This window comes from Mobula birostris, chromosome 3, assembly GCF_030028105.1.
Source record: "Mobula birostris isolate sMobBir1 chromosome 3, sMobBir1.hap1, whole genome shotgun sequence".
NCBI lineage: Eukaryota > Metazoa > Chordata > Chondrichthyes > Myliobatiformes > Myliobatidae > Mobula > Mobula birostris.
This window is the reverse complement of record NC_092372.1, coordinates 174375488-175427662: the sequence shown is the minus strand read 5'-3', so window position 1 is coordinate 175427662 and position 1052175 is coordinate 174375488. Positions and strand designations below refer to the sequence as shown.

At 40.7% G+C, this 1052175-nt stretch overlaps 5 protein-coding genes across 11 annotated transcripts; 4 read left to right on the top strand and 1 right to left on the bottom strand.

The window, feature by feature from the left end:
• The first annotated feature begins 87061 nt into the window (after nucleotides 1-87061).
• LOC140195434 (sorcin-like) lies at nucleotides 87062-132879 on the top strand. The gene is made up of 8 exons (XM_072253728.1): nucleotides 87062-87513; nucleotides 100831-100995; nucleotides 106629-106698; nucleotides 109437-109480; nucleotides 123973-124120; nucleotides 126420-126533; nucleotides 128434-128492; nucleotides 132504-132879. Exons 1-8 carry the CDS (start codon nucleotides 87490-87492, stop codon nucleotides 132528-132530), a joined length of 651 nt encoding a protein of 216 aa, XP_072109829.1. The 5' UTR covers nucleotides 87062-87489; the 3' UTR covers nucleotides 132531-132879.
• Nucleotides 132880-143585: 10706 nt separating this feature from the next.
• Nucleotides 143586-174518, bottom strand: dus3l (dihydrouridine synthase 3-like (S. cerevisiae)). Of its 2 annotated transcripts, XM_072253730.1 has the most exons (15): nucleotides 174441-174518; nucleotides 171123-171314; nucleotides 167089-167395; nucleotides 162979-163399; nucleotides 162707-162861; nucleotides 162061-162102; nucleotides 161265-161417; nucleotides 159890-160006; nucleotides 159461-159526; nucleotides 159253-159363; nucleotides 151875-151971; nucleotides 146754-146832; nucleotides 144416-144604; nucleotides 144196-144324; nucleotides 143587-143861 (listed from the first exon to the last, which is right to left on the bottom strand). In XM_072253730.1, the coding sequence occupies exons 2-15, from the start codon at nucleotides 171194-171196 to the stop codon at nucleotides 143789-143791; spliced, it is 2013 nt and encodes a 670-aa protein (XP_072109831.1). In that variant the 5' UTR covers nucleotides 171197-171314; nucleotides 174441-174518; the 3' UTR covers nucleotides 143587-143788. The 2 variants fall into 2 exon arrangements, with proteins under 2 accessions (XP_072109830.1, XP_072109831.1); XM_072253729.1 differs by having other exon boundaries at nucleotides 143586-143861; nucleotides 162707-163399.
• Nucleotides 174519-176505: 1987 nt separating this feature from the next.
• LOC140195433 (pituitary tumor-transforming gene 1 protein-interacting protein-like) lies at nucleotides 176506-255384 on the top strand. The gene is made up of 7 exons (XM_072253727.1): nucleotides 176506-176647; nucleotides 185448-185500; nucleotides 192425-192533; nucleotides 212581-212704; nucleotides 217707-217772; nucleotides 232254-232300; nucleotides 251080-255384. The coding sequence occupies exons 1-7, from the start codon at nucleotides 176539-176541 to the stop codon at nucleotides 251118-251120; spliced, it is 549 nt and encodes a 182-aa protein (XP_072109828.1). The 5' UTR covers nucleotides 176506-176538; the 3' UTR covers nucleotides 251121-255384.
• A 43917-nt stretch (nucleotides 255385-299301) lies between these two features.
• cdk14 (cyclin dependent kinase 14) lies at nucleotides 299302-932344 on the top strand. Of its 6 annotated transcripts, none has more exons than XM_072253720.1 (15): nucleotides 299302-299810; nucleotides 300269-300300; nucleotides 465756-466001; nucleotides 510873-510967; nucleotides 519929-520008; nucleotides 548001-548095; nucleotides 568817-568879; nucleotides 604397-604520; nucleotides 642087-642207; nucleotides 652712-652805; nucleotides 713712-713775; nucleotides 733932-733980; nucleotides 768915-769054; nucleotides 793770-793914; nucleotides 928901-932344. In XM_072253720.1, the coding sequence occupies exons 1-14, from the start codon at nucleotides 299720-299722 to the stop codon at nucleotides 793883-793885; spliced, it is 1410 nt and encodes a 469-aa protein (XP_072109821.1). In that variant the 5' UTR covers nucleotides 299302-299719; the 3' UTR covers nucleotides 793886-793914; nucleotides 928901-932344. The 6 variants fall into 6 exon arrangements, 5 of the variants coding, with proteins under 5 accessions (XP_072109821.1, XP_072109822.1, XP_072109827.1 ...); XM_072253721.1 differs by lacking the exon at nucleotides 928901-932344 and adding an exon at nucleotides 825110-826505; XR_011885468.1 differs by lacking the exons at nucleotides 793770-793914; nucleotides 928901-932344 and adding an exon at nucleotides 744122-744242 and having other exon boundaries at nucleotides 768915-768992.
• An 8890-nt stretch (nucleotides 932345-941234) lies between these two features.
• Nucleotides 941235-944742, top strand: LOC140195431 (frizzled-1-like). Its single transcript, XM_072253718.1, has one exon. It carries the CDS (start codon nucleotides 941345-941347, stop codon nucleotides 943031-943033), a length of 1689 nt encoding a protein of 562 aa, XP_072109819.1. The 5' UTR covers nucleotides 941235-941344; the 3' UTR covers nucleotides 943034-944742.
• The last annotated feature ends 107433 nt before the right edge of the window (nucleotides 944743-1052175 follow it).

The window sequence follows — 1052175 nt, the reverse complement described above, 5'->3', positions numbered from 1 at the left end:
AATATGCTGGTCATCTAGGCGTGGTTAAAATGAAAGCATTGGTTCGAAGCTTTGTCAGGTGGCCTAAGATAGATCAACAGATCAAGCAGCTTGCTGTGCATTGTGAAGGATGCCAACACATCCAGAAGATGTCAAGAGCAGTATCTCTCCATTCCTGGGAATATCCTGCATTTTTCTGGCAGGTAATTCCTGTAGATTTTGCCGGGCCATTCATGGGCATAAATTTCTTGGTAGTGGTTGGTGGTACAAAGTGGCCAGAAGTATTCTCAATTGCGTCCACTACAGCCTCACACACTGATGATGTGTTGAGAAGTCTCTTCGCAAGGACTGGTGTTCCAGAACACTTGGCCAGTGACAATGGACCACAGTTTGTGGCAGAACAGATTCAGTCATTCCTGAAAATGAATGGAATAAGACATAGCTGCACCGTACCACCCAGCTACAAATATCTTGGTGGAAAGTTGTGTCCAAAGCCTAAAGAACACACTATGAGCGATGTCAGCAGAACACACTGCACTAGCACTGAATCAGAAGCTCACCAATTTCCTCCTTGCATATCACAGTGCAGCACACTGCACAGCCAACAACTCACCAGCTATTCTGTTCCTGAGTCAGAACCTTACTTTCCTCAAACCCAATCTCAGAAGGGGCATGCAGAACATCTGATACAAATTGAAGGCTCCTCAAACAAGGAGGTTTGATGTTTGACTCCTGGAGAAGCAGTCCTGTCAAGGGACTGCAGAGGTGATCAAAAATAAGTACTCAAAAAGATTAAGGACAGAACTGGACAGTGGGGATTGCACCTGACATCATCTGGAGATAACACATCCATCAATTGAGGAGACCAGAGGCAATTGTTAGAGAAGAAAGGAGGCCAGAGCTGTCCAGACCACTTCCTGCAGTCCCAAAGTCAACTCCTACAACCATTATGGAGGAAGCCCCTGAAAATGAGATTGTTTTACAACCACAAGACTCACCTGTCAAGCAGATTGATCCCCCTTGTCAGGAAAGATAATATCCCACAAAAGTAAGAAAGCCTCCACAGAGATTAAATCTTTAGGTCTGAATGGGATATTTCAAAGATTTACTATGCTGTGAATGTCTGTATAGTAGTAATATATAGTATACTGTGTATATAGTTGAGATGTATTCTATATTGAAGTGGGGAATTTATAGCTAAGCAGGGAGGAATGATGTGTATTTAATATTTCAATTATATTTGAGTAATGTTGTAAACATATTGTTTGATTAAGCATTCCTGTTCATTTAAATAATTCATTATGGTTATACTGTATGTAAAAATAAAGTGAATAACATATGTCATGATGCTACCACATGATACATAGGCACCTCGCTTAAAGTCAAACACTAAGTTTGACTCTCATTTCAGACTCCCTTGTTTTTCTTAATTAATTTTGTTTCAGAGTTACAAATCATAACAATTTCATATAATTCACTACCAATGCAAGTAGATTAAAAAACATTTTTTTCTGTGCTGTTACATCAGCCCACTTCAACTATGCGATTATTCCTTATTTTCATAGCCTCGGATTCTGACAATTACAAATGAAAAAGCAGCAGATCGGATATTATAAACTCATTGGCAATAACATGATGCCAAAAAATATATATCAAATCCAAAGGTCTTTTTGTTGACCACTGCCCTCTAAAAGCTGCCTACTGTGAGAGGCAACAGTACTACCTACTCTGCCACTGAGCCACCTCAGAGTGGTCTCCTAGAGCCTGTAATGTGCTGGTACTCCAGATTACTTTTAGCATCATAGGAACAGTATAGGAGGACAAAAACAGAGGTCAGAGTGGATGTAGGACCAAGAATTATGCATGATTAAATCAAGTAGTACTGCCTAGTTGAAAGCATCTTCATTTAACATGGTACATGCTTGGCTCTGGTGCAATATTGAAATGAAACAACTAGTTCAAGGACAGTACATTAGCCAATATCCCTGAGCTGATGGGAAGCTCCAGGATCTACTGACACATTTCAGCCTTACGAAATCCAGGTCTTGACTAAATGCAAAAAGAACATTGCGATATATGCCAAAAGTATTTTTCTTCTGGCTGATTGCTTAACTTTGATTGTGTTAAACTTACAGCTACATTCCATTTTTTTCAGATACCTGTTATGCACTTCCAGTATTTGTTTTTGATTCTGATTAGGTCTGGCAAGACTGATGGGCACTCTAGGAGCATTCACTTTTCGCTGCTTGCCACACAATGAATGAATTGACTGCAGTCTGAGTTCACACAAGCTGAGTCCAACCAAGGAGGAGGCCAAAAGGAAAGAAAATTATCCTGGCTCCACCAATCTAAGGTTTCAAGCCTGAAAATTTTGAGGGAAATTCCCAAGAATATTGTTACACTAAAATTAAAATAAATGAGATGAACTTGAAAAAAAAGTCACCACAAGATTGCTTTGTCCAGTATTTGAACAGGCGTGGCTTTAACACCTGTGTTAAAAGGCATTTTCAATGGACACATTATAATAAGTTACTTAGTTTGTTTTCACTTAGAAACACACTGAGAAAACAACTTTACTGAGAAATATGGTATCATAAGCTCCACCAACAACACTTTCTCCCCCCACCTTCTAACTCTGACTCATCTTTTTTTCTCCAGTCCAGCCGAAGGGTCTCAGCCCGAAACGTCGACTGTGTTCTTTTCCATAGATGCTGCCTGGCCTGCTGAATTCCTCCAGCATTTTGTGTGTGTTGCTTGGATTTCCAGCATCTACAGATTCTCTCTTGTTTGTGAACATTCTTTCCTTAATGACTTGGAAGATTTGCTACAAAAGCACCATTTGTCCTTGTAGTTTTTCTACAACATTGGACAACAATTTTTTTCAAAAGTGTTGCTTCCTCAGAATTTTTTTGTTTATGATGGACCTCAAAGCTGAACACAAATATAATTTCAGACTACTTGTATCACATAGGATTTTGAAGAAACAAGAAATTAACAAGAAATCTTTAGTGACATGTTGGAGTTCATGGTTTGTATGCTTGAAGCATTTCATCAACCAGCTGCACGTAGATTGGTGCTCTGTAGTTGCCAAGGAAGTTTCCAACAACATCTTTGAATGCCTTCCATGTGATTTTCTCTGATCCCACTGGAAGTTCCTCAAATTGCCTGTATTTGATGACCTGTTTGATTTGTGGACCAACAAAAATGCCATCCCTAATTTTGGCAACAGTTATTTTGACTTGAATTATGAATTGAAGTAAGATATATAGGCAATTTCAAAAAAAATTGCATGCTAAGTTTCATTGTGATTTTCATGATCACCAGCCCAAAATCCATAAGATTTCATAAAAGTATTCAGGAAGCAAAATTTTTGGCTAGTGTAATAGGTATCAATAAAGAATGTATTTCTAAATAAATAACATGCATTTGTTTCAAATTTTGATAGCAGAATATCATGAAAAATGGAAAGGAGGCATTTTAAGAAAGCTCAAACACAAGGAAATCTGAAGATGTTGGAAATTCAAGCAACACACACAAAAAATGCTGGTGAACGCAGCAGGCCAGGCAGCATCTGTAGGAAGAGGTACAGTCGATGTTTTGGGCCGAGACCCTTCATCAGGACTAACTGAAAGAAAAGATAGTAAGAGATTTGAAAGCTACTGTCCTCAGAATCAGAATCAGAACCAGGTTTAATATCACCAGCACATATCGTGAAATTCATTAACTTTGCAGCAGCAGTACAATGCAATGCATGATAAGTATAGGGAAAAAACTGAATTTCAGTCATTATATAAATGTAAATTAAATAGTTAAGTTAAAATACGTAGTGCAAAAAAACAGGAATAAATTAAAAAAGTGAGATAGTGGTCATGGGTTTAGTGAACATTTATAAATCTGATGGCAGAAGGGAAGAAGCTGTTCCTGAATCACTGAGTGTGTGCCATCTGGATTCTATATCTCCTTCCTAATAGTAACAATGAAAAGAGGACCTATGGTGGGGGGGGGGGGGGTCCTTAATGAGGCACTGCACCTTGAAGATGTCTTGGATACAACGGAGGCTGGTACCCGTGATTTCACAACTTTCTGCAACTTACTTCAATCCTGTGCAGTAAACCCACCCCTCCCAACCCCCATACCAAATGGTGATGCAGCCAGTCAGGATGCTCTCCACGGTACATATATAGAAGTTTTTGGGTGACAAACTGAATCTCCTCAAACTCCTAATGCAATATAGCCTCTGTCTTGCCTTCTTTATAACTGCATCAATATATTGTGTCCAGGTTAGGTTAGGTCCTCAGAGATATTGACACCCAGGAACTTCAAATTGCTCATTCTCTCTGCTTCTAATCTCTCTATGAGGATTGGTTTGTATTCCCTCATCTTACCCTTTTTGAAGCCCACGATCAGCTCCTTCATTTTATTAACATTGAGTGTAATGTTGTTGCTATGACACCACTCAACTAGCTGCTATATCTCACTCCTGCACACCCTCTCAACACCATTTGAGATTCTGCCAACAAGGACTGTTCCATTGGTAAATTTATAGATGGCATATGAGCTATGCCAATCATGCAGTCATGAGTGTGTAGAGAGTAGTTCAGTGGGCTCAGCACACATCTCTGACCAGAACTAAGAGTGAAGAGTTGAGATCACCAGCTTCTTGAAGAGAAGGGGAGTAGAACGGCAGGGGCCAGAGCTGACTGGAGGATGGGAGGTGGAGGATGACCAGCAGATCGATCCAGGTAGGGTTGGGAGGCAGAGGCAAGTGGATGATAGGTGGAAGCAGCCAAAGTAAAAGATAGATGGAGCTAGGTGAGGGGAGAGGAGGGTGAAGGTGAAGACAGCTATAAGAGTGAAAAGTGGGTACACAGAGCCTGATAAGCATGAAAGTGATCATGGAAACCATGAGGAGAGAGATGAATTGAATGACACATTCAACTAGGACCGGATGGGACTAAGTAGTAGGGGGAGAACTGATGGATGTAATGTGGGACTACTAAGTTGATGGGGGACAAAAGCAGGGTGAACAGAGGAGGACTAGAAAGAGAGGGACTACGTGAATGTTGAAGACAGTGAAATACTGGTTAGGAGGCTGAGCCTGAGCTGCAGATGAACAGTGCTTTGTAGGAAGCTTGGCCCCTTGACTGCTGAATACTATTTTGTTCCTCAGTCATCCTTAGATTTCTCTCATCCATCAATCTCATTAACTTCTGAGAGACTGAACACCCTAAAGGAAATATCTGATGTACAGGAACAATGGTTCTATGTTTAAGTAATGACAGCCTCACCAAAGAGAGCTATCACTTGATTCATTAACACATTTCACTTTATCCTTGCAAAACATAATGTAGATTTTTTTCATCTTTAACAGGGTACACTCTGAAAAATTTTATAGATGCACCGTAGAAAGCGTTCTTCTAGGGGCATCACAACCTGGTATGGAAGTTGTCCTGTCCAAGACTGAAAGAAGCTGCAGAAGATCGTGAACACGGCGCAGCACATCACACAAACCAATCTTCCATCCTTGGACTCACTTTACACCGCACGCTGTCGGAGCAGTGCTGCCAGGATAATCAAGGACACGACCCACCCAGCCAACACACTTTTCATCCCTCTTCCCTCCGGGAGAAGACTCAGGAGCTTGAAGACTCGTATGGCCAGATTTGGGAACAGCTTCTTTCCAACTGTAATAAGACTGCTGAACGGATCCTGACCTGGATCTGGGCCGTACCCTCCAAATATCCAGACCTGCCTCTCGGTTTTTTTGCACTACCTTACTTTCCATTTTTCTATTTTCTATTTATGATTTATAATTTATTTTTTAAAATATTTTCTAATGTTTACTATTTTTAATATTTAACATTTGTAATCCAGGGAGTGGGAAGTGCAGAATCAGATATCGCTGTGATGATTGTACGTTCTAGTACCAATTGTTTGGCAACAATAAAGTATAAAGTAAAGTAAAGTAAATAGTTGGCAAATGGCTATAGGCCAGACCAGTCAAAGTGATGACTTACATGGAGAACCTTAGATAACCTTCATTCATTTCACAGGATTATATTACAAGATTTCTAATGTCATATCCTGCAGACGACTCGAATACTAGCATTCAGCTAGTGAACCTAATCCTGTTTTAGAAAAGTTCACCCAATGCACATGGAAGATAAATGAACAACTCATGTGATCAAAGAGAACATGCATCACATTAGAGAGTCACTTGTAAATGTATCTCAAGATAATTGGTCAAAGAACTGGAGGTGAGAAGGGAATAACTTCCTCTGCATCTGATTTCTTATTTGTGAGTTGTGCTGGAAGCAGAGTTAGTAAATGATAGCTTTTAAAATCTAATAAGTACCTCAAGGAGAAAATAACTTCAAGCCTATGGGAAAGCACAATTGTGTGACACAAATGGGACAGCTCAGTCAAGGTAACATGAAAGTTCCATAGTCGCATTGTATCATAGTCCTGATGAAGGGTCTTGGCCTGAGATGTCAACTGTTTACTCTTTTCCATAGCTGCTGCCTGGCCTGCTGAGTTCCTCCAGAATCTGAGTGCATTGCTTTAATTTCCAGCCTTTGTGTGCATTGCTTTGATTTTCAGCATCTGCAGATTTTCTCTTGTTTGTTAGTCGTATTGTATGTTGTATTATTCCCTAACTTTAATAGTCTGAGTCTCCTTTTCTGTATGCTGGAAGCAAGGCTTCCCATTCTAGTGGAAGTTCATGCCTCCATTAATCAGAGGTAGTGGTCATTGGCACCTTGAAAGGAGAAGCCAGCTACATTTAGTAATTATAGTGGAGTAAGCAACATAGGTCTGGCTTGTGGTGTAGAGGCATCAGCACTACACTTGGAGTGGATGGTCCTGAGTTGGAATCTGGCCGAGTGCTAACCTGGGGAGCAGTAGTATCTGTATGGAAGAAAGGCCTGGCACTCTACGTCCATATCTTGCCACAAAAGCCCTGTGGACAACTGACCCTATCCATAGGGTCACCATGAGTCAATGACGACTTGATGGCACTCAACAACAACAAACAACTCATACTGGATTTTGACCCATAATTATAAATTATGGTTCCAAAACTTACCTTTATACTTGTGTTTGGAGTGAATGCATTCCCATTTGTGTTATATTAAAATTTGTAAAAAAAAATGAATGAACGTCTGAACAGCATGACAATTTAACTCTTTGTGAGCTTGCAGCATGCAGAGTGTCTGTACGAGGTAAACACAGTAGGTCTGTTAATGTCTAATGGTTTTTGACAGCAGCTGGATTCTTTCTTGGTCTCAGTCACCATTAACATGAGGATGTTTGTTATTGATTAAATGTCCGTTGGTTACTTTGAAAACTAGACTGATGTATTCTATCTTAGTATGTCAAATTGGCTTGATGGATTCTTTTTTTTGGATTCGGGCTTAATGCTTTTCTGTAAAATTAATGCCTTCTATAAGTCCAAGGAATGTTATGTCCAAAACATTGGCAGACTGATGGATAGGAAGTGACCATTAAAGTGTCTAATTGATTTATAAGGGTATGCTGAACACTGTGTTAATGAACACATGTGCTGCTTGAATGAAAGAAACCAGACTGAGTTAATGGTGTGAGAACAAATGATCAGAGAGTTTGTCTGTCTGTGTGTGTCTCTCTATGCTTGTGGAACTTGTATTTATTGCAGCACCTTTCCCTGGGTTCTTTGGACTTCACCCAAACTGGATATTGCAGTCGATGCCTGGAATCCAGGAGTGGTTGCACAAGTGAGCCGGACAACAGCAGTAATCAAATGATGACAACAAATCATAAGCCCTGAAGTCTTTGTGGCCTACTACTCAGTATTTTGTCTGGTTTATTTGGGGTTTCTATTTTATGATAATACATTTGGCTTAAGTTGCTTGGTTATGCTTGAATGCTTATTACCACGTCTCCCGGACACTCAAATTGTTTGGGTCTGATCAACCCAGCCCATTACACCATTTTCACAAAACTAGCAAAACTACTAATCATCATTGAGATTAAAGATGTTCATGTCCTTAATGATGAGGAAGTGAAAAAAGCAGCATCTTCTTTTTATATAATCTATATTATAGGGAATTGTGTTGTTTCCACATCAAGATGAACCTTTATTCCATTACTTATTCAACACCTGGCTATTTAGTGGCTTCTCCTCTGCTCTTAAAACCTTTCAATTCCCAATGCTGAATGCCATTAGTATTTTTGCCATTCCTGTGAAAACTGGAATAGCATTATCTCCAAACACACACATAAATGAAAGGTTTCTATACTGTTGTCTGTCTCCCAAGAAGCAAAGGTAAGTAAAAAAATAAGATTATCACCACATGTCACTGCTTATCTAATAATGCACTGAAAATAAGGTTTATGAGTCTGTACCCCACTGGGCCTTAATCTGCAGTATGTATAGAAACACTGCTGGGCTAACAAGTGGTGTAGGGCACAGCTAGTGCACTAGGTACCCTTGCAATGATTCGTGTGTTTAAAACACAGCAGTGTCGGACAGCCATACATCATATACAAGAAAACTAGAATACAGTACAGTAGAAGAACAGGCCCTTTGGTCCAAGATGTTGTACAGAACTAATTAAGCTAGTAATAACTACCTAAGTAAACTAATCCATTCACATCTTCATTTTGTCTTTGAAAAAAGGATACTAGATGTCTATTCTTGTCTATGCCTCTCACAATCATATAAGCTCTGTCAGGTCTCCTCTCATCTTCTGCTGCTCCAGAAGAAATAACCCAAGTTTGTCTAAATTCTTCTTATTGCACATGCACTCTACTTCAGGCAGCTTGCTGGTAAACCTCTTCTGCACCCTCATCAAAGTCTCCACATCCTTCCAAAAACCAGGCAGCCAGGAGTTACTGCATTTCTGAAGCAACCCAAATGAAAGAAAGTAGGCTTAATTGTTTAAATTAAAAATAGTGCACGGAAGCTGAGACTCTCACAGCCTTTCACGTAGTGATCTTTATCAATGTGTAGAAGGCTAGAGTCCTGGATACCTGACCTGCAGCCAAAGAATTTGCATTCCAATTGCTTGCTCCTTACATCTTCAAAAGTTGGCAACATTGCCACCTTATCCTTCATAGTTCCCTTTCCCAAGAATCTTCCCATGGAATCCAAACATTCATGTACAGTTGTGTAATTCTGACATTTGCCCACCTTTCACTGTGACAGAGAAAGACAGAGGGAGAGTCATCAAAAGAACACTCTTGGACATTTTGTGCACCCTTCGCATGGGGAATATCATTCAATTGGGATCTTATCGCTGTGGAAGGGGTGATACCCCTCTCACCCTCTTTAGTGAGAGAGCTTGTGGGATGTCGAACTGTTGGAATAATCGGTGCTTTTTGATGGACTAGATCATTGTCTCTTGGGGACTTTGCCTTTGCTTGCATGGTAGGTGGTGGGAGGGCTGATGCTTTCTGCTGGGACAAGTGGGGAAGGAGGAGGGGTGTTTTCGGGTTCTAGCATTTTTTTCTGTCATTCATCCTTGTGTTCTGTTTTGTGGATGTCTGCAAAGAGTAAGAATTTCAGGTTGTATACTGTATACGTTCTCTGATATTAAATGAACTTTATCATTGTTAAATAAACAATGAACATTGAACTTTATCATGAGTACAATATAATTAATCTCATTTGTCCAAAAGTGGAAAAAAAACAAATGCAAGAAAGTTGAACTAAAAACAGAAATGTTGGAAATACTCAGCATGTCAGACAGCCTTTGGGGACAGACATATAGAGTTAATGCCTCAAGTCAATGCTTCAGATCAATGGTCAATGAAAACCATTGACCTGCTAAACTACCTCACTCTCACTGTGTAGATTTATCTGACCTACTGAGCACTGCTGGCATTTATTTCAAGAGAAATTCAGAAAAGTCAGAAAGTGAGGAGACATGATTAAGCCAGAGAGGATGCACAAGGGTGCTGCCTGGATTAGAGAGCTTGAGCTTTCAGGAAAGATTTAGAGGGTTTCCTTACAGCGTATGAGGCTGATATGATAAGAGTGTAAAATACATGAGACACATAGATAGGATGGAGAGCTAGTGTCGGTTTCCCATGGTAGGGGCATCTAAAACTAGACAGCATAACTTGAAGGTGACAAGGAGAAGATTTTAAGGGAGATCTGAGGGGCCAACTTTTCAAACAAAATAGTAGTTATCCAGAAGGAGCTGCCAGAGGAGGTGGTGGAGGCAGGGGCAGTAGTAACATTTCAGAGCTATCTGGACAGACACTTGATTGAGTAAGGCAAGGAAGGATATGGAATTACTACAGGCAAGTAAAATTAAGATAGATAGACATGATGTTTGGCATTAACATTGAGTGACAAAGGGACCGTTCTATGTTGTAACTCTAGAATAAAATTTCTTCTTATAGCTTGAGGAATCTTTTAATGACAGCCAATTACTTATCATTTTCTTACAATATTAACAATTGTAACCAGTTGATGCATTGGAAAGAAAACAACAGTGGTGTAAGTTTAACTGAAGTATCTAACTACCCATTATGAAACCCAAGAATTTGACCAGAGATCTTATATAGAATTATTTTGAAAAATATGACAAACAGCTGTTAGTGTTATATTCCAATTATTATTTTAAAATATTTGAACTTTACAGTTTATCCCAGAGTGCAGCTAATCCATTGGATATCCAGGGTATACATTTCATCACTGGAATATTTTGTTTTTGTAATTTGCAATGGGACTGGAGCCAGGAGAATCAAGGCAAACTCCTGTAGTTGTGCAAAGCTGGGGTCATTGACCATCAAGTTACTTCAGTCCTGAACTTAGCAAGAAAAACATCTTGTTTTTAAATATCTCCACTGGATGACTTCTGATTTGAGACAAAAATCAGGACAGGGAAGGTAATGCAGCCACATATTTACCCAGATTTAAAATAAAAGTAAATTACTTCTTAACATTTGAAACAAAAACTGAAAGATGCCCAAGACCTCTACTGCCAGTGCCTCTGTCAAAGTACTACATATAATTGAAATGACTAAAATATGCCCAAAAGAATTGATATAATAATAATGCAAACAGTTGTTATGAGAGATCACTGAAGTATTTCATTGAAGTCCATTGTCTGATGAAGATTAAATTTTAGCAACAGGAATTTAATTTAACTGGAATCTTTAATTTCCTCAACGCTTAAAAGTTTTGAGTTTACTTGTGCTAAATGTGAAGTAGGGAATACAGGCAACAGTTTCCATTTTTAATTTTTTTTACTACTTTGGCAGAAATTTGTGACATGGAATTCAACACTCTAATGAACCTACTTTCAGAATAAAAATGAAGTTAGATTGACTGTGAAGATCAGAGCAGGTGTCATCTGCCTATACCCTGTACCACTAATGATCATTTGAGAAAGTTGTGAAAGTTTATCATAGTTCTGTTTTTAAAAATGAGCTTGATAACTGTTTGAGCATTAATAGAATTGAGGGATGTATGGATAATGTTGAAACTTGGCACAGAGGCACTGACAGTAGAGAAAGGCTCAGAGGACTGTATGGCCAAATCCTATCCTTATGTTTGTTTTCAATTTCAGGCAGAAAATAGGGTAGATCTTTCTTTACCTGTCCATTGAGTCATGTGTGCAAGTCTCTTGGTCATTTCAATCTCAAATCCAAAGTGAGGAGTAGGAACAGAAACACCCAGTTTAAGGAATTTCACTTACCATTTGAAAATAATGGCAACCTCAATTCTCTTCCTTCGACTTTTTATAAAAGGGTTATGTTAGATCTCCTGCACTGAATCATATGACAAGACTTCACATCAGGGGAGAATGGGGGGGGGGGTGGGGGAGGAAACAACACCTTCCTGTCTGAAAGCTACTTCCTGAATAGCTAAGGAGAGATATTTTTAAGCAACCCCAAAGCTGATAAATTCAGATCAAGTACCACCAAAGCTACTTCCTGGTTTGACAGGCGAAAAACAAATCACTTGCTCTTCCTCAAATCTAGGTTAGATGCATGTCCTGGAGAGACATGTACTTCCTGGGACAAAATGTTTTGGCTTACTGCAGTCATGCAATAAATTTCACAATGTAAACCAGTGGTATTAAAATTAATTCTGATTCTGATTCTGCACCTCATATCTGCATATCCACCAAGCATGGCATAGTCAACAGTGAAGAAATGGTGCACAACAGTCTCCTTGTTGATAAAGGTTTTGCAGGCTTCTGAGTGGAAATGTTCTCTGAACTGGTGACCGATCCAGGGCAGCATACACAATGGGAATACTGTGGTACATTGAATGGGAAGCAGTGGGGTGTGGAAAAGAAAGAGTAAGCATTGAACTATCTTCAATGGAAATAAAAGGATCTATCAATGACCATCAAAGTTGCTGGTGAACGCAGCAGGCCAGGCAGCATCTCTAGGAAGAGGTACAGTCGACGTTTTGGGCTGAGACCCTTCGTCAGGACTAACTGAAAGAAGAGCTAGTAAGAGATTTTAAAGTGGGAGGGGGAGGGGGAGATCCAAAATGATAGGAGAAGACAGGAGAGGGAGGGATGGAGCCAAGAGCTGGACAGGAGGCCCAGGGAGAAAGAAAAGGGAGAGGGGGGGGAGAAAACCCAGAGGATGGGCAAGGGGTATAGTCAGAGGGAGAGAGAGAGAAAAAGGAGAGAGAGAGAAAGAATGTGTGTATATAAATAAATCACGGATGGGGTACGAGGGGGAGGTGGGGCATTAGCGGAAGTTAGAGAATCCAATGTTCATGCCATCAGGTTGGAGGCTACCCAGACGAAATATAAGGTGTTGTTCCTTCAACCTGAGTGTGGCTTCATCTTTACAGTAGAGGAGGCCGTGGATAGACATTTCAGAATGGGAATGGGATGTGGAATTAAAATGTGTGGCCACTGGGAGATTCTGCTTTCTCTGGCGGACAGAGCGTAGGTGTTCAGCAAAACGATCTCCCAGTCTGCGTTGCGTCTCGCCAATATATAGAAGGCCACATCGGGAGCACCGGACTCAGTATATCACCCCAGCCGACTCACAGGTGAAGTGTTGCCTCACCTGGAAGGACTGTCTGGGGCCCTGAATGGTGGTAAGGGAGGAAGTGTAAGGGCATGTGTAGCACTTGTTCCGCTTACAAAGATAGGTGCCAGGAGGGAGATCAGTGGGGAGGGATGGGGGGGATGAATGGACAAGGGAGTCGCATAGGGAGCGATCCGTGTAAGCGGAACAAGTGCTACACATGCAGTTATCCTTGTAAGCGGAACAAGTGCTACACATGCCCTTACACTTCCTCCCTTACCACCATTCAGGGCCCCAGACAGTCCTTCCAGGTGAGGCGACACTTCACCTGTGAGTCTGCTGGGGTGATATATCTGTAACTTCCGCCACATCCAACTGGATCCCACCACTAAGCACGTCTTTCCCTCCCCCGCTCTCTCTGCTTTCCGCAGGGATCACTCCCTACACGACTCCCTTGTCCATTCGTCCCCCCCATCCCTCCCCACTGATCTCCCTCCTGGCACATCCCATTCCCATTCTGATATGTCTATCCACGGCCTCCTCTACTGTAAACATGAAGGCATATTCAGGTTGGAGGAACAACACCTTATATTCCGTCTGGGTAGCCTCCAACCTGATGGCATGAACATTGACTTCTCTAACTTCCGCTAATGCCCCACCTCCCCCTCGTACCCCATCTGTTATTTATTTATATACACACATTCTTTCTCTCTCTTTCCTTTTTCTCCCTCTGTCCCTCTGACTATACCCCTTGCCCATCCTCTGGGTTCCGCCCCCCCCCCTTTTCCTTCTCCCTGGGCCTCCTGTCCCATGACCCTCTCATATCCCTTTTGCCAATCACCTGTCCAGCTCTTGGCTCCATCCCTTCCCCTCCTGTCTTCTCCTATCATTTTGGATCTCCCCCTCCCTCTCCCACTTTCAAATCTCTTACTAACTCTTCCTTCAGTTAGTCCTGACGAAGGGTCTCGGCCTGAAACGTCGACTGTACCTCTTCCTAGAGATGCTGCCTGGCCTGCTGCGTTCACCAGCAACTTTGATGTGTGGTGGTTGAATTTCCAGCATCTGCAGAATTCCTCGTGTTTACTATCAATGACCACTTTCCAGTCATCATTGTCATGTTTTACATTACCTCAGCAAAGCTGGAAGCCACCAACAACAATAAACTGCAGCCATATTTTAAGATCATAAAATATCCAGACTTGTGAAGGGTTAAAAAAAAGGGTTTAATTTAGTTTAAAAGGACTGTTGCACTCTTCGTAAACTACACAACAATATTTAATTTTATCCTCATATCTGTCTACAAACCTAGTTCCTCCTTGGGGTTTGCATCAATGGAGGAAAGGATAAAGTTTATTGCCCCTGCTCCATTCACTTTGGAATAATATATTTAATTCTTTCTCAATTATGAGGCTGTGACTATATTGTTACTCGATTGTTGGTTCAAAATGACATTTTGTTAAGGCAATCTGACCAAATACATTAAAACAGGGAAACATATTCTGGGATGCTATTGAAGGAGTTTACCCTGAGTGGAATAGAATTACAATCGAATGAAAAGCTGAATTCATGGATAGGTTTCATGTACATCTGATAAACTCAGTCTGAGTCTTCTAATGAAGGAACCATATTGCAGTCCACCAGACATTGCCAGCTTTGAAGGAATAGCCTTTGTGATGTCTGGCCTATAGACCAAAATCAAGAGCAAGAACATAATTCTGTTTTTCTGGGCTCTGAGCCAAGAATCATTTTGTGTCAAATCCTAGAACAGAAAAGGAGGACATTTAAGAGTTGGTAAGTACATCTTCCACTGTTTCCTGAACCCAGTCTTGGCTGAACAGCTGACTGAGTTCAGCAATTCGGTAAATCTTCTCCCTCTTAGTCAGTCCAAGCGGGTTGACGATGACTTGCTTCTACACTGGTTTGGGGTCTTCTGAGCTGATTGATGAGGAGATTTTACTATTTGCAATCTGTGACCCAGGTGGAAATCAGGCGACTATGGGCAATACACACAAAATATGGGAGGAATTCAGCAAGACAGGCTACAGGGTCTCAATCCAAAATTTTGACTGTTTATTCCCCGCCATATGTGGCCTGACTTGCTTTTTGTGTGTGTTGCTGAAGATTTCCAGTATTAGCAGAACCTCTTGTGTCTATATATAGGTGTGGCTCAAGAGTGGCCCTTTTGGCATTTCAGCAAGTCCTCATAAAGATCATAGATTCATAGAGTTAAACAGAAAGGGAACAGATTTTCAACCCAAAGGTCCATGCCAATCAAGTAGCTTTACTAAGCTAGGCTCATTTCCCTGAACCTGGCCCACACCCCTTTCTGATCCTTGTAACTTTCCAAATATCGTTCAAATGTTTTAATGATAGCCCACTGATTCTTGAGAATTTGGATAAAACAGGTTTTAATTTTGAAAACGAAAAACTTTAAATGTTAAGAAATCTAAACTTATATGTTTATAGGACGAAATCTCAGCAATCAAGCAATATTTCAGTGCAACCTCCTGATTTTGTAATTTCTTCATAAAATATGTGTTCTTCCTATTATTACTTAGTTTTTGTCAACACAATCAGACACAATAAAAAGCTAATTATTCCTATTCATTTAGTCTTATATAGATTTAGAGCTTTTAAATCATTGTGTCTACACCATAGGTACACACATATGCTGTTAAATGTTGAATATTCACTTTTCTTCATTTTTTATACTATTTCACATGTACTCCTTCTTACATCATGCAACTTTCATCATTAGCATTAAATATACAAAATAACAATTTTGGACATAAAAAACACATTTTTAATTTTAAAGAGACAATTACTTTAATAAATCAACTGTTTTGGGGGAACAGATTGTAAGCCTATTAATTTAAAACGAAGTAAGTTCCATCTGACGGTGGTGACTGAGACCTGACTGTGGTGACAGTGGCCTAATTACAACAAACAATTCCAACCTTTTCACCACTCAAGTCTATGCTTCGTTGCTTAACAACTTTACTTAACAATTGGGTACAACAGATAACAATTTGTCATGTACATTTTATCCTTCTGTAAATATTAACAACAGTAAACAGCAAAATAAAAACTACAGTACAGCTGCAATGTTTAAGCATAAACATCAGAAAACACACCAGGAACTTAAAAAAAAATTCCATCCATTTCTTGGCTTGAAAATCTTCGAAAATGTTCAGTCAGCTTTATCAGGAAGTAGACGGTCAATATGCTCCTCCTCTATGAAGTCCATGACTTCAGCAGACAGGTGGTAGATTTCCCTCGTCCCGCTTGCATGACCCGGTGATGATGGCTCCATCAGTTTGACTAGAATATCTTCAACTGGTACAAAGCATATATCCTTTCCACCTGGTTTTGGACAGAAGCACGTGTTGGACCCATGAGGGTGGAAAAACTCCACTTGAACATCTTGATGATGAGCATCCGCAGTGACAGCCTTTGCTAACCACCAATTTTGGTCATAAATGACTGCAAGCTAATCTCCACAATTAATGACACCAGCAGATATATCTGTCATAGTCCCATCAGGACCACTCTGGGATTCCTGCTCCATTTCCTCCATCAGCATTGCCAAGGACCCTCTGTTCTTTCCCATTGTGGTAGGGCCATCATTCTCCTCAGCCTATACCCTGGCATGTGTATTTTCAGTCAACTGAAATGTTGTTGGGCTGAAACACTGGCACATCTGTGGCTCACTGCAGAAACATGACAATGATCTGCAATGGATGCTGTTTCCGTAAGGTATGACCGGATGGATGTTCTTTGTTGCTGGTACAGGTTTTAGTGGTTGAGAAAGGAGTGCATCATATGTCCGCATGTCACCTTCAGCAATATTATAGAACTGAGTACTGCAAAGGCTTCTCCCAACCATCTCATGGAAGATCTTGCCATCCACAATGTCACTCCCCTGTAGTACAAGGCTGTCTGCAGTCCTTTTCACAGTTCCCCCAGTGCAACTTGGAGCTCCCTTCCCATGTGAAGTGGCAAAGAAATTCCAGGTTGTTCTCTGGAAACCCAGTGTTGGAGGGACATTGCAGAGGAGAGAGAAGTTCTTCCTGTATTTGTACTGCTTGCTGGGGCCATCTGACCAAAATTGAATAGTATCAACTTCTGGAAATTTTAAACGAACATCTCTGAGGACTGGTTCCATGTGAATCCAAATGGCAGAAGCATCCTGTTGCTTGGATTCTGATATTGTACAAAATCCTGTGTTCTCTTCTTTTGTGTAGTACATGCCAGTGTACAGATTGAGCTGTGGGAGGTCCTGACCAAAATGGCATGACTGTACCTCAGAACTATAATTGCATTTCCATGCCTCACAAAAGTCCACATGCACAATTACAGCACTTTCATTGTAGTTCTGTATCGTGCTTCTGTATTCCCTGGACTGGTTCTGAACCAAGCACACATGTGTTGTTGTTTCATTCTTTAGTTTGTCTTCATACAGTTTGATGAGCTTTGCCAGTGTGCCATTGTGCTTCACAAGTCTTGTATTGTAGCAAATTCCATCTGCTCTTTGGTCCTGAACTCGTTCCCATTGCTGCCACTCAACATCGGTCAACTCTTGCTGTGGGGTGGGTAGTGTGTGCTTGTGGAGACACCTGGTGCAGGAACGTAGAAGACATGCCTCGCTTGTCTAAGAACAACACACAAATTCAAAACTATCCTCCAATTTGTTAGACTTGACAATACCATATGTTCTTAGGACCTCAAACATAAGCTTTGCATTTTCATAGTATTGGCATTGGCATGTCTTTCAATCTGATGGTTTTGCTGCTATGACATAGAATGGACGTAAAGCACAGAAGGATGAATAACTGAATTTTACAGCTGGTTCCTTTTTGATGAACTCCCTGTGGAGGTTGAATATTGTGTCAGTCAGAATCATTCTCTGATGCTTTATTTTCTTCCGTGTTATCGTGTCCTGTTTGTCAGTCGTCATTCATGCAGCATTATGGTAGAAATCCTGAACCACCTGGGTTATTGTTTGAATGTAGGTGGGTTTTTTTGTCAGTAGTCCTTCTCTTTCACAGTGTGTTGTATGTCAGCCCGAACTGCTTTGTCTGGTGTTTCAGGCGATATTTCTTTAGAACCCTGCCTGACAGAGTCAAGTTTTTTGATGTTTGAGCAGACCTGCGGGACGACTGTAAATTATTTTTGTTTTGTTTAATTTCTTGAATGAGACATTTGTGGAAGAGCAGGGTTTTCTTGATGGAGGGGTTTTTGAGTTTGCTTCCCTGTAGCATCTGCTGTGCTTTTTTTCTTGGTGGTTCTTGTGTTTTTTAAATTTCTAGTTTGCTCTCATCGCCAACACTTTTTCAGTTTGTTCCTATCTTTTACTATCTCTTGAAGTTTATTTTTCAAAGCTTTCATCTCTCTCAAGTATCTTGCTCTTGTTTTCTTTCTTTCCCTTTCCCCTGCTATAAACTGCCTACTGCGAGCTGGCTCTTGTATAGTCTGATCCAATGGACTATCTGGGGGAGTTTCTGGGCTCTTTCTCTTACGGTCTCTTGACTCTTGCTGTCTACATTTCCACGCCTTTCTCTTATTCCTCTTTTCCCTTTCATTCAAACCACTGATAGTTTTTATCTTCCCATCTTCTACTCTCTTCTTCCATCTTTGCTTTTCCTTTCTCAGGTATTCCTCTTTTAACTCTGGCTCGCTATATATTTTCTCTCACTGCTTTTTTTGGTATTCCCTGTTTCTTGTCCTTCGCTCCTCCACTGACAGCTGCTGCCTAGTCATAACTTCCTAAAATAACCATATACATATAAAATACATAAAAGGAAGGTCAGAATTTAATGAAATTACTATGAAATTGTGCAAAATTGCTATCAATTTAATTATGTTTAATTTGGTGAAATTTTATAAAATGATCACGAAATGGTGCAACTAAATTCATTTATGGTTTTTCGTCATTGGGGATACATACAGTAAGGAAATATTGTAGGCCTGTGTGTGGAAGAAATAAAGGGGAAATTAAGTATATTATAAATAAAGAGGTTAATGAAACATTACAAGCCATATTACTATTTATTGTGATCATAAATTATATTAAAGCCTCCATTGAGGATGATTTGGATGTTTTGTCAACACCGTCAAACTATGTGTTACCACTGTCAGACAGAAAACCTGATGGTGTTGACGTCCGACAGTAGTGACAAAACACACTTTTTTACATGACATGTATGAGTTTTATACAGGAGCCACCTTGTTTTCCCTCTGTTGCTGGCTGCCTCTGGCCTCTACTTAAAATGCATAAATTTATGTCATAATTTAAAATAATTCTTTCTATACAAAAGAGACAGTGTTGACATGTCATGGTTGTGACAGTAGCAACATCAATAAATATGTAAAAATTATTGAAAAAATAGCAAACTTACAGGAGCTTGTTGCATTTAGCAGATGTGGAGGGTAGAAAGGGGGTCCTCAGGAATATAGTTGACCATGTGGATGCCTGATTTTATTGTTTTTATATAAATATCTGACGGTGTTGACAAAAACTTGGGACATATTTTGAGCAACCACAAAATAAGAGTAAATATTGTTGAAAATTCACTGCTTTTAGTTTTAAAGAGGTTTTTCACTCTATTCTTTCATCTGGCATATATATTATACATTTTAAATGATCTTTTCACACTTTTTTTTATCAAATTGAAATGATGATCTCTTGTCTGAGGACATCTGATTTTGTGGGTACTGGACTAGCATATGTTTTCGCCAAAGTCTCAAGAATCAGAGAACCATGTCCACCATTTCCTCTGACTGCTCCATATAACCACAGTTTTCTGTATAAATCTTTCCTCTCTCACTTTAAACCTATGCCATCTGGTTTTACATTCCCTAGCCTGAGAGAAAGTCTGTCACTATCTACCCAGCCTGTGCTGCTCATAATTCCATAGACCTCAATTATATTGCTTCTCGGCCTCCTTTGCTCCAGTGAAATGTCCCAGTCTATCCAATCTCTTCTTTCAACTCAAGCCCTCCAGTCCAGACAGCAATTTTGTAGATCTTCCTTGCACTTAACCACAGCTTTCCTGTGGTGTGGCAACCAAAACTGCATACAATACTCCCAGTGCTGTCTAACCAATGTTTTGTACAACTGGTAACATGATGACCCATGTACTCAGTGCCATGGCTGTTGAAAACAAGCATGCCATGTGCCGCCTTCTTAACTCTGACTACCCCAGTTGCTACTTTCAGGAAATAATGTCCCTGTACACAAGGTATCTGTGTTTAACAACACTCCCCAGAGTTCTATCACTTACTTGATATATCCTTCTCTGGTTTCACTGCCAAAACTGCATCACTTTGCACTTGTCTGATTTAAATTCCAACTGCTACTCTTCCACCCATTTCTCCAATTGATCAATGTTCTCTTGTAACATTAGAAAACCTTCTTCACTGTCCACTATACTATTCCTTCTATCATTTACAATGCCACCCTATCTTCTCCCATAGAATGGACAGAAGAATGTCACTGCCGATCCAAATGTTCCTTCTCAGTTTTGAATTCTTAAGGCCCAAGGATTCCCATGGGTCAATGAAGATATTAAAATTCATCAAGAAGACATTGAGGAGATACTCAAATCTTTTCTTCTGTTCTCCTAGTAGTCGCTAGCTGTGAAAAAGCTTAGAGGAATTCACGGTCCTAAGACATATTAGGGTGATAAATCCCCAGGGCCTGATAAGGTGTTCCCTCAGACTCCATGGGAGTGAAGTGCAGAAATTGTAAGGGCCCTAGCAGAGGTATTTAAGTCATCTTTAGCGACAGGTGATGGAGGATTAGAGGATAGCTTATGTTGTTCTGCTGTCTATGAAAGGCTCTAAGAATAATTCAGGAAATTATATAAAAGTTGCTGGTGAACGCAGCAGGCCAGGCAGCATCTCTAGGAAGAGGTACAGTCGACGTTTCAGGCTGAGACCTTTCGTCAGGACTAACTGAAAGAAGAGCTAGTAAGAGATTTGAAAGTGGGAGGGGGAGGGGGAGATCCAAAATGATAGGAGAAGACAGGAGGGGAAGGGATGGAGCCAAGAGCTGGACGGTTGATTGGCAAAAGAGATACGAGAGGATCATGGGGCAGGAGGCCTAGGGAGAAAGAAAAGGGGGGAGGGGGGAAAGCCCGGAGGATGGGCAAGGGGTATAGTGAGAGGGACGGAGGGAGAAGGAGAGAGAGAAAAAGAATGTGTGTATATAAATAAATAACAGATGGGGTAAGAGGGGGAGGTGGGGCATTAGCGGAAGTTTGAGAAGTCAATGTTCATACCATCAGGTTGGAGGCTACCCAGATGGAATATAAGGTGTTGTTCCTCCAACCTGAGTGTGGCTTCATCTTTACAGTAGAGGAGGCCGTGGATAGACATATCAGAATGGGAATGGTACATGGAATTAAAATGTGTGCTGACTGGCCTACTGCATTCACCAGCAACTTTTATGTGTGTTGCTTGAAATTCCAGCATCTGCAGATTTCCTCGTGTCCAGGAAATTACAGGCGGGTGAGCCTGACATCAGTAGTGGGAAAGTTATTGGAAGGTATTCTAAGGGATAAGTATTTGGATGGACATGGATAGACATGGAATGATCAGGGATAGTCAACATGGCTTTGTACGTGGTAGGTCATGTCTAACCAATATTACAGAGTTCTTCAAGGAAGTCAACAGGAAAGTGGATGAAGGCAAGGCAGTTGATGTTATCTACATGGACTTTAGCAAGGCATGGAGAGTTGGTCAAGAAGATTCATTCGCTTGGCATTAAAGATAAGGTAATAAATTTGGTTAGACATTGGCTTTGTGAGAGTAGCTGGAGAGCGGAAATAGATGGTTGCTTCTCTGACTGGAAGCCTGTGACTAGTGGAGTGCCGTAGGGATCGGTGCTCGGTCCCTTGTTGGTTGTCATCTATATCAATGATCTGGATGATAGGGTGTTTAACTGGATCAGAAAATTTGTGGATGATACCAAGATTAGGGGTGTAGTGGACAGCGAGGAAGACTATTAGAACTTGCATCAGGAACAGCTGGAAAAATGGGCTGAAAAATGGCAGATGGAATTTAACGCAGACAAGTGTGAGGTGTTGCACTTCAGTGGGACCGACCAGGACTGTTCTTACACAACGAACACACTGAGGAGTGTGATAGAACAAAAGGGATCTGGGATTACAGGTTCATAATACGTCAAAAGTGAATCGATAGGTTAGGTAGATAAAACTTTTGGCCCATTGACCTTCATAAATCGAAGTTTTGAGTACAGGAGATGGGATGTTCTATTGAAGTTGTTTAAGATGTTGGTGGGGCCTAATTTGGAGTATTGTGTGCAGTGTTCATCACCTACCTACAGAAAAGATGTGAGTATGGTTGAAAGAATAGAGAAAGTTTACAAGGGTGTTGCTGGGACTGGAGGACCTGAATTATAAGGACAGATTGAATCGGCTAAATCTTTATTCCTTGGGATGTAGAAGATTGAGGGAAGATTTGATAGAGATATACAAAATGATGAGGAGTATAGATAAGGTAAATGCAAGCAGCCTTTTTCCACTGAGGTTGGGTGAGACTACAATTAGAGCTCATGGGTTAAGGGTGAAAAGTAAAAAATTTAAGGGGAACATGAGAGGAAATGTCTTCACTTAGAAGATTGTGAGATTGTGGAACAAGCTGCCAGTGCAAGTGGTGCATGCAAGTTCGATTTCAACGTTTAGATAGATGAATGGATGAAAGGAGTATGGAGGGCAGATTGATGGGAGTAGGCAGCTTAAATGGTTTGACACAGACTAAATAGGCCAAAGGGCCTGTTTCTGTGCTATATTTTCTTTGACTCTATGACTCTACTACTCTAACGTGTCTGTTTCAGAATTCTAACATTATGCAAGGGCACAAAGTGGCAGACTCAATGCTCTTGACCAATTAAGAGCTTTACTGCTGGAGATGTTGACCTGGCACAGGAATCTGATGTCGAGTCATTTATTCTTCCAGTGGATTTTGAGGATTTTACAGAGACAACTTTAGTGATGCTTTGCAGTGTTTTGTGGTGCCTGCATATGTCTTGGAGTTCTACATTTCAGTTGGGCTTTCTGCTGCCTGGGTAGACAACGCCAAGTCTGGAATTGCAGATCTGAAGAGAACCATATGTGACAGTACTGCACTCCAACATATTTTTGGGATGGGCAAGTAGTAAAATATTTGTTCAGATGTACTGCAGAACAGTACAGCACAGGGCCAAGCCCTTTGACCCATGGTATCTGTGCCAAACATGATGTCAAATTCAGTTAAATCTCTTGACTGCATGTGATCTGTATCCCTCCATTCCCTGGATATTCATGTGTCTATCTGAAAACCTGTTAAACAACACTACTGAAACTGCCTCCACCATTACCCCCGGCTGCTAATTCCAGGCACCTATGCCTGCAGAAAAACATATAGCTCCTTTGACATTTCTTCCCTCACTTAAAAGCCTGTCCTCTGTTTTTGACATTTCAATCCTAGGCAAAACGCTGTCTACCCTCTCTATTCCTCTCATAATTTTGAAAAATCAGGACTCCACCCCACCCCCCCAGCCTCCTATGTACCAGGGAGAACAACCAAGTTGATCCAATCTTTCCTTATGCCTTAAGCCCTCTAATCTAGGCAGCACCCTGGTAATTCTCATTCGCATCCTTTCCACAGTCTCCATGTCCTTCCCATAATAGGGTGTCCAGAAATGCACAGTCCTCCAAGTACATCCTAATCGAAGTTTTATGTAGCTAAAACATGACTTCCTTACTTTTATTCTTAGTTGCCTGACAAATGAGGGCAAGTGTCACAACCACAGATTCGGCAGCGCAGTAGATACGGCAATTGCACTTGTGAATTTGCACGTGTCAGCTAATTATTTAATCCTGATAGTATTTAACTCTATACTTGTTGTCATAGGGTTGTCAAGACTTGGACAGAGCACAGCAATGCTTTGCTTTTGTTCGTATCAGCCTTGCCTGTGAAATTGGACTGCCGAAACAACTGACTCTGAAGACTAGCGGTATTTCTTTAATAATTAGATGTTCTTTTCAGCCGCAGTATGGGCTTCATTTCTCATTTGAGAGTTTTAGTCAATGGCTCTGTTTGGCCTAGCGTTTATTGTTTAATTTTCCTTTTAACACTGTTCGCATTAAAGTTTTGTGAACTATCGACCTGCTTTAGTGTCTCTCGCTCCACACTTGGGCCATATTTGAACCTGGTGACAGCAAGCATGCCAAATGCTTTATCTGTTTCTGTGGCCGCGTTCAAGGAGCTATAGACTTGGACCCCAGTCCAAGGGTCCTGCTAGTAGCTGTATACATTTGACCTCCCAAAGTGCAGTACCTCACACTTGTCCAGATCAAGATCCCTCTATTATTGTAATGGATTTATGTTCTATTGTGTCCTTTGACAATCTTCTTCACTCTCCTCACTCCATCAATCTGGGTATACTGCAAACTAACTACTAACCCACTCATCTACATTTTCAACCAAACCATACATATATGAAACACAAAAAAAATATGTCCAGTGCAGAATGCCTCCAACCAGGCGAACACCCGTCCACAATTACCCTCTGTCTTATATGGGCATGTTAATTCTAAATCCAAACTAGAAGGTTACCGTCGATCACATTTATCCTAATCTGAATGTAGAAAGTACAGAGTGGTGGCATAGTGAAGTTATTTTATAGTCTAGGTAAGAAGTAATACACCAAAGACTATTCCTGTTCATTTCTAATGAATGGAAAAGAAAACACCATTCATATGTGGCATTCCTACTGAGCCTTTCAAACATTTGTCAATGTAAAAACCTAATAGTTAAACTGCCAGCAAGATGAGATGAAAAGTAATGAGAGAAAGGTTCAAATTTTAGAAAAAGTGTTTCAGTTTGTTTTCCTTAATCACAGACTTCCCTTTGACCCATACAGTGGCATTAAATTTCTAGCCCATAATCCCAGCTGTAATGAAGAATTTAGCTTTCAGACTTTGTTTGCCGTATGCTCTGTGGGAAACTGCATCAAACCTTTTCATAGTACTGATTCAAAGATTACTGAAGCTATCAAGGAAAACTATTGGGAAATACACACCTTCTCGGGGGCTGGGAAATTCCACAGGGACACTAATTAACAATCTGGTGGGTGAAGGTGATAAAACTGGAGGTGGTCTTGGTATAACATTAACCCAAGACCCTGCTTAAATGCAAACAGGATTTTTTTTAAAGAAAAGCAGGAATATTTTCAGTATTACTGACTGGGGATGTATTTGCAGGCTGTGCATTTTACACTGAGGACCAGAAAACCTACAAGATAAAACTGAATAATCAGCCTTGCTCTTAATTGCTGTGGAAATCACATGCACACATTCCTCCACCCTATGCTAGAACTAGTTATATAGTTTAGAACAATCTATTTAACCTACAGAATTGCCCTTATTTGATATGCTTATCATTACATAAATTCATGGGTGTTTACTGAATACTGTCACAGTCCAACTTTTCTTGTCTTGCGACTTATTCACAGTGAGAGACACAGGCAAAATTACATACAAGCTGACAGGGAAAATCTTAAATGGAGCTAAACTGGATAAATGCCTAAAAAATTAAGATATCAAAAATAAAGAGAGAATATTAGAAACAGAGGTAATGTTTCAGGTTGAAGGCCCATCACCAGAACTACAAACATATTGATTTTTAGGATGGGAAAAGGAGGGCTAGGATGATGGAAATATTTCTGATAGGGTGAGATTGGGGCTTCCCACTGTGAGACTTATGTTTATGGAAATTAAAAGATGAATGGGAGAAGTCAGCGAGACAGAAGGCAAAGAAATTCATTGCTAAAATTGTGAAATGCACGCCATGGTTGTTGCTAAGTGCAGAAACTAAAAGAACATTGCTGGAAATGACCAGCCAGTCAAGTAGAGTGCATGAAGAAAGGAAAGCTTATTGAATAGCAGAAATCAAGGACTCTCTAACTAACAGAGAAATGAAGGGGCTTCCCACCCTTACCCACTCTATGTAACCTCAAGTATTATTATTATTTTAGCCCCTAACTCCGAGTGGAGTCACCGGGACGTTGTCATGATGGTGTTTTTTTAAATCAGGCTTTCTTATTTTTACGAAGCCGAGTTGGAAAGGCGTGAAAGGATGGAAAGACGGATGGAAAGCGTACAAGGGAGCCGGCTGGATTCGAACTTGGGAGCCTTCGCCCCGAAGTCCGGTGCTGGCTGATGCCACTACGCCACCAGCCGGCCAACCTCAAGGATACCAGTTCTCCAAATCTATCCAGTCCTGATGAAAGATCATCAACTTAGTATCCCTCTCTACACATGCTGGTGACTCGCTAAGTGTTTTTGTTAAATTATTGAACCATAGCACAGGAGTCATGACAAGTATTTGCACTTATGCTCCATATAAAATTCTTTTCACCCTAGTTCATCTAAACCTGTCAAAATTTCCTTCTGTTCCATTCACCCACTTTCCCCTAAATGGGGTTCATGCACTTGAAATGTCCACATTTTAAGGATCTTCCAATTCCACAGCCTGGATTACAGAGAGACTCTGAGAACAGAATCAGCTTCATCCCTCTGCTTCTTAACATTTACTTGAAGTACAAACAGAATTGAAGTGTTACATAAAAAAACGTGAGCAACATTTCCGACATTAACCAAGGACACAAATATATCAGAAAGGCTTTGTCAACAAATCCCCAGAGTTCTTGTTTCATTCAACTTAACATCTGCACTCTGCCTTGTTGTCTGTGTGAAAAATAATGACATGTTATATATAGTCTGGTGATTTCTACCCTTGTGATTAAGTTGAACAAACTCATTCAACATTCACTTAGAATTTTCAGAAATTTCTGACTGTAAACAGAATCTGGAGCAGGCCCATGGTAATACACCATAAATTCCCATTCAAAAAGTACAACAGGTTAGAAACCGATTCAGGGCTCTTCTTTGAAGAATTAAAGTTTTACTTTTATTTAGCCCATTTCATATCACTTTCAGGGCACCTCAAAATACTTTACAGCTGGCAATATAATTTTGAATACGTTGATTTTACTTTGCTTAATCTCATGTGACGGTGACATACAATATATCACTACACTCAGTGGCCAGTTTATTGGATCTTCTGCTGCTGTAGCCCATCCACTTCAAAGTTCAACTTGTTATGCATTCAGAGATGCTGTTCTACACACCACTGTTGTAACACATGGTTACTTGAGCTACTGTCGCCCTCCTGTCAGCTTGGACCAGTCTGGCCCTTCTCCTCTGACCTCTCTCATTAACAAGGTGTTTTTACCCCAGAACTGCCACACACCGGGTGTTTTTTTTTGTTTTGTTTTGTGCACCATTCTCTGTCAACTCCAGAGACTGCTGTGTGTGGAAATCCCAGGAAATCAACAGTTTCTGAAATACTCAAACCACCAACAATCATTCCGCGGTCAAAGTCACTTAGATTATATCTCATTCCCTGTTATGATTTTTGGTCTGAACAATTGAACCTCTTGACCATATCCACATGCTTTTACGCATTGAATTGCTGCCATGTGATTGGCTCATTAGATATTTGCATTAATGAGCAGGTATACAGGTGCTTCCAATAAAGTGGCCACTTGGTATATTTTCCCTTTTGTGTGTCAAGCTTGGGCTTGATTTCTCTCTATACCGAAGAGAAATATGAAGGTAATGGCCGAGGGTAAGAATGATCTTATATAGCACTCTTTGGAGTGGTACAGTTATCTTAGTCTATTACTAAAAGGGCTCCACTGTTCAACTGAGTTGGCATGCAGAAGATGAGAAACATTGTCCAGAATTGCTAGAATTTTCCAAAGGGTGCTTTGTTCTACCACAGCCTCCAATGTGTCCATTTTGACTCCTATAACAGAGCCAGACTTTCTAATCAGTTTATTGAGCCTGTAGGCATCACCCACATTGACGCCATTGGCATCACCCGCGTTGATGCCATTGTCCCTGCACACCACCACGTTAAAGGTTGCACTGGCAATAACAGACAACGTATTGATGTTATGTACCAATGACTGGCTGCTGGAGGGAACTGAATCATTTCCAGCTATGCTTAATCCAAATATGTATTCCATAAACATAATAACTACTCAAAAACAACAATGTACAGTAGCTGCTTCCCACAGTCATCCTTGCCCTCAATGCTGCTGCTGCTGCTGCATTATCATTGTCACTGGTACCCAGGATATAGTTGTCACTGTCTGCCTTTTCCTGGTCCATTCCAAAACCCCTCCCACCAGCATGATCTCCTTGCACCCCCACGAACAGAAGAAGGTGTTTAGGTGAATTCAGTGCAGCCGTAAGATCACCACTGCATCAACTCCAGGGCTTAGTGCAGTCTCCGATTCAGCTGGTTTCAATCATTTCATTATGACTTGCCCTTGTACGGTGGATTGCTGTGTTTGAAAAAAGCTTGCAACCAACTTCCCAAGTTAGGGATGGGCTAACCGCCATTGCCCACATCCTGTGGATGAAGAAACTGTGTTATTAGTTCCTGCAGCTGCTCCATAACAAAGACACAATGCTCGGATAAAGATGCATACCATGCTGATTGCTACCACTCGGGCAACTTTCATGTTCAGGATTACGTATGATAACAGCCACCAGAGTTTAAGTTTATCGTATTAATGGGGCATCACAGCAGTTCAGTTAGATGAAAGTAGATGCCAAGCTAAAGAGCAAAGCAGAAATGGAAAGCAATAGCATGCTCCAACATGCTGCTGGAGATGGAGAAGCAGAGTGATTCAGGCATACTGAGGCACAGAGTGAGACTAGGGTGACTGGAAGTACAGCTACTAATAGAAAGGACAAGAGAAGGAATGAAAAACATGACACAGAACATACCTCTGAAAGCACCTGGCAGAGCACGGCTAGAGTGCATTGGATCTTGTTCCACATATTACTTGTGCTGCATTTCCTAATACTTTTATGGGGCAAAATAAAATTTCCCTAATCCTTCCACTTGTTCTTTCAATTGTGGTTTCAGTTTTATGTCCTTCGGTTAGTAATTTGAACCACAGAAGTAGTTACTTTAGCTGACCAAATATTGTGTCACTTTGAACATCTTAAGGAATGTCCACTTTTCCAACTTTCCTGCAATCTACTTCCTCTATTCTCAGACTCCAAGTGAATGGTCTCCTACTTTTCTGATTCTCTTCAAGTCTTCATAGTTAAGTATTACAAAAATTTAAAAATTGAGAATTTAGGGGCTAAAATACTTCCTCTGAACCAAAGGAGTTTGCAAAGTATAAAGGAACAAATAAATTGACAACTTAATTTGAAGGAACCATACAAGTTCAGTGGAGAAAGTAGGAAATAAATGGCCACAAAGTTTTCTTACCTTTTCAAACTTGTAAGGATATGGAATGAAGCATCTATTATTAGCTGGACAGTTTTACCTGAAAAATAGCTCAAATGACAATGAACATACGAAACTTGGACAATAAGCAAATATGCCATGATTGTTAACTGGGAGATTTTATACTTACACAAACAGTTCAAATTGTTGGACAATGCCCCTTTCAAATTGACTAATGGGTGGCCTTAAGCAACCTCACCTGATACACCACACACACGACTTCTTTTATTACACAAATTTGTTTTCAGGATCACGATAATGTTGCTATCTTTCTCCTTCCACTTATTCAAATTTTTTTGACATAATTCCCATGTCTTATAAGCTCCTTTTTGTCCCAGCTGAAAATTCTAAATCAGTGAGGAAAAGGAAAGTTAGTGCATTTGTTTTCAGGGCATGGTAGCACTAGAAAAGAGATTTATTGTTCATTGTCCAGGATTGAGCTGGATATTGGCATCATATGGACTTGAGGTCACATTTTATATGATGTCACTGAGGAGCAACATGTAGAATCAGATCTACATCTTTTGAAGTCTTGTGAGGTGACAACATAAGAGAAGTAAAGGAACAAGAGCAGGAGTTTCTCTGACTGCATCTGGCTAGACAAGAGTAGAATTGGGAAATGGCAGCTTTTCTCAAATAGACTACAGAAAAGAAATATCAGAAGAGGACAATATAGTCAGGTAGCTCAAAAAGGATTTACTATGCATGAAATTGCTAGGCACTGTGTCTATAATTCATACATCTGAAAGTACTGAAGAGAAAATGTGCAGAAACTGGAATTCTGAAATGAAAGTGGGCAATAGTGTTTCAGGCAGAAGCTGTGGAAAGAGAAACAAAGTTAAGGGTTGATAACATTTTGTTTAGTAACTTTGATGAGGATGCTTCTATGTGACAACTGTGATATAAAAAAAATACAGTGGAATAATTCCTGCTTCGTTGCAGAAATTGACCTAGGAAATAACATCCAAGAACTTTAGAAATGGAAGATAGAGATGTAGTAGAAACTTGGAACATCATATGACCCAAGATTATGAGGGGCAGGTCTTTGCCAATGTGAAATAAATGTTCACTGTACCTGAGGAAATAATTTTCTGGGGGGGGGGGGGTGGTTAAGAAGAAAAGTTGTGTCATCAGAATTTTAGCAGGAACAGGGTCAAAGAGGAGGGTATCATGGATGGGGAAAAACTCATAGAGGGACTTGTGGACAATGGCTATTGTGGAAATGGCCATTGTGTTAGAGTGAGGAATTGAAGCTTTGCCTCATAGAGATTTGTGCAAGGAGAGGCAGGAGCCTGTGGGTATTTTTTTTGTATAATTCTCTTTCTTTCCTATTACACTATTAGAGCAGAGGCAATGCCAGGCAGGATACTGGAAGGCTCCTCCTGCAGGATGTGGGAAGGCAGAGCATCCTCCCATGTCCCTGAAGACTATACCTACAAGAAGTGCATCCAGCCGTAGCTTCTTTCAGACCATGTCATAGGGTTGGAGCTTGAACTGGAGAACTACGGATCAGTCGGGAGGCTGAGAGGTTGATAGCCAGGACATACAGGGGGTGCAGGACACAGGAAAATGGGTGACAGTCAGAAAGGGGAAAGGGTTTAAGGAGCCAGTGCAGAGTACCCCCGTGGCCATCCACCTCAACAACGGGTTACTCTCTGGGGATAAGAAAAAGATTCACAGATGATATGTTGCCACCCAAGTGCCAGGGTCAGGGACATTTCAGATCAAGTCTTAAGTGGGAATGTGAGCAGTCAGAGGTCGTGGTCTACATCAATACCAATCACTTGGGTGACTTGGTCCCACAAAGTGAGTTCAGTGCTAAGTTAAAGGACAGGAATTCCAGGGTTGTGATCTCAGGACTGCTACCTGTGCCACGTGCCGGTGAGGCCGGAAATAGGGAGATCATACAGTTTAACACATGGCTAAGGCGACGGTGCAGGAGAGAGGGCTTCAGATTTCTGGATTATTGGGCTCTCTTCCAGGGAAGGTGGGACCTGTGCAGACAGAACAGTTTGCACCTAAAGTGTAGGGGAAGGTTTGCTAGTGCTGCGCAGCGGTGTTTAAACTACAGCTGCAGGGGGGTAAGAGGCAGAGTGTTTGAGTGGTTGTGGGGAAAGCCTAGCTACAAAGTCAGGAATCAAAAGGTTGAGTATGGTGAGACTAATGTTCTGAGTTGTGCATATTTCAATGCAAGGAGTATTGTAGGACAGGTGAATGAGCTTAGGGCATGGATCAGCACATGGAATTATGACATTGTTGCCACTAGTGAGACTTGGTTGCAGAAGAGGCAGGACTGGCAGCTCAATGTTCCAGAGTTCCATTGTATTGGAAGTGTTAGAGCAGAAGCGATTGAAGGGGGAGTAGTGGCATTACTAGTCCAGCAAAATTTCACAGCAATGCTCAGACAGGACAAATTTGTCTGCGGAAGCTATATGGGTGAAAATGAGGAATAAGAAAAGGATGACTATGTTAACGGGATTATATTATAGACCTCCCAATAGTCAGCGGGTTTTAGAAAAGCAAACTTGTAGAAGGAGATTTCAGACTGTTGCAAGAAACATGAAGCTGTGATTGTAGGTGATTTTCTTTCCACATATTGACTGGGGCTCCCATACTGTAAGGGGGCTGAATGGGATAAAGTTTGTCAAATGTGTTCAGGACAATTTCCTTAATCAATACACAGAGGTTCCAACTAGAGAGAGAGATGCTAGATCTCCTATGAGGGAATAAGGTAGGGCAGCTGACAGATGATCGTGGATAAAGGTGGGTAAATCCCCAGGTTCTGACAAGGTGTTACCTCAGACCTCGTGGGAGGCTCATGCAGAAATTACAGGGGCCGTAGAAGAGATTTTTAAAATGTCCTTAGGCACAGTTGAGGTGCCAGAGGATTGGAGGATAGCTGTTGTTGTTTAAGAAAGGTTCTAAGAATAAACTGGGGAATTATGAGCCTGACATCAGTAGTGAGCAAGTTAATGGAAGGTGTTCTGAGGGACCGGATATACAAGTATTGGATCAATAGGGATGGATTAGGGATAGTCAACATGACTTGGTGTGTGGTAGGTTGTATTTAAGCAATCTTATAAACTATTTCAAGGAAGTTACCAAGAAAGTCAATGAAGGCAAGGCAGTAGATTTTGTCTACGTGGACTTTAACAAGGCCTTTGACAAAGTCCCACATGGGAGGCTGGTCAAGAATGTTCAATCACTTGACGTTCAGGATGAGGTAGTAAACTGGATTAGACATGGCTTTGAAGGAGAAGCCAGAGAGTGGTACTACAGGGTTGCACACTGACTGGAAGCCTGTGACTAGCAGTGAGCCACAGGGATCAGTCCATTTTTGTTTGTCATCTATATCAATGTTCTGGATGATAATGTAGTAAACTGGATCAGCAAATGTTAGCATGTCACCAGGATTGGGGATGTAGTGGACAATGAGGAAGGCGATCAAGACCTGCAGCGGGATCTAAATCAGCTGGAAAAATGGGTTGAAAAATGGCTGATGGAACTTAATGCAGACGAATGTGAAGTGTTGCACTTTGGGAGGACAAATAGTTAACAGTAAGACACTGAGGAGTGTGATTGAACAGAGGCATTTATTTATGGTTTACTTATTGAGATACAGCGTAGAATAGGCCCCTCTAGTCCTTCGAGCCACGCTGCCCAGCAATCCCCTGATTTTAATCCAAACCTAGTCACAAGACAATTTACAACGACCATTAACCTACCAACCATTCATCTCTGGACAGCGAGAGGAAACCGGACCGAAGGAAGACCAGGTGGTCACGAGGGAGAACGTGCAAACTCCTTACAGGCAAAGGCGGGAATTGAACCCGGGACATCTGTACTGTAAAATGTTGTGCTAACCAATATGCTACTGTGCCAACCCAGCAGATCCATGGTCATAAAGAAAGCTTTTGCCACATTGGCCTTCATAAATCAATGTACTGACACAGGAGTTGGGATGTTGAAGTTGTATAAGATGTTGATGAGGCCTAATTTGGAGTACTGTGTGCAGTCTTGGTAATCTATCTACAGTGGTATATGGGGTGTCAGGGAGGGGTAGCACCTCCGGTGGGGGAAAGTGTCGCGTCCTTTTCAGGGCGGTTAGTCCACCTTTGGTCCCCATCTGGCACTCAGCTCTCACCTGTGGCTCCCCGTAGCTGTTTGCATGCGACAGCGGCCACACCCTGGGCAATGGCTTCGACAAGCCGGCTAAACCAGGTGAGGGTAGCCGATGGGTCTCAAACCCTCGGTGAGATAGGGAGTTGTCTATCCCAGCATGTGAAGACAGACTCCGGCGGATTGAGCGGACGAGACCAGCGGAAGGTCCAACGGTCAAGAAGGCGGTCTCTGCAAGCGTCGTGGAATGTGTAGAGCAGGACAAGACACAGAACACGTCCTGGTCATCCACTGCGCCTAGTCCCATCTCCAGCCATCTCGACTCTGTCTTGCCATTGGACCCAGATGGGAATTGGGAAGAGGGAGTGAGGCTGACGCTGCGCGACTCTCCCTCACTTAAATCCAAATCACGCGCTAGTCTCGACACCATCATAAGGGTGTCGAGGTCCTCTTCGACATTAACGATGGACGAACAACAACAACAACAACAACAACCACCTACAGGGAAGATGTAAGTAAGATTAAAAGAGTGCAGAGAAAATCTGCAAGCACGTTGCCAGGACTTGAGGACTTGACTTGTATGGAAAGGTTGAATAAGTGAGGACTTTATTCCCTAGAGCGTAGGAGAATGAGGGAAGCTTTGATAGAGGTATACAAAATTATGAGGGGTATAGATAGGGTAAATGCAAGCAGACTTTTTCCACTGAGGTTGGATAAGACAAGAACTAGAAGTCATGGGTTAAGGGTGAAAGGTGAAATGTTCAAGGGGAACATGAGGGAAATCTTCTTCACTCTGAGGGTGGTGTGAGTGTTGAATGAGCTGCCAACGGAAGTGGTAGATGCGAGTTTGATTTCAATACTTGAGAGAAATTGGATAGGTAATAGGATTGGAGGGGTATCGAGGGCTATGGTCTGAGCCCAGGTCGATGGGACAAGGCAGGTTAACAGTTCAGCATGGACTAGATGGGCAGAAGGGTCTGTTTCAGTGCTATAGTGTTCTATGACTCTGTGACTACGAAAATAATGCAAATTTGTGGTGAGGACTAGGCAGGGCACAATATTAAAACAAAATAGTAATAGAGGCATCTGAACCAGCTTCTCAGTTTTAGCAGCAAAGATGTTTGTGAATATTTTTGCACTTGCCGTTGAAGCTGAAAGTGGAGAATTTGCAGATGGTAGATTCTTATACAGATGGTAGCTAAATACTGAGACATTCTTTCATTAGTGGTAGTTTTTGCACAGGAGCATGGATGCCATTGGATGTCATTCAGTGATTTAAGCAAGATAAAGTCTGAAAGAAAATAAATTAATCCATTTGTACTATTCCAATTTCATAAAAATATATAAAGCTGAAATCCTGGAAGGCTGGCATTAGTTAACAGTGCAAATTCTACACTTTTTGCACAAAAGGGTAGATGAATAGAGTGGGAGGGAGTAGCAGCTTACCATTGGCAAAGGCATAACTGATAGCATTGAGATGATGCATGAACATTTTAATAAGGGCAAGAGTGCTTCATGAACGAAGTGCCAAAGAACAGAGAGCTGGGTGAAGGACCCCCATCATCCAGGATATTCCTATTTTGCAATGCTCCTGTCAAGGAAGAGGTACAGGAGCCTGAAGACACACACTGAACCTTTCAAGAATAACCTCTTCCACTCTGCCATCAGATTTCAGAAGGGGCAATGAATCCACCAACAATTCCTCAGTACTTTTCCCTCTCTTTTTTCACTACTTATTTCATTTGTTTTTAATATCCACGTCTTATTGTTATTTATAAAATGTATAACTATATGTTACAATGTACTTTTGCTGCCGCAAAACAACATTTTATTACATATGCCAGTGACATTAAATATGATCCTGAAAGCCATTGCAAATTTACTAGGAAATTTTTCTTCCTTGGATTGAAGTGTGCTGTCTGAGTGATGAAGGAAACAAGCAAACATGGCTTTGGTTAAGAGTGGTCAGGAAAGTGAATCAGCTTGCTTTCTTTAGAACCAACCAGTGGTTTTCAAGCCAATTGTTTATTGCCATATTTTATGAAATTAGTTTTCAAAACTTGCCTTGGTGGGAATTGATTTCACAATCTTGGCTGTAGGTTACCAGTCCAGTCAAATCATTGAACTAAATTATTCTCAAGTGAAGGAAATGCATCCAGCATTTTAAACATAACAAGAAGTATTCACTTGCAGCCACAATTCATTCTTCCATACTGATATTTAGTTGGTTCATCAGTGACACCTATTCTCCCCTAAGGTTGAGTTTAGCTGGTACAAACTCCCACTGCTCGAGATCCAAAGGAATCTCATTATAATAAACAGGGACTTCTGCTAAACTTATGGAATGAGAGAAGAGCTCATTCTAGTTTACTTTTTCCACAGATTATGAACAATTGAGCAAGTTTTTTCCAGGAAAGTGGATGAAGGCAAGGCAATAGATTTTTTGGTTAACTACCTACAGGCAAAATGTAAATAAGTTTGAAATAGTACAGAAAAAATGTATAAGAAGGCAAGGTCCCATATGGGAGGTTGGTCAAGAAGGTTCAGTTGATCAGGGTTCAAGATGAGGTAGAAGATTGGATTAGACATTGGCTTTGTGGAAGAAACCAAAGAGTGGTAGTAAACAGTGGCCTGTGACTAGTGGAGAGCCACAGGGATTGGTGCTGGGTCCATTGCTGTTTGTCATCTATATCAATGATCTTAATGATAATGTGGTTAACTGATTCTGCAAATTTGCATTTGACAGTAAGATTGAGGGTGCAGTGGACAGCGAGGGAGGCTATAATGGCTTGCAGGGAGATTTGCATCAGCTGGAAAAATGGGAGGTGATGCACTTTGGTAGGACCATCCAGGGGAGGTCTTACACAGTGAATGGTAAGGTATTGAGAGATGTGATCAAATAAAGGGATCTGGGAAGACACGTCCATAGCTCATTCATTGAAAGTGGATAGATAGATAGATAGACAGATAGATAGGGTCGCAAAGAAAGCTTTTGGCATATTGGCCTTCTTAAATCAAAGTCTTAATTACAGGAGATGGGATGTTATTTTGATAAAGTATAGATAGGGTAAATGCAAGTAGGCTTTTTCCACTGAAATTGGGTGGGACTACAATGAAACAACATGGGTTAAGGGTGAAAGGTGAAAAGTTTAAGGGGATCATGAAGGGAAACTTCAATGGAGTGAGAAACATTCAAAGGAGAAATAATAAGTCAGGACTAACATGGAGTGAATGAGGTTAAGAAGAGAAATGAATGATGTATATATATTTATCAGGGGTAAGACATGGTGAACTGCAGGAGACATTTTTTTCAGAGATGAATAATACTAGAGGATATAGCTTTAAGAAACACAAGAGATTGCAGGTGCTGGAATCTGGAGCAACAAATAATCTCCATGTGCCAAGTCCTGATAGAGGATTTTGTCCAGAGACGTTGAAAAATTCCTTTCCTCCCACAAATACTGTTTGACCCACTAAGACCCTTCAGCAGATTGTCTGTGGCTTGATGTAAATTTAGACTAAGGGGGTAAAGATTTAGACCAGAAGAGGACTTCTTTCAATCAAGGAGTGTCGAGTGCCTGGAGTGCACTGGTGGAAGTAGAGTGATTGGCCACATCTAAGAAGAGTTCAGATGAGTACTTCAATCACCTAAACTTAAATCTTAAATTTTGAATTTAAACATAGAGTGTATGGACAAAGTACTGTATGATAGGATTAATATTGATGGATGCCCACCGGTTGGTATTGACATGATGGGCATCGATCAATATTAATCCTATCATACAAATGGCCTGTTTCCATGCTCTATGACTCTATTAAACATGACATGGAATACAAGAATAAGGAGAATCCGGTATTGCAATATAAAAATTAGTTAGACTATGGTTGGACCACTGTAATAATCTTGGTGGTCATGCTGTAGAAAGGTTAGAGTAAAACAACAGCAGCATGTACGACCCATCGGAAAGATCAGTCAGTGGATCTGAAATAGATGGGCCAAACACTAGTCTCAAGATTTCAGGCAAACACTTAGAGTAAAAATTGGAATATCTTCAGGATGATATCTCATGCAGTCAAGGAACTCCAGCTGACATATCAGGCCAGCCCTTCCAGTAACCTGGAAGCAGAGTATGTGGCCTGCCTATAACCTTGTGTAAAGATAGTTTCATCAAATCTGAAGATTCCTTTCAATATTTCTGGTCAACACTGTTCACACTGGTAGCAGCTTATTAGGCCAGCTTACCTGTCATAAAACATACCAGTATAGAGCACCCTGTACTGTGACTGGCATGAAACTAGGGAGCCAAGTGCTTCCCAGTCCCTCAGGTAGATTAATATCACAATGAGATAAGGGGTCAGGTGTCCGGAGTTTATTTTTGCTTAAGTCATGTTCAGAAATCAGTGTACATTCAAAAGCCAGGTAACTTCACTCACTGCCTCCTCACTCTTAAGCACACCTTTCTGTAGACCCTGAGAGAAAGAAACTTCGAATGGGATTCATTGTTTTGAATTGAATTGACTTTATTTCTTACATCCTTCACATACATGAGGAGTGAAAATCTTTACGTTACGTCTCCATCTAAATGTGCAATGTGCAATCATGGTAATTTATAACAATTTATAATAATTTGCCTTATTATCTAACCATTTCTTATATTTCTATCCCTGTTCTGCCTCTGTTATAAGGACATGGGAATTTTATAATGGACTTCTATGATTAGAACTCTGTGATTGTCTTCTATATGTAGAATTATTCCAGAGGTACAACTGAGAAATAATTTGGAGACACAGGAGACTGTAAGATGCTGAATTCTGAAGCAATAAACAACTTGCTGGAAGGACTCAACAAGTCATCAAAACTTATGCTACAGATAATGGCAAAGTGAACTCAACCCTTGACAAATTCTATTTGTGTAACATTAAATGGATGAAATTTATTCACAAAAGGTAAAATTTCTAGGTTAGCAACCTTTACCCTTATATTGTTTATTATAGCACTAAGGAAAGGGTTAAGTAATCTGCTATGACCTTCAACTGGTTAACTAATCTGCTGTGAGCCAGCTAAGTATGGGCACTAGACGCAATCTGTTAATTAGTTAAGAAGATGTGTTGCAGTGCAATTCCACATCATCACTTGAGCAGTGAAACCGTCACCAACCAGGAGGCCAAACCTTCTGGAGTGAAAAGAAAGATGAAAGGGCTGCAGGAAAAATGAGAATATATTATTTTCTATTGCATTTACAGTGATTTTTAACAACACTGGAGTGCGCCTTGCATAGATTTTCTAAACAACCACATAAATGCTGAACTTGAAGATATATTAGTAGTTAAAAGGGCACTCTTCACTTGTTTTCATTCCACTGCATTTAGTGTGTGCTTTTGTGTGTACATCTAACACAAGTATGAGTGAGCAGCTTCAAGTCCCTAGGTGTCAAGATCCCTGAGGATCTAATCTGGTCCCAACATATTGATGTAGTTATAAAGAAGGCAAGACAGTGGCTATACTTCATTAGGAGTATGAAGGGATTTGGCATGTCAACAAATACACTCAAAAACTTCTGTATTTGTACCATGGAGAGCATTCTGACAGGCTGCATCACTGTCTGGTATGGAGGAGCTACTGCACAGGACCAAAAGAAGCTGCAGAATGTTGTAAATCTACTCAGCTCCACTTGGGTACTAGCTTACAAAGTACCCAGGACATTTTTAGGGAGCGGTGTCTCAGAAAGGCAGTGTCCATTATTAAGGACTCCCCAGTACCCAGGGCATGAACTTTTCTCACTGTTACCATCAGGTAGGAGACACAGAAGCCTGAAGGCACACACTCAGTGACTCAGGAACAGCTTCTTCCCCTCTGCCATCCAATTCCAAATGGACATTGAATCTTCGGACACTACCTCACTTTTTTTTAATATATAGTATTTCTGTTTTTGCACATATTTTTTCATCTATTCAATATACATAATTGATTTACTTGTTTATTTATTATTATTATTTTTCTTTTCTCTGCTGGATTATGTATTGCATTGAACTGCTGCTGCCAAGTTAACAGATTTCACATCACAAGCCCATGATAATAAACCTGATTCTGATATAGAGGCACTAATTGTGGTGTTTTACCCATTAATTTCTGGAGGCCTGGGTATCAACCAGGACAAAGAGCCTGAAGTCCATTATTTTCAACATGAATGTCAAGAATGTATGATGGTATAATGCCTGTTGGAAGACATCTCAGCCATATTGAAGTAGACAGAGTCCACTTCCTGCCTGTGACCATTGGATTCTGGGATATCATGAGTGGACAAAATCTGAAACTCCTGTCCTCTCTCAGGATGACAGCTGTCAGTCTCCCATCTCTGTCCTCTCTCAGGACGACAGCTGTCATTCTCACATCTCTGTCGTCTCTCAGAATGACAGCTGTCATTCTCACATCTCTGTCCTCTCTCAGGATGACAGCTGTCATTCTCCCATCTCTGTCCTCTCTCAGGATGACAGCTGTCAGTCTCCCATTCTCCTGTCCTCTCTCAGGAAGCCAGCTGTTATTCTCTCATCTCTACCAATTCACTAGTGCCTTCCCTGTTTCTCTCAGGAACAAACTCCTGCCCTCTCTCAGGATGACAGCTGTCATTCTCTCAGCTCTGCCAATTCATCAGTGCCCTCCCTGTTTTCTTCCAGCCCAAACTGTTGATGGTTTTTAACATTAACTCTGATTCTCCTTCCATGGATGCTGGCTGACCTTTGTGTTTCTGGAATGTTCTGCCTTTTTACAACATACCACCCCAATCTGCTACCATACCACTGTAAGCTGAAGCTGGCCTATTTAGCTGCAGATCTATTCATGATTTTCTCTCATGGCCATTAACAACTTCTTCCATTCTAAGGGAGTAACCATACCCCAACATGACTGAGATATGGGGGGGGGGGGTCAACAGAGAATAACCTAGTATGCCACCAAACACAGACAAAAAACAGGTTATAAGGGAGTACACAGGGCGAAAAGATAAAATTGCTTAGTCTTGATAATAATTGGATGTACAAAGATTGTGCAGAAAGGAACACTGAACCAAGTAGTCACAGAGAGGTGACAATGAGAGGATTTAGGCTTCACTACACTTATTAGCTACTGGTGTTTGGCTTCACAAGGCTATTGCTCATCCTCATTTGACATTGCCTCTTGGATTAACCATGGTATTCGTGTTGAGTGAAGTCAAATGTTATTGAAATCAGTCCAGAAGCCGGGTTTTAACTCAACACATTAACAATCCCCACTAATGCTACTCGACCTGGATAGAGCGTTGGCTGATTGGCAGGAAACAGAGAGTGGGAATAAAGGGATCCTATTCTGGTTGGCTGCTGGTTACCAGTGGTGTTCCACAGGGGTCCGTGTTGGGGCCGCTTCTTTTTACATTGTACATCAACAATTTGGATTATGGAATAGACGGCTTTGTGGCTAAGTTTGCTGACGATACAAAGATAGGTGGAGAGGCCAGTAGTGCTGAGGAAACGAAGAGTCTGCAGAGAGACTTGGATAGATTGGAAGAATGGGCAGAGAAGTGGCAAATGAAATACAATGTTGGGAAGTGTATGGTTATGCACTTTGGCAGAAGAAATAAACAGGCAGACTAGTATTTAAATGGGGAAAGAATTCAAAGTTCTGAGATGCAATGGGACTTGGGAGTTCTCGTACAGGATACCCTTAAGGTTAACCTCCAGGTTGAGTCAGTAGTGAAGAAGGTGAATGCAATGTTGGCATTCATTTCTAGAGGAATAGAGTATAGGAGCAGGGAATGTGATGTTGAGGCTCTATAAGGCGCTGGTAAGACCTCACTTGGAGTACTGTGGGCAGTTTTGGTCTCCTTATTTAAGAAAGGATGTGCTGATGTTGGAGAGGGTACAGAGAAGATTCACTAGAATGATTCCGGGAATGAGAGGGTTAACATATGAGGAACGTTTGTCCGCTCTTGGACTGTATTCTTTGGAGTTTAGGAGAATGAGGGGAGGCCTCATAGAAACATTTCGAACGTTGAAAGGCATGGACAGAGTGGATGTGGCAAAGTTGTCTCCCATGATGGGGGGAGTCTAGTATGAGAGGGCATGACTTAAGGATTGAAGGGCGCCCATTCAGAACAGAAATGCGAAGAAATTTTTTTAGTCAGAGGGTGGTGAACCTATGGAATTTGTTGCCATGGGCAGCAGTGGAGGCCACGTCATTGAGTGTATTTAAGGCAGAGATTAATAGGTATCTGAGTAGTCAGGGCATCAAAGGTTATGGTGAGAAGGCGGGGGAGTGGGACTAAACGGGAGAATGGATCAGCTCATGATAAAATGGCGGAGCAGACTCGATGGGCCGAATAGTCGACTTTTGCTCCTTCGTCTTATGGTCTTATGGACCTGCTGAATTCCACCAGCAGTTTGCTGCTCCAGACTCCAGCACGTGCAAACTTTTGCATCTCCATCAGATATTACTGCTACAGTGGCATCTTCAATGTGGTAAATTATTGCCTGAGGCAACTGAAATTGTATTAAATCACCTGCTGTTATCTTATCTGTGTTCTTAAGAATATGAAAACCTGGTGTACATTTGTATCAATCAGCTTGTAGTCTCCATCGACTTAGTTACAGTTACATCATAGAACTGAGAACAGTACAGCAGAGTAAAGACTCTTTGGCCCATGATGTTGTAGTAGCCTAATTAAACCTACTCCATGATCAATCAAATCCATCCCTCCTGCACATGACATTGAGTGTTCATTATATTTTCATGATTAAAAGCAGGGCAATTGACCCAAAATGATAACATCAGATAGATTATAAATGACAGACTGGGCAATATCAATGTTCAAAGGGACTAGGATGGCCAAGAGCCTCTACAAGCAAACACGTAGCAACAAGAAGTGCCAAAGAAGCCATCTGGTATGTTGGCTTTACTTTGACAGAATCTGAATGTTAGAATAAAGATACCTTACTGAAATTAGGTTAAACAACACCTAGTATTGAATACAGCTTTAATGTTCTTACCCCAAACAGGACATGCCTGCTATTGAGGGAGTGCAGTGATCAGTGAATTGAACCTTCCTGGTAATAAACAAATTCCAGCTCAATAACTTCTGCCGAGCATGCTGCCGAGTATTTCCAGCATTTCATGTTTTAGTTAGTAATGAGCGGATGTACGAAAGAAAATAACTCCAGATAATCTGCTTTGTTTATTAAGCAGAAAAAAGGGACTGCTTGCCATCTGACGCAACTGTATGTGGTCTCTCACTTGTCACACAGTTTAATTAGTGCAAATTAAAAGTTTACAGTAGCCATTGGATAAATCACAATATTTACTTAACCTTCCTTTCTAACATCCAAACAAAACAATGCTGATTATGATTTGGAAACGATTAAATATGTGAAGGTCCTCAGAGGTTATGTGAAATTTCTGTAAATATTCCTCCATGAAGAGCGTTATGTCCACAGCCAGAAAACAATAGTACAAACTTTGGAACACAGTACAGTTCCTGATGTTTATGCAGTTTTATTCAGTATTTCATAATTTCAATTGAGAAAACAGAAGAATTTCCATCATGAAATTCTGTGGGGAATATGTCAGAAGGTCCAAATCCAAAACAAAATCTCTTTTCCTTTTGCCCTCATCATCCCTTCCTTGCCCTCTATAAGCAGTAAATTCTTTATGAAAACAGAACAACTTGTCTCAACAAGCCTCTTCAGTATTTTATTGGTTGTGAATATTTGATCTTTAAATCTGAATTTACCATTTTCTTTCCATATATATGGACTCATGTTTAAGGACTCTACAACTCATGTTCTTGATACTTAGTGCTTATTTGTTCATTGTTATCATATTATCCTTTCCTTTTTGTATTTCCACAGTTTGTCTTTTGTACGAGTTGCTCATCCGTCTATGCCATGTGCAAGTTTTCTTTAATTCTATTGTGTTTCTTTGTGAATGCCCACAAGAAAATGAATCTTGAGGTAGTACAGTATGCATATGGTGAAATATATGAACTTGTATAATAAATTTAATTTGAACTTTGAATTTTGATAATTTTAATTATCATTTGCATATCAGGTTGCTTGTGTACTTTCTTATGAATCTCTTTATAACACATTTCAACATACAAAATTTGTTAGTAGCTTGACACTGGGGATGCAGAGCTTCTACTTAGCCAGGTTGCAATGTCTAGAACTAGTCTTGAAATGAAGGTCAAGCATTCAGCACAGAAACGGTAAGAAATTTCTCCACCCCACCAAGATGGTAGTAAATGTTTTGAGTTTGCTTTCCCCAGAAGACATTGTTAAGCTAGAAAAAAAAGTGCAGAGTAGATTTACAAGGAATTTGCCAGTAATTGAGGGACTTAGTGAAGGAGATCGGTTGACTGGGTTGGGTCTTTAATCATTCGAGCATAGGAGAATGAGAGGTGGCATTATAGAGATGTAAACAATCCCGAGGAGCATAGATCTCAGGTGAAAGCTCTCTGTCTTTATCCCAGGATTGTGGGATCAAGAACATGAAGACAAAGGTTTAAGATGAGAGGGGAGAGATTTAATAGGATGCTGAGGGACATATTTTTCTCTGTGTATATGGAATGATTTACATATAGAGTGGCTGAGCCGGGTACATTAACAGCATTTAAAAAGCACTTGGATAAGTACATGGATGGGAAAGGTTAGGAGGGTATGGGCCAAAAGTGGGCAAATGTGACTATATTAGGAGGGACTCTTGTTTAGCATGGACCAGTTAGGCCAAAGAGCCTCATCCATGCTTCTTGACTCTATGACTGCAGAGGCTCAGTCACTAAATATATTCAACTCATCAATAGATAGGTTCTTCAAATCAAATCAAATCAAATCATTTATTTATCATTTAACCATGTATGGATACAGCTGAACAAAATCACATGCCGCTGTGGCCAAGGTGCAAAACATACACAACACATTCAAAATAGCAAGGAAGCAAATACAGTCACGCAAAAAAACGCACAAACATACATTATATAGTCAAAGACCCTGAGCAACATGTCCTGCAAATTGATGCTACAGTTCCCAGCAATCTAGCCTGTCATATTATAAGGCCATAAGACAATAAGATATAGAAACAGAATTAGGCCATTTGGCCCATCGAGCCTTCTCTGCCATTTCATCATGGCTGATCCATTTGTCCTCTCAGACTCAATCTCCTGCCTTCTCCTCACATCCCTTCATACCCTAACCAATCAAGAATCTATCAACCTCTGCCTTAACTATACATAAAGGCAGCTGCCTGTGGCAAAGTATTCCACAGATTCACCACACTCTGGCTAAAGAAATTCCTCTTCATTTCCGTTCTGAAAGGATGCCGCTCTATTCTGAGGCCTTGTCCTCTGGTCTTAGACTCTCCCACCAAAGGAAACATCCTTCCCACTTCCACTCCATCAAGGCCTTTCACCATTCGATAGGTTTCAATGAGGTCACCCCTCATTCTTCAGCTTATTCTGTTGACTGCAATTTTTCCCTATCAACAGCTTCTCCTCACTTCACATTACCTTTGTTTGTAAACCTCATCTTCAACACTATTATCTGCCTTTCCTATGATACTTCTTGCATTGAAATATAGGCAACTCAGGACACCAGTCACAGCATGCTCAATCTTTTGATTCTTAACTTTGTCTGAAGTCTTACCAACACCCGCCTCCACAAACTCCCCACTAACAGTTCAGGCATGCTGGTTCTCACCCCCTCCTACAACTCTAGTTTAAACCCCGCTGTGCAGCATTAACAACCCTTCCCCCACTGGGATATTAGTTCCCCTCCAGTTCAGGTGCAAGCTGTCCCTTCTGTACAGGTCCCACCTTCCCTGGAAGAGTGTTCAGTCCAATGATCCAAAAATCTTATGCGCTCCCTCTGACATCAACTCCTTAGCCATGTATTAAAATATTTAATCTTCCTAGTTCTAATCTAACCAGCATGTCACAATCCTGGATGTCCTGCCCTTTAATTTAGCACCTAATTCCCTGAACTCTCTATGCAAAACCTTGTCACTCATCCTACCCATATCATTGGCGCCTACATGGACCACGACCTCTGGCTGTTCACCCTCCCACCTAAGAATGCTGGGCACTCGATCCGAGATATCCCAGTCCCTGGTACCCGGGAGGCAACAGACCATCTGGGAATCTTGTTCTTGCCCACAGAACCTCCTGTCCATTCCCCTAACTAACAAATCCCCTATCACCACAACGTGCCTCTTCTTCCCCCCCACCCTTCCCTTCTGAGTCACAGAGCCAGACTCAATGCCAGAGACCCCACCTCTCTGACCTTCCTCTGTTAGGTCAACCCCACCCCACCCCACCCCCAATAGTATCCAAAGTGATATACCTGTTAATGAGGGGATAGCCACAGAGGTACTCCGCACTGGTTCCTTAACCCCTTTCCCCTTCCTGACAGTCACCCAGTTTCCTGTGTCCTGCACCTCTCTATATGTCCTTCTATTACCCCTTCAGCCTCCCAAATGATCTGGAGCTCATTCAGTTCCAGCTCCAACTCTTTAACGCAGATTGGTAGAAGCTGCAGCTGGATGCACTTCTCACAGTTGTAGTCGTCAGGGACACTGGCTTCCCTGCCTTCCCACATCCCGCAAGAGGAGCATTTCACTACCCTGCCTGGAATCTCTACTGTCCTAGCTGAGCAGATATAAAGAAGGGAAGGAAAACAAAATCAAGATTTTATTTCCTTTGCTTTATTTGAGGGGAGCCTCTCTTTGCTGAACCGTCGAAGAGCTAAAGCCTTAAGATCACCACTCTGACTATGTCCACTCAGGTGACAACTGCTGCACTTGCCCCTGCCTTCCTTTAATTTGCTCTTACTAATCAATCCCAAACGTTGATTGGTCACTGGTCCATTAAACTGCCATGACACGCTCCTGCCTTTTATCCTCGAGCAGTAGACCTGATTGAAGGCCCCTCCTCACCAAACTTCCAAAGTCCAGATTTACAGTTGGTAAAGCACGCCGTCGATCAGAGGGAAACACCAACGGGAGAGGCTAGCCCCCCACCCAAGCACAGATTCCACACTACACCGCCTCTGATGTCTCCTCACCTGGGCTGCAGCAGCAGGCAAGCCCATGGCTTGAGACTTAGTCCTCACTACAACTGAGGCTGTGCAGTTCCCAAGCCACCTGCCTCACCAGCAAACAAGGGAAACAGGCATCCTACATTATCAACGGCCAACAGTCTTGTGAAGACAAGAGACACGTCCAAGACAGTCACTCACGGTTACACTGCATGCCTTCTTCGCTCACCAACTCCGATGCCTTTGAGTAGCAGGCAGCAACATGGTCTGCTTCCGCGAACCTATTCTGGCTCCTCAAATCCACTGGCCAGCAGTAGATATTAAGGGAATCGTAAGACTATGAGACATATTAGCTTGAGTAGGCCATTCAGCCCATCAAATCTACTCCATTGTGGCTGATTCATAAACCCTTTCACCTCCATTCTACTCTTTTCTCCCCATAATCTCCGACGTCCTGACTAATCAAGAACTGAGTGGCCTTCACTTTAAATATATACGAGGGGTGATTGATAAGTTTGTGGCCTAAGGTAGAGGGAGTCAATTTTAGAAAGCCTAGCACATTTATTTTTCAACATAGTCCCTTCCTACATTTACACACTTAGTCCAGCAGTCGTGGATCATACAGATCTTGAACCTCCAGAAAGTGTCCAGAGATGGGTGATTGATAAGTTCGTGGCCTAAGTTAGAAGGAGATGAGTTATATAGCTCTTGTTACATGCACATGCAGTTCAACTCTTTGAGTGATTATGCAGAAAGTTTGAAGTTAATGACTCATCTCCTTCTACATTAGGCCACAAACTTATCAATCACCCCTGATGAGTTATTAACTTGTACTGTATATGCCTGTAACGACAGCTGTATAACTCATCTTTTTCTACCCTAGGCCACGAACTTATCAATCACCCCTGATGAGTTATTAACTTGAACTGCATGTGCCTGTAACGAGAGCTGTATAACTCATCTCCTTCTACCTTAGGCCACGAATTTATCAATCACCCCTCGTACTATGACTTGGATTCCACAGCTGTCTGTGGCAATGAATTCCACAGATTCACCTCTCTCTGGCTAAAGGAATTCCTCCTCATCTCCATCCTAAATGGACGTCTTTCTATTTTGAGGCTGGTCCCTCTGGTCCTAAGCTCCCCCACTATAAAAAAAAACATCCCTTCCATATCCACTTTAGCTAGGCATTTCAATATACAATAGTTTTCAATTCTCATTTTTATAAGTTCCAACAAGTACAGGCCCAAGTCCATGAAACATTCCTCATATGTTAACCTTTTCATTCCCAGAATCATTCTCATGAACTTCCTCTGGACCCTCTCCAATGCCAGCACATCTTTTCTCAGATAAGGGGACCAAAACTGCTCACAATACTTCCAAGAGCAGTCTGATTGATGCCTTATAAATCCTCAGCATTACATCCCTTTAGGGAATCTTGCATGAGGACTCTCAAGTCCCTATGCATCTCTGATTTTTTTAATTTTCCCCGTTTAGAAAATAATCTATACTTTTATTCCTTCTACTGAAGTGCATAATATTCCATCTGCCACTTCTTTAATTTCATTGTTTGCCAACATTGCCACCCGATCTCCTCTGCCTACCTGCTTGTCCTTTCAATGTAATGTATATCCTTGGATGTAAAGTTCCCGATTACGTTCTTCTGTCAGCCATGACTCAGTGATGCCCTTAACATCATATTTGCCAATTTTCTAAGTGCATTACAGAATCACCTACCTTATTCCATGTACTATGTACATTCAAATATAATAAATCCAGTCCTGTATTGATTACCCTTTTCAATTTTGCCCCATGTTACACCTCAATGCATGCGACTAACTGCAAATGTGGCAGCGGGTTGCAAGCTGGAGTGACAGGGCCGAGGATGGGATGGTTGGTATAGGAGTAGATGCAGTGTGTAGTGAGACTGTGAAGAAGTACAGGCAGATGACAGTGCAAAATTGAGGTGTCCAAAGCAATATGCTTATTATTGAGGGGAAAAGCCACAGGGGTACTCTGCACTGGCTACCTATTCCCTTTCCCTCTCCTGCCAGTCACCAAGTACCCTCCTCCTGCATCTTACAGGTGACTACCTCCCTGTAGCTACAAACCGTCACCTGATAAAACCTTTATTAAAAACGTTTCATCAAAAAGTCAACGTTTATGGGATAATAGATATTTGGAGACGATGGTGTATTCAAGAGCTTGGAGCATTTTTTTTTTTACCAGGTATACCATCAAGGATTCCTGGCTTCCAATTCTCAAACCCCAGAATTAAGATTCCCCTTAAAATCCCTCTCATTATCCACATTTTTTTTCCAGCTGTGTATATCATATAACTGCTGTGGAGCCACCTGGTGTTCATGTTGAAAGGCAAAAATAGCTGTGATCTATTCACCATATATTAATTGATGAGTGGCACCTAGTGGTCATTTAATGCAAACAAAATTCAATTTAATTTTAAACCATCCAAAATTTATTAATTCATTTTGCATAATGTGGGCCACACTTGCAAACTAGGACATTTATTGCCACTCCTTAATTTTCTTTGGTGGTGGTGGTGGTGAGCCACATTTCTGAATCATTGTGGTCATTAGCAGGGAGATCCAGAGTAATGAGATGATTTAGTTGAGACATCCAATGTAGGAAGAAGATTGAATAGCATCTCCCTACTCAATAATGGTGTGACTGAGTTGGCAGATACTGAATTTATCCTCAGCAATGATGAAGAACTGTTGATATATTTCCAAGATCAAGTTGCATGTGTGACTTTCCTGCAAAACCAGGAGATGACGATGCGCCTCTGTACCTGGTGTCCTTGCTCTTCCAGTTATTAAACATCAGCATAACAAATGATTAACAAGTGGAGCAGTCACTTGTGTCTCCATTAAAATAGATAGGGTCGCAGAGAGTGGCTTTGGCACTTTGGCCTTAAGTACAGAAGTTAGGATGCTCCATCAAAGTTGTATGAGAATTTGTTGAGTCCAAATTTGCAGTATTGTGTGAATTTCTGGTCACCTATCTACAAGAAAGATAGCAATTGGATTTAAATAGTACAGAGAAAATTTGTAAGAATGTTTTTGTCAATTGAGTTTTAGGAAAAAGTTGAATAAGATAGAACTTTAATTCTAGCAGCACAGGAGACTGAGGGGCAATTTGATGGAGGTATACGCAATTATGAGGGCGTAGTTAGGGTAAGTGTAAGCAGTCTTTTTCCATTGGATTTGGGAGAGACTAGAACCAGCAATCATAGGTTAAAGGTGTGTTTTCAGGCCAATCAGGTGATCCAGCACTTTGCTGTCTCCTGGAGGGTTCCACAAGGCTGCGAGCAAAGTGTGCGGCATGGAGGTCAGGAGGCCAGGAAATGAGGAGCGGCTCCATCTCCCGCCGATATTGCCAATTAAAGCGCTGAGGAAGATTGAAATCGTTGAGGTGAATGCGGAAGGCAAGCAAGCGTTCAGTGCCGTCTACCAGCCTTTCACTCGCTGCTGCTGAAGGAAGGTGACTGCATGTGACGGTCTCTTTCTCCCTCTCCCTTGCCGCTCCTGAGGGAAGGTCCTTGCATTCAAATAAGCACTCCCTTCCTCAATGCTGCCAGAGGATGGTGCTGGAGCAAAGTTTAATCCAACTCGGTTTGTGGATTATGGACTCTAATTCAAGTATGCTGTGTTTCTAGTTTTTCTGGTCACTCTCTTTTATGTTGCTAGTTTGGGCAATTTTGAATCGGAGCAGCCCGCAGATGACCAACCCTGACCTGAACTGAACTGAACATGCCTTTTGATTTTGTGTTTTATATTTGGTGTTTTTTGCTCATTTTCCTTCATGGCTGTTTGCTCAATTTGTTTAGATTTTGCATGTGGGAAGAGGGGGGTTGATGATTTTTTCTTGTTTCATGGCTGTCTGTGAGGAAGACGAATCTCAGGGTTGTGTACTGCATACATACTTTGATAGTAAGTGTACTTTGGATTTGAATTTCAATTGAAAAGTGAAATATTTAAGCGGGAACTGAAAACCTCTCCACTAAGAGGGTGGCGAAAGTGTGAAATGAGCTGCCAGAAGTAGCGGATGCAAGTTTGATTGCAATATTTAAGAGAGGTTTAGATAATTAGAAGGGGTATGGATGCTTATGGTTCAGATGGTGGTCAAGGGGATTATGCAAAAAAACAGCTGGAGATGGACTAGATATGCCAAAGAGCTTGTTTCTGTGCTATGCCACTCTACAAATGATAGATGTGTGAAATACCATAAGGGCAGCCTAGGCTAGTACACACGACAGTGCCAATCAAGAAGGAAGTTAAAATTTGGCATGTTGTTAGCTGCCAATCTACTTTATGATGGATTTCACTGGATTTTTAAGCATATAGTTGGACTCTCGTTCATCCAGGCAAATCGAGACTGTTTCATCAGGCCATGTGCCTTACAAATGGTGGAAAGCTTTTGGTGCGTGAAGAGGTGAATCATTTGCCACAAGACACACAGCTCCTGCTGTGCTTTATAGCAACAGCATTTTCGAAGTTGCTCCAGTCAAGTTTCTTGTCAGTATTGAAGGCCAGGATGCTGCTAGTGGACAATGTTTTAATGGTAATGTCATTGAATATTAATGCAGCTAATTACGTTCTCGTTTGATAGGCATGAGCATTTCTTGAGTGATGTTTAGATCTTGTGTGCAACATGAACTAAGTCATTTGCTGAGGTCACAAGCATTCACAACCAGATAAAGACAGACTGCAGAAATCGCTGATTACAATCTGTTGATTGCAGAATGCACTTGACTATGTCTATTACATGCAGGTTTTGCAGTCTAGCTTGCAAGTAGGAGTCATACGAAACTACAGGTGCTGAAAACAGAGGAACAAACCCCTCACATTTGGGGGGTGTGAGGGGTAAGTTTTATTACTCAGAGAGTCACAGATGCTTGGAATGTGCTGCCTAGTAGAGACAAATAGATTAGAGGCTTTTAAGAGACATTTGGATAGGCACATGGATGTAAGGAAGATGGAGGGATATGGACAGGGTGGAGGGAGGAGGGATCAGTGTTTGGGTGTTTTTGATTTACTTTTTAGCTGGTTCTGCACAAAACTGTGGGCCGAATAGCCTGTTCCTGTACTGTACTGTTCTATGTTCTAAACAAGATGCTGGAGGAACTCAGGCAGTGGAGGGAAATGAACAGTTAACACATTTTAATTCCACATCCCATTCTCATTCTGATATGTCTATCCATGGCCTCCTCTACTGTAAAGATGAAGCCACACTCAGGTTGGAGGAACAACACCTTATATTCCGTCTGGGTAGCCTCCAACCTGATGGCATGAACATTGACTTCTCAAACTTCCACTAATGCCCCACCTCCCTTTGTACCCCATCCGTTATTTATTTATATACACACATTCTTTTTCTCTCTCTCCCCCTCTCACTATATCCCTTGCCCATCCTCTGGGTTTTTTTCCACCCTCTCCCTTTTCTTTCTCCCTAGGCCTCCTGTTCCATGATCCTCTCATATCCCTTTTGCCAATCACCTGTCCAGCTCTTGGCTCCATCCCTCCCCCTCCTGTCTTCTCCTATCATTTTGGATGTCCCCTTCCCCTGCCACTTTCAAATCTCTTACTAGCTCTTCTTTCAGTTAGTCCTGACGAAGGGTCTCGGCCTGAAACATCAACTGTACCTCTTCCTAGAGATGCTGCCTGGCCTGCTGCGTTCACCAGCAACTTTTATGTGTGTTGCTTGAAATTCCAGCATCTGCAGATTTCCTCATGTTTGAGTTAACATTTCAAGTTGAGACTCTTCATCTAGATTGAAAGAGAGGGGAGAACAGGTATATTGGGGGGGGGGGGAGAGAGAGAAAGGAGGTGGAGCAAGAGCTGACAAGCAGTGGGTGGATCCAGATGAGAATTGGTGATAGTCATATAGAAAAGGGAGGATCAAAGATCAAAGAGTGAATCTTTTCTGCTATCTCATCCAATGCAATCACATACTTTCTACAGTGTGGTGGCCTGCCCTGCACACAATACTCCAGGTGCAGTCTAACCAGCATTTATAAATTTGCAACATAACTTTCCAAATTTAATATTCTGTGCTCTTGGCCTCTGCATCCTGTCTACATTGGTCATCGATAATTAGTTTGTTACTGTCACATGTACTGAGATACAGTGAAATGCTTTTATTTGGGTGCCTTCCTGACGGGTAATTCCGCACACAACTCTGTCATGGTAGTATAAAAGTAATAAAGTAGGAAGTCAAAGAACTGTTACAGTTACAGAAACAGTGTAGTGCAGGTGGACAAAAAATCAAGGGCCATTAGATTTTGAGATGAGGAGTTTATCTTTCATGTTTAAGAGGTCCATTCTGGAGTCCGATTAACAGCAGGACAGAATCTATCTCCGAGTCTGAAGGTACATGCTGTCAAGCTTCTGTACCTTCTGCCAGATGGCAGAGGGCAGAAGTGAGAATGCCCACAGTGAAGGGATTTTGATTGTGTTGACCACTTTCTTCAGACAGCTTGAAGTATAGATGGATTCTATGAGGGAAAGCTGGTTGGCATGGTGGATTGTACTTACAGGGATCTCTAAAATTCAACCTCGAAGTTCCTCTATTCAGAAACATTTTTAGCATCCTACCACTTACTTCAACTTGACTTCCCAAAATGCTCATGTCACACTTACTGCGATTATATTCCATCTGTCAATGCTCCATGAATTTAGACTTCTGGTCAATATTATGCAGTAACCTTGGGCAACCTTCCAGGCTATGCAGAGCACCACCAACTTCTGCAACATCCACAGACTTGTTAACTACACCACCTATATTCACATGCAAATAGTGAATCACAAACAACAAGGACCCCAGTACCAAACCCCTGTGCAATGACATTGGTCACCTACTTCCCATCATATCTGTGCTCTTCCGCCTCTCACCAAGCTAATTTTGGTTCCAACTGACCAGCTTGCTTTTGATCGTACAATACTGTGTAAAAGTTATTATTTACATGTGTCTAAGGCTTTTGTACAATACTATATTTATCACTGTGGAGCAGACAGCGAGTTTGTAAATCTGGTAGGAGCAAAGGATGTTGTGAATGGTGAGGGCAGAGCACCATGGTGGTAGACAAGAAGTGCCAAGGGTAATAGGGTTGTGCGGGTGCAGACACACCCACCCTGAAACACCAGGCAAGGTCATTTGATTCCAAGCAATTGGTTTATTGATCATTACAGAATGTCTTTCTGGTGCTTTCTGCTCCCTCCCCTCTCCTCTCCCTTCCCCCTTTCCCAGCCATTTTTGAATATTCTCCCCATTTAGAAAATAATTCCTTCTACCAAAGTGCGTGACCATGCATTTGCCTACACTATATTCCATCTGGCACTTCTTTACCCATTCTACCGATCTGTCCAAGTCCTTTTGCAGACATGCTGCTTCCTCGACACTAACTGCCCCTCCACCTATCTTTGTATAATCTACAAACTTGGCCACAAAGCCATCAATTACGTCATCCAAATCATTTACACATAACGTGAAAAGAGCTGATCTCAACACCTACCCATATGGCATACCAGAAAATTCCCCTTTTATTCCCACTCTTTGCCTCCTGACTGTCAGCTGATCTTCTATCCATGCTAGTACCATTTAATTAGCCTCATGTGCAGCACCCTCTTAAAGGCCTTCTGAAAATCCAAATAAATAACATCCTCTGAATTTCCTTTGCCTATCCTGCCCGTTATTTCCTCAAAGAATTCCAGCAGACTTGTGAGACAAGATTTCCCCTTAAAGAAACCACGTCGACTTTGGCCTATTTTATCACGTGCCTCCCAAGTACCCCAAAACCACATCATTAATAATGAACTCCAACATTTTTTCAACCACTGAAGTCAGGTTAACTAGCCTATAACTTCCTTTCTTCCTTCTTTCCCCTTCTTAAAGAGTAAAGTTGCATTTGTAATTTTCCTGTCCTCCACAACCATTCCAGAATCTATCGATTCTTGAAAGATCATTACTAATGCTTCAACATTCTCCTCAGCCACCTCTTTTAGACCACTGGGGTGTAGTCCATCTGGTTGAGGTGATTTATCTAACTTCAGAATTTTCAGAATTCCAAGCGCCTTCTCCTTAGTAATAGCAACTACACTCGCTTCTACCCCCAATGCTCTCGCATTCCGAGCATTTTGCAGATGTTTTCCACAGTGAAGACAGGCACAAAATACTTATTAATTTCTTCTGCCATTTCTTTGTCCCCCATTACTACCTCTCTATCATCATTTTCCAGCAGTCCAATATCCACTCTCATCTCTCTTTTACTCCTTGTACTGTAAACCTGGAAAAACTTTTTGTATCCTCACTGCAGACAATCAGAGTCTGCAATATTCGCACTCATGGCTGCCATCCACAAACTCACTGCAGACAGCCAGCGTCATCTGACAGCCATTAGCGTTGTCACCAACACAATTCAACAGCCTCTAGCCACATCAATCCCACTCTCAGCATCTCACAGGTCCATCCTTTTGGCTGCCTAGACAACCTCTGCCACCACTGCTCCCACTCTGTGCACAGACCAGAACTGACTCCAGCGACCGTACAAGAACCCAATATTCCACCACCAGACAGGTACTCTGGAGACCCAAATGGCTGCAGAAATTTTATTACCCAATGTGAGCTGACATTCCAAGCCCAGCCTGGTTGTTTTGGTGATGATTTGCGAAAAATGGCGTACATGGTCAATCTGCTAGATGGACTTCCGCTCAGCCTATTTAACACTTTATAGGAGAAAGGATACCCTGCAGAATTGTTCCAACATTTTGTTGCAGAGTTAAGAAGAGTTTTTGACCTTCCAATACAGGGTCAGGAGGCTGTCCACCGACTCCTAGACCTGCGCCAAGGCAGAGGGACAGTCAAGGCCTATGTAGTCCCACACACTTGCAGTGGAGACAGGATGGAATGAGAGATCTCTCATCACTGACTTCCAGCATGGACTGAACACAGGGGTCTGGCATGAGATTGCGTGATCAGCTGGATAGTCTGGATGACCTGATTAATCTGACTATTCGAGTTGACGACTGGGTAACTGAATGGCACAGGGAAAAAATGTCTCAAGCTTCCCACTTGAAGTCTGATCACAATTTTTTCTCACCCTCGCCCTCTCCCTCATTACCCAGAACCTAGTCCTCGGAGGGGCCTAAGCAAGTGGGGTGCATGCGCCTATGTCAGGAGGAACACGATCAGCGCAGCAGAACAGGTTGTGGTGATCCAAACATTTCCTGACAGCATGTCCCAAGCAGCGGATAGAAGATACCTATCAGCTGGGAGGGGAGTCCTGACAGGTTGGTCCTCTCTGCAAGCACCTTCCCCTAAATGTGTTGTGCTCGTAGTTTTCTTGTCGTGGGGGTGTCAGACCCAATAACCTAAGGCATTTATTAACTCTGGTGCAGCCAGGAATCTCATGGACATCCCGCTAGCTCAAAGGTGGGAAGTTCTGACTCAGGAATTAAGAGAAAAGATCAACGTCGAGGTCCTGGACGGTCGACCTCCGGGCACCAGCCAGATCCACCTTTCCACCGAACTGCTCCAACTTGTGCTCGAAGGCAACTATAGGGAAGAACTCTCCTTCTAGCTGGTTGTTTCTCCTGAACTGCTACTGATGCTTGGTCTCCCCAGTTATCCCAACATAACCTATGAATTGATTGGTCTCTTAAAGCACACCAAGAGTGGGGAACAGCACACACCTGTCTACCTGTCTAGTCCAGCTCAAGCTCCATATCATGAATTCCCTCCTGTGTCTAGGAATGTGGACCTGTCTGAGATTCCAGCCGAACATGCTGATCCTCTTGAGGTCTTCACTGAAAGGAAGGCCACCTCCCCATTTTCCACACTGGAAATACGACTGCACCATAGATCTCCTACCTGGCACTAGTTCTTCCTGGGGCCAGCCCTTGTCCCTCTCTCGTCCTGAAACAGTAGCGATGGAAGAATACATCTAGGAGGCATTGGCCATGGGGTTTATCCATCCATCAACCTCACCAGCAGGAGCAAGCTTCTTCTTTATAAGCAAGCTCCATCCCTGCATCAATTATCGACCCTAAACAATATCACTGTGAAGAACCGTTAGTATCTTTCCCTGCTGGCATCTGTGTTCGACCATCTCCATGTTTTCCAAATTTGACCTGCACAATGCTTATAATCTGATTCATATGAGAGAAGGGGATGAGTGGAAGACAGCTTTCAACACCTCAAATGGCCACTTTGAGTACCTTGTGATCTCCTTTGGTCTGGCCGACGCTGTTTTCCAGGCCTTAGTTAAAATTATGCATCTAGATTTCCGTTTGAGAGTTTTAGTTAACAGCTCTGTGTGGCCTAGCGTTTATTGTTTTCTTCTCTCCTTAAAATCCTGTTCACATTAAAGCCTGTGAACTACCAACCTGCTTCAGTGTCTGTCTCCCAGCACTTGGGCCATATCTGAACGCCTTAACACACCCCCTCTGCCTACTTGTCTGTCCTTTCAATACAATCTGTATCATTGGATGGCAAGTTCCCAACTCTGATCTTCTTTCAGCCACAACTCAGTGATGTCCACATCGTACATGCCAATCTCTAACTGTGCTACAAGATCATCTACCTCATTCTGTTTACTGTGTGCATTCAAATATTACACCTTCAGTCCTGTATTCATCACCTGTTTTGACTTTGACCCCTTGTTATACTTTAACTCAGCCCACTGACTGATAGTCTCATTACACACTGCATCAATTTGTACAGTACTGTATATCAGAGTATGTATGCTGCCCAGGTAGGTGAAGTTGTCGACTGCCTGGAGGTTCTGGCCCTTCACCGTGATGGGCAGCATACTCTCTCGCGCAGTGAATATAGACGCTGAGGGCAACAACAGGATTGCCAAAGCCAGCGCCGCCTTTGGGAGACTCCGTGAGAACGTCTGGGAGCGGAGAGGACTCAGCCTTACCACCAAGCTGAAGGTCTACTGTGCAGTGGTCCTTACCACCTTCCTTTACACCAGCGAGACCTGGACTGTCTACAGCAGTTCCCGACATGGAAATTCTGGAACGAGCTGGGCTCTGCAGCGTCCACACCCTCCTGCTGAAAGCCCAAGCCAGGTGGGCTGGACATGTGGTCAGAATGCCAGACAGCCGATTGCCTAAGCAGCTGCTGTACGGAGAACTGTGTCAGGGCAAGCGCTTAGTCGGGGGGCAGAAGAAACGTTACAAAGACTACCTCAAAGCGTCCCTCAAAGGCCTGGGTGTTGACATCAACACATGGGAGACGCTTGCCTTCGACCATCCAGCTTGGCGCAGCAAGATCACCACAGGAGCCCGTGCAGCTGAAGTCAGGCGCATTATCGCGGCGCAACGAAAGCGTGCTGTGCGCAAGGCCCGAGCAGCATCCACTGCCACGACAGCACCCACCCACTTGTGTCCCACATGTGGGCGAGCCTTCAGGGCCCGGATTGGCCTCATCAGTCACCTCCGGACCCACAGCCACCAATCTCCCATTTGACTTTGAAGCCATGGTCATCTTCGACTACGAAGGACGAACAACAACAACAACAACTGTATATCAACTGTACCATCCTCATTCCCACCCTCCTCTCAAATTAGCTTCAACCTTCTCCAACAGCTCGAGAAAACCTGCCCGCAAGGATATTGGTCCCCCTTGTGTTCAGGTGTAAGCTGTCCTTTTTATACAGGTCACACCTTCCTCAAGAGATGCCAGTGATCCAGAAATCTGAAACTCTGCTCCCTGCACCAATTCTTCAGCCACACAGTCATCTGCCAAATCATTCTATTCTTACCCTCACTGGCAAGTAGCACAGGCAGCAATCCTGAGATTACTACCTTGGAGATCCTGCTTTTCAATTTTCTACCTGATTCCCTATTCTCTCTTTAGGACCTTCTCCCTTTGCCTAACTATGTCATTGGTACCAGTATGAATCATAACTTCCAGCTGTTCACTCTCCTTATTTAGAATGCTGTGAACGTGATCTGAGACATCACTGACCTTGGCACCTGGGAGACATCATACCATCTGGGAGTCTCTTCCACATCTATAGAATCTGCTATCCACTCCTCTAATTTTGGAATCCCCCATCTCTACCGCGCTCCTCTTCACCCCTTCCTTTCTGAGCCACACAGGCAGACTCAGTGACAGAAATCAGGTCACTGTGGCTTCCCCCGGTAGCCGACTCCAACCCCCAGCATTATCTAAAGCTGTATACTCATTACTGAGGGAACTGCCACAGGATACTCTGCACTGGACAACCCCTCACATTGATTGCAGCCCAGATACACCCAAAAGATATAAACATGTCTTTAAAACTGAAATATCTAAGGAATAAGTGGGATAGTTTTCCCAGAGAGTGCAGGAAGGTACATGGGTAACCAGCAGGAGAGCCAGTGAAGAGTGATAACACTTTTTAAGGGCAAAGTGAGACAGTGACTGAGGGAGGTGAGACTAACAGAGCAATGATAATGTGAGTGGTTCAGAGAGCTGATGGATTATGCAGAATGTAAATATCAAGCATATGAGGAATACTCAGGGCTGGACAGTTGAGGGAGGGATGATCCAGTCTTCCTGAAAATGTTGAAGGAAGGTCTGAACTCTGAAGAAACTTTTAGCTTTGGGGATAGAGAGGAATCAACCAGTACCGGGATAGTACGTTGGGTCAGGGAGATAGACCAAAGAAGGAGGAAGAGGAGTTGTAAAGTAGCTGTAGTGGATGTTGCTGCTGTGATGTTACAGAGGGCTTGCAACCAAAGTTCAAAGTATATTTATTATTGAATGCAGTGAACAACCCTGAGATTCATCTTTCTTACAGACAGCCACAAAACAAAGAAAACCATGGAATCCATTCAAAGAAAAACATCAACCCCGCCATACATTAAAAAGAACAAATCATGCAAACAGCAAAAACAAAAGAGCGAAAAGCACAGAGAATAAAACACCAGCCCACAAAGTCATCGAAAGGGACCAGGCATATTCAGTTCAGTTCAATCTAGTGCTGTGTCATTCCTTATCTGCCCCGATTCAAAATCTGCCAAAATAGCAAAAATAAAGGAGCAACCAGACACACATCATAATGTGAACTACAGAGTCCAATCCACAAACCACGTCGATTAAACGTTGCCCAAGACCCAGGACTCCAGCACTATCCTCTGACAGCATCAAAGGAGAGAGAAAGACCATTCGAACGGAGGGACATTCCTCCGGGAGCAGCGAGTGACAGGGATTGAAAGGCTGTTACATGCAGACAGCTTCCTCCACGAGCAGAGAGCAAGAGGCTGGTAGATGACTCACCTTCCACTCTCGCCTCAATGATTTCAATCTTCCTCGATGCTTTAATTGGCGAGATTGGCGAGAAATGGAGTTGATCACGGTCTCACATCCCACCTCCAGGCCTGGCCTCAAGGCCACACACTTTGCTTGAAACCTCATCAAACACGCTCGGAGACAGCAAAGTGCTAGAGCACTTAATCGGCCTGAAAACCCATCAGCAAAATATAGATCACACACTCCAACTGTAGCAGAACCACATTTCAAAGAAAAATAAGACGTAAAAGTAGTTTTGTGAACTGTCTGAAGGATGTCGCCCTTGTTCACTGGTGCCAACTTCTTCCGAACAGGCCACCTAGTGAGAACTGCTGGACTAGACATAGAACAGTAAAAGAAATATGTTGTGGCTGCGGCCAGTCGGGCCATAGTGTTCGAACAAAGAAGGAGGCAGGTGTGAGAATTACTCACCAAAATAGGCAGAATCCACAGCAGCTCATTCTCTGTCCGTTTCGACTACTGACCAGATTACAGAACTGGTGTGGACAGCGTCCAGTCAGACAAAGGGCTGATGGCAGCCTCCATTATCAGTACCGGTCACTCACAAATGTGCACAAAAAGGTTTATTAGGGGGGCCAGCAATGTGATATGTTATAGGACACAAGCTCCTTGGTGTGTTAACAGATCTACCCTTGACCACATCTGGAGAGGCGATTTACATTACCAGTGCAAAGGGTTAAGGGGATCAGAAAGAAGTGAGCCTCAGGTACTTGAGATTGAGGGGGTACAGCTTCCTGCGGATTTCTGGGTGTGCGTACACAATGAGGGTACTGTCCTGGGGATAGACACACTGAGTAAGGCAGGTGCTATCATAGACTCAGGAGAAAGAGAAATAACACGGACAAGATAGCAAGAGCATAGGTGTATGATACACAGTAGACAACATGGTCCACTGGGAAGCAGCACTCCCAAGCAGGGACAGGACATGGAACAACGATCGTGAATCATTTCAAGAAGTCCCAAGGGTAGGAAGCAAACATAGACAAGAAGTGTTAAAAGCAGTGCAGCAGACGTAGCAGCAATTAGAGACACACCGGAAAGGGGAAAGTAAGGAACAGAAAGGGAGGGGGTGCGCAGATCACAGCGCAAAGAGAGTAACAGAAGAACATGATACAACAGAAACTGCAAGAAACGACTGGAACCAATTTAGTAACATTATATGGAGGCATAAAGGACCATTGTGATCAAGTTAACAGAGCAAAACAGCAGCAGCATAGCACTGATCAGAGAGAGCCAGAGAGAAAGAGACGATGATCCTCCCATAGCCGGGTGAACAAGTCTTGGTAAGGGAGCAGCCTGAAAAGGCAGGGTTCACACCCGGGTGGATAGGGCTATGAGTGATACTCCTGAGAATGACACCTGTATTTGTGTGCAGACCCAGAGAAACAGCCAGTGGAAACACTGGACCCAGGTCAAATGGTATGACTCGCCTTGTCATAGGCAGAACAAGAGATCGTCTAACCAGTAACAATTTCATCACAGAGAACTTAAGTGATGCCTGCCTACATCTGACCAATCCTGATGGAAGCAAGCCTGTGGATGAAAGGGAACGTAAACATGAATGCTGAAGACACAGAGATCATGTCAGTAAGCTGTATTAAAGTATAATGGTAACAGTACTTTGTAATGAAGGCTGTTTCTGGGAGGTGGATGATTAGTTATATAGATCAGAATGGAAAGATAAAGGGAAAATAGATGGGAAGGGATCTGAGTTACAGTAGAGACATCAGGTTCCATAACATCAATGGGAAGGGATGCTGATAAAGAGAAGAATTTGCACACTGCATCTGAAGGCAGCCGGAAGGTGTGCCTTTTCAGTAGTCGGGCCAGCGATCGAAAGGAGTCTGGGACTGCCACTGCGATGAGGCCTTTACAGCCACTCAAATAGGGACCACCCCAAACCCTCCTATACATCCATCAAAGGGACTGAGAGGCATATCAATCAGGTAATTTTCTGTCATGGCATGGACCGTGATCCTGAAACAAAAGATACTTTGCTGTGCCCCCTGCTCTCATAGTTATCAGACACTGAAAGGGTGAGGATGAAGATGTAAGCTCTGGAGACCCTATCCTGAGCCCAACATATCGCTGAAGTTACAAAGAAGACACGACAGCCGCTAGATTTCATCGGGAGTTTGAAGACATTTGGTATGTCACCAAAGACTCTTGCAAATTTCCACAATGTACCACGGACAGCATTATAACTGGCTGCATCAACATTTGTTTTCTTTTCAAATCTTGTTATTGTATATATAGGAAAAATAACATGAGTACATCAAAGTAACAACACTTACAATGCCTCAAAATAAAACCACCTTAAAGATAGAAAACAAAATTTTGTGATAACAAAAAAAAACCTACTAAGCAGAAAAGTGAGAAAAAAAAGAGAACCCATTAGGTGCACAACCCGGAGCCATGCATCATACAAAAAGCTTCTAAAAATAAACAACAATCCGCCAGCAAGAAAAGAAAATATACTAAAAGAATTTACAGTTAGATCGTGGAAAAATTATATCAATTAACTCAAATGATAATAACGAGCAAATGAGCCCCATCTTTTCTCAAAATCAAATAAAGGTTCAAAGGTTCGACTTCTAATTTTCTCCAAACTAAGACATAGCATCACTTGAGAGAACCATTGTGACAAAGTGGGAGCTGATGTATCCTTCCACTTCAACAAAATGGCCCTCCTAGCTATCAATGTAACAAATGCAATAACATGATGGTCAGACACAGAAATACCGTAAGTATTTTGAGGAACTATTCCAAAAAGCACAGTTAATTTATTAGGTTGTAAATTAATTTTAAGTGCTTTAGAAATTGTTGAGAAAACCCACTTCCAGAACTGTTCCAATATAGAACAAGACCAAAACATATGTGTCAGTGTAGCTATCTCAGTTTTACATCTATCACAATGACTATCAACATTAGGAAAGATTTTAGAAAGTCTCTCCTTTGTCAAATGATAACAATGTACAAAATTGAAATTGAATCAATGAATGGCTAGCACAAATTGAAGAAGAGTTAATCAACTTCAATATCCGCATCCAATCCTCCATCATAAAAGTCAAATTAAGTTCCTTTTCCCAATCCTGTTTAATCTCAGACAAAGGACGCTTATCCCATTGTAATAATAAATTATAAATTCTTCCAATAGAACCCTTAATCAAAGGATTCATACTCATAACAGGTCAGCCTCCAATATGTAAGGGAAATTACTTAAATATTTTTGTAAAAAATGTCTAACTTGAAGGTATTGCAGGAAGTGTGAATATGAAAGAGAATATTTATCAGTTAATTGTTCAAAGGACATCAATCTATCTTCTTTAAATAATTCCAAAAAAGAATTAATACCTTTATTTTTCCAAGGTAGAAAAATTGGATCACTCGAAGGCTTAAAAAAGTAATTTCGGTAAATTAAACTGCAAAGTTTAAATTTTTTAAGATTAAAAGAATTGCGGAACTGGAGCCAAATTTGTAAAGAATGCTTAATCACAGGATATAAGTTTAAATTAACAACTTTACCTAATTGCATAGGTAAAGGAGCCCCCAATAACGAAGTTAAATAAAACTGTTTTACAACTTTTAGTTCCAGATCTACCCAAATTGGCCGATCAGTCTTATCAACCCAGTATAACCAAAAAGACATATATTGCAGATTAACAGCCCAATAATACATTCTAAAATTAGGCAAAGCAAGACCTCCATCCTTTTTTCAATTTTTGTAAATGACATTTACTAATTCTTGGTCTTTTATTATTCCAAATAAAAGATAAAATAATAGAATCAATCTGATCAAAAAACTTCCTAGTCAAAAAAACAGGAATATTCTGAAATAAATATAAAAATTTCGGTAGAATCATCATTTTAACTATATGAATACGACCAACAAGTGAAAATGTAAGTGGACTCCATCTACTAAATAAATACTTCATAGAGTCTACTAAGGGAACAAAATTAGCTTTATAAAGATCCTTTTTTTTTTTAGTAATTACAATACCTAAATATCTAAAAGAGTCTGAAACTTTAAAAGTATTATCATATATAGAAAAAGAATCATTTAAAGGAAATAATTCACTTTTACTAACATTAATTTTATATCCTGAAAAACCTCCGAATTCATTAAATAATTTTAACAGGGTAGGAATGGATTCATCAGGGTTAGATATATAAACCAATAAATCATCAGCATAAAGAGAGATCTTATGCATGGTCTCATTCACAAGTATCCCATGGATATTTTTAGCCTCACGAAGAGCAATAGCAAGGGGTTCTAATATTAAATTAAACAACAAAGGACTTAATGGACAGCCTTGCCTTGTCCCCCGTGAAAGCTGAAAAAAAGGAGACCTACAATTGTTAGTAACAACAGTAGCAATAGGGGCTTTATACATCATTTTAATCCAATTATTAAAATTAACACCAAAGCCAAATTTCTGGAAAACATTGAATAAATATCTCCATTCGACTCGGTTGAACACTTTTTCAACATCCAAATACATTGTGGAATTTTAGAAGAGGATGAATATATAATATTCAGTAGTCTCCAAAAATTTGAAAAGGAATAATGACCCTTTATAAAGCCTGTTTGATCCTTACAAATAATTTTACCCAAAATATTCTCCAACCGATTGGCCATTATCTTTGACAAAATCTTAGCGTCAACATTCAGTAATGAAATAGGTCTATATGAAGCACAGTCAGTAGGATCTTTATCTTTTTTAAGAATTAAAGAAATAGAGGCCTCATAAAAAGTAGAGGGTAAGTCACCTTTCACAAAAGAATCCTTAAACATTTCCAACATATACGGAGAGAGCAACTTTCCAAATTTTTCATAAAATTCTACGGGATAGCCATCAAGTCCTGGGGACTTACCAGATTGCATTGAAAAAATAGCTTTATGAATTTCCACTTCAGTAATTTGAGCATCGAGAATCTTTTGATCCTCAGCGGAGATTTTAGGAAAAACAATCTTTCATAAAAAAGCATTCATTTTAGAGGAATCTAACGGACATTGAGATTTATATAGCTCAGCATAAAAGTCTTGAAAAATCTTATTAATTTCCTCATATTCCTGAGCTAAGGTACCATCCTTCCTACGAATTTTCATGATTTGCCTTTTGGCTGCAGTAATTTTTAATTGAGATGCAAGCAGTTTATTATTTTTATCTCCAGACATATAATATTGGCTCTTTAACTTAAGCAAATAACCTTCAATGGGATGAGTTAATAACAGGTTATATTGTGATTGAAGTTCCACCCTTTGTTTAAATAAATCAATATTGGGGGAAATTGCATAAATATTATCTAAATCTTTAATTCCTTTTGAAATTCTATCTATTTCTGCTTTAGTTTGTTCTTTAAGTTTAGCTGAATAAGAAATAACCTGACCACGTAAAAATGCTTTAAATGTATTCCATATAACTAATTTAGACATACCCCCTATATCATTAAAAAGAAAAAATTCCTTTATCTGGGTTTCAATGAAAGTGACAAAGTCAGAGTTTTGCAATATTGTCTGAGACATGCGCCAAGGTGGGTGGGCAAGAGTGACATCATCAAATTCAAGAGACAAACTCAGAGGCACATGATCAGATATAGCAATAGCGTCATATTAGCAGGTTTTAACACTAGGCAAGAAGCGGGGATCGATTATAATATAATCGATCCTCGAATATTTTTTATAAACATGTGAGAAGAAAGAATATTCTCTATTGTCGGGATGAAGATACCTCCACAAATCAATCAATCCAAAATCAATCAAAAAGGAATTAATAAATGACGTGGATCGATTTGGAAGTCGCTGATTGGTTGAGCTCTTATCAATCATAGGATTTAAACAACAATTAAAATCCCCACCCATTATGAGCATATATTCATTTAAGTCAGGCAGTAAAGCGAATACCTTTTTAAAAAAAGAAGGATCATCTAAGTTAGGACCATACAAATTAACCAAAACAACTTTCCTATTATAGATTGTTCCTTTAACAATTAAAAATCTACCATTAGAATCTGATTCAATATCCTCTTGAATAAACATATTAGATTTAATGAAAATAGACATGCCTTTTGTTTTACTCTGAGAAGTGGAGTGGAATTGCAAACCATTCCACCATTTAAAAAATCTATTTTGATCTCCCGCCCTGATATGTGTCTCTTGAGCAAAAATTATATCAGGTTGGAATCAGTTAACAATTTTAAAAGTCTTCTTTCGTTTAATAGGATGATTCCAACCACGTACATTCCAATTTATTACATTAATCCGTTTGAACAGCATACTATAATTTCATTCTACTATATACATGCACAAAGCACATACCAATGCAGGATGATCAAAGATGAAGAATACAACCAAATAAAATACACGCCTGCTCGGGAACCACCCAATGAGAAAAAACTAACTCTAAACCCACGCACCCACATCCGGAAACCCGAAAAAGGCAAGCGATCTACAATAGAATTCAAAGCTGCTGACTGCTCTGTCTGTGTTTTCTTTCCCTCCCCCCAGTTAGTAAAAAAGTAGAGTGACCTTGTGAGAAAGACAATAAAGTCTCAGGGAAAAAAAAGGTATTTACATCCCATTGACTGATAAACAAGAAAGAACCAAAATAATATTATCTCTTAGAGAGAAAAACCAGCGCCATGTTTAAGTTTAATATTGATTCCCTAAAAAAGCTTTAAATTCAGTTATAAAATGTTATAATAGAACAGAAAAATATATAAAAAGCCCTATTAGTAGGAAAAACTACCAATTAGCTATGAAGTATTAAATTAAAAGAACAAATCACCTTATCTTCTTCCCTCAGTCATAAAATGTCTGGAGATCATTTGAGCAGAGATACTTAAACCGTAAATCTTTCCGAAGGAAAACCAATAATATGCAATAAAAAACAACTCCGCGTGTTCTTTAATTAGTCTGTCAATGAAATATACAAGTGACCTTCATAAATCTTCTTTCCAAAATGCGAATAATATAGAATTAGCCAAACAGCCTTTCAGATGGATCATTCAACAGCGATGTCAGTGACAGCGGCAGGTAAAGCCTGAACAAAATCCAGTGCAGCTTTTGATCAAAAAAAAGTACAAGGAGGAGAATTAGGAGGAAAGATTTTAAGTTTTGTCGGATACCTCAGAGACGGGAAAAGATTCTTATCATATGCTTGTTTCATTACCAGGGCAAATTCTGATCTTTGTTCCATTATCTCTCTTGGATAATCTTCATAGAAGCGGAGCTCAGTTTCCATAAATCTAAAAACTCTGTTTTCTTGCCTGTGGTATTATTTGATCTTTAATTTTAAAGTGATGAAAACAAACCAGAACAGATCTTGGTTTACTAGAGTCCTTCGATTTCGAGATAAGCGCCCCGTGTGCCCTTTCTATAGCAGGCGGCTTTGATAGAATGGTAGGAAATAAAGTGTGGAAAAGCTTACCAAAGTAAGCCGTTAGATCTGCATCTTCAGCTCCTTCCTGCAGCCCAACAGTTCTTATATTCCTTCGTCGAGACCTAGTTTCCAGGTCTATAATCTTATTTTGATATCTTTCCAAACGAGTTGTAGCTTCAGACAGCTTTTGCTTAGTTATCTTCAATTCCTCTTTGTGTGAAATAACTTGAGTTTCCAGGTCTTTAAGTTTTCCCAGAAATGACTTCATTACATTACTATTCTTTTCCAGTTGGTCTTTAATTGATCCATTCTGATCCTTAACTGAATTCAGTGTCTGAACGATATCTTCAGCCCACGATGGCATTTCATCAGATCTTTCCTTTTGCACCTTTCCTTTCTCACTTTATCACTAGGTTCAGGTAAATTCTTCCCACTTCTTGTAGACATAGACATATTGATCACCCTCAAGAATCAACAAGTAAAAATTTTAAATTCAAAGCTTAAACTAGGGGGAAAGAAAGAAAACTAAGAGCAGCAGAAAAATACTGCTACTCCATTAGCAGACAGGGGCGGTCCTCCTGCATCAACATTTGTTATGGAGGGACCGCTGTCTTAGCACTGAAATAAGCTACAGAAAGTTGTGAACTCAGTCAGCTGCATCATGGGCAGTCGCCTCCTCAGCATCCAGGACATCTGCAAGAGGCAATGCCTCAAAAAGGAGGCATCCATCATGAAGTACCCCCATAATCCAAAATATGCCCCCTTGTCATTGCTACCATCAGGGAGGAGGTGCTGGAGACTGAAGGCACACACTCAAAGATTCAGAATAGCTTCTTCCCCTCTGCCATCAGATTTCTGAATGGACACTGAATCCATGAACACTAGCTCGCTACTTTTTTTCCTTGTTTGCACTATTTATTTACTTTAAAAAACATTATAATTTACAGTTTTCTTATTATTATGTATTGCATTATACTGCTGCCACATAGCAACAAATTTCATGACATATATCGGTGATATTAAATCTGATTCTGATTAAAGTGCATTGGGTCAGCAGGGAAGGAGGCAACGAGCACATGAATGACAAAGCTGCATTTTAAAGACAGATTGACATTCAGAGGACAAATTTTTTCTATGAAGAGGATGTGATCAAATTTCTGGAGTGTTTTATGGCCATTTCTGCTTAGTCTTAAAGGTAGTCAGTTAGGGATGATAGTGTAGATGCAAGTTCACATAGAGACACGGTAGGTTAGTAATTGGGGAGGGGATCTGAAGCAAAGGGCATTTTTGATGCTCTACTTAATTATATTCTCCTTAATGTTTGGCCTTCTTGGGACAGGTTTCTGTCCAGGAGCCAAGAGGAGGGTATTCTGGAATTAGAACACAGAAGAGTACAGTCCAAGAACAGGCCATTCAGCCCACAATGTTGTGCTGAACTAACTAAAAAGCAAATCAAAAACACCAAAACACTAATCTTTCCTATCTACACCATGTTCATATCCCTCCATCTTCCTTACATCCATGTGCCTCTCCAAACGTCTCTTAAAAGCCTCCAATGTATTTGCCTCTAACTCCATACCAGGCAGCACATATCAGGTATCCATGACTCTGAGTAAATACTTACTCCTCCCATCCCATTTGATCCTACCACCTCTCACCTTCAAAGCCTGTTCTCTAGTATGAGATATTTCAACCCTGGGAAACAGATACTCTGTCCACTCTATGACTCTCATAATCTTGTAAACCTCTAACAGATCTTCCTTCAGCCTTTAGCATTCTAGAGAAACAACCCAAGCTTATCCAGCCTCTCGTGACAGCACATACCCTCTAAACTAGGCAGCATCTTGGTAAACCTCTTTCGCAGTTTCTCCAAAGCCTCAACATCCTTCCTATAGTGGGGTGACCAGAACTCCAGATATGCCCCAGATATGGCCTAACCAGAGTTCTATAAAGTTGCAACATAACTTCTTGACTTTTGAACTCAATGCCTCGACTAACAAAAGCAAGCATTCCATAAGCCTTCTTAACCACCCTATTGACCTGTGTAACCACTTTAAGGAGCTATGAACTTGGACCCCAAGATCTCCCCACTCAGCAACACTGTTAAGAATCTCACCCTTAACAGTGTCCTGTGTCCTTGCATCTGCCCTAACAAAGTGTTGCACCTCGTCTGCAAACCTACTGACCCACCCATCTACTTTTTTGCCCGGGTTATTTATATACATCACAAGCAGTTTGTCCCAATACAGATCCCTGCAGAACACTGCTAACTACAGACCTCCAGCTCAAATAGGTCCCTTCAACCACCATCATCTACTTTCTATGCGCAAGCCAGTTCTGAATCCAAACAGCCAATTCGCTGCAGGTCCCATGCATCTTAATCTTTCGGAATGGCCTCCCATGAGGAACTTGGTCAAACATCTTACACACAAAGCCATGCTGGCCCTCCCTAATTAGACCATGGATTTCAAAATGCTCATATATCCTAGCCCTAAGAATTTTCTCCAGCAGTTTCCTGACAACTGATGTGAGACTCACTGGTCTATAGTTCCCAGGATTTTCCGTTGTTCCCTTCTTAGAGATACAACATTAGCCACTTGCCAGTCCTCCAGGACCTCACCTGTGGCTAGGGAAGATATAAAGATACTCAATCTCATCTCTTGCCTCCTTCAATAATCTGGGGTAAATCCAATCAGACTCTGGGTACTTATCCACCTTAATATTAATTAGGAGGCCCAACACTTCTTCCTCATTGACCTCTAAACATCATAACATATACACACATTCAGTACTGATTTCCTGATCCTCCATATCCTTTTCCTGGGTAAATACAAAAGTTCAAAGTTCAAAGTAAAATTTATTGTCAGAGTACATACAACCCTGAGATTCTTTTTCTGTGGATATATTTAGCAAATCTATAGAACAGTGACAGTAAACCAGATTAATGGACAACAAACTGTAAGTGCAAACATAAATATATACAGTAATAATAAATAACGAGCATGAAATAACAAGATAAAGACTCCTTAACGTGAGGCCATTGGTTGTGGGACAATCAGAATTAGAATATGTGTAGTTACTCCCTTTTGTTCAAGGGCCTGATGGTTGAGGGGTAGTAACTATTCTTGAACCTGGTGGTACGAGTCCTAAGACACTTGTACTTTCTGCCTGATCGCAGAAGTGTGAAAAGGGCAGGGCCTTTGATGATGGATGCATAGAAAACTATGGCAATGTGTCATGCAGATGTGCTCAGTGGTTGGGACAGTTTTACCCATGATGAACTGGGTGAATCCACTACCTTTTGTAGGATTTTCCACTCATAGGCATTGGTGTTCCCATACCAGGTCATAATACAGCCAATCAACACATTTTCTACCACACATGTTAGGTTCTTGATGACATGCCGAATCTCAGCAGACTCCTGAGGAAGTAGAGTCACTAACATGGTTTCTTTGCAATTATATTTATATGATGGGTCCAGGACAGGTCCACTGAGATAGTGACACCCAGGAATTTAAAGTTACTGACCCTCTCCACCTCTGATCCTCCGGTGATTACTGGCTCACGGACCTCTGGTTTCACTCTCCTGGTCTACAATCAGTTCCTTGGTCTTGTTGATATTGAGAGGTTGTTGTTATTATACCACTCAACCAAATGTTCTATTTCTCTCCTGTAAGCTGATTCATTACCACCTTTGATACAGCCCACAAAGGCAGTGTCATCAGCAAACTTGTATATGGTGTTGGAGCTACAGCCACACGGTCATAGGTGTAAAGTGAGTAGAGCAGGGGACTAAGCACACATCCCTGTGGTGATCCTGCGCTGATGGAGATTGTGGAAGAAATGCTTTTTGTTTAGTTTCTCACTCACATCCTCTGCATCCAAGTAAATGTCCCCCCCCACCCCCACTTTATCCTTGAGAGGTCCCACTCTCTCCCTAGTTATCTTCTTGCTCTTGATGTATGTACAGAATGCTTTGGGATTCACCTTCTTCTAACTTGCTAAAATCTTTTCAAAGCCCCTCTTGGCTTTCCTAATTCCCTCTTCAGTTCTTTTCTGGCTTCTTTATACTCCTCAATGTGATTTGTTTGATCCTAACTTCTGAAGCATAACATACTTATCCTTTTCCTTCTTGACTAAATTCATCACCTCTCTGGACATCCAAGGTTCTCTTACCTTGCCAACCCTGTCCTTCCTTCCTGCAGGAACATACATTTCCTGTACTCTGTGCAGTTGATCTTCAAAGTTATGTGAATACAGCAGATATTAAGTTAAACAAGAACTATTCTTCAGTTCTTAATGTAAACTGTAAATTGTAGGGAGTAAGTTGAAGTTAAAAGCACATCTTTGCAAATAAACAATACTACCTGCTTAGCACAGGCTGGCCCATAGACTAAGAGACACGGTTTGTAAAATGTACATCAGCCAAACATTAAAATAATGGTGTTATGTTAATTAGCCTGCAATACAGGCAACTATGGGTTTAAGTAATTCGCATCATTGTAAACAAGTTCAAGAAGGCTTGCAGACCAGATTGAAACTATCATGGCAACTAGTTTGTCCCAGCGAACGTATTTAAACATTGAGGTGACTCATAATAAAACAAGCAATTCAAAGGAAGCATTGTCAACCCAAAGAATGATGTAAATTATGACATTGTGGTATTGAATCACCTACTGTTATCATTGATCACAAGTGATATAGAGGTGGAGAGGGTATAAAAATGTGTACTTTTCAGTTTGTGAGACTCGAATGAGATGATCCCCAGAAGAATGTCTGCTTGTGATGAATAAGGACATTTAGAGCTTCAGCTTCAGAGTCCCCAGTGACATGAATCACAGTCACAACAACCTAAATTAAATTAACTCGGAAGGCAGAGAGGAGAGATAACAAAATGCTAACGTATGTTTCCAATTAATTTTGCCGTAATTCAAAAACACATCTTTTGTTATGTCTCGGCCTGAAACGTCGACTGCACCTCTTCCTAGAGATGCTGCCTGGCCTGCTGCGTTCACCAGCAACTTTTATGTGTGTTGCTTGAATTTCCAGCATCTGCAGAATTCCTGTTGTTTTTGTTATGTCTAATTGTTTGACATTTGCATTATTGCTCAATGTGGGAGGGTGAGGTGAACCATACCAATTTTAGAGTTGATCATTGATTGATAGACTGTCAATAAGTAAGACTTCGTCTACTTGAGTAGTGGATGAGCCTTGCAAGCCAGTTCGTGTGATTAATATTTAAAGATAAACCCACTGACCTTATCTTTTCTGGACCATTAAATTTCTTCCTCCACCACATCCATGCACTGACAGCAAAACTGTCAGTGTTCATATTCAGAACTACTTGTTTCCATGGTTTCCTGAGCTACAGAGCAGAGGAATTTCTGCCTTATCCCATTCCAGATGCATTTGATAAGGTATCACAAAGGCTAGTGCATTGGGTAGGGATAACATCTTGACGTGGAGAGAGGAAAGTCTAACTAGGTATCTAAATTTAAACAAGATAAAGGGAAGAAGCTCTGAGTGTCAAGAAGAGTGGTTTCATCCAGAGGATGTTGAGATCTGAGTCTCACTGCCTGAGTGTTGTCCAAAGCTATATAGGGTATGGGTTATACCCAAAACAAAGAGTTATTGTACAGCTAAGGGAAGTCATTAATTGCATGGAATGTGAGTCTATTTTAAAAGGTGTATAATATGATGACAGGAAAGTTTTCATGAAACACTACAGGCACTACCGAGACTGTACTTACAGAACATAGAACATAGAAGATAGAATAGTACAGCACAGTACAGGCCCTTCGGCCCACAATGTTGTGCCGACCCTCAAGCCCTGCCTCCCATATAAGCCCCCACCTTAGATTCCTCCATATACCTGTCTAGTAGTCTCTTAAACTTCACTAGTGTATCTGCCTCCACCACTGACTCAGGCAGTGCATTCCATGCACCAACCACTCTCTGAGTAAAAAACCTTCCTCTAATATCCCCCTTGAACTTCCCACCCCTTACCTTAAAGCCATGTCCTCTTGTATTGAGCAGTGATGCCCTGGGGAAGAGGCGCTGGCTATCCACTCTATCTATTCCTCTTATTATCTTGTACACCTCTATCATGTCTCCTCTCATCCTCCTTCTCTCCAAAGAGTAAAGCCCTAGCTCCCTTAATCTCTGATCATAATGCATACTCTCTAAACCAGGCAGCATCCTGGTAAATCTCCTCTGTACCCTTTCCAATGCTTCCACATCCTTCCTATAGTGAACTATGTACAGTTTAAGCCTCCACATTTAAGGACATGCTTACACTGGAACAACATAGAGAAGATTCAGTTTTAGATAAAGGAATTGACATATGACAAAATGTTGGGCAGTTTGGCTTAAGCACAATAGAATACAGACAAATGAGAGGCGAAGACCTTGAGGGGGACTGAAAGGATGTTTCCATGTGATATATAGAACTAGGGAACTTACTTGCTGAGTAAGGTATCGCCCACTTAAGATGGATATGTTTTTTTTCTCTCAGGAAGTCATGAATCTATGGAATTCTTTGGAAGAGCAGTGAAGGTAAAGTCATTGAAAATAATTAAAGCAGAAGACGTGAGACATACAAAGGAGTAAAGAGATATGGAGAGAGCACAAATAATGCTTAGGCCATGATTCCTACAGCCATGATCTTATTGAATGGCACAGCAGATCAGTGGGGCTGACTGGCCTAACCCTATCTTTGTTTCTTATCTTGTTATGTAAATGGCACCTCCCTGAATGTTGTCTAGGTCTTACAGCACGTAGGCTATACTTGCTCAATGGCTACAAGTGAAATGAGTAATAAGCAATTATCACGATCCACACTTCTGCCACTGCAATTGCTCACAGTATATGACTGTCTCCATCAGATAATCTCTGCTAGTGACTGGGCTCACCTGCTCCCAGCAACCATCAGGAATGCACACTCTCTTCTCCGAGCAAGTCAATCAGTTACGCCAAGGAGCACCTTCAATCATGGGAGTGCCGGATATCTGTTCCATAGTCGGGAGTAATTGCAAAACATGATTGAACAGATGTAACGTCGTGGCCTCAGTTGCTAAATAGCCAGATTAGTAACCTAGAGACCTGGACCAACAATTATGAGGTGAGGAAATTTAGAAAGAAACAGAAACCAGTTATGCGTGCGTGTGTGTGTGTGTGTGTGTGTGTGTGTGTGCGTGTGTGTGTGAGAGAGAGAGAGAATTTTACTGAAAGATGTCAGCAGAATGGTGAAATGATGACAAAAACTTAGATGAAGAAGTAAACTTTTGACTCAGATTGACCAACATTAAGAGGTTAATTAATTTTGTTTGGATGCTGATCAGCCATGCTGAATATGTTGTCCCTTGTAGGCATTTCCCTGGCAACTCCTACCAGCATTGCCTGGAGACAGCTCTAGAGAGTCCTCCTGCAAAAGCCTTGCCCCAACCCCAACAACTCATTGTGCATGATATTTTCTTTCTTTGGGTACAATGACCAACCAGTCTCTCAAGGCCCCTTGTAGTAAAGCTGAGAACACATAGTACATACCCAGCCCTTAGGAACATTAGAATCAGATAGCTGGAAGTTTGCAGTCAGCTATTGATACACGGGTTCCTTACATCAGAGCAGAGTGATCTGGAGGCACATGTCTCTCCTTCTGGTACAGCCCACTGCATCTGGTATTCTTCAGCAATCTCTCAACCAGGCTTAGCGCCGAAGATCAGACACAATAACAGCATGAAACAGCTTTAGAAGCACATGTTCATAGGATGCTTTTTACTTCCACAGTTACAAAAGAAATAATGAAATTTTCTGATGATACAAAATAAAGAGGATGGTGGCTACTGAACACAGGAGGTGGCTATTCATTATACTGTTTCCCTGGAATCTCTAAAATATTCATCTAATCATTACATGTATTCAATTGCCTTTGATATTTACTATTACATACATCCATCAACCTTTCACACAGTGCATTCTAGATTAGGGGAAGATTGGAGAACACACACAAGCCCTCAGTGAGGGACCAGCAGTGGAAAGGGTGAGCAGTTTCAAGTTTAGTGTGTTATTATCTCAGAGAACCTATGCTGGGCCCCACATAATGATGCAATCACAAAGACGGTACACCAACAGCTGTATTTCATTAGAATTACGAGGCGATTTGGCATGTCAGCAAAGAGTCTATCAAATACCTTTATCTGTATGGTGGACAGAATTCTGGCCGGTGTGGAGGCTTCGTACAAATCTCCCCACCACTGAGGACATCTTCGAAAGATGATGAATCAAAAAGTCTACATCCACCATTAAGGACCCTCACCATCCAGGACACGTCCTCTTCTCACTACCTCATTCAGGCAGAAGGTACAGGAGCCTAAAGACCCACACCCAATGTCTTAAAGCTTCTTCCCCTCAATCCAATTTCTAAACACTATCTCACTGTTCCTCTTTTGCACTTTTTTTTTGTAATGTTTATGTTTTGCACCGTACTGCCATAAAACAACAAATTTCATGTCTTGTCAGTGATAGCAAACCTAGTTCTAATTAAAAACTACTTCTCATCTCCTCAATAGGGACTGAAAATTGTTTAAAGATTTGGAGGCAGAGAGTACTAATAATAAATATTTAGATTGGTACCTCCCCATTATGTCTGTATTTCTGTATTCTTCAACTTTTTACTGGATTCATCAATGACGTCGGAGAAATAATGAGCTGTATAACCAAGTCTATTAATGACACTAAACACGTATGGCACTGCAATGTATTGTCGTGTGATCAGGAAATTATATTAGAGTATTAATAAATTAAGCGACTCAGCAAAGCTATGAGAAAAGGCATGTTCCCCTCTTTCAGAAGAGGGCTGAAATACAACCCAGTGGAAGATTTGTTACAATTGGATAAATCTCTCATTTTACCGCATCTGAAGTATGTATTACGTTTAAGCACTATGCTGGAGGAAATCTTGATCTTGGAATAAATGCAGCACAGGTTCATCAGAATGACAACAGAGATAAATGTATTTTTTAAGATGATGCATAAATTAGATTTTTATTTCTTTGAGTGTAAAAAATAGTGATCTACTTTGTTTTTAAGATAGTTCAATATGTTGATAGGATAGAAATATGAGTAGCCCTTCCAACATAGCTCACCATTAGATAAAATCATAGAAGAATTTTAGTAAACTATCCAAAGCTGCTTCACAGGTGTATCAGCAAAAGGAATTGCAACCTGATGCCATAGCGGCTAATACCCATATTGGTATGAGGTAACTTTTAAATAGCATCAATAAGGAATGATTGACCGAGGCTTCAGAAATGTATTTCAGATTTTAGGTTGGAGGAAACTGAAGGCACAGAACTCGGCTCCTAGCTAGCTGCACACCCTCTTTTAAATTGATTATTCGTACCCATTTTCCATAATCAAACATTTGGTTATTTTAAATTAGACTTCTGTACTGTTGAAAGTAGCACTGCTATTCAAGGTGCACTTTTCAGCTTCTTAAATCAAGTCAAGTATAGAATTCGCTAATTCTATTTGCAAAATTGCCATCGCAATTAATTAAATCTCCAAAACCAGGAGGATGACTGGGATATTCTGATACAACACACACAAAATGCTGGAGAAACTCAGCAGGTCAGCCAGCATCTATGTAAAAGTGTAAACAGTCAACATTTCGGGCCGAGACCCTTCATCAGTCCTGAAATGTTGAAAGCTTACTCTTTTCTATACATTTTGCCTGGCCTGCTGAGTTCCTCCAGCATTTTGTGCATTTTGCTTTGGATTTCCAGCATCTGCAGATTTGCTCGTGTTTGGGATATTCTGATAGTTATTTACAAACTAATCTAGAAAACAAAGAAAAATCTGATTAATTCCCTCAAACAAATTGGCACACTTCCAGGTTGCTAGCTGCTCAAGAAAGGGACTCAAAAACAAGTTACAATTTGGGGTTTCTTGAGTTGAGAAATGGTTATTCACTATATTGTTGGAATTGCATCTATTATAAACAAATCACAAACACCATGCAAGAGACATCTACATTTTGCAAAATGGTCTGTTGGAAATAATTTGGAAAATTGAAACAAGGTTTGACTTTGCAATAGGTACAAATTAATTTATAAGGCACGGGTTAGACCGTGTATGGAATATTGTGAGAAATTGTTGGCCCTGTATCTAAGGATGGATGTGCTGGTCCAGAGGAGGTTCACATAAGTGATCCAAGGAATGAAAGGCTTAATGAAGAGTCAGATATCTCTGGACCTGCAGTCAATGGAGTTCAGAAGGATGAAGGGAGGTCTCATTGTTACCTACCAAATAATGAAAGGATTGGATAGAGTGGACAAGGAAAGGATACTTCCATTATTTGAAGAGTCTGGGAACAGCATCAGAAGAAAGGCAAGGCCTTTGAAAGTTGGAAGGAGGAGGAACTTCTTGAGAGGCTGGTGAATCTACATTATTCCTTGCTGCAGAGGTTGAGTCACTGTTTGTACTTAAGGCAGAGATTGATTCCTATTAAATGAGTAAAGGAGTTTAGGATTATGGGAATACGACGACAATGTGGTTGAAAAAAATCAGAATGGTGGACTCAAGGGAATAAATGGCTAAATTCTGCACATGTAATTTAATTGAAAAAATGCCACATTTGCAGGCCATTACTCACAGAAAGATTGCACATCTGTTACTTTTAAAAAAAAGATTCAATTGCCCACCCGCTTCCTTTTGTGCCAAGGAATGTCTTCATACAGCTGGTCTCACTTTTCATTGTTTCCTCTTCAACAATATTTCCTTGCCCTTTATGCTATCTCTATTTACATTAATCTGGCTCACTCCCCTCCTTTACTTATCTATTCTAACCTCTTTCCTAGGAAGAATGTGATTAAGCTATATAGGCCACAAAAAAAATTCGTGTTTCTTTTGTACCATCATTTCCACCTCCAAAGATCTTGTTTGTACATTCTTCAACCTCACTGCTTCCCAGACCCGCACTGCCACTAGGGTTCACAAACTAAATCTCCTCTGTAGCTCCTTTGTCCCTGCCTGCTCCTGCCATACCAAACACATACTGTATACTCATATCGCAGCTCCATTTTGCCTCCCTTGATTCATTCCTTCCCCACTCACTACTTCATCAGCTTTCAGCTCCCTAGCTCCAGCCACCTCATCTGCACCATGTCTCTGTGCACTTCTGTCCCCATCAGGAAGGCCTCAGGGCAGTCTATATTTTCTGGATAACAGACTCAACCAGTTCCTCTCCACCACCACTCTGCTCCATCTTGTGATAAAACAACAAGATATAGGAGCAGAATTAGGTCCTTCGGCCCACTGAATCTGATCCCCCATTCAATCATGGCTGGTTTTTATTTTATCCTCTCGACCCTGTTCTCCTGCCTTCTCCCTGTAACCTTTACACTCATAACACGCTGGAGGAACTCAGCAGGTCAGGCAGCATCCGTGGAAAAGATTGGTCGACGTTTCAGGCCCGAACCCTTCGTCAGGACTGTAGAGGGAAGGGGCAGAGGCCCTATAAAGAAGGTTCCCTACCAGCCTTCTCCTTCCCCTCCTCCCCCCACCTTTTTTATAGGGCCTCTGCCCCTTCCCTCTACAGTCCTGACGAAGGGTTCCGGCCCGAAACGTCAACCGATCTTTTCCACGGATGCTGCCCAACCTGCTGAGTTCCTCCAGCATGTTGTGAGTGTTGCTTTGACCCCAGCATCTGCAAATTATTTTGTGTTTACAACCCTGTAACCTTTGACATGCTTACTAATCATGGATCTATCAACCTCCGTTTTAAATATATCTAATAACCTGGCCTCCCACTGTGCCAATGAACTCCAGAGATTTACCACCAGCTGGAAAAAGAAATTCTTCATCTGTTCTAAAGAGATATCCTTCTAGTGCCCTCTGATGCTAGACTGTCCTACTTCTGGAAACATCCTCTCCATGTCCACTCAATCCAGGCCTTTCAATATTTGGTACCCTTCAATGAGATAACTCCTCATCCATCTGAGCTCCAGCAAGTACAGTCTGAGAGTCATCAAGTACTCCTCAAAAGGTAATCCTTTCATCCCTTGTATCATTTGTGTAAACTTCCAGTGTCAGCACATCGTTCCTTAGATACAAGGCCCAAAACTGTTCTCAATACACTAAATATGGTCTGACAAACACCTTATAAAGCCATATCATTAAATGCTTCCTTTTATACTCTGATCCTCTGAAAATGAATGCTAACATTGCATTGCATTTGCCTTCTTTACAACAAACTCAACCAGCAAGTTAACCTTTTGGGAATCCTACACTAGGACTCCCAAGTTGCTTTGCACCTCTGATTTCTGAATTCTCTCCCCATTTAGAAAATAGTCTACATCTTGTTTCCTTCTCTCATAGTGCATGACCATACACTTCCCTATGCTGCATTCCATCTGCCACTTTTTTGTCCGTTCTCCTAATCTCTTCTAGTCTTTCTGCAGACTTGCTGCTTCCTCAATACTATCCACTTATTAACCCATCTTCATATCATCCATAAACTCAGCCAAAAAGCCATCAATTCTGTCATACAAATCATAAATATATAATGTGAAAAGTAGCAGACCTAACACCGCCGCTGGGGAACACCACTCATCATCGGTGGCCAGCTAGAAAAGACCCCCTTTATTCCCACTCTTTGCCTCCTGCCAGTCACACAATCTTCTATCCATCATAGTACCTTTCCTGTAAGACCCCTATCTTCTTAAACAACCTCATGTGTGGCATCTTCTGAAAATTCAAATAAACTACATCTACCGACTCTCCTTTCTATCTCCTGCTTGTTACTTCCTCAAATAACTCCAACAGATTTGTTAGGCAAGATTTCCCTTTAAGGAAACCACGCTGGCTTTGGCCTTATTTATTTATTTATTTATTTAGGGATAAAATGTACAATAGGCCCTTCAAGCCACTCAACCCTCGATAAACCCAAATAACCCTAACCTAATCACAGGACAATTTACAATGACCCATTTACCTACCCAGCACATCTTTGGACTACAGGAGGAATCCAGCAAAAACCGTGCCTTTCAAGGGGAAGATGTACAGAGACTCCTTGCAAAAAGGCACTGGAAATGAACTCTGAAATCCAGAACACTACCGTGGCTAAGTACCCTGAAACCTCGTTCTTAGTAATGGACTCTAAGGTGCATTCTAATAGGCAAAGTGGCCTATAATTTCCTATCTTTTGTCTCCCTCCCTTCTTCAAGGGTGGAATTTTCTAGTCTTCTGGAGCCATTCCTGAATCTACTGACTATTGGAAAATCGCACTCTGATGCTTCCACAATCTCATCAGTTCATTATTAACACTTATTCAATTCCTTCAGCAGAAATGCTGGCAAACATAAATCATATTCAAAAATTGAACTATTTACCCTGTAAATGGAAGTAGAAATGTTCCTGGGGATGAATGATGGTGCTTGAGAAAGGAAAGGGAACAAAAAGCAGCTTATAAACAAGAAGAGAAAGATGATATTGTTCCAATACAATGGCCTGAGATACAGTATATGAGTCCATGGTAAAAACCTGGAAGGGATGCGATAGTCAGAATTATCAACAATAACCAGGTTTCAGAATCAGGTTTATATCGCCAGCATATGTTGTGAAATTTGTTAACTTAGCAGCAGCAGTTCAATGCAGTACATGATAATATAGAACAATAAATAAATAAGTAAATCGAGTGCAAAAACAGAAATAATAAAATAATCTCTTACTAGATCTTCCCTCAGTTAGTCCTGACGAAGGGTCTCGGCCTGAAACGTCGACTGTATCTCTTCCTAGAGATGCTGCCTGGCCTGCTGTGTTCACCAGCAACTTTGATGTGCGTTGCTTGAATTTCCAGCATCTGCAGAATTCCTGTTGTTTGCGTTTTTAATAATAAAAGTGAGGTACTGTTCACGGGTTCGATGCCCATTTAGGAATTGGATGGCAGAGGGGAAGAAACTGTTCCTGAATTGCTGAGTGTGACCCTTCAGGCTTCTGTATGGCCTTCCTGATGGTAACAATGAGAAGAGGGCATGTCCTGGGTGATGGAGGTCCTTAACGATGGACACACTTTCTGTGGCCCCACTCCTTGAAGATGTCTTGGATACTATGGAGGCTAGTACCAAAAATGGTGCTGACTAATTTTACAACTTTCTGTAGCTTCTTATGATCCTGTGCAGTTGCCCCCCGCCATCCCAGACATTGATACAACCTGTCAGAATGCTCTCCACGGTACATCTGTAGAAGTTTTCAAGTGTTTTAATTGATAAACCAAATCTCCTCAAACTCCTAATAAAATACAGCCACTGCCTTGCCTTCTTTATAGCTGCATCAATATGTTGGGACAAGTTTAGATCCTCAGAAATCTAAACACCCATGGACTTGAAATTGCTCACTCTCTCCACTTCCAATCCCTCTTTGAGGATTGATTCGTGAACCCTTGTACTACCCTTTCTTAAGTCCACAATCAGCTTTTTGGTCAATAACCTTGACGTTGAGTACAAGGTTGTTGCTGCTATAACCACTCAACTAGCTGGTATATCTCGTTCCTGTACACCCTCTCCCCTCATCTGAGATTCTGCCAACATTCGCTGTATTATTGGCAAATTTATAGATGTCATTTGAGCTATGCCTAGCCGCACAGTCATAGGTATAGAGAGTGTAGAGCAGGGGCTAAGCACACACCCCTGAGGTGCACCAGTGTTGATTGTCAGCGACAAGGATGCATTGGTACATGCATCAAAGGAAGGATTGGAGAATATGTAGCCAGGCATAAAACACTGGTAAAAAGATGCAATTTACAGGCCTTATAGCTTAAGCTCTAAGGTATTACTTACTATACTGATGGGTGACTGAGAGATTACAGGAAGAACCACCTGAAATGCAGATTTCACCACTCAAGGAAGCAAGCAATTAGTCCCATATGAAATAGCTTAGTCAAAGCATAATTCTGAAGTCCATTGAAAAAAATAAAGTTCTCTTTTTCATCGTGGCCAATTTAAATAGGTACTTGAGTAAGTTCAGCAGAAAACTGGTTGGTCATGAATGCAACAGACTAAAAAGCTGCAAGTCCTGTGTGTGCAGAACTTGGAAGACTTGCCAGCAGTTACTCGGCCTCAGAATTCCTACCTTCGTCAAGAGGACCACTATCATCCCAGCACCAAAGAAAAATAAGAGAACTGGCCTTAATGACTACTGCCTGGTGGGTCTGACACCCATCATCATGAAATACTTCAAGATGGTCATGGCACACATCAATTCCAGCCTCCCAGTCAAACTTGATACACTGCAATTTGACTACAACCACAACAGTTCCATGGGTGGATGCCTTTTCCCTGGCCTCATCTCTGGAACATTTGAATAACCAAGCCATCGACTTTAAACTCCTACTTATTGACTACAGTTCCTTTTTCAATACCATAATTCCAAACAAACACATTTCAAAACTCTTGGGCCTAGGACTCTCACTTCCACCCCCACCTGCCCTGGAGTTAGATCCTGTCTTCCAGCCTACCAAACTAGAATCAGACAAGATAGGTAGCAACACCTTTAATATCTTTATCCTCAACACACGTGCCCTGCAAAGCTGTGTCCTCAGCTTATCACTCTACTCCCAGGTTCTGCTCTAACTCCTCTGGCAGCGGACATCTCCCTGGAGTAAGAAATTTCAAACAATGAGCTGGAGCACAGCAAATGCTCAAAAACACATGCAACCAGGCTCGAGGACAGCTTTAAGACACTTGAATGGTCTTAGAAAATAAAAACAGACTTAATCTCTCAACCTACTTTGTACTTTATTTGTCTGCCTGCATTACACTCTCTCTGTAACTGTAACACTATATTCTGCATTCTGTTGTTTCCCTTGATGTCCTTATGCATGGAATGATCTGCCTGGATGGCATGAAAATATAAAATTTTACTTATCTCAGTACACGTGACAAAGATAAACCGATCACCGTAGATATGAGAAAACAAACAAGAAAAAATCTGCTGATGCTGGAAATCTAAGCAACACACACAAAATGCTGGAGGGACTCAGCAGGCCAGGCAGCATCTATGGAAAATGGTACAGTCGACATTTCAGGCCAAGACTAGGGTCCCGGCCCAAAATGTCAACTGTACTCTTTTCCATAGACGCTGTCTGGCCAGCTGAGTTTCTCCAGCATTTTATATGTGTTACTGTAGATATGACTTAATTGGATAATTAGTATGCAGAAATAAGAATAGTTAATAACATTTATTGCAGCATTAAGGGGAGGGGGCGACAAGGAAAGTAGGTTTAAGTGCCTTCTGATCAAGGAATTAACTATAAGCATGATGTGGCAAGTCAGCCTATTTCATATGTGTCTACTATTACAGAAGCCACAACAGAAAACTACCAGCAGGTTAACATGGATTTCTGAGTGAAAAATCACTTTTGACTAATCTGTAAAGATTTTGAGTGGATATGTTGCTAAATGAATCACATGGGAGGTCCGTAATCCAACTCAGAGAATATTGGATTGTGGGTAATATGCTGGCATGGAGTGAGGAAAACCATGATTGGCTAATCGACAGGAAACAGAGAGATACATGAATCACACTCAAACTTTGCTCCATCTAAACATTTTGCACTAAGGAGATGCCAATCAATATTAAGTCAGCCATGACAATAACCCTGTTATTTTAGCACCTTTCCAAAATTTGCCTACATCTGCTCTGCAGTGTCTAGGTGGCTACTGGGGGCCTACAGAATACTTCCTAGAGTATTCTTTCCTCTGAGTTCCAGCCACACTGACTCAGTAGGCCATACCTCCATGAGCCCCTCCCTTTCTGCAACTATGAAACTATCCCTGATTAGTGATGTCATCCCAATTCCCAGTTCCCCCCCCCAGCCTTTCTGAAACATCGAGACCTCAGAACATCATGTTATTACAACAGAGTCTCTGTGAGGGCCACAACATCATAATTCCATGTACAGATCCATGCTTTAAGTTCATCAGCCTTATTGTACATAGTTCTCACATTAAAGTAATTATATTAATCTATCCAACTGACTGCATTTATGGCCCCTCCACTGCCTTTCATTCCTCACAATCTCACTGCATATTGCATCTACCTTTACACCAACTGTTCCATCGCTCTGCTTCCCATCCCCCTGCCTACCTAATTTACACCTTCCCCAACAGCTCCAACAAACCTGCCCATGACATTATTCCCTCTCAAGCTCAGGCATAACATATTCCCTTTGCACATTCATATCTTCCTTAGAAAAGATCCCAATGGTCCACAAATCTGAAATCCTGTCCCCTGCACCAATTTGTCAGCCACACAGTTCTCTGCCATATCTTTCTACTTGTACCCTCACTGGTCCATGGTGCAAGGATCATGATCCTAGAGGTCCTTCTTTGCAGCTTCCTCCCTAACTCCCTGAAGCACCTTCAATAACTCTAAAAGACTGAGGTTGGGTAAAATACTGAAAGGCTCTTATTCGCTGTACAACAATACAACCTCCATGCTGAGTGTCTGCCCCTGGACTGAGGGGGAGGGGGCAAGATGAAATCACCTTTATTCAGGAATCTGTGGGAGGAGCCACAGGGGCAGTCAACAGAGGGGCGCGTCCAGACAGTTAACCCAGTTACAACATATATACATGGTTTACCACTCCCTCTATTCACTCCTCAGGACCCTCCTCCCTGACTCCCTCTATTCACTCCTCAGAACCTTCCTCCCTGACTCCCTCTATTCACTCCTCAGAATCTCATCCCTAACTCCCTCTATTCACTCCTCAGGACCCTCCTCCCTAACTCCCTCTATTCACTCCTCAGGATCTCATCCCTAACTCCCTCTATTCACTCCTCAGGACCTCATCCCTTATCCCACCTATGCTGTTGGTAGGAATGTGCACCATTCTAGCTGCTTACCTTCACCCTTAAGGATGCTCTGGGCTCAATCGAGACATCTCTGACTCTGGCACCTGAGAGGCATACCACCTGGGAGTTTTATTCTCATCTACAGAATCTCCTACTATCTCCCTAACCAATGACACCCCCTCCCCCCATCACTGTCCTCTTCTGCCTCCGTTTCTATGCGGGACATCAGTGCCAGTGACCTGGCCACTGTGCCTTTCCTCCTGGTTGGACAACCCCCTCTCTCCCAACCCCACAACAGTATCCAGAGTAGAATACTTATTACTGAGGGGAAAGGCTGCCCTGCACTGACTGTCCACTCTCTTTCCCTCTCTTGATGGTCACCCAACTACCTGCATCTTGCAACCGAGGTGAAGTGGCCTCCCTTTAACCCTAAACAATCCAAATGATCCTTAGTTTATCCAGTTTCAGTTCTGTACTATGGCCTGTAAGGAGCAGCAGCTGAATGCGCCTCGAATAGGTGTTGCTCTCCCTGATATCCCACATTCTGTAAGGGAAACATATCACTGCTCTCACAGTCACTCCCAGTAGGTTATCTGTGCAATGGGAGAGGAACCTTACCTGAAACTCCACGCCAAATCTTCTTCAGCCAAAGCCTCAGCTCTCCACTCTAACACTGCCCCGTTCACACAAAGGCTGTGCGGTTTGCCCTAATTCTTACTATTCCCTCTGTCAATTAGTTAATTAGCAGATCAATTATTAAATAACAACTTCCAAATCTGCCTCTTTTAGAGTCCTGATAAGTGAACCTTACAGTAGGCCCTGAGACCTATCTCATTTAAACACACACACCTTTTGAGAACCCGTTTCTGCCAAAGTGGTCTGTTTCTGTCCTGTGTAACTCTACTGAGATTATACAGCGATTTTACATTTAAAATATTGTGTACGGGACAGCTCTTCCAAAGCAATGATACCCTGTGATCAGGCACATCAAGTTTTACCAGGTGATTGCTGGGATGAGTGAATTTTTCTATGTAAGGCCTATATTTTTGACTTTAGAACAATAAAGTCTGAACTCATTGAAATATGCTTTGCCTATTGCTTGGCGGCCGGGGTAGAAGCACTCGGCAGAGATGGTGCTCGGTGCTCAGTGTCGGAGGCTTAAAGTTTTCGGACGGACTCAAGAGTCGGCTGTGATCGGATGCTTCCAGGGTGCTGCGTCGGCAAGTTTGCGGTGCTGGAAGCTCATGGCAGGGAGTTTTCTTTCTTCTACCGTCTGCATGAGATGATGGGACTTTCGAGAAACTTTGAGACTTTTTTTTACCGTGCCCATGGTCTGTTCTTTATCAAATTACGGTATTGTTTTGCACTGTTGTAACTATATATTATAATTATGTGGTTTTTGTCAGTTTTTCAGTCTTGGTCTGTCTTGTGTTTCTGTGATATCATACTGGAGGAACATTGTATAATTTCTTAATGCATGCATTACTAAATGACAATAAAAGAGGACTGCATGTCATAATCTAATCTAATATACCAAACTTTTAAGAGGAAAGGAATCCTTCAGCCTTTATCAGTGGATTTTCAAGACAGAGAGTGAGAGTTGGGCATGCATTATATAAAGGTACTGGGAGAAATAGAATAAAAACATTCCATAGGGTTTATGTGCTGATCAGGCATAATCCAACTGACTGGTGAAGCAGACATGAGGGAGTGAAGGACCTGCAACTATTCCCGAAATTAGCTAGCTGATAAACAGAAGCCGACTCATGTACTCAGGAGGAAGCTCTGTGTAATTAAAACTCAGCCAAAGCTTAAAACGAAAACCAAAAAAAGTGAACATGTGGTAATACTCAGCCGCTGAGTTCCTCCAGCATTTTGTGTGTAATACTCAGTGGATCGGCCAATCCTTCGGGCTTTCAGCTTTCATCAGAACAGATGTGTATTAGTTAGGATGACTTAACCGGAGTATGGTAGTATCTGTTCTCTCCACAAAAGCTGCCTCACTTGCTGGCGTTTCCAACAGCCTCTAATAATCAGAGCAACCTAACGGCATATTAAAAACATACAATAAACCGAGCCTACATAACCACTGCTAGTCACTATAAATAACACGGCAGTTTTCAAGCAGCCACGCCCGTCGGCAACAGTGCGGGATTCGTCCACCTTCCTTCGGGGTGGTAGCACAGGATCAAGCCAGTAAAAAAAAAGTCGCATCGCTGTCAAATAACTATTCCCATCAGGTCTTTCAATTTTTACCTCTGTATTAAATGTTTCTAATGAAATTGAGTGTGAGGACGCGCGCGTCGCCGTGCTGCTGTCGGTGAGTCCGGCCGGCCTCCCCTGGAGACGGCAGCGGGGCCTGCAGCGTTACTTCCGTGTGGAGAGCAGCGGGTAGAGGCGAGCGGGACCCCGGAGTCATGGCTTATCCTGGATACGGAGCGGTAGGTACTCTACCGTACTGGCGCCCGCAACTGGGTCGGCGTCGTGTGTTTGTGGAAAACACGGAGTTTCTGGAAAAGGACAGGGTTCCGTGTTGAATGACTTTCACGAAGGTTTTATTTTAATGGAATGAGATGGAGGAAGCAGGAAGGGGCAATTTTCATTATAACTATCTAGTTATATATCTAATTGGATCTATAAATTGCTTTAAATCTGTTTAAACACTTCTACACTCCTAAGTTATTGCACTGGACTCAGTAATTTTAGTGATTTCACTTTTCGGGGCGTTAACGCCCTTGATAAGGCCGGCATTTGATGTCCATCCGTAATTGCCCTTGATGGGTGAGGGTGAGAGCCTCCTTTACCTGTGACAGATAGTGTATTGCAAGGCAATCTCTCAAGGATCTGGAGTCAGACGTGAGCCAGATTGATTTATGTATGACAGATTTCTTCTCTGGAGGCAGTAACTGAATTTAAGTTCCACAACTGCTGAAGTGAGATTTGAGAAAGCACTTCTAGATTGTTAGTCAATAAACCTAACATTGTACCATCACTGTCCTGTGTTGTTGAGCAAGGATAAATGGGTATAAAATGCTTGTGTGTCTTTGTGTGTTCATAAGTGGTCTTTCATGGTGGACCATTATTTCTCTTGCAGCTCTGAGCTGGTCACTGTGGAACCTAGGCTTTTGCCACAGCTGGGTTAGGAAGTGTTTGATGATATTAGGGAGTACTACCTTCTTTATTCTAGGCTTCTGCATGCTCTTGATTAAGTACCTGGAGGTTCTCAGTGCCATCTTAAGTGTTGCTGCCGCACTTTAAAGAGAGATGGGCCTAGTTTTCCCACAAATCAATGGGGGTATTACAGTTTGCCTGGTAGGCCTTAAGAGCATCCTTGATTTGCTTCTCTTGCAGTGACAGAACTTGGAGCACTGTGTATGGCTTAAGTGCCTGATGTTCCAAATGGTGGAACTAGGAGTGAGCTTCATTCCACACCAACGCTGTTGTTGCTACTGTAGGGTCCCCTTCATTGCTTTGTCCACCACAGAAGCCCTTCTTTTCTCTGTTTTAGTTTTGGGTCTGGTGGTTGAACTGTTTGTGCTGCTTCACTTGAATATGTTTAGCCCTAGGAAATCTTCCTTTACCAAGTGCGCACTTATCTCATGATGTGATTGTGCCTCCATTACTTCCATGCCACACAACTATGAAATGATTTGACAGGCCTTGCTTTGCCATTGTGTCTGGATATGCCATTGTTCTCTCTCAAATTCTCTAAACAGTCCTAATCTGTCCACTAGAGAAAGCAGGATCTCCCAGTGGCCACACATTTTAATTCCACGTCCCATTCCCATTCTGATATGTCTATCCATGGCCGCCTCTACTGTAAAGATAAAGCCACACTCAGGTTGGAGGAACAACACCTTATATTCCGTCTGGATAGCCTCCAACCTGATGGCATGAACATTGACTTCTCTAACTTCTGCTAATGCCCCACCTCCCCCTCTTACCCCATCTGTTATTTATTTATATACGCACATTCTTTTTCTCTCTCTCCTTTTTCTCCCTCTGTCCCTCTCACTATACCCCTTGCCCATCCTCTGGGTTACCCCCCTCCCTCTTTTCTTTCTCCCTGGGCCTCCTGTTCCATGATCCTCTCATATCCCTTTTGCTAATCAACTGTCCAGCTCTTGGCTCCATCCCTCCCCCTCCTGTCTTCTCCTATCATTTCGGATCTCCCCCTCCCCCTCCCACTTTCAAATCTCTTACTAGCTCTTCTTTCAGTTAGTCCTGACGAAGGGTCTCAGCCCGAAATGTCGACTGTACCTCTTCCTAGAGATGCTGCCTGGCCTGCTGCATTCACCAGCAACTTTGATGTGTGTTGCTTGAAATTCCAGCATCTGCAGATTTCCTCATGTTTGCTAATTTTCTAAGAATGGTTTAAAACTGGAATTTTAGATACCCTGTCATGCAGAGTTTGAAGAGGTATATTCAATCAGTTTATAGTATTTAGTAATCTGTAATTTGGTGAGCAACCTGAAGGATAATGTTATTTGATTGTACGTGTCCTTTCGGGTTATTTCTTGAATACTCTGGACCGTTCCTACAGATTGGAGACTGACAAATGTAATCTTACTATTTTAACAAATTAAAAAAGTGAGGATCTACAGATCAGTTATTGCAACATTTGTAGAATTCCAAAGTCACTTATAAAAGTGCAAATAACAGAATACTTTAACAAGATTGGACAAGTCAGTATGGGTTTGTTATGATTGTGATTAACTCATGGAGAAGCTGATGGGTGTGAAAGTCCTTATTCATTATAACAAATGGATTTTTTTTTTTTTTTTGGAGATCTTCTTGGTAGAGTCTCCCAAACTCTGAGTACATTAAAATTTTACACACAAGGCCAGTGGTAACAGTAAATGATTCAATACGATTTTAATAGCTACAGTGACATTGTTTGCTTCAGTATTTTGTCTGAGAAATTATTCCATTGAAGCACATATTTATAATTAGAGTACACCATAACAGGGCATGTTCAAACACCATTGTTGGGACAAAATAATTCACATAGATGGTGTAAAAGCTTCTCATAGCAGAGAGCCAGATGCTTAAGGTTAGTGTTGTGAGGGCTGACTCATTGAGTGCACTAATACCTCAGTTATTGATAGAGCAAAATGACTCTGACCATGTTTAATATGGTAAGTGATGAAATTTAGTCTGGTCTGGCCTGGCAGTCCTCTGTGATCTCTAGAAGGAGAGTGCACAGTAATTTAGCTGTAAGTGTGTTGTTTAATGTAGAGGTCGATTAACATAAATTAAGTGCCTTATTTTGACTGTTGAAGAGCAGGAAGTCTTATGGTCAGGTGAGGTTACAAATCATCTTAAGCTGCCTATGGATGCTCTGTAGCTGTCTTTTAATTTCAAAACTGATTTTGGTTTTACTGTACATTTAAACATATTAATTTTGAGGTCTGGTTGGTTCTTGTTTGGGTTACCACCTGCTGCACCGTGACCTTGAATTATGCCCCATGAGTAACAATTTCCTAATAGACTTTTGAACTGGAAATCATGCTTAACAAATCTACTGGAATTACTTTAGAGTATTTAACTTGTAGAAAGGCAAGGAGAGGAAGTGTGCATTTTGTTAAATTTTTGACAAAGTTCACAAGAGTTAGTGTGCAAAGTTGAAGTTATTGTTTATATATTGTTGAATATATAAAGTTGAAGTTAGCAGTAATATACTGGCATAGATCACGAGTTGATTATTGACAGAGAACATCAAGTAGGAATAAAAACAACAGGAATTCTGCGGATGCTGGAAGTTCAAGCAACACACATCAAAGTTGCGGGTGAACGCAGCAGGCCAGGCAGCACCTCTAGGAAGAGGTACAGTCGACGTTTCAGGCCGAGACCCTTCGACAGGACTAACTGAAGGAAGAGTTAGTAAGATCTCTGTAAAAGCAAGTGTTCAGGAGCAGCAACCATTTGGGAAGACAAATGCTATTTTGGTCTTGTTACATAAGGATACGAGTACAAAATGGATATCACAGCAAGTTAATGTAGTGTTGTCTCCACAGTGTTTGTGATCAACAAAACCTTGCAAACATCAGTTCTCATTTTTCTCTCTAATTATCTTGGGTTAAATGCTGTTATTTTCAGGGTATTTCCACCATTCATGTCAAAATTGCTGGTTCTTTAAATGCAGAGGACTTATTTCTATTTTCCTGTAGTGAATAGTTGAAGGAATATTTATGGTTGTTTTTTTGCCAGTTCATATCCTTTAGGATATTTTAACTACTTTCTTCCTGCCCTGGTAAAAACTAATATGACTTGCTGTTGTATTAAGTGCCTGCAACTTTAAAAAAATCTTCCTTTTTTTAAAAAAACTCTCAATCTGTTATTGCAGTATGATTTTTTTTTAAGAGGTCTTTTGAGCCTCTCAAATATATAATAGGTGGTGTTTTTGCTTGCTTTTCCTAATTTGGTTTGTGTTAGCTTGGTGCTCAGAGTTCTCAGTTATGAGATTCTCAAAATGACCATTTCTAAATAAAGTCATAATAAACAAGGAGAGGCAGGTTTTTGCTCGTAAATGTTGACCAGGTTGTCATTTCTGAATTTTTATCAGTATTGTAATGTCCTTGAGGACATTGCAGCACTGGAGGAATACAGAGAAGGTTTATAATGTGTTAAAACTGCAAAGGTTTTAGGCAGTATTGGATAGGCAATGGGTATTACCTTTGGTGTAAAAGGGTGAAGAGTGATTTAATCCAGTTACATAAGAAAACCCTTTCTTATGCATAGCAAAAGAAAAACTGATCAAAGGGTCAAACTGTAGAGGCAACCAGATGGTCAATATTTTGAATCAAGACCCTGCCCAAGTCCAGGCTGTGAATAAGAGATTCTTAAAGCATTTTCTTATTCACTGCCTACCTGTTTTTTAAACTCTTTCCTTTGACAAGGAATCCAGTAACTTGGAGTTTAGTTTTAAACTAGGAGGAGTATGTTTGAAAGGTGGTGAAGGCAGAAAACTTTGTCACATTTTAAAATGTCTGCAATGGCACTTGATGTGCTGTAATTTACAAGGTTTTAGATCTCCAAGTTCAAAGTAAATTTTTTATCGAAGTACGTATTTGTCATCAAATTCTACCTTGAGATTCATTTTCTTGCAGGCATTTACACGAAAAAGGAAACGTACCTGAATTTTACAAAAAACTATACATGAACAGACAAAGACTGACAAACACCAAGGTGTAAAAGAAGAAAAACTTCAAATAATACTGAGAATGAGTTGTAATGTGTCCTTGAAAGTTAGGCCACATCTGGAATATTTCATATAGTTCTTGTCTCCCTACTATAGGAAGGATTTTGAGGCTTTGGAGATGGTGCAGAAGAGGTTTACCAGGATGCTGCCTGGTTTAGAGGGTGTGTGCTATCATGAAAGGCTGGATAAACGGATTATTTTCTCTGGAGTGCTGGAGGCTGAGGGGAGATCTGATAGAGGTGTACAAGATTGAGAGGCATAGATAGAGTGGACAGGGAGTATCTGTTTCCCAGGGTTGAAATGTCTAGCACCAGAGGGCATGTATTGAAGGTGAGAAGGGGTAGACTCAAGGGGGATGTGAGGGTAAGTTTTTCACTTAGAGCCGTGGATGTCTGGAATGCACTGCCTAGTATGGTGGTAGGGGCAAATACATTGGAGGCTTTCGAGATGTTTGGATAGGCACATGGATGTAAGGAAGATGGAGGAATATGGACATGGTGTAGTTGGGAGGGATTAATGTGTGGGTGTTTTTGATTTGCTCTTTTAGCTGGTTCAGCACAACATTGTGGGCCGAATGGCCTGCTCCAGTGGTGTACAGTATGTTCTGTGGTCTATGTGAGCATGTACGTCATAGAATCAGTTCAGAGTAGGGGTAAATTTAGTTATCCATGCCAGTTCAGGAGCCTGATGGTTGTAAGGTAATAACTGTTCCTGAATATGGTGCTGTGGAACTGAGGCTTCTGTACCTCCTCTCTGATGGTAGTAGCAAAGGAAGACGTTGCCTGGATGGTGGGGGGTCCTTTGGATGCTGCTTACATGTGGCAGCGAGCCCTGTAAACATATTCAATGGTGGGGATGGCTTTGCCTATGATGGACTGGGCTACCTTTTGTCCTATTGAACTATGTTGATTTTAGCATTCTGAATATCATCTGTAGTCTCTAAAGCTTTATTGTAAATTATCATCTGACCTTTATTTGCCTTTGTCATTTTTCTCTGTTCTTCTGAGAACAGTGTTTCTATACTAAAGTTGACTGTTTGAGAGGGAAATCAAATAGAGAGAGCCCAGAGTTCTATGGTTATTCAGGCATATGTGGGTTTTATAAACTAATCCTATTAATTTTTGGGGCGCCGAAGTCCTTTAAACTTCAGATGTTTTTGCTGAGTTAGCATCGATGAGGTTCAGATGTGGGGCTTCCCGGTCTGCATTACTGGCTAGTTCATCTATGTCGTGATTTCTATCTTTCATAAAACTACGGTTTTCTGCCTATGTAGAGCAAGTCAAAATTAATTGTTATAATCCGGATTAAATGGAGTGAGCAGTGTAACATTTGTACTGTCAAGACATGTGCGAGATCTGCCTGAAGATACACGAATTAAAATAGCTTCATTCTGAGGTCCACTATGTTTTATTGTAATTTTTGTAATGGTGCCAAAAAAATTCCAATCCACATTCACTGGCAATATGAATTAACAGGTGTGGTGGCTTTTTTACTGTTGATTTTTAAAAATGCCATGCCAGATAAGAACAGGGTGATAAAGGGGAACTAAATAATGAGTCAAGCAGGTGAAAACAGGTGGTAATGTGTGTTCAACACTGTTCTCTGATCTCTGGAAGCTAAGTTTTAGTCGAGTCTTGACTGACCTGTTGTACGTCTTCCTTTTTGAGGTTTAAAGATTATGTGAGATAGAGAAGTATTCTAGAAGACAATAAGATATAGAAGCAGAATTAGGCCATTTGGCCCATTGAGTCAGTTCTGCCATTTTTCCTCTCGACCACGATCTCCTGCTTTCTCCCCGTATCCCTTCAAGCCATTCTCTGCCTTAAATATACACAAAAGACTTAGCTTCCACAGCTGTCTGTGGAAACAAATTCACCAGATTCACCACTCTTCTGGTTCAAGAGATTCCTAATCATCTCTGTTCTAAAAGGACAGCCCTCTATTCTGAGGCTGTGTCCTCCGGTCTTAGACTCTCCCACCATAGGAGACATCTTCTTCACATCCACTCTATCAAGGCCTTTCACCTTTGTTCGGTTTCAATTGGGTCAGCCCTCATTCTTCTGAATTCAATTGAATCCAGGCCCAGAGCCATCAAATGCTCTCCATATGACAAGCCATTCAATCCTGGAATCATTTTCATGAACATCTCCAGTTTTAGTGCATCCTTTTTTAGATAAGGAACCCAAAACTGCTCACTATACTCCAAGTGAGACTTCACCAGTGCTTTATAAAGTCTCAACATTACATCCTTGCTTTTATACTCTAGTTCTCTTGAAATGAAAGCTTACTTTGCATTTGCCTTCCTCACCACAGAGTCAACCTGCAAATTACCCTTTAAGGAATCCTGCACGAGAACTCCCAATCACGAACAAGAGAAAATCTGTAAGTGCTAGAAATCCAAGCAACACACACAAAATGCTGGAGTGACTCAGCAGGCCAGACAGCATCTATGGAAATTAGTACAGTTGACGTTTCAGGCTAAGACCTTCATGAAATGTCTCGTCCCAAAACGCCAACAGTTCTATTTTTCCATAGCATGCTTGGCCAGCTGAGTTCCTCCAGCATTTTGTGTGTGCTGTGAGGATTCCCAAGTCTGTTTGCACCTCAGTCTTAGATTTTCTCTTCACTTAGAAGATAGTCAACCCTTTCTTCCACCAAAGTGCATGACCATACACTTCCCAAGACTGTATTCCATCTGCCACTTCTTTGTCCATTCTCCTAATCTGTCTAAGTCCTTCTGTAGACCCTCTACTTCTTCAAAACTACCTGTCCCTCCACTTATCTTTGTATTGTCTGCAAACTTTGCAACAAAGCAATCAACTCCATCATCCAAATCATTGACATATAATGTAAAAAGAAATGGTCTCAACATAGATCCCTGCAGAATGCCACTAGTCACTGGCAGCTAACCAGAAAAGGCTCTTTTTATTCCCACACTTTGCCTCCTGCTAATCATTCACTGCTTTATCCATGCTAGAATTTTATCTTTAATACCATAAGCACATAATTTATTTGCAACCTCATTCGGCACCTTGTTAAAGGCCTTCTGAAAATCCAAGTACACAACATTAACTGATTCTCCTTTGTCTATCCTGCTTGTTATTTTTTCAAAGAATTCCAACAGATTTGTCAGACAAGATTTTCCCTTGAGTAAACCATGCTGACTACAGTCTGTTTTATCATGTGCTTCCAACTACCCCAAAACCACATCCATAATAATAGACTCCAACATCTTCCCAACCACTGAGGTCAGACTAATTGGCCTATAATTTCCTTTCTTCTGCCTCTCTCCTTTCTTGAAGAGTGGAGTGACATCTACAACTTTCCAGTCTTTTGGACCCATTCCAGAATCCAGTGAATCTTGAAAGATCATTACTAATGCCTCCACAATCTTTTCAGCCACCTCTTTCAGTACCCTGGGGTGTATAGCATCTGGTCCGGGTTACTTATCTACCTTCAGGCCTTTCAGTTTCCCAAGAACCTTCTCTCTAGTAATGGTAACTTCTCACATGTCATGTCCCCTGACACCTGGAACTTGCACCATATTGCTAATGTCTTCCACAGTGAAGACCGATGCTAAATTCCTATTCAGTTTGTCTATTTCTTTGTTCCCCATTACTACTTCTCCAGCATCATTTTCCAGTGGTCTGATATCCACTCTCATCTCTCTTTTACACTCTATGTATCTGAAGAAACTTTTGGTATCCTCTTTAATATTGTTGGCTAGCTTACTATATAAAATCTTCCCAATCCTCTAACTTCCTAATTTGTGCTCTATTATATGCCCTCTCTTTGGCTTTTATGTTGGCATTGACTTCTCTTGTTAGTCATGGTTACATCATCTTGCCTTTAGAATACTACTTCTTCTTTGGGATATCCTGTGTCTCCGAATTGCTCCCAGCCATTGATGCTCTGCCATCATCCTTGCCAGTGTTCTTTTCTGATTAATTCTGTCTTAACTTCCCCCTCATACTTCTGCAATCTCCTTTACTCCACTGTAATACAGATACATTTGGCTTTAACTGCTGCTTCTCAAATTTCAGGGAAAATTTGATCATATTATGATCCTTTATTCTTAGTAGGACCAAAATCCTCAGCACTAAATTATATAGAATTTTTAATTAAACTGTTACTCCATATAGTGAACAGATGGGAGCAAACTTGAATTTGTTGCAATGCAGTATTTGTTGTGATGAGGATAGAATTGAAGAAATTACATATTATCTGTAAACACTTAGTTATAATGTCTGTCAAATGTGTGCCTGGAAGTTTTACTACATGACCTGGATCAAATATATCTTGGACAGTCAAATGATTACACCACCCCTCTCAGCTTTCAGCATTTTTGCTACCAAGATCAAATTTTCAAAGCAAAGACTGGTGGGGGTGAGGGCGAGAGAAGGGGAGATAACTTGATAATTTTTCTCTGAGGCTGCTGACGTCAATGTCTTGGGAGTTGACCCATCGATCTCTGTAGAGAGACATGAAAGATTGGTAGCTTTGCCCACAAGGAATGTTGGCCTTTTTCAATGATTTTTAAATCACCATGACAATCAAGCCCTTTGAACAAAATTAAGGTTTTGCAAGTTGCATGTACTTTTGGGCATTCTTGAGGCTGACACGATGTGTAAACTGAATTTAAGAAAGTGCAACAGTTTTGAGTCTCTAATTGTTCGTTATTATTTGGAAAAAATATTGTGAGCCTTCTATATATTGCATTTTGAAGAACTCCCAGACTGTTTAATATGGTTTAGCATGCCATAATGAAAACATGCTTGAAAGGACACAAAAATTATAAAGCAATGATCTTCATACAGAAGGGAATAATTAGTCCCTTCAGTGAACAGTTACACCCTTATACGTCCCAGCACTTAATTTTTACTCTGTTCCAACAAAATTGTTTTCAAAGAATAATATTTCTTTCAAAATTTCAAAGATCATTTCTTTCAAGTTCGTAAATAATGGTAGAGATTTCTTACAGGATGTCTAGTTCCAAAATATCCTGGGATATGTAGATTAAATCTTTAAATAATTAAAATTTAACATTTGAACAGCATTTACCATTATTTCCAATAGGTTTCCTTCGACAGCACGCCAAATCTGACCACTTGTACCTCTGATTAAATGCATAAACGTGACAGCAATTTTAACCTGAGTTGATAGGTTTTAGAAATACTGGCCTAGGTAGGTTGTCAATTTTAGATCCTGCATTATTTTGGACCTCCTTGATTTCAATGAAGAGCAAAACTAGATATTGTGTTTTTTTAAAAAAAAATGTTTTGCCTGATCTTATTCGTTTCCTAGTTGGTGCATTGCAATAACATTTACCTCAAATGTGTCCAATACAAATAGTATTCCAGTGAGCAAGTCTACTTTCATTTATAATTTTGTCATTTATTCTCCCTAGACTTTAGGGCAGTATAAAAGTTCCATTAATGCCCTTCCCCCAATCAGCCCTCAAACTGGGACACATTTCTAGATTTTCCAGATCAAATTTTCTTCTGATACTGGAGAGTGAAGGCAAACTGAAGATAGAACTTTGCTGCCAAAGTTGGCCCCTGGGCCAACTGTCCGAGTATGGCAGTGCACAGCTGGACTCTGATTATTTGGTTGAGTCCATTCTCAGTTTCTGATGCGCGATAGGGAAGGCCATTGATAATTGGTGAGTGCTGTATTCCACGGAGGGGAGGACAAAGCCTGATGAGTGTGAAGGGCATTTTTCTGAGCATTGAATGGACTCTCCCAACTTGGGCTGTAACGTTAGCCTCTCCCTTCTGAATTACCTCCCCGAACTTCCCCTTATGTGCTGCTGACTGACTTCAGGGAGCAGTCAAACTACCAGTGTAGTAGCAAATTGAAGAGAAGTTTTCATTCTATAGACGGTCTAGTGTGGCGATTTTTGAAGAGGAGGTGTGAGATAGGAGAGGAGAATTGTAAGTCTAGGCCTACAGACAATTTTGATAAAGTTAATGATGAAGATTTACAAACTTCTGAGTCATTTCACTGCACTAGTGCAACAGTGGATACAAAAAAGTCTGTCTTTACAATGAAAGCTACTTATAGGTTTTGCATGGACTGGTAATCCAAGTTGTCAGATTCCATTGTGCCTAGTCAACATCAACCAACTTACAAATGTGGCAGTGGCTCCAGTAAAATTGAGAAGTCATTTAACTACATATCTAAGCCATATGACATGTAAAAGTGCTGATTATTCTAAACGACTGTTAGAATCTCAAAACAAACAGATTAAAGCTTTTGAAAATAAAGTCACAGTCAGTAAAAGGGTTCAGGAATCAAGTTATTTAGTAGCTTCAAGACCAGTTCACTAGGGAATGTTTTTTATATAATAATAAAAAAAAAAAAATTGTGTGAAAACCTGGACAAAGAGCATACCAATCTCCTGCTAGATACAGAAATCTGGTGGGTTGGCAGAAGAAGAGTTCTCAACAGGGTGTTTGAGCTGAAAGGTGATTGCAGGAGTAGTTTCAAGAAAATAGCCAGATTTTGCTGAGTGTTTTGAAGATGAAGAATGGCTGCAGAAACTAACCTACTTAACATTTTCATCATATGGACCAGGTGAACAAATTTCTGGAAGGCCCTAGAGAATATGTTTGACTTCAAGTGACTAACATTTTTGAATTTAAAAGGAAACTGAATCTTTGGAAAAATCATATTGCAAAAGGAAATCTTGAAATGTTTCCACTGCTGCTTGTGCTTGAGACTGAAGAAGGATATCAGAAAGTCTCGAGTCTTATTGAAAACCACCTGGAAGAACTGTAGAACAAAATTAAACAGTTTTTTGCCTCCTTTTCAGCAGAAGTGTATGACTGGGTGAGGGACCCTTTGTCTGAATCTTCTGCTCAGCCTGAAAACTTGACTTTGAGAGAAGAAGAACTTTGTGAGCTGCACCCTGATCATGCATTCAAGATGAGATTTACTGACCTGCCCTTGGACAAGTTCTGGATTTCTGTGAAAGAAGAGTATCCTGCCATTCATAGAAAAGCAATTAACATTTTGCTGGAGTTTTCAAATTCTTACATGTGTGAACAAGCTTTTTCATGTTTAACAAGCATCAAAAGCAAGGATAGAAATGGTTTAATTTCAATTGATGGTGAAATCCATGTGTGCTTATCTCAAGTTTGACCTAGAAATGAGAAGTTTATTATGTTTGCCTTATGAGTTCTTAAAATTTATGGAAGGGAAAGAATGCAATTAATTTCAAGAAAGGTAAGCTAAAAATTCATTCTCTACTCAAAAGAACATTGACAATTATTTTTGCATTATTAAATCTACAACTTACAGATCACGCTAACATATGCTGCAGATATCATCATTTTTATGCAGGGATTCCCTGAGACCTCAAAATTATTTTGAAGGTTTCCGTAGGCAAAAAGGTTGAGAAAGGCTGCCCTGGAGGTATCAAACATCCAGAAAATCATGTAAAACCCTGGTTATTTTTGTTTCCCTTAGTCTCGGAATCACAAGAAGAATTACTTGTGTCAACCTGGGAGTAACCTGTAAAACAGATTAATTGGTGAGGAGTCTGCTTGTTCTGCTGAATATCCGATCACAATGAGGTTGGAATCTTATTTCAGGTGGATATTGGGTGATCCAGCATATTATAAGGTGGTCTTTCAGCTCGAGTACCTGGCAAGATGGTTAAGCCCATTTTATATCCTTTGCATAAAGGAGCTCTGTTGGGCCTTCAGATGGCTCTATCAAGCAATAAGATGGTAACTGTTGGGTGTTCTGTTTCATGGTTAGCTATAGGGAAGGAGAATGGAGGCTCCTGATATTAGAGTCTCATATTTCCAACCTGTTGCTATACTAATTGTTGATTGGGCATTAAGTTACTTTATTGATTGGCATAGTAAGTACACTAAGGAATGTGGGGAAGATGCCCCTTTACAAAAGTAGTGAAATGTATTTTTTCTTTTGTTTCAGCTGGCAGTTGAAACTGCAGTGTAAAAATATTAGCTTAGATATAGGAGTGGAATTAGGCCATTTGGCCTATGGAATCTGCTCTGCCTTTCAATCATGGTTGTTATTTAACCCTGTTCTTCCATCTCCTCCCCACAGCTCTTAAATTATAAAATGTGTGTGTGACCAGTAAGCAAAAATCATTGTGTATATATTGTGCTAGTTTGTATGAGTCACTGTAAGCTTTATTAAATTGTTTTTGTAAACTCCTCTTTAGTAAATCTAAGTAGAGATCTTTGTTCATAACTAGGTTTGCCCTACAATTGTTTTCTTATTTAATCTAATAGATTATTTTTCCCAATGGTTAGGGCATGTTTTCTGATGCAAGGGCCTGGTATAGAGAATAGCTAGGCAGTAATATTTTCTGACCTTTGCAGGGACTGACTGGGAGTGTTAAGGCATAGAGTTGGTGAGGACAGCAAGGTGAGTTTTGTGTATTCCTGTGATCCTGGAAACCCTCTGCCAGTCCCACTTAAAGAGCTCACAATAGTCTTTTACACAATTACTTATGCTTAACAGTGAATTAATTTGGTTTTGTGTTGATTAATCTGTTGTAACCACCTTCTTTTCCATTTAGCAATTTCCTCAGTATGGTGGTGCACCAGGAGGTCCTGGTGGTGCGGGATTTCCGGGGGCTGGTGGTCCGGGGTATCCAGGGGCTCCTGGAGCTGGAGGTTATGGAGCATTCCCAGGTCAACAGCAGGACCCACTCTATGGATACTTTGCTGCAGTGGCTGGTCAGGCAAGTTGCTTTTTGCTTCTGTGAAATGCATTGCTTAGTACAGGAGGTTGTACATTCTCTGACATTATTTGAACTAAGATTTATCAGCCTGCGAAAACATCCACGTAAGCCATTAACATCACATCTTTTTAAATGTGGGTGTCTTGCATGTTTTTAGTGAGGCTGTCTGATTCCCATGCCTTTAATGAATTAAGCTGGAATCATTGGAAACGTAGAGAATGTGGAGGGAGTGTGTTTGGTCCATTGCTATTTAGGGAAATCTCACTTCCTGACTTTCCATCTGTGGCTCCACAAGATGCAATACATCAAGATTAAGTACTTTTTGAATCCACTGAGGGTGCAGCAGTGGTAAATTTTGGGCTGTTAGGCAGTTGGGTTATTGTTCTTTTTCTTGGCTCCCTTATATTCTCTCAAGTTAGCTTAAATCTATGTTCTTTAGTACTGACTTCTGTGATGGAAATAGATAAATTGTTCATCTTGTCTTCAGCTCCCCAAATTTTGTACCCCTGTTAAATCTTCTGTCTCGCTCTTTCTTGTTTAGTAGCCAAGTCTTTCCCAGCCAATCTTTCAAAATTATCCAGACAACAACTTTGTAAATCTTCTCTTCACACTCTGCAGAAGTGTTGCATACTTTCTGTACCATGTTGACTCAAACAGTAACAATAATTTGTGGCCTGGCTAAATTTTATACAGTTCCAGCGTATTATCTGCCTCTCACAAAAAAGACAAATATCCCATCTGCTGCCTTAACCAATGTCTTGTTATCTTCCAAACTCCTGAGGATATGTTTTAAAATCTTCTTGTAAATTGTACTGTTTTCCAAGTCTGTATTAGATCCTTTTTGATTAGATTCTTTTTGCCAACTTTCAGCATTGAATCTTCCTGATAGGTGCTTTACTGTTGCTACGTGAAAGGTTTAATTTTCATAGTTTAGTTGTGATGTAGCACTACAGTTATGCAAAATGGGAGGAAAATTTGTAACAAAACTACTTACTCAGACTTGGGCATCCACATTATCCTATGGAGCATTTGCAAAAAAAGCACAAATGTATATGACAAAAATATGTAACCTCATTGTATACAACTTGTTTTACTTTGCAAACCAAACCAGAAGATCAGCCCTGGTTTATTTAGGAGTGCAGAAGGACGTGCTGGCCGCTTAAAAAGCTAGTGGGATAAGGAGATTATCACAAGAGTATCCCAATCCTCGATGATGGCATAGTCCATAACCTGAATGCTCAGGATGAGGCTAAAGCATTCACTGCCATCCTTGGCCTAGGTGAACAGAGCATCAATCTTGGTTTAATTGCACATGATAGCAAATAATGGATGAGAACACTTATTATAACAAAAACTTTGAAGCCCAGACAACATCCAGGCTGGAGGACTGAAGAATTCGTCCAGAACAAGGTTCACCTTCAGCCGAAGTGTAAAAGAACAGATAGTTTCGGTGGCAATAGACATTTCTAAGTTCATATGTTGCCTGCCTGGTGCTAAAATCAAGGATGTCACAGAATGGTTGCAGAGCATTTGAAAAGTGGAAGATGAATAGCCAGTGGTTGTGGTACATATCGGTACCATTATAAGAACGGAAATAAAGACACTTGCTGAAGACTGCACAATGTAAAATTCCCATTTACAAATCTCAACTGAATTCAGTGTCACTCGGAACAAGGCATCCTACAAGATTTGTATTCCATCCACATTTTAACTATTCATTCCCTCCCACAACTGGTACATTGTAGCTACATTGTACATTGTCTACAAAATGCACTTTAACTATGACGGTTCCTCCCAAACCAATACCACTAAAATATATATAAAGGCAGCCAGTGCTCAGGAGCCTCCCCACCTATATACTCTCCTCCAGGTTTCACTGGACTTAGAGAACAATATTGCCACTTCTTTATCGTCACTAGGTATTCTGGATTACCTTAAGTCTGTAAATTTTCAAAAGGTTGTTCACTATCATGTAATCAAGGGTAATCGGACAGGCAATAGATAATGGCTTGCCACTGATGGTCATGTCCCAAAAAAAAATTATTTTTAAAGAAAAAGTAAAAGCTATACTCATCACATTCACACAATAGAAAATGCTATACTGAATTAAATGACCTAACAATACTAAACAGGCTATAAGGAGAGATCCTGAGATCTCTCCTTTATGTGATTGCCATAATGGGTTGGAGAGGAGAAAGGGAAGATGATATATCAAGATCTTCAATTTGAGGAACATTTTTACGTAATAAATAATTTGACCAGAGTAAAACAAATGTGAAACTTAGTGCGTTTAAGTGAAATACATTAAGAGTTAATTGATGCAATACCGGACTGTGTGGTAAAGGCTTCAAACAAAAGGGACAGTATATCAAATTGTGGAAATTTACATAAATTTACATAAATTCGGAGGAAAATAGCAATCTTGTAGATTGTGAGAGCCATATTAAAGTAATAAAAGATTGCAAAGAAATAAGTAGTGTAAAAAGAAAATAGCAGGAGTAGGCCATCCGGCCCATCGATCCTGCCCCGCCATTCAATAAGATCATGGCTGATCTGTCCATAAACTCAGCACCATCTACCTGCTTTAACGCTTAATTTCCCTACTATGTAAAAACCTATCTAACTGTATCTTAAATATATTTAGTGAAGAAGCCTCAACTGTTTCCCTGGGCAGAGAATTCCACAGATTCACCACTCTCTGGGGAAAAACAGTTTCTCATCCTCTCCGTCCTAAATCTTCTCCCCTGAATTTTGAGGCAATGTTCCCTAGTTCTCGCCTCATCTACCAATGGAAACAACTTTCCTACTTCTATCTTATTTATCCCTTTCAAAATTTTGTATGTTTCTATAAGATTCCCTCTCATTCTTCTGAATTCCAGAGAGTATAGTCCCAGGTGATTCAATTGCTCCTCATAGGTTAACCCCTTCATCTCTGGAATCAACCTGGTGAACCTCCTCTGCACTGCCTCCAAAACCAGTATGGAGACCAGAACTGCACACAGTACTCCAGATATGGCCTCACCAGTACCCTGTATAGTTGCAGCATGACTTACCTGCTCTTGAATTCAATCCCTCTAGCAATGAAGGCCAACATTCCTTTGCTTTCTTAATAACCTATTGTACCTACAAATCAACTTTTTGCAATTCATGAAGCACTCCCAAGTCCCCCTGCACAACAGCATGCTGCAATCTTTCACCATTTAAATAATAATCTGCTCTTCTATTATTCCTTCCAAAGTGGGTGATCTCACATTCACCAACATTGTATTCCATCTGCCAGACCTTGGCCCATGCACTTAACCTACCTATATCCCTCTGCAGGCTCTCCACATCCTCTGTACAATTTGCTTTACCACTCCGTTTAGTGTCATCAGCAAATTTTGCTACACTAAACTCAGTCCCTTCTGCCAAATCATCAATGTAAATGGTAAACAACTGCGGGCCCAGCACCAACCTCTGCGGTACCCCACTCACCACTGACTGCCCACCGGAGAAACATCCATTTATACCAACTCTTTGCCTTCTATTAGTTAACCAATCTACTGTCCATGCTAATACACTTCCTCCGACTCCATGCATCCGTATCTTATTTATAAGTCTCTTGTGTGGCACCTTATCGAATGCCTTCCGGAAATCCAAGTATACAACATCCACCTGTTCCCCTCTATCCACTGCACTCATTATGTCCTCAAAGAACTCCAGTAAGTTTGTCAAACAGGACCTGCCCTTTCTGAATCCATGCTGCGTCTGTCTAATGGAACCACTCCTTTCTAAATGTTTTGCTATTTCTTCCTTAATGATAGCTTCAAGCATTTTCCAGACTACAGATTTTAAGCTAGCTGGCCTATAGTTGCCCGTTTTTTGCCTACATTCTTTTTTTAAAAAGTGACGTGACATTTGCTGTCTTCCAGTCCACCGAGACCTGCCCAGAGTCTAGAGAATTTTAGTAAATGATTACCAATGTGTCTACTATAACCTCTGCCAATTCCCTAAGCACCCTGGGATGCATCCCATCAGGACCAGGGGACTTATCTACCTTCAGGCAGGCCCTCTAGTTTGCTCATCACTACCTCTTTAGGGACAGTGATTTTATCGAGGTCCTCACCTCCCATTTCATCCATAACATCATTCTTTGGCATATTAGACATGTCCTCCTCTGTGAAGACAGACACAAAATAGTTATTCGAAACTCAGCCATGTCCTTATCACCCGATATCAATTTTCCCTTCTCGTCTTCCAAGGGACCTACATTGAATTTAGCCACCCTCTTCTGCTTTATATATTTATAAAAACTTTTGCTATTTGTTTTTATAGTTTGTGCTAATTTACTTTCATACTCTATCTTCCCTTTCCTTATTTCTTGTTTTTAAAGTTTTCCAAATCCTCCAGTCTCCTACTACTCTTTGCGACTTTGTACACGAGCTTTTAATTTGATATTATCTTTTACTTCCTTAGTTATCCAAGGCTGGCTGTCCCTACACTTACTGTCCTTACTTTTGACTGGAATATGCTTTTGTTGAGCACTGTGAAAAATCTCTTTGAAAGTATTCCACTGTTCCTCAACTGTCCTACCAAATAGCCTGTGCTCCCAATCCACATTAGCCAATCCTCCCTCATCCTGTTGTAGTCTCCTTTGTTGAAGCATAATACACTAGTTTTAGATCTAACTATTTCATCCTCCATTTGTATGCGAAATTCAATCACACTATGATCACTCTTTCCAAGAGGATCCCTGACTACAAGATCGTTAATCTTACCTATTTCATTGCACAGGACTAGATCTAAGATAGCATTTTCCCTTATAGGTTCACTAACATGCTGTTCAAGAAAGACTTGTGGTCAGTCAGTATTGATTTCTTTGTGGCTGTTTATAGTGATAGTCAAGGTTCAAAGTAAAGTTTATTAACAAAGTACCTAATTATCACCATGTACAACCCTGAAATTCATTTTTCTGCGGGTACACTCAGCAAATCTATAGAATAATAACTATAACAATCAATAAATATCGAGTGCAGAAGGCAACAAACTGTGCAAATGCAGGTATAAATAAATGGCAAATCCTGAGGGTCTTGTACCTTCTACCTGATGGCAGCAGTGAGAAGAGAGTTTGGCCTAGGTGGTGAGGATCTCTGATGATGGATCCTGCTTTCCTGTGACAGCATTTCATGTAGATGTGTTCAATGGCTGGGGGGGCTTCACCTGTGATGTACTGGGCCGAATCCATTAGCTTTAGTAGGATTTCTGTTCAAAGGCATTGGTCGTGATGCAGCCAGTTAGTACACTCTCCACTACACATCTGTAGAGGTTTGTTGGAAGTTTTAGATGTGAAGGAAGTAGAGGCGCTGCCCAGAGGTCAAAATGCATTGAGTTAACAAATACAATTTCTATTCTTGTATTACACTGTGATGTTTTATTGGTTTTCAGATACTTATTCAAATTGTGGCTGTATTATCATTTTGGGTTCTTTTAAGTCTCTTGCTTAACTTTATAGTCTTAAATTTTGTTTTTGCACTCTGCTGATTTGTCACACTTTTGACAAGTACTTTCTGGTAATCTGAATTTAACAGTGGGTGTTGGGCTTTGCACTTGTATTATTTTAGCAACCTGACTTTCTACTTTTTTTTCTCTTTCAGGATGGTCATATAGATGCTGAAGAACTTCAGAGATGTCTTACTCAGTCCGGCATCAGTGGCAGCTACAAACGTGAGTTAAAGTGTTTATGAAATACACTGACAAGATTAGTACTTTAAAAAATTTGTTTTTGGTATAATTATAAGCATACAATTATAGAGTTAGTAAGGAAAATAAATGGGATCCATTGTTGGTAGTGTTTTATCTGTGGAACTGATTGTGTTCTATGTTGTATTTGTCCCTGTTCCTCAGCTGTGACTCAGTGCTCCGGTCAGAAAGTTGTGGTTTCAAATCATACTTAGAACATTTGAAGCTAAAACTACAGTGTGCTTTTGAAGAGGTCCTGTTCTCTCTTTAGTGCAAGGCATTAAACAGACCGGTATGCTGTTGTAGAATTGTAATACATTTATCTTTCAAAGGAAAATCTTTTGGGAAACAGGCTAATAAGTTATTTTTATATAGTTCATATTTGGGAAGCCAACTTGATATGGAGTCCTTGTCTAATCGTTACCTTAATTTGTGATAACTCACACCTGAGAAAGGAGGAGTTGCAGAATTTGAACAACTAATCAGCTTTTCAGAGTTGAAGGAATATCTCTGTTCTAAAGGGTAACATTCACCTTCACCCACTGCAACATCAAGGTGGATTAAATGACTATTAATTCCAATGCCATTTGTATAACCTTGACAAAAGCAAAATATCTTCTGCAGTTGCAGATGATTTTTTTAAGTTTGGTGAATGAAACTCTTGAAGTACTGTGGATTCTGGTTAACTGGGATTTGTACATTTTGGTCCAATTAAGCGGCTGCCCCAGTTAGCCCAAGTTTCATGGAAGTAGTTTTAAAAGGTTGTCCATTGTATCCAATGATGACAGTAAACCTGTGAGGGGAAAAGCTTTTAAAATGGAAAACCCATTTCATCCGGGCGGCTCCACTCTCTCAACCTCAGAAGTCTGAGTCCGGTGGTATGAGTAGTCATCACAACTGGGGTCTTGGTTGCAGTGGATAACCCTGATTTACTTCTGTGCCTCATCATGCCCTTCACTCTCCATGGAGCATTGCAGAACTGCCTTCCTGGCCATTGGATGTTACTGTCGCTCTCATCTGCCTAGTCTACCAAAGCTGACCAGGGTACCCTCATCTGTGGAAGTGGTTTACTGCGGTGTGGCCGCTGTCAGATGCAAACAGCTATTTGGAGCAAAAAGTTAGAGCTGAGTGCCTGGTGGGGACCAAACTTGAGTGAGCTGCCCCAGACTGGGCACAGGCCTCTTCAGCAGAGGTACTACCCCTCCCTGGACAGCCCTCTATGGACACCCCATACAGTTAAATAGACAAATTACTGTTTATCTGTGTAACAAATTAAGTATTTAAATGAAAAACAGAACAAATTAGAAGACTACCAATATTACTACAGTACTATAAAAACTGTTAGTTCCTAATAGTTATCAATGGAGGAATTCATCCATTGTACACTGCCATGTTCTTTTGACTGTAAATGAACAAAATCAGTACAGTCACTTGGTGCAGATAATGGAATGCCTTCACACAATGCTTTTGGCGATTGCATCCTCCAAATCTTCATTTTCATTGTAACATTCAAGATAATTCTGGTCACCGAGTTATAGGAAAGATGTCAACAAAATTGAGAGAGTACGGAGGAGATTTACTAGAATGTTGCCTGGGTTTCATCTCTTAAGTTACAGAGAAAGGTTGAATAAGTTGGGTCTTTATTCTTTGGAGCGTAGAAAGTTGAGGGGGACTTGATACAGGTATTTAAAATTATGGGGGCTAGATAGAGTTGACATGGATAGGCTTTTTCCATTGAGAGTGGGGGAGATTCAAACAAGAGGACATGAGTTGAGAGTTAAAGGGCAAAAGTTTAGGGGTAACATGAGGGGGAACTTCTTTACTCAGAGTGGTAGCTGTGTGGAACGAGCTTCCAGCAGAAGTGGTTGAGGCAGGTTCGATGTTGTTGTTTAAAGTTAAGTTGGACAGCTATGTGGACAGGAAAGGAATGGAGGGTTATGGGCTGAGTGCAGATCAGTGGGACTAGGTGAGAGTAAGAGTGGGATTGATGAGAAGGGCTGAGATGGCCTGTTTCCATGCTGTAATTGTTATATGGTTTATATGGTTATACGATTGTCAATACCTTCAAATTCTTCAAGGTTCTTGCCTTGTTGTAGTAGTGAAATCATTTCATTTTCACTCCAGGCCATTTGTGGCATCTCCAAGCCTGAATGCTTGAAACTGCAGTGAGCAAAACAGTTCTAGATTGTCTTACTGCTTATTTCTCGCCAGCTGTCAGTGACAGAAATCATGGCTTTTTGAACTCAAATACATGCAGCTGAGACAATTTAGAAACTGCTCTGTCTAAGTACAGTGTAGTGTCTAACAGCCATGCAAGTAAATGCTACCCAAGTTTATAACTGTCTCCTGTTCCGATTAAGCGGCATAGTGTCTCAAATAAATGAAAGGAATCTGGCTATTTTCTCATAGTTTTTGTTCTTTAAGAGTTGTTCCAAATAAACAGCTGCCCCGAATAACTGATGGTCCAATTAACTGGAATCCAGTGTTTTGGGACATAAGGCAGTACATTTGGAAATTACACACATTTCATTGTTAGTTTTCAATTTTTAAGCATCTAGTGTTTATTTAATACTTGTTTTTATTTTTGTATCCTTTTTGTTAAGAGTTAAGCAATAAAAAATATGGTGAATAAATGTGATCAATAACTGAAAGAAAGTTAAATGTCTTTATGGCAGAAGGTATGGATTTTATCTGCTGGGGTAACCTGTATTCTTGTTCTACAGCATTCAGCATGGAGACCTGCAAGCTAATGATTTCCATGTTAGACGTATCCTTTCATTGAAATTGTTTGATGCTGCTCTTGAATATGAAATTGTGATTGATCATTTAATATTATCACCAAAGGAAAGGTTTTGCAATACAAGGTTACCTCTTTGAGTACGAAGAATTGATTGACATATTTTCTATGCTTTGTTAAATTCTCTGAAATGTTGATTGTTGACTTTGATATAATGGCATCAGTGCACCAGGCTGTCTTAAACAATGGTTCAAATGCAGAAGGAAAGAAGGAGAAATACAATGGCAAAGCCTCAGTGTATTGTATAGTTGGCCCAATCTCAAAACAATTCAGCACTGTATCACTGCACTTGAATTCTATAGATGACCAGTGGTTGCAGTTGTTGATCGCACTTCATATCATAGTGGTCAACTTATGGCAAAAATAAAATCAGTTATTTTTTAAAAACAAAGCAAGTGTAACTTGTCCATCAATATTTTTGAAATTCTGAATTGTAAGAAATTCTATGAAGTATCTGGAACAGAGAGCTGAGTCAACATAATGTTCACAAATAATCCTTGAGTCTGGAATTAGTTTCATTGCAATAACTGTGGACTTGTGGTATGTATTGTAGTGTTTATTTTTAACTGTAATATACAGAGCAAAATGTCAGTGGCGGAGTATTAAATAGGCATTGTAAAATTATAGATTGGATTGTTTGTCTTATGATCAAGATGTTTATTGGATTATCATCTGTTTTTCCCTGAGGATAACATTCAAAATAGCACTTTATGCTACTTGTAAGGTTGAAGTTTAGTCTGTGAATTTCTGTTATATAAAAAAAAATACCAAGAAAGTAAATTGAATGTCCCTCTTTCACTTCACTTTATTCTGTAGAATGCATAACACAGTTTTGTGAGGGCCCATATTCGTCACTAGTTCGTACACCATAGAACAGGAACAGACCCTACAGCCCACAAGATTGTGCCGAACCAACTAAATTAGTAGTCAAATAGCCAACTAAACTAATCCCTTCTGCATATACAATGTCCTTATCCTTCCATTTCCCTCACAATAATGTGCCTATCCAAACGACTCTTAAAAGTCCCTAATGTATCTGCCTCTACCACCACCCCAGGCAGCACCTTCCAAGCACCCACCACTAATGAAAAACAATTGCCCCTTGCATCTCCTTTGAACTTGCCCCTCTCACCTTAAATGCATGCCATATGGTATTTAACATTTCAACCTGAGGAAAAAGATACTGACTGTCTACTCTATTATCTCATAATCCTGTAATCCTCCATCAGATTTCCCCTCAGCCTCTGTTGCCCCAGAGAAAACAATGCAAGTTTGTCCATCCTCTTGTTATAGCACGTCATCTAATTCAGGCAGCATCCTGGTGAACCTTTTCTGCACTCTCTCCAAAGCCTCAGTAGCCTTTCTATTATAGGGTGACTGGAACTGTATGCAATACACCAGATGAGACCTAACTAGAGTTTTATAAAGCTGCAATGTTAACTTCCTGATGTTTGAACTCAGTGCCTCAACAAATAAAGGCAAACATGCCAAATGCCTTCCTGACTATTCTATCAACCTGTGTAGCCACTTTCAGGGAGATGAGAACTTGGACCCCAAGATCCCTCTGCTCATCAACACTGTTAAGGGTCTTAACAGTGTACTGTTTCTTTACATTTGACCTGCCAAAGTGCAACACTTGACAGTTGGCGGGGTTGAACTCCACCTGCCATTTCTCTGCCTATATCTGCAACTGATGTATTCTTTGCCAGTTTTCAGTGCTATCCACAACACCACCAGTCTTCATATCATCTGCAAACTTACTAACCCACCCATCTACATTTTCATCCAGGTCATTTATATACATTATAAACAGCAGAGGTCCCAGTACAAGTTTCCCCCATTATCCGAAGGTAGAGCATTCCTCTGAAACAGTTCGTAAGCCGGAATGTTGTAAAGTGAATAAGCAATTACTATTTATTAATATGGGAAAAAGTTTTGAGCATTCCCAGACCCAAAAAATAACCTACAAAATCATGCCAAATAACACATAAAACCTAAAATAACAGTAACATATAGTAAAAGCAGGAATGATATGATAAATACACAGCCTATATAAAGTAGAAATACTTTTCTGCAGCACCGTCTAGCGCAGCGAAAATCTCACAGAAGTGCTCTTGGTGTCGTAGTGGATCGACCCGATGCAAAGACAACAGTACTACAAATACACTAACACATGCAATTCTTTCTCAGACTTTTACTCTATTCGTAGCATGCTATGGGGGAAGTTACAGACTGACCTCCCAAAGAGCCAGTCCAGACACTGCCCCCAAATTACATAATTCTCCACAATTTATATCATTGATCATGTAGCAGGAAATCTTACGATTACAATTTTAAACAATATTAGAATCATTTCAGTCACATGCGAAGATACTATTAGATGTAAAATGATCATTGGTTAGTTGGTTATAATTATTTTAAGCCAAAGCTAGCCCATCAGTTCCTCACTTGGACCCCTTCCCCTTTTCTCTAGAACATTCTAACTCCTACACTATTCTTCCATTATTTAGCTATACCTTGAGATGCTTCTACATGATCAGATAATTCCTTATTTGAACCTTTGCCTATATTTAGAGAACAATGGCTAGTACGTCCTCTGTTGCTGGGTAAAGTTTCTTTCTGACTTGTCCCAAAGACTGTATTCATCACTAGCTAATCATTGTTCTTGGTCTATACCCTTATTTACCTATCCCTCTACTCCATCATTCCCCCCTTTAATCATTCCGTGATAACCAATTAAATGGGGGTCGAGAAGGGCATCATCAGTCTTTCCGTGAAAAGTCGACAGCCAGTATTTAGGCAGGTCATTATCACACAACAAGCAATGATTATAGCAATGAGAACAATCAGCCCATGCAGTAAATAAGACCCCCATGATCCTCCCAGTAACCATCCTAACCAGCCATTCCCTTTCCCTGGACCTTGCCTGAAATCATCCAATTGTTTCTTAATAGACTGAATGGCATGGATCACATTGTATGATTCATCAGTAACATGGGTGATACATTTGTCTCCGACTATGGCGCATAACACCCCCACCCCCACTCCCGGGCTGGGCTATGGTTTCTGCCGAACTCCCTAGAGAGAGAGTGCTCAGAAACCCATAGCCCAGAGTAACAGGATTCCTCCAGTCAGCCCAGAATTCCTTACTCATGGCTCGAGCTGTCAGTTGCCGTCGAACGTGGGCAACCTGAGGGCAGGGAACAGAATGTGGTCCAATCGTTCCTACTGCAAGGAGGGTAGGCAGAGTGGTGGTAGCTGTAGTATAGGTACCGTTGAACAATAACATGTATCCTGCCTTGGCCCGGTAACAGATATTTTTGTAATTCTCTATTTTATCAGACCACAAGTGCCTCTGTGGATACAGGGAGGAGTATTCAAAAGTCCCTGAACCTGCCGACACATGAGTCCCATTGCAATATCCACATACATGCTGAATTCCCTTTAAAGAGGGGCACGCATTGTTCGTAGGTACATTCGCAAGAGAATATTCCCTGGTTTATCCTACATCGGCGGTCCGGACAATGTTTCTTCAGGCTAGGTATCTCCCGGGGAACCCTGGCAAAAATGCATCCCTCTCCCTCCCCCGCAAAACAGAAGGGATAATCCCCGAGACCCTCGCCAGTAGTTTCGCTGTCTACTCTCCTAATACACCTACCCCCTTACATTCTGCCCCTGATGTATCCTCCACTATTAGGTCATGTTCCACCCAATTTAGCCCTGATGGGTTAGCAACAAACAATGCTTCTGCAGATTGTACCGAAGGATAACATGCAGTACGGTTACCATACAAACACATATGGGTCTTATAAAATAAATTGTCCCCCAGGCTTAATACCGCGGAGGTAGTTATAACAGTGAAAAGTCCAATAATAGTCTTTAGTTCACCTGCGGAGCCCCTCATTTACAATCACTCAGGTGGATCCAGCGGCTGTGCCCTTGAACCTTAACGGCCATTGGTGCTTGCAATAGTATCTGGAATGGCCCTTTCCACCGGGGTCCAAGCTTGGAATGCTCCCAATCCCTGATCAGTACCAAATCTCCAATTTTCAACTTCGGCCACTCCATTCCTTGCCCTCCTGAATCCTTGAGGGCATTCTGTACCTGGGAGTGAAGAAACTTTAGAGAGGATGTTAGTTGGCAAAAGTACTTCTGCAATTCATCCCCCATGATATTTAGATCAATTTGGGTGGGAGGCTGCATGTCAGCGTCCCATGGGGTCCTTCCAGGATGCCCATAAACAATTGCAGCTGTAGATACCCCTGTAGTGGTATGCAGGGTAATTCTCATATGGTATAAAGCCAGTGGAAGGACCTTCAGCCAACCCAGTCCGGTTTCGGATATTAACTTAGACAGCTTGTTTATCAGGGTGCTGTTGGCCCTTTCCACTAATCCTGCAGCCTTTGGGTGGTAAGCACAATGAAACTGCGGTTCGATGCGCAGCACCTCACATAGTTCTTTATTTATATTTCCTACAAAGTGAGGGCTATTATCCGAACTTATTTGTCTGGGCACTCCGACTCTCGGTATAATCTATGTATGCAACAACCTTACCACTGTGGAAGCTTTATTATTGGTGGTCGGAAAGGCTTCAATCCATTTACTGAACACACCTACAATCACTAAACAATACTTATAACAGTGTACATGCGGTAGTTCGATAAAATCAAGCTGAATACATTCAATAGGACCACCTGGCAAGGGTTTTTTTCCTGGGGCACACTTTACTCCCTTTCCTGCATTTGTCTTTTGGCAAATCAAACAGGATAGTATTTTTGCTATGGCAGCCTCCTCCAGCCTGGGGTGCCACCATGTGCGGAGCAAAATATTACTCATCCCTCCCCCTTGCCAAGATGGGTGTTCGTATGCAAGCAATCGACAACATAGGCAACAATGCATCAGGAATACAAACTTGGCCAACTGGGGTATGCCAGAGGCCCGTGGACACCGAATGCGCACATCCGTGTGTCTTCCAGATTTGTTTTTCTGAATCGGGGTGTCCCCCTGGAGTTTTTGAACTGTAGCCCTGTCTGGAGTGCCCAGCACACGTGGTGATTTAGTCAAGGTGAAGGTCAATTGCTCTGCAGTGGAAACTATAATAGTTGCCCCCTGTGCAGCCTGCTTGGCTGCCAAATCGGCCCCGTTAATTCCTTTAGTCACTGCAGATTCATCTTTTAGATGAGCCAAACACTTAATAATGGCTAATTTTTTGGGGAGGAGTATGACCTAGAGGAGGTTCCTTACATACATGGATGGGGGTTCCGGAGGAGGTGAGAAACCCCTGTTGTGCTCAGAGCTGTCCAAAGTTGTGGGCCACCCCAAATGCATAGCGGGAATCTGTATAAACATTGGCCTTTCTGCTCTTGGCTAAAATGCAGGCGCGTGTGAGAGCAAAAGGTTCTGCCTTTTGGGCAGAAACTGGGAGCTGGAGAGCGCCACTTTCGAGCGTGTGGTCGTCGTCGACAACAACGTGGCCATAGAGGTGTTCCCTGGTCTCGGAGACGGTGAAACTGCCATCCTCGTACAGAGTGAGCTGTGCCCTGTGAATAGCTGCATCTGAGAGGTCGGGGCACAGTGAGGTGAGGAAATGGTTCCATAGCAGATGGTCATGAGGAGGCTCAGTCAACTCAACGGGTGCCATCTCTAAAAATGTAGCAGGGTTGACGGTATCACAGTATATATAAAGTAGGAATAATCTATGTACAGTGTAGTTTCACTTACCGGAATGGGGAAGACTCCAATAAATTGCAGTTTTGTCACAGTTAAACACTTGCTTATACAAATAAGCGCCTGATGCAATTGGCAACTGCCTCTGATCTGGGCCAACATTTACATGCCGGGCGGCACCTGATTAATTAGTTTGTTTATTTCGGCTTTTTTCTTAAAGATGTGCTGGGTGCGTTCCGGCTACCACTGCACCACTGCATGCTTTGTGGCAATGTATCAGTCTGTGGCCTGGAGGTTGGGGACCAGTGTTTAAACTATGAAGCCGCCTTCACCTTAGAAACCGATCAAACCACCCATGACTACCTTTAAATTCCACTTTCGCAATGCTTTCATCACCATCGTCCAGTGCTTTCTGTTTCAGCTTATTGAAAAGACCGACTGATTTCTCCTTAAGTATAAGAAAACTTAACGGAACACAACGCTTTGTACACCCATCAATCCACTCAAGCAATAGACTTTCCATTTTATCCGTTATTGGATATCGACTAAGAGAGACCACTTTGCTACGAGCAGAACCAAGAGTAACATCGGCAGCTTTCAAGATTCTCTCTCTCTCTCTGCATATAAATAGTGCGAGTGGTGGACGCAGGCAAGTTCAACACGCAGACGATGTCCTTACTTTGTTCACCACGATCGAAACGCCTAATTATGTCTGGTTTTACGCTAAGTGTAATACTCTTACGAGCTCTTTCAGGCTTTTCCGATACCTTAGAACTCATCTTGCTAACAGATGCACAAAATAAATCGAGATAAAACACGTGTTTAAGCAATTCTGGCTAGAAGCAGTTCCAGGGGAGGATGTTGGCTGTTCGGGCGCGCGCTGCCTTTTTTTGTAACTGTGAAAACACCTGTTCGTGAAAAAAGGTAACTAATGTAGGTCTTTCGTAACAGTGAGGTGTGGTAAGGCAAACGTTCAGAAAACAGGGGCCACCTGTACATGTCCCTGCCAAACACCATTAATCACAGGCCTCCAGCTAGAATAAGGCCCTTTGATCACTGCCCTCTGCTTTCTATGGGTAAGCCAGTCTTGAATCAAAATGGCTAATTCACTATGGATCTTAATCTTCTGAAGGAACCTTCTCAAATGCCTTTCTGAAATTCATGCAGACAACATCCACAGCTCTACCTTCATAAATCATCCTCATTACGTTGCCAAAAAAACTCAGTCAAATTAGTAAAACATGACTTACTCGGTACAAAGCTGTACTGGCTCTTCTTAATTAAGCCATGGTTTTCCAAATGCTCATAAATCCTACCCCAAAGAATTCTCTCCAGTAACTTCCCAACCACTGGTGTGAGACTCACTGGTGTATAGTTCCTACAATTATTCCAGGTACCCTTCTTGGATAATGGAACAACATTATCTACTCCCTAGTCCTCTGGGACCTCACTTGTAGCTAGACAAGACATGAAGACATTGAATAAAGTTCTAGCAATTTCATCTCTTGCATCTCTCTCTATAATTTCTGGTGACCTACTTAATGCTCTTTAGGAGACCTCCTCGTTGACCTCAGTGCCCTAACATATTAATACCCTTGGCACTGATCTCCCTATCCTCCACTTTAATTAAAATTGAAACAAATTTCAGAATAAGAAGCATATAAGGGTAGAAATACCTAGAAGTGTCTGTGCTTTTGGGGTCCCTCAGTAGTCAGTGATTCACTTTCACTTCTAATCTAGTCCACTGCATTTGGTGTTCACAATGTAGCTTCCTCTGCATTGGAGAAAACAAATGCAGATTGGATGATTGATTTACAGTGCATCTACATTCAATCTGAAGAAATAATCCTTCTGGTTGCCTACCAATTTAATTCAGCATCTCACTCCCACTCCCACACCCACTCTGACCTTTCTGGCTCTTGCCTCCAGCACTGATACAGCAAATCCTGACGTAAGCCTGATCAGTAATGCCTTGTGCCTGGGCACATTGCCACCTGCTGAACCCAATATATGGATTTTCCAACTTTAGATAACTCACTCTTCTGTTCATATGTGAACTGGCCACTTATGCCTGTCATCCCTCTTTGTCCTTTTTCTTTCATTGATATAGTCATGTCCCAGTTGGCCATTGACAACACATTATATAAGAAAGGACCATAATCTGACTTTAACTGTCCCTTCAACACATTATTCCACCCATTGCCCAAGCCACCTTCTCTGCTCACTAGACTAATTTTACTCGCAAACAACAGGAATTCTGCAGGTGCTGGAAATTCAAGCAACACACATCAAAGTTGCTGGTGAACACAGCAGGCCAGGAAGCATCTGTAGGAAGAGGTGCAGTCGATGTAGCTATCTGGACTATTCCTCTTCTCATCCTGTCTCTTGCAAAAACGCCATCCCCTTCTTGCAATTCCTCCGTCTCCGCCACATCTGCTCTCAGGATGAGGCTTTTCATTCTAGGACAAGGGAGATGTCCTCCTTTTTTAAAGAAAGGGGCTTCCCTTCCTCCACTATCAACTCTGCTCTTAAACGCATCTCCCCCATTTCACGTACATCTGCTCTCACTCCATCCTCCCGCCACCCCACTAGGAATAGGGTTCCCCTAGTCCTCACCTACCACCCCACCAGCCTCTGGGTCCAACGTATTATTCTCCGTAACTTCCGCCACCTCCAACGGGATCCCACCACTAAGCACATCTTTCCCCCTCCCCCACTCTCTCTGCATTCCGCAGGGATCGCTCCCTACACGACTCCCTTGTCCATTCGTCCCCCCCATCCCTCCCCACTGATCTTCCTCCTGGCACTTATCCGTGTCAGCGGAACAAGTGCTACACATGCCCTTACACTTCCTCCCTTACCACCATTCAGGGCCCCAAACAGTCCTTCCAGGTGAGGCAACACTTCACCTGTGAGTCGACTGGGGTAATATACTGCGTCCGGTGCTCCCGATGTGGCCTTTTATATATTGGCGAGACCCGACGCAGACTGGGAGACCGCTTTGCTGAACATCTACGCTCTGTCCGCCAGAGAAAGCAGGATCTCCCAGTGGCCACACATTTTAATTCCACATCCCATTCCCATTCTGACATGTCTATCCACGGCCTCCTCTACTGTAAAGATGAAGCCACACTCAGGTTGGAGGAACAACACCTTATATTCCGTCTGGGTAGCCTCCAACCTGATGGCATGAACATCGACTTCTCTAACTTCCGCTAGGCCCCACCTCCCCCTCGTACCCCATCTGTTACTTATTTTTATGCACACATTCTTTCTCTCACTCTCCTTTTTGTCCCTCGGAATATACCTCTTGCCCATCCTCTGGGTCCCCCCCCACCCTTGTCTTTCTTCCCGGACCTCCTGTCCCATGATCCTCTCGTATCCCCTTTTGCCTATCACCTGTCCAGCTCTTGGCTCCATCCCTCCCCCTCCTGTCTTCTCCTATCATTTTGGATCTCCCCCTCCCCCTCCAACTTTCAAGTCCCTTACTAACTCTTCCTTCAGTTAGTCCTGATGAAGGGTCTCGGCCTGAAACGTCGACTGCACCTCTTCCTACAGATGCTGCCTGGCCTGCTGCGTTCACCAGCAACTTTGATGTGTGTTGCTAGACTAATTTTACTGGGGTTTTCTCCCCTCCGTTTTGGACAATCGCAAACTTCAAGCTATTTTTGTTTCCACAAATGCTACCTGGCATCTTGAATTTTCCAATATTTTCTGTTTTTATATCCTGTATCAGTTATTCAGCATCAGATATAAAATTATCTGAATATTTTCAGGATAGTTGGTGGCAAAAGGGAGATTTAAAAGAAGAAACAAAATAAAATTAAAGTTGCCACTGTTGAAATAAGGCTCCTGTGACAGCTTCTTTCTTCTAGTGTCATTGATGAGATGTTTGAACTATGTGTAAACTGTGCTTGTTGGGTCTCAACACCTCTCTCTGTAACTGGATCTGGGCGACTTGATAGAAAGGGCACAGTTAATCCATGTTGGCAGAAACATCTTTAGCTCCATCGCACTGAGTACCAGAGCCCCTCAGGGCTGCATGCTCAGCCTGCTGCTGTTCACACTGCTGACGCATGACTGCACTGTTAGATCCCCTTCAAACTGAATTATCAAGTTTGCTGATGACACAGCAGTGCTTTGCCTCACCAGCCACAACAATGATGAGAAAGGAGGTGAGTGGCTGGTAGAATGGTGCAAGCACGACAGCTTGAGTTCTCATTGTGCTCAAGACCCAAGAGGTGATAGTGGACTAAGCAAAGGTGTGGGCTGACTACCCTTCACTGCAGGTACGCGGTTGATCTGTTGAGAAAAGTGAGGAGCACCAAGTTTCTGGGAGTGCAGATAATGGACAATCTCAGTTGGTTCCTTGGCACCATCTCTTCGGTCAGGAAAGCACAGAATGGTTTCCACTTCCTGGGGAGATTGAGGCGAGTGAAGCTCCCCCACTCACGGTCTAATGAAATTTGACAGGAGCACCATCAAGTGTCCTGACTAGCTACATCACTGTTTCGTACAGGAATAGTAAAGCATTTGACTGCAAGTCCCAACAAAGGATTGCGAGGACTGCAGTGATGATCATTGGGGTCTCTTCCATTTATCAGACATTCTTTAGCCAGATGGTGGTGAATCTGTAGAATTCGTCGACACAAGCAGCTCTGGAAACCAGGCCATTGGGTTTATTTAAGGCGGAAGTTGATAGGTTCTTGATTAGTCGGGACGTGAAAGGTTACAGGGTGAAGGCAGGAAAATGGGGTTGAGAGAGAAATGGATCAGCCATGACAAAATGGTGGAGCAGACTTGATGAGCCGAATGGCCTAATTCTGGTCTTAATGTTTTAACAGGAGCACTGCATACGCAGGGCCCTTAGCATTCTCAGTGATCTGTCCATCTGTCTCCTTGACATGCTACTATCAGGCAGAAGGTACTTTAGCATGTAGTCAAAAACTGTTAGGATGGGAACAGCTTTTCCCTGCCCCCTCCCAGGCCGTAAGACTTACAGATCTCATCATGTATGAAGTTCCAATAGCATTACAGGTTTCCCCCGCCATCCGAAGGTAGAGCGTTCCTATGAAACGGTTCGTAAGCCGAAATGTTGTAAAGCAAAGAAGTAATTACCATTTATTTATATGGGAAGATTTTGTGAGCGCTCGCAGACCCAAAAATAACCTACCAAATCATGCCAAATAACACATAAAACCTAAAATAACAGTAACATGTAGTAAAAGCAGGAATGATATGATAAATATACAGCCAATATAAAGTAGAAATACTTTTCCACAATCATTACTGAACTGTTCTCCGTAGTGAAAATTTCACGCAAGCACTGTTGGCATAAGCACGCTCTCCAGTAACCTTTAAGCTATGAAGCTGCCAAATCATACCAAATAACACGTAAAAATACACAGCCTATATAAAGTAGAAATAATGTATGTACAGTGTAGTATCACGGGAATCGGGAAGAGAGTGAGCACACTGATGATGGTGTGTTAGACTGAGTCGTCGCAGGCTAGGGTGGTGCAGTGGCCCCTACCCTCCAGGCCGCTGAGCGATACATTGCCGCGAAGAACGCAGGAGTCCAGCGGTAGCCGGGAGGCACACAGCACATCTTTAAGGAAAAAACTGAAACAAACATGCTAATTAATTAGGTGCCGCCCGTAATTGTCGGCCCAGATCAGTGCCGATTTCCCATTGAGTCATCTCTGATCTGGGCCGACAATTATGTGTCGGTGACACCTAATTAATTAGCATGTTTATTTCGGCTTTTTTCTTAAAGATGTGATGTGTGCCTCCCGGCTACCTTTGCATTCTCCGCGAATTGGTATCTCTCCGTGGTCTGGAGGTTGGGGTGTTGGGACACTGGGGTGTCATCTCGTCGCCTGTTTCCATTAGAGCAGGCAGCTCATCTTCTTCTATCTCTGCCCACCTCGATGTCGAAGGTCGAGGTTCGTCGTCTGCTGTGGCTGATGTGGAAGGCTTGCTTGACTGCTGAGCCTCACGCATTTTTCTATCACACAGTTCTTTAAAAAGGACTCAAACCATCCTGCAAATATCCCCTAAACCGACCTACCCTTTCAAAATTAAAGTCGTACTTTATCATTATTCATTCTGTTTCGATTGTTATCCTTTTTTCTTCCAATTGCATCAGCTCTTCATCTGTCAGTTCTTGGTGATGGGATGCCAAAACCTCTTCAACATCGTCGTCGTCGTCAACTTCCACAAGCCAAACTCACGTTGTCCTTACTTCATTCACCACGATCAAAACGCTTAGATATGTCTAGTTTTACCGTAAGTGTAACACCCTTACGAGCTCTTTCAGGCTTTTCCGATACCATAGAACTCATCTTGCAAATGGCTGCTCACAGTCACGTGTTAAAGCAATGCCGTTCCGAATCCGAGGGAGAGCGGCTGCTCGGGGTGCGCTGCCTTTTATCGCGCACTGAATTTTTTTTTCGTAACAGTGAAAACACCTTCTGAAAGCGAAAACAGGGTACTAATGTAGGTCTTTCGTAACAGTGAGGTTTCATAAAGCGAACGTTCGAAAAGCGGGGGACACCTGTATACTGTTTACTTTTTAAACCTGTGTTGCAAATGCACTTGTTATTTGTTAAAATTTCTTAGTGAATGATATGTACTGTGTTGTGCACCTTGGTCTGGAGGAATGTTGTTTCCTTTGGTGGTATACTTGTGTAGTATGGTTGAATGGCAATGAACTTGAACTTTTGACGCAAGGTGTGAAAGGATCAGAGATAGTTCTAGGCTCAACCGGCATGTTAACAAAGCAATATTTGTGTGCCAACTAAAATTCAGTTTTTGTAGTGGATTTCACAGTCCTGAATTTTTGTTGCAACTTGTATTATTTGTGTAAAAGCAGATTGAAACAAATGGAGTGAGCAAGAAACGTAATCCTCTAAGAATAGATTACCGGGGGAGTAGTGAAGTCGGGCAGTCTGTGGAGTTTATGCGGCTTTTGGATATACACGTGAATATGAAGAGAATGGAGGGATATGGACGATAAAAGGAGAAGAACATTTAGTATAAACTTTCTTTCTCACTTTTATTTATTATTTTCTCCAAAATGTGAGAAGAATTCAATAATGATGCACTTGATTGCTTTCAAGCACTGAACTGAAGAGGTTGCTATGGTAATAGCGACAAAGCAAATCAGTGGGGCAAGAACGCAAATAGGAAATGGATTTCATTTTTTCTTCTGATTTTCAAGTGTTGTGCACCACAGGTCCAACTTGCAGTGTGTTAATAGTATGAAGTTTGACTAAGTGTGAGCAATAAAAAAAAAACTAAATGTAAGGGATTCTGCAGATGCTTGAAATTCAGAGTAACACACGCAAAATGCTGGAAGAACTCAGCAAGTCAGGCAGCATCTTTGGAAGGAATAAATAATTAATGTTTTGGACCAAGACCCTTTAGGAACTATTAAAAAAAACCCTATTATTTTTGAACTAGCTGGCATGCATTTGTGAAACAATTGGAGCTTCTTCAGCATGATGAAATGACAATTGTTAGTGTTATCATTACTAATTTCTTGATTCGAGGGAGGTTGCAGTGATCTTCCAAAGATCTGCCCACGACAGACCAAGGCTGATTGTGAAGTCAGCCTCTGATCTATTGCTGGTAATCAAATCATGGTTAGAACTGCAGCCAGTATTCCATCTGAGAAGATTGGTTTGAAACAAAGCTATGTCAAAATATTGTTCATGTAAGAGAAGGATGAGTTCATAAATGACTATGACTAATCACCCTACAAAATTAAGAACACCTTTGGTATTGTGAATTTTTGGGGCCCTGAGCTCAGATCCCAGGTGATCAGTGCAATGGTGATGCACACCACAGGAAACAACTTAAACTGCCCTAGAGGAAGTGGTTGATATACCCACCTGCAAGACAGTGACATGTTGAGATAGTTACTATTGATAATCACCTGAAAAAGAGTTGCATGGTGCTTATAGTAATGAGTGCTTCTGCCTCAGAGCTGTAGGGCCCAGAGTTCAATTCTAGCCTTGGGTACTATCCATCTGGACTTTGCACCTTATCTGGGTGATCATGTATGTTCCTGCTGGGCTGTTTAGTTTACTCCCGCATCCTAGAAATCATGGTCAGTTGATAAGAAAATTGTTGATAAGAGTAAGTTACTCCTCGGTGTAAGTGAGTGGCAAAACATCAAAGGGGAATAGGAGAGAGAATAAGCTGCAGAGCTACAGGAAAATAAGGGGATAGACACTATAACTGATGGGATTGTTCTGCCGTGAGCCGGTGTAGATCTGATGGGCTTACTAGCCTTTCATCTTTCTCATCATAACAAAGTAAGTAAACTGCTGCTTAGTTTGTGAATTAAACACAACAATGTGCAAGTATTTGGAAGTCAGATGTATTCCCTGCCTGAATGACCATGTTTTCAATAGGACTGGGTTGTTAGAGTTGGATCCTGTTTAGTTCTTCACACCCATATGGCTGATTTCACAGGCAACTGTTTTCACCTGTTCTACAGACTTTAGTGTACTTCTTGAAACCACATTCATTGGTTTGTACCATTTGTTTACTTGAAAATTTATATAGTTAGAAATGATCGCTGCCATGGAGCCATAAGTAGCTAGCCATCTGGACACAAGCTGGGGTCTGATCAGCCGCGGCTGGGTCACCTGGAGGAGGTTGTATGATGTTGAAGGACCCGAAACACCTGATGATTCCAGGAATATCACTAAAGATGTGTCCAGAAGCATCAATAGATGTATGTACACAGCTGTCAGATTATTTTGTTCCTTAATGTAAATTCCTAGCGAGATATGTCCGGAACTATGGGCTTTACAGAGTTCAAAGAACTGTGGACAGTACTGAGCAGCTGGCGGCAGAACTTTGCTTCTTTTGACAGGGACAGGAGTGGAACGGTGGAGCCCCATGAGCTACAGCAAGCTATTTCTACCATGGGTAAGTCATTGATATGATAATTTAATAATTTCTCCACTAATCTCCATATACTGCCAGAACAATTGCTCTGACGTACAAAAAAGTTAAAATATTAATGATATCCTTAGCCCTTCAATTTATAAGTGATAACAAAGTCTCTGCATGGCAAGTGATTTTAAATACAGAATTACTGCATGTGGCAGCAATTAACTGAGTGGGGAAAGAGAAAATTCGGCGGCACTGACCTTGTTACTTTTTGTTAAAGATGAAACTGCAGTACAATATGTAACTTGGTCTGCAATTAAAGGAACCCATTGGCATCACTAATGTGCTTCAGGAAAGGAAATCTGCCATCTCAAGCTGGATTAGCCTGCACAGTTTTAATTTCCCTTGTTTTTTTAAAAAAAATATACAATGCCTTGTAAAAATATTTAGCCTTTGTTCACATAAATGAGTATTACAACCAGGGATTTTGATCAATTTCATTGAATTTTTATTTGTGAATCACATACTCCCTTTTCCACAGTAGAGCCCAAAACACAGGGAAAAATGTAAAGCATAAAAAAACTAAATATTCAAAAACTGAAATGTCAGCACTTCAAAAGTATTCATCCCTCCCTTGCTCAGTACTCAGTTGCACTACCTCTTGCAACTATTACAGTCAGTAGACTTTTTGGATAAGTCTCTATTAGCTTTGCACAATGTGATGGAGCAAGATTTGCCCATTCCTCCTTGCAAAATTACTCAAGCTATGCCAGGTTATTTGGGGAGCAGTGATGGACAGTAGTCTTGAGGTCTTGCCAGAAATGTTCGATCAGTTTAAGATCAGGACTCTGACTGGGCCACTCGAGGACATCAATTTTCTGCATTTGAAGCCACTCCATGGTTGCTCTAAAAAGTGTGTTTTGGGTTGTGGTCCTGCTGAAAGACTAACTTCCTCCCCAGTTTAAGCTTTCTGACAGAGGCCAGCAGGTTCTTATCCAGGATGTCTCTTATTTAGCAACACTCCCATCAATCCTGACCAGATTTCCAGTCCCTACTGCTGAAAAGCATCTCCACAGCATACGTTACAGTAGGGATCTCTAGCATACTTTACAGTAGGGATGGTGTTAGCTGGCTGATGTGCAGTATTAGGTTTATGCCGCAGAACTGATGCCTTAAAATGTTCCACTTTAGTCTTATCCAACCACAAGACCTTCTTCCACATTGTTACAGTTTCTTCTAAGTAAAGCTTTGTCTGTTTTTATGGGCAAGAATATGCTTTTTTTTTTAGCCAGGGCTTCTTCCTTGCCACTCTTCCTTAAATATCCTTTTAGTGCAAGGCCTTAGTCCAGGGGTCCTAACCTGAGTTCCATGGGCTCATTCCTGGGATAAGAAAGAGGATTTTAATATTCACTCGCAAACAGTACAGTGCTGTAGCTGGGTAGGGATGTTGCCTGTCAATACTGGAGACCAGGGTACAATCCTAACCTTGGATGTGTATGGAGTTTGCATGTTTTCTGTGACCATGAGAGCTTCATCCAAGTATTCTGGTTTCCTCCCATGTCTCAAAAATATACAGGTTGGTAGGTTAATTGGCACTGTAAATTGTTCGTACTGAGTGGCAGAGTCTCGGGGCGAGTTGTTAAGAAGTCCAGTTCAGTAGTTTATCGATGAATGGCAGGGCAGATGGTGGAGCAACTGTATGACCTTGGTCATAACAAGCACTAGGCTTCAAGCCGCAGTGTTGCCTGTTTGCAGGGGTTCAAGGAGAGGGGCATTAGAGTTGGTGCCTGAGGCAGTGTGGTGCGGCGTCCATGCTGGCCGTGTCAGTGCTGCCCTCCAGTGTTCAAACAGCAGAAGACACACTATATTGTGTTCGACTGCAGACTGCTGCAACATTCATGGACCCAGAGACTTGGACTATATTATTTTGTGTGACCCTATCTTGTACGTGCTTGGTATCTTTTATATGTTTTGTGCTGTGTTTGACTGTTGGTGTGTTTTACACCTTGATCCTGGAGTAATGCTCTTTCATTTGGTTGTATTCGTGTATAGTTAAATGACAATTAAACTTGAACTTGGAAAAAAAATTTTAAATGCTTAGGGAAATTCTCCCTAAAATCTTTTTGAATTTATTACTGGTTAGAAATTGCACTGTAATATACTAAGGTATATTTTATTATTTTATTTTCAGCAAACCATATTTTTAAAAAAAGTTGAATTATCCAGCTCTTATACACTGTGCAAGCAGTGCTGCCTCATATATGTCTATCCACGGCACTATGTAAATAATGTAACATTTTAAAGATTTTTTTTTCTCTTTCATTGTATTGAATAGGATACAGATTATCTCCGCAAGGTTTGAATGGAATAATAAAGAGATATAGTACCCATGGGAAGATTTCATTTGACGACTATGTGGCCTGTTGTGTGAAACTCAGGGCTCTGACTGGTATGCATTTTCTTCTTTTGTTAATTTTAGCACATTGTTATTGCCAAAGTCATTCAATATGCTTTACAATCTTTTTCATAGTGAAACCTCTTAATATTGGTTAATTGTACAAATAATTGCTTTTGATTTTATGCAGTGGAATAGAAACCACACACAGAATAGCACTCTTTTCATTCCTGTGTATTGATGTAATACTGCTCAGAAAATACACAGTAATTTAGTACCGCAAACATGAGGAATTCTGCAGGTGCTGGAAATTCAAGCAACACACATCAAACTTGCTGGTGAACGCAGCAGTGAAGGTTCACCAGTAATTTAGTACCTGTAGTTTTCAGGTACATTTCTTTAACTATGTTACCCATTTTGGGGATTTGCTATAAAAACAGGTATTTTAAGCCCTCCCTGGATGTCTTGAGAATATTTAATTTTTCTGTAAGTTGGGATGATCTTTTCCTTGTAAACTTCTCAGTACAAACCATTGCATTCTCCTATATCTACTTTGTAAACCCTTGAGCTCCTGACTTTGATACTTGCTTTGTAGTGAAGCAGAGTAAATAGTGGTTTGTACTTCAGCTGGCACTTTCAACAGCAGAGATTTTTTTGCACTGTCTCAAGTTAATACAGTAAATTTTGTAAATGTTGATGACATTTCATTTTGATCAAGACCTTTTATGTTACCAAAGATTGCACACATTGAATCTCCATTAGTTAATATTCGAATATTAAATGTGATTGCTTGTTTGTTTTAAGGAGAAATCATGTTTAGAGTAATTTTACATGTTTTAATTGATCATAATTTTTCATATTAGATCAATGGTCATAATGCCTTATACGGCCACAATGTTTTCACTTCTTTCCTATTTCCGGCAAAAAAATAAATACTCTGAGCTGAAAAATAAATTACAAAGATTTTTCCTTGAATGGAAATTGAATGTTAAAAGATTATAAAGCTTTATTTTTTTTCTGCTGGTACCTCAATAGTAATGTGTGTCACTGGAAACTGAAAGGTGAACAATAGTTTTAAGGGCATAAAGTACATGCAATGGTTTTTGATATTGTCATAATCATCCTTTTCTAGATGATTCCATAATGCTATCTCAGTCACAATATTTATTTATCTATCTGTTATAAGACTAATGAATAGTTCATTGAGATATTTCATTTTGAAATTTTGGTTCAATTCCTGCCGCTGTCTATAAGGAAGTTGATGTTTTTCCTGTGACTGTGTGGGAATCCTCTGGTGCTCCAGGTTTTCTCCCACATTCCAAGCATGTATAAGTTAGGGTTAGTAAGTTATAGACAAAGTATTTTTACACTGGGGCATGTTTTAGCATGATGATACTTGCGGCTGCTCCCAGCACATCCCTGGACTATGTTGGTTATTGATGCAAAACATGTATTTCACTGTATGTTTTGATGTACAAATATAGCTTTATCTTTACCTTGAAACTACATTTCTTCGTATTTACACTGATTTTTAAAGCCTTTTTAAGAAATGTATAAACAAATAATTTAGTTTTCCGTATAATGAGATCAAGTTGTAGGATTAATTAGCCCCCTTGTGCTCGCCAATATTATTGATAGTCTTTATCCAGTAATGAACATCCGATGGAGAAAAAGTCAAGGAAGCACCATTATTATAGTTAGTTGTTTGTGCTTTAAATTTGAGTTTGTGTTTACATTGTGAGTATTTGCTTCGTGTTAGCAGGTGGCAATTACAAAGGATATGGATTTCAAAAGAGAGCTCTTTTAATTATTTCTAAATAAAGTTTAGGAACATGTTTCTAGTGTTAGTATGTTAATATAGTGGTTGATAGCTTCATTATCCATTTTGCAAATCTCCTATTTTCTTATTTAGTGTTGGTAATTTTAATCTGTGTGACATTTTTTTCATTGACAGATGTCTTCAGAAGAAGAGATGCTTCTCAGCAAGGAGTTGTCAATTTTGCCTACGATGATGTGAGTAAAGAATTACATTAATTTTAATATATGAATACATGCATGAAAACAGTGGGGAAGCAAAACTTGACTTATAAACTACAGTGCCTGAGAGAAATGAGTGTCAAAGTAGCATAGTGGTTAACATGACGCTATTCCAGCTTGGGGCATCGGAGTTCTGAGTTCAGTTCTGGTGCCGTTTGTAAGAAGTTTCTATGTGCTTCTCATCCCATGAGTGTGTGGTTTCCTCTGGGTGCTCCAGTTCAAATAAAATTTATTATCAAAATACATACATGTCACCCTGAGATTCATGTTCTTGTGGACAATCACAGTAAATACAAGAAACACAATAGAACCAATGAAAGACCACACCCAACTGGACGGACAATCGACTAACATGCAAAAGACAACAAACTGTGCAAATACAAAAAGAAAGGGAAAAGAGAAATAATTAATAAGAAAAATATATCAGGAAGATGAGATGAAGAGCCCTTGAAAGTGAGTCCGTATGCCGTGGGAATAGAACAGCTCAGTGATGGGGCGAGTTAAGTTATTGCCTCTGGTTCAAGAACCTGATGGTTGAGGTGTAATAACTGTTTCTGCACCTGGTGATGGGAGTCCTTGATGATGGATGTTGCTGTGACACTTATTGTAGTGTGTATCCACTACCTTTTGTTTGTTTTTCCATTCAAGGGCATTGGTGTTTCCATGTCAGGCTGTGATGCAGCCATTCAATATACTCCCACCACACACATATAGAAGTTTGTCAGTTTTAGATGACATGCCGAATCTTTGTAAACTTCTAAGGAGTGGCTCATGAACTTCCACTTTCCTCCACCTGAAGTCAATAATCAGCTCCTTGGTTTTGCTGACATTGAGTGAGAGCTGGTTGTTGTGGCACCGCTCAGCCAGATTTTCAATCTCTCATATTCCAAAGACATATTGGTTAGTAGGTTAATGGGTATTATAAATTGTCCTGTGATTAAGCTAAGTATAATGGGTGCAGCTCATTGGGCTGGAAGGACCTGTTTGCACTATATTTCTAAGTAAAATAAAATAAGATCATTTTCAGATAAATAACCAAGTAAGTTGGTTAAACTAGATTGTGCAGTGCATCTTTGAAGACATTTACGTCATCAGATACTAAAACTCAAATAGATATCAGTACAAGTGGGATATTTTGGACAGATGAGTTCAGCAAGGCAAAGCAGGAGACAAGTCAGTTTTCAAAAATTTTCATCTAATTTTAAAATTTAGATCTGCAAAATCAGTAGAAAGTATTACATTTTTGAAATGGAAATGTAAAAATAAAATATTAATTTTAACACGTTAGAGTGAAACTTGAAGCAAAACACTTGCCCTTCTATGGGGTTAACAGGCTTATTTAAAAAACTGTATTATGGCAGTTCTCTCTGCTGAAGTTGAAGTCAAAGTCCTGAAGTAAAGTATATCAGGAGCCAGTTATTAGCATATTGCTGCTCTGATACTGGAGTTGACCTTTAGTTGTTGCTAGCATTTGAGCTTTTCAGATTTCTAATTTTTGAGCATGTGTGCACTGAAGTCAGAGATACCTTGAGAGATAAACAGCTAATGATCAACGATCTCCTTTAGAACACGAGTCAGCAAGATTTGGCTCAATAACATTTTGCATTTATTGTTGGTTTATGATTAATTTGGTATAAACTTGCCACAGTTTTCCAATTAATTGTTTTATTATGAAAATGTCGTAATGAGGGGAAGTAACTGAGCTTCTGTTCAGCTGAAATTTTAGTCACCTAAGTTTTCAAAGCCATTTCTAAAATGTGAGATGGACAGAAAATTCACCTGCGGTAGATCTTTTCTTCGTGTGCATCTGATAAGAACTAGAAGCAGAATTAGGCTATTCTAACATGGCTGATTTATTATCCCTCTCAACCCCATTCTTCTGCCTTCTGCCTATAATCTTTCTTGGCCTGATTAATCAAGACCTATCAACCTCTGCCTTAAATAGATTCAATGACTTGGCCTGCGCATCTGTCTGTGGCAAAGAATTCCATGGATTCACCACCCTCTGGCTAAAGAAATTACTTCTCATCTCTGTTCTAAATGGACTTTCCTCAATTTTGAGACTGTGTCCTCTGGTCCTAGACTCCCCACTATCGGAAACATACTCTCCACATCCACTCTTTCCAAATCTTTCAATATTCAATAGGTTGCAATCAGATCCATGCCCCCCCCCATTCTTCTCAACTCCAGCAATTACAGGTCCAGAGCCATCTACAGCACCTCCTATGTTAACCCTTTCATTCCTGGGATCATTTTTGCGATCCTCTTCTGGACTCTCTCCAATACCAGCATATCCGTTTGCAGATAAATGGCCCAAAATTCTCAAAATACTCCAAGTACAGTCCAAAGAATGCCTAATAAAGCTTCAGCATTGCATCCTTACTTTCGTATTTTAGTCTGCTTGAAATGAATGCTAACATTGCATATTTTTTCCTTACCACCGACTCAACCTGCAAGTTGACCTTCAAGGAATCTTGCACAAAGACTCCCAAGTCCTTCTGCACCTCTGATTTTTGAATTTTCTTCTTATTTACAAAATAGTCCACGCCTTCATTCCTTCTGCCAGTGTGCATGACCATGCACTACCCTACATTATATTCTATCAGCCGCTTCTTTGTCCATTCTCCTAATCTGTCTAAGTACTCTGGAGCCAACCTGGTTCCTGTCCTTTCTTCGTATCATCGGAAAAAGTGCCTCTGCAATCAAGTTTTCTTAGCATTTGTGGGTAATATGATGATCAACTCAACTTTGAGACTTAAATCTCAACTCCCTGTCTCATCATGAAGCCTTTACTATTAATTTCTATCTATCCAATAAAAGCAGCTGAATTGTTGTAAAAACTGAATTTGCTCTCCTGGGGAGCTGGATGTTAGGAGGCTGTGATGGGCAAGCTTGTGGGATCCCTCCCCCCAACTAGTTACCCCATTACAGCATAATATCAAAGTACATGGAAGATGTAAACCATTTTCACTTGTCAGTAGTATATTTTAATGCAAGTATTTCATGTATAGTAAGTTGGAGGATTTTATGAATGTAGCAAAAGTCAAGAACGGACACGTTTTCTCACTGTAATAAACCAGCATATGTTAGTATGATAACTGATCTTAACAAGTACCTGTGTTGAACAGAGGTATCTGTTTGTTGCCTTAAAAAGAAACACGAATCAAACAGAATGAGAGGCTGTGAGTTTATTTCATTTTAAATAAAAACTCAGCTTCTCTTATGGCTTAAGTTTTGTTCATTTGGTATAGTCTTCACAGAAAAGATCAAGTTTTAATCCTATCTGTTGTACTATGTCATCACTTCTGTTGGGCTATTGGTATTGAAATTGGCAGGTTTTCTGCTCCTGTTTACTAACTAGGAACCTTTCCTGAAGTTGTGTTTGAATGGGACTTTTATTCCCCCCCAAATGATCAAATAAGTGCCAACACATGGGTGTAAACAGTCATTTATATGAGATAATTGAGTGCAGTGCAGAGAAGTCATGCCACCGAGGTCAAGCTCTCTTCTTGCTGCTGTCATCAGGAAGAAGGTACAGAACCCTCAGAACTCTCACCGCCAGGTTCAGGAACAGTTATTATCCCTCAACCATCATGCCCTTGAACCAAAGGGGATAACTTGAATCAATTTCATCTGCCTCATCACTGAACTATTACCACGACCTATGGACTTACTTTCAAGGACTCTTCATCTCACTTTCTCAAAATTCATTGCTTATTTATTTATTATATTTTTTCTCTCTTGCATGTGCACATTTTGTTGTCTTTGCACATTGGTGGTTTGTCCACCCTGTCAGATGTGGTCTTTCATCCATTATGGTTCTTGCATTTACTGAGTATGTCTGTAAGAAGACAAATCTCAGTGTCATATATGGTGACATGTATATACTTTGATAATAAATTTACCTTGAAAGGAAGAGGGATATAATTATTGTTTCATGCCAAATATAAATTGAATGTTTAGTGAATGTCACATTTTGTTTTCCAGTTCATTATGTGCACCATGTGTATTTAACTGAAAAAAGGACTGCAAAGGAACCTAAGCTTCACAAAAGAACCTGACCTCCACTTCTTGAGTGCCAGCCAAGCAGTCACAATGTTATGCAATGTTATACAAAATGTATAAAGAGAAAAGTGCATGAAAATAGATAATTATAGTATATGTTGGCTAATGATATAATGCTGCACCAGGTAACTGCTGTGAGATTAGTTATTACATATTAGTTATGGACACTGATCCTTTTTTTTTTACTGAATTCTACCAAATAGTGCTTAGTTTGATATTATACAATATGCAAGCTTATAAAACTATTAAAAATCTAGATTCCATTATGAATATAATCAAATTAAAATACTTGCACACACCTTTTGTGTTGTATGTGCTTTGTATTAGTTCAAGCAGGGAAACTGAAAGCATTTCAACAATTAACAAAAATCAGTTCTGCTTGAATCTGGATTCTTTGGAGTTCAGAAGAGTGAGAGGTGATTTCATTAAAATGTACCTGTTCCTGCAACAGCTTGACAGGGTAAGTATTGAGATGATTCTGAAGACATTTGTGCAAGATAAGCAGGTTGTTAGTTGGAAACTGAGGAGTGTAGAAATTTCTTCCTACAGACTGTGATCAATCTGTGGAAGTCTTCATCTCCAGAAGCTGTGGAGGCTAGATCATTGGAGGTATTTAAAGAGCGGATACTTATTGCAAGATCCTCAAAAGTGAGGGGCATGAGAAACCGGTGCAGCAGTTGAGAGCATTTTGTACTTGAAGGGCATGGTTACACCCTGCTGATCCAGTTCTCTTTTGCTTATTGAGATATAAAAAAATGCACGTCAGTGTTTCTGCATCAGGATAATTTGTGTGGTCTTTACTCTGCACATTCGAGATTGTTTAACATCATTTCCAGTACACAAGTGCAAAGGAGAGTGAAATAATTGTTACTCCAGATGCAATGCAGTGCAAAAAAACAGTATGATAAAGAACACAATAATAAAAAACAATAAATATAAATACATGTGATAGCTTATATACATTGATTGCATGTCCACAAAGTGCTGCCAGGCGCAGGGGTGTCTACATAAGGTGACTGACAGGAAATGATAAAGTAGTGGTCGTGTGGTGGGTTAGTGGGTGGATTTGTTGATCAACCTCATTGCTTGGGGAAAGTAACAGTTTTTGAGTCTGGTGGTCGTAGTGAGGAATATATGTATATTCTTGATGGCTGGTAGACTAGTGCAGGTGATGCAGTTTTGACTAACTGTTGTAGAGCCTGCCTGTCTGCTGCTTTGCAGTTTCCATACTATGCAGTGATGCAGCTTGTTAGGACGCTGTCTGTTGAGGGGTGATGTTGTGTCATCAGCGAATTTGACTGTGTGATTACTGGGGTATTTGGCTGTCCTGTCATGTATGAGCAGAGTGTACCACAATGGGCTCAGCACACAGCCCTGGGGGCACCCGTATTCAGGATGATGGGTTGTGCATACTGACTATCTGAGGTCTGTTGAATGCCAAAATAAAATCCAGTAACAGCATTGGGACGTAAGAGCTGTTTTAACAGTGTGTCAGGGCCAGATGCATGAAGGATACTATGCCAGCTGTCATAGAGGAGTTCTGTTGGTAAGCATATTGGTGCATGTCCAATGTGGCAGGAATAGAGTTTTTGATATGTCATTTACAACACTTCGTGATGAAGTGCCACTGAATGGTAGTCATTTAGTTCTAAAGGTGTAGAGTTAGTTGGTACAGGGATGATGGTGGCTGATTTGAAGCATGTGGGGACAGCAGCCTGGATGACTGAAGTTCTGAAGATGTCAGTGTGCTGGTAAGCACACTCCATGCTGTAGTTTGAAGTGTGCTTGGCTCTGTAGTAGTGAACCTGGATATTAATCAGCATGCTGTGGATTGGACCTCATCTCCAGGGTTGCAGCATATAATGAAGGCTGACATCACAGTGAGCATTGCCTTGCATATGAAATTTAAATCGACGCATTAACAAAGAAGTCGGTATCATTGAAATAGAGCTATGATATTGGGGTAATATATGCTACACAAACCAGAATATATTGGTGATGCTGTGACAGCAATTAATTTACTCACTGAGCTGGGGTTCTAAGTTAAATTCAGTTGACACATCCAAGGAAAAGGGCTAAGGTGGATTTTTTTCATCTTGTAAATTAAGTGTACAGCCAGGAAAGGAGAAAATAAATAAAGTATTTAAATTTGTTTCCAAATGGCAGCTGACTTTACAGATGGCTTTTTTTGCATCTATCCATGACTTTGAAGCACAGGTGACCTTTGTTAGACCTTATTGCCTGAACAGTGAGCCAAGGAAAGAATCTGTGAAAGATGCTTATTTAAAAAAAACCTGTGCCAATTCCCCACAGCCCTCACTTCACTAATTTTTTTTTTTAAAGATTCATCTTCCCTTACTATAAATACTATCAATGATCTAATTTTCTCAACCCTCTGCTTCTCCTAATGGCCTGTTATTTCTTGATTATATTTCTAACAAGTTTTAAGCTAACAGGCCTATAGTTACCATTTTTTTCTCTCACTTCTGGAGTCCCTTTGCAATTTTCCAGATTACTGGTAACCCCATGGAACTTGGTACATTTTGAAAAACTTCAACCATTGGTTCCGCCATCTCTGTAGCTTTGTTCTCTAGAACACTTGAAATAGGCCATGGGATCCTGCCCTTAGTTTAATTACCTTCCCTTCCCCCCCACCCCATGATAGGAATTGTGATCCATTCCTACATGTTATTGAAATTAGTCTGTCTGATCCTTTGGCATATTTGTTCTATACTGTGAAGACTGATGCAAAGCATTGATTAACTTGGCTGCCATTTTCCTGTTTCCTGTTGGTAATTTCCAAGTCTCTCCCTCTCTGGTGGGGGGAGGTACACTTGGCTACTACCTTTCCCTTTTTTTTATATCTGTAGAATAAAGATGTATAATCTTCAGCTGTCCATTTAATCACTTATAAAATTAATATAGTGCTGTTCATTTTCTTGGATGTCAGATGTTGCTTTAGATGGGTATAAAAACAATCCCAGGGGACAAATTTGAAAATAAAACCTAATCTCTTTATCCAAACTTCTATATATCCCCTTAATCATTAGCATATGTAGAGTTAAACAATAATGAAAAAGGCCCTTTGGCCCAACTGCTTCATTCTGACTAAGATTCCCATCCAAGCTGGGCTAATTTGTTCTCTGAATTAGAGGTTCTTAACCCAGAGGTCCATGGACCCCACCCCCTCTAATGGAGTTGGTCCATGGCGTAAGGTTGGGAACCCCTGCTCTGAACTAGTGGTTCCCAAAGCAGGTGATATTGCTCTCCTGAGGGGTGGTGCAAGTTTCTTAGGGACATTAAAGATGAAGTGGGGTTGTGGGGTCACTCAGTAGCAAGAGGGCAGCTGAGGGATCACAGACTTAATTTAAGAAATGATTACTTATTTAAGCATTTGATCCTCATTGCTTTATAATTGATTACAATGATCACGTAACCACCTCATCTCTTGTGAACCCACCCAACTCTTAGACCTTGCTCGAATGGTATTATAGTTGTTGAAAAGCAATGTGACATTTCTGTATTTGGCATTTGAGAAATCTGGACTGCAGAAATAGTTATTTCAGATCCTGGCCTGTCCCATGCACTATTACTGTTCACTACTGTAGTATAGTGTTAGTGTAAACTTCAGCTTGGTAATCCATAACAAAAATGGCAGAAGCAGTCCAAATGAAAAAGAAGTGTCAAGTATTTGAAATATGGATTAATACCAGTGCCAAGCAGCCAACAGCAGCCAATGTGTCTATTCGGTGAAAAAGTTTTTTTTTAATGAGACAATGAAACAGACCACATTCCTTGAACATTTGAAAAGAATACACTCTGATAAGGCAAACAAGAACTTGGCGTATCGTCAGTCACTTATGTGAAAACCTTCAGCATGTAAAACACTTCAAAACCTGTATGCCAACGTTTCACAACAAAGCAGTAATGGTTTTCATGCTTCATAAAACATTTCATTCTCACTGTTAAATCTGGAAAGCCCCATAGAAATGGAGAACTGATTCTGCCAGCAATAAGGGAGTTTCCAGGTACGGTTTGCATAAGACACCAATAGCTAAGTGGAATACAAAGTCCAGTTCATTGGTTTATTGGTGGGACTGAGGGTGTGGGAGCTGTGTGGCCTCAGTTGTAGCAAGGACTAGGCCTCATGCTGCAGTATCGGTTTGCAGCTGCCAAGGAGGGAGTTGGAGTTGGTGCCTGTGAGCGGTGTGGTGCGGTGTCTATGCTGGTATCAGTGCTGCGCTCCAGTGTTTACTCAGTAGAAGACAAGCTGGATTGCATTCATCTGCAGACTGCTGTGGGCTTGCTCTTAGCAACAACATTCATGGACTCAGGGACTTGGGCTATATTTTTTGTGTGACTATATGTTTACTGATATCTTAAATGTACACACAAGCATAACCAGCTTCTTTGACTATCTTCATTTAAAGACTCTCCCAATTCTTGTACCTCTACTCCTCCTAGCATTCTGCTTTATATCCTATTCAACTGGTGACAAAGTCCTCATCTGGACCAATTTTTCATGCACATTTCCCCTTATGGTTCCATTATCTCTACCCGGCCTCACCTATCTTCCATCTACCTGCTTCCCAATTCCACTCCTCCTGCTTCCCTGCCCATCATCCTTCACATTGGTCCAACTTCTTGCCTTTCACCTTTTGGCTCCAGCAGTACCTCTCCCTCTCTCCTCTTCATACTGATCATCTCTGCTCTCCACTTTTGACCCTGATGCATCAGCAACGTCTTTCCCCCCCACTGATGCTGCTCAACCACAGAATTCTTCCAGTAGATTCATTTGTTGTTGCTCCAAATTCTAGCATCTGCAAGTTTTTGTGTCTCCATCTGCCTATTTCTGTTGCTGTGTCCTTTGGAAATTACTTTTTTTAAACACAAAAAATACTGAAAACACTCGGCAGGTTGGCAGCACTTGTGAAGGGACAAATAGTTGAGTTCTTACATTAATGATCTTTCATCAGAACACAATCCGATGGAAAAAATTCTACATTCGTTGAGTGTCTTAATTTTACTACGCTCAACTACTGCCACCTAAACCACTGGAAATAAAGTGATGGACATACTGAACAGGTAAGGCATTTTCTGTGAAAAGCGGACAGTTAATGTTTCATGTCAAAGACCCTTCCTCAGAACTGGAAAAAAAAAGTTCTTTTTAAGTTGCTGAGAAGGTGGGGATGATGTGGTGCAGCGTATATCTGAATTGAAGAGACAAAATGTTAAACATTATATGGTTAACTGCTATAGAACGGGGAGTGCTTGGTAAGAACAGAAGAACGGACCACTTTGCAATGCTGAAAGGTTGGGGATTGGTGGGAATGTGGATAGAATCAAATGGGAATGATGTAGGATTATTGCAATTAGGTGCGAACCAATTTCTATAAGCTGGGTGTACCTTAGGACTTGTTTCCAAGCCTTATGATTCTTTGGTGGTGGAATCTTGTTGGAGCTGGCAGAAATTGTGAAGGATGATCCATTGAATACAACAGCTGATCGGTTGGAAGGCAAGGAGCAAGGAACTCTGATCTTATTCTCTCCAGATAAAATTAGGGTAAGACTATAGCCACAGGAAAGAAACAAGATGAAGTGAAAAGTACCATATACTGTAGCAAAGCAAAGCCACAGTTCAGAAAGAAGGCGTCTCAAAGGCCGCATTGTTAGCAATGCCAGTACTGTTGTTATTTGGTGGAACTGTAGGGAATTCCAGGAATGAATTCCCACATAGTGTCTGGTAGTTTTCCACAGGGGTCTGTGCTGAGACTGATTCTTTTTATGTTGTATGTTGGAATTGATGGCTTTGTTGCAGGTGGTTTTGAGGAAGCAGAAAGGCCGCAGAAGGACTTGGATTAGGAGAATGGGCAAAGTGGCTGATGGAATACAATGTTGGGAAGTCTACAGTCATGCTCTTTGGTGGAAGAAATGAAAGGATTGACTTTTTTAAGTGAAGATAAAATACAAAAAACTGAGCTGTAAAGGGACTTGGGAGTCCTTGGCAAGGGTTCCCTAAAGGTTCATTTGCAGGTTGAAATCTGTGGTGAGGAAGGCGAATAAGGTGTTAGCATCCATTTCAAGAAGACCAGGATATAAAAGCAAGGATGTGATGTTGAGACTTGCAAAGAACTGGTGAGGCCTCACTTGGATTATTGTGAGCAGTTTGGGCCCCTTATTGTAGAAAAATGTGTTGAAACTGGAGAGGGTTCAAAGGAGATTCACAAGAATGATTATCAAATGGTGAAGGGCCTGGATAGACTGAATGTAGAGGATGTTTCCTGTGGTGAGAGAGGCTAAGATAAGAGGACACAGCCTCAGAATAGAAGGGTGTCCTTTTAGAACAGATATGAGGAGGAATTTCTTTGGCCAGAGTGGTGAACTTGTGGAATTCATTGCCACGGGCAGCTGTGGAGGCCAAGTTTAATATGTTTTATACATTTAAGGCAGAGGTTGATAGGTTCTTGATTGGTCAGGACATGAATGGATACAGGTGGAAGGCAGGAGATTGGGACTGAGATGAAAAATTGATCAGCCATGATGAAATAGCAGAGCAGACTTGATGGGCCATATGGCCTAATTCTGTTCCTATTATCTTGTGGTCTATAATGACAAAGGGACAGTTGTTTTGAATTGGTGATAAGTGCTGACAGTGATGTTGATTTATTACTTTTTTTGGTTAGCTGAAAGGCGAAGTTGGTAGTCTTTCATCTTCAATGAGGTTCTTTTAATTTCCATGGGTTTATTTTTCTAGTCTCAAATATAAGCAATCCATTTGAAAAGTGTCTCAGGAGTCCATCACAAGCTTTGACCCCATATTGATAAGCATGTCACCCATAAGATGATGGATTCTTACTAATTATGATTGTATGTATCTGCTGTTTGTAGGCCATCTGGTTTTGACTGCTTGCGATCTGAATTAACTCTAACAAAATGCCCCATGTTCCTCCGTGACAGCAGAATCTCAAGGTGACTAGAAATGCAATTACTAGCAGGGAATTTTAACTTGTGTCTCAAATGTAGTTCATCATGCAGGTACTGAGTTTATAATTTACAGGTAACCAATGGGGTCGATTAAACAGCAAGAAAAACATACTTATCAGCCCTTTTTAAACACCAACTATTTGAGTTTCGAAGCTCAAGTATTACTTATAACTGTTTAGAAATGCAGTTTTAGAAAGCAAATATTAATCTAAAACCAAAGCATAAAACTACAACCATTTGATCAACTGAAATCTAAGAAGATTTCATTCGTTGTGCTCATTCACATAACAATGAATGGAGATTCACCCACCCCACCCATCCAACCAACAACCCTAGTTCTAGCAGTTAGTATTGACCTGCCCCTCCCAAATCTTCTTGGTGGAAATGACCACGAGTCTCAGTAAAGGGTCAGAGGGTGTGGAGCAAGTGCCATCGCTAAATGCAAGGGGTTCCGCCTCTATAAAATTGCTAGAAATGGTGAGATGACACAAGCTTATCAAAAAAACATGGATCAAACCAAAATAATTAAGCAGGTGTTTAATCCTTCTAGAAATCTTGCAATAGCAGACAAAAAGGTAACTGTTGTTTTTACACAAAATAGCAAAATATACTGTAGGTCAGACAGCATTTTAATATTTCAGCCTAATTGCTCTATGACTCAAGGAAATTGGTATAATATATATATTGATAGGAAATGGAAGACAGGCTGAGATATCCAATTACTGGAAATCATTGACTTCATTGTTCAGCCTTGGGAATTCAAATGTCCTTAGTTGGAAAACACGATGCTATTCCTCAAATTAACATTGAGCTTTGGTGATGGAGTGTAGGTATGACAGTTCAAAATTCCAGTATCTGCAGTACTTTGTGCACAGTATGTTAGTTGTTGAGCAATTAATTAGCTGCAGGACACAGCCCAATATATCGCAGGCATACCCTACACCACCGTAGGTAGTATCTACAACAGATGCTGTCTCAAGAAGGTAACTTCAAAGATCTCCACCCACCAGGCCATGCCATCTTCCCACAGCTAACATTGAACAGGAAATACAGAAGCCTGAAGTCCCACTCCAGTAGTTTCAAAGAACTACAATAATTCCTTCTCAAAACAACAACACAAATCTAATCACTAGTTTAGCAACTTCTTGGCCATGCTAAACTAAAATGGACTTTGTTCTAATTTGGGTTTGTTTCTGGTAAAAATTGTGCATAATTTATGTATGTTTTTCCTGTGAATGTTACTTGTATGCTGGTATGTGCTTTGCTGCTGGTGGACATTTTAACATTGTACCTCTGCATACACATAATCGTCACCTACACAAGAAACTCAATTTTGACTTTGAAATTTGGTGCAGTCCTTGCCTATCTGTCCACTGTATTTAAAGATAGGATGGGGAAAAGGAGCATACAACAATGCATGTTATTTAAGCCGTTTAAGTAAAACAACATGAAGCTGGATAGGTGGAGGTGAGCAAGGATTAATTTAGTGAGAAATACTATATACTTTATTGTCGCCAAACAATTAATACTAGAACATACAATTATCATAGCGATATTTGATTCTGTGCTTCCCACTCCCTGGATTACAAATCGATAGTATTAAAAATTTAAATTTTTAAAATTTACTACAATAAACAATTGATTTCAATGCCACAGTTTTTTTTTGATAGGTATCATTACATTGTATTGTAATGGTATACAATACTAAACATTTGAACTTACCTAGAATTTTCATCCACACATCAACCTTTGAAACTCACTAGTGGCTAAGCACAGCACCAAGTTCACTGACGATACTTAAGTTCACTGACGATACTTAATTTGTTGGCCGAATTAAAAGTGTTGACGAATCAGCATATAGGAGGGAAATTGAAAATCTAGCTGAGTGATAATAACCTCTCACTCAGTGTCAGCAAGACCAAGAAGCTGATTATTTACTTCAGAAGGAGAAAACCGGAGGTCCATGAGCCAGTTCTCATTGGGTGATCAAAGGTTGAGAGGATCAGTAACTTTAAATTGATCGGTGCTATTATTTCAGAGGATCTGTCCTGGGTCCAGCATGCAAGTGCCACTATGAAGAAAGCACAACAGTGCCTATACTTTCTTAGAAGTTTGCAAAGATTTAGTACTTTAACAAACTTCTATAGATGAGTGATGGAGACTATATTGACTGGTTGCATCAAAGCCTTGAATGGAAAAGCTTACAAAAAGTAGTGGATACACACCAGTCCATCATGGTTAATGCCCTCTCCATCAATGAACAGATCTTTTTGGAGCACTGGCGCAGGAAAGCACCATCTATCATCAAAACCCCCTACTACCCAAGCCATGCTGTCTTCTTGTACTGCCATTAGAAAGAAGGCACAGGAACCTCCGGACCCACACCACCAGGTTCAGGAACAGTTATTACCGCTCAACCATCAAGCTCTTGAACCAGAGGGGATAACTTCACTTGCCCCCTCACTCAACTGTTCCCACAACCTATGGACTCTCTTTCAAGGATGCTTCATCTCATGTTTTCAATACTTACTGTTTGTTTATTGTTTTTTTCTCTTTTGTATTTGCACAGGTTGTCATCTTTTGCAAATTGTTATTTTTACCTGCCAGGTTGGGTATGGTTTTTCCTGATTCCATTGAGTTTCTTGTATTTACTGTGGATGCCGCAAGTAAATGAATATCAGGATTGTATATGGTGACATAGATGTACTTTGATAATTAATTTGTAGTTGAATGAATTTCTATGGCTGAGATGTTTTAACGCTTAAATCTTTTACAATGTTGAATTTTCACATCAATTTTAAGTCGACTTGTTTTCTACAAAATAGTAATATTGTGGAGTCCTTTAATTAATCATTTTCTGTGAAGCTATTAAATCTTGTGTTTTGTAGAGGTGTGTGTAAATTATAACCAGTGTGCAGAAAAATTTTTACTCCAAGTTCTTTGAATTACAAGAATGTGTGCATTTTTCCTAATTGTATTTAAATATTTACACAACTTACTGTATTAACCAGATAAAGAAAGAATCTAAAGCTTGGTCAACCTTAAGGTTCTAATAGAACTAACATGTGACTATTAAATTACAAGCTTCTATGATGTAATAGTCATAAAGTTCAAATAAGAGAATTCTGCTGTAACCATTCTATGTTCCAGATCCGATTTAACAGCTACATTTCCAGCAACAGAAATAAAATATTCAGAGAAAATCCATAAAATGAATCCTTGGGAAGCAAGCAAGCAAGCCACACATGACCACTAATCAGAAAAATTTCATGAGGTCTTGAAGCATTTATGAAGAAAAATGGACAAAAGGTAAATTCTCTTGAGTCATTCCTATTCACAAACCAGGAGATTTCTTCATAAACAAGTTAAGGCGGGTCTCTTCCAGTTTTACTGAGGAAAACACTGTGCATTTGTTTTATCAACACTGGTGATACACAGAGAACCCTTTCTATCCAAACAGGAACTTCAATCTCCAAAGTTTCCAGATGGCAACATTAAAACTAACAGTTTTCAAGAAGAAATAGTAACTGCAAATTCTTCACTGACACGTTCACCTTATGCTGAAAGCCATACAACACATACGCTTCCTGGAATTAGAACTTACGTATATTTAGAATGCTTCCATTATGAATTACTCTATCCTTCCTTCTGGGATGTTCTTACAAACAAAGAATCCTCGAGGCCTCAAGAACTAAATTCTCCAGGGAGCGATATGAATACTAAAGGAAAGAATAATAACTCAGCTCCTCCAGCTTTAGCAATGTCCACCCCATTCAATTGTACAAATATTTCTCATCAAACAAAAACAAAGGCTCCATTCCTCATAAATGACTACAAGTACGTGAATTTTGAACCACTTCTGACACCATATTGGAAACAAAAGATCTTCATTCTGCGTCCTCTCAAAGCAAAATACAAAATTCGATGGATTGTGCAGAACAAAATGACTGAAAACCCGTAAGTATACCAACTAAATTGTGAGCAGGTCTGGAAAATGAAAAATATAGAAACAAAGTAAATGAATATTTATTTAAAATTTCCAAAGATGTTGAGAATTACATAAAATTTACAAAAAGCCAGAATAATAGGCTCTATAATTCAGCAACTCTCCTGTTTGTGTTCAGAGCATTTGATTTACATGAGATTATATAATTTCAATATGAATTCAATATTGACAGCATTAGGAAACCAGTAGAGTTTCTTGCAGCTTCTCTCTTTCTTGATTACTTGTAGGAATTTGCTTTATGTTTAGGCACGAAGGTAAAATTAGGAGGAACAGGTCCCAATAGCATTTCACTATTAAGAAAACAGAATAAAAGTCTTAGAATAAATATGTATTTTAAATTCATGCTTTCAACCATAAAAATCTACTCTGCTATAAAATGTATGAGAAGCCAAATGGGATGAAACAGTTATATATGTGTTACACATCAAGGAGAAAACTTAAGAAAATCCCATTATTGCAAGTTAGGCAATCAATGTATGCTACATTAGAAAATGTTAAAATTTGGATTGCAACCTTAAATAATCTGTGAAAGTTACATATACACACTAAAAAGGCTTAAACAGCTACCTTCTGATTAAGTTCATTTTAAAACATCTTCAACATTCACAAAGCATATGACTTTACCTTATTTTAATCCAGTCACACGCATTTTGGCTAGACATTAGAGTTTCCAAATAGTCTCTACCCAAATAATAAGGAGGTCTTTCATTGATTTTCTGAGGTACATGTTCCATAAGTCCTACTGGAATATATCTGAACCAAACAAAAATGCAATGAATGTTACATATCTGTCAATATAACTCACTTAAGAGAAATTTAGTGCTGATTTAAATATTTATTTTACCTGCATAAGAATGACAGCCACTCCAAGAGAAATCTTCTGCACTTTTCCACTCCTTGTGTATCTGATCCCCAATGCTCTAGCCCATAGTTACTGTAATTCTGGAGAATTTCAAATCTTTCTTTTGAGGAAATATCCCAGTGTCGTTGCTCTTTGATCTCAGTAAATATCCATGGTTTAATCAGTGCTCCTCTGAAATTAGACAAACTCAAGTGTAAATTTTAGAGAACTTAGTCCTTTTGATTTTTTACATAGTCACCTCTGCAGAAAGTGGATATTTATCTCCCAGCTACTATATAAACTATCAACTATTTACAAATGTATTAAGAAAATGTTAATTCAGAAAACTCAGAAATGACAAATCTAAAAATAATGCTTTTAGAATCTGTTATAGATAATATCAAACTGTCATGTACAAAAGCAACACTTGGTTGCAAGTATTTCAGCTTTCTTTTGCCTTTCTTTGAAAAACAAAGTTCAGCCCAAAATATTGATTTCGGGTCGAATTTTACAAAAGAAAGTTGGAAATAATTAGTTTTCAAATTTAAGTAATGCTCTGAATATCAATCAAGTTTCACACTGTCTGTGACTCTCAGTTTACAAGAGGCTTTGCTGATGATGGAATATGTTCAACTATGCTTACAATTGAAAGCAATAAATTAAAATCCTCTAAATACATTTTCATTTTAAGTTGTTATTTTTTAAATTAAATTTTTATTTTTTTCTGTCACTATTCTCCTCTTCAAAACAAAACAAATCATTTTATTGGGAGAACAGAGAACCCTTTAGGTGAATTTTCTCTGCAATGGATTCCAGCAACATCTGATATCAAGACAATCATGCCCTTTTGACTTGTATTCAGACCATTTCCTTAGCATTCACTCCTTTCTACTGTAGCACCTAAGCTATATTATACACCTTCCATAAAATTCTCTACAAAAAATACTTTTTTTGATGATATCTCCAAACCACTGAACATGGATATACATTGGGCACAGTCACACAGGAACACTACCATAAGCATGTTTTCCTACAAGTCACGTACCACCTGACTAGGAACTAAACTGCCATTCCTTACCATTATTTGATATAAATATTGAAACTCTCTATTCAACTTTTCTTGAAGAATTGGCACTATCACAAGATGGCAGCTCAAAGGAAATTTTGAAGAGCAAAAAATGTAGTTACCACTAATGTTCACACTCCATAAAATCTAACTAGGTAAATCATAACCACACTCGTGACAGAAGAGTTGTCATAATTCAACCAACATAGCTGCAGCAGTTATGTTTGCTCGCAGGATTCCTTCTCTCAATTTTTATGAATATATTGGAGTTCATTTCCAAGAAACAACGCTATTCAATACAACAAAAGTTTATTTCAAGCATCTACCTTGTGTAATTTATGCAACCTACATACTGTATAGAATCTCCCTCCTTTATCCACAGTGAAACAATGGAAGCAAACTCAGCTAAGGTCTATGTCTTAACATCAAATCTTGTTCAACCAGAACTGCCAGATTCAGATTTATCCTAACACAGAACATCTTGAGGCGTATCTTAGTAAATGGGCTATTACTAAGAATCATTATTTACATTTTTCTGATTGTTTCAGCAATCATCTTCAAATACAAGAACTAAATTCTCCTAGACTACAGGTCCAAAAAAAGAAATGAGAAGTGAACAGTAGCTCAGGGTCACGGATCAATTCACCATGGCAGAAGTCAGGGTAGAGGTCACAATTTCAACAACAAAACAAGCCACTGCTAGAACAAGAAGCTGTTGGGGAAAGGCTTGTGCTTTGTGCATACAAAGGCAGGGCTGAATAAATTGGGTTGTGCCTGTCTTATTACTGAGGATAGTAATTACCATAGTGGCTGACCTGGATCAATAGACTATTCTTACTGACTTTATGTTGTACATGGCAATCACAGCATTTTAAAAGCTCTGCTGCTGTCACTGCAGCGATCTTTCTGGAGATAAAGAAATCTTAAGAGTTTAGGGAGAGATGCAGAAACCACGGAAGAACCTGTAACCTGGAAACTCTCATTCGTGAAGCTAAATTACATTCACTTTTCTTTTCGTTGTGGCAGGTTGACCATAACAACCTGCTGTCTCATAATGTTAGAACTCTTTTAAGTTCATTCGAAGTCTCCATATAAACTAAATCAGGTAGCAAGGACCTTTGTGAGAATTATGTTGACAGAGTTCTCTTAATCCTAATTGCACAAAGTGAACAAACCGGACTTCAACAACGCACACATGAACAGTGATTGTATCAGGGAAAGATAGGATAAGACATTTTAGTTGAAATTGAGTGAACATTTGTATTACTTACACACCTTGCAACCATAACTCCTGAGACAGCAGTTGTTGCCCTAGCTCTGTTGGCATCTTCATATGACAAAATATCACCATTTCCTGTTAAACATAAAGAGTTTTGTTTACAGTATATGCAACCTCAGAAATCAATATAGAATCAAGTCCAACTTCAGCTATGACCTGGATCCCATTACATTTGCCTATCTCCACAATAGGTCAGCAGGAGATGCCATTTCACTGGCTCTCCATTCTATGCTGGATCAGCTGGTCAACAGTAATGCACATGTCCTCGACTATAGCTCAGCATTCAACATTTAAATTCCTTTCAACCATTTCACCAAGTTCCAAACCTGGGCTTCATGATTTAATCATTGAGCTAATGATTTGAACTAATCATTGATTTGAGAAAGTAGAAGCCAGTAGAGCATGTCCCAGATCTTATTAGTGGATCAGAGAATAAGCAGCTTCAAATTTCTGTGTGTTAACATCTCAGATGACTTGCTCTGTGCCCTAGCGCAGAGAAGCCATCCTGAAGGAATTTACTTTCTCAGGAGCTTAAGAAGATTTGACCAAGTCACCAAATACTCTAACAAACTTCTGTTGATGAACTCTTGGAAGTATTCTGACTAGTTGTATCATTGGCTGGAATGGCAGTTCCAACATAGAGATATGCAAGAGACTGTAAAGAGTAGTCGACACAACCCTCCCCATTACTGACAGCATTTAAACAAGACACTGCCCCAAGAGTATCTATATATCTATCAAGTATCCCCACCATCCAGGTTATGCCCTCTTCCTGTTGCAACTGTCAGACAGGTGATCAAGAAGCCTTAAGTCCCACACTACCAGGTTTAGGAACCTACAACCATCAGTTTCTTGAAAGGACCTGCACACCCCTGATTCTAGCTCAGAAATGGAACACTACAGATCACCTCTTAAACTATCCCAGATTTGTCTCTGATTGTGTAGATTTTTTGCACTGCTTTTTTTCCCCCATTTACTTCACTGTCTTGCATTTTTTATGCATAATTAATATTCTATGCATTGTTTGCACCTATGTCAATCAACATAGTTAATCAAATACACAAGTACACGTCTGGTCAGTTGCAATAAAATGCATGCAGCAGCACCACAGGCACATAGCATCATTCACAAGAAAAAAACATGAATTATACACAAATTTTACAAGAAAAAACAATTACAGCAAAAAAAAAGCAAATATAATTTTTGTGCAAAGTGATCAGTAGTCCTAGTGTTGCTGAACTGTAGTGGCGATTAGGGTTTGCTGGCTGGTTCAAGAACCAAACAGTTGAAGGAAAGTAGCTGCTCTTGAACCTGGTGATGTAGCACTTCAGGATTCTGTAAATGCTGTCCTATGCCTGTGCTTGAAACATGTCCGTGATGCTGCTGGAAGTTTTCTATTCCACTTGTACCTCACCCTATTTGTGTATAGGACAATAAGCTCGATGTGACTCGATAGGGCATTGGCGAAGTACAGCAATTTTAACTCCCCATTGTTTTCTTAAAGAAGGGCACTATAGTAGTCACTGCAATATCAGGCTGAAGTCCACTAATACTATTATCCTGAGCTTTATTTCACAACCAACGAAGAATGAGATGAAATTGTTCTCTCCTGGAATGTGTGCAGAAATTTACATTATATTGTCTTTGGAGAGATACTTTAAAAGATGCCAACAGTGCAACATTGTGACATGGAAATGGAGTGCTTTCCAAGATGGCACAGCCAACCTAAATCTTAGAATCATGTAACTGTTTCATCATAGGATCTGACCACTGGATGTAAGCATCCTTGTCAAAATTTATAGTGGGACAGTGAGGCAGGTTGAAAGTCAGTACTGCTGCCCAAATCTCTATTTACTGTGAATCGATGGCTCAAAGACCAATGGGTATAGATTTGAAGTTTTGAAAATGAGGGACAGATATGATATGTTTTTCTATATATACAGTAGCTACAATCTCGAGCTCACTTCCCACAAGGGCGGTGAAAACAAAGCAATCAAGACTCTCAAAATGGAATGGGATAGGCAATTAGTTTGCAAAGCTCGGGACATAACAGAGAATGAGACTAAGATTGCAACAATTTCATAACACTAAGATTTTGGAAAGCTTTCCAGTTTCATTTTATAGAAATATTGTGCTATTGGTTTGTGAACTCTCACTTAATAATTGACTAACTAGGATGCTGTAGCTGATAGCAAGGAGAATGACCCTAAGCTACACAATAATATTGATCTATTTACAGCAAGTAAATCAACATCCTTGGAGACAAAAGGTAATGTTTTATGTTAAGACCTGCATCAGGCAGATGAAATTTGGTTCTCATAAGTGTTTTTGTGGAGCATCCACAATGAACATTTGGGCTTTAGACCTCAAAGTGCAAATCCAAGGATCCATGAAGGAGCAGTACAGGTAAATAAATTGATAAAGATGGTACATGGAATACTTCAGTGGTCCCCAAACCATCGGGCCGCGCGGAAACGATATGATTTGGCAATATGAAACAATACGAGTCAGCTGCACCTTTCCTCATTCCCTGTCACGCACTGTTGAACTTGAACACAACTCCCCCCGCCCCCCCCCCCCCCAGAGTCGGCCGGTCCGCAGTGCGCAAAAGGTTGGGGAATGCTGGAATACTTGCCTTCATTAGCCAAGTCGGAGGTTACGGTATGCCTATGTAAAGCACTGGTTAAGCCACATCTGAAGTACTGTGAGCAGTTCTGGTCTCCACAATATAAGAAAAATGTGATAGCACTGGAGAGGATGTAGAGATTCTCCAAGATGTTGCCCTGAATTGTCACATTTCACTCATTAGAAGAGACCATACAGACTTGGGACCAAAAAGATGTGTATAATGTTAAAGGAGAATAGATAGAGAAAATGTCTTGCTCTCAGCGGGCATAGATTTAAGGTAAGGAGTAAAAGGTTTATTTAGGAGTTGAGGAGAACTTATTTTTCCATGAGGATGGTTGGAGGGTGCAGTGGAGGCAGATAGTCATTCACAACATTCGAGATTTATCTTGAAACACCTGGACCTCCAAGGCACAGAAAGCTACAATCAGTTAATGGGATTGTTATGGATGGGTACTTCATGATCAGTATGTACATGGAGGGCCAAAGGTCCTGTTTCTGTGCTATATAACTCTATGATACCTCAAGGACATAATAGAGCTTTGAAAACTCAGTGGTACATCTAAATTATATAATTTAGAAGATAAATGTAAATTTAAAAGTGTTGATTCACTCCTGTAGTGGAAAATCAACTAAACTAGTAGAATATTTCTCTTCTTCTTCATCATCAAAGTTAACTACCAGGGTGCAGGACATGTCAAATTACTTCTCTTTCATGCTTCTAGTCTTACAAGGGAAGAAACCTATCAATGACATAAACGTCATAGTGAACATGTTTATTTAACAGCTGTACTAGTTGTTATTGAGGCCACATTGAGAAGTATTGTGTGCAGTTTCAGTTATTAATTTAGAAAAGGAGCAGAAGAGATTCATGAAGATGGTACCAGGACTAGAGGGCTTGAGTTATGAGGCTAGATAGGCTTGGACTGTTTCCCCTGGAGCATAGGATACTGAGTCATAACCAGAAAGGGGGATATAAAATAATGAGGGGCGTAGATAGATAGTGGTGATAGTCATCCTGCCAAAGTAGGGGAGCCTAAAACTAAAGAGCGCAGATTTCTGGTGAGAGGGGAAAGAGTTAGGCAGCTCAGTTGGCATGGATGAGTTGGGCCAAGGAGCTTATTTCCCTACTGTACAACTCTATAACAAGATATATATTAACAACTTGACTGTATCAAGTTGCATTGAGTCAAACAATAGAATAAAGGCATAGAACATGATAGGAGAGTCATAGGATGACAGAATGTGTGACTATTTCAAAGTTCAAAGTATAATTATCATCAAAATACATATATGTCACCATATACAACCCTGAGGTTCATTTTCTTGCTGGCATATTCAATAAATCCATGATAGAATAATAACCGTAGAAGGATCAGTAAAAGATTGACTGCATCAATTTGCATGTTCAACCAGTGTGCAAAAGACACAAACTGCATATACAAAAAGAAAAAAATAATAAGGAACAGATATCGAGAACATGTGATGAAGAGTCCTTGAAAATGAGTCCATAGGTTGTGGGAACATTTCAATGATGGGACAAGTGAAGTTGAGTGAAGTTATCCCCTTTGGCTCAAGACCCTAATGGTTGAGGGGTAATAACTTTTCCTGAACCTGGTGGTGAGAGTCCTAAGGTTCCTCTACCTTCTTTCCAATGTAGATATGCTCATTGATGGGGAGGAATTTACCCGTCATGGACTGGGCCATATCCACTACTTATTGTAGGATTTTCCATTCAAGGATATTGGTGTTTCCATACTAGGCCATGATGCAGCTGCTCAATATATTCTCCTCTATACTCCTATAGAAGTTTGTCAGAGTTTTAAATGCCATGGCAAATCTTCGCAAACTCCTAAGTAGAGGCGCTGGTGTGCTTTCTTCATAATTACTCTTACATGCTAGGCCCAGGCCAGGTCCTCCAAAGTGATAATGCCGAGGAATTTAAAGTTGCTGATCCTCTCCACCTCTGATCCTTCAATGAGGAATGGCTCATGGACCTCTGGTTTCCTCCTCCTGAAGTCAATAATCAGCTCCTTGGTCTTGCTGACACTAAGTAAGAGCTCTTTGTTATGGCACCAACCAGCCAGGTTTTCAATCCCCCTCTACTGTGTCAGTTGAGAATTGGACTAACTAGAATGGTGCAAGAACACCAGATATTGCCACGTGTAGATCCTACCAGCATTTTAAGGTTGGTTTCTCCAGGAACAAAAAACTCCAGATCATCTTAAGACAGTGATGGAGGATACTGTATATCATATAACATTCTGTATCAAAAGTTGTTTTAAATATGGGAGGTTACTCCTCTGGTTTACTTTAACCACTTTGTTTTCAGAAATTGGGAGCTAGGTCATAGGATCAGCCATTATTTTATTGAATACAGAGAATGCTCAAGAAGCTGTAGAACCTTCACTTGCTTCCAAATCTTAAGAGTCTCTGATAAAAGTTACCATAAACACCGCACCAAAAGGAAATAAAAACTAAACCATACATACCAAAGAGCAGCATTGGCTTAGCTAACTGAGCACAGTGATCAATATAATCCCAGTCCGCCAATTTACTGTATCGTTGTTCTCTGGATCGACCATGGAGCTAAGAAGCACAAACAGGAATCATTTAAAAAAAGAATGTTGCAATCATATTCCAGTAATAGCAAAAAGTTATGTGCACATTTTAATATTGAAAGGAATTCTAAAATAATTTAATATCAATTTTATAACAGATGACAATATTATAACTAGCTTATTCTAGAAACAAGTTCACTTTCCTTTACACAAATCATAAATTTTCAATATTCATTTACAATCATCTTTAATAAGACAGAACATCCTAATTTAACAATATTTTGATGCAAAATCTGACAAGCACACAGGTAATGAACCCGAATGTCTCTTAGAAGGTAGACTGTTAACTCTTAAATGAGGAAAGAGGTTTTGGGAGGGGAATTTCAGAGCTTAGAACCTTGTCAGGTGATGATATCAATCCTAAGATTAAAGTCTTTACACCTGGGGATAATCAAGAGGTCAAAATATGAGGAATAAAGATTTCAGGGCGTTCTTCAAGATCAGAGGGAAATGTCAATTAAAGAGAGGGGATAAAGCTGAAAATAAGAGAATAGGGTGAGGATAAGAATGAATTCTCCCTCTATTTTTTTTTTATTAAAACTGGAGTGCTGGCTTAATCAGGAGTCAATCAGCACTGTGATGATGGGCAAGTGGAACTTAGGATAAGAAACAGAACACTGGAAGAACTCAGCAAGTCAATCAACATCCGTTGAGGCAAAAGGTGTTTAGGTTGAGACTTGGTTTAGGACTGAGAGGATAAGGAAAGAATGCCAGTGTAGAATAGCACAAGTGGGCAAGTGTGAGGGCAGGGTGAAATAGAGGCTGAACCAGATAAAACCTGTGAAAGAGATGGACAACGGAGTTTTGCATGACCTCATATTTGAGGAAATCTGGCCAAGAAATAATCAATAATCAATTCTACTGACAATAAAAGGCACAAATGAGGATTTCAGCAAAAGATGAGCAGGGACAGGGCCAACCAATTTAATAACCAGCAATAAGGGGCATTAATTTGATCTCTATGTGCTTCAAAACTTCACCCAGGGCCAATTATGATAGCAAGATTTTGAAACCCTGGTATGGTTTCAAACTACTAAGAAGGACAAAGTCAGCGACCAGGAAATTGTGTTTCTGGTGGACAGTAATTAGTCTTTTACGACGAAGGGACAAAAACTTACGCTACGGTGGAGGAGGCAACATCGGACCTGGCGGACCAGGGACTACCTATTAAAGTTATAACCCAACCGGAGTCGCTACTGGAGAGGATTCGGCAGAAGTCGTGGCAGTTAGTGGGGCGAGGACGCTCCACACGAACCAGAGTGTCAAACTACAAGGAAAAGCTGCAAATATTCAGACGCGAATGTACAGAGAATACAGATTAATTAAGAGAAATGACTGAAAAGAGTAAATCGGACTTAAAGGTAAAATGAAAACTGGTAACTGAAAATAAACTAGGCGGAATAACTTGAATGATAGCAATATGGTCGAGACATAAATAGGAGAAAATTCTCTATGATTATTCGAACTGTTGAGGGCCCTCTAACACAGGGTGAAGATAGAGGTTATCCCTCTGAACTGAGGCAGGTCGGTGCTCAGGCCTCACTGTGGGAAGTCGGGAAAAATTTTCAAATGTTACACGTTCAAAAATGTCTAGGGTGTGGTTATATGTCTTGGTTTACTGTTGAGAAGGGATTGCTTACTGTTTGGTTAGAAAAGGAGAGTTTTTTTTCTACTAGAGAAAAATGAAAACTGAATTGGTCAAAATAATTTCCTATAATGTTAATGAGGTTTTGAATCCAATTAAAAGAAATAAGATTATGTCTAAATTGAAAAAAGAGAGGGCACAAATAGCTTTCCTCCAGGAAACACATATGAGCCAATCTGAACATGGAAAATTAAAAAGAATGGGCTTTAAGCATGTATTTTATTCATAATATAAATTGAGTCACAAAAGAGGGGTAGCTACTTTAATATCAAGTACTCTTAATTATGAACGTATTTCAGAGACTAAAGATAAAGAAGGACGGTTTGTAAAAATCACAGGAAGAATAGAAGGTACAGAAATAACATTGCTGAATGTTTATACTCCTCCAGGTTGTGAATGGTCATTTTATAGACACATTTTTGACCTAATGGTCAGTTCTCAAGGGGTAGTAATTTGTGGAAGGGATTTTAATATTAGATTAAATCCTGTATTAGATTCTTCAAGAATAGTTACTCAGAATAAACCTCTGACTTGGAAAATGAATTCATTGATGGAGGAGTTGGGAATAATAGATGTCTGGAGGGAATTACACCCTACTAGTAAAGATTATACACATTACTCTTTCCCTCATTCAGCCTATTCAAGGATAGACTATTTCTTTATCTTTAATACAGATAGACTCAGGATAAAAAACTGTAATATTGCAACAATTGATCTGTCGGATCATAGCCCAGTCTCTATGTCTCTAATCCTGGAAAGGAAAATGAGGAAAACACTATGGAGGCTAAACTCACATATACTCAATAACCCGAAAGTAATGGAGAGATTAAGGGGAGAAATCAAAGAATATCTAGACCTTAATGACACGGGAGAAACATCACCAGTGATCTTATGGGATACATTGAAAGCTGTACTGAGAGGGAAAATTATTTCCATTACCATTCACATGAAAAGAATCAATGCACAAAAATTAGCAGACCTTCAAGGAAAATTAAAACAACTTCAAGTTGTAGATAGCAACAAAAGTAATTCAAATCGAAAACAGGAAATTAGGAAATTGCAAAGTGAAATTGACGATATTTATACGTTGGAAACTCAAAGAAATTTTCTTTACCTGAGACAAAAGAATTATGAAGTGGGAGGTAAATCAGCTAGATTATTAGCATATAAATTACAAAAACAACAAGCAGACAATACAATTCATAAAATAAAGAATCCAAAGACAAAGCTTGTGGAGACTACAATAGGGAAAATTCAAGAGAGTTTTGAAACATATTATCGAGAGCTGTACTCCCAACCCCGGGCCCCCAGTGAGCCCTATATAGACAGTGTATTGAATTTTTTAGATCTACCTAAACTTACAGATTTACAAAATGAAAGTTTGTTAGAACCAGTAACTGTCAAAGAACTGAACGTGGCCATCTCTAGGTTAAAGGCTGGAAAGTCCCCGGGTTCTGATGGGTTTACCTCAGAGTGGTACAAGTCCCTGAAGACACAGTTAGCCCCATTACTACTTAACACCTTTAATTGGATCTTGCAGAGAGGAGAAACTCCACCTTCCTGGAGGGAAGCGATTATTTCAGTTATTCCTAAAGAGGGTAAAGATAAACTAGAATGTGGCAATTATCGGCCAATTAGTGTTCTTAATTTAGATTACAAACTATTTACATCTATATTAGAGCGCAGATTGGAAAAGCTTTTACCTGGCCTAATCCACTTAGACCAGACTGGATTTATTCAACAAAGACAAACACAGGACAACATAAGGAGAACTCTGCACATATTAGAACAGGTTAATAAGAACGAGACAGAGACAATGGTAGTAGGATTGGATGCTGAGAAAGCTTTTGATTCGGTTAGTTGGGCATTCCGATACAGAGTGTTAGGAAGATTCGGCTTTCAAGAAAAGTTTATTAAAGTAATTCAGACTCTATATGACAGCCCTACAGCCCGAATTAAGATAAATGGGGACCTCTCTGACTCCTTCATCTTAGAGAGAGGCATTAGACAGGGATGCCCAATTTCTCCTCTCCTTTTTTGCGCTATATATTGAACCGCTTGCCCAACTAATAAGACAGAGCGAAATCGTAAAAGGTATCAAGGTGGCAGGGATTGAACAGAAAGTGGCGTTATTCGCAGATGATGTTTTGGTCTATCTGAGTGAACCAGAAAAATCATTTATAGGATTGTTTACACTGTTGGATGACTTTGGGAAAATATCAGGTTATAAAATAAATGTAAAGAAAACGCAGGTTATGTCCCTAAATTATACACCATCCAAAAAATTGCAGGATACGTACGATCTTAAGTGGGAAGCTAAATCATTAAAATATTTAGGAATAACCCTGCCGAAGGATCTTTCAACACTGTCACAGGTAAATTATGGGCCATTAATCTCAGAGATAAAAGCAGATATGCATAGATGGAATCTTATCCCCTTTTTAAGTTTAAATTCAAGGATAAATACTATGAAAATGAATATTCTTCCTCGGTTATTGTATCTTTTCTGTACTTTACCGGTGGAGGTGGATGATAATCAATTCAGGGAATGGGACAAACAGATTTCCCGCTTCATTTGGCAAGGAAAGAAACCTAGAATTCGATATAACACCTTACAGTTAGGGAAGGAAGGAGGAGGTATGGTTCTTCCTTGCCTGAGAAATTATTTTTATGCCTCACAGATAACCCCTCTGTTATATTGGTGTAATAGGGAATATAAGGCTAGATAGAAGGAAATAGAATTTGGATTAGTTGACAGTTTTCCTCTACAGGCCTCAATAGCTGACAAAGGATTGATGGCCCAATTGGAAAAATTTAAAAACAGTTGGATAAATCTTACATTAAAAGTATAGCAGAAGGTGGTTAATTCATGTGGAATTAATAACATGTTAAAACTCTTTAGATGGTGTGCATATGATACCGAATTCCTTCCCAACAGAGGAGATAAAAGATTTGAGCTATGGATAAAGAAAGGTCTTACAACCTACCTCTCATTTATAGATAAAAGAGTATTACGAAGTTTCCAAATCCTGCAGGACAAACATGGCCTAGAACACAATGACTTTTTTAGGTACCTTCAAGTACGAAACTATGTTAACCAGAGTTGTAGATATATAGACCTATCAACAGCAGAATTAGAATTTTTCAAGATTCTGAATTCGGCTTGCAGTTCAATACCTAGTAAATCAGTTTCTCGATTATATAATGCACTCTCCCATGCTAAAAATGTAAATACACTGTATATTAAAGAGAAGTGGGAGAAAGAAGCGGGGTTGGTACTTTCAGAGGAGGCTTGGGGGGAAATCTGCAGCTTTCAATGGTCTTCGACTAATTCTTTGACTTGGAGAGAACATTGTTGGAAAAACATTATAAGATACTTCAAGACCCCATATCAGGAAAAATATAAAGATATAAACGTGACGTGTTGGAGAAGGTGCGGCTCCAAGGAGGCAAATCATTTTCATATTTTCTGGGATTGCCCTAAATTAAGTCTATATTAGGAAGGTATTCATAGAACATTAGTTAAGGTACTTAGGTCCCAGATACCTCTGAACTTTGAGACGCTCTATTTGGGGCATGTATTGTTTCTTGAACAGAAGGAAGATATAAAGTTGCTGCAGGCCCTCTTAGCCGGCAAGCAAGAAATCAATCACTAGAAAGTGGCTAAATCCAATACCACCTACACTAGAAGATTGGCACGAAATTATCTTGGAAATATTTAAAATGGAAAAGTTGACTTACTCCCTGAGAATTCAAAAAGAAAAATTTTATCAAATCTGGAATAAATGGATTGAATATATAACCCCAATGCGAGCAGACTTTAGATGACTCTCCTAATGATTTATACTGCTCTTCTCATCAACACAGTAATATTGCTAACGTAAGCACCCCTAGTCTAAATGTCTCTTTTTTTTTGTTTTCTTTTGGAAAATAGAGAATTAACACAAGTAAAGGGAAAGACTTGGGAAAGGGATAAAAAATGAAAAAATTAAGTAAATAAGTACATAGAGATTGGATAATTATGTCTGCGGGCAGGAGCAAGCGTGAACAAATTAGGATATAAACACCTACAATGGTTGTTACATAGGCTTACATACAATATTTTGGACCAGTGGAAATGATCCAGAAGAGTTATATGGAAACTATTATTACTATTTTTCTCAACAACTAATACCATTACTTAGCCTAATAGATTAGAATTACCACAGTACATAATTATGTATTTAAGTGTCTAATTTCCTTTCATATCATCTCAATGTGTACTTAATGTATAAATAATTATAGTTTTATACATATAAAAAAATGGAAAAGGTTATATGTGTGAAAAAGTACATTTGTGAATTCCTTATCCAAATAATAATAAAATTTTTAAAAAAAGTGGAACAGTAATTTATAAGAATGCAAAGGTATTGAGGTTTTTTAAAGAAAGGAGAGGTATAATAAATTTGAAAGAATGAAGCACAGTTCCAAATAGACAACTTGTAGCATCAGAAAACATGGAGGCTAGGCAGTATTAATGAAGGGGCCAATGGTTAAATGGGAATATGGTCAAAACAATAGTAGGTGAATCTCTTTGACAAGGATTTGGAGAGAGTATACTATCTTACATAGTTGTATGATGCAGGTGTTTTATTGACATAAACAACAAGATTATCCTTATATTAAATAGACTCCTTTTCCTGTAGGACAGTGGTCCCCAACCACCAGGTCGTGGACCGGTACTGGGCCGCAAAGCATGTGCTACCGGGCCGCGAGGAAACGATATGATTTGGCGACATGAAACGATGAGTCAGCTGCACCTTTCCTCATTCCCTGTCACACACTGTTGAACTTTTAATAACCTACCAAATCATACCAAATAACACATAAAACCTAAAATAACACTAACATATAGTAAAAGCTGGAATGATATAACACTACACAGTCTATATGGAGTAGAAATAATGTATGTACAGTGTAGTTTTGCTTAACAGAATCAGAAAGGTCAAGCCAAAACCGATCTGTAGAGGGAAAAAAAGTCAGCACGTATACGCATGCTCACGTCACGTATGCGTACGTAACGCATGCGCACACAGGTGCCTGCGCAAGGCTTCATGGTCATGGTAGTCTTTCTCGGGGTAAACACAAGTGTCCCGTATTTGACTGCTACTTTTGTCCCTTGTTTGGGAATGAGGAAGTTGGCAACCCTACTTGAACACCCTCCCCCACCCCCGTCAGCCAGTCCGCAAGAATATTGTCAATATTAAACCGGTCCGCGGTGCAAAAATGGTTGGGGACCCCTGCTGCAGGAAAATAGCAGGCAACTGTCCACATTATAAAAATTAAACCCATTCCACTGCACTCATGATTTACCAACACCAAGCTTGGCCCACGGACAAGATATTTGATTAAAACGGTGGCCTCAGTAGGAAATTAGAAATACTGCTCTTGAAGGATTGAAATTCATCTCTAATATTTAATTAAATTTTAACAAAGCAATGAGTTTAGAGACTCGAATGGTTTTTTAAACTACAGGGTGTAAAAGTAACAACTTTCCTCTCACTAGTAAATACATCAGCTTAAAATAAGCTGCCAAAAGAATAGAATGTTTGCATTGGTACTTACTGTAACCATGGAAAGCCCACAATTCCTAAGACTGGGTATTAGTTTATGGGCAATATTGACCTTCTCTTGTATACCTGTCCTTAATTTTGCTGTCACTGGTACATCCAATACCTACAGCAGAAGATGGAACAAACAGCTTCAGTTACATCTGGAAAAGCAATAAATAAATTTAATAAGAATGAACTGAACATCCACAGAAGTTACTTACAGAATTCATTCCCTTTACAATCTGTTCCAACTTGGTAACACGGTTCATTAGACCACAACCTGCACCCTGAAAGAGAGGCAGGATTTGAGAAGCATTTTACAGAGAGTCACATGTTTATTCATAATTTCTAACATACAGTCCTGTATAATAATCATCATGCTAGATTGTAAAACCAAATGGAAAAGCTAATCTAAAACTCCACAATACTTACAAAGAGTAAAACAACCTTTCAACAGAATTAGGTTTCTCAATTAAAGATTTGTGAAATTGTTTTAAGGAAAAATTACACCTTCACTGTATAGAATTTATAACTGATGGAGTCTACGTTTAGTAACCATTCAGTTTGAGCAGATCTATATTTATTTTATACAAAAAGCATCATAATAAATATATTAAACATTATATAAATAAGGCAACAAAACTACTTACCTTCTGATACACCAAATCAATTGGACAGCCAACATTGATGTCAACAAAATCAACATCAATGGTCTGGTTCAGAAGCTCAGCACATTTTGTCATGGTGTCTGGAAAAGCTCCCTCTAGCTGTAACAAAGAAATAATTCATTTTAACTGCAAACAATGATATACTACAGCTACTAATTATATTGAAAATTCATTGCTAGATACAAGATACTGCTCATATTTTACTGGCTCCCATTTACTTACCTGCATTGGATTTATGAATATTCTGAAAATAACTGTTATGTCTTTGAACAGCATTAGGGTCTTGAAATACAAATCACATAATGTGTGTGTGGTCCAGAACAAGGCCCATGCATGAAACTTTTGTGGAAACTACTGACAAATGACAAAGTACAGCCCCAATTGCCTGCCCCCTTCTATATTAGTTTTACCAACAATCAAAACTATTTAGGATTTTCAAACCCTGACACCCAAAAACATAAAAAATCTACCATAAAGTTTGACTATTAAAAGACTGAGATTTCAAAAGCTGTTTTAGAAATGAAATGAGTACTTTGTGTAATTAAGAACATTAAAATCAATACAAATATTTTAAAACATACAGACACAAGAGACTGCAGATGATGGAATCTAGAGCAAACAACAAACTGCTGGAGAACCTTAGCAGGTCAGGCAGTAGAGAGAAATGGTCAAAGTTTTGGGTCAAGACTCTTCATCTGGAAACAGATGATTAAAAATACGCAACTCATCTTAACTCTTTCCTGCAGCCCTGCAAACACCAATCAAATGAATGAGTTTATGGATCCTGCAGAGCAATCTCAACAATTACTAGATCCAAAGGCTAAATTTCCAGCAAAAACATTGTGGAAGTTTGGCCTTTTCCTATGCGGAGCCAAGTGACAAAGCAAAGCTAGGAAATACAAGAGCATCTAGCCAACAATATTGGGACTTCTGCATAAGGACCCACACATTGGCATTTACATGAAAAATCCTACATTACTTCCCATAGACAAATTATGACTTTTTGAAAAAAGCATCATCTGTTGAGATGATGAGATCAGTTGGGAGCATTTTCTAATACAAGATCTGTGAAGTCGATTAAAGCACTTTCATTGTTAATTGTTCAGTGATAAAATTGCTCATTTTTATCTTGATGTTTTCCCAATATAAAAGCCAGGATAAATGCCACATATGGGTACCGTTTCATATACTTAGGTATCTGTAGGTGTAAGCTGGTATCGCGTCATACCACTAACACATGCCTCTTTCCAAGAGCTATCATTCATCCCAATCAGGGATGGTGCAAAAACTGCAACACTTTACTTAAACATCATTTTATTAAGATTCATCAAAATACATAACTTTTGACATCACACACCTGTACTCCAAAGATGTCTTCTGTGTGATGGCGTTTCAACAGTGCCCATTCGGAAGACTGACCTTGCAAAAGGTTTGTACAAACTGCCATTTCCCCACAAGTGATGTCAGCTCCAAATTGTTTACAGATTCGGCGGAAAGGAAGATTTCCACACTGTGATGAAAAGAGTAAGATAGACCTGAAAAGTACCTTTCATAATGTCGTACTGCTTCAATACATTTAGCTGGAAATTTATACTGCTGCTGCTGAACACAGCTCTAAATTAGATTGAACTATAGACTAGTACTTCAGAAGTAATTCTTTATTGGTACCTCCTTTAAACTATAGGCATTATATCCCTACTTTAGTTGGGAAAGTAGGTAATTTCACTTTTGAATCCTATGACAATTCTCAATGTCACTCTCAGCCATTTAAAAGAAGTATGTTCCTAAGAGCTGCGTTTTCTTTCACCAACTTAAATTTTTACAAGATTAGTGGTCTGCCACCGAAGGTCACAAACAATTAAATTTCTTCAGTGTTACAGATATTCTATATTTAATCATCAAACAAGCATGAAAATAGCTGAATAATGATTCTCCTTATAACTTAGATGATCATGGAGAAACCTTGCTTCATCACAGTGCACGATTCCACAAGTAACATCATTCCATTCATCCCATTATGACCTCCGTCCGTTCTTGTTTAGTCTCTCATATTAGTGATGGACTGACAAACCTATCCACATCTATGTTTGAACTTTAGAAATTTCTAACCTGAACCACATGATGAATACCACAGTGTCAGCAATATTACTCACCGTTGTCAGTGGTGCTAGATATAGCTTATCTCTGAAGTTCAGCTGAAAAATAAAATTAAAACATTTCAAACATACTAATGATAAATGAAAAAACTGATGCACATACACTTGCCTGCGATACATCAAAACCATTCTCGCTTTCTAATACTGCTGAAGTAATTGTTAAGGATTTCCAAGCAGCGCTTTTACAATGTGTGCACATTTACATGCACACTGCAGAAAGTCAGATTACTCATAACTTGAGACTCTTTGTGGAATGAAGTACAGTACAGTACAGATTTGGATATAAAGTGTGATTTGGATATGGACGGTGCCCCCATGATATTTGCAAATATCACCGAGGGAGAACATCCTGTGGATGAGAAATAGAAGGGACCAAGGATACCATCTTAGATCACACAGCTAGGAAGCAGGATGGGAAACAAAGCAATTGAAAGAGGTATATGGATTATGTTGGATGTCAGATTATAACAGTAGAATCAGAGCTGAATCTCAGAGTGATCGGGACTAAACCACCATGTATAAAATATATTTCAAAAGCGAGGGGATGTTACATCAAGAAACATCTGATATATGTCCTTTAAAGCAAGGCAAATATATTGGTGAGTTTTCCTTCGCCAACTCAAAACTGATAAAGGTGACTTACTTGCTTCTTCTCATAAGGCCGAAGCTTGATGATATCTTCATCCGTGACAACGCCTAATCGTTTTGTAGACGATATTTGTTTGTCATCATTAACAGAACCAGCAACAGCAGCATCTATCCCAGAACTAGGAGTGGTATTTTCTTCCAATTTGCTTCCTGGACAGGTAAAAGTATTTAGCAAATGGGGAATTACATTATCATTTGATGCTAAACAGTTTTCTTTCATGACTGCACTTGAGACACTAACAGCTGAATTAATTTCCACTGCCATACCTGTAATAACCTTGGTGGAATCGGGCTTCTGTTCTGAATGATGTTGTTTTCCTGATTCACTTTCTTCTAAACTGTCTTGTTTACCTGATTTTTGTTTTACACTCAACCTTTTCAAATACTGCTCAGACTTAGGAAAAGAAAACTTTTTTTTGCGAAGGATATGCTGCAGTTCTTTGCTGAGAGTATTCTTCACCATCACTTTTGTCTCCCATATTTTCATAAGATCCTCATTAATAAGGTTATTGTTATCCGGCCCAATATGAGATTGTGCATAACGACAGGATATGCCGTATTGACATCTTCCATATGTGTCATACAAGTAACAATGGTCTCCAAGATCAGCAGGCTTCAGTGCCAAATATTTCGACACATCATGCAAAAATCTGCACTTTTCACCATAGTAACATTCTCCTGGAGGTTCCTTGTGTGGGTGTGGTGGGGGGGGGTGGGGGGAAGAGGAAAAGAAAGGCACAAATGATAATATATGTTTCAGCTTATTAAGCAGATTTTTAACAATATAGCAATCACAAGTGTATAAAAATTTGAAATCTTAGGAAATGAAGTACTATGATCAAAGCATAGGATATGATTGTAAGCCATAATGTCTTAGCAACAGAAGACACCTACAATGCATTGACAATATTTATTTCTCAGGACACTTGGTTTTGCCCATATAGTAGAAATCCTTACAAAATCTGGAAGTACAAATTTCCTAAGTGAAAATGAATTATAGATGAACAACAGATATTTATTAATTTTGCTTCAGTTCATGAGATTTTCCTGAATGACTACAACCCAGCATTCAATACCATCATCCCTTCAAAACTAATCAACAAGCTCCAAGACCTTGGCGTCAATACCTCCTTGTGCAACTGGACCCTGGATTTCTTTTCTTGTAGGCCCTGGTCAGTTTGGATTGGCAACATCATCTCTTCCACAATCTCTGTTAGCACAGGTCTACTACAAGGCTGTGTGCTTAGCCACCTGCTCTACTCGCTTTACACCTATGACTGTGCGGCTAAGCACAGCTCCAACATCATATTCTGGTCTGCTGATGACACCACCGCTGTGGGCAGAATCAAAGGTGGTAATGAATTAGCTTACAGGGGTAAGATTAAAAATTTGGCTGAGTGGTGTCATAACAACCTCTCACTCAATGTCAGCAAGACCAAGGAACTAATTATAGATTTCAGGAGAGGGAAACCAGAGATCCATGAGCCAAGTTCTCATTGGAGGATCAGAGGCAGAGAAGGTTGTCAACCTTAAGTTCCTGGGTGTTACTATTTCAGAGGACCTGCCCTGGACCCAGCACGCAAGTGCAATTGCGGAGAAAGCACAGACATCCCACCCTGAAAAAACTCATTTCAGGGAGGTAGCACCATCAATTTGCGGGAGACTCCCGGAACTTCCAGGAGAGGTGGGGAGTCTGCAATAGAGTAGCTCCTCAGCAGCTAGCCAGCTAGTTTAAATAATGTTCGCTATGCTAATGAACGAATGACACCTGTTAAACTCACCTCAATATGTCTTTTACAGTCTTAACCTACCACGGGCAATAGAAAAGTCACTGTTGCAAACAGTGCAGCAAGCAACACTATCATTATTTTTGACCCCTATTAGGCAGGGGTACACTTTAGGGTAGTCTGGGGTGACGTACGTTTTATATTTTCTTTTTTTTTGGAACACTCTGCCACTCTGACTTTTTTTGGAACGCTCTTGCTCTCTCCCTCTCAAAAAAATCAATTTCCGGAACATCGTATATAATTTGCGGGCATCAGGGAGCCACTATTAATATGCGGGAGACTCCTGGAACTTCCGGGAGAAGTGGGATGTCTGAAAGCACAGCAGTGCTTCTACTTCCTTAGGAGTCTGGAGATTCAGTAGATGTAGGGTGGAGAGTATGTTGACTGGCTACATCACGGCCTGATATGGAAATACCAATGTCTTTGAATGGAAAATCCTACAAAAGGTAGTGGATTCGGCCCAGTATATCACGGATAAATCCCTCCCAACCATTGAGCACATCTACATGAAATGCTGTCATAGGAAAGCAGGATCCATCATCAGAGATCCCCACCACCCAGATCATGCTCTCTTCTCACTGCTGTCATTAGGTAGAAGGCCACCAGGTTCAAGAACAGTTACTATTGCTCAAACATCACAGGCTCTTGAATAACAGGGGATAGCATCACTTGCCCCATCATTGAAATGTTCCTACAACTAGTGATCTCACTTTAAGGACTCTTTATCTCATGTTCTTGTTGTTTATTTATATTTGCACTTGCATCGTTTGTTGTCTTCTGCACTCTAATTGATATTTCATTGATCCTGTTTTAGTTACTATTTTATAGATTTGTTGAATATACACAAAAGAAAATGAATCTCATGGTTGTATATAGTGACATATATGTACTTTGATAATAAAATTTACTTTGAACTTTGAGGACATAATAAACCGAAAAGGTTCCTCATTTTCTTGTGCTTTCTTTCCAACCAGCTATGAAACAACTTTCTAGATTACATGTATTTTGACTTTTGCATCTAGAGTGTGCTTGTTGTTACTTTGTTTATATTGCCAATTTGGTGCAAGGTCTGAAATTTCACAATAGCTACTTAACATCTGTCAGTTCTTAAGGTCCTTGTGCTCGAGGTGCAAGTCTCACAGTTTATCTTACACACAATTCTACATTGTAACAAAACTTGGGCAAACTTTTCTTTTGTAGTTCTTTTCCACACCTTGATTTGGAGTGAGACATGGAATTTAATACACAAATACATTAATTAGAAACTACTTTACAGATAGACTTATTTTTACTTTGGAAATTTGTATGCCCAGATTTTGTAAGGATTTCTACCACCTGGGCAAAACTAAGTGTTTAATTGGTGTATTCTCACTAAACTGTCACTGTCACCTGTCCACAAAAGTGTCAGTATGGTAGCAACTGCACAATTTTATTCACCAACTGAAAAATCCTTGAACATTCCTCAAATAAATGAGATCAATTGAGTGAAACAATTATTGCATTAATTTTCTTAATAATTTTTTTAAAAATACTTCTCGTTTCCAGGATTTATAGAGCCAGGCAAGATCTAGTCAAGACAAAATACAGGAGCCCTATTCAAAGTTCAGAGTAAATTTGTTATCAAAGTACGTATACACAACTATGTACGACCCTGAGATTCATTTTCTTGCGGGCATTCACAGTAGAACAAAGAAATCCAATTGAATCAATGAAAAGCTACACACAAAGACTAACAATCAATCTGCAAAAGGAGGCAAACTGTGCTTTTATTAAAAAAAAAGTAAATTAATAGTACAGAGAACATGAATTGCAGAGTCCTTGAATGTGAATCCTTAGGTTGTGGAATCAGTTCAGTGCTAAGGTAAGTGAAGTTGGTCACTGCTTCAGGAGCCTGAAGGTTGAAGAGTAATAAATGTTCCTGACCCTGGTGTTATGGAACCTAGCGCTCCTGTACCTCCTTCCTGATAGCAGCAGCAAGAAGAGGACATGACCTGGATGGTAGAGTTCCTGGACAATGGATGCTGCTTTTATGTGACAGCACTCCTTGTAGATGTGCTCAATGGTGAGAGGGCTTTCTTTGTGATGGCTATATCCACTACTTTTTGTAGGCTTTTCTGTTCTTTGGTGTTTCCAAACTAGGCTGTGATGCAATCAGTCAGGATACTCTGCACTGTGCATCTACAGAAGTTTGTCAAAGTTTTACATGACATGTCGGATCTGCACAAATCTCTAAGAAAGTAGAGGCCCTGCTGTGCCTTCTCTGAACTGGTCCACTTATGTTCTGGTGTCAGAACAGATCTTCTGAACTGGAATTAATGTTGTTGTTTGTTGATCAGAGGAAAACATTTACAATGATGAAAAATGACTGTACTGTATCAGAATTCCTCACAATGACAACCCTGTGTTCAAGGAAAGTAGAACGCAGTGTCCAAAGATAACTTCACAACAGGCAAGATTTGCAGCTCAACTGAATGTGAGAGAAAGGAAAGGACAGGAGCAGAACATATGAGGTAACTAACTACATATACTGATTTTCTAAATCAATATAGCAGTGAAAATGGGAAAAAACTGTGCTTTACTTAATACTTACCCGAAATACTGAAGAACACAACTTTTGATCATGTTCATACTGGTTAGGCTTCATATGAGGCCTGTTTTTATTCTGGCCCCTGGCCTTCCTTTTACTTTGCTTGCAGTTGTCTTTACTTTGACATAATTCCACATTACTCTTTTCAGATTCATTTGTATCTTTCCCACTTTGATCGATTTTAACTTTTTTTGATTCATGCTTTAGAGCATCATCAGTAACCTCTTCATCTAAACTGTCAGGAAGTGTTAGGTCTTTCTTCCTTTCATTGTTCAGATGTTCATGGAATGTATCTTTGGTGGTCAGATATCTACAGAAAATAAAGCAAATTAAAGCAGTTTTTAAAATATGTAGGATGTACTGCGGATAATGAGAAAGCACTGCCACCTGTAAGCAAGAGCAAAGGCCAACAAAATAGCTTTCAACAAAACAAACATGGATTCAGAAGAAACATTATTAGGATCAGTTGTAGGAAAAGGGAAGTTCGAGGGAAGGGAATGGAAGGGAGAAGAGGTACAAAGATTACATAGAGTTAGACAAGGAAGAATGAGAGGCAGATTAAGTGAAGTATAGTTTTTGCCCTCTAATACATTAGCTTATACTTAATGTGCAAGTTCAAGGGCTGTGAATGTTGCAGCATAGACAATAGACAATAGATTTAGGAGGCCATTCGGCCCTTTGAGCCAGCGCCGCCATTCACTGTGATCATGGCTGATTATCCACAATCAGTACCCTGTTGTGCCTTCTCCGCTATCTTTAAGAGCTCTATCTAACTCTTTCTTGAAAGAATCCAGAGAATTGGCCTCCACTGCCTTCTGAGGCAGAGCATTCCACAGATCCACAACTCTCTGTGTGAAAAAGTTTTTCCTCAACTCCATTCTAAATGGTCTACCCCTTATTCTTAAACTGTGGCCTCTGGTTCAGGACTCCCCCAACATTGGGAACATGTTTCCTGCCTCCAGCGTATCCAATCCCTTAATAATCTTATATGTTTCAATCAGATCCCCTCTCATCCTTCTAAATTCCAGTGTATACAAGCCCAGTCGCTCCAATCTTTCAACATATGACATTCCTGCCATCCCTGGAATTAACCCAGTGAAGCTAGGGTACCTTTTCAGTCAACTTTGGCCAGCTCCTCCCTCATGGATCCATAGTCCCCTTTGTTCAACTGTAATACTGACACTTCCGATTTTCCCTTCTCCCTCTCAAATAGTTAAATAAGGAGGTTAAGAAGGGATCCTAGATACTAGTCTTCATTATCCACAGTACAAAGTACAAGAGAAGTTTTGATACAAGTTTATAAAGCTTGGTTAGGTTACACACAGAGTATTGAGTGCAGTTTTAGTTGCCACAGTACAAGAAGGTCATGATTCTCCTGGGGAGAGTACAGAGGATATTTATCAGGATGTTACCTGGGATGGATTATTCGGCTTGTTATTTCTTCAAAGAATTCCAACGATTTGAGGAAACAGTGCTGACTACGGCCTATTTTATCATATGCCTCCAAGTACCCTGAAAACACAACCTTAAAAATGGACTCAAACATCTTCCCAAGTTAGGCTATAATTTCCTTTCTTCTGCCTCCCTCCCTTTGTAAAGAGTTGATTGACATTTGGAATTTTGTAGTCATCTGGAACCAGTCCAAAATCTAGTGATTCTTTAAAGGTCATTACTAATACCTCTAAAATCTCTTCTGCTATCTCTTTCAAAACCCTGGGGTGTCGTCCATCTGGTATCTACCTTTAGACCTTTCAGCTTCCCAAGCACTTCTCCTACACACACATACACATCTGCCGCCTGACAAACTTGATGTTGCAACATGCTAAAACTATATTGATGGCAAATAGTTCTCTGATTCCCATAACAATTGAAATATGATGGATGCCCACCTTGAAATGCTGGTAGTAATTTTTGACTATCTTTCAAGGCTCAATAAAAGAACACAGAAAGCACAGGTGATGAAAGATAAAAAACGATGGAAAATATACTGTCTTTGGCTTAGTGCTCTATAAGTCCTATAAAAAAAGCAAGATGAAAGGTTAATTGGTGAGTCAGTATTTTAAAATTTAGTGGGTGTAACAGTATACTTGTTTTGAACTTCATTACTGATTTACAATTACTGCAAAGTAAATTATCACTAAATAAGGCATTGTATGCAAATTTTTTCACATAAATGAATTTCTGCCAAAACTTTAGGAAGGCATTGTAATTTAACTGGACTACATTTGTTCTTTCAATACCAATTTCTGGAAGTAGACATTGTAAATGTTTCCCTTAAATCTGGTTCAGTGTTGAACTGGCAGAATATATTACAGTTTCCTTAGAATGAGGAAGAGTACGGCCCACCACAGGTACAGGTGTCCCCCGCTTTTTGAACGTTCGCTTTACGAAACCTCACTGTTACGAAAGACCTACATTAATACCCTGCTTTCGCTTTCAGAAGGTGTTTTCACTGTTACAAAAAAAAAGCAGCGCGCGATAAAAGGCAGCACGCGCCCCGAGCAGCCATTTGCAAGATGAGTTCTATGGTGTCGGAAAAGCCTAAAAGAGCTCGTAAGGGTGTTACACTTAGCGTAAAACTAGACATAATTAAGCGTTTCGATCATGGTGAATGAAGCAAGGACAAAGTGAGTTTCGCTTGTGGAAGCTGACGAACATGATGTTGAAAAGGTTTTGGCATCCCATGACCAAGAACTGATAGATGAAGAGCTGATGCAATTGGAAGAGGAAAGGATAACAATTGAAACCAAATGCAGTAGCGAAATGAACGTGAAGCAACTGCGCGAGATTTTCGCTGCAATGATAAGTACAACTTTAATTTTGAAAGGGTACGTAGGTTTAGGAGATATTTGCAGCATGGTTTGAGTCCTTACAAAGAACTGTGTGATAGAAAAATGCGCGAGGCTCAGCAGTCAAGCAAGCCTTCCATATCAGCCACAGCAGACGATGAACCTCAACCTTCGACATTGAGGCAGGCAGTCATAGGAGAAGATGAGCTGCCTGCTCTAATGGAAATAGACGACAAGATGACACCCCAGTGTCCCACCACCCCAACACCCAGGCCGCAGACGGATACTGTACCAATTCGCGGAGAATGCAGCAGTAGCCGGGAGGCACACAGTACATCTTTAAGAAAAAAGCCGAAATAAACATGCTAATTAATTAGGTGCCGCCCCACACTTAAATGTCGGCCCAGATCAAAGGCGATGCAATCGGCAATTGGCACCGACCTGGGCCAACAATTACATGCCGGGCAGCACCTAGTTAAGTAGCATGTTTATTTTGGCTTTTTTCTTAATGTTGTGCTGGATGCCTCCCGGCTACCGCTGGACCCCTGCATGCTTCGCGGTTCTGTATCTGTCGGTGGCCTGGAGGGTGGGGGCCACTGCACCAGCCAACCTGCGACGATTCAGTCTAACACACCATCATCAGTGTGCTCGGTGCCGTCCCAATTCCAGTAAATGATACTACACTGTACATACATTATTTCTACTTTATATAGGCTGTGTATTTTTACATGTTATTTGGTATGATTTGGCAGCTTCATAGCTTAAAGGTTACTGGAGAGCGCTTGCACCATGTTTTTGCCAACAGCACTTGCGTGAGATTTTTGCTACGGAGAACAGTGCAGTAATGATTGTGGAAAAGTATTTCTACTTTATATAAGCTGTGTATTTATCATATCATTCCTGCTTTTACTATACGTTACTGTTATTTTAGGTTTTATGCATTATTTGGCATGATTTGGTAGGTTACTTTTGGGTCTGCGAACGCTCACAAAAATTTCCCATATAAAAAATGGTAATTGCTTCTTCACTTTATGACATTTCGGCTTACAAAGCGTTTCATAGGAACGCTCTACCTTCGGATGGCGGGGGAAACCTGTACTTTAAATCACAATGCCCATATTCACTATTTAAAATACTCCCATTTGCTTTCAAATGATCCATTCCCTTTTATCCACTACCTGTTTATGCTCCTATCTGAATGTCTCTTTCTTAATTTAAAAAAAAACATTAGTTTTAAAAGCAACTTACTGAGATTTGACTGGTGCTACTCCTGGGTAAGTCACAGTACCATTGGTAGAGTTATTGGCATTTCCTTCATCCATAACCAACCAAGTTGATGATTACAGGTTTGTGAAATCTCGGAAACTAAATGTATCGTCAAACCAGCATTCAAATTAGACAATAAAAAGTGCTGACAATATTGAGCAGTTCAGAAAGCATCTGTGGACAGAAATTTTAAAATGTTAAAACTACATGTTGAAATTTTCATCACCCTTCATCAGAACTGGGAAACTTAAAAGGAGGGCTTCATGGGCACTCAGGCTCATTCCGACAGCCCAATCAGCGCAGGAGCAGGCCACAGCGACAAGGTTTCTCGCAGGTCATCGACGTTTGATTAAAAGTACAGAAGGGACAAGCAGGGCGGCCATCGTTGGGAGTAGACCAGGGGTGAGAGTAGAACTGTCAGGTTTTGGCTCAAAGGACGCTTAGGCTCGAAAGAGGTGTTGGCTCTGGGTAAGTTTCTGTTAAGGTTCCCTTTTTTTTCCTCTTACTGTACCAAGTGTGGTAAATGGCTGTTGTGTGCTCTTCATATCAGATGTTGGGGTCCTGGCAGACCCAGAGTCTCCTAGGGAACTTCATCTGCGTGAAGTGCATCCAGCTGAAGTTCCTTGAAGACCCTGTTAGGTATCTGAGGCAGTAGCTGGATGTTCTATAGATTCAGGATCAGTTCCTGTGGATTGGAGGGTGGCTAATGTTGTCCCTCTCTTCAAGAAGGGAGGAAGAGAGAAAACAGGGAATTATAGACCAGTTAGTCTGACGTTGGTGGTGGGAAAGATGCTGGAGTCAATTATAAAAGATGAAATTACGACACATCTGGATAGCAGTAACAGGATCGGTCCGAGTCAGCATGGATTTACAAAGGGGAAATCGTGCTTGACTAATCTTCTGGAATTTTTTGAGGATGTAACTATGAAAATGGACAAGGGAGAGCCAGTGGATGTAGTGTACCTGGACTTTCAGAAAGCCTTTGATAAAGTCCCACATAGGAGATTAGTGGGCAAAATTAGGGCACATGGTATTGGGGGCAGAGTACTGACATGGATTGAAAATTGGCTGGCCGACAGAAAACAAAGAGTAGAGATTAATGGGTCCCTTTCGGAATGGCAGGTGGTGACCAGTGGGGTACCGCAGGGTTCAGTGTTGGGACCGCAGCTGTTTACCATATATATTAATGATTTAGATGAGGGAATTAAAAGTAACATTAGCAAATTTGCCGATGACACAAAGCTGGGTGGCAGTGTGAAATGTGAGGAGGATATTATGAGAATGCAGGGTGACTTGGACAGGCTGGGTGATTGGGCAGATGCATGGCAGATACAGTTTAATGTGGATAAATGTGAGGTTATCCACTTTGGTGGTAAGAACAGGAAGGCAGATTATTATCTAAATTGAGTCAAGTTAGGAAAAGGGGAAGTACAACGAGATCTAGGTGTTCTTGTACATCAGTCACTGAAAGCAAGCATGAAAGTACAGCAGGCAGTGAAGAAAGCTAATGGTATGCTGGCCTTCATAACAAGGGGAATTGAGTATAAGAGCAAAGAGGTCCTTCTGCAGCTGTACAGGGCCCTGGTGAGACCATACCTGGAGTACTGTGTGCAGTTTTGATCTCCAAATTTGAGGAAGGACATTCTTGCTATTGAGGGAGTGCAGCGTAGGTTCACAAGGTTAATTCCTGGGATGGCGGGATTGTCATATGTTGAAAGATTGGAGCGACTGGGCTTGTATACTCTGGAACTTAGAAGGTTGAGAGGGGATCTTATTGAAACATATAAGATTATTAAGGGATTGGACACGCTGGAGGCAGGAAGCATGTTCCCGCTGATGGGTGAGTCCAGAACCAGAGGCCACATTTTAAGAATAAGGGGTAGGCCATTTAGAACGGAGTTGAGGAAAAACTTTTTCACCCAGAGACTGGTGCTCTGCCCCAGAAGGCTGTGGAGGCCAAGTCTCTGGATGCTTTCAAGAGAGAGATGGATAGAGCTCTTAAAGATAGCGGAATCAGAGGTTATGGGGATAAGGCAGGAACCGGATACTGATTATGGATGATCAGCCAAGATCACAGTGAATGGCAGTGCTGGTTCGAAGGGCCGAATGGCCTACTCCTGCACCTATTGTCTATTGTCTGTTGACCTTCACTTTGTACGGGAGAGTGTGAGGAGATAATCCATCAGAGTTATAGGGAAGTAGTCAACCAAAGTTGCAGGAGGCATGGTAGCTGGGTGACTGTCAGAGAAATGGAAATGTGAATAGGCAGTTAGCACAGAGCACCCCTGTGGCCATTCTCCTCTAAAGTAAGTATACTACTTAGAATACTGTTGTGGGGGATAATCTCTGAGGGGAATGCCACGGAGACCAGGTTACTGGCACTAAGCATAGATCCGCAGTGCAGGCAGAAGGAAAGAGAAGAAGGGAGCAGTTATGATAGGGGTCTCAATAGTCAGGGGAACAGTTTCTGTGGACACGGACAGGTTACCAGGATGGTATATTGCCTCCAAGGTGTCAGGGTCAGGGACGCCTCACATCACATCCAAAACATTTTGGAGAGAGAGGGAGATCAGCCAGGACATAGGAAGGAAAAGCAAAGAGGCTCTGAAAAGAGAATTTAGAGAGCTAGGTAGAAAGCTGAGGAACAAGGTCTCCCGAGGCAGTAATTTCCGGTTGCTGCCTGTGCCACATGCTAGGGAGGATAGAAACAGGATGATTTGGCAAATTAATGCATGGCTGAGAAGCAGGTGCAGGGAGCAGGGCTTCAGGTTGTTGGATCATTGGGATCTCTTCTGGGGGAAGGTATGACCTGTACAAAGGGACAGGTTGCACCTGAACCCGAAGGGAAACGATATTGTCGCAGGCAGGTTTGCTAGAGCTGTTGGGGAGGGTTTAAACTAATTTGGCAGGTGGTGGGAACCGAAATGAAGGGGTGGTTAAAAAAAAGCAAAGGTAGCGTGCAGTCCAGACTGTCAGGAAGGGCAAGCCTGGTGCCTCTCCGGGAAATAGGTGCCGTCTCTCAAGCTTTCGCACATGTGGAAGTTAGGGCATAAAAAATCGCGCACAGATTTCAATTCTCAAGAGCAAGATTTCTGAAAAAAAAATCAATCACTTTTGCATTTTTAGCACGATTAACTGTAATACTTCTCTGATAGCAGTTACATGAGGCGAAGACTGCGACTGAGGCCGCTGCCGTTGCCTGATCCCCGTGGACACATTTAAACCAAAATCTGACCAATTCGTCCGATGACAAGTTGAGAATAAGACAGTTGATTAAATACGGCTGAGGAGAATATTTACCAGGAACGCAGGCTGGTGCGTAAACCGCACGAAGAGACTTCTTGAGAGTCGGACCAACACGATGAACACACTGCAGGTGCACCAATAGAAAGTTCCCGCCGCAACTCGGAACCGCTTATACAGGTCCTGGTGCCTGTCATAATCCTGATCATTTTGCTGCATCTAGATTTCTTTAATTAGTTTTGGCGAGAGATGAAATATGCATGTAGAACGAGGGGAAATTCTTTCATATATATGTATACCTTTGTAAATTAAGAAGACTACCAATCCCAAATCAAACTCAAACCTATTAGGAGCAGACGAGGGCACTCAATTCAACTTGAAATACTAACTACCAAGTCAGATGTGTACAGCAATTCATTTCCCCCCCCCCGCACAATTAAAGCATGGAATAATCTTCATCCTACCATGGTAGCACAACCAAACCCAATTAAATTTAAGGCAGCTTTTCTTCTTCAAAAATCTCCTTCTTAACTCCACCCTCCGTCACCTCCAGTTTAAATTCCATGCGGAATATTTTGGAGGATCAAGAACAAGAATCAAGACTGTTGGAACCTTGACGGAGATTTCTTTAAAACTTCACTGGCCTCAGGTTAGGTGCCAAATGACTGCATGAAGGCAAATGCTATACATTAATTCAAGGGAAGGACATGAAGGGTAAGTCAAGTAACTAGGTCAGTAGTAGGGAAGTTATTGGAAAATATCTGAGGGACAGGATTAATCTACATTTGGAAAAGTGACAATTAGTTAAAAATAGTCAGCATGGCTTTATTAGGGGGAGATCATCCTGGCTGCACAATCTGAATGAGCTTTTCAAAGAGGCAACACACACAAAAACTGCTGGTGGGGCATTAACGGAAGTTAGGGAAGCCAATGTCCATGCCATCAGGTTGGAGGCTACCCAGACGGAATGTAAGGTGTTGTTCCTCCAACCTGAGTGTGGCTTCATCTTGACAGTAGAGGATGGAGAAGTCAATGTTCATGCCATCAGGTTTAAAGAAGTCCCATGATCCTCTCCCTTCTCCAACCTCTTATCCCTTTTGCCAATCAACTTTCCAGCTCTTAGCTCCATCCCTTCCCCTCCTGTCTTCTCCTATCATTTCAGATCTCCCCCTCCCCCCGCCACTTTCAAAACTCTTACTAGCTCTTCAGTTAGTCCTGACGAAGGGTCTCGGCCCGAAACGTCGACTGTACCTCTTCCTACAGATGCTGCCTGGCCTGCTGCATTCACCAGCATTTTTTGTGTGTGCTGCTTGAATTTCCAGCATCTGCAGATTTGCTCGTATTTGCATTTTCAAAGAGGCAACAAGTTTTTGTGTGTCAACATCTCAGGGGATCTATCATTTGCCTAATACATTGGTGTAATCATGAAGAAGGCACACCAGGGACTATATTTCATTTGAAGTTTGATAAGATTTGGTATATCAAAGACTCAACAAATTTATACAGATATACCATGGAGATGTCAGGCACAGTGTTTCATGTGTAATTTCTCCAAATCCAGTCTGAGTGAAACTGTTTAACTATAATAGGCTCTTCTGTATGCATTATTATTTCTTGTGTAAGCAATTTTTCCTTACTCTTCCACAAACAATCAAATAAATTTTATACAGGTGCAACAATGTTAGCACATTATACAACACACCATAGCGGGCTGGTGGTGCAGTGGTATCCCCATCGAGCTTCGGAGTAAATGGCCCTGGGTTTGAATCCAGCAGATTCCTTGCACCCTTTTCATCCATGCTGGGTTGAGCATCGAGCTAGCAGCTCAGCATTAAAACAAAACAGATAAATTCTAAAGAAATGGCAAGGTTGTCGCCAGAAGGCGCTGAGAGCAACAACAACAATGCACACCAGAAAAATATACGGGAGCAGAATTAGTACCTAGCTCTGCTCACGCCACGCAGACTGGGCTTTTGCGTGTCAGTATTCTGTCACGCAATTTGCACGCCACGATCTTCCACGCGCCGTGACTGCGCTAACTCCCGCCCTCGAGCTCCACGTTCGCGCACCGGTCACCGTGACACGCGGCAGGGGTGGGTGGGGGCGCATGCGCGTGGCGCCGGCCGTGCGCGGGGTGCTTCGGGAGTTCCCGCAGATGCAGGAAGAGAGAAGAAACGAAGGGAGCTGCAAAATGTTGTGTGTCAGAACCGCCCTGGTCGTCGTTTTCCTCACCTTCCTTAGGCTGCCTGGCTCGACCAGCAAAGGTAAAGGGTGGGGGACTCGCCGGGAAATGTAGTCTGCACCGAGTGCTGGTGGTTCCAGTCGAGTTACTGGTCCGAGGTCTTGGTGTGCATTTCCCTAATTAATCACCTCATTCCCTCTCCTTCTCCCCCTCAACACCATCCTGGGTACACCTACCTTCCAACTTTCCGCTCTCTTCCTTTATACTGCGTGCTCAGCTGTACTGGTATCCGTGAGAAACTTGCTGCGTTGCCTGTAGCCGTGCCTGTTGATATCCAAGTTTGTCACTCGACTCCCTCTTCTTTTCTGTCCTTTACATATAGGAACCTTCCTTTGTACCAGTGAAATGTAAACAGTTGTTTGCTATTCAGCGCTATCATCTTGCTCCCTGCTCAATAAAATCATTCTATAATCTTGGCGTCATTTCCCTATATGCAGTATTCCAGCTATATTTTCACATAGAAAGTTATAAAATTGTAATAAAACAGAAAACGTTGAAAACATTCAACGACAACATGTCAGAAAATATTGTGAAAAGAGAAACAGAGTTAACATTTCATATGGGGGACTCGGAAACATTTTTAATTTATGACTAAATTACAGAGAAGGTTGTGGGATTGATGGGTAAAACAAAAAGGAATATTTGTGAGACTGGATTAATGGGGTACTGTCCCGTTTTATCAATTGTGGGCAAGTGAACCTAATGAGGGTCACCAGGTGGGAAAAAAAACAGATGGTAAGCCACAACAGCATGTTAGTGCAAAGGGTTTTGTTCAGTGGCAGGCAAAAAAAAACAAAAGCTGCCCAGTTGTGAAGAAAAGGAGTATTTGCAAATAGACAAATGAAAACAAATATGTACAAAAATTTACAAATGTACAGAGGCTTTCTCCACAACACACTTTGTCATTAACTTTCCAATGTAACTATTCACCAACCGTCATATCCAACCTTCACACCCCTCAGTAAAGCCAAACTGAGGGTTTAAATCTGCCTGTGTAAGGTATAGTGCACCTGCTCTCATTAACTCAGGCTCGGTTAACATATGAGGAACGTTTGACCGCTCTTGGACTGTATTCCTTGGAGTTTAGAAGAATGAGGGGAGACCTCATAGAAACATTTTGAATGTTAAAAGGCATAGACAGAGTGGATGTGGCAAAGTTGTTTCCCATGATGGGGAAGTCTAGTACGAGAGGGCATGACTTCAGGATTGAAGGGCGCCCTTTCAGAACAGAAATGAGAAGAAATTTTTTTAGTCAGAGGGTGGTGAATCTATGGAATTTGTTGCCACGGGCAGCAGTGGAGGCCAAGTCATTGGGCGTATTTAAGGCAGAGATTGATAGGTATCTGAGTAGCCAGGGCATCAAAGGTTATGGTGAAAAGGCGGGGCAGTGGGACTAAATAGGATAAAATGGATCAGCTCATGATAAAATGGTGGAGCAGACTCGATGGGCCGAATGGCCTACTTCTCCTTTGTCTTATGGTCTTATTATTTTAGGATGCCCCAAACTGTCCCTCCGGACTTTTGGGGCCGTTCTGCTGCATACAAACCGACATAACAGGGTGGGTGGAATGCTTGCATCTAGAATCCTTATTTTTATGTTATAAGCCAGTAGAGCACATTAACTGAAGGGATTGTTTTGATTAGCCAGGCTAGCGATTGTTCTACTGTTGAGGTGTGTAGATGGTTAACTCCCAAGAAGAGCAGAATGGGAGGGCAAAGTGTGTGAACTACTAGGGAGACTAGATGAGGGACGGAACGAGGAGGAGTGACTAACCGGACAAAGGGAGAAAGGTTAGTAGGAGAATTAGCATTGCCAACATTCTTTGTCACAGGTATAAAGAATGTGATTATTCAGGTATAATCTCACTTGGACCTTCAATCATGTCTGTTTTACAGATTTGTGTGCCTTACACCTTGCAAATAGTAGGGCTATGGAATATGCCTAGCAGGTCAGGCAATACTAACACAGAAAACTGAAAGAAATTCAGAGTCTGGAAAGCTGCATATAGAAGGAGATGTTGGAATCATGCAGCATAGAAATGAGTCCTTTGCCCCATCTCATCTATGACAACCATCAAGTACCCATTAATATCAATCTAATTTACCTACTCTTAATCTTCCATATTTTAACAGTTAAATTCAAGTGCTTTTCTAGCTAATTAAAGAAAAAATATTGCGGGAGTCTCAGCCTCCGGTCTCGTCGGTAGTGCATTCCAAATTCCAATTGCCCTCTAGGTGAAAGACTTGCTCTCCATATCGCCTCTAAATCTATTCCTCCTAAACTTGTACCTTCTGATTATAGAGAGCTCTATTGTGGGAAAAGTTTATTATTGTCTGCCCTTTCCATGCTCCTCATAATTTTGTATACCTCTCTTAAGGCCTTTATTTACCACTCCTTCCCCTGCCTTCTCCACTGCAACGAAAGCTCATCCAGTCTCACTTAACTGAGACAGTCCATCCCAGGCCATGCCTTTGTGAATTTCCACTGCATCCTTTCCAGAGCAATCACATCCTTTCTGTACCAAACCAACTGAAACTGCACATTGTGATCAGATGTGGTCTCATTAATATTTTATTAAGAATTACTATAACTTCCCTGCTCTTATATCTTGCAGCTTGGTTAACGAAGGCTTGTATGTACCTGGTCAGGCCCTGGTATCATTTTTATGTCTTTCAAGATTTCCAGCACCTCTTCTACTGCAATGTGGGCTATTCCCAAAAGACCTCCATTTACTCTTCCTAGTTCCAAAGTCTTCATGTCTTCCTCCATTGTACTTGTAAAAACAAAGGAGAAACTTGTATTAAGGACCTTGCCCATCTTTTGAGGCTCCATGCAAAGATGTCCCATTGGTCATTGAGCGTCCCTATTCTCTCTTTTTCCCTTAATTGTACTTATAAGTCTCAGAATCAGGTTTATTATCACTGACATAAGTCATGAGATTTGTCGTTTTGTGGCAGCAGTGCAGGCATATCACTCAGGCAAGAGTGAGTGTCCATGAGTTACAGTAAAATAAATACCACAAAGATGTGATGGTGGAGAGGGAGAAACTTTGTAAAATGTTGAGTAGAAGTTTTCAGGCTCTGACTCTCCTTGCTGGTGGTAGTAGAGAGAAGAGTGCGTGTCCCAGATGGTGAGCGTTGTTCATGATGGATGCTGCTTTCTTGTGAGGCATCATTTTTTTGAAGATGTCTTTGATGATGTGAAGCTTGTGCCTATAATGGAGTTAGTTGAGTCTACAATCCTCTGAATCCTATTATGATACTGTGTATTGATGTCTCCATATCAGACAGTGATGCAACCAGTCTGAATTCTCTGCATAGTACATCTGTAGAAATTTACTGGTGTCTTTGGTGAAATAGCAAATCTCCTCAAACTCCTAATGAAGTACAGATGCTGGTGTTCCTTTAACAGGAGCATTTAGACCTTAAGCTCTCACCTTTAAAGGTTTCCCACTTGCCTGTGGTCCCTTTGCCCACTACAGCCTACTGCAATCAACTTTAGAAAACTCCTGTTTCAAACTGTCAGAATTTGCCTTGGCCCAGTTTGGACCTTGAACCTGTTGAATCAGTTTTGTCTCTTTCCATAACGAGTTCAAAATTAATTTGACTATGGTTACTGTCATCTCAGTCACCTGCCCCACCTTATTACCCTATCTCTCTCTCTCATAGGTTGTTCTATATACTGCTTAAGGAAACTCTCTGGAATGCACTTAACAAGATGGGAGTCCTAGTCTATGACAATCCTGTTATTCTTGCAACTCTTCACAATCTCCTTGCCTGTTTGTTTTTCTAATTCCAGTTGATTATTTGGGGCCCATCATACAACCCTAACAATGTGATCATTCCTTATACCTCAGCTCCACTTGTAAAACCTTTAGTATTTTCAGATGATCCTTCAATAATTTTACCTCTGACTAATGCTGTAATATTTCCCTTAATCAACCATGAAACTTCTCAAAGCACCTATACTCTGGAACATTATGCTGCCAGTCCTATCCCTCCCTTAACCATGTTTGGTTACGCTATCTTAGTCCCAGGTAGCTATCCATGCCCTGAGTTCATCTGCCTTATCTGTCAGACCTCTTGCATGAAATAACTATATTTTAATAGTTGCATTAAGGTAGTTGCTCAAATGTATATTTGTTCACTTCTGCAGGAAATCACAAATCTTCTAGATTGGGGTGGGATGGAGATTTAAATTTGATTGCTCAGGTTGCTCCTGTGAACTTAACATGGATTTTCTACCGGCAGTCTCCTGATCTGCATTTGGTTTCACCAGTCTAAAAGTGACTACACTGAATACGTAGTGCAGTAGATTGGGAAAAGTCCATGTGATTCCTTGCTTCACCTGGAAAGGCTAAGTCCATGAATGGTGGGAAAAGGCGAATTGTGTGGTGTTACATCTCCTGCAGTTACAAGGAAAAGTACCTTAAAGACAGAATGATTTTAAAATATTGGAAAGTTTTTGACAAGAACAGGCCATTTGGCCCTACAAAGCTTGCCAAATTCCTATTCACATTGTGTGTAAAAATAACTATCGAGTTTCAGTTTGGAAGTCTCTAAGGTACTACTCTCAACTACACTGCACAACTAGGTAGTTTGTTCCATGTGTCCACAACTCGCTGTGTAAAGAAATGTTCCCTGATGTTAATATGAATTCTCTCTAACTGTTCTCTACCTATGGTCCCATGTTCTCATTGATGGATTAATTTTGAAGTAGCAGCTGGAATCCACCTTACTTATAACCATAATGATTTTGAACAGTTCTATCATGTCTCCTCTCTTTCTACATCTACTTATTTCAATCTTTTTTCATAGTTCCTTCCCTGCAGACCTGAAATGAGTCTCGTCACCCTTCTCTGAACTTGCTCCAGTGCCTTCACATGCCTCACAAAAATATGGAGGCCAAAACTGTACACAGTACTCAAGGTGTGGTCTCACAAGTGCTTTATACAGCTTAAGGAGAATGTCTCTTGACTTGAACTCCTCTGAGCGCATTATATAGCCCAACATTCTATTCGCCGCCTTAATCGCTTCTGTGCATTGTCTAGACGTTGATAGTGATGAGTTTACTAGGATGCCTAGACATCCCATAGTATATTTATATATAATATTTCTACTGGTGTGTAATATTTTACTCTCATTAAGTTTCATCTGCCATTTATCTGCCCACATCTGGATTTTGTTTAGATCTAACTGTATTGATTCTGCTGTTGAAATGTTATCAGCCCATCCCCATAATTTTGTGTCATCTGCAAACCTTATTCGTTTATTTGTTATGTGTTTATCCAAATCATTAATGTAAATTAATAACAGTGGCAGCTCCAAAGCCAATCCCTGTGAAACCCCACTTTTAACATCTTGGTGTGAAAAAAATCCTCTCACCATAACTCGTTTTCTGTTTTTGAGCCAATTCTGCACCCATTTGCACACCTTACCCTGAATCCCTACCTCCTGTAATTTGATTGTTATTCTCTCGTGGGGTACCTTGTCAAAAGCCTTCTGAAAGTCAAAGTAAATTATATCAACTGCTCTATTGTGATCATAAATTTTAGTTGCCTCTTCATAGAACTCCATCATATTAGTAAGACATGATTTCCCTTCTGAACCCATTTTGGCTTTCTGCTGACATTCCTGTCCTTATCCGCTGCTTTTCCATTTCATTCTTTATTATTGTTTCCATTATCTTACCTAGGATACACATTAAGCTTACTGGTTTAGAGTTACCAGGGACTGTATGGTCACCTTTCTTGAATACCAGGACAGCATTAGTCCGTTTCCAATCCTTAGGGATTTCACCAGTCTTCACTGACTTTTGAAAAATACATGTCAGAGATTCGTATATATAATCACAGACCTTGTTACATACCCTTGGATATATGCTGTCTGGCCCTGGAGGTTTATTAACTTTAAGACTTTTCAGCTGAAACAGGACCTCACTTCTTAAGATCTCTACCACTTAAAGCAACCTTATTTTTCTCCACACTTACTGGCATATTGCTAACATCTTTGCAGGTGAGTACTTTAGCAAAATATGAGTTGAGAGTATCTGCTGTATTTTATATCTTTTACGTTTGTTGTAATTTGTGCATAGTAATCCCAATTTCACCATTTCTCCGTACAAGTGGAGTAAGACTTCTTTACTCCTGTATCCAAATCCTAAAAGTGGCACATTGAGCTACTAACTACCAGCTCTACTTGTCCTGATCTTTATAAATTTGTAACCACATCCTGTGGAATTTTTATGTTGTTCCATTAACTGTATTTTCGTGGTTGCTCTGGTTACCTTCCACATTCAGGGATCTTCTGGTTGACAAATGTGATTGGTAGGTGGGAAGCCTTCAAAGGGGAAACTTTGAGAGTGCAGAATTTGTATGTTCCTGTCAGGATTAAAGGCAAATTGAATAGGAATAAGAAACCTTGGTTCTCAAGGGATATTGCAACTCTGATAAAGAAGAAGAGGGAGTTGTGTGAAATGTATAGGAAACAGGGGGTAAATCAGGTGCTTGAGGAGTATAAGAAGTGCAAGAAAATACTTAAGAAAGAAATCAAGAGGGCTAAAAGAAGACATGAGGTTGCCTTGGCAGTCAAAGTGAAGGATAATCTAAAGAGCTTTTACAAGTATATTAAGAGCAAAAGGATTGTAAGGGATAAAATTGGTCCTGTTGAAGATCAGAGTGGTCGGCTTTGTGTGGAACCAAAGGAAATGGGGGAGATCTTAAATAGGTTTTTTGCGTCTGTATTTACTAAGGAAGCTGGCATGAAATCTATGGAATTGAGGGAATCAAGTAGTGAGACCATGGAAACTGTACAGATTGAAAAGGAGGAGGTGCTTGCTGTCTTGAGGAAAATTAAAGTGGATAAATCCCCGGGACCTGACAGAGTGTTCCCTCGGACCTTGAAGGAGACTAGTGTTGAAATTGCGGGGGCCCTGGCAGAAATATTTAAAATGTCGCTGTCTACGGGTGGAGTGCCGGAGGATTGGAGAGTGGCTCATGTTGTTCCATTGTTTAAAAAAGGATCGAAAAGTAATCCGGGAAATTATAGGCCGGTGAGTTTAATGTCAGTAGTAGGTAAGTTATTGGAGGGAGTACTAAGAGACAGAATCTACAAGCATTTGGATAGACAGGGGCTTATTAGGGAGAGTCAACATGGCTTTGTGCGTGGTAGGTTATGTTTGACCAATCTGTTGGAGTTTTTCGAGGAGGTTACCAGGAAAGTGGATGAAGGGAAGGCAGTGGATATTGTCTGCATAGACTTCAGTAAGGCCTTTGACAAGGTCCTGCATGGGAGGTTAGTTAAGAAAATTCAGTCGCTAGGTATACATGGAGAGGTGGTAAATTGGATTAGACATTGGCTCGATGGAAGAAGCCAGAGAATGGTGGTAGAGAATTGCTTCTCTGAGTGGAGGCCTGTGACTAGTGGTGTGCCACAGGGATCAGTGCTGGGTCCATTGTTATTTGTCATCTATATCAATGATCTGGATGATAATGTGGTAAATTGGATCAGCAAGTTTGCTGATGATACAAAGATTGGAGGTGTAGTAGACAGTGAGGAAGGTTTTCAGAGCCTGCAGAGGGACTTGGACCAGCTGGAAAAATGGGCTGAAAAATGGCAGATGGAGTTTAATACTGACAAGTGTGAGGTATTGCACGTTGGAAGGACAAACCAACGTAGAACATACGGGGTTAATGGTAAGGCACTGAGGAGTGCAGTGGAACAGAGGGATCTGGGAATACAGATACAAAATTCCCTAAAAGTGTCGTCACAGGTAGATAGGGTCGTAAAGAGAGCTTTTGGTACATTGGCCTTTATTAATCAAAGTATTGAGTATAAGAGCTGGAATGTTATGATGAGGTTGTATAAGGCATTGGTGAGGCCGAATCTGGAGTATTGTGTTCAGTTTTGGTCACCAAATTACAGGAAGGATATAAATAAGGTTGAAAGAGTGCAGAGAAGGTTTACAAGGATGTTGCCGGGACTTGAGAAACTCAGTTACAGAGAAAGGTTGAATAGGTTAGGACTTTATTCCCTGGAGCGTAGAAGAATGAGGGGAGATTTGATAGAGGTATATAAAAATATGATGGGTATAGATAGAGTGAATGCAAGCAGGCTTTTTCCACTGAGGCAAGGGGAGAAAAAAACCAGAGGACATGGGTTAAGGGTGAGGGGGGAAAAGTTTAAAGGGAACATTAGAGGGGGGCTTCTTCACACAGAGAGTGGTGGGAGTATGGAATGAGCTGCCAGACGAGGTGGTAAATGCGGGTTCTTTTTTAACATTTAAGAATAAATTGGACAGATACATGGATGGGAGGTGTATAGAAGGATATGGTCCGTGTGCAGGTCAGTGGGACTAGGCAGAAAATGGTTCGGCACAGCCAAGAAGGGCCAAAGGGCCTGTTTCTGTGCTGTAGTTTCTATGGTTCTATGGTTTCTATGGACAGTTTGATTGGTAATTGTAAGTGGTGTGTTGGTGAAAGGTGGGATTTGATGGGAATCTGGAGAGGATAGGTTGCAGGAAAAATACCTAAGGAATTGGAGTGGCAAAGACTGAATGGGCCAAAGTGGTTTCTTGCTATGGTATAAGGAATTATCATACTTGCCTTCTGGTTTCTTGTTGCACTTCCATATTGCTTTTCAAAGACCTGAGCACATTGTCCCTGTGAACATTAATAGCATTCAGACTTTGACCTTGTGAATCATTAATTGCTACCATTTAAACAAGTACTTTCTCATTTATGAGTCATATCTTTAATCCTTTCATAATTTTCAAAAAAAAATGTTCCTGCATTAGCTAATGAGCTTTTATATGTTTCATGCAGATTGCTCAGATTTCACAGTTAGATCTTGTGAAGAATGCTTGGAAAATACTGATGTAAGTATAATGTAACCATAATTAATTGGAGATTACTAAAACTACAATTTCCAAGTCATTTACTTGCCTGCCTAATTAACTCCTTTTATGTGGAATTGAACATTATTATTATTATTAGTATTGGTTTATTATTGTCACATGTACTGACAATGACAATTGAAAAGCTTTTGTATTGCGTGTCATCCAGACAGATTATACCATTCATCAGGGTAATAAAAGGAAAACAACACAGAATGTAGTGTTGTAGTTACAGAGAAAGTGTAGTATATGAAGACATAAAGTGCAAGGATCAAGGTAATGGGATATAGAACAACCTCCAAACAAAGCTCTTTGCACAAATTCAGCTTGGTGACACTGATAACTTTGTTTATCTGACTTCAGGGTACCAAAGCTACAACACTTCCCAGAGACTCACTGTACATGTGACTATACTTCAATCAGTTCATTTCAATTTTGAAAATTATTCCCAAGACTTTACAAATACCTGCCACAACTGCTTTGGTATTAACTGGCAAATATTTAGTATCATAAGTTGGCAATTTTAAATGTTATATTGACTTTCTTGTTGTATTTTGAGATTTTAATTTTTTTCAACTGAGTTAAACTTGCTATTTCATTGTTTATAAAAACTGACTTCTGCAAATGTCCTTTGTATCAAACTAATACATCTCTATCAGTACTGTAGTCATTTTGGAAAATCAAATCCCTTTTAATCACAGTGCTGCTGAACTCACTAAATTTGTCAAATATCTTTCCAGTTACTTTGATAGTGGGGTTAACAAATTTTAACTTTTTTCCTACAATGATTTTCATTGGGTGCAGTTATTTCATTATCTTTATGTACAGACATGAAATGTTATCACCTGATAAGATAAAATGTCTATGAAAAATGTTTAAACATGTTTTTTGAAACCCCCTTATTTATGTAGTACATTTTTTATGAAGTTAGATGTTATTTCTTTAGGATTTGGGAAATAAGTGATTGCCTTTAAGACACACAGGAAAAGTAAATTCTGTCATTGACTGATACATCTTCCTGCTGATAGATTTGAAACTTGCAGTCATATTTTTATTATCTTAAATAGTTTTAGTGATTAAAATGAAACTAAAATTCCTGTCAATATAAATGGATTGAGATATTTTGGGACTGTGAACTATTAATATAATACAAACATTTCCTTTAAAATCTTAAAAATATAGAGATGTTTAATGTTTTTAAATAGAAGTCATCCATGAAAGAGCTTAAGTTTGTTCCATTATATTATACAGGACTTAAGGCAAATTAGAACAGATACTCAGGCAAATATTCTTTTAAAACTCAATTTTTTGAAGTATTACAGTAGGCTTATCCACTCTATATAAATTCTCTGAGCTGTACATTCCTGTAAGTCTTTCATGCACTGTTAATTCTTCCATGCACCTAATTTTCATTGTGTCAGTGTTGGCATCTATTCAGGTGTCTAAATCTGTGTTCTGAAATTGCTTTTCTATAATTCTCTTTCTTTATATTTCTCAGTTATTTATGGTGCACCCTAAAACCAGTTTCTTTGACTTAAGTTTTTATTATCATAGCTAATATTACCCTATCAAATTGTGTTTGGTACTGTCTGTTGGGGCATTTTACTGTTTTAAGAGTTCAGTATATGTTAGTGGTTTTTGTAGATCATATACTAGCATAGAACTTGTATACTTTAAACCAAAGTTTCCATTGAGCTACAGACTGTATGTCTCAAGTTTCTAGTATAGGTAAATCCCGCATTATGGTGTTTTGGGTAATGTAAATTTACTCACATGTAATTTGCGTAGGGAGATAAAGTAAATAAATTAGTACCAAATTTATTTTCTTTCAATGCAGAGATCATTTGTACAACAGCCCTTTCATTTCCGAACTTCAAAGTACCATGAAATCTTAAACAACAAAAGTAGCAAATGAATAAATGTACTTTAATTAGAAATATACTTGAAAAATACAAACGAGAGAATAGTTTGAGCTTTTACAATGAACTGATTATTTGGGTGATGCATTACAGTTTGGACATGTATGAGCTGGAATATATGTTTTAATTTGTAAATAAGTGTTTTATATGAAATAAAGCACTTTAGTAAATCAGAACCATAGGTAGTTCTGGACAGTTTGAATGAAATTTTTCATCTTAGAAATCTTTGCATCATTAGTATAGCAACAATTTATGTTTGGGATTCCAAATGAACAGGCAATGCGTGATAAACATATTGAAAACTGAATTGGCATATGATATTTTAAAACTAATATGAATTTGGTTCAGGTGGGGTTTAAGTTATAGAGTGGTATTTTGCATATAAATGTACGCCTTTGGCTCACTCAACTCTCAGTTGTCTAGGGGGAGCAGCCGTTGGCCCCGCCAAACTGGGTAAACAAATTTGTGTGGATGCTGTGTAATGTGCCCCAGTACAAACCCACAATGCAAAATATCAGACTGTACACCATAGGCGATTTAAATGATTACACTGTATAATTCTTACTTTGACTATGAGACTGATAGAGAAATAAAGCATAAAATAAAGGAGCCAATAATCTTATTAACATTCCAGTGCACAATCATTGGAGCTCACTGAATAGGGTCTTCTTTCCACCACTCGATCTCCTCTGAACTCCTCGACCCTTCGACCTGGGACCAGCAGCGGTGGTCTACCGGAGCGCTTCCTGCACATCCTTCCTCTTTGCCTCTGCTCGCCGAAAATCCCACGCACTCACTCCGGTTCCCACACATAGAGATAGAATAACATGACTTCCATTGGTTAGTTCCCCGTTATCTATAGTTATAACCCAAACATTCCAACTACAACGAAACATTACCTCATCAGTTAACATTACAGAGAAGCCATTTATTATTAGCATTTAACAGTTAACGTTACAATTAATATTACTGAGAACCTGACATTCTCCCCCCACCGAATTTAGTCATGCCCTCATGACGTTCAGGTAATTTTCCAACCCTTCCTGCAAAACGCAGAGCCCAATCCAAGCGCGGAAAACAATAACATAGCTCCCCAAAACAGTAGAGATCTCGCCCTGTTCCCCAGGCGCTACATAGGCCAACCTATCCGGGGGGGGGGGGGATTTCCTAATTCTCTGAGACCTCCATACTCCCTCTTCTAACTCTTCCGCCTCAGACACTATGGGGGACCCTTTGGGGCTACGTGGCGAACCCTCCTGCGAGCGGTCACTCAAGCCTCTCCGCACCCCTAAATCCCCTGTCTCTCACTCAGGCCCCACCTCCTCTCCTTCAACGTCCTGCAGTACCCCTAGCTGCCCACCAATAGCCCACCTAACCCAGTGGGAGAAGAGTCAGGACTCTCTTCCTCTATCACGGAGGAATCAGCGAACGGCAGCACGTACCACTCATCTGAATCATCATCCTCCGAATCAGTATCTGTCACGGGCTGGGCCCAGCCCAGTCTCATCCGGGGTGGGCTCTTCCATCACTTCATGTGTTCGCAGAGTCCTTGTACTAGGTGTAGCCTCTAGTCAGGCTCCCGATCTACCTGCACCTCTTGTCCCGGGGCAACAGGTAGTTCCGATGGAGAATCCTGACAGGTCCCTCTCCCTCCTCGGGCCTCACCCAGAAAACCAGTAGGTTTGGCATCTGACTTCCCATCACATAGGGTGTGGTCGCCCAGCGATCAGCCGGCTTGTGTTTCCCAGGTAATCCTAAATTCCTAATGAGGACTCGGTCTCCCGGCAGAAGTTGGGAGAACTTCACTTTTTGGTTATACCTCTTATTTCCCCGATTCTGTTTGGTGGCCGCCTCCCCAACCAACTCGTAAGCCCTTTTCAGCTCTCTCCTCATATCAGACACATACTTCAGGTAAGGCTTCAGCGATACCTCACCTGCGTCAGTCCCAAAACAAAGGTCAATAGATAATCGCGCCCCACACCCAAACATCAGATAATATGACAAGTACCCAGTAGCTTCATTTTGTGTGCAGTTGTAACGATGAACCAGATGCCCAATATGTTGACTGCACCGGCTCTTCTTGCTAATCTTCAGGGTACCAAGCATATCTAACGAGGTCCGATTAAACCTCTCAGGCTGGGAGTCGCCCTGCGGATGATAGGGCGTGGTCCTCGATTTCTCAACTCCCAGCATGTCCAGCAACTCATAGATGAGCCTACTCTCAAAGTCCCAACCCTGGTCACTATGTATTCGCCTGGGAAGGCCATAACGCACAAAATACTTCTCCCATAGCACTCGCCACCATAGTTGCCCTCTGGTCCTTGGTAGGAAAAGCCTGAGCATATCTAGTGTAGTGGTCCGTGATGACTAAGACATGCGCCGTGTTGCTGGCATCGAGTTCTGTGGCCAGGAAATCCATGCACAACAGGTCCAGTGGCCTTGCACTCTGCAAGAGTGACAAAGGAGCAGCCTGCACAGTCAGTGTCTTTCAGCGTATGCAATGAATGCACGACTTACAGTACTCTTCGACCTCCAACTTCATTCGGGGCCAGTAAAACCGGTCTTTGATCAATCCACTGGTCTTTTCCACCCCCAAATGTCCAGAGTCATCATCCAGTGCCTTCAACACAATCTTCTGATACTTCTCAGGCAGGACCAACTGCCAAAGCCGAGGTCGGTCCGGGGGTGACATTACCCAGTATAAAATTTGGCTCTTCAACTTCAACTGAGGCCATTCTCTCTGTAACGGAGACACCGAAGCGTGTTTTGTCTTCTCCACCCGCGCCATATCCCCCTTTTCAACTGCGTACCAAATAGTGCCAATGTCCGGGTCATCTCGCTGAGCAGCTACCACTTCCACGGGACTTAATTCTGGCAGCTGCTTGGTCTTTAGAGCGGTCAGGTCACAGTAAACTGGGGGTAGGGTGTCTTCAGAAGCCCCCAATGGGTCCACTGCGCAATCCAGCCTCTCCTTTTCCTCTGCCCGCACAGTGATAGTGAACTAACACATGACCTTCACCCAGGATGCAGGAACACTTTCCCACTCCTCGTCCCTCTCCAGTTCTTCATGCCTCTGTCAGGACAGAGCATCTGCATCGACATTCTAGCTCCCCAGCTGGTACTTAAGTCTGAAGTCATATACAGACAATGCCACCAACCACTGATGTCCTGTGGCATTTAGTTTTGCCGAGGTCAGGATGTAAGTGAGCAGGTTGTTGTCTGCCCTCACCTCAAGCTTGGCGCCGTAGAGATAGCCACTCAGCTTATCCGCTTCCACCCATTTCAACGCCAGGAACTCCAACTTGTGGGTGGGATAGTTTCTCTCGGAGGGCGACAAACTCCGGCTGACAGACGCTACTGGCCTGAACCGGGTGCCCTGATCCTGATACAGGACGACCCCTAATCCGTCTCGGTTGGCATCGGTGTGTAGCACATAGGGCAGTTGGGGGTCCACAAAAACCAGCACTGGGGCCTGAGTCAGCAACTCTTTCAGCGATTGAAAAGCCTCCTCACATTTTGTATCCCACCTCTGTCCGAAGGGCTCCAATGGGTTTAGATATTCTCCAACCTCCTGTCCTCTTCTCCCTTCCCCTTTCTTCATCAAGGGAGGGTAACCACTCAGAAGCTGGCTCAAGGGGTGACTCACCTTGGCATAGCCCTTCAGGAATCTCTGATAATACCCACAGAACCCCAAGAACGAGCGCAGAGCACTCACAGTCTGGGGCCTTGGCCAAGTGGTCACCGCTTCAATCTTTGCCGGGTCAGTAGCTACTCCATTCTGCGAGATGTGCCCGACGTAGCTACAGGCGTCTGGCAATACTGGCACTTGTCCAGGGAAAGTTTTAACCCCTCATCCTTCAGTCGGTTTAGCACCTTCAGTAGCCTCGCTTCATGTTCTTCCAAGGTGGATCCAAATACTATCAAGTCATCCAAATATACCAACACTTCCAGCAAGTTCATATTCCCCACCGTCTTCTCCATCACCCTCTGGAATGTGGCAGGGGCTCCTAATATGCCCTGGGGCATCCTTTCGACCTGGAAAAATCCCAGAGGGCATATAAATGCCATCTTCTCTTTATTAGCCTCACTCATCAGGATCTGGTAATATCCACTCCTCAAGTCCAGCACACTAAACCACTTCGTCCCACTCAGACAGGCCAGTACGTCTTTGACCCTTGGGACCGTATACTGGTCGCCTCTGATCTGGGCCAACATTTATGGGCCGGGCGACACCTAATTAAGTAGCTTTTTTTATTTCGGCTTTTTTCTTAAAGATGTGCTGGGTGCGCTCCAGATACCGCTGCACCACTGCATTCTTCGCGGATCGGTATCGGTCCGCAGCCCAGAGGTTGAGGACCACTGGTCTAGGAGAAGCAGCCGTCAGCCCCGCCAAACTAGGTAAACAAGTTTGTGTGGATGCTGTGTAATGTGCCCCAGTACAAACCCACAATGTAAGATATCAGACTATACACCGTAAGCGATTTAAATGATTACACTTTATAATTCTTACTTTGACTGAGACCGATAGAGAAATAAAATATAAAATGAAGGCGCCAGTAATCTTATTAACAGTCCCGTGCACAATCGTTGGAGCTCACGGAACAGGGTCTTCTTTCCACCATTCGATCTCCTCCGAACTCCTCAACTCTTCGGCCTGGGACCAACAACAGTGGTCTACCAGAGTGCTTCCTGCACATCCTTCCTCTTTGCCTCTGCTCACCGAAAATCCCACACACTCACTCCGGTTCCCACACATAGAGATAGAATAACATGACTTCCATTGGTTAGTTCCCTGTTATCTATAGTTATAACCCGAACATTCCAGCTACAACGAAACAGTACCTGATCAGTTAACATTACAGAGAAGCCATTTATTATTAGCAGCTAACAGTTAATATTACTGAGAACCCTACATAAAAATTGGGGAATGTTGCAGGCTGTTGAGATTTTGGGTAGTTTTAACATATTTTCAACTCTTGCCTTTTAGTGTCTCTGGTGTTTTGATGGAGAGCAATGCATGAACTATCCGATTGACGCTATTATTCCACCTAGTTCATTATGTCCTTTACGTGACGCTCGTTGGGCAGTTTGCTGGGGTGAGTTCAGCATACATTTTGCACAGACTATCCAATTACATGATAAAACTTCAAATTGTATGTATTTGTAATTTTTAAAACTGGAAGTAGTCCTGATTATTGTTTTTAAGTTCTTCTGTCGCACACCATCTCAAATATAAGAAAACCTATGGATGGCAATTTAATTGGTAGACAGTTTTTCAAATTAGCACAGTACATCCTAGCTAAGAGTTTAGTTTACAACTAAGGTTTGCAGTTTTTCATTCTTTTAGATAATTGTATCCAAATCTGCATATTACTGGCAAAGGCAGGTCATTTGCTCACTCAGTGTCAAGGCTGCTTTTTCATTGCTGCATCTATGTTATAACAAACAATACTGAGTGCCTTGCTAAACCAATTCCAACTTTTATTCTGAAGTACCCACAGATTGGCTAGTATGAGAATTGTGTATTAACTATTCTGGAGGATGTTGGGGAACAGATTGGTTTTGAGTTTGATAGATCTATTTTCTCTTCCAGTTACCAGTTTTCAATGAATTACAGATTTTTCTATGCAAACGAAACTGAATTCAAATTCTATTTCTGAATAAGTCATTTACATTTGTACAACAATATCTACTTTCATTTATATGACAATTTAAAAGCAGCAAGATGTCCTACAGACCCTTAAAGGAGAGTGCAAGGAAAGTCTCTCCACTCCTTAAGTAGGAAGGGAGAAAAAGAAAAGAAATTATCAGCCAATTAGCTTGACTTCAGTGGTTGGGAAGATTTTGGAACCTATTTTTAAAGATGAGGTATTTGGGGTACTCAACGCATGATAAAATAGGCCAAAGTCAGCGTGGTTTCCTAGGGGAAATCTTGCCTAACAAGTCTGTTGGAATTTTTTGAGGGAATAATAGGCAGGATAGACGAGGGAGAGTCAGTGAATGTTGTTTACTTGGATTTTCAAAAGGCCTTTGACAAAATGCCACACATGAGGCTGCTAAACAGGATAAGAGCCCATGGTATTTCCGGAAAGATATAAGCATGGATTGAAGATTGGCTGACTGGCAGGATGCAAAGAAGGAGAATAAAGGGAGCCTTTTCTGATTGGTTACTGGTGATTAGTGATGTTCTGCAAGGGTCGGTGTTCATACTGTATCTTGTTATACTGTATGTCATTGATTTTGATGACAGAATTGATAGCTTTGTGGCCAAGTTTGCAAAGGATTCAAAGTTAGGTGGAGTAGCAATTAATGTTGAAAAAGCAGGGAGTCTGCAGAAGAATTAGATTGGGAGAATGGGCAAAGAAGTGACAGATGGAATATAGTGTAGGGAAATGTATGGTCATGCACTTGGTAGATGGAATAAAGGCATAAATTATTTTCTAAATGGGGAGAAAATTCCAAGATCAGAGGTACAAAGGGACCTTGGAGGCATTGTGCAGGGTTCCCTATAGGTTAACTTGCGGGTTAAGTCAGTGGTAAGAAAGACAAATGCACTGTTAGCATCATTTTCAGCTGACTAGAATGTAAAATTAAGGATGTATTGCTGAGGCTTTATAAGGCCATTGGTTAGCCCGCACTTAGAGTATTGTGACTAGTTTTGGGCCCTTTAGCTGAGAAAAGATGCATGGCATTGGAGAGAGTCCAGAGAAGGTTCAGAAGAATGTTTCTAAGAATGAAAGGGTTGATGTATGAGGAGCCTTTGATGGCTTTGGACCTGTACTCTTTGGAGTTTAGAAGAATTTTGGGGGGGGGGGTCGTGATCTAGTTGAAACCTATCAAATATTGAAAGGTCTAGATGGAGTGGATATGGAGAGGATGTTTCCTATAGTGGATGAATCTAGGACCAAAGGACACAGCTTCAGAATAGAGGGGTGTCTCTTTAGAACAGAGATGGGAGGAGTTTCTGTAGCCAGAGGGTGGTGAATCTGTGGAATTCACTCCACAGATAATGTAGAGGCCAAGTCATGGGTATATTTAAAGTGGCAGAGGATAGGTTCTTGATTAGTAAGGTGTCAAAGCTTACAGGACAAAGGCAGGAGAAAGGAATTGAGATGGATAATAAATCAGCCATAACGGGATAGTGGAGCAGACTCGATAGGCCAAAATCTCTGAATTCTGTCTTGTGTATGGTATCAAAATATAAGCAAATGAGGATTTAGAAATGACAAGCAAAACAAGCTATTTGTGCCCTTCAGTAACAGCATGACCAATATTGTTGTTAGATGGCATTTCCTGTGCTCATTCATCTCTTGATGTTCTTAATATCTAAAAATCATTTAGATGAAAATATTATGGTGGAGGGCACTTAACTAGCTTAAAGAGGTATGATTCAAAAAGCATTTAAAATGAAGAAGTAGGGTGGATGTTAAAGACCATGGCTTCGGTAAGATAGTGGTATTGACATCAGGATTTTAGATCTTGTAGCCAAGCGGCTGTTTATAAATGAAAAATAAAAAGTAGATCTTGTCCAGCTAATGGAGGTTTAGGAGGCAAAACTGTCGCATATTGTTTTGAAGCATTTAACTGTAGAGTGGCCTGGTATAGTTCTCTCCTCAAAGAACTTTCTGCCAAGGACAGGAGGATGGGTAATAAATGTTGGCCTGAACAGTGACAGCCACACCTAGTTTAGTACTGACATCTATGCAGTAGAATGGGAATGCACAGGTATTTCTTATCCTCAACAATCAGGACAAATCTAGGTCAGAATACTATACTTAGTTTCCAACCCATTCTTCAGGTCACTATAAATGTCAAAAGTCCTGGATTTCCAGTTCACTTCCCTGTCCATCATGTGTGTACATTGCTGTCTGAGAATGACCTTTCCACTCTATTTGTTCTCTCATTTCCCCCAGCTCCTTCTCTTCGCTTCCTGGTTTCTGGCTCTCTATTAGTTGTTTTTAGACTCCTTTGTTTTGCAGTGCTTCCGGCATAGACTGGTTGACATTACCAACTGATAGCCATATTTTGTAGTGCAGTATCAGCTAAATACCATTGTGCATACTTAAGGAAACTATAATTACTGAAATTCGCAGCTTGACTATGAGAAGTTTAGTATGGGTAATTCCAGTGGCTACCAACTGCTATCAGTGAGCCTGCCTAGCAAAGATTTAAGATTGTGTCATATTGACATTACACCTCAAAGTTGGTATCTTGGAAACTGAGATTGTTGATAACATTTATACTAGCATTTAGGCCCGCTTCTTTTATTGAATATTGATAGTTACTTAAATGGTGTAAGTTGGTTTAATTTTAAGGCATGATTTGAACTCTGAACGCAAGGTATCTTCCCTGAGACTGGGACTGTGATTGACAGAATATTTTGCATTTAGCTTAGTGCAGAAACTAGTCTGTCAGCTTTCCCTGTAACACGTACAAAACGCTGGAGGAATTCAGGAGGTCAGGCAGCATCTATGGAAAGGAATAAACAGTCGATTTTTTGGACTGTCCTGATGAAGGGTCTCGATCTGAAATGACAACTGTTTATTCCTCTCCTCAGATACTGTCTGGCCTGCTGTGTTCCTCCAGCATTTTATCTGTGTTACTCTGTATTTCCAGCATCTGCAGAATCTCTTGTGTTCAACATTACCTGTAAACAGCATTTTAGGTGCTGTTCATATTTGTTGTTTTCCATATACATAAATGACTTGAATGAGAATGTAGCTAGTGTGTTTATAGATAATGTGTAACTTGATGGAGTCATAAGTAGCAAAAAAGATTGTCAAAGGAATCAGCTGGAAATTGGTGATACTAGGACTGCAGATGCTGGAATATGGAGTGGCATGGAGGAACTCAGTGGGTCAGACAGGATCTCTGGAAGGAAATAGACATTTGATGATTTAGGTCGAAGTTCTTCATCTGGATGCTTCATTGGTTCAGATGAAGGATCTTGACTGGAAATTTTTGTTGACTGTCTTTTCCTTCCATAGATGCTGTTAGATCCATCTAGATCAGCTAGAAAGTTGAGTGTTGTGGTGGCAGATGGAAATTAATCCAGACTAATACTCACAACACGCTGGAGGAACTCAGCAGGTCGGGCAGCATCCGTGGAAGCGATCAGTCAACGTTTCAAGCCAGAACTCTTCAGGACTGAAGAGGGAAGGGGCAGAGGCCCTATAAAGAAGGTAGGGGGAGGGTGGGAAGGAGAAGGCTGGTAGGTTCCAGGTGAAAAACCAGTAAAGGGAAAGATAAGGGGGAGGGGGAGGGGATAGGCAGGAAAGGTGAAGAAGGAATGGGGGGAAAAGCACAATGGGTAGTTCTTAGACAGAACATTGAATTCTCGAACTTCCGGTAATTCCCTCCCCCTCCCTTCCCCTATCCCAGTTTCACTCTGCCCCCTCCCCCATTGGTTAGGCCACATTCGGAGTATTGTGTACGATTCTGGTCACTGCTGTATTCCTGTAACAAATTATTCCTGTACTGTAGTGACCAGCAATTGAGAGAATACCAAGGAGATTCACCAGCATGTTGCCTGGAAAAGAGGGCTTTAGTTGCGTTCTTTCATATTTGACTTTTACTCCCTGGGGGTGAAAAAAAAAGACTGAATATATCTAGCTATTTTTGCCTCTCATAATTTTAAATACTTCAATCAGAGAAAACTGTCCAAGTTTATCCAACCACTCCAGTCCAAGGAAATTCTTAGTGAACCTCTTCTGCATCCTCTCCAAAGCCTCCACATCTTTCATATAGAATATGGTGAAGACAGATTCATTTCAAAAGGACTTAAAGGGGAAAGAAAGTTGTGAACTCTAGGGTGAAGACTCGTGACTGAAACTTTCTCAATTGTTTTCCTAGAGGCTGTAGGAACTCATTCTGACAAACAGCCTCCTCCTATGCTAAAACTGTTCAGTTATTCTATAATAGATATTGCTGTGTGTAATGATTCTATAATGTTTCCAAATGACACTTTGGAGCATGGTTTTTGAGAAAAAGCTTCCCCTCTTCTAAGAAAACCTAAATAGAGAGCATATTCAGAATGATGAGTTGTGCATTGACAACATAGAATGAGAGCTGAATTGTCGAATCAGTATATTTTTCTAGGCTAATGCAGATTTTTGAAGTAACAAAACTGTTGATGGTTGTGTGGAATGGCAGGAATGGAATTCAGGTCAAGAGTAATCACTGACAATATTACTGAATGGTTGGAGCTGACTCACGGGGCCATAGGATCATCTCCTGCCCCAGTTTCTCATCTCCTTTTGAAAACTTGCTCAACCATGAGTAATGTACATCAAAGTTGCTGGTGAACGCAACAGACCAGGCAGCATCTCCAGGAAGAGGTACAGTCGACGTTTCAGGCCGAGACCCTTCATCAGGGTCTGCTTGGACTGCTGCGTTCACCAGCAACTTTGATGTGTGTTGCTTGAATTTCCAGCATCTGCAGAATTCCTCGTGTCAACCATGAGTAAATTACTATGACGCTATAAGATGGTATTGGTTAAGCAATAGTTGCTGATCACCTAAATAAAGGTTTGCATTGCTCAATGTTTGAAATAAAGAAATAAATTAAATAGATCTATGTTTTCTAGTAAAAAAAAAGAATAAAATATATCTGAAGAACAGCCTTTACAGAACGATACCATTAATAAGAAAATGCACTGGGTGGCAGCACTGTATTATACAAAATCATACTCATGGATATGGAAGTAATTTTTACATTGCAGTTTCTGTTTGTTGCTAATAACCTCAAAGTTTTTGTGGTCCTGTCTTTCTGCATAGGTTAATTGAATCTGTTTTGATCAGAATGCAGAGTCCCCAACAAGGTCAATATTTTCCCTACTGTATAATGAATGTATTTTCAGTTCCTACAAAAAGATTGAAGAAATGTTAGCATGTTTGAAGGAGTTTTCTCGCAGGATTTTTTTTTGGAAAAGCTGAGTTAATGAAAAACTTAAAAATATTGTTATGTATTTCAAAACAAATGAGAGTAAAATTCTTGCAAAATATTCCATACCCAGATAAACTTTTAAAAATGCTGCCAAATAGTGATTACGCAGGTGAGAGAGAAGAAAGTGCAAACATTTAAATCTTTAGATTAAAAGTTTTCAATTTTGTTTGAAGCATAGAACATTTGAAAACAACATTGATATTTTATAATGACTCTTTGAATAAGATTTCTAGCATTTTCATCTTAAAAATAATAGGTTAATGACAACTGGCAATTTTTTAAACTACACAAATTGACAAACCTGCAAGGATGTATTGCTCATAACAATATTTTTGTAACGCGCTATAAGGACTCACTGCTAATGTAATGGCTTCTCGGTAATGTTTCACTGCTAAGGCTAATGAAATGGCTTCTTTGTAATGTTCACTGCTGAGGTAACAGTTTCTCTGTAGCAGCAATGTTTGGGTTATGGCTGGAGATAACAGGACTGTGGTATGCATGTGAGCCAATCAGGAGATTGTTGCTCTGTCTTGTGAATTTGGAAGGAGACTTTTCGCAGTCTTTTGCCGGGGAGAGATGAGGAGAGAAGATGCGAATGGAGAGATTCGGTAGACTGCCGGACAGGGTGGACCTGGAGCGAGGGTCCGAAGGGCACTATGATCGGAGGAGGTTAATGGTGGACGATCAACTTATCAGTGAGCTCCAACTTTGCGCAATAGACTGTTTAATAAAATTGGGCCCTTTATTTTTCTTTTTTTCATTTATTTACTAACCATATAGTCAAAGTAAGAATTATGAAGTTTAATCCCATATTGTGTACTGTTTGTTATTGCAGGGTACTGATTTGTAATAGGGGACATATCGCGCAGCATCCACCCAAACGAGATTTCTTAAGTTTGGCCGGGCCAGGGGTTATCACCCCTATATTAAGCTGCTAGCCGAAGCGAGATTTACAATTGTTGGGGCTGTGTTCGGGATTGATTCTGTTGGATGCTGTGTGATTACCCTGAGGAATGAACCAGTGGGGCAGATATTTGTACTCCAGTTGAAGTGTTAACTCCACTGTTAAGTACTGTTAAAGTTGCGATTGTGGGTGGAGGTTTGATAAAATGGCTGGTGCAGCTCATTTTAATGCAGACCAGCGCTGAGGTAGCGGTAGCTGGGGGCAGAGATTTCAAAGATGGGGTTCTCTTGTTTCTGAGGAGTGGAAGGAAAGGGTGGTCGGATTTGGAATGTCTCATTAGTCCACGTCCCCCGGTGAAGAGTGAGAACTCTGAGTTAGTATCCGCCCTTACTTCTCTGGCGAATAAATGGAAAAATCAGATTCAAAGTCCCAGCTATGGCAGGCTCCACCTATTCTGTGAACTAACCCCCACCCCTAAAGGGAAGGAGAAGTATGAGACTTGAGCGGAGAAGACCTCTCAGTTGTTAGATGAGTGGCCGTGCTCTGATGATGAAAAGCGACAGAGATTGGTTGAAAGCTTGAATGGACAGGCTGCTGTTGTCGTGAGAGCTGTCAGGTTGAAATCTCCCGTAGCGACAGCTGTCAATTATCTGCAAGCACTGGACAATGCTTTTGGTCCAACTGGAAGCCCAGTGGAGCTCATGGTGGGGTTTCAGAATATGCGTCAGGAGAAAGGGGAGAAGCTTTCTGCTTTTATTTTTCGGCTAGAGAGGCAGCTAAATTGCTTGCAGTGCAGAGGGGTCATTCAAGTGACTGAGGTGGATCAGTTAAGAATGGACCAGATAGCCAGGGACGCCCAGTCCCATGATCTGATTGCTTGGGGTCTCTGACAGTATCATATGATGCTCCCCCCTCCATCTATTCTTGAGCTGATCAGAGAGGTACGGGAAGAGGAGAACGCAGCAGAGGCGTGGCAATTCTCAGTCAGCAGGGTACAGTCCTTGGCAGTAGCCCCCTGCGGTGAAGTAACCACAGATAGCCTACTCCGGGGAGCCATAGAGGAGATTGTGGCGGATTTGAGAACGGAAATATGTCGGCTGTTATCAGCGGGTGTGACCACCCCCCCAATATGATGGAGCTAATGAAGGGGCTGATTCCCCAAGGGGATGAACAGTGCAGAAGGATACTGGCAGCCGGTGTCACACCAGAAGGAGGGTGAGCCCCCGGGTGCCTCAGCAGGGAGAGTTGTTGGGAAAACCTAGAGGAGACCCAGTGAGGGAACGGTCTGGTGTCTCTGGGGGAACACATTCCCAGCAATGTACCAAGGAACCCCCAAAAACAAAAGGCCCATTTCCTGAAGGCTTAGTGGGTCCGTGCTCCAGTGTGTCGCTATGAATATGGGGTATTTATGCTAAAGCCATACTCGACACCGGGTCGCAGGTCACATTGTTGTACCATTGGTTTTACAACTGGTATCTGAAGCATTTACCATTAGCATCATTCAGGGCACTGGAGATCTGGGGGCTTGGTGCTAGTGATTATCCATACGACAGTTATTTGTCAGTGAAGTTGGAGTTCTCAGAGGCCGATGTGGGAGTGTCTGAGGTCCTTGATACATTGGTGCTGGTTTGTCCGGACCCTGTTGAGAAGGGTGGCGTTTCAATTCTGGTGGAGACCAACACCCCTCTTGTGAAGAGGCTCATGGGGGCCTACAAGGAGAAGGCTGGCGAGAGCTTTCTGGGAACATTGTCCGTGCACCCAGGGGTTTGTGCTGCTTTTGAGGAAGTGCTTGGCAGCATTGGGCCGGATACCGAATTTAAACGAGGGACTGTGTGGTTCACCCAGTTGAAGCCAGTGGTGGTACGGCCCAGGGAAGTAGCGAGAGTGATGGGGACCCCCAAATTTTCTAGAGTGCCTGAGGGCAAACCCCTCTTAGCGGACGCTTTGGAAGACCACGGGGAGGAGTCAGGATTTCCTGCTGGGGTACTGGTAAGGCCTGATGAATTGCAGAAGCCCTTGGTTGTACAGGAATGCAGGATGGCACTGATTGTCAGGAACACTACAAAGTGGGGGATGCCCCTGGTTCATTTGTTCCCGGTGACAGTAATGTCGAGTGCCCCTGTGAGATACGCCTGGGAGAAACTATTGGAAAGGGGGAGAAAGCTGACAGCTGAGTCATTCAACTTCGGGGACTCCCCACTTGCTGCGGGTTGGAAGGGGAGGCTGGTAGATAAGATGTTGAAGCTGGAAGCTGAAGCACAGATGCTGCCCGACCTGCTGAGTTCCTTCAGCGTGTTGTGAGTGTTGCTTTGACCCCAGCATCTGCAGATTATTTTGTGTTGAAGCTGGAAGATGTCTTTTCCACTGACAAATCTGATGTGGGTTGTTCCAAGAGCACACGTTACACTATCCAGGTGACTGAGGATACCCCGTTCAGAGAAGGGTCACGGCGACTGGCCCCTGCAGACATGGAGGATGTTCGGTAGCATTTGTGTAAGTTGAAGGAAGCTGGGATCATCACCGGGTCCCAAAGCCCCTATGCATCCCCAGTAGAGTTGGCCCAAAAGAAGAATGGGAAGGTACAGATGTGTGTAGACTATAGGACTCTGAACAGACACACCATCCCTGACCAGTATACTGTCCCGAGGATTGAAGACGCGCTAGCCTGTCTGATGCCGTATTTCAGCGTGCTGCACTTGAGGAGTGGATATTACCAGATCCCCATGAGTGAAGAGAAAAAGGCATTTATATGTTCCCTGGAATTTTTCCAGTTCGAAAGGATGCCTCAGGGCATCTCGGAAGCTCCTGCCACCATCAGGCGGGTCATGGAGAAGACAGTGGGGGATATGACCTTGCTTGAGGTATTGGTATATCTGGATGACCTCATAGTGTTTGGGTCCACCTTGGAAGAACATGAAGCGGGGCTGCTGAAGGTGCTGAACGGTTAAAACTTTCTCTGGACAAGTGACAGTTCTGCCAAATGTCTGTTAGTTATGTTGGGCGCATAGTCTCACCAGATGGGGTAGTTACAGACCCAGCTAAGATCGGGGCGGTTACCACTTGGCCAAGACCCTAGACTGTGAGCGTTCTGCACTGGTTCCTCGGGTTCTGTGGTTACTATCGGAGGTTTGTGAAAGGCTACGTGAAAGTGAGTCATCCTTTGAATCAGCTTCTGTGCGGTTACCGTCCATTGGGGGAGAAAGGGTAGGGGAAAACAGGACAGGAGGGTGGAGAGTATCTTAGCCCTGTCGGAGCCCTTTGGACCAAGGTGGGATGCAACATGTGAAGAGGCATTTCAGTTGCTGAAGGAGCTGCTGACCCAGACACTGGTGCTGGCTTTTGCAGACTCCCAGTGTTGCGGATAAATCTCAGGAGCAGCAGACAGAATAAATCAGGCCGACTCAGCGAATTGTTTCAAACTGAAGGACTTTATTACCTGATATCATGGAGAGCCTCTGTACCGAAAAGCGGTGCTTAGGGGCTTTGCTTATCTTGCAGACCCGCTTCATTATATAGACACAGCGTACGTGACTAAAAGCACTTAACAAGAACATTGCTTGTCTTTGAACTTAGATTTTTTTTTGGATTATGAGAACACTCAGTCATCTTTTATTGTCATTTAGAAATGCATACATGCATTAAGAAATGATACAATGTTCCTCCGGAGTGATATCACAGAAAACAGGACAAACCAAAGACTAACACTGACAGAACCACATAATTATAACATATAGTTACAGCAGTGCAAAACAATACCGTAATTTGGTAAAGAACAGACCATGGGCGTGGTAAAAAAAAAAAGTCTTAAGTCCCAATCAACTCTCGAGTCCCTGATAGCAGGCAGAAAAAGGGAGGAACTCCCTGCCATAAACCTCCAAGGCACCGACAACTGCCGATGCCTTGGAAGCAGCCGACACCCGAATCGTCCATCTGAAAACTTCGAGCCTCCGACCAGCCCCTCTGATACAGCCTCCCAAGCACCATCCTATGCTGAGCGCCTCGGCTGCCAAAACAAGCAAAGCCGAGGATTCGGGGCCTTCTGCTCCAGAGATTCCAGTTACCACACAGTAGCAGCGGCAGTGAAGTGAGCATTTCAGAAGCTTCTCCAGATGTTCCTCTGTACTCTCACGTCTTTCTCCATCAAATCAGGATTGTGCACGGTCCCCTACTTGACAGATAACAGATATCATTCACCGGAGAGGCTGCACGCGCCTCTTAGAACTAGATAGCAACAAACAAGAGCGTTACATAAATGAGACGCCACAGCATCTTTCTGGCAAGGACTTTAGCTAAATTTTAAGAGTATTCACAAGCGATTGGGTTAACCCCTACATATCCAAAGAGTCTTAAATTCTTCCACACCTAATTACCGTATGTACTGCACACGGATGCCAGCCGAGAGGGCTTAGGGGGCGTCCTGTATCAGGATCAGGGCTCTGGGTTGAGGCCCGTTGCATTTGTAAGCCGGAGTCTGTCACCCTCTGAGAAAAACTATCCCACACACAACTTTGGAATTTCTGGCGTTGAAGTGGGCGGTGGTGGATAAGCTGAGTGACTGCCTCTATGGGGCCAAGTTTGAGGTGAGGATGGACAACAACCCCCTAGTGTATATCTTGACATCAGCAAAACTGGATGCCACAGGACATCGGTGGTCGGCAGCGTTGTCTGCCTATGATCAGCCAGGAAGTACCGGCCAGGAAGCAGGAATGTTGATGCTGATGCTTTGTCCCGACGGGCGCATAAGGGACTGGTCAGGGACGAGGAGTGGGAGAGCATTCCTGCCCCGGGGGTGAAGGCCCTGTGTCAGTTTGCCATCACAGTGAAGGCAGAGGAAAAGGAGGGGCAGGAGCGAGCGGTGGATCAATTGGGGGCTTCTGATGATGCTATCCCCTAAGTTTATTGTAACCTGACTGCTCAGAAGACAAATCAGCTGCCAGAATTAAGTACTGGGGAAGTGGCTGCTGCTCAGCGAGATGATCCGGGCATTGGTACCATTTGGGCAACGGTCAAAAATGGAGACATGGCTCATGCAGAGAGGACAAAACACGCGTCAGTGCTTCCATTACTACGAGAATGGCTTCTGTTGGAGTTGAAGAACTAGATCTTATACCGGGTCACGTCACCCCCAGACCGACCCCGACGTTGCCAGCTGGTTTTGCTGGAGAAGTATCAGAGGGTGGCGTTGAAATCACTTCATGATGATTCTGGACATTTTGGGGTGGAAAACACCTACAGATTGCTCAGAGACTGGTTTTACTGGCCCCAAATGAAATCGGAGGTCGAAGAATACTGCAAGACATGCATTTGATGCATCTGGCGGAAGACACTGCCCGTGCGGGCAGCAGCCTTCTCCCACCTGCGGAGTGCGGGGCCTCTGGATCTGGTGTGTATGGATTTCCTGTCAATAGAACCTGATGCCAGCAACACGGCGAATGTCGTAGTCATCACGGACCACTACACCAGATATGCTCAGGCTTTCCCTACCAAGGACCAGAGGGCATCTACGGTGGCAAAGGTGTTATGGGAGAAGTATTTCATTGACTATGGCCTTCCCAGGCGAATACATAGTGATCATGGACGGGATTTTGAGAGCAGACTCAACCGTGAGTTACTGGGCGTACTTGGAGTTGAGAAGTCAAGGACCACACCCTATCATCCATAGGGCAATCCCCAGCCAGAGATGTTTAACCGGACCTTGCTAGACATGCTCGGGACCCTGGAGATCAGCAAGAAGAGCAGGTGGAGTCAACATATTGGGCATCTGGTTCACAGTTATAATTGTACACGAAATGAAGCTACTGGGTACTCGCCATATCTGATGTTTGGGCGCGAGGCGAGGTTGCTCATTGACCTTTGTTTTGGGACTGACGAGGGTGACTTACCACCGAAGACTTATCTGAAGTATGTGTCTGACATGAGAAGAGAGGTGAAAAGGGCTTATGAATTAGCTGGAGTCATGGCTGCCCAGCAGAATCAAGGAAATAAGAGGAGGTATGATCAAAAAGTGAGGTTCTCCCAACTCCTGCCAAGAGACAACTCCTCAAAAGGAATTTGGGGCTACCTGGAAAGCACAAGGTGGCTGACTACTGGGTGGCCACACCCTATGTGGTGGAGAGTCAAATGCCAAACCTACTAGTTTTCCGGGTGAAACCAGGGGAAGGGAATGGGTCTGTCAAGATCCTCCATCGGAACCACCTGCTGCGCCTGGGACAAGAGGTGCACGTAGACCCAGGGGCCGACTTGGAGCCTACACTTAGTAAGAGGACTCTGCGAAAACGGGCGACTGCAGGACCCAAAGCAGGAGAGGCTGGGCTGGCCCTTGCCTATGAGAGGGGTACTGATTCGGAAGATGAGAATCTGGATGTGTGGTATATGCTGTCTTTCACTAACTCCCCATTGACTGAGGAGGAGAAAAACGGCCCTTCTCCCGCTGAGTCAGGTGAAGTGGGGGGAGGGTGCTATCTGTGGGCAGCCTGGGTTACAGCGGGACCTTTGAAGGAGAGGAAGCTGGGCCTGGACACGGGACAGAGGGCTCGAAGTTGCAGGGGGGCACAAGTGATAGGTCGGGGGAGGACTCGCCAGGTAGACCAGAAGTATCCCCAGTAGTGACTGAGCCTGAAGAGTTAGGTGAGGAGGTACAGAGGTCTCAGAGAATTAGGAGACCACCAGATAGGTTGGCCTATGTAGCGCCGGGGGAATGGGCCCTGATCTCTACCGTTTTGGGGAGCTATGTCACTACCTTTTGCACCTGGATTGGGCTTTGTGTTTTGCAGGAAGGGTTGGCGAATTATCTCAATGTCATGAGAATATGACAATTTGGTGGGGGGAAGATGTAATGCGCTGTAAGGATTCACTGCTAATGTAATGGCTTCTCTGTAATGTTTCACTGCTAAGTCTAATGAAATGGCTTCTCTGTAATGTTCACTGCTGAGGTAACGGTTTCTCTGTAGCAGCATTGTTTGGGTTATGGCTGGAGATAACAGGACTGGTATGCATGTTTGCCAATCAGGAGATTGTTGCTCTGTCTTGTGAATCTGGAAGGAGACTTTTTGTTGTCTTTTGCTGGGGAGAGATGAGGAGAGAAGATGCGAACGGAGAGATTTGTTAGACCGCCGGACGAGGTGGACTTGGAGCAAGGGTCTGAAGGGCAGCAAACATCGGAGGAGGTCTATGGTGGACGATTGACTTATCAGTGAGCACCAACTTTGCGCAACAGACTGTTTAATAAGATTGGGCCCTTTTTTTTCTTTTCGTTTCTTTACTAGCCATATAGTCAAAGTAAGAATTATAAAGCTTAATCATTAATTGCATATTGTGTACTGTTTGTTATTTCTGGGTACTGATTTGTAATGGGACACATCGCGCAGCATCCACCCAAACAAGATTTCTTAAGTTTGGCTGGGCTGGGAGTTACCACCCCCTATATTAAACCACTAGCTGAAGCAAGAGTTACATTAAGTTATTGTGAGCATTATTTGGTTATTTTTGGCATTATTGTGAGATCCCCTCCATTGAACCATTGTAAGTGTTGAATTGCCTGTTTTAGATTATGATGTAATAACCAATGCAAATTTGGCCTCAAAACCTCGTTGTGCAGTTGGACTCTCAATTTCCTCATTTGCAGATTCCAGTAAGTTTGGATTGGTAACAACATCTCCTCCATGATCTCCATCAGCACAGGTACACCACAAGGCTGTGTGCTTAGCCCACTGCTCTAATCACTTTATACTGTGTGACTAAGTACAGCACCACTCCCATATTTAAGTTTGCTTACGACACCACTATTGCTCACCAATTCAAAGGCGGTGACAAACTAACATATAGGAGGGAGACTGAAAATCTGGCTGTGTAGTGCTACGACAACAACCTCTCACTCAATATCAACAAGATCAAGGAGCTGACTGTTGACTTCAGGAGGAAGAAACCAGAGGTCATCAGGGGATCAGAAGTGGAGAGGTTGAGCAACTTTAAATTCCTCAGTGTTATAATTTCAGAAGGTCTATCCTGGGTCCAACACACAAGTGCAGTTATGAGGAAAGCATGACAGTGCCTTTACTTAGAAGCTTGCAAAGATTCAGCATGATATCTAAAACTTCTACAAACTTGTATAGATGTGTGGCGGAGGGTTAATTTACTGGCTGTGTCACCATGTGGTATGGAAACACCAATGCTCTTGAATAGAAAATCCTACAAAAGTAGTGATACAGCCCAGTCCATCATGGCTAAGGCCCTCCCCATGACTGAGCACATCCACATGGAGCACTGTCACAGGAAAGCAGCATCTATAATCAGGACCCCCACCACCCAGGCTGTGCTCACTTTTTGCCTCTGCCAGCAGGAAGAAGATACAGAGCCACAGGGCCCACACCATCAGGTTCAGGAACAGTTATTACCCCTCAGTCATCAGGTTCTTGAACCAGAGGGGATAACTTCACTCACCCCATCACTGAACTGTTCCCACAACCAATGAACTCAGTTTCAAGGACTCTTCGTCTCATGTTCTTGATACTTATGGCTTGCTTATTTATTTATTTATTCTTTTGTATTTGTGCAGTTTGTTGTCTTTTGCACGTTGGTTGTTTGTCCATCCTGCTGGGTGCATTTTTTCATTGATTCTGTTGTGTTTCTTGGGTTTACTGTTTTTGCCCACAAGAAAACAAATCTTGGTGTTGCATATGGTGACATGTACGTACTCTGATAATAAATTTACGTAGAACTTTGAACTTGAAATTAGAGACAGTCATCTGTGTTTGTTGACAGCTGATTCAGAGAATTGTTGGGGGAATTCTGAGCGGATTGGCTGTTCAAAGGCTCAGTAATGAAAGATGTGATTATTGGTCCCTGAGCACTTGCTTAAAAAAAATTCTCACCTCTGTAAGACTTGTGGCAGTGTAGATTTTTAAAGACTGATTTTTTTTGGCAAATTTAAGAAAATATTTGGTGCTCATACATTTTGGATCAACCACCATGAAATGATTAGAATTCTGCTTTGCAATGTCTCTGTAAATAGAGCACTAGAACAATGGAGGAACACTAAAATAACTGATCCAGTTAAGTCTCATCTGCCCAGATGAAACACATTGTGGTTTCAACATTTTGCTGAATAGTTTAAAAATGCAACAAGTCAGAGTTGAGTATCCTTTAACCTATGTTATCCATGCCTGAGCTTGCTCCATTTTGGACCATATTCCTCTAAACCAGGTGTTTCCAACCGGGGGTCCATGGACCTCTTGCTTAATGGTATTGGTCTATAGCATTAAAAAGGATGGGACCTCTGCTCTAAACCTTTCTTGTTTTTTTTTTGTCCAGGTGTCTTCTGTCCTCACTGTAAACTTCTGTATTTATATAAAAAAAAATTATTGTCCGTTGGTTTCATATATCAAGCATATACACTCAGTGGCCGCTTTATTGAGTACGTACTGTAGCTGATAAAGTGGCCACATGAGCATATGTTCTTGGTCTTCTGCTACTGTAGCACTTCAAGGTTCGACATATTGTACATTCAGAGATGCTGTTCTGCACATCACTGTTGTAATGAGTGGTTGAGTTACTGTCACCTTCCTGTCAGTTTGAAACAGTCTGACCATTCCCCTCTGACCTCTCTCATTAAAAAGGCATTTTCACTCACAGAACCCCTGCTCACTAGATGTTTTTTGTCTTTCACACCTGGTTAAGATTTCTATTGCTATGCCATAGGTATTTCATCTTGGTAGTTTTTGCAAAACCAATATGATCTGGTAGACTGTATTGGTTTCGGCTAAAGATAAGAAACCCTGTTGTTCAACTCAGGATGGTGGGATCAGGAGAAAGTTCTAGAGATAGCGGGGCGGAATTAGATTTGTGATGGACAGTAGTCTGGTTTGGGGTCTCTTGGTGGGAGCTGCAGAGCGAGCCGTAGAGTTCTGTTGGAAGGAGAGTCCCCGTAGCAAAAAAACACTTTGTGCGGGTGAATGACTCCAAGGAAAAAGGACCAATACTCCTGAGAGAGCCAGTTTATTTGTGATGGACTTCGAGGGAAGTTCAGACTGTGGCAGGTGCTTTCACGCAGACCGTAGGTTGGGCACTGTGAATAACAGTTATATCCAGGTTTTGGAAGAAACAAGCACGAACAGTCATGTGCACATTTAGACAGGTCTAACTGTAATTGCCCTTTTTTTTTGTTCCTTTTAATAACTGATTGGAAGCTGAAATTGGTAAGTATACTTTCTTCATAATTTTATGCGGTGTACAACCTGTTATTTGTTGCCGACCGATAATTGTGTATGGGCAGTATTTACACAGCGTTCGCTCAAATTGAGGTTTCTTTAATCAGAACATCACAATGCTCCAGCTTGGTTGAACCCCAAATCATACCCACCCTAGATATATATTATTTATGAAAGGTGACCTTCTCAGCGCTGAGTCACGAGTTAGCTAACAAGCTGAGTTTGTATACGAGCCTGGTGAGAGGGTTACACACCATGTTCTGTAAACTCCAGAGACTGCTGTGTGTAAAAACCCAAGAAGATCAGCAGTGTTTGAGACACTCAGACCACCCTGTCTGCCACCAAGGATCATTCCATGGTCAAAGTTACTTACAAACCCCTTTTCCAGAAAAGTTAGGATATTTTCCAAAATGCAATAAAATCAAAAATCTGTGATATGTTAATTCACGTGAACCTTTATTTAACTGACAAAAGTATAAAGAAAAGATTTTCTATAGTTTTACTGACCAACTTAATTGTATTTTGTAAATATACACAAATTTAGAATTTGATGGCTGCAACACACTCAACAAAAGTTGGGACAGAGTTAAAATAAGATTGAAAAGTGCACAGAATATTCAAGTAACACCGGTTTGGAAGACTCCACATTAAGCAGGCTAATTGGTAGCAGCTGAGGTATCATGACTGGGTATAAAAGTAGCGTCCATCAAAGGCTCAGTCTTTGCAAGCAAGGATGGGTTGTGGCTCACCCCTTTGTACCAAAATCCGTGAGAGAATTGTTAGTCAGTTCAAATGGAACATTTCTCAACGCAAGATTGCAGAGAATTTAGGTCTTTCAGCATCTACAGTACATAATATTGTGAAAAGATTCAGAGAATTCAGAGACATAGTGCGTAAAGGGCAAGGTCGGAAACCACTGTTAAAAGCGCGTGATCTTCGAGTCCTCAGGCGGCACTGCCTAAGAAACCGTCATGCTACTGTGACAATTATAGCCACCTGGGCTCGGGAGTACTTCAGAAAGCCGTTGTCACTCAACACGGTCTGTCGCTGCATCCAGAAATGCAGCTTGAAACTGTATTACGCAAGGAGGAAGCCATACATCCACTCTACGCAGAAACGCTGGCGAGTCCTCTGGGCCCGAGCTCATCTCAGATGGACCGAAAGACTGTGGAACCGTGTGCTGTGATCAGATGAGTCCACATTTCAGCTAGTTTTCGGGAAAAACGGGCGTTGAGTTCTCCGTGCCAAAGATGAAAACGGCCATCCAGATTGTTATCAGCGAAAGGTGCAAAAGCCAGCATCTGTGACGGTATGGGGGTGCATCAGTGCCCACGGCATGGGTGAGTTGCATGTATGTGAAGGTACCATTGACTCTGAGGCGTATATTAAGATTTTGGAGAGACATATGTTGCCATCAAGGCGACGTCTCTTCCCAGGACGTCCATGCCTATTTCAGCAGGACAATGCCAGACCACATTCTGCACGGGCTACAACAGCGTGGCTTTGTAGACACAGAGTGCGTGTGCTTGACTGGCCTGCTGCCAGTCCAGATCTATCTCCTATTGAAAATGTATGGCGCATCATGAAGAGGAGAATCAGACAACGGGGACCACGGACTGTTGAGCAGCTGAAATCTTATATCAAGCAAGAATGGACAAAATTTCCTATTGCAAATCTACTACAATTAGTATCCTCAGTTCCAAAACTATTAAGAAGTGTTACTAAAAGGAAAGGTGATGTAACACAATGGTAAACATGCCTCTGTCCCAACTTTTGTTGAGTGTGTTGCAGCCATCAAATTCTAAATTTGTGTATGTTTACAAAATACAGTTAAGTTGGTCAGTAAAACTATTGAAAATCTTTTCTTTGTACTTTTGTCAGTTAAATAAAGGTTCATGTGAATTAACATATCACAGATTTTTGTTTTTATTGCATTTTGGAAAACATCCCAACCTTTCTGGAAATGGGGGTTGTAGATCAGATGTCTTGACCATGTCTGCATGCTGTTTTACAATGAATTTCTGCCACATAATTCGCTGATTAGATATTTGTGTTGACAAGCAGCTGTACGGGTGTACATAATAAAGTGGTCACTGAGTGTATTTAGAAAACAAGTAGATATAGATAAGTATTTATTGGGTAAATTAAAGTTGCTAAAGATAAAACCCATTATAAAAACACTAAATATGGAATGACCAACAGCCTGCAATGGGAAACCAAACTATTGATTTGGCCATCCATTTGCTACTAAGTGACCATTCAGAATACTTTTGTTCTGGCGTATGTTTTAACTATTAAATAAGCCTTGTTATAAAGCCATGTCATAGAATCATAGAGCATGAAAGCAAGCCCTTTAGCCCAACCGGTCCATGCCGACCAGGATGTCCATCTAAGTCCATACTCATTTGCTGGTGTTTGAGCCATATCCCTCAAAGCCTTTCCTTTCTGTGTACCTGTCTAAGCACCTTTTAAATATTGCTAATATAGTATACCTGCCTCAGCCATGTCCTATGGTAGCTCATTCAATATATCAACTACCCTCTAGGTAAAAAGTTGTTCCTATTAAATCTCTCCATCTCATCTTAAATCTATGCCCTCAAGTCTTCAATTTATCAACCCTGGGACAAAGTCTGTGTGCGTTCACTTTGCCTCTACCCCTCAAGATTTTACAAACCTCTTTATGATCACCTGTCAATGTCCTTTTCTCAACGTCTTTCTGTAACTCAGTCATATAATTTAAGAGATTGAGAAATTAATGCATAATTGTTTTTTCTTCTGTTCCATCCACTCTGAAATATTTATGCTGGTTTGATTTTGATGGTCCACTCTTTCCTTCCTGCCTTTCCACAATAATATTTCAGTTCTGTGCCGAACACGAATAGGTTGGGATGGCTGCTATATCTCATGGCCCACGGGCCCACAACTAAAGAAAGATACAAATTGGTTCTCATGAAGTCAATGGTAGATGAAATAATGGCAAGCATGATCAAATACTTAAAATACAGTAAACTATAAAGGATGATGATGACAAAATATGTTTGATGAACTAAGTTTTATTTCCACTAATTCAACTTATATTTTTTTTGCAGTGAACTTTGAAATCTTGATCATTGTGATATCCATTGTTGGGGGACTCATTCTGCTGCCTTTGGTGTGTTGCTGCTGTTACTGCTGTTTCAAGTTCAAACGATGTTGCCAAAAGAAATCATGCCGGTAATTCTCCCTTTTTTAAAAAGAATTATTCTGAGCAGTCACATAGGACTTCGACTTGGGTCTCAATTAAGAAAAGTAAGCAAGAATACAAATACCTAGATCATGTATTATTATTAAAAAGAACAACAAGCAGCATGGAAATTAACTTCCAGGCTAAACAGTTTTGAAAGATGCAAAGGAATGGTGGTCTTGTGAACCAGATTCCTGATTGATAAGTTATAGAACCTGGGCCTCTGTACCTCCGTCTGCAATTGGATTCTCGACTTCCTAATTGGAAGACCACAATCTGTGCAGTTTGGTGATAATATCTCCTTCTCGCTGACAATCAACACTGGTGCACCTCAGGGTTGTGTGCTCAGCCCACTGCTCTACCCTCTCTAAACCCATGACGCTGTGGCTAGGCGTAGCTCAACTACCATCTATAAATTTTCTGATGATACAACCACTGTTGGTAGAATCTCAGACGGAGACGAGGGCGTACAGGAGCGAGATATACCAACTAATGGAATGGTGTCACAGCAGCAGCCTTGCACTCACTGTCAGTAGGACGAAAAAGCTGATTGTGGACTTCAGGAAGGGTAAGACGAAGGAACGCATATCAGTCCTCATAGAAGGATCAGAAGTGAAGAGAGTGAGCAATTTCAAGTTCCTGGGTAACAAGATCTCTGAGAACCTAACCTCGTCCCAACATATCGATGCAGCTATAAAGAAGGCAAGGCAGTGACTATACTTCATTGGGAGTTTGAGGAGATTTGGTATGTCAGCACAAACGCTCAAAGACTTATATAGATGCACCATGGAGACCATTCTGACAGTCTGCATCACTGTCTGGTATGGGGGGGTGGGTAGTGCACAGGATTGAAAGAAGCTGTAGAGGGTTTTAAATTTAGTCGGCTCCATCTTGGGTACGAACCTATGAAGTACCCAGGATGTCTTGAAGGAGCAGTGTCTCAGAAAGGCAGCATCCATTATTAAGGATCCCCAGCACCCAGGCATGCCCTTTTCTCACTGTTACCGTCAAGAGGTACAGAAGCCTTGAAGGCACACACTCAGCAATTCAGGAACAGCTTCTTCCCCTCTGCCATCTGATTCCTAAATGAACATTGAACCCATGAACACCACCTCACTTTTACAATATATATTTTGTTTTTGCACGATTTTTAATCTATTCAATATACATATACTGTGATTGATTTATTTATTGTTATTATTTTTTTCTATATTAAGTATTGCATTGGACTGCTGCTGCTTAGTTAACAAGTTTCACAACACATGCTGGTGACAATAAACCTGATTCTGATTTAATGGAGATAGTCAACGCTAAGTGTAAATTTTTACACCTCTTCTTTTCCATTATTGAATTATATCCAGACCAAGTAGCAATCTCCCCAAGTGCTGGCCTCTTAATACAAAACTGAAATTAATTATAAGCTTGCTCAATAGTTTTGTGAGGGATTGTGAAATAGCAACACTTAAAAAAAAAAACATTTTGATAAATAGATAGATAAGGAAGGATATGGGACAAACATGGGCAGGTGAAACTTAGCTTGGTGAACACCATGAATGGCATTGAGGAGTTGGGTTAAAGGACCTGTTTCCATGCTGTTTTATTCCATGACTTTAAAAAATCTTCTGCTAAAAATTTGAGGTTTTCACAGTTTCAGTGGGTAAAGTGGTAGGAATGTATCTTCCAGACCTGATAATATTCATAATGAGTGGAACAGTTTTCAACATGTTGGCCTAATTCTGTATTCAATAAAATATTAGATATAAACACTGAAATATTGAATTGAAATCTAATACAATGCCAGAAGCAAACACCAAAAATGTAGTGTTAAGATCTATTATGCTGCTCTATGTGCAGTACTAGAAATTTTGTATGCAAAATTTGACAGGATACAAAACTGGGCTGTTAAGTGGCAGATGGAATTCAACCCAGGTAAGTGTGAAGTGGTTCATTTTGGTAGGTCAAATATGATGGCAGAATATAGTATTAATGGTAAGACTCTTGTAGTGTGGAGGATCAGAGGGATCTTGGGGTCAGAGTCCATAGGACGCTCAAAGCAGCTGCGCAGGTTGACTCTGTGGTTCATCAATCGTGGAATTGAATTAAGGAGCAGAGGGTTAATGTTGCAGCTATATAGGACCCTGGTCAGACCCCACTTGGAGTACTGTGCTTAGTTCTGGTCGCCTCACTACAGGAAGGATGTGGATACTACAAAGAGAGTGCAGAGGAGATTTACAAGGATATTACCTGGATTGGGGAGCATGCCTTATGAAAACAGGTTGAGTGAACTTGGCCTTTTCTCCTTGGAGCGACGGAGGATGAGAGGTGACCTGATAGAGGTGTACAAGATAATGAGAGGCATTGATTGTGTGGATAGTCAGAGGCTTTTTCCCAGGGCTGAAATGGCTGCCACAAGAGGGCACAGGTTTAAGGTGCTTGTGAGCAGGTACAGGGGTAAGATTTTTACGCAGAGAGTGGTGAGTGCGTGGAATGGGCTGCTAGCAACGGTGGTAGAGGAGGATACGATAGGGTTTTCTAAGAGACTTTTGGATAGGTACATGCAGCTTAGAAAAATAGAGGGCTATGGGTAACCCTAGTAATTTCTAAGGTAGGTACATGTTTGGTGCAACTTTGTGGGCCGAAGGGCCCGTATTGTGCTGTAGGTTTTCTGTGTTTCTAAATGATCTAATTTTTTTGTTTAAATGGATTTTGTTTATTTTATACTTTATACTTTATTGTCGCCAAACAATTGATACAAGAATGTACAATCATCACAGCAATATTTGATTCTGCGCTTCCCGCTCCCTGGGTAGTAAATATTAACCAGTGGCTAATGAGTAATATCTTAGATGATGTGGTTCAATAAATTCAGCACACTTAACATGCAACATTTGCCCGTTTTCAATTCCAGTGCTGTTCCTGTTTTGTCACCTTTCAACTCAATTTATTTCCCCAAAACCTTATTATTGACATACATCTCCAGAGCCTCTGCAATTTGCTTCGAAATATTCTAGGTTTTCCCTTTATTCTTTTACTGTTAAACCTCTTTGGGTTAGAAGCTCAGCTATCTTGGCCCAGTACTCTGGAATACTTATCCACCATCTTGTCTGTTGTGCTGTTTTTCTTTCTATTCTACATGTCTCTCTTGAAACTTGTAAAGCAAGTAAGCTTCTACTGTTGGCCTCAGTGCACAGTACTAAATATACACCACAAGTACCACTTAGTGTTGCGGCCAAAAGGTTCCACTTTAGTCACATCAACCGCAAGACCTCCTTCTTCATCTTTACGGTATCCTCTGAGTGATGCTGTGGAAAGTCTTTATGAACAAGTATATGTCTTTTTTTAAAATGGTTCATGTGGCATAAACCTAATACTGTGCATCAGTCAGGTAACACGATCCGTACCGTAAAGGGATGTTCCTCAGCAGCAGGACTGGAAATCTGATCGGGATTGATGGGAAGATGAATGCAGAAAGATTCTGGATAAAAACCTGCTAGCTTCTGTCAGAAAGCTTAACTGGTGAAGAATTTTGTCTTTCAGCAGGACAGTGATCCAAAGCACACTGCCAGATAGTGGCTTCAAATGAAGAAAATTGATGTCCTTGGGTGACCTGGTCAGTCCTAAGCTCAACCCGACTGAACATCTTTGGCAAGACCTAAGATTGTTGTCCACCACTGCTTCCCAGCTAATCTGGCACAGCTTGAGCAACTTTGCAAGGAGGAATGGGCAAATCCTTCACGTTGTAGAAAGTCATTAGCTGTAATAGCTGCGAGAGGTGGTTCAACTAGGTGCTGAACAATGGGGACAAATACTTTCGAAGTGCTAACATTTCAGTGTTTGAAGTTTTAGTTTTATATGATATACAATTTTTTCCTGTTTTTTGGGCTCTATTGTGGAAAAAATAAGCATGTGATTCGCAAGTTAAAACTTGTCAGTTATATTGATCAAAATCTCTGATTGTAATACTCATTTATGTGATCAAAGGGTTGGAGGCTGAATACTTTTTCATGGCACTGTAGAAACAAAGTTGGAAATACTCAAGTCGGGCAACATCTCTGGAGAGGAAAACACTATTAATATTTCGGGTCACTGACCTTGCATCTGTTTTGCAATTGTCTGGCATTAAAGTCTGGGATGCATAGCCTGAATGGTGGAAGGGTGAACACAGATTCAGAACTAACTTTCAAAGGGTATTTGGAAACATTCATTTAAGAAAAAGGCTTACCGTGAAAGGGCAGTATAGCTAGAATAATTAAACAGTTCATTCAAAAGTACTTGGATTCGTAAAGGACGTTTAACTATCGCAGAATATCTCAAGTACTTTTGAAGTGTAGATACATCTGTTAAACAGGAATTTCAACTGTCAGTTATGTATAGGCAAGAGGTAAATACTGTTTAGAGAACTGAGACTAGCTCCCTGCTTTTCTTTGAAATACCATTGAGGCAATTTTGAGAACAAGAGGAATGCAACTGGAATATGCTGCATCATGAATAAAATCAGACAGATCTATACCTGGACCATTTTCCCACCATATCCTCAATATTTCTTGATTCTCATGATTTACAATCTACAGCCCTCAGTGGTAAAGATTTCCATAAATGTTCAACTTTTGTAAAGGAATTTCTCTTCCTTTCAGTCTCAAATGACCGAATTTTTTCGAATGCAACACCCTTGTTCTTTTAAGTTCTACCTGCTGAGGCTTTGAATTATTGTTTCAATCAATAGTCAAATTTCTGGCACTGTAATGTGTTTATAAGATAGAAGTTTGGAGCAAGAAATCTTTTTTTCATATACTGTCCTTTATTAGTAACTTTCTTCAAACATTTGAAAGTAGGAATTTTGCAATTTCATATTCATTTTATTTATAGCCATTTAAATTTAGATTTGTTTTTAAAATAGGCACAATCTACTGAAACGAATGTTCATTAGTTACATTTTATCTGTGCTATATGATAGCAGTATAACTAATTTGTTCACTAATATATTTGTCATAGTCCTGATGAAGAGGAATTGCGCCTGGCCAGGCAACGAGAGGAAAGGAAACGACGCAATGAGCAGAGGTGAGTGAATGACCACAGAATATTTGAAAATTCAAATCCTACTTTATTATTTCTGGGTTGTCTGTGAAGCCATTGTTATTGCTCTTTCTTTAATTATGTCTTGCTCTTTCCTTTTTCATTTAGTTACTTTTTTTATTCTTTCTCACTGAGTTCTGAATAACATTGCATAGCACAGTAGGGAAAGGGACCGCAAACATTTGGAGGCTAAATGTAGGGTGAGGGTTTTGAGGATGATCGAACAATTGGCAGCTTCTCTCTTTTTTTTACTTACTGTCTTTTACTCTGGGCTTGCTTCAGTAGCTAGCATGAATTAAAGAGAGGTTGAAACCATGTTATTTTGTAGGTAGTTGACCCAATCATTTGTACCCTTCATCAATTACCAAGTGATAAAGATCCGAACAATGCTGGGGATCTACCAAGGGTAAGCCCGATACAGAAGAAAACTAGGAGGAGTCCATTACTGAGGTCGTGTGGCTTGGGCACTAACTCTCGAGAGCCAGCGCGACCTTGGTAATAAATGTAAAATTTAAGTGTTGTATGTCATGGCCCAAGACTGGCCCTACTGTAGTGTTGAGAATTTGAGGTAAAAACGTACTGACCAAGCAGACATTGGACATGTCAACAAGCTGGACAGGCTCTGCCCTTCATCTCCTCAAGGGAATTCCCTTTGACTACAGTATTGTCAAGCAGTAATTACCCAGAATATGTTTACACTCCCGAGAGACATTAAAGAGATTGGATCCAATTGGATATTTATCCAGTAAGAAGGACGATACATTGACAAACGGTCTTGTTTCTAGAACCGTGCAACCAACAGTAAGATCTAACATAAATGGTGACGCCATCACCCCTTCTGTGACCTCGGTATCACTATATGCCACCAAAGAAGATTATCTTCTATATTGAAGACAATATTGGGGGCTAGGATAAATTGAAGCAGGTGAGGCCATGTTCTTTGGCAAAAAGGAAATCAGCTCTTCTCCTTCATTTAGTCTTCTGCTTTAGTCAGGAGAAGTTCATTAGTTATTATTTACTGTAGATTCTTCACTAAAAGCCATTATTCTACAGTCTGTCTTCAGTGGCAAATGTGGCAGGCAATGAGAAGTCTTCTGATCTGCCAAAAATACCAAAATCATGCAATTTTTTTTTGTCACCTCATCCTGTGCAATGCAGGCATTACTGGCGTGGCCAGCATCTATCGCTCATCCCCTATTGCTTACGAGAAGGTGATAGTGGACTTTCAGGATCGTGCTCTCAAATTGCTTTATTACAGGATTTGGACCCAGTAATGATGGAGAAACAGTGATGTATTTCCAAGTCTAGATGGCTTGATACAGCACGTAATGAACGAATGAGATGGCTTGTAACTTGGAAGCAAGGAGGAGAGGAAATGGAGGGAAGCTGCAATTGGTGATGTTCCCAAGTGCTTACTGATCTTGTTTTTCTTCGTGGTTGAGGTCACAAGTTTGGGCTGTGCTTTCAGTAGCCTGGGTGAAGTCATGGAACAGAGCAAAATATCCTCTGCTATGTGGTGTCACTTGCACAGACAATGATCCAGGCATATGTGCTGCAGAATGGACTCAAATGAGAAGTGATTTCTGTAGAGGGCCTGTATGCATACTGAGAAATGTCAACTCCATGAATGCGATTTTGCACATATTTTGCAAAAGGGCACAGTGCACATGGTATGTCAGTAAAAGAAAATGAAACTGAACAAAGCACAATGGCAAGTATTTTGTAAAAATATGTTTTAAACAATTATTTCTTAATAAAATTAGGTTAAAATGCCTAAAACATTTTTCTTATTTGAATTAAACATTGCTTTCCCCTTTACTCGATATCCTTAACTTTGTAATCCCCATTAACTTTAATGGACTACTGTACCTGGTGCAGGGTTTGAGAGGCATTTGCCCACAGAAAAGATGATAGGGAATCTCAAAGGTGCATTTTAGCTATTGGATTCCACAGAATCAACACACTAAATTTGTAAGTTCAGAATTTTTGTACATGTATGTAAGTCCCAAATAAATGTTGGCAGTTTTGTTAAAAACTGTTCGGATTTACTAGCAAAATCCAAATCATTGTAATGAACAAGCAGCATGAAGCTGATAGTCTTTTTCATTAAAATGGACACATAGTTACCCCGACAACAAATTTTGGGGGCTATGGAATTTAGACCATAAGGTATAGTGAGCAAAATTAGGCCATTTGGCCCATCGCGTCTGCTACGCCATTTCATCATGGTTGATCCAATTTTCCTCTCAGCCCCAATCTGCTGCCTTCCCCCTGTATCCCTTAATGCCCTGATCAATCAAGAACCTACCAACCTCTGCCTTAAATATTAATAAAGACTTGGCCTCCACAGCTGCCTGTGGCAAAGAATACCACAGATTCACCACTCTCTGGCTAAAGAAATTCATCCTTGTTCTCTCTATTCTGTGTCCTCTGGTCTTAGACTCTCCCACCATAGGAAATATCCTATCCACAGCCTCTCTATCAAGGCCTTTCACTATTCAATAGGTTTCAATGAGGTCACCCCCTCATTCTTCTGAATTCAAGTGAATACAGGCTCAGAGCCATCGACCACTTTTCATATGACAAGCCATTCAATCCTGGAATCATTTTCCTGAATCTCCCTTAAACCCTCCCCAGTTTTAGCACATCCTTTCTAAGATAAGGGGCCAAAATTGCTCACAATATTCCAAGTGAGGCTTCACCAGTCCTTTATAAAGTCTTAACATTACATCCTTGTTTTTATAGAATATAGAAATCTACAGCACATTGCAGGCTCTTCGACCCACAGTGTTGTGCCAACTATGTAACATACTTTAGAAACTGCCTAGAATTAATTACTTTACCGCATGCCCCTCTATTTTTCTAAGCTTCATGTACCATTCTAAGAGTCTCTTAAAAGACCCTATTGTATCCGTCTCCACCACTGTCGCTGGCAGCCCATTCCACACACCCACCACTCTCTGTGTGGAAAAAATTAATATCCCCTCTGTACCTACTTCCAAGCACCTTAAAACTGCCTCTCATGTTAGCCATTTGAGCCCTGGGAAAAAGCATCTGGCTATCCACACAATCAACGCCTCTCATCATCTTGAACACCTCTATCAGGTCTCCTCTCATCCTGTGTCATTCACTTTGCATCTCAGTTTTTTTGTATTTTCTCTCTATTTAGAAAATGGTCAATTCGTTTCTTCTGTCAAAGTGCATGACCATACACTTCCTGACACTGTATTCCATTTGCCACTTCTTTGCCTATTCTCCTAATCTATTTAAGTCCTTCTATAGCCTCTCTACTTCTTCAAAACTACCTCCCCATCCACCTGTGTTCATCTTGTCTGCAAACTTTGCAACAAAGCCATCAATTCCATTATCCAAATCATTGACATATAATGTAAAAAGAATCAGTCCCAACACAGAACCCTGTGGAACCCCACTAGTCACTGGCAGCCAGAAAAGGCTCCTTTTATTCCCACTCTTTGCCTCCTGCCAATCAGCCATTACGTTATCCATGTTAGAATCTTTCTTACAGTACCATGGGTTCATACCTTGTTAAGCAGCCTCGTGTGTGGCACCTTGTCAAAGACCTTCTGAAAATCCAAGTACACCTGCTATACAACATTAACCGATTCTCCTTTGTCTATCCTGTTTGTTGCTACTTCAAAGAATATCAAGATTTGTCAGGCAAGATTTTCCCTTGAAACCATGCTGACTACACCCTATTTTATCATGTGCCTCCAAGTACCCTGAGACCTCATCCATACCAATCGACTCCCAACATCTTCCCAACCACTGGGGTCAGACTAACTGACCTATAGTTTCCTTGTTCTGCCTCTGTCCCTTCCTGAAGAGTGCAGTGACATTTGCAACTTTCCAGTCTTCTAGAACCATTCCAGAATCTAGTGATTCTTGAAAGATCATTACTAATGCCTCCATGATCTCTTCAGCAACCTCATTCAGAACTCTGGGATGTCCAGCATCTAGTCCAGGTTACTTGTCTACCTTCAGACCTTTCAGTTTCCCAAGAACCTTCTCTCTAGTTGTGGTAGCTTCACACATTTCATGACCCCTCTTATCTGAAACTTCCACCATAGTGCTAGTGCCTTCCACAGTGAAGACTGATGCAAAATACTTATTCAGTTCGTCCGCCATTTCATTGTCCCCCATTACTAGTCAAAAAGAAAAGAAGAGCTTACGAAAGGTTCAAAAAACTAGGTAATGACAGAGATCTAGAAGATTATAAGGCTAGCAGGAAGGAGCTTAGGAAAGAAATTAAGAGAGCCAGAAGGGGCCATGAGAAGGCCTTGGCGGACAGGATTAAGGAAAACCCCAAGGCAGATGACGAGTATGTGAAGAGCAAGAGGATAAGACATGAGAGGATAGGACCAATCAAGTGTGACAGTGGAAAAGTGTGTATGGGACAGGAGGAGATAGCAGAGGCACTTAATGAATATTTGCTTTAGTATTCACTACGGAAAAGGATCTTGGCGATTGTCAGGATGACTTACAGCGGACTGAAAAGCTTGAGCATGTAGATATGAAGAAAGAGGATGTGCTGGAGCTTTTGGAAAGCCAAGTTGGATAAGTCTCCGGAGCCAGACGAGATGTACCCCAAGCTACTGTTGGAGGCAAGGGAGGAGATTGCTGAGCCTCTGGCGATGATCTTTGCATCATCAATGAGGATGGGAGGGGTTCCGGAGGATTGGAAGGTTGTGGATGTTGTTCCATTATTCAAGAAAGGGAGTAGAGATAGCCCTGGAAATTATAGACCAGTGATTCTTTCTTCAGTGGTTGGTAAGTTGATGGAGAAGATCCTGAGAGGCAGGATTTATGAACATTTGGAGAGGCATAATATGATTAGGAATAGTCAGCAGGGCTTTGTGAAAGGCAGGTCGTGCCTTAGGAGCCTGGTTGAATTTTTTGAAGATGTGACTAAACACATTGATGAAGGTAGAGCAGTAGGTGTAGTGTATATGGATTTCAGCAAGGCATCTGACAAGGTATTCCATGCAAGGCTTATTAAGAAAGTAAGGAGGCATGGGATCCAAGGAGAAATTGCTTTGTAGATCCAGAAGTGGCTTGCCCACAGAAGGCAAAGAGTGGTTGTAGACGGGTCATATTCTGCATGGAGGTCGGTCACCAATGGTATGCCTCAGGGATCTGTTCTGGGACCCTCAATTTTTGTGATTTTTAAAAATGACCTGAATGCAGAAGTGGAGGGATGGGTTAGTAAATTTGCTGATGACACAAAGGTTGGAGGTGTGGATAGTGTGGAGGGCTGTCAGAGGTTACAGCGGGACATTGAAAGGATGCAAAACTGGGCTGAGAAGTGGCATATGGAGTTCAACCCAGATAAGTGTGAGGTGGTTCATTTTGACAGGTCAAATATGATGGCAGAATATAGCATTAATGGTAAGACTCTTGGCAGTGTGGAGGATCAGAGGGATCTTGGGGTCCGAGTCCATAGGACGCTCAAAGCTGCTGCGCAGGTTGACTCTGTGGTTAAGAAAACATTCGGTGCATTGGCCTTCATCAATCATGGGATTGAGTTTAGGAGCCGAGAGGTAATGTTGCAGCTATATAGGACCCTGGTCAGACCCTACTTGGAGTACTGTGCTTAGTTCTGGTTGCCTCACTACGGGAAGGATGTGGAAACTATAGAAAGGGTACAGAGGAGACTTACAAGGATGTTGACTGGATTAAGGAGTATGCCTTATGAGAATAGGTTGAGTAAACTCAGCCTTTTTTCCTTGGAGCGACAGAGATGAGAGGTGACCCGATAGAGGTGTATAAGATGATGAGAGGCATTGATCGTGTGGATAGTCAGGCTTTTTCCCGGTCTGGAATGGCTGCCACAAGAGGGCACAGTTTTAAGGTGCTTGGAAACAGGTACAGAGGAGATGTCAGAGTTAAGTTTTTTTACGCAGAGAGTGATGAGTGCTTGGAATGGGCTGTTGGTGACGCTGGTGAAGGTGGATACGGTAGGGTCTTTTAAGAGACTCCAGGACAGGTAGATGGAGCTCAGGAAAATAGGGGGCTATGGGTAACCCTAGGTAATCTCTAAGGTAAGGACATGTTCGACACAGTTTTGTGAGCCGAAGGGCCTGTATTGTAATGTAGGTTTTTGATGCTTCTATGCTTTACTACCTCTCCGGCATCATTTTCCAAGGGTCCGATATCTACTCTCAGCTCTCTTTTACACTTTATGTATCTGAAGAAATTTAAATCTTAATTATCACAAATTAGCACTTGGTATCCTATTTATTACAATCCATGGTGTCTCAGAACATAAGAATATAAGAAATAGAAGCAGGAATAGGCCACCTGGCCAGTCAAGCCTACTCTGCCATTCAATAAAATCATGGCTGATCTGGCTGTGGACTCATCTCCACCTACCTGTCTTTTGACCATAACCTTTAATTCCCCTACTATGCAAAAATCTGTCCAAACGTCTTAAATATATCTGCTGAGGTAGCCCCCACTGCTTCATTGGGCAGAGAATTCCAGAAGAAATGAGAAGAAAAAATACTAAGTCATGTCAGGGAGTATGTGGTTAAAAATGTTGAGTCAAATGATTAATGTTTCAGGTTGTTTATATGAAATGTCTGCTTTTTCTCTCCACCAGTGGTGCCAGACCTGAATGTTGTACAGCATTTTCAGTTTTTATTTTGGATTATCAACAGTACTGTGTTTCTATAATAGGCATATATTCTATATTACTGTAATAGGCATTTCATTATTGTATTGACTGACAAAATTCTGGATAAATAGTTATCAAATAAAGAGCAGCTGACTGAGTTGTAGACTGCATCTTGATGTTCTATTTCCTTTCAAAACACTGTGGAGATACCTACTGCAGATTCCTGGACCTGGAAACTTTCTATTTAACATTGTACCAAAAGGAATAGAACATTGTGTCATCAGTAATTATTATCCATTTGGCTAATGATGTCCTTTTACAGTTTACAAGGTTCTTATAGGGAAATGGAACAACCAACCAGTCACATGAATATACCTGTAAGAAATTCAGTAATACCTTACAAAGTTACTTCCTTTCAAAACAAGCAGAATCAGGTCTCGGCCAGTTAGCACCCCCCACCCCCACCAAACCTGCCAGTCAACAATATGCAATCTGGTCTTCACAAAACCTTTCCACATTCTCCCCTTTTTCCTATGACTCTTTAAAATTTTAGTTGCATATCTACCTCTACGTTGAATATGCTCATTGACTCCACTTCCACAGCTCCCTGTTATGGAAATCCAAAAATCACAAAATATTTATTCTGAAAGAAAGAAAATCATTTTCATTTCTGTCTTAAATGGGTGGTCCTTTTTTCTGAAATTCTATTTCTTTCCCTTAATTCTAGATATCCCACCAGGATTAAGAGCCTACCAAATTCCATCCTATTCATTCCTCTCAGAATCCTGTTTCAATAAGGTCGCCGCTGATTAATCTGAGCTGTAAAAAGAGCTTCAGTCTCTCTTCATTTGACAAGTCCTTCATTCCAGGAATCAATTGAATGAACTTCAATGCAGGTTTATCCTTCCCTAAATATGGAGATCAAAGCTACATACAGTATTTCTGACATGTTCTCACTAATGCCTTGTGAACATTTCAAAACTCACTTGATATTCTATTCTTATTGCAGTGAGCCCAATATTTGATTAGCTTTCCTAACTAATAAAAGACACCTTGGGCCATTTGGTTCTTTGAATTCTTTGAATCTGTTTCACCATCTAAGGTGGTATTTAAAGTCAGGGATTATTTTACATCTTGTCTCTATTTTCCTAGCGCATCTACGTATCCAATGCATTTCCTTAATATTTAGAAGTTTATTGATCATTCATCTCTGTTTTGAATGGACTCAATGGCTGATCCTTCTCAGCTCTCCTGTAAAGCAGATTCTGAAGATACATCACCCTTTTAAACAAAGATAATCTCTTTATATTTGGGTCTTAATTAGCTTATTACTTATTCTGAGTCTTTGATCCCTTGCTCTCAAATCTTTCTTGCATTCACCCAGTTAAGCCCTGCAAGAACTTTGTAATGATTATCAGGATCACCTCTAATTCCTCTGTATCTAGAAATTATAGGCCAGACCAGACTCCGCAATTGGCATCTCCATTCGGGTGAATCTTTTCTGCACTCCTGACAAGTATACTGCATATACTTTATTTTTTTTGAGCAAGAGGGCCAAAACTGCAAACAATATTCTAGCATACACCCTCCACAAAGGCACCTTACAACCTTCTCAAGGGTAATTAGCGATGGGCTGTAAGTGCTGTTCTAGTGTTTGATGACCACATTGCAGATCATGAATAAAAAATGTTTATATGTTACCATGCCCATAATTGAAACTAGCTTATTATTTTAAAAACAAATCAAAATTAATTAATTATTTGATCAGTTGCTTTAATTATTTTCATCATCATCTTTAAATACAGTACTCAAGGTGTATCTAAATGCACTTAATATAAGAAATAAGGTGGATGATCTTGTTGCACTTTTACAGATTGTTGGGTATGATGTTGTTGCCATCACTGAATTGTGGCTGAAGGATGGTTGTAGTTGGGAGCTGAATGTCCAAGGTTACACGTTATACTGGAGGGATAGGAAAGTAGACAGAGGGGGTGGTGTAGCTCTACTGGTAAAGAATGGCATCAAATCAGTAGAAATATGTGACGTAGGATTGGAAGATGTTGAATCCTTGTGGGTTGAGTTAAGAAACTGCAAGGGAAAAGGACATTGATGGCAGTTATATACAGGCCTCCCAGCAGTGGCTGGGAGGTGGACCACTGGTTACAACAGGAAATAGAAAAGGCGAGTCAAAGGGCAATGTTATGGTAGTTTTGGGAGATTTTTAACGTTCAAGTCGATTGGGAAAATCAGGTTGGTAACGGATGTCAAGAGAGTGCGTTTGTTAAATGCCTAAGAGGTAGCTTTTTAGAGCATTTTGTCATTGTGTCTACTAGGGGATCTGCTGTACTGGATTGGGTGTTATGTAATGAACTGGAGATGATTAGGGAGCTTAAGGTAAAAGAACCCTGAGGAACCAGTGATCACAGTATGATGGTGTTCAATTTCAAAATTGATAGGGAGAAAGTAAGGTCTGATGTAGCAGTATTTCAGTAGAGTAAGGGAAATTACAGTTGTATGAGAGAGGAGTTGGCCAAAGTAAATTGGAAGGAGCTGCTGGCAGGGATGTCAGCAGAGCAGCAATGGTGTGCGTTTCTGGGGAAAATGAGGAAGATGCGGGACATGTGTATTCCTAAAATGCAGAAATACTCAAATGGTAAAATAGTACAACCGTGGCTGACAAGGGAAGTCAAAGCTATTATAAAAGCAAAAGAAAGGGCATACAACAAAGCAAAAATTAGTGGGAAAATAGAGGATTGGGAAGTTTTTAAAAACCTACAGAGAGCAACTAAAAATCATTAGAAAGGAAAAGATGAAATAATGAAAGAAAGCTAGCAAATATTATCAAAGTTGGTAGTAAAAGTTCTTTCAAGTATGTTAAAAATAAAAAAGAAATGAGAGTAGATATAGGACAGCTAGAAAATGAGGCAGGAGGAATAATAATGGGGACAAGGAGATGGCTGCTGAACTAAATGTATTTTGTGTCAGTCTTCACTGTGGAAGACACTAGCAGTATGCCTGATGCTGTAGTGTGTGAAGGAAGAGAAGTGGGTGCAGTTACTGTTACAAGAGAGAAGGTGCTCAAAAATCTGCAAGACCTAAAGGTACATAAGTCACCTGGACCAGGTGAACTGCACCCTAGGGTTCTGAAAGAGGTAGCGTTAGAGAGTGTGGTGGCATTAGAATTGATCTTTCAAAAACCATTGGACTATGGCATGGTGCCAGAGGACTGGAAAATTGGAAACGTTACTCCACTCTTTAAGAAAGGAGGAAGGCAGCAGAAAGGAAATTATAGACCAGTTAGCCTGACCTCAGTGGTTGGGAAGATGTTTGAGTCCTTTGTTAAGGATGAGGTCATGGTGCACTTGGTGACATAGGACAAGATACTACCAAGTCAGCATGATTTCCTTCAGGAAAAATCCTGCCTGACTAACCTGTTGGAACTCTTTGAGGAGATTACAAGTAGGATAGATAAAGGGGATGTAGTGGATGTTGTAGATTTGGACTTTCAGAAAGCCTTTGACAAGGTGCTACACATGAGGCTGCTTACAAAGTTAAGAGCCCGTGGTATTACAGGAAAGTTACTAACATGGTTAGAGTATTGGCTGATTGGTAGGAGGCAGCGAGTGGGAATAAAAGGGTCCTTTTCTATTTGCTTGCCAGTGACTCGTAGTTTTCCACAGGGGTCGGTGTTGGGACCACTTTTTATGCTGTATATAAATTACTTAGATGATAGAATAGATGGCTTTGTTGCCAAGTTTGCAGATGATACGAAGATTGGTGGGGGGCAGGTAGTGTTGAGGAAATGGGTAGGATGCAGAAGGACTTAAACAGATTAAGAGAATGGACAAATGAAATACAATGTTGGAAAATGCATGGCCATGCACTTTGGAAGTAGAAATAAACGTACAGAATATTTTTAAAACAGGGAGAAAATCCAGGATTCTGAGATGCAGAGGGACTTGGGAGTCCTTGTGCAGAACACCCTAAAGGTTAACTTGAAGGTTGAGTCGGTGGTGAGGTAGGCAAATGCCGTGTAGCATTCATTTCAAGAGGTGTAGAATACAAGGATGTGTTGCTGAGGCTTCATAGTCATAGTCATACCTTATTGATCCTGGGGGAAATTGGTTTTCGTTACAGTTGCACCATAAATAATAAATAGTAATAGAACCATAAGTAGTTAAATAGTAATATGTAAATTATGCCAGTAAATTATGAAATAAGTCTAGGACCAGCCTATCGACTCAGGGTGTCTGACCCTCCAAGGGAGGAGTTGTAAAGTTTGATGGCCACAGGCAGGAATGACTTCCTATGACGCTCTGTGCTACATCTCGGAGGAATGAGCCTCTGGCTGAATGTACTCCTGTGCCCACCCAGTACATTATGTAGTGGATGGGAGACATTGACCAAGATGGCATGCAACTTAGACAGCATCCTCTTTTCAGACATCACAGTCAGAGAGTCCAGTTCCATCCCTACCACATCACTGGCCTTACGAATGAGTTTGTTGATTCTGTTGGTGTCTGCTACCCTCAGCCTGCTGCCCCAGCACACAACAGCAAACCAGGCACTGGTGAGACCTCACCTTGAGTATTGTGAACAGTTTTGGGCCCCTCATCTTACAAAGATGTGTTGGCATTGGAGAAGGTTCAGAGGAGGTTCACAAGGATGATTCCAGGAATGAAAGTGTTATCGTATGAGGAACGTTTGATAGCTCTGGGTCTCTACCCGCTGGAATTCAGAAGATGAGGGGGGATGTCATTGAAACCTTTCGAATGTTGAAAGGCTTAGACAGACTAGATGTGGTAAGGATGTTTCCCAAGTGGGACAGTCTAAGACAATAGGGCACAGCCTCAGGGTAGAAGGACACACTTTCAAAACAGAGATGTGGAGAAATTTCTTTAGCCAAAGGACGATGAACTTGCGGAATTTGTTGCCACATGCAACTGTGGAGGCCAAGTGGTTAGGTGTATTTAAGGCAGAGATTGATAGGTTTTTGATTGGCCATGGCATCAAAGGTTACAGGGAGAAGACCGGGAACTGGGGTTGAAGAGGAGATAGATTAAAGGATCAGCCGTGATTGAATGGTGGAGCAGATTCGATGGACCAGATGGCCTAATTCTGCTCCTATGTCTTAAGCTCTAAGTTAATTCTACAACTGTTGCAACAAAATTCAGTATCTATATATTACCGTGATGTGGATCTGTGAATTCAAGTCCACGTAATTAACTGCTACTCTGCTGTAGTCTATTGAGGAGATCAAAACTTTATGCATTACCACAAATATGGTCACACCAAAGGCAATCTTCCCTTTCTTTTCACACTCTATTCCTCTTGTGATTATTACCCGCATTTCTTTTGCCTTCCTAACTCCATACTATGCATGTTAGTTTCTTTTATGAGGGCATCAATAATTCCCTAACAGCTAGCATTTGATTGTCTCACATGATTTAAATAATTTGTGTTCTACCGAAGTGGATAATGCTTCATTTCCCCATATTAAACATCTGCTACAGCTTTGCTGACTCCCTTTTCAAACTTTTGGTGCATTCATCACTGTCTAGCTATCTTAGTACTGTCAGCAGACTGTGATACAATGCACCTATCCCTTCACCAAAATCATTCGTACAGATTACAAAACATTGAGGCACTAGGCTCATCTCTGCAGCATCACATTCAATGCAATTTGCCAACTTGAAAATGAACCACTTATCCTTATATCTCTATTTTTGATGGTTTGCCAGTTCTCCATCTTTGATACTTCATTGCCCTCAATACTAAATGCTCTTGTGCATTAAGTTTTAAGATGGTACATTATTGAATGCCATATACTAAATTTCACAAACATTGTTTCCTAATTATAAGATCATTATGTTTATAAAATCACATTTCTTCCTGTATGTTTCTGGCTTCTTGCAGAAAACCAAAAAATAAAAATCACAACTTTTAATCAACTTAATTTTATATATAGTACTTCAAAGTGTTTGAATCAGGTTTATTATCACCGGTATGTGATGTGAAATTTGCTAACTTAGCAGCAGCAATTCAGTGCCCAACATAATATAGAAAATGAGAGGCATTGATCATGTGGATAGTCAGAGGCTTTTTCCCAGGGATGGAATGGCTAGCACGAGAGGGCATAGTTTTAAGGTGCTTGGATATAGGTACAGAGGAGGTGTCAGGGGTAGGTTCTTTACACAGAGAGTGGTGAGTGCGTAGAGTGGGCTGCCAGCGCGGTGGTGGAGGCGGATACAATAGTCTTTTAAGAGACTTCTGGATGGATACATGGAGCTTAGAAAAATAGTGAGCTATGGGTAAGCCTAAGTAGTTCTTAGGTAAGGACATGTTCGGCACAGCTTTGTGGGCCGAAGGGCCTGTATTGTGCTGTAGGTTTTTTATATTCTATGTTCTTTCTTAAAAAAATAAGTAAATCAATTACAGTATACATATATTGAATAGATTTAAAAACTCTCGGAAGGTCTCTGGGAAGCCTTTAGGGTTGTTTGGGGTAAGTGTGTAATTAAAATCTTGTTTTCTGTATTCTTTCAAAAATATTCTACTGATCCTTCAGGTATATTGCAAGGAGAATAATAATTGCAGAATGTTTCATGAGTACAGAAACATCAGCAAGGGTTCTTGAATTTCCAGAATGATCTTGTGTTTTAAAATTGTATCTTTGTTTTGATCATTATGTAAAATTCTAAGAAGATGGCTATTATAGGGTGAAGTATCACTAATGGCTGAAAATTGTGATATATTTTTATTTCTGCTGTGTTTGTGATCTCCTTGATTTTGGAACTACTTGATATAACAGATCATGCTATATATTGGTGGGTGGGTAATAAAATGGACGAGTTCACGGCGCTAGCCAGGCGTCAAGAGAACATTTCGGGAGTGCAGTGTTATGTGTTTCACTGGAACGGGGCTGCACGAGGACATACCCGATCAAAACTTCTCCATGGACGACTTCCAGACCGTTCCAGCTGACTGGAAGTGCACTGAGAGCAGTAAGCGTAAAGGAGTTGGGTGCTTACTGTTCTGGTTAACAACAAATGGTGCAATCCGGGTCTATTACGGGTCAGGTTGAGGAACGTGTTTGTAGACCGGATACTGAACTTTTTACTGTTGGACTTCGGCCACATTTCACCGAGATACAACACTGGGCGGCACAGGAGGTCGTTCCTGCCTGTGGCCATCGAACTTGCAGCTCCTCCTGTGGACTTTTTTCCATCTGGCATAGTTTGCATTTTGTTGTTTGATTGTTTGTGGTTTTTGTATTGCTATATTTATGCTCTATTCTTGGTTGGTGCGGCTGTAACGAAACCCAATTTCCCTCGGGATCAATAAAGTATATCTATCTATCTATCTATATTTTATTTGTGAAGGACAGATTACTTTCACTGTTCAGAATGAAATATCTTTAAAACAGTAGAAGTTGCGTAAGAAGGTTTAAAGAGAAGGTGTCAAGTGGCTGTTTCCTAAGATCTGTAATCAGTGTTAATAGTTTCAGGGCTGGCTATCTAGGACTGAGAAGAGTAAACAATTTTCAGAGGTTTGAATCTTAAAGTTGGAGAAAAAAATGAGGGAGCATATTGCTGTCTGTATATTTGCTGAAAAAGATCAGTATGATTCCAGTGTTTAATTGGCAACAGAAAATAAGTGCCATTTTAAGTCAAATAATTTACACCTCTTTTAATGAATTATTTTAAAGTAATTTCTAATTTTTTAATTCTGTAAATTTTATAGCTTTTATAACTTTATTGATGTTTGCCAGCTAATGTTTGGATCTAGGAGTTTTCATTTGGAAATCTAATCATTTTATAATTTTTTTTCAGAAAATCAGATATGAAAGCACGTTACGAAGAAATCCGCAAAAAATATGGTATGTCAATGTCATTTGCCATTACTTTTTAATCATGCCTCATATCATCATATCAATTTGTCTTGCATATTAAAAATATTTTTGTAAATTTCATTAGTGTAAGGTTGCAATCAAATAATAATTCTGTCATTTGTCTTCTACATGCCACGTCAGTTGGTACTTTCCATCAGTATTTCTTCATCACTACAGATATTTAAGGTGGATAATAGGAAAATCACTATGTAATATACTTAGTTTTTTAAAAACCATCTAACAAAATATGACACATGGTCGTTATATAAAATTAAATTTCACAAAACTGGAATATGACAAGCATGGATAAGGGATAGCAGACCATTGCTACTGGATCACAATTCTCAACCTTCTGCTACTTACAGTTTATATTAATGAGTTAAAGAAAGCAGAAAATAAGCAATCCAAGTTTGCCATTAACATAAGGAGGAAAAAAGGAGCTGTTAAAAAGATAAACAGGGACGTAGCAAGGTTAATTGAATGGATAAGAAGGTATTAGAAGTATAATGGTGAAAAATGTGACGCCCTGCACTACTTTGGGAAAGAGCAGACAACTTTTTAAATCATGAGCAAATGGTAAATGCTGGGGTGCAAAGACCTTGTGCATTGGTTATTGAGACACAGAATAAAGAGATGCAGGTTATATGTAATTAGGAAGGTAAGGGTTCTGTTGTCCATCATTGCAGGGAATGTGGAGTACACATGAACATGCAGAGAATGTTCTGGACTACACTGAACTCATTTGCAGTATTCTGTGCAGATTTGGTCTCTTAACCGGAAAAGTGATTGTTGCCTTCTAGAACATAAAAGAAGATGTACAATATTTATTGCTGGGATGAGGGTTGTGCTTTGAAGATAGACCGAAAAGTTTGGCCAGTGATGTTTTGAACAATTCTAAGTGATATTGCGTAAGATTTTCAGACTGATTGTCACGATTGGTGCCAAAACACTATTTCCTCTGCTGAAGTGCATATTCTCAGGATGCAGGCCAGCCATTTAGGACTAATGTCACAAAGGTACTCTTTATGTTGAGGCCTCAGCATTGTAGATGTTTAGTGATTGGGTGGATTCAGGGCTGAAGCAGGTAGTTTTTTGGGTGTTAGATGAATTGTACAAAATAGTATTCTTGAAGCTGAGCTATTATATTTATTGAACAGCAGAGAAAGCTCCAGGCCCTGTGAATTATTACTGCTTTCATTTCTTGGGATCCTGTTGATAGTGAATAGAATGTGGTGATTTTGATTAGAATGGGGAGTAGCTGAAGTAATGGCATTGAGGTACTTAGGAGAAGCAAGTGAGGAAGATGTGTTTTAAAGCAGAGAATTCACTCTTTCATTCCTTGACAATACTACTGATTTCTGAATACAACTATTTCACAACCTTAACTTGAATCATCTATTACTGCTGCAAAAAGCTACTCTGAAGCCCTTAAAACTTTTATTCAATGGCACCTTTTGATCACCATCATGAGGTTTTAGCTGAATCTACAGATATAAAATTGAATGATAGGTCAGTTTTTGTGTGATCCAGTTCATGTCCCATTTTGGAGCCCCGAAATTCAAATTGAGCTCTGGCCCTTGATGATACAACTGTCCCACAAAGCAGAGCAATCCTTGAAAAGTGACCAGGTCTCAGACGGTGGTTACTGAGGATTAACCATTAAGCTGCCCTGTTGGATAACTTGTGCTGTCAAAGGTATTTGGAATACTTCCAATTCTGTGCCAAAAACAGCCATTTAACTGCAGTTAGAATATGATTAAAATGGTTAAAGATATGAGACAAAGTTGAAAAAATACATTTAGCTTTTAATTTTTCTAAAAAAAAGTAATTAAAATAAAAAAATGCAATCCACTCAGCTGTATACATTTAATTATTAAAAGGTGTGATTGACAAAAATAAGGGTGTTACAGAGGCTACATGTATTTGAAATGGATGTTTCAAGGTTATGAAACAGTGGTGGGCACTTAGTAGGGCAGCACTGCAGTGCAGTTAAAAGAGTTACTGACTTGCAGCTCCAGTGATGCAGAATTAATCCTAACCTCCGGTGCTGCCTCTGTAGAGTTTTCTGGTTTCCATGTGACAATATGGCTTTTTTCCAGATGTTGTGGTTTCCTGCTAATCTGAAAAGTGTGTGAGTTTGAAAGTTAATTGGCCACTAAATTGCTGTGTGCATAGATGAGTTGTACAATCTGGACCTGAGGGTGTGGTGTTAGTAGTTGATTGAAATGTAGAGAGAATAGATAGGTTATGCTAGGTTTAATGTCAAAATGGATGCTTGCTGATCAGCACAGATTCATCGGACCGAATGGCCTGTTTCTATCCTGTATCTCTTTTCAGGTTCTATTTTCCTTTCATCCAAGTTGGTGACCCATTCAGATGAAAGATTGTAATGAAAAGAACACAAGTGATTCACTAATGCGAATTAGAATAGGAAATCTGTCCTCCTGAACTGACCTGTATGACTCTAATGTCATAATGGTTTTAGGAGACACTAGAGTCTACACATGCTACAGTCTGAAGCAAAAGACAAACTCAGCCGGTTGAGAAGCACCTTTGGAGGCAGTTTTAGGTCAAACTCCTGCATCATGATTTAGAGTAATTGTCACCAACCTTTTTAAGCCCAAGATCCCCTACCTCGACCTCAGTGAAAGGCAAGATCTACCTACTAAATCATTTAGAGAAAAAAAACAGCTCAGATTGTACTTCCAATTTGAGGCCTTTTATTTGGGCGAATTGTATTTGAATTACACAAAATACTTTTGTCAGCTTTCAAATTAATTCAAACAAGAAAACACTGTAACTAGCATATCAAACAGGCCATAGCTGTTTTTCTTTAAGAATATTACTATACTTCACACCTTTAATTCTAAGTTTCATTATTTAATTTTATTTCAACACGAAAAATAAATGAATAAAAATTGACTGTTGCACTCAGTGTGATGACTGGGGCTGAATACTTTCTGTTAGTTCCCTGAAATTTGGCTCATAACTACAGACAGCCAGTCTGAGACAGTCTGTGAGGTGTAGGGTTGCCAGCTGTCCCGTATTTCCCCTGCTAAGGTAGAACGTTCCTATGAAACCTTTTGTGCCGAAATGCTTTGCGCCAAAGAAGCAATTACCATTCATTTATATGGAAAAAAATTTTGAGCGTTCCCAGACCCAAAAAAAACCCTACCAAATCATACCAAATAACACATAAAACCTAAAATAACACTAATATATAGTAAAAGCAGGAATGATATGATAAATACACAGCCTATATAAAGTAGAATTAATCAAAATTAAGCCAAAACCGATTGGTGGGGTAAAGAGAAGAAATCAGCACGTATGCGCATGCGCACATAGGTGCCCACGCAAGGCTTTGGTAGTCTTTCTCGGGGTAAACACAAATATCCTGGGATTTGACTGCTACTTTTGTCCGTTATTTGGGAGTGAGAAAGTTGGCAACCCTAGAGAGGTGTCTGTCAGTAAGTCAGCTCCTGTACTTAGATTTAATAATTTTCATCTGTGAAAATACAACTTCACATAGATGTTGACCCAAAGCAGGCACTGACTTTTAGTGCTATAAAACCAATGCACACACCGCGCATTGCTTGGCCCCATCAGTAGTAATTGCCACCAGTTTATGAATGGGGATGTCATTTTCACGGACATTTTTTTAAACTCATTGTAATTATCCTCACCTCTTGTTCTTTCCTTTAATTGCAAAAGAGTGTGGAAGTCCTCCTTTGTTGTAAAATCCTGGAAAGCCATTCTGACAAATACAACAAGCTGAGCTGTTTGCATTACATCCAGAGATTCATCGAACTGTAGTGAAAAATATTCACGTCCTCTGACTGTGACTCTACCCTCCTTGTCACTGTTGCAGGGCCAAGTGGTATATTATGTATTGCGGTTGTGACGCCGTTTTTGTTTTTAAAGTCATTAAAAACAGTCTCTGCGGTAATGACCATTGCTTCCTTGAATAAATCGCCATCTGTAAAAGGCTTCTTGTGTTCAGCCAAAAGGTGACTTACAAGAAATGATGCTTCAATAGCAGCCTTATTTTGAGCAGCATGTTTTGTGAAAAACGATTGCTGGGCCTTCAACCCCGATTTCAGCTCAACTTTCCAGACACGAATTGCGCTCTTTGGGGGGTAGGTGTCTTTAAATTCTTGGTAGTTGGTGTTGCGGTGTTGCGGTGCCGCGCCAGATTCCCTCTTTTAGTCGGTGCTTGTGTTTGGTGGCACAGCATACACACACACTTGTCTTTCACCAAGGTAAATAGAAATTCCTCTTTCCATTCTGGATGGAATTTGTATGTTTTCGCCTTCTTTCGTGGAGCCTCCGCCATGCTATCAGGATATCACGAGCGATTGCCGATTGCATCGCCTCTGATCTGAGCTGACATTTACGTGCCGGGCAGCACCTAATTAATTAGCTTGTTTATTTCGGCTTTTTTTCTTAAAAATGTGCTGTGTGCATCCCGACTACCGCTGCACCACTGCCTGCTTCACGGCCCGGAGTTTGGGGACACTGCCGTATATTGATGTTTGCGACAGTCGGTACTCTTATCCCTAATCTGATTGGTTACTTTGATGCAGCACAGGCTACGCTGAAAATGCAGTGCATGGCAGGGGAACTACACACATGCACACTGGGCAGAAAGAACGGAACTAAACCCCCACAACCTGGAAACAATCTCTTTTTACAAACAGCTTTTTAGCGAAAATATTGCTATATTACCATTATCCTAATTAGTATTGCTTACTTTTATAATGCTCACATAAGTATTTGTGTATTTATTCTTGATTTTTCTTCGGGATCTACTGGGAAAGTCTGAAAGATCGACCGGTCGATCACGATTGACGGGTTGGCGACCCCTAATTTAGAGGAAAAATAATAGATATATAGAACTGAGGGGGGAGGGGTCAGACAAAGGCTGCTAGTTTATAAGTAAAACCAAATGAGAAGGGGATAATGGGTAGATATAAGGAAGGGCGGGTGTTGAGGCAGAGGCTGGAAGGTGATAGGTGAAAACATAAGGGGAAAATAAAGTTCAAAGTAAATTTATTATCAAAGTACATGTATGTCACCATATATGAGCTTGAGATTCATTTTCTGTAGGCATTCACAGTAAATACAAAGAAACACAATAGAATCAATGACAGACCACACCCGACAAGACAAACTATGCAAATACAAAAGAGAAAAAAATAATAAGTAAATAAGCAATAAATATAGAGAACATGAGATGAAGAAACCTTGAAAGTAAGTCCATGGATTGTGGGAACAGTTGAGTGATGTGGTGAGTGAAGTTATCCCCTCTGGTTCAAGAGCCTGAAGGTTGAGGGGTCATAATTGTTCCTGAATTTGGTAGTGTGAGTCCTGAGGTTCCTGTACCTCCTCCTTGATGGCAACAATGAGAAGAGAGCATGGTGTGGATGGTGGGAGTCCTTGATGCTAGGTGCTGCTTTTCTGAGATATCTCCATGTAGATGTGCTCAATAATGAGGAGGGCTTTATCCGTGATGGACTGAAAGTAGAGGCACTGCTGTGCTATCTTTGTAATGGCAGTTACGTATGGGACCCAGGACAGATCCTCTGAAATTATAACACCAAGGAATTTCAAGTTTCTGGCCTCTCCACCTCTGATACTCCAATGAATCCATGAACACTACCTCACTATTTTCCCCCTCTCTTTGCACTACTTATTTAATATAACTGTACTTCACGGCATACCGCTTTGGTTCTGCAGCAGCAGTACATTGTAATTCATAATAATTTAAAAACTAATTTACAATATTAGAATAAGTATATTATATGATAATTTTTTAAAATTTCAATAATATATTATTGTAATTTATATTTTTAGAGTTATTGTTATGTATTATAATGTACTGCTGTCGCAGAACAGTGACACTTGGTACGCCAGTGATATTAAGCCTGATTCTGGTTCTGAAGACAAGCTCATGGACCTCTGGTTTCCTCCTCCTGTAGTCAATAATTACCAGTTAGGTAGTTGAAACTAGGTAGGGGAGAGAAGGGTGAGGGGAGGGTCCGAGGCTGGTAAGTGATGTGTAGAAATAGATAAGGAATGATTGGCGGATAGAGCCAGGCAAGGGAGAGCTTAAGGATGGTGAACCAAGGGAGAAGAAACCAGATATATACAGTGGCATGCAAACATTTGGGCACCCCGGTCAAAATTTCTATTACTGTGAATAGTTAAGTGAGTAGAAGATGAATTGATCTCCAAAAAGTCATAAGGTTAAAGAGGAAACATTCTTTTCAACATTTTAAGCAAGATTAGTGTATTATTTTTGTTTTGTACAATTTTAGAGTGAAGAAAGGGAAGGAGCGCCATGCAGAAGTTTGGGCACCCCAAGAGATTTGAGCTCTCATAACTTCTACCAAGGTCTCAGACCTTAATTCGCTTATTAGGGTTATGGCTTGTTCACAGTCATCGTTAGGAAAGGCCAGGTGATGCAAATTTCAAAGCTTTATAAATACCCTGACTCCTCAAACCTTGTCCCAAAAATCAGCAGCCACGGGCTCCTCTAAGCAGCTGCCTAGCACTCTGGAAATTAAAATAAATGATGCCCACAAAGCAGGAGAAGGCTATAAGAAGATAGCAAAGTGTTTTCAGGTAGCCGTTTCCTCAGTTCATAATGTAATTAAGAAATGGCAGTTAACAGGATGGGTGGAGGTCAAGTTGAGGTCTGGAAGACCATGAAAACTTTCCAAGAGAACTACTCATAGGATTGCTAGAAAGGCAAATCAAAACCCCCGTTTGACTGCAAAAGACCTTCAGGAAGATTTAGCAGACTCTGGAGTGGTGGTACACTGTTCTACTGTGCAGTAACACCTGCACAAATATGACCTTCATGGAAGAGTCACCAGAAGAAAACCTTCCCTGCGTCCTCACCACAAAATTCAGCGTCAGAAGTTTGCAAAGGAACATCTAAACAAGCCTGATGCATTTTGGAAACAAGTCCTGTGGACTGATGAAGTTAAAATAGAACTTTTTGGCCGCAATGAGCAAAGGTATGTTTGGAGAAAAAAGGGTGCAGAGTTTCATGAAAAGAGCACCTCTCCAACTGTTATGCACGGGGGTGGTTCAATCATGCTTTGGGCTTGTGTTGCAGCCAGTGGCACGGGGAACATTTCACTAGTAGAGGAAAGAATGAATTCAATTAAATACCAGCAAATTCTGGAGGCAAACATCACACTGTCTGTAAAAAAGCTGAAGATGAAAAGAGGATGGCTTCTACAACAGGAAAATGATCCTAAACATACCTCAATATCCACAATGGACTACCTCAAGAGGCACAAGCTGAAGGTTTTGCCGTGGCCCTCATAGTCCCCGGACCTAAACATCATTGAGAATCTGTGGATAGACCTCAAAAGAGCAGTGCATGCAAGACGGCCCAAGAATCTCACAGAACTAGAAGCCTTTTGCAGGAAGAATGGGCAAAAATCCCCCAAACAAGAATTGAAAGACTCTTAGCTGGCTACAGAAAGTGTTTACAAGCTGTGATACTTGCCAAAGGTGGCGCTACTAAGTACTGACCATGCAGGGTGCCCAAACTTTTGCTTCGGGCCCTTTTCCTTGTTATTTTGAAACTGTAAAAGATGGAAATAAAAAAGTAGTCTTGCTTAAGATATTAAAGAGATGTGTCATCTTTAACTTTATGCTGTTTGGAAATCAGGTCATCTTTTACTCGCTTAGCTATTCACAATAACAGAATTTATGACCGGGGTGCCCAAACTTCTGCATGCCACTGTAGGCATGTATGTAATGGGCAGATGGAAGTAGATGGTGGGAGAGTAACAAGTGTTGGTGAGTGGTGGGGAAGGGACAGAAAAGATGAACAAAGGAGGGAATTTGGGTATGGGGAAGGAGTGCAGGGGGTGTGAATTACCTGAAGTTGGAAAATTCAATGTTTATATTATTGGGATGTTGGCAACCAAGCAGAACATGAGGGGCTGTTTTCTGGTTTGCTTTTAACCTCACCATGACAGTGGAGAAAGCTAAGGACAGACAGTTTGATAGGAATTGGATTGGAAGAAGAGTTGAAATGACATGCACTTGGAAGCTTAAATTGGCTATTACAGGCAGAGGGTGAGTACTCTGCAAAACAGACATCAAGTCCATTTTTAGTGCCGCTTTCTTAGAAAACGCCAAATTGCAACCACAGAATGCGTTGGAAGCAGGTTGAAGGATGTTCAGGTGAATCTCTGTTTCACTGTGCATCTAAAATCTGTGATAATTCTTAACTGGAAACAGAAATAGCCCAACTGGGTAATCAGTTCAAGGAGCAAAGCTCCAAATTAAAGATTCTTAATAAAAGACATGAAGATCTTTTTTACTTCATTATCTAGTTGGATGCCTTGGATCTATTTTGTTGTATTAAGCGGAAAGGAAAATTTATTTGCTATCTCAGATATGTCACAGATTCTTTAAATGAATTATGTCAAAGTAGCAGCAATTAGCCCTAGACTTACCCCTTGAACTCCATCTCAAGTTCATGATTGGAACAACGCCTACAGGCTGATGTTGAATCTTTAGCGTGGGAAAGAATCCCAAAATTTCTCTCAGTTCTGTGGAGTATTGACAACAAACTGTTGGTAATTTTCCAGTATTCTCACAAAATTCCCACCATTATACCTTTTAATAAATAAATTTTAGCGGAACTTCATCCTTTAGAATGAATTCAAAGGTACAAAAGCAAGGAGGTTGCAGCAAAATTATTTATAAATGTTTAGTGAGCCCACATGGGAGCCTCACTTTGAACACTACTTTTTTAGTGTCAGTGTCTTGGCAAGCATGGAGTGGTGATTTACCAAAAACGTGCCTACATGAGGGGTTTCTATAAATTGTGAGATTGGAAAAATAGGTTTGTGCTTTGAACAGACAGAACTATAGGGAGAATTTATTTCAGAGTAAACTTGACGGGTCTATTTCTGCTGGCTTTAAGTTCAATTACTGGGGGAGTCAGATTAAAGATAATTAGCAAAAAGTTCATAATTAGCAATGAGAAACTGTTTTGTTCATCAAGTTCGTCCAGTCCAGAATGCAATACTCAAAGAGGTCATAGAAACAGGTTTGGTGATCATTGTATATCCGGACATATGTTTGAAAAGAAGATATTTGCTGTCTTTGTGAAATTTATGGAAGGGTTATGTGGAAGAAAAGACAACAATACAGTATATATGAAGAAGTGAATGGGCTCCTTGTGTGTTGTATCATTCCATGATGGAGAAATCTAATCTCTGAACGTTGTTAGGCAATTTTAAGCATAAATTCCAAAGCTAGGATTTATTTTAACTGGGAAAAGGAACATAGTGAGTGACATTGTTCATGTAGGCCCAGTGATTTTTTTTAAACCAGGGTTGGGTTACACATCTGTTTTTAATCAGTAACAGTATGTTGAACTTAGAACTCTTGCTGACGTTTCAATTTGTTTAGGTTATTCTTAGATGCTCAGTTACTGTGCTATTCACAATAACTTCTGCTAAGTTTCAAAAGTATAAGTGTCATTCATTGAAGTAATGAGATTTAACGAAAATGGCATAGGTTTTGTGGTCAGCAGCATATTGTCAAAACTCAGTGGCCTTGATTTTTAGACTGCATTCATCAGTGATCTTCCTTGTATAAATTTGAAGAAAACATTGGGAAATTTTTCCACACCATGCTTTTCAATGTCTGTACTGTGTAGCTCTAAAGCATTAACTCCTCCCACAGAATCAGAAGTAAAGGCATTACGCACTATCAGAGTTGTCCTGAGTTGTTCATGGAGGCGAGGCATGTCTAAACTTTTAAACCTTGAAGATGCATTTAACAAATCTAAGCTAATTGATCTATTAGATAATTACTTAAATGAAACATCCTTAGTCTTACTAAATTTTGATATATGAGAACATATTTTAAGTCATTTTGAAATAATAAGCTTTTTAAAACCGTGCTAAATCTCTTGTAGCTGTTTTCTTCCATTAAAATCATTCCTTTGGACAGAAAGAGAACATTGCTTGCACTTCCTTGGACAATTTCAGAATTACTGTCAGTTTCATGTAGTTATGACAGTCGGTGAATACTGGTACCGTGGTTGGAGATGTTATTAGTTATGCAGCACAAATCTTCAGCACTACATCTTGGTTGCTGACTCAACTTTGTGCTTTATTTGAAAGGCAACACCAAATAGTATAGAGCTTGCTAATTACATGTTCACGGTCAAACTTTACACTTCTTGATTACACTTTATCTATTGTATTTTATAGAAGATTTGCCATTGTTTGCAGTTTTCACAGTGGAAAAGTATGTGATTAAGCTAGAGAGGTTGCAGGAAAGATTCACAAGGAGGTCAGTGCAGATGAAGTGTCTCACCCTAAAATGTCGGCTGTCCATGACTCTCCAAAGATGATGCCTGATCTACTGATTTCTTCCATCATCTTGTGTTTTGCTCCAGATTCCAACATCTACAGGGTTTTTTTTTTACATGGAAGGTGGTTGGTATATGGCATGAGCTTCCAGAGCAGGATTAGGGTCAGGTACAACTATAATGTTTTTTAAAAATGGACAGGTACATGGATAGGAAAGGTTCAAATTAATATGGACTAAAATGGTTGCAATGGACAAGTTGAACAGAAGGCCCCTTTTCAGTGCTTTATAATTCTAAATCAACAAGTTCCTCTCACAATGAAAATACACCATTTGGTGTACACGCTATTCTCCCTTAGATTATCAAGACCCTGTACCTGAGCTCCAAACCAATGGTAGTCCAACTTTTAGAAATAGTCACATAATTCTCCTTTTTCAACTGAAATGCAGAAAATAGTTGGGGATAGTTTATTTTGATCTGGGTCTCTAATGGCTATGTTTGTCTGTAATTGCAATTCATAAATCTCCAATCTTCCATTTTGAACAATTTGCAATCGTGTGCCCATGTTGGTGGAGATAATATATTTTTGTATAATATGTAATTTAAATGATAAATAATATAAAATATACAGTGGATTCCGGTTAATAAGGACACATCGGGACCAGTACATTTTGGTCCAATTAAGCAGCTGCCCCAGTTAGTTGAAGTTTCAACATGGAAATAAGTTCAAATTAAATTTATTATCGAAGTACATATACGTCACCATATGCAACCCTGAGATTCATTTTCTTGCAGGCATACTCAATAAATCCATAATAGATGAATAACCATAATAGAATCAATGAAAAACCTCTCCAACTTGGGCATTCAACTAGTGTGCAAAAGACAACAAACTATGCAATTACAAAAAGAAAGAAACAATAATATCCTAGCTATATATATGTGTTAATACTTTTGCATGGTACTATACTAGAACATGTTATTATTAAAAATGAGGCAGATATCTTAGCAAGTTTAGAGATGTCCACAGAGCCTCATAGAATCAGAATCAGGTTTATTATCACGGGCATGTGACATGAGAGAAAGAAAAAATAATAAATAAGATAAAAATAAACAAGTAAATCAATTGTGTATATTGAATATGTATTTAAAAATGTACAAAAAACAGAAATACTGTATATTTTTGAAAAAGTGAGGTTCAATGCTTCAATGTCCATTTAGGAATCGGATGGCAGAGGGGAAGAAGCTGTTGTGACCGACAGGGAGTGAACTGATGTTATTACTGGTGCTGGACAGACTTTTAATACTTCACTGGCCATAGGTGATGTGCCAGATGGTTAGAAGACAGCAAATGTACCTTTACTCAAGAAGGACAGCAGGGATAAGCCAAGCAACTACAGGCCACTGAGTGTAATGTCAGTGGTAGGGAAGCTGCTGATGAACAAGGTTAATCTACTCTTGGAGGTAGTCAGAATGACTCTGTTAGTAGGATCTATTCCTCAACCATCAAGCTTTTGAACCAGAGGGGGTAACTTCACTCATTTTCACTCACCCAACACTGAAAGTTCCCACAATCTGTGGACTCACATTCAAAGACTTTTCATCTCAGATTCTGGATATTTTGTTGTTTATTTATTATTATTATTTCATTTATTTTTTTCTTTTTGTATTGGCACAATTTGTTGTCTTTTGGCACATTAGTTGTTTGTCTTGTGTGTGTGATTTTTTTTCATTGATTCCATTATGGGTTTTTTGTATTTCCTGTGAATGTCCGCAAGAAAATGAATCTCAGGGTTGTACATGATGACAAATATGTAGTTTGATAAATTTACTTTGAACTTTGAACTTTACACTGGATTTTTTGAAGTGGTAACAAGATGCGCTGAATAAAGGTAATGTGAGTTGATGTGATCTTTAAGGCCTTTGCAATGTAGGAAATTGGTCCAAATGGTAAGAGCCCATATGATCCAAAGCAAGTTGACAAATTGGCTTGGTAGTAGCAGACACATGGGAACGATGGAGCGTTGTTTTTCTGATTGGAAATCTCTGACCAATGATTAACCAAAAGGTTTGATGCTGAGGCTGTTGTCAATTGTTTTGTACACTAGTAATTAGAATGTGAGTGATGTGACACAGAAATTAGTGACAGTGGTGTTAGCGGGAGGACAGACTTAGGCTACACAATGATTTTGAAGAGTTGGTAAGATGAGCAGAGCATGGCAGATAGAATTTATCCTGATAAGAGCACACTACAGAAGGCCGATACCTTTGTGGAGGACCAATAGGGGTAGACATATGGAGTATTGAGAGATAGAGGGACCTAGATGCAAAAGTCGTAACAATGCCTGAAACACAAAGCAGTGTAGAAAGAGTATGCCTTCATCAAATGAGGCGTAGAAACTAAGAGCATCAAGGATATATTATAACATTGGTCATAGCAACAGTATATTTTACATTTCTGGTCACTACGCTGGAGGAAGGATATGAATGCTCTGGGGAGAATGTCAAGAGGATTCACCAGGTTATTGCTGGGGTGGAGTGTTTGATTAGGAGAGACTGGATAAGCAGGTTTGCTTTTCTTGAAGTTGAAGAGACCGAGGAGAGACCCGATAGAGGTGTGCAGAATTATGAGGGGCATAAATAGGGTACATAGAAGATAGAAAATTACAGCACAAAGAATGGGTCTTCAGACCACCCTTTCTGCACTGGCCATGATGCCAGCATAAATTAATCTTGTCTGCCTGCACATGGTCTATATCGCTCTGTTTTCTGCCTAGTCATGTGCCTCTTAAACATTGTTTTCATATCTGCTTCCACCACTTCCCATTGATGCTTGTGTAAAAGAAATTGCCTCACAAATCTCCTTTAAACTCTTCCCCCCTCACCTTAAATCTGTAATCTTCAGTTTTTGACATTTTTACCCCAAGGTCTTGGTTTGATCCCGACCTTGGGCATGACTATGTGGAAATTTGCGTGTTCTTCCTGTGACTTGCCTCACTCATTTCGGAGATGTGCTGTAGTTTAATTAGCTACTCTTAGATCGTTCCAAAGGCCAGGTAAGACGGCCACAGGAGTAATGTGGACAGCAAGCTGGATTGAGAGAGGCTGAATAGTTTGGGACTTTTTTTTAATGAGCATAGGAGAAGGAAGGGTGAACAAATGAAGTATATAAAATCAAGAGGGGCATGGATAGAGTCAATGTTCACAATCTTTTTGCCGGGTTAGGGAATCGAGAACTAGAGGACATCGGTTTAGGATGAGGGGAGAGACTTAACAGGAACCTTAGTGGCAACTTCTTCACCCAGAGAGTGGTCAGTATATGAAGTGAGCTGTCAGTTGAGGCGGGTACATTAACAACATTTAAAAGATATTTGGACAGCTAAGTGGATAGGGAAAAGTTTAGAGAGATATGGGGCTAGCTTAGATGGGAAACATAGACCAGTTGGACCTAAGGGCCAATTTCCATGCTGTGTGTCTGTCTGTACAGCTCAGATGCGGTGAATGATGAAATAACCCAAATTTTGAGGGCATAGATATACAGGAAAAAAGATTTTTAAAGGATCTGGGGGCAATTTTTCCATTATAAAGGAAGGTGGGTTTTGGAATGAGCATCAAAGAAAGTGGTAGAGATGGATATAATTACAAAGTTTAAAAGGAATTTGATAGGCAAGGTTTAGAGAATATGGACCAAGCAGGGGGTAATAGGACTAGCTCAAGTAGACAACTTAGTTGTTCTAGACAAACTGGGCTGAAGAGCCTATTTCCGTGCCCTATAACTCAGTAGGTACATTTAATGTCAGAGAAAAGTATACAATATACATCCTGAAATTCTTTTATTTTGCACACATACAGGAAAACAGGAGTACCCCGAAGAATGAATGTTCGCCAAAGCCCCCCCAACTTCCCCCTTCTGCGCACAAGCAGCAGCAAAGTAATGGCCTCCCCACCCAGCAAAAAGCATTAGCACCCCCCCCACCAAGCACTCAAGTGTGCAGCAAAGCATCAATAAAGATGCAGTACCCCAAAGACCAGGGGTCCCAACCTTTTTGCACCGCGGACCGGTTTAATATTGACAATATTCTTGTGGGGCGGGGGTGGGGGTTTGTTAACCACGACCAGAATATAGCTGATAAGTCAACTGTAAGTCACTTATAAGTGGCTAATACACTCAATTTCGTCTAATAGGGTTTATCTAACGAATTTAATATTAAACACAGCGCATATTTTCCTTGCATGAATATTGATAAGTCAATTATAAGTCAATAGCATCGTAACATTTTAAGTAACGTTTGGATATTAAACACACTTCATATTTTCCTCGTATGAACATATAAAATCATTGCAACACACCAATATCGCTGAATCAGTGGGAGCCCTGGGCTTGTTTTCCTGCAACAAGATGGTCCTATCGAGGGGTGATGGGCGACAGCGATACTCTAAGGGGGTTCCTTATGTCCAGTCTATTCCGCAATTTAGTTTTCGTTGCATTCATTGCAGAAAATTCGGCTTCACGGCGATATGATGTTGGAAATGGAAGCAACGTTTTCAGTGCTTTTGTAGCTATCTCAGGATATTCAGCCTTGACTTTGATCCAGAATGCCGGCAGAGATGTTATGTCAAACATACTTTTCAGCCCACCGTTATTTGCAAGCTCGAGGAGTTGATCTTTTTCCCGCGCTGACATGGATGATTCACTAGGGACATCCACAAATGGGTCACGGACCCATTCCTTTGCACGTCTTGGGTCACTGATGACCTCACGTGCGTTCAAGTTCAACAGTGCATGACAGAATGAGGAAAGGTGCAGCTGACTCATATCGTTTCATATCACCAAATCATATCGTTTCCTTGCGGCCTGCTAGTGCATGCTTTGCGGCCCGGTACCGGTCCACGGCCTGGTGGTTGGGGATGACTGCCGAAGACTGCCCATTCACCTGGTATTAAACATGCCACAGGGTCTCTCTCTCCCTAATAAGGGAAAAAGGGGTGTCCACCTTTCACAGCGAGACATAACAAAACAACTCGCTGATTTATGGTGTTAAAAGTCGGTTGCGTTGCTTTTTCTGAGCTCTGTGCCCAAAGAACTCAGGTCTCTGGGCATGCAGCCAGCTTGCTGCTTTTGATCTTCCGTGTACTCTCACGACACATCAGGCGGAGGCACCAGCCTTGAACCTGCCCGCCTCCAGAGTCATGAAAATCTGGCACGCTGAAGGCGAGCTAGTCTTCCAGGCTGCATCCTTGGCATATCAAAAAGCAGCCGGTCATAAGGCCCCGAGAGTAGGTCCCATTTCTGCAAAGATCCGAAGTCAGCGTGTAATTTCAGGTCAGGGTCTTCAAATAAACCCTGAAAGGGGAAAAGGAGATATCAAAGATAGAAATAGAACTGTTTCCAAAGATGTAAGCAAAGTAATCGTCGTTAGGTGCCATCGTCCTCCTAAGCTCCGCCCAATCTGTGATTTCATATCACATATCTCAGCAGATCTCTGACAGCTCATGTTTCAGGTTTTAGCTTCCAGTTGTCTTCATTGATGCAATTAGGATTTTAGTGGAGTTTCTGTTTTGCCTGGTTCATTCATTGCTCATTTTGTTGTTGTTGACTCCAATTTTATATAATCAGCTCAGACATTCCACTTCTATTTTTATGTTAAGTGGATTTCAAGGTTGAAATTAAATTCTGGAACTTTCTCTGTTGCATTCTCATTATTCACTATGTCTTTGGCAATAAATGAGGGATGTACACAATTTCTTAAACTGTTGGAATAGTATTTCCTGGCAACAGCAGTCTGCTTGTATGAATTACCTTTCCACTAGGAAACCCACACTTGTTTAGATACCTTGGTGATACTTGTGCATAAAAATGCCTTCAAACATATAACATAAGAACTAGGAGCAGAGTAGGCCAACTTGCCTGTTGAGTCTGGTCCGCCATTCAATAAGATCATGACTGATTTGGCCGTGGGAACAGCTCCACCAACCTGCCTTTTCCTCATAACACTTAATTCCCTTGCTAAACAAAATCATAACTCTTTATAAATGATTTTTGTATGCCTTTATAAATCTTGTCCATGATGTTGAGAAACGTCTATGCCACCACATCATATGTGAGCCCCCTTAAAAAAACGGAAAGGAAAGTTATGTGGACAAACATCCCGGCTCCTGTGTTTTTCCTTTGACTGGTCTCTGGTATTACAAAACATGGCAAAGACCCTCTATCAAGGTGTGTTAGGGAAAGTTTAAAGTTAACTTATGAGGCAAATTTTCTGCACAGGGAATGGAGAGTGCCTGGAATCTGCTGCTAAGGAAAGTGGTAGAAGCAGATATAATAGCAACTTTTAAGTGGCATTTCGACAGATACATGAACAGGCAGGCAATGCGGGGATATATATACAATGTGCAAACAGATAGAAATAGTTTAAATTGATATCAATGGCTGGCATAGACATTGTTAGCTGAAGGTACTGTTCCTTTGTTCTACTCTTTTGTGTTCAAAATTCTTGTCTGACTGAGTACAGATCCAAAAATTCTCAAACAGCTTGACACATACAGGATAGAGCAGCCTGCTTGATTGTTACCCCTTTTAGCACCTTATTGGGTCATTTCCTACACCACCAATGGACAGTGGTTGCAATGTATATTGACTACAGAATGCACTGTCTAAACCTACAACCTGTACTACCTAGAAGGACAAGGGCAACTTTGCATGGGAATATTATGATTTGCAGGCTTACCTCCATGTCACACTCCATCCAGACTTGCATTGTATTTCTATCCAGCACTGCAGTGATCAAGAATAGGGCTTATCACCACTTTCTCAAGAACAATTAGGATGTGCAACAAATTCTGGCCTTGCAAATGATGACGTGTTCTGAAAAATAAATAAGCATGAAGAAGGCTCTCGCCTTCTATGGTGTACTTTTGAACACTGTGGTTGACTTTGTCTTCACTACCAACTCTATTTATTATTTTATTTATTTAGCGATATGGCACGGAGTAAGCCCTTCAAGCCATGCCTCCCCAGCAACCCCACAACCCAGATTTATCTTAACCTAATCACAAGATAATCTACAAGCAAGCAGTTAACCTACCTGGTACCTCTTCAGCCTGTGGGAGGAAACCAGAGCTCCCGGGGAAAACCCACACATTCCACGAGGAGGACATACAGAGAGTCCTTACAGAATGGCACCAGAAATGAACTCTAAATTCTGGAATGCCCCAAGCTGTAATAGTGTCATGCTAACCATGCCAGTCTTGATTAGTGTAGCATTTAGCAGTACATTCCAGATCCTAACCACTGTTTGTAAAATAAATAAATAAATAAATAAATCTGAAGTCCTCAAGTCACCTTTGGTTCATTTATCAGTCACTTTCATTTAGCTCATGTTCTTGAGCATTCAACTGATGGGAATGGTTTCTATCTGTTTGCTGTCTTTGTCCACATAACTGTGGTTTCAAATATCCTGGAACCATGTTGGTAAATTTCATCTGCACTCTCTAAAGTTTCATCACAGGCTCCTTTGTTCCAGGAGAACAACCCCAGCTTCCTCAGTTTATCCATTAATCTGGAGTGCATCCCTGGAATCATAATGGTAAATCTTTCTCACCTTCTCTCTTGCCTTTACATCTTTACAAAAGTGTGGTACTCAAAACTGTACACTATACTGTGCTTCAATTGAGGCCAAACAAATGTTTTATAAAAATTATCACAACTTTCTTGGTTGAGTACTCTCTACTTCTCATGAAGACTCGAATGCAACTGCTCTGTCACTTCCATTGAGCGTACACATATAACAGCCCAAGTGCTTCTCTTTTTCAAATCGCAAACAACAGGAATTCTGCAGATGCTGGAGATTCAAGCAACACACATCAAAGTTGCTGGTGAACACAGCAGGCCAGGCAGCATCTCTAGGAAGAGGTACAGTCGACGTTTCAGGCCGAGACATTTCGTCACCTGACACATCCTAGAGATGCTGCCTGGCCTGCTGCATTCACCAGCAAATTTGATGTGTGTTGCTCTTCTTCAAGTGGTCGTTTGCTAGAGATTCTGAGCAGTCAGTGGGATTGTTGCATTTCTTTTCAAAGTTGTATCTTTTCTCTGTTTGCCTGGTAATCTCTTTCCATGATATCTTTTAGCAGTGTTGCTGAGCATGTGAATGATGCGGCATACTCAACACAACTGGCTGAAAGTAACTGGAGCCTCAGTACTGTATAGGTTGGCATGATAAAGGACACTGATTCTGATTTACTTGTCCTTCCAACCAGCACTTCATTATTCAACAAGAAAATTTCGTCAAGTTGGTTAGACATGTTTTCTGAACATAAGAACTAGAAAAGTATTGGAAAAGTCTGATATTTGGTTTCTGAATTCTTTATTGTACTTTATTTCTGTTAATTTCTGTTAATTTTATTTCAGGTCTTTCTGAACCAGTCTTTCACAGGTTTGAGAATGAATAGAGTTTCGAAGTTTAACCGGACTTTGAAGACTGCCTAAATGGATTTCAGTGGTGTCCATCTGTTGTTTCAATATTTAGTTAATACTTCCATCATTACATACTTGTATTTAACAAGTACATCTTGCTACACCCTTCAGGATACTAGGACTATTACCACTAGATGTTAAATCAAAATCAAGTTATGAAGCCAAAAGAAATTATGAGAGCTGTCCACCACAGGAAAGGAGGCACGGTTCAGACCATGGATTAATTGTAGCATTAGTTACTAAAGCATTGATGTTTACATAATTTATAACATCATAGTAGTTAAATTAAGACATTAAAATTAATACAGAAAAGTACAACTGTAAAGGTAAAAAAATAAATTATAATTTAAAGAAAACAACAAAAGCACTGAAATTGAGCTCAACTACCTAATTGCGTAAAATAAAAAAAATTTAGAAGTCATCTGTCCATAAAAGTGGTCTTGAACATGAAGGAGGGGAAACTCTGGCATTTCTTAGTGCCCAGTAAGCTCTTAAGCGGTGCATGCAGTTACTGGACCTTACCAACATCATCAGCATATTATTCAAAAAAGCAGTCCATCTACATTGCAATAGTTCATTGCAAATTCAATCCAAAAATTGTTATGTCTGATGATCTTAGAGTTTTGATAGGTATAAATGTCCTGAAAATGTGGCCCAGGGTTTTCTTTGTCATCCAGCAGTGCCCACAGGATTTATTCTTTCTACATCTAGGCAGCCCAACATTACTTTTAATGGGGTAAGTATTTGATACTTAAAACCAAATATGTTGAATTGCTAAATTAGATTGTTTATACGGGATATGATGCTTTATCCAATGGTTTTTAAAGTATGTTAACCTGACCATCTGGGGCTGTAATATTAATTTTTGCAAAATAACACTGACAAAGTATCAATAACACTGACAACCAAATCATTCACCATACTTCGAAAACATTTCAATTTATTATATCTAATAATCATATCTTTGAGATTAATACCCACTTATTCAAACACATAGAAGGTCAGGCCATTACTCGCATTATTTTAATTTCCTTTTTAAGACAAGGATCTACACTTGAAAAATGAACATTCCTAGTCCTCAATCAGAAGCTTTCCAGTATGAAATTCAATGATAGTTACAGCTCAGCAAATGTAAGAACTTTTTGATAAAGAGTTTCTAATAGTGAGTTTTAATTAAGTATTCTGTGATGCCTTACGTAAAATCAGCAAGTACTGTAATAAAAGTAAAGAATTAGAAAATCTGTTAAAAATTTCAGTTATCTGCTTGGGCTGTCACCTAGCCTTTGACAAATTGTGGGACCATCTCTCTAATTTCTCCCACTAACTACTGAATCTAGTCAAATCCACAGATCTACACAGCCGCCCAAATCTTGAAAACAATTCAGAGCATTAAAAAGACAAGTTCAGTATTACTGATTTTCTGGTTCTGAACAGCATTAAAAAATAATGTTTTATTTTTGAATACAGTGAATTGTGGTTAACTGGGACACATCAGGACCAGTACATTTTGGCCCAGTTAAACGGCTGCCTCAATTAGCTGAAGTTTCATGGAAATAGTTAAAAAGGTGTTTTAAAAAAAAGTCAAACTGAGTAACAAATTATGTATTTAAATTAAATACAGAACAGATTAGAAACTACCAATAGTACTACAGTACTATAAAACTATATTAGTTCCTAATAGTTATCAATGGAGGAATTCATTCAGTGTATCCTGTCACATTCTTTTGACTGTAAATAAACCAACTCAGACACCTAGTGCAAGTAATGGACTGCCTTCATACAATGTAGTCGACGATTAAATCCTCCAAATCTTCATTTTCATTGCGACTTTCAAGATGATTGTCGATACCTTCAAGTTCTTCGTAGATGCTAACTTGTTGAAGTAGTCAAATTGTTTAATTTTCATTCCCGGCCGTCGTTGGTATCTCCAAGCCTGAAAGTTTGAAACTGCAATGAGCAAAACAGTTCTGAATTGTCGTGCTGCTTATTTCTTGCCAGCTGTCAGTGACAAAAATCACTGCTTTATGAACACAAACATACACAACTACTATTTTTAGAACTACTCATTAAGCATGGAGTAGCGTCAAATGGCTGCACAAGTGTGCACGACTGGTGCTAGTTAGAACCTGTTCGGCAACAGTCTCCTGCCACGTTTAAGCAGCATAGTGTCCCAAATAAACGAATGGAATCCCGTCAATTTTCTTGATGAGTTTTTGTACTTTAAGAGTTGTGCCAAAGTAGTACAGCCTATATCACTATGATCTAGATGAGAAATACACATCCAACTTTCTAAATTCTAAATAATAGAATTAAAGGTCTGTGACTTCATGAAATGAAATAGGTGAAAGTGAGTCACCTTACTTGACCCCCTATTAATAGAAATGGGCTCAGTTTTAGCTTTATTTCCACTGAATATCATAGTCAAGTTTGTCATGTCAATATGTCCATAACAAGGCTAGTAAAATGCTTATTGACCTCTGTATGACCCAAAGCTTTACAATTTGTTTGTGTTCCATGGAGTTAAAAGCTTTTACAAGGTCTGGAAAAACAACTGAAGATTTTTGCAGGTCCTGTTAGTCCAAATATTAATTTATTTTAAATGATTATGTTTTGGTTGTATTCAATGGTGTATATACTGCAGCTGTTAAACAAAAATTTTCATAGCCTCCACTAGTTGTTTGGCTAATAATCTTGATTCACAGTCCTGAGGAAAATGGAATAGGCCTTTAATAATTGATGTTCTGTAATTTAACAGTTTTCAGATTTGGGAATTGGAATTCTCAGACAGTCATTGATTTTATCAGATACTTGTCCTGTTTAATCTAGGAAGATAAAATTGTCTCTGCTCTGATATCTTGATCTCCATTTTTTGTGTCCACCTTCCCAGATCAGCAGCTGTATCATTTTTAAAACTGCCAAAGGTCTCCCTGGGCCACACTGACTGCCACTAACAAATTTTCATTCCTTGCACTGGTGGGACGTGGGCTGAACCAGACATTTGTTTATTTGTTAGAAGTCACAAACCAAGACACATAAAGCTCTAATTTCTAATGGACCTGTGACATTGACCGGACCTCTATTTCATTAACTGGACCTTAAGTTCTGCATGATCATAGACTCATCAATAACTTCTAGCAGGTCCACTTAGATAACAAATTATTGCCCCTAATTAACCATCTGGAGGTAAAACCAAACAGTGAAAAATTATATCTCATTAAAGATGATAGGTGTCCTGTTGGTGGGTGAGGCCACTACCCTATTTGTAGATCTTAATTAGAACAAAAGGAATTTGTCTATTTTTGTATTAGTACTTAGTTCCAATGAAAGCTCTTAATTGATGTCATGTTTGCATTGCAAATCTTAAGTATTAAAACCCTGAAATATTGATGAACTGACAGTTAGAAATATACCAAATTGCCTTTTTAAAGTTAAATGTACTTCTGATTTCCAAAATCAGGTGGTGGTAATTGTATCTTTTTAACAAAATCAACAATTATATATTTTCAGCAAATTGATAATTGCAATGAGTGTATTTTTAAATATTTATCTTAATTTTCTTTCTACAGTATTGATTGTATAAGAATTAAAAAAAACATTGTGTTCTTGACTTTATTTTAATATTGCACATTTGATGTTTTAAAAAGCATAGGCTGCATTTGATTATTTTTGCCATGTAATATAACTTATCAATGCTGAAAGCTTAGTTATACTCATGTTTTGTAGAGGTGGATAGTATCACAACTGGACTATTTTCAGTTTTCCAGTATATACTTTGCATATAGGACAAAATCATATTAGAGTCTTTTGGTAATCACGAAGATTGTAAATTTAAATGCAAACAAAAAGGCTTATTGAAAATTGCACTGCAATAATTAACGACATAACAGAAATGGACTGGTTAAAAATGAGTTGTGTTTATCACCATAACAACTTGTATTATGAATATTGGTATCTACTTTTAAAGAATTAAATGGTATGCATTTGTCACATAGGTTATTTGGAAAGTTATGTTAGATAAAATACACGCATTTAGGCATTCAGATTCTCAAGAATCTTTTAAAACTTTGTCAACAAAAAGGGTATTGCATTCTGTTTTTTCTCTGGTAGAAATCAAATAGATGATTTGTTAGTAATGTCTATAAATGACAAAATAAATGATTAAGCAAACAGATGTTTCTTCACATGTGTAGACCTGTTCCTTCCTTTTCATTGTAATAAAAATAAATATTATGTACAAAATTTGCTGTCTTGACTGAAGCTTTGTGACTTGCTGGGCAAACATGAGCCATATCCATTTTGAGCAGTGATTTAATGTGATGTACTGGACCAAATAGTTCAGTTGTCCCTTGCTGCATGTCCTTAATTCAGAAAGTGAAGTAAAAGGCTAAGTGCCTGATGTCCAATTATGGGGGTTGCCATCCTGTGACTGGAGAACCAAAGCAGAAAATCCTGAGACCTGAAAATAGGGTGAGTATTTGAGAAAAACATCTGTGGCTTTCATCATTATACTTAGTTGAAAAATCTTTAATCTGTGCAACACCCTGGCTTGGCCCCAGAGTTGAGAAAGGTGATTGCAATCAATCAAGTCTTCGAGAAGTTTAGATTGTAGGAGAGTCATCATATCAGTATATTAAGAGTAAGAGGACAGGTTGGAAAAGAGTGGGTCTGCTGTGTGACCAAAAGGGTAAGCTTTGTGTCCTAAATCAACAGTTCTTGTCAATATTCACTAAGGATTTGGAGGAGAGTGACTTCAGGAAAGGATAAGTTGATAGTGGAGCATGTCAGTGTTAAGAAAATATCAGTGTTAAATATCTTAAGATACATAAGGTGAGCAAATCTTCAGGGCTGGATTAGATCTATCCCGTGATACTATAGGAAATGAGAGGAGATTGCTGGGGCTCAGACAGATTTTTGCATCTTCATTAACAAAAAGTAGCTGGCCAGTGGTGTAGTGGCACCTGCACCAGGCTTGGAGGCCAGTAGTGCCAGGTTCAGATCCGGCTGGTTCCTTGCACGCTTTCCATCCGTCCTGGGTCGAGCTCCAAGCTAGCAACTCGGCCTTGTAAAAAATGCTAAAGAATGGCAAGGTTGCCGCCTGATGCACCACAGGGTGCAGAAAGGAACAACAATAAATGAAGAGTGGGTACCAAAGGACTGGAGGGGCAATGTTGCCCCTTTATTTAAGAAGGGTGGGAAAAATAAGCTAAGTAACAATAGGTCAGTGAGGCTTATGTCAAATAGATTGCTGGGTTTGCTGAGATGAATATAACAGTAGTTTTGTGGAGCTTGATTTTTTTCCTCCCATTTATGGCACTACCAGTTCCTTTGCTTTTGATGATCAGACAATCAGGCCTGCATTTCTGTCTGGTGTTAAGATGGTACAGTCTACATCCAGGACTTCTAGCCCTAGATCTTCATGAGGTTACTTTCCAAGACTACCAGTTGTGTCTCCCACAAAAGATAAGTAGCATTTCAGCTAGTCTATACTAATCCCACTTGCCTGTATTAATTCCTATTCCTGTTTGTTTTTTTCATTCAAGTATCAGCCCAGCTGGATCTTAACTGTTGTTACTGTTTGGCTTCCACCACCTCCTCTGGCAGCTCATTCCAGATACCAACTACACTTCGTGTGAAAAATTTGCCCCTCAGATCCTCTTTGATGGAACAGTAGATAATGTTTGTGCCAACTACGCCATCAATTTAAATTGCATATCTGCCTGCACATGGTCTACATCTCACCCTTCTCCATCTGTTCATATGTTTGAATGCTTCTTTAGTGTTGCTATTGTATCTGCTTCCACCATTGCTTCTGTCAGTATGTTTCAGACAAAAAATGCCTCCTTTAAACTAATCCTCTCACCTTTCTACTGTTAGCAAAAACTATCTATTTTGTCCATGCCTCTCAAATTTAATATACTTATAGCAAGTCACCCCACAGCCACTGATGCTCCAGAGAAAGCAGTTCCATAAGATAAAGGAGCAGAATTAGGCCATTCAGCCCATTGACTCTGCTCATGGCTGATCCCAGAATCCACTCAACCCCATACGTATGTCTTCTCGCCATATCCTTTGATGCCCTGACCAATTAAAAAAGGATCAACTTCCACCTTAAATATACACACAGACTTGGCCTCCACTGCTGTCCGTGGTAGAGCATTCCACAGATTCACTACTTTCTGGCTAAAAAAACTCTGCCTCTATTCTAAAGGATCATCCCTCAGTTTTGAGGCTGTACCCTCTAGTTCTAGATATCCCCACCATAGGAAACATTCTCTCCACATCCACCCTATCTACTCCTTTCAACATTTGGTAGGTTTCAATGAGTCTCTCCCCCACACCCCTGCATTCTTCTAAATTCCAGTGAATATAGGCTCAAAGCTGCCAAATGTTCCTCATATGTTAACCCCTTCATTCAGGGAATAATCCTTGTGAGTCTCTTCTGAACTCTCTCCAATGACAGCACATCCTTTCTGAGATATGGGGCCCGAAGCTGTTAACAATACTCCAAGTATGGCCTGACTAGTATCTTATAAAGGGTTAGCATTATCTCCTTTCTTTTATATTCTATTCCTTTTGAACTAAATGACAACATTGCACTTGCCTTCCTCACCATAGACTCGACCTGTAAATTAACTTTCTGGGAGTCTTCCTAAGTCCCTCTGCACCTCTGATGTTTGAACCTTCTCCCCGTTTAAATAGTCTGCACTATTGTTCCTTTTACCAAAATGCATTATCATACATTTCCCAACAATATTCCATCTGCCACTTTTTTGCCCATTCTTCCAATTTGTCTAACTCCTCTGTGTCTTAATCTTCTGGATCTGATGACCATGAGAGAACTAGACAAAACCTTCACTAAAGCCCATGGATACAAACAACACTCACTGTTCTATCCTTTCAACCTCCCTCTTGCCTTAAACAAGGGGTTCCTATCCTGGGGTCCATAGACCCTTCAATTCATGGTAAGGCTCATAGGCATAAAAAAAGTTTGGGAACCACTGCCTTAAGTCCTATTTCCTTTTGTTTTAGACATCAGACCTTGTTTTAGAAACAGACCTTGGTTATTCACCCTATCTGTGCCTCTCATTTTACATATCTCTTAAGTTGTAACACCTGAACCTCCTTTCCTCCATAGAAAACAGAGCTAACCTACAGTATCTGTTCTCTCTATATATCTCAAGCCCTGTCATTTATCTCTCTGCCTCCTCTGATACTAAAAGCTAACATTTTCTCTCTTCCCAGTTCTGAAGAAGGACCTAGAATCCAAAACATTAACAGGTTGTCTTTCCAGAGGTGCTCCCAAAGTACCTATTTCTAGTATTTTCTGCTTTTATTTCAAATTTCCAGCATGTGCACTTTTTGTTTTCAATGCTGACTTTTTCTTGCATTTCCAGCTCTTTTTGTTTTGAATTCCTGGTATTTCAGGTTTTGTTTGTCATCTTCCGTCAACACATCTAGACATACTTATACCACCCGCTTTCATTCAATTTCTCCTGGTCTCCAGCCATTTAAAGATATCTCCTGTATGTATACAGCCTCCCTTTCAGCAGTTATAAAATGTGTTTCCATTTCATGCTTGAATTGTATCTGCTGACATTTAGAGTGGGAGGTAACTTGATTGAAACAAACAAGACCTTGAGAGGTCTGGGAGAGTGGATCCGGAGAGGCTATTTCCTGTTAAAGAAGATTCCAGGAGTACAAGTCACTTCAAAATTAAAGGGCAAATATAAGGTTAAATTGTTTCTGAGGGCATGAGTTTTTGGAACTCTTCAGTAAAAGGCTGTGAAATCAGTTTATTAACTCTTTCAGAGCGTGAACAATAGATATATTGGTGGAGTGGCCTATATTTAAATGATTTTAATTAAACTTCAGTTGCAACCACTCAGACAGTTTTCAGTACAGTATTTCACTATTTCAGTAGTAAATAGACATTTGATATCTACCTGGAAAGTACATGTTCAGACACAAACAATAAGTGATAAAACTTACTTGTAGTACTAGCAATTTTCCACACTGGGCAAAAAACCTTATTGTGAAGTTAAAATGAGCCATGTCACACATATCATTCCAATTTTGCATTGGCGTAAGACCTTTACAAAGAGACCAGACGTAAGGGAAGAATCAAAGCAAAGATAAATCAGCACCCATGGTAATAATAGTTGTTCTTTCATTATACAAGCAGCACCTTTGAAGTACAGCATATAGATAACATCTCATGAAAATTTAGAAGGGGTAGAGGAAGAGAAAAATAATGGGAATAGTTAACGTAGTGGATGGTGAGCTATGAAGAGAGAGATGACTAAATACTTGATCAAGGTTCTGGTTTGTTTAGAGCAAGGGTTCCCAACCTGGGGTCCATGGATCCCTTGAGGGTCCATGAACTTGGGTGAGAAAAAAATGACATCTTTATTTTCACTAACCTCTAAATAAAATTTAGCATTTCCTCCAATTATAAATGTAGGCAAGAAACCGTAGCAGCATTAACAGTACCTATGACTTTGTCATTAATAGAAATCACATATATTTTCATATCATAGTACAGTTGTTACAAATATCTCAAATACTGTTTATTCATCACTACTTCGAAATTATGGTGGTTATGAGACTCATCGCTAGATCAAATGTGATCACAGTCTTCCTGTCCAGCTACCAGGCAGCCCTATGCCTTGTAATCATTCAGCCACCAGACAGTGAAGTTGCATGTTCTCACATTTGTGACCCAGGCGTCTAATTACTCTCCATTATTCTCTATCTACAATTGCTTGTTGATCAACGCTTGAAGGAGGTGATTAATATTTTTGCAGAACAGGGCAGTTCAAGTGAGAATTCCTAACTCTCTATAAGGCCACGTGGCCTTTTGTAATATAGATAGGTGTATGGGCTGACAGTGTAGACCAGGCAAGTTCAAACACGTCTGATGATTGGAATAACTGTTGGGGTGTGTTAATTAAAGTAACATTATTGCTAACAGATTGTGAAGTGATAAAGGTCATGTAAGTTCTGTGAGTAGCAGAGGTCCTCTTTTGTTTTTCTCTTTGTACTTCCTTTTTGTACACTGTTATGAAGTAAAGACGTGCACATGCAGTGTGTTTTACAAGTGGCGTTCTCCTAATTTACAGCTTTTTGACAGGTATGTGACGACTGAAAGTCCCTGTTAGTTCTGTACTGTAGTTACTGAAATGTTTCATCATCATTGAAGCCACAAATTCTTGGCCAGTGCATATTCAAAGTTCAAAGTAAGTTTATTATCAAAGTACACATATATCACCACCCATTACTTAGACATTCATTTTCTTTCGGGTATTCACAGTAAATACAAGAGACACAATAGAGTCAATGTAAAGCTGCAGCCAACAGGACAGGGAAACAATCAAAGTACAAAAGAAATAAGTAATAAATATCAAGGACATGAGATGAAGAGTCCTTGAAAGTGACTTCATAGGTTGTGGTTCAGTGATGGAGTAGATGAAGTTGAGTGAAGTTATCCCCTTTAGCCCAAGAGCCTAATGGTTGAGGGGTAATAACTGTTCCTGATCCTGATGGTGTGGGTCCTGAGGCACTTGTACCTTCTGATGACAGCAGTGAGAAGAGAACATGGCCTGGATGTTGGAGATTCTCGATGATGTATTCTTTCCTGCAACAGCGCTCGGTGTAGATGTGCTCAGTAGTGGGAAGGGCTTTACCCATGATGAACTGGGCAGAATACACTACTTTTTGTAGACCTTTCCACTCAAGGGCATTGGTGTTTCCATACCAGGCCATGAGGTAACTAGTCGATATAACTCTCTACCACAATTCTATAGAAGTTCATCAAAGTCTTAGATGACATATTGTAACTTCACAAACTTCTTTAAAAAAAAAAGGAGAGGCATTGCCGTACTTTCTTTGTAAAGGGCACTTACGTGCTGGACCTAGGACAGATCCTCTGAAATGATAACATTGAGGGGTTTAAGTCCTGACCCTTGCCATCCCTGATCCCCAGATGAGGACTGACTCATGGACTGCCAGTTTCAGGACTGTTGGCTTTCCATTGGTCTCACCCCCAGAAGATGCTCTCACCTTGGCCTCCTTAGACTAGGCCTGTATACAGGTAGGAGAAGGATCAGATTTCCTGAATACAGCCTAGGAATGGAATGGTAGGCATTCCTGATCGTAGTATAGCAGTACTTGAGTGTTTTGGGACCCTGGTCCTGCAGGTTACATGTTCATGATAATTGGACAGAGATTTCTTCAAACAAGCCTGATTGAAGTCCCCAACAATGATTTGATAGACATTGGGGTAGACTGTTTCTTGTTTGCTGATGGTTTCACTCAGTATCTCGAGTGACTGTTTAGTGTCAGCCTTTGGTGGTATGTAACCCTCTTGGTAAGTCAAATAGTTGGCACATAATCATTAGATGGTTCAGATTGGGGGAACAAGAGTGCAACAAGACCGCTGTGTCTGGGCACAAGGAGTATCATGAAACAGACTCCCACTCTTTGCCTTCTCTGAATCAGCAGTCCTGTCCATTCTCTGTATCGAGAAGCCCTCTAGTCTTGCTGAAGTATCTGTTGTGTCTGGAGTGAACTGTGTCTCTGTGAAACAGAGAATACAGCAATTTCTCATTTCCCTCCAATACAGAAGTCTTGCCCTTATGTCCCCGGTCTTGTTCCCCAGCAACTATACATTTGCTAACAAGATGTTGGGTAAAAGAAGTTTCATGCCCCAGTATTTTAGCCTGGCTCGGAGTCCTCCCCTCCTCCCTTTCAGCTGTGGCAATGTACTTTTGTCAGATTAAAGGTGCCATACCTGCATGGTTGAGAGTTAAGTCCACCGAGGCCTTCAGAAGATCATAAAATTGCTAGTTTGTTAAGACAGTTCAAAAGTATGTGATCTAAAGGGAAATTGCAAGTTGCAGTTTGCACTGAGAGTAGTTCAGAAGAAGTTTAGAAGTTTTATAACTTGCCTGCCGTGATTCATCAGCACCATTTTGCTTGGATAGGGAACCAGCCTAGGCAGGCACATCCAAAAGCAAGATCCGACTGATGCTGAAAATGTGTGCTGTGTCAGCAGTGAAAATGATAAAAAGCCAGATTTAAAGATGACAAAAATCATGGTGCAGAAATGAAAGGGCAAAATAAGAAGCATATGTGGGCATTGTTGTAAATATGCAGTGATAGTGATGTCTTTCAAATGTTTCACAAGTAGATATCCATTGCTTGCCATTTTTGGCTGGCCATATCAAACCCTGCACCATATCCTGCAAAATGTCCTTGTATCAGCGGCGAAGATGGATGGAAAGTGATTCTCAAACATTCCAACATGAGAATAGAATTACATATTTGTTTTCAGCAATAACACCCTACATTTACAGAACAGCAATTCACATCAGATTTGAATTTCTTTCCTGCTTCATAATGAGCTGGTTATTTTGAGCAAACCATCCCAATGAATTTATTTATTTATTTAGAGCAGGTGTTCCCAACCTTTTTTATGCTATGGACCAATGCCATTAAGCAAGGGGTCCAAGGACCCCAGATTGGGAACCCTTGATTTAAATATGCAGCGTGGAACGGGCCCTTTGGCGTATTGAACCGCACTGCCCAACAGCTACCTATTTAAAACGAGACTAATCACAGGACAATTTACAATGGCCAGCTAACCTACTAATTGGTACATCTTCGGACTGTGGGAGGAAACGGGAGCACCTGGAGGAAACTGACATATTCCCAGGGAGAACATGCAAACTCCTTACAGATGGTGTCCAAATTGAGCTCTATAATCTGATGCCCCAAGTTGTAATAGCATTGTCCTAAACACTGTACTACCATGGCACCCTACTTCCACCTTGGTGGCAGTGGAATTTAACTTTTGTTTAAATATTCAAGGCATCAACTACAATTCAAGTTAGAAGGCTACCATAAAAATGATCAGGTAGTTGTAAAAAGAAACGCATTTTTCATGAATGTCTTTTGGGGATGAAATGTGATTGCAGACATACACCTCGTAGTGGACTGAATGCTTTCTCTGATGTGGTCTAGCAAGTCACTCAATAGCAGCTGGCTCATCACCACCTTCTCAATAGGGGCAATCAGGGATGAGATAGGGGCAATAATGCTGGCTTAGCATGTGAAGTTCAGAATACCGAAAAATTATTTTTTAAAAACTTACTCAGCTGAGCTCTTAACTGCTGATCAACAGGAAATGTTTGTGTTTTCATATTTTCAGAAGTAGCTTGTGCAAACAAATTCCACAGTTAAAACACTAATAGATAACGATCAGAAATACATCCCTTTTGAGGCTTTGTACAAGGTTTTTGCAAAATCCTTTTAGCTTTTGTGTGGCAATCATTTATTCAAGTATGATAAGCCCTTTGCTAATGCACTTTATGCTTTGGCAGTATCTTCTATCTTACATAGAGCATTTTAATTAGATAACACCCATAGCAGTCTTGCATCATTACATCTACTGATTGCAAGGTTAAAGTTGGTAAAAGTTTATTGTTTATTTATGTTCATCCTTCTGAATATTTCAGCAACACCTTCCTGTGGAGCTGAAGCCGAATAAAGAAAAAAATGAAAAATGTTTTAGCTGTACAATAGATAGAAATTGTATTTCTAAATTAGTCTAATTGTTACTCTGCATATTTATAATGCTGCTCCACTATAAACACATTAGGTTGCTCAAGCTAAAAACTACATATATACAACTACATAGACCAGGTGCCGTTTTCATTTTACAAAGCTCACCTTGGGAATTTCAGAACTCATTTCCTTTCTGACCTTTGAAATTCTCTAGAGTCCACTGATCTTTTCAGTCATCTCACAATGTGATGGATTTTAATTCCTTTTATAAAGCTCAAAGCATTTAAAATAAATGAAGAGGGCAGCAACACTGACTGAAAATACCTGAGTTGAAAGACCACAAACCAGCTTGGATTATATGTAATGCAGGGTATAGTCTGTGAGAGATTGTAGGGTACAAGAGGGAATAAGAAAAAAATAAGCTGAAACCTTGCAGATGATGGTAATCTGAAATAAATTAGAACATGCTAGAAACACTCAGCAAGTCAGGCTTTTCTGTGGAAAGAAAGTAGCTATTGCTTCAGGTCCAAGACATTCCATCAGAACAAGAAAAAGAGCAAGTTCGATTTTGTTAGAAGGGAAGGATGAGGAAGAAAAGGATGGATGAACTAAAGGAATGTCTCTGAAAGGATAGGACTGGCTGGCTGAATGTGGCAGTTTATGCCAGGCTGTTTCTTTTCACATCTATTGATAACAGAACCCATTTAGTTGAGAGCAGGGTTCCCCAGCCTGTTGTCCATGGTCCCCTTGCTTAATGGTATAAACAGTGCCATTGCTTAATGGTACTGGTCCGTGGCATAAAGAAGGTTGGGAACCCATAGTCTAGAATCATCTTGAAATGTGGTTTATTGATGCATTTTTTGCAAAAGAAATATTCCAAGAAGACATTTTTTTGAAATTATGGATTGGCAGGAAACCCAGTGCTTACTTTTAGAACACTGGACTGATACCATAATATTTACTGCTCAGTTATATCTCCAGCCGTAAATCATAAATGGCACACACCTTGATACCATTGAGGCAACATTTTTTAATTGTAGTACTCTAACAATTACCTTCAATAAATAAATTCCGTTCAGGCTATATCAGAGGACAGACAGAAACACACTTTCTAGGTGAGATTGGAATTGCCTATTTTCCTTAGGGAATACCTTAAATCTCTTCTGATCAGTAAAATGGCATCTATAGTGTGGTTACGCATGCATATTTTGTGTGCATATTGCAGCAAGTCGTATTTCCCTGTTCAATAAAGCCCATTGGAAATATTCAAAGAGAGGGCCAAGCATGGAAGTAATCAGAACAGAAATGTCGTGGATAAATTACTGGACCTGTAATCTGAGACCTGGAATAAATCTCTCCAGAAATGACATGTAAATTAATTTAATAATCTGGGATTATTAAACAGATAACCAAAGTTGTTGTTAAAAAGCACACATGTCTTGAAGAAAATTGAACCTGCCATATACATCTGGACCCACAGCAATATGGTAAACCATGCAGATGTAATAATTTAAGAAGAATAAAACCAACCAGAAGACCCAGCATTGAGCTGGACACGGTAAAGGCAAACCCACCTCAGATGTCTAAATCCAGAGAGTTCTCTCACAGCTTGAGGCTGAGCAACAACCTGATGTAATCTTACAGATTGATCCAGAATCTTTCATCTTGATTGGTTAGTACATCCTGTACCACAGGCAGGTCCAACCTTCTCGAGGTTGCTGCAGAATGTTACATGGTGAAGAATGAAAGGCCTAGGGAGTTCTCCATGTTGACCTCCTGTTCTACAGAGGCCCTTGGCAGGTCAAGCCAGTGCAAGAAATACAGTATGGGTTTTTACTTTTCACCCATCATCCTGCTGACTATGTCCCTTTTACCTTATCTCAACAATTAGTGTACCTTTATGTTGAAATGCACTTGGTGGCTCCCTAAAAAAAAACAAGGGTGTATATTCTGAATGGGGGACTTCTACCTCCATAACCATGAGTAACACCACCACTGGTCAATAAGAGAGGTCAGAGGAGAATAGTCAGACTGATTCAAGCTGACAAGAAGGCTACAGTAACTCAAATAACCACACATTACAACAGTTGTGTGCAGAAGAGCATCTCTGAACACACAAAATATCGAACCTGGAAGTGGATAGCAGCAGAAGACGACAAAGGTTCACTCAGTGGCCCATTAGTTATGTACAGGAAGTATCTAATAAAGTCAGATAATTACTGCCCCATCAAATTAATATTCATGTAAACCACGCAAGATGCTGGAGGAACTCAGCAGGCCAGGCAGCATCAGTTGATGTTTTGGGCCAAGACCCTTCATCGGGACTGGGAAAAAAAAATGAGAAGTCAGAGCAATGAGGGGGGAAGAGTGGAAGAAGTGCAAGGTGGTAGGTGATAGGTGAAACCAGGAGAGGAGGAGGGGTGAAATAAAGAGCTGGAAAGTTGGTAAAAGAGATAAAAGACCATGGGAAGGGGAGGAGCACCAGAGGTAGGTGATGGGCAGGTAAGGAGTTAAGGTGAGAGATTCTATTCCACTCGCGCTTATCCGTTCATCCCTCACCACAGCTCTCCCTCCTTGCAAGCGGAATAAGTGCCACACCAGCCCCTACACCTCCTCCCCAAACAGCGCTTCAAGGTGAGGTGATACTTCACCTGTGAGTCTGTTGGGGTCATATATTGTGCCTGGTGCTCCAGATGTAGCTTCCTGTATATCGGTGAGACCCAACATAGAATGGGAGACAGCTTCACCAAGCACCTACACTCCATCCACCAGAAAAAGAGGGATCTCTTGGTAGCCACCCGCCCACTTCAGTTCTATGTCCTATTCCTATTTCGACATGTCGGTCCATGGCCTCCTCTACTGTCACAATGAGGCTACACTCAGGTTGGAGGAGCAACACATTATATTCCATCTGGGTAGCCTTCAACCTGATGGCATGAATATCAATTTCTTGAACTTCTGGTAATTGGCCCCCCTCCACCCGCACCATTCCCATTCCTGTTTCCCTCTCTCACCTTATCTCCTTACCTACCCATCACCTCTCTCTGGTGCTCCTCCTCCTTCCCTTTCTTCCATGATCTTCTATCCTCCCCTATTAGATTCTCCCTTCTCCAGCCTTTTATCTCTTTCACCAAACAACTTACTGGTTCTTTACTTCAGCACCCCTCCACCACCACCCCCAGGTTTCACCTATCACCTACGACCCTGTATTTCTTCCTCCCCTCTCCACACCTTTTTGCTCTGACTTCTCATCTTTTTTTGCAGTCCTGATGAAAGGTCCCGGCCTGAAAGGTCAACTATTTACTCTTTTCTATAGATGTAGCCTGACCTGCTGAGTTCTTCCAGCATTATGTGGGTGTTGCTTGAATTTCCAGCATCTGCAGATTTTTTCATGTTTGGGAATTTAATATTCATCATCAGAGTTCCACTGGGAGATCTTTTTCAACAGTGATATCAAACAGAAGGCTTACTCTCAAATCTATTTACTGATGGATACCTTTGTCAGGAACAATGCTCTCCAGGTATTATATGACCTTAATCCAGAAATGGGAGAAAGGCTTGGATTCCAGAGGCAAAATGAAAATGATGTATTTGACATTTAAGCAACAATTGATGAGTGTGATATCAAAGAAGTCCCAGTAAAATGGAAGTAACGGGCATCCAATGAAAAATTCCATTGACTGAGGTCAAATCTCACACATGGAAGATGGTTTCAGTTAATTAGTTCAGACCCTGGAGTATCAATAAAGAGGTACAGTACATCAGGGAAATGTCTTTGCTCCATTCACCTTTAACTGTTTCATGAATGACCTTCCTTCCATCAAACAGTCTGAAGTGCAAATGTTTACTCATGATTGTGATCCACTGGGGTTTCGATATGCTCTGATTGTTGATTATTGAAGTTTTACTGTATTGAGTCCTGTACTCAAATAGCAGCAACATTATAACATTTGCAGAAGATATAAAACTCGGTAGTGAATCAATTTGAGGGTATCCATATGATCCATGGTGGCCTGGGCAAGGTTTAGCAGTATCAAATTCTATATTGTGAGAGTCATTATAGAGACAATTAATTTCCATAAATACCAAGTGATGGGTCATTGAATTAATTACATAAATACACAGATGCTTGAATTTGGCAGGGGCAAGTTTAAATTGATAAACACGGATTATTTATACTTTAAATAGAAGAATGGAATATAAAAACAAAGAAATAATGCTCTTCAATTTTAACTCGAATAATGGGGACAGTACTGTATATGAGAATTTAAAAAAGAGTGCTTGGAAGATTAAGAGATATCTTAATTTTCTTTTTGTTTTGTTGATCAAAGGTTTGATAGGATGGGTAGAAGAAAATTATCTCTCTGGCGGGTGAGTCCAATAAAATCATGAATTTAAATTCATTGGCAAAAATCAAAGAGGAGATGTGGAGAGATACTTCTACTTAGTTATGATTGCCTGGAATATTTTACTTGAAAAGGTCATGTAAACAGATGCTCTTAATAACTTTAAAAAGAATTTGTTGAGGAACTGGTAGAGTACAAAGATGTGGGACCAAGCATGGCTGTTCCTTGAAGATTCAAGATTATTTAATGTCATTCTCTGTACACAACTGTATATAAGAATGAAATAATTGTTACTTCAGATCCAAAGCAGCAAAAAAATGCAATAAAATAAAGAACACAATAAATATAAATACTTAAGATAGCTTATGTACAGAGTTTGATTGTATGTCTATAAAGTGACGCTAGACACAGGAGTGTCTGTACACAAGGTGAATCTGACAGGAAATGATAAAGTTGTGGTGGTGGGGTGGGTTTGAAAGTGGAGGCATTGATCAGCCTTACTGCTTGCGGAATTAACTGTTTTTGAGTTTGGTGGTCCCAGCATGGATGCTACATAACTTCCTTCATGGCAGGAGTGGGACAAACAGTCCATGAGCAGGGTGGATGAGAGCCTTCCTGATATTTTCCAGCGCCTTTCTGTAAATATGTCCTTGATGGTGGGTAGGCTGGTGCTGCTGATGCTTTGGGCAGTTTTGACCACCCATTGTAGAGCCTTCCTGCCCACCACAGTGCAGTTTCCATACCATGCAGTGATGCAGCATGTTCGAGCGCTCTCTACTGCACATCTGCAGAAGGATGTGAGTAAAGAAGTGCATTGTCCAGCTCTCATCAGCCTACTCAGAAAGAAGTATTGGTGGGCTTTCCTGATTGTGAGGAATGGGTCTGGAACCATGAGAAGTTGTGCAAGATGTCCTCTCCCAGGAGTTTGAAACTGCTCACGGTTTCCACTGTTGATGTAAAGAGGGATGTGAGTGGTCCACGTCAGTAGAAATCAGTGGAAGACAAATGTTGTTTTATTTCCGTGCTAAATTGAAATTGATTATTATTTTGAATTATTAACATGTTATGTTGTTCTAGTTCAGATTTCTTATCATTTTTTCTGTCTACTGGAACTAGATAGACAATACTCATTTATTTATCCAGAGGGACATAGTTCTCCTAAACAGATTTACAGACTGGAAGGTTAATGAAGGTACCATGTGATGTAAATTTTAACAGTTCTCGTACAATACGTAAATCATTACCATAATTGCCTATTTTCTTGTAGGTGTTTTTGCAAGTAGGCAAGTGTATGTGGAAAATAATGAAAACAATGAGAATTTATACATAGTTTAATAAATGGTAAATTCTTGTAACCATGTCTCAAGAATAGATTGGAAGGAGCTCAAGTGAAACATATTTCATCAAGTAGAGGATTAATATCGAAGTCTAGACATCGATGACTGAACAATGAGTTATGAGTTAAAAGCTATTGTAGAGGTAAAGATCAAGTTGTTTATGCTAATGGGATCTGGGTAGAAGGAGGGCTCAAAATTGTGCAAAGGTAATTTAAAAATATGAGAAAATACTACTTATTAATTGTGGTGATGATCAGGGACAAGTGAATGATGTAACTGTTTATTAACGGCGAGGTGCTAACATAAAAATGTTATATTTACAGAATGTAGGAAGTAGTGATATGACAGGAAATGCTGAGTATCCTTTTCTCATTATTGGTGTATTATTGTCACATGTTCAAGATTCACTGAAGATCCTGCATACTACGAATACAGATCAAATCGTTACACAGTGCACTGACGAAGAATAAGGTAAAACAATACCAATGCAGAATAAAGTGTAAAAGCTACAAAATGTAGTGTGGGTAAACCATATGGTGCAAGATCATAACACAGTAGATTGTGAGGTCACGAGTCTATCTTATCAGACAAGAGATCTAAATATGAGTCTAATAATAGTGGAAGTAGTAGATAATAATATAAAAGAGGCTTTCAAAAGTTTTTTTCAGATATATAGAGTAAAAGAGGCAAGAGTGGATATCAGACCACTGAAAAATTATGCTGGAGAAGTAGTAAAGCAGGACAAAGAAATGGCAGATACACTTGATAAGTATTATGTGTCACACTTCACTGTGGAAGACACTAGCAGTATGCCAGAAATTTGAGTCTGTCGGGGACCGAAGTTTTTGTAGTTACTATTACTAAGGAGCTAGTGCTTGGGAAGCTGAAAAATCTGAAGGTAGATAATTCACTTGGACCAGATGGACTGCACCCCAGGGTATTGCAAGAGATAGTGCAGGTATTAGTAATGATCTTTCAAAAATCACAAGTTTCTGGAATGGTTCTGAAGAACTGGTGGGAGGCAGAAGAAAGGATATTATAGGCCAGTTAGCCTGACTTCAGTGGTTAGAAAGATGTTGAAGTCCTTTATTAAGAATGAGATTTCAGGATACTTGAAGTCACATGATAGTATAGGCCAAAGTCAGCATGGTTTCTTTAGGGGGAAATCTTGTTTGACAAATCCCTTGTAATTCTTTGAGGAAGTAACAAGCAGGACAGATAGAGGAGAGTTAGTGGATTTTGTTTACTTGGATTTCCGAAAGGCCTTTGACAAGGTGCCGCACATGAGACTGCTTAACAATGTAAGAGCCCATGGTGTTATAGAAAGTATACTAGCATGGATAGAAGATTGGTTGACTGGCAGGAGGCAATGTGTGGAAATAAAGCATACCTTTTCTGGTTGGCTGTCAGTGACTAGTGGAGATCGGCAGGGGTCATTTTAAGACTACTTCTTTTCACGTTATATGTCAGTGATTTGAATGATGGAATCAATGGCTTTGTGCCCAGTCTGCATCTGATACAAAGACAGGTGGAGGAACAGATAGTGTTGAAGAAGCAGGGAATCCGCAGAAGAATCCTTTGATATCAGTTATGGGGCCATTGAGGATTTTGAACTTAGATTCAGAAGACAGAAAATACACACTCTAGTACCAGAACTTATTTGTTCCTTTTCAGAAGAATTGCTTATTGTCCTATGGCTTCGATAGCAATATAAGTATATTGATACTGAGATTTGAAAAAAGGCTTATGGAGAACCCATGTGAATATGCCCTAGAATAGATCAAAAGAAGCAATCTTTGATAAGTTCCAATACAGTCACAACAGAGGCATGATTTATGTTTCCATTGGTTTAAAAGACAAACCTGTTTGTATTCTATTTAGGGTTGTTTGTGTATTGCATGGAAAATCTAATCAATTTGACTTATACTGTAGTCTTTTCTCTGGAAATTGCTATTGTTCATTGAAATCTTTATTGTTCCTCACTGGAGCCTGGCCCATAGATTTGAGCCACCTTCATGGTGTGCCTTCAATCCATACACGGATTGTCTGTGAAATCAGGTTTGCAGGTTTGCGGAATCGGGACAGAAGATACTCAATACTGTTAAATAGGTTAACTATTTATTTTATCAGACAAGACAGACACTAAGCATTCAGTAAACCCTCCAAGTTACACTCAGTTACAAATATTTATCTAAATTGAATGCTCGAATTGGCACTAAATATACACACAGTGGCAAACACTTACCCAAAGTGTGCACCTGGGCCCTCTTTAATGCAGCACACTTCCACTGTTTACTGTTTCCATGGCACCTGCCATGACCCTCAACCCACAGTGACCCGGAGAGTAAAAAGAGTGGGTCCGGTGGGCTAGATTACTCTACTGGTACCATGATGTCATCAGGTAAATGGCAGCTGGTGGGAGGGGCTACAATGCTGCTTAAATGTGCCAATGCCAAATTAGCATGGGGGAGCTGCTTTAAATGAAGTCACCACAACATCCACCCCTTGAAAGACATGACCCCATAACATACAGTCTGCAGGCTAGCATAATCTCCATGGTCACCCTACTGTGCGACATACAAAATACATACATGCCTACCAGTTGCTACCCAGTGTACTAATGTCGTCCACTGCCCATTGTCTTAACATTTGGCTGATGCACACGCAAATGTCTCATGGCCATCATTTTGTAAAGTAGTGCTCTTAACTTCAATTTACTACATGCAATCCACAATCCTCATTAAGAACTGAAGATTGGTTCTTGCTTGAATTAATATCTGCTTTATTCACATAACTCCAGAATACTCCCTAACAGGCCCTCCTCTTGGCCCCTGGACCAAGATCTGTCCCAGAAAGGCCAAACTTTGAGGAGAATCTAATTCAGTAGGGCAGCAAAAACACCCTTCACTTCAGATCTCTTCCCCAATTACTAATCTATAATTTCCCTATGTGCATCTATATCTACACTATTATCCCTAATTGGCTATCTACCAGACTAAGCAGAGGTGGCAATAAAACATTCCAGAAATTTGATCACTTTCCCTTCTTGAACACAATTAATTATCTTCTTGATTTCAACCAGTCTTTAAACTGCATTCATGTCCTCCTGTTGCTTGTTGCCTCCTTTGCTACTGGCCCATTACACTTTGATCACATCCTTATCTTCACCTATTCAATCTCTGACAGCTTCGGCTTTCAAGTAGTGGTTTTCAGTTGTTACTCTGTGGGCAGGGTCACAGCAAGGTAACTTTGTTTCAAGTTTCCGGCAACAGTTCACAATCCATACCATGACAGAAAACTACCAGAATGACCTGACAACCAGCCTCTCACAATCTATGGGAGGGTGGGAGTGGTCTCTATTTGAAGAGCTGTAAGGACCTTGCCCTAGTGGCACCCCTTCTGGACTGTCCTTTCGATCGCTGGCCCAACCACTGAAAGGGCCAAGTTCATTTGTGTTCATTTCCCCATTCAGGTTGGGATGTCTGCCTTCAGACAATGTGTGCAATTTCTTCTCTTTCTCAGTCTGCCTGATGTCTCTACTCTAACTTAGATCCCTCCCATCTATTTTCCCATAATCTTTCTATTCTGCTGATATAACTAATCATCGACCTTCCAGAACCAGCCTCCATTACAAAGTACCAGTACTGATGTACTTTGACGCGAAACCCATGGCTTGCTGTCACACTGTCTCTCTCTGTGTCTTCTGCATTCCAATTTCCGTTCCTTTTCGTTTGCAAGTCTTCTTCAGTTTGGGGGTTGATGGTTGTTAGTTTAGTTTCCAGTAATGAGATTGTTAGTGGGCTGACTCAGTTGGTCTGTCTTCTCTCTCTGGTTCTCTGTGGTCAGTATTAGTGAACTCTCATTTCCATTTTACCCGACAGAAGCACATTTTACATTTGCGTTCAAGGAGGGAGAATGATCTTAATCCTGGCTACTCATTTGCATTTATGAGACACATACTGTGACTATGTCTCAACTACAAACGTTTGTATATATGTGTGTGTGTGTGTGTGTGTGTGTGTGTTATATATATATAGTGCGTACTTTATAAATACTGATGACACTGAGTGAGCATGGTATTGAAGTAGATCATCAGCATAATTATATGTTTTTGAAAGCTCAGATGATTGAACGGACCACTAACTGTTCCTATTTTTTCAATATTTTCTATATAGAACAAATAATAACTCAAATATACCGTATTTTGCCAGCATTTCTGCCAGCATTTGCCAGCTCGGAGGGAGGAGTTGGGATGGTGACGCAGCGCATGCGGCCATTCTGAATGATATCGTATTTCTGAAGTAGGATGCCGTGCACAATCCTGATTTGATGGAGACAGACATGAAGAAGCACGGAGGAACACCTGGAGAAACTTCTGAAATGCCCGCTTCACTGCCACTGCTACTGTGCGATCGAGAATCTCCAGAGGGGAAGGCCCCATATTCTCGGTTTTGCCTATTGCCTGTTGCCGGGGCCAGGGTCAAAGCGCTCAGCAGAGATGGTGCTCAGTGCTCGGTGTCGGAGAGCTGGTCAGAGGCTTGGAGTTTTCGGACGGACTTGGAGTCGGATTGTGGTCGGATGCTTCCAGGATGCTGCATCGGCAAGCTTGTGGTGCTGGAGGTTTACCGTCTGCGTGAGATGATGGGACTTTCGAGAGACTTTGAGACTTTTACCGTGCCCATGGTCTGTTGTTATCAAATTATGGTATTGCTTTGCACTGTTGTAACTATATGTTATAATTATGTGGTTTTTGTCAGTTTTTAAGTCAGTTTGTCATGTGTTTCTGTGATATCATTCTGGAAAAACATTGTATCATTTCTTAATGCATGCATTACTAAATGACAATAAAAGAGGACTGTGTGTCCTCATAATCTAATCTAATCTAACCTAAATGATCATTGCAAACTATAACAACCCTTTGGACTTGGTAGCAATTCGATGTGACAGAATCGAGGGAGCCAAGGCAGAGGGCCCATTGCTGAGAGCGATGATGATGCAAGGTTCGATCGATTTAAACACCGTGCCAAATCAGAAAGGTCAGGTACAGGGCGAATCGAGGCCATGGGATCCAGGCCTCAGAATGTATTGAGGCAACTGAACCCAATGTTTGGATGTCAACCTAGGCACCGGGCCAGATTGAAAAGGTCAGGGTGTCAGGGCCCAAGGTGAGGGATGGGCCAGTTCTGATCCCTGCTCCACAATGTTTTCTCGGCTCTGCACTGAACTATGGGTCTCGGCCTCCCTTTGTGAACTTCAGTTTAGAACACTATTTGCTTGTGGTTATTGTTTGCATAATTTGTTGTTTCTGTCCCTCTGCAAATTGGGTGTTTAACGGTCTTTTGGGGGGTACTTTTGGGTTTCTTTGTCTGTTAGTAAATGAATTCCAAGGTTGTATAATGTATACATACTTTGATAATAAATGTACTTTGAACTTATATTTGCATAGTGTGTAAGAAATTTACTGGTAAGTCTAGCTTCCGAATGTTTGAAAAAATTGCTAATCAGTAGTCATAGTTAGCTCTTCAAAAGTAAAGGGCCAGGATCCTAAGTGAGGATGTGTTTACTATAATTATGGTCTGCATGAGGCTGCAGTCACAGAAAGGCATTGTGGACTTAATTCTACTGTTGGGGTCCTAACATATAAAGGGATCATTTTGGCAAGGCTCTTCTTTCTTCAGAATGCAACCTCAAAAATTTCCTTTGTTGTGGGCAAATGTGCTCAGCAAGTACTGTATGTGTACCAAGTCTATATGGAAACAGGCCAGTTTCCAAGGAAACCTTCTGAACGCACTGTCATGGTTATAATCATTGTGAAATGTGTGAGCTTACTCGGGATTTTTTCAAATTGTTTCAGATCCAAGAAAGGGTAAAATTCCAAGGCTCTGCTGAGCTCCAGAAGTAATAGGAATAAAATTCCTTTTTTTTCTAATCAAGTGAATTTTCATTGTTTGGATATATGTTAGTTCTGATTTTCTAAGGTGATCCAAATGATAAGTTCAGTAAATCATTTCAATGAGACAGCCATCCCAATATTTTACCAAACAGTAGCTTTATGTGTAACAAGTACTTATAAGCCAAAATCAATTAATTTAGCCTAGGCAATGTGAAGGGTGTCTCAGGTGTCCTAGTATTATGTAGGCAGGCAGGTTTTCCATGTCCCACAGGATCAAAATACCTCAAAATCTACCCTTTCAGATGAAGTGGAAGTTAAAGGCATGAATATTTTCTATCTAGACCATGATCCTGGTGGGCAAGAACTCTTCATTTTGCAGAGCACCTGAGTAATCACATTGTCAAGTTCGCCAATGACACAGCAATAGTGAGGCTTGTCACCAACAATAATGAAGTGGTCAACAAAGAAGCAATGCAAGTGCTTGAGGTCTTTTACCAAGCAAATAACCTCTTCATCAATGTCAAGAAGACAAATGAGATAGTAATCGATTTCAGGAGAACTTACACCACTCAATCAGTGGCCCAGCAGTGGAAACTGCGAACAGTTTCAAAACCTCTGAGTGCATATCTCACACAAACCCTCATAGTTCCAGAACACATTCTACACAGTCCAGAAAGTTCACCGCTGGCTGTAATTTCTGAGAAGGTTGAAGAGAGCTGGGCTATGCACATTAATAGTCACATCCTTCTACAAATACTCAGTGGAGAACATCCTAACATGCTACATCACTGCACAGTACGGAAGTTGCCCTGCAGCAGGTAGGAAGGCTTGACAATAGGTAGCCAAAACTGCCCAATGCATTAGCCGACCCAACATCAAGGACATACTGTATATACAGACCAGTGCCAGAAAAAGTCCAGCAACATCATGAAGGATTCCACCCAACTTGCTCATGGACTGTTTGTCTCTTCCGTCAAGGAAGAAGCTACGTAGCAGTCGCGCCAGGACCACCGGACTCAAACGCAGTTCCTTCCCCCAAACAATAACACTAATCAACACCTCCATCAACTGATCGACCCTGCCAGCCAAACCCTCACCACTGCTACTTTTTTATTTCCTGTTCTTTTTTTGTGCTGCATTGGATCTGATGTAACAATTATTTTGGTTTCCTTTACCAATGTGTACTGGACATTACATTAAATAATCTTGATTCTTGATATTTTTGATTACAAAATGGGCCTGGACTTGCCTCCAAGTACCCTTAATTGACTAGAATGAGAGGTAGAATTTTACCATTGATCAAAAAGGTTAAATACTTCTTTTTCTCATATTTGGATAATATTGCTGTTTTTGTACTGAGTTAGATTCATAAATCTAACCATATAACCATATAACAATTACAGCATGGAAACAGGCCATCCCGGCCCTTCTAGTCCATGCCGAACTCTTACTCTCACCTAGACCCACCGACCTGCACTCAGCCCATGACCCTCCATTCCTTTCCTGTCCATATATCTATCCAATTTAACTTTAAATGACAACATCGAACCTACCTCAACCACTTCTGCTGGAAGCTCGTTCCACACAGCTACCACTCTCTGAGTAAGGAAGTTCCCCCTCATGTTACCCCTAAACTTTTGCCCTTTAACTCTCAACTCTTGTCCTCTTGTTTAAATCTCCCCCATTCTCAATGGAAAAAGCCTATCCACGTCAACTCTATCTATCCCCCTCAGAATTTTAAACACCTCTATCAAGTTCCCCCTCAACCTTCTATGCTCCAAAGAATAAAGACCTAACTTGTTCAACCTTTTTCTGTAACTTAGGTGATGAAACCCAGGCAACATTTTAGTAAACCTCCTCAATACTCTCTCAATTTTATTGACATCTTTCCTATAATTCGGTGGCCAGAACTGTACACAATACTCCAAATTTGGCCTTACCAATGCCTTATACAATTTCAACATTACATCCCAACTCCTATACTCAATGCTCTGATTAATAAAGACCAGCATACCAAAAGCTTTCTTCACCACCCTATCCACATGAGATTCCACCTTCAGGGAGCTATGCACCTTTATTCCTAGATCCGTCTGTTCTACAGCATTCTTCAATGCCCTACCATTTACCATGTATGTCCTATTTTGATTAGTCCTACCAAAGTGTAGCACCTCACATTTTTCAGCATTACCACTCCATCTGCCATCTTTCAGCCCACTCTTCTAACTGGCCTAAATCTCTCTGCAAGCTTTGAAAACCTACTTCATTATCCACAGCACCACCTATCTTAGTATCATCTGCATACTTACTAATCCAATCTACCACCTCATCATCCAGATCATTAATATATATGACAAACAACATTGGACCCAGTACAGATCCCTGAGGCACACCGCTACACACCGTCCTCCAATCTGACACACAGTTATCCACCACTACTCTATGGCGTCTCCCATCCAGCCACTGCTGAATCCATTTTACTACTTTGATATTAATGCCTAACGATTGAACCTTCCTAACTAACCTTCCGTGTGGAACCTTGTCAAAGGCCTTACTGAAGTCCATATAGACAACATCCACCGCTTTACCCTCGTCAACTTTCTTAGTAACCTCATCAAAAAATTCAGTAAGATTTGTCAAACATGACCTTCCACGCACAAATCCATGTTGACTGTTCCTAATCAGACCCTGTCTAGCCGGATAATTATATATACTATCTCTAAGAGTACTTTCCATCAATTTACCCACCACTGACGTCAAACTCAGGGGCCGATAATTGCTAGGTTTACTCTTAGAACCCTTTTTAAACAATGGAGCCACATGAGCAATACGCCAATCCTCTGGCACCATCCCCATTTCTAATGACATTTGAAGTATTTCTGTCAGAGCCCCTGCTATTTCCACACTAACTTCCCTCAAGGTCCCAGGGAATATCTTGTCCAGACCCAGAGACTTATCCACTTTTATATTCCTTAAGCGCACGAGTACTTCCTCTTCTTTAATCGTCATACTTTCTGTAACTACCCTTCTTGTTTCCTTTACCATATACAATTCAATATCCTTCTCCTTAGTGAATACAAAAGAAAAGAAATTGTTCAAAATCTCCCCCATCTCTTTTGGCTCCACACATAGTCATCCACTCTGATTCTCTATGGGACCAATTTTAACCCTCGCTATCCTTTTGCTATTAACATAACTGTAGAAACCCTTTGGATTTATTTTCACCTTACTTGCCAAAGCAGCCTCGTATCTTCTTTTAGCTTTTCTAATTTCTTTCTTAAGATTCTTTTTACATTCTTTATATTCCTTGAGCACCTCATTAACTCCAAGCTGCCTATATTTATTGAAGATCCCTCTCTTTTTCTGAACCAAGTTTCCAATATCCCTTGAAAACTATGGCTCTCTCAAACTTTTAACCTTCCCTTTCAACCTGACAGGAACATAAAGATCCTGTACCCTCAAAATCTCACCTTTAAATGACCTCCATTTCTCTATTACATCTTTCCCATAAAACAAATTGTCCCAATCCACTCCTTCTAAATCCTTTCGCATCTCCTCAAAGTTAACCTTTCTCCAATCAAAAATCTCAACCCTAGGTCCAGTCCTATCCTTCTCCATAATTATATTGAAACTAATGGTATTGTGATCACTGGACCCAAAGTGCTCCCCAACACATACCTCCGTCACCTGCCCTATCTCATTCCCTAACAGGAGATCCAACACTGCCCCTTCTCTAGTTGGTACCTCTATGTATTGCTGCAAAAGCTATCTCGCACACATTTGACAAACTCCAAACCATCCAGCCCTTTTACAGAATGGGCATCCCAGTCTATGTGTGGAAAATTAAAATCTCCCACAATCACAACAGAGACAAATAGAATGCAAAGGATAGACAAAAAATCTGAATAGCAACATATGAAATTTATATGGATAATATATTAATCTGAGGTTTCATGGAATCACAGCATGTTGCAGCATTGAAGATGATTCAGTCTCTTTCTGTTCGCAATCCCTTAATTAATTATTATTTAAGTCAGAAGTGCATTCTCTTTCAATTTTTGTTCAATTACAATTTGTTCTTTCCTAGGAGCAACTTACTAGGTGACCTTGAAATAGCACAGAAAATTTTATTAACCCATTAACTATGTGAAGAAGCTTCAAGATTCCTTGCAGTAATGTTGTAACTGTTCACGGCTTAGATTTCTGAGACTTCCTTGTTCCATCACTGAGTTGATCCTGAATTATGCACTCGTGTGTTGGGCACGTGGCCAAGTGATTAAGGCATTCGTCTAGTTACCTCAAGATCGCTAGTTCGAGCCTCAGCTGTGGCAGCGTGTTTGTGCCCTTGAGCAAGGCACTTAATCACACATTGTTCTAGTCTGTGCGAGGAGTGGCGCCCCACACAGAATTCCAATCTGCTCCTTGTAAGGCATGAAAATGCCCGACACAGGCCTCTTATGGTCTGAGTCGACGTTCCCTCCCTCCGCTACGCACTCATACAAACAATGCAATTTCTGTAAATATGCATCAGATTTCTGAATGGTCAATGAACCCATGAACCCTACCTGATTATTCCCTTCCTTTGCATTTTTCATTATTTATGGAAAATTTAAGTCTTTGCATTGTACTGCTGCTGTAAAACAACAGATTTCAATTTGTATAAAACAGTGATAATAAAACTGATGCAGATTCTGATTCCAATAGTTACCAATTCTATCAGTACTACCAATATTGTGTTTGATACCAAAATGGTGGAACAGTTGCCGATGAGGATTGCAGCAGATTACAGCAGGACATCAGTGAATTTGCAGAATGGATAAATCATTGACAAATTGTTGGATTTTATTGTAAGCTAATTTGACAGCAAGACCGATGTTTTGTTCAAATTGAATAGAGCTCTGCTGGGCCACATCTTGAAATTTATGTGCATGGAAGTCTCTGTGCCTAAAGGAGGATATACCTGTGATAGAAAGAGTACAACAGAGGTTCACCTCATTGATTCCTGGAAGGTGGGCTTGGTGCCAGAGGAGAGATTAAGCTGGTTGAGCCGGAACTCTCCAGAGTTGAGAAGAATGAGAAGTGATCTCATTGAAATGTGTAACATTCTTAAAGATCTTTAAGAGGATGAGACCTGAGGTAATTGAAAACAGAGATCATAGATATTCAGATATGAAGGAACAAAGGCATATGGTTTCTATACAGGAAAATAATTCAAAGATTAACCATCATTGTGAATCATGTGGATGCCATAAGGGACCAGATGGTTTCTCCCGCCTCTGTTTATTATTTTTTGATTTTGTTCTTATGTTCTAAAACAGATAAAAATGGACTAATACATTTTGATAAAGAGTCAAGAATTTACCTATGACTCTGGGAGTACAAGATAGAAAATAAGATCATCTTAGGGTACAAATCTATCACTAAGAGCTGAGTGGGTTAGCAAGGCCAGAAAAAATGCAAACTAAGTTCTCAGATTTATTTCTCAATGAGCAGAATTGAAATGTAATGAATTTATGATAAACCTATGTCAGATTATATTTAGACCAGATTTCAAGAATTAGGTACAACTCTGACTAATGACCTGGAGGAAGGAACAGTATGCAAGGTTTCCATATTTCAAAACTCAAATTTCAAAGTAAATTTATTATCAAGGTACATAAACTGTATGTCGCCATTTACTACCCTGAGATTCATTTTCGTCTCATCTTTTAGTGAAATTATAAAGAAACACAAGAGAATCAATTAAAAACTGCACACAGGCAAGACAAATAACCAATGTGCAAAAGTGAACAAAATGGGCAAATACAAAAAGAAAAAATAGAAACAAGATAATAATAAATAAATAAACAATAAACATTGAGAACATGAGATGAAGAGTCCTTGAAAGTGAGTCCATAGGTTGTAGAAACAGTTCGGTGTTGCGGAGAGTGAAATTGAATGAAGTTATCACCTCTGGTTCAAGAGCCTGATGGTTGAGGGGCAATAACTTCCTGACCCTGGTGGTGTGGTCCTGAGGCTTCTGTTCTGTACCTCCTCCCTGATGACAGAAGCGAGAAGAGAGCATGGCCTGAATGGAGGGGGTCCTTTATTATGGATGCTGATTCCTGTGACAGTGCTCCGTGTACAATCCTGAGATTCATTTTCTTGCAGATATTCACAGTATGTACAAGAAAGAATAGAATCAGTGAAAGACTGCACCCAACAAGGTAGAGAAACAACCAAGGTGCAAAAGACACCAAACTGTGCAAATACAAAAAGAGATAATAATGCTAAGTAAATAAGCTAAAGATATCAAGGGCATGAGATGAACAGTCCTTGAAAGTGAGTCCAGAGTTTGTCGGAATAGTTCGGTGATGGAACAGATGAAGTTGAGTGATTATCCCCTCTGGTTCAAGAGCCTGATGACTGAGGGGTAATAACTGTTCCTGAACCTGGTGGTGTGGGTCCTGAGGCTCTTGTACCTTCTCCTGATGGCAGCAGTGAGATGAGAACATGGCCTGGGTGGTGGGGGACCTCGTTGATGTATCCTTTCCTGCAACAGTGCTCGGTGTAGATATGCTCAGTAGTGGGAAGGGCTTTACCCATGATGGACTGGGCTGTATCCACTATTTTTTGCAGGCTTGTCCCTTCAAGGGCATTAGTGTTTCCATACTAGGCCATGATGCAACCATTGCACAACTATAGAAGTTTGTCAAAGTTTTTGATGACATGTCAAAACTTTGCAAGCTTCTAAAGAAGTAGAGGTGTTGCCCTGCCTTTTTTGTAATAGCAATTGCATGTTAGACCCAGGACAGATCCTCTGAAATGACAATGCCAATGAACTTAAAGTTGCTGACCCTCTCCATCCTTGATTCTGTGATGAGGACTGGCTCATGGGCCTCCAGTTACTTCTTCCTGTAGTCAATAATCAGCTCTTTGCTTTTGCTGACATTGAGTGAGTGGTTATTGTTTTGGCACTATTCAGCCAGATTTTCATTCTCCCTCATATATGCTGATTCATCACCACCTTGATTTGGCCAATCACTGTGGAGTCGTCAGCAAATATAAATATGGCATTGGTAAGGTGCTTCGCCTCACAGTCTTAAGTATAAAGTGAGTAGAACAGGGCACTAAGCACTTAGCCTTGTGGTGCACCTTTGCTGATGGAAATTGTGGAGGAGATGTTGTTGCCAATCCAAACTGATTCGGGTCCACAGGAGAGAATCCAGTTGAGGGCTAGGTCTTGAAACTTCTTGATTAGTTTTGAGGGGATGATTGAATGCCGAGCTGTAGTCAATGAAGAGCATCCTGATGTATGCATCTTCACTGTCCAGATGTTCCAGTGTTGAGGGAAGATCCAATAAAATGGTATCTGCTGTTGCCCTGTTGTGACAGTAAGCAAATTGGAGCAGATCCAAGTCGCTTCGCAGCCAGGGTTTGATATATTTCGTCACCAACCTCTCAAAGCACTTCATCACTGTGGATGTAAGTGCTACTGGGCAATAGTTATTGAGGCAGGTTGCCACGTTCTTTCTGGGCACTGGCATAATTGAAGCCTGCTTGAAGCAGGTGGGTATCTCAGATTGCTGAAGCGAGAAGTTAAAGATATCAGTAAGCATCCAAGTCAGTTGATCAGCACAGGTCTTCGGTATTTGGCCAGAAAATCCATCTGGGCCACGTGCTTTCAGTTAACAAATTTCATGACACATGCCGGTGATAATAAACCTGATTTTGATTCTGATTCTGAAGGTTGCTCTCATGTTGGCCTCAGAGACTGAAATTGCTGGGTCATTGTGGTCTATGGGAATTGTTGAAGGTGCCTCCATATTTTGTCAGTCAAGGTGAGCATAAAAGGCATTAAGCTCATCAGGGGCAAAAACCTGGTTGTTACATATGTTGCTTGTGTATTGCCCTGGTTCATATTGTTTTTTTTTACTACTATGCTGCTCTGTATATGGTTTCTGTGCTGTTCTCCACAAGCTCCTTGTTGGGGTTACCGTTGAAGATAAGAGACAGGAGAATTGTGTGCCATCCCATTAGGATGGACAGATTAAGGTGAGGTTTCTCCGGTGAGGGACACTAAGGTTGGGCTTGGGGCTTTTGTTAAGGGGAAGAAGAGAGAAGACGCTGGAGAGAAGAGGTTGTAGGGTTCGACCCGAAGCGGGATTGTGATTTGACAAAGCCAGGATGAGATTGAAGGAAGATCGATGAAGGGGAAATTGTGGGCTCCAATCTGTACACATTGGACTGCTTCATTAAGATGGTCCTTTTCTGTTTTTGCTCTTCCTGTAGTCAATTTAAGTATTACATAGCTTAATCTTTTAATTGTATGCAGTGTACTGTCTGTTATCTTGTTGCACTTATTTGTATTAGGGTAACGAATCACGCAGCATCCACACAAACAGCGGGTTTTAGGGTGGGCTTGCGCCTCAATCGCACACGTTTGGTGGGGCCGGAGATTGTCTTCCCTAGACATACGCAGCCAGCGGAAACAGCGCGTTTCACTTGGTTTTACTTTGTAGGACGTGATAGCATTCGAGCCCTGTCACAGCTGCCAAGTATCCTTCTGTGATTTCAGTTTGATCCGAAATTGCCTCTTCAAATGTGAGATGGCATTCTGCAGGTTGTACCCAGAACTCTTGTATTTTACTTGCTGGGTAGACCTGAACACCACTGATCAATTTGCAGATATTGTGAAAGTAGATGGAAGGACATGTAGCAACAAAAGACTGAGTAAGTGGAGCAAAGACTAGCAAATGGAGTTTCATATCAGGAAGGAAAGTGTGAGGTCTTGCACTTTGGTAAAGAAATGAAAAGCAGATTATTAACTAACTGGAGAATGGCTGCAAGTAAGTGACATACAGAGGGAACTTGGTGTTCTAGTCAATGAATCACACAAAGCTAGTAGGTTCAACAAGCAGTTAAGAAGGCAAGCATTTGGAATTCAAAAATGGGGAGGTTTTGTTACAGTTGTACAGGGTGCCAGTGAGGCATTACCTGGAATATATTTATTGTGTTAGTCCCTTTACCCAAAATAAGATAGAGCAATGTCAGAGGCAGTGCAAAGGAGATTAAATTCCTGGGATGAGATAGTTGTTCTACCCAGAAAGACTAAATAGTTTAGGCCTTTTTTCCTTGAGTTTAGAAGAATGAGAGGAAGAAGAATTATAACATTTAAAAACCTAAAGGGGCTTGACAGGAAAGATGTTGGGATGTTTCTATTCTTTTTTGAATGTGGGTCATAAAGGAGAAAGCACAGATAGAGCTGAAGAACAAATAATTTTCTTCTCACTGAGTGTGGAGAATCTCTCGAATTCTCTGCCCCGGTGTGTACACTAAAGAGGATTTAAGTGTTAGATGTAGACAAAACAGTGGTTAATATATGGTATGAATTGGTATTTTGATTAATGATAGTTATTATGCTTTATCTCTAAAGAATGAACAACATGTTTGAGAGATCATTAGGAATGAGGAAAGGTATGCAGAAAGCTACGATGATCTGTTCCCAAATATTTTTTAAGCTGACAATTGAGGAGCATAATCAATAGAATGATACTCCTAGAAAGATCTCATTATGTGACAAAAGTGTAATCATTACAAGATACCAAATGGAATATTATTGCTAAGATGACCCTTGTATGCTTGAGTATTATTTTGGCTATCTACATCAGTAGTAGAGAGTTTAATCCAAAGCGTTTAGTTGTTCCTCTCTGTTTGGTTTCATACCATTTTATTGGATATTTTCCCATTATGATGGATTTAGCCATATTCCAAGTTTAGATTGGTAATTCCTACAGGCAACATTTACAATTTGATTTTTCATTTTCTGCACATTATAATTGATTATTTCCTCATTCGTGCAAAATGATTCAGAAAGAACTGACACCAGTATGACAAAAAGCAAGAATATATGACCACCAGGTTTGAATTTTATTTGCAACATTATTAAACTTACAAAACAACTGGAAATTTATCAGCATGTCAGAAATAAGATTCTGTACATATAAACACTTTCCAATTTATAGACATGGTTCATCACCATTCTTCTCACTCTTTGGAACTTGTCAATGGTATGACTAATGTCTCTGTGGCATCCTCAATGAATGCTGAGACTGATCTTCCATTTCCATATTCACTGTGTTCCCTTTTTGGCTCTTTTACTGCTTGCTGCTTCTTCACAGCCTTTTACTGTGACATCCTCATCTAGCACACCTTGAAAGTCTAATTCCGTTCATCAAGTTCAAATTCAAGTTTAATTGTTATTTAACCATCATAAGTATAGAGCTCAATGAAACATCGGTCCTCTGAGGCCAAGGTACATACATTCACACACAGCACTCCGCGCATATAGTTACAATGGCACATATAGTTACAAAATAATATTAGCACAAGTCCTGAAGTGGCAGAGCCAGGAGATTGATGGTGCATGGGTTGTTATCCTGGTCCCATGTTTCTGCATGAACAAGCACACAGCGGTTCCTTATCTCGCACTTGATCAGCCATCGATGAACACAATCCAATTTGTCTTCCAGGGAGCGAATGCTGGAGATGTCTTGCATCTTGGGAATTGCATGCATATAGAAAGTGACCTACGTGAACCTCTTGAACTTTCCAACCACTTTCATTGAGTAGTTTAAAGACAAGAATATCTGCAGATGCTAGAAATCCAAGAAACTCACACAGAATGCTAGGACTCAGCCCAAAATGTTGACTGTTTACTCTTGTCCATAGATGCTGCTTGGCCTGCTGAATTCCTCCTGCATTTTGTGTGTGTTTCATCGAGTAGTTGTTGACTGTACCTCTCAATGATTTCTTTTAAATCCTATCTGGATGTCCATGCTATGCTAGATTGAATCTCTCATGGTGTCTTGGCAGGAGATATCTTCTTTGGCTCTACATTTCCAACAGTTTGACTACATTGGGTTTAATCTTGACCCTCAACATCTCAGCCCTGATGATCCTATGACACAGTGGAGTGCTGTCAATGCATCGATTGGAAAATTACAACTTGGTGCTGCATCAACATGAATTACGTTATTCATACATTTTTCTTCAAAACCTTCAAAGTCCAATCAAATGATTCAGCTTCTTGATTTGAAGTGGGTGCTTTTTATCAAGTTGGCTGGAATGCAACTTTGGGCCATTATCTGATATAAATTCTGGCAACAATTATTAGTTGCATGTGGGATCCCACCGGTTATGATTTGAGACATTACTAACAAAGGGAAAACTACCCATAGGCAGATATCAATAAATTAGCCAGCCTGTGCAACTATCCATCTTATCTCTACTAAAGCAATAGCTTTCTTCTCACTCATGGCTTTGATCTGTTCATTGTCAATTCTCCCCACTTCTATAATATTGCCAACCTAGAAGTCAATACTTCCTGTACCTTGTCATAGCTACCAAATCTTTTAGTTTTTCCAGTCTAAAGCTTCCATTTGATACAAGTTCCTTTTGCCCTCACCATTTCCCACTCGCTTAAACTAAAAATTACACTTTGACTTGGAGACTCTTTCCCGAACTTACTCAGTCTCACTTTCTGTAGTGTAAGCCTTCATTACCTCATACCCTCATCAGCAGTTTGCTGCTTGGAATCCCTGTCTGATGACACTGTGAAGTGCCGGACTAAATTACCAGATTAATTATCTAGAGAACAGAGGAATCATCCAGAGTTCTGGGAGCATCACCAAGTATACTGTACCTGTAAAAGATGAGATGCCACACAAGTGAAACTGCAACACAGGGTATTTCACTTGCACACTCATCATTTCAGGAACAGCTACTTCCGTCCTGCCATCAGATTTCTAAATGGTCCATGAACCCATGAATACTACCTCTCTATTTTCCTCTCATTTTGCATTATTTACTCATTTGTTTTCTCATTTCTTATTGTAAACGACAGTATTTTAAAAATATTTAGCGCTATCCTGCTGCCGCAAAACAACAAATTTCATGACCTACGTCAGAGGTAATAAGCATGATTCTGATTCTGTTCAGCATGCAATAGGTGGAGCTGAGCAAGCTCCCAACCAGCTCTCCAATGCTACCTCATGTGGTTGTGAAACCTGGTGGTTAATTAAACATCTAACGGGAGGAGGATGCTCTGGAGCAGCCCCATCCTCAGTGATCATGCGATCAAACGCTGAGGTTCAGTGACCTGTGTTCAACTGCTTCATCACTGATTTTCTTTTCATCATAAGGTGAGAAGTGAGGACGTCGGACAACGTACATTTCCACTTGCAATTGCTCAGCAAGTAAACTAGTCCCCATCCGCTTACAACTGGGTGTCGCTAATAGTCAGCTGGGGTCCAGTAGATGGGAAGTTACACTTGTGACCTGAAAGAACAAGGCAATAACCATTTTTACCAAGAAAGAATTTAACCATTCACTCTTGACATCAACAGATTCAGATTCAGATTTATTTATCACATGTACATCGAAACATACAGAGAAATGTGTTGCTTGCATTAACAAAACAACACATCATTGGGATGTGCTGGGTGCAGCCCAGAATCTGGCGCCAGCATAGCATGCTCAGCAGAACAACACAGATCACAACAAATCAGAACATAAAATGCAACAAAACAACAGAACAAGTCCCTTTCCTCCCACCCACCCACACACACATTCTAACTCTAGGACAGGCCTCTAGGCTTTGGCCATCAGACTTTGACTTCTCAAATGCTGATCGACCTTCAGTATCGACCATCAGGCAAGCCGATAATGGGACCCCGAACTCCTGGCCATACTGACTATCTGGCCCTAGTGCCTCCTGCTCCCTGGCCTTTAAGCATGGTGTGGAGGCCTGAACTGCAGATATCTTTGTCACATGACCACATTGCTGGCCTTGGAGCACAGAGTGGGAGCCTGGACTGTAGATGTTCTGGGAAGGGTCACCATTGAACAGAAACTCATTTTTGCCCAGCTACAAAAATACCACAGTTACAAGAGCAGGTCACAGTCTAATACCCTGGACTGAAGGACTCATGTCCAGACGATACTACCATTTTCTACCACTTGCAGAACAAGAATCAAGAGGCTGATGTTTAATGGACTGCAGTTATTTGCCCAGGCTACTCGCCCCATCAGACTGTGATCATTACCACCAAGAGGGACAGGAGCAGCAGGTACAAGGAAACATGATCTCCTGCAAATTTCCCTCTAATCTCACACAATATTTTGATTTAGAAAGCTATCACTGCTGGGTTTAAATCCCAGAAGTCTCTTCCCAGTAGTGCTGTGTGAGCGCCTTCACCAGGTTGACTGCAGCAATCAAGAATATGACTTAACACCTCTTTCTAATAGACAGTTAAAGAATGGAAATAATAACAGCATTGAGGAGTTCAAGCAAAAATGTTTTTTTCACATTTGCACCTTCAGAGTAAAGCCTGATTTATACCTGTGCGTATAGGCTACGCCGTAAGCCTGATTTATACTTTTGCGTAGCTCTACGCCATAGCGAGCATGCGTAGTTATGTCTGCATTGCTCTGCCAAAACGCGAGTTGGCAGTGGGGTTTCTATGCCACTGTGTTGAGTTTCTTCGTGAGAGACATGGACGAAGAAATGCATTTCAAATATTTTCGGATGTCGGCAGGTAGATTTGACGACTTGGTTCATAGTCTCCAACCATTTATTTCGCATCAGTGTACAGGCACGGTGGAGGAAGCAACCGGAAATGCGTAGGAGGAAATGCGATGCTACCAAGCGGACCAATCACAGTGGTTGCAGTCTGCGTTGCCATGACGCGAGTTACTTATTAGGGGAGGTTCATGTCACCCTACGGCGTAGGGTACGGTGTAAGGTACGCGGTACCTACAGCGTACATTTGAGGCAGAAGTATAAATTGGGCTTAACTCTGGAAACTTCTATACACAACGTTGTAACTCTCGGAGAATAATTACCCTGACACTGTTCTGAATAAAGCAGCGACTGCCCTAATGCAATCAATGCTGCACATCATGAAAGTTTTTGCCCACCTAAGCAAGCAACCTGACCTCAGTTCAATTTATCTTCAATGTCAATTCCAACAGGACCGCTGTGCCTCTTCAACATTCATTACTTAAAACCATCACTTTCTATGTGCTCACACTCAGCTAAGGCTTGAATCTTTACTTTGTGACCAAGTCATCTAAAATGTATAAGCTCATCTAGATCACAAAGTATTTAATAAAGTTGCAATGAATTATCAGAAATGGACTTTTGAAAATCCTACTAAGTCAGGTGACTTGATTGTGTGAAAATCGGAATTGGACAGGAAATAGCATGCAGGCAGGGAAGGAATTAATTCCTGTGCTATTATTAAGCAATTTTACACCGGGAGTGGGTGCAGCCAATAAACTAATGAGGTTGTTTCGTATACTATTAGCACAAGTGTGTGATTTTAAGAACATGGCATCAAAACTAAATTACATGGGAGGTAAAAAGGGAGGGTAAGATGGAGTCCCCATAAACAGGCAGATGGATCATGATGAGTTTGAGTGGAGTGCAGGTAACATGCTAACATTGTATTGCCTACTCATTGACTTGATCTCAAGATAACAGATGCTAATGCTATTCACCATTTGTGGCCTTTGCCCTTGAATGGGGTTTGATTTGTGGTCGGAGGAGCTGCTGCTTTCCATTCTTTTTGATTTGGGAAACAATAAAAAAAATGGGAGAGTAATGGCACCCTTTTTTATGCTGGAGTGAATGCCTTGGTGCAGGAGAGGAAATGGGGGTAACAGGTTCTATATCCTCAAGGGTTCAGGTAGCCCTTGAGATCCATAAACACGCAAAAGTCCGCAGATGCTGGTAAACCAAAGCAACACACACAAAATGCTGGAGGAACTCAGCAGGTCAGACATCATCGATGGAAATGAATAAACAGTCAACATCTGGGGCTAAGGCCCTTCTTCAGGACTTAAAAGGAAGGGGGAAGACGGCAGAATAAAAAGGTGGGGGGGGAGGGGAAGGAGGATAACTGGAAGGTGATAGGTGAAGCCAAGTGGATGGGAAAGGTCAAGGGCTGGTGAAGAAGGAATCTGTCACAATGGTGGGGGGCATTGGGAGCAAGGGTGGACCCAAATGTAAGACACATCTTGTGAGGTTACTTAGATTTATTTTATTGTTTGATATCAGGAGAGCTAGACAGGAGCAGGAGTAGCGAACTGGACAAGGACTGAGGACTATGACTAGGCTGGGACCAAGGGTCTGGGCTAGGACTCGGAATCGGCTCCCAGAACTAGAGGAGACATGAAGAGGCTAGGGTATGGACTCCGAGCCCGAGACTGGGCAAGGACCCAGTACCTGGGTCTTGCCTCGGGCTCGGACCCCAGAACCAGGCATGGACATGACATGGGCTAGGGAGAGGAGGAACATGGAAAACAGAACCTCGGTCTCGGCAGAGCAGGTACACGGAACCATGGACACATACACAGAACAGAGAGCCGGGACCCCTCCTTGGGTACAGGACATAGGGCCGGGCCTCGTGACCCTCCACGGGGCAACGGCAAGATGGCCTGACTTACCCCACGGAGGCGAGGACAAGACAGGACAAGACATGACTCCCCACGGGGCAATGGCAAGACAGCCTGACTTACCCCACGGAGGCAAGGACAAGACAAGACAAGACCAACACGAATGAACACCAGACAGTACCTATCTAGCTCCGGCGATGGAACTAGACCGAAGTGCAGGTGGGGGCTGCAGACAAGGGCTAGAGGTGAGAGGGGCAGAGAAGGGATTCAGTCAAGGGGGTTTGTAGGACAGGAATCACTGACCGCCAGGGCCAGGACTAGACTCAGAACTGGAAGCTGCCAGGGCCAGGACTTGACATGGTACTTGAACGCCGCCAGGGCCAGGACTTGACATGGTATTTGAATGCCGCCCGGAGCCAGGACTTGACTTGGAGCCTCCGGGTAGCGGCGAGCTCTCGACTCGGCCCGGGAACAGTAGACAGCGGTTCTTGATTCCCTCGGGTTAACTGACGGACCCACCTCGGTAAGGAAACTTTGCAGGCTCGCTTTGACAAGGTAACTGCACAAGGTTGCTCCGGTGAGGAAAGGCGAATTACCGGCACTCGCTTCGGGCGGAGACTAGGCCTGCTCCGGCCGGATGACATTGGCACGCCGTGACTTAGCAGACAGTCCCACACCAAACGGCTGAAAGCCGGAGACTATAAATTACCGGTTCAGCCGAATGTTAATTGCCTCTAATCACCAAAGTTGAGGGACACAGGAAAACACAGAATCAACTGTCCGGATCATAACATAAACAAGCTAAATTTAAAGGGACCCCAATCCGGATCATGACAGAATCTGATAAGAGAGGAGAGTGGACCATAGGAGAAAGGGAAGGAGGAGGGGACCTGGAGGGGAGTGATAGGCAGGTGAGAAGAGGTAGAAGGTCAGAGTGGGGAATAGAGAAAGGGAGGTGGAAGAATTTTTTTTACTGGAAAGAGAAATCAGTATTCATGACATCAATTTGGAGACTAACCAAACAGAATATAAGGTGTTGCTTCTCAACCCTGAGGGTGGCCTCATCTTGGCACAAGAACACAGATCTCAGAATGGGAATGGGAACCAGAATTTAAATGATTGGCCACTGGAATGTCCTGCTTGTGTTGAAGTTGACAAGACAGTACCCCAATTTACAATGAGTCTCTCCAACGTAGAGGAGGTCCATCTCCGACACTTTCCTCCCCTTTCTCGATCTGTCTCCATCTCTGGAGATAAGCCATTAGCAAACATCTTTTATAAACCTACTAATTCCCATGATTATCTTGACTTTTCACCCCATCTCCTGTAAAAATGCTATTTCCTTTTCTCAGTTCTCTCGCCTCAGCCACATCTGTTTCCAGGACACTGCTTTCCGTTCCAGGACATGATGTCCTCCTCCTTCAAAGAATGGGGATTCCCTCCCTCCACTATTGATGCTGCCCCCACCCGCACCTACTCCATTTCGTGAACGTGCACGCTCACCCCATCTTCCCACTGCCTTAGCAATGATAGAGTTCCTCTTGTCCTTACCTACCACTGGATCAGCCTCTACGTCCAACATATCATCCTGCGCAACTTTCACCATCTACAAAGGGATCCTACCACTAAACATGCCTTTACCTCCCCCCCTCCCCCAACCTTTTGCTTTCTGCAGGGAGTGTTCCTTCCGTGACTCTCTTGCCCATTTGTCCCTCCCCACTAGTCTCCTTCCCAGCACTTATCCCTGAAAGCAGCCTAAGTGCTACACCTGCCCATATACCTCCTCCCTCACCTCCATCCAGAGCTTCAAACAGTCCTTGAAGGCAAGGCAACACTTCACCCCTGACTCTGCTTGGGTCATTTATTGTGTCCGGGGCCCCCAATGTGGCCTCCTTTACATTGGTAAGGCGGGTTGTAAATTGGGAGAATGCTTCATTGAGCATCTTCACTCTGATATTTTAACTCTACTCACCTGCCTGTCACTTCCCAAAGGTCCCCTTCCCCTTCCCTTTCTCCTATGGTCCACTCTCCTCTCCTATCAGATTCCTTCTTCTTCTTCAGCCCTTGACCTTTCCCACCCACCTGGCTTTACCCATCATGTTGCAATTAGCTTCTTTCCCCTCCCCCTACCTTTTTATTCTGTCATCTTCCCCCTTCCTTCTCAGTCCTGAAGAAGGGTTTTGGCCCAAAATGTGGACTGTTTAATCTGCCTGACCTGCTGAGTTCCTCCAGCATTTTGTGTGTGTTGACTCAGTCTATATGAAGGATCTCAACCTTAAATGTCAACGGTCCATTTCCCTTTGCAGATGCTGCCTGATCAGTCCTGATCAGTTGTGGCTTGTCTTTTTCCTTCTTCCTCTAGATTCCAGCTTCTGCAATTTCTTGTGTCTCCTCTCTAAGTCACGCAGCAAGCTGACATGAAACTACGCTCAGTGGCCACTTTATGAGGTACACCTGTACACCAGCTTGTTGAGACAAGTATCTGATCAGCCAATTGTGTGGCAGCAATCAATGCATAAATGCATGCAGACATGGTCAAGAGGTTCAGTTGTTGTTCAGACTAAACATCAGAATGAGGAAGAAATGTGATCTAAGTGTATTTGACTGTGGAATGATTGTTGGTGCCAGACGGGGAGGTCTGAGTATCTCAGAAACTACTGATCGCCTGGAGTGCTCATGCACAACAGTCTTGAGATTTTACAGAGAAGGGTGTGAAAAGCAAAAAAAACACATCAAGTGAGTGGCAGTTCTGTGGTGGAAAAATCTTGTTAAAAAGAAGTCGGAGGAGATTGGCTAGACTGGTTCAAACTGACAGGAGGGCGACACTAACTCAAATAACCACACGTTACAACAGTGGTGTGCAGCAGAGTATCTCTGAACACACAACACACTGAACCTTGTAGTGGACGGGCTGCAGCAGCGGAAGGCCACAAGCACACACCAGGTGGCATGGCCACTTTGTTAGGTACCTAATAAAGAGTCCACTGAGTGTATGTTACTGCTCTTTCAGCCTTGCTCCTGACCCATCAGCTTTGTGAGACTGACATTATCAGAAAGTCGGCATCAATTCGAGAATGAGGTCCACTACCTACTTAAGGGCAGTTAGGAATGAATAGTACGATTCTGAAAAATAAAGAATGAGTGAAAATATGACATTGTTCTTATTGTGAAATAGAACTTTAAGTTACATCATGATTAAGTTATTTAAGACTGTCATCATCATGAAAGCTCAGACATAATTTTTTCCAGATGTAAGAATACAGTGTGGTTTGCAGAAAGCAACAAAACTACATAATAGTTAAAAGAGCAAAAAGCTCTTAGCACAGTATACTGCTGAAAAGGACCCAAGTGCTCTCTCAGAACGTTGTCTATGCTAATAAAATAAATGCTTTTTAATGAGTTTGCAAATGGCTTGGAGATTGCTTCCAGCAGACAAACTGATACGTACAGGCTGAAGGAAATAATCCTTACATCACAGCTGAATCATACTTAATATTCAGAGTAGGCACTGTTCTCCTTTTGAAGGAATGTCACCTTTACAGAGGTATCAGAAATGGAGAATTCTCTTGACTTTTTGCAAGAGGTGACAATGTGGCCAACCAAAATTATTCCAGGTTGAGGGACTATATAGATAAGATTGGAGCATTTTTCTTTTATGCAGTATGTGGTTGACGACAGAAATGCACTTCCAAAGCCAGTGTAATCAGGTCCGTTTGTAGCATTCAGAATGACTTTGGATAGTTAGCTGAGAGGAAAAATATGCAGGGCTATTGGGAGAGGGAGAGGGTGAGGGGATGGAGTTAGTTGGTCTGATTTTATGTTTAAGAAATACAACGGTAATGGGCTATATGGTTCGCTTCTGTCCTGTAGATATTCTATGACTTTTTAGCCTGTTTCAGTGAAGAAAGGGAACTTCTCTGTTTACCTTTAACAGTTCTTCTCAGTGAGATAGCCTTTTCAGTAAATAAATTGGTCGGTTTCCACGTTAGATGTTTAAGTACCAACTTTGCACTTGAAAATCCAGTGCTGAGTTTTGCATTGTTTTGCATTGAGGGACAGAAGAAAAGGAGAGCCATCCGCAGTACCACTGATGCGGCAGAGAGGGCCTCTAGATGGCTGTGGCTCAAAAGAGGGGAGCCATGGAGTCATAAGTAGCTAGCCATCTGGACACAAGCTGGCATCTGAGCAGCCCCGGCTGGGTCACCTGGAGGAGGTTGTATGATGTTGAAAGACCCGAAACACCCGATGATTCCAGGAACATCACTGAAGATGTGTCCAAAAGCATCAATAGATGTGTGTACACTGCAGAAAGATCAAATACTAAAGTGTCCGATAAATCAGGAATTTAACAACAGTATTGAGATTTGTGGATACAGCAGATAAAAACTGAGATGTAGTTTCTGAACAATTGTGTGATAACCAGAAATTCTGTCAAGATCAAATATATGAAAATAGAATATTTCTCATAAAAGCACAAGGAGAGAGATCAATACTCCTGAGTGTAAAATTAAAGTTTATTCACCTTGCCAGAAATTGCCTTTGAAATCCAACTAAAAGGAGCAATAAATGGGACATTGAGGATATTGTCCAGAGCTAAACTCAGAAAAGTGGAATTTAACAGAAGGAAACATAATAGTTTGTGAAAAAATTGTATAACTAATTGGAAAAGTAAGAATTCATGATTGACGGAAGTAGTTGTCAGGAAAAATTAATATTGACAAAAAAATCAATATGTTTGCTTTTATATTAGAGCTTTCTACAAAGACTTCAAGCTGTTGTTGTTTCAAAGCCCTTGAACTATGAGTACCTAACACCAACCTGAATATTGATTTGGGATTCAATCTCCCTTTCTCATATCTTCTTGTAAAGTTTAATGGTGGTTGGCAGACCAACATAAGGTGCATTGTCACCACCTACTGAGATGGAGTGTGGAGCAGAGACAGGAACCCCCTCCCCCCAAAAAAACCTCAAATAATATCAAGAAGTCAAATGTTTCTCAGGAAGTCAAATATACACTTATATACATTACAATCACAGTGATATCCTAACAAACTTTTCATGTTAAACTGTGTCTGTCCAAAAGATCTCAACTTAGCAATTAGATGTTTACTTTGCACCTCATAGGAACTTCATCACAAACAATATATGCTGCACTGTTTCTTGACAAGTGCACACCCTACAAGTGCCTGTATCATGCATATTAATCCTGAACAAGGATTTAGTCAACCTATTATGTCCAATACATAAACGTGTAAGTAATAACTTCTTCCCTCCTTTTATACCCATCTCCCAGTTGTGTCATGGTCTAGTCTGTGAAGTCTGCGTTCTGGTTCATGATCTGGTCCATGGACTCTGGACTCTGGGTCTGCAGTTGGGCTTAATCAGAGGCACCTGATGCTTGTCTTGGGACTGGGAATATAAGTGGCCCTGAGATCGAGTGTGGGTGCTGGTTTGTCTTGTCAGTATCCCCTTGGAGTAACCCGCCGGTGGAAGGCTAGAGCAGCCATTTGTGAGCCCTAGGCCTGGTTGGAGGACCACCGCTTCATAGAGCCTTGTTGTCTCTAGTCGGAGCAGTCATCGTGGTATAGAACATAGAATAGTACAGCACAGTACAGGCCCTTCGGGATGGATTCGGCCATTTCCAGGGCCAGTTGAGTGGCCTTCTGCCACTCCGAGCTGGATATGGATTCAGCTGTTTCCGTAGCCAGCCAAGGTTGCTAGCCACCCCGAAACTCAGAGCCACCCTGTACTGAGCTCCCTTCCTGTCCTTGCCTCCGTGGGGTAAGTCAGGCCATCTTTGCCGTTACCCTGTGGTTGGATCTGCCCTTTCCTGTCCTTACCTCCGTGGGGTAAGTCAGGCCGTTTTTGCTGTTACCCTGAGGCTGGTCTGTTCCCTTCCTCTCTCCACCTGAATTCCTGACAGTTTCCTCGGCAGTTTATCTTGGCAGTCATCCCGGCCCCGCATCCGAGTAAGCATCCCGGCCTGGTGTCCAAGGAAGGGGCCCAGCCCTGTGAAAGCATCCCAGCCCGGCGTCCTAGGAACAGTCCCGGCTCTGTGCTCTAAGGAGTCCTGGCTCCATACTCAAGGACCTAACCAAACAGAGCCATGAAGAACCCAAGCCATGTCCAGTCCTGTAGCCACGTCATGTCCTCACCTAGTTCTGGGGTCCAAGCCCGAGTCAAGACCCAGGTTCTGGGTCCTTGTCCGGTCTCTGGCTCGGAGTCCAAACCCAGGCTCCTAGTTCCCATTTCCTTGTCCTGGTCCCGCTTTCCCAGCCGAAGTCCTAGCCCAAGTTTGTGTTCCTGTCCCAGCTCCTAGTCTGTGTCCAGTCCCGTCCCTAACTCTAGTCCAGTCCAGTTCCCAGTACTTCAGTGTCTGTGTCTTGCGTTTGGGTCTGCCTTCAGCACCCACTTTATGACAAGTTGAGCTCCCATCTTCCTCTGAATTTTATATAAATGTCATCCTTTCGTTTCCTTATCCCAAATTTGTTGCCTCAATGATTGAAGAGACTTTTTAATTATGGCTTTCACCTCCCCTTGATACAAGGGCACCACTTCATTTATATCCTTAGTTCTAAGTGAGTGCTTGGCTAGATTGTCTGCCGCATTGTTTTCTTCAATCACAATGTGGGCAGGGTTCCATAAGAAATATATACGCAGGCCTAGACCCTGTAGCCTCAGCCGATGTTGTCCAATCTCAAGAGGAATGACTGGGCTACAGTTTGAAATACCTGCTTTAATAGATGTCAAAACCAAGAGCAGAAGGATATAATCAGGCACACTTCTTTGATCCATTCCAAGGCTAAAGTGATTCCAACAATCTTGGACGTGAATACTGATACTTTCTCTGATAATCACCTGAAACTTTGGAGCATGATGAGACACACCTGGACAACTTGTCACTGGATCTTTTGAACCATCTGTGTAGATATGTGAGAAACTATAATCTGCCTTGCATCAACTGCCGAACTTCCCGTGCCACTGATATACAATCATTCTTCACCTTGATCTTTTATTGAAGGCTTAAATCAACCACAGGCAAAGAGAAAAAATACTGGAGAAGTGACTGAAAGGGGTACACTGGGACCATATTCCACATTAAACAACCCCCAATATTGTGGCCATTCACTTCCCAACCACCTAAAACTGCAGACCTTACAACTGATGACCAACTTTATGTCCTCTTACATTAACCCAATAAACTAACCGTAACCTGCATAGATGTAAAGGTACTTCACATATTTCTACCAGTAAGACTGAAATTGGGAATGATTTAATAGCACTACTACATTATCTCACATCAATTCGATTAATAACTATTAACTGTGAGCCAATCAAAACTCAGTGGATTCCCAAAAGTAGGGAGAATGTACAGAACACTGTTCTCATGGAAATTTGTAAACACCTTTGTCCATATCAAACAACTATTATTCCAGAGGCTTTAATGCTCTGCGGCCTACTTAATGACTTTATGATTGAATTACAACGCGGATGATGAGGTAATTTGCAGCCTCGAGGAGACTTTTGGTTACAGAACTTTTCGCCTAACTGTCCTCTAATCAATTCTGTGCTGGCTGCTGAGGTGCCAGGAAGAGAATCGCGGAATACTGTAATATTTAGTGAACATTTAAGCCGACTGTACATTGACAACACGGTCTTCTATATAATGTACATAAAACAGACTTGTACTTGGTAATAATGAATATTAGCACAGCGTATCCGTTATCTTTCTTCGGTTCTCTGAAATGAATAAACTAGATCCGAGTTTATAGTTACCAAAACTGAAACAAAATTTTGAATATTTCCAGTATTGTGTTGTTTTTAAAGCAACGCCCCGGATAGCATCACTTGCTTCTACTTTGCGACATCTTGAATAAAGACTCAGGTTTCGTTTCTTTTGAAATATTAAGTCTGGGAAAATATGCAGATGTGGATGTAAACTCGAACAGAACGGGCTCAATGCCGCAGGAAGAAAATGTCCTGATCGTGCGTACTCGTCATTTAAGTTAATACAATTATGTGAGAGTACCAGCATTATCAGTTGCCCGCTATACAAATCTGCCTTGTTCTTGTCTGAGGGTGTTGTTATTGCTGTTTTTATCGGACTGCCTGCAGGCTGTAATCTCACAGTTGTAATTTCTGTTCAAGCACGGATGTCAGTAATTGTGATGTCATCAAATTAATAAGGTTGGTTCATCTCTAATCTAAAAAAAATAGTAACATTTCAACAATAATTTGAATCGAAGGGCAAACAAATGAAGCAGTATTCGCACTTAATCACAATGCATTGCCTGCTTGTCGTTTCCTGCTTCAAACTCGGCTCTGTACACCGTTTCACCACTGTACCGAACATTGTTGTAAGAAAATAAAATCGAGTGAAATGTCTGGGTGGCAACAAAGTCTGGAACCCAGCTCCTCGGAGGGGGGAGGGGGGGAGGGAGGGGGCGCTTGGAAACAAGAGATTGATGGACACACAGCTGGTTCACCGGGTGAGCAGGATGCTCTGTCAGCGACCAATCGGGCGAGAGGGGGTGGGTTTTAGCGATCTGAGGCGTCCCTGACTTGCCGAAAATGACAACCAGTCTAGCGGAGGTTGGAGCGGTGACTTCCCTCTGCAGCTCGGGGCTGAGAGTACATCCAGTTCCTCGCCTTCATTCCCCCCACCCCACCCCATCTCATCTTCTTGCGTTTCTCTACAGCATGATATACTTCAACATCTCCTGACTGAATGAATGAATTTTTCCCCAGTGTCTTGCCAAGAAATCGAGGTGGAGGAAACTGTCGAAATTAACTTCCAAAACGCCGAGGGGCTGTGAACACACTTCCTGTGTTTGACAGAAAGCAGAGAGGATGGGGGCAAGCTTTCAGACTTAAGTTAAACACTTCGTCCCTCATTTACGGTTACTTATTATATGGGGTCCAATTACTTTTTCTCTCTCGCATTGACCAGTATCTGCTGAGTGGCAGAAAGAGGAACGGCTCTGGGCGTTTGACCCGCGATGTGTGATATGATTTCAGACCAATCGGCTGAGAAAATCAGCAGAATGAAAAAGTTGAGGAGAACTTTATCGGAGAGTTTCAGCCGCTTGGGTGAGTGTGTTATTCAACGTTTAAACATACCTGATTTAGAGTATTTACTTTCGCTTTCTGAAAAAAAACGTGTTCATTATTTTTTAAATCCCCGGTTTACTGGGAATTGTCTTGTATGTTTAAATAACACTTTCACCGAGGTAAAGCTAGCTGGCGCAGTAATCACAGCCTTTGCTAGGTTTTATCCACTGCTGGGTTGTAATGTAAACTAGAGTGATGCGTAGTAATATTAAAGGATTTTTAAATAAAATATTCAAAAAACTTTTATATATTTTGATCTCGCAGCGTTATTAATACGTTTTCATATATTTATAAGTGTATATAAATATTATTCTGTAAAATTTGAACAATTGTAACAAAGCAATTTTCACCAAATAAATGTTCGATATATTGCAAGGGAAGTTAACGTAGTTTACAGTCATGTATAGATTTATAATTTTCTTTTGTTTCTTTTTAAGCCTTGAAGAAGGAGGACAATGGCTTCGATGAGGTAGGATTTCACTCAAACTGTACAATGTTTAGGTGTGGGTTTGTAGTGACAGCACTGAATGCAGGTTACTGGCTTAGAATCAATTCTCTGTGCAATCGGATAAAACGACACTGTCATTTTGCCTTAGTTACCAAGGTTCAAATCGGGAGCAGACTTTTATTCCCTGTAGTTAACTTGGAGAACCTCCAGACTATTTAAAATCAACTTTAGAAAACCTTTTTTTGCAGCGTCTTTCCACCAACTTCAGGGGCTGTTCAATATTCATGTATTTAGGCACTTGGGGTATTTGCATGTAAACATACCTCTTTTCTATACAATGATTGACTACAAAATGTAATTACAAAACTCCACAGTTCCAAACACAACTAGTTGCAAATAGCAACATTGACGAGGTTCGGATAGTATGATAGACATATAAGTAGTGATGGGTTAAACAACGTTCTGAGGGTGAAACTGGGATGAAGCCAGAATTGTCCTGATTCCATGTGAACCAAGAGATAATAGATAGAAGATATAGGAACACCTGGAATAGACTGGACATTTTTATACAAGTAACTATTAACAGCCATCCCCTTCTGAGAGAGGGAGAATCCTTCTATGAACTTGAAATATATTGTTAATAGGTTTTCAGTTTTACCCTTTACATAGAAAAGTAAACCAAATGGATTAAATAATAACCGACATATGATAAATGTGGAAGTGCAAACTTTTACGGTAACACTGTAAAATGTTCCCCGTAGATAATGAAGTTCATGGGCGTACACCAATAAAAGGCACCTCGTTCAGATTATACACTGAGCCTGAAACCAGCGAAAGCAAAGTTTGTTTACTGGTAACATATAGTCAAAGGTGGTCAGTGAAATCTCTAGTGGAAACAAAGTATAAAAATCACATCTCTATGAATGCCTTTCTTGGAATGGATGAATGTTATAACATTACCCAATATTTTTTTTACACCAACACCCCTCCCTCTCCCTCCCTTCTACCCAATATATTCCAAAAATTCCAGCTTGGTATTAATGATCTGAAATTGGCTTTTTATGAAAGGATGTGCGTTAATACCGTGTTCAGAATGAATTTTGGCTCCATGCGTGAACTATGTTTGTCAATTTGATGGATTATAGTGAGCCTCTATGCAATGGTCAGCAGCATAATGGATCTGCAGTTCACATCTTTCATGCCAATTCTATGTGCATGTCTCTTCATCGCATCAAGACTCAAACATGATAGTTCCCATGTAAAATTAATCATCTGGCCTTCTGGGGTAGAGATAAAGGTTGCGAGTGAGATGGCATTTGTTTGGAATGCCGGTGGCTTCTGGATGATGTGGTTGCTAATTGAAAATTGATCCAGAATCAAGACTTCCTGTGGAATTGTAAATTGATACCTGATGCAAACAGACCTGTGCCCCTCTAAGGTAATGATGATGGATTAGTCACCCCTGGCTGATTGATGGAACCCGGTGGGATTAACGTATCATTTTGAGGTCAGATCCCTGCTGCTCGTCTGTAGTTAAGGTAGTAGAGTGACACAGCTAGTAGAACTGCTTTATCACAGCCTATATGGTCTTGATTCAATTCTGACCTCTGCCACTGACTGTGGAGCTTGCATATTCTCCCTCTAATCATGTGGGTCTCCTACATGTTCCACAGAGGCGTGGATTGGTAGGTTAATTGGCAATTATAATTTGCTCCTATAGTGTAGATGAGTGACAAAATCTAGGGGGAGATTTTGGGAATCTGGGCAGAATAAAATACACTTTCTGTGGACCTAGTTTAAATGGTTGCTGGTCTGTGTGGACTCAGTAGAACAAAATACCCGTTTTCACACTATATTTCTCTGACTTCTAACCCTTCTCCATAATAATCTAATGCTTACCAGTACTTGGAAACATAATCTCAATGGGTTGAGTTGGAGTTTTTAAAAATTAGAATGATGCTTATGTGCATGAGGCAAAAAGGAACTAGTTGGCTTGTCTTTTTGTACATGGAAAGTGATTTGGAGTATTAAAACCACTTGTAACTATACATTGAATTGCAGTGTTTGGGGGAAATAATTTGGTTTGGATACAAAATTTGCTGAACATCATTTTGTAAACTGGTTGATTTTTGCAGAAGGACACATAGCTCATGAGTTAATAGCTCTAATGTTACAGCGGTTTTTGCATTGATCATCAAGTTCAATGTATATTTCAAATCTCATTTGTCAAGTGTACTGTAGATAAAATTATATTTGTTAGCTTCACAAATCCACATGGTACTAGGATCATCAGGAGTGTCATTTTATACAAAGAAGCTCCCTTTGCGTATCAAAATTTAACAATGGTCTTTGGCACACACATGCTTTCCATTTTTCAACTGCAGTTTTAACTTGAGGTATATTTTCCACTCTATAAATCTTGTTGTTTGATTAGGGGATGTTGTAAAATAGTTCTAGCCTTTTTATTGAAGTCCTGAATAATTAGTCTTATTTCTGATTTCTTCTTTCATTTGGCACATCAAAATTCCAACTAAGGTATGGAATATCTTAGTCACTTTCTTCTTCACAAATTTGGCAAATGGAATTGTTGTTGGAAGTTGTCCAATCATCTTCCTATAAAATCTGGCTTGAAATATTGTTGAATCATTATAAAGTAAAGTGCTTCTCAGGCAGAACTACATTTAAGGGTATTAAGTGAAGTTGTGTCTTTGCTTTATTGTAATTATTTATCAAGAGCCAATTTTGTCATCTGTTAGAGATTTCTTTGAGACTTTTGTTTCCACCAGCAGTACAGAGAAGCTGCTGCTGTTAGCCTCTTTTGTTCTAGTAGGGCATGACTCGTGTTTCCTTTTCAGGAGGAAACCCAAGAGAGACTAAAATCCCACTTTTGTGGTATAATATTTCAGATCTATGCATTAAAAGTAATTTGCATGATATTTATCTGTACATTATACATTCAAGAAAAAGCTTGCATTTGTGATCAAAACAAAGCTGTTGTTTGTATAGTATGTGAAAATTATGCAAATTTGAACAGCATGAAATCAGTATCCAATCCAAGGTCTTGGATGTGATGTGAATATGGTAATTTTCTATGTAAACCTCTGCCAAAACATGGAATATGATATATGGGTTATTTAAATGACATTATGCTTTACTTTGTATGACAAGCTATGTCGTATGTTAGAATTCATCTGCTGCTCTACATATTTATTTGTCAAGGTTATGGTGCATAATTCTGATCTTAATTTGGTGATGACAGTTCAGTTTTGCATATATTCATACCTCTGTCCTGCTCCTCCTATGTTGCACACTGTTCAGCTACTGCATAAAAGTACCACTAACAGCCATGCACTGTTTTTTCAGAAAAGCCCCATGCTAATAGTGCCTTAAAGAATCATGATTTGAATTTGATATAGCTGTGTTCTTACTGTGGATGTTGGGAACATGTATGTCAACAGGGTTGACTGATAAAGGCTTGAAATATTCCTGGCTAAGATTCAAGAATTATGGCAAAGGTGTTTGATTATTGGTGATAATGTTAAAATTCAGACAAAAGGGTACTTCCAATGAAACATTTTTCATTGTTTATCCAGTTAGTGTTTATAATGTGCATTTAATATATGGAGCATATTATTCACTTTTAATATTTGTGAATGAGCTTGAAAATATCCTTAAAGTGTCACATTCTAGTTAAAAGAGTCTGTTAAAAAGCTTATTTTTCTTCTACAATAGTTTTTTAAAAGTGGTACAGAATAATTGGCTATTATGTTTTATACCTGAAATAACCTTGAGGCTTAATTACTTACACTTAGTAAAGAAAAATAAATTGTCAACAGCCTGGTATGTTTTCTTTTGCCTTGCTCCTGTTAGAGTATGTGGCTCTGAATATTGTCAAATTTTCAAATTTCCTTTCATTCAAGAATACCTTCATTACAGTTAATAATGTGCAGGGTGGGATACAGAATTTTTTCAATGACAAAATAAAGAGAGTTTATTGTTTCAGAGTACTGTTTTCTGTATTTTCAAAAATATTGGACAATGTGTTGTTGTAATCTGTCAAGTACTAATGTTGATTTAAAAAAATATGTATCCCTATGCAAATAAAGCTGGCATGGTCTTGAGAGGAAGTGCCTAAGGAATGTTAACAATCCCTTGTTTTGAATTCAAACAGATGAAAGATTATCTTTCTGTGGTTGTGTCTTCACAGCCTAAATGTGCTCTAGCCTCTGTAGAGAGAATGACAACATTTTCAGATACATTGCTCCATTATAATCATGCAGAGTACTTGTGAATATATGCCAATGTTGCTGTAATGTCAAATTGATAGAAAATGAGTTGTTAAAACTTCAGTATTATGTGCAGAGGATGTTTCTTATGGTGGGAGAGTCTAAGATCAGAGGACACAGCCTCAGAATAGAGGGGTGTCCTTTTAGTATGGAGATGAGGAGGAATTTCTTTAGCCAGTGAGCAGTGAATCTGTGGAATTCTTTGCCACAGGCGGCTGTGGAGACCAAGTCTTTATGCATGTTTAAGGCAGAGGTTGATAGATTCTTGATTGGTCAGGGCATGAAGGGATATGGGGAAAAGGCAGGAGATTGGGGCTGAGAGGAAAATTGGATCAGCCATGATGAAATGGCAGAGCAGACGCAATGGGCCAAATGGCCTAACTCTGCCACTATATCTTATGGTCTTATGTTAACTTTTAGTTACCTTTTAATTTTTTTCATTTAAATTGCTGTCTTGCAGCATTGTGATTGAGACATACAGCTTTATATGTGTGGAATCACACTGAATTCGTGGTGTAATTTAATGTTACTCCAGCCTATAGGCCACCTTGTTACATTCCAAGGTCTTCAAAATTTTTAAAGTCACCAGGAAGTGACTTAGTTACTGGAACTGAGGAACTGACCATCTGTAAAAATGGGCACTTTCAGAATGTGAAACACGTTTTGGAGATGCCATTACTGAGATACGTTTGTTGGCCACTTTGTACAGTTATAAGACAAAATGTATATGCAACAAGCAGTCTGCTGGAGGAACTCAGCGGGTTGAGCAGCATCTGTGGGGCAGGGAGGTGGGAAGGAGGAACTGTTGATGTTTCGGGTTGAAACCCTCGAACAGGATTATTCAGATTTTGGCTCAAAACATTGATAATTCTTTTCCCCACTGAATTCATCCAACAGATTGCACGTTGCCCCAGATTCCAGCATCTGTTGTCTCATGTGCCTTGTGTGTGAGGGAAAGAGATAGTTCTCCAATGGATGGTTTGTTCAAAGTCCAGTCTCCCCTGAATTATAAGATTTGAAAGCTAATATCCACTTGAATACTGTATATAAACCATACTTGCATTTAAATACACTTTCAAGCCTCAATATACTTCCAGAACATCCTTTTAATGTTGTATTAGAACGGTCTTATCTTGGATGTAGCCAAGTGACTCAAATCACTATTCAAAAAATAGTTTCACAAGATCATTTCTTCCACAACAGCATCAAAAATAGATTAATTGACCCATAATTTAATTTGCTGCTTTCCTGTGAAAGTACTAATAAAAATAATACACCAGATTTAAAGTGTTCCAAGATATTCTTTCTTAAATAGTTTTTCAGTAATGGAGACAAAGTGATATGTCTACAGATGAAATTTCAGACTGTCAGTCACCACCAATTGACTCAGAGTGGAGATGCTTTGAAGGCCAGAGTGGAAAGTTTTGAGGTTGTTCTAAGATTTGATGCAGAATGCATGGCAAGAGATTCTTTTCCTCAGTTGGAGACTCTGAAATTAAGATTGCAGGTTGCTCATTGGCATGGCTAGCAAAGCTACTGCCTCTCATCTCCAGAAACAGCTCAGGTATGGCTAGTAAAGCTGCTCCCTCTCAGTTCCACAAACTGTAGCTTAATCCTGAATTCAGGAACTGGCACATTCTCACTGTGCCTGCGGGTGCAGGCTTCCCCAGATGCTCTGGGTTCCTCTTACATCCCAAATAAGTACAGTTTAGGTTAATTGGCTACTGCACATTGTGTGTAGATGAGTGGTAGAATCTGGGCAGGTTGTTGATAATGTGAGGAGAATTTTTAAAAAGTGGAATTAATATGGTATTATAGTGTAAATGGGTGGTGGGTGGTTGATGGTCACCATGGACTTGGTGGACCAAAAGGCCTGCTTCTCGGCTGTACCTTTCTGTGACTCTAAGAGATTGGTGACTTAGAACAGAACGATACAGGGAGTGAATCATAGAGGTCTGTAATGGAGCCAGATTGTAAATCTTTGGACTTAACCCTTGTAAATGAATGAGCTCTCATTATATTACCATTCTAAAGAGCAGCATGCGTATGTACATTCATTCCTACAAATAGCAGAACTGGTTTCCTGTCTCATTTTACTTTTAGTAATATGTTTACATGTTGTTCATTACAATACCATGGAGGTGTGATTACCATATGGAGTAATTTATGTATGTCTTCCAATTTATGGGCAAAATTGGCTTATGGACATCTGTAAAAATGGATCCTGCTCTTTTTCCAAGGATGTCCTGCATGTGACATTACGTGTCCAGTATTCAAAATTCACAAATTTGAGAATTCAGAATCGAAGAAAATGGGGATTTGTTGGTCAGGTAGAATTGGCAATGTATGAGCTCACTGAATGGCGGAGCAGGCTGAGAAGGGCCTTGGGGCCTTTTCATGATTTTCTCTCTTATGTTAGAGGGAAAGAAAAGTGAACAAGGAGGCTGTTGCATTGATATGGTTGTGGATAAATTTGAAGATGCAAACAACTATTCTTGTTTGGTTTGGCAGTTGGGATCACTGAAAGGTGATGAATAAACAGAAATCTGGCTTATGGAATTCATTTCAAGAGTCGATGGGTGGCAAAGGGTTTGCCATAAATTCATAACCAAAAATCAGAGTGTGTGAGAATTAAAAGTTGGGTGTTGAATTTTTTTAATGTTAACTTGGAGAAAATTTTCAGTGATCTGCAATATCATACCAGTTAAGCATTGCAGCAGAACTTTCCTGAAATGCACACACAGCGTGGCCCCATTTTTGTGAAATTACCAAGTAAGTGATAAAGAGTAGGAAAAGGTACCTTCTTAAATAAACATGAAATCTGCACGGGTGGTATAAGAAGCTTATACTTGACTTGCACTGCTTTTGTTGTAACATCAGAACGTAAGAAATAGGAGCAGAAATCGGCCATCTGCCCCAACAGGCCTGCTCTGCCATGGCTGGCCTGGTTGTGGACTGACCTGCCTTTTCTCCATAACCCTTAATTTCCCCTGCAGTGCAAAAATCTATCTGTCTTAAAAGTATGTACCGAGGAAGCCTCTACTGCTTCCCTGGGCAGGGAATTCCACAGATTCACTATTCTCTATGAAAAACAGTTTCTCCTAATCTTCCTAAATCTATTCCTTTGAATCTTGAGGCTATGTCTCATAGTTCTAGCTTTACTTACTAGTGGAAGCAACTTCCCTACCTCTATCTTATCTGACCCTTTCATATTTTTATATGTTTCTAAAACATCTTTTCTCATTCTTCTGAATTCCAGTGACTATAATCCGAGGTGACTCAATCTCTTGTCATTGATTTCCCCCCCACCTCTGCAATCAACCTAGCGAACCTCCTCTGCACCACCTGCAAAGCTAGTATGTCTTTCCTCAAGTTAGGGGACCAGAACTGCAACAGGAAGAAATGAAGCGACATTGCTGTAATTCCTCAAAACTGGACAGTATGCAAGAGGTCTTGAGAGTGGAAGAGTGATTTCAAAGATACTCAATACTGCAGATTGGCAGTCAGAGTGTCATTTGTTGAGGTGTAGAAAGTGTCATTCATTGAAGTGTATTCTGTATCCAAGATATCAGCAGTGGGGCTGATAGAAGATAGTAACACATCACAACAGCAGCGAGGGTGGAGGAAGGCTGCAGCAGTGAAGGATCAATCCCCAGTCATTTTGTGTTCCATGCCGCTGGTCCCTGCCTCTGGTCTGTCGCGGGCCAGCTTGTACATCAGCCTCCCCACTTTAAACAAAATCACACAGAGAGTAACCCCTAAGGAAAACACCACACTCAACTTCAGTGATTGCACTTGTATTCTCTATCTTGAGTGTGAAGGGTTTTTCAGAAGAAAACCGACAGTATCCAAGGGAAATTTCTAGTGTTAACCCAATTTCTGGTATGATAGAGCTGGATTAACTTGAATCTGAACAAAAAAATGAATATGCATATATTTAAGATAGTAGGGACCATAGTTTACTATATGAAGCCTTCTTTAAAACTCTGAATATTAGCCTATTTGATGCAATCTTCTTACATTAGTATTGCCGATCTGAGAGTCAGTCTGGTGAACACCCTCCTTAACTTTCCTCTTCGGTAAGGAGTTCAGTATTGAACGTAACACTCAATGTGTTGTTTCACTAAGTCCCTGTACAACTGCAACAAGACATCCCTATTCCTCTAGTCAAGTTTTCTTGCTGTGAAGGCATTGACTTAACCAGTGGCTGCATGATGTATCCAATACTCAGGTTTTATTGCACTTCCATCTATCGCAATTCAAGTAATCTGCTTTCTTGTTCTTGCCACCAGATTGGATAACCTTGTGTATGTATATCTGTATTACATGGGTAGCATGGTGGCACGGTTAGCAGAGTTGCTGCCTTGTAGCTCCAGTGACCAGAGCTCAAACCTGACTTCCGATACTGTCTCTGTGGAGCTTGTCCATTCTTTTTGTGACCAGGCAGGTTTCCTTAGGGTCATGCAGTTTGGTAACGTGAATTAATTGGCAACAATACATTCCCCATGGGGCAGAATCTTGGAGAGTGAGGGTTGAGGGGAGGGAGTTGATAGCAATGAGGAGATAATAAAATTTAAACAAGGTGTGTGTGTTAGATGGTCAGTACTGGCCTCTTTCTGTGCTGTATGATTCTATGATACAGCCTTTGCCAGGTATGTGCATCTTTCTCAAGGCTTGTTCTTCAACACACCTTTAAAAATGATGCATTACAACATCATGCATATCATTAATGTTGTTAAGAGCTGGGGCCCCGGCACAGATTCATCACAGGCTACGTCCACACTAGACCAGATAATTTTGAAAACGCCGGTTTCACGTAAAAACGATAGGCATCCATACCAGGCGTTTTTGAAAATACCTCTGTCCACATTAAAACGGGTATTTGGGCAAATCTCCTCCTACTGGGCATGCGCAGGACACATCTACAGAAAACAAGTGAAGAGGAAACAGTATACTTGGTGTGCGTTTGTCCAGTTACAGACGAGAAAAACTTAAAAGGAAATTGCCAAATGACGGACAGCTGTTAGCTCTCGTGCAGGAGGACTTAAAACTAAAAAAACAAATACTGGAGCGTATGGAGGTAACCGACAGGGAGTTCACGGACAGTATGACCCGGCTGACAACGAACATTGAAAAACTGACTAACTCTGTTGCAGAGGGATTTACAGTGATGGCACCCCCCAAGTACTTTTCATCGCCGCAATACCAGCCTCACAGCCACTACAATAGCTACACATACGGACACACAGACCCCCGGGTGGCCCCACCAACATCTTCCCCGCTCCCACAGAGGGGTCACGCTGGAAACATTTCCTACAGCCATAGTCTCTTCACCGATGAAAGGGACAACAGGTTTTTTAAAACCTCCGGTTACTCCGTACACACTACAACGCCCAACCAGCATTTTCAGATTTAAACACTCTGGAGAGCATTTTAGAAAAGCTCCATTTTCGGGGGAGGAAAACGCCGTTTCAGTGTGGACGGAGGGTCAAAACAAAGAGAAAAAGCTTCGGTTATGGATTTCTCTGGTCTAGTGTGGACATAGCCACAGATAAGCTCAACTACCTTGTTCTGATCTGTTAATGCTCCAATTTGCATAGCTATTTAGTGCTGCTGATTTGCTACTCAGTGTCCTGCCATATCCTAAAGATATGCTGGTAGGTTAATTAGCTGTTGTAAATTATCCCTCAGTGATGGTAGATGTCAGAATAATTGCGGGGATGTTGCAATGTGAGATGGGATATGTTGCAGGATATGATTAAGTAAGGAGGAGAGGAATGGAATTGATTGGGTTGTACCGCTGGGAGCTGGCATGGACCCAATGGACAAAATGGCCTCCTACTTAATGCTGGTAAGTCCGTCAAATTGCATTGTCAGATGCTATGCTTTCCTTAAAGTCAGAAAATGCAAGTTGATAAGACATACTCAGAGAATTGGGGCAATAGGTCAAGGGTTGTATGCCCACCTGCAAGCTCAAAATACTACATTTGGATCATAATGCTCTTTCTTTATCTTTTCACACACGAGAAGTTGTATCCTTTGTGCCCAAATGCACTGTACAGTCCATTTTATTCTGAGGTCTTGTCAGAGACTTGCTATCAAAGTTCAAAGTAAATTTATTGTCGAAGTTACATGTACGTCACCGTATACAACCTTGACATTCACTTTCTTGTGGGCAATCACAGTAACTACAAGAGACACAATAGAATCAATGAAAGACCACACACAACAGGATAGACGACAATCAATGTGGAAAAGAAAACAACAAACTTTGCAAATACCAAAAAGAAAGAAGAAAAAAGAAATAAAAATAATAAATAAATAAGTAATAATTATCAAGAACATAAGATGAAGAGTCATTAAAGTTGAGTCCATGGGTTGTAGGAACAGTCCAGTGATGGGGCGAGTGAAATTATCCCTTCTGGTTCAAAACCCTGATAGTTGAGGGGTAATAACTGTTCCTGAACTTGGTGGAGTGGGTCCTGAGGATCCTGTACCTTTTTCCTGATTGCAGCAGGAAGAAGAGAGCATAGCCTGGATGGTGGGGGTTCTTGAATATAGATGCTGCTTTCCTGTGATAGCACTCCATATAGATGAGCTCAGTGTGGGGAGGGCCTTACCCGTGATGGACTGGGCCATATTCACTATTTATTGTAGGCTTTTCTATACCTGGTGTTTCCATACCAGGCCATGATGCAACCAGATACTCTCCACCACACCACCCATAGAAGTTTATTAAAAATGTAGATGACATGCTGAAACTTCACAAGCTTCTAAGAAAGTTGGAGTGCCACTGTGCCACTTGCGTGCTGGACCCAGAACAGATCCTTTGAAATGATAAGAATCTTGTGGAAGTGGAATTTAAGGTTGCGGACCCTCTCAGCCTCTGATCCTCCGTTGAGGACTGGCTCATGGACTTCCAGTTTTCTCCTCCTGAAGTCAATAATCAGCTCCCTGGTTTTGCTGACATTGCGTGAAAGGTTGTTGTTGTGGCACCACTCAGCCAGATTTTCAATCTCCTTTCTAAATGCTGATTCATCACCACCTTTGATTTGGCTGGTGGGAGTGGTGTCATTGGCAAACTTAAATATGGCATTGGAGCTGCGCTTAGCCTCTCAGTCAACAGTATAAAATGAGTAGAGCTGGAGGCTAAGCACACAGTCTTGTGGTGCACCTGTGCTGTTGGAGATTGTGGAGGAAATGCTGCCACTCTGAACTGACTAGGATCTGCAGGTGAGGAAATCCAGGATCCAGTCGCACAAAGAAGAATTAAGGCCAAGGACTTGAAACTTATATTGCTAGGAATTGTATTATTTGCATACTTCAAATTATACAGATGTCCAATTCCAGGCGACTTGGAAATAAAATTTTTACTTGTGCAATATACCTCACATTTTTCTGTTAATGCTGCTTCATCTGTTCATTCTGACCCTTGCAGATGTTTTTAACTTCCTACTGAGTGTGTGATTTTTGACACTTATTATGCAACCAAATAATTAGTTGCTGACTGTAAAGATATAATTTCTGCAAATTACATGATGAGAAGCACGCCTGTGTAAATATCTGAGCAACTTGTCATTATGCTGTAATTTTCTGAAATGTTTGTGAAGTCTGGGTCATGTAATTGGGCAGTAGTTCTTTGAATTGTGGTTAAGCTCTTTCTGTCATACTTTTTTAAAATAGATTTTTGTTCCCCAGCTGATTCATAGAGCTTTTGAATTCTTTTAAATAAACTTTTTATTATCATAAATCAGGTGACAGTGCTTCAGCTCGGTGTGTCAGAATCCTGTGGCCTTGAATTCAGTGTGTGCTGTTTCTTGTAATAGGCGTGGTAATTAACTTGGTGACTGGGTGATGCATGGATGAATGGAGTTGGGGTGGGGGATGGGAGAGTGAAGAAGCTGGGGGATGGGTTGAATGTTGGATGTGTGAAGGAGGATTTGGGTAGATCAGAAGGAGAGAGAACGGGACAGATGGAGAGTTGGATACCTGAAATTGGAGAATTACATGTTCACGCTGTCAGGTTGTCCCTCCCCCCAGCTGTTCTCAACTGTTCACACTGCCTTCCTTATTTGGTTCCATGTCTCACTTTTCTTTCCTGTCAGATTCCATCATCTGCAGACCTTTGACTCCACCTATCAGCTCCCAGACTCTGATGATATTTCCATCTTTCCCACTCCCATATGATTCCATCTGGGAATTATCCTTCTGCACCTGAATTAGACCATAAGACATAAGAGCAGAATTAGGCCATTTGCCTTATTGAATCTACTTCACCATTCCATCATGGCTCATTTATTTTCCTTCTCAACTCCCCTCACCTGCTTTCTCCCTGAAACATTCAATGCTCTTACTAATCAAGAACCTATCAACTTCTGCTTTAAATATACCCAATGACTTGGCCTCCGCAGCCATCTGAGGCAATGAATTCCACAGATTCGCCTCTCTCTGGTTAAAGAAATTCCTCCTCATCTCGGTTCTAAATGGACATTTCTCTATTCTGAAGCTGTGCCCCCTGGTCCTAGAGTTCCCCACTATTGGAAATATCTTCTCCATATCCACTCTACCTAGTTCTTTCAATATTTAATAGGTTTTAATTGGATTTCCCCCCCCCAACCCCCTTCACCCTCCTAAACTCCAGAAAGTACAGGCTCAGAGCCATCGTATGCTCCACATACAATAACCTTTTCATTCCCAGGGTCATTTTCGTGCACCTGCCCTGGACCCTCTGCAATGCCAGCACATTTTTTCTTAAATATGGGGCCTAAGTGTGGACTGATTAATGCCTTATAAAGCATCAGTGTTACATTCTTTCTTTTATATTTTAGTCCTCTTAAAATGAATGCTAACATTGCATTTTAGAATAGAATAGAACTTTATTGTCATTGCTCACACTAATGAGACTGTGGTGCCACCCCAGTCTGTGCAAAACAGATATTTACAATGCATGTGGTATGGCTCAATTAAAAATAAAATCCCATATTTACTTGCAACAAGTCACTTTGATAGTCCATAACACTGAAAGGCCATTGGCAAACTGGGGTGTGGCATTTTTCAGCTGCACAACAGCCCTCGTGTTGAAGCTGTTTTAAAGGTTTACTGTTTTGCTAAGGTGTTTCTGTATCTCTTACAGGATGGCAGGAGATTGAACAGACCTCGTCCGAGATGTGAATGGTCTTTAATGATGTTACGAGTGTGCCGTAGGCATTGAGAGTTGTAGATTGTCTCCAGTAGTTGAGTCCCAATGATGTGCTGAGCCATCCTAATCACCTGTTGAAGAGCTTTGTGATTCCTCTTCTCTCTGTTGCACATTGGCCAGCAATTTTTGGCACAATTTTTAGCTCTCCTTAAGCACATTAATAGTATTTGTCTTCCTTTAACCTTTATGGAATCCTGCATGAGGACTCCCAAGTCCCTTTGCACCTCTGATTTCTGAATTTGCTACCTGTTTAGAAAGTCATCTATACCTTTATTCCTTCTATCAAAGTGCATGGCAATACAATTCCCTACACTATATTTCATCTGCCACTTCTATGCCCATTCTCCTATTGCTTGCCAACTCTTGCCCCTATCCTCCCTTGACCTCTTTATATTGGATGTCTTCACTCAGTCCAGATGAAGAGTCTTTTCTAAAACATCAAAGGTCCATTTACTTCCGCAGATGCTGCCCGACTGTTGTGTTCTTCCAGTTATTTGTTGTTTTCGCTCCATGGTCCCTCAACTACAGTCCTCTGTATCTCCAAACTTGCTACAAATTTGGGGTTATTACCTAACATGTTAAGTTTTTAGAAAAAGGTTAATTATGTTCCAATGTCCCTCATCAATTTTTGCGCCGAAAGGGAACAGTATGAACTGTGAACATGCATATGTTATGGGATTTTGTTTTTGTAGATTTTTCTTTTTAATTCAATTTTTTTCTCCTTATTTTACATACTTCCCTTAGTATGAAGCTAAGTCACCTCATTTGCTTCACCAGTGCTCATTTTTCTTAATTCTAATTTGGTATAATTTGGCTCATTTGGTACAATTATTTGAGGTCATGAGGCTGAATTGATTCACACTGTTAGAATCTCTCAGTGAAAACATCTTCAGTTGAAGGATGAGGGGAAGAGTTAAAGAGAATGAAGTTTCAGGCCAATGTTAGGCCACTTGTTTCATTGTCAGCATCTCTCGGGTATTTCAGGGTTGGGTGGCAGGTTATTGACAGTTTAGACGACTGCAATAAGAGTCTGTTCCTGTTGCTTCATGAAACTGAATTCTGAAACATTTAAAGAATTCACTTGCATGTACATGATTGTTTGAGAGCTATTGAATGATCTCAAGTGGAGCAGGCTGGCACCAGCTCCAACCAAATCCACTGACTGCCAGTCATTTTTGGCTAGGAGATCTAAACAGTCATTGGATTCCCTTCATGTATAAATGAGGGTTAATGCCTGATTTAGCAGCACTTTGGATTGTATGCAAAGCATTTTTTTAAACCATGTAACATTCTGTCAAGATGCAGAATGTAGTTGCCTTGGTTCAATTTGCAGTCTGGAGAATGAGCACAATAATGGAGGCCTATCAAGGCAATTGAGATGTTTACTGTTTTAAACCAAAAGCCTTGAATTTTGTCTGCATGTATTAGAGAATGGGAAAAGTAGATACAAGTGTAAATATTCTTTTAAAACTGTTCTTGTGATTCAAAGCTCAAAAGATTTTTTATTTTCTAATAAAATGTTAAAAATCAGCTAAAACCAAATAATTAAAAATATCAAACCAAACTAGTCCCCCAGCCTAGTAATTCCTAGTGAAGTCCAATGGTACAAGATCGAAGAGCAGATTACTTTTTTCCTCTCTGTACCTGTATGTGTCACACAGTCACCTGGGAATTTTGGCAAAATTAAGCATCCGTGCTGCTTTGGGGAAATTAGTGGCAAAGTGTTGAGATTTTTTGGACTTTCATATTTGACTGTATGTGCAGAATTGGTGGTGTTCACAAGTAAAATCTGAGCCTATGGTCGTATCTCTAACTAGTACATGAGTGATCATGGAATACCCCAGAATTGCACTTCAGATTTAACCTCCTGTCGATATTGAACATTATGTCTGGCACTCAAGTGTGCTTCAAATATTGCACTTAACTGTACTCCCTATGGCAGCAAATGAAATTATTTGCTTCAGTGATACTTTGCACTGCGGGGAGACCGACCACCTGGTAAAAGAATGCACTCCTGCTGTTGTCTTTCCACAGGGAAAATGATAAAAGTGTTCCCTCCAGGAAGAAGCTTATTTGATGCTTTGTTCACAGAAAATTTATTTGACATATGTATGTTGTGCAGTAATGCAACACTTCAGTCTCCTTTGTGACCGCTGGGTACAGCTGGCGTGATGATAAAATGTATAAGGAGGTTAGGCTCAATTTGTCTAATATCTAGCAACTTTTTCTCATGAATCATGGACAATGAAGGCAAGTTTGCTTTTCTAATAAACCTCAGACAAATGTTCTTGGGTCTGAGCACACAATTTCTTCTGCAAGTGCCTGAGGTGTAATTACACCTGCTTTTCGTTCATCTACAATAGCGGTCCTTTAAGTTTCCTCCAAACCTTGTGTGGGAAGTGGATTAAGTTGAACCTTGTGGGAGTTTGTATTCTGAGCATTTTGAATGCTGCATTACTTCAGTACAATAACAGACACATAGAGAAAAGAATTAGGGTGGAACAGTTGCACAATGCAAAAAAAAATTAGAAGGCCTGAAGATTTCCAGGAAAGCAAAAAAAAACTGTAGGAGTATTATTCAAACATATATTTAAGTAGTATGGTAAATCAGTAAATACTATTCTAATAGGCTAGTAGTACTTACCAACTGTGCAGGTGAAAATATGTCTCAAACAACAGGAATTCTGCAGATGTCTCTCTGCTTCTGTCTGGATAGCCTCCAATTCTCCAATCTGCTGGCATGAACTTCCCTCCCCCCCACTTTTTTTCCATTTCCCATTCTGGTTCCCCTTTTACCCTCTTCTCTTTTGCTCACCTACCCAAGACCCCTTTCTGGTGCCGCCCCCCACCTATTTCTCCCATGGTCCACTCGTCTCTCCTAGCAGATTCATTCTTCAGCCCCTTATCTGTTACACCTATCCCCTCCTAGCTTCCTACTTCATCCTGTGTCTCTCCCCTGGTTTCACTGATTGCATCCTGCTTGTAACCCCCACCCCCACCATCTTATTCTGGCATCCTTCCTTCCAATACAGATGAAGGGTCTTGGCCTGAAACGTCGACTGTTTACTCTTTTCCATAGATGCTGCCCGGCCTGCTGAGTTCCTTTTGTGAGTGTTGCTTGAATTTCCAACATCTGCAGATTTTCTCTTGTTTGTTATTGAATAAGGGAAATGCCTAGGAAGTAGAAGATATGATTAGGGCTAAAGGAAATTGGGAGAACCTCGGGCATTTGCACTAAATTCTATGCTGCACTATCTATTCACAATGGTCAGTTCATTTGCGTGTAACTTAAAGACTAGCCAGTGCCTCTTAATGGGAACATTATGGCTGTAGTGTGTGGCTGTAATGCCTACTTGGTAAGATTCCACTTGTGAATCTGATCTGGGATCCAAAACACTGCATCCTTGTATTGTAACCAAAGAAAATTGAACCTGAAGGCTGGGAATGACTTAATTCCACACTTGCACCATTGACTACGATAGTAGCATTGCATGATTTTGATATCATAAAAGTGGTAACTGCTCAAATTGCAGGATCAAGAATGATGCAGTTATCGGCTTGCCCGAGGATTATATTGCACCTGATTTCAACAGTTTATTCTAAAGAGGACATTGATTATGCTATCGGCAGAAAGAAGCCTACATTTTAATGACAAGAGGATGGACGTGTCAACCACCACCATTGTATGTAACTCAGAGTAGTTCTTTCTAGGTGGAAATGGTGCCTGGCTTTGTTTTCCTATTTCTAACCCAACCAGACTAATAGCCGAATATTGTAGCTAATTGCTGCATAGTGATGGTACTATGCAATTGAGGAAAGTAGCCTTGATGTTTTAGTTTTTGAAATTATTCAGTTGTGGAAGGTGGAGAAACACAACTCTAAGCAAAAGTGTAGGACTCTTTATTTGCCTTCACTGAGTGCCCTTTGCAATCCTGAGTTCATCACTGTGGCAGAGGACTCCTGGATCAATATGGCAGATAGAGAAAATTGTGAGGAGAAGGTCCATAATAACAAGGAGGAGAAAAGAAAAACAATGACTGAATTATTTGGTCAATCTGTATTTTTGTCTTTTTAGTGAGTTAATTTCTTTTTCATGCTGCAACTTCGACCACTAGATTGAAATAAGCATAAAATGTTTTGTAATCATAGGAGATGGATTGAAGAAAATTTGCAGAGGCACTGGGTGGTAGAGAAAGAATTTCACTTAATGCAGTGTTATGGTTAAAGTATACTACTTGAAAGGGTGGTGAAAGCAGATTCTATAACTTCTAGAAGTATACTGTATTAGGAGTCAGAGTTGTACAGCATAAGAACAGAGAGAAAATTCTTGGTATCTACTCTATCTGTGTCTGTCATAATTTTGTATATCTTTATCATGTAACCACTCAGCTTCCTTTGCTACAGGGAAAATAGAACCAGCCTATCCAAACACTCCTTGTGAGTCAAAGATTGGACTTCTTTTTCAAGTCCACAGATGGACATTACACAACTTGTTTTGGATGCTTGTTTGAGCTTGCAATCATGAGATAGCATCTGCCCTGAATTCAGTGCAATAATCCAGCCTGTGGTGTGTCCACAGTAATGAAACTGAAAGCAGAAACCTTTTGTGAAAGGAGTCATATTTGCATCTCATTAGTCGGTACAGCAGTGATGCATCATGCTACAGCTATTGGTTGTTATCAGTTTTCACATTATTATATATCATTTTTGAGAAAAATTATGAGGCGTGATGTAAAAGCAATTGATACTGTTTTGATTAACTTCCTCGTAAGGTAGTTTAATAGCCTGGAAATGAGATCAAAATCAAATCCAGGTTTAGAATGAGATCATCTATTTCAGGTGACAGCACAGTTTAGGATGGGTAATCTTGCTTTATTTTCCTGTGCAGTTAAAATCTCTGACATATCTTGATTATGGGTTGAGCCAGCTATCAAGATGGCTCTACATGTCAGCGAGCAGGATGTTTTATTGGATCAAATGGCATTTTTCTTCCTAATGCCATTTTCTTTGCTTAGTGAATTTACTGACAAATCACATCTGGTGATTATGAAAGGAGATCTTGATCACAGATAGCACTGGCTTCAGATTTCAACATAGCATTTAACCTGAAACAAACAAGTTGGAATTTAGTTTTTGATTCAATAATAGTAAGTCAGATTATTGAAAATATTGTCAAGTAATCACTGCTTGCTGTTTTGATTAAGGCAAGAAAGTTAGTCAGTAGACCTGCTTTTATATAGCATCCTGGGACATTACAGCTTTCATGCACAATGAAGTACTTTTGAAATTGAGTCAGCATTAAATGTAGGAATGAAAACTGCCAATTCGCTATTTATCCAAAAATCCCTTTCCAATCAGCAAAGTAGTAATAACCACATTATTAATTTTAGTGAAACTTAAATTCACCTGTGCCATCTCACTGCTGCTTGATATTGTACATTTACCCAAGGCAATAGATTGACACTTCTGTGTGTTGGCATCTCAAACAGAGCAATTCTTGCTCAGTCCTGCACAGTAATGGTAGCCTAGATTTCTGAACCAAGATTTCTAGAAAGTGATTTCATCTTCCAAACTTCAGACTTATAGACATTAGTGTTATCCAAACCAAAAACTGATAATGTCACTGTTAACTGTAATCATGGTGGAAATTGGCTTTTCATCTTCTAGTGCAATTGCTATGTCAGAAGAAGGAAATCAATCATTTTGGTTACAATTATGCTTCATTTGTAGCAATGAAGGATGCTACTGTAGTGCAGTTTACTTCAGCTAATATTTATATTTACACAGGAGATCTAATTACATAAAAGTTATGACTTGATACAAGTCAGAACATGAAGCAACTGGGTACTTGGGAAACAATCCTACTGTGCATAATAAATAGAAGAATACCAAGGTCAGGGTGACTTTAGTTGGTACCTTTTCAAAACAAAAAATCTCTTCTATGTCACTGTATTGTTGTCTACTGAGCTAAGAATATAAACTGATTTACACCATTAAGTGGAAGGGGTTCCTAGAGCCAGGATCCAAACTGAACGGAAGTGGATAAACTGCCGTGCACATGACCAGAACTCATAACTGGAATGTAGTCCTTTTGGAATTGGTTGTCATGCCAACAATTTGATTTTTCAATACAGAGTTGTGAACAGACAAGCTTGCCATTGCAACTGACATAAACAAGCATAAGACTGGCAACTGCTGTTCATCTATTGCCTTGAAAGCCTGCCTATAATGCTGGCATTTTTTCCTCCATTGTGAGTAATCTTCAGCCAAGCAAGCAATAGGTTCAAGTTGCTACATTAGGAAGAAATGATACCATTAATCAGTAGTAAGCTGCATGAAAGATTGATCCCGAGAGAAGTGAAGTTCCCAATATTCTACATATTTTTAATAATTTACACAGGTGGAATATGGAGACCGTAATTCTGAAAGTAGAATGGTTTGTAAAATGTCATAACGCTGAACAGCCTTCCATTGCTAACAGGCTGTCTTGGCTAGCTTCTGAACTTGTACCCATTGTAAACTTCAGCTTGTACAAAATTGTCCCTAATCTAATTATTATCAAGCCTATTTTATCCAAAACCCTTCTACTTGCTCACTGACTCCTATTTCCACAAGATATCAATTTGTAACATTGCTTTCAGATCCCTCCATGTACTTGCACCTACAGATTGGAATTTTTTGGTTCAAGTGTGTTTCTGGTGTGGCCAGAAAGGAATAATTCTGGATTTAGTTTGGGGAAATGAAGTGGGGTTACCGAGGTATGTTCCAATGGGAGACCATATGGGAAATGGTAATTAAAATGTGAGGTTTATAATAATGAAAACAAACAGAAACTTCCATGAAGTTCCACTTATCTCTCTATCTCTCAGTTAAGCCCAGAAAACTGGAAAAAGAGATCTGTTCTAGATGAATTAGAATCAAATATTTGTGGCAAAGCATGTACTTAGGTGGTGGCAGATGTTCAAAGAGGAAGTGATCCTGGTCTACCAGATAGATTGAATGTGGCCACTTCATTAGGTACTTCTGCACAGCTGCTCGTTAGTGCAGATATCCAATCAGCTAATCATGTGGCAGCAACTCAGTGCATAATAGCAAGCAGACATGGTCAGGAGGTTCAATTGTTGTTTAGACCGAACATCAGAATGGAGAAGAAACGTGATCTAAGTTACTTTGTCCATGGAATGATTGCTGGTGCCAGATGGGGTGGTTTGAATATCTCAGAAACTGCTGATCTTCTGGGATTTTCTCGCTTAACAGTCTCTGGAGCTTATAGAGAATGGTGCGAGAACCAAAAAAACATTCAGTTAGCGGCGATCCATGGGAAAAATATCTTCTTAATGAGCGAGGTCGGAGGAAAATGGCTAGTCTGGTTCAAGATGACAGGAAGGTGTCAGCAAACTCAAAAAACTATGTGTTACAATATTGATGGGCAGAAGATTATCTCTGAATGCAGAACACATTGAAGTAGATGGGCTACAGCAGCAGAAGACCACGAACATACTGTAGACTCAGCGGCCACCTTGTTAGGTACAGGAGATACCTAATAATGTGGTCACTGAGTGCATTGCTATAAGATTGAAATGATGGGCATTCATCACAGAATTCCATGCGTGAATACAGCTACAGAGAGATACGGAGATAATTAAAAAATAAACCTGGAAAATAGAAGCAGGAAAAGCTATTTAGCCCTCCCATACTGTTCCTCCGTTCAGTACAGCTGTGGTAATCCTAAAAGTTTTGTATGCTTTATTAAGATTGCCTGTCATTCTTCTAAACTTCAGAGTTGTAAGAGGAGGTTCTGACCAGTCCTCTTGTCCTTCTTGGACAAAGCAATAGTGTCAAAAAACTGAAAGCTTGAAAATGTTCTGTAGCTACTTGTTTTATGATACAGTAAGTATCTGGCAACCGCCCGCCAATCTGACTAATGCTAGTGATAGGAAATGTTTTAAGATAACAAGTTATGGACGTAGTTAATTGGTATGTGACAATGTCTGGGTTAGGAAATAAAATTGCACACATTTGTTAATAGCAAGTTATCTTGAAATAAATTATTCATGGTAATCAGGTAATTAATGCAGTTATTGTGTTTGATGTTATGGGTGCATTTTTGTATCTGTGCAAAATACAGCTTAGCTTGTATTGCAAAATTAAAGTTTATAGAATCAAATGACCAAAGCAGCATAGATGCACAAATTGTTCTCCTCAGAAATTTGATTTTTCTATTTGCCCTTTTCAAGCCTGTTCATTAAGCTATTATTTAGATCATAGCTGCATAATCCACTCATCCCTCTATTTCCTTAATAACCAGAAATGCATTGGTCCTTGTCTTGAGTAAACTCACTGATGGAATTATCACAGACTTCTGGTGAACTTATCATGTGTCTGAGAAATTTCTTCTCACTTTAGTTTTAAATGGTAGTTTTTCTGTGACTGTGACCCTCCGATTCTGGACTCCTCAGCCAAGTGAAACAACTTGCCTACACGCATCCTTTCAAACCCTGAAAGAATTTTGTTTCATGTACCTTTTAAAAGAATAGAGGTCTGGTTTACTTAACTAGCAAGTCCACTGTCCTGGGAATCAGTCTGGTGAAAATAGTTAATCTTCCTCACATTTCAAAGCCAGTTTCTACTGGCAGACATACTCATGGCTAAAGGACACAGATTTAAAGTGAAGGGCACTGTTAGAGCAATTTTTGGGTTTAGCACATATAAGAAATAACTTCAGTCACCAACCTTCAAATCTGAATATATACTGTAGATTTCAAATGCAGCTCTAAACAATGGGTTCCTAAATGCCTTAAATCACAGACCAGACAATTCTGATTAAAATTCATTTAAATATCTGTGGTGTTGGTGGGAATCGGAAGGTGTGAAGTTGTGTGTAGTTTCAAAGAAAGCATTGTGGCTGCATTATAAATATGGAATTGTACTTTGATGTTTAGCACATAAAATGGCGGGTACCATTGAGCCATTCTTCTCCCCCCCCCAAGGTTGTCTATATGATGCCTGCTGTGTCTTGTTTTGTCAAGTAAAGAGGCTGCTTCATGTATACCAGTACTTTTCTTCAGTGACTTAATTCACACAACATCAGGCAAAAGAAGTAGAAATATTACGAGATGACCAAATCTTTTTCAGAATATAGCAAATTGTTGTAATTTGGAATACATTGTTAAGAAAGTAGGTTAGGAACAGATTCTGTAGTAATAGATAAAGGCGAATTGGCAAAATACTTGGAAGGAAACATTACATGACTGTGACGTGCATAACAGGAAGATGAGTAAGTATGATTTACCAAATTGTTGTACCACAGAACCAAAGGTTTGATGGTCCAAATGTTAGTTATCTGATTTCCTAAATAATTATAATTACAGCACATTAATTTATTGTGATGGAATGCTGTTGATCTTGAAGTTATGATAAACTGCTGCATATTCTTTTTGAGTTCTTTCATTTAAGCACCATTAAATTACAAGTTATTACCTGTAATTAAAAGCCCATGAGACGGACAAATTGTCAGTTGCCCAGAACAAAGTGAATAGCTCACTCAAAATAACTTGGAGCATCCTTTGGTATGCTGTGTTTCTTTCCCCTGCTGCAGTAGGGATAAACAATTAAATTTATCTTCTTTATCTGGTCAGTTAATGCATGGGAGAGTCTATAAATTGCTGTAAACTGCTATCCAAGCTGCCTGGCAGTTCCATTCCACAAAGTCTCAAAGCTTTGTTTCTTAGGATTTCTCAAGATTAAATAGGTACAAAAGTCTGGAATTTGTGTCTGTTTGGTCATTTAAAAAAAAATAAGCGGATATCTTGGGAAATGTGAAGAGTCCTTTACCTTTGATTGGGCAATATTGTCAGCCAATCTTCTCAGTAAATTCTTTTAACTTGTTACAATTTTTTTGTTATCCTATGACTGTGGACTTAATTAGTATTCTGTGCATATGTGAACTGTACTTTAAATACAGTAGCATTAAATATATTGAAGTTCAAATTAGAATGTGATTTGATGTGTTTCTTTCTAAATTCGATTTCACCTCAAACAAGGTGTTTTAAATGTACACTATCAAGTTGCTGTGAACTCAGATCATTAAAGGTACCTCAGTGATACTGTGAAATCAATGCTTGTTAAATTGAATTTGGTGGTGATTGGCTACCATCTGAAGAACTGTAATTTGTAAAAAACTTCTAGATTGGAGCCAATAGACGTTATTGTTATAATCACAGGATGACTGAATTCAACTGGGTTCATTCAGCTGGGAAATGCATGTGGTTAAGTAGTTCCTGCCTGAAGTTCAGTTGACTCTTTGGTTTTACTTTCTGTCTCTGGGTTCCTGCCAATGATGATTCAGTGTGAGGAATATGGATCTACAGCAGGGAACTTATTCTTGAATATCGGATATCATCAGTTTTGAATGTCCTATTGTTTTTTTTTGTTTAAATATCAGCTCTAGAGAATGGGAAAGTTGTATTCTGTGAACATGAAGCTGAACAGCTAGTTTATTCATTTTTTTGAAATGTGTGTATTGTCAAGTCTGACTATTAACTATCTCCAATTGCCTGTGAAGATATAGGCAGTGAGCTATCTTGAACTATTGTGTTCCTTCTGTTCATTCCACAAAACTTTTGGGTAGGGAATTCTAGGATTTGGATTCTGCAGTGATGAAGCAACAGCAGTGTATTTCCAAGTCAGGACAATGTGCAACATTGAAGGATTTTGTGCCCCAGCACCAGCTGAAATTGGTGGTAGAGGTGATACACATTATCATTACGAGGTGACCTTGACTTCAGAAGAGGGAAATACTAATACCTCTGAATATTGGATATAACCAGAATATAAATTTGTACTGTCAACTAGTGACCTGTGAGGGTGAAGGGCAAACCTGGCAAATGTAGGGAGCCCTGGCCTATGAAAGATAATTGAGGCTCTGATAAGGGAAAAAGAAGGAAGCACACATTAGGTTTAGGAGGATGGGTATGAATGAATCATTTGAATATAAAATGATTAAGAAGGTATTTTAGAAGGAAATTAGGAGGGAAAGAGAAGGGATGAGGAAGCCTGGCAGGTAAAGTTAAGGAAAATACCAAGAGTTTCTATAACTATAATAAGAATAGATGGATAACCAGAGAGTAGGTTCTTTTAGAGATGAGCAGAGCTGCCTATGTCTTGAGCCGTAAGAGATGGATAGGATTTTTAACAAATATTTCTTCCTGCTTATTGTATCTATGTATAGGATGCCTTCTTTCATGTGAAGCAGACATTCCACCCTGCAAAAATTCATCTCAGGGAAGTAGCACCACCACCCCTGCCCCCCGCAACCCCCGGTTGACCTCCAAGGGTGTACATTTGATTATGTACACATACAGGACATTTGATTATGAAAGAACACAAACATTTATTTGATCACATAGAAACTATGTGTGTATGTGTGTTTATGTGTGTGTATGTGTGTATATATATATATTTCTTGTTGAGTATTTTGTTGGCAGTCTCAATGCTAATAGCTAAATGCTAATGCAAATAGCTTTTCTATTTCTTTTGCAAATTTTCCTTGTACTGTGCTGTGGCTTGCTTGGCAGATTTGAGCAAATTTTGCCAGAAGTCTCAACCTCATAGCAGTCTGTGTCAATTTATTTGTTAATTTTGCAAGACATCAGATTCACAAGTGTTTTGTGAGACAGATGACTTCTGAATTCTGTCTTAATGTGACATACCATGCTGAAGGCCCTTTCTACATCACAATTAGAATTTGGCATCATTAACTTTGACCCCTGTTAGGGAGAGGTACACTTTAGTGTAGTCTGGGGTGAAGTATGTTTTATAGTTTCTTTTTTTGGATCACTCTGCCATGGCGCTGCAGGACACTAAACTGAACTGATGGACAATGAAAGAGAGAGAGAGAGAAAGAGGTCAACTGTAAAGTCCACCCACAGAGAAAACTGATAGGTCTACTTAGTACAAAGGGAGACTAATCAGGATGCTGCCTCTGTCACTCTCTCTGTCTCTGTCTCTGTTTTTGTCTTTGTCTCTCTCTCTGACTCTGTCTGAAAAAATCTATTTCCGGGATATTGTCTATAATTTGCAGGTGTCAGGGAGCCGCTATCAATATGCGGGAGACTCCCAGAACTTCCGGGAGAGGCAGGATGTCTGTGTGAAGATTACCTACAAGTAACACACAAACAAATGTGTCTTAGCCCACTGCTGTACCCTCTCTATACCCATGACTGTGTGGTTAAGCATAGTTCAAATACCATCTGCAAATTTGTTGATGATACAACCATTGTTGGTAGAATCTCAAATGGAGACAAGAGGGCATATAGGAGCGAGATATATCAGCTGGTGGAGTGGTGCCGTAACAACAACGTTGCATTCAACGTCAGTAAGACGAAAGAGCTGATTGTGGACTTCAGGAAGGGTAAGATGAAGGAACACATACCAATCCTCATAGAGGGATCAGAAGTGGACAGAATGAGCGGTTTCAAGTTCCTGGGTGTCAAAATCTCTGAGGACTCAACATGGTCCCAACATATTGATGTAGCTATAAAGAAGGCAAGACAGCGACTATACTTCATTTGGAGTTAACGAGATTTGGTATGTCAACAGAAACACTCAAAAACCTCTATCAATGTACTGTGGAGAGCATTCTGGCAGGCTGCATCACTGTCTGGTATGGGGGTCTACTGCACAGGACCAAAAGAAACTGCAGTGGGTCGTAAATTTAGTCGGCTCCATCTTGGGTACTAGCCTACAAAGTACCAAGGACATCTTCAGGGAACGGTGTCTCAGAAAGGCAGCAGTCCATTATTAAGGACCCACAGCACCCAGGTCATGCCCTTTTCTCACTGTTACCATCAGGTAGGAGGTACAGGAACCTGAAGGCACACAAGCAGCTATTCAGGAACAGCTTCTTTCCCTCTGCCATCCGATTCCTAAATGGACATTGAACCCTTGAACACTACCTCACTTTTTCAATATATATTATTTCTGTTTTTGCGCAACTTTTAATCTCTTCAATATACATACACTGTAATTGACTTTTTTTTCCTCTCTGCTAGATTATGTATTGCATTGAACTGCTGCTGTTAACAAATTTCACGTCACATGCTGGTGATAATAAACCTGATTCTGGTTCTAATTCTGACAAATGAAAAATATAGGAGTCTTTATTTGAATGGCAAACCTTCAGGAAAGAGAGTCTAAGAGAATTTGAGCTAAGACCTAAAGTAGCAAGCAGTTTCTGCTTTTGAAGAATAATCTCAAATATCCAGTCTTTGGATTGTCCATCATATTTACTGATATAAGTCTTAATCCAGTTTAATTTATGAAATACAGCTGCCGACTAAAATTTTTAAAAACTTACTGTAATCAGATATGCTGCCCATACTTGTTTAAAGTTCTAGTCTGTATTAAGAGTGCTGGTTCAGCAACTTAAAGAAAATATCATAAATAATTTGTACTGTTATCGAGGTTTATAATTGAAAATTATCAGTATAACTAAGTTTAAATTGATTTTATAGCATGAAACTTTCAATAAAGATCAGCCATGATTGAATGGCGGACCAGTCTCGGTGGGCCAAATGGCCTAATTCTGCGCCTATGTCTTATGGTCTAATATTATCACAAATAAAATGGGCACACGGTGGTGTAGTGGTTAGTACGCAGTGGTTAGTGATGCTTTTACAGCTCAGGGGTGTTCCGGAGTACAGTGTTCGATTCCAGCGGCATCTGTAAGGGGTTTATACATTCCCCCGGGAACTGCGTGGTGTCTTCAGGGTGGTATGGTTTCTTCCCACCAGTTAGTAGGTTAATTGGCCATTTAAATTGTCCATGATTAGTCCGGTGTTAAGTAAGTAGGTAGATGGGCAGTGTGGCTTTTTCAGTTAGAAGGGCCTCTTCCATACTGTAACTCTAAAAAAATAAAAATGTAAATATTTTATGTTCAAGAAAGTAAATGCAGAAACAATCATTTGTGGACTCAAGGATTTCATGTTGGTTTTAATTTTTGAATCAGTCTTCGAAAGTCTTTTGGAAATAATAAGAGTTTGGCTCATGCACAGTTGATATAACTTGCTCATCCTGAACTGTTTTGAGCCATCCTTTGAAGCAAGAATGATCACCCTGAGGAAGTTGGTTGCATTTGACTTTGCAAAACTAATTAAGATCCTCCTGTACTGGTGGTTGAGGGAATTCACAGCTTGGATCCCTATAGTATCTAATTTACAATGCTGTATTCGTGAGTGAGCACCACGTTCTTTGTTGTCATTGTTTTTGTTTGACATGGAACAAATTCTTAATACATTAAAGTCCTTTACATAGCTGGTATAATTGACAATTGCTACCCTTTCATCTACAGTTTTTCTCAGTAAGTAGGCATTGCTTGGAAGGCCAGATCATTTTTCCTTTAATTACAGCCTGGTTGTGAGCTGGGCAAATTGTAAGTCAGATGGACTGATGTGAAACTGAAGTTGCTTTTAGCATAGGCAGAGTAAGGGTAGTCAGATTCCTTTTAAAGAAATAGTCATGAACCATTTGTTTAGCAACAATTTAAATGTGCAGTCACTTATTTGCAACCAGTGCTGGTTTGATTTTGTTCTTAAACTGGGTTTAGAAAATAAAAACATATGAGGTCTAAAATTGTGGTTTGCCAAATCTCTACACAGTTTGACAATTCATATGTTATGTTTTTGATAGTGGTGGATTATTCTTGTCATACTGTTGTGTCAAAGAAGTACAAGACAAAGAGCAGACCGATGGCTGTCATGTGGAAAATATTCCATTCTCCAACATCTGTCAGTTTTTGAATTGTTATATTAGATTGCTGGTAGCAATAGCTAATGTGCAATGAAAAGCTGGCCCAGCTGAAGGCCACTGAAAGTTGAACAGCCATTTTATTTCAGGAAATAAGGTAAATTTGTGAAGTTGATATGGGGGACGGGTCAATGTCTGGAATATAGAACTAGTTACAAATGCTTAATTGTTGTCCTTGCCAGCCTTCATGACAATAAATTTATAAAAACTTTGGCATGTTTGGGAAACTGTTGTAAATACATTGTATGTGGTCAATACTTTTCCTCTTCTCACATAGTATCACAAAATGGTAACAGACTAGTATTTGCTTAATAAGTATCAGTACTTACTCAGGAAATTGGCAGAGCATATATGAAAGGAAGGGAAACAAGCAGTGGTGTCATGGAACATATAGAGATTGAAGAGGAGGAGGTGCTTGCTGCCTTACAGCGAATAAAGGTAGATAAATCCCTCAGGCCTGACACGATATTTCCTCGGACCTTGAGAGAGACTAGTGTAGAAATTGCAGGGGCCCTGGCAGAAATATTTAAAATGTCCTTAGCCACTGGTGCGGTGCCGGAGAATTGGAGGGTAGCTCATGTTGTTCCATTGTTTAAAATCAGCTCCAAAAGTAAACCAGGTAGTTATAGGCCATTGAGCCTGACATTAGTAGGTAAATTATTGGAAGGTGTCCTGAGAGATCGGATATACAAGTATTTGGACAGCCAAGGGCTGATTAAGGATAGTCAGCATGGCTTTGTGCGTGGTAGATCATGTTTAACGAATCTTGTAGAGTTTTTCGAGGAGGTTACAAAGAAAGTAGATGAAGGAAAGACTGTGGATGTTGTCTACATGGACTTTAGTAAGGCCTTTGACAAGGTCCCACATGGGAGGTTAGTTCGGAAGGTTCAGACACTAGGTATCTATGGAGAGGTTGTAAACTGGATTCGAAATTGGCTGTGTGGGAGAAGACAGAGTGGTAGTGGATGATTGCTTATCAGACTGCAGGCCTATGACTAGTGGTATGCCTCAAGGATCTGTGCTGGGACCATTGTTGTTTGTTGTCTATATCAATGATCTAGATAATAATGTGGTAAATTGGATCAGCAAGTTTGCTGATGACACTAAGATTGGAGGTGTTGTGGACAGCAAGGAAGGGTTTCAAAGCTTGCAGAGGGATCTGGACCAACTGGTAAAATAGGCCAGAAAATGGCAGATGGAATTTAATGCAGACAAGTACGAGGTATTGCATTTTGGAAGGACAAATCAAGGTAGGACATACATAGTAAATGGTAGGGCACTGAGGAGTGCAGAGGAACAAAGGGATCTGGGAGTTCAGATACATAATTCCCTGAAAGTAGTGTCACAGTGTTGTAAAGAAGGCTTTTGGCATAATGGCATTCATAAATCAAAGTATTGGATATAGGAGTTGGGATGTTATGGTGAGGTTGTATAAGATATTGGTGAGGACAAATTTGGAGTATTGTGTGCAGTTCTGGTCACCTAACTATTGGAAGGAATTCAGTAAGGTTGAAAGGGTGCAGAGAAAATTTACTAGGATGTTGCAGGGTCTTCAGGAGTTGAGTTACAGGGAAAGATTGAACAGGTTAGGGCTTTATTCCTTGGTGCATAGAAGAATGAGGGGAGATTTGGTAGAGGTTTACAAAATTATGAGGGGTATAGACAGAGTAAATGCGAGTAGGCTCTTTCCACTTAGATTAGGAGAGATAAATATGAGAGGACATGGCTTTGGGGTGAAAGGGGAAAGGTTTAGGGGGAAAATTAGGGGGAATTTCTTCACTCAGAGAGTGGTGGGAGTGTGGAACGAGCTGTCATCTGACGTGGTAAATGCAGGCTCACTCTTAAGTTTTAAGAATAAGTTGGATAGATACATGGATGGGAGAGGTCTGGAGGGTTATGGGCTGGGCGCAGGTCAATGGGACTAGCGGAATAAAGTTTCGGTACAGCCTAGAAGGGCTGAATGGCCTGTTTTCAGTGCTGTAGTGTTCTATGGTTCTAGAAGGAGACCATTCAGTCCATTAAGTTCATATAACTGTAGGGCAGAGCAACCTGGCTGGAACCTCTCTCCATAAATCTGCAAAAGTTTCCCTTTCGAATTCTTATCCATCTGTGTTTAAAATGATACCACTGACTTTCCCACTGCTACTGTCCTTGGCAGTGCATGAAGGAAAATAATCTTTTGTGGAAAAGTGACTGATAGATTTTATCATTTATTTTAAAAAATCTATGAAAAGATTTTCAATGCACACTAAAGAAAATTAATGCAGAACCACAATATATAAAATAACCTTCTGAAATCTGTAAAACCCAATTCAACAATATTCCAACAGTTCAGCAATCATACTATCTCATAATATATAACTTGAATTTTAATAAAATTGGTCATGATTCTCTTCTGAGAACTTCCTTTGGCCTTTTTCTTCGAGTGTTTCTACAGCTCTGCTACACATTGAATGATGAGGACTTTTCTTATGACTGTATATTATCATGGAGGTCCAGTTCTGGAGATCAGTGCAATCTCCTATTCATTCTCTCCATTTTTGCACAGTTTTAATTTGTGAATTCAATGTAAGCCTTTTATCACATACATACTGAAATTGTAATAGCTGAGGGAATGATCTCTATCAATGCTTGGAGCAAGACAAAGGGTTACACTACCTAGAAACAATTCTGATAATCTTTACTATAAGTAAATATGTTAGGGGACACAACAATTACAATATTGTCCTCTGAAGTGCCTTTTCATTTAAAAACATTCGTTTTTAATTTGTTGAGTTTTTTGTGCTGTAGATCTTTGAATTAGGTGAATGTTTGCACTAAACAAATTTTCTTCCAACTGTCCCTCCTTAAAGTGATGCCACTACAAAGCTGCTCCATTAAACACAAGCCTTTTAACTCTGAAGTTACTTGACTTTTCTAGAAATTATATTTTAATAAACAAAGACAAAGTCTGGTGGTTTTCCAGCCAGCTAGATAAGTTCTGTAAATACTTATGGTTGAACACTGAGTAATTTAATTTTCAGAACTACAATTGCAGTGCTTCTGCTTTGGAATGTCACAGTTCGTGTTTTCATTTTGATGAACTTCAGGAAAACAAGTGACAAAGTCATAACTATTTGCTTGTACTGATTTTGGGACATAATACCACGTTTTTGTTGCACATTGGTGGAAGTTATTTAATAATGCTGTTGAGCTGACAGAGACTAATTTCTTTTTCTGTAGATGTAGATTATGTAGCTGGTTCAAGTGGCTCATCACTCAAGTACTCAGTTATCTAGTTTCTTTGTTTTTTCCTTTCTTGTAATGTTTCTGTGACCCTTTTTGTATAATGGCACCTCACATTATGTGACTAATGGTCTGATCATAATTCATCTTCATAGATATTTGAGTTATTCAAGATTATACAGTGAATTGAGAAAAAGCACAACGATAATTAATCTGAATAACTGGTGAAGTTTTATTATTTCTGTTGTGCAATCAAATATAAAAACTCTTCTGTTACTACTGAACAGTTAGCACTGGAGAATGTCTGAAATAGCATTTTATACCCAGTAAATGCAGTGTACAGATTAATGGAAGGGAAACAGTACAGTTTTTTCCACATCTGTGAAAAGATCTTGCAGTTAGTAGCAAGCTGTCGTCAATCACCACTGTCTGAGGAATGACAGAAAGTGCTACTGAAATTAGAAAAGAAACGAACAGTGCAAAGCGTGAGTGAAGAAAATATTGGCTGGTAAAATAAAGAAACACTTGCAGATGTCTTAGTGTACCTGAATGATGACAAATGAGTGAGTGGGGTCAATCTCTGTTCAAAGTGGTTATCTGAGAGTGGAAGGTGTGTGCATTGCAAATTAGATATTTTAATTTTCCCCATCTCCTTTTCATGGGAAAGAGGAATGGTACATATTGAGGAAGAATTTGAAGTACAGTATTGGAAATGATAAGGAGAAAGCTTGCTAAGGATTTTAACATCTGTATCAGTGGTTTAATTATCAGGCCCAGGTAGGATTTACCTGGCTTTTAAAAGAAGCAATAGAGGAAATACTGGGAGAGTGCAGATGTCGCTCTCAATCTGGTTTGGCCACTTGCATGGTGATAGAGAACTCAAAGGTAGCTAATTTAGTTACGGCACTGGTTTGGTCAGCATTTGTTGCCAATTTCTAATTAACCCATTTCATCACCTTCATCAAGTTCCACCTTGCTTTCAAATTTACCTGGGCTATTTCTGACACCTCTTCTTTTTCTGGATCTCTTTGTTTCCATCTCAAGGTACAAGCTTGCCACCAGCATCTATAAATTCACCCACTCCCACAGCTACTTGGCCTTGCTTCCTGGCATGCCGTTGCTTTTCCTCAATTTCTGCATCTCTGCGGGACTTCCACTCTAGAGAATCAGAATCGGAACCAGTTTTAATAGCACTGGGACATGTTGAGAAATATGTTGGTTTTGTGGCAGTAGTACATTGCAATACATAATTTTTAAAACTATAAATTACAATGTGAAATAAAAAAAAACAAATTTCATGACATATGTGGGTGACAGTAACCTGATTCTGATTTGGGTCTCAACTGTGGACTGAGAGTGGGAAGGGAGAGGGAGAGGGGAATCATAGTTGGGAAAAGGGGAAAGGAGAGAGACATTCTGTAATGATCAATAAACTAATTGTTTGGAATCAAATGAACTTTCCTGGTGTCTCAGGGCTGGGTGTGTCTGCACCTGTGCCACCGCCTGCCCCTAGCGCTCCTGTTCTGCTACCTGTCCCATACCCCTTCTGCGTGCTCCACCCTCACCATTCCCAGTATCATTTGCTTCCGCCAGATTTACAAGCTCATGCTTTGCTCCACATTGAAAAATAGTGCACTGTGCAAAAGTCTTAAGCACCCAGTGATCTATCTATATTTATCTTAAGACATTTGCACAGTACTGTATCTAAATAAATCAATCAAATAAATGGTGAAAAAAGAGAGCAAAAAGAAGGAAGAAAAATAGTGAGGTGGTGTACATAGGTTCATTGTCCAGTCAGAAATCTGATGGTGGTGGGGAAGAAGCTCTTCCTAAGATGCTGAGTGCATATCTTCCAGCTCCTGTACCACCTCCATGGTAGCAGTGAGAAGAGGGTATATCCTGGGAGATGGAAGTCCTCATTGATGATGCTGGAGAGGCTAGTACTCATGATGGAGGTGGCTGAGTTTGAATCTTTCTGTAAGCTGTTTCTGATCCTGTGCAGTGGCTGCTCCATACAAAACGACAATGTAACCAGTAAGAATAATCTTCACATTGTATCTGTAGAAATTTGAGTGGACTCGATTTGCCCTTCTTGAAGTTGAATGAATTCCTTGGTCTTACTGACATTGAATGAAAGGTTGTTTCTCAACCATCTGATCGATCTCACTTCTGTATGCCTCCACATCACCTTCTGAAATTCTGCCAACAATAGTTGTGATGTTGGCAAATTTATAGATGGTGTTTGAGCTGTTCCTACCCACACAGTCGTGGGTGTAAAGAGAGTAAGGATTGGACTAAGGTTGCAAACTTGAGGTGCGCCAGTGCTGATCGTCTGTGAGGAGGTTTTTTTTTTCTGATTTGCACTAACTGTAATCTCCCAATGACGAAGACAAGGATCCAGTTGCAGAGAATGGTGGTGAAGCTCAGGGTTTGGAGCTAGTTGATTATTACTGAGAGTATGATTGTGTAGAACGTTGAGCTGTAATCAGTAAACAGCAGCCTGATGTAGGTACATCGAGTGTGATCCAAAGCTGAATGGAGAGCCAGTGAGATTGAATCCATTGCAGATCGGTTGTGGCATTAGGCAAACCGTAGTGGGTTCAGGTCCTTGCCTAGGCAGGAGTTAATTCTGGCTAGGACCAGCCTCTCAATGCACTTCATCACACTAGATGTGTGCAACTGGGTAATAGTTGTTGAAGCAAATAACCCTGTTCTTCTTGAGCAGCCATAAGATTGATGCCTTTTTGAAGCAGGAGGGAGTCTGACTGCAGCAGTGGGAGGTTGGTAATGTTCTTGAGCATTCCCGCCAGTTGATTAGCACAGGTTTGCAGTGCCCTACCATGTATATCATCAAGGCCTGATTGTCTACTCTCATGAAAGATGTTCTGATGTTGGCCTCTGAGACAGAGATTACAGGGTCACAGGCTTCTTAAATGTCCTACTCCTTCCCCGCTGCCATGGCTGATGGAGCCGTCACCTGCATTGTTTTAATTTCCTACCCATCTATTTTGAAACCCCTTACCTCCCTCGCCTGGACAGAATGGTGATTGACTTTCCTTGGTCCTCAAGCCTCTGTGTGCTCTACCTGGCATTTCTGCACCCTCCAAATCATCCCACCACGAGTCACACCTTCTCCTCCCTCTCCTTTTCTGTTTTCTATGGGTACAGATGTCTTTATCCTATGTCAGGTAACCCACGTCTGGTGCTCTCCTCTCATACACGCTTACCTTTGAGGTTTCTTCTCCCTTTGCTTATCCAACCCATCTGCTCCCTGAGTGGCTCCACTTTCGCCTCCCAGCTTCTGTGGAATTATACATTTTGCCTCAATAGCTGCTGCTTGCCCCACTGATTTCTTCCAGCTTTTTGTACCTAATTACCCTTGTCTGAATGACTTGTTCAGCTATTTTAAAGCATGAATCTCGAGTCATGTACAGGCCAGACTGGTTAAGGATAGCAGAATTATTTCCCTGTAAGATATTAATGAATTAGATATATTTTCATGGCAAACTATAACATAGGTGTCATTGAATGTAATCATTTTCTGAAATTCTAGATAGTTAAATTCCATTGCTGCCATGGTGGAATTTGAACTGGGATCTCAAAATTCTTAGTTCAGGTGTCTGGATTAATGAACTAGTAATTTCCCTGCACAAGCATGTGGCTAGCATTTTATTTTGGAAAACTTCCAGATATCTTAAACAACAATGAGATGTTCAAAGTAAATTTATTATCAAAGTACATACATGTCACCATTTCCCCTGGGATCAATAAAGTATGACTACTATATGCTATCCTGAGATTCATTTTCTTGCAAGCATTCAAAGCAGAACAAAGTACAAAGAGGGAACACACACCAATCCTCATCAAGGGATCAGCAGTGGAAAAACTACACATACATACGCGTGTGTCTGTGTGTATATAAGAAAGCCCTTAACTCCAAGTGGAGTCATCGGGATGCCATCATGATGGCATTTTTTTTTAGCAAGCTTTCTTATTTTTACGAGGCCAAGTTGCTAGCTCAACGCTCAACCCAGCACGGATGTAAAGCGTGCAAAGGAGCCGGCTGGATTCAAACTTGAGAGCCTTCGATCCGAAGTTTGGTGCTGATGCCACTACGCCACCAGCCAGCTATATATATATACACACACACAAAAAACTAATAATAATGATAAATAGGTTATACTGAGACCACAAGTTGCAGAATCCTTGAAAGCGAGTCTATAGCTTGTGGAATCAGTTCAGTGTTGAGGTGAGTGAAGTTATCCATGCTGCTTCAGGAGCCTGATTGTTGAAGTTAATAACTGTTCCTGAACCAGGGGGCTTGTGGCCCAAGGCTGCTTCTTGTTGACAGCAGTGAGAAGAGAGCATGGCCAGGGTGGTGGGGGTCCTTGACAATAGATGCTGCTTTCCTGCAAGGGCATTCTGTATAGATGTACTCAATCACAGGGAGGGCTTTTCCATCATTGCCCTGGGCTCTATCCATTTCATTTTGTAGGCTTTTCCATTCTTGGGCATGATGTTTCCATACCAAGCTGTGATGCAGCCAGTCAGGATATTCTCCACTGTGTATCTCTAGATGTTTTATATGCTGCTAGAGGCACTGCTTTCTTTGCACAGCTACTCACAAATCAAGGGTGAAATTAGGAAGAAGTTTAAGGGAAAATTATCTTGATTTAAAGTTTTTGAACAGATAACAGAAAGAGTCTTGAGTATATCACACTTGATGTTGGCCGTATTGCTTTTACTATAGCATTTGATAGTTTGACATAAGGAAAGTTGGTAAATTGGTAGAAAACAGTGGGGAATGGTCAGTGGAAGTTTTAATGACTGTGTGCTGTATGTGGTGAATTTCTGCACAGTGTTCAAAGTTATTACTAAGAAGCATAGAATGATACCAATATTTAATATTTTAGAAGAAAGTTCCTGAAGTTCCTATCTGCAGAAGAATATCAACAGCCAGGCGCAGAGGCAAGAAATACAATTCATAGAACCATAGAACACTACAGCACAGAAAACAGGCCATTTGGCCCTTCTAGTCTGTGCCGAAACATTATTCCGCTAGTCCCATTGACATGCATCCAGTCCATAACCCTCCAGACCTCTCCCATCCATGTACCGATCCAATTTATTCTTAAAACAAGAGTGAGCCCGCATTTACCATGTCAGATGGCAGCTCGTTCCACACTCACACCACTCTGAGTGAAGAAGTTCCCCCTAAACCTTTCCCCTTTCACCCTAAAGCCATGTCCTCTTGTGTTTATCTCTCCTAATCTGAGTGGAAAGAGCCTATTCACATTTACTGTCTATACTCCTTAAAATTCTGTAAACCTCTATCAAGTCTCCCCTCATTCTTCTACGCTCCAAGGAATAAAGTCCTAACCTGTTCAATCTTTCCCTGTAACTCAACTCCTGAAGATCCAGCAACATCCTAGTAAATCTTCACTGTACTCTTTCAATCTTATTGTTATCCTTCCAATAGTTAGGTGACCAAAACTGCACACAATACTCCAAATCTGGCCTCACCAATGTCTTCTACAACCGCACCATATCATCCCAACTCCTATACTCAATACTTTGATTTATGAATGCCAGGATGCGAAAAGCCTTCTTTACAATCCTGTCTTCCTGTGACGCCACTTTTAGGGAATTATGTATCTGAACTCCCAGATCCCTTTGTTCCTCCGCACTCCTCAGTGCCCTACCATTTATTATGTATGTCCTATCTTGATTTGTCCTTCCAAAATGCAACACCTCACACTTGTCTGCATTAAATTCTATCTGCCATTTTGTGGCCCATTTTTCCAGTTGGTCCAGATCCCTCTGCAAGCTTTGAAACTCTTCCTTGCTGACAACACCTCCAACCTTAGTGTCATCAGCAAACTTGCTGATCCAATTTACCACATTATTATCTAGATCATTGATATAGACAACAAACAACAATGGTCCCAGCACAGATCCCTGAGGCACACCACTAGTCACAGGCTTGCAGTCTGAGAAGCAATCATCCGCTACCACTCTCTGTCTTCTCCCACACAGCCAATTTCAAATCCAGTTTACAACCTCTCCACGGATACCTAGTGTCTGAACCTTCTGAACTAACCTCCCATGTGGAACCTTGTCAAAGGCCTTACTAAAGTCTATGTAGACAACATCCACAGCCTTTCCTTCATCTATTTTCTTGGTAAACTCCTCAAAAAACTCTACAAGATTAATTAATCATGATCTACCATGCACAAAGCTATGCTGACTATCCTTAATCAGCTCTTGGCTGTCCAAATATTTGTATATCCGATCTCTCAGAACACCTTCCTATAATTTACTGACTACTGATGTCAGGCTCACCTGCCTGTAGTAGTCATAGTCATAGTCATACTTTATTGATCCCAGGGGAAATTGGTTTTCGTTACAGTTGCACCATAAATAATAAATAGTAATAGAACCATAAATAGTTAAATAGCAGTACGTAAATTATTCCAGTAAATTATGAAATAAGTCCAGGACCAGCCTATTGGCTCCTGGCTGTAATTACCTGGTTTACTTTTGGAGCCTTTTTTAAACAACGGAACAACATGAGGTACCCTCCAATCCTCCAGCACCATACCCGTGGCTAAGGACATTTTAAATATTTCGGTCAGGGCCCCTGCAATTTCTACACTAGTCTCTCTCAAGGTCCGAGGAAATATTATGCCAGGCCCGGGGGATTTATCTACCTTTATTTGCTGTAAGGCAGCAAGCACCTCCTCCTCTTTAACCTCTATATGTTCATGACACTGCTGCTTGTTTCCCTTCCTTCCATATATGGTATGCTAGTTTCCTGAGCAAGTACTGATGCAAAAAAATTGTTTAAGATCTCCCCCATCTCGTGAGGCTCCACACATAGACGACTACTTTGATCTTCTAGGGGACCAATTTTGTCCCTTATTATCCTTTTACTCTTAATATACTTGTAGAAGCCCTTCGGATTAACCTTCACATTATCTGCCAAAGCATCCTAATGTCTTCTTTTTGCCTTCCTGATTTCCTTCTTTAGTATTTTCTTACATTTTCTATACTATTCAAGTACCTCATTTTTCCTTGTTGTCTATACCTGCTATACACCTCTCTTTTTCTTAATCCAATCGGCAATATCCCTTGAAAACCAAGGTTCCCTATATGCCTGTTAACTTTGCCTTTAATCCTGGCAGGAACATGCAAACTCTGCACTCTCAGAATTTCGCCTTTGAATGCCTTCCACATACTGAACACATCCTTGCCAGAAAACAACTTATCCCAATCCGTTCTTCCTAGATCCTTTCTCATTTCCTCAAAATTGGCCCTTCTCCAATTTAGAACCTTAACTCGAGGACCAGACCTATCCTTATCCATAATTAACTTGAAACTAATGACATTATGGTCACTGGACCTAAAATGTTCACCTACACATACTTCTGTCACCTGTCCTGTCTGATTCCCTAATAAGGGATCAATTACTGCATCCTCTCTCGCTGGTACCTCTATATATTGATTTAGAAAATTTTCCTGAACACAGCTGACAAACTCCATGCCATCTAACCCTTTCACAGTGTGGGAGTCCCAGTCAATAAGTGGAAAGTTAATATCCCATACTATTACAACTTTCTGTTTCTTACATCGGTCTGCTATCCCTACAGATTTGTTTCTCCAATTCTCTCTGACTATTGGGAGGTCTATAATACAAACCTATTAGTGTGGTCACCCCTTTCCAGTTCCTCAGCTCCACCCATATGGCCTCTGTAGACAAGCCCTCCGGGCTGTCCTGTCTACGCACAGCTGTTATATTCTCCCTGACTAGTAATACCACTCCTCCCCCTTTCATCCCTCCCCCTCTGTCACATCTGAAACAACAGAACCCCGGAACATTAAACTGCCAGTCCTGCCCCTCCTGCGACCAAGTCTCACTAATAGCAATAATGCTGTAATCCCACATGCCAATCCACACCCTAAGCTCATCTGCCTTACCTACAATACTCCTTGCATTGAAATAGCGGCACCTGAGAACATTTCTATCACATACAAACCTTTGGTTACTGTCTATGCATGCAGTCCTCGCATGACCTTTATCCTCCTCCACCTCACTATCTGCTCTAACACTCTGGTTCCCCTCCCCCTGCAAATCTGGTTTAACCCCCCCCCCCCCCCCAGAGCAGCACTAGCAAACCTTCCCACAAGGATGTTAGTCCCCCTCCAGTTCAGGTGCAAACAGTCCCGTCGGAACAGGTCTCACCTTCGCTGGAACAAAGCTCAATTGTCCAGAAACATGAAGCCCTCCCTCCTGCACCATCTCCTTAGCCACGTAGTTAGCTGCATTATCTTCCTATTTGTAGCCTCACTAACATGTGGCACAGGTAGCAACCCTGAGATTGCAACCCTGGAGGTCCTGTCCTTCAACCTTGTACCTAACTCCCTATACTCTCTTTGCTGGACTCCTCCTCCTTCCTATCCACGTCATTGGTCCCTACGTGGACCACGATATCTGGCTGCTCACCCTCTCTCCTGAGAATACGGAGAACTCGATCCGAGATATCGCGGACCCTGGCACCAGGGAGGCAACAGACCATCTGGGATTCTCGATCTCTCCCACAGAACCTCTTATCTGTCCCCCTGACTATCGAATCCCCTATCACTACTGCTCTCCTCTTTTCCTTCCTTCCTGAGCTGAGGGTCCAGTCTCGGTGCCAGAGACGTGACCACTACAACTTGTCCCTGGTAGGTCATCCCCACCAACAGTATCCAAAATGGTATACTTATTATTGGTGGGAACGGCCACAGGGGTGCTCTGCTCCTTCTGTCTACTCCCCTTCCCTCTCCTGACAGTCACCCATCTTCCTGCCTCCTGACTTTTAGGGGTGACTGTCTCCCTGAAACTCTTGTCTATTTCTGCTCCAGTTCATCCAGCTCCAGTTCCCTAACTCGGTTTGTCAGGAGCTGCAACTGGATGCACCTTTTACAGGTGTAGTCATCAGGGACAATTGTGCTGTCCCTGACTTCCCACATACTGCATACAGAGCACTCAACTGCCTTAACTGCTGCCTCCATTACCTACTCCTAAGTTAATTAAATTCATTAAAGGAACTTACCCAGCTTTACCTCACTGGGAACAGGCTCATCCTCAGCCTCTGCTCACTGAAGCCTCTCGAGCCAAAGCCTCAAAGCTCCACTCCTACCCTGAGCCACTCACGCATTGGCCGCTCCTCTTCAGTTACCCCTCCTTTTATTTGTCCCTGCCAATTATCTCAGGTACTCACTCCCTCTAATCAACTAATCAACACTCTGTTTAACCCTTCAGTTGCCCTCCACTCTCCTTTTTAAAGCACACTCGCCATCTGGAGAAATGTGAGTTTTTAGTAGGCAATAATGATAGGATACAATCTGTAAGATAGCTGAGAGATCTTGGAGATGAGTTCTTCAGAACTGGTATCTAAAATGGGTAAGCCCGGGTTTGGAATAATGGCCTTTTATTAGCCATATAAATGGTGGGATACCATGCTGAGACATACAGTAATTAACCATGACCACTGGAGTACTGTGTGCAGTTCTGGTAATCACACTGAGGAAGGATGTGATTGCATATTAAGGTTCAGGGGAAATTTGAGTATGTCATCAGGGTTGGTGAACTGGAATTAACAGGGTAAACCAATTGCACTGGGGTTGTTCCTTTTCTGGAACAAAGGAGGCTGAAGGGGATTTAAATAAGGGATATGAAATTAAAGAACTTATTCAGGGTACAAATAAAGTATTCATTGGCAGAGAGATAAGTAGCTTGAAGGCGAATAAGACCATAAGACCGTAAAACATAGGAGCTGAATTAGGCCATTCTGCTTAGTTGACAGGTAGAAGATTAGGGGAGAAGGGAAAGTGGACCAAGAAATGACAGATGGAATTTAACTCAGACTAGTATGAAGTGCTGCATTTTGTGAAGTTAAACTGGGTCAAGGCTCTGGAAAATTTTGTGGAACAGACAGTGCTAGGGGTAGAAATATATCTTTCTCTGAAAGCAGCAACACAGGCAGACAAGATGATGAATGTGATGTTTGGGATGGATGTCTTCATCAGTCAAGATATTGAACACAATAGTGGGGACATTGTGTTACAGCTGTATAAGATGTTGGTGTGACTATACTTGGAGTATTGCGTGCAGTTCTGCTTGCCTAGTTATAGGAAGGATGCCATAAAACATTAAAGGGAAGTTGAATAAAGTTGTCCACGCAAAGAGAAATTAACTGACTGATTCCCTTTCATTTATACCAGTAAGCCAATCCTTGCTAGAAAGGCTTTGCGTGGTGCCAAGACCTTGCCTGCTGTCAAATGGTTTGCCGTTAATAAAGAAAACTTGCCTCTAAAACAGCTGGAAAGTGCTGATATCTGGCAAAGTAGCTAAACACAAAAATATTTCAAACTGAAATTGTTGTCAAAGCATGTTCTTGAAAAATACTAGAAACTAGCTTGCAGTAATGTCAGCTATTGTACGTTTACACAGAAAACATTGCTATCGGTTGCTGGAGGATATATTGAACATTTTGTGGGTTCACTGTCCATAATATCAAGGCCAACAATGTGGTTGAGAGTTATTCCTGTAAATTTTTAGGATTTCAATAAAGCTATTTTGAATACCTCTATTTTTTCAAAGCATGACTTATATGATGCTGGTGAAGGGTTAAAAATTTTATACAGTACTAAATGTGTCATTACTTCGAATGGGAATTTAAAATAAAATTTCATTGTTTAGTAGCTGTCTTTTGATAAGTGTGATTTATTTGGAAGCAGGTGATTGACCATTGGTAAAGTGGTTTTCAGAATCTTTCATGACTATGATTACTGATTATATCCAGTTTGGCTTGATAAAGAGTTTGGTCTCTATGTCTGTCCTGTAGTCCTTTGGATGTTTCAGACAGCTTGTTTTAAGAAGAAAGGCATCCTCAGGCTATACTTATTTGTGGAGAACAGATAAAAATAAGTTGAAAGATTACTTGTAGATGATTTAAAAATGAAATCACAACAGTTTTGCTAAGGGCATTTTTTGGCATTAAATGTACTTAAAACAAAAAGAACCCTTGAAGCTGAATTTGTCGACAAAAAAAGATGGGAATCTTTCCATTTTTGCTTCAAGTCATTATTCAGATAAATATTCAATCTTTTGATGTTGAGTAGATACTGATAGAATGCTCAAGGGTTTGTCTTGGGGTCATGTTCCAAATGATAATGTTGTTGCTGTTGTACCGCACCTAAAGAAAACCTTTCAATCAAATGACCAATGATCTGATCATGATTCAAGTTGGCAGATATTTGAAGATTATTCAGCTTACGCTACAATGTTGATGTTACACTGTACAGATGACTTGTATAACCTAACAAATGATGTAGTGCAACATCTGGTTACCAGTGCACAAAAATGCAAACTGCCTGTGGGTTTGACCTGTGATCTTCTATAAATTTGTACACATGGAATCATAAAAATATGTCACTTTTTCCATACAAATGCTATCTGTTGCATCCAATCAATTCCTATTAACATTGATGTCAGTTTATTCTGAGTGGTGTTCCTTCAAAATAAGATTTCAGGTATCAACAAATTGATTGTTGTCATCACAAAATGGCTCGATTTTATTAGGCGTTGAGGAGATTTGATAGGTTACCAAAGACCTGTGCAAACGTTTATAGAAGTGTGGTGGACAGCATTCTGACTTTGCACTACAGCCTGGTATGGTGGCTGTAATGCACAGAACTGCAAGAGGATGCAGAGGGTTGTACACTCATCCAGTTCCATCACAGGCACAACCTTCCCCAACAGAGAGGATATCTTCAAGAAATGCATGTTTAATCATTCAGGAACAGCTTCTTCCCATCTGTCATCAGATATCTGAGTGGTCACAGAGTCAAAGAAAACTCCAACACAGAAACAGGTTCTTTGGCCCATCCTGTCCATGCTGAAACTACAAACGTTTGTATTTAAACTGCTTACTCCCATCGAACTGCACCCACATCACGGTGGTGTCGGAAAAGAGGATGCTGTCTAAGTTGCATGCCATCTTGGTCAATGTCTCCCATCCACTACATAATGTACTGGGTGAGCACAGGAGTACATTCAGCCAGAGACTCATTCCACCAAGATGCAGCACAGAGCGTCATAGGAAGTCATTCCTGCCTGTGGCCATCAAACTTTACAACTCCTCCCTTGGAGGGTCAGACACCCTGAGCCAATAGGCTGGTCCTGGACTTATTTCATAATTTACTGGTACAATTTACATATTACTATTTAACTATTTATGGTTCTATTACTATTTATTATTTATGGTGCAACTGTAACAAAAACCAATTTCCCCCAGGATCAATAAAGTATGACTATGACTGTCATAGCCTTCCAAACCCTTTCCATCCAAGTGCCTATTCAAATTTTTCTTAAATATTGAAATGAAAATCACTTCCACCACTTGCGCCGACATTCCACACTCTCACCACTTCTGAATGAAGAAGCTTCCCCTCATGTTTCCCTTAAACATTTCACATTTCACCCCTAACCTGTGACTTCTACTTTTAGTCTCACACAACCTCAGTGGAAAAAGCCTGCTTGTATTTCCCCTCTCTATACCCCTCATAATTTTGTACACTTCTATCAAATTGCCCTTCAATCTTTCATAATCTAAGGAATAAAGTTCTAACCTATTCAATCTTATAACTCAGGTCCTCCAGTCCTGGCAACATCCTTGTAAATTTTCACTGTACTCTTTCGATCTTACTTACATCTTTCCTGTAGGTAGTTGACCAAAACTACACACAATACTCCAAATTAGGCCTCACCAACATGCTATACAACTTCAACATAACAGTCCATCTCCTGTACTCAATACATTGATTTATGAAGGCCAATGAGCCAAAAGCTTTCTTAACCACCAGTCTACATGTGATGCCACTTTCAATGAATTATGGACCTGTATTCCCAGATTCCTCTGTTGTACTGCACTTCTCTGCAGGGGGATGAGTGGGATAACCGCGGAGGGACTCTGCACTGCCTGTTTAACCCCTTTCACCCTCCTGACTGTCACCCTGCATCCTGTGTCCGACAGTTTAGGTGTAACTACCTCCCTATATGCCTTATCTATCACCCCCTAAACCTCCCATATGATCCGGAGTTCATCCAGTTCCAGCTCCAATTCCTTATCACGGCAGCTGGATGTGCTTTTCACAGTTCTGGTCGTGAGGGACACTGGAGGTCTCTCTGCCTTGCCACATCCTGCAAGAAGAGCATTTGACCATCCTGCCTGGCATCCTACTGCTTTAACTGTGCAGTTATAAAGAATTGATATGCAACCTCATGAGTGCAATCTCACTTCTTTATTTTGGACTCTTTAGCTTAGTAATTTTATGCTTTTGCAATAGAGTGCTGCTGCAAAGCAACAAATTTCATGTCAAAAAAGCTAGTGATAATAAGCCTGATTCTGACTGAGAGAATAGATTGTCACTATTAAATATAAACATTATTAAAATTTCAAATGTGGTGTTTTGACCAGTTCTTTACTAACATTATTTGGCATTTCCAGGCAAGAGCCATCCAAATGTTCTGTACTTATTACAGCTGACATTTCATGCTCTCTTTGCTCAAAAAAGTGCACAGTGCCTATCTTAGTCCCCCTGAAGTACCGCTAACATGTTGGTCTTCACATTGTTCCTGGCTGTGTGTTCCAGGCATCCACCACTCTGTATTTTGAAAAAACTTGCTCCACACATCTCCTTTGCATTTACCTCCTGTCAACTAAATGGCATGCCCTCTAGTATTAGCCAAGTCATTTGGACCACGGGGAAAATGAAAATGATGTTTATCTACTCCACTCATAATTTTATCAACTTCTATCAGGTCTCCCCTCACCCTCTAACACTCCAGGGAAAGCAAGTATGTTTGCAAATAACTCTGGAGGAGGAAGCTGGAGGTCCATGAGCCTGTCCTCATTGGGAGATTTGAGGTGGAGAGGGTCAGCAACTTTCAATTCCTTGGTCATGGATCCAGCACTTAAGTATCATTACAAAGAAAGCATAGTTGCACTTTTACTTTCTTAGAAATTTGCAAAGAATCGGTATGCCATCTAAAACTTAGACAAACTTCTATAGATGTGTTATGGAAAGTATATTGACTAGTTGCATCACAGCCTGGTATGGAAACACTAATGCCCTTGTATGGGAAAGCCTATAAAAAGTAATGGATATGTCCCAGTTCACCACAGGGAAAACGTTTCCCACTATTGAGCACATCTATAAGGAGTGCTGTTGCAGGAAAGCAGCACCTATCATCAAGGATCCCCACCATACAGGCATGCTCTCTTTTCACTGCAACCATTGTGAAGAAGGTACAGGAGCCTCAGGACTCACCCATCAGGTTTAGGAACAGTTACTACCGCTCAACTATCAGGCTCTTGAACCAAATGGGATAACTTCACTTGCTCCATCATTGAAACGTTCCCATAACCTATGGACTAACTTTTAAGGAATATTCATGTCATGTTTTCAATATTACTTGCTTATCTATCATAATTATTTTTATCTCTTTGTATTTATTGTGAATGCTCTCAAGAAAATGAATCTCAGGGTTATATATGGTGGCATATATGTACTTCGATAATAAAATTACTTTGAATACTTTGATGTGGTCATTGTGTTGAATACTGTAGGGATTAGTGTTGTGCTGTGGTTCATGTCGCAGATGTTTGAAAGGTAGTGATTTTTTTAAGGAACCTGGTAATATAGCATTTTAGGCTTCTGTACTTCCTGCTTGAAGGTAGCTATGAGAAGATAGCTATGACCCAGTTGCTGGGCATCTTTGGATGTTGCCTTTTTGAGGCAGCACATTATATGGATACCATCAGTGGTGGGGAGGGTGTGTGCCCAGGATGTATTGAGCTACTCTCAGTAGCTTCATGCATTCTTGTGCAAAGCAACCAACATAATCAAGGATACGCTTCCCCCAATCCCCATTCTATAGGTCAGGCTCAAGGACAATTTTGAATCCTACTGTTATAAGATATTTTAATAGCTCTTGCATCTTAAAGATGAAGGGATGAAGTCTAGACTTCATAATTTATGTCATCATGGTCCCTACACCTTGTGGTCTGGCTACACTGCTCATTCACTGTAACTGTAGCGCTATATTCTGCATTCTATTATTGGTTTTTGCTTCTACTTCCGCAATATACTTGTGTTCTGAAATGATTTGTATGAATGATATGCAAGACTGTATCTTGGTACAAGCAGCAATAATATTCCATTTCCCTATTTTCTGCCACTTGATACTTCTGCCTAATGTCAGACCTCTCTGAATTAAATAAAATATTTTGAAACATACACAAGTATCCACCATTTTCTATGTGCACAGATGCCCAAACGGCAATGAGATGCTTGATCTGTTACTGGTGGTGGTTTTGTAAATGTAATTGTTATCTTTTAAAATTTCAAAACTTTAAACAATTCGAAGGAAGACACAGGAGTTCATGTATGTGGGTCTAACTTTGAGTTTACTTTAAGCGAGACACACTCATCATCTGGTAGCATGACGACATATGCAATTAATGTATTTATACATATAACCTATAATTACTTAAATGAACACAAATGCTTAATCAATTACACAAACACACACGATATCTGCAGGCTTCAGTTTAGTATCTTTGAAATGCTGTTGGAACTCATTTTGTGGAATGACTGAAACAGCTGAGCCAGTGTCTAATTCTATATTAATTAATTTGCTGTTCACTTCTGGTGTAAGTTGTATTGCTTGTCTATTGTTAATTTTCACACTGCAAATCTTAAAGCTATACATTCTCATGGTTATCTGATTTGTCAACTACAGTGTGCAGATTAGTGCTGTTTTTGAAACTTGACATTTTAGCTTTATCTTTTCCCTGTGCAATCCAATTATTTTTGTCTGCCCAGCATGTTCTTTTTATGTGACCAGCTCTGTTGCATTTTCTGCAGATTTGCCTTTACATCTGCATTTGTTTTGTGTTTTTGAGCCCCAGCTGCAACAGTAACACAATTTGTTCAGCCAGGTTGGTTTCTGTTTAGACACTGCAATTTTGTTCACACTCACTTTAATTCCTGACTGCAACTCAATTGTATCTCTGTCTGCTGTTTCCATTGAAACAGTGATTTCAACTGTTCTTATAAATGTAAGTTGTGTTTCAGTTAGGAGCTGTTTTTGAATATTTTCTTGTAAGATTCCACAAACTAAAAGGTCTGTCAGTGCATCATTAAGACCATTAACGAACTAGCAGTGCTCAGACAATCTCTTCAATTAAGCCATGTAAGTTGAAATGGAATCCCCTTCCTTTTGATTCCACTTTTGAAACATAAAGCGTTCTGCAGTCAAAAATGGTTTTGACTTTAAATGTTCCCACATGAATTCCACAATATCAGCTGGTTTGGTTGGAGAAGTCAAACTTTGAAATAAACTGTATGCCTTTAAACCCAATGCACTTAGCAAACTGGCACCTGCTTTTCATTGGCTATTTAATTTGCTTCAAAATACTGCTCAATTCGCTCTGTATACAATATCCAGTTGTCTCTTGTGCAAAAGAATGAGTGTGTCTTTCTGATGTTGTTAACCATTTCCGCATTTTTTATTTAGGATTATTATCACCTGGTACTTACTGGTTTTGAACCCAAAAATTTGTCTGTCTTCTGCTTTTTAAAAAACTCAATCGTTTCTCTATTGCGAAGAAAGCATGCTGTGGTTTATTTAAAACTCAAACCTTGTACTGCGCTTCTATAGGTAGGTAGTCATCTCGGGTTCTTTTTAGAATATTCTTATTGCCACTGTAATGTTTTGTAACTCCATAACATAAAAACTAATTGCAAGGAAAATAAGGGAGCTGGGAGTTTAATGTCTCAGCTTCATTTTTACTTTAAGCAAGGTGTACACGTATGATGTGGTGGTGTGATGATTTATGTCATTCATGTACTTTTACATATAACTGTAATAAATTATTTAAGCAAACAAGAATGTTCAATTGAACAATTTTACTCAAATATTACTGAAAAACACAACACAATGTGATGCCAGCCATCAGAAAGAGATCCCGTACTTGACTGCATGTAAAAGACCACATTAAGTTTATCTGATTCATATGCTCAAGCTTAATGGAGCAATTATTTTCTTATCAAGAAGGCAGAGAAAAAGAAATCAATGAATATCATTTTAGGATGAATTTGCCCAGTTAACTTAGATACTAACAATCTTTTTTGACCTATATATGTTACAATAGGCAGTTTTGAACATCTCTTAATGGACAAAATACCACTTTTAAAGTGCAGCACTTAAGCTGTTTCAGGAGGTCTTTGGGGAATGTAATACTTTCTTCTGACTTTTGGTATAGTTTACCAAATTCCTTGGAGGCATTATTTCAGTAAAACCAGTATTAAGCCTTTCAATGTGGACATTCCCCTGCAAGACTTTAGCTTCTGGATCATTTGGAGAATATCTTTTAAACTGATGCCCGTAATAAACTAGAGATTATGTGCTTAAATTTCATTTTGTCCTAATGTGCAGTTACTGAGCTCCTTTGATCATTTGTCATTACAGTGAATTTGTGGGGCCTTGCTTGCCATTGCCTTATTTTCTTCCACACCAGATGTACTTTTACTTGAAACTAAATCGATGTCTCCTTCACATGTAGATGGACAGATAATGAGGTTTGCCACCCATTTAAAGAATGCCACACATGGGTTTTCTCCAAAGGCTTATCCAAATGATATGGCGTCTGTCACTGCCTGACCCAGAATGACATGTCAAAATCTGTTAGAGTAAAGGTCAATTTTGAGAGATTATTCCTTCATTTGAAGTCAAAATTTGGAGGAGCACTAGAAGCTTCTTGGAAAAGTAATGCAAAGAAGAAAATGTAACACGTATTTAAAACATATTTCCTAAAGTAAAGAGTGTGACCTTCTGACTCTACAGACTTGGTTTAACTGCAAGAAACTTGCTTAATGCCTCAGATGCTAAAAGGTGTCTTAGAAATAGCAGGTTGCAAAATCTTCACGGCATTTAAATAAGCTTTTCAGCCCAACAGGCTTGTGTAGGTAGTTGTGATCATATTGTCCACTGATCTAATCTAACTCCAACTTTATCAATGGAAAATTGTACAAAGAAATACACTTATTTCGTATTTACTATACACTCCTATGCAAAATACTTAGGACTTGCACTTATGTATCTTTTTCTATTTAGAATGCAGAAAGGAATGTCAGAGAAAAACAATCAATGGAATAATCCATAAATTGAAGAATGTTAATTAACTAAGGACAACAGATTACTACAAGTGTTTTGTAACAGAACATATAAATATAATTTAATCATTAATATGCTGTCATTCTTCTACAAAGTTGTGATTATTTTTATTTGCTTATGTAGCTTAAAGTTTATCATCTTCACTGTCCTGAAAAACCTTTTGCTTTGAGATTTGAGGATGCTGCTTGATTTATAGCGAGGGGCTAGGAAAACTTGCACTTTGTTCAATGGAGCTAGGATTCTAAGGGGTAACTTACAGAGCTGTGTAAAGTCAGGAAGAGTATAGATAGGGTGAACACACATGGACTTTTTCCCCAGGGAAGGGGAACTAGTAACTAGAATGATATAGGTGTAAGATGAGAGGTAGAAGATATGAAAAGGGATACATGAAGCAATGTCTTCATGCAGAGAATGGTGCATATATGGAATGAGCTGCCAGAGAAAGTGGTACAATACCAACATTTAAAATATATTTAGATAAGTTCATAGATAGGAGGGACTTAGAGAGAAATAGGCAAATGGAACTAGCTTGATAGGCATCATGGTCGGCATAGGCAAGATGGGCCGAAGGGCCTGTTTCCCTGCAGCATTACTCTGTGAGTCCGTGCTTCTCTTCCAAACAGGTATCTGTCATTTTTAATGGCTCATAATCTGATATATAGGCTATATCAGATTTGTGATGTGTACCTGCAACGTTACCTCTGTTCTGATTTAAAAACCACAATTTTCACATTTGTCTTCAATTTTGCGTCCAGATTTAATACAAAATGTTGGGGATACAGATCAGTCAACATCTGTGCAGGAAGAACAGTATTTATGTTTAAGGTTGCTGTGAGTGAGAAGTTGGGGAATTGAACGGATGTTAGTGATAGGATGGAGAACAAGATTGTTCATTATAAGCTATTGTTTTTGGTTCCATCTAGTTGATCATAACTGATCTATCAAGAGTGTCACTAAAGAAAGATGAACGAGAGTAATTATAAATAAGAAATACAATAGTCTGCTGGAACTCTAGAGATACTGCTGATGGAAATCTGAGCTTAAAGAGAACACTGGAAATAGTCAGCAGATCAGGCAGCATGTGGGAGAGAGGAAAACACAACTACTGTTAAAGATAAATGATTGCACCAGAACTGGCTAGTTCTGACAAACAAGGAAGTTTGATTACTGTAATTAGTTGAAATTAACATCTCCGTAGAGAACTGCACCAAGTTCCTGGGAGTTTGCATCACGGATGATCCCACCTGCCCGCTCAATATCACCATCCTGCATAAGAAGGCAGAGCAGTGCCTCCATTTCTTAAGAAGACTGAGGCAAGCAAGGCTCTCCGCCCCCCACCAACCCTTCACCAATCTTAACTGCCTTTTACAGGAGTACCACTGAGAGCGTCCTGTCAAGTTGCATCTTCATCTGATGTGGGAGCAGCTGAGCATTGGACCAGAAGTCCCTACGAAGGACTGTGAGAACAGCTGCGAGGATCACAGGGGTCTCCATACCATCCATCGGGGACAGTTATCAGGAGCGCTGCAAACGCGGGCCCTTAGTATTATTAAGGATCCCACCAATCCATCCAGCATCCTCTTTGACTTTCTACCATCAGGCAGGGGACTATGAGGCATAAAAACAAGAACGGTCAGGATGAGAAACAGTTCCTTCCCACAGGCCGTCAGGCTTCTGACCTTCCCTCCCTTCCATATTCGAAGTGTCCCTGGTTAACCTGTTCTGTACATTACAATATTTAATATTAATGCACTTCAGTTTGTTATTCATGTGTGATTCATCTGTAGATTGTATTTAATTAAACTTTGGAGACTGGTGCACTTGTAATAAAAAAAGAGTACACCTCCGGGTTCTGGAAAAGAAATGAGCATGGAAATTTTGGAAATGCACCAGATGTAGTTGAGGAAAATAATTAAAGAAGTAAATAAAAGTGAGAATCTGATATAGCTCCTCTCTTACTGGAATTTCTTGATGTAATTTATGTGGAGAGAGTTGGAATCGGGAAGGATAAAAACTGAAGCATGAATGTTGTTTAAGAAAAGCCCATACAGTCCCTTGAGCTGCAGCTTCATCTGGTAAAAGTCATGGCTGGTTGGACTGAGCTATGGCCTCACCTAGACTTTCCTGCCTGATCTCTTCTCAACCTTTGTGTAAACCTAGGCACAAAATATATGCAACATACCCAGAATGCTGGAGGAACTCAGCAGGCCAGGCAGCATCTATAGAAAAGGGTAGAGTCGGTGCTTTGGGCCAACCTTCATCAGAACTGGAGAAAAAAAGACGAGGAGTCAGAGTAAGAAGATGGGGGGAGGGGAGGAAGAAACACAAGGTGATAGGTGAAACTGGAACATGAGGAAATCTGCAGATACTGGAAATTCAAGCCACACACATCAAAGTTGCTGGTGAACGCAGCAGGCCAGGCAGCATCACTAGGAAGCGGTACAGTCAACGTTTCGGGCCGAGACCCTTTGTCAGGACTAACTGAAAGAAGAGCTAGTAAGAGATTTGAAAGTGGGAGGGGAGGAGGAGATCCAAAATGATAGGAGGTCTTCTTCTATCATTTTGGATCTCCCCCTCCCCCTCCCACTTTCAGATCTCTTACTAGCTCTTCTTTCAGGTGAAACTGGGAGTGGGGGGAGGGGTGAAGTAAAGTGCTGGAAAGTTGATTGGTGAAAGAGATACAAGGCTACTGTCGTGTGGAGTCCATGGCCTCAGCTACTGTCCCGATGAGGCCACACTCAGGTTGGAGAAGCAATATCTTATGTTTCGTCTGGGTAGCCTCCAACCTGATGGCCTGACCTCGATTTCTTGAACTTCTGGTAATGCCCCACCCCCACCTTCACCATCCCCATTTCTGTGTCTCACCTTATCTCCTTACCTGCCCATCACCTCCTTCTGGTGCTCCTCCCCCTTTTCTTTCTTCCGCGGCCTTCTGTCCTCTCCTACCAGATTCCCTCTTCTCCAGCCCTGTATCTCTTTCACCAATCAACTTCCCAGATCTTTACTTGCCTCTTCTGCCCCCCTCCAGTTTCACCTATCACCTTGTGTTTCTTCCTCCGCTCCCCCCACCTTCTTACTCTGACTCCACATCTTTTTCCTCCAATCCTGATGAAGGGTCTCGACCCAAAACAAAGACTGCACTCTTTTCTATAGATGCTTCCTGGCCTGGTGAGTTCCTCTAGCATTTTGTGTGTATGTGTGTGTGTGTGTGTGTGTGTGTGTTGCTTAGAGTTCCAGCATCTGGAGATTTTCTCTTGTTTGTGATTGCACAAAATATATGACACTGATCAACAGACAACACTTTTTCTGTCAATGTGAAAAAAGATCTCTACCAATGATCTGCATCAATAACAAATATAAAACACAAAGTAATTGATTCACCCCCTGCGAGTCAGTATTTAGTAGATTCACCTTTGGCAGAAATTACAGCCTTGAGTCTGTGTGGATAGGTCTCTATCAGCTTTGCACATCTGAACACTGTAATTTTTCCACATTATCCTTTTCAAAACTGCTCAAGCTTTGTCAGATTGAATGGGGATCGTGAGTGAACAGCCCTTTTCAAGTGTAGCCACAAATTCTCAGTTGGATTGAGGTCTGGATTCTCACTTGGCCACTTCAGTTTAGTTTGTTGTTTTTAAGCCAGTCCTGTGTAGCTTTGGCTTTATGCTTGGGGTTATTGTCTTGCTGGACAGCTAATCTTCTCCCAAGTCGCAGTTCTTTTGCAGACTACATCAGGTTTTCCTCCAGGATTTCCCTGTATTTTGCTGCATTCATTTTGTCCTCTACCTCCACAAGTCTTCCAGGGCCTGCTGCAGTGAAGCATCCCCACAACATGATGCAGCCACCACCATGCTTCACAGTAGGAATGGTGTGTTTTTGATGATGTGCGGTGTTCAGCTTACGCCAAATATGGCATTTAGTTTGATGAGCAAGAAGTTCAATTTTGGTTTCATCAGACCATAGAACCTTCTTCCAGCTGAATTCAGAGTCTCCCACATGTCTTCTGGCAAACTCTAGCTGAGATTTCATGTGAGTTTTTTTCAACAGTGGCTTTTTTTTTGCCACTCTCCCATAAAGCTATGACTGGTGAAACACCTGGACAACAGATGTTGTATATGTAAACACGAGGAATTCTGCAGATGCTGGAAATTCAAGCAACACACATCAAAGTTGCTGGTGAACGCAGCAGGCCAGGCAGCATCTCTAGGAAGAGGTACAGTCGACGTTTCAGGCCGAGACCCTTTGTCAGGACTAACTGAAGGAAGAGCTAGTAAGAGATTTGAGAGGGGGAGGGGGAGATCCAAAATGATAGGAGAAGACAGGAGTGGGAGAGATGGAGCCAAGAGCTGGACAGGTGATTGGCAAAAGGGATACGAGAGGATCATGGGACAGGAGGCCCGAGGAGAAAGACAAGGGGGGGGAACCCAGAGGATGGGCAAGGGGTATAGTCAGAGGGACAGAGGGAGAAAAAGGAGAGAGAGAGAAGGAATGTGTGTATATAAATAAATAATGGAAGGGGTACGAGGGGGAGGTGGGGCATTATAAGACCATAAGACAAAGGAGCAGAAGTCGGCCATTCGGCCCATGGAGTCTGCTCTGCCATTTTATCATGAGCTGATCCATTCTCCCATTTAGTCCCACTCCCCTGCCTTCTCACCATAACCTTTGATGCCCTGGCTACTCAGATACCTATCAATCTCTGCCTTAAGTACACCCAATGACTTGGCCTCCACTGCTGCCCATGGCAACAAATTCCATAGATTCACCACCCTCTGATTAAAAAAATTTCTTCGCATTTCTGTTCTGAATGGGCGCCCTTCAATCCTCAAATCATACCCTCTTGTACTAGACTCCCCCATCATGGGAAACAACTTTGCCACATCCACTCTGTCCATGCCTTTCAACATTCGAAATGTTTCTATGAGGTCTCCCCTCATTCTTCTAAACTCCAAGGAATATAGTCCAAGAGCGGACAAACGTTCCTCATATATTAACCCTCTCATTCCCGGAATCATTCTAGTGAATCTTCTCTGTACCCTCTCCAATGTCAGCACATCCTTTCTTAAATAAAGAGACCAAAACTGCCCACAGTACTCCAAGTGAGGTCTCACCAGCGCCTTATAGAGCCTCAACATCACATCCCTGCTCCTATACTCTATTCCTCTAGAAATGAATGCCAACATTGCATTCGCCTTCTTCACTACCGACTCAACCTGGAGGTTAACCTTAAGGGTGTCCTGTACGAGGACTCCCAAGTCCCGTTGCATCTCAGAACTTTGAATTCTTTCCCCATTTAAATAATAGTCTGCCCGTTTATTACTTCTGCCAAAGTGCATAACCATACACTTTCCAAAATTGTACTTCATTTGCCACTTCTTTGCCTATTCTTCCAATTTATCCAAGTCTCTCTGCAGACTCTCTGTTTCCTCAGCTCTACCGGCCCCTCCACCTATCTTCGTATCGTCAGCAAACTTAGCCACAAAGCCATCTATTCCATAATCCAAATCGTTGATGTACAATGTAAAAAGAAGCGGCCCCAACACGGACCCCTGTGGAACACCACTGGTAACCGGCAGCCAACCAGAATAGGATCCCTTTATTCCCACTCTCTGTTTCCTGCCAATCAGCCAACGCTCCATCCACGTATGTAACTTTCCCGTAATTCCATGGGCTCTTATCTTGTGAAGTAGCCTCATATGTGGCACCTTGTCAAAGGCCTTCTGAAAATCCAAATATACAACATCCACTGCATCTCCCTTGTCTAGCCTACTGGTAATTTCCTCAAAAAATTGTAATAGGTTTGTCAGGCAGGATTTTCCTTTAAGGAATCCATGCTGTGTTCTGCCTATCTTGTCATATGCCTCCAGGTACTCTGTAACCTCATCCTTGACAATCGACTCCAACAACTTCCCAACCACCGATGTCAAGCTAACAGGTCTAAAATTTCCTTTTTGCTTCCTTGCCCCCTTCTTAAATAGCAGAGTGACATTTGCAATCTTCCAGTCCTCTGGAACCATGCCAGAATCTATTGACTTTTGAAAGATCATCGCTAATGCCTCCGCAATCTCCACAGCTATTTCCTTCAGAACACATGGGTGCATTCTATCTGGTCCGGCAGATCTATCTACCTTTAGACTACTCAGCTTCCTGAGTACTTTCTCTGTCGTAATTGTGACTGCACACACTTCTCTTCCCTGCCACCCTTGAGTGACTGGTATACTGCTGATGTCTTCCTAAGTGAAGACTGATGCAAAATACTCATTCAGTTCCTCTGCCATCTCCTTATCTTCCATTACAATTTCTCCAGCATCATTTTCTATCGGTCCTCTATCTACTCTCACCTGTCTTTTACTCTTTATATACTTAAAAAAGCTTTTAGTATCCTCTTTGATATTATTTGCTAGCTTCCTTTCATAGTTAATCTTTTCCCTATTAATGACCTTCTTAGTTTCCTTTTGTAAGATTTTAAAAACTTCCCAATCCTCTGTCTTCCCACTAACTTTTGCTTCCTTGTATGCCCTCTCCTTTGCTTTAATTTTGGCTTTGACTTCTCTTGTCAAGCACGGTTGCATCCTTTTTCCATTCGAAAATTTCTTCTTTTTTGGAATATACCTGTCTTGCACCTTCCACACTTCTCGCATAAACTCCAGCCACTGCTGCTCTGCCGTCTTTCCCGTCAGTGTCCCTTTCCAGTCAACTTTGGCCAGTTCCTCTCTCATGCCACTGTAATTTCCTTTACTCCACTGAAATACCAACACATCAGATTTTGGCTTCTCTTTTTCAAATTTCACAGTGAACTCAGTCATGTTATGATCACTGTCTCCTAAGGGTTCCTTCACCTCAATCTCTCTAATCACCTCCGGTTCATTACACAATACCCAATCCAGTACAGCCGATCCCCTAGTGGGTTCAACAACAAGCTGTTCTAAAAAGCCATCTTGCAGACATTCTACAAATTCTCTCTCTTGAGATCCAGTGCCGACCTGATTTTCCCAATCCACTCGCATGTTAAAATCCCCCACAATTATCATAACACCGCCCTTCTGACAAGCCTTTTCTATTTCCTGTTGTAATTTGTAGTCCACATCCCTGCAGCTGTTTGGAGGCCTATAAATAACTGCCATCAGGGTCCTTTTACCCCTGCGATTTCTTAGCTCAACCCATAAAGATTCTTCACCTTCCGATCCTTTATCACCTCTTTCTAATGATTTAATATCATTTCTTACCAATAAAGCCACGCCTCCCCCTCTGCCTACCTTCCTATCCTTCCGATACACCGTGTATCCTTGGACGTTCAGCTCCCAGAGACATGCATCCTTTAGCCACGTCTCAGTGATGGCCACAATATCATACCTGCCAATCTGTAGCTGTACAACAAGATCATCCACCTTATTCCTTATGCTGCGTGCATTTAAGTATAACACCTTAAGACCAGTATTTGGTACTTTTCGCTCTGATTTCACTGCAACTTTATTGCACTGCAACTTATCCTAATGGCTATAAATTTGCCCCATCACCTGCCTGTCTTTCCTGACATCATTACTGCTCACTATCTTAGATTTATTTCTGTTTTCCGCTTCCTCCGCTCTGTCATCCTGGTTCCTATCCCCCTGCCAAATTAGTTTAAACCCTCCCTAACAGCTCTATTAAACTTTCCCGCCAGGATATTGGTCCCCTTCGGGTTCAGGTGTAACCCATCCTTTTTGAACAGGTTATACCTCCCCCAGAGGAGATCCCAATTATCCAAGAATCTGAAGCCCTGCCCCCTGCACCAGTCTCTCAGCCACGCATTCATCTGCCTGATCCTACTATTCTTGCCCTCACTAGCACGTGGCACAGGTAGCAATCCCGAGATTACTACCCTGGAGGTCCTGCTTCTCAGCTTCCTTCCTAACTCCTGGAAATCTCTCTTCAGGACCTCCTCCTTTGACCTATCTATGTCATTGGTACCAACATGTACCAAGACAACTGGCTGCTCACCCTCCCCCTTCAGAATATTCTGGACCCGATCCGAGACATCCCATACCCTGGCACCTGGGAGGCAACACACCATGCGGGTATCTCTATCAGGCTCACAGAATCTCCTGTCCGTTCCCCTGACTATGGAATCCCCTACGACTACCCCATTCCTCTTCTCCCTCCTTCTCTCCTGCACAACAGCAGAAGTTAGAGAAGTCAATGTTCATGCCATCAGGTTGGAGGCTACCCAGACGGAATATAAGGTGTTGTTCCTCCAACCTGAGTGTGGCTTCATCTTTACAGTAGAGGCGGCCGTGGATAGACATGTCAGAATGGGAATGGGATGTGGAATTAAAATGTGTGGCCACTGGGAGATCCTGCTTTCTCTGGGGGACAGAGCATAGGTATTCAGCAAAGCGATCTCCCAGTCTGCGTCGGGTCTTGCCAATATATAGAAGGCCACGTCGGGAGCACCGGACGCAGTATATCACACCAGCCAACTCACAGATGTTGTATACACAGTCTCTCCCGTCTCAGCCACTGAAGCTTGTAAATCCTTCAGAGCTGTCATAGGTCTCTTGGTGGCCTCCCTCCCTCACAAGTCCCCTTCTTGCACAGTCACTCAGTTTTTGAGGATGGTCTGCTCTAGGCAGATTTATAGCCGTGCCATATTGTTTCCATTTCTTGATGACTGACTGAACTGATCTCCAAGGGATATTCAGTGACTTGGAAATTTTCTTGTATCCATCTCCCGATTTGTGCTTTTCAGTAACTTTGCAGAGTTGTTTGGAGTGTTCTTTTATCTTCATGGTGTAGTTTTTGCCAGGATACTGTCTCACCAGCAGTTGGACCTTCCAGATACAGGTGTATTTTTACTGCAGTCAGCTGAAATACTTTGACTGCACACAGGTGATCACCATTTAACTAATTGTGTGACTTCTAAAACCAATTGGCTGCATCAGTGATGATTTTGTGTGTGATATGAAACGGGGTGGATACTTAAGCGATCAATTATTTGTGTACTATATTTGCAATTAATTTAGATTACTTTGCAGCGAGTCTTTTTTGTTGATCAGTGTCAAAAAAGTCAAATTAAATCCATTGTTATTCAATGTTGTAAAGCTATAAAACTTGAAAACTTCCAAGGGGGATGAATACTTTTTATAGGCACTATATATCCAAGGACAATTAAGGGAAAGCGATGTGGAAGGGATCCTGAGTATGAAATGTGTTCCGATCCACTTGTTGCCCTTGTTCGCCCGACTGGTAGAATTTGGAGGTTTGGGAATAGCGCAGTTCAATTCTGTAGATGTGTCATGATGCAGGCAGAGTATGAAGATAATGAAGGATGTGAACACATGTGCATACAGCTTCTTGCTGGTTGAGCTTCTAGAGCAGTGTTCATCCAGGCAGGTTGAATGTATTCCATCATGTTGCTGACTTCTACCATGTAAGTGCTAGGTGTAGCTCTGTAAAAACAGAGTGACCCACAGGTTACCCAGTCTCTGCCCTGCTGTGGTGTATGACCAGAGACCAGGGGTTCCCAACCTGGGGTCCAAGGACTCCTCTGTTAAAGGTAGGGGTCTATGGCATAAAAAAGGTTAGGACCCCTGCCATGGACTAATTTTTATGTAGTTGGTCCAGTTAAGTAATTGATAATTGCCAGAGGTTGATGGGAATTCTGCAATGGCAATAGCATTGAACATTCAAAGGTGGGCATGTAGACTCTTTTTGGAGATGTGCATTGTTTGACAGTTATAATATGTTCCTTCTCTACATGGGTATGCACTGCTTTATTTTGTCAAGAGTTGTGAATGAAGTTGATCATTTGCCCAATCCCTATTTTTGACTTTAATTAGGAGACGTGTAGATTGCTATGGAGGAACATTAATTTCTGTGATGTTGAAACCTTGCTTTGTTTTATTTTGCCTGTAATTCTCTCCGGATTATCAGACATACAGACTTTTCTTGGATGGCTTTCATTTTGATGAAATTGAGAGCAGAGGCTTGGAGCTGTTCATCACTGTGCAATCTAGATCTGATAATGCAATTCTGCTTCAGAGAAGCATTCCTATGTAAGACATAATCTTGCTGCATGTTTTCCAATGGCTCTTTAAAGACTTCTGGGAATCTTCCAACATAGGCTAGAAGCTATTTGAGTGCCAACATCAAGATTGAAAGATGTTGTGCAATGCTAGGTAATATAGAACTATGCATCCTTTTTTGTGTACTCAACCACATAGGATTCTTTACTAAATGTCAGAGTTAGTGAATTGTTTTATAACATTATTATGTGCTGGAAGCTAACTGCCAGAAGAAATTTTATTTTTAATCCTTCATTGTTCTTTGAGAGAAAGGGGTTTTAATGCAGATTGACATTAGATTTTCATCTTCTGTATAAAAGGCAGAAATAATCTCCCAGGTTGAGAAACAGTTCCTTTACAACTTTATTGCAGTAAATAAAAAGAATGAAGCTGGAATTTATTCTTTGTATGTTTTTCAAACCTTTTCAAAACACCTTAAACTACATTGTTGTTCCAATACCTATCTATCTTTTAACATTTTTCAGGCAATCTTTACAATGTAATTTGGATTACGTCAATGGAAAGCTGCTCTTCTGCATTCATTTGTAGCATCCACATGGGGGTTATGAATTTATTTGGTAGGATCTAGCTCTCTTTTGCTTTGCTAAATGTATGCTTGTAAATTGGAGATTGCTGTAGGTCTCAGTCTGGTTTAATAATCTTACCTGGCAAGTTTTGATTCTTGCAAGCTTATTAACTTGCATTGTGCTGGGGTGATTTGGGAGCGTAAAGAGGATATTGATCTTTGCTATAATAGGAAATGCTGGACGTGGTTGTGAGGTCATGCACAATGATCTGAAAGTTAACCCTGTTCCACTATCCACAGATGCTGCTGGGCATTTCCAGAAATACCTGTTTTTATTTGTTTTCTAGAATGTGAATAACTTGTACAGATTAATGTTGCTGATTTTTTTGAAGACTGATTCGTGAGCATAGGTGCATCATTGCCTGGATGCATTGAATAAATTGCAGTGTTTTCATGGAAAGACTGGAAGAAATCCAAATCGTGACACAGGCTGTTACTCAGAATAGTTTCCATTACTTGCTAAAGAATATCATTTTTACGGTGCTTTCTGAAAGTAAAAATTGAGGATGACAACTTTTTTTTCAACCTTGATGATCATTGAGCTAAAAAACATTTTATATCCTTGTGTAATATTGGCAGTGTATGTTGGAAATTTTGATATGCATTGATGTTTCGAAACATAAATGTTTCAGTGGAAATTTTCAGTGGCCAACCATTTTAATTCCTATCCCCATTCCCATTCCAATGTGTCAGTCCATGGACTCCTCTTTTGCCACAATGAGGCCACTCTCAGGGTGGAGGAACAACACCTCATATTCCATCTAGGTAGACTCCAAGCTGATGGCATGAATATCAATTTCTCCTGGTAATTATTTTCCCTCCCCTTCTCTCTTCTTCTTTTTCCCACTCCAACCTCTTACTTTTTCTCCTCACCTGCCTATCAACTTCCTCGGTGCCCTTCCTCCTTCCCTTTCTCCCATGGTCCACTCTCCTCTCTTATCAAACTCCTCCTTCTCCAGTCACACCTTTCCCACCCACCTGGCTTCAGTTATCACCTTCAAGCTGGTTCTCCTTCCCCTCCCCCCAGGTTTTTTTATTCTGGTGTCTTCTCCCTTCATCCCCAGTTCTGAAGAAGGGTCTCGGCCTGGAATGTCAACTGTTTATTCATTTCCATAGATGCTGCCTGACCTGTTGAGTTCCTCCAGTATGTTGTGTGTGGTGCTTTGGATTTCCAGCATCTGCAGAATCTCTTGTGTTTATATCTTGAGATGATTGGTGAAAATCCAAATGAATCTGCCTTGTAAAGATGAACAATTTGTCTAATTGTAACGTGTTGGAATATGTACCAGCTATTCCTTAGGTGCAAGGACAAATGGATGCACTTCCAAAAGAAAACATGTTAGGAAGAATTTCTATAAGTTTATTCAAAGAGGTTGATTTTAAAGATTAAAAAGGAAGTGTTGGTATGGGGTGTGGGGGTTGGTTGAGTAGGGATGTTTAAAGAGTCTGTATGAAATAAGTTCCAGTGTTGGGTCCACACATTTGATTTTTGGTCGCCAATAATGGGGACAAATGCAGGATGCATTAAAGATCACAGAGAGTAAGATTCTCACAGTAGCTTGCGTAAGTGGGACATAAAATAATAGATTTAAACATACCTATGGAAATTTTAACTTTTGAGGGGTTGTGGGTATGAGAGAGAATATTCATAATAATATAATTTGGAAATAGCTTAAGCCAATTTGTATAGCATAAATGCAACATTGAGTCTAAAGTTCTTTGCTGTTTGGGGAATTTCAGTTCTTTTCTCACTGGTGCCAATGAACCTCAACAACAATGATTGTGTAATTTACCTGCTTGATTAGAAATACAGTGATAGCCATGAATGTAGGATATTCTAGTGGCATATCTTCCAGCAGCATCTATCATCAGGGAGCCCCACCACCCAGTACATGTACCCTTCTTGCTGCTGCCATGAGGAAGAAGATACAGGAGCCTCAGGACTCACACCACCAGGTTCAGGAACAGTTATTACCCCTCAACCATCAGGCTCTTCAACCAAAGGGGATAACTTCACTCAACTTCACTTGCTCTATTGTAGAAATGTTCCCACAACCTATGGACTCACTTTCCAGAACTCTTTATGTCATGTTCTTGATATTTATTGCTTATTTATTTATTTATTATTTTTTTGTATTAGCACAGTTTGTTGTCTTTTGCACTTGTTTGAATGTCCAAGTCAGTGTGGATTTTCACTGATTCAATTATGGTTATTATTCTATTGTGGATTTATTGAGTAAGCCCACAAGAAATGAATTTCAGGGTTGTACATAGTGAGATTAATGTACTTGGATAATAAACTTACTTGGAACTTGAGTAACTTGTGTGGTTGTAAATTGAGGAGTTCTGTGATGTTTATTTTACAGAACAAATGCAATCTTTGTTTTTGTATCTTTCCACCTAATACTGTGCCAGGAGAGACCTGCAAGTAAACTCGTTATGTTAGTGCTGTTCAGTTTTCTGCAAATGTGTGTACAATGAAATAATGTTCTTGTTTTTCATATAACTAACTTAAGGGTAATATGTTTCTTTTTAAAAAATACAAAATAGGCTATTATTTAGAATAAAGTGAAATCTATCATCTATGATGAGCCTTGTCTGGGAGTTGGTCTAAATTGTGATTATGTTGCACATGGTTCCTTCTATAGTGGCCGATAAATAACAGTGCATCCCTTTCCTAATGATTTTAGCTACTGTAATTTGTACTCTTTGCAGCCTGTAGGATACTGAATATTTAAGGAGATGGGAAATATATATTTATTTTGTATCTTGGTTAAGGTTGAGATGCCGCTGGCCCTATGATCTCCTACTGCAGCTTTGAGTGGAACAATAAATCCCATATCTAATTAAATTAACATCGAAATCTGGGATTACAGTATCAGACCTACTGCTATTTTGGCTTAGCACATTTGTCTTTTCTCACACAGGAATTTATTCACTCTGATTGTGCTATTGTAACTATGGTGATAATCTACACTTACTCTCATCTCTGGAACATCTAGACACCTGTGTCAGACTATTGTTTATTGACAACAGTTCTACCTTTAATACTATTATTCCAAGCAAACTCATCACCAAACTCTGGGAGTCAACGTGCCCTTCTGCAACTGAATCCTTGATTTTCTTTTTGACCAACAGACCACAATCGTTAAGGATTGGAAGCGCGCCTCTGCCACAACTATTCTGAACACTGGTGATCCACAAGGTGGCATCCTCAACCCCTTACTCTACTCCCTGCACATTCATGACTGCATGGCCAGATTCTGCTCTCACTTCCTCCACAAGTGATATCATCTGTAGTGAGCTACATCTCAAATAATAATGATCTGAGTACAGGGAGGAGATGGGGAGCTTAGTGACATGGTGTCATGGTAACAACCTTTCCCTCAATGTCAACAAAACAAAAGAGCTGGCCATTGACTTCAGAAAGAGGAGCAGTGCGCATGCTCCTGCCTACAGTAGTGGTGCTGAGGTTGAGAGCTTCAAGTTCTGAGGTGTGAACATCGGCGATATCCTGTCCTGCTTCAACCTACGTTGATGTCATGGCCAAGAAAGCTCAAATGCTTCTACTTCTTCAGGAAGCTAAAGAAGTTCGGTGTGTCGTTGTCAGCACTTGCTATTTTTTATTGATGCACCACAGAATGCATTCTGTCTGGGTGCATCACAGCTGGGTATGGCCACTGCTCTGCACTTGACTGCAAGAAACTGCAGAGTTGTGGACACAGTCTCCCGTCTATGGACTCTATACTTAATCCTACCTTAGTAGAGCGTCTGCATAATCAAAGACTCTACCTCCTCGGACATTCTCTCTTCTGCCCTCTCCCATTGGGCCTAGAAGCATGCAGCACCAAGCTCAAGAACAATTTCTATCCCATTGTTAGCAGTCTCTTGAATGGACCTCTTGTATGATACGATGGACTTTTGACTTCACTATCGAGCTTGTTATGATCTTGCACTTTATTATTTACCTGCACTGCATCTTTTCAGTAGTGTTTACATTTTATTCTGCATTGTTATTTTTTATCTTATTCTCGCTCAATGCATTACGCAGTGAGTTAATCTGTATAAACAGTATGTGAGACAAGCTTTTCACTCTGCCTTGGTACACGTGATAAACCAATGCCAATGCTAATCTGGTTTATCAGTTTTTTGAACTGTATGATAAATAATGGTTTCTTCATAATGATTTAGTAGGCACTGAATTTGACAAACTATATAAAGATGGAAGTACAGCATTGTGGGTCGAAGGGCCTGTATTGTGCTATAGGTTTTCTATTTTTCTAAGATCATGGGGTCTTTGGTCAGTGTTCCTCCCTTAATTGATAGCATCAAAACAGATCACTGTGAGCTTTATTAACTGTTTGTAGGTCTGTTCGAGACACGAAACAAGAATGACTTGGCCTCAAGGTATGTTATTGGCTTAAAGAACTACAGTGAAGCAATTTGACTTGCATTTTTTTTGCTATTTCTTTATTTTCCCTTCCTTTGCTCCACATTTCCTGGATGGCAAAGCATTTTGCAGAGCAACACACACAAAATGCTGGAGGAACTCTGCAGGTCAGGCAGCATGTGTGGAAATGAATGAACAGTCAATGCTTTAGGCCAAGACCCTTCATTGGGACTGGAAAGGGAGTGGGAAGATGCCAGCATAAGAAGGTGGCAGGAGGGGAAGGAGTACAAGCTGGAAGCTGATAGATGAAGCTAGGTATGTGGGGGAGAGGGGAACGAAGTAAGAAGCCGTGATGTGATAGGTGGAAAAGGCAAAGTGTTGGAGAAGAAGGAATCCAATAGGAGAGGAGAGTGCACCATGGGAGAGGGTATAGCACTGTTAATCTCCTTTTAAATTAATGTTTGCTTGTGTCAATGGATATTTATCTATGTAGAATATATCTCAGGCCCACTGTGACTACTGTTATCTTCCCTTTGCCTATGTTTGACACTTTTATCTAAAGCTATTAGGTATCAAGTAAATACTATAAAGAAATCTTTAAGGCATTCAAATCTTAAAAATAATTGAAGTTAAAAAGAGTTTGTAATTTATCTGTTTGAAAATTTGACTGAACATGCATCTTCCATGGTTAAATTACTTTCTTTTGAACTTTGTATTTGCTGCAGTATGAACAATCTTGGCAGAGCCTTGGCACAAATTAGTTTAACAGGAACAGAAATTTAAGCTTGGGGAAATTCCACAACGAAATTACACTCCTGTTCCAATCATTCAAGTGATATTGTGGGAAACATGAATGTGATGAGAAGTTATTAAGTAAAAAGTTATATATTTAGAATTTGACCTCTAATGATCAGAATTCTTAGGTGTAATATGATATACCTGGTTACTGGGAAGTTACTTACTGAAATTATTGTGAAATATTCCTTGCGTTAACATTGCTACTGTTTAGAGCTAAGCCGAGCTCTGACTCAAGCAGATAGCAAAGCCACTAACGAACATTGGTTTAATTATCAGTGATCCCTAAAGGACAGAGTGAAGCTGGAACAGGTTCACCATCTCATTGAATAGAAGCACAAATGGGAAGTTGACTGATTTCAAAATTATATAGTAGACCAGCAGCACTAAGAAATGTGTTATATTCAGATAGTTCATCATTTGCTTTAAAAATCATTCTGCTGCGTACGTACGTTTTGATAGATCTTGAATCTGTTCTGCACTGAAAATAAGTTCATCTGATCAATTTCTTGGATGTACTGTAAGCTCTCCATAGCTTGTCAAGAATCAGCCATACATTATTATTTCCATGTTTTCCTCTGATGTTTATTCAAAGCTAATCTTTAAAATTTTCACATTTATAATTGCCATGGCTTTTCTACTAAGCCTCGCAACTTAGATAATCTGCTGATTGCTTTGGTTGTAAAGCTTTTACTGTACAGTTCAAAGGAACATTAGGAAGCTGAGAAAATAAGGCAGGTTCTCCCTGCATCTAATAGACTGCTCATTATATGGCAATAATAACGTACTTGCCGGAGTGCTTCTCATCCATTAAATAAATCTGTTTATTTGAATAGAGATCTGTTAAAATCTCTGAGTGACAAATGGGTAAATTTTTCCACCATTTAAGGAAAATGTATTTTTATGTTGTTCAGGTTTTTGAAACAGTTGCCACCATAATGAACAAAGAGGCACTTGGATTATAGTGAGGAGTAACATCCATGTTTGTGTGTTGGAGGTATTCAATTTCTTACAAAAATCTAAGATATACAGTAGAAACAGCATAGGCTATTCAGCCTCTTTTGTGTGCTCAATAGATATAACTAATCATTAACCTTGATACCACTTTCTTGTCCCTTGATTTCAAAACTGTCTAAAAGTCTATCGATAGCTGCATTCATGTATTTGCTGGCCTAGTCTCCATTGTGCATCAACAGAAAGGTTCAGAACTCTCTTGGTAAATGCACTTCTTCTTCTCTTCTCCTCTCTGTTCTGAATGATGACCATTTATCTTGAGAGAGTGTTCCCTGGTAACACCAGCAGGGGAAGCAGGGTCCTGTATCTCCCCAGTCAAGTTCCACTAGAATTATGTATATTTCACTGAAATTGCCTCTTGTTCTTGAAGCCTAGAGAGCACAAGCCCAGGCTCTGTAATCTTGTGCTTTTGAACATTTGTATATGTAACATATATCCCTCCTCAGGTAGGTAGATCAGGCTTATACACAGTATTCCAGATGTGATCTCATGAACACCTTGTATCATGTCAGTAAATTATCTTCATTCTTGTATACATACCTCTTGCAATAAAAACCAATGTAAAAGTTCCCATACTAGTTACTTGCTTTACTTGTCAAATAATATGTGTATAAGGCCACCAAGGCCTCCATAAACACCATGATTTTCCAGTTTTTCAGAATTAAAATTCTTTTTTGAATGTCCTCATATTTCCAGTTTATTTGTTTGCTTTATTTGCTGTATTCTTTAGCCTGTCTATCTTCCTTTGTAGCATCTCTATATCTTCCTTGACAGCTCACGAACACTTGTCCAGCCCTTTTCTTTTCCCACCCACCTGGCTTCACCTATCACCTTTTAGCTAGTCCTCCTTCCCCTCTCCCCACCTTTTTATTTTGGCATCTTCCCCCTTCCTTTCCTGTCCTGAAAAAGTGTCTCGGCCCGATATATCGACTCTTTATTAATTTCCTTAGATGTTGCCTGACCTGTTATGTTCCTCCGCATTTTGTGTGATTTACTGTGGATTTCCAGCACCTACAGAATCTCTTGGATTTGTAATTTCTACAATATTGCTTTTTTAACCCTGAATATTTTTTTCCATTCCTCATTCATTCTCCACAGTTTGAGTGATATGTCTTTGTGACTTCTATACAAATAGAAAAGATTTGTGTAGTTTATTTCCCAGTTCCTTAGTCCCTGTACAAGGAACTCAGGTGAATATTTGGCATTTTTTTGTTTTACATTTACATAGAAACTTCTGCAGTCTATTGCTTCTTTCCGAACTGCTTAATATTTTATTTTCCCTTTTCCTTGGTAGTTTCTTGGTTCTCTTTTTCTAAACACTGAAATTGGCCTTATCTTGGGTTATTGTTCATTCTAACATTGTGTTTTTTTTTCTCCTTTTGACTCTTATTGGACTGTTATTTATCCTTTTGTGTTTTGTGACTGAGAATATATGCAGTACATTTGTTGTAACTATGCATTACCTCACAGGTCAATTAATAATATAAGAAGTTACAAAAAAAATTAGTTTTTTTGACCTACCATACCTGTGCCCAATTCTTGAAAGTTATCTCCTGTTTTATTCAATAACCCAGTTTTTTCCATGGCATGGCAGACTTAACCATTTTTCTTGCTGGTGAATCATGTGACTTTAAAATGTTAAAGAAGATATGAAGGAAGTAACTCAATGGTGATGAAAGCAAGTTTTGTCATTCTGTCTGAATAAAGTATCAGGAAGAGTGAAGTTGTGCAGTTGTTGCTTTCCTATATTCCGTTACACTCATTACATTAAGTTAAGCCTGATCTTATCTACACTTGTCTAAAATGGGTCAGGTTATTCAATCCAGACTTCTTGATTTACTTGTTGTTTGTGATCTGTTTATATTGCAAATGAATGAAACTCCGTCTAATGCACGGAACTCTAATAGATGATTGCTGCTGATCTTGGCTTTACAATCTGGTTTTAGCGGGACTTAAATGCAGCTCGCGTCTTTACAGTTACAACCTCTAATACCAATAGGAATGTACAGATTGGGTGAGCACTTTAAGGGGACCTGTAATAAGAAAAAACTGCCTTGTTAGGCACCTCATAATGGTAAATAGAAGATACTGTTTATATATGCAAGTGACCGTAACTGGTCCATAAATACTGCTGATGTGTCTGAGTAAACTGCCATTTGTTTTGTTTTCAGTCTTAAGGCAATGATCTTGTTTGTACTCAGGCTCTCTGAGATTTATTTTGAGAACAGTCCTTGGCGTATATGGGATTGCAGGCATGAACCTGCATCTCGTCATTCGGTGGCACCTAAAGAGACTAAACATTCATCATTCTGTTAACGTTCAATGAGCCATCTCCTGCAAATTTCAGAACTCTTAATTCTAAGACTGAGTCATGTTAGTGTTTTAAAGGCAAAAAAGCTTGCAGTGATGTTTGCCCATTTTAAGGAAGAATTATCTTGTTAGAAAAGGGTTAGTCCTCTGCAGAATTGAAATAGTTTTGCCATTTTTAATTTGAGAAAATTTAAGCTAAGGATTGGAGGTAAAATATGAATAAAAATGTCAAATGTAGAAAGGTTTTACTTGTGTTGAAAAGCTCATCTGCAGATCTATTTTCTTTAAATGTTTTTGTGGATTTTACATTTAAATTCTTAACTCAGTGATGTAAGAAATTTCTTACCAAAGCTTTTCCATTAGTTTAAAAGGGTGTTTTAACTTGTTTCCAGGATGCAACTGTTAAGGCCGCAGTTCCAAACTGAAGCGGAATTAACATTCTTTTTTTTAGCACTGTTCCCTTAATCTTCCCTATACATCAGCTGGCACCACTCTAGCTTCTCAGCCAGGAGGTGAGAGTGAAAAAGTAAAATGGTACAGAGGATGATAATGCAAAATAAATAGAATATGTGAACAATACACAGCAAATCAGTCAGCATCAATGGAGAAAGAAAAGGGAAGAGTTAATGTTTCAATCAAATGTTGTTTTTAATAGATTGATAAATATATAATTTAATCATTTCCTTAGACGGGTTATCAACTTGAAAGGATTTTCCCTCTACAGATGTTGTCTGACTTGCTTCCTGTTTCTACTGTTTTCTTTTTCAGGCTGTGGGTTCAAGTTCTTTTTCCATAAAAGCTTAGGTTAGTGCACTGACTAGTGCAATATTGAAAGGAATACAGGCGTCCCCCGCTTTTCGAACATTCGCTTTACGACACCTCGCTGTTACGAAAGACCTACATTAGTTACCTGTTTTTGCTAACAGAAGGTGTTTTCACTGTTAAGAAAAAAGGCAGCGCGCGCCCCGAGCAGCCAAGCTTCTCCCCCGGAACTGCATTCTAGCAGGCATTGCTTAAACACGTGCCTGTGAGCATCTGTGCTTTATGTCGATTTATTTTGAGCATCCATTAGCACTTGAGTTCTAAGGTATCAGAAAAGCCTAAAAGAGCTCGTAAGGGTGTTACACTTAGCATAAAACTAGATATAATTAAGCGTTTTGATCGTGGTGAACGAAGTAAGGACAAAGTGAGTTTGGCTTATAGGAGTTGAGGAAGATGATGTTGAAGAGGTTTTGGCATCCCATGACCAAGGACTGATAGATGAAGAGCTGATGCAATTGGAAGAGGAAAGGATAACAATCGAAACCGAATGCAGTAGCGAATGGACCGAAAGTGAAGTCGTCCAGGAACTGAACATGAAGCAACTGCATGAGATTTTCACTGCAATTGACAACAATGATTGCAGAAGAGTACAACTTTAATTTTGAAAGGGTACATAGGTTTAGGGCATATTTGCAGGATTGTTTGAGTGCTTACAAAGAACTGTATGATAGAAAAATGCGCGAGGCTAAGTAGTCAAGCATACTGTCATTTTTCAAGCCTTCCACATCAGCGACAGCAGACGACGAACCTCAACCTTCGACATCAAGGCAAGCAGACATACAAGAAGATGACCTGCCTGCCCTGATGGAAACAGATGACGATGAGATGACACCCCAGTGTCCCACCACCCCAACCTCCGACGACTCAGCCTAACACACCATCATCAGTGTGCTCACTGTATTCCCAATTCCAGTAATTGATACTACACTGTACATACATTATTTCTACTTTGTATAGGCTATATATTTTTATGTGTTATTTGGTATGATTTGGCAGCTTCATAGCTTAAAGGTTGCTGGAGAGAGTCTTCCTGCCGAGAGCACTTGCGTGAGACTTTAGCTGCACTAGACAGTGCTTCAATGATTGCAGAAAAGTATTTCTACTTTATATAGGCTGTGTATTTATCATATCATTCCTGCTTTTACTATATTTTACTGTTATTTTAGGTTTTATGTATTATTTGGCATGATTTTGTAGGTTATTTTTTGTGTCTGGGAATGCTCAAAAATTTTCCTCATATTAGTAAATGGTAATTGCTTATTCACTTTACGACATTCCGACTTACGAACTGTTTCATAGGAATGCTCTACCTTTGGATAGCGGGGGAAACCTGTACTGAAATGTTGGCAGCGGCATCTTTTCAATGTGACATTAAACTAACTGCTCTCCGGTGTGTATTTAGCTCAACTTTGAAGAATTGCAATTTCCTGGCAAATATTTGTCTCAAAATCAGTATCAGTTAAGGGCATTATCTAACTTGATGAATCAGACTCAGCTCAGCTTCCTAATGCTAATTTGGGTTTGCCTAACTTAAGTAAGATTTTTTGAGATAGCAGAAATAGTTGATGAAGGAAACGTAACATCTATATTGATTTTCACAGGGTTTTTTATAAAGACCCACACTAAAGCTTAGCTAGCAAAATTGATACTCATAGACTTAAAAGGTCAGCAACAACTTTGGCTTAAAGACAAGAAGTAAAGAAGTAAAACATTGCAAGCATGAGAAAATCTGCAGATGCTGGAAATCCAAGCAACGCACACAAAGCGCTGGAGGAATTCAGCAGGCCAGGCAACATCTATGGAAAATTGTAAACAGTCGAGGTTTTGGGCCCAGACCCTTCATTAGGAACATCGACTGTTTACTCTTTTCCATATTTGCTGCCTGGCCTGCTGAGTTTCTCCAGTTGCTGAAGTAAAATATTGCGCTGGTGAGAGTGCAAGGGAATTCACCAGGATGTGCTTGGATTGGAAAACGTCAGTTTATGGGGAGTCATTGGATAAGCTGGGCTTGTTTTTCCTGGAGTAAAGGGGTTTAAGTGTGTCTAGGATTTGAAAGGCAGAGATCCATGGTAGAGGTATCAAAAACAAGAGGGCATAGGTTTAAGGTGAGAAGAAGGATTTGAAAGGGGATCAGAGGGTACCTTTGTATGTAAGGAATGGCAGCCATCTAGTACATGCTACCAGAAGAGATGGTGGATTCCAATACTATCAGTATTTTAAAGAGGTATTTATACTGCAACATGAATACGCAAGGTGTGGAAGTATACCGACCTGATGCAGACAAATGGGATTTGTGTAGATGGATGAAATGGTTCAAAGATTCAATGGTTCATTTGTTATTAAAGGATACAACTCCAAAATTCTTGAGTAGCCATGAAACCAAGAAAGTAGAGAAAAGAAGGGCATCACGATCATCGACCCCCAAATCCCACCACCCCACAAAAAAAAATGAACAAAAACGGAGCAGGCACATCGACCCCCAAATCCCTCCACCCACACAGAAAAAAATGAACAAAACAAACCAGGCACATCGACCATCCAATCCCCCTCTTCCAAAAAAACAAAACAAGAAGATCGGGTGAACATAAAAACTATAAGACTGAAAAATAGAGCCTATAGTCCGAAGTCCAAATCCAAAATGCAGAGGAAACCTGGACAATACTCTCTGGGCCCGAATGCAGCAGCAAGCTTTCCCTTCTCTCGTACAGAGTCACTGATCGAAAGACAGGCAGCCAGCGCTCACCCTCTGCACTCACTTCCATGCTTTGATCTCCCTCCTTGCTTTAATCGGCGAACAATGGGAGCTTTAATCGGCGAAATGGAGCTAAACGTCGACTAACACCTCGTCCTGCAGCCTGCTCACTACAAGTTTCAGGCATGCTGCCACCTGGAATCCTCTCGAGAAATGCAGGCCGCTGGGACACCCAAACAATCTCCAAACTTGTGCCTTTGCCTTGATGTAACAATCGCCCTCGTCCCTTTAATTATTGAACACTGGAAACTATAATCGGTGAAGTGGGTCAAACATCGGCTGGCACTCCATCCTGCAGCCTTCTCACCATGAAGTTTGCTCACGTTGCCTCGGCCTCCTGAAATCCTTTCAGGGACGGCAGAGGGCTGAAGCAACCAAACAATTCCCAAACAGCAAAACAAGGGCTCCAACAGTTCCAGAATCACATTCAAGACAAGAAACAAAAGTAAAAGACATAAAAGAAATGAAAAAAATGGTTTCATGATATATCCAGAAGATGTTGACCAAAGGAGCGTTGTACATAGGTGCCATCTTGACCGGAAGTGGCATGAATGAGGTGCGCCAAAGTGCCAATTTCTTTGGTGTACAACTGTATGGTCAACGATCATATTACCCGAGGAACCACCTTTTTTGTATGTATCTGACTTGATATAATGCATATAGATTACATATGCAAATTAAAATTTCCAAATTATGGATGCCAAAGATTGGAATTGTGAGGAACAGTGAGGACAAGTAGTAGTAAACTACAAAGAGACTTTAGCTGGCTGAATGGGCAGTCATGAGATTTAATACAGAGAAATGTGAAGTGATGCATTTATCAGAAAGAAAATGTAGACTAAATGATGCATACCCTGAGATTTAGGAGTATATGTACGTAGATCATTGAGAAGAGGAAATGCTGAGAGAGGAGTTGTTAGAATCTGTGGCAAAGGGAAGGACATGGTATTGAGGGAAGTGGGCAATGAGATCAGTGTAGAAACACATCACTGTTGTCATCAGTGGGATGGCTCAAAGGTCTTGTGTCTCTACTGAACACTTGAGATATTATGTGAAAAGCAGAGTGATGACTTTGAATCTGATATCCTCGACACTTCTCAGGATACAATATGAGTATTGCACAAAAACAGATGTGGAAAGAAATGAATTTTCCAGAGCAGCAAACCTCTTTGAGACCGTGTGCCCAAATTGGCAATGATCTTCTTAAAAGCATTCTTTGTAATATGCCATGGTAACTTGGAGCAGAGATTATCATTGATTAATGATAATGTTTTTCTCTTTTGAGGAGAAAGGATGAGTCATGTTGCTTATTTACGTGTCTTCATTGTTTTACTGTTAATAAAAATATTAGAGACAGATTGAAATAAAAGAAGCATTTTTAGAAAAAATCTGTCCAAAAATTATTAGTATTAATCTTTTAAAAGACAATTGAAAATTTATATTTCTAAATGGTATTGTTGTTGTACCTCATATGTAATATGATGTGAATGTGCAATTATAAGCTTTGGTACATTTTGTTGCTGCACTAACAAGGACAAATATTTTATATGACACTTGTATTTGGGTGTTTTGAGAGGCATGCACATTGCACTAGTTCATCAGTAAGTCTACCCTGTAATTAGACTTGACCAAGTTCATCACTGAAAACAATGACTCCTGAATATGTTGGTGAAAATACCGTTAATATTGCCATTCCAAAATTTTTCCAACAGTTAAAAGTTTCAGGAATGGAACTCCAGAGTTTAAGAACCTCCGTATCTGGTTTTCTATGCTTTGAATCAGACACTGACCAAACTCCTTCAATATTCCTTTTAAATCAACAAATGTTTGCCTCCAAATTGAGCTGCATTGTAAATCAGTTAATTACATTGTAAAATTATCCAAATCAACCTGCTGTAACATTTCCATATTCAGTTATACATTTACATACACAGTCTGCACACTTTATAAATTTGCATTTTCTTTAAATGACTCAAATGTAGTGAATTTTAAAGAAAGCTGTTCAGTACTTGAAGCAATGATACTCAAAAATGCATTGGAAGACTCTGAATGCCTGTCTTTTTCGGGATTCCAATATCTGTGATGAGGCTTTTTTAGGTTTGGTAAATATTTAAAAGTGTAATTTTTGGCATCACCTTTAAATTCTTCCCACTTGATTACAAAGGTTTTTATATTATTAAACATAACGTCAGTTGTTTTGCTAGTTTTCTGTAGTTTGTTGCTTGTCACTTAATGCAAGAAGTCTGCAAGAAAACCCCATTAATCTCCAAATCCACTCAACGTCATATAATTCTTGACAAGAACATTTTTCATTTGTCAAAAACAGATGAATTTCATTCAAACAATCAACAAATAGTTGAAGAACAGAACGTCTACTAAGCCAATGATTGTTGTACATAAATAGTCTTGTGAACACTGAATTCATCTTATGCAATAAATTATGAACTTGTCTTCTTTTCAAAGCACACCCAGAAATAAAATTATTTACCTTGGTTACAATTTTCATCGCTCCAAGTTCCTTTAAGACCAGCTTTTGCACACAAAACCTCATTTACTGTACATGTACTATACCTCTTCAGTGCATGTCCAACATATTTTGCAGATTGACAAATCTAGTCTCTTTAGCAGTCATGCTGGGAGCATGGTTAATTGTCACTGAAACTATTTTTGAAAGGTTAACTTGTCATCAGGTGTTCTGACAATCATCTAGCTGGTGCCAAGCTGGAGTGAGACATTTCCTGTGAAAACATCTCACTGCTTTCTGGTTGTAAAATAACCGTTCACTGCTTTATTTGGCAGTAAAGATAATCATTATGTATCTTTTTTATTTTGGGTGAGGTTTAAAGAATCAAGAGGGCAGTACTGTATGAGAGTGCCAGCAAAACTTTTGTGTGTGGCATCTTGGACATATGTGCCATTGCTTAGCCACCTCTTTGAGCTAAAGAAGGGATTATTATTCTTAGAGCTAAACAAAATGTTGAGAAAAGATTTGGTGGAGGGTCAAGATCATGAAAATTAAATTGCATGAAGTTGTTCCCATTAGCATTTGGTTTTATATTTGGGGATAAATTTTAAAGTTTTTGGGTAAAAAACATAAGAACGACATAAGAAAAATTGTTGTTACTTGGGGAATATTTATGACGTAAAGTTCACTGTCTGAAGATATAGTGGACATAGAATCAATCACTGCCTTTAAAAGAGAATTGGATAGATTTTTAATGATTTGTCAGGCTGATTCTCTGGGACTGATAGAACTGGCAAAATCTAATAGGAGCCTGCATGTACTTAATGGGCCTAATAGATTCTTTCTATTCCTTAATAGTTATAGTTTATGATCATCAAGTATTGTCACTTCTGGGAAATTTGCTGCTTGCAAATTTGCTGCCATGTTTTCTTGCATCACATGTGCAGCTGCCTTCTGAAATTGAGTCATGAAAGCACTTTGGCTTCTTCTGAAGTCCAACATTCAGAATAATATTTCTGTTAAATCGATTATGACATAAAAGAATCTTCCACTGTGAAATATTTTTGCAGTAAGTTAGATAATATGGTAGCATTAGGAAAGTTTAACGTTACTTTTCATGACATTTTGTATTGCTTTTTTTGGCAAAATCTTACTGCTCAGACAAGGTGAAGTATCAGGTACCATTTGCATTGTAGCATGATTTTTAAAACATCTGATGTACATATTACAAGTTTTAAAGCTATCGATTGAATAATTTGAAGTTGTTACGTACCCCGTAACTGGGTTGCCAAACCAGCAGAAATTGATGCCACTGGTGCTAGCCCAGGCCAGCAAACATCTTAATTTATGTGTATTCTCGTCACAAAGTCATGTCTTAAAACAGTGAGGGTGAGGTGTTATTTAGTATGAGTTGGAATACATCTTTTATGCTTTGTAGAAAAGTTATTAAAATAAAATTAAAATGGCTGATCCATTTTTCCTCTCAACCCCAACCTCCTGCATTCCTCCCACATCTTGTGATACATTACTATTGGAAAATGCAGTAATTTAAGTTATATTAATATTCGTTAGAAGATTATGTGTTTTTATATTTTATAAATGGAAGTAAACAATCGAAGTAAAAAAAAGTTACATTTTGATTTGAAAAAATGAGTGAAGTTATGGTTCCTTGATTTGGTGAGTCTAGCCCGAGGATTATAGTTACTGAGTTACCTGTGTGTTTGTGTCAAGCTACATGTTGCTGATGCACTTTCATTGATGAGTCAATGTGGAACCTCATTGCAGACTTCCTGGGTGAAAAGAAATAAGGAGGTATTGGCAGTGGGGAAGAGTCGCACAACTTGAAGGTGATGCAGCAATTGTGATCAAAATATTTTGCTCTCTCTTTTTATTTGGGCGTCCTCTGATTGAAAGAACTTCCAGCGGAAAATCTTCAGAATCAGAATAAGTTTTAATATCACTAGCATGTGTTATGAAATCTGTTAACTTTATGACAGCAATACAATACAATACTGTACATGATAAATATAGAGGAAAAAACTGAATTGCATGAAGTGTACATACGTCTTTTAAATCGTTAAGATAATTAGTGCAAAAAAAATCAAAAAATCATGAGGTAGTGTTCAATATCCATTTAGAAATCAGATAGCAGAGGGCACAAAGCTGTTCCTGAATCACTGAGTGTGTGCCTTCTCACTTCTGTACAGTACCTCCTTCCTAATGTTATCAATGAGAAGAGAGCATGTCCTGTGTAGTGGGAATCCTTAATAATGTATGCCGCCTTTCTAAGGCACTGCTCTTTGTAGGACTAGCCTGCTGGCTGCTCATTGACAAATGCAAGGAGGGGTCATAAGCTGCAAAACCCCCTGTCATATTGTCAGATTGGATGTCCTTGAGACTGTATTTCCCGTTTCTATCTTACAACTTCCCATGCCAACACTCTGGTTTATCAATTTTTTAAAAAGAAGTTACTTTAAATTATTCATGTATTTCACTTACAAGCACTGTTTAATGTTAACTTTATGCAAAATCATTGAAGATTTCTAAACAAAGGGTTAAAAGAGGGAAGAAGTGATTGATCCATCGATTCTTATCAAATTGAATCATGGATACGAGTCCAATATCAAACTGTGGTGGAAACTTGGCCTCTAGCCTTATGGGAACAGAGATAAGCTGCTTAGAAACAGTGTAAACTGCTAAATGTGTGGAACATGCTTATTGTGAAAATAGTTTAATAGCATTAACTTTTATGCTATGAAGAATCATAGCAAATGAGTTATTTTATATGGGAGGGATGTCCAAACATGATAGACTAAGCAATTATGCTACTTGTTTGGCTATGGACTCGTTTGTAGACTTGTGCACTTTGTTCATTCAGGAAAACAACAGGGATAGCGCTCCAAACAACATCTCCTTTATTGAAGATAAAAGGCACTTAGCCAACAGTGTGTCATGCACAACAGTGTCATTCCAGATGGTGATTTACTGTACTTGTTAAACAGGCACAAGTTCATAAATACTCAACATTCCCCTTTTGTAAAAAAAACCCGACAAACCCAAGCCAATCACCAGCTAAATACCAAATTAACATACCTCCACTTTCCATCCCAGTCGAGAACTTCCTAAATTATTCCCCCAGGGAAACTTCAAGATTCAAAGTTGTTTATTTTCATTTGTCAAGGAGAACAAAATGATTGTTATTCTGGATTCGATGCAGCATAAAAAACCACAATTAGCATAAAGAACACAATATGCATCCCTTATTACTTTTGTTACTTAACTGGGAGAACACAATTGAGAACCGGATGTTTGGCTCCTCAACCCTCTTTTGCCACTTAATATCGTGATTGATCTACCTAGAAATACATTTTCCTGCCCTATCCTTGTATCCCTTTTATTTATTTCTTTTCCCGAGATCTACTGAATTCTGTTTTAAATGAGGTTACAAATTGAGCCTTCCCAGCATTCTGGGGGTTGAGAATTCAAATTCGCCTTTCAATACAGAAATTTCTCCTTATTCTCAGTCCTAAAGAGGCTGTAACTTATTTTAACACTTTGTTCCCGGTTCCAGGCACCTCAGTAAAGTGATGCATATTCCACTACTGAATTCCTCAATGAGATCACCTTTCATTGTCCCAAATTCCAGAGAATAGGGGACAGATTTGTCCTTCCATGAACAAGGCCTTCATTGAGTTCTGACGAAGGGTCTCGGCCCAAAACGTCGACTGTACCTCTTCCTAGAGATGCTGCCTGGCCTGCTGTGTTCACCAGCAACTTTGATGTGTGTTGCTTGAATTTCCAGCATCTGCAGAATTCCTTCCACGATCAGTATCCAGTTCCTGCCTTATCCTCATGACCTTTGATTCCGCTATCTTTAAGAGCTCTATCCATCTCTTTCTTGAAAGCATCCAGAGACTTGTCCTCCACTGCCTTCTGGGGCAGAGCATTCATTCCATATATCCACCACTCTCTGGGTGAAAAAGTTTTTCCTCAGCTCCATTCTAATGAAAGTTGTTTATTAGAACAAAATACTGGAGGAACTCAGCAGGCTAGAGAGCAACTATGGAAAAAAGTAAATAGTCGGCACTTCAGGCCGAGATTCTTCATCAGTCCTGTTTACCCTTTTCCATAGGCGTTGCCTGGCCTGCTGAGTTCCTCCAGTATTTTGTGTGTATTGAGCTGTAATGATTGCAGTTCTGGACCATTTCAAAGAATTGCTGAGGCCAAGTGGTAATTGCAACATTCCTGGCTAGGCCTCCTGCCTTTAACACTTACATGGCTTGAAACCTTCTGCCTATGACAACCTCATAGTCTGCTTCCTACAAAACCCGTTTAACTTCAAGTGACTTATCTGTGAGGAAGAAGATCATGCCTCCATTTACCGTTTGCCATTTCTGTGGTCCAGTTTCCTGTGCGAACTCCAGAACTATGACAAGCATTTTCCAGCATACTCCTGTCTGCTCCTTCAGTGTATTTATTTTAACTTGGTTTCTGTCATTTGCCAGCTAGCATACCAAACAAACTCACAATCCATAATCTTAAAATAGTTTGAAAATTGTGCCTTTTCTCTTCGGCCTGACCAGAAACTTGTAACTCTCAGATTTCTGAAGGCACTGTTTTAAAATGTCCTTCACGAATCTTACGATGTCCTTGTTTAAAACTTTAGTGATGGTTCATGCTGTGAGGTAACTCTTTTGTGTCTTGGACTTGACATGCAGCAATGGGGTAACTTTTTTTTGCATTACACGTCTATTTCTGCACTTCACTTCTGGTGTCTCAGTGATAGGCTCACTCTCAGAAATATCCTCACTTGTTCCATTATGCAGTGCAAAAGGCCAAAACCTCTTGTGTGTCTTACAATCACCAGCACAGTCCCCAAACCTACTTCCTGCTGGTACTATTTCTGTACATTGAAAGCATGTCTTACATTACCTTGCACTGCAACTTCCCCAAACAGTGATGCTTTCTCCATGACAATAGGTTCTCCATAAGTTATTTTGATGCCTTTCCACTGAGACAGTTAACCAAGATAAAACTGCCAACAAGACATTAGTTATTAGAAGCAGTCAATGCTCAACTGAAAGTGATGGCTGGTACATGAATGAATCATTGTCCACACATTCATGTGCACTTGCATTCGTGCAGATAACAGGGGTCTTAATGCCTTCGAGCAAAACTATATAGCATGTAAAACAATACCACACAGTACATACCCTTTGGCCCATGATGTTGTGCTGGCTTTTTAATCCAATAGAAAAGAAATTAACACATGTAATTTAATTGGAACCCTGAATGAAATGACTGGGAAATATGCTAGATGATGTGAATGAGACAGCAAAACAGCTTAGGCTGTGTGTACGGTGTTGTGACGTGTCAGTCGATAACTCTGCTCCTGCTTGACCATGCACAAATCACCACTCACACCCTGCAAGGTGGCCTGCTAAGCCCGTCCACATCCACTACCGAATCACAATCTGCAGATAGGGCAGGGCTGCCTGCAGCAAGGCCAGTCAGCGAGTATGCAGCAGGAGCCTGGTTCTGCTGGCCTTCCATTGACCTGTGTGTGTTATAGTACCTCGAAAACGTGACACGAACACTGCAGTTACTGTAGTGGGGTAATTTGCCAGAAACAGCTGAACTGCAGATAGGCAAGAATGGGTGAAGTCTACCACTGCATCACTGCCTACCACAACAACCAGATTGATTCCTGGGATGGCAGGACTTTCATATGAAGAAAGAATGGATGAACTGGGCTTGTACTCGTTGGAATTTAGAAGATTGAGGGGGGATCTGATTGAAACGTATAAGATCCCAAAGGGATTGGACAGGCTAGATGCAGGAAGATTGTTCCCGATGTTGGGGAAGTCCAGAACGAGGGGTCACAGTTTGAGGATAGAGGGGAAGCCTTTTAGGACTGAGATTAGGAAAAACTTCTTCACACAGAGAGTGGTGAATCTGTGGAATTCTCTGCCACAGGAAACTGTTGAGGCCAGTTCATTGGCTATATTTAAGAGGGAGTTAGATATGGCCCTTGTGGCTACGGGGGTCAGGGGGTATGGAGGGAAGGCTGGGGCGGTGTTCTGAGTTGGATGATCAGCCATGATCATAATAAATGGCGGTGCAGGCTTGAAGGGCCGAATGGCCTACTCCTGCACCTATTTTCTATGTTTCTATGTAACTTGCATTAAATCCCTGATACTTACCTTATTATGACAGGAAGTTCAATTTGCTGTATATTGCCATGAATTTGCATATATAAAAGCACCTTTAAAAAAATTGCTGAAAAGTCTGGAGCTATTTCTTGGAAAACAATATTCCACTGGAATATATAATGGCTTGTGCAACTGATGGTGCTGCTTCCATGGTAGAAAGATACAGAGGATTCACTGCTCATTTAAAAATGGTGTGTCTGATGTTTTTTTCATACATTGTGTCATCTACCGTCAGCATTTGGTTGCAAAAAATTGGCAGGACACTTGCATGACACCCTTGCTGCAGTAATAATGCCTGTCAAATTCATCAAATCAAATGCACTTCAATATGGTCTTTTTTGACAACCTTGTGAGAAAAATGAAGATTTTGAATACTACTAATGCATAATGAGGTCTAATACTTATCAAAAGTTAATTCTCTTTGTCACTTTGTTTCACTTTGGGATAGTATTGTAGCATTTCTCAGTGATAAGCCACTTGGAGGACAAATTGTTGCTCAAAATCTGGCATATTTTACCTGTCAGACATATTGAAAAACTGAATTTATTAAACAGTTACAAGGAAAAAAAACTGAATCTCATATCATGCAAGGAGGCAATTAATGCTTTCCTTGGAGAACTCACATTTTTCAACAGCAATATTGGACGCTGCGAGTGCCATTGCAAGTTTATGCAATTTCCTTCACTGGCCACTCTTAAAATAAATTGCAAGACAATGATCTGATTGTATATCTTGAACATTTGAAACAACTGCACACTGATATGGAATTTCAGTTCCCAGACCTGCTGGAGATGCATATTCCAGATTAGAGGTGGATCTATTTGGGGTGAATGTGAATGATGGTAACAGCACATCGCAACAATGTTTTAATAAACTGCAGAGTGATATAGCAGCTCAAGCAAAATTCAAACACAACAAGCAAAATTTCTGGATTACTTGTGATATTCGAAATAAGTTTCCATAACATTGGAAGAAAGCAAAGTTCTTTTTTAGACTTCCCACCTCTTATCGAGTTGAATGTGATTTTAGTCAAGCTCTTTACCTGCTGTCAAAAGCTTGGAACCATCCTGATGTTGTATAAAGAGGTGACCTTCGATTATCTTTAACCAAGTAGCAACCAGATATTCAAAAACTTGTTAGTTCACATCAGCCGCAAGGATCTCACTAAATGCCCAAAAATAACAATATAAAGTGCTTCTTTGTTGCTGGTTGGAAGAATATTATATACACTGTACATAGAAACATAGAAAATAGGTGCAGGAGTAGACCATTCAGCCCTTCGAGCCTGCACCGCCATTCAGTATGATCATGGCTGATCATCCAACTCAGAACCCTGTACCAGCCTTCCCCCGATACCCCCGATCCCTTTACTCACAAGGGCCATATCTAACTCCCTCTTAAATATAGCCAATGAACTGGCCTCAACAGTTTCCTGTGGCAGAGAATTCCACAGATAAATGAAGTATGAAGTAAATGAAGTATCCTATTCAGAGCTTTGAAATAGTTTTATTTTTCATATACATCTGTAACATTATGTTTAACATATAATAATACTAAAAACCTGTTAAAGCATTAAATATAGACTGTATATTAGAATAATTATTACAGTTGACGGAAATAAACTTTGGTAACTAACGGAGAAGATGGAGGGTGGGGGCCACAGAAGTAAGTGAAAGTCACAAGTGGACCACGAACAGAAAATGTTGACAACCACTGTTTTAATCTACTCCAACATCAATCAAATTGATTCCCTCCAACATAGTCTTCCATCTTTCTTTCATCCATGTGCTTTCCGTGAGTCCCTTAAATGTCCCTAATGTGTCAGCCTCTACCACCAACTTTGGCAGCACGTTCAGTGCATCCACCATTATCTGTGTAAAATACATACTTCTGACATCCCTTCTATGTTTTCCTCCAAATATCTTAAAATTATGCTTTCATATAGCCATTTCCGTTCTGGGAAAGAGACGCTGGCTGTCAACTTTATCTATGCCTGTTATCCTATACACCCCTATCAGTTCTCCTCTCAACCTCCTTCACTCCAAAGAAATAAACACTTCCTCACTCGACTTTTTCTCATAAGTCATGCTCTCTAATCCAAGCAGAATCCTGGTAAATCTCCTCTGCACCCTCTCTAAAGTTTCCACATCGTTCCTATGATGAGGTGACTAGAACTGAACACACTACTCCGAATGTGGTCTATGTCTGAAGATTATTTCAGTTCTGAAATCCAAATGCATTTATACTGTGTTATATGGAGCTTGAATGATTTTGTAATTGATAGAGGCACCAAGGTAGTGAAGTGGTTAGCGTGATGTTATTACAGCTTGGGGCATTCCAGTGTTCAGAGTTCAATCCCAGTACTGTGTGTAAGGAGTTTGTATGTTCTATCTGTGACCATGTAGGTTTCCTCTGGGTGCTCTGGTTTCCTCCCACACTTCAAAGATGTACCAGTTGGTAGGTTAATTCATCATTGCAAATTGTCCAGTGGTAGGCTGGTGTTAAAGAGGTGGGTTGCTGGGTGGTGTGGCTCGTTAGGCAGGAAGGGCCTGTTCTGCTCCATATCTCTAAATAAAATATAAATTGCTCCAAAAGAAAATCACCAGCAGCTAGATTCTGGCTAGACAACTTGGGCTGATGGGACCCAACTACAAATGAAAGTCCAAACAAAATCTGCAGGTGCCAGCAACATAAACACTGCAGATACTTGGTAGGTCAGGCTGCATATGTGGGAAGAAAAACTGTTAATGTTTCAGGTTGACAACCTGAAGCTTAAAGCTTTTGCCTCAGAACTGGAGAGGAGAGATATGAAGCTTTAAGAGCTACAGAAAAGGTGGGGAATGAGGGATGCCTCTGATACTATAAAACCGGAGTGTCATAGAGATGAGCTGTAAACTAGGTAATCTGGTCAATGAATGAATGGGTCAGTTAGAAAATGAATGTGGAATCGCTAAGCAACAGGAAGGCATGCCTAGCAGATCAGACTGGGTATGTCCTCCATTCTCAGAAGGGGAAAGAATTGGGGATAAAGAAAGGAAGGGAGTCCCAACAAGCTAAACAAGTATCACAGATGGATAACTGAAGCAGACGGCAAAAGCAAGAATTCAACATTGTGTTCAGAAGACTGAAACATGTTCAGACAAGAGGTGGCATGCACTGGGCCTTGCTGTGGCAGTACAGGAGGCCAAGGAGAGAGTTGGAGAGGAATGGAGAGAAACAGGAAACTCAGGGTGAGTCTGACGGACTAAATGCAGGTCCTCTGCAAAATAATCACAGGATCTGTGTTTAGTTTCTGCAGTGTAGCAGAGATGGTGTGAACCAGGGAATCAAATAGCCTTTTCAGGTGATTCAGTGATTTGCTTGCACTTCTTTCAATCTTCTGTACTGTATATGATGTTATTTAGAGATACAGCGTGGAACAGGCCCTTCCGGCCCAGCAAGCCACCGATTCAACCCCAGCCTAAACACAGAACAATATACATTGACCAGTTAACTGACTAACCAGCACAATTTTGGACTGTGGGAGGAGTACCCAGAGGAAACCCACTCAAACATGGCGAGAACATCCAGACTTTATTACAGAGGATGCCAGAATTGAACTCTGAACTCTGCTGTAATAGTGTCCCACTAACCACGACACTACTGTGGCCCAGTCTTTGACATTGAGAACCATCTAGCTGCCCTGTAACAACCCACTGTCAGAATACAAGGGGTGATTGATAAGTTCATGGCCTAAGGTAGAAGGAGTCAATTTTAGAAAACCTAGCACATTTATTTTCCAACATAGTCCCCTCTTACATTTATACACTTAGTCCAGTGGTCATGGAGCATACGGATCTTGGACCTCCAGAAAGTGTCCACAGCAGGGGTGATTGATAATTTCGTGGTCTACGGTAGAGGGAGATGAGTTATACAGCTCTCGTTACATGCACATGCAGTTCAACTCTTTGAGTGATTATGCAGAAAGTTTGAAGTTAATAACTCAGCACCTTCTATCTTGGGCCACGAACTTATCAACCACCCCTGATAATTTATTAACTTCAAACTTCCTGTGTTACTATACTGGCAAAGAAAAAGCATATTTATTAATAACATTAATAACATAAGACTCCATAGCTACAATTGAGGAAATTGGACTTGGGTAAATTTGGAACAGCAAATAGTGACGATGAATTTATCAAAAAAAAATCTGGTTAATTTAGAGTTGAAAACCTTCACATTCTGGATTATGTATGTGCACTGACCTAACTGTGTAATCAGCCATTCAGTTGCAGTAAACTGCTGTGTCAAAACACAGATGTAAAGCTGAACTCTCCAGTGTTGACCTGAGATGGCAGAAAGCACAAAGAGCGCTGTCTCATAGAGAAAGTGGAAGAACTTGACTTGGTGCTTCCAGGCTTCCACTTTGGCAGTGTCAGACCCCTTCTATCACAATCACTTCACTTCCCATCCCATCCTCCTCTTGTGTTAAATGTAGCACCAGCTTGCATACGAAGCTTGCTATTTGTTACTTTGATGTATTGCATGTAAATAAAAAATATACCCTTAGTTTTCTGGATATGGGAGGATTTGCAACCCAGAAGCTGAATTCCCTGTTCTCTACCACTGGAAGTTTTGGGAAATGTTTGCTGAGCATTCAAATTTGTCAAAAATATCCTTTCTAGTTGAGATCAAGAATCTGTGTCATGAGACAGTTCAACCAGAATGTGTTAGTTTGAACCACTGAGTTGTTAGTGTTGAGTTTCATCAACATAGACAATCGCCTCTAATCTCATTCATTATCATTTAAGTTACTTAAACAATTATCTGACTCTTTAAATGAATGTATGGATTTTTTTTACCATGGAAGAATTTAGGAAGTAATGGTGGTTGCCCATTTGGCCTTGGACCAGCTTTAGCACTTACAAATGCTAAAGCTAGTCCTGTACTTCTAACTCACTTTTTCTTGTCCATCCACATATATTCTGCTTTCCTTAATGTCTGAAAAGCTATCGATTTGAACCAGGAATGCTGTTAACAACACAGCAAACAGTGAAGACCTCCAAAGAATCACAACCCTTAGTGAGGAAATTTATCTGTTTCTTTTCTAAATTGCCAAGTTGACAAATGGACGTAAATTTGGCTTTGTAATAAGAAGATGGTGGAGGGTCGTTTTTGTGGTTGGAAGCTCATGACCACCAGCATCATGCTGGGATACTTGCTCTTTGCTAAATGCATGAACAATTTTGATATGAATGTAGATGATATGATTAGTGTTGGTTTATTATTGTAACATGTACCAAGTTACAATGAAAAGTTTGTTTTGCATACTGTTCATACAGATCAAATCATTACATGGTATGTTGAGCTGGAATAAGATAAAACAGTAACAACGCAGAATAAAGTTACCGGAAAAGTGCAGTGCAGGTAAATGATAAAATGCAAAATCATAACGAGGTAGATGGTGAGGCCAAGAGCCCATCTACAAGAAGTCCATTCAAGAGACTGTTAACAGTGGAATAGAAGCTGTCCTTGAGCCTAGTGGTATGTGCTTTCAGGCTATTGCATCTTCTGCCCATTGAGACAGGGGAGGCGAGAGAATGTCTGGCTTGGGTGGGGTCTTTAATTATGCTGGCTGCTTTACTGAGGCAGCGAGAAGTATAGACAGAGTTCACAAAGGGAGACTGGTTCCTGTGATGTGCTGAGCTGTAAGTGGTAGGTTTGCAGAAGACCAGTACTGGAGTTGTCAATTGTGAAGAGAATAATTTTAGGCTTCAGGGTGATATTGATGAGTTTGTAAGATGAACAGAGCAATAACCCATGGAATTTAATCTTGCTAAGTGCAAATGGCTGCACTTGCGTGTAATTGATATTCGCTTCCTGGGCCAAGGGGCCTCTTCCTTTTTTGCCAAGCTCAGCTTTCTAAGTACAGCAACAAATACATCTAGAGATCAAACTGTTGTTTTCAGTAAGTTTAACTTCCAATCAATATTCTTTGTTTAACTTCTTGGCATAAACGGGAATCTGTCTTCAGTTCTTAATGTAAATGGAAAGCAGTAATCACTTTGAAGTTGAAAGGACAGCTTTGCAAACAGATACACTGTCTGCAGAATGTAGGATGTCGGTTCACAGCACCTGGACTGAATTCCCAAAGAGTTACAGTGTAAGACAATAGGTTATTTAACTGGGCTTGTTTCAAAACTGACAACACTGGCTAAGTTATTTAGGTCAATAAAGCTTGAAGGCCAGATTGGTATCATTTAGCATATCAAATAGCTAACCTGTTAATAGTTGTAAAGTTTGTATGCGTAAAGAGTCAGCATCACAGCTTTAATTGCAGGAATCTGGGAACTGTGTCTCCAAGAATTTCTTAGATGGATTTAGAAAAAATGTATTTGAAAAAAATATCCTATGTGTGTGAAGTTACCCAGGTGACAGAAAAACAGTATAAATGTAGAGAGCAGTTTAGGCTTATAAGGAATGGTTAAAGAAGATTAATAGAAAGATGGGGTGACTAGAATCCAATGCACTGCCTTCAATTTCTGTGATGGATGATTCATTCAGCTGCATCCTTTTTAGCTTATAGGAATAATATCTGTGTTTTGGAAATTCTTTGAGTTTTATAAATTGTTTATAATTTGGAAATGTTTTAAGATAAAAATCCTCTGGGTTATAAATGTATTTTAAGAGTTTTATCTGGATTTAAATGTGGATCTCTATAAAAAAAGATTAATTGTGTTTAAACTACTCTGTTGCTCCTCCTTGTTGGGGTGGGGGGGGTGCACCGCTCAAAATAGTATTGGCAGATAAACTCCCCTTGGAGGATAAACTGGGTAGTGAATTAGTTTGTGACGCATTGGTAGTGACAGTATACCCTCCCTATAGTGAGTGTACCCATAGCTAGATAGGGCTTAGGTGGGTCACTTAAGTTTAGAACTTCACAGTCAGCAAGCCCAATTTCATCCCAGGGGAGGTCTGATGTAGTTAGAATATATATAATGAGTAATGGAATTATGGGAGTATGGAAGAATAGAAGATTTTGGTGCACTTGGTGCCTCTTTGTTTGGGCTGCAGCTGGAGTACTATGTTTAGTTTTAGTTGCCTCACAAAGGATGTGATTGTGTGAGATGGTTCAAAGGATGTTAACCAGATGTTACATATGATGGAGCATTTTTGTTGTAGGAAGAAACTGTACTTGTTTTATTTTAGGTGGAGGAGACTGAGGCAGATCTGACAGAGGTGTATTAAATTATGAAGGACATAGGTAAGGTAGCCATCTATGCAAAGGTTGTTGAGGGGTTTATCAAGCACTGGTGAGATCTCACTTGGAGTATTGTGAGCAGTTTTGGGCCCCTTATCTAAGAAAGGATGGGCTGATATTGGGGAGGGTTCAAAGGAGGTTCATGAAAATGATTGTGGGATTGAAAGGCTCCTCTTATGAGGAGCATTTGATGACTCTGGGCCTCTACTCACTGGAACTCAGAAGAATGAGGGGTGACCTCATTGAAACCTATCGAATGTTGAAAGGCCTTGATGGAGTGGATGTGAAGAGGATATTTCCTGTGGAGGGATGTCTAAGACCAGAGGACACAGTCATAGAATAGAAGAGTGTCCTTTTAGAAAGGAGATGAGGAGGAATTTCCTAAGCCAGAGAGTGGTGAATCTGTGGAATTCCTTGCCACAGATGGCTGTGAGGGCCAAGTCATTGGGAAGGTTTAAGGCAGAGATTGATAGATTGTTGATTAGTCTGGGCATGGAGGGATCTGGAGAGAAGGAAGGAGATTGGGGTAGCGAGGGGAAAAGGATCAGCCATGATGAAATGGAGCAGACTTGATGGGCCAAATAGTCTAATTCTGTTCCTATATCTTATGGTCTAACAACTTTTCCCTTTTCCAGAGATATCCAGAGTAAGAGAACCCTGGTTTACGCTTGTGGGTAAGAGAGTAAAGGAAAAACATTTTCACCCAGGGGTTGATTGGAATTTGGAATGCACTGCTGAGGGTGTTGTGGATGCAGGTACTCAAAACATTTAATCAATTTCTAGAGAAGGACTTGAATGGTCAAGGCATAGGAGAGTTAAGAGCAAGTGATTGGAGAGGAAGCACAGTGACGTAGTTGTTAGCACCACGCTTTACAGTACAGATGACCCGTGTTCAATTCCTGTCACTGCCTGTAAGGAGTTTGTACGTTCTTCCCATGACCACATGGGTTTACTCCGGGTGCTTATGTTTCCTCCCACAGTCCAAACACGTACTTGTTGGTAGGGTAATTGATCATTGTAAATTGTCCCGTGATTAGGGTATGATTAAATTGGGTGTTGCTGAGTGGCATGGCTCGAAGGGCCAGAATGGGCCTGTTCCTTGCTCAATCTCAATAAATAAAATGATCCCTTTGAGCTGGGATAGATACTTCATGGTCATCTTCTCAACTGCAGCTTCCCTCTACCATTGTTGACAAAATCCTCTGTAACGCTCAGCTATATCGGCTCGTATTTATCTAGGGGAAACCGTGTCCGCTGCCCAACCGCGTCTCCCGGTTGCGTCGGTGGCTGTGCAATGCCACCCGGTTCAACCTCAAACATCAAACACCAGACCGCACACAGTGTACACTTTACAGATTACACTTTATAAATCTTACTGGGACGATGAGATTGATAGAGATACAATATAAAAGAAAAAGAAAAAAGCACCAGACTTATCAAAGTTCAATTTCTTTGTGCACACAGTTGGAGCTCAAATACCCGGGGTCTTCTCTCTTCACCCTATGATCCACTCCGACCCCCTCGACTCGCTGCTCGGGACCACCCAAGGTGATCAACCAGAGTGCACCCAGCACATCCATCTTACTCCCGGTCTCTCCTCCCAAAAGCCCCCCTAAAACACCATTTCCCAGCCATATGAGACAGAATATCACCCCAAAAAAGAATAACATGGACACCCATTGGTTCATTCACTCTCATATCATTAAAATAACCCAAACAAGCTGCTAGCGAGAGAACTTTCTTAGTATTTAACATAACAAAGAAGCCATTTTGATTAACATATGCAGTAATATAAAAGAAGAAACCCCTTACACCTCAATTGCATCTCCTCCTTTACTCGCACCTCTGCTTTCACCTCCTTTCTGATGGAGAACAGTGACTTTGTCTCTCTTCCCACAGATGTTTCAGACGTGATAGAGGCAGAGGGATAAAGGGTGGGGGTGTGTGGCATTGCTAGTCAGGGAAAATGTTACAGTAGTGCTCAGGCAGGACAGATTAGAGGGCTTGTCTACCGAGGCCATATGGGTAGAGCTGAGAAACAGGAAAGGTATGACCACATTAAGGGTTGTATTATAGACCACCCAATAGTTAGCAAGAATTGGAGGAGCAAATCTGCAGAGAGATAGCAGACAACTGCAGGAAACATAAAGTTGTGATAGTAGGGGATTTTAATTTTCCACATATTGGCTGGGACTCCCATACTGTTAAAGGTCTAGATGGGTTGGAGTTTGTAAAATGTGTTCAGGAAAGTTTTCTAAATCAAAATATAGAGGTACCAACTACAGCAGATGCAATATTAGATCTCCTATTAGGAAATGAGTTAGAACAAGTGACGGAAGTGTGTAGGGGAACACTTTGGTTCCAGTGATCATAAAACCATTAGTTTCAACTTGATCATGGATAAAGATAGATCTGGTCCTCAGGTTGAGGTTCTGAACTGGAAGGAGGCCAAATTTGAAGAAATGAGAAAGGATCTAAAAAGCATGGATTGCAACAGGTTGTTCTCTGGCAAGGATGTGATTGATAAGTGGGAGGCCTTCAAAGGTGAAACTTTGAGAGTGCAGAGTTTGTATGTTCCTGTCAGAATTAAAGGCAAAGTGAGTAAGAATAAGGAATCTTGGTTATCGAGGGATATTGGAACTTTGATAAAGAAGAAGAGAGAGATATATAACATGTATAGGAAACAGGGAGAAAATAAGGTGCTTGAGGAATATAAAAAGTGCAAAAAAAGTACTGAAGAAAGAAATCAGGAAGGCTCAAGGAAGACATGAGGTTGCTTTGGCAGTCAAGGTGAAGGATAATCCAAAGAGCTTCTACAGGTATGTTAAGAGCAAAAGGATAGTAAGGGATAAAATTGGTCCTCTGGAAGATCAGAGTGGTCGGCTATGTATGGAACCAAAAGAAATGGGGGAGATCTTAAATAGGTTTTTTGCGTCTGTATTTACGAAGGAAACTGGCATGGAGTTAATAGAAATAGGCAAACAAGTAGTGAGGTCATGAAACCTATACAAATTGAAGAGGAGGAGGTGCTTGCTATCTTGAGGTAAATCAGAGTAGTTAAATCCCCAGGACCTGACAGGGTATTCCCTGGGATCTTGAAGGCAACTAGTGTTGAAATTGCAGGGGCCCTGGCAGATATATTTAAAATGTTGGTGTCCATGGGTGAAGTGCCAGAGGATTGGAGGGTAGCTCATGTTGTTCTGTTGTTTAAAAAAGGCTCAAAAAGTAATCCGGAAAATTATAGGCTGGTAAGTTTGACATCGGTAGTAGGTAAATTATTGGAAGGAATACTGAGAGATAGGATCCACAAGTATTTGGATAGACAGGGACTTATTAGAGAGAGTCAACATGGCTTTGTGTGTGGTAGGTCATGTTTAACAAATCTGTTAGAGTTTTTCGAGGAGGTTACCAGGAAAGTGGATGTAGGGAAGGCAGTGGATGTTGTCTCTATGGACCTCAGTAAGGCCTTTGACAAGGTCTCACATGGGAGGTTAGTTAGGAAGATTCAGTGGCTAGGTATACATGGTGAGGTAGTAAATTGGATTAGACATTGGCTCAATGGAAGAAGTTAGAGAGTGGTAGTGGAGGACTGCTTCTCTGAGTGGAGGCCTGTGACCAGTGATGTGCCACAGGGATCAGTGCTGGGTCCATTGTTATTTGTCATCTATGTCAATGATCTGAATAATAATGTGGTAAATTGGATCAGCAAATTTGCTGATGATACAAAGATTAGAGGAGTAGTGGACAGTGAGGAAGGTTTTCAAAGCTTGCAGAGGGATTTGGACCAGCTGGAAAAATGGGCTGAAAAATAGCAGATGGAGTTGAATACAGACAAGTGTGAGGTATTGCACTTTGGAAGGACAAACCAAGGTAGAATGTACAAGGGAAATGGTAGGGCACTGAGGAGTGCAGTAGAACAGAGGGATCTGGGAATACATTTCCTAAAAGTGGCATCACAGGTAGATAGGTTCTTAAAGAGAGCTTTTGGTACATTGGCCTTTATAAATCAAAGTATTGAGTATAGGAGTTGGAATGTTATGGTGAGGTTGTATAAGGCATTGGTGAGGCCGAATTTGGAGTATTGTGTTCAGTTTTGGTCACCAAATTACAGGAAGGATATTAATAAGGTTGAAAGAGTGTAGAGAAGGTTTACAAGGATGTTGCTGGGACTTGAGAAACTCAGTTACAGAGGAAGGTTAGGACTTTATTCCCTGGAGCGTAGAAGAATGAGGGGAGATTTGATAGAGGTATATAAAATTATGATGGGTATAGATAGAGTGAATGCAAGCAGGCTTTTTCCACTGAGGCTGGGGGAGAAAAAAAACCCAGAGGACATGGGTTAAGGGTGAAGGGGGAAAAGTTTAAAGGGAACATTAGGGGGTTCTTCTTCACACAGAGAGTGGTGGGTGTGTGGAATGAGCTGCCAGATGAAGTGGTAAAAGCAGGCTCACTTTTAACATTTAAGAAAAATTTGGACAGGTACATGGATGAGAGGTGTATGGAGGGATTTGGTCCAGGTGCAATTCAGTGGGACTAGGCAGAAAAATGGTTCGGCACAGCCAAGAAGGGCCAAAAGGCCTGTTTCTGTGCTTTAATGTTTCTGTGGTTTCTGTGTGGCCTACCTACAGTATTTTGTGTTTCGCTTATAGATTCCCTGCAATTTGTTTTTCTTTTACCTTCTTCATGGTTAGGCTACTGAAGGGCCTGCTCCTATTCTGCATTTTCTATCAATACAGAGACCACATTGTGAAAATCAAATGCAGTAGCTAAACTAAAAGAATTAAATTGCTGCCTTGCTTGAAGTAATATTAGTGCTCGTTGACAGTGGGAAAGAAGGAGATAAAATGTCAGGGCATTGCATATCCCGCAGCTACATCTGAAAGAAAGTGGAAACTAGTAGAGATTAAAGAGGAAAAAAAATATAGGATTCTAGAGTACACAGTTCCTTTGGAGTAGTGAAAGGGGAAGGAAAGATGTGGATATTGATGGCATTGTGTTTAAGGTGAGAGAAATTACAGGGGATGATCCATGAATATGGTGGGTGGTGACAATGATATCTGAGCATATGGGAACATCATCTATTTAGTGAGAGAAGAGGTACTGAGAACAAATATAGAAGTGTAGAAAATGGAACAGATATAGTTGAAACCCCTGTTATCTGTGGAGAAAACCACTGGCAAAAGAAGTAGAAGAGAGTGTATTCATAAGAGATGCAATAGAACTGGAGATGTTGGGAATGGAGCTTTTGAAGGCAGCAAGGTGGGAGGAGCAGTGGAAGTCTCTGGGATTGGAATGGATACTGGCTATTGACCTTTTTCCTGAAATGGAGATGGGCATATTGAGAAAAGAATAGAATAGCCTGAGACATGTCATGTGAAAATGAGAACAGGATGGAACTTGACAGCAAAGGTGAAACTTCCTAATTATGTGGAATTAGCAGCTTTGACAGCCAGTTGGTATACTGGGATAACTGTATTTTGAGGAGGGCTGAAATGATGACGATTCAATATATCCCACAAAGAGACTGTGTGGCTCCAGTCTAAATCTACTTCAATGGGAAGTGGATGGATTGAAGTTACTCAATGCAAAAAGATATGGTGATGGTTGAGTCTCTATTCAAGTAAGAAGTGAAAGGTGCTCCATTTACTCTGGTGTAGGTTGGGATTGTTGGGGTTGATCAATCATGATTAAATAGGAAAACACTGGCAGGAATTCTTGAAATCTGATTGGCTGGATTAAACAATTTGCTGGACACAAAAAAAAACAGCAGGTCCAAAAATCTGAATGTGAAACAGAAAATGCAGGTCAGGCAGCATCTGTGGGAGGAATGTTTCAACTTGATGGCCCTTCTTCACACTGCCTGCATGACATAATCCTGTTTCTGAATAGAGGAAATTCAGGCACTTAATTCCATTGTAACTTTAAGGAACCTTTTTTTTAAGTCAGTGACAAGCACTGGCTCATTGACTAAAAACTGCATTTTGATCATAATAGTGCCTCCCTACTTTTAACAATAATGTTGGGCATGCATTTTGGCTAATATTATTTCTGAAAAGAGCTGATTTAAAAGAAAACAAATAGCTTTAGTGTCATTAGCACACAGAGTTATGGTTCCTCACAGATCCAATTATCATTTGAACCTTCTATACATTTATGAAGAAAGGCAGAATTATTCTGTGTTTGTTCCCTGATTTTGGTAATATGACTGAACAGATGACTGCAGAGGTACAAAGATGTTTTTATGTTTCACAGCAGGAGAAAGGACTCAAAAGTAATTAAGAAAGATAAATGAATGTATCAAAATGACTCTGAGGGCTCATTTTAACCAGTGTGAAGCTGTTTTGTCTAAAAATCACAACAGGAAGTCTTCCTAAGAAGCCTGCTCTCAGATCAATTGTAGCACTTTTTATGAATCCAGGCTGTTTGAAATGAAATTAGTTAGTTGGTTTCTGCACTAGGAAATTAATTAATAATACCCTAACAGTCTTGAGTCCTGATGCAGAGTTTCAACCTAAAACGTTAACTATGTGTTTACCTCCACAGATGCCGATTGCCCCGCTGAGACCCTCCAGCAGTTTGTTTTCGCTGCTTTTTAAGTAATAGCTTTGGTTTGAGCTGCAATAGTTTTGTCTGATATGTTCCACCAACCACTCTCCCTTTCTCTTCTCACCGTCTCCTGGGTTCTTCATTGTAAAGAAAACAATTTAGTGCGTAATATGTGGGCATGCTTTCTCATTTGATTAATTTTCCACTTCATTTATGAATAAAATTATACTTAGCGTTTTTATAAATAACTGGTATGTATTACAGCAAATGATCAGAAAAGGGAGGATCTAAATTGTACATTATCAACTTTATTTCCCAAAATTCTGAGTTCTTAAATGGTATTGAGTTCATTAAGTTCCTCTTGCAAAAAAAAATTAAACTAGGTCATCTGCTGTATTAGAGCTGTATCTTGAAGCGAAGTTGAATACTTGGCTCGGAAAAAAAAGAAGTTGCTAACTTTCCATTAATAACATTCATTTACGCTTTGTGTCAGGGCAGGGAGGAAGCATGCTTCAACTCTCTGCTCATGGTGCATGAATTGTCTTTTGTTTGCAATTTTGATGAGGCTTATGCTACTGGTACTGCAGTTGTAATGTGGTGGTGGTGATGAACTGCTACATTTTGTCATGCTGGTGGTCTGCCCACAGTAATGTTAGATAGCATCGTGAGAGCACAACAAAATGCCAAGGTCAAATGGTGACTTTGTGCAGAGCCTATATATAGTGACATTCCCATGACCTTGTAGATGTATGGCTTTGGCTTTGATTTTTTTTTCGACCTCTCTGGTTTCTGCTCAGCACTTTGACCATAAGGTTTGATTTGTGATTAGGAATGCCAGTGAATTGAAGCAGGAAACTTGCAAGCATACTGCTGTGCCACAATATAGCTGCAGTGTGTTTTATAGTTCAAACGGTGCTGCAGTAATTAAACTGCTTTGCTATTTAAGTCTGCACACTGCCTTACCTATGAGATTTATCTGTATCTCACCATCTGTTTTGAAGTCATTTCACATTGCATCAGAGAGTCGTTGAGCCATATCTTTTATCATCATTGGAATGAATAATATTCCTGAGGTGGATTCCGAAGTGTGTCATACAAGCATCCTTTACATTACACTTCACAGATGATTGATGTAATTTTGAGGTCTTAATTCTTTGCATGATGAGCTTCTGATTTCAGCCAGGCCATTGTGACAAGAAGAAGGTGAGAAGGGGTGCCTTCTATAAGAGCAAAGAAAATACTGTTGAATCTATCAGTTTAGGTTCATCTTGTATGAACCGACATCTGCCTAAAGCGAACACTTTTAACGTCTGACTCGGGATGGAGGGGCCTGAAAGAAAATACGTTTCATCAAGTTTGCAAGTTGAGTCATAATACAATAATTCAAAATTTTTGGATGTTTCCTTAAAGTGGCCTGTGTTGATTTTATTCACACAGACTCCACCTCAAGCTCACAGGTGTAAGGTTAATTTTTGGAAAAACTTTGCAGCATAGCTTTCCGTTGCTACAGCTCAATCGTGTTGTTAGGAAACATAAGGACCGCTTTTAAACATCATGTGTTTATTTGTAGTTTGAAATAGCTCCTGTTTTGCCTGCACAGCAACATTTATTTTCAAGCATCAGCAGAGTTTATAACCACACAAAATATGCTTTTAAATTTGTGTCGATACCAGCAGCAATAAGTTCTAAAGTCCATCCACCATAACTTTCATGGGGGATTGTCAGGAATTGTACAGAAACCACTTAAATTATTATTTACTGTATATCATTTAGCTGAGGTTTCTGCTCATTACAATGGGTGCTTGGAGACCTTCCACGGAAATTATATTTCAAAATAAGAATTGTGATTTCCAGTAAAAATTTGTTTGAAGGCCGCTTTTTGTCATGAATTAGAGTCGAGTGTCTTGCACTGGATTACTGGGACAACAACTCGAGGTCATGGGTTACGAGCGACAGATCAAAAGTTTAAGGGGAACAAGAGGGGAAACGTCTTCACTCAGAGGGTCATGAGAGGGTGGAATGAGCTGCCAGCAGAAGTGCATGCAAGCTGAATTTCAATGTTTAAGAGAAGTTTGGATAGTTACATGAATTGTAGGGGAACGGAGGGCTACGTGCAGCTCAATGGGAGTACACAGTTTAAATGCATGGACGAGATGGGCCAAAGGCCCTGTTTCTTTGCTGTACTTTTCTATGACACTATGACTTCTAAAATTAAATATTAAAACATTAGTAAAAGTTGACTTCCTGTTAGTCATTTACGTTTTACTGGGGGAAAACAAATCAGTGTTAAAATGGTTTTCAGACAAACATTGGTAGGTTATTTTGTCAATAGTTTAATGCTTGAAATTTGTTGGTTGGCAAGTTCATCAGTAAAGGCTGGAGGACATTTGAAATGAGTCCACCCTTGGGGCAATTCTCAAGGCCCTGGCAGCATTGCTAACGCAATTCATCAGAACAACACCAGGGTGTAGAAACACGGATCAGAGTGGATTTTTCAACTGCTTGTACATTTCACTTGATAAATGGCCAGCAAGATATTGAACAATGTTTCTGGTATTTTCCCACATGATTTTTTTTACCGCACAATTAACTTGTGGTAGAAATAAATGAAGATTTTACCAATGTAAATTCTTAATGCAGAGAGTGATAAATCTCTGCATTCTCCACCCCACAGCATTATGGGGAGGCTAGATCATTAGAATTATTTAAAGAGGAAATTGATAACTTTTTGAAAGATAAATGAATTGAGGGCTATGGGAAATGTATGCAGAAGAGGAGAGAAAGTCTGTGACATGCCAACCATGGTCATATTGATTGGGGAGAGCCAATCTTGAAGGGCTGAGTGACCTACTTCTGCACCTATTTTCTTTTGTTGTCAACACTGCTAGCTGTAGGGTGCCCTCTAATTTGTACAACCTGATTTGGAATATGTTGGTGTTGAGAGCCGTCGAAGGTGGTGTGCTCAGACTTCATTACTTACATCCTTCAAATACATCAAAAGTAAAAATCTTTGTTAGTCTCTGTTCAAATGTGCAATAATTTATTATAAATATTAAGTACAACAGGATAGTCAATATAACAGAAATACAGTTGCGTCAGCATGAATTAAGCAGTCTGATGGCCTGGTGGAAGAAGCTGTCCCGGAGCCTGTTGGTCCTGGCTTTCATGCTGCGGTACCGTTTCCCAGATGGTAGCAGCTGGTGCAGTGTCCGGGCTGGAATCAGTGCTGTCCCCACCGTCACAGGGCAGAACACAAGCCCTGTTGTTGACTGCAGATTTCTGTGGCATTGATAGCTCGAGTCTGGGTTCTTTTATTGCATGGCTGTATCTTACTATTTTGTATGTTCTATTTGTGCTGTGTGACTGTTGATACTGTGTTTTGCACCTGGAGTAACACTGTCTTGTTTGGCTGTATTCATGGGTACTCGTATACGGTTGAATGACAATTGAACTTGAATTGAATATTGTCACTCCATCATTATCACTGGGCCTAACTCATGGAACTCCCTATGCAGTGAGGAGGAAGATCATTTGGCTGAAGGATTGCAGTGATTTATGAAAGTGCCTCATCATCATTGTAAGAGCACTTAAAAATGGGTAATAACGTTTGGCCTTCCCACTTATGTTCATATCCTGTTGTTGAATTTTTTTAAAAGGTGTTGAACACAGGTGGAAGAATAAATCGTAATTCAAGTTTTATAGTCTGAGATGCCGTTTTATGAAGTAATAGGAAAACTTGCCTGATCAGTGAGTGCCCTGAACAGTGAGCTAAAGAATGTAAGGTAACTCAACCTTCCTGGCACATACATAGAGTATATAAAATTTTAGTTAGGCCACACTTGGAATATTGCTTGATGTTCTCATTGCCACATTACAGGAAAGATGTGGAGACTTTGGATGTAGTGTAGTAGAGGTTTATTTAGAGATATAAGCACAAAATAGGCTTATTGGGCCTTTTGAGCTGTACCGTCCCAGCAACCCACCGATTTAACCCTAGCCTAATCATAGGACAATGACCAATTAACCTACTTGGTACATCTCTAGACTGTGGGAGCAAACTGGAGCACCCAGGGAAAACGCACATGTTCCATTGGGAGGATATGCAGAGACTCCTTACAGAGGATGCTGGAAGCGAACTCTGAACTCTGACACCCCAAGCTTTAGCAACGTTGTGCTAACTGCTGCGCCACCATGATGTCTAGAGCTACCAGGATCTTGTCTGGGTTGAAAGGTATTACCTACAAGGAGTGGCTGGAAAAGCTTGCGTTCTTATCTCTGGACTGGTGGAGGCTGAGAGGAGATCTGATTATGAGAGGCATGGATAGGTTAGACTGCCAGAATCTTTTTCCCCCAGTATAGAAGTGATGAGTTCAGTAGGGTGTAGCTTTAAAGTGAGACAGGAAAAGCTTAAAGGGGATGTGTGTGGCACGTTTATTTTTACACAGAGTGGTAGGCTCCTTGAATATGTTGCCAGTGGTTGTAGTGGGAGCAGATAAAATGATGGCATTCAAGAGGCTTTTAGATAGGTGTACGAATATGCAGGCAATGGAGGGAAACAGATCATGTGTGAATGGAAGGGGTTGATCTAATGTCTACATGGGCATTGTGGGCTGAAGGGCCTGTTCCTGTGCTATTCTGTTTTATGTTCAATGTATCTTGTATTCTTAAAGAGTCACATAGCAGACCATTTAAGAGTAGGGTAATACATTATGAATTATTCAGTATAATAGTTCTCTTAAGAGATAGGAATGACTCAGTGAGCAAGAATCATCTCTTGGATGCACAAGAAGTTCAGGGGAATCACACTGAAAAGATTCGACATCAGAATTTAGCGGACACTTGATTAAGAATTGAGGGAATATGAACTGTTGGGATTGCTTTTCAACTAAAATGATAAATGAAAGTCTTGCCTGCCCTTTAACTTAGAATTAAAATTATTACAGCACTATTTTGAAAAATTATGGATAATTAATAAATGGCTTAGGCAAATATAATCTTCCTTTATTCATGGGAGATTCTGCCTCACTAATTTGATTATATTTTTGGAAGGGGTAACAAAGTGTATTGATGAGAACAGGGCAAATGTATCATCTACTTGGACATTGGTAAAGCCTTTATCAAGGTCCCATTCATTGACATGGTCCCTAGGATCAAGGATAAATTGTCAAGTTGTTTCCAAAACAGGCACGACAGTAGGAAGTAGTGAGTGATGATGGAGGGCTGTTATGTGACCGGAAGCCTGCAACTCATGATTATCATCGCAGAGAACGATGTCGGGGTCTTTCTGTTTGATGGAAAACTAGGAGGAGGGATTATTAAGTTTACAGCTGACATCGAAATTGATGACAGTATTCATCCTAGGCTACATAGCAAAATTAGTGAGTCATGAAGATTGGTAGAGCAGTGGCAGATGAAATTTAATCCTAAGAGGTGTCAGTATTGAGGAACAGAGGGACCTTAGTATACATCCATGCATCCCTTAAGGCGATCTCACATGTAATTAAGTGGTTAAGAAGGCATATGGGAAGCTATCGTTTATTAGCTGAGAAAAGAATATGAGAGCAGGGAGGTCATAGCCCTACTATGTAGTCATTAGTTGGGTCACAGCAGGACTTCTGTGTGCAATTCAGGTTTCACATTATAGGAAAAATTTGATAGTGGTGGATGGGGTGCAGAGGGGCTTCACCAGGATACTGGATAGGCTGGTATATTCTTCTTGCAATGGAGGATGCTAAGAGGGAACTTTACAGAGGTGTACAAAATTATAAGGGACAAAGATAGGGTCCTCTTAATAGATGTGTCTTGAGCCAAGGTCAAGGGCTTAAGTAAGCTTAGAAGGTTTAGTGGGATTTGAGAAAGTATACTTTACTTGGAGGGTGGTTGTAATCTGGAATGTACTGACTGAGTAGGTAGTAGAGGTAGGTACTGTCTCTACTTATTTTAAGTAGTATCTGGGTGAACACCTAAATTGCTAAGGCATAGAAGGTTGTCTGTCCAGTGCTGGAAGATGAAATTAGTATGGATGTGAACTTGATCATTGGCACCGCTACTGTGGGCTGAAGGGCCTTTCTTCTGTGCTTTGTGATTCTGACTCTAATTGATATTATTCACCTAATATCACCATTTTATTTTATGGGAGGATAAAATATTATTTGGTGTAACAATATTGCTGACTGTAGGATTTTTTATGCAGTTTGAAGTTCCAGTCCCTATGTTAAACAATAATAGAAATTCAAAAGTGTGGCATGCTTCCTTTCATAGGTTAGAGTGTAGAAAACAAAAGCAACAAAACAAGAGCTCAGCATTTGTCATATCATTGACATTTTGGGTCAGAATCCTTCATCTGGATTGAAGGTTCTTGACTCAAAACATTGACTCTCCATTTCTCTCCACAGATTCCAGTATCTGCTGCCTCTTGTTTCTGCAGTGGAATATAAGAATTGGGGTGTTGCAACTTTACAAAACACTAGTGAGGCCATAGATAAACTATTGTGTGTAGTTTCTGTCGCCTTTGAAAGGAAGAAAATGATTGTACTTGAGAGAGTACAGAGGAGATTCACCAGGATGTTGTCTGGATTGCAGGACTTTAGTTATGAAGGGAGATTGGCTAGGTTGGGCTTAGTTTTCCTAAAGTAAAAGAGACTGAGGGATGAACTGATAGAAGTATATAGGATAGAAGCATAGAAAAGGTAGATTGTCAGAATGGTTTTCCCATTGTAAGGGTTTCAAAAAACAGGGGTGCATGGATTTAAGGTGAGAGAAAACTGTTTTAAAGATGATCTGATGGTAATTTTGGTTGGTATCTAGAGTGGGAGCTAGATAGGGAGCTGGTGGAATCAAATGGTTGTTGAGTTCAAGAGCCATTTAGGAAGATTCTGAAATAGGCAAGGCATAGAGCAATACTGACCTAATGCAGGAAAATGAGATGAGAATGGATGGGCAAAGATTGGTGAGGATGTGGAATGAAATGACTTAATGTCTCTGACTTTATGAAATGGGTAGGGAGGGAAATCTAGACTGTCATCTGAATACATACATTCCTGTTGTGGAACAGTTAGAATCTGGGCTGGTGAATGCTGAGTATTCTGCCACTTTTTCTTGATTTGAATCTGCTGGCTAATAGAGAAATATTGAGGGGATAGGAACTGTGCCGCTTATCTAAGTATCCTCCTTTCGGTGACTTATCTGGACCAGTTTCATCAACACTTGTGAGAATAAGATTTTAGTAAGTTAGAATTTGCACAGCATAGATGGCATAACGGGCTCAGTCAGGAGTTGTAGAGTCTCACGAAGCCTTGGAACCACTTGCCACATCCTCAGCACCCCAACGCTGGTCCTCAACCTTAATTCAAATATGCAGGTGGAGGTGCTGAGGGCCGTAACCGTGAATAAATTAATGGTGGATGCCCTGCTGCAATTACTGTACGTGAAATGATATTATTTTACTTCAATGCAGGAATTGAGGAGGAAATAATTAAGTTCCTCCTTTTTTCTAATATTCAATGAGGTGATGGCTGATTTGTCTTCATGGACTTTGCTTTGTCTTGAATCCCTGAATATATTGTTTGATAATGTGAGCTAAATAGTTGTGATGCCTGTATGCGATTTTTTTGAGATTGAGTGAGAATTTCAGTCATCAAAAAACTTACCAAATTTTTAGTGACTTGCAGTTGCAAAGAGGCCCTAAGTTTCTGGTTTTTTAAAAAACTTATTTAAAAAGAAATGAAAAACGCAAACACGAGGAAATCTGCAGATGCTGGAAATTCAAGCAACACACACAAAATGCTGGTGCAACGCAGCAGGCCAGACAGCATCCATAAGGAAGAGGCACAGTTGACTTTTCGGGCTGAGACCCTTTGTCAGGACTAACTGAAAGAAGAGATAGTAAGAGATTTGAAAATGGGAGGAGGAGGGGGAGATCCAAAATGATAGGAGAAGACAGGAGGGGGAGGGATAAAGCTAAGAGCTGGAAAGTTGATTGGCAAAAGGGATACAAAGCTGGAGAAGGGAGAGGGTCATGGGATGGGAGGCCTAGGGAGAAAGAAAGAGGGAGGGGAGCACTGGAGGAAGATGGAGAGCAGGCAAGGAGTTATTGTGAGAGGGACAGAGAGAGAGAAAAGAGAGAGAGGAAAAAAAGGGGGGGTATAATAGATAAATAAATAAGGGATGGGGTAAGAAATGGAGGAGGGGCATTAATAGAAGTTAAGAAGTCAATGTTCATGCCATCAGGTTGGAGGCTACCCAGGTGGAATATAAGTTGTTGTTCCTCCAACCTGAGTGTGGCTTCATCTTGACAGTAGAGGAGGCCATGGATAGACATATCAGAATGGGAATGGGACGTGGAATTAAAATGTGTGGCCTCTGGGAGACCCTGCTTTCTCTGGCGGACAGAGCATAGGTGTTCAGGGAAACGGTCTCCCAGTCTGCGTCGGGTCTCACCAATATATAGAAGGCCACACCGGGAGCACCGGATGCAGTATTCCAGGATGAAGGAGGTGTCTTCCTTTTTTAAAGAAAGGGGCTTCCCTTCTTCTGCCATCAACTCTGCTCTCAAATGCATCTCTCCCATTTCACTCACATCTGCTCTCACCCCATCCACCTGCCACCCCACTGGGAATAGGGTTCCCCTTGTCCTCACCTGCCACCCCACCAACCTCCGGGTCCAACATATAATTCTTCATAACTTCTGCACCTCCAACGGGATCCCACCACCAAGCACATCTTTCCCTCCCCCCCCCCCCCACTTTCTGCAGGGATCGCTCCCTGCACGACTCCCTTGTCCATTCGTTCCCCCCATCCCTTCCCATCGATCTCCCTCCTAGCACTTACCCTTGTAAGCGGAACAAGTGCTACACATGCCCTTACACTTCCTCCCTTACCACCATTCAGGGCCACAGACAGTCCTTCCAGGTGAGGCGACACTTCACCTGCGAGTCGGCTGGGGTGATATACTGCGTCCGGTGCTGCCGATGAGGCCTTCTATATATTGGCGAGACCCGACACAGACTGGGAGACAGTTTCGCTGAACACCTATGCTCTGTCTGCCAGAGAAAGCAGGATCTCCCAGTGGCCACGCATTTCAATTCCATGTCCCATTCCCATTCTGACATGTCTATCCACGGCCTCCTCTACTGTAAAGATGAAGCCACACTCAGGTTGGAGGAACAACACCTCATATTCTGTCTGGGTAGCCTCCAACCTGATGGCATGAGCATTGACTTCTCTAACTTCCGTTAATGCCCCTCCTCCCCTTCTTACCCATCCCTTATTTATTTCTCTCTCTCTCTCTCTCTCTCTCTCTCTCTTCTTTCTCTGTCCCTCTCACAATTACTCCTTGCCTGCTCTCCATCTTCCCCTGGTGCTCCCCTCCCCCTTTCTTTCTCCCTAGGCCTCCCATCCCATAATCCTCTCCCTTCTCCAGCCTGGTATCCCTTTTGCCAATCAACTTTCCAGCTCTTAGCTCCATCCCTCCCCCCTCCTGTCTTCTCCTATCATTTTGGATCTCCCCTCCCCCTCCCACTTTCAAATCTCTTACTAGCTCTTCTTGCAGTTAGTTCTGACGAAGGGTCTTGGCCTGAAATGCTTTTTCCTATTGATGCTGCCTGGCCTGCTGCATTCCACCAGCATTTTGTGTGTGTTGCTTAAAAAAATGAGTAATTTTGCAATGACAAGATAAAGTAGTTTATACAAATATGTTAAGTTGCTGTAAGATTTCTTGGCCCTGACATGAAAATCTGCACCCATAACAGATGGGGGTGTTATGACTGAAAGAACTGTTTATTGCGATTGATCTGTGCACAAATTAATTTATGTTCCTTACATGTGTCAATCTCATTTTAAAAATCATATACCTGCATTAATAGGAAACAATTATTCACCCACGAACAAATCCAGAAACACGTTCTCTAATTCATTAATGTAAATATCCTTAAAAATTTATTCCAAACAGTATTATCTGTCCACCCTGTTCTATTCCCTTTTTCCTTTGCCTCTTGCAATTGTCTGGCTGTTGGGTTGACGCTTGTTTTTTCTTGCTGGACAGAGTGCATTGTTAATTCCTGAGGACCCACGCTAGTGCTCATAATGCATCCAGGAATCAGCGGGCGAACGGGATCTGTGCTGAAGGGGGCCATTGAGAAGCATTACTGACAGTGTCTCTGTGTAGGAGACCCTACCTTCTGCCCGTACTTCAAGCAATGAATCGGCGGCTCCCTTTGAGGCCTGATATTGGCCCGGCTGCTCACAATTGAGTTGAAGAGCTTGCAGTTGCACACAAGCCCACATCGTGAGTGTGGGTTAATACTGGGAATCGGCAATACTTGTATAAAAGACTGCCCTGATCCTGTGGCCGTCATTACCTTCTGTATGCCGGAGAAGCTACTTTTGTCAGAATACACGATTCTCTGCTATGTGGAGGCTTGTCTCTGGTAGCAAGCTTAAAGGGTAGTGCCCACCATTGAGCATGTTGTTGTAGATAAATCTCTAGGTTGAGGAGGCAAATTTTGTGTCACATCCAACAGGAGTCAGTAGGAGAAGATGTAAGATCTGGGTGGTCTAATGCTGCCAGTCTCCCAGCAACAGTCCACACTCACTGTGATGGCCAAGATTCAGCCCCACTTCCACTCCTTGTCCCAGCTGAGCCCAACACCAGCCCTCAGAAGCAGCATCTCCACACTGAGCTGTGACCAATTCCTGTCTGCAAAGGCACCAGTGGGCAAGGATCTTTGCAGCATGCAGCAGTGGAGTTGAAAAGGGTTCCCAGCCAGTTTCCTATGCAAGCATGCAGGCCAAATGGATGTTGTTTTGGTAATGTGGTAGGAGGCAGAGCAGTGGAGGAGGGGAATTAGGAGGCTCATTCACATTAGTAATATGACTCGAGGTCAAAGTGCACTATAACAATATGGATTGGCATACTGTGGGTAATGTTAAATGGGCTGCCGGTGCATTGAGTATATTGCTTCATTTGCCATAATGCTTGTGTTTACCTTGCCTGCATGCGATCTTAAAAATTCCTTCCCTCCTGTAAATGAAACATAGAAAGGTGAGTTTGATGGCCCATGGTGCATTGGAAGAATGTAGAACAGTAAGACGCAGAAGTAGCCTGTATGATGTCTGTACTGACCATGATGCCAATTTAAATGAATCCCATCTGCGTGTGTGTGTGTGTGGTCTACATCATCCACCCACTGCCTGTTTGAATGCCTGTCTAAATGCCTCTTCAAAGTTCACAATCTGGTGTGGTAAGCACTTAAAACTTGGAAAAGAATTCCAGATAAAAAATGTAGGGAGATGAAGTATTTGTTTCAGATAAGTGTTGCAACAAAAATACTTCACAATATTTTAAAGATTTTCCTAGTTCTTGATTTAGTCATGTTATAATATAATGTGTGAAATAGAGCTTTTGCTTGTTTATACTTTACCTGTATCCTTGCTGTATAACGGCTATGGTTATAATTTAATATTATTTCATAACTTTATACATGTAGTGAAATGCATTGGAAAATATTTCAATTTTTAGATACTGGCATAATTTGATATCGGTTACCCACACTATTACAAATGCTGTAATACTCTAATACTAGGCTATCAAATTCATTTTGAGAAAATGGACATTATTGTATATAAAATGTTGAAGCTTACAGATGCATTTTTTATCCATGTAGTTGAGGGATACTGTAGTTTAAAATACTAGTTCTAAAGCAGTGATTAAATGAACTAGAAATTTAAGATGCTGAAACGTTCAGTGGGTCAGGCAGTTTCTGTGGGAAAACAATGGAGTTAATGTTTCAGGTTGAAAACACTTTGATAAAATGATTTGCCTTTACTGAGTTCAGACTAGAAACTTACCTTTACTGTAATTCGTTTTGCATAGATTTTAAACATATATCCTTAAGTTTTGCTTGGTATGAAGAGTTTTTGAAACTTCATAATGTAAATTCAGGCTATTAATTGCCTCTATATGATTAATTCATTGTGAAAATTTAATGCCAGAAATGTGTTGCTGAGCATTAGTGAAAAAGATTAAACTACCATGAGAGATCCTATTAGATTTCAAATTTCCAGCTGCACTTCCAGGCAGATTTCGGAAAGGTGCAAAAATAACAGGGTTGTTATCATGGGTGACTTTAACTTCCCTAATATTGATTGGCACCTGATTAGTTCCAAGGGTTTAGATGGGGCAGAGTTTGTTAACTGTGTCCAGGACGGGTTCCTGTCACGGTATGTGGACAGGCCGACCAGGGGGAATGCCATAGTAGATCTAGTACTAGGTAATGAACCGGGTCAGGTCACAGATCTCTCAGTGGGTAGCATCTGGGGGACAGTGACCACTGCTCCCTGGCCTTTAGCATTATCATGGAAAAGGATAGAATCAGAAAGGACAGGAAAATTTTTAATTGGGGAAGGGCAAATTATGAGGCTATAAGGCTAGAACTTGCGGGTGTGAATTGGGATGATGTTTTTGCAGGGAAATGTACTATGGACATGTGGTCGATGTTTAGAGATCTCTTGCAGGATGTTAGGGATAAATTTGTCCTGGTGAGGAAGATAAAGAATGGTAGGGTGAAGGAACCATGGGTGACAAGTGAGGTGAAAAATCTAGTCAGGTGGAAGGAGGCAGCATACGAGGTTTAGGAAGCAGGGATCAGATGGGACTATTGAGGAATATAGGAAAGCAAGAAAGGAGCTTAAGAAGGGGGTGAGAAGAGCAAGAAGGGGGCATGAGAAGGCCTTGGCGAGTAGGGTAAAGGAAAACCCCAAGTCATTCTTCAATTATGTGAAGAACAAAAGGATGACAGGAGTGAAGGTAGGTCCGATTAGAGATAAAGTTGGGAAGATGTGCCTGGAGGCTGTGGAAGTGAGCGAGGCCCTCAATGAACACACATCAAAGTTGCTGGTGAACGCAACAGGCCAGGCAGCATCTGTAGGAAGAGGTGCAATCGACGTTTCAGGCCGAGAACCTTGAGTCCTGACGAAGGTCTCGGCTTGAAACATCGACTACACCTCTTCCTACAGATGCTGCCTGGCCTGCTGCGTTCACCAGCAACTCTGATGTGTGTTGCTTGAATTTCCAGCATCTGCAGTATTCCTGTTGTTTGAGGTCTTCAATGAATACTTCTCTTCGGTATTCACCAGTGAGAGGGAACTTGATGATGGTGAGGACAATATGAGTGAGGTTGATGTTCTGGAGCATGTTGATATTAAGGGAGAGGAGGTGTTGGAGTTGTTAAAATACATTAGGACGGATAAGCCCCCGGGGCCTGACGGAATGTTCCCCAGGCTGCTCCACGAGGTGAGGGAAGAGATTGCTGAGCCTCTGGCTATGATCTTTATGTCCTCGTTGTCCACGGGAATGGTACCAGAGGATTGGAGGGAGGCGAATGTTGTCCCATTGTTCAAAAAAGGTAGTAGGGATAGTCCGGGTAATTATAGACCAGTGAGCCTTACATCTGTGGTGGGAAAGCTGTTGGAAAAGATTGTTAGATATAGGATCTCTGGGCATTTAGAGAATCATGGTCTGATCAGGGACAGTTAGCATGACTTTGTGAAGGGCAGATCATGCCTGACAAGCCTGATAGAGTTCTTTGAGGAGGTGACCAGGCATATAGATGAGGGTAGTGCAGTGGATGTGATCCATATGGATTTTAGTAAGGCATTTGACAAGGTTCCACACGGTAGGCTTATTCAGAAAGTCAGAAGGCATGGGATCCAGGGAAGTTTGGCCAGGTGGATTCAGAATTGGCTTGCCTGCAGAAGGCAGAGGGTCGTGGTGGAGGGAGTACATTCAGATTGGGGGATTGTGACTAGTGGTGTCCCACAAGGATCTGTTCTGGGACCTCTACTTTTCGTGATTTTTATTAACGACCTGGATGTTGGGGTAGAAGGTTGGGTTGGCAAGTTTGCAGACGACACAAAGGTTGGTGGTGTTGTAGATAGTGTGGAGGATTGTCAAAGATTGCAGAGAGACATTGATAGGATGCAGAAGTGGGCTGAGAAGTGGCAGATGGAGTTCAACCCGGAGAAGTGTGAGGTGGTACACTTTGGAAGGACAAACTCCAAGGCAGAGTACAAAGTAAATGGCAGGATACTTGGTAGTGTGGAGGAGCAGAGGGATCTGGGGGTACATGTCCACAGATCCCTGAAAGTTGCCTCACAGGTGGATAGGGTAGTTAAGAAAGCTTATGGGGTGTTAGCTTTCATAAGTCGAGGGATAGAGTTTAAGAGTCGCGATGTAATGATGCAGCTCTATAAAACTCTGGTTAGGCCACACTTGGAGTACTGTGTCCAGTTCTGGTCGCCTCACTATAGGAAGGATGTGGAAGCATTGGAAAGGGTACAGAGGAGATTTACCAGGATGCTGCCTGGTTTAGAGAGCGTGCATTATAATCAGAGATTAAGGGAGCTAGGGCTTTACTCTTTGGAGAGAAGGAGGATGAGAGGAGACATGATAGAGGTGTACAAGATAATAAGAGGAATAGATAGAGTGGGTAGCCAGCGCCTCTTCCCCAGAGCACCACTGCTCAGTACAAGAGGACATGGATTTAAGGTAAGGGGTGGGAAGTTCAAGTGGGATATTAGAGGAAGATTTTTTACTCAGAGAGTGGTTGGTGCGTGGAATGCACTGCCTGAGTCAGTGGTGGAGGCAGATACACTCGTGAAGTTTAAGAGACTACTAGACAGGTATATGGAGGAATCTGAGCTGGGGGCTTATATGGGAGGCAGGGTTTGAGGGTCGGCACAACATTGTGGGCTGAAGGGCCTGTGCTGTGCTGTACCATTCTATGTTCTATGTACTGTAAGATTTCTGATTCTGGACATTGTTGTCAGTCAGCTTGATTAGACGTTTTTAAGCAATTGTATATTTGGTTGTCCTAATATTGATGTTTTTTTCCAGTTGCTTACAGAACTAATCTACCTTGCCCAAACTTGAAGTCCTTAAATTTAAAAATGCTTTGTACATGCTTTCATGTTTAAGTGCGGCTGCATTAGTAACACAATTAAAAGATGCCATTATTAATTACTAATGTACGTGTAATATTTTTTACAAAGTGGATTGTTCTGAAGTTAATATCAAGGTCTGAAAGGATATTTGACTATTAATGGAATAAAAAGCGCTCTTGCATTAATTAACATCTTATTGGCTTTGACATAACTTGAGCTGGATCCAGATGTGCAGAGGTTAGTGGAGTCAACAGCCTTTAGTTATGCATCTGTTATCACTGGCAACTCAAGAGACATTCTCCCCTGTGTTTACTTTAAAATAGAAAAATGTATTTGTTTGGTACATTTGTTTTATTTATTTAACAGGATTTCATTTTGTGCCTACTGCATGCATAGTGAATGTGAATATAGTTACAAACCTGAAGGTTATACATCCTTAGGTATTGAAGGTAATCTTACGTTGTTGGAAAGATGATGTTGCGGAGGAGTTCAAGCAAAATCTCTTTGCTTAGTACTAAGAAATGGTAATGGGAACGTTACGCTACTGAATGTAATCTAGAGGTTAGCAATGAGTGGGAGAGAAATGGAGGAGCAAGTATGCAGAAAAAATAGAGAAGTTCTAACAAGAGAGTTGAGTTATCCAAATCTGAAGTGGAGTAGTAACGGTGTCAAAGGATGAGAGGGTGAAATGTTTCTAAACTGTGACTGTCAATATTGGTAAATATGGTTCATTATTGTCAAATGCACCGAGATACAGTGGAAAAACTTGTTTGCACACTGTTAATGCAGATCAGTTCATTACAATAGTGCGTTGAGGTAGTGCAGGGGAGAACTTTGTGTGCTACAGAACCATTCATCAGCCTTGTAACGGCGAGATAGAAACTGTTCTTGAGCCTGGTGTTGTGTGCTTTCAGACTTTTGCATCTTCTACCCAATGGTGGGCGGGGGGGGGGAAGAGAAAACATCTGGGGTGGATGGGTGGGTCTTCGATTATGCTGGCTGCTCTACTGAGGCAGTGAGAAGTGTAGATAGAGTCAATGGAGGGGAGGCTGGTTTTCATAATGTTCTGAGCTGTGTCCACAATCCTCTGCAGTTTCTTGTGGTTAAGGGCAAAGCTTCTGCCATACCAATCAGTGATGCATCCAGATTGAATGCTCTCCTATGGTGCACTGATGAAACTTGAGGGTCATAGGGATTTAGCCTCCTGAGGAAGTAAAGGCACTGGTGAGCTTGGCTGTGGTATCTGTATGGTTGGATCAAAGCAGGCTTTGGTGGCGTTAACTGTATGGAACTCGAAGCTCTCAAAAGCAGTGAAGACCCACTGCATGATCAGAAACAGCTTCTTCCTCTCCACCATTAGATTTGAGTGAGCCACAAACCCATGAACAGCACCTTGTTATTCCTTTCTTTTTGCAATGTTTGTTTATATATTGTAACTTATTGTAAGTTTATGTCTGTGCACTGTACTGCTGCTCCAAAGCACAAAATTTCATGTCATATATCAGTGCTAACAAACCTGATTCTGAGAGGGAGAATATTTAAGAGGGACCTAAGGGTGTCAGGTATATGGAACAAGCTGCCAGAGGAAGTGGCAGGGTGGGAACCATTACGATGTTCAAAAGACATTTGGAGAGGTATACGGATAGGGAAGTAGGGAGCTGAGAACACAGACTTATGGGGCTCCAGTGTTGCGAATAATTGTGTTGGAGATTTTACAACCTATTCTTGCTAATTGTGGTCTGTTGGTCAGGAAGTTAGGTATCCATTTGCAAAAGGAGGTGCCTGGTCCCAGGTCTAGGAGGATGGTGATGAGCTTGTGTGAACTATAGTATTGAACGTGGAGCTGTAGTCAATAGACAAAAGACTAACGTAGGTGCCTTTATTCTCTAGATGCAATGGAGATGAACATAGGACCAGGGAGTTGGTGTCTGTCTGATACCTGTTTTAGTGGTACACAACAGCAGTTGGTTGAACTTGCCTCGGAGGCTGCAGTTAACGTGTTCCATGGCCATCCTCTTGATTCATTTTATGATGGTGGATGTCAAAGACATTGGGCAGCAGTCATTAAAGCATATACCTTGTTTTTCTTAGATACCAGACAACTATAGCCTTAACCAGGTGTGAACCTCAAATTGAAGTGAGGAGAGGTTAAAAATATGTGCAAATACCCCCACCAGCTGACCTGCACAGGATTGAAGACATGGCCAGAGAGGCCACCTGGGTCAGATACTTTCCATGGGTTCACTCTCTGGAAGACTTTCTTTCTCCTCAATATATTAACGTATGTTTCTTGGCCGATGAGGAAGGAAGGAATCTGAAGCAAAATGTAATTTCTTGGAGAACTTGGCAGGCCAATCAGCATCTGTAGAGGCAAAAAAAAGATGTGGTGGTGTTTCATTTTGAGACTATGTCAAAACTGGATTGCTGAATGTGGTTCTGGGGAATGATGTGGGTCTGATACACAAAATATCAGTAGAAATAGTAATCATAGCTACTGAAGAATAAGAGAAGCAGCAACCCAGGAAAAGTATTAATTTGGAGGAAAGCCAGTTTCAATGAGATATGAGATGATCTGGCCTTGCTAAACTGGAACCAAAATTCAGCAAGCATCACTGTAACAGGAGAATGGATTGCCTTTAAGGGTGAAGTGGATCAAGGGTTCAAAGGTACATTTATTATCAAAGTATACAACTCCGAAATTCTCCGGTTCTCTGGGTAGCCGGATCAGGTGTTGCTGAGAAACATTCCCATGAGGGTCAAATGAAGAACAAACAAATCTAGAGTTCCCTCGTTGATGAAAGAGACACAGAGGATGATATCACAAATAAAAGACTGCTTATGGTAAGTGGTGGGTTGTAAATGCCAACGAGTGCTAGGGAGGATGCATGAGAACATTATCCGCCAACATAATTCAAAACCTAAGTGTTCTACAGGCATGTGTGGTAAAAAGGGTAATACACAGAGGAATGGGGCTGTTAAAGATGAAAATAGCTACCTGCTCATGGATGCTGAGGATAATGTTGTTACTAAATGAGACCTTTGCATTTATCTTCATCAGAGAAAAGTGCTTTCAAAGTGCTAGTGCATGTTGAAGACATAGGATGTGTTAAAAATTAATAGCATGGAAGTATTGAAGTGGCTGAATTCGAAGTACATTTGTCACCAGGACTAGAAATTTGAGGAAGGATTGGGTTGAAATTCCAGAGGCACTGACTTTTATCTTTAAGTACTGTCTGGATACGAGATGGTGTCAGAGAACTGGAGATTGGTTACTCCCTGTTCAAACAGCAGAGTGAAGATAAACCCAACAATGACAGAGCAATCAGTTTAACCTTGATGGTAGGAAAGCTATAAGGAACATTGATCTGGGCCAGAATTGCATGTCACCTGGAGAAAAATGGATTAATTAAGGCAAACCAGCATGAATTTGTAAGGGCAAACTGTCTTTAACCAATTCAGTAGATTTTTTTGGATGAGGTAAAGGATGGAATTTATTGCATTATGCTCATCAATATTGTACACGAACTTCCAGAATGTTTTAAGTAAGTTGCCATAAAACCGGCTGAACAGCAAAGTGAAAATATTTGCATGAAAGCAGCATTGATATTATGGATATTAAGTTAGCTAAATAATAATAGAGGGTTGTGGTGAATAGTTGTGTTTCAGACTGGAGGAAGGTGAAGTTGGTAGTCTCCAAGATTCAGTATTGGAATATTTCTGGCATGGACTTGAGGGTGCAAGCAATTCCTAAATTTGTTGATGACAAAAAAAACTTGGCAGTACATGTATTGTGAACTCAGAAGGTGGTGGTAGATTGCAGCAGGGTATAAAGAGCCTAGTGGATTGGCAAACTTGTGGCAGGTATGGTGAGTTGTGAGATGATGTATTTTAGCAGCATAATAGAATACAGGATACTGTTTCAAAAGGGGTGCAGGAGCAGTGGGATCTTGGGTTAAGAAAATGGCTAGGGCATAAGTGTTTCTGGGCCTTATCAATAGGGGCATGGAGCAGAACATCACCAGTCTGGACTCAGCTGGAGTATTGTGTTCAGCAGAGGCACGAGAATGCAGATGCTGGAACCTGGAGCAACAAGTGTGATGCTGCAGGAACTCATTGAGATGCCAGGTATCTTCCCTTCTGGTTGTGACATTATAGAAAGTATATATATAGGCAATACTAAGGGTCCAGATAAGATGTGGTTCCAAGAAAGAGAGACTGCGGTTACAAGAATGGATGAAGTTTTCTGGTTAGGCACCTCTGAAGTATTTTATTCAATTCAGGTCACTGGGTTATGTGTGGAGACTATGGAGGGGGTGTAGAAGAGGTTTACCAGGATGATGCTTGGATTAGAGGGTATGTGCTATAAGGGGAGGTTGGATAAAATTGGATTATTTACTCCGGAACTGCTGAGGCTGAGTGGAGACCTGATCGAAGCCTATACAATTATGAGTGGGTATCTTTTTTCCATGATCAAGATGTCTAATTCTGGAGAGTAAGTATTTAATGTAAAAAGGGGAGGTTCGAAGGAGATGTGTGGACAGGTGTTACTTTACGTAGAGAGTAGTGACTTCTGGAATGTGCTGCCAAGGGTGGTGGTAGAGGCAGATACAACAGAGGTGTTTAAGAGCATACTTAGTAAAGTACATAAACAACATGAATATTTATTCAGGAATAGAAGGTGGTGAGTGGTATTATCCAGCACAGGTAGTATCTTCAGAACAAATTATTGACTTCTCAGTAATCCTTCAAAACAACATGAAATGGTGCCAAAGCCAATCTTCAAACAATACTTGGTTATATACACCTTGGCAGTAGATTTCCTAACAAATGGAAATTAAGCTTTGCTAATGCCCTGGAGAGCCTTCGGGTTCTGTGCATAGTAAACAAGAGAGGTTTAGTTTATAATCACTAAGCTGTTGAATGGTTCAGTTTGAAAGCATTCCTGATGCTGTTTGACCTTAGTCATGTTGATTTAATACCCAGCAAGTTCCCTTTATTTATTTTGCCACTTATCTACACTAAAAGGTCATTTAAAACACCATTTTAATACCAGCAGGTCTTCGGTATGTGGGTGGAAACCAGGACGCCTGTCAGAACCCACATGGTCACAGGGAGAACTTGCACATTTTATGCAGTGTAAGAGATCAACATTAAATGTGGGTTGCTGGAGCCGAGAGGCAGCAGTTTCATTGTTGTTGGACCACATTTTTGATTTCTAGTTGCTGCATATCCACAGTTTACATGGATAAGGAGATCCCCACACATTTTAAAATATTGTAGTGTCTTAATTGTTTTACATTGTGCCAAATTTGAAATTTTACTATATAGTTTATTTGCAAACTGGCAAGAAGATGCACTTGTTTTGAACGACACACATAAAAGTTGCAGTCGACGTTTCGGGCCGAGACCCTTCATCGGGACCCTTCGTCTCGAAGGGTTTGGGCCCGAAACGTCGACTGTACCTCTCCCTGGAGATGCTGCCTGGCCTGCTGCATTCACCAGCAACTTTTATGTGTGTTGCTTGAAATTCCAGCATCTGCAGATTTCCTCGTGTTTGCACTTGTTTTGAATACATCATTTCGCTAAATGTTTAATTGTGCACTTATTAAAACTTAACCAGGTGTAATTAACAGAAGTAATTATATTTGGTGCAGAGAGTATTGTGTGTTTTAACTAGTTAGTGCCTCTTTTATAAGCCTTTTGACTATTTATTCATGCACCAACCAGTTCTTTCAATTTGTGAAGTAACACTGCAGATTATAAATGACCATTTCATAATGCTTCATTTGTCCTGCTATTAGCAATGCTGTGATATTTGCTTTCAACATTTGTAGACGTGCTGTTGTGTCACTAAGAATAAGATGAAATGCTATGTCTGACTTTGTGTATGGAACTTGATGTTTTGTTAATTTCCAGTGTTAAAATGCTCATTGTCCAGTCAGCAATTTGTGTACTAGAATCACCGCAAGGGACCTGCATTTTAAAATCATACGTTTAAAAAGACCACTGTATTGTACTAAGTAATTTACAATGATACCTAAGTTTTGCATGAAATGAGAATGCACTTCTTGTGGCTAACTGCCATCTGTAGGAGACATACAACATAGAAACAAACCGAGAGAAGTGTCCTGAAGAAGGGTCTTGACCCGAAGCGTCGACTGTCTATTTGTTTCCATAGATGCTGCCCGACCTGCTGAGTTCCTCCAGCATTTTGTGTGTGTTGCTATGGAAACAAACTCTTTGGCCCAAGTAGTACATGCTGTCTAAGAGTCCCATCTAAGCTAGCCCCACTTGCCCTCGTTTAACTCATGTTCCTCTAAACCAGTGTTTCCCAACCTTTTTTAGCCCAGTGTTCCCCAAAGCACCTTCATACTTGCCAACAGCCCTCTTGGGCAAAATATACTTTCTGGTGCCCCCATAGTGTAAAAACATGTCTACCATATGCTAACATGTGAAAAATTATTCTGCTTTAAATTTGTATTTGTCTTTAAACCTAGCTTACACCATACCTGTGTACTGTACAGCAGCTTCAATATCAATGTGATCCTTGAGCTTGATGGTTTTTAGCAAGAGTTGAAATATCTGGTTCAAGTTGTGAGAGCAAAAGCCTGAAGTCCCCACGTGTAACAATGTCCAAGTGGTTTCTGTTTTTTGTGAGTATGTGGTTCATTGCATCGAAGCCTCTTTCAACAAGGTTGGAGAATGGAAATCCAATGAAGAGCAGTTTGGCTCTTCTTCAAAGACCAGGAAACTTTGTATGACTGTGTAGCCACATATCATAAAAACTGACATTTCTGAAAGGCATTTTTACCTCTTCATCATTCTGAATTTTGATGATTTCTTCTTGTAAGCTCTCTTCCTGTTCTTCCACCTTGCAAAGAATTGGGTTAATCACCCAATCTGGAATAGCCAGATCATTCAAATCTGTGCATTGATTCTGAAAATCCTTCTTCAGTTACTGCAGGCGTAAGGAGTACTCTTGAAAATCACCATCTGTGAAAGAGAGTGCCGTACTTTCCATGCAGGGAAGCTGTGAGAACATTCTTCTCCCAATGTTTTGCTTATATATTTCCAATTTTCTGATAAAAGTGGATACTGCACTTATTGCCTGGATTAAATTGAAATTCTCACCCTGCAGTTCCATATTTAGAATGGTCATTTTGCCATGCAGATTGGCTATGTTTGCCACATCTCCATGTAGAAGTTTAATCTTGTTTCCCAGACTCTTGTCAACTTTGACCAGAAATTCAACCACAGTGTCAAAAAGATCAAAGAAATGTTTTAAGCATCGGCCTTTTGACAGCCAACGCACTTCAGTGTGAAGAAGCAAGCATTCAAACTCTTCATCATTATCTTGGCGTAATTGGTGAAATATTTTGCTATTTAATAAATTAGCTTTCATTTTGTTGATAGCAGATATTACAAGAATCAAGTCATTGGATGAGGCTTTTGACTGCGAGATGTTGATGATGAATTACATGATGGATTGCAAATAGATTTGGAATTTCTTTTTTCATAAATGCCACTAAACCAGCATGGTGACCTGTCATATATGGTGCTCCATCTGTTGTGCAAGAAATCATGTTCCTAATCAGAACACTTTTATTCTCTATATACAATTTGAGCTTGTCATAGATTGATTCTCTGTTGATAAATGTTTTTAACTTTTTACAAAAGAGAATCTCTTCATAAACGTTTGATAAACCGTACATATGCCATTAACAATGCCTTGTTGTCTCGTACTGTTGACTCATCCAGTTGTATCCCAAATTCTGGTTTTTGTAGCTCTCTACATTGTTGATACTCAATGTCTTCACTCATTTCATCATTAAATGATCTACAGAGTTATTAATCAGAGGAATTGATTTTAAAATACTGGTATCCATTTTGAGAACAGTGGTGAGCACTTCTGATACAGCAGGCATTCATAATCAATTGTATGAAATGTTCCAAACCTTACTATCATTTTGGAAATGTTATTAGAAGCAATGAGACCACTGTCAAGGTCATTCATAGCTTTCTTGGCAAATGACTCAAGTGTGCAACAATTTTCAAATGCTTCTTTCATCTTCTGGAACTAAGAAATACCATGAATAGCCTTTCCACGATGTCATTCAGATTCATAGAGATTGTGCTGTACATATTTATCCATCATTACATGGTTAAATTAAGATTAAAAAAATGAGCACAAACTGGGAAAGCCTATTAAATGTTGATGATGACAGTGAGTTGACATGGATGGAACGATAGTACCAGCACGCAAAGGAATGGTGAGGCGAAGATGAAGACTATGGCAACAGCAAAAATTACTTTGGCAAGGATTCAGATTGGAACCTGAATGTTAGTTGGGATAGAGCTGGTGTTCGGCAAGCTACCTTTATACTATTCCAGTTAGCGCGATTGAGCAATCACATAAGATCTAAATATCCCCGAAGATGGTTCCTGACCACACACATATGAAGCCGAGGTCACTTTCAACACCTCAAGAGGAATCCTTGGGGTCGGCAGGTTCACTGATTGGCATTATTTCACCATTTGGTTCTGGCCAGTGTTGTATCATTGCTCAATCTGTTTTCTGTAGATCTGTAGAGAAAATTGAGAGGGAGTACTTGACTTACCAACTGTTAAATTGCATGAGCTCATTCTGAAACGTTCGACTGTTTACTTTTTTCTATAGATGCTGCCTGGCCTGCTGAATTCCTCTAGCAGTTTGTTTGTGTTGCTTGGATTTCCAGCATCTGCAGATTTTCTCTTGTTTGAAATTGCTGGGCACCCTGGTTGCTAATCTATGCGTCCCCAATATTGGCTGTTTGGTTGCTAAGGTCGGATGAGATTGCCGAGTTTCAGCCGCAGTGTGATGAGTGCTCATCACCTGCAGATCTATGGTTCCAATGCCTAGAGCTTATTTTTTGGAAGTGCCTGCTCTACCAGCGATCGGTCAGGTCTCGTGCCTCAAGTTAGGTCACCACTTACTCCCTCCCCCACACAAGAATCCAGGACGCCCATCCAACAACTTCTATTTCTCCTTTACCCCCTTAGGACACATAACTGTGCCCATCAGGAATCACTGCTCTACCTTAACTATCCCTGTACCTGTCTGAGTGCATGTTAAATGTTGTTAATGTGCCTACCTACTCACCTCCTGTGGCAGCTCATTTCAGATGCTAACCACTGATTGGGTAAAAAAAAAGTTGTTTCTCAGTTTCCTATTAAGTCTGCCCTCTCTCACCTTTAACATCTAGTTCTTGATTCCCTAAACCTGAGTAAAAAGTAATTGCTGCCCCTTTGATTACCTTTTAATTAAAGTGAGAAGGCAAGATTACTTCACATGTTGTTGGGGTTTGCTGTTCTTATTTTTGTTCTGGGTTTAAGCAGGGTTCTAACAGCCATTAATTACAATATCAAGTATGTAGTAACGTGTTAAAATGTACTTCTCGTACCTGTTAACGTGCACCAAACCTGAAAATGGCAGTTTGGTTAGCACAAACCAGTGTATCGGTGGGGTTGACAATGACTACTGATACCACTGCCACATGTTGTTGTATTGCTGCACTAATCTGACCACCTTCATGATGCAGATGAGTCTGTCCTTTGGGCGTGGATCAGTTATTACAAGAGTCCCGTCGTCTACTTCAATAACTAATTGGGTATCTTCTTCAGTACAATCTCACAGCTTGAAAGATGAATTGCTTTTCATAGCAAAATTATAGATTTGCTTGATCACTAATTTAACTGGGATCTACAGTTATTTTCAGAGACTTTAATACCACGCTTACTTTAGTTCCAGTATTACTTAACTTCGTCTTTTAAGGACAGCTATATATTTGAAGCATTATTATTGATGTTTTGACTTCAGTATTGGTCTGTCTTTGCTAAGAAGTATGGCATTAAAAATCATTGTGGTGTATAATTGTAGAGGTAGGGCACTCCGCTCCTTGAGTGTGCTCTGATTTCTTAATTGCTGCTGCTGATCTGGCCTCATTGATGTGTCGTTAGCTGTAGGCGGTGGGAAGAGGTGAGGGGAAATGGGATATTTCAATCTTTTTGTGAAGACATACTTGTTGGCAACAGCCCTAAATGGTCTTGATCTCATTTTTAAGATTGTGCCTAGGTGTTGACTCTATGGAGTGAAAGGGTTTCACTTATTTCTCTTTCATTCATTTCCTTAGTTCATCTTAAACACCTTGGTTAACCATCCCTGAAATGGCTTTGTTTAAGAGAATGGAAATCTAGTTTCTTCACATTACACTCAGTGTGAAATTTGAACTTTGTTAGTCTTGGTCTAATTTTAATGAATATCAATTACGTTCCCTCTGAGGCCAGTATGCTTCCTGAACTTTGGTAGTCAGATCTGAATGCAATGCTCTAACACTTTTTTTTGGAACTGTAACCTAATTTCTACTTTTGTATTCAAGGTTTCATGAAATAAAACCTTTCAATTTCTTTATATATCTGTCCATATGTCTCAAATTCTTTTCTTCTCCATGGTTGCAGTCACTATTTATTCAGGTCCCAAGTGAATTCTAACATTGAAAGCCATGTAGCAAAGTTTCCCCCATTCACCTAACAGTTATAAATTAAGTGGAGGATTATGGAGTTTTGTGACATAACCTTGAGTGTTGCAATCCTATTTAGTTTATTGAAATAGATTGCCTTCATTCTTTCCAAAAGTGGGCAAGGTTATTTCAGATCTTTTGCTTTACAGTGTTTGCTCATATCACTCATGGATATATAATCTAATTATTTTAATCATTTTCACAGGTGACTAATTTAAGTGATTGTTATCCCATTTAAACATCCTCCAAAGCAGTTTAATAAGGAGTAACATCTCATATTCCATCTCAGAAGCCTCCAACATTGATTTCCCCAACTTCTGGTAATTTATTTTTTCCCATTCCCATTCCCTTCTCTTTGTTCCCCACTCTGACTTCTTAACCCTTCTCACCTGCCTATCACCTCTGCCTGGTGTCCATTTTTCCTTCCCTTTCTCCCATGGTCCGTTCGCTTCTCCTATCAGATTCCTCCTTCTCCGGCCCTTTGCCTTTTCCACCTATCACCTCCCAGCTTCTTGCTTCAGATCCCCCATCCATCTGGCTTCACCTATCACCTTCTACCTACCCCTTGTCTTCCTACCCCTCTCCAAACCTTATTCTAGCGTCTTCCCCCATTCTTTCCAGTCCTGATGAAGGGTCTCAGCCCAAAGCATCGACTATTTATTAATTTCCATAGATACTGCTTGACCCATGTTCCTCTGGTATTTTGTGTGTGTTGCTCTGGATTTCCAGCATTTGCAGTATCTCTTGTGTTTATAATGTATTCTTCATTTGAGGCTGGTTTATTGAGATGTTTGTTTATGCATTGGCTTCTTTGTGAAAAACAATTTATTCTCAGAATAAACACAAGAGATTCTGCAGATGCTTGAAATCTCGAGCAACACACAAAATACTGGAAATTCAGTAAGTTAGGCAGCATCCATTGAGAGGAATAAACAGTTGACCATGACAGTGGCCTAAAACATTGATTGTTTTTTCCACTCCATAGATGCTGCCTGACCTGCTGAGTTTTTGTGTGTGTTACTCTGTCCTCACACTGTTTTGAACCTTCTGATGCAAGCTAAATCTTTGTCAAACTGACATATCTGTAATCATCACAACGTTAGTAACAATGAAGAAATTAAACATTACGGAAAAAATAATGACTTCCAATTCATGGGCAAAATACTCTGTGACCATTTGGTGGAAAACGCTGGCAACTGAGAAATTATTTGGATATGTAAGCATTTGCATATCAACGTAAGACCATAAGACAAAGGAGCAGAATTAGCCCCTTCAGCCAATTGAGTCTGCTCCATGCTGATCCTGGATCCCATTCAACCCCATACATCTGCCTTCTTGCCATAACCTTTGATAAGACCATAAGAAGAATCAAGTCAAGTCAAGTCAAGTCAGGTCACTTTTTATTGTCATTTCGACCATAACTACTGGTACAGTACACAGTAAAAACGAGACAACATTTTCCAGGACCGTGGTGCTACATGAAACAATACAAAAATTGCACTGAACTATGTAAAACAACACAAAAACTACACTAGACTACAAACCCACCCAGGGCTGCATGAAGTACGCAATACAGTGCAGGCATTACAATAAGTAATAAACAAGACAATAGGCACAGTAGAGGGCATTAGGTTGGTGTCAGTCCAGGCTCTGGGTATTGAGGAGTCTGATGGCTTGGGGGAAGACACTATTACATAGTCTGGTCGTGAGAGCCCAAATACTTCGGTACCTTTTGCGAGAGGGCAGGAGGGAGAAGAGTTTGTATGAGGGGTGCGTGGGGTCCTTCATAATGCAGTTTGCTTTACGGATGCAGCGTGTGGTGTAAATGCCTTAAATGGCAGGAAGAGAGAACTCGTTGATCTTCTCAGCTGACCTCACTATCCGCTACAGGGTCTTGGAATCCGAGTTGGTGCAACTCCCAAACCAGGCAGTGATGCAGCTGCTCAGGATGCTCTCAATACAACCTCTGTAGAATGTGGTGAAGATGGGGGGTTGGAGATGGACTTTTCTCAGCCTTCGCAGAAAGTAGAGACGCTGCTGGGCTTTCTTTGCTATGGAGCTGGTGTTGAGGGACCAGGTGAGAGTCTCCACCAGGTGAACACCAAGAACTACGTAGGAGTTGTCGATGTTCAGTGGAGAGTGGTCGCTCCATGTCCTCCTGAAGTCAACAACCATCTCTTTTGTTTTGTTCACATTCAGAGACAGGTTGTTGGCTCTGCACCAGTCCGTTAGCCGCTGCACCTCCTCTCTGTATGCTGACTCATCATTCTTGCTGATGAGAAGGACTTGCTAAAACAGTGGATTCTGGTTAATATGCCATTGCTTAATCAGAATAATTGACCTGGGTGATGGGGGTTCTTATCTGTACTCAGCACAATGACAATAAAGTTGAATCTAATCTAATCTAATGAAGCATGCCACCTTTTTGAGGTATTGCTCCTTGGTTACCCTGGATAATATGGAGGCTACTGCCTGTGATGCCCAACTCTTAAAGAACAAAAACTAATCAAGAAAATTGCTGGGATTCCCTTCATTTATTTGGGACACTATGTCATTTAATTTGGACAGGGGATTGTTTCTGAATGGCTTCTAACAAGCATCAGTCATGTACACTTGTGTGGCTGATAGACATTACACGGTGCTTAGAGCAAACAGTTTTTAAATAGTGTAAGGTGTTTGTGTTTTTTTAAAAAAAGTGATTTTTGCCACTAAAGCAGTAAGACAACTATGGATGTTTTGCTCACTGCGGTTTCAAGCATACAGGCTCAGAGATGCCAGCAATGGCCAGGAGTGAAAATGAAATGATTTCACTACTTCAACAAGTTAGGAACTATGAAGAATTTGAAGGTTTCAACAATAATCTTAAATGTTACAATGAAAATGAAGATCAGAATCAGATTTACTATCACTTGCATTTGTCATGAAATTTGTTGACTTTATGGCAACAGTACAGTGCAGTACATAATAGGTAAAAAAAAAACTGAATTACAGTAACTCTGTGTGTGTGTGTGTGTGTGTGTGTGTGTGTGTGTGTATCTATATATAAGAAAGTAGTGTTCATGGGTTCAATGTGCATTCAGGAAACTGATGGTAGAGTGGAAGAAGCTGTTCCTCAATCATTGAGCGTCTGCCTTCACACTTCTGTACCTCCTTCCTGATGGCATTAATGAAAACAAGACATGACCTGGATGATGGGGGTCCTTAATGGTGGACACCACCATTTTGAAGCATTGAGTGCAAAGTTGTGACACCACTCAACTAGCTGATATATCTCGCTCCTGTATGCCCTCTCATCACCATCAAAAATTCTGCCAACAATAGTTGTATTGTCAGCAAATTTATAGATGGTGTTTGAACTGAGCCTAGCCACACAGCAATGGATGTAGAGAGAGTAGAGCAGTGGGTTAAGCGAACATCCCTGGGGTGTTGATTGTCAGTGAGGTGGACCGGATTGTGGTCTTCCGGTTAGGATGTTGAGGATTCAGTTGTAGAGGGAAGTACAGAGAGCCAGGTTCTGGAGCTTTTTGATCAGAACTGCAGGAATGATTGTGTTAAAAACTGAACTGTAATCAATAAACAGATTTGGAGGATGGAATCAACAATAGCTTTGTATGAAGGCAGTCCATATCTATTTTGTCTGATTTTGTCAATTAAATACACTGGATGAATTCCTCCATTGATAACTATTAATACACAGTTTTATTGAACTGTTGTACTACTGGAAGTACAATATATTGTTTTCTAATTTGTAGTATTGGTAGTTTGTTCTTTATTTAAATACGTAATTTGTTACTCATTTTTTTCTTTTTTATACCTTTTAAAATAACTTTAGCTATAACAATGGCTTAGTGATATTATGTCCTGTTTAGACCTTGAAAAGATTTATTATTCACTTCTTAATTCGGACATAAAGTTTCATAAGGGGTGGGGACCTTTTCTTGAATATTTTCATAACTTCTCTTTTTCCTTTTTTTCCCCCTTTTTTTGTATGCTACAAACCCTTACTTTCAGCTTTTTTTCCTTCTAAGTTTTACGGTTTTTGTTGTGAATTTCATTATAGTTTTGGTAGTCGGCATTATACTTCCTTTTTTCTTATATATATTTACAGCTCTGTGGGGTTGAATGCTCGGATTAATTTTTTTTTCTTTTTATACACAGAAATGGTTGGCCTGGGAGGTTGGGGTGGACACTAATCTTACATGATTTTACTTTGGGTGCTTTTTTAAAAACTGTTATGAATTATATATTGGACTTGTTTATTTTGCACTGTATAAATCTCCATTTTGTTGATCTTTTTTCTGTAGTTCTGTTGTAGAAATGCATTAAAAATTAATTTAAAAAAATAACTTCTTTACTATTTCCATGAAACTTTGATTAATTGTTGAAGCTGCTTAATTGGGCCATGATATACTGGTCCCGATGTGTCCCAATTAACCAGAATCCTCTGTACTTAATATTACAGTTTAATATCTTTTAATTAAACTTCATTCCATGTCAAAATATTGTACAATTATTGACCATTTTTAATCCAATAACTTTCCGGATGGCACAACATCCATAGAACCCATAAAATCTGCACCAAGCATTACAGTGGCCATAGTATATAGATCATCATCAATACACACAAAATGCTGGAAGAACTCAGCAGGTCAAACAGCATCTATGGAAGGAAATAAACAGCCAACATTTTGGGACGAGACACTTCATCAGGTCCGTAAGATTTTTTTAATATACCGTACCTTCATCCCATTAATTTCTCCACTATTTCAGAATTTTTTCTGTATTTTGTCTCTGCTAATGTTAAGTTCTTTTAAGTTTTTCATTCTTATTAGATACTTAGTTCCTTGCTATTTCTGGAATGTTCTTCTGTGATCACTGTTACAGAATATTGTTTTAAATCGGTTATTTCTTTAATTCGCCAAAAAATTTCATAGTCTCTACCCATAAGGGGCACACTTCAATTTTTGCTGATCTTTCTTTTATAGAGAAGAGCTAGATTCCTTGACCTTTGACCCTTTGTTACTTCCAGTTATCACCTCCCAGCCCAAATCTGTCCATCATTTCACTCAACAGGATTCACCCATCATATGCAAGCTCTTGCTTCACCCTTCCCTCCACCATTTTATATTAGCTATCTCCCCTTTCATTCTGGTCCAGATGAAGGGTCACAATAGGACCTTTGGTACAGGTGGCAAGATAGCGTAGGGGTTAGTGGAATCTAAGCAGTGCCAGCGATCGCCGATCAGGGTTCAGTTCCCCGCTGCTGTCTGTAAGGAGTTTGTACATTTCCCTCATGACCATGTGGGTTTCCTCCAGGTGCTCCACTTTCTGCGCACGTTCAAAAGACAGATAGTTAGGTTTAGGGTTAGTCAGTTGTGAGCATACTTTGTTGGGGCCGTAAGCATGATGACACTTGCAGGCTGCCCAGAGCACAATCCTTGAACTGTGCTGGTACTTGACCCACTAAGTGCATTTCACTATGCTTCAATGTTCCAATATTCATCTGACAAATAAAGTTGACCTGGAATATCAGCTGTCCATTTCCTTCCATAGATTCTGCTTGGCCTGCTAAATTCCATCAGAGCATTTTTCAGTTGAACTAGAAAATAAAATATTTGGGATTAAGGATGGAAATGAAATGGGAAGACTTCCATTTGCAAGTAAAAGGATGTTGAACCAGCCACTAGATAAATTTAGTGCAAATTTACAAACCGGTTCAACAAATTTGCATTTGGTGGATACAGTGGAATTGAGTTAATGATCTTATTGATCTTTTTCCATTCCTCAAAACTCTTGCTGCACTGGAGCAACATTCACACGAACTACTGGAGGAACTCAGCAGGTCAGGCAGCATCTCTGGAGAGGAATAAATGGTTTAAGTTTCAGGCTGAGACCCTTCATCAGGACTGGAATGAAAGGGGAGAAAAGCCAAAAATCCCCCCTCCTTTCCAGTCCTGATGAAGGGCCTCAGCCCAAAATATTTCCTTTCATAGATGTTGCCTGACCTGCTGAGTTCCTCCAGTAGTTTGTGTTTGCAACTGCAGAATCTCTTGTGTATAGATCTTGCTGCACCACTTTTTAAAATAGTCTACAGCAAAACCTATTTTTCCCCAGCAAAGCCAGTTTTATTAGAGAAGAATATTTGCATTGAAAACTCACAAAGTTGTATTTTTAATTAACGGAGGGAGTGTGTTGAATGCTGGCCAGCTGAATGTGGGTCACTTTAGCATCCAGCTGGAAATTCTGCAGTTAGACCTGTAATGGAGGGGAGATCATTAATCTTACAGCTGCTAACTATCCCAGGAAGGCAGTCCGCTCTCCCGGTTTACTGTAATTTCGGGTCTACTTGGGAGATTAGGTTCTCTGTACAGTATTTCATTTCATCCCGTGGCAATTGTTTGTTCTAATTAGCATTGTGAGAGGCTAACATTTCACGCATGGTGCAATTTCATTTAAACTGGCGTTGCAGTTTTTAAAAGGATTTTAGATGTATTAATCAAATTGTGTCTAAGCTAAAGTTTCATTTGGTCCCCACAAGAGTAAAACTGAACTCCCCCAAAGAGGGGATCAGTCACTTGATTGATTTGTGTACGTGTGAATCGGACAGAAATTGGTTCACAAATTTAAACAAGATTGCTTTGTAGATTAGTGCCTTGTATCGTTTCATTCACACACACTACACATTACAACAAGCCACTGGAATCTCAGCTATGTACTGAATGCTCATTAGCTGAGATGTTTACTGTGAATGTTTGAAATGTGGTTTTCTTCTCGCTAATGACAGCTAAAGGAAAAATAAACATTTCTTAAAGCAACATTATGCAAACTTCACTGATGGTAATTTTTGCCTCTTAATATTCAGGCAGCCTTGCAAAGGTGGGTTTGGAAATGGGGCGCTTTTAGTGAGGAGAAACTTACACTGTTTTTCAGCAGTTTTTAGCTGAACCGGGGAATGGCGGAAGCGAAAATGCTTCATATAGCTTTTGGCAACGTTTTTGAAGGAAACGATTCAAGTATGAGTGATTTTTACAGAAGTGTTTTCAGGGATGAGTAATGGTGTTGCTTCTGATACGAGATTCCATCTCACTAGTTCCTCAGCTCTAACTTTCAATACGTTCCTTTCTGTGAGCGAAATGTTCCAACTTGAATTTCTCTGTGCTTCGGCGAACATATTGTGGGCTCAGATAAACAAACTATCCTCGTGCAGATGTAGACTACAATATATCAGTGCTCGCTGCAGCTGAAGCCGAAGCCAGTGTTTGAAACGCTTTTCTTTTGAGAATCTAAGCTGTGTTTCTGACCCCATGCTATTCACGTGTCAGCTTTGCTTGTAGGTTTCCGGAAAGCGGCTGCCCATTTCACTGCGAGGGGTGTGTTCTGCTTTATTCTGCTGCAGTTATTTCCCACATTCTTACATGATTACTGTAAACTGTTTGACGCTGTGCTGCAAATTGAGTTCTAATTGAATTCTGTAAATGAATGAACACTGTACACAGTGACTGTCAAGGCAAAATCCGCATGGGTACTTCTGGCTGCAATCATGCAGTAGAACTAGGCTCTGCTTTCCTGCAACTATACAGACCAGTTCATCCCATCGCCGGGTTGGTTTTCTTCATCATGTAGTACCAAAGGATTATATTGCTTTTAAAGCAATATATTTCTTCTGTAACACAATTTCTATCGATTGCGCTGCCGCATTGTACGTGAAGCTGTACCGTGGCTGCATTGACTTTAAAGGGGATGTTTAGTTCCCTCTTTTATTCCCCCCCCCCCGCCCCTTTCAAAGGTAGTACAACCTGCACTAGCAAGCTGAAATGGTCCAGGAGATATTTCGAGTTCATTTATTGAACATGATTGGCTTGTTTAGGATCTAGCAGAATTCCTAGATATTGGAGTGTTTGTGAAAGAACCCTGCAAAGTATCCGGGGCGAAAAGGTAAGGCAGATGGCTGTTTACAATGTGAAATATGACTGTAATGGAATAGCTTGCATCAGCATTCCCAGCGTAGTACAACACCTGGGATTGAATGCTGTGATGTTGGTGCAGCTCATGCCTCTGCCTCTGAAGTGCCTATTGATACTCTATTTGAGGTAAAAAAAATTGTATGTTTTGTTATGACAGTGCTGGAGATGATAGTGATGTCCTGTATTAATGGTTAGAAATTTATAAAAAATGTCACAACATTTGTTTTGCAAGAATATACTTTGTTTTTGGACTGTTTATTCTCAAGAATCTCTTGTTGATATACTGTTTGAGACTGCATTGCAAAAAAAAACGTCATCTAAATCTACACTGGGTTAAAGTGGCCAAGTAAGTAACGGTTCACTCTCCCATCTATATTAGATGAATACACTGCATGTACATTAGTAATCAGCATGAAGTTCTGTCTGCAACTCCTAATTGCCATCTGAATTAACTACAATTTGATGCGAAGATTTGAAATGACAGAAGCTGTCACTGGAGAGTGTTGCTACTGTTGAAGCAGAATTAAACAGAGGCAGCAGCTGCTGCCCAGTATTATGGCTGACTCCTAGATGATTGCTCAGCAAGTTGAAGTAACATTGCATCATTTTTATCCAATTAAAATCATATCTCTCAGTTTTGATGCAATGGGTAGTGGTTACAGGTTGCTCCTAAATAGTTAACTTGACAGTACATTAAGGCAATCAGAAATGTAAAATACGTCAATATTGTACATGGCCACTGTCCGTTCGAGTTGCAGTTTTTAAGTTACTGACCCAAAGTAAGAGCCCATGGTATACGGGAACGATAACAACATGGACAGAAGATTAGCTGACCGCAGAAGGCAGAGAGTGGGAATAAAGGAGGCCATTTCTGATTGGCTGCTGGTGACTAGCAGTGTTCCACAGGGGTTGGTGTTGGGCCCGCGACTTTTGATGTTATATGTTAATGATCTGGATGATGGAATTGATGGCTTTGTGCCTGAGTTTGCAGATGACACAGAGACAGGGGGAGTGGAAGGTAGTTTTGAGGAAGCAGAGGGACTTGGACAGATTAAGAGGATGGGCAAAGAAGTGGCATATGGAATAGAGGTGTTGGGAAGTGTATGCTCATGCACTTTGGTAGAAGGACTAAAGGCATGTTTTCTAAAGGAGAAGTGAATTCACAAGTCAGAGGTGCAGAGGGACTTGGGAGTGCTTAGTGTGGGATTTCCTAAAGGTTAAGTTGCTGGTTGACTCAGTGGTAAAGAAGGCAAATGCAATGTTAGTGTTCATTTCAGGGAATTAGATGTACAAAAGCAAGGACCTAACACTGATTCCTTATAAGGCATGAGCCATGCCACATTTGAAGTATTGTGAGCAGTTTTGGACCCCATATCTAAGAAAGGATGTGCTGGCATTGGCAAGGGTCCAAGGAGGTTTACAAGAATGATGACTGAATGAAGGGTTAATATATGAAGAAGAAGTCATAAACATGAGAAAATTCTGCAGGTGCTGGAAATCGGGGCAACATACACAAAATGCTGGAGGAACTCAGCAGGTCGGGCAGCATCCATGGAAATGAATCTACAATTGACGTTTTGGATCAAGACCTTCCTTCAGGACTGAGAAGGAAGGGAGAAGGAGGAGGCTAGCTGGAAGGTGGTAGGTGAAGCTGGGTGGGCAGGAAAGGTCAAGGGCTGGAGAAAAAGGAATCTGATAGGAAAGGAGAGTGGACCACAGGAGAAAGTGGAGGAGGGGGTGACCCAGGGGACAGCTCTGGATACCATGTCATTGAGTATATTCAAAGTGGAAGGAGGTTGATAAGTTCTTGATAAGTAAGGGTGTGAAGGGTTACAGGGAGAAGGAGAAATCAGCCATGATCAAATGACAGAATTACTTGATGGGCTGAATGCCAAATTCTTCTCCTATGTCTTATGGTCTTATAATGAACCAGGCTGTACCCTCATGGAGCAAGACCTGCACAGCATTCCAGTGTGAACTGATAAATGCTAAAGGCATTATGTACAGTACTGTATGAAAGTGAGTGTTCTTTTAAGAACTATGTGTACCGAAGGGCACAATGCTAAGAACTGTGCACACAAGTACCAGCCAATAACAAAATCCAATGCAGAAATGTCTAACAAATTTTCATTAAAATGTAGAATAAATACCCTTTGGCCTAGCAAGCCTGCACTGACCAAGATGCCAGTCTAACTGAGCCCATCTGCCTGAATACCTCTTTAATTTGACTGTTGTGTCTTTTCTAACTTAGCACTCTGTTGCTCACCTCTGCCTGAGTCTTTCCCCTTCTCATTTTAAACCTCTGCCTTCTGGTGTTTGCTCCTGGGGGAAAAAAGACTCTGTCTGTGTCTCATAATGTCATACATTTCCATGAGTTCACCCCTCAGCTTATGATGCTGTCAAAGTTTGTCCAACCTTTTTTAATAGCTAATTCTGGTAACACGTTAGTAACCCTCTCCAAAACCTCAACATCATTCCTGTAAAGCGATCAAAACTGCACACAATGTTCCAAATGTGGCCTAACTGAAGTTTTTTTTAAATATAGAGCTGCAAAGTGACTTCTGAACTTTTATATTCAATGCAATTCTATTGTTATTGCTTGCCCACTTTACCCCTTCCACTCCCCCACACCCCGATCAATTGGTGGCCCAGTGCTGGGGTTGGTAGACCTGAGTTCAAGCCATACCACAGATCCTATGGGTCTGGAGTTCCCACATTCTATCTGTAACCACCTCCTGCATTCCAAAGACTTGTGTTTTAATGGGTTAATTGGACACCGTATGCTTTGTGTTTAAGTGAGTGGGAAGTTGGTGGGAATGTTGGGAGAATAAAAAGGTGGGATTTCTGTAGGATTACTCATGGCTAGCTGATGGACTTGTTTCCACACTGTATGACTCTGATGTCAGTGATGTCCAGAATTGACCAAAGCATAACTGGACTACCCATGTTATACTGTAGTTGTAAGACGGTGAGAATCTGGACATACTAATCTGTTACTTTCAGGTTTGAAAAAAATCACATGTTCTCAACTTGGCTTGATGTGGGGGTAAACTATCCAACCAAATAGAGGTGTTGCATTGTAGGAAAATGTGTTAGGAACCTGATGTGCCATTGAATTCTGTGGTTGACTGGACCCCTGTTCATACTATTTCTTCCAGCACAGTCCGGAGATCTATTTTCCCAAGGGGCTCGGTGAGATGCAGGGCCACAGGTAACCTACTGCACTGACAAGAATGGCGTTGATACCTGCTGAAGCCCCATCCCAGCCTTGCCAGCTGTCAAACCTGCTGTTTAAATAAAATTTGCACTCTATCAATTAATCATAATTGCCTGTCCAAAATTAAAAAATGTTAATTAATTTAAATGGTTTAAAAATAATTCAAACACACACACACACACACACACACACACACACACACACACACACACACACACACGCTGATCTTCCCTCTGACTTTAGATTTGTTGTTAGGCTAGTTATCATGGTGTGAGTTCAGCAGGCAGAATTCCAAGCCTAGGTGTGCAGAAGTCTTTCAGTAGGTGCTCTGCCAACAGACAGCAGGGTGCTCTGCAGCCTCTGCTCTCGAATTGCCCAGGTATGAGCATATCTGCTGGCAGATTCTTTGTGGACCTGAGTGGAAGATGTGTTCTGTTATGTACAGAGCTTCAACACTGCCTATTTTTCACTGAGTATTTTAGATAATTCTAAACACAATTGTAGGAAATCTGTGCAGTTAGCCTTGTATGTAAATCAAAATCTTTGTGGTAGTTTGATGCGCCACGGGACATTTATTTATTTAGAGATAGGGCACAGTAGCAGGCTTTTCTGGCTCAATTATGTGTGACCAATTAACTTACTGACTGGTATGTCTTTGGACTGTGGGAGGAAACTGGAGCACCCGGAGGAAACCCACACAGCCACAGGGAGAATGTACAAACTTCTTAAAGAGCTAATGTGCTGACTGGTCTGTGATTAGTTTTAGGGTTTCTTTTTCCATACTATTGAGCTCCTTCTGATATCAATATTTCAAACTGTTCAGCTATTAAGGGAAAGTTAATATTAAGTTAAACTGGGAATTATTAAGTAAAATTTCTGATGCCAGGTTTCAAGTGAACAGTTGAATAAGTGGTAGTTTAAAAATTAGCAAAGTCTATTGCAGAAGCCTTTTCAAATTTACTGAAAGTGAAATATCATCTGAACATTTAGATAACTATGACAACTTGTGATTTAACAATTTTTACATTTGTTGGGTAAATTTGTGGGTGTTGATTTATGACACTGACTGCTACCTGAATGCGATTCATAAGTTAACATTTTGAATGATGTCCAGTACAGTCGATGTTTTGGGCCGAGACCATTCGGCGGGACTGGAGAAAAAAAGATGAGGAGTAGATTTAAAAGGTGGGGGGAGGGGAGAGAGAAATACTAGGTGACACTGGGAGGGGGAGAGGTGAAGTAAAGAACTGGAAAGTTGATTGGTGAAAGTGATACAGGACTGGAGAAGGGGGAGTCTGATAGGAGAGGACACAAGGACATGGAAGAAAGAAAGGGGGGAGGAGCACCAGAGGGAGGTGATGAATGGATAAGGAGATAAGGTGAGAGAGGAAAAAGGGGATGCGGAAAGGTGAAGGAGATGTGGAGGGGGCATTACCAGAAGTTTGAGAAAGTGACGTTGGTACCATCTGGTTGGAGGCTACCCAGATAGAATATAAGGTGTTGCTCCTCCAACTTGAGTGTGGCCTCATTGCGACAGTAGAGGAAGCCATGGATTGACATATCAACACTTATTCTATCTGGGAGTTTCCATTTCTTGAACTTCTGGTAATGCCCCCCCCCACACTTCACCATTCTCCATCCCCTTTTCCCTCTCTCACTTTATCTCCTTGCCTGCCCATTGCCTTCCTCCAATACTCCTCCCCCGTCTTCTTTCTTCCATGGCCTTCTGCCCTCTCGTATCAGTCTCTCCCTTCTCCAGCCCTGTATCTCTTTCACCAATCAATTTCCCAGCTCTTTACTTAATTGCTCCCCTTCCTGGTTTCACCCATCACCTTGTGTTTCTCTCTCCCCTCCTCCCACCTTTTAAATCTAATCCTCATCTTTTTCTCTCTGGTCCTGCCAAAGGGTCTCAGCCCAAGATGTTGACTGTACTTTTTTCCACAGATGCTGCCTGGCCTGCTGAGTTCCTCCAGGTTTTGTGTGTGTTGCTTTGGTTTCCAGCATCTGCAGGTTTTCTCATTTGTGATTGGAAAAGATGCTGCCCATTTGTATGCCATATGTTAGGTTTCATCACAGATTATGGGCAAGTGCAATATGCAAATAAAACTTAGTTGTTTTGACTTTGTGTCACCCAGCTGAAAATGTTATCTTTTTTGTTTCAAGTTTGCAATTTTTGATATATTTGTGACAAAGCATAATAGCTGGAGAAAGCCATATGACCCTTTGGACTTTGTGTTACTATTTTGTAAGACCATGATCTTTAGCCTCAGTTCCGCTCCATAACATACAATTCACCTGAAGTCCAAAAATTTGCTTACCTTAACTATGGCTATACCTTTCTTTTTAAATCTTTTTATTGAATTAGTACACAAAAGGTAAAAGATATAGCAACCAATACATTGTTAAGATATAAATAAACAAGTAATATTAATACAAAAAAACCAATGCAAACAACATGGGTTAGTTATAAAATAACAAGGTAATATAGTTGTATACTAACTTTCCATGTATACTATTAGAACAAGAGGGAAAAAACCCAGAAAAAAAAACCTACCGTGCAACTAACCTTCAAAGCAAAGCAATGGGCTAACTAGGTAAATAGTAGACTTGAACAAATTAAACAATCACGTCCTCAAACCCGACCTCCACTAATAACAGATAAAACCCACGAAGGGAAAGGATGTATGATCAGAGAAAAAAAATAGTTACATTAAATGAAAATATTGAATAAAAGATCTCCAGGTCTGTTCACATTTAACTGAAGTATCATAAAGATTACTTCTGATTTTTTCGGAATTTAGACACAGTATGTTTGAGAGAACCAAAAAAATGTAGTTGGGGCATTCCAATGTGGTTATATACATCTTTTCGCCATTAAAGTAAGAAATGCTGAGGGGGGTAAGTTACTAGAAGTTTTTGGTAATCCAAAGATAGCAGTAATAGGATGGGGAGAAATATCACTATTCAAAACCTTTATTATCTATGGCTATACCTAATGGCTCAGCATACACAACTCTAGTGCAGAAAATTTTAAAAATCTGTAAACGAACAGAACATAAAGTAATATCCCACAAGCTTTTGTATCATAGGCAAACTCTGACAATACAGTTTCTGTATTGCCCTAACGATAACATAAGGAATAATTAAAACTTCTGTGCAGGTACTTGGGAGATGCAATTCATGTAATAATCTATTGTCGCAAAACTGCCTACTAAAGACTCCGGAAGTCTTTACTGTGAAATTCGTATTCTTCCTATTACTTCTAACAAAAAAGGAAAAGGGCCTGAAGCAAAAGTTTGGGCACCCTGCATTGTCAGTACTTAGTAACAGCCCCTTTGGCAAGTATCACAGCTTGTAAATGCTTTCTGTAGCCAGCTAAGACTCTTTCAATTCTTGTTTGGGGGATTTTTGCCCATTCTTCCTTGCAAAAGGCTTCTAGTTCTGTGAGATTCTTGGGCCGTCTTGCCTGCACTGCTCTTTTGAGGTCTATCCACAGATTCTCGATGATGTTTAGGTCGGGGGACTGTGAGGGCCACGGCAAAACCTTCAGCTTGTGCCTCTTGAGGTAGTCCATTGTGGATTTTGAGGTGTGTTTACGATCATTATCCTGTTGTAGAAACCATCCTGTCTTCATCTTCAGCTTTTTTACAGGTAGTGTGATGTTTGCTTCCAGAATTTGCTGGTATTTAATTGAATTCATTCTTACCTCTACCAGTGCAATGTTCCCCGTGCCACCGGCTGCAACACAAGCCCAAAGCATGATTGATCCACCTCCGTGCTTAACAGTTGGAGAGGTGCTCTTTTCATGAAATTCTGCACCCTTTTTTCTCCAAACATACCTTTGCTCATTGCGGCCAAAAAGTTCTATTTTAACTTCATCAGTCCACAGGACTTGTTTCCAAAATGTGTCAGGCTTGTTTAGATGTTCCTTTGCAAACTTCTGACACTGAATTTTATGGTGAGGATGCAGGAAAGGTTTTCTTCTGATGACTCTTCCATGAAGGTCATATTTGTGCAGGTGTCGCTGCACAGTAGAACAGTGTACCACCACTCCAGAGTCTGCTAAATCTTCCTGAAGGTCTTTTGCAGTCAAACGGGGGTTTTGATTTGCCTTTCTAGCAATCCTACGAGCAGTTCTCTCGGTAAGTTTTCTTGGTCTTCCAGACCTCAACTTGATTTCCACCGTTCCTGTTAACTGCCATTTCTTAATTACATCACAAACTGAGGAAACGGCTACCTAAAAGTGCTTTGCAATGTTCTTATAGCCTTCTCCTGCTTTGTGGGCATCATTTATTTTAATTTTCAGAGTGCTAGGCAGCTGCTTAGAGGAGCCCATGGCTGCTGATTGTTGGGACAAGGTTTGAGGAGTCAGGGTATTTATAAAGCTGTGAAATTTGCATAACCTGGCCTTTCCTAACAATGACTGTGAACAAACCATAGCCCTAACAAGTTAATTAAGGTCTGAGACCTTGGTAAAAGTTATCTGAGAGCTCAAATCTCTTGGGGTGCCCAAACTTTTGCATGGTGCTCCTTTCCTTTTTTTCACTCTAAAATTGTACAAAACAAAAATAATACACTAATCTTGCTTAAAATGTTGAAAAGAATGTTTCATCTTTAACTTTATGACTTTTGGAGATCAGTTCATCTTCTACTCTCTTAATTATTCACAGTAACAGAAATTTTGACCAGGGTGCCCAAACTTTTGCATACCACTGTTCCCGACTCATTGAGTGTGTGCCTTCTGCACCTTACTCATGTTCCCACTTTGAACCTCTGCTGTTTGTGTGCTGATAATAACAAATGCACAAAGTAAAGAAGAGAGCTGCAAGATTTTGATCCGCTGAGAATGATGAAATAGTTAAATGGTTTCTTCTTGGAAATTGTCATTGTTTAGCACATGCTTCACAAGTAACATTCATGCTACACCTGAATATTATTTTGCAAAGGACTGTTGCATTATCTGAGGAGTTGCAGTTGGAGCTGCATATTGTGTCTTATCAGCAAACTATCCTACTTTTATCCTTAGGAAGAAGGAGTTAAACCAAATGGCTTCTAATTTCTGGCAACACACACAAACTGCTGGAGGAACTCAGTAGGCCAGACAGCATCTATGAACTGAATATACAATTGACAAAGTACAGTCGACTGAAACTTCAACGAAAGGGTTTTGGCCTGAAACATTGACCATTCTTTTTTCCATAGTTGCTGCCTGGCTTGCTGGGTTCCTCCAGCGTTTCGTGTGTTGCTTGGATTTCCAGCATCTGCAGATTTTCTCTTGTTTGTGGTCTAATTTCTTGGTTTTTCTTTGACCATTTTAAAAGACAAAATTCTACATTTGAGGTAGTTCATAGCCAAAGCTTCATCTTAACCTTCAAAACTCAATGGGAGTTATTATTTGCTCAAGATTTTCCAATATTTGGTGCTTTTTTTTAGATTTCTTTCTGATATCTTTAGTGAATGTGAATTCATTATACAACAACTTCCCCAGATTGTGGTAGTGGTATCTTTTGTGTCAATAATACCGTCAGACTTCTGTAATTATTTCTATTTACATAATTTCTTCAGTTTTTGAAGACCAACCCTTCCTGATGAAGTAAAAACCTTGTGATTTTGATGTCCAACTGGTTTCCTAATATCTTTGTAGCTTTTTATTATCTTTTAAACTTTTGCTGTTCAGTTTTAGTTTCTTATCCATGTGGCTGGTTTATTTGTTTCATTTGCCCATTTATGGCATATTCTGGCATGGTAATAAGTGAAAATCTTGTTTTTGCCATGATCTATCCAAGTCACACCAGTTAAGACTTTTTCAGTTTCTATTTCATTCTGCTGCTCTCAGCTGTACCGACATATTGTAACCTTGTAATGGTGAATTCAGTAGCATATTCCCTCTCTAGTAACTTATGTTAGATTGTCAATAAAGTCCAGTTGATTACAATATCCGATTAGCCCTGTTTACGTGGTTTAAAAAAACTACAACCGACGTATATAAAGAAAATTACTGATGAGTTCTCTGCTTTCCTCAATCTGTCTACAAATATTGAAGTATGCCATAAAGTACCTGGCATCTTTGCAGCGTGGACTGAAGTCTCCACGGTGCAGAACGGTTTGTTGTGTGATGCGTGTAGGCCAAGTTGAGGGGCCTGGCTGGAGAACGGGGAACGAGTCGATGTTTGGCCATTGCTGGGATGGATTTGGAGGCGATTTGAAGTGGCAGATGCGATGCGCGGCGAGCCAAGGTGACTGGGCTTGGGGCCAAGAGCAGGGACCAAATCGATGCTTAACTGATCTAAGTGCCATGCCAGATTGCAAAAGTGGGTTGTGGGACAAATTGAGGTGGTGGATCCTGGGCGCAAGAGCGTATTGAAGCAGCAGGGCCCAGGTCTGAGAGTGAGGAATGACCCAAAGTTTAGCTGATTTAAGCACTGGGCCAGATTGAAAAGATCAGGGTGTTGGGCCCAGAGGCGAGGGACGGGCTGGTGTTCAGCTCACTGCTTGCAAGGTTTACTCGTCTCTGTGCTGAACTGAGGCTGTGGCCTGCAATTAACAGGCTTCTGGATGGCTTCACGGCTGTGGACTCACTTTTGTGAACTTCAGTTCTGAATATTATTATTTGCTTACTTCTATTGTTTGCACAATTTGTTTTTGTTTCCTGTACATTTTTAATGGGTTCTATTGGGTTTCTTTCTTTTGTGGCTGCCTCTAAGGAGACGGCTCTCAAGGTTGTACATAGTATACATACTTCGATAATAAATGTACTTAGAACTTTGAACTTTAAAATAACACTTTCTTTCAAGCTTCATCTCAGAATTAATGTTTGGCTGCTTTATTCTTGCTATCTAGAAGGCTCTGCACAATTTCTCATTGTAGTTTTATATTATCATATCCTTAGTTTCAACAGTAGTGTCACCACCATTTTCTCTTATTCTCGCTAATCCTGTGAACTCAAGTTCAGACAGAGAACAATGGAAGTACAGTGCTCAGTAGTTGGCGTATCATCTGTGGAAAGAGAGTGAGTTAACATTTCAGGTCGGGGACCCTTCGAGAGTGCGTCTAACTGCTGTGGCTCTGCAGGGTGCACTGTGCTCCATTCCATCATCCTTTTGTGAAGTAGGGTGGGCTGTTGTTTATGCCTAGCCCTTGGGTAATGGTTCTCCAGCACTTACCTGGCAAGATCTCGTAGTTTGCTGCTTTTAAAGGCATCCTCCACTGTTTGAAATATTTCTGTTGCCAAATGATATTTACAACCAATTTAAATCTATTAAAATTGTTTCTAAAATTAATGAAAACATTAATTTAGTAATTAATATTATGTCATTTGACAGTGGTGAAATAGAAGTCAATGAAATTTGCGGTGCAAGATCAGTGACCACATTGAGATGAATAGAGTTGTTTGTATGCCAACCATAGCTGCTGTAAGCTGAGGGGCCAAATACATCAGCCTTTCAGTTTGGCACATTTTGGAGCTGCCACTGAGCTCAGCAGTGAGTCCAGTCATGGAGCGGGAGGCTAAGGTATGCTGGCATCTGAACTGCAGTACATCTCTCAGTTCTGCCTTACAATCTGCACATGTAGACACTGACAGTATACAGAAGAGTGGAAGGTGAACAGGTGGTGATTTTCTAATGTGCCACCACCCACAATGAGGCACTGTTCAGTCCAATTGTATAATGGTGATGTCGATCAATAAAAGATAAACCTCCTTTCGTCCATCTTCCACGTCCTTACTAAAGATAATACAGCTACGAGTATTTAACATCCATTCCACGCCTATGTTGCTGGTATAAGAGGGTATTTACCACCCTGTGATCCCCTCAATGTGTGTTCGAATCTATAATTGTGTTAATGTTCTAATTAAAATTGTGCTGATATTTTGACAAAAGAGCCTAATTCTGCACTTTTACCCCAATGTGATTGCTCAGTGACTCTGCCAGATTTAGCAGATTTTTTACTATTTAGTCTGCTCTGACTACTTTAGTTCTTTCAGCTTCACCTGGAGCAGCAGTATCATGAGGTTCATTATTCAAACCTTGATCTTACCTTTTATTTCTATTGCTAAAATGGTTAATGACCAAGCAATACCTCCTACCAGCACCGACCCACACCTTCTCTTTTTATATTAGCTCAGTTAACCTTTGTTGCTGGAACCATACTGTATGTCCAGTTCCTTGTGTGCATTCTTCCTGATTTCACCTCTCTCGTTAATACATGGTTAAATTTTTTTTTGTCCTTCCCCCATTTTGAAATTTTGCAGAAATCAGGCTGTGATAATGTTCATATTCTGTAGCTGTACTTTGGAATAAAAATCCATTTTCATTTAGTTTTACTGTTTTCTTGGAATTACTGGAAGAGTAGCATCATCTGCATTCTAGAAATCAAAATTAGGCTTGATGTTAAAAAGGCTTGGTTAAAATTTTCCTGTATCTGAATCCTGTCAAGGTAGGGGACCTTGTGAGTAGTCCAGTAAATGAAAATCAAATTCTAATTCTAACAGATGCTGGTAATTTGAAATAAAATTAAAAGAGATACTAGAACACTCAGCATCTATGGAAAGAAGAACGGCATTACTGTTTTGGGTTGAAGTCTTTGCATCAGGTCTGAAAACCAGTTGAATTCAAGTTGTGGTGAGGGTATAGGTGGGATACACAGAACAAAGGGAATATTAAAGTTTATTGTCATATCCCCAGGGTGCAATGAAATTCTATATTTGCATGAAACTCACGGAGTAAAAGGTATATTTGGTGGTAATAATTAATATATATAGTAATGGGCACAAGACTGCAAAGTGGTGCTTACAAAGTGATAGAGGTAACTCTACCTTTCTTAGTTATAGTGCAGTTTGAAATATTGTAAAAGAAATGCTAAAGCGACAGCTATAGAATAACTGAGAGAAGTAACACTAAGAGCATGAGAGTGTGGCAGCACCACTGGAAATGCGTGTAAAAGAGTTAATTTGTTCAGAAATACGACTTGGAGGCTTACAAGCCCCTGTATTTTCACCCAGAAGCTAGAAGGGAGAAAAGAGGATGGCTAGGTTGGCAGGCATCCTTGACAATACTCTTAGCCTTCTGGAAGCAAAGCACCATTTAAGGTGAACTGGAGGGTAGGAAGTTTCAAGCCTGTGATGGACTGGTCTATCTTACCACTCTGCAAGTTCCACTGGCTCAGAGCAGAGCAGTTGCTGCCCCAGTCTGAATTACAACCCATCAGGATACTGGCTATAGCTCATCTGTAGACATTTCAAAGAGTACTCCATGAGGCCAGGGCTACCCAGATGATTCCGAGGTTTACGGAACCATTTGTGTACAAAGTTAATAAGGGAGGGAGGGAGAGATATAGAAATCTGTGTAATTCAAGTCACAATTGCTGCTGGAATCTGAGATCAGAAGGAGAATGTTGGACGTGCCCAGTAGATGAAGAGAAAACATAGAACATAGAATAGTACAGCACATTACAGGCCCTTTGGCCCACAGTGTTGTGCCGACCCTCAAACCCTGTCTCCCATATAACCCCCCACCTTAAATTCCTACATATACCTGTCTAGTAGTCTCTTAAACTTCATGAGTGTATCTGCCTCCACCACTGACTCAGGCAGTGCATCCCACGCACCACCCACTCGCTGAGAAAAGCCGGAGTTAACACTTTAATTGTAGACACCTTTTCGGAAATGTCGGAAGCAGCTGGCATCCAAGGAAGTCTCATTGAAGTGCAGTCAATGTGGTAATATAGCAGGCAGTTTGTGAATTGCAAGGTGCCACAGATGGCAAGGAAATGAATTGCAAGATGATCAGTTTTTAGTGACAATGGTTGTAGGAAAAATGAACTCTGGGAGAAATATTCTGTTGTGCTCAATTAGATCTTTTATGGCCACCTTAGCAGTCTTGATTCAACAAATCAAATTAAGGTGTCACCACTGAAAATAGCAAACAACAGGAATTCTGCAGATGCTGGAAATTCAAGCAACACACATCAAAGTTGCTGGTGAACACAGCAGGCCAGGCAGCATCTGTAGGAAGAGGTGCAGTCGACGTTTCAGGCCGAGACCCTTCGTCAGGACTAACTGAAGGAAGAGTGAGGAAGAGATTTGAAAGTTGGAGGGGGAGATCCAAAATGATAGGAGAAGACAGGAGGGGGAGGGATGGAGCCAAGAGCTGGACAGGTGATTGACAAAAGGAGATACGAGAGGATCATGGGACAGGAGGTCCGGGAAGAAAGACAAGGAGGGGGGGGACCCAGAGGATGGGCAAGAGGTATATTCAGAGGGACAGAGGGAGAAAAAGGAGAGTGAGAGAAAGAATGTGTGCATAAAAATGAGTAACAGATGGGGTACGAGGGGGTGGTGGGGCCTTAGTGGAAGTTAGAGAAGTCGATGTTCATGCCATCAGGTTGGAGGCTACCCAGCTGGAATATAAGGTGTTGTTCCTCCAACCTGAGTGTGGCTTCATCTTTACAGTAGAGGAGGCCGTGGATGGACATGTCAGAGTGGGAATGGGATGTGGAATTAAAATGTGTGGCCACTGGGAGATCCCGCTTTCTCTGGCGGACAGAGCATAGATGTTCAGCAAAGCGGTCTCCCAGTCTGCGTCGGGTCTCGCCAATATATAAAAGGCCACATCGGGAGCACCGGACGCAGTATATCACCCCAGTCGACTCACAGGTGAAGTGTTGCCTCGCCTGGAAGGACTGTTTGGGGCCCTGAATGGTGGTAAGGGAGGAAGTGTAAGGGCATGTGTAGCACTTGTTCCGCTTACACGGATAAGTGCCAGGAGGGAGATCAGTGGGGAGGGATGGGGGGGACGAATGGACAAGGGGGTTGTGTAGGGAGCGATCCCTGCGGAAAGCAGAGAGAGGGGGAGAGGGAAAGATGTGCTTAGTGGTGGGATCCCGTTGGAGGTGGCGGAAGTTACGGAGAATAATATGTTGGACCCGGAGGCTGGTGGGGTGGTAGGTGAGGACCAGGGGAACCCTATTCCTAGTGGGGTGGCGAGAGGATGGAATGAGAGCAGATGTACGTGAAATGGGGGAGATGCGTTTAAGAGCAGAGTTGATAGTGGAGGAAGGGAAGCCCCTTTCTTTAAAAAAGGAAGACATCTCCCTCGTCCTAGAATGAAAAGCCTCATCCTGAGAGCAGATGCGGCGGAGACGGAGGAATTGCGAGAAGGGGATGGCGTTTTTGCAAGAGACAGAGTGAGAAGAGGAATAGTCCAGATAGCTGTGAGAGTCAGTAGGCTTATAGTAGACATCAGTGGATAAGCTGTCTCCAGAAAATAGAGTACTTTGTCCAGAAAATGATGCACAATTATTTATTTTCCAGAGAAATACAAAATGTTAGAATAACAACCAATGTGAAATAACAACATAAGCTGATGCATTAATTTGTAGCTGTGGTGAAGATGCTGCAAACAAGGTTGTGCTGTTCTGAAAAATGAATATGTAGCTGAGACTAAAATGGTTCTACAACTAGAATTTGACAGTTTCCCAGACAAAAATGGTGACACGTACATCATTTAAGGCAGAAATAGATGGGTTTTTGATTAGCCAGAGCATGAAAAGGTACGGAGAGAAGCAGGGGAGTGGGGATGACTGGAAGAATTGGATCAGCCCATGATTGAATGGCAGAGCAGACTCGATGGGCTGAATGGCCAATTTCTGCTCCTATATCTTATAGTCTTATGACTTGGATAATTCAAATTTACTTTGAACTTTAAAATTTGGATGAATGAACTATAACATCACTAATCCTCCATTGCTAGTTACATTGCGGAAATTACAATGGCTCATTATGCAGATCTGTGTTGTGTCCACAATGATAATGTATGGAGACTCATAGAACATTGACTCTGCAACCATGAATGACAGCATGTCAGTTATTTTTGATGGCATAAGGACATTTTTCTTTCAGCATACGCCTGTCCTTGTCCTACTTCATGGTGGAGGGTACAGCTGAGAAAGATGTTGTATTGTGTACAAAATGTGTACAGTTGAGGCAAGTGACAGAAAATGAAATTCAGAAAAACGTCTGTTTATTCTGAAGAACTACTTTCGTGTTGTGGTGTTAGACAATGAATGTAACACATTTGTTTTAGAGTCATAGAGTCATACAGCATGGAAACAGGCTCTTCAGCCCAACTGGTCCATGCTGACCAAAATGCTAATCCTAGTCATCTAAACCTTTCAAATCCATGTACCTCTGCAAGTGTCTTTCAAGATTTGTTATAGTACTTGTCATCAACACTTTCTCTGGTAGTTCCTTCCATGTATATGCCACCCTTTGAAAAATGAAATTGCCCTTAAATCTTTTCCCTCTCACCTTAAATCTCTTTCCCTCTATTTCTTGATCCTCCAACTCTTGGGGTGGGGGGGAGAAGACTGAGTGCATTCACCCTATTTATGTCCCTCATGATTTCATACTCCACCATAAGATCTCCTCTTGGTCTCCTGTGCCCTAGCATGTCCAACCACTTCCTACAACTCGGTCCTTAAAGTCCTGGTGGCACCCTTGTGAAACTTTTCTGTATACTTTTAAGTTTATTAACATCATTCCTATAACATGGCATTCAAAACCTAATACAATACTCCAAGTGGCGGCCTCACCAGTGTCCTATACAATTGTACAATGACCTCCCAATTTTAATACTCCATGCCCTAACTTGTGTGTCAGCATGCCAAAAGCTGCCTTCATGATCTTGTCTCCCTGTGACTCTGCTTTCAGTGAACCATGTACTCCAAGGTTCCACTGTTGTACAATAGTCCCCAGGGCCCTACCATTCACTGTGAAAATCCTACCTGGATTTGTCCTTCCTCATGCAACACCAAGCACTCATCTAAATTAGACTACATTTTCTATTTCTCGGCCTGCTTATTCAGCTGATAGAGATCTCCCTTTAAATTTTTTTTGATAAGTTTTTCTCTTTATCCACTGTATCACCAATTTTAGTTTCACCTGCAGACTTACTAACCATGCCTTGTATATTGTTATCTGTATTGTTGATATCAAGGATAAACAACAATGGCCAGTGCCAATCCCTGAAGCACACCACTGGTTATGGGCTTCAGTATGAAAAACAACTTTCTGCCATCACACTCTGCCAGTTGTGATTCTGATTAGCCAGGTCTCCCAGGATTTCAAGCAAACTAACCTTCCAGATCAGCCTTCCATGTGGAACCTTATCAGAGTCCATATAAACCACATTGTCCTTATTAACTTATTTTGCGAACCCCCTTTTGCCCTCCTGATTTCCTTCTTGAGTGCACCCTGCATTCCTCCAACTCCAGGAATTCACTTGCTCCCTGCTGCCTAACCCATGCTGCCGCCATATTCCTACCCAGGAGTTCATATGTGGACGATTCTGCAGCACAAGACAGGAAAGGCTCTCTGGCCAATCTTGTCCATGCAATCGAGGTGCCTTCCTGAGTTGGTACTATTTGCCTGCTTCTGGTCCATATCCATTTAAACCTTTTCTATTCGAGAACCTGTCCATCTGGTTCCCTTTAAAACTTTCCTCTCTTGTCCTAAATCTGTGCTCCCTAGTTTCAGGCTCTTCCTAACCTGGGAAAAAGATTATGACTATTCACCATTACCATGCCCCTCATGATTGCATAAAGCACAATCAAGTCACCAATCAGCCTGTGTGCTCCAGGTTAAAAAAAGTTCTAGCTAACCAGTTCCTCCCTCCAACCCAGGCAATATCCTTGTAAACAACAGGAATTCTGCAGATGCTGGAAATTCAAGCAACACATATCAAAGTTGCTGGTGAACGCAGCAGGCCAGGCAGCATCTGTAGGAAGAGGTGCAGTCGACGTTTCAGGCCGAGACCCTTTGTCAGGACTTCGTCAAAGGGACATTGTTACAATAGTCATGGGGGATTTCAATATGCAGGTAGATTGGGAAAATCAGGGTGGTGCTGGATCCTAAGAGACAGCATTTATAGAATGCCTACAAGGTGGCTTTTTAGAGCAGCTTGTGATTGAGCCCACTAGGGAATTGGGTGTTGTGTAATGAACCGGATTTGATTAGGGAGCTTAAGGCAAAGGATCCTTTAGGGATACAAATCATAATATGATAGAATTTCACCCTGCAATTTGAGAGGGAGAAGGTGAAGTCAGATGTATCAGCGTTACAGTGGAGTAATGACATCCTTCATATGATATTGTGAGCAGAAGTTTACAGAGTATTTCAGGTGCGGTCTCACCAACTTGTTATACTTAATGTCCTAACTCTTGTACTCAACATCCCATTTGCTGAAGATAAGCAAGTCATGTGCTGTCATCAGCAGTTTGGCAGTTTCAGAGAACTGTGTATTGTACCCCTAGATTCCTGTTCTACAACACACCCCAGGGTCTACCATTCACGATATATGTCCAGCTCTGGTTTAATTTTCCATCATGCATCACTTTGCATTTGTGGAGTTAAATTCCATCTGGCATTGTTTTGCTCACTTTCTCCATTGATCTTGATCCTGCTGTAACTGTAGACCTCTTTTTTTCACTCTCCACCACCCCACCAGATTTGGTGTCATTGACAAACTTATTCTGCTACCTACATTCTCATCCAAACAGTTAATATATATGACAGCAGTGAGCAGAATGCTACTGGTCATAAGCCTCCAATCTGAGAAATGAATGACTTCACCATCACCCCCGACTCCTTCCAGTCATTGAAGACTACTTAGCTTTGTCCTGCTCCTGTAGCTGGTTGGTTTTCTCAGCATATTAATTGAAAAAGAGAACTAGGGACAGAATAAGGCCCCTCAGAGTTCAAATTGGATCTTCGTGTGGAGTCGTAGTTGACGGACAAGGTCCTCATTGAGTATTTCTCCTTTATTTTTATTGTTGAGAAGTACATGAAGACTCAAAACCTTGAGAGAATTAATGGGGAAGTCGGGGGATAGTCTGCATTACAACAGATGTATTGGATGTCTGAAAATGAATGAAGGCAGATACTTCTGCAGGTTCTGATCAGGAATATCCAAGAATACTGGGAAGCTTTGGAAAGACATTGCTGTTAGAGGGTTGATGTGGATCAGGAAGCACAGTGGACTCAATGGAATGGACGGCAGCCCAAGCTAAGTGGGAGATAACTCATCCAGAACTAGGGGTGTCCGCACAGGAGACTTCAGGGATGACAAAGGCATAGTGCAATTGAGATGTGAAGCCAGGAATGGATTTACTTCCTTTTGCAATTGGAAAGATACAGCATATATAGTGTCTGATTATCTTCAAATCAGATTTACCGCTTTGATATATTGTTGAACCAGTCACACGTCGGTTGAGTTTGTTGCCTTAAGCAAAGTATATTGTGTTAACAGCACTATCTATTAATTGTCTCACCAAGTACACCACCAAAGAGGCCATAGGAATGACCGTATTAATGCTATATTTCTCACCCAGGTAACATCTGTGGTAACATCTCAGAGTTGTATGTGCTGGAGTTCTAAAATAATCATGAATGCTTATTAATGATTCAACATTTAAATTGTTTTGGAACTTAAATATTTCATACCCATATATGTCTGCAATTTTACTTTTGTTTTACTGAGCAGCTTTAAATTTAACGTGAAGGCATTATCTTTGTCACAGCAGATGGCGCTAATAAGTGGTGAGTTTTTCCGCGCAGCTCTGATGGGAATCATTAAACAATTCCTATTTAGGATTCCACAGCTGAAATTCACAGTTACAGCCATGGATACTTCAGTAAGCAACATCGTTTTAAGTTGCTTATACAATCTATTGATTCTCAAAATTGACGGACCCCTGATGGCAGACTTAGGTCGTGAGTGCAATTTCCCTTTGAGGAAAGGGAAGAGGGGAAGGCATGCTGTTCTGCAGGTGTGATTGAAATGCGGAGGCTCTGGACCCCCACTCCTGACCATCCTGCTGGCAAATGTGTAGACTCTGGAAAATAAATTGGAAGCCCTCAGAGCAAGACTGCAGTACCAGAGGGACATCAGGGACTGCTGTGTACTTTGCTTCATGGAAACGTGGCTTACCCCTGCTATTTTGGACAGAGCACTGCAGCGTGATGGCGTCACCATTCTCTGCAAAGAAAGGTTAGTCGAGTCTTTTAAAGGTAGAGGAGAGGTAGTATGCTTCAGGATTAACTCTCCATGCTGCACAGACATGATGGTTCTGTCTCAGTCCTGCTCACCTGACCTGGAACATCTAGCGGTCAAGTGTTGTCTATTTTATTTGCTGGTGGAGTTTTCTACCGTCATCTTGGTAGCGGTGTATATGCCATCTCAGGCAGGCACTGCAGGAGCTGAGCACCGTGATACAATGCAGCCTGATGCATTCCTTATCATTGCAGGGGATTTCAACCAGGTCAGCTTGAAGAAATCTCTGAACAACTACCACCAACATACCATCTATGGAACCAGAGGTGCCAAAATACTTGACCACTGTTAAGCCACCATCAAAAATGCTCACTGTGCCATCCATACCCGATTTTTGGAAAGTCCGATCACCTGGCTGTACTTTTACTCTTGATGTATAGTCAGAGATTAAAGACCGCAGCACAAGTGATGAAGAACAAAAAGGTATATTCAAGGGAGGCAGAGGAGCACTTGTAGGACTGCTTTTAGTCGGTGGACTAGGCAATGTTCAGGGATTACTCTTCGAATCTGAATAAATATGCCACATTTGTCACCAATTTCATCAAGACCTGTGTGGGTGAGTGTGAACATACCAGATATAAAGCTGTGGATGAACCAGGAGAGTTATAGTGTTCTGAGGGCTAGATCTGTGGCGTTCAAGACAGGCGATTGAGAACTACACAAGAAGTCCAGATATGACCTACGAAAGGCTACTTTAAGAGCAATAAAACCAATTCCGATTGAAGTTAGAGATCGAATCAGAAGCACAACAACTCTGACGGTTTATAAGCCATTACTTCTTAGAAGGGGAAACCTAACATGAATGGCTTTGATGCTTCGCTCCCAGATGAGCTGAACACCTTTAATGCATGCTTTAAAAGGGGAATAAAACTACACTTTGCAAATCCCTGCAGCATCTGGTGATGCTGTAATCTCTGTTTCAGACTCACGTCTACTGTGATGAAGTGCTTTGAGAGATTATGGCCAGAATCAACTGCCTATCAAGGACTCGGACCCGCTGCAATTTGCCTACCGCCATAATAGGTCTACAGTGGATGCAATATCACTGGCTGTCCATTTGGCCATGGATCACCTGGGCAATAGCAATGCCTACATCAGGCTGCTGTTTATTGTCAAGTCAAGTCTTCCTCACCAGCACTTTGTATGGTGAATCAAACCAGGTGTAAAATATATTTAGTCTTTTGGGAAGTGAGGTGTCCTGGTCACCGACGAGCAAGGTAGACTTGTAATATGTAATCCTCTGAATTCCCTGCCACATGCACCTCATGTCTCTGATATCACAGAAATGGTTGTGTATTCTCTGAGAATGCTCCTGTTTTGCCTTCCTGATGGAGTGGTAAAGCACATTTCTTGCTTCCCTGAGAGCTGTCACGTCCCCTGATCTAAAGGCAGCATCTAGTACTAAGTAACGAACCGGGTCAGGTCACAGATCTCTCAGTGGGTGAGCATCTGGGGGACAGTGACCACCGCTCCCTGGCCTTTAGCATTATCATGGAAAAGGATAGAATCAGAGAGGACAGGAAAGTTTTTAATTGGGGAAGGGCAAATTATGAGGCTATAAGGCTAGAACTTACGGGCGTGAATTGGGATGATGTTCTTGCAGGGAAATGTACTATGGACATGTGGTCGATGTTTAGAGATCTCTTGCAGGATGTTAGGGATAAATTTGTCCCAGTCAGGAAGATAAAGAATGGTAGGGTGAAGGAACCATGGGTGACAAGTGAGGTGGAAAATCTAGTCAGGTGGAAGAAGGCAGCATACATGAGGTTTAGGAAGCAAGGATCAGATGGGTCTACTGAAGAATATAGGGAAGCAAGAAAGGAGCTTAAGAAGGGGCTGAGAAGAGCAAGAAGGGGGCATGAGAAGGCCTTGGCGAGTAGGGTAAAGGAAAACCCCAAGGCATTCTTCAATTATGTGAAGAACAAAAGGATGACAGGAGTGAAGGTAGGGCCAATTAGAGATAAAGGTGGGAAGATGTGCTTGGAGGCTGTGGAAGTGAGCGAGGTCCTCAATGAATACTTCTCTTCGGTATTCACCAATGAGAGGGAACTTGATGATGGTGAGGACAATATGAGTGAGGATGATGTTCTGGAGCATGTTGATATTAAGGGAGAGGAGGTGTTGGAGTTGTTAAAATACATTAGGACGGATAAGTCCCCAGGGCCTGATGGAATATTCCCCAGGCTGCTCCACAAGGCGAGGGAAGAGATTGCTGAGCCTCTGGCTGGGAACTTTATGTCCTCATTGTCCATGGGAATGGTACTGGAGGATTGGAGGGAGGCGAATGTTGTCCCCTTGTTCAAAAAAAGTAGTAGGGATAGTCCGAGTAATTATATACCAGTAAGCCTTACATCTGTGGTGGGAAAGCTGTTGGAAAAGATTCTTAGAGATAGGATCTCTGGGCATTTAGAGAATCATGGTCTGATCAGGAACAGTCAGGACTTTGTGAAGGGCAGATCGTGTCTAACAAGCCTGATAGAGTTCTTTGAGGAGGTGACCAGGCAGATAGATGATGGATGTGATCTACATGGATTTTAGTAAGGCATTTACAAGGTTGCACACGGTAGGCTTATTCAGAAAGTCAGAAGGCATGGGATCCAGGGAATTTTGGCCAGGTGGATTCAGAATTGGCTTGCCTGCAGAAGGCAGAGGGTCGTGGTGGAGGGAGTTCATTGAGATTGGAGGATTGTGACTAGTGGTATCCCACAAGGATCTGTTCTGGGACCTCTACTTTTCGTGATTTTTATCAACGATCTGGATGTGGGAGTAGCAGGGTGGGTTGGCAAGTTTGCAGACGACGCAAAGGTTGGTGGTGTTGTAGATAGTGTAGAGGATTGTCAAAGATTGCAGAGAGACATTGATAGGATGCAGAAGTGGGCTGAGAAGTGGCAGATGGAGTTCAATCCAGAGAAGTGTGAGGTGGTGCACTTTGGAAGGACAAACTGTAAGGCAGAGTACAAAATAAATGGCAGGATACTTGGTAGTGTGGAGGAGCAGAGGGATCTGGGGGTACATGTCCACAGATCCCTGAAAGTTGCCTCACAGGTGGATAGGGTAGTTAAGAAAGCTTATGGGGTGTTAGCTTTCATAAGTCGAGGGATAGAGTTTAAGAGTCGTGAGGTAATGATGCAACTCTATAAAACTCTGGTTAGGCCACACTTGGAGTACTGTGTCCAGTTCTGGTTACCTCACTATAGGAAGGATATGGAAGCATTGGAAGGGATACAGAGGAGATTTACCAGGATGCTGCCTGGTTTAGAGAGTATGGATTATGATCAGAGATTAAGGGAGCTAGGGCTTTACTCTTTGGAGAGAAGGAGGATGAGAAGAGACATGATAGAGGTGTACAAGATAATAAGAGGAATAGATAGAGTGGATAGCCAGTGCCTCTTCCCCAGGGCACCACTACTCAATACAAGAGGACAGGGGCTTTAAGGTAAGGGGTGGGAAGTTCAAGAGGGATATGAGAGGAAGGGTTTTTACTCAGAGAGTGGTTGGTGCGTGGAATGCACTGCCTGAGTCAGTGGTGGAGGCAGATACACTAGTGAAGTTTAAGAGACTACTAGACAGGTATATGGAGGAATTTTAAGGTGGGGAGTTATATGGGAGGCAGGGTTTGAGGGTCGGCACAACATTGTGGGCCGAAAGGCCTGTAATGTGCTGTACTATTCTATGTTCTATCACGATCCCTCAGCTGTGCATGGACCCTCTGTAGTTAGCCGTGGTTTCTGATTTACCCTCACACAGATGTGTTTCATGATGGTAACATCTTCAGTACACTTCTCTATGTAGCTGGTTACAGAATCCACATATCCCTCAATGTTAACATGGTTGCCATAGGTAGCAGCTTCCCTGAACATTCTCCAGTTTGTGTTTTCAAAGCAGTCCTGCAATGCTGAGATTGCCTGCTTAGGCCAGATTTTTACCACCTTTAGAGCTGATTACAGCTCAGTTTTCTACACCATCATACCTTCAGTACTAATCAACAAGCTCCAAAACCTGGGCCTCTGTACCTGCTCTGCAACTGGATCCTTGATTTCCTCATTGGGAGACCACAGTCAGTGCAGATCAAAAATAACATCTCCTCCTTGCTGACTATCAATACTGGCACACCTTAAAGATTTGTGCTTGGCCCACTGCTCTACTCTCTCAATACCCACGACAGTGTAGCTAGGCATGGCACAAATGCCATCTATAAATTTGCCAATGACACAACTTTTGTTGGCAAAATTTCAAATGATGACAAGGAGGCATATAGAAATGAGATTGATCAGCTGGTAGAATGGTATCGCAATAACAACCTTGCACTCAACATCAGTAAGACCAAGGACTTGATTGTGGACTTTAGGAAGGGATGTTGAGAGAAAACACATCAGTCCTCAGCGGGATCAGCAGTGGAAAGGGTGAGCAGTTTCAACTTCCCAGGTGTCAACATCTCTGAAGATCTATACTCGGCTCAACACATTAATGCAATTAAAATAAAGCTGGAATATATATCTCATAGGATTCCAGTTCATTGGTCCATCGGGCAGTGGCTTGTTTGGGAAGACTTGTAAAGAATAAAAACTAATTGAGAAAATAGCCAGGACTCCCTTTGTTTATTTGGGACACTGTGCTTTGAGCCAACAGTTTCTAAATACTCTCAGTTGGGCATGTGCTTGTGTTCAGAAAGCAGTAATTTTTGTCACTGGTAGTTGGCAAGAAATAAGCAGTAAAACAATTTGGTACTGTTTTACTCACTGTGGTTTCAAGCATTCAGGTGTGGAGAGGCCAGAAATGGCTGGGAGTGAAAATGAAATGATTTTACTATTTCAGCAAGTTATGAACTACGAAGAATTTGGAGGTATTGACAGTTATCTTGAATGTTACAATGAAAATGACGATTTGGAGGATGCAATTGTTGAAAGCATTGAACGAGGGTAACCCAGTATCTGCACTAAGTGTCTGCGCTAATTTTGTTTATTTACAGTCAATCAAAAGAACACAGCAGTGTATTGGTTGTTCGTCATATCCAATAATGACTGTGAAACTTTGCGGGGGAGTTTTTAAGGTGGAAAAGCCATTGCACTGGGGTAGTTCTACTCTCTGGAGCTCAGAAGTCTGGGTCCAGTGGTATGAGTGGTTATCACAAACTGGGATCTTCCTTGGTTTCAGTGGATATCCATGACTTCTGTGCGTTATCATGGCCTTCGCTCTCCATGAAGCATTGCAGAACCGTTGGATCTCACTGTTGATTTCCTCCAAAGTTATTTCCTTCACAGTCATGTCCCTATTTCACTGGGGTATGAGGCCCGCCAGCTTCACTCACCTTGTTTAGCCCGCCCGTCGAAGCAGTGTGTGACCGCTGTCACATGCAAACAGCTACCCAGAGCCGCAGGTGAGAGCTGAGTGGTCAGTGGGGACCAAAGATGAGTGAGCTGTCCCAGAATGTATACAGCAATCCACCTCACCAGAGGTGCTACTCCTGTCAGGACTCCCCATACATGGCAGCGCACACTCGATGAATTCGTCCATCAATCTCTATTCGGAACTAATACACAGTTTTATAGTACTGTAGTAGCAGTCTAATTTGTTCTGTATCCATTTAAATACATAATTTGTTACTCAGTTAAAAGATAGCTTATCTGTTTTTTTAATCCCTTTTTAACTATTTCCATGAAACTTTGGCTAATTGGGGCAGCTGCTTAATTGAGCCAAAATGCACTGGTCCTGATGTTCCCAGTTAACGGGAATCCACCGTATTTCTTATTGTAATTTATAGTTTTAAAAAATTTACTGCCGCTGCATAATAGCATATTTCACAAGTGCCAGTGATTCTAAAAACTGATTATGATTCTGAAAACTGATTATGATCCTGAAAATTTGTCACCGTTGTTTTAAAATAACCATAATATTTGGTTTCAAAATAAGTAGGGAGTTTGTTTGAATGCTTTTAACATATTTGTTTTAACAGATTTCCCTCTTCTGGACTTACAAACGTACAAAGACTTGTACAGTTATTCCTTGGAAGAATTATTCCTTACTACTGTATGGAAAAAAAATAGATGTCATGCTGAAAATAGAGAGGCAGAAGAAATCTATGATCAATCTATTGTGGTGTAGCTGTTAGAAACGGCAGGTCAGCTGTAGATGAATCACCCAAAAATACTGATGTCTTTAGGGGATGTGGTTGGTAGCAAAACTGACATTAAGTGAGCATTCAGGCAAAATTGGGTAGGTGTATCCAGAGAAGGGTCACAGCTGTGGGAACAGTAAAGGCAGATCAAAGTTTGAGAAAGAGATGGTTTAGATAAGAGGAAATGCTTTTGAGGTTTGTGCTCATGTAGGAAGGATGTGTGATACTTGATCCTTCCCTTTTTATAAATGACTAATGATCTTAATGTACATTGCAGGGGTTTTCAAGGAATTGAAATGACTAATATGAATTGTAATCCTTGCTTAGTGAGGAGAGTATTATTAACATTTTTATTGAATATGTGCCAAACTTTTATTATAGGTACAGGGCTTCTGTTCTCAAACAGTAGATACTTCACTGTGAACAGATGCCTCTATTACAAGGCTTACAATTTTTAAAGTGTTGGCACATGGCCAAGTGGTTAAGGCGTTGGTCTAATGTTCTGAAGGTTGCTAGTTCGAGCCTCAGCTGAGGCAGCGTGTTGTGTCCTTGAGCAAGGCACTTAACCACACATTGCTCTGCGACGACATCGGTGCCAAGCTGTATTGGCCCTAGTGCCCTTCCCTTGGACAACATTGGTGGCGTGGCATGGGCAACTGCTGGTCCATACAACCTTGCCCAGACCTGCGCCCTGGAAACCTTCCAAGGTGCAAATCCATGGTCTCATGAGACTAACGGATGCCTGTATATATATATTTTTCTCTTCTTTTTTTAAAAACGCTTGCCGATCATTTGAGATCACGACTCAGAGGTTGAGTTGAAGTCACTACTCATCGCCTTCTGATACCCATATTTGCTTGTCGTGGATGCAGAGGTTCTGTCTTGCAGACCTAAATGTTTGAATGACAGCAGGCAGTCAGGTGTAGTGAAGAAGCCCTACATCTGAAAACTTTGACAGCAGTTTTGCTGGTTGGCAGATTAGGGTCTAATTTAGTACTTATTGTTTCTGCAATTTAAGAGGCAGACATTCATAAACTATTTATATGGAAGAAAATAAATAAAAGAATAAATTTAAATTTAACAATTTCTTTAATAAATACGAGAGATCCTACAGATGCTGGAAATCCAGAACGAATCTCACAAAATGCTGGCAGAACACTGTGTGTCTGGTAGCATCTGTGGAAATGAATCAACAGTCAACATTTCAGGCTGAGACACTTCATCAGGACTGAAAAGAAAAGGGAAGATGCCAGATTAAGAAGGTAGTTGGAAGGGAAGGAGGACAAGTTGGAAGGTGATAGCTGAAGCCAGGTGGGTGGGGGAGGGTGGATGAAGTAAGAAGCTGGGAGGTGATAGGTGAACAAGAGAAAATCTGCGGATGATGGAAACCCGTGCAGCACACACAAGATGCTGGAGGAACTCAGCAGGTCAGGTGGTATCTATGAAAAGAGCACAGTCGAAGCTGCTGGCCGAAACCCTTTGGCAGGACTGGGTGGGTAGGGGAGGGGGATGAACTAAGAAGCTGGAAGGTGATGAGTGGAAAAGATAAAGATCTGAGAAGTGGAGAGTGGATCATGGGAGAAAGGGAAGGAGGAGGGGCACTGGGGGAGGTGATGGGCAGATGAGGAGAAGAGGTAAGAGGCCAGATTGGGGAAATGAAGAAGAGTGAAGAGAAAAGGGAAAAAATTAATGGAAGCTGGAGAAATTGATATTTGTGCCTTCAGGTTGGAGGCTACATAGACGGTATAAGATGTGTTGCTTCTACAATCTGAGAGCGGCCTCATCGTGGCAGAAGAGGAGGCCATGAACCGACATTTTGGAACAGGAATGAGGATAAGAATTGAAATCGTTGGCCACCAGGAAATTCTGCTTTTTGTGGCTGGAGCAGAGGTGCTCGACAAAGCTGTCCTCCAGTCTACATCAGGACTCACCAATGTAGAGGAAGCCACATCAAGAGCACTGGATACAATAGACAACCCCAACAGATAGGCAGTTGAAATGTTGCCTCACCTAGAAAGAACTATTTGGGGTTCTGGAGGTAGTGAATGGGCAGGTGTAGCATTTCTGCTTGAAGAGATCCTGTCCAGGGGGAGATTAGTGTGGAGGGATGAATAGACAAGGGAATCATAGAGGGAGCAAACCCTGTAAGGTGGAGAGTGGGGGAAGGTGAAGATGTGTTTGGTGGTAGGGTCCCGTGATGATGGCAGAAGTTACAGAGAATGATGTATTGAACATAGAGAGGGTCATGGAGTGGTAGTTGAGGACAAGAGGAACTCTGTCCCTGTTAAGGCAGCGGGAAAAATTTATATGAATGTTTGAAAACACTGAAATATTTTTTATATACAAGAGACTTGGATTCTTTGCTTCTTAATTCACAGCTCTACAAACAGTAGATTTTCTGTTCTGAACGTCTTGTAGCTGATCCACGAGAGTTCTAACATCCCTTTAAATGGCTAAATGCCAGTGGTTGCCTTTCAAATCTGCGGCATTAGCCAGCGAGATCAGGCACACTATTATGTTGAGAAAACTGCCATGAAGAGCATTCAATCCCAATTCTCTCTGTTACAGGTTTCCCCCGCCATCCGAAGGTAGAGCGTTCCTATGAAACGGTTCATAAGTCGAAATGTTGTAAAGCGAAGAAGCAATTACCATTTATTTATATGGAAAAATTTTGTGAGCGTTCGCAGACCCAAAAATAACGTACCAAATCATGCCAAATAATGCATAAAACCTAAAATAACTAACATATAGTAAAAGCAGAAATAATATGATAAATACACGGCCTATATGAAGTAGAAATACTTTTCCACAAACATTGCTGGCACTGTTCGCCGAAGTGAAAATCTCACGCAAGCGCTCTCGGCAGAAAATCTCATACAAGCGCTGTTGGCAAAAACATGGCGCAAGTGCTCTCCAGTAACCTTTAAGCTATGAAGCTGCCAAATCATACCAATAACACGTAAAAATACACAGCCGATATAAAGTAGAAATAATGTATGTACAGTGTAGTATCACTTACCGGAATTGGGAAAACAGCGCCAAGCACACTGATGATGGTATGTTAGACTGAGTCGTCGCAGGCTGGGGTGGTGCAGTGGCCCCCAACCTCCGGGCCGCCGACCGATACATTGCTGCGAAGCATGCAGGGGTCCAGTGGTAGCCGGGAGACACACAGCACATCTTTAAGAAAAAAGCCGAAATAAACATACTAATTAATTAGGTGCTGCCCGACACGTAATTGTCGGCCCAGATCAGTGCTGATTGCCGATTGCATCGCCTCTGATCTGGGCCGATATTTACATGTGGGGCGGCACCTAATTAATTAGCATATTTATTTTGGTTTTTTTCTTAAAGATGTGCTGTGTGCCTCCCGGCTACCGCTGCATTCTCTGCAAATCGGTATCTGTCTGTGGCCCGGGGGTTGGGGTGGTGGGACACTGGGGTGTCATCTCGTCATCTGTTTCCATTAGAGCAGGTGGCTCATCTTCTCCTATGACTGCCCGCCTCGATGTCGAAGGTCGAGGTTCGTCGTCTGCTGTGGCTGATGTGGAAGGCTTGCTTGACTGCTGAGCCTCGCGCATTTTTCTATCATACAGTTCTTTGTAAGGACTCAAACCATCCTGCAAATATTCCCTAAACCGACGTACCCTTTCAAAATTAAAGTCGTACTTTATCATTGCAGCGAAAATCTCACGCAGTTGCTTCACGTTCATTTCGCTACTGCATTCGCTTTCGATTGTTATCCTTTCCTCTTCCAATTGCATCAACTCTTCATCTATCAGTTCTTGGTCATGGGATGCCAAAACCTCTTCAACATCATCTTCGTCAGCTTCCACAAGCCAAACGCACGTTGTCCTTACTTCGTTCACCACGATCAAAATGTTTAATTATGTCTAGTTTTACGCTAAGTGTAACACCCTTACGAGCTCTTTCAGGCTTTTCCAATACCTCAGAACTCATCTTGCAAACGGCTGCTCACAGGCACATGTTAAAGCAATGCCGTTCCGAATCCGGGGGAGAGCGGCTGCTCGGGGCGTGCGCTGCCTTTTATCACGTGCTGATTTTTTTCGTAACAGTGAAAACAGGGTACTAATGTAGGTCTTTCGTAACAGTGAGGTTTCATAAAGCGAACGTTCGAAAAGCGGGGGACACCCATATGCTTAAATGTATATTAAAAAAAAGTGATTTCAAGCAACAAGTGCATTTCAAGACAGTTGTCTAATTTTGGAAGTGGTACATTGCTAAAGTACTTTCTCCTTTTGCAGTTTATGGTCCAAAAATGTGCGACCTTTATTGCCTTTTGTAACTAGATCCCAGGTTTTTATTTTATTAAGCATTTAAGAAATAATAATTAACAATTGAAAATAATTCTGTGGACTTGTGTAAGCTCACTAATTGGTTTTGGAAGAGAACATGTCACTGAACTGCATACAATAGGTATCTTAGAGCCAAAGAGATGTTCTCAACCTCTGCAGATACTACAGTTGAATGCAGATGAAACTCTGCTGTAAAGATTTGAACAGTTCAAGAGATAAAATGAGAAAATGAAATCTGGCTCACTGTCGTTGAACCCCCATATTAGTGCCAGCTATGCAGTTGAAAATTGGAAGTTCACTTCACAGCTTGTAATTTTGTAAATTGCAGTGCTTATAACTGAGGCACGTTATTATTCAGAGAAGAGTATGGTGATGGCAGAAAGTCACAGAGCTGTGGTGATGAATTATAAACTGAGCAGTTTGCCTCCGCCCCATTGCGGCGATCTATCAGTCACATCAATCATATCACTGCCATCTAACAGATTGTTTACAGGACAGTTTGACATACTGAGTTATCTTTTTTGCTTTAGTTGATTATGGTGAGGTGTGGAGTGTGGCTGGGAATCATAGACTTCCCGCTGTTGACATTGTAGATTTTCTTAAACTCAACACTAATGTGAATCTTCTTTCATTTCCGATGCTATGCCTCCATCACAGGTTTGCTACACATTTTCATTTGCTTTTCCCTTTTGATGCTGTCTCTTCCTCCCTTGGGCGTTATGAGCTATTCAGTACCCTTCTCATCTAATAACAAATGTCAGCCTCAATTGAATGGCAGTTCTGGTTTTGAGCTTTATGTGATTTATTGAAATAAATTTGTGATCTTTAAAGTATATGTTAAGGAAAACAATCAGAACTGGCAATGGGTGCAAACTATTGGAACTTCTAGTTATTCAGTGCACTATTTGCATTGCCAAAGGCAGTAAGGTTGTGTATTCACATCCATTTTTATTATACTTATACACGTTAATGTCTGCTGAGTACCTTCTCATTTTCTCCATTGTTTTCTTTCATTTTTATCTCTCTTAACGGGATAATAATACTGCAGTGAGACACCACAGATGTCTACATTTTCTAAACCAGAATGCAATTTTCTCCTGAAAGATTAGAGTAACTACTAAATTCGCTGAAAGCAATGTGAACATTGGTACTTAATAGTTTGTAGTCCATTATTGTCCTAATTATATAAATTCCTAGAAACAGGTTTGAGCATCTGCTGTGAACACAATTGACAATGATGAAGAATTTGGTGCAAGTGAACCAATCCCACTCTATTTCCAAGAGGATGGCTTAAAATTAAAACTTCTATCTATCTCATAATTTAATACATCTTCTTTTCTTTCCTCTTTTTATAATGCTTTTCACACTCACTTCCTGCCATGAGCTTAAACTGCTCAACCAAAAAAAAACGTATCCAGTCTTAATTCCACTTTCTAGTTCTTGCCTCATTTCTTGGGGATTATGGCACTCTGTACGTGTCCACATACTTCTGAAATGTTTTCAAGACTTTTAGTCCCATCACTCTTTGTGAGAGTGAGTGCCAAACTGCCCATGAACCTCCTGGTGAAAACATTTCTCTTCATTTACTCCTAAGTTATTCTATTAAATATTTTAATCAACTTTTCTTGACTATTAATCCACATCTAAACCTTTCAAAATGTTAAATCTAACCCTTGGCCAGAGACAACATTCTACCTAGTCTTGAAGAAGGGTCTCGGCCCGAAATATGGACTGTTTACTCCTTTCCATAGATTTTGCTAGATCAGCTGAGTTCCTCCAGCATTTTGTGTGTGATCTTACCTCATCTTCTTTTATAGCCAAAGTAATCTAGTCCATTCCATTTTATTTCTCTTTTATTTCCCTTCTCTGTCTGTCCTTCACCCCCCCCCCCCCATTCTCTGCTCTTTATTGTCTTTTGATTGTTTAGTGCTATCGTGTTCTTTGAGTGCATGGAAAACATTGTATCTGTTTACCTATTACATTTGCGATATAGTGTCATTTATAGTGGCTAAATATCGAAAGGATATTCCTAGTAGCATTTTTGAGACAAATGGGAGAAAAAAATATTTAAAACTTTTGTCAAGGGCTCAGGTTTAAGAGGTCTTTTAAACTTGCAAGTTTTGGAGACAGAATTCCAGCCTTCAGCTTTGAAAGGTGAGGACTGGTGAAGCAACTTATTATTGAGGGGAAGCAACAGGCCAGAAAGCGGGGAGCACATTTCTTAAAGAGTGGGAGGAATTAAAGCTAGAGAGGCATAACATATTGTACCGGATTTAAAAGAAACACAAAAATTTTACAGTGTTATGAGAATTAAATGGGACCCAATGTAAATCAACATCTGATGGATTTGTTGCATGTTGAGACATGGTCGCAGGTTTCTGGAAGGTGGTAGAATGAGGACAGTTGGGATGTCTGGAGGTGACCAGATGTGGATAAACATTGCGGCCAAGCTAAAGCAAATGTAAACTTGTGCACTGATGTGAAGGTAGAAAATGGTGGTTTTGGCCATGCAAAGATGATCGCAATGTGGATCCTGGAACAAGAAGCAATTGGATGAATGAATGAATGAATGGAGGCTGTGACAGGATAAGTGCATCACCTTGTACCTCATGGGAATAAATTCATTCTGCCATGGTTTGGTTGGTGTCACCTAATCATCTACTACCCCAAGCCTAGGGCTATTCTCATTACGGCCGGCAATACCAATTTTTGTGCCATATGCAAACTTGCTAATGAAGCCTCCCACATTCATAATCAAATAATTAATGTGCAGTATCGTGCTGGAAACTTCAGCATTGGAAATAGTTATATCCCGACACACGGGACAGAAGGAAGGTCGCATTGTGTATTCCACAGACTAGCAAATGCCGGCTGGTTTAGCAGGCAGAGCGGCGGACACCCCTGCGGAAATCCGGAGGAAAACACACAGAGGATGCAGAGGGGGATCACAAAGCTGAGGAAAGAGGACTGGGTCGAGACAACAGAGACTTTTGGAGAAGAGGAGTTCAGTGGGTAATACCATTCCGCCTGACCGGAAGTGCACTGAGAACGGTAAGCATGAAGGAGTGGGGTGCTTACTGTTCTGGCTAACAACAGATGGTGCAATCCGGGGTATATTACGATTGAGGAACGTGTCTGCAGACTGGATATTGAACTTTTTACTGTTGGACTTCGGCCACATTCCACCGTGATACAACACTTGGCGGCGCGGGAGGTCGTTCCTGCCTGTGGCCATCGAACTTGCAGCTCCCCCTGTGGAGGGTCAGACACCCTGAGCCAATAGACTGGTCCTGGACTTATTTTCCATCTGGCATAGTTTGCATTTTGGTGTTTGATTGTTGGGGTTTTTTGTATTGCTATATTTACACTCTATTCTTGGTTGGTGCGGCTGTAACGAAACCAAATTTCCCTTGGGATTAATAGAGTATATCTATCTATCTATCTATCTATCAGAAACAGCAAGGGTCCCTACATCGATACCTGTAATACATTGCAGGTTGCAGGCCTCCAACTATAAAAGCAGCCTTCCAACCGTCACTCTGTTTCTAATTATCAAACTAGTTTTGATCCAATTGGTCAACTTGCATTGAATCCAATGTAATTTTGTGTATCGGTTCCCTATGTGGGACCTTGTGACTGAACTAACTGAGATTAATGTAGACTGCATCATTAATGTCCTCATCAATTAGATTACAGAAAAATATTGATCAGTTGGTAGAGTAGAGCAATGGCAGGTGGAATTTAATCTTGATAATCACAGAGTTTTTACCTCCGAAGGTCTGTTAGGGTAGGATCTATACCCTTGGGAGTATTAAGGAACAAAGTGACAGATCTTTATGTAAAGATCCATAGATCTCTCAAGGTCTCAGCTCAGGTTGGTAAACTAATATGCTAGAAATCTGGGGTAAATTAGCAAATTGGATGCAAAATGAGCTTGGTTGTAAGGTGCAGAAAATGTCAGTGGAGGGTTTCAGACTGGAGACTTGTGATTAATGGTGTGGCAGAGGAAATGGTGTGGAATCCTTTGTTGTTTGTCGTATCTGTTACTTGGGTGAACACCAGACAAAATGTTGTTGGAATTCAGTGGGTTAGGCAGTATCTGTGGAGGGAAATGAACAGGTGATGTTTCAGGTTGAGCCCTTTCATTCAGATGCATGGAAACAGCTGGGCTTGTTTTATGGAGGTTCAGAAGGTATGGAGAAACAAGATGGTATTAAAGAAAGATCATTGTCAGACACCAGAATTAATGATGTTGGAGTACAAAGACGAGGCCATTCAGGTGTGAATCTAGCCCAGAAATTCCAATAGACATTGCAACAGGACAAAGATGACTAAGTGTTGGCCATTTGTGTATTTGAAAATCTGTTATCTGTGAGCCTAATTCATAGATTCATTTAAGGGAATGTTAATTGTCAAAGTCCCTTTGGAGCCAGTGTTATGGTGAAGATCAAGAGAGCGATCTTAGGTGCTGCTTTCTGTAGATGCGGATTATACAAGAATAACGGGAGCAAATTCATTCTGCGGGGGCTTTGTGGGAGAGTATAGATCAGCCTATGCTGATGCTTTGGGAGTTGGGTATAGGGACAGGTGTGGACAATGGAAGGAGAAGATTGCTTTGGGCTAGTGCTTGGGGTTAAAAATGACTGGAAAGAAAATGATCTGTGTGTAGGATGGCAGTGAGGAAAAGATGATCAGGGATAGTGCTATAATTGGTGTGGTAGTGAAAAGATGAGCAGGTGTATTCAGGGATGGAGGAGAAAACTTAAGGGTCTTTGTGTTGATATTTAAGGTTTAAATATTAAAGGATGGTGGGGTAGTGGAGTACTTACTAGGAGTATGAAAGGCAGTGGGAGTATCAGTTGTGATTTGGATGTTGGTGGCCTCCTTGCCTTAGGAAATGACCAATGTCTTGGACAACTTGGTCTGAGTTCCATGTTCTTGATCCATGTCTTTTTGAAAGGAGCATTACATGGTGAATGAAAATGAGCTGTGGACCCTTGATGCGGGAGTCACATTTAGGACACAAGGAGACAGTCACTCACTCACTCATTTTGTGCCTGGCCAAAATACATGAATTATGTGAAATTATCTGAAAACGGTTATTGTGTTTCAGTCAGGAAAGAAAATGCAATTCCAGCTGCATAACTGTGGAAATATCACTATAATAATAATAATTATTATTACTTTATTGTCACCAAACAATTGATACTAGAGCATACAATCATCACAGCGATATTTGACTCTGCGCTTCATGCTCCCTGGAGTACAAATCAATAGTAAATATAATAAAAATTTAAATTATAAATTATAAATAGAAAATAGAAAAGGGAAAGTAAGGTGGTGCAAAAAAACCGAGAGGCAGATCCAGATATTTGGAGGGTACGGCCCAGATCCAGGTCAGGATCTGTTCAGCAGTCTTATCACAGTTGGAAAGAAGCTGTTCCCAAATCTGGCCGTACGAGTCTTCAAGATCCTGAGCCATCCCCTGGAGGGAAAAGTGTGTTGGCTGGGTGGGTCATGTCCTTGATTATCCTGGCAGCACTGCTCCGACAGCGTGCAGTGTAAAGTGAGTCCAAGGACGGAAGATTGATTTGTGTGATGCGCTGGGCTGTGTTCATGATCTTCTGCAGCTTCTTCCAGTCTTGGACAGGACAACTTCCATACCAGGTTGTGATGCACCCTAGAAGAATGCTTTCTACGGTGCATCTATAAAAATTAGTGAGGGTTTTAGGGGACAGGCCAAATTTCCTTAGCTTCCTCAGGAAGTAAAGGTGCTGGTGGGCCTTCTTGGCAGTGGACTCTGCTTGGTTAGACCAAGTTAGGTCATTTGTGATATTGACCCCGAGGAACTTAAAGCTTTTGACCTGTTCCACCTGCACACCACCGATGTAGGTGGGGTCTTGTGGTCCGCTACTCCTTCTGAAGTCAACAACCAATTCCTTCGTCTTGCTGATGTTGAGGAATAGGTTATTGTCTGCACACCATGCCACCAGGTTCTTAATTTCCTCTCTGTACTCAAACTCATCATTACCCGAGATACGGCCTACAATTGTTGTGTCATCAGCAAACTTAATATATAAGTTCGATAGAAACTTGGCTACACAATCATGGGTGTACAGTGAATACAGCAGGGGGCTGAGTACACAGCCTTGTGGGGCACTGGTGCTCAGAGTGATTGTAGAGGAGAGCTTGTCCCCTATTTTTACTGCCTGGGTCCTTTCTGTGAGGAAGATGAAGATCCAACTGCAGATCTGATTGCTAAGGCCCAGTTTCTGGAGCTTAGGAATCAGCTTATTTGGAATGATGGTATTAAAGGCAGAGTTGTAGTCAATGAAAAGGAGCCTTACATATGTGTCATAATTAGTTGAATTTCTAGCCTCTGTGTACATCAGTAATAGAGTCATTGAGAGAGAGCACAGAAACTGGCTTGTTAACCCACCAGGATCATCCAACACCCATTTTACACGAATCCTACTCTAATCTATTTTATTCTCCCTGCATTCCATTCAGCTGCAACACATGTATACAGAGATAGGGAGAAAGTGCAAAGTCCACACAGCACTGAACTTGAATCCAGGTCGCTGGAGCTAAGATAGTGCCTCTACCAACTGGTTTGATAACCAGAGGCAGGTCCATGTGGTAGAATGAATGACAGCTTTAATGAGATTCTGATTACAAGTATACTGCAAGAACAAAATAAAATCTTCAATTAGTTGCATTGAGTAATTTTGGCATGTTAATCTTATAAAATCTACATGATATAGTACTTTGTGCTTGTCAAGTGTACATATTGAATAACAGAATGTTACACTATCTGCTGAATGAAACCAGCTTAACATGTTAAATCATGCATGATTTAACATTATTCTTAAATATTAACAATTGAAACTTGAATCGTTTTTGGACAAAGCCTGTAGCGCAGTCAATGTTTCCTAATTTGTTGGAATGCAAACCTATCACTAGTCCAGGGCTTTGCTCATTAGCATTGTTTGGATCTGCATTCTGGAAGAGTAATTGAAGCCTGTTATTCCACAGCAGCCTATAGTATAAATTATTAATGTTTTATACTGTAGGAGGCTCAGGAGGACCGTTAAGGTTTTAGTAATCGCAAAGCTGCTTTTAAGCAGTAGTACCAGAATATGAATGTATTAGAACAAAATGGAGTGACCAGTAAGCAAAGAATAACATTTAGCATACTAAAATGCTATATTATGTTAAAATATTATTTAACATACTAAAATACAGTAGTTCTAATTGAATAACTATGACTGCATTTTTCCACAGATATGCGTTCAAAAGATGTCGACAAGAAATTCTCAGGCTGTGGATTCAGTTGTCAAACCATTGGATACCATTCCTGAAGACCGAAAAGTCAGAGTACAAAGGACTCAGAGCAGTTTTGATCCATTTGACAAGCCAACAAGTCAAGTGAAAAGGGTCCATTCTGAGAACAATGCATGCATTAACTTCAAGAGCTCCTCTGGTGGAAAAGAGTCTCCAAAGTTGAGGCGACATTCTAGTCCGAGTTCAGTAAGTAATTGTTCCTGCAATGCTGTCTGTCTGTCTCTCACTGTTAGCATGGATCTGAAATCCTGTATTTTATGTTCTTGATGTACTTTTTATAAATATGCACTTTTTGCTCTGTGGGAATTAATGAATTTTCTATATTTATGGATATATTGTAAATATGCTTAGCCTTTTACACATTTTGTTTCTTGAATTAATTCTAAAAGGTCAGTAATAGTAGCCAGGATGTGGGATGTAATTTCAATGGGAAATAAAAAAGGCATGTCATAAGGGCAATATTATGATAGTCATAGGGCATTTCAATATGCAGGTAGATTCAAAAAATCAGGTTGGTGCTGGATCCCGAGAGAGAGAATTTGTGGTATGCCTATGAGACGGCTTTTTAGAACAGCTTGTGGTTGAGCTTACTAGGGGAAAGGCAATTTGGATTGGGTGTTGTGCAATATACCAGATTTGATCAGGGAGGTTAAGGTAGAGGAACTCTTAAGAGGCAGTGATCATAATATGATAGAATTCACCCTGCAGTTCGAGAGGGAGAAGATAAAGTCAGATGTACTGTATCAGTATTACACTGGAGTAAAGTGAATTACAGGGGCATGAGAGAGGAGCTGGTATCTCTGGGGGCAATTTAGAAGTCGCTAGATAGAAACTTCCCAAAGATGAAGTATTGTAAAGGGAGGAGGAGGCAACTGTGGCTGACAAGGGAAGTCAAAGACAGCATAAAAGCAAGAGACGGCAAATAACATAGCAAAAAATAGCGAGAAATTAGTGGATTGGGAAGCTTTTAAAAACCAAAAGAGCGCATCTAAAAAACCATTTGTAGAGAAAAGATGAAATATGAAGGTAAGCTAGCCAATAATATCAAAGAGACTACCAAAATTTTTTTCGGATATATAAAGAATCAAAGAGAGGCAAGATTGGATATTGGATCGCTGGAAAATAAAGCTGGAAAGGTAGTAATGGGGGACAAAGAAATAACAGGCAAACTTCGTAAGTATTTTGAGTCCATCTTTAGTGGAGAAAGTACTAGCAATATGCCATAAATACAGGAGTATTGGGGGCGGATGTAAGTATAGTTGTTATTACAGAGGAGAGGGTGCTTGGGAAGCTGAAAGGTCTGAAGATAGATAAGTCACCAGGACCAGATGGTTTACACCTCAGGGTTCTGAAAGAGGTAGCTGAAGAGATTGTCTAGACATTAGTAATGATCTCTTAATAATCACTAGATTCTGAGGTGGTTCTGGAGGTCTAGAAAATTGCAAGTGTCACTCCACTCTTTAAAAAGGGAGGGAGGCAGAAGTAAGGAAATTATAGGCCGGTCAGCCTGACCTCCATGGTTGGGAGGATATTGGTGTATATTATCAAGGATGAGGTCCCAGATACTTGGAGGCACATGATGAAGTAGGCCAAAGTCAGCATGGTTTCCTTCAGCAAAATTCTTGCCTGACAAATCTGTTGGAATTCTTTGAGGAATTAACAGGCAGGATAGACAAAGGATAGTCAGTGGATGTTGTTCACTTGCATTTAAAGAAGGCTTTCACAAGATGCTGCATATGAGGCTGCTTAAAAATAAGAGCCCATGGTATTTCAGGAAAGATGCTAACATGGATAGTTTAGCTGACTGGCAGGAGGTAAAGAGTTGGAATAAAGGTGTTTTTATGTAGTTGGCTGCTGATGACGTGGTGTTCTGCAGGGGTTGGCATTGGGACCATTTCTTTTCTCATTATATGTCAACGATTTAGATGATGGCTTTGTGGTCATGTTTGTAGACGATACAAAGATAGGTGGAGGGGCAGGTAGTGTTGAGGAAGCAGGTGGTCTGCAGAAGAACTTGGACAGATTGGGAGAATAGGCAAAGAAGTGGCAGAAGGAATATAGTGCAGGCTATTTTCTAAATGGGCAGAAAATTCAAAAATCTGAGGAGCAAAAGGACTTGGGAGTCCTTGTGTAAGATTCCCACAGGTTAACTTGCAGGTTGAGTCAGTCGTAAGGAAGGCAAATGCCATGTTAGCATTCATTTTGAGAGGACTAGAATATAAGGGCAAGGATATGATACTGAGGCTTTATAAGGCATTGGTCAGACCACACTTGGAGGATTGTGAGCAGTTTTGAGGCCCTTATCTAAGAAAAGATGTACTGGCATTGGAGAAGGTCAAGAGGAAGTTCACAAGATTGCTTCCAGACATAAAAGGGTTAATATATGAGGAGCGCTTGATGGCTCTGGGCCTGTACTCCCTGAAGTTTAGAAGAGTGAAGGGGTTCTTATTGAAATCTATTGAATATTGAAAGCCTAGACAGAATGGATGTGGAGAGGATGTTTGCTATAGTGGGTGAGTCTATGACCAGAGGGCGCAGCCTCAGAATAGAGGGACATCCACTTAGAACAGAGATGAGAAGGAATTTCTTTAGCCAGGGAGTGGTGAATCTGTGGAATTGATTGCCTTAGGCAGCTGTGGAGGCCAAATTATTGATATTTAAAGTGGAGATTGATTGGTTCTTGGGTAGCCAGAGCTTCAATGATTATGGGGAAAAGGCAGGAGAATGGGGCTGAGAGGAATAATAAATCAGCGATGATAGAATGGCAGAGCAGACTCGATGGGTGGAGTGGCCTAATTTTGCTCCTATGTCTTGTGGTCTTAGTCAAATGAAGGCTTTGAACGTATTTTGGTAATAAAGTTCTTTACGACAGTAGGAGCAAGCTGGCTGAGAAATACAATATAATTTGGGCATGATCTTGGACTATGAAGTCATTGCTGATGTTGGCAAGATGAAAAACTTAAAGCTAACCTTTAAAAATTCTTGAATGGTGAATGTTAGGTGGGAAAATAAAGGCAGGGCGAAGTTAATAGATGGAAGGAATTAAAATATGACATCAATACTAACAAATACAAAATACCTTGCAAAGTAATAACAATTTGCTTGTATGCATTTGTAGCTAGATTTACGTATTTTAGTTTCTCTGTAAATGATTTCTGTTGCAGTTTTCTGCTATTGTGAAATGGCCCTTTATACTACTTAAATTCTTTCTGTGCCATTCAGAACCTATGAATAATATTCAAATTTATATGCAAAATCTACAATTAATGCATTAGATTAACCACGTTATTACAGGTTACATGAAATCAGCAAAGATCTAAAGTAGCTGGACTGCAATTTCAGCTTGAATGAATGTCATGGGTAGGTCACATTGGAAAGATGTCTCCCACTTTAATTTCTCTCTTTCATATTCATATACTGAACTTCCCCACTTGTTTGCCACAGCACTCATAAATCCTTAATAATTTTTGTCCTTTATATCATTAATGTTCTTTGCATCAATTTCTTGAAATGGACAGCTCTGTCATGTAAAGGCATTACTGGGTGGTCTGAGGAGAAAATTCAAGGATATGCCTAAACCTCCTTGAAGAAGTGCATCATCCCCATGACGCCTGAAAATCTCTGGCATATGACCTCTCAAAGTAGAGAAGGTGCAATTAGAATAGTATTGAGAACCCTGAAGCCATGCATTGGGAGCATACAGAGGCCTTGTGAGAATCTCATCACAAATTGCCCACCTGTAGTGATTAATTTAGATTAATTGCAGATCTTCTATTCGTTGTCCCTACCTAATCTATGGAAGAGCTTGCAGTGTGATTATTGGCCTCATGAGCCACCTTGGAACCTGTACAAGCAGTGTAGAAATAAGTCAGCATCATTGATCTTAATTAACTACTCAAGATGAAGAAAATTTTTTTTGCAGAAGACAGCGATTAGATCTAATTTAGAATACCATTTTCAGTTTTTGTTCTCTTACACAGTGGTAAATATTGATGGTTTGAAAAGATTACTGAGGAGGAATACATGGCTATAATACATTGTTCACTGTGAAAAACTGAGCCCACATAATTTAGAAAAAGTACATGATTGGGGTAATATATTAATGTTAATAAAATAACGAACACATAATAGTCACATATTATTTCAACTGGATGGGTTAGGAAGGAGTAGCTGTCAAAATCTCAAGTTATGCCCATGTAGAACCATTTGGTATTAAGCAGCATTTCATTTTGCAGAATGGATGGCATGAAATAGTGAGAAACTCGGATGCAGAAAATCTCGGGAAAAAAAACAGCAAACACTGGTCAGCAGATCAGACTACATCTGTGGAAAGCAATATTGAGTGACTATTTCAGATCAAAGATCTTTCTTTCACCAGAGGTTGATCTTTTGTTTCTCACTACCCAGATGCTGTGTAATATACTGAGTGCATTCTCTGGCGTAGCTTTGAAATTCCAAACCTGCAATTGTCTGTTTTCTTTTCATATTCTGTTTACATGTATCCAGAAATTTTAAAGGCTTGATTGCTAACACTACTTGTACATTGCTTTAAATTAGAATTATGCACTTTCTTCAACAGAGCCCAAATTAGGTATTTGCATTCTCTTTGATTTCGTGTGAGCTAGATTTTAGCCCTTGGAGCTTCCAGAATTTTCAGCAAATTAGAAAAATGCACTGATGGTCTATAGTAAAATAAAGGTTGGATTGGGATGCAAAATCTCTGGAATAATCTCAATCTACTCTTGAATCTCCTATGCATTTTAAATGAAACCAAAATTGCTTTATGTCTGAATTCTTTTCATATGTAAACTCTAGTCAGTGTTCATGAATAAAAGATGAAAATAAAAGAATTTGTAGAAAACTTTGATTAAATTCTATTTTAGAAATTGAATTTGAAGTTTATAATTTCACTCAGACTGGTGTGAATTGCAAATTGCAGTGTCGTACTGCATGGTGACATTTCTTCATTCCCTTGATCTTTCAAATTTGTACGTCAGTTGTACTATTGCACTTTGTCGCATTTTAATTTTAAAAATTCTCCTTAAGGCACAGAGTGTGATTATAGATTTATTGTTAAACAAGTTGAAGTAATAGCAAATTAAATAAGGATATGGCTTAAGTGAATATCCTTATTTTCCTGACGATACAACTGAAAATAAAGAAGTATTGCATTAACTGTATGGAATGGTTAAGGTTTTTACTGCTATGCTGTACATATTTCATTTTTGCAGTTCTGTAAGAGCAGTCTGTTCTGCTTTCAGCCTGTTTGGGTTTGAGCTGAAATCAGGGGCTTTGTTGTTCAACTTGGGTATCTGGTGTCAGCTAATCAGGATGGTGGAATTGGGAGAAGGTTCTAGAGAATGCTGGGCGGAGAGTTTTTGTGAGAGACACTGGTGTGGGTCGAGGTCCTTTTTTAGTGGGAGCTGGGAGAAGACAGGAGGGAAGATGGCTAAGGATGCTGTCCCTGTTGCACAAGGTGTTTTGTGCAAGGAGGAAGGACCAATACTCCCATGGGAGACCCTTCTGTTTGAGATAGATTTTGAACGCTATCTGGAAGGTGGTGTGTGCTTTCACACAGTCTGAGGGCCCAGTGTATGAGTTACAGAAAACTTCAAGTTCAAGTTGAGCTCCAACTTAAGTGCACATTTGACTGTTTAATTACTATGGTCCCTTCTTGTTGTTTTAATAAAATTTGGTTAAATTAATGTTCATAAATATACTCACTTTATAATTGTATGCAGAGTCATCATCATCAGGTGCCATGCCCAGTTTGAGCTTTGACTGCCATGGCCCACACACTCCTGTTTCGGGTCAAGTGGATCAATTCATTGGTATGCAGTGGACAATCTGTTATTTATTGCCGATGGGTGATTGTGAGGGGAGAGGGGGTCAGTAAATCACACAGCATTCACATAAGCCAGGGCTTGGTGGGACCAGAGTTATATGTACCCTAGACGTAGGAAGCTTACGAAAGGTGGGTTTCTTGCCGCGGAGTCCAGTGGCTGTTACTGAGGGGCTAATGAGCCACATTTCCAGAGACGCCCAGTAAAAAGGGGTTTCCTTGTGGGGGCATCGTTCAGGATTGAGCTTGTTGAACACTGTGTGATTGCTCTAAGAATTGAATAAGTGGGGTTGTACTTAAGCCTGCGTTAAACTACTTACTGTCCAGGGTACGAGGTTATGTATGCCGCAGGGATTATGTGTTGGTGCAATGCAAAAAGATTGCCTGTAACTAATGCTTGTGTTCTGAGTGGGGTGGATATCTGTAGCCCAGATGAATTGTTGATCAGATTTTGAGTGCTGTTAGAGGATTAGTGAAAGTCACAGTCATGGAACGGCAGTTTGATGAATCGGTGGGGAAGGATGTAGTGTTAGTTCAGGCTAGCACTGATGTAACGGGAGAGGATCTGCCTGTTGCCCTTGGAGTACCCAGAGAGGCAGGGCCATGGGCTGTCCATACTTTTAGAGAAGAGTGGAGTGGTGAAGGTGCCAGATTTGAAGTCGAGTTTCCCGTAGCTGAGGGCGTAGACCTTAAAGAAAAGTTGCTCTTGTTTCTGTGGATTCAGGGGAAGGAGTTGTCTGATGTGGTAGATCTACTGAGTTCTTCAGCTGTTGATCTAAATTCTGAGCTCGTTTTGACTATCACATCACTGGTTGATAAATGCAGAAGTGCATCTGCGGAGAGTCAGTTATTGTTGGCTGCGAGGGTTCTTTTTGTATCGCACCAACACACAATCCCTGCTGCCGTTGTGGGAAGCCTCCTGGGAGCGTATAAAGAGAGAAATGGAGAGAACTTTTTGAAAACCTTGTCCATTCATCCTGTGTTCAGAGCTGCTTTTGAGAAAGTGCAAGTTTCTTCTAAGCAGAATGATGAGTAGAAATGAGAAACTCTGTGGTGCACCAGTCTAAACTTGTCATATTATGTCCTGGAGGAGTAGCTAGAGTGACAGGAACCCCAGAATTTTCTGGAATGTCTGAGGAATGGGAAAGAAGATTAACTAAGAAGATGATGGTACATGAAGATGCTTTGTCTACTGATGAGGCTGATGTTGGTTACTCCAGGAGTACTTGCCTCTCTATTGGAGCAACTGAGGACACCCCTTTTCGAGAGTGGTCTCACCGGTGAGCACCAGCGGAGGGTGAGGATGGTTGGCTGCACTGGCTTAAACTGACAAAAATTAAATTTGGTCATGGAGCAAGGGGACCTGAGCCGCCAGAAGACACGAGTGATAGACAGGGTGGGGCACCCTCGAGGAGACATGGAGGGTCACAAGGGGTGGTTGAAGCTGGAGGAGCTGAAGATGGGATAAAGAGATCTCATCAGGAACTACCCCCCTCCCCCCGCCCGCCCCCGATAGCCTGGCCTATGATGCTCCGGGGGAACAGAGTGTTGCGTCTATCCCCTTAATGAGATGTCACTACCATACACAAATGGATTGGAGGTCCTGACTTCATGAAATTCCTTTGAAAACTGTTACTGATGATGGCTTGATAAGTTTCAAGGTCACAAGGGCATAACTATTTTTGGTGGGGGGGGAGAGGAGCAGAGTGTAACACCCTGGTTAAGGTTTTTACTGCTATACTGTAGGCATTTCATTTTAGTCGTTCTGTAAGAGTGGTCTGTTCTACTTTCAGCCTGATTGGATTTGAACTGGGATAAAGAGCTTTGTTGTTCAACAAAGAAATGTGGTGTCAGCCAATCAGGATGGTGGAATTGGGAGAAGGTTCTAGAGAACATTGGCCAAGAGGTTTTTGTGAGAGACACTTGGTGTGGGTCGGGGTCTTTTTTGGCGGCGGCCAGGAGAAGTCAGGAAGGAAGATGGCTGAGGAAGCTGTCCCTGTTGTACAAGGTGCTCTGTGCAGATGAATGGCTTCAAGGAAGTTCAAGATGAGCTCCAACTTGTGCACAATTGACTGTTTCATTATAATGCATCCTTTTTGTTTTTATCCTTATGTTCTTTACTAACTCTTTGGCTAGGTGAACGTTTATAAATATACTCTCATTATCATTGTATGCGGTTTATGATCTGTTATTTCTTGCCAATGGGGCTGCAGTAAATCTCACAGCATTCACACAAGCCGGGGTTTGGGTGTGCGAGACATCCCAACCTCAGGAGTCTGGTGGGGCCAAGGTTGTATACACCCTAGAGGTACAAAGCCTGAGAAAGGTGGGTTTCTTGCCGCGAAGTCCAGTGGTTGTTAGCCAGGGGCTAACGAGTGGCATTTCCAGAAATGCCCAGTAAAAAGGGGGTTCATGTATGTGACAAAAATAAATAGATAGCAGAATCTTAACTGTGCATGAAGTAATGAACAATATGGTAACTGGAGTAATTATATCAAGAGTGAAAATTTGAGATTTTATTTCAATTTTAATGGTGTTTACTTTGTAGATAGATTAGATACCAACAAAATTTTAAATATAAATTTGTGTTATTTTTATTTGTGTGCATTAGTTTCTGTTCTGGCTATAGCATTTTAGATAGTGAACATGCAGTATTTTTAGCAAAATTGTATACTGAAAACTGAATTCCAGTTTGAATGATTATCTTTTTATTTAATGAGTGTTGTGATAAAGCTGAGACTTGACAAAAGTATTTAATTCATCCAGTTTATATATAAATAGCAGAATTAAGCAAAAGTAACTTTTTTTCTACTGCTCTGTGATTCAAATATTTATTTAATGTGCATCTGCTGACGTCAGCTTGTTTAATATAACCATCCTCAGTAGTGAAGCTCTGTGTTGTGGATGGCTGTTCAGTAAATAGGTTCTGCCAAGTAGCTGGGCAAGTGTATTAAATACATACCTTCTGATAATCAGAACATCTTGAGTCTCCTTTATGGAAGCTCAATGGCCTAGCATTCTGCATTGTCCATATGATAAATTGTGAAATGGATTCAGATGAATCTGATAATTTGCTGGCAGAATTCAGAAATATGGCCGTAACAGTTGTTGTTTTGTTTTTAAGAACTTAATTTATTGCCTTCAGAAAAATGACTTTTGCCCCTTTCTTGTCTACCAACACTTGATTTCAATCCAGATTTTGATTGTATCTCCTAAATTGAGGCTGTGGAGGCCAAGTCATTGGGTGTATTTAAGGCAGAGATAGATAGGTTCTTGATTAGCCAGGGCATCAAAGGGTATGGGGAGAAAGCAGGGAGTGGGGATGACTGGAAGAATTGGATCAGCCCGTGATTGAATGGTGGAGCAGACTCGATGGGCCAAATGGCCTACTTCTTTTCTTATGTCTTATGGTCTTAAATCCTTCAGGTATCTGTGCAAAATAACATAAATACCGCTTTACTGGTGTGGCCAAGATCCCAGAAACAAACAAAACAGATGGGATATTGCTTCTGTGTACACCCCTGTGCAGATAAAAGTATAATATAATATGTTTTTTTCCACTCTTCTTTCTCTTGCCCTGTAGTTATCATTTATTTTATTGGAGCAAAAATGGAAAGATGTTTACGCATTTTAATATTTATCTTTGGTGCAAATCTGCATCACCTTTAATTTTATTTTTTATTTATAGATTTCCATTTTAAGTTATTGTTGTTACTGTTTTTAATTGGCTTTAGACAGCAATTAAGGATTATGTATTAAGGCCAAACAGAGTCTTAACTGTAAATTTTCCACCAGTGTAATATTGGTTGACCACTGTTTGGAATCTGTTTTGGATCGATCACTTCTGGAGTTTAACATTATGTCAAAATCATCCAATTCTATTTCCAGTGGCTTCCGGTTAATTGGCCATTGGTTAATCAAGGCAATGGCTTATTTGGGACAACTCTTAAAGAACAAAAACAAACTGAGAAAGCAGCCAGGATTCCCGTCATTTATTTGGGGACATTATGCCACTTAATTGGGGTAGGAGACTTGCAGAAGGGGTTATAACTAGAGTCAATCGCCTGCACTTATATGGCTGTTGGCTGCGACCCCATGTTTAGAGGGAACAGTTTTTAAATAGTGTCAGTTGCATCTATTTGTGTTCAAGGAGCAGTGGTTTTTGTCATTGAGAGTTGGTGAGAAATAAGCCATAAGACAATTCCTAACTTTCGCTCACTGCGGTTTCAAACGTTGAGGCTTGGAAATGCCAGGAGTGACCGTGAGAGAAAATGAAACAATTTCACTACTTCAATAAGTGAGAAACTATGAAGAATTTAAAGATATTGATTATCATCTTGAATGTTGCAATGAAAATGAGGATTTGGAGGATGTACTCTTCAATAGTGTTTTATGAAGGCAGTTCATTATTTGTACTAGGTTTCTGCACTGACTTTATTTATTATATACATGGGATGAGAACTCTGTCGATAACTATTAGGAGCCAATACACAGTTTTATAGTACTGTAGTACCATTGGTAGTGGTCTAATTTGTTCTGTATTACATTCAAATATATAACTTGTTACTTGTTTGTCTTTATTTATACCCTTTTAACTATTTCCATCCAACTTTGGCTCATTGGAGCAGCGAATTAATTGGGCTAAAATATACTGGTCAATTAACCAGAATCCGCTGTATTTTAAGACCAGAAAACTTGTAAAACTGCTATTTGGTTTTCATCTAAACTCTGCATCGTTTAAAAGTGTATTTTAAAAAACAAAACAGTATTTTCTTTGGAATGTTGAGACTTTCTGTTCCATAAGTGAAGTCTGTTTGAACACAGCACGAGAACAGGCTCTTCAGCTCACAGTGATGCACCAAATAATTATGATATTGACACATTCTGTTTGCGCATATTCCATATTCTTCCATTCTCCAGTCCCTGCATTCATGTGCCTAAAAGCCTCCTATACACCTCTGTCTTATTTACCTCCAGCACCGCCCCTGCCAGAGCATTTCACGTACCCACCACCCTCTGTGCCTTGCACATTTCCTTCAAACTTTCTCCCTTTCACCTTACTTGCATGCTCTCTAGTATTAGACATTTCAATCTCTGTTTACTCTGTCTGTGCCTCTCATTATTTTATAAAATTCTATCAGGTCTCCTTTCAGACACCATTGCTCCAGCATAAAAACGACCCTAGTTTGTGCAACCTCTCATTATAACACATGCCCTCCAATCCAGTAAACCTCTTCTGAACCCTCTTCGTAGTCTCACATTCTTCCTTCGATCATGAAACAAGAATTGAATGCAATAATCCAGATCTGGCCTAACCAGAGTTTCATAAAGCTGGAACATAACTTCCTGACCTTTGAACTGAGTACCTTGATTAATAAAGGCAAATATGCCATATGCCACCTTTTGTACTCTATTGACTTGAGCAGTCACTCTCTAGAAGCTGTGGACTTGGGATCCAAAATCCATCTGCACCCCTTTAAGGGCCCTGCTATTAGCTGTGTACTTGCCCTTTTTATCTGATTTCCCAAAGTGCAACATGGCTCTCTTGTCCAGATTAAACTCTTACCAGTCACTTTCTGCATTGCATCTGATCTATATCCCACTGTGTCCTTTGGTAAGTTTCTATACTGTCCACAACCACACCAATCATTGTGTCATCTGCAAACTTACTAGCTAGCCATCCATGCTTTCATTAAGTCACCCTTCCGCTCTGAGCATCAGAGTTGATCGGGGCCACCACCCTGGGTGCTGCTGTCTACTTTCTCTGAAATAGTTATCATCCTAACAGTATCCAAAATGCTATATTTGTTTTTGAGGTGAATGTCCATGGGAAATCCTGCATTATCTGAAAAGGTGAATTTTAAAGTCAAGCTTTCAGCAATTGCCCTTTGGGGAAAAGATTGTTTTATCGGATTACAAGAAGTAATGAGCAGTAATTCATTTTTCTCAAATGCATTTCCAAAAAAATTATCCAAATATGTATACAGTATACAAATCTGAGATTTGTCCTCCTTCAGGCAGCCACAGACAAGGAAATATCGTGGAACTCATTTAAAGAAAACATCAAAGACCCATAATAAGAACAAATTGCACAAACAGCAAAGAGCAAACAAATAACACACAATATTAAACATCAAACTGCAGTCCCCGAAATAGTCCAGGAACCACAGCCAACGTCACCAAGTCAGTTCACTTTAGCGCTGTGTCGATGACTGCAGGCCTCAGCTGTACAGCCAGTTCCGCACTGAAGTGCCTCGATCAAATCCCGCAAATAGCCAAAAAAAGAGTAACCAGAAAAACTTGGAGCACGAGTCGCAGAGTCCTCCAGAAAGGAGTTCACAACTGTGGAGTGCATTTAGATCTGAGGACATTAACCATCAAACTGCAGGGTCCTACAGCCATGAGCCGTGATGTGGGTATCAAACCTGCACCCTTCTGGCAGCAGAGGGAGGAAACTGGTAAAACATAGGCAGACAACGCCGAAAACCCACTGACATTCCGCTCTCATCCTCACCGATTTCAACCTTACTCGACGCTTTAATCGGTGAAGAGTAACGAAGCCAACCATGGGCTCGTGTTCTACCATTAGGAAACAATGGCCGCACACTCCACTTTCAATCTCGCCAAATTCCCCAGGAGATAGTGAATTCCCCAGGAGATAGTTGACCCAAAAACACATCATCAAAATGGCTGCAATTGATCGCAGTTCAGTAGAAGAAGCATATTTAAAAGAGAAGGAAGAAGTAGAAGTAGTTTTGTGAGCTATCTGCAGGACGTTGCTGTTGGTTGTGGGTGCCATTTTTTTTTTACAATAATTTGCCTTTTTGTTACATTTTATTATAGGCAATTAGTCGTGAAAAATAAATGTGGTTATTTACATGGATTTTAGATACTGGAAGGTACCTATTTCTGAATTTAATATTCACATCTTGCCCTATAAACTCTCCTATAAAATTATGTCATGATTACAGTTACTGTATTCAAAATTACTGTGGGCACGTGGCCAAGTGGTTAAGGCATTGGACTAGTGACCCGAAGGTCGTGAGTTCAAGCCCCAGCCGAGGCAGCGTGCTGTGTCCTTGAGCAAGGCACTTAATCACACATTGCTCTGCGACGACACTGGTGCCAAGCTGTATGGGTCCTAATGCCCTTCCCTTGGACAACATTGGTGTCGTGGAGAGGGGAGACTTGCAGCATGGGCAACTGCTGGTCTTCCATACAACCTTGCCCAGGCCTGCGCTCTGGAGAGTGAAGGCTTTCCAGGCGCAGATCCATGGTCTCGCAAGACTAATGGATGCCTCCTATTCAAAGTTACTAACTGAGCATCGGAAGGCATAGGAGATAGAGACGTGGCTCGTAAACAGAGTTGATTTTTACAGTAAGTGCACTGTCATCAGTGAGGGACCTTACCAATGATCTCACCAATCCAGCCCAAGTTCATACCTTTGTTACTTATAAACCTTCTGCTCGTTAATTTGCTCCTTGAATATCTCTGTAAACTCCACCTGTTCTCACACTGATATTGATTCTAAAGTTATCAATTGTCAGAATAAATCACATTTTATGTTGCCTGTACATGATGCCTCTGTTGTAAAAGGATGCAGGGATGACAAAAGGTGCAAAAAAAAATCCTGATTACTGAAGATACTGAATACTTGTGCAGTTTTAATAGCTTTCTTGAATATTGTGCTGAACAGCCCACTTATCTTCTTATTAGTTCCTATGTTTTGTCATGCTAATGAAGCCATCATTGTGAGTTTAGGGATAAACAGACAAGTATGATTTAGCTTTGGGTGCAGACCTTTTATGGGTGGTATGGTAGTGTTCTGGTTAGCACAACATTTTACAGTACCAGCAACCTGGCTGCTGCCTGGAAAGAGTTTGTACCTTCTCCCCATGACCACTTGGTTTCCTCCCACAGTCCAAAGATGTACCAGTTGGTAAGTTAATTGGTCATTGTAAATTGTGCTAGGATTGAGTTGGGCTAGGATTGGGCTAGGATTGGGCTAGGATTGAATCGGGATTGCTGGGTAGTGCGGCTTGAAGGGCTGGAAGGGCCTATTCCATGGTGTATCTCAATTAATAGATCGATGGATGGTTGGTTGGTCTATGAGTTACTTGGTGGAACTGAGCAAAAGAAAATGTGAGACGAGATGATGTGTTGAATCAGCTGGTTTGAATAGTAATAAATAAGAAAACAGTGTTGGCTAAAATAGCATGTACATTAGTGGTCGCCAACCTTTTTAAGCCCAAGATCCCCTACCTCAGCCTTGGTGAAAGGCAAGGTCTACCCGCTAAATCGTTTAGAGAAAAAACAACCAGATTGTACTTCCAACTTGAGGCCTTTTATTTGGGCTAATTGTATTTGAATTACATAAAATGCTTTTGTCAAACTTTCATATTAATTCAACCAAGAAAACACTGTAACTAGCATATCAAACAGGCCACAACTGTCTTGCTTTAAGAATATTACAATACTTCATACCTTTTGTAGTAACTTCTACTTTGAAAAAGGACCACTCAACAACTTCACATCCAAAGGAACAACTTTATCTGGGACGGCAAAACCATTGTGGCAGAGGGGCTTATACACACATGCACAGAAAAGACTGGAAGTAAAACCCCACAACCCCAGAAACAACTTATGTTTACAAACAGCTTTCCGTAGTGGGAGTATTGCTATATTACCATTATCCTAATTGGTATTAACTTATCTTTATAATGCTCACATTACAACACTTCTCCCCCTTTAAATTCCAACATTCCCCAAATGTAAAAGAACTGGGAAACAAAAAACAGTGGTGCCATTATCTTGTGTACCTCTGAAACTTGTACTAGTGTCTCAGTAACAGTTTACCAACACAAAACACCTGAAAAACGTGGCAGATTCAACATTCAGTCTAACAAAGGAAACTGTCCATTCAAATATTCAGTCTGTCAGGAGGTTTGCGAGGGTGCTGTGCTGCAACAGATTATGAAATCTAAGTACAGGAGCTGTCTTACTGACAGACACCTCACAGACTGTCTCAAACTGGCTGTCTGTAGTTAAGAGCCAAATTTCAGGGAACTAGCAGAAAGTATTCAGCCCCAGTCATCACACTGAGTGGAACAGTCAATTTTTATTCATTTATTTTTCGTGTTGAAATAAAATTAAATAATAAAACATAGAATTAAAGGTGTTTTAATGTGAGCATTATAAAAAATAAGTAATACTAATTATAGTATTTCCGGGTTGCGGGGTTTTACTTCCGGTCTTTTCTACTGCGGTGCATGGCGGGGGAGCTAGACACATGCGCACTGGGCAGAAAGAACGGAACTAAAACCCTGCAACCCGGAAACAATCTCTCTTTACAAACAGCTTTCAGTAGTAGAAGTATTGCTATATTACCATTATCCTAATTAGTATTACTTATTTTTATAATGCTCACATTACAACTGTATTTGTGTATTTATTTCATTTTTTTCGGGATCTACTGGGGAAGTCTCAAAGATCGACCGGTTGATCGTGATCGACCGGTTGGCAACCACTAATTTAGCCAAGTGATTCAAAGGTATTAATTAAACTAACAATATCGAAGTGAAGAAATGAAGTTATGTGAAGGACAGTTTGAGGGAGTGTCACTTAATTACATCTTTAACAATACTATGGCATGAGAGATATTGCACCAGAAGTGCCCTCGAGTTGAATGCCAATAGAAATCTGCAGCAATTTTCATGCTTATTAAGAAAAATATGTTTAAAGTGAATTATTTCAAAAGATTTATTAAACACTCCAGGGTGAAATCTTGGCCCAGATTGAGTAGCACCAGAATAATTGCAGTATTGGCCGAGTTAGCCAACTCATGGGATTCAATGAGCATTAACAAAAGACAATAATATTTGGACTCCACGGTAGTATAGCTGTACTACATCGTGCTAATCGCTATAAAGGAACCAATTACGATGCCGTATGTGAGGAGTTTGTACATTCTCCCCTTGACTACATGGGTTTCCTCTTGAGTGCCTTGCTTTCTTTCCACAGTCCAAATATGTACTGGTTAGTAGGTTAACTGGTCATTGTAAATTGTCCTGTGAATAGGCTAAGGTTAAATCGGTGGGTTGCCAGGTCGTATGGCTCGTTGGGTTGGTACGGCCTGTTCTGCCCTGTACATCTAAATCAATAAATAAATAAATCTAATTACTCTGAAGTTGCTGATAGAATCACTGAGTAGTTTTGTAGAGCAAAAATATGAGTTGAAGCCAAGTTTTTCCCAGCCTTGGCTGTTCTGAGTTACCAGTGTTCTGATACAACAATGAGGGATGTGACACACTGGCAGAAAATTGAATCCACATCAAGTGAACACTTCATCTCCCTTTCTCTCAAGTAGTGCTATTGCTACTAGGCATTAACTCCCCTGCTTACTTTTGCCTGCTGCATCTCAACTTCCATCCATCAAAATGAAGCTAGTCGTAGAAAGATAGCATAGAAATAGGCCCTTATCAATTAAGGAAGTGCCAACCACCCACATAACTAACTACATTAATCCTATTTGCTATTCTCCCCACATTCTCTTACACTCCTCCTAAATTATATCACTAACCTACACATAAGGGGCCATTTAACCTACCATCCCGCACATCTTTTGGATGTGGGAGAAAATTCAAAGGAAACTCAAGTAATTACAAGGATAATGGACAAACTTGATGCAGGCGGGGCCCAAGGTAGGGACTGAACCTGGTTTTCTCAGACTGTGAGGCAGCAGTTCTACTAGCTTGTGCCACCCTGAAAAATAAAATCAAGTGAATTGTAGTTGTTATTGCCTCAGTGAAAAATACAGATCTGTAAGGGTAAAGTTCAGAAACAGTCTCACTTTATATACCTTCAGGCAAAGAGACAGATTTTTCCTGACCTATGACAACATCATGACTTTCTCTTTTATTGATCTCAGCACCTGAGCTTGGACTTAAACAGTAGACGATTGACCATGATCGGTAATCAATAACAAAAATGGAAGAAGCAGACCCAAAAAAAAAGGGTAGACAGTATAGTACAGAGCATCTTAAATATTGATTTACACCAGCACAAAATTAAACTTTACGTAATGACTGACCGTGAGTTAAAGCTTAGAGTTAGTTTGTTCTGATTGGTTACAGGTTGAAACTCTCCAATATTATAACTACATTTGTAGTAACTGTGTCAGGCATCAATAACAGGAGCAAATAAAGAGTCCAAGTCAACAAAAAGACCTGCAATGATTTGATTTTGGATTAGATTTCAACAAAATATTTTTTTTTGGTGGGCTTTTTCAAATTTCAACGTATTTAAAGGAGTGAACGGTTGCAGTGCCTATAAAAAGGAAGTTTTCATGTTTTATTGTTTTAGAAGATTGAATACATGTGGGAGACTCTGAAGTCAACTGGCAGAAGTTCTATGGTCCGATGAAACCAGAATTAAGGCCATCAGACTAAACGCTAATTTGGCATAGGCCAAACACCGTACATCATCTAAAACACACCATTCCTACCGTGAATCATAGTGGTGACTGCAACATTCTGTGGGGATGCTTCCCTGCAGCAGGCCCTGGAAGGCTTGTGAAGGTAGAGGGTAAAATGAATTCAGCAAAGTATAGGAAAACCCTGGAGGAAAACCTGATGCAGTTTGCAAGAGAACTGCAACTTGGGAGATTATTTTCCAGCAAGACAATGACCCTAAACAGAAAGCCAAAGCTACACATGAATGGCTTAAAGAATAAGAAAGTTAATGTCCTGGAGTAGCCAAGTCAGAGTCCAGACCTCAATCCAATTGAAAACTTGGGGCTGGACTTGAAAAAGGGCTGTTCATGCACGATCCTCATGCAATCTGACAGAGCTTGAGCAGTTTTGAAAAGAAGAATGGGGAAAAGTTGCAGTGTCCAGATGTGCAAAGCTGATAGAGATCTATCCACACAGATGCAAGGCTGTAATCACTGCTAAAAGGTGCATCTACTAAATACCGACTTGAAGGGGATGTATTTTTATACAATCAATTATTTTGTGTTTTATATTTGTAATTAATTTAGATCACATTGTAGAGATCTGTTTCACATTGACATCAAATTTTGAGTTTTTTCTCTTGATCAGTGTCAAAAATAGCCAAATTAAATCCACTGTGATTCAGTGTTGTAAAACAATAAAACATGAAAACTTCTGGTGGGGGGGGGGGGAAAGGGGTGAATACTTTTAATAGGCACTGTATTTGCCATACTTCTGCTGTTGCAGTCTGCTGATTCGTGAATAAGGCAACTCCCTTGGTCATTTCCTCTCACCAATGAAATTAAGCGCTGTTGCACCAATCAGAAGCATTCCCCCCAGAAAGTAAAGACAGGGTATGGAAATATTTCCTTGTTCTCCATGAAACAGCTTCTGAGACAGTGGAAATGTCTAGATAAGTGTTACAGCGAAACAGGTTTGCAGATTCATTAAGTAGGACAGAAGACACTGACTGCAAGTAAGCACGTTATATACGTAATTATTTACAATAAAACAATGCAACACTCAAGCAAGCATCTAAGTCACACAAATGACACACAAAGCACTGTAGGAACTCAGCAGGTCAGGCAGCATCCAGGGAAATGAATAAACAGTTGACGTTTGGGACCAAGATCCTTCTTCAACACTGGAAAGGAAGGGGGAAGACGCTAGAATAAAAAAGTGGGGAGAGGCAACAGAGGATAACTAGAGGGTGATAAGTGAAACCAGGTGACTAGGAAAGGTAAAGGGCTGGAGAGGAATGAATCTGATGGGAGAGGAAAGTGGACCATTGCAGAAAAGGAAGGGGAAGATGATAGGCAGGTGAGAAGAGGTAAGAGGCCAGAGTGGGGAATGGAAGAAGGGAGAGGGAAGGATTTTTGTTTACTAGAAGGAAAATTTTCATGCCATGAAGTTGGAGGCTACCCTCCACCCTAAGGTCCTCATCTTGGCACAACAGAAGGCCATGCACTGACATGTTGGATCAGAAATGGGAATAGGAATTAAGATGTTTGGCCACCTGGAAGTTCCACTTTTGGTGGATGGAGCGGAAGTGCTCAATGAAGTGTTCTCCCAATTTTCGATGGGTCTCACCGATAAGGAGGAGGTCCCATTGGGAGCATCGGACACAATAGACCAGCGGTCCCCAACCACTGGGCCGCGGACCGGTACCGGGTCGCAGAGCATGTGCTACCGGGCTGCGAGGAAACGATATGATTTGGCGATATGAGTCAGCTGCACCTTTCTTCATTCCCCATCACGGCCCCTGTTGAGCTTGAACACACGCAAGGTCATTACGCGCGCGTCGTCCATGTCAGTGCGGGAAGAAGATCAACTCCTCGAGCTTGCAAATGACGACGGGCTGAAAAGTATGTTTGACATAACATCTCTGCCGGCATTCTGGATCAAAGTCAAGGCTAAATATACAAAGATAGCCATGAAAGCACTGAAAGCGTTCCTTCCATTTCCAACATATCGCTGCAATGAATGCAATGAAAACTAAATTGCGGAATAGACTGGACATAAGGAACCCCCTTCGAGTATCGCTGTCTCCCATCACCCTTCGATGGCACCGTCTTGTTGCAGGAAAACAAGCCCAGGGCTCCCACTGATTTACCGATATTGGTGTGTTGCAATGATTTTATGTTCATACGGGGAAAATATGTGCTGTATGTTTAATATCCAAACGTTACTTAAAATGTTATGATGCTATTGACTTATAAGTGACTTGTATAGCCGTATAACAATTACAACATGGAAACAGGCCATCTCTGCCCTTCTAGTCCATGCTGAACGCTACTCTCACCTAGTTCCACTGACCTGCACTCAGCCCATAACCCTCCATTCCTTTCCTGTCCATACACCTGTCCAATTTTTCTTTAAATGATAATATCGAACCTGCCTTTACCACTTCACCTGGAAGTTCGTTCAACACTTACTTCAAGCTCTCCCCTGTGCTCCCCTGATAATTGACTTATCACTATATTCATGTGAGGAAAATATGTGCTGTGTATTTAATATTAAATTCGTTAGACAAACCCTTTTAGAAACGAAATTGAGTGTATTAGCCACTTATCACCTATATTCCGGTTGTGATTAACATCCCCACCGAACAGAATGGCCAAAAACGATTTGTAGAGAAAAATCGGCACGTACATGTAGACGCACTGGTGCTCGCGCAAGGCTTCATGGTAATTGTAGTCTTTCTCAGGGTAAACACAACACAACATATTTGACTGCTACTCTTGTCCGTTGGCAACCCTACCCCTCCCCACCCCCCCTGGGGTTGGCTGGTCCGCAAGAATATTGTTAATAATGAACCGGTCCGCAGTGCAAGGAAGGTTGGGGACCCCTGCAATAGACAATCCCAGCAGAGTAGGTTAAGTGTTGCCACACCTGGACAAGTATTTTCTGAGCCCCTTCCATTATAAAACTATGACATTGAACATTTAGTAACACTTCATACTCAAACAGGTAGTTCGTTAAGTCCCAAGTTACACAACTACAGCACTAACTATTCAACTAACAGGTACTTACCTAAGTGTTGTAAGCAGGTCTTCATTCCCAATGGTTCTTCAGCCCTGGTCACAACCCATCTGAAGAGAGCCATCAGTAAAGAGACAGAGTTTCTGGCTAGCACTATTTTAATCCATGGGGTGCCCAAAACAGGAAGCTAGCCAATGGGAGAGAGTGGCCACATCCTTTAAATGGCAAGGTGGGAGCAGCTTTTGACCAGCAGGTCAGTTACCCCTTCATGTTACAACAAGGAAATGGTGGTGTATTTATTTGTAACTCTGAAACATAAAAACTAATCGAAATAGAAACATGGACTGGGAATAACATGTCTAACTTTGATTAGTTTTTATGTTTTGGAGTTACAAAACATAACAGTGGCAACGGGGATGAGATTTCCAGTCATGTTGGAGTCGTCTCCACCAATCACACCCTCACAATGCTGTACAGCTAACAATGTGGCTTGTTGGCTGTTTTACTTCACTGTTACAAGTGCTGTTCCCACAGGAGTTATAAGCTCTTTGTTGGATAATCTGTATGCTTCAGTTCAGTATCTTTGAAATGATGTTCAAACTTATTTTGTGGAATGACTGAAACAGCTGAACCAGTGTCCAATTTCATTTCACTTCTGTTGTAAGCCATATTGCTTGTCTATTGTTTTCACATTGTAAATCTTAAGGATATTCAGTCCTGTGTCAAACTTTTCATTATCAACAGCGTGCAGATTAGTGCTCTTTTTGAATCTGCATCTTGAATTTTTATCTTTTTTCCTTCCCTGTACAGTCCATATATTTGTCTGCCTGACTTATTCTTTGTATATCTCCTACTTTGTTGCATTTTCTGTAAGTTTTGCCTTTAAATCTGCGTTGGTCTGGTGAATGTGAACTCCCGCACAATGGTAACCAATTTCTTCAGCCACGCCGGTTTCTGTTTCGATGTTGCAATCTTGATCACACTCACTTGCATTCCTGATTGCAACTTAATTGCATCTCTATCTGCTGTTACCATTTAAATAGCAATTTCAACTAATTTTTTATATGTAAATACTGCTTCAGTTAGGACCATTTTTGAATGCTTTCGTGTAAGATTCCACTAACTATGTGTTTGCTTCGTGCATTAAACCTATTACTGAACTGACTGTACTTATACAATCTCTTCAATTCAATTCATGCTAAAATGGGCTCCCCTTCCTTTTTATTCCGCTTATGAAACCTAAAGTGTTTTGCAATCAACAGTGGTTTTGGTTCTAAATATTCTTGCATTACTTTCACAATATCAGCAAAGCTCATTTCAGCTGGTTTCATTGCAGCAGTTAAATTTCTAAGTAAACTATATGCCTTTAAATCCAATGCACCCAGTAAAAGTGGCACTCACTTCTCATTGTCTGTTTCATTTGCTTCAAAATACATTTCCATTCACTCAGTATACACATCTAGTTATCTCTTGTGCAATCAAACACATCTATATTTCTGATACAGCCAGCCACTTCTGCTTTTTTTTAAGTTTATGATTATTATCACCCAATACTTGCTGTTTATGAACTCGTGAATTTGTCTGTTTTCTGCTTTTTTAAAAAAAAAAGCTCTAATGTGACTGTCCCTTCCCGAAGAAGCATGTGCTGCATTGTTTTTTTACTTGATCGTTTCTCGCTGAGTTTTATTTTAATGCTCTAACAGGTAGGGAGTCATCTCAGGTTCAATTAAAACTTCCTTGTTGCCACAGCTATGTTTTAGGACTCCAAAACTAATCAAAAAATACACACGGGAGAACTTGGGATAATTTTTGTATGTGTGTGTCTCGTTAAAGTAAAAAACTAAACTAAACATACACCAATTATCCCCGGATCTTCTCTCTCTTTCTTTGGATTAGTTTTAGAGTTACAAAACATAATAGTGGTGACGAGGATGGCATTTTAATTTAACACTGTTTTACCCTTGATATGTTTGAGTTTTTCAGCGCCATCCTTCAACACTGCTGGGCACCACTCTGTACCTTCTTTAATTCCCTTACAGTTGACTGTTGCAAGGGATGTGGCATGTAAATGGTTTGGTTTAGTTTAGTTTTTTTTATTATAGCGAGACGCACACGTACAAAAATTATCTCTGGTTCTCCTGTGTCTTTCTTCTGATTAGTTTTGGAGTGACAAAACATAACAGGTGTTGTCGGCAAAAGTTGGTCCAAGGCTAAGTCTCGCTCATTCCTGGCTGGACTGCAGTTCCTGTTGGGCTGTATTCAACAAAACAGTGATGGTTTGCATACTTCATACAATATTTCATTGCTCATTGCTAAATCTGAAAAGCCCCATACAATTGGAGGAGAACTGATTCTGCCCATAGTAAGGGAGGTACTGAGTATGGTTTTGCATAAGTTGTTGTTCGTTATGTGCCGTGTTGTATGACGTGGGCAGTCAAGGTCTTTCCATAACCATGATTACTTTAGACAAATTTTTCTACAGAATGGTTTGCCATTGTCACCTAAGCAGTGTCTTTACAAGACAGGCATTACCAGTACCCTTCAGAGATTGTCTGCCTGCAGTCAGTGGTCACATAACCAGGACTTAGGATATGCATCAACTGTTCGTACGGCCATCCACTACCTGTTCCCATGGCTTCACGTGACCCTTATTGGGGATGGGGGGGCTAAGCAGATGCTACACCTTGCCTAAGGGTGATCTACAGGCTAGCAGATGGAAGGAGTGCCTTACACCTCCTTTGTTGTTATTGTTCCTTTCCATGCCTTGTGGGGCATCAGGCAGCAACCTTACTGTTTCTTTGGAAATTTTGTCTTTTTTTTTACGAGGTTGCGTTGCTAGCTCGATGCTCAACCCAGCATGGATGGAAAGCGTGCAAGGAGCTGGCTGGATTTGAATCTGGGTGCCGATTCCACTACACCGCTGGCTGGCTTACGCCTCCTTTGATAGAAATGTATCTCCACCCAGCCACTCAAAGTCACCAGACCAAGAAATTAAAACAACAACTTTATTCAAAGATGAATAAGTGAGATGTCTTAGAATGTAGAAGACAAATTATGCAACATACTTAAGACAACAGAATTTGCTCTGCAGTTGGATGAATCACCTTTGCCAGGCAACAAATCTTTGCTTCTTTGTTATGTTTACTTCACAAAAGATGAAAGCATGCTTCATTTTTCAAGTAACAAGTTGTTAATTGCAAGCGGTCTAGAAACATGTATGAAGGAGTGACAATATTTCAGGTTGTTGAGAAACTTTTCAAGGAGAAGGACATTCTGCTCACTAACGTTCCTTCTTGTGCAGCAGATGGGGCACCACCAGTAAGAGGACACCACTGCAGGGTTATTACTTTATTGGAAAAAGCTGTACCTAACATTTTTACCATTCACTGTGTAATTCACAGACAACATCTTTTAGCAAAAATTCTAAGTGATTGGCTGCACAAATCATTAAATACTGTTATCACAGTGGTAAATAAAATCAAGTCCCATACTCTCAGTTCTCGACTATTTCCAGAGTTTTGTGTTGAGAATGATGAATAGTTCGAATGCTTGCTGTTGCACACAGAAGTCAGATGGCTCACAAAAGGAAACTGCCTGAGGCACTTTTAAAACTGATAAATTTCTTTGAAGACTAGAATGCTTCATTTAGTAACCAACTCAAGAATATTAGGCTTATTTGTCAGAATTTTTTTGCAAAATTTAGTGAAATCAATCTTCAATTGCAAGGAAATGATGTAAATCTTATCAAAGTCAAATTAGTCAAATCCAGTTTTCTGTATGAATTAATCCTATTTAAGTGCAATATTGCTGTCACAATCTTTTCCAATTTCCAAGCCTTGCTGAGTTTATGTCCACACTAGACTGGGTAAATCCATAACCGAAGCTTTTTCTCTTAGTTTTGACCCGCCGTCCACATTGAAACGGCATTTTCCTCCCCTGAAAACGGAGCTTTTCAGGAACGCTCTCCAGAGTGAATAAATCTGAAAATGCTTAATATCCGGCGTAGTGTGTACGGGGTAACCGGCTATTTTTAAAACCACTGTCATGACGTGCCAGAACAAATGGTGGCGGCAGCGCAGCATTTCATTATTTTCTTGAATGCAACCTCCAGCACCACAACAATATCTGACAATAGATGTGTAACAGCCTAATGTAACTTTGTATGGAAATGCAGACATGTTTTATACATTTAACAAGGTGCTTTATTAATGTATTGCTTACGCAAGTGTTCAGTAGATGAAATTGTCACGTTTGCGCAGTAACTCATTTTGTTGCACGTTAAGTACAGCAGATTAATACACAAGGACATGGCAGAAGTAAAGGCAAACAAATGAAGTAACAGCAAATTTCACTTTTACCCAGTGACAAGCCTTATTGCATTTAGTTGTAGCTGTCATCCCTTTCATTGGTGAAGAGACTATGACTGTAGGAAATGTTTCTGGACAAATGTGCACCAAGCCTTTCGTTTGGCAATTTCCTTTTAAGTTTTTCTATTCTGTAACTGGACAAATGCGCACCAAGTATACCGTTTCCTCTTCGCTTGTTTTCTGTGTGTCCTGTGCATCCCAGTAGGAGGAGATTCGCCCAAATATCTGTCTTAATGTGGACGGAGATATTTTCAAAAATGCCTGGTGTGGACGTCTATTGTTCTTACGTGAAACTGGCGTTTTCAAAATTATCCGGTCTAGTATGGACATAGCCTGAGTTGGTAGAGAAAGAAAGAATACCAAATGATGATCCCCAGGTATAATATGCCCGCCTGAGTGAGCTGCTTAAAGACATTTCAGAGAGATTTCAGGAACTTCTCTCAATACAAATTCCAGATTGGGTAATAAATCCATTCCTGAACACTTGTAATGAGGAAATAATAGGAAGAATGGAGGAGGAACTGATTTCGCTATAAAATGACTTTGAACTGAAGCCAAGGTTCGAAAAAAGTATATCAAGACTTTTGGTTGCAGGAAGAAGTCTCTGAACACTCTCCTGCACTGTAGAAAAAGGTCAAGAAGTTCTTTTTTGCCTTTCCAACATCATATTTAGTGGAGTGTGGTTTTAGTGTAGTCTCACAACTTCTTTCGAAGCGACGAAACCAACTGTAAATTACTGAACGTGGGGATCTGAGCTTCCTTCTGAGTGACATTCAGCCTGATGTTGAGAAGCTGATATCACTGCACCAAGCTCATTCATTTCATGGAAAAAAGAAAAAGCAATGAAGCTGTGAATTGTTGGACTACTAATGTACACTTTGAAATCGTTGATGAAAATTGCTTTTACGGTATCTAAATAATTGTAACTTTAAATAGATTTGAATAATGTTTGCAATTGTTTGTCACTGCTTTGAATTTGCAGTTCCTATTTTCTTTCACTGTGTAGCTTAAATGAGAGTTATTTGTCATTTTTATGTAATGACTGGAGAGGGAGAGATAACCACTGGGAGGGTGGTCTGGGAACAAAGCAGTGCGATAACCCAAAAAATTTGGGAACAACTGCAATAAATTATAGATCCTAGCTGCCCTCTCCGTTTCTGTCTGCATCTCTGAGACAAATTTGCACAGTGGTTTTTATGCACTAAAATGCAGGATTCCTTGGTGTGTTAATGAGATGTTTCTTGCTTCACCCAGTGAAACGTAGTAGAAGACTTTTCAGTGTTATTAAGCCACATGGAACCAGAAGTCCATTATCAGTATGTGATGGTAATCCTTGTATGCTGAGCTGTGAGATTTTCCTCTGAGGCTACATTTAATAAGCCTGATCTGTTGCTGCTAGTTTTGCTGTGCTTTGATATTTCATTTGTCAAAAAATCATTAATTTTTATTGTGCTTCCTGTACCTGGATTCGATCTCCAGAACTAGCAATTACAGATTGAACTGGAACAAATTTGCAGAGTCACTGATACTACTTCTGAAATTACTCTGACTTGGATTGCACGATGTTTAATGAGTTTATCTGAAAGTTGTCTATCATTTTCGGTTGGCAGAAGTGTTAACGTATTTGTTTTAAACAGTACGTACTTCCATTAAAGCAGGGAGGTAAATTTGAGATAAATTCTAACTTCAAAGTCATTGACTATCTGGTTTATAGTTTCTTGAGTGACTTCTTTGAATGATTTTCAGATCTCAGAGGGATGATATTCTTCTTTGTACACGGTTTCCAACAGCTGTATTCTTCTTTGTACACAGTTTCCAACAGTTATATAATATCAAAAGTGCAATGGGAAATCTTACCTTTACTCTTGAAAAACACACTGTCCTTGTTCCACTAATGAATTTCCACTAATGGTGAACTTCTGTGTTCTCTGAGCAATGTTGGTGAATAACTGGCAAGATTTTGATGGTTTTTGAGCTGTGGATGTAATGTTTATTTGAATGTGTAATCGAAACAATATGAAACCATTTTGTTTGGAATCTATAATGACTAGTAGAGAGATGATAATCTGTTCCTTTGATGCAGCTGAATAAAAATCCAGGCCCCAGCTGTGGCTTGTGCTTTGCTTCTAGTACCCAATTAAGTCCCTTCACAGCTCATCAATGGATAAATAACAAGCTAATTGTGGCACAGTATCAATAGCTGAATTGTTACATATTTTAAGGAGGTTCAGTAATCATAATCTCATCAAATAATTTAGTTTGATTTTTTTTCCTTTTTGACTCGTATAATGTCAGCATTGCAGGAATGGAATAAACTGCCTTTTACAACTACTTTGGTCTAAATGATAAAAAGCACGGTTTTTGCTGTGTGAATGGATGTGTTTTGGATCAAAATAATCGCTTTAAAGTTTTGTTCAGTATCCTACAAACCCTTCCCATTTCCCCCCTCCCCCCACCCCATTCTCCTCTTACCCACCTTTCCCTCCAAGGCATTTTGGGGTTTTTTTTTGGCCCATAACTCTGTTACCATCTCCCAGTGATATTCATTTGTGTATGACCAATACAATGTTGCATTGTATTGGCTGCTAAGTAGTGGGTAAAAGAGGAATTAGATATTATTGTTGAGTCTGATTCTGCCCTTATCTGACTTTTGCATATGTAGTTGTGGAGCAGTTGTTACTGGATTTTTAATTGGCAGCCACAAACATTCACTGTCTCTTCTTATCCACCCCCCACCTCCTTTTAACAGAGTGCAAAGACAGATGGTACATTTATGAAATAAATCATTAGGCTTCAATGCTATTATTAGAAGTGTAGGTATTGTATCTTGCCTACTTGAAATTATCAAAATTTGCCAATTGAAGTATTGATAGATACAAAGAAATTTTAATAATGTATTAGAATTGAGTTTCTTTGCATTAATATGGATACCAGTGGTAGTGCTGTAAGAGTTCTGTACCCTAGGGTGAGTTGTGAAGTTCATCACTGATTTTGCATGACACAGCAACCCATTTAGAAACAAGATTTCTAAAGCCAAGCTCTATTTGTAGTGGCCAATTCTAGCAAACCAATTGCCACTGCTGGCAGCCTAGCACGGGTTATTATTCTTGTATGACACACCCTCCAATCACTCCAGTAATGATGTTCCATAAAGTCAAAGAAATGTATTCGATCCTTTACTGGCAATTAGCAAAACAAACAACTTTGAAACGATGCAATTAGGTGCATTTAAGCAGTCAATGAAAGACATGACACCCCGGCGGTTCCCAGAACAAAACTGCCGAGAACAAACATGAATACATAACTTATACCCTTGGCTTTTAGAACACCCCCACCCACATGAATAACTACCACAATAAACATAATAAGCACACAACACAGAATGTAATGTAGATAGAAAACAGATGCAAAACTCCTACACTATTACATAGCTGCTACTTTCTTATTTGATTATTACAAGCAACTAAGGAGACATTTCTACACTAAAGCTGTCATTTGGAAATGTAAGAATTCAGCTTTCCTAAATAAATTCAAAAATAACTGACAAGTTATAATTGACTTAATAGATAAGAATATACATCGTTCATTCCTTGCAAGGAAATGACTTTGTGATCATCTTCTGTGTTTTTTTCTGTGTTTAAAAATACATTTAAACTCTGAGTTATGTCAAGAAAACTGTTTATCAATATCATGTGGGTAGGAATAAGTCTAAGGAATGGTAGTTTTCAAATATATGGTATAAAATTCAACATTTCACAACCACAGTTTTACCTTTACTTAGAATCATAATGTTTGATAGTTATTGCAAAAGTTTTAAAGTATTTAAATATTAAATCACCCTTCATCACTGACTGGGTTTCTATTTGAGCAAATCTTATTTGAAGTTTAATTTTTGCAGATGATCTGATGCCTCTGTGATTTGATTTTACGTTATAAGGTTTGCCATTTGTTTTATATCCTGACCATTGAGGCAAGGTACTGTTCTCTGTGAAAATATCTAATAAAATGACAGTGGAAAACTGATTCATGCTGATGAAAAATTCATGAAAACCTGAACTATATAGCCCTCCAAGGAGCTACCAGGTCACTGCAAGTCGTAATTTTCCATTAGGATTCACTTTCGCTCAATCAAGCTGTGATTCATGTGGATTGTAATGAAATGGATAGGTGTTATGCTGTAGAAACTATTTTGTACTGTGATTGCTATCAAAAGGATGATTATCTGTCAAAAATATCTACTCTTACAACAGCATGTTTCTTTGAAAATAAAGTATGTCGACATTCACTAGCTGCTGATACAATGAGCAAAAGTGAACCACAGATTCTTGGGTGTGCTGATGTATGCAATATTTGGGGGATAGGGAACTTATTGACTCAGTATTTTCCAAGTCCACGTATGAGGTGAATTATTGATATATCTGTAATATGATACACACAAGACGCACACTCACACACGCACACACACAGATATAGGATCATTGCTTTTAATATGTATATTTGTTAATGAGTTGGGTAGGAGTGTGCAGTTAAGATGTCCACATTTTCAAATGATGCAAAGCTAAGAAAATGTGTGAAACAGTGAAGAGGACACTGCAGACTGCAAGAAGGCTTTAGCTAGTCAAAGGCAGAGACAAATTTCTAATAAAATTGTGCCAAAATAGGAAAGGTATACATGTGGATAAATCTTTGAAGGTAGAGGGTATGTTGGGAGAGTGTTTTGCAGAGCATGTGGAATCCTGGGATTCATAAATAAAGGCATTGAATCATTGTGTTCAAAGGCATCCCTCGGTCTTGAGGATATCTTGTTTCCAGTCTGGTTCTATGAGTTTTAGGGTGAATGATGAGGCTAATTTGCAACCCACAGACTCTACCACAGGTGGAACAGATGGCTGGATATCAGGAAAGTGATTTTGAACCTGTACAAAACATTAACCAGGCCACACTATGGCCGCCATTCTTTTTAAGAAGGATGGGAAGATCATAGACAAGAACAGAAATCACTTATCAGAATGGTACAAGGGGTGAGAGATTGCAGCTATTAATATAATGGGTGAAGCGAAGATCACATTTTCAAATAATAAAGAAGATGAATGAGACATCAGACAGACATGTACAAGACATGGAGATGCAAGAACCAGATGCTGGAACCTGAAGCAAAAAAACAAATGCTGAAGCAACTCATGGGATCAAGCAGCATTTGCGATGGTCTGTGTTTCAGGTCAAGACCCTGTTTCAGATCCTGATGCTTGCCTTCACAAGTGCTGCTTGCCCTGCTGTGTTCTCCCAGCAATTTGTTTTATGGTGGAGATTTGTGAGTGGTTTAAATGGGATATGTACAGGAAAGTTGTTAGGGGGTGGCTCAGGAGCTCCAGGCACACAAAGCTTAGAATATCGGCACAGAATGCAATATAATATGAATAACAACTTCTTAAACTTGTTGACTAACATTCAGAATTCGTTAGTTGGAGGATGAGTGGAATCAGGATCTTGGGGTCAAAGCAGCTGCGCAGGTTGACTCTGTGGTTAAGAAGGCGTACGGTATATTGGCCTTCATCAATCGTGGAATTGAATTTAGGAACCGAGAGGTAATGTTGCAGCTGTATAGGACCCTGGTCAGACCCCACTTGGAGTACTGTGCTCAGTTCTGGTCGCCTCAGTAGAGGAAGGATGTGGAAACCATAGAAAGGGTGCAGAGGAGACTTACAAGGATGTTGCCTGGATTGGGGAGCATGCCTTATGAAAACAGGTTGAGTGAAATCGGCCTTTTCTCCTTGGAGCGACGGAGGATGAGAGGTGACCTGATAGAGATGTATAAGATGATGAGAGGCATTGACTGTGTGGATAGTCAGAGGCTTTTTCCCAGGGCTTAAATGGCTGTCACAAGAGGGCACAGGTTTAAGGTGCTGGGGAGTAGGTACAGAGGAGATGCCGGGGTAAGTTTTTTACGCAGGGAGTGGTGAGTGTATGGAATGGGCTGCCGGCAACGGTGGTAGAGGCGGATACAATAGGGTCTTTTAAGAGACTTTTGGATAGGTACATGGAGCTTAGAAAAATAGAGGGCTATAGGTAACCCTAGTAATTTCTAAGGCAGGGGCATGTTCAGCTCAACTTTGTGGGCCGAAGGGTCCGTATTGTGCTATAGGTTTTCTATGTTTCTAAATTAGAGCCTTAAAATGAGAATTGCATAGGCTTTTAGTACTTAACAGGCTATGTTGGAATATCTCTGCAAATTATCGAATGCAAATCTAATTCTTATTTGAAGGCATTGATTGATACTGTTTCCACCTCTTTACAGGCACCAAAATCAGATCCTACTGACAGTTAAAATGCTATGGGAGTGCGCTCCTAGGAGCCATCATTATCTCAGTGAGCTGAATGGTTTCTTTCTGAACCATATTAAATCTATGTTATGTCCCAAAACATAATGTTTATCATTCATTGCTCAAAGCTTGAGAGAAATTTTAGGGGACTGTAGTCTTTGTCACCTTTGCAAATTCTGTATCACTTTATAACATCAATTGAACTTATTAATACGTTTCCCTGCGCCAGTGAAAATTGTCCCAGAATCTTTCTCCCCATATCTATGATTTCTTATCTGCCATCATGGTTTTATTAAAACATGTGGATGAGTGTGTCCCCACAAAATGTTCAGGGTTTACCCCAATCACAAGCCCTGGATGGACAGTGAAATCCGCAACCTGCTGAGAGCCAGATCAGATGCATTCAAGTCTGGAGATCAAGAATGTTAAAAGAGGGGCAGGTTTGATCTCCAGAAAACCATCTCCCAGTCAAAGTGGAATTTCTGGACCAAACTGGAATCAATGAGGGACGCTTGACAGCTGTGTCAGGGTTTGAATGCCATAGCCACAGACAGTGCTAAATCTTGTGACTGAGGGATCAGCAGAGCTTTGCTTCCAGATGAGCTCAATGCCTTCTACGCTCACTTTGACCACTAGAACAGGGAGGAACCATTGCACACCCCCATGGCTCCTGATGATCCTTTAGTCTCAGTATCTTGAAGATCTGTACCAATCAACTGGCTGGTGTACTCACGGATATCTTCAACCTCTCACTGTGGCAATGTGTGGTATGCACCTGCTTCAATCGTACTGGTGCCCAAGAAGAGCATGGTAACCTGTCTACATGACTATCACCAGTGGCACTTGCATCTGTAGTGATGAAATATTTTGAGAGGCTGGTGTTGAAGCATATCAGCTCCTATCTGAATGGTGACTTGGATCTGCTCTAATTCACCTTCCAAAGCAACAGGTCTACGGCAGATGCTCTTCTCACACCTGGACAGCAAAGATGCATAGATCAGGCCCTTTATCGATTACAGCTTGGCATTTAACACCATCGTCCCCTCAGAAACTAACCAGTAAACTCCAAGAACTGGTCCTCGATACCCCCTTGTGCAATTGGATCCTGGATTTCCTCACTTGTGGATCCAGTCAATTCAGATTGGCAAAAACATCTCGTCCACATATAGGAGCACTGCAGGGATGTGCAATTAGCTCCCTACTCTATTCGCTATACAGCTATGACTGTGTGGCTAAGCACAGCTTCAACACCTGAAACAAATTTGCTGACGACACCACTGCTGTGGGCCGTGTCAAAGGTGGCAATGAATCAGCACACAGAAGAGAGATTGAAAGCTTGGCAAAGTGGTGTAATAGCAACAACCTCTCACTTAATGTCAGTAAGACGAAGGAACTGATTGTAGACTTCAGGAGAGGGAAACCAGAGATCCATGAGGCAGTAATCATAAGAGGTGGAGAGGGTCAGTAACTTTAAATTCCTGGGTGTCACTATCTCAATGAACCTGTCCTGGACCCAAACATATAAATATTATTGCAAAGAAAGCACAACAACACCTCTACTTCCTCAGGAGTCTGTGGAGGTTCAGTATGTCATCGAAAACCTTGGCAAACTTCTACAGATGTGGGAAGTGTGGTGGAAAATATGCCAACTGGCTGCATTTCAGCCTGGTATGGGAACACCAGTGTCCTTGAGCAGAAAACCCTACAAAAGGTTGTGGTTTTGGCCCAGTACATCACTGATAAGACCCTACCAATCATTGAGCACATCTACGTGAAACGTTGCTGTAGAAAAACAGCATCAACCATCGAAGATCCTCACCAGCCAGTCCATACTCTTTACAGATTGAAGGTACAGGTGCCTCAGGACTCACACCACCAGGTTCAAGAACAGTTACTACCCCACAACCATCAGGCTCTTGAACAAAAGGGGCTAGCTCCACTCATTGAAGGACTCAGTTATATTGTTATTTTATACTCGTTATCTATTGCTATTTATTTATATCTGAATTTGCAGAGTTTGTTTACAGTTAACAGTTCCAGATATTTACAGTTTACAGCTACTATTCTATAGATTCGCTAAGCATGCCTGCAGAAAAAGAATCTTAGGGTTATATGTAGTGACATTTATGTACTTTGATAATAAAATTTACTTTGAACTTTGAATCATGTTAGTAACCTGTATGCTGTGAATCTAGCATTTGTATGCAAAAGATGCTTAAAACTATATAACGACTGTATACATTCTAAATTTCTGCAGGTGCTGGAATGCACAAAATGCTGAAGTAACTCAGCAATTCAGGTAGTAATTATCGAGGAGAATAAACAGTTGATGTTTAGGGCCGAGACCCTTCATCAGTACATAACACAGTTGACAATTTGAGCTGAGACATTCCATCAGTCCTGAATGGTCTTTATTCCCCTCCACTGATGCTGCCTGTATTGCTGAGTTCCTACAATATTGTAACCACATTTTACAAACTGTAGCTTTTCTCTCTCCATTAGCACAACTAACCCTGAATTTCACAACTTATTACTCCACTTTCTTCCCCACTAACCGATCAATTGGAGAACCTCTGTAGTTTATCTCCATGACAACCTTGTCCTTGCCCCTTTCACAACTATTCCCTTTCTCCTATCCGTCTTCTCCTACCTTCTCTGCAATTTAAAATTACCAAGTTTTCTCTCTCTTCTACTGCTGATGGAGGGTCTTTGACCTAAACAAACAGTAATCCTTTATCTCTTTCCACAGGTGCTGCCTCACCTGCTGAGTGTATCTAGCATTTCTTGTTTTTATTTCAGAATCTGAATCAGATTTACTATCACTGACATATGACATGTTTCACAGCAGCAGGATAATGCAAAGACTTTTAAGTATTACAATAAATTACAAAAATATATAGTGCAATAAAAGGAAATCTGAAGTAGAGATTGGAGGATTTGTGAATAAAACATGTGAGTCATTTTTTGTGCTGAGAAATGTCATGCACTTTACTTCCATTATGGGCAAGCCAAAAACACCGACACTGATGTCACTACATCAGACACTGTCTCTTAAAGTGAATGCAACAACTCAATGATGTTGTTTGTGGATTATATAGAACAGTTTTTATTATAAACAATATGTGTCACCCATTGCATTACCCTACACTGGCCCCACCCAGAATTCATCAAAACCGGCAGTGTGAGTCTGTCGGAAGCTCGTATGAGCTGTTCACCTCGGGCCCTGTATGCCTTGGTTGGAGTAACAGCAGGTGCCATTGGCTCGTCCAGGGGTGTGCTGACACATCCATGGTAATGACATAAAGCAGAGAGTATGGTATTGGAAGCATCCACTGGTGGGCCGGTTTAAAGTAATCTACAGAAGTAAATTCAGGATTACCTTTCTTGTTACAATAAAAGTCTTTTCGCTCCATTCCAAAATGCAGAATGGGCCATCATAAGGGGGCTTTAAGGGGGCATTGATGTGCATCATGGCAGACAAAAATCATGGAGCTAGGACGTAGGCCAGTTGGAACCCACAAGTGCTATACATTAGGATGGGAGGTAGGCATGGGTGTAAGAGAATTACATTTACTGACCAACAAGGTGGCCATGGCATCGGGAGTAAAATCACCTGTAGCGGCTGCCCATACACCAACTCAGCTGCAGAGGACTGCAGGTCCTCTTTTGGAGCCGTTCTGAACCCCAGCAAGACCCACAAGAGACGATCGTGCCAGCACTTGTCCGAAAAGGAGGCCTTTTAAAGCAGCCTTTAAAGAACTGCTCATGCAGGCGATTGGACTGTGGGTGATACGCCATGGCGTGACGCAATTTAACACCGAGGTTCTGGGCCATTGCAGTTTAGAGGTCTGAGTGAATTGGGGACTGCTGTCGGAAGAAATATCGGATGGGGTCTTGAACTGAGTGACCCAGGTACTGATTAACGCCCAAGTCATGTCCACAGGCGTTGTCAACGCTAGGGGGACAAGCTCTGGCCACCTGGTGGTACGGTCCATCATGATAAGGAGATCATGAAACTACAGGGCAGGGAACAAACAAGGTCCACTCCACATTGACATGGTCAAACCATCGCTTAGGGACCTTGAAATGTGCTGATGGTGGATGTCTCCTATCCACTACATAATGTACTGGGTGGGCACAGGAGTACATTCAGCCAGAGACTCATTCCACCGAGATGCAGCACTGAGCGTCATAGGAAGTCATTCCTGCCTGTGGCCATCAAACTTTACAACTCCTCCCCTGGAGGGTCAGACACCCTGAGCCAATAGGCTGGTCCTGGACTTATTTCATAATTTACTGGCATAATTTACACATTACTATTTAACTATTTATGGTTCTATTACTATTTATTATTTATGGAGCAACTGTAACGAAAACCAATTTCCCCCAGGATTAATAAAGTATGACTATGACTGAACGCGTGACGGTTAATTTTCACTCACTGACACACAACACAGGCTGCACTCTAGTCTCACACATCCTTCCTGAGGCCATGCCACAAACTTCAAAGCCACCAGTTTCTGTGAGGCTTCCCCACCCAGATGTGAGAGGCTATATATGGAGTTAAAAACAGTGTGCCTCCAGTTTGCAGACACCAGTTGAGACATTGCACAGGAGAAAAACTCATGTGTCCCTGAACTTGATGTCAGCTAACCACAGGACAGTGAATGCTGTCCTGTAAGCCTGGATGTCTGAGTTGGAAGCTTGGTAGTCTACCAGGCTGGCACAATCAACTCCGAGGTGCACGGAATCGATGGCAGGCCGTGAGAGGCAATTGGCCACAGCATTGTTTTTTCCTTCAGTGTAATGTACGTCAAATGTGAATTCTGAAATGTAGGCCAGATGGTGTGCAGACTAAGGGTCTGCCACCTTGGCCTTCGCCTGTCAATGAAAGCTGTGAAATATCGACCTTCCAGTAACCGAGAATGATGGACGGCCAGATAGAGAATGAGAAGCCCATGACCAAACATGCGGTACTTCCTCTCGAGGGTGGGGTTGCCGGCTGAAGAAGGCAAGTGCCTGCCACAGGCTTCTAACCAATTGTTCATGCACAGCACCCACAGCATAATCTGAGCTGTCAGTAGTAATGGCTGTAGGTTCATTGAAGAGTGGGTGCAGCAATAGAGTTACATTCAAAAGGGCTTGTTGGTGTTGTCAAATGCTCTGGTCATGTCCACTGACCACTCAAGCATGTGACTAGGGGCTCTGCCTTTAAGGGGAGCATAAGTTCAGCAGCTTGTGGAATGAAACGGTGATAGAAATTCTGCACACCTAATTCTGCACACACACTTGCAGTGCTTTGGTAGTGTGGGGCGGTGGAAAGTCTGTAATAGCGGCGACTTTTGACGGCAGAGGTGTCGCACCTTCAGCAGAGATGCAGTGGCCAAGAAGGTCAGTAGTAGACAACCTGAACTACCATTTAGCAGAGTTTATAATTAATTAGCCCATGTTAGCTCAAGTGCTTGAAAAGTGCAGAGACATGATAAGTGTTAGGTTTTGATCCACTGGTGACTATTCTGTTGCCCAGGTAAACAAAAGAAAATCTAATTCTTTTAACACGTCCATTAGTTGCTGGATGTCTGTGCTACATTTTCAGCCCAAGCAACATGCACAGAAACTCAAATAGGGGAAATGGCATATTATAACAGCAGGTTTGTGAATGGCCTTGGTACGCATAAGCACCTGATGGTAGCTCCTGACACTTAAGAAAAAAATTTCCTTTCTGGCTAAGTGTACTGAAAAGTCTTAAATATGTGGGAGCGGATAATGGTTGGGAGTGGAGGCCTCGGTAAGGCAGGGTTAATCACTGCATGGACAGTAACCACCATTGGACTAGGGGACCATGTGCAGGGGTGAAGCCCAAGGGCGATTCCACCTGCATACAATGCCAAGCATTTCCACGTTGGCAAACTTAACCTTTATGCTGGCCAGCTTTACGGAGTCCAGTCTACATGTACAGCTATGGACTGGTGAGCCAGTTATGGCAATGCGGTGCTTGATCCCATGCTTTTGTGATTGTAGTGAGCTTGGTGAGGTTTGGGAATTCACCCAGCAAGTGAGTGAATTCACATGTGGTGATGCATCCGTGAGACAGAGTCATTATGGGACACTTACTGGTGGTACAGGGTAACGACACAATATCCTTTGCATCTGCAAACCAGCAGTTCTTAAGATCTATTAAACAGTCCTTTGGTGCAAGGAAATCAGCATTGAGCAGAGGTCTAGCAACCTTAGCAAATCAAAGTATGTGTAGCATTGTCCACTGAAGCAGAGCATCATGCGTTGTGTCCTGTAGGTCTGGATCCTACTACCACTGGCAGCCTCCAGTGAGAGCCCATCACTCCCTGACTTATAATCAATGGGCAGTACACTCAATTGAGCACCTGTGTCGCACAGGGAGCATTGCCCCGAAAGGATATCCATAATGAACAATAGGTAACACTGACAGCTGGAACTCATGGTGTTTACAGACCTCTGATGTCCTGATTTGCTGGCACTGTCGAAGTTGCATGGCAGTTGGCACTTGGTGTTTGTGCTGAAACATGCGTGGTAGAAACATAGACCTAGCGCTGTTTCATTCAGAGACGCAGGCACCTGCTAGAGGCTCTGCTTGCTGACAGGTCTTACTGAGACAGGGAAAGGAGGAGGAACGATGCACCTCTGCCTGGCTGAGTGTAGACTATTGGCCATTTTAGCAAGTCCCTATAGTCCTTCACACGAGGGCTGTGCAAAGTTGATTAGTCATTTGTTGCATAAAGAGTTCTTTAAAAATACAGTAAGAATGATGATTGCTCAGGAGAGATAGCATGTAGTTAATTTGTTCTGATGGCCTAGCGTCACCTAGGCAAGAAAAGCAATTGTTAGGTGTGCTCAGATTCAGATGGTCTGAAAGTCTGTAGTAGGTGACTTTTCAGAGTGACATACTAATCACGTGCAGGGGCATCTTCTAGTAGACTCACCACTCTGGCTGCAGTGGAACTAGTTAGCAATACTACGACATAGTACAATTTGATATTGTCTGAGGTGATTTCTCCCAGCACAAACGGGTGCCTGTGCAGTAGCATCTGTTCCGAAACCTCTGACAGCTTCACAGTGACTGCGTTGGTTGACATGTTGTTGAATAACACAGGAATTGTCCAAAGTATCATCATCACCAGTGTAGGATTTTGTGAATACAAAATACGAGAGTTGTTTTATATGGTTAACAAAAGCCGCAGCCCTTTACTTTCATCATGAACAACCCAAACGCAGTCGCCTTACACTGACATCATCACGTCAGACACGGTCTCTCAAAATGAACACAACAACTCAATGATGGTGTTTGTGAATTATGTGGAAGGGTTTCTGTTTGAGCAATATGCACCATTCAGAAATCTGATGGAGGGAGCAAAGCGACTACTGAGTCGCTCTGTGGAAAAGGGCACGTCCAAGGTGGTGAGAGTCTTCGGAGATTGATGCCACCTTCTTGAGGTACTGCCTCTTGAAGAAGTCCTCAGTAACAGGGCGGGTTGGGCCCATGATGAGTCTTGTGATCCTGTCCATTGGATGCAACATTCTCCATCGTACACATTTAGAAATTTGTAAGAGTCCTTGGTGACAAACTGAATCTTCTAAAACTCCACTGGCATGCCTCCTTCATGATTGCATCAATGTGTTGTGCCCAGTATAGATCCTCCAAAATGTTGATGCCCGGGAACTTGAAGCTTCTCACTCTTTCCACCCTGACCTCTCAGTGCAGACTGCTGTGCGTTCTCTTAACTTTCCCCTCCTGATGTCCACAGTCGGTTTCTTGGTCCTGCTGATGTTGAGCGTGAGGTTATTGTTGTGACACCACTCAACCAGAGAATCTATATCACTCCTGTATGCCTCTTCATCGCCATCTGTGGTTCTCCCAATAACAGTGGTTGGTTCAGATTTCCACTATCTGCTACATTTTTGACTTTTGTCATTATTATTCTCCTAGGTCTGTTTTTTTTGTACTTTGATGTGCCTTTAGTCAAGTGATTACAAAGTTTTATATCTGAAATACTGAGATTGGGACTTAAGCAAAAGGGTGCACACTTTTTTTGAGCCAGCTGCACCTCTCCAAGCTGTTCCAGAAGAATGTCAGAAGTAGCATCGCTGCTAATAAACTTGGAAACTACTTGGGTGAATCTTGTTAACATAAAAGAAGACTGCTGCCATTTTGCCGATAGCAGCCAGTTTACTGTCAGTCATCAGTAAAATGTGAAATATGTTGATTGACAATGGATCTAAGTAGCATTTAAATCCTCTCCAATGTCCAAAATTTTGTGCATTGATGAGTTAGTTATGGGGCTGCTGTTTTCCCTGGCTTGGTTGTCCAAATCCAGGGCTCACAGACTCACAGGAAGGGAATTGATATTCAGGACTGACTTGTGAAGACATTTCTTCACCCAAGAAGGATGAATCTTTGAAATTTTTTCCCAAGTGTGCCTTGTAACTCAAGTCGCTGTGCATGTTTAGGACTGAACTTGATAGTGCTTTAGTTATTAAGGGATTTGAGGGTATGTGCAGGGAAGTGGCACTGAGATTACAAGTAAATTGGCCGGGATTTTATGGTGAATGTATTGAGGCAGGGATGGTTATATAATGAATGAGCTGCTGCTGCTTCAGTTTCTTATCTTCTTAATACTCCGTTTGGAATACACCTGGAATGCTTAACTCCAGCACTCAACACAACCTTGGACTGAAGTTGACCAGGAAATTAATCAAGAGGTGAGGTGTATCTCAGGACAGTTTTTGAGGGTGGCATCAGGGAACCCTTATAATACTAACAACTGAATTTCCCCCTTCATGTTGCACAAAATCCTGACTGGACGTTGAATATATTGAATAAAACGTGCATAAATACCAACATTTTTACAATGTAAGCAGCGTGATCAAAAGTGATTTAATGTGTGTGCAGTGCATCTGTTAGACTTGTGAGACCATGGAGCTGCGCCTGGAAAGTCTTCACTCACCAGTGCGCAGGCCTGGGCAAGATTGTATAGAAGACCAGCAGTTGCCCATGCTGCAAGTCTCCCCTCTCCACGACACCAATGTTGTCCAAGAGAAGGGCATTAGGACCCATACAGCTTGGCACCAGTGTGGTCGCAGAGCAATGTGTGATTAAGTGCCTTGCTCAAGGATACAACACATGTTGCCTCAGCTGGGGCTCAAACTCACGACCTTCAGGTCGCTAGTCCAATGCCTTAACCACTTGGTCAGTGCAGTGACTAAAGTAATAGATAGAGAGGGTGGGGGGGGGGTCTAACTAGAATGGTTGATCAGATTAACTGCCTGGGGGAAGAAACTTTTAAAATAGCATGAACTTTTGTTTCAATAGCTCTATATAGCACTGTTCAGAAGGGAGCTATTGGAAATGGCACACTGCTGGGTGGCTAATGTTGGCAATGATTTTCCGGCCTGTGTCTTTGTCCTGGACGCATACAAGTTCTGCAATGATGGTAGACTGCAGCAATGATCTTTACTGTTGTCCTAAAAGTTTGCTGTAGTATTGTATAGTGTGAGAAGATGCTGCACCAAACCAGACAGTAATGGCTGATGTGAGGATGCTCTCTATGATGGCAGTGTAGAATTCCATCAGTATGTTCTAGAGAAGATGCAGCAAGAAGTACATCCTTTGCCAAGCCTTTTTGTTAATGGAGGAGATGTAATTCTTTCACATGAAGTTCTGTGAAATAATGATAGCCTGGTACCTGAACGTTGAAATGGCGCTAACTATAGAGTTGTTGATGGTGACTGGGTGGAGAGGAGACATATCCCTTCTGAAGTCGATAAACATCTTCACAGTTTTGAGGGCATTCAGCTCCAAGTTATTGTGATTGTACCGGGACACCAACATACCTTGTGGTGGTATTTGGATTTGCTACCTCTGGTAATTAGTCAGTGACAGTGGTGTCGTCCTCAAACTTCATTAGTTTAACCGATGAATCGCTGGAAACGTCCTAATTATAGAAAAAAAATAGGAAAGGGGAGAGAGCACCAGCTGCGTAATGTCTCATACTGTCTCCTGTTAGAGAAAAAGTCTGTCTTCCACTTGCAGATGGAATTTGGTCCATTAAGTTTGGAGATTTTCCAAAGTTTTTCCATTAAGTTTGAAGCTCAGAGGTAATGGGATTGAAGGATGAACTGAAATCAACAAAGAGAATCCTCACGTATGAATCCTGACAATAAAATGAAGATATATGCTCAGTGGCCACTTTATCAGGTGTAGGAGGTACCTAATAAAGTGGCATCTGAGTATATGTTTGTGGTCTTCTGCTGCTATAGCCTATCTACTTCAAGATCTGATGTGTTGTGCATTCAGAGATGCTCCTCTGCACACCACTGTTGTAACATGTGGTTATTTGAGTTACTGTCACCTTCCAGTCAGCTTGAACCAGTCTAGCCATTTCTCTTTCATTAACAAGGATTTTTGCACACAGAACTGCTGCTAACTGGATTTTTTCCCTTTTGTTTATCACACCATTCTCTGTAAACTCCAGAGACTGTTGTGCGTGAAAATCCCAGTAAATCAGCAGTTTCCGAGATACTCAAGCCATCCTATCTGGCACCAACAATCATTCCATGATCAAAGTCACTTTTCTTCCCTTTCTCATGTTTGGTCTGAACAACAGCTGAACCTCTTAAGCATATCTGTATGCTTTTATGCTACATGATTGTTTGATTAGACATTTGCATTAATGAGCAGGTGTAAAGCTGTATCTAATAAAGTGGCCACAGAGTGTACATATAGTGAGAACAAAAATGGTCCTAGTGCAGATTGGTATTTCTGATCATTTTCCACTTTAAGCACTGTTTATTTTATCCCAGTTCTTTGTTTTGCTGTTTGTCAATATTTCGCTCATGCCATTGGATTTCTTTCTTGCCTTTCAAAAATTTCTAATTGCTTCTGCACACTTTTAAAAAACAAAAGAAGGCAATACATGCTAAATGGAGTCTACTAATTACAAAGTTGTTTTTGCTATTTAAACTTCATCACGGCTTTGTTGATAATCACTGTGTAGCTTTTCATCTGTTGAACAAACATGCTACGAGTTTAGTACCTTGTTTGACTTTCAGATAAATTAACTTTGCTCTGTCTCTGCCTGTCATTGCTTGTCATGCTCTGGCAAGGCTGTTTCTCTGAAGTCAGTTTCAGGAACTCCAGCTTGGCAGTGATTAATAATTTAATTTTACTATGAAAGTTATCTGTGGAAGATCTTTGTTTCCGACAGGAAGTATTGGTATTGCAGCAATATTGCACTGTAGAACTGGAATGACAAAAATAGAGAGCTGCAGTTTCATTTATGCTGATATGTAATATCAAGTTCTACTAAATCCAAGTGTTGTGAGTAGATGGTGAATATTGGACAGGAGCCCCTCAGATGTTTATAATGATCGAATTGCATCACAAGTTAATTTATCCACCTTCATTCCAATATCTTTACTGCTTAGTTGAATAATTTGTTGATCTAAGTTTTTCTATTTTCAGTGGACTAGGTGTCCATGGCCTTATGTGAAAAGGAATTACCCTTTTTCTAGTATTTGGTGGTGGAGTATGGATTGGGAAGTGTTCCAAAATTTGCCTAATTGTATTGCTTAAAGATTACCTTCATTTGTCGCATGTACATCGAAACGTATAAAATATATTGTTTTTCGTCAACACCCAACAGAGTCTGGGGATTATGCAGGGTGCAGCCCACGAGTGTCTTCATGCTTCTGGCATCAACATAGTCTGCCCACAACTTACAAGTCCTAACTAAATGTCTTTGGAATGCAGGAGGAAACTAGAGAACCCAGAAAAAAACCCATGTGATGATGGGGGGAATGGGCAAACTCCTCACCGATGGCAGTGGGAATCAAACCCCAAATGGTGATCATAGATGCTGTAATGCTGTTGTGCTAACTGTGCATTTTTATGCTTCATTTTCTCCCCACATCCTGTCAGTCAAATGATTTTACTTGGGCAGGACCATTATTTGGAATGCAGCTTTGTAAAATATTTTCACAATATTCTAGTAAGAGGTATAGCTTTGCATTACTTCTGTGGATCTGTATTTAATTGTTCTAGCAATGTATTTCTGGAATTGATTTGCTTTGTATTTTATATTTCCTCCGCAATCCATCAATTGGTGAAAGCTTATCTAAATCTTTTTTGTCTCATTTGTTGAGTACTCTAATGATAGACAATTAAATGACTGATAATCCATTTTATCAATTTATATAAATTTAAATTGTCATTTGTCCCCCACATTCTACAACTGATTTGTGTCCTTCAGTAAATTGTTAGCTAGATTACCTACTTGTACTCCTAATGCTATTATTAATGTCATCAAATTTTCCACTTCTGCATTGATTTTCCATAGTTGGGTCAGCAGGTGGTTTGTGCCCATCCAGATTGCATTGCTTAATTTACAGAGCAACTAACTACTCCCAGGAGTAACAATTTTGCATAATCTAATTTACTAAATCTATCATAATCCTCAGACCACCTCACTTCAATATCTATGATAATATCCATTTGTATTATGTTGAAGTTTTGCAGGTAATATAATTATGCTTGTTTGGAAAAGAGCTGATAATGTGAGAACTATTGCTGCATGTTGAATGGGACTTTTCACATTCAAATGCTGACAGAAATGTAGGATATTGCTAGTAGATTTTTATTTTGTTGTTCTGGAATTTATCATTCACCTCGCATCGTTCAATATTATCATCCCCTTAAACCTAATCAATAAACTTCAAGACTTTGGCCTTAATACCTCCTTGTGCAATTGGATCCTCGGTTTCCTCACTTGTAGACCCCAGTCAGTTCAGATTGACAACAATATTTCCTCCACGATTTCCATGATCGTAGGTGCACTGCAAGGCTGTGTGCTTAGCCCCTGTTCTACTTGCTTTATACTTATGATTGTGTGGCCAAGCACAGCACCAATGCCATATTCAAGTTTGCTGATGACACCACTGTCTTAGAACGAATCAAAGGCGGAGATGAATCAGCAAGACTAAGGACCTGAATATTGACTTCAGGAGGAGGAAACCAGAGATCTATGAGCCAGTCCTCATCAAAAGATCAGAGGTGGAGAGGGTCAGCAGCTATAAATTCCTCAGTGTTATCAATTCAGAGTAGCTGTTCTGGGCCCAGCACTGAAGTGCCATTATGAAGAAAGCACAGCAGCGCCTTTACTTCCTTTGGAGTTTGTTAAGATTTGGCGTGACATCTAAAACTTTGACAGACTTTTATAGATGTGTGACAGCGAGTATATTGACTGGCTGTATCACTGCATGGTATGGAAACACCAAAGCCCTTGACCGGGAAATCCTACAAATAGTAGTGGATATGGCCCACTCCATCATGGGGAAACCCCTCCCCACCACTGAGCACATCCACATGGAGCATCATCGCAGGAAAGCAGCATCTATCATCAGGGACCCCCCCATTACCCATGTTATGCTCTCTTCTCGCTGCTGCCATCAGGAAGAAAGGTACAGGTACCCACATCACCAGGTTCAAGAACAGTTATTACCCCTCAGCCATCATGCTCTTGCACCAGAGGGGATAACTTCACTCATCTTCACAAAATGTTCCCTCAACCTATGGACTCACTTAATGATTCCTCATTTCATGTTCTCAGTATTTATTGCTTATTTATTTATTATCTTAATTTCTTTTTCTATCTGCACAGTTTGCTGTCATTTGTACACTGGTTGAATACCCATTTGGTGTGTTCTTTCATTGATTCTATTATGGTTATTGAATTTATTGAGTATGCCCACAAGAAAATAAATCTCATGGCTGTGTATGGTGACATAGATGTACTTTGATAATAAATTTACTTTGAACTTTGAATCACTCTTTAGTAATAGAAAATATTTTCAATACATGTTTTAATGTTTCCATATTATGGAGATATTAACAGCAGTATATGAAGGTTAACAACAGCACAAAATTACACTTTTCTGATAGTTCAGAAAATAATTTGGTTAAGAAAAACATTAATTTTCGAAACTTTAAGATATCAATCAATTGTGTTGTTCTGTTTTTCTCTAGCCAACAAGCCCGAAATTTGGAAAAGCTGACTCCTATGAAAAATTGGAAAAACTCGGTGAAGGGTCCTATGCAACAGTATATAAAGGAAAAAGCAAGTAAGTGTTCCGGCATAACTTCATTGTTTGCAATTGTTTGCTTGGATACCCTTCCTTTCAAAGTTTTATTTGTCTTCATAATTTTAAACCATTAAGAAAACCAGCAAATAATGGGTGAAGACTATTAAGAAGAAACTTTTTATTGAGGATGTTGGTTTTCAGATATGGACTGCAAGGGCTTTTAAATATTAGTGTTGTGTCAAGATAAATGATAAATTTCAATAATTTATAAAGCTTGTAAGGAAGTATTTATTTGAAATATAACTACATTAGAAACAGCAAGTGACTAAACTGGTTAAACTGGAACAGAAATGGAAATCTTGGAAGTCTGAAGCGATCACAAAAATTTATCATGCTACAAAGCCGAAGTATTTTTTTCCAAGATGTTATCTCTACTTAATAATATTTTCTATATAATTGATATTGTTTTACCTATCTTTTTCATGGAGGTGCAAAAATATAATATGAATAAATAAGAACAGTGATTTTGAAGTTTTTTTTCCTTACTGTACCAACATTACTAAAGTTGCTTGTCTTTTGGTTTGTCTCAGTGTACAATGCCCAAACCAGTAAAATATATGGTCCAACTTAGGGATCAACTAAGTGTTGTAGTCAATGGAAAATGCACATCAATGTTTAACTTTTGGGAGCAGAATTAATTTTCTGGATGAAGGATTGAGATGTTATATTGAACAATTCAATAAGGAATTTTGTGTGACAAGTATGTAATTCAGTAGGCTGTAACAATGCAATTTTCCTCTCGGGTTTTGTATGCAGAGATGCATAATGGTGACAAAAGTAAAAATGAATAATTCTTGAGTTTTTCCATGTAGCATTAAAATAAAATGCAAATTGAGCAGAATTAGTTTGTAGATAACATAAATGTATTTTGGAAAGGAATATAATCAAAATTGAAATTAAATGGAAAAAAAACTTGTGGTATAAATATATTGGAGAAAAGGAATTGAAGGCAGTGAACGACAGATGGTGAAATGTCTCTAAATGTATTGGACAGGTACAAGTACTCAAAACTTCAAGCTTTATTGTCATTCAACCATATATATGTGTACAGCTAAATGAAACACCATTTCTCAGTGGCCAAGGTGCAAATACATTACATGCAGTCACACACAGCGCATATAGTTACAATAACATATACCAATCACAAAAAAAAAAAGTACAAATCCTTGAGTGGCATGCTTGGAGATTGATGATACATAGGATGTTGTCCTGAAGCCATGTTCCTGCAAGAACATGTATGCAGCAGTTCCTCACCTCGCATTGGTTCAGAAGATAAAGGCAACCCAGCTTGTCTTCCAGGGAGCAAACATCCGGAGAGCAGCACCGATGGGAGAGCCAACTGCAGGGGTCAGCCTCAACCCAGCACAGATTCCAGCGTGGCCACCGTGTCTCTGTCCTCTTCCACACTGCCTGTAGCACCTCCTCCCCTAGGTGGCTGCAACAGGAGTCGCCGTGGCATGAGGGCCTGTTCTGCGCAACAACCAAGGCCACGCAGATTCCCTGCCATCAGCCTCTCCTATAAACCAATGAACTGAACTTGCAGCATTTATATTACCAATATCCAACTGGGTTTTGTAATCACAAGAAAAATGTTTAAGTCATATATTTTGCACCACTTTTGGATCCGGAGAGGCTGCTGTGACCGAATATGTTGCCATCTTACCGAAGGTCATATTGAAAAGCGTGGCCAAAATATAAAAGGAAGGATTGAAATGTTAAGGAAAATATCCTCAAACATATAATAAAGTTTAAATACTAATGTATGCCTTGATCCTTTTGGATCTCTTTCCTCTATTGAAATTGATGGTAGAGAACTTCCTAGGCCATGCCTAATCTCGGCAAAGAATTTTGATAGGGTCACAAAGTCACTGCTGGAGGTTTGCTGCAACTTTGTGTTGGAGCTCATTTTGGGAATCAGCAGTAAACAGTTGCCAACAATTTTGAGATTTGCACAATCACAGATGTACAAATGGAAATCCTGAAATTATTGGCACATGGGGAAACTCAAATGCAAACATTGTGAAGGACTTTTAAAATGCACTTGCACAGGTCTAAATATCTGTCTAAAGCCCCAGGGGCTGGGTTTGGTGTGGGTGCCGACGGACCCAGCCCTGAGACATCAGGAAAGGTAAATTGATTCTAAGCAATTTGTTTACTGATCATTATACAATGTCTCTCTGGTGCTTCCCACTCCCTCCCTGCTCCCTTCTCCTTTTCCCAACCATGATTTCCCGCTCCCTGCTCCCTTTCCACTCTCAGTCTCCCATAGAGTCCCATATCAGAATCAGGTTTATCATCACATATGTCATGAAACTTGCTTTTTTTGTGGCAGCAATACAGTGTAATACATAAAATTATAGTACTATGCAAAAGTATTAGGCACCCTAAGTACCTATATGTGCGGAAGACTTCTGCACAGTACTGTATCTGCCTGATTACTTCACACTATAAATCCTCGAATACTCATGTGTGCCTCCATCCTCTTTGTATTCACCAGTGACTGACATTGCTCTAGTTCAGAATCAAAATCCAGTTTATTATCACTGACAAATGTTGTGAAACTTGTTGTTTTGTGGCAGCAGTAAAAGTAAAATTACCATCAATTTGCAATTAATAAATAGTGCAAAAGCAGAATAGCAAGGTGGTGTACATGGGTTTATCGACTGTTCAGAAATCTGATGGTAGAGAAGTAGAAGTTGTCGTATGTCTGCTATATGTGCCTTGTGCTGTGTATGACTTTTGGTACAGTGTTCAAGAAGAGATTTAAAACCAGCTCACCGGCTGAAAAAGAAGGTATCAAGGACTTAACCAGTATGCTGTGGGAAAAGCTGTGCAAACTCCGGAGGACAGAACATCTGCGACAGCAAAGAAGGAAGAAAGGGAAAAGACGAGCACAGTTTGTGAGAGATCCATTCAGCTTCACCAGGACTCTTCTCGGCCAACAAAAATTTAGTATACTACCCAGCTCGAAGCCAGAGGTAGAGGAGTTCCTGCGGGAGGCACACAGCGACCCACAGAGGGGTCAGGGACTAGAAACCAATCGGGTTGTGCGTAGACCGGAAAATCCATCAATTGAGCTCAATGTGAAGGAGCCTACATGGCAGGAAATCCAGGACATAATCCGGAAGGCTAAAGCATCAGCTGCCCCAGGCCCAAGTGGCATACCTCATAAGGTGTATAAGAAATGCCCAAAGCTTCTTCGGAGGCTGTGGAAGGTCATGAGAAAGATCTGAACCAAAGGTACTATTCTATCAAGTTGGAAATTGGCAGAGGGATGCTTTATTCCAAAGGAAGAGGTTTCTTCCACAATTGCCCAGTTTAGGACAATTTCTCTCCTGGATGTGGAATGTAAGATTTTCTTTTCTGTGCTCACAAGAAGGCTGACTTCTTACATGACGCAGAACCGCTATATCAACACATCCATCCAGAAAGGCGGTATTCCAGGCTTGGACGAAAGGAAAAACAAGCAGCTCGTAGGATGGGGGAAGAGGCAGAATGAGCCTCTTGTTGGATTTGGAGTAGGTGAGAGAAGGGAAGCTGGAAGCCAGGAGCGGATGGGCAGTGATTTGGCCACCACTGCTGGCCCACCAACTGGAGAGTGTTGTGGTTAAGGGTCGAAACACTCGGTGAAGGTTGGGAACCACCTGATGACATCTGCTCCTGGCTGAAGGCTACGGTTACCTTGTAAGGTAACTGGAGAATGCACCCTAACAGGTGTATGTAACAAGCAAACAAGATGTTGAATAATAATTTAACATGAACTTGAACTTAAAACGTGGATATGAGTCTTCAGGCTACTGCAACACACACAAAATGCTGCAGGAACTCTCTGTATCACTTGATCAATGGTAGTGTTGAGAAGAGGGCACGTCCCAGATGGTGAGGGTCCTTAATGATGGATGCCAGCTTCTCGAGGCACTGCCTCCTGAAGATGTCCTCGATGGTGGGGAAGGTTGTTTCAACACTTCAGGATTCTTTCCGAACTCTTTCATTTTGTCTTGTCATTCAATAACTTTAAGATGCTCTTTCAATCTCCTTTTTTATTTCATTAACACCCCTACTGATCTACAGTATATCTCTTTCATCTATGTTTCTGAATACTAATGGGATAGTTTTCTATGCTGAAGGAACAATATAACAAAATTAGTTGATAAAAAAATTGTTAAATCAGTAAATTCATATTTATAAAGTAAAAACTGCACTCAGTGCCACTCTGATTTAGCAGATATTAATTTTCTCATATTCTGTTGTATTTGATTATATTTTTGTTAAACAAGTGTAATCAATTTCCCATCCACATCATCCATTTAATTGTGACTCATCCTTGGAACTGCCAGCCAAATTTATGGAGTGACTTGAACTCACCTGTAAATGGTCATTACCATGATTCACACCAGTGATGATCAATTTTCAGTTGCATAATGCTGAGGAAAATCACTATGTGATGGGACTTTTGGCATTAGTATTCTTGTGTACTTTATCTGGTGGTTGTTTTTCATTTTGATGTTTGTTGAACTTACTCAGCTCAGAATCATTGAAATCACTAGTAACTCTGCAGTCCAAATCAACTAACTCTAGTCTGGGGTTTCAGTTTTTAATCATTGAGTTTTCAACCGGGATTATCAGATGAGCTCCCAAACAGAGAGATTCATTTTTATTTACAGTGGTTTCACATTTATTTGTACTGTTACCTCAGTGCCTGAGCCTTGGTATGGAAATACCAAATTCCCAGAACAGAAAAGCCTGCAGAAGTAGGGACATAGCACTCCCCATCATGAGCACATCTACAGGGAGCATTGCCTCAAGTAAACTGCATCCATCATCAAGGACTGCCACCATCCTTAGGTCCCACACCACCAGGTTCAGGGCCAGTCATTATTCTTCAACCATCAGATTCCTGAACCAACGCGGATAACTTCACTGCCTCAACACTGAACTGATCAAACAGAACCTATGGACTCACTTTCAAGGACTCTAACACTCGTTTTCTCAGTATTATTTATTTTTTGTTATTATTATTTATTTTGCATTTGCAAAATTTGTCTTCTTTTGCATTTTGGTTACTTGTCAGTCTTTGTAGTTTTACATTGATTCTAATGTATTTCTTTGTTCTACTGTGTATTCCTTCAAGAAAATGAATTTCAGTAGTATTTAGTGACTGTTACACCCCGGTTTCTCTTTGGGAGTTTTACATCAACTTCGAAGTGTTGTAGTGCATCTTATGCAAGGATTGCCTTTTCCCTTTCCTGTTCAACTTTCAATGTTTCCACTTCCATCTACTTACTCAGGGCATTCTGTTCCTTTGATTCTTCAAAGCTCTTAATATATTCAGACTTCAGATTGTCAAAAGCCACATGATGCCTGCTACTTTCATCTTCAGTCTTCTCAATTCTGGCTCTTTCCAACTCCAACTGAGCTAGCAACCTGTTCTTCTCTTGACGCAATAAACTGTCTTGTGAATCTACTGAAGAGATTTGCATTCTAAGAGTAAGCAGTTCTTCCGAGACAGTCCGCTCTTTTCCCACAGCATTGGCAAGCTGAGCTTGATCGTCGGCTAGTCGATCAGGCAAGTCCTTTTCCAGTTTTTCCCAGCTTGCTGACTGTGCCACAAGGGTGGCCTGTAGATTTTCAGTTTGTCGTAGTGGTGCAGATGTAACACTTTGCCTTATCTCCTGCTTTTGAAGTCTCTGCTGTAGTTCACTAATCTCTTGATGCAGATAGTCCGCCTTCCTGGCTTGCTGTTGTACAGCCTGTTGGAGATCCAACCTGAGATCTGCCACTTGAACTGTTGGCCTTGCCTCCTCCTGGGCTTGCTCCAGAGCCACTGACAGTGATTCCTTGGGTTTAATCTCATGACGCAGGGCAGCTTCCTGGGCTTCACTATTTTTAGCTGCATTTAGCCTATGTACCTCAGCAAGCTCCTCATTCGGGGGTTTATCCAAGGGTGCAGCTGCCACCTCTGGCCATAGCAGCACTTTCCCACCAGCTAGGGTATTGCCCAGGATTAGGGTAACCCCTCTGCCTGGTAGTGAGGGCCTTACCCCGGTTGTGACTTACCCACTCACTAGGTCTGACTGTAAATGGATCACGTATAGTGGAACTTTTAAACACCACATCTCAATTCCCTGCACTCAGAAATGTGACCCACAAAATGTGTCCTCAGAAAAATCTAGTGCATCAGAGCAGATAAAAGACTGTGTTGTGCCAGTATCGTGCAGCGTGTTCGCCGAGACCTGTGCGTCTGCTTTACCAGAGATGGAAACGAGCCCGCGAAATAAGGAAGGCGTATAGTTAAGATCAGGCTTGGACTCTACTATCAGCCGAAGCTCAAGGAAAACTGTGGACAGTTTTAATCAGATCCACACTTTGAGACTGGTCCGACTGCTGCTGTTTACGCCTCAGGCTCCTGCAGTCCATGGTTAAATGACGTGACCCGTGACAATAAAAACACTTGTGCTCTTCCTGAGAACAAGGTGAAGTAGGAGGAGGCTATTTCACATCGTGAGCCTTAGCGACATTGACCCCTTTCTCACTGCTCTGAGCTACTGCCTGGTGAGACGCAAATACATTCAAGGCTAAATTCATCCGTTAACGCAGTGGCTTGAGACAAGGAATGTACTTTCTGTTCATTCGGGTGCAGGACAATATGCTTAGGTAAGCAGTCCTCCAAAAGTATCAGCTCCCGAAGAAAAGCAAAATCCTTCACCTTATTTGACATGCATGGTTTATCAAAGAGATGGCCTTTCTCCCTTGCAAACTCAACAGAGGTCTGAGTTGTGACCTTTCTACAATTCCTAAAGCGCTGTCTGTATGCCTCAGGCACCAGCTCATATGCATGCAAGACAGCAGTGCTAACAGTCTCATAGTTGAGGCTATCGGATCAGTGCATAACCTCCTGTGCTTTCCCCAAAAACCTACACTGCAGTAAGAGAGGCTAGTTGCCCTTGGGTCATTAGAGTGACGCTGATATGTGCTCGAAAGCACTGAATTCACCTCACTCTCGCGAATAGGTGGCATCAAACTCAGTCTGTGGGATCACTGGGTCACAGTTCACAGTGGGTGAGGAAGAAGGAGTCGACCGCATAACTGGAGCTGCAGCAATTTTCATTGCTTCAAACTCCAGCTGCCGATCTCACTCTCAGCCTCCATCACCAATCTGCGAACCTCCAGCCGCCAGTTCAGCTCTGCTTACAGCGACTGCCTTTTCTCCTTTGAGGCGAGCTGCATCCATGCCAGACGAGGGTCACACATACTGGCCAGTGAACCTTCACCCTCGGACACAGTGGACACATAAGGTGGCAACGTGACTTTGGCCCCAGCTTCAGTCTCCCCCTCCTCTATCTCTTGCCCCTCAGACTTCTCGCATGTGGTTACCTCCCCCCATCAGGTGTCGGTGTACCAAGCACAAAAGCACCATGCTCCGTCAGACCTTCAAACACAGCATGCTTAATGACCTTTTTCAGGGCTTGTTTCACCACAGGAATACTAAAATTCAGTGCCAGGGCCAGCAAGGCATCCTTATGGCACTTGTCTAATTACTCTACTGTTGGATCACTGAAAAATGCCTGCACACTAACCTGGTCCATATCCTCATAATCTAATCTAATCTAACTGGAGAACACTCAATAACACAGTGATCACTTATAAAAGAAAAAAAAACTTAAACTCACCCTTTACAAAAGAAATTGACTCTAACAGGAAGTATCCTGGATGAGCCCCCAATTTATGTTACATCTCCCTGTTAGCTCTTGTCTAGGAGTGTCAGGGAAGCAACAGAAAAATAAGTCTATTCCCAGTGTGGTGCATTGTCTGTGACAGGTAAAGGACAAGGCAGGCACAGGCAGTCCTATTTGCAGTATACTTACTGTATTTGCATGCATTTACAGAAGTGATCCAGGGCAACCAAATCCAAGGCAGTAATCCAAAGGCCGAAATCCACAATGTGAAAACCTAGCTCAGAACACAAAGACTACAAATTTGTTAATACGGAAGCTAGCACAATTCTTTAACGGTCAGTTCTCCCCAGCGGCTCTCTCTCTCCCTCTTCCCAGATGCTGGGCTTTTTAAAATTGCACTCTGCAAATCCCGATTGGAGCAGTCGTAACAAGGGGGCAGGTCCAGCAGCGCTCTGAATGGAGATTGACAGCAGCTCGGTTACACCTGAAACAAGGGAAGCTGGATGGAGAGAGAGAACCCAAAGCAAAACACGGGTGCGCAGTGTGCACGCATGTATCAGAACTTCGATAATAAATTTACTTCCAAAGGGATAAGCCATTTACATGAAAGTGAGTGGAATGTTCATGGTAGGGATGTTATTTGGAAAAATTAAGAGAGACAGGAATGTATTACAATTAGAAAGGAAAGTTATCAAAAATATTCAGCATGGATTTTGGAAGGAGATGCTGTTTGGTCAATTGATTGAATTTTTCTAGTAGATAACGAGTTGTATTGATGAGGCAGTCTACAAAAACTTCATTAGGTTCTTTGAAAATAAATCAAATGTTAGTGCCTTTGAATACAAGGAAAAACTGTCTTGGTATTAGGAGGCAGAGGGGGTGGGTGGGAGTATTATCTGTGATTGGAAGTGATGTATCACAGGGGTCATTGCTGCAACCTTGTGCTTTAGTAATATTAACAAATGGATGTGAATGTAGGAGTGGATGATTAGTACATTTTCAGATGACACAAAATTTAGTGGTTTTGCTGCGAGTGTGGAGGATATCCTTAGGATGATATTGATGAGTCTGTAAAAATGATGGAGCAACGGAAGATAGAATTTAATGGCATGAGATCTTCCATGCGCATTAAGAAAATACGATAAAAGTATTGAGCACAGATATTAAAAAGCTTAAATGATTTTTTTACAAAAATAATCCTCTGATTAGAGTCATTTGTTTTTTTTTCTGCATGACTAATTGTACTGTTTTCTTTTCAAAACAGGGTGAATGGGAAATTGGTAGCTCTGAAGGTGATCAGACTGCAAGAGGAGGAAGGAACCCCTTTCACAGCAATCAGAGAAGGTACAGTTTTATTGTTGAACATTATTTTCTGGAAGAGAAAGTGTATCAAATTCCAGGCAAGCTAATTACATACTTGTGTGCTGTTTAGTAAGGCAATTAAAGTATATGCAGATTCATCTGTTATGGAAGCAGAAAGATAAGAGAAGTGATTACAGTCATTAAAAAAAAAATCAGCAATTAGAATACTGTAAGTTGTAATGACTGTACAATTAACAAAAAGCTGGGTTCTCTTACTGATGATGATACATACTGGAATATGGTAAGAAACAAATTTCACTAATCCAAATAGAGGATATTGAATATGACAATTAACATAGTATTTTAAAATGTATATTTTTTTTCTCTTCCTCAGTCTTTGACTCTTCCCTAGCAGAAGGCCATGGGTTCCTTTGTGTCTCTGTGTTCCATTGTGTCCCCATGTAATCACAGGGTATACGTACTAGGGCTGCTTTGAAATGACCTTTTCCACATGATTAAGGATGGCATTAACATTCTCTATAGCATCTGCTGCTTTGGAATAGGTACATCGTAATTACTTGGCCCTGGTTTTGGAATCCCATTACTAAAGGGTCAAGTAGGATGTGTAGTGTAGTTAAAGGCAGAAATGTAGGAATGGCCAAGTGAGCGTGGAAAAGATGGGAGAGAGACAGGGAAGGTAATGGTGACAGAAGGCATTTAATATTGATAAGTGTTAAAATATGGCATATTCACAGTCCAAATTGTCTGTTTCCATTTGCTATTTAATACAACTGATCAGGTTACACTGGAGATGCAATTTATACTTCTTTAACAGAAACAAATTAAGTTACATTAAAACAACTTGTGATGTAATATATTTTTCCCAGTAGAATGATCTCCATCCCACCATTTTTCTGTACCTTGCATTTTGTAGGCAATGTCTGGAGGTGCTAGTGGTCGTGCAGCATTAACAGCTGGTTTTATGTCAGATGATTTCTATTTTGTCCTATTTTATTGGCTACTAAAATGTCAGGATATTTAAGAGGAGGTCAACAGCAATTCAAAGAAACAATCAAGGTGCTTCATGTCCTGGAAATGATATCTTTATTGGTTCCACTTTGGAAAAATTGATGTTAAAGAATTGTTTGTTAGAGAGATTTCTTTCCTTTAACAAAACCAGTAAAAGTATGAAGAACTTTACACCAACACTTCCAACATCCTTATAACTACTACCTCTGTCACCATCTAATTATCTTGATGCAGACCAAGGTCAGATATTTTGCTTGTTTGACCACGCATATGATTACTAATGTCAAATACGGAAAACCAAAGCTTTAGATTAGATTATCAGGACACTCAGTCCTCGTTTATTGTCATTTAGAAATGCATACATTAAAAAATGGTACAACGTTCCTCCAGAATGATATCACAAGAAAACACAGGACAAACCAAGACGAAAACTTACAAAGCCACATAATTATAACATATAGTTACAACAGTGCAAAGCAATACCATAATTTGATAAAGAGCAGACCATGGGCATGGTAAAAAAAAAGTCTCAAATTCCCGATAGCCTCATCATCTCACGCAGGCAGCAGAAGGGAGAAACTCTCCCTGCCATGAACTTCCAACCGCTGCAAACTTGTCAATGCAGGACCATTGGAAGCACCCGACTGTAGTGGACTCTTGAGTCCGTCCGAAAGCTTCGAGCCTCCGACTGGCCCCTCCGACACAGCCTCTCCGAGCACCATCCTCTGCCGAGTGCATTGTCCCCGCTCCGGCCGCCGAGCAACAAGCAAAGCCGAGAGCTCAGGACCTTCCCCTCCGGAGATTTCGGATCACACAGTAGCAGCAGCAGCGAAGCAGACATTTCAGAAGTTTCACCAGATGTTCCTCTGTGCTCTCACATCCGTCTCCATCAAGTCAGGATTGTGCATGGCACCCTACTTGACAAATTACAGACATCAAAACCGGAGTGGCCACTGTGAGCTGCGTCGCGCCGCCATCTTCTCCTCCCTTCATTATCTTCTTAAAATAGCAGCTAACTGGAATGGTTAAGAATAGCAGGATGGAACCCCTTGTTACTCCATTGGGATTTCTGTTCTATATTGGAGGCGTTTAGTATGCAAAACATTAAAGGCAAAATATGAATGGAACAGGTGCAAATTTTGTGAAAACAAAGAAGAATAGAAACTGGATTTCGATTTATGATACAGAGTGGATCACTTCAGGCTTTGAGCATGCATGCGGGTATTGGTGTGTCTAACTGCTTGTTTGTTCGCAGCTTATTAAATACCACAGTTTCGTTTAATGACACAACTGATTAAGAAAACTTAATTGTGGCATTAAACAGAAAAAAAAACACAATTTAAGAAGACCCATAATCTTAACCGATGAATATAAGGCGTGTTTTGTGGAGGCTTAAGGGAAAGTTAGAGTAGATAAAAGAGGATGGTATATTTTTGAGGTAATATTGATCTGGAAGGCCTGAAGTACCAATGGTTCAGAACAAATAGTAGAACATTACATTGATATGATCAGTAGCTTTGCTAAGGTATTGCATATGACTGACTCTGTTCTTTTAGGTTATAAAGTTACTGACTGTCGATTTGATGATGTATATCAATCACTGATGTTTCCACCCCATGTACTGGTAATCTCTTGGGTCTGATATATACTGGTAGTTGAATATATGTCCCACTGTCTATCCCATAATTCTTTTACACTGAACCAAAGGTAGCCAGCAGCCTGGAAGTACAACTTAATATCATTGTTTTAAAAAAAACATACTGCATTACACAATTCTAGGTTGAGGCTAGAAATGTGGGCAAGGGATATCTAAATCTTGCCTCTTGTTAGCTGACTCGCAAGGTGATTTTGTGCAGTTTTTGTTTGCTATACCAGCAACTGAAATAATATATTTTAACTTCAAGCAAAGGATGAAAATCCCAATAACATCACAACTTAGACAATCTTTCATGGGGTCCTTAATTCTTTCATTCATTAATATCTGACAATATTTTAAACAGAGTTTGCTTATTTCTGATTCACTAAGACCTTTTCAAAAGAAAACCTAATCTGTTCTGTTCATTTGTCCTACAATGCCCAGTGTAACTTGGGAAGTCACCGAACAAGTGTACAGGAAATGGTTGGCAGGGTGGAATGTTGATGAACATATGGACCATTTTGACCATCGAAACTAATCCCATTTTCCACAGTAGGTTTGTATCCTTGATGAGCAGAGTTCAATTTCATATTTCCGTGAAAGTGTCAATTCAGGTAGATAAGGTGGTATAGAAGGAATATAGGATGCTTCTTTTCATATATTGGGGCATACAGCATATACCTAGGATGTTCTATTGCAGGCATAGAGAAGTACAGCACAGAAACAGGCCCTTTGGCCCATCTAATCTATGCTGAAACCACATAAACTGCCTGTTCCCATCGTGCTGCACCTGAACCTTTGCCCTACCACCCAAGTACCTATCTAAACTACTAAGACAACTTGCGCTGCTCCAAAGAGCACTATATGAGTTTATTCTTACCCTCAGCCATTAGGCTCTATAATAAGTCAATCTGTAGCTGGGGAAGTAATGACCCCCTCCTGTTAGACAGTTTGAAGTAACTTATTTTTTATTCTTTCTTACTTCTCTTCTAATATTTGTATACCTGTGCACTTGTAATGTTATTGTGACACTGTAATTTACTTTGGGATCAATAACGTACTTATCTATCTGCCTAAACCTTGAAATTGAGCTCACATGAACCACTTGTGCTAGCTGCTCATTCTAACCTCTTACAACCCTCCAAGTGAAGTAATTTCCCCTCATGTTCCCCTTAAACTTTGTCCTTTCACCTTTAAGCCATGACCTCTGGCTGTAGTCCTATCCAACCTCAATGGAAAAAGCCTGCTTGCATTTACCCTATCTATACCCCTCATAATTTTGTATACCTCTATCAAGTCTACTGTCAATCTTCCACGTTCTAAAGATTACAGTCCTAACCTATTCAATCTTTCCTTATAACTCAGGTCCTCCAGACCCAGCAACATCCTTGTAAATTTTCTCTGTACTCTTTCAAACCTTTATTACATCTTTCCTGTAACCAAAACTGTGCACTATACTTCAAATTAGGCCTCACCAACATCTTATATAACTTCAACATAACATCCCATCCCCTGTACTTAATACATTGATTTATGAATTCCAATGTGCCCAAAGCTTTCTTTACAATTGAAAAGGAAGAGGTCCTTGCTGTCTTGAGGAAAATTAAAGTGGATAAATCTCCGGGACCTGACAGGGTGTTCCCTTGGACCTTGAAGGAGACTAGTGTTGAAATTGCAGGGGCCCTGGCTGAAATATTTAAAATGTCGCTGTCTACAGGTGAGGTGCCGGAGGATTGGAGAGTGGCTCATGTTGTTCCGTTGTTTAAAAAAGGATCGAAAAGTAATCCGGGAAATTATAGGCCAGTAAGTTTAACGTCGGTAGTAGGTAAGTTATTGGAGGGAGTACTAAGAGACAGAATCTACAAGCATTTGGATAGGCTGGGACATATTAGGGAGAGTCAACATGGCTTTGTGTGTGGTAGGTCATGTTTGACCAATCTATTGGAGTTTTTCGAGGAGGTTACCAGGAAAGTGGATGAAGGGAAGGCAGTAGATATTGTCTACATGGACTTCAGTAAGGCCTTTGACAAGGTCCCGCATGGGAGGTTAGTTAGGAAAATTCAGTCACTAGGTATACATGGAGAGATGGTAAATTGGATTAGACATTGGCTCGATGGAAGAAGCCAGAGAGTGGTGGTAGAGAATTGCTTCTCTGAGCGGAGGCCTGTGACTAGTGGTGTGCCACAGGGATCAGTGCTGGATCCATTGTTATTTGTCATCTATATCAATGATCTGGATGATAACGTGGTAAATTGGATCAGCAAGTTTGCTGATGATACAAAGATTGGAGGTGTAGTAGACAGTGAGGAAGGTTTTCAGAGCCTGCAGAGGGACTTGGACCAGCTGGAAAAATGGGCTAAAAAATGGCAGATGGAGTTTAATATTGACAAGTGTGAGGTATTGCACATTGGAAGGACAAACCAACGTAGAACATACAGGGTTAATGGTAAGGCACTGAGGAGTGCAGTGGAACAGAGGGATCTGGGAAGACAGATACAAAATTCCCTAAAAGTGTCGTCACAGGTAGATAGGATCGTAAAGAGAGCTTTTGGTACATTGGCCTTTATTAATCAAAGTATTGAGTATAAGAGCTGGAATGTTATGATGAGGTTGTATAAGGCATTGGTGAGGTCGAATCTGGAGTATTGTGTTCAGTTTTGGTCACCAAATTACAGGAAGGATATAAATAAGGTTGAAAGAGTGCAGAGAAGGTTTACAAGGATGTTGCCGGGACTTGAGAAACTCAGTTACAGAGAAAGGTTGAATAGGTTGGGACTTTATTCCCTGGAGCGTAGAAGAATGAGGGGAGATTTGATAGAGGTATATAAAATTATGATGGGTATAGATAGAGTGAATGCAAGCAGGCTTTTTCCACTGAGGCAAGGGGAGAAAAAAACCAGAGGACATGGGTTTAGGGTGTGAGGGGGGAAAAGTTTAAAGGGAATATTGGGGGGGGGGCTTCTTCACACAGAGAGTGATGGGAGTATGGAATGAGCTGCCAGATGAGGTGGTAAATGCGGGTTCTTTTTTAACATTTATGAATAAATTGGACAGATACATGGATGGGAGGTGTATAGAGGGATATGGTTTGTGTGCAGGTCAGTGGGACTAGGCAGAAAATGGTTCAGCACAGCCAAGGAGGGCCAAAAGGCCTGTTTCTGTGCTGTAGTTTCTATGGTTTCTATGGTTTATGGTAACCCTATCTACCTGTGATCCACTTTCAATGAATTATGTACCTGTATTCCCAGATCCCTTTGTTCTAATAGTTCCCTACTCTTCATTGTGTAAGTACTATCCTGGTTGGTCCTACCAAAATGCAACACCTTGCAGTTATCTGCATTAAAGTCCATCTGCCAATGTTCAGCCCATTTATCCAACTGATGCAGATCCCTCTGCAAGCCGTGATAGCATTCCTCACTGTCCATTACACTCTCAATCTTAGTGTCATTTGCAAATTTGCTGATGCAGTTAATCACATCATTATCCAAATCATTGATATAGATGACAGTGTTACCAAACACTGGTTACACTGTACTTAAAAGACTCTATGTAGTTCTGGTTACCACACAGGGATGTAATTGTGCTGGATAAATTTCATCGTAATGTTGCCCAGATTGGAGGACTTCAGTTAAGGGGAGAGATTGGACAAGCTGGGTTTGTTTCCCCTGGAGTAGATGGCTGAGGAGTGATCTGATAAAAATATTTAAATCTATGAGGAACACGGATAGGGTAGACTGACTGAATTTTTTTGTCTTGTGTTAGTTTTAAAGTGAGAGGAAGGAGCTTTAAAGGGTATAGAGAGGAATTTTTTAAAACCAGAGAGATGCTAATATCTGGAACTTGTTTTAGGAGGAGGCAATGGAATCAGAAAGAACTACTATGGTCAGACAGGCACTTAAAAGACTAGGGTATATAAGGATGCAGACCTGGTGTGGGCAAATGGGATTAGATAGAAAGATCAACATGGATGAGATGCGCTAAAGGATCTGATTCTGTGCTTTACAGCTCTGGCTAAATAGGTGTTGCCAATTGCTGCTCAAATTAATTTATTAAATGGAATGCCAGGAACATCCTGGGAGCAGATCCTTTGTGTAGAACATCTTACAGAATTTTATCAATGTCTGTCCTCTGTAATAGCCACCATTTTTCCCCCCCTCCCCATTTCTTTCTCCCTAGGCCTCCTGTCCCATGATCCTCTCATATCCCTTTTGCCAATCAACTGGCCAGCTCTTGGCTCCATCCCTCCCCCTCCTGTCTTCTCCTATCATTTTGGATCTCCCCCTCCCCCTCCCACTTTCAAATCTCTTACTAACTCTTCTTTCAGTTAGTCCTGACGAAGGGTCTCGGCTCGAAACATCGACTGTACCTCTTCCTACAGATACTGCCTGGCCTGCTGCGTTCACCAGCAACTTTGATGTATGAAGCCTCAATATTTATAAGATTTAGTCAACAGATCAAGAAAAGAAATTTGCTTGTAGTTAGGGACACAAATTAAAAGGGTTTGATCATAAGTAAAGGGCAGGGAGATTTAATGTAGGTAAGATGCATAAAACCATTAAACCGCTGATACATTAAAAATGAAAATTAAGTTCTTATTTGCACTCGCCTTTCTGCACAGGAGCAATTTAATTGAGTTGCTATTCACATATCATACTGATGTAAACCTGAGGGGTTATATTCAAATCCTCCTCCATGCTTCACATGATTGCTCCACCACAAGAACAAGCAATCATTCTAAATATAATGGTGACAGACTTCCCATTTGCTCCGGACTTAAGCTGAGCATGCATGGAACTCCAAGACATCCTGAAGTTTAACCTACTGATTGATTGCTGGTCATTTCATATGAAGCTATTGGTTATTGGTCTGTTCCATTTGATCCCATTAAGCAAAAGCCACTGACGAGGCAGTCAATACTCAGCCTTATTGACAAATAGCACTCAGTCACAGCAAAGGAAATATCTTTATCATAACTTGTAATATTCTTATCCTGTCTCAAGGTCTTTGGGGAAGAGAAAGATCATGCAACAGGTAAAGCACCGTGCCTTGTGACTGATTGAGATCTTGGAGTTTATTTCAGATGTGAAGTGGGTGACAGTGTGATTTGTTGCCAGCACTAAGGCCGGTCACATGCATTACTGAAATGAGCCCGTGCTCACCTTGATGTCACCATGAATTCCTTGAATATCAGCAAATCTTCCTTTTTAGCTAGGTATACAAAGCATAAAACCCTCTTCATTGATAACTCAGTGACAGAAATGTACAATAACAGTCTGCATGGACGCATCACAGATTATAATAGGCTGTCTCTTTTGGAGTTGAATATTGGAACTTACTGCTTTGTAACAGGATATTTTTCAGCTTCTGGTAAGAATGATAACACTATACTTCTAGTTTAGATATATTGTAGAGCAAATGAGAAAAGATATCCCATTTAATCTGCCAGTTCATTTTAACCCTCACCTTCACAGGTTTGTCATGACTAGATTAAAATTACACTTTTTTCCTTTCTGTTATACTGCCACCCTTGTGGCCTCCGAGATATTGCTGACTTAATCATATATTATTAGTACAGTATTGTACACTCAGACTTGACAACAACTAGATTGAAATTGCTGAGGCATATTTTATTGAATATTGGCATAAGCAAAGAGAGAAGCTTATTCCATCAGTTCAATCTTTATTCAGATTGTGCCTAAATATTAAACATTTATTCCGAAAATCTTTCTTCACACAAACAAATTTAAGGCCGAGAATAATAAGCCTAATACAATAATAATATGTGACTGATTTATTTGGATAGAAAGCCACCATAGGGCATAAAGTTGCACAGCATAGAAAGAGGCCATTCAGCCCACGGTATCCATGCCAACCTACATGTTAATCTACAGTAATCCCATTTGCCTGCATTGAGTTCATAGCCCTCTATGCCCTGCTCACTCAAGATACTTGGCAAGATGCTTCTCAGTTGTTACTGTTTCAGCCTCCACCACCTATTCCAGAAACAAGCAACTGTTATGTGGAAAAAAATACCTCTCAGATTCCCTTTAAACCTTCTCCTTCTTACCTCTGACCTAAACCCTCTAGATTGAGATTCCCACAACATATGAAGCAGATGGTGACTATTACATTATTTATGCCTCTCATAATTTCATATTTAAAATGATATATACCTCTGTCATTTGCCTCCCAGCCTCCTTGGCTCCACAGAAAGCAGACTCAAAATATTCAGTCCTTTCAGATATTTCAAACCCTCCAATTCAGTCATCAACTTGTGAATTTTGTCTGCACCCTCTTAAGCTCGTTGACAAATGTCTTGTCGTGTGGTGATCCGAACGTAACACTCCCCAGGCCACTGCCATTCACTGTGCATGCCCTGGTGTAACTTTCTTTAATTTCATCTCTTTTCATTTGTCTAATTTAACTCCATTTGCCATTCCCTGTCCACTTTTCCAGTTGATCTATAATCCTGTTAAGAATTAACAGAAATATAGAGCTCTTTACTTACCACCAAGTTAACTTTGCATACATAATTGCTAACTTTTTGTGGATCCCATAAAACATATAGTAGAAGCAGAATTAGGCCACTTGGCCATCAAGTCCGCTCTGCCATTCCAGCATGGCTGATTTATTATCCCTGTCAACCCCAATCTTCTTTCTCCTCTTAACCCTTGACACCCTTACTAAGCAAGAAGCTATCAACCTCCACTTTAAATATACCCAATGACTTGGCCTCCACAGCTATCTGTGGCAATGAATTCCACAGATTCATCACCCTCTGATGATAGAAATTCCCCCTCATCTTATTGCTAAAGGGCCATCCCTCTATTCTGAGGCTGTGACCTCTGGTCCTAGTCTCTCCCACAATCGCAAACATTCCCTCCACGTCCACTCTAAGTTGGCCTTGCAATATTCAATAAGTTTCAATGAGGATCCCCCTCAACTTATTCGTCTAAACCCTAGTGAGTACAAGCCGAGAGTCATCAAAAACAACCTTTTAACCTTTTCAGTCCTGGAATCATTCTCATGAATCTTCTTTGGACCCTCTCCAATGACAGACATCTTAGATAAGAGGCCCAAAACTGCTCACAATGCTTCAAGTGCGGTCTGACTAATTCCTTATAAATCTCATGTGCTCTAACTTTCCAGACATAGGATGCCAGGGAAGAAATTGCAGAGGCTCTTACTGAAGTATTTGCTTAATTGTTAGCAACTGGCAATGTTCTAGTAGGCAGCAGGGTGGCTAATGTTGTTCCATTGTTAAGGAAGGGTAGCAAGGACAGGCCAGGGAACTACAGGCTGGTGAGTATGACCTCATTTGTAAGGAAGTTACTGGAGGGAATTTTGAGGGATATGGTATATCATCACTTGAGTAATCAAGGATTGATCAGGAACTGTCAGTATGATTTTGTGTATGGGAGATAATCTCTGATGAATCTTTTGGAGATTTTTTTGAAGTGATAACTAAAGAGGATAGATGAAGGTAGCTTAGTGGATGTTATTTATATGGACTTCAGTAAGACCTTTAACAAGGTCACACATAGTGGACTGACCTAAAAGGTTAGGAACTGTTTTCCTGTTTACTCTGACTCTAAGACCAGCATACCATATCAAACCTTGTCAAAGGCCTTGCTAAAACCCAGGTAGACAATATCTGTTGCCCTGTCCTTGTTAATCATCTTGGTCACCTCTTCATATAACTTAATCAAATTTGTGAGACATGATTTCCCACATGAGAAGTCAAGTTGATGATCAGTTCTCGTCCCAATGCAAATAAATCCCATCTCTCAGAATCCCTTCCAGCATCTTTCCCGTCATGGACACAGCTCAGCATCCTTTAAGTCCCTGGTTTATCCCTGCTGTCCTCCTTAAATACAAATTAGTTATCTTCCAGTCGTCCCATACCTCGCCTGTGGTTAATAGAGATTCAAAAATTTATTCCAAAGCCCAGTAATGCTACCATAACATTCTGTAATTGAAACACAGTTTGAATGTCTGTTTATCCATCTTCTTGAGGGATTAAAGAAAGAAATTGTTTAGCCAGGTTAGAGCAGTAAGAATTTCAGCAATACAGACTACGAAATAATTTAAACAACTGTGTAAATATCATCATCCACACTTCCAAAACATTGTTAAAAGCATCACAAGAGCTTGAGTTAATGAGACAGATCTTATAATAAAGATTGATTGTTTTGGCTTCCTAGCATTAATGTTGCTCTTTTCCTGTCACATGACTCAATAGACCATAGAAACATAGAAAACCTACTGCACAATACAGGCTCTTTGGCCCACAAAGCTGAGCCGAACATGTCCCTACCCTAGAACTACCTAGGCTTACCCTTAGCCCTCTATTTTTCTAAGCTCCATGTACCTATCCAGGAGTCTCTTAAAAGACCCTACCGTATCCGCCTCCACCACCGTCGCTGTACTCACCACTCTCTGCGTAAAAATCTTACCCCTGACATCTCCTCTGTACCTACTTTCAAGCACCTTAAAACTATGCCCTCTTGTTGCTAGCCGTTTCAGCCCTGGGAAGAAGCCTCTGACTATCCACACGATCAATGCCTCTCATTATCTTGTACACCTCTATTAGGTCACCTCTCATCCTCCATCGTTCCAAAGAGAAAAGGCCGAGTTCACTCAACCTATTCGCATAAGGCACGTTTCCCAATCCAGGCAACATCCGTGTAAATCTCCGCACCCTTTCCATGGTTTCCACATCCTTCTTCTAGTGAGGTGACCAGAATTGAACAGCTCACTTTAAACACGAAACCAAAATTCAGTTTTAATTTGAAATATTGTGGGTGCTAATTCCTATCACACCTGTACTTGAAAGGGATGTAGTTCTTGAATTGATCAGGTAACAGAAGAGAGCAAATGTATTACTAAATAGGAAGTTTAGTATTTAAATGGACAGTGAGTTGAACAACTGATTTCAAAACAAAATGGTGAAAAGCAAAATGTAAGGTAATATTTGAAAGACAATTGAACAGGCATTTCCAGAAGCAGTTATTGAGAAATACTTAGAAATGCCCAGATGCTCAGCTTTTTCCTGTTTCCTATGTTGACATGCTGTCTGTGTTCCAAATGTATTTATTCTGCTTAAGTTCTAAAATGGGTGAGCAGAGAAAATGGATTAATTACTAGCATACTGTGAATGCATTATTTGTAACTTGTTATAGTTCATTATTACAAGGATTGAAACCTAATTTGCCAGCTCAAGTGATGCTGTCACCAAAGATTAAAGTAAATGTTGTTCTAGGCTGCTAGTCTCCTCAGCTGAACCACGTATGATTCAGAATGCAGCTGCCACTGCCCTGGTAGCCTTGTAATCAGGTATTGTCCTTCTGTTGCATCAGGGGTTCAGATCCAACCTTGGAATAAGATTTCAAGTTAATACCAAAGTAAGGGTACTTTAACTAGGAGCTGACTTGAATTTTACTTGGATTGGTTGGACAGGAGTTTAAGTGCTGATATCTTTCCTTGTGATGGCCTTTACAATTTTAAAAATTATTTAACTTGTTGGATCCAGAATATTACCTGATATATTTTTTGAACTTTCCCATATGCCCGACAGGGGAAAGACTGAAATCTGTATTTAAGAGCAATTAGAGAGCAGAGTAATAACTGGCTGAGGCAACACAATCTATGTCCAACAAATCTAACAGAGGTCGCTGCGGTTGGAGTTAGCAGAAGAGCTAAAGGCGAACCAGTTAATGTACTATACTTCCAGCTGAATCAGGATCAAGTATATTGACACTGTCTTGAGTGACATGAAATTAGTGTACAACAGCAGTACAGTACAAAGACAAAAATAATATATATTACAAGGTAAATTGTGCAAAGACAAAGGAATAATGAGGTGGTGTCCATGGGCCAAATCAGAAATCTGATGGTGGAGGAGAAGCTGTTTGTATTTCATGTAGTCACAGTTCTACAGAAGAGATTAAACAAAATTAATGTGCACAGTATTGGATTGAGAATGGGTTAACAAATAGAAAGCAGAATAATAATACATGGATAATTTTCACATTGGGGACCTGTAGCCACAGGTCTTGGTGCTAGGGCACCTGCCGCTCACTCTCTATTTACACAAGTTTGCTGATGCCACAAAGCTACTAATATAGGCTATAGTCAGCTTAGGTGACGACATGGTAAACAGAATATAATCATGGAAAGGATCTGAAGTGATATACTTTGTTGATTAAAAATAGAAAAGCTGAATATTTTTATATGGTAAGAAATTGAATGGGTGTCCTGATAAATGGAGCATTGAGAATTAACATGCAGGCATAGCAAGTAATTGGAAGACAAATATTAACCTGTATTTCAAGAGGTTTTTGAATTCAAAAGAGACATCTTACTAAAATTATTAGACCCTTGGTGAGATTGTACTTGGAATGTAGTACATGGTTAGGTCTCCCTACCTGAGGAAGATACACTTGTAGCAGAGGGGTCTGGCAAAGATTCGTCTGATACCTGGGATGGTAGTTTTTTTGTAGCAAAGGGGTCTGGCAAAGATTCGTCTGATACTTGGGATGGTAGTTTTTTTTGCACAATGAGAAATGAGGTAGATTCACCTACACTGTCATGATGCATGGCCTCAATGAAACATTCAAAATTGTGTAGCCAGGAGGTTTAGTCACTGTGTGTTGAAAACATCAGTAGATCTTTCTGAGAGGTTTTCCATGAAGACCAATGCAATTTCTTTATTTACCTGCTATTGCCCTGTTCATCCCTGCAATTTCCTCTGTCTTAGCCCATGAAGAACTCACGTTAACTCATACTGATTTGTTTTTACACTTCTGAACTTTTGTAGTCCAAATAAAATAAATAAACAAGCAAACAGGAAAATGGTACAAATACCTGCAGTACCTACATCTACTTACCTAAAAAAAAAAGCCCCCCACATCCCCACCCCAGTCATTTGATTTCTCTAAACCAGGGGACTTTTACAGATGCTTTGAGAGATTTAGGGTTCCAAGTACTCTCAGGGAGGTGTCAAAAGAGCATCTAGTAAGCACACTGCTATACTGCTTGGGCGACAAAGCAGATGACCTCGTGGGTGGATTAGGACTGACAGGTACTCAGAAAGGGGAGTACAAAACAGTGCTGACAGATTCAAAGAAGATTTCGTAAGAAAGTGAAATGTGATACATGAGAGGGTAAAGTTCAGAAAGCAGGAACCAGATGAAGTGTAAATGACTTCATCACAGCATTGTATGCCCTGTCAGCCAACTGTACATATGGGAGTCTGAAAGTTGAGCTCAGTTGGGTTGTTGGGCACACTGGACACCAAATTATCAGTGTGACTTCAGTTGCTGGCAACTCTCGCACTGGAGAAAGCTATTACTATAATCAGGCAGAATGAGAATATTCGTCAGCAACAGACAGAAGTCAGGTGTGAAAACTATGCTGAGTTAAAGCTAGAAGCTACACAAAATGAAGGGTTAAAATCAAGGTCCAGTCAGAAAGACTTTAGAAAGATGACTGTAGAGCTCAGTTCAAACAAAACAGACAGGTGAAACAGAGCAGGTCAAATGCCCAACTGCAGGAGATGCAGCAAGTCTCCATTTCACGTCAAAGAGCTCTGTCCAGCAAAGGAAGGACGATGCAATAGAGATGGCCATTATAAAAGTCAGGGTCACTCCAAAACAGTTCTTCAGTTGGTCAAAGAAGACCATGATTCAGACAAAGAGCAAGCCTTCCTTGGGGTTCTAGTTTCAAGTAGACAAGGCTGGCGTACAATGCTTCAGTTGTAAAATGAGCCAGTGACGTTCAAAATGGACACTGGGACAGATGTCACAGCCATTCCCAAATGTCTGTTCACAAAAGTGGCAAAGCAAATAGGCACTATGCTAAACCCAACAGAGAAAGTGCTCATGGAGCCAGGGAAACATAAGCTCACAGTGAAAGAAATGTTTACTAGTTCAATCAAGAGGAAATAAAAACAAAACCTTTTACTCAGAATTCCAACTTCTTCCTTTATACTTAATCAGAACTGTTTATGAGGTCTGTTTTGTCCAAAATGAATATGAACATATATTCACTGAATAGAACACTCATAAAAGCAAAGAATATGAAAGCCATATTTTTCAACTTCTATGGCACAAGCTGATTGTTGCAAATTTTAATTGAATTCTTTTGTATGCAAAATAATTACAGATACCTGAATGTCTCTAATGCCCTGTAGACTATATAAAAAAATAGACTGTCATTAACCAATCATAGATCAACTGCAAGCTGGAAAATTTTGAAAACAGCATGCAAGTGTAGAAACAATTGGACATAATGGGAGATTTGCCTACCAGAGCAACAAGTCCACAGCAAATGCCATTTCATTGACCCTTCATTCAACCTGAAAGCATGTGGACAGTAAGAATGCATACATCAAGAGCACAGTTAATGTTTTGGGTCAGGACCCTTTGCAGATCTACCCCTCACCTTTTTTTCTCCAGTCCTGCTGAAGGGTCTCAGCTCGACTGTACTCTTTTCCATAGATGCTGCCTGGCCTGCTGAGTTCCTCCAGCATTTTGTGTGTGTTGTTCACAATCAATCTAACCCTTCTCGCCTACATCTGCCACGTTTCTTACATACATGTGCCTACCTAAGAGTCTACTACGTATCCCTTTTCTATCAGCCTCTACCACCACCCCCATACAGCTACTACTCTCTGTGTAGATAAAAAAAAATCTACCTCTGACATCTCTCCTAAATTTTCCTCCACCCACCTTAAATGGATGTTCCCTGATAATGGCCATTGCTGTCTTGGGCGAGAAGTGCTGGCTATTCACTATATCTATGACCCATAATGTTATACATCTCTACCAAATTGCATCTCATCCTCTGTTGTTCCAAGGACAAAAGGGCTAGCTCACTCAGCCTTCCCTCATTAGACATGGTCGCTAATCCAGGCAGAATTAGTTTTCAACCTGAACGTCGTTTGATGGCAGAAGGTATTGGGAATTTTACTCATGGTTTAAGTATATTCATTATTGCAACCTTCATGGAGGATACATTAATTTATAAAATATTACCCAACAATCAGTGAAACCTGCAGCACTGAATTGAACACAACATTGAAGCCCATCAAAATAATAATGCCATTCAAAAGTACAAAAATATTTTGTCCATGTCATATTCTGAGGTAACGTGCAAGTACAGTGTCCAACTCAGCAGCCTGGATTTTACAGCTGTGATACCCACTCCCTTAACCCTTGTCCTTAGAAATTAAAGAAGGGAAAACTGAAGTGTTAAGTTAAACTAACAAAGACTTAATGGACAAATTCTCTTTGAGGTTGGCGCTGAAACATATCTAAAGGGGTCATTCTGTGAGCAAGTGCATTTATTCAAATCTGAGCGCTTTTTGATGTCTCCAAGATGCCTAATGTATTTTACAAGCAATAGCTTTTATTGTTTTTTTTTAATAGATGCATGGCACAGGTACTTTTTGCTCATCCAGATGTGGTTAATGAAAATGAAATGGTGAACTTCTGCAAGTCTACAAGCTGAAACTTTCAGTGCTGCACAAAATACTAGGCTCAAATGTACTTCAGAAGTTTGATTTGCAACTTTCTGTCTCAAAGGTCAGGATGTGATCAGTCCGAAGTATTTGCAGAACATGTAGCAAAATAATATTCTACCAAAACCACAGAGCGCTGCAAAAACAGGCCAACAATATCTTCATGTGTTAAAACTGAACACACTTGTACAAGCGGTGGTAAACCATGTATATATGTTGTAACTCGGTTGCCTGTCTGGACACACCCCTCTGCTGACTGCCCCTGTGGCTCCTCCCACAGAGTCCTGTATAAAGGTGTTCGTCTTGCCCCTCCCCCTCAGTCCGGGGGCAGACACTCACTGTGGAGGTCGTATTGTACAGCAAATAAAAGCCTTTCAGTAGTTTACCAAACCTCAGTCTTTTGGAGTAATTGAAGGTGCTTCACAAGCAGAATTTCATTGTGCACTTTTCAAATGGATAGTTTAATTCTAAATGAAATTGGACACTCTCAGCAAATTCTGGTGATATTTTAATACCTTTAATTTTCATCATTTATGATCAATGGCATTCTAGTAGCTCATTCTATTCTGCAAAATCTAATTAAGAGAGAAGTGGAAGTATAATGGAATGCTATTAGTCAGTACAATCTAATTTGGTGAATCATGCATAGCTTTATCATTTCAGTAAGTGATGCATCAAAAATTAACATTTCATTGATGACTGCATTCTAACATAATATGTAGCACATGGCAGTGTTGATATTATGGACATCCTGTATGTACATTGTTCCTTTAAATAAAAACTGTTGGTGTTTAGTAATGCCCCACCCTAGGATGTAAAAAGTCGATGGTGTTTCATTTAGCATTAATTAAAAGGAATATGAAAACCTTTGACATCCAATTTTTGAGTAGAGGGTCGGCTTATCCAATCCACAGCTTTTTGAAAGTTGAGTCAGTAGGCTGGGCTTAGCATGATCCAGCCCATTGAATATTGAAGGTCATGGGAGCTCCCAATTTCAACTAGGGATGCTGAAGTCCCACTTTTTCCAGCTCAACTCACTCTGCTGTGTTGAGCTACATAATCAATATGGGTACTCCACTGGTTCTTGCCCTCTCTCGTACAAAGCAAGAAATAAAAGACATACGGCTTGTTGTCACCTAATGAATGGGCGATCGAACGAGCTTCATGAATGGAAAGACATGATATTGTACAGGGTTGGGTGAGTGGTAACAATGTATGAATAGGTGGAAATGGAGGAGGTCCATGCACAGAAAAAGATGAGCAAGTTAAGTGGGTGTGAGGAATGATTTACTGCAAAAGGCAAACCAAGAGAATAACAATGTTTAAAAGGCATTTAGCATTAGATTGCATGGGGAAAGTAGGCTGGAAGGTCCTATTTCTATATTTCTCTAAGACAAGAAGAGATGATGCATATAATAAGATACAGGTGAATGTGCTGTCCTATTTAACAATCTGCTTGTAAGACTTGGATCATGAAAGGCAAGCTCTGATCATGTTGCTTTTGTCTCAGCAGCAGGGTCTATCATTGCATTATAGAATCATAGAGCACTACAGCACAGAAACAGACCCTTCGATCCATCTAGTCCATTCCAAACTGTTATTCTGCCTCGTCACATCTACCCGGAGCCAGACCATAGAGCTCCATACCTCTTGTCTCGTCCATGTACCTATCCAAACTACTCTTAAATATTGCAATTGAACCCACATCGACCACTTCTGCTGACAGCTTGTTCCATGCTCACAACACCCTCTGAGTAAAGCCACTGCTCCTATTCCCCTTAAATGTTTCACCTGTCACCCTGATCTTTTGACCTCTAGTTCTTGTTTCTCCCGACCTCAGGGGAAAAACCCTTTGCCCCTCATATTTTTCTATACCTCTTTAAGATCTCCCCTCAGTCTTCTTTGCTGTAGGGAATGTCATAATCCAGTCAAGCTTTCCTCATAAGCAGGTTCTCAAGTCCCAAAAACATCCTTATAAATTTTCTCTGCACTCTTTCAAGCTTAATGATATCTTTCTTGTAGATAGGTGACTAGAACTGCACACAGTACTCCAAATTTGGCCTCAGCAACGTCTTATACAACTCCAACATGACATCCCAAATCTTGCAGTCAATACTTTGATTTATGAAGGCCAATTTGCCAAACGCTCTCTTTACGACCGTATCTCCTTTGATCATTTTAAAGGATAATGTAATAGTAGTGATCAAATGTGAAGGATTTTGATGCAATAACTCAGCAGAATTTGGGGTTAATAATAAGCTCTAGATTTGACATGAATGGCAAAAGAAAATGTGGGCAAAGTCTAAAAATTACCGTATGCATTGTATTAAGAGCTGAAATGCAGTATAGTGAAAGCAGATTTCACAATAACTTTCAAAAGTGATTTTATGCAGACAATTTCTCTTGTTTGCCATCATTTTCTTTAGATGCACGGAATGATTCATGCATCAATAATGGAATTATTGCATTTATAATGGATGAGCCATTATAAATCTTATGGCTTTGCGGAAATCAATCATTAGTTCCAGGAGGTGATCTAAAAGACGAAAGGAAAAGGTCTTGAATTTTTTTTCTAAAGGTTCTTGAAGAATATTAACTGAAAATGAAGAAGCACTGGCAAGAGCTGTAATGGGCTGGGTTGATCAGATCCAAACAATTCGAGAGTCCAGGAGATGTGGTAATAAGTGTTCAAGCACAACAAAGTAACTGAAGCCTAATTTATTATCATAAAATGGAAAGCACAAATAAATCACTGTACAAAATACTGCATAGCAAGTCACAAAGATTTCAGGGTTCACGGTTCTTAGTCATCACTTGATTGTCACTGTTGTCAGGGGAGCTCCGAATTCTAACTCAATTATGAAACCACCTATGATTCCTAGGCACCAATCGTGATTCCTGGTATATGTGAAGCCAGAAGAGCCCAGGGAAAGGTACCTTTGATCATTTGTTCTGATGCCATTAACTTGGTCTGGTGTCTTTCATTCAAACAATACATGTGTTCATTAACATTGTGTTCAATGTACCCTTATAAATCAATTAGACACTTTAATAATTACTCCTTATCCATCAGTCCACCAATGTTCTGGACCTAACATTCTTTTAGTTACCAACGAGCATTAATATTACATATAAGCGATAAGCCTGAATGCAAAACAGAATCCATCAAGCCACTTTGACAGACACTAAGAAATAATCCATCAACCTACCTCTCAAAGTGAGCAACAGACATTTAATCATTAACAGACATCGTCATGTTAATGGTGACTGAGACCAAGAAAGAATCCAGCTGCTGTCAACAAACATTAGACATTAACAGATCTACAGTGTTTATCTTGCAGAGATATTCTACACATTGCCAGCTCATAAAGAGTTAAATTGTCATTTTGTACTGTTCAAATGTTCGTTCAATGTGGTCCAGTACCTGGCCGCCTGGTGTGCTGACAACAACCTGGCCCTTAACACCCAGAAGACCAAGGAGATCATTGTGGACTTCAGGCATGCTAGGAGCCACACTCACATCCCCATCTACATCAACGGAGCTGTAGTGGAACGTGAATCAAGCTTCAAGTTCCTTGGTGTCCACATTTCCGAGGATCTCACCTGGTCCCTGAACTCCTCCATCCTGATCAAAAAGGTGCAGCAGTGCCTTTATTTCCTGCGGAGCATCAAGAAACATATCACAGAAGCATATCCCTGTTGATGGCAAAATGATGCGTGAAAAAGCACTTAGCCTCAATGAGAACTACTGTGAGGGGGTTGAGGAGAGCGAGAGGAAGGAGTTTAAGGCTAGTAAGGGATGGCTGGCTGGCTATGTAAAGCACTACAGCCTCAAGAACAACAGTATAACAACTATTTACATAGCATTTACATTGTATTAGGTATTATAAGTAATCTAGAGATGATTTAAAGTATACGGGAGGATGTGCATAGCTTATATGCAAATACTACACTATTTTATATAAGGAACCCGAGCATCTGTTGATTTTGGTATATGCGGGTGGTCCTGGAACCAATCCCCCATGGATACCGAGGGACGACTATACTTACAAATGGGGATAGTACAGAAGTAAAGAAGACACATATTTATACAAATCATTGGTGAGACCAGAGTGGGAGAACTCTACAGTTTTAGATACTTCAAAGAGGGCACACAAGCACTGGTTCACAAAGATAATACCATGCCTATATGAGAGAATTGAGACACTAGCACACATTTTATTCAAACAAAGGAGATTTTTCACATTCTAAAGAGTTTTCTTTTACAAATAACTAAGGAGAGAGTTGTTCCTTCAGTTGTCAAGTCAATGTTAAATCACCAATTTAGAGTCAGTGTTGGATGAAGATAGTAATGAGAACAATATTACTGGGTCAGTGTGAAGGATAGTAATTGAAAAAAACAAAGAAATTATTGAAGGAAGATTCAACAATTGCAGATGAGGATGCAAAATCATTGAACAGGGAGGACAGCTGATTTGATTTTGATTGTTCAAACCGTGATGTCAAAGACATGTAGTGTAATTCTGTGCTAGTTACATTATGATATATTTATGTCTATGCTTAAAACAGAACCAGATTTTTTTAAAAACGAAAGCAAGAATGTTTAGAATATATAGCAGGTCTGCAATAGATGGAAGAGAATTGAAGGAAGAAAGGAAGAGAGATAGCATTTTAAACAATGAATTTATGTTTTTTTTTCCAAACATTAATCCAAGTATCTCCACAATTACCATCTTTTCCACTGGTAAAAGTGTTTGCAGTTAACATCTTAACTTTGTTCAAACATTTAAAACAGTGTTGTGTTTGTTTTTGTAATGTCTTTACTAAATCTGTAATGCCATTAACTGTAGTGAATAAGATTCATATTAAACATCTGCTTCTCAATGCCTTGAATTTGCCTTCTGTGCTGTGCACGGACAATTAGTGTCACCAGTGTGATGATTATTTACAAGTTAAACACCCAATCTTTGTGTGGTTGCTGTGGAAAGATAATTGTAGAGTGAACCAAATAAGAGAGGAGAAACTTGTCAGAAATGTTGCCAAGCCGTCCACCTGCTAGATGAGTTCAGGTTATCTTTCTCCACTGTCTACTCTGGTCAAATCCTTCATCATTTTATATATTTACCATCAATCTTCACTCTCCTTTTTCTTTAAAGAAAGCAGTAGTATTTTCTCTAATCTCAAGATTGTTAAATGTCATTTCCAGTACAAAGGACAATAAGATAAAGAACATAATAATAACAAAAACCAATAAATGTAAATATATAAGATAGCTTGTGAACATAAATTGATTTGTCTATCCATAAAGTGGTGCTAGGTACAGGAGTGTCTGTTCATAATGTGACTTTGACAGGAAATAATAACATAGTGGTGGTGGTGATGATCAACCTTACTGCTTAGGGAAGGTAACTGTTTTTGAGTCTGGTGGTGCTGGCGTGGATATCATGTAGCCTCCTCCCTGATGGCGTGGGATAAATAGTCCATGAGCAGGGTATGTGTGATCTTTCAAATGCCTTCACATCCTTCCCTGTCATGTGATACCCAGAATTGAACAAGGTACTCCATTTGGGGCCAGACCAGTGTTGTTATAAAGGTTCAGCATGATTTAACAATATTGTGTTGCCCTATTAACTACTGACTCAGCCTGTCCCGCCTCTTTCAATAACTTGTGCACACTTCTGTAGGGCACATTGCTCCATCAACCCTTTTAAAACAGCATGCTTCATTATTTATTACCTATTCTCATTCTTCCTAACAAATTACATCACTTCACATTTGTCTGCTTTAAAACTAAATGGGCCATACCTGTACCATTCTTCGAGCCTATTTATATACTGTTATAGTTGATTCTTGTCCTCCTGGTAATTCACAAAGCCATTTGCAAACTTGGAAAATGTTACTTGCATCTCTAAGTCTAGGTCAGTAATATAGTTTGAAGAAAGCAACGATGGTCGGAAACCACCACTGTTCTTCCTTGTCTAGTCCAATGTGTGTTTAAAAAAACGCTGGGAGATTGGATCTTTGTCTTTTGTTTCTAGAGGAAATTTTCTAGCTTTGAAGAGGTTCAATAGTTCAGTAACCAAATACATCTTGTGTTTTAATCAATAGCAAGGTATTTTTGTATTCTAATGGGAAAGGTTATTCAAATTAGAAAAGTCATTAAATTCTGCAGGTTTTGCAGCTTATTTGAAGTGTTATGGTATATTTGTTATAACCAGATATCTTATGGCATTCAATAATGTTGCAAAGTCCTTTCATTTGTGCCAGAACCAGATCTAGTTAGTATTACAGACAAATGTGCACTTAAATAATGGGTTTATTAATCAAATATGTTTAGATATATTTCTTGTATTTTGAAGAAAATATTAGGATATTTAAGAGGGAAAAAGCGCTTATGAAATCAGTACTGACATGAGCCATTGTTAGGTTTATACACACACAGATGCATTACTGGCAGTGCCACAGTACTGGGAATTGATGCAAGCTTTGGCCCTTGCTGCCTCTGTGATAGTAAACTAGTGCTCTCACAGCCACCATATGGAGAGGCTGCCTGTGAGAGCTGGTGATGACAGAACAGCAGTGAGTGGTGCAGCTGCTCATCACTGAGATGTGGGACTCAAGGTTCAAAGTAAATTCATTGTCAAAATACATGCACGTTACCAGATACTACCTTGAAATTCATTTTCTTGCAGGCATTCACTGGAAAAATAAAGAAGTGCAATAGAATCTACAAAAAAACATGCATAAACAAAGACCGACAAACAACCAATGTGCAAAAGAAGACAAATTGTGCAAATAAAACTGAAAACATGAGTTGTGAAGGAATCCTTGAAAGAGCCTATAGGTCCGATGATCAGTTGGGAGTTGTGGTCAGTGGAGATGGTTTAGGAGCCTGATAATTATTCATGAACCTGGTGGTCTGGGACTAAAACTTCTGTAGCTCCTGCCTGATGGAACTAGTGAAGAGAGAGCATGGGTCTGTATTGTGGGGGCCTTTGATGATGGATGCTGCTTTCTTGTGACAGCACGCCATAGAAATGTACCCAGTGGTGGGGTGTCATTGCCTGTGATGGACTGGGCTTGTATCCCCCACTTTCTGCAGTCTTTTTCATTCCTGGGCATCGGTGTTTCCATACCAGGCCGTGATGCAACCAGCTAGGATACTTCCAACTGCGTAATTATCGAAGTTTGTCAAGTTTTTGGTGACATGCTAAATCTACACAAACTTCTAAGGTAGTAGAGGCATTGTTGTGCTTTCTTTGTGATGGCATTCACACACTGGTCCCAGGATAGAGCCTCTGTCAAGGAATTTAAATTTACAGACTCCACCCCAATCCCCAAATGAGGACTGGTCATGGACCTCTAGCTTCTTCCTCCAGTAGTGTTTAATCAGCTCTTTGGTTTTGCTGACTCTGAGTGAGAGTAGTTGTTGTGGCACCACTCAATCAAATTTTCTATCTCCCTCGTATATGCTAATTTGTCAACACATTTAATTCAGCCAACAATAGTGGTGTTGTCAGCAAACTTAAAATACGGCATTAGAGTTGTACTTTGTCTCACAATATAAAGTGAGCAAAGTATGTGACTAAGCACACAGCCTTGTGGTGCACCTGTGCTGATGGTGAGTGAGGAGGAGATGATTTTGCCATTCCTTACTAACTGCCAGTGAGGAAATTTGGGATCCAGTTGCACAGGTCAGTATCAATGCCCAGATCTTGGAGCTTAGTGATGAGTTTGAAGAAACAATAGTATTGAATGTTGAGCTGTGGTCAGTGAAGAGCATCCTGTCGTGTGCATTGCCGTTGCTAGATGTTCAGAGCAGAGCGAAGGGCCAATGAGATGGCATCTGCTATTGATCTGTGTGACAATAGGTAAAATGGAGCAGATCCAGATTACTCCTCAAGCAGGAGTCAATCTGCTTCGTGACCAACCTCTGAAAGCACTTCATCACAGTGGATGTACGTAATTCCAGTGGACAATGGTGGAATTACGTACATCCACCGTGATGAAATGCTTTCAGAGGTTACCACATTCTTCTTGGACACCAGTGTGAGTGAAGCCTGTTTGAAGCAGCTGAGGACCTCAGACTGCTGAAGATGTTCGTAAATTCTCCAGCTAGTTGATTAGCACCAATCCTCAGTACTCAGTCAGGTATGCTGTCTAGGCCAGATGCTGTCTGGGTTCATCTGCCTGAAGGATAAGTTCACGTCAGCCTCAGACTGAGATCACAGGGCCACCAGAGGCCGTGGGGCTTTTTGAAGGTACCTCCGTTTTCTGTCGGCTATACCCTGCTCTGTATGATATGTACAGCCGTCACTGATAACTGGCACATCTAATGCCCATGATGTCAGATTATCTTGATTCTGTCATCTCTCTTGTCAGCTGTTGGATCCCCTTCACTTTATCTGGCTGCATAATTCTCTCTTGCCCAGCCAGGGATTTCACTGTGGTAAAAGCTCAGTGTTTTGAGCTTAGCGGTCAAATAGGGAGAAGAGGAGCATCCAGCATCGGACGAGAGGTAATGAAAGTGCTTGTAGGATTGAGGTGGTCTGTCAGTACATGGAATTGGTGCTGCCAGTCCTGATTCACCTGTATTCACTGTGCTAGTCAGTGTACTGTCCTATGCCCCGTGTTGCTGCATTGAGTGGCCAGACTGTTCGCTTCAGCACATCTAACATCACAGGCAGTCTCTTTGCACAAAGGTATCAATGGTTCAATGCCTTGTGAGTGCTGGTGGAGAGCAGAATTTTGGACCGGGTTCCTGGCTGCGCAGTACAGAGACTGCTTGGCTGATTTTAAAGAGAGTTGGGTGTACTCCTATGAATTCTAGAACAGGAGGAATGAGAGCACTGTGACAAATCAGAAATACAGGAGAATGCTAAAAGGGGTATTTATACATTATGAATATTGTCAATCTTGAGTAAATTTGATCAATGAAAATATGGGAATAATACATTTGAAAGAACTGCTTATATTAAGCTATTGGCTGTCAGTCTCCCCAGTATGAAAATAGTTTCAGTGCCCAGGACCTAGGTTGAGTAAATAAGAACAAACTATTCATCTTAGCAAACAAGGTAATAATGAGGGAACGTAGACAGGGTAGGAGGTTGAGACAGAAGGTAAGAATTTTATAACTCATTGGTTGAAAGTGTGATTGAGGTAGTAACCTTCATCACATTTAAAAGTGTCTCAATGAGCAGCCATGTTAAAAATAGCTGGACGTAACATTAAATGGCCTCCTCTTGTGTCATAAGTATCCGTGATCCTGTCACACCATTTCGTTAGGTTCGCCGTGTGATTTCAGCTTGGCACAAGAACAGGGAATTACCAAATTAATGCAAAAAACAGAACACAATCAATTGAAATCCAACACACAGATGGCTTGTTTTCCTGCTTGACATTCATTTTCATTTGAGCACAAATAAATTTTTATCTGAGCACAAATAACCCATTTATTCGTATGTTAGTATATTTCTACAGATTTCTTCTTGTCAGTACACTGTACTTCTACGTATCAAGTAGAGAATCAACTTTGGCTGTTGAATTACCATGCAGATTTAGTTCTGATTATTCTATTACATTATATTATCCACACATAGTTTTTACAAATAATGAATAGTTTGTAATTCACTCTGATGGTGGTGTCTGCCAGTGTACTATCCTATGCCCCGTGTCGCTGCATTGAGTAGCCAGACTGTTCGCTTCAGCACATCCAACATCACAGGTAGTCTCTTTGCACAAAGGTATCAATGGTTCAATGCCTTGTCAGTGCTGGTGGAGAGCAGAATTTTGGGCCGGGTTCCTGGCTGCGCAGTACAGAGACTGCTTGGCTGATTTTAAAAAAGAGTTGGGTGTATTCCTATGAATTCTAGAACAGGAGGAATGAGAGCACTGTGACACCGTCACTGTCTGACGGTGGTGTCTGAAAAGAGGATGCTGTCCAAGTTGCATGCCATCTTGGACAATGTCTCCCATCCACTACATAAGGTACTGGTTGGGCACAGGAGTACATTCAGCCAGAGACTCATTCCACTGAGATGCAACACAGAGCATCATAGGAAGTCATTCCTGCCTATGGCCATCAAACTTTACAACTCCTCCCTTGGAGGGTCAGACACCCTGAGCCAATAGGCTGGTCCTGGACTTATTTCCTGGCATAATTTACAAATTACTATTTAATTATTTATGGTGCAACTGTAACGAAAACCAATTTCCCCCGGGATCAATAAAGTATGACTATGACTATGACTAATTGTTCAGGATCTGAAGGAACACAGCAATGCCAGTGTTTATTGCCCATCTCTAATTGACCTTGAAAGGGAGGTGTTGAGGTGCTTATTGAGTTGTTGCAATCAATTATTTTTGTTTCTCTCAGAAGTGTGATAGATCATAATTGGGTCACATGACCATTATGGAAGACAACAGAATCAACTAATTGGCTGGTCAGTTTACTTAAACTGAGTATAGCATTCAGATTTCCTTCCCCAAATGACAATGTCTTTACAAGCATGCAGTAATTTTTGGACCTCTTTTATTTCAGATTTATTTAATTAACCAAATTTAAGTTCCCCAGCTGTTGCAGTGTGAATGGAACGTGTCTGCAGATCATTAACTCAGGCCCCTGGATCACTATTCCAGAAGCATAGCCACTAATTAACTGTGCCCTTGAGTAAAGTGCTTTATATCATTGAAATAATGGACTATGGACCAATTATTTATTGCTTTGAAGAGAAAATAGTCCTAATTAATTTAGATCGAGCTTAATGGTGTAATATTTTAAATATATCTTTTATTTTAATCCCAAGTGTTTGGTGAGTTTAGGCAATTTGAGGGCATTATAAGGAAATATACCGTCTTCTAAGGCGCTGCTGTATTATGTTTAATGTTCAAGATATGTAGATTGGGAATCTGGGCATGCGGTTTTGTCTGCAGAATTATTCATTTTTAACTTGAGCAAGATTAACGGGGTAAGATATATTTATTTATTCTAATTCTGTACATGAGGTGAACAGGATCTCCAATTTGCAAAAAGCTTCCTGTTATCTGAGATCTATTAATGACAATTTACTTCTGATCTTTCTGTTCTGTATTATTTAATTTTAAGTTCTGTAATTTCTAACCATGCCCCGTAAATAATACGATTTCAGCTGCACACTGGTGCCATTTATGACTGACCCGCAATTACTTTTGTCTTTTCAAATTGGAAATCTTTGTTTCAGGGTGAACTGTCATCTGATGTCTAGCTCAGAACTAATAATATTCAGGCAATTAATTATAGTGACAGCTGGAGGATTCAGAATCCACTTATAAAATGATCTGGAAGAATACACCACTGTAACTGAGAGGAAAAGGTGTTCTCTTTAGGATACATGACAAGACAATGACATCTTGTGAGCTCAACTGGCTCCCTGTTCTGTTCATATGCATAAATAAGGTTTGTGCCAAAACAGAAGCAATTTGATTGTATATCTGCTCTGTTTAATTTTTTAAGAGAATATTGGCAAAATTCTTGTGATACTGATAGGAGGTGATGGTCATCTTCTAGTGTAAAATGGACTATCCTGGAAATCAGGAAAAGAGAATGTTCACGTTACTTTTAGTCTAGTCAATTGTCATTGATGTTTTTCTTCAATATAGTTAAATACTTAAAATAGTGCAGGGTCTCGGCCTGAAACGTCGAATGTACCTCTTCCTAGAGATGCTGCCTGGCCTGCTGTGTTCACCAGCAACTTTGATGTGTGTCACCTAATCTTTATAATTAATTAATGGCACCCAAGGTTATTGGCTGGTAGTCGATTGCTTGGGCAAAGCTACCAATCTGAAAGTTTTCTCTTTGTTTCTTTGCAGCTTCCTTGTTGAAAGGCTTGAAACATGTAAACATAGTCCTGCTTCATGACATCATTCACACGAAGGAAACCTTAACTCTTGTGTTTGAATATGTGGTAAGTGCTTTCCCCTGATTGCTGATGGAATTGCTTGGATGATAATTACAATGTAATTACTCTAGTGAATGTTTATACTCTCAATGTAATCAGTCTTTGTCATCCTCCAAGTATGTTTTTCTTGTGTCTACACACATAAGTACAGACTGTATAGTCTGGTTGGTAGAGACTCCCATAGGGCCTGCAAGCTTTGCAGATTTTAAAACATTATTGACTGTTAGATGACTGTCTCAGTCGCCACAAATTTCTTTTTTATTGAATTACTTTCAAATGTTTTCATTTTTAGTTACACTCTAAATCAGAAGTAGAGTTTTCATTTGGGGAAAAAATGTAGCAATGCAATTTAATTATCATTTTAGGACTGGTAGATTTGTAGATTTAATTCAAAATGGTTAACATCAAAACTTCAGTTTCATTAGTTAATGCAATATATTATGCTTTATTTTCTTGATTAAAATCATATTTTTTATAACGCAGTTAACAGTTCTATTTTCTTTTGAATTGCTAATTAGAATTCAGTAATTCTAAGTCAGGAAATAATTACTGCTGCAATTGTTAAATTACATCATGATCATTTGGACTTAAACAAAACTGACAAAAAATAGTTCTACTGTTGCATAAGTGTCTGTAGTTGGTGTTATTGCCACAAGTTAGACAAGACCATAAGAGATGGGAGCAGAGTAGGCCAACTAACCCTTCATGTCTGCTCTACCATTCAGTAAAATTGCGACTGATGCAGTGCTGGCCTCATAATCTCTTGCCTCATCCCCTCAACTCCCCTGTAGTTCAGCTAGCTGTCAGCACTTGCCCACAAATACTCACAATGATAACACTGATGCCATTCATAGCTGCAAGGCCATGAAAAAAAATCCTGATTTCCTGACATGTGTGTGAATTTATGGAGCCTCTATCAGGCACATATGCAAGAATTTCTATACTAATTTAGGAAAAAGCATTTTTCTTTGTCCAGAAATCAATTGGGTTTGGAGGGGGATGGGGAAATCAAATTGCTCTTTAAAACAAAATTAGTTAGGTATTGGATGATGTAACTTAAGACAATTGTACTAATGAATGTCTCTGAAGTGTTATACTGGTTGTTTCTGCAGGCAAGTGTCCTTGGCAATATTTTTCAGTGGTTAGGAACTAAATATAGATTTTTATATCCTTATTCTGCTGTATTAATGGTTATGTCTGAATTTGCACCAACGCTTAAATTTGCATGGAATATATTGAAGAGCATTGCAGCTCTGGAGCAAAAATATATAGTAAAAAGATGGTCTTAGTTTCTTTGAATGATTTATACTCCCCTTAGTTTTGAAACAAAGATTTCCACATTTTTGCATCGAGCTCAATGTGGGCTGGCCAGTCAGCGCACCCTAGGACTATGTTCCCAAGGCCAGTGGGGTGATGTAAAAAAGCTTTCCGACTCATGTTTCATGTCAGCTTTTTGCATTAACGCAGCCACTGTACTATTATTCTAAGAACAAAATGTGATGTTTGCTTCGGGCAATGCTCTGTCATGTAGCAAATAACAGCTGATTATTAACATGAAAAGTGGCTGACCCATTCATTTGCTGTTTTCTTGACTTGAAAGCATGATTTATTTCTATGTTATCTTTTTGTTGGCTTTAATAATGCTGCTTCATTCTGGTAATATATACTGCTGAGAGCATAGTGACATCTGTTAGAGGCTTTTTACCTTCTGATTAAGAATAGATATGCATGAGCTACCCAGTCATTTTCTTGTCAAACCATGATAGTAACAGCATCTGCATATATAAAAAGCTAAAGCACTTAACAGGAGTGTCACCAAACAAATTTTGACACTGAGCCAGATATTAGGATAATCTCAAAGAGAGGTTTTAGGGAGTATCTTCAAAAGAAGTAAATGAGTCTGATGGCATAATTTTGAGAACTCTGAGCCTTGCTTCAGGGCTTGTCAGCCATTATAGGAGTGACTAGAAGAGTAAATCATGGCCATGCTTAAAGATGAGGAAAAGAGATTTGAAGCTGAGCCACTGTCAGGCCAGGAACTAATGTAACACTGTTCAAGAGGTAATGGGTGAATTGGGTGTTGCATCTTGCCTGCAGAGTTTGTGATGAGCCAAGCAGCTCCCTCCTCAAGTTGATTTTGCTTGTTAAGTATGAATTTGTGGTTTTGTAAATAAATGTTACCGAACATAAGAGAAAAAAATTTATCCGATTGCCAGTATTATGTTTGTGATGTTTAAATAAAACCGTCAATTTATATTGGTTCAAATTCTGTCATTGGAAAACAATATTTTTCCTTTCCAATCCAATGCCCTTTAAACTAGTTGTGGTTTTATTTGATTGCAATGAGCTGCTGCTTGCTGCCAAAAGTAACTTTCAGTAAAATTTTGTGCTGGTTTCATCACTGTGGATTTTTCTGGAAATATGTTCGTTGGGTCATATTACTTGGGTACGTAAAAATACGTTATTTTTCCTTGGTGCACCCTTTTTTGGCGATGTTTAAATTCTTTGTCTTCCATCTGTTCTTTTTTAATCTATCATTTTCATTTCTATTGCTTATCCCTTTTAAGACATCATCAATTACTTGCTTTTGCAGTCCTGATTTAGGACTTGTTATCAGAACAAATTATTCTTCTTTTCATATCCTATCTAACCTTTTGAGTGTTTTGTGTCTTTTTTTTAAGTCATCAAGATGGTCCTGTCAATAAATATCGATTTGTTGGAGTACTTTGTGAGAGAAAGAGAGCCGTCCCATTTACCATTCAGCTGCACACAAGGGGCCATTTACATGGTTAAAATAAACCGATGACCTTCACATCCTAGGGATATGGGTGGAAACCGGAACACCAACAAACTACTTTCATAAGATGAGAGGGGAAAGACTTTGAGAGGAGCTGAGGGACAACTTTTTCCACACAGACAGTAGTGGGTATATGGAACAAACTGTCAAACGAAGTGGCAGGTGCCAGGTTTAGTTTTAAAAGATATTTGGACATAAATGTTTAAAAATACCTGGGCAGTTATATGGATAGAAGTTGAGAGGGATGTGGGCCAAATGCAGGGAATTGGGATCGGCTCAGGTAGGCAACTTGTTCGGTATGGATCAGTTGGGCTGAAGGGCGTTTTTCTGATCTGTGTATCGCTGACTCATCAGGGGAGTTGCAGTCATATGACTAAAATACAGACTTCACACAGACAACATCAAAGGCCATGATCAAATCCTGGAACTCTGAGAAAATAGCTCTACCAGTCACACCCATATTTGGACAATGCCTTACCATATTTAAACAATAAGGTATGAGGGGCTTGTTATGAGAAAGGCTTCAGGTGGTATAGCATCTTCTTTTCAATTGTATTTTGAAACTCACAATGCCTGGGAGATTACCGTCTAATGCAATGGGTCCTTAAATCTTACCCTGGTAGTCCACAAACATTAGTGCAAACCAAAGACCACCAACTGCACAGCACTCTCTACTGAGAGGCAACAGGCTTAAAACAACAATTAATCTTTGCAGCCATGACTGCAGAATTGCAACGTTTTCCTTTAGTGCAAAAGAAAAGACCTGTCACACATATTCCCATGCATTAATTTGCTTCTGCACAGGCTTTGACACAGTGGTCCTGCCACTCAGGAATCTTCTCAACAATGTTACTTCTCAAGTATGTGTGCTGGATGTTGACATGATTAAATTCAATGTTCATTGGGATCACTGTCAGGCTCTCTTAGTCTTCATCTTCATTGTGCACGACTATGACATAGAACCATGGAACATTACAGCACAGAAACAGGCCTTTTGGCACTTCCTGGCTGTGCCGAACCATTTTTCTGCCTAGTCGCACTGACCTGCACCTGGACCATATCCCTCCATACACCTCTCATCCATGTACCTGTCCAAGTTTTTCTTAAATGTTAAAAGTGAGCCCGCATTTACCACTTCATCTCGCAGCTCATTCCACACACCCACCAATAATGTGAAGAAGAACCCCCTAATGTTCCCTTTAAACTTTTCCCCCTTCACCCTTAACCCATGTCCTCTGGTTTTTTTCTCCCCTAGCCTCAGTAGAAAAAGCCTGCTTGCATTCACTCTATCTATATCCATCATAATTTTATATACCTCTATCAAATCTCCCCTCACTCTTCTAGGCTCCAGGGAATAAAGTCCTAACCTATTCAACCTTTCTGTGTAACTCAGTTTCTCAAGTCCTGGCAGCATCCTTGTAAACCTTCTCTGCACTCTTTCAACCTTATTTATATTCTTCCTGTAATTTGGTGACCAAAACTGTACACAATACTCCAAATTCAGCCTCACCAATGCCTTATACAACCTCATCATAACATTCCAACTCTTATACTCAATACTTTGATTTATAAAGGTCAATGTACCAAAAGCTCTCCTGACGACCCTATCTACCTGTGACGCCACTTTTAGGGAATTTTGTGTCTGTATTCCCAGATCCCTCTGTTCTACTGCACTCCTCAGTGCCCTACCATTTACCTTGTATGTTCTAGCTTGGTTTGTCCTTCCAAAGTGCAATACCTCACACTTGTCTGTATTAAACTCCAACTGCTATTTTTCAACCCATTCTTCCAGCTGGTCCAAATCCCTCTGCAAACTTTGAAAACCTTTTCACTGTCCACTACGCTTCCAATCTTTGTATCATCAGCAAACTTGCTGATCCAATTTACCACATTATCATCCAGATCATTGATATAGATGACAAATAACGATGGACCCAGCACTGATCCCTGTGGCACACCACTAGTCACAGGCCTCCACTCAGAGAAGCAATCCTCCGCTACCACTCTCTGGCTTCTTCCATTGAGCCAATGTCTAATCCAATTTACTACCTCTCCATGTATACCTAGCGACTGAATCTTCCTAACTAACCTCCCATGTGGGACCTTGTCAAAGGCCTTACTGAAGTCCATGTAGGCAACATCCACTGCTTTCCCTTCATCCACTTTCCTGGTAACCTCCTCGAAAAACTCTCATAGATTGGTTGAACATGACCTACCACACATAAAGCCATGTTAACTCTCCCTAATAAGTCCCTGTCTATCCAAATACTTGTAGATCCTATCTCTCAGTACTCCTTCCAATAATTTACCTACTACCGACAGCAAATTTACCAGCCTATAATTTCCCGGATTACTTTTAAAACCTTTTTTAAATAGCGGAACAACATGAGCTATCCTCCAATTCTCCGGCACCTCACCCATAGATACCGACATTTTAAATATATCTGCCAGGGCCTCTGCAATTTCCACACTAGTCTCCTTTAAGGTCCGAGGGAATACCCTGTCAGGTCCTGGGGATTTATCTACTCTGATTTGCCTGAAGATAGCAAGTACCTTCTTCTCCTTAATCTGTATAGGTTCCATGACCTCACTACTTGTTTGCCTTATTTCCATAGACTCCATGCCAGTTTTCTTAGTAGATACAGACACAAAAAAACAATTTAAGATCTCCCCCATTTCTTTTGGTTCCATACATAGCCGACCACTCTGATCTTCAAGAGGACTAATTTTATCCCTTACTATCCTTTTGCTCTTAATATACCTGTAGAAGTTCTATGGATTATCCTTCACCTTGACTGCCAAAGCAACCTCATGTCTTCTTTTAGCCCTCCTGACTTCTTTCTTAAGTATGTTTTTGCACTTTTTATACTCTTCAAGCACCTTATTTGCTCCTTGTTTCCTTTACATGTCATACATCTCTCTCTTCTTCTTTATTAGAGTTCCAATATCCCTTGAGAACCAAGGTTCCTTATTCTTATTCACTTTGCCTTTAATCCTGACAGGAACATACAAACTCTGCACTGTCAAAATTTCTCCTTTGAAGGCCTCCCACTTACTAATCACATCCTTGCCAGAGAACAACCTGTCCCAATCCACGCTTTTTAGATCCTTTCTCATTTCTTCAAATTTGCATCTGCATCAACCTCTTGTGATCCATAACTCAGTTTGTTGACAGCTTTTACATCATAATTCTTTCTGCATTAAGATTTTCAGAGCATTGACTACTGGTCTTGGTTGGTACTTTATAGAGGTTTTACATCATGCTGGATGTGATTTAGGGCCACTAAAATGTTGGGTGTAGATGCTGGAGAGAATCATGCTGTATTGCAGCTAAGAGGTGTTGTTGACTTCTTCCTGTGCTGACAAAAATTTCAGAGCAAGCACTGATTGAGCCACCACAATTGATTGAAATCTTTGAAATTGCTGAAAAATGTCAAGTTTTCTGTAATAAGCAGAAAATATTTTTGATGGGTTGTAAATATTATGCTCTCTTGACTGAATCAGTTGAAGTTTGAAAGCTGATTGAATTAATGCAATACAAATATTTTGTCATTCAGTTAATAATTTTAATAATTTGATGCATCCATTGCTTCAGGCAGTTTTCCTTTGTTTTCTGTGTATTTTTGTGGTTGAAATTGTTAATATGGTTGTCAAGGTACAAAAAATGCAATAAATTTCCATTGTCCTCAACTGTCAGCACCAAGTTCAGTCTAAACACAGAACCTTCTAACCTCACTTCATCCAATTTCATTCTCTTCTGAATAACTGGAAATGTGAAAGCCGTCTGGCACTGATCCAAATACGGAACAAAGGCTATTGGCCTTATACTGATATGTACCCTAGTCTAATCTGCACAAAACCAATGCAAGACTTTTATTTTTTATACAACAGCTTATTTTGCAGACGTTTTGAAGGACAATTCAGTAGCTCCAAACAGATCGTTCCATTCCTTTTGTAATGTTGGAAAAGCACAAAGCCCAAAGAAAAAGATAGGATGCATAACTTCAAATTTAATGCCTGTTAGCACTAAATTCTGGGCAATTTTAAGGAGTTGTTTGACAACTTTAAGCAGGTGAAAGGAGCTGTCAGAGTTCTTTTCACATGGGACCATTACAACTGTCAGTAAGAATGCATTTATAATTTTCTGAAGCAGCAGATGCCTCAAAGGGCTTGAAAGTACTCCTGTTTCTCCTCAAAGTACATTCTGTGTATCTAAATTAAACAAACGATTTTTTTAACGTTTAATTTATTATACTATTGCATCAAAGGCAAGGAAGCTGCAAAAGGAGAAACACTTCAAAGGAAAATGACAATAAAATTTAAATTAAAATACAGCTTAAATTGGATTGTCTTTTTACCAGTTAACTTGCAATTTGAAAGTCTGTTTTACTTTATATGGTTTCTTTAAACAATGCAAAACCTTCAATAAGGAGATTTGCACAGAACTGTTTATGCATTTAATTATGCGTCATGAGTTCCTCTCTTTGTTTTCTGATCATCAATCCTTCAGCAAATACTAATGGAAAATCAGGGGGTTATAGCAATGGACGTCTTGCTCAGCTGGTGTTGTGGATTCCCAGCTCCCTGTTCTGAGGAGCTGTTTGGCCACAAGTTGAAAGGCATATATTCATGTTAAGGGATAAGAGAGTCTAAGGCCTTCCAAGCCTCAACACAACACTGCTTGAGATGAGGTCTAGCTATGCTTTACAAGGACTCTTCCTATGTATAGAGGATTAGCTACACTGGCTCTCTGTTCTGACCTCAGACTATCATGAAACCATGGGCAGTGAGTACAAGCAGTGGTCTGATTCAGTTCAGTTTGTTTTGTCCACACACTCACTCGACATCTGCAGCTTGACCTACTGCGTATCTAGGTCCCAATCTCGTTGTTCCGTTTTGGGCATCGTTCTGTTTCATGCCTGTACTGGAAGCTTAACATGATGCTATTGCGACGGAGAGTACTCAGTAAACACACTCCTTACACATGCATGTTCACTCACACACAAAGCACAAATGCCCTGCCATCATGCTGTCATTGTGGCGAGTGTACGCACTTCATTGTCTTCCCTGGCATATTAACCCACTGTTTTCCGAGTCAGACCCCAAAGTTCAGTTTATATTTATTCTTTATTTGTATTTAACTGTAAGTATGCGATTGTGCTGCGCATTCTGCTGTTTCGGTGCCGAGCCCTAAACCTAGCTGATGCGCTCAAGTTGACTTTATGGTACCCTTCCCACCAGACATGGAGAAATATTCCATTTCTTTAATAATGGGGGTGTGTAAATGTGTATATATTGTTCGTATACTCTATTCAAAGTAGAAACTTCTGTTTATTTCATAATATGACTGTATTGCACCCCTCACTACACTGTGAGGTGCAGTAATCTAATTCATGTGCAGTCTTAAGTTAACTTGTTGCTAATTAAAGCTGGTATATCTTAGTGCCTTAAGAAAAGGAACTATTCACCCTCAGTAAGAGAGGCGGGGGGGGGGTCTTCCAGGAGTTCACACTGGACAAGAATAATTATGGAACTATTATTATTTTTTCTTATAGATATCATTTTGTAATTATTGGCATTTTTCTTTTCACTATTTCCACTAATTTTTGTAGGTTTGATTTTTGATACATCTAATTAACACCCTTGCACTAAAGTGTTAAGCGACACCAGCTATTTTTTTCTTTGGTCATAACCAACATATCTAACAGCTATTTTTCATGCCAGTGTATGCAGAGAAGCTGAACACACTGTGGCCTTGGAAACTTCATGTCCAATGGACTGCTTCTATTCTTGTGGTCTGAAATTCAGCCAAACATTATTTTTTTGTGTGGCTAAGTGCAAATGAAAGTATATTGAAACTTTGAACTAAAGTTATGAAATCAATTTTCAATTTGCAACGTGTGTGTTTGAGATTCACGTTTGGTATAGCTTTTGAATGATGCATAGAGCCTGCTGTTATTTCTGTGTGTAATAACTGCAGAACATGTTAAGTTTTAATCATTCATTCTTTTCATTTTTGGTTCTATATTGATTTGCTTTTGTAAAAGGATTTTGTGTGTGCAATGTTAAAGTCTAGGCATACGAGCTTATCTTATGGCTGAATGACATGCCACTGACTGTCTGGTGTTAACAAAGAAGAGAGACTTCTCTAGTGTGATACTAGTGTTAGTGCCGATGAAATTTTAGTCATGTATGAATTAGTCCCTCAGGAGAAATTTTTGATGGAAAAAGAATTTGGATTCAGATTAATATTTTAATCATTGTTTTTCAAAGCTTCGTATCCAAGATCCAGCAATTTAAATTGAATGGAATATTATGGGTATAGTAATAAATGTCTGAAATAACTGAAGATAACAATCACCCGTTTTGTTGTTAAAAGCCTTGTAAAATCACAGCTGCCGTGGTGAACCTTTCAGAGCAGTCTGTTTGGAAAGGAGGAAACAAGAGTATAACAGTGACTAGAACTGATGGGGCATGAATGATCAGTGCATTTTAAAGGAAGAAAATCTAAATCAGGAGGAAAAAACTGCAACGTTTTCTGTTCTCATTGAGACTGTTGCTAGCTGGCAGCTCCATGATCTCACTGCCAGGAGCCAAATAGCACAGCTTGGTATTTTTATGGAAATGCATTTCACGTTAAAGGTTTTCAAGATGGAAATGATGTTGGAAGGTTCTGTAGCCCATTGGGAAGCTTCAGGCTGTTCACCCTTTTGAGCCTTATAAATGGTAGTTGAACAAATCTATGGATGACTGGATTCAAAGTACAGCGAATTCCAGTTAATTGGGACATGTCAGGACCAGTACATTTTGGCCGAATTAAGTGGCTGCCCCAATTAGCTGAAGTTTCATGGAAATAGTTTAAAAGGTATATTAAAAAAAAGAGCCAAACTATTGTGTTAACTGAGTAACAACTTGTATATTTAAATAAACTGTTCGGCAAGTCTCCTGCCCCAATTTAGAGACATTGTGTCTTAAAAAAAATGAAAGAAATCCTCAATGGAGAAATTAGTTGGCCAAAATAAGCAGTTGACCTGATTAACTGGAGGCCACTGTATTTTACTGAGCCATAGGTATGGAATTTTGAATGTTTCTGACATGAAAATGGCATTTTTTTTATTAAGTGCAATCGTGAACAATAGCCAGATCAGAAATGCTGATCAAATCAACTAGTTCCCAGAGAGAACTCTGATAGGCCAATCAGATGGTTCACTGCTGCTCAGCGATAGAACACAAAAAAACCATATGTTCAATTAAGAAACATTAAAAAATAGAAATACTGGAGTCATGATGATCATGATGAAGTCTGCTGGAGAGAGACATTTATACACATGCTGTCCTCCATAATTTAAAGAGATTGAAGGATAAGGTTGCAGGGTGACAAGATGTGGCAGGAGCACTGGGAACTAAAAACTAATCCCTGCCGGGAGAAAACAGCACCTGTTCTTTCCGCACTGTTCTCCAGCGGATTTATGGACTAAGTCCAGATGGAACACAACTCACAAGTGCTCTTGAAAGTCAGGTATTAACCCTACCTACCAAAAATCAAGCATTGCCATCCTGGTCCCCTTCATGATAGCTTATGAAGAAGCATGTGACTTCCATCCCAGAGATGATAAGTGTTTGTGCATTTGACTCTTGAAGGCTTGGACCCCATCATCGCAGATGTTTCCAACCACAGCATCTGGAAGGCTGTTCCAAATTCTGATAGCACAGTGAAGGAAGCTTCTATCCAGTGTGTAGGTTCTTGCATCAGGCACAGAAATAGCATGAGCAGGCATAAATAAACTTGATCGTGTGGTGCGCTGTCTCTCATAAGATGAAGGCAGCATGGCGCGAAGGTCTGCAGGGCTGTGGCAGGTGTGCATTTTGTATAGCACAGTAGCTGCAGCAACCTGTTGTCTGTGGTGTAAGCTACTGATGGCTAGTTTCTCACGAGCTGTGGTTTCATCTACACCTATAATCCTGAGAGCCTTTGTTTGAATGGAACCAAGCTGGCTGAGGACACTCTGTGAGGCATTCGTCCATGATAAGCAGGCATACTCCTTGATACTTTGTACCTGGGCTTTGTAAAGCGTGGCTCTGCCCTCTTTGTCTAGTTTGGATGATACTTTCTGCAGAGCTCCAAGCCTTTGTCCAGCCTTGTTTGAAATAGTGGAAAGGTGTTTATCCCACACCAACTTGCTGTCAATATTAACACCAAGGATTACTAGCTCCTTTTTTAAATCCAGCTTGCAGTTCCCAAAATGCAGGTCAACGTTAGATGGATTCCTCTTCCTAGACATCACCATCGCCTTGCACTTAGTAGGCTCAAAGGTGACATTCCAGTTGTCTGCCCAGGCTTTCATCCTGTCAAGATCCCTATTCAGGCTTGCTACCACTGTATTACTCTCTCCTGCTCTAATTGGTGCAAATAGTGTGGAGTTGTCAGCATACAGGTATAGCTCGTTACTGCATGCATCAACCAAGTCATCATAAAGATGGAAAACAGAAGTGGCCCAGGTATTGAACCCTGTGGTACAGATACATTGATGGTTGAAGGATCAGAAGCCTGACCAGAGATAACAACTTCGATGGTCTGTCCATGAAGGTAGCTCTGCAGGTATCTAAGCAGCTTTGCAGATATGCCTTTGGATCTCAGCTTAACACAGAGTCCATTATGCCAGACCTTGTCAAATGCTCCTTTGATATCCAGGGCTATGACACACACTTCTCCACCTTTGTCTAAGAAGGTGTTCCACATTTGAGATAAGGTGGTGAGGAGATCGGCTGTTATGTGATCAGGTTTAAATCCATACTGCCTACTTGAAATTAAGTTGTTACGGAGTAGGTAGATCTGAGCTTGTTTGTGGACTGCTGCTTTGACTACCTTGCTGATGACGCTGAGTAAGGATATGGGGCGGTAATTTGTAGGATCAGCTCTGGAATCCCGCTTGTGTCCTGGTGTTACTGATGCTATTTTCCATTGTTCTGGGAATACTCCACTTGAGAAGCATAGCTGTAAGAGGCGGCAGAGAGGACTTGCAAGTTGGTCATTAGCATTTATGAGCCGACATTTATCTGCAAAAGCCTGACAGAAAACATTATCCTTATCCTTTGCTGTTGTATGTACAGACCCATTGTGCTCAATGATAGGGATGTCAGAGTGGCCTGTTCTTCCAGAGAGGGAGTTCACAACATTCCACCGCTTCTTGCTGCTAAAGTTACCACTGGTTGTCATTTTTAGTTTGATGTTATGGTTTCTTCTGGCCTGTCTCTCTGCTCGATTGTATGACTGCCTAGCCTGTGCAAACTTCTCCTTATTAGCAGGGGCGTTGCACTTCTTTAGATGGCGGTAGAGACGACCTTTCTTCCTTGCTGCTCGTCTGCACTTGTCATCAAACCATATTTTATCGCCAGTCTTCTTAGTAACAATTTTGCAGGGAATGTGAATGTCCATGGCCTCACATATAACTTCTGTAAGCTTGGTGCAAGCCTTCTCAGGGTCCTTGTCTTTGACAATACTAGACCAGTCAATTGGTGAAAGATGACCACGCATATCCCAAAAGTTGGCTTTGTCGTAACACCGAACTTTCCTGTTGTATGGCTGGTCACGGTAAACTGGAACATCCAACTTCACTAGCACGGGGTTATGGTCTGAAGAGCCCACTGGAGCCATAGTTGTTGCCTTAGCGGGTAGGTCCGTCATAACAAGATCAAGGATATACTCCCCCCTTGTTGGGTCTGACACAATCTGCTGCAGACCAAGACTATCAGCTGGTTGTAGTGTGCGCCGGCCAGCATTGTCAGTTGTTCGGCTGCCCAGCCAGTCTTGGTGATGGACATTGAAGTCCCCTATAAGCATCACAGTCTGTGCACTGAACTCTGTCAGCTTGGAGAAGGTGTTACTGTCCAGGTATTCAAGAACGTCATTGTTGGGACTAGGAGGTCAGTAGACGGCACCAATTAGCAGTTTCTGTGATTGAAGAGCCACAGTGAACAATATGAGTTCAAGGTCTTTCGGATCTCTCCTAGGGTTATGGTGTATTGCAATACTCTCCAAACAGTAAACAGCAATGCCACCTCCTGATGTTCCCTCCCAATCTCTGGGGCAACACATTGAGTAGCCCGGGATGGTTATGCTGTCTGCTGCACCTGGGACTGATGAGTCAAGGAATGTTTCAACAAAGATAATGATGCAAGGTTTCTCTTCAGTGCATAGGTTGGCAAGCTCACCTATATTTGATTGGAATCCACGTATGTTTACCTCCATGATTCACAGTTTTCTGTCACCTAGTCAATGGGTAGGCGTGGGTCGTTTCTGTTTAGATCCGTCTGTTCGAGGCTTAGATTTATAACTCGTAGCAAGTACATAGAACAGGCACAAGGGTTGCTAGCTCCCGTACCCCAGAAACACACCTGAGCAGTGCAGCAGAGGTATACATTTAATGTATACATTCCTTGATCTTGTGATTGTAGAACAACTTATTTTTAGAGACAAAGTATAAATTAAAGCAGGACAGTAAAGTAACCCAGAGGATATCTCCCTGAGTGAGGGTCAAGCTGGAGCACATTGGTTAGCCGAATTCTAAAGTGATTCCTAAGGTCATGTATGTCCTTCTCTGAAGTAATTAATTGTTCTAAGATTCCATAGCCTCATTGATTTGCCACTGCAAAACACTTTATATGTGTGGTGGAAAGTGTGCTGACTGGCTGCGTTATGGCCTGGTATGGGAACACTAATGCCTTTGAGTAGAAAATCCTACATAAGGTAGTGGATTCAGCCCAATACGTCACAGGTAAAACCTTCCCAACCATTGAGCACAACGATAGGCAAAGTTGCTGTAGAAAAGCATCATCATCACCATCAAAGTTCCTCACCACTCAGGCCATGCTCCTTTCTCACTGTTGCCATTTGGTAGAGGGCACAAGTACCTTGGGACTTGCACCACCGGGTTCAAGAACAGTTACTACCCCTCAACCATCATGCTCTTGAACAAAAGGGGATAACTACACTCATTTAAGGACCCTTTTATCTTGTTATTTCATAATTGTTATTTATTGCTGTTTATTATCTGCATTTGCACAGTTTGTTTACAGTTTACAGATCCTGTTCACAGTTACTGTTCTATAAATCTGCTAAGTATGCCCGCAGAAAAGGACTCTCATGGGTGTATGCAGTGCCATGTATGTACTCTGATAATAAATTTTACTTTGAACTTTGAATTTGCCTGTGTAGTTAGTATCCCAGTGCTTTCACACTCTTTATTTGAATACTGTTCAATTACACCAGCATATTTTTGTGACATTTCTTGTCACCTCAGATTTAAATGGCCAGCACGTTGTTTTCAGACTGGAGTTTGTACTTTCTCCCTGTGACCATGTGTTTCCTCCCACATCCTAGCAATATGCAGGTTGATAGGTTAATTGGCCACTATAAGATTGCCCTAGTGTGTAGGTGAGGGGTGGAATCTAATGGGTAAGGTGTGGAAAATAAACAGTGGGATTAGTATAAAATTGGTGGCTGATGATCAGTATGGACTCAGGCTTGAAGGGATGTTTCTATTTTATATTTATGACTCAAGAACATAATCTTAGGGATTTATTAGCTTTCAATCCCATTCATTTTCCAAAAATATTCTTACTAATACTATTTTCTTTCAGCTGCTCATTCTTTGTGGACTGTGACTAGGCAAAAATAACAAACTTTCCTTGTTTGACAATGAAATGATTTCTCTAAGTTTATTTCAATATTAAAGAACGCGAGGGATACCTCTCTAGAGGTGCGAGAATGCTGTAGTCACTGAAATATGAGTAAAGAAAATTAAATTGAGTGAACAAAATGCAAAAATGTCTCACTACTTCAAAAATGAATATTTGTTAGCCTGCTAGATCTCGATCTTTTTATTATAATACCGTAATGATTAAAATTATGATCAATTTAATTGGAGAGTAGCCATCATGACATGTGAAAGAACATCTGTAAAGATATTATTAAGTTCAAAAGGCTGAAGAGCTGTAAAGTTAATTGGGACAAGAGGGAGAAAGGTCTAATGGGGCTGAACATCTGTTACACCCTTTATTAATTATACATTGATAATATTAAGTCACCATGGCCTTGCACAGTAAACACAGGTGCTTAATAGTTCATGTAATAACAATATAATAACGGTGTACAGTGTATTCATAATGTCATCTGCTCTGTTCACAGAGCAAAGCAAGCTAAAATGTACTGCAGCACACTTGGGCGAAATGGTCAATTGGTCAGTAGCCATAATTATTCATACTTGAATCAAGTACCATCTCTGATAAGGAAGCACATGGTACACAGATCTAGGGAATTACAGGAATAAAAAAATAGCTACAGTTAAGAAATATGACATTCTGCTTTCCATTAACGACCTATGTAGAAGACCTACTTTTCATTGAAGGTTTTAGGAACATAGGAAATGTACTGGACAGATTCTGGTCGTCTTATGTGCTGCAGAAGAATCCATTGTTGATAATGTTAGAGCTAGCTTTACCCTCACTGGCAGGAAGCAGGGAAGTATTAATTCGGAAAAATCAGTGCTCGCTTATTCAGAATTAATCTAGAAATCAATCTACATGACTGTGGGAGTCAATTCCTTACTCACCCATGGAAAAGCCATTAAATAAATGCCACCATAAGTCAGGCAGAGCCCTCTTGTGATGTGAGCGTATCAGGCTACTAGAAGGTTTGTACTTATAAAAGTAGGAAATGGACAAGCCCACCAATGTATAAATGCTTCTTTCAGGGAGTTACTTGTGAGTAAAATGCTGATTTATATCAAAGAAGGCATTAGTGGACTGTTGTGCACTAAATTTTGCTACCTTTGCTATTTTGCATGAATTCAGCAGATTACCTGAGTGGAAGGACATTCATTATCATTGCATTTTGCCTACATAGAAAGTTCAAAGTAAATTCATTATCAATGCACTTATATGTCACCACATACTACCCTGAGATTCATTTTCTGGCTGGCATTCACAGGTGAACAAAGTAATATAAGGCAATCAATGAAAAACTACACACAAACAAACACTAACAAGCAACCAATGTGCAAAAGACAAAAGTGTGCAAATAGAAGAAAAATGTAATAATAAATAAACAAATATGTAAATAAATAATATTGAGAACATGTGTAGAGTCCTTCAAAGTGAGTCCAATAGCGCTCAATGCTGAGGGGAGTTATGTGATCCATACTGGTTCAGGAACCTGCTGGTTGAAGGGTAATAACCGTCCTTGAATCTGGTGTCGTGGGACCTAAGGCTCATGTACTTCCTTCTCAGTGCACCAGTGACAAGAGAGCATGGCCTGGATGGTGGGGGTCCTTGATGGTGGATGCTGCTTTTTTGTGGCAGTGCTCTTTGTGGATGTGCTCAGTGGTGGGGAGGATTTTCCTGTGACAGACTGGGCTGTATCAATCACTTTGTATAAGATATTCTGTTCTTGGGCATTGGTGTTTCCATAGCAGCGCATGATGCAACCAGTGAGGATGCTCTCTATTGTGCATGTATAAAAGTTCATCAAAATTTTAGATGAAATGCCAAATATGCGCTAACTTCTAAGAAAGTAGAGGTGCTACTGTGCCTCCTTTGAAATTGCATTTGTATGATGGTTCCAGAACAGATTTTCTGATATGATAACACCAAGGATTTAAAAATTACTGACCTTCCCTGCCTCCGATTCACTAATGAGTACTGACTCATGGAGCCCCGGTTTCTTCCTCCTGTAGTCAGTAGTCAGCTCTTTGGTTTTGCTGACATTAGATGAGAGGTTGTTGTAGCACCATTCAACCAGATTTTCAATCTCCCTCTTACATGCTGAATTGTCACCACTTTGATGCAGCCAACAACAGAAATACCTGTCTTCCCATTGCAACACCTTGCTGGTTTGTAAAATAATTTTGTGATTTCTTCCACTATCGAAGTCCAAATCATTTTAACATTCTCATGGGCAAACCTTCCATAAATCAGAAATTTACCTACTGCTGATTTGAGGCATTTTTTGTTCTGTCCCTGTTTTATGTTCTGTTCAATTTAAAATAATTTTCCAGATTTTCATCTCCCTTTAATATACATGAGAAAGCTTCAGATATCTATTTTAACAGCTTAAAATCACAGCATTTTATCCTTTACATCAGCTGAAATGGGATCTTACCACTAGCACCATTTTCTCCTCATCCTTTTCAGCCTTATATCTCCCTCATTCCACCCGCCTCTCCCAGGCACTTTTGTCTGCAGATGAAGGAGGTCCAACATTTGCCCCTATACCTCCCCTGTTACCACCATCCAGTGACCTAAAGCAGCCTTTCCAGCATGGCAAAGATTCGACTGCGCCTCCTGAACCTCTTCTACCACACTTGGTGCTTCCAATGTGGCCTCTTCGACATCATTGAGACCAGACGTAGACTAAGTGACTGATCTACAGAGCATCTACAGTCTGTACACAGTGGTTAACCTGAGCTCTGAGTTGTATGTCCTTTCAACTCTCCTTCCTGTTCTCATTGTGACCTCTCTATCCTCAGCATTCTCTATCACGAAGCTGAAGCCCAACTTAAAATAAGGAATGGACGATTTATGATTCACCAAACTAATGGTATAAAGATTGACTTTTCCAATTTCAGGTAGCCTTTAGCTCCTGTGTTGTCTTCCCTCCCAAACCCCCTATCCCCACTGCCTGTCTGTCTGTTCCCCCGATCCATCTCTGATCTTTCCATTTTTGTCCCCTTTCTAATACTGCCGTTCCCTCCTGACCCCAATACCCACTTGCATCCCCTCCCCATCCTGTTTCTATTCACCTCTTACCATGCATTTTGCCCACTGAATTCCTTCTGCCTTTTCATCTCTCCCTTAATGGATTCCTATTTTCACCTTCCTTACTTATCAGATTCTAGTACTACTAACCTTTATGTTCTTGCTTATCAGCCTCCTAGATGTCTCCACCTTCACCCTCGTCTTCTCCCATCTATCTTGATCTGCCCTTTGTTTTTTTATCTGTCTTCACTTATCATCCACCCGTCTCTGTCCCTCAGTGTTACCCCACACCCTCCACTATCTGGCTCAATCTGGCCATCATCCTTCAGCTATCCCCAGTTCACCAATCACCCCACCAGCCCCTGTCTCAGCAGTGCCCTCTCCTCTTTATGCTGGCTATCTTCCCTCCCTACTCTCGGCCCCGATGCAGAATTTCGATCTGAAGTGTCAGCAGTACCTTTCTCCAACACAGATGCTGCTCAACCTGTGCAGGGTTCCTAAACCAGATTAAAACCATTTTCTGTGCTTTCCCCAGGCCCTGATCTCTAGTACTGGGGATCTCTATATTCCCAATGAGTGAATGTTGCTTTTTTTGTTCTAGGTGAAAAATTCCAAATGTCCTTGGAATATTTCCTGTAAAGTACTAGTCAGGATAATTTAGGATGGATTATCAATATTGTATGGCACAGTAGTGTGATTAATTGATTGCATTCATAACCTTTAAAAGGCACATACACACTAAAAAAATGAGACGATTAAGATTATGAATGAAATGTACCTTTTCCATTTATCAAAATCTTGATATATTTCTGTGTTTTTTTAAGAGTAATAGACTATCTTTTGCTTTTCATTAATATAGCAGTTAGCAATTTAGCAAACAAATTACATATAATAAGCTCTTTTATATTAACTTCTGACATGTAATTATGGAAGTAATAGACTTCACTAATTGGAGTATTAGGACCTTTTAATAAGTTTGTTGTGCTTCACAATGTCATGCATGTGAATTTGTTAGGTTTAAATGCATTTGCTCTATGATGGTAGACTTGCATTGTTCATGTTGCAGGATGAATTGTAACAATTGTGTGTGTATGTGGGGGGGGGAAGATGGTGTGGGAGCATGGGGTTAAATTTATTTTTGTTTGGATTCAGATCTTATTTTAACCGTGAAACCGTTAAGTCTGAAATCTGAATTACCTTATTTGTGAAAAGTTTGCTGTCTGTATTTAATCTGAAAATACATAAATTACAAACAAAATTTAACAAAAACAGCAGTTAGTTGACACCCACAATGAAAGCTGAAAATGTTGTAAACATTCAGTAGGGCATTCAACACTTATGAAAACAAAGATGATTCAGGTCAAAGACTCTTTGTTGGAACTAGAAAGTTGACAAAAGGAGCTTGTTTTAAGTTCAGAGAAGTTGGAGAGAGATGGGTAGGACAAAGGGAATATCCTCGGTCATACAAGGATGGGGTTGCTGTATTAACTGTAGTTTCAGTAGCTGTCTGGTTGGTAGATTAAAAAGGGCACGATGAGAAAGAGCAAACTCACAAATTGTTAAAGGTGTGAAGTAGACATCAGGGTGGTTACTAAATCCTAAAACCAAAAGGATGCTGGAAATACCTAGCAGATTGAGCAGTGTCCATTGAGTTAATATTGTTGAATAACCGTAGAGCAGAGCTTACCAGGTCTGATAAAAAAAAAACAACAAAAAAATGTCTGGAATTGCTGAATTTGACTTTGAGTTTCAAATGAATACATAAACCCATTTCCCCAGAGGAAACTTGTGTCTGTTAATGAGAATTAAATTGTATATACAGTCGTTCTATAATTTTCCAAATGCAGACAAAAATTAGTGTTGCATTAGAGTACTCACGAGCAGAAAAAAAAGAGACATTATATTTTATAAGTATGTAAAATGGTCACCATGAATAGTATTGGTAGAATCTGGTGTAAGGGGAAAGGGAAATGGGGAAGATAGTTTACAGAGAAAATTAGTAGGGAAAGGAATTATTTTCCTTTAGAAAGGGAATTCTGCAGCCACTTCTGATGCATACATGTACAAACACAGTTGGTGATGCCTTGCTCCCCACAGCATGTGCTGTTCCAGTGCTGTTTCAGTGTCAGTGAATGAACAAAAAGTAGCAAGAATTCTTATCTTTGCAATCTAATCTGACAGACATAACTATGGATATGTTGTACCTTACAGAATGAGCCGTGACTGTGCGTTTTAAGTAACCATACTCCATAACGTCATTTTTAAAGTTAAAAAGAATTGCCAGTAGTTCAGCTTTTGACAGTAGATCAGTTTCGACGTAAATGTTGGAGTCAAACACCAGTTATTTTTTAGGTATATATAAGATGACTAAATCATTTATACAAGGCTTTTTAACTTGTTGGTTTGCTGCACACAAAAAATCTTCAATGTGGCCAGATCCTGGAATCGCTTCTGACTTAAGTATGAAAGGATTTGGCATTGAGAAGGGTGAATGTCAAATGATGCAGATCAGTTATTTTTAAGATGAGACTGGACTGCAAAATCCAGGTCCAAGGTCATTGTATTGATGAGAGATTTTTCCCAATGATAAAAATGTGTGCAAATATTGCAGGTTGTTAGATGTAGTATATCTCTTACCACTCTTTACATTTCTGGATATTTCTAGCATAACTAGAATGGTAGAGCCAGGTGCTGTGTATCTCATTGTTGCATTGAGGCATTCCATGTCTGGTTTCTATGATCAGAACATATTTTTAAAAATACCTGATATTCAGTGATCTTATTCTCTCACAAGATTTTGGGAACTTTTTTTTACTGCTTTTCAATTCCCATTTTCTTTAAATAGTAGTCTGACTTTCAACTAATAGTCCTAATGAGGAAAATAAGCTTGGCATTTAAAGCAGTACACCTCCAAATACAGTATTTCTACAAGCAAAAGCTTGCTATTGAAACTTTTGCATGAATTAATTCTGCACAAAGATCCCTTCATGATCATTGGAAAACACAAGATAAAAGTTTGTAACTGCAGATTAATGAATATGTTCAACTTAGTCAGAAAGATTCAAAGCTAGTTAAATAATTAAGCCAGACTGCTTGTAATATAAGTTGAAGCTGTTAAATTATTGAATGACTGATACATGTTGAATAATTCTCCTTTCCTCTCTCCATTGATCTAGCATACAGATTTATGTCAGTACATGGATAAACATCCAGGAGGACTACACCCCGAAAATGTGAAGGTAAGAAATGTACTTACCGCACTGATATGGGGACTTGTCCAGAAGCCATGAGTCATCTGCACAATTTGGCTGTGAGTGTTGGTGAACTACATATCGTGGGGTATACCAAAACCAAGCTCAAATAGTACACAGTCAAGACTAACATGCAGGTAAATATTGATCAGAACAGAAGAGTTTTTTTTCCTCTTACCACTCTGGGTCTAGAGATAGATTTGTCAAAACTTCAGTTGGATCAGTTAACGTGGTACGTACTACAGTTTTAACCGAAACGTTAGTCATTTGGTCAACACACTTTTCTTGATTTAACGGACAATTGGTTTCATCTCATCTGAGAGATCCCTTTACTTTGTTCATGTTTGGGCAAAGGTGTGGAACAGATTTAGTCTAGGCAGAATTAAAACTGAGTATAATTGAGCAGGTGATACTGTGCAATTCATTATAGTCAACTATTCCTTTCATCAGTGTGATGATTGAAAGTCAGTGGTAATTGGCTGGATTATGTTTGTCTTTGTTTCAGTGAACAAAGTGTGCATTGGATTATTTTACACTTCATAATATAAGTACCTGTGCTGTGTCTGTGTTTGCATTAGGTGCGGGTTTTTCTGGAGTGCTGCAGTTGAAATATTGGGCCAAGTACATTTTGTTTTCGGTTGTAAATTTGTGTACACTGAATTGAATTATCCGTGATGTCACGGGGAAGATGAGATAAATCATCCTCTCAGAAATTCTGACTGAGGCATTTTTGAAAAACTGCCTTGCATCTTATATTTGGGCTTTGAAATCCATTATTGTTGAGATGGGAATATTCATCTAAACTCTATCCCAATGAAAAAACTCTGATAGTCCAGTACCCTTTGCAATTTTAGTCGTGCTAGTCCAGCACCGTGTTTTATTGGTTGTTGGTCCTATTAATACCTAAAACGCATGTTTTTTAGTTTTGTTTTTACATGCTATACAGTACTGTAATACATTTTCAAGTGGAACATGTGAGTTCAAAGGGAGTGGTAAAATACACAGGCCCTCTGGCTCTGCTTGTAACCCACCCATCCATGTTCTAGCTCCCTAGTGTGTTGGAACCTCACCCTGGCTCCATCTACACACATGGCTCATGGTCTGGATCTCAGCTCTGGCCACACACCTCACTTACATTTGAGAATATTCCAGGTTAATGAATGAGTTGGATGACAAATCATGGGGATTTCCAGCGATCATTTGCTAGTTATCATCAACTTAGCTGTTGAGTTGCACACAAACACTTACATCTGGTGTTATCACAAACAAGCAAAAGTGTTAGCAGGCCTGTAGAAGTTCAATCAGGTTGTTCTTTTCATTGCATGGCGTTTCTTTGGTTCAATTTACATGTCCAGGCCTGTATAGGAGATGTACCGTGTTGGCCTGTCACACCTATTATAGATGGTCGTAGTTTGGAAGGTTGGACAGATGTAACAGTTAAAAAAGTAGGAAGGAAGAAATCATTGGAATATAAGATAAAGCTGGTAAAGAATATAGAGACAGTAAGAGTGTCCAAGGATAAGGAGAAGATTATTGGTCCTGTAGAAAATGAGTGTGGGGAGTTAATAATTGAAAAGCAGATGGTAGAGGAATTAAATGGCTATTTTCTTTTGTGTTCTCTTCAGAGGACACAAGTAACATTTCTGAAATAAAGGAATTAGGAATCTGAAGGGATGGAAAAACTTAGGGAAATTGCAGTCAACAAAAGAGAGGGCATACAAGGAAGCCAGAGCTAGTGGGAAGGTAGAAGATTGGGGAGTTTTTAAAAATTTGCGGAAGGAAACTAAGAAGGTCATTCAGAAGGAAAAGATGAATTGTGAAAGGAAGCTGGTGACTAAAATCAAGAAGCTTTTTTAAAAAGTATATAACGGGTAAAAGAGAGTCGGGGGTAGATATAGGACCAATACAAAATTACGCTGGAGAAATTGTAATGAGAGATGCAGAGCTGGCAGAGGAACTGAATATGTGTTTTGCATTAGTCTTCACAGTGGAAGACATCTGCAGTACAGGTGTCCCCCCGCTTTTCAAACGTTTGCTTTATAAACCTCGCTGTTACAAAAGACCTATATTAGTTACCTGTTTTTACTAACAGAAGGTGTTTTCACTGTTACGAAAAAAGGCAGCGTGTGATAAAAGGCAGTGTGCGCCCCGAGCAGCCAAGCTCCTCCCCCGGATTCAGAACGGCATTCCAGCCGGCATTGCTTAAACACGTGCCTGTGAGCAGCCGTTTGCAGGATGAGTCCTAAGGTATTGGAAAAGCCTAAAAGAGCTCATAAAGGTGTTACACTTAGCGTAAAACTAGACATAATTAAGCGTTTTGATTGTGGTGAACGAAGTAAGGACAAAGTGAGTTTCGCTTGTGGAAGTTGACGAAGATAATGTTGAAGAGGTTTTGGCATCTCATGACCAAGAACTGATAGATGAAGAGCTGATGCAATTGGAAGAGGAAAGGATAACAATCGAAACTGAATGCAGTAGCGCAGCGGTCCCCAACCACCGGGCTGCAAAGCATGCGCTACCGGGCCGCAAGGAAACGATATGAGTCAGCTGCACCTTTCCTCGTTCTCTGTCACGCCCACTGCTGAGCTTGAACGCAAACGAGGTCATTAACCGCGTGTCATCCATGTCAGTGCGGGAGGGAGATCAACTCCTCGAGCTTGCAAATGACGGCAGGCTCAAAAGTATGTTTGACATAACATCTCTGCCGGCATTCTGGATCAAAGTCAAGGCTAAATATCCTGAGATAGACACGAAAGCACTGAAAATGTTGCTTTCATTTCCAACATTTTTCTGCGAAGTGGAGTTTTCTGCAATGAATGCAATGAAAACTAAACTGCGGAACAGACTGGACATAAGGAACCCCCTTCGAGTATCGCTGTCTCCCATCACCCCTCGATGGCACCGTCTTGTTGCAGGGAAACAAGCCCAGGGCTCCCACTGATTCAGCGATATTGGTGTGTTGCAATGATTTTATATGTTCATACGGGGAAAATATATGCTGTGTTTTTAATATCCAAATGTTACTTAAAATGTTATGATGCTATTGACTTACTTGTATAACCATATAACAATTACAGCATGGAAACAGGCCATCTCGGCCCTTCTAGTCTGTGCCGAACACTACTCTCACCTAGTCCCACCGACCTGCACTCAGCCCATAACCCTCCATTCCTTTCCTGTTAATATACCTATCTAACATTTCTTTAAATAATAATATCGAACCTGCCTCTACCACTTCTACTGGAAGTTCGTTCAACACTTACTTCAAGCTCCCCTGTCCTGTCCTCCCCTGATAATTGACTTATTGCTATATTCATGCGAGGAAAATATGCGCTGTATGTTTAATATTAAATTCGTTAGATAAATTATTTTAGAAACGAAATTGAGTGTATTAACCACTTATCAACTACATTCCGGTCGTGATTAACACCCCCCCCCCCCCCGAACAGAATCGCCAAAAACGATTTGCAGGAAAAAAAATCGGCTGGTACATGCATGCGCAGGTCACGCATACAGCATACAGACTGGTGCCCATGCAAGGCTTCATGGTCATTGTAGTCTTTCTCTGGGTAAACACAATGTATTTGACTGCTACACATGTCCGTTGGCAACCCTGCCCCCTCCCCCCCCCCCCCCCGGGTCGGCCGGTCCGCAAGAATATTGTCAATATCAAACCGGTCCGCAGTGCAAAAAAGGTTGGGGACCCCTGCAGTAGCGAACAGACTGAAAGTAAAGTCGTCCTGGAACTGAACGCGAAGCAACTGTGTGAGATTTTCACTGCAATTGACAACAATGATTGCAGAAAAATACGACTTTTAATTTTGAAAGGGTATGTCGGTTTAGGGTATTTTTGCAGGATAATTTGAATGCTTACAAGGAACTGTATGAAAGAAAACTGCGCGAGGCTAAGCAGTCAAGCATACTGTCGTTTTTCAAGTCTACCACATCAGCCACAGCAGACGACAAACCTCAACCTTCGACATCAAGGCAGGCACAGATAGAAGAAGATGACCTGCCTGCCCTGATGGAAACAGACGACGATGAGATGACACCCCAGTATCCCACCACCCCAACCCCCGGGCCGCGGATCGATACATTGCTGCGGAGAATGCAGCAGCCGGGACGCACCCAGCACATCTTTAAGAAAAGAGTCGAAATAAACTAATTAATTAGGTGCTGCCCGGCACGTAAATGTCAGCGCAGATCAGAGGCAACGCAATCGGCAATCGCCTCTGACCTGGGCCGACATTTATGTGCCGGCGGCACCTAATTAATTACCATGTAATTTCGGCTTTTTTCTTAAAGATGTGTTGGGTGCGTCCCAGCTACCGCTGTACCGCTGCATGCTTCGCCGATCGGTGTTGGTCGGCGGCCCGGAGGTTGGGACCACTGCACCACCCCAACCTCCGACGATTCAGTCTAACACACTATCATCAGTGTGCTCGGCACTGTCTTCCCAATTCCGGTAAGTGATACTACACTGTACATACATTATTTCTACTTTATATAGGCTGTGTATTTTTACGTGTTATTTGGTATGATTTGGCAGCTTCATAGCTTAAAGGTTACTGGGGAGAGTGTTTCTGCCGAGAGCGCTTGCGTGAGATTTTCACTACGGAGAACAGTGCGGCAATGATTGTAGAGAAGTATTTCTACTTTATATAGGCTGTGTATTTATCATTATCATTCCTGCTTTTACTATATGTTACTGTTATTTTAGATTTTTTGCATTATTTGGCATGATTTGGTGGTTTTTTTTGGGTCTGCGATCGCTCACAAATTTTTCCCATATAAAGAAATGGTAATTGCTTCTTCGCTTTACGTCATTCTGGCTTACGGACTGTTTCATAGGAACACTCTACCTTCGGATGGCGGGGGATACCTGTATACTGGACACTCAAGAGTGTCAGGGAAGTGAAGTTTGTGCAGTGAAAACTACAACTGAGAAGGTGCTCAGAAAACTTAATGGTCTGAGGGTGGATAAATCTCCTGGACCTGATGGAATGTACCCTCGGGTTCTAAAGGAAGTAGTTGGAGAGATTGCAGAGGCATTAACAATGATCTTTCAAGAATCTATAGATTCTGGCATTGTACTGGATTACTGGAAAATTGCAAATGTTACTCTGCTATTTAAGAAGGGTGGGAGGCAGCAGAAAGGAAACTATAGGGATGTTAGTCTGACATCAGTGGTTGGGAGGTTGTTTGAATTGATTGTTAGGGATGAGATTACGGAGTATCTGGAGGCACATGACAAGACAGGCCAAAGCCAGCATGGTTTCCTGAAAGGAAAATCCTGCCTGATGAACCAACTGCAATTCTTTGAGGAAATTACGAACGGGGTAGACAAAGGAGATGCAGTAGACGTAGTGTACTTGGATTTTCAGGAGACCTTTGACAAGGTGCCGCACATGAGGCTGCTTAGCAAGATAAGAGCCCGTGGAATTACAAGGAAGTTACTAGTGTGGGTGGAGCATTGGCTGATTGGCAGAAAACAGAGAGTGGGAATAAAGGGATCCTATTCTGGCTGGCTGCCGGTTACCAGTGGAGTTCCACAGGGGTTGTTGTTGGGACCGCTGCTTTTTACGATGTATGTCAATGATCTGGACTATGGTATTAATGGATTTGTGGCTAAATTTGCCGATGATACAAAGATAGGTGGAGGAGCGGGTAGTGTTGAGGAAACCGAGAGCCTGCAGAGAGACTTAGATAGTTTAGGGAAATGGGCAAAGAAATGGCAAATGAAATACAATGTTGGGAAGTGTATGGTCATGCACTTTGGTGGAAGAAATAAACGGCTGACTATTATTTAGATGGGGGAGAAATCAAAATGCAGAGATGCAAAGAGACTTGGGAGTCCTTGTGCAGGACTTTGTCATAATATTTCTGGAAAATAAAAGTTCATGGTCTACAAAATAAAGTAGAAGATTGGCTGGTGAATAGGAAACAGAGTAAGAAGAAAAGTGATTTTTTTTCCCTCGTTGGCAGGAAGCAGAGAAGGAAGAAAATTGACTTTATCATTGGCAATACAGAACGAATCGTGTCCCAGGAGCCTCAAATTTTTACAATTTATATAAATAATTTGTGTTCTGTATTTACTATTTCAATAATATTTGAGTAATCTTGTGTGTGTGTATGTATATATATATATAGTTTGATTAAGCATTCTTCATTTAAATAATTCATTAAGGGTTATATGTATAAATATGTTAATTGCATACGCCACATTCACGCCTTGCTTAAAGTAAACTGAAAGGTAGACCTGTCTTCTTTTGAACTATTTTTAAAGTTACAAAAAGATAACGATTTGGATGAAGGTATACTTGCTAACTGTGTTGATAAAGCAAAGGTAGATTCAAAAGTAAAAACAAATATGCTGACGATATAAGGAGGGCACAAAAAGATGCGAATGTGTTAAATGTGGACAAAATCTGGCAAGCAGCGTAACGTAATAAACTACGCGGCAGTCCATTTTGATAGGGATATTTAAAAAAACATATTTCTAAATGGCAAGAGGTTGTAGCGCTTTGGGATGCAGAGGAATCAGGGCACCTTTCCATAATTCACTTAACTATGTATTTGTTTATTGAGAGGGAAATGGAATGCAAAAGTATAGCATTTGTGAGAACATATCTGCTCTTTGTATCGCTATTGATCTTACTTTAGAAAGGATGGTAATGCATAAGAGGCAGTTCAGAGAAAGCTTACTAGACTAGTAACTGGAATGAGGACTTACATTGGCTAAGTTGGCTGAGTCCAGTGGCTTGCATTGGACTGCTTGAGCTTATATCTGCTGAACGTGACAACAGACCTGCTTGAACCATTTAAGACTCTGAGAGGTCTTGAGAAGGTGGATGTAACTAGAATCCACTTGGCACAATTTCTGAAGTGCCACAGGAGGGGTGTGGGACAGGTGGCAGAAGAGGAGTACCAGGGGCAGGGGCTGGCACAGGTGCAGACACACCCAGCCTTGAGACACCAGGTATGATCATTTGATTCCAAACAATTGGTTTGTTAATCGTTACAGAATGTCTCCCCCGCTTTTCCCATCCATAATTTCCCTCACCCTGCGCCCATCCCACTCACAGTCCACAACTGGGACCTGTATCAGAATCAGGTTTATCATCACTCACACATGTCATGAAATTTGTTTTTTTTATCTTGTAGCAGTGATACGGTGCAATACATAAAATTACTACAGTACAGTGCAAAAGTCTTAGAAGCCCTATCTATATACATACATATACTGAAGACTTTTGCACAGTACTGAAGAACTTTTGAGCTTTGAGCTTTGAACCTAGAACCTAGAACTTTGAATCTAGAACCTAGAACTTGGGATCAGAGTTTAGAAATAAGGGGGTGCCTTTTTCAGTCAGAGGTGAGGAGCAATTATCTCTCTATGTATCGTTAGTTGTTGGGATATTCTTCACAGGGTGGTGGAAGCGGAGTCTTTGATTATTTTTAAGATGGGGATAAATAAGTAAACAATAAGCAAAGATATACACAAATATTGAGGTGAAGTTGCTATATGATCACTTTGATCGTATTACGCGACCAAGTAGGCATAAGAGTCATGTGGTATACTCCTGTTTGTAACATGTATGTTTACATTTTGTTGTACACTCTTCTTGGTTCCTGGCCTGTGTTTTATAATATTGCCATTAAAACTGCACGATAAGGCAGGAGAGGTACAACTGACCTTGGGTTGTAAGAAGTTTTTACGTAGCGAGTTATCCAGATAGGAAGAGAAGGATAATAGGAAAAACCATGACAGGGTGACTTTTGTTCAATGTTGATTTCATTGTCCTTCTCAAAGAATGAAGTTATAAACTTGTAATCAGTTTTTCTTCAGCAAGGGACAGATGTTCAGATAATCTGGGGAACAATGTGGTTTGCAATTTTTTTGTTTTCCACATGAAATTCCAGGCCAGTTATGCATTGACTTGTATTTTTGTTCTCTAAAGACACTGAACATCTCAAGGGAGGCAGCTTGGCTAATAGAGCTGCCAGCGATTCATCTTCTCGTGTCGAGTGGCTGGCTGCGACTGTCACACATGGACAAATGTAGGACTGGAATGTGACAGCAGGGCATAAGGGAGCCTGTTACTGATGACATTTGCTCAGCTTCATATTCCATTTCATTGAGTGAAGTTGAAGTGTGATTTTAAAATATGTAAACGGCCCTAGTGATGCACTTACGATTCTTCTTATGATTTGGAGAAAATCGTCGGTATTTTTGTTTTTTTTTGCTGCACTAGCCAGAATTGAGATGCAATTTATTTCTTGATACTCTTTCCGCTGATAAAAGCCTGACTAGTAGATGATCTTGCATTGAATTTGAGACCTGGAGAATGTAGTGTTTCCACACATATTTGGACAAAGACAGATGACAGAAGTAGGAAAGAAAGTTGAGAGTAATGACTTGAATATGCATTTACTGTTGGTTTTGATAGCAAGAGGTGATGAATATGTACTTTTTAATTTAATGAATATGCGTTAAAGGATGGAAATCTGTAAGTGATTGTATGAAGAGGACGTGTAGAAAAAGGCAGTTTAAAGATAGGGAATAAGTGCCGTATGTATGCATGCATAATGGTACCTGTGTGATATAAATCATACCTCTAAAATATTTCTACTTTATTATATACTTTCTCTGTAGCTGTAACAGTACTCTACCTTCTGTTGTTTTGTCTTGCACTACGTCTGTGTACTGATGTGCATTAATGGGATGCAAAACAAAGTTTTTCACTGTATCTCAGTTCATGTGACAATAATAAATGAATTTATAAATTTAAATCTAAAATTGTTGAAGTTGTTCCCTGCTTAGTATCACCAATTTTATAAACTGAGTTTTCCCTTGCCTTTTCCTGAACAATGTCTACAGTTGTGTCCTGTGAGAACCTATATTGACCATCCACGCTCATCATAAAGCAACACAACCTTCATCACCTACCGGATGTCCTGTTTATCTGCCATCTACAGCATAGGCTTCCATATCAACTCTCAGCTCTTTGAAATGTTCCTCGTGGCTCCTGGCTAGTCTCTCTGTGGAGGATCAATCTATGGCAAATTAATATTTCATCAGTGTGCTTTTACTGATCAAGGACTTCAGTTTCTTGAAAATGCTGCTACTTCCTTGATTTTTTTACCGAAGTGGAGTGAGAGGACTGGACAGAGCAGGTGGGGTCATGGGTGCCAGTAAAATTGGTGACTGGAGAAGATGTCAACTGTTGACAGGAAAGAAGGTGAAAATAAAGAAAGATATGTCGAGGTGCCATGTTTTCATTGCCATAATATCTATAATGTGGTTACAGAATTTTCAACTGTTTTAATATGACACAGATTGAAGAAAACAATAATAAACAGTAATGTGCAATACACAACATGCTGAAGAAACTGTACAAGCCAGGCAGCATCTATGGAGGTGAATAACTTTAACTTGTGCCATCTCCATCAGGATCTCGCCAGTAGCACATCCTGCCCCTATGCCACCTCTCTTACCACCTTTCAGGACCAAAATAGTCCTTCCAGGTGAGGGGACACGTCACCTGTGAGTATTTCAGGTTTATCTATTGTATCTTGTGTTCGTGGTGTGGCTTCCTCTACATTGGTGAGACCCGATGCACATTGGGATGCAGCTCTGTTGAGCCCTTTCACTCTGTCCATCTCAAAAGGCAAAATCTCCCAGTGACCACCCATTTCAGTTCAACTTCCCATTCCCATTCCCATTCTGACATGCCTCGCTCACTTTCCACTTCTTGCTTCATCCCCTCCTCCCCCCATCCATCTTCACCTTCATCTGTTCTCACCTATCATCTGCCAGCTGATATTCCTTCCCTTCCCGAAGGATTGACAGTTTATTCCCCTCCATTTTGTATGTGCTGCTCAAGATTCTCAGCATCAGCAGAATTTCTTGTTTACCAATAATGTATCATGCTGGAGCAAGCCATTGAATTAGTTAGGAATGCAGAGTAAGTAAAAGTCAGAAGTATCCATTTCCCCTTTCATAAATTCTGTGCACACTAGCAGGAAATCTGTATCCAAAATATAATGGTGATCATTTGCTGAGTATATTGCAAATTGATAGATTTTTAAATATTAAGGGAGTGAAGCGATATGAGGTTGATGGAGGAAAATGACGTTAAGGTAAAAATGTTGAGCTCTGGAGAAGACACAAGGGGTCAAACATTCTTCGTTCTTCTTTTTCTTATTTTCCATTGTTATGTTGAATTGATAAATTTGCATTCAGTGTGTTTATTTCCATTCTTATCATTTTTCCCTAAAATTTTAATATGCATATTTATTATTCATCGAAAAATCATTGATCTCTCTGGAGAATGAGTGCCTTCAAAGGTCTCTGAGATATTGTACCACAAAGACTCGTTCAGTCATCCCTTTCTATCCTTCATCTGTGCCCTTCTCCCCATGTCTGTGAAAGCTTACTGTGTATTTAGTATGTTGATGTATTCTTGCACACTTTTATCTTTTTATTTCAAGAGGAATAGGATCATGGAAAAATAAATGGATAATTAAATATGGAAAAAAAAACAAAAGATAGCAAGTGATACTTGACAGGTGTTTCTGTGCAAACATATAACATAAAAGCAATTATGCTGTAAAATGCACAGATTTTTGAGTGACAGGTGTGGAAACCATGGGGACATATCAAAGTTACTAACATTTGAATAGAATATTTTCTATTGCTTTAATATGGAACAGATGAAAGAAAACAACTTGAATGTAATCACACTTCTGTAAAGTCTACCAAAGTTAACACTATCATAGGTTTAGGTTTACTACTGCCATAGGTTTTACACTTTCAAAGTAACTTTAGATTATGCTGCTGCAACTAATGAAATATTCTGAAAATTATTACATTTATGATGTGAGTATCTAAGTGTTTATGACCATAAGGATTTTGTCTATGCAGCACAAAATATTAGCTACGAATCCACAACTACTGTGTAATAAATAGTGAAGTGAATAAGGAAACACTTCCCGAAACAATCGGAAGCACGTAGAAACAAAATAAGCTGTGGTATTTGTTTTAGCACAGCTGAGTGGTGTAGCCTTTTGATCCCTACGCATTGTACCTCAGTCTGCTGCATTCTCACTGGATTGCAATCAGCACATTCAGTTTGCTTCGTGCTCATTCTTGGTGAATGCATGAAGTAATTGAGGAGCTCTGATATCTTCAGGAATATGTGTTTCTCTCGGGAAAGGCCTACAATTTGGTGTCGGTTGAGGGGTAAACTTGGAGAATATCTCCTACTCCATTCAGGTGGCCTTAAATCCAATAGTATGAATGCTGAATTTTCCAGTGTCAGGTTAACATACATACCCTGTGTTTCTTTTCATATCTACTTATCCACCTACGTCTTCTCTCCATTTGTTTATCTCTTCTAGTCCTACCCCCATCTCCCTTGTTACCTGCCATCTGCCCGTCCATCCTCACAGTCTCATTACAGCTATCGACTTGTATACCAACTGCCCTATCACTCCGGTACCCATTCCCTGTTTAAACCCTCATCAACAGCTCTAGCAAACACAATGATATTCGTCCTCCTTGGGTTCAGGTGTAACCTGTCCTTTTTGTACAGGTCATACCTTCCCCAGAAGAGATCCCTATGGTGCAGAAATGTGAAACCCTATCCCCTGCACCACTTCCTCTGCCACTCATTCATCTGTACCATCATCCTGTTCCTGCGCTGACTAGCACGTGGCGCTAGGAGTAATCCAGAGATTACTACCTTGGAGTTGCTGTTTTTCAGTTTGTCCCCTAACTCCCTATACTCATTGCACAGGACCTCTCGCTCCTTTGTACCCATATCATTGGTGCCAATGTGCACCATGACCTCTGGTTGCTCACCCTCCCTCCTGAGAATCTTCTGCAGCTGCTCTGAGACATCCTGGAGCCGAACACCCAGGAGGCAGCGCATCATCCTGGCTTCTCTTTCACGGCCATAGAATCTCCTGCCCATCTCCCTTATTATCGAGTCTCTTATCATTACTACTGTGCCTGTCTCTGCCCTTTGTGCTGAGCTTCAAACCGGTTGCAGTGACAATGGCTTGGCTGCTGCTGCTGTGCCCTGGTGGGACCCACCCCAAAGCAGTGTCCAAAGGCTGAGGGGAATGGCCCAGCAGAATCCTCCATCGACTGCTTATTCCCCTTACTTCTCCTGTTGCTCACTCATCTACATCAGAAGCCTGCACTCTCAGTGTAGTAAGAGACTCATCTATGAGGTTTTCAGCCTCCCAGATGGTGGCTGCATCCAGCTCCAGTTCCTTGACCTTGTCAGCAGCTGAAGTTGGGTGTACTTCCTGCAGATGTAGTCATTAGGGAGACCATGGGTATCCTGAAATCCCACATCTGACAGAAGCATTCCATTGTCTGAAGTACCATCCTGCCTACAGTTGTTACGTTTCTACCTTCTCAAACTTGTACTAACCTGTGCCTGTTCTTGCTGCAGCCTGTTGAGCCAAAGCCTGACCACTTTAACGCTGTTCCAACATCTTATCTAGTTATACTTGAAATACTCATTTGTGCTGTTTGGAGGTTCATACAAAGTTTGTAAAAAGGAATTAAGTTTTATTAACTAAATGATTATTTATATTGTATTCTTATACATTATCTTTTTTCCAATCAAACATGAGCAAAAGGTAAATCCAGTCAGTTTGAATCATGGCTTTAAAAATAGTTTCCCTCTATTTTAAACATTTTTTCCAAGGATAATCTCAGAAGTTGGACTATGTTAATTTTTTTTTACCTTGGTGCCTTTTTTTTTAAACAGCACAGCCCAAAGGCGATACTTTTCAGAACTATTCTGACAAATAGGTTCATTTAAATTTTTGATTTTGCCTTTCATGGTGCAGAATTGCTGATTGATGACCATTATTTCCTCCTAGAGCAGAAGAGTGAGAAGGGAAATGAGTGGAAGATGGTGGGGGTTGTAAGGAGAAACATGCCATCTCTGAATGCCAAAGATAGCTGATGTTTACAGTTGCACAAATATTTACTGTCCTTTCTAGATTTTGTTTGCTTTCCTAGGAGAATTAGGGAAATCTGCAGAGAGTTATTTTAAATTTGCATCAGGTATTTTTCTCTTGTATTGATTTTTCCAAATGATGTGTGACTACACCATGTTTGAATGATTTGGGCATAATAAATCACATTATTACCCTTTCAGTCTGAACACAGAAGAAAGAGACTTGTATTTATATCACGCCTGCCGTGTCCTTTCAGAAACCTTTATTTTCTATTAAGATCTTTTGAATTATTGCTACTATAGGCAGAATACCAGCCATTTTTGTCCAAGCTCTTTTACTACATTTAGTAGGCATTTAGACATGGATTTGAATGTAGAGGTACAACAGTGGATTTTAGTAAAGCATTCAGCATGTTACCTCATTCTGTACTCATCCAGAAGACTAAAATGCATGGCTTCCAAGTTGACTTAGCCAATTGGATTTAGAATTAAAGTTGCCTATAGAAGACAGTGGGTCGTGGACTATCTTAATTTGGTTAAACACATTTGGTAAATGAGCTGTAATTTTATGGACAGAAAAGCATTCAATTCTATCTTGAGTTTTTATCATGGACAAGCAATTAGCCTTGTTGGATTATGTCTCACATGTGCTGACCATGGATGTTCCTTATTTCAGATTGCTAGGAAAGTGATAAGAATTTATAAATCTCCCTTTCTACAGCTCCTACACATTTATGAGAGATGCTGAGGCTCTGTTTTAAAAAAAAATATGGAGGCATACAGTGCACATCAGTAATTGGGAACTAGTGAATCTCTTGACTACAATATGTGTTGGAATGAACTTAAGAGAGAGGTTAGGAGAGCTGAAAGAGGAAATAGAAGGATCTGGCAGCAAAAATAAGATAAAATCTTGAGAGATTTCATTGGCATATCAAGACTAAGTGTGTGGTTTTTGTCAATCTTAAATCTCATGGTCATGGATTAATACAGAACAGAAACGGGTCTTTTGGCTGAACTTGGAAAGTGGTTATTGTGGAACCATTGTTTAATTAGAATAGCAAAAACAAGTCAGGAAACTGTAGGTCTGTGAGTCTGTTATCGGTGATAGGTAAATTGCTGGAGGGGATTCTGAAGCAGAGAATCTATCAACATTTGGAGAGGCTGATTTGGGACAGTCAACATTGCTTTGTACATGGGAAGATGTGTCTGACAAGTCACTTGGAGTTCTTTGAGGAAGTAACCAAGAGGGTAGTTGAGGGTAGGACAGTAGATGTTGTCCAGAAGGACTTTCGCAAGGCCTTTGAGAAGATCCCTCATGGCAGACTTGTCTGGAATGTTAGATCACATTGGATCTATGGAGAAGTAGTAGATTGGATTCATAATTGACTCAGTGGTATGAAGCGAAAGGTAATGGTCGAGGCTTGTTTCTCAGGCTGGAAGTCTATGTCTAGTGGTGTCACAGCGGTCAGTGCTGGGAACCGCACTGGTTCATGGGGAGAGCGTACAAAAGCCTTACTGACAGTGCCAGAATTGAACTCTGAGCTCCAGAATACTCCAAGCTGTAATAGCATCATGATCTGGTTTCCTCCCACAGTCCAATAAGGTACTGGTTCATAGGTTAATAGGTCATTGTAAATTCTCCTGTGATTAGGCTGGTGTTATATAGATGGGTTGCTGAATGGTGCCACTCGTTGGGTCAGAAGGGCCCATTCTGCACTGTATCTAAATTAAAAATAAAATAAGTGAAAAGCATTTAGGGTGATAAACCAGGGTAGGATGCTGGTCGGTGGTGCAGTGGCATTCACACCGGGCTTCGAGGTGAGTGGTTCCAGTTTTGAATCTGGCTGGCTCCCTGCACGCTTTTATCTGTGCTGGGTTGAACATCAAGCTAGCAACCCAGCCTCGTTAAAAAAAACAGACAAAAAATATTAGAGAAATGGCAATGTTGCTGCCTGATGCACCACAAGGTGCGGAAAGGACCAGGGTAGGATATCAAGTGACTGGAGCAGCATCTTCACGTAAAAGGTGGTATGTATTTGGAATGAGTAGCCAGAAATGGTGATAGAGCCTGGCACATTATCAACATTTAAATGCTTTCAAGAGAAGTATAGGGAAGGGAGAGATTTAGATGACTACTGGGCAAACACAAGTTTGTTGGGCAACACAGTCGGCCTGCTCAAGTTGTGCCAGAGAGCCGTGACTCTATGCCTTTATCTGCAAAAGCCAGGTTGATGCCAAGTTTCAAAGAATGAGGAGGAGCTTCAAGACAGAATAGTTCTGGCCCAGGAGTTTTCTGGGGGTGTCCTGCAAAGAAGGCAATACCTTAGACACCTCAAAATTCATCTGCCTAAAACAAATGCAAACGCTTGAAACCTGTTTTTGTGTGGTGACTTTCAATTGTCAATAGGTATCATCAAGTAGAGAGCTGGCAAAATGTGGAATTGCTGCTCAGAATACATTTACTGTAATTGTTGCAATCATTTAGTAGTGGAACAGCAAGCACGAGGAGTTTCACTATGATGGCCAAGTAAAATTCAACAGAATACCAAGTCTGTCAAGTTCCATTAAAATTTACCAAATATGTAGAATAGCAGAAATTTAGCATGCATATTTAATTAAGGTTGAATCTTTTATAAAACTGCCATGCTGTTATTCCTTCATTGAGCTATTTTTGGTGTACAGTTTAAACATTTATGAAACACAAAAGGATTACTAGCTTTCTCCCTTGAACCTTGAGATCAGTGAAACTAAAGTTCTGCTTTCTGTTACTTACATGCAGGCTTCTCAATAACAAACACTGGCTATTTTGCTTTTGATTCAAAGGTGTTAATGCTTTAGTGCCTTTTAAAGTAGAGAAAGAGTGAATTTGAAGGGATGAACCAAAATCACAAATGTCTAGACCTGGAGCAGACCAAAGCTGCCACTTTCATTGTGAGAAGGTATTAAACTGGCCTTTTCCCATCGATCTCTTGTACTGTTTGCACTAAGCTTCAGTGTACTCTTCAGCAAGAAATTCTAGCCTTAAAATGTGCTGATCTGCAGTGTTGTCCAATACAGCTCCTTAAGTGTTGTCCCGTGCAGCTCCTTAAGCTAGAAAATTAGTAAATGTCTGGGACACCAAAGGACATTTCACCAAGCCGATCTTCCAGCAGCAGATAATGTTTGTTTCATTCTGCATTTCTGGAAACTGCTCATAATGGAATCCTGCATCACAGCAATTCGGGATGAACCACAATGAAGCCATTGCATGGCTTCAGTAAACAGTCATTCCAGAGAAGGCATGATCAAGTTTTTTTGAAAAAGTCAGTAAATGGAAGGATTCATGGGTTCATAAAGAGTGAATAATAGGTGATAATAGTAAAAAAAAATCATAAATAGCTGACTATATTGGAAAGATTGACAAGTTTGATTACACAACGGGTAATTAGCTCATATATACTGAACTATTGGAACAGTAATTTGAAGCAAATGAAATGACCAATGAAAAGTGAGTACCGATTTTGCTGAGTTCATTTGGTTTAAAGACATACAGTTTGCTTTGGAGTTTGACTGCTCTTACAAAACCATCAGAAATGATCTTTGCTGATATTGTAAAAGTAATGCAGGAACATTTAGAACCAAAGCTATTGTTGATTGCAGAATGATTCAAGTTTCACAAGCAGAATCAAAAGGAAGGGGAGTTCATTTCAGAATATGTGGCTGATTTAAAGAGACTATCTAAGCACTGTCCTTGTGGTAATGGTCTTAATGTTACACTATGAGATTGTTTAGTTTGTGGGATCTTAAAAGGAAGCATTCAAAGACGGCTCCTCACTGAAGCATAGCTTGCATTCAAACGAGCTGTGGAAATTACTGTTTCAATGGAAGCTGCAGACAGAGACCAATTGAGTTGCAGTCAGGAATGAAAGTGAGTATGAACAAAATTGCAGTGTCGAAACAGTAACTGGCCTGGCCAAACAAATTGTGTTACCTTTTTTGGCGGGGGTTCATGTACACCAGACAAATGCAGATTTAAAAGCAAAACTTGCAGAGAATGCAACAATGTAGGATACACACAAAGAGCATCTCATACAGACAAAAGTAAATGGACTGTACAGGGAAGAGGAAAAAGCTAAAAAGTCAAATTGCAGATTGAAATAGAGCACTGATCTGCATGCTGTTGATAAAAAAAAATCTGATAGTGATGAGAGTGACACAAAATTATGCAGCCTTGAAATTTACAGTATGAAAATTAGCAATAGACAATCAATATGGCTTATGCCAGAAGTGAACAGGAAATTAACTAAAATGGAATTGGACACTGGTTCAGCTGTTTCAGTTATTCCACAAAATGGGTTTGAACGACATTTCAAAGATACCAAACTGAAGCCTGCAGATATCCAACTAGGAACTTAGACTGGATGAAGGATAACTGTGAAATACAACAACCAACAAGCCACATTAAGCTTGTATGTGGTAAAAACAGGACCAGCATTGTGGGAGCGTTATTAGCTGAGACATCTACACCATGGCTGGAGGTCCATCCACCATTGGCATGCCACATCCCCTGTAATTAAGCCGTATGAAAGTGCATTAAGGAAGGTTACTGGATGATGCCACAGCTGTCTCAATGCTAAACACCATGAACTATTGCCCAGCCGAGGACAAACAGGTGTTGGTGCCAACCTCTGTCCCTCCTGTTGGAAAGCATATTGGACTCAGGAAGGACCATGCTGCTCAGAGGAATCATGAAAGTGATACAAGTAGTGGTCCAACTACAACAGTTTTTGTCGGCAACATATCTGAGAAAGCTTCTGGCATGTTAATGAGGCAGCTACTTGCAAAATGTGGCGTGTTTTTAAACTAGAAGAAAGTTTCAGTTCAGAAAGTTGTAAGTTCAGGCTTTTGTTAATATAAGGAAGTATAACGAACTGGAATCTACTCTGTGCGCGTTAAGGTTATTGAATGAACTTCAAGTGGGAGACAGAAAACTGCTTGTAAAGGTAGATGTAAAGACCAAAGCCCAGCTGGATGGATGGAAGGCCAAAAGGAAAGGAGTCAATGGAGATACAAAAACAGAGGAATCGTCAGATTATGTTACGGATGCAGAAACCAAAAGGAGAGATCAGATGGTAAAGGAGCAATAGAAGGATTAATAACAGATTACTCCTGGGAACTAAATGCACCTTCACAAGATCAAGATGTACAAATGAGAAGAAACAAAACAAAGGAAGAAATGGAGAGAAGGAACATGAGAGAGAAAATGAAAGAGATTGGAGCAGATCCAGAGAGAGAAAAGGAGAAGAAAGATGTCCAGAACTGTGAGAACCACTTCCTACAGTCTCAGAGTCAATTTCTGCAACCACCATGGAGTAGGCCCCAGAAACTGAGATTGCTTCACAGCTACAAGTCTCATCTGCCAAGTGGAGTGATCCCCCTTGTCAGGAAATACGTTATCCCATAAGAGTAAGAAGTAATAAAATCTTTCGGCCTGAATCAAACAATTTAAGATTTACTATGGTGTGGATGTGTGTATATAGTAGTTGTGTTATATAATATACTGTGTATTTAGTTGAGATGCACTCTCCATTGAGTTAGAGTTTATAGCCAAGCAGGGAAGAGTGTTGTGTATTTAATATTTGAGTAACATTTGTGTAGTTTTGTATATATATTGTTCGATTAAGCATTCTTGTTTGTTTAAATAATTCGTTATGAGTTATATGTATAAACACGTGAATTGCATACGTCATTGTGCTACCACGTAACACATGCACGCCTTGCTTAAAGTAAAGATGCATCCCTGGACTCCTGTGTTTGCCTATGAATTAGTTTACTAAACAAAACACTTGTCTGCTCTTTCTGTGACTGTGTGGGTTTTCTCCCATGTCCCAAAGGTAGGTTAATTGGGTAGTGTGGGCTTGTTGATCCAGAAGGGCCTGTTACCGCACTGAATCTCTAAATAAAACAACATGGTGTAGGCTGGGCATAGCAGCTTGCACTGGTGCAATTCTAAGGCCACTGATAACTGAATTCTTCCATTTCAGGACTGGATTAGCCATTATACTTCAAAATATTTACATAGAAAAATTCCAAGGTGTCCTTATTTGTGGGATGAGTTTTGGACTTCATGTCCCAACATTCCCTGCACCTAACCAATGGGGATAGTAATAATCAAGGCCTTTGTTGGCCTTTATTTTTGTTCAAACACTGTTCATCATCTCTCCTTCCTTAGCTGTTTAAGTGTTCTTTAGCAAGAAGGCCACCTTTGAACTTAGTTAAACAGGAGTGATGTATGCTTCAGGAGACACGAGACTTTAGCAGGTCGAGGAGCATCTGTGGGAGGAAAGGTATGGCTAATGTTATGGGTTGAAATTCTGCACCAGGATTGGGAGTGGGGGGACAAGATAGCCAGTACAAAGAAGAGAAAAGGGCTGGCAAGAAAGGATTCTGAGGGGATGAGTGAATGGTGGAAGATGAGAGGCAGGTGGTGCCAGATGAATGATCGATGGGGCCGACAGAAAGAGAGGAAAAAGAAAAATAAAGATGGTGCAAGGTTGGGGAGGGAAGTGTGAAGATAGGAGACAGCTACTGGAGGGGGATAAGCAGGAGCATGAAGTGCTACCAGTGCTGGATTTACATAGCAGAGATGAGGATGGGAACCATCAGGCAAGAGGTGAAGAGCAGTTGAAACCATTTTTTTTTGGAAGTGAGGTAGGGTGCAGGTTAACTGGTGTGTGAAGTGAGTAATGGAACCAAGAGGGGGACAATGGATGAATGAGGGTTGGGGTGAGGTGCGATAATGGGGGCAAAATGGTATATGTCCTCACATTGAACTGTATGGTTTGAGAACTGATAAATGTGACATATCCCTGTAGGTTGAATTCTAGACCAATCTACCATTGAGAGTTCAATGCGTAATTGCAACAACAGATCTTAACCAATGACTAATTGGTACTGGATTTATGCTTTATATTTCAGATTATCTATTACTTAACATTTCAATGAATTATGACCCAAGTTTGTAAAATCATGAGAGGCATAGATAAAGTGGGTGGTCACAGTCTTTTTACCAAAGCAAGAGAGTCCAAAATTGGTGGATAGAGCTTTAAGGAGTGAGAAGAATGAATTAAAGGAGAAATGAGGAGTGTTTTTTCCACATAGATGGTAGTGGGTATGTGGAACTGCCAAAGGAAGTGATAGATGTGGGTACAGTTACTGTCTGTATAAGACAGTTGGTCACATTCATGGATAGGAAAAGTTAAAAACAGGGGCTCCCAAACCCTTTTTTATGCCATGGACCCCTACCATACTGAGGGGTCTGTGGACCCCAGTTTGGTAACCCCTAATTAAGAGGAATCTGAGCCAAACACAAGCAAACAGGATGAGCTCAGGAGGGTAGATTGGTCAGCAAGGGCTGATTATGCCAAACGGTTTGTTTCCGTGCTGACACTATGATTTCTTAACATCCGCTTCAGAGTAACCTTATGTTTTGACCTTTCAGGATTAGAGTGTGGGGTATTTCATAATGTAGTGAACATTATTATGCAATTAGGACTTTGAACATCTCTGGCCCTCATAAATACACAATTAGCAGCTTGTGCGTTGCTGTTATTAATGCTTTCTTTATTGCCTGAAGCTCAAAGACTTGTGCCATGCTATTATTTAAAGCCCAGGATATATATATGCCAACATTATGACTGGAACATTTGGCAGATGGAGGATGTAATGAAATGGCAGAGTGGGTGCTGGGATGGAACAACCTTTTCCCTGGTGCTGTTGATATGCTAATTCAGGAGCGATGAGCCTCATAACAGTTAAACAAATTTCTATTTTTCATTCACAGACCAGGGAGCAAGCAGGTGTATCACCAGTAAATGAATGTTATGCCAAATTAAGGGCCCTTTTTACAGATGGTGAAGAGAGAAGATTAGAAGATGAGAATCTCATTGGGTGGTGCAGATGCTGTCAGAGTTAAATGGAAATTTCATTTCCACATTGCTTTAAACCATGAGATTGTATGCAAATTTTCCTGCCTCCTCTACATTAAGTCACTTAATGACTGTTATTGGAATATTTACCTCAGCTACATATACTTATCCCTGTACTTATACAGCTACATATCCCCATTAACATCTTAACTATATTCTACAGAGGCGTGGTTGAGAGTGTGTTGATCTTTTGCATCACAAACTGGTGTTCCAGCTGCAGTGCTGTCGACAAAAAAGCCTTGCAGAGGGTGGTTAGGGGAGCAGAGAAGGTTATTGGGGTCTCCCTACCTTCTGTCCAAGACCTCTTTCAGAGTCGATGCCTCCAGAAGACACGATACATCATTAAAGACCCCTCACACCCTCTCCATGAACTGTTTGTTCTGCCATCAGGCAAACGTTACAGGAGCATCAAAACTAAAACCAGAAGGCTACTAAACAGCTTCCTCCCACAGGCAGTCAGACTGCTAAATAGCTGCTCTACCTGACTCTGCTTTGGACACTTTTAACTTGATTTTAACTGACATGTGGCTGTTGTGTTTTACTATTTATTGTTATGTTTATTATTTAGTGTTGCATTTGTTATGTTATGATTGCACTGCTCCTGAGAAACGCTGTCTCATTCTGCGCTGCAGAGCTGATGTACAGTTAGAATGACAATAAAGTTTTTTGAATCTTTGAATCTTAATTTATTTTTTGTAGATTTGTAGATGTAGTTTGCAAATATGTTTTCCAACTTGAATAAGCTGATGTGATTTTGTCTTAGGCATGGGTAAGAATTGATTTCAAGTTTTAATTGTACAACAAGTGGAAGAACAGTTCTATACAAATGAATCTTCAGATTTATGGTTTGTAGCTAGTTTTTTTTTAGCCTAGTTAGATAATAGTTCTTACCACAGTCTTATTGATGTTGGGGCCAGTTGTAACTTCTATAAATAGCTATATATTGTCAAATTACAATTCAGCAAAGGAATACAGTAATTTAAATGTATTCAAGAACATTTGCACTGGATGTTGATCAGCTAATTCTTCAGTTCCTTTCACATTGACAACTGTGTTTGGAAGCAAATGTAACAAAATGAAGATTTTCTATTTAAAAGGTAAATCATGGCCATGGAAGAGCCTTAAAAGTATAAATTGAATTGTTTTTATGTTGCATGCTTATGCTGTAATCCATCAACAATGGTTCTTTTCATTCATTTGGTGATTCAAAAAAGTATTTTGGTAAGGAAATGATCCAACTTGCCAAATCCACTGGTAGTTCTATCAGATGTTTTCAGGAGGAATCAGCTGATGTTGAAATTCAATCCTGTGTTAGTGTCTGTGTAATCATCTTCAATTGTTTCCTGCTTACATGATCATTAATTGCAATCATATTTCAGTTACCATCCATTGCAAGGAAGAGATCAGAGTTCAAAGTTCAAGGTAAACCTATTATCAAAGTCACAATGTACTTCATAGAGATTTATTTTCTTGAAGGCATTCACAATAGGACAAAGATATACAAAGGAATCAATGAAAAATTGCATATTCTTCAAATAAATCTCTGCTTGCGTAACAATGACCAGTAAAAATGAAAATAAAGATAAGAACTTTTAGAAGTAATCAAGGTGTTAGGCAACATCTGTAGAGAAATATCAAATTGAAATGAAGATATTTGGCATTCTATTCCTGGTTTCTTGTGAAATATTTTGTCATTCAATTCCTGGTCTCTTGTGAGATATTTTGTGGATAAATTCCCTTTTCCATTGCCCACAATTTGGGAAGATCTTGGTATAAACAAAATTTGATGCTGTAGATTTGTCTTTTGATTTGTTGTAGTGAGTTTTTCTTCTGTGCTTTTTGAGATTTTGAAGTGTAGCTCTCTTGTAATCTCGAAAATCAAATAACCTTCATGGCATCTGTATTTGGAATGAATCACAAGGATTGTGTGTTTCTCGCTCTCCCCAGCAACTTTTGTGAAGATGAAAAGAAGAACAAGAAAGGGCATAAGAAAATGGCTTTAATCTCTGTGTCAAAAATTATCACTGTGGCAGCCAGTTTGGTTGTTATGTTGCAGGTGTTGAAGCACGATTCACTCAACATTTCCAAGTCACAGAGAAGCTGTTGAATTGATGAAAATGAAAGCCATAGTCTGGTCTTCAGATTAATATCACGAAACTTATTGCCTGAGATGGCATAAACATTAGAAAAAACATGAATGTTGACAGTAGTTAACCTTGCCAATGCCTATTACCACCACCTTTTGGAAACTCAATTAAACTCAATTTCCACCTTACAGATAACCAATCCTGTGGGCTGGTATCCTCAATTCACTGGGTTTAGTTCATCATTGTTAACACAATTTGCACATATTTTTGATTCCTTTATCTTAATTTTGTTTAAAATGAAGAAGACATGTTGGGTTATTTCCTTGCCAAAAGAGCAAATTCCCAGATGAGAGGATTGTCCTATCAAGAGAGGCTAAACAAGTTGTGAATGTATCGCTTTGAGTTTAGAAGACTAAGCATAACCTTAAAGCACAAGATCCTGAATGGGCATGACAAGTAGATGTTGAGATGTTTTCACTCATGGAAGAGCCTCTAATGAGGGTGCATATTTGCAAAATATAGTCTGCTGTCATTTAAAATGGAGGCAGGTAGAAATTTCATGTCACTGAGGAACGCTCTGTCCTAGAAAGTTGTGAGGCTAGATTTCTCAAAGCATTTAAGGAGAAGAGTGATAAATATTTGAAAGATCAGGGAATTAAAGGCTACAGGGGACTTGGACAGAAAGTGAGTTGAGATTAGCACAGAGCAGTCATTATTGTATTGAATGGTGAGGCAGACTTAAGGTGAAAGTAAAGGTAAATTTATTATCAAAATACATACAATATTTCACAAAAGTCTTAAATATATGTGTGTGTGTGTGTGTGTGTATGTGTGTATATATATATATATATATATATAATATCTCCTATAAAAATGATTCACTCCACTTAGAAATTTTCATGTTTTATTGTTTCATTTGGATTTTTAGATACTGATCAACAGAAAAGACTCTTTCGTGTCAAAGTGACAACAAATTTCTACAAATTGGTCCATATTTATTACAATTATTAAACACAAAATATTTGATTGCATAATTACTTACCCCCTTCAAGTCAGTATTTAGTAGATGCATATCTGGCAGCAATTACAGCCTTGAGTCTGTGTGGATAGGTCTCTATCAGCTTTGCAGATCTGGACACTGCAATTTTTCCCCATTATCCATTACAAAACTGCTCTTTTCAAGTCCAGTCACAAGTTCTCAGTTGGATTGAGGTCTGGCTCTGACTTGGCCATTCCAGGAAATTAACTTTGTTGTTTGTAAGCCATTTCTGTGTAGCTTTGGCTTTATTCTTGGAGTCATTGTCTTTCTGGAAAACAAATCTTATCCCAAGTCACAGTTGTCTTGCAGACTGCATCAGGTTTTCCTCCAGGATTTCCCTGTATTTTGCTGCATTTATTTGACTCTCTACCTAAAGGCTTTTGACAAGGTCCTACACAGGAGATTAATGTGCAAACTTAAAGCACATGGTATTGGGGGTAAGGTATTGATGTGGATAGAGAATTGGTTGGCAGATAGGAAGCAAAGAGTGGGAATAAATGGGACCTTTTCAGAATGGCAGGCAGTGACTAGTGGGGTATCGCAAGGCTCAGTGCTGGGACCCCAGTTGTTTACAATATATATTAATGACTTAGATGAGGGAATTAAATGCAGCATCTCCAAGTTTGCGGATGACACGAAGCTGGGCGGCAGTGTTAGCTGTGAGGAGGATGCTAAGAGGATGCAAGGTGACTTGGATAGGTTAGGTGAATGGGCAACTTCATGGCAGATGCAGTTTAATGTGGATAAATGTGAGGTTATCCACTTTGGTGGCAAAAACAGGAAAACAGGTTATTATCTGAATGGTGGCCGATTAGAAAAAGGGGAGGTGCAACGAGACCTGGGTGTCATTATACACCAGTCATTGAAAGTGGGCATGCAGGTACAGCAGGCAATGAAAAAGGCGAATGGTATGCTGGCATTCACAGCAAGAAGATTCGAGTACAGGAGCAGGGAGGTACTACTGCAGTTGTACAAGGCCTTGGTGAGACCACACCTGGAGTATTGTGTGCAGTTTTGGTCCCCGAATCTGAGGAAAGACATTCTTGCCATAGAGGGAGTACAAAGAAGGTTCACCAGGTTGATTCCTGGAATGGCAGGAGTTTCATATGATGAAAGACTGGTTCGACTAGGCTTATATTCATTGGAATTTAGAAGATTGAGGGGGGATCTTATTGAAACGTATAAAATCCTAAAGGGATTGGACAGGCTAGATGCAGGAAGATTGTTCCAATGTTGGGGAAGTCCAGAACGAGGGGTCACAGTTTGAGAATAAAGGGGAAGCCTTTTAGGACTGAGATTAGGAAAAACTTCTTCATACAGAGAGTGGTGAATCTGTGGAATTCTCTGCCAGGGGAAACAGTTGAGGCCAGTTCATTGGCTATATTTAAGAGGGAGTTAGATATGGCCCTTGTGGCTAAAGGGATCAGGGGGTATGGAGGGAAGGCTGGTACAGAGTTCTGAGTTGGATGATCAGCCATGATCATAATAAATGGCGGTGCAGGCTCGAAGGGCCGAATGGCCTACTCCTGCACCCTATTTTCTATGTTTCTATTACCTTCACAAGCCTTCCAGCGTCTGCTGCAGTGAAGCATCCCCATAGGATGACGCAGCCACCAATTTGCTGTGTTTCTGATGATTTGCGGTGTTTGGCTTACGCTAAACATAGCGTTTAGTCTGATGGCCAAAACACTTAATTTTGGTTTTGTCAGACCATAGAACCTTCTTCCGTCTGACTTCAGGTTCTTCCACATTTCTTCTGTGAAACTCTTTATCAGAGATTTCATAAGATAGAGATTTCTCTTTGCCAATCTCCCATTAATCTGTGACTGGTGAAGCAAAAGGGCAACAGTTGTTACATTCGCAGTGTCTCCCATCTCAGCCACTGAAGTTTGTAACTCCTCCAGAGTTGTCATAGGTCTCTTGGTGGCCTCCTCACTAGTCCCCTATTTGCACGGTCACTCAGGTTTGAGGATGGCCTGCAGATTTACAGCTGTGCCATATTCTTTCTATTTCTTGATGAGGGATATTCAGTGTCTTGGAAATTCTCTTGTATCCATCTCCTGACTTGTGCTTTCCAATAACTTTTTTGCAGAGTTGCTTGGAGTGTTCTTTTGTCTTCATGGTGCAGTTTTTGCCAGGATACTGACTCACTAGCAGTTGGACCTTCTAGGTACAGGTGTATTTTCATTACAACCAATTGAAACACCTTGACTGTACACAGGTCTCCAAAAACGATCTCTATTTAATTAATGATGTGACTTCTAAAACCAAATGGCTGCACCAGTGATGATTTGGAGTGTCATATTAAAGGTGGTGAATACATATGCAATCAATTATTTTGTTTTATATTTGTAATTAATATAGATTACTTTGTAGTTTTATGTATTGCACTGTACTGCTGCCACAAAAAAACAAACTTCATGCCGTCTGTGAGTGATGATAAACCCGATAGATCAGACCCATTCTGATATGGGTCTCTATTGTGGACTGAGAATGGGAAGGAGCAGGGAGGGGGGAAAATCATGGTTGGGAAAAGGGAAAGGGAAAGGGAAAGGAGAGGGAGCACAAAGCACAGAGAGACATTCTATCATGATCAGTAAACCAATTGTTTGGAATTAAATGACCTTTCCCGGCATCTCAGGGCCAGGTGCACCCACACCAACCCTGCCCCTGGCACTCCATCTCTGCCATCTCCATCTCACCCCTCCCATGGTGCTCCACCCTCGCCACTCCCAGCATCTTGTGCTCCCACCAGCTTTATAAACTCGCTTTCTACTCCACATTAATGAGTACAGTTGTGTATAAATGTCTTAGGCACCTTAGCTACAGATATGTACCCAAGACTTTAGCACTGTACGGCATATGTCATCATATACTAGCTTGAAATTCATTTTCTTGCAGGCATTGACAGGAAATACACTAGAATTTATGAAAAACTATACAAAAACAAAGACTGACAAGCAACCTATGTGCAGAAGAAGACAAACTGTGTAAATAAAAAAATATACTGATACCATGAACCAACTGAGAACAGGAGCCCCTAACTGCTCCTAGTGTTCTTATGTAAGTTTCTGCCTGTTCTGGTGAATTGTCATGCTGGACATCTGAGTACACAAAACGTTGGCAAGTTGAGTATAGTAAGGGAAATTAAGGTTATCTATTAGAGTACGGCTAATTCTGCTGCGTGGGAAGCTCTACGATTCCTGGTAGCTGCAGCAGAATCATTTTTCTCTTGTCAGCCAACAACATTTTCATTTGCTGCATTAATATCTGTGCTACTTTCTACAACTAGAGCAACATTAACACCAACAATTAATTGTCTTAAAATATAGATGCCACAGATGCTGGAAATTTCAATAGAAACACCATGTTAGTCAGGCGGTGTCTGTTAGAGAGAGAAATGGCATTAATTTTTTTCAGGTTGGTGAACTTACATTGGAACGTGCAGTTTTTATATAATATTTAACACTACTCTTCTGACCTAAATAAATAACCTTAATTCCATTCAGAATACTCCACCTGGCATCTTTTTGCTCAGACAGTATTCCAGCTTGGCAATGCACCAAATTGAACAGATGTGTACATGACCAATGGTGAACTAAACTGGTGAATGAGAGATATTTGCCTATAAGTGGAGATTTGAAGGTTGAGTGAACTGGAGAGGAGAAATGGTATTGAAGTTAGCTATGGTCAAGTCAGGTTCAACATACATCAGTAATGGGCTTATGTACTGAAACTATGAGGGGCATGTTATAGGCACAATAGTTCTTTTTTCCTTGCAGCTAATATTTTTTTCATCATCATTATTTATAGGTAATCGGCATAAGGAGAAGAGCATAGGGTACAATCTAAGACTCCTAGATGTGGAATTCTTTTTTACTGAAGTCTTGAAACCTTAGAGATCAGTAGAAGTACAACTTGTCTGAATTATTATTTTTTCTCTCTAATCAAAGTAACTGTCCTTTGAAACTTCGATTTTCATTATTCAGACACAAACACAGCCAGAACCCAAACACAAACACAACCCAAGAAGTTTAATTGGAATTTGAAATGCCAGTTCTCGTGAGACTTTTAGCATGTCGGTTTACCATAAAAAAGAGAACAGTCTATATCAGGTAAAGAATACACTTGATACTTTCCCTTTTCCTCAATTTTTTAAATATTGTCTCATGAAGATATCAGGTGATGTTCCTGACTCTCACAGGACATGCAATTTTATAATAACAGGAAAAAGAATGAAGAGCAGAATTATTGGTTTGATACTGGTCACTGTGCACATACATCTATTGATGCTTCTGGACACATCTTCAGTGATGTTCCTGGAATCATCGGGTGTTTCGGGTCTTTCAACATCATACAACCTCATCCAGGTGACCCAGCCGGCGCTGATCAGACCCCAGCTTGTGTCCAGATGGCTAGCTACTTATGACTCTATGGCTCCCCTCTTTTGAGCCACAGCCATCTTGAGGCCCTCTCTGCCGCATCGGTGGTACTGCGGATGGCTCTCCTCTTCCTCTCTCCCTCGATGCCCAAAATGCTGAAGACTCTAACTAAAGAATGGGCTACGAATCCCTTACAACCAACCTCCACTGGGAGACACCTCGCCCTCCATCCAGCCTGCTGACAGTTGCTGACCAGTCCTGCGTACTTGGAGAGCTTCCTTTCAAAGGCCTCCTCCAAGCTATCTTCCCATGGGACTGTCAGCTCCAGCAGCACCACTTGCTTAGTAGACTCGGACGCTAGGACAATGTCTGGTCGCTGGGTGGTGGCTGCGATATGGCTGGGGAGCTTCAGCTGCCCTTTGAGGTCCACCAACAGCTGCCAGTCCCTTGCAGAGGTCAGAATGCCTGCAGATGTTCTTTTGGCAGGTATTGGCTGCTCCCCAGCTCTGACAAAGGCAATGGTCTGCTTGGAGGGTCAGGACCGCTTCGCCCACTCAACTCCTGCGCTGACGGCTTCAGCGATGGTCTTCAGGACCTGATCATGCCTCCACCTGTACCGTCCCTCACCAAGTGCCCTTGCACAGCCGCTGAGGATGTGCTCCAGGGTTCCTCGCTTGGAGCATAGTGGGCACGCAGATGACTCTGCCTTGCCCCATGTGTGCAGGTTTGATGGGCTTGGAAGCACACCGTACACTGCCTGGATGAGAAATTGGATGCGGTGTGGTTCGGCTTTCCAAAGATCAGCCCAGGTCACTTTCCTCTCAACCGCATTCTCCCATCTTGTCCAAGCTCCCTGTTGTTTCATTCCCCCCGCCTTGCAGGCTCTCATCTCCTTCATACTGCTCTCCCCTCCTCCTGAACTAGACGATGCCTTGCCTTCCCTCTGGTGTCCATTTGGGGAGTTGGGAAGGATCCTAGCCCAGCTCGGCCTCGTGTGACCGCTCCCACCAGCCTCCTGTGACGCAGCCTCGCCTCTGCTTCCTGAACAGCTTCCTCTGCCCTCCACTTCCTGCCAGTACTTACTTGGATCCCTGCTCTAGCCACCTTTGGGTCACTTGAGTCCCTATACTGTAGCACTCCTCTGGCTGTTGTTACCTTGAATTCTTCCTCCAAGGATTTGAAGGGCAGTTGCAGTTCAGAATCCTAAGGAAAGGGATAGTGGCAACTCTGCTAAGTGTGTATGCTGCATGACTAGATACCAGTGCAATGTATCCACTGAGTTAATTTATTAATAGCTGACATTTTTGGGTCTGAATTTGGGAGTTTATATTGGATATAGTTTCCAATATATTTGGTAAATTCTGCAGCCTGGTATGTGAAAGATACTAATGTAGCCCCCCCTGGCCACCCTCAGGGTCGCTCGGCTCGCTGTCATCTAGGGAAACAGCCTCGGCCCCGCCAAACTGGGTAATTAGTTTGTGTGGATGCTGTGTGATGTACCCCACCCCGCCCAAATAACAGACAATACACCAGATAGGATTAAATGTTACAGTTTATAAATATTACTGGAACTATATAATTAAGAGAGAATAAAATATAAAAGGAAAATAAAAGGTGCCACACTTATCAAAGTTCAATCTCTTCGTGCACAAAACAGTTGGAGCTCAAGGACCTTCTTCTTCACCCTGCGACCCCTCGGACCACCTCGACCGGCCGCCTGGGACCAACAGCGGTGGTCGACCAGACACTCCACATGAGTCCGTCTCCGTCTGCTCGCCGAACGCCCTCCTCGGGGTCCGACCCCGTTAGCGGATATCACAGCACCTCGTCCATCCTCTGTCTCGCTCTCCCGCTTTCTGCCCCAAAACCCCGTGCATACAGTATCTTCAAATAAACCAAAAATGTAACAACTATCCCAATTGGTTAATTACATATTTCTTATCACACTCTAAACCAAAACAAGCTGCTAGCGCAAACTTTCTCAGCGTTTAACACAACAAAGCTGCATTCCCCAGATTAACATAACAAAGACGCCATTTTAATTAGCCTCCGCAGTAACATAAAAGTCGAAACCCCCTTACACTATATTGATATTGTGAAAAAGGATTGATAATTAGCATTTTTGCCTGCTACTGTATATTACAGTTAGAAATATCAGAAATCTAACTTTTATTACACATAAAATGGTTTCTGGTTCATAAGTTTGGTTAGAGCAAATTGATTTACTACTTAAACACTGCTAATGACCATAAGCAACCTTTAAACCATTGAAAATAGAGTTGCAAACTCATAGATTTTTAGTCAAACTATCTTAATAATTCAGTTAATTTGATCAGTGAGGTGTAGAAAGCTTGAACCAAGTGATTTCTAAATACAGTTTCCTTGAGCATTTTGGTTCCTAAGGCTTTCATAGTTGGGAAGGTGGTCGTAACTATTAAATGCTCCTAGTGGCCTGCATCTCATAGCCACTGAGAGTCAAGTCCTGCTCCTGGCCTTCTTGTGGCTTAGTTTACTAAGCCTTGTGGAACCATGAACCATTTATACTGACAGAAGGGACAAAGGTGAGTTACTGGCACCTTAAAACCAGTGGCTTCGGGCAGGTGAGGCTCATCAACGGTGGTTGCAGCTTATCTAAGAGCATAAAAATGCTGATCTCAAACCTCCACTGCCTTGCGGCTATACCCACTCAGAGGGAAGGTTTCCAGAGGAAACCCTGAGGAAAAATCGGGAGCTGGAGTCCTTAAAGCAGTCCTATGTTGAGCTCAATGCTGATTGGCAACTCCTGCGACACTACTGGTGCCAAACTATCAGTTTCTGCTGTTCCTTTGGATTCATCGGCTGTGTGGAGAGGAAGTACCTGCAGCATGGGCAACAGCTTGCTCGCTATATCGTACTGCCCAGGCTTGTGTATCAACTTCAACGCAGGCAGATGGGACACGACATCCGTGGTTGACTCCATCCAATGGAGGGCCTTAATAAGCATTTTGAGCTTTTTACCAGGAAAAAATGAATGCTTCCATGGAAATCAAATAAATCACAGATAGTGGAAATCTGAAATGAAAACACAAAATTCTGGAAACCCTCTGCATCCATGGAAGCAGTTTCGGTTCTGAGAACATTTCAGTTCTGTTTCCCTTTCAACAGATGTTGCTTGACCTATTGAGCCTTTCTGAGCATGTCTGTGGGGTGAGTAAAGAATAATGGACAATTTATGTACTTTTTGTGCTTTTTTAAAGTTAACACTTCTGAGATGTTTGACCCTTTAGTGTTTTCCAGAGGAAAAGTCATGGCGACTTCTGTTTATCATTGTCATAGAGCCACCTAAAAAGTTTCTAGTTGATCACATTTCTAATGCTGTGAATGGACAATTTCAGAATGTCAAGGTATTTAAATTGCTGTCTGCCAAGATGATGCTGAATTTAAATGAAAGAAAACAGATCTAGACTTAAGTGATTTGTCATGAATTTAGTGCAAATACTGTATGCAAAAATGAATCAAGTTACTAATTTAAAGATGGGTCCTTTGCCACAGTAAGCATTTATTGTAACTGCTCATTTTTCGTATTTTTCTTTGAAAGAATTTAAAATATTATGGGAAAAATAAGGGAAGGTTTGCCTGTAAGGGGGTGCAATTAAAATACTATGTGTGTATTCTTGCCACTTTATGTATCATCAGTGAGTATATTTGTTAGCAATGCCCAGTAACTTGGTTATTATGGAGGATGCCAATGCAAATGCTTTCAGCAGCTGCATCATCTTATGCCTGTTCAACCGCTAGTTTATACGCCTCCACCATCCATCTGTCATGACTTTAAACAGGATGAAATGGGTAACAAAGTACCAGCAAATCTTCCTCAAGCTGAATACTTATCAGTGTAATGACTATAGATTAGTATTTTAAAATTAGAAGTTGCATATTTTTATGTTTGTAGTATTATAAATTGTGCTAGATTTCTTCTGTATTCAGTTTGGATGATTTGGTCAACAAATCTTCCTTAGTATGATCTCTGCACCTGCAAAATGGAGTGTCAGTAAATAAAGATACAGGTCCTGATATTGAAATGCTTGTGTTACTGAGTAACTGCATGTCAGTATCAAGAAACACATTGTTCTATTTCTAAACTAGCATGGATAAATGATTTGTTTGTGTTGTCAAGGTAACTGGTACCAAATGTCAATAATCTTAGCATCTCTTAATCTTAGCACATTCCTCTCTCAGCTAACTTTTTCATTGTAACTAATGGGTGAATGGTATGAAATGGATGCACTTTGGACAAGTAACTATACAATGAAAACATATAGGGATAGAAAGATTAGTATTTATCTTGTGATTTTCACAACCTCGAAGCATTTCAAAATAATTTACAGTGGATTGATCACTGTTAAGTTGAAGTCAATGTTATAATAGGGGATCTGGCAGTGAATTTGTGCACAAGGATCTCCCAGAAATCGGAATGTATAATTCACAGTTGATAACTTTTTTTTAACATTCATTACAATAATACTATTAGGTAGGACAACAGCGAACAAGTTCTTACAAATGTGGTCCTGATATTCAATGAAGTAAATGACCATTCCATAGCAAAATGGCTGAAAAATGCCATGTGGTGAAGATCAGAAGTCTGTGGTACAAGAAGTGCATTGGTAATCTTGTTAACAATATCTAGATAACCCAAGACTTGAGATGTTTTGCAGATGCAGTAAAATCTTGAACAAAATGTTGATGGGCCGAGACCGTCTCAGCCCAAAACATAGATTCTTTATTTCCCTCCATAGATGCTGTCTCAGCATTTTGTGTGTTTTTGCTGCAGTTAATCCAAGTTTGATTCCTTCATTGAAATCTCTAAACTGGATTAAGTGAGTCAGTTTACGACAATCAAGAGAGGCACTAGACAAGGGTGTGATTTCTCCCCTGATTTATTTAATGTGTACAGTGAAACAATATTACAGAAAAATAAGAGACATCTTGGGAATCAAAGTTGGTGGTGAAAACATCAATAATTTCAGATATGCAGATGACACTGTGTTAATTGCAAGTATGGAGGAAGAACTACAAAACTTAATTGATATAGTTGTTGAAGAAAGTGCAAAAATGGATCTGTCTATCAATTGGAAAAAGACAGAATGTATGGTGATATCCAGAAAGAAGGAGATTCCTCTCTGCAGGCTGAGAATAAACGGGGAAAACGTAAAACAAGTACAGAACTTTTGCTACCTAGGAAGCTGGCTGACATCAGATGGCAGGATTTTACATTTAACCTGTTATGTTATATGGCTCAGAATGTTGGACAATATCTAGTAACATGAGGAAATGAATTGAAGCAGCAGAGATGTGGTTTTTGAGGAAGATGCAAAGAATATCATGGATGAAATGAATAACGAGGATGTCATGAACAGAGCAAACACAAAAAGAGAAATAATGTATGAGATGAAAAGGCAACGTAACTTCATTGAACATGTGATTAGGAAAGAGGAGTTAGAATGCATGATAATTATGTGAAAGATTGAAGGGAAGAAAGCAAGAGGAAGACAAAGACAAATGATGATGGAGACAGCAGCCAGAGAACTAGAAATGAATACCAATGAACTGATCCACTTGACCCAAAACAGGAGTGTGTGGGCCACAGCAGTCAAAGCTCAAACTGGGCACGGCACCTGATGATGATGATGAAATTAGATTAAATTAATTGTAATTATTCCACCATTCAGAAAAATAGAAATCTCTGGATTTTTCAAAAATATGCATTCCATCTTTTCTTTTTATTCATTGTATGTTGCATGGATGCCAACAACAACCAATACTGCACATTCCTAATTCCCCTTGATAAAAGGGCAGTGAGCCATCACACCTTCCGGTAAATGTACTTGGGTACTTTCACAATGTTGTTGAACACTTTTGAACTGCTTTTGCTTTTTTAGATTTTTCAATTTTTGGGACCATTTGAAAATGGGACATTTGATTTTTCTTTGTTTCTGGTTTTGAAGTTGTGATGTGTCCATAATAACATGATCCCCTATCTGAGTAAGTTATTTGGGTATAAAAATTGGCTTTGATTCTAACTTTCTTCATATTGTAATAGACCTGTTACAGGAGATGGTTTTTATGAAGCAGATAAGGATCTAGCAAGCAGTTTGTATTAACACGATGGTGAAGTGATTTTTGAATGTAAATTGTATGCTTTCATGTGTTTGAGAAGGAATTTTCAAACTTACTCAAACTGCTTCAAATTACACGCTAGATGAGCAGCAATGCTGCACGTAATCCTTCTGATTATGTGTGGCTGCAACGTTTCAGTGTTCAGATAAGAACAATTTAACTACCTCTTTCAAAAATACAAAATGCTTTACAAACTGAGCTAAGTCTGCTGAAAATTGTTCTTAGAACGTGCCAAAATACTTATATCTTCACCTCGAACCCTGTTTAATATTGAAATTTATTTGGGAGTATATGGCTTTTATGAATAAAAAATTACTGGGTTATGCAGTTACTGAGATATGCAGGTCATCTATATTGTACTACATCATAAGAGTAAGGCAGACAATTTTTTTCCTTTTGTCATTTTACCCTCTTGACATTTAGTCCACATGGCAACCACCATGATTAGCTGATAGTTTATGAAACAACATATGTACTGCTTCGAAAGAAGCCAGTTTCTAATTTTGTTTGGTTTGGGAACTGTGGAAAATTATGCCATTTCTTATTGAGGGAATAGACGTCATGGAAAATGGACATGTCCTTGTGTGATCTTTTGTTGGCTGATTACAATAAAAGCTCACACTAAAGTAATCCAGGGAAAAGGCTGACAGCACACCAGCACACATGGGGAAGAAAAAAGAATAAAACTGAATGTCTTATGTTTCGTGGAAGATCTCATAGTTTTCATGTAAATTATGCACATTTATTGACTTGCAGTGTTTAAAATTTAGAAATATGACATGATTATTTGCAACGTCTGGCATTCCTTACAAAGTTAGTTGACTGACGTTGATTTCTGATGGTCTTGGCATTTCATGCCTTATTGCTAAATATCCTTTTCTTGCCTTTTAGCTCTTCTTGTTTCAGCTACTGCGGGGTCTCTCCTATATTCATCAGCGATACATCTTGCACCGAGACTTAAAGCCTCAGAACTTACTCATCAGTGATACTGGAGAGCTGAAGCTAGCAGATTTTGGTAAGCAATGACATTTGTGCCAAGAGAAGACAAGTAATGTAAAGGTTACTTTGACAGATGGATAGATAAAATTTAAATTGGAATGTACTTTTCTACTCATACATAAACACAGATACTGTGTATAGTTCATGTAATCTAATCACAGCAAAAATAGAGTAATCCTCAAAAGGAAAGAGAATCAATGCTACTTATTGCTGGATTTTAGTTACAAGCTGTTGTAAAGTACAAACCTAAGTTCAGCTTGTTTTTTATGGAAAGTGTCTGTGTTATGTGCCTTTGAACATTGCTATTTCTTTCAGTGAGGTTCTGTAATAGTAAATTGCTCCTGCTGTGCTCCTTTTGTCTTGTCTCATGATCTATTCATTTCCTCCTACACTCACCCCCGGCTCATGTCATCCTGTTTCTTTCCACTTCTCCAGCTATTCCATCTCTGCCTAACCCACAAGCTCCTGTCACTCATCCTCCTCCTCTTGTTTCCATCTGCCCACCGCAGCCCCATTATTTAATTACATGCTACACCTTCTTTCCTATTGGATTGTATCATTTGCAATCTGTTGTTGCTTTCAGCCATAACCTCCCAGAATCCTTTTCATTTCTCCCTTTTTCTTCCACTCTTTTTATTCTTTCCACCCCCACCTGCCTATCATCTCTCATCATGAGGATGCATCTATTGCTTGCCTGTTTTTCGCTCCGTCCCTTACCTCACCTCGCTGTCTCTCCTTTATCTTCCAGTCCAGATGAAGGGTCTTGACCTGAAACATTGACTGACCATTTCCCTCCACAGATGCTTCCTGGCCCACTGTGTTCCTTCACATTTTGATTGTTGCTTCATAATGCTCTCCTTTTCTGAGGCTCCCACAGTGCAAGATGTCACTGACTCCAGAAAGGTCATGACAGCCATTGCTGTCCGTTCCCAGGGCTGGCATGCAGTCATTGAGATTAAATGTTCATGGATGTCCTTGATATTTAGAAATCCCTTGTAATTTGTTGGAGCACAGTGTTATCAGCCAGCAATAAACCGGAGCAGAAAGCTTTGCATCAGCAGTCTAAACCTCTGCTCAGGCAAATCCTTAAAAGCATTGAAATCCAAGTGGATATTTTGGTTTTAAAATGGAAGGTCTATCCTATGACTAAAATAAGTTGATAAACAAATTAAACTGCAGATATTTGGAATCTGATGCAAAAACTGCTAGATACTCACTAAGTCAAGCAACATCCATGGAGAGAGAAACAGAGTTATCTTTCCAGCCCTAAGAATTTTCATTGGAACTAGAAAAATGAGAAAACAAATCTGTTTCAGTTTGCAGACAAGGTGGAGGGATGGATATAGCAGGGGGTACTTTTATGATTCAGCTGGAGGTCAGTGAAGAAAAGTGCTGTTGTGCTATGTATCTAAAAGATGGTGGTGAATGCTCACTATCAGGAGGACATAAAAGTGGGAGGTGAATGTTGGTAGAGGAGAGGCAACAAACAGACAATGGAAGTGTAAGATGCAGGACACAGGGGTTGCAGGAAATCTGAAATGTAAGAGAAGAGAATATTGGAAATACTGAGCAGGTCATGCAAGAGAGAACCTAAGTTAATGTTTTGAGTGATTTACCTTACTTCAAAACTGACCAGCTCTGACCCACAAAGGAAACCCTGTCACTTTAGCAGGCTTTGTAGTCTGTCATAAACTTGAATGGTCCAACTCAAGAAACTGTCAAAAAGCAATCTGTATTCATCTGTTTTGAAATCATTTTGTTTTTCCAAAAAGGATCAAATTTATTCACCATATACATTTACATGTACAGTATTAGGAATTTGCTGTGGTGTGTTGATCAGCATACAAAGAGCACAAGATATGATATAATTAAGCATTTGATAAGGAAATCTTGGGAAGTAATTGGCAAATTTCAGTAATTCATTGTTTATTTTTGCTTTTGACTGATCGATAGTTGTGTTTACTCAGTATGTTGGTATGAAGTTATGCTTTGAAGAGCTGCAATCATTGTGATGCTAGTTGCTAAACTCTAGAGAGTGATCTAGGCATTTGATGATGTCATAGTACTTCTTAAACAGTTGACTAAGCAATAATTGAATTGATTGTTGTATCTGTGGATTATCACATTTGTTTCACTTTTTTTAACATACTGTAATTTTTCAGAAATTTCATGAGGAATAGGGTGACAGTATTATATACAAGTTCAATGTGGGGCAGAAAAATTATCTCCATTTCACATCTGCCTGACCGTGCTCCTCCTCACTACGATTTATCTTTGAAAGCATGATCGCTACTCACTTGGTAATTACATTGTAAATTTGAGGGGCTTAGCCAGACATTGGAATTTTTTAGCATTCTGCAACATGCCCTGAGGAACCTTTTGTTCCCGCTCACTGATGAGAGCATTGGAGTTGAGCTTCTGTTGGGTTGAAGATAATGCTGAAGCCAGTGAGGAGTCTCAGTCAGTGCAGGGTTCCAGGATGCAGATGGTTGCAGGCATATCAGCAACATGATCATCAGTTTCACTGGGATTTAGTCATTGTAAATAGTGTGGTTTCAGGACAAAAATGGGTCACATGGACATGAAAGATGGGACAGTCTGCCCTCACTAAGTTGTGGTGGAGGCTGTCACAGATATTGTGATGATTCATGTCTATGATGCATGTACGTTAGCATGGCCATGTAGACAAATGGAGGACTGCAAGAATTTTAAAATACCATTGCTGCTGATTATATTCAATGATCAATATTATTAAGAACAGAGTTTCTATGGATATTTAAACTGAATGCAGCATGAATCTACAATTTGCGTACAGGACTGAATCCATATCTGCTACAATATACAGATTTGTTGAATGGCTCATACAATGATGATGCTGTACTTGAGACACGTATCCACAAGTCCATCATTGGTAACACACACTCATTCCCTTAAGGCACAGGTGAATGAAGAATTTGCGGAAGCTGGGATAGTGGTTGGGCCCAGTGCAGTGAGCAGACATTCCCACTTGTCCTGGTTGAGAAATAGTATTTTGTGCTTATGATAAAGCACATTGGTTAAAACTGTCAAAGATGAACAATACAGTATGTTTACCTGTCTCACAGGAATGGCAATGGCAAATTATATTCATCTTGCAGGATTTTGTGCCTTTTAGCACCTCTTTGCATATTCACATTTTAGTGGACAGTGCAGGTTGGTTTTGAAGAATAGGGTATAATCCATAGGGGAACTAAGATGCAGAACAGTGAGGCACCTTGGAAGCTTTAGGGAGGATAACCATTCTTCTTCATCAATATGTATGACAGATCTGGAGGAAGTATCAGACACACATCCTGTGCCTTGAAAAAGTATTCACATTCTACTGTCTCAATTTTTAAATTTAAAATATATTGAAGTAGGATTCTTTTGAACTAATCTACAGAACATTGTCAAATAAAAAAACCTGTCAGCAATTCATTAAAAATTAAAAACCAAAATTATGAGGCTGACAAAGTATTCATCCCCTTTGTAATAACTACGCTAATTTTCCCCAGGTGCAATACGGCATATCACACTACTAACTCACCCAATTTGTTGATGTAGAAAATTGGAGGGTTACCTGAAAAAAAACCGCCCCCCCCCCCAGTAGATTTTCAACAGACCATACCAAAATGAAGGAAAAGAGCATTCAAGACAAGTCAGGGAAATGATAATAGAGAAGCACAAATCTGGGGAAGGCTACAAGACCATATGAAAAGGCACTGTATGTACCATAGAGCTCAATGCAGTCCATCATGAAAAAGTGGATGGACTATCTAGGTCAGGACACCCATCTAAACTTAGTCACTGGAGCAGAATGTCACTTGCAAGAGAGGAGACTGTGACGCCAAAAGTCGAAGTGAGCTGCAAAGTTCAGTAGCTCCAACTGGAGATGAAGTTCAAGGCTGCACAATCTCTAAGGCCAATGGTGGATGAAGCATCATGCTGCGGGGATCCTTTTCAGCAGCAGGGACTGGAAATCTGGTTAGGATAAATGGAAAGATGAATGCTGCTAAATACAGAGACATCCTAGATAAAAACCTGCTAGCCTCTGTCAGAAAGCTGAAACTGGGGAGGAAGTTTGTCTTTCAGCAGGACAACAACCCAAAACACACTGACAGAACAAGCATGGAGAAGCTTCAAATGAAGAAAATTGATGTCCTTGAGTGGCCCAGAAAGAGTTCTGACTTTAACCCAATCGAACATCTCTGTCCACCACTGCTCCCCAACTAAGCTAGCACAGCTTGAGCAATATTACAAGGAAGAATGGACAAATCTTGCTCCATGATGCTGTGCAAAGCTAATAGAGACTTATCCAAAAATACCTCTGGCTGTAATAGCTGCGAGGGGTGGTTCAACAAAGTACTGACCAAAGAGGAATGAATACTTTTAAAGCGCCGACATTTCAGTTTTTGAATTTTAAGATTTACAATTTTTCCTGTTTTTTTTGGCTCTACTGTGAACAGGGAACTTGTGATTCACAAATAAAAATTCTCGGTTAAATTGATCAAAATTCCTGGTTGTAATATTCATTGATATGAACAGAGAATTGGGGACTGAATACTTTTACAAGGGACTATGTATTGAGAATGTCTCAAGAATTAGAAAAACTCATGTACTTAAATTTGGAAAATTGTGTACATGTATTCTTGAATTTGTTCATCTCCTACAAAATGTTCATTGATTTTAAAGAGAAATAGTCTAGTAATCATTGGTGTGAGGTGCAACTGTTGTATGGTTGGTTATGTACATTATTATCATAAGTTGTATTACATAATCTGTTGGAACAGAGTACATTTTGCACTTTGCTCAGATGAGGTTTGAGAACTGAAATAAGCAGATGTGTTTCATTTAATAATTGAATTAAAGTGAGCTATATAATACTTCACTACAGACCATAAAGTCCCCAGTCTTGTTAGATTCCAGCATTATAATTGGCCACTAATAGATCTGATGGGACCATCACAGTGCTATTCAGTGGGGGAACAAAATGGGAATCACTCATAGGTTCAACAACTCATTTAGTTTTTTCTTTATCCCTTTGTAGTTTTTTATAGCTATCTACATAAATTAATCTACGGTAAATTCCAACTTAGCATCAGCTGCAAATTTGAGTATACTTTCTACCACCGTATTTAAGTTATTAATCTATACAGAATGATGATGAAACCTTTTTTGCTACAGTGGGGCAAAGACCTTCATGTATTTTCCATTAAGATACATTCCTTATCTTTTGTATCCAAAAACTAAATGAAGATAAAACTGGAATGCTTTTAGTTGGTCCAAAAGCCGAAAGAGGAAAAGCTTCCTGATTATCTTGGGAACTTGGCTCCCCTTATAAAATAGGAAGTAACAAATATGGGTGTTATCCTTGATTCAAATTTGAATTTTGAATCCCACATAAAAAAGTGACCAGAGCAGCATTTCTATACTTAGAAGTATTTCAAAGGTACGTCCATTTCTGTCATGTAGTGATGCTGAAAAGCTAATTCACACCTTCATATCGAATAGACCAGATTACTGCAATGCACTTTTTACTGGCCTTCCAAAGCAACCTATTGACAAACTTCAACTTATTCAGACTGCCTCTGCTATATTGTTAACTAAAACCAGGATGAGGGAGCAATCACTCCCATTCTAACTACTCCAGCATTTAGTGTGTGTTGCTTGGATTTCTAGCATCTGTTTTTTCTCTTGTTTGTGATCCAACTACTTTGTATTGGCTTCCTATATCTTCTGGATTAGATTTTAAAGTTCCTGTGCTAAGACTTTTGCACAGTACTGCATTTGTCATCGTGGAGTGGAGAGTGAGTTTGTAAATCTGGTGGGAGGAAAAGATGTTGGGAGTGGTAAGGTGAAGTGCTGGGGAAGAGATGTGTGCCAGGGACGGGGGTGGGGCTTGGGGGTGGCATGGGCGCAGAGACACCCAGGCCTAAGTCACCAGGCAAGGTCTTGCTTCCAAGCAATTGGTTTATTGATCATTACAGAATGTCTCCCTGTTGCTTCCTTTTCCAACCTCTCTCCCTCCCCCTTTCCCCAACCATGATTCCCCTCTCCCTTCCCCCTTCCCACTCTTGGTCCACAAGAAGGACCCATATTAGAATCAGAATGACAGGGAGATGGATATAGATATATAAATAGATAAATATATAATGCTAGGATGCACGAAACTTCTGCACAGTACTGTACATCAAGAATCACTTATGTTTTATAATCCTGCTTTAGTTCTCAGGTCTTCTGTCAGTTTCTTAAATTTAAACAATCTCCCTCAGAAGAAAATTGGCAGGCCAGCTTTTTTTTAAACTACATTCCAAAACTGTGGAACTCGGCTTCTGGCAGTGACAAGCAGCATCTCAATAAGCTGCATTACCAACACTTGTCACAGACATCCAATTGCAAAACCAGCCCTCTACCGTTCCCCTCAGTTTCTGATTGCAGATCCAATTTTGGAACAACGTTACCACATTGCCCTTGATTTCAAAAGTCCTACCCTCTTGGACTAGCTTCCTATGTAGGACCTTTTCCAAGTCCTCAGTGATGTCTATGTACTTAACTACATTCATTCATATTGTTATATCTTCAAAAAATTGCTAAATCGAAAATAGTGTTTTATAGACTGTAAAGCACAGTCAACTGAAAAATGTTTAAAAACACTTATTTTCCTCTTTAGCAACACACACAAACTGCTGGAGGAACTCAGCAGGTCAGGCAGCATCTATGGAAATGTATAAACAGCCAACATTTCAGGCTGAGACCCTTCTTCAGGATGGAGAAGGAAGGGGGAGGATGCCAGAATAAAAAGGTGGGGTGAGGGGAAGGAAGCTAGCTGGAAGGTGACAGGTGAAGCCAGGTGGATAGGAAAGGTCAAGTTTATGGAGAAGAAGGAATCAGATAGGAGAGGAGAGTGGACCATAGGAGAAAGGGAAGTGGGGGGCGGGGGGAAGAGGGTACCTGGGGAAAGTAATAGGCAGGTGAGAAGTTGTAAAAGGTCAGAGTGGGAACAGAAGTGGGGGCAAGAGGAGAATTTGTTTACTGGAAGGAGAAGTCAATATTCATATCATTAGGTTGGAGGCTACCAAAATGGAGCATCAGGTGCTGCTCCTCCACCCTATGGGTGGCCTCATCGTGGCACAAGAGGAAGCCATAGGCCAATAGGTCAGAACATGTTTGGCCACCAGGAAGTCCCACTTGTGGCAGATGGTGCAGAAGTGCTGGATGAAGCAGTGCCCCAATTTATGATGGGTTTCACCAATGTAGAGGAGGCCGCATCGGGAGCACCAGACACAATAGATGACCACAGCAGATTCGCAGATGAAGTGTCATCTTACCTGGAAGGACTGCTTATGGCCATGAAAGGTGGTGAAAGAGGAGGTGAATAGGCAGGTGTAGCACTTGTTCCACTTGCAGCGATAAGTGCCAGGAGGGAGATCAGTGGGGAGGGACGTATGGTCAAGGGAATCATGGAGGGAGCAATCCTTATGGAAACAGGAAAGGGGGAGGGAGGTAGATGTATTATTTAGTGATAGAATCTCTGGAGATAGTGGAAGTTGTGGAGAATAATCTGTTGGATGCAGAGACTGATGGGTGATAGGTAAGGACAAGAGAAACTGTTACTTTCTTAACAATCTCCATGAAAATCAAATGGATAATGGATTGTAGGCCCAGAATTTTTGCAAGTCTGGAATATATGGAGTGTCCAGTGGAAGAGTGGACTGACAGATGCAATCTTCCACAACCAGATTGCAGATTTCTATATTTGACAGCCAAGGCACTAAAATCTGTTAGTTTTTGTGGTTTCAGTGGATGAAAACTGCCATTTTCAATCTGAACTGCCAAAAACAGTTAGCGCAATCTAACCTGGTCTATGTATTAATTTAGATTTTTATCTATTGTACAGAATATTAAAACATACAGTTGCAAATTCCAGTTTATATTATTAATAGTGTCATTATTGCCAAATACCTTAATTTTCCATTGCACTATCAAATAATGTTTTAAAAAACCAGTTATTTAATGTGCATTGCCTCCCTGAGTAGAACTTTTATTCCTATTATTCTTATCTTTTATTTTTATTTTATTGACATACAGCACGGAATATGCCCTTCCTACCCTTACAGCTACATGGCCCAGCAATCCTCTAATTTAATCCTATCCCAATCACGGGGCATCTGCACCTGGAGGAAACCCGCCTGGTCACGGGGAGAACGTACAGGCAGTGGCAGGAATTGAACCGGGATCGCCTGCACTTTTGCTAACCATTATGCTACTGTGCCACCTCAATATATATCATATATCATAGACTATCATAAATACTTAGTGGACACAATGCAGATCATTGGTATTTTATCATTTAGAATAGACATTCAAAGAATCAAGGATCTTAAGTGAGTGATGAATATGGGATTACAAGTTAATTATTTATTAAGATCCATGACACAAACATTACAAAGAATAGTACTGATGATGATTCTATTAACAGGAACGGCTTCAGAGTGATTTCTCATTGTCTTACTGAATAAGTGATCAACTATAGAATTATAGTAATTCAACATGGAAACAAGCCCTTCAGCCCAACTGGTCTATGCTGACCACTGCATCCTCCTTGCTCGTCCCAGTGGCCGTGTTCAGCCCATAATCCTCAAGGCCTCTCCTCTGCAGGTACCTGTCCAATTGCCTCTTAAGTGTTGCAGTTATACTGACTCAACACTCTGGCTGCTCATTCTAGGTACTCACTACCCTCCGTGTAAAGAAGTTACCTCTCAGGTCTCTTTGAAATCTCTCCCTTCTTATCTTGCACCTGTGACCTCTAGGTTTGCACTCCCCAATCCTGGGTAAAGATTATGACCATCCACCTTATCCATACCCCTCATGATTTTGTAAACTTCTATGAGGTCGCCCCTTATGTGTTACAGGGAACAAAGATCCAACATGAGCAACCTCTCCCTATAACTCAGTCTCTCTAATTCAAGCAGCATACTCGTAAATCTCTTGTGCACTCTGTCCAACTTGATAATGTCTTTCCTAATCAGGGTGACTAATGCTGTACACGATACGCCAAGTGCAGCCTCACCATCAACTTGCATACAGTGCATATAAAAAGTAGTCACTCCTCTTGGAGGTTTTCATGTTTTATTGTTTTACAGCATTGAATCACAGGATTTAATTTAGCTTTTTTTTGATACCAGTCAACGGAAAAAGACTCTGAAAGTGAAAACAGATCTCTACGAAGAATCTAAATTTATTATAAACATAATGCACAAAATAATTGATTGCATAAGTATTCACTCTCTTTAATATGACACACCAAATCACCACTGCTGCAGCCATTTGGTTGTAGAAGTCACACAACTAGTTAGATGGAGATCACCTGTGTGCAGTCAAGGTGTTTCAATTGATTGTAGTAAAAATACCCCTATATCGAGAAAGTCCAACTGCTGGTGAGTCAGTATCTTGACAAAAGCTACACCATGAAGACAAAAGAACACTCCAAGCAACTCTGAAAATGTTATTGAAAGGCACAAGTCAGGAGATGGATACAAGAAGATTTTCAAGTCACTGAATGTCCCTTGAACTACGGTTAAGTCAATCATCAAGAAATGGAAAGAATATAGCACAGCTTTAGTTCTGCCTAGAGCAGTCTGTCCTCAAAACCTGAGTGGCTGTGCAAAAACTGAGGGACTAGTGAGGGAGACCACCAGAAGACCTTTGACCACCCTGGAGGAGTTACAAGCTTCAATGGCTGAGATGGGAGAGGCTGCGTATATGACAACTGTTGATTGGATGCCTCACCAGTCGCAGCTGTATGGGAGAGTGACAAGGAGAAAGCCACTGTTGAGAAAAACACACAGCAAATCTTGGCTAGAGTTTACTAGAAAGCATGTGGGAGACTGAAGTCAGCTGGAAGAAGGTTCTATGATCTGATGAAACCAAAATAGATGAAACAGAAAGGCAAAGCTACACAGGAATCGCTTAAAAACAGCAAAGTTAATGTTCTGGGGTGGCCAAGTCAGAGCCCAGGCCTAAATCCAATTGAGAATTTGGATTTGAAAAGGGCTGTTTATTCACTATCCTCATGCAATCTGACAGAGCTTGAGCAGTTTTGTAAAGAAGAAAGGGGCAAAATTGCAGTGTCAAGATGTGCAAAGCTGATAGAGACCTATCCACACAGACTGAAGGCTGTAATTGCTGCCAAAGGTGCATCTACTAAGTACTGACTTGAAGGGGGTAAATAATTATGCAATCAGTAATCTTGTGTTTAATATTTGTAATAAATTTAGACCAATTTATAGAAATTTGTTTATACTTTGACACAAAAGAGTCTTTTCTGTTGATCAGTATCAAAAAAGCCAAATTAAATCCACTGTGATTCAATGTTGTAAAACAATAAAACATGAAAACTTTCAAGGGCGCTCAATACTTTTTGTAGGCACCGTAACTACAATATAATGTCCCTGCATCGAAACTCGATGCCTTGACTGATGATGTGGAGCCTGCTGAATGCCGCCTTCATTATCTTGTCTATTTGCGTGACTTCATTCAGCAAACAGCGCACTTGTACTCTCAGGTCCCTCTGCTCACAACACTCATCAATATCTTGCCATGTATAGTACAAGGCCTACCCTGGGCTGGCTGTCCAATATCTGTAACCTCACACTTATCCAAATGAAAGGTCTTGGCTTGAAATGTCAACAGTTTATCTCCCTCCCTACCTGACTTGCAGAGATCATATTATGATAGAATTCACCTTGCAGCTTGAGAGGAGGGAGAAGTTAAAATTGGATGTATTGGTGTTACAGCTGAGTAAAGATAACTGCAGAGGCATGAGAGAGTAATTGGCCAAAGTTGATCAGAAGCAGCACGGTTGTTATAGGGGACAAAGAAATGGAGAGGTAGTAACAGGGGGACAGAGAATTAACAGACAAACTGAATAAATTTGAACAAATAACTGAATAAGTTTTAACAAAGTTGAAGGTCTTGCTCTAAGTAAGAACTGGAATTCGATTGTAAACCAGATGAGACAGCAGAAATCTGATTGGTTGAGGACTAACCAATCAGGAGGGATGGACAATGGGGCTATATATACCACTAGATTAGACATGCCGTGGCATCATCCCTGATGAAGATGACAGAGTTTGTCATCAAAAAGGTCGGTTAAAATCGATACCTTACCCAGCTAGAAACGCCACTACCCATGACACCAATTTCGTTGAATTATGGAACTGTATTCCCAGATTCCTTTGTTCTATAACACTCCTCAGTGCTCTACCATTCACTGTGTAAGACCTACCTTGGTTGGACCAATCAAAGTACAACACCTCACATTTGCACACTTGTTTGCATTAAATTACATCTGCCATTCTTCAGCCATTTTTCCAGCTGATCCAGAGCCCCCTGCAACCCATGATAGCCTTTTTTGCTGTCCACTACACCTTGGTGTCATTCACAAATTTGCTGATCCTGTTGACCACATTATCATCCAGGTCATTGATGTAGATGACAAAGAACAAAGGACCCAGGACCGATCCCTGTGGCACACTGCTATTCACAGACCTCCAGTCAGAGAGGCAATGATCCACTCCCACTCTCTGGCTTCTCCCACAAAACCAAACTGTAATCCAATTTACTACCTCATCTTGAATGCTGAGCAACTGAACCTTCTTGACCAAGCTCCCTTGAGGGACCTTGTCAAATTCCTTGTTAAATTCCATGTAGACAAGATCCACTGCCTTGCCTTCATCCACTTTCCTGGTAACTTTCTCAAAAAAAGTCTGGAAGATTGGTTGGACATGACCTACCACGCATGAAGCCATGCTGACTATCCTTAATCAGTCTTTGTCTGTCCAAGTACTTATACAGTACATCTGGTCCCGTAGAGTAGCTTCCAATAACTTTCACTCAATGAGCTAGAGGGCGGTGAATCTGTGAAATTCATTGCTGCAGATGGCTGTGGAGAGGATGTATTTGTTCTTGATTAGTAAAAGCATCAAACGTTGTAGAGAGCTGGAACATGGAGTTGCAAGTGAATAATAAATTAGCCATAATCTAATAGTGGAGTAGACTTGATGGGCTAAAAAGCTCAACTGGGCTCCTATGTTTTATGGTCTAATTTTGAAGGGCGAGTTTAATAGTCATAGTCATACTTTATTGATCCTGAGGGAAATTGGTTTTCGTTACAGTTGCACCATAAATAATTAAATAGTAATAAAACCATAAATAGTAATATGTAAATTATTGCAGGAAATAAGTCCAGGACCAGCCTATTGGCTCAGGGAGTCTGACCCTCCAAGGGAGGAGTTGTAAAGTTTGATGGCCATAGGCAGGAATGACTTCCTATGACACTCTGTGTTGCATCTCGGTGGAATGAGTCTCTGGCTGAACGTACTCCTGTGCCCACCCAGTACATTATGTAGTGGATGGAAAACATTGTCCAAAATGGCATGCAACTTGGACAGCATCCTCTTTTCAGACACCACCAGGCATTCAGACATTTAAAATTAAAGAAGAATAATTTAATGGTTTTGTTGATTTGAAAGTGAGTGCCTTCGTAAATAGTTGACAATATTTTCCGTTTGATTTTAAATAGAATAAAGCATCAATTTTCTGACATTATTTGCGTAATAAATATTTCATATCATTATAAAGATGTGCATTGCTTTATCCTGTTCTAATCAAACTAAAAGTTAGCAAATCATTTTTCATGAAGTCATTTTCTCTTTAAAATGTATAATCTGTATTTCCCCAGAACATTAGCAAAAAAATACAGATTACCAGAGTTACTGATAATGCTCATCGTTATGCTGGAAAACATTGTAAGCACTTCGATTAGCATTTCCTTCATAAAAGTGCTCCATGAACTGTTAAATTCATATCTTGCATATGAAAAGTTTTGTGAATTATGTGTTGCTTTTCTCATATATTGCTTACAGAATCCAATTTCCCTGATTTATTATGGAGTGAAGACAACTTCACGGGCATCTATAAATGCTATTTTTTTTATTGAAATAATTGCTTAACTTTAAGATATTCCGTAAATTTAAGGTAATATTTTTAAAGATCATTTTCTGTAATAAAATGATCAGAAATTTATTTTCCCAGATACTTCAAAGTAATGTGAAAGTCCAGCTTCGTATTACCTATAAATTAAAATTATTTCAGATTTGAGACAGAGAAATATTTGCAGAAGGCACTCTTCATATAAATGATAATATCTTCCAGAAGCAATAATGGTACACGCAAAATTAAATTTTCTTTTTATTTCATTAAGCATGTGACAAAATTCCATGTCCTTTATTATCAATGTTGTGATAAATAGAAGTGTATTATGCCCTTAGAGTTAACTTGATGCAGTGCAATTATACAGAATAAGTAGTGTTCTCAAACTCAGCCTCACTTGCAGTTTCTGCTATTTCCCCATAGATTTGAGATTAATGGCTGCATGTAGTGTTTTACTGATACTGTTTAGTTATTGAAGTTCAGTCACTTAGTAATGAATATTTCTAAGCTACTCATTTCAAAATGCATTTTTCTCAAAGTGAAATGCCATAATGACCGTTTACAGCCATTTTAACAATCTCTAGAAATTCAGCTCAGCATTTCCTGACAAAAGTGTGTTAGCATATCAGAAGATTTGTTTTGCATCAGATGCTCAAGAAACGATGTTATTCTCCATTTCCCATTGAAATTGTTGAATGTTGTCCCAGGAGTACATGTTGTTGGACATACCTGATTGCACCGTGCCAGGTAGTGAGCTTACTAACCTGAGTTTGTCTTATTCTATCAAATCTCTCACCAATCCCCGATTGTGAACATCACTATCCCATTCTAGTCACTAATTGCAAGTCCTAAAGGAGAGCTCAATATTTCACTCTCACACTTTACGAAACATTAACTTCCATCCAGATGAGCATCACAACTCACCTGCAGGGGAACCCCCCCACCCCCAGCGAATACATGGCTCCTCCGTAGAGAGAATTAACTGTACCAGGTTCCTGGAAATTTACAGATGACCTCAGCTGGTCCCTTAGAATCACCTCCCTGAACAAAAAGGCACAGCAGCGCCTCTACTTCCTAAGAAGGTAAGTTGCCTCTCCATCTGGTAAGTTGCATCGGACCAGAAGTCCCTAGTATTATTAAAGATCCCACCCAGCTATCCAGCATTCTCTTTCACTTTTTACCACCAGGCAGGAGACTACGATGCATAAAAACAAGAATGGTCAGGATGAGAAACAGTTTCTTCCCCCAGGCCGTCAGGCTTCTGAACTCCTTGCTGCATCATATTCGAAGTGTCCCTGGTTAATTTGTTCCATACCTTACAATATTTAATATTAATACACTTTAGTTTGTTATTTATGTGTGACTCATCAGTAGATTGTTTTCCTTACCTTCATAAGTTATTATCTGTTATGTGTGTTATGTGTACTACTGTGTTTGACACCCTGGTTCAAGAAATGTCTCATTTCTATATACATTATATGATTATATATGTTATATACATGTATATAGTTAAATGACAATAAACTTGACAATCCTAGTAACTTTACCTCAACTAGCTTCCAAAGTAGGAATCTCTTCTCTAACTATCTATTATTTGCTTGGCTATGAGCCGCCTTGTTGATATTGTAGCTGCTGTTTTGAAGTGACAGTTGACAATGGCAGCTGTTGGCGAAAAGGAAGTGCTCACTGCAGTGATTGCTAGATCTTTGTGCTGTTCTTTTCTTGTGCTAAATCATAGACTGTGCCACTAACCACCAATTCAGAGTCATTAATTAGTTTGAATCTTCACCTGCTTATTCTTTTGGAAAGTTTACAAGAATTTGGCTTAACTAAAGTTTTATATAGCTCCAACTTGACTTGCCCAGTGGCTGTCCTCTACACCTCAACCAATGAAGGCAAGCATAATATTCTGTGTCTGTAAAAAGTAGTAAGTTTTCATGTTTTGTTGTTTTACAATATTGAATCACAATGGATTTAATTTGTTCTTTTTTGACACTGATCAACAGAATAAAACATGAAAACTTCCAAGGGGGGTGGATACTTTTTATATCACTGCACACCTCCTTTACCACCCTGTGCACTTGTGTCGCCACTTTCAGGGAGCTCTGGTCTTGCAGCCCAAATTCTCGCTGTTTATTAATGCTCTTATGGTTCTTACTGTTCACTGCATATTTTCTTCTTACATTTGACCTCCATTAATGCAACACTTCACACTTATTGGCATTAACCTCCCCTCTCACACATGTCTGGATTAAATCCAGATACCTCTCAGCAAAGAAACTGGCTCAGGATTTAAGACGATCAAGGATATGAGATGATCCTGCTGAGGTAGTTTATGTACAAAAGAATATATGCATTCAAAAAGAGAATAAGGACAGCACATCTAAGTACACTTTTTAAATTGAGAAATCAACAAGTCTTTTGATGCGGCAGCATTGATCTATTATAGGCTGGTATCTGAAATACCATAAATACTTTCTGTTCAGGCAAAATATAAAAGTATTAACCATAAATGCTGGAGAGCTAAATTGTTGAGATGTCAGGACCATACTGAAAAAAGGCCTATACTTTTTTTTAGTATGGGCCTTTTTTAATAGGGCACTAGAATGTGTACCAGGCTTGGACTGGATTGAGTCAATCTATTTGAAGGACCATAAATTTAGAACGGAGTTGAGGAAAAACTTTTTCACACAGAGGGTTGTGGTTCTGTGGAAAGCTCTGCCTCAGAAGGCAGTGGAGGCCAATTCTGGATTCTTTCAGAAAAGAGTTAGATAGAGCTCTTAAAGATAGCGGAGTGAAGGGATATGGGGAGAAGGCAGGAAAAGGGTACTGATTGTGGATGATCAGCCATGATCACAGTGAATGGTAGTGCTGGCTCGAAGGGCTGAATGGCCCACTCCTGCACCTATTGTCTATTAAATGAGAAAGGTGAAAGTGGAACCAGGTGCCTCTCATATTCTGTGGTGAATTGACTCTGTCCATATAGGCCTTTCAGATAGGCATGGCTGGTGCCAAGAGGGGCATACCTGACATGCTAACAGACTGGAGTTACAGGCCATGACTACACGGAAATAGACATCGAGAGATTGATGAATAACAAAGCAGTGCCTGAAACAGTGTAAGGAATAGATCCTGGGATAGAGGTGGAGTGAATACACACATCTTTCTCCATACGGGCAGGTGTGTTAACCAAGGCAAGGTAGTGAATCTTACGCACCATTGTAGATAGAACCTGAAGTTCACTTAAAGATTAGAAATACATAGCTAAATGCAAGAATATTGTGACAAGGCTGGAGCAAGTTAAGGGGATCAAGAAAAGGTGGAGCAATTATCAAAGGGTCAGTGGTGAATGGGAACATTTCCCCAGAAGTGGGACTGATTGCATATTCAATAACATGACCTGGTAATAATTTAATCATTCAAATAATAAAGACTGCACTTTTAATATTAACCACCTTTCAGATTTGGATTAATTGAGCAACTTTAAAGTTATTGTCAGTTACTTATTATGACATAATTTATTGTACCATTATTGTAGTGTGCTGTGTGGTACATACTGGAAGCTAAAGAATATTAATCTTCTTTGTTAAGGTGTGACTCATTTCTCACTTTTTCAAAAATATATATAAGTTCTCTTTGTACCATTTTATCTCTCCTGAGGGCAACACACATGTCAAATATATTTTGTACCACTCTTTCTTGTTTTAAGTCTCCTAAGTCTCCTTTCCAGGATAGACTGATCATTGTTGTATTGAGCTAGGAGGTGTATTTTTTATGGTGGTTATAGAGCTGGCTAGTGTGTAGTGGCATCAGCACTGGACCTGGAGGCAGATGATCCTGAGTCCCAACCTGAGTAGCAGCAGTATCTGTGCAGAAGAAAGGCCTGGCAATCTGCGCCAGTATCTTACCACGACAACCCAACTACACTATCCATCACTATACACCGCCATCAGTCAACGGCACTCAACAGCAACAACATAGGAAAAGGACTACTTAGTCTCAGTCGAAGAGTTCATCCATTCAAACAAGATTCACTTTTATTTCTATATGAAGATTTTGGGACAATCAGAATTTTAGAGACACAGTATATTGTATCTTTCAACCAAGCAATCAAATGGCTTACTACTAATTTCTGTAAGTGGTTAGTACAATATAATCCTTCTGCTATGCTCACAATTTCATGATAAGCTATGTGATTTGTAACAGGTACAGGAGAATTGTGAAACAAGTCCTGAAATAATCGCCTGTACTTGTATAGCAAATGCGTAATGTCACAACCTCCTGGCAATACTTTAAAATCTGCACTTCAGGATTGTCAGTTCAATTATGAGCCCCTTAAATCCTATGCAGTAATAATCTAAAAATAAAAGACTATTTTAAAAATTGCAAGTCAAAGCAGCCAGCAGGATGGGCAATATACCTACTGTTTATCTGTAATGCTAAAGGTCAAATAGGCTTGAAGTTTTAGATGCAGGTTAGATCTTGCATGTCTTTAGATCTTTTTCCAACTATGCAATGTTTGTAGACATCTCAAACTTACCTTGTTTTGCTGATAATTTTGGAAGATAAATTGTGTTTTGGTATAATAAGCACAGATGGAATTTTGCATTCAGTACAAATTACGGAAGTATGAATTTGGAGAAATAATTCAGCTCCTCATGTTTACTCTCCCGATTAAGGAGATGTTGGTTTGTTTGTAATCCTGGATCTGCACTCCAATTCTTTTGCACCTATATTGACCAACTATCTCTTCACCTCAGCCTTAAAAATAGAGAGTTTAGCAAATGACATGGAAGATTTATAACAACACTGAAATAGTGGAACAGCCAGATAGATAGAAGATAGAATTAGGATAGCAATGTGAGGTCATACCTTAAGGGAGAAAAAGATGGCAATTCAAAGACAGTAAAGCATGAAGAGAAACACATGATTTGAGGCTAAAGTACATGCTTCACCAAAGTGACAAGTCATTGTATATCAAACCATTAAAAAAAGCAAACTCATTTTTAGTTTTATAAATGTTATTATTGATTGCCAGAGCAAAAAAGTATTTGTGAAACCAATGTTTGGACTTTAGTTCAAGTAACATGCAATTTTGGCCACTGAATTATAGATATCAAAATGCTGGAAAGCACGGGTCATATATTTGGCTACTGGCTTTCAGAGATGAGAAGTTATATTGGAGCTAGGGAGCAAGAGTTAAGTTATTCAGACATATCAAGCATGAAAGAGACTTAATATGAGATTTTATGTAGATGCTACATTGGACTGATGCAAGGTCTTGATCTGAAAGATCAACTGTCTCATTGCCTCCAAAGATGCTGCCTGGTCACTGCATTTCTCCAGCAGTTTGCTTTCTGCCCTAGAGTATGGCATCTGCAATTTCTTCTGTTTCTACACAGATATATTTCAATTAACTCTTTGCATGGTGTTGAGCTGTATGAATGACAGGGTTCCATGCAATCATTGTACTGATGTCAAGTGTACCTTTGACACCAAGATGAAGCAAGAAACTGATGGACTTCTGTTTCCTTAATTTGTATTGGGGAGGGGCACATTAGATTTGATTACAGAATCAGTTGCAATTGGCTCTGAAATGCTGTGTAAAATTATACAAACTAAATTGAGCATTGGTTACAAATTTATGTAGATGAAGAGAACGAATGGAGTTGAAAGTTGAACTGATTTACAGTATTTCAGTTATATGTCCTTTAAAAGGTGTCAGCCTTGTAAGCAAAAACTGAATTAAATTTCCTTTGTAATTGACTGTGATTTCACTAAACAATGTATCACAGCGGTGCTCATAGAAAGAGTGGAACCATTCTGTGGTATAGAGACAGCATCATTTTGGTACCTTTTAAGCTTTATGCCAATACATCCTTGAGAGATGCTTCAGCATCTTGGTCTTTAAATTAAAAACATATCAAACATTGATGATGGATTTCCTTTCAAAAACATTCAGTTACAGTGCACCTATATATAATCTAAATTGCAAATTATTAATGTAAATTGTATAAAAGAGATTTCACTTAATAGTGTACTACCCTACCCTATGGCCAGTTTACGACTGGAGTGCTTGATTGAGTTTTAGATTTCAGCTTTGTTTTTATTTGAAAAATCATCTAGCAATTTGTCTCAAAGATAAGAGGACAGACCCATGAAGTCTGCCATATCCTTACACATTTCCTGAACTGGAAAGCACAAGAGGAATATACAAAGCTTCCAAGCTGTGTTGGCTGTATGTGCGATAACTAATGATTCCTCCATCTGGTTAATGAATGCACAGCATAGTTTGTGAAGAGGAAAACAAGGTGACGCATGGAAAATAAATTCAGGGTCTTCATCTGTGAACGTTAATGTAACTTAAACATGGAAGATTTTTCATTCTGAATGGTCAGATGATCTATGTTTTAAAAATTCAAAAGAGCACCTTCTATCCAGTCCAATCGACCATGGCGCTTGGAAATTACAGTAGTCTATATTTCATATAATTTCAGCCAATTAGCAGTCCTGGCCTGAATCGTTGACTGTACTTTTTTCCGTAGAGTTCCTCCAGCATTTTGTGTGTGTTGAGGAGGCAGTCTGGCTCCTCATCTTTTTTTTTCTCCTGTCCTGATCAATTGTACTCAATTCCATAGAGGCTGCCTGGACTGCTGAGTTCCTCCAGCATTTAGTGTGTGTTGTTTGGATTTCTAGCATTTGCAGATTTTCTTAAGCTTGTTGATTTTACTTCTGAAAAATATAACTCAACATATACAACTCATTTCTTTGGATCCCTTTTGGAGATGAGTGATTATGTTAAGAAGACATTGTTCCCGATAAGAAAGCCTAGATATGTGAAGTACTTCCTCAGTAGTTCCTATCCATCAACTGTCATTTCCACAGCTTAGAGTCCTCTCATCATTTTGAAAAATCAAATGATTTCAACTCGTAACCTAATGTTCATAGACAGAGGAATGAAAGCCCCACTGATTTCCAGATTCCAAGTGACAATGGAGCAATGTGAACAGAGACCTTGAAGCTGTTATGTCTCAGCTGGTTTATAGGAGGAAGATGTGGAAATGAAAATCCTGTCAACCAGGACAAAGCTGTGATACTAAAAATGACAAAGCAGGCCTGTGTGCTGAAACTTCGTGGGAAATTAATTCAAATGAATCCACAAATATTCAATGGACAAAAATGTCACCTTCCCATATATTTTGCTATTCAGAGGTGATTTGATAAATCATAATGTGTAGTGAAAGTCTGCCAAAGCAGAGAAAAATCAGGGGTATTTTTCTGCAGAGGAGAAGAAGAGCAGGGTGAGGTACCTCAGTGACTATCACCCAGTTGTGATAACCAACATCCAGCTGACTCCGGAGGACATAATGGTCAGTTTCAATGTGGTGTCCCCGTTCATAGGAGTTTGCATAAAGGACAACTTGGTCTTCTGCAGTTCCATTGACATTTTTGAACACATCCTTAGATCAGGTACTTCCTCTGAGGAGATCTACTATGAACAAATGGACAGAGTGGCCATGGGATCACCGTAGTTGCCGGCTGTTGCTAATTTCTACATGGAGGACTTTGAGGAGAGGGTCTGAGTTCATTGCACTTTTGCTTCAAATGCTTTTTCAGATACGTCGATGACACCTTCGTAGTGTGGCCTCATGGACTCCAGTCACTCCATGACCATGTGAACAGTATACATTCAAACATTCAATTTATGATGATGGAGAGGAATAGTTGTCTTCCATTCCTGAACATTTTAATATGATGCAAACCGGACAGTAGCCTTGGACATGGCATCTATCGGAAACCCACTCACACGGACTTATACCTCAACAATAACAGCACCATCATACCGCCCAACGTACAGCGGTTCTTCCTACTTTGATTAACCTTGTGAAAACTATTGAAGACTCAGAGAGTCTCCGTGAGGAAATAAAATGATTAGATTAGATTAGATTATGAGGACACTCAGTCCTCGTTTATTGTCATTTAGAAATGCATGCATTAAAAAATGATACAATGTTCCTCCAGAATGATATCACAAGAAACACAAGACAAACCAAGACTAAAACAGACAAAACCACATAATTATAACATACAGTTACAACAGTGCACAGCAATACCGTAATTTGATAAAGAGCAGACCATGGACATGGTTAAAATAAAAGTCTCGAAGTTCCAATAGCCTCATCATCTCACGCAGACGGCAGAAGGGAGAAACTCTCCCTGCCATGAACCTCCAAGCACCGCAAACTTGCCGATGCTGCACCATTGGGCGCAGTAGACTCTGAGTCCGTCCAAAAACTTCGAGCCTCTGACCAGCCCTCCGACACTGAGCACCATCCTCTGCCGAGTGCTTTGACCCCGCCCCAGCCGCCGAACAACAAGCAAAGCCAAGGACTCGAGGGCCTTCCCTTCCGGAGATTCTGGATCACACAGTAGCAGCAGCAGTGAAGCAGGCATTTTTTTCAGAAATTTCACCAGATGTTCCTCCATGCTGTCTCATCTGTCTCCATCAAATCAGGATTGTGCATGGCATCCTACTTGACAGATAACAGACATCACCACCGGAGTGGCCGCTGCGAGCTGCGTCGCGCTGCCATCTTCTCCTCTCTCATTACACACGATCTTCCGACAGAATTGCTACAAGGTGAATGAAATCTATCAGGCCCTTAAAGGGGCCGATGGAGAAACCAGGAAATCTAACAATGAGGAGGAACCCGTTGCTATCACCTGTCTTCTTGGTATTTCCATGGTTCCTGGGAGGATCACCAGAAATAATGGATTAATGCCATCCACAAACCCGTAAGGAACCTCAAATCACAGATTATGTGGGTCAAAGATGACTTGGAACTCAGGACATCTGGCATTTACGGGATTCCCTGTGATTGCAGAGCAGCATATATTGGCTAGATGGGGTGTACAGTGGAAACCTGCATCAAGGAGCATAGGATGTTTGGGTTACGCGGTGAAATCGGTGGTAGCAGAACATTGCATTCACAATGGCAATAGGATTGACTTCGATGGCACAAAACTACTGTGCCACACCAGTGGCTTTTGGGACCACCAATTGAAGGAAGCCATTGAAATAAAACTAGAGGAAAAGAATTTTAACAAAGAGGAAGGTCTCGCTTGAAGTAACAACCGGAATTCAATTGTAAATCAGGTGGGACGGCAGAAACCTGATTGGATGAGGACTAACCAATCAGGAGGGACGACAGGGATATAAATACCACCAGATTAGACATGCCGAGGCATCATCTCTGATGAAGATGGCAGAGTTTGTCCTTGAAACATCAGTTAAAATTGATACCTATACCTGACTGGAAGTCCGAGAAGAGTTTATTCATCATATATGGTGAGAAAGCACTAGATCCTTTCTCATCCAAGACTTCAGCAAATTTCTACAGATGTACCACGGAGAAGATTCTAACTGGCTATATTAGTGTATGGTTTGGAGGTGCCACTGCACAGGATCAGAAAAAACTGCAGAGGGTTGTAAACTCAGCTTGCTCTGGGCATTAGCTTTCCCACTATTGAGGACAACTTCAAAAGGCGATGCCTCAAAAAGGTAGTATCCATTATTAAGGATCCCCACCACCCAGGGCATACCCTCTTCTCATTGCTTCCATCAGGGAGGAGGTACAGGAGCCTAAAGACACACACTCAATCTGTAGATGTAGATATATTTTTTTTTCAATATAATAAGAAATTACAATACACATGTTCATAATTACACATTACACATTTATATATGTGTGTATCATTTATTTTTGTGATTTATATTTATTGCACTGTACTGCTGCCACAAAATAACAAAGTTTGAGAGGCATTGATCGTGTGGATAGTCAGAGGGTTTTTCCGAGGGCTGAAATGGCTAGCACGAGAGGGCACATAGAAGCATAGAAAATAGGTGCAGGAGTAGGCCATTCGGCCCTTCGAGTCTGCACCGTCATTCAGTATGATCATGGCTGATCATCCAACTCAGAACCCTGTACCTGCCTTCTCCTCATACCCTCTGATCCCTTTAGCCACAAGGGCTATATCTAACTCCCTCTTAAATATAGCCAATGAACTGGCCTCAACTGTTTCCTGTGGCAGAGAATTCCACAGATTCACCACTCTCTGTGTGAAGAAGTTTTTCCTCATCTCGGTCCTAAAAGGCTTCCCCTTTATCCTTAAACTGTGACCCCTCGTTCTGGACTTCCCCAACATCGGGAACAATCTTCCTGCATCTAGCCTGTCCAATCCCTTTAGAATGTTATACGTTTCAATAAGATCCCCCCTCAATCTTCTAAATTCGAGTGAGTATAAGCGTAGTTGATCCAGTCTTTCTTCATATGAAATTCCTGCCATCCCAGGAATCAATCTGGTGAACCTTCTTAGTACTCCGTCTGTGGCAAGAATGTCTTTCCTCAGATTAGGGGACCAAAACTGCACACAATACTCCAGGTGTGGTCTCACCAAGGCCTTGTACAACTACAGTAGTACCTCCCTTCTCCTGTACTCGAATCTTCTTGCTATGAATGCCAGCATACCATTCGCCTTTTTCACTGCCTGCTGTACCTGCATGCCCACTTTCAATGACTGGTGTATAATGACACCCAGGTCTCGTTGCACCTCCCCTTTTCCTAATCGGTCACCATTCAGATAATAACCTGTTTTCCTGTTTTTGCCACCAAAGTGGATAACCTCACATTTATCCACATTAAATTGCATCTGCCATGAAGTTGCCCACTCACCTAACCTATCCAAGTCACCCTGCATCCTCTTAGCATCCTCCTCACAGCTAACACTGCCGCCCAGCTTCGTGTCATCTGCAAACTTGGAGATGCTGCACTTAATTCCCTTGTCTAAGTCATTAATATATATTGTAAACAACTGGGGTCCCAGCACTGAGCCGTGAGGTACCCCACTAGTCACTGCCTGCCATTCTTAAAAGGTCCCGTTTATTCCCACTCTTTGCTTCCTGTCTGCCAACCAATTCTCTATCCACATCAATACCATACCCCCAATACTGTGTGCTTTAAGTTTGCACACTGATCTCCTGTGTGGGACCTTGTCAAAAGCCTTTTGAAAATCCAAATATACCACATCCACTGGTTCTCCCCTATCCACTCTTCAAGCACTGTTTTAAGGTGCTTGGAAGTAGGTACAGAGGAGATATTGGGTATTGATTATAGTTTTTTACGCAGAGAGTGTTGAGTGCGTGGAATGGGCTGCCGGCGACTGTGGTGGAAGTGGATACGATAGGTTCTTTTAAGAGACTCCTGGACAGGTATGTGGAGCTCAGAAAAATAAAGGGCTATGGGTAACCCTAGGTAATTTCTCAGGCAAGGACATGTTCGGCACAGCTTTGTGGGCCAAAGGGCCTGTACTGTGCTGTAGGTTTTCTATGTTTCTAAGTTTCATGACATACAGTATGTCAGTGATAATAAACCTAATTCTGATTCTGCGAACCAAGAATGGGTGTGCCTGTGATGATCAATAAACTTACTGACCAATTTGATAGCTTAAATGAGGGAGGAAATTTTAGTTTTGCATTTCATGTAAACCTTTAAAATGTTCACTTCTAATGTCATCTGAAGATTTATCCTTTCAAAGGCATATTTTCCTGCAGTGTTGTCCTGGCAACAATTTAGGAACCAGGGCTTGAAGTTATTATACCAATTGTGCAGCGTAATCTTATCCTTTGTTTACCTGTAGCGAGATGTTTTGTTTAGACTTAATAGCTTGTCCTTACTCTTGGATATTTGTGTAATGGTATGAACGAGATGTGAAATAAAGACAACATTTACATCTTTGAATGTTAATACGTTTAAATGTGTACAATCTTGCACCCTGAATTGTCAGATGATTTAAATCAATAACTCAAAGGGACATGTTAGTGTCTGGAAGATCTCAAAGGACAACTGCTGTTTCTGAATCATTCTTTGACCTTCAGCTGCTTTTTGATGTTATATGTCAGTCTCCAAAGCAAAATTTCATACTTTTCAGTTATTGATTATAGTTGAGTGTTCTAGCAGTGAGCTATTGTCCAAAGGTTACAGAAGTGACATGAATTAAAAAGCTGAGAGTGAATTTGAACAGTTAAAGTCTGCCCTGTCACCCAGGTATAATCATCAGCTCAAAAAGCTTGGAGAGATAAAGATAGATGAATCCCTTTCAGGAAACATGTTTTACAAAATGGCTATCTTTTGAACCATCTCAATCAGATTGATGGCTTTTTATTTATTTTCGCAAGTAAAATTCAAGGATGTGTCAGGCTGCATTCCAACTTGTGACATATTGGAAATGGAGTAGGGAAGTGATACCGTCATGTAGTTGTTAACTAAGTAGAACAGAGTCATGGATGAGTTATTCAGAGAGCATAAAATCAAATCACACTGTTGCATGGGAATTGGAATTTAGTTTTCTTTTCAGAAAGTATCAGTAATAATTGGGGAGAAGAAGATATCTAATTATTTAAAACTAACCTTGCTCACTCTGTCTTTTTGGTGTAGAAATCTTTTGAACCTGTTCTGAACAAATGTCACCTATATTCAAGAACAGCTTGAATGCAGCTCTTAACTGCCCATTAAGCATGTTGAGCACTACTTTGTAGGGACTCCTTGGGATAACAACCACTGTCTGAAGAGAATGGGCTGAGTCATTTATGTTGGCATTATTCCCAGTAAACACAATTAAGTGTGGGGCTTTGCCTACACATCTGGATATGGAAGTTTCAAACTGATTGACAGGTTTCAGGCAAGTAAATGATCACTGTTTTCTTCTGCTAGGCATCAAATTGAGTCCGTTGCTGGAGCATGTCTGCTGAGGAATCAGCCACATAATTTTTGTCAGATTAGACCTGCTACATTATCTTCAAAATCATTCATGGCCACGTTCCCACACATCCCAATGGAAATTTTACAGCTGTACGGATGGGGGATAAGAATACATTAAATGTTAAACAGAAAACTGCAAATCTGAAATAAAAGCAGGAAATGTTGAAAACAGTGGAAAGTTGGGCATCATCTGTGGAAAGTGAATCTAAGTGATGGTTTTGCTCCCAGATGAGCTCAATGCCTTTTATGTTATATTTGATGGACAAAACATGGGAGGTACCTTCACAAGCACTCACAGCCCTTGACCGTTGTTCCCTCTAAGCTGCACGTGTGCGTAATAACTGAAATGCTTCCACATACATCGCCTTTTGTTATGCAACTGGGGTTTTCCTTTATTTAATGCTAATATAATTTTACCTATTATTCGATTCATTCAGTGTGTGTGTGTTCACTTGGATAATACATTTCCTGACTATGAGTTAAGATGATAACAAGATTTTGACCCTGTTGCTCTTGCAAACGCCACCTATTTGGAATTTGGAAAAGAACATGTTGTATGACGGACCAAAGAATACTCAGCTACTATTACAAACTGTAAAGAAAGAGTAGCCTGAAAAATATCATAGCAATACTGTGATTGCAAATTTGTTACTCCTGAGAAAGTTAAGACATTCACTGATATGTTGAACTACGTGCTTAGAAAAAAAGAATTTGAAGAACTGTCATTTCTTGTTGACATCATTGGAACATTTCAAACTTCTAGTGCTGATTGGGAATATGGATTCAGTCTGATGGATTGAATCAAATGCAAATCCGGAAACAGACTAAAAGTGGAACTTTGGGATTGTCTAATAACAATTAGGATGCATATTTCATCTGGATGCAAAATTAATCTGGCCAGTGTTTATAGATTTGTAATGAAGACAGATGAGAAAAAGTTTACAAAGCATGAGAGTTTTTCTTTGTTTTACTGTATTTCATTATGACCTTCAATTAATAAATAAATTGTATTACCCTGAGTAATAACTATTTATTAATTGAAGGGTATGATGAGTACCCCAGTGGCCATTCCCCTCAATAATAACTATACCACTTTGGATACTTTTGGGGAGGGATGAACTAACTAGAAGGGTTGCAGCAACTGGGTCTCTGGCACTGTGGCTCAGAAGGGAAAAGGGAAAGGAGAGGACTGCAGTAGTGATGGGTGATTCCTTAGTTAGAGGAGTAGGCACTAGATTCTGTGGACGTAATAGAGACACCCTGATGGTATGTTGCGTCCCTGGTGCCAGGGTGAGAGATATCTTGGATAAGGTTCACGGCTTTCTAAAGGAGGAGGGTGAGCTGCCAGAAGTCTTAATGTATATTGGCAACAATGACAAAAGTAGGAAAAGGGATGAGGTCTTGAAGAGAGAATTTAGGGAGCTAGGTAGAAAGCTGAAAAGCAGGACATCTAGGGTGGTAATCTTTGCATTGCTGCCTGCGCCACGTGCCAGTGAGGGTAATAAGAAATAATCTGGCAGATAAATGCGCAGCTGGGGAACTGGTGCAGGGGGCAGGATTTCAGATTTCTGGATCATTGGGATCTCTTCTGGGGAAGATATAACATCTATAAAAGGGACAGTTTGCACCTGAACCAGAGGGGAACCAATATCCTCGTGGGCAGCTTTGCTGGAACTGTTCAGGAAGGTTAAAACTAATTTGGCAGGGGGCTAAGTGATAGGGCTGAGGATGGGGCATTTGGGTATACAAGCAGAGGCAGTGTATTGTAAAACTGTCAGGAAAGACAGGCAGATAATAAGGCAAAATTGCAGCCAGCGGGATGAGTTGCAGTGAGATGGGGACAAAACCAAAAAGGGTGATGAATACAGGACAGAAGGTGTTATATTTGAATGCATGCTGTGTATGGAATAAGGTAGATGATCTTGTAGCGCAGTTAGAGGCTGGCAGATATGATGTTGCGGGCATCACTGAGTCATGGCTGAAAGAAGATTATAACTGGGAGCTTAACATCCAAGGACATACATTGTATCAAAGGGACAGGCAGGTGGGTAGAGGGGGTAGTGGGGCTATAAGACCATAAGACATAGGAGCAGAATTAGGCTATCTGTCCCATCAAGTCTGCTCTGCCATTCAATCATGGCTGATCCTTTTTTTCTTTCTCCTCCTCAACCCCAGTTCCTGGCCTTGTCCCCTAACCTTTGATGCCATGTCCAATCAAGAACCTATCAATCTCTGCCTTAAATAGACCCGACAACCTGGTCTCCACAGCTGCCTGTGGCAACAAATTCCAAAAATTCACCACTGTGAATGGATCCTGAACTATCCCTTATGAACTGTGCTCTTAAAAAGAGAGAGAGAGCTGTACAGCATAAACAACGTGTTGTTGAGAGAGAGAGAGAAGGGAAGACTGGTCACAGTTGGAATTTCTGCAAGGACACTGCCAGCTTTTGAGCTCCTACAGAGAGAGAAGGGAGGAGCTACTTGATGGACAGTTGGTGTTCAGCATGCTGAGATAAATACAAGGTCAGCTAGTTGTTAGACACACATGGTTTTGGACATTGGATGAGCTTTGTTGTGCCCACAGAAAGGTGAGTTTTTGGAGGATCGATCAGTGGCTCTCGCAGTGTGAAAAGGGTGTTGCCGGTGGGAAGTTATTAGTGTGTCCAACCCTCGCCTGGGTTGATAACTCCACCACAGAAAACGGTCCCCTTGTTGTGGTCACATTCGGGGACTTCTAAAGGATCTTGGAGGACAATGGGAAGAATCGACGGTATCCGCTTACTTGAACAACCACAACACCTCTCTCTCCATCACTACTCAACTAAATACCATGAACTGAACTTTACCCATCACTGTAAGACTGTATCCACTTACCCCTAGGCTTGAAGAAAATTGTTTTTTATATTTCCACACTTATGTATATATAATCATTGCTAACCTGTTTGATATATCTGAAGTTATATTACTGTATTGTGTAGGTACTAATAAATAGCATTAGTTGACAGCAACACCATACTCTAAGGTACTTTCCATTTCTGTTGGTTCTTTAACCTGTCACGGGGTACGTGACAACTATCCTTTGGCTAAAGAAATTTCTCTGCATCTCTGTTTTGAAAGGGCGCCCCTCTATCTTGAGGCTGTGCCCTCTTATCCTAGACTGTCCAACCGTGGGAAACATCCTTTCCACATCTACTCTGTCAAGGCCTTTCAACATTCAAAAGGTTTCAATGAGATCCCCCCCCCATCCTTCAGAGTCCCAGCAAGTACAGACCCAAAGCCATCAAACATTCCTCATTGATGAAAAAAGTGAAATCAAATATTTCAAAAGAGGTTACAGAGGATCAGAAGACGTAGAATCCTTGTGGATAGAGTTAAGGAACTGCAAGGGTAAGAAGACCCAGATGGGAGTTGTGTAGTGCCTTGAAAAAGTATTTAGCCTCCAACCCTCTGTTCATATAAATGAGTCTTACAATCGGAGTTTTGATTAACTGAGAATTTACATTTGTCAATCACATGCTCCTTTCTTAGAGTAGATCCAAAAGAACCCAAGAAAATTGTAAAGCATGAAAAACTAAAAATGCAAAAACTAAAATGTCAGCAGTTCGAAAGTATCCGCCCCTCTTTGCTTAGTACTTAGCTGTACCACCTCTCACAGTTATTACAGCCAGTGATCTTTTTGGATAAGTCTCTATCAGCATTTCACAACGTGATGGATCAAGGTTTGCCCATTCCTCCTTGCAAAATTGTTCAGGTTATTTGGGAGCAGCCTTGAGATCTTGCCAGAGATGTTCAATTGGATTAAGGTTAGGACTCTGACATCAGCTTTCTTCATATGAAGCCACTCCATTGTTGCTCTGACAGTGTGCTGAAAGATGAACTTCCTCCCCAGTTTAAGCTTTCTGGCAGAGGCTAGCAGGTTATTATCTAGGATCTCTCTCTATTTAACAATATTCATCTTCCCACCAATACTGACCAGATTTCCAGTCCCTGCTGCTGTAAAGCATCCCCATAGCATGATGTTACCTCTATCATACTTTACAGTGGTCAAGTCAAGTTTGTCATTTAACATGTATTCAATGTATATAACTATATAATGTGTATAGAAATGAGATGACATTTCCTCAAACCAGAGTGTAAAGCACAGTAATACACATAACACATGATAACTTATGAAGGATAAAATCTACAGATGAGTCACACATGATTAACAAAATAAAATGCATTAATATTAAATATTGTAAAGTACGGAACAGATTAACCAGTCTCCTGCCTGATGGTAGAAAGTCAGAGGGGATGATGGATGGATGGATGGGTGGGATCTTTAATAATACTGATCATAATACGTATCACGGCACTAATTACTGGCCTCCGAACGGAAGCCAGGATGTGGGCTACAAATTAAAACTGGAGATAGAAAATGTATCAAAAGGGCAATGTTATGATAGGCATGGGGTACTTCAATATGCAGGTAAATTGGGAAAATTAAATTGGTGCTGATTTTGTTTCCCAAGAGAAAATTTGTGGAATGCCTACAAGATGGCTTTTTGGAGCAGCTTGTGTCCACTCGTCCACTCGTGGATCAGCTATTCTGGATTGGGTGTTGTGGAATGAACCAGATTTGAGTAGCGAGCTTAAGGTAAAGAAACCCTTGGGAGGCAGTGATTATAATATGATAAAATTCACCCTTCAATTTGAGAGAGTGAAGCTAAAGTCAGTGGAGTAAAGGTCATAATCAAGGCATGTGAGAGGAGCTGGCCAAAGTTGATTGAAAGAAGACATGAGCAGGTATGATGACAAAGCAGCAATGGCTATAGTATTTGGGAGTAATTTGGAAGGCATAGGATAGATACGTCACGAGGAAGTATTTTAAAAGCAAGATAACACAACCATGGCTGACAAGGGAAGTCAAAGCCAACAGTAAAGTAGAAAAGAGGGCATATAATAGAGCAAAAATTAGTGGGAAGTTTGAGTACTGGGAAGCTTTTAACAACCAATAGAAGGCAACAAAAAGAGGACATGGCTTTAGGGTGAAAGGGGAAAGGTTTAAGGGGAACATTAGGGGGAACTTCACTCAGAGTGGTGGGAATGTGGAACAAGCTGCCATCTGACGTGGTAAATGCGGGCTCACTCTTAAGTTTTAAGAATCAATTGGATAGGTACATGGATGGGAGAGGACTGGAGGGTTATGGACTGGATGCAGGTCAATGGGACTAGCGGAATAATGTTTTGGCACAGTCTAGAAGGGCTGAATGGCCTGTTTTCTGTGCTGTAGTGTTCTGTGGTTCTATGGTTCTAACTAAAGAGCCATAAGGAGGGAAAAGATGAAATATGAAGGTGTGCTAGCCAATAATGTCAAAAAGGATACCTAAGGTTTTTCCCAGATATAGAAAGAGTAAAAGAGAGGCGAGGGTAAATATCAAACTGCTGGAAAATGACACTGGAGTGTTAGTAATGGTGGAAAACTGAATAATTATTTTGCGTCAGTCTTCTCTGTGGAAGACAGTAACAGTATGCTGGAAGTTCAAGAGTGTCAGAGGGCAGGTATGAGTGCAGTTGTTATTACTAGGTATAAGGTACTTGTGAAGCTGAAAGGTCTGAAGGTAGATAAATTACCTGGACTAGGTGGATTCTGAGAGAGGAAACCGAAGAGTTTGTGGAGGCATTAGTAATGATCTTTCTGGAATCTCTAGATTCTGGAATGTTTCTGGAGGACTGGAAATTTGCAAATGTCACTCCACTTTTTAAGAAGGGACAGAAGCAGAAGAAAGGAAATTATAGGCCAGTTAGCCTGACATCAGTGGTTGGAAAGATGTTGGAGTCCATTATTAAGGATAATGTTTTTTGAGTACTTGGAGGCAGATGATAAAATAAGCCAAAGTCATTGTGGTTTCCTTTAGCGAAAATCTTGCCTGACAAATCTGTTGAAAATTTTTGAGGAAATAACAGGCAATATAGACACAGGAAAATTGCTTGATGTTGTGTACTTGTATTTTCAGAGGGCCTTTGACAAGGTGCTGCTTAGCAAGCTAAGAACCCATGGATTTACATGATAGATACAAGCATGGATAAAGCATTGTCTGATCAGCAGGAGGCAAAGAGTGGGAATAAAGGGAGTCTTTTCTGATGGTGACTAGTGGTGTTCCACATGGGTCAGTGTTGGGACCTTTTTTTATGTTGTATGTCAATGATTTGTGTGATGAAATTGATGGCTTTGGGCTAAGTTTGTGGATGATATGAAGATAAGTGGAGAGGTAAGTAATTTCGATGAACCAGGGAGGCTCCAGAATGACTTGAAGAATGGGCAAATAAGTGGCAAATGGAATATAGTGTCGGGAAGTGCACGGTTATGCACTTTGGTAGAAGGAATAAAAGCATAGACTATTTTCTAAACAGGAAGAAAATTCAAAGGTCTGAAGTGCAAAGGGACTTGGGTGTCCAAGTGCTGGATTCCCTAAAAGTTAACTTGTAGGTTGAACTGGTAGTGAGGAAAGCTAATACAATGTTAACACTAATTTTGAGAGGACTAGAATATAAAAACAAGGATGTAATGCTGAGGCTTCATAAGAGACTGTTGAGGCCTCACTTGGAATATTGTTAGTGTTTTGGACCCCTTATCTACAAAAAGATGTGTTGACATTTGAGAGGGTGCATGAAAATGATTCTGGTAACCAAAGGTTTATCATTTCACAAGCATCTGATGTCTCTGGGCCTGTACTCTCTGGAATTTAGAAGAATGAGAGGCAATCTCATTAAAGTCTGTCGATTGTTGAAAGTTGAGGGAATATTGCCCCTGATGACCCTATCATTTCAGTCTCTGAGGCTGACTTGAAAATACCCTTCAGGAGGGTGAACCCCCAGAAAGTATCCAGCCCAAAAGAGGTACCTGGCCGGATTACTAAAGACTTGTGCTGATCAACCGACTGAGATCTTTAACCTCTCGGCAGTCTGAGGTACGTACCTGCTTCAGGTAGTGCCTCAGAGGAACGTGGTAACTTGTGTCAATGACCATTGTCCAGTAGCTCTTATGTCTACTGTGATGAAGTGCTTTGAAAACTTGGTGACCAAACATTCCATCTCCTGCCTGAGAAGCAACTTGGATCTCCAATTTGCCTACCACCACAATTAGACCTAGGCCTGAAAACCTCCTTGTGCAACTAGATCCTTGATTTCCTCCCTTTCAGACCCCACTCAGTATGGATTGGCAACAACATCTCCTCCACTATTACCATCAGCACACTTGCACTACAAGGCTGTGTGCTCAGCCTTCTGCTCTACTTGCTTTATACTTATGACGGTGAGGCTAAGCACAGCTCCATTGTCGTACTTAAGATTGCCGACAACAGCACTGCCATTAGCTGAATCAAAGGTGGAGACTAATCAGTGCATAGGAGGGAGTCTGAAAATCTGCCTGGGTGGTACCACATCAACAACCTCTCACTCAACCTCAACAAGACCAAGGAGCTGATTACTAACTACAGGAGGAGGAAACCAGGGATTCCTGAGCCAGTCCTCATTGGGGGATCAGAAGTGGAGAGGTTCAGCAACTTTAAATTCCTCAGTGTTATCATTTCAGAGGATCTGTGCTGGGTCCAGCACACACTGTATGTGCCACTACGTAGAAGGCATGGCAGCGCCTCTACTTCCTTAGAAGTTTGTGAAGATTTGGAATTATATCTAAAACTTTGACAAATTTCTATATATGTACAGTGGAGAATATATTGACTGGTTGCATCACAGCCTGGTACGGAAACACCAATGCTCTTGAATGGAAAATCCTACAAAATGTGTAGATACAGCCCAGTCCATCGTGGGTAAATCTGTCCTCACCACTGAGCACATTTACATGGTGCATTATTGCAGGAAAGCAGCGTCCACTCATGCCAACCAGGTCATGCTATCTTCTCCTTGCTGCCATCTGGAAGCAGGTACAGGGGCCCCTGGACTCACACCATCAGGTTCAGGGACAGTTGTTACCCCTCAAGCATTCTGTTCTTGAACCCGAGGGGTTAACTTCACTCAGCATGACTCACTGAACTGTTCCCACAACTCAAGGGTACCTCATCTTATGCTCTCAATATTTGTTGATTATTTATATTTTTATCTTTATTTTTCTTTTTTGTATTTGCACTTTGTTTTTTGCACATTGGCTGTTTGTTCATCTTTATGTGCAATCTTTCATTGACTCTATTGTGTTTCTTTGCATTTACTGTGGATCCCCGTAAGAAAATGAATCTCAGGGTTGTATATGGTGACATATATGAACTCTGATAATAAATTTACTTTGAACTTTTGAAGAGAATCAGAGCTGGTGTTTCAGGTCAAAGACCATTAAAACCAACAAGGGGTTTTCCACCTGAAATGTTCCTTCCATAGGAGCTGTCTGATTTGCTGAATCTTTCCAGCATGTTTATAGTTTCATTTTCAATAGGTTGCTTCTTTCTGAAATATTTGCATGTGTGGCATTTTTATTTAACCTTTTTATATTTTAATTTTAGACAACTATAATAATTTATTAAGAATGTTTTGTGTTTGAATGCTTTGGAGTGTTCCTTATATCAAGCAGTTTTGGAACAATTGGAAGGGCTTGTTGACTTTGACAGTGGTAACGGTAAGGCATGGCTTTGCTGTCACTTGAAAGTTTTCCTCAGCAGTTTTGCAGACAGGATTTGTTTTGGCCAGTCAGTGACTACGTTCCCTTGTGTGAGACCCTGCTGGAACCTTGACAATTGTTTTTCTAGAGTCTCTTGACAAACACAGTCAGTGTTATGAATCCTACCTAGTTTAAGTTTGGTGGGGGGAGCATTGAAGGGTCTGAGCAATGACAGGATAGACGAAAATCTAGAGCTATGATTTCTCTCTAGTTATATTTCCTTACTTCTCCTTTGTAAGTGTTATGCAGTTTTTCTAATGATTTATTAGCATACTCGTGTTGTAGTCCTCCAAGTAAAATTAGAGCTAATGTGATAAACCTTGCTAAATTATTTCATAATTATGTTTTGATATACCTGCATAGTAGTTGTGAATACATTGAAACGTATTCTGACTGGTAGTGTAGGTAACTTGCTAATGGGTTTAAATTCTTTAAAATACTTATTAATGCTTTTGTGAAAGGGAGTATATATACTCTGAAATATTCGATTGTGCAAGACTATGCCAGCTGTCTAGAAACCTGCCCATAGACAAAATACGTATGAACTGTCAGGAGTGGAGCAGGTTAATTTATGTGTTCCTGCTTCATATTCAGTAAGATTATAGCTGTTCTTTTACCTCATTGTCACTTTCTATACTAATCCCATAACTTTCAATTCTTATAATATCCAAAAATCTACTTCTGCTGTGAATATTATGACCAAATTTTCCATCATATTCCATATGCTTAGGGCAGATGTAAAAAGTGCAGGGTGCTCTGGCCTTTAATATCCAGCACTGCGCTGTGGCCTGTGGCTGGGCTTAGGATGTCATAGTGTGACCGTCCCAGGCAGAAGCAAATCTGACTGAATGTCCTTTGTCAAAGTTGTACCTCATTAATGTGCTTTTATCAAATCTTTTACATTCATGGTCTTTTAGAAGCCACAATAAATTGAAGTAAGTAATAGAAAAATTAAAAATGATGAAATTGCAAAACAATTGAAAATATGAACTAAAGCAAAATAACAAAGACAGGTTGCTTTTTTTTACCTTTTAAATTGCTAGCCTGGAATCCTCATTGAAATCACTTCCATCTGAATAATAATTCCCTCAGCATAGGAAGTTCGATGCTGTTGACTTGGTGCAGAAATGCCAGATGTCTTCATGAGTATCAGCATTCAAAACAAAACTCATCACTAAGTTCAAAGTCCTGGGCCTAGGTACATCCCCGTGCAACTGAATTCTTTATTTCTTTACTGGCAGACCCTGGTTAGTGTGGATTGACAACAGTATCTCCTCCACAATCACCATCAGCACAGGTGCAGCACCCAGCTGTATGCTTAGCCCCCTGCTCTACTCACTCTGTACATAGATTGTGTGGCTAGATACAGCTCCAATGTCATATTTAAGTTTGCTGAAGACACCGTTGTTGGTGGTTGAAACAAAGGAGGTGACAAATTGGCATGTAGGAGGAAAATCTGGTTTAGTGGAGCCACAACAACAACCCCTCACTCAGTGTCAGCAAAATCAAAGAGCTGATTATTGACTTCAGGAGGAAAAAGGGGGAGTTCCATGGATCAGTCCTTATTAAGAAAACAGAGGTGGAGAGGTCAGTAGCTTTAAATTTCTTGGTGTGAGCATATCAGAAGATCTGGCCTGGGAACAGCATGTAAGTGTCGCCACAAAGAAGGCACAGCAGAGCCTCTACTTTTTTAGAATTTTGTGCAGATTTGCCAAGTCACCAAAAACTTCTATAGATGCAAAGTGAAGAGTATCTTGACTGCTTGCATCACAGCCTGGTTCGGAACCACCAATGCCCAGGAATGGAAAAGTGTACCTAAAGTGGTGGATGGATACAGCCCAGTCCATCACAGAGAAAAGCCTCCCACCCATTGAATGCATTTCAGAAAGCAGTATCCACCATCAACGACCACAACATCTCAGCCATGTCCCCTTGCTACTACCACCAGACAGGTGGTATAGAAACATTAGACCCCATACCACCAGGTTTAGGAACAGTTATTATCTTACAACCATCAGACACCTGGATAATTTCAATCACCACTACTCTGAACTGATTCTACGACCTACAGAATCACTTCCAAGAGTTCATTACAACTTGTGTTCTCAGTGTTATTAGTCTATTTGCATAGTTTGTCTTCTTTTGTACATTGGTTGCTTGTTAGTCTTTGTTTATAATATTTTTTTGTAAATTCTATTGTATTTTTTTATTTTTATTTAAATGCATGCAAGAAAATAATCCTTTGATAGTATATGGGAACATACATACTTTGGGATACATAGTCTGGAATTGACATAGTTATATATAACCTCTTTCCAAGATTTCCAAAATTCAAGGGGATATGTAATAGCAATGTATAGTTTAATATTTATGTGGATTGATTCCATCAATTTGCATGTAATTTATAAAGTCCCGTTAGTCCAGTGAGCTTCTGTCATAAATGGACTCTGAGCAGAATTTTCTTTGTGCCTTGTGACTGCTATGGAATATTTTATGTTATGTTTTTGATGCTCCATCTCATTATTCCTAATGGATATTTTGTTGATCATTGATGTGAATATGAGCAATAATATCTTTTAGTTAATGCATTGTAATTACGTAGTCTAGAAACTGTGACAACTATGCTCTCGGATTTGAGTGCCAATACAATCTGAATGCTGAGTTTCTGACACATCTATTTTTCATCGGTCCTGCTGGAAAACATTACTTAAATTTTGGACAAAACTGTCAATCACAAAAAAATGATTTATTAAACTTTCAGGAAATATTTATTTTTAGACAAATGTTTTATTAATTGAATTCCTGTAATATGCTTACACTGCAAGAACTGTTATAGGGTCTAAAGATTAACTAGTTCTTTTTCAGAAGCATTACCAAGTTTAATTCTTAAGTGTTAAGAAAAACTACACTTTTTGATTGAGCAACACACATCAAAGTTGCTGGTGAACACAGCAGGCCAGGCAGCATCTCTAGGAAGAGGTGCAGTCAACGTTTCAGGCCGAGACCCTTCGTCAGGACTAACTGAAAGAAGAGTGAGTAAGGGACTTTTTGATTGAGAATAACTTTCACTGTTCTAACATCTAATCTTCCTTTTTATTTTCAGGACTTGCCCGAGCCAAGTCGGTACCCAGCCACACATACTCCAATGAGGTAGTTACACTATGGTACAGGCCACCAGACGTCCTGTTGGGCTCCACAGAATATTCTACTTGCCTTGACATGTGGTAGGTGCAATTGTCTGGTCAAGTGATTTCTTCAGCTACTTTTACTTAGACCACAAGACTCAGGAGCAGAATTAGGCCATTCAGCTCATTGAGTCTGCTCCACCATTCCATCATTATGGCTGATCCCGGATCCCACTCAACCCCATACATCTGCCTTCTCGCCATATCCTTTGATTCCCTGGCCATTCAGGAAATGATCAATTTCAGATATACCCACGGACTTGGCCTTCACCGCAGTCTGAGGCAGAGCATTCCACAGATTCACTACTCTCTGGCTAAAAAAAATTCCTCCTTACCTCTGCTCTAAAAGATCGCCCCTTAATTTTGAGGCTGTGTCCTCGAGTTCTGGATACCCTCACCATAAGTATCTAGTCCTTTCAACATTCAGTTGATTTCGATGAGATCCCCCCGCATTCTTCTAAATTCCAGTAAATATAGTCCTAACGCTGCCAAATGCTCCTCATATGTTAACCCCTTCATGTGTTGTCCTTCTGAACCTCCTCTGGACTCTCTGCAATGACAATGCATCCTTTCTGAGATATGGGGCCCAAAACTGTTGACAATACTCCAAGTGTGGCATGACTAATGTCTTATGAAGGCTCACCATTATCTCCTTGCTTTTATGTTCTATTCCCCTTGAAATAAATGCCAACATTACATTTGCCTTCTTTACCACAGACTCAAACTGTAAACTAACCTTCTGGGAGTCTTGCACAAAGACTGCCAAGACCCTGTGCACCTCAGGTGTTTGAATCTTTTCCCCATCTAGGTAGTACTATTGTTCCTTTTACCAAAATGCATTATCATACATTTCCCAACACTGTATTTCATCTGCCACTTTTTTGCCCATTCTTCCAATTTGTTGGTCCTGCTGCAATCACATTGCTTCCTCAGTACTACCTATCCCTCCACCTATCTTCAAATCATCTGCAAACTTTGCCACAAAGCCATCAATTCCATTATCCAAATCATTGACAAACAATGTGAAAAGTAGCAGTCCCAATCCTGAGAAACACCAATTGTCACTGGTAGCCAACTAGAAAAAGTCCCATTTCTTCACACTTGCTGCATCCTGCCTGTCAGCCACTCCTCTATCCGTGCTAGTATCTTTCATGTAACACCATTAGATTTTATCTTGTTAAGCAGCCTCATCTGTAACACCTTATCAAATGCCTTCTGAAAATCCAAGTAAGTGACATCCACTACCTCTCCCTTGTCCACTCTGCTTGTTACTTCCTTGAAGAACTCTAATAGATTTGTCAGGCAAGATTTCCCTTTACAGAAACCGTGCTGACTTCGACTTATTTTATCATTGGTCTCCAAGTACCCTGAAACCTCATCCTTAATAATAGGCTCTAGCACACTCTCAACCACTGAGGTTAGGCTAAGTGGCCTATAATTTCCTCTCTTTAGTCTTCTTCCCTTCTTAAAGAGTGGAGTGACATTTGTAATCTTCCAGTCCTCAGGGACTATGCCAGAATCAAGTGATTCTTGAAAGATCATGAACAATGCATCTGTAATCTCTTCAGCAAACTTTCTCAGAGCTCTTGGATGTAGTCTATCTGGTCCATGTGACCTATCCATCTTAAGACCTTTGAGTTTGCCTAGCACATTTTCCTTTATAATAGCAATGGCACTCACTGCTGCTCCCTAACACTCAGACCTCTGACACACTGCTGGTGTCTTCCACTGTGAAGGCTAATGCAAAGTACCCATTAAGCTCATCTGCCATTTCTTTGTCCCCCATTACTACCTCACCGGCATCATTTTCCAGTGGTCCAATATCAGCTCTCACCTCCCTTTTACTCTTTATATAATTGAAAAAAACTTTTAGTATTCTGCTTTATATTATTGGCTAGTTTGCACTCATATTTCATCTTTTCCCTTCTTATAGCTTTCTTGGTTGCCTTTTGAAGGATTTTAAAAGCTTCCTAATCATCCCACTCACTTTTGCTACCTTATATGCTCTTTCCTTGGCTTTTAGGCAGTCCTTAACTTCCCTTATCAGCCATGGCTGCTTACCCCGCCACTTGAGAACAACTTCTTCTGTGTCTTCTGTGGGACATATCTAACCAGTGAAATGTGAAATATTCCCAGAAACTTCAGGCACCTCTGCTCTGATGTCATCCCCACCAGTATCCTCCTCCAATCCACCTGGGCAAGCTCTTCTCTCATGCCTCAGTAATTCCCTTTATTCCATTGCGATACTGATACATGTGAGTTAAGCTTCTCCCTCTCAAATTGCAGCATGAATTCAATCATGTTATGATTACTACCTCCTGAGGCTTCCTTTACATTAAGTTCCCTGATAGGATTTGGGTTATTACTTCTGCTTTTTGCCTTTGCGGGTTGATGTTAAAATTGTCATGATGTCAGTGTATATTTGTACATGAAATGGCTCACAAAGATTATAATTGTTGAAACAATAAGACAGTTTTTAACATATTACAGACAGAACACTGAAAAGAAAAATTTTTCTATTATTACCAATCATAATTGTTGGCCTTGTCATTGTAGTATAGTCTGCTAAAACATACAAGTTACAATATTGCCAAAAGTTTAACCATTAAACATATATTTATTGTTCCACCACTAAACATACACTCACTGGCTGCCTCATTAGGTACAAGAGTGGAACCCAGTGTGGTCTACTGCTGCTCTTGCCCATCCACCTCAAGATTCAAAGTGTTGTGCATTCAGAAATGCTCTTCTGCGTATTACTGTTGTAACACATAGTTATTTGAGTTACTGTCACCTTCCTGTCAGCTTGAAATATTCTGGCCATTCTCCTCTGACCTCTCTCACTAACAAGGTGTTTTTGCCCACAGAACTGCTGTTCATGGGATGTTTTTTTCTTTTCACATCATTCTCTGTAAACTCTAGAGACTACTGTGCATGAAAATCCCAGGAGATTAGCAGCTTCTGAGTTACTCAAACCACCCATTTGGCAGCAACAATCATTCCATGGTCAAAGTCACTTAGGTAGTATTACTTCCCCATTCTGATGTTTGGGTTGAACAACAACAGAACCTCTCGACCATGTCTGCATGCTTTTAAGCATTGAGTTGCTGCTGCAAATTAAATATTTGCATTAACGAGCAGGTGTATCGCTGTACCTAATAAAGTGGCCATTGAGTGTATGTTTACAGTTTACAGTGGCTTTAAATATTTTGTTCTATTTTGTAGAGTGAGGAATTTCATAATTGACTTTCTTAATTACAGTACAAGTAGCAGTTTGGTAGTTAGTCATCTGAAATGAACAGTTTATGTCTGAGAGGAGACTTGAATGATTTCCTGCAGGTATGATGGATGCTGTGAAAGAGTGCTCGTGGCTGGAACCCCGGTACATTTCACCAGCTGCTCAAAACTGCAATTAGTGACTGCAGGGAAATGGTGGGACACCACTAAAATATGGCTAGAGGTTATTTTTGTACTCCAGTGGATGCTTCAGAGAATTGAGACAGTAACTAAAGATTAATGTTCCTTAGCTAACGATGTGCGTATCAATCAATTAGACCGTTACATTTGCAGAAAACTGGCTTTGAAATGGAAGTGCGTGAATAGGTAGAAGAGTGCAGATACATTGTCATTTACTCCCTTGTTACAGTTAGCTATTGTTTGGTATATTGTGACGCTTTCCAAAAAATACCTACAATCTGTAGCATCCTGCCCTTTGTGGTTGGAAGTAAAGGATACAGGTAAAATGTCAAGTTGAAATACCTAGGTGTGTTGCAAAACAAAATATTGTGATTTTTCTCTAACAGCTGGTATAATATGTTAGAAGATTAATGTATAAATGTTATATATTAGGCATGCGATCTGAAGACTGCCTGCTAGCCATTTTCAATGTAAATGCACTGACATATTTCTTACTATTTTGTCAAATTTGTTTGTTAAAAACTGCCATTCTCCTGCTGTACAGCCGACCTCTTTTTTTCTATAATGTTTGTTGTTATTTTAGTTGATGTGTGTGCGTGTGATCTGTCAAGCAGCTTGCATTTGTGCTGAGCTCGAGAATATCCAGTGCATTGAACATTCCCATGCTTTCAGCTTGCTGCATTATTGTTCTGTTATTAACCCATTTCCTCTCCTGATCCCAGACGTTAACTTAAAGACACAAAAGACTGCAGGTCTTCCTGCAGTTCTGAGGCAAAAGAAAAACACCACTGGAGGAATTCAGTGGGTCGGGCAATATACGCGGAGACAGAGGGATGGTCATTGTTTTGGGCTAAGAACATTAGAGGCGCGACCCAGTCATTCTTCTGCCTTCACAGATACTGCCTGACCCACCGAGTTCCTGAAGTAATTTGATTATTATGCCAGACATTAACTTTCTCCACCTGCTGCAAAAAAATGCAGGGAAGTGTTGATCTAAGGCAAGTACCATATCTGCTAGGCAAACCCCTGTCTTAGATCCTTGTGTAAATTGGTGTTAAATGAATATTTCAGCATTAGACTGTGATTTTTAATTTCTTATTTGCACAGCCATGATGGTCCTGATATCCCAAAATTTCTCTTTCACTGGTCTCATCTCTAGATCAATTTAGGTTAAGGCTAGTGAAGTAAGTGTTAAAACTCATAACAGTTCATTTCATTTCACCTCAATCAACCAGTTTACTTCCTGTAACACATTCCTGGATAACATATTTATCCCACTTATTGGCATCAACACAAGCTAATTGCCAGAGATCTTATTTAATAAAAATACTGATTAGATCCATCTGATATCCCCACAAACTTGAAAATTATTTGTGGTATTGTTGGAAATTTGTCTTATTTATTTTGCTATAATTACAGCTCCTGCTTTGTGAAATTTACCATACAGCATGTAAGCCAGCTTTGTGAGGCAGAATCGAACATTGGGTGACCTGTGTGCTGGTAGTGAAGTCGCAAGTTTAAAAAAATTGTGTCTTCTGCCGTTCAAAAACAGAGTTTACTGTGCTTGATTCTGCTGAAATATTCTCAAAGCTATTGAATACTTTTGGACAACTAGGACAAATTATAATGGAGTTTTTAATTGTTTCATCTTTTGACAATTTGTACTGCGAGACAAGTTAGGCAGCAAAAAATAAATTGATGTCATGGCTGTGGATTTTGGAATTCTTTCTTAACTGGTTAAGATGATTATCTTTTTGTGCAATGTGTGGCTCTTTACTTTGTAACAGATGAATTCATGTACTTTGTGTAGGCCCGCAGCCCCAACCACTGGGCCGCAGACCGGTACCGGGCCGTGAGGAAACAATATGAGTCAGCTGCACCTTTTCTCATTCCCTGTCACGCACTGTTGAACTTGAACATAGGGTTGCCAACTATCCCGTATTAGCCGGGACATCCCGTATATTGGACTAAATTGGTTTGTCCCATACGGGACCGCCCTTCTTCCGTATTTCCCCCGCTAAAGTAGAGCGTTCCTATGAAACCTTTCGTGCCGAAATGGCATAAAGCGCAGAAGCAATTACCATTAATTTATATGGGAAAAATTTTTGAGCATTCCCAGACCCAAAAAGCAACCTAACAAATCATACCAAATAACACATAAAACCGAAAATAACACTAACATATAGTAAAAGCAGGAATGATATGATAAATACACAGCCTATATAAAGTAGAAATAATGTATGTACAGTATAGTGGGGAATATGAAGGCAAAAACGATTTGTGGAAAACAATTGGCATGTACGCGCATGTGCACATCACGCATGTGCACACAGGTGCCCGCGCAGGGCTTCGAGGTCATGGTAGTCTTTTTGGGGTAAAGTGTCCCGGGATTTGACTGCTACTCTTGTCCCTTATTTGGGAGTGAGAAAGTTGGCAACCCTAACTGTAAAAGACATGTTGAGGTGAGTTTAACCTTACTTGAACACTCCCCCAGTTGGCTGGTCCACAAGAACATTGTCAGTAACCGGTCTGCGGTGCAAAGAAGGTAGGGGACCCCTGGTGTAGGCTATTCCTGCCAGGTGTCATTGTAATATTCTTTATGCAGAAACATGAACAAAAATGACATTGAACTGAATGTCAATCAATTAAATATGATTAAATTAAGATTGTTGTCAGAATGATGATACAGGTTGAGTACCCCTTATCTGAAATTCCGAAATCCGAGAAGCTCCAAAATCTGATTTTTTTTTTTAGTTTTGTCATGATGTTACAAATGGAGAATTCCACAAGACACTGGGGTTTTCAGATGATCTGCACATCTCTGCACACCACAGACAGTTCTTAGAATTAACCTCACATATGTAATGAACAGACATTAATGAAAAATGGAAAAACACTGCGTAAAGCGGAAAAAAATGAAGATTTTGATCATGTATCATCAGCGTTGGAGTGAACATATGCCGCTTAACAGTATGCAAACCATGAAACAAACAACGATCTATCACAATGAACTGAGAATTGAAGGTAATTGTGAATATTCAGCAGGCTGGTTGTTGAAATTTAAGTAAAGACACAGCATTAAATTTTTAAAGTATCTGCTGATCACAAAAATCTAGCACCAGAACAAATCTGCGATGCTGACTTTTTTATACCTTACATAACAGCATAAAATTTTAAATCATTGCTGATGAAAATCTAAAATCAGAACAAGTCTACAATGCTGATTTTTTATATACCTTATATAAAAAAAGTATAATGCAAATACAGTGTACTTTAACCTTTTAATCAAAACAGAGCATTGTAGGTGGAGACTGAAAGCTGCCATTGTTTGTTATTGTTCAACAGCTGATTCAGGTATTCTCGATACTGTTGTGCTGCTTTTGTTACCCTGCACACATTATATTTTCTTTATATTAATGGTATGTAATAATTTTTACTGTTAAGTACATATATGTGATGAACAAGTATGAGATGATGACTACTTAGCGGTTGCACATAAATTCAGAGTCAGAAATGATGGTGATCCCAAGCTATCTCATTGTATATTCCAAAACCCAAAAAATCCAAAATCCAAAACACTTCCAGCCCCAAGCTTTTCAGATAAGGGGTACTCAACCTGTATCAATTTCACATGCATGTTACCATGAAAATAAGTAAATTCTGACATAATACCCAAAAATTTGGCTGCTGAAAAAATTGTTCACAGAAGCAGAGTTTACAGCACATGACATTAGACAGTGTATCCTGGAATGTGAGTTGGCTAATGTCAGCAGCAGGTTTGACCAAACTCTTTCCATTGCTTGTCTTGCATATGAAGGGGGAAAAAATGCTTTTGAAGTTCTGCGTTGGTCCAATTTGATTCAAGACCCAAAGGAGGGTAACCTATTTTAATTTTGTGAATCAATTGTTGAGTTTGAGACAGAAGGCCCATATCATTGGTATGACCTACCCAAGTCTATTTTTAAGGGTGAGAAAACAATTCCAATTGAAGTTAGAGTTGGAGTTGGATGCATATTAGCTCTGGCAGGGTTTGCAGGCTATTACTTGCTACAAAGCAAAATCTAACATCATGAATGGCTGTGATGCTTCACTCCCAGATGACATGAATGTCTTTTATGCTCAGTTTGAAAAGGAGAATAAAACTACATCTATGCAGCATCTGTTGACCTGTGATCTCTGTGTCGGAGGCTGGCATCAGGACATCTTTCGAGAGGGTGAATACTCACAAGGTCTTAGGCCCTGATGGTGTACCTAGTAGGGCTCTGAAAACCTGTGCCAACCAACTGGCGGGAATGATCAGGGACATTTTCTATCTCTCACTTCTGCATTCAGAGGTTCCCACCTGCTTAAAAGAGCGCCAGTCATACTGGTACCCAAGATGAGCAAGGTGAGCTGTCTCAGTGACTATCACCCGGTGACACTGACATCTACTGTGCGGAAATGCTTTGAGAGGTCGGTCATGTCTAGAACCAACTCCCGCCTAAGCAAGGATGTGGATCTGCTGCAATCTGCCTATCGCCACAGTAGGTCTACAGTGGATGCAATCTCACTGACTCTCCACTCAGCCTTGGATCACCTGGACAATATTAATACCTACATCTGACCGCTGTTTATTAATTAAAGCTCAGCTTTCAACAAAATCATATTCTCAGTTCTAATCAACAAGCTCCAAAAGGTGAACCTCCTTCTGCAACTGGATCCTTGACTTCCTCACCGGGAGACCCGTCTGTGTGGATCGGAAATAACTTCTCCTCTGGCGGTCAACACTGGTGCACCTTGAGGGTGTATGCTTAGCCCACTGCTCTACTCTCCCCGCACCCATGAATATGCAGCCAGGCACAACTCAAACACCATCTATAAATTTGTCAGTGACGCAGCTATTGCTAGCAGAATTGCAGATGATGGTGAAGAGGCGTACAGATGCAATGTAGATCAGCTGTTTGAGTGGTGTCACAGCAAAGCCCTTGTGTTCAACATCAGTAAGACCAAGGAATTGACTGTGGACTCCAGGAAGGTTAAGTCAAGGGAATACACACCAGTTCTCAACGAGGGATCAAAAGTAGAAGGGGTGAGCCGTTTCAAGTTCCAGGGTGTCAGCATCTCTAAGGATCTGTCCTGGGCCCAATATACTGATGCAGTTACAAAGAAGGCACGGCAGCGGCTATATTTTATTAGGAGTTTGAGGAGAATTGGTGTGTCACCACAGACATTTGCAAGTTTCTACAGATGTACCACGAAGAGCATTCTAACTGGTTGTATCAGCATTGGGTATGAAGGATCTGCAGAGGATCTGAAAAAACTGCAGAAAGTTGTAAACTCAGCCAGCTCCATCATGGGCACTAGTCTTCCCCAGCATCGAGAACACCTTCAAAAAGGCAATTCCTTAAAAAGACAGTGTCCATCATTAAGGATGCCCATCACCCAGGACATGCTCTCTTCTCATTGTTTCCATCAGGGAGGATGTACAGGATCCTGAAAATTCAATGTTTCAGGAATAGCTTTTTCCCCTCCACCAGCAGATCTCCGCAAGGACAATGAACCCATGAACAATTTCTGAGCATTTTCCCCTCGCTTTTTATACTACTGATGTAAATTAATTTTTATATACTTATTGTAATTTATAGTTTTTATTACTAAGCTGATGATATTAAACCTGATTCTGATTGTGTGTGTGTGTGTATAAAATAATAAAAAAAACAGCAGAAACAGGTCACTTTCCCCTCAGAGTTTCCATTGAATAAGATTGCTGCAAATCTGATTGTAATGGCAAATCTGATTTCCAGTTATCTCCAGCAACCTTTCATATCCCCATTGTGATTACCTTAAAAACATTCAAAGGTTTTACTTCTGCTGCCCTTTAGGGAGAAAGAGCCCTGATCTTCTGAATAATATATTTAAAAATTCTTTATGGATGGCCTTTTATTTTTGAATAGTGGTCCTATATTTCAATCAAGACACCCCTTATCCTCTCCAGCCTTTCCTCATAGGACAAACCTTCTCTAACCTGCTCATTAAATCCTTGGTATTAGAAGGGTTCTTATTCCATTTCTATAGCCAGGATCCAGGCATTTTCTTGGATTGTAGCAGGGAAATAATTGGGCCTCTTATTACTTATCCATATCCATCCTTTTCCAAAATATTTGGCAATTAAGCACCATTTATTATTAACTCTATCTAGAAACTCACTTTGCCATCCAGTTTCAGTACCATTCTTCCCATAAACTGTCTGCCTAATGACTGAAACAGGAAACTATTCATATTACCCCAACAAAAGCTGTCCAGCCTTTTAGAGATATTGAAAAGTGGCTCAGTAATGAATCTTCCTGTTTTTCCTCCTTTTTGAATGATGTACTTCATCCCCTACAACCACATGAGAAGATTTAAGAGCCCACATGGAGACACATATGGGCTTAAAAACTGAGTACAACTTTTAAGATATAGAGTGTAAGAGCAGGCATAATTAACAACAGGGTAATATGGAATGCAAATATTCCCCATTGATTCTGTATTTTGGGTGGGGAGTAAATGCAAGCTCAGCTATCGAACATAATGGAGTTAGTCATATTATTGAAATGTCAAGGTTAAATGAGCCATTACAAATATAGCAACCGATGTCTGAAATGGGCAATAGGGAGTCCGATTTTAAATACTGATTAAGAATTTTTTTTCTGCCTCCCATTTAAAAATTCTCAGATAAAAGTAAATGATGTGTGGCAATTTGGTCAATGGATCCTCCTTTGTTTGTTGACAAAGGACTCATTTTAACTCTAATAATCCCTTTTGTACTATATAGCTACTCAAGGGGTTTCATAATGATTTACCCTGTGCATCCTGTTAAGTACAAATTATGATAATGGTTTTCTCTATGCATACTGCTAAATATAAATTACAATCATGATTTTTCTTCTTGACATTCAATTAAAAAATGCTGAAAATTTGATACGCTTTTATTATTCCGTAAACTATAAGGGGGTACAATTGTTAGTTCCGCTTCTGTTTTACTGTGCCTTTAATTAAAAGCTGTTGTATTATTTAAAGTGTTGCATTTAGTCTTCCCCTCTGCAATGTACGTCTACTTGAGTAATTTAAAATGAGCTCTTCATTACGGACTTGTTCTCCTTTCCAGGGGTGTGGGTTGCATTTTTGTCGAAATGATTCAAGGAGTCGCTGCCTTTCCTGGAATGAAGGATATCCACGATCAATTGGAGCGTATATTTTTGGTCAGTATTTATAATCTTCAGACTTTATACATTATTGGGATATTAAGTAAAGGAATTGTGTGACACAAATGCAAAGATGGTTTTAACATGGTGAAAATCATGCCCTCAATTTTTGTGAGTGGGTCCAGTTATCTGGTTTCCCCTGAACTCCAACATTGCTGATAAAAGATCTGATGCTGAGGCCCTCAGCTACAAAAGGTGGCATGAGTGGGCCAGAACAAAACCCATCCATGAAATACATCCAGATGTCTTTTGACAGTTGGCAAACATTCTGCTCCATGGGCCACCAGCTTTGCTATCTGGCAAATCCAGCAGATAAATATTAGTGTTTCTTAACATTTGAAATGAAGTATACTAGATAAGCTACTGGGGCACAGCTGGAAAATTACAGGCCAACTTTGGTCAACAAATTCAGTGCTCTTCTATTCACACGTTTCCACAAAAGATGCTAGTGTGTGGCTAGCAATGTAGAAACCAAACAAAATCCAGGACATTATTTTCGCTTTTGAGTATTATTAACTTCGCTGTTGCATTTTGGTCATTAATTACAGGTTATGGCATTAAAATATTCAGCACAAGATAGAAACTAACCAGTTACAAGGGTAATCATTTTTATGTTCAGAAATAGTGACTTTTGGTAGTCTTCCTAAATTGATCCCAATTTCAAACCACATTTGTGCAACAAAGAAGCTTAACTGTGATGCAAGCCTTAACTCAGAAGTAACATTCTTAAGACTGCTGCTTTTGATCATTTGCACTCTCTGTATAAACATGCAGCTTTGTACTGGGTTTAACCCAAGAGCAGATTCCTCAGCATGTATGCTCCTGCTCCACCATTGGACTCTGTGAGGTGGAAGGTGGATTGTTCGGCATGCAGTGCATCTACCAAATTGCCAATTTATTTGTCAGTATGTTAAGAGAATCAGATTAATGTAAAAGAACCAAAACATGTGATCCCATACTGAGGTATGGCAGAATTGCTGGTATCTTCTGGCATGTTGCGGGAGATTAAGTGGGATCATGATTGATCCAATTATAGAAAATAAATGTTTTTTTTCTTTCAGTTTTTTAAAAAAGACTTATTAAATGGAAGAATTTGGAATTGAAGTCAGTTTTTTTCTGTGAAGTGTTATGAATGACGGCAGTTATTTGACATGTATAGATTTTGATACTGAGAATGTTTAATACAGTTTGATGTTATAATTTGTGATTATGGTTCCCAGAATTCACTTTTATAGATGAAAATGTCAAAGAATGATAAAAATGGTGTGATTTCCAAAGATATGATGCATAAGTGTTTTTGGATATTCCTATGAAATATCATGTCAAGCTTCATTTGATGGGAAGTGCATTGATTGAGGCTGTTTATTTACACAGCAGAACCGTAACTTTAACCTGAACAAAAGTAGACAGTTTGTATGTGGGTGTTATGATTTGAAATATCTGTTACCATTGTGAAATTTTAACTTAAGATTCTCAAGCTGTTACTGATGACAGAGGCTATTTTGCATATTGTTCCAGAGCCATTGTCAACTCCCTAGTAAAACACTGCTGTTTTAAGTTATGCTCAGGTTGGTATTTCACTATAAAAACAATATATTACTTTCAAGGCCTGTATACACATACAAAGAATTTCTTGTTGGAGAAACTCAGCAGGTCAGGCAGCATCTGCGGGCAGAAATGGATAGAGGCAGAAGTCCTTCTTTTAAATCAAACTGGTGTGCTTTTGATGCCATTCATTACAATATTTGCGAAGGTATGGTTAGTATAGTGAGTGATTTTTGTGTACGGACAGGATCAACTGACAGCTATAAAAATAGAAATTATTTGTAACCTGGGGACAACCTGTAATTCTTGTTTTCTCTTTGGGAGTTGGAAGTAAAGGAGCATTTAGTCAGCAGATGTTTGTTTGTTATTTATTTATTTAGTTAGTTAGTTAGTTAGAGATACGATGTGGAATAGGCCCTTGGAGCCAATTTTTAACCTTAGCCTAATCACTGGACAATTTACAATGACCAATTAACCTACCAATTGGTACATCTTTGGAATGTGGGAGGAAGCTGAAGCACCTGGAGGAAACCAATTAATCCATGCAGATGACCTGCAAACTCCCTACAGAGAACGCCATGTTACAAGGACCTACTCTTTAGTAATAGAGATCAGAGGGGCACAGAGAGCATCTGTAATTACCAAAAAGAACCTTTATTGTCACAACGGAAGAACATGTGAACTTACACAATCCAATACCTGTGTGCAGACCTATTAAGTTTCCCTGACCTTTTATGAACAGTCAAAGAATAGAAAATGTAATACTATTAAAAGGAGTTTATGCTGGCCATGTGTTCCTCGTGGTCCTGCTATGATTTCCATGTGTCCATGGGATTCTCCACATCCATGATAGTGGGGCTCTGGAGAGGGCAGTTGCTATTTTGCAATCAAGGCATCTGCATTTCTATCCATTCCATACCAGTTCTAATGTTGCATTTCAGTGTTACAGACTATGGGTCATCTGACTGACCTACAACACCCTATTCGCTCTGGTCCAAGCCCCAAGCCAGCATCCATTTATTGCCCTTCTCCCGCAAGTGACAACTTGCAATTTATGGCTCTTTGTTCTAAATCAGTTACCAAATCAGAAAAGAGTTCAAATCACTCAGGGCAGACACAGAACCCCCCCCCCCCCCACCCCATTTACAAACCTACATGTTATATCTAACCAAGGATCACCTCACAAATAATTTATAATTTGGAAATGATCTCTAGTCCAGATTACCTGGACCATTATTGTGTCTACTTTAAAACACTGATTCAGCCATTCAACTCCAGCACACAAAATGGCAGCCTCCATTCCTACTGCCCCACGGCAAGAACAAAGACAATTGGTCTGTCTGCTTCCACTGTCCCAGATTCATCTGAATTCACTGTAGACTGTAGTTCTTTCTGGCCAGCAGCCGGGATTGAACTCCACTGTCTTGAGGTGAAATAGCGTTGTGCTCACCACTACGTTACCATGGTGCTCCCGCAGGCAGACTGTGTTACAGCAGACGGTTGCTGGACCAATGTGATAGCAAATACAAGTAACCATTGTAACATTCAAAGTTGTCAAAATTTAAAAGAGCAATAGAGCTTCATAAATTTGTCATTTCTTTTCATTATGATTCAATTCAACAGACCATTTGGTTTTCATTTTGATTGCCTCTGTTGAATATTAATGCATGTTGAACTGCCTGGAAGTAGCCTCGTCCCCAGCCACTCTGCTGGTCCATGACACAAGGACACAAGAAAACTGGAACAGCAATAGGCCACTTGACCCATCAGATCTGCACTCCTTTGCAATATGATCATGGCTGATTTGCTTTAGGCCTCAGTACTTTTTCTGTTCCAGTTCCCCATAGACCTAAATTCCCCAGTGTTTCAGGAACTTCCTCTTTTAATACCACAAACGACCTGGCCTCCCTTACCCTCAAAATAGAGAATTCCAGAGATTCACCGCACTGCAAGAGGAAATTCTTATGTACTTCAGTTTTAAATTGCTGCATCCTTATCTTTAGCTATATCACTTTGTTGAAGACCTTCCCACTAGGAGAGACATTTCAGCAACTCTGTCGTGACATCTTAAAATCACTCCTCATGCTTCTAAATTCCAAAGAATATAGACTACAGATGCTGGAACCTGGACAAAAATAAACTACTGGAGAAACTCAGCAGGTCAGACAGAATCAAATAATACAAATTCAACCTATTGGCGCACTGCCTTTATTTGCTCCCTGCTTATATTTTGTCCAATACTTAGAGTCAGAGGACTGAGGAGCAAGAGCAGAAATAAAAGAAGACATCAGTGATGTATTACTGAGCAAACAGTTATTTTAAACAAAATGAATGGAAAAGCTTGTACTGCTTAGAATAAAGTACTGCATATTGTTGGTCCTTTTACGACAGACCTCTTTCCTTCATACAACAGTAATCTAGAATGAATATGTTAATTTCAGAATTTCTGCATTATGCACTGACTTGGGGAATAAAGTATCAAAATTTGTTGAGATTAAACATTTAAAATATGGAGAGGCTTGGTTAGGTTAATTACAGTTAAAAGATATTTTAGTAGATAATGGAAAATAATCCATATAAATAGGTGCAATGGCAGGTAGTGTTGAGGAAGCAGGGAGGCTGCAGTGTGACTACGCCGGATGATTTTGAAAACAAAGCCTTTTCTCTTCGTTTTGACTCTCTGTCCACACTAAAATGGTGTTTTCATCCCCCAAAAACAGAGATTTTCAGAAACAGTCTCCAGAGTGAATAAATCTGAAAATGCTTAATATCCATTGCAGAACGTACGGGGTAACCAGAGCTTTTTAAAGCCGCTGTCATGACGTGCCAGAACAGATGGCAGCAGCCCGGCATCATTATTTCTTCTTCTTCTTCTTCCTCTTCCTCTTCCTCTTCCTCCTCCTCCTCCTCCTCCTCCTCCTCCTCCTCCTCCTCTTCCTCCTCCTCTCCCCCTCCTTAATTGTCACCGAACAATTGATACTAGAGCGTACAATCATCACAGCGATATTTGATTCTGCGCTTCGCAGAACCTAACAATTTCAGAACAGACGGCAACGAGACTGAAGCCAGAAGAGTGAGAAATGTACTCACCAAGTACTTTGACCTATAGCTTACTGAATAAATAAGTATACTCACTTTGCCCTGTTTTCTGTCCTTGCTTGTATGAAGGTGGTTTACCTATTTATGCAAGTACTTCTCTGACAACAGATGTGTAACAGCCTAATGTAACATTGTATGGAAATACAAGATAACCCTGATGCAGACATGTTTTATACATTTAACAAGGTGCTTTATTACTGCAACAGAGTTAGTCAGTTTTTCAATGTTTGTCATCAGCTGGGTCAAACTGTCCGTGAACTCCTTGTCGGTTGCCTCCATACGGTCCAGAATTTGTTTTTTTTGTTTTAAGTCCTCCTGTGCGATAGCCAAGAACAATTCCTTTTAAGTTTTTCCAGTCTGTAACTGGACCAACGCACACTAAGTATACCCTTTTCTCTTCGCTTGTTTTCTGTGTGTCCTGCGCCTGCCCAGTAGAGGAGATTCACCCAAATATCTGTGTTAGTGTGGACAGAGATATTTTGAAAAATGCTTAGTGTGTACGCCTGTCGATTTTACTCGAAACCGGCGTTTTCAAAGTTATCCAGCATAGTGTGGATGTAGCCTTAGACAGTTTAGGAGAATGGGCAAAGAAGTGGCAGATGGAATACAGTGTTAAGAATTGTATGGTCAAACACTTTGGTGGAAGGAATACAAGCATAGACTATTTTCTAAATGGGGAGAAAATGCAAAAATCCAAGCTGCAACGGACTTGGGAGTTCTCGTGCAGAATTTCCTAAAGGTTAACTTACAGGTTGAGTCAGTGGTGAGGAAGGCAAGTGCAATGTTAGCATTCGTTTCGAGAGGACTAGAATATAAAAGCAAGGATGTAACACTGAGGTTTTATAAGACACTGGTGAGGCCTCACTTGGAGTATTGTGAGCAGTTTTGGGCCCTTTAAGAAAGGATGTGCTGACATTGGTGAGGGTTCAGAGGAGGTTCATGAGAATGATTCTGGGAATGAAAGGATTATCATTATCAGGAGTGTTTGATAGCTCTGGACCTGTATTCGCTGGAATTTAGAAGAATGAAGGGGGGTCTCATTGAAACCTATCGAATGTTAAACATCCCAGATAGAGTGGATGTGCAGAGGATGTTTCGTATAGTGAGGGAATCTAGGACCAGAAGGCACAACCTCAGAATAAAGGGATGTTCATTTAGAGCGGAGATGAGGAGGAATTTCTTTAGCCAGATGGTAGTGAATGTGTGGAATTAGTTGTCACAGGTGGCCGTGGAAGCCAGGTTATTGAGTGTGTTTAAGTCAGGGGTTGGTAGGTTCTTGACTAGTCAGGGTGTGAAAGGTTACAGGGAGAATGGGCTTGAGAGCCAAACCGATTAGCCATGATGATGAAATGGTGGAGCAGAATTGATAGGCTGAGTGACCTTATTCTGCTTCCCTGTCTTTTTGCTTTTATGGTCTTATGAAGACACACTTTAAAAATCTGACTACAGTGTAACAAGGCATTAAATGTATGGACATTGTTATAGCATGGTACATGAAGCAGTGTTTCATGTAAGGGGGTGTTGTTAATGCATGACTGAGTAATGCTGTGTTCAATTTTTCACTATTTGCTCTGGTGGCATATTGCTACATCGGAAAGTATGTGGGAGAGCTAAATGAGAGTGACCTGCAAAGAAAGAAAAAATATGGAAGATCAAGAAAGTACAACTTTTTTTTTGCAAGCTTGAGGCAATTAATTTTACGATGATGGATTTGGTCGCATGTTATAAACCTGATGCAAGGTTTCAATCAAATGTGTATACTTGAAAATATACAGCCTCTGGGCGTACGTTTTTAAAAGTATTAAACTGCCTCTGGTTCTCCTTGTTCCTTGTGACAAGCAAAGATGTTCTGTCATCTGAACGTGAGTATAAATGGAGACAGATTTCAGAAATGATGGCCATAGTGTATTGTAATCTGAATGCAACTTGATTTCCAAAACAATTTTAAAGAGTGAACTTCTTTCCTTCATAAAGCCATGGTCTGTTAATGCCTCGAGTACAAAAGTCATCACATTCAACTTTCTTATAGCATGCACCTCACTTACCATTTGAAAAATTACAGGATGTAGCGTTATTGGGAAAGCTGCTAAAATGATTTAGGAGGCTGGAAACAAAACCATATCACAAAAAGCTGAACACACTATGGATATCTTTTCTTGGAAAGAGAAGACTGACAGATGACCAATTTATTTCTTCAAAATTTATAAATGTGTTTATTAGGAAGAAGGTGGTGTTCTCCCTTGTGATGGAAACCAAAACAACAGGCCACACAGAAAAGAGAAACCAGGAAAGAGAAATCTCGAAGAAATTTCATACGAATGGCAAAAAAAGGGAATTCATTAAACTAGGTGAAGATGAGGCAGGCAACAACACTCCATCTAAGGAAAAGCTTGATCAAGATGAAGAAAATAGGAATAGATGGTTGTGTGAAATAGAGCTGGATGGAAACATGTAGTGGAGGCTGGTTTACTACATTTATACTGTACCAGGCTAGATACTGTCCATGACATATACATGCATTACATTTCTTCTAATTTAAAATAACTGAAGTTTAACACATTTGAAAAATATACTGTGGTAACTTCATTTGTATCTGCTAACTGTTGGTCTGATTATTGTATTGTTTATACGCAGTGTGTTATTTTTTTCAAATTTGGAGGTATACTCTTATGTCTTTGTGTTTGGCTGATTTAAAGTGGCAATATTCAATGTGATTACAGTGGCAAACAATGACATTTTAAATGTAATTATTGCCAATATAAAAGTCATTCAAACACTGAACTAAGCGCAAATACTACAATGAGTTAATAAAGAAGGGTGAATTACCCTTTAGTATTGTCTTAGGTTGAATGAAGACAAATGCTTCGTAAGATATGTAGAATACTGCAAAGATCACATCATTAGGAAAAGTCATTTTGATCTGAAGGTTGTTTTGCAATTTATAAATCTACCTCATGTTGTGCATGTGCATCAACACACATTTGATATTCTGGTTTAGTCCCTTTGACTCGGTTAATGGGATATGCATTGTAGAGTGAAGTTTCGCTAATAAACTGTCTGTCTCTCAGTTAAGTCACGTAGGTACTTACTGATTGAGCCTAGTTAATTACAGCTGCTAGAAAACATGCAGATTTCAAGCTCAAAACTGGATGATCTGCAGATTTTTTAAAATGAAAGTTTTGTTACTCAGCTGCAGTAAAATGTGATCCTTCACTATCCTCTGATCTACTTTGAACCACATTAGTGTCTGCACCGCCAAGTGAAGTCTCTCTTAAGGTTGCTCCGTCAAACGCCCAAATCAATCTCCTCAGGACTTGCCACACCTATAGTATCTTTGTTCCAATTCATTGCAAAAATCCTTGCCCTTTTCCAGCCAAAGGGATTTCCCATCATAACTCTCTTGACTACAGCCACAAATGCACCTGCCTTCATGGCTGCTGATCGTTATCTGATCCAACTGGACATTTTCAAGGTCTTCTCTCAGAGTTTGCACCTATATTCTGGAATCAAACATGTTGTTCATTATTTTCTCTCCCAACAGCCAGCTCTTGAACCCTCTCTTAAGTACCTTTGCATGCTTAACATCAAGAGACAAATGAAAAACTGGTCTTAATGTGACTGTTATCAGGATTGCAATTACCTTTCAAAAGTGAAATTTTGAGTGTACAAAGCCTATATATACCTGTCAGAATAAAAGCTACAGGTAACAGGTTTAGGGAACCTTAGTTTTGAGGCCCTGGTTAAGAATTAAAAGGGAGGTACATAGCAAGTATTGGCAGCTAGGAAAAATAAGGTACTTGAGTATAAAAAATACAAGAGAACACTTAAAAAGGAAATGGGCGGGGGGAGGGGGGGAGGTCTTAAAAGAAGCATGAGATTGCCCTAGCAGACAAAGTGAAGGAGAATTGTAAAGGATTCTACAGATATGCTAAGAGCAAAAGGATTGTAAGGGACAAAATTGGTCCTCTGGAAGATCAGAATGGGAATCTATGTGTTGAGTCAAAAGAGACGGGGAAGATCCTAAATAGATTTTTTGCATTTGTATTTAATGAGGAGACAGATACAGAGTCTTTAGAAGTGAGGCAAAGCGGCAGCGAGGTCATGGATCCTATGCAGATAACAGAGGAGGAGATGTTTGCTGTCTTGAGGCATATTAGGGAGGATAATTCCCCAGGGGCTGGCAGAGTGTTCCCTCGGATCCTGCGTGAGGCAAGTGAAGAAATTGTAGGGGCTCTAGCAGAGATATTTAAATCATCCTTAGCGACTGGTGAGGTCCCAAAGGATTGGAGGATAATTAATTATGCTCCACTGTTTAAGAAAGGCTCTAAAAATAAACTAGGAAATTATAGGCTGGTGAGCCTGACATCAGTAGTGGAAAAGTTGTTGGAAGGGACCAGATATATGAGTATTTGGTTAGGCATGGACTGATTAGAGATAGTCAGCATGTCTTTGCATGGTAAGTCGCATCGAACCAATCTAAGAGTTTTTCAAGGAAGTTGGGAGCAGCGGGTTAGCTGCTGGGGGTTGTGTGTCCAGAGAGCTGAGCCTTTCTGGAGCAGACTGTCTGGGCACAGAGCTCAGAAAAAGTGACGTAACCGACTTTTAACGTCATAAATCAGTGAATTGTTTGTTATGTCTCCCCTCTTGCTGTGAAATGGGGACACCTCATTCTCCCTTACTAGGAGGAGAGAGCGAGAGAAAGAGAGAGCATGTGGTATGTTGAAACACCGGGTGAACGAGTAGTCTTTGGGGTACTGCAAGCCTGTGTCTTTATTGATGCTTGCTGCACACTTGAGTGCTTGGTGGAGGGTGCTGATGCTTTTTGCTGCTGAGGGTGGGGGAGGTCATTGCCTTGCTACTGCTTGTGCATGGCAGGGGGGAGCAGGGAGTGGGGGCTTTGGGGTTCTAATGTTTAACTGTCATTCTGTGATGCTCTCCTGTTTTTGTGGATGTTTGTGAAGAAAAAGAATTTCAGGAAGTATGTTGTATACATTTCTCTGACACCAAATTTGTAGATGTCACCAAGAATGGGGATGTAGTGGACAGTGAGGAAGACAGCTTGCAGCAAGATCTGGACCAGCTTGAAAAATGTGTGGAAAAATGGCATATAGAATATATTGAAGACAAGTGTGAGGTGTTGAACATCAGTAGGACCAACCTGGGTAGGCCTTACACAGTGAATGGTAGGGCACTGAAGAGTGTAGTAGAACAAAGGGATCTGGAAATACAGGTCCATAATTCACTGAAACTGGCAGAACAGGTAGATACGGTCATAAAGAAAGCCTTTGGCACATTGGAATTCATAAATTAAAGCATTGTAAAAGTACAGAGAAAATTTACTAGGATGTTGCAGGGTCTGGAGGACCTGAGTTATAAGGGAAGATTGAATAGGATAGGACTTTCTTTATTCCTTAGAACGTAGAAGATTGAGGGGAGATTTGATAGAGGTATACAAAATAATGAGGGGTATACATAGGGTAAATGCAAGCAGGCTTTTTCAACTGATGTTGGGTGGGTCAAGGGTTAAGGGAGAAAGGTGAAAAGTTTAAGGACAGCATGGGGGGAACTTCACTCAGAGGGCCAAGAGAGCATGAAATGAGCTGTCAGCGAAGTGGTGCATGTCAGCTTGATTTCAACATTTAAAGAGAAGTTTGGAGAGGTACATGGATTGCAGGGGTATGAATGGCTATGGTCTGGATGCAGTTCGACAGGATAAGGAAATTTAAATGATACGGCATGTACTAGATGGGCTGAAGGGCCTGTTTCTGTGCTGTACTGTTCTATGACTCTATGATTATAAAAAGCTCTTCCAGCTGCTTACTTTGAAAATCTTTCTAACCTCATGTTGTTTGACAACATTCCCCTGCTTCTTTAATTTCAGCTTCTTTTCATAGCCACATGTTAGCTAATAACAAAAGTGCTTTAATCTCCTTAGATACTGTACAATTCTTTCAAAATCCAGATTATTTTCCTTTCATTAAAGATGTCAGCTCTCTGGCCTTGCAAATACAAGATGACGTTGTAGCACAGCAGTTACCACTAGTGCCTAGGTATTCCAGGAACTGCTTTTGATCCTGAGCTTAGCTGCTGTCTCTAAGGAGTTTAGATATTTTCCCTGTGACTCTCTGAGCCTATTTGGGTGCTCCACTTTCCTCCCTCATTGCAAAGACAAACTGGGAGATCAATTGGCAGTTATAAATTACTCCCTACCAAAGAGGAGTGGCAAAAGAATCAAAGGGGAGTTAAGAGGGAATATATTCCAATAGAAATGGGAATAACAGGGGTTTTTTTTCCGAGAGTCAATGTGGATTTGATAGGTTGAATAGTTTTCTTCTGTGTTGGAGTAAGTAAGTAAACAATCCTCTACTTCTTCTAACCTCCCTACTCAAGACATCAAGTTCAAGTTTATTGTCATTCAATAAATACCGTTCACAGTTTACCACTGTTGGCAGGATAGACTGTATATGAAACAACATTCCTCTGGACCAAGGTGCACAACACAGTACATATTACTCACACGCAACACAGAAAGTGACATTACCACATTTAACTTGCAGGTTGAGTCGGTGGTGAGGAAGGCAAATACCATGTTAACATTCATTTTAAGAGGTCTAGAATAGAAGAGCAAGGATGTGATGCTGAGCTTCACAAGGCACTGGTGAGACCTCACCTTGAATATTGTGAACAGTTTTGGGCCCCTCATCTTAGAAAGGATGTGCTGGCATTGGAGAGGGTCCAAAGGTGGTCACAAGGATGATTCCAGGTATGAAAGGGTTATCATACGAGGAATGTTTGATGGCTCTGAATCTGTACTTACTAGAATTCAGAAGGATGAGGGGGATCTCATTGAAATCTTTCGAATGTTGAAAGGCCTAGACAGAGTAGATGTGGAAAGCATGTTTCCCATGATCTAGGACAAGAGGGCACAGCCTCAGGATAGAGGGACACACTTTCAAAACAGAGATGCAGAGAAATTTCTTTAGCCAAAGGGTGGTGAATGTGTGGAATTTGTTGCTGTGGAGGTTAGGTCATTGGGTGTATTTAAGGCAGAGATTGATAGGTTCTTGATTGGACAAAGGTTACAGGGAGAAGCCAGGAACTGGGGTTGAGGAGGAGAAAAAAAAAGGATCAGCCATGATTGAATGGCTGACCAGACTCAATGGGCCAGATGGCCTAATTCTGCTCCTATGTCTTATGGTCTTATTTAGCATAAGGTGCATTTATGGCACAAGTTAAAAAGTAAACAGTATAACGTTACTAGTGCTTCACACATGGTGAGACCCCGGTGGTGGCAGGGAGTTCAGATGCCTCATGGCCTGGGGAAAGAAACAGTTTCCATCCGAATAGCCCTTGTCCTAATGCTATAGTATCTCCTGCCTGATGATAGGGTGCTGGAGAGATTGTTGGATGAAAGTCAGGGATCCTTGACAATGCTGAGGCCCCTGCACGTGCAGCAAAGCTGATAAGTATCTTGGATGGGTGGAAGAAAAGCCCCAGTGAACTGCTGAGCAGTCCTTACAATCCTCTGTAGGGTCTTGTGCTCAGATGCATTGCAATTCCCTTATCAGATGATGCGCCCAGTGGTGCTCCTGTAACAGCGGGTGTGGGGTGAAGCCTCACTCACTTCAGTCTCAGGATGTGGAGACACTGCTGTGCTTTCTTGACCAAAGAGGTGGTGTTTGGTCCTACACTGATCAATCACTCATTGACTGGCCAAATCTCAAACTATCACAGGGGGCCTACAGGAAGGAATTATCTCTCTGACACAGTCGTGTCAAGAAAACAACCTTTCCCTCAATGTCGCAAAAACAAAGGAGCTGGTTGTGCACTACAGGAGGAATGGAGATGGGCTAACCCCTATTGACACTCCTCGGCTTACACATCACTGAGGATCTCATGTGGTCTGTACATACCAGCTGTGTGGTGAAAAGCCACAACAGCGCCTCTTTCACCTCAGACAGTTGAAGAAGATTGGTATGGACCCTCAAATCCTAAGAACTTTCTACAGGGGCACAATTCAGAGCATCCTGACTGGCTGCATCACTGCCTGCTATGGGTACTACCTCACTCAATCGCAGGACTCTGCAGAGAGTGGTGCGGACAGCCCAGTGTATCTGTAGTTATGAATTTCCCATGATTCAGGACATTTACAAAGACAGGTGTGTAAAAAGGGCCTGAAAGATCATTGGGGACCTGAGTCACCCCAACCACAGTCTATTCCAACTGCTACCATCTAGGAAACGGTACCACATCATAAAAGCCAGGACCAACAGGCTCCGGGACAGCTTCTTCCACCAGGCCATCAGACTGATTATCTCATGCTGATATGATGTATTTCTATGTTACATTGACTGTTGTATTTATTATAAATTATTATAAATTACTATGATTGCGCATTGCACATTCAGACAAAATCATAACATACAGATTTTTACTTCTCATGTATGTGAAGGATGTAAGAATAAAGTCAAGTCATACGTTCATTGAGGGACCAGTGAGATAGTCCATATGTATATCCCAGAAACTTAGTGCTCCTTAGTGTGTAGTAAGGAGTGGTCAGTCTGCACCTTTGTAAAGTCCACAATCATCTCTTTAGTCTTACCCACATTGAGACTCAAGTTTTTGTGCTTGCACCATTCTACCAGTTGCTCTACGTCCTCTCTGCTTGCCACCTTTTCGTCTTAGTTGATGAGGCCAACCACTGTTGATTTGGTTTACACTGGGTCTAGCAGTATGAACAGCAGTGGGCTCAGCACACAACCCTGGGGGGTAGGGGGGTAGTGGTGAATCAGCATGATGATGTTACTGCCAGCGCAGAATGACTGTGGTCTTTCGGTCAGGAAGTTCAGGATCCGGTTAAAGAGAGAGCCGTTGAGAGCCAATGAGGAGATCCAACATTTATAGCATGCCAGCAATTCTGTGATTTTGTGTTTGTTATTGACTGTAGCACCCCAAATTAAATCCCAAATTTATGGCTCTGATCCTCTACACCTTCATTTTTGTGTTGTCTTAAACCTCTCTGCAGTCTTTGTTAAAAGTAGTTTAACTGAAATAGTGTAGTCGTGCGCAAACACGCTACTAAAGAAACACACGGAGGCAGAGAGAGCTGAACTCAGAATGCCTTTACTGATTCAAAATCACGCGCTTAAATCTCCCCTCCCATGGGCCCCTGCGACCCGCAGGGCGGACGTGACCTCAGATTGTCCCTGGAAGGTCAGCCGCGAGCGGGTAGTTCCAAACATGCTACCGCGTGTCTGCCCATGGCTCCTGATGCCGGTTCGAGTCCCGTGTGTGTGGGCTGCCACCCCCCCCCCCCAGTAACGTCCATCGGGGGAGTGGAGCCCCCAGTCTGTGTGGCTTGCCTGGGTGGCCGGCCTCGCTGGCACGGTGCGGGTACCTTCACTGGTTGCTCAGTGTCCAAGTGCGCCGATTTGAGGTGGTCCACTGTAAAAGCCTCTTCCCGGCCACCCACCTCCACTACACACGTGGTTCCGTTGTGCCGGATCACCTTAAAGGGTCCCTCGTACGGCCGCTGTAGAGGTGACCTGTGCATGCCCCTGTGAATGAAAACATACTCACAGTCTCGGAGGTCTTTAAGGGTGAAGGATGGCGTGGGACCATGCCTGGAGGTCAGGACCGGTGCCAGGGTCCCTACCTTGTCCTGCAGCCTCGTTAGCACCACTGCGGGAGTATCTTCCGAACCTCGGGCCTCCAGTACAAACTTGCCTGGGACAGTCAGGGGGTCGCCGTGGACCAATTCCGCCGAGGAGGTGCCCAGGTCCTCCTTGGGGGCTGTGCGGATGCCCAGTAGGACCCAGGGAAGCTCATCTGTCCAGTTGAGACCCCTGAGGCGTGCCATCAGGGCAGACTTGAAATGCCGGTGGAATTGCTCTACCAAACCATTGGACTGGGGGTAGTACGCTGTGGTGTGATGCAGCTGGGTGCCCAGGAGCTGCGCCAGTGCTGTCCACAAACCAGACATGAACTGCGCCCCTCTGTCGGAGGTGATGTCCGTTGGGAGGCCGAACCTGGCGATCCAGTTTGCAATGAGCGTCCTGGCGCAGGACTCAGTGGATGTGTCTGCGAGCGGTACGGCTTCCGGCCATCTGGTGAACCTGTCTACCATGGTAAAGATATACCTGGCACCCCGGGAGACTGGCAGGAGGCCGACGATGTCCACTTGGATGTGTTGGAACCTCCTATGTGTCGGCTGGAACCGCTGGAGGGGAGCCCTCACATGCCGCTGGACGTTGACGGTCTGGCAGTGTACGCAGGTCCTGGCCCAGTGTCTGACCTGTTTGCGCAAACCGTGCCAGACGAACCTGTCTGCTACCAGTTTGATGGATGGGTGGGCCAGGTCGTGCAGCGTGTGGTACACCCGGCGCCTCCATGCTGCTGGTACCACAGGACGGGGTTTGCCGGTAGACATGTTGCACAGGAGTCGATCCGCTGCCGGGCCGATGGAGACGTTCTCCAACTGGAGCCCCGAAACGGCGGTGCAGTAGTCCGACCGTTGTGCTTCCGCCAGTGCTGGGTAGTCTATTCCTGAGGACGATACGCCTACTGAGTGGAGGCAGGGGCGAGACAGTGTGTCGGTGACGACGTTGTTCTTCCCTGTGATGTGGCAGGCGTCCATGGTGAATTCTGAAATAAAGGACAGGCGTCTCTGCTGCCGAGCCGATCATGGGTTCGATACCTTGGCCAGTGCGAAGGTGAGGGGCTTGTAGTCCGTATACACGGTGAACTCCTTTCCCTCGAGGAAGTACTGGAAATGCCGGACAGCCAGGTAGAGCGCTAGCAATTCTCTGTCGAAAGCGCTGTACTTCACCTCTGGTGGCTGTAGGCTGAAGAAAGTGAGTGGTCGCCACTGGTCCTCAACGATCTGCTCCAGGACTCCGCTGACTGCCGTGTCAGAAGCGTCAACTGTGAGTGCCGTGGGTACATCGACTCTTGGGTGCACTAGGAGGGCCGCCTTTGCCAGCGCCTCCTTGGCCTGCTCGAACGCCTCTGTGGACTCCGCGTCCCATGCCACTTCTTTGGCCTTGCCGGCCATCAGGCTGAACAAGGGTCTCATGATGTGTGCTGCTGCCGGCACGAAACGATGATAAAAGTTGACCATCCCTACGAACCCCTGCAGGCCCTTGACCGTGCTGGGCTTGGGGAACTGGCGGATGGCCTGGACCTTGTCTGGTAGGGAAACTGCGCCATGTCGGTTGACTCTGTGGCCCAAGAAGTCGATCTCCGTCAGCCCGAACTGGCAGTTCGCCGGATTGATTGCCAGTCCGTGGTCGCTCAGGCGTTGGCAGAGGTGGCGCATATGTGCCACGTGCTCTTGGTGCGAACTGCTTGCCTCCAGAATATCGTCCAAGTAAATGAAAACCAAATCCAGGCCTCGTCCCACTGAGTCCATGAGCCTTTGGAAAGTTTGGGCTGCATTCTTGAGACCGAAAGGCATCCTCGGGAATTCGAAGAAGCCGAACGGGGTGGTGAGGGCTGTCTTGGGCACGTGATCGGGGTGCACTTGGATCTGATGGTATCCCCTGACCAGGTTGATTTTTGAGAAGATGGTCACTCCGTGCAGGTTCGCCGTGAAGTCCTGGATATGGGGTACCGGGTATCTGTCAACAGTTGTGGGTCGTTGAGCCTTCTGTAGTCTCCGCAGGGCCTCTATCCTCCTGCGGACTTGGGCACCATGTGCAGCGGGGGTGCCCACGGGCTGTCTGAGTGGCATACGATTCCCATCTCTTCCATCTTACAGAACTCCTCCTTGGTGAGGTGGAGCTTGTTGGGTGGGAGCCTGCGAGCTTGGGCGTGCAGCGGCGGTCCTTACGTGGGAATGTGGTGCTCCACACCGTGCTTGGGGTCGCCCGTGGAGAATTGCGGGGTGACTGTGGAGGGGAATTCTGCCAACACCTTGGCGAATTCGTTACCCGAGAGGGACATGGAATCCAGCTGGAGGGCCGGAAGCTTGGCTTCTCTGAGCTGGAAAGTCTGGAATGTCTTGGCGTCGACCAAATGCTAGCCTTTCAGGATGACCAGGAGGCAGTTGGCTTGTAGGAAATCTGCCCTTAGTAGTGGCTGTGACACTGCTGCCAACGTGAAGGTCCAAGTGAAATGGCTGGACCCGAAATGCAGTGAGATAGTTCGCGGGCCGTATGTCCGAATACTGGTGCCATTTGCAGCGGTGAGTTTGGGGCCTGGGACCGCGTTACGAGTGTCCATGTTCGAGGGAGGGAGTACGCTGACTTCAGGCCCGGTGTCTACCAGGAAGCGCGGCCCGGAGTGTCGGTCCCAGAGGTACAGGAGGCTGTCTCGGTGGCCAGCCGTCGTAGCCATTAGCGACGGCTGGCCCTGGCATTTCCCGGAAAAGCACATGGTGGACGGTAGCGGCGCGCGCCTAAGCCCCATCTTTGGTGATAGAAACACCATTGTTCCGAATTTTCGTCTTTTTCCCCCGTGGGTCTCAACGGCTTTGGTTGCAGGGCCCGGACTTTGGGGCGCGCGATCGTGGCTAGGCCAGTGGAGACTGCTCCACATTGTTTGCTCTGCCAAAAGACATCTGCTTTAGCCGTGACCCAGTGTGGGTCGCTGAAATCCTCACTCGCGAGGAGGAGACGAATATCCTCTGGCATTTGCTCGAGGAACAACTGTTCAATTAAAAGGCACAGCTTATGGCCGTCCATGAGCACCAGCATATCATTCATGAGCTCGGATGGTGTGCGGTCGCCCAGGCCATGTGTAGGAGCCGCGGTGGGAGAGTCCGAAGGTACGGACCAGGAGCGCCTTAAGTTTAGTGTACCTGTCCTCCATTGGTGGCTGGCGTAGGAAGTCGATGATCTGGCCTGCCGTCTCCTGGTCGAGCGTGCTGACCACGTAGTTGTACCACGTGGCATCGGCTGTAACGTCTCTGATATTGAACTGGGCCTCAGCCTGCTCGAACCAAACGTGGGGCTGAGTGGCCCAGAAAGTCGGGAGCTTCAGAGAGACCGCGCTGTGTGAGTTGCTCGAACTCGTGGCTGATCGCTGAGTCGCTGGCTCCAGGTGCTGTCTGGAACGTCGGGGTCACCATTGTAGTCACGCGCAAATGTGCTACTAAAGAAACACACAGAGGCACAGAGAACTGAACTCAGAATGTCTTTACTGATTCAAAATCGTGCGCTTACATCTCCCCTCCCATGGGCCCCTGCGACCCGCGGGGCAGACGTGACGTCAGACTATCTGCAGAAGGTCCGCCCCAAGCGGGTAGTTCCAGCATGTTACTGCGTGTCTGCCCACAGCTCCCGATGGCGGTTTGAGTCCTGCATGTGCGGGCCACCACAATAGTTGGATTTTTGAAAAGTAATGGATGCCTGAGATAAGGTTTCCTTTCTAAAAATTGGATGTTCCAGATAAATAAGAGATTTAATCCAGTTGTCACGGTGCAAGCTTTTTATTACTCCTGCAAGGTTATTTCTGATTTGAATTAATAAGCAAACTAAAGGAAAACATTGAAGTAATGATAGAGGTTCCTGTTTGCAGAATTATCTTTTAGTGAGCAATTGCTTTTAAAATCATCTAAAATTCCATTGCTCCTTTTTAGAATATAGTTCTATGGATAGAGATCCTGTATTGTATTAACTCTAATTTAAAAATATTAGTAGATATTTAAACTGTGCAGTGTTTAAAGAAGTTGACTACTTTCCAAGCAAAATAAAATGTATATCCAATGTTTCTGTTTCTCCAGCATATGAACAGCTATAGGCATTGCCCAGAGAATTCTCTAGTCGGAAAACAGCTGCTAGCAAACATTAGTTAAACTGGTGACATTACTGATTAGGATGCCTTTCATTTGACCAAACCTTTGCCTGGCGCATCCTGAAGTAATCAAACCATAATTGGTTTGTTACTAAGAAAAAATAACCTGAAATGCAGAGGGAAACACACTGATATTAAGGGTGACGTAAAAGTGTTTCCAATTCAATTAAGTTTCCTTGTGGACTGGACCAGATTGTGTCATTTGTTTCCTACCTAACAATAAGGTTCACACTCAAATCTTCCATGAATGGCTCAGCTGTGGGAGGCCCGTAAATGGTGTTATCAATGCTGTAGCTTTTAGAATGAAAATGGATGCTTCCATATTTCAGCAATTTTGATAATCATGAAGGAATGTAAAGTTAGAGGTCTCAAAGGGAAAAGATATCCAGACATTGATGAAAGCTTAAAAAATAGATCAAAGCTTTCACTGAAGATGTTTCATTATCCCTGTAGAAGTGACAGGGAGAGGTAATGGGCAGATTTAAGTCTTACTTTGGGGACTTGAGCTAATAATTCCAGTTGAGTTTCATGCAATACCGAGGGATGAGATACTGTCAGAAATCCGGTTCTTTAGAAGGGAAGCCCCTCCTGCTCTCTGTGACCTGGGCAATATTTGTTCCTCAGTCAAGATAACAAAGACAGATTATGTGGTCTTTGCTGCTTATGGGAGCTTGGTTTCACTTTTCGTACATCACAGTGGTGTCTAGACTTTTAAAGACTTGGCTGTGGAGTATTTTGTGGACCTGGGTCTGTGAATTTAAATACTCTTAAAATTAACAATTCAATGGTTAAAAAGAACAAGTTCCCTTTCACTAAATATCCAAGGTTTGTTTCATTTCAGAACACCTACAATTTCTTGAGATGGTCTAACCTGTCTTAAATTTTCCTATTTAAAAAAAAATTCTTTTATTACTGACATGATCTTTTTAACTGGGAAGAAAGGGCAAACTGGCTACCGTATTTCAAGTCAGGCAGAAATTAAAATCTTGCTCTCTGATTTAAGCTGACAAGGATGTGTCTAACTCCTCCTGTAGTGGAGAATTATGGATATTATTCAATTATGACAATCTGCATCTTGACTGTATGAGATCAGTGATCTTAGTATTGCCGTCTGTGTGTATTTAATGTCAATGCTATGCTCCATCTACTGACCTGAACAAGAAATTACAACCTCGCTCAAATAAATGAAATGTTAATTCGTATGGAGTCACAGTAAAGCTAGTTCCCTGCGTGGAGCAGTACAGCACCTTAAGGTTACTTTACCCCTCAAAGAGTATACAGTATTTAGTTTGAGAATTCAGGTTTTTAAATAAAGTTAATAGAAATGTATCTTTTTCAAAATATTTATGACATGTCGAATCAAATGAGTAATTCATCCATTCAGGGTTTTTAAACCCTGGTAAGCTCCAGGCATACAGTATATAGTACTTGTATGCTTTAGAAGGTGGCAATTCAACCACTTGGGTTTATGCCAGTTCTGGGAGAGTGATCCTATTAGTCTCATTTCTTCACTTCATTGCACTGTATCCCTGTAACTTTTGTTTTGACAAACTTCACATTTGTCATCTTGTCGTTGATAACTTTGTCTACACATGTGACTACACTAATACGATGCAATCGTAAGTTAACCTATCAGCATGTCTTTGGGATGTGGGAGGATGCCAGAAGATCTAAGGGGAAGCCACAAGGTTTTGGAGGGAAACTCCCCAGATCTGTGAGGCAACAGTAAGTAGCTAAAATTTGTTGACAGAAAGATAACAATGGGAATATAGAACATTGAACAGCACAGTAAAGGCCCTTTAGCCCACGAGGTCGTGCTGATCTTCTAACCTACTCCCAAGATCAATCTTACCCTTCCCTCCCACAGAGTTCTCCATTTTTCTTTCATCTACGTGCCTATCCAAGAGTCTCTTAAATGAAACTAATGGACCTCCTTCTACCATCATCCCCAGCAGTACAAAGAATTACATTTATTTGGGGAGATTGGGGATGGATGTAGTGGGTAATGGGCATGATGAGGACATTAAGAATTAAGAATATTTTAACAAAAATATTGGGTAATAACCTGAACGATTGTGAATTGTGAAATGAGAATAAATGATGGAAAATATTTCATTGCTAAATGTGCATTTTTATCTCATCTGAAATTCTTCGGACTGCATGTGAGATAAAACAATTTGCATTATTGAAATAATCATCTTAATTATTAATATTTGTAATCTTTGTCAATATAATGTTCCATTTGTGCTTCAGAAATTGTGCAAAATTCATCTGTTACTTTGGATCTTTTTTTGAAAAATGACCAAGAATTTTGAAAGGAGAGCATTTATGAAAATAAATATTAAGAAATTTAAGTAAGTATGTGGGTTAGGTGCAGTCTCCCTCCTGGTACTTACACCTGAAACCAGAAGAAGTGCTACACCTGCCCATTTATCTCCTCCCTCAACTCCATCTCTGGCCCTAAACAATCCTTCCAGGTGAGGTAACTCTTCACCTGCTAATCTGTTGGAGTTGTCTACTATATCCAGTGCTCTCAATGCAACCTCCTCTACACTGGTGCGACCCAAAATAGATTGGGAACCGCTTTCTTGAGCACATTCGCTTCATCTGCCAAAAGAAGGGTTTTCTGGTGAACAACCATTTTCCAATCCTAATTCCCATTCCCACATGTTGTTCCATCGCCTGTTCTGCCATGATGAGGCCACTTTCAGGTTAGAGGAACAACACTTCATATTCCTTCCAGGTTGCCACCAACCTGAAGGCCTGAACATTGATTTCTCCAACTTCTGGTAATTACTTTGCCCAACAACCCTCCCTGTTGTTCAATTCCCCACTCTGACCCCCTCTTTCTACTTCTCCTCAGTTGCCTCTCACCTCACTCTGGTACTCCTCCCCTTTCCCTTTCTCCCACAATCCACTCTCCTATCAGATTCCTTCTTTGCCAGTCCCTTACCTTTACCTCCTATCAGCTCCCATTTTTTACTTCATCTCTCTACCTCCATCCAACTGGCTTTAGTTATCACCTTCTAGTTTATACTCCTTCCCCTCCCCCAACCTTTTTATTCTGTCATCTTCTCCCTTCTTTTCCAGTCTTGATGAAGGGTCTCGGTCTGAAACTTTGACTGTTTATTCTACCCCATAGATGCCGTCTGACTTGCTGAGTTGCTCCAGCATTTTGTTGGTGAATAACTACTTTGCTTTTGTTTATGCAGTAGCGGGAAAATTATTAAGGGTGCTTTGTAAGCTACATGTTAAGAAGCTGTGGATATGATGTAAGTGGCGTGGAATATGGCAGATTCAGTGATTACAAGTGTTTTAGATGGTAATGAAATAATGCTATTTAAGAAAAGAAAACCTTCAGGATCTTAAAGTGCAAATTTTCAGATGTTTTTAAGATGGAAAATATTTGTATTTTTGACTGGAAAGTTGTAAGTGTTATTCTATTGTTTAAAGTAACAAAAGTCACATAATACAGATTTACCAGATTAATATTAAATGTGGAGAAAGTTCTAAAATCAGCCAATCAAAGAGGGTTATCAAGGATTTAGGAAGCGTGGATTATATCTGACTAAAAGGAAAGTGTTTATTGGTACGGGCCATCTTAGTTTACAGAAGAGAAGTTTCCAAGTAAGAGATTATATCAGGAAACGAGTGCACAGATTTAGAGGTAACATGACATGGAGTTGATCATTGGTTGGGAGATAGGATTGTGGAAATTAGTATTTAAGGTTTATTCTTTGATTTTTATGTGATAAGTAAAGTTCCCTAGTAATTTGTACTGGAGCTTTCATAATATAGTGAAAATAGGATAGAGTCCTGATGAAGGGTCTCGGCCCAAATCATCGACTTTTTATTCCTTTCCACAGATGCTGCCTGATCTGCTGAGTTCCACCAGCATTTTGTGAGTGTTGTTCTGGATTTCCAGCACTGCAGAATCTCTTTTGTTTATCAAACTTTAGGAACTGTCTTTGTACAGATGGAACGATGAGCTTCCAAATGGTGTTCACCAGAGTTACCCTCTTCCCTCCTTGGACGCTTTGTCCAGTTTAATGCCAGGTCTGAGGTCTTGACTTTCAAACACACTTTTTTTCCGATGAAGTCTGGTCTTAACAGAAGTGTGAACTGTTATTTTTGGAGGGCAGTCTTTTATAGTGGGAGCCGGTTGGTAGGGAAGGGAAGCCTTGTCTTGTTGATGTTGAGTGTTGTTCCATGTATTTTTCCTGGAGCTGCAGCACATTGATGGTCACATCCATTGTGCTTCTGGATGACCAGGATCTACAATGTACTTTAGAGAACATCCCTTTAGCTCCTGGGAGGAGGCAGCTGACACAGACCTGGTGATTTCCCTATGGTAGACAGCAGGCAGACTTTTTGGTAGTTGCCTTCTTGTTTTCTTCATTAAATTTGACCATGATTACAATTCCCTGTTATATGTTCTTCTTTCTGGATGTGGATAATGAGCTTGTGAATTCAACACTGAAGCACTACCCTTCCAATTTTAGATCTAATAGACATATCAAAATATTTCCACAATATTCAGATACGAGGCAGCAAGGCAATATTTGTAAATGGGTGCAGTAGTTGGTCAGGACTAGCTGTGAGCAATGACACAGGCAGCCATTGAGTGAAAGATGAAAGATGAACAGATACCTATGAAATTATTGGAAATGATTAGGGAGCAAAACGAAGTAACTTTTCGCTGTTTGACTGCAGAAGTATCCAAACTACTCAGTTCCACTGTCCAATTCTGATTAATGCCAGATATTTAACTACTTCTATTATAATTCTCAAAAGGGATTGTTGGCATAAGACTGGATATCTGTAAATAAAATAATTTGAGGTGTAAAATGGAAGGCTTATTTATTATTTGATCAAATAATGGAACTCAGTCCCTGAGAGGTATGGTTTCTGTAATACAATTTAATGTAGATGGAGTCACTCTATCATTGATCATGAAATTATCCCTTACATAGTGCAAAACTACTGTAGTAGACAATTTGTCCTTCAACTCTGTGTGAAAGTATAGCAGCTGGTTCAAGAGTCTGCACTGACCATAGGTATTGAATGTTGAGAACAAACTGCTTGAGATTGTTCCTTTGTTTGGCTTTTTTGAATCCTCAATTACACTGCGCCATTGTGGCTCTCTCCTTACTATTCATTATTTTATTCAGAATGTGAACAAGAATCTTTAAATAGAGCACCCACCTGCTCATAGCAACCTAAATTCTTCAAACAAATACTTTTATATATACACAAGGGGCTGTCATTCTTGGAATATTCTGAGCTCTGTGCCTTGTAATTATCATAGCAGAGAAAAAATTGCCTTGGCATGGGTAGATTTTTAAATTGTTGCATGACAGTCTTCTTTCTTTCTGATTAACACAAAAAAGTAAAATTGCTCTCTTAGATCCAGTTATCAAACAATGTTTAAACCCTTTTGTCTGTGACAAAATACAACATAAAACATAATTTGAGTGGAATATTTTGCATATTAAAGGTTTCATAATTGTAGGTATTAATATTCACAAAAGTATATGTGGGAAAACTCTGTGAATTATGTTAATCAATCAAATTCCGGGAGTTTCATATTCCAGGAGTATTGGCTGGTGAATCAGTTTGCAAACCAATCAAGCACAATATCTCCTTGGGGACTTTGTCCTTCTACATATGACCATCTGTCTCTTTAGAAAGCTCAAGGACTATTGAGAACTAAAAGGGTCAAAGGAAATACATTGAACTTGTCAAATGTTTGGCATGAAAATGAACAGAGACATGTTTGTGATTAAGCAAAGGCTTTCGTATGTGAATCCTGGGCAACACGAGGATAATATTATCAATGGGGGAAATCTTTGATTTTTTAAAAATATATATTTCTGAAAATTGGGTACAGTTGTGGCTTAATGATTTTATTTTGCAGTCAATATACTGTGGGTTATATAATTAGCCACATACACCACTGTCACTTAGAGAGCGTGCATTTAGGATAAAGCTAATCTAAGTAGTCATACTTAAATACTCTTTCCAGGCCTTTAGACTGACAGCATTCCCTGAAAATCAAGACCTGCACATGACTGACTCTGGCACACTTAATAAAAAGAACATTATTTGCTATCTTGACAAGCGGGTCAGATATATGATGGAGACAATAAATGACATCAATATCCTTTTGATCAGTTTGCATTGTAAGCAGTCAAGTGTGGTACGGTGTATGTAAGTAATTAATCAATCTCTTGCGGCAGCAGAAGGGGAGAGAATCCAGTGAGAAATGTAGATGAGAGAGGGAGGGGGGCAAAAATTGGGGCAGTGAAAAGAGAAAGGTGGGGGAAATCAATACAAATGTATCTTGGTCTTGGCAGGGCGAAACAATGACAATTGCAGGTAGGGAAGTAATGGAGAAAATGAGAAAGGTTTAAATAAACCATTAGTTATGTTCTTGATTTATTCTGATGAGGTGAAAAGATTTAAAATAACACAGTTAATTTCCCGTAAATTAAATATGATTCATTGTGTGGGCTGCTATCTTTTGGAGATGGGAGGGATGGAAATGGAGTTTTACTGGTTTGCAGATATCACAGCAAATCAAAGAATTGAAAACTAATTGGTGTTTGTTTTCTTATCTTGTTGGAATACTTACACAAAGACACACTGAGGCAGATGTAGCTTCATTCCCAGAAACTAGTCATATAAACAGGAGATGCTGTATTTACTGAGATCTCTTTGAAAGATACAATCCAAAAATACTGGTAAAAGCACTCTTAAATGCTTAAAGGTTGTGAATAATGACGAAAAGTAAGAAATGGCACTTAAAATCTTTGAACATATTAGAAATCTTGTTTCTGCATCATTCACGTCAACTTTATAGCTATAGATTCCTGTGCTGAGATTTGCATCTGAAACTGTTAATTTGTGGTAAATGTGCTGTAGGGCTTCAGTGGCTGGATGTTGGATGGGGCTGGTTTTGATTTGCCGGCCTGCCTGCCTGCACTCACTGCTTTGTGTTTTTTGCTTGACGGCAGTTGCTTTTTGTAGCCTGTGGAATTGATTGATTTAAAACTGGATTATGTAGCTGCCTTCAGAAAACCCCATTATCCATTTGAGAGCTCCTTACCATCAAAGTTCTATTTGGCAATTTTTAAACGTTTTGGATAAGTTTAAATCATTGAAGATATTATTAAATATTAACAAATTTACTTAAATACATGTTTTGTCATACGGGGACTTGAGAGGGTTAAAGAAGATGTTCACCAGATTACTGCTCAGATAGGAGAGTATTAGCTATAAAGAGTTTGGTAAAACTTAGATGGTTCGTTCCCTCTGGAGTTTCGGAGGCTGAGAAGAAACATGATAAAGATTTATAAAATTATGAGAGGCACAATTAGGGTAGAGACTTTTCCCCAAGGAAGAAATTTCAAATATTAGAGACCTATCCTTAAGATGAGAGGGGATTTTCTCCCCCCACACAGAGTGCAAGGTGCCTGGATGTTGGAGGACACAGAGGACGTGAAGTGTTGTTCAAAAGAACTTGTAGAGAATCACAAACATGCACGAGATTGAATGAACATTGAAGAGATATGAATCATGTGCAGGAAGATTGGTTAGCTTAATTTGGCACGATGGTTGGTTGCCAGCAGATGTATGGGCTGAAAGATCTGTTCCTCTGCTGTACTGTTATACATATAAATACCTTAAACTGCTCGAAAATAACTTAGCAGCCTATACAAAATTAAAATAAACACTAGCTTTTTTGATCAAGATCAGTAATCCCAGGCAAACAGAGCTGAGCTGAATCTGATGGTGTGGAAGTGATGTGTATCCAGTCCCTCGGCCTCGGCTCAGTGTGGTTACTCTGCACTGCTGGGTTTGGTGATGAGTCCCATTGGTGGAGCAGAAGCCAGATGTTCCAGCAGGAATTAAATAAGGCGAATTATACATCAGTTTCTGTTGTAAATACAGATGTTGAACTTTACAATGGGAATAGCATTCATCTGTCTTTGAGAACTGAAAGGCATGTAAAGCCCATAAATTTGAATATTTTTAATTTTGTGTCACCTGCCTGCCTATTCCCCACAAAGTACCCCACTTTTGTTAATCTAAATTTATTTTGGTGACATTCCTTGGAAGCTTGTTCCACAAATGTGTTACCTTGATTGTGTAAAGAGGTTCTCCCTGACTTCCATCCACAGTCCATATTTTTTAAAGTTGCATCCCCTGGGTACAAGTACTCTGCCATACTAATAAGGTCACTCAGTTGTGTCCCCTGGTACAAATACTCTGCCATATTAATAAGGTCACTCAGTTCATCCTAGTCAGTTTTTTTTACAGTGTCAAAAACTTATATTATATCACCTTAAAATCTCATTTCCAAAGGATATTTATGTGAAGGGTGGCTAGTAATGCCTAGGGCAATGATTTACCTGCATGGTTCTAATGGCATTATAGTATTAAACATTTCATTTGGAGTCTGTCGATATTAGCAACGGTTTAAACCCTAACCTCACTGGCACATAAATGTTATGTAGCATAAATTTTGTTCAGATTTAAAATGGAGGAAGTTCCCGTCCAGTGACTCAAAGTTTGTTGCTTATTCTTTTCTCTTCATCTTTCATCTTTCTCTCTCTGCGTCTAGGCACTTTTTGCTATCTTGCTTTGTTTCTTTTATCACTTCTGTTTATTTATTTACTTTTTCATTCATCATGTTCCTCCTTTTCCTTGTATCTTCCGTACTGCAGATGTGTGTTTGCTTTTCATTTGAACACCTCTAGGCAAACTAAAGTTTCGAACAGCTGTTGCTTAAAACATCTGTTGGGGCACCAGAGCAGCATAGCAGTTAGCACAGCTTGGGGTGTCGGACTGAGTTCAATTCCAGTGCATTCTGTAAGATTATACGTTCTCCCTGCGACCATGTGGGTTTCCTCCAGGTGCTCTGGTTTCCTCCCACAATCCAAAAACAGAATCAGTAGTCATTGTAAATTGTCCTGTGATTAGGTTAGGGTTAAATATGTGGTTTAGTGGGCTGTGTGGCTTATTGGGCCAGAAGGGCCTGTTTTGTGCTGTTTCTCTAAATAATATAAAATCAAACAAAATAGATCTTTCCTCAAGAATTGCCAAAAGCTCATTTTCCACTTGTTACACTTAATTTGCATTTTATTCCCCTTTTGTGTTCCTTTTCTTCTTAACCATGCTATGCCCATTATGAAGTGGAACCTCATAACCGATTCATTCCTTTAGTTGCAGAGCTTGTAGTTTTCAGCAAACAGGTTCACGTGAAGAACTGAATGCAGGCAGAGGAAGGTTGCAGATGATATGTAAATAATAGGGAGGATTGACTAAAAGCCACAGGAAGACAGAAAACAAGAGGGAAATGTGAGATCTTTGGGAGCACATTGAGCAAGCGTGTGCTAGTTTCTCAGACACACACACAGTACTGAAAGAAATATGTTTCTTTGGTCTCATGTTGGAGCCTCAGCTAAGCAATTGCTCCTGGGAACAGTTGTGCGTACATTGGAGATGGATTCCTGCACAATTTGTTTAGTTTATCTTGGGAACATTTTTCTTGCTTTGTCAGCTGTCTGGCTTGAATTATGAGGTATGCAGAGGAAGATACAAGAACATTCAGAATGTTTAGAGACTCAATGAAGCGTAGCATACCAAAGGAGGAGTTTTAGAGAAAGTACTGTTGTTAAATCTATTTTTTGTTTTTCTTTCCTGAATTATTGATTTTTTTTTTGTTTCTTGCTTAACTTTTTTACGATACAATTGAGATGCTTGAGAGTTTGCTTTAGCTGCTGCACAGCATTGATTTTTTTTTAAGTAGAGTTCAAGTTTAATTTAGGGCCTTAAAATCCTCTGGCAAAACCAGAGTTTCGAGTTAAACGGATAACAGCCTAAGGTTTCTGTGGTATTCAGGAATGAGGCCTGTGTTTGTACAGGTAGACCGAGTGGCCATTCTATCTTCAGTCTCAATCAAATAAAACAATCAGAACTTAGACCATAAGACTTAGGAGCAGAATTAGGCCATTGAGTCTGCTCCACCATTCAATTACGGTTGATCCTTTTTTCTCCACCTCAGCCCCACTCCCTGGTGTTCTCCCCGTAACCTTTGATGCCATGTCTAATCAAGAACCCGTAATCTCCGCCTTAAAAACACCCAACGACCTGGTCTCCACAGCTGCCTGTGGTAACAAATTCCACAAATTCACCAGCCTCTGGCTAAAGAAATTTCTCTACATCTCTGGACACCCCTCTATTCTGTGGCTGTTCCCTCTTGTCCTGGACTCCCCCACCATGGGAAACATCTTTTCCACATCTACTCTGTCTAGGTCTTTCAACATTTGAAAGGTTTCAGTGAGATCCCCCCTCATTCTTCTAAATTCCAGCGAGTACAGACCCAGAGCCATCAAATGTTCCTCATATGATAACCCTTTCATTCCTGGAATCATCCTTGTGAACCTCCTCTGAATCCTCTCCAATGCCAGATAAGGACCCCAAAACTGCTCACAGTACTCAAGTTGAGTCCTCATCAGTGCCTTATAAGGCCTCAGCATCACATCTCTGCTCTTATATTCTAGACCTCTCGAAATGAATACTAACATTGCACTTGCCTTCCTCACCACTGACTCAAACTGCAAGTTAACCTTTAGGGTGTTCTGCACAAGGACTCCCAACTCCCTTTGCATCTCAGATTTTTGGATTTTCTCCCTGTTTAGAAAATAGTCTGCACATTTATTTCTTCTACCAAAGTGCATGACAATGCATTTTCCAACATTGTACTTCATTTGCCACTTTCTTGCCTATTCTCCTAATCTGTCTAAGTTATTCTGCAGCCTTCCTGTTTCCTCAACACTACCTGCCCATCACCAATCATTGATATACAGTATTTATAGAAGTGGTCCCAACACCGAACCCCTGTACTAGACACTGGCAGCCAACTCAAAAAGGATCCTTTTATTCCCACTTGCTGCCTTCTACCAATCAGCCAATGCACTAACCATGGCAGTAAATTTCCTGTAATACTAAGGGCTCTTAACTTGGTAAGTGGTCTCATGTTTGGCACCTTGTCAAAGGCCTTCTTTAAGTCCAAATATACAACATTCACTGCATCCCCTTTATCTATCCTACTTGTATTCTCCTCAAAGAATTCCAACACGTTCGTTAGGCAAGATTTTCCCTTAAGGAAACCATGTTGACTTTGTCTTTTCTTGTCCTGTGTCACCAAGTACACCATAGCCTCATCCTTAACAATTGACTCCAACATTTTCCCAACCACTGAGGTCAGTCTAATTGGTCTATAATTTCCTTTCTACTGCCTTCCTCCTTTCTTAATGAGCGGAGTGACATTTGCAATTTTCTAGTCCTTTGGCACTATGCCCGAATCCAATAATTTTTGAAAGATCATTACTAATGCCTCCACAATCTCTACCACTACTTCTTTTAGAACCGATTACAATGTGTAACCTTGGACATTCAGCTCCCAAGTACAACCATCCATCAGCTATGATTCAGTGATGGCCACATCATACCCAACAATCTTTAAAAGTGCAACAAGATCATCCATCTTATTTCTTATACTCCATGCTTTGCGCCATTACATTTTGAGTGCTGTATTTGTTACCCTTTTTGATTCTGCACTCCTAATTAATTGATACTCACCCAGCTGGCTGGAAATTTGTCCTGTCATCTGCCTGCCCTTCCTGACAGTCTGACTTGCACGCTATCTTTGCTTTTTTGCCATCTCTCCTATCCTGAGTCCTTTCACTCTGGTTCCCAACCCCCTGCCAAATTAGTTTAAACCTTCCCCAACAGCTCTAACAAACCTGCCTGCAAGAATATTGGTCTCCCTCGGGTTTAGGTGCAACCCATCCTTTTTGTACAGGTCATAACTCCCCCAGAAGAGGTCTCAGTGATCCAAGAACCTGAAGCCCTGCCCCCTGCACCAGCTTCTCAGCCACTCATTAATCTGCCAAATCATACTCTTTCTACCCTCACTGGCAGGTGGCACAGGTAGCAATCCAGAAATTAGCACCTTGGAGGTCCTGCTTCTCAGCTTTCTGCCCAGTTCTCTAAATTCTCTCTTCAGGACCTCTTTGCTTTTCCTTTCGATGTCATTGGTATCAATATGTACCAAGATATCTGGCTTCCCTCCCTTCCCCTCCAAAATGCTGTGGACATGATCCGAGACGCCCCTGACCCTGGCACCTGGGAGACAACATACCATCGGGGTGGCCTGTTCATGTGCATAGAATCTTCTGTCTGTTCCTCTGGACTATTGCGCCCCCCCCCCAACCCTAACCCTAACTTGTGCAATAAATGCACCGTATTATTTGTTAATTTATTTATGGTAATATGACTTTGGGCTGTGAGTGAGTGTGAGTGTATGTACTATATTGTGCATTTTGGTCTGGAGGAATGTTGTTTCGTTTGATGATATATGTGTGTACAGTTGAATGACAATAAACTGAACTTGATACCTATCGGCATCGACCCATATTGAAGCTAATTGCTTACAGATGAATGATAGACAATGGGCAACCAGTAAAGAGAGGACAATTAGGAGTTTAGGTGGAGCAAGCCAAGGTGGGGTAGGGATTACGGATGGGCGAGTAAGGAAGTGCAGTAATCTCTCAGAGTCCGCAGGCAGCACTTCAGTAACATTTCAATTATTCAACTCTGCACAGAAAGTGGTTCACTGATATATATTCTAGGCAAATTTCCATCTCTTTGCTGGCTTATAGAAATAAGTGAATTACTGGCCTCTTCAAATCTTTATACCTAAGGAATCTAAATCATTTTTTGACTTTCTCGGCCTATCCCCACAAAACAAATATTGAATTGAATTGACTTTATATTTCTTACATCCTTCATATACTTGAGTAAAAATCTTTATGTTACATTTCCGTCTAAATGAGCAATGTGCAATTTATAGTAACACACACCACATGCTGGAGGAACTCAGCAGGTCGGGCAGCATCCGTGGAAAAGATCGGTCGACGTTTCGGGCTGGAACCCCTTGTCAGGACTGAAGAGGGAAGGGGCAGAGACCCTATAAAGAAGGTGGGGAGAGGGTGGGAAGGAGAAGGCTGGTAGGTTCCAGGTGAAAAACCAGTAAGGAGAAAGATAAAGGGGCGGGGGAAGGGAGGCAGGGAGGGGATAGGCAGGAAAGGTGAAGAAAGAATAGGGGAAAACACAATGGGTAGTAGAAGGAGGCGGAACCAAGAGGGAGGAGGTAGGCAGCTGGGGGAGGGGGCAGAGTAACATAGGGATAGAGGAAGGGAGGGGGAGGACATTACCAGAAGTTGGAGAATTCTGTGTTCATACCAAGGGGCTGGAGACTACCTAGACGGTATATGAGGTGTTGCTCCTCCAACCTGAGTTTAGCCTCATCATGGCAGTAGAGGAGGCCATGTATGGACATATCTGAATGGAAGTGCGAAGCAGAGTTGAAGCGGGTGGCTACTGGGAGATCCTGTCTGTTTTGGCGGACGGAGCAGAGGTGCTCGACGAAGCGGTCCCCCAATCTATGTGGGGTTTCACATAGAGGAGGCCGCACCGGGAGCACCGGATGCAATAGATGACCCCAACAGATGCGCAAGTGAAGCGTTGCCTCACTTGGAAGGACTGTTTGGGGCCCTGAATGGTGGCAAGAGAGGAGGTGTAGGGACAGGTGTAGCACTTGCGCTTACAGGGATAAGTGCCAGGTGGGAGATCCATGGGGAGGGACGTGTGGACCAAGGAGTCGCAGAGGGACCGATCCCTGCGGAAGGCAGAGAGGGGTGGAGAGGGAAAGATGTGCTTAGTGGTGGGGTCCTGTTGAAGGTGGCGGAAGTTGTGGAGGATAATGTGCTGGATCCGGAGGCTGGTGGGGTGGTAGGTGAGGACAAGGGGAACTCTGTCCTTGTTGTGGTGGCGGAAGGATGGGGTGAGAGCCGAAGTGCAGGAAATGGAGGAGATGCGGGTGAGGGCATCATTGATGACAGCAGAAGGGAAACCACGATCCTTAAAGAAAGAGGACATTAGAGATGTCCTGGAACGGAAAACGTCATCCTCGGAGCAGACGCGACGGAGACGGAGGAACTGGGAATAGGGAATGGTATTTTTGCATGTGGCGGGGTAGGAAGAGGTATAGTTGAGGTAGTTTTATGAGAGTCAGTGGGCTAACAGACAGGATCTCCCAGTAGCCACCCACTTCAACTCAGCTTTCCACTCCCATTCAGATATGTCCATGCATGGCCTCCTCTACTGCCATGATGAGGCCAAACTCAGGTTGGAGGAGCAACACCTCATATACCGTCTAGGTAGTCTCCAGCCCCTTGGTATGAACATAGAATTCTCCAACTTCCGGTAATTGCCTCCCCCTCCCTTCCTCTATCCCTATGTCACTCTGCCCCCTCCCCCAGCTGCCTGCCTCCTCCCTCTTGGTTCCGCCTCCTTCTACTACCCATTGTGTTTTCCCCTATTCTTTCTTCACCTTTCCTGCCTATCACCTCCCTGCCTCCCTTCCCCCACCCCTTTATCTTTCCCCTTACTGGTTTTTCTCCTGGAACCTACCAGCCTTCCTCTTCCCACCCTCTCCCCACCATTTTTATAGGGCCTCTGACCCTTCCCCCTACAGTCCTGACAAAGGGTTCTGGCCTGAAACGTTGACCGATCTTTTCCACTGATGCTGCCCGACCTGCTGAGTTCCTCCAGCGTGTTGTGAGTGTTGCTTTGACCCCAGCATCTGCAGATTATTTTGTATGTGCAATTTATAGCCATTTATAATAAATAGTATGTACAACAGGACAGTCAATATAACATAGAAATACAATTGTATCAGCATGAATTAATCAGCCTGATGGCCTGGTGGAAGAAACTGCACCGGAGCCTGTTGGTCCTGGCTTCTATGCTTCGTTACCGGTTCCTAGATGGTAGCAGTTGGAACAGTTTGTGGTTGCGGTGATTTGGGTCCCCAGTGATCCTTCGGGCCCTTTTTACACACCTATTTTTGTAAATATCCTGAGTAGTGGGAAGTTCACATCTACAGGTATGCTGGGCTGTCCGCACCTCTCTCTGCAGTCCAGCGATTGAGGGGAGTACAGTTCCCATTCCAGGCAATGATGCAGCAATGATACTCTCAATTGTGCCCCTCTAGAAAGTTCTTAGGAACAACTTCTTCAAATGTCTGAGGTGAAAGAGGCGCTGTTGTGCCTTTTTCACCACACAGCCAGTATGTACATTCCACATGAAATCCTTGGTGATGTGGATGCCAAGGAACGTAAAGCTGTTTACCCTCTCAACCCCAGATCCATTGATGTCAAAAGGGGTTAGCCTGTCTCCATTCCTCCTGTAGTCCACAACCAGCTCCTTTGTTTAAATATTTATCTAATTCATGAAACACTGATGAATTTTACAGTCTGCACTGAGCATGGTTGACTAGCCACTTAACTGACCAGAAAAAAATGAGTCCATAAGACATTGGAGCAGAATTCAGCCATTTGGTCACAGCTGATCTATTTTCTCTCTCAGCCCCATTCTCCTGCCTTCTCCCCATAACCTCTGTTGCCCTTACTAATCAAGAACCTATCAACCTCTGCTTTAAATATACCCAATGACTTGGCCTCCATAGCTGTCTGTGGCAATGAATTGCACAGATTCACCATCCTCTGGCTAAAGAAATTCCTTCTCATTTCTGTTCTAAAGGAAAGTACTTAAATTCTGAGACTGTGCGCTCTAGTCCTAGACCCTCCCACAATTGGAAACAGCTTCATGTACTCTCTATCCAGGCCTGTCAATATTTGGTAGGTTTCAATGAGATCCCCCCCCCCCTCCCTCATTCTTCTAACTCCAGTGAATACAAGCCCAGAACCATCAAATACATCTCATGTGTTAACCCTTTAATTTCAGGTCTTGCTAGAGTCCTCTGGATACCAGCGCACCCTACTTTAGATATGGGGCCCAAAACTGTTCACAAATACAGACGTGCAGCTTGTGAAAATGGTGGAAACCACAAGGGGGATTCTTAGGAGTGTTCTTTGAGGAGTATCATGTGGGTGATCTGAACTATCCACCTCCACAAAATTTGCTTGCTGCTCTTTTCTGTGTTGCTGTGGGTATGGGAGAGTGCGAATATGATATTGAAATAGATGTTCAGTTACGATTGTATTACATAGTTTGTTCCTACTTCAGTTTCTGTGTCCCTATGAGAATGAGGGCAAGTGTCAGCAAAGTAATATCCCAGAGGAAGGTGAGCTGTCATAAAATTGAAACTTTTTAAAACACACTGCGATGTTTAAAAATGTAAGCGAAATGCTCTAAAATGTCTTCATGCACTTTTGCAATTCTAAATCAATGTGCCATTAGAACTTCCTTAAATTTTACTGGGAATTTCAAAATATTTACTTTCTGAATAACTTTATGGAAATATTTATGAATTACCAAACTTTTACCTGAAACTCTTGCTACCATCGTATTCTATTTAAGTCAACTGGAGAATAGCTTGTTAGATCAGAATAGCACTCGTCCTACGAGTTCATGATGCAGCCAAGCTATTGAATCCAAGCTTTCTTTCTCACAATGAACTCTGCAAGTTGTTCAACCTTAGATATGAACATCAAAACAAGTGTTAGTGTACCAGTCTCAGTGTCATTATCTCTCATAACATTGGCCATGTAACCTCAGAAATATCTTGCCACTTACATATGCTGTTAAACTTTGAATTTCACTCAGTTAATTTAAGTTGTCCTGATGAAGGGTTCCGGCCCGACACATCGACCGATCTTTTCCATGGATGCTGCCCGACCTGCTGAGTTCCTCCAGCGTGTTGTAAGTGTTGCTTTGACCCCAGCATCTGCAGATTATTTTGTATTTTGAATTTAAGTTTATTCCTTCTTCTCTGCTGACCACCAAATAATTACAAAGCTCACCAGAAATAATTGTCTGCACTGTTTGCCATGTTCTCAATGTCTATTGTACTCCTGAATCAGTGATCATGATACAGCACAGGTTTATTTATTTCAGTAGTCTCCCTGTGTGTATTCTCTGTTAACTTGAGATCGTACCTGCTGCAACCATTTCACCGTGTGGTTTCCCCATCTCAACAGCTCTTGCTAGCCTTTAGGAACTTATGAAACCAAACTAGTCTGAATGATAAACCAAGAATTATCATTAAAATAATATAATTAACAATTCAAAGATTAATAATGTAGATAGATGTAATTATAGAACCACATAACAATTACAGCATGGAAACAGGCCATCTCGGCCCTTCTAGTCCGAACCGAAGTCTTACTCTCACCTAGTCCCACTGACCTACACCTGTCCAGTTTTTCAGTAAGTGAAATATTGAATGCTTAAAGCAAGATTTTCAAAAAATGAATAAATAAGATGTCAGTAAGATTTATTTATTGATAAATCCACTGTTTATATCAGTCTTTGGTGTCTCATTTACTCCTCAATTATAGGACTTCCTCTCAAGACAGTGACATAACTGAATTCAGATACTGAAATACTGTGCATCCTGTGAAATTTTACTGCGTAGGCAGCATTAAATTATCAAAGCTGATGGAACGACGTGAAGTTCATAGAAAGGGGTTAGTTGTTTCTGTGAGACAAGTAGAAAGAGAGAACCATGTTGCATCCTATACTGAGTGCACTTTGTGACTTTTGTTTGACATAATTGGCCAGAAATTGCCACAGATCTCCATGCTCACTAATTGCCCATCTGCTAAACCACTGAATCCCCTGGACATCACTGTTCCAGATGGAAAACATTCATAGAGCTTTGATTGTTTATCAATGATATTCAAAACCTACTATATAAAAGTATTATTTTTCATTATTAAAAGTTAGATACATTAGAAAATAACAAATTAATAAACGCTATTACATTGACTCAATTAAATCACGAAGATTCAGATTAGCTGTACCTATCTTCTCTCTATCACACTGCTTTCTTTCTCTTGAGCTGACTGGGTTTGCTGAACCTATGCCAGGTTAAACCTGGCACACATTCAGGAGGCAGATTCTACAAGAGAAATTCATGTTCCACAATTCAAGTATAGGGATTTTAACAGCAACAATCACTTTCTGTGCAAGCAATTGTGATGTGCATATTTAGACCAGTATTTTTCTGGGATTCAAATAGTTGTTGTGGCAGATCTGCTTATGGTTCATGTTTGTTATGCGTGGGTCAGTGAGGTTTAAAAAATCTAAACCATCAACATAAAGGGAGTATGAAGAAGTGCCTATTAAATTCAAGTAACTCAATGTTACAAATTTAAAGCACTTTCCTAATTGTACTGAAAACAGTCAGGTGGTCAAGCTGGAGAGACAGATTAGCCTCTCAGGTCTATCGTGTTTGTTTCTTTATCCTCGGATGCTGCTTCAATATCTCCAGAAAGTAATCATTTTTATACAGGTTTTCCGGCATTCACTGTAATTTTCCCTTCATGTACTTAGGTTATTCAGTTGAACATGGTGATTCTTGTCTCTCCAAAATGTGGTGTGGCTGTATTGAATTTTGTGGCACTCACATTCTGTTCAGTATCTACTTCTAGCGTTAACCAGTGGTGCAGCAAAATATAACCTTTTGATATGATTTTAAAATACACTAATAATATTAGAAAATTCACTTCTAATAACCCTTGAAAAGGTGGCAGTGATCCACCTTCTTGAACTGCTGCAGTCTACCTGGCAAAGGTGCTCCTGCAGTGCTGTTGGGAAGAATTTCCAGGACCCAACATAATGAAGGACTAGTGAGATATTTCCAAATCAGGGAGGCATGTATGTTCAGAAAACTTGGAGATGGTGTGTTTCTTTGTGCCTGCTCTTGTTGACCTTCCTGGTGGTCGAGATAGCAGGTTTGGAAGGTTCTATCTAAAAAGTGGTAGGGTAACACCATGCATTTTGTAGATGCTGCACACTGCAGACACTATGCAATGTTGGTTGAAGAAATGAAGGTTTAGGGTAGTTGTTGGGGTACCAATCAAGCTGCCTGCTTTTGTGTTGAACTTCTTGAGAGCTGTTGGAGCTGCAGTCATACAGCCAAATGGGAGTATTCCATCTTGCTCCTTGGATATTTGCTATAGGATTCCCAGGATCCCATCTGCTGATGGCTGGCTCAGATGAGTTTCTGTTCAGGTATGATATCCAGGATATTGATGGTGGTGGATTTGCAATGACAATGCTATTGAATGTGAATTTGAGATGGTTAACATCTGGGTGAATGTTGCTTGCCACTGATCAGCTCATGCCCAAATGTTGCTTGGTGCAGGTGCTCTCTGCTTCATTTATTGAAGGGCTGTGAATGGATTTAAACATTTCAACAAAGAGTTAATATTTTCAGTTCTGATCTTAAGATGGAAGGATAATCATCATTGAACCAGCTAAAATGGTTGGGTTGTAGGACATTGCCCTAAGGAATTTAAGGTGAGAAGGGGAAGTATCAAATGATAGTATAGGCAGATTTTTGTTTTAAAGAGAGAGAGGGATGGGTGACTGGAATAAGCTGCCAGAGATGGGGTTAATAATTGTGTTCAAAAGGCTTATAGATAGGCACATGAATATGCAGAGGATTGAACAATATGGACCACATGCAGGCAGGGCGATTAGGTGTCATAAACATAATTAGTATGACAGAACACCATGGGCCAAAAGGCCTGTTCCTGTACAATACTGCTGTATGTTCTAATCCTGCAGTGATGTTCCAGAACTGGGATGATCGACTTGTGACAAACACTGTGGCGTATAGCCTAAACCTGTCTGTAATTTTACCTTTTGATGCCCACTTTGGTTTCCCAGGGTGTTTTGATGCCACATTCAATCAAATGCTGCCTTGATATCAAGGGAAGTTATTCTTAGCTAATCTCTCAAAATACATATTTTATGTACATTTATTTTCAACCTCTTGGAAGGCAGATGAAGATGTGGTTTGACAGACATGAATCACAAAGCTACATTTGAATTAATATTATGTTCAAATTAGTGAACTTGCTCTTTCTGTCTGTACCTGAACTGGCTATCTCTGCTTGTAATCACCTTGGAGTTTTTTCTCTTTCTATTAGTGTAGACTACCCTGTTGGCCATGCATCACAACCCTGTTTCAGCAATGCACTACTCAAAGAATCATGATCGGCTTCAAGCTGCCAACATCAGGCTACCCAAATGGAATGTGAGATGTTACTCCTCCATCCTGGGAATGGACTCATTGTGGCAAAAGAGGAGACCGTGGACCTGCATGTCGAGTGGGAATGGGGATAGGAGATAGGAGTTAAAATGACTGGCCACCGGGAAATTTCACTCGTGACGAATGGAGCACTTTTACTTTGGTGAAACAGAACATAAATTGGACAACTGCTTTGCTGTGCTCCTCCACTCCATTCCGAATAGAGCGGAATTTCCCAGTAGCCAAGTAAAGAAATAGTATAAGACAGTTAGAAAATTGAGGTGGTCATAGTCAGCATGTACATATGAAAGAGAAATCAAGTTTCACAAATCCATCAGCTTTTTGAGGTTGTAATTACTTGAACAGCTAAGAGGGTACCAATTAATATCATGCATTTTGGACTTTCAGAGGAGCTTCATGAAGGGGCAGAGAACTAAAGCAGATTCAACCACCTGGAATTGGTGGAACTATATGGATTGAGAACTTAGTTATTTGCTCAAAACAGAGTAGAAATTACCAGGTCACTTTCAGTTTGGAGAGTGCCTCAAGGAGTTGTTCAGTAATGAGGATTAGGTAACCAAATGTAATATATCAACACAATGTCCCTATCCTTCCATTTTCCTCACATTAGCATTTATCTAAACACCTCTTAAAAGATTGTAAAGTATCTGCCTCCTCCACCACCCTAGGTAGCACATGTCAATGAGTGATGACGGAGCAAACGGACAATACTGTGTGAAAATGTGAGGTCATCCACTTTGGTAGAAATAAATAGAAAAGCAGGCTGTTTTTGAAGTGTTGATGGACTACGCAGTATGGTGTATGTATGTGCTCAGAGAAACCTAAGTGCCCTTCTACATAAATGAGTTACTGAAAGTTAATGTTCAGTTAACTGGGATAGAATGGCTTTTATTGCAAGAGGATTTGTGTGAAAAAGTAAAGGCATCCTGCCACAATTATTTATGGCTCTTGTGAAATGCATTTGTAATAAGGGCAGAAATATCTGCGATAGAGGAAACACAGATAGGTTTGCTGGAGATTTCTGAGACGAGTTTTGTCTAAGAGCAGGATGAACCTATCCTCTCACATTTTGAAGAAATGATGGGTGACCTCATTGGAATATATCCACTTCTTACAGGACTCACTTGGGCAGATGTAGAGTTGATACTTCTGAAAATCCAAAAAAAAAATTGCAGCTGCTGGGAATCTAAAATAAAACAAAATATACTGTAAGTAATAGTCAACAGTTCAAACCATATCTGTAGGAAGAGAAATGGAGTTATCATTTCAGATTAAAGACTCTTCATCAGAACTAGTAAAAAAAAAACAAAAGCTGGTTAAACTGCAAGGGAGGGGAGAATACCCCTAAGAGGGTAAAACCAGAGGGACCATGTGAATGAACCATAAACAAAGTTCTCGGGTCAGTGAGTAAGTGAAAGTAGTTGGAGAGTAATAATTTCCCTAAGTGGAGTGTCTTAACTGAACTTGAATTAAGGTCATCCAGGACTGACAGAAGAAATCTATTTGCCCAGATGTTAAAGATTCTTTGAATTTCTTTACGCAGTGTACTGTGCAGCCTCCGTTTCTGAGTATTCCGGGCAGAGATTTTATAGATTATTGGATATTTAGGAAGCTAATGGAGTTACCTAATGGCCGTGCAGCTGCAGCTCAGTAGACAGCTTTTGGTTTTATGTAGGGGCAACTAGAGAAGGTGAGATATTCAAGTTCTACATCCCAATAAAAAGGTTTTTGTAAAGGGTTAAAAGTCGCTTTATTAAATTGCTTTAATGATATTGATGCGGATTCATTTCAGTGCGATGCCATGAAATTAGATGAGCAGAATAGGAGAAATTCATCAGAGATGGCAGCAGGGGTCAGAAAAGGAGCAATTCTGCAATTATTTAAACCTAGTATAAAATTAAATGAAATTACTATTCCCTGCCAGCTGGGTTCACTATAGTGCTTCTCCCTTTTCCATTTCAGACTGCACCCCACCTCCCTGTACTGCACTGCTGTGTTTTTTCCCTTTTCTCCACCTCAGCTTTTTCCTTACTGGATATATACACATACCGGCATCTATATCTGTATGTTGGTTGGCTATTCAGTTGGGAACATTGACTTCCAACTTCCTCTTCCTAAGGTTTCTCAGATGAATTATCTTAGATCAGAGGCTGGGCTTCTTGTGGTGAGTGTCTTGCTTAATTTCCCAAAGCTTTTCTAATTTCTCCAAGGTAAAGTTATGGGTAAAAATTAAAACTCTTCACTTGCCTGATTTTTTCTGACAATTCTCAAGAAGCCTGACATCATTCAGGTGACATGACTGCACATTATCCCCCTCTGAGTCCCCACGTCCTTCTCATTTTGCCGTGGCCCACTTTCCTCTCCTATCAGATTCCTTCTTCTTGAGCCCTTTACCCCTTCCACCTATCACTTTACAGATTACTTACTTCATACCCCCTCCCTGACCCACTACCTTCCCCCCTCACCTGACCTCAGCTACCACCTGCCAGCTTGTACTCTCCCCACTTCCCCACCTTCTTATTCTGACTTTGACCCCTTTCCTTTCCAGTCCTGATGAAGGGTCTCAGCCCAAAATGTTAACTGTTTATTCCCCTCCCTAAAGGCTGCCTGACCTGCTGAGTTCCTCCAGAATTTTATGTGCTTTGCTTAAGATTTTCAGCAACTGCAGAATAACTTGCCAGTGGTTTCTATTTTCCTTTTTTGTTTATTGTTAAAATATTAAAAATATATTGGCTCCTTTTATTTCTATGACCTAATCTAAACTAATACTAAACTAGGCATGACAACCCACCTCAGAGTACTGAAATGTTACTTTTATCCAGTTATGTTATATGGCTCAGAATGTTGGACAATATCTAGTAACATGAGGAAACGAATTGTAGCAGCAGAGTTGTTTTTTTGAGGAGGAGGATGCAAAGAATATCATGGACGAAATGAATATCTAACGAGGATGTCATGAACAGAGCAAACACAAAAAGAGAAATAATGTATGAGATCATGAAAAGGCAATGTAACTTCATTGGACATGTGATTAGGAAAGAGGAGTTAGAATGCATGGTAATTATGGGACAGATTGAAGGGAAGAAAGCAAGAGGAAGACAAAGACAAATGATGATGGAAACAGCAGCCAGAGAACTGGAAATGAATACCAATGAATTGATCCACGACCCGAAACAGGAGTGTGTGGGCCATGGCAGTCAAAGGTCAAACTGGGCCTGGCACCTTATGATGATGATGAATCTAAACTAAAATATTGCTGGATGCAAATTATTTTTTGTAATATCACTTTGCCTCTAAGGGTAAAGTTCCAGTAGCGAGACGTGAAAACTCATCATTAGATGTTAGCAATCCAACACAGTAATTTTACCAGGTCTTGGCTTTGGAGTTGATAAGCCTGTCAAATCATGTGTGGGCTCCCATGCGCATGAAGTAATTTGGCGCTTGGTCACTTAAAAGTGGAAGTGTTTTGTCATGAAATAAAACAGAGCAGCTACCAAAAACACATGGTTTATTAGACTATTGATGTGAAGGTAAAACTGAGAGGAATTCCTGGGACATTTTGAATAAAATTCATCATCCGATAAACATTTGCTATTTAATTTGTTTTCCAGCCTGCAGTCCCCATAACTATGCAACCTTTCATGCCCTGACTAATCAAGAATATATCAACTTTCATCTTAAATGTATCCAATGACCTGCCCTCCACCAGCACTTGTGGCACCCAATTCCACAGATTCATCACCCTCGGGCTAAAGAAGTTCCTCCTCATCTCCATTCGAAATGGAAATCTCTCTACACTGATGTCATGTTCTCTGATCCTAGACTGCCCCACTATAGAAATATCCTCTCCACATTCACTCATTCTAAGCCTTTCAACATTCAGTAGGCTTCAATGAGCTGTCAAATGCTCCTTGTATGATAAGCCTTTCATTCCCGGAATAATTTTTGTGACCCTCCTTTGAACCCTCTCCAATGTCAGCATATCTTTTCTCAGATAAGAGGCCCAAAACTGCTCACAGTACTTCAAATGAGGCCTCAGCAGTGTCTTATAAAGCCTCAGCATTATATCCTCGTTATTTTATATTTTAGTCCTCTCAGTATGCCATATTCCCACTCTTTGCCTCTTGTCATATTGCCCATGCTGTACCCATCCTAATATCTTTCCTGTAATACCATGGGCTAAGCAGTCTTATGTGTGGCTTCTTGTCAAAAGCCTTCTGAAAATCCACCAATTCTCCTTTGTCTATTCTGTTTGTTACTTCCCCAAAGAATTCCAACAGATTTGTCAGGCAAGATTTTCCCTTCAGGAAAGCATGCTGACTTTGGCATATCATGTGCCTCTAAGTATCCTGAAGCCTCATTCTTAACAATCAACTCCAAGTCTTTCCAACCACTGGGGTCAGGCTATTGGCCTATAATTACCTTTCTTCTGCCTGCCTTCCTTCTTGAAGAGTAGAGTGACACTTGCAATTTTCCAGTCCTCTGGGAAAGGAATCATGCTGTTTGACAGATTCAGTACCTGAATCCTTGCATGAAATGTTGCTTTGTTTCAACTACTGAAGGTTGCAAATGGCACATTAGTCAACCTTTAGTGATCTCTCCATGAGAGACATTTCCTTATCAAGGTTTTTCTATACTTCCTAAATCTATTGTTGTTTAAAACATCTGCTTTGTTTCAAATAAGCTCTTCTCCGATTCCAGCTGGGTCCAGGAATCGATTATAACCAACGTTTTGATGACAAACTCTGCCATCTTCATCAGGGTATAAATACCACCAGACTAGACATGCCCAGGCACCATCCCTGATGAAGATGGCAGGGTTTGTCATTGAAACATTGGTTGTAATATGTACTTGTACCCGCTGGAAGCCTGAGAAGAGTTTATTTGTCATATATGCCAAAAAGTACTAAATCCTTTTTCATCTGCTTTATTTCTTGGTGCAAAAGCAATCACTGCAGGAACAGTCAAAATTCAACCATTTTCATCTCTTTGTTTTTTTATATAACTTAATTGCTTGTACAGAAGTAAATCATAATTTCTTTTAATTGTCATGAGTAATAATTTAAAGCAAACAATAATTGTCAAGGTTATATATCTATAAAATATTTGTGTTGATTTTGCAATGCAATTTTTTTTTAAAGAACTTTCAAATCAACAGTCAGTTGGCTTATTTGTTAATAATGATTCAGAAATAGAAATCAGTAAACTAAACAGAATGCAAATTTGTTCTCTCTCACTTCCTGACAAGAATGTGTGTCAGATGATCTCCATGTGGTCCATTATTATTTCCATCCTAAGGTTAGGAAGAGTATTGTATACTGTGGTGAGAGTGACATTCAGATATTTCTGCCGTTTTCATGGTAAATGTCCTGCATTGAATCTCCCAGGTGGTCTTGCTGTTCTCTGCTCCAAGTGTTAAGAATTTAACATTGTTTACACTTTGCCTTTTGATTCTCATTTTTATAAATAAATGATTTTAGTTCTACTTTGTCTTCAAACAGCGTACTTATTGGTTTCAGAAAAAAATGCATCTGACAATTATATTTACATGTATATAAAGAGGAAAACTGCATTGTTCTTGTTTGTTATTGAAAGTTAATTCCTGACTCTGTTAATTTTAGTGACAAAGCTTCATTATAGACCATCATTGCCAGAAAAATATCCATTCAATGTTCCTACAGGACATGGGGAGAGCTTCTAAATTGAACTTTGCAGCATTATGATAAATTGGTTGATATTGTTTCTGGTGAAATTGATGTCAGATTAGTATAAGGCAAGGTACGTTATTGGCAATAATATGAAGTCTCTTTGATAAGTAGTGTTGAACAGATTCAAAAAAAAATTGGGAGCAATTTCCAACTTAACACTAACAATGCCACTGACTGGCAGAGCTGTAGTCAAGAAAGCAAATCATGCTGACCTACGTTGCTAAGTCAGTAGGGTACAATTGTCATTGTGAATTTATATTGTGCTCTTAATCAGACTGTCTTGAATATTACATGCAGTTGTGGTCACTGAAGCTCAACAAAACTGATGCAGGGAAGAGCTTATAAACTAGTCTCCATTGTCAGAACAGTCTGCTATGAGTAAAGATTTAGCTAACCACAGATCACCATTGTGCTGGAGTAGGTTGTTAATCCAATTTTTTGCCTCAGATACACTGAATTTATACACACTTCTGTAAGATCGGAATCTCCCTGTCAGTTCCCATGTGTATTTGCTTGTCACAGAAGTACCATTGATAGAAACTGGTGTTTCCTGTCCTGCAGAAGAGGCCTCTTTGTCTAGATGAGCATCAATTGATAGATATTGGCATGCTGTGACAAACGCAGATCTGATCCTCTTCTTACAATGTTGGGGACCCTCTTAAAAATAGTAGTGGCATGAATACGTGGAAAATTGTGATGCATTAGCAGAAGTTCCTAAAGGGCTTATCCAAGAAGTTTCACTGAATTCTAAAGCTACATCTTACTGACCACTTCTGATGACTCTTAATAAGTAGCTTATCAGCGACATTTATATTACATGTAAGAATAAAAATCCAGAAAGGGCCACTGCATAGTAGGCATAAACTGCAACAGTGGATCTTTTCTTACCATTTTAGGCTTAGTCATGGCTGGGGCCAGCTGTCAAGTGCATTTTGCTACTTCAACAGAGTTCAATAAAGTCTGTGCTAATTTAGGAGCAAATACCAATTAGGGGAGGTTTGCCAATGACATGAACATGGATGGAGAGCATGTTTTGATTAAGTTATTTGACCTCTACAACAGGATATATTTAGGTTAAGTGGGTGGGTGAATACTTGCCACATGGAGTACAGTGTGGGAAAGTGTGAGGTCACGTACTTCAGAAAGAAGAACCTAAATGTGGATGATCTTAACAGGAGTTTAGAGAGTATTGTTAAAATTGAACAGGGTATTGGTGAGGTTGCGTCTGGAGTACATTTCAGTGTTTTGGTCTCATTATTTAAGAAAGTATACACTAGCACTGGTACCACTCTGAAAGAGATTCTATAGGTAATAGGGTTGTCCTATCACGAGTCACTGAATAAATTGGATCTATGTTCTGTTGTGACTACAAGAATGAGGAGTGATCTTACTGGAAAATATAAGATCCCAAGAGGTAGATGGTGATATGTTTCCACTTGTGGGAGGATCTCAAATGAGGGGACATTTCATATCGAGATGTCTAGGAATTCTTTATGCCAGAAGGTTATGGACGCCAAATCATAAGGGGCTTTTAAAGAGGGGATAAATACTTTAGTGGAAGATCAGGAAATTGGGAGTTGTGGGAAAATGACAGAGAAAAGAAGGCCTGGGTCAGATTAACTGTAATCACATTGAATGACAAGGTTTGAAAGACTGAATAGCTTACACCAGGCTCCTATTTTTATACATAAAATATGTAAATCTGAATAATTTCAGATGTGCATTAGACAGTGGCCAATGGGAGATTGCGACTTCTGTCATGTATGTGCCTTTATAAGAAATGCAATTTTTATAACCTCAAGTAATGTTTTATTAGTATTTATCTTTTGAAGAAAATAGAACATATTGGCATTTAGCATTATATTTAATGCAACAATTGTACAGAATTCCAGTACATTGTGTAAGTCCAGGATGAAGGCTTAGAGAGATTTGGAACTAATTACATTGGAACCACTGTCAGATGCATTTGGATCATGGAAATAATTAAATTTGAAGTTCCATTGTATCGTGGTATTTCTTGTTCGTTGGCAGAGTCATTTGTTTCATTTTAATCTCATGCCACTGTTAAATGAGCAATTTATCTTCTGTCTGAAATTCAATTTATTTTCACCAAGTTGATTTAGTTTTCTTAAGTTTCCGTTTTATTGTCACATCTGTTACCTTACTCTGGCTCACACTTTTTCTTTCATTCTCTTGCTCCCTCCCCTAGTGATGGTTGTTGAAGATTTTCATTTTATTTTCAACAGTTCTGGCATCTGGGATTAATTTCCTGACTTGAAAACTTGATTGCTCTTAACATTGTTTCAGATGTTTCTAAACTTGAATTTAAATATAAGGTTTTCTTTAAAGTTTTCTTGAATAAATTCTGGCAGTTGCAGTGACAATTGATTTCCTGTACACCAAACCCCAATTCCAGTGAAAGCAGTGGCTGATCAGAAATTTCTTTTCCAGCTTGTTTTAGTTGAGCTCCAAGTAACAACACAGTAATTTTTTTCTAGTCACAAGTATTAAATGCCATAGTTTACTGTTAGTATTTTGTGTAACTATCACCTTTGTTTGCAGGAGAACATGCAGCCAGAATCTAGGTGACACACGTGAGAGTTCCGATGCTGGAAGTCTGGAAAAATACGCACAAAATGCTGGAGGAACTCAGAAGTTCAGGCAGCATCTATGGAAGGAAATGAACAGTTGGCAGCTTAGGCCAAGACCCTTCAATAATTCTGATGCAAGATCCCAGCCTGAATCATCAACTGTTCATTTCCTTAGACCGGGAGTTCTCAACCTTTTTTATGCCATTGACCAATACCATTAAGCAAGGGGGTCTAGGACCCCAGACTGGGAACCCTGCTGTCTGACCTGCTGAGTCTCTCCAGTATTTTGTGTGTGTTGACAGAGGTATATGTTGTGGCCTGCATGACTATATGCCAATGGTCAGTGCAATCATGGTGGTTAATTAGTTTATGATTTTGTAATATTACTTGTCCCATTTCCATAGGGATGAAGCTACGTAGCATCCATGCCAGAACCACCAGACTCAAAAACAGTTACTTTGCCCAAGCAGTAAGGTTGATCAACACCTCCACTCACTAACCCACCCCTCCACACTCCCCACACCACCACTACTTTATCATCTCCTGTCAGAGTCATCTTATGTATAGGTACCCCTCTGCTTCACACCACTTTATAGACATACAATCAATCTACCTATATAAGCTATCTTACGTATTTATATTTTTTGTGTTCTTTTCATTATTGTGTTCTTCTTATTTTTGTGTTCTTTATATTAATGTTTTTTTTGCACTGCATCAGATCCGGAGTAACAATTATTTCATTATCCTTACAGTTGGGTACTTGAAAAGACATTAAACACTCTTAAATCTTGAACTTATAAAAAGACCACTTTCCTAATGCTAGCCTATTAGGGTTAATTGGCTAAGAAAACATATCATTATTTGCATAGGAAAAGAGTTCTGAAAGCTTTTCATTGATTCAATTAGGTGTACCTTAAAAACATTTGGTTACAAGTTAGAAAGAACTGCTCCGTCTTGGTTGCACAATATTTAAACAACTGTTTATACAGAAAAGAATAAAATGATTAATCCAGAAATCGTGAATATAAATTTTAAAGGATGATTCATGAGTATATTGAAGTTCTATTAGATGATTGGGTGGCTTTTCAGATACTTTCGAATGATGTAAATACAAATAGGTTATTTAATTGAAAATCTGATTTAGCCCTAGAGGCAAATGAGCATCAAATTAACAAGAGATGACATATTTTCCTCCTTCCTTTGGGGAGTGCCCTCCTTCCTTCACAGAGTTGTTATTAAGAGACAACTATAAATGAAGTTTGACAGTATCTGATTGGAAGTAATTTTGAGAGCCATATAAGGGACCATCATTCCTTGATAAATTTCTGGAGAGCTAACACAAAATGGAATTAATGCTCCTTTATTAAAGGCCAATCAACATTGACTTGAAAAAAGAAGGAACAGAAGAAAAAGGAGTTAGGAGTAAGGCCATTGAGCCCTTAAGCCTTCTCCTTGATTCAATAAAATCATAGATTATCCTTTACATCGAAAGTAATTTTCCTGCTCTATCCCCATTTCCCTTCAATTCTCTTAAAATGCAGAAATCTTTTAATCTGCTTTTCAAAAGCAATCAATGATTGTGTTCTTTTCAAAAAATAACTGTGCTGTAATGATTCAGAATCAGAATCAGATTCAGGTTTATTATCTCCGGTATGTGACGTGAAATTTGTTAACTTAGCAGCAGCAGTTCAATACAATACATAATCTAGTAGAGAGAGAGAAATAATAATAATAAATAAATCAATTACATATATTGAATAGATTTTAAAAATGTGCAAAAACAGAAATACTGTATATTAAAGATCTGTTTATTATTGTTCAACCGCACACACGTATACCGCCAGATGAAAGAACATTCCTCCAAACAAAGGTGCAAAACATTACAATTAACTCATACACATAACACAAAAGTATTCTTACCTCTAGTAAATGAACAAATAATAAGGTGCATTTATGACACGTTTAAAAAGTAAACAGCATAACACTCCAGCGCTTAATGTGTAATGAGACTTGGGTGGTGACAGGGAGTTCAGTAGTCTTACAGCCTAGGGAAAGAAGTTTTCATCCTGTCAGATCTTGTCCTAATGCTGTGGTACCTCCTGCCTGACAATGGGGTCAAAGAGAGTGCTGGAACGGATGGGAGTGATCATTGACAATGTGAAATGCACTGCGTACACATGGATCCTGATACACATCATTGATGGGTGGTAAAGGGACTGCTGAGACGCTCAGGAGTCCCCACAATCTTTTGTAGGAAATGGCAGTCAGATGCCTTACAAATCCCGTACCAGATGGTGATGCAGCTGGTCAAGACACCCGAGATGGTGCTCCAGTAAAAATTGGTTAGAATATGGCGGGGGTGGAGAGGGGGGAGGTAGGGAATGGGGAGCCTCATTCACCTCAGTTTCCAAGGAAGTGGAAACTCTGGTGCACTTTCTTGACCAAGGAGTTGGTTTTGAGGGACCAGGTGAGATTGTCCATTATGTGCACTGGCAGAAACTTGGTGCTTCTAACTCTCTCCAAGGAGGAGTCATATATGTGCAATGAGGAGTGGTCAGCCCGCACATTCCTAGAGTCCACAGTCGTCCCTTTGGTCTTGTCCAAGTTGAGACTCAAGTTGTTGTGCTCACATCATTCTACCGGCCACTCTACCTCCTCTTTGTATGCTGTTTTATCGTCATCGTTGAAGAGGCCAGCCACTGTTGTATCATCAACAAATTGATGCTTTTGATGAGAGCTGAATGCATTTTTAAATATAATTTCATAAGACGCTGTGTAGAATTCTTGATCAAATTAAGGTGTTCAAAATAGTATCAAAAGAAATAGAGGTAGCATTAGGAAACCAGGTATATTATTACACCAAATGAGAAAACAAATAAACCTGACAGAAAAAGTAGCAGAACTAAGAATTAGAAGCGGTTTATAATTCAGTAAATTGGGACAAAAGGATTGATTAAGGGTGGAAACAGACATGAGAGTAAACTTGCAGGGAATATAAAAGTGTCTGTAAAAGTTTATATAAATATGTGGAAAAGAAAAAGGTTAATGAAAATAAATGTAAATTCCATTCAATCACAAATAGTGAAAGTTTTGATCAAGAACAAAGAAATGGTACTCATTGTTTCTGTCCTCACAAAGTAGAACACAAATAAATTTCTAGGTATGTTAGGGACTCAAAGGTAAAGCGAGAAGGAGGAATTAAAGGGAATCAGGTTTAGAAAGTAAATCTATGGGTGTTTTTGGGGGATATTACCAGAAGAATAGATAAGAGGGAATTAGTGAATGTGGTCTACATGGACTATAAGAAGACCTTTAATCTTCTTAACCAAATGGTTAAGATTTCTCCAGGATGCTTCATATTCCTTCCATATCCCAAAGAACTGCTCGTAGCCAGTTCACCACTGTAAACTACCTTATAGTTTAGATAAGTGGCAAAAGAGTATTTGACTGGTATGTGAGAGAGAGTAGTTTACAGGGCTACAAGGAAATTAAGGAGAGGATGAATGGCACACATAGGATCACACTGTTAGGATCCAGCATGAACCTGACTGGATGTGTCTGTGGCAAAATTAGTAAGTTATATGGTTCCACACAACACATCAGTGGGCAAAATTAAAACAAATTAGATTTGGGGATAATACATTGACATGAATTGGTTTACAGACTTGGAAAGGGATAGAAATAAATAATTTTTATTCCAGGATTGTGTTGAATGGTGAATCAGGCCCAAAGGGCTGAACAGCCTGCTCCATGTTTCCAGTCTTCTTGTCATTGTCCCACTGGGTTTAAGAAGACTATGAGGACATGGATTGGTGTTGGATAGTATTGTGGAGGCCCAGTGTATTACTTTCCTAGATGAAGGAGCCCGAGTTCTTTTCATGAACTGAGCTTTCCAGAAGCAACAGATTAGAATGATAGGAAGGTGGCTGGGGAGGCAATGGGTGGAACTGGCTGACAGTGCAGTTTTGCAGGGCCACTAGAGCTTACATGAAGCTTTTGAGGATCAAAGAGACAGTAATTCCAAGTTGTCACTATGCAATGTGTGAGGTTATAATTGCAATTGTGAGGAATTTCCTAAATCTCATCATGAGTTGCTGTCAACTCTTTCCATTTTAAAATCTTGATTCACTTTTTTATTTGTCTCTGCAGTTTCACTGCGGCATTCACCGCAGTTTCACTGCGGCATTCACCGCAGTTTCACTCTTCGGCATTCACCGCAGTTTCACTCTTCGGCATTCACCGCAGTTTCACTCTTCGGCACTCACTGCAGTTTCACTGCGGCATTCACTGTAGTTTCACTCTTCAGCATTCACTGCAGTTTCACTGCGGCATTCACTGCAGTTTCACTCTTCAGCATTCGCCGCAGTTTCACTCTTCAGCATTCGCCGCAGTTTCACTCTTCAGCATTCGCCGCAGTTTCACTCTTCAGCATTCACTGCAGTTTCACTGCGGCATTCCCTGCAGTTTCACTCTTCAGCATTCGCCGCAGTTTCACTCTTCAGCATTCGCCGCATTTTCACTCTTCAGCAGTCGCTGCAGTTTCACTCGTCAGCATTCGCTGCAGTTTCACTCTTCAGCATTCACTGCAGTTTCACTGCGGCATTCGCGGCAGTTTCACTCTTCAGCATTCACTGCAGTTTCACTCTTCAGCATTCACTGCAGTTTCACTGCGGCATTCGCGGCTGTTTCACTCTTCAGCATTCACTGCAGTTTCACTCTTCAGCATTCACTGTAGTTTCACTGTGGCATTCACTGCAGTTTCACTCTTCAGCATTCACTGCAGTTTCACTGCGGCATTCGCGGCAGTTTCGCTGCGGCATTCACCGCAGTTTCACTCTTCAGCATTCGCTGCAGTTTCACTCTTCAGCAGTCGCTGCAGTTTCACTCTTCAGCAGTCGCTGCAGTTTCACTCCAGCATTCGCTGCAGTTTCACTCTTCGGCATTCGCTGCAGTTTCACTCTTCGGCATTCGCGGCAGTTTCACTGCGGCATTCGCGGCAGTTTCACTGCGGCATTCGCGGCAGTTTCACTGCGGCATTCGCGGCAGTTTCACTGCGGCATTCACTGCAGTTTCACTGCGGCATTCACTGCAGTTTCACTCTTCAGCATTCACTGCAGTTTCACTCTTCAGCAGTCGCTGCAGTTTCACTCTTCAGCAGTCGCTGCAGTTTCACTCTTCAGCATTCGCTGCAGTTTCACTCTTCAGCATTCGCTGTAGTTTCACTGTGGCATTCACTGTAGTTTCACTCTTTGGCATTCACTGCAGTTTCACTCTTCAGCATTCACTGTAGTTTCACTCTTCAGCATTCACTGCAGTTTCACTGTGGCATTCACTGCAGTTTCACTCTTCAGCATTCACTGCAGTTTCACTCTTCAGCATTCACTGCAGTTTCACTGCGGCATTCGCGGCAGTTTCGCTGCGGCATTCGCCGCAGTTTCACTCTTCAGCATTCGCCGCATTTTCACTCTTCAGCAGTCGCTGCAGTTTCACTGTGGCATTCACTGCAGTTTCACTGCGGCATTCACTGCAGTTTCACTCTTCAGCATTCACTGCAGTTTCACTCTTCAGCAGTCGCTGCAGTTTCACTCTTCAGCAGTCGCTGCAGTTTCACTCTTCAGCAGTCGCTGCAGTTTCACTCTTCAGCATTCGCTGCAGTTTCACTCTTCAGCATTCGCTGCAGTTTCACTGCGGCATTCGCGGCAGTTTCGCTGCGGCATTCGCCGCAGTTTCACTCTTCAGCATTCGCCGCATTTTCACTCTTCAGCAGTCGCTGCAGTTTCACTGTGGCATTCACTGCAGTTTCACTGCGGCATTCACTGCAGTTTCACTCTTCAGCATTCACTGCAGTTTCACTCTTCAGCAGTCGCTGCAGTTTCACTCTTCAGCAGTCGCTGCAGTTTCACTCTTCAGCATTCGCTGCAGTTTCACTCTTCAGCATTCGCTGCAGTTTCACTCTTCAGCATTCGCTGTAGTTTCACTGTGGCATTCACTGTAGTTTCACTCTTCGGCATTCACTGTAGTTTCACTCTTCGGCATTCACTGCAGTTTCACTCTTCAGCATTCACTGTAGTTTCACTCTTCAGCATTCACTGCAGTTTCACTGTGGCATTCACTGCAGTTTCACTCTTCAGCATTCACTGCAGTTTCACTGCGGCATTCGCGGCAGTTTCGCTGCGGCATTCACCGCAGTTTCACTCTTCAGCATTCGCTGCAGTTTCACTCTTCAGCAGTCGCTGCAGTTTCACTCCAGCATTCGCTGCAGTTTCACTCTTCGGCATTCGCGGCAGTTTCACTGCGGCATTCGCGGCAGTTTCACTGCGGCATTCGCGGCAGTTTCACTGCGGCATTCGCGGCAGTTTCACTGCGGCATTCGCGGCAGTTTCACTGCGGCATTCACTGCAGTTTCACTCTTCAGCATTCACTGCAGTTTCACTCTTCAGCAGTCGCTGCAGTTTCACTCTTCAGCAGTCGCTGCAGTTTCACTCTTCAGCATTCGCTGCAGTTTCACTCTTCAGCATTCGCTGTAGTTTCACTGTGGCATTCACTGTAGTTTCACTCTTCAGCATTCACTGCAGTTTCACTCTTCAGCAGTCGCTGCAGTTTCACTCTTCAGCAGTCGCTGCAGTTTCACTCTTCAGCATTCGCTGCAGTTTCACTCTTCAGCATTCGCTGTAGTTTCACTGTGGCATTCACTGTAGTTTCACTCTTTGGCATTCACTGCAGTTTCACTCTTCAGCATTCACTGTAGTTTCACTCTTCAGCATTCACTGCAGTTTCACTGTGGCATTCACTGCAGTTTCACTCTTCAGCATTCACTGCAGTTTCACTCTTCAGCATTCACTGCAGTTTCACTGCGGCATTCGCGGCAGTTTCGCTGCGGCATTCGCCGCAGTTTCACTCTTCAGCATTCGCCGCATTTTCACTCTTCAGCAGTCGCTGCAGTTTCACTGTGGCATTCACTGCAGTTTCACTGCGGCATTCACTGCAGTTTCACTCTTCAGCATTCACTGCAGTTTCACTCTTCAGCAGTCGCTGCAGTTTCACTCTTCAGCAGTCGCTGCAGTTTCACTCTTCAGCATTCGCTGCAGTTTCACTCTTCAGCATTCGCTGCAGTTTCACTCTTCAGCATTCACTGCAGTTTCACTGCGGCATTCGCGGCAGTTTCGCTGCGGCATTCGCCGCAGTTTCACTCTTCAGCATTCGCCGCATTTTCACTCTTCAGCAGTCGCTGCAGTTTCACTGTGGCATTCACTGCAGTTTCACTGCGGCATTCACTGCAGTTTCACTCTTCAGCATTCACTGCAGTTTCACTCTTCAGCAGTCGCTGCAGTTTCACTCTTCAGCAGTCGCTGCAGTTTCACTCTTCAGCATTCGCTGCAGTTTCACTCTTCAGCATTCGCTGCAGTTTCACTCTTCAGCATTCGCTGCAGTTTCACTCTTCAGCATTCGCTGTAGTTTCACTGTGGCATTCACTGTAGTTTCACTCTTCGGCATTCACTGTAGTTTCACTCTTCAGCATTCACTGCAGTTTCACTCTTCAGCATTCACTGTAGTTTCACTCTTCAGCATTCACTGCAGTTTCACTGTGGCATTCACTGCAGTTTCACTCTTCAGCATTCACTGCAGTTTCACTGCGGCATTCGCGGCAGTTTCGCTGCGGCATTCGCCGCAGTTTCACTCTTCACCATTCGCCGCATTTTCACTCTTCAGCAGTCGCTGCAGTTTCACTCTTCAGCATTCGCTGTAGTTTCACTGTGGCATTCACTGCAGTTTCACTCTTCGGCATTCACTGTAGTTTCACTCTTCGGCATTCACTGCAGTTTCACTGCGGCATTCACTGCAGCTTCACTGCGGCATTCACTGCAGTTTCACTCTTCAGCATTCACTGCAGTTTCACTGTGGCATTCACTGCAGTTTCACTCTTCAGCATTCACTGCAGTTTCACTCTTCAGCATTCACTGCAGTTTCACTCTTCAGCATTCACTGCAGTTTCACTGTGGCATTCACTGCAGCTTCACTCTTCAGCATTCACTGCAGTTTCACTCTTCAGCATTCACTGCAGTTTCACTCTTCAGCATTCACTGTAGTTTCACTGTGGCATTCACTGCAGTTTCACTCTTCAGCATTCACTGCAGTTTCACTCTTCAGCATGCACTGCAGTTTCACTCTTCAGCATGCACTGCAGTTTCACTGTGGCATTCGCCGCAGTTTCACTCTTCAGCATTCGCCGCATTTTCACTCTTCAGCAGTCGCTGCATTTTCACTCTTCAGCAGTCGCTGCAGTTTCACTCTTCAGCATTCGCTGCAGTTTCACTCTTCAGCATTCGCTGTAGTTTCACTGTGGCATTCACTGTAGTTTCACTGTGGCATTCACTGTAGTTTCACTGTGGCATTCACTGCAGTTTCACTGTGGCATTCACTGCAGTTTCACTCTTCGGCATTGACTGCAGTTTCACTCTTCAGCATTCGCTGCATTTTCACTCTTCAGCAGTCGCTGCAGTTTCACTCTTCAGCATTCGCTGCAGTTTCACTCTTCAGCATTCGCTGTAGTTTCACTCTTCAGCATTCACTGCAGTTTCACTGCGGCATTCACTGCAGTTTCACTCTTCAGCATTCACTGCAGTTTCACTGCAGCATTCACGGCAGTTTCGCTGCGGCATTCACGGCAGTTTCGCTGCGGCATTCGCCGCAGTTTCACTCTTCAGCATTCGCTGCATTTTCACTCTTCAGCAGTCGCTGCAGTTTCACTCTTCAGCAGTCGCTGCAGTTTCACTCTTCAGCAGTCGCTGTAGTTTCAAGGAATTGACTGGCAGAGGGTATTAGGCTTTATAGTCTAGGGAGACCATCGTTCTGTTATTTCCTTTAACGTGTATGAGAACTGTGCGGTTTCTCCATTGCTTTACTCTTGGTGCATTGGGGAATGAGCATTACAACCTGTGATTGGTGTCAACAGTCACACACTGTGCAGCGGTATGAAGTATGTTGTTCCACATAATGCACAATGAGCTTTAGTCAGCCAAACCAGAAACATTTGTCACTTTTAGTTGTGGTTTCAAACAGATGCACAGGGTGGTGTTGTAACAGTGTATCTCCCTAGAACCATATTCTTTATCAATGGTTTGCAAAGGAAAGTGTTTCTGTGGCCAGCACAATACTGATGTTTTACATTTCCCTTGTTCCTGTTGGGCTTATTCTCCCACACTTTGCTGACTTGCCTTTCTGTCTAAAAGCAGCATTGCATTGACGTGGCCCTGATGAAGGGTCTCGGCCTGAAACATCGACTGTTTACTCTTTCCCATAGGTGCTGCCTGGCTTACTGGGTTCCTCCAGCATTTTATGTGTTGCTTTGGATTTCCAGCATCTGCAGATTTTCTTGATTTTCTATTGACATGCTGCTCCTCCATCCTCTGACAGTTTCATTGTTAGTTTCCTTCTAGTTTCTTCAGCTATAGACCATAAGACATAGGGCAGAATTAGGTCATTTGGCCCATCGAGTCTGCTCCGCCATTTAATCACAGCTGATTGTTTTTACCTCTCCTCAGCCCCACTTGCCCGACTTCTCCCTGTAATCTTTGATGCCATGGCCAATCAAAAACCTATCAATCTCTGCCTTAAGTACACCCAACAACCTGGCCTCCACAGCTGCCTGTGGCAACAAATTCCACAAATTCACCACCCTATGGCTAAAGAAATTTCTCCACATCTCTGCTTTAAATGGATGCTTCTTTATCTTGAGGCTGTACCCGCTTGTCCTAGACTCTCCCACATCCTTTCCACATCTACTCTGTCTAGGCCTTTCAACATTTGAAAGGTTTCAATGAGATCCTCCCTCATCCTTCTGAATTCTAGCGAGTAAAGACCCAGAGGCATCAAACGTTCCTCGTATGATAACCCTTTAATTCCTGGAATTATTCTTGTGAACCTCGTCTGAACCCTCTCCAATGTCAGCACATCTTTTCCTTGATAAGGAGTCCAAAATTGTTCACAGTACTCAAGGTGAGGCCTTATCAGTCCCTTATAAAGCCTTTGCATCACATCCCTGCTCTTACATTCTGGACCTCTGGAAATATATTCTAGACGTCTTGAAATGAATAGTAAGATTGCATTTGCCTTCCTCCCCATCGACTCTTTAACTGCAAGTTAACATTTAGAATGTTCTGCACAAGGACTCCCAAGTCCCTTTGCATCTCAGATTTTTGGATTTTCTCCCGTTTTGAAAATAGTCTGTACATTTATTTCTTCTACCAAAGTGCACAACCATGCATTTTGCACTATTGTATTTCATTTGCCGATTTCTTGCCCATTCTCCTAATCGGTCCAAGCCCTTCTGCAGCCTTCCTGTTTCCTCAACACTACCTGCCCCTCCTCCAATCTTTGTATCATCAGCAAACTTGGCAACAAAGCCATCTATTCCATCACCTAAATCATTGATATACAGCTGAAAAAGAAGTGGTCCTAACACTGACCTTGAAACTCCACTAGTCACTGGCAGAGAACCAGAAAAGGATCCATTTATTCCCACTCGCTGCCTCCTACTGGTCAGCCAATGCTCTAACCATGGCAGTAAGTTTCCTGCAATACCATGGGCTCTTAACTTGGTAAGCAGCCTCACGTGTTGCACCTTGTTAAAGGCCTTCTGAAAATCCAAATCTACAATAGCCACTGCATCCCCTTTATCTATCCTACTTGTAAGCTTCTCAAAGTATTCCCTTAAGGAAACCATACTGACTTTGTACTGTCTTGTCCTGTGTCACCAACTACTCTATCACCTCATCCTTAGCAATTGACTCTAACATCTTCCCAACCACTGAGGTCAGGCTAATTTATCAATAATTTCCTTTCTGTTGCTTCCCTCCTTTCTTAAAGTGTGGAGTGACATTTGCAATTTTCCAGTCCTCTGGAACCATGCCAGAGTCCAATGATTCTTGAAAGATCATTACTAATGCCTCCACAATCTCTACCACTACCCCTTTCACAACTCTAGGATGCAGTTCATCTGGTCCGGGTGACTTACGGGTGAAAGACCTTTAGGTCTTTCAGCTTTTTGAGCACCTTCTCCCTTATAATAGTAACTGCTCTCATTTCTCTTCCCTTGCACCCTTCAGCATCTGGCACACTGAAGATAATGCTTCCACATTGAAGACTGATGCAAAATACTCATTTGGTTCAGCTGCCATCTCTCCTTGTCCCCTTTTATTATTTCTCTGTCTTCATTTTGTAGCAGACCTATATCCATTTTCATTTCTTTCATTTTTTATATACTTTAAAAAGCTTAGCCTGCTTGTGATTTTGGCCTGTGATTTTTCAAGAGTCCTGTCCCAGTCTGCATCAGAAAGAAGCCTTTGTTGCGGCTCTGTCAACTTTACACTGCTAATCACCCCCTGAATAGTTTTATTACAGTATTACAGTTTCTCTCATTGTACCCTTGATCCACTGATTTACACTTAAATTATATTTAATATTATGGGTGTTGTGTTAGGATAATATCAATTTACCAACTCCATATTGTTATTGACCTGTATACTGACATATTTATCCTAGGCACTGCAAACTTACTTATATGATTATTTTTATTCTGACATCTTCTCGCTGCCTTTCCAATCCTGATGAAGGGACTTGGCTAATTGTTTATTCATTTCCATAGATGCCTGACCTGCTGAGTTCTTCCAGCATTTTGTGTGTGTTGCTCAGGATTTCCAGCATCTTCAGAATTTCTTGTGTTTATTATTGATATGATAAAATTCTAACATTAATACTATAATTCTTTATGATGTGGATGAATAATCTTAATTCATTCAGTTAGTCCATCTAATTATTTTAACACCCTATTCTCTACCATTCACCGGCCCTCTATTGCCTTCTTTGCTCCCTTACCCTTCTGTCCTCTACCCTCTATGCTGCACTTCCCCTCACCCATTTCCCATTTTCTTAGACCTATTTCATCACTGTTCCAGTTATTTCCATCCTTTAGCTCTCCTTGACATGAAGAGTGCATTGAGTTGAGGTTCCTGATCTAAATGCCAAAGTTAATCAAAGAATTTGACTTGAAAAATGAAAATAATTTTACAGAGCATACACCCTGCCATATGGCCCCTTCATTTAACGGATGAGATAAATATGAAACAAGAATTTAAAAACAAATAAAACAGAAGGAAGAGAATAAATTAAAAACAAAGACCATGTCTGTTCCATTTTTCCACTGTGGGAAACATAAGGTCAGAATCAGATTTAAAATCACCGGCATATGCCATGAAATTTGCTGTCTTTGCGGCAGCAGCACAATGCAATACATAATAATAGGAAAAATAGAATAATAGAATTACTATATATATTAGTTAAATTAAATAAGTAGTGCAAAAATAAAAATAAAATAATAGTGAGGTGGTATTCATGGGTTCAATGACCATTCAGAAATTGGATGGCAGAGGGGTAGCTCCTGAATCACTGAGCGTGTCTTTCCTTCCTGATGGTCACAATAAGAGCAAGGCATGTCCTGTGTGATGGGGGTCCTTAATGATGACAGCTCCTTATTTTGAGGCATTGTTCCTCAAAGATGTCCTGGGTACTATGGAGGCTTGTGCCATGGTGGGGCTGAGTAAGTTTACCACTCTCTGCAGCTTATTTTGATCCCGTGCAATAGCCCTCCCCTCCACCAGACAGTGGAGCAGCCGGTTAGAATGCGGTCCATGGTAAATCTGTAGAAATTTGCATGTGTCTTTGGTGACACACCAAATCTCCTCAAGTTCCACTGCCGTGCCCTAATGTTACACACTAGATTTGTTTATATTCTGCAGTTCTCTTAAGTCTGTCCTTGTGGATGTACTAATGGGTCTGCAGTTTAATTCTGAAGAGTGATTTTCCAGGACTGCCACAGTTCAAAGTGTTTCTGTAGGTAAAAATGAATGATTGTTGAGGGAATGTTATGCTGGGAAATTTGTTCAACAGCTCTCTCTAGAGGTAAATGCACTATCCTGCAAAAGAATGGAAGTATGGTATACAATGCATATTTTCTGCCTCAATCCTTACCCTTAATTTGTATTCTGACAACTTACAATAATCCTATATAGACTCTATCTATTTATTTATTTTGCATCCATTTGCCTTTCACCGGACTTTTTGAAATGAGAGTGCTTGAAATAGTAAGTCTGGTTGCTGATCCTTCATCAGTGCTATGTAGCTGACCCCCTAACTGTCCGGTGCCAGCTTCCAGCAAGTGTATACGAGTAACTGAAAGTGGTACAAGTTCTGATATTCTCCGGCAAAAATCTTTTACTGGACATTTCAATTTTTGACAATTATTTTTTTACTTGTTTATTTTTCATGATGCCAAAGTTGCTGCAAGAAAAACGTTTATTATCTGTCCCAATTTGCCTTTCGAGAGGCCGCAGTGCATGTCTGCAGTCCTTGTAAATATATTCTCACAGTAGGGCCAATGAAAAACAATGATCCATTTCACAGTCAGAATGGTGCATGATTTGGAGGGGAACCTGCAGATGGTGGTGTCCCCATTCACCTGCTACCCTTGACCTCATCGGTGCCAAAGTTTGCAGATTTGGAAGATGCTTTCAGAGTAAGTGTGTGGGAATTAATGTGCAAGCAACTTAGTGACTTAAATGTCACTCCATCTCTTCAGTTTGATCAGGACAAAGAATAGAAGAAGAGATAACAGTATCACAACGATATTTCTATTTTTGGCTGGTTGAAATTGTATTTGATGCTAAAGTCAAGTTGATAGCAGCATCTAAGTATTGAAATTTTTTAACTTCAATTATAACGTGCATTTATAAAGCATTGTTAATATAATAAAATGCCCCAGTGACTTTGGTAAATAGTTGGAGGAAAATGTGGCAATTACTGACAATTTAAATATTAAACCAGGGGAAAGCTGCATATGGCAGAACTGGAAACAAAACCTTTTCATGTAACTAGCATGCACCGTTACACAGTTTTATCAAGTGTGAACGATATAATTATAGATGAACTACAGCTTTTTTTCTTTTAATTACAGGTTTTGGGAACTCCAACAGAGGAAACCTGGCCTGGAGTTAGCTCTTTGCCGTACTTGAAAACAGGTATTCACATACCAATTTGCTGCAATTATAGGCTGCTTGTCTTTCTTCTAAATTAACCATGTAAACACCTCAGTGTTGGAGTTGCAATAGAAAGCCTGGATTGGAGACTATGTTTTATAAGGATGGGTTGAGTGAGTTAGGGCTTTTCTCACTAGAGCAAAGGAGGATGTGAGGTGACTTGATGAAAAGATGCACAGCTTGAGAGCACTGCCAATGAATTTTTTCTGGAGCGGAAATTGCTAATGTGAGGCTTTTACCAGGATGCTGCCTGGATTGGAGCACATGTGAGGTTGGACAAACTTGAGTGTTTTTCTCTGGAGCAGCGGAGCCTGAGAGGAGATCTGACAGAGATTTATAATATTAGGAGAGGCATAGATAGAGTAGACACACAGTATTTTTCCCTAGCATTGAAATACCTTAATACCAGAGGACATATATTTAAAGTGAGAGTAGGTAATTTCAAAGAATATATGAGGAACATTTTTTTTTTTGCAGAGAATGGTGGGTGCCTGGAATGCACAGCCTGGAGTCCTGATGGAAGATCTCAGCCTGAAACGTCGACTACTTACTCTTTTCCATAGATGTGGCCTGGTCTGCTAGGTTCCTTCAGTGCTTTGTGTGTGTTGCTTGGATTCCCAGCAGCTGCAGATTTTCTCATGTTTGTGATTACAAATTTATTTGGTTTGGTACAACATTGTGGGCTGAAGGACCTTTTACTGGGCCCTTTACTGTGCTGTACCATTCTATTTTCTATGAGGGGGCATAATTTTAAGGTGATTGTTTGAAAGTGGAGGGAGATGTCAGAGGTAAGTTTTGTTTTTACACAGAAAGTGGTGAGTGGATGAGGCAGGTACACTAGGGACATTTAAGAATCTCTTAGGCACGTGGATGATAGAAAATGGAGGGCTTTGTAGAGTAGGTTAAAAGGTTGGCACAACATCTTGGCCCGAGGGACCTGTACTGTGCTGCCATGTTCCATGTGTTATGTAAGTGTTACAGAGAGAGTACAAGAGCAACTTGAGGAATGGTAACCCATGGAGATGGAGATGGATCTACTTCTGTCCCAAGGAGAGGAGAGTCTGGCATTTTTTTGTGGGAAGGTGAACAATAATTTGGGGGAGGGATTGGCCCTCACCCCACTTCACTGTCTTCATCCTGGAATTATTTTTATATTTGAAACATCACTTGAAAGCCTCAGGACATACAACCCTCTCTCCAATACCACGTGACTTTGTCCTTGTCAAATCACGGATTTCTACACTTAAACATTGTGACGAGCCAAGACAGCACCTCCAGCCCCAGCACAAACTGCTTATGTGGGCAGCAATTCATCTCCCCTTCCGAGCAATAGTTCAGGCTTTTCACTGCCTGAACCACCAGCTTGGTGTTGAGGAGAACATTTGACCCACACGTTTCCATAATAATCTCTGGCTATTTCTATCTTTGTCAATGTCAACTGCCTCAATCCTCTTCAGCCCCTCTCCAAAGCCCTCACAGATGTCTTCTTGATCTCCTGTTTTAACTATGCGATGGTTCTCCTGGGAACCTTAACATCTTCCACTTTCCGTAAACTTTATCTCGTCTAAAACTCTGCTGCAGATGACAAATTCCTCTCTTATGAATTAGCTGATCTCAAAGCTCCAGTTTGTAGTTATATTTGAATCTCATTATGATTTTTGCCCCTCCCTCTCACTAAACCACTATGCACTCCTTATCTCTTCATTTCTGCTTTCCTCCGGCTCTGGCCACATTTAATTCACACATTTCCATTACCGCCTTCTCTTCCCCACAAAGCATGACAGACCCAGCCATCCTCTAGGTGCCAAACCTTAGCTCATCTTCTGATTCTTCCTCTACCAAGGGCAAGCTTCACCATATAGACCAGATACGTTCCCTCTGCCGGAGTGTAGCGGTTAATGTAACGCTATTACAGCGCCAACGGCCTGGGTTCATTTCCCACCGCTGACTGTAAGGAGTTTGTACATTCTCCCTGTGGCCATCTGGGTTTCCTCTGGGCATTCTGGTCTCCTCCCACATTCCAACGACAGGCAGGTTAGTAGGTTAATTGGTCAGTGTGGACTTGTTGGGCAGGGAGGGTTGTTTCCGTGCTGTATCTCTAAATAAAAGTAAAGCAGCCAGTATCACCAACTCTCCATCCCTTGAAACAGGCCTACAACGTACTTCACATAGATTTTACTCATGACAAAGAGCAAGGTCATTCAGCCTACCCAGTCCTTGGAGCAATGTCACCAATCCTGTTCTCTCGCTTCTTTTCCTGTAACTCATTCTTTCTCATGTGTCTGTGAACCCTCACCCTGAAATTCCTTCCACTTACCTTCCCTAAGGGGTAATGAACCTACCAGTATGTCAGTGGGACATGGGAGGAAACCAGAGCAGCTGGGGGAAAAAAAAATCCCACAAAGTCACGGCGAGGACAAGCAAAGTCTCTGCAGAGAACACTGAGGTTGGGTTGGGACATGAGCCACTGGTGCTATGAGGCAGCGGCCAGCAGCACTACTGTCTGCATCACTGCCGCCCACTTTCACCAAATCTCTGCAACACGCATGACATGCTGGAGGAACTCAGTAGGCCAGGCAACAGCAATGGAAATGAGTAAGTGGTTGGCGTTTTGGGCCAAGACACTTCATCAGGACTCAAAGATGGAGTTCACCAAATCTCTGTCCTCAGGACACAACGCTACCGCTAATCTCCTGCTCTCCATCATCCAAGGTATTGCTTTATTCCACATGACAAACTCCCACTCTTGGGAATAATTCTCCCCCACCACTCCCAGGGGAGAGCCACAGCCTGCGTGTTGATATAACAAGCACAGAAGGAGACTATTTAGCCCATCAATCCCACAAACATGAGGAAATCTGTAGATTCTGGAAATCCAAAGCAACACACACAAAATACTGGAGGAATTCAGCGGGCCAGGCAGCCTCTATGGAAAGGAGTAAACAGCTGACGTTTTGGGCCGAGACCCTTCACCAGGCCCATGCTGGTTACCACTGGATCAATTCTATTGATCCCATGTTCAGGTTTTCCTTATTTCCCTATATCCCTATATTCTCTATCTGATCTGCCCTTTGATTCTCCATGTCACTAACAACAGCAGAGGATTGTTTACAATCACCAGTTCACACACAGTACCCGAGCAGAAAAACCTGCACTGTCACGGAGAGAGGGTACAAATGCCTCACAGCCTTGCATCCAAGATCAGGAATGAATAATCATATTGATGCAATTACAAAGAAGACACAACAGCAGCTATATTTCACTTGGAGTTTGAGGAGACTTAGTATGTCAACAAAGACACCCGCAAATTTCTGCAGATGTACTGTGGAGAGCATTTTAACTTGTTGCATTACTGTCTGATATGGAGGGTCCACTGCACAGGATCAGAAAAGGCTGCAGAAATTTGTAAACTTAGTCAGCTTCATCATGGACACCAACCTCTGTAGTATCCAGGACATCTTCAAGGAGCGATGTCTCAAAAAAGCAGCATCCATCAAAAAGACCCCCAGTGCCCAGGACATGCCCTCTTCCTATTGCTATCATCAAGGAGGAGGTACAGGAGGAGCCTGAAGACACACACTCAACAATTCAGGAACAGCTTCTTCCCCTCTGCCATCAGATTTCTGAATGGGCAATGAATCCATGAACACGATTTCACTATTTTTCCTCTTTTTTTGCACGACTTACTTTTTTAATATATACTTACTGTAATTAGTATGTTTTTAAAATTAATATGTACAATATATTGCTGCTGCAGAACAACAAATTTCAAGATACATGCCAGTGATATTAAACCTGATTCTGATTCTGGTGTTGTTCGGGAGCATCCCATGGGTTAGTTTTTATATGGACTGCCATAGCGAATGCTGTCTGTGAGCAAGAGAAATATGTGGGCATATCCTCCCAGAAAGCCACAAATGTCAGCTGTCAAATTTAAACCAAGGTACATAGTTTCACATTCACACTGCAATGTTTTGAGCTTCACACTCAGTGGGAACACCTACTTAGGTAGAGCAGCGCCTGAGTTGGCCTGGTTGGCGTTATTTATGTGCATCCACAAGCTTAAACATGTTCGGGTAGGCAATTTCTAAGCAGGTTGAGAGCAAAAGGAACCATCTTTGACTGTGTTCTCAAACACTACTATGTAAGTTAAAACATCTGCTGACGAAAAAAAAGATTAAAGAGAGTAATTCCTCTCAAGCTGATTTAAATCAATTCTTAATAGAATCAAATTTCAAACTAGTGCAATCATCCCTTTCCACAATGCGTGCCTTCTTATTTTACTGGGTCTTGTGAACTAATTTGTTGAATAATGGATTTCCATGTGAAATTATATCAAAATGACTGAAAATCATGGTAGGTTGTATCACTATGGGAAATGTATGAATTATGAAGCAGAAGAGAATATTTCTAAAAGTTTGAATGAATATCTGAATGGTTTTACAATTGAGATTATAAACTTTAGATTTGCAGAGTGAATATTTTTCTAGTTCTGATGGTATCCTTTTTAACTTCTTTAAAATACTGTTGCCAGCTGTCTGAGAACTTGCAGTATCCCATAATTAGCAGCAGATGGCAATAAATACCAGGGAATTTCTTTTCCTTCTTTAGGATGAATTCTCAAACAATATTGATAAAATTTGCTTTCAATGTTAAACCTGTTTGTTCTGTATACACACTTACATATTAAAACTGAAATGTAATTATCCTGAAACAATTTTTTTGAAAAATGTAATTTCTTAGACAATTGTGGGCTTACACCTCCATATAGTATTTTCCAAGTCCTAGGTATTCTGCATCTCTACCCCCTCTCTGCCAAATGTGTGTGTGTTTATATTAGATGGACACACAGACACACACACCCCTATCCACCCCTTTTCCATTGCTATGTATGCCCTTCCTATGATTGTTACACTTTTATATTTTGCACATCTACTTAAGAAAACATAACATGTCTTGGACAAATTAAAATGGAAAAAGGAAGAGCTACATTTATCTAGTGTACGTATATTTGTTTAATTCAGTTATACAGGCCATTGGTAAGATCATATGTGCAATGCCAGTTACTGGTCTGCTTATTGAGGAAAGAATGTTAATACATCCCAGAAACAGTTCAGTGAAGGTTTACTGGGTTGGTCTCTGGAATTGGCAGGATTTCTGCTAAGGTTGGAAAAATGTAGCTTTTATCTGCTAAAGTTTAAGAGAGTGCATGGGAACTTAAATGAGAAATTTGGGACCCTGAGAGAACTTGATAAGGTTGATGTGGAGAGGGTTATTTTCCTTGTGGGAGAGCCCATCAGTGGTTCACAGGAATTAGATGCATTTTCTTCAACAAATGTGAGTCATTGGAACTTCCTTAATCAAAAGCAGAGTCTGAATATTTTTTTTAAGGTCGACATACATTGACAGAGATAAAGGTTAAAGATTACTGGGGTCATTTCTGAATACAGGGTTAAGGTTGTAATTACATTAGCTGAGATCTCAGTAAATGTGGAGCAGGCTTGAGTGGCCAAGTGGCTTCCTGGTCCTAATTCTTATTGTGTTGCACCTTTGGCTGTGAAACACTCCAAGGGACTTTACTGTATATAAACTGTGCGTACCATTGTAAAATAGGGAGAAAACAGTTTCTACTCAGCAACGTCTCTCAAACAACAGTTTGATGTTGTGATGCCGATAGAGAGCTGAATTTGAGCATGGCTCTACGATAACGTGAATTATCCTTGATGAATACTGTTCATATGTGCAGTTCACAAAGCCAGACTTGCAAGGTGTTTCTTGCAGGTTTTTTTTTCAGTTTTGATTTTCATTTTGTATCTTACAAAGCTTCCTTACGTTATTTTGTGTCCATTCCTATAAAGTAAGAAATTGCAAAAGAAAACCCGTCTGACATGGTGGCTCTACCTAGATGAAAGTACATTTTTAAGATTTATGGGTAGTATTTATCAATTTAAAGATTAAAGAAAAACTGTAGTGCTGGAAATTTAAAATAAAAACAGAAAATGCTGGAAATGATCAAAAGGACAGCCTGCATTAGTGGGAGTAAATTATACCGGATGACCAGATAACTTGTTTACAGTTTATCCCCATGGCCAATCCAGATTTATGTTGTCAGAGACATCACACCTCTACCATCATTCTTGCAGCTTAACAAGCTTCTTTGATCTCTTTCCCATCTCTGGCAAAGGGTTTTCAACCTGAAACATTAATCCTTTTTCTCCTTCCACTGATGTGGCCTGAGCTTTTGAGTATTCCCGGCATTTTCTGGTTTTGTCAGTATGGTTCTCATAGATATTCTTCACAGTGAAATAATCAATGAGCTGATAAATAACTCTAAGGATACTTCTTAATAGTAGAGTGAGTCCAGTTTCAGATTTATACTGCCAAAATTTTACACTTCTAGTTATTGCCATCAGAATCCAAGAAGAATGATCATAATTTCTTTTTATTAGCTGAAGTAAGCAACAAGCTTATAGAAACCTAGTCAATAGAATAAGTTCTTACAAGAGAAAGGTTTACTTATTTGTGTAGCTCATAAATGAATGTGGTGAATTGTTAAACCACATTTGAACTTTGACAGTGGTTGACTTTAATCAATAATTGCAGATTGTTAATCATTGCAGATTAAAATTCAGAGCACGCCCAGTACCGAAACTGTTTCCCACAAGTGTATTGTTGCATGCCATGAAATCAAGAGGAGTTTAAAAAAAAAACTGGAATTGAAGAGGAAGTGGTTGTGTGATGAATCTGGTGTTTGACTTAAACTGAAATTTAATACTCACTTATTATTTACTATGGGCTATTATTTGGCATATTGGCATTGAAGGTCAGCACAGCTTGAACCTGTCACTGGGACATGGAGATTTTGTCACATTTACAATTGTGATTATTTGGGCATGGAGATATTTTATTATGCGGGTTTGAGCTCCCTTCTGTTTCATGTGCTAAAGTTATTTAATTTGGACTACAGTCAAATGTTTAATACTGAAATAAAATAGAAAACTGCACTGCCCACCCCCCTAGAGCACTGTAGCAGGGATTTGCAAATGTATTCAAGTTAAAAGTTAGCTTCATTATAGACCTAAAGTGGCTCCATTGCCTCTTACTAACTCCATCTGATATCTTTTTCCTGCCTCCACCACACCTTTCATTGAATGTAATTTTATTAAGTTAAATAACAGATTGGTTCAATTTAAGCTTTTAGATAGAACAGTCATGTAACAATGGCTTCATTGTGTTCAATGGAATGTGATCAACAACTAGAAAACAATCTGACTGCTAACTCATTATTGTGTCTTTTCTCATGCACCAAACTGATTAGTTGATCATGAAGTTAGACAAAAAGCATTATGTTCAGGACAGAGTTTGTCATTACGACACTAATGCAGTTAAATACGTATAAGTTTGGAAGCAGCTTTGGGTAGCTTGGTAGAACAATGCACAAAGCAAAAAATATTGTTGAAGTTCTAGCATGTTAATTGTTCTGAAGATCAAATTAACTATTAAGTAATGTACACAGAATGCTGGAGGATCACAGCAGGCCAGGCAGCATATCCAGCATCTGCAGATTTTCTCTTGTATTTAGTAATGTGTAGTCTTGATTAAGTTCAACAGTTTTTTTTACATTATGGTGTTTATACCTAAAAATAACTGAGGAAATGTAATGATCATGCCATTAAATGGATGACCCATTAGTAACCTGAATATTTCCAAGTTAACCACAACTTCCAAACGTTGCTATAATAACCTTATAATTTAGAATTGTATAAAATGGTATCCTTTGAAGCTTTCAAGACATATATTTATTTTAAAATACCGTTCCCAAAAATAATATACTCTGACTTAATGCACATCATATTTTCTTAGTTTTAGACAAGAAGCCTGAGTTTGTGTAATTACTGGGATTTAGCTAGACTAATCAGCAGACATACCCCCCAAAATAAGAGTGGTGCTACATTGATGATCTGCTAGAAGTTAACAAAGATTGGATTGTGAAGCTTTAATTAAAGGAGGAAGAAAGATGTTTCATTGTGCTGATCAACTTGAATGTTCTGAGAATCTAATGGAAAGTGAAGGTCATTCTTGCATGTTTGCACTAGTGCAGATAATGAAGTGCCTTCATCTGAGGATCAGTGGCTTAGTAGCTTGAAAGCCATTGACCTTCTCAGAGATTATTTACTGTGGTAACCTAACACAGCAGTTCATAGCAAAAACCTAACTTCATCAGAGGGTATTTACATCAGTAACGTAGGTTTGTTTCTGGAGTTTTTTTTTAAATAATTGAAAGTCAATCACTGTGTTCAACACCACTATGGAGTTTTTCATGTTACATTGCGATCTATTGATGGACGAATAGCACAGGATGAAGCAACCTTGAGCTATTTTGAAGGCTACAGTAATAACTTTCACAGCATCATATTGAGTTTTAGGAATCAGATTTTCAGTATTTCACTTTGCCCAATGGGACTTGGCTGTTAACATTTTTATCTTTAGAATCCGTCATTCTACAGAAACATAGAGAGTTGGTAGGTGATTTTCTCCCAGGATCTTGCTCTGTAACCAAGCAATAGAACCAAATTGATTTGCCCTCCGAATTTTAATTTGTTTGTTCCTAGAAGACATGAATTTGCTCAGCATGAATGGCTGCTGTCAAAATCCATGGCCAATTACTAGAGTAAATTTTAATCCTGCATCATTTGACAAATTTATGTGATGCTGAGCAATTTGATTTAAGATTTCTAACAAGAGAGAATCTGCAGATGCTGAAAATCCAAGCAACGCACAAAATGCTGGAGGAACTCAGCATTTCTAAAGTATGTTTGTAACCATTAACCTGGGTTTAAAAATGTGTTTCCTGTGTATTTTGTGTCCAAAGCTGATAGCCTTTAATGAGGTAAAAAAGGAATATGGTAACAACAACACTTCTTTCCTGTTGAGGTTGTTGGCAGGTCACCACAGGTTGTATTGCAGAGACAATAAAATGAATAACCAAAGGTCTTCTGTCCAAAGGCACAGACTATAAACTCATGGTGGCAATATTAAATTTGTATAAGACTGCAGGCAAAATTGGAATACAATGATGAATCTTAGTGATGTTATATGGCAAATTTATAAGCAAAAGGTAGACAAAATGTAGGCACTGGTGAAACCTCACTTGGAGTACTGTGGGCAGTTTTGGTCTCCTTATTTAAGAAAGGATGTGCTGACGTTGGAGAGGGTACAGAGAATATTCACTAGAATGATTCCGGGAATGAGAGGGTTAACATAGGAGGAACGTTTGTCCGCTCTTGGACTGTATTCCTTGGAGTTTAGAAGAATGAGGAGAGACCTCATAGAAACATTTCGAATGTTGGAAGGCATGGACAGAGTTGATGTGGCAAAGTTGTTTCCCATGATGGGGGAGTCTAGTATGAGAGGGCATGACTTAAGGATTGAAGGGCACCTATTCAGAACAGAAATGCAAAGAAATTTTTTTAGCCAGAGGGTGGTGAATCTATGGAATTTGTTGCCACGGGTGGCAGTGGAGGCCAAGTCATTGGGTGTACTTAAGGCAGAGATTGATAGGTATCTGAGTAGCCAGGGCATCAAAGGTTATGGTGAGAAGGCGGGGGGGTGGGACTGAATGGGAAAATGGATCAGTTCATGATAAAATGACGGAGCAGACTCGATGGGCCGAATGGCCGACTTCTGCTCCTTTGTCTTATGGTCTTATGATTGTGTAGTCGTTGGAATTAATTCATTATTGACATAAGTACTGAAATACAGTGAAAAGTTTGCCTTGCATACTATTCATACAGATCAAATCATATCACATTAAAGTAGAACGAGTTCTAATATTGAAAACTGAGAATTGAGATAACTAATGAAGATAATGAAGGCGGCTTTAAAGTTGTGATGGGTCAGAGTAATCAATCACTTGTTAGCAGTATGTTGTAAACTCTCAAATTTAATTTGGATAACAAAGGAATTATAGGGAATGCTAGAAAGCATTTTTGTTGGTTAGCAGGTGAGCAGATTCCATGACTATTTTCAGAGCATAATAGCTGCTTAGAAAGAGAAACACTACAAGGATATGAGAATGGGATTAGATTAAATGTTTCACGTGGTGGAAAGTAACCCTGCCCTGTGATGCCAAAATCTAATTTACAGAAGTAACTACACTTTCAATTTTATTGCACATTCCATCAACATCAAGCATTTCCTAAGTTAAAAGTTAATCTGAAATCTCCATCAGAAAGTACATTTTAATTTGTAAAACATTAATGATGAACTTCGTAACAGTTAACATAGCTTGAGGGAGCTGGTATCAATAAGTGATTGATTGCAGTATTATTTTCCTCCAGGAATGTATTTCTGGCTATAAAAAAGATAAATGCCATTATTTATTAGAAGCTAATATTTAATAAGTGATGGAGTGAGACCTGACTTAGAGATTCTGGTACAGCTGTACAAGAAAATTAAAATATGAAAACACCAATGTATAAATTTTTCTAAGAATATCCTAACAGGATAGACAATATAAATTCAATTTTACAGATACTGCTTATGGGCTTATTTCCAATTATCAGCAAAGTAATGGATGGTGTCAACAGACATTGCCATACAGATGGACGTTTGAGTTTAAGCACTTTCATTAGGCTCCAGGATTACTTCCTTCAATACTTAATCCAGTGTAGAACAAAGTCAATCAGTCCATCAGGGCCTCACTAGGTCTCAGCAAAGCAATCCCATCAGTCCCTATTGCCACAATAGGTCTGAAGCGGATGCAGTCTCACTGGCTGTTCACTCAGCCTTGGATCACTGGACAATATCAATACCTGTGTCAGACTGCTGTTTATTGACTACAGCTCGGTGTTCAATACAATTGTACGCTCCGTTTTAATCAACAAGCTCCTGGACCTGCCCCTCTGTAACTCCCTCTGCAACTGGATCCTTGACTTCCTTCACAGGGAGACCACCATCTGCGCTGATCGGAGATAACATCCCTTTGTCACTGACAACCAACACTTGTGCACCTCAAGAATGCGTATTTAGCTCACTTCTCTACTCTCTCCACACGCACGATTGTGTGGTGAGGCACAGCTCAAATACCATCTGTAAATTAGTTAACAGCACAACTGTTGTTGACAGAATTTCAGAATGTGATGAGGTGGCGTACAGGGGCAGGATATAGCTGTTCGAGTGGTGTCGCAGCAACAACCTTCCACTCAACGTCAGTAAGACCAAGGAATTGATTGTGGACTTCAGGGAAGGGAAAGTCAAGGGGACATGCACTGGTCCTCATCGAAGGATCAGAAGTGGAAAGGGTGAGCAGTTTCAAGTTACTGGATGTCAGCATCTGAGGATCTATTCTGGGCCCAGTACATTGATGCAGTTACAAAGAAGGCACAACAGTGAGTGTATTTCATTAAGAGGTTGAGCGTCACCAAAGACACTCTCAAATTTATGCAGATACACATGGAGAGCATTCTAACTGGTTGTATCACCAGCTGGTATGGAGGGGCCACTGCACAGGATCAGTAAAAGCTTTAGAAAGTTGTAAACTCGGCCTGATCCATCATGGGCAGTAGCCTCCCCAACATCCTGGATACCATCAAAAGATGATGCCTTAAAAAAAAGGTGGTATCCATCATTAAGGACCTCTGATCATCGAGGTGATGTCCTCTTCTCATTGCTGCCACCAAGGAGGAGGTAAAAGAGCCTGAAGACACACACTCAACACTTCAGGAATAGCTCATCCCCTCTGCTGTCTGCCATGAACACTACCTCAGTATTTTTCCTCTCTTTTTCCACTTCTTACTTAATTACATTTTGATATAATTTATAGTTTTTTATTATGTATTGCAATGTACTGCTATAACAAAACAACAAATTTCACAACACGTGCCAGTGATATTAATCCTGATTCCCATTCTCATTACACTTTCCTTCCCCCCATATGAACTTACATTCCCATACAAGCCCACCAACGTCTCTTCAGTTCATTTGCCATTTACCTACATTGAGAAAGTCATTTACATTAGTTGGGTTGTAGGAGTAAGTTGGAACACCCAGCAGAAACCCCACATGGTCACAGGGGTGATGCACAAACTCCATGTAGACACGATCAAATCTGGCCACCTGGAGCTGTGAACAAAGGCATCAACGGCTGTCCCACCATGCCACTGTTCAATCATGAACTGAACGGCAGATCAAAGACTGCAGTAGCTTCCCTCAAAGCAAGGGCAATGCTTGTGTCTACCACATGACTTTAATAGCCACGTATGTGGGTGGCACGGTAGCGTAACGGTTAGCATAACGCTATCACAGCACCAGTAAGACCCGGGTTCAATTCCCACCTCTATCTGTAAGGAGTTTGCACCCCCTAGGGGGTTTTCTTAGCGTGCTACAGTTTCCTCTCACAATCCATGAATCTATGTTTAGGGTTAATGAGTTGCGGGCATGCTACGTTGGCACTGGAAGCCTGGCGATCGCAAACAATGCGTTTCCCTGTATGTTACAATGTCCATATGACAAGTAAAGTTCTTCTTTACTCAATATCATTCCCTACCGGGGAAGGCACACATGCTCATCATGAATCTTTGTAACTGAAATAAACTAGGTTAATTAAAAGGAAGTTGAGCCTTGCAGGAAATGTATCTGATACAGCAGAAGTTAGCTCTTCAGCGTGGTTTGTCCATCACCTACCTCACTGTACTAATCCCATTTTCTAGCACTCAGTCTGTAGCTTTCTAGGCTATGTTTTATGCTGAGTAGCTTGACTTTTGTGCTGTTAAAGGCTTTCTAGCACCCTCGAGGCTCAAAGCAGGTGTGCAAAGGATCACTTGCCGTTTCTGTGAATGCTAATGCATTACGTTACAGGGGCAAGCACTGACGAGTTGATGCCTGAAGGAGAACTGTAGTGCTTGGACAGATAAGAAATGCCAATCATGTTACTACAGCAGTAAACAAGGCTAAGGAAGTGAAGTTGTAATTATGTAAGATAGATGAGGAGGTGTCAGGAGGGAAACCACTAAAAGGGAACTATCATAGAAGGTTGACTGATTTCAGTCCGCTAGCACTTACAGCCGGTGGTTCCATCAATGTGTGCATGAATCTGCAGAAAGAACAGACAAGGTTGGCAATATGCATGTCAATCTCCAGTGAAAGGAGCAGAGCTACAGGGGGCAAATTAACCAGAATTAGCCTTGGGCACAGTGTTTGCAAATCACAGAGGCTAAAATACTGAGATAGGTTATTTGTGTTCTTACCAGAAGTACTATTGTGCATTGTGAAGGGAAAGTAGAAGTTTGTAATCAAAACTGACAGATGCTGCACAACCAAATGAAGTACAGATGCTTCTGAAAGAGGATCACTGCTGTCGAGTTTTAAGCAGGTTTAATAACACCACCTCTGAACTCAATGCCTAATTTGCTACCACTTGTGCATTGCAATTGTATTCCCTGATATCTACCTGGTATCTAAGCACCTCGAATGCTTACAACAAAGAACATTCAAGCACAGGAACAAGCCTCAGTGCACAATGTATCTGTTTACCATATTGGAAAATTTAAACTAGTCCCATCTGCCTGTACGGGATCTTTATCATTCCATTCCCTGTTTGTTCATGTGCTTCTTAAACATTGATAGATATCATATCTGCTTCCACAACCTCTCCGGTTGACCACCACTGTGTTAAAACAAAAAATGTCTCATAAATCTCCTCTCACCTTAAAGCTATGCACTCTGGCATTTGACATTTTGATTCTGGGAGGAAGATTCTGTGCCCCTCATCATTTTATATACTTACATCAGGTCACTCCTCAACTTCCAATGTTACAGAGGAACGATCTAATTTTGTCCAGTTTTACTACATAAAGTAGCTAATGCTCTCTATTCTAGGCCCCATCCTGGTGAATAACTTTTGTGCACTCTCCAAAGCCGCCTCATCTTTCTTGTAATTCAGTAAGCACAACTGTACGCAGTGTTCCAAATGTGAGCAAATTAAAGTTTTAGAAGACTGCAACATGACTTTTCTACTTTTATACTTGGGCAGCAGAGTAGCGTAGTGGTTAGCATAACACTATTACAGTGCCAGCAGGGAGATCAGGATTCGATTCCCACTGCAGTCTGTAAAAGGTTTGAAGGTTCTCCCGGTAACCGCATAGGTATCCTCTGCGTGCTCCTGTTTCCTCCCACATTCTACAGATGAATGGTTAAGGTCAGTGAGTTGTGGGCTTGATACCTTGGCACTGGAATCATGGTGACATTTGTGGGCCAGCACATCCTTTCTGATTTGACACAAACGATGCATTTCACTGTATGTTTCATTATACGTGTGACAAAGTTAATTTCTTTAATCTTTACTCAACATCCATCCTGGGAAAGTCATGCATGCACATCTACCCTCACTGCATCCTCCCAACATCATAACATGGATAGGGTTCAACTTGCCCTTACCTACCACCCCATGGCCTCCGTATCCAGTGTTGTTTCTGTGCACGACTACATATCAATTAAATAAAAGCATGCTCATGAGAGATGGCTTTAACTGCTGTAGTCACATTGCAGCGAGAGAGCGAGAGAGAGAACAATGCACATGCACAGACAACAGATCAATATGTAGTGCTGGGGGGGGGGGGTCATTTCTCTAAAAGAAATTGATCCATACATTTCACTTCCTTCCCCTTTAGTTTAATGCATCATAAAACTGCATATGTACAAAACATTCAATTTCCCTTTCATAAACCTATATTCCAAATAAACATTCTTTCACAATAACAGTCCATAACAACTTCACAGTTCTAAAGGTTCAGTCTTTTGAATGGCACTCTGTTTCTTTCAGGATAGTGCCTCTGGACCTGTGGAGTGGTATCAGGTTTGGTAGGTGTCTTGTCTAAGACCGTGTTCTCAGTGTCTGGTGTCACACTGCTGTCAGTGACATGGTCATTGAGAGGTAAGTCCAGTAACTATAATGTGTCCGTCTTGTTGGATAGTGTCGACTCAGGTGTGTTCTTCAGTTGAGCAGCCATCTAAGTCCATTAATATGATGGACAAGACAGACAGTTCCTTACAGCACAAGGTGAACAGCTACCTTTTTGTGTATCGGAACTCTGTTCATGTGACAACAAATCAACACCTGCAATACTGTTCATAAACAGGAATCTGAGATCTCACACAGACCTCCTGAAACCAGATCAATGGAAGTAAGTGCAGAATAAACGGTTCAGTCAGTTGCCAAGTGAAGCAGCAAGGAGTTTCGAGATTGGACAGGAAGTCCTAGTGCGTGATTACCAAGAAGACAAGTGGACATCTGGTAGGACAGCCACAAGAACTGAACCTCTGATGTACACAGCAGATGTTGGAGATCAGGCATGGAAACATCAAGTTTTTGAATTTCTGCAATAAATCCAGAAAGTCATTCATCTTTTGACTGAATCCTTTTGTAAAACCTAAATCTCACAGCTATTATCAGCAGTTTTGGGCTCATGATTTTGTAAAATTGTAAAAATTTTGTTGAACCTCATGCTTGCTGGCTTTGTGGGGATTACTAAATTGCATAAGAGACTGTATGTTCTTGGGCCCTTTAAGCTTAAAGTGTAGGGACTTGTTGTTCCTCCACGTTGTTCAAGTTACAATACAGTTCAACCCTCTGGATATATGACTCCCAGCCTTCATTAGCAACATCAAATCGTCAGCTTTCCTGACTGAAGCCATCACCACATTATTTTCACCTTAAATTCAGCACATCTTTCTCAGTTACTGTGCACTGTACTCATGGGTTTGTTAGCGTCTATGATAGCCATCTTGTGCTTAACTGTCACTGTTTTTGTCCTGTAATCGGGCCATAACTGTCGGTGCAATTCATGATATTTTCTGACATTCAGGTTTGTACCCGTTGCCAATTTGATATGTCTGTGCACAACTACATATATATTAATTAAAATGAAGTATGCTTTTATTTAACTCGTGTATTCACATTGCAGTGTGTGTGTGTGTGAAAGAGAGAGAACAATGTGCATGCATAGACAACAGATTGTCATGCTGGGGGTGGGGGTGGTTATTGCTTTAAAAGAAATAGATCCATACATCACATCTAGCACATCGTTCTCTGTAACTTTTGCCACCTTCAATGGGACCTTATAATTAAGCACACCTTCACCGCCCCCCCCCCCCCGCAACCTCTTCTTTCTATAGGAATTGCTCTCCACATGACTCCCTTGTCAACTCGTCTCTCTCCACTGATCTTCCTCCTGGCACTTATCCCTGAAAGTGCCTCAGGTGCTATACCTACACCAACACCTCCTACCTCACCAGCATTCAGAACCCTAAACCGTTCTCCCAGGTCAGCAGTGCTTCACCTGTGTGTCCGTCAAGGTCATCTATTGTATCTGGTGCTCCCGATGCAGCCTCCTCTACATTGGTGAAAACTAACAGATTGGGGAGACCGCTTCATTGAGCACCTACGCTCTGTCTACTGCAAAAAGCAGGGACGCTGGTGGCTACCCATTTAATTTCAACCTCCCATTCCAACATCCTCCTCCATTGCTGCAATGAGAATTTAAAATAAAGCTCAAATGAGTATTTTCAATATTAGACTCAATCAAGAAAATTAATATTTTTAGCAAAGCAACCTACATGATTGGAACTTTATTCACCATCCTAAATATTCATTCTCTCCAACAATGACACATTGTGGCATGTGAAATCCACAGAAGTAACTACTGATTACCCGAATGGCACCTCTCAAATCAGCAATCTCTACCTTCAGGAGGTGCAGCGGATGCATGGGAACACCACTATTTGCAGATTCTCCTCTGAGGCTATGTCCACACTAGACCGGATAATTTTGAAAAAGCCAGTTTCGCGTAAAAACGACAGGCGTCCACACCAGGCGTTTTTGAAAATTCCTCCGTCCACATTAAAATGGGTATTTGGGCGAATCTCCTCCTACTGGGCATGCACAGGACACATCTACAGAAAACAAGCGAAGAGGAAACGGTATACTTCGTGTGTGTTTGTCCAGTTACAGACTAGAAAAACTTAAAAGGAAATTGCCAAATGGAAGACTTGGTGCACGTTTGTCCAGTTACAGTTACAGACTAGAAAAATTTAAAAGGAAATTGCCAAACAACAGACAGTGGTTGGCTCTCACGCAGGAGGACTGAAAACTAAAAAGCAAATACTGGAGCGTATGGAGGTAACCGACAGGGAATTCACGGACAGTATGACCCCAGCTGACGATGAACATTGTAAAACTGACTAACTCTGTTGCACAGGGATTTACAATGATGAGGAATATGATGGCTCCCCCCCCCCAAGTACTTTTCACCACCACAATACCAGCCTCACAACCACTACAATAGCTATACATACGGACACACAGACCCCCGGGTGGCCCCACCAACATCTTCCCCACTCCCACAGAGGGGTCACTCTGGAAACATTTCCTACAGCCATAGTCTCTTCACCGATGAAAGGGACGACAGGTTTTTTAAAACCTCCAGTTACCCCGTACACACTACAACGCCCAGCTGGTGTTTTCAGATTTAAACACTCTGGAGAGCGTTTTTAGAAAAGCTCAGTTTTTGGGGGAGGAAAGCGCCATTTCAGTGTGGACGGAGGGCCAAAACGAAGAGATAAAGCTTGGTTATGGATTTATCTGGTCTAGTGTGGACGTAGCCTAGAGGCCAATTTATACTTGTGGGTCAAATGGACACCCTAGGTACAGCGTAGCCACATACCCTGCGCCGTAGCGTGATGCGCACCTCCCCAAAAATGTAACTGCGCATCACGGAGATGCAGACTGAAACAACTGTGACTGGTCTGCTTAGTAGCATCGCATTTCTTCCTACGCTGCAATAGCTTCCCATTGGCGACTGAAGAGCAGGGAAGGAATTATAGCTGCAATGCTTCCCATACAGACATCTGAAATTATGGAGGACCCTGTGCTTGACGCCAGCTTGTAGCTAGCTGCTACAGCCTGTTGACTTCCACCTGAAGCTAAAACTCGAATGGTGATTGCCAGTCTCTGAGTATACTGTGCGTACACTGATGCGAAATAAATGATTGGAGACGATGAACCAAATCATCAAATCTACCTGCGGACATCCAAAAATATTTGAAATGCATTTCCTTGTCCATGTCTCTCAGTGGCCGGACAAGCACAGAAAATTCACCCTCCTTCAGTTTCAGTCGCCATTGTTTGAAGTTGAGTTTCTTTGTGCTGAGTTTCAACATGAAGAAACTCAATGCAGTGGCATAGAAACCCCACCGTCAACTAGCGTTTTGGTGGTGATTTGCAGAGTGACGCAGACACACCAACGCACAAGTATAAATGTTCACAATGCACGTAGGCCACTTGTGTAGGTTACGGCGTCCAGTTAGCACAGAAGTATAAACCAGGCTTAGGGACTAGACATACTAGGCAGGCCCATAGCCATTTAACAGGATTATAGAACAATACAGCACAGAAACAGGCCCTTCTGCCTGCTGACCTTTATAGTTGTCTATGCCCATCAAACTGGCCTGCTTTAATTTCATCTATCTATGCCTAGCATATTCAGGTACCTGTCTAAGTGCCTCTTTGATGTCTGAACTGCTCCTGCCTCCAGCACCTCCTCTAGTTTCCTCATTCCAGATACTAACTACTCAGGAAAAGTGACACCATAGCTCCTCTTTAAACCTCTTCCCTCTCACTTTAAACCTGTGGTTTTAGATGACCCTACAATTTGGAAAATGACTCTGATTATCTACCCCATCATGCCTCTCAGATTACAGATAGGTTTATCATGTCACTCCTCAGTCTCCTCCACTCCAGGAAAACAAACAGACTCAGCCTATCTGTAGATGCTGAAAATCTTGAGCAACACATGCTGGAGGAACTCAGCAAGTTAGGCAGCATCTATGGAGAGGAACAAATAGTAGATATCTTGAGCCAAGACCCTCCATCAGGAATATTCAATCTCAGTTTATAATTCAGCACTCTTGTGAACCATTTCTAGCTGAATCACATCCTTCCAGTAGCATGGTGACCAAAACTGTACATGATATTCAAAGTGTTGCCTAAACAAGTGTAGCTGCACTTCCTGGTATTTTCTGGTTTATGTTTTGCTTTGGGTCTAACATCAATGGTTTTGTTCCTTTATTAAGCTTCCTAAGATTTCTACTCTAGCCTATGCTGTCATACTTATTTGCATTTTAATCCAGGACTGAATAATATCAGAGGCACAGACTGTATGATAGGTCATCATAAATCAGAGCCTTCATAAAATTATTAACGGAGCTTTAACATCTCACATTGAACACAAAACGGCATACCGCAAAAAAAAAATTTGGAATAATAAAAGTTAGTGAGGAAATAAATACATAGAAAAATGTTTAACTGATACCTGGAATGAACTATGTTCTGATAAAGATTCAGCTGCATCTGGCTCTGGTGAATTGTGCAGGATAAATTAATCAGATTTGCATAGAGAGTAGCAGATGATAATAATCAAGTCAGATAATTAAAAGCAATGAATTAAACACCTGCAGATCTAAGGGTAAATCTGTCTCATGTTTCACTTCTAGTGGCTTCTCATTGCATATGGTGATTGTATTAGTAAAATACCTTATTATATTAAAAAAATGCATTTATGTAACATTTGCAATGACCTCAGAATATGATAAAAGTCTTAAAATAGAAAATTTAGCAGTCAATTTGCATATATTAAGGTCTCATAAATATCAATGCAACAAGGTTTACTGAATAACAATGTGATAATGGCCTGTTCACTGTTATTCATTGAGGAATAAGAAATATCCAATATACAGCAAATCTTTCTACTCTTTGTTTAATATATGTCCACAAAAGAGGGCAGAAATACTTCAATACAACATGTCATCTGAAAAATCGCATTTCTAATGGTGGTGGACTCCCTTACAGTATTGCACAGGAGTTCATCCAGGTTTATGTGCTGAAGTATCTGATGTACTGGAATCTATTTCAGAGATTTAAACGTATAAAGCTTAACATACTTCGTAAATTAATATTTGCCCTGATAAAAGCTTCTTATTTGTCTGTTTAAATATTCTAAATGCTGTTTATTATTTAAGGGACTAGTACAATGATTAATTAAAAAGCAACATGGAAACACTCATTGTATTTCTTTTTCTTCCAGATCGCTTCACGCAGTACAGTTCTAAAAAACTTAGGCAAGCGTGGAATAAGTAAGTCTTTTTGTCAATGATAGTTCTTTACATCCTGTTGCATATGTGTATATCTATGTCTATATTTATCTATGGAAACAATTTCCTATTACATTCCTTTTTACGTTCAAGTTAGCACAATGGGTATAGATTAGATTAGATTAGATTATGAGGACACGCAGTCCTCTTTTATTGTCATTTAGTAATGCATGCACTAAGAAATGATACAATGTTCCTCCAGTATGATGACACAGAAACACAAGACAGACCAAGCCTGAAAAACTGACAAAAACCACATAATTATAACATATAGTTACAACAGTGCAAAGCAATACCGTAATTTGATAAAGAACAGACCATGGGCACGGTAAAAGAATGTCTCAAAGTCTCTCGAAAGTCCCATCATCTCACGCAGACGGTAGAAGGAAGAAAACTCTCCCTGTCATGAACCTTCAGTGCCACAAACTTGCCGACGCAGCACCCTGGAAGCACCTGACCACAGTCCGAATCTGAGTCCGTCCAAAAACTTCGAGCCTCCGACCAGCCCTCCAACACTGAGCACTGAGCACCATCTTTGCCGAGCACTTCGACCCCGGCCCCGGCAACAGGCAAAGCCGAGGATTTGGGGCCTTCCCCTCTGGAGATTCTCGATTGCACAGTAGCAGTGGCAGCGAAGCAGGCATTTCAGAAGTTTCTCCAGATGTATATCTGTATAATTGTGAATTAAAACTAAGCTGCTGTATTATGTACATACTGTTTCAGTTTCGCAGAACCACTTTAATAAGCATAAATGGCAATTTCTGCAGCAGCCTGAAACTTCAAGCATTTTTAAATTATTGATATACATTTTAATTCAGGTATTCTTATTTATACAATCATACATTGGTTTCTGAGATAATACAGGAATATTTGTCAGGGTTAACAGTGACATACCATTTCTTGTATAGTGTTAAAGCATATAACATTTTTCTAACTGCGGTATGGTTCATGTTTTCATCTTGCTTCATTAAACACAGATTTGCAAAAAAATCTATATTGATAACTGAGTAACTGACAACGTATTTATCAATGTAGGAACAAAGTCTGTGATATGGTTGGAAGAGAAGGGCAAGTTTTGATGTGTAACCAAATTTTTGTAGTAGCACTGGATTTAAATTGGATTTGCATCTAGCCTATTGAACTAATTAGTTTGAATTCTAGTATTATTTATGTTATACCATTTGGATTTAGATCAATTGGCGAAGCTGTTTCTTAGAAGTGTAGCATAGCTTTATCTGAAGAAACAAGGACATGGTCTGGGTGTGCGACGTAACAATCTGGAGGAAGATCATTTAACCCATTGTGCAAAAAGGACATAACACAACATGCTGGGGAACGCAGCAGGCCAGGCAGCATCTATACGAAGAAGTACAGTCAACGTTTCAGGCCAAGACCCTTTGTCAGGACTGTACCGTGGACAGCTTCTGCAGATTTCCTCGTGTTTGCGTTTTTAAAATAACAGAACATGTTTGTATTTTTCTTCTGCGAAATTAAAGAATAAGTCTCTTAAAGAAGAGCTTCACTTTTTACTCTTGCAGAAGAGGACTAATGATTCATATGTTAGTTTTTTTAAAAAAACAATGTTTGCAAGAAGAATTAAAATGTATAAAATTTTGAAGAAATATTGTTTATACTTCAAAAAAGTCACTGTGTGTGTGTGTTTGTGTATATACTGCACAAAAAAAAATCCTTGAATGCCTTCCTTGTCTCTGCAACTTAAATTTAACTGGTTCGAGTCATTGCCCTCGGAGGGGCTGCTGGGTCCCGATGCTCTCTGAGCTTCCTCTCTGAGCAATGAGGAAGGGTTAGTTAGCAATCTTGTCGTGCGAGGCCTCTTGAGTAAGAGTGACCATAATATGGTGGAATTCTTCATTAAGATGGAGAGTGACATAGTTAATTCAGAAACAAAGGTTCTAAACTTAAAGAAGGGTAACTGTGAAGGTATGAGATGTGAATTAGCTAAGATAGACTGGCAAATGACATTTAAAGGGTTGACGGTGGATATGCAATGGCAAGCATTTAAAGATCGCATGGATGAACTACAACAATTGTTCATCCTAGTTTGGCAAAAGAATAAACCAGGGAAGGTAGTGCACCCGTGGCTGACAAGGGAAATGAGGGATAGTATCAATTCCAAAGAAGAAACATACAAAGTAGCCAGAAAAAGTGGCACACCTGAGGACTGGGAGAATTTCAGAGTTCAGCGGAGGAGGACAAAGGGCTTAATTAGGAAACGGAAAGAAGATTATGAGAGAAAGCTGGCAGGGAACATAAAAACTGACTGTAAAAGCTTTTATAGATATGTGAAAAGAAAAAGATTGGTTAAGACAAATGTAGGTCCCACAGTCAGAAACAGGTGAATTGATCATGGGGAACAAGGACATGGCAGACCAATTGAATAACTACTTTGGTTCTGTCTTCACTGAAGGAGGACATAAATAATCTTCTGGAAATAGTAGGGGACTGAGGGTCTAGTGAGATGGAGGACTGAGGGAAATGCATGTTAGTAGGGAAGTGGTGTTAGGTAAATTGAAGGGATTAAAGGCAGATAAATCCCCAGGGCCAGATGGTCTGCATCCCAGAGTGCTTAAGGAAGTAGCCCAAGAAATAGTGGATGCATTAGTGATAATTTTTCAAAACTCCTCAGATTTTGGACTAGTTCCTGAGGATTGGAGGGTGGCTAATGTAACGCCGTTTTTTAAAAAAGGAGGGAGAGAGAAACCAGGGAATTATAGACCGGTTAGCCTGACATTGGTGATGGGGAAACTGCTAGAGTCAGTTATCAAAGATGGGATAACAGCACATTTAGAAAGCGGTGAAATCATTGGACAAAGTCAGCATGGATTTGTGAAAGGAAAATCATGTCTGACGAATCTCATAGAATTTTTTGAGGATGTAACTAGTAGGGTGGATAGGGGAGAACCAGTGGATGTGGTATATTTGGATTTTCAAAAGGCTTTTGACAAGGTCCCACCAGGAGATTAGTGTGCAAACTTATAGCATACGGTATTGCGGGTATGGTATTGATGTGGATAGAGAATTAGTTGGCAGACAGGAAGCAAAGAGTGGGAATAAACGGGTCCTTTTCAGAATGGCAGGCAGTGACTAGTGGGGTACCGCAAGGCTCAGTGCTGGGACCCCAGTTGTTTACAATATATATTAATGACTTAGACGAGGGAATTAAATGCAGCATCTCCAAGTTTGCGGATGACATGAAGCTGGGCGGCAGTGTTAGCTGTGAGGAGGATGCTAAGAGGATGCAGGGTGACTTGGATAGGTTAGGTGAGTGGGCAAATTCATGGCAGATGCAATTTAATGTGGATAAATGTGAGGTTATCCACTTTGGTGACAAGAACAGGAAAACAGATTATTATCTGAATGGTGGCCGATTAGGAAAAGGGGAGGTGCAACGGGACCTGGGTGTCATTGTACACCAGTCATTGAAAGTGGGCATGCAGGTACAGCAGGCGGTGAAAAAGGTGAATGGTACGCTGGCATTCATAGCAAGAGGATTCATGTACAGGAGCAGGGAGGTTCTACTGCAGTTGTACAAGGCCTTGGTGAGACCACACCTGGAGTACTGTGTGCAGTTTTGGTCCCCTAATCTGAGGAAAGACATTCTTGCCATAGAGGGAGTACAAGGAAGGTTCACCAGATTGATTCCTGGGATAGCAGGACTTTCGTATGAAGAAAGACTGGATCGACTAGGCTTATATTCGCTGGAATTTAGAAGATTGAGGGGGAATCTTATTGAAACGTATAAAATTCTAAAGGGATTGGACAGGCTAGATGCAGGAAGATTGTTCCTGATGTTGGGGAAGTCCAGAATGAGGGGTCACAGTTTGAGGATAAAGGGGAAGCCTTTTAGGACCGAGATTAGGAAAAACTTCTTCACATAGAGAGTGGTGAATCTGTGGAGTTCTCTGCCACAGTTGAGGCCAGTTCATTGGCTATATTTAAGAAGAAGTTAGATATGGCCCTTGTGGCTAAAGGGATCAGGGGGTATGTAGAGAAGGCAGGTACAGGGTTCTGAGTTGGATGATCAGCCATTATCATACTGAATGCGGTGCAGGCTCGAAGGGCCGAATGGCCTACTCCATTTTCTATGTTTCTATGAGATATTATTGAAATTCTGAGAATTATGGATTGGACTGTGGTTATAACTAACTGTAGTTCATATAGGCCTCGTTCAGTTCTAGTTTCAGTTTTTTTTTGTCTTCTTGCCCATTACTTCTTGTTGCGGATTGGCAGGCTGGATTTGTATGATCGGTTAGTTTTTGTGTGAGGGAATGGTTGGGTTATTTGGGATTTTCGAGTTTTTGTTTCTTTTTCTCTTCATGCGGCGGGGTATTGATATCTTTCTTTCATCTACTTTTTTTTGTATTCTATGGCTATCTGGAGAAGACAAATTTCAGAGTTGAATTTTGCATACTTTGATAATAAAATGGAACTTTCAACTTGAACCTTTAAATGCTAGAGAATTTTTTTTTGAAAATTTAATATTGCACAATGTAGATGCTAGTAAATCTATCCTACTAGCAAAAGGTAAATCTTTTTATTAAGTTAAACATACATTAATAGGAGCTTCTTTCTTTAGTATTCCTTAGATGTGCAGATCTTAAATCTCTAATTTCTTTAGAATTTAAGACGTACGTTACTCCAATTCTCCTGTTTGATAAGAACCAGTCACACCTTTGTTAATTCACTTTAGCTGAACTTCGTTAATTTACACATCCACTTCACCTGAACTGTGGTTGCTTACTGTGATGTTACCTGTTTTCCGATGTATTGAAATAAGTTTGAAAAGAATTAGAACTATCATTTGAGCTCATTCTTTTCCTTGTGTATGTTTACCTGTGTGACTGCGGCTTAAGATGTGATGTATTTCAATTGTATACAATATTTAACTCTTTCAACGCAACAAACTATTCGATGTTCTCCGTCACAGTTCTTGGTCGCAGGAAAGCACAGCAGATGTCAAGTTTAGTGCATGACTGTGGAATGCATTTAAATGGCAGCAGATGATGGTAATGTGGAAGGAATAATTCTAGGTGTGTAACGTACAAAGATTCAGTAGTTTATAGGAATCAACTAACAAGCAGTTTTATTTTCTCAGGCAATTGATTGATTTGAGTACATGCTTCTGGTTGTTTTAGTTATAATTCTCCACAGCTAGCCAGCTCTATCTGAATCATTGTAATTCATATTCTTTTGATATTTCTCCTTTATCTGAAGGACTTGATGGAACTGCATTGCTATAAAGGCGTCAGCAGGCAGTTTGTTGAGCACCTTTTAAACCATTCAGTCAGGTCTGTTCTCACTGACTGTGGTTTTGCAGCAGTGGTACAGTACAATATATTAAATTATTATAGGTTATAATAAGAAGTATAAAAATAAATATATAGTGCAGAAGAAGAGAACAAAATTGTGAGGTAGTGTTCAAGGTTTCGTGGATCTGATGGGGAAGGGGAAGAATCTGTTTACAAAATGTTGAATGTTATTCACATTTCTGTACCTCCTCCCTGATGGTAGTAATGAGAAGAGGGCATGTCCTGGGTGTTGAGGGTTCTTAATGAGACATCACGTTTTGAAGATGTCCTCGATGGTGGGAAGGCTAGTACCAGGCTGGTGGGGAAACTAGACATGGGGCCAAAAGTGGTCTGACGAGCACCTTTTAAAGCAGCATTACATCCGTGGCTTCTTGTCCTCTTTGAAATGAATATTAACATTGCATTTGCCTTTATTGCTAATCCTGATATGTTGTACTTCCTGATATTCATGTGCGCTAGTGTGGGCAACTTCCAAGTTTGAGCCAACAAATAGCACATATGTGTTATCTCGTTGAGCTGCCAGGCTATCACCGTCTGCTGTTAGCAAAGCTAATTACTGCCTAGACCTTTGGCTTATGCTGCAGTCATGCAATTGTCCACTCTTGGCATCCTGTAGTTCACAAATAATCACAAGCTCAAATGGATCCAAAATATGACTGCAAAAAATAATTCCTATTGTGCTCAACAGTGAGCAAGCCACAATATGATCCACAAAGGTTCTTTACTATCCACAGTACTCAGACTGGTATTCAATTGAATGATCACACACGCAGCAAAACCAGACATTGTAGTCTGCTTGATCTGTGTCAGCCTCACCAGCTCTCTGACTGTATGGGTATCCCCCCGGCTTTTCAAAAGTTTGCTTTACGCCACTTGGCTTTTACGAAAGACCTACATTACTACCTGTTTTCGCTAACTGAAAGAAATCCGAAGAGGGTTTTTGCTTTTACAAAAAGAAAGGGGAAAAGCGAAAATAGCGTTCAGCGTTTATTTTGCAGTGAGCCGTTATAGAGGCAGCGTGCACCCCGAGCAGTACCGCCAAGCTCCTTCCCTGGGAACGACACTCAGCATCTCAGCATCAAGCCGCCATAGCTTTGAACTGTTTCTGTGTGGAAGTTGACAAAGATGATGCAATAGCAAATGGCCCGAAAGTGAAGTCATCCAGGAACTGAATGTGAAGCACTTGCGTGAGATTTTCGCTACGATTTACAGTGCTGCAATGATTGCAGAAAAGTATGACTTTAATTTTGAAAGGGCACGTAGGTTTAGGGCAGGTTTGCAGGATGTTTTGAGTGCTTACAAAGAACTGTATGTGTGTGCTTGCTGTCTTCCCGATTTTGGTAAGTGAAACTACACTGTACATACATTATTTCTACTTTGTATTTATCATATCATTCCTGCTTTTACTATATGTTAGTGTTATTTTAGGTTCTGTGTGTTATTTGGTATGATTTGGTAGGTTATTTTTTGGGTCTGGGAACGCTCAAGTATTTTTCCCGTAGAAATTAATGGTAGTTGCTTCTTTGCTTTACACCATTTCGGTTTACGGAAGGTTTCATAGGAATGCTCTACTTTCAGACAGTGGGGGATATCTGTATAGTGTTCATTCCACAGCTGCACTATAGTAACACGTGCATATTAACCATCAGTATTTCCTAGTGGCATCACATCAACAAGATCAAGAACAACAGGTGGTGGAAGTGCCAGTACCTCCACCTTAGTTTGAACATGTATTGCTGTCCTCTTGTGATCACTATGCTCCCTGGCTAACGTCATCAAGGCCCACATTGGTTTAGGGAGCATGGTCTCTGCTCCCATCTGGATCTGTTCTCTTGGAGCTAGGAAGGAAATGAAGGCTTCCCAGCCTTGTCTGCGTCTGCACACAAATGAGGAAATCTGCATAACCTACTTTTGGGACAGACTTGGGAAGCTGGACCCTTCCATTTGAAGAGAACTCTTCCTGTGATGCGCTGCCTTATCAGAGAAAGACAAAGTAAGTATCCCACCAAATATCTGAACCCTGGCCCATTCCCTGTTTAATTCTTGCCTCGGAAGGTAGAGGGGAACAACCAATGGGCAGTTGGCGGGCAATCTCAGCAGTGGATGGATCTGTGCATGCTTGTGCTGGAAGACGGTGAACTGTGCTAGCAAGATTGTGGGAAAGGCAATGTGCGGGCATGGGCAGCTTTGGGAAGGAGATTGATGGTAAAGGCCGCAAGACCTTGCACCTGCAAAAAAAAAACAGCTAAACAGTCCTTGCATTGCCACCAGCTGTGCATTCAGTGGATTCTGTTTGTAACTTCCTGCTTTAATTTATTCCCTTTCCTGTGATGATAGTGAGATAAAAAATGGCCTCCTGCCTTGCACTTTCTGTACCTCATCTCAATAATTGTTGAGGCGGGTAACACTGTATCGTCCTGGGATGTGCTCAGACTTAACTCTCTTTAATTAAAGCAGCAGATGAAGGATGGAACCAAAGCAAATAGATCCAAAATAAAGGTAAATGCTTCACTGACACAACTAAATTAGACGGTCTTGCTTGACTGAAATTTATGAAGATGGCAATCAGTTCAGCCACAGGAAATACTCCACCCAAGGCTTGCTACACACCTCAGTGTCCTCTTAATAGGTTTACTTATCCCCCCACCGATTCTCCGCTCCACACAATTTTCTTTGTTTACTGTCTAAAAGTAATAATTGTACGGTCCTTTTCATGGGATAAAGCTGCACCAAGTCCACCTACAAAATAGGTTTTAAACAAAGCTTTTGGCAAAAAAAATTTTTTGGAAGAACTCATTTAGTGTACTATTATATCAGAATTTCCAAGAGAGCAATTAATTCTAGTCCTTAATATCAGATTGGCCACTACCGATCTCTGTCTTAAAATTCACCCTTTTATTTATATTGAGGGTAACTGCGATAAGCTGACAATTGTTGCTTCATTATCTATACTTGAGCAGTGAGATACATGGATAATTAAAAGATCTGGGCAAGGTTTTGCAGATCCAGTAATGGAGCTTAATGCTTAGTGTTTTTGCACCTGTCATATGTTGAATGACTGGATGTTACAAAATAATTTTGTTTTCATTCTGTTTGGCATATCTTCTGGTAAGAAATATGTTCTAATATTCATAAATTTCTCATGGGTAAGTGTATTTTAAAGAAATTCTTTAATGCCCAGTATCTTACCTTCCCCCCACAACTTGATGTGGACTGTTATGAAAGGTCACTGATCTTGAGTTGAGTGCTTTTTTGCTTTTTTTTTAAATTGTAAAATAAATTCAAGTTTTGAAACTAAGCGAAAGAAAAACACAGGAGCCTGGGATAACTTGCAGGATAAACTTGAATACCTCTATCTGGGATAAACACGGGAGCCCACCAGGTTAACTGGCAAACACGAGGAATTCTGGAGATGCTGGAAATTCAAGCAACACACATCAAAGTTGCTGGTGAACGCAGCAGGCCAAGCAGCATCTCTAGGAAAAAGTACAGTCGACATTTCGGGCCGAGACCCTTCATCAGGACTAACTGAAAGAAGAGGTTAACTGGCATACACTTAGTTTCTCTTTGGTGAGGTGTGCACATATGACGTGGTACCTGAGACTTTTGTGCAGTCCTGTATTTGTCAACGTGGAGCAGAGAGAGAGTTTGTAAATCTGGCAGGAGTAAAGGATGTTGGGAATGGTGAGGGTGGAGCGCCACTGGATGGGTGTGGGACAGGTGGCAGAGAAGGAGTGCCAGGGTGGAGCGTGGTGCAGGTGCAGAGACACCCAGCCCTGAGACACCAGGCAAGGACATTTGATTCCAAACAATTGGTTTATTGATCATTTCAGAATGTCTCTTTGTTGCTTCCCACTCCTTCCCCTCTCTCTTCTCCTTTTCCCAACCATAATTCCCCTTTTCTTGCTCCTTTCCCACTCTCAGTCCACAATAGAGACCCATATCAGAATCAGTTTTATCATCAGTCATGTACAGGATGTCATGAAATTTATTTTGTTTTGTGGCAGTAGTACAGTGGGATACATAAAATTACAATATAATATAACTACTATGTAGACATGCACAGCTTAGTAAATTTAAAATTTTCCCATTTAGGCCTAAAGATTCCATCACCGTCCATGGTGGATTTCTTACTCTTGTGGGGTAACATTGTTCCTGTCAAGGGGTTCACTGTATTTTGCAGAAAAGGCTTGAGGCTGCGAAACAATTTCAGGTTCTGGGGCTTCCTCCATTGTGGTTTTAGGAGTTGACTCTGCAACTGCAGGAAGTGGTTCTGACAGCTCTGGGCACCTTTCGTCTCCAGCAATTGACTCTGCTCTCCTCAATTCATTCATGTTCCACCCCCAGATGACATCAGGGATAATCTCCACTGTGTAGGAGAATGGTCCAGTCCTGTCCTTAATCTTTCCAAGTATCTGCTTTTGATCACCTCTGTAGTCGCTCACCAGGACTGCTTGTACAGGAGTGAAACATCAAGCTTCCTTGTTTGATGAACCCTCAGTTTGTCTCAGCTGTTTGACCTGCACACTCCTTCTGAGATTGGGTTTGAGGAGATCCAAGCATAAGTACAAGGGATGACCCAGGAAAAGCATAACTGCTGAATTGTTGGCTGTGCAGTGTGCTGCATTGCGATATGCAAGGAAGAGATTGGTGAGCTTCTGATTCAGTGTTAGCGTTCTGTTAACATTGCTCACAGTGCATTTTTTAACCACTGGACAAACCTTTCTGCCAAGCCATCCATAGCTGGGTGGTTACTGTGCAGATGTAATATGTCTTATTCCATTCGTTTTCAGGAATGACTGAAACTGTTCCACAACAAACTGTGATCCGTGGTCACTGACTAAGTGCTCTGGAACATCAATCCTTCAGAAGAGGCTTTTCAACACATCAACAGTGTGTGAGGCTGCAGTGGAGGTGATTAGTCATAGTCATAGTAGTACTTTATTGATCCCGGGGGAATTTAGTTTTTGTTACAGTTGCACCATAAATAATTAAATAGTAATTAAACCATAAATAGTTAAATAGTAATATGTAAATTATGCCAGGAAATAAGTCCAGGACCAGCCTATTGGCTCAGGGTGTCTGACCCTCCAAGGGAGGAGTTGTAAAGTTTGATGGCCACAGGCAGGAATGACTTCCTATGACGCTCTGTGTTGCATCTCGGTGGAATGAGTCTCTGGCTGAATGTACTCCTGTGCCCACCCAGTACATTATGTAGTGGATGGGAGACATTGTCCAAGATGGCATGCAACTTGGACAGCATCGTCTTTTCAGACACCACTGTCGGAGAGTCCAGTTCCATCCCCACAACATCACTGGCCTGACAAATGAGTTTGTTGATTCTATTGTTGTCTGCTACCCTCAGCCTGCTGCCCCAGCACACAACAGCAAACATGATCGCACTGGCCACCACAGACTCGTAGAACATCCTCAGCATCATCCGGCAGATGTTAAAGGACCTCAGTCTCCTCAGGAAATAAAGATGGCTCTGACCCTTCTTGTAGACAGCCTCAGTGTTCTTTGACCCGTCCAGTTTATCGTCAATTCGTATCCCCAGGTATTTGTAATCCTCCACCATATCCACACTGACCCCCTGGATGGAAACAGGGGTCACTGGTACCTTAGCTGTCCTCAGGTCTACCACCAGCAACTTAGTCTTTTTCACATTAAGCTGCAGATAATTCTGCTCACACCATGTGACAAAGTTTCCTACCATAGCCCTGTACTCAGTCTCATTTCCCTTGCTGATGCATCCAACTATGGCAGAGTCATCAGAAAACTTCTGAAGATGACAAGACTCTGTGCAGTAGTTGAAGTCCGAGGTGTAAATTAGGCACACTTCTGGCCATTTTTCAGCTGCAACCACTACTACAAGAAATTTGTTCCCTTGAAAGGTTCGGCAAAACCCAGAGGAATCCTCTGCCAGGGCAATGCAGGCCATTCCCAGGGATGGAGAGACACTGCTCTTGACATCTACTGGGTGTGTTGGTATCCCACACAATGCACAGCAAGCTGCTCAATCTGCTGATTTATCCCAGACCACCAGACAAAGCTTCAAGCCAATACTTTCATTTTGACCATGCCTAGAAGACCGGCATTATATATCCTCCAACACTTTAGCTCTCAGCTTGGATGGAACAACAAAAGGAAATCCCTGTCAGGGGCAGGTTCTTCTGGGCACTGGTAAAAATTGGGCCCGCTACTATGATTTGATTTGAGTTAATTAAGATGGTTCCCTTCTCATTCTTATTTAAATGGATTTGAGTTGGCGGATTGGTGTTTTTCTTCTATGGGAGCTTGTATGGCGTATAGCTCCGGGGTTGTGCTCCCAATGGCTTTTTTTTTCTTTTTTTTTTTCTGTTAGTAGGGGTTCTTTTTCCCTTCTTTCTTTTTTCCAAAAAAAATAGTTTTAACATTTTATTTTTTATTATTATTGATATATTGTTTAGCTTTGTTAATCAGTTATTTGATCATTTAATTCTCATTGTACATATTGACATGTTGATTTGATTACTTCAATGTATTTTTTGTTGATTTTCAATAACAATTAATAAAAAAAGATTTAAAATGAAAATCAGGGAACTGGAATTTCTGCTGCACATTCCAGTTATTTTGTGTTACAGTGTAGACCTGAGACAGTGTAGGGTCTTTTCTGATTTCCCTTTGGATCATCTCTGCTGTAATAGGGAGACTTTTGATTTGTATTAGGCAGAATATGTCAAGAGACGTGTCCTTGTTTGCAAATTTTTCAGTTATTCCCTTTTCCAGGGGTAAATGGGGAAAATCTATCAGCATTTCCATGATTCGTCATCCTCTTGAGTTCCATCTTGTAATTGTGTCCTCCAAGATAGAGAGTATGTAAATGCTGGATGTATCTCCTATCAAGTTGTAGTTGTCTCAACTAATCATGACTCCCGTCATGATGGCTGTCCTGTTTTAACTGCATAAAAGCCCAATGTGGCCTGTTGGCTGTTGTATTTCACTGTTATGAATGCAATTACGAAGAAAGCATGGCTACATTTTGTACTTCCTTAGGAGTTTGCAAAGACTCAATGCGGCATCTACAACTTTGACAAACTTCTCTTGATATGCAGTGTAGAGTATATTGACTGGCTGCATCATAGCCCAATATGGAAACATCAACACCCTCCCTCCCAGGTCATGCTGTCATCTGCCTCAGGACTCGCGCCACCGGGTTCAGGAGTAGTTGTTATCTCCAAACCATCAGGCTCTTGAACCAAAAGAGATAACTTCACTTAATTTTGGTTGTCCCATCATTAAAATGCTCTCACAAACAATGGACTCACTTTCAAGGGCTCCTCATCTCATGTTCTCTATATTTATTGCTTATTTACTCATTATTATTACTATTGTTGTCTTTTTATTTATCGGCTCAAGCTGGCAAAACCCAAGGTACAGGTATATCCAAGCACACTCATTTCTCAATTGCTTCAAATATTCTAGTGGTGTTTAGTATTGTGGCTTTCTGGAGATTTACACAAATATTGCTGTGTAGGCCTAATTCAGGGGTAGGCCCGCGAAGGTATTTTGACCTGCCCGCGAGCAAATAAGGAGATACTATGCTTATCCGGCCTGCGAGTGATTTTTCCTTATTCTGAGTGTTTCACGCGACCACACTGATGGACATGCATGGTGTCTTGTTACACTAGCCCCAGGTTCCGTTTTGTTCCAAACCAAACACTGGTATATACAAATGACAGGAAGGCAGACCACCTTATTAATATGTATTAGATACTCTTCGTGCATGTGCAGGTTTTCAGATGGGATCGTTCAAATTTGTAAAAAGAAACAGCGTTCACTATGTTTTAACAAGAAATCCACGCTAAATATCCAGATATTTACATGTTCTACGATACTTGTTGAATAACTCGCGTTTCGAAATAAAATCAAAGAAAAAAATTCTAATGGCAATGAGTACAAAACGCAGGAAAGTAGACGCTGAGTGCCGAAAAAGCAGTGAAAATGAAGGAAATATCTATGCCAGCTACGAAGTCTCAGAATGTATTGCAGAAAAGATGAAGCCTTTTACAAATGGAGAGTTCATCAAAGAATGTTTACAAATAGTGGTGGATATTGTTTGTCCTGAAAAGAAATCTTCATTTGCCTCTATCAGCCCGTCAGCAAGAAAGATCACACAGCGAGTTGAAGAAATGTCAGCAGATGTTAAAAGTTGTGTAAGGGATGCCTGCAACAAATTGCATTTTTTTTCAGTTGCACTTGATGGAAGTGCAGACTTGAGAGACACTGCTCAACTTGCAGTGTTTGTGCGAGGAGTGACCTCAACTTTTAAATTTTTGAAGAGTTTATTCAATTAATTCCCGTGAAGGACACGGTTACTGGAGCAGACATTTTTGAAGCTTTGTTGAAAATGACGTCAGAAATGAAACTTAATGTGTCGAAGCTAATTGGCATCACAACTGATGGGGCACCAGCAGTGGTGGGACAGAAAAACTAAACTGAGTTCTTTGATTACTAATTGGCATCCTTGGTTAAGCACAAATGATTTTTTAGCATAATTCATTAATTTGAGGCAAAACAAATCTAGATGTATTTAAATGGATAATTCCCCTATTTCAAGTTTTTTATGGCATTTATCTGGCCCACCGTCCGCTCATTAGTATGCGATCCGGCCCACAGAGGCAAAAAGGTTGCTGACCCCTGGCCTAATTGTTAATGCCATTATGTAGTGACTTTGGGATGATACCAGTTGTAGCTGTTACTATTGGGACAATGTATACCCTCTTCATAGTTCATAGTCTTTCAATTTCCTCTTTCAATTCAGCATATTTCTGGTGCTTTTCACTTATTGAACAAGCAGGATCTCCCAGTAGCCACCCTTTTTAATTCCATTTCCCATTCTGACACATCAATCCATGGCCTCCTCTACTGTCATGATGAGGCCATGTTCAGGTTGGAAGAACAACACCTTATACTCCATCTGGATAGCCTCCCACCTGATGGCATGAATATCAATTTCTTGAACCCCTCTCCTCCACCATTCCTCATCCCCTTTTTCTTCTCTTATCTTATCTCCTTGCCTACCCATTGCCTCCCTCTGGTACACTTCCCCTCTTCTTTCTTCCATGGCCTTCTGTCCTTTCCTATTAGAGTCCCCCTTCTCCAGCCCTGTATCTGTTTCACCATCAACTTCCCAGCTCCTAACTTGAACCATTCCCTTCCTTGTTTCATCTATCACCTTGTGTTTCTCCTTCCCCTCCCCCCACCTTTTAACTCCAACTCCTCATCTTTTTTTTCTCCAGTTCTCCTGAAGGTCCCCGGCCTGAAACGTCGACTACTCTTTTCCATAGATGCTGCCTGGCCTGCTGAGTTCCTCCAGCATTTTGTCTGTTGCTTGGATTTCTAGCATCTGCAGATTTTCACATTTGAGATATCTATTAACTGTTGTTCTTGCCTGTCTATCCTGTATTAGTATATCCAAACGGTTATTACGGATTGTCCTATCTGTAATAACTGATCAGTCATAATATAATTTGTGGCATTCTGACGCTATACTGGATCAGCCTCGTATTTATAGTAAGATGTGATTTCTTTTATGACTTTGTATATTATTATTATTAGTTCATTTTTTTAAATTTTCACAGTTTATTGTCTTTTACACACTGGTCATATGCCCAGTTGATGTGGTCTTTCATTTATTCTATTGTGGTTATTGGATTTATTGCGTATGCCTGCAAGAAAATGAATCTTTGGGCTGTGTATGATGAAATATGTGTACTTTGATAATACATTTACTTTGAATTTTAAACATTGAAATATTATTGAAATATTAATAGTGATGTAGTCACAATGAAAGCTTTCATCTGCTTGCTGGATAGCTTTATAACAATTAGCATAAGCGCTAGCTAATAAATAATCTGAAAAAAAACATGACTGAGAAACTATCCACAAGGAGAAATACAAGGAATAGTAATAAATGGGATATGTTAGTTCTGATAAATTCTGGGGCAAATTAATTTCATGTTTAATGTGATGCGAAATTCATCATCAAAAATGCAAAGTGGAGTTCCTAAAGCATACACAAAATTGTACTAATTTCTGCTGTGCTAGTTCTCTAACTGCAGTCTGTATCCTAATTTATAGTTGTGAGATGCACCAAAATGAGTGGAATCCTACCACAAGCTTGCTGCTTTTGACTTGAATCATTCTCTTGCCGGGAATAAATACATTGTAACAACTGATTTTGGCAGAATTGGAGCAGTGGAAAGCAGTGAAAGACAGAGTTACATTTAATTTCGATAGTGTACCCAGTAACCTTCATAATTCACAGAACAACACTCAAAAAGTTTAAACAGTGATCTCTGACTTGTAAGCCAGCTATTCAGAATGGAATAAAAGATGGATGGTCTGTCTGTCAGTGTGTTCTTTTCTGAAACTCTAGGGGAATGATAATTCCCGAAAATAGCTTAGCCTTTCTCAGGAATTTTCAAACCTTGAAGGCCTGAGACAAAGGTGTTAAATCATCTGAGACCGAGAACTAAGATTCATTTCATTTATGTAGACAGAATCAAAGCAGATAAATTGAACCTTGAAGTAGCTTTTGATATAATGCACAGACTTCGGTTTTGGCTTTTAAGTTGTTCACCATTAAACTTGAATGTGTAATGCAGGAGTATTCAAATCAGGATATATTTGAAGTGAGACACCACCATTCTTGTTATTGCCGCATGCTTTGTCACTTAGAACAATTTTGTTTCAGATGTTTTAGTAAAATTAATTGCCACTAATGATCAAATCACAGATTTGTATTTCAACATAAAATTACGTGAAGTATATTCAATCTAAAATACTGTACATGCAAGAAGAGCCTCTTTCCATGGTGAAAACAAAATAGCTTTATTTAGAAATCTCCTGTATTGCCTCAGGAGGAAATATATAATAATTTTGCAGAGTTGATCATTTGTGGAATTATTCTTGGATTTCTGCTTGGAAAGTGGCATCAGCCACTAACAATCCTTAAGATAAAATGTCTCTTTATTTGTACTTTGAGGAGAAGGTTACAGTTGTAAATGTGGCAATATATCTGCACTGTGGCTTGCAAAGAAGTCAACATTGGGATGGATGAGTGATGCTGTACCAAACACGTTCCCAGGATGCAGACATATTCTATGACTGTATTTTCTGTGACCTGATGTGATCACTCATCACTGCTGCTATTCCTAGTGGTAGGCAAACTTTAATTAAATTGAATATGTGAGTAAAATTAAAATATCATTTCTAGGGCACCATGAAGTACAAGTCCAACTTAATATAAAAGGGTTTGACTTGACTACATTTCTCTCACCTGAGCTGCTGCTTGATCAGATGAGTATGAAATGCATTTTCTATCTTTATTTCAGATTTTCAGCATTTGCAGCCTCTGGTTTCAGTTTAAGTATTTTGTATCTGCTTTCCCATCTTTAAGACTGGACGTAATATTGTGAAATCTAACATGAAGATAAATATCTAGGTACATGAGGAGTCATCGAGCAATAGGGCATGGAGACAGATCCATGGCCCAACCAGTCCATGCTAGTCACAGTGTCCACCCAACTGGTCCCAATTATATCTGCTCATCAAGATGATTGACATCATTGACAGGGAATTAAAAGCATCTCTTTAACAACTGGTGAATGTCTGGATAAAAGAAAATGAAAATTCAAAGTAAAGATTACTCTTTGGACACCTCTCTGCATTAAAATGGAATCGAACTTTGTAATGCAAATATTGTTGTGGCCTACATTAAGGATTACTGGTCAACGTAGCCAAAAGTCTTACAACTGATGTATGGCAAATGCTTCATTCTCTTCAGATATGTTGTATCTGGAAAAAAATCGCTTTCACAGCTTCACATCATCAAAGACCATTTACCTCTAGGGTAAAAATTAATGATTAACTGAAAAAGAGACTTAGCTATTAACTTGAATATGAATTAAGAATGGAATTAGGCCACTTAGCCCATGAGCCTGCTCTATCAATCAAACAAGCCTCTCTGATTGGACAGCAGCCTCAACTCTACATTCCCAGAGTTTCTCATCTTCCTTGCTTAGCAAGAATCTATCTCCATCTACCTTAAAAATATTTAAAGAATGTGCTTCCAACATCCCTTGAGGAAGTAAGTTCCATAAGATTACAGCTCTCATGCATGATCTGGGTTCTCTGTTGTCCACAAATAGACAACAAGCAGAAGAAGCCTTTATTCTTTCTGCAGTTTTCTTTTATTACTTAGAAATACGAAGAATGTAACATGTTATGGACTTTAATCTTCTGTAAAGGGTTATTTTTTATTTATGTGATCTATGTTCATTCATGGGTAAGCCTAGGGTAGGGACATGTTTTTGTGGGCCGAAGGGCCTGTATTGTGCTGTAGGTTTTCTATGTTTCTATTTTCTGCTGTTTAAGAGGGAGCTCTTATGGTGCAAGTTACTCAGCCTGTACTGTGTATATTTTAGTGTCACTTGCCTTTACCACCAGCTGCATAGGTCTTGGTTTAAGTGTCTACAATACTTTGCTTCTCTTGCATTCTTAATAAACTTAATCACCATTTTATAAGGGTATGGCTTACACCCCAATCCAATTCATTTCCATGAATAAGAACAGCTGATTCTGATCTTCAGCACCATGTGCTGTGACAGAATTATTTGTGCTATTTGGAAATCAAGAGGAATAAATACAATTCTTGCCCAACTCTAGTGAGACTGAAAAGAAGCAATTAAACACATTTTATTCACTCTGAGAGGAACTTACAAATTTCTCTCCTAATTTTCTAAAGTAATGCGATCTTCTGCCATTTCCCAGGTAATCAATTTGCCTTGAAGAGTCCAATGCTTGTTGCTATTAGGACTGAATTTAGTTTCAACAGATATCCTGCAATAAGTGTAATTTTTTTTCATTTTATTATTCTGGATAAGACTGAATGTAATTTTCTGATGAAAAGTGATTATGGTAATTCTTTGAATCCAACTGTTGCTTTATTTCTGAAAGATTACTGTTTCCCGCAGTAATAATATTTCTGTCATCCCGGTATCCTTCTGTTAGTTCTGCTGATATTTTATAAAATAAACATTGCCCTATCTTGGCCACAAAGTAGCTGCCCCTAGTTACACTGCTGCAGTGGAGAGGGGGAGAGAAAGCTTGAGAAGGTAACTTGTTGAAACCCGCCTGATGGCAATCTGTCCCCAAGGTGGCATGACTTTAAGTTAATCCAGCAGTTATTTGTATTGGAACTGAGAACATATCTGTGCAAGGTACACCAACATTAGTGGAAAGAATTAACATTTATTTATATTGGACGAAGATTTCTTCTTTTGCTGCTGTACTAGAATTTTAACTCTCAGTCAAATGAAAATATCTACAGTTTATTTAAATTCACATGACAAAGTTAATGTCTGTTTATATTTAACTGTGAAAGTAATTCTCAAAGAACTAGAATACTTAATTTGAACTTGTGAATGATACGAAAGTAGGTGGAGGGGCAGGTGGTGTTAAAGTAGCACTGAGTCTGTGGAAGGACTTGGACAGATGAGAGGAAAGGGACAAAGAAGTCGCAGATGGAATACAGCATGGAGAAATGTATGGTCATGCACTTGGTAGAAGGAATAAAGGCATAGGCTACTTTCTAAATGAGGAGCAAACTCAGAAATCAGACGTGCAAAAGGACTTGTGTGTCCTCGTGCAGGATTCCTTAAAGGTTAACTTGCAGGCGACTCAGTAGTAAGGAAGTCAAATGTAATGCTATCATTCTTTTCGAGAGGTCTAGAATATAAAAGCAAAGATGTAATGTTGAGGCTTTATAAGGGTACATAAGGGAAAACCTCTTCACTCAGAAGGTTGTGAGAGTGTGGAACGAGCTGCCAGCGCAAGTGGTGCATGTGAGTTTGATTTCAATGGTGAAGAGAAGTTTGGAAAGGTACGTGGATGGGAGGGGTATGGAGGACTATGGTCCTGGTTTTGTGTTGTATTTTTCTATACCTCTATGGCATTGGTCAGACCACATTTGCAGTATTGTGAGCAGTTTTGTGCCTCATATTTTAGAAAGGAGGAGCTAGCATTGGAGAGGGTGTAGGCAAGATTTCAGAGAATGATCTTGGAAATGAAAGGGGTGATGTGTGAGGAGCATTTTGATGGCTCTGGGCCTGTACTTGCTGGAATTTAGAAGAATGAGATGGGATCTCATTGAAACCTACTGAATATTGAACAGTGTAGATAGAGTGCACATAGGGAGGATGTTTCCAATAGTGGGAGTTATAGGGTCATAGAGTTATAGAAAAATACAGCACAGAAACAGACCCCTTGGCCCATTTAGTCACAGTCATATAGAAAAGTACAGCCTTCTCCGATTGACCTACACCGGGATCATATCCCTACTGTTCATATACTTATCCAAACTTCTCTTAAATGCTGAAATCAAGCTTACCTTGTGTGGAAACCATAGAAAGGGTGCAGAGGAGATTTACAAGGATGTTGCCTGGATTGGTGAGCGTACCTTATGAAAACAGGTTGAGTGAACTTGGCCTTTTCTCCTTGGAGCGATGAAGGATCAGAGGTGACTTGATAGAGGTATATAAGATGATGAGAGGCATTGATCCTGTGGATAGTCAGAGGCCTTTTCCCAGGGCTGAAATGGTTGCCACAAGAGGACACAGGTTTAAAGTGCTGAGGAGTAGGTACACAGGAGATGTCAGGGGTAAGTTTTTTACACAGAGAGTGGTGAGTGCGTGGAATGGGCTGCCGGCAAAGGTGGTGGAGGCAGATATGATAGGGTCTTTTAAGAGACTTTTGGATAGGTACATGGAGCTTAGAAAAATAGAGGGCTATGAGTAAGCCTAGTAATTTCTGAGGTAGGGACATGTTCGGCACAACTTTGTGGGCTGAAGGGCCTGTATTGTGCTGTAGGTTTTCTATGTTTCTATGTTTCTTACCTGCACTAGCAACACATTCATACTCTCCTGACCATCTGAGTGTAGAAGTTTCCCCTCCTGTTCCCCTTAAACTTTTCACCTTTCACCCTTAACCCATGATCTCTGGTTGTAGTCCCACCCAACCTCAGTGGAAAAACCTTGCTTGCATTTACCCTATCTATATCCTTCATAATTTTGTATACCTCTATCAAATCCCCCCTCAAACTTCTAAGTTCCAAGGAATAAAGTCCTAAGCTATTCAATCTTTCCTTCTAACTCAGGTCCTCCAGTCCTGGCAATATCCTTGTAAGTTTTCTGTGTACTCCTTGAACCTAATTATCTCTTTCCTGTAGGTAGGTGACCAACAGCACACAATACTCTAAATTAGGCCTCACAAACATCTTGTACAACCTCAACATAACACCCCATCTCCTGTACTCAATATTTTGATTAATGAAGGCCAAAGTTGTTAAAGCTTTCCTTACAACCCTATCTACCTGTGCTGTCATTTTCAACAAATTATGGACCTGGATTCCCAGATCAATTTGTTCTACCACACTCCTCAGTGCCCTCCCATTCACTGTGTAAGACCTATCTTGGTTGGTCCTACCGAAGAGCAAAACCTTGCACTTGTCTGCATTAAATTCCATCTGCCATTTTTCAACCCATTTTTCCAGTTGGTCCAGATCCCAGTGCAAGTCCTGATAGTCTTCCTTGCTGTCCACTACACCCCCAATCCTGGTGTCACCTGTTAATTTGCTGATCCAGTTAACCGCATTATCATTTAGATTGTTGATATAGATCAGTGGTCCCCAACCACCAGGCCGCAAAGCATGTGCTACCAGGCCGCGAGGAAACGATATGATTTGGCGATATGAAATGATATGAGTCAGCTGCACCTTTCCTCATTCCCTGTCATACCCACTGTTGAACTTGAACGCACGTGAGGTCATTACGCATACGTCATTCATGTCAGCGCGGGAAGAAAATCAACTTCTCAAGCTTGCAAATGACGTCGGGCTGAAAAGTATGTTTGACATAACATCTCTGCCGGCATTCTGGATCAAAGTGAAGGCTGAATATCCTGAGATAGCAACGAAAGCACTGAAAACGTTGCTTCCATTTCCAACATATCTCTGCAAAGCGGGGTTTTCTGCAATGAATGCAACGAAAACTAAATTGTGGAATAGACTGGACATAAGGAACCCCCTTCAAGTATCGCTGTCTCCCATCATCCCTCGATGGGACCATCTTGTTGCAGGAAAATAAGCCCAGGGCTCCCACTGATTCAGCGATATTGGTGTGTTGTAATGATTTTATATGTTCATACGGGGAAAATATGCGCTGTGTGTTTAGTATCGAAACGATACTTAAAATGTTATGATGCTATTGACTTATAAGTGACTATATTCATGGGAGGAAAATATGCACTGTGTGTTTAATATTAAATTCATTAGATAAACCCTTTTAGAAACAAAATTGAGTATATTAGCCACTTATAAGTGACTTATAGTTGACTTATCACCAATATTCTGGTCGTGATTAACACCCCCCCGCCCCCCCAGGGTTGCCAACTGTCCCATATTAGCCGGGACATTCCCGTATATTGGGCTAAACTGGTTTGTCCCATACAGGACTGCCCTTGTCCTGTATTTCCCCCGTTAAGGTAGAGCATTCCTATGAAACTTTTCGTGCCAAAATGGCGCAAAGCACAGAAGCAATTACCATTAATTAATATGGGAAAAATTTTTGAGCGTTCCCAGACCCAAAAAATAACCTACCAAATCATACCAAATAACACATAAAACCTAAAATAACACTAACATATAGTAAAAGCAGGAATGACATGATAAATACACAGCCTATATAAAGTAGAAATAATGTATGTACAGTGTAGTTTCACTGAGCAGAATCGCCAAAAACAATTTGTAGAAAAAAATCCGCACGTACACACATGCGCACGCAGGTTCCCACACAAGGCTTCATGGTCATGGTAGTCTTTCTCGGTGTAAACACAGTGAGAAGGTTGGCAACACAACCCCCTCCCCCGGTCGGCCGGTCCGCAAGAATATTGTCAACATTAACCTGGTCCGCAGTGCAAAAAAGGTTGGGGACCTCTGATATAGATGATAAACAACAACTCACCCAGCACTGATCTCTACGGCACTCTACTAGTCACAGGCATCCAGTCGGAGAGGCAACCATCTACTACCACTCTCTGACTTCTCCCACAAAGCCAATGTGTAATCTAGTTCCCTACCTCATGTTGAATGCTGAGTGACTGAACCTTCTTGACCAGCCTCTCATGTGGGACCTTGTCAAATGCCTTGCTAAAGTCCATGTAGACAACATCCACTGCCTTGCCTTTATCAAATTTCCTGGTAACTTCCTCAAAAAAACTCTATAAGATTGATCAGGCATGACCAACCGCACACAAAGTACCATCAGGTTATTTCCCCACTACTGATGACAGGCTCCCCGGCCTATCATTTCCTGGTTCATTTTAGAGCCTCTTTTTAAAGAGTGGAATAACATTAGCTATCCTCCAATCCTCTGGTACCTGACCTGTCACTAAGGATGATTTAAATATTTCTGCTAGGACCCCTGCAATTTCTGTACCTCCCACAGGATCTGAGGGCACTCCTTGTCAGGCCCTGAGGATTTATCCACCCTAATTTGCCACAAGACAGCAAACACCTCCCGTGTAATCTGTACAGGGTCCATAACGTGATTGCTGCTTTGCCTCACCTCTATAGACTCTTGTTTCTATTTTTTGAGTAAATACAGATGCAAAAAATTAATTTAAGATCTCTCCCATCTCCTTTGGCTCCATGTATAGATTATCATTCTGATCTTCTAGAGGACCAATATTGTCCCTTGCAATCCTTTTGCTCTTAACATATCTACAGAATCCCTTAGGATTCTCCTTCACCTTGTCTGTTAGGGCAACCTCATGCTTCTTTTAGCCCTCCTGATTTCTTTCTTAAGTGTTCTCCTGCATTTCTTATACTCCATAAGCAGAGATGTTGTGTATTTATTATTCCAGTCATATTGTAAATATATCGTTTGATTAAGCATTCTTTCTTTGTTTAAATAATTTGCTACCAGTTATGTGTGAAAGTATGTGAAAGGCATAAGTCATTACTCCACCATATCATGTGTGTGCATCTTGCTAAAGTGAAAAAAACAAAAACTAGTACATGCTTTCCCGCTCTATGTTTCCTTTCAATTAGTTTTCGGATCAGATCAGATCAGAATCAGGTTTTTTATCACCGGTATGGGACGTGAAATTTGTTAACTTAGCAGCAGCAGTTCAGTGCAATACATAATCTAGCAGAGAGAGAGAAATAATAATAATAAATAAAATAAAACATAATAATAAATAAACAAGTAAATCAATTACGTCGGTCCACCTACAGATGGAGATGGAAGAAGAATCCAATGTGTTTCTCACCGTCAACACTCATAAGGTGCTTTATCACTATAATAGGCTTATTTTTAGGATATTATCTGCACCTGCACTCTGGCAGAAAGCTATGGACCAGATGCTGCAAGACTGCTCAGACACTAAGTATTACCTGGACGACATTATTGTTACTGACGAGAATAACAAGAAACATCTCCAAAATCTCAAAACAGTGCTAAAAATATTAGAAGGTTATTGGCTCAGAACATGATCCGATGATGCATTTGTGAATTCTATAAACCAAGTATCATTTACTGTGGTCACACCATTGATGCACAAGGATTACACAAGTGTACTGAGAAAATTCAAGCAACGGTGGATGCACCAGGACCAAAATCTGTGTTACGGTTGCTGTCCTTTTTAGGATTTGTCAATTACTGTAACAGGTTACTGCCAAACCTGATTATTGTGCTCCACTCCTTGAACTCATTACTACAGGTCAGGAAGAAAAGGCAGTGGACAAAACAGTGTGAGGTAGCTTTCAGGATGGTAAACAAAATGGTGATGTTGGACACTGTAGTCATATATTATGATCCAAATCATCCAGGGAAGCTTGCCTGTGTTGCCTCTCCTTATGGTGTAGGTGCAGTCATGTTACATGTTATGAGTGATGGAAGTGAACGCCCCATTTTCATTTCAGTTCAGTTCAGTTTCAGTTTTCATTTATTGTCATTTAGAAATGCATGCATTAAAAAATGATACAACATTCCTCCAGAATGATATCACAAGAAAACACAGGACAACTAAGACTAAAACTGACAAAACCACATAATTATACCATATGGTTACAACAGTGCAAAGCAATACCATAATTTGATAAAGAGCAGACCATGGGCATGGTAAAAAAAAAAGTATCAAAGTCCCGATAGCCCCATCATCTCATGCAGGCGGCAGAAGGGAGGAACTCTCCCTACCATGAACCTCCAAGCACCGCCAACTTGCCGATGCAGCACCATTGGAAGCACCCGACTGCAGCGGACTCTGAATCCGTCCGAAAACTTCAAGCCTCCGACCAGCCCCTCCGACACAGCCTCTCCGAGCACCATCCTCTGCCGAGCACTTTGACCCCGCCCCGGCTGCCGAGGAACAAGCAAAGTCGAGGACTTGGGGCCTTCCCCTCTGGAGATCCTGGATCACACAGTTAGCAGCAGCAGCGAAGCAGGCATTTCAGAAGTTTCACCAGATGTTCCTCCGTGCTCTCACGTCCATCTCCATCAAATCAGGATTGTGCACGGCACCCTACTTGACAGATAACAGGCATCACCACCGGAGTGGCCGCTGCGCGCTGTGTCGTGCCGCCATCTTCCCGCCACTATCAATCCACAATGGGGTTTTCCAGAGCACGACTGCAGAGATGGGCTCTGTTTCTTGGAGGACACAATTAAAAGGTTGATTTCAAGAGGATGACTAATCATGGAGATGCTGATAGATTGTCCCATTTACCCTTGGAAAAGAAAATCCCTGAAAAATTTGCAAAAGAGGACACTCCTCTTGATGTATTCTCCCTGATGCAAATGGAAAGTCTCCCTATTACAGCAAAGTGATCCAAAGAACCCTACACGGTCTCTCTTCTGCATGGCCACTCAAAATGGCTGGAATGTGCAGCAGAAACTTCAGTTTCCCCATTTTTACCAGTGCGGGGGATGAATTTGCCCTTGACGGGGGTTGCCTTATGTGGGGATTGTGAGTTGTTGTACCATCCAAGCTGACAGCTGAAGTGTTGGAAGAGCTACAGTGCATTCCATTCATCTAGGCGTGGTCAAAATGAAAACGTTGGCTCAAAGCTTCGTCTGGTGTCCTGGAATAGCTCAGCAGATCGAGCAGCTTGCCATGCACTGTTCAGACGATATCAACACATGCAGCTGAAAGGTATTCAGAGCTATCAGAACCAGTTCCTGCAGTCCCAGAGTGGACTCCTACAACCACCGCGGAGGAGGTCCCAGAACCTGAGATTGTTTCACAGCCACAAGTCTCTCCCATCAAGCAGACTGACTCCCTCCCTCCCCCACCCCCACCCAGTCAGGAAGTATATAGTATTGTGTGTGTGTGTGTGTGTGTAATCTATATAAAAGCTGAGATGCTTTCTATATTGAGCTAGATTTTATAGATAAGCATGGAAGAGTTGTGTTTTAATATTTCAGTAATATTTGAGCTAAATTGTTAATTTATCATTTGATTAAGCACTTTGTTTAAATAATTCATTACGGGTTACATATGAAATGACATGAATGGCATATGTCATCACGCCACCACATCATGTGTGTACATCTCGCTAAAGTAAAAAACAAAAACTAAGACATACATTACTGGCTCTGTGTTTCCTTTCTGATTAATTATATGTTTTGGAGTTACTAAACAAATCAAGAGATTCTAGGCCCAAAGAGCACATTTTTGGAACAGAAATCTATCACTTTAGAACAGAGATAGTTCAGAATTTCTTTAGCCAGAGGGTCATGAAGGTGTGGGATTCAGTGTTGCTAATATCTGTGGAGGACAGGTCAATGGGTATATTTAAAGTGGAGGTTGATAGGTTCTTGATTAATAAGGGTGTCAGTGGTTATGGGGAGAAGGTAGGAGAATGAGGTTGGGTGGGAAAATAAATTAGCCATGATCAAATGGTTGAGCATACTCAAAGGACTGAATGGCTTTATTCTGCTCCTGGTGTTATGGTCTTAAAATGCAACAATCAATCCAATCTTCTTAGGTGCAGCCAAATTAAAATAGATCATTCAACTAACGATTGAGATGGATTTCAATTATAAGATAAAAAGCAACAGAATATGTAGTCATGGTAAGTGGTACAATATCAAAGTGATTGGATTTCTGATGTTTTAAACATAATTAGTCTGACAAAAAGCTGTAAGACATTTGTCATTGGTGATAAATGCTTCCTGTGCTGCTGGTTGCACTTACCTGCTGAATTTGGTGATGTTGGCTTTAATGAGCAGTGAATACATGTGATGGCTGGTAGGCATGTACTTTAGGTACTACTTTTTACCCCTCAGCATGTAGTTGCTGTAGAAAAGTTAGGGGAAAGACCAACAACAACTGGCTGTCTGCACAGAAGCCCTATTTTGTGCAGCTGTCATTTTATCTTCCTCTTTTCTAAGATCATTAGAAAGGCTGAAGCCCAACTTGAATGTTTAAGGAGAATCTTCAAAGAAATGAGTGGTAAGGAGTGTTTCTGGCACCAGAATTGTGACAGCAGAACGACAGGAGAGAAGTTGGTCTTGTGCACAGTACAGATGCTGTCAATACTTGACACTTGATTTTAGTTATGGGGAATTGGCTTTTTAAAAATTCCTTCAAAGACATTAAAAGCAAAAGATATTTTCTTTCCATTTGTAGATTCTGACCACTAGCCAAGTTTTAGTTTTCTATCATTTGATCTTTCAGCAGCTCAAGGGAGCTCAGAAATGCTCTTGGTGATTTAACTTGAAAGACGGCTACATAGTAACTTATTCTAATTAGGCACTGTAATTACTTTACATTGGCATGGAGCTGAGCTGTGCTGCTGGTTCCAACAAGTCGATGTTGTTCCTTTGAGAGTTCAAATCTCACGGTGCTACTATTTTATGCTTCTTCACGGTTACCTCCAGGAACATAGGTAAAATATTTAATATTTTTTAGTACTCCAGTTGTACAAGATGGTTCATCTGGTTGATGTAGTAAGCAGCACATAACCAAAAAAGTTAATTTCCCAGTCAGTGCTGAGATAGTTGATGTATATCAGGGCATGTTTGATGTACTGTAGTTACTCTGTTATCCTCTGAGTCAGGGAGGAGAAAATCAGTAAAGTTCTATAGTCATTCTCTCATAGAAGACACCGATGGGTGAAATATTGTGCTTTGAAGAAAGATGCATGCACATACAGAACAAGGCATATTCTTCATTAGGTCAGCAATTTACCGAGCAATGCCCAAAACAGGAAGCAATAGAGTAAGCCTTTTATGTCTTATAATAAGCAACTACATAGCATTACATTAACACATGGCATAGTTGCTAATATCAGAACTTTGCATATTTACACCCAGACAATAAGCATGAAGAGTTCCTGATCTTTGAACTTTCAAGGAGCAATTATTCAATAATTAAAACATTCATTAAAATGTAGTATTTTATAATTATGAGAGGCTAATTGATATATGATATATTAATGTTGTTTAAAAATATTAGAACATTTTGGTCATTGCATGCATCTAGATAAGTGGATATCTTTTCAAAAATTTAAACAGAGTTATTGTTTGCTTCCTCACTAGTTATTTTTGTATTTGCTCAGTACAATCTGCTCAACAATAGAAACTCATCTGGACAAGGCAGGTTATCCATGATGAATGACCTTTGACTCTTCTGGCTCCAGGAGGTCATCTGTGCTTCGTATTTGGCAGAATGACGTGTAGCATTCCAGTAAATTCTTGGTGAAGCCCTGAATGAATAAATTAACCACACACCAGTTTCTATTTACATTTTAAAAAGAGGAAACCTTTTCAAATTCTTGACTTGAAGGTGTCTGCCAGAGTACAATTTATATGACATTACTGAAATGTTTATAGCACTGAGAATGCTTTCAAAGTTCAGATGAGATATTGCACTGAAGACAGCTGCATTTTACAGTGATTTAATAGAACAAACCATGTCTGCTTAAGAGCAGCTGTTCCCGATGACCATCTTTTAAAAAAATCAACTTTTCTGGGCTGAGCAAATTCCTTTAGGGATCAGCCTTTGCAGCCAAAGACAGGGAAAAATTACTAACTGTAGAGCATGCCAACCGTTCAGTTTAGCTACTTCTGTTTCTTGACGTATTCTGTCTCTTGTAAGTTCTGGCATGAGCCCAATCCATGAGGAAATAAATATGTGAAGAAACATTGCTGTGGAATGTTTTCCTTTTATCATAGGCCAGGTTGTACAGAACTTGCTATAAAATGTTAGTTAGTGACTAGCTAATAACTGTGGTCACAGGGTGGCCTTGCTTTAGAGTACCTGCTCTTGTGAGGTCAGACTGTATGAAATCAAGTTTGGACTTATAAGGACTGAGACTTAAAAATATCAGATTATATTTGTACAAAAGTGGTGATTATGCAAGTTCATTGATACCTACGATTTTTATTTTGCAAAACCACAAACCCAGGCACTTTCATTTGAAGGTTTCTCCAATGATCTGATATATTCTCTCTTACAGTCTTGGCCTGATAAGATTTATCCTATTACAAGTTAATACTTTATTTCTTTTTTTATGCTGAGTCATTTTAAGAAAGGGGTTATCTGTGGACATTTTCCAAAACATAAGAGAGGTGTCTTTGGTGAGTAATCAATTGTCGTTTTAATGCTGTATTTCTGCCTTGGGTGCTTGAGCAACAAATTCTGTGTCCTGTTTCTGAAGCACAGCTGCTAAGCAGGTAGGGAGATAGCAAACAAATGAGTGCTTGTAACATTCCGCATCTTCTCTTTCTCCTTCAAGCTTGGGCCACTAATGTTCCCTTAAAGATCTATTTCAGTTGATAGAAAGGGAATGTAACAAATAGGTCACATTGTGTTGAAAGTCAAAGGTGTGCTGGAAATCTGAAATAAAAACCAGAAAATACTGAAAAATCACAGCAGATCATGCAGCATCCATGGGAAGAGAGCAGAGTTCATGCATTGTTTCAACACCCTTTGACAGAACTAGGAAAGCAAAAATAAATAGGACTGTTTTTAGTTTATGTAAGAGGATGTTAGGCCTTTTTCCCTGTAGGACTGAGGCAGAGGGCGTCTGCTAACCAAACTGTTGAAATATCAGAATCAGGATTAATATCACTGGCACATGTTGTGAAATTTGCTGTTTTGCAGCAGCAGTACATTACAAAACATAATTAAAAAACTATAGATTACAGTAAGAAATATATATAAATTAAATTAAACAAGTAGTGCAAAGAGAGAGCAAACAAAAAGAAAATACTGAGGAGGTGTTATGGGCTCATGGTCCGTTCATAAATCTGATGGTGGAGGGAAAGAAGCTGTTTATGAAACGTTGAGCATGTGTCTTCAGACTCCTGAACCAACTTTCTCATGGTGGCAATGAGAAGAAGCCATGTCCTGAGTAATGGGGGGTCCTTAATGGTGGATGCCACCTTTTTAAGGCATGGCCCTTTCAAGGTCTCCTGGATGCTGTGGTGATTAATATCATTGGAATGTCATTGGAGAGACTCCGGAGGAGGTTCACGAGGATGATTCAGGGAATAAAGGGGTTAACATATGAGGTACATTTGGCAGCTTTGGGCCTGCACTCACTTGAATGTAGAAGAATGCATGGGGATCTCATTGAAAACTACCAAACGCTGAAAGGACTAGATAGGGTGGATGTGGAGAGGATGTTTTCAATGGTGGGTGTATCCCGAACTAGAGGGCACAGCCTCAAAATTGAGGTGCGACCTTTTAGAACAGAGATGAGGAGAAATGTTTTTAGCCAGAGAGTAGTGAATCTGTGAAATGCTCACATCCACAAATGATTGTGTCATATTAATTAAATGTGGTTTTCTTTCCTTTTATAAATCTGTTAACGTACCTCAATACTAATAATCTTTGCAAGCCATTCATCCATTCCCATACGAATTCCCATCTACAGACATTCATTTAACATGCTGCTAGCTTTCTTTCTGTGATGCTCTTCTTAAAAAGTGTAGTCTCATTTTCTCCCTGCCAATCCATGTGTTGGTGTGTGGCCAAGTGGTTAAGGCGTCGGTCTAGTGATCTGAAGGTCGTTAGTTCGAGCCTCAGCTGAGGCAGTGTGTTGTGTCCCTGAGCAAGGCACTTAACCACATATTGCTCTGTGATGACACCGGTGCCAAGCCCTTCCCCTGGACAATATCGGTGGCATGGAGAGGGGAGACTTACAGCATGTAAACCCTGGAAACCCTCCAAGGTGCAAATCCATGGTCTTACGGGACTGACGGATGCCTAAAAATACATAGGAACAATTCCAGAATCCTCAAAACCTTTAGAGGAATATGATAAGAGTATTTGCTAGCTCTAATACTACCTCTTTCTAAACTCTGGGATGTAAATCATTGAGTCCATTGGATTTATGAGCTTTCAAGATCAAATTCTCTAATAGCTTATTTTTGACTTGTTTCAGTTCTTCATATTTGTAGTTAGTTGATTAATAATTATTTAATTCCTCTGCCAGTTCCATATTCTGCATTGCAAGTTCTCCTGTCTTTGTCTGTAAACATCTCCCTCATTTGTCCTCACTTGCCTTTTCCCTTTTATATATTGTACTGAAGTTCTGAAAGGGTTTGGCAATCTAGATGCGGGGAGGATTTTCCCTGACTGAGGAATCTAGTTTGAAAATAAATGTAGATTATTTTGGACTGAAAGAGGATAGATTTCTTCACTCTGGAATGCTGAACCTGTGGAATTCACTACTCTGCTAAGTGTTGTGTTCACTCTGAACAGTTATCAGTAGATTTCTGAAAATTTAAGGAAAGCGAGATGCTGGGATAGTGCTAGAAGATAGCACTGGAGTGTCAGCCATTTTCTCAATGAATAGTTGAAGGGTCAGACAGTCTACCCCTCCCGTTTTTCATGTTCCAGTGTAGAAAGAGGCCACACTGCTCATTACATCCATTCCTGGCAAGAAATCGATTTTCAGCATTAACTGACTTCGATCCATTGTCGATTGTGTTTGTGGATTTCAGTACAATTCACAATTCCAAAAGCAATGTGAGCTTCTGTCTTTTCTATTCATGCAGGCAGTGAGTTTCAGAGCAACACACACAAAACACTGGAGGAACTCAGCAGGCCAGCCAGCATTGTACAGTCGACGTTTCGGGCCAAAATGTCGCATTTTGTGTGTGTTGCTCAGATTTCCAGCATCTGCAGATCTTCTTTTGTTAGTGAGTTTCCGATACCTGTTGCTCTAGTGGAAAATAAACTTCTCACTTCTTTAAACTTGCTGCCGGTTACTTTTAATCTGCAACCCCTATTCATTGACCATTCTGCTTTAGGAAGTATGTTCTTTCCATCCACTAAAATAAGCTTCTTGTTATTTTATACACCTCAGTTAAATCTCCACTGTCTCTTTTCCAAAGCAATCAAATCCAGCCGAGCTAGTGTTTTGTCATAAGTAAAATGCTCCCTGGCAACATTTTCATAAATCCACTCTGTGCCTTCTATGCTGCTTCCTGTAGTGTGGTGACCGGAATATACACGGTGTTTCAGTTGTGGCCTAGTTAATATTTTATACAATTCTAATATGACTACCGTGCTTTCCATTCTAAGACTCCCCCTGCAGGGTGAAGTATTCTGAATATTTAACTTTCTGTTTCTCAGGCCACATCCATAGCTGATGCCTTCTTTAAGCATCTTATTAATTTCTTCTGCTACCTTAAGGATCTTGTGGGTCATGCACTCAAGTATCCTTCTGTTTTTTTTAACCTTGTTTTTAATATCCATTGTCTATTGTGCATTCTTTGTCATATTTGCCCTCAATTAATGCAATCAATTAAATATCAACAGTTGAATTAAAGTTTACAATACTAAATTGATGATGCCCCAGCTTTAGCTATTACAGCCAGTGAAACAACCTTTCAATACTAACTCTACTTTCTTAATTATGTTGAAGTGTTATTCTTGTTGTTAAAATTCATATTGCAAACATGTGTTGGACTTGTTGAGACATAATAAGGAGTTTGAAACATTTGAAAAGCTACCAGGAGAAGTAATGAACAGTCATTGAAAACTGCTACTCATATTAAACTGAAAGGATTAGGGAAATTGCTCACTTATTTCAAACGATTCCACTTGATAATTAATATGGCCATTGCAAAAAAAATGATCTATCAGTGCACAGTATGAGGTTCCCTGAGCAGGTCTCTCTACCAGTGAGACACCTTCTTAGCAATCCCTTGGGTTTGACTTGCTGCTTCTTTGGGATTGTGGGTTCTGAGTTGGTTATTAAGGTCAGAAGGGAACTGCATTTCTTCCGCAAATGGGGCAGGAGATGCTTGACAAATGAGAAAAATGGTTAGCTTGTGAAATGTTCAGCTCCTTCCATTTCAAAAGCAAAGGTCGCTGTAGGTTCCCAGTATATGGCCTTGAGGTCGTGGGTACCTGGAATGCATTGCCTGGGGTGGTGTTACAGGCAGGTACATTAGAGATGTTTTAGAGATGTTTGGATAGGGACATGAATGTGAGGATAATGGAAGGATATGGGTGTTGTTTAGGCCAGAGGGAATTAGTTTAGTTGGTTATTTGGTTTGGCACATCACTATGGGCTGAAGGCCCTGTTGCTGTTCTATGTTCTATATTCACTCCTGGAGTAATGTGTTGGTTTTGGTTTCCCTATTTCAGGAAGGGCATACTTGCCTTGGCAATGCTGCAAAGGCTCACTGTATTAATTTGGTATGAGGAGTGTTGTTTTGTAAGGAAGTATTGAGTACAATGTGTGCATGTTCCCTGGAATTCATAAAGATGAGAGTTAGTCTTAGTGAAATATACAAAAATCCGGAAGAGCTTGACTAGTAAGATGTTGGCAGGTGAATCTAGACCTCTGTGCTGTCCATATTTGAATTACAACATGGAAGAAAGTGACTTCATCTCTTCCGGTCTATGCCAGCTCACAGAGCAATCCAATTCTCCATTAGTATTTGCAGTGAATTTGTTACTTGCTGTTTTTTAATGTGTCAGTATGGACCTTCTCTTCAGAAACTCTCACCTTACCACTCTTGTGCATTTCTTCCAAAGTAATCCATTTCTTCTGAAAAATTTAAGTGGCTGTATTATTTTCCATTGTTGCTGTGACTGTATGAAAAGGATATATACTAGACCAGACTATTGAATTTTTTTTCAATATAAGTGTACTTTTGTATCTTTTTTCATACGAGAATAACACAGGAGGGATGTAAGTGACAAACCAGCAAGTACCGTTTCAAACATATGGAGCTGTTAGAATACTTTGGGAGATTTTGCTTTCCATTATGGGATAAGGAAATGTGGTTAAAGGAATTATGCCTTTTATGATTCATATAATATATGGTGGATTTAAGCTAAGCGTAATGTGGATCACGCCTACATTTATAAGCATACATCCAACAAACTATGCAGTTGTTGGTTCTTCAATTATATAATTAATATAAGTGATGACAAGTTTGAGATTGATAGGGGTGATTAAAATCATCACACTGTCAGCTTGACGTTTACTGATATTTTGACTGGCATTCCATTTGTAGGAGCAGTCATGAGAAAAATTCCCAACCAACCTGAAGTAAAAGTTCATTAGGGATTATAAAGGAGAAGACTACAAGGAAATGGTGTTAAGTGTCACAGTTGTTCAGTTTTGGAGCTTTGAAGCCAAGGCTGTCAGTTAGCTTTGGAAAAACTTTTCTGGCATGAGGTTACTGATTGAAAATGTATGTATTTATAGATGTGGTTGTTTTTGAACCTAGCCACAGATAAAATTCCAACAGTCTGCAACAAAGTCTCTTTCATGTGCAAGAAACATGTTCTCACAATTTGGAACATGTGCAGATATCATCAAAAGATTTGGGTAGATTATAGGGCATGTAAACACATGGAGGGAAATCGATCCAGGGAGGAGCTCTGACTGGCAAAGGAAATGTGGGAAAATGTGGAAATTAATTATCCTGCTTTAATGTGCAGAAACATTATCAAAAAAAAAAGCGCTTTGTGAGTCCCTTTTCTACTTAATGCTATTTTTCTAGGATTAAGAGGTGAATTATATTGATGTAAAGTTAAAAATGCTGGACTGTTTTTTTGGCATGTGCAATTTTCCCCCAACACTTTGGTTTATAAACCAGCCTAAGAAGTTATACCAATTATTTAGACTAATTGTTAATTACCGGACTATTTTCATGCTTGTGAAAATTCTATTCTTTGGCTTCCAACAAATTTTCTAGATAGATTCATGAGCAAACTACAGTAGAAAACCGTGGAGGTCCATTTGTCCCTCATGTTTTGGGAATTTTGAGATAATGTAATATAGTTGATGCTTTTGTGGTGTTCTGATAACTTTATATTCAGATATTTTGCTTGATAAGCACTGCTTCTTTAAACATGCAAATCATTTGCACAACACTTCACTTATATATTACTAATTTCTTCATAGTCTCTACAGCTGGTTCCATTTACATTAAACTATTGTGTTGGGTGACACTATAGTATGCCTTGCAAATAGAAATAATATCCTTTTGCACTTTTATGTTTCAGACTAGATTATGTGGCCCATGCTGAAGATCTTGCCTCCAAACTTCTACAGTGCTTCCCAAAGAAAAGACTGTCAGCTTTATCGGCACTGAATCACGAGTATTTCAGTGATCTTCCTCCGCGGCTGTGGGAACTCTCAGACAGTAAGTATGATACCAGCTGTAGTCGGGTTCAACACAATGTATGTTTCACATAAATGGCCATTATGGAAAAATTTCCTGTTCAAATAATTGCAAACCCCTTTTTTTAAACAAGGTAGCACTTTTTGAAGCTTGTTCATGTGGTAATAAGCATGAGAAAAATAGAAATACTAACAAAGAATTGTTAATTTGCTATTATTTTTCCTATGAATAATATTTCCTATTAAAACATAAACTGGGCAAATAATTGAGAAGCAAACAGGTTTCATTTCAGTTGCTAGAAGTTTCTTTTTCTAAAAGTCTTGATGAGATTTGATCAAAGTAAAATCACATTGTAATATCACTGCAATACTAAGCATGCCCTGTTTATAAATTTAAGAAAATGCATATTGCAACAGGGTTGTCAGATAAAGATCATGAGGATTGAATGATGCAACCACAGAGGAGGAGAGGATCCAAGACTGGAAGCAGCTGCACTGGCCCTGGATCAGTTACCTGCATGTCTCCTAGGAGAAATGTAACTCGGAGGTCTAGATCCAAGTGGCACCTGATTTTGATGGCTCCTTAGTGACTCCAGATGTTCTGGTTATATTTGCCAAGATTATAGTGTTTTTAGTCATACAATTACTGCTAGCACTAATTTAGAGTTTCTTTCTACCCCTGGCAACCAGTATATTATGTCAATCTGTAGTCAAATGAAGGGTGATAAGTTCAAGTTTCTAGAGACGGTTGACTGTGCAGCAAAACGTCTATAGCAAGAGTGAGTTCACCAGAGTAACGGATAAAGTGCAATTCATTGTCAGTCCAAACGAAGTCTGTTCATTCTTTATGGAAGTAGATTATTTCATAAAGAATCTTTAGTACTATATTTCAAAACAAACTATGATCCTGGGAGTCAATGACTCCATCTGCAACTATACTCTTGACTCCCTGACCAGTAAGGTGGCAACGTCTCCCCTATGATTCCAAACATTGGTGCTCCGTAAGGTTGCATCCTCAACCCCCTATTCTACTCCCTGTGCACACAACTGTGTTGCCAGATGATGCTCTAATTTCATCTACCTGCTTGCAGATGATACCAGCGTGGTGGTCCATATCTCAAACAGCAATGAATTGGAGTGCAGGAAAGAGGTAGAGAACTCAGTAACATGTTATCATGACAACAACCTTTCTCTCAATCTCAGCAAAACAAAAGAGCTGGTCATTGACTTCAGAAAGGGGTGCAGTGCACATGGTCCTGTCTAAATCAATGGTGTGGAAGTCGAGACGGTTGAGAACTTCAAGTTCCAAAGAATAAACGTTACTAATAGCCTGATCTGGTCCAACCACATTGAAGTCACAGTCAGCTCTACTTCCTCGGGAGGCTGAAAACTCTTACCAACTTTTATCAGTGTACCATAGGAAGTGCCCTATCTGGATGCATAGTGGCTTGGTGTGGCAACTACTTTGCACGTGATTGCAAGAAACTGCAGAGCAATGTGGACACAGCTCAGCACATCACGAACACCAGTTTCCCATCTGTGTGTTCTGTCTATACTTTACACTACCTCAGTAAAGCAGCAAGCATAATCAAAGATTCTACCACCCCAGACATTTTCTCTTCTCTTTCCACCCATCAGGCAAAAGATACAAAAACCTGAAAGCAAGCAAGACCAGGCTGAAGGAGAGCTTCTGCTCCATTATTATAAGACTATTAAATAGTTCCCTAATACAATAAGATAGGCTCTTGACTTCAGAGTCTGCTTTATTGCACTTTATTGTTTACCTGTACTTTCTCTATAACTATTACACTTTATTCCACACTGTTATTGTTTTATCCTGTTCGACCTCAATGCACTGTGTAATGAATTGATCTGTATCAACAGTATGAAGACAAGCTTTTCACTGTATCTTGGTACATGTGACAACAGTAAACCAATTTCTAATCCAATTCTGAAGTTAAAATAATACAGGTCCCCCCCCCATCTGAAAGTAGAGCGTTCCTGTGAAACCGTTCGTAAGCCGAAATGGCGTAAAGCGAAGAAGCAGTTACCATTAATTTATATGGGAAAAATTTTTGAGCGTTCCCAGATCCAAAAAATAACCTACTAAATCATACCAAATAGCACATAAAACCTAAAAAAAAAAAGCACGTACACGCATACGCACGCACCTGCCCGCGCAAGGCTTCACGGTCGTGGTAGTCTTTCTCGGGGTAAACACAAGTTTAAAGTGGGCACCTTTTCTCTATATAAAGTAGAAATAATGTATGTACAGTGTAGTTTCACTTACCAGAATGGGGAGATTTAGCCAAAAACTAATTTGTAGAAAAAAAAATTGGCATGTACACGCATGCGCGCACACCTGCCCGCACAGGGCTTCACGGTCATTGTAGTCTTCCTCAGGGTAAACACAAGTTTAAAGCCAGTGCCTTTTTTCATAAAAGCAAAAATTCCCTTTGGATTTCTTTCAGTTAGCGAAAACAGGTACTAATTTAGGTCTTTCGTAAAAGCGAAGTGGCATAAAGCGAACTTTTGTAAAGCAGGGGACATCTGTAGTCAGTTATAAATATACCTTCATTGCATGACTTGGTTCACCTGAATGTATTGAGATACAGTGTTGCCCTTAAGATGAAATATTTTCCAAATGTGAAATGATATGTCATTCTTTACAGAAACACCTTCACAAACTATTGAAGTGTTGATCTACCCAAATACAGATCACGTTAACTTCTCCAATTCTGATCGAATGTTTATTGCACTAGATTACTCCATGATTACTCTGTCAGAGACAAAGGAGATGAACATGGAATTGAGCATTAGCAAGAAATGAAAGCATCTATTAAAGTCTGTTTTGTACTACTATTAGAGACTAACCACCCCCCAGTGTTCAAATATACCCAAAGACTAGGCCTTCTCAGCCATCTGTGGCAATGAATTCCACAAAATCGCCACCCTCTGGCTGACAAAGTTCCTCTTTATCTCTGTTGTTAAGGGACGTCCTTAAATTCTGAGACTGTGCCCTCTGGTCCTTCAATTCCCTCACTAAAGGAAGCATTCTCTCCATGTCCACTCAATTCTATGCCATCAATATTCGATGATATCCCCCCTCATTTTTCTAAACTCCAATGTGTACAGGCCCAGAACTGTCAATAGCTCCTCATAGAATACGTTAATAATTTCATTTCCAGCATCATTCTTGTGAACCTCCTCTATACTCTCACTAATGCCAGCACATCCTTTCTAAGATAAGGGGTCCCAACTGCTCACATTACCCTAAGTGCGGTCTGACTAATGCCTTAAAAGCCTGATCATTACACCTTAGAATTTCGACTCCCAAGTCCCTTTGTACTTCTGGTATCTGAATTTGATCGGCATTTAGAGTATAGTCTGCACATTTATTCCTTCTACCAAAGTGCGTGACCATACTCTTCCCTACACTGTATTCCATCTGTCATTTCTCGTCCATTCTCCCAATCTGCCAAAGTCCTTCTGTGGACTACTTTTTTTAAGCTATTCAAAAACTAACAAACATTGATGCTTGTTGTGACAATGTAAGAAAAATTAGAGCAAATAGTACACATTATCTTTGAAGAGACATTTATGTACAGACTGCCACGTGTGTTCTGGTTACAATGCTGTTGGATGGGAAATCACTTAATCTACCTCCAGAGCAAAGAAGGTTTAATGGAGAGCAACTTTGGGTACAAATTTATGTTTGGATTGTCTTGTGTATCTGTCTGTCTTCTGTATCCTTCACAAGCAAATTTATCGAAAACCCATTACTGTAATTTATGTGAAGAATGATTGAATTGTCAAATCATCTAGAGAAGAGTAGATTATATTGTTTATTCTCTGACTTTGCCTAGGTTGTTTTTGTTTATTGGGATACAGCATGGAATAGGGCCTTCCAGCCCTTCGATCCGCATTGCCCAGCAACCCCACATTTAAACCTAGCCTAATCATGGGACAATTTACACTGACCAATTACCCTAACAACTGCTATGTCTTTGGATTGTGGGAGGAAATCGGACTTGTTATTGTCTTCAGACCGATGACGTGAGCTCAACTTTATTGAGGCTACCAGAATCTTAAGTAGAACAAATGTGATGTGGATTATTCTCCTAGTATAAGACCTAAAGTTGTACATATTTTGGTGCATAAAAATGTTGTCAGAACTTTAAAGTTATGGAGACTATGTAAATATTTGGAAGTAGAAGGCTTTCATTACTTGCCTTAGATGTGGAGTAAGGCCTGTTATTCACGGGCAAGCTTACGTTACTTGCCTTTCCATTCAGAAAAACAGGATGGTTAGCATCAATACTGGAGGGGAACCAGTATCCTCCTCGGCAGTTTGCGAGTGCTACTAGCGAAGCAGGGGGATGCGACAGCAAGTGGTCAGGTTGAGGACAAGAAAGATGGTGTGACAAGAAAGACAGAAGGGAAGGAGAACAAGGAACATGCTAATGAACATGTTGCATCTGATGGGCCAAAATTTGTATATTCCAAATACTACGAGTATTATGGGGAGGAAGAATGAACTTGAAACAAGTTATGAAAAGGTGCAGAAACAACAGAATTGCCATAATGGAGGACTTTAACTTCCCCAGTAATGACTGGAACTTCCTTCATATGAGAAGCTTAAATGGGACAGGATTTCTTTAGTGCATCCAAGAGGGTTTCTTGAAACAGGGAATAGAGAATCGAACTACAAGCAAGAAAATATTAGACCTGGTTTTAGGAAATGAGCCAAGCCAGGTGATTTACGAAATTGTGGGTGAACATTTTGAAAATAGCGACCACAACTCACTATGTTTAAGATAGTTAAGCAAGGATAAAATTTGGATCTTACCAGAAGGTACTAAATTGAATGAGGGCAAGTACTGATGGCATAAGACAAGAGTTAAAAGGTGTTGATTGGGAGCAGCTGCTGTCTGACACATGAGAGTTGAGTAAAGACCAGCTGATCAGAATTCAAGATTGGCGTGTTCCAGTAAGGAGTAAGGACAAGGGTGGTAAGAGAACCTTGGATGACCTGGAACATCCTAAATTTAGTCAGGAAGGAAAAGGAAGTATATGTAAGTTTTGGACGCTAAAGTTAGTCTGGGCACTTGTGGAATATAAAGCTAGCAGGAATGTGCTGAAGCAGTCAATGAAATTGCCTTGGTGAACAGGATCCAAGGAGAATCCCAGGGTGGTTTATAAAGAAGATAACTATGGAAAGGGTAGGTCCACTCAAAGATAAAGGAAAGAATTTGTGCTTGGAGTCAGAGCAAGTGTATGAAGTATTAAATGAGTACTTTGCAGCAGTGTTTAACAAGGAGAAAGGTTAAGAACTAGGTTGTCCAAAGAAGACAGAAAGTCGAGATGGAATGCTGTTATTTTAGCTGCAGGTCTATAAGCAGTGCAGTTCCACAAGAATCTGTTGTTTGTAGTATACAGTACATCAGTGATTTAGATAAAAATGTAGATAGGTGGATTAACAAGTTTGCAGAGGATACCAAGATTGATGAAGTTGCAGTCAAGTCAAATAAGTTCAAGTTTCACACATCAAAATTGCTGGTGAACACAGCAGGCCAGGCAGCATCTCTAGGAAGAGGTACAGTTGACATTTCAGGCTGAGACCCTTCGTCAGGACTAACTGAAGGAAGAGCTAGTAAGAGATTTGAAAGTGGGAGGGGGAGGGGGAGATCCGAAATGATAGAAGAAGACAGGAGGGGGAGGGATGGAGCCAAGAGCTGGACAGTTGATTGGCAAAGTGGATACCAGAGGATCATGGGACAGGAGGCCCAGGGAGAAGGAAAAGGGGGAGGGGGGGGAAACCCAGAGGATGGCCAAGGCGTATAGTCAGAGGGACAGAGGGAGAAAAAGGAGAGTGAGAGAAAGAATGTGTGTATATAAATAAATAACGGATGGGGTACGAGGGGGAGGTAGGGCATTAGTGGAAGTTAGAGAAGTCAATGTTCATGCCATCAGGTTGGAGGCTACCCAGACGGAATATAAGGTGTTGTTCCTCCAACCTGAGTGTGGCTTCATCTTTACAGTAGAGGAGGCCGTGGATAGACATGTCAGAATGGGAATAGGATGTGGAACTAAAATGTGTGGCCACTGGGAGATCCTGCTTTCTCTGGCGGACAGAGCATAGGTGTTCAGCAAAACGATCTCCCAGTCTGCGTCAGGTCTCGCCAATATATAGAAGGCCACATCGGGAGCACCGGACGCAATATATCACCCCAGCCGACTCACAGGTGAAGTGTCGCCTTACCTGGAAGGACTGTCTGGGGCCCTGAATGGTGGTAAGGGAGGAAGTGTAAGGGCATGTGTAGCACTTGTTCTGCTTATAAGGATAAGTGCCAGGAGGGAGATGAGTGGGGAGGGATGGGGGGTGGGGACAAATGGACAAGGGAGTCGCGTAGGGAGCGATCCTTTATTGTCATCTGACGGTACAACCAAAATTAAACAATATTCCTCCAGATCACGGTGCACCACAATACACCCAGCACATAAAATAAAATATTGCCACAAATAGGTTAATATAATATAATTCAAAATGCACATGAAGTGCGCAGCATAGATAAACAGCAAACAGCTTGTGAGTATTCATGAGTGTCACAGCCTGAGGGAAGAAACTGTTACCCAGTCTGGCAGTCCTAATACTGATGCTACTGTACCTCCTTCTTGACGGTAGTGGATCAAAGAGATTGTGAGATGGGCGGTTGGGGTCTTCAATGATACTTTGGACCCTTTCTATACAACGTCCCAGTAAGAGTCACAAATAGGGGGAAGGGGGCCCCAGCGATCCCCTTTGCAGTGTTTACTATCCTCAGACTCTTGCAGTCCGATGCCTTCTAGCTTCCGTAGAGCACAACGATGCAGGCAGACAGGACACTTGATGGTGCTCCTGTAGAAAGTTGTTAATGTGGGAGTGGGGAGCCCTGCATGCCTCAATTTCCTCAGCAAGTGTAGAGACTGCTGGGTCTTCTTGACTAATGAGGTGTTGTGGGTCCAGGTTAGATCATCTGTTATGTGCACATCAAGGAAATTTGTGCTGTTCACCCTCTTCACGGCAGAGGCATCGATATGCAATGGAGAGTGGTTGACCAGGACCTTTCTGAAGTCCACAGTCATCTTGTTTGTCTTGTCCACATTGAAACCCAAGGTTTTGTTCTCACACCATTTAACAAGCCTCTTTACCTCCTCTCTGTATGCCCACTCATCATTGTTGCCAGTGAGGCCAACCACTGTTCTGTTGTCAGTGAACTTGATGGTGTGGTTTGAGCTGGATCTGGCAGTGCAGTCTTGAGTCAACTGCATGAATAGCACCCTCAGTGTGATTGATCATGAGATATTGCTGCCAACGTGGATTGACTGGGGTCTTTCTGTTAAGAAGCCCCAGCTCCAGGTACAGAGAATGGTGTTGTGCCCCAATGATGATAAACACCAAGCTGAAGTCAATGAACAACGTCCTGGCATATGAGGCATCGTTTTCTAGGTGGGACAGGTTGAAGTGGAGGGCTGATGCTATGGCATCATCCGTGGACCAATTTGAGCAGTAGGTGAACTGGAAAGGGTCCAATATAACTGAAAGGTGGGATTTTATATATTCCATTACCAGCTGCTCAAAGTACTTCATGACTTTTGACTTCAGTTCCACTGGGCAGTAGTCACTTAGGTCAGTTACTGTCTCTCTATTGGACTCCAGAATGATAGTAGTTGCCTTGAAGCCTGCAGAAACAGAGGTTTGTTGCAAAGAGACACTAAAAATGCCCATCAGGACCTCCGTTAGATGGACTGCACAATTCCTCAGAACCTGAGCAGGTATGTTGCACGGCCCCGCTGTTTTGTGTGGATTTACCCTGTCTAAGATCCTCCTCATCTCGGCTATGGCCAGACAGGGTGCCTATTCCTCATGCGGGAAGAGAGCTTTCCTCTTGTCACATCATTCATTGCATCAAGTTGTGAATAGAATGCATTCGGCCTATCAGGCAGGGAGGTGTTGGTGACAGGGTAGACTTGTAATCTGTTATGGCTTGTATACCTTTCACATGCATCGTGTGCCCTCGGTATCACAAAGGTATATGTAAATTTTCTGTGAGTACTCTTGCTTCGCCTTACCAATGGCATGGAAGAGCATGGCTCTTGCTGACCTTAGAATTGTCTTATCCCCCAGTTTGAAGGCAGCGTCACCATCCCTAAGCAGTGCACAAACCCTTGCAGTCAGCCGGGGTTACACACACAAAATGCTGGAGACCAGGCTGCATCTATGGAAAAGAGTTAACAATCTATGTTTCAGATCGAGACCCTTCATCAGGACTGGAAAGAAATAGGAGAAATTAGAATAATAGCGTGGGGGAGGTGAGGATAAAGTACAAGGTGATATAGGGCCCTGAATGGTAGTGAGGTAGGAAGTGTAGGGGCAGGTATGGCACTTATTCTGCTTGCAAGGGTAAGTAGCAGGAGGGAGATCAGTGGGGAGGGACAAATGTCAAGGGAGTCACATAGGGATAGTGGAAAGTGGTGAGGAGGGTAAGATGTGTTTGGTGGTGGGATTTGGTTGGAGATGCAGAAGTTACAGAGAATTACGTGCTGGACATGGAGGATCATGGGGTGCTATGTGAGGACAAGAGGAACCCTATAGCTGGGGAGAGGGAAGATGTGCATGAAGTGGAAAAGATGCAGTTGAGAGCAGTGTTGATGGTGGAGAAAGGGAAGCCCTTTTCTTTAAAGAAGGAGGACATCTCAGTAGTTCTGGAATGAAAAGCCTCACCCCAAGAGCAGATGTGGCGATGGAGGAACTGAGAGAAGGGGATAGCATTTTTACAGTTAACAGGGTTGGAAGAGGTTTAGTCCAAGTAGCTGTGATAATCAGTGGGTTTATCAATGATATCAGTAGACAGACTGTCTCCAGAGATGGAGACAGAGAGATTGAAAAAGGGAGGGAGATGTTGGAAATGGACAAAGTAAATTTGAGGGTAGGGTGGAAGTTGGAAGCAAAGTTGATAAAATTGTTGAGCTCAGCATGGGTGCAGAAAGCAGCACCCATGCAGTCGCTGATGTAGCGTAGGAAGAGTTGGGCAGTGATACCTGTGTAGGCTTGGAACATGCACTGTTCCATGTAGCTGACAAAAAGACAGGTTATAGTTGGAACTCGTGCGAATGCCCATGCCTACACCTTTGGTTTGAGGGAAGTGGGAGGAGCCAAAGTAAAAATAATTAAGAGTGAGGACCAGTTCTATCAGACAGAGGAGTGTTGGGGGGGCGGTGCGGGACTGGTTGGGTCTGCTGTCCAGAAAGAAGCAGAGAGCTTTAAGGCCCTCCTGATAGGGGATGGAGGTGTATAGGGACTGGACATCCCTAGTGAAAAAGAGACATTCAGGGCCAGGGAACATAAAGTAATTGGAAAGACCAAGAGCATGTGAAGTGTCACAGATGTAGGTAGGAAGGTATTAAAACCGGGGGGTGGGGGGGTGGGGTGAAGAAACAGAATTGAGGTATGCAAGTATAAGTTGGTGGGGCAGGAACAAGCAGAAAATAAGGATCTACTTTGACAGGCAGGCTTCTGAATCTTGGGTAGGAGGTAGAAATGGGAGTTGTGGGGTAAGGGATCTATGAGGTTGGTGGCAGTGGATGGCAGATCCCCGGAGTTATTACGATCAGCTATGGTTCTGATTTGCACTGGCAGTGTAGTGTTTATCACAGTAACATCCATAATTCATTTTCTTATGTAGCCAGTCATGGATCCTGCATATTCATCAGTGTTGACGAGATGATTATAGGCAGCTGCCTCCCTGGATATGCTCCGGTCCACGCTTTTGAAACAGTTCTGCAGGGTTGAGGTGACACCTTTTGATCTCCCTGTAAACTGGTTTGACTTGTTTAACCAGTGGTCTGTTTGCAGGGATTAGTAAAATGGATATGTGATGTTAGGTATCTGAGAGCAGGGTGGGGGAGAGGGTCAGCTTTCGAGGTGCCACGAATGCTGATATAGACTGGGTACAGTACATTCTCTCCTCTGGATGAGAAATTGACGTGCTGGTAGAACTTTGGCAGGACTGTTTTTAAGTTGGCATTAACTCACAAGCAACAATAAAGAAACCATCCAGTGAGTAGCTTGGAGGTCGCAGACGTCACCATAGATCTGCTGCAGCGCTTCCCCAGCACTAGCAGGAAGTAAACAGCAACAATCACAATGGCAGTGAACTCCCTTGGTAAGTAGAAGGGCTTGCATTTCACCATTAAAAATCTGTAGTGAGCAGAGGGCCATTGCTGCTGAGTTTACACACCAGTTCTTACTGACACAGCTACACCAACCTCCTCCGCGGGTCTTGACAAAGGTCGCAGCATTTCTGTCCACCCAAAAGAAGATTAGGCCAAATTTGGAGTGGTGTCCTAGAGCCATGTTTCAGTCAGGACGAGCGTGTAAAAGTCCCTCATCTCCCACTGACCCGGATGCAGGTAGAGGTAGTCCAGTTTATTTTCTAGCAATTGTACAATAGTTAGTAGATCATCGGGAGCATGGCAGTTAGTGAGTAGAATTGTTGGGTATTGTAGACAGTGTATCGAAGAGTAGAGTGGGATTTATATCAGTTATAGATATGGGCACAGAAGTGGCAGATAGAGTTTAAGCTGAGCAAGTTGAGGTGTTGTATTTTGGAAGATCAAATTGAAGGAGAAAGTATACAGTTAATGGTTAATAGTTAATGGAAGGTTGTAAATGTACCTTATTATTTGTTGATTTATTTGTGGTAATATCACTATGTGTTGTGTGTGAGTTCTACATGCATAATGTGTTGTGTACCTTAGTCTGGAGGAACTTTGTTTCATTTGGCGGTATGAATGTATATGGTTGAATTGCAATAAACTTGAACTTGTAGGCCCCTCCATAGAATTGAGGTGTAGAGAGATTTTGGGGTCCAGGTCCTTGGTTCACTGAAGGTGGCTGTACAAGTGGATGAGATGGTAAGGAAGGTGTATGGCATGCTTGCTTCACTGGTAGGTTGTTGAGTACAATCATGCTACAGCTATCATAAAACCTCAGTTAAACCACTTACTGTATATGTACAGTTCTACTCACCCCATTATAGAAAGGATGGGGAGATTGTGGAAAATGTTTTACCGGGATCCAGCCTGGATTAGAGGGTATGGGTTATAAAGATTTGTTGGACAAACTTATGTTGTTTGCCCTGGAGCATCAAACACTGAGGGGAGACATGATAAGAATTTTTTTTAATTATGAGCGACACAGATAATCTTTTTCCCAGGGTATAAATGTCAAACACCAGAGGACATACCTTTAAGGTTAGATGGGGGGTGGGTGCATTTAAAGGCAAATTGAGGGGCAAGTTTTTTTTTACACAGACTGGTAGGATCACCAGGTGAAGTGCTAGAATCAGGCAGTTAGGTGTAGTAAAGGGGCTTTTAGATAAACACATGAATGTGAAGGGAATGGTGTAATATAAATGATAAACAGGAGTAAACTTTATAAATCGGCAGTAATATCAGCAAAACATTATTGGCCAAATAGGCTGTCTGGTGCTGTAATATTCTATTGTTAAGTCAATAGTTTTTCCTTGTTTCATTTGTTGGTCATGCAAGATTCTACCAAAGCATTTTAAGATTAGCAGTGTAATTCTCTGAATTGCATCACAAAAGATGGTAGCAAATACAGATCAATTTTGATCAGATTTTATTTTTTTCTTTATTGAATGTGAGCATCATTGCCAAATCAGCATTTATTGTCTTTCCTCATCTGTCTCTGAGAAGCTGGTGGTGAGCTGTTCCCTTGAATGGCTGCCATCAACATAGTCCCACTCACTGCATGGAATGCCAAGATTTAGTTTCAGCAATGAGGAAGGAACGGGTCTAGCGTAATGGTTAGAGCAATGCAATTACAGCTCAGGGTGTCGGAGTTCAGAGTTCAATTCCAGCGCTGTCTGTTAGAACCATGAACATGTGGGTTTCCTCTGGGTGCTCTGGCTTCCTTCCACAGTTCAAGCATGTGCCAGTTAGTAAGTTAATTGGTCCTGTGATAAGGCTAGGGTTAAATAAGTGGGTTGTTGAGTGATACAGCTTGTTGGGCCAGAGGGGCCTGTTTCGCGCTCCATCTCTAAGTAAGTAAATATCCACTTAGTGGCCACTCTATTAGGTACAGGAGTTGAATCTGGTGTTGCCTTCTGCTGCCGTAGCTCATCCACTTCAAGGTTCAATGTGTTGTGCATTCAGAGATGCTCTTCTGCACACCACTGTTGTAACACACTGTTATTTGAGTTACTGTCTCTCTCTTGTCCGCTTAAACCAGTCTAGCCATTCTCCTCTGATTTCTCTCGCTAACTACGTGTTTTTACGCACAGAACTGCCACTCACTAGATACTTGTTGTTTTTCACACCATTCTCTGTAAGAATGATAATCCCAGAAGATCGCAAACATGAGAAAATCTGCAGATGCTGGAAATTCAAGCAACACACACAAAATGCTGGTGAATGCAGCAGGCCAGGCAGCATCTATAGGAAGAGGTACAGTTGACGTTTCAGGTCGTGACCCTTCGTCAGGACTAAGGGAAAAAAGAGATAGGAAGAGATTTGAAAGTAGGAGGGGGAGGGGAGACCCAAAATGATAGGAGAAGACAGGAGGGGGAGGGATGAAGCTAAGAGCTGGGAAGTTGATTGGCAAAAGGGATACAAGGCTGGTGAAGGGGGATTATCATAGGACAGAAGGCCTTGGAAGAAAGAAAGGGAGAGGGGAGCACCAGAAGAAGATGGAGAACAGGCAAGGAGTTATTGTGAGAGGGAAAGTGAGGGAAAAAAAAATTACGGATGGGGTAAGAAAGGGAGGAGGGGCATTAACAGAAGTTAGAGGAATCAACGCTCGTGCCATCAGGTTGGAGGCTACGCAGACGGAATATAAGGTGTTGTTCCTCCGACCTGAGTTTGGCTTCATCTGGACAGTAGAGGAGGCCATGGATTGACATATCGGAATAAGAATGGGACGTGGAATTAAAATGTGTGGCCACCGGGAGATCCTGCTTCCTCTGGCGAACAGAGTGTAGGTGTTCAGCGAAGCGGTCTCCCAATCTGTGTCGGGTCTCACAAATATATAGAAGGCCACACCGGGAGCACCGGACACAGCATATCACACCAGCTGACTCACAGGTGAAGTGTCGCCTCACCTGGAAGGACTGTGTGGGGCCCTGAATGGTGGTGAGGGAGGAAGTGTAAGGGAAGTGTTCCGCTTACAAGGATAAGTGCCAGGAGGGAGATCGGTGGGAAGGGATGAGGGGGGACAAACGGACAAGGGAGTCACGTAAGGAGCGATCCCTGCGGAAAGCAGAAAGTTGGGGGGGGGAAGGAGATGAAAAGATGAAAATCCCAGAATATCAGCAGTTCCTGAGATAATCAAACCACCCCGTCTGGCACCAATAATCATTCAGTGATTACAATCACTTAGATCACATTTCTTCCCCCTTTTGATGTTTCGTCTGAACCACAACTGACCCTCTTGACTATGTTGGCATGCTTTAATGCATTAAACTGCAGCCATATGATTGGTTGAGTAGATATTTGCATTAATGAACAAGTGTGCAGGTGTACCTAATAAAGTGGCCACTGAGTGCTTTTTCAAAGCATGTCTTGTAATTTGGAATGTAACTTTCACACTGCAGTTTTCTTATGTAATTGATGTCTTTGCTTTTCTAAATGGTGAAGGTCAGATGGTTGGGAGATGTTCTCAAAAATGCCTTGGCAAGCTGTTGTCATCATTTTTTGTAGACAGTACACTCTACAGCCACAGTGTGACATGAGAGCAGGAGTAGATGTGGATGTACTGTGTGTGGTGGATTGGCTACCAATTAAGCAGGCTGGATAGTGTGAACTACTTCAAGGTTGGATCTTTTCCATGGAGAAACTCAGCAGGCCAGGCAGCATCCAAGGAGAAGAGTACAGTCAATGTTTTGGGCCGAGACCTTTTGTTGGAGCAGATCATTACTTGTACTTGTGTGGTACAGCTGGTTTTTGCCATTATCAGCCCAGGTCTAAATATTACCAAAAACTCAGCAAATAAACACTAACCGTTTCATTTTCCAAAGAGTTACAAGGATAAGTGCACAGACATTTCCATTTCTCAACTTCTCAACGGTGGAAGGAAGGCAACTTAGCCCAGAAAGTTGCCCTGAGGAACTGCTGCAGCAATGTCTAGAGACTGGGGTGGTGGACCTCCAAAAGCTGCACCTTTTTTCGTTTGACTCCAGTTTGTGGAGATTTTGCTCTTGAATTCCTATTACCATGGCTCTTTAATGCAACATTCAGCTAAATGATTTGATGCCAATGGTGAATATAATCGCCCTACCTAATGTCAGACACATTATACATGTTTGCACCAGGGTTGTAATGGTCTGGAATTATGTGGTTCTGGTGAAATTTAACTGAGCACTGAGAAACAGGGTATTGGTTGACCAGATGTGTGCCATTGTTTGATGATCATGTGCAAACTGATTGGATGGTGTCAGCCATTGTGCACTTGCCCTTTATTTGTGGGTAGGAAGTATTGAGTCAAATTTCTGTACTGAAAGGCACAGGTGAGTATTATAGTTGTACCAGAGTAGCTTGACCAAATGAACGGATTGTTCGGGACTCATTAGCACACTAGCTGGGATGTTGTCTAATACCAAACACTTTGCGGTAGCTAGTGCCACTAGCTGTTTCTAGTTCTTATGTAGAATGCAATGCATTACTGAAAACTGTACTGTGATGATGGGGACATCAGGGAATGAGGACAAACAGATAATTCATCTGAGACTGAAGCTAATTGCACACACACTCAGCAGCCACTTAATGAGGTACACGAGTGGAACCCGGTGTGGTCTCCTGCTGCCGTTAACAAGGCGTTTTCCCCCACAGAACCTGCCACTCACACAACTCAAAGCTTTTTGTTTATCACACGGTTTTCCGTAAACTCTGGAAACTGTTGTTCACGGAACAATCAGGTGTTTCTGAGATACTCAAACAACCGTGTCTGGCACCTACCAACAAGCAGGGGTACAGGAGCCTGAAGACACACACTCAATGTTTCAGGAACAGCTTCAATCAGATTTTTGAATGGACAATGAACCCATGAGCATTACCTCAGTATTTTTTGCACTACTTATTTAACTTCCACTGCCTATTTTATTCAGTATACACTTATTGTAATTTATAGTAATTACTATGTATTACAATGTACTGCTGCCACAAAATGACAAATTTCATGACATATGCCAGTGATATTAAACTTAATTCTGATTCTGGTTCATTTCATGGCCAAAGTCACTTAGATCACATTTCTTCCCCATTCTGATGTTTGATCTGAACTGAATCTCTTGGCCATGTCTGCATTCTTTTATGCATTAAGTTGCTGCCACGTGATTAGCTAATTAGATGTTTGCATTGATGAGTAGGTGTACCGTATGATCTGATCGATGCTGTTACCTCGCAATAAATCCTGAGATTGTCCACAGTGAGAAAGGGCTGGTTTTGTAGAGTGGATTATGGCAGCAGAGGAACATTCAAAGTGCTGCACTTGCTATGTGGCTTTCTCTCATCTTAACAGAAGTTGTCTTGTTTCCTGTAGGGTCTCAGCTCAAAACATCAACAGTTTATTCCTCTCTGTAGATGCTACCTGACCTGCTGAGTTCTTCCAGCATTTTGTGTGTGTTATTCTTTATTTTCTTATTAAGTGAAAAATTTATTAACTTTTTTCTTTCGTGTCCTACAAAATTTACTCAGTTTCTTTAGTTAAGGACTATCAGAAACTAGCTGAAGAAATACTGTTAGTTATTTCGGAGCATCTGAATTACAATTATTAAATTCTATAATTTGTTATGATCTGTTAAGTCTGTAATTTCATCTGACTTTTTTTTCTTGGTTTAGTGAGAATCATTACTTTCTCTTGGTTCTACAAGGTGATGCCAGAATACAATTTCATGGGGAAGAGTCATGTAAATTTACTATTGTCTTTACATTGACCCTGTAGCAAATTAAACCAAAGGTTTCTCTAAACTGGCAAGAGTTAAAGATCAAACTTCCAATAACAGGATTTCCTGTAGTAAATCAACACATTGCTATCCATTTCAAGCGGGATTCACATATGTAATATGATCTTTGAGACTGATGATAGAAAGGAACAAGTGTACGTGCACAAGTCTGCAGTATGTCGACTTTACCTGAACAATGCTTCCACCAGCACCATAGGGAGAAGATTCCCACTGTGCATATTAACCCATGCTGTGCTAACAAATAGATAGTACTTGATAGTAATGCTAGATCTACTTTACTCATTTTAACATAGTGTAGACGCTTACGTATTGGTATCAATATAATCTATACAGAAAATACTTTCTGGCTAAATAAAAACAAAAGCAAAAGATTGCATTTCGTAAGCCATGTTTGCAAAATCTATTTTCATTTATTTCATGTGGTTCTGGTAGAGAAACCATCAGAGTCTTCCTGATATTTATTATTGAAGTATAGCATTGGATCAGTTGTGTCCCTCTTGTCTGTCATTTTAATTGTTTGCCTGAAGCATTAAAAGAAGAGAGCAACCTGCAGTCCAGCAGCTTAGACTGAGTGTTGATGGCCTATTAGAGCATTCAGAAATCCATCGCAGTTCGGTAACTAACTTTCAAAGGAGCAGCAAGTCACAAGTGATTAAAAAAAAAATAGTTTTTTTTAATATTACGGTTTAGCAAAATAACTTATGAATTTTTGTGATGTATACTTTATTTCTTTTGAAGATCAGTGCTGTTAAGCTTTTTACTGTGTACATCACTGGGCTGACACACCAGCAGTATATGTTTTATTTATTTTGGCTGTGGCTACTGGCAAATCAAACTTTGGAAAAATTGACGTATTTCATTTAAAATTGGATATAGGGATTGCATACCTAACATATCAATCATCATTGAAGTCATTTTGTGTGAATTTTTGTTTTGGAAGCTTCAGTTGTCAGTTCCTAAGGTACATTCTGCAAATGAGAGACAGCTCTTGCAGACAGTTTTTACTGTCAAGCCATATGTGGCTCTCTGGAGAGAGGGTGCATTCCAGGCAGCGAAAAGAAAACGTATGATGAATTAAATGTTTGCAGGTTTTTCAGACAATACTTCCCTGTTCTTAGCATTCTGATATCAATTACTATTGCTATGAAATCTAGATTTAAAAGATGATTACTGAAAGGTATTTGCCTATACATTGAATGCATTTTTTAGTGCATGAAGCCTTGGCTGCATGTAGCATAAACACTAAATCAAACCCTCTTCAAAACTTCATAAAAGTTTTGAAAAATGGAAATTGGCTTTCAATTTTGACAAATAAGAGATTATTCCATTCTTAATTGCTGTTAAATGCTGATTATTATGACTGTTGCTTTCAATTTTCCTACTCTTCCTTCCTCCTTCCCTGAGAATTTTTGTAATTTCCAGTAGGCTGTGATTGCTAATCCTCTGTCTCATTTTCAAGTGGGATGCTATGAGAATGAATGATTGGTCACCTGAGCGTTTCTTCTGGTGCTTTGGGAAAAGCTATCCCTGAATATGCCATTCCACACAAGCTCAATTGTGACAGTTGTGGCTTGTGATCTGCCCACATGTTGTGATCCTTGCAGGGTTCACCCCTTCCCTCCACTGTCCTATCGTAGCCCCCATCCCCTCCACCCACAAAATGTACTGCTCTGCAGCTGACTATGTACTGCCAACAAAAATAGAGCGTAAACAGTAAGAACTGAAATAAACTGAAGGATAAAGGAAGTAGACTGGAAGAGCAGGTGAGAAGTGCAGATGGGTGGAAGAGAGATAAACATGAAAAAAGGAAGAGGAGCAGACCACCAGGCTCCTCAAGCCTTTCCCACTATTCAATATGACCATAGCTGATCTGTACTGGCAACACACACAAAATGCTGGAGGAACTCAGCAGTCGATGTTTCAGGCTGAAACCCTTCCGCAGGACCCGAAACGTCGACTGTTTACTCTTTTCCATAGATGCGGCCTGTCCTGCTGAGTTCCTCCTGCATTGTGTGTGTGTGTGTGTTGCTTGGATTTCCGGCATCTGCAGATTTTCTCTTGCTTGTGATCTATTTTGGCCTCAACTCCTTTTCAGTGCCAGTACCATTTATCTCTCAGAATTCCATAATTTGTCAAATATTTATCTATCTTCACCTTGCATTTATATCTAATGACCTGGCCTCCATCACGCTTGGAAGCACAGGGTTCCAGAAGTTCACTATGCTCTGAGAGAAGAAATCTGTACACACCTCAGTTTTAATGAGGGTCCCTCATTAGTCAACAGAGTCTACGAGTCTGTGGTGGCCAGTGCTATCATGTTTGCTGTTGTGTGCTGGGGCAGCAGGCTGAGGGTAGCAGACACCAACAGAATCAACAAACTCATTCGTAAGGCCAGTGATGTGGTAGGGATGGAACTGGACACGGTGGTGTCTGAAAAGAGGATGCTGTCTAAGTTGCATGCCATCTTGGTCAATGTCTCCCATCCACTACATAATGTACTGGGTGGGCACAGGAGTACATTCAGCCAGAGACTCATTCCTCCAAGATGCAACACGGAGCGTCTACAGATTCTTATTCAACTTAGACACCATCCTGAGGTGGAAACATATTGTCCTTTCTTTCTTGTTGCACAAAGTCAAGAATGTAGCATTTTGACTGGTCTTGTCTGCAATGCCCCACACTCCGACCCCCACAGTCTCATGGAGAACTGAAGAAAATAGTGGAGTGATGTGACTGAGACGGAGGAGAGTTGAATACTCATTCTTGGCCTCTCGTTTCCCTTGTATACCATGTGCAGTACCAACGCAGAAGCAAAGAACGATCATTGTGCGGATAGAAAGGCTTATTATAGTGTCCAGTGGATATACTGAAGAATTGTAAGGAGATCTCATCTTCGAGACTTTATCTTCTCCCGACAGGATTGAATTGAGTCTTTCTGTTGGCTGATATACATTAGCTTCTCAAAAATTCCAGTCACTGTGGACACATTTACAGCTGCAATGCTTAGCGCTCCCTCATATGTACGATCCAAAGTTTGCTTGTCCCCGCCATTGGCAAGGAGCAGCTGAGGTGTGGTGTTACAGTCTAATGTCTGAATGGAAGAGGTCACTACAACATCTTGTGGAATGACGGCTGTTTCTGAAATTTAAGACTACAGTTGCATTCTATTTTTTCCGAGACCATTAGCTAGAGAATGTGAAAGGCAGCTGTTCTTTTGCCTGCGTCTTGTAATACATCAGGAAAGGGTCTGCATGCCCCCTGCATTCATAAGCTTACGCAAAAAAGGGGTGGAGGGCATAGACAGCATGGATACAGACCCTCTCCCCAAAATAAAGATGCAAACATACATGGTGGGGGGTAATCAAGGGGGATTAAGGAAGATCACACAGTCCTTATGGCCCAGACAGCTGAAAGCATGGTAATCTACATGCACTGAACACCATTCCTAAAGCTGTTTGAATGTTTGGTATAACATTGCCAACTGGAAGTTACAGATCCCAGTTGGTGTGCCAGGCCATGTCACATGTTTGTGAATAATTACATTTTTCCCAATGATGTGGCTCATTTAATCATTGTTTCTTGTGAAAGATTAATAGCTGGTGTTTCATCTGGGAAAAGAAACAATTATAAGAAAGCTGGTTAGTCCTGTAATCAGATACAGTGATTGAATATAGGATATAGAAAAGTACAGCTCAGTATGGGCTCTCCTGCCCTTGATGTTGTCCCAATCTTTACAATCAACCTGACCCTTCCCTCCCACACAGCCCATAACTCTCCATTTTTCTTACATGAATGATATTAATGTATCTCCAACATTAATGACGTACTTTTGCGGATATTTTTTAAAAACTGACTAATTTCATGAGTATTTTTTCAAGAGTGAATAATGGGGATAATGAAACATATTCTCACAAGCACTGGCTGATGAACTGTATTGAGGAGGGAATGATACCTTAATTATAAAGCCTTAAAATGAGATGCTGGATATTGTCTTCAATGCATTGTAAACATATTGCAGCCTACCTGGGAATGAAGCAGTTAAATAGTTAGCGATTTTTCTCATACATCAAGGAGCAAGAAGAATCCTCTGATGCTTTTTAACTGAGTTATGATTATTAACAGATAATTTCAATTTTGTAGTTTTAAACTAGTCGGCTCATTAGATCATTTGTGCATCTAGAGGGACTTTTTGCTGAATGAGACAGTCAATTCAGAGGAAGTGTATACCAGCATATAAAGCTGCATAGCCACCTAAAGCTAGACCAGAAATGTGGTAAAGCCTGGAGACGGATGACAGAAAGAGTGGAAGTACTGTCAAGATGGTTCTGATGATCTAAGCCTCGTGGATGGCAATATGAATAACTGAAATGAAAACTGTCCTGTTTATGGGAAAGGGTATGCCTGATATCAGTTGGAAAATCAGTTCTACAAACAGTGTGCACTGTAAAGGAAATTGAATATTCATAGAGTGGATGAGATGAGCCATTTTGGTTCAGATGCCGGCTCAGATTCAGAGTACCAGCTGAACATATTGTTGTTTTTTTTGGTGTGCCATACTCTGCCAGAGCCTCGGACACCACTTTTTCAAGTGATTGTCTTGGAGGAAAGATTCTGTGAGTGGTCCCCCACGTTCTTCTCACAGCGCAGTTTTTTTTTTTACGAGGCTGAATTGCGAGCTCGACACTCAACCCGGCATGGATGGAAAGTGTGCCCAGGAGCGGCCCGACTGGGTTCAAACTCGGGAACCTTTGCACCGGAGTCCAGCACTGAGTCCAGTTCTATTTTAACTTCATAGGTCCACAGGACTTGTTTCCAAAATGCATCAGGCTTGTTTAGATGTTACTTTGAACCTTTTGAATAGAACTTCTTGGCTGCAATGAGCATAGGTATGTTTGGAGAAAAAAAAGAGTGCAGAATTTCATGAAAAGAACGCCTCTCCAACTTTTAAGCATGGGGGTGGATCGATTGTGCTTTGGGCTTGTGTTGCAGCCAGTGGCACGGGAAACAGTTACTGGTAGAGGGAAGAATGAATTCAATTAAATACCAGCAAATTCTGGAAGCAAACATCACACCGTCTGTAAAAAAGCCAAAGATGAAAAGAGGATAGCTTCTACAACAGGATAATGATCTGAAACACACCTCAAAATCCACAATGGACTACCTCAAGAGGTGCAAGCTGAAGGTTTTGCCGTGGCCCTCACGGTCGCCTGACCTAAACATCATTGAGAATCTGTGGATAGACCTCAAAAGAGCAGTGCATGCAAGACAGCCCAAGAATCCCACAGAACTAGAAGCCTTTTGCAAGGAAGAATGGGTGAAAATCCCCCAAACAAGAATTGAAAGACCCTTAGCTGGCTGCAAAATACTTTTACAAGCTGCGATACTTGCCCAAGGGGGTGTTACAAAGTACTGACCATGCAGGGTGCCCAAACTTTTGCTTCGGGCCCTTTTCCTTTTTTGTTATTTTGAAACTGTAAAAGATGGAAATAAGAGTATTCTTGCTTAAAATAGTAAAGAAATGTGTCATCTTTAACTTTATAACTTTTGGAAATCAGTTCATCTTTTAGTTGCTTAGCTATTCACAGTAACAGAAATTTTGACCGGAGTGCCCAAACTTTTGCATGCCACTGTATATTCAGCACCAAGGGAACAATATTCCTTTAATCCTATCACCACTTTAAGTTTGTTTCATATGACTAGAAGTGTTCATAGATGCAAAATTATGGAAGAAGGCTTTTGGAAAGGAAGCACGATTGGATCTGAGATATTTAATGTATGTAGTACCATTGACAATATCTGTTAACATCTATTTCCAATGTCTTATAGGGTGACTAAGAGAGATACTAAAAATTGGCCAGTTCTTTTTTAATGTTTTAATGTTTTCAACACAATTTGCACCCAACCGTCATATCTATTTATGTGTTCCGGGAGTGGGAGCAGGAAAAATGTCAAATTCTATTTGTGGTTTGGAAACCCATAACAAACTTTAAGGGCTTTTCAGCAAAAAGAAACTCCATGAAGCAACTCCTGGTCTTCTAAACCTGTTTAAGTGCAATGGACTCCCTCAGCCTCTGTAGAATTTGACATAGTCATAGTCATACTTTATTGATCCCGGGGGAAGATTGGTTTTCGTTACAGTTGCACCATAAATAATTAAATAGTAATAAAATCATAAATAGTTAAATACTAATATGTAAATTATGCCAGGAAATAAGTCCAGGATGAGCCTATTGGCTCAGGGTGTCTGACCCTCCAAGGGAGGAGTTGTAAAGTTTGGCCACAGGCAGGAATGACTTCCTATGACGCTCTGTGTTGCATATCGGTGGAATGAGTCTCTGGCTGAATGTACTCCTGTGCCCAACCAATACATTATGTAGTGGATGGGAGACATTGTCCAAGATGGCATGCAACTTGGACAGCATCCTCTTTTCAGGCACCACCGTCAGAGAGTCCAGTTCCATCCCCACAACATCACTGGCCTTACAAATGAGTTTGTTGATTCTGTTGGTGTCTGCTACCCTCAGCCTGCTGCCCCAGCACACAACAGCAAACATGATCACTGTGAAATACTGAAAGCAAAGTATGCCAGGTTGTAGATTTTGTAGCTCATTTTGGTTACATTTGATTGAAATGCATACAGTTTTGGCCATTTACAGCTGTATTCCTTTGTCTCTTTGGCTTGCTAGCAACACCAACTGTGATAGCTGATGATTACAGATTACTTTTTCTATATATTAAATACAAAGTGGTTACTTGAATTCAGTACACTGACTTTAATCAATGCCATACATAGACAAATTTAGATCTGTAACATACATGTGTACATGTATACACCTTCGTTTATTTAGATGCATTCTACATTTTTGGATTGCATTAATATTATATAGATAATATAAGGAGTTATAATTAACCTAATTAATTTCCATTAATGCATTGAAATAACTATTTGTAAATTATTATTTTGAACATTTGATATTAATCGAATTTGGTTTGGAAATGGCTGACAATTTTCCTACTTGCACAGAGCAACATTAGTGAGAGGCACAAGGTTTTTGCAAATCACTGGTTAAAAGACATTGACCAAATCCATGCTACATGGTGACATCTCAATCTCCTTCTCTCTGGAGGGATGGTTACAAATTACTAGCAGTAGATAAACTCATGGGGCCTCATGCATTTTGAATATGTTACTGTGAGATCTGGGTTAATTGAACTTATTACACAGTTGCCAGTTCATTATTGTAGCATGGTTATATCTGGTTCAGTCAATATATATTGTATATATTTTTTTAAAAGATGCCCCATATTATCCTACTGGAACAGGCTGCCAACTGAGAAATACTTGTTCAATCATTAACAGACACAATCTATGCAGAACACCAGAGAGGAATTAAAATTGGGAAAGAAAATACCTCAAGGGTGGTAATTTTAATATGAGAATTTAATTTGTTATTTTCCATATTAAGAATTTTGCAGTATTAATCCTTTTATCAGTGCTCAGCAGGTTATTTGCACAAGCAAAACTGTAAGGTGGTATTCGTTTCCAGAACGGGTCTGTGTAGAGCTCTAAACAGTGACTGATGAAAATCCTTTTGAAGACCAGACCAAAGATGAAAATCTACATATTTTTAAATAACACCGTTGCTGCATGCCTTAGAGAAATGTTTAGATGTCGTGAAGAAACATTCTGCTTCCTGTAGATAATTACAGCAAGAAAATGCAACTTGACAAATTTTAACTATCCATAATCCAAATTAATTCTGATTCATTTATATTAACTATTTCATTGTGAAGGTGCGCAGCATGTGATCCAACCACTCCCCACTTATTTAGTTTCTTAATCCTTTTTTATATCAGAAGATTTTAGTGAAGTTATGATAAATTAATTCACTGTGGAGCACATGAATAATTAACCATGACATGCTTGAATAGTCAACAACAGATGTTATCTTCAAACTGGAATATAACTGCCCATTCTCCTGCCAGCTCCACTTTTTACCTCCTTCTATTGTAATTAAACTTAGAAGAAGGTAGATATGGGCTGACTTTTGTTGCTCCATGTTTTGTAAGTAAAAAATTATGAATGGTAATTATCTTCTGCTCTTCCTTTTGGGGAATTTCTTTGTGTCTGTCTTGAATCCTGACTGAAGCAGCCTAACTGGAATTAACAGCTCCTAGTGCAAAGGTTTACAGGCATAAACTACCCTGTTGTTTTACAGCAGAAACTGCCTGTCCTGTTATGTGATCTAATTTTTTTTCTAAAACAGTAGAAAATTGAAGCATGTCAAGTTATATTTTGAACATTGTGAAAATTAGAAATCTTGCAGAAGAAAAATGCTTGCAAATTTTATTGAAATTAAAAAATATATGGATGGTGTAAATCTGAAAGTTGGCTTTCAAAATAACTGATGAGATAAATATATCATGGAACTTCTATCAAATATTTCCGGTTCTGGAAGCACCTGGAGTTACTGTAACATTGCAAATGAACAATGAAGTAAGCTTGATTGCATTTCTCATGAAATATAATTTTAACTAAAAGAAGCAATTATTTTTGCCCTGAGGAGTCCTCACCTTGGAGTGGTGAAAATTTCATGGCGAAAACTAAATTGATTTGTTACTGTATCTGCTATGAATTAGGAAAATAAATAATCTCTATGTTAAAAAATGCCAAGCATGTTGCCATTTTGACTCTGTATTTCTCTTCATCACCAGTGTCTTCTGTCTTCGTCGTGCCCACTGTGAAACTACAGGCTGAAATAGATGACAGTTCAAGAGTTTTTGGGAGAAGCAACAGTCATGGCAAAGGCTTTTTGAACCACAAACATTGAGGAGTTCTTAACCCTGGTATCATACAAAGGTAAAAAAATTAAAGTGCTGATTCTTTAAGAAGTGTTCTTCCATAGTATTGAAAAATTACTTCAGTATGGTCCATTTAAAATTGGCAGTATGTGTGTGCAAGTAATTTATTTCTCCACCGAAAATCAATCTTAATTATGTATGTCTGTTGAAATTAAAGTTTCACATGAAATGTATACATAGACTGTTGTTTTAATAGTATAAATCACAGGTGCAATACATCAGAATGTCCAAAAAACAAATGAAAGTATAATAATTTTTATATTTTAATGGCTAAGCTTTTGCAAGTTTTTTTGGCTGATTACATTCTACATTGTATTATGATATGTATGTTTATAATTAATATAACTGTTGTGGCTTTATCAAGGCAAAATGTATTTTCTCTCCTTATCCTTCTACTGGTCAGTGCCTTCCACTCTCCTTGCTCTATTTAGTTTCTTCACCCAACCTTTTCCTCTTACCCATGTTTCCTCTCCAGTCATCTTTCTACTAATACTCCCTGACTGCCTTCCTGTGCCATTGATCTGACCTGTTTCCTTTCTCCTTGGTATATGTTTGCATTTCCTCCTTTAACTACCCACTCCCCCAACTGGATCGCTCCAAATGCCCAACTGAGTGCAAATTCAGGGAGATATACAAAGGGCTGCATCTTTGAAATTCTCTATCCCGGCTTCAGAACACCTTCAGAATGCCTTGTCTTTGAATATACTTAAGACTGAAATCAGTGGACTTTTAGACAGTAAGGCGATCTAATGGCACAGGGGTCTAATGGCAACATTGATTGTAAGTTAAGACTTAGCTATTATATTGAATGGGTGAGTCAATTCAAGGAGCTGAAGAGCTTTCATTTGTGTTCTTATTAGGTTTTCAGGAGGTCTCCCACTGTTTATGCCACCTTCACTGCAAGTGAAGTATATTTTTCATTGACATTCCTTCACTCAGTACCAATCAGTATCCCTGTCATTTTTCTTATTTAGACCAATAAATTGTAGGGAGGAAGCTGCAAATTTAGAGACTTGGTGTCAGACTGGAACTTCTGCAAACTTGCTTTTGTTGAGCTCCCTGGTGCTTCCTAAATCTATCTTAGTCCATACTTCCTCAACACTACCTTTCTTCATATCGCCTGCAAATTTGACCACAAAGCCATCAATTCCTTCATCACAATTATTGACATATAACTGAAAAAGAATCAGTTCCAACATCAAGTCCGGCAGAACGCCATTAGTCACCAGCAGCCAACCAGGAAAGGCTCCCTTTATTCCCGATCTTTGCCTCCTGCCGATCAGCCAATCCGCTATTCATGCTAGTATCTTTCCTGTAATACCATGGGCTTTTATCTTGCTAAGCAGCCTCGTGCGTGGCAACTTGTCAAAGGCCTTCTGAAAATCCAAGTACATAACGTCCACCAATTCTCCTTTGTCTATTCTGCTTGTTATTTCCTCAAAGAATTCCAGCAGATTTCCTTTAAGGAAACTGTGCTGACTTTGGCCTAATGTATCATGCGCCCCCAAATACACTGAAACCTCATACTTAACAATGTACTTCCCAATCACTGAGGTCAGGCTAATTAGCCTATAATTTCCTTTCTTCTGCCTCCCTCCCTTCTTGAAGAGTGGAGTGACATTTGCAATTTTCCAGTCCTCTGGAATCATTCCAGAATCTAGAGATTCTTGGAAGATCTCTTCTAATGCCCCCATAATCTCTTCAGTACCTCTTTCAGAACCATGGGGTGTAGTCCATCTTGTCCAGGTGACTTAACTCCCTTCAGACCTTTCAACTTCCCAAGCACCACCTTTCTCTGCTAATATCAGTTTCACACACTTCTGCCCCCTGACACACTCAAATTTCCGGCCCTCCCACTTTCAAATCTCTTACTAGCTCTTCTTTCAGTTGGTCCTGACAAAGGGTCTCGGCCTGAAACGTTGACTGTACCTCTTCCTAGAGATGCTGCCTGGCCTGCTGCGTTGACCAGCAACTTTGTGTGTTGCTTGAAATTCCAGCATCTGCAGATTTCCTCGTGCTTGCGGCATACTGCTAGTGTCTTCCACAGTGAAGAGGGATGCAAACTACCTATTTACTTTGTTCACCATTTCCTTGTCCTCCATTAATACCTCTCCATGGTCATATTCCAGTCGTCCAATGTCCACTCTCACCTCTCTTTTACATTCTATATATCTGAAAGAACTTTCGGTATCCTCTTTGATATTATCGGCTAGCTTAGGTTTATATTCCATCTTTTCATTCTTCATCACAAACAAGAGAAAATCTGCAGATGCTGGAAATAAAGTAGCACAATCAAAATGTTGGAGGAACTCAGCAGGCCAGGCAACATCCATGGAAAAGAGTACCGTCGACATTTCAGACCGAGACCCTTGGTCAGGACCTGATAAAGGGTCTTGGCCTGAAACGTCAACTGTACTGTTTTCCATAGATGCTGTATGGCCCACTGAGTTCCTCCAGCATTTTGCCCTAACGTCCCACTAACTTTTGCTGGATTATATGCCATCTCTTTTATATTGTTTTTGACTTAACACGTCAGCCACAGTTACATCATCCAGTTTTTAACAGACTTCTTTGGGATGTATCTATACTAAGCCTATCGAATTGCTCTCAGAAACTACAACCATTGCTGTTCGGCCCTCATCCTTGCTAGTGTCCCTTTCCAATCAGCTTTGGCCAGCTCCTTGGATATGCCTCTATAACTCCCTTTAATCCACTGTAATACCAATATATCTAACTTTACTTCTCCCTCTCAAGTTGAAGCGTGACATCTATCATATTATGTTCACTGTCTCCTAAGGGTTCCTGTAGTTTAAGCTCCCTAATCAAACCTGGTTCATTACACAACACTCATTCCAGAATAGCCTTTTCCCTAGTGGGCTCAACCACAAGGTGCTCTACAGAACCATCTCGTAAATTCTCTCTTGGGATCCAGCACCAACCTGATTTTCCTAATCTACCTGTATATTGAAATCCCCCATAACTATTATAAAGTTGCCCTTTTTACATGCATGAAGAAATTTTCAGATGCTGGAAATCCAAAGCAACACACACAAAATGCTGGATGAATTCAGCAGGTCAGTCGTGATGAAGGGTCTCAGCTCGAAACAGTGGCTGTTCATTCTTTTCCATAAATGTTGCCTGACCTGCTGAGCTCCTCCAACACTTGGAGTACTGTGTTCAGTTCTGGTCACTTCACTACAGAAGGGATGTAGATACTACAGAGAGAGTGCAGAGGAGATTTACAAGGATGTTTCCTTGATTGGAGAGTATGAGAATAGGTTATGAGAATAGGAGACTATGAGAATAGGTTGAGTGAACTTGGCCTTTTCTTCTTGGAGCAACAGAGGATCAAAGGTGACCTGATAAAGGTGTATAAGATGATGAGAGGCATTGATCATGTGGATAGTCATTGGCTTTTTCCCAGGGCTGAAATGGCTAACACAAGGGGACATAGTTTTAAGGTGCTTGGAAGTAGGTACAAGGGGGTTGTCAGAGTTAAGTTTTTCACACAGAGAATGGTGGGTGCATGGAATGCACTGCCAGCAGTGGTGGTAGACACAGATACAATAGGGTCTTTTAAGAGACTCTTAGATAGGTACATGGAGCTTAGAAAAATAGAGGCCTATATGGTAGGAAAATTCTAGGCAGTTTCTAGAGTAGGTTACATGGTTGGCAGAACATTGTGGGCTGAAGGGCCTGTAATGTGCTGTAGATTTCTATGTTCTAACATTTTGTGTGTGTTCCTTATTCCACATGTTTCCTATCTCCCATTGTAAGTTGTAGCCCACATCTGGCTACTGTTCGAAGGCCTGTGTGAACTCATATCAGGATCAGAAACCCTTGCAGTTTCTTAAATCTACCCACAAGGATTCAACATCTTTCAATCCTATGCCACATCTTTCTAAGGATTTGATTTCATTTTTACCAGCAGAGCTAACTCACCCTCCCTGTCCTTTTGATACAATGTGCATCCTTGGATGTTAAGCTGCCAACTGTGATCTTCTTTCAGCCATGACTCAAAGATACCCATAACCTACCAATCTCTAAATCATCTACCTTATTCTGTATACTGCATACATTCAAATATAACCTTTTCAGTCCTGTATTTGCCATCCTTTTTGATTTTTGTCCCCATGTTACACTCATCTCTTTACTGAAATTTTGCCTATCATTTGCTTGTCCTTCCTGATAGTCTCAGTACACACTGTATCTAGTTGTACACCAATTGCCCTATCCTATCACTCTGGTTCCCATGATTCTGCCAAATTAGTTTCAATCCTCTGCAACAGCTCTAACACATTTGTCCTCAATTATATTGAGCCCCCTCAGGTTCAGCTGTCAGCTCTCCCTTTTGTACAGGTCATACCTTCACCATTTCATGTTCAAGTTGTTGGATCATTTAATTCGCACTTTGGCTGAACATGGTTGCAAGTTCTTCAGCTTACTTCATTTGGCATAGATTGTAGCTAATAGTTTCAAAATTAATTAAAATGGAATGGATTGCTATTTTTGTATGTTTTTGACTTTGATCAAACCTATCTACAAGTGCATCCGATCCAGTGTTAACATTTGCCAATTCTTTTCGATGGAAGTCGGTTCGTTCTTCACCTTGATCTGTACACTAACATCAGGGAATCAAATGGTATCACTGCTAAAAATCATCTGTCTGACCACAAAATTTTGATTAATTGTCAATGTTTTTTTCATGGGATGATGAGAAATTTAGCTTTAATCCAGATAGAATCAGAAATAGGTTTAATATTGTTGGCATGTGTCATGAAATTTGTTCTTTCGTGGCAGCAGTGCATTGCAATACATACTAAAAACTATAAATTACAGTAAGAAATATTTATAAAAATTTAATTCAGTAAGTAGAGCAAAAAGAAAGCAAAACTGTATGTCATACATTTAAAATTGTTTCCATGGATAAAAAAGTATTAATTTGATGTAATATTTTAAGGGAAAAGGACTTTTCTTTATAGTTTCATTTATTGCACACTGGTAAACTGGTTTGTGATTGAAATAAAGAAATGAACATTTGTGATGGGTGACAGAAGCACAAACAAAAATGAACCTATTGCAGACTTATTAGTTCATCAACATAAAAAAAATCTTGATGCATGCCACAAATATAATCACAGTCACATTTTTGCATTGTTACAAAGTTAAAATATACATGAGATTCATTTTTCTCCATCAAATATTTATTATACTGTATTTGAATGCTGTGGACTTGTGCTTTCATAGTGATGGTTGTATGAATGGGCAGTTTGATACATTCTTATGTTAGACTCCTGATGTTCTTTCCTTTTAATATTCTACCATTTAATTAGTATTTTGGAGTGTTACTCATACAAAACCCCAATATGTGTTTTTCAACCTCCTCAATTATTTTGATAAATATGAGTAGTTGTGCATTCGAAACATAGAAAATAGGTGCAGGAGTAGGCCATTCGGCCCTTCGAGCCTGCACCGCCATTTATTATGATCATGGCTGATCATCCAACTCAGAACCCCGCCCCAGCCTTCCCTCCATACCCCCTGATCCCCGTAGCCACAAGGGCCATATCTAACTCCCTCTTAAGTATAGCCAATGAACTGGCCTCAACTGTTTCCTGTGGCAGAGAATTCCACAGATTCACCACTCTCTGTGTGAAGAAGTTTTTCCTAATCTCGGTCCTAAAAGGCTTCCCCTTTATCCTCAAACTGTGACCCCTTGTTCTGGGCTTCCCCAACATCGGGGACAATCTTCCTGCATCTAGCCTGTCCAATCCCTTTAGGATTTTATACGTTTCAATCAGATTCCCCCTCAATCTTCTAAATTCCAACGAGTACAAGCCCAGTTCATCCAGTCTTTCTTCATATGAAAGTCCTGCCATCCTAGGAATCAATCTGGTGAACCTTCTTTGTACTCCCTCTATGGCAGGGATGTCTTTCCTCAGATTATTCTTTCAGGAGATGCTTGGTTAGGGCCTGCAAATTTGAGAAGCAGCAATTGTCTAACCTGTGCGTGTTGACATTCAGCACATTTCCAAGCCATATCAATAAATTGCTTTCAATTGTGTGAGCTTCAATTTTAAACAATAGTCTACGAGGCAGATGTTATCAAAGCAACACACACAAAATGCTGGAAGAATTCAACAAGCCAGGCAGCATCTATGGAAAAGAGTACAGTTGACGTTTCGGGCTGAGGTGTCAACTGTGCTTTTTTCCATAGAAGCTGCCTGGCCTATTGAGTTCCTCCAGCATTTTGTGTGTGGTGCTTGGATTTCCAGCATCTGCAGATTTTCTTTTGCTTGTCATTATCTAAGCATTCCGGATCTCCATAAAAATAACTTTGGGAAATCCATCGGTGTTTACTGTGGTAATATCCACTTCAATAAGACATTCATCCTTGCCATTCTTGACCCACTTTTCAAAAATAGTTGCTAGCTCTTAGTGATCACCTGAAACTTATGGTACTCAGTCACACTATTTATAGGCATCTGTTAGTCTCATGAGACCATGGATTTGTGCCTTGGAAGGTTTCCAGGGTGCAGGCCTGGGCAAGGTTGTATGGAAGACCAGCAGTTGCCCATGCTGCAAGTCTCCCCTCTCCACGCCACCACTGTTGTCCAAGGGAAGGGCATTAGGACCCATACAGCTTGGCACCAGTGTCGTTGCAGAGCAATGTGTGGTAAAGTGCCTTGCTCAAGGATACACACACTGCCTCAGCCAAGGCTCGAACTAGCGACCTTCAAATCACTAGACGACCGCCTTAACCACTGGGCCACACGCCAACTGATGATAACTAGTCTGTAACTCATCCAAAAGTAGCTGAGTACTGCAATTTTCCTGATTGATTTCTGAAGTTTGAAGATGATAATTAAGATGTCTCAAACATTTTCTGCTAGTTTCTTTTAGAACCTTTTGAAGGAAACCATCTGTTAGCCGTCATTTGGCAATCCTCAGTGCTGTTACTTTCTCTACTGCGGTGACTACGGTATTATTTTATGTATATGCTGATGCAAAGTAATTTTTTCAACATTTCCCCCAGTAACTTCCTTTTATATTCAACTTATAATAAAGGTTTCTCTGCTCCTGACCGTTCTCTTTTCCTAATAATGTAATGGCACGGGCACAGTGGTGGGAGGAGCATGATGGGGCTCTTAAAGCATCCGTCGTCTCATGGCTCCAGTGACCTACGTCTGATTCTGGCCTCCAGTGCTGTCTATTTTGAATTTTTTCTTTCTCCCTTCCTACAGTGCTCCAGTTTGTTGCCACAATAACATAAATGTGCTGATTAGTAGGTTAATTGGTCCCTGTAAACTGCCTCTAGTGTATGGATAAGAGGTAGACCTGGGGAGAGAGTACGTGAGAATGTTTAAGAAATAAAACGGATTATCAAAGTTCAAAGTAAATTTATTATCAGAGTACGTGTATGTCACCATATACAACTCTGAGATTTGTTTTCTTGCAGGCATACACAGTAAATGCAAGAAACACAACCGAAACAACGAAAGACTCCACCTAGCAGGATGGACAAACAACTAATGTGTAAAGGAGAACAATCAGTGCAAATATAAAAGATGAATAGCCCTTCAGAGTGAGTCCATAGGTTATGGGAGTGAAGTTGAATGAAGTTATCCCCTTTGGTTCAAGAGCTTGATGATTGAGGGGTAATAACTGTACCAGAATCTGGTGGTGTGAGTCCCAAGGCTCCTGTACCTTCTTCCTGATGGCATCAAAATGAAGAGAGAATGGTCTGCATGGTGGGGTCCTTGATGATGGATGCTGCTTTCCTGCAACAGCATTCTGTGTGGATGTGCTCAATGGTGTGGAGGGCTTTACCCGCAATGGATTGGGCTGTATCCACCATTTTTTGTAGGAGTTTCCATTCAAGGGCATTGGTCTTTCCATTCCGGGCCAGGCTGCAAACAGTCAACAAACTTTCCACCACATGTGTATGGAAGTTTGTCAAAGTTTTAGATGTCATGCCAAATCTTTGCAAGCTCCTAAGGAAGTAGAGGTGCAGTTGTGCTTTCTTCATAATTACATTTACGTGCTGGCCTCAGGACAGGTCCCCTGAAATGATAGTATTAAGGAATTTAAAGTTGCTGGCCCTCTCCACCTCTGATTTCTGAATGAAGACTGGATCATGGACCTCCTGTTTTCTCCTCCTGAAATCAATAATCAGCCCCTTGGCCTTCGAATTGACAATAAATTGGACTGGTCTAAGAACACTGAGGCTGTCTACAAGAAAGGTCAGAGCCTTCTCTATTTCCCGAGGAGACTAAGGTCCTTTAGCATCTGCCGGACGATGCTGAGGATGTTCTACGAGTCTGTGGTGGCCAGTGCTATCATGTTTGCTGTTGTGTGCTGGGGCAGCAGGCTGAGGGTAACAGACACCAACAGAATCAACAAACTCATTCGTAAGGCCAGTGATGTTGTGGGGATGGAACTGGACTCTCTCACGGTGGTGTCTGAAAAGAGGATGCTGTCTAAGTTGCATGCCATCTTGGTCAATGTCTCCCATCTACTACATAATGTACTGGGTGGGCACAGGAGTACATTCAGCCAAAGACTCATTCCACCGAGATGCAACACTGAGCGTCATAGGAAGTCACTCCTGCCTGTGTCCATCAAACTTTACAACTCCTCCTTTGGAGGGTCAGACACCCCGAGCCGATAGGCTGGTCCTGGACTTATTTCATAATTTACTGGCATAATTTACATATTACTATTTAATTATTTATGGTTCTATTACTATTTATTATTTATGGTGCAACTGTAGTGAAAACCAATTTCCCCCGGGATCAATAAAGTATGACTATGGCTATGACTATGACTGACATTGAGTGAGAGATTGTTGTCGTGGCACCACTCAGCCAGATTTTCAATCTCCCTCCTACATGTTGGTTTGTCACCACCAGGAGATGTCAGCAAAGTTAAATATGCCGTTGGAGCTGTGCTTAGCCTCAAAGTCATAAGTATAAAATAAGTAGACCAGGAGGCTAAGCACATAGCATTGTGGTGCACCTGTGCTGGTGGAGAAGATGTTGCCAATCTGAACTGACTGGGTTTGTAAATGAGGAAACCGAGGATCCAGTTGCACAAGTGTGTATTGAGACCAAGGCATTGAAGTTTATTGATTAGTTTTGAGGGGATGATAATGTTGAATGCTGAGCTGAATTTGATAAAGAGCATCCTGAGGAATGCACCTTTGCTGTTCAGATGTTCCAGGGTTGATTGAAGAGCCGGTGAAGTGGCATCTGCTGTGGACCTGGTGTGCTGTAGGCACATTGGAGCTTCTCAGGCAGGAGTGGATATGTTTCATTCATTGGATTAGTATTTTTAAAAAAGGGTGCTTACTGGTTTTGAGCACTCATTGGGGAAGAGAGGTATTTTCCATGCTGTATCTTTCTCTGCTATTTTGGCATTTGGACAGGTACGTGGATAGGAAACTTAGAGGAGTAGACACCAAATATGGGAAATGGGACTACCTTAGATGGGAATCTTGTTCAGCATATTAGTTACTGCCATGCTGTATGAGTCTGTGACTAAAGGGATCAATACATTCAAGGTCCAGATGTTAAAAAAATTCACTGATGTCAAGCCTCTACTTTCTTCGAAGCTTGCAAAGATTTGGCATGTTATCTAAAACTTTGGCAATCATCTGTAGATGTGTGTTGGAGGGTATACTGGCTGGCTACATTCCGACCTGGTATGGAAACATCAATTCCCTTGTGTGGAATAGGCTACACAAAGTAGTAGATATAGCCCAGTCCATCATGGGTAAAGGCTCAGCATATAACAGAGCACTGTTGAAGGAAAGCAGCATCCATCATCAAGGACCCCCACCATCCAGGGTATGTTCTCCTCTCTCTGCTGCCATCAGGATGAAGGCACAGGAGCCTCGGGATCTGCACCTCTAGGTTCAGGAACAGTTATTACCCCCTCAACCATCAGGATCTTGAACCAGTGAGGATAACTTCACTCAACTTTACTCGTACCTTTACTGAACTGTTCCCGCAACCTATGCACTCACTTTCAAGGACTCTTCATCTCATGTTCTCAGTATTTATTGCTTATTTATTAGCATTATTATTTCATTTTTTCTTTTTTTGTATTTGTACAGTTTGATGGGTTTTTTTGCAGATTGGTTGTTTGTCCATGTTGGGTGTGGTCTTTCGTTGACTCTAGTTTTTCTTCTATTTGCTGTGATTGCCCAAAAGAAAATGAATTTTGGGGTTGTATATGGTGCTACATATGTACTTTGGTATTGAATTTACTTTGAACAACGAACTCTGGAGGATAAGATTATTTATTACCAGGTCTTGGCCGAAACATTGACTGCTTATTCGCCGCCCTCACTTGCTGAGTTCCTCCAGCATTTTCTATGTGTTGCTCAAGATTTCCAGCATCTTCTAATCTCTTGCATTTATTATTTATCATCCACTTCAGCCACTGTATAGTGGTGTTGACACATTGTAAATTGCTCATAGAATTTGGTGGCAACAAAGTGTAAATATTATCTTCATTCAGTGTTTGCACCAGGTCTCTCTCAAACACCTTCCTTTAAATTTACTGCTTTTATCTGTGAGCATTTCCATAATAATTTCATTGTTAATTTATTTGCCTTAACACCATTTTATTTTATGCAAGTGGATGTTATCTACACAATATTCTGTCTGTAGACAAATCATAAGGATTTTTTGTTCCTAACTGTAGTTTGCTTATAAATTGAAATAATTTTGCAATCTTTGCAAGTATTAAAAATCTTACAATCAGAAGTACATTACGGCATTACATTTTCCCACTGTAGAATATTGTATAATTGCACAGCTTATGTTGTTAATATTCTCTTCTGCAACAAGGAACAGTGTTGCATTCTTGGACATTCGGAAATTGAAAAGACATTTCCAATTAGTTTCAATATTAAAAAAAGCTGAATGATATTATATGTGATATAAAAGTATCTGATATCATCCTTTATAGCAAAATACAGCATTTTTGTTCAAGCAACCATATTTAAAGCTGCACTCCATATTGTAACCATCGTCTTTGAGGATGGCAGTCATTTTCTCTGTGGTAAAATGCATATGAAACCTTGTAGTAATTTGCTTTGGAGGTTGTGGTACTATCCAGTTGGCTTTTCGTTCATATCTTCATTTCTAAAAGCTATTCAACATGCAAATCCAATTACTCTTCCATTTTATTCTGTTCTATTTCATCAAACCCAGCCTCATTTATCAATTTAACATTGCCTTCTAACTGTTTTTTTTAGTCTCTTGTATGCATAGGAGCCATGTGCACATATCCCTTATGTTGGTCATGTACTGTATGAGGGCATTCTCTTCCAAAAGAGCCCAATGTTCCTGAATATCCACCAACCTCATTCAAACCGCATGCTAAACCCTCATTTTTCCCATTCCCTCAGATCACATTGTGCAGTTCTAATCTATTGTGTTTATGATTTGCTGCTCCAGTGTGAAATCTCTTCAAGGCATGATTTCTCCAAAGAAATTTAAATCTTCTCTTCAATGGAACTTCAGAGGGATCATTTCTCACTGCTCCTTCTCTGTGATCTGCTTCCTCTCTCCACCCCCCCCCCCACCTACTTACTCTGGTTTAGTATTTGCGATTATAACTTCCCCTTTTTTTTTCAGAAGAGTTGCAATCCTTAAAACTACTGGCATGTTATGATTCAATACTAGAGTGTGCAGAACAAAATATGATGAATCACCATAGCAATTCCTCTACCATTCAACAAAGGCAAACATTTCTGTGACATTGTGTGGGATGCACAAAATGCATTACAAATGATAATTAGCATGGTTTAATTGAAATGGTGATTAAAGCTTTGTAAATCAAGACCACATATCCTGTGGAGTGAACGGCATTATTTGGCAAATTTGTAAACTGAGCAATATCTGTATTTTTTAATGTATTTGGCGATACATGAAAAATCTAAATTAAAGGATGACAAAGTTTATGGAGTATTAAAGGGCTCAAGATAACTTTATGTGGTAGGAAGTGGGGCACTGAAAATGCAAATAAGTATTTTGAAATTTAAGCATTCTTGGACAATCTAAACCACTGAGTAGAAGACTGATGGATGAAAAGTGACTTTCCTGTGGAAGGCTGAGCCACATCATCATGGTAGTTAATGTATTTGCACAAATTGAATTTGAAAAACAGATAACATCACAAGAATGTTGAAAATTTTCAGAGTATATGCAGCTGGAAGTCATTTCTGACTTCAGAAACCACATGATCTACAATCATGCTGGTAAATGAAGTTAAAATTACAGCATTTAGGTTTAGATTAAATTTTTAAATTACTTGGAAAATATGAAAGGATTTAAAATGTTTTAGAGGCTTTGGTGGATTTATGTAAAATTCCCGCCAAATCTTAAAATGTGAGCACTGGATCACAAGGACATCCCACTGTGTTTGTGTTCAGGATAAGGCATTAGAGCTCATTTCAACCAGAGCGATTTATAATTGAATTTATCTCTACATGGAACCAGTCAAGTTCAGTACAGGATGTCCGTATGGAAATTGATAAACTTAATGGGACAGATTTGTTATCAGTTGATAAAAGGAAGGAAATAATTCCTCTGTATTGTTCTTAGAACATCCTGGCTTTCAAATAATCCATAGTAGGGATACACCTGATACTTTAAGACACCATCTTTCCCCTTACTTGGAACCTCGTTTAAGATGGCGCTACCAAAGGTTCGAAAACAAAGGAATTCAATTAAAAACATTACTAACGACACTTTTTTGAAGTAAATTGTGGTAACCTACCATCACAAATAATGAAGAGACGAGTGAAGGCAAAGTGAAGTCGAGAGATGTGCCCTGCTGTGGCGTGCAAAATCAACGCACTTTGAGGTGGAGCCATGCTGCTTGGAGTGATCGATTTGGCGTGAAGATGAGGCAGAGGAGTTCCGATGCCCATCCAACTAACTTAAGTTCAAGGGCAGATCACTCTAAGCGCCAAGCCAATTTGGAGATGTCAAGAACACCTTCTTCAGCAGTGAAATCTAGGTCCGAACGAATCATTGGGCGGCATGTTTTAGGCCCAGAGCAGTTAGCTGCGGTGGAGCCAAGGCCCTGATGTGACACACAATCCGCTGCTTGGACAATTTAAATGCAGGCCCAGATAGACTGGAAAGTCAGGGTGTTGAGAGTTCGGCCAGGCTTGATCGCTGTGGGTGCCTTCTGATTTGGAGAGGTTGAGAACGGCTTCTTCAGTAGCAAAATCTCGGTCCGGAGCAATTCGCTGCAGTGGAGCCCAGGTCCTAATGCAAGACATGATCCATTGTTCGGACAATTTAAACGCCGGACAAGATAGACTGGCATCTCCCCTCACTGTGACGCTAAGGCTGCTGAGCTTAGTGTTTGCGAACTTTCTGGCAATTTGCCCCGCTGATAGGATGAACTGAATATCGAGGCTTTGGGCCTACTCCAGGCTTCTCTGGGGATTTGGATCTGAGGACTCAGTTTGGTTCAGAATACTGTTGTTGTTGCTTGCTTCTATTGTTTGCATGATTTGTGTTTTTTTTTCTCTCTGTGCACACATTGGGTCTTTATTCTTTTTCATTGGGTTCTTTTGGTTTCTTGCCTTGGACTGCCTATAAGCAAACAAATGTCAAGGTTGTATAATTTATACTTCCTTTGATAATAAATAAATGCACTTTGTACTTTGCAGTCTCAGGCCAAAAACATTAACTCTTTATTCCTCTTCATAGATACTGCCTGACCTTCTGAGTTTCTCCAGCATTTTTGTGTGCTGCTGAAGCTTTACAAATTTCCAATTGATATGAGGGCAAAAAGGGATAATTTAACTGTGTTTGTTTGGTAGCAGTCTCACCCTTCTCATAGGCAGCAAATTCAAGCATTCTTACAGGCTTCACTACAGAAGCCTAGAATGATTCTCCATTAGACTATCAAGAAAATACAACACCAGGACTTCTTTGTTATAGCATAATAGATAAAAGCATGAGAAAGCCATTAGGCGCTTATACATCCCACACTATTTGCTACGATAATGGCTGACAGTTCACTTTGACACCTCTTTTTAGTAGCAGCTCCATCCACTGAATATCCAAAACTGTATCGATTTCTGTCTTGAATATACACAGTAACTGATTTTTTTGCATCTTTCTTGGGTAGAAAATTCCAAAGATTTACTATCTGTGGGTAAAGAAGATTCTTTATACCTAGGGTTGAATGGCTGGTCACTTATTTTAAGATAGTGATCCCAAATCTAGAGATCCAGAGAAAACATCATCCTTGCAGCTACCCTGTCAAACCCGAGAAGAATTTTGCATGTTTCAGTAATATTATTGCTCAGTCTAAAGTCTAGAGAATAAAGACCCAGCCAATTTAAATGCTCTCCTTATAAAGGAATTTCCCCATCCCAGGATCTTCCTTGGAAAATTTGATTGTCATTTTAATAGGCATATGTCCTTAATTAAAGGGACTAGATATATGCAAATTTCAATGTGACGCCTCACCAGGAACCCAGATAATCACAGTCAGACATCTTTACTGGTGTCTTCAAAATGTTTTTGCCATGAAGGCGAATGCACTTTTCATATCCCTGCTTAAGTGAGTTATGTATGAGGACATCTTGTTCCCTTGTCCCTTTTAACACCAACGTGTACCAATTTCTCACAATTATAAAGGAAATTTTCTTTTTACCCCTCAAAGTTGATCATTTTCTATTCTAGGTACTTCTTTGACAATAAAATTTCATCAAATTAGATTTGTAGCTACAAGCTGGGCTATGATAACGTGCTCAATGTAGGTGGGTCAATATCTTAACAATTATCTGTCGTTTTCTTCAACTACAAGATTGCATTTTCTAAGACTTTGCTTCCAGTGCCAGGCTTCACTGATTTATTTTAAATAATGGAAAATCAGAGTTAACAAAAAAGTTAGGTATGCTGACCATCACTGAAGATATTCAATGTTTTAAATAAAATTTCATGGGTAGTGAAAGCTGCACAAAATTAGTTTTGCTTAGCACAGTTAGGCACAGTTTAGGCACAGTTTTTGTACAAAAATGGATGCTTCATCTCAAAACAATGACAAAACTAGACCATCTCTATGCAATCATTACTGTGGTTTGTTCCCCCTTAAGAGAATTAAAATGTGAAGTGGACATTTTGCACAGAGCAACTGCTCGCTAGGCAGGCAACTGTGCTATATTTTACATGCTGACCCATGGGAAGTGGGTTAGTGTTTTTAATCTCTCAATGACTGCCTGTTGGGAGGGAGAACAGGAGTGGGTAATGCAGGGTTGAGAGAAGCATCAATAAATGGGCTAGCTACAACTGACGGAGCAGGCCAATTGTGCCCCATGACCATAGGCCCCTGCGATCAGCAGTAACTAACAAAGCCATAGATCAATGGGTCTCTACAGTGAGCACATCACAGACTCCCTTGATCCTTACAGAGGTCTACTAGCACATTTGTTTGAAAAATAAAAATTACAAGGGCTATGTTTGCGCATAAAAGCAATGTTCTGGCTGAGGAAGTGTAGGGATGGGGCACGCAGTTTATTTGTGTTTAGCTCATTACTTTCAGCATGAAAACTACCTGGTTTTATTCAAAGTTCAAAGTAACTTTATTATCAAAATAAATATGTCACCATATACAGCCCTGACATTCATTTTCTTGGTGGCAATCATAGTAAGTTCGAGGAACACAATAGATTCCAGGAAAGACTGTACCCAACCAATGTACAAAACAAATAAGTGTTCAAATACAAGAAGAAAGAGAAAAAAGTAATAGTAATAATATTAAATAAATTGGCAATAAATATGGAGAACATGGAATGAAGAGTCCTTGACAATGAGTTCTGTTCAGTGGAGGACAAGTGCAGTTATCTTCTCTGATTTCAGAGCCTGACGGTTGACATTCCAGCTGATCCTGAGCCTAGTGGTGCGAGCCCTGAGGGCCCTGCACCTTCTTCCTGACAGCAGAGAAGGAGAGCATGGCCTGGATAGTGGGAGACCCTGCTGATGGATGCAGCTTTCCTGCAACAGCGCTCAATGGTGGTGAGGGCTTTGCCTGTGATGGTCTGGGCTGCATCCACTTCTTTTTCTAGGATTTTCCGTACAAGAATATTGGTGTTTCCATACCAGATTGTGATGTAGCTGTTCACCACCACACATCTATAGAAGACTGTCAAAGTTTTAGATGCCAAATCTTCATAAACTTCCAACAACTTCCACCTCTAATTTTCTGATGAGTACTGGCTCATGGATCTCTGTGGTTTCCTTGTCGTGAAGTCAATAATCATCTCCTTGGCCTTGCTGACATTGAGTGCGATGTTGTTGTTGTGATACTACTCAACCAGTTTTCCCATCACCCTCCTACATGCCAATTGGTTACCACCCTTAATTTTGCCAACAACAAAATTGGCATGGGTAAACTTAAATATGGCATTGGAGCTGTGCTGACCCTCGGCCATATGTATAAAGTGAGTAGAGCAGGGGACTAAGCACACTTAGGGAGATTGTGGAGGTGTTGTTGGCAATCTGAACTGCCTGGAGTCTGCAGCTGAGTTAATTGAGGTTCCAAGTGGTATTGAGGTCCAGGACTCGAAGCTTATTGATTAGTTTTCAGGGGATGATGGTATTGAATGCTGAGCTGTAGTCAATTAAGAGCTTCCTGAGATATGCACCCTTACTGTCCAAATGTTCCAGGGTAGAGTGAAGAGCGATTGAAATGGCATCTGCTGTTGACCTGTTGAGATGGTAGGCAAATTGGAGTAGATCGAAGTTGCTTCTCAGGCAGGAGTTGATATTGTCATGGTCCCTTCTGGCAATCACCCACCATGCCATTTACCTCAGGAATTGGGCCTCAATCACCTCTTAAATTCCAGTCATTCCCAGGTTCCACTAACTGTACACACCTGCTTCCCATCAGAAACTGCAAGATAAAGACCCTGTGACCACAAGGAGTTGCCAGTTCATTGGTCTACTCTTGTATGAGTAGCCTCGTTCCGTGGTTCTTAGGACTACCAGTTCTAAGGCTAGCATCATTCCTGAATTCTCTACTAAAAACAAGACTTTGGCTAAAGACTCTCTCTGGACACCAATTCCATGCCGGCTACGACCATAACGCCTCCCAACTGGGCCTCCGCGCCTGTGTTCAGCACTTGGGTTCGTACCACTGCCACATCCTTGCATCACCAACCTCTCAAAGCACTTCATCACAGTGGATATAAGTGCTACTGGATGATGGTCATTGAGTCAGGTTGTCATGTTGGCACCTAGTGTAATTGATGTCTCCTTGAAGCAGGTGGGTACCTCAGACTGTCGAAGCAAGAGATTAAAGATTTTGGTGAAAACTCCGGCTAGTTGATCGACGCAGGTCTTTAGTACCTAGCCAGGTACCCCATCTGGGCTGGACGCTTTCACTGGGTTCACTCTTCTACTCCCTGAGTATAGGCAGAGACTGAAGACTGCAGCACCAGTTGTGAGGACCAAGAAGTTTGGACAAGGGAAGCACAGGAGCGCCTACAGGACTGCTTTGAATTGGTGGACTCGACTGTATTCAGGGATTCATCTTTGAATCTGGATGAGTATGCTGCAGTTGTTACCGAATTCATTAAAACCTGTGTGGATGAGTGTGTGCCTAGAAAGACTTACTGTACATTCCCAAACCAAAAGCCATGGATGAACCAGGAGGTCCGTCCTCTGCTGAAGGCTAGATCTGTGGCATTCAAGTCTGGCAACCCAGGCCTGTACCAGAAAACCAGGTAAGTTTTGCGGAGGGTTATTTCAAGGGCGAGGCAACAATTTTGAATGAGGTTGGAGGCGATATCGGATGCAAGGCAACTGACAGGGACTGCAAGACATTATTTCCTACAAGGCGACATTGGATATACAACAATTCTGGCAGGGTTTGCAAGACATTACTTCCTACAAAGCGAAACCCAATAGTATGAATGGCAGCGATGCTCCACTACCAGATGAACTCAGCGCCTTCTATGAACGCTTTGAAAGGGAGAACACAACTACAGCTGTGAAGATCTGTGCTACACCTGATGACCCTGTGATCTCTGTCTCAGAAGTCAATGTTAGACTGTCTTTAAAGAGAGTGAACCCTCGCAAGGCAGAAGGTCCCAATGGAGTACCTGGTAAGGCTCTGAAAACCTGTGCCAACCAACTAGCGGGAGTATTCAAGGACATTTTAAACCTCTCACTGCTACGGGCAGAAGTTCCCACTTGCTTCAGAAAGGGAACAATTATAGCAGTGCCAAAGAAGAATAATGTGGGCTGCCTTAACAACTATTGCCTGGTAGCACTCACATCGACAGTGATGAAATGCTTTGAGAGGTTGGTCATCACTAAACTGAACTCATGCCTCAGCAAGGACCTGGACCCACCGCAATTTGTCTGTCGTCACGATAGGTCAACGGCAGACGCAATCTCCATGGCTCTTCACACAGCTTTAGACCACCTAGACAACACAAACACCTATGTCAGGATGCTGTTCATCGACTACAGCTCAGCATTTAATACCATTATTTCCACAATCCTGATTGAAGAGTTGCAGAACCTGGGCCTCTGTACCTCCCTCTGTAATTGGATCCCCGACTTCCTAACCGGAAGACCACAGTCAGTGCGGATTGGTGATAACATATCCTCTTCGCTGACGATCAACATTGGTGCATCTCAAGGGTGTGTGCTTAGCCCACTGCTCTACTCTGTATATACAAATGACTGTGTGGCTAGGCATAGCGAACATACAATCTATAAATTTACTGATGATATAATCATTGTTGGTAGAATCTCAGGTGGTGACGAGAAGGCGTACAGGAGTGAGATATGCCAACTAGTGGAATGGTACCGCAGCAACAACCGGGCACTCAGCGTCAGTAAGATGAAAGAGCTGATTGTGGACTTCAGCAAAGGTAAGATGAAGGAACACCTCCTAATCCTCAGAGAGGGATCAGAAGTGGAGAGAATGAGCAGCATCAAGTTCCTGGGTGTCAAGATCTCTGAGGATCTAACCTGGTTCCAACACATTGATGTAGTCATAAAGGAGGCAAGACAGCAGTTATACTTTATTAGGAGTTTGAAGCGATTTGGCATGTCAACAAATACACTCAAAAACTTCTATAGTTGTACCATGGAGAGCATTCTGACAGGCTGCATCACTGTCTGGTATGGAGGAGCTACTGCACAGGACTGAAAGAAGCTGCAGAAGGTTGTAAATCTACTCAGCTCCATCTTTGCACTAGCCTATGAAGTACCCAGGACATCTTTAGGAAGCAGTATCTCAGAAAGGCAGCGTCCATTATTAAGGACCTCCAGCAACCAGGGCATGCCCTTTTCTCACTGTTACCATCAGGTAGGAGATACAGAAGCATGAAAGCACACACTCAGCGATTCAGGAATAGCTTCTTCCCCTCTGCCATCCGATTCCTAAATGGACTTTGAAGCTTTGGATACTACCTCACTTTTTTAATATACAGTATTCCTGTTTTTGCACATTTTTAAATAATCTATTCAATATATGTAATTGATTTATTTATTATTATGCTTTATTTTATTATTTTTTTCTAGATTATGTATTACATTGTACTGCTGCTGCTAAGTTAACAAATTTCATGACACATAACTGGTGATAATAAACCCGATTCTGATTCTGACATCGGTCTCCGAGACCGAGATCATAGGGTCATCGGGGGCTGTGGAAGTTCATGAAGGAGCCTCCATGTTTTGATGATCAAAGCAAGCATGAAAGGCATTGAGGACATGTGGCAGCAAAGCCTTGTTGTCACCTGTGTCACTTGGTTTCACTTTGTAGGAGGTGATAACATTCAAGCCCTTTTCATTCTCTTGCGGGCATTCACAGTAATTACAAAGTGAGAGGTACAAACAACCAATATGCAAAAGACAACAAATTGTGCAAATACAATAAACAAAAATAAAGAAATAATAAATATTGAGACCATGAGACGAAAAATCCTTGAAAGTAAGTCCATAGGTTGTGGGAGCAGTTAGTGATCTTCTGGTGTGTAGTTATGTGTAGTTATCTTCTGGTTCAAGAGCTTAATGGTTGAAGGGTAATAACTGTTCCTGAACCTGGTGGTGTGGGATCTGAGGTCCCTGTACCTCCTCCCTGATGGCAGCTGCAAGAAGAGAGCATTGTCTGGATGGTGAGGCTCCTTGATGATGAATGCTACTTTCCTGTGACAGCACTCGTTGTAGATGTACTTAACGGTGGAGAGGGCTTTAACTCTTTTCCCCTTCCTGACTGTCACCCAGTCTCCTGGATCTTGCACCTTGGGTGTAACTACCTCTCTATATGTCCTATCTGTCACCCCCTCAGCCTCCCGAATAATCTGGAATTCATCCAGTTCCAGCTTCAACTTCTTAACGTGGAGTGTTAAAAGCTGCAACTGGATGCACTTCTTGTAGGTGAAGTTGTCAGGGGCACTGGAGGTCTCCCGGACTTCATGAATTCCAGGAGAGGAGCATTCAACTATGCTAACACGAGGAAATCTGCAGATGCTGGAAGTTCAATCAACACACACAAAAGTTGCTGGTGAACGCAGCAGGCCAGGCAGCATCTCTAGGAAGAGGTACAGTCGACGTTTCGGGCTGAGACCCTTCATCAGGTCTTGGCCCAAAACATCGACTGTACCTCTTCCTACAGATGGTGCCTGGACTGCTGCGTTCACCAGCAACTTTTATGTGTGTTGATTCAACTATGCTGCCTGGCAACCCTACTGTTCTAACTGTTCAAATATAAATAAATTGGAAGAAAAGTTTACCTGCAGCCTTTTCACCTTCTCTCACACAAGCTTCTCCTTGTTAAAGTCTGGAAGAGCTAAAGCCTCAAATAACCACTCTAATACTGTCCACTCCAACAGTGGTCACTCAGCTTACCCCTGCCTTATTTTTATTTGTTCTCGTCAGTCAATCCCAACTGGCCGCTGTTCAAAAACCAAACTGCCACGAATTGATGCCTTATGTACTCAGTTGGTGAACCTGAATGAACTATGAGGGGTGATTGATAGGTTTGTGGCCTAAGGTAGAAGGAGTCAATTTTAGAAAACCTAGCACATTTATTTTATAACATAGTCCCCTCCTACATGTACACACTTAGTCCAGGAGTCATGGAGCATACGGATCCCTTCTTTGTAGAAGTGGTCCATACCGAGGGGTGATTGATAAGGTCGTGGCCTAAGGTAGAAGAAGATGAATTATTAACTTCAAACTTTCTGCATTATCACTCAAACAGTTGAACTGCACGTGCATGTAACAAGAGTGTCTTGGACCTCCAGGTGGTCCACAGCAGGGGTGATTGATAAGTTTGTGGTCTACGTTAGAAGGAGGTGAGTTATACAGCTCTCGTTACATGCACATGCAGTTCAACCCTTTAAGTGAAAATGCAGAAAGTTTGAAGTTAAGAACTCATCTCCTTCTACCTTAGGCCATGAACTTATCAATCACTCCATGCTGAGGTCCAAGACGCTGACTTCTACAAAGAAGGGATCCGTATGCTCCACGACCACTGGACTAAGTGTGTAAATGTAGGAAAAGTAAATGTGCTAGGTTTTCTAAAATTGACTCCTTCTACCTTAGGCAACAAACTTATCAATCACCCCTTGTATGTCTTTTCATGCTTCCAATTGCTGATTGGCCATGGGTTAAAATGTCTCTTATGATCTTGTACACCTCTATCAAGTTACTTCTCATCTTTTTTGCTCCAAGAAAAATAGCCATATTTCACTCAAACTATCTTCATAAGGCATTCTCTCCGATTGTTCTAAATCTCCTCTGCATCCTCCCTAAAGCTTCCAGATCCTTGCTATACTGAACTCCCAAAAGTGGTCCGACTAGAGTTTTATAGAACTGCAACAGTACGTCATTGCTCTTGAACTGAATCCCCGACTAACAAAGGTTAATGCATTATACGCCTTCTTAATAACCCTATCATCTTGTGCTGCAACTTTGAGGAACTCTTCCTCTACACTACTAAGAATCCTGCCATTAACTCTGTATTGTGCCTTCAAGTTCAACCTTCCAAAAATGAATCACTTCACATTTTTCTGGGTTGAACTCCATCTGTCACTTTAAAAAGTCCTCATTCTGTCAATGTCCCATTGTAACCTATGACAACCTTCTACAATACCACCAACCTTCATGTCATCTGCCTTCTTAATAACACCCTCTTCCACCTCCTCATTCAAGTCACTGATAAAATCACAAAGAGCAAGGGTCCCAGAACATCACAGATCACTGACCACCTGGCAAAATATGCTGTACCTACCACCCTCTGCTTTCTGAGTGTTAACCAATTCTGATCCACAATGCCACATTTCCCATGATCTCATGCCTCCTGTCTTTTGGAATGAGTGTTTCTGATATTTTCTGGTTTTATTTAACAGTTCCTTGTGCATTAATTTAAGGAAGATATTTATTTTGCAGATATATTCTAGGCAAATTTATTAATATCAATTCCAACAATCAGTAATTTTTAATGCATCTTGCATCTGAACTGCAGACAATCAAAAATATTTAATCTTCTATTTTCAATACACAGCTGCTGCTTGCTGCATTAAACTACTATCTGTTCTGAAAGTGTGCTTTTTGCAGTAGTCTTATTGGGCTTTTATTTATTATTGTGCTTTGACTTTGTCAGGCTAATTCAGTTCACCCCTAATAAATGCTTTCAAATGATCATGGTTTAGTTAACTTGTTAAATAAACTTCAGAACAATAGTGTCTCTGATACATCAGCTGGCTTCATGCAGAGATTGTGATTTAGGATGACACTTTTCACGGAGCTATTTCAAGCAGTTGCAAAGTTTATTCTGTGAACAGGTAGCATCTTGCTGCTGTCACTCTTTTCCATTCCCTTGTGTTTGGGGGGAAAAGTCTTTAATGTAAAAATAAACTGTCAACAATAAAGCATTCAAATAAAACTAGGGAATTAAAAATATACTATTGAAAAGCCATTGTAAATATCCCTTCAATAAAAGTAATTAAATGCCATCAATATTGCCAGATAATGGAAATGTATAAAACTGGCATCAATTTTATTCCTCTTTATAAATCTGTCTGTCACATTAAAAGAATATTTTGTCCTTGGATAAATATTTCTGTAGTATTAAACTTCTAACAAAGTTTGAACAGTTAGATTAAACTCAACTGAAAATCTTTCCCAGAAGTGGAAACATCTTTATGGAGGAGATCACAAGGGTGCAGGGAAAGAGCAAGAGAGGGTGTAATTAGACAGTTCAATAGAAGAGCTAGTAAAGGTACAGTAAACTAAGCCTTTTTTTGTACTTTTTTACATTTCGGAGAAAATAAATCGGATTCTGATCTGATCATTCAGATTCTTGCTATAGTTATGAAAGCGTTAAATTTAAAACCAATTGCTCTGAATGTGTTACAGAAAGAGCAAAGGAAGGCAGTGTGTAGCAGTGTAGACAAGCTCGATGTGAGGAATGTTCTTTGGAAGACTAGATAGAGTCCACACTCCTAAAGACAGGATTAGACCACTTTCATTCAAAAAATGAAAAAAAAAATTAAATTATACTGTAATCATTATGTTACTTTTCAATATTTAGAAATAAGGCATAATATTGAAATTGCTAGACAAATGTGTTTATAAAATCACAATGGTAAAACTCAGCAGGTCTGTCAACATCTGTGGGGAGAGAACGTGAGAAGGCAGAGGTTATGTTTCACTTTGGTGTAAATGCTCTAGATAACAACTGTTCAAAAAGGCATTCACCTCCTTCTCTCGGGCTAACGAGAATGAACAATTAAATGCTGGCACAGCCTGCAAAGCTCGCAGCCCTTGAATGAATGGATACATGAGATACAATGCCAGAGAGACATCCACTTCAGACTAAAATGTGCTAACCTGCAGTCTCTGTTGAGGTCTTTTTAGGCTTGCTAAGGATGTTCTGGAACTGACTGGGGAGTTAGGGATGGATTTGAGTCTGTTAGGGGAGTCTGAGATGGCTTTGGGATGGACAGGGGAGTTGGGGATTGTTTAGGGACTAGAAGTGGAGCTAGGGGTGAGGTCAGAGTTTAGGGACAGGAATGTGGGGGAGTTAGAAGTCAGGCTGGAGACTAGGCCTCCAATCCATGTTCAAAGCCCAGTGATGTGGATGTGGGATGAAGGACATCTGTGGTTATTGAAACAAGAGACCAGACAGGATGAGATCATCAGCAAGTCATTGCCGGATTCCAAGATTGGAATTTCCAGCTGGCAAATGGGCAGAAAGTCTGGTAGTCCCCCACATATGTTAGTCAGCAAAACAGGAGGTGATGAAGGGTCTCAACCCGAAACGTCGACTGTTTACTCTTTTTCATCGATGCTGCTGATTTCCTCCAGCATTTTGTGTGTGTTGCTTGGATTTCCAGCATCTACAGATTTTCTCTAGTTTGGAGTTCGAAACCTGGAGTTTGGAGTCCTGTCACTGGTGTGTATGACTTGCAGAGGGCTGTTTCAAGGGCGAAGAGACAATTTCTAACGAGGTTGGAGGCAACATTGGATGTACGACAATTCTGGCAGGGTTTACAAGACATTACTTCCTACAAAGCGAAACCCAATAGCAGGAATGGCAGCAATGCTTCACAACCAGATGAACTCAATGCCTTCTGTGACTGCTTTGAAAGGGAGAATATAACTACAGCTCTGAAGATCCTTCCTGCACCCGGTCACCCTCTGATCTCTGTCTCAGAGGCCGATGTTAGGCTGTCTTTAAAGAGTGTGAACACTTGCAAGCTGTAGGCCCTGATGGAGTACCTGGTAAGTTTCGGAAAACCTGTGCCAACCAACTGGCAGGAGTACTCAAGGATGTTTTCAACCTCTCACTGCTACTTGTTTCAAAGAGGCAACAATTATACCAGTACCTAAGAAGAATAATGTGAGCTGCCTTAATGACTATTGCCCGGTAGCACTCACATCGACGGCGATAAAATGCTTTGAGAGGTTGGTCATGACTAGACTGAACTCCTGCCTCAGCAAGGACCTAGACCCATTGCAATTTGCCTATTGCCACAATAGGTCAATGGTAGACACAATCTCAATGGCTCTCCACTGGGCCTTAGACCATCTGGACAACACAAACACCAATATCAGGATGCTGTTCATTGACTATAGCTCAGCATTTAACACCATCATTCCCACAATCCTGATTGAGAAGTTACAGAACCTGGGCCTCTGTACCTCCCTCTGCAATTGGATCCTCGACTTCCTAACCAGAAAACCACAATCTATGTGGATTGGTGACAATATCTCTTCCTTGCTGACGATCAACACTGGTGCACCTCAGGGGTGTGTGTTAAGCCCACTGCTCTAAAATCTCTCTATATCCATGACAGTGTGGCTAGGCATAGCCAAAATACTACCTATAAATTTACTGATGATACAACTATTGTTGGTAGAGTCTCAGATGGTGACGAGAGGGCGTACAGGAGCGAGATATACCAACACGTGGCGTGGTGTCGCGGCAACAACCTGGCGCTCAGCATCATTAAGACAAAAGAGCTGATTGTGGACTTCAGGAATGGTAAGGCAAAGGAACACATACCAATCCTCATAGAGGAATCAGAAGTGGAGAGAGTGAGCAGTTTCAAGTTCCTGGGTGTCAAGATCTCTGAGGACCTAACCTGGTCCCAACATATCGATGCAGCTATAAAGAAGATAAAACTGCAACTATACTTCATTAGGAGTTTGAAGAGATTTGGTATCTCAGCAAAAACACTCAAAAACTTCTATAGATGTACTATGGAGAGCATTCTGACAGGCTGCATCACTGTCTGGTATGGGGAGGGTCTACTGCACAGGACCAAAATAAACTACAGAGGATCATAAATTTAGTTGGCTCCATCTTGGGTATTAGCCTGCAAAGTACCTAGGACATCTTCAAGGAGCAGAGTCTCAAAAAGGCATCGTACATTATTAAGGACCCCCCCCCCCCCACCCCACCCCAGCACCCAGGGCATGCCCTTTCCTCACTGTTACCTTCAGGTAGGAGGTACAGAAGCCTGAAGGCAGACACTCAGCCATTCAGGAACAGCTTCTTTCCCTCTGCCATCCGATGCCTAAATAAGCATTGAACCTGTGAACACGACCTCACTTTTTTAATATATTATTTCTGTTTTTGCACAAAGTTTAATCTATTCAATACTGTATACATTTACTGTAATTTCTTTATTTATTATTAATTTTTTCTTCTATATTATGTATTGCATTGAACTGCTGCTGCTAAGTTAACAAATTTCACGACACATGCCGGTGATAATAAACCTGATTCTGATTCTGGTGAGTCTGGAGTTCAAGACCTGCTGTTTGGGTTCCTCATCCGCCTTCATTGTCGAGTCATGATATACAAAGACTGAAGCCGAGAAGTCAATTGGAAGTCTGGAAGTCTGGAAGTTGGGGTCCAATGGCCAAAGCCCTAGTTCTGCAAGTCCACTGGGGAAATAGAAGGCCCAATATCTGTGAGTCCGTAAGTCCGCTGGCAGCTGAAAGCCCAGAGATGGCCTGTCCTAGGGTTGGAGAGTGTTGTGTGTGTGTAAGCGAGAGCGAGGGAAGAAACAGACACACAAAAGCATCTATGGAAAAGAGTGAACAGTCAGCATTTTGGACCAAGTCCTTTCATTAGACCCTTCATCAGTGGCTTGATGTGCTGTTGTTCTGTTGTTATTGTTGTTTTGCATTGTTCTGCAGACGTGGTGGGCATGCTGTGTTGGTGCTGGAATGTGTGACACTATTTATGGGCTGCTCCTAGCACATCCCCAGGTTGCGTTGGTTGTTAATGCATTTCATAATATATCATAATATATTTTGATGTGCTGTACCTGTGATAAATAAATGAGTGTGAATTTGGGTGTCCTTGCCCAGTGTTAATATTCAGTGATGGAGGCGTTGAGTTGTAAAGCAGGGTGGTTATGTTTCAGTTTTACAGGGCACTGATGAGACTACATCAGTCTTTTTATGTAAGGAAGAACAGTAATGCATTGGAAGCAGTTTGCAGAAGATTTATTAGACTGCTAGCTAGAAAGAACTGAGGAAAGTGGAACAGGTTAAGTTTGTATCCACCAGAGTTTTGGTGTGTGAAGAGAGACTTGGCTGAAATATACAGTGTATGTGCTGAGGTTTCCTGACAGGATGGATGTGGAGAGGATGTTTATAGAAAGTAGATAGAATTTTTTTTATAAATAAAAGGGTAAAAGGTCACTTCAGCCATGATTTTATTAACTGTTGGAGCGGGTTTACTGGGCCCTGAAATGTTGACTATTTATTCCCCTCTATAATGTCTGACTGAATTCTATCAGCATTTTGTATGCATTGCTCAAGATTTCCTGCATCCGGAGAACCTCTTGTGAATAGAATTTACTCATTTTATTATATGTTTTGCCATTCCGTACAAGACACTAAAATATTGTGTGAGTAAAATTACATAAATGATAGCGATCTGAAATAAACTGAGGCAATGTGGAAAGAGACAGGGTGACAAATAGCCTCAGGGGAGAGAGGAGTAGATAAAATGTCACGTTCTTGGCTATTGGCCTTCAAATTCAATTCTGTTTCTCTCCGCATTGATGCTGCTTAACTTGCTGGATATTTCTACCATCATATGTAATAAAATATAATTTACCTTAGCTTTTACCAGCAATGAAAAATCTAATTTTTTATGATGTACTGTAATTGTATAGTTAATTGTTCATGCCTAGACCTAACTTTACGGCTTTATGGCTGGATCAAATTGGCGGGGCATAGGCCAAGAGCAGAAAACAAACTGATGTTTAGCCAATTTAAGCACAGAGCCACTTTTAAAAAATCAAATCATTGAGGCCGAGAGCGAAGGATGAACTGGTGTTCAGCTCACTGCTCCAAGATGCATTACTCGCATCAGCGCTGAACTGGCTCCGTGGCTGTACCCTGCAGCCATCGGGCTCCTGGACAGGCTGTTATGCTGAATTGGCTCCATGGATGTACCCTGCAGCCATGAGGCTGCTGTGCTGGACTGTCTCCATGGCTGTACCCTGTAGCCATCAGACTCCTGGACTGGCTGCTGTGCTGAACTGGCTCTGTGGCTGTACGCTGCAGCCATCGGACTCCTGGACTGGCTGCTGTGCTGGACTGGCTCCATGGTGGTGGACTCAGTTTCAGTGACTCTGCAGTTTCTGTTCCCTGTGTTATTTGTTTACTTTTAAATTTTTTTGCACGATTTGTTTTTTTTGCACAGTAGGCGTTTACGGTCTTTGTTGTGTGGGTTCTATTGTGTTTCTTTGTTATATGGCTGGCTGCAAGAAGATGAATCTCAAGGTTGTATATGGTATACATACTTTGATAATAAATGTACTTTGAACTTTGAAATTCAGTGTCTACAAATTCTTTCTCAACCAGTGGTGTTAAAAGTGCTACAGAGAGACATTGATGTGTTGTACTCTCTCTCTGAAATTCTTTCCACTGGCTACACTTGAAAGGACTTCAGAGATGGAATGCAATGTGCTGTCATTTCTATATCCATCACTTAGTGCTACGAACAAGGAGAATTAGTTGGTCAATCTTTCTGTGCAGATCAGTGAGAAAGATCATAACTTTATTTAAGAAGAGCAGGTTTTCCTAGCCAAAATCACTTTTACAATCTTTAGCAGGTCAGTTATTTTATTTGGTGTTAGTGGGATCACGTTATTTAAGGACTGGCTGCCTATATAACAATTTCTTTACTTGAAAAATAATGCAAAGACTGTTGTTGAGACAAGGAAATTACAAAAACACTTAAGACACCACATAAATCCAAGTTCCTTGGGAGCATTACCTTTCATTATTTGGATGTATATGTGCATGTTGAGCAGTGCAATGGGAGTGGGAAAAGCAGACGTGTAATTCTGCCAGGGCCCAGAGTGTTTTCTTGTATTATTTATACAAAGACATCCGCCAAGTAAGGTTCATTGGAAAATCCCTGTAGACACCAAACATCAGCCTTTTGTGTGTTGTGAGAGAAGTGCCTGAGTGCAAAAGGCTGCTTCAGCTGAAGGGTCTGACAATCTGCAGCAACACATGGGTGCAGCCAGGACTACATCATGATGATAATGACTGCAATGAGCCCGTTTTACTGAAAGCACCCATCAGTCCTTTTTTCGTAAGGCTGGTCATTTCATTTTGGAAGCATCTGTCATGATCTTGGCTACTCTTAAAAGTGAAAATACTGAAGCACAGAAACTGATCCTGAGGCTAGGAAGACAGCAGATGCTGCTGTGCTGAAACAGGACCCGGTAGCCATGGAGACAGGATGTCTGATGAGCTACTGTCTTCTGTTTACTTAGAGCAACTTTTTCAGATGAACATTACTGTAACATTTGAGAATGCCAAATCTTATCTGAGTAGCTTTCATTGACTACAATTAAGTGTTATATAAATGCTTATCTTTAAATGGAAGCATGCCAGTACTTAGGCACTTTAATTCTGTTCAAACATGTTGCCCCCTGCTATTTCATAATTTCACTTGTCTCAAAAGCCTCAAGGGAGTCTCACCTGACCATTACACGCAGCTTACTGGCTAAGCTTTGTAGCCTGGTTTCATTTGGCAAGTGGTTGCTCTTGACTTGTTGATCAGCAAGCAATTTAAAGTGTGAAGTACGGAAAAAAAGATTGAAGTTTCATTGTTTTAAACTGAAATACTTCCAAGCCTTGTACTCGGCCAAACCAGATTTGAGGAGTACAAAACACCAACTGTGTTCTTCAATGAATTGAGTACATTGTAAAACTCAGTGAGGACATATTTTTCACATAGGATCACAAGAAAATTAGAGGATTAGGCCACCATTCACTTCAAGCCTGCTGTCATATAATTATGGCTGATCTATGCTGCCCTCAACTTCTCTTCTGTTCCTGTTTCCTATAACCTTCAATTCCTCAAACTTACAAATATTCTTTATCTCTACCTTAAATTTATCTAATGAGTTGACTTCCACCACCCTAGGAGGCACAGATCTAGAGATTTACTATCCTTGACACTTTCCCCCAGGATTATCAACCTCTAGATGTCAGCCATAAAAGGTGGCAAATTGCATTTGGATGCACAGGTATGCTGTACACGTACTCATTGACAGGTATCTACTCAGGCATGGGGAAACACCACATTCCTTATTCATGGATGTATAAATAAATGTGTCTGTCAACTGGGAGACAGTAATAAATATTGCAGACTATTTGCAGTCCACATTACAATGCTGGGACTTGGCATAAACAAGCCATCTTACAACATGCCAACTGAACTCTGATGTATTAGACCAGAAGGATCTACAGGAAAGATAATGCAGTTTGCATTAAATGCAGTCCATACATTGGAAAATGCTTTTGTATTACATTATCAAAATCAGAATCAGGTTTAATATCACTGGCATATGTAATGAAATTTGTTGCTTTATGGCAGCAGTACATTGCAATACATGATAATGTAAAAAAAATAAAATAGATTAAATATAAGTGTGTGTGTGTGTATATATAGTGTTGGCGCGTGGCCAAGTGGTTAAGGCATTTGTCTAGGGATCTGAAGGTTGCTAGTTCGAGCCTTGCTGAGCAAGGCACTCAACCACACATTGCTCTGCGACGACACCGGTGCCAAGCTGTAAGGGTCGTAATGCCCTTCCCTTGGACAACATCAGTGGCGTGGAGAGGGGAGACTTGCAACATGGGCAACCGCCAGTCTTCCATACAAACTTGCCCAGGCCTGCGCCCTGGAAACCTTCCATGGTCTCACAAGACTAATGGATGCATATATATATGTAAAAAGAGAGGAAAAATTGTGAGGTAGTGTTCATGGGTGCACTGTTTCAGCAATCTGTTGGTGAAGAGCAAGAAGCTATTCCTGAAACATAAAGTGTGTGTCTTCAGGCTCCTGTACCACCTCCTTGATGGTAACAATAAAAAGTGAGCATGTCCTGGGTGATGAGGGTCTTTTAACGATGGGTGTCGCCATTATGAGGCATCACCTTTATAAGGTGTCCTGGATGCTGGGGAGGCTATTGCGCATGATGGATCTGGCTGAGTTTACAACATTCTACAGTTGTTTCTGATCCTGTGCAGTGGCCCCTCCAAGGTACATCTGAAGAAATTTGTGAATGTCATTGGTAATATACCGACTCCTCAAGTTCCAAATAAAATGTAGCTGTTGACTTGCCTTCTTTGTAATTGCAGCAATATGTTGGGCCTGGATAGATCTTCGGAGGTGTTCATACCCAGGAACTTGAAACTGCTCACCCTTCCCACTGCTGATCCCTCGATGAGGACTAGTGTGTGATCCCTCGACTTCCCCTTCCTGAAGTCCATGATCAGTTTCTTGGTCATACTGACATTGAGTGCAAGCTTGTTGTTGCAACTCCACTCAACTTGAAGCTGGAATTTTTAACTCAGTAAATTGCTGCAAACTCAAATTCTTTGCAGAAGGAAATGAAATTGTTGATTCTGAGGAAAATAGATTTTCTTTGATTGTTTGTTTTCTCTGGAACACCTTATAACTCATTGTAGACCATTAATTTAGGTGCCGATTAGTGACATCATTCAAAAGAATGGTTTGCTCCAGATGAGCTGAGGGCCAGGCACAGCTTATCCACACCCTCAGCTAAGCACAACCCCAGACTCACTGATAAACTCTGTGTGGAATTGCTGGTCTGATGTCAGAGCAATCTTACCTAATGTCTGCAACCATCTTCTTCCTTCCAGTGTTGAAAAATATAAAATAAGTTTGTGACATTATCTGAATCAATTTTAAAGTTGCTTTTGCTTGAAATACTTTCCTATTGACCATAAAGATTAAAGGTTTCAATGCATTGTTGCTTGTTAGCTGAATATGATTTCCCCAATTAATATTTCCAATCATATCATTTTGTGAAAGACAGAATTGATGCTACATAATTAGAATTATGTATTCTGGATCAACTACCTTTTAAAAAGAATGTACCATCATTATTTTTAATGGGCATAGCATCTTTTTTTGAAGTAGCAAGTTGTTAGTTTCTGGCACCTGAATAATATTTCCAGTATGTAAGGATATTCCTATAATTCTGAATAAATTATATACAGTGAACAGGCAGTTGGAATAACTGCAGTGGTGACATATGTTGCAATAAGTATTTGAGGCACATCAATAGATAATGAAGCTAACAATACAATATTTTAATGGTAATAATGACAATTTATTATTTTGCATATTTGCTGTAGGTAATTGAGATTGAAAATTTATATAAATAGTATTTCTGGAAATATGTTACATTTGAATTTATTTTTCATTTTTAACTTGCAACATTTGTATACAGTATATTTAAACACCTTGGCTGGAGTCCAGTTTGTTCCTATGTTGCCATCTGTCTGTCTGTTCACCCCACTACTCACATGCCTGCATTTTAGCCTAAAATTCCCTTCTTCCCACTTGTTTAATCTTTTTCCCTCCTAAAGTTCTCAGCCATCTGCTCTATCATTGGTTTCAGTCTGCTTCTAAAATGGTTTTACTTTTGTTCATCTCATTTCAACATTGCATTGGAAAGTTGTACTAAAATGGCCTATTTTTAAAACCAAAATGTTCTTTGCATAGAAGAAAAATTAAAAACGGAGCAATCAATTATAAAAGTCTAATTCTGCTTTTTTTTTGTGGCTGTGTCCCAGCAAGTAGCATTACCATTATTTATAATGCATCTGTAAAGTCACTGCATTCAAGGAATGCAGCTTATTGTGAGCTAAATTTGTTTCACTACACCAATGTTTAATTAGTTATGTATATAATTAAAATTCAGATGTGCACGGCAATAATTTTCCCTCCCTCTTTCTCCTTACCAGCCCGAAACTGGGTAAGTTCTGTGCAAAGATGATTGACAGGATGAAGGATTTGACTGGATAAGCCTCCCTGTTTTGAGGGTCAGGAAGGCTGGTTAGCAATAGCAGCCAAAAGAGATCCCAGCAGCATTCAACATGGGAAGTATCATGATTCTGAGGCAGGTGGTGCTCCCTGGAATGGGACTCCCTTGCCTCATTTGCAAGTTACAGGATACAAATTTAATAGAAAAGAAGAGGAAGAGAGCACCCAAAGGGGTTGATTATTGTGACAATCAAATGGATTTTTGGGTACAATTTGCTTATCGTGCAAGGGGTCCAAGATCTTGCTTTTCTCAAAATGAGAAGGAGTCAGTGGTTGGGGCAATGTGCAGTTTGTAGATAGAATTTTTGACTACAAATCAAACTGATTAAAATAAAGTTTAAAGTGAAGTTTAGTTCAAAGTACAATGAGTCCTAGTAGCTCCTTGGATGACAGATAGCTGTATTTATATTGTGTCTAGTAGAAATAATTCTCATGTGCAGTTAAAACTTTTGATGCTGTGAGTGAATCAGCTGCTGACATAGACAGGCTGTATATTTACAAATATTACTCAAATATTACTGAAATATTGAATACACAACACTCCTCCTTACTTAGCAATAAATTCCAATTCAGTATAGAATGCATCTCAGCTCAAATATGCATAGTATTACTCTCTAGTCTTATACATACACACACACAGTATACTATACAATACGTCTGTTATATAGACATTCACAGCATAGTAGGTTTAAAATTGTTCCATCCAGGTTTTAAGATTGAGTTGCTGTGGATGATTTGATGCTGTTGAAGGATAATGGCTTTCCTGCCAAGTGGTATCACTCTGCTTGGCAGGTGAGACTTGTGACTGTGAACCAATCTTGGGTTCTGGGGTATCTTCTTTGTTGGTTGTAGGAGTTGACTCTGGGACTGCAGAAAGTGGTGCTGACAGCTCAGGTCACCTTTCTTCCGTGAATTGAAAATGGACACCTGTGTTTGATAATCAGTAATGAGAGTAAACTCTCTCCCATACCAGTACGGGTTGAAACATTTTACACACCAAACAAAACTCAAGGTCTAGCCTTCTGATGTACCTAGCCATTTCTGATTTTTAAATTTATTATTATCACTTGGTACTCACTGTTTATGAACCCATGAATTTGTCCATTTTCTGTCGTTATTTTAACTGAGTCATTTCCTCCTCGTGCTGAAAGCACACTGCACTTTTTTAAAAAAAATGCAATCATCTAACAGCACTTCAACAGGTAGATAGTGATCTCGGATTCACTTAAAAAGTCCTCGTCACCACTGTTGTGTTTTAAACTATAAAACATAAAACCAATTGAAAGAAAATCACAGAGCCGGAAGATGCATGTCTTTATTTTTGTTTTACTTCGAATGAGCTGCACATTTATGATGTGGTGGCGTGATGATGTATTCCATTGACATACTTTTATGTATGTTGTTGTTCGTCCATCGTACGTCGATGAGAACCTTGACACCATTATGATGGTGTCGAGACTAGCGTGTGACTTGGATTTAAGTGAGGGAGAGTTGCGCAGCGTCAGCCTCACTCTCTCTTCCCAATTCCCATCTGGATCCAGTGGCAAGACAGAGTCGAGATGGCTGGAGATGGGACTAGGCGCAGTGGATGACCAGGACGTCTTCTGTGTCTTGTCCTGCTCTACACGTTCCATGACACTTGCAGAGACCGCCTTCTTGACTGTTGGACCTTCCATTGGTCTCGTCCGCTCAATCCGCTGGATTTTATGTATACTTTTATGTATAACCTGTAATTAACTATTTAAACAAAGGAAGCTTAATCAAATGATATATTTACAATGTAACTCAAATATTAAATACACAGCACTATACACTTCAGTTTTAAATAATTAGTCCCCCTTGTAAAGATGCTTCTCTATCTACACTCTCCTACTGGTGGAAACAACTCAATGTCTACTCTAACATGCCCCTTTAGGACCTTATGTATTTCAGCAAGATCACTCCTCATTCTTTGAATCTCCAAAGAACACAGTTCCGTCATTCATGATAGGCCAGCCCTCTCATTCCTTTAATTAATCCTGGGAATTTATTTTGCTGGTATATCCTTTCTTAAATCCCTCTTTCCCATCCTCTTTTCCCTCTCTCACCTTATCTTCTTGCCTGCCCATCCCCTCCCTCTGGTGCTCTGCCCCCTGTTTTTTTCTTCCATGGCCTTCTGTCTCTTTCACCAATCAACTTCTCAGCTCCATATTTTATCCCTTCCCCTCCAGGTTTCATCTGTCACCTTGTCTTTCTCTCTCCCCTCCCCCCACCTTTGAAATCTACTCCTCAGTTTTTTTCTTCAGTGCTGCCGAAGGGTTTTGGCACAAAGCGTCAACTGTACTCTTTTCCTAGATGCTGCCTGGCCTGCTGAGTTCCTTCAGCATTTTGCGTGACATTGAACTAAATGAAGGACTGCCTTAGGAACTCCAGCTCCAGATTTTTCCCTCGGTTAACTCCCAAAGCCTTCCCCGTGAGTGGGTATAAGCCGCAAGACAGCAGAGGTTTGAGATCAGAGTTTTCCTTCTCCTAGATGAGCTGCCAATCACTGCTGACTAGCTCCATCTGCCTGAAATGGCTGGTTTTAAGGCACCAGTAACCTGCCTTTGCCTCTTCTCCTGCTGGTAGAACTGGTTCCACCGGGCTTAGTAGCTAAGTCACATATGAAGGCCAAGAGCTGGACTTGGTTGTTGGAGACTATTTGAGGTGCACGCCATTGGGATCATTTAATAGGTAGTGGGAGCTTGTCCCCATTACCACCACCAGCTATAACAACCTTAAGGAACCACATTGTGATAAAGGCCAATAAGAGGGATGTAGGGAAGACTAGGGAACAAAGCTTGACTAAAGCATGTCTCCCCATTATTAATTTGCTGTGAATTAATTTGTGGCCAAGCACTACTGCTCATGGAAAAGGATAATTTGAAATGATTTGCTGTCTCCAGCAAAACTAATCTTGATCTGAGCTTGCAAAGTTCAATTAATTTTTTTATATAATAAATAAATAAACACTTGGCCATTTTATTAGGTACAGGCTACCCTGTGTGGTTGCCTGCTGCTATAGCCCATACACAGCTGAAGGAACTGAATTTAAGGTGATTCCAGGTATGTTTTTCAACCCTGTTTCTCCCGTCCCCGAACTTGTTCCCTAATCTTGTTAGCACATAAAATTATATATCACTGAATTCAGAATTCCAGTCCTAAGATATCTATGTTGAAAAGGTTATACACTGCAATGACAAATGTTCACTCTTACCCTCTCTCAGCTTAACTTCCCATTCCTTCATCTGTGAATGGATATCTACAAGTTTGGTTAATATAATGATCAATATCTATTTAAATTTCTTTTAAAAAGCAATGAAGGTATGTTTGAAAAAGGCCCTGTTCCTGTAACTGATTTTATCTGTGAAAACTGGTCATGGAATTGCAATTATTAGCATAAATAAAAATGCATAAACTTCCACCTTTAACTCAGAATAATACCAGCATTCCAGCCAGCCCACAACAATGAATGTTGGCAGAAAGCCAAATTTAGAGAAAATAATTAAAATGTTTGCAAATAGTTTAATCATTGTATTTACAGTGCTGATGGATGAGTTACATGAGCTTGTCTCAGTGGGATATGTCTTATGAAAGTGTACTTTGATTATATCTCCTTTATGAATGAAAATATAGTTTTGCAAATTAAAAAGTACAGTGACATGCAAAAGTTTGGGCACCCCTGGTCAAAATTTCTGTTACTGTGCCCCGTGCCACTGGCTGCAACACAAGCCCAAAGCTTGATTGATCCACCCCCATGCTTAACAGTTGGAGAGGTGTTCTTTTCATGAAATTCTGCACCCTTTTTTCTCCAAACATACCTTTGCTCATTGTGGCCAAAAAGTTCTATTTTAACTTCATCAGTCCACAGGACTTGTTTCCAAAATGCATCAGGCTTGTTTAGATGTTCCTTTGCAAACTTCTGACACTGAATTTTGTGGTGAGAACACAGGAAAGGTTTTCTTCTGATGACTCTTCCATGAAGGTCATGTTAGTGCAGGTGTTGCTGCACAGTAGAACAGTGCACCACCAATGCAGAGTCTGCTAAATCTTCCTGAAGGTCTTTTGCAGTCAAACGGGGGTTTTGATTTGCCTTTCTAGCAATCCCTCGAGTAGTTCTCTTGGAAAGTTTTCTTGGTCTTGCAGACCTCAACTTGACCTCCACCGTTCCTGTTAATTGCCATTTCTTAATTACATTACAAACTCTGGAAACGGCTACCTGAAAACACTTTGCTATCTTATTATAGCCTTCTCCTGTTTTGTGGGCATCATTTATTTTACTTTTCAGAGTGCTAGTCAGCTGCTTAGAGGAACCCATGGCTGCTGATTGTTGGGACAAGGTTTGAGGAGTCAGGGTATTAATAAAGCTTTGAAATTTGCATCACCTGGCCTTTCCTAATGATGACTGTGAACAAGCCATAGCCCTAACAAGCTAATTAAGGTCTGAGACCTTGGTAAAGGTTATCTGAGAGCTCAAATCTCTTGGGGTGCCCAAACTTTTACATGGTGCTCCTTTCCTTTTTTTCCCCACTCTAAAATTGTACAAAACAAAAATAATACACTAATCTTGCTTAAAATGTTGAAAAGAATGTTTCATCTTTAACTTTATGACTTTTGGAGATCAGTTCATCTTCTACTCACTTAACTATTCACAGTAACAGAAATTTTGACAGGGGTGCCCAAACTTTTGCATGCCCATACTTTTGTATATGAAAAACAGTACCAATAATCTAGGGTATAGCAGGTTTTAAGCACATTAGAGATGAAGCAGACTAGCAGTATGGAAATGTATTTTTCAAAACTGTGATAGTACAAAGAATGATGCCTAATTTTTGATGAGCAAGTTTAATTTATTTTCTAAATATCATATCTTTTTGTTGAATTGGATTGCTGAAGGTTGAATTATTCCACTGGTATAGACTCCATGCATTCTTTCCCCAGACTCATGATTTATAATGCCCCCAAGTGCTGAAGAGTATCAGCATTTTGTAACTGTGTACTTGTGTTGCCTCTCACATAGTGGAGATGAAAAGAATGACCCCACTGTGGCCTCCTTTTCCTTTTCATGCTGCAGTTTGCACAACAGTGTCCCCATTTAATTCAAAAATGACAACACAGCTTATAAATATGCACAAAAAGTTGTACGAGAAATTTAAACCAGGAAGTCTGTTGCCTTAGGCTATCTAGATGAAGGGGAGGACCAGTATATTGAGTAACATATGTTCATATTAAGATCAGATAAAATGTGATGACTTTTTAGCTGACTTCACACTGTGCTATAAATTCATGCCTGATTGATGCAACTTTGCATTTCTTATGGTGTAGTGTTTTTTTGGCCCATCTGCCATGTGAAGTATTTACATCCAGCGTTTTGGTGCCGCCTTGTCTCCACCCAGATTCCACCACAGTGCTTGAAATGTTACTAGGGAGGAAGCACGAAGGGAAAAAAAATAAGGCTGCTGTGAAAAGTTTAAAAGAAACACGGAATGAATGCTTCAGTTGTTGGCTTTTTTGAACAATTACCATACCTAGGGGAATATGCAGGGAATAGTTAATTATGACTAAATGAGTTCTTTTAAAGTCAATGCCAGGCCTCGGGTTTCAACTGTCAATGCTATGAAGGATATTGAATTGGAAGGCTGGTCTCCTTGTCAGCCAGTGGGATGGGCCGCTTGAGATGTAAAACAAGACAGTGAAAAGATAGCTATTCTCAGAGCAGCCTCAGTTGAAGGAACAGAGCAATGCATTTGCATACTTCTACTCTAAAGGGGTTTAATCCAAAGAGGGAAAGAGATTTCCATATTGTTAGCTGAAGCTTTGTTAAAGGATGAAGAGTGAGAGAAAAAAAATTCTGATGAAGGGGCCTGTCTGGAGCCTGTATCTTGGCCTTGAATTACCCTACTCTCAGGGTATGCTTAAAACTACTTTACCTATCATCACTGGTCCCTTTTCAGGGAGTTGGGATGCTGCTCTGGGGTTCTCAGCCTTATCCCCTCTCCCAATACCAGGCTTCTTTGCATACACACTTTATTTTTCGCCATTAAGTGTGCATAAACAGATAAGATTATTTTCTGATTGATTTTTTTTTGTTCAGATCAATACTTGCAGCCTCCTTTTAAGCAGCATCATTTTTTAAGTAATTGAATTTCATCTGATTTATTGTAGTAAATGTATTACAGCAGCTTTCCAAAGTTGCTTTAAGGTAGATGTACTGTTTTTTTGTTTGCTTGGAGAACAAGTAACCTATCAAGCAAAACAGTGTAATAATGCACATAAGGAAGTTCCCATACACTATCTTTCATTGACTAAAACAATGTATCCTATAAAAAATATGATGAAATGCCAATTTATAGAAAACAATTATTGCACTTCAAAACTTTTATTTAATTTTTACATAATTTGCGCATAACTTTTACATTATTTTCTTCCTTAATTATATTCAAACATTATATGAATGTTAAACAATATTGATTAAGTAACAGCATGGAATATGTTTCTTTATAAAATTCAATGAAGTACTTCACATTTAGACAAAATTTCCAGAAAGCTGTCATGAGCATCCATACGTGGCAAGGCACCACTGTAGTTGAGCTATCACCATTGTTGGAATGGCCACCATTAGCTGAAAACTCTTCATCATTGGTCTTTAGTCTATCATCAGAGAAAACTGCTTATCAGCAAGAAACTTCTTAAATTGAGTAACGTTAAAAATAATTCCACTTAGAGCTTAATTTATAATTCATGCATAGTCGGGATGAAGAAACATCAAATGTAAGCTTTGCCTGATTCTGTGAATCAGCTGAATTCTGTGCAACAGATAGTGATGTCCCCATCCAAAACAAGAAGCATCACACAGCAGTGATGTTGTATTGAAAAAGGATGGACTCACTGCTAAATCTTGCTAGACATGGCTAAGGTGTCCACTATTGCTCTTTACTTCAGATCCAAAGCTAACCTCTATGTAATAAATATTGTGGGCAAATTCATAGAACATATACTCAATGGCAACTTTATTTGGTTCCTCCTGCACCTAATAAAATGATCACTGAGTGTATGCTTTTTGGTCTTCTTCTGTATCCCATCCACTTCAGGGTTTGATGTGCTGTGCATTCAGAGATGCTCATCTACACACCACCTTTGTAAAGCGTGCTTATTTCGGTTACCGTTAACTTCCTGTCAGCTTGAACCAGTCTGGCTATTCCCCCCTGACTTCATTAACAAGGTGCTTCCACCCACAGAACTGCCGCTGACTGATTTTTTTTTGCTTTTTACACTGTTCTTTGTAAACTCTATAGACTGTTGTGCATGAAGATCCCAGGAGATCAGCAGTTTCGGAGTTACTCAAACCACCCCATCTGATGCCAACAGTCATTCCACAGTTAAAGTAATTTAGATGACATTTGGTCTGAACAAAAACTGAACCTCTTGACCATGCCTGCATGCTATTTTACATTGAGTTGCTGCCGCACAATTGGCTGATTAGCTATTTGCATTGATGAGCAAGTGGACAGGAAGTACCTGTTTAAGACCATAAAACATAGTAGGAGCAGAGTTAGGCCATTCAGCCTATCAAGTCTGTTCTGCCATTCCATCACGGCTGATTTATTATCCCTCTCAATCCCATTCTCTGACCTTTGACACCCTGACTAATCAAGAATCTATCAATCGCCACTTTAAATATAGGGTTGTGGCTTCCACAGCAGTCTTTGGCAAAGCAATCCACAGATTCAACACCCTCTAGCTAAAGAAATTCTTCCTCATCTCAGTTCTAAAGAGACCTTCTTCTATTCTGAGCCTCTGACCTCTGATCTTAGATTCCCCCTCTAAAGGAAACATCCTCTTCACAGCCACCCTATGGTGAGCCTTTCAATATTCAATAAGTTTCAGTGAGATCTCTCTTCATTCTTCTAAACTTCTAAACACTGAGTACAGGGCCAGAGCCATCAAACGTTCCTTATGCATTGACCCTTTTATTCTTGGGATCAACTCGTGAATCTCCTCTGTACCCTCTCCAGTGCCAGCACATCTTTCTTAGATAAGGGGCCCAAATCCGCTCTCAGTACTCCCAAGTGTAGTGTGACCCACGCCTTATAATGCCTCAGCATTACATCCTTGCTGTTATATTCTAGTCCTCTTGAGATGAATGCTATCATTGCCTTGCCTTCTTTACTACCAACTCAATCTGCAAGTTAACCTTTACGGAGTTCTGCACAAGGACTCCCAAATCATTTTGCACCTCTGATCTCTGAATTTTTTTCCCCATTTAGAACATAGTCTACAGCTTTATTCCTTCTACTAAAGTGCATAACATACACTTCTCTACTACTCTATTTCATCTGCCAATCAGATGTGCAGAGGGGCTTGGGAGTCCTCATGCAAGACCTCCAGAAGGTTAATTTACAGGATGAGTCTGTGTTAAAGAAGGCAAATGCAATTTTGGCATTTATTTCAAGGGGAATAGAATATAAAAACAAGGAGATAATGCTGAGCCTTTATAAGAACCTAATCTGGCCACACTTAGAATATTGTCAACAGTTTTGGGCCCCATATCTCAGAAAGGATGTGCTGTCATTAGAGACAGTCCAAAGGAGGTTCACAAGGATGATTCCAGGAATGAAGGGGTTAGCATATGAGGAGCATTTGGCCGCCTTGGGCCTGTACTCACTGGAATTTAGAAGAATGCTGGGTGGGGGAATCTCATTGAAACCTACCAAGTGTTGAAAGGACTAGATAGGATGGATGTGGAGAGAATGCTTCCTATGGTAGGGATATCCAGAACTAGAGCGCACAGCCTCAAAATTGAGGGGTGACCCTTTGGAACAGAGAGAAGGAGGAATATTTTTAGCCAGAGAGTAGAAAATCTGTGGAATGCTCTGCCACACACTGCGGTGGAGGCCATCCATGGGTATACTTAGGATGTAAGTTCATCGTTTCCTGATCGGTCAGGGCACCAAAGGATATGGCGAGAAGGTAGGTGTATGGGGTTGAGTGGGATCTGCGATCAGCCATGATGGAATGGTGGAGTAGACTCGATGGGCTGAATGGCTTAATTCTGCTCCTATATTTTATGGTCTTACGATCCTAATTCTCCTAATCTGTCAAAGTCGTTCTACTGACTCCCCGCTTCCTCGACCCCACCTGCCCCTCCGCCTGTCTTTGTGGCAGACTTGGCCACAAAGTCATCATTGCCATCACCTTATTGACATTTAATATGTAAAGAAACAGTTCCAACACCAACCCCTGCAGAACACTACCAGTCACTGGCAGCCAACCAGAAAAGGCCCCCTTTATTCCAACTCTTTGCCTCCTGCCAGTCAGGCAACCTTTCATAAAGTGGCCACTAAGTGTAGAATAATAAAACACAGTACAGGCCCTTTGGTTCACAAAGTTGGGCCAGCATTTTAACCTACTCTAAGATCAATCTAACCCTTCTCTCCCACATTGCCCACCATTTATCTATCATACATGTTCCTATCTAAGAGTCTCTTACGAGTCCCGAATTAGGTAAAGATTCTACAGCATTCTGATGAAGGATTGAAGCTTGGTACTGTAAGCTTATTTGCCACTCCAGCATTCTGTATCCCTGCTGACTTTCTCTGGACAGGTCTCTGTACCACCTTCTACATTTTGAGACTTGAGTGGGTAATTTCATGCTGCATAAGAGCACATTTGTTCTGTGTTGGCTTGATATCGTTGAGTAACTTGTTAGGTACCTTGTTCAACAGCTTCATGCTCCTATTCATTATCTGTGAATGAGATTACCTCCTTGATCGCATCGACACTTTGGAGTCCCTTGCAGAAGTGTGTCCATTGTGGACTCTCTATGATAACTTGATATACTGTAAGCCTACGGCCCTTTGTGCATGTAATGGTCGAATAGCTTTGACACTGAATTCAGGAGCAACAATACGAGACATAAACTCTCAAGCATACTCCATTATTTAAGAAGATCTTACATGTGCCAATTTTGCCAGTATATGTGTCATAAACACTAATCTACAGCCCTACCCAGTCACCTAGAGAACTCACCAATATGTTTTAGTTTGCCACATAGAATACAAAGGCTTTCTATTCTCTATTATTTCATGCTTGATTATCTTATTACTCCCACAAGCAGTAACCTCCCAAACACTGTGTCAAAACTTTTAAGTTGCTATCCAGTGAGATAATAAACAAGGATAGTTTTACCATCAAGGCTTCCTTCTTTGTAGACATCAACAGTGAAATAACATCAGTGGTTGGTGCATAGATATGCCAAAAGTTGTACCTCATGGTACTTCTGGAAATACTGGAATATTGATCGTTGGTATTAACTGAGGGGAAGAGAAAGATTAGGAAGTGGAAGAGTCAATGTGAACTCGACTAGGGAGGAAGAGAAAGGGATGGAAAAGTGTTCCTACCCACTTTGCCCTTACTTTCTAACCCCTTTTGTATTCTCTTTGCCCCCTCACCCACTCTCAATGCCTCTTCATGACTTTCCCTTGCCTTCACAACCATTCTTCCCACTATTCTGGCTACTCCGTTCTCTCTTTCATCTCCACTGTCACCTTGCTGCTCCCTATCTCAATATTGCGATTCTTTTCCTTTTCATTTCATCCTGTATTTCATTCTAGTGCCTCCCCCCCATTATACATCCATATCCCCCTCTAGTTTTGCTATTCACAGCCCCTCTCCTGAATTCTTTCCAGCCCCCTTCACATCTTGAATCCCGCCATTATGTCAAACATCAGGCTAGTATGTTGCCTGATTGTAAAGCTAACATCAGCTTCATGGAATTGAATTTTACGGAGGAGCCTCTTCGTATTGTTGTAGGATAGGGAGGTGTAATGGTTTAGACAGGAAGTGTAGGACCTCTGAATCATTGGAGCTGAAGACACAGCTGCCATTGGTGGAAAGAGTGTTAGGAATTGTAGATGTGAAAGAGACCAGAAATAGAAGAATGCAGAGATTCCTGAACCTTATAGGGCTCTAGAGATGTGTGGTCATGAAAAGATTTGTAAGTAATGAAGTACATTTTTAAAGCAAGGCTTTGCTGCAGCAGAACCTCACATGGGTCAGTAAGTTCAGAGTTGTTAGGTGATCAAGATTCAAAGATTCAAGATTCAAGATTCAAAAAACTTTATTGTCATTCTAACCATACATCAGCTCTGCAGGGCAGAATGAGACAGCGTTCCTCAGGGGCAGTGCAATCATAATATAACAAACACAACATTAAATAATAAACATAACAATAAATAGTAAAACACAACAGCCACATGTCAGTTAAATCAGTTATAAGTGTCCAGTGCAAGTTAAAAGTGTCCAAAGCAGAGTCAGGTGGAGCAGCTATTTAGCAGTCTGACTGCCTGTGGGAGGAAGCTGTTTAGTAGCCTTGTGGTTTTAGTTTTGATGCTCCTGTAATGTTTGCCTGATGGCAGAAGAACAAACAGTTCATGGAGAGGGTGTGAGGGGTCTTTAATGATGTTCCGTGTCTTCTGGAGGCATCGACTCTGAAAGAGGTCTTGGACAGAAGGTAGGGAGACCCCAATAACCTTCTCTACTCCCCTAACCACCCTCTGCAAGGCTTTTTTGTCAACAGCACTGCAGCTGGAGTACCAGGTTGTGATGCAAAAGGTCAATGGAAACATTAAAGTCTTCTGTGAGATTAAGAAGGCGCAGTATTCAGGTTGCAAAAACAATGACAAATGATTCAGCACATAAAACACCGGCAAAAAAGAGATATTTGAATGTGAAGGTGCAGAGGTCCATCACAGACTTTCTGCTTTATGTATATGTGTGGATAATGTGGATGATTATTCTGTACTGAAAGTTTAACCTCATTTTCTCCACAGAGTTAATATTTTCTATCCATGACCACTCTCCCATGCTGTCATCTTCCTTGATTAAACCAAGAGTCAGGAAAACAACACAGATTGCAGGAGAAATGCTGGTGGAATTTGTTGGGGTGAAGGATCAGTTCATAGTAAACATCAGCATTGTGTGCGGACAATATCACAGAAGTTAGTATTGGAGCTTTCCAGAGACCAAGACTGGAGTTGTTAAAAAAAAATCAAAAGGAAAAGTATCCGAGGTCAGAGGTGTCAGTGAGAATAGAAAATACGGATTGTGAAACTGTCAGGCAGAGGGGGCAGCAGAGAAAGAACCACAAAGATCAAAGCACTCTTGGGTGGGGGAAGGTATGCCACGTAAGGATCGGCAGAATAAGTCAAGTACAGCTAAATCCTGATAACACATAACTAGATTACAGGATTTTAATACTTGAGGCAGGTTTTCTATCAACTCAGTATAAAAATAACCAATTTGCAAATCACAGTTCAGCAGACCATTTAATTGTTGATTCAGCAATTCTTTCGGAGCACTGGAAAAATGTACATGTTATACAAACGTGATTAGACTTCTGATGTGTGCTGCTGTCTCCCTGTGCACTTCCACAATGGAATGATTATAGTTTGTGTGAAACAAATTTTGAAATAGGAGACAAATAGGGAATATTTAAGCATACTCATTTATTTTAAAATTTATACTTGGGTCATAAAATTTGTACAATAGGAGTAATGGAAAGGTTTATACTCTGACTCTCTTTCCCTGAATTCCTCTCTTTCAGGTATGCATTTATTCAGTCAACTGTATTTATTTGAAAGGCATAAGCTTAACCTACTTCTTTTCAAGTCACTTTATTTACCAAATTGAGATGAGAAGCATAAAAGTAATATAATAATTTCTGTACTGCACACTCCCTCCCTACACCATCTCAACCGCTCCCCCCCCTCCCCCAAAGTAGCAGGTAAAATGAGTACATGTATCTGTGTCTGTCTTTAAGGACAATTGAATCCTTTTTGTCTCCATGAACTGTTAACTGAAATATTCTGAAGATGCATTGTGAATTTTTTTATGCCCTGAAGTTTTTTTTCTTTAAGTCTTTTGAAAGTAGAAATTCATTATACGGTTTGTTAAAAATTGAGGTCTGCCATACTCAGCTTCCCTAGTGCAGTGGTAGCAATTTCTTCTAAAAATCACTTCGATCATCTATGTTTATGGAGCTAAATTTGCACCGCTCAGTATTAATTGAAATGATATTATAACTTGAACCTTAAAATAACATTTCCAGGTTTTTGTGATTGTATGATTGTGTCTGTCACATCTTTTTGCACACTTCAAAGTGGTATATACAACATTTTGTGGCTTGAAATGAATAGTTAAGCTGATTTATTTCACTTTGTTTGGACATGCAAAACACCGGTTATACTCACTTTTACTTAATTCATACAATACAACATAATGCAAAATAATAAGCATGCTATCACTGAGTCATCTTGTTTGCTTTAAGTATAAAACCCTTCTGCATTCTGGCCTTTAGCCCAAGCAGACGTTTCTCTTACTGGAACCTGCTGTCTTCTTTTCAATGAGTGTTTGACTTCAGTGTCAGCTTTTTGACAACCTGCCTACCCACCACTCGAGTGGAATGCACGAGCATATCTTGGCAATGACCCATGCAGTGTTCAGATGAATAGAGTTGTCACAGATCTGATGAGAGTAAACAATCACTGGAATATTAATCCATCTTTCTTTGTATGCAGTATGCAGATTCTAATCATCAAAATCCTAATCTTAATCATTATGCTCTTTAAATGTAATATCCTGAAAGGGAGGCTTGTTTTATTAGTAGAATTTTAAAATATAACATGTTGGCGTAGTCAGAAACCCTCAGCATTTGCTTTATGAATCAGGTGGTGGCTGCTGCTAGATTATTTAACTCTGGGCAACACTAGGTTAAACCTAAATTTGTCTTCGTCTGACACTTTGGCAAGGGCACTAAATTGCTGATTTGCTTTCTTTACACTTTAACTCGCAGGGTATGATTTCTCACCTGGTTCTCATTCTGGTAGGCTCTTTGCTTAGAGGAGTGCTGGAGTGCTGGCTTGAAATGGAGCATTTGGGTGTAGACTACCATTTGCAAACACTCCTGAATATACTGAATTTCTCAAGATAAATGCAGAAGAGGAAAACGAAGAACCTAAAAGTTTAAGAAGTAGATGCAGGACCAGGCCATTTCTCATTTCCTCTTCAGCCATGATCTTTATCTACTCTTATCTTTAGCTGATTTGCTCTCTCAACAATCTTTTCCCTTATTGTTATCACTGTATCTTTTGGGTCCTTGCTAACATATTTTGTAATGAGAATCTTAAGTATAGAAGTAAAATGTGTACAACATATATGGTCCATAAATCCTGCTGTTTGTGGCTAGCTTAGCTTGTGAGCACCAGTTTCTTGACGCAAACACGAGGAAATCTGCAGATGCTGGAAATTCAAGCGATACACTTAAAAAATGCTGGTGAACGCAACAGGCCAGGCAGCATCTATAGGAAGAGGTACAGTCGACGTTTCGGGCCAAGACCCTTCGTTCTTCCTGACGAAGGGTCTCGGCCTGAAACGTCGACTGTACCTCTTCCTATAGATGCTGCCTGGCCTGCTGCATTCACCAGCATTTTTTATGTGTGTTACCAGTTTCTTGAGCCAGCTTTGCCTTTGCTCAGCTGGTGGCCAATTTGTGCCTTAACTACTGTATGTTTACCTTTTGATTTCTATTCCTTGATGTCCCATCTCCATAAAAATAAAAGCTTTTACATTCCTAAGTGGACATTAGAAAGTGACAGTTATTTCTGAAACGCATAAAATTTGCAGAGCTTTCAGGGTCAATAGCAGGAGGATGTTTTCTCCGACTGTGGAGGCTAGAATTAGGAGTCAACGTTTCTGAATGCTGTAGCCTTTAAGGTGAGGTGATGAAAAAATTCTTAATCCAAATGATTGCTGATCCTCTGAATCCTCTGCCATGAACTACTGTGGATGATTGGTTGTAGAGCTGGTTTCAAGAGAATCAAGGAAAATATCAGTGCAGGAGGGTAGAGCTGAGATAGAAAATGAACCACAATCAATCTGAATGAGTAAGCTTGGTTGAGTGTTCTGCTGCTTGAGTATTTATGCTACATCTTCAACATATTCAGTTGACCAATATCTGCCATTCTTTTGGGAAATGAATTCCAGATTTACATTACTGTTTGTATGGAACAAATGCTTCCTTATTTCACTCATAAATCGCCACGCTCGATTTATTAAAATAATTCCCCTAGGTTTTGGATTCTACCACCAGAGAAAATATACTCTCTATATTTCCACCGTGAAATTATGTGTTTCATTTTAAATTTCTGTTGGATCTCCCTTTAATTTTTGAAACTCAAGGGTATACAGGTGAGGATTGCTGATTACCTGGGGAAATCATTTGCCGTTAACCCAGCTGTCATTTTTTTTAAACAAGTGCAGCTGCAGAATAATATTTGAAACAGCTGATGCAAGAGTAGATGTGCAAAAATTCACTTTAAAGATTCTTCAAGCACATAGAATCTTATGAAATTGGTGTCACTGGTTTACAGGAGTAACAGCAATAATGTTAGAATAGAAACAGTTTTCAATGTGTTGTGATTGAGTCTGGCTCCTCAGGCTTTGTGAGCTCTGAAGTGCTTAATGAGGCTAATGTAGTAATGGCAGACAGGATGGTGGGTAGTTTGTAAGGCACTACACTTTTTTCTTCTGTGTACTCCCACAACATGACTCTATTTCAGGTTCTTAAATTTCATCCTGATAGCTTCTCCTGCACGCTGAGAAGCCCTGAGCCAGATGTTCCCGGGGATCCGTAAGGATGTTGCATTTCTTTGTGGAGGCTTTGAACGCATTCTTGAATCCTTTCCTCTATGCCCCAAGTAATCTCTCCCTGAAGGATGTTGGAAGAGAGGTATCTGATGTTAACCAAGTGAATAATATGGCTTTCCTACATACATGTGGCTCAATACTAGGGTTTTTGGCTTGGGAGAGAATGCTGATGCTGGTTTAATTATTATTCCAGTGAATTTGGCTTATTTTGCACAGTGGTTATTGGTGATTCCTTTCCAGTGCTTTGTGATGCCCTACCGTGATTGGTCCGGTTCTCTGAAGGCGGCAGGTGATCAAGGATTACTGTCTCCCATTAGAATTCTGTGAGGCCTTAATCTCCAGAACCTTTTTCTCAGTTGATCCAAAGACAGTACTGGCTCACTGAAGACATTGGTAAATTTTATTGTCGTTATCTGCTGAGAGGCGGCTAAGAAGGTATATGAAGTGCTGTGCGCTTTCCACCTCTTGCCATGAACATTCACTGCCTGAAGGCAATGTGGTGCAACAGAAACAGACTGGAAGAGGATGTTAGTTCTAGGTTGTTGTAGGGCCCAATCCCATGGACTTCAGTGAAAGCAGCAAAGATATCTTGGACCTTGGCTGTTAGGCTCTTACAGACATGACTTATCGTCATACTGCAGCTTGAATACTGAAATGATGCTAACCTTATTTCTGGAGAGTGGCGTCGGTGTTCGGAGTTCAATTCCAACACCATCTGTAAGAAGTTTGTATGTCCTTCCTGTGAGTGCATGGATTTCCTCCAGGCAATCCGGTTTCCTCTCACAGTCCAGAGATGTTCTGGTTAGAAGGTCACTGTAAATTGTTCTGTGTTTAGGGTAGGGTTAAATGGGTAGTTGCTGGGTGGTGCAGCTTGTTGGGCCAGAATAGCCTGTTCTGTGTTTCCAAGCAGCAAAATCTGTAGAGGGTGCTCATGATTGATAGAGTCACAAGCTGCAGTGAGGACAAAAATGCCATGTATAGTGGCTGGTGCTGTTCCAAGAGTTTTCTTGGAATTGTTCACTGCAAGGTATAGTTCTAATGCTTGGCGAGGCTGTGAGAAGATGGCCCAAGTTTTCTGCAGTATATAGAGTTACTGAATTCCCCAACTGAAGTTTGCCCGGCAACAGGCACAAACTGAGTAGCCTATCAGGTGCATGCAACTGAAATGTTATTGGTTAATATATTACCATTTTTTTGTTATACAGTGTGTAGCAGGTTGCTTTCTGAAATGACCAAGGTGAATGCTTTCAAAAATCTTGTTCAGAACCTGCCTTTTGCATTTTTTAAAAAGTTATTTTACAGAAATTAGTTTGGATGATGCACTCTGCAAGTGCGTGCTTCAAACTGGACACCCAAAACTTGCATGAAATTCAGAAACACAAGCTATTCTGCAGGTCACAAACAGTAGAAAATCTGAAGATGCTATAAATCAAAAATTCTGGAGGAACTCAGCAAGTCAGGCAGCATCAGTGGAAAAGAGTTCAGCTGACATTTCAGCCCAAGACCCTTCAACAGGACTGAAGGAAAAAAAGATAAGGAGTAGATTTAAAAGGTGGAGGAGGGAAGAGAGAAACAGAAGGCAATAGGTGAACCAGGAGAGGGAAAGATGAAGTAAAGAGCTGAGAACTTGATTGGTGAAAGAGATACAGGGTTGGAGAAGGAGGAATCTAATAGGAGAGGACAGAAGACCATGGAAGAAAGAAAAGGGAGAGGAGCACCAGAGGGAGGTGATAAGCATGCAAGGAGATTAGGTGAGAGAGGAAAAAGGAGATGGGGAATGGTTGGTGAAGGTGGGGGCACATTACCAGAAAGTTTGAGAATTTGATGTTCATGCCATCGATTGGAGGTTACCAAGATGGAATATAAGGTGTTGTTCCTCCAACCTGAGTGTAGCTTCATTGCAACAGTAGAGTAGGCCATGGATTGACATGTAAGAATGGGAATGGGAAGAGGAACTAAAATGGTTGGCCACTGGGAAATCCCACTTTTTCTGGCAGATGGCATGTAGGTGCTTGGCAAAGCGGTCTCCCAATCTACGTCGGATCTCACGGAGGAGGAGATACAGGAGGCCACACCGGGAGCACCGGACACCCCAACAGACTCGCAGGTGAAGTGTCACCTCACCTGAAAGGACTGTTTAGGACCCTGAATGGTAGTGAGGGAGGAGGTGTAGGGGCAGGTGTAGCACTTGTCCGCCTACAAGGTAAGTGCCAGGAGAGAGATCAATGGGGAGGGACAAATGGACAAGGGAGTTATGTAGGGAGCGATCCCTGCGGAAAGCAGAAAGTTGTCGGGAGGAGATGTGCTTGGTGGTGGGATCTCATTGGAGTTGGTGAATGTTCTGGAGAATTATGTGCTGGATGCGGAGGCATGTGAGAGAGGACGAGAGGAATTCTATTCCTGGTGGGGTGGCGAGAGGATGGGTGAGAGCAGTCATGCGTGAAATGGAAGAGATGCAGTTGAGGGCGGCATGACTGGAGGAGGAAGGAAAACCCCTTTCTTTGAAACAGGACGGCACCTCCTTCACTCTGGAATGAAAAGCCTCATCCTGAGAGCAGTGCGGCGGAGGTGGAGAAATTGAGAGAAGGGGATGGCGCTTTTACAAGTAATAAGGTTGGAAGAGGTATAGTCCAGGTAGCTGAGAGAGTCGGTGGATTTATAATAGACATCAGTAGATAAGCTGTCTCCAGAGACAGAGACAGAGAGATTGAGAAAGGGGAGGGAGGCGTCAGAAATAGATCAGGTAAACTTGAGGGCAGGGTGGAAGTTGGAGGCAAAGTTGATGAAGTTGACGAGCTGCACATGGGGTCAGGATGCTGCACCAATGCAGTTGTTGATGTAGTGTAGGAAAAGTGGAAGATGGAAACAAGTGTAGGCTGAGAACATAGACTGTCCGACATAACCGACAAACAGGCAGGCATAGCTGGGACTCAAGCGAGTGCCCATGGCTGCACCTTTTGTTTGAAGGAAGTGGGAGGAGCCAAAGGAAAAATTACTAAGAGTGAGGATGTTCTCCTAGATGGAGAGTGGTGGGGAATGGGAACTGGTTGGGTCTGGTGTCTAGAAAGATACAGAGAGCTGTTATTTCTTCCTGGTAGGGGATAGAAGTGTTTAGGGACATGACATCCATAATGAAAAGAAAATGATGGGGGCCAAGGAACTTGAAATCATTGAAGAGATCCAGAAAGAGGTGTGAAGTGTCATGGATGTAGGTAGGAAGGGACTGAACTGGGGGGGCGGGGATAAAACATGGTCGAGGTATGCAGATATGAGTTCAGTGGGGCAGGAACAGTCTGTCTACCTGGACAAGCAAGATCTTGGGTAGGAGATAGAAACAGGAGTTGTGGGGTGCGGGGAACTATTAGATTGGTGGCAGTGGATGGAAGATCCCCAGAGTTAACAAGATCGATGATGGTGTGGGAGACAATGGCCTGGTGCTCCTTAGTGGGGTCCTGTTCGAGGGGTAAGTAAGAGGAGGTGTCTGACAGTCGTTGCTGGGCCTCAGCAAGGTAGAGCTCAGAGTACTACAGCGCCCCACTTATCTGCAGGTGGTGGGGTTAGGATTGGTGCGGAGGGAGTGGAGAGCACAGCACTCGGAAAGAGCGAGCTTGGAATTGGAGAGAGGAGTGTTGAAGTCGAGATGGTTGATGTCCCATCAGCAGTTCTCCCTCCTGGCACTTATCATTACAAGCACAGCAAGTGCTACACCTGCTCTTACACCTCCTCCTTCACTACCATTCAGTCCTCCTGTGAGTCTACTGGGGTCATATACTGTGTCCGGTGCTCCCGGTGTGGTGTCCTGTATTTCGGTGAGACCCGACGTAGATTGGGAGACCACTTCGCTGAGCACCTACGCTCCATCTGCCAGAAGAAGTGGGATCTCACAGTGGCCACATGGTTTAGTTCCACTTCCCATTCCCATTCCGAGATGTCAAACCCATCAACTTCCCAGCTCTTTACTTCACCCATCCTCCTCCCAGTTTCATCTGTCACCTTGTGTTTCTCCCTCTCCTTCCCCTCATCTTCTTTGCTCCAGTCCTGCTGAAGGGTCTTGGCCCGAAACATCAACTGTACTCTCTTCCATAGATATTGCCCGGCCTGCTGAGTTTCTACAGCATTTTGTGTGTGTTGCCATTCTGCAGATGTTGGAAATCTTGAGGCAATATGCACAAATTGCTGGACCAACTCAGCAGGTTAGACAGCATGTATAGAGGAAAATGAACAACGAACGTTTCAGGCAGCGGCCCTTCTTCAGGACAAATTTATGTGTGCTGCATAAAATTCAAATTTAAATTTTATAAGCAGGTGATCTTCAGCTCAATCCTCTGGGTTGGGATGGATGGAAAATTATTGGAGGTTCTGAATACCAAAGGATTCCAGAATTATGAAACTAAAAGAACTAGAAACATTAAGGGAAATTCAATCCTATTTAAATTTGAAGTGATTGTGTCCATCTCTTCAATACAGAGAGACCTATTAGAATCAGAATCAGAATCAGATTTAGTATCACTGGTATTATGTTGTGAAATTGTTGTTTTGCGACAGTGCTACATTGTAGTACATCATAGTAAAAACTATATATTAAAATTTTAAAAGTATATATAGAAAATAAATTAAATAAGCAGTGCAAAAAGAGGGAAAAATACTGAAGTAGTGTTGATGGGTACATTGTCCATTTAGACATCTGATGGTGGAGGGGAAAATCCTGTTCCTGAAACATTGTGTCTGTGTGTCTTCAGGCTCCTGTACCTCTTCTTTAATAGTAGCAATGAGAAGAGGGCATGTCCTGGGTGATGAAGAAGGGTCTTGGTTGGAAACATCAACTATTTATTCATTTCCATCAGGTCCTCCAGAATGTGAAATATCAGTGTGTATGGTAATATGGGTTTCAATACAGGAGGACACATGCATCACAAAGAACTCATCATGATCATATAATATCTTTAATTTACTGCTTTTGACAGCTTGCTGGAATCAGAGGACAGTCATTTCAATGTATAGCTGAACTGATATTATAATTCACACATGATTTTAATAATTATTTGTTGTATTCCAACTAAAGCAACTCTGATTATCTTCACTGCATGAAGAAAAATACTGTTGACTGTGAATCAGCTGTTGTGTACAAATACTACAACGTTGCAAGGGCAGAAGGTTCATTTTGATCCTGAAATTCCTGACAAATATTCATGTTACCCCTTGGTTGATCAAGAATTGTTAATATGTATTTGTTCAAAAGCAACACACGTTAAATTTATAATGGGACTCTATCCACTTTTTCTTTTTATATCTAAACCATAGCAGTAAATTCTATGATTGCAACTGCTTCCAAAAGCACTACTGTCTTCTGGTCTACTATTGTTGGTTGTTAATAGTGGAGTGCATCAATTGGTGCCTGCTGTAGTCTTAATAATGTTAAACATTACCACCCTACTGAAATAAGAAAGTTGTACTTATAATTAAAACTCTTATTTTTTATGTGTGTTATTGCACAAAATTGGGTGTTATTTGATATAAACGAATTCAAGTAGAGAAAGTAGAGTGCATTATTACTCTGATTGGAGGGAGGGACACTTCACCAGCTGCATCCATACTGTTCACAAAATGATGTCAGATAATAGAGTAATTATGTATGTATTTAAGTTTAGAACCAGACTTCAATTTCTTTATTTTTTCACTCATCAGATTTCAAATGCTTACATTTAAATACTTTCTAATCCTTTCATAATGCCATTCTTTATGAGAGTTTTCCTCTAAAATTAAGTTCACTTTTTATGATATTGAACTAATTTGACAAAGTTGCAAGTAATTGAACTATATAGATTCCCACTCCTGGTCAGAGTCAATCAGAAATAGATCTACTTAAAGAATGATGCCAAAGCATTTGAAAACTTTTATTTTACCCATACAAGTATTAAACCTTTGCCCTCCTTGATGGCTAAATGTGCAAAATACTATAGGTCTATGTTTAATTGTTCAAAGATGATCAGAATTACCTTCCATGAACATTGGCAGGATTTGTGTTGTGTTTTTCAAAAATCTGCATCACTTATTCATACACAGCCTTCCTTGAAGGAGCAAGAAGAAAAAGGAACCTATCTTAATTTGAGAAAAACATGAAATTTTATTTATTTTTGCAGAAAATATATCAGGATAAATGCACAGTCACATAACTTTGAATTTCTGTGTCAATGAACAAAATTTAACTGTTTTCTACTTGAAAACACAAGAGTTCGAACTTTAATCTATTTTGCCTGCAGGAAAGGGGTAACCCTTTTCTTAGACTTACTTTTTCTGTAAGAAGCATGTCTGATTTTGGGGGACTAAATATGTTTCTTTGTTGTCAGTCCTGTTGAGCACAGTGCTGGGTTCTCTTTCCCACCAGGAAGGTCAGGCTATTGAAGTCCAGCCTATTTTATACCGTGATCCCTACTGCCTGTCTAAGCTACTAGACCAAATTGAAACAGCAGTTGCACATGCCATTTTCTACATTCATTGTGAAGTGTATGAAATACAGTTAGAGACCTGGGTTTCCAGGCAGAGCAAATATAAGCGCATGCACATGCACACACATACAAGTCTAATTGCACAGACACACAAGACAGCCAGGCCTGTCATTGATATGCATACAACCAATGGTCTCTAGATAATAGAGGTAATGAAGTCTTCACAAACCCTAATACAATTGAACTCTGTAAAGCCCAAACAGTGGCTAATTATTGCTTGGGAATTACAAGCTGAAACCAAACAGATGAAAATATTCTTTGTTGGAATGGGACTTCAGTTTATTCATTATTTGGCTTTTCATAAGCTTTAATTAAACTGCATCTCACAAGTGCAATTGGAATGAATGTGCTTATTTTCCATAGTATGCAATTTATTCACTCTGGTTATGCTTCAGCAATCAAAGCCAGCAGAAATTTTTTTGTTCATGCAGTGTGCAGGAGAGCAAGAGGAAATTGCTCGCAGGCATAGCTGTCAGAAAGTGTGAGTGCACTGGTGATGAGTCTTTGGATGAATTTAGGGATGATGCACGTTTCAGTAATTAATGTGTTTTAATTTATTCATACATTACTTTAAAATGCTTAATGAACTTAATAATTGAGGCTGAAATCTTTAATTTTAATAATTAAATTGTTTTGTTCTTAAAAGCAAATAATATGCATACTATACAGCTAATTTTCTCACTTTGCATCAATGTTTTCGAGTTGATTTTAGTTTCTTTAATCTATACCCACAGATACTTTGATCCTTCAATTTAATGTGCAGTAACACTTTATCTATATACTGTATAATAGATTCAAATCCTTTTATTCCTACAATTTCTTTATTTGTTGTTATGTTGCTCCTACTGAGAAAGTCCTCGTGAGAAACCCCAACCTGTAGGCAGTTAATAGACTACAAATGAACAGAAAACCTATGATTTCCCCTCCCCCAGGTACAACTTTCTAATACAAAAAAACTGGATTGACTCATAGCAAGTGGATGGCAATGTAGTGATTTCATGCTCAGTTGTTGGCTAACAAGATGCTCCAGTCTTTATGTAGTGATGCCTGATTGCAAGATGCACAGAATTGTATAAGGCTGAGCTGCCAAGGTTACAGATCAAACAGCTTAAGGGGATGCTGGGTTCCGAATGTAAGGAGGATTGTCTCTGCCCAGCAGGTGAGGAATGGATCTAGGTTGAAGATGCGGTGCACAAGATGTTGGCTTGCCTTTACCAATTCATAAAGCTGATAAATTAAAACATTCTTTCCAGTCCAGGGAATTGAGCAGCCAGTAATAGAGTTATTAACCCATAATATGCTGCTCACTTGTTGCAACTTGAAATAGACAAATTAGTATTTTAAGATTAACTAATGCTGTTTTTTGTGATAGGATGTTTTTTGATAAATAAGTACTATTTTACAGAGCAATATACAAACATGTTTAAAGGAAGGGTGGTCTTTCTGGACATCTTTGCTGGAAATAGCTTGGGAAGGCTGTTCTTGAGACAGATAGTCAGAGACAGCAGAAACAGGCCCTTCGGCCCTCCACATCTATGCCAACTATTGCAATCATTGATCCCGTTTAACCACACGGAGTCTGTAGCTCAATATCTTTTGGTGATTCAAGTGCTTGAATCTTAAATTTATGCCATTATCACTTTGCCAGCGTAAAGTGGTTTTGGCTTTTTATCTATGTAAGCCATATAATTTAACAGGCTTATAGTTGATGAGCAATGTTTGGTAAACTATAGGAGATAATTGCACATTAAAATAGAACTAAACTGAATGTAAAGGAAAATATAGAATATTAACAGGTAGAACAGTAGGATAATTGTTTCATATCTTTTGCATAGTACTGTATTTGCCAAGGTGGATTGGAGAGTGAGTTTGTAAATCTGGCAGGAGCAGAGGATGTTCGCAATGGTGAGGGTGGAGCTTCACGGGAGGGGTGTGGCATAGGTGGCAGAGAAGGAGTTTCAGGGGCAGAGAATGGTGCGGGTGCAGCCATACCCAGCCCTGAGACAGCAGGCAAAATCACTAAATTCAAAGTAATTTGTTTATTGATCATTATCGAATGTCTTTCTGGTAGTTCCTGCTCCTTCTTCCTCCCTTCCCCTTTTCCCAACCATGAATCTCCTCTTCCTGCCCCCTTCCAATTCTCAGTCCACAATAGAGACCATATCAGAATCAGGTTTATCATCACTCACATATGTCATGAAATTTGTTTTTTTTTGCAGCAGTACTCTGCAGTGCATAAAATTACTAAGGTACTGTGCAAGGGGTTTAGATGGGGTGGAATTTGTTAGGTGTGTTCAGGAAGGTTTCCTGACACAATATGTAGATAAGCCAACTAGAGGAGAGGCTGTACTTGATCTGGTATTGGGAAATGAGCCTGGTCAAGTGTCAGATCCCTCGGTGGGAGAACATTTTGGAGGTAGTGACCACAGCTCTATCTCCTTCACCATAGTGCTGGAGAGGGATAGGAGCAGACAATTTGGAAAACATTTAATTTTTTTTTAGCGTGTCACACCAGACAGTCAGCCAGTCTTGTCTGGCGCGTGGTGTCAGGATCGGTCTCCTTTCGGATTAACCGGGTCACGATATGAACGTTCCTGACTCAACCCTTTTTTTTAATGAGGCCAAGCGGCTAGCTCAACGCTTAACCCGGCACGGATGGAAAGCGTGCTCGGGGGGTGGCCAGACTTGGATTCGAACTCGGGAGCCTTCGCTCCGGAGTCCAGCGCTGATGCCATTGCGCCACCAGCCGGTCAACGTTTAATTGGAGTGGGGGAAATTTGATGATAATAGGCAGGAACTTGGGAGCATAAATAATTTGGGATAGACAAAGGGAAGTGGGGGAGAAGAGGCACGCCATGGTGATAGGGGATTTGTTAGTTAAGGGAATGGACAGGAGGGTCTGTAGGTGAGAACAAGCTTCCTGGATGGTATGTGTTCCTCCTGGGTGCCAGGGTCTGGGATATCTCATATTGAGTCCTCAGCACTTTTAAGTGGGAGGCTGTACAGCCAGAACTCCTGGTCCTTGGAGGTACCAATGATATGGGTAGGATGAGTGATGAGGATCTGTATAGGGAGTTCAGGGCGTTAGGTGCTAAGTTAAAGGGCAGGACCTCCAGGATTGTGATCTCAGGAATGCTATCCATGCCATGTGCTAATGAGGCCAGATCTAGGCAGAGTACACAGTTTAAAATGTGGCTGACGGGTTGGTGTAGGAGGAAGGGCATAAGATTTTTGGATCATTGGGTTATCTTCCAGGGAAGGTGAGATATGTACAAAAGGGATGATTTGCACCTGAACTGGAGGGGGAATAATATCCTAGTGGGAACTTTTGTTAATTCTGCACGGTGGGGTTTAAACTAGCATTGTCGGGGGATGGGAACCAGAGTGTCAGAACAGTTAGTGGAGAGTTTGTGGAGGCAGATATTGGTAATACCTCAGACCTTAGAAATCAAAATGTTAAGCACGGTACGACTAGTGTCCTGAGCTGCCTGTATTTGAATGCAAGAAGTATTGTAGGATAGGTGGATAATAGTGCTGAAGATGAGGTAGCTGGTTTACAGATAGAGGCAATGTGTAGTGAGGAGAGGCTGTTGATAGGGCAAAATTGCAGTCGATAGTAAAGGTGGACAAAAATCAAAAAGGCTGAATACAGGACTGAAGGTGGTGTATTTGAATATGCGCAGTATACGGAATAAGGTAGATGAACTTGCAGCACAGTTGCAGATTGGGAAGTATAATGTTGTAGGCATCACTGAATCATGGCGGAAAGAAGATTACAGCTGGGAGCTTCATGTCCAGGGATACACGTTGTATTGAAAGGATAGGCAGGAAGGCAGATGGGGGGGTCATTGTTCTGATGATAAAAAAAAATGAAATCAGATCATTAGAAAAAGATGATATAGGGTGTTGAATCATTGTGGATAGAGCTAAGGAACTGCAAGGGTTAAAAGACCCTGATGGGAATTGTATACAGACCCCCAAACAGTAGTAAGGATGTGGCCTACAAATTACAATGGGTGGGAGAAAATGCATGCCAAAAGGGAAATGTTATAATAGTCATGGGAGACTTCAATATGCAAGTAGATTGGGAAAATCAGGTTGGTGCTGGATTCCAGGTGGAGGAATTTCTAGAGTTCCTACAAAATGGTTTTTTAGAGCCACTCATGGTTGAGCCCATTGGAGAATCAGCTATTCTGGACTGGGTGTTGTGCAATGAACCAAAATTGATTAGAGAGCTTAAGGGAAAAGAACCCTTTGGGGCATGTGATCATAATATGATCAGAATCAGGTTTATTAACACTGGCAGGTGACATGAAATTTGTTAACAGCAGCAGCAATTCAATGCAATACATAATCTAGCAGAGAAAAAATAATAATAAATAAAATAAAAATGATAATAAATAAACAAGTAAATCAATTACATATATTGAATAGATTAAAAAGCATGCAAAAACAGAAATACTGTATATTTTTTAAAAAAGTGAGATAGTGTCCAATAATTCCATTTAGGAATCGAATGGCAGAGGGGAAGAAGCTGTTCCTAAATCGATCAAATTCACTCTGAAATTTGAGAAAGAGAAGCCAAAGTCAGATATATCAGTATTACAGTGGAGTAACAGGAATTACAGAGGCACGGGAGAGGAGTTAGCCAGAATTGATTTGGCAAAAAAAAACTCTGGCAGGGATGACAGCAGAGTAGAAATGGCTGGGATTTCTGGAAGCAATTTGGAAGGCACACGATATATACATCCCAAAGAGAAAGAAGTATTCTAAAGGAAAGATGACACAACTGTGGCTGACAGGAGAAATCAAAGCCAACATAAGAGCCAAAGAGAGGGCATAAAATAGAACAAAAGTTAGTGGGAAATTGGAGGATTGGGAAGCTTTTAATAACTAACAGAAGGCAACTAAAAAGTCATTAAGAAGGTAAAGATGGAATACAAAAGTAAGCTATCCAATAATATTAAGGAAGACACAAAATCTTTCTTCAGATACATAAAGTGTAAAAGAAAGGTGAAGAGTAAATATTGGACCATTGGAAAACAATGCTGGAGAGGTTGTAATGGGGGACAATGAAATGGCAGGTGAACTGAATAAGCATTTTGCATCAGTCTTCACTCTGGAAGACACTTGTAGCATAGTGGAAGTTCCAGGTGTCAGGGATCATGAAATGCGTGAAGTTACTATAATTAGAGAGAAGGTACTTGGGAAACTGAAAGGTCTGAAGGTAGATAAGTTACCTGGACCAGATGGTGTACATCCTGGAGTTCTGAAAGAGGTGGCTGAAGAGATCATGGAGGAATTAGTAATGATCTTTCAAGATTCACTAGATTGTGATATGTTTCCTGAAGACTGGAAAATTGCAAATGTTCCAAGAAAGGAGACAGGCAAAAGAAAGGATAACTATAGGCTAGTTATTCTGATGTCAGTGGAGTCGATTATTAAGGATGAGGTCTCAGTGTACTTGGAGGCACATGATAAAATAGACTATAGTCAGCATGGTTTCCTCAAGCGAAAATCTTGTTTGACAAATCTGTTGGAATTACGACCATAAGACATAGGAGCAGAATTAAGTCATCAGCCCATCGAGTTCTCTCTGCAATTCCATTATGACTGATCCCAGATCCCACTCAACCCCATACACCTGCCATGGATCAGGAAACAATCAACTTCTGCTTTAAGTATACCTACAGACTTGGCCTCCGCCACAGTCTGTGGCAGAGCATTCCACAGATTTACTACTCTCCATTCTAAAAGGTTGCCCCTCGATTTTGAGGATGTGCCTTCTAGTTCTGGATACCCCCACCATTAGGAAACACTTTCTCCACATCCACCCTATCTAGTCCTTTCAACATTCAGTAGGTTTCAATGAGATTCCCCCCACCCCCGCATTCTTATAAATTCTAGTGAATATAGGCCCAAAGCTCATCATATGTTAACTCCTTCATTTGTGGAATCCTCCTCTGGACTCACTCCAATGACAACACATCCTTTCTGAGATATGGGGCCCCCAGAGTTCTCAAAGAGATAGCTGTAGAGATCAGACAAGGCATTAATAAAGATCTTTCAAGAATCACTGGATTCTGGAATGGTTCTAGAACACTGTAAAATTGCAAGTGTCACTCTTCAAGAAGGGAGAGAGGCAGAAGAAAGGAAACTATAAGCCAGTTAATCTGACCTCAGTGGTTGGGAAGATGTTGGATTTGATTATTAAGGATGAGATCTGAGAATACTTGGGGGCACATGTAATTAGCATGGTTTCCTCAAGGGAAAATGTTTGAAAAAATAACAAGCAGGATAAACAAAGGTGAATCGGTTGATGTCTACTTGGATTTTCAGAAGGCATTTGACAAGGTGCCTCACATGAGGCTGCTTCACAATGTCCAAGCCCATGGTATTACAGGAAAGATTCTAGCATGGATAAAAGCAATAACTGATTGGCAGGAGGCAAAGATTGGGAACAAAGGGAGCCTTTTTTGGCTGGCTGTTGGTGACTAGTAGTGTTCCACAAGGGTCTGTGTTGCGATAAATTCTTTTTACCTTATATTTAAATGATGGAATTGATAGCTTTGTTGCATAGTTTGTTGCAAAGAAATGGCAGATAGAATACAGTGTCAGGAAGTGTATGGTCATGCACTTTGGTAGAAGAAGTGAAAGGGTTGACTATTTTCTAAATGGAAAGAAAATACAAAAACTGAGGTGCAAGGGGCTTGGTAGTCTTTGTGTTAGGATTATCTAAACATAGAAACATAGAAAATAGGTGCAGGAGTAGACCATTCGGCCCTTCGAGCCTGCACCACCATTCAGTATGATCATGGCTGATCATCCAACTCAGAACCCTGCACCAGCCTTCCCTCCATACCCCCTGATAGGTTAATTTGAGTCTGTGGTGAGGAAGGCAAATACAATGTTAGCATTCGTTTTAAGAGGATTAGAATATAATAGCAAGGTTGTAATATTGAGACTTTATGAAGTACTGGTGAGGCCTCATTTGGAGTAATGTGAGCAGGTTTGTGCCCCTTATCTTAAAAAGGATGTGCTGAAACTGGAGAGAGTTCAAAGGAAGTTTATCAAAATCATTCCAGAATTGAATGGCTTGTCATATGAAGAGTATTTGATGGCTCTGGGCCTGTAGTCACTAGAATTGAGAAGAATGAGGGGTGACCTCATTGAAACCTATTGAATGGTGAAAGGTCTTGATAGCGTAGATGTGCAGAGGATGCTTCCTATGGTGAGAGAGTCTAAGACCAGAAGGCAGAGCCTCAGTATTGGGGTGAGTCTTTTTAGAATGGAGATGAGGAGGAATTTCTTTAGCCAGAGTGGTGAATCTGCGAAATTCATTGCCACAGGCAACTGTGGAGGCGAAGTCTTTATATTTAAAGGAGAGTTTGATAGATTCTTGATTGGTCAGGGCATGAAGGGATACGGGGAGAAGACAGGAGATTGGGGCTGAGAGGGAAAATGGATCAGCAACATGATGAGTTGGGCCTAATTTTGCTCCTTTATCATATGGTCTTATGGAACACCCTAGTCATCAGCAGCCAATCAGAAGAGGCTTCCTTTATTCCCACTCTTTGCCTCCTGCCAGTCAGCTAAATGCTAGTAACTTCCCTGTAATACCATGGGCTCTTATCTTGCTAAGCAGTCTCATGTGTGGCATCTTGTTCAGAGGCTGTATATAACTCACATCAAGGTCTTTTTACCCTTGCAGTTTCTTAACTCTAAGCACAAGGATTCTGCATCTTCTGATCCTATGTCACCTTTTTCTAAGGATTTGATTTCAATTTTTACCATTAGAGCTACCCCACTCCCTTTGCCTACCTGCCTATAATTTCAATAGAATGCATATTCTTTGATGTTAAGCTCCCAACTAGGATAGTCTTTCAGCCATGATTCAGCGATGCCGATGGTATCATACCTGCCAACCTCTAACTGTGCTACAAGATTATCTATCTTATTCTGTCTACCATGTGCATTCAAATATAACACCTTCAGTCCTGTATTCGTCACCCTTTTCAATTTTGCCCCCATGTTACACCTCAACTCATCCACTGACTGCAATTTTGCCCTATCATCTGCCTGTCCTACCTCACAATATCACGATACAGAGCTTTGACTTGTATACCAACTGGCCCATCCTCACCCCTATCACTTTCGTTAAAAAAGTAAACATTACGACACTACTGGTGCTTCATGTGTGATGAAACTGCAGTGGCGCCAGGGAGTTCAGATGTCTCATGACCTGGGGGAAAGAAGCCATTTCCCATCCTAACAGTTCATGTCATAATGCAATGGGTCCTGCCCAATGGTAGGGTTAAAGAGATTTTTGGACGGACTTGAGGGATCATTGACAATGCAAAGGGCACTCCTGATAAGTATCTCTGATTCGTGGAAGAGAGCCCCTATTATGCTCTCAGCAGTCCACGCAATCCTTTGTCGGGACTTGCGGTCAGATGTTATGCAATTCCCGTACCAAATGGTGATGCAGCTGGTCATGACCTCTCACGGCTGCTCCGATAAAAATTGGTTAGAATGGGGGAGTAACTCGTCTCAATCTCCTCAGGAGGTGGAGACGCTGCTGTGCTTTCTTGAGCAAAGAGCTAGTGAGATCGTGCACTCCCGGAAACTTGGTGGTCCTAACTCTGTCTATGGAGGATCTGTCTGTGTGCCGTGAGGAGTGGTCAGCCTTCACCTTCCTAAAGCCCACAATCATTTCTTATGCATTGATATGAATGCCGTTTGCCATCATTTGGTCTGTGGCCTTCTATACCTTGCCAATTCAAGTTCTGACCTAAATGCTTCTCAGATTATGGCATCTGCCTCCACCACCAAATATCGAGCGTGAAATAACACGATAAAGAGCCTTCAAAGTGAGACCATCGGTTGTAGAAACTCCAGAAGTAGAATGAGTGTAGTTATTGCCTTTGGTTCAAGAGCCTGATGGCTGAAGGGTATTAATTGTTCTTGAACCCGGTGGTGCGAGTCCTGGCACCTGTACCTTCTAACTGATGGCAGCACCAAGAAAAGAATATGGCCTGGATGGTGAGGATCTTTGATGATGAATGCTGCTTTTCTACAGCAACGTTTCATGTAATTGTTCTCAATGGCTAGGAGGGCTTTACCCGTGATGACTTGGCTGAATCCACTACCTTTTGTAGGATTTTCCACTCAAATGCAATGGCGGTCCCCTACTAGTCCGTAATGCAGCATACTTTCCACCACACATTTGTAGAAGTTTGCCAAGTGTACGTACAGTATCTCTATCTCTATTCATAGTGCCCGAATGGTTAATATAGAAGCTTTAAATATATTAGTTTCAACATAAAGCCCATGAAAGTCAGAGAAAAGACACTTTTGCTTTGAACTGTCAGTGAAGCTACAAATGACCTGGGAGAAGTATAATGAAAGCTTCCTCTTTGATCCAAAAAGAGGATAAAAAGTTTTATTGTAAATTAAATAGAATTTTACAATATAATAATGATGTAATCTAGGAGTATTTGCTTTATTTTTGATAATGTATTATAATCCTATGGTTTTCTTAGGGCTGCACAATCATCCATTAATTAATTTCTGCTCATTTAGCCACCAGAAATAGTCAGCCAAAATTTTTTTGCTTGCCTGAAAAATTGTGTAACGAATAATTTCCTGGGGATCTTTGTACTTTCTGAAAAGTATTGTAGCAAATATAAGGAATCAGTAGCTAGAGTGATTAAGGTTTGCATTCCTCATTACTTTCCTCTCACCACTAGAAGAGATGGATTTGTTGCTGTGCTGAAGGGACATGTATCTGATAAATGAAATGCCAGAGTTGGAGCTTGAGGGAATTGATATAGTAGACTAGGCTTAAAGAAAGCAAAACTGGAAAATTGTTTCATTATTGTCATACATACTAAAATACAGTGAAAAAAATGTAGAGATCATTTCATTCCAATGGTGCGTTGATGAAGTGCAAAGAAAAACAACAGAATGCAGAATTAAGTTTTTGAGTTACAGGGAAAGTACAGTTCAGATAAAAGATAAGGTACAAGCCCATGGACAGATACTTCATTGATCCCAAAGGAAACTACAGTGTACACAGTAGTATTACAAGTGCACAGATATACAAATATTAGAAGAGAAGTAAGAAAGAATAAAAAAAAGTTAACTTAAAAAGATGTAAAAGATTTACAAGTCAAAGATGATGGGACTTACTAGATTTCCAAGTTCACACTGATAAGATGGTAGTGTAAGAGTTATCGTAATATTATACAGTAATGGGTGCATAGTCACACCGTCCATATAAGAAGTGCTGGTAGTATTGCACGGGGTGTTCATAATAGCAGGGTGTGGTAAACAGAGGTTAATAACAGTCTAACAGGAGGAGATCATCACTTCCCTGGCTATAGGTTGACTCATTAGAGAGCCTAATGGCTGAGGGTAAAAATGACCTCATATATCGCTCTTTGTAGCACTGCAGTGGTAGATTGTGAGATCAAGAGTTCATTTTACCTTTCTAGGGGACTGTTCAATAGTCAGAATCTGTCTTAAGCTTACTGGTATGCTTCTGCCTAATGGGAGGGCCGGGGAGAGGGAATGTCCAGGGTGGGTGGGTGTTTGTTTCTGTTGGCTGCTTTCTTGAGGCAGAGAGAAGTGTAGACAGAGTCTTTGGAGGGGAGTCTAGTTTCTGTGATGTGCTGAGCAGTGCCCACAACTCTCTGCAGTCTTTTGTGGTGAATAGGCAGAGCCGTTTTTCCATACCAAGCCCTGATGCATCCAGGTGGAATGCTTTCTTTTGTGCATCTATAAAAATTGTCGATAGTCAAAGGGGACATGTCAAATTTCTTACTCCTCCTGAGGTATTAGAGGCGTGTGTACTATTTCTTGTCTATGCCATCTACATGGTTGTACCAGGGCAGGCTCTCGGTGATTAATCACTCCTTCAAGCTTGAAGCTTTCAACTCTCTTAACCTCAGTGCCATTGATGTAAATGGAAGCACGAACACTTCCCTCCGTCCTGTAGTCAGTGACAAGCTGCCAAAAGAAAGTTGTTCAGTCAGATATTTGTTCATCATACATCTCTGTCTGTCTGCTGAGGCCTTCATCAGTTAGAGTTGACCATGGATATTGCATCCTAGCTGTCTAGATACTCAAGCCTAGGCAGTACGATATGGAGAGCAAGCTGTTGCCCATGTAGCAAGCTGTCTCCCTCTACGCATCTGATCTCCAAAGGAATGGCAGAGATTGATACAGTTCGGTACCAGCAACGTCGCAGGAGTTGCCAGTCAGCATTGAACTCAATGTAGGACTGCCTTAGGGACTCCAGCTTCAGATTTTTCCCTTGGGGTTTATTCCCAATGCCTTCCTCATGAATGGATATCGCCACAAAGCAGCGGAGGTTTGAGATCAGAGTTTTCCTTCTCCAAGATGAGCTGCCAACCACAGCTGATGAGCCCCATCTGCCCGAAGCGATTGATTTTAAGGCGCTAGTAACCTGCCTTTGGCCTTTCTCCTGTTGGTAGAAACAGTTCCACTGGGCTTAGTAGCTAAGTCACACATGAAGGCCAGGAGCTGGACTTAGTTGTTAGAGGCTATTTGAGGCACACACCATTGGGAGCATTTAATAGGTAGTGGGAGCTTGTCCCCATTACGACCCCTGGCTATTAGAACCTTAAGGATCCTCATCATACGTATTGTTCAGAATTCTTTCTACCTCTTTTGGCTGAGGAATGGTGAGAGTGAAGGATGCATGTAAAGGAATGGAAGCTGGATTGCCTATGTGACTCACAACTTTAGGCGGGTAGAGCAGGAATCTACAAGTGGCTCAAATGGGGCAAGACCCCTTATACTCTGTTGGATGTTAATTATATCCCCTAAATTAATATATGCATTGAGAATGTCTACATGCTTTGCACCAAGTCCTCTGGATGTCACATTAAGTATTGGTTGCAATACCAACAATTAGGAATATGCTGTTTGTCCGGAATTACAGTCAAGAATTTTTATCAGACCTACTGGATTGATCCATTTGAACACATGAACCCAGTGTTATTCAAGATAACCATATAACAATTACAGCACAGAAACAGGCCATCACGGCCATTCTAGTCCGTGCCGAACTCTTACTCTCACCTAGCCCACCGACCTGCACTCAGCCCATAACCCTCCATTCCTCTCCTGTCCATATATCTATCCAATTTAACTTTAAATGACAACATCGAACCTGCCTCAACCACTTCTGCTGGAAGCTCATTCCACACAGCTACCACGCACTGAGTAAAGAAGTTCTCCCTCGTGTTATCCCTAAACTTTTGTCCTCTAATTCTCAACCCATGTCCTCTTGTTTGAATCTTCCCCACTCTCAATGGAAAAAGTCTAACCACGTCAACTCTATCAGTCCCCCTCATAATTTTAAATACCTCTATCAAGTCCCCCCTCAACCTTCTACGCTCCAAAGAATAAAGACCTAACTTGTTCAACCTTTCTCTGTAACTAAGGAGATGAAACCCAGGCAACATTTTAGTAAACCTCCTCTGTACTCTCTCAATTTTATTGACATCTTTCCTATAATTCGGTGATTATCATTATTAAGATCTCTTCTACCAGCTCTTCAAGAGTTTATTGTCATTTTCTTGGCCACATAGACAAATGTTACCTGAATTACAGAAAGATCAAACCTGGATGTCTTAAACTACATGTAATATTGCTCATGTGTGAATAATTGCAGTCCCATACATGGTTCATTGAGTCAACAGATATGCAAGGGTTAAGATGTTTACTACTCTCTGTGTATGCTCGGGTTACAGAATAATGCAGGATAAAGATCCCAGGATAGGGTAGTTGGCTTGATTGGCACTCTATCCGCCACACAGTGAAAACAATGGATACCATCTACAAAATGTTACGGTTACTGTTCCAGGCGACACCAGCTGCACTTCCAAACCCATGATTTCTACCTTCATACCAGCATCTGTAGGTTCCCCATCCTTACTTGGAAATTTCATTATCTATATCTTGGAAGTCCCTTCACAAAAGCTCTATTGGACCATCCTCGTAGGAAAGACATCAGTGTTCAAGAATGTGCTCACCACCACCTTCATCAGCACTTAGGGATGGGCAATAATAAATGCTGCTCTTTCCAATGACACCCAGATCCAATGTGATACACAAACAATCAAGTGTTTAGTCATGGTGCACGTATACTGTATCCACACTAGTTAGATAAAGCCTTGTATACAGTATCTGGCTGTGATTTTTTTAAAAAATACAGTTCAGGCAGGAGACTTTTGAAAATAAACTAAGCAAATCTTAAAGAGATCCAAGTCCTGAAACATCCCTCATAACCAGGTTGACACTCATTTCTGAAAGTATGGGAAATCTTGTTATTTTAGGGGAAATAATAAAAGTACATTTGTAGGGTAAGTAGCTGACTACTGAGAGGCCAGAGACAGTAAGCAGAAAAATTCAGAGAAACTACAAACCTAGTTAAAATATTTGCCTTTGTATAATAGTGTTATTGGAATAAAGCTCAAAAATAATGCTTTATATTATCTTAGTTACCTTGACAAAAATACTATTCCTTTACAGTAGCTGTAAATTGTTTTAGAATGAAGTCCAAGTAATGGCAATATGATCTATTTGATCATAGCCTTTTTACTTATTACTGTAGAATGCCAGAGGCTTCATGTCCAAAATGGTCATGCACATTACGTTTGCTTTCCTTGGACAGGCTAGGTTTCAAAAGACTGATCAAAGCTTCCAATTCTCCCATGTTTTCATTCAAATATAAAATAGTGTCAATTTGAGTTGACTCCAAAAATGAATCTGGATCTTTTCCTAACATCATAATGCTACATCAGAACATCCATCACTAGTTGGGGAAATGGTCTTATGCAGTATATTGGTAATTAGATGTAAGCTAACTTTTTAAGTGTAAAAAACTGTTATATGATGAAATCCCAGTGATAAATGTTCTGAACTGAGATTATAATATTCAGTTATACAATATTCAGGAGTATTGGGGAATAAAAAGAAAGGGGTATGTTTTCTTTGCTTATGCTGTTCCATTTCTAATGAGGTCAATTTCCATGTCAATGCTTCTGTTTCATCAACGTTTTCTTCAGAAAATGGTATATGAATTGACTACATATATCCAACTTCTCATATTTTTGCTTTATCCTTCCGCTCACTTCGCAGTCTTTCAAGTTGCAGCTTCCCCAGTTTCAAGTGCAATGTATGATTCATGACCATCCACAACAGGATCTCGCCACCAAGTACATCTTGTCCTCAGCCCTCCTTTCAAGATTCTGAAGGTGCTATTTTTTTCCATGATGCTTTGGGCCACTCCCCATTCACCCACATCAATCATCCTTCCCGCAGCGTATTCGAGGAACTGGGGTTGTGAATTGAATTGAATTGACTTTATTTCTTACATCCTTCACTTGTATGAGGAGTAAAAATCTTTACATTACATCTCCATCTAAATGTGCAATTCACAATAATTTGTAATAAATAGTATGTATAATAGGGCTGCCCACACCACACTCTGCAGAGTCCTGCGATTGAGGGAAGTACAGTTTCCATACCAAGCAGTGATGCAGCCAGTCAGAATGCTGTCAATGAAGAACCAGCACAAAAGAGGAGTTGAGGCCAGCAGAGAAATAGTCATGATCATATTGAATGTGTGGCAGAGTAGTTTTTTTTCTTATATTTTCTTGTATCCTTTATGTTCCGCTACCTGTTGTTGGGAGATATGAAGGCTGAAGAATGTATTATGTGAAATAAGGGGTGTGGGGATTAGACACAAAAGTGGAACTGAGGCTACGACTATTTGAGCCATGATAATATTGAATGGTGGAGCAGACCCAAGGGTTGATATGGCCTGCTTATTATCTTCTATGTTGTCCACATTCAGAATCTTAGGTAAAGAACAGTTCTGCTGAGACCACACATCCTAGACGTTAGACCAGCAAGGCCTAACCTAAGAAACAGAAGCAAGAATTGGTCTGACAGATACTTAAAACTTTGCCACCAGTGGAACAATTGCTAATCATTTGCCCCATTCTCTTTACTGCCAATTCTTGTGCTCTGATTACATTAGTAGATTAAAAAAATCTATTCATCTCCATCTAGCTCTTTAGCTAGGAAAATCAATGCCCTTTTCTGAATTCTGACAACTTCTCTTAGAATGTTATGTGTCTTAATAAGGTCACCTCTTATCATCTAAGCTCCAGAGAATCCAGTAACAAGAACAGCATGGACAGTAACAGCAAGCAGAAATCCAGATGGAACATGATTCAATCCTGTTCAAAAACACTGATTAGGCTACAGCAAAAATATATTGGCTATTCTACATTGTTACATTACAGGAAGAAGTTAATAATATGAGTATGATTTGTAAGGATATCCTCGGGACTCGGTTTAATTTTGAGAAAATAATGACCAGGCTGAGTTTGTTCTTTAGAGGGCAGAAGAGATTGAGGTGAGATTTAATCAAGATGTGTGGAATTCAGATTAGAATTGGGGCCTACTTCCTTTAGCCAAGGTCAGTAATTAACAGGTGTAGGTTTAAAGTGACAGGTGAGAGTATTACAGACAACTAAAAACTTTCATCGAGAAAACAGGAGTTGCCTCCAGCTCCCTGGTGAACATGGTGTTGCAAGCAGAAATGTTTTCTAAATTCTGATGAAGAGTTCTGGACCTTTCTCTTTCCAGAGATGTTGCCTGACCTGCTGAGGATTTCCAACAATTTCTGTTTTTATTTCAGATTCCAGCATCTGTAATTTTATGGATTACCATTATTAGGGGACTGGATGAGCACTTGATGTACCTCTATTAGAATCAAAATCAGAATCAGGGTTAATATCACTGGCATATGCTCTGAAATGTGTTGTTTTGCAGCAGCAGTATATTGCAATGCATAATGAAAAACTATACATTACAATTAGAAATATATATATTAAATAAGTAAAATGAAAGCAGTAAAAGAAAAAATCAGAAATCTGGTTGCGATGGGGAGGAAGTTGTTGCTGAAACATTGTGTGTGTGTCTTCAGTTTCCTTGAGGGTAGCAGTGAGAAGAGGGCATGTCCTGGGTGGTGGCAGTCCTTGATGATGGGTGCTGCTTTCCTGCAATAGGTGTGCTCAGTGGTGGGGAGGGTTTTACACGTGATGGAAGGACATTATTGGTGTTTCCATACCAGGCCGTGATGCAACCAGACAATATTCTCTCCACCACACATCTGTAGAAATTTGTCAAAGTTTTAGATGTCATGCCAAATCTTCACAAACTCCTAAGGAAGTAGAGGCACTGCTGTGTTTTCTGCATTATTGCACTTACATGCTGGATCCAGGACAGATTCTCTGAAATTATAACTTTAAGTTGCTGACCCTCTCCACCTCTGATCCCCCAATGAGGACTGGCTCAAGGACCTCTAGTTTCTTCCTCCTTAAGTCAATTATCAGCTCTTTGGTCTTGCTGACATTGAGTGAGAGATTGTTGTTGTAGCACCACTCAGCCAGGTTTTCAGTCTCCCTGCTATTTGATAATTTGTCGCGGCCTTTGATTCTGCCTACGATAATGGTGTTGTCAGCAAACTTAAATATTGTAATGTATGGATCTATTTCTTTTAGAGCAATGACTCCCCCCCAACCGTAGCGCTACGTATTGATCTGCTGTCTACACATGCGCATTGTTCTCTCTCTCCCTCTCTTGCTGCAATGTGAATACACCATCTCCAGCATTATTTAATATTTAATATATATGTAATTATGCACAGATACAATAAGTATGACTTTGGAGCTGTAGTAGCCTCACAGTCATAAGTATAAAACAAGCAGAGCAGGGGGGCTAAGCACACTGTCTTATGGTGCACCTGTTCTGATGGAGATTGTGGAGGAGATGTTGCCAATCTGAGTTGACTGGCGTCAGCAAGTCAGGGATTTGAGGATCCAATTGCCCAAGGAGTTATTCAGATCAAAGACTTGAAGCTTATTGATTAGTTTTGAGGGAATGATGGTATTGAATGCTGAGCTGTAATCGATAACGAGCATTTTGATGTATGCACCTTTGCTGTCCAGATGTTCCAGGATTGAGTGAAGAACCAATGAAATGGTATCTGCTATGGACCTGTTGTGCCATTAGGCAATTTGGAGTGGATCCAAGTCTCTTCTCAGGCAGGAGCTGATAGGCTTTATCACCAACCTCTCATAGCACTTCATCACAGAGGATGTAAGTGCTACTGGATGATAGTCATTGAGGCATTTCACCATATTTCAGTAGTATTTGAGTAATATTGTATGTATATAGTTTTTTGATTAAGTTTTCTTGCTCATTTAAATAAATTATTATGGATTATATCTAAAAAAACGTGGTGTTATGTCATGATGCTACCACGTGATATGTGCATGCCTCAGGTAAAGTAAACATGAACCAGACTCGCATCATTTCAGGCTCCCATCTTTTTATTGAAATTAGTTTTTACGTTTTGAAGTTTGAAAACATAACAAGCACGTATAACTGGTATAAGTGAGGCCTACCTCTGACTGCCAAAGTGAGAGGTTAAAGATATGAGTGAACACTCCAACTATTTGGTCAGCACAGGCCTTTCTGTGGGTTTACCCTCATGAAGGATGCTGTCACGTCAGCCTCAGAGACTGAGATCACAGGGTCAACTGGCGCTGTGGGAGCTTGTGATGTTTCTTCCATGTTTTGATAGTCAAAATGAACATAGAAGGAATTGAGATCATCTGGAAGCAAAGATTTGTTGTCACCTATAGAACATAGAGCATAGAAATGTACAGCATGTTACAGGCCCTTCGACCCACAATGTTGTGCCAACCATGTAACCTACCTAGAATTACCCTACCACATAGTCCTCTATTTTTCCCATGTACCCATCTAAGATTCTCTTAAAAGACCCCATTGTATCTAATTCACCACCGTCGCTGGCAGTGCATTCCACACACTCACCACTCTCTGCGTAAAAAGCTTACCCCTGACATCTCTTCTGTACCTACTTCCAAGCACCTTAAAACTGTGCCCTCTTGTGGTAGCTATTTCAGCCCTGGGAAAAAGCCTCTGACTATCCACATGATCAATGCCTCTCATCATCTTGCACACCTCTATCAGGTCACCTCTCATCCTCTATCACTGCAAGGAAAAAAGGCCAGATTCACTCAACCTATTCCCATAAGGCATGCTCCCCAATCCAGGCACCATCCTTGTAAATCTCCTCTGCACCCTTTCTATGGTTTCCACATCCTTCCTATAGTTTAGAATCAGAATCAAGTTTATTATCACTGACATATGTTGTGAATTTTTTGTTTTGTGGCAGCAGTATGGCACCAGACATTAAAAATTACAACAAGTTATAATAAAAATAAATAAACAAATAGTGCAAAAAGGGAATGGCAAGGTTCATGAACCATTCAGAATTCTGAGGTTTAAGGCAAGAATGGAGAGATTTAGAATGGTTGTGAGATGGATTTATTTTCACCTAGGAAGCATTAAGTTCCTGGAATGCACTGCTGAGAGATGATTTTGGATCAATAGCTGCATTTATGTAGATGAGCACTTGAATCACTTAGGTATAGAGGCCTGTGCACCAAGTGCTAGGAGTTGGGATTAATACAGAAGAATGCCCTCAGGTCAGCATGGATAAATTGGACTGAATGGCCTGTTTCCCTGCTGTATGTTTCTCTGATACTTTTTCTCTGAATAGTGGGAAATAATTAACAGCACTTATTTATGACTGATTTTGAACCTTTATAAGTTACTTGGTCATTTCTTGTCTCTATTTTGTTGTCATTATAAATGCACTCACTGGCCATTTTATTAGGTGCATCCTATACCTAATAAAGTGGGCATTGAGTGTACTGTGTGCTTGCGGTCTTCTGCTGCTGTAGTCCATCCATTTCACCATTTGATGTGTTGTGCATTCAGAGATGCTTTTCTGCACACCACTGTAGTAAGGCGTGGTTATTTGAGTTACTGCCACCTTCCTGTCATCTTGAACCAGTCAGTCCATTCTCCTCTGACTTCTCTCAATTTGAAGGCACTTTTGCTCACAGAACTGCCGCTCACTGGATGTTTTATGTCATTCTCTGTGAACTGTGGAAACTGTTGTACATGAAAAGCCCAGGAGATCAGCAGTTTCTGAGAGACTCAAACCACCCAGTCGAGCACCAAAAGTAATTCCATGGTCCAAAGTCACTTAGAGCACATCTCTATCATCTTCTGATGTTTGATCTGAACAACTGAACCTCTTGATCATGTCTGTATGCTTGTACGCATTGAGTTGCTGTCACATGATTGAGTGATTAGGTATTTATATTAATATATAGGTATTCCTAATAACATGGCCATTGAGTGCATAATAGTAATTTTATTAACATAGAAACTTAGAAAACCTACAGCACAATACAGGCCCTTCGGCCCACAAAGCTGTGCCTAACATGTCCTTACCTTAGAAATTACCTAGGGTTACCCATAGCCCTCTATTTTTCTAAGCTCCATAAGTATTTCTCTGAATTAGCAAAATTTGAATTTTGAAATTGTGCTAAAAAAAGGAAGTACAGAATATTGATCATATTCTGATTTGTTAAAGTCATTTAACATTTCTCTGATTGGGTGATTTTCAAATGTGTTTCACAATATTTCTTCCTTACCTTGTGAAAGACACTGCTTCACACTGGGTTATTGTTCCAAGAAGTCTGCCAAGCATCAAGCTTCAAGTCAACCAAGTGGTTCTCTGCTCTGCATGCGCCTAAAGATAATCTTTGTAGTAAAGCCAAATACTGCTCGCTTTTAACATATTCATTATTGTGTACAGGCACTCTTGCTCATTTACTTGATAGTGCATTTTCCAAAATGGAGAAATGAAATTCTTGTTAAATCTACACTTTCCTCAAAACTTAGTGCAAGAAACCTTTGCTAATTTTAGCATTCCTATATGCTAATCTGTGTCAGTTGACAAAGGTAAAATGTGACGTCTTCCATCAAATTTGGCATTGATCCTTGATTCCTGAGGGTTTCCAAGAAATTTTCTCCTTGAGCATTAAACTGATAAAATGCTCTCCAATTAAAATGTGACATTAATTGTTAATGAAGAATTTAATAATTATTTTGTAACAAAACTACCCTATTTAAAACTTACCTACAATTTTGTCGAAGGTTCAATATTGGCAGTCTCATAAAAAGAAAAATCTTCATTTAATTGAAAAACCAGATCTACTTAGAATTTAATTTTTTACTATTGTTGACACAATAGTGTACCATCTGCAAACTCTGTGATGGGATTTGACTGTTATATTCGTACAATAATTCATAGAGTTTCACCTTTTCCCTTCAAAGATCTTACCTTGAAATTACATTGAAATGGTTTGCTTTTCGCAAAGGCTTTCTGATTTCATAATTGGTACTTTTGGTATGTGCATTGATGCATGCATTTGTGCCTGGAGTTACAAACCATTCAGCTTTCAGTCTAAAAACAGCTATGTAAAATTGTTGGCAGTGTAGTTAATCTATATGCAGCGGACAGCCTTGCATAGTTCAAAGTCTAAAGACTTCAACTTCAAAGCCTCAGACTCTGTTGTTATGCATTGCAGCGGCAAAGCCCTTGGTGAAGCTGCCTGTTAGCAACACTGTGGCTACCTACCTTGTGAAAACATTAAAGTTCTGCAGAAAATCCTTTTCACATATACCGATAAGCGTGGTGGGAATATGTTTAATTCTTCTTCCGCAGCAGGTGCTCATTCATTGATTGAGGTTTTAACGCTTGATTTTTAGTGATGTTCAAAATGGGACTATTCTTGCCAGAATTACTCCCAAAACAGGAATTGCTGACCTCACAGCAAATCTGTGAACAATTTCACAGTAAATGAGTCCCAGACCTAAAATAATTCCACAATTGAGTTTCAAAGAGCAAAACAAAAGCCTCTGCAAATATTTTGTAGCTGGTCTTGGCTTTATAACCAGTGAGAAAAAGTCAGATATTAAAATCTTTTGCTAACTGAATTGTTAATTTCTGTAACTTATCTTTGGACGTTCCTTTCATAATTAAATAAACATCTGATTCAGCTTCTAACATGGTGCTATATAAAAACTGGAGTTGTAACTGGAATGCAGGAGGGAGATGATATACGAGAGCCATTTTCCTCTCCTTGCCCTTCCCCCAACTCTTGCCTGATTTTTACATTTTCTCTGCTTCACAAATTTAAAAAAAACTGAGCACACATACTCTTCGTGGGAGCTTCAGTGAATATTATTTTGATCGAGAATTTTTCCTGAAACTAAATAATGAGCTGGAGTTTTTTTTAAATACCAATGCACTGACACACCAGCAAAATAAAGCCTTTTTTGGTACTGCACTATATATGGTCTGAACTACTTTTCACAACTGGTAGAGATAATCTCTGGAACTCTATTTTAAAATGTTCTATCACATTATTGAAGATGACTTCTAATTGTGTTTGTTCAAAATGTAACTATTTCATTGATAGTCGGGAGATATCCTTATTTTAAAAAAATATGCAAGGACAATTATTATTGAAAATGTTGCTTCAGTCTTTAAAATGCAGATCTTTGTGTGTCTCTGCCTTTATAAACAGCATTTATCAATTGCAGACACCTGAATCCATTTTGCAATAATGCTCATCAACCAATCATGTTCACTTTGTTTCTCTCTCCATAGAAGCAGTCTGACTCTCTGAATATTTCCAGTTTTTTTTCTGATTTCAATTTATCTTTGACGAAAATAGCTTTCTTAGGCTCCAAAGTCACACTGAGGAGGCAGAAAGCATTTGGTAATGAAGCCAAGGGACCAACTTGCACTATTACTGGCTCACCCTTGCAACTGCTAGTTGTATGTGCCCTACAGCACCCCTGAACCTTTAAACAGTTCGAGAGTTCTCGCCATGTCACTGCCATGACCCATCTTCCAGAAGCAAGAGGGATCAATGAGGAAGTTAGATGCACATGGGGTAAAATTAGTCCACCCTCAAACCACTCAGCTAACCTTCTGGAAGTGAATCTGTCTGAAGGCTGTTATACCATTTCTAAATGTGTTGTTGGAAACTTGAAAAATAAATAAATTTAATATAAAAATATAGAATTATGAAAAACATATGAAACTAATATAATTGAGACAGAAGTACACAGGGAACCAAAGAAAAATTTTAGCATACAGGTCAACACCTCACAGGTGAACCAGATTTGGGCAGTGTCGGGCTGTGAATCTGGGCCTTGAATTCACAGACTTATAGGACAGCCTGGGTTCAGTCTGACATGCTGAGGAACAGACAGACTAAATACAGGAGAATTTATCCAGTGGCTGAACAGTGAATTTGTACTTTAAAGCAAGATTGGAGGAAGTGTCTTCACCAAGATGATGGTGAACCTAAGGAAATCACAAGCACAGAAGGCAACAGGGGCAAAATTATTAAATAAACCAAAAAAAGGGATAGCTATATTCCTTATCAAGGAATACAGAGGAAGCAGGTACAGGGTTGGAATTGGTTTATAGTTAAGCGAAGCGAAGTACAGTAAAAAGCATGCCCTGCATAGTATTTATACAGATCAAATTATTACACATTGCATTGAGGTAGTAGAAAACAATGCAGAATGAAGTGCAACAGCCACAGAGAAAGTACAGTGCTGGGTACTGAAGAGAATGGAATTTTTTAAAGCAGATAACAGAGATCTGAAATAAAAACAGAAAATACTAAAAATGCTCAGCAGGTTGTATCTTGTCAAGACAAGAATAGCAGCTAAAGTTTCAGGTCAATGCTCTTTCCCAGTGCTGATGAAGGGTCTCTGGCCTAAAATGGATGCTGCCTGACTGACTGAGATTTTGGCATTTTCAATACCAAAATGAATAGTCTGCCATGATCCTATTGAACATTAGAATGGATAAAATTGAACAAGTGGACTGCCCCCACTCCTACTTTCTGTCCTTCTAGGTTCCTTTGAGTTCAAGAAAGGTGTGCTTAGTGGTAGGATCCCTTTGAAGATGGCGGAAGTTTAGGAAGTTTTCTACTGCCACAAGCAGGCCACATTCAGGTTGAAGGAGCACGCCTCATATTCTATCTGGGTAACCTCCAAATTGATGGCATGAATATCGATTTCTCAAACTTCCAGTAATTCCCTGACCCCCTCATCTTCTCTCTTTTTCCATTCCCCATTCAGAAGACATAGAATCCTTGTGGATAGAGTTAAGAAAATGCAAGGATTAAAAGACCCTGAGTTATTTACAGGCCTTTGAACAGTAGCCAGGATGTGAAAAGGAAAAGATAAAGACAGATGAATCAGTATTCCAATGGAGTAAAGGGAATTACAGAGGCATGAGAGAGGAGCTCACCAATGTTGATTGGAAGGGGACACCAGCAAGGATGATCGCAGAACAGCAATGGTTTCTGGGGGAAATTCAGAAGGCGCTGAAAAGGTGTACCTCAAAGAATAGAAGTACTCTAAAGGGAGGATGCAGCAACCATGGCTGACTAAGGAAGCCAAAGCCAGCATAAAACCTAAATAGTGGGCATATAATAAAGCAAAAATTAGTGTGAAGGTAGAGGACTGGGAAGCTTTTAAAAAACCTACAGAAGGCAGCTTAAAAAACCATAAGGAGAGACAAGATGAAATATGAAGATAAGCTAGCCAATAATATATAAAAAACGTATACTAGTCGCACACGGAATCCAGGTGTGAACTACGGAAAGCCATTAAGAGCGCCAAGAGGCAATAGTGAGCCAAGTTGGAAGCCCAGGCTAACCAGAGGGATGCCGGTAGACTATGGCAGGGTCTAAATGAGATCACTGGCTGCAAAGAAAAGGCTGGGAATATCAATAACTGTGGCGCTTCTCTTCCTGACGAACTTAACATATTCTACGCAAGATTCGAACAGAAGAGGAGTGTCCCGCTCCCTCCACATAAACCGGACCTGGTGGCATCGAGATTCATCGTCACCAAGGAGGACGTTAGAAGGTCCTTCCTGAAGACAAATCCAAGGAAGGCGACGGGCCCAGATGGCGTCCCAGGACGGGTTCTCCGGGCCTGTGCAAGCGAGTTAGCTGGAGTGTTTGCTGACATCTTCAGCTGCTCCTTGCTTCAGTCTAAGATCCCCTCGTGTTTTAAGAAGGCAACGATAATCTCGGTGCCGAAGAAGAGCAAGGTGGCATGCCTGAATGACTATCGACCTGTGGCTCTGACATCAATTGCTATGAGGTGCTTCGAGCGATTGGTTGTGGCACACATCAGCCACAGCCTACTGGTCAACTTCGACGCTTTGCAATTCGCCTACCGGAGCAACAGGTCAATGGCAGATGCCATCTCTCTGGCCCTACATTCCTCCTTAGAACACCTAGAGAATAAAGACACATACGTAAGGCTCCTTTTCATTGACTACAGCTCTGTCTTTAATACCATCATTCCAAATAAACTGATTCCTAAGCTCTGGAACCTGGGCCTTAACACTCAGATCTGTAGCTGGATCTTCAACTTCCTCACAGACAGGACCCAGGCTGTAAAAATAGGGGACAAGCTCTCCTCTACAATCACTCTGAGCACCGGTGCCCCACAAGGCTGTGTACTCAGCCCCCTGCTGTACTCACTGTACACCCATGACTATGTAGCCAAGTTTCTATCGAACTCAATATATAAGTTTGCTGATGACACAACAATTGTAGGCCGTATCTCGGGTAATGATGAGTTTGAGTACAGAGAGGAAATTAAGAACCTGGTGGCATGGTGCAAAGACAATAACCTATCCCTCAATGTCAGCAAGACGAAGGAATTGGTTGTGTCTTCAGAAGGAGTAGTGGACCGCACGACCCTATTTACATCGGTGGTGCACAAGTGGAACAGGTCAAAAGCTTTAAGTACCTCGGGGTCAATATCACAAATGACCTGACTTGGTCCAACCAAGCAGAGTCCACTGCCAAGAAGGCCCACCAGCACCTTTACTTCCTGAGAAAGCTAAAGAAATTTGGCCTGTCCCCTAAAACCCCCACTAATTTTTATAGATGCCCCGTAGAAAGCATTCTTCTAGGGTGCATCACAACCTAGTATTGAAGTAATCCTGTCCAAGACCGGAAGAAGCTGCAGAGGATCGTGAACACAGCCCAGCACATCACACAAACCAATCTTCCATCCTTGGACTCACCTTACACTGCACGCTGTCGGAGCAGTGCTGCCAGGATAATCAAGGACACAACCCACCCAATCAACACACTTTTCGTCCCTATTCCCTCTGGGAGAAGGCTCAGGAGCTTGAAGACTCGTACGGCCAGATTTGGGAACAGCTTCTTTCCAACTGTGATAAGACTGCTGAACGGATCCTGATCCGGATCTGGGCCGTATCCTCCAAATATTCGGACCTGCCTCTCGGTTTTTTTGCACTACCTTACTTCCCATTTTCTGTTTTCTATTTATGATTTATAATTTAACTTTTTAATATTTACTATCGATTTGTACTCCAGGGAGCACGAAGTGCAGAATCAAATATCGCTGTGATGATTGTACGCTCTAGTATCAATTGTTTGGCGACAATAAAGTAAAGTAAAGATACAAAAGTATTTTCAGATATATATAAAGAGTAAAAGAGAGACGAGAGTGGATATTGGACCACTGGATAATGGCACTGGAGAGGTAGGAATGGGGCTCAAAGAAATTTCAGCTGAACAGAATAAGTAGTTTGCATCAGTCATTGTGGAAGGCACTAGCAGAATGCAGAAATGTGAGAGTGTTAGGGGGCAGAAGTGAGGGTTGTTACTATTACTAAGGAAGCTGAAAATTCCGGAGGTGGAAAACCAGACAGACTACACTCCAGTGTTCTGTAAGCAGTAGCTGAAGTGATTGTGGTGGCATAAATAATAATCTTTCAAGAACTGCTCGATATCTAGAATGGTTACTGACGACTGGAGAATTGCAAATGTAACTCAACTCTTTAAGAGCTGGGGGTGGGGGCAGGCAGGCAGAAAGGAAATTATAAGCTAGTTCAGTGGTTGGAAAGATGTTGGAGTCTATTATTAAGGATGAAATTTCAGAGTACTTGGAGGCATATGATAAAATAGGCTGAAGTCAGCATGGTTTTCTAAAGCGGAAATCTTGCCTGATAAACAGTTGGAATTCTTAGAAGAAATAACAGGCAGGATAGACAAAGGAGAGTGAGTGGATGTTTGGATTTACAGAAGGCATTTGACAGGGTGCCACACAGGAGGCTGCTTAACAAGATTAAAACCCATCGTGTTAATGGAAAGATACTAGCATGGATAGAAGATTGGCTGATTGGCAGGAGGCAAGGAGTGGGAAAAAGAAGGCCTTGCTTGATTGGCTGTCTATGACTAGCGGTGTGCCACAGGGGTTGGTGTTGGGAATGTTTCTTTTTGTGTTATATTTCAATGGTTTGGATGAAAAAATTGATGGCTTTGCAACCAGATTTGCAGACTATATGAAGGGCAGGTAGTGTTGAAGAAGCAGGGTGTCTGCAGAAGGACTTGAATTGGGGGAATGGGCAAAGAAGTGAACTTAGAATATAGTGTAAGGAAGTGTACGGTCATGCACTTTGGTAGAAGAACAAGGATGTGGACTATTTTTAAATGGGGAGAAAATTCAAAAATCAGAGGTTCAAAGGGACTTTGGGAGTCCTTGTACAGGAATTCCTAATGTTCACATTCATTTTGAGAGAGCTGGAATACAAAAACAAGGATGTAATTAGCTTTATAAGGCATTGGCCAGACCACACTTGGAGCTGCAGGTGAGTGTGTCAGTTTGGGCCCCGTATCTATCAAAAAGTTCTGCTGGCATTGGAGAGGGTACAAAGGAAGTTCGCCAGTATTATTCTGGGAATGAAAGAATTAACGCATGAGAAGTGTTTAATGCTCTGGGCCTGTACTTGCTGGAATTCAGAAGAATGAAGGGGGATCTCATTGAAACCTATCAAATATTGAAAGGCTTAGATAGAATGGGTCTACAGAGGATGTTTCCTATAGTGAGAGAGTCTAGAACCTGAAGGCTCAGCCTCAGCTTTGAGGGACGTCCATTTAGAATAGAGATGAGAAAAAATTCCTTACTCAGAGGTGGTGAATAAGTGGAATTCATTGCCACAGATGTCTGAGGAGGCCAAGTCATTGGGTGTATTTAAGGCAGAGGTTGATAGGTTGATTAATTAGGGGGTCAAAGGTTACAGGGAGAAGGCAGGAAAATGTGGTTGAAAGGGACAATAAATCAGCCATGATGGAATGGCAGAGCAGACTCGATGGGCCAAATGCCTTAATTCTGCTCCTGTGTCTTATGGTCTTAAGAGCATATTTGGTCTGGGACCTGTATTATATAATGCCAAAAGTTTTGTTTCACTCACGTTTGCATACTTCGTACTTTTTTCATATTTGTTCTGTGTCACATGCCCACTCTCAAATTAGCATCTCATTTATGTCAGTGTCCTGATTTACAATTTTAAGAACTTGGGTGGTTTGTTTTGAACACGAGACAACTGAGTGGTAGTCGGGAAATGTATTAATATAGCTCATTTCATGCCCTTGAGCTTAAAAGTCAAATAATTACTTTTGAAGGGTCATCACAGTAATGCAATTTGCACACATCAGGATTCTAAAAAGATCAAAGGAGATAGATCGTCTATTTTTGTTTTGACTGATGGATGTGTGTTTTTCAAGAAACCTGGGGAACTCCCTTATTTGGAAACCAAAGTTTTTTAAAAGTATCTACTATGCTAACAAGATCAATTTAATTATGCATCTGCAAGTGTGACATTCCCTCAATAATATGCAGCATTTTTAATTTACATTATATCTTGTCTTTGCATTTGAACTCACTAACTTATGAAAGACTTTTCAAAAGTAAAAGCTTTAATGCTGAACAAAATTTGACATTGTACCAAACTTCATGATGCATAATCTTGATGCATAATAATTATATCTACAGGGTGAATTGTTAAATTTTAAGCTGTTGTTTTTATTATTAGAACTGTTAATCAATATAGAACCTGAACAAATTACAACAAGTTATGTTTTCCTGACAAACAAATTTGCAATTGTTGAGGCATTTTGAACTAGCTAACTATAATGTCATTATAAATGCCTCAACTTATTCTGAATCCGAAGTTTGTGGATCTGAGACACACTCAAAGGCGAACAATTTGCTTGAGCTAATACGGCAGTGAAGTCTCAGATGAATGCTGCACTGTTGGAAGTTCCAAAAGTTCAGAAATCTCCACAAACTAGTAGTTATTTTTCAACAGATCATTAAAATTCCAAAATGATTGTAATGCAATAAAAGGCACAGGAATTATTTTGAAGTGTTTGGGTCAAGATTCCTCTCAGCCAATGCTCCTAATGAAAGCTTAAATTCACATTAATTTATTGCGTTTTGTGGGACACTTATCATATTTTAAAAACACATTTTATCTTGGATTGTGTGAAATTATTTTTGCGCAGTTTTACTGTCATTTTTCCTTCAATATATATTTTATGTACCAATTCTCAGCAAGCCCTACCTGTGATCAAAATATTTTGCAGAACAGTATGTTTAAAGATGTTTTCTGTATTAGTAGTGTAGCTTGGCAAGTTGTTGATGCATAGTAATTCTCAGCACTAAACAGAATTAAGTAAATTAATCTTTAAATTGTTAGGTACTGCTTTAAAGTATTTTGTAGTAAGATTAGTCTGATTTAATAGACAAAAAGAGTTGAAGAGAAAGACCCTAATGATTAACAATATTGATATTTCTCTGTACAACTTCATATTTCACATTCTACACACTTTTTAATTCCAGTTAAATTTATACATTGAAACATTTCCAGGTTTTAAAATCTCCACCTTATTTCAATAAACATGTGGAAAACTTTTTGGGCACTGCGTTGCAAGCACTTTTTTACAGTCTAAGTTAAGTGTCCCTGCTGTTTCCAGAGTTTTTGCTTCTGTAAAGTCGAGTGTGCAGGTCAGAATGTGGAAATGTTGTATGGCTGTGTTGCATCCTAGGGTGGCTTTAAGAATGAAAGGCACGTGGACCCAATCCAGTATTTTGATCAAGAATTTACTTAACCCATTCTTTGCTTTGCTCAATACCAATTCTACTAAATTTGATTTTGAGGTGTCTTAAAGTAGCACTGTGAGGTTGTTTCATAATTACTAGATATTCTTATTTCTGTGGCTCTTAGGAAGGCACTGCAATGTAAATGGAAATAATTTTGTGATACTTGTCATGGTTTGAGAAGACAAGTATGGGCCTCTCTGTATTTTAGTTGTACCCCTAACTTGTTTGATGAATTTCCTGATTCAAATTGTATTTGAACATAAAATACGCCACTTCAGTAAGTGTAATTCAATACAGAAGATGAACTTGATAGTGAATACACAAAGAAAAGGCTGTAACTATTCGTACATTTAGTAGCATCTACAGAGCGAGAAATAGGTAATAGCTCAAGTTGCTGAGTTTTCATCCGAAATAAGAAAAATTAGTTTCCAGTTTAAAGCAGCAGGAAAATATAGAGATTGGTAAAATGAATTGCTTATGTTAAGTGGAAGATTCCAAATAAGTCCACAGGGTGGTGAAGTAGGTAAGGGGCATGGATGCCTTTATTAGTCAAAGCCTGAATTCAAGGGTCAGGAAGTTACATTGCAACTTTATACAACTCTGGTTAGGCTGCATCTGGATTAGTATATTCAGTTCTGGTCAGCAAATTATAGGAAGGACATGGAATTTTTGAAAGGATCACAAGACTACTACGTCGACTCGGGCCTAGGCAAGGCATGAAAGCATGATTCACAAGAGGTTTACCAAAATGCTGCCCAGAATACAGGTCGTGCTATAAGGAGAGGTTGAACAAACTGGGGATGTTTTCTCTGGAGTGGTTCAGGCTGAGATGAGACCTGAATGAAGTTTATACAATTATGAGAGGCATAGACAGCCGTTATCTTTCTCCCATGGTTGAAATATCTCATACTAGAGGGTATGAATTTAAGGTGGGGGGGGGCAAGTTCAAAGGAAATTTGTGGAGCAAATTTTTATTTACACAGAGAGGGGTGGGTGCCTGAAATGAGCTGCCAGAGGTGGCTTCTAGAGCAGGATATAAAAGAGACAAACATGAGGCTCTTAGATAATACATGAATACATACAGAGACTAGAGGGAATTGGGTCATGTGCAGCCAGAAGGAATTAGGTGTCAGTAGATTAATTAGCTCAGCAGCATGTCATGGGCCTGAGGCCTTTTCCTTTGCTCTACCGTTCCATGTTCTATGTTCTGTTCCTGACTTGACTCTCACCACCAGGTTCAGGGACAGTTATTACCCCTCAGCCGTTAGACTCTTGAACCAGACGAGATAACTTCAGTTGCCCCGTCATTGAAATGTTCCCACACCAAATGGACTCACATTCAAGGACTCTTCATCTCATATTTATTGTTTATTTATGTGTTACTATTATCACTTTCTTTCTATATTTCCACAGTTTGTTGTCTTTTGCACACTGCTTAAACTGCCAAGTTGGTATGGTCCTTCATTATTTTATTATGGTTATTGTACAATAGGTTTATTGAGTATGCCCACAAGAAAATGAATCTCAGGGCTGCAAATGGTAAGGTGTATGTACTTTGATAATAAACTGATCTTGAGCTTTGAACTTTGAAATGATCTTCGAACATGCTGTTTTCCTTTATTTAGAAAAATATATTGTTTTGTCTTCTGTCCTCTAATATGAATATATATTAATGACTTAGATGAGGGAATTAAATGCAGCATCTCCAAGTTTGCAGATGACACGAAGCTGGGCGGCAGTGTTAGCTGTGAGGAGGATGCTAAGAGGATGCAGGGTGACTTGGATAGGTTAGGTGAGTGGGCAAATTCATGGCAGATGCAATTTAATGTGGATAAATGTGACGTTATCCACTTTGGTGGCAAAAACAGGAAAACAGATTATTATCTGAATGGTGGCCGATTAGGAAAAGGGGAGGTGCAACGAGACCTGAGTGTCATTATACACCAGTCATGGAAAGTGGGCATGCAGGTACAGCAGGTGGTGAAAAAGGCGAATGGTATGCTGGCATTCATAGCAAGAGGATTCAAGTACAGGAGCAGGGAGGTACTACTGCAGTCGTACAAGGCCTTGGTGAGACCACACCTGGAGTATTGTGTGCAGTTTCGGTTCCCTAATCTGAGGAAAAACATCCTTGCCATAGAGGGAGTACAAAGAAGGTTCACCAGATTGATTCCTGGGATAGCAGGATTTTCATATGATGAAAGACTGGATCGACTAGGCTTATACTCGCTGGAATTTAGAAGATTGAGGGGGGATCTTATTGAAACGTATAAAATCCTAAAGGGATTGGACAGGCTAGATGCAGGAAGATTGTTCCCGATGTTGGGGAAGTCCAGAACGAGGGGTCACAGTCTGAGGATAAAGGGGAAGCCTTTTAGGACCGAGATTAGGAAAAACTTCTTCACACAGAGAGTGGTGAATCTGTGGAATTCTCTGCCACAGGAAACAGTTGAGGCCAGTTCATTGGCTATATTTAAGAGGGAGTTAGATATGGCCCTTGTGGCTAAAGGGATCAGGGGGTATGGAGGGAAGGCTGGTGCAGGGTTCTAAGTTGGATGATCAGCCATGATCATACTGAATGGTGGTGCAGGCTCGAAGAGCCGAATGGCCTACTCCTGCACCTATTTTCTATGTTTCTATGTTTCTATCAGATAGATTCCTTCTTCAGCCCTTTATCTCTTCCACCAATCACCTCCTAGCTTCTCACATCATTCCCTTTCTGACTCCCACCCCATCTCTCTCACTTGGACTCACTTATCACCCGACAGTTTGTGCTCCTCCCCTCCACCCCCTACCATTTTATTTTGGCTTCTATCCTCTTCTTTTCCAGCACTGATGAAGGGTCTTGGCCTAAAGCATCATCTGTTCATTTCCTTCCTCGGTTGCTGCCTGATCTGCTAAGTTCCTCCTGCATATTGTGTGTGTTGCTGTGATGGTAAATTCAAGTTTCCAGAGACTTTAAGCAGAAAGGCAGTAGGAATTGTTGGAATCATGGGCTTGCCGAAGATTTACTTTATTGATTAAGGCAAACAAATTGTATTTGAAAGTTTATAAAATATTCACCTACTGACAAAAGATGATCTTGTCTCTTCGCATAATCTCAACATTCAAGATTCCAAGGTTTCAAGACAGTGAGGTGCTGCTGAGTCCTCTGTGCACACAGGGGAGCAGAAATCCTGACCACTCCTTTGTTCTGATAGATACTGCTGATTGCAAACTTGCTTACATACAGGCACAAGACATCTGTTTCCTTTCTGATACAGGTCGACCTTCACTAATCCGGCACCACCGGGACTTGAGGAGTGCCAGATTAGTGAAAATGCCGAATTACAGAAGGATCACGTTAAGCAATAGCTAACTGCCTCATCATACCTTTAAAATATCAAAGGATTCAAAGGTTCATTTAATGTCAGAGAAATGTATACAATATACATCCTGAAATGCTTTTTCTTCACAACCATCCACAAAAACAGAGGAGTGCCCCAAAGAATGAACGACAGCTAAATGTTAGAACCCCTAAGTCCCCCCCGCCATGCACGTAAGCGGCAGCGAGCAACAATCCCCCCTCCCCACCGGCAAAAAATAAAGCGCACCCACTACCAGCACAAGCGTGAGCTAAGCGATAGCAAAGACACAGACTTGCAGTTACCCCAAAGACTACGTTGCACTTGCAGTTACTGAGGGAATCCTCGTTAGTTTCTTTTCCTCCGCTTAGTAATATGCTTAAATTCAGTGGGTCACCACGTCTGATCTGAGGTCGTAGCCAGAAGAGAACGGAGCGTCGACCAGGCGATGCTGGAGGGCAGTGCGCGACTGCCGGCAGGCAAGCAAGAAGGCGGACCGACCCAGCGCGCACCAGCTTCCCCGCCACTGGCGGGTGAGACAGGAGGGTGCTGGGCGGCCGCGCCTCACGCAAATGATATTAATAAATGCAGGAAAACAAGCAGGAATTGCTTGTCTGTGCTTACAAGAGTGCGCCAACATGTGAACAGATCTAGTGCAACCAAAGCAATGTGCAGCAGATTGGTATGGTGGCCCGGAAAATTTGAAATCAGTGTGGATTATCGAAGGAATTGGATTACAGGTAGTCGGATTGGTGAATGTCGACCTGTACTTAGATGATAAATGCAAGACTCTTCATGTGTTAGACACAAGAGATTCTGCAAATACTAGAAATCTTGAGAAACTCACTCAAAATGCTAAAAGAACCTAGCATCTATTCACGTGTTTCTGGCAGAACCTAATGGTCACATACACAGTTCCTGACAGTCTGTGTTCATCAAGCAATAAAATGCTCTTTGATTCTACCAGAACTCCCTTAAGACAGACATCCATCCTTCGTCAGGAAAATTATCTCAATTCTGTAGAAGCCATGCATGATGTCATACACTGGGTGGCATAGTGACTGACTAACTGATCCAGTGGAATTTGCACATTGTCACAATGCTCACGTGGCCCACGAGCCCATATTTCCTCTCAAAAAAAAAGGTTGGTTGATTGTTTAATTGACCACTATGGATTGTCCCAATTTTGTAGGTGATTGGTGGAATCTGAGGAGTGGTGATGTTATTGTGAGGAGAATAAAATGGGAATAGTGTCGGTACAATGCAAATCAATAGCACAAACAGTGGGAAGAGCCTTTTTCCATACTCTGTGGGTATCACCTTCCTCTTGATCCTTTCTTATGTAGACAAGTGCAGGTAGGCAAAGATCACCTTGTTTTTATTATTACAAAGGAATATGACATCACTCCTCAATCAATGAATGTAGGAACTCCCAACAACATAGCAGGATTATTTTGCACACATGAACTACACCAGTTAATATTCCTTTCCTCGAGCAGTATGCTATAAGAAGTAAATGAATGATCTTGCAGTCAAATATCATTTTTATTTTTTCAAATCTCTGAAACACTTCAGGACAAAATTCTCTGAGAGGGACACTATTTCAATGCACAAAATACTCTGCAGATGCTGGGGTCAAAGCAACACTCACAACACGCTGGAGGAACTCAGCAGGTTGGGCAGCATCCGTGGAAATGATCAGTCAACATTTCGGACGTTGACGAAGTCCTGATGAAAGGTCTCGGCCCGAAACGTTGACTGATCATTTCCACGGATGCTGCCCGACCTGCTGAGTTCCTCTTTCAATGCAAATTGTTGAATAGCAGTATGAAAAGTAAAGGTTTTCTCAGTATATTCTTCAGTTTTGGACTTGGTAGTGACAAATAAGGGAAGGACCAAGTAATTATAAATGGTGTTTTATTGCCATTCAGAAATAGTTCTAATATTGGATCACTGAAAAGAAAATTATAGAACATTTCTCCTCAAATCACTCATCTGCTACAATCTAGGTTACACCAATGTGTGCATTTTTAATAAACACCTGAACTGTATGTCAAGGTTCTGCAGTATTAACTTCAGAATATCCACAGTAATCATTAAGAACAGTGTTTTTTGATCATACTGGCATATTAGCAGACCTTTGTGTTTATATGTGGGGTAATGTAATTTGATTTGTTACAACTTAACCTCTACAACCAGGAAAGTAAAGGCTTCGAGTGAATAAGAGCACTCTTCCTTACAGTTCTCCTCCAAACTACATACCATCCTGACTTGGACATAAATTAGCATTCTCATCATCACTACATCAAAATCCAGTGACTCCTTTCAGCAAACATCTTCCCTAAAAGTATCTCAGTGCTTTAAAAACTAGGAAAACATGGCCTTGTAAGTGATGCACGCATCCCATATATGAATAAAAAAATTATCTTCTAAAGCAGGAAGCATTTTCTCATGTTATAATGCAGACTTAGCTCTTACCCAACTATAGCAGATTAGCTTTGAGAACACCTTCCTTCCAAACTTATTTTAATAATTCTAATGATTGAATTATGCAGTTTCCATAATACTGATGACATTTTACCGAGGCAAATAAAGCCCTTTTTGAACAAAATAATGGCTAATAATGATTTTTTTAAAAATTAGCTCCTTGCACAAGCGACTTAAGTCCAAAACCAAATCAGTTCAACAAACATAAAAGTTCACCTTAGCCATTCATTAGTGCTCTGTTAAACTGCAAATGATGATCTAGTATGCTTGTGGCTTATCTCATAACTTCTCCATATTTTAGATTTTCCATAAACCACATTCACTAGTTCAGAATGAATTACTTTCAGCTGACTTGACACCCAGTATTTCAAGAGGAATCAAAATAGGATTGCAAAAGGTAAAAAGTACTTTACAGTGGCAATTAGATTATTTTCTCTGGCTGGACCTCAAATTTGTGCCATTGCAAAGATGATTTATTTCTAGCGGTCGTTACATTATGCAGAGTTATTGAAACCCCACAAGACATGCTTACTAGCTGGCTATGAGTTGAAATTACTTCAGAGTACATTGAACAATATACATTGGGCTATTAATGAACACATTCAATTTGTTGCTTATGGGAATCAAATAATTATATCTTCTAAAAAAGTGTTGTTGGCTAATAGTACATACAATGAAGTAGTGTTTCTATTTTGGGCATACTTGACAATCTGGTTCCAATTATTCAGATGAAGATGAAGTCACGTAGAGATTCCCCTTATGTTGCATCTCTCACCATCTGCTGCAGGCCTAGTCTGACAGCTCAGTCCTTTGAAAAATTGAAAAATTTTAGAGTCACTCTCTCCTAATAACATACTGCCAATAATGCCAATGCTGATGGGTAGCATAGTGGGGCAGCAGTTAGTCGTGACATCGGACAGCTCTCATAGCCCAAGGTCAGTCTTGACCTTGGGTGTTGAATAAGCAAAGTTTGACTATTTTCCCAATGCTATTTGGGTTTCTGTTAGTTGCTTCAGTTTCCTAACTCATCCAAAAGGTATGCTGGTAGGTTAATTGGCTACTCACACTTCCATTGGTGAGTTCATGGAAGAAGGGATAATTCCACGGGAAGTTAGCATGGATGCACTGGGCTGAACGGACTTCTCCAGAGCTATTGACTCAGGTCTTCTCTGGGCCGTAACTGCTCAAAATTGAAAACCAACGTGAAGAATTGCATTGAGAAAATCCTCAGTGAGGGCATGGAAAAACTCAGAGAAGATTATGTGGTACTCCACAATGGTCTCCACCCAGCTGCCCATCATTCTCCAGTGCCCCACCTGTGGCAGAATCTGTTGATCCTGTATTGGGCTCATTGGAAACCCAGGATCTGTAGAAACAGTGGATACAATACATCCTCAGTCCAATGCGGTGCCTATTAAGTGTAAAAACTCTTGAGTATATAGGTTTTTGAATTGTTTTGGTGGCATGGTGTCCCACATCCCATACTGGTAGGCACATTGGCTGCTGAAACTACCCCCTAGTTGTAGTTATGTAGCAAAATAATCAGAAAAAGTGAGTTAAGAGGCATGGGCAAGAGAATAAGTTGCAGGCTACAGGGAAATAAGAAGAGATGAATAGGGACTGATTGGGTTTTTTTCTGGGCTGACATGGAGACGGAAGGTCCAAAGGCCTCCTCCTAAGTTGTAATAAATAAGTTTAAGTTCTGTACTGCTGGTCAAACAAGTTGAACCTGGGGCAATGAGAGAAAAAGCTGGGTTGTTTTGTGTATGATACAGATGTGTCTACGTCACACTGTTGCTTGACAGGTTTACAGGTAATCTCTCCCAATTTTGCAGTAAATCTTTGGATGTTAGTAAGTAATCTAAAATTACATTACAGTGAGTCTCGCAGGATTTCCTACCACAGAAAACAACAAAGAAATGAGACAAAAGGCTTTGTTATCCATCGCACCGGCCCAATTGATTTCAGAAGTAGGGTATAACTTTCATTACAATTGCTAACACCTCTTCTTATTCATGCTTATTGGCGGATACAATAGGGTCTTTTAAGAGACTCCTGGATAGGTATGTGGAGCTTAGAAAAATAGAGGGCTATGGGTAACCCTAGGTAATTTCTAAGGTAAGGACATCTTTGGCACAGCTTTGTGGGCTGAAGGGCCTGTATTGTGATGTAGGTTTCCTATGTTTCTATCTTTCTATGCTGTTGTAAGGTATGTGGCCTCCAATCTATCACAATATTTCAGCCCTGCAAGCTGTTGCTTTCCAATTGGTAATATGAACTGTGGTTGCAGTTCATTCGAAATCGATTCATTTAATTCATATTTGGAAGTTTTTATTTGTATCCAGTTGTTGCATTTCCCAGAGCAATAAACAGATCTATGCATTTAGCTGCTACTCAGAGATGTGACACATCAACAGTACTTTTTATGTCTAAGTCGTAAATATAAAACTAGAATTTAATAATGTCCCAGTGCAATAAATTTGTGTGTGTGAGATATTGCTCTTTGGGTAGGTCTTCTACGGTGAATGTTAGGGCACAGAGGACTGCGGCAGAACAGAAGGATCTGGGAATACCTATCCATAATTCAGTGAAAGTCACATCACAGTTAGATTGGGATATAAAGAGAGCTTTTGGAACATCAGCCTTCAATCTTCTGAGGTGTATATATGTATATATTTCAATGCTAGGAGTATTGCGGGGAAGGCGGATGAGTTGAGGGCGTGGATTGACACGTGGAATTATGATGTTGTAGCAATTAGTGAAACTTGGCTGCAGGAGGGGCAGGACTGGCAACTTAATATTCCAGGGTTCAGATGTTTCAGATGTGATCGAGGCAGAGGAATGAAAGGTGGGGGAGTAGCATTGCTTGTTAGGGAAAATATTACAGCAGTGCTCAGGCAGGACAGATTAGAGGACTTGTCTACTGAGTCCTTATGGGTGGAGCTGAGAAACAGGAAAAGTATGGCCACATTAGTGGGATTGTATTACAGACCACCCAATAGTCAACGAGACTTGGAAGAGCAAATCTGCAGAGAGATAGCAGGCAACTGCAGGAAACATAAAGTTGTGGTGGTAGGGGATTTTAATTTTCCATACATTGATTGGGACTCCTATACTGTTAGGGGTCTAGGTGGTTTAGAGTTTGTAAAATGTGTTCAGGAATGTTTTCTAAATCAGTATATAGAGGGACCAACTAGAGGGGATGCAATATTGGATCTCCTGTTAGGAAACGAATTAGGGCAAGTGACAGAAGTCTGTGTAGGGAAGCACTTTGGTTCCAGTGATCATAACACCATTAGTTTCAATTTGATCATGGACAAGGATAGATCTGGTCCTAGGGTTGAGGTTCTGAACTGGAAGAAGGCCAAATTTGAAGAAATGAGAAAGGATCTAAAAAGCGTGGATTGGGACAGGTTGTTCTCTGGCAAAGATGTGATTGGTAGGTGGGAAGCCTTCAAAGGGGAAATTTTGAGAGTGCAGAGTTTGTATGTTCCTGTCAGGATTAAAGGCAAATTGAATAGGAATAAGGAACCTTGGTTCTCAAGGGATATTGCAATTCTGATAAAGAAGACGAGGGAGTTGTATGAAATGTATAGGAAACGGGGTAAATCAGGTGCTTGAGGAGTATAAGAAGTACAAGAAAATACTTAAGAAAGAAATCAGGAGGGCAAAAAGAAGACATGAGGTTGCCTTGGCAGTCAAAGTGAAGGATAATCCAAAGAGCTTTTACAAGTATATTAAGAGCAAAAGGATTGTATGGGATAAAATTGGTCCTCTTGAAGATCAGAGTGGTCGGCTATGTGCGGAACCAAAGGAAATGGGGGAGATCTTAAATAGGTTTTTTGCGTCTGTGTTTACTAAGGAAACTGGCATGAAGTCTATGGAATTAAGGGAAACAAGTAGTGAGATCATGGAAACTGTACAGATCGAAAAGGAGGAGCTCCTTGCTGTCTTGAGGAAAATTAAAGTGGATAAATCCCCGGGAGCTGACAGAGTGTTCCCTCGGACCTTGAAGGAGACTAGTGTTGAAATTGCGGGGGCCCTGGCAGAAATATTTAAAATGTCGCTGTGTACGGGTGAAGTGTCGGAGGATTGGAGAGTGGCTCATGTTGTTCCGTTGTTCAAAAAAGGATCGAAAAGTAATCCAGGAAATTATAGGCCAGTGAGTTTAACGTCAGTAGTAGGTAAGTTATTGGAGGGAGTACTAAGAGACAGAATCTACAAGCATTTGGATAGACAGGGGCTTATTAGGGAGAGTCTATATGGCTTTGTGCGTGGTAGGTCATGTTTGACTAATCTTTTGGAGTTTTTCGAGGAGGTTACCAGGAAAGTGGATGAAGGGAAGGCAGTGAATATTGTCTACATGGACTTCAGTAAGGCCTTTGACAAGGTCCCGCATGGGAGGTTAGTTAGGAAAATTCAGTCGCTAGGTATACATGGAGAGGTGGTAAATTGGATTAGACATTGGCTCAATGGAAGAAGCCAGAGAGTGGTGGCAGAGAATTGCTTCTCTGAGTGGAGGCCTGTGACTAGTGGTGTGCCACAGGGATCAGTGCTGGGTCCATTGTTATTTGTCATCTATATCAATGATCTGGATGATAATGTGGTAAATTGGATCAGCAAGTTTGCTGATGATACAAAGATTGGAGGTGTAGTAGACAGTGAGGAAGGTTTTCAGAGCCTGCAGAGGGACTTGGACCAGCTGGAAAAATGGGCTGAAAAATGGCAGATTAAGTTTAATACTGACAAGTGTGAGGTATTGCACGTTGGAAGGACAAACCAACATAGAACATACAGGGTTAATGGTAAGGCACTGAGGAGTGCAGTGGAACAGAGGGATCTGGGAATACAGATACAAAATTCCCTAGAAGTGTCGTCACAGGTAGATAGGGTCGTAAAGAGAGCTTTTGGTACATTGGCCTTTATTAATCAAAGTATTGAGTATAAGAGCTGGAATGTTATGATGAGGTTGTATAAGGCATTGGTGAGGCCGAATCTGGAGTATTGTGTTCAGTTTTGGTCACCAAATTACAGGAAGGATATAAATAAGGTTGAAAGAGTGCAGAGAAGGTTTACAAGGATGTTGCCAGGACTTGAGAAACTCAGTTACAGAGAAAGGTTGAATAGGTTAGGACTTTATTCCCTGGAGCGTAGAAGAATGAGGGGAGATTTGATAGAGGTATATAAAATTATGATGGGTATAGATAGAGTGAATGCAAGCAGGCTTTTTCCACTGAGGCAAGGGGAGAAAAAAACCAGAGGACATGGGTTAAGGGTGAGGGGGGAAAAGTTTAAAGGGAACATTAGGGGGGGGCTTCTTCACACAGAGAGTGGTGGGAGTATGGAATGAGCTGCCAGACGAGGTGGTAAATGCGGGTTCTTTTTTAACATTTAAGAATAAATTGGACAGATACATGGATGGGAGGTGTATGGAGGTATATGGTCCGTGTGCAGGTCAGTGGGACTAGGCAGAAAATGGTTCGGCACAGCCAAGAAGGGCCAAAGGGCCTGTTTCTGTGCTGTAGTTTGTAGTTTCTATGGTTTCGTAAGTCAGAGTATTGAGTACAGGAGTTGAGATGTTATGTTGAAATAGTATAAGATGGTAGTAAGACCAAATGAGGAGTACTGTCTGCAGTTCCAGGTACTTAACTGCAGGAAAGATGTCAATAAAATTAAAACAGTACAGAGAAAATTTGCAAAGATGTTGCTGAGTTATATATAGGAAAGGTTGAATATGAATAAGTGATCCAGCACCCATCATTAGGAGACATTCGACTGTGTGTAGTGAGAAAGAAGTTTCAAAAGAAGGGAGCGAGGGCAGTCAGGACATTCTGTGTGCCACAATCATGAGGAGATGTGAGAGTGTGTGTAGTGAGAGAGAGGTTGTGGGAGCAGCCATTGAGTGAGTGGGCTAATGTTAGAGTGGGGATTTCAGGATTTGGCTTGTAGCGGTTTCACTGAGGAGAAGTGAAGGCTGTAAATACATTGTTTTGTTTAATTTTTCTTTCTTTCTCATTACACAGTTAGAGCAGTGGGGATGCCAGGCAGGACAGTGGGATGCTGCTCTTGCAGGATGTGGGAAGGCAGGGTCCCTGACAACCACACCTGAAAGAAGTGGATCCAGATGTCACTTCTTACAGGCTGTGTTAGGGAATTGGAGCTGGAACTGGAACTGGAAGAAATCCAGATCATTCAGGAGGATGAGACAAGACATTCTGGAAAGTACTTACACACAAGATGCAGGACACAGGTAACTGGATGATTTTTAGGAGGGGGAAAGGGGACAGGCAGCCAGGCCTTTTTCTGGATATATACTGCTGTTGGGAGTTGTGGAGGGGAATGACCTAGCAGAGGAAAGCCACAGCGGTCAGGTCTCTGATACTGAGTCCTGCTCTATGGCTGGGAGTGCATGGGGTGTCAGGGAGGGGTAGCACCTCTGGTGGGGGAACATGTTGCATCCTTTTCAGGGCGGTTAGTCCACCTTTGGTCCCCACCTGGCACTCAGCTCTCACCTGTGGCTCCCCGTAGCTGTTCGCATGCGACAGCGACCACACCCCGGGCAATGGCTTTGACAAGCCGGCTAAACCAGGTGAGGGTAGCCAACGGGTCTCAAACCCCCGGTGAGATAGTGAGTTGTCTATCCCAGCATGTGAAGACAGACTCCAGTGGATTGAGCGGACGAGAGCAGTGTAAGGTCCAACGGTCAAGAAGGTGGTCTCCGCAAGCATCGTGGAACATGTAGAGCAGGACAAGACACAGAAGATGTCCTGGTCATCCACTGCGCCTAGTCCCATCTCCAGCCGTCTCGACTCTTGTCTTGCCACTGGATCCAGATGGGAATTGGGAAGAGAGAGTGAGGCTGATGCTGCGTAACTCTCCCTCACTTAAATCGAAATCAAGCGCTAGTCTTGGCATCGTCATAACAGCCGGCTGGTGGCGCAGTGACATCAGCGCCAGACTCCGAAGTGAAGGTTCCCGAGTTCTATTCCAGTTGGGCCGCTCCTGGGTATGTTTTCCATCCGTGCCAGGTTGAGTGTCGAGCTAGCAACTCGATCTCGTAAAAAGTTCTAATGGTATCGAGGTCTTCATCGATAATGATGGACGAACCTTATGGCATAAGGGCATTCATTGTGGTTAGCTGAACAGACTGCAAACTGGAGGTTCTGTGGACAAGAATGAGATTTCCAGATGGTATGTTACCTTCTGGGTGTCAGGATCAGGAACATCTCCGATTGAGTTCATAGATAAATAGATAGATATAATTTATTGATGCCGAGGAAAATTGGGTTTCATTACAGCCGCACTAACCAAGAATAGAGCATAAATATAGCAATACAAAAACCACAAACAATTAAACAACAAAATGCAAACTATGCCAGATGAAAATAAGTCCAGGACCAGCCTATTGGCTCACAGCATTCTTTGGTGAAGTGGGAGTTCACAGCATTCTTTGGTGAAGTGGGAGGTTATGGTCCAGATTGGAACCTATGACATGGGTAGGAAGAATGACGAGGCCCTGCAAAGTGTATTCAGGGATTAGGTGCTAAGTTAAAGGACAGGACCTCCAAGGTTGTGATCTCATGATTGCTATCTATGCCATGTGCTGGAGAGACCAGAAATCAGAAGATCATACAGTTTAACAGATGGTTAAGGAGATGGTGCAGGGGATGGGCGCCATATTTTTGGATCATTGAGTTCCCTTCCAGGGAAGATGGGACCTGGACAGTGGGCAGGAGGGATGCTCTACACCTGAACTAGAGTAGGATTAATATTCTTAAGGGAAAGTTTGCTTGTGCTGCACGGGGGGAGTAGGGGATGGTTAAACTAGAGTTGTAGGGGGATGAGAACCAGAATAATAGAGTGGTTGTAGGGAATGATGTTGATAAGTCTACTTACAAAGTCAAGAATTGAAGGATTGAGCATGGTGGGAGTAATGTTCTGAGTTGTGTATATTTCAATTCATGGAGTTTTGTAGAAAAGACGTTTGAGTAATGGGCATGGATCAGCACATGGTATTATAACATTAGTGAGACTTGGTTGCAGGAGGCACAGGACTGGCTGCTCAATATTCTGGTGTACTTTTGTTTTAGATGTGATAAAGTGGGAGGGATTAAAGGGTGACGGGTGACATTATCAGTCAGGGAAAATGTCACTACATAAGTCAACAGTTATTTCTAGTTCTGTTCAAGTCTAGCTCTATGTACCATGCCTTTCATTGTCATGGCTGTAGCATTAGAAAGCAGAAAGTGGTCTGCAATTTCGGTTAGGAGCTCTTAAGTCACCTTCTGTGCTGTACAGCCATGAGGTTATCAAACCGCAGTCAAGCTATTAGCTCAGGGGTTGCAGACTGAAACCAAATGGCCATATTAGAAGATTGAGTCAAACTGCAAAGTGAGGTACACTGATCTGTATACATTCTCCAGCAAATTACTTGGAGAGAATTTCAGCATTTCACATGCTCACATTTTAGACTGAATTAAACAATTGGAAAATTTATGAAGGCTTTGGAGGCTGCATTAAGACCATTTATGAATGTTATTACTTGACTTGTTTCTCTCAACATTTGAAGAGGGAGCACAGCTAATTCTGCAGTGTCCGTGTTGCCTCTTCACAATTAATAAATTCTGGTTAACTATAGTTTCCCAGCTCTGGCTATGAGAATTTAAAATTCTGATGAACAGTTCAACAGTGACAGTGTTTTAGATGTGAATTCTTTAGGCTTTTCCTGCTGCAGCCTGTGCATTATTTTGACGATTACTTTCTGGTGCCATTTACTGTTGCCTTTTGGTAATCAGGACTCCTGCAGAGAGTTTTTATGTTGACAGCAGCTGCTTGTTCAGCAATGATCACAGTGCTCAGCACACCATTCAACTGCACCTAGGCAGCTACAAAGTACAAAATGAAGCAATCTAAGCCCAGAAATTTGGATGTACTAGATATTAGGTAGTACGATAGTTCCTTACCACTGCACCATATTGAAATGCTATGAGCATAATTAAATGTAAGGTATCAACTACTTTGGAATTCTGGACTTAGACGATATCTTTCTCACTGATTCCCTAACTGGGACACAGCCTGTATTCTTTGATACTTCTTGACACACTAATTGCATATTGCATTATTTAAAAAACTTTTCTCCACAGCAAGAATAAAACTTTTCATCAAAAATCCAACTAAAGATTCAATGCATCCTTATTGAAGGTTCAAATACTAATTTAAGTTTCATGATATTCAAAGGGGAAAATAATTAAAAATGTTTTATACCTAAATAAAAATAATGTTCTCCCTACTACTACCTTAAAGCCAGCCAATTGATGCTCTGTAGATATGCCAAGATTAAAACAGCATATATATTCATTTTGTATCATTGGCCCTGTTTGCATCTGTGAGGTCAGCTCCTGACTCTGATTGCGTGTTTAGTGATTTCAGAGCTATGCTGTCTCAAATTGTGCAACTAGTCTTAATGTTTGCCTCATATACTTAAGAAAGGGGGTGGTCTTGTCTGTACTATAATCCAACGCTCCTAGCTAGCCGCCTCTCTGTTGGAATTCATGACTTGTCGATGAAGCCTGGTGATTACATAAGACAGCTGTATTGGCCTTTGACCCTCGCCTCCTCCCCCTCAACCCTTCAGTGATACTGACAGCTGCCTGCCATATGTAGAGGAAACCTCACAGACAGAAAACAAAGACCAGAGATAAACAGACAAGATGGACTATGGGGCATGAAAGCGGACAAGCAGTTGTTCAGAATTACCCGTTTCCTTTGAATCTTAAGTTTCTGCACCTTTGGCAGCATTTTACTAAACATTAATGCTGATAAATAATGAGCACACCCTTTCAAGATTGTTGATTTTAATTTCTAAATTATTGCTTGTCAAAGGAAGCAAAATTACAAATGAAAATTCCATTTTTAAAAAGATAAATTGAAATTCTCAATTGATGGATACTCCTGGTCATATTTTAAGGAATTTTAGAGATCTGGTTCACAGCGTACAAGGCCACTAAAATATTTATCATTATAACTTAAATAGAGAGTATTAGCTGGGAAAAAGTTTCTTGTTTCATGTTTAATTCTCACACCTGGTAATGCAAAGCAAGTTGCCATTTGAACACCTTTTCCAGGATTATAACTAAACATTTAAACTAATCAATGTGTTAGGGATGACCCTTTCACAATGTTGTGATAAATTTCAAAGAACTTTTCACCTTCAGTTAGGAACGTAGATTTTGAAACATATTCTTAGCTGATTTTAGAAAGAGAGAAACGTTTTGTGAACCCTGCTCATTATTTTAATGAAACATGGTGAAAATGTGATACATTTACGGTTAAATAATAAAATGGAGTTTAGAGTTAAGAATTTCCTATGTTCCATATTCTGAAGGGAGAAGACTTCCACAGGTATTGAGCAACTTTGTGGTACCTTATTCATATCCTCATTTTATTTATATGAACATAAATAAAAATTACCCTCATGCCATTAAAATATGGAGAGCCAGCAGAGCTGAGCTTCATTTTTGCATTCACTTAGTGAAAATTTATCCTCGAAAATTAAAGTAAATACAAAAATTTCCAATGTATATTACTTTGGAACTTGAAAGTAACTAAGCTGATTCTGTGACTGAAATTAAATAATTCATAAAACAGCAGGGTTCAAATTTGAACCACACTGATTCATATGGTTAAGGCATAATTTTTCCTTCATTTGTTTTGGGATCTGAACATTCCTAACAAAGCCAGTAATTACTGTCCATCCCTAATTGCCCTTAGGAAGGTGGTTGTGAGCCAAAGCCTTAAACTGCTGCAATCCTTCTGGTGAACCCCAGCATTATTATGGAGGCTTGATGAGGTAGACCCAATGACAATGAAGGGCTGGCACTCTTTCTCCAGGACAGGGTAGTATGTAACTCGGAGGTAGACATGTTCCCATGTACCTGGATACTGTCCTTGATGGCAGAGTTCAAGGGTTTGGGAGATGCTTTTTCTAAGTGGTAAACACTGTAGCCACAATGGAAAGGATAATGGTTAATTGGGCTTTTTGGCTTTTCAGTGCTTGATTACAGCATTAGGTGGAAAGATCTTGCTTTTGACGTTTAACTGTGAAGTTTTTTAGTTACAATTTTAACTCTTGTCCCATAAAAATAGATTCACTCTTGGCAATAGATCAAATTGCCAGCATGTTTTGTATATGTTCTGAAGTTCCATTGAATTCCTATCTAATTAGGCCTAGACATAGACATGGAACAACTCAGCACAGGATAAGAGCCTTTGGCAGAGGAAGTTGTGCCAAACTAATTAAAATAGTAATTAAATGCCTATCTAACCTAATCCATTCTGCATGCACAATGTCCATATCCTTCCATTCTCTGCACATTCGTGAGCCTATCTAAGACCCTATTAAAAGCCTCTATCGTATTTGCCTGAATTACCACCCTTGGTAGCACATTCCAGGCACCCACCATTCTCTGTGGTTCAAAAAAAAAACTTGCTCCATACGTCTCCTGAACTTATTCCTTTTTGCCTGAAATGCATACCTCTAGTATTAGATATTTCAACCCTGAGAAAAAAATACCAGTTGTCTACTCTTATCTGTACCTCTCATAATCTTATGAACTTCTGTCAGGTCTCTCCTCAGCTCCCGCTGCTCCACAGAAAAACACCAAGTTTGTCCAACCTCTCCTATCAGCACATTCCTCTGTAATTCAGGTATCATTCTGGTAAACATCTTCTACATCAACTCTAAAATCTCCACATGATAGAGCAGCCAGAATTGAATGCAGTACTCCCAATGAGACCTATCTAGGGTTTTACAAAGCTGCCATAGCTTCCTAACTCTTGGACTCAGTTCCTCAACTTCATAAAAGCAACCAATACCATACTTTTTTTAACCACCCACTCAACCTGTGCTGGCACATTCAGGGAGCTATGGACTTGAATCCAACAAAAGCCCTGTTAAGGGTCTTGCCATTAACAGTATACTGTACCTTCACTTTGGATCTTCCACATTTAGCCCGATTAAACTCCATTTGCCATTTTTCTGTATATATCTGAAACTGATCTATACCCCACTGTATCACACATTCTCCACACACCAACTATCTTTGTATCATTTGCAAACTTACTAAGCTTCCTATCTACATTTTCACCCAGGTCATTTATATCATGAACAGTAGAGGTTCCAGTATGGATCCCTGCAGAACACAACTAGTCACGGACCTCAGTCGGAATAAGTCCCATTGATCACTACTCTCTGTCTCCTATGGAGAAGCTGATTCTGAATCCAAATTGCCAATTTACCATGGACATCATGTATCTTAATCTTCTGGATGAGGCACCCAAGAGCGACCTTATCAAACAACTGACTAAAATCCAAGTAGTCAAGATCCACAGGTCTATCTTTATCAATTACCTTTATAACCTCCTCAAAAAATCTCAGTCAAGCTTTCAGGATATGAGTTGCTCCGCACAAGCCATGCTCACTGCCACTAATTAGGCCATGATTTTCCAACTGTTCACAAGTCTTAGCTGTAAGAATCTTCGCCAATAGTTTCCAGGATTATTCCTTTTACCCTTCTGGAGTAATAGAACAACATTAGCTACATGCCAGTTCTCTAAAACTTCACCTGTGACTAGAGACACAGAGATCTTGGTCGAGGTCCAAGCAATCTCATCTCATCTCATCTCCCTCTATAACTTGTGATGTAGCCCATCAGGCCCTGGGGGCTTATCCATCTTAATATATTTTAAGAGACCTAACATACCTTATCTTAAAATGCCCTGTCATATTAGCATTCTTCATGCTGATCTCACAATCCTCCCTGTCCTTATTCTTGATATTTAGGCCTACTTCCTCAATATACAAATCCCAGTGAAGAGAAATATTAGTTGGGAAATGTGGATTTGTAGTTCTTGATATTCAATCTATTAATTTAAGTATTCCTCCTTAATAGCAGCACAGTAAATAAGTATACTAATTTCACCTCCTTCAAAGAACACGGTCTGCCTTCCATTACCATTGATGCTGCTCTCACTCGCATCTCCTCCATTTCTCCCATATCTGCCCTCACCCCATATTCCTGCTGCAATGACAGGGATATGGTTCCCCCTGTCCTTGCCTACCTCACTATGAGTCTCTGTATCTAGCACATCATTCTCTGTAACTTGCACCATCTACAATGGTACAATGGGATCCTAACAGTAAGCACATCTTTATCTTCCCCCCTCCCCCCCCACGCACACACTTTTTGCAGGGATCAGTCTCTTTGTCACTTGCTTCTCCACTTGTCCCACCCCACATATTTCCCACCTGACAAGCATGACAAGTGCTACACCTACCTCTGCACCTCTTCCCTCACCACCATTTAAAGCTCCAAACAGACCTTCCAAGTGAGACAACACCTCAACTGTGAGTCTGTTGGGGTCATCCGCTGTATCTGGTGCTCATGGTGTGGCCTTCTCTACATTGGATTGGGGGTTTGCTTCATTGAGCACCTTCACTCCGTCCACCACAAACATTGGGATTTTCCAGTGGCCACAGATTTCATTTTGACTTCCGAATCCCATTCTGACATGTCAGCCAATGGCTTCCTCTACTGTCATGATTAGGCCACTTTCAGGTTGGAACATCTCATATTCCACCTTAATAGCGTCCAACCTGATGGCATGAGCATTGACTTCCCTAGCCATTAATTTTTCCCCCCTCCCCTTTTCTATATTTCCATTTCCTATTCGGGCTCCCCTCTCACTGCTTCTCTTGTTCTCACTTGCCCATTATCCTCCTCTGGTGCCCCTCTTCCTTCCCTTTCTTCCATGGTCCATGGTCTATCAAATTCCTTCATCTTCAGCCCTTAACCTCTTCTACCTTTCACCTCCCAGCTTTTTACTTCATCCACCTTTCTCCTCATCTGCTTTCATCTAACATCTGCCAGCTTGTACTCCTTCCCCTGACCCCTGCCTTCTTATTCTGGCTTCTTTCCTCTTCTCTTTTGGTCCTGATGACGGGTCTCTGCCCAAAATGTTGTCTGTTTATACCTCCGTAGAGGCTGCCTGACCTGCTGAGTTCCTACAGTGTTTTGTGTGTGTTGCTCAAGATTTCTAGCATCTACAAATTTTCTTGTGTTTATGTTTACTAATAAAGTTGGATGTATTCTTTTTACTGGGACTTAACATAGTGACAATCCAAAACATTTAACTTCATAGATGAAACTTTCATCTGCCATTACTACATGGTTTAAACTTCTGGCAGCAGATAGGGTAGCTATTATTCATTTATTTCTTCTTTTTATCAAGTCAAGTCAAGTCACTTTTTATTGTCATTTCGACCATAACTGCTGGTACAGTACACAGTAAAAACGAGACAGCGTTTTTCAGGACCATGGTGCTACATGAAACAATACAAAAAATACATTCAATTCTTTCCCCTGCCCTATCTTTCCCCATGCTCCATATAACCCATAACGTTCTATGAAAGATGTGTCTTTATTCTTCTGCTACAATGATGACAGTATATTTGCTTCTTAGCTTTTGTTCCAGGTACATCTTGCTGCTTACTCAAAGAAGAGCCATATCCTACCTTCACAACTAATTATTTTTAATCCTCAAAGTTGACCTGGTGAGGTAGGAAAGCACATTCTGTCAGCCAGCTGCCCAGTGTGCTGCTGGCAGGTAGGGGGTATTGGTGGAAGGGCTAGTGAGCTGAGTAAGGGGATCAGTGAGTGAAAATGCTCAGTTGATACATTAAATGACCTAGTTTCTGTATTATCAGATTCCGTGACAAGATTGTTCCAGTCTTCACAGAGTTAACCATAACTGGAGACTGAAATAGAGTTTTCCTGAATATAAAAACAAATGTCGTATCAAAGAGCTGGCTCGGATCATAAGGTCAAACGCCACTTCACTATTGGAATGTCTTTGCTATGTGATTGTTTGGAGTCAATTAAAATTCAACTGCAGTGCTTCATTTAATTTTAGGTGAAACAAAAATGCTATTTTAATTAGAATGATGAATTGTGCCAGATACATTGAGCTCTTCTGATTTATTAATGCATTTTCCCCTGGCTACTATTTTTGTTTGTCCTTGTCTTAGAGAACATTCTGCTGTTTCCAGCTGAAAAGATTTAACAGAAAATCCTTCAGTATATTTGGGAAAAAAATCTTGCTGGATTTAAACTCACACAGATCAATCCAACAACCAATACAGCTCAACTCTTGCTATTGTGTGAATACTGTAAAAGCTGTCAAATGCCCTGTAAGCTCAGAATTTGCAGAGCTAGCCTCATGAGACAGAAATAGAGCCATTCTTTTAATCGATGCATGGTAGTAAATTTATTCATTTAATTACAATCATGCTCATCTTTTCTTTTAGTAATTTTCATACTGTAGAAAGTTGAAATGTAAATATCAAATATTATTAAATACTTATTGACTTACATTGAACTTTGAAATGTTAATTAGATACCTTTAGTTTGGAAGGAAAACCAACAGTTATTTTTGTCAAGAATGTTTAAATTTGGATGTAAGAAGTGATGTTTTTGTGCATGATGCGGAAGAAAAACTGAAGTCAGAAATGTTTTTGAATCTATCAGACAGAGCAGCATAGTTCGTTTTCCAATGAAGCTCCATAATAGTCATTTTTTACCTTTAAAAAAAAGAATTTTGACAAACAGGAAATTATTCTTTTGCAAAGGAAGTCTGCTTGATCAGCAGTAAATAAATAACACATTTCCATGGCCATGTGATGAGTTCTGAGCAATTCTCCTCACGAGGATAGTGGAAATCTTACTATCTTCGAAAGCAGTAACAGTCTTCAGGCATTTTATGTTGCAAACATGTGTGAATCCAAAAGTTACCAGAGGGCTTGTCTCAAACACATCGCCAATGTTATACCTTCCTAGTTTTGCAGTGCCATGCAAAACAGTTTGAGGAATGACTATGATTAAGTCAACAACATTTCTGTTTTATTTTAAGTGCTGATTCTAATTAGATCAACCGTGTAATTTTATTCTATTTTAACTATTTAACTTGTCGTCTATAATGAAGTCCTGAGGCTTCTCCACCCACTTATTTCCATCCAGTTGCATGCAAGAATACAGACACTCAGCAAGCTGTGAATCAAAACCAAAATCTAATTTAAGGGGAAAAATAAAGAGCATAATTAGGGGTGAATGTGTCCTTTTGATTACATGAGCAGTTTTGCTTGCTTCGATCAAAATCCGTCTTTTGAACCAAAAGTGACGAAGATTATTTGTGGCACTGACCATCGATCTTATAGTTTTAGTGGCAAGGATGAAAGTGAGGGGATCATGGTGCTGATTTAAGGATATTTCTGAAGGTTTTAGCTAGTTCAGGTGTAAATTTATATTTTTCAATCAAAGACTGATGCACTGTTTTGTTAAACATACAAGAGACTGTAGTGATTGTATGGTTTTAGCTCCTGTCACCAACATAGCTACCATTCCCAATTAAATACTGTTTCACATTTTAACTCTAGCATTTCAAGCTACAAGTTAATTTGAATTACAGAAGACTTGCACTACAAGTTGGGGAAAGAATCAGCAGCATTCAAGATTTGTGTCCGTGTAGAGATGAGGGTGTATTACTGGAACAAAGCGGCAGTGTGCTGAAGATGGAGGGGGAATCAGGAATCGGGAGCAGCAGGCCAGGGAGGAGGATCAGGTTCAGGAGGAAGTTTCAAGGATCAGGACTGACAATACTGGGAAGAGAATGTAGGTGGATCCCCTCGGTCCTAATCAAAAAGCTTCAAAGCTTGGCCTCTGTACCTCCTTCTGCAACTGGATCCATGACTTCCTCATTGGGAGACCACAGTCAGTGCGGATCAGTAAAAACATCCCACCTTGCTGGAACACCTCAAGGGTGCATGCCTACACCCATGACTATCTGGCTAGGCACAGTTCAAATGCCATCTAAAAATTTGCTGATAACATTCTTGTTGGCAGAATCTCAAATGGAGGTGAGGAGGCATACAGAAACAAGATAGATTGGTTGGTTGAATGGTATCGTAACAACAACGTTGCACTCAACATCAGCAAGACCAAGGAATTGATTGTGGACTTCAAGAAGGGGAAGTCAGGAGAAAAAGCATCAAGTTCCTGGGAATCAACAAAGACAGAAAATCTATTCTGGGCCCAACACGTTGATGCCATCATGAAGAAGGCATGCCAGTGACTGTTTCATTAGGAGTTTGAGATATTTGGTATGTCACTAAAGATGCCAGAAAATGTCTACAGATGAGCAATGTGTAGAATTCTGACTGGTTACATCACCGCCTGGTGTGAAGGCTCCTATGCACTGGAAGGCAAGGGTCATTAACTACACCAGCTCAATCATGGACACAACAGTTCCCTCCATTTTCAAAAGATGGTGCCTCAGGGAATTGGCATCCATTGTTACGGACCTTCCCAATCCAACACGTGCCATCTTTTCATTTCCACCTTCAGGGAGGACAAACAGGAGCCTGAAGGCCCACACTTAATGATTTAGGAACAGTTTTTTCCACTTTGTCATCAGATTTCTGAATGGTCTATGAACCCGTGAACACAACCTTCCTACTCCTCTTTTCACGCTATCTATCTAGGTAGTGCCTTAGTCATTTTATGCCTTGCCCGGTGATATATGTGCAGTATGTCAGTGATGATAAATCTGATTCTAATTCTAGAAATGAAAACTTGTTTGGAAGATTATTTCTGTATGGACGATTGACACATGGTTATAAAATGATGCATGTCTCACTCTTCTGATGTGGAAATCACATCAGGATCATGAGATGATTGATAGTTGGAAGTGATTCCGATCTTGGATCAGCAGCAGTTTTCTCCTTTGGAATATCACAACCAAAGTTTTCTTCTGTTCCCAGCACAAAATTCAGACATGCACCATCAGCACCACCCATCATCCCTGCAACTGTTTCAGACTGAGGAAATCAGTATTTTACTCAATCTTGATCTGAGATTCTGACGCCATGTTCAGCTCCATCATGAAACAAGCCTCCCCACCATTGAAGACATCTGCAAAAGGCAGTTTCTCAAGAAGGTGGTATCCATCATTAAGAACATACACTATCTGGGACATGCCCTCTTTTCATTATCGCCATTAGGAAGCAACTACAGAAGCCTGAAGACCCACACTCAACATTTTAGGAATAACTGTTTCTCCCATGCTATCAGATTCCTGCACAGTCCATGAAGCCCTGAACACTATACCTCACTATTCCTCTTTTTGCAGTATGCATGTATGTATGTATCTATTTCCATTTGGAATTGTTTTTGTCTTGCACTGTACTTCTGCCACAGAACAACAAATTTCATGATATATATTAATGACAACAAACCTGATTCTGATTCTAGAGATGATAATTTTTTGGGGGGAGAAAAACATAGAAAGATATAAAACCTACAGCACAATACAGGCCCTTCGGCCCACAATGCTGTGCTGAACATGTACTTACTTTAGAAGTTACCTTGAGTTACCCATAGCCCTCGATTTTTCTAAGCTCCATGTACTATCCAGGAGTCTCTTACAAGACCCTATTGTATCCGCATCCACCACCATTGCCGGGAGCCCACTCCATGCACTTACCACTCTCTGCGTAAAAAACTTACCCCTGACATCTCCTCTGTACTTACTCACAAGCACCTTAAAACTGTGCCCTCTCATGCTAGCCATTTCAGCTCTGGGCAAAAGCCTCTGACTATCCACACGGTCAATGCCTCTCATCACCTTATACACCTCTATCAGGTCACATGTCAACCTCCACCGCTCCAAAGAGAAAAGGCCAAGGTTACTCAACCTGTTCTCATAAGGTATGCTCCCCAATCCAGGCAACATCGTTGTAAATCTCCTCTGCACCCTTTCTAAAGTTTCCACATCCTTCCTGTAGTGAGGTGACCAGAACTGAGCACAGTACTCCAAGTGGGGTCTGACCAGGGTCCTATATAGCTGTAACGTTACCTCTCGGCTCTTAGACTCAATCAGTTGATGAAGGTCAATGCACCGTATGCCTTCTTAACCACAGAGTCAACCTGCATAGCAGCTTTGAGTGTCCTATGGACTTGAACCCCAAGATCCCTCTGATCCTCCACACTGCCAAGTATCTTACCAATAATACTATATTCTGCCATCATATTTGACCTACCAAGATGAACTACCTCACACTTATCTGGGTTGAACTCCATCTGCCACTTCTCAGCCCAGTTTTGCATCCTATTGATGTCCCTCTGCAACTTCTGACAGCCCTCCACACTATCCACAACACCTTCAACCTTTGTGTCATCAGCAAACTTACTAACCCATCCCTCCACTTCCACATCTAGGTTATTGTTAAACATCAGGAAGAGAAGAGGTCCCAGAACAAATCCCTGGGGCACACCACTGGTCACCAACCTCCATGCAGAATATGTCCCGTCTACAACCACTCTTTGCCTTCTGTGAGCAAACCATTTCTGGATCCACAAAGCAAGGTCTCCTTGCCTCCTTACTTTATCAAATGCCATGCTGAAATCTATGTACAATACATCTGCTGCTCTACCATCATCAATGTGTTTAGTCACATCCTCAAAAAATTCAATCAGGCTCGTAGAGCATGACCTGCCTTTGACAAAGCCATGCTGACTATTCCTACTCATATTATGCCTCTCCAAATGTTCATAAGTCCTGCCTCTCAGGATCTTTTCCATCAATTTGCCAACCACTGAAGTAAGACTCACTGGTCTGTAATTCCCTGGGCTATCTCTACTCCCTTTCTTGAATAAGGGAACAATATCCGCAACTCTCCAATCCTCTGGAACCTCTCCCATCCCCATTGATGATGCAAAGATCATTGCCAGAGGCTCGGCATTCTCCTCCCTCACCTTCCACAGTAGCCGGGGGTACACTTCATCCGGTCCCAGTGACTTTTCCAACTTGATGCTTTACAAAAGCTTCAGCACATCCTCTTTCTTAATGTCTATATGCTTAAGCTTTTCAATCTGCTGTAAATCATACCTACAATCGCCAGGATCCTTTTCCGTAGTGAATACTGAAGCAAAGTATTTATTAAATATCTCTGCTATCTCCTCTGATTCCATACACAGTTTTCCACTGTCACACTTGATTGGTCCTATTCTCTCACGTCTTATCCTCTTACTGGGGGTTTCCTTAATTCTGCTCGCCAAGGCCTTCTAATGGCCCCTTCTGGCTCTCCTAATTTCATTCTTAAGCTCCTTTCTGCTAGCCTTATAATCTTCTAGATTTCTGTCATTACCTAGTTTTTTGAACCTTTCGTAAGCTTTTCTTCTCTTCTTGATTTTCAACTGCCTTTGTACACGACTGTTCCTGTACCCTCCCATCCTTTCCCTGTCTCATTGGAACGTACCTATACAAATATCCCCTGAACATTTGCCACATTTCTGTTGTACGTTTCCCTGAGAACATCTGTTCTCAATTTATGCTTCCAAGTTGCAGCCTGATAGCTTCATATTTCCCCTTACTCCATTTAAACGCTTTCCTAACTTGTTTGTTCCTATCCCTTTCCAATGCTATGGTAAAGGAGATAGAATTGTGATCACTATCTCCAAAATGCTCTCCCACTGAGAGATCTGACACCTGACCTGGTTCATTTCCCAATACCAAATCAAATACAGCCTCTCCTCTTGTGGGCTTATCCACATTCTGTGCCAGGAAACCTTCCTGAACACACCTTACAAACTTCACCCCACCTAAACCCCTTGCTCTAGGGAGCTGCCAATCAATATTTGGGAAATTAAAATCTCCCACCACGACAACCCTGTTACTATTACACCTTTCCAGAATCTGTCTCCCTATCTGCTCCTCTGGGAATCTGGGAAGATTGTTTCAATGTGGAAGATAAAGTATCTAAAACAACAAATTTCTCAACATATATGGATGGTAATAATTCTCCTCCGTCGAATTGCCCATCTTTTCCACATCTCAGCCTCTGTGCAGTTCAGATCAGTTTATTGGTATGGAGGCTTGCTGGATGCTGGTACTTCAGCCCTGATAGAATCAGCTATAAAAATTCTATTATCGCCCACGTTTGCGCTGTCCTTGTCCTTGATTGTTCCTGTTTTGTCAAATACCTCAAATTTGAAATTATCCTTATGGTTAAATCTCACTACTTTTAAGATTTTAAACCCATCACCAATTGTTTCATGGAATTTTACTTCTCCTGTGCAACTCTTAGTTTCTGCCTACACTGCCTTTAGGAATGGAATGCCTCTGTTGTGCCATTCTACCCAGCAGAAGATGCAGTAGTTGTGTGGTCTGACCAGAACACTATACAGATTGATCATGATTTCCCCTGACTTTGAATTTTACTGGTCTGACAGCATTCTTCCTGCATTGTTGACAGCTGTTGTGGTTGAACATCAAATCTACTAAAGCCATCATCACTGAAACTGATTAACTGGCCATTTTGTTGTTTGTGGAACCTCACTATGAAGATCAGTTTCCTTGTTTTGCTGGGCTTCAAAAAATACTTCCTTTGCAATATACAACATGTGTTGGATTAAGTCCATTTTACACTCGCCTTTTGCGGCATGCAGGGCTGCTCTTTTCCCCTTCTCCGCGTGATAGTTAATTTATCATCTTTCCTATTTTCTTTTACCTGTTACTGTTCCATCCTACAAAATATATGTCCAATTCATTTTGCTGTCTCTTCAGAGCCAGTTGTCGTCACTGGTTTGTCTCGAAATCTGACCAGCTTCTGATTTGGTTTCCAAAGCACATTATTTGTCACATTCTCTAGGAAACTCCACTCAACATTTCTGGCAAATGTGAGCTCTTCCCAGCCCTTAACTTAATTACCCATCTTTTTCCTGGTTCCATTCTCAATGTCCGTTATTTCAAAGTTTAGAAGCCAAAATCCACTTTTATGATTTATTTCAAATTTACATGAGGTCAGTTCCTCAAGAAATTCCAAGAGAGTGATCATATTTTATAATCTGTGTTTTTTTTTTTGGATGTCCTGAGGAATGTCCTTGAATGCACATGAATTACTTTTAAACTGTACCTGTTTTTGGTCTGTTGATATATGTTCCATCCAAAGTCATGTTGATCACTAACTTAAAGAGATATTAGCATTTAGCTTTTGTTTCACTATTTCTTCCTGTTTATGTAATTTGTTTAGCCATTCATTCAGCTAAAATAGCATGGAGGTTTGAGGACCTACACGGAAGTTTATTTGTAGCATTGTGGATATGTGAAAGCCAAACTGCATGCGAACTGTCTTTGTTATTTGTGATTCCTCCCAGTTGGGGATGATCTCCATGGGTTAGGTTGTACTGTAAGTGCACTTGTTTATGGCTGAAAAGAATGACCCTTGGATCACACTTTCAGAATGTTCCCTTTCACAAAGTGAGATGGTAGACCCCCATCATGGGTTGAAAGCTCCAGTTTTTGGTGACTGAACTGCATTTGTGCTCACTTCTGTTCAGTCTGAGGGTGTACTTCTTCCTTGACTGCTCTCTGACAATGAAGGTTCACAGTGAAACAGGAAAATGTACACCATGTCCCATATTTCAGGAGTTACTTCTTGGCAGATGCACATTTCCATCACAAGTTCACCATTGTCTTCAATACACCAATACGGTCTGTATTCAATGAGTACTGTTTGAAGACCAGTACTTTGGGTGTAGCACAAAAAGATATCACAAATATTGCTTCTGCAAAATCTTCCTAATTCACTGAAAGAATAAGTGAACGAATTCTAGTGCCTCTCCCAGGCCAACATCCCCAATATTGAGGGTCTAACTACACTCGGTCAGCTTTGTTTGATGCATCATGTTGTTCATGTACCTCACATTAGACTCCCAATACAGTTCCTAATTCTGCTGTAGTATGTGGTGAACAAAACAATTCAAGTGTGTACACATGGAAAAAAAATGTAATATCCATGCTGACTTTTGGAAATTACTGGCCCAAAACCACTCAGTATGGACAAAGCACATTTGGGCTGGTGTCATGAACTCTGAGTTCCACAGAGCATAAACAGTAGACTGCCAGCACCACTCCAGCACACATTTAGACGGAGATGTAACGTAAAGATTTTTACTCATGAATGTGAAGGATGTGAGAAATAAAGTCAATTCAATTCTTTCTCTCTGCCTCACATGTGGTCCCCACTGTAGCATCCAGTCACATTGGATCTCTCAAAACTAGAGTGTAAACTAATCAGCCTCAGTTCTGGGAGAGTGCCTCAGTAGAAGGCAGTTTCTTGACTAACAACTGTAGCAGTTGTTAGTTATGACCAAGTTGATCATTCTTTCAAAATGCTACCATATGTAGGATAGCTTGAATGCTTCATCCTCAGCTGCATTATGTGTGTGCACCAATGCCCTGTCCATCACATTATTGTTTCAGTGATGTTGTTAAGTGAATTCAAGCTGTGTGTTCACTGAAAAGCAGCCCATCAAAAATGCTCCCTTTATCATCCAAGGATTCAAAGACTTGCACCACATTTTCCCTGTGTTCTTTGGGGTTTACTTATTGGTTCTCTCCATTGTGTATAGCGCAGCCGAGGTAGAAGCACTCAGTCCATCCTGGACACGCCAGTGCTTTAAAACGACAATCTGTTTGATGATAATTTCCTAGACTTACAGGCAATGGATTCTTCTTCCACCATTATTTCTGTTAGGCAACTGACTAGAAATTTTCACAAGCTTCTTACTTTGCAGTCTTGGTGAATTTTAAACACAGTCTCTCACCACTGACATGCAAACACATGGAAATTATTTTCTGCGTTTACTTTGTCAAAACCCCTTATAATTTTATTTTTCAAAGAAGAGTGTTGCTTCTGATGAGGGCAGATAGTGTGAAATCAGTTTTATTGTGTCTAGTTTTAGCTTATGTGTTATTTAACCTGCCTGGGTAAAAGGAAGAAAATTCATGTATCTGTTATAGTAAGACTATCAGTTGGCAGACAAAAGCTATGCTATAACATAGTTTTTGATAAAATGGTATCTGCTACAAAGACACTGCTTAAAGCTGCACTCATACAGTCAAGTAGAGAATATTGAATTAACCAAGAAATAACTGAGGCTTGTAAGAACGGAATGGCAGTGGTCATGGGGGATTTTAACTTCCACATAGATTGGGTGAATCAGGTTGGTCAAGGAAGTCTTGAGGAGGACTTCATAGAATGCATCCGTGATGGCTTTCTTGAGCAGCATGTTAGTGAACCTATAAGGGAAAATGCTATCTTAGATCTAGTCCTGTGCAATGAGACAGGTAAGATTAACGATCCTGTAGTCAGGGATCCTCTTGGAAAGAGTGATCATAGTATGATTGAATTTCGCATTCAGATGGAAGATGAAATAGTTAGATCTAAAACTAGTGTATTATGCTTCAACAAAGGAGACTACAACAGGATGAGGGAGGATTGGCTAATGTGGATTGGGAGCACAGGCTATTTGGTAGGACAGTTGAGGAACAGTGGAATACTTTCAAAGAGATTTTTCACAGTGCTCAACAAAAGTATATCCCAGTCAAAAGTAAGGACAGTAAGTGTAGGGAGAGCCATCCTTGTATAACTAAGGAAATAAAAGATAATATCAAATTAAAAGCTCGTGTACAAAGTCGCAAAGAGTAGTGGCAGACTGGAGGATTGGAAAAACTTTGAAAAGCAACAGAGAACAATTAAACTAAACAACTAAACAGGAAAGGGAAGATAGGGTATGAAAGTAAATTAGCACAAAATATAAAAACAAATAGCAAAAGTTTTTATAAATATATAAAGTGGAAGAGGGTGGCTATGGACAACGTAGGTCCCTTGGAAGATGATAAGGGGAAATTGATATCGGGTGATAAGGAAATGGCTGAGGCACTGAACAACTATTTTGTGTCGGTCTTCACAGTGGAGGACGCGTCTAATATTCCGAAGAAGGACATTATGGATGAAATGGGAGGTGAGGACCTCGATAAATTCACTGTCACTAAAGAGATAGTGATAAGCAAACTAGAGGGCCTGAAGGTAGATAAGTCCCCTGGTCCTGATGGGATGCATCCCAGGGTGCTGAAGGAATTGGCGGAGGTTATAGTAGATGCGTTGGTAATCATTTATCAAAACTTTCTAGACTCTGGGCAGGTCCTGGCAGACTGGAAGACAGCAAATGTCACACCAGTTTTTAAAAAAGGATGTAGGCAAAAGAAGGGCAACTATAGGCCAGTTAGCTTAATGTCCGTAGTCGGGAAAATGCTTGAAGCTGTCATTAAGGAAGAAATAGCGAAGCATTTAAAAAGGAGTGGTTCCATTAGACAGACACAGCATGGATTCAGAAAGGGCAAGTCCTCATCGACAAATTTACTGGAGTTCTTTGAGGACATCATTATGTCCATTGCAGTGGATAGGGGGGAACAGGTGGATGTCGTATACTTGAATTTCCAGAAGCTGTTTGATAAGATGCCGCACAAGAGACTTATAAGTAAGGTATGGATGCATGGAGTTGGAGGAGTGTATTGGCATGGATAGTGGATTGGTTAACCAATAGAAGGCAGAGAGTTGGTATAAATGGGTGTTTCTCCGGTTGGCAGTCAGAGGTTAGTGGGGTGCCGCAGGGGTCGGTGCTGGGCCTGCAGCTGTTTATCATTTACATTGATGATTTGGAAGAGGGGACTGAGTGTAGTGTAGCAAAATTTGCTGATGACACTAAACTGAGTGGAAAAGCAAATTGTACAGAGGATGTGGAGAGTCTGCAGAGGGATATAGATAGGTTAAGTGAGTGGGCCAAGGTCTGGCAGATGGAATACAAAGTTGGTAAATGCGAGATCATCCACTTTGGAAGGAATAATAGAAGAGCAGATTATTATTTAAATAGTGAAAGATTGCAGCATGCTGTTGTGCAGAGGGACTTGGGAGTGCTTGTGCATGAATCACAAAAAGTTGGCTTGCAGCTACAGCAGGTTATTAAGAAGGCAAACGGAATGTTGGCCTTCATTCCTAGAGGGATTGAATTCAAGAGCAGGGAGGTCATGCTGCAACTATACAGGGTACTGGTGAGGCCGCTCCTAGAGTACTGTGTGCAGTTCTGGTCTCCATACTTGAGGAAGGATATACTGGCTTTGGAGGCAGTGCAGAGGAGGATCACCAGGTTGATTCCAGGGATGAAGGGGTTAACCTATGAGGAGCGATTGAGTCGCCTGGGACTATACTCTCTGGAATTCAGAAGAATGAGAGGGGATCTTATAGAAACATACAAAATTTTGGAAGGGATAGATAAGTCAGAAGTAGGAAAGTTGTTTCCATTGGTAGATGAGACTAGAACTAGGGGACATTGCCTCAAGTTTCAGGGGAGAAGATTTAGGATGGAGATGAGGAGAAACTGTTTTTCCCAGAGAGTGGTGAATCTGTGGAATTCTCTGCCCAGGGAAGCAGTTGAGGCTTCTTCACTAAATATATTTAAGAAACAGTTAGATAGGTCTTTACATAGTAGGGGAATTAAGAGTTATGGGGAAAAGGCAGGTAGATAGAGCTGAGTTTACGGACAGATCAGCCATGATCTTATTGAATGGTGGGGCAGGCTCAATGGGCCGGATGGCCTATTCCTGCTCCTATTTCTTATGTTCTTATTCCATGCCTTTTGATATGCCTTACAGATGGTGGAAAATCTTTGACTAACTTTGGAGTGTATCATTTGTTGAATATAATCACATAGATTGCTCTTTCAAAACACTTGCATGCCCAAGATGGACTAAGTTCTTCAACCTGAGTTGCATTATGTATGTGCAACCACTGCCCTGTATGGGAGCTACATTGGCCACTGAAGGAAAGCCAGCCTTTGGCCTGTGTTGGTGCAGTTGTGTTTTGGTCGATAATGACCTCTAACAGGGCTGCTCAGCCACTGCCCACCACTGCGAGCACTGGCATCACATGTTGCGTAAAGTTTGAAAAAACGATCTTTATTGTTTAATCACAATCTCTCGCAGAAGCTCGGTTGAGAAACCCTGTTCTAGGAGCATGTATTCAAATCCCTACCACAACAACTGGGATAATAATGTCCGGCCAAAGACCAAATGGTGTTGAGTTGGTATGCGTGCCTCAGAGTTAGACCTATTTGTGCCATAAGTAGTTTCTGTATTTTCGTGAATGCTAAATCCGATGTCACAAAAATAATAATGGGTATGTTATTGCTTCGTGAAATACTTATTGCATTGCAGGTGCATCCTGCATCTCGGAGAAGTCTGCAATCATTGCAAAACTATTCTCTAGCAGCTGATCTCCATAAAATGAGAATGCAATGTAGGTATTTTTGTTTGATTAGAGAAATTGAAAATCTTGGCTAAATGTAGATGGCAGAATGGGAAATGTTACAAATTGCTCCAAATTTTGCATAGTAGGGGAACTAAGGGTTATGGGTAAAAGGCAGGTAGATGGAGATGCGTCCATGGCTAGATCAGCCATGATCTTATTGAATGGTGGAGCAGGCTTAATGGGCCAGATGGCCTGCTCCTGCTCCTATTTCTTACGTTCTTATGTTTTTATCCAGCTTGGAGCAGGTCAATCATGTAAAAGTTCATTATGAACTGGATATGCACTCGTATTATAGAACAGAAGCCGAAATGCTGAAAGAACTCAGCCAATCAGGCAGCATCTGTGGAAAGAGAAAGCAGTTAACATTTTGAGTTGAAGAACCCTTGGTGTATGCAACAGAGAAGGTGAGGGAGGGCACCAAGGGAATGTCTGCAATAGGGTGAAATGATGTAGCCATTGAATGAACAGTTAAGTCTCTTTGGCTGTGTAATGTGTTGCTAATGTTGTTAAACAGGGCAATGCATTATAGTGAAGCCAACTAGCACATGCTGGATAATTCAGTATTAAACCCTGCAACATGGCTGGACGAAAAGTGAGGTGTTGTTCCTTGAGCTTACACTGGGCCTCACTGTAGTGGGGCAGGAGGCCACAGACAGAGGTCAGAGTGAGATAGTGAATTAAAGTGGCGGGTAAATAGAAGCTCAGTGTCACCCCTGTAGACTGACTATAGTACTCTGATCAACCTGTCTGCACTTGGTTTCTCTAATTTAAAAGAGGCCACATGGAGAACACAGAATGCAGTAGACTAGATTGAAAGAAGCACAAGAGAATCACTATTTGGGTCCCTGCATGGTGGGAAAGGAGCAGGTGAAAGGACAGCACCTAATGAGTGCAGCACCAACAACTCTTGAAGTTCCACACCATTCAGGGCAAAGCAAACTATTTGCTCGTCACCATATCAGTCACAATGGGCATTGATTCCCTTCAACACGAGATCACAGTGGATGCAGTGCATAGCAACTACAAAATGCACTGCAGTAACTGACCTGCATTATTCTGCAGTTTCTGCCAGCAAGAAGCACAAGGGCAGCATATGCATGGGAGCACTACCGCATACACGTTCCCCTCGGAATCATGCACCATCATGACTTGGAGATACATCAGTGGTTCTTTATGATTGCTGGGTACAGTATACACACTGGATGTAGCCTCTTACCACCATCACTGCAAGAAAAGAATGCTGGGGAATCAAGGTGCATTCCCTAATTTTATTTATTTATATGCTTTAGACTTTATATTTTGCACTCTATAAAACCATAATATTGGAGAATAAAATATATACTGCATATCACATCCAGCATAATGTGAAATGGAGATAATTGCTTCAGATATGTTAAATCAGTATCTAAAGGATGAACTATGTTCCAAGTGTAATGAGCTCATTCTGATTAACGTCCCCTGAAAATATTGTTTTCTTTCAGATGAATTTCCTGTAAGGCAACAATTTTTGATTTATCTTCTAAATTTGCACCATTGTTTTATTTCAATTATATTAGTGGAAATGTTTGAAAAGCTTGATAATTTTGTAGGTTTTGCTGTTTATGAAACCTGAAATCATGGTGCATGAATACTAATATTATTCATCACTTAACTCACAAAAAGTTACAATGTTCATTCAGGTGGAGTCAATAATTCTCCATTTACAGAAGAAAATTCTGTAGTACTGAGCCTTGATGTGCAAGGTTAACTTACACAAACCAAACCAAACCTTCAAAGGAAAGTGAAGAGCAAAGACTGCAGGAAAAAGCAGCTGTGCAAAATATACATGGGTAATTTTATTTATCTCCTTTCATTCCTGCTAATGAATAACTCCTTAATAGTATGGGTTTGGTTCATAACGTAGTCACAGATTTGGTACTCTGTGGCACGTAACTTGAGCACTGGCATCCTTTTTAAGATCAAATATTTTTCCTGATTTAACACTATAAGTAGAATAATCTGTAGACTGGATATTCATCTTTTGAATTTATTCTTCTTTCGATACTAATGATGGACAATGTAACTGAAAGGATTTCATACTATCGTTTAAACGCTAACTAGTAACATGTCCGCACTCAATAAGACAGGATTATCCATTTCTCATTTTTTATGTGAGATACCACATAGGATTTTAGTTATTACAGTAAGAGTGCCTATGTAATGTGCTGAAGCAAAACCAGATGCAAATCCAGGCAGCTAATTTCAGAAGCAAATAATTTAATCATGAATGGTTAACTAATCTGGGATTGATTTGTGGAATGAAGTTTCCGTCTTTGAAACTTCCTGGACTTTCTCAGTGGCCACGGCAGTGAGCATTTCCTTGTTCCTCTCTGAACTATGTATCACTTAAGGGGCCTTTTGCTTGCTTGGTGGTGTAGACACCAGCTGTCAGAACTGGGTATGCCACACGCCAAATCCTCCCACAATCCCTCCCACTCATGTGGGTTTGTCATGCTTCATTTTGATTGTATTGCAACACAGATTCTACATCTGTTCCTACTAAGTTAGCCCCTGAAACAACAAATTCCATTGTTGATTTTCTCAATGTGAACTACTGTATTTCTCATCCCTACACCATCACTACCACCCCATCACCCCATACATGATGATTTTCTGGCAGCTGTCCACAGGCTATGAATATAGGTTATGCAAGCACTATTTTAAATACTGAATTTGAATCTCTTTTTGCATTTTGATTTATGTTAGTTTCGATTATAAATTTGAAGTTCTGTGTGATTTTGCAGTTTCTAGCATTGCATGTTTGTGAAAACTACATGTCAACCAACTTCTGTCAAAATAAACCTGAGTATCTTCAGGAGAGTGGTGGCAATAGGTATTGATCTCCTTTGGGATCTGAAATCAATGGAGCCTATCAAAATGCTCTTTTCCTTGAGAAATTTAAGAATAAATGTAAATATTTTGTAGATAAAGTGGCTTTAATTATCTTTACTTAAGTAAATAGAATCATGCAAGATGAAATTCAATTCTAAGAGAACAGATGATAATAGGAGTTAGGGTAAGAACTCATCAGGCCCCATCATTTAATGTCTGATCAGTGCTGGCCTTAAATCCTCTTCTGTGCCATTTCTCCATACCCTTATATTCCTCAAATTGTCAACTATTTTTCCACCTTCATTAAAGTACTCCTCGGGATACAAAACACATAAGAAAATAGAAGCAGGAGTAGGCCATCAGACCCAATAAGTCACTGTGTATCTGAACGGTATAACCGTAGTGCACAGTGAATTGTACAATATAAAATTAGCATATTTTGTCGAAGCACAGAAATTGCTTTGAACTTCACTAAAGAAGCACCCATTCCAGTATGCTCTCACGGTTCTGGGTATGGTTGGGAATCAATGCCTTATTTTATCAAACACTGTCATTTACAACACTTTTAAATATGGTGGAACTCAATTGTTATTTACGCGTTGGCTTTTTTAATGACACCATTTCGGAAAAAGGTTAATTGTTTAGGTGTAGGCACAGGAGGAAGTATGTTTTGTACTGCAATTGAATATATATAAATGTGATTATATGAAACTAGACTGCTTAGAAATTTGAGTTGAATTTCTTGCTGAATTGCAAGAAAGGTGTTTTCTAGAATAGACTAGAACAAAAGAATCATGTTAGAACAAAATTACAAATGCAAATCCCAACATGCCAGCAGCTCTTTAGGTGGCAGCTGTTAATAGAATCTGCTGTTTTAAGTAGAGCGTTTCATGTGGGAAGTCTGAGCTAGGATTGGCAGGACAGAGACAATGACAGTCACCACACATCTCACGCAGGCACACAAGGGAAAGATCAGAACAACTGGCTGCACTCTTCCCCTTCTCAAAATGCATGGAAGCCTTGCTTGGAACTTCTAGAAACATCTGGCCCATTGGAGAAGATGCAGATCAACTCTATAGACCACACCTATATCCTATAATTGTGATGGCTTTCTGCTTCTCAAAAAGATCCACATTTCAATTCAAGACCAAAGTATTACCTTCAGGCCAGATGCTCACTTTAAACTTCTGCAGCAGCAATACCAGACATGCATTGTATGCTGATTGAGGGCACTGTTCTGGTCCAGTGGCTTCAGTGTGGTCATTCGCACAGATGAGTTACAATTTCACAATGAGTTTTATATCTCATGATTGATTTTCAGCTTCAAATCTGTTTCAAAGTGCATAAAAATGTACCCAATGTGGTAGTTTTTCTAGCTTGTGATCTTTCAATGGTCTGGAAATCGGCAAAAGTTGTTGTCTTTAATGGAAAGGTTTTTGGCAGAATATTTACTCTTTCAAAATTCATGGTTAGAATTCATAACTCCAAGACTTAGAAAGTATCCTTTTAGACATGTTGTGTATTTAACATTTTAGTAATATTGTAAATATATTGTTTGATTAAGCATTCTTGTTTCTTTAAATAATTCATTACAGGTTATATGTAAAATACCACCGCGTATGTGCCTCACTTAAAGTAAAAACAAAACACTTTAGTGCTGGCTATGTATTTTCCTTTCAATGAGTTTTTATGTTTTGAAATTACAAGACAATACAGTGGTGACGAGTAAATTTTAAAAGAATCTGAGATGACTACTTACCTGTTGAAACTCAGTGGGGTATTTGAGTTTCAAAAAGTACAGTGAGAAACAGTTGAAGGGAAAAAAAAACAGCACAGTACATGCTTTGTCGGAAAAGGAGATGTTTGGTTTAAAAAAAAAGGCAGGTAACAGATTCACAGGTTCATAGATAGTGAGTACTGGGTGATAATGAACTTTAAATAAAAAAAGCAGAAATGGCTGGCTACATTGGAAAGATAGATGCATTTGATTGGACAAGAGATAACTGGATATTATAAACTGAGTGAATTGAGCAGTATTTTAAAGCAAATGAAATAGCCAGTGAGAAACAAGTACCAGTTTTCCTGCGTGCATTGGGTATAAAGGCATTCAGTTTGTTTAGAAATTTGATGGTTCCAACCAAACCAACTGAAATTAACTTTGCTGATATGATGAACATAATCCAGGAACATTTAGAACCAAAACCATTGCTGATTGCAGAACGCTTTAGGTTTCATAATTGGAATCAAAAGGAAGGGAACTCCACTGCAGTGTACATGACTGAATTTAAGAAGTTGTCTAAGTATGGTCAATTCAGGAATGGGCTTAATGATGCATTGAGAGATTGTTTAGTTTATAGAATCTTAAAAGAAAACATTCATAAAACAGCTCGTCACTGAAGGACAACTTATATTTAAAAGAACAGTTGAAATAGCTTCATCAACGGAAATAGCAGATAGATGGAATTGAGTTGCAGTCAGGAACCTAGGTGAACATGAACAAAATTGAAGCGTCTACACAGCAACTAGCCTGGCCAAACGACTTGTGTTACTGTTGTGCCAAGAGCTTACATACACCTGACCAATGGAGGTTTAAAGGCAAAACTTGCAGAAAATACAACAAATTAGGACACATACAAAGAGCATGTTGGGCAGACAAAGATAAATGAACTGAACAGGGAAGAGAAAAAGATAAAAATGCAAGTTTCAGTTTCAAACAAAAACACTAATCCACATGCCATTGATGAAACATCTGATAATGAAGAGAGTGACACAGGACTGAGTAGCCTGAAAGCTAACAATTGTAACCCTTAGGTTCAGCTAGCATGCATTTGTCTAGGGGAAGACAGCCTCTGGCCCAACCAAACTGAGAAATCTTGTCTGTGTGGATGCTGCGTGATGCGTTGCCCGGTTATAAATGTGAACCGCAAAATAGCAGACAGTACACCATATGCAATTAAACAAGTGAACTTTATAAATCTTAATCTGACTATAGGATTAGTAAAGAAAATAAAAAGAAAAAGGGCACATTTTAATGAGACCGTCCAATGTGCACGTTGGATCTCACAATTTCGTCCAGTTGTTTCAGATCGACTTCCTCCGAGTGTTGCCGACCTTCGGACCCTCGCTCCCAGTCCACTCCGTCCGGCAGTCTACCAACTCTTTCCACTCTCCTCTTCTCTCTTCATCTCTCGCTGACAAAAGACCATGAAATCCCTGCTCCCGGACCCACAAGAAAGAACAACATGCCTCTCATTGACTCACATACATTCCAAAGACCCCGCTATCTCAAGTCATAACCCAAACATTGCTGCTACAGAGAAACCATTACCTTAGCAGTGAAACATTACAGAGAGGCTATTACATTAGCGGTGAAACCTTACAGTATGTTACACAATGTACAAGCAAAATGGCTTACACCAGAAGTGAGCAGCAAATTAATTTAAATGGAATTGAATACTGGCTCAGCTGTTACAGCAAATCCACAAAATGAGTTTGAACGGCATTTCAAAGGTACCAAACTGAATCCTGCAGATATCCAGCTTAAAAACTTATACTGAGAAACTTGATTGGAGATCCATCCACCATTTGCATGCCACATCCCCTGTAATAAAGCCAGCTGAAAGGATATTAACAAAGATGATGCCATAACACTGTTAAGGATGGAAATGGAAAACTCAAACATGTCAAGGGTAAGATACTGGGAAAATGCCATACCCAAGTTTTACAAAGTCCATCCAATCCCTTGTAGCATCCATGATAAAGTAGCCAGTAAGCTAGATCGCATGGAGGCTGAATGAATTCTTTCCAAGTCTGAGTGGTGCTTCTGGGCAATGCCAGTGGTTCCAGTAGTCAAGAAGAATAAATCTGTTTGGATTTGTGGTGATTTTAAGGTACTGAAAGTAGATCAATGCCCTCTACTCAGGATGGAGGATATCTTCGCAAACCTTTCTGGAGGAAAATACTTCAGCAAAGTGGACTTAGCTGAGGCCTGCCTACAGATGAAGATGGGAAAAGAGTACAGAGTGTTTTTCACCATAAGCACTCAGAAAGGGCTTTATTGCTATAATAGGTTTATTTCTGGAGTAGCGTCTGTACCCGCACTCTTGCAGAAAGCCATAGACCAGATACCGCAAGGCTGCCCAGGCACTCAGTGCTACCTGGATGGCATCATTGTTACTGGTAAGGATGACAAGGAACATCTCCAAAATCTCAAGATAGTATTAAGAAGATGAGAAGATCATGGGCTCAGAGCATGACTTAACAAGTGTGAATTCTTTAAAACACGCATCACTGACTGTGATCATACCATTGACACACAAGGTTTACAGAAGTCCGCTGAGAAAATTCAAGCAGCGGTGGATGCCAAAGGATGTGTCACAGTTCATTACGGGTTATATGTGAAATGCCACGATATCATATGTATGTGCCTTGCTTAAAGTAAAATCAAAAACAGATACGTTACTCCTGGCTCTATGTCCCTACCTTTGATTAGTTTTATGTTTTTGGATTTACAAAACATAACTCTGCACACTTCATCTAAAAACTGCTTTTTAATATATTGACTCTAGAAAGGCAGCTTTCCCTTTTACTTTGATACTATTTATCGCTGAAAATGAACAATGCTTGGGAAAACAAGGACTATTTGAAGAAATATTTTATATACATACAGTTAACTCGGAATAATCCTAAAATCAACTTCAGAGTTACTATTTCAAGGCAATTTTTAATGGCAAGTATGAGACTGGTAGTTTGAAGCTTGATCCCAAATCCCAGCTATTGTGAATTAAGATTCGTGCCATCTTTATTACTTTGTCTAATGTTGACTCCAGACAGTCTGCAATACTAAGTCTGTACTAGGTAGACATTCACACTGCACGTTTTAGTTATCTGGGTATGAAAGAAAAATATTCAGTTTAAAGAAAGCAAATGAGGGAAATAACTAGAATTTTGGGCAGCATCTGCGCAGGAAGAAACAAAGTTAATTATTCCCTTTGGTACCTCTTCAGCAAGTTGTCAGCTTGTCAGCCATAAAGAATGGTAAGGTACAACGATAAACACAAGCAGATCTGCAGGTGCTGGAAATCCAGAGCCACACATATGAAATGCTGGAGGAACTCTGCAAGTCAGGCAGTATCAAGAGAGATAAGTCAATGGTCAATGTTTTGGACTGAGACTCTTCATCAGGACTGGAAAGGAAGAGGGAAGAAGCTAGAATAAGAAGGTGGGGGGAGGGTAAAGAATACAAGCTAGGAGGTGATAAGTGAAGCAACACACACACAAAAGCCAGGTGGGTGTGCAAGGAGGGATGAAGTAACTGTCTGGGAAGTGATAGGTAGAAAAGGTAAGGGCTGGAGAAGAGGTAATCTGATAAAAGCGAAGAGTCAATCAAGGGAGAAAGGGAAGGAGAAGGGGCACTGGGGGTGATAGACAAGTGAGGAGAAAAGAAGAGGTAAGAGGAGAGAGAGTGGGGATTTAAAGAAAGGGGAACAATGAGGATGAAAAGCTTAGAAAAATTGAAGTTCATGCCTTCAGGTTGGAGGCTATCCAGACAGAATATGAGGTGTTGCTCCTCCAATCTGAGAGTAACATTGTGGCAGTAGAGGAGGTCATGGATCAACATGTCCGAATGGGAATGGGGATTGGAATTGAAATGGTGCTTAACAAAGTGGCTCCCCAATCTACGTTGGGTCTCACCAATATAGAGGAGGCTGCGTTGGAAGGACTGGATACAATTGACGGCCCCATCAGATTCACAGGTGAAGTATTGTCTCACCTGAAGAACTGTTTGGGGCCCTGAATGAATGTGAGCAAGAATGTGAATGGGTAGGTGTAATAGTTCTTCTGCTTATAGCAGTAAGTGTCAGGAGGCAGGTTAATGGGGAGAGATGAATGGACAGGGGAATCATGGAGGGAGCAATCCCTGCGGAAATAAGAGATTGAGGCGATGGTAAAGGAAATGTGCCTACTCCTGTTAGCTACTTGTTTTTGATTGTGTGCAGTCTTATCCTGTAAAAGAGAGGGAGTGTTACAAAGATTGTCAAATATGTGTGTGGGTGATCTGCCCTTGTTATGGCTCAATATCTGGCAATCTATGCAGGCTGTGCAATGTGGGTCCGCAGTGATGATGAATCAACCTAAAAATGTAAGCAATAGGAGCAAGAGTATGATATGTGGTTCTTTGAGCTTATCTGCATTCAGTAAGATCAAGTCTGATTGAATTGTTGGCCTCAAATCCATTTTCCTGTCTGAACCCATAGTTCTCAATTCCCCTGTGGTGCATTGAATTGTCTTTCTCAGCTTTGAACATGTTTGATGACACAGCTTCCATAGCTCTTTGGAATAGAGAATTGCAAAGACTTACAACCACTTTTAGAAAGAAAATTCCTTCCTCATCGAGTTTGTAAGTGGTTGGCACCTTATCATGTGATTGTGCTCCCTAGTTCTAGATTCTATCAAGCTCCCTCAGTATCTGTTTGAACAAGGTCACCTCTTATCCTTCCAAACTCCTGCTCTGCTCAACCTTTTCTCTTTGGACAATCCTAGAATAAACTTTGGAGTGCTTCATTGTACTACCTCCACAGCAAGTATATCTATCCATGAATGAAGATAACAAAGCTGAGTGCATATTTCAGGTGTGATTCTAAAAGGCCCCATACAGTTGTGGGGATTTTTTTAAATCATATACTCGATATCCCTTTGAAGAAATAGAGGCACTGTATTCAATTTGCCTTTGTAAATTATTACTGTAACTCAGTGCTAACTTTTTCTTCTTTTACAACGATAATGCTTTTGTTAGTGCACTTGGAGCACTAGTATGTTATAGACTTCACCAATTAAGTAACAATCTGCTTTTTGATTCTTCTTACAAATATAGATAACTCACATTTCCTCATATTATATTCAATCTTCTTTTTCATTTAACCCACCTCAATCCCTTCACAAGTACTTTTTGAACTCTACTCATCCAATGGTTTTCCACCTGTCTTCATTACATGACTAACATGATAGCAATACCCTCAGTCATTCCTTCCAAGCTGTTAACAGAGATTGTAAGTAAATGTGGGCATATCACTGATTCCTGCATCACCTCACTAGCTTCCTGAACTGTGGCGTTATTTGGCTACCTGCTGCTCCAATTCACCTGTTCACGTGCTATCTGTCTTCTTTCTCAGAAACGCACCTGATAGTCTCAAATTATGAGGCCTTACTACTTTTTTATGCCGTGGGTGAAATGGTGGAGATACAGAGGGACTGCACATGCTGGAAATCAGGATAAGCACACACAAAATGCTGGAGGACCTCAGCAGATCCGGCAGCACATATGGAAAGAAGTGAATAGCTGATGATTCAGGCCAAGATTGGCCTGAGATAGTGACTATTGATTTCCCTCCATTGAGTTCCTCCAGTGTTTTCTGTGTGCTGATTGCCGAAGAAATACCAGGTAAACTATTGGAAACAAGAATTGACCTGCATCCTATGATTAAATAAGGAATGGGTATAAAGGTGGTGAAATGTACTGGGTATGATCTTCCATAATTCCCTAGAGTCTTGAAAAACCCTTGCAGATGGAGAAGAACAAATGTAAAACTGCTATAATACAGAGTGAAGTGAACATTGGACCAGTTAGTTCAATATCTGCTGAGATTTATTTTCAAGCTTTAATAATAGTGAACCTGAAAAGCATTACATGATTAGGGAAAGTTGGCGGGGCTTCATGAAAGAGAGTTCTACTTGTATAGTATTACCCTGAGTACCCTGAGATGTGACAGCAAGGGTAGATAAATAAGAGACGATGATTTTTTGACTTGGGTTTCTAAAAATTATTTGATAAGTTACCATACCAAAGTTAGTGCACAAGTTAATGGTGTGGAGTTGAGGGTAATATAAAATCATGGACAGAGGGTTAGTTAACTCCAGAGGCAAGGTAACAATAAACTGGTCTTTTCCTAAATTCAGATTGTAACTCGTGGGTTGTCTTGGGATCAGTTGCAGCACTTCAGCCCTTGACAATTTGTGTTAATGATTTGGGTGAGGGAATCAATTGTAATGTATCCAAGTTAAGTAACAATAAAAAGATAGAATACAATATATCTGTAAAGTGATATACTGTATACAGTGTGAGTGAGAGATCAAAACAGGGCAGATGGAGTGAGGGAGAATGTAAACTTATCTGCTTGATTAGGAACAATTAAAAGTAAAGAATTATTTAAATTGAATAAGAGTAGTTAATAGTTGATGTTCAGAGATACCTGGGTCTATATAAAAGAAAACATTAACATGAAGATAGATGTTATTAAAAGATAATTGCATTGCTGGACTTTATTACAAGGGGAGTGAAATATAAGAATAGCTAGCTTTTCCTACATCTACACTGATACTTGCTAAAGAAGTATATACCTTCCTGGAAGTGCAGTAAAGCTTCACAAGGTTGGTTTTACTATTAATGTTTCCAGGAGGGGATCGAGCTGTGAGGGGCCAATAATTCATAGCATTTGAAAGAATAAAAGATGATCCCATGGAAACATTTAGAATTCTAAGAGCCAGAAAGGGTAGAAGCTCTGAGAATGTTTCCCAGTGAGGATATCTAGAACATGGAACAGTAGAGCCCAATAAAGGCTCTTCAGCCCATTGTGTCAACCGTTTAACCTGCGCTAAGATCAGTCAAACCTGTCCCTCCCACATAGCCCTCCACTTTTCTATTGTCCATGTGCCTTTTTGGGTGATGATGAGTTTTGAGTACAGAGAGGAAATTGAGAACATGGTGGCATGGTGCAAAGACAATAACCTATCCCTCAACGTCAGCGAGACGAAGGAATTGGTTGTTGAATTCAGAAGGAGTAGCGGACCGCATGACCCAAATTACATCGGTGGTGCGCAAGTGGAACAGGTCAAAAGCTTTAAATTCCTCAGGGTCAATATCACAAATGACCTGACTTGGTCCAACCAAGCAGAGTTCACTGCCAAGAAGGCCCACCAGCGCCTTTACTTTCTGAGAAAACTAAAGAAATTTGGCCTGTCCCCTAAAGCCCTCACTAATTTTTCTAGATGCACCGTATAAAGCATCCTTCTAGGGTGCATCACAACCTGGTATGGAAGTTGTCCTGTCCAAGACCAAAAGAAGCTGCAGAAGATCGTGAACATGGCGCAGCACATCACACAAACCAATCTTCCGTCAATGGACTCATTTTACACTGCACGCTGTCGGAGCAGTGCTGCCAGGATAATCAAGGACAAGACCCACCCAGTCAACAAACTTTTCGTCCCTCTTCCCTCCAGGAGAAGGTTCAGGAGCTTGAAGACTCGTATGGCCAGATTTGGGAATAGCTTCTTTCCAACTGTGATAAGGCTGCTGAACGGATCCTGACCCAGATCTGGACCGTACCCTGCAAATATCCGGACCTGACTCTCGGTTTTTTTGCACCACCTTACTTCCCATTTTTCTATTTTCTATTTATGATTTATAATTTAAAATTTTAATATTTACTAATTTTAACTATTTTTAATATTTTTATATTTAATATTTGTAATCCAGGGAGTGTGAAGCGCAGAATCAAATATCGCTGTGATGATCGTACGTTCTAGTACCAATTGTTTGGCGACAATAAAGTATAAAGTATCTAAGAGTTTCTTAAACACCCCTAATATATTTACTCTATCATCACCTCTCATCTTGTGCTCCACATACACATTCACTCTCTGTGTAAAAAAAACTCTGACGTCCTCACTATACTTTCTTCCAATCACCTTAAAAGTATGTTCTCCCATATTAGCCATTGCAACTCTGAGAAAAGACACTGGCTGTCCATTTTATCTCTGTCTCGTATCATCTTATACATATTCATCAAGTCTTCTCTCATCTTCCTTTGCTCCAAAATGAAAAGCCCTAGCTCACTCAACCTTTCATCATACGGCATTTTCTCTAATCCAGGCAGCAGCCTGATAAATCTCCATTGCACTCTCTCTAAGGCTTCCACACACATTCTTCCTATAATGAGGTGAACAGAACTGAACACGGTAATCCAAGTGTTGTCTAACCAGAATTTTATCGAGCTACAACATTACCTCCAACAGCCTTTGAGTTCAATCCCCCAAATAATGAAGGCCAAAACACCATATCTTAAACACCATATCAACTTGCGTGGCAACTTTGAAAGATCTATGGACTTGGACCCCAAGATCCTTCTGTTATACCAGACTGTTAAAATCCTGCCATTAATGTTGTACTCTGCATTCAAGTTTGACTTTCCAAAGTAGATCTCTTCACATTTTTTTCAGATTGAGCTCCATCTGCCACTTCTCAACCTGGCTCTGTATCCTGTCAATGTTCCATTGTAACCTACAACAAGCTCCCACAATATCAACAACCTTCATGTCATCTGCAAACTTACTAACCCACCATTCCACTTTCTCATCCAAGGAATTTATAAAAATCACCCAGAGCACGGGTCTCAGAATAGAGCCCCACAGAACATGACTAGTCATGGACCTTCAGGCAGAATTTGCTCCTTCTATTCCCACCCTCTACCTTCTGTGGGCAAGCCAGTTCTGAATCTGTGCAGACATGTTTCCCTGGATCCCATGCCTTGACTTTCCGAATGAGCCTACCATCTGGAATCTTGTTGAATGCCTTACTGAAGGGTGCCATGGTAACTTAGCGATTAGTGCGATGACACTACAGCGCAGGGCATCAGAGTTTGGCGTTCAGTTCCTGCGTTGTGTATAAGCAAGTTTGTATGTTTCTTCCCGTGTGCACGTGGGTTTCTTCCGGGTGCTCCGGTTCCCTCCCACAGTCCAAAGGTGTACCAATTAGTAGGTCAGTTGGTCATTGTAAATCGTCCTGTGATTAGGGTAGGGTTAAAATCAGTGGGTTGCTGGATGATGTGGCTCAAAGGTCTGGAAAGGCCTGTTCTGGACTGAATGTATAAATTAATTAAAACAAATAAAATCCATGTGCACCACATCCACTGCTTCACCTTCAGTAGTCATTTCCAGGAAAAAAGTGGAAGCATAGTCTTAGGACCCCCTTAGGTGCATTCAGCCATTTCAAATTGAGATGAGAAGGAATTTCTGTGCCCTGAGACTTATGAATGTGGATAATTCCCTCGATGACATTTGGAAGCTGAGTCACCAATTACATTTAAGACTGAGCTAGCTATTTGAATCTTATTTTTTGCAATCAAGCATGAATCAAGAGTTTAGGACAATGTTGAAAATAGCAATGACTTAATAAATGGAGAACAGACGCAATGAGTTCTGACCAATTTCTTATTTTCCCTTGTAAAAACAGAAAATATATAGTACATGAAATTTCCAGCATGTTAATCAACAAATTTGGGAAAGGTAATGGAGTTAATGTTGCAGGCCAGTGATTTCTCATTTGAACTCCTGAACATGCTGAAAAATGGATCATTGATCAGAAAAAAATACTGTTCATGTATATGGCTTACAACACTGATATTGCCTTTGGTCTTTCCATGTGTTTAATAAGCGATTGCAGTTTGTTCATGATCAGTTTATCTTGCATTCTTTTCTGTATAGGTAAGTCACTATTCAACCTAGACCTCTTTCCTTCTATCCTCTATTAAGAGAGATATTCCAGTATAAATAGGAGCAAACCAAACTGATCTGACAATGCCTAATTAGGCCAAATCTTTCCCAAGGTGGTTTAAAGATATGTGGATATGTGAGGATGTCTAAAATAAGCACCAGTGGTAAAGACTGGGGATGTCTTATTTTCTTCTTGAGTCCTGATGAAGGTTCTTGGTCTGAAATGTTGGCTTAATTTCCCTGCATAGAGGCTGTTTGGCCAGTTGAGAATTTTGTGTGTGTTGGTCAAGATTTCCAGCATCTATAGAATCTTTTGTATCTTTGATTTTCTACTGTGCATTTTATTCACGTGGAATATTAGGTTTCCATTTGTTGTATAAAAGGAGAAGGTAGGCAGTATTTTTGGGAAACTCACATCCCTGAGGCATCTATGGGCCATAAACATTCATCTTTTTTTAATTACCATTGTTATTAAAGATTGTGTATACAATAATATGCTTTACACCTTGTTTGTAGCTGGTGTCTGGGACTCTTTGGGCCAAAAGGACAGGTTCTTTGCATCAAAACCATTGTGAGCAATGGGTGACACCAACCAAGTCTGTGGACCAGCAACATCCAGCATGTACATGTCAGTTGACAAAACTGGCTAGGCTATGCAATCATACAACAATGTTCTTATGTATTTACACACCTTCAAAATACATATATAATTCTTTCATCATTTTCAGATAGATTTATACAAATATTTCTGAGTAGTTCTGAATGAATCTTGATTTCAACCATAATGACAATGAAAGTTGAGCTTGGTTATGTTCAGCTGGTGGAACTTAATTTCTAAAGTATTTTCTTTGTGTCATAGTATCATGTAAAAGTTGTAAAACATCCATCTGGTTACCTTTCTAGCATATCTAATGGTTACATCTCCATATGTATTTCTGCATACAGTGTTAATATTTAACAGCAATTGATCATCATATGCTACATTGCAAGATGTCTCCATTAATTTCATGTAGTTTGCAAATCACTGAATCTCTTTTGGAACTCTTGCAAATTCTGGACATTTTTAGAAATGATTTTGACCTGACTGAAATGTTATCATGCTTGTTCACTATTCAGCATGCTGAACTGCCTTCTTGCAATAAAATTGTGAAATATCTTCATACTAAAACTGAAGGGGGCACAAAATGTGCCTTATGAGACAAAATGTCCTGTTCAGATTCCATGCTCAACAATTTATTAAACAAAAATCTAGATTTCATAGCTAGGATATTAGAACTTTACAAAACACTATAAATTATATGATTTAATAATTCCACCATTAGAGCATGTACATTGGATGTTTTTAATTTTCTTATTACCAATATTGCATTCAAGGAAATTATATCTTTTGGTAGTAATACATGAAAAGCTGTTCAGTCTATTGTACAAAATAAAATAGAGATAAAAGGCCAATGATATTAATGGATATAGGACAACTGTGTAACTGCAGTTTCACTGTTCACTCTCATTTTTAAACATATTTTGTTCACTCTTTGGCATCCTGCATTAGAACTGAATTTAAAATGTGAGTTGCATATTTTATTCAATATTGTAAGCTGTTCCAGTGAATCACAGAGTTTGATTTTGACATCTGTCAGCAGATTAACTTTTAACATTTATTTGTCTAACCTGTATCCCTTGTATTAAAACACTGATGAAGTCATTTATAATTCAGTCATTTTAATGGAGAAGAGAGCAGTGTTCATCCCTTACCTATAATGTGAGGCAGACATGAGAAACCATAGCCGTTAAGATAATTCAGGCTCCCTCGTGGCCACAGCTGAGCAAATTTGGTGTCAATGGGGTATCTGTGCAGGCAGTGCTCTCTTTAATTAGTCTCTCGAGCCTGGTTGGTGGCAGTTCCTCAGACTAACTAATCAATTTGTAGCTGTCTGATGCTTGGTGCGGAGATCTTCTCTGGCTGAGTTTTCTCCCACAGGTCACTCACCTACCCTCCAGGAGTGCTCGTTTTAATTTTTTATCTTTTCCATCATGTGGTGCTGTCATCTGGTTCCAAGAAAAAAGGAGACAAAAAATATTTAGTTCAAAGTGCATGTAGGTCAGGATGAAAATGCATTATGGGTACTGATGGGCCAATTAATTATTCAGGACTTGGTGCTTGTTGAGCTGCAATAGGATAACAGTTGAATACAAATGTTGTAAAATACAGGTAACAGCAGTAACAGATTCAGTTGGAATATATTTGTGAGACAGAATACTGCAACCAATAAACTGCTGCTGGAGATGTGGGTTTAGGATTGATAATCTAAAGTCAAAAGCTCTTGTGATTATCTAACACTAACCTGAATGGAATTACACCTACAACCTTTAAATAATCTGCACTTGTGAATCATTTCATTACTAGGAAAAAGTCAGATTTATTCAGTAATTTACTGTTGTTTGATTGTACAAGATCTTTATTTAATATTAACATTCAATCAAGCTATAATTCCAAATATTATATTTTCAGATATACAAATTAATTTATAAAATCAGAAAGGAGAAATTCCCAAAGGACATTTATTAAATAATATGATAGAAGAAATGTAAGCCAGGTTAGCTAAGTAATAATATTCAATATTTATTGGTAGTCTAATTGTGGTCTTCAAATACTGCAATCTGCTCTGTTTATATCTGATGGAATGTGCTGGTATGCTGCAGCTGCAGTATCTATTGTGATATCACTGAACATTTTAGATCAAAAAGGCTTTTCTAAAAGTATTTTATACTGGTATTGCAAAGAAATCAACACATACTATAAAATAGTGTATATTCAAATTGTGTTTCATTAAAGATGGAATATAAATTTGCATTACTTTCCAACAGTATATATATTATTTTATTAAATGCCTTGTTTGACCAATTTTAAAACTTTTTGCTCATCCCATTCCTGAAGATCATGATAAAGATGTATGTGTGAAGATAATCATTCTAATTTCAAACATTATTATTCAATGGTCCATTAAATATTGAACAAGTCCAGATTACTAAAGAGAGAAAGGAATTAGAATATTTTGTTCCTTAATCTAAAAGTGTTCATGAAATCTTAGTTCGTTAAATGGACAAACTAGTTTCATGATGTCTTGAGAGCACCATGAATGTTTGTAATTTTTAAGTCTAAAGTTATATTAACTTCGAATAATTGTGCCAATCAGTCTTCTGCATTTCCCATGTCAGTGAATAACACTGATATTTTGATTTGTAAGAAAAAATATTATTTTACCAATTTCATCTACACTGTAAAATAATATTGTTCTGATTGTTTGATTTTTATTATTGCAGGTAATTTCATCGCCATTTCCAAAGAGCAGCTGAGAATCAGAAAAGCAAAAGAACTCAAGCACCTACTCTCTTGTTGATAGTCACATTGGTGAATGGCTGCTGTTGTTAGAATAACTCTCGCCATTTGCATTGTGTGGGTTTATTTGTGCTTGCGCTCTGAATTTGACATCTTGAATGCTAAACCATGACATGCAAGAACCACCTCTTTTTTTGTAATTTGTTTAGAGATTCACTTAGCTGATAAATGATCTGTGCTGCTTTACAGGGTCTTGTCTGTCAGTCTTTTGATTTTCTGTGGTAGTGTAGCATTTTTGTACAGCTCATTCAGATTTCACTGGCAACATTGAAATTCTGGAGATTTTATTTGAAACTTATGTTGAGCATGCCAGGAAACCCTATGATGCCAGCATTACAAAGCAATCAACAGTGGCCTGAAAGACAAAGCATATGTTTTACAAAAATAAGCATACCTTTGTATACAATTGAAATGATATAGCTAGTGAAGCACCGTTAACATTTGTGACAGTGCTCCAGCTGGGATCTTGGAAGGTACGTAGATAAGTCCACAGATGATGGGGTGAACTGCAGTGTTTAAAATAGTTTGCACTATCATGAGGATCACTGGCTTAGTATTTTTTAGAAGAATATAAAAACCATGTACATAATGGAATCTCTTTCACCCCTATGAATTCTCAAGTTAGATTTATACCCAATTCTTTGTTGTTACAGATCCTGGATAAGTGTTATTACAGAAGGTCTGTACTTGGTACAAACTCTGTGATGAAGGTACTTACATAAAAAAAGCAGAGCTAAAATCTTTAGGCAGGTGCCATGGGATTCTTGAAATACCAGAGATGTCCTTTTAACCTTATGGCCTCAGCCCATCCAATTTTTTTCTGTACTGGTTTGAGCACAGACCAGCTTCTATCATTAAGACAAATTAACTAATTGTTGTGAGATGATTTCTACTAATTTTCTATCTGGAGTAAAATTGCAGCACATATTCACATCAATAAATATTTTCTGTTATATCTTCCTAGTTTTTTAAAAATATCTTTGTTGCTGTTCCTCATAATCTCCCTTGCCTGCCATTATGCAGGTTGCCATTATCATTCACAGACCATAGATTACTTCTAGGTAAAAATCTGTTTTTTTTTCATGATTGATAACATTTTATTCCTTACTTGAGATTAAATATAGTTACTTTTCCAACATTAGTAATGTACTAATTTCTATATATTCCACAATCGCTATTTTCCTATTGCATTAGCCCCTGTGCCACTCCTCAGTAAACATATTAATTCTTGATGGTGCACTGGAAATACAAGTGTGTAATTTAATCTGAGTATAGATTATGCTTTAAACAAACATAACCTTCAATCAGAAGGAATAGGTAAAAATAATACTTAAGGATTCTAAATTATTTTAAAGTGTACTGTTATTAATGATTTGAATCATTTCATTTAGAAAAGGTTTGCTTGTAAGTGGGATGGATTGAGATTTAAGATTAAAATTGCAAATAGGACCAATATCTGTTTATTATCATTTATTATTAAAATTAAAATACTGTAAAATACATTCCCTTTTTTCCAAGTTTCACAGCAGACAACTGTTACAGTTGTGAGATGCATGAATCAGTTCTTCTTCCTGTGCTCTTTGCAACATTATATTGATTAGTCCACTAATAAGAACAATCATTGAACGTTAGGTTACCACAAATTAGAAAATAAATGGAAGCTATGTTAACACTCAATGTTATCAGTGATAACTTTTAAAGTTTGTAAGTGTGGTTTTGATTGTTATTCAATCAGTCAAGAATAATTGATCATGCAATGTGTCATATATTTGTTAAATTAACGGTAATATAAAAAAGCTATTAAAGACAAAGTGTGATAACACCATTAATATGAGGGTTAGTTTTATTCAAGTAGTTTTTGAACTTTGTTTGATAATGGCATAAAATTGCATGAAAGTCTTTCACTTCAAGAATACTTCACCGAGTATTACCTCCCCTCTCTTTACGCCCAGTGTTTGTTATTTTGATTGGTATTTTCTTACTTTAATGCAAAACTGTTCAATTAATTTGAATGTTAGAAGCACATTTTAATGTTAGGCAATATATCTAAAGATTTTGGAAAATGGGCACAATAAGAAAGATAACTTTTTTTTAAAAAATCTGTTCAAGTTGAATTTTTTAAGCTTGATATGCAGTTATGTTTCTTCAAGATCATTATCAATGGTGAAGTATCTGTTTATTGTACTTGTATGCTACATGGCCCATATTCACTGTGTCAAATGTTGACCTCTTGATTAGGTTGTTTTAAATAATTTTCACAACTAACTGCATACCGGTAATGAGTTTTGTGCTTTGAGTTGCTAAGTTGCATGCAGTTGTGACATTTGATTATTATGTTCTTTTTATTTATCAGATTTTCTACAAAAATGTTTGCACTGTGTTACGCTGGCTCTCCAAACACTGAAATTCATAATTATGAATTTTAGAGAAACTTAATAGTGCACTGAGTACTTCAAATATGTCAGCATTTGTACAAGGTGAAAGCAAAAACCAGGAGTCAGTCACTTTGGAAATATACTATGAAGTGAACGCATTTATTGTTTTTCTTTGTAAATATTCATTCTCAGCTGCACATTTTCACATACAAAATTTTTACTTTGGATTTTTGTGTGGCACCAGTAGATATTGATGAGCTTTGTTTGAATCTTGTTTAAATAGATAAATAATTCTTAACTCTGTAAACATGGTACAAAATAAGAATGCATAAATTCATAAGCAATCACTGTGCAGCGTGCTGATAACCAGAGATTATCCGTTCAAATTGTGGAATCTATAGCCTCTTATATTATCCTCAAATATCCTGTGAATATTTATGCACTTCCGTAATTTTTTTTTGTACGTGTATAATGTTTGTTCCCTTCCAAGTTCTTTCAAAAGAGGAATTAAAATTGTTCTCTTCTGAGGACAGTTAAGTAATTGAGGTACCATGATACCGTGCAAATTGGGTTTTGTCTCCCCGCAGACATGCAGTATATAGAAGAACCATTATATGTATGTATTGAATGCTGTACTGCCTTGTAAGTTCATTGAATATTAAGGTGATGGCAGGTAACCCAAACATGAATCTGGATAGTGTTGTTCCAAGTAACGGCACTTCTGTGCTTCATGTATTTTTTTTGTATGAGGCATCTATTAAAATCCATCTTCTTGATATCGTGTTGTTTGGTACAGAAACAAAAATGTACTTAAAATACAAATAAATGACACAAATCCTGAGAAAGTCTAGAATGTAGAAACATGGTGTAACTGTTGCATTATTTGTTAAAACTTATTATGTAATGTAATGTTGCAGATGTATTGTTTGTCTTTCTGTAATTGGTTTCTTGTTACATGAAAATAAAATATAGTGCAGCTAATTATTTTAAATGATTGAAAATTAATAACCCATTTCTTTATTTAGGAATAATGCAAACTGTAGCAAAACCTGGACATCCTAGGTGGTTGAATCTGCATCAAATAAATTACTGTTGGTGTTAACATCTAACATGATAATATGATAACATCATCAAAACTAGATAGGTTAAATATGTAAGTTTGTTTTAAGATGGTTAATGGATTAATGTACATTTAGAAGCTGACTAACTGCATTGAGGTAGTGAAGCAAATAATTGCTGATGTTGGAAATGGGAAACACAAAGTGCTGAAATTCAGCATGTCAAGTAGCATCTGTGGAGATAAAAACAGATTTAGCATTTCAGGTCAGTGTTAGAAATGGCAAGGTGAGAATGTGAGCATGTTTTAAGTTGCAATACAGAGCAAGGCATGGAGTTGTCACGAGAGCAGACATGGCAGAGGTGGAGAAACTAGGAGAATAGAACCCTTACAGGAAACAAATGGGCAGAGCTGTAGCTGAGACGTGGTAGATTTCTCCACTTAATTATTGACACTGTTATGGGCAACTTCCATTGTAAGCCCATCAACCTACAGTTTGAAAAAAAAGGATAGGATTTGTCACAAGGCTAATTGTGATGGCATTAGATAGGAACTTACAAAAATTGATTGGGAGAGGCTGTTCAGAGGTAAAGAGGTGTTTGACTGATGCGAGTCTTTTCAGTGTGAGAGTCTTTAAGAGTTCTGAGCCAGCAGATTCCTGTTAGGCTGGCAGAATGAAGGAATAATGGTTCATGAAGAATATTGAGATTCTGGTCAACCCTTCAGGTCTGTCTACATCTAAGAATGTTCCTATCAGTTCCCCAAATTCAGGATGTTGATTAAATGGAAGGTTGGGCAAAGGGTTGATTGAGAGTTTAATCCCAACAAATGTGAGATGATGCATTCTGCAAAGTTGAATAGTAGAACATCCACAGTAAATTTTAGGGGTCCAAGGAAAGTTGATGAACAAAACAATCATGGGATTCAAGTCCGTAGTTCCTTGAAAGTTCCATGGTTCCACAAGTAGATAGGGTGGTGAAGAAGACATATGCTAGGCTTGCTTTTCATTAATCAGGGCACAGAATACAAGTTGGGATACATGTAACTTTCTAAAACATTGGTTACACTGCATTTAAGAGTGTTGTGTGCTGTTCTGCTTGCCACACTATAGAGGAATGTGGTTGTGCTGGACAGAGTTGAGAGGACATTCATTGGGTTGCTGCCTGCATTGGATAGTGTTAGTTAGGGGGAAGGTTTCAATAAACTGGCATGATTTTCCTAGAATAAAGGTTAAGCAGTGATGTAATATAAGGTAATAAAGTTATAAACAAGACAGATAGAATTTTTTCCCCATGGTAGGGGTATCAAAACAAGAGCAGATGGATTGAAGAGGAAATGTTTTAAAGTGAATCTTAGGGGGTAAGTTGTAGGTCGACATCTAGAACTCACTGCCAAGCGGAGTGGAGGAATCACAAAGAATCACTACTTTTGAGAGACATTTGAATAGATTAGGCATGGAATGGTGCTGCATCTATAGTGGGCATTTGGGGTGACAGTAGATGGGCAAAAATATCAGTATGAATCTTCTTATTCTGGCTTCTTCCCCCTTCCTTTGCAGTCATGATGAAGGGTCTCGGCCTGAAATGTCGACCGTTTATTAATTTCCATAGATGCTGCCTGGCCTGCTGAGTTGCTCCAGTATTTTGTGTGTGTGGATGGATGTGACGGGCCGTAGGACCCTCTTCTGTGCTGTGTAGTTCTGTGCCTTTGTTTTCCCATCCCCAGTAAAATATCATTTCTCTATTCTTGCTACTAAAACTCTACTATATTCAGAAGGTGGATTACAGTGTGGGCATTTACTGCCAACCTGCAGATGTATGTTGTTCAGACTCTTGGCATTGTGTTGATTCTGTATTTAAGATTGGTGTACCATCAAACAACTTCCTTGACATTTGAATGCGTGAATAATATGTATTGAATTTATGTATTTTAAACTCCTAATGAAATACAGCCCATGGCATGACTTTATCAATGTGTTGGGCCCAGGAAATCATCCGAAATTTTGATGCCTATGAACTTGAAGCTGCTTATCCTTTCTACTGTTAACCCCTCAATGAGGACTGGTGTGTGTATGTTTCACTTTGCCATCCCAACGTCCACAATCAATTCCTTGCACTTACTAATATTGAGTGCCAGGTTGTTGTGATAGCACTCACCCAGCTGATCTGTCTTGTTCCTGTACACCTCCTTGTCTGTCACCATCTGAAATTTTACCAACAATGATGTCATCTGCAAATTGATACAGTACATGTCACTTGAGCTGTGTTTAGCCACAGAATTGTGAGTTAAGGGTGAGTAGAACAGTTAGCTATGCACATATCCATGAGGTACACCTCTGTTGACTGACAGTGAGAAAGAGAGGTTATCACCCATCTGCACTGACTGTGGTCTCCTGATGAGGATGTCGAGAATCCAGTTGCAGAGGGAGATTAAGAGTTCTAGGCCAGCAGGTTCCTGTTAGGCTGGCAGGATGAAGGAGTGCTGGTTCATGAGGAATACTGAGATTCTGTTCAACCTTTCAAGTCTGTGCTAGCTCCGAGAATGGTCCTTTCAGTTCCCCAAGCTCCAAGAATGGTCCTTTCAGTTCCCCAAACTCTGAGAATGGTCCTTTCAGTTCCGCAAACTCTGGATATAGAATGAATGGATGGTTGGGCAAAGGGTTGAAAGTGAAATTAATTCCAACAAATGTGAGATGATGCATTCTGCAAAAGCTGAGTAGAACATCAACAGTAAATGGTCGGGAAAATTGACAAAAAGATTTTGGGTTTTAAGTCCATAGTATCAAGTTTAGAACTTGGTGATTAATTTAAGGGCATGATAGCACTGAACACTGAACTGTCATCGAGAAGTAGCAGCCTGGGTTTTGTTTTGCTGTTGCCTTGGTGCTCCAAAGCAGGACGGAAAGCTATTCTACAATATAGGTATTCTACAATCATGCTGTCTTTAATCCCTTGACTGTCGTGCTACTCTATTTAAAATTTTAAATAACGTATGGACACAGAATCTCACTAATAATATGACATCATTTTATTAGGCAATGGAGGTTCTTCAATCTGTCAGATATAAATACTAATTAGGAAAGTACTAAACAACAATTGTTTTCTGGTGTGAGGTGATGACAAAGATTTACCTTGTTTTTTTTTCGGAATTCTTGACAAGTCATTTCTGCATGCTATCAAATACTCAACAATGTAACAGGATTGTACATGAGGATGCCCTATCTTAAGCAATCTGGATTTATGATCTGGAACATGGATTGATGAAGTTTAGTTTTACTAACAATTGTTATGTTAACTGTGTTAAAAATAACAGTGTCTGTGGGTACAAAAGATCAGGAACAAGAAGTCTGATTTTATTAATTTTCTAATGTATAATCCTGGCAGGACATCTGTGGTCTAGATTTTGTTCTTATGCTGGCAGTGAAAATACCAGTCTTTGTTGTCATTACATTGTGAAATTGACAACAACTTTGGGATTTCCACACACTCATATTTCAATGCAAAAATCTCAAAGTTACTGCCAGTACTTCAACAGCTGCTATAGCCCATGCTTTTTTTTGTAGTCTTCTTCTAGGTGATCAAAGGGAATCGGTGATTTGATAGATTTCAGGTTTGAAGAACGAGTCTGTCTGTAAAATATCCTGAAAAGGTTACTTTCTTAAAAGACATGAATTTTGAATGACATACCAAATCATCACTACTATAGAGCAAAACTTTGTGACTCATAGTCCCATGCATAAGAATCATAATTCCATCAAATATTTCAAAATAATTTAAGGCTTTGTTAATTTGACTTTTTTTATTGAATGTGTAAGTTACAATCTTCATCTAGCATTCTAAGACATTTTAAAGCATGGGGCACAGCATTCGCTCATGTAAAGGGTCAGTTCAACCTGCCTGCACCACCCCCCACCCCACCACCACAGCCTCCTGAGATTTGTTTCAGATAGCACTATGCTAGCTGCCCAACTGTGTTGTTACCAAAAGCCCTGCCTGGTATGGGATTTCCTCTAAATGAGAAGGAAATTAGCTGTACTATTTGATGTTAATCCAGTATAATTTTTTTCATAAAACTATTTTTCACTTTGGAAAATCATGAGGGAAAGAGCACAAGAGCAAAAATTGTGTGAGAGTTGGAACCATTGGGGAAAGAAAAGCAAGCCTAGTGCGTAAGTTTCACTTGGGCCAAAGAAATGAAGTCAGGTCTAAGTGGACCAGCCATTGTGTGAGTGCACAGAGGAGGGATCTGTGGCTTTGGTTTAAGAAACTTCAGTGAAGAGACAGAGGCTAAGTTGAGTTTCTGGTAAGATCCTCTTTCTTTGTTATCGCACAAATAGAGCGATGAGAATGGAACCCTGGGCACATCGTGCTGCTCTTGCATGATGTGGCATGTCAGGGTAACCTCAAGTGTCCCTGACTACACAAGGCAAGAAATGTATCTGACTGCTGCTCTTTACAGATTTTGTCAGGGAACTGGAGCTGGAGCCGTTTGACCTAGCCGCCCTTCTTTTACCCTCTCTGCACTTTGAAACATACGTCTCTGACCTGGAAAGTTAACCTCTTCTCCAGATTCTGACTGATCTGCCCTGTGTTTCCAATATTTTGTACTTTATTCCAGATTTCCAAAATCAGGCTATTTGATTTTTCATTCTTCTCATTTATCTATCCAAGATTCCTGATCTTATCCTAAATTCCCATTAGCCTCAGTTACAAAAGAAAGAATTCTTGCTGATGCAATTTTTCTTCATACAGTTTTACATTCCTGATAGCATTATATTTCCTCTGCAAACTTTCCAGTGCAACCACATTTTTCTATGACTAGAACTGTATGCAATACTCCGTCTGTGACCTGTTTGTTAACTAAATGAAAAGTATCAGATCAGCCACATCCAACAATTTGTAGACATGCGGCCAAATGTCCATTTGTTCCTCATAACCACTCACTTTATTGTATATTTCCTTGCCTTGTTGAACTTGCTCAGAAAATGTTGCTTCACATTCCTGTACAATAAAATCAATGTTCCCTGATCACTTAACTTAATAAAATGCTGCATGTCACTTGAATGGATAATTTATCAATCAACTAAAATCAGCCAAGTAAGAAATTATTGGGATAAACATACAAAATTTTGAAAGGGATAGATAAGATAGAAGTAGGAAAGTTGTTTCCATTGGTAGGTGAGACTAGAACTAGGGGACATTGCCTCAAGATTCAGGGGAGAAGATTTAGGACAGAAATGAGGAGAAACTGTTAATCCCAGAGAGTGGTGAATTGGTGGAATTCTCTGTCCAGGGAAGCAGTTGAGGCTTCCTCATGAAATATATTTAAGAAACAGATTTTTTTACATGGTAAGGGAATTAAGGGTTATGGGGAAAAGGCAGGTAGATGGAGCTGAGTTGACGGACAGATCAGCCATGATCTTATTGAATGGCAGGGCAGGCTCGATGGGCTGGATGGCCTACTCCTGCTCCTATTTCTTATGTTCTAACTTCAGCTTTGGGTAAGCGTTCCTTTGATGGTGCAAGGCAAGAGACTTAACTACAGGTTGAGGCTATCTCGTCTAGCACTCTGGAACACAGAAAATGCCACACCACAAAAATTGCCATGATTATCCTCCTATGTTCTTTTTAAGTAAATGGGACACTTATGGATTTCCACAGGTCAGAAATGGTGTTCGCTGAGATTGCAGACATTGTATTTGTAGATTAATTAGCTATGGATCAGTACAGATGACTAATGTAGATCTGTTCTACAGATTTAAAACATGCCAGACCAGAGTGTTAATCTGTAGAAACACTGGAAAAATCAGTAAGTAAACAAGGTATAGCAGATAGTTTCAACAGATCAGCCAAAGTCAGGTACAGATGATCATTTGAAATGTATAGACTTACTGAGCAAGAAAATGGAGTCGTAAGTCTCACAATAATTAAGGGTCCGGCAGCATCGCTAGGAAGAGGTACAGTCGACGTTTCAGGCCGAGACCCTTCGTCCTGATGAAGGGTCTCGGCCTGAAACGTCGACTGTACCTCTTCCTAGAGATGCTGCCTGGCCTGCTGCATTCACCAGCAACTTTGATGTGTGTTGCTTGAATTTCCAGCATCTGCAGAATTCCTGTTGTTTGCAATAATTAAGGGTGTTGGCTTTGGTTTTCCCACTGTTGTATGGCTAAGTCAAGTGGGTGGGATAAGAGATGGATGAGATGGGAAAATAAATGATCAAGTTTAGCCCACCAACTTAAAAGTAGACTGACTCATCACCAGAATTTCCAAGTTCATCAAGAGATGAAGCATTAATAATGGCTGCCAAAACTCATAATTATAGAGACAAGCTTATAGTCTGGGCCTCTCTTTGGAAATCAAACAGATTCGGGTGCAACAGCAAGTGAAAGGCTGAAAATTTTTAAAAAATATAGCAGATCCTGGGAATCTGTTGGGGAAAAAAACACAGCAGGTTAGGCAGCATCTAGGGAAAGAGAATCACAGTATCAACCTAACTGAAATATTGACTTTATCGTTTACTGACCTAGAATAGAGAACAGTAATCACAGCTATTGGCCCTTTGGTCCCAGTGTCCATGCCACCATGGTGCTAATCCAAACAAGTTCATAACCTAAGTTGTAAACCTACTTTAAACTCTCCCCCTCTCAAATCTCACCTCAAACCTGTACATTTCCACCCTGGGAAAAATAACTGCTTTTCCCTATAGCTGTTCATCTTTATTGTTTTGCCTCAATGCACTGTGTAATGAATTAATCTGCATGAATGGTATGCAAGGCAAGCATTCACGAATATCAGTACATGTGAAAATAATGAACAAATTCCAATTCAGAATCAGGCCGCTTCAGCCTCAGATGCTCCAGGAAAACAAACCAAATGTTGACTACGCTACGAAAACACGCCAGTCCAGGCAACATCAAGGTGAATCTCTTCAGCACCCTCTTGACACCCTTCCTGACATGTTGAGATTTTCCAGTAGTTTACGTTTTCATTTTATGAAAGGCAGATTTTTCACCCAAAAGTCTTATGAATGACAAACGTGGTGATAATGATTTTTAAAAAGCACACACCTTTTGCTAGTATAACAAAGAAAATGAAATCATGCATTGAATGTTTGTTGACGTCACTTAATTTGGTTCCACTGTGATTTTAACTTATCAACTTATTTATCTGTTAATGCTTGACTGTCCCCGAATGACTATCAGCATATTCTTGTCTCGTCAAGGCATTGCCAAATGAACGTCACTTATGATTGAAATCTTCCTTGTGAAGTGCTGGCAGGGTTTATAAAAGGGGCCAACTCGTTTGTACAAGCAACAAAATAATTCATTTTAATATATAATTAACTACAGAGCATTAAAGAAAAATCGCTGCCATATCAATATCTAAACAGATAAATTAAAACATTCAGGAAAATAGATATTTGCACACATTGTTAAAAATCTGCGGCATTTTTGCTGTATTAAGCATGGCATTAGATCGTCGTAATTAAATCTGGGAACTCTCCATTGCATCATCTTGGAGGGAGTAATGACAGAAGCGTTAAAAAACAAACCGACAGCTCGCTTTCAACTCTCTGTTCGCGCTTTTAACAAAAGTTAGTGCACAGATTTTCACCAATTATTATAAATGTTAAAACCGCAGAACGCCGCCATTTAATGCAATGCATTCCTCGAGTTCCCACATGAAAAGACTGACTAGAGTTTAAACGAAATTTAGATGGCATCGCAACTCGGTTCAGCTATAGTTACAGTCGTAACACCAGATTCACTAATCTCCATGACTGCAAATAAAATCTGCTACGCTTAATTTTCTTTGTTCTCCCTGGAAGCAAGGAAGGAACTTTCGCTTGTAGGGAAAGAATGCGAATGTGTCCCTTGAATTGGCGCTCTTGAATTGCTCTTCTGTAAGTTCTCTCCCGGGACTCCTCTTTCGGATTCAGACTGTCCCGATACACTTGATGGAATTTCGCAGCCCTGCCCTCTTCAGCCTATCTCCGAAACGCCCTGATCCCGAACCCTCTTTTCTGCCTGTCTTAAAGGTTTCTACAACAGCGACCTCAGAGCCGGATCTCTACCTCATTGTCTCATCTTCTTGAAACTTTCAACCTCCTAACCGACACTTCCCTTAAAAAAAAGTAGCTCCCTCTAGGCTTGGGAGTCATCCATGCTTTCTTTCGCATTCGTGCTAACAGACCCTGCACCATCATTGTGGCCAGGCCCCTAAATCGACTCCATCCTCTGCCTATGGCCGTGTGGTTCAGTATTAATAACCCTAGTGAGCAACAGTTTCCTGGAATGCAGCAGCCTGACCTAAGGAGGCCAGAGGTCCTTGACGCCATCTGGGGATCTGACCTCTGAAACTACACGCTCTCAATAATACTTTGCGCAAATGAACCCCGGCTCCGGAGGGGGAAGGAGAAACTGCCGATCCCCTGGGGAAAGGGGAGCTTCAAGTTGCCAGGCTCGGAACCCCAGCTCCGACTCTGACGCGCGAACACACTCTCCCGCGCAGTCCAACAAGTGCTGCCAATTATTTAAATTTCCGCACAGCTGCCAACCAATCGCAGCGCCTGCCGTGGCTCTGCCTTGGCCGGGTTCGACTGGCGATTGGCTCGCCTTGGCAGTTGTAAGAGGCCCGAGACCGTTTCAAGGCGCCTCTGCCGACGCGCGCCCCGCAATGCGCAGCCAGACTGAAAGGGGCTCCTGGAAACAGGCGGCGTGGAACTGACGGAGTGACACAAATGGCTAGTGGAGTCGGAGCTGGGTTGCTGCTCGAATTGAGGCTGTTTTCCTTTGGCATCTGAATTGCCTGAGATTAAAATCAATTTCCCTAACGTAAGTTTTTAAAAGAATCGGAAAAACTTATGCTGTACTGAATGCCGTAAGAACAAATATTTGTGCCGGAGTGAAAGAAGTAGTTTGAAGAGCAAGAGAAAGTATGGCTGTGTGTAATTGTTTCCATCTGGATTTATGCAAACTTGTGAGCTCTCGGTGGCTGTTTGTGCTCCATTTGTTTCTGCAAAGTTTGGGACCTGTGCGGTCACAGGGGCAGTACAATGGCGAAAGAGGCATCTCGATTCCAGACCACGGCTTTTGCCAGCCGATCTCGATCCCTCTGTGTACGGACATCGCCTATAACCAAACCATCATGCCGAACTTGCTGGGGCACACCAATCAGGATGACGCCGGCTTGGAAGTTCACCAGTTCTATCCGCTGGTGAAAGTGCAGTGTTCGCCCGAGCTGAAGTTTTTCCTCTGTTCCATGTACGCGCCGGTGTGCACCGTGCTGGAGCAGGCGATCCCCCCGTGCCGATCGCTATGCGAGAGGGCCAGGCAGGGGTGCGAGGCGCTCATGAACAAATTCGGTTTCCAGTGGCCCGAGAATCTCCGATGCGAAAACTTTCCAATCCACGGATCTATCGACCTGTGCGTCGGGCAGAACAAAACAGAGAAGGGCAGCCCTACCTTAGATCCCACACAAGCATTAACCGACGTCGGCACCGTTCGCCCCACTCGGGACCAGTTTTCCTGCCCTCGGGTACTGAAGGTACCCACTTACCTGAACTACCATTTTATGGGGGAGAAGGACTGCGGCGCTCCCTGCGAGTCCTCTAGAACCAACGGGCTGATGTATTTCAGCCAAGAGGAGCTGAAGTTTGCCAGGATCTGGATCGGTATTTGGTCGGTTCTGTGCTGCGCCTCCACCCTGTTCACGGTGCTCACCTACCTGGTGGATATGCAGAGGTTCAGTTACCCCGAGCGTCCCATCATATTCCTGTCGGGCTGTTACACAATGGTGGCCATCGCCTACATCGGCGGCTTTCTGCTGGAAGAAAAAGTGGTGTGCAACGAGAAGTTCGCCGAAGACGGCTACAAAACGGTGGCCCAGGGCACCAAGAAAGAAGGCTGCACCATTCTCTTCATGATGCTGTACTTCTTCAGCATGGCCAGCTCGATCTGGTGGGTAATCCTGTCACTGACTTGGTTCCTTGCAGCTGGGATGAAATGGGGTCACGAAGCCATCGAGGCCAACTCCCAGTACTTTCACCTGGCTGCCTGGGCAGTGCCAGCCATCAAAACCATCACCATATTGGCTGTGGGCCAGGTGGACGGAGACGTGTTGAGCGGGGTCTGCTTCGTAGGACTCAACAACGTGGACGCGATGCGAGGCTTCGTCCTGGCGCCGCTCTTCGTCTACCTGTTCATCGGCACCTCGTTCCTCTTGGCCGGCTTCGTGTCGCTCTTTCGTATTCGGACCATCATGAAACACGACGGCACCAAGACGGAGAAGCTGGAGAAACTTATGGTGCGCATCGGCATCTTCAGCGTCCTCTACACGGTGCCGGCCACCATTGTCATCGCCTGCTACTTCTACGAGCAAGCCTTCAGGGAGCAGTGGGAGAGGAGCTGGGTCAACCAGGCCTGCAAGAGTTACGCCATACCCTGCCCTCGGAACCAGCAGCCTCCCATGACGCCGGATTTCACTGTCTACATGATCAAATATCTAATGACACTTATAGTGGGCATCACCTCCGGCTTTTGGATCTGGTCTGGTAAGACTTTACATTCTTGGCGTAAGTTCTACACTAGACTCACAAACAGTAAGCACGGAGAGACGACGGTGTGAGTGAGTGGAAGACGCTCTTCCCTCCGCATTTTCCTTCCCGAAAAGGGAGGCGCGAACCACACAGAGTGAAGCCTGAGTTTTCCGATGTGACAGACTATTTCAAATACTGTATGTATGTTGTTGTAAATAGCATCTGTAAATGTTTTTTTGTAATTATATATTTGTATTTAAAATATCGCCTCCAGAGGTGTTATCCTGTTTCCCCAATAAGTGGAGATTTTTGTTTTGTCGGGAGGGGGGAGGGTATTGGGAAGGGGGAAGTGCTCGGAAATCGTCTTAACTTGTAGTCGGACGCTGAGAACGAACCTTCAAAATGAGTTAGACTTGAAAGTTGATCCTGGTGCCTGCCAACTCGCATGTCTGAATGTTGAACCTATCGAGAGATAAATTAGACCTGGAGGCAATTAGTCTTATCCCGGAATGAAAAAAACTTCCCTTGGGTCCTAACGCTAACCAAATTATCGCTGTTATTCTTTACACAAACTAGAATGATTAGAAATTGGAGAATATGAGAGAGAAAATAAGTAGATTTAAAATAAAAGAAATAACGCCTTCATGCGTTACTTCTCACCCTTTGACACGCAAATTGCAGTAAAACATTCCTTCCTCAATAATAAACTGGTACGTTCTGATTCATTTATTCTTGCGTACTGATCAACCCAAAGTAAACATCCAAAAATACTGGCGGAAAACATAAAGGGTACAAGAGCACTTAGTTTTACAGTTTAAAAAAATAGTTGGCATATTCGTAGACAGTAGCATTTTTATTGGCTGGTGTATTAAGAGGGTAGAAATTCCCCAGTGTCATGCTGAATGAAGGATCGTTCTCAGTTTGCTTTTGTTATGATTTGGTGTTGCTTTAACATTCGTTAGACAGCATTTACTGGTTTTCTACAGCAATGCGTAAAGAGATTGTTCAAAAGTCTGAAATCAGGCGGAAAAGTTTGTTCCCAACAGCTGAATAAGCAAACGTTAACATTCCTTGGTAGACTTTTTTTTAAACTGTTTTCTTTGGCGAACAGGGGAATGTTGAAATTCAGAACCATGTGGACTGAATAGAATTTGAGTTGAGGCTAATGTTCAGACCCATAGGTGTGGAGGTAGAGCAGAATATGGTTCAGTCAGTGTTTTATTAAAACTAAAAGTCCATTCTGTTTCCAAGTGAGTGGGCTGAAAACAGAGTATCTATAGAATATTGTGTGGTACCAAATCCAGCATGATTAATCTGCTGATTGAAATGTGGATTATTTTTATCAGAAAACTACAAACTTTGTTTCCCATTGTACTATATTACAAGCATTTCAGTACAAACATTTTAAAGGCACCATAACTGCACACAGACTTTTTTTTATTATGTACTGTATCTTCAAATAATTTGCATGATTGTTATCAAATAATTAATAGGAGTCTGTAGCCATAACGACATACAAGCCTGTATTTATGGTTCAAATTCATTATTGGCTTAAGTCCCTGGTAAGCAAAAAATTGTCTGAACTTGGTATTCATTTATTCTTGTTCATCATTACAGAATCCTTTATATTTATAGAGTAATAGAAAGTTTATATATTCCATATTTTTAATTTCTCTGAAATAAAACTGAATTTTTTCTACAAAAATCGTGTCTGCCTTAACAGAAGCTTATGTGTCCTTAATAAAAGGAATGCACTATTATGTAGCATTTTAACAAATGCTACAGCTTGGTATTAAATTTAGCCTTACAGAGGAAAAAAGTGCTGCTTGGTTTGCTGTTTGATACAAGGTTGCTAATAATAGAAAATAATTATGTTTCACATACTTATTTGCTCCTTGCTATCAGAGCAATTACATAGAACAGTAATTATTTTTCTAATATTAGACCATATAATAATAATGTATAACAATATTTGTCGGTCTAAAATTAAAGCAATTGCCCATAGTTGCTATGATTTCAGATAAACAGGTTATGCTTTATAGTTCATTCAGTTAAAACTCATTTTAAAAGCCCTTCCTTTCTTACAACTATAAAAGCATTGTATTTCTAGATCTAAGCGACATTTGAATAATTTTTAAACGTTAATTTGTTAATTATTTTGACATTTAAGATTAATCCTCAACAGTAGATTTCAGAATGCTTAAATACAAGTACAGTAGTAGTAGATCATTTTGGAATTTTAAATATAACGTACTTATTTTTGTAATAAAGACAAGGGGTGAACGGAAGAACCAAACATTTAGGTAGTTGAATTTAGGAGGACATCATAATATTTTATGTATTGGAACACTATAATATCTTTTAAAATTATTTGTGAAATTCTATGATTTGTTCTGCATTCTTCTCAGGTTCTGCTTCTATATTTAGAATTAGATTAATCAAGTGCATCTTTTAAGAAATAATCCGTAACGATAAAATAATCTTAATTCTGATTTGAAAGTATCCATAAATAAATGCATTTATCATTTGCTGTGTATATGTTTGTAGATTTTACCATTTTTAAACAGACAATTTTAATGGTAAATTGGACATTTTGAAAATTGAAATGCTAAACCACTTAAATTATGTAAATTTCTTGTTTTAGCGTAAAATACACTAGATTAGTCTCTGAATCTGTTGTCTGTGATGTAAGCACAGCATCAGCACTAAAAAAAAAACAGCAATTGCTGATCGGCCGTATATCTAATTTCACCGCAACAGCCATAATGGTGTTCTGAAAAAAAATATGCATTTGTTAAGGTTGTACACACCAGCTGCTTTGTGATGCTTTTTTAAAAAGTGTAGACCATTATTGACTTATTTAATCTTTGTATATATTCATCCATATTCTATCTAGGGTGAACAATCTAATCCTTGTTTATTTCCTATGGGAGTAGAAGATTATTCCTTGCACATGATGAGATTTTGAGAACCAAAATTCTGATTTACCATTTAAGTTTTCAGGTTATAATTTGGAACTTGGTCATTAAATAGTATTTTCTTAAACATAATTTATTCTTCATCGTTAAATTCAATGATATGTTAGTTTAATTTTTGCATTTATGTAATTTCAAACTTGTCTGGTGCAAATTGCTGAATACTCTTAATTACTATATGAAAAGTGCATGCAAATTGTCAGAGAGGCACAATTGTCAGAGAATAATAAATGTAAAATTCTTACAAATTATGAATGATATTATTGAAGTAGAATCTCAAGCCACATTTGTTAACTAATTTAAAAATAATCATAATTGATTTTATAAACATTTTAAGAATAGCTAATTAATATTCCAATCAACATATATTTGTGTGTGTGTGTGTGTGTGTATATATAAATATAGTATAAATTTTACAGAGCTTACCATTTTCAAAATCTTTATTTTATATAAAGCTTTTGTTAACGGTATCTATATTAAATATTATTATATTGACATTAGTAGCAGATTTGTTATGATTAATAGCAAGCTGAACCCATATTTACATTTTCACTTAACCGGGTTACATTTTTTGATTGGGATAACATCACTAAATAATGAATGCCAAAATAGTTCATTTTCATTATATCATTATTATGAACTAATGGGATAACCTATAATGAGATATTACAAAATAAGCAATGGGCTGGCAAATTACATCTTAATACATAGTTTTGTCTTAAATAACTTTACCTAATCACTGATTCTAAGCTTTTTGGCCCAACAAATGAAGAGATCAGTACATTAAGTAATACTTATTAATATTCAAAGCAATAGATTGTAAGCCAGGTATTAGAAATTTTAAATTCCTTTTTGATTACATACTGACTTGGAATTTTGTTTTTAAGTATGTTATTTAAAGTCAAATTTTCAGTGGTACATTTGAAAACTGATGACAAACCTATAAGTATTTTTTGCTGTAAGATAAGATTTTTGGCTCTGAAGGTCGAGTATACAACTGTATAAATTCGGGACTGAAATCAGCAGATAGAGAATAATTTTAGATCCCCATCAATCAAATTAACACATCAGAAAACAAATCTTTATGTATTGAAGGCCATCAGCTCTATATAGCATTATTTTGCATGTTGAGTGCAGTTGGAATGATTTGTTGAGAACTAGATAACATAATAAGTGGCAGAAACAAGAGTTGCAATGAAGCACAGTTTCATAGAAATTTACAGAGCATCAGAAAGCCATTCAGCCCATTGTGTCCATGCTGGCCAAAAGGAATGAACACCTGAATCCATTTGAGTTTCATGTACGCACTCTTTGGAGTTTTGGTGGGATTATTCTGTAAATAAGAAATTTAAGTACAAATCTTACCAATTGGCCATGCATAAGAAAACTGGAAGGCATCTTTTCAGTGTGCAACTCACACAAAATGTGTGAACTCAACAGGCCAGGCAGCATCTATGGGAAAGAGTAAACAGTTGATGTTTCGGGTTGAGACCCTTCCGAAATATTGACATCGTTTACTTTTTTCCATAGATGCTGCCTGGCCTGCTGAGTTCCTCCAGCATTTTGTGTGTGTTGCCTGGATTTCCAGCATCTGCAGAATTTCTCGTATCTATTTTGTGTGGTCAGGCTCTGCAATTAGAACATATGTTTGCAAATCTAACTGTGTTATCTTGTTAAATAACTGCATGCTTGTATGTTGTGAGGAAAGCAGCAGGGTGATTGTACTTTGGTAATTACGGCTGGAAGGATTATGTTAGTTTCAGTGTCAAATATGCCGCCTATAGTTTCAATTTGATAATTTACTGCAATGAAAACTTTTCCATATTTTGCTAATTTGCATGTGGTTTAGCAAAACATAATCTAGAATCTAGGCAATCATTTAAAATGGATAGTTCCAGAGATCTTTTATAATATGCTTTATCCATTTAAAAATCAGAAATATGTAAGACAAAATATTCAAGTAAATAATTTAATAACACAGTATGTTATCTCTTGTTACTTAACTTTAGCATGTCTTCAGTTATCTTTGATTTACATGTCTGAAACATATAGTTCATGGGATTTTAATACAGGTTTTAAAAAATCTGTGTGCAATGGCAAGAGGGACCTAAAAACTGAACCTTCCCCATACCTGCAGAGACTGCATTCAGCAGATTTGCTTTGGCACCATGTATAATACAGATATCATGCATCTGTTTTTGTGTTGTGGTATCCTGTGTTCTGTCCCTTCCCAGACCTTTCTGGAGATGGGTAACGGGCCTCTTCCTGTACAGCCATCAAAAGGGAAGTGCATGATGAGGTCAATATTCCAACCATACAAGAAAGAACTTGAAAGACCTTTTTCACCACCAACCAACCAAGGTCCTGGCATTTGTTTGAAAGTATTGCTGATGAGGCATGCTGCCAAATGACTGACAATCTGCTGAAGGAACCTCCTCACTGGGTGCACTAGCTCCTTCCTGCTGGCACTGATGATACCTTGTAATCAAAGGTTTTCTTCTAGATAAAGGACTCCGCTGGAAGTTTTTATTTGTTTTTCACCTGCACCTACATTACTACATTACTGTCTTTGCAGAACAGTCCATCCGATTACAGGTTATCATCTTGGACGATACAACCACATACAATATTCTTTCAAAGCTCTTTTGTCCAAGCTGACCAGGCTGAGGTTCACTTTGCTGCCCAGTACTTAAACAATCATAGTCCTGTACAGCATGTGGTGTTAGAGATCTCCCTGCCTGTAATGCCGTAGGTCAGGTGTAAGTGGATCACTAAGTCCTGAGCAAACCTGAACTGTCTGGTGATGACCTTGGAAAGAATTTCATGATCCACGTCTAACTGTGAGGTGGGCTGCCATTTCTTTTCCTATCTTATTTCTGCTTGAAGACGAGGGTGATGGTATTCCTCATGGATTCTGACATGTCACCAAAGCATAATACAGTCAGGGCTGATCCAGACCCATAGAGAATAATGCAGTGGTGCAGCCTAACAGCTCCAGTGAACCAGGTTTGTATTAACCTCTAATGCTCTGTGTTGACTGTGTGTTTTCTCTTTGACACTATGGGTTTTCCCAGGTGCCCTTTTTTCTTTCCACAACTCAAAGGCTTGCTGGTTGGTAGGTTAATTGGCCATTATAAATTGATCCATGCGTAAACGAGTGGCAGTATCTCTAGGGAATTGATAGGACTGTAGAGAGAGTAGCTACAGGAAAAATCAGTGGGGGGAATTGAATTCTTCTGTGAGCTGATAGGCTGAATGGCCTCTGTCAGAAGAAAATATAGAAAATGGAGACTCAACATATAAACCTTTGCTTCCAGGAGTTGTACTTACCTCAAAGGAGCTGGGCAACATTGCCATCTTGTCCATGGACAATGTTCTTTTACATTCTCCCACCTGCTGTCATCTAAATCTCCAAGATAGAAGAAGGGAAGTTCTGTGATGCTAAACTGTATGTCACCTTTAAGTTGAGTAATCCAGAAAGAAAGGATTTGCTAATTCTTGTATGGTGGACTCTGAGCATGTTACTGATCCATTTCCTCCTTAAAGCTGCAGATCACAGAACCTCCTGGAGGAAGAAGTGTGAGTATACAAGTCGTAGAAAATACACCACAGGGAAAAGTCCTACAGCCCATCTGCTCCATGCCAATCCATTTAATTGCCTACTCCCATCGACCTGCACCCAGAACATAGCCCTCCACACCCTTATTATCCATGTACCTATTCAAGCTTCTCTTAATTGAAATGAGTTTGCGTGCACCACTTGTGCTGGCAGCTTGTTTCACCCACTCAAACTTCTGAGGGAAAGAAGATTCCCTTCATGTTCCCCTTAAACTTCTTACCTTTCAACCTTAGCCCATGACCTCTTGATGTAGTCTCACCCAACTTCAGTGGAAAAACATCAAAGTTGCTGGTGAACGCAGCAGGCCAGGCAGGATCTCTAGGAAGAGGTGCAGTCGACGTTTCAGGCCGAGACGAAGGGTGCTTGAATTTCCAGCATCTGCAGAATTCCTGTTGTTTTCAGTGGAAAAAGCCTGCTTGCATTTACCCAATCTATATCCCTCATAACCTTGTATGCCTCTATCAAATCTCCCCTCAATCTTCTATGTTCCAAGGAATAAACCTAACCTATTCAATCTTTCTTTATAACTCCAATTCTCCAGTCCCAGCAACATCCTTGTAAATTTTCTCTCTACTCTTTCAACCTCAATTACATTTTGCCTGTAGGTAGGTGACCAAAACTTCAGACAATACTCCAAATTAGTTCTCACAAACATCTTATACAACTTCAACATAAAATCCCTTCTCCCTTGCTTAATACTTCAGTTTATGAAAGCTGATGTGCCAAAGGCTTCCTTTACAACCCTATCTACCTGTGCAGCCACTTCCCCAGATTCCCTTTTTCTACTGCACTCCTCAGTACTCTACCGTTCACTGTGTGAGAACTACTCCCTCACTGGTCCTACCAAAGTGCAGCACCTCACATTCGTCTGCATTAAATTTCATCTGCCATTTTTCAGCCCATCTTTCCATCTGATCCAGATCCCAGTGCAAGCTCTGATAGTCTTCCTCACTCTCCACTATACCCCTAATCTTGGTGTCATCTGTAAATTTGCTGATCATGTTAACCACATTATCGTTAATGTAGATAGTAAACAGTAACGGACCCACCACCGATCCCTGTGGCACTCCACTGGTCACAGGCCTCCAGTCAGAGAAGCAACTCTCTACTACCACTCCCTGGCTTCTCCCACAAAGCCAATGTCTAAGCCAATTTACTACCACATCTTTAATGCCGAGCGACTGAACCTTCTTGACCAACCTCCCATGTGGACCTTGTCAAGTACCTTGCTAAAGCCCAAGTAGACAACATCCACTGCCTTGCCTTCTTCAACTTTCCCGGTAACTTACTCAAAGCTCTAGAAGATTGGCTAGACATGACCTGCCACACACAAAACCATGCTGACCCCCTAATTAGTCCATGTCTATCCAAATACTCATATCCGGTCCCTTAGAACACCTAACAATAACCTTCCCACTACTGATACCAGGCTCACTGGCCTATAATGTCCTGGTTTATTTTTAAGCCTTTTTTGAATGGTAGAACAGCATTAACTATCTTCAATCCTTTGGTACCTCACCTGTCACTAAAGATGATTTAAATATCTCTGCTAGGGCCCCTGCAATTTCTGTACCTGCCTCCCACAGGATCCAAGGGAACACCTTATCAGTCCCTGAGGATTTATCCACCCTGATTTGCCTCAGGGTAGCAAACATCTCCTCTGTAATCTGTACAGGGTCTATGAAGTTTGTTTTTATTTATTCACTTATGGGACGTGGGTATTGCCAGCTAAGCCAGCATTTATTGCCCATCCGTAGTTGCCCTTGAGAAGGTGGTGAGAAGGAGCTGACTTCTTGAGCCATGCAGTCCCTGAAGCGTATGTATACCCACAGTGCTGTTAGGGAAGAAATTCCATGATTTTGACCCAGTTAACAATGAAGGTATGGCGATATGTTTCCAAGTCAGGATGATGAGTGACTTGGAGGGGGACTTCCATGTGGTGGTGTTCCCAAGTATCTACTGTTCTCGTCCTTCTAGATGGTAGTGACATGGATTACCATTCTGATCTTCCAGACTACCAATTTTGTCCCTTGCAATCCCTTTGTTCTAAATGTATCTGTAGAATCCCTTAGGATTCTCCATCACCTTTTCTGCTAGGGCAACCTTGTGCCTTCTTTTAGCCCTCCTGATTTCTTTCTTAAGTATTCTCTTGCATTTCTTGTAATCACTAAGTATCTCATTTGTTCCAACCTGCTATGCACCTCATTTATTTTCTTAACCAGGCCCTCAATATCTCCTAAAAACCAAGGTTCCCTAAACCTGTTATTTTTACCTTTTATTCTGACAGACACGTACAAACTTTGTACTCTCAAAATTTCACTTTTGGAAGTCTCCCACCTACCAAGGACATCTTTGCCAGAAAACAGACTGTCCACACTTTCTAGGTCCTTTCGGACACCATCGAAATTGGCATTTCTCCAATTTAGAGTCTTAACCTGCAGACCAAACATATCCTTTTCCATATTTACTTTGAAATTAATAGTACTTTGATCATTAGATGCAAAGTATTCCCTTACACAAACTTCTATCTGTCTCATTCCCTCAGCAGATTAAGGTTTGCACACGCTCTCATTGGGACATCTATGTACTGATTGAGGAAACTTTCCAGAACACATTTGACAGACTCTATCCCATCTAGTCCTTTTACAGAATGGGAATCCCAGTCAAAATGTGGAAAGTTAAAATCATCAAATATAACCTCGTGTTTCTTGTAACAGTCTGCGATCTCTTTACAAAATTGTTCCTCTAAATCCATGGACTGTTGAGTGGTCTGTAATGTAGTCCCATTAGTGTGGTCACACCTTTCTTATTCCTCAGTTCCATTCATTAAAGTCTCACTAGACGAGTTCTCTAGTCTATCCTGTCTGAGCACTGCCATGACATTTTCCCTTCCCCTTTAATCCCTCCCACTCTGTCACTTCTAGAATAACAGAACACCGGAATATTGAGCTGCCAGTCCTGCCCTTCCTGCAACCAAGTCTTACTAATCGTTACAATATCATAATTCTATGTGTTGATCCATGTCCTGAGCCCATTTGTCTTTCTACAATACTTCTGGCATTGAAATAATACACAGCTCAGGACATTAGTCACAACATGCTTAAACTTTTGATTCCTGGCTTGGTCAGAAGTCTTAACAACATCTGTCTCCACATCCTCTCCACTATCTGTTTTGGCACTCTAGTGCCCATCCCCCTACAACTCTAGTTTAACCACTGCCCCCCGCCCCCCCCCCCCAAATCCATGAAGCACTAGCAAACCTTCTGCTCAGATAATAGTCTTCTTCCAGTTCAGGTGGAAACACTCTGTTCTGTACAGGTCCCACCTTCTCTGGAAGAGAACCCAGTGATCCAAAAATCTGACCTATCTCATCCTGTTCCAAGGAAATGATCTCGATAGATTCCAAAACAAGATGCAAAGCTTGATGTCACTTTAGCTCTGGAACTCTTCCTCAATAACTATTCCCATTGACCATAGAAGGAGCTTCTCCCTCTCTCCCTGCTATTCTGAAGAGGATAGGGTTCACTTGGAATGATTCTCACCATCAGAGAGACAAAGAGGGCTTCACAATATTTTCATCTGCCTAATCAGACTTTATGCTTTCTGGGGCCTGCAGGTTGATGCTCAGCTTCCATATTCCTCTGCCATCCCTCTGGTCTTTCTTCAGGTAGGTACCAGTGGACAAGAAGTGTAGTCAGAGAAGGAAATCAACCTAGTTTTGACAGATTTACCAGTGAGCCTTTTGGACAAAAAAGGAAAACCTATTTTAATAAGTCCTGCTGCAGGATTTTGACCCAATATGTTGACAATAACATTCCTCCCACAGATGCTGTTCAACCCACTGAGATTTTCCAGCAGATTGTTGCTCTAGATTCTAGCATTTGCTGTCTCTTGAATTTCTAAGAGAAAATCTATTCTGAACATAGCTGACCCATCTGTATAGACATGGTGTACTGTATTATTGTACTATCTGTCCACTTGCAGGGTCATTGAAGCAAATGCACAACTTTAAAAACATACAACATAGAATAGTACAGGCCTTTCAGCCTATGATGTTGTGCTAACCTTTTAATCTACGTGAAGATCAATCTAGCCCTTCCCGCTTACGTAGCCCTCCATTTCTGTATCATCCATATGCCTATTTTAGGGTTTCTTAAATTCTCTTAATGTATCTGCCTCTTCTAACACCACTCCTGGTAGGGTATTCCACACACCCACCACTCTGTATAAAGAACTTGCCTCTGACATGCCTGCTGAATACTTTCTTGCAGTCACCTTAAAATTATGCCCCCTTGTATTAGTTCCTTCTGCCCTGGGAAAAGCTCTCTGTCTCACCACTCAATGGAGCATCACCAGCAGCAATGAAGCAATAAGATCGAAAGCATGAAATGAAGAGTCCTTGAAATTGAGTTCATAGATTGCAGGAACAGTTCAGTGATGGGGCACATGATGTTGAGTGAAGTTGTCCCTTCTGGTTCAAGAGCCTGTTGGTTGAGGGGTAATAACTGTTCTTGAACCTGGTGTTGTGGGTCCTGAGGCTCCTGTACCTTCTTCCTGATAGCAGCAGCATTGTCTGGATGGTGGGGAGGGGGAGGGGTTTTTATCAATGGATGCCGCTTTCCTGCTCAGTGGTGGTTTATGTAATAATAGCTGTGCTCTCCTCTGTCACATGAGCACAGCTCTCAAAAGAAATATTCATATCCTCTCTCCTGCTTCATTCCTCCCCTGGAAATTAGAGGCAAGGTGATTCATCCAATCACAATTGAGTCTATGAACTCATAGTTAAGACTCAGGGATCAAGATTATCTTGCAGCAAAATGCTTTGTTTACATCAAGATCCAACACAGTCCAAACTGTGCTGGGGGCAGTCTGCAAGTGTCGCCATGCTTCCAGCATCAACACAGCATGCCCACAATTTACTAACCTTAATCTGTTTTCAAATCTGGAAGGAAACCGGACTATCTGGATACTGCATTCATGGGGAGAACGTACAAACTTTTGGGATGGAAATCAGCTGATCTTACAGCTAGTGCTGTAAAGCATTATGCTGATCTCTACACTACTGTGCAGAGATCGAAAGTACTTTGAATCTTATTCTCATTGTGACTGCCCTATGAAGTGTGATCCCATTCAATTAAAAAATGCAAACACGAGGAAATCTGAAGATGCTAGAAATTCAAGCAACACACACAAAATGCTGGTGGAATGCAGCAGACCAGGCAGCATCTATAGAAAGAGGTACAGTTGACGTTTTGGGCGGAGACCTTTCGTCAGGACTAACTAAAAGAAGAGATAGTAAGAGATTTGAAAGTGGGAGGGAGAGGGAGAGATCCAAAATGATAGAAGACAGGAGGGGGAGGGATGGAGCTAAGATCTGGAAAGTTGATTGACAAAAGGGATACAAGGCTGCAGAAGGGAGAGGATCATGGGACAGGAGTCCTAGGGAGAAAGAAATGGGGAGGGGAGCATCAAAGGAAAATATAGTAAGAGGGACAGAGGGAGAAAAAAGAGAAAGAAAGGGAGAAAAAAGAGAAAGAAAGGGGGAAAAAATAATAAGTAATAAATAAATAAATAAGGGATGGGGTAAGAAGGGGAGGAGGGGCATTAATGGAAGTTAGAGAAGTCAATGTCCATGCCGTCAGGAGATCGTTTCGCTGAACACCTACACTCTGTCTGCCAGAGAAAGCAGGACCTTCCAGTGGCTGCTCATTTTAATTCCACGTCCCATTCCCATTCTGATATGTCCATCCATAACCTCCTTTACTGTCAAGGTGAAGCCACACTCTGGTTGGAGGAACAACACCTTATATTCCATCTGGGTAGCCTCCAACCCGATGGCATGAACATGGACTTCTCTATCATCCGTTAATGCCCCTCCTCCCCTTCTTACCCCATCCCTTATTTATTTTTTCCCCTTTCTTTCTCTTTTTTCTCCCTCTGTCACTCTCACTATATCTTCCTCTGATGCTCCCCTCCCCACTTCTTTCTCCCTAGGCCTCCCATCCCATGATCCTCTCCCTTCTCCAGCTTTGTATCCTTTTTGCCAATCAACTTTCCAGCTCTTAGCTCCATCCTTCCCCCTCCTGTCTTCTCCTATCATTTTGGATCTCCCCCTCTCACTTTCAAATCTCTCACTATCTCTTCTTTCAGTTAGTTCTGACGAAGGGTCTTGGCCCGAAACGTCGACTGTACCTCTTCCTATAGATGCTGCCTGGCCTGCTGTGTTCCACCAGCATTTTGTGTGTGTTGCTCCCATTCAGTTATATTGCTGACCTGAATGGAAACAAGTACAGGCGTAGAAGTGTATTTTATTTATCTTTATTAAGATTAATCTTTATTAATGCTTTCGGTGTAATCAAGAAATTGGTACTTTCTTACATTCTACTTGGTCTTGTTCCAAAATTCAACCTTTTTGGATAAATTTAAGAGTTTTATTGGAACAAATTACTGGAACTCAACTTCCACATAACCCTGTATTATTTCTATTAGGTGATATTGAAGGGATAAAACCGAAACTTAAACTGAATAAATATCAGAAAGAATTTATAAAAATTGCATTGGCAGTAGCCAAGAAGGCTATAGCAGTTACTTGGAAATTAGATTTGTATTTAAGTATGAATCGTTGAAATAATGAAATTTCTAGTTGTATTCCACTCAAAAAAATTACTTATAACTTAAGAGATAAATATGATACACTTTTGAATATTTGGCACCCATATTTACAAAAGATAGGATGGCATATTTAGTTGCTCCGATGATAAAGATGTTGGTCCTTTGGGGAAAGTAATAAATAAATATACTAAATTTATTTTGAATCCCATGGAGCATGTGGAAACCTTCCAATATCCAGGCAGTTCTTTTTTTTCTTTTTTTTTCAGGTAGGGGTATATATTGGAGGGAAGGGTTAAGGGGGGGAGGGCAGATATTATCATTCTATGTAATCACTTTGAAATCTCAATAAAAATTATATTAAAAAAAGATTAATCTTTACTTACAAATACATTTAACTTAGTTAACATAAAGATATTGTTTTAATTTTTTGATTATCTAAGTCTACTTTGATTAGTTTTGAACATCTCTGATTATCAGGTTGGAATGGGTTTGCACCAAAGACTGCAATAGTTAGTATATGTGAAGACATTGTACAGGGAACACAAAGCATGGGTTTAGTCTACCATAATTCAGTCCAATTTCAGCCAGAAGCCTTTAGAGTGTTGTCCTTCAAACTTATTTGGGACTGTTAGGCTTGAGTGGGATTAGGACAACCAGTTAACTAGACAAGGGCAAAAACACCACTGTTCAGCAATGTGTTTCCTCAGTTCTTGTTTGCACTTTGAAATACAGCAAAATCTACAAAGAATGAAAAGGTTTGGTTTTGATGTTTTGCTCCTGCCACTCATAATTGATGGTGGTTGTTTCTAACTGCTCCGTCTAGTTGTCACCATATCCTGTGGGTATCATCGCTTCAGAAGAGCAAGCTGAAAAGTATGGGTACCATCATATTGTTTAAAGAAAAGCAGAATGTTATATGGCTGCTCTAAGTCTGTGGTGCTTTTCTACCAATTGACAATGAAGAGTCTTGTCAAGGTGCAATCAGGTTTTGATCTAATAATCACAGATTCATAGAGCAGAAAAACAGGGTCCTTCAGCCCAACTCATTCACATCACAGTAATGCCTGTCTACATTAATCTCATCTGCCCACATTGGGATTGGGATTGTATCTTTCTATGCCTTACCTATCTCAGTACCTATCCAAATGCCTTTTAAAGATTAAATATCACTTATTCCAAATAGTTACCACCCCTGGTAAAACCCTTCCGACCTCCTTTAAATTTCTTCCCTCTCACCTTAAACATATACCCTCTAGTTTTATATTCCCTGGGGAAAAGGATCTATCTACCTGTCTTATCTATGACATTCATAATTTTATACAGCTCTATAAAGTCACTTCTCCTCATTTTCATTTTCAAACCTCTGCCAAATTAAAGTGACAACATCTTTCCAAGAAGCCTGTAAATGGTATACTAGCGGATAAAATAAAATGTTAATTCTAACGTACACTTAACAAAGATTTATTCACATCAGAAATAAAAATACTTGTATGTTTTAGAGCCACAATAAACTTTGACATGTATGAAGTACAGAGTGGAAATTTCTAATTTAAACACAGGCCACTGAAACAATTACCACATTGAGCCAGATGTTTTAAACACCACATTTTATGGTGGTCATTGATGGTGTTGAAATTGGATCTGTCCCATTGGGCACTGAGGAAGCGTAGGAACAGATTGTGAAGAGATAAAAAAAAGGGAGAGCTTTGAAGTATTGGCCATTAGAATCAATAGTCATAGAAAACAAGCAATAGGCAGACACTTTAGAATGCTTTTGTATGCTTACAGCAGTGCCATTTTACCAGTTGGTACATTCACTTCATTTTTTTAAATTCAGGGTTAATATTAAAAAAGAGAGGAAAACTTGTTTCGCATTTAAAACAGCTCAGCATATCAGATTTGTTGCTCAGAAATTTTAGAAAAATAACCTCGTTTTGCTGATTGTGATTTGACATTGGTCCCTTCTGTTGAAGCATATGGAGTATTTTCTGTGAATGTGGAAGAACATGTTTATAAACACATTTATGTTTGTTGCTTTTGTTATTTCCTCAAGTTATTCAACTGTATTTATTGGATGTTTTCTAAGCTTAAAAATCTATATTAACACCTCTTAATCAATTTAATTTCTCTAGGTGCATAAACACTTCTTCCTTAATTATAGATTGCAATAGCGTCCCCATAACAAATGTTTAACCACATATTCAACCTACTCTTATCATGATCTGACTGCATTCAGCTGTCTAGATCCCTTAACTGTTGTTTATTTCCACTTCTGTGGTCCTATCACACAATGGTGCATCAGTTAATATTGATACTTCACATCTCCCGCAGCACAAGTTCAATCCTGTATGTGAGGAGTTTACACATTTGACCAAAAACTGCATGGCTTTCCTCTGGGTACTCAGGTTTCCACCCAATTCCCAGAGACGTGCTGGGAGCTATATTATTATTGTACACTCAGTGGCCACTTTAATAAAGACAGGAGTGTATCCACTAAAATGACCACAGGAGTAGAACCCAATGTTCAAGCCACTGCAGGGTTCAATGTCTTGCATGTTCAGAGATGCTCTTCTGCACACTACTGCTTGAACCTGTCAGCTTGAACAAGTCAGGCCATTCTCCTCTGACCTCTCTCATTAACAAGGAATTTTCACCCACAAAACTGCTGCATTTTTGTATTTTTTTGCACTATTCTCTGTAAACTCTAGAGACTGTTGACCATTAAAATCTCTGGAGATGAGCAGTTTCTGAGATACTCAAATCACCCTGCCTGGCACCAACAATCATTCCATGGTCAAAGTGTTAAAGTCACTTAGACCACATTTCTTCTCCATTCTTATGTTTGGTCTGAACAACAACTGATCCGCTTGACCATGTCTGCATGCTTTTATGCGTTGAGTTACTGCTACATGATTGGCTGATTAGATATTTGCATTAGCAAGCAGGTGTACAGGTGTACCTATTAAAGTAACACTTAGCTTAGACAAAGAAATCAAAAGGGGTTAATGAGCATGTGTGAGAGAGGGTAAATTGCAGATTGCAGGGAAATAAGGACCTCTGGGATTGCTCTGCTGGAAACAGCATGCATCTACAGGACTGAATAGTCTTATCCTGTTCTAATAATAGCCTTATCCCGATCTCAATCATTTTTATTTTGATAGCTTTACTTGTATATTTTAATTATAATTCATGTCTAGCACTTATTGATCATTCAGAAGTACCCTTAAGAAGGTGGTAGTGAGCCATCTTCTTGAACTTCTCCTGAGATGAATATTCACTTTCTGAGCTGAGATCACATGTTTGCAAAGTTTGCTTTCTAAATACAGCAGAAGAACAGATGTAAGCAAACTTCCAACTAAAATTGATTTGTTAGCTTCTGCTCATAAAATGGGAGTCAGTCTTCAGTTCTTAAAAAATAAACAGTAAGCAGTAATCACCTTGAAGTTTAAAACACAACTTTGCAAACAAGCTCCACATATAGCAAACGCTCTGTCTGTAGAAAGCAGACGATAGCTCACTGCACCTGGTTTATTGCTGTGCAAAAGTTTATTATAAAGCAATAGGCTTTTTTAATGTGGCTTGTTTCAAAACAGACAAGCTAAGTTGTTTAGTTCAAGGAAGCTTACATACCAGATGGACAATAATGATATGGCTATCCCTCGAGGTCGAGGATGATGGTCTTTGTTCTGAAGAAGTGGTCCACAGAGTGAAGATGCCTGTGCGTGTATTTGTTTAACGTGTACTTGATGTTGCACTCCAAGAAGCACATGATACTTCACAAATCAACCAACTGATTCCAATGGCATGGAAACCACGACGATTGGAGCTGATGGATTTGTTGCAGCCTTCATCCGCCTTCACAGCCATAACTTCATTCGCCTGTTCCACCGGTGAGGTCTTGGTTGGATTGTTCTTTGTCAGGGACCTCACCCTCGACCTTATCGCCATGAGTGACCCTACCAGGAGCATAGCTTCAGACAGCATTGCTCTCAGGATCACAGGACCACACAAGCTTCTCCACCATGAAAAAGTGACAATCCATGGAGAAGATGGACAATAACACTTAGTATGTCAATAACTGATCTATTAATGTTGGGAGTTTTATGTACTCAAGGAGGTTAGCTTCATTGCATAAATAGGATGCAGCTGAAGTATGTGTCTCCAAAATAGTTTATAGACCTTTTGTTTAAAAAAGAAATATCATATTCATCTGAAGTCGCTTAAGTGGCAGAGAAGCAGTATAAATGTAGAGAGCAGTTCAGGCTTATTAGGAATGGGGTAAAAAACATCAAAAAGCATGAAAGAAATAGGGGGTGAACTAGAATCCATTCCCCTGCATCAATTTCTGTGATGGACAATTCATTTGCCTGCATCATTGGTATGTCATTTTAGTTTATAGGAATAGTACCTGTATTTTAGAAATCCTAAGCCCGCTATGTTTTAGAAATAGTTTGTGTTTTAGAAATGGTTTGTGTTTGGATTTAAAAGCATATAACTGAAAATAAATGAACCGTGTTTTATCTTCTTGGTAGGGAGGGGGACCCACAGCTTGAAGAGTGGGTATTGGCAGCTAAATTCACCATGGAAAATAAACAAGGAAATGAACTAGTCTCCGAAGACTGGGTAGTTACAATATAATCTCTCTCTGAGAGTACTCATAGCTAATTATATCTGATGGGGCTTAAAGTCTTCATCTGAGTTTAGAACTTCCTGGTCAGCAAATCCAATACAATTGCACTCCAGTCCTTCTGGCGAAGGTACTCTCATAGTCTCATTGGGCTGAAAATTCCAGGAACTAGCATCATTATTGAAGGAAAGGTGATAGGTTTCCAAGTCAGGATGTGTGCAGCTTGGATGAGAAATTATCTCTTCATGGTAGTTTCTTCATGTGTTTGCTGTCCTTGTGATACCAATCGATTAATCAGTTTCATTCTGGATGATGTTGAACTTTTCAGGCGTTGGAATCCCTTTCATGTAGGTGGAGGGAATTTTATCACAATCCTGACTTGTGCCTCGGTAACAATGGAAAAGCTTTGGGAAGTCAGAAGGTGAGCTACTTTTTCCAGAATATCAAGCGTCTGACCTGCTCTTGCAATCACAATATTTATTCAGTTAGTCCAATTAAGTTTATGCTCAAATGTGATCACAGGGGTGTTGATAGCAGGAGGCTTAAAAAAGATAATGCAGTTGAACTTCCAGGGTAGACTCTCTGTGCCTGGAGCTGGTCATTGCAATAACATTTGCTCGACACATAATAGGACATATCTGTATGTAGTCTAGATTTTGTGATCTACACGTATGGACTGCTCCATTTTCCACAAAGTTGTGAATGGGACGTAACGTTGTGCAATTGTCATCACTTCTGAATTTAATGATTGGCATCTTAAGGAAGGAGAGAAGAACACTTTGTTTCTAAGACTGGAAGTGGTTACAGAGATAGGGAGGGAGGATATAGACCATTAAGGGAGTTAAGAACGAGCCCAATTTATAGGAGAGTGAAAGAAAATGATCATTGACAGCATTAGAATAACTGAGTCTTGAAATAGCAAAAATATGAAAGTATTTCAGGAAGTGATGAAATGAGATAGGGATAGAGCCAGCTTAATCCACAAAGGTGGAAGTGGAAGGTCTTCATGGCTGAAAGGATGTCCGGCTAGAGACATAGTTCTGAGTCAATTAGAACTGCTTAGTTCTGACAGACTATCGTGATCTAAGTGGCTAATGATTGTAATGACATCAATATCTATTGAAAAGAGTTTGAAGTTTTAGCCAAAGATAGTTGCTGCCCTTCTCAGTGTTGAATGGAAGAACAGTTTAGTGCTATTTATTAACGATGCCAGACTGGATAATGGACTCTATCTATTACGGGGAAGAGTGGGGCCAGGAAATGGAAATCTCAGTCAGTTGGATAAATGGAGAAAAGGCAATAGTGATGATAGTGTGGTGACTAATGTTGCAGTGAGATTGTGAAAAGCACCATGGAATTGTGCATTACAGTACTGACACATTTACAGACACTGACATTTATGTTTTTGATTTACAGCATTTCAGTGCCGTGCAAAAGACAGCAGATTTGTAAAACTTCACCTGTCTTGCTATCTTTTAAATGGTTTTATTAAGCAGCTCTACTTTTAAACACCAATTATGTCAAACAACTTCTTCTATTTGTTTTTCCCAATCATTGGTCTTGCCTGTATTATGTTGCTGTGGGACTCCAATGAGCACATATCAACTTCCTGGACTCTGACTCTGATTACACTTCAAATGCACTACATTTATTGTCAAGTTTCTTGGAATGTCCTGAGGTAATTATAGCATACACCCTTGCACTGACTGATTTATAGATTTGGTGTGAAACATCTGATATTTTCACTTGTTATTGTACAAAAATTATAAGGCAAATATGCTCCCTTCAAATTCAGAATCCTGAGTTTTTATAACAATTAACCTGGAGTATTGTAGACAATTTTGGTCACTGTTTTATAGACAGACAGTATTAAACTGGAAAGAGTGCTGAGAAGATTTACAGAGATGCTTCCAGGACTCAAGTACCTGGGTTATAGGGAGAGGCTAGAACTTTGATCCTTGGAACTCTGGAGATTGAGGGGTGATCTTATAGAGGTATATAAAATGATGAGACATACGGATAATGTGAATGTGCATAGCTTTTTTAAAATGGGAGTATGAGGGCATAGGTTTAAGGTGAGAAGTGAAAGATTTAAACAGAACTAAGGGCAACTTCTTCATAAAGAAGGTGTTTCTATGTGGAATGTGGGTGAAAGTGGTTGAAGCAGGTTTGTAACAACATTTAAATGACATTTTAATAAGTACATGGACAGGAGGGGCTTACAAAGATATGGGAAAAACATGGGCAAATGGGAGGGCTAATTTCCATGCTGTATTACTGTATGACTAACAATTTCTCAGTTCCAAATGAAATTTTCACACTTTCAAATAAATAAATCTTGCACATGTAAGTATTTAACTCACTCAGTGAAGCTTCAAAAGGTAGCGATCCATTCATAGATTTAAGGAGCCACTTCCTCAAAAGGCAAGGGCTTCTTCATCTGCATCTGTATCTCTACTGGATTTTTCTTTTTGCCCTGATCCCAAGTTTGTTATGTGAGTTGATGGTGTGTTCCGAATATAATGCATCCTAAGATGATCTGGTTTATCACAAAGGTACACTTACAACATGCTGGAGGAACTCAGCAGGTCGGGGAGCATCCATGGTAATGATGGGTCGACATTTCAGGCCGGAACCTTTCGTTTCCACGGATGCTGCCCGACCCGCTGAGTTCCTCCAGCATGTTGTGAGTGTTGCTTTGACCCCAGCATCTGCAGATTATTTTGTGTTTATCACAAAGGTGTCTCTTTGTTAAGTATTTGTTGTTATAGCTGTGTAGATCTAAAATGTCACATTAAATGGAATTCTGTTATTTGTCCTATAGAACAAATAGTGTGAACCACTATCGAAAATATTGAAAGACTTCTTTTCACTGAGGTAGTTGCAGTTTTGATTGTCGAGATTAGGTTACAAGAGCTGTAAAACTGGTTGGGATACATTTGATTGCTACATGTACAAAGGAGCTGGCATGTAAAGAATTGCATCATACATAGTTTCATAAGGATATGTTGTGGAGAAAAATAATGAAAGCTGAGATCCTGCCAGTTCTTTGCATTGTACTGACTCTTACTATCCTTCGCTTGACACTAATTTAAAACAATATCTCATTAAACAAGTTTCTTAGGTTACAGACAAGTTGAAAACATGTAAGTTCACAACTGAAGATGTGGTTTAAAGAACTATTATGGATATGAGCTATTTGTAAGAGAAATGACAATAATGCTGATGAACACAACAACTACAAAGAGGGCATTTAGTTGAAGACATTTTCAATTGTACTTGGCTGTAGCCGAATAAACTTGTTTAAGGTGATTTTGTTTACAACAGCTCAATTAATTCAAAACACAAGTAGAGCGTGATGACACTGGGGAGGGGAACCCCTCACGGAATGAAAAAGGGTAGCGAGGAGTTGAATTCTGCAGGAATCTGTGATGGAATTCATGCTGTTCATGTTATTTAAACTTGTAATATTGTAAGATTTGGAGATTACAATTAGTTGGATTGCCACTAATAAGTGTGAGTAGATTGATAGGGTGTAAAAAGATCAAAACTGGCCGAGGTAAGGAATGGCAGATGGCCCTTTTCTCAATGTAAATATTACATGGCAGAAATTAGAATGACAGAAAAAGCATGAGATGAAATGTATGAAAGTTTTTTAATGTAACTAGAAAGAGCATGTAAATGATTTAATCGGTATCACTTTTGCCTCACAGCTCTAACAGTATAACAAATGGAAGATATTTCAAATAGAAAACTTGAAAGCTCTGTGGGCCAATAAACTGGGACTGACGAAGGGTCTCGGCCTGAAACGTCGACTGCACCTCTTCCTAGAGATGCTGCCTGGCCTGCTGCGTTCACCAGCAACTTTTATGTGTGTTTCTTGAATTTCCAGCATCTGCAGAATTCTTGTTGTCTGCCTTGTTTTCAAATGGGGTTCCTTTATCTGTAACCACTTGCAGCCCTACAAAAATTCTAGCACTCTCTTCCTCTGTTAATGTCATATCTCGGTGGCAGACCAACGAATGTTAAAAAAAAATTGATGAGAGACTCCTGGAGTCCATGGAGTAGAATGGTTTAAGGATTCCTCTCCTGCCAGCCAACAAATGAAGCTGTCGTGAGTAAATAAGTATTGCTGAGATTTCTCCGATGCCTTTTCTAATTGAATGCTGTAGCTTGTTATTTGTACTCTTGCTTCTTCTGACCCTCAAGGAAGTCCTAAGTTAATCAAATTTAGACCATGCCTATAGTGTTCTCGTGCAGTGTGTTGAAACTCTGACTAAACACCAAGTTAAACCGGAGCCAATGAAGACAGAGTCATAGTAAGGTTAATCATTTACTGTGCACTCTTCCACATTAACATCGCATGGTGAAAACTGTTGATAAAAAAATACCAACATATACAGCGTCTGTTTCATTCTGGAGACCACGCATGCTCTCTTCTTTTAGCGAATGTCTCCAGCTGCCTGAGTAGTGGGTGAGGGGGTCGTGTCAAACTACCATTGGGCTCGAGCCGATCCCGCGTTTGAAATTGAAAAGCCGGCACGCACGCCGCCCTAACCACCACTTCCTTAACAGAAACCCCATTAATATTTTCACTTCAAATACATTCTTATGAACTTACGGCGTTGCTTCTATAATGTTTCTTAGTGGATGGACATGGAGCTCTTCAGGATCACGCATGGCACCCACCTTCACACCTTCCCGAACCGGAGTTACACACAGGATACGGCGAAACCGGAGGTGATGTCATCACATGCCGTAATATACCATTGACAATGAATTTACCTTTGGTCAACTGTAACTTAATCATCAACCTTTAACTCTAACTAGAAAATAGTTACAAACAAATCATTTAAAACGTAGACCCAACAAAGTCACATAAATGCCTTAAGGGCAACACAATGCCGGCTTGGCCCAAGTTTACCCTCGGGGGTGGCCTGAATGTATAGAGGCAGTAGCTGCTTCATTGCTCAGTCTTGCAAACAATATTGAATATTGGGTTCTGATCTGTAGAGTTAAAGAAGGATTTGACCTTCCATCGGGGGTGGTAGTGAGGATAAACTCCCACTGCCTATTAACTGCTCCCAATAGCATGCGTCACAAATAGCCTCAGACAACCAAGTCCAGTTTCTGACCTTCATGTGTGGCTCAGTTAGTAAACCCGGCGGAATCATTTCTGCTGACAGGAGAAGGGGCAAAGGTGGGTTACTGGCACCTTAAAACCAGTCGCTTTGGGCAGATGGGGTTCATCAGTTGTGGTTGGCAGCTCATCTAGGAGAAGGAAAAATCTAATCTCAAACCTTCTTGCTTTGTTGTTCTACCCACTCATGGAAAAGGCTTTGGGAGTTCACCCTGAAGAAAAAACTGGAGCTGGAGTCCCTAAGGCAGTCTTACGTTGAGTTCAATGCTGACTGGCAACTCCTGTGATGCTACTGGTGCCAAACTATATTGGTCTCTACTGCTCCTTTGGATTCCTCAGCTGCGTGGACAGGGGGAGCCTGATACATGGGCAATGGCTTGCTCTCCAGTTGCACTGATCTGGCTTGCGTAATATGTGGACAGCTGAGACACAACATCTATGCTCAACCCTGACTAACGAGGGGCCTTTCTTGGACTCTGCCTCAGTAATGATGATGGAACTGAACTAAGATAGGATGTTGTGGAAACTGGAGAAGATAGTTTCCACATGGTGCCTTTGTCCTCCTAGGATGAAGGTTTACAGCTTGTTACAAAGAAATATAAACTATGTTCCAGTGCATCTTATTCATGGAACTTTGCAATTATGATGGTTGAATCAATGAATGTTCAAGAAGGTGAATGAACTGTTGATCAAGCAGGTTGCACTGTTGTTGGGCTCACGCTCATCCCAGAAAGTTCATATTTATCCCAGAAAATCCCATTCCTGGAAACGAGAGAGGAATCAGCCATTGCAGACATGCCTTTATAACCATGGTTTTCTGCAACTATTTCCATTTAATATGTTGATCATGGGGCTTTTAAGATGATAGTGATATTGATATGGTTAGAATATCTTTTCAGTGATGGTATTTGCCTAGCAATAGTACAATTATTAAGCCACAATACTCTCCAGCTCTTATTGCACATTGGAGAGTTGAGAATCGAGCTACCATTTGCCACTCTTTCCACTTCTGACTCTGTTATGAATGAAGGGTGTAAAGAAGAAAGGAACTGGAGATGATTGGGCTTAAGGAACTGCCCTACTAAACAGCTAAATTCTGTTAAAAGCTGATCACACGAAAATGGATCTGGCCTAAATAAAATAAAGCTGCTTTTGGAAATTATATCCATGAAACCTTTAACCATTAAAGCTGCATTGAAGTATGTGGATGGCTGATGGACTAGTATTTAGAAATACAGGTGGTGTTTGTCAAAGCAATGGAAATGTTAAAAATTCTCACAATGCCTTGAGAACTTAGCAACCTGTGTCCTTCCCATACTTACAGAAAATAAATTGTTAATGTACTTTGCATGATATTCTGATTAAAACATTGCCAGAAATTGTCGTGGGCAATAAAGATTACTCCTCAAACACGAGGAATTCTGCAGATGCTGGAAATTCAAGCAACACACATCAAAGTTGCTGGTGAATGCAGCAACTTTGATGTGTGTTGCAAAGATTACTCCTGAACTGTTAATGTTGATAATTAGGAAGCTAAGAATAAAGTTGAAATGAGCAGAAAGGAACAAATTTATTTCCTCATTTTATATCAGTGCAAACGTTTACTGTTCATCCCTAATTACCCTTTAAAACATGATGGTGAGCTACCTTCTTGATCTCTTGGAATACTTCTTCTGAATATACTCCCACAGTGATTCCGGGTAGGAAGTTCCAGGATTTGGATAATGCAATAATGAAGGAATGGTGATGGAGTATGACTTGAAAGGAAATCTGCAGATGGTAGTGTTTCCAATAGTCAGACATCCCAATAGTCACACTCCTCGGTGGTAGAGGTTATAGGTTTCGATACTGATGTTGGTGTAGTCTACCCAGTGTGATATCAGGATCAGAATGAAATGTCATTTAATCAAATAGTTATAAGTGACATAGCTTTGCATTTGGAATTCAGAAAATTGATTCTGCCTTTGTTGTAGATGGGAATGAGCTTGGAATTTTCTGTTCCTACCAGCTGCACAATTATTCACCAGCATTCACAAGTAGGTGTGGCAGGTTGTAGAGACTTCATCTCACCTTCTATTCATGAGAGTGTAATTAAGTTAATGAAAGACAATAACCCTGAGCACCTTACCAACGGTAATAGTTCGCAACTTGAAAACTCATTTACTACAGGCCATAATGGATTGCCTGAGACATAAAGAAGGCACAAACAGAAAATGCATGATCCACGTCATCAGATGTTCAACTAATCATGGGGTTGAGGATGAATGAGAAGGAGGTTTGAATGGATGGAATGCAGTAATGTAATAAAACATTGGGACTACTGAAGATCTTGTGCCTGGGTTTAATCTTATTGTTGTTAATTTAGTTAACATTAAAATAATGTCTGGGCCAGAACTGATGACTGAGTCTGTCTATAATTGCCTGACAACTTTAGTTGACATTGTGGCCTTTTCTCTGTTTGTTTGCCAATTTCCAAAATATTAACAGAGGACTACTTTGCATCCGAAACTGATGATTGACGAGTTTTAGCTCTGGAGCTGGGGAGTCATATGGTGAGATTCAAAAATGATTCTTTTGCTCATAATTTTTTGTGTCCTTCTGACAATTGAACCCATGCCTGCTCCAATTACCAGAAACCAAGTTGAGTTGAATGCTGAGAGGCTGAGATACTTTTCAGGCTCCTAATTCTTTATGATCCAAATCTAAGCCTCACAGAGTCCGTGAAAATTCTTTACCTCCCATGCTCAGTCATAGGGAATGTACCTTGTAGAAATGTAAGCATTATTATCAGGCACAAAGAACTCACTATAGGGGGAAAAGCTGAGTGATGGTTGTTTATGTCAGCAATTGCTATACATGGAAATCAAAATCAGAATCAGGTTTATTATCACCGGCGTGTGTCGTGAAATTTGTTAATTTAGCAGCAGCAGTTCGATGTCTACATGACAATATAGAAAGAAAAATAAATAAATAGCCAAGTAACTCAATTACAGTAAATATATCTGTATATTGAACAGATTAAAATAGTGCAAAAACAGAAATAATATATTATAAAAAAAGAAGAAAAAGTGATTTCGTACCCTATCTGTTACTTATTTTTATACACACATTCTTTCTCTCACTTTCCTTTTTCTCCCTCTGTGCCTCTGACTATACCCCTTGCCCATCCTCTGGGTCCCCCCCCCCCTTGTCTTTCTTCCCGGACCTCCTATCCCATGATCATCTCGTATCCCTTTTGCCAATCACCTGTCCAGCTCTTGGCTCCATCCCTTCCCCTCCTGTCTTCTCCTATCATTTTGGATCTCCCCCTCCCCCTCCCCCTCCAACTTTCAAATCCCTTACTCACTCTTCCTTCAGTTAGTCCTGACGAAGGGTCTCGGCCTGAAACGTCGACTGCACCTCTTCCTAGAGGTGCTGCCTGGCCTGCTGCGTTCAACAGCAACTTTTATGTGTGTCACTTGAATTTCCAGCATCTGCAGAATTCCTGTTGTGTGAGGTAGTGTTCATGGGTTCAACGTCCATTTAAGAATTGGATGGCAGAGGGGAAGAAGCTATTCCTGAATCCCTGAGTGTGTGCCTTCTGGCTTCTGTACCTCCTACCTGATGGTAACAATGAGAAGAAGGCAAGCCCTGGGTGCTGGGGGTCCTTAATAATTTTTGAGTCACCTTTCTGAGGTACTGCTCCTTGAAGATGTGTTGGATGCTACGGGGGCTAGTACCTAAGACGGAGCTGACTAATTTCACAACTTTCTGTAGCTGTAGCCCCTTACCCCCCCACCCCCAAGTACCAGACACTGATACAGCCTGTCAGAATGATTTCCACAGTACATCTACTGAAGTTTTTGAGTGTTTTAAGTGACAAATCAAATCCTTTCAAACTCATAATGAAATATAGCCACTGCCTTGCCTTCTTTATAGCTGCATTGATATGTTGGGACCAGGTTAGATCCTCAGAAATTTCAGCACCCAGGGTCTTGAAATTGCTCACACTCTCCACTTCTGATCCCTCTGCACTCACTCTCTCCATTTTGATCCCTCTTTGAGGATTGGTTTGTGTTCCATCACCCTGAAGTCCACAATCAGCTCTTTGGACTTACTGACATTGAGTGAAATGTTGTTGCTGCGACACCACTCAGCCAGCTGGAATATCTCACTCCTGTATGCACTCTCTCATCTTCATCTGAGATTCTGTCAACAATGGTTGAAGCAACTCATAGCAGTGAGAGGTTGAAAATATCCTTGAATACTCCCACAAGATCGGCACAAAATTTCAAAGCCTTACCAGGTACTCCTTTGGGACCTGCTGCTTTGCAAGGGTTCGCCCTCCTTAAAGCCAACCTAAAATTGGTCTCCAAGAGAGAGATCATAGAGTCACTGGGTGCAACAGGAAACTTCATAGCTGTAGTTATATTCTCCTTTTCAAAGCAGGCATAGGTGTTGAGCTCATCCTGGTAGTGAAGAAACACTGCCATTCATGCTACGTATTGGGTTTTGCTTTGTAGCAAACAATGGCCTGCAACCCTCCCAGAGTTGATGTGTATCTGATGTCACCTCCAACCTCATCTGGAATTGTCTCTTCGCTCTGGAAATAGCCCTCTGCAAGTCATACCTGATTTTGTTGTACAGACCTGGGTCATCAGACTTAAATGGCACACATCTAGCCCTCAGCAGACAATGTACCTCCTGGTTCATCTATGGCTTTTGCTTTGGGAACGTTCAGCAAGTTTTCATAGGCCCACACTCATCAACACAGGTTTTATGAAGTCGATAACAACTGCAATACATTCATCCAGATTCAGAGCTGAATCCCTGAACACATCCAGTCCACTGATTGAAATTTCTCAAAATACAACTAGTAGTAGCAGCACCTGGCCTATTCATCGCATCATGAGTCAGGCTTTGGGTTAACCTTCCAAGCTAATCCCAATTCCTAGCCATTTCTAGTTTCTTCTGTTTGTTTGTGTTCAGTAAATAACCAGTGCAATTCCTTCAAATTCATTGACGAAGTCACATATAAAAGTCATTTCTGGGCTGGTATTTGATTATTACTTTACAACACAATGTTGTTCTGACTTTCTAACCTACCCTAAGATCAATTCAACCCTTCCCTCTTACATAATCCTCCATTTTTCTATAATCCATGTGCCTATCTAAGAGTTTCTTAAATGCCCCCAGTGTATTTGCCTCTACCTCCAACCCTGGCAGTGTGTTCCACACAACCACTGCTCTCTGAATAACGAACTTGACTCTGACAAACGAACTTGACTCTGACATGCCCCCATACTTTCCTCCAATCACCTTAAAATTATGCCCTCTCTAATTAGTCACATCCGCCCGATCTATGCCTCTTAACATCTTGTACACCTCTGTGAAGTCACCTCTCATCCTCCTTTGTTTCAAAGAGAAAACCCCTAGCTCCCTTGACCTATTTTCATATGATATGCCCTCCAAGTCAGGTTATAAAACATGCCCTCTAGTTGCCATCAAAACTTTAGTCTTAAATCTTACTCTAGCATCTGTTTATTCAAATGGGAATCCAGACAAAGGGAAGTGGGAAAAGGCTTTGGAGAGACTAATAATACACGGCAGTGCTGCGCTGTACTCAGGTGGTGAGAGGATGTGAAAAATAGCAGAAATATAAGTGGGGAAATTGCATTAAAAACAATGGTTATCATCTCCAGTTTCTGCATTGTGGATGCTACCTGTTAGAATATTCTCCTCATGCCAATGAGGGCCTCATTTGAGTATGTCGGATCTTCAAAGTATGATCATAATCGCAGCAGATGATGTAAAGACACCCCGCAGAAGCAGCAGCATAAACTTTCACTTAAAGTGGACTTTGAATTTGGGCTTATTACATATCTTTTACATAATTTTTATTCATGGTACGCAAAAAGGTTAAAAGCATTTGCAAAGATGGTGTCTGAGAAGTTAAACGAGCATATTCTGAAGACATAAGTGTTTTGCCAGCAATAGAATATATACAATGCCGTTGTGCATTATCAGACTGCAAAACATCAGAGCTCTTGGAAACTCCCCAGAGCGTAATTGATACTTGGCTAGTCAGTGGAATGATTGCTCTGGGACTCATTACACAAAGACTGCCGTCCACTGTGGGACGTGCACCACCACTGAATGAGGCTGATTCAACAAACGCAGGAAAAATATAATGGATTAAAGAAAGAAGTGAGAGAGAAAACAGTGAGTGAAATTTAATTAACCATGCTGAAAATGTTTTCTCTTGCTTTCAATGAAAAGCAGCTGTTGAGCACAACAAATGAACACACTCAGCAATCTGAATCCTGCCAACAGATCCAAGATTTAATGACATTTGGAATAGGTACAAATGAAAGTTGCCACTTAAGGTGGTAACATATTGACAACCTCAACTCTCTACAGCTGAAATAAATCTCTTTCATTAATAAAATCTAACAGGTCAGACCCCTGCAATCCTCCTGTTTCCATAGCACTGTTAAACACCACCTATGATGCCCACTATACCCCACACTTTCAACTCTCCCCTCGCCAAACCACAGCAGTTGATTGTACAGTGCCTATAAAAAGTATTCACCCCCCCCCCCCCCCGGAAGTTTTCATGTTTTATTGCTTTGCAATATTGAATCTCAGGGGATTTGATTTGGCTTTTTTTGACTGATCAACAGAAAAAGACTTCGTGTCAAAGTGATCTGAATTAATTACAAATATAAAACACAAAATAATTGATTGTATAGGTGTTCTCTCCCTTTAATACGATGCACCAAGTCATTACTGGTGTAGCCAATTTGTTTTTGAAGTCACATAATTAGTTGAATTGAGATCACCTGTGTACAGTCAAGGTGTTTCAATTAATTGTGGTGTAATTCCAGTTGTGTCTGGATGGTCCAACTGCTGGTGAGTTAGTATCCTGGCAAAAATTACATCCTGAAGACAGAAGAACATTCCAAGCAACTCCACAAAAAGGTTATTGAAAAGTGCAAGTCAGGAGATGGATACAAGAAAATTTCCAAGTCACTGAATATCCCTTGGAGATCAGTTCAGTCTATCAATCAAGAAATAGAAAGAATATGGCACAGGTGTAAATCTACCTAGAGCAGGCCATCCTCAAAAGTTGACTGACTGTGCATGAAGGAGACTAGTGAAAGAGACTACCAAGAGACCTATGACAACTTTGGAGGGGTTACAAACTTCAGTGGTTGAGATGGGAGAGACTGTGTGTACCACAACTGTTGCCTGGGTGCTTCACCAGTTGTAGTTTTATGGGAGAAAAGCAAAGATAAAGCCCCCATTTAAAAAAAATACTTGTATGAAATCTTGGCTAGAGTTTGCCAGAAGGCATTCGGGAGACTCTGAAGTCAGATGGAAGAATGCTCTATGGTCAGATGAACCCAAAATTGAGATTTTTGGCCATCAGATTAAAAGATATGTTTGGCACAAGCCAAACACTGCACTTCATCAAAAACATATCATCCCTACCATCAAGCATAGTGGTGGCTGCATCGTGCTGTGGGGATGCTTCACTGCAGCAGGCCCTGGAAGGCTTGTAAAGGTAGAAGGTAAAATGAATTAGCAACATACAGGGAAAACCTGATCCAGTCCACAAGAGAACTGTGACCTGGGAGAAGTTTTGTTTTCCAGCAAGATAGTGACCCTAAGCATAAAGCCAAAGTGACATAGGGATGGCTTAAAAACAATAAAGTTAATGTCCTGGAGTGGCCAAGTCAGAGCCCAGACCTCAGCTGAACCGAGAATTTTCCAACTTGTCAACTAGTTCCAGCTAATTAATATGTTTATAAAAGCAGGACAAGAGAAGAGATTTGTCGGTGGCAAACAACTGATCTTTGGGCAGCTTGAAACTTTTCATCCTCTTCAAGGCTCAGCACAAGCAGATTGGACTTTACTTGCCTGGGTGAGTGCAGCTCTATTAATGCAGAAGTATATCAAAGCAGAAAACATTCTTCTTTGTTAGTTTTTAATTCACCAGCCTAGGTGTTTACTCTGTCCACTCTGGCCTTGCCTTGACTGAAGTGTATACTATCAACAAAATGCACCATGAGGGAATAATCTAGGTTGCTTTCATAGCACCTCAAAAACCTCACATACCATACCACCACAGAGGCTCATAAGAATGTAGAAACATAGAAAACCTACAGCACAACACAGGCTCTTCAGCCCCCAATGCTGTGCCGAACATCTACTTACTTTAGAAATTACCTGGGGTTACCCATAGCCCTCTATTTTTCTAAGCACAAAGTACCTATCCAGGAGTCTCTTAAAAGACCCTATTGTAATCGCCTCCACCACAGTCACTGGCAGCCCATTCCACACACTCACCATTCTCTGCATCTTTTTAAAAAAAAATACTTGCCCCTGACATCCCCTCTGTACCTACTTCCAAGCACCTTAAAACCGTGCCCTCTCATATTAGCCATTTCAGTTCTGGGAAAAAGCCTCTGACTTTCTACACGATCAGTGCCTTTCATCATCTTGTATACCTCTAACAGGTCACCTCTCATCCTCACGCTCCAAGGAGAAAAGGCCAAGTTCACTCAACCTATTCTCATAAAGCATGCTCCCCAGTCCAGGCAAAATCCTTGTAAATATCCTCTGCACCCTTTCCATAGTTTCCACATTCTTCCTGTAGTGAGGTGACCAGAACTGAGCACAGTACTCCAAGTGGGGTCTGACCAGGGTCCTATAAAGCTGCAATATTACCTCTTGGCTCCTAAACTCAATCCCATGATTGATGAAGGCCAATGCACTGTATGCCTTCTTAACCACACAGTCAACCTGCGTAGCAGCTTTGAGTGTCCTATGGATACAGACACAAAGGTCCCTCTGATCCTCTACACTGCCAAGAGTCTTACCATTAATACTATATTCTGCCATCATATTTGACCTACCAAAAAGAACCACCTCACACTTATCTGGGTTGAACTCCATCTGCCACTTCTCAGCCCAGTTTGGCATCCTATCAATGTCCCGCTGTAACATCTGACAGCTCTCCACACTATCCACAATGCCCCCAACCTTTGTGTCATCAGCAAATTTACTAACCCATCCCTCCACTTCCTCATCCAGATCATTTATAAAAATCATGATGAGAATGGTTCCCAGAACCGATCCCTGAGGCACACCACTGGTCACCAACCACCATGCAGAATATGACCTGTCTACAAACACTCTTTGCCTTCTGTGGGGAAGGTCCCTTTGGATCCCATGCCTCCTTCCTTTCTCAATAGGCCTTGCATGGGGTACCTTATCAAATGCTTTGCTGAAATCCATATAGACTACATCTACTGCTCTACCTTCATCAATATGTTTAGTCACATCCTCAAAAAATGCAATCAGGCTCGTAGGGCATGACCTGCCTTTGACAAAGCCATGCTGACTATTCCTAATCATATTATGCCTCTCCAAATGTTCATAAGTCCTGCCTCTCAGGATCTTTTCTATCAACTTACCAACCACTGAAGTAAGACTCACTGGTCTACAATTTCCTGGGCTATCTCTACTCCCTTTTTTGAATACGGGAATAACATCCGCAACCCTCCAATCCTCCAGAACCTCTTTCGTCCACATTGACGATGCAAAGATCATTGTCAGAAGCTCAGCAATCTCCCCCTTTGCCTCCCACAGTAGCCTGGGGTACATCTCATCTGGTCCCAGTGACTTATCCAATTTGATGCTTTGCAAAAGCTCCAGCATATCCTCTTTCTTAATGTCTATATGCTCAAGCTTTTCAATCTGCTGTAAGTCACACCTACAATCACCAAGATCCTTTTCCATCATGAATACCGAAGCAAAGTATTTATTAAGTATCTCTGCTATCTCCTCTGGTTCCATACACACTTTTCCACTGTCACACTTGATTGGTCCTATTCTCTCACATCTTATCCTCTTGCTCTTCACATACTTGTAGTATGCCTTGGGGTTTTCCTTAATCCTGCTTGCCAAGGCCTTCTCATTGCCCCTTCTGGCTCTCTTAATTTCATTCTTAAGCTCCTTCCTGCTAGCCCTATAATCTTATAGATCTCTGTCATTACCTAGTTTTTTGAACCTTTCATAAGCTTTTCTTCTTGACTAGATTTTCAACTGCCTTTGTACACCACTGTTCCTGTACTGTACCATCCTTTCCCTGTCTCATTGGAACATACCTATGCAGAACACCACGCAAATATCCCCTGAGCATTTCTTCCATACATTTCCCTGAGAACATCTGTTCCCAATTTATGCTTCCAAGTTGCAGCCTGATAGCTTCATATTTCCCCTTACTTCATTTAAATGCTTTCCTAACTTATCTGTTCCTATCCCTTTCCAATGCTATGGTGAAGGAGGTAGAATTGTGATCACTATCTCCAAAATTCTCTCCCACTGAGAGACCTGACACCTGACCAGGTCTATTTCCCAATACCAGATCAGGTACAGCCTCTTCTCTTGTAGACTTATCTACATATTGTGTCAGGAAACCTTCCTGAGCATACCTAACAAACTCCACCCCATCTAAACCCCATGCTCTAGGGAGATGCCAATCAATATTTGGGAAATTAAAATCTCCCATCAAGACGACCCTGTTATTATTGCATCTTTCCAGAATCTGTCTCCCTATCTGCTCATCGATGTCCCTGTTACTATTAGGTGGTCTATAAAAAAAACACCCAGGAGGGTTATTGACCCCTTCCTGTTGCTAACTTGCACCCACAGAGACTCAGTAGACAATCTCTCCATGACTTCCTCCTTTTCTGCAGCCATGACACTATCTCTGATCAGCAGTGCCACACCCCCACCTCTTTGCCTCCCTCCCTGTCCTTTCTGAAACATCTAAAGCCTGGCACTCTAAGTAACCATTCCTGCCCCTGAGCCATCCAAGTCTCTGTAATGGCCGCAACGTCACAGCTCCAACTACTGATCCATGCTCTAAGCTCATCCAATTTGTTTATGATGCTTCTTGCATTAAAATAGGCACATCTCAAACCATCAGTCTGAGCGATCTCTTCTCTATCACCTGCCTATCCTCCCTCTCACTGTCTACAAGCTTTCTTGATTTGTGAGCCAACTGCCCCTTCCTCCGTCTCTTCAGTTTGGTTCCCACCCCCCAGTAATTCTACTTTACACTCTCCTCAATAGCGTGAGCAAACCTCCCTGCCAGGATGTTGGTTCCCCTCGGATTCAAGTGCAACCCGTCCTTTTCGTACAGGTCACACCTGTCCCAAAAGTGGTCCCAATGATCCAGAAATCTGAATCCCTGCCCCCTGCTCCAATCGCTCAGCCAGGTATTTACCTCATACTATTCCTATACGCACTGTCGCGTGGCACAGGCAATAATCCCGAGATTACTACCTTTGGGGTCCTGCTTCTCAACTTCCTTCCTAACTCCTTGTAGTCTGTTTTCAGGACCTCCTCCCTTTTACTACCTATGTCATTGGTACCAATATGTACCACGACCTCTGGCTTTTCTCCTTCCCACTTCAAGATACCATGGACGCGATCAGAAACATCCTGGACCCTGGCATCTGGAGGCAAACTACCATCCATGTTTCTTTCCTGAATCCACAGGATCGCCTGTCTGACCCCCTAACTATCGAGTATCTTATCACTGCTGCCATCCTCTTCCTTTCCCTATCTTTCTGAGCCACAGGGCCAGACTCCGTGCCAGAGGCACAGCCACTGTTGCTTCCCCCAGGTAGGCTGTTCCCCCCCAACAGTATTCAAACAAGAGTACTTATTGTTAAGAGGGACAGCCACGGGGATACTTTCAAGTATCTTCCCTCTCCTATTTGTTACCCACTTATCTGTCTCCCAAGGCCCTGGTGTGACTACTTGCCTATGGCTTCTCTCTATCACTTCCTCACTTTCCCTGACCAGACAAAGGTCATCGAGCTGCAGCTCCAGTTCCCTTACCCAGTCTCTAAGGAGCTGCAGCTCAATGCGCCTGGCGCAGATATGGCTGTCCTGGAAAGCCTCACGGAAAACCTCACTCCTGTAAGTTCCCTTCCAAATCACACACCATTCTCACATGAAGATCTATTGGCACAAGAGGACAGGTTTAGGGTGCTGGGGAATAGGTACAGAGGAGATGTCAGGGGTAAGTTTTTTACTCAGAGAGTGGTGAGTGCATGGAATGGGCTGCAGGCAACGGTGGTGGAGGCAGATACAACAGGGTCTTTTAAGAGACATTTAGATAGGTACATGGAGCTTAGTAAAATAGAGGGCTATAGGTAAGCCTAGTAATTTTTAAGGTAGGGACATGTTCGGCACAACTTCATGGGCCAAAGGGTCTGTATTGTGCTGTAGTTTTTCTATGTTCTTCAGAATTTTGTCTTTCAGTTAGTCTTTGACTTCCATGTATGTGGAGCCCAGTCTTGCTGGAATTTCTCAGTATTTCCCTGATGAATTGCCTCTCATAGATAAATAATTAATCAATGTTCCTTTATTTTTAACAATTTTATTTTGTGATTACTTTAGTTTTTTTCATATCATATTATCAGGGATATTTTTGTTCTTTCAGTTCTTAATAGCTTTAACAGAAGATAAAATAATGTCACCGATTTTGCCTTGTGGTGATGTCTCTCAGGGTAACGTAGGAGCTGAGATTTAGCTCTATACCACCTGAGAGTCTGATACTTGACTGGAAGGAGCTGTGGGCCAGCAAGATGACCTTCCTCATCTGTCCTGGGTGAGTGCATGTGGAGAACATGGATAGTGACAGGATTATTTGTTGGGTTCAGCACGATCCAGCCCAATGTGCAAGTGTCAAGTAAGGCCAGTCATGTGCTTGTCTGTATTGTAAAGGGTTAATCTTTGTGCTTGTCAAAAGTCTGCACTACTACCACTGTGGCCTTGAACATAACAGAACTAGCTGCTGAAGCTTTGATTGGTACTGTGGGAATACAACTCGGTGACTATAAAAATGCAGTATACTGTGAGAGTACAGCCTTGGGAACGTGAAAGTCAGGTGAACACAGGAGTGGGACTTGTGAAGTGTAGTGACAAGTGATGATTGGTGCTGGTTAGGTGGTTTGAGCTGGCACTAATGTATTGGTCCACTTACTGTAGCATTTCATATCAGTGGAATGGGTACGTAAATAGGCCATTGGGAGCTGAAAGGTGGTTTCTTGGGGCTTCACCAATGTGCTGGTTGTGAATGGTGCTGTGTACCAGCAGAACAGGAGATGTGCTGCAGTGGGGGGGGGGGTGGTGGTCAGGGCATACCTAGATAAGTATTTTAATTCGTGCTCTGTTCTGACCTAATAAACAAAGTATTGTAGTTCTTAGTAGATAATCAGAACTTGTGTCTCTGCCTTACTGAACTGGATCTGGGAAACTTTTGCTGTAAAAAACATTTCGTCAGGTATGGTGGAAAGCAAAAATGTTTAGAAATAAGAGTAGGAAGGGAGAACCACCAACCACAGTGTGAAGAATGCCGAGGATCAGGGTGGACCAATATCTCTGTGGGGTTTGGCAGCCTGGCTAATTTGCTGGTGGACTATGGTGTGCCAATGGATTGGATGGACAAGTTGGAATCCCATGGGGTAAAAATAAGACACCATCTTGTGTCCATACTAAAGGGATTTGGGTTTTCGCATAACAGGACAAGGCAGAGAGGGGCTTTTAGGCTACTGGTCACCATGAAACAGCAACATGAGACAATCTCTTGGGAAGAGTAGGAAATAGAAACTCTTAAACACAAACTGGAGATACTGAATGAGCACTGCATGATGATGGCAGAGGCTGCCCATTTGGCACAGACCTGGTCTGAGGCGAGGGAGGAAAAAAGCATTGACATTGACATCAAGGTCCGGTAGTAGGAAGTGGTCTGAAGGGCTAATTGACAACTGGACCCAGTGACGGTCCAGTCTCTTATTCTACAGGGTAATGACCTGGATACCTGGGATGAGGTACTTGGTTTGATGGTGAGGATCGGGAGGAGAGAGTAGAACGTTGCCTCCCTCCCCATGTCCCTCAGCCCTTGAAAGCATGGCCAACTATTGTTACTATGTCCACAGAAATGGTGGACTGATAACTCTGTGATCTGATCAATCTCCCTCTCCACGTGGCCCTCAGCCTGTAGGGTCTCCCTGCACTCCAGGACAATCACACACCCCAAGAAAATGTGTCATCCAGCTAGGGGAAGAACAGGAGTGGAGACCTGAAACAGTAATCACATTGGCAATGACTAAAGACTCCAAGGAATAGGTGGAGTTGGGGGATCAGTACAGACAGAAATCGGTGGAATCATTAGCCAGGTTTGCAGCATGGTAGTGAAGGGTATAGGATACAGGGGTGATGGAGTGATCTTATCTGACTGGGAAATGGGGACCTGGGAGGACCATGGGGTTAAACAATGCCCTACAGGGGATGGTACGTCTTTGTGGGACAGAGTAATGACCATGATTGGAATTTAAAACTTGAAAAGAGTGGAACACAGTGGAGGAGGGAACTAATGCCCTCCGTCAGAGTGCCCTAATCACTGGGACTTGACACACCAGAGATCGAAAGTTCACCTTGACTGTGGTAGATTACCTGGTTAAAAATGGCAGCCCCCCCCCCTGCCCCCATCTGAAGGGAATAATACTACCCCTTTTAGGGCCAGCAGAAACAGGGACAGTAGGATCAGCAATCGAGCTCTTAGCGAGGTTGGAACATGTGGGTAGGGCTCATTGCCAGTGAGGGAGGCAGAGAAGCGGAATGGATGGGTTCCTATCTGACCCATAAGGAGATGTTTCTGGCCCTACTCAAGGTAGGCATTCCGAAGGAATAGGTAGACTGGATATCCACTGCTGCCTCGTATGCTTCATGGAAAGACCATTGTCAAAATAGGAAGGGAGAGGAGTTAAGGGGGGTGTGGGGTTGGGGGGGGGGGTATTGTGGAGGATTTGGCCAACACTTTCTTATCAATTCCTCTGAGCCCCAAGATCAGCTTGCCTTTATGTGAGAAGGCAGACAGTATACTTTCCTGCTACAACAACAGTGATAGAAATCCTCTTCTCCTCGCCTACCACTCCACTAGTTACTGCATCGAGCATGTAATTCTCCATAACTTCTGCCATCTCCACAGGATCCCGCCAACAGCACATCTTTCTCTCCCTCCCCTTTCTGCTTTCCACAGAGATCGCTCCCTACTCAACTCCCTTGGCTACACATCCCTCCTGGTACATGTCCTTGCAAGCAGAACCGGTGCCACACGAACCCCTACACCACCTCCTTCACTATCATTCAAAGCCCCAAACACTCCTTCCCGCTGAGGCGACACTTCACCTGCAAGTTTGTTGGGGTTATCTACTGTATTCGGTATTCCTAGTATGGCCTCATTTATATCAGTGAGACCTGACTTAGATTGGGAAACCGCTTCATCAAGCACATTTGCACCATCCACTACCGAAAGTGGGATCTCCCAGTGGCTACCCATTTCTATTCCCCATTCCCATTCCCATTCCACATGGCCTCCTCTACTGCCATGATAATGCCACACTCAGTTTGGAGGAGTTTTACCTTGTATCCCATTTGGGTAGCCTCCAACCTGATGGCATGAATATCGATTTCTCTAACTTCCAGTAATTTCCCTTTCCTCCTACCCCCCACCCCCCACCATTCCCCATTTCTGTTTCCCCCTCTCACCTCAATTCCTTGCCTGCTCATCACCTCCCTCTGATGCACCTCCCCCTTCCCTTTCTTCCATGGTCTTCCGTCCTCTCCTATCAGATTCCCCCTTCTCCAGCCCTTTTATCTTTTTCAATCAACTTCCCCGTCCTTTGCTTCTCCCTTCACCTTCTCCCATTTACTCCTATCGCTTGCCACCTTCCTTTCCTCCCCTCCACCTTCTTATTCTGACTTTCCCCCTTCCTTTCCAGTCCTGATGAAGGGTCTCGGCCCGAAATGTTGACTGTTTACCCTTTTCCATAGATGCTGCCTGACCTGCTGAGTTCCTCCAGCATTTTGTGTGTGTTGCTTTGGATTTCCAGCATCTGCAGACTTTCTCGTGTTTGTGATACCTTCTGTCATCTTCCCCAGGGATATGTGCAGAGCCCAACCTTATGCCATGGCTTTCTAGCTTGAGACCTACAAGGGAGCTAATTTGACTCAACCATCTCAGTATCCCATTGCATAGATGATATCCTATTGCAGGGGTCCTCAGAGAAGAGGGTGAGGGAGGCACTAGACAAGGTGGATACCTCCCCGAGGGAGATGGGCTGGTCTATTAATCCCGATAAGGTTTGAGGCCCAACTAGAATGTGTTATTTCTGGGAATACAATGGCATTCTGGACAATGGGAAATACCAGAAAAGGCCAAATGAAAAATATCCTGCTGACACTTGCAGAGGAATTGTAGTATTCAGTCAAGATATTAGAGTGTGGCTCATTTCTACAAAATCAAAGCCCAGCCAGGAGCCACAACCTTCAGAAGGGAATGAACAAAACTGCCAACAAAACTTAACTATGGATTCCCAAGTGTATATCATGACACCAATTACCCTCACAATCATCAAATGAGCACTTCAGTTGTTGTGATATTGACTATACCAGGTTTACCTCCAGTATTTAATGTGGGGAAAAAGTCTTCAGGTACTGTAGGTATGAAAATGGACAATATGCCCATAAAAGAATTAGGACTGATGACCAAAACAGTTGATGTAATGGTGGATGATGAGAGAGCAGTGGTCAGAAGGAGGGAATTCCAAATTGGGGCTTTGGAGCTGGTGGGTTCTCCAAGTTGAAAATAAGGTTGTTGTCAAAGTACATGTACGCCACCATATACATCCCTGAGATTCATTTTTCTTGGCATGCTCAGTAAATCCAATAACCATTATAGAAGCAATGAAAGACTGCACCAATAGGGCAAACAACCAGCATGCAAAGGACAACAAACTGCAAATACTAACAGAAAGAAAAAGAAGAAATAACAAGGATAATAAATAAATAAATAAGCGATAAATATCGAGAACATGAGGTGAAGAATTTTTGAAAGTGAGTTCATTGGTTGTGGGAACAGTTCAGTGATGGGGTGAGTGAAGTTATCCCCTCTGGTTCAGGACCCTGATGGTTGAGGAGTAATAACTGTTCCTGAACCTGATGGTGTGAGTCCTGATGCTCCTGTACCTTTTTCCTGATGGCAAAAGAGAGAAGAGGGCCTGACCTGGGTGGTGGGGGTCTCTGATGATGGATGCTGTTTTCCTGTGACAACACTCTGTGTAGATGTGCTCAATGGTGGGAAGGGCTTTACCTGTGATGGACTGAGCTGTTTCCATTACTTTTTGAAGTATATTCCATTCAAGGTTATTGGTGTTTCCACATCAGGCTGTGGTGCCGCCAGTTAATATACTCTTCAAAGTTATAAATGTTATGCTGCATCTTACAAAACTCCTAAGGAACTAGAGGTGCTGCTGTGCTTTCTTTGCATTTGTGTGCTGGGCCCAGAACAAATCCTTTGAAGTGATAACATCGAGGAATTTCAAGTTGTGAACTCTCTCCACCTCTGATCCCTGATGAGGACTGGCTCACGGACCTCCAGTTTCCTCCTCCTGAAGTCAATAGTCAGATCCTTGGTCTTACAAACATTGAGTAAGCAGTTGTTGTTGTGGCACCACTCAGCCAGATTTTCAATCTCCCAACTATATGCAGATTCATCACCTCCTCTTGTTCTTGCACTAATGCAGGTATAAAGTTGACTAAAATAATACCTTGCACTCAGATACACTTCTTTTGTGCATTGACAATGGTTACAGTGATTGGTAGTTCCATAATTTCCATTCAACAGCAACATAAAAAAACACAGCTGAAGTACAGTATGATAGCATTATCAGATTAGTTAACATGCACTTTTTGTTTCACGATGAACTACATTACTGTGAGCTCAGTGTAAGAACAGCTTCATACAGTGATCAAATGCACCACATTCTTATTCTATTCATGTGCCAACAAATGAAAATTGATGCTTCCGCAAAACAAGACCCCACAAGTAACGAGAGGCTCTGTATGTCATTGAAATTCTTGCTGCCAGCATATGTCTGCCATATGATACAACCACAGGGGAAAACTGCAAGGAATGCCATTTAGGGGTGAATGGAATTTGTCTATTATATACTATAACAACACATTGCAAGAAATCTGCAGGAGAGCGAGGAAACGGAACTGCTCTGAAACAAATTTCCCAGAAATCACTGTTGTTCATCCTGACAAAACTGTAAGACCAAAGAATGGTCCCTTGATATCAGCTTTCCTTGACAATATCCTGTGTGGGCTGTACTTAGCTGTCTTTTCCCTATAGGTTACCTTTTCCCCATAGGCTGCAAACTGTATTCACAGAGTCAGGGAGGAAACAGTGGAACTCTCACATCCCAAGAAAATACAAATTGATCCCTGTGCCCTTGGCAGTCTTTGATAGTAGCTGCAAAATAGTGATCTGCATCTGACGTGGACCCAGCCGTAGGTAGAAAGCAGGATTATGCATTTTGTTTCACCCAGTTCACCAGCCCCAAGGTGAAGGCCTGTGTTGGGAATCCAGAACCACAGGATCAACTACAGGAATACAGCAATGTCGAAGATTAGAAATCTAAAAAAATCTATAAAAAAACTAAGATTAAAAATCTAAAGAAATCTTAAAAAAAAGAAATCTAGGACACCATATCCAAAGGTTTAGGACCAAATATAGGCCAAACATCGCAAAAGGGACTGGCTTCAATGGGCATCTTGGTCCGCCAAAGCAACACACACAAAATGCTGGAGGAACTCAGCAGGCCAGGCAGCATCTGTGGAAGAGAATACAGTTGGCATTTTGGGCTGAGACCCTTCATCGGGACTGGGAAAAAATTGTGGAGTCAAAGTAAGAAAGTGGGGGGGTGCGGGGGGAGGAACAGCCACAGTGTGATGGGGGGGGGGGTGCGCGGAGGAATGAAGTAAAGAGCTGTGTTGATTGGTGAAAGAGATACAGGGCCAGAGAATGGGGAATCTGATAGGAGAGGACAGAAGGCCATGGAAGAAAAGGGAGAGGAGCTCCAGAGGGAGGTGATAAGGTGAGAGATGGAAATGGGAATGGTGAAGTGGGGAGGGCATTACTGGAGATTTGGGAAATCGATGTTTATGCCATCAGGCTGAAGGCTACCCAGACGGAATATAAGGTGCTGCCCCACCAGCCTGAGTGTGGCCTCATTGTGACATTGAAGGAGGCCATGAACGGACATGTCAGAATGGGAAGTTGAATTAAAATGGATTGCCCCCGGGAGATCCTGTTTTTTCTGGTTGACGCAGCGTAGGTGCTCGGCGAAGCGGTCTCCAATCTGCGCTGGGTCTCACTGATGTACAGGAAGCCACACTGGTCCAAAACATTGACTGTTTTACTCTTTTCCCTAGATGCTGCCCGGCCTGCTGAGTTCCACCAGAATTTTGTGTGTGTTGTTTGCATGTTCAGCATCTGCAGGTTTTCACTTGTTTGTGATTGGTCAGCAGAGGGCCTGTTTATGTGCTATATGGCTCTATTCTCACTGAAACATCAGAGATATAAGCATAGACACAAATGATAAGCCTCTCTAGGGTTTAAGGGAAATCAGGTTAAATAATGTTACTGTATGCTCACCTTAATTGAGAAACGTGAGGAATTGGAATTCATTTATTATGATACACGTGCAGTGAAAAGTTTGTCTCATCTACCAATCATACATATGCGGTGCATTCACATAGAATGAGGTAAAGCAACAGTGGAATGCAGAGTTAAGTGTAACAAGCTACAGAGAAAGTACGGTTCAGATAGACAATAAGGTGCAAGATCATAATGAGCTAGATTGTGAGGTCAAGAGTCCAATTTATCATACTAGAGAACCATTCAATAGTCTTTGAGCCTGGTGGCATGTTGCGATCTTTCTCCCAATGGGAGAAGGGTAAATGGAGAATTTCCAAAGTGGAAGGGATCATTCATTATGCTGACTACTCTATCATGGTAGTGAGAAGTATAGACAGAGTCCGTGGAAGGGAAGCTGGTTTCAGTGATGTGCTGAGCCGTGTCCACTACACTCTGCATTTTGAATTTGGAATCTGAGAAATATACAGTGTTGCAGGGGTGAAATCATACAATGATCCTTGTGATATATTTCCACTTAGATAATATAGAAGCATTAAACCAGAAATACCAGGGTTTAGGTAAGGAGTTGAAGGATGCAGGCTTTGATGATAGTAAAACCCTTGGGATCAGTTTTCTAGCCTAACACGAAGCAGGAGAAGAGTATCAATCCTGGCAGTAAAAAGATAGAGTAGTGGCCTAAGGCAGGGGAATTTCTTCCAAGAAAAAAGATTTCTGTACATTTAAAGGAGAAAGATGTTAAAAGATTGAATCTCAAACCTGGAAGTATTTGATGTTAATGCAATTATTTTTCAACTTCCAGCAGAAAGTAAGGACACAATTTTAAGAGTGTGGTTGTGACTGCTAGGCTTTGAGGGGAGGACTCGGTATATCTGGTCACCCTAACACTGGAAGTTGCATAAAGAGCGAGAACTTTAAATGCAAGGATCATAGAGCAGTCACTGAGTTTTACCCTAGCATTCTCTATTAAAGACACAGGCAACTGCATGTGCTGGATTCCCCATTTTTCCAGAATATCCACAATACAATTTTGGCTTAAAACAGATGGGAAAGTTGGTTAGGCTTCTAAGGAACTAACTACCCCTATTAGATTGTTTGTCTCAGAAGTCAATAGGAACATTATTTCTGGTTGGATAGTTAGAGACAATGTACCTGGAAAATGTTTCTGGATTTTTCTTTGAATACCTTCCCACAGGAGTATTTTGGTTAGAACTACATAAGACATATTAAGTAATTTCTTAGTGAAATGGATATTTAAAAAAAAAACATTTAGAGGATATGGATGTCATAAGTAATGTCACCATTTATTATCCACTGCTTGTCACTGAATTGATGACAGTTAAAAGTGAACTCCTTAAATAGGTAAAGATGGCAGATTCCTGTCCACGAAAGACATTAGTTAATTAGATGTTTTTTTTTAATGTAATGACATAGCCAGTTTAAAAATAAATAAATAAATACAGCAGTCTTATCTTTGGCTGATCCGGTGCCACTTTCTACAATACCTAAATGAAGAAGAAGAAGAGAAGAAAGCCCTTAACTCCGAGTGCAGTCATCGGGACGTAGTCATGACGGGGTTTTTTTTAGCAGGCTTTCTTATTTTTACGAGGCCCAGTTGCTAGCTCAACGCTCAACCCAGCACAGATGGAAAGCGTGCAAGGGAGCCGGCTGGATTTGAACTCGGGAGCCTTCGCTCCGAAGTCCGGTGCTGATGCCACTACGCCACCAGCCGGTGACAATACCTAAATATTCCCAATAAATATTTTCTTTCCTAGATATTTATTCAGCTGTTTCTTGAATTTGCTAATTCAAGTTTTCCCACTGTCCAAGTCCATGTTATGCATTCCTTTCCTGTTTTACATTTGACGATATAAATACAAGCTGTTGAAATTGTTACATAGTCAAGTAGACTGGAATGAGTTTTCTACTTCTGTACTTGGGCATAAATAATCAAATACAGAAATCTCCAAAAGATGACATGTCTTTATTGGACTGCATGAGTGTCCTATTCTTGATTGAAAATCAAACATCTCCAGTTGCCAGAAATCCAGTTATTGATGTTTATTTTGTCTATCTGCTTCAAAAATCTTAAATACTTAAAATAAGATTACTCTTCAGCATTATCTTCATAAGTGCCTCTCTTAGGTGTTTAATCCCAGCTTTCAATTCTGCTCTTTTTGCTGCACCTTCCCCAAACCCTGCCTGAGAGTTTCATGATGATCTAACCCTTACTTCAGGTTGATGGACTCGTGCTGTGCATTAACTCAGAATCATTTCCTCGGTTTGAAGTTTATTCGTTTGGCTATGTGGCTTTAGATTCAATATCCTCTTTTTATTGAAGCTTGGTACTAAACGATGGCCTCAGCAATATTTTCAGCAGTACCTCAGACCGTCTGTAGTGTTCAAAGGGGCACAATTGTAGCTTAACATTTACTGGGAGGGAGACTTCAAAGCACTGGAAAATATGTGCTGGAATCAGAATGTGCAATTATTCCATATTCAATTGATCCAGTTCAAGGTGCATCAGGGATTTGTGCTCCTATTCATTGTAGCTTTTAGTTAGCTGTGCTTATGCATTTATTAGTGCATATCCGCAGGATACAACTTAGTGAGATGCTCACACCTTTTGGAGTTAGCTTGAGCAGATTGGAGTGTTATCTGCACTCTCAGAGGGAGGTGGTCACCGCTTCCACCTGCAGCTGGAAGTTATTTCAAAGGTTGACATCTTACTTTAAAGTTTCGGGTATGAATTAGTTGTTTTCCATCAAATTGGCATCATTCGTGATACTACCATCCCTTTCTGTCAATGTTGTTCCAAATAACTGGCACTGATTCTTGTTATCTGTGACAAAATGGTGCAGTCCAAAGCTCAGACCTGCATCCCATGTTCTCAACTGAAGTCACATCTAGCAAAAAGGCTTTGATGATTAGCAATCTGGAATCACTATGTAGGACCAGGAGGAAAGGCCAAAGCTGTATGGAAAATGGTTATTGTTTGTATGGATTTTGTCTTGATTAAATTAATCAACATGTTTTGCCTGGTGAATTCATTGAGTCTTGCATTCAGGAATTGCTGTGGAAATGTGGTTGTTGATGGGTCATATTCTGCAAGTGGTTGTAGATGGGTCATATTCTGCATGGAGGTCCAGTGGTGTGCCTCAGGGATCTGATCTGGGACCCGTACTCTTTGTGATTTTTATAAATGACCTGGATGAGGAAGTGGAGGGATGAGTTAGTAAATTTGCTGATGACACAAAGGTTGTGGGCATTGTGGATAGTGTGGAGGGCTGCCAGAGGTTACAACGGAACATTGATAGGATGCAAAACTGGGCTGAGAAGTGGCAGATGGAGTTCAACCCAGATAAGTGTGAGGTGGTTCTTTTTGGTAGGTCAAATATGATGGCAGAATATGGCATTAATGGCAAGACTCTTGGCAGTGTGGAGGATCAGAGGGATCTTGGGGTCCAAGTCCATAGGACACTCAAAACTGCTGTGCAGATTGACTCTGTGGTTAAGAAGGCATACGGTGTATTGGCCTTCATCAATCATGGGATTGAGTTTAAGAACCAAGAGGTATTGCTGCAGCTATATAGGACCCTGGTCAGACCCCACTTGGAGTACCATGCTCAATTCTGGTTGCCTCACTACAGGAAGGATGTGGAAACCGTAGAAAGGGTGCAGAGGAGATTTACAAGGATATTACTTGGATTGGGGAGCAGGCCTTATAAGAATAGGTTGAGTGAACTCGGCCTTTTCTCTTTTGGAGCGATGGAGGATGAGAGGTGACCTGGTAGGGATGTACAAAATTATGAGAGGCATTGATCGTGTGGATAGTCAGAGGCTTTTTCCCAGGGCTGAATGGCTAGTATGAGAGGGCATAGTTTTAAGGTGCTTGGAAGCAGGTACAGAGGAGATATCAGGGGTAAGTTTTTTACGCAGAGAGTGGTGAGTGCATGGAATGGGCTGCCGGCGGCGATGGTGAAGAGGGAAACAATAGGGTCTTTTAAGAGACTCCTGGATGGGTACCTGGAGCTCAGGAAAAATACAGGGCTATAGGTAAGCCTAAGTAGTTCTAAGGTAAGGACATGTTTGGCACAGCTTTGTGGGCTGAAGGGCCTGTATTGAGCTGTAGGTTTTCTATGTTTTCTATGAAATGGATACCAGAGTAATCTGCAAAAGAGTAGGTACCATGGCAACCATAATGAAATGAGAAATTAGATTTTATTTATTCTTGTGGCAAGTCAGCATTTAAACGATGATCCCAAATGACTTGTGAAAATGGTGGGAAACCACTTTCTTTCACAACAACAGGAAATGCCCAGAGCACTCAACGAATCAAGCACCTTCATTGGAGTGAGAAACCAGAGCCAATGCTTCAGGTTAAAGGTCCTTCAACAGAACTGGAAAGGTGGCAAGGCAAACATGTTTTAAGTCAGAGAGAGAGGTTACGATGGAGAGAACAGAGGGAACACTTGTGATATGATCAGACCAAAATAGTTGAGAAAGCAACTATTTTAAATACCAGAAAATAGAAAGGAGCAAAATAAAATAAAAGATTAAAACAGAAAGGTACAGCCACCCCCAGTGGCAAGACAGAGAAGAAAATGAGCAGTTGCCCACTAATGTTGACGAGTATTAAAAGCCAAGGTTCTAATGTACCTAGTTCGAAGCTCAAAATAAATTTAATATCAAAGTTGTGTTGCTGTATAGTACCTTGAGATTCATTTTCCTGCAGGCATTTTCAGGAAAATAAATAAATAAAATAGGAAGCATTTGGCATTCTTTGAAATTTAGAAGTTACAATAAAATTCAGTTGGAAGATGAGATTCACTGATTGTTTGTGTAGAAACATAGAAACATAGAAAATAGATGCAGGAGTAGGCCATTCGGCCCTTCGAGCCTGCACCGCCATTTATTATGATCATGGCTGATCATCCAACTCAGAACCCCACCCCAGCCTTCCCTCCATACCCCTTGATCCCCGTAGCCACAAGGGCCATATCTAACTCCCTCTTAAATATAGCCAATGTACTGGCCTCAACTGCTTCCTGTGGCAGAGAATTCCACAGATTAACCACTCTCTGAGTGAAGAAGTTTTTCCTCATCTCGGTCCTAAAAGGCTTCCCCTTTATCCTCAAACTGTGACCCCTTGTTCTGGACTTCCCCAACATCAGGAACAATCTTCCTGCATCTAGCCTGTCCAATCCCTTTAGGATTTTATACGTTTCAATCAGATCCCCCCTCAATCTTCTAAATTCTAACGAGTACAAGCCCAGTTCATCCAGTCTTTCATCATATGAAAGTCCTGCCATCCCAGGAATCAATCTGGTGAACCTTCTTTGTACTCCCTCTATGGCAAGAATGTCTTTCCTCAGATTAGGGGACCAAAACTGCACACAATACTCCAGGTGCGGTCTCACCAAGGCCTTGTACAACTGCAGTAGTACCTCCCTGCTCCTGTACTCGAATCCTCTTGCTATAAATGCCAGCATACCATTCGCCTTTTTCACCGCCTGCTGTACCTGCATGCCAGCTTTCGATGACTGAATCATCCTCTTAGGATCTTAAAATACACATTGCACAAAATATACAGTAAACGGGATCTCACAACTGGAATGAGGCAGTTTAATACTAACTAATAAATAGTTTGCAGCTTCTGATCATTTTTAAGTACATTAGTAAATCTGCTTCCTGGTCCCAAAATTATTCTTTAGAATGACAGAGGTTTAGTGGATATACGTGCCTAAAGAAACTGAAAAGAAGTTAGTGTCACTTTTGATGTTAGGAACAAGCCTTGTAAGCTTCGCCAGTGATTAATGGGGGGAAAAATGGAAGCAAGAAGTCAAAGGGAGTTGCTCAGGATGTTGAACAGGCAGCACTTATTGATAGCAAGCAATAAACAGAAAATTACTTTGAAGAAATGACTACAAGGGAAGTTAAGGTAGTTCTGCCAGTAACACCATGGAAGTTATTGGTCAATATTTTGCCCAAAATCTTCAGCCCTATGTAAGCAAGTTTAGGTTCATTACAATGATAACCTTTGGAAAACCTAAATAACACCAATGATAATCTTCACAAAATTTAAAATAAACACAAGATAAGAAAATAAACCCCTGTATCAGATTAAAGTCAAATATGTTAAAAGCAGACTTTTTAAAAAAAAATCTAAGTTTGCAGTTCTAATTATCCAAAACCTTTGTGCAAGAAGGCTGTGCTGCAGGAAAAAATACTCATTAAACCAGCACATATTAAAAGTTAAGAAGAGTAATCATTTTAATTAGGTGTTGCATTAATTAAGACTGTACCTTTCTGCACAATCATCAGGCCATTTCCCGTCATGATAACTATTTAAGTAAATTTTAATCCTTTTCTTTTTGCCCCTCTAGTCCTTCAGCATTGTTTAAGGATAAGCAGTAAAAGAGGACGTTTATTTACTTGAGTGATAAAGTATACTCAACTAACAATCCCAACAGGCCAGATTTCTATCTTCCTTTCTTATTAGTATTCACATTTTGCAGCCGTTCCCATGTGTGTTTCAGCTTCTAGAGAGGGCTGAAAATGACATCATAATGAAATCAGAGTGTTTAATAGCACCAGAAAAGATGGCCTCAATATTTGCTCCAAGTAAAGAGATTGATTTTATAATCATTAATTTTCAACACCTTACTGTAATTATAAAGTTTCTTCAAAATGTAAACATGATTTGACAAATATTGTGTATTTCTTCTCCACCCTCCATAACAAATTCGAATCTGTCCCCCAGTAGTTTTTAAAATGTCCATGGAACCTGCCTCAGTTAATTTTCTTACATAATCTTTTGTTACCTCAGGGTAAGATTACTTTAATGCTCTCCTGGCTGAACTCGTACCTTCCATTCTCCCATCCTGAGTTCATCTAAATCCTGAAATAAAATATAAAATGCCATAAATACCCATCAGATCAGGCAGCGTCCATGTAGACAGAATCAGAGAGAAACCAGTTTTGATGAAAGGTTCTTTTGAACTCTGTTTCTCTGATCATTGTCCAAGACTCTGCTGCCCATCTGTTCAAATCATGTCCTTTCATCACCTTGGTATTTATTGACACCCGCTGGACAAAACTACGATTTACTACTTCTCATTCTCATTCTTGTCCCTCTGAGTCAGGGGTTCCCAAAATTTTTATGCCCCATACCATTAATCAAGAGCAGGGTTGCAGTGCTGCTGGAGCTTACTGGAGTGCCGCTCCGGCACCTCTGTTTTTAAAAAAAAAAGTCAAAATAAACAAGTGGGGAATTTAACAGCGGCTGCATATTAAATAGAGGGAATTTTACGGAAGCGGGGGTTGGGGATTGGGGGCGGTGGCTGGTGGGGAAAATACCACTAATAACATTAGGATATTTGATCATTTTTGGTGAAATCCTGGAGCTGTGACTGTTTTTTATTTAGGTATTTGTGAAAATCCTCCTCGCTCGACCCGTTGGCCCAGCATACCCTGCTGTACCCTCCCGCCATTTCACAGATCCCCAGTCTCTCTCCAGCACTCATTGTTTGAGCATTGTTCGCTGAGAAAATAAAAATCTTAGATTTTTTGAAAAGTGGCATGTTGCCTGGCAGAGTGGTCCGTAAGGTTGGTAAGAACGAATTGAGCATTCGTACAGTAAAGCAGAAAGAAGCTGAAATTCGTGCAAGTGTTAGTGCTACCCCTACAATGGCAAAAATGGTCTCTCTGGTTCGTGATAAAGTGCTTGCAAAGACTGAGAAAGCATTAAGTGTGTGGCTAGAGGACATGTTACAGAAGCATATCCCTGTTGATGGCAAAATTATGCGTGAAAAGCACTTAGCCTCTATGAGCACTACTGTGAGAGGGTTGAGGAGAGCGAGAGGAAGGAGTTTAAGGCTAGTAAGGGATGGCTGGCTGGCTATGTAAAGCGCTACAGCCTCAAGAACTTAAAGATCACAGGAGCATCGGCTAACTAGTGAGTGCAACCGTGCAATACTTTGTCATGTTATTAAATGAAGTATTATATGTTTTATTGTATCAGTTATACACTGAAATATAGTGATAGGCTATAATCTTGTTAATGTCTTAACTATCACTATATTTCTGTGGAGCTCTGGAATTCATATATTTCTTTCATCTTGGTTTAGTTCTTGACATTATAAGAAGTCCTATTCATATATATATGTCACACCCAATTTGTGTACCAGCTCATTATGTGAATGGGGCAAGGAAGTTGCTCAGTACGTGAAATGAGCAGGTACACAAATTGGGTGTAACATATATAGAGAGAGGATATAGGAAATGGCAAGTATTTTGTCAGCTCCGGAACCTAAAAAATTAGCAGTGCACCCCTGAGCAAAAGGCCCCCTGTTCTAAGTCTCAGGCCCTTCAGCATTCTTAGAACCTGTCCTGTGGAGGTGTGTGTTACTTTGATTGTTGAAAGTCACTTCGGTTGTGATTGGTTAGTTTAGAAACTGCAGCTGATTTTCCAATTGGATACCTGCGTGATGTCCAGTTTCAAATATCCTGGGTATATAAAATAGCATATCTCAGGGGCTTGCTCTCTTCTTCCTATGTTAAAGGTGAGACCATTGGGAAGGTTTGCTCTGCGCACACTTTTAACTAAGTATGTTTGTTGAATATTTATCTTTCTATTGCCTGTAACTTGGGGAACATATAGAAACATAGAAAACCTACAGCACAATACAGGCCCTTCAGCCCCCAAAGTTGTGCCAAGCATGTCACTACCTTCGAAATTACTAGGCTTACCTATAGCCTTCCATTTTTCTAAGCTCCATGCTCCATCCAAAAGTCTCTTAAAAGACCCTATCGTATCCACCTCCAGCACCATTCCACGCAGCCCATTCCACGCACTCACCACACTCAGTAAAAAAAACTTACCCCTCACATCTCCTCTGTACCTACTCCCCAGCACCTTAAACGTGTGTCCTCTTGTGGCAACCATTTCAGCCCTGGGAAAAAGCCTCTGACTATCCACACAATCAATGTCTCTCATCATCTTATACACCTCTATCAGGTCACCTCTCATCCTCCGTCGCTCCAAGGAGAAAAGGCCAAGTTCATCCAACCAATTCTCATAAGGCATGCTCCCCAATCCAGGCAACATCCTTGTAAATCTCCTCTGCACCCTTTCTATGGTTTCCAGATCCTTCCTGTAGTGAGGCAACCAGAATTGAGCACAGTACTCCAAGTGGGGTCTGACCAGAGTCCTATAGAGCTGCAACATTACACCTTGGCTCCTTAATTCAATTCCATGATTGATGAAGGCCAATACACCGTATGCCTTCTTAACCACAGAGTCAACCTGCACAGCTGCTTTGATCATCCAAAGGACTCGGACCCCAAGATCCCTCTGATCCTCCACACTGCCAAGTCTTACCATTAATACTATATTCTGCCGTCATATTTGACCTACCAAAATGAACCACTTCACACTTACCTGGGTTGAACTCCATCTGCCACTTCTCAGCCCAGTTTTGCATCCTATCAGTGTCCTGCTGTAACCTTTGACACCCCTCCGCACTATCCACAACATCTCCAACCCTTGTGTTATCAGCAAACTTACTAAACCGTCCCTCCACTTCCTCATCCAAGTCAATTATAAAAATCACGAAGAGTAAGGGTCCCAGAGCAGATCCCTGAGGCACTCCAATGGTCACCGACCTCCATGCAGAATATGACTTGTCTACAACCACTCCGCCTTCTGTAGGCAAGCCAGTTCTGGATCCACAAAGCAATGTCCCCTTGGATCCCATGCTTCCTTACTTTCTCAATAAGCCTTGCATGGGGTACCTTATCAAATACCTTGCTGAAATCCATATACACTACAACTACTGCTCTTCCTTCATCAATGTGTTTAGTCACATCCTCAAAAAAATTCAATCAGGCTTGTAAGGCACGACCTGCCCTTGACAAAGCCATGCTGACTATTCCTAATCATGTTGTACCTCTTCAAATGTTTATAAATCCTACCTCTCAGGATCCTCTCCATCAACTTACCAACCACTGAGGTAAGACTCACTGGTCTATAATTTTCTGGGGTATCTCTACTTCCTTTCTTGAATAAAGGAACAACATCCGCAACCGTCCAATCCTTCGGAACCTCTCCCGTCCCCATTCATGAAGCAAAGGTCATTGCCAGAGGCTCAGCAATCTCCTCCCTCGCCTCCCACAGTAGCCTGGGGTACATCTCATCCAGTCCTGGCAACTTATCCAACTTGATGCTTTCTAAAAGCTCCAGCACATCCTCTTTCTTAATATCTACATGCTCAAGCTTTTTGGTCTGCTGCAAGTCATCACCACAATCACCAAGATCCTTTTCCGTAGTGAATACTGAAGTAAAGTATTCATTATGTACCTCTGCTATTTCCTCCGGTTCCATACATACTTCCCACTGTCACACTTGATATGTCCTATTCTTTCACGTCTTATCCTCTTGCTCTTCACATACTTGTAGGATGCCTTGGGGTTTTCCTTAATCCTGCCCGCCAAAGCCTTCTCATGGCCCCTTCTGGCTCTCCTAATTTCCTTCTTAAGTTCCTTCCTATTAGCCTTATAATCTTCTAGATCTCTTACATTACCTACTCTCTGAAACTTTTGTAAGCTTTTCTTTTCTTGACTGGATTTATTACAGCCTTTGTACACTACGGTTACTGCACCCTACCATAACTTCCCTGTCTCACTGGAATGTACCTGTGCAGAACTCCACACAAATATCTCCTGAACATTTGCCACATTTCTTCCATATTTTTCCCTGAGAACATATATTTCCAGTTTAAGCTTCCAGGCTCCTGCCTGATAGCCTCATACTTCCCCTTATTCCAATTAAACATGTTTCTAACTTGTCTGTCCCTATCTCTCTCCAATGCTATTGTAAAGGAGATAGAATTATGATCACTATCTCCAAAATGCTCTCCCACTGAGAGATCTGACACCTGATCGGGTTCACTTCCCAATACCAAATCAAGTAGAGCGTCTCCCAATACCAAATCAGGTAGAGCGTCTCCTCTTGTAGGCTTATCTACATATTGTGTCAAGAAACCTTCCTGAACACACCTAACAAACTCCTCCCCATCTAAACCCCTTGCTCTAGGGAGATGCCAATCAATATTTGGGAAATTAAAATCTCCCATCACGACAATTCTGTTTTTATTACACCTTTCCAGGATCTATTTCCCTATCTGCTCCTCAATATCCCTGTTACTATTGGGCAGCCTATAAAAAAACACCCAGTAAAGTTATTGACCCCTTCCTGTTCCTAATCTCCACCCACAGAGGCTCCGTAGTCAATCCCTCCATGGTGTCCACTTTTTCTGCAGCCGTGACACTATCTCTGATCAACAGTACCACACCCCCATCTCTTTTGCCTCCCTCCCTATCCTTTCTGAAACATCTGAAACCCGGCACTTGAAGTAACCATTCCTGTCCCTGAGCCATCCAAGTCTCTGTAATGGCCACCACATCATATCTCCAAGTACTGATCCACTCACTAAGCTCATTCGCTTTGTTCACAACACTCCTTGCGTTAAAATAGACGCATCTCAAACCTTCAGTCTGAGCGTGTCCCTTCTCTATCACCTGCCTATCCTCTCTCTCACACTGTCTACAAGCTTTCTGTACTTGTGAGTCCACCTCCTCTTCCCCAGTCTCTTCAGTTCGGTTCCCAGCTCCCAGCAATTCTAGTTTAAACTCTCCCCAGTAGCCTTAGCAAACCTCTCTGCCAGGATACTGGTCCCCCTGGGATTCAAGTGCAACCCATCCTTTTTGTACAGGTCATGCCTGCCCCAAAAGAAGTCCCAATGATCCAGAAATCTGAATCCCTGTCCCCTGCTCCAATCCCTCAGCCACGCATTTATCCTCCACCTCATTCTATTCCTATTCTCACTATCACATGGCACAGGCAGTAATCCTGAGATTACTACCTTTGCAGTCCTGCCTCTCAACTTCCCTCCAAACTCCCTGCACTCTTTTTCAGGACCTCTTCCCTTTTCCTACCCATGTCATTGGTACAAATATGTAGCACAACCTGTGGCTGTTCTCCGTCCGACTGCAGGATATCTTGGACGCGATCTGAAACATCCCGGACCCTGGCACCTGGGAGGCAAATTACTATCCAAGTTTCTTTCCTGCGTCCACAGAATCGCCTGTCTGACCCCCTAACTATAGAGTCCCCTATCACTACTGCCTTCCTCTTCCTTTCCCTACCCTTCTGAGCCACAGGGCCAGATTCTGTGCCAGAGGCACGGCCACTGTCGCTTCCCCCAGGTAGGCTGTCCCCCCAACAGTACTTAAACAGGAGTACTTATTGTCAAGGGATACAGTGACAGGGGTACTCTCTAGTACCTGACTCTTCCCCTTCCCCCTCCTGACTGTTACCCTCTTGTCTGTTTCCCATGGCCCCGGTGTGACCACCTGCCCATAACTCCTTTCTTTCACCTCCTCACTCTCCCTGACTAGATGAAGGTCATCGAGCTGCATCTCCAGTTCCCTAACTCGGTCCCTTAGGAACTGCAGCTCGACACACCTGGTGCAGATATGGCCGTCTGGGAGGCTGGGAGACTCCAGGACCACCCACATCTGACACTGAGCACAGAAAACTGGCCTCACACACATACTTCCTCCTTTCCGCAAATAACACTGGTAAACCTACCTCGCCTCATCCCGTTACCACCTAAGCCCGTTGACCCAAGCCCTATCACTCTGCTGCCCCCTCCGAATGCTGCCCACTGGACATGGCAATCTTTTTAAACCTTTCGCATTCTACTGGCTGACGTCACGCGCCTACAGAGACTTGCCTCTCTTTTACCCTGAGTGGTAGAAACTGCCTTGGCTCCAAAAATCAGCCGTTCACTCTCGGCCTTCTTGCTCCGAATCATGAATGCTTGGTTGAATTTTTACTGTTTGTAAATAAATGATTAATATATATTCTTGAAGTCTATGCTTTTCCTGTCTCACTTGCTGGACCCGCAAATCTGATTCAACATTACAGAACCATCTGCCGCTACTTTCCTTCAAGGTATCTGCTGCCAAAAGCAATATCTCTGCTTATATTGCCCAAGACCTAATCATTTCTGTAATTTCCTCGTGGCCTCTCACCTTCCTCTCTCTGTGAAAGTGAGCTCAATTAAAATTCCCTTTCCTGGCAGTGTCCCATTCACATGACTCTGGTGAATCTGTGATGGATATTCACAGTCCAAGGCTTGGGAGGGGGGGTGAGAGTGGGGGCTTTTTAGCAAACTCAGCTTTCTAACCCAGGGGATGGTACTTCTACAGACCAAAGGTATGTTTTGGTAAGTTAATCTTCCAACCAGGGTTCCTTGTTCAATTTCTTGTCATAAACTGGAGCCAGTATTCAGTTCTTAATGTAAACAGCAAACAATAATCAGCCTGAAGTAAAATGGACAGCTTTGCAAACAAATAGCACTGTCCTTAGACCACAGGCAGCTGTCCCACAGCATGGGACTGTCCGCTCAAGACATGCAGTGTAAGTGAATGGGGTTATGTTAACTGGACCTGCATCAAACTATACAACACTGGCTAAGTTATTTAGTTCAACGAAGCTTGCAGATCAGACTGATATTGTCACTTAGCACATCAAATAGCTGATCTATCAGTAGTTTGGAAATTTGTGTACTTAGAGAGTCAGCCTTCACAGCATTAATTGTGTGTTTCTGGAATCTCTGTCGCCAGGAGCTTTTAGATCATCTGTGTGAAAAGTTTTCTGAAAAATTATCACGTGTGTGTGAAGTCACCGAGTAGCAAAAACAGTATACATGTTAGAGAGCAGTCAGGCTTGTTAGGAATGGTCAAGAAAAATGACATAAAGATGAGGTGAACTAGAATCCATTCCTCACCCTTCAATTTCTGTAATGGACGACTCATTCATCTGCATCTCGTTAGTATGTCCTTTTAGCTGATAGGAATTGTACCTGTATTTTGGAAATCCTTTGTGTTTTAGGAATCATTTTTTAAATTTGGAAACCTTTTATAAGATAGAAATCCTCTGAGTTTTAAATATATTTTAAGAATTTTATCCCCAACCCTAATGTGTCTCATTAAAAATAAATGAAATGTGTTTAAACTACTTTGTTCGCTGGAAGTATCTCCTCCTTGGTAGACATGTGTGGGGGGGGGGGAGGCAACGCTTAAATAGTGGATATGGCAGCTAGACTCACCATAGTGAATAAACACAAGTGACCTAGCCTTCAAAGGGTATGTGGCTACAGTGTAACCTCCCTTTAGTGATATTGGATCGGGATTAAGATCTTCATTTGAGTTCAGATCTTCATGGACAGCAAACCAAATTCCATCACAAATCTGTTTTGGATTCTTTCTGTTACTTTAATATCCTACTCAGGATAGAACTGTAGTCCATAAGTAAAAATGCAGGTAAGCTCAGCAGAGAATTCCACCTTTGAGCAGATGAAGAACCAAGAGAGGAACATTACGCTATACAGCATATTGTATAAGTTCACCATTGCTGCCTTGGATCTTAATACTGGTTGATAAAAGCCATCCTTTAATTATTGGTCAAGGTCATAGGCCTCAGAAAAGGATTAAAGAGAGCTGGCATCTCTAATCCTTACAGTGGTGCTTCATGTGATTCAGCCTGTACCATCTTCTCAAATAAATTCCCTATCAATTCCTGCTGGGTTTATTTGTGAAATGCTGTCGCTAGTTTTATTTTGTTAACAGGAAAGCACAGTAGACTGTTATTTTAAGTACTTTGGAAGAAATGATCAGAGATTAGTGTCCACATTTGTTCAAGAGCTTCTGCACTCTCCTGTAGGCTCATCTTTATCTGTAACCAGAACAAATTTGGAAAGAACCCCATTTTTTTTTTTTTTGCGTACCAGTTTATACTTGGCACACCACACAGAAGGGCATTATTCATTAGTACACCCCCTTACCTTTCAGGAGTCATGAGGACACACAGATGCTTCACAGATTTTTCTGGCAGCATGTCAGATTATAGTTATTCTGGTAGCTTTTTGGCTGGATGGTCCAATGCAATTTTTTCCACTTTTTTTTTTCCACAGATTTGATCTTTGTGAAACTTCTGCCAGGGCCATCTGTACATCAAGATTAAGTTCGGTTACTTTGATATTTATTCCAAAATATGTGAATCAATGGACGTTCTTTACAGTGCCATACTGTATGTACAGTCCAAGGTAGGCCATTCAAGCTGTCTACAATTCCATCAAAATACGCTGAACTATACTGCACCATTCCTCATTGTTTCTGCATGCCAAATGTCTTATTTCCCTCCCATACATAATGTTATGTCTACTGCAGTGCACATAATACATAATGAAGCAATCAATTATAGAGCACCAGCAGCAATGTTGCAGACTAGATTAAATATATAGATTTAGAATTAGAATTTTATTTGTTACATCCATCTCACAACATGAGGGAGTAAAAATCTTTATGTTGCTTCTCTACTGCTATTTACAAGCAATAAAGAAAGGAAATGTGGGAGGATATTGCCCAAAACTAAAATTGTATACATAATTGTTTCATATACATGTATGCACAGTCAGATATGCAATCAGATCAATGTGTATTGATCAATCTGATGGCCTGGTGAAAGAAGTTGTTCTGGGGTCTGTTGGTCCTAGCCTTAGTGCTGTGGTGTCGTTTGCCAGATGGAAGCCGCTGAAACGGTTTGCGGTTCGGTGGCTGATCTCTCGGGCCCTTTGCCGCTGTAAATGTCCTGAATAGAGGACAGTTCACATCCACAGATGCGCTGGGCTGTCCGCACCACTCTTTGCAGTGCCCTGTGATTGAGGGTAGTACCGTTCCCATACCAGACAGTGACACAAACAGTCAGGATGCTCATATAATTGCCATATACCTGATTAAGCTGGTCGGTGGGGATATGCTCTCTTTGTAATGTGACAAGTTGAAGAGAATCATTATGTAATTGTGTTTTAACAGATGAAGAGTGAACATCTTGTAATGCAAGGTGTGCCATGTAATGTTCAAACAGCAGTAGGTCTGTTTGAGTACTTATCACATGCTGTTTTCAACTTCCAGAGATGAATCTGAACATCAGGTAGACAAAATTCTCCCCGTCTTTAATATGTTTCACTTCAGCACAAAACATCAACAGTTTATTTACTAACATCATCAAAAAAGCATTGAAATCCAATTATTTCAGTGAACCAGGAGTTGTTACAAAAGGGTTGGAGGGGATTTAAGATTGGATAACTGCTGTTGAGTTTGTGCTGAATTAATGAATATGTTAACTCTGTTTTATGTCATTCCCTTCAAGCCTCCACTCTACCAGAGATATCTTCCTCTCTTGTTCTTTTCCTGTGATAGATATTTTCTGTCCAGGATGGTGGGGGGGGGTTGCCTTTTGCCAAGTTTAGCTTTCTAACACAGCAATTTACTCTTCCAAGAGTCAAAGAATTGTTTTTTTAGTAAATTAAACTTCCAACCTATGTTCCTTGCTCAGCCTCTTGTTGTCAACAAGTGAACAATAAAGTCCTTTATGGCCCATTACTTAATCTAGAGAAAACACTGGGGTCTGCATTGGTTTAATTAAACCAATGCATTCACCTGGCCTGGCGAATGTAACTGGAAAAACATCACTTGCATGAGAATTTAACAAGTTGTGAAAAGAAACCGTATACGTGTTAGATGCAAACACGAGGAAATCTGCAGATGCTGGAAATTCAAGCAACACACACAAAATACTGGTGGAACATAGCAGGCCAGGCAGCATCTAAAGGAAGAGGTACAGTCGACGTTTCAGGCCAAGACCCTTCGTCAGGACTAACTGAAAGAAGAGATAGCAAGAGATTTGAAAGTGGGAGGGGGGAGGAGAGATCCGAAATGATAGGAGAAGACAGTCATTATACACTAGTCATTGAAAGTGGGCATGCAGGTACAGCAGGTGGTGAAAAAGGCGAATGGTATGCTGGCATTCATAGCAAGAGGATTCGAGTACAGGAGCAGGGAGGTACTACTGCAGTTGTACAAGGCCTTGGTGAGACCACACCTGGAGTATTGTGTGCAGTTTTGGTCCCCTTATCTGAGGAAAGACATTCTTGCCATAGAGGGAGTACAAAGAAGGTTCACCAGATTGATTCCTGGGATGGCAGGACTTTCATATGATGAAAGACTAGATCGACTAGGCTTATACTCGCTGGAATTTAGAAGATTGAGGGGGGAATCTTATTGAAACGTATAAAATCCTAAAGGGATTGGACAGGCTAGATGCAGGAAGATTGTTCCTGATGTTGGGGAAGTCCAGAACGAGGGGTCACAGTTTAAGGATAAAGGGGAAGCCTTTTAGGACCGAGATGAGGAAAAACTTCTTCACACAGAGAGTGGTGAATCTGTGGAATTCTCTGCCACAGGAAACAGTTGAGATCAGTTCATTGGCTATATTTAAGAGGGAGTTAGATATGGCCCTTGTTGCTAAAGGGATCAGGGGGTATGGAGAGAAGGCAGGTGCAGGGTTCTGAGTTGGATGATCAGCCATGATCATACTGAATGGCGGTGCAGGCTCAAAGGGCCGAATGGCCTACTCCTGCACCTATTTTCTATGTTTCTATGTTTCTATGACAGGAGGGGGAGGGATGGAGCTAAGAACTGGAAATTTGATTGGCAAAAGGGATACAAGGCTGGAGAAGGGGGAGGATCATGGGACGGGAGGCCTAGGGAGAAAGAAAGGGGGAGGGGAGCACCAGAGGTAGATGGAGAACAGGCAAGGAGTTATTGTGACAGGGACTGAGAGAGAAAAAAGAGAGAGAGGGAAAAAAAAGGAATAAATAAATAAGGGATGGGTTAAGAACGGGAGGAGGGGCATTTACGGAAGTTAGAGAAGTCAATGTTCATGCCATCAGGTTGGAGGCTACCCATATGGAATATAAGGTGTTGTTCCTCCAACCTGAGTGTGGCTTCATCTTGACAGTAGAGGAGGCCGTGGATAGACATATCTGAATGGGAATGGGACGTGGAACTAAAACGTGTGGCCACTGAGAGATCCTGCTTTCTCTGGCGGATGGAGCGTTTGCTCTCAATGGCCACTTATTAGATACACCTGTACACCTGCTTATTATGCAAATATCTATTAGTCAATCATGTGGAAGCAATTCAGTACATAAAAACATGCAGTCCGTGGTCAAGAGATCAGACTAAACAACAGAATGGGGAAGAAATGTGACATAAATGACATTGACTGTGGAATGATCATTGGTGCCAGATGGAGTGGTTTGAGTATCTCAGAAACTGCTGATCTCCCAGAATTTTCATGCACAATAGTCTCTAGAATTTTCAGAGAATGGTGCAAAAAAAAAAGTTCTGTGCCTTGTTAATAGTAGAGGTCAGAGAAGAATGGACTGACTGTTTGAAACTGACAGGAAGGCAACAGTGGTGTGCAGAAGAGCATCTCTGAATGCACAACACTCTGACCTTTGAAGTAAATGGGCTAAAGCAGTGAACGACCATGAACATCAAATCAGATTATGATTGTTCCTAAGACTCCATAACTATTAGATTATTAATTAACTCTTTCTCATTGCACAATAATAGCCTCTTTATTCAGAAGTCATTGTAGGTTCCTTACTATTCTGATCTATAAACCCATATCTTGTACATGTCATGGTCCTCCACTATTACTGGTTTGCCCAGCTGATGCAGATTTTAAAGTATACAGTGATTATTGTATTCCTCGTGTTGCATGGGCCCCTAATTTCCCGATTTATAGTATGCTATACATCCTATAAACCCTACATCAAGGGCTCTACCTGGGGTCCGGGGACCACTTGCTTAATACTATTAATCCATGGTATAAAAAAGGTTGGGAACCCCTGTCCCACGTACTCTTTGACAGTCTATGTACAACTCCTACTGAAGTTTTTTATCTCTTGTTTTTTCCTAGCTCCTGTCAAACTAATCCTGCTTCTTGATGTCAGAAACTACAGTCTTTTTGCACTCCTGCCTTTATTATCAGATCAATCCCTGTTTTTCCATTTCCCTATCTTTGTTAAAAGGTAGGAATCCCGGTATATTTAATCATCAGCGCTGGCAATTTAGATTGTATCAATTTGTTTGTCTTTGTGTCATTAGTCCCATTTCTGCCACTGTGACAGGAGAATACTGGAAGATAAATCGTCCAGACAAGGAAATCAGCACTTTCAAACCTCTGAAACTGGCAGCCACCTGAATTCCAAAATGATCTGTAACAAAGAGGTTTACTATATACATCACATTATTTGGAATCAGTACATCAGTGGAGAAAGAGGAAAGTCACATCCTGTATTAAATTTAATGACACTATTTGCATTACCCTATAAGGTTACCAGATCTATTTCCAAATGTTTGATTGCATTATACTTGATTGTATGATATTGATAGCCAGGAACAAGACAATTGCCAAAAGGACAAAGAATAAACCTTAAAAATCCTAATTAATCAGGAAAAATATATTAAAGATTGTAAGTGCTCAAAATAAAACTGAGCTTGATAGCCATAATAAGTTCATGTGCTTATGAACCCAAATCCAGATCTTCAATCATTTGTGAGAACAAAATATAAGCTTTCTTACACAAAAATGTAAGTTTTCATATATGGAAATTAGTACCTAGTGTTGAATTTTATAAGTAAATCATATCATGTTCAATGCTATTTATGTTGCAGTAGATGATATGCAGGATTTATTCAATAGTAGTGATCCATGACCCCAGGGTGTGACAATATACAGTATAATGGTAACCTATAGGAACTAATGGGTCGGAACGGCATGGCTTCTTATCAGATATCTGAATATGGTACAACATCTTGTTTGCTGTGTACAAAATCCTTGATGTATATGTAATTTGTTCTCATTTGGAAGTAAATCTGCAAAGGTGCCAATTTGGACAGGAAAACTGTTGCCTATTGTATCTCTCACATGAATGTTTTTACTATGCCTATACTGTCCTGGAATACACCAATACTGCCCACATATCTGGGCATAATCTGGAAGAGATGAAACAATGTATGATGTACACTTGCAAAATTAGGGAAAGGAGCATTTTCGGTCCTCAGAAACAAAATGACACGTGTTCAATGCAGTCAGTTAAAATGGCCAAAGATTTCTGTAATTCTATTCAGTTTTGGGGATCTTGGCATTTTGCCATCCCTGATTTCCCTGGAGATGGTGTGGGTGAGTTGCCGTCATGAACAGCTGGTGAAGGTATTCCCTTGGTACTTCTGGACAGTGAGTTCCAGGAACTAGATCCAATGGTGATGAAGGAATGGTAATGTATTTCCAAGAAATGATGGGGCATGACTTGGAGAGGAGCCTGGAGGCATTCTCAGTGTTTGGAGCCTTATTCCTCCTTAGTGATAGAAGCCGCAAGGTTTTAAAGGTGCTGTTTAGTAGCCTAGGTGAGTAATTGCAATACCTCTTGTAAATAGTACGTACTGCACCCACAGTGCAGCATGAGATGGGGGAAGGAATGTTGAGAGTAATGGGTAGGTCACTAGTCAAACAGGTTGTTTTTTTTTCCTGGATGGTGTTGAATTTCTTGAGTGTTTTGGAGCTGCGCTCATCCAGGATAATGGGCTTTCACTCTCCAAACATGTGTCTTGTAAATGGAGCCACAGCATAGTTAGTCGCTACTTAAACTGCTGTTGCAGATGCACTATTTGCATAGCTTACCCAGTTGATGTTCAGTGAGGGTCATGTTTTTTGACTTTTCCAGTGCGTTCAACGCCATCCGCCCTGCTCTGCTGGGGGAGAAGCTGACAGCGATACAGGTGGATGCTTCCTTGGTACCATGGATTCTTGATTACCTGACTGGAAGACCACAGTATGTGTGCTTGCAACACTGTGTGTCCGACAGAGTGATCAGCAGCACTGGGGCTCCACAGGGGACTGTCTGGGCTCCCTTTCTCTTCACCACTTACACCTCGGACTTCAACTACTGCACAGAGCTTGTCATCTTCAGAAGTTTTCGGATGACTCTGCCATTGTTGGATGCATCAGCAAGGGAGATGAGGCTGAGTACAGGGCTACGGCAGGAAACTTTGTCACATGGTGTGAGCAGAATTATCTGCAGCTTAATGTGAAAAAGACTAAGGAGCTGGTGATAGACCTGAGGAGAGCTAAGGTACCGGTGACCCCCGTTTCCATCCAGGGGGTCAGTGTGGACATGATGGAGGATTACAAATACCTGGGGATATGAATTGACAATAAACTGGACTGGTCAAAGAACACTGAGGCTGTCTACAAGAAAGGTCAGAGCCGTCTCTATTTCCCGAGGAGACTAAGGTCCTTTAACATCTGCTGGATGATGCTGAGGATGTTCTACGAGTCTGTGGTGGCCAGTGCTATCATATTTGCTGTTGTGTGTTGGGGCAGCAGGCTGAGGGTAACAGACACCAACAGAATCAACAAACTCATCCGTAAGGCCAGTGATGTTGTGGGGATGGAACTGGACTCTCTCACGGTGGTGTCTGAAAAGAGGATGCTGTCTAAGTTGCATGCCATCTTGGTCAATGTCTCCCATCCACTACATAATGTACTGGGCAGGCACAGGAGTACATTCAGCCAGAGACTCATTCCACTAAGATGCAGCACAGAGCATCATAGGAGGTCATTCCTGCCTGTGGCCATCAAACCTTACAACTCCTCCCTTGGAGGGTCAGACACCCTGAGCCAATAGGCTGGTCCTGGACTTATTTCATAATTTACTGGCATAATTTACATATTTCTATTTAACTATTATGGTTCTATTACTATTTATTATTTATGGTGCAACTGTAACGAAAACCAATTTCCCCCGGGATCAATAAAGTATGACTATGACTATAACGCCAGGATATTTGCTCTGGTTATGCTATTGAATATCAGGGATAGATGGATAGGTTTTCTCTTTTGTTGTAGGCAGCTATGCAAATTGTGGTGCAGATATTATCAGCATTTGTCTGTTTCTGGGTCTTGCTCATGCAAATACAAATTATTTTTTTTATTTGCTGAGGAATTGCAGATAGAATTAAACCTTGCTCAATCATCATTGGACATTATGAAGGGAAGGGATGTTTGTTGAAGCACCTGAGGGTGGATGGGCCTGCAATGATAGACTGGTGCTGGGATGATCAATCTCCAACAATTATCTCATAACCTTTGTGGGACAAATTAATGATCGGTAGACATCATCTGGATCATTTTCCCCAGTTTTATCAGAGTTCCTTGATACTACACTTGGTCAGATACTGTTGTGGTGCCAAACACATCACCTTTGGAATTGGTCTCTTTGCTTTGTGTTTGGTACAAGGCTGTGATAGGGTCTGGAGGGAAGTGGTAGAGTACAACCACAACTAGGCAACGGTGAGTAGCTTTTTAGTGAGCATATGCCACTTGCTACCACTGTTGATAATTGCTGATGATTGAGAATTGATTGATTATGTGGTTATTAGCCAGATTAGCTATGCTTTGCTTTTTGTGAACTAGGAATCGCACAACATGCTAGTGGAACTCAGCAAGAAAGGCTGCATCTATGGAAGTGAATAAACAGTCAGCATTTTGTTCTGAGACACTTCATTAGGACTGGAAAGGAAGGGGAAAGAAGCCAGAATAAGAAGGTGGGGGAAATGGAGGAGGACAAGGTGTAAGGTGATAGGTGAAGCCAGGTGAGTGGGGAAGGGGGGATGAAGTAAGAAGCTGTGTTTCGTGTGTGTTGCTGTGGAATTCCAGTGTCTGCAGGATCTCTTATGTTTATGAACAGGGAATGCCTGGGTATTTTCCTCATTGTGAAGTGGATGTCAATGTTTTGACTGTAGTGCAAAAGCCTGATGGAGATGTTACTAATTCTGGAATGCTGGTCTAGCCAGGGCCTTATTTGATCCCAAAATCTTTGCTGAATTCCATGTTCTTGTCTGTTTCTTGATATTATGTGGATTGAGCTAAATTAGACAATGGCACATTCCTTCTCTGGAGGAAGCTGAGGTGGATCAATCACTCAATACTGCTGGCACATGTTGTGAATGCTTCAGCATTTGTAGTAGGACTGACATAGTGGGTCTCACCATTTTTGATAGAGGAACCATCACCTCCCATCTATTTGTCCAAACTTGTTTGTGTCTGGATATTTTTTGGTGCATGATGTAACCTCTCAGCACTCCCATTGAACTAGAGGTGATCCCCTGGCTTGATAATAATGTTAATATTGATAATAATAGAGGAATATGTTGGTTTATGTTGTTACAGAGTGTGGTGAGGTGTAAGTCTTATTGGTACTGATGGTCCACAATGCCTGAAAAATGATCAGCTCTGAGCTTCCAAATCTGTTTTGGTCTAGTGTCCACCCCACTTCTATCAATGCTATTATGAACAGATGTATCAGTGAGGGTCAACTGGTAATGATATTGGCAATTGGGTTTACTTGTGTTTGTACCCCCACTACCTACCACAGACTCAAAATAAAAGTTGTGTTCCTCTGGACTTGATCACCTTGGTCAGCGCCAATGCTACCAGACCACACCTAGTGATGGACACTAAAGTTCTCTAGCCAGAATACGGTCTGTCTTTGCTATTTTCAGTGCTTCTTCCAAGAGATGCTCAATGTAGAGGAGCGCTAATTCTTCAGCTGACTAAAGGTAGTGGGTAGTAATCATGAGAAGGGCTCCTTACTCATGACCTGTTGCCATGAGAATTTAGGAATTAGAGTCAATGTTATGCTCATTGCCTCTCCATCCTACATGTTCACCACTGGACTACCACCTCTGGTGGGTCTGCCCTTCTGATGGGACAGATACCGCTCAGGCAGGTATTGTCATGGAGAAGACTGGCATGTTGTCTGCTATCTGGACTTCAGTTGTGACAACTTAGCTTGTAAGTCTGAAGGTTCTGAATTGCAGTATTACTCCAGAGTCATACTCAGAAATTTTGATTTCCATTACAGTGCAGTACTGAGTCCCACTCCAACTGCCTTTTGAATAAAGATCTTTATTATTCAGAGAGAGAGATAAGCCCTCTCTCTCCCTGAATACTAAAGATCCCCTGACACTATTTCAAAGCAGATGGCAGATCCTTGATGCCTTAGCTATACTTTATCCCTCAACTGACTTCACTGAAACAGAAACCTGTCTGTCACACTGCATTGGTGATTGTAGGTGATTATGATGTACAAACTGGCTCATGTGTTTAGTAATACCACCACAGTGACCACACTTCAAGATTATTTAATTAGCTGGAAATCATCTTGTGATGCTCTGAATTAAAACTGAAATGCATCTTACAAATGCCTGGTCATTACATCCCTAAATTTTAATTTAGCAGTATCTGTTCCTACTCAGCCATTCCCTAGTTTTTTCATTATTTTGATTATGGTTTGATGTATGAAATTGCTTTAGATAGGTCAGAAGAAAGATAATTTATTATTTTGAATGGACAGGTACTGCATCAGTTCTTGTCACTTGATATTTCTTCCTCAGATTCCCTTTCACCTTTAGCCATTTTGTTTTTTATGCAATTTCCTTATGCCATCTGAAGACATCTCAACCCTTATTTCAGACAGGAGTCATTCTTTATCTGGTTTCTATTTGGCTATCCCTTTGCCTCCACAGATACTGCCTGATCCTCTGAGTTTCTCCAGAAGTTAGTAGTTTCCACCAAATGGAGTCCCTTACATCTTCACTTGACCTCTGCTCCTTTTACCTGCAGACATTCATGCAAATAAAGGCATGGCCATAACAATTGTTACTTTATATCAACAAAAATGAATAGAAGCTCATAGTCCTGACGAAGGGTCTTGGCCCGAAACGTCGACTGTATCTCTTCCAATAGATGCTGCCTGGCCTGTTGCGTTCCAGCAGCATTTTGTGTGTGTGTTGCTTAAATTTCCAGCATCTGCAGATTTCCTCATGTTTGCATTTTTAAAGAAGCTCATCGTGAATAGATTTACATCAGTAAACAGTGAGCCAACCATTCTGCATGGTTCACACCAAAATGATCACCGAGGACATATGGTTTTGCATTTCCAGTACACAATAGGTTAAAAACGTGCAGCAGCTGCTAGATCCAGCCAATACAGTTAGAAATAGGAAGTTCAGAAACAGTGGAGTGTGCTTTCTACAGCTGCAGATCTATTGTGCTCTCGTTTCCTCGCATTCCTCTGTAGTAGTAATTATTACCTGCCCTTTGGTGGATAAGGAGGAGAAGCAGGGACACAGTCAGAGTAAAGGAGATTTCTTTGAGGAATATGTCAAGCTGAGTGTCAGCAACAAAACATGCCCTTTAACAAACTGACATCTCAACATACAACTACTACTCATGTGAATTACAGGCACAGAAGGGTTACTCACAGTCATTATCTCCTGCATAGTGGCTAACGTGTCGCAGAGGAGTCATCTTTTGGAAGTGAGAAAGAGTCACACCACACTAGGTAAAGGAGGACTGGGCAAACAGCAAAAAACAAGAATGCCTGTAGGCACAAGAGACTCTGCAGATACTGGAAATTCAGAGAAACAAATTCACAATACTGCAGCAACTCAGCAGGCCAGACAGCATCCATGGAGGGAAATGGACAATCATTTTTTTTTTTGGCTGAGATCCTTTAACAGGACTGGAAAGAAAGAGGGCCTAGCCAGAATATAAGACCAAGGGGAAGGGAGAGGAGCATGATCGGGTGGTTGCTAGGTGAATCCAGTGGGGGGGGGGGGGATATTGGTAGGTGGGAGGAAAGGGAGATGTTGGAGAAATGTGAGTAGGTGTAACCTGACAGGTAGAAGAGACAAAGGGCTGAAGAAGATGCAATCTGGACCCTGGAATAAACAGAAGGAGCTGGAGAACCAAACAGAGGAAGGTGTGGGCCATGGGCAAGTTGTAAGGGTGTGAGAAGGGAAAGATAAGGGTGGTGACTGAGGAGAGTGGAAGCCAGTAGGCAAGTGAAAATGTAAGGAGCAGCAGGTGCCATTTCTCCGCTGTTGACAGTAAAATCCAGGCCAGCTTGTGCATTGTTGTATATTCCACCCATAGCAGGACTGAACTGCAGTGGTATTCATCATCAATAGAATAACTTTGCTATTGACAGTGCTTTGTCACCTACAGCACAGGAAGCAATGACCTCATTAAGGTGGTTCACCCTGCACTGGAGGCATTGGAACTGTTCCAACCACACAGCTGAGTTCTCTCCAGCAACAGTGCTGTAACAATAGTCAATCTGTGGCAGGTTAATACATGCCAACTACAGTAATACTCGGCCTACTGCCTGCATATTTGAATTTTCCTGCTGCGATTAAATGAATCAAAAGAATTCATTCATAAGTCGATTTAAGCAAATAATGATGAATAGCTATAACAATTGTTACTTTCCACCAAAAAAACATGAAATGAAGCCCATTAAGAATATAATTAAATCATTTAACTTTTTTTGGAATTAATATTGGGTTTAGTGGTGGACTGTTGCCATTGTTATCTCACAGGTGGCTCTCATACAGTTAGTGGCAGCCGTAAAGTAAATTTACTGGTAGTTAAGTTGAAAAGGACACCAACTTGTACCGCCTGCTCATTAACATGATTACTGTGTGTAGACAACTCTAATTACACAATTCTTTGGCTTATTACCTCAGCATGGGGCCCAGTTTCATTCACAATTAGGAACAATTAAACCTAGTTTGCAGTAGTTAAAGCCATCCTGTACTATTTAAAAATGGTCCACACCTATTAAAGGTGAGGTGGATTACAGCAGGTGCAAACAGAAGACCTGCAACTCAGTCTGACCTGAGGGATGGTCAAAATTTTTCATTTTTAGTTTCGAGATACATCACAGTAATAGGCCCTTCTGGTCGAACGAGCCTGTGCTGCCCAATTAACTGACTATCCAGTACTACGTTTGGCATGACACAAGAGATTAGTCGTCATGAACTTCTAATGTGGCAGTGTATGTGGTAGTGAACGAAGTGCAAAGGGGAAGGAATTTTCTATTTCTGTTGAAGGCCAAGAGATCCTCCAGAGACCTGTTATGAGGCAATGAAAGGTTAAGGAAAGGTTGACTGAGAATCTAGATACCGCACTGCCAGGAGTTTTGATCACTTCCATGGCCTCACGTTGATAATCAAATGCTCTATTTAACCAACACTGCACTTTGTATATTTCTCCACCATTCACCCATCAACATTCTCCATCAGTCACACATATCATCCACATGAGTTAATGCTGCAGCAAGGTGTCTCAAAGAAGCCTCCAGTCTTCTCAAATGCCCTCCTTCAGGAAACATGGTTTCCCCTCTGCTGTCGTTGACAGCGCTGCTCACGCATTTCCTTTTTTCCTGTCCATCTGCTGTCGGCTTTCTGCCAGACCTTCCAAAGGGCTTGGGTCCAATGCCAAAGATGAGCATGAAGGAGGCCAACACCAACTTTGCAGAGGGCTTTGTCTAGATCTTGGAGCCTTCCAGTGCAGAACTGACAAACAATTCCAGCTCAGCTGTAATGCAGTGTTTGATGGCCTCAGTTTCTGTTGCAGCTGCTGCAGCAGTCACACAAGTCTGATGCAGCAGTGCCAACTCGAGCTTCTATAACACAAGGTGAGCTCGCTGTTCTATGGCAGTGGGTGCCTCTGTTTAAAATGCAATGCAGGGTGTCAATGTCTGTCAAACAATAGAGTTTTAGGCTCTGCTGTCAGTGAGTCACCGTGGCCGTGAGGTGCAAAAGAAACTGGCCTTCACCCAGGGCAACAATGTTGATCCTTCATCCTTTGTCAGCACACCTGCTGTTGCCTTCCAGACGGCTAGCGCAGATTGCTGCCACTTATGCTGAAGCTAATCCTTTCTGGGTTGGAAGTGATGGTGCTACAGTTTGTCTTCATTAAATATTAGCAGTGTTCCTCAATAGCTCTATTGCCATTGGAGTAGAAATCTGTTGGAGAATGAGGAAGGACAACACCACACTGAAGACCGCTGATTCAGTCTACTGATCTAGTGCTCAGGAGTTCAAATCTCTCCACAGCAGCAGGGAAATGCAGGTAATGTAATGTAATTAAAAAAAAAATTCATACAATGCCAAACCCTCACATCATATGTTCCTTCCAACCTAGACACACTTGTACCTTATGAAAGAATCATGAAAAATTCTTGCACCACCCAAATTTTTCATGGCATGATGTGTTGCCCAGTAAACCAGACCATATCACCATACTATTCATGATATGGCGAGATCATGCAGGGCATGAGAGAGTATGTAATCCAAAGGCCATTGATAGTTTTATTGTTCTAACCTTGATTCTCCTAATCCCAAACCAAGCAATTTGCTGGCTCCTCTTTCCCTGCACTTGACACTCCCCTAAAAGTATTATCATCGTGGCTTTTACCTTGCACCCTCTTTGATTGTTCATTGGCTCCTGCTGCATCACTGCCTGATGCTCCTCCAGAATGGCATACATGTTTCCCGCTTCATTTAGCAAACTGCTTCAGTGAAATAGTAATGTAAAGCCTAATGCCTTATGTAATCTTAGAGCTACCCAGGCAATTCTGTGCAGCCAATAGCTGCAACCAGTTTGGTCTGCACTTGTCAAATGCAAGTCAACATATATGCAACACACACAAAATGCTGGCCGAAGCAACTCAGCGGGTCAAGCAACATCTATGGAAGTGAATACAGAGTCGACTTTTTAAAAAAAAATCTGTTAATGGAAGCCAATACAGATGAAGATGAAGGTAGTGTTACAAAATCACAGTACAATTTAGTGGGGGGAGAAAAGAAATTATGAAGCAAGAAAGGTTAGAGGCTGGACACTTTGAAGGGTAAAATTCAGCAAGATTACCTTTAAGATAGAGAATAGGAACTGGAGTATGGTAGGGAGTGATTGATGGGGCATATTAAATAATATAAAGGTCCAATGATGGTGAGAATGAAAAGTTAATTAAAATAAAGACATTCAAGAATATTGTCAAAAGATTATTTTCCCAAGAAAGAAGAATACAATGATGTTTGGTAAGGTTGATACAATGATCACTGTTCTTGACCTATGGTATTGACCTGTACTTGTGAACATTGTACATTAGTTTGAAGTTGGAAGCTGGCACAAACTGGGAAGAACTGAGTAAACACTAAAGAGATGATAAAGATTTCAGGAGGCCTTTGGCACACACAAAATGGGCAGAAGAGTGCTAGGTGAAATTTAGTGTAGAGCAACAAGAACAAAGGAAATGGAAGCAAGATTAGTCCATTCTTCCCCTTGTGCTTGTTCTATAATCCAGAAAGACCAGGACTGATCTCTTATCTTGGGTACAAGAAATTCATCTCATTTCTGAACTGTAGAACTACCCCCTTATTTGAGACCTTTATTACAGATTCTACACATTCTGTTAGGGGACATATTAACTCCACATTCACCCTGTCAAGCACCTGAAGAATTTTGTATGTCTAATTCTTCTCAACTCTGGAGAGTATAGTTCTTGACATGCTGTATCTGGCATTGCAGGAATTGATCCGATCAAGTGGCAAGGGGTCATTTTTAGTAAGAAGAGTAATCGGAGCCAGTAACTAGGAAAATGAATGGGCCATTCCTTTGAGCTGGCTCCACCAGTCATGAAGTTCAGTACCCTTTTGTAAGGTGTTTGACAAAATCTCTTAGAGTAGGTTCATCCAGAAGGTTAAGATACATGGGATCCATGGTAACTTGGCCATTTAGATTCAGAACTGGGCCGCTCACAAAAGACACAAAATAGTAGATGATAGGACTTATTCTGACTGGAGGCCTGTGACTAGTTGTGTTGTGCAGTTATCCTGCTGGGACTTCTGTTAATGATATGTATTACTGACTTGGATGAAAATGTGAATGGGTGGGTTAATATGTTTGCAGATGATATGAAGATTGGTGGTGTTGTGATTAGTGTAGGAGATAGCCAAAGGATACAGCAGGATATAGATCAATTGCAGATATGGGTGGGGAAGTGGCAAGTGGAATTTAATCCAGCAAAGTGTAATGTGTTGCTCTTTGGGAGATCAAGTGTAGACATAAAACATACTTTATTGATCCCGAGGGAAATTGAGTTTCGTTACAGCTGCACCAACCAAGAATAGAGCATAAATATAGCAATACAAAGACCACAAACAATCAAACAACACTGTGCAAACTATACCAGGTGGAAATAAGTCCAGGACAAGCCTATTGGCTCAGGGTGTCTGACCCTCCACGGGATGAGCTGCAAAGTTCGATGGCCACAGTACACCATTAATGGCAAGAACCTCAATGATGTTGACGTATGGATGGATCCAGAGATCCAGAAGTCTCACAGGCAACTGTATTGGCTTCCTTCCTGTTTACTCTGTATACCTCCGACACTGAGTCATGTCATCTGCAGAAAATCTCTGATGACTCAGCAATAGTTGGGTGTATAAATGGAGGATGGGAGGATGAATACAGTGCCTTGGTGGAGGACTTTGTCAAATGATGCAAGCTGAATCAGCTGTAGCTCAACACCAGTAAGACAAAGGAGATGGTGATGGACTTTAGGAAGACTAAGCCTGCACTGCTCCCTGTTACTATTGAAGGTGATGACATGAGTGGGGTGAGGACCTACAAGTACCTGGGGACGCACCTGGTTGATAGACCTGAGTGGAGCACCAACACAGAGACTGTGTACAAGAAATGCTGGAGTCATCTCTACTTCCTGAGGAGACTGAGGTCCTTTGGAGTATGCAGACCTCGCTTTCACATGTTCTACCAGTCCGTGCGGTGGTGTGCTGGGACAAAGACATTAACACAGGAGATGCCAACAAGCTCAATAAACTGATGCGAAAGGATGGCTCTGTTATAGGAGTCAAACTGGACACTCTGAAGTCTGTGGTGGAACAAAGGACCCTACAGAAAATCCTCACAATTCTGGACAGTGTTTCTCACCCTCTGCTTGCTACCTTGGCTGAACAAAGGAGCACTTTTAGTAATAGATAAGACAATTGAACCTAAGGCATTAAGTTCTATAATGAGTCAACCTATAGCTGGGGAAGTGATTATCTCCTTTTGTTAGGCTGTTTGAGGTAACTTGTGTTTTATTCTTTCTTACTTCTCTTCTAATATTTGTATATCTGTGCACTTGTAATGCTACTGTGACACAGTAATTTTCTTTGGGATCGGTAAGGTATCTATCTATTTATCTACGTCCATATCTAAATCCATAGCTCTCTGAAAATGTTGCAGAGCTTAATAGGGTGGTGAAGAAAACATGCTTGCCTGTATTAGTCAAGGCATTTGAGTTCAAGAGCCAGGAAGTTGTGTTGCAGACTTAAACTTTGGTTAGGCCACTTCTCGAGTATTGCAGTCAGTTCTGATCATCCCAGAAGGATGGGGAGGCTGGAAAGAGTGCAGAAAAGATTAACCAAGATGCTGTCTGGATTAGAGGACATGTGTTACAAGGAGTGGTTGATAATTGTAAGGATGGGTTCATAGAGAAAATGGATAGTTTTCTCTGGAACAGCAGATGCTGAGAGGAGACCTGATAGGAGTCATGAATTTATAAGAGGCTTAGTTAGAGTAGCTACCAGTACCTTTTCTTTTCCAGATTTGGTATATCTAATATGAGAGGGCATATATTTAAAGTGAGTGGGGTTAAATTCAAAGGAAATTTGGAAGGCAAGTTTTTTTTTAACAAAGAGAGTTGTGGGTGCCTGAAATGCACTGCCAGGGATGGTAGTGCAAGTGTATGTAATGGAAGAATCCCATTTGTCCAATCCTGTTAAAATTGGTACATTTCTATGAGATTCCCCTCTCAAGCTTCCGAACTCTAATGAAGAAAAGCCTTCTTGATCTAATCTCTTTTGATACGCCAGAGCTGCCATCCAAAGAATCAATCAAAGTAAATTTTATTATCGAAGTACATATGTGTTCTGTCAACCCTGGGATTCCTTTTCCTGTGGCATACTCAGCAATTCTATTAAATAGTAAGTATCACAGGATCAAAGAAAAACCAACCAGAATGCAAAAGACAACAAACTGTGCAAATGTAAATATAAATAAATAGTAATAAATAATGAGAAAATTAGATAACGAGATGAAGATACCTTCAAAGTGAGCTGACTGGTGTGAGTCCTGAGGCTCTAGAATATTTTTCCTGCTGGAAGCAGTGAGAAGAAAGCATGACCTCGCTGGTTCCTGATGATGGATGCTGTTTTCCTATGACAGCTGTGATTTACTGGACCACATCCACAACTTTTTATCGGATTTTCTGTTCAAGGGCATTGGTGTTTCAATACCAGGCTATGATTTAGCCAGTCAATATACTCCCCACTACACATCAAACTTCGTCAAAGTTTTATATGTCTTGCCAAATCTCTGCAAACTCCATTGGAAGCAGAGGTGCAATTGCAGTTATGTGCTGAGTCCTCTGAAACAGTAACACCCAGGAAGTTAAAGCGCTAACTCTTTCCACCTCTGATCCAGTGACTAATGGTGTATGCACACGAATATTGGCAGTGACAGGGCAGAATGAGAAAGCTTTTACAGTAAATCACAACATATGGGACCTTGTCATAGAGTACATAAGAAAGGGAGCGATGTATTTATAATTGCCAACCAGAGTATTGTGTCCATTTCTGTGCAGTGTCTTATAAGTTGGATGTGGCATCAGAGAAGGTGCAGAGGAGTAACGTGTGAAGGAAGAGTTGTTCTCAGTAGAGTAGAAGGTAGATAAGCTTATCAGTACATCAAAATATTGATGGAGTTGTGTAGGTAAGAAAGGGTTTGATAGGATAACTAAGAAGGAATTGATAGAAAAGTTGATGGCAGGGGAAGAACAACCGTAACTGGAGTAAATGTAGTCCTTTGCAAAATCTGGATCTACAAGTTTCAAAGAGGAATTGCATAAATACCTGATGAGGAAAATAGTGAGGATTAAATAGCACTTTCAAAATGGGTCAAATTGCTCTGTATTGACAGCTATATAATAAAGGCTTTGATAATGCAAAATCCACCATGCATGTCTCTGTAGTCATTAACTCACTGCAAACTCATTTTGTGCCTCTATCTCAATAAGAGTTGGAAATAACAATAGACAAAGAACCCCATGGAATTTATGAGGCGCACAAAAGAACTGGCTGAAGCAGAGTGAATCAGTGGGAGAGATGTGCCTGAGGCACCTAGGTACAGGGGTCTGAAAGCTGTTGGGAGAAAATGCTGTACTATTGGAGAGAGATGTTTCAAAGGGAAGGTGGTGTATGAGATAAACAGAGTAAAAACATCCACGTAGTTAAGACAGAATCAGGGAACTAGAATAAGAATGAAACCATTTGGACTAGAGAAAGTAAAGAAATTAAAACAGAGCATTTTAGAATAACAGGTTATTAATCAATATACTGGAAATAATGTGTTATAAAATTAGGTTGTATCTGTTTTCAAACAATAGAAACAGATGAGCAAAAATGTATACTTAAAAATGTCAAACGATGTTTAAAACTATAGTTTCTTTGGTAAGGAGATTCAAGAACCAAAGAATGAATCCATGAACAGTGAGAAGCTTGTGGCAAGACAAATTAATAGGCTCCTGTGGTTAAGTAACCCCTCGTTATTCAAAACACATTTGTCATATAAGATGTAATGCCCACTGCATTTTTCAGCTGTGTGATATATGCCTTCTCTGCGCAACATTTCAATAGGACCATCTTAGTCTTGCAACAACAGATGGCCAACAAATGCAGGCCTGATCAACATTGTCCTCTTCCTTGACATAATTTGGGGTGCCACAGTAACATAACAATTAGCACAAAGCCATTACAGTTCAGAGTTCAATTCTGATGCCACCTATAAGGACTTTGTATGTCCTCCCCATAGGTTTCCTCTGGATACTACAGTTTCCTCCCACAGTTCAAAGACGTACTGGTTAGTAGGTTAATTGGTCATTGTAAATTGTCCTGGGCTTAGGCAAGGGTTTTACAGGTGGGTTGCTGGGTAGTGCGGCTTGTTGGGGGCAGAAGGGCCAGCTCTGCGTTGTATCTTTAAATAAAATAATTATAATTGAGTTGACTTTATTACCTATGTCTTTCATATACATAAGCAGTAAAAATCTTTACGTTACGTCTCTGTTCAAATGTGCAATGTGCAATTATAGTAATTTATAATAAATATTATGTACAGCAGGATGGTCAATATAATATAGAAATACAGTTGCGTCAGCATGAGTTAATCAATCTGATGGCCCGGTGGAAGAAGCTGTCCCGGAGCCCGTTGGTCCTGACTTTTATGCTGCGGGACCATTTCCCGGATGGTAGCAGCTGGAATAGTAAACACAAAATAACCTGCAGATGCTGGGGTCAAAGCAACACTCACAACACGCTGGAGGAACTCAGCAGGTTGGGCAGCATCCGTGGAAACGATGAGTCGACATTTCGGGCCAGAACCCTTCGTCAGGACTGAAGAGGGAAGGGGCAGAGGCCCCATAAGTCATTGAGGTCATTGTACACCAGGCATTGAAAGTGGGCATGCAGATACAGCAGGCGGTGAAAAAGGCGAATGGTATGCTGGCATTCATAGCAAGAGAATTCGAGTACAGGAGCAGGGAGGTCCTACTGCAGTTGTACAAGGCCTTGGTGAGACCACACGTAGAGTATTGTGCACAGTTTTGGTCCCCTAATCTGAGGAAAGACATTCCTGCCATAGAGGGAGTACAAGGAAGGTTCACCAGATTGATTCCTGGGATGGCAGGGCTTTCATATGATGAAAGACTGGATCGGCTAGGCTTATACTCTCTGGAATTGAGAAGATTGGGGGGGATCTTATTGAAACGTATAAAATTCTAAAGGGATTGGACAGGCGAGATGTAGGAAGATTGTTCCCGATGTTGGGGAAGTCCAGAACGAGGAGTCACAGTTTGAGGATAAAGGGGAAGCCTTTTAGGACCGAGATGAGGAAAAACTTCTTCACACAGAGAGTGGTGAATCTGTGGAATTCTCTGCCACAGGAAACAGTTGAGGTCAGTTCATTGGCTATATTTAAAAGGGAGTTAGATAAGGCCCTTGTGGCTAAAGGGATCGGGGGTATGGAGAGAAGGCAGGTACAGGGCTCTGAGTTGGATGATCAGCCATGATCGTACTGAATGGCGGTGCAGGCTTGAAGGGCTGAATGGCCTACTCCTGCACCTATTTTCTATGTTTCTATAAAGAAGGTGGGGGAGGGTTGGAAGGAGAAGGCTGGTAGGTTCAGTTGAAAAACCAGTAATTTGAAAGACAAAAGGGTGGGGGAAGGGAAGCAAGGAGGTGGTAGTCAGGAAAACAATGGGTAGTAGAAGGAGGCGGAACCATGAGGGAGGTGATAGGCAGCTGGAGGAGGGGGCAGAGTGAAATAGGGATAGAGGAAAGGAGGGGGAAGGAATTACTGGAAGTTGGAGAGCACCTCCGCTCCGTCTGCCACAACAGACAGGATCTCCCGGTAGCCACCCACTTCAACTCTGCCTCCCATTCCCCTTCAGATATGTCCATACATGGCCTCTTCTACTGCCATAATGAGGCTAAACTCAGATTGGAGGAGCAACACCTCATATACTGTCTAGTTAGTCTCCAGCCTTTTGGAATGAACATAGAATTCTCCAACTTCTGGTAATTCCCTCCCCCTCCCTTCCTCTATCCCTATTTCACTGTGCCCCCTCCCCAAGCTGCCTATCACCTCCCTCATGGTTCCGCCTCCTTCTACTACCCATTGTTTTTCTGACTATCACCTCCCTGCTTCCCCTCCCCCACCCCTTTGTCTTTCAAATTACTGGTTTTTCAACTGAACCTACCAGCCTTCTCCTTCCAACCCTCCCCCACCTTCTTTATAGGGCCTCTGTCCCTTCCCTCTTGAGTCCTGACGAAGGGTTCCCACCCCAAACGTCGACTCATCGTTTCCACAGATGCTGCCCGACTTGCTGAGTTCCTCCAGCGTGCAGTGAGAGCAGCTGGAATAGTTTGTGGTTGGGGTGACTTGGGTCTCCAATGATCCTTTGGGCCCTTTTTCCACTTCTGTCTTTGTAAATGTCCTAAATAGTAGGAAGTTCACATCTACAGATGCGCTGGGCTGTCTGCACCACTCTCTGCAGAGTCCTGCAATGCGGCAAGTACAGTTCCCATACCAGGCAGTGATGCAGCCAGTCAGGATGCTCTCAATTGTGCCCCTGTAGAGAGTTCTTAGAATTTGGGGGGGCCGTACCAAACTTCTTCAACCATCTGAAGTGAAAGAGGTGCTGCTGTGCCTTTTTCACCACACAGCTGGTATGTACAGATCATGAGATCCTCAGTGGTATTTATGCTGAGGAACTTAAAGCTGGTCACCCTCTCAACCCCAGATCCATTGATGTCTATAGGGGTTAGCCTGTCTCCAGTCCTCCTGTAGTCCACAACCAGTTCCTTTGTTTTGGCAATTGAACATCACAATAAAATCTGGTGCAAATATTAAGTTAAAACAATGGCATGTTTTTAGTTCTGTCCCACCTGAGTTGCTGTGTTGTGATGGACTTCTGCTTGGGACCTCAGGCCTACAGCATCAATGCCATCATCAAGCAGTCTGAGCAGCCAGTCACACTGCGCAATACACTCTGACTCCAAACAAGAAAGCAAAAACCACTAATTTAAGTTAGCTTTTAACCTTTTCACAGAAATTGGAATAAAGGTTTGTTCATACACTTTGCTTTAAGGCAATAATGAAAATAGCAAGAATGTAATAAAATAAAAGGAAAACACACAAAATGCCGGAGGAACTCAGGTTAGGCAGCATCCATGAAAATGATCAAACAGTCATCGTTTTGGGCCAAGATCCTTCTTCAGGACTGGAAAGGAAGGGGGAGGATGCCAGAATAAAAAGGTGGGGAGAGGGGGAGGAGGCTAGCTGGAAGATGATAGTTGAAGCCAGGTGGGTAGGAAAGGTAAAGGGCTGGAGAGGAAGGAATCTGATCGGAGAGGAGAGTGGACCATATGAGAAAGGGAAGGGGAGGAGGGGCACCAGCGGAGGTGATTGACGGTTGAGAAGAGGTAAGAGGCCAGAGTGGGGAATAGAAGTAGAGGGAAGGAGAAATTGATATTTTTGCCAACAGGTTGGAGGCTACCAAGATGGAATATAAGGTCAACACACTCAAAATGCTGCCTGGTCTGCTGAGTTCCTCCAGCATTTTGTGTCTGTTGCTTGGATTTCCAGCACCTGCAGACTTTCTCTTGTTTGTGATTGGAATATAATGTATTACTTCTCCACCCTGAGGGTGGCCTCATCGTGGCATAAGAGACCATGGACTGATATCTCAGAATGAAAATGTGAATCGGAATTTAAATGTTTGGCCATCGGGAAGTTCCACTTTTGGCAGATGGAGCGAACGTGCTTGATGAAGTGGTCCCTCAATTTACAATGGGTCTCCCCAATGTAGAGGAGGCTCCATCGGTAGCACTGTATACAAGAGGCAAACCCATCAGATTCACAGGTGAAGTGTTGCCTCACCTGGAACGACTGTTTGGGGCTGTAAATGGAGATGAGGGAGGAGGTGTATGGGCACTTAGGCTGCTTGTAGAGATAGCGACAAGAGGGAGATTAGTGGAGAGGGACGATTGGACAAGGGAATCACAGCATGAGTGGTCCCTGCGGGGGAGGGTAGAGATGTGCTTGGTGGTAGGATCCCTTTGGAGGTGGCGGAAGTTGTGGAGCATAATGCGTTGGATGTGGAAGCTCATTGGGTGGTAGGTGGAGACAAGAGGAATACTATCACTGTTAAGGAAGGATGCTTCATGCTATTGTTTATTGCCCATCCCACATAGTTCCTGAATTGAGTGCGTGTAAGACTAATGCAGAATCAGCCACATTCCTATGGGTCTTTAACTTGAATTTAAAGTATCTACCACCCATGGAGAAATCACATCTCTAGATCAATGCGCTAAACAGCAGTATAGTAAGGCAACCAGTATGTTACCATATTCCCCACTTACTATTAAAAATTAATTTCATTCAATGAAGTTTAACATTTTAGTAAGTCTTTGCAATGTAAGTGTGTGTAAAAAAAAATTTAAAAACCTTGACGTTCACTAGCTCCATGTTGATTGCAAAGGTAAAAGCTGCGTGGACTATGGAAGAGCAGATAGTGACCGAACCATACGTGTGGAGGTGGCAGACATTTCTGTCCATCTTGCAGGGTATTGATGAAGAACGCTGACAATTCCAACATCATTTCAGGTGAAAATTCTGGACCGACTGTATGCCCCAGGAGCTCAACGTCAAAATAGGGATCAACAGTCAAGCATGATGACAGAGGTTCAGTCATGCCACAAGTGGAGAGGGAGAGACGCAGACACGGAATGAACAGTTCATTGAGTTTTCATCAAAACTGTACAGAATAAAGGAAAATAATAAACACTAGACCAATAGGACCACTAACTAGAAACTCTGAAACTAACTAAAAACTGACACTGTCACTGCAGCGAGAGCTCCCAGATTCCATGGCAGTGTCCGCGGTTGTAACTGTGCCCCCTCCAGAGGCCTGTGGCCACTGGAAATCCTGGATGAGAGACTTGTCCAGGATGTGTCAAGCTGGAATCCAAGAATGTTGCTTTGGGCCATACCCCTTCCAATCAATGAGGTACTGAACAACGCCTTGCATCCAGTGAGTCGCTAGAGTGCCTCCACACTGCATAGTTCAAGGACCTATCCATCAAAAATGGTCAGGGGGCCGCGGAGGGGCTGAGGAGACTGACTGGAGCAAGGAGAGAGGAAGTCACCATCCTGAGCTGGGAAAAATGGTATACTGGCAGAATTTTTATGGATGATGGCAGGCACAGCCTACAGGAGGCTCTGTTGATAGTCTTCTGTTCAATGAATGGTCCCATGTAGCGTGCAACCAACTTGTGGCTTTCTACTCTCAATGGAAGATTTCTAGGCACCAGCCAGACTTTTTCCTCTACCTTGAGAGGCCTCACTTGTCGACAGAGCCGATAGGTCTGCCAGGCATACTGTTTCTGGTTGAGCCTCCACCCTGGCCAGTCTCCACTTGCACTTGTAGTGTTGGACCAACTGTTCAGCAGCAGGGTCTCCCATGCCAACCTCTTGGTCAGGGAAGAGTGATGGCTGGAATCCCTTTTGGCATTCAAAGGGGAACATACCAGTGCAGAAGAACTGGGGTTTATTGTGGCCAATCCCTCCCCAACCCAGTTGGGAGCTCCAGGTTATGGGATTGGAAGAGACAAGGCAGTACAGGGTTGTCTCCAGCTCCTGATGCACTCTCTCAGTTTGGGCATTAGGTTTGGGCTGAAAACACGATGAGAGTTTGGTTGGAGCTCCCAAAAGAGAACAGAAAGACTTCCAAAAATGGGACATGAACTATGGTCTCAATCAGACACTCTGCCCTGAGGAAAGCCATGCAGCCTGAACACGCACTGAACCGTGAGGGTGGCAGCCTCATAAGCTGACAAGTTTGGAAAGTCTAATGAAGTGAGCTGCTTTAGAGAACTGGTCCACAACTACCAGAATGGTGATGTTCCCAGCAGACAGAGGCAGACCAATGATGAGATCCACTGAGAGGTGGGACTAGGGGTGATGAGAAATAGACAGTGGGCAAAGCAGACTGGCAGGGCACTGATTTGATGTTCTGGGCACAAGTTGGACAGGCAGCGACAAAATCATGGATGCCTTGTGACATAGGTGATCACCAAAATCGTCCCCTTAAAATTCCAGGGTCTGTTGAATGCCCAGTACTATGTATTGTAGTTCAAAAACAATAAACTAAGTGAAAGCAAAAGCACAGAGCCAGGACATAACTTGTGTCCATTCAGTTTTACTTTAAGCGAGGAGCACGCAGATGACATGGCTCTGTAATGATGTATGATATGCCATTCATGTACTATTACAGAGAACCTGTAATGAATTATTTAAAGAATGCTTAATCAAACAATATATTTACAATATTAACGAACTATTACTGAAATATTAAATACTCAACACCTCTCTACTTAGCTATAAACTAACAATGCATTTCAACTATATACACTGTATACGATATAATACAACTACTGTATAGACATCCACAACACAGTAAAGATTAAAGACATAAAGATGCAATCACTCTGGAAGATTTTTTACTCTGTGGGATAACATCTTTCCTGACAAGGGGGATCACTTTGCTTGGCAGGTGAGACTTGTGGCTGTGAAACAATCTCAGGTTCTGGGGCCTCCTCTGTGCTGATTGTTGGAGTTTACTCTGGAACTGCAGGAAGTTGTTCTGCCAGCTCTGGCCATCTTCTCTAACAACTTAATCTGCATGATATCAGACACAATCTCCATTGTGTAGGAGAGTGGTCCAGTTCTGTCTTTAATCTTTCCAAGTACTGTACCCAATTTTGATCACCTCTGTAATTCCTCACCAGGACTGTTCATTCAGGAGAGAAACATCGAACCTGCTTGGTTGAGGAGCCTTCAATTTCTATCAGATGTTCTGCATGCCCCTTCTGAGATTGGGTTTGAGGAAAGTAAGGGATGACTCTGGAACAGCATAGCTGGTGAGTTGTTGGCTGTGCAGTGTGCTGCACTGTGATATACAAAGAGGAAACTGGTGAGCTTCTGATTCAGTGCTAGTGCAGTGTGTTCTGCTGACATCGCTCACAATGTGTTCTTTAGGCTTTGGACACAACTTTCCACCAAGATATTTGTAGCTGGGTGACACGGTGCAGATATGTCTTGTTCCATTCATTTTCAGGAATGACTGAATCTGTTCTGCCACAAACTGTGGTCCATTGTCACTGGCCAAGTGTTCTGGAACACCAGTCCTTGCGAAGAGACTTCTTAACACATCATCAGTGTGTGAGGCTGTAGTGGAGGCAATTGAGAATACTTCTGGCCATTTTGTAGGTGCATCCACTAATAGTAAAATATTTGCATCCATAAATGGTCTGGCAAAATCTACATGAATCCTCTGCCAAGACCATGCAGGCCATTCCCAGGGAATGAGAGGCGCTGCTCTTGACATCTTCTGGACGCGTTACTATCACAAACAGTGAATGGCAAGCTGCTTGATCTGCTGATCTACCCCAGGCCATCAGAAAAAGTTTCAAGCCAACATTTTCATTTTGACATCAACTAGATGTAGCTCCTCCAACACTTTAGCTCTTAGCTTGGTTGGTACAACAAGTCTCCATCCCCCTACAAGACAGCCTTCATCAAGGTCAAGTTCATCCCGGTGCTGGTAAAAATGGGGGAACTGGGATTTCTGCTGCACGTTCCAGCCCTTTTGGGTGGTATGTAGACCTGAGATAGTGTGACGTCTTTTCTGATTTGGCAATCGGAATTTAAGTGTTTGGTGTGATGAGAATACACATAGATTAAGATGTTAGCTGTCCTGTGCTGGCACCAGTGGGATCAGCAGTTGGTCTGCCACCTGTCTTCAGGAGAGAGAGAGAGAAGGAAAACAATGGAGCAGCATTTGGAGATGTTAATGAAGGGACGGGAGAGAGTAACGGAAGGAGAGCTATCAAGATCGGCTCCCCCTTTGAACCCTGAACTGTTTGAAGTGATGAACAGGCGATACCCCAGCAGGGGGATAAAAAGGGACAGGTTCGTTAAGGCAGGACACACATGACACCCCGAGGTAACGAGACCCTGGAAGCGGTGCGTCTCTCACAAGTCGGTGGGAAGTTTTGGACGGCTGGTCGCGGGACAAGCCATAGACGCACAGGGTGGAAAGGTACAATTGGCAGGAACCTGGTGTGTGTCCACCCTTGCCTAGGTGCCAGGTTCACCGCAGAGAAACGATCGTATCGGGAAGCGGAGGGGTCACGGTCGGTGACCTCAGATGACATCACAAAGGACTCGCCCGAAAGCTGACTGCGAAGGTCTGTGTGTGGAAGCTGTTTGAATATTCATTCGTTTTTGCTCTCTCTCTCCTTCCCCCCACTGTCCATTGCCACGGCAGCGATTACTGCGAACTGAACTGAACTAAATTGAACTGAACTTTGCGTCACTTTGAAACTGGTCATTTACCCCTAGACAACGATAGAGCTTGATTGATCCTGTTATCTTAATTCTGTGTACATGTATGTTTATCATTGCTGAACTGTTGCATTATTATCCTTTTGATTAGAGTACTGTGTTGCTTGTTTCTTTAATAAAACTTTCTTAGTTCTAGTAATCCAGACTCCAACTGAGTGATCCATTTCTGCTGGTTTGGCAACCCAGTTACGGGGTACGTAACATTGGCCACCAGGAAGTTACACTTGTGGCAGATGGAGGGAGCAGAGGTGCTTGCCGAAGGGGGTCCCTCAGTTTATGATGGATCTCACAATTGTAGAGGAAGCCTTATCGGGTGCACTGGACACAATAGATGCAGATTTGCAAATAAAGTGTTGCCTCACCTGGAAGGACGGTTTGGGGCCCCGAATGGAGGTGAGGGAAGAGGTGTATGGGCAGGTGTAACACTTGGGAAGCTTGCAGTGGCAAGTGCCAGGAGGGAGAAATGGACAAGGGAGTTGCAGAGAGGAGAGCAAGGTAAAGATATGCTTAGTGGTGGGTCCCTAGGGAGATGGTGGAAGTTGTGGAGCATGTGGATGTGATGGGGTGTTAGGTAAGGACAAGAAGAACTCTATCACTGCTAAGGCAGTGGGAAGATGAGATGATTATGGATGTTTAGGAAATGGAGATGTGGTTGAGGGCAGCATCAATAGTGGAGGGAGGGAAACCTTATTGTTTGAAAAAGGAGAACATCTCTGGTGTCCTGGAACAGAAAGTCATGTCCTGGAAACAGATGTGGTCAAGGTGAAGGAACTGAGAAAATATATTTATAATATTACTCAAATATTACTACAATATTAAATACACCACACCCAGGAGGCCAACCAAACTGGAAGAGTGACCCTACTCCATCAGCCTCGGGTTCATGCACAGTTGTGGGGACAAAAAGCCCGTTGGGAGGTCCCCCACCTGGGTCTGGATCTGAGTGATCTGCCTTCACATCATTTTCCATTCCCCAAATCACTGGATCAGCTATGCATGTCTAGGGAAGGATGGGCCCTGGATTGGCATTGTCCTCAGATATCAAGCTGGCAGGAGAGAGCATCGGCCTTGATATTTTTGCTGCTAGGATGGTAGGTGACGATGAAATAAACCGAGTGAAGAAGAGAACCCAAAATGCTTGTTGGGAGTTGAGTCTCTTGGCATCAGGAATGTAGGAGAGGTTTTTGTGATCTGTCCATAACAGAAAGGGGTGCTCTGCTCCCTCCAGTCAGTGTTGCCATGCCTCCAGAGTCTCCTTGACAGCCAGAAGTTCTTGGTTCCTGACATTATAGTTACACTGCACAGGAGTCCAGAGAAGAAAAGAAAAGCGTAGGGGTGCGGCTGATTATCTACTGAATACTGCTGGGAAAGTATGATTCCAATGCCATCATCAGACGCACCAACCTTGATGATGAATGGACAGGATGGGTTCAAAGTTCAAAAGGTAAAATTTATTATCAGAGTACATACATGTCACCCCATACAATCCCGAGATTCTTCTTCTGCGGGCATACTCAGCAAATCTATAGAATAATAACTGTAAACATGATCAATGAAAGAGCAAGAGCTTAGAGGGCAACAAACTGTTGAAATGCAACTATAAGTAAATAGCAATAAATAATGAGAGCATGAAATAGCAAGATAAAGAGTCCTTAAAGTGAGATCATTGGTTGAGCGGACATCTCAACAGATGAGTGTAATTATCCTCTTTTGTTCAAGAGCCTAATGGTTGAGGGGTAGTAACTATTCTTAAACCAGGCGTTTGGGTCCTGAGGCACTTGTACCTTTGCCTAATAGTAGCAGCGAGAAAAGAGCATGGCCTCTTTGGTTAGGATCTTTGATGATAGATGCTGCTTTCCTACAACAACATTTCATGTAGATGTGGTCAATGGTTGGGAGGGCTTTACTCATTATGTACTGGGTCAAATTCACTACCTTTTGTAGGATTTTACGTTCAAAGGTGTTGGTATTCCTATACCAGGCCATAATGCAGCCAGTCAATACACTTTCCACAACACATCTATAAAAGTTTGTCAAAGTTTTTGATGTTATGCCAAACCTACCTCTAAGGAAGTAGAGGCATTGTTGTGCTTTCTTTGCAATCACATCTACATGGTGGGTCCAGGACAGGCCTCTGCGATAGTGACACCCAGGAATTTAAAGTTGCTGACCCTGTCCACGTCCACCTCTGATGTTGCAGTTGGGGCAGTGGTGAAGTATCATTTTAGCTCTGAGAACACTTGGTCTGTTTCACTTGTCCACTGGAATCCTGAAGAGGTCTTCTTGGTGAATGCATTCATGGGGACTGCAATGGTGAAGTTTGTGATGAAGTGTTGTCTCATCACAACTCTCACCAAAATTTGGAAGAAATCACAAAACTTTGCTATCCCAAAATGTAATAAATAATATCAGATTATCATTTATGACTTCAGGAGGAGGAAATTGGAGGTCCATGAGCCAATCCTCATCAGGGGATCAGAGGTGGAGTGGGTCAGTCACTTTAAGTTCCTCAGTGTTATCATTTCAGAAGATCTGACCTGGGCCTAGCACTTAAGTACAGTTACGAATAAAGTATGGCAGTGCCTCTACTTCCTTAGAGGTTTGCGAAGGTTCGTCATGACATCTAAAACTTTGATAAACTTCTATAGATGTGTGGTAGAGAGTATACTGACTGGTTTATTGTGGCCTGGTATGGAAACACCAATACCCTTGAACAAAAAGTCATGGATTATGGACCAGTCCATCACAGGTAAAGCCCTCCCCACTACTGAGCTTGTATACACGGAGTGTTGTCACAAGAAAGCAGCTTCTATCATCATGGACTCCACAGCCCTTGTCATGCACTCTTCTCGCTGCTGTCATTAAGTAGATACAGTAGCCTCTGAACTTGCGCACTCAGGTTCAGGAATAGTTGGGTGTGGCCTTTCATTGATGCAATTATGGTTCTTGGATTTACTGTGTATGCCTGCAAGAAAATTAATCTCAGTGCTGTATATGGTGACATACACATACTTTGGTAATAAATTTACTTTGAATTTTTGAACTTTTAAATAACTTGCAGACAATGGGAATTGGTACAGAGATGGATGGTGACTTTTGACAAATGAGGAGCAAGTGTTTCAACAGGTATATTGACAATTACATTTAAAACTACAAAACAAGTGGTATTTGTAAAGGATTAGCAGTATATGCTGAATGACTGATCAAGGTTGCTAAATTATCTTACCATATTTAGCTTTCATCTGGCTCTATAAGGTTGCTCTGAATTTGTGGGCATAAAACTATCAGTAGAAAGACTATAGATTAGTTCAGAGAAACAGAGGAATTTGAAGGCAAAGTATTTGAGAGCAAATGAGTTCAAGTTGACATGACTGGCCACCATATGAGACAGAAGAAATCAAGAGAGGAGGAAGAAAATACATAGAAGACAAAGGCAGCCTACAACCTAACCAGTTCAGGTTAATGAGGAAGTTGATTTGTTTATCAATAGAAGGAAGAGAAGAACTACTAGTGATTGCCCTGTATTCAGATAAAATTTAGGTGAAATCAGCCTGGAGCTCTAATGATATAAGGTCCAGGTTCAGAGAGAGAGTCTCTCTGTTAATTTAGTCACAGTACTGCACAGTAAACACTTTAAAATTCTTTTATGGTGCTGCTTAAACTGTAAATACATGCTGGTATTTCTGTATTTATATTTAATCATTCAATATCTGTACTTATAACTATTATATATTTCTTTATTCTGTGTAACTGTTGAATGTTGTCATTTTTGTTGCATGTCTCACCAACACAGCACAGCAATTTCCTAACACATATAACTAAATATGGTGAGTAAAGTTGATTCTTGATCCTTGAAGCCCGAAGATGTTTGAGAGGCATTGTGTCAAAAGTCATGTGTTTAGATGTACTGTGGCCAAAAAATGCCAATCTGAAAAAATGGGAAATAGTTGATCCAGGTGATCTAGTGGTTTCAGTGATTACTAGGAGCACACAAATGATATTTAATATACCACACACAAATAGAACACCAATAGCAATAGAGTGTCTATATATCGGCATAGTAATATCACCACAAAAATGAGGACCAGTGGAAATGAAGGATAAGGATAAAGGACAGTGAAAGAAGCAGGATAGAGTTTAATGTCAATCTACAGAATATTCTTGGGAGGTGATGTTCAAACAATATCAGTAGCAAACAAGGTCAAATGATCGAGCTGAATGTCCGGGATGACAGGCTGCAAATGGAAGCTGGCAAAGCAGAAGTCAAGGTGAAAGACTGAACCTAGCTGATCAGAGGTAGCACAGTTATGAGCGAACAGATGAACAGAAAACAAAATGCATACGGATATCAAAGTATGCTCTGTATAGTATATTGTGATTTATTTAAATGCAGTATACTTTGAATAAAATCGCATAACTGCTTTTAAATAAACTATTTAAGCTGATTGATCTGTTTTTTAAATCCTAATTGGTACCCTTCTACAGTATTCTTACAGCTCAAGTATATAGAAATCTTGGTATATTCAATTAAAGTATTAATAAGATGGAATTAATTGTATAGAAGGCAAATGCAATGTTAGCATTCATTTTGAGAGGACTAGAACATAAAAGCAAGGGTGTAATGCTGAGGCTTTATAAAGCACTGGTCAGATTGCACTTGCTGTATTGAGAGCATTTTTTGGGGTCCCTATCTAAGAAAGTGACGCGTGGCCATGTGGTTAAGGCATTGAAGTAGCAATCTGAAGGTCGTGGGTTCGAGCCTTGGCCGGGGCAGCGTGTGTGTCCTTGAGCAAGGCACTTAACCACATAGTGCTCCAGTCTACCCAGCTGAGAATGGGTACTGGCAAAAATGCTGGGGGTTAACCTCACGATAGATTGGTGTCCTATCTGGGGGGAGGGGGCAGTCTTGTACTCTCAGTTGCTTCATGCCACGGATACTGGCATAAGCACTGGCCTGATGGGCCACAAGGCTCGTGACAGACTTTAATCTTTAATCTAAGAAAGGATGTGATGTGCTGTCGTTGGAGAAGATCCAGAAGAGTATCAGGAGAATGATCCCCAGAATGACAGGGTTAATTATGTGGAGTGTTTGATGGCTCCGGGCCTGTGTTCTATCTAATATTGAAAGATCTAGACACAGAGGGTGTGCAGAGGATACTTCCTATAAAGCCATAGACATAAGACCAGAATTAATCCATTCAGCCCATCAAGTCTGCTCTGCCATTCCAACATGGCTGATTTATTAGCCCTCTCAACCCCATTCTCCTGCCTTCTTCCTGTAACCTTTGATGTCTTGACTAATCAAGAGCCCATCAATCTCCGCTTTAAGTATACCAATGACTTACACAGTGAATTACACAGATTCACCACTGTCTGGCTAAAGAAATTCCTTTTCATCTCTGATCTCAATTCTGAGGCTGTGCCCTCTGGTCTGAGACTCCCCAACTATAAGAAACATCCTCTCCACGTCCACACTATCTAGGCCTTTTGATATTCGATAGGTTTCAATGAGACCCCCTATTGTTCTAAACTCCAGTGAGTTCAGACCTAGAGCCGTTAAATGTTCCTCATACATTAACCCTTTCATTTCTGGAATCATCCTCGTGAACTTCCTCTGGAACGTCTCCATTGTCAGCCATCTTTACTTAGAAAAGAAACCCAAAACTGCTGATAATCTTCTGTGCGGTCTGACCAATGCCTTATAGAGCCTTAGCATTATAGATAGATAGATATACTTTATTAATCCCGATGAAAATTTGGTTTCGTTACAGCCGCACCAACCAAGAATAGAGCGTAAATATAGCAATACAAAAAACCCCAGCAATCAAACAACAAAATGCAAACTATGCCAGATGGAAAATAAGTCCAGGACCAGTCTATTAGCTCAGGGTGTCTGACCCTCCACGGGAGGAGCTGCATGTTTGATGGCCACAGGCAGGAACGACCTCCCGTGCTGCCAAGTGTTGTATCACGGTGGAATGTGGCCGAAGTCCAACAGTAAAAAGTTCAATATCCAGTCTGCAAACACGTTCCTCGATCGTAATATACCCCGGATTGCACCATCCGTTGTTAGCCAGAACAGTAAGCACCCAATTCCTTTACACTTACCGCTCTCAGTGCACTTCCGGTCAGCCGGAACGGTATTACCCACTGAACTCCTCTTCTCCAAAAGTCTCTGTTGTCTCGACCCGGTCCTCTTTCCTTGGCTTTGTGATCCCCCTCTGCATCCTCTGTGTGTTTTCCTCCGGATTTCAGCAGCGGTGTCCACCGCTCTGTTCGCTAAGCCGGCCGGTCTTTGCTGGTCCGTGGAACGCACAATGCGACCTTGCTTCTGTCCCGCATGTCGGGATGTAACCATTTCCAGCGCTAAAGAAAACCCAAATAAAACTCTCTCTGCCAGCATGTTAGAGAGGGTGCAGCTTCGACGTGTTACCGTGAGAAAAAAATACAAAAAAGTAACGTAAATTGAAAAGTAAGAAGGAGAAAGTAAGAATAGATCGGAACGGCTGTACCAGGCTGCATGCACGACCGGCGCATGCACACATGTAACATTATACCAGAGGGCTCAGCCTCAGAATAGAAGGACATCCATTTAGAACAGAGATGAGGAGGAATTTCTTTAGCCAGAGTTGTATTGCCACAGATAGCTGTGGAGGCCATGTCACTGGGTATATTTAAAGCAGAGGTTGATACTTTCTTAATTAGTAAGGGTGTTAAAGGTTATGAGGAGAAGGCAGGAGAATAGGGTTGAGAGGGATAATAAATCAACTATGATGGAATGGTGGAGCAGACTTGATGGTCTGAATGGCCTAATTCCTATGTCTTATCATCTTATGGGCCTATCATCTAAAAACATTTTTAATTAGTTTAATTTTAATTTCTATTTCTCTTTAATTTCATTTAATTCCCATTCTTTTATTTTAAACAACTGCAATATACTCAGTGGCCAATTTATTATGTACACCTGATTGTTAATGCAAATATCTAATCATCCAATCATGTGACAGCAACTCAATGCACAAAGGCATGCGGGCATGGTCAAAAGGTTCAGTTGCTGTTCAGACCAGACATCAGTATGTGCGAGAAATGTGATCTAAGTGACTTTGACCATGGAATGATCGTTGGTGTCAGACGCTGTAGTTCGAGTATCTCAAAAACTGCTGATCTCCTGGGATTTTCACGCACAATAGTTTCTAGAGTTTATAGAGAATTGTGTGCAAAACGATAAAGCATCCAGTGAGTGGCAGTTCTGTGGGTGTAAATTCCATGTTAATGAGAAAGGTCAGAGGAGAATGGTCAGAATGGTTCCTAGCTGACTGTAATTCAAATAACCATCCATTACAACAGTGATGTGCAGAAGATCATCTCTCAATGCACAACATGTCAAACCTTGAAGTGGATGGGCTACAGCAGCAGAAGACCAGGAGCATGCAATCAGTGTTCACTAATGGGAGATAGCAAATGAAGTGGCTACTGAGTGTATATCAATCTTCTGCTCTTATGAATCAGCAAATTCTCTAAGGAAACGTGAGCAGTACCAGCAGAATGGAGTACAAGCTTTTCCTGTCACATTGTGCACAAGCAGATATGGTGTTCCAAACATGAAACAAGCCTGAACCGAAAGAGAAAGAATCACAGGTATTGACTGAGAGTCTCATATTCATATGATGTTATGCTTACTGATTACTCTTTGTTTTTTGCACCAATTTTATGAAATTCTGTATCCAAAAAGAAAGATTGTTAACTAGGGAATGCATTGCTAAATTGTGAGTGCACTCATGTTTTTCCATCCTTTAATTTTCATAGACAGGGAGTTTGTGGAGAATGCATTGTTTATTTCCTGATAAGCAGCTCCATTTGCAGACTACATATGGAAATTCTCGTCCCTGCAATAAGCAGTAACCTTAAAGAGCAAGCAAAATTTACAGCTCAATATCACAATGATACTCTTACAACTTTAGTTACTGTAATTTAATTGTATAACAAATGTTTCAATAAGTATTCTTCAAAATTGAATCGCCTTTCTGTGTACATTATGTGAATGTAATGATGTGTGATTTTAGCTTTAAAATAATGTCGTGAATATTTCAACACTAATTAGATAATTTTTTCTACTTATACATTGCTGCACCATCTTTTCAAGACGTTGTTAGCTCTTTCAGCTGTTTATTCTTTTAACCTTCAACCATTCTCTTGAAGTCTCACTTAATTTCTTATTTATTCACCTCTTCTCTTTTTATCTTACTCTGTTTTCCATTGTTTGCTGTTGAAATTAAATTAAAATTTGGAGCACTCTCAAGTTGGAGCAAAGAACAGTAATGAGGATCGGCAATGAAGAGCTGAATACTTCGCATTGCCGCCATATCAGGACACAGCATATTTATAACTAAGAGGATAAAGAATATTGAAAACTACAATATATTCATCACCATTAACTTGATACAGCAGATTAGAGAGTGGAATCTAGTTTGGGGTTTGAATTTGTTCAGTGTTATTTGTTTGCTTGGAGCTATGCTTTAATCAAATAGTGGTAATTGCTAACGAATTGCAACAGATATTGCTAAGGATTTCAGAAGGAAAGTTGCTTAATTAATCTTTAGAACAATTGTTTCAGGTATTAGGCTTAAATAACAATTTTCAGTTTCTGCCTACACAACGTTTCTCTCTGATCTTCTCTGGGAGCTTCATTTTTCAGCACATTTTCAATGATAATGTCACTATCATTGCCCTTTTCATTTTTCCCTCAGTGCATTTCAAGGACTCTACAGCTCATGTTCTCAGTATTATTTATTTATATTTGCACAGTTTGTCTTCTTTTGCGCATTGGTTGTTTGTCAGTTTTTGTTTGTGCGCAGCTTTTCATTGATTCCATTGTGAATGCCTGGAAGAAAATAAATCCCAAGGTACTGTAAGATGACATGTACATACATACATACTTTGTTAATAAATTACTTTAACATTTTGAATTTTGAAGATGCATTCTTGTCCCTTACTGCTTGTTCTGCCAGTGTCCGCCCAGGATGGAATAATATCAGGTATTTTCCCTGCTCATGATCACTCAACCCTTTTTGATAAACGCTAACATCCTCTCTGTCCATGCATGTCAATTGCTAGATTGAAAGCTCACCGAGTTGACTGTTATAGGATCTGACGCCTTACTTGGAGATGAGATTTTGCAATCTCATAAAGTGCGAAGCTGTTGGGAGTGTTTGCCAAGAAATTGTCTCCTGACAGGCAATTCTGGAGTAGTGGCAGCAATGAAATAAAGTTTAGATACAGAGTGCATCATTTTTACATTTTAAGAGGAATCTTGACAGGTACTTGAATGTGTAGGGGGCATAGAAGGATAAGACATTAGTAAGAGCAAGTGAGGATTAGAACAGATAAGCATGATTGTTGGCATATACATTGGGCTGAAGAGCCTTATCCTGTGCATGACTCGACCACTCTCTTCTGACAGTAAATTTCTAGACAATTAACCCACAGTTCTGTATTTGGAAATAAATACAGCACCATTTAAATATACTACTATTCAAACAATATTCTTTGACATAAAATTCTTCTACTGTTGTAGCGAAAAATTCTTCCTCATGTAATTGAGCTAACAGAGATAGGCAAGGGTTTTATTTAAATGCTGAGATACTGTGTGCAAATTGCCTAGATTACAGCGATCAGTATTTGTCCACAGTAATTAATTGTATGTGAAATGCTTTCCAATATGTTGAAGATCAGAGGAGTGCAAGTACTTTATATGTATAGTTGTGTTACATTAGCATTAGCCTGCTGAAAATCTTCCTCATTCAAATGCACACTCTGATATCATAGGGGGAGAAAGGGTAGATTCTGTCTTCAGTGCTACCCCCTTTGATAGGTTATTGACTTTATTATGAATAGGATTATGCACCTCCTTTTTAGCATTTAAATGAATACCCATCAATAGTAAAGACAGATAAAATATTCATAAATATTTCTATAAATAATCCAAACAGTTGTGAAAATTTGCTTTCAAAGGGAATTTACAAGAGACTATATCTACAAAGCCTAAACCCATCCCAAAAGCTTCACTGTCATTTGCAGTCTTTGTTGCAAATGAGACATTTACAGGAGCTGTGCGTGCTCCATTCTGTCATCGCTCCTGCCTTGAAGTTTTGTATGAGTGGTAATTTTACTAAGTTCAAATTCAAATCTACATTGCTGCAAAATGTGAGCATGATAACTTAGAGCAGTAGTTTTATTAAGCAGGGCAAATTAACCAATACTTTGTAAATATTTTCTAAGCTTTAACCATATATATACATAGCTTTGAAATGTGCTTAAAATGATTGCTATGGCCAAATTAAGATTTTTTTTTCTGTTAGTGTACATAAGCTGACAATTAACAATGAAACAAGGAGAGAAAGGAAAATATTTCTTGTCATTGGAATGGCTAATGCACACAGAGAGAATGTTGCTCTGCTGTGGGTGTTGTACTTGGAATTTATATTAAACTAAATAGCCCTGTTCATATTCTGGTAGATTTCAGTGGGAAATATAATTCCCAGTGTATGATCTTAATAAAGATGAACACTGGTTTTATGGGGGATAAAAATCATTTTCCTGGTTCTTTACACCATGTATCCATTTTTTTTTTGTTTTCTCACAATATTAATCAATAAGCTTCAATACATCAATTAGCCTCAATATATTCTTGTGCAATTGGATCCTCAATTTCCTCACTTGCAGACCCCAGTCAATTCGGATTGGCAAAGACATCTCCTCCACAATCATCTTCAGCATGGGTGCACCACAGGCTGCGAGTTTAGTCCTCCCCTCTACGCTTTTTATGCTTATGACTGTGAGATTAAGCACAGCTCCAATGCCATTAGTTTGCTGAAGACACCACTGTCATAGGCTGAATCAAAGGTGGTGATGAATCAGCATATAGGAAGGAGATTGAAAACCTGACTGAGTGATGCCACAACAACAATCTCTCACTCAATGGCAGCAAGACCAAGGAGCTGATTATTGACATCAGGAGGAGGAAACCAGAAGTCCATGAGCCAATCCTCATCAGTGGATCAAGGGTGGAGAGGGTCCACAACCTTATATTTCTCAGTGTAATCATTTCAGAGAATCTGTCCTGGGATCAGCCAAAAGTGCCATTAGAAGTTTGTGAATATTTGGCATGACATATATAATTTAATAAACATCTATAGATACGTGGTGGAGAGTATTTTGACTAGTTGCACTGCTGTCTGGTATAGAAACACCAATGGCCTTGAATGGAAAATCCTATAAAAAGTCCATCACAGGTAAACCCCTCCCCACCACTGAGCATATTTTCACAGAGCGTTGTCACAGGAAAGCATCAGGCTCTTCAAGGGGTAACTTCACTCAACTTAACATGCCCCTTCACTGAACTGTTCCTATAACATATAAACTCACTTTCAATGATTTTTCATCTCATATTTTCAAAACTTATTGCTCATTTATTTATTATTTTTTTACTATTTTTTTTCTTTTGGTAGAATGGTTTGTTGCCCTTTGCACTGTGATTATTGTCCAACCCGTTGGGCATAGTCTTTCATTGATTCTACAATGTTCCTTAGATTTACTGTGTATGTTTGATGAAGAAAATTAATCTCAGGTTTATATATGGTAATATATATGTACTTTGATTATAAATTTACTTTGAACTTTGAGCTTTGGTTGTAGTTATTGAAGCACCAGAAAGGATCTCAGACACTTCTTTGAAGTGTTGTTCTAGACTGTGTCCTTAAACATTTGCAGTTAATAGTTTTCTATTTGCAACCTATGAAGAATATTCCAATTGTACTGAGTTCGACATACAAAAGCACACTTAATATGTAGCAACTCATTCCTGTTTGAATAGAAACAATTGTAAATGCAGTTGACAAATTTTAATTCATCCATAATTAATTAAAAAATATTTGAAAAGTTTATTGGAATACCTACACACCCTAGTGGGTTAGCATTCAGTTAATTATCTGTAATAATATTTCATAATGTCACAGTATGCAAATACTGGTGCAAAATCTATAAGATTGGATCATATATATTGTTCTGGCAAGATGAGGCATTTGCAGGTGTTTCAGTCCCGATGCATTAGAGCTATTGACATATAAGATGACTGAAAAAACATTTATGTTATTAGACAAGCAAGTGTGTAGTTGTACCCTACACCCACTTTTTGGAGTATTTTGGTCTGCAATGGCTGGTGTAATGAAGATGAATAGGTATTTTACAGACAGGTAATTCCATGACATTAGATCTTTGCTATTTAACACTGTCTAAATTATTTTCAGCAGTGTTGAAACTTGTCTCTGAGTACCAGTATTGGGTTCAGCCATGCAGTGATCTGTGATATATACAGTTCATTAATTTTGTGAGACCAGCTGTCACTGTCCGCTTTAGATCAGATTACAGGATGTGATTAAACAGCTTTCTACATCTGTAAATGAATCAAGTTATTACCATGAGTAGTAGTCATAATTCCTATTATGCAAAGACATCCAGATGGCAAAATAGCATCAGTGTAGAAAATCCAGTTTGACTAAACTAAGTACAGAGAGCTGGGAGCATTCTATCAGTAGCTATCAAGTTTACTTATAGCAGATTTTCTTAAATTCCTCTTGTACGAAGAAATAATTTAATAGGTTTGATAAAAGTGTAACAGCTGGTTGGGTATCAGTTGTTCTTTTGATCTTCAAATACCAATGACAATGTTGAGACCAAGGTTGTTCTGAATAAACTGTCTGATCTTATCAAAGTACAGAAGGGTAAAATACTCCAGTGTATCTTTCCCATCTATAGCCTTTGTAAATTGCTTAAAACTATTGGTACTCCTTCATACAATTTATACTTGTGATAAATATCCAACAAAACTTTTCCCTTCTTATTGTTATAATTAAGTAATACTTCAGGTTAAGTAAAATAACCTTAACCTTAAATATGGCTGGGTTCTGCTCCTATTGATGGGTTGATGAAAGAGATTTCTACTCACCCTTGTTGTTCACCAGTTAAAGAACTGGAACTGGAATTGGAATAGGTTTATTATCAGTCACATGTACCAAGATACAGTGAAAAATTTATCTTGCATACTTTTCATGCAGACCAGATCATTACACAGTGCATTAAGGTAGAACAAGGTGAAACAGTAACAATGCAGAATGAAGTGTAACAGCTACAGAGAAAGTGCAGTGCAGGTAGACAATTTTTTTTAAGCGTGTCGTACCAGACATTCAGCCATTCTTGTCTGGCACGTGGTGTCAGGATTAACCGGGTCAGGTTATGAACGTTCCTGACTCGACCCTTGTATTTTTTATGAGGCCGAGTGGGGTAGACTAATGTTCAAGATCAGATCGAGGTAGACTGTGAGGCCAAGTCCTTTTTTTATCATACTAGACAACTATTCAATAGTCTTGTAATAGTGGAGTAGAAGCTGTCCTTAAGTCTTCTGGTACATGCTTTCAGGCCTATATATCTTCTTCCTTATGGAAGAGGGAGTAAGAGAGAATGTCTGGGTTGAGTGAAATCTTTGATTATACTGGCTGCTTTACTGAGGCAGTGAAAAGTGTTGGCAGAGTGCAGGATGAGGAGGTTGGTTTCCATGATCAACTATACTGTGTCCACAGCTCTCTGCTATTTCTTCTAGTCATGTGCAAAACAGTTGCTATACCAAGCTGTCTAGATAGGATGCTCTCTATGGTGCATTGATAAAAAAATTCTACCTGGTGCCTTTATTAAATGTGCAGGATGAATTTAAGGCATAATTACGCTCCTTGTTAGGTTCCTGTTGCTGGGATTGGGTATGTAAATCGAGTGACTTTGCAACCCATGAGAAGGGAAAGAATCAGTGTCAAGTGTCTGTTTACTCTGAAGGTATTGCAGGATGAGATCCAGGCAAGTAAGGATTCTCCGATGGATATCGAGAATAGGGACTCTGGCCAAATGGTCATTCATAATAACACTGTGGATGCTCTTACCAGAAACCATCACCACACCCAAAAGCAAATTACCTCGATCCACTAGGCAGAACATATCTTAAATTCATCACATCCTTAAGATTTCATCTACACTATGTAATCAAATTGAATTCTCTTGATTTTTATTCTGTTCCTGCGATCAAAATAATTTTACACTCCTGAAAAAAACTCTGCCATAGTGTTTAAGACAAGAGCAATTGAGGAATTAATTAAAACAATAACAGCAGACAGGCCCAGCAATTAATTAAGGAGGCAAACAGCATTTTTGCCTTTTTGCTCTGGGAGGTGGTGGAAGCTGGATCATTAGAAGTACTTAAAATGGAGGTGGATGAATATTTGATGATCAAGGAATAGAGGGTGTAGGCTACTAGTGCAGAAGAGGTGTTGAAAACAGCAGAAATGAGCTTTGTTGGTTAAATACTGGTGCAGTCTTCAGGACCTAGTCACCTTCTCCTGCTCCTATTTCCTTGTGATCTTCTGTTAATGAAGTGAAGAGGGCAAAAACTGCAGTCAGAGCATCAGGGCACTTGATCAACAAACAAATTGCCCAGCAAAGGGTAATGGTGTGCTACAGACTGCTGGATATTTGTGAGCAACTTACCACAAGATTGCTGTCACTTTAGTCCTGACCGTAAAACCTGCTTCAGAAACTTGAAAAAGAACATAGAACCAGAGGGAAGATAGAAATAGGGTGATGTGAGAAGTTTCAAATATAAGGAGCAGGTCATAAAGTTCATTTACTCAAGAAATGAATTTCACCTGTTTTTTTGGTGGAATAAATGGTACTCTATTTTGCCTAATGTGAAATCTGGTGCCGTTAAAAAAAAACAATTGGAACATTTTTCTTTAGCAAAAGTTGTCGACATAGGTTCCTCTCTGGAAATGTTGATGCTGAACTGTATGAGTAAGCATACACCTGCTATGCCATTGACATATTATTAGTGAGTAGGCACTAATGAAGAATATTGTTCATGGTACCTAGTTAAAAAAAAATAGGGAGAAGAGGTGAACATTAGGAATAGGAAGCAATTCAGTGCTACAGCAGGAGATCACAGAAAATGGAAGATCGTAGTGAGAAGTTTTGGAGTGCAGGACATTTGTCAGAACTCCTGCCGCATGGAGTGGGCCCAGCCTCCCCTTGCTCACTGGGCTACTGGGCCTCAGAAGCAGCAGGACCAGGGTCAGGAGTGGAAGTGCCCAACTATTGAAAATATCACCATAACGTGACTTCAATTTGTGCTCATCACTGCCAACAATGAGGATTATAAACTGTAAAAATGACCGCTGAGGAGAGAAGAGACCAGATTTCTAGAATATAAAGCCTTTCCTCCAGCAGAGTCACTTCACATTAAAGTATTTCACCAATGTCTTGTGTTATTGTAGATGAACGAATGAAGATTGTAGGTCATCAGCTTCAGTTGGTGTGTAATGGATGGAACTTCAACAGCAAATAGGTGCAAGCTCTTCAAATCATGCACAAAACACTTTACATATAAAGACAGGTGTAGATGAATCAATTTTCCAAGTAATTTTATTTCTAAAATGATAAACATTTGTTGATAAGTGGGGTTTAATGTATGGTTGGTGTAATAGAGATGTAACTGGATAAGGTGGGATGTAAGTATTGAGATTAAATTTCATAGGAAAAATACTGTATTGACTTTTATTTGATTTTTATTTTAAATATGGAATTTACTGTACTACACTGTTGCTATCACGTAGTTGCTTTAGTGGTACCAATCAATTGCTTGTCAGACATTCAGAGTATGCAGCTGGTTCAGTGTCACTCTCTGAGAAACAGGGCAAACAGTTAGGGAGCATTCGGGGTTCAATTCGCAGTTTTTACATGCTTGTCAATCTTACTTGGAGTGCCACAAATGGATTCAGAGCTGCTCTGAAATGAAGGCAAGATATCAAATTATGCAATCTCTGCTGGAAAGCGCACCTTTGCAGTCTTTGACTAATCCTGAGATGTTGACCAGCCAAGATCCATAGATCAGGAAATGGAGGGCCGTACATATTTGTGAATAACGGCAAGAGAAGACAGGGGAAGCAATTGAGCATCCTCATACTGTCCATCAGCTTTGACAAGCATGCTCCTTGTAATGCAGAAAGTGCTGGGGAAACTCAGCAGGTCAGGCAGCATCTATGCCCTTCTTCAGGACTGGGAGAATCTTGGCCTGAAACATTGACTATTTATTTCCCTCCAGAGAAACTGCCTCCAGCATTTTATATTGCTCAAGATATTCAGCAACCGCAGGATCTCTTGTGTCTCTGTTTCCTGTTGCTCCAGCAGCTGTGATATATTCATCACCATCATCAGGTGCCATGCCCAGTTTGAGCTTTGAATGCCATGGCCCACACACTCCTGTTTCGGGTCAAGTGGATCAATTCATTGGTATTCATTTCCAGTTCTCTGGCTGCTGTCTCCATCATCATTTGTCTTTGCCTTCCTCTTGCTTTCTTCCCTTTAATCTTTCCCATAATTACCATGCATTCTAACTCCTCTTGTCTAATTACATGTCTAATGAAGTCACGTTGCCTTTTCATGATCTCGTACATTATTTCTCTTTTTGTGCTTGCTCTGTTCATGACATCCTCATTAGATATCGTTTCGTCCATGATATTCTTTGCATCCTCCTCAAAAACCGCGTCTCTGCTGCTTAAATTCGTTTCCTCATGTTACTATATATTGTCCAACATTCTGAGCCATATAACATAAATGGATAAACGTAACATTTCAGTGCTCTGGGGCAAGTTGTCATGCCTAGTTTAGTGTTGCTCAGTATACTCTTCATTCTCGTAAAGGTGTCTTTTGCCATCCCTATTCCTCTTTTGATGTCCATGTCGCACCTGTCATCTGATGTCACCCAGCTTCCTAAGTAGCAAAAGTTCTGTACTTGTTTTATGTCTTCCCTGTTTATTCTCAGCCTGCAGATAGGATTCTCCTTCTTTTTGGATATCACAACACAGTCTGGCTTTTTGCTATTGATAGACAGACCCATTTTTGCACTTTCTTCAACAACTATATCAATTAACTTTTGTAGTTCTTCCTCCGTACTTGCAATTAACAGTGTCATCTGCATATCTAAAATTATTGATTGTATATTAGTTCACTCAAAATGAAAAGAAAATATCAATGCAAAAAAAATCCCATTATCTTGCTTTTCTTTTTGAAATAACAAAGACAAAACATTATAAGATGTAATATTTTTATTAACAGAATATCATTTGATGAAGGAATCTTATAAAATCCTGATTTTGTTACCCATATGTAATATTGTCTTTGAATCTGCCAAAAAGACAACTACTTCAGTTCCCTAGTGCACGTCACTGCCCATGCATCTTGTTTTACTTTCTGCATTTGCATTTTACTTTTGGATTGATTTAATTTCTTCTGACCTCAATCTGTTCCACATCCATACTTCATTATGCTAGCTTAATGCAGCTGTTAACCTGTGGGCTAATGCTACCGAGTTAATTACAAAACTAAATAAGCTAACTGAAGAATCCTTTTTCTCCGTTGCACCCAGGAAATGCTACTTGTGTTCCATAATTTGGTGTCAGGATGTGTTCAACTCTGATACACACGACAGATCTGACTCTCCTTACCTTATTTTACATGCTAAGCAGCTAATCCAAATGTGTGAGATTCCTGAAAACATGAGAGCACACAGCTTCTTTAAAAGTCCCTATTGACTGACATGCCTCTTGCGTGCAGGTCAGTCTACCAAATGACATTCACCTCACTCAAAATAGATGAGGCTGGTTTGAAATAGGGTTCAGTCCCCAGTTTAATGCATGTTTGTCAATCTTACTTGGAGTGCCACAAATGGATTCAGAGCTGCTCAGATATGGAAGCAAGATATCAAATCATGTGATCTGTCTTTGTACCTGAACCAAATCCACCTGATTTTGTATTGCCATTTTTGTTCATAAACGAGGACACCTTCAAAAGGTGCATCATTAACAACCCTCTCCAAACAGCACATGCCTTCTTCTCATTACTACCATCAGGGTGCAGGTAAAGGAGCCTGAAGACACATACTCAATGTGGTAAGAGAAGCTTCTTCCCCTCCACCATCAGATTCCTGAACAGTCCATGAACCCATGAACACTACCTTACTACTTTGTTCTCTATTTGTACAACATATTTAGATATTTTAATATACTGTACATTTCTTATTGCAACATAGTATTTTTTTTGCATCTTGCAGTGTACTGCCTCCACAGAACAATAAAGTTCACAACACATGTTAGTGATGATAAACCTGATTCTGATTGTTGGAATTGAGGACAATCTGGTGCCCCTGGATCAGGCATTATGTAAATGCAGATCTGGTCTTTAATGGACCACATTACACAATAGGCTTGCTGAGCTTCTGAAACAATGAGAGCAGATCCTGAGTGCAGAATACAGCTGAGGGCTGAAAGGGAGGTTTAGTGAAACGTTCCCAGATTGAGAAAAAATAGAGCACAATGTTAAACTGAAAAACACTAATACATTCATAATTAGATTAGATTCAACTTTATTGTCATTGTGCCCAGTATAGATACAAAGCCAATAAAATGCAATTAGCATCTGACCAGAAGTGCAAAAGAATAATATTATTTACAAAATAACTGCAAATAAAAAGTAAGTGCTACAGCACACAAATATAAAAATACTGAGACAGTCCAATATGGGTGCAATACTGCTTAGTGCTGTGATGTGAGGTTTAGCAGGGTCACAACCTCAGGGAAGAAGCTCTTCCTGTGCCTGCTGGTGTGGGAGCAGAGGTTCCTGTAGCGCTTACCAGATGGGAGGAGAGTAAAAAGTCCATGATTAGGGTGAGATGCATCCTTGAAAATGCTTTTCGCCCTGCCCAGGCAGCGTTTATGGTAGGTGTTCTCAATGATGGGCAATTGAGTGCCGATAATCCGCTGGGCAGTTTTCACCACACGCTGGAGTGCTTTGCGGTCTGATACGGGATAATTGCCATACCACACTGAGATGCAGTTGGTGAGTATGCTCTCAATGGTACAGCAGTAAAAGTCTGTCAGTATCCTGGGACAGAGGTGAGCTTTCTTGATGCTCTGCAGGAAATAAAGGCGCTGTTGCGCCTTTTTGATCAGGATGGAGGAGTTCAGGGACCAGGTGAGATCATCGGAAATGTGGACACCAAGGAATTTGAAGCTTGATACACGCTTCACTACAGCTCCGTTGATGTAGATGGGGACATGAGTGTGGCTCCTAGCATGCCTGAAGTCCACAATGATCCTCATGGTCTTCTGGGTGTTAAGGACCAGGTTGTTATCGGCACACCACGCGGCCAGGTACTGGACCTCGTCCTGTAGGCCGTCTTGTCATCCCTCTGATCAGGCTAACCACCATGTCGTCTGCGAACTTGATTATGGAGTTAGAACCGTGTACAGGAACGCAGTCATAGGTGAAAAGGGAGTACAGAAGAGGCCTCAGCACAGAGCCTTGAGGCACGCCGGTATTCAGGGTGAGAATGGAGGAGAAGGGATTGTCTAACTTAACAGATTGGAGTCACTTTAATGTAGTAAAGTGAATTAAAAAGGTGACACTACACCATAGAATGGGGCTGTCAATGAACTTGCAATAAAACATGATGTAGTTGACACCATAGAGAGCAAGGCCTACAAGTTTTTTTTTCTAACTTTTAGATGCACTGTAGTTGTTTTCAAAATGGAGTATGATTGCAATATTTTAATATGATTGGATTAAACAAGATTTTTGTTTGTTTTGTTGTGTAAATGCAAAATGTGTTCAGCACATTTTAATGAATTGCATTTTGCAATATTTTACAGTTGCCAGCACTCACCTGTACATTGCGACCCAAGAATCATGTCTTAAAGGTGTAGATGCATCACATTAGCACCAATGTGCTGTGTGAAAAATAGCTGCACCAATGGCTGGGGATAATAGAGAATAAATCCAATGTTTACTGCAATGAACTTAGCAGCTAGAATCAGAAATGATCCATAGAGATGGCTCCAGAGTCCATTCAGGGTCACTTCTGTGAGAAGCTTGTTTTGGAATATCTGTGCTAGGATTGGATTGCTTCCATCTACAAGTATCTATCCTGTAGGGAAACCAACCAAGCCATAAATTCGGCTTGTCCAGTCTGCTTTGTCTTCTGGGAAGAAGAAAAACTGGATGAGGTTTTCTTTCCTTGAGTATTGGGTTGGATGACCTTTCGAATACGTTGGTGTTAGCAGACTGTGAGATGTGGCAGAGACTGGCAAAGCGAGAAAAATATTCAGCAGGCCAAGCAGCATCTATAAAGAAAAAACAGTTAATGTTGCAGGTCAATGATCTGTTACCAGAACTGGGAATACTTAGAAAATTAACAAGTTTTAAACTACTCAGAAAGGGGAAAGACCACCAGGGGAAGTTTGTGGAAGGTGGCAGCCAGTAGACATGCAAAGGCACAAGTGTTAGCTGTGCCAGCTGGTGAAGAGACATCTGAACCAGTGATTAATAAAAGCTATGAAAGGGGGGAGACATAAAGAAGGAGATAAGCCAAATGTTTCGGAGAAGTGTATGAGAGAAATACATAAGTGAATAGGGAGAGGGAGTGATGAAGTGATACTGGAGATTCGATATACAAAACTGGGATGGCTGATTATCTGAAGTTGTTAAATTCTATATTATGTTCTAATGGTTCCAGTATACCTACTTGGCGGGTGAGGTGTTCCTTTGGCTTACAATGAATTTCATTGGAAAAGTGTAAAGTCCATACACGGTGAGTCCAGAGTGGGAAGGGGGTGGAGAATTAAAGTGATAGACAGTCTTAAGCCCAGGTCATCATTGTAGATGGTACTGAGAAATTTGGCAAATGGTCATGCAACCTTAGACATAAGCGATTCTGCAAATACTGGATATCTTGACCAACATACATAACATACTGAAGGAACTCAGAAGTTCAGGCAACATCAACTGAGGGCCGATGAAGTGTCTTGGCCTGAAACACTGATTCTCATTTCCCTTCATAGATGCTACCTGACCTCTTGAGTTCTTCAAGTATTTTGTGTGTGCCATCTAATTTTTGTTTTAGTTTTTCAGTAGAGGAAATCATATTGTGAGCACTGATCCCTAGTGTACTGAAGTGAAAGTATGATAGGAAAATTGTTGCTTCACCTGGAAGGAAAGTTGGGTTCCTGAATGACAGGAAGTAAAGAGATGAAAGGGTAGGCCGTGCATTTGCAGAGGTTCCATGAGAACGGTTTGTCGCAATACTGAAAGAGAGGAGGACTGATCTGGTCCTTGGATAAAGTTTGGATGTTGTGATGGAGGAGGAACAGAGAAGGAGCAATGTTCAATGCCCACTGAAGAAACACCAACTCAGTCTCCTTTCTTTCCCTGCAACAGTCATATCAACATTCAAACTAAGCAGGTCTGAATATGCCCTGGTCAACTATCCCCTTTTAAAGTTCAAAATAAATTTATTATCGAAGTATGTACTGTATATGCCACCATATACAACCTTTTTCATTCACAGTAGATACAAAGAAACCCAACAGAATCAATAAAAAACTACACACAAGCAAATAAGACAAATTGTGCAAATAATAATAATAATAATAATTGTAAATAATATTGAGAGCATTTGTGGCAGAGTCCTTGAAAGTGATTGTGGAATCAGATCAGCATTGAGGAGGGTAAAGTTATCCCCACTGGTTTAGGAACCTGATGGTGAAGAGTAACAACTGTTCCTGAACCTGGTGGTTTCTGACCTCAGGAACCTCCTTCCTAATGGGAACAGCAAGAAAAGAGCATGGCCTGGACTGTGGGAATCCTTGGTAATGGATACTGCTTTCTTGTGGCAATGTTCCTTGTAGATGTGCTCATGGTGGTGATGGGGGATGGTTTCTGTGATGGACTCTCTGTATCCATAACCTTTTTCAGGCTTTACTGTTCATGGGGATTGGTGTTTCCATACTAAGCTGTGATGAATGCTCTCTGCTGTGCATCTATATAAGTCTGTCAAAGTTTTCGTACTAAATCTGTGCAAACTTCTAGGAAGAGGCACTGATATTCCTTCCTTGTAATGACACTTACAGCTGTAAGTACTGTGCCTCGGACAGATCCTTTGAAATGATAACATGAAGAAATTTAAAGTCACTGACCCTCTCCACCTCCGATCCCCTGATGAGGACTGGCTCATCAACTTCTGGTGCCCTCCTCCTGTGTCAATAATGAGCTCTCTGGTTTTGTTGACACTTGAGTGAGAGATTGTTGTTGTGGCACCACTCAGCCAGATTATCAGTCTCCCTCCTATATGCTACTTTGTTACCACCTTTGATTCAGCCAACAACAGTGGTGTTGTGAGAAAACTTGAAAATGGCACTGAAGCTGTACTTAGCCTCACAGACATCAGTATAAAGTGAGTAGGGCAGGAGGCTATGCTCACAAACTTGTGCTGCACCTGTGCTGATGGTGAGTGTGGAGGTGATGCTGTTGCCAATCCATATAACCATATAACAATTGCAGCACAGAAACAGGCCCTCTCGGCCCTTCTAGTCCATGCCAAACGCTTGCTCTCACCTAGTCCCACAGACCTGCACTCAGCTCATTACCCTCCATTCCTTTCCTGTCCATATAGCTATTCAAGTTTACTTTAAATGACAATATCGAACCTGCCTCTACCACTTCTGCTAGAAGCTCGTTCAACACAGCTACCATTCTTTGAGTAAAGATGTTCCCCCTCATGTTACCCCCAAATTTTTGCCCCCTAATTCTCAACTCATGTCCTCTTATTTGAATCTCCCCTACTCTCAATGGAAAAAGCCTATCCACGTCAACTCTATCTATCCCCCTCATAATTTTAAATATCTCTATCAAGTTCCCCCCTCAACCTTCTACGCTCCAAAGAATAAAGACCCAACTTGTTCAACCTTTCTCTGTAATTTAGGTGCTGAAATCCAGGTAACATTCTAGTAAATCTTCTCTGTACTGTCTCTATTTTGTTGACATATTTCCTATAATTCGGTGACCAGAACTGTACACAATACTCCAAATTTGGCTTTAGCAATGCCTTGTACAATTTTAACATTACATCCCAATTCCTATACTCAGTGCTCTGATTTATAAAGGCCAGCATACCAAAAGCTTTCTTCACCACCCTATCCACGTGAGATTCCACCTTCAGGGAACTATGCACCATTATTCCTAGATCCCTCTGTTCTACTGCATTCTACAATGCCCTACCATTTACCATGTATGTCCTATTTTGATTAGTCCTACCAAAATATAGCACCTCACATTTATCAGCATTAAACTCCATCTGCCATCTTTCAGCCCACTCTTTTAACCGGCCTAAATCTCTCTGCAAGCTTTGAAAGCCGACTTCATTATCCACAACGCCACCTATCTTAGTATCATCTGCTTATTTACTCATCCAATTTACCACCCCATCATCCAGATCATTAATGTATATGACAAACAACATCTGACCCAGTACAGATCCCTGAGGCACACCGCTATACACCGTCCTCCAATCTGACACACAGTTATCCACCACTGCTCTCTGGCGTCTCCCATCCAGCCACTGCTGAATCCATTTTACTACTTCAATATTAATACCTAACGATTGAACCTTCCTAACTAACCTTCCGTGTGGAACCTTGTCAAAGGCCTTACTGAAGTCCATATAGACAACATCCACCGCTTTACCCTCGTCAACTTTCCTAGTAACCTCTTCAAAAAATCCATTAAGATTTGTCAGGCATGACCTTCCACGCACAAATCCATGTTGACTGTTCCTAATCAGAACCTGTCTATCCAGATGATTATATATACCATTTCTAAGAATACTTTCCATCAATTTACCCACTGCTGACGTCAAACTCACAGGTGGATAATTGCTAGGTTTACTCTCAGAACCCTTTTTAAACAATGGAACAACATGAGCAATACGCCAATCCTCTGGCACCATCCCCGTTTCTAATGACATTTGAAATATTTCTGTCAGAGCCCCTGCTATTTCTACACTAATTACCCTCAAGGTCCTAGGGAATATCTTGTCCAGATCCGGAGACTTATCCACTTTGATATTCCTTAAAAGCACCAGTATTTCCTCTTCTTTAATCGTCATAATTTCCATAACTATCCTTCTTGTTTCCTTTACCTTACACAATTCAATATCCTTCTCCTTAGTGAATACTGAAGAAAAGAAATTATTCAAAATCTCCCTCATCTCTTTTGGTTCCATACATAGCTGTCCATTCTGATTCTCTAAGGGACCAACTTTATTCCTCACTATCCTTCTGCTATTAAAATAACTGTAGATTTATTTTCACCTTACTTGCCAAAGCAACCTCGTATCTTCTTTTAGCTTTTCTAATTTCCTTCTTAAGATTCTTTTTACATTCTTTATATTCTTCAAGCACCTCATTTACTCCATGCTGCCTATATTTATTGTAAATATCTCTCTTTTTCTGAACCAAGTTTCCAATGTCCCTTGAAAACCAAGGCTCTCTCAAACTTTTAACTTTTCCTTTCAACCTAACAGGAACATAAAGATTCTGTACTCTCAAAATTTCACCTTTAAATGACTTCTATTTCTCTATTACATCCTTCCCATAAAACAATTTGTCCCAATCCACTCCTTGTAAATCCTTTTGCACCTCCTCAAAGTTGGCCTTTCTCCAATCAAAACTCTCAACCCTGGGTCCAGACCTATCCTTTTCCATAATTATATTGAAACTAATGGCATTGTGATCACTGGACCCGATGTGCTCCCCAACACAAACCCCCATCACCTGGCCTATCTCATTCCCT

Bases quoted from the DNA above. Each gene is read 5' to 3' on its own strand.
- LOC140195434 (XM_072253728.1), top strand. From the start codon at position 87,490: ATGGCTTATCCTGGATACGGAGCG. The intron at 100,996-106,628 runs GCAAGTTGCTTT...TTTCTCTTTCAG, and splicing joins TTGCTGCAGTGGCTGGTCAG to GATGGTCATATAGATGCTGA. The intron at 109,481-123,972 runs GTATCCTTTCAT...GTAAATTCCTAG, and splicing joins TAATGATTTCCATGTTAGAC to CGAGATATGTCCGGAACTAT.
- dus3l (XM_072253729.1), bottom strand. From the start codon at position 171,196: ATGGATGAAGGAAATGCCAATAACTCTACCAATGGTACTGTGACTTAC. The intron at 163,400-167,088 runs GTAAGTATTAAG...CACCCACACAAG, and splicing joins TGTGTTCTTCAGTATTTCGG to GAACCTCCAGGAGAATGTTA. The intron at 162,103-162,706 runs GTAAGTCACCTT...TTTATTTTTCAG, and splicing joins GGCCTTATGAGAAGAAGCAA to CTGAACTTCAGAGATAAGCT.
- LOC140195433 (XM_072253727.1), top strand. From the start codon at position 176,539: ATGCAGGAAGAGAGAAGAAACGAAGGGAGCTGCAAAATGTTGTGTGTC. The intron at 185,501-192,424 runs GTAAGTATAATG...CTTGCCTTTTAG, and splicing joins AATGCTTGGAAAATACTGAT to TGTCTCTGGTGTTTTGATGG. The intron at 232,301-251,079 runs GTATGTCAATGT...ATTTTATTTCAG, and splicing joins AGAAATCCGCAAAAAATATG to GTCTTTCTGAACCAGTCTTT.
- cdk14 (XM_072253720.1), top strand. From the start codon at position 299,720: ATGTGTGATATGATTTCAGACCAATCGGCTGAGAAAATCAGCAGAATG. The intron at 548,096-568,816 runs GTAAGTGCTTTC...CCATTGATCTAG, and splicing joins CTCTTGTGTTTGAATATGTG to CATACAGATTTATGTCAGTA. The intron at 642,208-652,711 runs GTAGGTGCAATT...TCTCCTTTCCAG, and splicing joins TCTACTTGCCTTGACATGTG to GGGTGTGGGTTGCATTTTTG.
- LOC140195431 (XM_072253718.1), top strand. From the start codon at position 941,345: ATGGCTGTGTGTAATTGTTTCCATCTGGATTTATGCAAACTTGTGAGC.